The following is a 1138439-nucleotide window of genomic DNA, read 5'->3' on the forward strand; positions in this document are numbered from 1 at the left end:
CTCCCAAAGCACCTGGATCAGTGGTTCTCAAACACTGGTGCAGAAAAGCCTCCTGGGTTTATTAAAATGCAGATTCCTGGCACCTACCCCCCAGAGACTTGGATTCAAAAAGCTTGAATGTGGGCCTCAGAGTCTGAATTTTTAATCAGTCCCACCCCCCACACCCCACCCTCCCCAGGTGATTCTGATACGGTTGATTCACAAACTATTTTTTGATAAGCACTGCCCCGAAGACATAGACACTTCCCTTCCCACCTGCCCCAGGTTCTGGCTTCCTGTTAAAGGATCCACAACCTCCCATGAGAGGTCAACACTGTGAGTGACCAACATTTTCAGTTCACACCTTCAAACAGGGGCCTTGCCACATGAGCCCCATGGTATAACCAAATTATTTCAATACTATAATGAGCAAAACATTCAAACATACTACAGACACATGCACACATACTCATTTGTATCCACAGAGTAGGAGAGAGAGAAATATTTATCTGAGAAACAAATAGCTACAAGCAAGTAAATATAAATACCCATGACAAATTCAATGAAGGAGAGGAGGAAATTAGAATAATAAAAAAGGCAATGCTCATGTGAGTCAATTACCAGTAAAGAGGGCATATATATGCGGTTCTTAACATTTATATTTCCTCTTATGAAAACATTTATGTTTACTCTTAGGGAAAAAAAATGCCAAAAGAACACAGAGGAAGGGGTGACAAATTCAGCTTGGAGGACTTGGTTAAGGCAGCCTTGAGAAGGTGACATTTGAGTTAGGCCCTGAAGGATGAATAAGATTTCACAGGGCAAAGAAAGGGAATGGAATTCCTCCAGGCAGAGGAACAGCAAGTGTGAAAGTAGGGAGGCAAGAAGGAGCACAGTGTTTCCTGGAAAGATAAGGAGATTAGCGTGGTTAAAATAAAGGAAATAGGGTGGAGGGAGGGAGAGACAGATGGAGTAACAATGAACTGGGGGGGAAAGCTACTCTGGCCCGGCTTTGGAGGGTCTTTGATGTGTGCTAAGGAATTTGCACCTGATCTTGAAAGCAATGGAGAATCCTTGCGGTTTCTAGGTAGGGGGCTCTGTCTTTTGTTTTCTGGAACTGAGGCTGGCAGGCCTCATCCGTTCAGTCTACCACGGCCACCCTTAGAAGGGTGATCTCCGGTAGAGACAGAATCCCAATTTCACAAGATACTTGCGGACGCAGCTTTGGAGTTTGCTTCTTCTAAGCTGCAGAACCTGAAGACTCTCATTTGGGAACTAAACCCAGGGGAATGAGGAGGGAGAAAAGGAGGGGGGAGAGGTTACCCACAACGCCAACGCCCCAGATGGAAAGAAGAGAAGTATAACGTCTCCTTGTCTAAACATGGATTGAAAATAATCACAAAAAAATAAAGTTTATTTTCTGCAGGATGGGCCAAGGGAGGAGAACCAAAAATGACCTAAGAACAACAAAGCAGAAAAAACAAGCAGAGGAGGAAAGGATATAAAAACAGGAAGTCAGCAGGCAGCAGTTCCCTATGAGGTCATTGGCAAAGGCCGCTGGGGCCTATCCTTTGGAGGTCGAGGGGGTGGGGAAGGGAAAGCTGGGGGTATAGCCCTGCTCTCACAGCCGGGGGCACTAGAGCAGGCCAGAACATGGGCTCAATGCCAGACACACCCGGGAACTTTCAGAAAGTATTTCTTGGTGGGCTGGGGGCAGAGGAGTCTCAATGCTGCCTAGGGGTGGGCCTCGGGGGAAGAGGAGGCAGCGGCTGAATTCGGGTCAGAAACTGAGCCCTGCGTCTGGGTCTCTGTGACTCTGGGCAAGGGCCTCTACCTCTCTGGGCCTCATCTGGGATTTAGTGTGGCTGGCCAAGCCTCCGTGCACAGTGGCCCAAGGGCATGTTAAATCCAGCTGTACACTGTGGCTGTGACCAGGGGAAAGTGTGTTTTATTTTTCTAATTTACACCAAAGCATCATTCTGCCAGCCAAACCCAGAGCTCTCGGGGCTGTGACCACTTAAGAGAGATACTGTTTTCTCATTGACATGTAGGCACTTGATTGGCTCATGGTGACCCTGAGCAGGGGCATGGATGGAGGTGCAGCAGACTAGCATAGGAAAATAGGCTGGGGCCACCCCATGGATAGTCTTGGGTGCTGTGCTAAGGACTGGACTTGGTCTTGGAGGAAATGGAAACCAACCTTGCTTGAGCCCACTGGCCTCTCACAGAGCCCCTTTCCTGGCCCTGCTCAGTGGAGCTCCAATGGGGCTGTCACCCACCTCCCAACACAGCAGGCTGCTTCAGCCTCCCCAGGGTGAACTTCGTTATGTCCACTGTAATGGGAGGAGCTGAAACGGCCCCATGTCCAACCCACTGGGCCCCATAGCTGCCCAGCTACACAGCCCAGAAGTAGAAGGGAGTTAATGCCCCACAGGGTGAATTTTGACCAGCGAGAGACCTGAGACAGAGAAGAAGCAACAGAGAGATTCCTGACTCTTCTCCCCAAAAGGTTGTTACATGACAGTGGTTTCATGTGCCCTCCTGGAAACATCCAGCATGGCTGAGCCGTCCTTTCTATTTCTCGTGGTGTCACAGCCAGTTCAGTAACGATCCACTTTGTATTTGCTTTGCTCTTCGACTGACCCACTTCCTATTTCTCTCAGTCTCTGCCCTGGGACTAACTCCTCTGCCCCATAAAGCTTTAGCATAGAAGCTTTGCCTCTTGTTTTTTAGGGAAAATGGGCTAAGATGAGGGCTCCCAGTAATAACTGGTGCTGGCCATCTTGCTGACCCTGGCAAGTGAGGGCTTTTCACATTAATATATGACTCTTCCTGCTGCTGAGTGTGTTAGAACAATCTCCTACTTGTCACAGCCATTTGGGCAATCAAAAAGGCATGAGGTAAAATAGACTGGGGCTCAACTCCTGGCTCCATCACTCACTAGCTACATATGTAAACTTGGTGTGATGACTTGAAGTCTTAGTTCCTCTTGCATGAGATGGAGATAATGAAACTCACTTGGTGGAGTTGGTGATGATTAAATGAGCCGAGATGAGGTATGTAGGATATTTAGCACATTGCTGGACACACAAGATGAGTTTAGACAATGTTGTTTTTGTTGTAATGATTAGGACAGTTAAAGAGCAGGCATCCAGGAGGGCTTTGAGTCAGCGCCTAGCAACAGCAACCTCAGAGAGGGACAACTCGGCCTGAGGGCAGGGCGCAACTGTGACACTGAGGCCAGTCTGGAAGACTTCCCAGACTAGATTGTGAGCGAAGGGGTTCTCTGCTGTTTGATCATGGAGAGTAACATGACACTAATCTAGGTCCCCAGTTCGTTTCATTTACAGGCTGCACATGCCCATTGCCTGCCCCCTCTGACCCTGGCATGTCCCCCTCTTACCCTAGAGCTATTTCCATTGCTTCTCCTGCCCCCATTTCATCCTGTGAAAGGACAGCCTTCTTGCCTGGCTTGTGTCCACTCTGGCCTTGGTCTTGGAGACTGAAGGTGTGATTTGGCAGGAGGTAAGGCCCAGGGCAACCTAGGACAGAGGCTCTCACTGCCCATAGCCTTTGCAGCCTGCAGAAGCCTCTGATGCCAGCTCAGATGTCAACAGTTCAAGTTCAAGGTCACTGCCACATCTGCACAGCAGTGCTGCTGCTGGGGCTCTGTGTCTATTCTCACTGCTCCATTGCTGAGTGGTAACAGACCGCTGGTGGGGAGGGGTGGGTGAGATGGAGAGAGGAGGGGAAGGGGCATTCGGGTGTGAGGGAACTGAGGCAGGCTTGAGGATGAGGTAATGTAAGTTTTGTTTTGTTCTGTTTCATTTTTTTGATTATGAGGGAGCTTACATACAGAAAAGCCAGAAAGACACGGAGATGAAAGTTGGTGGAGCAAAGACCAAGAGGAACCCTGAGAGGGGTTGAGGGCTCCGGAATCCAGGATACAGGTGAGGAGATTCTGGCACACCTCTGTTCTCTGACAACAGTGGGCAGGCATGGGGGGCACAGACACGCTAAGTTTGTAGAAGGGAAGCTGGGAGTTGAGGGATTTCATGCCTCCTGGTCACAGTTTTCTCTGGGAAGTAGGAGGCAAAGCCATCTGTTGACATGGGAGTTGAAGTAAGGATGGACTTAGAGACTAGTGGTGAAGAACTGGAATAGCCATCATGGGAAAAGGACAGGATACTTTCTAGTGACATGTCCAAAGATGGCTCAGATGCACGGAAGACTGAGTTTATGATTTCCTCTTCAGCAGCAGCCAGCAGTAGAGACCATCCAGCAGTACCAAGACTTGAGTTACCAGCAGGCCATCCCCATGTACCATCTCTGACTCCTCTCCACTCCCAAAGCTTTTGTGGACAGCTCAGGTGATGCAGGAGCAGAGGACAGGTAGGTAGGCCCTGCTCAGTGTCCCAGAGGCTGCACCCAGCCAAGGCAGGGTGGTGCCACCCAACACCTGGAGTACATAGGCTCTTTAAACACTAGGCCTAGATCTCAGTCTGTCAATCAAACATTGCTCATGGGGAGTTCCTGTCCTGGTTCAGAGGTAATGAACCCAACTAGAATCCATGAGGATGCGGGTTTGATCCCTGGCCTTGCTCAGTGGGTTAAGGATCTGGCATTGCCTTGAGCTGTGGTGCAGGCCAGATATGGCTGGCTTGGATCCCAAGTTGCTGTGGCTGTGGTGTAGGCCTGGCAGCTGTAGCTCAAACACCACCCCAGCCCAGGAACTTCCATGTGCTGCATGTGTGGCCCTAAAAGAAATTTTTTTAAATAAAAAATAAACACTGCTCATAAGATGTCACCCCACCTCCTCTCCTAGGACCAACATGTAGACAAGAAGTCCTATCAACATTCCCTGGTGCCAAGACCAGCTTGATTAAAAGGGTATGTTCAGAGGTTTTATTAATTGACGGAAAACTGTATCTGTGTTTCCACAGATTTTTTCCTAAAACTCTCCATGTGAGTGGGTGGGAAGGGGGAGCTAAGGACCAGCGTGACTTGGAAACTTGTTTCCTGGCAGAGGATCTATTGGCAGAGCAACTGAATTGGGGTCACTGACTGTCCTCATGTGTAAAGTCGCTTAGTGCTGGGCCTTGGCCTACCTTCCCTAGATGCCTTGAGCACACAGATGTCAACAAAGGGGCTTAGCCTCCTAGGAGAGAGAGGAGCTATATGAACTCACTGTGTTCATACTTTTTAAAAACACTTTGAATTTTGTTGATACATTTATCTAAAAGGATGAAGAGCCCCAAACAAAAGCCAATATCCCCCCAACCCCCTCAACACATCCCTATACACCCACACCTATGCTACATTGTTTATCTACAGGTTCTGCTATTCATTCCTTTGTTTTTGGCAGAGTTGAAAGCTTGTTCAAAGTGATCCTTGGTATGTTGCCATCTCGTGGTAGAAAAGGGTAACTGACTACGTATGCTCTGTTGAAATAACTCATTATTTCAACAACTGTATTTGCTGAGAGTCTACTCTCTATCAGGCATTGTATGCTAACTGCAGCCATCCCTTTACATTAAAATAAGAGTCTGCATGTGTGGTAGGAAACTTCTGATAACTGTCATTCCAGACCCTCCATAAGAGCTACATCTTAGGAACCCAGTACCTCACTCTCCGCTCCATTTGAAATTTCACTGAGAATCCTGGATGCTGAAAGGAGTCTGATGGAACAAGGCTGCCTGGGGCTGCAGAATTCAATTCAGGTGCAACAAAACGTGATCTTTTCCTGCTGTGGTAATTTCCCATCCCTACATGTCAGTAGTTCTTAGCCCTGCTGCACATCAGAATCACCAACGGGCTTTTAAAAACAGTGATGCCCAGATCTCACTTCCAGAGATTCTGATTTAATAGTTCAGGGGTGAGGCAGTGGTCTTTTTAAAGCTCTCCAGGTGATTCTAATGTGCAGTCAGGACTGAGAGATGCTGTAAAAATTGGTAAGCATGGGTCAGATATCACCCTTTTTATTGCTCTTATAACTGGGAGAAGTACTCCCTTACATACACATGCCTTCCTCACTCCTCCCACTCAGACAGGAATTGAGAGCAGCATGGCCCCTCATCGAAGAATTTCATCTGTCTTTTACATTTCAAGGAATATTTTCCAAATTTCCAGGGGGGGTCTTTGAGAAGCTCCACAAGCTACTATTAAAAGGCATATGACCAGTAGGCCCCTTGTTCTTATTCTTGGCCAGACTAAGGGAGTGCAATTTGAAAGAAGAATGGGGAGTTCCCGTCGTGGCGCAGTGGTTAACGAATCCGACTAGGAACCATGAGGTTGCGGGTTCGGTCCCTACCCTTGCTCAGTGGGTTAACGATCCGGCGTTGCCGTGAGCTGTGGTGTAGGTCGCAGACGCGGCTCGGATCCCGCGTTGCTGTGGCTCTGGCGTAGGCCGGTGGCTACAGCTCCGATTCAACCCCTAGCCTGGGAACCTCCATATGCCGCGGGAGCGGCCCAAGAAATAGCAACAACAGCAACAACAACAACAACAGACAAAAAAAAAAAAAAAAGATAAAAGACAAAAAAAAAAAAAATGAAAGAAGAATGGGTGGGGGAAGAGTTGAGCATAGAAGCATATTCTGGTCGCCAAAAAAAAAAAAGAAAGAAAGAAAAAAAAAGGTAAAATTCCAAGGGGCAGCCTTGCAAAGTATGGGAAATTAAGTGAAAAAACATTTTTCTTTTCTCCTTAAGGGTTCAAAGTTTGTCTATGATATTCTGGGAATTAATGTTTGTCATTGGGAAAGGGGTGTGTTTGTGTGTGTGCACGAATGCGTGTGCACCAGCTGATAGTCCACGGATATTTGAAGAATAACGAGGTCCATTTTCAATTCACATGGATGGGAGAACTTAAAGAGGGCCAGGTATGGGGTCCCCATCCCCTCACAGCTTATCTGGCTCTGAAGGACTTGGAGAGCTCAAGTGCACCGTGGACCATTTTGCTGAGATATTCTGTATGGAATACCAAAGACTTGGCTTAATAAACTCCTGGGAAGTTGGGGGATGGGGAGACTTGAGATAGACCCTCCCTATAGGTGGAAGTGGTATTTCTTCATCATGGGGAGGATACACACCCCACCCAGAGAGGCAGGTTTGAAGAGGGAGGCTGTTTTTCCAAAAGGAAGGCAGAGATAAGGTCAAGTGAACAAAATTAGGTTCAGGAGAGCCCCCACCTAAAGAGTCTCCTCCTGAAAAACATTCAATTTCTTGGATGTTTTTCCAGGAAAAAAAAAGATCCTAATGGTTGTTTAAAATTCTCTCTCTTATATGTTGTGACTTTAATTTTTCCAACCTTTAGTGAAGTCTAAGGCATTTACTTATTTGTGTTTGTGTGACGAATGCGTGAAGAGAGAAGAGATGCATTCATCTGCCTTCCCTGTACATAGACCATTATTTGGGAAGCAGCAGGATGCTGGGGCACCTGCCCAGTGCTGACCTGGGTCATGGACCCACACAGAACCCAGAGCTGCAGGGAAGAGAGAGGAACTCAGAGGAACAGAGGACAGGGAAACATGGACATGGGAGAAGGGATACAACCCCTATTTCTCTCCCAAAAATAGAGGGAGGAAGGGACAAGTCAAGAAGGTGTGGAAAACTCTCATTTGGCTTATAACATACATTCTTTCATTGCTGAGATAAAGGAGGAGAAAAAGGGCAGTGGACTGAGAGGGCTGATCCAGAGATGTGATTTTAACTTAACTAGTTTGGGGCAACAGCAGGACGTTCAAGTAGAGACTTTCCACAGATATAAGTACATACATGGTAAAGGGAAGGTTTAAAAAAATTTAAAACCAAAAATAAAAATCGAAGAGTCTAATCCAGGTCTAGGAGGTTTTGGACACATAGACCAAATCCTAGTCCTTTGTCTTCCACAGGAGGAAACTGAGATGCTGAGGGGCCAGGGTCACTGCATCCCCAAAGCTACAGAGGTATCTGAGCTGAGATTCAGGGCTTGAACCCACCTCTCCTGACTTCCAGTTCAGGTCCGGTTTTTGCTTGCTAATTTCCCAAGTGTCGTCTTAGTCCTGGTCATTTGAACACTGACTATGGTGAACACATGGGGGGCAATGCATTGGATATTCTGGGGAACTCACCAACTAATACTCCTTCATTGGGTTTTCTGATACTAATTAAAGGAAGATTTCATCTTCTGTTTTTTTAAAGTTGACTTTTGTCTTGTTTTGTTTTTAATAGAGTAATTATCCCTGTTTGTGTAAGCAGAGAATTAAATCCCTGAGTCAGAGTCTCCCCTTTGTTTTCAGTATACTCAAAGACTAGGCCTGCGATTGGCAAAGTATATCCAATGGTTCCATTTAAAAAGGAACTTGAATTTGAGCCACGGAGCTTGGCAGCGGTCCTCATGCTAAGTGATTCTAAGAGGAGACATTTGCTCATGACCAAGGTGACCGGGGATTTGAAGACAAGAAACTAAGCAGGAAAGAGATGCAGAAACAACCCAGGAACCTAAAGAAATACCTTCTTTGAATGGGAACTGGCTACCCTGGGGCAACAAAAAGAGGAGTCAGTGATTCTTAAAACTCAAGCTTAAACCTCTCTCTTTCTCTCTCTCTCTCACACACACACAGGATTAATGATGTCTGTATAGCCATTTTGTTGGCATTTGAGTTGGCATTTTTGCTGCCAGCCACAAGGTCCAGCAAATAGACACATCTAGGGGTGCTCAGGTATCTCTTTCTGCATTAAAAGAGAATGCACTTCAAGTAGTGACTCATGGACCCCAAGAGCCCTGATCATACTCATTTTCCAATGTTTTCTGAGGTTAGAGATGCCAGCCCTTTCGGTGGTGCTCTGTTCTCCACGGTTTGCCTCACTCGTCCATGAGGAGATGGGATGGCCTTGGAAACAAGTTCCAGGAGGTGTACAAACTTGCCTGGACCTCCTGAGTGGTGTGTTTATAGCAACAGGATGCAAGCTGTAAGCTGGCAATAAAGCTTCCGTGGTCTGGATTGGGGTCACCCTGTATCTGGGACTTCCTGAAAAGCTTGGAGACACCATGTTTGTTTATTCTGAGACAGAGAGGCCAGAAAACACACTGGAAGAAGTCCTGACCCTTCATCCTCATAGTTAGCCAGACAAAGAAATTCTCTCTAACCACAAGACAAAATCACATTTTAAACCCAAACTGTTCCCTTGTCCCTCCCAGTCCTCAGTTCCAGTTCAATGTTGTAAATATCTGTACCTCTCTTCTTAAGGTATGATTACTTTCCTCTTTAATTCATCACTTTTAAAATGAAAAATCCCCTTTTCCACAATTCACTATTATACATGCTTTCTCCACATAGCAGCTAGAACAGATTCCTTTCCAACTCTTTCTACAGCTCTACCTGGCTTGGCTCTGTCCTTCTCTCTGACTTCACTGTCTCTCCCCTTAAGACTTAGCTTCAGCCACACTGGCCTTGGTTTATTTACCAAGCACTTCTGATTTGGGGGGACTGATAAAGACGGATTAAGTGGCATACACACCTAAAACCACGCATAAAATCATTTTCATCACTTTTTTAAAAATTTACACACAGTAAATTTCATTTTTGTTGTTCAGTCCTATGAGGTTTTACACATGCATAGGTTTTTGTAATCACCAGCATGTTCAGGCTATAAATAAATCAATGCCAACACCTAAAAGAATTCCCTCATGCTCCCCCTTGTGGTTAGTTTCTGCCCCCACCCCATGGCAACCACTGGGTTTTGCCTTTTCCGGACTGTGATATGAAGGGCATTATATACTATATGATTTTTTTTTTTTTTGTCTTTTTTAGGGCTTCTATGCTTAGGGTTTTGCCTTTTCCGGACTGTGATATGAAGGGCATTATATACTATATGATTTTTTTTTTTGTCTTTTTTAGGGCTTCACCCACAGCATACAGAGGTTCCCAGGCTAGAGGTCGAATCGGAGCTGTAGCCACTGGCCTACACCACAGCCACAGCAACGTCAGATTGGAGTTGCATCTGCAACCTACACCACAGCTCATGGCAACACCGTATCCTTAACCCACTAATCGAGGCCAGGGATTGAACCTGCGTCCTCATGGATGCTAGACAGATCCATTTCTGCTGAGCCAAGAGGGAACTCCCCTAGTATATTATCTTTTAAGGCTAGCTTCTTTTCACTGAGCATAATGCATTTGAGAGCCATCCACACTGCTGTGTTGTAGCAATCGTCTGTTCCTTTTTCTTTTTTTCTGAGTAGTATTCCATTGCATTGATGTATCAGTGTTTTGTTTTGTCTTGTTTTTTCTTCAAATCCATTTACTCATTGGAGAATATTTGAGTAGTTTCCAGTTTGGGGCAATTATGAATAATAATGCTGCTATTAACGCTGCTATTAAACATTAGTGTACAGGTCTTTGTATGCATACAAGTTTTCATTTCTCTATAATAGTTATTGCTGAGATTGCTCAGTCAAATGGTAAATGGTAAATACATGTTTAATTTTTGTTTACCTTTGTAAGAAAATATCAAACTGCTCTCTAGAGTGCCTGTCCTGTCTCATACTGCATTCTCATCAGCCCTGTTTGAGAGTTCTAGTTGCTCCACATCCTCATCAGCTCTTTGTATTATCAGAATTTTTTAATATTATCCATTCTAATAGGTATGCAATGGTATTTCACTATGGTTTTTAATTTGCATTTCCCTGATGACTACGGATGTGAACAGCTGTTCATACATTTATTTGCCATCTATATATCTTTTTTGGTGAGGTACATTTCCAAAGCTTTTGACCATTTAAAAAAATTGGATTGTTGAGTTTTGAGAGTTATTTACATATTCTAGATAACTGTCTGTGGCTTATCTTTTCATTCTCTTAACAATGTCTTTTGCAGAGCAAGTTCAATGAATTCAAAATTTTTAAGGACCTTCCTTTGTGATTTAAGAGCACAAATATTTTCTCTTATTTTTAATTTTTTTAATTTTTAAATTTTAATTATTATTATTATTTTTTTTTTTGTCTTTTCTAGGGCCACACCCGCGGCATATGGAAGTTCCCAGGCTAGGGGTCTAATGGAGCTATAGCTGCCAGCCTACGCCACAGCCACAGCAACATGGGATCCGAGCCACGTCTGCAACCTACACCACAGCCCACAGCAATGCCAGATCCTTAACCCACTGAGCGACGCCAGGGATCAAACCCTCAACCTCATGGTTCCTAGTCAGATTCGTTAACCACGGAGCCATGACGGGAACTCCTCTCTTATTTTTTAAACCTGAATTTCATAATTTTTAAATTTTACATTCATATCTGTTATTCATTTTCAGTTAATATTTGTATATGGTGTAGGCTGAGGTTCAAAATTTACATATTAATATCCAATTGTTCCAGCTTGATATGTTGAAAGACATCTATTGAATTGCTTTCAAACTTTAAACAAACACTTCACAAAAGAAGATATGCAGATGGCAAATAAGCAGGTAAAAAAAATCTTCAATGTTAGGCAAAGATCTTCAATGTCAGGAAAATGCAAATTAAAACCGCAATGAATTATCATCATGCAACTTCTAGGCTGGCACATGTGTGACAGACCTGGAACTCTCACAGGCTGCTGGTATAAATATAAAATGGTATAACCACTTTGGAAAATAGTTTGTCAATTTCTTTAAAAGCAAAATACACAGTAACCATATAACCCAGCTATTCTACTCCTAGGTATTTACCCAAGAGAAATGAAATCATATTTCCATACAAATACTTGTAGAGGAATGTTCTAAGCACCTTTACCTCTAACAAGCAAAACAGGATATACCTATCAACCTATCAGCAAGTAAATTTGAATAAGCCTGGTTACAATGGAACACTGCACAGAAATAAAAAAGAACCGACTCGATTCCTCAGATTAAACTAAACAGTTATTTCTCATAATATCACCATTTTTAATTGACAGGATTAGTAAAACATTAAGACAGAAAAAAAAAAAGAATGAACTACTGATACATGCTTCAACATGGATGATTCTCAAAATGATTATGTCAGAGACAAGACAAGTACATTTACTATGACTCCATCAATATGAAATTTCAGGAGCTATAAACTAACATAAATGACAGAAAGCATATCAATGATTGATAGGAGATAAGATAGGGAAGTGAAGAGGGGTGAAAAGAAAGAATTAATAAAAAACATAAGACGACTGGCGTTCCCGTCGTGGCTCAGTGGCTCAGTGGTTAACGAACCTGACTAGTACCCATGAGGACGTGGATTTGATTCCTGACCTTTCTCAGTGGGTTAAAGATCTGGTGATGCTGTGAGCTGTGCTGTAGGTTGCAGAGGTGGCTCGTATATGGCGTTGCTGTGGCTGTGGCATAGGCCAGCAGCTACAGCTCCGATTCGACCCCTAGCCTGGGAACCTCCATATGCCCTAATATGCTCTAAAAAGGGTGCAGCCCTAAAAAGACAAAAAATATATATATATATATATATATATATACACACACACGTGTGTGTGTGTGTGTGTGTGTGTGTGAGTGTGATGACTTTTGGGGGTAAAAGATATGTTTGTTACCTTGATTGAGGTAATGGTTTTATAGATGTACACGTATATCAAACTCATCAAATCATACACTTCACGTGTGTGCAAGTTGTAAGTCAATTATACATCAATAAAATTCTTTAAAATTGACCTTATTTTTTGAATCTATTTTTGGAGTCTCTATTCTGTTCTACTTGTCTGTGTCTGTTTTTTAGCCAATACTGTACCATTTTGATCACTGTAGTTTCATTTTATGTATGTATCTACATATTACCTGATATACAGGTATATATCAGGTAGTGTCTTTCAACTTCTTTTTCAACATTGTTTTGGGTATTCTACTGCCTCTACTTTTATATACAGATTTTATAAACTGCTCGTCTATATCTACAAAAACTCACACTGGGATTCGAGACTGCCTTAAATCTATGGATCAACTAGGTAAGTTTGACATTTTAGCCACAATGAATCTTCTAATACATAAACAGAATATGTCTCCCCATTTCAGGTCTTTTTTGATTTCTTTCACCAGTGTTTTGTGGTTTCTTTTCCATCACACATTTTGTTAGAGTTGTAGCTGACTATATCATATTCTTTTGGAGCTATTTTAGATGTTAATGTTTTTGAATGTTTTGAATGTTTTGAATATCAGTTTTCAATTGTTCACTTGTAGGTATAGAAAAATGATTGATTTTTGTATGTTGACCTATTCCACGACCCCGCTAAACACACTTAGTTCTAGAAGTGTTTTTTATAGATTCTTTGAGATTGTTTGTGCAGACAATAATGTCATCTGAGATAGCACAGTTTTATTTCCTTCTTTCCATCCAAATGCCTTTTATTTCTTGTCTTATTACATGCTAGGATTTCCAGTACAATATGGAACACCTGGAGTTAAAGCTGACATCTTCCACTGATCATTCCTAATGTAACAAAGAGAGACAGTCAGACAGCCAGTCCCTCTTAATGTGAGGCACAAGGGATACACAATCAGCTATGAATTATTACTGAAGAAAAAAACTGAGCCTGAGACTGACCAAGCCTCTAGCCAGAGCTGATACTGGGGATGCAGAAAAACTCAATCATCAAGATAAACAATATTTTAATGCAATATTTTTAAAAACTGAAATCAATGCAAAACATTTATGAACAAAATGTGGGACTTCAGGCCCTCTCTAAAGAGATAAATTCAAAGAATCTCTGGCCGGGATAAAATTACCAGATCCACCAGTCTCACTGCAACTATTATAGAGTTCTTGAGTCCCCTCCTCCACTTCAGCAACCTGGCCTACTCCCTCTTGTCCCATATCAGTAAAGGTATTTGGCCTGCTCCTCTTCCTGCCCCTAAGGGAAATTATGTACCTCCAACCAACCAGCAAGTATATCCTGAGACCTCCCCTCTCTCCTTTGTTCCTGGGCTATAAAAACAGACACAACCACACACTCAGGGTCTGCTGTCCCTGATCATCAGGAAGTCATTCCACTGTGCTAGCAGTGTTTCTTATCTCAATAAACTCATCTTTCTCTTTACCCTGCTTTGAGCCTGGAAATTCTTTTCCAACCCACATGCAGACCGCAACACAAAATATCCAACATTTAAATAAAGACAGAATCAGTATTACTGGTTTTTCCTTTGCCCCAGGCTCCATTATGGCTCAGTACTATTACTAATCTTGACCCTGGTCTAGAATCTGGATCTAATTACCATCTTACAGAGAATATAGAAATAAAAGAAAGGCTGAATGAATCCAGTATGTGGGGAACTACAGGATGGTGATAAATTTCTTCAATAAATACATTGCAAGAAAAAAAAAAAAAATCAACCCTGGAGTGCCAGACTGGTAGTTACATAGATATGCTCATTCGAGGACGCTTCAGGAAACTATAACCTTATGATATGTGTACTTTTCAACAGTCTGTTATATTATGATTAAAAATCTCTTTTTAAAAGAAGGAAGAAAAAGTTTCTAAATTCAAACAATTACTAAGTTGGGGTGATTATAGCTATTTATATAATTTTATTTTTAATGTGTTTTATAATGTTTAGTTATTGTTTTATAATTTATAATTTAGTATAGTATGCTATATAATTTCTATAACTCTACCATTAAAATGTCAAGTTATGTTGTTACACATTTATAATTTTATAATTTATACAATTTTATGAATTGTAGGTTTATTTCAACAAGTTAAAAAAACCTTACTGGCCCTTAATTAGTCAGGATACATATGGAACTATTTAGGGGTGAAGTTAATGAAATCTGGAATTTGTTTTAAAGTATTTCAGAGAAAAAAAAAGAAAAGAAAGGAAAAAAGGAGGGAAAGTAGGAAAAGGGCCCAATGAAATAAATGTGGGAAAAATTGATAATTGTTGATTATGGGGAAAGTATTAGAACTCATTACACTTTACTTTTGTATTTGCTTGAAATATTTTCATTATAAAAATAAATAAAATAGCCATTCACCCTCACCTGTTATCATTTTCTACTCCATTACATTGTTTTACTTTTTTCTAACATACTATCTGAAATTATCTTGTTTATTGGTGTGTTGTCTGCCTCCACCCAGAAGAATACAAGCACCATGAAAACAGGATGTACCTGAGCTATGTTTGCTCCTTTACTCTGAGCAACTAAAACAATTTAAAGAATGAAGTGCATCAGCATCTTTTGTCTAATATGATTTTCAAACAGGAGATATGTTGCAGCTGATGGGTATTTTATTTTTTATATTATTTAAAGAATAAGATCACAGGATAGCCTACTTTTAGTCTCAAAGGAATTCCAGCTCTTTTCTCCTTGGAGAGATGGCAAGATTTTGGTAATTCAGAGACTATATCCTCTCGAGGAGTTCTTCATCATTTCATAGCCCCCAAATCTGGTTATTTGCCAGTGTGTATAGGCTACAAAACCCAGTACTTTAATCTGACCTACTGTTAAGTTCCCCTGAGAGGCTGTTAATTTAAAAAAAAAAAAAAAAAAGGTTTGGGTTTTATAGGCTCCATCTTCCTTACATTGTTTTAAGTCTATAAATCAAAGAACAGATGGTACACTCTATAAATCTGCAATTAGGAGTTCCCGTCGTGGCGCAGTGGTTAACGAATCCGACTAGGAACCATGAGGTTGCGGGTTCGGAACCTGCCCTTGCTCAGTGGGTTAACGATCCGGCATTGCCGTGAGCTGTGGTGTAGGTTGCAGACGCGGCTCGGATCCGGCGTTGCTGCGGCTCTGGCGTAGGCCGGTGGCTATGGCTCCGATTCGACCCCTAGCCTGGGAACCTCCATATGCCGCAGGGGCGGCCCAAGAAATAACAAAAAAAAAAAAAAAAAAAAAAAAAAAAAAAATCTGCAATTACCAGCTTCCTGTCAGTTCTCTGTGTCAAAGTCAGCTTCCCCATCTTGTGAAGGGGCTCTGCAACTCAGAATAAGCACTTTTCTCTTCCAAAATTTAGGTCCTTAAAAGTGACCTCTGCTCGATCACTGAGCTCCTCTGTATCCATCCTAGGTACCCAGATTCCTCAGCAGTTCAGAGTTCAGGAGTTCCCACTCCAGTCTTAATCACACAATATGTTTTCCCATAACTTGTATAGGAAATCTGGACACTCCAAGGTGGATTCTAGGGCCAGAGTGTTTCAGGTCAGAGTGAAGTTGTCAGTGCTCAACTGTAGAGACTTTGAATCTATATGCCCTGCTTGGATATTTGGAAACACTAAATTTATATCACCATGTATATATTTTTAAGGCTGAGGAGGCCTCCCCCCCAACCCAGCCCGGGGCACACTCGCACTGGTCCGGCCGCACGCAAACGCCTCCGTTCTGGCAGGGCTTGGCGCAGATGGCTGCGGGCGCAGGACGTGGGATTCAGAACCGGGCAGACTGCCTGGCTCCCCAGCCCGGTGGGGCGAACCTCCAAAGAGGCCTAGGAAGATCCAACCTCACCTTCATCACAGGTGAGCGCCCCGGGATGCCGCTTTTTCCAGCCCTGGCAGCACACGGCGTGGGTCTGCTGCACTTCTCTCCGCACCTCCTGCCAGGCCACGCGGTAGGTGGTCCTGGAACACAGCGCCGGGCTCTGGACATTGGCACATGGGTCCCGGTCCCGGTTCTTGGGGTTCCTCTTGGGAGACCCCGGAGTCCAGGCTCCCCATCCCTCACCTGTAGGTGCTGCAGACACGCCTTCCAGGGCACAGGGTCAAGTAGGGCTTATATACCGGTTGGCTGTAGGACTCGTTGTAACAGGAGTGGGACCACCAGCGTCTGCCTGGAGCAGACCCCCTGACTGCGCCCGTGCCGGAGAAGGTGAGAGACACTGAGTGGCCCAGGCCCTGGAGAGCCAGGAGCCCCCCACTTCCCTTCAGGCTCCACCGAGGCCCACCCTCCCTAGAAATGACAGCCTCATCCCCATTCCGAACTTTGTTTTGCCCTGTGAAGCCCCACCTCCAGCAGGTTTCATGAAGACCTCACCCCTGGCCCTGCCCCCTCTGTTGTCACCTCTCTTTGAAGGAGCCACCCTTGGCCCCCTGGCCTGACATCAGTAGCAGGAGGAATGAGAGTCCACCTAAGAGGGTGTGCAGCTCAGCCCTGGACCCCATGATTCTCCTTAATTCCAGACTCTTCAGCTGCAGGCAAGAAGAGGTTAATGAAGGCCCTTCCCTTCCCCAGATAACTTCTCCAGCTCCAGCCCTTCTAAGAACAATCTGCGGGTGCCCTTTAAGGGGGCCAGGACATTCATTTGCACCCTTGCATTGGCCAGGATTATCTACACCTGCACGTACATTTAACTCACACCACCCCTTCTTTTAGCACATCACGGTGCCTGCATCATCCGACAAGCGCACACCCCGACAACGCTCCCTCCATCTCCCTTCATGACCCTCCTACCTCGAACCTCCTCTCCTCTATCCTCATCTTCTCACCTTCAAAATCTCAGTTCTCATCATGCCACCCCTTCACACTTGTGCACAAACCCACACACCCGGAAACCCTACCTTTTTTTTTTTTTTTTTTTGCTCTTTAGGGCTGCACCCGCGGCATATGGAGGTTCCCAGGCTAGGGGTCTATTTGGAGCTACAGCTGCCAGCCTATGCCACAGGCACAGCAACGCCAGATCTGAGCTGCATCTGTGACCTACACCACAGCTCACGGCAACGCCAGATCCTTAACCTACTGAGCGAGGTCAGGGATCGAACCCGCAACCTCATGGTTCCTAGTCGGATTTTATTCCGCTGCGCCGCGACAGGAACTCCCAGAAACCCCACCTTAAACATGTTTCTTCTACCCTCACACCCCACAGCACCATTCACCCTGGACCCACTCCCCTCCCCTCCGACACCACCCCCAAATGCACAAGCACTCTAAGACTCTGAGTGATCCCACTCTTTCCCCACTGACTTTCTCTCCCCACCTGTCTGTGCCTCTGTCCGGGAGACTTCAGGCCGACCAGCCTCAACAGTAGCAGCTCAGACTGGTGGGCGGGCTACACGGGCTGCAAGGGAGAGGAGGGGCGGGCAGACAGAGCCCTCCCATTCCTGTCCCCTCCCGCAAGCCTCCTACATAGTTTGAGCTTGGTCCATTCAGTGGAGGCCAAATCCCGCTACCTTCACCTCCAGCCGAGCAAAGGGCGCCCTAGAAGTCTCTTCTCAACCCTCTGCGGCCCCTTATTTCTGGACCTCTCCCAGATCAGCAGAGGCTGCTGGCTTTATACCGCCAGCAGTACCCCTGGCCCTTGTCCCCTGCCCTTCAACCCAACACAGACCGGGGAACTGGGGGGCAGGGAGAGGCAGAGAACAAAGTGGGTCAGGTCATGGGAGAGAAAGCAAGCTCGCCGAGGAAAGAAAGAAGGGGACATCACAAAGGGGCGAGGGAGGGGGGCTGCCCAGGGCACTGAGGGCAAAATTGCCCCATTTCTTGATGACATTTGTGAGGGCCTTGGGGGGAGGGGGGCAGAGTTGAGTCAGCTGCCGCCCCCCATGCCAGAGCAGACAGGGCCTTATTGTCTCCACCAAGATTCCTTCTCTCAAGGAAGAGGAGGCTCATTGTGCAGCCCCTCACCCAGTTCTGGCATACAAAGGTCGAAAAGGGGCGCAGCAAATGCCCACCCTGACCCTTAGCCCCCTCGTCTAGCCTGGGGGTGGCTGGCACATTCCACCCATGAGGCTGGGGCTCAAACCACTGGTGCCCTGGGCTCAGCCCCCTATCATAGGCTGGGACAGGAAAAGAATTGTCCACAGCAGGAAAGAACCTGCAGAGAATCAGGAACCCACAGAGAATGGGCATTGAGAGAGCAGAAACACCAAGGGGGTCCCACCCCAGAGCAGTTATCCGGGCACCTAGGCCTCAGGCCCTCCCTCCCCACCCTCCTTGGGGAGCCAGGTCCCCTTCACCTGGAAATGAATCAAGCCACACTGAGTAAATGATACTTTATTTCCATAAATACAGGAGTGACACCCATTCAAGGGTAGCTAAAAGAGGGGCTGGAGCCTTAAAGAAACGAGGCTTCCAGAGGGCACCCCAATACTGAGCATAGGGACTGGGGGAATCCCCAAACCTGAGATGGGCCTCGCAGGCCACAGATATTCCCCAACACTGACACTTCAAGAATGGAACTGTCCCCATAGGGGAGCCTCAGAACCCCACTGTCATGGGTGGTCCTTCCTGGGGGTCGGGAGGGTTCACAACAGGGGAGTTCAGACGGAAAGGGGACATGGGGAAACAGAAGCAAAAAAAAAAAAAAAAAGGAAAAAAAAAAAGACTGAGGAAAATAAGTTATTACTCAGTATCCATTCAAGAAACACTTCCTGAGCTCTGGCCATGGGCCAGATGCCATGTGTTGAGAGATATGTGGTTCTTACCTCATTGTTCATAATCCGGCTGAGAAATGGTGCATAAACAATTGCTATAATGCAAAGAGATCAGTGCTCTGGAAAAGCCTTTCCCACCCTTCTTAGGGTGAGTATATGACCAAGAGTTATAACGACGATGTATGTTTTGAAGCTATTTCTTTATTCTGGAGTACCTTGCATGTATTACAGTATCCCCTTTCACCCTCACAAGAACACTGATGTTGTAGGTATTATCATTCTCATTTTACACATGAGGAAACTAGAGCTTAGAGAGATGAGATAGTCCCCACAGTTTGGAATTTAGGGTCTTTCTTGTTTCCCAACCATGGTGAGTGTAAGCTGGACTCTGCAAGTGCCAGGTATATTCCTTTCAGACAGGGCTATGTCCCAGTTTGGACACTAGAGGGCACTAAGAGAGTGAAGTAATGAGAGGAATTTGCCCCTGGGCTACCTCTCTGAACAGCCACAAATTGACCTTCCCAAATTTATCTTTGAAGGTGAATTAACCATAATTGCAATGATGAAGCTACCACACACTCCAGCTACAGCAAGGGCAAGGATCACTTAGGATTCATCTTTCATCCAAAGCTCTTCGGCCTGCTGCTTTTTTACCCATAGTAGAGAATGTTTGTGGAATTTAATTGGATGTCTATATACAGTCATAACACGACTCTCTTACTTCTCCTTATCCTATAGCTGATTCCAAACCAGCAGCTGTGCAAACCAGAAATTAAACAGCTTCTTAACTAGAAATTGGTCCACGTGAAAGTAGCCCAGTTCACCTGTGGGCTGCGTACACATTTCCGACATGTTCCTCACCACCCCATTTATTCCAGCTCCCAGAGAAATGAGTGGCTGGCATGGCCCTGCTCCACTGGCAGCATTGCAAAGGACTGACCCATCAGCATGATCCTCCTCCTGAGGGATGCTCCATGAGGTGGAAGTACTCAGGCTGTCACCTGCAGGGTTACCTCTCTGCTGAGGGAAGGAGCACTCAACAGGATCAGTCAGCATCAGAGACAAGAAGTCAAAACCTGTGCTGCTGTTTCAATCCTTCCCTCCTTAGAGTTTTGCCAATGGTTTCTAGATAGCTTTTCCAGCATGTTTACAACTCATAAGAAGTAGAATATGTAGCTAAAAACTACTGGAAAAAGCTAGTTCACATTTTAGGGAAAACATTTAAAAATAATCAATGACTAATGTGTCTTAAAAAAGTGTTTTCTCATGTGGTTCAGTCCCGTGTGGCAAAAACCAGAGCCTTTTCAACCCAGCCACACCCAGGGGTGATGCAATAGTAAACGAGACACAGGCATGAATGTGATTCTGAATGTGAAGCTGGCCTGCAGCTTGGTCACTCTACAGCCCGACGGGCTGTGGACCAACTGAGCTAATGTTCAGAGAGACTTCCCGGCAAGATGCACAGCACAGCAGGAAATTGGGGCAGTTTGGACCTTACGCTATAGTCAGGAAGGAACAGCCAGCAATTTTTTGTTTTTAAGTAGTCAAGTTATGCAAACAGAACTCTGCTTTAGTAAGACAGATTTGGTGGCACAATGGGGGATGTATTAAAGAGAAGGACTGGAGACAGGAAGATCTTGGGACGAGGGTGTATAGAAGTAAGCATGTGAGGAGTGAAAGAGCATGTAAGGAACGTTTCGGGGCTGGAACCAACACCTCTGAGTTGTTGACTGAGTGTGGGAAAAAGGGAGGAAGAAGGTATAAATATGACAACCTCACATCCTTGGAGCATTTACTATGTGCAAGTTAGAAAGCATTTTATAGGAATTAACTCGTTCTGACAAATCGCAAGTAGGAATTATTATCATCCACCTTTCCTGGGATAGGAAACAGAGGCACAGAGAAGCTAAGCCATTTGTCAAAAGTCACCAGGATTTGAATCCAGGCTGTCGAAGTCCAGAACCTACATCTGTCACATATCTCACAGAGCCTCTTCTCCAGTCTGGGTGACACGGAAGACAGCGGTGTCACTGGCTGAGCTGGGAAGTCAGAAGGAGCAGGTGGCGGGGAGGGGCAGTGGGATGGGGGGGTGGCAGATGAGGTGTACTTTGGACACATGTGGAGGGTGGTGTTTTGCATGTGTTTGGAATTTGGATGTTCTGCCAGCACCTCAAGTCGAGATGTACGGCAGGCTTTGGGCCCCAGCGTGGAGAGGGAGCTGGTTTTCATTAAAAATAATGAAACATCTGTAGAAATGCTGTTGGCTGACTTTCCCAGTCAAGCTATTCAAGAAAGTCCTGATATGCTCACAAACAGGAAGCCCATGCCCTGGCTGAAGGTTTGGCCAGAGATTTAGGAAGACCAGGTCCCTAAGCAAGGTGCTCAGGGTCTCTGGGCCACACGGAGGTCTACAAAGGAGCCCACAGCCCAGCCCCAAATAAGAAGGGTGTCTCCAAGACTCCCTCAATTTATCCCAAGTCCCCTCCTCATTCCAATGGATCAGTGCTTCTCAGCGCTGCCCGCTCATCAGAATCATCCTGGGAGTCTAAAAACCACTGTCACTCAGGCCGCACCTGGGAACCAATTAAGTCAGGCTATCTCAGGTGGGCCCAGGCAGTTTTGAAAAGCTCTTTAGGTGATTTCCAAGGGAGGCCCAGGTTAAGCACCAGAGCACAGAAGGAGGACTTGTCTTTGGAGATGATCAGGGAGCAAGGGAATGACTAATACCTACCGAATACTTTTCAATTCATAAAACCCTCTCCATATACGGCCTTATTTAAGGAGCATCATATTGTCATCTACTGGTTGGAAGGGAAAACCATGACTCCAAAACAGAAATGACTTGCTCAATGTCAAACAGTTACTTACCAGAAAAGCCACGACTAGAATCCAGATGTGCTGACCTCAAATTCAGGGTTCTTTTATGAGGCCACACAGGGCCACGGATGGAAGGCCAACCTCATCTGTATTCACATAAAAAGGTGAGAGTGTCGGTACTTTTAAAGTCATCATGATCCAAAGGAGCAAATCTTAAAATAGAGCTACAGCTGTGTGCCAGGGCATAAAAGGGGTGGAAGGATGAAGCAGGTATGAGTGGGACTGAGGGTTGGAGAGGGAAGCCCAGGGCGGGACCTGGAATGGGCCGTAGTATTGCCCAGGGTCAGGAGGCCTGGTAGCCAGACATAAGCCTTTGGGTTACCTACAGTTGTAATGGTGGAAAGAGCAAACCCACGTAATTCCTAGAGGCCCTTACCAGTTGATAGGAATTCTTCTGGGACATTAGGGACACTCTCTTATTAACCAGATAATCATCACCTCCAAATTTGTATAGAGCTGTACAATTAAAAATACACTCCCCTTTTCTGTGTTCACAATGGCTTGAGGTATTATCCTACCTCAGCAGCTTCATGAATAAAACTGGTAATAATAATATCTCAGAGGGACATTGAAAGGATCAAAGAAGGAATGTGTCTAGCCAAATGCCTAGCACATAGGAAGTGCTGAATAAACATTAGCTTCTTTTTGGAATGTGGATGGTGCCATTCCACATTCTGAGTCCCATCTGGTGGTTAAGAGTATGGGCTCCAGAGCCAGACTGCTAGGTTCAAGCCAGCTCCACCATCGAGCCCTTAAATCTTAGACAAGTTAGTTTCCCCCATAAAACTTCTGTTTCTTTCAGTGTCAAACAGAATAAACTCTGAACCCCTCTGTGGTTGGGAGGATTAAATGAGATAATGCTTGGAAAACTCTTAGCATGGTCCCTGGCATCCAATCACTGTTCAGTAGTTATTAACAAATTCCGTTAAATGTGACTTGCCTAAAATCCCCCCAATAGCCAACACTGGAATCTAGGCCAGCGCTCTTTCTGCCACACCCAGGCAGCTTCCGCTGAAAAGGAGCTAATACTGATGGAGGCCAAATGCATCTCAGACACTGACATTGAAGCAAAGCACACTGACATAATGAGGCCGAGGGGGTGAGTAACTCTCCTAAGGTCACGGAAGAGTAAGCGAGGGATATGGGAGTCAAACTCTCAAGTCTCACAACCATTGTTCATTCCAGTGTTTCTCAAATTCTAGCATGCATCAGAATCACCTGGAGGATCTGCTAAAATCCAGATTCCAGGCCCTTCTCCCAGAGTTTTTGATTCAGTAGGCCTGAGAACGTGCATTCCTAGGAAGTTCCCAGGTGATGTCAATGCGGCTGGTCTGGGGTCCACGTCTAGAGAACATGGTCTATACTAAGCTGCCTTCACTCAGTATGATTCACTGTGATGAGAGACCTGGTGCTCTGACATCTGCGCAGACTCTGTCACCCTCTCGGGCCGCCAGGAGGCCCAAGCAGAGCCCTGGGGCAAAATCAGGAAATAGGTTTCAGTTAATCTCCTCAGAGCCACATGACACCACCCACAGCCTTGTCAGAGGCGCACAGATTTGCTCACGCACAAGTCTATGGGTTCAGAGCCAGCACTCCCAGTTAGGTGTTTTTATTATTTATTCACTTGACAGGAAACATACATTTGGTCCTATAAAAACACCATGCTACTGGCTTAATTAGTTGCTGTTGAACAAGAGAACTCCTCTGGGCTTTGGGGAAGCCCTTGCATGGCCAACTGAGGCGAGCTTAGTCACTAAAGAGAAGAACCTCGCTCCGAGAAAGACAGCCTCTGTCAGGCCCTCTCTGGGCAGCCTCTGTCCCACAGCCCTGCAGAGCCACAACATTCACACATGTCAGGCATCATCAAAATAAAGGTCATGCTGGGAGGAACAGGTGTTCTGAACTAGAAGATGGTCTTAAAACCAGAGCATACCAGGCAATTTAAGTATATATTACAAATATATAAATTAAGAGGTCTACAGGTATACAAAATCTTTCAAAGAGGACTTAATTTCATTCTACGTCATGCCAGGTATTTGTCAGAACCTTGAAAAGAAAGGAGGTTTTCAAGGGAGCTGGTATTAAAAATAGAAGGTATTTAAACATAGGCCCTGCTCCTCTCGTGTCCGCCATGGAATCCTCTGGTGTTGTCAGGGCCTCTGGGCAATCTCAGCACCCCCACAGGTAGCCCATCTGCAGTCTGCATCTTCCGAGAGAGCAGGGGACTCACTCTGGGGCTCTTCTCCTGTGTCCCCATCTCAGCTTGGCGGCGCCTCCGTACCCAGGGGCTGCCAGAGGGAGTGACGCTGCTGTCCGAGGAATAATCCATGCACTTGCGAAAGATCTCAGGACTGGCACTCAAGTTCAGCCTACCTTCTTCGGCCAGTGGGGATTTTCTGGAAATGCCTTTGCGTTGAGCCAAGGGGCTGTTCCAAGGACTCGTGCACGGGGAGGCATTTGGGCTCAGAAAGAGATTCTGGTGGCCAGAAGGGCTGAGCTTGTTGGTGACCACGTGTCTCCGGCCAGCCAGAGGGGACGTGGGGTTGCTCTCCGGGTCAGAGGAGCTATTGGCAGAAGACTCATCCCCCATGTACTGAAGCTCCTCAACTCTCCTGTTCAGGGACTTGTTCAGGTGGATGCTCGAAGTGGACTCTTCATCCTGGTTCTTCTCTTTGGATGGTTTCTTTTTGGGTGGCTTCATACCAATCAGGACAGCTTTCATGCTCTCTTTGCCCTGAGACTCTGAGATCATGAACTCATGGGCTTTGATGGCGGCTTCCACCTCTTCAAACTCCACAATGGCACACTCTTGGGTGCCCACCTGGCTATAACGGCTGCTGATCCTCCGGATATCAGGGGGCAGCTCTCTTCCAGGTTTGAGGATTCGCACTGACGAGATGACTCCAAAGGTCCCAAAGAGCTTGAGCAGGTGTTCCATCACCTTCTCCTGCACCCTTCCGTTCTTCTGGGGGGTGGCCAGGGCCCATAGCTTGGGGGACAGGTAGAGGTCATAGACCAGGAGCATCTTGCTGGGGAGGTTCTCATTAGGGAAGAGTGGGACAGGGGTGGTCCTCCTCACCTTCCGATGGTCCTCATTCAACTCAAGGGTCACTGAGTACTTCAAGGCATGTGCTGTGGTTCTCCAGTCCCGTGTAAGATGTTTCACCTGAAGAACACAAAGCAAATGGAAAATGGCATCTATTGTCCTTGTCCTCCCAGTGTCCTCTAAAATCTCCCTCTCTTTTCCCTACTGTAACACCAGTATCTAGAATCATACTTGGTGAGTGCAGGCACTCAAAAGCCTTATAGTAAGTGAACAAACACACTTTCTACAATTACAAACAAGGTAGCATGTCCAACAGATCTTTCCATGGGGATGGAAATATTCCATTCTGTACAAGTTGACAGGTTAAATCCGCAGGTTCTGGAACAAGGCTATTGGATACGCAAATCCAAGGTCCACCTCTGATGGCATTAAGACCTGAAGAGCTATTCGACCTCTTGTTACCTCACCTTCCGTAAAATGGAGATGGTAATAGTGCCTATCTTATAGAGCTGTCATAAGGATTAAAAGAATAAATAAATATATACATATCTACACCCAGCCATGGATTTTACATACATAAAGCTCAGGAGAGTGTCCAGCTTATGGTGAGTACTCAATAAATATTATGCACTATCGTTATTTCAAATATCATATGCTACCGTTTTGACAGGACACGGAGATTTTAACATTTGAATTCTTCTCTGATGTCCTATTTCCACATTTCTGCATTTGATTCACAGAAGATTCCAAAAGATCTTTCAATATCTCCTGAAAATAATGTGGGCTGTTTCAAATCGAATTAAATTCAACTCAGGATTTAAATTCAAGGAGAATGATGAAATAGTCCCTCCCTTCTCTTCCCTTAGTGGAAACTATGCGTATCAATGTTGCAGCCCATGGAAGCTATATTTATACAGTAAAACAGTAATTTTCGAGAAGCCCGCTTCCGGTGTAGGGAATGCCAGGGAGAATGAGTCATCCCAGAGAAACGGTGGAGGTGGGTGGGGCGGGTAACCTGAGCCAGAAATGGCCAGATCACCCAGGGTCCTCCCCTGAGGCCAGGCCAGTGCAGCTGCTCTGCAGAGGTACCCTGACCCAAACAGGAACTTGGCAGAACTCAGAAGGGAGGGCACCCTAACAGAGTGGGATGGGAGGACCCTGGCAGAACTCTCAGTAGTACTGGCAGGCTCCTGGAGAGAGTGGCTTGTGGCTTCTGGATGATATGGCCCAGACTGGGGCTTAGAGTGAGTCATCCACACACAGAAGCAATGGGCTGATCACCATGGGCAAGAGAAGCAGGTCCAGACAAAGGGTCAGACTTCAGGTGGACAGAGACAATGAGGGATCCAGAAAGGGTGAAGAGGACGACTGCAGGACGGTACCGGGTCATGGAGATACCCAAGCAATAGTGCTCCAGGAGTTAGAATGGAGAAGCCTTTTCTATCACTAGTCAGGGAGGAAGCCCTCAGGAGAGGAGGGGAAGCCTGGGCGAGGACTGTGGGGGGAGGCCAAGGTGGCCTTACTCAGGGAGCTAGAGAAGCTGCTGGAAGGCCAGGGCCAACCCAGAGAGGCAGGACCCATTGCCCCTCTCGAGCCAGGAGTCAGGTCCACTGGGAAACTTCGAGTAGGTGTGAGCAACCCAGGCCTGGGTCTGTGAGCCTGGGGAAGGGTGTCTAGGCATCACCTAGGAAGAGGACCCAAAGAGCACAGTCTTTGTGCAATTAGTAGAAGAACTTGGTAAGGTGTCCAAATTTTGTTACCTTTGTCATATATGTTTCCTATTATTAGCAGGAAACCCTTGAGAATGAGGAGGGTCTTTGGTATCATCTTGGAGCTGTTGGGGAGTTTGTGTCTACTCTGAAGCCAGGATTCAGCAGAGGAAAACTCTCCTGAATAGATCCAATAAGTAACAGCTTAAAAAGGACAGAAAATTAGGTTCTCTTTTAAGGTCCCTGGGGAGGAACAGGGACTCTAAAAGTGATGATAATGACCCTAGAGTGATGATTCCACTGGCTCCTCCATTTTGGGGTCCAACACTTTTTATCTGAGAGCTTGCTTACTGTTCTTAGGACCTGTGCAATACTGTGCTTTATACACACATATATATTTGGTTTTCATTCCTATTTATTAAACCGGGTTCCTGAATTCTTTGTAAATTCCTGAGTGATAAGAGCAAAGGAGCATCTGGGTAGGAGTTTCTAGGTAGGCTCCTGGATGGGAAGGGGGTGCTGTCTCCAGAAAGAGTGACGATTAGTAGCTTGGAACTTTTAGCTCTGGCCCTCATTCTCCAGAGAGGGGAGAGGGCAAGAAACAGAGTGAGTAATTGATCATAATTACGTGGTGAAAGCTCCATAAAAATCCCCAAAGCAAAAAACCCCAAAGGGTTCAGAGAGCATCTAGGTTGGTGAATGCATCCTAGGGAAGGTGTCACATGCCAGCTCCATGGGGACAGAAGCTCCTGCACTCGAGACCCTCCCAGGCCTTGCCCTATGTATCTCTCCATCTGGCAGTTCATCTGTATCCTTTATGATATTCTTTAATAAACTGGTAAATGTAATTAAGTCTTTTCCTGAGTTCTGTGAACTGTTCTAGCAAATAACTGAATCCAAAAGGGTGGAGGTCATGGGAACCTCTGATTTGTGGCCAAGCTGGACAGAAGGTGTGGATGCCTGGGGACCTACTACCTGTGACTGGCATCTTAAGTGGGGAGTAGCCTCGTGGGACTGAACCCTTAACCTGTGGAATCTGATGCTCGATCTGATGCTATCTCAGTGCCTGAATTGGGTTAAATTGTAGCACACTCAGCTGGTGAAGAAAAACTTGCACGGAGTTCCCATAGTAGCTCAGCAGAAACAAATCTGACTAGTATCTATGAGGACGCAGGTTTGATTCCTGGCCTTGCTCAGTGGGTCGGGGATCTGGTGTTGCCATGAGCTATGCTGTAGGCTGCCGACGTGGCTCAGATCCCATGCTGTGGGGCTGTGGCACAGGCCAGCAGCTATAGCTCCAATTCGACCCGTAACCTGGGAACTTCCATATGCCATGGGTGTTTTTAAGCAAAAAAGAAAGAAAAAAAAAAAGAAAAAGAAAAACTTGCACAGATCTGATAAGTATAAGTACTGAGAGAAGGAAGAGCAGGTTTTCCCTTCCATTTTCCTGTACAGCATGAAATGCCCCTTCCATTCATTCTCTTGTACCTTGAAAACTCCTACTCATCCTTCGAGATCCTATTTCGATTTCACCACTTCTGGGAACACTTTTCAATTCTCCATGCAGGGTTAGTTGCTCTGATCAACTAGTTCCAAACAGTACCTTGTTCCTTCTATTGCAGTACTGTCGATGGTTTTATTGTGATCCTTTACTGCTCTCTCTCCTTTACAGAATTTTGCCAGGGCAGGGGGAATGCCATTCATTTTGTATATCTTATGCCTAACACAACACTCAGTGTATAGAACAAATATGTTTGATGAATGAATAAAGGAAAGAGATCAAGAGAAGAGGGCAGAGTACCAGCAGGTGAGGCAGAAAAGAGTTCCGCAAGGAACATTCTCCAGCGCTCACTGACAAAGGGCACAGGCAACTTGGCTGGGACCCACTCATTACACATCCCGTTATGCAACAGCCTGCGTGGGCTTTTCCATTCTAGTAAATACAATTCCCCCGGGGAAACACAGAGTTCTTACTCTAGCTAGCCCATCAACTCTTCAAGAAGTAGAGGATTCACAGCTCAGTTGCTGGATCTAAATAGCAGAGGCATGCAAGAGACGTCTCATCTCCATCCTATAGATGAGGATGTTGGCATTACATAGCCAAGGCGGCTGGGATCTTGGAAAAGGCTCACTTCTCAGAGCTCCTTCCTCCTCTTATTTATTCAATTGGGAAAACAAAAAGCTTGGACTTCATATAATTCTAGGTCTGGTAGGTGTCTCCCAAGGCCACTGAGTCCTGCTGTCCTGGCTCAGCTCTGTCCTGGCTAGCCAACCTACTTGCCCAGCAAGCATGCCTGAACTTTACTAAGAATAAGCCATGTCATTTCATAACTGCCACTAGCTGAGATTTGTCCCAACACCTAGGACCCTTTTAATAGTGTGGGAGGATAGTCTTTATAATGGCCCTAAATCCCTTCTCTGGATCATTTTTCTCTTTTTCAGGGCTCAGGGGAAATAAAAAATTGTTAGTCCTAAGGTTTCAAGGGGATAAAACATATTTAGCATCGCAACCCAAAGCACCCCTGAAATCTTCAAAGCGGTTTTTGAGAATGAAGCCTCACCTTTTTGAAGGATGTGAGTAGCTTGACACTCACATATCCCAGCTTGTTCCTCCTCACGTGCTTTAGCAGGAAGGCATCCTTCTCCAGGTTTTCATCAGAAAAGTAAAACTCGATCTGATCCACCAGTTTCTTGATTAACTCCTCATCTGGTGGCTGCCACTCCTGCTCCAGGTCCTCACGCTCGTTCTCGCCTCCACTTGTTGTGGCGCCACTGAGACCAGAAGGAGACACAGGGTGTTAGTGGTTGCACTGTATTCCCCCAAGTTTCACAGGCTGAAGTCCCAACCCAATATGTAGTCAAAGTGTGATGGTATTTGGAAAAAAGGCCTTTGCGAATGAAATTAAAGTTGAGGTCATAGCAGGGTAGGGAGGGCCCTAATCCACAGGCACTCAGGGAGAACACCACATGGAGATGAAGGCGGAGATCAGGGTGATGCAGCAGAAGTCAAGGAGTGTCTGAGATTGCTGGCCAACCACCAGAAGTTAGGGGACAGGCCTGGAACAGACCCTTCCCTAGCACCTGGATAGGAAGGATGCCCCTGCTGATATCTCAGTCTCGGACTTCCAACCTCCAGAACAGTGAAGCAATAAATTCCTGTTGTTCTAAGCCACCCAGTTTGTGGCACTTTGTTACAACAGCCCTAGGTAACTGTCCTGGGTCATATCTGAACTGGAGTTTTCAGGGGTGGGGGATCACCTGGCCATTGGGGGATAGATTTTGCCCCCAACTAGCTAAGAAATCAAGCTTTTGTTTTTAACAAGGACAGAGGATCATTAAAAACAACAACAACAACAACAACACCCTCTACTGACATTTCCATGCTGCTCTTCCACTGACAGGATGCTTTTCAGACACAATCCTTATTCTTCCTTCCACACTCCCCTCCACAAATCCCAACTTCTAGAAAACAGTTTAGCAGAGTAACTAAGGGGCCTGGTTCCAGAGTTAGGCTGCCTGGGTTTGAATCCTGACACCACCATTTATTAGCTGCGTCGACTTAGGCAGGGAACTCCACCGCCACATCTCAATTCCATCATCTATAAATTGGGAATCATGAGTCACTCTCCCGATAGGGTTGTTGTGAAGTTTAAGTGAATTAATATAAGGAAATATCTAGAAGGGTGCTTGGCATATCCTTCATGCTCAGTAAGTAAAAGAAAACATTCAATTTATTCATTCATAAAAGGCAGATCTAGGATTCAAATTCAAAATTTCTCTTTCTAAAGTCAGCACACATAACACCTTCCACACTTTGCTGGGACACTGCATGGAATTTGGAAACAATCCCACTCACTGGGGCCCTTCTAAATGAACCCCTCACCTCCAGCAGCTCCACCTGGACAGACTTCTCCCTCTCTCTGAAAATACTGGGATATGAGAACAATGCAAAGAACTCCTGGGCAAAGCTTCTTTAGGAAGGCCAGTCTTCACAAAGAGATTATAAAATCTTCAAAACCATAATCATTTAAGGAATTTGTGATTATCCACATCATATCTGACACATTATGAGTTATCAAAGGTGAATTCTCTTTTGTATATTTCTTTCTGAATTTAAATGACATATTACATAAACACTGTATTTATTATTCAATAAAAAGTACTGATTAAAAATTTACTTACAGAAAAAAGAAAAAGAATTACTTTCCAATGTGGCAGCTTAATGTCTGATAACATGACCATTGGCCCCACAGCCTCCAACCATATGTTCTGAGCAGAGAGCATATTGGGACATGTGAACGCCCTGACCTTCTAAAGCATCGTGGTTTTCTGAAGCATCCAGGGCACTTCCACTGTGTTGGGAGAAATTGCCAGGCTCCTAAAAAGGCTCAGAGAGTTCATATAGTCAACCAAAAAAAAAAAAAAAAGAAAAAAAAAAAAAAGATTCAGGGAGTTCCCCTGGTGACTCAGTGGGTTAACAATCTGGCACTGGCACTGCTGTGGCTCAGGTCAGTCCTGAGGCATGGGTTCAATCCCTGGCTCAGTAAATTCTGCATGCTGAGAGTGTGGCCAAAAAACAGGGGGACTCAGAAAGTAAAAGAACCTATGAATATGATAGTTTAAGGCCAGAAAAGGCATATAAATAAATGTCCTTCAACTCCAATAAAAATTTCATTGGCTTGACACCATAAAAAAAAAAAAAAGCAATTGTGTAAGAGTAAAAATGAGAACAAAAATCAAATATTCTAGTAGGAGAGAAAAAACTAAATAATACATCTCCCAATTTTTCAGATTCAGGAATTATATTTAGCATAAAATACAGGCACTGGATGATTTTAAAAATGAAGTATTTTCATTATTTGCCTATAGAAACTCTGCAAGTGGGCTTTTAAAATACCTTACTGATGTCACAAGACAAAACTGTACCAAAGGGGAAAAAAAACAGTCTGAGGGACTAACTTTAAAAATACGAGTTTTTTAAAGGCCTTTTAAAAATGAGATGATAAATTCAGGGAATATATTAAGGCAGCCCATAACATATACAGGTCAAAACTTAAACATTCAATAAGCTGAATATTTTAGAAGTCCCTAAAAGGTAGCTGTGCCAGATATCAGTCTGACTCACCTCGTATCTCAGAGCAAACTTCCTCACTTGTCCTCCTTTACTACCGAGATTATAAAAACTAAATGCTCGCTTTACCGGTCCCACTTACAGGCAGTAGCTCTTTGCCATGTTATGGCCAATAACATACAACTGAAATTTTCTTGGCCTCAGCCCGTCCGCTTTTATCTGCTTTGAGTGTGGGTATAATGGTTGGAGCTGTAGCAGCTATTTTACTACCATAAGGAAAAGGTCAAGAGAGTCAGCTTGGCCTGATTTATTGACATTATTGGTTTTGACATTACTGAGTTACCAAACCAACCGCTAAAACTACCTACATACAGAATGGTGGTTATTACGTAAGAGAGATAAAATCCTATCTGTTTCATTCACTTGTTAGTTGAGTTTTCTACTTATAGATAAATACTAGGATAGTAACACTACACTGAGAAAAAAGGTCCTTAAAACCTGCCAAAGGAAAAGTGTCTGTGGGACAATCAATTGAAAAAGGAGATGAGAGATGGAATGAACAAATTTTCACTTTATTAGAGAAAATTTACACTCTAGATAGTAGCTAGAACAGAGAGGATGAATATGCCAAATAAAATAACTACAAAAACATGAATAGAAAATTCTGAGCCCAGCTGACAAGGATGAAAATAAATAGGAGAGGATGAAGTGAGGTGTTTGATAATGACCAGTAATGAGTTTTGGGTGAACTTAGGAGTAAAAGCAAAATAGCCTAACTTACTACAAGTGGCTAGTATGTCAGAGGTGACCAGACCGTCACAGGGACTCACAGACTAGTAAGGCCTACTTCCAAACCAGAGCAGTTGGTACTATCATTAAAAGTAACCTACAAATAAAATAATGGAAGGAAGATGAAACAACTTCTCAGTTTCTCCAGAGCCTATTCTAGATCTTCCCATTTTCCCCAAGGTTGATCATGGGAAGACCTTACTTCCTACAGATGATCCTACCGGCAGCTTGATTGAGAAAATGAAGTTCATCCAATCAGACTTGCCCAGCCCTTTCTCAGGCTTGTTCTGCATGTCTGGACATACACCAAAGAATTTATTTGCTATATAAGGCATCTTGGTCTCTTGCCTCTGCTGCAGAATGGGACAGAGTTGGCCACCTTCTTGATATTCTCCCCTGAGCTTATATGACTTGTTCTTTTCTGGTTTTTCTCCCCATTTGACTGCCCTTTTAGGCTCCTCTTTCTCCTCCCATTTCTAAATATATAGGTACTCCCCAAGCATCTTTCCTTGGTTCTTTATCCTCTGGCAACTTCTAAACTTCAGCCACTGGTTAGCTCATCCAATTCAAATCTGCCTCTCCTCCCCACTCACCCCATCTGCTCTCACTCCTGAGCTCCAGTCCTCAGTTTTTAACTGCCTGCTTTTTGTTTCCACGTGGACAGCCTGATATTGCTTCAATGTCAAAATGTCCAGAATCAACCCATCACCTTCTGTGGAACTTGTCTCAGGTAGGACTGAAACCTCGGTCTGCTTACCAAGAGACATTCTACCTGGGAAGTTCATCTTCCGTTCACACAGTCTCACAGCAAACAATACATAATGTGTTGTGGGGAGTAACTCTGCATCAGTTATTTGCACCCGGTGAGCACACAGGCAGGTAGCCAGAAATTCCAGAATAGGTGGGCAGTGCTCGGAGGTGATAGAAAACCCCTGTGCAAATGCAGAGACAAGCTTCTGGCACCCAGAGGACCTCTCCCTCTGCATGGGTGCCGACAGCAGCAACTGTGTATCTCCCAAGAGAGAAGCAGCAGGAAAGCCTGTTTTATATCAGGAAGCCAGCTGCACTGTTCCCTGGTTCTTGCACAAGATTTTCAACAGACAAGACAATACATTATCCTTCACAAACATTAAAGAAGTTTACATTCTTTAAAGATGAACATTGGCAACTTCTTGTCAATTACAACCATCCTGTAATATAGTTTCCCTCCTAAACTGACCACCAATGACTTTCCATATTCTCTCGTCTATGTGCTTAGGCTCAAAACCCAAGATGCATTTCCAATTCTCTTTTGCCCCCACATTGAGTCAGTTATCAGTGTCGGTGTTATTCTGCAGCACCTCCCATCTGTTCTCTCTTTTCCATTCCAACTGTCCTCATTACTTCTCCCTTGCACACTATTAATAGCTCATCAAAAAATAATTCTTAAACATTAATGTAATAACATACATTTCAAAAACTAGAGTAAAATGGTAGAGAACTTAAAAAGAAAGCAACAATTCCACACTCCACTCCTCTTTCCTAGATGCAGCCTCCATGTAACCTTTTAATTCCTATGAAAGTTGCCTTATAGTCCTATAAAATAAATTCATAGCTCTATGGATCACTTGCCAATTTCCAAGAGTCTCTGTTCATATTGTACTATATAAGAAAATGGTTTGGATTTACAAGGAGATCCTGCTGAATAGCATTGAGAACTTTGTCTAGATACTCATGTTGCAACAGAAGAAAGGGTGGGGGAAAAATGTAATTGTAATGTATACATGTAAGGATAACCTGACCCCCTTGCTGTACAGTGGGAAAAAAAAAAAAAAGTGCATAGTTTTTCAGCTGATGTGCTATGGTGGAAAATAAAGCATAGAAAGGAGATAGAAAAAAAAAAAGAAAATGATTTGGGGGTCACTTAAAAGCTTCTTATTACAATTTTACAGTCTTTATATTATTTTTGGTTTTTCTATTAGCCTTCCACATATGCTTTTAAATAACACACTTAAAATTCTGTTTCTTATTCTACTATCACTAAAAAATAATTCAGTTTCTTACTACATATGATGTTCATATTATTATCTTTCCTTTTCCTTTCTCTCGCCTTACATTTCCAACTTCCCAGATTTTTTTCAAATTTATTTTATTTTTTGGTCTTTTTAGGGCTCCACCCACGGCACATGGAGGTTCCCAGGCTATGGGTCGAATTGGAGCTGTAGCTGCCGGGCTATGCCACAGCCACAGCAATATGGGATCCAAGCCACATCTGCGACCTACATCACAGCTCACAGCAATGCCAGATCCTTAACCCACTGAGTAAGGCCAGGGACAGAACACTTGTCCTCATGGAGAGGGTTCATTAACTGCTCAGCCAGATGTGCGTATATTTCATTTTCTTCATAATATTTACAATCTATCCTGGAACTACTCTCCCATGCTTTGTCTATAAATAGGTACTAATTGCTAAAACTCAGTCAGTTGTAGGTTATTATTATGACTACATAAACACTGGTTGCTGCAAGGAGAAGGCATTTCCTAAGATTACAATTCTTTTCTTAAAGTCCTATTAGTTGACTGACCACTTGCATTGATTGTCTATGTCTATTACTTTCTCTCATATAGTCTATCTTTGTCTTTGATTTATATTCTAAGAGATATCCTTGACATTATCTTCCAATCTTTCCCTGTGAATTTTAAAATTTTCAGTAATTATTTAGTCTCTAAAAATTATTTTGTCCTCAGACTATTCCTTTTTAAGAGCATCTTATTCTTGTTTTGTGGATGCAGTATCTTAAATTCTCTCAGGGTACTATCCGGAGTATATATAATTTTTGACAATCTCTTTTGTATTCAACAGTGTCATCTCTGTACCTATAGGGTCAGTTTTTCCTTTAACTTTCATGTCATTGATTTTCTTCATGTGACTGGTAAATGAGTCATCTTTTTCTTTATTAAACATTAAGAAAAATAAACCTGGAGTTCCCGTCGTGGCGCAGTGGTTAACGAATCCGACTAGGAACCATGAGGTTGCGGGTTCGGTCCCTGCCCTTGCTCAGTGGGTTAACGATCCGATGTTGCCGTGAGCTGTGGTGTAGGTTGCAGACGCGGCTCGGATCCCGCGTTGCTGTGGCTCTGGCGTAGGCCGGTGGCTACAGCTCCGATTGGACCCCTAGCCTGGGAACCTCCATATGCCGCGGGAGCGGCCCAAGAAATAGCAACAACAACAACAACAACAACAAAAAGACAAAAAGACAAAAAAAAAAAAAAAAAGAAAAATAAACCTATTTTAGAATAGTTTTAGATTGACAGAAAAATTGTGAAAATAGCATTGAGTTCCTATATACCCCATACCAGAATTCTTGTTATTAATATCTTGCATTAATATAGTAAGTTAATGAATTAATATTAAAATATTATTATCACAGTCCATACTTTATTCAAATTTCCTTAGTTTTTACTTAATGTCCTTTTTCTTTTTTTTTTTTTTTGTCTTTTTGTCTTTTGTTGTTGTTGTTGCTATTTCTTGGGCCGCTCCTGCGGCATATGGAGATTCCCAGGCTAGGGGTCCAATCGGAGCTGTAGCCACCGGCCTACGCCAGAGCCACAGCAACGCGGGATCCGAGCCGCGTCTGCAACCTACACCACAGCTCACGGCAACGCCGGATCGTTAACCCACTGAGCAAGGGCAGGGACCGAACCCGCAACCTCATGGTTCCTAGTCGGATTCGTTAACCACTGCGCCACGACGGGAACTCCTAATGTCCTTTTTCTATTTCAGGATCCCATCCCGCATTACACTGGGTCATCATGTCTCTTTAGGCTCCTCTTTCCTCTTGGCTGTGACAACTTCTTAGACTTTCCTTGTTTTTGATGACCTTGACAGTGTTGTGGAGTAACCGTCAGGTATACTGTAGAATGTCCTTTAGTTGGGATTTGTCTGGTATTTTTCTCATGGGGATATGGGTTTTGGGAAGAGGACCACAGTTGTAAATTTCCCATTTTCATCACATCATATCAAGGGCACCTACTATCAACATGAGTGACTGATCACTGTGGATGTTGACTCTGATCACCTGACTAAGGTAGTGTTTTTCAGGTGACTCCACTGTAAAGTGCCTTTCTTTTTTCCCCTTTTCCATACTGTAAACCTTGGAAGGAAGCCCACATATAAGAAGTAGGGAGCTATAGCTCCATAGCTTTTCATTTTTTATTTCTTTATTTTTATTTTTATTTTTATTTTTTTGTCTTTTTGCCATTTCTTGGGCCGCTCCCGCGGCATATGGAGGTTCCCAGGCTAGGGGGCGAATTGGAGCTGTAGCTGCCAGCCTACGCCAGAGCCACAGCAACTCGGGACCCGAGCCACGTCTGCAACCTACACCACAGCTCACGGCAACATCGGATCATTAACCCACTGAGCAAGGGCAGGGACTGAACCCGCAACCTCATGGTTCCTAGTCGGATTCGTTAACCACTGCGCCACGACGGGAACTCCAGCTTTTCATTTTTTAGAAGGAACGTCTGGGTTGCATTTTCTTGGTGGTTTGTGTGGGCTCCCTTGGCAGATGTACACTCCTACTGCATTCCTTCCTTAGACAGCTCTATATGCCCAGGTGAGGCATGCCAACTGGCAGGCTTCACTTTAGAGTGAATAGGATGGGAGTTGTTAAGCAGGAGCCCTATATCAGGTATCAGCTCTACCTTAGCAGACCTACTTCACCACTTACTTCATTCAATTCCTTTAGAGAATAATCTTCTCTTTTTATCCTCCAGGAAGTAAAGGGTATGCTGCCTGCTACCTTTCAATGGCAGGCAGAAAAGCAGGGCAAATTCTCTAAAGGAAGAATCTAAATCACTTCTCAGATATTAGTATCCCTTTTCACCCTTGCACCCTTTGCATATTTCCCAACCACAGACTTTCCAGGGTTGTCTTCCCACCTCCTGCCACTTCCTGTTGTTGTATTTGGGGCTACAGTCTCTTCCACACTGTGCCTTATCTCAGGTTTTCAAGAACAGATATAAAATGCCACTGCTCTGCTCTAATGCTAATAATGTTGTCTATTTCCTATTAAATAAAATCCAAAATCCTTAGCTCTTTATTCAGATCCACTTAAAATCTGGCAGCAACCACTTTCTAAATTTATTTCCATTTCTTTATAGATCTTTGCTCCAAGCAAAGAAAAGACTAAGAGTTCCTTGTTAAGTATCACAAAGTTTCTGGACTCTATGTCTTTGCACATGCTGTTCCCATTTTCTTGAAGGCCTTGCCCCTCTCCCTCAGGTGTGAATCCTAGTCACACATCAAGGTCCCCCCTCAAATGCAACTCTTCCAGGAAGGAAATCATTTCAACTTGTCTATACTTGTATCACAGCGACTTGTGTGTGTATCTTATTAGAGTCCTGAACTCTGAGTTCTGGGAAGGTAGGATTCACATTGGTTTCTTTCATTCTACCCAGAGCTTTGTGCATGGTCGAATTTAAAAAGCATCATCAAGGTGAAATGAATTGTTTCTGTATGGGCAAATCACAATTAGCAGGATTCTTTTAAAGAGAAAGTACAATTCCTGGTGAATGTGTCATTAGTGGCCTTTTAGGAGGACTCACTGTGAAAAGTTTTGCATCTGCATTACAGTTTTGCTTTAAATAAAGCATTATAAATTGGGAGTGATGATGAGTTCTTTTGTTATGACTGTAAACCTACTAGAAATGGAATCACAGTGTAGAAATAAGGGGTACAACAGATAATTGGGCTCTACCGGCCAGTGTTGAAATATTTATTATATTTGTAGATGATTTAGAGAATCAAGGGCAGGATAAAATCTCCAAGGCTGCTTTTCTCATAAAATCTCAAGCTACTGTGGATGTTAATTGAGTGGTTAGTCAAATGATACCTTGAGAAAGAAAATATTCAAACTAAAATAATGGCATAATGAGCTCTTCACTAAGATTTCTGATACAGAAAAGATTTCTTGGACTTGTCATCTATCCTTGTGGATGGCCTAATATATGGTAGTTGGGTCACCAAGACCAGGAAAATGATGGACAACAACATGGAGGATACTGAACACAAAGGAGAAAATGTTATAAAAACACTAGAGTTCAGTACCCATTGCTTTTAACTTGCCTCTAGAAAAAGAAAATGAATCTGAAAAGGCTCAAAAAGGCAACCAGATTTAAAATATAAAAACATGATGGCAGGAGTTCCCATTGTGAATCAGCAGGTTAAGGACCCCATGTAGCCTCCGTGACGATGCGGATTAAATCCCTGGCCTCACTCAGTGGGTTAAGGATCCAGCATCACTGCAAGCCACGGTGTAGGTCACAGATGTGGCTCAGATCCAGTGCTGTGGCTATGGCACAGGCCTCAGCTGCAGCTCTGATTCAACCCCTAGCCTAGGAACTTTCATATGCTGCAGGTGTGACCATAAAAAGGAAAAAACAAAAAAACATGAGGGCAGAGTGGGTTCACTGGTGGCTCATTGAGTTAAGTATGTAGCATCATCACTGCTGTGGCATGGGTTCGATCCCTGGCCCTGGAACTTCCACAGGCTTGGCCAAAAGGGAAAAAAACAAAACCATAAGGGCAGATTCAAAGATAAAGGTTCAGGGAGACAGGCTGCAAACACATACAGATATGTACCAACTCTGAAAAAGGCATCACGGGACCAATTACATTTTAGATGCCACTAGCAGAGGCCATATGCTATGTCTGGATGGTCTATGAGTTCCTACATATTTATTGACTATCATCAAGACCTTCCTCTCTAACCCTCTCGTCTGCTATGCTGTTCTGATGTATTGCTTAGGGCCTGGGAAAAGAGTGTAACTAGTAGATGTCTCTGCAGATCAAAATAATGGTTTTTGGTGTGGGAGCAGAGATAATGTGTACAAAGTACTTAGTTCCACATCTGGCACATAATTGGCATTAACAAATGAAAGCTTACATTATCATCATCCAGAACAGGGAAAAGACAGCCTTGTGCAGTGCAGTGTACATACAACATTATAGAGAAAATGAAACCTAAACGTTTTTACTTGTTAAATGAAAAGCAGATGTGCTTAGTGGTGAATACTAATATTTAATATTACAGTTTTAAATCACCTTTAGACACTGTTAATGTTATTAGGAATCAAGATTTTCAGTGTAAAAAATAAAAGAAGTAAAGCAAAAACCCTAAAATGTTAAATTTGAATTAGAATTAGCAACATAAACTTATTCCTAAAAATATACATTTCCCAGCTCTATTGAAAGAGCTTGAAAGCAATGATGTCCTAGCAGAAATTAGAACTTTCTATTCTAGGTCTTCATTTCTAAATACCTTCTTGCTAGTATTTGAAAAACCAGGGATTCCTGTGGAAATGGATGGATTCCGTGACAAAAGCACAAATTAAGTCTAGAATATCTATTATCGGAAAGCAAAGAAGACATACAGATGGCCAAAAGACACATAAAAAGACGTTCAAATCACTAATCATCAGGAAAATGTGAATCAAAACCCCAATAAAATATCACATCACACTTATCATAGTGGATATTATCAAAAAGTCAACAAATAACAAGTGTTGGCAAGGATGTGGAGAAAAGAGAACTCTTAGGCACCACTGATGGGAATGTAACTTGGTGCAGCCACCATGGAAAACAGTATGGACATTCCTCAAAAATTAAAAATAGAACTATCATATGATCCAGCAATTCCATTCCTGGGTATCTATTTGAAGAAAATAAAATTAGAAACGATATATGGGGAGTTCCCATTGTGGCTCAGCAGTAATGAACCAAACTAGTATCCACAAGGATGTGGGTTTGATCCCCGGCCCCATTCAGTGGGTTAAGTATCCAGTGTTGCTGTGAGCTTTGGTGTAGGTCTTAGGTGTGGCTGGGATTGCATGTTGCTGTGGCTGTGGTATAAGCCAGCAGCTGCAGCTCTGATGCCCTAGCCTGGGAACTTTCATATGCTACATATGTGGCCCTAAAAAGAAAATAAAGAAAAAAGAAAAAATATATGCACCCCTGTGCCAACCACAGCATAATTTACAAAGCCAAGATATGGAGGAAACCTAAGTGTCCATAAACGGATGAATGCATAAAGAAGATGTGGCACACACACACACACACACACACACACACACACACACACACAGGAATATTACTCAGCCATAAAAAGAATAAAATCTTGCCATTTGTACAACATAAATGGATCTAGAGGGTATTAAGCTAAATGAAATAAGCCAGACAGAAAATGACAAATACTGTATGATTTCACTTACATGTGAAATCTAAAAGAAAAAAAAATGAACAAACATAATAAAACAAAAACGGAGTCATAGATTCAGAGAATAAACTGGTGGCTGTTGGGGGGGGAGGTAGAGGGAGGAGAGAAGTAGCTAAGGGAGATTAAGAGGTCCACACTTCCAGGTGCAAAATAAATGAGTCACAGGTATGAAATGCATAGTGCAGAGAATACAGTCAACAATCATGTTCTATTTTTGTATGGTGAAAGATGGTAACTAGACTTGTCGTGGTGATCATTTTGAAATGTATAGATGTATCAAATCACTATGTTGTGTAACAGGAACTAATATAGTGCTGTAGGTTGATTATACTTCAAAAACAAAGTCAGAAAAAGAAATCAGATTTTTGGTTACCAGAGGCGGGGGATGAGTGGGAGGAGGGGGAATTGGATGAAAGCAGTCAAAAGGCACAAACGTTCAGTTATAAGATAAATAAGTACTAAGGACGGAACGTACAACATGGTAAACAAAATTAACACTGCTGTATGTTATACATGAAAGATGTTAAGAGAGTTAAGCCTAAGAGTTCTCGCCACAAGGAAAATTTTTTATTTCTTTAATTTTGTATCTGAATGAGATCGTGGATGTTCACTAAACTTACTGTGGTATTCATTTCATGCTGTATGGTGGTCAAATCACTATTTTGTACACCTTACACAGTGCTGCAGTCAATTATATCTCAATAAAACTGCAAGAAAATAAAAATTAACTGAGTTGGAAAAAAAAGAAAGTCAGGAAGTACTCCTTTCTGCTTGCCTCTTTAGAAGGAACGCTTGTTGAATCCCAGATAATCAGAAAAAGCTCTATTTTACATAATAATGCCAGCTAATACATGTGCAAAGAATGATAATGAGAAAATCACCAATATGTAATCCCCAATGAAGTGACTTAAGTAAAGAAGGATCATCATTAGGTGGAAGGTTGCTGGTGAAAGAATACTCATGAGTCCTTATATTGCTTGTTGGTCACAATGCAACCATCACCTTAACCAAGAAATCAAATTTAGATGCTACCTGAGGTGATACAATGACAGGTTCATGGTACTGCCCACCAAGTGTTCTTGTCAAAATATTTAACTGAATCTAAACAAGCCTTTGGCTCTAACTTTCAGTTCACAGGAAACACATGGCACAAAGGAGTGAATTAAACTAGATGATGAGAACATAACCAGACCAGTTCAAACTGTGAAACTTTCAACAAGACATCTGGAATTTTATTTCTAAAAGAGCACAGCATTAAAAAAAAAAAAAAAAAGTGGGTTGCTCTAGATTAAAAGATTCTAAGGAGTAATATAATAGGCAAGTGTCTCGATCTGGCTTGGATTCTGGTTTGAGGGGAAAATGTGACAGCTATAACATCAGAATGTGGCACAACTGGGGGAACCATGACTGTGGAAGTTGGCTATTAGGTTATTTTAGGTATTATATTAGGGAATTATTGTTAATTTTCTTAGTTGCAATAATAGTATTATGATTTTTATAGGAGAATGTCATTATTAAGAACTACAATATGAAGTACTTAGGGCATCAGTCTTGTGTACAACACACTTTCAAATAGTTCAGGAAAAACCACACGCATCATATATCCATCAAATAAATATGGCAAAATGCTAACAACTGTTTAATCTAGATAGCAGGTATACAAATGCTCACATTACTACTCTTTCAGATTTTATGTCTGAAAATTTTTATGTTAAAAACGTGAGAATAAAAGAAAAGACAGCAAGATGGTGGGGGTGGGGAGTAAGACCAGTGAACAGTTGGAGGTTATAAAGATTTTTTCTTCTCCCCATTTACTGCTTGTTCCCCATGCATACATCAAGTACTGGGCTAGGGACTGGAGATACAGGGAAGATTAAGACAAGATCACTGTCTTTAAGGATCTCACTAAGAGAGGAGAAACACACAAATATTTCAACTTGATGGAGTGAGTATGATGAGAGAGATATATATTCATCCAACAAGCATTTATGGAGCACCCACTACATGCTGGGTGCTGAGGATGAGAAGAGAACAAGATAAGCATTGTCCCCAAATTCATGGAGCTCATATTCTTGTGAAGGAGACAGAACTATAGAATTACAATACGGTGTGTATGGAGTACGACGGCCACACAAAGAGGAGGTAAACTCGGCTTTGGGGCAGGACTGGGGATAGAGGGTTTGAGGCAATGAAGTTCTAAGGTGACTAGAAAGCAATCAGAGGGACCTGAGGTGGGAGCATAAAGACAAGCAGACACAAAACAGCACCTGGTGTTCAGGGACCAAGAGGGGGTCCTTACTGGGCGGAGGGAGAGGGGGCATGAATGGTTACAATAGGCAGGGAAGGAAGCAATGGGCTGAGGGATGATGTGGGCAGCTGCCACATCTCAACAAGCAGATTTAGGAACCTGGGCTTTCTCCTGCAGGCTCTGGGAACCCAGAAGTGTTTGCACAGGGTGGTGGCTACTGTTGTCCCAGGCTGGCCCACATAGTGGACAGCATGGTTCCTGTTCTTGCCTGTACTCTCCTTGTGCTCTGGATGTTTGCCCGCTGGGCTCTGTCAGTTCCAGTACCCTAAAGAGGCCCAGGAATTTTCTGGGGTCAACTCTATGCCAGTGGGCAGCAGGAAAAGCTTCAGACTGAATGCTCCATGAGACTCTGGCCCCTGGAGCTAGGGCAGAAGGGTGGCTTTGGAGTAAGAGTGTCGGTGCAGGGGGTAACGGCAGGAAGCCCACCCCCACCTGAAGAAATGATTGTGTTCTCCTAGATCTCCATAGGGGTTCCCAAGAAATAAGCAGGATTTTGTTCCCCGTTAATGGGACAATCACAAAATTTAGTCCAGGAAAGAGGACAGCTCTTTGTCACAGTCACAGGCAAATAAAACCTACAGAGTAAGTCACTCAGGGCTATTTTACATGATCTCTGAAATGATCTGACTAGGTAGCTGCCTTCTCCTCAAGATTGTGAGATGTTAGTGACTCATTATTTTCATACTCTTGATACTCAGCACAGAGCTGAGTGAATGAATGAATCAGGCTTTACAGTAAAGTGCTGATATTATGTACTGATCTATTGTATCATCTGCTGTGGTTCGGCTTTCCTGAACAAAACCACTAGGCTGGACATTCCTCCTTGAACACCCATCTCCACTGAACGATCCTAAAACTTTGGGTCCTTAAATCCAGACCTCTTCCAGCAGGCAGTAATGGGGAATGGCTCCCGCCCCAGCCCTTCAGTTGAGTATTCTCCCAGTGAAGTAAATATATGCCTGCCAAGGAATAACCCTGAGAGCCCTGACAGCTCAAAGCATGTGCACAGAGTCCCAGAAGAAAGAGGGCTCTTAATACTGCCTCTTGGCATTCCCCGAAATTTGCAAGTTCTATCACTGCCCTACTCTGATTTCTATGGATAGGACACATTGCACATTCTCTCAACAGTACTGACAAAATCACTGCCCTAAAAGGACTGGGTGTTAGTGGACACAAGACTAAGGTCTCTGGCTGATAACAAAACTCAGGGCCCAGAGGCGAGGTTAGACAGGTGCCATACCAACTCCAGACTACCCATTACCCAGGAACCCAATGCCAAGGCAGCAAGATGATGATGCAAGCACAGAAGACAGATGGAGAAGGTGCACGAAATGGGAATCCCCGGTAGGGGAGGATGAAGCAGTAAGCCCCAAACTGATCTCGAATCTGGGCAAGAGTTTCCACACCATAAAATCACTCCTCAGATCCCTCAGCAGCAAGTGTCAGTTGTGCCTGGCCTGCCCCCGACCCCATCTGGACTGATAAGCAGACGGGGCAACGATGGCAGTGAAAGTGGCAGGTGGGACCACTTTCACGGGGAAGTCGGTGGCTTCGGAAGTGTAGGCTAGGCTGGGCTTTTTGGAGGGTCTTAAGGAGAGCTCAGAGAAGGAAAATCTCCCTTTGGGGAGATGGCGAGGTCGGCCCAGGAAGGACTTCCCCTGGGTCCCAGAGGATAACCACGTTCAGGCCCCTAAGATCCCCGCCGCCAGCCCTGAAGCCTCGGTGGGGTTACAGGCTCCGGACTCGGGCACAAACAACCGCCAAAAACTGGGTCTGACTCCGTGGGACAGGCCAGAGCAGCGCCTGGTTGGCGGGTTGACAACCCACTGTGCCCGCAGAGTTGTGGTCCCCCAACTCCCGTTCGGCCAGGACTCGGGGTCGGCGGCTCCAACCCGGGCCCGGCCGCGCCGCCGCACCGCCGCGCCGCCTTGCCTACCTGTGCCCGCGGCTCGGCTCCTCCTCGCTGGCGCTGCCCCAGCCGGGGCTGAGGTACCGAGCTGGGTCTCCCGCGCTCCGCGCCTCCGCCCCCTCCTCCTCGTCCTCCAGCTCCTCCACGTCCTCGGCCTCCTGGATGGCGACGCGAATCTGCACCGCCGTCTCGGGCGTGGGCAGAGCCTCCTCGCAGGGTTGAGCCATGGCTCACGGGCCAGCCGGGACTGCAGCGCCGCCGGGTCGCCGCGCTGCGAGGCCAAGCCAGCCGGGCGGCGGCGACAGCGACGAGGGGGCGGAGGCAGCGCGAGCGCCTAGGCGGGGGAAGCACTGGGGTCGCGGCGCCCCGCCCCGCGCCGCTACCGCCTCCTCCCCGGCTGCCCGCGCAGGCGGGGCCGCCAAAGGGGGAGGGCGCCTTCCTCTGCTTTCCTCGCGCGGAGGCCTCTCTGGTACTGAACCCCGACCCCGGATCCTTCCAGTGCGCGGCGCAAGCCCGGGAGGACGTGCCACGGCTCCCTGCTCCCACCCGCTCCCTTCCAGGCTGCCTGGAGGTGGGGAGGGGAGCGGCACATCTGACTTCACAGTTTGTGGATGAAGCTGGGGGTGTTAGGCACAGACAGCAGCCTGAGGGCTTCTTTGGCTTTAGCTCATCTCCCCTTCTGACTTGCCCAGACGACCGAAATCTCCATGTGTCTCTGGTAACCACGCTTCACTGTGAGTCAGTGAGATCGGGAACTAGCTCCCGCCATGCCCCCTACCAGTGGTTCCCAGAGTTCGTCTCCAGACCCCCTGCACCAGCTTTACCTGAGAATTTGTTAGATATGAACATTCTCAGGACCCACCCAGGCCTCCTGAGTAGAAGCTATGCTATGATTCAGAACTTTGTGTTTTATCAAGCCCTCCAAGTGATGTTGAAGTTCACTGAAGTCTGAAATCCACTGCCCTATATGCCTCTTAGACTGTACCCTACCCTACACATAGTAAGTATCCACATATTTGTTGAATGAATAAAGGAAGCTATAGCCATATATTCGAAACCCTGTCTCCCTCCTTTTTTTTTTTTTTTTTTTTTTTTTTTTGCTTTTTAGGGGCGCAAACGCGGCATATGGAGGTTCCCAAGCTAGGGGTCAAATCTGAGCTCTACCCACTGGCTTACACCACAGCCACAGGGATCTGAGCCCCACCTATGACTTACACTACAGCTCAAGGCAAGGCCGGATCCTTAACCTACTGAGTAAGGCCAGGGATGGAACCTGCAACCTCATGGATGCTAGTCAGATTCGTTAATCACTGAGCCACGACAGGGACTACCTTGCCACTTTTTTATATTTACCTTTAAATTGAGTTCCAACTCAACCCTTCCACTGTGACCGGGAAACGAGGGACAAGGGAATAGAAATGCCTAAAACCTCAACCTGCTTTCATAAAGGTCTTGATTTAGCACCTTACACATAATCTGTTGTGTTAATATGCCACACTAGGGCTTCAAAAGAATGGAACCCAGGAGTGCCCACTGTGGTGCAATGGGATCAGTGGCATCTTGGGAGCACTGGGACACTCCCTTACAGTGGTTTAAGGAACCAGCGTTGCTGTGACTGTGGCTTAGGTCACAGCTGCAGCTAGTATCTGATCCCTGGCCTGGGAACTCCATATGCTGCGGGATGCCTCCCACCCCAAAAAGAGAATGGAACCCTGGACCAATACTATTGATTCAAGAGAAGCTCAAGAAATGGGGTCCTAAGAAAGCAGGGTCCCTGTAAAAGAACACCATGCATAGGGCTCTGGGCAGCTGGACTGGGCCAGGAGAGACCCAGGGGTACAGCAAGGACAGCCCCTCTTAAGGTCTGACTTTCTTTTTCAGATCTCTCTTTTGAAAGAAGTCCTAGAATGAGTAAATGAAGGAAGACAGGGATCCTTGGTGTTCTGCCCCAGAACAGCTCACAGCCTTGAGTCTCAGTTACTGGGAGGAAGAGGCAAGAAGTTGAGAGGATCTTTTTCCAAGTCAGCTGTGCCTCCCTCCGGGACTGCATATACCTGGTCCACCATTGTGGTGAAGATTAAGAGGAGAGAGGTTTTCAAGGCCCTTCAAGCCTCCTGATCTGATAACTTTAGTTCCTAAATTCACAACACAACATGTATCATCTCATTTAAACTGTTCTAGGTGGCAAAGACTGTGGGGATTATTATGCCTACCCATGATAAAAGCTCATATCTGTACCAGATTTTACTTTATGTAGAATTCATATATATACTTTATTTCAGGGTTTCCAATTGCCTGATCATAAGAGTCCCCTGGGGACTCTTCTGAAAATATAGATTCCTAGTCCCCTGTAGTTTGAGAACTGGCAATTGGTGGGTGAATCAGATCTGCAGAGGTGTTTATTTGATTGGAGTTTTGAAAAAATAAATTGAATTTATATGCCATTAGATCCAAATATTTCTACCTATGCTTATTCTGGTATTATTTATTTCTGACTCCGCATAAAGGAATTTTGGATCTAGAGAGGATGCTATACACCATCCAGCCCTGAGCTCCTCCTGTCCTGAACTAGATATCCCCAAGAGTACAAACCTTTCTTCCAGGGCCCCACTGAGAGAATCAAATGCAAAATTTGCATGAAATTTTTAAGCCAACTTCACATTTGATTTGATTAGCCCTACCCACACACCTCATCATGTGTGTCACTGATGAAGCAACCAAGCCTTTTAAAAGGCCCCTTCTCATTTCCAGCTCCTTCCTTCACAGCTGTGGCCAGGGAATGAGGCCAGTTTTTCCCAGGCCTGTGTTGAGCATCAGGGAGTTTATATCAGTATTGCGATGATTAGCAGTCTCCTTCAACAAAATCATGACCTCTACCCACACTTGGCATCATTCCCTTTCCCTGGAATCTTGAGAGCTCATTTTTATAGTAAACTCAAACTGGGACATTACGTTTTCCCACAGTTTCTGAGGATGAAACAAAAGTTAAAACATTGACAAGGTATCGTGATGGCCTGATATTAAGTTAAAGCAAAAACTCAACCGTGTAAGACCGTTCCAATAACTATAGGTGAAGGAGGCATTTTATTTACTCATATAATCATTTGTTTCAGCATGTAACAAATACCAGGCCCTGTGTTGGCCTCAGTTTTGTAAAGTGATTAAGACATGATCCATGAAAACAAGGAGATGGAGGGAGCCTGGAAAAGAGAGCCTTCAATAATAAATGTTGCAGCAGAAATCTGAACAAAGAGGCACAGCCTGTAAAAACATCACCAAGGATGTCTTGATGCTTATTAGAAAAGCTTCTGCGTAAACAGCGGAGTGTAGTGGAAAAAACGCTTGCTTTGGTATCAAACATACCTGGAGTTAGACACCAGCCTTGCCACATCTTAGCTACATAACCTCCTGCTGTTCAGTTTTCTTACCTATAAAATGGTTCGAATGATCCTTACCTCATCAAGTTGGGGAGGTAGAGCAAATCAGATTGTTTGTGGAAAATGTCTAGCATGATACTTGGCCCAGGTTAGATGCTCAGCATGTGCTTGTATTCACTGTGATGTGGCCTTCTAAGTACCTTCATACTGGGAAAGTCTTAGGCTGTAGGGGGAACACAAACATTCTAGTTACTGCATATGTATCCTCCTCCATTGTAAATCAAGAAATTGGTATATTTTTCCTAAATGCAAAAATCTTCATATATTGAGGTCACTTTTCACAGCCAACTTAATTCTGAATACACTGACAAACAGAACCTCTCTGGGCAGGAAATCAGCATCTTTCCATAGTTCATTCTCAGTTTCAATAAGAATTAAGATATCCATCCACAGATATGAGCTGGTTTTTGAGATCTGTCCATCAAGACATTCTCCCTGTTGAATAATATCAACCTCCACTGGCCACCTAACCAGAAATTACATTTCCCAGAATGTTTTATATATTCTGTTCTAAACATGTGACTAAATTCTGGCCAATAAGATAGGAGTAAAATGCTTTCTCTTACTTCTGGGTTGTGCTTCTAGAAATGCAGATGCGCTTCCAGGACTTTTTCCTTTGCTCATTGACTGAAGCAACCATGTTGGCCTCAAGGATAGAAATCATATGTTAAAGATGCTAGAGTGAAATCCCAGACTTATTTAGTGAACCATAATCTGGACCCTCATTTGAGAAAAAAAGAAACTCACACCTTGCTTAACTTTGTGTTTTGAGATATCTTTGTTATAGTAGCTTATCCAGAATCCTAATCAATACCTGAGGATTTACTAAGATTCAGTGAAATAACATATGGAAGCATCTAGTTATCAGGGATCTAGGGATCAGGATATTGTAACCACTCAATAAATTGGTGTTAAGTTTTAACTTAAAAAATTTGGCGACTCAGGAGTTCCCGTCGTGGCGCAGTGGTTAACAAATCCAACTAGGAACCATGAGGTTGCAGGTTCGATCCCTGCCCTTGCTCAGTGGGTTAACGATCCGACGTTGCCGTGAGCTGTGGTGTAGGTTGCAGACGCGGCTCGGATTCCACGTTGCTGTGGCTCTGGCGTAGGCCGGTGGCTACAGCTCCGATTCAACCCCTAGCCTGGGAACATCCATATGCCGCGGGAGCGGCCCAAGAAATAGCAACAATAACAACAACAACAACAACAACAACAACAAAAATTTGGCGACTCAACAACACTTATTGGATGACAAAAGTATACAAACTGGAGTTCTCTTATGATGCAGTGGTTAAGGATCTGGTGTTGTCACTGCAGAATCCTGGGTTGCTGCTGTGGAGAGAGTTCAATCCCTGGCCTAGGAACTTCCATATGCCACAGGTGTGGCAAAAAAAAAAAAAAAAAAAAACACACACACACACACAAACTGTATGGTAAGAATGATGCAGAATTAAAAAAGGGATAGAATATGGACTTTCTAAGAGCTCCTGTTCTAACGGGGGAACTGAATTCTTTACTCCTTCTCCTAATACCTTTGCAAGAATAGTATCACCAAAAATAAAATAAAAACAAAAACAAAAACAAACAAACAAACAAAAGAATAGTATCACCAGCATTACTAGTGGAAGTCCAGCCATTTTTGCAAGTGGCAAAAACAGAGGGGGCTTGCAGAAGGCTCTCAGCTACTGTCTCCTACTCCCTTAAGTTTGAGATTTCTTCTTCCCTCAAAACGCAACATCCCAAGTTTGGCTTCCACCACTTAAAAATAACACTTTTCTATTCTAACATTAATTTTTTTGTGGCATATTATCAAATTGCTTTTGCCCATATTTCAGAGAGACAGTTTTTGCCTATCATTTATGATTTCTAGAATTTGTAGAAGACTAGTTTTTTCCTTCCTTCTTTCCTTCCTTCCTTCCTTCCTCTCTCTCTCTCTCTTTCTTTCCTCACCCACAGTATGTGGAAATTCCCGGGCCAGGGATCAAACCCACGCTACAGCAGCGACCCAAGCCACAGCCAGATCCTTAACCCAGTGAGCCACCAGGGAACACCCAAGGCTAGTTTTCAAACTGATGGGGGAATATAAAACATTAAAAATAGATTTTGTTCAGGGGAGGAGAAGTGAGATGAGGGCTAGTTCTTGGAGAGTGTTCAGAAATTTCAGGGGTAAAGGTGATTGACAGAAGTGCCAAGAAGCACAAACAGAGGTACTCACTGAGGGAACACCTGAGAACTTACACAAAGCTGGATCACACCAACAAGAGAATCAGCTGCTTTCTGGTCAGAAAGGTGAGGGCATCCCTGGTCCTCCAATTCCTAGGAAGACACATAGCAGCTAAAGCTTCAACCTGACTGGGGTGGGGACTCTATCAGGCCTGAGATTCTGGATATTACTATCACCTAGGGTGCTCTGAAAAAGTCTGATGCTCAGGCTACACCTCCCTCAATTAAGTTCTAGAGGTAAACTGAGGCATCAAAATCTCCCAAAGCTCCCAATGTAATTCCAGTATATGGCAAAGGTTAAGAGCTTCTGTATTAGATCTTTCAAGTTTATGTTCCTTAGACTCCTTTTAACAGGTCTCCTTTAACAGCCAGTGAGACTGACTACTGGCTCACCTGATCTCCAGGTATGAGTAAAGAGCCCAATTCTGGTATGAGTAAAGAGCCCAATTCTACCTCAGTGGTTTCTTAAAGTTTACTTAGAGATTGGGTGACTCAAAGATGAATTTCTCTAGTGTACAATTTCCTGGCAGAAGCAGGCTTCTAACCAGGTTATTCAGAGCAAAGGATGCTTGGTAAAGGGGAAGAAGGGACTGAAACTACAGCCTAAACTATGCTCACCAAACTGTCATCTTGGCCTTGAACTTGATGCAACTAGAAGGGGAAGGAGTGCCTATTTCTAATTCTCACATAGGAGCTAAAGGGCCAACAGTGTCTCTGTTTCAGGCCTACCTGAGGTAGAGGCAAAGGTAGGTTCCAGAACCATCTGCACTTGAATTACCTGGGATCTTACTAAAACACAGTTTTCTGGGCCCTCATCCAAGATATAATGAATTGGACCTCTGGGGATGGAGCTTAGAAATCTGTGTTTTTAACAATACCCCAAGTGGTTTCCATCAAGCTAGAGTTGGTGACCACTGATGGGGATGGTCTTTCAATAAAAATAAATTGAGCACCTCCTAAATGCCAGGTCCATGCCACCTTTCAGGGATACAAGAGCAAATAAGACCCTGTCTCTTCCTTGAGCATCCTGATCTAGTGGGATACACAGACAAAAAGTGTGGGTAGTGGGAGTAGCCCAAGTTATGAGCTCTGCTGTGGTTCAAATGGGTCTGGCACTTTTGGAGAAAGTGAGTGAGCAGACCCAGAAATCTCTACAGGAAGAAGCTCCTCCCAGAAGACTAGTCATCCCGGGGATGAAGGAGCCAGGCACCACACGCCTGACCCACAACAAAGGCCCCACTGTCCCAAAGGAGGAGTGATTTGGGGGATCACTTAGTGTTTGACATGCATTTGCTCGTGGGCCAAAGCTCTGCAACACAGCCCCTGTTTATGCTCTGTGGTTATATATCCAAGTTCCATGGAAAGCTGGGGGCCTGTGCATCAAACCTGAAAGAAGTTATTTTCCTACAACCAGTATAAACCATTTGGCAGAAGGAAAATGACTTTGGGACCCTGCTGATTGAACATACACATAAAGGGGGAGGCACTCTTTGCCACTGCACAGAACAACATCTCAAGGTTTGGCACCTTCTGTGCCCCTCTTCAGCTGCAAGAAGGAGCCTATGGTGCCTAATGAACACAGCTGTGCCCAGGGAAGAGGGTACTCTCTAGCCAAGAAGTATTGTGACAGCAGAGAAGGGATGATTGACAGACACCAGGTGATGAGTAGCTAGATTTGTCTGTGAACACACGTGAGACGCCCGCCCTGAGAATTCCCACAGATACTTGATAAGTGTTGAGAGGGGAGTGAGGATTATGTATTATCGGCATTAGTGGGTGAGAGGGGGCAAGTGGCAGGAGTCCAGAAAACAGATTCAGAAGATTGGGCTTTTCTTCATTATCATCCCTTTTGCAGAAGGATCTTGGTGTCCAGTCAGAGTGACCTCTAATTTGTATGTCAGACCAAGCACTCGGAAAAACCCAGAGGTGTGAGCACCGGCACAAGGCAGCAGTGTTGAGAGAAGGTCTCTGGGGTTCCTGAGGAGGTGCAGGTCATTCCCTTTGCCCTGTTTGGAAGATCTAGCACATCCTGGCCCCTGCCACCTTCCCACCCTTATCTCATGTCACCCTGGTCTCTGCTTCAGCCATATGGAACTTCTCTCGGTTTACTCCAAGACACTACCACTCTCTTTAGCTTTCTGTCTTTAAATGTATATACAGAGGCTTGCAATGCTTTTTCTCCCCCTTTCACTGGTCCACTCCTACAAATCTGTCAGCAAAATGTCACTCACTCAGGTAGAACTTTCTGAGGTTACCAGTTTCATGTCTAGGACATTAAAAGTAGTCCAGGAGTTCCCATCATGGCTCAGTGGTTAACAAATCCAACTAGGAACCTTGGGGTTGCGGGTTCGATCCCTGGTCTTGCTCAGTGGGTTAAGGATCCGGCATTGCCGTGAGCTGTGGTGTAGGTCACAGATGCGGCTTGGATCCCACGCTGCTGTGGCTCTGGCGGAGGCTGGCAGCTACAGCCCCGATTCGACCCCTAGCCTGGGAACCTCCATATGCCCAAGAAATAGCAAAAAAAAAAAAAAAAAAAAAAAAAAAAAGCAGTCCATAAACTCAGATGTGAAGAAAATGTAACTCTCTGGGGTGATGGAAACGGAATCAGTTTTAGTTTGTGCTCTTCTCAACTTGGTCTTGAAACAAAATTCCACACATCATCTGGCCACCAGTTGTTGATTTACCCAGGAATCATTAGTCTGGGGCTCTCTTGGCTGCCTCAATGCCAAGACTGCTGCTTCAAAGTCAAGACTGGAGCACAGGGATCTTTGCTGGCTTTGCCATGATACTGTGTGCCCAGGACCGACACCACTGACACGCAACCATTTTCTTCTTCTTTTCTCCTTGCTTTCAATCTGTAGGAATCATTTTCTGGTTCCTAGAGAGGTTACTCTCCTCTCAAACCTTATTCTGATCAACAGTTGCTCACTTTTTTGCCAAAACTTTTTATTATTTTCATAGGTACAGGTACAGAAAGATTGAAAGAACAATAAAATGATCATCCTTATAAATTCTACTGGATTAAAACATTGTTAATATTTTTCATCATTGCTTTCTCACATTAGAGGTAAGGTAGAGGTACTCCAGCCTATCTCTTCTAAAAATAAAGGCATTCACCTCCATAATCACAACGCCCGTATCACACCTATAAAATTATCAACATTTCCACAAAATATCCAATATCTAGGTCATATTAAAATTTCCCCCAAATGTTCCATTCCAATAATTTTGTAATGCTTAAAAACAAAATCCAGCATACAGCTGAGTCACATATTGCATTTTTTCTTTATACCTTTCTAGACTGTTTTTCTTTTTTCTTTTTTTTGTTTTTGCTTTTTAGGGCCGAACTCGTCTCATGTGGAGGTTTCCAGGCTAGGGGCTGAACAGGAGCTAGAGCTGCAGGCCTATACCACAGCCACAGCAACGTCAGATCTGAGTCACGTCTGTGACCTACACCACAGCTCACAGCAACACCGGATCCTTAACCCACTGAGCGAGGCCAGGGATCGAACCCACAACTTCATGGTTCCTAGTCGGATTTGTTTCTGTTGTGCCACAATGGGAATTCCCTCTAGTCTGTTTTAATCTAGAATATTTCCTCTGACTTTTTATGCTGTTTCTTTACGAAATTGACTTTTTTGAAGGCGTCACATCAGTTAAGCTGAAAGACTCAGGCTTTTGTGGGCAAAAAGCCAGAGAACTCTGCTCCAAACTTTCCCTAAGGCAAGAAGTGTGACCAACTCTTCCTGGTTTGCTCAGGATTGAGGGTTTTCTCTGACCATGGAAATTTTAGTACTCAAACTAACAAAGTCCTAGGCAAACCAGAATGAGCTGGTTACCCTAGAGGCAAGGAGGCATAGAATTGGAAATCTGCTGGTATGGTTACAAGGTAAAACCCTCAAAATAATAACCCAATATTATGCATCCACACTTGATCGATAAATGTTTTCTTAGCATCCCATGGTTACCCTTTTGCAACACTCATCATATTTTTGACTCTGTTTTACTGTCTAATTTCTCAGTAGATAGTAAACTCCATGAAGGTGGGGAAATGTATGTCTTTCTCATTACTCTAATCCCACTGTATCCCCACAGTCCTAGTACATAACAAGTGTTTATTAAATATTTAATGCATGAAGGAATAACTAAATGATATCAAGGTGTTTCACAATTGAATGTATAAAGTAGAATTCAGCATCTATTTTCTGAATGCCCAGCTAAGATATTTTTAAACAGTAGCTCTGGTTGGTAATCTCCATGCCCCTGATCACTGAGTATTGTCAGGTTATGTGGCCTACACGGAGATCTTAACAAGCATCCTGTGCAATTGTCCTAGCCTTATAGGTAAGACTCTGGAAGTTGAAATAACCCTCAACATCAGCTTCAGACCTTAGCTTCTAAGTCCTCAAGGTTTCATACAGTGAGGGTACAGATAAAAGTAAGGGTTTAAGGGACACTTAATGCTGAGTAGGACTGGTTCATGTCATAAGAGTCCTAAGGAAACCAATAACACTGCAAGAAAATTCAATTAAATCAAGCAGAAGTTAAAATAATAATTCTATTCAGTCCTTGTCCCATTCTCTAGAGTTGAACCCCTCAGCGCCATTAAATGACTGGTTTCTGAGAGGCCAAGAAGGAGGGGTTAGGGTTAGGAGAGCAGTTGAAATATGGTATGTTTCTGAACCTCGCCTGAACTTCAGGTGGACCCAAGGTTACATCTAGCCTTTGGGAGGTCTTGTGGGCTGGGGATTTGGTGACACACTTGAGGTAGTACTGAATCGGTTGGAGGCTGATCTGAACTAGAATCTTGAAGGCCCCGTGCCCTGGACTGGCCAGGTCCAAGTGGAAGACAGCACATTTCAATACATGCTCTCTCACCTCTTTCTCCCTGTCCAGAGGAAGTCTGGGTGAGACTCAGGCTAACTCATAAAGGGATCATCTAGTGGCAAGAATCCTCAGTTCAGATGCTCACCAGAGAAAGAGGTGTGAGGGACACTACGAAATATCAACTAAAGACTGACAGACAAGAGCATTTAGAAAAGAACTTCCTAACAGTGGAGGAATTTTGAAATGAGTGATGAGATTTGTTTTCTTTTTAAGCATCAATAGAATATTTTCCATGTGTCTCTCACACTAAAGTGGGGGACAGAGGTACTGAAAAGACACCAAAGTACAGTAGAGGAGATAAAGGGAATGACCATTTAAGAAGCAGATACAGTGTGCTATGCATATAACCTCACTTAATCCTTGTAACAATCCAATGAGATCTTTTTCAGGGAAACTGAGGTTTAGCAGAATTAAGTGACTTTCTAAAGGTTATACAGCTGGGATGTGGCAGACGTGAAGAGTTGTACCTGTACTGTTTAACTTCAAGTTTACACCTGTCCCACTATACCACCCTGCCTTTTTTGGAGAGGCAATGGGACTAAGGCCTAAACAGCCTCAGAAGTTGGGGCATTATTAAATCTCAGTGAAGCAGATCTTCACAGCTGCCATGCACTTTGAAGGGCACTGGAAAGAATTTTTTCTCAGTTTTTCTCTACCACACCTACCACACTGCTTGAAATGGCATTCATTGCCTTGAGATGAATATTGGGGTCATGATGCTCAGAGCCATTCTAAATGAACTGGTCTAATCAGAGGTCATAGGATAAGGTGCTCTGTATTCCTCCTCTCTGTCACCTCTACTCTGATATGTTCCAGATGCTCCAGCAGCTCCATTTCTCAATATTAGCGGCAAACTTGAGAGCACTGTGTTTTCCCTTCTCTTTGGTATGATTGTCCTTCGCCCTTGGGGGAGGGGGAGGGGTGCTAATTGCCTGGAGGATGGCCAGATTATTCCATTTTGTAATCTCCAGCCACAGCTGCTAAAGAAAACTTATATTGTGTTTTCATTCAGTGTGGAAAACATGTTTTGTTTTGCACTCTTGCGTAACCATGAAACATCTGGGGTAACTTAGCTTAAAACTTCCCTCCAGTGTCACATTTGGGCTAAATGATATAGAAAAATATTTACCTTGAAATGTGAGCTCTAACAATGTAATAAGTCATTATTACATTTATTTGGATGCATACTCGGTAGGGAGTCACCCAGGACTTAAATCTCAGGCACTCTAAAATAAAACCCACTGCCTTTATCTTATATCATAGTGTCCTTTATAAATAAATGGTTAGGGCCCAGAAAATGGAATTTGGGCACTTAAAACAGTAAACATTTGAGAGCGACTAGAAAGGACTCTTAGATGCTTTCAACTGGTGGTCCTCAAACTCGAATGGGCATCAGAGTCTGCTGGACCTGTTAAAATTCAGATTGGCTTCTATCCTCAGAGTTTCTGATTCAGTAGGTCAAAAGTAAAGCTCAAGAATCTGCATTTCCAGTAAGTTCCCAGGTGATACTTGGGCCACTGGTCTGGGGACCATATTTTGAGAATCTCAGCTTTAAACCTTGGTCAACCTAAGTGAGGAAGTGAATACAATACATAGATTGGCAAAAACTGTATACAGTGGTAATGCCTAGTCTCATGCTCTGCTTTATTTTCATAAATACTTTCATAAGAAAGAGTTGGTGCTAAAATTGAGATGATGATACTTAGTCATTGGTGGTGGGAGGACCCTTTAGGACAAACTTTCTAAAATACGAATTGTCGGTACATAAATATTTATAGGCATAGAACTAGCAATCTCACTTCCAGATATCTCTAAGGAAATAATATCTCTAAGGAAATATGCGCAAATATTAAGGTATAGGGATATTTATTGTAGCTTTCTATAAAATGGTAGGGACTTGGAAATGACATAAACTCTAAATTAGCAATAAAATTATAATAATAATGTCCATACAATGGAGTATTATGCCACCACCAAAATATTTAGGAAATGTTTTTAATGATGAGAACAAATGCTTCTGATATACTATTAATGAAAGCCCAAGGCACAGAGCTACATATATAGCAAATACATAATACATACTGCTATAAATAGCATATGAACTAAGGAAATATGCTGAAATGTTAACAATGATGAATTCTGGATCACATTATATTTGTACAGTAGATATTAATCATTTCCTCCTTACTTGATCTTCTAAAATAACATGTCATGCCCATAGCCCCAACCCTTCCAAGTCCAAAAGGGAAATTTTAGGCTGCCATATTTATACCAAGTGATCCTACCCTTCCAGTGATAGGTGATTGGATCTGTATAGACACCTGAACCAAGGTGAACCTATCAGAGACTCTGACACAAAACTGGACTGCTAAACCCAGAAACTGTGGTTAGGTAGCTGTGGGATATATGTAGACTTAGGGCTGGTGACCATCTCAGATTGCACACAGAGAGGGCTGGTGCTGATCTGTAGCTCTACTGGTTATTACCATCTACAGACTCAGTAGCTAAGCAGCACATGTGCACACACACACACACAGATTCTCTTTAAAAAGCATGGGCGACCAAAAAAAAAAAAAAAAAGGCATGGGTGAGGACAGGTTAAACATTAAACTATAATACTTTTGTCTCTGTTATGTCTCCAACAATCTCCCTTTTTTGCCTTGAGCTAATTGGGTAGGGTCTTAAATTAGCAGGTGACTTTTATTTATTCATACATGTTTGTTTTTTTGTTAATCTCCCACACTCAGTGTATTGTTGCTTTTATTAACAGGAAAGTATTTTATAATTAAAATGCTGAGTGGCAGCTGGAAAAATAATTATTTACTGGAATATTTCCTATTTAGTACTTGCCCTCTCTCCCAAAACTTCCTATTTTTTGACACTCTGAGCTTCAAAAACTGAGAGTTTTTCTTTGGTTTCTTTCAGTTTGGTTCAAAATCCAAGGGACAGTTTATTTTAAGTTTGGAATTTTCCCAAGCAAAATTCTTGTCCTGTGCAGAGCTAAGCCCTCGTTTCCCCCAGCAACTCTCCAAGGATTCCATCAGCAAAGACTGATGCAGCTTCAGAGATGAAGAGCATGGTTTTCCTCATTGATTTATAGACTCAGATTGGAAGGGGTGAATCATCAGCAAATTAAATTGGGAGGGATTGCTGCAGAGCAGCCCACACTTTGTCATAAAAATCCTGCTGCAATATCACGCTAGCTCAACTGTGGTTTTTCATTTTTAGAAATATGAGTGGATGCCATATAGTTGCTTACAGCTTTTTCATGACACATCAGATTCATGTGAAGTTGCATCAATCCCAAAGGGTAGAACAGTTCAAAACAGAAGCATTTGGAATAAGTCTATTAGATAATTCCTATTCCTCTCAAGGTCATCATCTCATCCTCTCCCCAATGGGAATCAAATTCTAACTAAAACATGATTGGAATCAGTTTTAAGAATTTCAAGATATGCTATAAGGACTTTAAGGGAAGGGCTGCTTCTGTCATGTTTGATTTTATCCTCAGTTTGTCGTATGAGTGAAAAACAATCACATAGTGGTAGGAGATGAAATTAGGGGATGAGTACTTAGAAGCAACTTCCAGAATAGTCAGGTGTAGGGATCCAGAATTGTGGTTTAGAAGCCTAGAAAGATACTGGGGATAAAGCTGTAATATAGTTTAGGGTTTCCAAAAGTGTGTGTTCTAAAAGGATAAGAAAATTGTCCATAGGGCAAAAATTATTGTCATTTTAATAAAAGAGGGAATTTAGACAGAGAAATTCCATAAGCAGAATCCAAGAAAGATGTTCTGTTCATGAGAAGACTACTTTGGATCTGAAACTGGAGTGGTTCTATGCCTAGGGAGAAGGAGGACATTATTTCCCAAGAGATTCCAAGGTCTAAGAGAAAAACAACTCTTAACAATGGATTGTCAAGCAGAGGAAACCTAAGTCTAAACCTGAGGTTGACCCAGTAATAATAACTATATTCTCCTATTCCCTCACTGAGTGAGGTTAAACATCATGTATAGTGAAAATAGCTAACTAAACTTATGGTGCTAAAGAATAGGAGGATGAAGGTTAAGATGAGGAGGGAGAAGAAAATACTAATTGCCTTTTCCTTAGGGAGTCTTTACCATGACATATATATCAGGTAGTGTTTGCTGTGTAACATGCTGCCCCACAATGTAATGACTTAAAAAAAAAAAAAACACAACAAATAATGAAACTCACAATTCCTTGGGTTGGTTGGGAAGTTGTTTAGACAGACTTGGCTGATGCTACCAGGCTTTCTCAAGCTTCTCCAATCAGCTGGCATGTTGGCAGCAGCTGGATGATTAGGATGGCCTCTCTCAGATGTTTGCTATTTTACAAGGCTCTTGGTAAGGGTCTGGTTGCTTCTGCACATGGCCTCTCATCCTCTAGCAGGCTAGCTTGAGCTCATTCACATGGTAATGTTAGGGTTCCAAGCATAGCAAGAGGACAAGCCCAGTATTCCAGCACTTTCAAAGTCTCAGCTTACATCACTTTTGCTAATGTCCCATTGGTGAAAGTGAGTCATTTGGCCAAGTCAGATTTAAGGAGTGGACAATAGATTTTACCTCTTGATGAGAGTAGAAGAATTTACGGTCACTTAAAAAATCTACAACTAGATAGTAGGGTTGATAAATAAATAAACCAACCAGTCCTTAGAACTTATAGAAAAAGTATTGGGATATCAAGGAAACAGTTTTTGGACTAAAAATTCTTCATTTCCTGGGTGGTGTTAGCAAAACAGGACCTAAATGTCATTTAGTCCAGCTAGGGATGATCTGTTTGGGGATTTCCCTGGTTTATGTTATCACAGAGCTCAACATAACTTTTGAGGCTTTGAATAAAACTACAAACACCATCTCAGAACAATCCTGGAGGTGTCCTAGGTGTCTGGGGTCCCTCTGCTCTGAAACTAATGAGGCAGGGATAACTTCCTTGGAATAACTGAAGACCCATTCCTGCTGTTTCAGGTGGGAAAGAGGACTTACTATTTCTTTTCAAGGTGAGGGATTAAGATCCAGGAGATGTAGGAGTTCCCATCATGGCTCAGTGGTTAAGGAATCTGACTAGGAACCATGGGGTTGTGGGTTCGATCCCTGGCCTTGCTCAGTGGTTAAAGATCTGGCTTTGCTGTGAGCTGTGGTGTAGGTTGCAGATGCAGCTCGGATCTGGCATTGCCGTGGCTCTGGCACAGGCTGGTGGCTACAGCTCCGATTAGACCCCTAGCCTGGGAGCCTCCATATGCCATGGGAGCGGCCCTAGAAAAGACAAAAAAAAAAAAAAAAAAAAAAAAAAAAAAAAAATCCAGGAGATGCAAAGGGTAGATGGGTGAGTAGTAATGATAGGGTAGGTGAGCTGTTTGAACTGGAATCAGGAAAAAGAAGGATAGGGTAAGAATGATAAGCCTGCTCCCAAAGGGAAGCAATCAAAATTCATAATAAGCTGGAATCGATGACCTGGAGGAAAGGTTAGGGAACGTTTACAGGACAAGTGGAAGAAATGTGATAGTCTCTTGAAGGAGTTTAAAAGTTTTTTTGAGATGATGAGTTAGGGAAGGTATTAATCTCATCTCTGCCACTAACTGGTTAGTTATAGACCATGGACAAATTAACTCATTTGTTTTTGTCATTGACAAAATGAAGGATTTTAATTGCATGATTTTCCCAAAGTTCTTTCCAGCTCTAACATCTTCACAGAAGCTAGACAAAGAGGAAAGGACTGACATATATGTCAAAGGAATGTCAAGGCTATGTTGGGGGAATCCAGTTCAGAGAGTACTGAAACATGTGTTGAGGAAGATCTGAGATATCTCTAGAGCTTTAAAAACATGATATCACTTACTCACAAATACTGAGGATCTACTATTTGCCAGACAGAGCAGTCAGTGAATGACAACAGCTTGGTCCTACACCTGTGGAGCATACAGAATCATTTGGGCTTGATCAAATTATTTTGGAGAAAATGTAGGATTTATAAAAACATATCCAGCTTCATTATTCAATCATTTCTGATAAAGAAGGGGATTGGGTTTGACAGAAATGGGGAGTACTGGATTGCTGAGACAACTGCAGGTAGGGATTGTATCAGGTAACTTTTCTGATTTTTAGTTTCTTCATCTGCAAAATAGAAAGGGCAGACTAGATCATCCCTAGAGTCTAATTCATTGCCCCAATTCTGATTTGGCTGCCCAGCTCATCTTAGGTGCTTTGTCTCAGCAGCTCCATCTAGTGTCATTGTGTGAACTTAGCAGAAAAAACCTCCTATAGTCCTATTGACTGATGAGAGGCCACTAAAGAGTCTGGACGTAACTGAAGACAGGCCTGATAATCAAGATATAGCATGAAGGACTGATGGTGATTCCAGCTAACACTGATACAATGTTTACCTTGTGTTGGTACTGTTCTTAGTAGCTAATGTTCATTTAATTTCCACAAAAAATCTATGATAAAAGTGCTAACAACTGCTATACTTTGCAGATGAAGAAACAGGGCACAGAGGGTAACATAACTTGCCTGGCAAATGGTAGAGCCAGAATTCAAGCCCAGATAGTGGGATACAGAGTCCATTCTCTTAACCACCACACTTCCCTGCCTCTAGCCTCTAGTTAAGGGTTAAGGAATCCTAACCATGTGTCAAGCACTGTTCTATGAGTTTTGCATACTGTAACTCACTTAAACTTCTCAACAAAAATAGGATATAGGTACTAAAATCACAGTTTCTCAGACAAGATGACTGAGGCCCAGACAGAAGAAACAACTTGTCTGAGCTCATATAGTTAATAAGTGGTTCAGTTCAAGTTCAAGCTTCCATACTCAGCCAGGTTGAAGGCAGCAGACCAAGAGGTACATTCAGGTTGCTGTCATCTCCCTAGAATTTTTTTCTATTTTCTCAATGTCACGGCTTCATTATTATTGGTACATAAAGGGAAGAGGTAAGCATAAAACACCAGACAGAGTTGGGGATTTGTTGGCTTGTTTCTTTTTGTTTTTGCCAATTATCTGAACAGCTAACTTCTGAATATTCAGAAGTTGGTAATTCAATTAATAGATAATGCAGGCCTCTGTAATTTTCTTGGTCTTTCCTGCTTCTTATTTTGGAGCAATTTTGCCAGGTAAGTAATGAAGACATCGAGTGCCACCAGAGGATTATAAGTTCTCCTTTAGAGATTCTACATCACGGCTTCAACTCTTACTTTTATGTCAATGCCTTCCCAGGTAACATCTCTATGCCTCACTACTCTAATTGTCTGAGAAATGCATCTGCTTTCCTGTTCCATTATCCTCTCAAACTCAATGTTCAGTATCCATTTAGCAAATACTTACAAGCATGCCATGCACATATGCAAAATCCTTAGAACAGTGATGGGCATATGGGAATATCAGTGAAAGACAATTTTAGTTTCAAGTTATATAGTCTAGTGGAGGGAGATTGGTAAACAGTCCTTTAGAACAAGGTGATAAATGCCATGATAGGCTAAACATGATTTGCTTCAGTGACATTTCATCCAGTCTTAAGATAGAGGTAAGAGTAGGGTCAGGGGAGGTTTCTGAGACAACTGACTCCTCAAATTGAATTCACTATCTTTCACCTCAGATTGGCTCCTACTAATTGCACTGCTGTTTTTATGTACCCAGGCTTGAAAACTCAGTCACTGTATATGAGGTTCTCCTTGTTCACAAATCCAGTGTCTAAATAATTGTGTCCAGTCAATTCTTCTTTCTCAACATCACCTCCATTCTTTACTTTCCCCCACTCTAGTTTAATCCTTTATCTTCTCAAGCCAGGACCATTACAAAAGTCTGTCACTTTAACCCTAGCAAATTCTCTTTTTGTCAATTCTTCCTGCACTGTATTCCAGATTCATTTGCCTAACATACTTACTCAAAAATGTGAAAATGTTGGAGTTCCTGTCGTGGTGCAGTGGAAATGAATCCGACTAGGAACCACGAGGTTATAGGTTTGACCCCTGGCCTCGCTCAGTGGGTTAAGGATCCAGCGTTGCTTCAAGCTGTGGTTTACGTCACAGACGCAGCTCGTATCTGGCGTTGCTGTGGCTATGGCGTAGGCCGGCAGATGCAGCTCTGATTAGACTCCTAGCCTGGGAACCTACATATGCCACAGGTGTGGCCCTAAAACAGCAACAACAAAAAAAATCTCAAAATGTCATTCAGTACCAGTCTCCTCATTCTGGCAACATTCTGCCTCTAGCTTTCTCCTCTCCCATCCTCTGAATCTCCCATAGTTCCCTTGTAAGGGCCTTTTCCTTCAATCTAATGACACCTCTATCCCTCTAACCCACCCACTCTCTGCCCTTTCTGTATTCATGTCTGTGTTGACTTTTTCTTTGCCATCAGTTTCCTTCCTCCTTCCTTCCTTTCTTTCTAAGTATTGCATATCTATATCCTATTTTTTCCTCAAAGGGCCACTTCAATTTTACCTATTCCGTGAAGCTTACCTTAAAAATCTACAGAATTTAGGAGCTCCTAGCATGGCTCAGCAGTAACGAACCCAACTAGTATCCATGAGGACTTGGATTTGATCCCTGGCCTTGCTCAGTGGGTTAAGGACCTGGTGTTGCTGTGAGCTCTGGTGTAGGTTGCAGTTGTGGCTCAGATCTGGCATGGCTGTGATGTAGACTGGCAGTTGCAGCTTTGATTCGACCCTAACCTGGGAATTTCCATGTGCTGCGGGTGTGGCCCTAAAATTAAAAAAATAAATAAATAAATAAAATAACACCACAGAATTTGTTTGTGCTAGTCATTTGGCAATTAGCACGTATTCCCATTTTCTTCCATCAACTTTATAAAGGTATGAATTACACAACAGCTGTGTGTACCAATGTAACTGTCATCACATCAGCATATAAAACACTTGCATAGACCCCAAACATTTCCTTCTGCCCCTCTGCAGGCAGTGTCTGTCCAGCCTGTCCCAGTCCTAGGCAATCACTGATTTTCTTTCTGTTACTACAGATTAGTTTTTTCTCTTTTCTAGAATTTCACTCAAATGGAAATACTGAGTATGTACTCTCTTTTTGAGTCTGGGCTTTTTCTCTCGGCATGTTTTCAAAATTCATCCATGGTGTTAGGTATGTGCTTCCTCTATTTTATTGCTGAAAGAATTCATTGTTTGGATATACTACAATTTATCCATTTACATGTTGATAGAGTAGGACGGCGACCATAGCTCCAATTCAACCCCTAGCATGGCAACTTCCACGTGCTGTGGGTGCAGCTCTAGAAGGACAAAAGACAAAAAAAAAAATTAACAGCTGAAAAGTTGTTCCCTTACTAATTTCATTTATGAAACGGGAAATGCAAAGTAAACCAGCACTACACACCCTTCAAAAGGACTTAATGTGAATGACATACAATCATTCAAGATTGTCAAGTCAAGAATACGGAATAACGTAAACTCTGTGCTGCTAGTAGTGTAAATTAGCACTATTTTAGAAAACTACTTGGTTTTATTTAGTAAAATTTAATATAACACTACATGCCAACAATCCTAGGTATATGTAATCAGAAATGTGTGCACATATGAAAAAGACTTGCAGAAGGATGTTTACAGCAGCATTATTTACAATAGCCCCCATATGATAACAATACAAATATCCAACAGAACAGAGTAAAAAAATTGAGTATACTCATACAATAGACTGCTATAAAATAATGAAAACAAATTACTGCTATATGCAACAATATGGATGAATCTCACAAATATAATGTTGAACAAAAAAGCTAGATGCAAGAAATGCCTACAGTATGATTCCACTTATATTAAGTTCAAAAGAAAACCAATTTGGTAGTTCCTGTCGTGGTGCAGTGGTTAACGAATCCGAATAGGAACCATGAGGTTGCCGGTTCGATCCCTGGCCTTGCTCAGTGGGTTAAGGATCTGGCGTTGCTGTGAGCTGTGGTGTAGGTCGAAGACATGGCTCAGATCCCACATTGCTGTGACTCTAGCGTAGGCCAGCGTCTAGAGCTCTGATTAGACCCCTAGCCTGGGAACCTTCATATGGTGCCGAAGCAGCACTAGAAAAGGTAAAAAAAAAAAAAAAAAAGAAAGCAAATTTGGTTCCTTTGAAGAAGAAGGAAGGGCTGAAGCTGGGGCTTTTGAGTTGCTAGTAATTTTCTATTTCTTTGACCTAGGTAGTGGTTACACATGTTCAGTTTCTTGATTTAAGATTTGTGCACTTTCCTGTATATATATACAGCTTGGTGAGAAGGGTAACTGGTAAAAACTGAAAATTCTTCTATACTAAAAAAATTGTTCTCACAATCTCATAATCATTCCACAATATTTACTGAATTCCTTAAAACTTGCAAAATATTGGAGTTCCCGTCGTGGCGCAGTGGTTAACGAATCCGACTAGGAACCATGAGGTTGCGGGTTCGGTCCCTGCCCTTGCTCAGTGGGTTAACGATCCGGCATTGCCATGAGCTGTGGTGTAGGTTGCAGACGCGGCTCGGATCCCGTGTTGCTGTGGCTCTGGCGTAGGCCGGTGGCTATGGCTCCGATTAGACCCCTATCCTGGGAACCTCCATATGCCGCGGGAGCGGCCCAAGAAATAGCAAAAAGACCAAAAAAAAAAAAAAAAAAAAAAAACTTGCAAAATATTGTTCTAGGTACTGGCAATACAATAATGAACAAATCAGATAAGAACCCTGCTCTCATATAGCTTACACTCTAATCTAAGGACAAACATTAAGCAAATTACATAATTACTTCATGACAACTGTGATAAGCGCAACTGAAATGTATGTGGTATTGAAGCATATGAAGAATGAGAGTATATAATTAGGGGGTCAAAAGGGAAGGAAGTTTGAACTAATTTTTTATGTAAAAGGACTTAACTGATGATGATGGGGAATGGGGGGGGAAATTCCAGGGTATTATATGAAACAACTAAGAAAAGGCTTATTTGTAGGAAAGACAGTATGTTCATGTTATAATATGTTCAAAAATTGGAAAGAATAGAAATTGACACAATACTGTAAATCAACTAGACTCTAATAAAACATTTGAAAGATCACCATAACTGGTGCACAGTGAGCAACAAGGACTGTGGACTGGGATAGGACTGGTGTGGTACGCAGGGGCAAAAAACATGCAGGGCCCTGTAAATTGTGCTAATAATTTTGTTCTTCATCCTATTAATTGCAGGATACTGTTAAAGGATCTTAAGCACCCATCCCAATGTAGGAAGTAGGTTGGTATTGTAGGAGGAGATTTTATCTGGGAATTAGACCTAGAGAAAAGATTATAGGCTCTTGAGTAAATTAACCTCCTATATTGGCTTCCTTCTGCATAAATTGTGAGTTTGGACTAGATGAGCACCTAGGTTTCCTTCAGCTCTAAAATTCTACAGCTACCACTTTATATTCAAAGCCAAAATGTCACTTACAGATCATTTGATTTATTGGTGAATTCTTTCTATCTCTAAAACTGAACACCTTTTAGATCCAGTTAACAGTCATAATTTAATCTATGTTATGGTGGTAGGGCTGAAGTTTGACTAACTCAAAGAAGGCTAGGAAGTATTAAGATGGGAAGTGGGGAAGACAGTAGTGACCCGGTGCAAAATAAGTATAATCAATGCTTATGAATACCGGAGAAAGCAGGCAGAAGAGAGCAAGGTAGGAAAATTCATCTCTTTAGAATGATTTAATTTAAAGGCAGCTGGTCAAGAGGAAGTTTAGGAGTGGGAAGGGGTTGTCAGCAAGACTCAACCTCATCAGCATCTCTACTTCCCCCATTGTTTTGACAGTATGCTTATGTACTATGCTGTACAGAAATAGTTTTAAACACCTCATTCCTTGAGATGTGCTCAAATTAAACCCTTTCTGTTAAAATCTCAGGAGCAGAGAGTGGAGGTAACTGTGAAGGATGAGAGAGGGAGGAAGAGAGAAGAGAGAGTGAGAGTTAGTTTGGGGAAGAGGAGGTAGAAGGAATTCTAATTCCAAAGTGTCAGTGCTAAATAGGCTCTTGGATATCACTGAGTAAATAGAAAACTTCGAGATGAGGTGACTTTCCCAAGATGACACTAAATGGAGGAGCCTAGCCACAGATCCGGGATGCTTTTACGACCCTCGATGGACTACTGTGAAGAAGCCCTTTACCTGTGAAGTCACAACCTTCTTCCTGGCTTAGAGGGCAGTACAGGAGGCCGGCCCCGGGGCGGTCTCGGGCTGCCTGCCTGTCTGGGGTTCTTCTCCCTTTTCGGGGCCACCCGTTCGGTCGCCTTCTTCTTCCCCTTTAGGTGCAGGGGAGGACAGCCAGTGCAGGATGGGCACCGCGCCCGCCACGAGTCTCAGGCGCTGGGAGAAGCCCAAGTTCTTCTGGATCACCGAAGAGACACTGAAATAGGCTGGAGCGAAGTGGTCAGAACAATTGACAGAGCGGTCACGGCCCCCATACCAGTCGGCGCGGCGGCCCCGTACGAAGTGGTTGCACCGCACCGCCCGGTCTTTGGGGAAGCGGAACAGCGACTTCCCTGACTTGGTGGTGTTGCCGCAGTGGGCGGCCACGCAGCGGGCGGGAATAGTAGCTGCCTAGGGGGCTGGGGAGCTGGGGGCCTGCGCCCTCACCTGCAGAGGCAGCGTCGGCCTCGTGTCTTCCCCCCACCTCCAGCCGCCGGAAGTGCCGAACTGCGGCCCCACCTCGGAGAGTACCAGGCTCTTGCAGATCCTCCTTCTCCTCCTCTTGCCTCCAATCCTCCCCGGAGAGTGGTCACAGGCAGAGATACAAATTTCGCGCGGGCCCAGCTGAGGTGGGCCGTAAAGAAGGACGGACCGGAAGTGGTGGTTGTCATAGCTACCCAGGTGGCCGGCCTTTTCCCGGTCTTATCCTCCTCTCCACATTCCTGCTCCCTTGTTTTCTGGCCAGGAAAATAGAACAAGGGAGTAGTGACGTATTGGGCCCTCCAAATATAACCAGAGGCTCCAACGGGTGCACTGGCCGGTTGATTTGGTAGAGGACCAGACCGGAAATGGTAGTTTCCATGGTAACTGCTGAGCGGGTTGCCTGGGAGATGACCCCTTTCGGTCTCTTTGAATCTGTGCTGTAGCGTCACTTTTAAGGCAGATCTAACAGATCTTCTTGGACAGTCTCCTGCCATGATTCCCGGAAAATACCGCTCTGTTTCTGGCCGAGCTGCGAGCAACGTAGGTTGAGTCTTCTACTTTTCTCACATTCGTAGCGTCCTTTCTAACTGGCGTCTTTGTCCTAGGTGATGGGCTGTATTATTGGGTCCCGGACCGCTGAGTCTACTCAAGCTATTGTCTGACCGAGGCTTGAGATTCATGGACTGGACCAAGACACTTGGAGGGTATTTTATATTGTGATGGGTATTCAAAGTCTTGTCGTAGATCTGGGCTTCCCAGAAGGTGGAGCTGGTCTGCTGTGAAAGGCTAGGGTTCATTTAAATTCCTTTAACTGGCCAATTACTTTTTTTAAAATTAAGAAAATAATTTATTATTAACAGGCACCCCCAACTCCTTCACCTGTCTCACTGAGGTATTTGCCTAGACTTGAAATGGCAAGTGTCAAAAGCCTGAGGTGCTAAGTAGAGGGTTAAATTGCTGCAGACATTTTGGAAAATAAACCACAGTGAAACCTTCTAATTCTTAGTCTTGATTTTATTGTTTTCAGCAAATTCCCAGAACATGATAGTTTACCACAAAAAAGAAACAAAAAGCAAGCATTCCATTTTATTCTAATTTTTGTTATATCTTTAGCTGTACTGTTTTGGGGAGGAGTGTGTGTGTGTTAAAAGCATATTTTAATTTTTACATTGTAGGTGAATTGTGGGCTTCATCTGGTTATTCAGACATCATCGCTTCCTGAAAAAAACAAAGTAAGATTTAAGCAGATTTGTATTAAAATTGAATATAAACTGTTTTATATTCTGAACAAACAGCATGATTTAGAGTAGAATCTGAACTAGAAATTTTGAGTATATTTATTTTGATCACTAATCTAAAGCTAAATTTTATTTTCTGCCTACATAAAGCTAACTAGTGGTTACCAAAGAAGAGAAGGAAGGGGGGGAGGAGCAAATTGGGTATAGGATTAAGAGATACAAACTACTATACATAAAATAGAAATCAAAAAGATATATGGTATCTAGTTCAGGGAATTATAACCATTATTTTGCAGTAACTTTTAATGGAGTATCATCTATAAAAATACTTAATCACAATGTTGTACACATGAAAATAACATAATATTGTAAATAAACTATACATCAATTTAAAAATCAAACAAAACAAAACCAAAAAACCACCTCTTGTAAAAACTGAATCTTATTTCATCAATTACAAGAGGTAAGGTTTATTTTTTATTTTTTGACATGTAAGCATTTCTTGAATCAGGATCCTTCTTAAAACTGATGGCACATCATAGTTTAATTGGGAAAGTTTTTCTTTCTTAGTAGTAGGTAAAATGATGGCATGTCTTACTACTGATGGAGTCTTATAATAGATAAAATGTGATAATCTGGGGGCATATATCTAACATTCCAGAGAAAAATGATTAGCCATGGAAATATATTAGCCTAATGCTATTTGGCAGCATATGATTTAGAAGTTCATAAGATAGGAACATGAGATTCTTTTTCCCAAACAATTTGCCGTCATTATCCCTGGCATTTCCATAACTTAGGGCTTTTGATTTGATTTTTGAGATACGTATGTTTTTCTTTCCCTCCTGTCTCACCCCAGCCCTCAAATATACTCATCCATCTCCCACACAACTGTGTCTCAAAACACAACACAATTTTTCCTTCTTTGACCAAATTGGACACCTCCAATTGGCACAGTTCAGATTGTTCCTAAAAAGTTGTTAAATAGATGTTACTGGAGGAACTCGAAAGTGAAGGGCAGAATTTACAGGTAAAAGCATGAGGAGGATAAGGAGGGGCCCAAGGAGAGTGGATGTAAGGACACCACTGGTCAGGGAGGCAGCTGTTGATTACATTATGTATCTGAAAATAAACACTTGGAAAAATAGACCATTTGATAATCTTGAGTAAACAGTAGTTAGCTAGATTAATTGAAAATATTCCTTACTGTAATTGGACAAAATGGATTTCCTCCAAAGTTTGCTGATTGATTTCACTAGACAAATCCTAGTCTACTATTATACATAATGTATTTCTAGGAACTATGTGCCTCATCCAGATTCTTTCCAAACCATTCATTTTCTCTTGAGTGGATATATATTACAAGAAAATACTTTTAGTTTATATAATTCAGGATATAATATAAATGGTATCATAATTTTTATAGTATGGGTGAGTCAGAAGCATCATAATGCTAAGATATATATTTAGGGTTTCTTTGTAGCTAATCATAGGAGATAATTTTGATTTTTTTTTTCAGTCCTCCTATCAAATAATTTAAAATAAATTTAGAAAATTTAGAAGGTTTAGATATACAACTTTATTATGTTATAACTGGACTCTTAAAGGAATTCTAATGATAAAAATATTATCATCATTGTGATTTTTCCCAAGAGAATTAATTTCTATTGCGTGTGTTTTGCTCTTGCTTTCAAGAAGATGATTCTTGTAATCATTCAGTTGTGGTGAGAGTTTGGAGGAATTGCAGATGCCTCAGATTGAAGCATTGTTTCATCTGACCTCATGAAACCGACTCAAATTTGTGTGTATGTGTGTGGGGTAAAATACACATCACATACAATTTACCACTTTAACTATTTTAAATTGTGCAAATCAGTGGTCTAATTGGGAAAGTTTTCCAATTAAATACATTCACAATGTTGTGCAGCCATCACCACCATGTAATTCAGAATTTTTTTTTTTAATCACTGGAAAGGGAGTTACCTTACCTGTAACCCAGTCACTCCCCATTCTGCCTCCCCAGCCCTCTTGGAAGCCACAAACCTGCCTTCTGTCTCTATAGATTTTACTATTCTCGATATTTCATAAGTGGAGTCATACTATATGTAACTTTTTATGCCTGGCTTTCTTCACTTAGCATGATGTTTTCAAGGTTCATCCATGTTGTAACATCTATCAGTTATTATGTTATTTTATAGTTATATTCATTACTTACTGTAAATCTCCAAATTTTTTTTTCTTAAATAATGTTTTTTAGGTTGAATTCAGGCTAAATAAAGAAACATCATCATTCCCTGGTCGACTCTTACAACATGATCTTGAGAGAAACTACTCAAGTAGGCAAGGTATTGTCAGAGAGTATAGATAAGATATGGTTTATCTTCTTTAAGTAATATTGTTTAATAATGTCGACTCTCTAGATCCAAATAGACTTGAATTAAAATGACATTGTTCATTGGTTACCAGATTGGTTATGCATTTGTTTAAATTGGAATTGATTTTATATACACAGCATAGTAGATTGTATTGTATTTCAGTTTGGGGTGGGCTATGCACAAGAGAATGGGACAAAATCTTCCAAATAATGTCTTAGAACTAGGAAAGATAACTTATTAGTAAGGGTAAGAGTATGGGAACAAAGATCTTTAGGAAATAAGGAAGCAGTGGAAAGAATGAAAAGTCAGGAGTAGAAAAGTAACTCTTTCCCTTACTAGTACATGTAATTATAGATATTTTATATCAAAGGCCTTACATTTTCATGTGTATCACTTGAGATTTTGTTAGAAAAGCAGATTTTATTTCTTCCCTTCCCTTTGCCCCTTCCCTGTTCTGATTTTGTAGGTCTTGGGTGGGATTTGGAAATGTGTGTTTTAATAACATCTCACATGATTCTGATGGATGCGATTTGTGGCCACTCTTTGAAAAACAGCTTCATACGACCTGGTTATATTTCTGAAATGTATTTCTCAATTCAAGGAGAAATTTTCTTTAGCGCATTTGCATTGTCACTTGGTTGTTAACAACTGTGGGCTGTCTGCACTGTGTTGGGTGTTAAGCACTGTAGAATCCTTACCTACGATAACACCCCCCCGCCCCCGCCCCAACCAGCAGTTTGTATGAGAGGGCTGATCAGTATGGGCATTTCTATACCTCATTACTGCATGAACATGTCACAACTTTGAATATTTTGTTAGTTTTCCTTTTTTATTTCATTACTTTTGGACTTTGGTCTTGGGCCCATCTAATCTGACATGACTTTTCTCTTTCCTATATCCTGAATTCTTGTCCTGATCAGTTGCTAGACATGACATCAACCTGACTGTTGTCCCATAGTGCAGGAAGCATCTGTATTTTCTTTGGTTCAGTTCAGCACATATCTATCTAGGGTATACTGTGTGCCAGACACTGTATTAGGCACAGAACTATAGACATGACGCTGAAAATTCTCAAGTAGGAGTGTTTTACATTTGCATTGTGAATTTCCTTCACCTTTTGCTAATAAATCTTAGCTTTTTTTTCTAAATCTTGAGTCAAATCCTTTACAAAAGATATTCTTGAGTTAGAGGAGGAAGTTGTTAGATTTGTGGGTGTCTGGCTAGGTAGATTTTTTTAAGTGGTAAGGTATTACTAGATATTTGCTAATGAGGAAGTAGTATGGAGGCACTAAATTTTGTGAACCTGAAATATGAATGAAGTCTTAGACATAAATAATGCCACATAAAATACAAATTAATTCTTTAGGGAAAAATAAACCTATTGCTTTTCATTAACAGATTTTATTCAGTCATTCTCTGTGACACTTATACCTGATTACTTCCAAGTGTGCCACCTCCAGGCAGTTTCATGTAAAGAAGGCTACACAGTGTATAGCGGTTTTCTTACCTTTTGTATTTACTGTTTTTTTCCCCAAAGGTCCCAACTGTGGGAAAATTATAAGTAGCAATTTATCCTGAAGAGTTGGGGAACCTCTATCTAATAAACTGCATCATGATCCCCAATTAGTATAAATAATTTCACATAATTTCTTATTTTTTCTATTTTTTGAAATTAATTGAACATATATAATAACCTGTCACTGTAAGTTAACTGATGGTGCTCTTGGTCCAAAGTAAAGGAGCTCTATGGTTAGTTAGGCTTCTTAATCTAAAACTTGCCATGTGATTTCTTTTAGGCTTTTTATATTAGTGTTAAGATAATCCCTGAATCCTTGAGATTTTGTAAGAGCCAGGGACTGCTATACAGTAAAATCTTAGTTAACCAGACCTTAATTGATTAAATCCCTTAAGAATTCTAAAATATGTATATAGAGAGGAAGAGGCAATGCTTGACTCTTTAAATCATAATAAATTATAGAAAATGTAGAACCAGGATTTTGGTTACCAAAACAATCTCAAATTTAAGGCTAAGTGAACACATCCACTCACCCATCCATCCGTCCATGTATCTAGGGTACAGTGCAGTGAAAACTCTTACCAAAAAGAGGCCATTACGCATCTAAAACACTTTGAGATCAAATTGTGAAAGAATTCATTCAGCTTTTTTCTAATTTCTGATTCTCTTTTTTAACAGAAATAATATATATGCAGGATGAAACATTCCACATCTATATGTAGGTGTTTGATACACACATATATGTATATGTTTGGGTGTTTGTATATCCACATAAATATGTAGATATTTCAACTGCAGATCACTTTGTTTGCCAGTCATTTAGAGGATCTTGTTTGTGGATTTTAAGGCCTTTCTATCAAATCATTCTCATCTCTTGCTGTTTATTGTAAGATGTATGTCATACTGACTGTGATAGTAAGCCCATCATGGGGATAGTGGTTATGACTTCTGGGTATAATAAGGGCTGAAAAGCATGAGGATGAAATTCCTTTATTCACTAAATGTAAGTGAAATTTACTCTTTGATTATTGCTCTACATCCCAAGTCTTATTAAATTTAAATCTGCCTTCTAAATTGAGGATGACTTGAAACCTTAACAAAATAATTTAAAAAACCTAATTCTGATGCTAATAAGAGAAATCAAGGTTGTCTATTGTTTGGAGTTTTCCCTTTATCATCTTTAGCTGGCCAGTCAATCCTTAATGAGTTAATCCTTACACTAGTTTTTTTTTTTTTTTAACCATCCATAGCCATCTAATTTTGATTTCCCTATCAGTTTACTGAATTGCTGTTCTTAGGTATCTTGCTAGCAACTGCAATGTCACAAAGACCAGTTCACATTTATGAACATGATGTCATTCTGAATGCTTATACTTGGGAACATCATTATTAGTTATCTTGATATTTCATAATGATCAGAAAAGTGGGATGTGAGCACTGTTGATTTTGTTCAGGAGGCTAGGTTGTGATACTTTGGTTTTTATCTTGCTCACCTGAAAAAGTTAGCAAATACCATTGCTTTACTGATCTTTAATATGATGTACATGGAACTTAATTTTAAGATGGTCTCCCAAAGAGTATACTAGCTTCTAGATTTGGGCTTATTGCCTTATTGGTCACATTAGGCAGCAAAATTCTGTGGTAGCTTAGATGCTGTTTTTCTGCTTATCTCTCTCCTGAACTTCTATTTCTTCTTTCAGGAAATTTTCTCTTTGTAGAAGAAAATACAGTTGCTTTCCTCTGTATTTCCTCTGAGACCTATTGCTCAAGTCTTACCTCATTTCTGGAACCTTCTAGCATCTTTTATTAGGTAGTGTATATTATTCTAGGTCTTTAGAATATATCTTAATATCCACCTCCCCCAAAACTCATCTGTAACTATCTTCTTTAAAGTGAAAAATAACAGACACATTTATGTGTGAGTATATAAATAGGTATTATTTTTCATTCTGCATTTTGTGCATGTTGTTCTGTACAGTTTATTAATTTTATTAATTAATGTGTTTGCCCACTAGATTGAAAGCTACTTAATGGCAGTGCCAGCATTTAACCAACAGCCTCTAAACCTCTTAGGAGTGTCATATACCTTGTGGATCCTAACTATAAGCCTGACTACAAGGGTATAAGATTTATTGACATCCACTTTGAGCTCTGCAGTATTCTCTCCTAATAGTAGCTGAACACACAAAGACAAAGAGATGATACGAGGTTTACATTTGCTATCCAAAACTATTTTCTCTATATTTCCTGTAGCAAAGTTATGTATTGTGTAGCTTTGTGATAAATTTTTTGATATTTTGAAGGAGATGGAAGAGTAATAAGCCCTTCGCCTCGTAATAAATCATCCTGCATCTCATCCACAACAAATATGACAGAACTATATGGGCTGGAAATGAAAACTACCACGAGCTCCTTATCAGCATTTGGAGATTCTTCCATTCAGACACCTTCAAAGTCCAGAATCCGGCAGGGCTGTCATAGTGCTGGCCCAAATGTATCTGGTAATGAGGGACTGTTGTAAGAGAATTAAAACTTAGTACTAGGAATCAGGATTATAAAGGGATAAAGCTAGCACTAGAGTAGTTCAGTACTTTCAGCCAGTCTATAAGGCAAAGGAGAAATTATTTGACATGCACAGAACACATAATTTAGGTTTAAAGAGGAAAGAAATAAGCTCAGGTTCAGTAGCTAATTTCAAATATAGAGATCTGTGGAAGCTATATTTTCTAGAAGGGATATTTGTAGGTTCTCCAAATATAAGGTGACTTATGTTTCAAGATTTTACAGGTTTTTTTAATCAAGTAATTTGTATATTGTTTTCAATAGGTGACCATATTAATTTGGTGAGCTCCTCAATGCCATCATTTCCCATTCTCCAACGGTCTTCTGAAGAGAAAATTCTTTATTCAGACAGGTTGACTCTAGAAAGGTAAAGACAACTTGTTATTTTTTGTGCTGGATAATATATAGACACGGTACAAGATTTGAAATGTACAAAAATCTCTCTCAATCCTCCTATTTCTTAGCTATCCAGTTCTTCTACTAGGTATAATCACTGTTACCATTTTAAAATTTACCCTTCCAGGGGTATGTGGAGAAATTTTATGCCTATTTAATGTAAAAAAGCTTGATTATACTCTAAAAGAGTACTATAGCAATTCTAAAATATGACATTGATAAAAATGAATTTCAGGATAGAAAAAAACCTTCAAAATATAGTCCTTACATGGGCTGCTGGGCCCTATCCAGTTGAGTTCTCTGTGACCTTATTGGCCTCACCTTCTCCTAATCTCTCCTTCACTCACCCTGTTACAGCCATACCTGCCTCCTTGCTGCTCCTGGAATACACCAAGCATGCTTGAACCTCAGAGTTTCTGCATTTGATGTTCCCTCTGCCTGGAATGCTGTTCCACCACATATCTGTAGGCTCACTCTCTTATCTCCTTCAGGTCTTTACTTGAATGTCATCACATAACAGACAGCCTTCCTGGCCATCTTCTCCAAAGCTGTAACTCCTTCAACCCTGACAGCCCTCGGCTCTTTTCTCTGCTTTATTTTTCTGCTTAGCACTTATTACCCTCTAATATTAAATGTTTGACTTAGCAAGTTTATTGTTTGGCTCCTCCTACTGGAATAGAAGCTCTATAGACAATGGGAGTTTTGCTCAGTTCTGTATCCCTAAACTAGGACAGAGCCTATGACATAATAAACTCTTGAAAAATTTTGAATGGATAGGTATATTTAGGACTTGATCCCCATCTTTAAATCTAGGAAAGTATCTGCAGTAGAATGGTGAATGAAGGATTTCAACCTTACCATTACACTGTAACCAACAGAGAACTGTCTTTGCTGTGCATGCCTTTAGCTTAGCAGTGCACATCTAACTACAAGTGGTTAAGCCAACTTCTTAGCTTTGCAGTGCCTGAGAAGTCTTTATATTAATGGACTGTTGGCAGATACATTTCTCTGGTTATATAACATGGTTCTTTGAATCCCTCAACCTCTATCATAGAAGACAATTACATGGAGTGTTTTCTGATATTAATTTTATTTGAAATAATTAATATTGGAGATTTTTTTAATATCATGAGAGCTTAGACTTGATTTTTTTTGTCTTTTTTTTTTGTGTTTTGTCTTTTTAGGTACGCACCCATGGCATATGGAGTTTCCCAAGCTAGGGGTCTAATTGGAGCTGCAGCTGCCAGCCTACACCACAACCCCAGCAACGTCGGATCTGAGCCCCGTCTGTGACATATACCACAGCTCATGGCAATGCCTGGTCCTTAACCCACTGAGCAAGGCCAGGGATTCAACCTGCGTTCTCATGGATGCTAGTCAGATTTATTTCCGCTGAACCACTACGGTAACTGTGACTTAACTTTAATAATTACCCTTGCCAAAGTATGTTGGCCTTTATATGAGTGATTTACACTTAGATCTAGAATGCTTAGTTCATGGAGGCAAGAAGTGGTTCTATTTATCTTTTTCTCCTCATAGTATGGGAGCACAAAGATCCTAGTATTAATGTTTGTAAGAGGAGGCAGGCTACCAAATCAGAACCTGATTAACTTCAGAAAATATTTTCTAGGCAAAAGCTGACTGTATGTCCTATCATCGATGGGGAAGAACACCTTCGTTTGTTGAACTTCCAACACAATTTTATAACTCGGATCCAAAATATTTCTAATCTACAGAGGCTAATATTCTTGGATTTATATGATAACCAGATTGAAGAAATTAGTGGCCTTTCTACTCTGAGATCCCTCCGAGTCCTTCTATTGGGAAAAAACAGGTAATCTCTGTGGATGGTTTTTGTTTGTTATACTTAGGACAGTGTTGAGTTCTATAGTGTTTAGATGGCAACTCAAAATTGAATAATACTTAAGAAACTAATAGACTAAAATTTTTGAATGATTACTCAAATGGATTAAGATTCAATCAAGGAGTTCCCTGGTGCCCTAGTGGTTAAGGACTTGGCATTTTCCCTGCTGTAGCTCTGGTTGCTGTTGTGGCTTATGTTCGATCTCTGGTCCAGGAACTTTGCCATGCCACAAGTGTGGCCAAAAATAAAGATTCAATCATAATTTGTTCTATGATTCAGTCTGACAGTCAAACCAACTGACATTTATTGTGTATTTTATTATTTCCATTGTTTTCCAGTGCCATATTTTTAAATTTTTTTAAATTTTATTTTGTTGTCTTTTTGTATTTTTTGGGGGGCTGCTCCCACAGCATATGGAGGTTCCCAGGCTAGGCGTCCAATTGGAGCTGTTGCTGCCAGCCTACACCAGAGCCCCAGCAACGCCAGATCCCAGCTGTGTCTGTGACCTATACCACAGCTCACAGCAACACTGGATCTTTAACCCACTGAGTGAGGCCAGGGTTCGAACCTGCAACCGCATGGTTCCTAGTTGGATTTATTTCTGCTGCGCCAAGATGGGAACACCATCCAGTGCCTTATCTTATATGGAAGTTAATAGCAGACTTTGGCCTTTATGTTTTCTAGACTATATTTTAAACATGTGTAATCACATTAGCCTATATGTTTTACTTGTGATTCTCTTGGTTCTCAACTAAGGGTAGACTTTTTTTGTTTTGTTTTGTTTTTGCTATTTTAGGGCCATACCTGTGATATATGGAGGTTCCCAGGCTAGGGATCAAACTGGAGCCACAACTGCCGGCCTCTGCCACAGCCATAGCAACACAAGATCTTAACTGCATCTGCGACCTACGCTACAGTTCATGGCAATGCCAGATCCTTAACCCACTGAGCAAGGCCAGGGATCGAACCCACATCCTCATGGATCCCAGCTGGGTTCATTAACCGCTGAGCCATGAAGGGAACATCTAAGAGTAGACATTTGATACCATGTGATTGTCAAATTGTGGTCAGCTGTCTGTATCTAGTTTCTCATCCATGATTCAACCAACTAAGGATTGAAAATATTTGAAAAAAATATTTCAGGAAGTTCCAAAAAGCAAAATTCGAATTTGCCATGCTCATAGAAACTACTTATATAGCATTTACATTGTAGTACATATTATGAGTAGTCTAGAGATGATTTAAAGTCTATATATACTCTGCTGTTTCACACAAATGACTTGAGCATCTACAGATTTTGATATCCATGGGGATCCAGGAACCAATACTTGGCTGATACTCAGTGACAACTATACTAATTTATTCTTGTTCAGATGGTATTTCATATGTATTTAATATTACATCTTGTATGAACTTCCCCTTGTATGTGCCTTCTGTAAGGCACTATTTTTTAGGGCAGCCACACAATTTCTGACTGATTTCCTTGAGACTTGTTTGGGTCTTTTCTCATCATTCTGTTTTACTGAGTAGTTTTAATAATGCCTACAAAGAAGGGCTGTTTAGCAAGATCCAAAAATGATTTTTACGGAGTTTCCGTTGTGATGCAGTGGAAACAAATCAGACAGGAACCATGAGGTTGCAGGTTCAATCCCTGGCCTTGCTCAATGGGTTAAGGATCCGGTGTTGCTGGAAGCTGTGGCGTAGGTCATAGACGCAGCTCGGATCTGGCATTGCTGTGGCTGTGGTGTAGGCCGGAGGCTACAGCTCCAATTAGACCCCTAGCCTGGGAACCTCCATATGCTGCGGGTGTGGCCCTTAAAAGAGAAAAGACAGAAAAAAAAGAGATTTTTATATTATCACGAAGTTTAGCTACAGTGTTATACCCAAGTTTGGTTTCTCTCCTTCCTATTCTCCCTTCTCTCCACCCCAGCATGGACTTTGAATTACCTTTTTTTTTTTTTTTTCTTTTTTGGTCTTTTTTAGGGCCATATCCATGGCATATGGAGGTTCTCAGGCTAGGGGTTGAATTGGAGCTCTAGCCACTGGCCTAAGCCACAGCAACACCAGGTCTGAGCCGTGTCTGTGACCTATACCACAGCTGACGGCAGCGCCAGATCCTTAACCCACTGAGCAAGGCCAGGGATCAAACCTGCATCCTCATGGATACTAGTCACATTCATTTCCACTGAGCCAGGATAGGAACTCCTTAAATTACCTCTTTATTCTCACTGTCCAATGGTAACATAAGATCCCTTTTCCAGGATCATGTCCCAGAATTCTAGGCTTATGTTTGTTCTCTTTGGTTTCTTGAAAGTTCCCATCAATGTGGTTTATCACTTATAGTTGATTCAAGTGTTAAATTAAGCATTATGGTAGCATAGAGGCATTTAGGGGAATTATAGGATCAAGAGTATTAGAGTTGCAAGATAAATAGTTTTTTTGTTTTTGTTTTCTTTATTCCATTTATTTTGATTTGTTTGTCTAGCTTCTCTTTGTTCTTTAGCATCATGGTTTTTAGGCCCTGATTTTAGTCCTTGAGTACATAGTTTTTTGTTTTTGTTTTCTTCCAGTTTTCATTGAGATATAATTGACATACAACATTGTATAAGTTTAAGATGTGCAGTATAATTATTTGACTTACATACATCATGAAATGATTATCAAAATAAGTTTAGTGACTATCCATCATCATTCATATAGATACAAAATTAAAGAAATACAAATAGAATTTTTTCTTGTAGTGAGAACTCAGGATTTATTTTCTTAACAAATTTCATATATAACATACAGTAGTGTTAATTATATTTATCATGTGGTACATTCCATCCCTAGTACTTTATCTTATAACTGGAAGTTTGTACCTTTGACTGCCTTGAGTCTCCCCACTCCCCCCTTACCTGTCTTCTTTGATGACCACAAATACAACCTCCTTTTCTATAAGTTTGTTTGTTTTGAAGTATAACTGACCTTCAACACTGTGTTATGCAGCATAGTGATTTGATATTTCTGTGTTTCAAAATGATCACCACAATAAGTACAGTTATGATATGTCACCATATAAATGTATTATATAATTATTGACTATATTTCTCACACTATACATTTCCTACCCATGAGTCATTTATTTTGCAACTGGAAGTTTATGCTTCTTAATCTCCCTCACCTACTTCTTTTTCCCCCACCATTTCCCTTCTGGCAACTACCTGTTTGTTCTCTTTATCTATAACTGTTTTTGTTTTGTTGTATTTCTTCATTTGTTTTGCCTTTTAATTTCCATGTATAAGTGAAATCTCTGTCTGATTTGTTGCACCTATTGTAATACCCTCTAGGTCTATCCATGTTACTGAAAATGGCAAAATTTCATTCTTTTTATGGTTGAGTAATAATCCATTGTGTATATATTCATGTCTTTTTTATCCATTCATCTATTGATGGGCACTTGAATTGCATGCATATCTTAGCTATTGTAAGTAAGGCTGCAGTGAGCATAGCGGTGCATCTATCTTTTCAATTGTGTTTTTGCTTTCTTCAGATATATAGCCAGGAGTGGAATTACTGGATCATATGGTAGTTCCACTTTTAATTTTTTGAGGAACTTTTATAATGTTTTCCAAAGTGGCTACACCAGTTTACATTCCCACTAACAGTGCACGAGAGCTCCCGTTTTCCCCCCACATTCCTGCTTCTTTGTTTCAGCTTCTCTGGCTTCTTGGAAATAACCTTTTACATTCTTAACAATTTTTTATTTTATTTGTTTTTGTTAAGGCTGCACCTGTGGCATATGGAAGTTCCTGGGCTAGTGGTTGCATCGGAGCTACAGCTGCTGGCCTACATCACAGCCACAGCAATGCAGGATCCAAGCCACATCTGTGACCTACACCACAGTTCATGGCAATGCCGGATCCTTAACCCTCTGAGCGAAGCCGAGGACTGAACCCAAAACCTCATAGTTACTAGTCAGGTTCGTTAACCACTGAGCCACGATGGAAACTCATATTTTATTTATTTATTTATTCATGTATTTTTTTTCTTTTTTAGGGCTGTACCCACAGCACATGGAGGTTCCCAGTCTAGGGGTCCTATCGCAGCTGTAGACACAGAAACACCAGGTCTGAGGTTCATCTGCGACCTATACCACAGCTCACGGCAACGCTGGATCCTTAACCCACTGAGCGAGGCCAAGGATTGAGGCCAAGTCCTCATGCATGCTAGTCGGGTTCATTAACCACTGAGCCACAGTGGGAACTCCCTTATTTTATTTTATTTTTTAAATAATTTGTGCCTTGAAGACACTAGTCTGTCTTTCTCTTCCTACCCATCCATCTTTTTGTTTGTTTGCTTTTGTTCATATTTTACTTTGCCTTTCACCTAAAATAGCTGCTTGACAGTTATAGAACTGTTAGTGTTCTTGAAAAGAAAACATGGAAGATTACATTTCATTCTTCCAAATTGCATATTTCTGACATATCAGAACAATACAAATCCGATCCCTAAAACATATGCCAGCTGCTCTCCAGCCAGCTGACTTTGTCATCACAAGGGGCCTGTGAGCCTTGAAGATACAAATCTATACTGAAGCAGTACTTTGGTGAAGATAGGCAATCCTGGCTGAGGGATGCTAAAAAAGAGAGAAACACATCTGCCACACTGTCTCTTCATGTTTGTCTTGGATGACTTCTTGCCCCCTGCTGGTTAAATCTAGAAAGTATCTTCTCTCCCACATTGCAAAGCACTGTACTGTCTTTCAGTCCAAAGCAATGGAACCACATATTGAAAAGTCCAGTGCAACCATATGCCTTTGAAATCAAGCAGAGCCAACAAATTTCTGCCCCAAAGCTAGAAAGACTATGCTCAGATTCCGTATATGAAATTTACATTGCTACAGAAGATCTCCCAACACTCTCTATGACTTTGCTATTGAAGTTCTTGACATCTAACTCTTCTGCTTTCTATATCCCTTAATCCTTGTAAGATCTTCTGCTGTGCTGATGATCACAGGCTAATAAATAGAACTTCTCTGGATTTTCTTCTTATCCCCCAGGACTATAGATAACAGAATTCTCTACCAGACCTGGGATTCCATATTTCTTTCCTTTTGATTTCTTAAAGGTTCCCACTTAAGGATTTGTCTCTGACACCTGAAAAGCCTAGCCTTTATACAGATCCTACAGCGGGGTCCTTATTCTGGCATCAGTCACATAATGCAGCTGCAGAGACAAGATGTGGTGTATCCCCAGAGATCTGTAGCTGCTGAGGTGATGAGTGAGCCTTGTCTTTGTCTAGTTCAGTTCTGTTTAATGGGAGAACTTTTTCAATAAAATCTTTCAGGTCATTGTTTTCAGTGTAAAAATCCTCAATTATTTAAGAACTGATTAGGATTCTTCAGATTCCTAACATCAGTACTTAGTCTGGCCAGTAGCTTCCTATGTCAATTGATGCCTTCATTTGCTTCTGAATTCTTTAGAATTGGATTTGTTTTTATGTTACTTTAGGAGCCAGGGGTAGGGAAAGAATCTATGGCTAAGGCAGTTTATGAGAGCGAGATAGCAAGATGTTTTACTGGCCTTGGGTTTAACTGAGTGACTTATTTATTTTTATTCCTGTTCACTTGGGAAATCAGAATCTGAAGTGAGAGTCATAAAGCCATTGTATGTTAAAGCTAAGAAAATGCTTGAAGTCACAACAGATAGGAACTGTATTACTGGATAGCTTAACCATATATGTGGCCCTGGTGGAATGCTGTGAGAAGACATAGCACATCAGAAGGCTTCTGTGATTAAAGTGCCTTAAAGGTGCCAGAGTTTCTGATAAATACGAAACAGATTTCATTGGTCCTCCAAATCAAGGACCTTGGGCTGAGACAGTCTCCATCCTTTGTGTATCATTTAAAACATGTTAAAAATATAGGAGTTCCCGTCGTGGTGCAGTGGTTAACGAATCCGACTAGGAACCATGAGGTTGCGGGTTCGGTCCCTGCCCTTGCTCAGTGGGTTAACGATCCGGTGTTGCCGTGAATTGTGGTGTAGGTTGCAGATGCAGCTCGGATCCCGCGTTGCTGTGGCTCCGGCCTAGGCCGTAGGCCGGTGGCTGCAGCTCCGATTCGACCCCTAGCCTGGGAACCTCCATATGCCGTGGGAGCGGCCCAAGAAATAGCAAAAAAAAAATATATATATATAAAATTCTCAGACCAATAGATAGTAATTACAGGCCAAAGTTTTAATTAACTCAATAGTGAGGGAACCAGTAGGATGACAAAGCTGGTTCAAAGGAGGATAAGAGAAACTGACATAGAATCAATGAAAAATAATGCTGGAATAAGATTGTTATAAAGCAGGTTAATATCCTACAAAGCACTGAAATCATAACCCTCTATGTTATCCTTTATCAGACAGAAACAAACTACATTCCTATTTGGCAAAAATTATCATTACATCTTATTAGTTTTCTATAAGTTAATATATAATTTTACAGAGTTTGAGCACTTCAGTTGTAAATAGTCAGATGACCCTTAGGTAGGCTTGTTGGCGGTGCTGTGATAAAAGGAAAGGGCATGTTGTCATCCCTTTGTTATATTTCTAAGTTTTGGTTATCAACACTGAGTAAACCATTCTATACTCATATATTACAGTTTTATAGAATTAATTTTTATTCCAAGTGTTTTTCACCTGAATATTTATGTATTTTATTATTTATGTCTTCTCTTGTCATTAAATGTTTTTTAAAAATATTTTTAAGAGCTACATAATATATATGGATATATGTAATAATTTACTTATTTCCCTTTTGTTAGATTTATATTGTTTCCTTTGTGTGTGTATTGTGATGAATATCCTTGTTCATAAATCTTTGTCTCCATATCGGATTATTTCCTCAGACTAGTCTTTAGTATAAAGCTTATATGAGGGGGGATTTGAGATTTGATAAGGAAGAATGTCTGTATTTTAGGATACTTGTCAGAATGTGATTCTAGTTCCAGCATCATCAGCACCATCCAAGAACTTGTTAGAAATGCAAATTTTTGGACCCTATTCCAAAAACTCGGTGATTTGTGTTTTAGCAAGCCCTCCGAATGATTCTGACATAGACAAAAGTTTGAGAACTACTATTTTAGAGAATGTGAGCGTGGGATTATAAAAGAATTGAATAAAAGTCTTCTCTAATAGCTATGAGGTTAAGTTACAGTTAGAAAGCATCACTCTGTCCTAAGTCATATTATTAGGGTACTTCTAATTTTCTCCAATTGTTCTAGGAGCAAAGTAGACAGAGGAGTAATTTTGTTCAAAGTTTTGTCTGTTTTACCATCTGGTTCGGCTGCCATTATGATTATTCTTTTTATTATTAATATTCACTATTATTATTCTCTCTTTGGAGTTCCCATCGTGTCTCAGTGGTTAACAAACCCAACTAGTAATCATGAGGTTGCGGGTTCGATCCTTGGCCTCGCTCAGTGGGTTAAGGATCCAGCATTGCTGTGAACTGTGGTGTAGGTCGCAGATGTGGCTTGAATCCTGTGTTGCTGTGGCTGTGATGTAGGTGACAAATTCATAAATCACCTGTTATGAAAAGCCTTGTACATAAAACTCATTTAGTCCATATGTTCATTCCTTGATTAAACAAATATTTATTGGGTGCCAGGCATTATCATGAGTGCTGGGGATAAAGCAGAGGACATGTCAAAGTTTCTATTGTCTTGAAGTTCACATTTTGGTTTGAGGAAGAAGGTCATAAAAAAAGTATCCACATAAATAATAAAATTTTAGGCATGGATAAATGCAGTGAAGTCCATTAAAACAGGGGAAGGAGAGTGTGATGGAGACAGGGAGGAGGAGCTATTTTTGATAGGGTCATCTGGAAATGCTGATCTATGAAGATATTAGAGCTGAGACTTGAATAATGTGAAGAGTGAGCCATTTGAAATTCTGGGGGAAGAATATGAAAGAAGAAGGAACAGCAAGGGGTAAACACCCCGAGGCAGAAATGAATTGTCTAGTTAGAGATAGCGAGAAAGCCCTTATGACTGGAGCAGAGTGAGTGGGTGAGCCTGAGCCATGGTAGGAGATAGGGTGGAAGAAGTCAGCAGCCAGCTAGGTGAGGGCCTTGGACTGAGGTAAGAAGTTTAGACTATATTCTGAAAGTGAAGGGAATTCCCTTGAATAAATGCCTTGTGCTACAATTCTTAGAAGTAGAATGGCTTTTTAATAAAGATAGGACTTTTAATCTGTCTTTGGGACATTTCCCCCAGTGGGATGCCATCTTTAACATTATAATTAAATCAGTGGAAAAATATTTTTAAATATGTATAATTATATAAAATCTCCCTACCCCCTTTCTGTGTCTATTTATCTCTGTCAATCTGGAGAGAAAGAATACATTAAAATGAATTATGCTATTGCGTGTTTTGATTTACAATAAATGTGATGCATCTTTATTTCCACTCTACTTATTCTGGTTTTCAGAATCAAGAAAATTTCAAATCTGGAGAATCTAAAAAGCTTAGATGTCTTAGACCTTCATGGAAATCAGGTATTGTTAAACCCCTTTCATTTCTTTCTTTTTTGACAAAAGTCTAGGAAATTTGGTATAAAGGTTTTAAGAATTAAACCTTTGTTGAATTTTTTAAGAGTTCCTTTCCTGAGTCACTGAAATTAGGTGTGATATTAAGGTGTTAAACCCTTCATCTAACATATGGTATTTTTCAGTAGCAAATGATAGATAAAACCTATAAAACATTTAGAATTCTTATATTTATGACAATTTTGTTTCTTATTTACTCTTTTATTAATTTATAGCCAACCTCAACCCAAGAATTAAAATGTTGCTAATGATTTTCTTCTACTTAAGTATTCCTTCTTTATTCTAAGATATCAATATTCTATATTTCCCATGTATCATTCCTTTGTGGGTGTTTTTAGTTGGTTTTATCACACATATGTGTGTCTAAATAAAATATTGTTTAGTAGTATTGTCTTTTAATTTTAAAAAGATGTCAAGCTATATATTGTCATTGAGTATTGCTTTTTGGATACAACATTATGTTACTGAGATTCTCCTATTTCGACTATGTAGCTTTAGTTTATTTATCTTTATTGTTATGTTCCATGTTTTGATTATACAAAAACCTTTTTCTCCATTTTATTTTTGAAATACATTTGGGTTGACTCCTTTTTGGTTGTTTTTTGTTTTGTTTCCTACTAGGGTAGTATTTCTAGGAACATTCTTGTACATGTTTATTCCATACATCATATGTACTTTAAGGTATATATCTAGGAGCGAAACTGATGGGTCACAGGTTATTTAAACATCTAACTTTCAAAGGTAATGCCAAATTGTTCACAAAGTGATTGTACCAGTTTATATTCCCACCAGTAACACATAATAGATCCTGTTGCTTCATATCCTTTTCAACATTTGGAATTGTCAGACTTTTTTTTTTTTTTTCCCTAGCATCTGGGTTTTTTTTGGCAATCCTTGGCATTCCTTTGCTTGTAGATACATCCTTCGGCTTCCATTGTCACATGGCCTTGTCCTTATGTCTCTTTGTTTCCATATGGCATTCTCCTCTGTGTGTTAGTGTCCAGTTTTCCCTCTTCTTATGAAGCTATCAGTCATAATGGATTAGGACACATCTTTTTCTTTGTCTTTTTAGGGCCACATCCATGGCACATGGAGGTTCCCAGGCTAGGGGTCGAATCAGAGCTGTAGCCACTGGCCTACACCATAGCCGTAGCAACACCAGGTCTGAGCCTGTGACCTACACTGCAGTTCACGGCAACGCTGGATCCTTAACCCTCTGAGCGAGGCCACGGGTCAAACCTGTGTCCTCATGGATACTAGTCAGATTCGTTTCCACTGAGCCACGACAGGAGCTCCCTTGTCAAACTTCTTAATGTTTGCCAGTTGAATTGGTATGAAGTGGCGTCTCCTTATGGTTTTGATTTATATATCCCTGGTTACTATGTAATCTGGGATGATTATTCTCTTTGATCAACTTGTCTTCCTGTATATTTGTCTTAATTTCTCTGGTTTGTTGTGTTCTCCCTCCTTATTCTTCTCTCTCAGAGCATCCTGCCTATTTTTTAAACCCTTTGCTCTTAAATTTTAGTCCTTGCAATGTGAGTACCTATTCATGAGTAGTTACATGGGCTACATACTCATGCAGAAGGTAAAACCTCACCTGAGGTGGTAAGTGTACATTGTGGGATGATCTGGGAGGCCCTGCCTATTGAACAAGATCTGCCACTTGCAGTCGAGCAGGCATAAACCTCATTGTTATCTCTCTAGGCCTTCTAATAGCTCTTAGTCATAATGGCTTTGTTGAAAAGCAAATGTAATTAATAGGCCACATCTGCTAGGCTCAAATCTCATCCCAGCTCCATCTCTATGTCTACCTCTGGATGCACACAGAAGGAGGAGTGTTGTTGGCCCAGGAATTGTCCGGCTCTACATGCTGGTTAGTGTCACTCTAGTAGAGGGATAGTTACCCAGTTAGTTAGATGGTGGCGGAAGGAGAAGAAGAATTAAAGTGTTAATAGTAAGAGATTATGTGCAAAAACACTGAGACTAAAAACAGTATGTTAAATATTTTTTACTGCTAGGAAGTTCCCGTCGTGGCGCAGTGGTTAACGAATCCGACTAGGAACCATGAGGTTGCGGGTTCGGTCCCTGCCCTTGCTCAGTGGGTTAACGATCCGGCATTGCTGTGAGCTGTGGTGTAGGTTGCAGACGCGGCTCGGATCCCGCGTTGCTGTGGCTCTGGCATAGGCCGGTGGCTACAGCTCCGATTCGACCCCTAGCCTGGGAACCTACATATGCCGCGGAAGCGGCCCAAGAGAGATAGCAACAACAACAACAACAAAAGACAAAAAAAAAAAAAAAAAAAAAAAAATTTTTACTGCTAGAGAATTTAGCACATGATGAGGGATAGTGAGACATGAGGCAAGAGATGTAGGAATAGGGCCAGATTACAGAGGGCTCTGAATGGCATACTAAGGAACTGCTATTTTATCTTTGTGTAGCCCACTGTTTTAAATCTGTTCATAATTATAAGAAACCTTTTGTGTTAGTGATAGTTTTTCTAAAGTTAAAATGTATATATGAGAAATAAGCATTTATGTGGTTTTTATATTATAGTGTATCTCTAATAATTCATAGGCATCATGCAAGATCTATGAGAGAAATTGGTAAATGAATAACATCACTTCATCTATATATTACGTGTAGAGATTATTTACCAACCATTATGTTGACGAAAAATGCTTCATTCCTTTTTAGCTGACCTGTGTTATGTGTCTTATAACTTTAGCGTAAGTTTGTGATATTCTGTGTATTAAGATTAAACATTTGTACCACACAAATTATTCAAGGTTCTGTAACTATAAGAGAGCCATTTTAAGTGAAAATCTGAGCCTGGTTTTAAAATACTTAAATCCAATAACTAGAAATTTGGAGTATTTCAAAGTAAAAGACAGTCTTAGTAACTAAGAAGTCAGAATATATAGTATTCAAGATGAAACAATGTACAACTCTAAAAAAAAAAAAACTAAAAATTAAGTATCAGTTAAAAAACGAAAAGAAAATTAAGTGGGTTTTTTTGTGTTTTGAATTTATTTCCATTGGAAATAAAAATGATACTTGGTATACATTGTGAAATGAAATATAATTGGTTTGCGAATGTGAAAACATTCGGAGGAATAGTAACAGTGTGCAAGAAGCAGACCGGGGAATGAAAAGAACTGGGGGGAGGTGAAAGCAGAGACAGAACAGCTGAGACTAATTCACTAATTTTGGTGAGAAGTGATGGCAACTTAAAGTAGTAGCAATAGGAATATAACAGGGGCAGTTGGAGAAATATTTAAAAAGTAGAAACATCAAGATTTAGCAATTGGTTATATGTGAGTAGGAAGAATACAGAGAAATATGGGAGGTTGACTCTCAATTTATGACCTAGATCTTTTTTTTAATCTACCAGAAAATGTTTTCTTGGTAAATACTTGCTTTAACATGGACACAAATGTGCTTCAAGAAGAATCTTTTTTTCGGTGACATCGTTTCCTTCAGGGAGAGTTGCCCTTTCTGTTATTACTTGCTTGTAAGGAGACATCTTTCCGTTCAGTATTGCTGAGTAGGAAGGTTGCTTTCATTCAGTTGGAGCAGTCTGAGTTACTCTTATACACATACATAGGACTAGAGTATATGGCTTTCCTGGAGGTATTAAGAAGCTCCGCTGTCTACCTTGAGACCCTTTCTGATCAGTGTGACCCAGGATTGGGCTTTTGAACATTCCTATCACCTGTTCTTCTGGCTGTAAAAATTTATTAACTAATGAAGAACTCTGCTCTTACCCTACGCTGGCGTTTGCCTGGAGTTTTTGTCATTTGTTATATGCCTATGACTTTGTCCATGGCTGCAACTAGTAACAGACTTTATTCCATTTATTGATGTTGCACACAATTTTGGCCTGTCTGATTACAAACCAAAAGGCTGAACAATTCTCCAGTGATTTTTTTTTTTTAAATTACAGCTTGATACCTATATATGAGAGTTAACGTATCTTTTCAGGGTCACCGGACTGAAAAGGAACTCTAAAATATAGGCGTTCTAATTATAAGTCCCACCAGGACCAAATGGAACTGGAGAAAAGTTATCTTCAGAAAGAAATGCCCCAGGATTGTTTGTAGAAGGGGAAAGATATCATATACAGATCAGGTGCTGCCTCATTCTGTATATCATTCTTGAGTTCAGAAAAGTTTTATATATACAAAGTATATGTATAAAATGTATACATATATGTTTACATATTGCTTTTCTATGTACCTATCTCTTTTTTCTTAGGAGAATTTCTCAAGCTTATGCTGATATAACTGATTTCCTACAGTGTCTATTTTGCTTTTAACTGATTCTATACATTTCAAATTCTGTCCCCTATTTAGTTTTGAAATGTTTTTGTCTATATCTTGTTTTACAGTTCTGTCATCTGCAAATGCTGATAACCTTGTTTCTTATTTTGCAGATTTTAATTTATTTTCATTTTACATTAGTTGGAGCAAAAATCTTTTTTTTTTTTTTCTTTTGGTATAGGGGGGCCACCCTGCAGCGTAAGGAGCTCCTGAGCCAGGGATTAGATCTGGGCCATAGTTGTGACCTAAGCCACAGCTGCGGCAGTGCTGGATCCTTAACCCACTGTGTTGGGCTGCCCCAGTGCTCCCAAGATGCCACCCATCCCATTGTGACACAGGGCGAACTTCAGATCAAAAATCTTAAGAACAAATTTTAAAGCATGGTCAGATGTTATCTTTATATATTATTGAATTTGTCATAAATATGCTTAGGTTTCTCCTCTTGAACCTAAATGAATTAGATGTTTAGGTATTTCTTAAATGTTAGAGAAGTTCCAAACAATAGTATAGAAACTGGATTATAAATTTTAAAAAAAGCTATTTTAGCCAATATCTGTTTTGAAGTATTAAATATAAATATTTAGATGATATCATGATGGCAATACAGATGAGAAAATTAAACTCTAGTGATTGTGAAGTGTTTTTTTATATAGAACTATTTTATTTGAAATAAGTTTCTCTTGTTTTGTTTATTTGTTTTCTGCTTTTTAGGGCCACACCCATGACACATGGAAGTTCCCAGGCTAGGGGTCCAATTGGAGTTGCAGCTACTGGCCTATGCCACAGACACAGCAATGCTAGATCCAAGCTGTGTCTGCAATCTACACCACAGCTCAAGGCAACACCAGATCCTTAACCCACTGAGTGAGGCCAGGGATTGAACCCACAACCGCATGGTTCCTAGTCGGATTCATTTCTGCGGAGCCACAATGGAAACTCCGGAAGTATTTTTTTTTTTTTAATGTTCAGAAGAAAAATGTTATGTGTATAACTCATTGTTACTTTAGTACATTGCGTTAAAAGTTGATGTAGTCCTCTACAAAGAGGTCAACTTCTGGGTCATACAAAAACTCATCCCATTGTGCTATGCTTGCTATATTACAATTCTGAGGCTTAAAATCATGCTGAGCTCTCATTGTTTTACAGGCTATACCCTTTAACTACCCTTACTTGTGCTACTAGAATTCCTCTGCTGTAGGAATGTGCATGTGCTTATGTGCATGTGTATATTCCATGATTCAAATCCTCTTGTTCTAAACAGTCAGTGTCCACCATATTGTACCCTGACTAAATATTATCTGTCTCCTATCTAAGCACTTCCACTAATAAAGAATATCTATCCTCACCCTCCACTGGGGATCCTAGTTCCTTGAATCTTTTCCATTCAGACTCTTGCCTGCTTGCAGGATCCTGCAGCATAAATGGAGAATTAACAAGGAAAATTTGGTATCATCCTTTTCCTTGCCTCTTCTCTCAGAGGGTAGTAGTGTGTGGTCAAAACATTGTGAGCTTATGCCTTGGGCTCACAGTAGTTACAATTTCATAGCTGGTACATGTACTTCTCTGTACCTTCATGAGACCTGGCACAGGGTTGGGCACTTAGAGATGCCCAAACACTGGATTTATTGATTATTTGATAAAATACTTAAAATAATTACCATGGTCAAATTATAAAATATGTTCTTTTAGTTAACTTTCACAAGTTACCACATAATATCTACAACAGAGGAAGCTGGAAATAGATTTTTTTTAATTACTCAAATGAATTTATCACATCTGTAGTTGTATAATGATCATAACAATCTGATTTCACAGGATTTCCATTCCATAGACCAGGCACATCCCCCCACCCCCCCAAACTGTCTCCTCTGGAGACCATAAGTTTTTCAATGTCTGTGAGTCAGCATCTGTTCTGCAAAGAAGTTCAGTCTGTCCTTTTTTCGGATTCCACATGTCAGTGACAGCATTTGATGTTGGTGTCTCATTGTATGGCTGACTTCACTTAGCATGATAGTTTCTAGGTCCATCCATGTTGCAAAAAATGCCAGTATTTCGTTCTTTTTAATGGCTGAGTAATATTCCATTATGTATATGTACCACATCTTCTTGATCCACTCCTCTGACGATGGACATTTAGGTTGTTTCCATGCTTTGGCTATGGTAAACAGTGCTGCAATGAACATTGGAGTACATGTGTCTTTGTGAGTGATGGTTTTCTCTGGGTAGATGCCCAGGAGTGGGATTGCTGGATCAAATGGTAGTTCTATGTTCAGTTTTCTGAGGAATCGCCATACTGCTTTCCACAGTGGTTGCACCAATTTACAATCCCACCAACAGTGTACCAGTGTTCCTTTTTCTCCACACCCTCCCCAGCACTTATTGTTTGTAGACTTTTTGATGATGGCCATTCTGGCTGGTGTAAGGTGGTACCTCAGAGTGGTTTTGATTGGCATTTCTCTAAGAATGAGTGATGTTGAACATCTTTTCATGTGTTTTTGGTCATCTGTACGTCTTCTTTGGAGAACTGTCTGTTTAGATCTTCTGCCCATTTTTTGATGGGGTTGTTTGTATTTTTGGTATGGAGCTGCAGAAGTTGTTTATAAATTTTGGAGATGAATCCCTTGTCATTTGATTCACTTGCAAAGATTTTCTCCCATTCTGTGGGTTGTCTTTTTGTGTCGTTTAGGGTTTCCTTTGCTGTGCAGAAACTTTTAAGTTTGATTAGGTCCCATTTGCTTATTTTTGTTTTTGTTAACAATACTCTGAGAGGTGGATCTGAGAAGATGTTGCTGTCATTTATGTCAGAGAGTGTTTGGCCTATGTTTTCCTCTAAGAATTTTATAGTGTCTGGTCTTATACCTAGGTCTTTAATCCATTTGGAATTTATTTTTGTGTCTGGTGTTAGGGAGTGTTCTAATTTCATTCTTTTCCATGTGACTGTCCAGTTTTCCCAGCACCACTTATTGAACAAGCTGTCCTTTCTCCATTGTATATTCTTGCCTCCTTGGTCATAGATTAGTTGGCTGTAGGTGCGTGGGTTTAATTCTGGACTTTCTAACCTGTTCCACTGATCTATATGTCTGTCTTTGTGCCAGTACCATGCGGTTTTGATGATTGTTGCTTTGTAGTATAGTCTGAAGTGCGGGAGCCTGATTCCTCCATCTCCGTTTTTCTTTTTCAGGATGTCTTTGGCTATTCTGGGTCTTTTGTGCTTTGAAACAAACTTTAAAATATTTTGTTTGAGTTCTGTGAAAAATGTCCTTGGTAATTTGATAGGGATTGCATTGAATCTGTAGATTGCCTTAGGTAGTATAGTCATTTTGATAATATTAACTCTTACAATCCACGAGCATGGTATATCTTTCCATCTATTTGTGTCATCTTTTGATTTCTTTCATCAGTGTCTTATAGTTTTCAGGGTACAGGTCTTTTGTCTCTTTAGGTAGGTTTACTCCTAGGTATTTTATTCTTTTGGATGTGATGGTAAACAGGATTGCTTCCCTAATTTCTCTTTTTGCTCTTTCATTGTTAGTGTATAGAAATGCTGTCGATTTATGTGTATTGATTTTGTATCCTGCGACTTTGCCAAATTCGTGGATGAGCTCTAACAGTTTTCTGGTAGAACCTTTAGGATTCTCTAGGTATAGTATCATGTCATCTGCAAATAGTGATAGTTTTACTTCTTCCTTTCCAATTTGGATTCCTTTTATTTCTTTTACTTCTCTGATTGCTGTGGCTAGGACTTCCAGAACTATGTTGAAGTTGGAAATAGATTTTTAAATGTTTTCCTATAAACTTGTCACTGAATCCAATGTCTATTTTATTTTAGGATTTTTATAACAGCATATTTGAGATTTATGCCTGCTAATCATCCCTTCCTTATTTTTTAACAGATTACCAAAATTGAAAATGTCAATCATTTGTGTGATTTGAGAGTTTTAAATCTTGCCAGGAACCTTTTAAGTCACGTTGACAATCTTAATGGGCTGGATTCACTGACTGAACTTAACCTGCGACACAATCAAATCACTTTTGTGGTGAGTATTAAAATGGAATCAGTATGTGATTTTTGGCTTTTCTTTTTTGAGAAAATGAAATAAATGTTGTACTATTGTTTTCTACAAAGTAAAAATCTAAAGTACTTTAGTTTTTTCCTGAATTTTAATTGTGGATATAATTGTTATGCTTTATCATATTTTGATTTGGGAAATGTTAGGTGTTTTCCATTCTAAAAGACAAATATAAAATTAGAAAAGTGTTATCAATAAATGAATCAGCTAGGGGTAGATGGCTACTGATTCCTTTCCTGTGTTGTTGTAGGAATAGAATTAATAAGAAAGAAGGTTATTGGTGACTAAAAGTAGATAAATTTTTGCACTGAGAGGGAAAAGGCACAGAGGAGAGGTTGAAGGCTTTGAAGACATACGTAAATATATTCTTTGCAGTTTTTCAAAAGGCAGCTTGATGTGGTGGAAAGAGCATGGTTGCACAGGACATCAGAGGCCTAGTGCTGGTCTCAGCTTCATCTCTCCTTAGCTGTGCAACCTTAGGTAAATCACTTAAAGTTTGTAAGCCTCAGTTTAGTTTTCTCTAAAGTGAGGTTATTGGGCTAGATTGTTTCTTGAGTCCTTTTTGGCTTCCTGACCCTGAAAATAAGACATAAATGTGGTAGAGAGCAGCTGGCATGTGAGCAAGAGAGATAGAGTTAGTATTATGGGGACAAGCCATAGAAAGGCTACTTGAACTCTGGAGATGAACTTCATTTAGATTTATAGTTTTACTCAAGTTTAGCAACTAAATAACAGCTTAATGCTCAGTTATTTTGTACTTTTACACATGTGAACAGCTCTGGAAATATGGCTTTCAGCTGTATTATACAATGCCAGCCAAGAGGACATCTAAGGATTTATAAAAACATGTTCTTTTAACATTTTAAGTGCAGTAGAAAAGCTGTATTAAATTTTCGCTGGATATCAGCACTTTTAAAGGCACGATCTAATTTTTAACTTTTTCAAGATATTGAATTCCTTAGTAAACAGTTAAATGTACTATAAGTGGTACACTTGAAAAAGTTGGGGGGTAGATGTTGCTTTACCTCTAGGTATCCTTGTGTAGATTGGTTTCATTTTGGTGTTTTCCCAGAAAATCTGAGCCAAGTAATGCTCATATTTTCTAGGAGGTTGGGATAATTTTGAAACCTTCTCCAAGACATGGATTTATTCCAGAGCCTCTAAATTCTGCCAGCCCTCCCCAGATTGAGTTTAAGATTGAAAATGGCTTGTTTATTTTAAAAGACATTCAGATTGAGTTAATCTGTTAACATTGCTGAGTCTCTAAGAAGTGCTCAGGCTGACCTTAATCTGTCCTCGGGATATTTGGTGTGGTAAGAATCCAAAAAGCTTTGGTAGAATGGGGTACAGAAATCTCTTGGCCCTAGCATATTCCCATCTACATTTTGTTTCTCATTTGGAAAATGTATGATATACATCCAGGAAATTGCTTCTTGAATTTCCCATTGAGTATTATGTCTAATCATTACTGTTATATATTAGGCAGCAATAAACATCTTAAGGAAAAGGAAATCATATTAATTGCTAAAATTTAAAAAGATTTATTAAGAATTGTGCATATGATGTAATTATCATAATTATCATGCTCATGCATATTAACTTATTAGAAATTATGAGTATATATAAGAATAAATAAGAAACTATACAACTCTATTTCTTTTTTATTTATTTATTTATTTATTTATTTATTTATTTTTCTGCTGTACAGCATGAGGACCAAGTTACACATACATGTATATATACTTTTTCCTCCCATTGTTGTGTTGCGATTTAAGTATCTAGACGTAGTTCTCAATGCTACACAGCAGGATCTCATTGTAAATTCATTCCAAGAGCAATAGTTTGCATCCGTTAACCCCAAGCTCCAGATCCCTCCTACTCCCTCCCTCTCCCCCCAGGGCAGCCACAAGTCTATTCTTCAAGTCTATGATTTTCTTTTCTGTGGAAATGTTCGTTTATGCTGTATATTAGATTCCAGTTTTAAGTGATATCATATTTTTTTGAAATATCTTTTTCCTAAAAGAGTCAAGAGACTTAAATCTGAAGTCTTTTTTTCAACCTATCTCTTCTTTTCTCCAGGGTCAGTTACCATACTTATACTTTCTTTTTTTTTTTCTCTTATGGTTTTGATTTTCCTCAATAGCTAGTAATCCTTAGATGAAAGACTGTGTTAAAGAGTGGTTGTCTCTCCTGTGCAGCTTAATAGATCTTTTTAACCATAGAATCTCTCCCTAGAATGATCACTGGATTTATGTAAGTTTTTGAACCCCACCCATTGGCAGACGTCTCTTTAAAGTAAGTGGAAGGGAGCAGGAAGGCTCACTCTATAGCTTCCAAAATAAGACAAACTACTTTGGGCACAGGGGTAGAGGACTTGAGTATCCTTTGTGCCAGGTGAAATTGCCATTCCTTTTCCCCTCTGGTTTTACTGTAGCAATTATTAGCCATCTCCATAGGTAAAACTCTCCATCCTTCCTTGACAGATACTCTATTTTGTTTAGAGAACAGATCCTGAGGCTCTCGCTGAAGGTTTCTTCAGCCTGCTGCTCTGTGCATGGTTGCATATGTGCGTGGCAGGGGTGGGAGTAGGCTGGGGGCAGGGTGGGTTTGTTGGTGTTCTAGGAATTGCTGTTGAGTAGACAGATCTTTAATTATACTTCTACTTGATCAGCCATAGTTGCCCACAGTCCATGTCTGTTCTTTGTATGTACTGATCTGAGCATGGAAGATGGCCTTCTGTTGGAAGGAACTGCTGCATTTGCCGTGCAGCATCTCTCTTGCCAGTTTTGAGTTGCAGTTTTTTCTGTTTAGGGTTATCTCCAATAAGATCCTGTCTGCTTTCCACTTCCCTGAAAATCATCAAAAATGTGGATTTATTAGTACATCTCTAGTTGGGTTTTTTTTTTTTAAATCAATTCCATGGATTTACTCATTTTGTGTATTTTGGATTTTTTTTTTTTTACATATTGTATCTTGGGCAGATGATGAAATAAATGTATTACCTAGTTTACCATCATATCAGAAACCTTCTCTGATTTTTTGATATAGAAAAATCATTATTTATTGTATTAAATTCATTGATCTTTTTCTTGGAAATTTTGTAAATTTCAAAGCAAATGTTTTTCTAGTTTAAATGGTATTTTTCCTTTTAAAACATTATGAACTATTTCAGACATTCCCAAAAGAATAGGAAATAATATTAACAACATTTGCATATTTACCAGTGAACTTAATAAATAAAAAACCTTTTAATATAGTTGAGGCCTACTATATAACCTCTCCCCAATACATTCCCTCCCTTCTTTGCAGAGGTAACCACAATTACGAATTTGGTCTTTATTCCTCTGCATGTCTGTTTCCTTTTCCCATATATATCCCTAAATAATTCCGCATGTATTCCTAAGCAATATGAAGTAATTGCAATATTTATTTATTTATTTATTTATTGCTTTTTAAGGCCTCACCCGCGGCATATGGAGGTTCCCAGGCTAGGGGTAAAATCAGAGTCACAGCTGCTGGCCACAACCACAGCTACAGCAATGCGGGATCCGAGCTGCATCTGCAGCCTACAACACAGCTCACGGCAATGCCGGATCCTTAACCCACTAAGCGAGGGCAGGTATCAAACCCTCAACCTCATGGTTCCTAGTCAGATTCATTTCCACTGTGCCACAATAGGAACTCCAATATGAAGTAATTATTTTGCATGTTTTAAGTGTTCTGTAAAATGGTAACATCATATTGTACATATCTTCTGTAAGTTGCTTTATTATGCTTTGAGATTTATCTATATTTATATCTGTAGCTCTAGTTCACTAATTTCATTGTTAAATAGTACTCCACTTATTGTAATTAAATATTTATCCTATTTATGAACAGTAATATTCTAATTTTTTGTTATGAAAGAGAAATAAAATTTTTGCATATGTCTTTTTGTGCATAATTATGACAATTTCTCTAGGATAGTGGCTTTCAGACATTTTTAGCTGTTATCAGTGGTAATAAAATATACATTGAAATTCATTAAATATGTATTTATATAGATACATTATAAATAATGAAAACAAGCATTTTATGACTATACCTACTTTTACTGCAGTACATTTTGGTATATCCTATTCTATTCTAGAGTATCTCATTTAAAAATATTGGTCTCAAAAAAAGTTAATTTCAATCTACTGAATTGATTTCTTAACTAATGAAAAATTGGGTGTAACCTGCATTTGAAAAATAATGCTCAATGATGGAGAAGTGTTGCTGGGTGCCAGGATCATGCTTATCATTTCACTTTATCAGATATTGCCAAGTTTCCTCCAAGATGGTTGTACCAAGTTACCTTTCCATCAGCATTACCTGATAGTTCCTTTAAGTTCACAACTTTATTGACTTGATAGTTTCAGATCTTTTAATTTTCGCCATCATATAGCTATGAAATTGTATTGTATTGAGATTTTAATTTGAATTTCCACTGAGATTGAATGCCTTTCATCTTTTGGTTTTTGAAATTGAGATTGCCTCTTCTGCAAATAGCCTTATCTTTTGCCCATTGTAATAATGTTTTTTTTCCTTCTTCCATTGATCAGTAGTATTTCTTTTGTTTCTGCTGTCTTTCGAGGAACAGAAATAAAAATTATTACTAGTTTCCTGTCTATCATTTCTTTTTTTGTTTGAAAATTCTTTTCTTAGGGGTTGAGGATATAAAGATATTTTTTAATGTTATCTTACAAGAGTTTTAAAGTTCTTCTCATGGAGGTGTTTCACCATTTGGATTTGATTTTTGCTTGTGGTGTGTGGTTGAAATCCATTTTTTTTTCATGTGGATTACCAATTGTCCCAGCACCTTTTATTGAAAAGTGAATTCTTTCTGTGCATTCTTCTCCCCTTAGCAATATCTTCTTTTAGTAAATTAAGTATCCACTTATGCATAGGTCTGTACCTGGCCTTTCTGGTCTGTTTGATGATCATCCATGTTTCAGTGTAACTTTGCCTTAACAACTGTAACTTTCTATTATGTCCTAAGAGTTAGTAGAATAAGATCCTCAATCTTTGCTTTTCCTTCCTTTTCTAGCCTGCCTTCCTTCTTTCCTTTTTTTTTTTTTTTAATTATCTTTGTCTTTTTCTATATGCTTTCTAAAATAGCATGTCAAATTTCATGAATAACCCTACTGGTCTGTTTGATTGGGATTTTTTTTTGTTTTAGTGATTTTTATTTTTTCCATTATAGTTGGGTTACAGTGTTTTATCAACTTTTTACTGTACAGCAAAGTGACCCAGTCACATATATACACATGTATGTGACCCAGTCATATACATATATATATGTGTTATATATGTGTGTTTTATATATACACATATATATAGCTCTTTTTCTCACATTATCCTCCATCGCAAATGACTATAGTTCCCAGGGCTATACAGCAGGATCTCATTGTTAATCCATTCCAAATGCAATAGTTTACATTTATTAACCCCAGATTCCCAGTCCATCCCACTCCCTCCCCCTCCCCCTTGGCAACCACAAGTCTGTTCTCCAAGTCCATGAGTTTCTTTTCTCTGGAAAGGTTCATTTGTGCCATATATTAGATTCCAGATATAAGTGATATCATATGGTATTTGTCTTTCTCTTTCTGACTTACTTCACTTAGTATGAGAGTCTCTGCTTCCATCCATGTTGCTGCACATGGCATTATTTTGTTCTTTTTTATGGCTGAGTAGTGTTCCATCATGCATATATACCACATCTTCTTAATCCATTCTTCTGTTGATGAACATTTAGGTCGTCTCCATGGCCTGACTATTGTGGATAGTGCTGCAGTGAACATACAGGTATATGTGTCTTTTTCAAGGAAAGTTTTTCTCCTTTGTTCTTTTCTTTTTTTGGTTGGATGATTTCCATCTATTTTATGTTTGTGTACTTTTCATTTTAGTTTTTGTGAATGTAATGTTTGGTTTTGATTTGTGGTTGCATAACATATTTGTATGTTAACCCCTTCCTATAGCTGCTTGCTTTAGCCTGATAGCTTTCTTACTTCTTTTTTATTTAGAGAAGCCCTTTCGGTATTTCTTTTACAATGGGTTTAGTATTGTTATACTCTTTTAGCTTTTGTTTGTTGAAGAAATTCTTTCTTTTTTTTTTTTAATTTTTTTTTTTGGTCTTTTTTCTTTTTAGGGCCACACCCGTGGCATATGAAAGTTCCCAGGCTAGGGGTCTAGTTGGAGCTACAGCTGCCAGCCTACATCAGAGCCACAGCAATGCCAGATCCAAGTCGCATCTGTGACCTACACCACAGCTCACAGCAAGGCTAGATCCTTAACCCACTGAGCAAGGCCAAGGATTGAACCCGCAATCTCATGGTTCTTAGTCGGACTCATTTCCACTGCATCATGACGGGAACTCTAAAATTAAAAAAAAAAAAATTTTTTTTTGTTTTTTGTTGGAGAAATTATTTATTTCTACTTCTATTTTAAATAATATTATTGCTGGGTAGAGTATTCTAGGCTGAAAATTTTTCCCTTTTAGAAATTTGAATATATCTTGCCACACTCTCTTCTAGCCTATAGTGATTCTGTAGAGAAATCAGCTAATAGCCTTTTGGGGGGGGGCCCTTATGATATGCTTTGTGTTTCTCTTGCTAGCTTCAGAATCCTCTCTTTATCTTTAGTTTTTTGCCATTTTTATTATAACATGTTTTGGTGTGGGCCTGTTTGAGTTCAACTTGTTTGGAGCCCTCTGTGCTTCCTATATCTTGATTATCTTTTTTCTTTAGATTTGGAAAGTTTTCAGACATAATTTCTTCAAATATATTTTCAATCCCCTTTCTTTTTCTTCTCTTTATGGAATTCCTATATGCGTAGATTTGGCCTACTTTATATTATCCCATAGATCTCTTATATTGCTTTCATATTTTTTCATTTGGTTTTCTGTCTGCTGTCCTGATTGGGTGATTTCCATTATTCTATCCTCCAAGTCACTAATTCATTCCTCTGCATTATTCATTCTGCTCTTTGGTGCCTTTAGCTCAGTTTGCATCTCCGCAAATGAATTTTCTAATTTTTCTTGGTCCCTCCTTATATTTTCTAGTTCCTTTCTAAAGTGATCTGCATTACTGTTTATATCTGCTCTTAATTCCTTGATATTTGGCCTTAATTCCTTCAGTCTTTTCACTATCTCCCTTTCAAACTCTGTCTATTAAACTGCAGAAGTCTGTTTCATTGTTTGCTGCTTCGTGTGAATTGTCCTGTTCTTTCAACTGGGAGTGGTTCCTGAGCTGCTTCATTTTGCTTATATTTTTCTTTTTCTGTGAGTTTAGGGAGATCAAACAGTAGTCTTGAAGGGCTATTTCTATGCAAGAGCACCCCTTTGTATTTTGTGGGGGATTACTATTTATTTTTGGTGTGGGAGTTTGGATATTTGCTGTCTCTTTCTTTGGTGTAAGCAGGCTATTATCCCCAAGGTGCTGAGTGTGTTTCCAGGGAGAAGGAGGCAATGGGTAGGGCCAGTAGTCAGTGCCTGGTTGCTGGGCTCTTGACAGTAGCAAGGACCTGCAGGAAGACGGTGCAGGCTACTCATAATTGCAGGGCCCTGGGAAGTGGTAATGAGCCTCAGGCAGATTTAGGTGGTCTCTAGAGCATTTGACAGCGGCAGTGGCAGGGTGTGTGAGCTCCCAGGGGAGTGAGAGCAACAACAGGTGGTGTTCAGTTGCAATACCCTCCTCTGTGGTGCCCTCTGAGGTGATTGGAGCCACATGCAGTGCCTCTTCAGGGACCCCTAGTGGTGGCGGGCCACACCCACCTCTGGAGTCAGAGATAACTGGTGGTTTTCCCCTGCCACTTGTAGACCACGCAAGAAGCCCCCTGTCCCACTTAGCCCATGCAGGAAGTACTGCACAGGCTGCTCCTAGTTGCAGGGTCCTGGGAAGTGACAGTGATCAAGCATGTGTGGGTGCTGCCCAGAGCATTTGGCAGTAGCAGCAGCAGGGCAGGTGTGTTCCCAGGGGAGTGAGAGCAACAATGGGTGTTGCTCAGTTGTAATGCCCTCTTTTTTGCTGACCTCTGTGGTGACTGGGGTCACAGGTGGAGCCTATTCACAGACCCCTAGTGGTGGCAGGCCACGACTCCCTCTGGTTTCTGAGATGACTGCTGTGGTTTGTCCCCACCACCTCTGGTGCCTGAGTCTCAGCACCCAGTCCCTGCCCAAGCATCTCAGGATGTTGTGTCTGGGGTGGTGGTGCAGTTGGTCTTTGCAGCTCTCACTCTGTTTTGCCCTCTTCAGTCCAGCTGCTGCACTTTTCTTGGTGACTTTGAGGTCCCTCCGTCTTGGCTGATCTCCCCATCAGTTAAGTGGCTTCCCAGGGTGTGGGTTCCTTTTCTCTTTCACAGCTCCCTCTCAGGAATGCTAGTCTCATCCTGATTCTCTATGTCTCTCTTTTTTTCTTCTCTTTTGTTCTACCCAGTTATGTGGAGGATTTCTTGGCCTTTTTGAAGGTTTAAGTTCTTCTGCCAGCGTTCAGTAAATGTTCTGTGCAAATTGCTCTACATGTAGACGTGTTTTTTTGATGTGTTTGTGAGAGAAGATGAGTGCAATGTCTTACTCCTCCACCATCTTGATCCTTCTGCCAATGGAATATCTTTGAATTTGAAAACCCTTGATGTTTTCATGACATTGCAGACACAATATCATAATATGAACATGGCATATTAATATGAATGGCATAGTATGACTATAGCACATCCCTCAATTCATGTCTCATTTAATGATTTTCATGCTTTTTTCCATAGATCACTTATTTGTTTTTTGTAAGATATCTCTCCACATATTGTGTACTTTTTTAATAGTAAAAATTTTTTTTGTCAGTAATAGACTTTTTATTGTTACTAGTATGTGGAACCACAGTTGATTTTTGGTTTATTGACCATAAATCCAGCAACCTTGCTCAGACACTTAATAATTCTAATAATGTATCTCTAGATTGTCTTTTCTGGTTAGGCAATTATAATTTTTTGCATAATTATTGGTTTTCTTTAATCATTATATGTTTTGTTTCTGCTTATTTGACTGAGCTAGTCTGAAGTTTCACTTAACCTCTAGTACAAAGCTGAATAAAAGTCATCCTTGCCTTATTCTTGATTTTATTTACTTTTTAAAATTTTTTTATTTTTTTGCCTTTTTGCCTTTTCTAGGACTGCTCCTGCGGCATATGGAGATTCCTAGGCTAGGAGTTGAATCGGAGCTGTAACCACCGGCCTACACCAGAGACATAGCAACTCAGGATCCGAGCCATGTCTGCGACCTACACCACAGCTCATGGCAATGCCAGATCATTAACCCACTGAGCAAGGCCAGGGATTGAACCCACAACCTCATGGTTCCTAGTTGGATTTGTTAACCACTGAGCCATGATGGGAACTCCTATTCTTGATTTTAAAGGAAACACATCACCGGCTGTGTGATAAAGTCTGAAGAAATTATCCTCTATTTTTAGTTTGCTTATGAATGGTTGTTGGATTTTATTAAATAATTTTCCTGCAACTCTTAGGTTGATCATATGGATTTTTCTTTGATCTTAATTTTGAAAATTATAACATTTTTATAACAAAAGGTCATTCTAGCATTTTAGTTTGTTATGTTTATTATTGGCTATGTATCATATACATTCCTTGTTTGCTAATATTTGATTCATAATATTTACGTCTATGATAATAAATTATATTGGCTTGTAATTTCTTTTTATTATTCTTTTCTGCTATCAAGGTCACACTAGCCTCATAAAATAAATTGGAGAGTGCTTCCTATTTTAGTATTCTGTGATTCCCTATTTTGGTTCCTATTTAGTATAAATATTGGTTTATCTGAGATAAAGATGATCTTTTCCTGGAATATTTTGGTGGAATTTTTTTCTCTTTTCCTTTTTTTGCCATCCCACGGCACATGGAGGCTCTGGGCCAGGGATCAGATCCGAGCCACAGTTGCAACCTAAGCTGCAGCTGCAGCAATACCAGATCCTTAACCCACTGTGCCAGGCCAGGGATCGACCTGCATCCCAGCACTCTCAAGATACTGCCGATACCATTGTGCCAAGATACTCCTGTTTTGGTGGAATCTATCTTGTAAAATAGTCTGGATAGCTTTAAACTATTGAATCAGTGTAATAGTGGACATAAGTTTTGATACATTGTAGTTTCCTTTCATCTAAATTCTTTTAATTTTTGGCTGCTCTATCTGTAGTCATGTTCCCCTTGTCACTTCTAATAATGCTTATTTATGCTTTCTTATTTCTTCATCAATATTACCTGAGGTTTGTTTATTTTACTAGTAATTTCAAAGAACCAATTTTGGCTTTATTGAATCTCTCTTACAACTTCTAAAAAGTATTTTACTGATTTTTGTTCTTATTCTTTTTTTTTTTTTGGTCTTTTTGCCATTTCTTGGGCCACTCCCGCGGCATATGGAGGTTCCCAGGCTAGGGGTCGAATCGGAGCTGTAGCCACCGGCCTATGCCAGAGCCATAGCAATGCGGGATCCGAGCTGCGTCTGCAACCTACACCACAGCTCACGGCAACGCCGGATCCTTAACCCACTGAGCAAGGGCAGGGACCGAACCCGCAACCTCATGGTTCCTAGTTGGATTCGTTAACCACTGTGCCACAACGGGAACTCCTGATTTTTGTTCTTATTCTTATTTCCTCTGTTTAAAAAATTTTCACTCTAAAGTTTTGTGTTGAATATTTGATACATAAGTTTTCAGTATTTTTATTTTTATGATATAAACACATAAGGCTATGTATTTCTAGCTTCCACTTCGGTTTCTTCACACAAGTTTTGCACTTTAGTATTTTTATTTTCACTTAGTTCTAAGTATTTTCTAAGTTCCCATTATGTTTTTTTTCTGATGCAAGTGCATATTTAGAAGTATATTTAAACTTTTTGCTATATATGGATTTATTACTTTTTATCATTTTTAATTTAATTGAATTATGGCCAGTGAATGTAGATTATATGTAACTGATTTTTGAAATTTGTTGAGGTTTGCTTTATTGCCTAGTATGCAGTTAATTTCTAGTCAAACTTACTATCAATATAGTATTTGCTTAGTATGTGGTCAGTATTTAAAGCTATATTTCTAGGTGCTTACAAGTTTTAAGTTGATGTATCTTTCTGGTAAATTGTTTCTTTTATCATTATTAGCTATCTTAATTACTAACTCCTTCATTGAGTAAGTATTTTGTGAGCATGGATTATATGCTGATCAGTGGTCTTAGTAGGTATTATAAATCAGGAAGCTAGTAATACTTCTTGCCTTAATATTTACTTAGTCTAATTTTTTTTTTTTTTTTGTCTTTTTGTCCCTTTAGGGCCGCACACACGACATATGGAGGTTCCCAGGCTAGGGGTCTGATCAGAGCTGTACCTGCTGGCCTACTCCAGAGCCACAGCAATGCCAGATCTGAGCCGTGTCTGCAACCTACACCACAACTCATGGCAATGCCAGATCCCCAACCCACTGAGCAAGGCCAGGGATCAAACCTGCAACCTCATGTTTCCTAGTCAGATTCATTTCCGCAGCCCCACGATGGGAACTCCTACTTAGTCTAATTTAATATCCATTTTCTTTTGGTTAATTTTTTCTAGTATATATTTTTGATCCCTTACCCTTTCTAAGATTTTTAATTTTGACATCATTTTGGAAAATGTTGCAACAATAGTATGAAGAATCCCAAGACCCCCTCAGAGTCCTTAAATGATAACATTTTAGTACATTTGCTTTATCTTTTCTTTTGATCATTCTGTTTGTTCCCTTTTCTTTATATGTACCAGTCTCTTTCTTTGTATTTATGTATATATTTTTCTGAACCATTTAATAGTAAGTTGTAGACAATAATACCTTTTTATCTTCATTACTTCAGTGTGTATTTCTTAAAAACAAGGAATTCTCTTACATAACTATATTATAATTGTCAAAATCATGAAATTAACGTTGATATGATACTAATATATAATCTATAGATCCCATTCACAGTTTCTCAGTTAACTCAATAGTTTTCTTTATAGCAAAAGAAAATCCAAGACTACACATTTCAGTGAGATTTTATGTCTCCCTAGTTGTCTTTAACCTGGGATGGTACTGGAGTCTTTCTTTGTATTTCCTGACATTGACCATTTTGAAGAATACCAGTTTAGGAGTTCCCATTGTGGCTCAGTGAGTTAAGAACCTGACTTTGATTCTGTGAGGATGTGGGTTCAATCCCTGGCCTTGCTCAATGGGTTATGGATACAACATTGCTGCAGACTGCAGTGTAGATGGCAGATGAGGCTTAGATCCTATGTAGCCGTGGCTATGGTGTAGGCCTGCAGCTGCAGCTCTCATTGAACCCCTAGCCCAAGAATTTCCATATGCTGCAGGTATGGCCATAAAAAGAAAAAAAAAAAAGAATATCAGTTTATTATTTTGTAGAATGTTACTCAATTTGGGCTGGTCTAATTGTTTCTTTATAATTAGATTCTGGTTATGGACTTCAGGCAGGAATGTTAATAGTAGTGATGACGAGTTCATCTCAATGAATCAATCATATTAAGAGTTCTTTAACCTTTTTCTTTCTTCCTCCTTCCTTCCTTCTACCCTTCCTCCCTTTTTCTTTTCTTTCTTTCTTTCTTTCTTTCTTTCTTTCTGTCTGTCTGTCTGTCTGTCTGTCTTTCTTTCTTTCTTTCTTTCCTTCTTTCTGTCTTTCTTTCTGTCTTTCTTTCTGTCTTTCTTTCTGTCTTTCTTTCTGTCTTTCTTTCTTTCTTTCTTTCTTTCTTTCTTTCTTTCTGTCTTTCTGTCTTTCTGTCTTTCTGTCTTTCTTTCTTTCTTTTGCTTTTCAGGGCTGCACCCACATCATATGGAAGTTCCCAGGCTAGGGGTTGAATAGGAGCTGCAGGTGCTACACCACAGCCACAGCAACTTGGGATCCAAGCAGTGTCTGCAACCTACACCATAGCTCATGACAATGCTGGATCCCTGACCCAATGAGCGAGGCCAGGGATCAAACCCACATCCTGATGGATACTGGTCAGATTTGTTCCCACTGTGCTGTAACAGGAATTCCTAACCTTTTTCTTATAAAAAATGCACGACTCCTTTTTAAACTTACAATCTGAGAATCGATCTTCTGACCAGAGTCTGTTGTACTAATTGTGATTATGGATATATCTAGATTTTTCATTTGGTGTTATTTCATGTTTTCTATTTGTGCTATTTCCTGTGCTATTTTTTCTTATGTCTTATTTCAAGTTGATGGAGTTTTTTTCTCTACTCTTCTCTTTAATGGTTGGTCTTAACATTTAAAAATACAAACTTGACTTAAATTATAGTGTTAATACACATTCCTACCCGCTTCTCAAATAAGGATCTTAGAATCATTTAATCCAGTAACTCCCTCCCATTTTGCATGCTTTTGTTGTGCTAGTATTTCCATCTTATCTTTTTACTCCCCAAATTAGATATTTTAATTCCTATGTTTTCAGTCAGTGCTTATTTGGATTCACCTACATGCTTGTTTGGGTTCACCACTCTTCCCAAAATATATAATTTAGATAAAGTTCCTTTAAAATAAATATGGTGGTAATAAGCTCTCTCAGTTTTTGTTTGTCTCATAATGTATTTATTTTACTTTTACTCATAACTGATTGTTTGATTTGGCTTACAGTTATTTTTCTCCCACGTTTGAAGCTCATATTCCATTGTCTTCAGCTTTCTATTATTGTCATTAAATGTCTACTGTCATTTTTTGTAGGTAGTCTTTTTCTTTCTCTGTTTGCTTTTAAGATTATAAGATTTTACTTTGAAGTCCTTACGATATGTCTTACAGTCTACATATGGCATCTTAAAACCACTATTGGGCAGGCTACAGAAATTTCATTGCCTACCTATATGTGAATGTGGTTATAGCTGTTTATATCACTGTCATTTCAGCTGTTGGTGTTACATGTTTTGAACTTAATCATTCTTCACAATGTATTTTAAAAGATTACACTGTGGTTTGGAATTGAAATGAAACCTTATTCAAAAAGGCATGGAGATAGAACATTAAAGACAATTTAATATTAGTGAAATATACTTTTCATTGAAGGAATGATTGCAATTCACATTTTCTTGCTAATTAGTAATCAAATACTTTTAAAAGGAAGATAGCTATGTTTAGCAAAGCTGTGTTACATTTTGTTACTGAGATAGATTCAGAGGTTGCTTATCACATGCCAGGTAGTGAGCAACCTCCTTGGAATAGATGAAAGAAATTTCAGATCAACAAGAAGTATGAATAATTAATGTTTGTGTCTTAGTCCATTTGGGCTGTTATAATAAAATAGCCCAGACCAGATAGCTTACAAACAACAGAAATTTATTTCTCATAGTTCTAGAGTTTAGGAAATCTAAGATCAGGATGCCAGCTTGGTTACATTCTGAAGAAAGCCCCCTTCCTGGTCCATAGCTGGTGCTTTCTCTCTGTGTCCTCACATGGTAGAAGAGGCTGGAGATCTCTGTGGAGTCTCTTTGATAAGGCACTGATTCTACTCATGAGGGCTTTACCTTCATAATTTAAGCACCTCCCAAAAGTCTCACCTAATACCATCGTGTTTGGTGGTTAGAAATTCAACGTAAGAATTTGGAGGACACAAACATTCAGACCATAGCATTAGTATTTCTGTACTTTAACAATATCAGAGCATAAGAATGGTTGTCAGTAGCTTGAAAGAAAATTCTGTAGATAATAATAAAACATGCTTTAGGATATATTGCCTCGCCAATGTTCTTGATGGCATAGGAGACAATATTGTGTGAAAAGCATGGGCATGAAAAGCATGAAATAGGGATTCAGAAGTTGAACTCTAAATGTGAAGACTTTTCCTTCAGACTTTATTAGAGTATAATTATATACAGTAAGATGCACAAATCTTAACTGTAAATTTCAGTAATTTTTTTGTCAGTGTATTTTCATTTGACTACCACCCAGATTAAGACAGAAAACGTATCTATCATTCCAGAAAGTTCCCTTTTTCCCTTTTCTAGTCAGTGCCTTTCCCTACCCCAGAGTGCCTTTTCCATCTTCTGTTCACAAGCATCTTGGTTATTTCCAATTTTTGACTCTTAAAAATAAAGCTGCCATAAATATTCTTGTGGTCTTTTACATACTTTGGTGGACATATACTCTTATTATCTCTTAGGTAAGTATGTAGGAGTGTCATTACTGAGCCATAATGCAGCTGGGTGTCGAAATTTATTAGAAATTGCCAGCTTTACAAAGTGATTATACCATTTTACACTCCCACAAGCAATAAATGAGAATTCTAATTGCTCCACATCCTTGCCATATTTGACATTGACAGTCTTTATAATTTTAGTGATTGCATGATTCTCATTGTAGTTACTTGTTGACTAATGATGTTTAGCATCTCTTCAAGTACTTATTGGACATTCTGACATATCTTTTTGTGAAGTATCAGTTAAAGTCTTTTGCCTATTAAAAAAAGGCTTATGTTTTTGTCATTGAATGTGATGGATCTTTATTCTAGATTCAGTCCTTTGTCTGATATATGTATTGAATATATTTTCTGATGATTTCCTTTTTGCTTTCTTAACAAGATTTTTGTATGTAGAAGCTTTATGTTTTAGTGACATAGTTATCAGTTTATTTTTCCTTTTTTTTTTTTTTTTTTTTTTGGTCTTTTTGCCATTTCTTGGGCCACTCCCGCGGCATATGGAGGTTCCCAGGCTAGGGGTCGAATCGGAGCTGTAGCCACCGGCCTATGCCAGAGCCATAGCAACGCGGGATCCGAGCCTCATCTGTGACCTACACCACAGCTCAAGGCAATGCCGGATCCTTAATCCACTGAGCAAGGCCAGGGACTGAACCCACAACCTCATGGTTCCTAGTCAGATTCATTAACCACTGCGCCATGACAGGAACTCCCCAAGTTATCAATTTCTTTTATCAGTAGTGCCTTTTTTGTCTCATCCAAGAGTCTTTGTTTATTCCAGTGTCATAAATATGTTCCCCTCTGTTTTCTTCCAGAAGATTTATAGCTTTTACCTTTCATTTTAGGTCTGTGATCCGTCTTTAATTAAATATGGAAGTTCCTAGGCTAGGGCTCAAATTGGAGCTGTAGCTGCCGGCCTACACCACAGCCACAGCAACAAGGGATCCAAGCTGTGTCTACGACCTATGCCACAGCTTGTGGGGATGATTGATCCTTTACCCGCTAAAGTAAGGCCAGGGATCAAACCCACATCCTCATGGATACTAGTTGGGTTCTTAACCCACTGAGCCACAAGAAGAACTCCCATGTTTACCATTTTCTTGCTCATCATGTTTATATACATTTCTTTTGGGGGTTATTTTTGTTCTTTCTAGGATAATCTTTTTTTTTCTTTTCTTTTTGTCTTTTCCAGGGCCACACCCTTGGCATATGGAGGTTCCCAGGCTAGGGGTCTAATTGGAGCTGTAGCCGCCGGCCTATACCAGAGCCACACCGGGGATCCGAGCCACATCTGCAACCTACACCATAGCTCATAGCAATGCCAGATCCTTAACCCACTGAGTGAGGCCACGGATTGAACCCACAACCTTATGGTTCCTAGTTGGATTCGTTAACCACTGAGCCATGATGGTAACTCCCTCTAGGATAATCTTTAGCAGTGGCTTTGCCACTGATGATAAATTCTCTCGAATTTTTGTGTGCCCGAGAATGTTTTTATTTTGCCCTAATGTTTGAAATAGTTTTGCTGGATATAGAATTCCAAGTGACAGCTATTTTTCCTCAGTAATTTGAAGGTAGAAGTTATGTGTTCACTGCTTTCTAAGTTGAGATTCACACTGTGGTCTGGAAGTCAGCTTTGATTGAAAGGTCAGCTGTTCACGCCCAAATCATCCCCAATTCTCTGGAATATTGATTAAATGGATTTTACAGCTCCCTTTACATATGTTCTTTTTGATTTTCTATCACATTATCTGTCTCAATGTTGCTTTCTGGATAATTCCTTCAGGTCTGTCAGCTCACCATGTTTCTCATGAGCAACACCTAAGCCACCATTTAAGACTTCCCATGAAGTTTAAATTATTATATTTTTATTTCCCAGAAGTTCTGTTGGTTCATTTAAAATATTTTTGTGTTGGGGAAGGTCCTGTTGTGGCACAGCAGAAACAAATCCGACCAGTAACCGTGAGGTTGTGGGTTCAATCCCTGGTGTCGCTCGGTGGGTTAAGGATCTGGCATTGCCATGAGCTGTGGTGTAGGTTGCAGACGTGGCTTGGATCCCGCATTGCTGTGGCTGTGGTGTAGGCTGGCGGCTACAGTCCCAATTCGACCCCTTGCCTGGGAATCTCTGTATGCTGTGGACGTGGCCCTAAAAAGCAGAAATAAATAAATAAATAAATTTGTGTTCATGTTTTTATTCTCCCTTCTTTAAAACAGTACATCTTTAGAAGTATGCATTTTATTTAAATATGTTTATAAGTTTGTGGTGCTTGCTTCAGCAGCATATATACTAAGATTAGAATAATACAGAGAAGATTAGCATGGCCTCTAAGCAAGGATGACATGCAAATTCTTGAAGCATTCCATATTTTTAAGTAAGTCAGAAAGGTAAAGATAAATACCATATGATATCACTTATATCTGGAATCCAATGTAGGCACAAAATGAACCTATCTACAGAAAGGAAACAAATTCATGGACATGGAGAACAGTCTTGCAGTTGCCAAGGGGGAGGGAGAGGGAGTGGGTTGGACTGGGATTTTGGGGGTTAGTAGATGCAAACTATTGCATTTGGAGTGGATAAGCAATGAGATTCTGTTGTACAGCACAGAGGTCTATATCTAATCACTTGTGATGCAACAGGATGGAGGATAATGTGAAAAAAAGAATGTGTGTGTGTGTGTATATATATATGTATGTGAATGACTAGGTCACTTTGCTGTACAGCAGAAATTGACAGAACATTGTAAGTCAACTATAATAAAATTTTAAAAATAAATTAGTTATCTGACATAAAAATTTTTTAAATTGTTTATGTTGTGAGGTATAGCGGTCATGGTTCATTTTTCCCAAATAGGGATAGGTATTTATCACATTTTATTCAGAAGACCTTGCTCTCCCCATTGAATTAAATTGGTTTCTTTCTCAAAATTGAGTTATAATTAGATGCATCTCTATTTATTTATTTATATTTTGGACTTTATATTCTTTTTTTTTGTTTTTTTTTTTTTTTAGGGCTGCACCTGCAATGTATGGGGTTTCCTAGGCTGGGTATCAAATTGGAGCTACAGCTGCCAACCTGTGCCACAGCCACAGCAATGCAGGATCTGAGCTATGTTTGTGACCTACACCACAGCTCTCTGCAACGCTGGATCCCTGACCTGCAGAGCAAGGCCAGGGATCAAATCCGAATCCTTATGGATACTAGTTGGATTCATTTCCACTAGGAACTCCTTGGACCTTCTATTCTCTTCCATCTATTTGTCTACCATTATGCCAATACTATACTGTCTAACTTATCTAACTTTGTAATACTAGCTTTTTATTTGTGAATAAGAATGATGCTTGGTTAAAATATGATTAAGTAAATCTAAAAGAGTTCTTTCATAATAACGAAATAAAAATTCTCAGAGACTTTTTTTTTTTTTTTTTTTTTTTTTTGTCTTTTGTCTTTTTAGGGCCACACCTACAGCATATGGAGGTTCCCAGGCTAAGGGTCAAATCAGAGCTGTAGCTGCTGGCCTATGCCACAGCCACAGCGATGAGGGATCTGAGCCATGTCTGTGACCTACACCACAGTTCATGGCAATGCCAGATCCTTAACCCATTGAGCAAGACCAGGGATCAAACATGCATCCTCATGGAAACTAGTCGGGTTCATTAACCACTGAGCCACGATGGGAACTCCAAAATTTTGTTGTTAATCAGTTTATTTTTACCAAGTGTTACATAAAATAATAGTGAGATGGTATCTTAGATTTGATCAAGTGTGGTAATTTCATTAGCAAACCTAATATTCTCTGTGGTCTATGAATCTACAGATTCATTTCTTTCACTAATTTTGGGGACATTCTGAGTCTTTATATTTTTACTCTTTTTTTTTTTTTTTTTTTTTTTTTTTTTTTTTTTGTCTTTTGCCGTTTGTTGGGCTGCTCCTGCGGCATATGGAGGTTCCCAGGCTAGGGGTCTAATCGGAGCTGTAGCTGCCAGCCTACGCCAGAGCCACAGCAATGCGGGATCCGAGCCGCGTCTGCAACCTACACCACAGCTCACGGCAATGTCGGATCGTTAACCCACTGAGCAAGGGCAGGGCTCGAACCCGCAACCTCATGGTTCCTAGTCGGATTCGTTAACCACTGCGCCATGACGGGAACTCCTGTGTCTTTATATTTTTAAATATCACTTCCTCCCACTTTCTCTCTTTCTTCTTCTTAAACACCTGCTAGACATGGTATGGACCTTCTTGTTCTATTCTTTGTTTCTTAAAATTTCCATCATTCTTATTTTTCTCTGCTACATTTCTGCATTACTTTTATGTCTTTAATGCTATCTTCCAGTCACTTTCTCCTCAGTTTTGTCTAATCTGATTTTCAATCCATCCATTGAGTTTTTAATATGACCACATTTTTTGTTTCTAGAAGTTCTGCATGGGTTTTTTTTAAAATAAATGCCTAGATTTCTTTATTCATAACATTTCTTTTTTTGATTCATTTTTTTCTCTAATAATTTTAAACATAGATATTCCATAGTCTTTATCAACTTATTGTATTTTCTTAATTTTTTGGTAATTCTACATTTGTTGCCTGAAATCTTGCTCATGGTAATTTTTATTTCTTAGGTTACTCACTTGGGGATAGTCCAAATGGTTTAAAGTTGGGGTTGAGTTTGTGTCTTTCCAGTGAGTTTTGCCTGGAGTGGTAGGAGGATGAATGTCAGGGACCATTTTTTATAATGAGTCTTATTAGATTATATTTGTGATGTAAACTTGAACTACAGATTCAAATGAGGAAAGGCCTGTAATTATGAAGTTGAGGCTTTTTCTATTTTTCCTTGTGTTTATTATATCTACTGCTTCTAGATTATAAAGACTGGAATTCTCTGTAGTCAGAGCATGAGTGCCTACTTTGTTTTTAGTTCTCTTGTTTTGGGGGGGATTACAACAGTGTATAGAAGAAAATCAGTCTGAATGAGTAGCTTGCAGCTAGATGGATGTCTATTACTATATAATGTGTAGTAAATAAATATAAAAAGCAGATATGGGAGTTTCCGTCGTCGCGCAGTGGTTAAGGAATCCGACTAGGAACCATGAGGTTGCGGGTTCGGTCCCTGCCCTTGCTCAGTGGGTTAACGATCCGGTGTTGCCATGAGTTGTGGTGTAGGTTGCAGACACAGCTCGGATCCCGCGTTGCTGTGGCTCTGGCATAGGCCGGTGGCTACAGCTCCGATTTGACCCCTAGCCTGGGAACCTCCATATGCCTCGGGAGTGGCTCAAAGAAATAGCAAAAAGACAAAAAAAAAAATTAAAAAAAAATAAAAAGCAGATATGCACGTGCCTTTGAATAATAGAGGCAGATAATGGACTTTTTTCATGGCCTATAAATGTATAATTAGATTTGTTGGTATCATGGCTTACATGTATTATTCCTAATATAATATGTGTCTGTGTTACAGAGTGATGGCTATAGCAAGTAGTTATTTTAGAATTAATTTAATAAACTTTTTATAAGAAATAATCTTTTTTCTTTTTTTTCAGACCTATTCAATGTTTGCTAATAAATATGTTTAGTTCTCAAAATCAAAATAGTTACCCCTACATATTTTTACTCTGACTTTTTTGTATAACAGAATAGGTAACAAAATGAGAGTCATCTTTGCCCTCCTTGATGCATGTCAAGGCCTCTATCTCTTCACCCTTCTCCTTCCTAATTCCTCCACAGGAGGCTGCTCTAAAAATAGCTCCAGTAATAGATGTTCTACACATGGTCAGATTGCTGAATCATTTAGTTCTTTTGTGAAGTTTAGGACTATGGAAAACAGTGTCTGAGATGAGTAGGACAAGCATGTTTCTCAAATGGCAGGTCATTATTCTTTTGAAAAATAAAGAATTATAATTCTGTCAATGATTTTGCAGTAAGTAATTTTTAAGTCCATTTTAAAGGATTGTATATTTTTTTTAATTTTTTTTTTTTGTCTTTTTTGTTGTTGTTGCTATTTCTTGGGCCGCTCCCGCGGCATATGGAGGTTCCCAGGCTAGGGGTCCAATCGGAGCTGTAGCCACTGGCCTACGCCAGAGCCACAGCAACGCGGGATCCGAGCCGCGTCTGCGACCTACACCACAGCTCACGGCAACGCCGGATCGTTAACCCACTGAGCAAGGGCAGGGACCGAACCCGCAACCTCATGGTTCCTAGTCGGATTCGTTAACCACTGCGCCACGACGGGAACTCCAGGATTATATTTTTAAAAATATAAAATAGTTTGAATCTTACTTCAAAACATGTTTTAAATGTGATTCCCAGAATTGTGTTAACTGTAATAAATTTAACACTAAGAGTAGGTTAAGAGATGAGCTATAAATATTCCCTTATATGTAAATATTTTAACTTCATCTTCTTTTCTTAGGTATGTTAATGTTATTGCCTTTTTGCAATAGTTTCACTGCCTGTGGCATAGTTACTTTCAGAAAAGAATTGTTGGGAGGGTTTAACACTTAACAATGGAATAAATGTGTTGACTTCTCAAATTTATGAGGATTTAGCTTTCTTAAGTTATCTTTAACTCCCTATTTCTCCTTTCCTCATCATTCCAAAATAATTATATTTTTTGGATAAGCTGATTGTTGAATGCTACCTCCCCCCACATAGCATCAGAATAACCTCCTAATAAAGAAAAGCTGAAATTATTACCTACTGGCAAGAAGAACACATTTCTTTGATACAGCTTTAGTCATGTCTTTAAAGGTCCAGGAAAGATTTTTATTATTGAGATTTCTTGAGGGTCTGTTTTAAGGTGGGTCTTCAAGTGCAGCAGCTTCAGATTGAGGAATTTATAACACAGTAGAGTAGGATTGTCCAGCACAGCAAGATGAGCTTTTCAAAGTGAATATTGGACCATCATATTAAACTTTTGTTTTCTCTGGCATTAATAACTATCTCATTTCTCCTGTTAATTGAGGGTTCTATTTAAATACATTAATTCATGTCCAAACTCCTCAACAGAACTCTGAAAGTTCTTTCAGTATAGGCAAAGATCTCAGGTACTATATGTATTCATTTTCTCTCTTGGGCCCCTTCTAGAGCCTTCTGTCCTCTGTCTCTAATATAGACTGATTGCCCTTAGGGCTGCTATAGAGATGACATCCTTGAATTTCTCTTGCCTCCCTCCAGTAGTGAATAAATTTCTTGGATCTTATGTGTGTACATCTTTGGCTTACTTGCTTGTGTTTGAGGGGTCATCTTCTAGTAGCTTTTAGCAATTTTTTTGTAAATAAAATACAGAGATATAATAAAATGATAGGATAAATAGGATGTTTTTGTCTATTGTAACACTAGGAATTCATTATAAAATATATCTTAGAATTGCTACAAAAATTAAAGTTATAATTTTCTTATAGAAATGAAATTTGGAATAACGAAAATGATTGTGGGAAATTATTTTGCTTTTTAAAATTCTGGAAAGGCTATATACTAAAATTATTTGGGGATATATGTAATTGAATTCTAGTTTTTCAACTTGTGAAGATTTTTTGTATAGCTCTATCAGGTAATGATAGTTAATAATTTGAAAATTTGATAAAGAACTTTTGGTAAAGTTTTGTCTTTTAAATGAAGATAGATACAAAATACTGTAATCAAACAGACTTTAAAAACAAAGTTTGTTTTTTTCACAAATTATAGCTTGATATAATTTGAGTTTATATTTTAATTGTAAAATTTATGTCTCGAAAGGTGCCTGTGTCTGTAATCTTTGAAGGTAGTAGGCTGAGGCTGAAGAGACAAATGTACTTTTTTAAGGTGCCTTAATTTGAAGGAGATTCAGGCTATTGCTTCTCAGTTTCTCTCAGTTAAATGTCAGCAAACAGTGCTTGTGCCCAGAAATATCTCAGACTGATTCCAGGAAGAATTTAGGAGAAGAGATTTCTCAAGAGTACACAGAGGGCTTTCAATTTTCTGCAACTCCAAACTTCTAGAGACCAGATAGGAAGAAAGCTACCATTTCCTTTGGAAATTAGGGCCCTGGAACAAAAAGAGCCCTATGACCAGTCCATCACCCCTCCCCTCCCCTACTCCACTCTCATTTATGGGAATATCAAAGAGAGGTAGCTGGTGGAGATGATTCAAGATGTTTGCCAACATGGAAAGCCTATCACCCACTGAGAGGAATTTGGCTGCCTTCCTGTTTTCTAAAGACTTATTCCTTGACCATGTTTGCAAAGTGCTAAAACTCACTAACTCATATCTGTGGGATAGGCTTTTCTGGGCTGGGCCTGAGAATGGTAATGCCAGATGAATGGTATACAGAGGCCGTGTTTTGATCACTGGTAGCTGTATTCACTTACCCAGATTAGGGTAAGAGAGAAGGTTGAAGAATGGTATACAAGGGAGGCTGTGTGGGAGAATGTCTTAAATCAGATTCATTTCTCCTGTGTCCTCTCAAAAACCAGTGAGGCATGGATCTGCACAATTCTATCACTTTAATATTTTCTATGTATAACAAGCTTTTAAAAATAAATAAATGAACAGTTTTTGGAAAAGCTGTGCTTACCTGTACTTTTAATGCATTGCCTACAATTTTTATTGGGTCTTGGGAATCGTAGTTTTAAAAGGGAGGAAGTAAAGGAGGGAGGAAAAAAGATGATGACTTATGGAAACAGTAAAACATGTTTTGATTGAGTTTAAATATTAGTCACGATATGTAAAATGTATATACATTTTGAGATGAGATTAGCATCATTCAACCTCATTTAACTAGGAATTATTATAAATAATTTTGCCCTTAAAAATGAAAAACATTTAATATGAGGAGTATCAGTGTGTGTAGTACTTTAAAGACCAGAGCATTGGAAGTCAGGATAAGTGGAATCTTGTACCCTCTTGGTTCTGTATGCATGTGGGACAGTGTGTATCCTGGGTCACATTCCCACTCTGCCCCTGTGACAACCTCAACTGTTTACTTTTTTTTTTAAATTAATTTATTTTTTTATTTTTTTTTTTAATTTTTTGTCTTTTTGCCATTTCTTGGGCCGCTCCCACGGCATATGGAGGTTCCCAGGCTAGGGGTCGAATCGGAGCTGTAGCCACCAGCCTACGCCAGAGCCACAGCAACGCAGGATCCGAGCCATGTCTGCGACCTACACCACAGCTCACGGCAACGCCGGATCCTTAACCCACTGAGCAAGAGCAGGGATCGAACCTGCAACCTCATGGTTCCTAGTCAGATTCGTTAACCACTGCGCCACGATGGGAACTCCTCAACTGTTTACTTTTTAAAACTCAGGTGATAAATGAGGTTGTAGACTTAGCATTTATTAAGCATCCTCTTAAGATTCTAGTACTCCAGAATATGTCATAGTTTTCACTTAATGAAATTAGGTAACTGTGATTTTTAAAATTATTTGGACCAGAACACTTCAGTGTTTGCTAAGGATAATTCTGTTTATACAGCACTGTTTTGCTCTGGGGTGCTGTACCTCAACAGAACAGCATAGATGTCCAATTTTAAGAATCTCTGTTTCTTGCTTAGATTGGAAATTACCCTTATGGTGCCCTTCATTGACAGTCGTGATCTACTTTCAGTGTTATAGGGGATGTCAGTATTGGTTCATTTGTAACTGAGTGGTATATTTCCGTGGGTTTGAGAATAGTGAGGTAGAGAGCTTTGACATTCAGTATTGTTTGGAAAGCTGATGGCATAAATTTAAAATTTAAAGCATTTGAATAGTTTTCTTTTTAAAATGATTTTTAACAAATGTTTGATCATACTGTATTTGTGCTACAGTTGAAATGCTGAAGTAGCATTTTGGCTTCTTTCCCAAAAGCATGCTTGAAGAGGCTAGCAGCAGCATCTCCCTCTGTTCTCTTCAGTGCTTTTTACCTTGCAAGTGGTGCAGCTTGTTCTGCGGATGTACTGAAACACTCCCATTTAATCTGCAGTGGAGAAGAATGGAGCTCAATGTCCAGTAGAAATCAATGGTTTAGCAAGGTTGCAGTAAACAGAAATGACTATATATTTCAACAGCTGAGCAAGAAGACATTTTATAATATATATTTTTCTTTCAGCTGATAAATTTTTGCTTTCTGTTTCCTTTTAGAGAGATGTGGATAATTTGCCCTGCCTCCAACGTCTGTTTCTCAGCTTCAACAATATATCTACGTAAGTGGAAACTCCCAACTAGTCATTTATTAATAACTTGATTTTGTGGTTTCTAGTGCTTTATATTAAGATTGTAAATACCTAGGAGAATTTTCATGACATACAGGGTTTTAAATTGGAAAAGGATAATGCTGTCTGTGACAAAGTTCTTTGTGGAAAAACAAAGCTTTGGTATATATTAGTACCTCTAAGGCTAAAATGATGAACTTAGTATAGTATACGCTTTTTATAATTATACTTTAGAGTTACTCCTTTGTAAAACATGTATGGGGAAATTTTAAAATGTATTTTGCTGCCCTTTGTTTGACACTTACTTCATTAGTCAGTTGAATTAGAATTTTAAATTGTCATCTACGATCTGTATAGCTACTAAGCAATTTTGATATAACAGGCTATATTTGTCACTAAGGCACTTGCTAATTATTCCATAACTTCTTATGCGGTATCCCTGTTTAGAGAACTAATGCAGCTAAGAGACTGTATATTAGAATATATCAGTGTATAAATTTTGTTTTCCAAAAATTTGAAATATATCTTTGTTTCTTTTGTGATGATGTCTCACTCATTGTCAATGTGGAAAGCTTCAGAACTGGAGCTGAAATGTGCAGTCAGACTTTTCAATGCAGAAAGAGTAGCGGTCCTTCCCTAATTCTCTCCTTCTCCTTCCCCCTTGCCTCTCAGTTCTTTGGTTTCACTCTAAGACCGTTCTTTGAACCCACTTTTATAGCAGGGCAAGAACTAAGTATAAAAGAGTTCAGAGCACATCTCTTCCTGAGTTCTGGGTCTGTGCTTCTGATTAAAAACCAGCTGTGCTTTTGCACATTTTCTGTCCACATCTTTTTCCTAGGTTAACCCTACAACCCTGTATCTCTAAAAGGTTGAGATTAAAGTGAAGTCAGAAAGAGAAAGACAAATGCCATATGATATCATTTATATCTGGAGTCTAATATATGGCACAAATGAGCCTATCTACAGAAAAAAACGAACTCATGGACATGGAACTGACTTATGGTTGCCAAGGGGAAGGTGGAAAGAAGTGGGATGGACTGGGAGTTTGGGATTGGTAGATGCAAACTCTTGCATTTGGTGTGAATAAGCAATGAGATCCTGCTGTATAGCACAGGGGACTATATCTAATCACTTGTGTTGGAACATGATGGAGGATAATGCGAGAAAAAGAATGTGCATATATTTATTATAACTGGGTCACTTTGCTGTATAGCAAAAATTGACAGAACATTGTAAATCAACTGTGATTAAAATTTTTTTTAATTCCAATGGTGAATTCTGCAGATAACATTATTTTTTTAAAAATTATCCTTAGTCTTTCTCTCCTTTCTGTGGAAAAAATGTTGACGTTTTCTGAAAGACTGTTAGTATTATTTTCAGTTTATGTTGAATGCTGTTCCAGCTGCCTTTCCATCTTGTTGTGAGGTAAGATTTATTTTAAATGGCAATTGAAGGGACACTCAGTTTTCTTTAGGGAATGTCTACCTAAATGCCATTAACAACTGCTTTGAGAAGGTAGTTTCTCATTCTCACAGTATGTTGTTTTTCATGTCTCACAATATTAGCTGTTTAAGGTGATGCAAACCCTTCATTCCCCCAGCCCATGGTGGAACTTATTAATTTTGCTTCTTGTCTTATTTATAGGAGTAACCTAAACAGATATAAATTTGGGCGTACAGGGATTACGATGTTCCCAGTTTCCCAGAATACTTGAACTCTGTAGGGAGTCGCTCTTAATTATTTGGAAATTTAATATTTAGGGAATTTTCCTCCCAATCAGAAAAGGAGTTTCACATACACAGAAAAATAAAGATATAATTAACAGGATTAATATTTATAACTTTCTTTCAAAAGTATGATTTCTTAGGAAATTGAGATAGAAGGATGCAAACAATTCTTACTGATCACTTTCTCTGTGTTTCTACATAGGCTTAGCCCATTATCCTTCTCTAGTGCTTCCAGATGGTCTGCTTTTGAGGTCAAGTACATTTTTGCTCTGTTCCTATTTGGTGCATGTGGTCCAGGAGATGGTATAGAGAACATATTGGATCTGGGGGGAAAATTGGAGTGTGCAAGCCTTGAAAACATTACTGTGAACTTTACTCAAGACACAAATAACTCAGCTGGGATACCAGATTATCTGTAATGATAACTATGGTATTCTTTAATGTCCCAAGTGTCCTGCTATAGTCCTGGAGTTGCTCAGTTTTATAGTTCAGTGGCTCAGGAGTAACAAAGAAGAAGAGTAGAAACAGCAGTATGAAAGTGAAAGCACCTTTCTCTGGGTAACTCTCATAGCATCCAGCAAATGAAAATATCCAACTGCATATCCATTATGGGGCAATAAAAATGTATTGACTATTATATTGTAGGGCTTCCTAGATTTTGACCATGTTGTTGGATTCTTAGAGGTCTATTTGCATAAACTATTACCTGGTAGAAATTCAGAAATTTCCAAAATGTGATGGCTACCTACTGAATTCGGGGAGCTCCAGCTTGGGATAAATAGGTACCTATATTTAATGGTGGGTTGACCTGTGGCCTTGGTGGACAGAACTATTTTTCTGTACTTTCCTGCAGATATTAGATCAGTGCATTTAGTTTAACTTGCAGGCATGCAGGATATATTTAGAGAATGAATGACATATATCCTCATCTATGTATCTGAATAGAACCAGTGCCTCTGGTTAAAATATTCCTCAGAGTGTGAGGAAGACAGAGACATGAATAAATGATTGTAATACAGTGAATTAATCTTAGTTGTTGTAATATGCAAGGATACTAGGAAAATGTAAGTCAGTTTGGGGAAGGAAGGTAAAGGAAGCCTTTCCAGAGGCAGATGACCCCTGGGCTGAGCTCTAAGTGGAGTGGACCTTAGTAAAGTGAAGGATACTTGGACATTCCAGGCAAGGGCACCACCTGGGCAAAGGTGATGCAGAGGCTCAGAGTGGACTCACTAGGTCCACCTTCTGGGGACCTGCAGTGAAATCCTTCCCCTCCTCTTCCCCTACTCCTGAACTAGCCCCAGGCCTTCCTCCAGCCCATGGAATGCTAGAAGGACCTGCGAAATATATTTTATAATGATCATCCTGAGAGAAATATTCTATGCTTAATCAAGAGAATCATTTATATCTAATTCATTCTTCAGACATGCTCATTTCATTGTTCAGCTCTTCTGAGGTGCTGTTGTCTGCTTGATTTGTTTTTCCTGGCTCTCACGATCTTACCTTCCAAGTGTCTGCAATTCTTTTCTTTTTTTCTTTTTGATATTTTTATTTATATATATATATTTTTTTTTTAAATTTTATTTTCCCACTGTACAGCAAGGGGATCAAGTTATCCTTGCATGTATACATTACATTTTTTCCCCACCCTTTGTTCTGTTGCAATATGAGTATCTAGACATAGTTCTCAATGCTACTCAGCAGGATCTCCTTGTAAATCTATCCTAAGTTGTGTTTGATAACCCCAAGCTCCTGATCCCTCCCACTCCCTCCCTCTCCTGTCGGGCAGCCACAAGTCTGTTTTCCAAGTCCATGATTTTCTTTTCTGAGGAGATGTTCATTTGTGCTGGATATTAGATTCCAGTTATAAGTGATATCATACGGTATTTGTCTTTGTCTTTCTGACTCATTTCACTCAGTATGAGATTCTCTAGTTCCATCCATGTTGCTGCAAATGGCATTATGGCATTCTTTTTTATGGCTGAGTAGTATTCCATTGTGTATATATACCACCTCTTCCAAATCCAATCATCTGTCAATGGACATTTGGGTTGTTTCCATGTCCTGGCTATTGTGACTAGGGCTGCAATGAACACGTGGGTGCATGTGTCTCTTTTAAGTAGAGGTTTGTCCAGATGTATGCCCAAGAGTGGGATTATAGGGTCATATGGAAGTTCTATGTATGGATTTCCAAGGTATCTCCAAACTGTTCTCCATAGTGGCTGTACCAGTTTACATTCCCACCAACAGTGCAGGAGGGTTCCCTTTTCTCCACAGCCCCTCCAGCACTTGTTATTTGTGGACTTATTAATGATGGCCATTCTGACTGGTGTGAGGTGGTATCTCATGGTAGTTTTGATTTGCATTTCTCTAATAATCAGCGATGTTGAGCATTTTCTCATGTGTTTGCTGGCCATCTGTATATCTTCTTTGGAGAACAGTCTATTCAGGTCTTTTGCCCATTTTTCCATTGATTGATTGGCTTTTTTGCTGTTGAGTTGTATAAGTTGCTTATATATTCTAGAGATTAAGCCCTTGTCCGTTGCATCCATTTGAAACTATTTTCTCCCATTCTGAAAGTTGTCTTTTTGTTTTCTTTTTGGTTTCCTTTGCTGTGCAAAAGCTTTTCAGTTTGATGAGGTCCCATGGGTTTATTTTTGCTCTAATTTCTATTGCTTTGGGAGACTGACCTGAGAAAATATTCATGCTGTTGATGTCAGAGAGTGTTTTGCCTATGTTTTCTTCTAGGAGTTGGATGGTGTCCTGTCGTATATTTAAGTCTTTCAGCCATTTTGAGTTTATTTTTGTGCATGGTGTGAGGGTGTGTTCTAGTTTCATTGCTTTGCATGCATCTGTCCAGGTTTCCCGGCAATGCTTGCTGAACAGATTTTCTTTTTCCCATTTTATGTTCTTGCCTCCCTTGTCAAAGATTAATTGACTATAGGTGTCAGGGTTTGTTTCCAGGTTCTCTATTCTTTTCCATTGGTTTGTCTGTCTGTTTTGATACCAGTACCACACTGTTTTGATGACTGTGGCTTTGTAGTATTTCTTGAAGTCTGGGAGAGTGATGCCTCCTGCTTGGTTTTTGTTTCTCAGGATTGCTTTGGCGATTCTGGGTCTTTTGTGTTTCCATATAAATGTTTGGGTTGTTTGTTCTAGTTCTGTGAAAAATGTCATGGGCAATTTGATGGGTATGCAATTATTTTATAATGGCTTATTCTTGTTTTATGAATGAGATAAAGTTTTCTTTGTTTTTTAGAATTTACTTTTCCCCCTTGTTACCCGTATTTGTTCTTTAAACAAAACAAAATCCCGGAGTTCCCGTTGTGGCGCAGTGGTTAACGAATCCGACTAGGAACCATGAGGTTGCGGGTTCGGTCCCTGCCCTTGCTCAGTGGGTTAACGATCCGGCGTTGCCGTGAGCTGTGGTGTAGGTCGCAGACGGGGCTCGGATCCCGCGTTGCTGTGGCTCTGGCGTAGGCTGGTGGCTACAGCTCCGATTCGACCCCTAGCCTGGGAACCTCCATATGCCGTGGGAGCGGCCCAAGAAATAGCTAAAAAAAAAAAAAAAAGACTAATTAATTAATTAATTAAAAAAACAAAACAAAACAAAAAAAAAACAAAATCCCTTCTTTCCTTCCCTCATTCCTTCCTTTCATGATTTGCGGTTGGCAGTTCATATTTATAAATGAGAATCTGGATGAATTTGTTTCCTCAACACGAGTTAGAAATACCACTGTAAATACAAATTATAAGATCTCTGTCTGCAGAGGATGGAGGAGGAATTATATCTACCCAGTTGGACTTTCTTGTATGATGTGCACAAGAAACTTGCTTTCTGGGAAGGGCAGCTCTCTTTACATTCTGGCCCAATGTGCTTACCCAAAGCACGGTCCTTCTTCTCTCAGCATTTTCAACCTGGGGACAATTCAAGAGTCAGCTGCTTTGAGAGTGAGAGAGTGGCAAATTGTTACCAAACCCTCCAGTAATTACTGGACAAATGACCCACATCTGCTGGCAGCACTTTCTAGCTATGATCCTAGGGAATATTCTGAGGTTCTGCCTGCAACACTTACTTAACAATGATCCTGTTCATTTCAGGCTCTTTAGCAATTTGGGGTTTTACTGATTCCATCTGCTTTATATCTTCTAGAAATTCCTTAGTGTTCTGGTCTGCTGATGGAACTCTTCCTGGTTTTCTAGTATTGCTATGGATGTTTTCATACTTTTATGTTCAGCCATCAAAGAGATTTTGAGAGGGTAGAAAGAGGTAAGAGCATATTTTCAGGCAGCCATTCTCATAACTGACCTTAACTTTGACTTACCCAAATAGGCTACAAATAAAAATATTCTTGGTAGCTTTAGAAATACATAGTCCTTGTTTCACTGCTGGGTAACCTGCTCCAGTAGATTTGGAGTGGGGCTAGGGATCTGTGTTTTTTTAAGGCTTCTCAGAGAATTCTGATGTGCAGCTCAGTGCTAGATGTGGGAACTATTGCGTTATGGCACCCCCAAATGAGGATATTTGTTAATTTTGAAGTTACTATTTCATGTAAAATTTCCCTTCACAAAAAGCTTTTAGACAAACATATTTGTCAGGGATAATTATGTGCTGCCCTCAGGAGGTATTTTATGATCTGTAGCCCAAACCCACGGTGTTTCATCTCTTTTCCACTGAGACATTTGCAGAGTTCTGCTCTTTGTTACAAGGTTAAGTTATAATTGGTTCTTCTTTTTGTCTCTCTTTTCTTTCATTCTCCAAAGTAAAAAGTTTTTACAAGCTATTTTTTTTAACAAACAAACAAAAAATATGCATTTATAATTCTAGTGCCTTCATTGCCTAAAAGAGATTGTTACTATTACTTCCAGAACTGAGAGAAATCCAGTATCATTGGGGAAGGAGTCAAATACTAGTCAAGGTCAAGGATCAGCCTAGGATTCTTAGTCTCATGTACTTTTTCTTTGTAATTGTGGTAAAGTACTCATCAAAGTACCATCTTAACCATTTTAAAGTATACAGCACAGAGGGTTTAAATGTATCCACATCCTTGTGCCGCCAGTCTTCAGGTGTGTAGGACTTTTCATCTGGCAAAACCGAAACTTTATATCCATTAAACAACTATTCACCATTCCTCTCTCCCCAAGCTCCTGGCAACCACCATTCTACCTTCTGTTTCTATGAATTCGACTACTCTAGTTACCTCATAAGTGGAACCATGCAATATTTGTCTTTTTTGTGACTGGCTCATTTCACTTAGCATAATGTCCTCAGAGTTCATCCATGTTGTAGCATGCGTAAAAATTTCATTCCTTGGAGTTCCCGTCGTGGCTCAGTGGAAATGAATCTGACTAGAAACCATGATGTTGCAGGTTCCATCCCTGGCCTCACTTAGTGGGTTAAGGATCTGGCGTTGCCGTGAGCTGTGGTATAGGTCGCAGACGTGGCTCGGATTTGGCATTGCTGTGGCTGTGGCATAGGCCAGCAGCTGTAGCTCCTATTGGACCCCTATCCTGGGAACATCCATATGCTGTGGGTGCAGCCCTAAAAAGCAAAAAAAAAAAAAAAAAAAAAATTCATTCCTTCTAAAAGATGCAGAGTCATGTATTATTCTTGAGGTGGTATGGAACTAACTAGAAGAGGGAACTTTCAGAATGAACCATGCTTACCTCTTCATCCTCATTGTCTTTTCATAGTGCCCTAGAACTTGCCCTGGTCCACTGAACTTCCTTAAACATAATGTGCTTCCCCTTGCACACTTAGTCTTTGTGTCTACTGTGGCTTTTGGCAATAACATTTTTCTGTCCTCTCTCTGAATAACACCTGAGCATACTTTATATCTCAGGTTAAATGACACTGAGGGTTCTTAAACTTTAATATGCCTAAGAATCATCTGGAGAGCCTGATAAAATGCAGGGCTCTGGGGTCCATCTTCCATGGATTCTCTTCAGATTCAGGAATTTGTATCTTCATTAGGTCATGAAGCTAACTTAAAAATACCACTAGTTTATGATTCTCAGACTTTGAATCAAAACCACACAAGGATCCTAAAATCAATTAATGGCTCGAGACTGGAGAAATAAAAGCAGAATAGAAAATATTAGTTTGTCACACATTATAAGGGGGAACACTGTCTCAAGAAAATTTTCCAGCCTGTGTGTGTCTATGCATGCATTTGTATGTGTGAGTATTATTTTACCACAGATATTTGTGAACTGGGTTACAGTGTAAATATATTTCTCATTATGGATTGGGTTTAAAAAGTTGGAAAAATACTGTGGACTCTTGCTACTTGCTTTCATAGCTTCCTATATTTCTACTGTTATTGCAGTGTTTATAGTTTATATACCTTCATTTTATTTATTTATTTAAAAATTTGTATTCCTTTTGACCTTGCCCATGGCTTGTGGAAGTCCCCAGGCTAGAGACTGAACCTGCACCACAGTAGCGATCTGAGCTGCTGCAGTGACAATGCTGGATTTTTAATCCACTGCACCAGAAGAGAACTCCTGTACCTTCATTTAAAATTATTCTCTTTGGGGGAGTTCCCCTTTTGGCGCAGTGGAAATGAATCCGACTAGGAACCATGAGGTTGCGTGTTCAGTCCCTGGCCTCGGATCCCGCGTTGCTGTGGCTATGGCATAGGCCGGCAGCAACAGCTCCTATTAGACCCCTAGCCTGGGAACCTCCATATGCCGTGGGTGTAGCCCTATAAAGACCAAAAAAAAAAAAAAATTATTCTCTCTTTGGAGTTCCCATGGTGGTGCAGAGGAAACAAATCAAACTAGGAACCATGAGGTTGCCGGTTTGATCACTGGCCTCGCTCAGTGGGTTGAGGATCTGGCGCTGTGGTGAGCAGACCCAGCTCGGATTTGGCATTGCTGTGGCTCTGGCGTAGGCCGGCAGCAACAGCTCCAATTAGACCCCTAGCCTGGGAACCTCTATATGCTGCAGGAGTGGCCCTAAAAAGACCAAAAAAAAAAAAAAAAGGAAAGAAAGAAAGAAAAAATTACTCTCTGCTTGATTGTAAACTTGACAAAGGTAGAGGAATGTGTCTTTTGCTCACTACAGTTTTTCCAGCATCTAATATACCTATATGTTCTTAATTGAAAAAGTTTGAGGATTCGATCCCTCAAATAGAAAGGTTTTTCTATGTGGTCTTGTTTTGGAGGGTCCTCTTTCTTGTCATTACTAAGTCATTTGGACTGTTTAATGTCTGGAATGTGAAATTTAAAGGCTTAAGCAATCAAAATTCTTTTGGTAGTAGTTTCTGACTTCCAGGTTAATATACTGATTTGTTAGTAAGGATCTTGCCAAGAAATTTCAGTCATAAGAAAAATCTGTAACTAAACCTTCCTGTTAGATGTTGGTGTATCAAGGGTAGGGTTTTGGGTGTGGTCTGTTCCAGGGTACAGACAATATGGAGCTGCAGTATCTACAGCAGTAGGGCAATGATATGGTCATTTATACTTCAAAAACAAATAGAAAAACCTCTTGGAAAAGAGATCAGATTTGTGGTTAGCAGAGGGCAGGAAGTGGAAGAAGGGGGAATTGGATGAAGGTAGTCAAAGATATAAACTTCCAGTTACCAGATAAATAAGTACTAAGGATGTAATGTACAACTTGATAAGTATAATTAACACTGCTCTATGTTATATATGAAAGTTGTCAAGAGGGTAAATCCTAAATGTTCTTATCATAAGGAAAAATATACATTTCTCTTTCTTTAATTTTGTATCCATGAGGTAAATGGATGTTCACTGAACTCATTGTGGAAACCATTTAATGAGGTATACAAGTCAAATCGTTATGATGTGTACCTTATACAGTGTTGTATGCCAATTATATCTCAATAAAACTGGAAGAAAAAATATGTAGGATTTAGATACACATATAGATCTTTACCAGAATTTAAATTGCACATTTAACCACACTTTGATGCCACAAAATTATGTCTATCACAATTCATTACTGCTGCTCACATAGTAAAATTGTAAGATTTTAAACTGTAAAGTTTAAGCTGTCGATGAACAAGTGTTAGAAATCAACTATTTTCTTTTCTTTCTTTTTTTTTTTTTTTTTGGCTTCTTGGCTTTTTAGGGCTGCACCCATAGCATATGGAGGTTCCCAGGCTAGGGGTCTAATCGGAGCTGTTGCTGCCGGCCTACGCCAGAGCCACAGCAGTGCCAGATACAAGCCACATCTGCGACCTACACCACCGCTCACGGCAATGCCGGATCCTTAACCCACTGAGTGAGGCCAGAGATCGAACCTGCAACCTCATGGTTCCTAGTCAGAGATTCGTTTCCACTGCGCCATGGTGGGAACTCTGAAATCAGCTTTTCTATGCCTTGTGCATCTTTATAGTATTTTGTAAAGTTATAAAATCTAAAAATGTTTTGCTTTAAGCTAGCATTTTAAAGTGTGTAGAATGTATTTGATTATATCTTCTAATTTACTAAGTTGGATCTGCTACCAAGAGAAAATTATTGGAGTGACACAAATAAAGGTTAAAGGCTTCAGTCAGACATATTGTCAGGGAGCACCTGAGAACCAGGTGACTGACTGCTGCAGGGTCAGAGCTTTTATAGGACATTGGCAAGTTGAGTATGTGACCTTGTGGTTTACCATACGCAGCAGTTTTCAACTTTAACCACCTCTGGAAGTTGTAGGTTATTCTTGTTTTCATGTCTCTTGCTTGAGGACTCAATAATCATCAGAATGAACTTTCTAAGGACAGTTTTTGCAAGCCTTGTGGTTTATTGACCAGTCAAATGTCATAAAGTGGGGTGGTAGTCAAAAGGAAAGAAAGGAGAGAAAAGGTACAAGGAAGTGGGGAAACTGGGGATCCTTTATCATGTTTGTTTTATTCCTTTTGTTCTACCTTTGAAGGAGAAAAAGGCAGGAAAAATCTATTGGGTGGCAGTTACTTTTTATTGTTATTACCAGCCTATTTTATTGTCTTCTTTCCTTCTAACAGCATCTATAGTCATATAAAACATTAATTCAGTAAGTACAATAATTCATATAAATGCTGTCATGGATTTTATTTATAACAACCTGAAGGAACTTCATAGGAAGTTTTCCAGGTACTCTTCTTGTAAGCATAAAGTTTCGTTTTCATTAGTGAAAGGATAATGTTATCCATGTGTGTATGTGTGAGTTTTTCTAAAAGGAAGATTTTTGAACTAAAATTAAACTAAGACCCTGTGAGCAGGCTGTTTGCACACCTAGTCTCATACTGGGTTCACACATACATAGTCGAGAGTCTGATAACTATTCATGGCAGTAAATTAACATTTTAAGGTATTGATGTGTCAAAAGTCCTTTTTTGAGCCTTTGCTGTCTCAGATAAAAACTACTAAAAAGTAAATAAAACAAGGAAGCCAAATAAAATTATTTTATGATAGCTTTGGATTATTAGAAACAACTGTCACAAGATCTTCCAGACCAAAGACTCTTCAGTGATTTAAGATTTCAGTGTGATACTTTTTGGTCATTTGAGTAGATCCAAGGTTATTCTTGTAGATGGAGTTTCCATTGTGGTGCAGGGGAAATGGATCCGACTAGGAACCATGAGGTTGCAGGTTCAATCCCTGGCCTTCCTCAGTGGGTTAAGGATCTGGCGCTGCTGTGAGCTGTGGTGTAGGTCGCAGACGCGGCTTGGATTGCGTGTTGCTATGGCTGTGCTGTAGGCCAGCAGCTTTGACCCCTAGCATAGGCACCTCCATATGCCGTGGGTGTGGACCTAAAAAGCAAAACCCTCCAAAAAACAAAAAAATAGTTATTCTTGTAGGAAAACAGACTTTGCTTCAGGTGGTTTCTAAATTATCCGATGCAGAGATAAGATAGCCCTCTTATTTATAAATATATATAACATTTATTATAAGTAATATAAATATGTAATATTTATAATATATATGATATATAATAGCTGTTTTAAAGTCCTTATTTACTCATTCCGACATTCCAACATCTGTATCATCTCAGGGACTGTTCATAGTGACTTGTTTTTCCTGTTTTTATATGTTATATATGTAATGTTCTCTTGCTTTCTCACTTATCTGGCATTTTTTATTGCATTCAGGGCATGGTGAATGTCATGTTATTGAAATCTGGGTTTTTGTTTTCTTAATTTAAAGATTGTTGAGTTTTGCTCTGTAAGGTAGTTAACCTACTGGAGAATCAGGTTGATTCTGTTGAGGCTTATTTTTAGGCATTTTTAGGGCAGGTCTAAAGTAATCTTACTGTACACATAGAGTAATAAAAGCTTTATATCTATATTGATTTTAGCCTGACAGCTAACATGATTTCTGCATCAGATGCAGGCTGATCATTTACCTACAGAATATCTTTGCATTAGTTCCTATGCTCCATTTTTCCCCACAGGGTTATGTGATGAGGGCCAATGACACCCACATGTACATGGTGGGTGGTTTCTAGCGCATGAGGGAAACCCCAAATCATAATTTTGGAGCTTTTATAGGAGCTGCTGCACAGCTTCACCTCCTCCCCTCTGGAGAAAGAAGGAGAGACAGAGACAGAGAGAGATGTGGAAGGCTCCTTGTCACATACCCTTTGGAGTGTAAACCGATGGTTCTGGGAGATAAAATTTTCTGTCACTCTAGAGGTTTCTACTTCTGCAGTCCCCATTAACCCAGGTGCCAATTTTCTTTGCTCAGAAAGCCCTGCCCATGTATAAATATGAACATCTTAACATTGTTTCCTGATATGGACCAGCCCAACACCTAAGGCATAGCCAGTCTGGGGCCTCGACTATATTACCTGGGTGTTCACTGTGGTCTCATCACTATGTCTGTTTGGAGCTCCAATGTCTCCCAGTTCTGTGTGGCTTATAGGTGCTCTCTTCATCTCACAGGCTCTCAATAGTTATATTTTCGTGGGCTTCCTGGAACCACTCTGTATTGGTACATCTTAATATTCTAAGTCAAATAAAAGACTTCTGTGCAGATTCTTGGAGTTTCTTCTCTCCATAATTCCTCAGCAGACCCAAACTCTGATCTCTGTTTTACCCACTAGGACATCTGTTCTCTGTCTCTCTCTCTCTCTCTCTTTTTTTTAATGGCTGCACTCACCAGACATATGGAGTTCCCAGGCCAGGGATCAGATCTGAGCCACAGCAGCTGCGGCAATGCCGAATCCTGAACCCACTGTGCTAGGCCAGGAATTGAACCTGCATCCCAGTACTCCAGAGATACTGCCTATCCTGCTGCGCCAGTGGGAACTCCTGCAGTCAGTTTCTTATGCCACTGCACCACAGCAGGAACTCCACTTCTGTCCTCTTTTTGATTCCACTTCTTTGTCCTGTGATCTGGAAGGTGCCTCCAGGCAGAAGGCAAGATGAAAGTGGGCTTTCATGTGTTTCTCTTCTTCAAGGATCACAGCTCTATTCTGTCTGTTGTTCAACACTTGCTTCAAACATTTTGTCCAGTTTTATAGTTGTTTACATTGGGAAATTGGGTCTGATACCATCATAGCCAAAGTTGTAAGTTCCTTCTGCCATTATTTTCAAATTACTGTGTTATATATCATCTTTGCCCTCTACCTGTCTGGTAATTAAAAGATATGAATTCTCTTTAAATTAGCAATACTGTATTCTTGTTTCTAAGAATCAGTGATTTAATTTAATCGTGAATTGGTAGATTTGCAGTTTCAGTCAAAAGCCTTCCTAATAGTTAAAATAAACAATTTAGGAATGAGCTAAAAATCTACTGTAAAAATCCACTCCAGTATCATATTATTCATCCAGAAATCTCTATGCTCTGTCTTTATTACTTTATCTCCCTATAGAAATTCCCTCAAAAACTATGATTTATCATATTTAATATTTATTGAAGAGATCAAGGAAAGAACTAAGTTAAACCGGAAAATTCTGGCTAGTAAAAAATACTGCAATTCAGCAAAGATTTTGTTATGGGTTAAAGTGAAAAGGGAGCACTTTGAGTGTTTGATTAAATGTGCCTTTTCATATGCACATACAATAAATATGTCTATATACAGTTATTCTTGAGTCCATGTCTGAGATTGCAGGATCATGTCAAGAGAAAAATAGTTTTTACTATTTGTCATGTGGAACTACATGTTATCTAAAAGCTGTTAGATGTGTTAAATTATTTAAGAATACATTTATAAGAATTGTATATTTCTACAGAAGCTGCTGACTTTTGACTTTTAATGGATGATTGGCATACCCTTTCTCTTCTGCTCTAAATTTTGAATCAGTTGAAAGATACAGGAATCAGACAAATGGAGTACAAAACAGCAGGATGCAGTGTAGATATGCACCTACAATTAGGCTTCCTAATATATCTCTCCTGGACTGGATTTTCAACTACTGGCAGAGGAATTGGAAAATAGAGAGCTCCCTCTCTGGGAGAAGTGGTGCTAAAGACAGCACTCCCATCCTGAAGCCTGGGTTGCCTGAAAGAAAAATAAGAGAACCTAGGCTTATTATATATGCACTTCTCCTTTTGAGAGTTTACCTCATAGGAAGTGTGTGTGTGTGTGTGTGTGTGTGTGTGTGTGTGTGAGAGAGAGAGAGAGAGAGAGAGAGAGAGAGAGAATAGATTATCATCTGGGGTAAATTAGTTGCTTTCTCCATATTAGTTTTCAGTATTAAATATGAAATTTTATTTTTCATTTTTTTTGTCTGTTTAGGGCCACACTCGTGGCATATGGAGTTTCCCAGGCTAGGAGTTGAAACGGAGCTATAGCCACTGGCCTATGCCACAGCTACAGCAATGCCAGATACAAGCCGCATCTGCAAACTACACCACAGCTCATGGCAATGCCGGATCCTTAACCCACTGAGTGAGGCCAGTGATCAAACTTGTTCTTCATGGGTGCTAGTCAGATTTGTTTTCACTGAGCCATGATGGGAACTCCTAAATATGACTTTTATGAAGAGCTGAAACTTATCTTGGTCAGGAAGGAAAATTACTACCTGATCTTGATAGTCACAGAACTTCCAATCAGGCCTTGATTAAAGAGCAGGGCATTTTCCTCTCTAAATGCCCTGCTCAAGTAAGGGAGTTGAGATTCTTTATACATAAAGAGGATGTTTCTGGGTTCTTGCCTTGAAGGGAGGTGAATCAGTTAGGCTTGTTTGTCCTGGGCACATAAAAAGATATTACAGTGGCTTAATTATACATACCAAGATATCTTAATGGGTAGTTCAGAACTCTTGCCTGGTCTCTGGGAATTGTTTTTTGAGATAACTCCCTTTTTATGGCCTCAAAGAAGTTGACAATGTGAGTTGTAGACCCTATGTTAGAGATCATACTTCTTTTCATTTAGGGATCTCCTGGGAAACACTAAAGTGCATAAGCAAATTAATAATATTTTTCTGCTAACTCCTTTGATCTTGTCTTTGGAATTTGCTGTTTAGCACTTCAGGAGTTTTAGCTTGTGATTTTCTAAAATAACCCTCTTGAGAAATTGTGGCAGTTTTTCATAGCTGCGTGGGTTTAGGAGGTAGGACTACAGTAGGGATATCCAGAGGATGGTGGCTAATAACTGAGCCTCCTCCTTCATATCCTCTACTGTTTCATTGAAATGTCTTCTCCATCTCTTTCATTTGAAAAACTTAAAATTTCTTCCCAGTTGGTTGTTGAAGAATACTGATTGTTCATTTCTCTATGTAAAACACCAAATAAGGCATTATGGGGAGTGACAAAGGATAAATAAATGGCTTATATTCTCCATGAGCATGTACTCTAATGACAGAGAGCACACAAAGATATGGGTGACATAAACATTGAACACACCACCCCTGCTGTCTATAGAAAAGCCAATAGCCCAGAATCATAGTTATCAGCTTAGAAGCTCTGTGTATAAAGAGTGCTTCTTCCCTGATAACTCTGGCAAAAAGGGTTTTTTTTTGGGGGGGGGTGATCTTTTTAAATCGAGGTATAGTTAGTTATTTACAATATTGTGTTTCTGGTATACAGCAAAGTTATATATATATTCTTTTTCAGATTTTCTCATTATGGTTTAGTATAGGATACTGAATATAGTTCCCTGTGCTATACAGTATGACCTTGTTATTTGTCTATTTTATATATAGTAGTTTATATTTGTTAATCCCAAACTCCTACTTTTTCCCTACCCCCTTTTCTCTTTGGTAACTGTTTTCTATGTTTTCTATATCTATAGGTCTCTTTCTGCTTTGTAAAGAAGTTCATTTGTATCATATTTTAGATTCCACATTTAAGTGAAATTTGTCTTTCTCTGTCTGATTTTACCTAGTATGATAATCTCTAGGTCCATTCATGTTGCTGCAGATGGCATTATTTCCTTCTTTCTTATCGCTGAGTAATATTCCATTGTATATTTGTACCACATCTTCTTTACCCATTCCTCTGTTGATGGATGTTTCGGTTGCTTTCATGTCTTGGTTGTTGTAAATAGTGCTGCTATGAATATTGGGGTGCATGTATCTTTTCAAATTAGAGTTTTCTTCATACATATGGCAAAAAGTTTTTGAAGAGCCCTAATGTTCAAAATTGTGGCCCTGGAGCAGTAGTATCAGCATCATTCAAATCCAGAATTTCAGAGTTCTCTTGTGGCGCAGTGGGTTAAGGATCCGTTTTTATCACTGCAGCAGCTCAGGTCATTGCTGTGGTATGGGTTCAGTCCCTGGCCTGGGAACTTTCATATGCCGCAGGCATGGCCGAAGGAAGGAAGGAAGGAAGGAAGGAAGGAAGGAAGAAAGAAAGAAAGAAAGAAAGAAAGAAAGAAAGAAAGAAAGAAATTCAGAATCTTAAGCCTTACCCTAGATCTACTAGATCAGAATTTTTTAAAGATCCCTGAGTAATTCAAGTGTACATTACAGTCTGGGAAGCACTGTTGCAGAGGATTCTGATTTTGATTATTTGTTATTTGGGTGGAGTACCCAGTTGGAACTAGTCACTCTGGCCAGGGACACATAGGGCACACTGAATACTCTGTCCCCTAGGACAGTATTGGTGGGATCAGTTTGTGGACTGGGTTTGCTACAGAAAATAAGTGTTCTATTACCAACAGAAGCAGGGAGATAATAAGATATATCCAATAAACTTATTTCCTCTTTCATGTCTTAGCTTTCATTAACGTTAGGGCTAGCTGTTTACTAGCCTCTTCACTTTGGGTCTTTTCATTCCCTTTCTTGTGTGTGTGTGTGTGTGTGTCTGTGTGTGTCCGTGTGTATGCTACTTCCAATCTCCCTCACGTCATAGTACCATCTGTCTGGTTGACCTAGATATGAGAGATTCCTGCTTCTTCCACAGCATGGTTCTTCTGTCACCTCTCAGAAACATATTTCTCAAATACATATGAATACTTCAGGATAAGCACACACATACCTGTGCTAAATCTGAATTCACCTCCTTGCTGTGTTGGTAAGCATATATCCCTCACTTACTGCTTTTCATTCTGCCACTAAGGTATTAAGCCTCAGAGTCATGCCTTTTCAAGCTGCGAACTGTTTTATTAAAATGGCATTTGTATTTCCTATAGAGAGTCATGATTTTAGCCCTCAGCAATTGTAATTCCTAGTGATTACCTTACATAAAGTTTAATATACAGGGAAAAAGAAGGTTGTAATCCTTTACTATTATTATTAAAAGTTGACCCTTGAAAAATGGAAGGGTTAATCCGCTGCTATAGTTGGCTGTCTGTATGTGAGGTTCCTCAGCATCCTTAGATTCAACCAATCACACCGCGTGTAGTACTATAGTATTTATTACTGAAAAATATCTGCTTGTAAGTGGACCTGCATAGTTCAAACTATGTTCAAGGGTCAGTTGTATTTTGATGCTCAAATTGTCCAAGGGTCAATCGTATTTTGATGCTCAAATTTTCCTGGATTAGTCAGGCTGTCTCCTGTTATCTTTTGGTATGTTATCATTCTTTAAGCACTTTCTTACTTTCTGGACAAGATGTTCCAGGCTCATCTTTTGCGGGGAATTTTGTTCATTTTAGTGGAAAATTGTTTTTAGAAATCAAGAATTGAGTGCCAGGTATGCTTATGGTTACTGGAGAATCATTGCTTCTAGGACTTCTCAATGATAGAATTAGGAAACGTGTGTGTGTGTGTGTGTGTGTGTGTGTGTGTATTATATACATTTATCTCTTTGTATACATTTAAAACTATGGTTTTATACTGACACCTTCGTGAATTCAATAGTGAAACTTAGAATTACAATTCAGTTCTGCAGGCCTTATGTTAGCCATTTGCCATACTCCCTTTCTATATTTATAATTGCTTTCTCTGACATTGCCTCCCCTTTATGTATATAAAAATTTACTTATTCACTTATTTGTTCAATCTTTCATTATATAGAAAGTAGCTTCAGAATTTCCAACCCATGGAACAAAACTTCTAACCAAAATTCAATTTTTTTTTCTATGGGAGGAACAAAACTTCTAACCAAAATTCAATTTTTTTTACACTGTGTTTTATTTTTAGCTTAAGGATATATAATAAGAAAACGGTATTCAGAGTTGCTTCGGTTCTCCTCTACTTGATTGTGTTATTCATTTGAACAGTAAGATTTAGGAATTCCCTGGTGGCTCAGTGGGTTAAAGATCTGGTGGTGTCCCTGTTGTGGTGCAGGTTTGATTTCCTGGCCCTGGAACTTCTGCATGGCTCAGGTGCAGCCAAAAACAACAAAAAGTAAAATTTATTTGCTTGTTTATATTCCACTTTTTGTTGTTTTCTCTCAACCTTACTAATTTGACATACTAAAGTCTTCAGTCTGTGTAACAGTAACATGGTTCCAAGACTCAACCATGGAAAAAAGGTATCATTTAGGAGTTCCCATTGTGGCTCAGTGGTTAACAAGCCCCATTGGTATCCATGAGGATACAAGTTCGATCCCTGGCCTTGCTCAGTGGGTTAAGAATCTGGTGTTGCCATGGCTGTGGTATAGGTAGCTGCAGCTCTGATTTGACCTCTAATCTGGGAACTTCCATATGCCACGGTTTCAGGCCTAAAAAGAAAAAAAAAAAGTATCACTTAGATATCTATCACTTTCCTCCTTTCCATCCTGTTTTCACTTATTCTCATAGATAAATAATCTCATAAATTTCTGGTTTATTCTTCTTATGTTTCTTTGTGCACATATCCAGCAGATATATGTGTACTGTAGAGAAACTGACACATTTTCCCCCCTAGAATTTGTATGGTTTTTCTAGTATTTGTATTTTTAGCTTCCTAATCTACTTTGAGATTATTTTTTTTGGATAGTGTGAAGTTTGAAGCTAAAGTTTTCTAGTGTCTACCCAATTGTCCCAGAGACATTAAAAAGCGTATCTTTTCCCCAGTGATTTGGGATACTACTTTTCATATCAACTTTCTAACTTCATTAAAACTCAGTTGTCAGGAGCTTGTGTAACTTTCCTCTTTCCTTCTCCCACCTTCCATTTTTTCAGCTGTGTTATTTCTACCTTCCTGCACATTAAACAGATTATATGTAATACATAGCATTATATGTACGAAAGGGTTCATGCCTTTATTCCAGTCTTGGATCTACAGTTAATTATCAAATGTGCATCACCAGTCCTTCTATTCAGATTTCCTCAGTCCTCTCAGTGGATGAAACTCATCCACTATATTCCTCAAGAAGGGCTCATGGCTACAAAATATTCTAATATCTTATGTGTTTAAAAGTTTTTCTAGGAGTTCCCGTCATGGCTCAGTGGTTAACGAATCTGACTAGGAACCATGAGGTTGTGGGTTTGATCCCTGCCCTTCCTTAGTGGGTTAAGGATCCAGCGTTGCCATGAGCTGTGGTGTAGGTCACAGATGTGGCTCGGATCCCGCGTTGCTGTGGCTCTGGTGTAGGCCTGTGGTTACGGCTCCAATTGGACCCCTAGCCTGGGAAACTCCATATGCCGCAGGAGTGGCCCTACAAAAAGCAAAAAGACCAAAAAAAAAAAAAAACAAAAACCAAAAAAACACTTGTTCTATACCTTGACACTTGAAGGACAGCTTGTCTACCTATAAAATTCTTGGCTCACTCATTCTTTCTGTGAATTTTTTTTTTAAAGTATTGCCTTTGTTACTTTGCACTGTAAGTTGTGTTTAGGGCATCTGATGCCAGTCTGATTTCAGTTTTGGTCTTTATGATTAGAGGTCTTGAAATTTTTTTTTTTTAATTTTTAAATTCTAACAGTTATTTTAGGATACGTTTTCAAATTGATCATTCTGATTCAAGTTTTCCCAAATACCAGTTGGTCCTTTTCAGTATGTACATTTTGGTCTTTTATTATTTTCAGAAAGTTTTCTTGGATTATAGCTGTAAGTGTTAGTTCTGTTCAATTGCTTTGTTTTTATCTTTATGATCTCCTATTACACATGCTTGTTTTCTTCTTTGATTTTCTCTTTCGACCACTTTACTTCTGATCCATTTCATTTCTTTGCCTCATTTTTATTCTCTGGGTTGTTTTTTCTGGCTTTCTTCAATGTCCCTTAGTAAAATTTTATTTTGATCTAGTCTCCCTTTGGGGACATTGTAAATTAATATTTGATTTTACAATGATTTATATCTTCCTTTCATTTCTTTCCTAAGTTCAGTCAACTCTGTTTTCATTTCTTCCTATTTATTGCCCATTTCTGCTGTTAATTTTTGAATTTCTTATTCAAGGTGGCTTTTCATACCTTCAGATGCTTATTTGAAGATGTTTAATTCAATGTAGAATGTTGTGTTGCAGTTTTCTTATTCCTCATGTTTCTTTTGAGGACAGAGGACATTTTCATCAGCTTGAGTGGGTTTAATTTCCTATTCTTAAAATATTTTGTATAGATTTAGTCAGTTTTTGCCAATTTATTTTGTGGGTTTGAGTGATTTACAAGAATCTTAGGTCAAGGGTGCCTTCTTTGGTCTGCGTAGCAAAGTACTGTGTGTGTGTGTGTATTTGTGCGTGCATGTGTGTGTGCGTGTGTTGGGAAGAAGGGATTGTGTATCTTCTTTCTAATCTTTATGGTTTTGGTTCTCTTTTGTTTTGCAAACCTCTATGTTTTCCCTCTTTGCCCCTTTGCCCATTTTCATCTTCATTATCCAATTTCCAAAGACCTCATCTGCCTTCCTTTCTACTGTATCAAAAGCAATGACTCTTTGAAGACTACTACCTGATCACGTGCTTTTAAAAGCCCCTTCTCTGTGGTACTTACTCTGATCTACTGACACTCTTCCAATATTTTTGCACCTAGTGTCGACTTTCTCTTTCTGGTGGTGATTATAGATTAGTTTAGTCCCACTACAAGTTGCCCTTTCCTTTCCTGCACACAGTTTTTTCCAAAATGTGCTTCCATATTACCTACTTATAGGTAATTTGATACTTGGGCACTCTCTGTCTTTTAGTCATGTTATTGGCATTGATTTTATGTGATTTGTTTATTGTTCCTGTAGTTCTGTATTATTTTTTGGAAGATGTGCTGGGGCATTCACCTTATCCCCCTGAAGTTACCTCACATGTATGTGTATGTGTATATGCATGTATATATGTGGATGTTATATGTATATACTGATCTCTCCTATCAGAATGTAATTTCCTTAAGAGTAGCAGTTCAGTTTTACTCATTTGTCTTTAGCAGTGATCCCAGTGCCTATCATATACAATGTGCTTAAAACCTTTCTTTCTCCTATTAACAATTAAAACAAAGTTGTAGTACAATATGTTACTCTGTTATCTATCCCTTTTCCAAAGACTGCAGATAGCTGAAGGATTGTAACATGAAGTGAAAACTCTTCTAACTATGCAACTATGCCCAAGTGGGCTAGATAATCAGCACTAGAAGTTATTATTTGAGAAGCTGAATATATATAGACATTGCCATGTTGCTCATGAGTGAAAGGATATGACATATATAGTACTATAAGATGATGCCGTTCAATTTAGAGAGTCCCATGGTTCCTGAATGAATACATTATTATTATTATTCTTGTGATATGACTATGAAATTAAATGAGAGATTTCAGAAAACTTTTGTTCAAATGAAGAGACAAAGAGCAGTGCTGTATTACGCTACTGTATTCTAAATTGGTTGGGAAGGTCAGAAGTGCTACAATGAATATTTAATGTTCTGATGAAATCCTAAGGGAAATGATGCTGTATTCACCAATACCAGGTTCACACTGAACTCTTCCTGACAGTCATTCTCTCTGGGTCATGTAGCAAATGAAATTTAATGTAACTTGCCCACATTAACTTCAGTTTCTGTAGGAAATGGATACTTTAGTCAGTTTGTGAGGAGAAAGTGATGGATATAGGGATCAAATTTAAGAATATGCATAAAGATTTATGTACAAGTGTTATGAGCTGAAATGTGTCTCCCACCCCCAAATTCATATGTTAAAGTCCTAACCCTCAATAACTCAATGCCTCAATATCTCAGAATATGACCTTATTTAGAGATGGGGCATTAAAGAAGTAATTAAGGTAAAATGAGGTCATATGGGTGGGTCCTAATCCTGTTAAGAAGAGATTAAGACACCTATGCACACAGAAGAAAAACCATGTGAAGACAGAGGAGATGGCCAACTACAAGCCAAAGGGAGAGGCCTCAGAAGAAATAAACACTGCTGACACTTTGGTTTTAGACTTCTAGCTTCCAGAACTATAAGAACTATGGTTTTAGACTTCTAGCTTCCAGAACTATAAGAACTAAATTTCTGTTGTTTAAGCTACCCAGTTGGTGGTACTTTGTTGATAACCCTACCAAACTACTACTCCAAGGATACTCATCACAGAATTTTTTTAATAGCAGCTTAAAATGGAAACAACATAAATGTCCAATAGTGGGGGCTTAGTTTTATTCATATCCAGGTCTACCTCTCCTACCTCCTCTGGCAGTCTCTCTGATGGCAGCAAAGGGCAGTAAGAGTAGTCAAGGAGGCAGGCTGCCATCATCGTAAGTAACATGAGCCAATTCATGAAAATTATCCATAGAATGAGTACCACTGTCTTTCAGTATATGGTTTCCTCTATGCAGTTGATAAAGTAGTAAGGCTCCATGGATTAAGATGTTAGTTTTATTTATGCTGATCATGAATGTGCCAGAGAGAAAGACAGGTACTATGCCTAGAAATGCTAAGTACACAGGCTCAGTATATCCTTTTTCACCAAAATGATTTCATTCTTTGTTTTCCATACAAATTTCCTCCAGAGTTTCCATTGAATTAAGATTTAAACTGCCCAGTTTATTCTTCTTTATTGTCCCTACGTCTCTAATTACCATGTCAAGACCAAGATATACTTTTTTATATCTGATTAAATATTTCTGTTTTTATCAACAAAACCTTACAAGATAGTGCCTAAGATTTCTTACCACAGACAAAAATCTTTCAAGGTCTAGTTCTCATATGTATTATTTCTTATAGTTTCTCCCTGTTTTAATATAGCAGATTTCTTCCATAGATGACTAAAATTCAACTGGTTAAATAATTGGGATATTCTAAAAATATTGAAATAGTATACATTTATTAAAATAATAATTTTAAATAATGACATGCAAAAGTGTTGGTAGAGTATTAAGGAAGCATTGTACAAAACTATTTCATATAACATGATCTACATTTTCATTATATATATAATATATATATATACCTAAAGTATATCTTTAGAAGGAGATTTCACAGGGTTTTATTTATTTATTTTTTACCGATTTTGGTTTTATACTTTTCCAAATTCTTCAATGATTACATGTTACTTTTATAATCAGAAAAATAAAAAGGCAAGGAACAGCTATGGAGATTTCTGATTTAATCTCATTCCACACTTAAATTTTTTTGTTGCATAATTATGGAGGGAGGAGAGGTTTTCCAAAAAAAATTTATTTAATACATGGACACTGTCCAGTCAGAATAGATGCTAAACTGAATCTTGAGGCCCCTGCTGTGTCAGGAGTTAATCTTTTTTTGCTGCCAAAACAATAGGAGGTACAAGGCACCTCAGGGCTGAGAGTGGAGCAATGAGGAAGGGGCATTTAAGTATCTTGAAGGCAGTGGCCTTTATTAACTGGCATGGAAGGATTTCAGAATTTTAAATAAGGCAGTTAGTCATACCAAGTATATATCAGATTGCATGTACATCTCATTCTCTTTAATGGGCAATATTTGATTTCACTATATGGATTAATCTTAATTTATTGAATGAGCCCCTTATTGATAGTCATTTAGATAGTTTGCATTTTGTTGTTACAAGCAATGTTATAATATACCTTTTTAAACATTATCTTTGTGAACATGAGCCAGTATATCACAATATGACTTTGGAGAAATTATCTGTCTTCCTAGAATTATGAATCCTTTCTTAATACTAGCAAGGAATTGTGTAAATTCACATTATAAATCTGTAGCTCTAAGGGGATATTGAAGTTTAGGTAAGTGGCCTCAAACCTTGTCTTTGCATTAGAATCACCTGTAGAACTATTAGGAATTGTTCATCTATGACCGTACTCACAGAGATTCCAATTTAGATCTAGATGAGTTCTGTTAAGGCCACAGGAAGATGGAGGCAGAGGCTGGAGCAGTGAGATCACAAGCAGGGTTTAATTGACCAACAGAGTGGCCGAGAGCACTGAGCAAGTAAAACTCAGGCCCCTTGCTGTTGGGAAAGAATCCGGTTTTATAGGCAGGGGGTCATGTGCTGAGTTCTATAGGTCCAGGATGGCAGTTGAGATCATGGTATAAAATTTAACTTTCTCCTTGGGGCTGTCTTTGTCCTTGGAAAGTCAAGCACTTCATGGGTCTGGTTGTTTCACCTGTAGACATCTGATAAAGTGGAGACTGCAGGTCTGGGTCTGGGTGAGTCAGTGAGTCCTTCAGACTTATTCTTTTTTAGGCCTTGCTTTTAGATTCCACCTAAGAAGTTCTAGGTATTTGTATTTTTCAGTAAGCTCCACAAATGATTCTGTTGCCTAGCCAGTATTAGCAGCTACTGAAATACGGAAGAATTAATATTTAAAAGAGGACAAGTTTGCATAATTTGTCAGTGTCTAACATATGATAAGAAGAACTGGCGAAGATGTGGCTCTCATACCTACTACTACTAATACTATAAATAGGTAAAATCATTTTGTAAAACTCTGGCTATATCTCTTAAGTTGCATTTAATAGCATGCATTACACTCATTAGTTCCACTCCTAGGTTTATATGCCACAGAAATGCTTAACATGTTCACTTGAATATTCTTGGTTGTACCATTTGTAATAATCCCAATCTGCAAAGAAGCCAAATGTCCATTAATATAGAATAGAGAAGTAATTTGAACGCAATTTTTATGTTATGGGATACTCCCCAACAATGAAAATCTTCAGACTACAGCTACATACAATGTGGATGAATCTCAGAAAAACAAAATGTGGAGCAAAAGAAACCAGATTCAAACAAGTGTGTATATATATATAAAATTCAAACAAGTAAATATACATCTATATTTATCTAAAACTGGCAAATCTGTATCTACAGTGTTAGAATCAGGAGAGAGGTATAATGGCTTTTAAGAGACACAGCAGGGGTCATCAGTCCGTGGTAATGTTGCCGAAAATTCGGCGTCTGTCTGCCAGTGCCGAACTGAAATGCAGACAGAGTTTTGGGTAAAGGAAAAAAACAATAATGTTTTGCATGGCAAAGGGGGCCACAGCAGGCTAATGCCTTAAAGACTGTGCCCCTTTTGGAAGGGGTCAGGAGGTGGTTTTATAGCTGGGGAGTGAAAGAAGGATTAGGGCCTTAGATAAGGATCAGGGTAGAGGCAAGTTTGCATTTTTTCTCAGAGCTGGTGTTTAAGTGGCCCCAGGACTGGTTCTGATGGTCCTCCTTCTTCTGGGAATGAAGAATGGTTCATCAAGTAGTTCTTCCATTTGTTGGGAGTTTTAGTTCTATAGAAAGGCACAAAGATATTGTTATGGATATTCCTTGAGGAGGAACCAGGACCCTGCCCCAGGGCTGCACTGCTCTCTCCCCCAGTCTCTGCATCCCCTCCCTCCCCTGATTAGCAACTGTGCTTTGAAACTCAGAGAAGGTCATGGAGGCTGAGGCTTATTCCCTAAAAACAAGCCATGGATGAGGACACAGAAAGGTTTTGCTAGGAGCCCCACAGAGTACTAGCTCAATTACAGTTATATTTTGATCTGGGTACTGGTTACATGGGTACGCTCAGTTTATGCAGAATCATCAAGCTGTGTACTTGAGATTTGTGCTCTTTCTGTGTATATGTTGAAAAAAGTTTGAAAAATGTTGTAAAACTATCATTAGGAGGAAGTTCTTCCAAATAACAAAATTATTTTATGATAGAATAATAGCTGTCCTCCCATTAACTGTATAAGCGGAATTTGGTCTGCAGTTGTATGAATTTGGTCTTGTGCAGGCTCACAAGAACAATTTATATGTATCTTCTCAATTAAGCAATATCATCTTCAGAGCTTGAAATTGGCCATCTTTTAAATATTTACACCATGGAAATTGGCAAATGCTACATCAGATTTTTGTTTTCTCAGAGAGCTACTTACCCATATAGTACTTAATTTAGATCTCTTTGCACATGGGGATGTTATTTAACTTGCTTTGTAGCTAGTGGAATTAGTAAAAAATTAATATAAATGTTGAAAGTGGCTAAAATGAGCGTGGCTTTTGGAACCATCATCATATTTTGAGACTGCAAAGTGTCCTTTTTTTCTTTTGTAAATTTGAGGAGGCTTATTTACATTCACACATCAATTCAGTAAGAGGAAATATGCCATTTAAATTTGGTTTTCAGTGTCACAAATTAGCATTACAAGAACATTACCAGGTCTCAAAATCTACCCCCAATAATCAGAGTTATTGTGAATCACCCGAGACCAAAGCTATCTGGCTTTTTTTCTTTTTACTACTGGAAAATGATTATTGTAGCCTGGAGAAAGCTGATAAAATTGTCACCTGCAATTCTGAGACACTCAGTGCTGTGCTGGTGTCTTCAGTCATCCAGGTGCATACAGACATAATAGATATTTTCTTAATCAAATTGTTGTCAATGACATTGCTGTAACAAAGATATGTAAAGAGACAGTTTAACATTTTTCTCCATTACTCTGTTCTGCTCTTTAGGTCCCTATCTTCTCTTTTTCACCTTTTTTTTTTTTTTCTTTTCATTCTATCTATATGCACAGTCTTCTATTTATTTCTCGTGTTACATTAGCTTCTCAAAATTAATTTTTTTTCTTTTTTTTTCATTTTTGGCTGCCCTGCGGCACATGGAGTTCCTGGGCCAGGGATCAGATCCCAGGGCAGTACCAACCTAAGCCACAGCTGTGGCAATGACCGATTTTTAACCCATTGGGCCGGGCTAGAGATCAAACCCAGGTCCAAGCGTTCCCAAGATGCCATTGATCCTGTTGCACCGCAGCGGGAACTCCAAAATTTTTTCAATATCATGACAAATGGGTTAAACTATTTAATAGTTTCCCCAAGAGAACCTTGGAGTTCTCTTTCATGTAATGTTAAATTTTTTTTCCAGCGTATTTTTGCTTTGTGACAAAAAATAATGATTTAATAGAAAATGTTTTTAGATTCTTTAGAACCATTCATTTCTAAGAACCCCTACTACCACCTTTCACTGTTGTGGCACAGTGGAAACGAATCTGACTGGTATACAAGAGGATAGGGGTTCGATCCCTGGCCTTGCTCAGTGGGTTAAGGATCTGGCATTGCTGTGAGCTATGGTTTAGGTTGCAGATGCAGCTCGGATCCCATGTTGCTATGGCTGTGGTGTGGGCTGGCAGGTATAGTTCCTATTCAGTCCCTAGCCTGGGAAATTCCATATGCTGTGGGCGTGGCCCTAAAAAAAAAAAAAAAGAATTATAGTGACTAATGTTAATGAGCATGAATCAAATATTGATGATCACTTGTTTTAGACCACCAAAAGAAACAGGAAAGTGGAAGAAAATGTATATATATGTATCCACATAAATAAAAATATATAAATATGAAATATTTGTATATTTCATATTTTGCTCACTTATGATATTAAAACTTATTGGGTTCAGCTGTTGTTAGCTTATTCCTTCTTTAATAAAATTCCCCATCATCTTTTCACCTATTTTTTTTTAATTTTAACTTTTATTTATTTTTTTCCACTGTGCAGCATGGGAACCAAGTTACACATACTTTTTCCTCCCATTGTTGTGTTGCGATTTAAGTATCTAGACATAGTTCTCAATGCTACACAACAGGATCTCATTGTAAATCCATTCCAAGAACAATAGTTTGCATCTGTTAACCCCAAGCTCTTGATCTCTCCCACTCCCTCCCTCTTCCCCTGGGCAGCCACAAGTCTATTCTCCAAATCTATGATTTTCTTTTCTGAGGAGATGTTCATTTGTACTATATATTATATTCCAGTTATAAGTGATATCATATGGTATTTGTCTTTGTCTTTCTGACTCATTTTACTCAGTATGAGATTCTCTAGTTCCATCCATGTTGCTGCAAATGGCATCATGGCATTCTTTTTTATGGCTGAGTAGTATTCCATTGTGTATATATACCACCTCTTCCAAATCCAATCATCTGTCGATGGACATTTGGGTTGTTTCCATGTCCTGGCTATTGTGAATAGTGCTGCAATGAACATGCGGGTGCATGTGTCTGTTTTAAGTAGAGGTTTGTCCAGATATATGCCCAAGAGTGGGATTATGGGGTCACATGGAAGTTGTATGTATGGATTTCTAAGGTATCTCCAAACTGTTCTCCATAGTGGCTATACCAGCTTACATTCCCACCAGCAGTGCAGGAGGGTTCCCTTTTCTCCACAACCCCTCCAGCACTTGTTATTTGTGGACTTATTAATGATGGCCATTCTGACTGGTGTGAGGTGGTATCTCATGGTAGTTTTGATTTGCATTTCTCTAATAATCAGCGATGTTGAGCCTTTTCTCATGTGCTTGTTGGCCATCTGTATATCTTCCTTGGAGAACAGTCTATTCAGGTCTTTTGCCCATTTTTCCATTGATTGATTGGCTTTTTTGCTGTTGGGTTGTGTAAGTTGCTTATATATTCTAGAGATTAAGCCCTTGTGCATTGCATCGTTTGAAACTATTTTCTCCCATTCTGAAAGTTGTCTTTTTGTTTTCTTTTTGGTTTCCTTTGCTGTGCAAAAGCTTGTCCATTTGATTAGGTCCCATTAATTTATTTTTGTTATTTCTATTGCCTTGGGAGAATGACCTGAGAAAATATTCATGAGGCTGATGTCAGAGAATGTTTTGGTTATGTTGTCTTCCAGGAGTTTGATGGTGTCTTGTCTTATATTTAAGTATTTCAGCCATTTTGAGTTTATTTTTGTACATGGTGTGAGGGTGTGTTCTAGTTTCATTGCTTTGCATGCATCTGTCCAGGTTTCCCAGCAATTCTTGCTGAATAGGCTTTCTTTTTCCCATTTTATGCTCTTGCCTCCTTTGTCAAAGATTAATTGACCATGGGCTTCAGGGTTTATTTCTGGATTCTCTATTCTGTTCCATTGGTCTGTCTGTCTGTTTTGATACCAGTACCACACTGTTTTCATGACTGTGGCTTTGTAGTATTTCTTTTTTTTTTTTTTTTTTTTTTTTGTTGTTGTTGTTGTTGTTGTTGTTGCTATTTCTTGGGCCGCTCCCGCGGCATATGGAGGTTCCCAGGCTAGGGGTTGAATCGGAGCTGTAGCCACCGGCCTACACCAGAGCCACAGCAACGTGGGATCCGAGCTGCGTCTGCAACCTACACCACAGCTAAGGGCAACGCTGGATCGTTGACCCACTGAGCAAGGGCAGGGACCGAACCCGCAACCTCATAGTTCCTAGTCGGATTCGTTAACCACTGCGCCACGACGGGAACTCCTGTAGTATTTCTTGAAGTCTGGGAGAGTTATGCCTCCTGCTTGGTTTTTGTTTCTCAGGATTGTCTTGGCGATTCTGGGTCTTTTGTGGTTCCATATAAATGTTTGGATTGTTTGTTCTAGTTCTGTGAAAAATGTCATGGGTAGTTGGATAGGGATTGCATTGAATCTGTAGATTGCTTTGGGTAGTATGGCCATTTTCACAATATTGATTTTTCCAATCCAGGAACATGGAATATCTTTCCATTTCTTTACATCTTCTTTAATTTCCTTGATTGATGTTTTATAGTTCTCAGCATATAGAGAACTTACCTCTTTGGTCAGGTGTATTCGGAGGTATTTGATTTTTTGGGGTGCAATTTTAAAAGGTATTTTATTTTTGTATTTTCTAACATTTCATTGTTAGTATTTAGGAATGTGACTCATTTCTGAATGTTAATCTTATATCCTGCTACTTTGCAGAACTTGTTGATCAGTTCAGGTAGTTTTTGAATTGAGTCCTTAGTGTTTTCTATGTATAGCATCATGTCATCTGCATACAGTGACAGTTTTACCTCTTCTCTTCCTATTTGGATGCCTTTTATTTCTTTTGTTTGTCTAATTGCTGTGGCTAGGACTTCCAAAACTATGTTGAAGAGCAGTGGTGAGAGTGGGCATCCCTGTCTTCTTCCAGATTTTAGTGAAAAGGCTTTCAATTTTTCTCCATTGAGTATTATATTGGCTGTGGGTTTGTCATAAATGGCTTTGATTATGTTAAGGAATGTTCACTCTGTACCCACTTTGGTGAGAGTTTTTATCATAAATGGATGTTGGACTTTGTCAAATGCTTTTTCTGCATCTATTGAGATGATCATATGATTTTGACTTTTCTTTTTGTTAATGTGCTGTATGACGTTGATTGATTTGCATATGTTATACCATCCTTGTGAATCTGGGATGACTCCCAGCTGGTCATGGTGTACAGTCTTTTTGATATGTTGTTGGATTCGGTTGGCTAGAATTTTGTTGAGAATTTTTGCGTCTATATCCATCAAGGATATTGGCCGATAGTTTTCTTTTTTGGTGGTGTCTTTGTCTGGTTTTGGAATTAGGGTGATGGTGGCATCATAGAATATCTTTGGGAGTGTTCCTTCTTCTTCAACCTTTTGAACAAGTTTAAGGAGAATGGGCACCAGATCCTCTTTGTATGTTTGGTAGAATTCGCCTGTGAAGCCATCTGGTCCTGGGCTTTTATTTGTAGGGAGTGTTTTTGTGATGTATTCAATTTCATTTCTAGTGATCAGTCTGTTCAGTTGGTCTGTTTCTTCTTGATTCAGTTTTGGCAGGCTGTAAGATTCTAGAAAGTTGTCCATTTCTTCCAGATTGTCAAATTTGTTGGCATATAATTGTTCATAGTATTCTCTTATTTTTTTTTTTTTTTGTATTTCTGCAGTATCCATTGTGATTTCTCCTTTTTCATTTCTAATTTGGTTTATTTGGGTTCTGTCTCTCTTCTTAGTGAGTCTAGCCAGAGGTTTGTCAATTTTGTTTACCTTTTTAAAGAACCAGCTCTTGGTTTTATTAATTTTCTCTATTGTTTTTTGAATCTCTATTTTATTGATTTACTCTTTGATCTTTATGATTTCCTTCCTTCTGCTGTCTCTAGGTTTTTTTTGTTCTTTTTTTTTCTAATTCATTTAGGTGGTAGGTTAAGTTTTCAATTTGAGATCTTCTTTTTTGAGGAAGGCCTGTGTTGCTATGAATTTCCCCCTGAGCACTGCTTTTGTGGCATCCCTTAGATTTTGAAAGGTTGTGCCTTCATTATCGTTTGTCTTGAGCTATTTTTTCATTTCCTTCTTGATTTCCTCATTGACCCATTGGTTTTTTAGTAGCATGTTGTTTAGTCTCCATGTAGTAGGTTTTATTTCTCATTTCTTTTCCTGTGATTGATTTCTAGTTCCATGCCACTGCGGTCAGAGAAGATACCTGAAATAATTTCTATGCTCCTAAATTTGTTGAGGTTAGCTTTGTGCCCCAATATGTGATCAATTCTCGAGCATGTTCCATGTGCACTTGAGAAGAATGTGTATTCCGATTTTTTTGGATGTAGTGTCCTGAAGATGTCAATTAAATCTAACTTTTCTATTGTTTCCTTTAGGATCTCTGTTGCTTTATTGATTTTCTGTCTAGAGGATCTGTCCATTGATGTGAGTGGGGTGTTAAAGTTTCCTACTATGATTGTATTCCCATCAATTTCTCCTTTTATGTCTGTTAATATTTGTTGTATGTATCTGGGTGCTCTTATATTTGGGGCATATATGTTGGTGATAATAATAGCCTCTTCTTGAATGGATCCTTTAACCATTAAATAGTGTCCTTCTTTGTCTTTCTTTATGGCCTTTGTTTTAAAGTCTATTTTGTCTGATATGAGTGTTGCAACTCCTGCTTTCCTGTCATGTCCATTGGCATGCAATATTTTTTCCCACCCCCTCACTTTCAATCTATATGTGTACTTTGTCCTAAGGTGAATTTCTTGTAGGCAGCAGATTGAAGTTTTTGCTTTTTTATCCAATCAGCCACCCCCTCACTTTCAATCTATATGTGTACTTTGTCCTAAGGTGAGTTTCTTGTAGGCAGCAGATTGAAGTTTTTGCTTTTTTATCCAATCAGCCACTCTGTGTCTTTTGATTGGAGCATTTAGTCCATTGACATTTAAGGTGGTAGTTGATAGATGTTTATTTATTGCCATTTTAAACCTCATTTTCCAGTTGATTCTATGTTTCTCTGTTCTTCCTTTCTTTTTTTTGGTTGGATAGTCTCCAGTTATTTTCTGCTTGAATGTTTTTCTTTTCATTTTTTGTGAATGTAATGTTTGGTTTTGATTTGTGCTTGCCCTGTTTTTTAAGTATGTTAACCCCTTCCTATAATTGTGTGTTTTAGTCTGATAGTCCTATAGGTTCAAACACTTCATTATCATAATAAAATTAAAAAAACGGAAAATTGAAAAAAGAATCTGTTTATTTCCTTACTTCCCTTGCCCACATTTTATGATTTTGATGTCTCTTTTTTCTTTTTAATTTTATTTTGTTTTAAACATCATGATTAGATCTGTATGCTGGCTTATTTGAGTGACTGCTCTCTGATTGTGGTTTCTTCCATCCTAGTTTCTTCCTCTTTTTTTTTTTTTTTTGATTTAGAGAAGCCCTTTCAATATTTCTCTTAGAATGGGATTTGTATTGCTGTATTCTTTTAGCTTTTGTTTGTTGGAAAAAATTTTTATTTCCCCTTCTATTTTAAATGATATTCTTGCTGGATAGAGTATTCTAGGTTGCAGATTTTTTCCTTTCAGCACTTTAAATATCTCTTGCCATTCCCTCTTGGCCTGTAGAGTTTCTGTTGAGAAATCAGCTGATAGCCTTATGGGGATTCCCTTATAATTGACACTTTGCTTTTCTCTTGCTGCCTTTAGGATCCTCTCTTTATCATTAACTTTTGTGATTTTTATTATAATGTCACCTAAGTATTTTAGCAGTCATTGATGACCTTTGTCTGGATCCATTGTTTCTTTAGGGATTACAAAATGGTGATATTCTGTCATTCTTCATTTTTTCAGCTATGTTTCTTCTATAATGAAAACTTTTACTAACTTTTTGTTACCCTGAAGAACAGTTTATGCAGGAAAGATAGGATAAGTGCCTGAGTCCCTTTATCTCCATCCACTGCCTTTGCCTTTTTTAAGTAAAAAAATTTTTTTGATCTCTAGAAATCTTGTGCCTTTTCAGATCTTCTTGGAGTATACTTCTATTTTCAAACCTGTTTTTATTTCTTAAAATATATTATAATTTTTTATATTCTGTTCAATTATCCCATAAATGAAGAAGTCATAGCCAGTTTGCCAGTGTCACCTGTTGTTTCTGCTGGCTGTCAGTCAGTGTGTTTTATTTCCTTTTGAACTATGAACTGTTTATTTCTTTTGGTACCCATCTTTGGAAATTCTTTGGGGTCTTGTATAAGGGTAGGTTTCTCCATGGAGGAGTTTCATGTGTTTCTTTCAGATGCCTGTAGGCATAACAAGCCTTAGACCTCTTCAAAATAGCAATTCTCCTCTTGAAATATTTTAGACCACCCGTTTAATGTCAATTCAGCTTGCAAATTGTGGTTTGTGGTTATAAGTAACCAGGGAAGAATCTTTCTCCTCTTCTTAGCCTCAAGTTTTGAGATATGCAATATTCCTGGGGTGGTAGGTGAAGTTTATAACTCACCCTATACCGAGAACCTAGCCCTGGGATATCAGAGTTATGAACAAGTCTCCAACTAGACCCTCCAACTTGAGTTGCCCCTGGGATTTGTCTTCTGTCCTACAGCTTTGAAAATAATGTAAACCAAAGCTCAGGTTCATTGGGTTCAGTAAGTGCCCTCACAACAAAAGGGTCAGTTTCAACATTCTGCTTACCTCTCTGGCTTCCCACCTTTACTTTTGTCTGTCCTATGTATTTCTTATTTTTTAGCAGGTCATGAATGCATTTAAGAAGATTTTAAGGAGTTTCCGTCGTGGCGCAGTGGTTAACGAATCTGACTGGGAACCCTGAGGTTGTGGGTTTGATCCCAGGCCTTGCTCAGTGGGTTAAGGATCCGGCGTTGCCGCGAGCTGTGGTGTAGGTTGCAGACGCAGCTCGGATCCCGCGTTGCTGTGACTCTGGTGTAGGCCGGTGGCTACAGCTCCGATTCGACCCCTAGCCTGGGAACCTCCATATGCCGCGGGAGTGGCCCAAGAAATAGCAAAAAGACAAAAAAAAAGAGAAGATTTTAAAAATATATTTTAGCCAGCATTTTTAGTTATTTTTAGCAAGAGCTTCATTCAGTCCACAAACTTGGTTCATTTTATCAGAAATACAAGCATTCTCATTATGTGCCTTTTTTCATTCACTGTTTCATTCTTTAGTACTTAATTAGATATTACCTTAAAGATCTTTTTATGTTTATCAATTGTGTATCACATTTGATGTATTCCACTATCCCATTTCATTTTGGCCTGCTAAACACATAGTAACTTTTCAGTAAAATACCCACAGATCAATATAAAATAAGTGAGATTTTCATTAAGATTATTCCAGAGTACATGGTTCTTCACTGATTAGAAAGGGTAAAACCCCTTTTACTAAAGCACCTAGCTTACTTCTGTAAATAAAAAATTAGAAAAATTTGGTATTTGGGGATTAGTTAAATATCTATATGGTATACATACATATATAGGAATTTTATTTTTTCTCTGTATTTTATGAAGCAAGCATTAAATGGACTGAAGTAGTTTATTTTCCTTTTGAGATGTTAAGTGTTTGTTGGTAGGCCTCCATAGGTTCTTTAGCAGATAGGAAGCAGATGTGGCTTTGGGAGGAGACTGCTAGGGGAGGAACAAATGTATGAGTAATCTGGAAAAAGATTAAAGTCAAATTATGAGTTCAGTGTCAGTCTTTGGACCAAAACTTTTCCATTCTTTGTACTTTGAAGAGACGAGCAACTGAGTGTTCCTAAAAAGGGAGAGATTATTCTCAAAAACCAGCACTACTCGGCTGTATTTACTGTTTCATTTTCAAATGTTTTTTTGTTTTGTTTTGTTTTGTTTTTAAATCTGATTTTGACTTTCTTTGGTTAGGTAGGATATAACCCTTCATTAGCCTGTATTTGTACTTAAGGAGTCTTGTTTTATTTGAATAGAGAATGTCTTTAAAATCATATACACTTTGTCAGTGAGTTTCTAGGAATGTCTGGCATGTTTATTGGTCAAATGACTTGCAGATGGAAATGAAATTTGGTGAGGAATCTTCCAGATCACATATGGATCTATTTTTACTTTAATAAAACTATTTAAAGCACAAAGACTTCAGTCTGGGTGTCAGTGCTAGCTGCTGATCTGAGAAGGATTGCCAGGAAAGTACCTGGGAAGGATTGCTAAGGAAAGTACCTGCTAAGGGTTGCAATGATTTTCCCAGTCCTGGTGCCTCTTTTTGGTTGTGCTTGAATTACACACATAAACCAGATGGGCATCAAGAGGTCTTCTAGATCTCTGAAGTGCTTCATGATAGCTAAATTCACTGGGCATACTGCTTTCTTCTGTATTCACTAACATACTTTATGGTATTTGAATTCAGTGAAGATGCTGTTTTGTGTTTAACACCACCCATTTAGAAATTTTTAGACTAAATCCAACCTCCAGAGGAATACTTAAGAGGTAGAGCTGGAACAGTTACATTCATTTTAGGTTAAAATTGTACCTGCAGTAAGAAATAAATCATAGACTATCTTCAGTTCAGCTTGTAAATAAATAGAAAATACAATAAAATTAGAATATTGCTACAACGAAAGGTTTTCCAGCTTCTCTGTGCTTCTAGACATATAAATTTCACTTTTCAGTGTATCTACTTACTTAGTGACAGATATCAGGTCATAGTGGTCATATCAGGTCATAGCTTACAGTTTAATTCTGTTTGGATAAGCTGGGCCATTAAAGAAAAATACTCTTCAACATAAAAGAGCTCTCTTGCCCCTGTTCTTCTTGTTAGTTAATAATATATTAAGGTTGAAATTAGTTGTCCCATCCTGTGGTAGTTGGAGGAAAACTTATGAAAGCCCTTTTGAAACATGTCCTAATAGCCATTGGGCCCCAGTGTAGCATAGTGTTCCTGATTAGGGAGAACTGATAGGTGACAAGGTGATCCGTTGGACATGTACTTTTTAGTACTTTAAATTTCTTTGTAAATAAATTTATTTAGATATATTACATGTAGTAAATTCACCCATTTTAAGTGTATAGTTTAATAAACCTCAACAAAGTATATACATCCTTGAAACTACCACCTCAGTCATCTAACCCCAAGAGAGAGAGCTGAATGTTATTCTAGATTCTTCTCTTCCTCACGTCCAAATGGTTACTAATTTCTATTCATACTACACTCTGAATTTCTGTAGAACTTATTTTTCCTCTTTACTCCTCTTTACATGGCTACTACCTTAATTTGATTTTTTTTAACCTCTGTTACTTACTACAATTTTTTAATTTTTTTTAACCTCTGTTACTTACTACAATCTACTGTAACTGGTTTTTCACTTTTATTTCTTTTACCTTCTGTAATGTTACTAAGTTCTGATTATTCCAATCACATTAGCCACCTTCTCTGCTTGCTTAAAATCACTCGATGACCCTTCACAGTTCCCATTCTCAGTCATCAGTTTCTAAGTAGGAGATTGGCTCACAGTGGCAACTGACTTGCTGATGACATCATTTATCAATTACAAAATATACATGGAGAAGCAGATTTATGAAGGGAAAGTGATGCATTAGTTCACTTAATAGTGAAATAAGTAAAAGTTTGCCTTGTGTTTCAGTTTTAAAATTATCAGAGCATTTTATTTGATTCTAGCTTTATGTAAACAACTATGAGGGAACGAGATAAGAATTTTTCAGACATTCATCTCAAACATGAGAAACTGTTTTAGGATATTTTATATTGATGAAAAGAGAATTTTATCAATTCTAGGTCAGAAAAATTACAATCTTTGTTTAAGTTTATTTATACTCAGTGATTATTGTCTAAATTCATGAACTCTCATTTTCATTTGCATATACTAGCCTTTTGAAAACTATCTTCCCTAATTCTCTAAACATGTCTCAAAAATATAATGTGAATATGAATGATGAAATTTACCTTTTAGATTGGTAAAGATAAGCTCTGAGGTAAAATAATTGATAGCAGAGTATATCTACCTTGAATGAGAGGAAAGCATAGAAGAAATATTTAAATATGACAACAAAAACCATAATGAACTTTATTTCAGCTATAGAAATAAAGTTTGCCTTTATTTCTCAATCTTAATTGTCAAGTATATAGATTATCTCTATACCATAAATAGTCTATATCCTCTAGCTTTTCTTAACACAGAGAGTAGAGGTATTTACTATAGTTCCTAAATAAGTTAAGTAGTTCTAAAATACTTTTAGACCTGTTTACATTAGTTATTTGAATATCACTGAATGGGAATTATTCTAATATAAATGAGTTTTACCACCCTGCTCTGGAGTATTGCTTAGAAAAGTGATTATTCCCTTCTTTATAAAATGGAAGTCCTCAAAAAATTAAAAATAGAACAACACGATCCAGCAATTCCTCTTCTAGGTATTTATCTGGAGAAAAGGAAAACACTAACTTGAAAATATATAGACTCCCTCATGTTCATCACAACATTATTTACAGTAGCCAAGATATTGAAACAACCTAAGTTACCACTGATGGATAAATGGGTAAAGAAAATGTGATACGTGTGCGCGTGCACACACACACACACACACACACACACACACACTTAGTCAAAATGGAATATTGTTCAGCCATAAGAAAGAATGAAATCTTGCCATTTGAAATGGCATGAACGGACCTTGAGGGCATTATGCTAAGCGAAATAAGTCAGAGGACGACAATACTCTATGATGTCACATACATGTGAAATATATAGATATGTAAAAAATGCCAGTCTCATATATACAGAAAGCAGATCGATGGTTGCCAGAGGCAGAGGGTGGAGGGTGGGTGAAATGGGTGGAGGGAGTCAAAAGGTAGAGATTTCTGGTTATAAAATAAAGAAGTCATGGAGATGTAATGTACAGTATGTTGACTGTGGTTAATAATACTGTATTGCATATTTGAAGATTGCTAAAATAATAGATCTTAAAAGTTCTCATCACAAGAAAAAATATTTTGTAACTGTAACATGTATGGTGATGGACATTAACTAGACTTATCATATTAACCATTTTGCAATATATGCAAATATTGAATCATGTATACTTGAAATTAATTCATTGTTGTATATCCCTGTACCTCAATAAAAAAATGAAAGTTATGATCATAATCCCAGCAAGTAAATATGGACAAATGGATCCTAAAGTTTATATGGAAAAGCTAAGACCTAGAATAGCAATACAATACTGAAGGACTACAAAGTTGGAGGACTCACACTAACCTATATCAAGACTTACTATAAAGGCACAGTAATCCTGACAGCATGGTACTGGTGAAAGAATGGACACATATATCAATGGAAAATAATAGAAGGTCCAAAAATAGACCTACATAAAAATGGATCATACCTAAATATAAGACATGAAACTATAGAACTTCTAGGAGAAAACTTAAAAGTCTAGGCAACCTTGGCTTTGGCAATGAGTTTTTAGATACAACACCAAAAGCATGATCCATGAAAGAGAAAATTGATACATTGGATATAATTAAAATAAAAAACTTCATCCCTGTGAAAGACACTATTAAGAAAATGAGAAGACAAGTCAGACTGGGAGAAATGTTTACAAATCATATATCTGATAGAATATGTATTCATGATATACAACAAAAGAAAAAGAAACCTCTTAAAACTCAACAGTAAGGAAACAAAGAACCCAATTAAAAAATGGGCACAAGAGCTGAAAATGTGAAGAAGATATATAGATAACAAATATACACGTAGAAAGATGCTCAACATCCTTGTCATTAGGGAATTGCATATCAAAATAGTGAGACCACTAACACCTATTGGAATGGCTAAAAAAGAAAAAAAAAAAAAAAGCCTGACAAATATCAAATGCTGGTAAGAATGTAGTGCCAGTAGGAATGCAAGATAGTACAGTCACTTTGGAAGATGATTTGGAAGTTTCTTAGAAAGCTAAAAAACAGAGTCTTAAAATACAATCCAGCAATTGTACTCTTAAGTATTTACTCAATTGAGATGAAAATTTACATCCACACAAAAACCTGCAGATAAGTATGTATAGCAGCTTTATTCATAATCATTAAAAACTGGAAGCAGCCAATATGTCTTTGATAGGTGAATAAACAGTGGTACATCCGGACAATGTAATATTATAACTCAGTGATTTTTTTTTTAAAAAATAGAAGCTGTGAAGCTACAAAAGATATGGATAAACCTTAAATGCATACTGCTGATTGAAAGTCAGTCTCTGTTCTCAAGGAAGATATACAGATGGCCAGCAAACACATGAGAAAATGCTCAACATCGCTGATTATTAGAGAAATGCAAATCAACTACCATGAGATACCACCTCACACCAGTCAGAATGGCCATCATTAATAAATCCACAGATAACAAGTGCTGGAGGGGCTGTGGAGAAAGGGAACCCTCCTGCACTGCTGGTGGGAATGTCAACTGGTACAGCCACTATGGAGAATCATAGTGGAGATACCTTAGAAATCCATACATATGAACTTCCATATGACCCCATAATCCCACTCTTGGGCATATATCTGGACAAACCTCTACTTAAAACAGACACATGCACCCGCATGTTCATTGCAGCACTATTCACAATAGCCAGGACATGGAAACAACCCAAATGTCCATCGACAGATGATTGGATTTGGAAGAGGTGGTATATATACACAATGGAATACTACTCAGCCATAAAAAAGAATGCCATGATGCCATTTGCAGCAACATGGATGGAACTAGAGAATCTCATACTGAGTGAAATGAGTCAGAAAGACAAAGACAAATACCATATGATATCACTTATAACTGGAATCTAATATCCAGCACAAATGAACATCTCCTCAGAAAAGAAAATCATGGACTTGGAGAAGAGACTTGTGGCTGCCCGACAGGAGAGGGAGGGAGTGGGAGGGATCAGGAGCTTGGGGTTGTCAGATACAACTTAGAATAGATTTACAAGGAGATCCTGCTGAATAGCATTGAGAACTATGTCTAGGTAATCATGTTGCAACAGAACAAAGGGTGGGGGAAAAAATGTATGCATGTAAGAATAACTTGATCCCCATGCTGTACAACGGGGAAAAAAAATTAAATTTAAAAAAAAAAGAAAGAAGTCAGTCTGAAAAGGTTACAAATGATATGAGACCAACTATATGACACTCTGGAAAAGGCAAAACTATATAGACAGAAAAAAATCAGTGGTCGCCAGACCTTCAGGGAGTTAGGAGGAGGGTTAAATAGGGGACTTTTTAGGGCTATGAAACTCTTCTGTTTGATACTTTCTTGGTGCATTCATGACATTGTGCATTTGTCAAAACCCACAGACTTTTACAGCACAAAGAGTGAATCTTAATGTATGAGTATTAAAAAATAATTTAGGATGTTGGAAGATCCCAGCAAGGAATAAATACAGACAATGACAGGAAAATCTAACTGTATTTCAGTTATATAGAGCAACATTCCTGACGGTGTGAGTGAAGAAGAGTAGAAGGAGAAGGTGGTGACCTAAGTAACTTTGGAAATGAGTCTGTAAGTCTAGATGCAAAAGAAATTACACATAATCATTGTGCTTTAGTTAATAAAGTTAGTTTCCATGGGGGTTCAAATTGAAAATTCTGATACCACTATACTTATATTCTGAAAGTGAATAATTAACTAAATGGATGAGAGATGGTGGGGACCAGAGTTTCCAACAGCCAAAGATGGAACAATTTGAACAATAAAATTAATTAAGTAGTACTGAATTATAACCCAAAGAATGAAATGAAATATCCATGCATTGAAAGTGATGTAAATAAATAAACAGGGAAGAAATACAGCTTCTTGGGAAGAATTCCAATTAATTCTCTGCCCGCAGCAAGGAGAAACTAAACTTCCCATTCCCTAAGTATGTGGGCTACAAATACTGACTGCCTTCCAAAGAATTCAGTATGAGAAGAGGAGGAGAAAAGAGTAACTTTACATTGGAGAGACCTAAAAAACACTACTTCTGTCAGGTGATTAAGGTCAACATCAAGTGATAAGTCATGTTAATTAATAGTCGGTATTGTAACCCTAATCTAATCATGAAAAAAATCAAATTCCAGTAGAGGAGAAGCCTACAGAATAACTGATCAGTATTCCTCAAAATTGTCAAGGTTTTCAAAAACAAAGGAAACTAAGAAGATGTCACAGCCAAGAGGAGCCTAAGGCGACATGACAACTAAATGTAATGTGATATGCTGGATGGGTTCATGGAACAGAAAAAGGACGTTAGGTAAAAACTAAGTAAATCTGGATAAAACATGGATTTGAGTTAGTAAGGATGTATTGATATTAGGTCATTAATTATAAAAATGTGTTATACTGATACATGATGTTAATAATAGGGGAAATGATGCAGGGCATATGGGAACTCTGCTATTTTCTCGGTTTTACTGTAAATATAAAGCTATTCTAAAAAAAATAATGTTTTTAATAAATTACTATTTAGTTGGTCTCACAGTAATATGGTAGTTTCTTTCTCTCCTGCAGTTTTGAGAGTGTTTGCTGCCTTGCTGACTCTACTTCTCTCTCAGACATCACTTTTGATGGCAATCCAATAGCTCAAGAGTCATGGTACAAGCACACTATCCTTCAGAATATGATGCAGCTACGCCAGCTAGATATGAAGAGGATCACGGTGAGAACTTTTCCAAAAAGTGCTGACCATATTGTTTTTCTTAGTGTGGATTTAGGAAATTGTTCAAAGTGCTTATTAATTTTAATAGAGTATCATGACCAGATATTCCATAATTATGACACATTTTTACTTCCTGTCCCCTATTCCCAATTTCATTGAATAGAACTTTTTAAATTCCTAGACTAATATTTAAATTAATCATCATACTTGTTTTTCATTCTTGCTTAATAGTCAACTAATAACTTACTTTGGAGTAGATGAGTAAGAATTTTGTTGATAAGGTACATAGTTTAATAGTTAAGAGCATGGGCCCTGGAGCCAGACTGCTTGAGTCTGAATCCTGGCTTGATCATTTTCTAGCCATATGACATTTGGCAATTTAGTTAACCTTTCTATTTAATTTTCCTCAAAGTAAAATGGGGATCATAAATATATTATGTCATAAGGATGTCAAGATAAAATTAAGAACTAAACCTTGGAACAGTGTGAGGCTCCCAGGAATCATAGTAGGAAGCTATTGTTATTATTATTATTATTATTAATGCTCTACCTCTCAAAGTAGCTATGTCTTTATTTATTCTATCTCTGTTGTACAAATTTTCTATACTTAGATGTTTTGGTAATGGCTCCTGCTCTAAGTGAAATCCTGCATGCAGTACCCTTCCTCTTAGGTATGAAATGCACATTAGCATATTTTAGACTCTAAGACATTCTGAAATAAAGAACCTTGCCTTAATTTGTTTCATTGTATCCAAATTCATTTGATTATTTTATTGTCTCAGAAAATATCTGTTAATGATCTCAATTTGATAATCTCTGACCTAGAAAATTATACTAAACCTCCACATATTTTCTTACTTCTAGGCTGTACTAATTTTGATGGGATTCTGAGTGATCAGCTAGGTTTATTTAGTTGCCACTGGACTCATTGCCTGTACACTAGTTTCACAATGTGTGCCGTTCACATGATTACCTCAGCAATATTATGGACATCTAAGGTGGTTAACAGATAGGCAAAGTGTTGATGAATCTATGAATACTGGGAGTCTTCTGGGGTTCTACCTCTTTTTTGTTCTGGTATGGAGATAAAGTCCTTTGTCCTCTCAGTTTGATCTGCACTGTCAACTCTGTTTTGTACTCTTACCCTTGTCTCCATGTCTTTCTTAATTAAGCATCTTTGAGCCTTCTCATTGCTCTTTCTGATGAGGTTGCAATGAACAGGGTGAGAAATGAAGCTAACTCATTTAAATAAATTAGTGCTTAATTATATATTATGTTTCTCATAGTGAATTTATATGTCAATCTTGTCTACTCAACTAATGTATATCGTCCTTGAGGGCAGAAGCCATTCTTCTTCCTTGTCTGATACATGCAGGTGTTTTATACATGTTTATTTCCTTTTTATCTCACATAATGCTCTTACCTCACACAGTGATTATTCTCTTATCTCACACAATGCTGAGGATGTAGTAATGTTTAATAAAAATTTGTTGGTTGAGTAAAATATATCTACTTCCATGCCTTTAATAAAGAAGAATGATACTGCCTATAATCATTATGCTTGTACATTCCCTAGGATGAGTTTGCTTGGTAAGGAAATGAGGAAAATCACCTTGGATAAGAGCAGAGCCAGCTGTTTTGCTAAAACAGAGCAGCAATCCTTGCACATCTGCTCTTCTACCATTTAATTTTAGAAATGTTAAAAAAAATTAATGAAAATAATCTCAAAGTTAGAGGAAAGCTGTAGGTACAGTACAAAGAACTTTTTTTTTCTTGACCATTTCAGAGTAAGCTGTTGACTCCATTCCCCAACCACCTTAAATACTTTAGTGTGTATTTCTTGCAAGCAAAGACAGTCTCCCATGTAAACAGAGTATAACCCACAAAATCAGGAAATGAACATTGCAAAATTGCTAGTGTCTAATTATAATACCACATTCAAATTATACCAATTATACTAATAATGTTCTGTGAAGCAAAATGATTCACTTTGGAATGATACATTGCATAGAGGTGCATTTTTGTTGTCATGTTTCTATTTTCACCATTTTTACGGAACAGTTCCTCAGTTTTTCCTTGATTTTCATGACTTTGACATTTGTGAAGATTATAAGGTCAGTTATTTTGTAGATGACCCTCAATTCAGGTTTTATTGGTGTTTGCTGATGATTAATTTTTACAGATTTTTGGTATATATATCACAGAAGTGATTTTGCATTCTTCTCATTGAATCCTGTCAAGTGACATGTAATTTGTCTTTACCTCTTTATTGATATTGTTCACTTTAAGGTGGTATCTGCCAGGCTTCAACATGTGAAGTTACTTTCATTCCCTTTTCTTCTGGTATTCTCAGACTCCAACATGGAGGCAGGGTACCCCACACCTCCAAAAGCAATTCTCAGAACACTAGCCCAGTGTCCAAAAATTCAATTCAATCATGACACTATCTACTCAGAGGTAGCATCAGATTCTACAGATTGAGGCCTCAGTCCTATTAAGACATGCTGTCCCCCCTTCAGGTACAGGTAACAAGTCCAAGTTGTTAGCTATACTTCTTATCCACTGGCTATAAATCAGATATTCCTACAAGCCCCTTTCCTTGGGTTTGAAGAACTCACAGAACTAAAAAGAAACATTTTACTTACTTACTAGGTCACCAGTTTATTGTAAAAGGATATAACTCATGAACAGCCAGATGGAAGAGATGCACAGGGCAAGGTATGTGGGAAGGAGCACGGAGCTTCCATGTTCTCTCTGAGCATGCCACTCTCCCCAAATCTCCAGGTTTCACCAGCCCCAGCCTCCCAAACTCTGTCCTTGTGGAATTTTTATGGAGGCTTCATTACATAGTCTCAATTGATTATATCATTGGCCATTGACAATTGATTCAACCTCCAGCTCCTCTTCCCTCTGGAGGTCTAGGAGTGGGATGGAAAGTTCCAACCCTTTAATTGCCTGGTTTGTTCTCCTGGCAACCAGCCTTTATCCTTAGGTGAGATCCAAAAGTCACCTCATTAACAAAACAAAAGATACCTTTACCACTCTGGACACTTAGGTAATTCCTAGGGTTTGGGGAGCTGTGAAGGAGAAACTGGGACGAAAACCAAATACTTATTTCTTATAATAAACCACAATATCACACTTTTGTAATCCCATTCCTCATAAAAAATTCAATTTATTAACTTATTCATATCAGTATGGACTCTTGGTATTTTGTCTCACCTTTTGTTTATACCTTTTTAGTTATTTGATTTGGAAAGAATGCACCTTTTAAAAGACTTCTTATTAATTAACAGTGTTGCCAGACAATAGCCCATGAGTGGGCCAGCTGTTTTTATAAATAAAGTTATATTGGAACATAGCCATGTCAATTCATGTATGCATTATCTATATCTGCTTTGATGCTACAATGGCAGAATTGAGTAGTTGCTAAAGAAACTCTATGGCCTATGACTCTAAAGTTTTACCATCTGGCTGGAAAAATTTGCTGATACTGGTTCTGTAACTATTTTTTCTCTTTAAAGATAATATCTTGATTAAATTGTGTGTAACTTACTATATGAACATTCTAGCTGGGGTGTATTACTCAAATATTTAATGAACTTTTGTGCACTGGGGCTATGGTTCCCCAAACTTGGTGCCAGGGATACTGCAGTGAACTCTCAGGGGCACTATGGAATATTTGTATTTTTCAAACAAAACACAGTGACATTTAATACCTGTAAGACATAGAAAATTACTAGCTTAAGGCAGTTTACCATTTCATTATTAAGTGACAGTGTATTTCCTCTATGGCATTATATCCTGGCAAAGCTGAGCTTTCAGTGGTTATTGTGTTTAAAACAAATACCACACCCAAGTCAGTATGGAGCAGGAAATGATGGTGGCAGTGTCCAATCTAATTCTAATGTTTGAGAAGTTGTGTAATCCCCTACAGTTACACACATTTCATTAATAAGTGATCGTGGCTATGTTGAATGGTATTTTTTTCTTTATATTACATATATTATTGTTTCAAATGGCTACACTGTTAGTAGAACATGAATACTTATTAAATTGTTTACTAATTACATAGTAAACAGAGCTGTAACATTATCTCTTTTGACCTAGAGACACCATGAGAAAATTCTTGAGACATTCTTTGGCACATCGAACTGAAAAGTTTCTGTATGTATTAGACCCTAGAGATGAAAAGATAGGAATAATAATTCATACCCTCAAGTTACTTATAGTCAAAAACAGAGGCAAGCATGCAGCCAGATTATAATGCAAAATGACACGATAGTTAGATAAAATTGATAGCTATGTATGTGTTTAGTGTTTACACACACACACACACACACACACACACACACACACACACACACACACTGAATGATGATTATCAAAAAGCAAAGCCCTCCTGTGTTTACTGGAGAAAAAGGAAAAGTTCCAAAGGAGAAAATACTTGACTTGAGTCTTGAAGAGGGGCAAAGAAGAAGGAGGATGTATCAGTAGAAAGTGTTCCAGAGAGAGAGAAGGCATGCAAAATGCAGAGGAGTTTGAGAACATAGCAACTAATTCAACGTGGCTGACCACTGAGTGTACATGCAGAAGAGGAGTAGGAGCAAAAGGATGTATGACTGGCAAGAGCTGGGTCAGAAAGGGTATTTTATGCCATAGGAAAGAGTTTAGATTTTTGTCTTGAACATAATAGGAAACCCTTGAAGAGTTTAAGATACTTAAATTGGATTTGTGTATTTAAAAGGTTGTCTTTCTGAGTATCAGCCCTGAGGATGAATTGGGGAGGACAGGGTAGGTGATAAAATGAGAAGCAGGGCGATTAATCAGGGTAAGAGCTTCTGAGGGTCTGATCCAGAGGCATGGCAAGAGATAATGTGATGTCAAAAGATAATGTGAGTTGTTGGCCTCAATTACTATTTTGCTTTTGTTACCTCTGTTAGGAAGAATGGCATTTAGTTAGTAAAGAGTGTAAGCGAATATTAATAAAATGAAAGTAAAGCTTAGGATAGGTGAATAAAAAGTCTGAATCCAGACATCTAGACTCATTTAGAGCAGAGGCTGGCAGGCTTTACCTATAAAGGGCCTGATAGTAAATATTTTAGGCTTTGGGGGCTATACAGTATCTGTTGAAAACTATTCAGCTCCTTCATTATAATGTGAAAGCAGGGCATGGACAATTCAAATGAATGAGCATGGCTCTATTCCAATAATGCTTTATTTACAAAAGCAGGTATCATACTGGATTTGGCCTTTGTTCTAGAATTTACTAATGTTTGATCCAGAGTAATGAGTAAATGTAGTGAGTAAATTGCTTAGGCTTTTGAAAATTATATTTGGGAAACAGTAGAGAGTAGTAGAGTAGCTGAAAGGTAAGATGGACTAAATTGTGTTTTATCATGGAAATAAAGAATATGAATTTCAGAAATTGTGACAAACTTGAATGTAGATTATGAAAGATTATTAAATTAGATTAAGATAGATTGTGAGTACTTAAGGAATTGATCACTAGGAGGCAGCATTAGTTCACTAAAAATAATTTGTGCCAGACAATATTGTTATTATTTTATATATATATTATAAATAGACCCTCTCAGAGGAGTGCTATAGGGAGAAAGTGTTTTGGTACTTAAGCCAAAGCACTTGACAAAGTGTTTTATGATAGTGCATTTAGTCAGTTGTATAGATTTGTGATTTAAGCATACCTACAGAACAGAAAGAAATGGATTAATGCCAGCCTGTAGAGAGATCTGTACTGGCATGCCATGAGGCTTTTTTCTTGGGCTTATTCTGTTCAACATTTTTAAATGTTGACTAGTCGAGACATTTATATTATTCTGGTAAAATATATAAATAACAAACTGAAGATGTTAGAGATCCTAATATATTGGTTAATCAAATCAGAATGCAAAAGTAGCTCAGTAATCTAGAACAAGGTTTGGCAAACTACAGCCTATGGACTAAATCTATCCCACAACCTGGGTTGTTGTTATTTGTTCACTGCTCTCAAGCTGAGAATGGTTTTTATATTTGTGAAACATTGTGAGGAAAGAAAAGAGTATGTGATAGAGATTTTATATGGATCACAAAGCTTAAAATATTTACTATTTGGCCCTTTACAGAAAAAGTTTGCTGACTTCTAGTCTACAAAAATAAGCAGAATTTAGCAAGATTAAAAAATATATAAGTTGAAAATTCTGGACTTCAATACAAGAAGCATAACAATTCTCAGCCAAATACAGGGTTTGGGGAAATGAGACTCAGCATATGTAACAAAGACATGCATTGGAATTGATAAATTCATATTGAGGTATGATTTTTAGAAGTTAATATAGTTTAAAACTATTCATTTATAGAAATAGAGAGTTTGGGAAAATGGACAATGGTCCCCCTTTTTTCTTTTTTTTGGGGGGGGACCCTTAAAAATTTTATACAAGTATAGTTGATCCTCCTTTTCTTTAATGGTCAAATTACATCTGGATTGTCAGTTTTAGAGAGGTGAGAGCAAACTGGAGTATTTCCAGAGAGCCTGACACAATTCACTGACAGAGGAGAAGATATTACAGAGGAAGATATTACAGTTTTCTTCAAATATTTTTACAACTGTCCAAAGAGGGAGAGACCAGACACATTTTGAGGGCTAGAACAAGGACTGTTGTATAGAGAATTCTGCTCACCAGAAGTTTTTGTTTCCAAGGCAGTATTTTGTGACTTTAGTGCTATTCTCACAGTTCTGAAATGGACACAGTGTCTAAAGTTTTCATTTCAAACTCACATTTGGTTGGTTTCATATGAACTTGTTTACAATTTGCTCTCCAAAAAAAAAAAAAAAAACCACCACCAGAGGTAGCCCATCTGAGATGGAAGTGCGTTTCCTATCGTGGTAGCCATTACGAAGGCTCACCGTTGTGTTCTGGTTCTCCTCCTCTTTTTGACAGGTGGAAAGATGCTATTTATTTCCCTTTCCCTTGGAGTAAGGTGTGGTTTTGCAACTTGCTTTGGCCAGTGAAATGTGAGCAGAAGTAATGTATATAATTTTCAGACAGAAGCATTTAAAAGCCAAAGTGCAATTTCCTGTGCTTTTCTCCCATGTGCTGGTCATTGTGGAGGCATGTATTGAGTCAAAGATGCCATCAGGTCAGCATCCAGGAATACATAGCCACTACATGAAGAACAGTTGCAGCATTCTTTGCATCATCAAGAAATAAACTTTTCTTATTGTAAGCCAGTGTTAAGTTTTAAAGTTGTTACGGTAGTAAAATCTAGACTGTTCAGGCTTCCTCCCCAACATATAGGGATATGACTGTTATCCATGGGCCAGTAGAAGTCAGATGACATGTCTTCTAATCTTCACTCTGGACCCTGGAAAGATCTATCTTCTCTGTAGAAAAGACTTAATGGAAATGTAAAAATGACTTAATGGAAAATATGGGCTATTATCTTCTAGACAAAAACTCTGTGATTTTAATGTCTATTTAATATTTAGTGTCAAGGAAAACAATGTCTTTTATAACTAATATAAAGTATATGATTAAAAACCCACATTGGAATTTTCCTTAAATTCTATATAATAAATTACTGCCTATATTAGGACTGCTATTTTTTTATTTCACAGCAAAACTTCTCACATATGCATTGTTCTAGAACACTAATAATCTGCTAACAGAGTATAATCTAAGTTATTAAATACCTACTAAATCACTATACTTTCTAATTAATTTGAAATCATTTCCATACTGGGGCTTCATGACAAACTGAAATAAGGAAAAAAGTATATGTATATTTTCAGGCCCAGATAGATCTGTTTCTTTTGCTACGTAAAGCATATGGCTTTTGTCCCAGAAATTGTACTATTATCATGAAGGTGCCAGAATTTTTCAGTTTTTTTCTTTCTTACCAACAGATTTATAGCTTATCTTTACAAGTAGAGGTTTATTTTTGTTTCTAAGTTTAGTTGCTTTATAATTGGTTGGGCTGAAATATAGTCATCGAATGTATAAATTTTTTAAAAACACTCAATATTTGAATTGATTTGGCATATATCCAGTTTTCCTAGGTTTGGCTTTCCTTTTAAAGCCCTACTGCCTTTAATAGAAGCTCAAATTCTTTTTGAAAATCTGATGAAATCATCTCTTAAGTATGTGTAGTGCGTGATCCATACAGGTTCCAGTACTGTTTTAAATTGGCTCTTTGAATAACCAATCTGTTTCTAGCTCACATTTTATACGAATCAACAATTGAACATCAATATATTTTGCTCTTTTAGAAAGTTTTTTTTTTTCCTGAAACAGATTATACTTAATAGGTACTAAACCAGCATTTACTGAACAAAAGAGTTTAATATGATTATTAATCTAGCTATTTTTTGGAGCTAGGAATCAGCGTTCTGTATTCTTATTTAGTTTGTTATTCCTCATTTCCTTATTCAGCCTCTAAACATTAAGAATATTTTCCATATTGTTAAAGAACACATTGAATTCACAAAAAAGCACATAAATTTCCATTCACTTTAAAACAACTAAATCGTATGGCAAATTACTACTGAATTTTCACCTCATCTCTTTATTTCTCTCAGTAAAACACATGTAAGTATATCCTTATTATAAAAAATACAAACTCCATATTTCATAAATGGCTTCTTTTCCTGATCCTGACCTTTTCACTAGTTGTGTGACCTTGTGCAAATTACCAAACTTCTCAGAACATTCATTTCCCCATTTCTAAAATTAGAGTCTTCTAATGGATACATTTCTACTTTCCTTTTTTACTCTGTAACTAGGTTCTCTTTGTACGGTTTTTTTTTTAAGGACCGCACCCAGGTCGTATGGAAGTTCCCAAGCTAGGGGTCCAATCAGAGCTGCAGCTGCCAACCTACACCACAGCCACAGCAACGCCAGATTCGAGCTGTGTCTGCAACCTACACCACAGCTCATGATAATGCCGGATTCTTAACCTACTGAGGAAAAAAAAAACTTTGTAAAAGAGCAAAATATATTGATGTTCAATTGTTGACTCATGTATAAGCCAGAGATCAAACCCGCATCCTTACGGATGCTAGTCAGGTTCATTACTGCTGAGCCACAACAGGAGCTCCCTCTTTGTACATTTTAAATTTACCTCTTTAGTCTAGGTCCTTTCTTTGTTTTCAGAAGCATTTATACTGGCTCACCCCCTAGAATATGTTTTAATGGACCTCCTTGGCCTTCCTTAATTCTAATATAACGTGTATACTGATCCGAGTAGGCTAGATTGTATTACAGTAACAATTTCTCTAACCTCCGTGGATTAAAGCAACGAAGATTATTTCGTACTCATACTGTTGGTCTGCCCATAGTATATGGTCTCGGAACTTTACTCTGTGTTGTTGTAATTCCAGGAGCAAGGCCTTAAAAGTACCCACTATCTGGAGCTTTGCATATTCTGTAGCAGAGGAGAGAGAGAATAGCTATATCATGCATTGCCTTTGAAATCTTCTACCTGGAAGTAAACACATGTCACTTTTGTTCATATAACATTGGCCAAAGCAAGTCACATGACCATACCTAACTTCAAAGGGTCAGAAAGTGCTATCTAACGATGTGTCCTGGATGTGGTAAGATACAAGAATATCTGGCCAGCAGCTCACCATGTTTTAAATCAAATGTTAACTTCCAATAGAAGTGTAAATTAGTACTATGTGTAGGGAGGGAAATTTACAAACATATCTAAAGGTCTAGAAATATGTGTACCATTTGACTTAGTAGTTTCAGTTTTAGGAAATTATTAAACATAAATATAAAGATGTACATTCAATAATTCTTTCTTTGAATATATGTTTTTTGAGTATCTACTCTGTGCTGGGGAGCTGACATGTCCATACGTTCATGGAGCCTTTTGCAGGAGAGCGGAGAGATAGTACCAGAAATAATTTAAGTGAAATAGGTTATACTGTGATGTTGCAGTATAGGGTGGTATGAGAGCATATAGGAGAATTTCTTTTGATCTATTTTTCAGTTGACTGATTCTTTTCAGCTGTGTAAAAATGTGCTCTTCAACCCACCTTTGTTGAATTTTTCATTTCAGTTTTTGTAATTTTTTTATTTCTTAAAAAGTTTTCCTTCAAATAAACCGAGTTACTTTTTTATAGCTTTGTATCTCTGATGATATTTTAAGTTTATCTTTTATGAATAAATTATTTTTTCAAGTGGTGACATCATTTTGAATTGCTTACAAGTCTTTTGATAATAAAAATTAAAAGTTACTTGGTTATAATTTACTTTATTAAAATTGTGTAACATTTGAGGGGAGAAAAAAGCATGATCCTGATTGTGTATACAGAGTGCAACATTTAAAAATTTGCTCAAACTGAATAGCCTGAAGAAATAAATAAAATTGGAGTTAGAGTGTTGGGATTATGACCAATTTTTTAATTTCTTTTTTCTTTTTTTTTTAAACATAATGAAATAGCTTTTTTAAAATTAATTTAACCCGTTGAGCCACTGTGGGAACTCCCATGATCGATTTTTTTAAATGTTTCTAAACTGTAATGTTTACATAGCTTTTAGAAGGAAGAAATTAGACTGGCCAAATCAACTTAAAAACAAAATGAAAGTACAGATATTAATGGAGAACATTAACATCAATGGAGAGTTTTTGAAAGTTTTCACAGTTTGGTCATTTTAAAAGCTTCGACTTACAACCATAAGTTAAATAAAAATTGTTAGAAATACAATTTTTATCCTTTTTATGAAAGAAAGTTTGTTAAGCCTCTCCATGAGGAGCTACAGTACAGAGAAAAATTATACAAACCTGCTCCTTATTTCTTCTTTCTCATCTCATTCTTTTTTCTTTCTAGTTATCAGTTTGGTTTATTTCATATTAAGAGTGGGGAGCAGAGTTAAGAATGCACAGGATTTTTTAGAATTAAGAAGGAAGAAGAGAATAAATAGAAACATACTAACTTTTTCTTTGACGGCATATTTTCTATTTGCAACTAGTATTCCTCTCACAGAGAAAATCAGACTTGGGGAACCAAAGATATTTAGCATAAAAAAGGTTAAATACTTAATAATACTTTTTTACATTTTTTTCTTTTAGGAAGAAGAAAGGCGTATGGCATCGGTTGTAGCCAAAAAAGAGGAAGAGAAGAAGCGGGAAAGTCATAAGCAGTCTTTGCTTAAGGTATTTTCTCTCATGTCTACATGCATATGTGTTCACATACAGTCACACACACTGAAGCTAGCTAGCTAATCAGCTAGAAAAGCGGTTTCCAAAATTTGTAAATTTTTCATTCCTGTCAGTAGAGTGTTTTTTATAAACAAACACCGTTAAAACTTTTATAAGTTATACCTGTAAATAAACCTGTACTTCTGAAACACAATATTACATACATTTTAAAACGCATGCGAAAACTTTAGAAAGTAAAAGAACAGATACAAAATAAATAAATATAACGTTTTATGATAATATAAAACAGCACAACCACTTTGGAAAACAGCTTGACAGCCTCTTAAAGTTAATAAATTATTCATTTGCTCCAGTCATTCCGCTTCTAGGTATTTACTCAAAAGAAATGAAAACATATGTCCACACATATGTCCACACAAAGACTTGAACACATATATTCATAGCATACTTATTTGTAATAGCTCAAAACTGCAAATAACCCAAATGTCCATCAGGAGGTAAATAGATAAACACATTGTGGTAAATCCATGTAATATAATTCTACTCAATGATGAAAAGAAATAAACTATTAACACACACACACACACAAAAACCATGACTGGATCTCAAAATAATTATGCTGAAAGTCATTAGACCAAAAAAAAAAAAAAAAAAGTGTAGACTCTATCATTCCATTTATATAAAATTCTAGAAATAAAAATTAATCTATAGTGACAAAGCTGACCAGTGGTAGATGGGGAGGCATAGAAGGGCAGTAGAATGTAATACAAAGGACTAGGAGGAAACTTTTGGGGATGATGGAAGATGGACCTGTTTCTTTTTTTTTTTTTTTTTTTTTTTTGTCTTTTTTTGCTATTTCTTGGGCCGCTCCCATGGCATATGGAGGTTCCCAGGCTAGGGGTCCAATCGGAGCTGTAGCTGCCAGCCTACGCCAGAGCCACAGCAATGCGGGATCCAAGCCGCTTCTGCAACCTACACCACAGCTCACGGCAATGCCAGATCGTTAACCCACTGAGCAAGGGCAGGGACCGAACCCGCAACCTCATGGTTCCTAGTTGGATTTGTTAACCACTGCGCCACGACGGGAACTCCGGACCTGTTTCTTTTTTTGTTGTTGTTTGTTTTTTTCTAGGGCTGCTCCGAGGCATATGGAGGTTCCCAGGCTAGGGGTCTAATCTGAGCTGTAGCCGGCGGCCTACACCACAGCTCACCGCAATGCCGGATCGTTAACCCACTGAGAAAGGGCAGGGACCGAACCCGCAACCTCATGGTTGTTCCTAGTCAGATTCATTAACCACTGAGCCACGAAGGAAACTCCCTGTTCCTTTTTCTTTCTGTTTCTTTTTTTTTTTCTTTTTTTGTCTTTTCTGGGGCCGCTCCCGTGACATATGGAGGTTCCCAGGCTAGGGGTCTAATCAGAGCTGTAGCCACCGGCCTACACCATAGCCGCAGCAATGCCGGCCTACACCACAGCCACAGCAACGCCACTGAGTAAGGCCAGGGATCGAACCTGCAACCTCATGGTTCTTAGTCGGATTCGTTAACCAGTGAGCCACAACAGGAACTCTGAACCTGTTTCTTGATTTAGATGTTGATGTCACAGTGTATACAGATGTCAATACTCTCTAAACATATACAGTTTGTTATACATCAATTAAACCCCACAAAGCTGTTTAAAAATTTTTCTTTGGGGGAAATACTACAATTACAGTGCTGTGGAAAAAAAAATAATTGGGACAGTCAAACTTTAAAGCCTGAATTATAATTTTTTATTAGAATTATAATAAATCTATTTTACCAGTTGGGGAAAATTAAAAATAAAAATAAATATAACAAGTTATAATTTTTTCCACACAGTACATCACCTTGTGTAGCCTCATGACATGTGCATTTCATTTTCAAAGCCACTATAATCGACCGTCATCTTTTTAATGAGCTGCAGTGGGGTTTTTTTTTAATGATGCCTTTTTAAATTTAAAAACTTTATTAGCTTTTCTAATATAGAGGTGGTAAAGATTTTGAGGAATTTAGGAATTAAAAATTTTTTAAACTCATTTTAAATGATTTACATATCAGATGTTGCTTTCATTAAAATGTTTTATTTAAAATATTTTATATTAACATAAAAAAGTATAATAAAGACAGCTTAAAGTTTATAATTTGTACTGTGCTTCATACTATGTTCTAAAACTAAGGATATTATCCTGATTATCATTATCCATTCTTGTCTTATGTGGGTGCTTTTCTTTTTATAATTAAAATTGCATTCAAAATTTTAAAAATGACTAATAGGGTACAGAGTTGTATATGGTAAACTTAGGAAACAAGGGAGTTTATTGGGGTGATGGAATTGTTCAGTTAAAAAGTACCTGCATTTGTCAAAACTGATCAAAGAGAACATTTGAATCTGCGAATTTTACTTTATGAACACTAACAAACCAAATCGAACCAAACCCACTTGGTCCCAAGTCCTCTCAGTTCCAGACCACTACTTCAAAAGTGGTTAGAACTGTTAGTATGCTTCAGTTTTCTTGTTTTCTTTTTCAGTTTTCTCTAGCCTCTTGACTTCTCCCGGTCCTTTACCTGTTTTCCCTCATCCCATTAATTAGATAGTTTAAGTCCCCCTTGACAGTTCTACCTTTTTACTGATTTAGCCAAAAGGATTTTAATCTTTTCTATACTGGACTATTACTAAGGGTCGGCCCCAGACACCTTGTTTTATAGGAAATAATTATGGAAAGGAAAACTGTCTATTTTCAGCATTCTGATTTAATCAACACACCGTTTTAAAATATTAACTTTAACAATGGACGATCTATGATACTAGTAGTTATCTAGAAATATTTCAACCTAGTTTAATTTCTCTCAGCTGTCTGTATAGTTACCGGTTTTCAGACATTGTAATTTATATTGTGAAGCTTGGAACATTAATCAATCCCCTCCTAAATTATTCCTTCATATTTGTAATAATTATCGGGTAGGAAAATTAAAATATCATTAGCTTTCCTTGCTATGTTTAAACACAAAGGCATAATTTTCTGTCAAATTAAAACACATAACACTTGAGTATATAAATTTCTATCAAATTAAACTTTCAAATAGTAAACTTTCTTATCTCCAATGGCAGCAATTATTGTTTGTACATGATTGTTTTAAAGGGTGATAAAGCATTGTTGAGATGTTTCAATGCATAGGGTAAAGGCCACTTGTACTGTGTTTTAGAATACATATTTGGGAGTTCCCGTCATGGCGCAGTGGTTAACGAATCCTACTGGGAACCATGAGGTTGCGGGTTCTACTGGGAACCATGAGGTGCAGGTTCGGTCCCTGCCCTTGCTCAGTGGGTTAACGATCCGGCATTGCCGTGAGCTGTGGTGTAGGTTGCAGAAGCGGCTTGGATCCCGCATTGCTGTGGCTCTGGCGTAGGCTGGCAGCTACAGCTCCGATTCAACCCTAGCCTGGGAACCTCCATATGCTGCAGGAGCAGCCCAAAGAAATAGCAAATAGAATACATATTTGGTAGCTACTTTGAAGTAATAGACTCCTTCTGAAGATGGGGTAAGTAGTACAAACAATATGCTCCCTGTATACTCTCCTGCAAATTACAAAAGTGCGTTATATAATTCTTGTCACAATGAAATTTTTCATAGGAGAAGAAAAGGTTGACTATTAACAACGTAGCTCGAAACTGGGACTTGCAACAAAATCGAATAACCAATATTGCTGCAAATCAAGAGAGAAAAGATTCTGACTCTCAGGACAACTCTCAGAATGATGGAGGCACCATCTCTGCATTTCCAGAGGAAACAGGGTATGCAATTGTATTCTTTCCAGATACGAGTATCTTTGGAAAAATGAATTTGGAGCAGAAGGGAAAAACATTTTGCATATAATTATTTCAAAATAGTTCTCTTAAGAAAATCTACTGAAATTAGCAGTTTAAATTTAAAAGTTAAGATGGAAATATTGAAAATATAAGCTGACTCCTAATTTAAAAACCCTTCAGTAGCTTCTTATGTTTCTTAGGACTAAATCTAGATTACCTAATATAGCCTATGGGGCCCTCTACCCACCTCACCTATCTTATCCCCTACCATCACCCACTGTATACTCATGCTGCAGCCTCAGTGATTTCCAGTTCAGTTACTTCGTACCTCACAGCCCTTCTCCTAGAAACAAGTGTATTCTGCCCTGCTTCCCTCACCCTACCCTGGCTAACTACAGCTCAGCTTGGAGGTTTTAAATTTAAACTTCACGTCCCTTCAAAAAACCTTCCTTAACAACTTTCCAGAGACTAGACTAGATCAGATACCTTTCTTAACACTCAGTGCTCTGCATTTCCCCTTCCTTAGCACTTACCATGACCATAATTAAATAAGTAGTGGGTATTTAGTTGTTTCATATCTCTCTTCCCCACTAGAATGTAAACTTCTCAAGGAAAAGAATCCTGAATGTCTTGACCTCTGTTGTTTTCCCAGCAGCTAGACCAGATTCTTACTCCTTAACTAGTAGTATTAAGCAATTTGGCATAAAATCTAAATGGTCACTTCAGTTGTGTTCTACAATATTTGTCTATTCCAGTGGCTCACAGCCTCTTTCTTCTCTGACACATGGGTTATATAACACATATCCCTTGGTTTATGAGCAAATTTGAGGAGACTCTCTTTACATATTTCTCTTCCTCTCAAAAAGGCATACTAGAATCAAGTAAATGAGAGGAAAATAAAACATATATATCATTTGTTATGTTACCTTTTGTTTTTGTCTTATTTATATATATATATGTTATATTTGTATACATCTTATATAAAGAATATTTATATATATGCTTTTGTTTCATTTGATGAAGCACAGTTATCTAATGACCTAACCAAATTCTGAAATACATTTCAAACTAAATATAATACAGTTTTATTTTCATGTTTTTAGCCAGTATTCATTAAGCTTTCCATATACAAAGAATGTAGTAAAGTCATTTAAAAAGCATTGAAATAATATTTTGAAAGTTTACTGGAGTTAGAGTTTGACATATATTTTAAAGACAAATATAATTTAAAAATTTTAGTTCTAAGATTAATTTATATTGATCCGTGTGCCTCCTTCAGCTCACTTGGGTATCCACATCTAGAGTTTCTAGGTCTTGCAGCTAGAAAAATAAGGAAACAAGAATATTCTAATTAAGTGATAAATTATATAACATATATATCACTTATATTGCCCTGAAACTTTATTTAATGTTACTTAAATGTCAAAATATAATTTACTTGGATAGAACTATATAAAATTAAAACATATCGCTAGGCATTAGATTTATGAAATATAAGTCAATTCTATTTCAGATTTCTCTTTTTTAAAAAAATATTTTCTCTAGCTTCCTGAAAGAGGTTTCCTAGTTCCAAGTTTATTCAAATGATCTCATAAATTTCATTCTAAAATTTTAATAAGGTTTTAAAAACTACTCCTTTAACATATCAAATTTATTTTTATATGTAATGTTAGGTTAGTGTCTAACTTGATTTTATTTCAATTGGCTAGTCAGTTTTCTAATAGCATTCCTCAATTAAATCATTTTCTTTTTTTTATGAGAATGCCATTTTTATCTTATATTAAGTTTCCATAAATATTTGGATATATTTCTGGACTTTCTATTCCATTTCACTAATCTACTTATCTGTCTTAATGCCAATACCAGACTATTTTAATTATAGTATTTTTTTGTTTGTTTGTTTTTTTGTCTTTTTAGGGCCGCACTTGCAGCATATGGAGGTTCCCACGTGAGGGGTCTAATTGGAGCTGTTGCTGCCAGCCTACACCAGAGCCACACAACGCCAGATCCAAGCCACGTCTGTGACCTACACCACAGCTCATGGCAACGCCGGATCCTTAACCCACTGAGTGAGGTCAGGGATCAAACCCACAACCTCATGGTTCCTAGTCGGATTCGTTTCCACTGCACCAAGACAGGAACTCCCTAATTATAGTATGTTTTAATATCTAATAAGGGAAATATGCTTTCACTATTCTTTTCATAGTTTCACTTCTCACATATTTGTTCTTCCATGTGAACTTTAAAAATCAGTTAATCCAAGTGGTAATGTTAAGAATCTTATTGAAATGGCATTTAAGTTGTTAAATTTCAGAGGGATTGGCATTCTTTTTTTTTTTTTTTTTTTTTTTTTTTTTTGTCTTTTTGCCATTTTCTTGGGCCACTCTCGCGGCACATGGAGGTTCCCAGGCTAGGGGTCCAATCGGAGCTGTAGTCACCAGCCTACGCCAGAGCCACAGCAACATGGGATCCAAGCCGCGTCTTCAACCTACACCACAGCTCACCGCAACACCGGATCGTTAACCCACTGAGCAAGGGCCAGGGTCGAACCCGCAACCTCATGGTTCCCAGTAGGATTCGTTAACCACTGCACCACGACAGGAACTCCTGGGATTGGCATTCTTAAAATAAATAAATAATCACTTTAAAAATCATGGTGTATCTCTCCATTTTTCAAGTATACTAGGGAGCTAATGGGAAGTGCTGAAATATGAAGGACAATTCTGAACTAAACAAGTTATAGACCATGAAATTATAGTAACCATAGTCTGAATTGTTGAGTAAATATTGCTACTCTGAGCATAGAGTAGCAAACTATATCAGTAGAGAAGCTAAATGTCTTATTAAAAATAGGGAGATAAAGGATCAAAGATAAGGAATAAAAATTCAAGTGTAATGACAAAAGAAAGAAATGATGGGTCATATGGTTGATGCTATTTTTAAAGAATTAAAAAACAGAAGGTTGTTGATTGGGAAAATTTTTGGTATTTCTGGGACTAAAAGAATAAATGAAATTGAAGATGAGAAGTATATTAAGTAAGAGGGTTAATGGCGGGATGGAATAGTGGGAATTTATGGTCAGATGAAATTTCTGAAGTTGAGGATTTTACAAGTGGAATACAAGTAATAACAACATAAGCAATTTGGAGGCCATTGTGGGAGTTGTTGGAAAAGAGTAGAAATCAACTCAGAGGAGAAGAGAAGATCAGTTGGGGCTATTATTGCAGACTTTGAAGTTACTGATCCCAGCATTAGTTGTGGAGCCAGGGACCAGAATATTCAACAGTGGCCAGCCTTATCTCCTTTCAGTCTAGCCATGCATCCTGTACTCTTGTCACAGGCATATTCGCTCTTCAAGTTTTGCCAGTGACTGACAGGAATGTCTTCGTTTATTAACTGGCACTTTTACCTGGCAAATCTATCTCTGATAGGTGGACTCTCAACTAAGTTGCTTTTAAAGCAACTTACAACCCAAAATTTTGTGACCCTTTAAAATAATTTAAAATTTTAGAGTCTTCACTTTTATGGTCTCGGAAACAAGCAGTCAGCTCCAAAAGAACAGGGAGGTGTCTGCTAGTAAAAATTGTTGTGACTTGGAGTTAAATGTCAAGAGTCTCAGAATTTTTATTAGGAGTCCCCCAAAGTAAGAGTCTTTTTAAGCAAAGAGCACAAAGGAAGAGTTTGAAAGAGATGGGAAAGTGATGTGTGGTTTTGATGATATGGAAAATAGTAATGAATCATTAGGAAAGGGTTCCACAATTTTTGACAAAAAACTATTTTCTACTTATCTAAGTTCAGAGTGCCATGGAAACACCATTACATTCTTGTGGTCTGACCCTTTTTAGTGACCTAAAAACTTAAATCAAGGACACAAATGGTATTTATATATGAACTCAGAAAAATAAAACTTTAGGGATAAACAATGAATTATTGGTGGAGACTAATGCAAAATTAGATATATATAACTTCTAGTGGTTGTAGATAATTTTTTCAATTTAGTTGATAGTTATCTGATTCCTATGAATCTTATATCAGAAAGGTAGAAATATTTCTTTTTTTAATTTTTTTATTATTTTTATTTTTATTTTTTTTATTTTCCCACTGTACAGCAAGGGGATCAAGTTATCCTTACATGTATACATTACAATTACATTTTTTCCCCACCCTTTGTTCTGTTGCAACATGAGTATCTAGACAAAGTTCTCAATGCTATTCAGCAGGATCTCCTTGTAAATCTGGTAGAAATATTTCTAAAAGAGCTTATTGGACCTTACATATGCCTACATGAAGGACTCTTAAACTGAGGATCCAGAGTGACTTTTTGAACTTTAAGTTCTTATTTTACTTGAACTCTCCACACCAGTTGATAGAGTTGACACAGAACATTCACCTGATTTTCCTTTTACCTATGTGGCTACTTTTTTTTTTAAAGTGTGTATTGCTAACTTCAGTTCTGTCAGATCTGTGAGTGCATATCATGCTGTTTCTTGATTTATAAGATTTGGCTATAGATGAAGATTCAACTCATTCACCTCCTCTCCTCCCAATACTATATACCTGTAATTATTTTACTGAAAGCTTTTGTAATGTGTAATTAAACCTCTCTTTCTTATTCCCTCTGCTGTAGAGAGTAGCCCCGAAGTCTACAAGATGAATCTATCCTTTCTACTTTTCTTCCCACCTTTTCTACATTATAACTTCCATCTTCTATATTTTTCTAATTTTTCTTGCCGTTTCTTCATTGACCTACTGGTTGTTTGAGTGTATTGTTTATTTCCATGTGTTTGTTCCTACACAAGGAACGTGGCCTGCCATCTTCAAGGTTGCTGCTGAGCTGGGGAGTGGGGGATGGTAACAGGGTAAGTTAAAATGCCACAGAACTCTCTTACTAAAATTCATTATTTTCTTCCTTCATTAAGCATCTGCTTGGTTATTGTAATTTTTTTAGACTCCAGATATCTGGAAAAGTTGGTTCTGACAGTTTTTGCTAGCTCATTTATTGCTTTTGTGGAGGGATGGAGTTTTGGAGTTCCCTACTCTGCCATTTTCTTTCCTTTGGTACTCTAATTTTGCTGTACTTTTATATTTCAAGATCAATATTATTTATATATGTTCTGTAACTATAACATTTATCAGTTGGGAGCCTCTAAAGACTGGTAAACAGTGTTTAAATTTCTGTTATCATGTAACTACATTTAAGTTGAGAGTTAAGGAGTATACTATTATTATATCTCATTTTCTGCTTCCTAAACCATTCAAGACTAGTCCTAGCATCAGATTCAAAGGTTACATTTCACAGGTTGTTCAAAATCATGCCACACTTCAGCTTGTTTCATATTTGAACCATGCCTTTCTTACATAGTTTGTTTTTATCTGGGGTTTCTGATGACCTGGTTTTTTTGTTGTTGTTGTTGTTTAACAAAGAAATTTGTGCTGTCTTTACCACATTCCAATTTCTTTGAACTTCTTATTTGTCTGTTGAATAGAATCCATTCTTCTTGAAGTCTACTATCTCCCTGACTTAATTTAGATTCATTATTTCCTTTTGGCCCATTGTTTATAGTTTATTATTTTGCATCATATTACTACTAGTCTTTGCTTTTTTACTTGCATTATGTATCTTTTTCATATCCTCAAGTACTTCTAACCTCTCAACTTCTGATGGTAGAATTCCTCATATTTTGGTCCTGGGCCTTCTTTTCACTCTCTGCTTTCCCCTAAGCAATATCATATATGTCTTTGACTTTAAATACCATTATATTTTGAAAATAACAATATGTATAATTTTTCTTTTATGGTTTACCCATTTGGGTTGTGTTTAAGGGAAAATTTTTTTTACTACATGGAGATTATAAAAGTAATTTCTACCATTTTGTCTTCCTGAAGGTTTAAAATTTGGCCTATCACATTTTAGCCTTTATTACACCTGAAGTTGATTTTTAAGCTTGAAGTTAAGGTTAGATTTCTTTGTTTTTCCCCTAAAGAATAAGCATTTGCCCCAGTGTTATTTGAGTATTCTTTCCTTTCCCACTGCAATGCCCCTTTGCCAGTTTTATTGGCAGTGGGAGAAGTAGGTGATAGGGTCCTTTTGCAGATCTTCAATTAGTGTCCCTCCCTGTGTCAGTCTCAGTTTTCACTCCCATTTTCCATCATATCTCTGTTCTTTCCTTTCCAAAGTTCTACAGGGCAGCTTGGCTGCCATCTTTGTTCTTGTCTCCAGTGCATACTCAAAACTATGGCTTCCTTCTCCCTTTTTCCTCACTCAAAATTCTTTACCTTCTACCTTCTAGCTTCCAGAAATTTGCTGAAACCTCTTGCTAAAGATTGTCTCCCTCTTTCTTTTTTACTTGTTGTCAGTTTATACCATTTCAGTTACATTAATGGGGTCTTAGAGGGAGAGGTTTCAAACACATGTGCTCAGCCTGTCTGCCATTTTATCTGAAAGCACAAAGTGAACCATTTTAAATATTAGAAGTTATATTACTACATTCTCTGTAAGTCTTTAAAAATATAATTAAATTTCATCTTTTGGGAATGATATAAACCTGGCTCTTTCTGAAGATAGAAAGCTAATCAGAGGGCCACAAAATCTCTTCCTTAGGGTTCCAATTTGTTTTTTAATGCTACATAAGATTTTCTACTTTTAACAATCCCATTTATAGTCTTTAGTATTTCATCATGCCAAAAAAGTGGCTAATTCTTGTTACAATGCCTGTGACCTTTGGCTTATGGGTGTGTAACTAAATGCCTGGAAATAAGTATCCATGAAAAAAGTATAGACACATAAAATGAAGAAATTCTCTAAAACTTTGGTATATCCCATTAATGATTTCACTGTTCACTGTACTTGGGACAGCTCTATAGTAAAATGACATATTACAGGTTTCTTTACCCTGCCAGAAATGGGAAAGTACTTGGTGTAATGTTTTCTTTGCTTACATTGGATGCATGCGGTGAAGCTGGTTTATTTTTGGTCATTTCCTGTCTATGAACACTGTGGTACTTTAGCCAACAGTACTATAATAAAATATAATGTATAAAATGAATTTCCACACCTACAAATGTTGTAATAGAAATTCATAAAATACGCTATTATAGGAATCAGCACCACTTACTCATTGGGAAAAGAATCTTCCGAAATACTTTAAGTCTTTCTGTTCTAACCTGTTATAAAATGCATAAAGATTTTTTAAAAAACCCATAATCCTCTGAAATATTATCTTTTTTTCCATTTAGGCATTTAAGAATATGTTCTCCATTTAGCTTGGCTTTCAGGAACTTGTTCCTTTATCGAATTAAGTTAATCACCCTATCTTTTCATAGAGTCCTCTACTACTCACGAAGACATGGTATATTTTTCTGATTCATTCTTATATAAAAATTGATTCAGATGAAGATTTGGACTTGAAATTAATTACTAAAGATCTTGAAGATAATTCCTACTTGATGGCAGACTGCCTACCATTATATAAATAATAATGTGGAAATGTATTGGGCTTAATGGAAAAACAAATTTTAAAGCACAGATCCTCCAAGAGGAATACCACATTTCTTAGAGCATAAATTTAGACTAGACAGGGGTAAAACCTAGACCAAGTGACCCTGTCACCTACTCTAAAAAGTTTAAATAACCCTTGAATCCGCTTTCTCCTTCACTCCCCACAACCCCTAAGTCCTACTTTCATGGTCTCTTAAATATCTGATATATCTGTGTTCTCTTCTTTTATTAATAATTATCAGTAAAATGTATTTAACTAAGCATGAAATATGGTTTAGAATATAATTTCTAGTCTTCATAACAACTCTGAAAAAAACTACCACCATTTAACATACCAAGAAATGGAACTACAAAGAAATTAAACAACTTGCCCCCAAAGTCATCTGTTTATCTATAGCAGATCTGGGATTTGAACTAAGCTCTGTCTGATTTTCTGGCCAACACCTTTTCCACTACACAATGCCTTCTTTTTTATTATGCTCTCATATGGACTAGTTGACACTACTGCCCTGGTCTTCTTACTGATCTCCCTCCATCCAGTCTCTCCCTGTCAAATCCTCCACAACGTTGACCAGTTTATCTGTCTCAAGTAGGTTCTTATGGGCAGAGAACATATCTTATTCATCTTTTTACCCCAATATCAGCACCTAGCTCCATGCATGGCATGTTGGAGGTGCTTAAAAACTTTCATTGAATATGGTTCTCTTACTTTTTTTACTTAAAAATCTTTTTCTACTCCTCAACCTTATAGGACTTTTCATCTTCAGCTTCAGCTACTACTCCCCCATATGTTTCAATGTTTCAGCCATATTGAAATTGTTTTTAACTGTATATGTTATCTATAATTAGGCTTCTGTGCCCTTCTTCATTCTATTTTTCTTATCTAAAGTGTGTTTCCACCTTCTACTTCTGCTGAAATTATACTATTCATTTTTCAAGGACCAGTCCTAATGCTGCCTCTCTTTGAAACCTGACTTCTCCCCCCTAGAAAAATTAGTTGTTTCTTCCTCTGTGTTTCCATAGCATATTGTTTAATATTCATTGTATGATAATAACTGTATTGTATTAGAGTTAAGGTATAAATTTATATTGCTTTTCATCCTCCATCCAGATTGGGAGCACTTTAAGGGCAAAAAAGCAATTTATCTTCATATCCTTGATGTCCATCACAATACCTGACACATAATAAGCTCTCCAGATCAATCTATTTGTTTAATAAGGTTGAAGTCATTACAGTTTAGAAACATATCCAAAGTGTTAAATTTAATTGCAAAGTATGATTAAGATCAGTTATATTTCTGGTATTATAGCCCAATAAAAGAGAAGAAATTTTTTATATATCTAAAAACTTGCACATGAGTTCCCTGGTGGTTCAGTGGGGCAAAGATCCAGCATTGTCACTGCTGTGGTGCAGTTTGCAGCTGTGGTGTGGGTTTGATCCCTGGCCTGGGAACTTCTGCATGTTGTAGGCATGGCCAAAATAAAAAATAAAAACAAAAAAAGTTAGACATGATTTCTCTACTGCCTGTCCTTGCCAATGCAGATGAGTTGGTTGCCTGTGACAGAATTTTTAGAACAGTGCCCTGTATAACTGGGCTTTTAGCAAATATTTGGCAAATAAATGACTGAACAAATGAAAAACTGTATATGTACGTTTGACTAAAAAGATGTGGACATATCTACTAAGCATACAAGGAAAACTCAAGGACAATCGCCAACATATGAACATGATGAGGACACTTCCCAAATTATTTTTTATGGAAATTAGAGCACACTTTGCCTGGGGAATATGTTCCTCTGTTCCATATTGGCCAGAGTTTGAGGCTAACCTCAAGCCTTATTCAGAAAATAGCTGAAATGGGTTTGGTCTTGTATGACCTATTTAACAGGGGCTTTGTTTCCCATCTAGAGCCTAGGAAGCTTGCCATTTGTTTTTACTGTTTCAGGTAAGGTTTATGAAAGTTGGAAATTCTTTCTGCTTTGTTTTGTAACTGTACAACTGTTTTGCTGAGCCTAGATTTATCATTGCACTTATTTTCCTAACAGTTTGCTTGACAAATCTTTAAACAAAATGAGTAATACTTTTCTAGTAATAGACATTTAATTTTATAATTTTTATTCTTAAACTTTTAATCATATGGAAAAAGGTAAACTGGACACTTCCAAATATGTGATATAAAATAACATGACATTTCTCAAAGGAGTTACTTATATTTTTGGTACATAGCTCTGATTCCTTATTTTTAAAACAGACTTCTTTTGCTGGGTATCATGACCATCTGGCCTCATTACCTCAATTAGCTATCATTTTTCTTGCCTTGAGTTTACTTCTTTCTTCATTATTTTTCTTTGCCTTACCTGTAAAAACCTTTTTACTAACCCTTAGCCTGTGTCTGTATCACTGCTCTGCCCCTTTGCTCAAACCAGTTTATGGTTAAAACACCCTCCTTAAGATTTAGTAGATACTCATAAGAAGCTTCATAATTGTCTCATTTCATTAATTCATTGACGAAATACTTATTGAGCACAACATGTGTTGTGAGCTGTGCTAGGTGCTGGATCTGCTAGAATGAATGTGACAGAGTTTGACCCCTCAAGGATCACACAGTGTTTAGTAAGGCAGACACATAAACAAGTATTTGCCATGCAGTGTGGTAAGTGCTGTAATAGTGGTTTGTATTCTTTTCATCAAGCCTTCTTTATTTTAGTGGCATTGAAGTGTAATTCCTATCCTTTATCCTAGTCTAGAAATGTTTATGTGCTCTACATAGCTCAACACAAAGTTATCACACAAGGCGCAATAGAAGGTACTCATTTTTGGTCTATTATCAGCCTTTTCCTTTATAGGATTATCACCTAGTATTATTCACACACCACCTTTCATTGAGTGTTTGATTACTATCATGTGGTAATCGTTGTCTTGAGCACTAGTCTGGCATAAATCAAGCTTTGTTGTACATTCTTGGTTGCATATTCACTTAGAGTTGATTGTTTAGCCAGCTTCTTGTTGTATAGATAAGTGTGTTACACGATAACAGGTGCCTATGAAATAAATACATGTAACTCTAGTAAAGCATAATAAACCAATAGAGGGTGATGGTTTGTCCATCTTACTTCCAACATCAGCATTATAAAACTTTTGAAGATTTTTAATAGTACAGTGCATTGTGAAAAATCCATTACTAAGTTCCAGATCCTCCAAAAAAAATGTGATCTTTAGCCTCAAGGAACTTATTTACCTGGTAGAGGAGGTACCTATAATTATAAATACATAATTAAGTATGAAAAGTGATGTGTTGGAGAAGTGTACAAAATTCCACAGGAGCACAAAGGAGAGCAAAGTGCTAATATTATGAAGGGCAAATAAATACTGTCTAAAAGCAAAGTTCCAGAATGAAAACCAAACATTGTTTGAATTTTGAGATTGAGTAAAACAAATAGTTATGTCTGCATTTACAAAGCAGAAAATTTGAGCTGGATCAAGCTATTTCTTTTCTCCTTCAAAGAGTTATCATTTAGGTAACCTTTTACAAAAATGTGGCTCTACTTTGAAAATAATAACAATTATCACATTCAGTAGAGTATGTGAAGTGATTCTCTATATATGTAAGGTAATTTTACATATATATATATGTATATATGAACACACACATATATATAGAGAGAGTAAGTGGTAGATTATTTTTATCATTTCTTATTTCAAAATGGGGAGGAAATCTTCATTGGTTTTACTGCTTGTAACTGTAGTATAATACACTTGCAAAATTTCAAACAACAATGAAATATTCAAAAACAGACAAAGTTACTGCTTAATCCAATTTCAGAGAGAGAAGCTGTTGTTAGCAGTTATTATATGAATTCCCAAGTGTTTTATAAATATATTTTTATATTAAATGGTTCTTACTATAAAAAAAAAAGTTTTTTTCAGCCAGAGAGTAGAATGCTTTATAGATTAGGAAAACCTATTTATTTGACCTATAAAAATATCCATTATATACTAATGAATTGTTTTAAAAGTAAATAACTATCAATCATCTCTCATTCATATAAATAATTTGGGTTTAAAAGTGCTATTTTTTTTGTTCACATGTGCCTCTTTTTGAATTAAAATACATTAAAAATAAAATACACTATTTGAATTCTAAAATACATATGAATTTTAGAATTTTTGTAATATTCTATTGACAATTAGTCTTTGGTGCTCTGGGTTTAATTATTGAAGTGAAAAAAGTGAACATAAAACTTCAAATACCTTGTCTAATAGGTCTTTATATTCTGTTAATTTACTTTGCATGGTAAGATTTTCATTTAAAATTATATGTTGGGTTTTCCAGGTCTTTGGACTCAGGACTCACCAGTGCTTTACAAGGTCTGTCTGTCACAGACACACATCTTGTTGAAGTGGATGGGGACACACTTTCCTTGTATGGCTCAGGAGCACTGGAATGTCTGGATCGGAATTGGAGCGTGCAAACAGCAGGAATGGTGACAACAGTGTCCTTCACTTTCATAGAATTTGATGAAATTGTCCAAGTGCTTCCCAAATTGAAGATTAAGTTTCCTAATTCTCTGGTAAACACTTCCTTTTAGTAGTATTTTTGAATTATTCTCAGCCATGACTTCTATATTCAGGCCAAAGACCTGTTTTAACTTTTATTTATATGGCTTCTATTTGGCAGAGAGACTAAGTTCTTATGTTGATTTTCTGAATCTGGGATTTAAATTAGTATTTATAAATGGCCTTGCAGTCTTCTGTTAATGTTGGAAATTATCTCTCTAGAAAATGCTTCCTTATGGAATATAAAGGACTAATGTAATTTTATTCAAATTATGTGTTTTTACTTTATAAAGCATTCAACAGAACCTCACTTAACTCTATATTATATATTCATTTATTATACCTGGTATTAATGGGACATGTATATTTACATATAAATTGTATAGTCATCCCCTTACAACATTTAAAATAATTTTAACAGCTCATTAGAATTACTTTGAGAAATTAGCTTCTTCCAATTATGGTATTATTGTATTATTTATGAGTATGTGCTTGCAGAAAATGTGATTTCCATGATAAGTTCTCGCTTGAGTTTTTAACACCATTGTGTTTTTCTGTTAGCCGAGTGATTTCCCTTACCTACCCTTTTATAGCGATTTTTTTCTTTTGTTATATTTTCCTCCCTAAGAAAGATAGAAGTGGAGACAGTATGTTTGGAAAAGATCATCTAAATTCACAAACAGAATATTTAAATTAGCATTTCAGTTTTAATGATTTTATTTTCCAGTAGCCAGTTTAAGTAGCCTAAATATTAATTAGCAAGATAGAAGTAATAATGGTTAACTAATTCTCAGAAGCACTGTGAGCCCAGTATTTATAAAGTTCTAAAAATGTCATTTCTAATATTTTCTTTGCAGATTTAATCTCAGTGTAAAGAATTTAAAATCATTGTACTGCCTGAAAAAGTCTGAATTATTGTATATTTATATAATTTTTAAGAATCTTAGTTTGTTAATAAACAGGGAAAGGTCCTTTGCAGAAGGAAAATCACTTTGAATCCAATACTGGACAGATTAATGTAGTCTAGCAATAATGATGCAGTAGATGAATTCAAGTTAATATAAATTTAATACATTCAGTTGGTTTACTGTAATTGAAAACATATTAGCTAAGCCTGAAGTTTATAGATTTATTTGGAAAATGATCAGTGAAGCTATATTGTGAACATTTTAAGATGGTTTAACTCAATATTCAGCTCTTTTTTTGTTTGTTTTATTATTATAGCACCTTAAATTCAAGGAAACAAATCTTATAATGCTGCAGCAGTTTAATGCACTAGCACAACTCCGTCGTGTTGACCAGTTGACAGTTGATCCTCAAGGAAATCCAGTTGTCAGTTTTACACTCTGGAAATATTATGTCCTATTTAGGCTGAGTCATTTTAGCATGCAGAAAATAAATGGAACAGAGGTAAGCTAATCACTAAGTCAACTGTAGAATTTAAAATGTTCCTTTAGAATACAAAAATACGATACCTTTTAAAATTGTACCTCACAAAATCAAACACCTCGGAATACACCTGACCAAAGAGATAAAGGACCTATATGCCGAGAACTATAAAAATTTAATCAAAGAAATCAAAGAAGATGTAAAGAAATGGAAAGATATTCCATGTTCCTGGATTGGAAAAATCAATATTGTGAAAATGGCCATACTACCCAAAGCAATCTACAGATTCAATGCAATCCCTATCAAATTACCCATGACATTTTTCACAGAACTAGAACAAACAATCCAAACATTTATATGGAACCACAAAAGACCCAGAATCACCAAAGCAATCCTGAGAAACAAAAACCAAGCAGGAGGCATAACTCTCCCAGACTTCAAGAAATACTACAAAGCCACAGTCATCAAAACAGTGTGGTACTGGTACCAAAACAGACAGACAGACCAATGGAACAGAATAGAGAATCGGAAATAAACCCTGACACCTATGGTCAATTAATCTTTGACAAGGGAGGCAAGAACATAAAATGGGAAAAGGAAAGTCTATTCAGCAAGCATTGCTGGGAAACCTGGACAGCTGCATGCAAAGCAATGAAACTAGAACACACCCTCACACCATGCACAAAAATAAACTCAAAATGGCTGAAAGACTTAAATATACGACAGGACACCATCAAACTCCTAGAAGAAAACATAGGCAAAACACTCTCTGACATCAACATCATGAATATTTTCTCAGGTCAGTCTCCCAAAGCAATAGAAATTAGAGCAAAAATAAACCCATGGGACCTCATCAAACTGAAAAGCTTTTGCACAGCAAAGGAAACCCAAAAGAAAACAAAAAGACAACTTTCAGAATGGGAGAAAATAGTTTCAAATGATGCAACGGACAAGGGCTTAATCTCTAGAATATATAAGCAACTTATACAACCCAACAGCGAAAAAGCCAATCAATCAATGGAAAAATGGGCAAAAGACCTGAATAGACTGTTCTCCAAGGAAGATATACAGATGGCCAGCAAACACATGAGAAAATGCTCAACATCGCTGATTATTAGAGAAATGCAAATCAACTACCATGAGATACCACCTCACACCAGTCAGAATGGCCATCATTAATAAATCCACAAATAACAAGTGCTGGAGGGGCTGTGGAGAAAAGGGAACCCTCCTGCACTGCTGGTGGGAATGTAAACTGGTACAGCCACTATGGAGAACCATAATGGAGATACCTTAGAAATCCATACATAGAACTTCCATATGATCCCACAATTCCACTCTTGGGCATATATCTGGACAAAGCTCTACTTAAAAGAGACACATGCACCCGCATGTTCATTGCAGCCCTAGTCACAATAACCAGGACATGGAAACAACCCAAATGTCCATCGACAGATGATTGGATTTGGAAGAGGTGGTATATATACACAATGGAATACTACTCAGCCATAAAAAAGAATGCCATGATGCCATTTGCAGCAACATGGATGGAACTAGAGAATCTCATCCTGAGTGAAATGAGTCAGAAAGACAAAGACAAATACCGTGTGATATCACTTATAACTGGAATCTAATATCCAGCACAAATGAACATCTCCTCAGAAAAGAAAATCATGGACTTGGAGAAGAGACTTGTGGTAGCCTGATGGGAGAGGGAGGGAGTAGGAGGGATCAGGAGCTTGGGCTTATCAGACTTAGAATAGATTTACAAGGAGATCCTGCTGAATAGCATTACGAACTTTGTCTAGGTAATCATGTTGCAACAGAACAAAGGGTGGGGAAAAAAAATGTAATTGTAATGTATACATGTAAGGATAACTTGATCCCCTTGCTGTACAGTGGGGAAAAAAAATAAAATAAATAAGTAAATAAATAAAATGTTCATTTATAGGGGAAATAGTCTTAAAAATGGCCAGGAATTAAGTAACTGTGATAGAACTTTTGAGAAACAATTTTTTTTATTGTGATATTTAAATATCAAAAAGCTAAAAATCTATTTATCTAAAAACTTCTAAGATACCAGACAGATTTTGAAAATAAAATAGTAACCAGGTCAAGGTGAATAGTACTTTTTATATTGCCTGTAAGATTTCAGAGAAGTAAAGTGTTGGTAGAATGATAGTTTAGAAAAAAATAACATTTATGTAAGTAATGTGATCTTCATATTTTTCAAAGTGCTTTGCAAACCATCTGGCATGCAAAAGGGCATGGGGAAGTGATATTGAATATCAATCAGGGTTGTGATAAAGGAAGGAAAGAATAACATGGGAAAAAAGAATGTACATAGGGAAAGATGTGTGATTTTAAAAAGCAGAGGAGAGGAGAAGGAGAAATAAGCAAGGGGGAAATGTAAAAGAAGAGGAAGAAAAGATGAGTGAAGAAGGAACTAAAATAGTTGTAAGTAAACATCTGGATTGCTGTGTTAATAGTTCATAACAGCTGCTTGTGGCCTATCTGCTTTGTATAACTTGGACCTGGAGCCTGAATAATTGAAAGATTATTAGTGAAGGGTTATTTTTCAGATTGATTCTGCTGAGCTTCACAGAATCAGAGGTAATCCCCCAGCTATCCAAAGATCATATTCTCTTTAAAATATCACTTTGGAAGAAAAGAGAGAAACGATGCCTCTTCCTCTACCGTGGAATTCCAGAACTGAATTAAAATATTCCCCCAAAGGAAAATACTTTAATATGCTGTTAGTATCTTTGTGATTGTCTCTTAAAATTCAGACCTCCTTATTGTAAGATGAACTATAATCAACTTTGCTAGCATGGTGGTAATAGAAGCTGTATTTCCCTGCAGCTGATACACTACAAGTAATTCTGGCGTAAAACTCCAAAAATCTAGCATACCATGGGGGTGACTGGAGGCCTCTGGGTCAATGTACAAGAGCCGTGTGAAATTTGTCTCAACCATGGTAGGCCCGTGACAGCAGTTTCAGCCATCCGTTGAAGATGTAGTGCAAATCTAGAACCTTCAGATGGCTACTGATTTCACTGACTAGTTCTCAAGAGATTTGGTTCAGTTTTGTTACCCTCATGGTACTTCCCCAGAGAGGTTGTGAGTCACTGCTCAGAGCTAATAGTTATTTCCAAAAGTTTCCAAAGCTAGACTGGACTAAAAGTAGAATGGTTATTTTAGCTATGAGTGAGGAATTCTCCCTCATTAATGGCCAAACCATTGTCTCAGTTAACTCTAAATAATGTATTTACCCAAATGTACACCACTACTAAAAATGCACTAATTATTGTAGAACCTTGAAATAGGAAGGAACAGTATAATGTAGTCATATGAAGTAGAGAAGAATGAGAAAGAACCAATGTAATTTATTGTGATTTAAAGTTCTAAAAATGTCAATACCAGGGATATTTGACCTTTTAATAAAAGACTTAAACCTGTTTATCTTATCCTTGAAGATATATAATACTATTATACTCTATTTCTACTTCTCTTTGTATAAGAAAGAATGATATTGCTAGAGGTGGAATTAAATTGAATTTTGAGCATCAAAAGAAGATGGAGTAGTGGCCTGCATTGGCCACTAGGTGACCATATTAGACCAAACAACTCAGTTATTAGCTGAAGGAAGGATTCCAGGGAGCAGCAGCATCATTAACTATGAACTTCTAAGGAAGGGAAGGGAAAGAGTCAGTCTGCATTCATACATGGGTATAAGATGCTTGTGAATTATGAGTTTATTTTCCTGAAAATGCCTGTGGAGTATATTATAGCTAGTATTAGGAATATATTTTTTAAAGATCCAAAATTTAACTATACCAGAGTTTCTCAACCTCAGCACTGTTGACGTTTCGGATTAGATAATTCTTTGTTTTGGGGACTGTCCTGTGCACTGTAGGACATTTAACAACATCCCTGGCTTCGACCCACAAGATTCTAGTAGTACCCCTCCACTAGTTGCGATAAGCCAAAAATGTCTCTAGACATTGCCAAATGTTCCCTAGGGGTCAAAATGACCCCGCTGTGAACCACTGAATTATATAGACAGACTAATAGTACTTAAAATGCAAGCAACCTTATTTTATATTAAAAGTATTTCCCAGATATTAATACAAGTCCTTCTTTTAGCTTTTAGTAGTTTCTTGGTTAACTTAGGAATGAGCCCTCACAGGGAATATACCTGTGACAAATTATTCCTTATGGGGAGAAAAAGGTAAATATAATTTCAGAATGAATAGGAATGTCTTTCCTAATCCAATGTTCATTCCCTGAAGAAGGGACAAAATTATCCTTTTAGGAACAAGGTATGAAAAACACCTCAGCTTACCTTTGCCACATTATTAAAGTTAATCTAGGAGTTCCCATCGTGGTGCAGTGGAAACAAATCTGACTAGTATCCATGAGGATGCGGGTTTGATCCCTGGCCTTGCACAGTGGATTAAGGATCCGGCGTTGCTGTGAGCTGTGGTGTAGGTCACAGACAAGACTCAGATCTGGTGTGGCTGTGGCTGTGGCTGTGGCTGTGGCTGCGGCTGTGGCTGTGGTGTAGGCCAGCAGTTATACCTCCAGTTTGGCCCCTAGCCTGGGAGCTTCCTTAAGCCATGGGTGCAACCAAGAAGCTATAGGATTTCTGAAAAAAATTCATTAAGATTTAAGGTGTCTCAAGTATAATTCTCAGGAAACATGGCTTCTAAGTCAGAGCTAACTCATCACCTCTCAGCCATACTGCATCACTACAAGCCACATTTGAACATCTCCATTCTAATCAAGCACAGAGAGAAAAGAGAACTATCAGGGAAAACTGTCCTCTTACAGCCCAGGAATATGTACTTTCCTGGACTAAAAGAAAATATTTAATCTGGACATTTTTTTTGAAATTGTGTTAGTGGTATCAAGCTAAGATACAATGTCATTTTTGACCCCTCCTCATTATATCTCTTCAGGTAACACAAAATGATATGATAATGGCTGAAAGGCTCTTTGGAATCCTAGCACATGTAGCATCTTCTGAGTTACCCCAGTACCGTCTGATTTCAATTCTGGGTGATGCCAGGTAAGCTTAATTTCTATAGTTTTTATGGAAGTACTGTTGTACTAGAAAAGGGGGATACATTCTGCAAACTCCTAATTGTGCCATTTATGCAACCTGCCAACATTTATTATAAATTTGTTTTGTGTCTGGCCCTCTCCAAAGTATTGGAGATATAAAGATGATAAGATAAAGTCTTTGCTCTTGCATGGCTTATAAGCTAATAAATTGAGGGTGTGTAACATTTCAGATGCTATAAGAGAGGTCCATATGGGCATAGGAGAGACTAACTACATTTTGGAAGGACATTGGGAAAGCCTTCATAAAGAAAGAAACATTTTTCTAGTGCTTCAGGAATGAATAGGAATTATACAGGTAGAAAGTATGGGAGAAAGAGATCTGCAAAGGTACAGGGAATTGTAAATAGTTCATTGTAATTGGTGCATTAGATGGTTAGGAATTGTAATAGGAAATGAAGCTAGAAAGATTGATTGTGATCTGATTTTGAAAAGCCTGGAAGTCCATGAAAAATGACAATGAATACTGTGCTTTGTAATTAAGCCCAACAATCATATGGTTGGATTCATATTCTAGAAAGGCTGCCATGTGAGAGGATAGAGATGGAAGGAATGGGGACCAATCAAGACGCTAGTCTGTAGTCCAGAAGAGAGATTATGAGGGTCTGAACTAAGACAGTGAGAATGGAGAAGAGGATAATTTGAAAAATCTTTAGAAAAAGTATACCTGAAAGAAAGCACTGACTGACAGGATGTGGCATGGATAGACGGAGAAAAGTTGAAGATGGGTGTCAGTCATGATTCATTCGTACATGAGAGATATCACTCTGGCTAGAGTATGGAAAAAAAGCAATTGATATACAGGAAATTAGTTGTCTACAAAACCATTGGGAAGGATGGCGAAGCAGTCTCCAGACTGGGTCTGAAGAAGATCCCAGATCGATATCACAGAACCATTCCACCAAGGAAACTGTCACCTTTGCTATATTTTTTAATTTTTTAATATATTGTAAAAATGAAAACTTATTCAAATTAAATAAAATTTTACTAAATTCCCAGTCAAAAACCCCAGTGTGATATTTTCAGCCAACTAAACAAGATAAATTTGTATCTTAGAAAGGTATTCATCATTCCAAGTTTATAAAAATGATTCTGCTATACTTTCTATTACTTCTGTAAGATCTGACACATTTAGTTCACAAAATTCAAAAGTTTTGTGTGGTAAAAAACACCATAAAGTTAAAACACATGAGCAGGATTCCCTGGTGGCTTGGTGGGTTAAGGATCCAGTGTTGTCACTGCTGTGACTATGGTTCCTGCTGTGGCATGGGTTTGATCCCTGGCCCAGGAACTTCTGTATGCTACAGGCACAGCCAAAAAAAGAGAGATGAGCAGACAGAAGGAATATGTTTGCAACATATTAAACAATTTTTTAAAGAAGTCCTACAGATTTAACAAGAAAAAGACAGTGAACATGATAGAAAAAAAGGACAAAGCTTATAAATAGAGAATTCAAAATTAGAAATACAAGTGGATAAATAACATAAGCTCAAACTCACTTGTAATCAGAGAAATAAAAATTAAAATAATTACATGTCACTTTTGCCAATGAGATTGACTTTAATAAAATCAATAGTTTATTAGTATTCAGGGGAATATACATTCTACACTCCTGGTGGAGTATAACTTGATGCTGACTTTTGGAGCAAGGTGTTTTGGCAATATCCAGCCTTTTTCCAACCCATAAGTTCTAGTAGTAGGAGTGTATTTTATTGTAATGACACATATGAGCACAAAAGATTTATATACAAGATTGCCATTACTTTATTCTTTGTAATAGTCCAACTTTGGAAATAACTAAATGCCTAATAATAGGGAAAGTAAATAAGTTATGATATTTCTACACTATGAATGAAGTATCTATACACTGTCTGCATTACATTCATATAACTGTAAAAAAAAAAAAGAAGAAGAAAATATTGAGGTAGGTCTCCTGTTCTTGCATAAAATGATCCAGAGAAAGATAGTTAATTAAATAAAATGGGGCATAAAACAATATTTATATTGTGACATAAGTTATTATAAAAATCAATAAAATAAATATGTATGTATATAAGTATAAAAGCATAGAAAGGAAGCTAGAAGGATGAACAGCTGAAAGCTGACAGAACATGGATGTTTGGAGTAGTGGAATAGTTGAAAAGTGGTTTTCAAGTTTTACTCCATGTATGTCTGTGTAATTTGAAATTTGGGGGGAATATATTGAATTTCTTTTCTGAAAAGGGTGAGTTTGGTTGTTTTGATAATCTTTTGCATTAAAAACAACTAAAAATACTAAGTAAAGTAAAAAAAGCACTCCATTAAAGTATTGAATTTTCTTATAAGATAAAAAATAATTACCAAACCAAGATCATGAGAAAAAGAACATTAAGAAGTAAGGACTTCGAGAATAGACTTGTGGTTGCCAAGAGGGAAGGGGAGGGAGTGTGAGGGACTGGAAGCTTGGGGTAAATAGATGCAGAATGTTGCCTTCGGGATGGATTAGCAATGGGATCCTGCTGTGTAGCACTGGGAACTCTGTCTAGTCACTTATGATGGAACATGTAATGTGAGAAAAAAGAATGTATACATGTATGTGTAACTGAGTCACCATGCTGTACAGTAAATATATATATATATATATATATATATACATATATATGATATAAAAAAAAGTAAGGCAAGGACACAGACTGTTTGACCTGGAAACATTTCAGGTAAACATAAATTTTGGTTTTGCAAGGTGCAAAGGAAGAAAAATAAAAATCAAAGCCCAGGGCCCCATCTAAATTAGTGAATGTAAATTGAGATATTCCCAGAATTAATCTAGAACCCCCATGACAACACCATCAAAGGAAGGGTGTGTCAGAAATAAACCTCACTTCCTTCCCACTCTCAGAACTTTACAAGGAAAGTTGCCTTGGTGTGAGCAGAGAAGGGGCAGAGTTATCTCTAAGAAGTTGTAACCAAAGCCAGTCCTCATACAGATTTATAGCCTAAATTCAGTAATTTAAATTAAAATGCATAATTTAAAATAATATCAAAATTTAAACATTACTACCTCTAGGTAACTAGTAAAAGCAAATGCATTTTATCTCCAGAGGAAGTTATTCTCATCCTATCTCAAAGAATCGCCATGGATAGTTTTTAAGGATAATGACCAGCACACAATGAAAAAAAAAAAAATTTTTTTTGAATAGCCAAGCACACAAGGAAATCAGGCACCATGTATAAGAACAAGCAGAACAAAATGGACCACAGCAACAGTCCCACAAATACTTTAGATTTAACATTATCACTCATGGATTATAAAATGACTATGTCTAGTTTATTTCCTGGTATAAAGATAAGATTGAAAATGTCTTAAAAAAATGGGAAATTTTTAAAAAGTGATCAAGCAGATTTGAAAGGAAACCAAGGTAACTACTATAAATGAAAAATACAATAAGCAAAATTAAATCTTAAGAGGTTTAACAGCCAATTAGACACAGTTGAAAAAAGAATCAGTAAACTGAAAAATACTCTAGAGAAGAGTTTGCAGAATGTAGCACAAAGAGAAAAGAGAACATATAGAAAAATGGTTGAAGATGGAATGACTTAGAAGATTTAAAATATGTTTGATTGGAGTTTCAAAAAGACACAAAAGAGGAGTTCCCTGTGGTCTTTTGTTTAAGGATTCAGCAGCATAACTGCTGTGGCTTGGATTCAATCCCTAGCCCAGGAACTTCCACATGCCTCAGGTGTGGCCAAAAGGGAAAAAAGGACACAATAGAGAGCATGGGGTAGAGATAATGACAAAGAATTTTTCAGAAATGATGAAATACACTAATCTACACATTAAGTAAGCTCAACCATCCAAAATTTGTTAAAGTAAAAGAAATCTACACCTAGTTAAATCACAGTGAAACTACAGAGCACCAAATATAAGGTGAATTTTTTTGCAGCAACTAAGAAAAAGAGAGATTATATTCAAAGGAGTATACATCAAGAGTTGACTTCATGGAGTTCCCATTGTGGTGCAGTGGAAATTAATCTGACTAGGAACCATGAGGTTGTGGGCTCGATCCCTGGCCTTGCTCAGTGGGTTAAAGATCTGACATTGCTGTGATCTGTGGTGCAAGTTGCAGACATGGCTCAGATCTGGAGTTGCTGTGGCATAGGCCAGCAGCTGTAGCTCCAATTAGACCCCTAACCTGGGAACCTCCATATGATGTGGTTGTGGCCCTAAAAAGCAACAAAACAAAAAACAGTTGACCTCATAACAGCCACAGTGGAAGCCAGAAGACAGGGTAATAAATATGTTCAGTGTACAAAAGAAAATTAATTGCCAAGCTAGTATTCTATACACAGCAAAAAAATCTTTTAGGGGAGTTCCCATCGTGGCGCAGTGGTTAACGAATCCGACTAGGAACCATGAGGTTGTGGGTTCGGTCCCTGCCCTTGCTCAGTGGGTTAACGATCCGGCGTTGCCGTGAGCTGTGGTGTAGGTTGCAGACGCGGCTTGGATCCCGCGTTGCTGTGACTCTGGCGTAGGCCGGTGGCTACAGCTCCGATTCGACCCCTAGCCTGGGAACCTCCGTATGCTGCAGGAGCGGCCCAAAGAAATAGCAAAAAGACAAAAAAAAAAAAAATCTTTTAGGAATGAAGGTGAAATAAAGTTATTTTAAAGCAAAATAATAAAAATAAAACCTAAAAGATTTCCCATCAGTATTTCTGCACTAAAAGAAATGACAAGGCCTGTGATTAAGGCAGAAAGAAATTGTTTCCAAATAGAAATTCTGAGGTATAAGAAGATCTAAAGAACAAGGAAAGTATTAAATTTGTGGGATAAAACTAAATGAACATTTACTATATAAAACAATAATAATAATAATACATTGTATTTAAAGATATAGAATTATACTATGACAGAAGTATATGGGAGGGGTAGACGGAGATATAGTTTTCTAGGTCCTTGTGTTATCTAAGATGAAGATATAGTAATTAAGTTTAGATGTTAGTAAGTTAAGAGTGAATGTTGTAATTTCTTTGGTAGCCAAAGAATAAGTAAGAAGGACAGGGGTGAGGAATGGGAAGAAAAAAAAAAAAAGAAACATAGAACACTGGGGTCACATAGAAAGAAAAGAAAGTGTTACATTTAATTTAAATACTAGTCTGTCAGGAACTACACTTGTATCAAAACTCAGTGGCTTAAGACAAGAGCTTTTTTTTCCTGAATCTATAGGGTCAGCTGAATTATCCTTAAAAACTTATAAACCAAAAATTGACATTGCTACAAACCCACAGTTGCAGCAGAAAGTTTTAATATACCTCTGAGTAATTAATAAAAAAGGGATGTAAAATAATTGAATGACATGATTAACAAATTTGACTTACACATTTAGAGAACATTGCTCCCAACAGCTGTAGAATACAGCTTTTCAAGCATTCATGGAATATTTATAACAATTGACCCAATACTATCCAGAAAGCAAATGTCAACAGATTCTAAGGGATTCATATTGATCATACTCTCAATTAATATGCAATTAGGCTTTAAGTCAATTACAAATGTTAACCAGGAAATCCTCATATATTTGGAAATTAAGAAACATGTTTTTAAATAACCTACAGGTTAAAGACAGTTTTATTATGGAAATTTGAGACCAGTTTGAACTGAAATATCATAAAAAGAGAATATTTAAAAACTTGTGGGATTAAGTTACAGTGGTGCTAAGTGGAAATATTTTAGCTTTGAAGTGGGTACATTAGGAAATAATAAAGGCTGAAAATGGATGAGCTAAATATTTATCTCAAGAAGTTAGAAAAACAACAGAAAGACTACCCTGAAGAAGTTAAAGAAAAGAAATAATGCCATTAAAAACAAAATTAAAGAAAATTTGATGGAAAATGTGTATATAATTTTTGTAATTAAAATTAGTAAAATAAATGCAGGAAATATCTATATGTTACTTTTTTCTTTACAACAGTGAGAAAATTATGCTACTAAATATCCAATAAAAGGGACTGATGAGGTGAATTAATCTACATCCCAGTTGAATGTTACTCATTCCTTAAAATTTTAATTTCAGTGACATACACTGTATGCAGATGACATGATACTATACCTAGAAAACCCTAAGGACTCAACCCCAAAACTCCTTGAACTGATTAATAAATTCAGCAAAGTGGCAGGATATAAGATTAACATTCAGAAGTCAATTGCATTTCTGTATACCAGCAATGAAACATTAGAAAAGGAATACAAAAATACGATACCTTTTAAAATTGTACCTCACAAAATCAAATACCTCGGAATACACCTGACCAAAGAGGTATAGGACCTATATGTCGAGAACTATAAAAATATAATCAAAGAAATCAAAGAAGATGTAAAGAAATGGAAAGATATTCCATGTTCCTGGATTGGAAAAATCAATATTGTGAAAATGGCCATACTACCCAAAGCAATCTACAGATTCAATGCAATCCCTATCAAATTACCCATGACATTTTTCACAGAACTAGAACAAACAATCCAAACATTTATATGGAACCACAAAAGACCCAGAATCACCAAAGCAATCCTGAGAAACAAAAACCAAGCAGGAGGCATAACTCTCCCAGACTTCAAGAAATACTACAAAGCCACAGTCATCAAAACAGTGTGGTACTGGTATCAAAACAGACAGACAGACCGATGGAACAGAATAGAGAACCTGGAAATAAACCCTGACACCTATGGTCAATTAATCTTTGACAAGGGAGGCAAGAGCATAAAATGAGAAAAGGAAAGTCTATTCAGCAAGCATTGCTGGGAAACCTGGACAGCTGCATGCAAAGCAATGAAACTAGAACACACCCTCACACCATGCACAAAAATAAACTCCAAATGGCTGAAAGACTTAAATATACGACAGGACACCATCAAACTCCTAGAATTCTGAAAACATAGGCAAAACACTCTCTGACATCAACATCATGAATATTTTCTCAGGTCAGTCTCCCAAAGCAATAGAAATTAGAGCAAAAATAAACCCATGGGACCTCATCAAACTGAAAAGCTTTTGCACAGCAAAGGAAACCCAAAAGAAAACAAAAAGACAACTTTCAGAATGGGAGAAAATAGTTTCAAATGATGCAACGGACAAGGGCTTAATCTCTAGAATATATAAGCAACTTATACAACCCAACAGCAAAAAAGCCAATCAATCAATGGAAAAATGGGCAAAAGACCTGAATAGACTGTTCTCCAAGGAAGATATACAGATGGCCAGCAAACACATGAGAAAATGCTCAACATCGCTGATTATTAGAGAAATGCAAATCAACTACCATGAGATACCACCTCACACCAGTCAGAATGGCCATCATTAATAAATCCACAAATAACAAGTGCTGGAGGGGCTGTGGAGAAAAGGGAACCCTCCTGCACTGCTGGTGGGAATGTAAACTGGTACAGCCACTATAGAGAACCATAATGGAGATACCTTAGAAATCCATACATATGAACTTCCATATGACCCCACAATTCCACTCTTGGGCATATATCTGGACAAACCTCTACTTAAAAGAGACACATGCACCCACGTGTTCATTGCAGCCCTAGTCACAATAACCAGGACATGGAAACAACCCAAATGTCCATCGACAGATGATTGGATTTGGAAGAGGTGGTATATATACACAATGGAATACTACTCAGCCATAAAAAAGAATGCCATGATGCCATTTGCAGCAACATGGATGGAACTAGAGAATCTCATCCTGAGTGAAATGAGTCAGAAAGACAAAGACAAATACCGTGTGATATCACTTATAACTGGAATCTAATATCCAGCACAAATGAACATCTCCTCAGAAAAGAAAATCATGGACTTGGAGAAGAGACTTGTGGTAGCCTGATGGGAGAGGGAGGGAGTAGGAGGGATCAGGAGCTTGGGCTTATCAGACTTAGAATAGATTTACAAGGAGATCCTGCTGAATAGCATTACGAACTTTGTCTAGGTAATCATGTTGCAACAGAAGAAAGGGTGGGGGAAAAACTGTAATTGCAATGTATACATGTAAGGATAACCTGACCCCCTTGCTGTACAGTGGGAAAATAAAAAAAAAAAAAGAAATAAATGGTAAATTCAAGATGGTGTTAAATTCAGGATGCTGGGAGTTCCCAACATGGCTCAATGGAAACAAATCTGACTAGCATCCATGTGGACACAGGTTCGATCCCTGGCCTTACTCAGTGGGTTAAGGATCCAGCGTTGCAGTGAGCTGTGGCGTAGGTCCCAGGTGCAGCTCGGATCTGATGTTGCTGTGGCTGTGGCATAGGTCTGCAGCTACAGCTCTGATTTGACCCCTAGCCTGGGAACCTCCATATGCCGTGGGCCTAAAAAGACAAAAATAAATAAATAAATAAATAAATGGAAGTATAGTTGATTTACAATGAAAAAAAAATTTCAGTGACATAGACAATGTTTATTATGTAGCATTAAGTGAAAATGGTATAAAAAATTCAATGTAAAATATAATCTTAACTTTCTATAAAGATTCATAGAAAAAGCCTGCAAAGAAATATGTCTAAAGTGAACGATGTTGATTTATTCTATTTCTTTATACTTTTCAAATTTTGTACTCCTTACAGTTTCTAAAATGGTTGTGTTATACCCTTAGGTTGGAAAAAGGAAGACAATTTTTAAACCTTCATTTTCTGCTCCCAATCTTCAGTTCACAGTAAAGAAGTAATATCACTTCCCTTAAAAACACCCTAGTGGTAGAAACTAGAAAGTGACCTTCATGACAGTCCTCTGGAATTCTAGGCTTATGGGTCTGTGAGTGATGCTGTGAGCACTGTTTATATTCTTCAAAATCAAACAAAGCTTCCTGTTTCATTATTTACCCCCTACGAGAATCTTGCCCTGATATGCTAAAATTTGGGGGTTTTGGGTTTTTTCTTTGTTTTTACCTAAACTTAAACGAGTATACCATTTTGTTTTCTAGCTATGAGTAATACTACTGAGCCACATAATGGAATTATGAACTATTTGTGTGATTTATATGATATGTAACTAACATGTTTTCTGGGATATAAAGACTTTGAAAATGTGGTCTACTATATGTTTAATTGGGGTTTTTTGTGCTCTGTGATTTAAGTTTTACATTGATTTTTAAAGATAGTTTTTTCACTTTAGAAGTGATTGAGACATGTGTATGTCAATGATTGGTAGTTATGAAACAAAAGAATTTGAGCTGTATAGCTTAATTAGTAGAGAGATTGGGGTAGTGAACTGTTTTCAAATAAATAACTCAACAGATGTTCAGAAAAGCATATGCTACCCTATAAAGTCAACAGAAATAGACATATATTCATACATTTAGTAACTCTCTAAATCTCCTTACTGTCTTTTTATAGGAAGAAGCAATTCCGGTATCTTTTAGAAACCAAAGGGAAAAAGCCTGGTATTGCCAGTGAAGAAAATAATGATAGCAAGAGACTTGTAGGAGAAAATACAAATCGTGCTACGCTAAATTATACCACAAGAGACTTTTATAATGAAAAGCTAGAGGTAAAACTACCATTATCTTTGGAACCTGGTGCCTGGATATATCCCAAAGGTCTTGGGGCTTGGCACTTCTACGTTTCTCCCTTAATCAGTTAAGATAACCTTTTTTGTTCTGGAATGTTAGCTAGCCTTGTATACAAAGCTGAGGACAGTAGGCACCAAGGTATTAAGAAGAACTAGAGGAGTTCCCGTGGTGGCGCAGTGGTTAACGAATCCGACTAGGAACCATGAGGTTGCGGGTTCGATCCCTGCCCTTGCTCAGTGGGTTAACGATCCGGCGTTGCCGTGAGCTGTGGTGTAGGTTGCAGACGTGGCTCGGATCCCGCGTTGCTGTGGCTCTGGCATAGGCCGGTGGCTCCAGCTCCGATTCAACCCCTAGCCTGGGAACCTCCATATGCCGAGGGAGCGGCCCAAGAAATAGCAACAACAACAACAAAAGACAAAAGACAAAAAGACAAAAAAAAAAAAAAAAAAAAAGGAAGAACTAGAGTGTATAGTTTCAATATATTTAAATACAAAAAAAATGCCCCAAAGAAAGGTACCAAAAATCTAGACCAAAATAGAACCAAGGGCCCAAGTCGTTATACACTTGCTCTGAGTACTTAACTAGTCTGTGCCAGGCTGGCAGAAGACATAGAAGAACCCCCATTTCTGTTCTCTTTGCTTAGGTATTTGATGTTTTAATTCACTGTTTTCTTTTCCTACACCATTAAATTATGTGCTCTTAATCACATAACCTATTCTGTTTCCACTATAGCTATTTAGACAGAAAAGCTGGAGCCAATTCTTTATTTCTTTATGTGTTCAGAGGTAAATACTATGTTAGAGTGCTGCAGGAGCTACAAGGAAGAAAGCCAGGTAGTGACTGCCTTGATGGAACTCAGAGATAGCTGAAGAAACAAGTTATCTAAAAAGCAATAGAATATTAATATTCTACAGGAGATTTTGAGGGAACTAACATTGTGTGTGTGTGTGGTGTATATACAAAATGGCCAATCATTTTTCAAAATTTTTTAACAGATGTGAGATTCTTTATTCAAACCATATCATAGCTGAAAACTCAGTATGTCAAAAGAAAGCAAAACAGCAGAAGTGCTATTGTTGTAGAGGGAAGGGGAGGGCTTGGTTCAGAGCTTTGTTTGACTGGATCTTCTATTCTTTTTCTTTCCTCTCACCTCATCCTCAATCCTGAAGCATCTTTTGGAACCCATAGGGCTCTAAGGATTACAGCTTGAAAAGTACTTGAGAACTCAATGCAACAATATTTTTATAGCATCCTGAAAGATGTTCAGATTCTGCTTTAAATTCTGGTGCAAGAAAGGTTACTGCTTCATGAGGTAGCTATATATCACTGAACAACTCCAACAGTGAAGAAATTCTTATGCATATTAAACTGAAATCTGCCTCATAATAACTTTCTATTAGTAACCCTAGAATTGCCATATGTAAAGAGAACACCTCTTCTTGTGAAAACTTCTTCAGATATTTGAAGTCAATTTCTTGAAGTCCACTCTACAGTCATACTTTCACTCATTCCAAAATCAAGTGTTGAGCCCCTATCACACGTAACACTTGGGCTGTAAAAAGTTATTATTGTCCTTATCCTCATGAATCTAACATTCTAATGGGGAAGGCAGACATATGGAGGGATAATTGTAAATCGCTATGTCAAGAGAATAGAGGAGGAAACAGAGGAGCTTATACAGTCAAGAGAGGCTTTCCAGAGAAGAAGCTTCCTGAAATCTTAAAGGATAAAATGTAGCTATATGAGAACGTGAAAAGGGCAATTCTAGGTAATAGTACAGTTTGAATAAAAGGTATGGGAGCATGAAATAGATAAGGAGAGGGCCAGGAATTATAAGTAGTTCACTGTTCTAGCAGCACAGATACTGAGGTGGATGGTGTTAAAAGACTGAAAAGGTAGCAAGAGGGATATGTCAAAGAGATGGAACTTAATCCTTTGGCCAAGAGGAGCTTCTTGAGAATTGCCAAAAGAGGAAAATGAAAGCCAGTCTGGCAGGATTATTGGGTCCTTGTCTTCCTGAAAGAGGTTGGTTCTAGGAGTCAAAAATTAATAGTGATTTCAATAAAAGACATTAGAAAAATATCAAAGAACTGATTATAACATAAGAATAATTTCATAGAGAAACCTACAACTCTTTAAGGAATGGACAATTGAAATGATTTTTAAGTTATTTAACAGTATTAAAAAAAAAGGAAAACTTTTTTCATTTTTTTAAGTCCTATAATGTAATGTTGAATCCAAATCTTCTAGGATTTCACAGAAAAAGAAAAGCTAGACCAGATACCTAAGACTATTGATAATCCAAAAATCCTTAAAAAATGACATCAAGCAGAATATAGCAAAAGATTAAATTAATAATGAAAAATTACAGCCAAGGGTGATTTATTCCTAGGAATGTGAGAAAAATTCAATTTTAGCAAATTAATAGATCTGATATGAAAATCTATGATTATTTCTATTGACATTCAAAGGGCATTTCTCACAATTCAACATCAATCCTTATTTTTTTTCATCTCAAAAAATAGGATAAATAGAAACTGGATAGTAAGCATCATACTTGATAGGGAAATTCTAGAAATATTAGCATTAATAGTAAGCAGAATTCTAAGATGGCTTGATTCCCACCCCCTGATGTCTTCTGGTATAATCCTGATAACACTCAGGTAAAATTCCCTAAGTGCAGATAAAACCCGTGACTTGCTTCTAACCAATGAAATATGGCCAAGGGTAAAGAATTTTGTAGATATAACTAAGTCTTTGAGTTAATGGAAAGAGAGATTATCTTGGATAAGCCTGACCCAATCAGGCAAATCCTTTAAAAGAGGATCCAAGCTTTTCCTGAGAGATTTTTCTGCTGGTCTTGAAGAAGTAAGCCACTATATTTTGAGAGGGTCACATGGCAAGGAACTTCCAGAAGTTTCTGGGAGCTGAGAGCAGCCCCTTCTGCTGACAGCCTACAACAAAATGGGAATTCAGGAACTGAATTCTGTCAACAACCACTTGAATTTAGAAGAGGACGTCAAGCTTCAGAAAGGTACACAGCCTGACCAGCACACTGATTACAGCCTTGCAAAGAAGGCCTGAGCACGGCACCCAGCTATGCCTTGCCTGGGACTCTTGATAAGGGAAACTGAGATAATAGATGTGTGTTGTTTTAAACCCCCAAATTTGCAGTAATTTTTTTTTGCATAGCAGTAGAACACTAATGCATCATAAAGTTAGCCTCAAGACAAGATGTCCAATATCACCATTATTATTCATCAATACAGACAATACAATTAGACAAGAGAAAGAAATCGGTGATAACTTTAAAGAAAGGGCTATTTGCAGACAATATCATTGGATACCTGGAAATCCCAAGAGAGTTAATTGAGAAACTGTAAAAAAAACTATAAGAAAATTCAGTAATGGAGCAGAAATCAACAGCTTCCATTTAAGTAAATGACAGCCTATAGGAAAATATAATGGGAAAGAGACCCAATTCACAACAGCAACACAAAAAGATAAAATACTTAGTAACAAACTAATTAATAAGTATGTAAGATCTATATGAAATAAACTTTAAAATATTAATGAAGCGCACAAAAGATGTATGCAAATGGAGAAATCTACCATATAGCTATGACCTAATATAAAATGTCAGTTTTCCTTAATTTAAAAATTTATATTCCAGTAAAAATACCAAAAATTTTTCATTGAATTTGATCCTGCAGTACATGTGGAAAAATAAACATAAACAGCCATAAAAACTGAACAAGAAAAATAATGAGAAGACTAGCACTATAAGGTATTAAGATATACTATATTATAAAGTATTATCGGTTAAAGCAAGATAGTCATAAAAAGATAGTCTAATAGAATAGAATAGAAAATTCAAATACACATCTAAATATGAAAGAGAATTTTTATGTGATAAAGAGTAATCTCAAGTCAGATGGACTATCCAATTAGTGATTTGGGAATAACTATGAAATTGAGAAAAAAAAGCTGTATTCAGATATCTTACATCAGCATCAATTTCAAGTTTATAAGGGCAGCATAAAATCCCACAAGAAACCATGGATAATTAATATTTAGCATTGGGATGAGAAAGGCCTACAGGGGGATAAAATAAGCAGCAAGAACCAACTGAAAAAATTGCAACTAACTCCCTGAATTGTAAAAAGCTTTTAGAAGTCAGTAATAAAGCAAACCAATAATCCAATATAGGTTGTATTACCTATTCAAAAATAAATTTAAAATAATGTAATTTACCATAAAAATGAACACTATATAGAGATTAATAATAATAATATATATAGGCCTTCTATAGGGAAAGTTATTAAATTACATTGAAAGACATTGTAGAACTAAATAGATGCTTTATGGAAGAAACTTTCTCCATAGTAAAGATGTAGTTCTTTCTAAATCTATCAATACAAGGCAATTCTAATTAAAAGTTGGACAGGGTTATTTGTGGAACTTCACCAGTTGATCCTAAAGTTGTCTGATAGAGCAGAGGACCTAAAATAACACAAGAGTAGAGGTGGGGAGAACTTGCCTTGTCAGATAGGAGTATTATAGCTGTAGTAGTTAAAGTAGGCTAGGAATAGATTACATAGACCTATGGACAAAATAGAGAGCCAGAACTACCCCATGGGTAAGGAGAAACTTTGTAAAGATAGCAGATATTACAGACCAGTATAGACAGCCTATCTACTAAATGCTACTGAGGATATGCACTATCAAATCATAAATACATATTGATCCCCTATTAACACCTTACAACAAAAATTAACTCCAGATCAAATAAAAACCCAAGTACAAAAAGCAAAACTTTAAAGTTCTCATTGTAAAAATAGATGAAAATATAACCTTGATTAGGTAGGCTACAGTTTTTTAACACCACAGTGGCACAAACCAGAGGGGGGATATCTGATACATTGAGCAATTGAGCTGTTTCAAAATCAGGAATAGTTTCAATGCAGTCATAGAAGCAGAGCCTCGATTAAAGGGTTGAGCAGTAAATAAGCAATCAAGAAGTAAAAACAGCAAGTGTTGACTCCTGTTTTGAGAAATATCAAAGGGAAAAAAATCTGAAGCCACATAACATTTTGAAAGAATACTATGACATTAGGAGACTTGGATCTGAGCCCATGATTCCTCCACTTATTTATTACCTGAAAGACCTTGCCCTAGTCCCTTAATCACTTTCTCTTGACTCACAACCCAGCATTCTCTACTTCTTGAAGAATATTTAAATCACTACAACACAAAGTACTCATTCTCTGCCCTCTATGTACATCCTGAGTTGTTGAGGGAATTAATTGAAATAAGTTCCTCACAAATCAGGGTAGGCAGACCCTTTCATTGTATGAATGATGTGTATAATTATACATGTGACATGTATAATTCTGTTGCTTGGTAGTTGTCCATCCATCTCCTGACTCATTCTAAATAGATTTAAGATGGACAGGAGAGTTGGAAAGCTGAAAGAATCCATACCTGTTCTTAGGTGAGGAAAACTGCAAACTTAGGTGAACTAATGGTGATCACATGGTAAGTTCCTGGCTGAGCTGCCTCTAGAGCTCAGACTTCTGATTCCTGACCTTGGCCTCTTTCATACTGTCATATTACTTCCTACTTTCACTTCTTCTTGACCACCCCAGCGCAAAGGGCTCCGGCTTCTTTGAACAGTGATAGTATTTGCTGCCTAAATATCTTGTTCAGCACTTACTCTTTCATTTGTTTTAGTCAGGTTTTAATGTGTGCAGGCCAGGTCTCCAACTAAACTTCAGGTTCTTCAAGGACTAGATTAGTCTTTTCTCTAAGTATTAGTAGATGATATCTAATCCTGAGCAAGTCTCTCAACCTTTAATGACCTTATAAAATAGAGATATGGATTAAATCCCTATACAAGTGTTATTACAGTTTAAATTGCTGTATAACAAATCCACCTTTGACCTTTTTTTCCTATCTTTCATGACAAAATTTTAGTTTGAAGAAATAATATAAAAATATTGTATAGAAGTCACCTCATCAGGATTGAACTTGTAAAATACTTGCTTTATGACCCCCAACAGGGATATTGTGGGATGGGGGGAAAAAAGTGTATGAAAGCATTTGAGAATGGAAAAAAAGGCATTATTCAAAGAGTAACAACTCCTTGACGGGTCAGGGCAAGAGATGCATCTCTGATGTGTTCTTAACAGGATCATTGTGGAGGTGCCAAGTGAGTTGTCCTGGCAGCACCTAATGAGTTTTAGAGTATACTGCACGGAGATGCAGAGTAATTGGCTTAGACAAGAGAAGAAATGACGAAGTAAAGGTGCTTTCAAACACTGACTAAATTAAGGGTTATTATAGTAGATACAATTCTGTATCAACATGTTTATAAAGACGTCATGGAAGAAACTATAGCAGGAAATTTTAAAGCACCAAAAATTGCACTATGCCAATTATGAAAAGTTCATTTTAATTTATTATGTATAAATTATTTAACAAAATACATCATTAAAAATTCTTATTTTTTTTATCCTTTATTGCTATAAAAATTTTCTAGTTCTACTGCTAGGAACTAGGATTTCAGAAATTTAAAATCGTGTTTTAAGGAAGTTGGAAATCTGTAAGAGAGGTCTTTTACTTGCGTAAAAACATTACTCATTGTAAAACATTGCTCATTGTAGTTACTGATCTCTAGTGATTCACACTTGTCCTTCTTCCTGGTAGTCCCTTTGTAGTGCAGATTTACAGAGTATTAAAAGGGAGCAGTAAAATGTTATTCTTACCAACAAGCTAACTTAGTACAGGTGACTAAGTCCCAGTCTGTATTTCAGAGTTAAAGAAGTTAGGTTCACCAGAGAAGTCTCCAGCTGGAACCATTTGTTATTTATCACCCATCAAAATCTGTACATATTTTTATGATAGTTCAATTTGTGGCCTGTTGTTTTTAGCACATCAACTAAATCAGATCAGCATGTTGACCCCTGAATGGTGAGTGATTATTTAGAGAAATCTTATATGTCATAAGGAAATTTCCAAAATATGCTTCTGTAAAAGGGAGTTAGTGACAGTTGGGACCCATCATTAACTTATATTGATTAATCAGGATTCTAAAACATATTTATTTTGTTGTTTTATAAATTGTAAAAATTTGGAAAAGGAAGAGAAATAGCAAAAAGTAGCAAAGGGAGTTCCCATCGTAGCTCAGTGGAAACGAACCCAGCTAGGATCCATGAGGATGCATGTTCAATCCCTGGCCTTGCGTAGTGGGTTAAGGATCCAGCATTGCATGAGCTGTTGTGTAGGTTGCAGATGCAGCTAGGGGCTGGTGTTGCTGTGGCTGTGGTATAGGCCAGTACTGCAGCTCTGATTCGACCCCTAGCCTGGGAACTTCCATGGCATGGGTGTGGCCCTAAAAAAGAAAAAAAAAAAAAAAAAAGCAAAAACACTCATGGTCTCACTACCCAAAGACAGTCTTAATGACACTGCAATATACTTTCTTCCATTAACTTTCTATATATTTTTGTAACTTGTTAATAAAAATGTCAAACTTGCAACAAAGTTGAAAGAATTTTATAGTAAATACTCATCACACTCAAACCTAAATTCTACTGTTAATATTGTACTATATGATGTACTTGCTTTGTCACATATCTATGCATTTACTCATTCTCTATCCATCAATAATCCGCCTTATTTTTAAAATTCATTTCCAAGTAATTGCAGACATTACCATGCTTTTCTTTAAATAATTTAACATGCAGTTCATTAATTAGAGTTCGGTATTTCACATAGTTTATTTTGAAGTAATATTTATATACAATGAAATACAAATTTTGTGTCCAATTCTAAGTACATATAGTAAATACATACTCATGTAGCCTAACCTCTATCAAAATTTCATTTTATATTTTTCTTTTTCTACTTAACATTGTAATATAAGAATTTTTCAAGTTATTGCAGATCTTCATAGTGTGATTTCAATGGCAATATTTGTTGATATTTTAAACTTAACTTTTTATTTTAAAATTATTTTGGTGTTTTGATTTGAGTTGGAGGTTTCAATAGATCCTTTTCCAAGTAGTTAAACCTATTATCTCATTGACATTTATTATTTCTTTCCAGATGTGAATTTCTTCCCCTATAATTCTCATTATCTGACCTATTCATTGTTTTTTTTCCATATATATTTTGGCACTTTCCATCATCATGCCTAGATACTCTCTAAAAGTATCAACAGCCAAAATAAATGTTGAATTCCTGCGTTAAACAAAATGGCTTTGTGTCAGATCTAAGATGAAATGGGGGCCCAATGCCCCAATAGCCTTGGGCGCCAAACTTCCTCTGTTGTTTTGAACCCAGATTTTTCATTCACAGACTGCCAAACCCAGAGATTGAGTGGGAGCACTGTTGCTTTTGAAGGCAACGTTCTCTGGGTCCCAGGCTTGTATATATTTCCTCTTCTTCCTTGTACACCTTTCCCCCACTTTGTCCAAATGGTCTCAGCCACAAGTCTCTGTAATGTACCACTACATGCATTCTTAGAATACAGAGTGGATTCAGAGTATGGGTATTTCAAGTATGTATATGGATATTAACTGACCTCACAGTAACTAAGATTGTCAGCATCTGTGCCCTGATTTACTTGCCACTGGAAGCCATCATTCTGTGCATTTAGCTGGCTTGTGTGAGGTAAGCTACCTGAACTGAGAAAGGAAAAAGTCTATCAATGGAAAAATAGTAGTTATGATCCGGTGGTTCCAATAAAGAAACATTTTTTTTGTTGGAATTTTAAAGCTTTATTGCCCCCCACAAATAGCAAATGAGTTTGATATTAGTTCAACTAGAAGTTTTCTTCCTATAGATTCCAAGAAGCACATTTTTTACAGAGCTTTCCTACAGAGGTGGAGTGGACTGGGAAGAAGGGAGCTCCCAGTTGCTGTCTTTACTCAAGCAACTGTGTTGAGTGTGTTAAGCTCTGTGTTGAGAGTGTGTGGAGAACTATTCCTGCTCTGAGTGGGTGGAGTCAGAAGAGATTATTTCTAGAATATATAGAAGCATCTCTGGTCCAGCTAATTGTTGCTTTGGTTTGGGAGGTAAGCTGCTTGGGATTAATTATGATTCAATGCAAAATGTCCTCTTTTTTTAACAGGAAATAAAAGAAAAAAAGAAATTCTGCAAGATGTATATCGAGGACCTTGTGAAGGAAGCTACAGAAATCAACATGAAAAATGAGGCTTTGCAGAAGCTTTGGCCTCAGATGTTCATTGAGCTTGTTAGAGATGCAGTCATAGAAATTCGCAATAAAAATTCCTATATGAAGCTTTGCCTACAGCAGATAACTGACCAAAAATAGAAATGGCTTTTAGTTACAGTTGATATTAGCAGTTTTATGTTTTTAAAGGTTGAAAAAATGTAGGTTAAACATGTTAAAACAGCAACACTATCCTACCAACTAGAAAGACACGCATCAATGCATTACTGCCTACCCTTCTAGTTAAAGGTTAGGAAGGAAAGAAGGAAAGAGAGATAAATGGAGGATTAATTTCCTATGTATGTTGACCAAATGACCTTTGGGAAGTAAGCAGTCTTTAGAGATAGCGTAGGCCTTGGATTGGCCCCACATCTTTGGTTCTTGCTTTGATTGGTGCCCCCGCTACAGCCCAAAGCACGTAGTGTTTGCTCATGCTTCAGCATGAGTTGCTTCCAACTACTTTCAGCCGATAATTTTTAGTTATTTGCCTTTTTTATTTTATGTCATGATTTCAAAGCCAAAAATATGTTCTTTTTTTAATGAGTGAAGAATAAACTTATTAATAAATTAGTTTAAAAGAAGTGTGTTTGCCTCCTTAATCCAGTCAGAATTGTCCCATTTATTGTATGCTCCTCTTTGCGGGGGGTAGGAGCCCTTCTCCTCACTTATGTAGGAAGAGGTCCCATTTCTTCTAGGGATGCAGCTTCAGGACACCACAGGGGTTTGGGGGGTCACTCTGGGCAGAAAATGAGTCAAAACAGGGGCAGGGAGAAAATACTTTAAGAGATCCTGAGTGAAATGTGACTAATCAGTAAGTCTGCTTCTCTGAACCATGTTTCCTTCTGTTGGTAGCTCTCCAGGTGGGGCTCTTTTTTTCAGATAAGCAGGTCTACCTGTGCCTCAGAATTATAAGAGATTCCTGAGGAAAAGGTTCTGATTTTTCCAGTTCCGTTTGAAGATCAAGCAGGTAAATAGGATGTAAGCAGAGAGTTGTCCTAGTTCATGCTGGGTAGGAGAGTGTCTGGAGCCCATGACCATAGCCAGAGGTGATACAACTTCAGAAACAATCTTACAGGCCAATAAACAGGAATTCTCCAATCTGCTCAGATTTCACCTGGCAGCTCTATGGCAGCAGGACCATCATGATGTAGGAAAATGAGACTAGAAGTTATAGGACAACAAAGTCCTACAGGAATTCTTGGAAGGAAGTCAGGTAAGCTGCTTTTGTGGTTCTAAAAAAGGCTTGCATCCTTAAGGGTTCCTGGTTGCCCTCCCCCAAGAAGGAGTGTTCAAAGAGTTTAATTAACATCATGTTTCAGAACTTGGCCCTTTAAGTCACACTGTCTTGGGTTTGCATCTCAGCACTTCAGCTCCCAACTTGGCTTATGACCTATCTGCACCTCAGTTTCCTCCTAATAGTACCTACTTCATAAGAATGTTGTAAGGATCAAATGAGATAATGCACTTACAGCATTTATCATAACGCCTGGCACAACGTGACCACCCAGTAAATGAAACTGTTCTTCATCTTCTTCTAGAAACAGGCTGAACCATGGAATTGGTGCCCCAGAATGGGAAGAACTGTTAGTGTTTCCTGATGATCCTCCGTCTCTCTAAATTGAAACATACGGACCATCTCATCTGTCTGGTAAAGGATGATCTCTTCTGGGGTTTCTGTCTTGTTTGGTATAGAAATGAGATCCCACCTTGACAGTGATATTGAGACAAGAAACTAAGAATATCTTGTTTGTGGGCTTCTAGGAAATGGGAGAGGTAAGAATATGTGAGTCCTCAGGCCTGTGGGCAATGGTTGCTCACTCTAGGCTGTGGAGGTAAATGCCTGGCTGTTTAATAAATGACCTCCCTAGCTTCCTGAATGCTGCCTCTTCTCCCCTAACCCTCCCACCCCTGATGCTAAAGGGACTCACATGCACATGCTTTCTTGGCCCTCCCCAGTGCTCTTGGGAATTTAAGGAACCCAAGATCAGCACTCACTGACCTGGTGACAAGCCTGAAAGCACTGCTGGCTCTACCCAGACCTCCTGCTTCAGGCCTAGTAATAGGGTTTCTGTCCTGTTCCTAAAACCAAACCTCCTTAATGCCCTGGCTTTAGTCACATGGTCTCTCATCCCTTGTACCTGAACTCCCTCTTGTCTGCACTTATTGTCTCAGACTGTTTGATTTCTATTTCTTGAATCCTTATTTTGCCTGGTCCCAAACTCCCAATGGCTGTGTTCTCCCATCTAATTTTTATCCCCTGAAGCTCAGCTTCCTCTCCCATGCTCGCTGGAGTTCCTGGGTAAGGGTAATTTCCCAGGAGAAAGGACGAGGGGACCAGGGTCAACTGTGTCTGAAATCAAGTGAGGGCCCTCTGCTGCTAGTGGAACGAGTCCCCATTTCTACTTGGGGTTTTCCAGGGTCTCCGGGAAGGGGGAAGAGATGCACCCCCCACCACCACCACAGTCTGAGACTGTCTAGGCTAAGGTGTTGTGAGGGATTGCTTTTCTCCAAAAGGAATCTCAAATAGAAACAGAGTATTGCCTCACAAAAGGAACTGTCCAGTATTCCCCATCTTGGGAGATACTGTCCCCATGTTCTGGTTTAGCAGTTAGGTGATTATGCATGTTGCCAGATCTGGAGGTGGTTGCTCAGTGTGCTTTTGGATCTGGAGGTAGTTAACTGTGCTGTTGTCTACGGATGGTGCCGGTATCAGCTCCCACATCCCAAGTTCCACTCCACTAAAGGCCTGGCACGTGAGACTGAGACCTTGCCCTGCTCCTGATCTATCCCTGACCAGGGCAGGGACTACATTAGGATTCCTATTCTCCTCCATTGACTCATAGTAATCATAACAGCAACTAAGATTTATTGAGTGGTGTCTTGCATTATTCTAAGCTCTTCGCTAATCTCCCCACACTGTGATATATGTGTAGTAGTTACCCTTATTTGAATATTAGAACACTGAGGCATAGAGAAGTTAAAAACTTGACCCAAGGGTATTTCATTCAGTAAATAGTAGATGGGATCTGCATTCATAACCACTGCTAGTCTTAAGGATCTGACATCTGAATAAAATAAATGAAAGAATGAAAAGAGAGGAAGGAAAGGAAAGGTAAGAAGAACAAAATAACAAATGAAAGAAGGACCTGGCTAGTTAGCAAGGCAAAATGCAAAACAGAATACAGAGATACTGCTCAGGAGAATTTTATGTTAAATCTTGAAGAACAAAGGTTGGTTTTGCTAATCTGCTTTTATGGGTGAGCTGGAGATGGAATGGCTACTGCTGCCAAGAAGAAGTTCAGAGCCAAGTTTGAAACTTGATCACAGCAACTGTGGTAAACTAGTATTGATGGAATATTTGTTATCTTTGATCCTGATTTTCTACTTAGGTTTTCCTGGCTCATTGTATGTATCTTTTGTTGCAAGCTACCACAAATATTTTCTGAAATAAGGATAAGGATAAATAAATGAGCTAAAGTGTACTCAAAATTCTAAAGAATAAATTACTCCTATATTTTTAGGTGACGAAATACTTTAGAGTTTCTCTTCAGTAGACAATGAAACTCTTAATTCCGTACACCAATCTCTCTAAGCTTGAGTTGTCAGACAGTTGACTTTTCCTTCTCTTTGTTTATCTTAAAGTACTTCAACATGCAGAGATACACATAGAATAGTATCTCAAATAAATACCCTGTATCCATCACCAAGCATAACAGATATTAATATTTTTCCATATTTGCTTCAGGTTTTAAAAATAAAACATCACAAGTAGAAATGGAGCTTCTGTGTACCTCTTTCCGTAGAGGTAACCAGTATCCTAAATTTGATACTTAGCATTCATTCATGTTTTCATACCATTCCTATTTATGCACACATGCGTAGGGAGTTCATTGAACTGACTTTTTATATTTTCAAATTTTATATAAATAATATCATGCAATATGTATTTTTCTGCATATTTTTTTCCACTCAGTGTTCCGTTTCTGAGTAGCTCTACCCAGAATCATAACTGATGGGAATAACTCTGCTTTCTTTTTTACTGCTGTTTGATCATTGACTGTATGGTCAAGGCATGATTTATGTATTTATTTTCCTGCTGGTGGGCATTGGGTGGTTTCTAGTTTATAACTATTACACACAATGCTGCTTTGAATATACTTGTTCATATGAGTTCGAGAGGAGTACACAATTAGTGGTAGAGTTTCAAGGTTATATGTGCACACTCAACTCTGTTAAATACTGTCAGATTGCTTTCTGAAGTCATTTAGTATCAGTTTACACTCCCCTTTGCAGAGAATACAAGTTTAGTTGTTCCACATACTCAATGACAATTAGATTTTCACTTTTGCAGTCTGATGTGTTAATGTGAGATATATGTGTGTCCTTGAGGGTGGCTTTTGTGCAGAGAAGATACTGTCCAAGAACTTTTTTAAAGGATGAAATTTACATACAGTGAAATGTACTTCAGTGTAAAATTTGCTTAATTTTGAAAATATCACCATCTAAATTAAGATATAAAACATTTCAGTCACTTGAGAAAAGTTCTTCTGGTCAATCCTTGCCCTACCCTATGAGCAACTATTTTTCTAATTTCTTTCACTGTTGATTGATTAATTTTTCCTGTTGCAGAACTTCCTGTATTGTTTTTATTTATTTATTTATTTTTTGGCTGCCCTGTGGCATAAGGAAAAAAGGCCAGGGATCAGATTCGAGAGGCAGTTTCGACCTGCAGTGCTGCTGTGCATCACCAGATCCTTTAACCAATTATGCCAGGCAGGGGATCAAACCTGCATCCTGGTGCTGCTGCGTCCTGGCGCTGCAGAGACACTGATCATATTGTGCCACAGCAGGAACTCCTAGAACTTCCTGTAAATAGAAAAATACAGAATGTACTTGTGTCAGGCTTCTTTTACCCAATGTATGTTTTTGAGAATCACTTATACTACTTCATGTATCAGTAATTGATATTTTTTTATTACATAGTATGAAAATACCACAATTTATTTATCCATTCTATTAAGTTGTTTCTAACTTTGAGGCTATTATGAATAAGGACATTTATACAAGTCTTTTTACAGTGGGACTGCTGGGTCATAGAAGAGTTTTAACATTTTTTTCCAAGCGTTTTTATAAGTTAACACTTCCTCTAGCATGTATAGAGAGGAGTCCAAGTTTCCCTGTATGGATTTAGAAATTATACCCTGTTTCTATTTTTTGAGTGATTTCCTTAGAACATATATATGTATAATATATGTATATATATATGATAGTTTTATAATAAACAGTGAATTGAGAGTTAGAGGTAAAAGCATCACCAGTTCAATAAAACCCAGATTTTATATAGTCTTAATAATGTATATTTGTACCTCATGTTCACACTTTTAGTTGTCATCTGTTCATATCAAATCGTCATTTTACACAGTTCCATTTGCCCAGTGTATTGATTTTTTCATTCTTTATTTACATTGGAATCAGCTCATTGTTTAGGTTTATATTATTTCCATTAATTTAATATGTTCATCGTTATTCTTGGCCTTCAATAAACCGTTTTTGTAAATTGTGGCTAAATACATTATAATAGAAATGAGAAATTTGCAAATTATGGAAACATTCATTCAACAAATGTTTATTCAGTATATTGAGTATACGCCAGGCGTTGTGCTGTGGCTAAGGATATAAAAGTGAGCAATAATAGATGCAGCCTCATAGAATTCATAGTCAAGTGGACAATAGAATGTAAACGGTGAATGTGAAAGCCACATTAACCCAGAGGAAGTCTATTGACTGATTTTCAACAACAGCAAAAAACTGTTTAGAACATAGATAATCTTTAAGCATAAAAATACAAGAATATGTCCACACTTCCATGAAAATTTTATGTTCCAAATTTGTGGAATATATGTAAAAACAATTTTTAAAGTATTTTCAACCTCTCTGAAACCACCAAGCTATCTGTAACCCGTTCATGTAGACTGCTGGGGATCACCAGTGATCTAGAGAAAATGATTTGAGAAATTACATTTAGGTGTGTTTTTTTAAACACACCCTCCCCCCTTCAGCAATGTAGCAGAATCTTGGTAGGTGGGATTGACCTCACTTCCTTGCTCCAGGGCTGAGCTTTGATTGACAAAAGCTAGTTAACATAGTTTCAGGTCTCTTGCTGCAGTCATTGTGCAGTGAATCAAACTTAAGCTAATCAACATAAGGGATTTCTCTAGGATCAGTAATTGTCTTAGTAGGGCCAATCAGAGAATAGTACAGTTTTGTTCTGTTTTGTTTTATGCTTTGAATCATTGGGAATAAAGCCGTACCAAGAAGGGGATTGCTGATAAACTTTTATTTGTCATCTGTTCATATCAAATCATCATTTTACACAGTTCCATTTGCCCAGCATATTCATTTTCTCATTCTTTATTTACATTGGAATCAGCTCACTGTTTAAGTTTCTATTATTTCCATTAATTAGAAGAGGACTGGAAGAGTCCTGCTTAAACTATGCTTAAAGCCCTCCCTATTGCTGAACTTTTTCTCTCCTGAATGGTATCTCATGTCAGGAAGGAAGAGGCATAGGCTGGGGTCTGGAATAATCTGAAGGATTATTCACTCACATGTCTGGTGGTTATGCTAGCTATTGACTGGGACCTCTATTAGTGCTGTCACCCAAAATACCTACACATGGCTTCTTCAAGTGGCTGAATGGGATTCCTCATAGCATAGTGGCTGGGTTCAAAGGGCAAGCATCCCAAGCTCTGTCATCTTTTATGACATAGCCTCAGAAGTCACATAGCATCACTTTCAGCTCAGAGATCACATCAATCTAGCTCTAGTCTGGTGGATTAGCAAAGTCACATTGTCAGAAAAACATGTGAATGAGAAATAATATTGAATTGATTTTGAAAACTACCATTTGCCACAAATATGATGCTCTTTCTTATTTCTAAGGCCTTGGCTATTTTTACATTGTTTCTTTCTACCTTTTTCATGCTCAACCTCATCTGGGTGAGAGGAGTCCCTATCAATGTATACACAGCACCCTGTACTTCTTTTAAAGAGTTTACTTTTAATTTACCTGCTTATCTCCTCCACCAGTCTGTCAGGTCCCTGGCCATGTCTGTCTTCATGTCTTCATTGCTGTAATCCAGGATAGTTAGCAAAATTTACGGATGAGTAATAGAGTTCTATCTTGGACTTTGTATAGCAAACCAATTTCATTTAAATTGGATTCTCATTTTTGAGACAGCCCTCAACTTCTGACTTTTCATATCCTTACATCCTGCAGTTTTGAGCACTTTGCACTTCCAGATGCAAAGTTCAAACTTTTATAAGTTGGGAAGCAAAAATGTTCGGAGCTACCTCATGGTGGTCATACCTGGCAGCCAACCGTTCAGTCTTATAAACATCATCATGTGTGCACAGCAGAGCAAGTGGAAAAAGGAAAATATATAATTCTGATACTAGTGATAAGAAGTGAAACTTCACAAGTACTACAATAGAGTTATCAAAAATGATGAAAGTGGAGTTCCCATTGTGGCTGAGTGGGTTAAGAATCCAACTAGTATCCATGAGGATGTGGGTTCAGTCCCTGGCCTCGCTCAGTGGGTCTGCAATCCGTTGGGTCTACAATCTGCCGCAAGCTGTGGTGTAGCTCACAGACGTAGCTTGGCACCTGTGTTGCTGTAGCTGTGTGTAAGTTGGCAGCTGCAGCTCTGATTTGACCCCTAGCCTGGGAGCTTCCATATACCGTAGATGGGGCCCTAAAATGAAAAAAAAAAAAAAAAAATGATGAACGTACCATAAAGAACAAGAAAAGAACAAAATGTGAAGAACATATACAAAATGCTGAAAATACATCATCAAAGATGAAATCTAAAGGATGGGATGTTACTATGGATTTTATAACTTATTTTAGCTCTCTCAGAATGGAAACCACTCAATAATAGATAAATCCTTCTGTTGAACTTTTGATTTCTAGCAGATGTATAGGGATATACTGTGTGCTAAGAGTGGACTGCCTATCCTAAAAGAGAAATAAAGTTCATAATTAGTTTACATCAACTCTGCAAGTCAAGTTTAACAGTGTATCCAGGCTGTAAACTGAGGTTGAAGATGATGATAGTGTGATATGCAGTCCAGGAAGAAGACTTGAAGACTTAGATATTCCTCTGCCTGACGGAAGCAGAGGATCAGACAGGGTTCAGGACTGGCAAGGCATCTTCTAAACTGTAAGTAAAGACATACTGGGAGTTCCCGTCGTGGCGCAGTGGTTAACGAATCCGACTAGGAACCATGAGGTTGCGGGTTCGGTCCCTGCCCTTGCTCAGTGGGTTAACGATCCGGCGTTGCCGTGAGCTGTGGTGTAGGTTGCAGACGCGGCTCGGATCCCGCGTTGCTGTGGCTCTGGCGTAGGCCGGTGGCTTCAGCTCCAATTCAACCCCTAGCCTGGGAACCTCCATATGCCGCGGGAGCGGCCCAAGAAATAGCAGCAGCAACAACAACAAAAGACAAAAAGACAAAAAAAAAAAAAAAAAAAAAAAGACATATTGTCATTACTCTGAGAAACATTTCTCAAAGGATGGCATAGGCATGCTCACATTAGACTCATGTCTGGGAGTCTTATGATTCAGATGCCTGTCCCCATTCCCTTTTCACAGACCAAATCCCTGCAGGTGGGTCCCTGCCTTTTTCACAGACTCCCAGATAACTTTCGTGCATATCAGATTTGGGGACTAATGCTTAGTAGACGCTGACATTGAAGCCATGAGCTCCTTGGCCTATCCCTGTAGGCTGGAAAGGAATACACTTGAGCCTCACCATCGTGAGAAAGTCAACCTGAGCAAACCCCAGGTGATATAACCCTTATTAACAGGAAGAAATGGTTGGCAACAAGAGAACCAACTTCTCTCTACTTTTTTTTTCTCATTCTGTCCAGTTTTCTTTCCTTTACTGTCCTTACATCCCTCCCTACTTCTATCTTGCTGTAAACTCTGAAAATTAATCATTTTTTCCATATACATTTTCTATATTTTTCCCCTTATTTTTTTTTTGTCTCAAATATTGCTGTAATCCTCTTGCTGTCTTTCCTGCTCCACTCTCTCAGTGCTCTCTCTTTCCCACACTTCTCATCACAAAACACATCTCCCTCCCTCTCTTGCCATTCATCTCTTCCTGTCTTTGTTTTTGTTTCTTGGTTTCTGAGTGTCTCCAGCCACAGTCTTTGTATGTCACTCTCTCAAGATCTCTGTGGCTTTTTTTAAAAAAATCACTGTTGATCTCAATCTCTATGAAGTTGTTCTCAGGGGTATTATGTGCCAGAGGAAGTGAGATATTCTGACAAGAAACGTCCAAGGTCCTATGGTGTGAAGAATAGAAACACATTACATCCAGCTTGTCTCCTACTAGATCGTGAATTCCTCAAAGCAGGGACAGTGCTGGGACATATCAGGAGCACATATATTTATATAATTGTTGCTGTTGCTGGGGTCTGGGTATCAGGTGATACCATTTACTGTGAGAAAAGTAGGGTACACCAATATAACAATAATGTTAAATTTGAAAAATTATTGGAAACCATAGTTTATTTTTCTAAATAATATTTTTTCAATGCAAATGGCTCAATAGCAGTAGTGGAACTTTTGCCCACCTTTCATATACATCTCCCATGCCCACAATTCTAACACCCATTATCAAGTATAAAAAAAAAAATAGGACTGACCAGAGGATAAATGGCTAGAAAAGAGAAAAAAAAAAAAAAAAAAAAAAAAAAAGATCAGAATAAGCTTGGAATCTTTTGCTGCCACTAGAAAGTAAGAATCTTTTTTTTTTTTTCAATGTTAGGGACAATATGAGAAAGCCAAAGGACCCAATTTAAGGTTTTCCGTTGACCAAGTTGTAAAAATTTGAGCACAAAATATTATTTTATTATAGTTATTACTGTTATTATTGTTGCTCAATTTGGAGCAATTTGAGTCTAAGAAAGACCATGGACTTGGAGTTCCCTGGTGGCCTTGTGGGTTAAGGATCCAAAGTTGTCACTGCAATCAATGGGACATCTTATCATGTATCTTGAATACTTCATGGCTTAAACTTATTTTATTTTATTTTATTTTTATTTGTCTTTTTGCCTTTTCTAGGGCCGCTCCCGCGGCATGTGGAGGTTCCCAGGCTAGGGGTCAAATCGGAGCTGTAGCCACCGCCCTATGCCAGAGCCACAGCAACGCCGGATCCAAGCCGCATCTGCAACCCACACCACAGCTCACGGCAACGCCGGATCCTTAACCCACTGAGCAAGGCCAGGGATCGAACCCGCAATCTCATGGTTCCTAGTCGGATTCGTTAACCACTGCACCACGATGGGAACTCCGCACATATTGTTTTGTATTAAAACTGCATATATATACACACATATATATATATGCACATATTTGTTTCTAAGGAAAAAATAAAATTCTGGAACTGAGTAAACCAATAATCTAGGGGAAAAAAAAACAGAATTCTATCAAGAGGAAGAAAGACTGGTTTATTTGGTACTGGGATTAACATGTAATCTAGGTGGAAAGAATGTTCGACATTTAGGATCAGCAATCACACAAAATTACCAAGTAGAAGAAAGGGTCAACAGGGTCTTCCAAAAAGATGAGTTAGTGAAATGTCCCAAAGAGGAAGAATATACAACCCAGACCCAATGCCTCATCTTACAGGAAATTAAACCACTAGATGGCTCTACTCATTTTAATAAAACACCAATAAGGAATACATAATTCTTTAAAAATTTAACAGACCAAGTCAATATATCATACTGATAGGATTGGGTTTTTGTAACTCTGGCAAAGTGAGACTTGAAAAGTACATCATTTCCTGAAAGACACCAGGTTGTAAAAAAATAAAAATAAAACCCAAGTGAAGGTGTGACCTTAAAAATTATTTTGCAATAAGGCCGGAAGTTAATGCAGCCAGATGATGAGTCCTGCACCCTGACCAAAAATGGATCAGCCAGTAATCCACATCCTACAGCCCTGGCTGGGCTGAGTATGTATACCTTGTCTTTTGAGTCTAGTAATGTTACCCTACCCCTGGGAAGAAATAAAAATATATTACTGAAACCATAGGAAGATATTAAAATAAGTATACTAATATCCCCTAGGAAGGTATAAAACAAGCACATAAATTATCAAAGAAATGAATAAGTCTATTGTTCTGAGGCTTTAGAATACATTCATGTGTATAAGTATAAAAATAAGGTTTGTAGTCACTGAATTTGTGAAAGTTGTATGATATTTGAAGTGTTCAAAAATATCAGCTGTAATCAATTCACAATTGCATTTAAAATAATATAGGAGAACTTAAATTATAGTCATCTTAAAATTTCAAGATAATTTGTTATTAAAATATCAGTTTATTAGGTATATGAGTTCAATAATTTGAGCATTAAACAAAATACAAGTTTCTAGCTCCTGATAGGAAAATTAAGAAACCAGGACTGTGAGGTCCCTCCCTCCAAATCATCCTGGAGGAAATTAGAGACAGTGATTGGAAACTTTTCTTGCACACTACAATTGCCCAGGAAGCTTTAAAAACTGTTGATAATCAGGAGCCCTCCTTGGGCCATTTGTATCACAATCTTCAGGGGCAGATTCTGGACACCAGAATTTTTAAAATAACTCCTCAGTTCCAACTAGTATGCAGTTAGGGTTGAGAAATTGATAGAGGAGTAAAGAAGGAAGAGTCTGTGGAACTAATATCAAAACTTTGAAAAGATCACGAGGAGACCAAATACAGCTATGAGTTGGTGGAGATGTTCATGGCAGCCTGGGATGGGGACATAGTGGAGCAGTAGGTGTAGCTATGGAGGGTAAATTTTGCTCTTACTTTTTCCTACATTACTTTGGCAGGACTTTTTCTGGCCCCATCACTTCTGTGGAATGGAAATTAGCAAGAGCAGCCAAGACACCAGGTATGCATGTGGGGGCATGGAATTGTTGGGGAGGTGTGGAGACATTGGGGTAGCTGAAGCCAATGTCAAGGCCCTCCCAAGGTGAGAATCTGGCAAGAACACATGCATGATGATCAGCTGCCCTAAGGCATTTGCTTCCTCATTCCCATACCCTCAATGACAGTGGATTGCAACCTAAGAAGTTTATCTCCTCTTGGCGATAATCTGCTTCTTTCCAAGAATTTAAGGGAGACTCTTTGGATGGAGGTAGTGCCTGCTGAAGAAACTGGGAAAGGAGTTGATCTGCAGGTTCTGTGATGTGTGATGCTATCATTCCTAGAGAACTCCCCCAGCCTCCACAGATAGTCCTAAGGACCAATATCACACAGACTATGCTCTGACTGCAATGCAATTGGGCTAGAAATAAATTACAAAAGAATGATTGTCTAGAGACAGTTCTCCATGGTCTCTCATGTTTATGTTTGTCTTCTGAACAGAAGCATTGTCGGCTTTGGACTGCTTTTTCAAGGATGTTTATATAGCAAACAGCTGAGGAAAATAAATATAGTATCTCCCTCTATGACAGGGGGCAGGTTTGTTTGCTGTCAAGTAAAATGAAGATAATATCTCCCTGTGGGACAAAGATTGGATAGGTTGGCTTATCCTAATCTTAGGGGGTTGACTGAAGCCCATTCCAGGTGCAGCATCCTCCTGGACCCAGTTTGCGTCACTCTTGCAGGACTTATGAAGCAAGGGGAACCAGTGAAAAAATAAAGTCATTAAGTCCAGGAGTCTCATGTCTTCTACCTGTGTTTTTGAAATTGTGACTGGCTACCTTGTTGTTTACAAGTAGGAAAATTCAAGACTTCACAGTTCTTGATAATAACGTTTAAAAATCCTTTAAGTCTGATATGAAATTGCATATAACTAAATACTCTTTAAATTAAAAAGGAATTTGTGAAGATAATATAGAAAGCAGAATAAACTGAAAGTATTTTAAGCCAAAATGCATGAACATAGCTAAAATAGTATTTGGAGGGAAATTTATAGATTTAAATAAATATTTTGGGAATCAAGAAAGATTGAAAACTAATGAGTTAAGTATTTAGTTCAAGAAGAAGGAAACTTTGCTCTAATTTCATTAGAGCAAAAGTAAAGAAATCAAAAAGAAAGAAATATTAAAGGCAGAAATCAAAGTAAAGAATAAAACAATAATAATACAAGATATAATAATAGCAACAGCAACAATAATGAAGGTCAGTAAAATTAAAGGCAAATCTTTAATACTTTTTGAAAAAATAAACAAGGTGGTCTGGGAGGACTGGTCAAAAATAGAGATCATTTAAAACAAAATGCAGAATGATAAAAAGGGGAAAATGCAGATGTAGAAGAACTTTAAAAATAATAAGAATATTGTGAAAACTATAGTCTAATATATTTGAAACTGTAGGTATAGTAGATTTTACTCTACAATAATAATAATGTTTAAATTACTCAACAGCAGGTAGAGGTTGGTGGTGGCTAATCAGGATGAGCATGTGCCAGTCAGAAAGGGTGCTGCCTAGATGCCAGAGTGGTGTGTCCTGCCTGAACAACAGCTCTGCATTTCTGAGATGAAAATTAAATTTGCGTTTGTCCTGAGGAGAAATATGAATATCAAACAGGCCAGTAAGCACTTAAGAAGCAAAGTGGGTATTAAAGCTTTTACTTTCCAAAAAGCTACAGCCCAGAAAGTGTTTTATTTATTCATTTTTTTTTTTTTTTTTGTCTTTTTACCATTTCTTGGGCCATTCCCACGGCATATGGAGGTTCCCAGGCTAGGGGTCGAATCGGACTGTAGCCACTGGCCTACACCAGAGCCACAGCAACATGGGATTCGAGCCACGTCTCGACTTACACCACAGCTCACGGCAACGCCGGATCCTTAACCCACTGAGCAAGGCCAGGGATCAAACCTGCAACCTCATGGTTCCTAGTCAGATTCGTTAACCACTGAGCCATGACGGAACTCCCCAGAAAGTGTTTTAGATGAAAGCTTTACAAACTTTTAAGGAACGGGTAATTCTCTACTTTATATTTTTTCAATGGTATCAAAATCCATAGGTTTTGGGAGGGAAAAATGTTAGATATTAAAATAGTGTGTGGGCCTCCAAGGGGGTCACAGTACATAAACAGATATAAGTGTCTCTGTGGTATTAAAACTTCATGGTGGGGGATGAGGAAAAAACATCTAAAAAGGCTCCAGAGAGAGGGGGAGATGCTAATGAAAAAAAATATATATTAAGGAATACTCCCTAATTTTAGTCAAGAAAATAGAAAAAGAGCAAAAATTTCCCAGATCATTATAACATTTTAAAAGTCTAGTATAACTGAATCCACAACTGCATAAGAAGAACACATATACACGCACACATTTACATACACATATGCATTTTTATTCTTAAGTGAATTGTGCCTCTGTAGATACATAGAGTCATGTTCAGTTATGAAAATGAGTTCAAAAATCCTCCATAAATATTCATTAAATGAATCCAACAACAGTATTAAAAATATATCTCAAAACCAGGTTTACCCTCCTGCCTTAAACAATGAGAAAAACGAGATAGACTATGTGGAACAACTGTTTTAAGATATAAAATGGCAGGAAGGTCAAGACCGTGATTCTGGAGCAAAGGGAAAGCAATGAGATGAGTCCTGCCATCACTGTAGCTTTCTGCCTGGAGGTACATTCTGAATAGCAGAGTGTATAGGGAGTTCTCCAGCAGAACACAGTGTTCTCTCTGAGTTGAGGAGCCCAGATTGGAGTTCTGGGAGTCTGAGGTAGCTAGAAGCTCTGGAGGCAGAGTTCCAGGGAAGAGAGAACTGAATAAAAACATCTCAGTCTTTGGTTAACAATAGAATGTGTAGACACAGAGTGAAACTCTTTTATATACATTCAGGTACATATATACATTTATATACATATGTGTAAATAGACTTATACTAAAAAATACACTAAAATAACCCTGATCAAATTAAAGCTGAAGTGGCTATGCTAATAAGATAGACTGAATTAGAGCTGTTTACTGTATTACCCTAAAGCAACTACTACATAAAAAACAAAAGAGTTATAACTAGTAAGTCCCCGAAGGACAAAAAATAGGTTCATAAAAATATTCAATTAATCCAAAAAGAGTCAATAAAATAGGAAAAGAGTTCATAAATGAAGATGGAACAAATAGAAATCAAACAGTAAGGTAGAAGCATATGATTTATCACATAAAGTACAAATGGTATAAACACCAGATTAAAAGCAGAGATTGTCAGATTGGGCAATAAAGTAATATCTAACTATATGCTGCCTCTAAGCAATTCACTTTAAATATAAAGACACAAGCAGTTAAAAAGAAAAAAATGGAAAAAATACACTAAAATAACCCTGATCAAATTAAAGCTGAAGTGGCTATGCTAATATCAGACAAAGTAGAATTCATTGCAAATAATCTTTCTTAGTAAGGATAAAGAAGGTAATTTCATCATGATAAAAGGGTCATTTCACTAAAGGACATAGCAATTAATGTTTTTGCACCAAGTAACAGAGGATCAAAATACATCAAGTGAAAAACCAATGGACCTGAAAGGATAAATTGGCAACTTTACAGTTACATTCAGAGATTTCAGTGTCCTCTTTTAATAATTAATAGAACAAGTAGAACAAGTAGAAAATCTGTTTGGGCATAGAAGGCTTGAAAAATACAATATACCATAACCCCAAACTTTATGTATTTATATTTATAGAACATTTCACCCAACAACTCCATAATGCACATTCTTTTCAAATGCCCATGGAATATTGAATAAGACAATATTCTGGGATGTAAAACCTCTATAAACTGAAAACAATTCAACTCATGCAAAATATGTTCTCTGACTACAATGGAATTAAACTAGAAGACAAGAGAAAAATACCAGAAAAACCTCCAAAAACTTGGAAACTAACATTCATCTAAACAGCCCATGGATCAAAGAAGACATCAAAAGTGAAATTAGAAAGCATTTTATTTTATTTTATTTATTTTATTTTTTTGTCTTTTTGCCATTTCTTGGGCCACTCCCACGGCATATGGAGGTTCCCAGGCTAGGGGTCAAATCAGAGCTGTAGCCACCAGCCTACGCCAGAGCCACAGCAACGAGGGATCCGAGCCGCGTCTGCAACCTACACCACAGCTCACGGCAACGCCGGATCCTTAACCCACTGAGCAAGGGCAGGGACCGAACCCGCAACCTCATGGTTCCTAGTCGAATTTGTTAACCACTGTGCCATGACAGGAACTCCGAAAGCATTTTAAACTGAATGAAAATGAAAACACATCATATCAAATATTGTAGAATACTAGTAAAGTGGTGCTTAGTGAGAATTTGTTGGAAAGTCCTCAAATTAATGGCCTGAGTTTCCACTTTAATAAAGTAGAAAAAAATAGAGCAATTTAAACTCAAAGAGAAAACCAATAAAACCAAACTCTTGTTTTGTTCTATTCTGTTTTAAACCATAAAATTGATGAATCACTAGTCAGACTGATTAAGATAAAAAGAAGATACTAGAAGAAAGTGATGTAATCACAGTTTCAACAGACATTTAATGGATAATAAGGGAATACTGCAAGGGAGTACTATACACATAAATTTGACTATTTACATTAAATGGACCAATTCTCTGAAAGATGAAGACTAGCAAAACTCATTCAAGAAGAAATAGATAACACACATGGCCCTGTATCCATTAAAGGAACTGAATTTTTAAATCCTTCCTACTAAAAAGATTCTAGGCTCAGATGACATCACTAGTGAATTCTATCAAATATTTAAGAAAGAAAAGAACATTAATTTTAAATAAACTCTGCAAAAAATTGAAAACATTTCCCAACTCATTCTTTAACATTACTCTGATCCCCAAACCAGACAGCCATTATAAGAAAGAAAATTACAATTGAAAATCTCTCATAGACCCAAAACTTCTTAGCAATATTTTAGCAAATCACATCCACTGATATATGAAAAGATAATACATCATGACCAAGAGGCTTTTATTCCAGGAATATAAGGCTGGTTTAACATTTGTTAATCAATGTAATTCACTACATTATGGACTACAGAGGAAAAAAACCATATGATTATCTGAGTAGGTGCAGAAAAAGTACTTGGTGTTGTTACTCACAGCCTCCCCTGTGGCCCATGCACAGGGACTGGGGAACATCAGGAAGAGGCTGTGTAGTAGCCCCTCCACACAGACATCCGATTGCTCTAAGGGGTTCTCGCCTCTGAGTTGGGTCCAGGGAGTGGACAGAGAGGCTTTCTCTTTGCCTTGCCATGGCAGTTCCCAGATCTGCCTATGTGATGGCTCCCACCTACTGCCTGATCCATCAGACGTGTAGCCCCCATCTTGAGCTACTAATTTCATCCTCTGATTTTAGGGTTATATGTGGCCAGGTGTTCCAACCAATCATCTTTCCCCTAGTCATAGGGACTGACACACCCACCACCACCACCAAGGTACTATCTCACTGCATTCCCTTGATGAGGGTTAAGTAGTCATTTAGTGGCTTTGCTATGGCAGATGAACAGTGTTTACCATTTAACCCACCCTACCCTTTTGTCATCATGGATGGATGACGAAGTATGTTTATATTTTTTCCCTGAAAATTCTTTCTGTTCCTATTCTTGGAGTAGTAAGTTGGAATTTTAAAGTTGTGTTCATTCATTCTTTTATTAAATATTTACTGAGCAGACTATGTGGGTGAGGTCTCCATGAATGCATGTAAATATAGCCTTGGAGGATATTATTTGTTTGTTTTGTTGCCTTTTGACCCTCTTCACCCATTTCTTCTAACCCCGACCCTTTGCCTTTGGCAACCACCAATCTGTTCTCTTTATGAATGAGCTTGTTTTGTTTTTGTTTGTTTTTGTGTTCATTTCTATTTAGGTTCCACATATAAGAGAGATCATATGGTATTTATTTTTCTCTGACTGACTTATTTCACTTAGCATAATACCCTTGAGGCTCATCCACATTGTCACAAATGGTAAGATATTGTTTTTTATGATTGAACAGTACTCCATTCTCTCTCTCTCTTTCTGTCTATATTGCTTTCTTTATTCATCCATCAATAAACACTTATATCTTGGCTACTGTAAATAATGCTGCAATGAACACATGGGTGCATGTATATTTTCAAGTTAGTGTTTTCCTTTCCTTTGGATAAATACCCTAAAGTGGAATTTCTAGATCCACTTGTTGTTCAATTTTTAATTTTTAATTTTTTTTAAATTTTTTGAGGAATCTCCATATTGTTTTCTATAGTGACTACACCAATTTATATCCCCACCAACAGTGCACAAGAGTTCCCTTTTCTCTACATTCTCACCAGCTGCTTATTTCTTGTTTTTATAATAGGTGTTCTAACAGGTGGAAGTGATATCTCATTGTTTTGATTTGCATTTCCTTTTGATTAATGATGTTGAGCATTGTTTCATGTACCCATTGGCCATCTGCATGTCTTCTTTGGAAAAAATGTCTATTTAAATACTTTGCCTATTATCCATCCAAATGTTTATTTTTTCTCTACCGAGTTTTTTGAGTTCTCTATATATTTTGGACATTATCCTTTTATCAGATATATGATTTGTAAATATTTTCTCCCACTCAGTAGATTGTTTTTTCATTGTGTCAGTGGTTTCCTTTGCTGTGCAGAAGGTTTTTAGTTTGATATAGCTCCACTTGTTTATTTTTGGTGTCAGATTCAAAAAATCATTGCCAAGATCTATGTCAAGGAGCTTACCAGCTTACATTTTATTTCCTATGTACTCTATCTAGGGCTAGTTCTGTTGTGCTTTTACTCTCAAATCACCCGTATTTTTTTTCATAATAATCTCCATACTTTAATATTTCCAGAGTACCCTCCAACCCAAGTTTATTGTTAACATAGTTTCTTCAATGAGAAGAGGGAGCCTGCTGGCAAGACTGTGGGAAGAGGACTGCTGTTTTACATTATAAACTTTGGAAGCACTATTTGACTTTTTATACTGTATACATGTAATTCTTATACAAAATAATATTAAATCTAAAAGGAAAAAGAAAAAGTCTAACGTGCTTGCTATTCCTCCCCATCCTGGACCTAATGCAGGCATCAGTAACCTATAACAGTGCTTCTTTCCACTGACTCACAGTCTCCCAACCCTTCTCAATCCAGGACTCTAGGCAGGCACTACCAGTCAGAGTTGACATGAAACCAGTCCTCCATTCCTGATCTTTTTCACTGGTTGTGAAAAGATTTTGCTTTTGCTTTTCTAGCTCTGAACTTCATGCCTTTTCCAGGGTGATTCAAGCATCAATCCTCCAGTGTCATACCATATAGTCTATGATGTATACTGCTCCTAAACCAAGCCATGCCTCACTACCAGGGAACCTTCTGTGGCCACTTTATGTGGCCTCCCTGCTCAATGGGGAGGGAGATTTAACGCTATGGTGTATAGGAGCAGATTCATTTCAAAGGTCCAAACAGCCAGAACCCTTAAGTGAAGCCCTCTTTGGGAACAGTAGGTGCTGACTGGACATCTTATTGCTTCAGAGGTCTTCACTCCTTTCTGTCAGTCTGAATCACCCCCAGGATGGGGACTGACCTCTGACCTTTCAATACTTTCCTCTTTAAGAAGAGCAGCAACTTCCTATAAGCCATTCCCACTGTGGTTGGCTTGCACCAGGTAAAGAGATCTTGCATTATATCCACAGAGGGTGTGGTACAGGAAAAGTTACAGCAGTGAGAGCTATTACTCCATGCTCCCTCCCATCAGGAAGAGCACTGACTCTTTTTATATTTCCCCTTGCAAATCTTCAGTCTCAGAAGCAGAGCAATCAATCATGTTGTCAACACAAATAGGCCTCATAAAATTCAAAGTTAAAGTCACCGCTGACAGTTTCCTTGCCCGTAAAACGAGGAGGGTAGACCAGATAATCTCTCAGGGTCTTTCCAGCTCTCACATCTAGTGACTTTATGGCTTCAGTCAACAATATAAAACAAGAATGGAAAGCAAAAGACTTCCTTTAAAACTTAGCAAGGTTCTGGAGGAAAAAGAGGACTGATTTGAAAGGTAAGGAGCCAAAAAGAATTCTGAAATGAAGCAGGACAATGAGAATGTGCTTGTAAAATGTATCACCACCCAAGTACCTTCCAATTGGCTCTGGATAATTTCCAGACTGGGTGGGGACTGACTGATAAGCATCACTCTTCATTAATGTAACCATGATTTGGTGTGTTTGCCAAAGGTTGGAAGAAAATTGAGCCAAGAGCTGGAGGCCAGAAGTTCCCACTCCTGCCCTACCCATCTAGGCTTTGGGCTTTTGCATTTTTTACTACACTTCAAGGCAAGTAACTTTAATTTTGCTTCTTTGTCCTCTGTCACTGTGAAATACCCTATCTCCATGGGAATAGAGAATACCTTTACTTTCATTAAAATTACTAAAATCCTTCTAGAATGTGATGTAGCAAGATTTGCCTTTCAGTTGGTGGAAATTCGGAATGTGGCCTGTACGAGAAGAGTTGCTTGTTCTTAGAATACAGACCCTCCCCAAATCCCAAGATACAAGAGATCTCCCATGGAGGAAGTGGTGGCTGCAGAAATTCAAATGGAAAAGCCATAGGCAAGAAAAGCTTGTCGTAAGTTTGGCACAGAGTTTGGACCATTGCTTTGGGAGTCATCAATACCCAGATGGGAGTGGAAGCCTCCGGGATGGGTGAGGCAGCTCAGAGAGAACAGGTGTGTGCAGTGAGGGGAGATGACTTGGGAGAGGCACTGGTAGGGTGGGTGCCATCTTGGGTCTGTTCCTAGGAAGCATGTTTTTCCAGTCTATTCATGCCTTCACCTACTCCCATTTGAGCTAGTGGAGTGTTGCATTTCTTCATCACTTATTGAATCATCCATTCTTTCACTTACTCACTTGCTTATTCATTCAAAAAAGCTTTTTTTCAGCACCTACCATGTGCCAAATATTGTCTTAGGTACTGAGTTCACATGGAGGGATAGGACACCGTCTCTGCCCACCAGGGCTCAGAGCCTAGGTTGGGGAGGCAGATGCTGCTCAGCATGGTCCACAGCATTGTGGAGGGAGCAGATAATGGTGGTGGAAGCACAGGAGTAGGGTGAAAAGGAAAGGTGGTGAGAGCACAGGAGAGGGGCAGCTAAGCCACCTTTGGGAGGGGGCTCAGGGGGCTTTTCAAAGGAGGGCCTACCTTAAGGGTCCTAAAGAGAATGGTGTTTATTTGGTGGGAGAAGGGGGAGGAAGGTGCATTCTAGGCTCGGGGGCGGCTTTCAGGATGGCTGAGAGATAAGAAAGGGCACCTGGGGCTTGGAAGTCTCCAAGTGGTTCACAGAGCTCAGCTGATGAACTGACCACATGCTTCTGTGTGGGCTAGGACCCTCTTCTTCACCCCAGTGTTTCCTGAGTCCCTTCTGCTTAGAAATTGGCTTGTTTGTGCTGGCCATGTGAATTCATGTGGCTTGATTATATGTGACTCTGGGTGGTGGGGTTCAACGAAATTTCCCTCTTCAGAAGGATTTGTGAACCAGATAATAACTGAAGAAATCATGCAGCAGTGGACAAGGCAAAGGTGAAGCAGTGGACAAGGTAAAGGGGCTGAAGGGAGAGGTCCTCAGGAGACTCTAGCCACTACCATAGGCTTTCGGAATGGCACACACACAGTAGGGAAGGGAAGCAGTGTTTACTTTTCTATCAGGTGCCAGGAGAAATGCTCTAGGCAGGTCACCTCAATTCCTTCTCCCAACCATCTAATGGAAGAGGGTGTTATTACAACCACTTTCCACATGAGGAATTAAGGGCTTGGGGTTTGTCAAAGCCACTTGCCTTGGCATCACTTCGAGAAGTTTTTTGTCATGGTTTTTCTGACTTAAGCAGAGACTGAATTAATTCAGAAGGAAGAAGAAATATGTTGGGGGAAGAAACAGCACAACTGAGTGTCTGGCTAGGTGTGAGCAGCTCAGGAGAGCTGCCGTGAGCTGGGAGATGTGACAAGTAGTGGTGTCAACATTTAGAGTGGGGAACTAGGAGAGATTGTAGATATTTAGCACAGAGCTAAATATCATTCTATCTATTCCATAAGAGATTCTACTAGAGATGCAGCAGCAGAAGCAAACAAAAAGAGACAAAAGGCCTGTGCTGTTACAGAGCTTTCACTCTCTTGGTGGGGCAGATAAACAAGATAAGTATGTTTATTCTAGAGTAGGATAAATGGTGGTAAGCAGTAAGGAGAAAAATGAAGGAAAGAAAGGAACAGAGAAATGTCAGGATGGTTATATTTTTAGAAGTGACTAAGTGGCATTTGAGTAAAGATCTGAAGAAATTGAAGGGCAAACCGTAAGGCTATCTGGGGGGAAAGTGTTCCTGGCAGAGGGACTCCAAGTGCAGTCCCAGTACTGGCTTTGAGGCCTGTTTAATTTCATGGTCACTCCAGGGATCTCTTGGAAACCATTGGGAGGGTGCCCTGTCCTCTGTATGGTATTTTTATGTTCATTTTTATGGGGCATTTACTTTTCCTGCTAAAAATATCCTGTGCCTTTCTGGAGGTAGGGGAGCGGAAAAATTATTTCAGCATCTCACTTACAAATCTGCTCAGAGGACTAGAATCTTTACCTGCTGTGTGTGAGTATGAGCACGGGCTTTCCATGCCCATTTCTGGATGTCCTCACTAATATATTCCAAGCCAGGCCCTTCCTGTTTTAATGAAAGGAAAGCAGTTCAGTCCCACCCACTCATCTTAGAAACTCCCTCTGGATGGCCTGGCCAGTTTCCATTCCAGTGGATGGCACGAAACTCAGTTCATGGAGCACAGAAAGTCTGAACATCTGTTTCTATGGGTCTAAATGATGTCATTTGTCCTGAAACACCCCCAGCCCCACACACAGACAGCCCAGATTCTAAATTTAGAGGGAAAAAAGAAACACAGAAGGGGAATTCCTACTGGGGTAATGTGCTGGAGGTGGAGGGGACCCATGAATGGACTGATTGAGCCAGGTAGACCCAAGAGGGTTAATCTCCCCTCACTGCTTCCCTAGATTCTGTCCTTTGAAAACAGAAAAGAAAAATAAACTGGGAAAAGTCCATACTGTGTGAAATGGGGCTGGTAGGTGGGTTTAGGATTTCCATGGGTCCAAGAGCAATAGAGTTGTTATCATTGCGTAGATTCAAAGTTGATTTCAGAGTGGCTACATTCATATATTACAGGATATTTGAGAAACTGTCTAAAGAAAAATTCACTGCTACCTAGCCTAAGCCAGAGCAACAGCTTGCTTCAGAAAAGCAAAAATAAGTAAGTAACATCCTAACTATAGAAGGAGGTGGGGTAGAGACTGGAACACATACAAAGGAAGAAGTCATGTGAAGGGGTCTTCGATGGCTCAGAGGAAAGTGCTCCTCTCTGAGCTTCAGCAAAGTCCCAGAAACAGTTCTGCAGGGTGAGGGGTGTGACCCTTCTAGGTCTCAGAACTAGGACTTGGGACCACCACGCTGGTCAGTTTTGGTTTGGGGAAGGCTGAGAAAGAAACGGTCTATGAACGATATTTAACCCTCCAGGTCAGGTGGGCTGTTTTAAATTCCAGTTCGGTAAGGGGTCATGGTGCACGTGGTGGTAGAAGGCAAGGATGGGGGAGGGTGGGATATGGCCTGAATTCGGTTTTGCCACCTAGGAGCACTAGGTTTTTGGTGGCAGCAGCACTTGGGGTCCTCCTGGGAGAAGACTATATTCACAGCAATATCTGGAGAAGTGCTTTATTTTAGGACTTTAAGAAGATAGCAGAAGATTTTGTTGACAGTACTTGAACATATACATTTGAATAAGAACTTTACACTGTTACTATATACATAATGTAAGTTTAATTATATGCACTGTGCAGAAGGGTTAGCATAACAAGCCTGAGACTGCTGTCCTTAGAAAGGCCAGATTGTCTTGTTGGCCCTTGGCTGGTGTGTGGGAACTTGGCTAGTGAACTGTTCCCTACACCGATATTAAACTGCCTATATGATAAGGGTAGGTCCTAGTGCCTCTTCTGTTTGTGTAACGTGGTTTATGCTGAACACCTGGTTTCTTTCTGGGAGTCTGGAATGTTGGTACCATAGTGTATCTATATGGCCAGCCCCCAATAAAACCTTAGACCCTGAGTTTCTTTTTTTTTTTTGTCTTTTCTAGGGCTGATCCCACGGCATATGGAGGTTCCCAGGCTAGGGGTCTAATGGGAGCCGTAGCCACCAGCCTACACCAGAGCCACAGCAACGCAGGATCCTAGCTGTGTCTGCAACCTACACCACAGCTCATGGCAACACCAGATCCTCAACCCACTGAGCAAGGCCAGGGATCAAACCTGTAACCTCATGGTTCCTAGTCGGATTCGTTAACCACTGAGCCATGACTGGAACTCCCAAGACCCTGAGTTTCTAATGAGCTTCCCTGAGAGACAGTGCTTCGTATATGTTATTACAACTTGTTGCTGGAGGAATTAAGCTTGTCCTGTGTGGCTCCACTGGGAGAGGGCTCTTGGAAGCTTGTACCTGGTTTCCTTCAGACTTCTCCCCATATGCCTTTTCCCTTTGCTGATTTGGCTCTGTATCATTTCAGTGTAATACATCATAGCCGAGCGTGAGTGTGGCCATATGTGGACTCCTGTGAGTCCTTGCATATCACTGAACCTGGAGGTGGTCTTAGGGACCCTGACACATCACTAAACCACACAAACTATAGGGCTAGGTTCTGAAATTAATGATCAGCTTCCTCCACACTAAAGAATTTGAAGTATTCTTTAATTAGGGTTAAAGGGAGGTGTTGATTCCAGTCTAGATAATTCTGTTGACCTATTCTTGGTGACCCCTATTATTCCTATCCCATGCCCTGAATCACAGAGTAATTGCTTCCCTGTACCTGGACCCTCCCCACTGTGTGCAGGCTAGTCTCAGTCTCTGCTTAGCTACTATGGAGCAGAGGCAGATCAGAGACAAGGGAAGAGTGTTTGGATCTATCAGTGGTTGATGCTAGGAACTCCATCGGTGTTTGCAGTTCAGCTCTTAAGCCAGTGAAGAGTGGCCATGATGAGCTGGCCTACAGGTTCAGTTCAGGACAGATCCTTTCAGCAGAGCATAGATGGGCTTGTCCCAAGTGTGCTTTTCCTTTTGTGTGTGTGTGTGTGTGTGTGTGTGTGTGTGTGTGTGTGTGTGTGTGTGTTTTCCCCACTGTACAGGAGGGATCGGGAGCTTGGGCTTATCAGACACAACTTAGAATAGATTTACAAGGAGATCCTGCTGAATAGCATTGAGAACTTTGTCTAGATACTCATGTTGCAACAGAACAAAGGGTGGGGAAAAAAATGTAATTGTAATGTATACATGTAAGGATAACTTGATCCCAAGTGTGCTTTTCTGACTGAGGTTTTTCTAGATTCCAAGCTGACCTACTTTTACCTGGTTTCTACACATTCTTTCCTTAGATATGCTGATGCAGTCAATTAATTAACACTGAGTGTGCTCTGGCCTGTGGCTTTAGCTACTGTAAGCGGCTATTTCTGTCCATAAGCCAATGTGTTGATTTGGCTCCCAGAGAGCAAATTGATCCGAGTTTTGGGGCATCTCGGACTCATGGTTCCCTCCTCCAGCTGCAGTCACCACCTTGCATGAAGAATTGCTTTGACACCTGGTGTCATTTCTGAACCTTCCCACAGAGAAAAGCAAGTTGTCAGCTTGTACATGCAGTTCTGAGCCTTAGAGAGCAACTTGCCATGTCTCCAGTTGTGGTTCCCAGACAGCCACTCAGATGTGGAGGCCTTCCTAGCGGGATGAGTCTGTTTCTCCAGCCTCATCCCCTTCTGCAGACGTAGCAAATATCCATGAGGATATGAGAAGGGGACTTGGGAAGTACACAGGAGGCATGCTGAGAGGAGGCCATTCTTGGAAGTCTGGAAGATTTGTTTATCTTATAGACTTTTGATTCCGAGAGCTAGTTTTCTAAATGTCCTAGCCCTGATTGGCTTTGGAAGAAAACAGTCCAGGGGTCTGACAGCCCACATAGAAGGCCAAAAAAAAAAAAAAAAGTGGGACTCCTGGATTGCAGGTGAGGGGAATAAAGGAACAGAAGTGTCTAGGTGGTTGCAGGACCCAACAAGAGTAGTAGGAAAGGAAAGAGTGTCCATGGATGAGAGACCAGGAAACCCCAAGGACTTTTTTTCTGATTGAAGTTTAGCACCCTACTGAACAGTGGAATAGAATTAAGGGACAATTATGATAGTTAACCCAATGTGGACTTTCATGGGATGTTATAGGAGGATTCTTACAAGTGGTTCAGATCCAAAAAGGGAAACCACTGCACATTTTCTGCCTCTGTGATGCACAGGCTGAGAGTATTACTTTTGGATAATGTGCTCCCTACCCTTCCAACATTATGAGCTAAGTAGGAAAATAGGAAAATCTCACAAGTAGCACTGTAGGAAGTGTTAGATGATCAGTGGAGTGTACTAGAGCTCCAACTTTCGTATCTGGAAGCTTTTCCTCATGGTTAACTTCAAAAGTCTCTTTATCTGAGGTATTTAAGAGAATATGATGTGAAGATCTCCTTTCACATCTAGGGGATCTGCTCTCCACCTCCATGACTGTGAGCAGAGGCCATATCATGTGCACTGACACACTTTGAGCACCTGGGGTGGTTTGGGGAAACCACAGAGTGAGTATGACTAAGACATAACTTCTTCCTTCAGGGAGCTTGTAATCTAACATGGTAAGATCAGTGAGTAGGACTAAGACATGCCGTATTATTGAACAGAGAACAAGTCCATGCACCAATCCTAACCCTCATCAGTGGAGGATTCTATCCTTACATATTTCCTCTCTGCAGACAGATTTGCTCAGAAGACCATAGAGGCTATATTCATTCCCCTGAATAATGGCTTTCTGCACCATCTGTAAATCTCTTTTAAGGAGGTCTTCAACAAGTGAATTGTAGTTACTCATAATTCAAGTCAATCCAACATTTATTAGGGCCTGCAAGAATGGGAAAGAATGTGGTCTGAAACCTCAGGGTCCCTCCTTTTATCCTCTTGAGATTGCCTGTGAACCCCAAGTCATTGCTTGGCCAGCAGCACAAAACCTCCAGCCCCAGCTGAGCCATTTAATAGGTGCTTAAGTTGAAATTTTAGAAATTTTCTAGAGAAAAAGAAAGCAAGTTCCCTAAGCACACAGACATATTTCATGCAGCTGTATTTGTATCCTCTGTATTTCTCCCTATTGCAAAGGATGGCCTGTCTCTGTCTCTGTCCAGGGCAACACATTACCTGTTCACAGGGGCTTATCCCTTCTTTCTTTTAAGGACATTGCATCTTCCTTTTGTATCCTTAACTTTCCTATTTCAAATGGTTTATCACATTGGCATGTCAATATGTAGTAACATCCCTTAAGATATTAAAAAAAAAATCTCTTCTCAACCTCCAATTCTTCATCTATTATTTATTTTGGTCTCTTTGTAGCAAAACTCTTCCAAACAGCTGTTGCTCCTATCTCTACTTCCCCTCTTCCTACTCTTTCTTTGACTCCTATCAGGCAGACTTTATTTTCTACAGCAATACTGAAACCACAATTCTCAAAGGAACCAACAACTTTCATCTTGCTAAATCCACTGGTCAATTCTTATCTTCACATCTGTTGACCTCTCATTAACATTTAACGCAGTAGGCCATTTCCTTCTCCTGGAAACCCTTTCTTTTCTTGAATCTTGGGGTAGCCCATTCTCCAGGTTTTCTTACTCACTACTTACTCCTCCATACCCTTTACTGGCTTCTCTTCCTCATCCTTCCCTCTAAATGTTGGGGTGTTCTAGGGCTCAGTCATCAGACTTGTTTTCTATCTCCTGTCACTCTTAGGTGATCTTATCCAGCCTCATGATTTTAAATACTATTCATACTCTAATGACCCTCAAAACATAGCCCAGACCTCCCCCCTAAGCCAACTGCTTTCTAACTGTGCCCACTTGGACATCTGCAGTACAGTTCATAGTTTGTGTGTCCAAAATAGAACTCTGAATTTCTCCCTCTTCATGCCCATGTCTTTTCCAGTTCTCCCCTCTCTTTCCAGGGCACCACCTTTTATCCAGATGCTCAGGCTCCAGACCTGTGAGTCATAATTGAGTCTTCTCTGTATCCTATGTTCCACATCTAAACCATCAGTGAGTTTGGTTGGTTCCATCTGCATAATACATCCCAGATTAAGTCAGTTCTCAGCATCTCTACTAATGTCACCCATCTGCACACTGTCTTCTCTCTCTGGAGCAACACTGATAACCTCATAACTCATCTCTCTGCTTCCTCTCTTGCCATCCCTCCCCCAGTCTAGTCTCTCCATGGCCACTCAAGTGGATATTCCTAAAATGGAAATCAAATTGTGGCAACTCCTTCCCAAAACTTAGAATGAAACCCAAATTCCTTACCATGGCTGCCTCTCATTCTCACCTTCTCTTGTTCTCCTATTCTCACTATGCCAACCTTCTTGCTTTTTCTCAACCCACTAACTATTCTCACCTCATTGCTTTCATATTTCCTATACCCGCTGCCTAGAACACTGCCCAGGATTTTTTGCATTCTTATGTCTTTACACTATTTAGATCTCAAGCAGTTATTGTTACCTGAAATTATAAATGGTTATTAATTTGTTTACTTGATTATTATCTGCATCTAATGCAATAGAGTCTAAATTTCATGGCAAGCGTTGAGTCTGTCTTGTTCACTGATGTATCATTTGTGTCTGAAATAGGGCCTGGTATATGGAAGAGACTCAATAAATATTTGTTAAATGAATGAGAAATAATAATAACTAGAATTTATTGAGTATTTACTATGTGCCATATAAGTGATAAGGGTGTTATATGAATTGTCTGATTTAACTCTCATGGCAACCCTTTGAGAAATTTACTATTTTCTTACTCAGTTTTACAGAAATGAGGAAACTTCAGCAAAAAAATTTGAAGACATTTGCCTAAATTTACACAACATTCAGGAGATATAACTGAACCTTGAAACCAGCTTGGTCTCATTCAAGCTTCAACTCCTAACCCTTTAGATTATACTGTGCCCAAGGAAAGCAGCTCCCATACCAGACTTTAACTGGAATCATTTTAAGATTTAAATGGAATCATATTAAGGGCCCCTGCTTATGAATTCTGCATGTGGGCACCATCAGCACTCTTTCCATTGTCTAACAGGGCTGAAAAGAGCCATAGTTGCTTAGGAAGGAGTCATGAGGACTCTCAGCCTCCAGTTCTCCTGCACTGCCTCTCCAAATGGATTCATTTTTTTTTCTCTTTTTAAAATTGTTTTTTAAAAACATTTTTTATTGTAGTTGATTTACAGTGTTCTGTCAATTTTCAAATGTGGGGTGGGGGGAAGAGTACAAGTAGGATGGGATAGAAGCACTCTACTACTGGAGACCCAGATTTCTAATCTTTCCAGTCTAGGCTTTGATGTAGGGCAAACTCCATAAGTTCTCCTGCTGTCTTCATCGTCCAGCTTCACTTCTCTCTTGCTGCTTTCCCTCCTCCTCTTCTGGATGGAAGAGTGAGGCTCTCTTTAAGAGACTCTCTCAGTCCCCCAACCACAGCCCCTGGGTCTGCCCTAGAGTTCATTTGCACACAATTCCTCATAAGGAGCCTCAACTTGCCTGCAGTGGTAATCCACTCACTAACATACCCATCATCGGCTTTCCTTTCTTCCCTGTTTCACCTCCTCTCTCCCTCACATGCTTCCTTTTGTCACCCCCAAGTAAGTTAGGAGGGCTGGAATCCTCACCTCTGTCTGCCTTTGGGGAAACCTGACCCAAGACAGACCACCTCTCCTAAAACTCCTAAACAGAATAATATCCAGGAGTCATCAGCCTACCTTCCTCCATGTTAAATTACATTTTTTTTTTTTTTTTGTCTTTGCTATTTCTTGGGCCGCTCCTGCGGCATATGGAGGTTCCCAGGCTAGGGGTCGAATCGGAGCCGTAGCCATCGGCCTACGCCAGAGCCACAGCAATGCGGGATCCGAGCCGCGTCTGCAACCTACACCACAGCTCACGGCAACGCCGGATCGTTAACCCACTGAGCAAGGGCAGGGACCGAACCCGCAACCTCATGGTTCCTAGTCGGATTCGTTAACCACTGCGCCACAACGGGAACTCCTTAAATTACATTTCAATAAGCTGTATATTTCATAGCTTCTGCCATAATTTCATTTAATGCTCTCAATCATTCTGTAGTAGGCACTGGTTGGGGGTAGGGTCAGCCCATTCTACGTATGTGAAAACCAAGGCTCAGGGAGGTAAATTAAGCTGCTGACTACAGGGACTCCAGGTCAGCTGCCACTCCCCCAGGAGATTTATGTAGACATCAAATAAACTCTCTATACTGCATCCAGGAGAAAGTCTAACTCTCTCTTTTCTCTCCTAACTTTTATTACTCCAATAAAAGTTTTCAAGCCATTTTGTCAATGGAATTGGGTCCATATTTCATAATCAAAAAATAGAGGCACCTCAAGCCATTCCTTCTCTTAGGTGAATACATGCACATGGTTCAGAAATTCCCCACTGGAATTCATTCCTTTTTCACAGGCAAGGTTTCAAACTTGACTCTGGACAAGCTGCCCACCTCCAGGACAAGCTACTGACCACCACCTCTGACCTTACCCCAAGCTTCTTCTCAGGCTCCTGAAGAAGGCAGTTACCCCAGTTCTCTTAAGGGCTTAGGTTGGAGCAAAATGGCCTTGAGTGGGAGCCCGAGGTTCAAGCAGGAATACGGGCTGACTCCCTGATCCTGGAGTGAAGCACATCTCTCTTTCCAGCATGTCCTTGCTGTGGGTCTGAAGCCTGAGAAGGTGGTATCTCTGGAAACATATCAGCTGCCTGGTTATGGCTTCCTCAGGGGTAGAGTGTGTGCCCTGTCTGTTCATGTCCTCCTTTGCTGCTCCACAATAAGGCCCATCTACCATAGCAACACCTACAGCCAGTGGCACCTCGCAGGGTGTTCCTTCTCAGCAGCACAGCGTTTCCTTAAAGAAACACACACCTGAAAATGAAATGTCTAGAATGATTCTTGGATGCTTTCCAGAGGCACCTTGGCAACATGTGCAAATTCCCTTTTATTTCCCAACTTGGCAATAGATATTTCCTATCTTTTTTTTAGTGTGGGGGCTGGGCTAAATAAGTACTCGGGTGACATGTTTCTGGGTGGCAGGGGTGGATGAGGCCAAAGCAATACCTGTCAGTCAGGACCATTTCACCAGCACCAACTGGGTTACTGTTTTAATATCCCGGTGGAAATTGAAAACTGAAACCCAGGGGAAAAAAGTGGAGATAAAAATTCCAGAGAGAAGAAATTTTAAGGTATGAGAATGGATGCAATCTCTGTAGCAGAAAAAAGAGAGAGGGGTAGAGTGTGACTGGTGGAAGGAGATAGAGCCGCAGGTAGCTTGATCCTATAATATGTTGGCCAAACTGAGACAACTTTCGGAGAGATAGGGGCTACAGTTAATAGTGACAGAACTGTCTTTGGCACTCGAGGACATGTGGTCCCCCTAACACTTAGGGTCACCTGTATTGAAGGACTGGTGATGATTGCCTTTGCCACAGCCCTGACACTCCTTACATGACATCAGAAAGTGGTGAAGAACTGGTCATTTACTGTAGTGCAGAAATGACCTGCACGCCTGAGGGGGCCATGGTGAAGTGCACCTTGTCCTCCCTTGGCTGGCAAAGGCCTCTATCCCTTCTCCCATCTTTTCATCCTTCCTCGGGGACAGGGCAGGTATGGTGAGGAAAGGACACAGATGCACGTGTGCTTGCCAAATGTCTCAAGGGGGAAAACTGTAGCTATTGAGAAACTGAGGGAATTGTCAAAAGACTACAGTCAGCTACACAAATTGTTTGACCAAAGTTACAATGCTATGATAAAAATTAAAATTGTCTTATGATACTGAAATGATTACCACATCCATATAAGTTCCCTCTCCCTCCAATTTAATTACAATATTCCTGTATTCCTACTTTGTTTCTGACCCAGTCTCTCTATTCTGTCCTCCTACCTCTTTGGGGACCTTGATCCATATTTTAAAAAATCATCTCTTGACCCTGAATCTTCATTTTAACCTATATCTAGAAAAGTCTAAATGCAATACCTTCTGTTTTTCCCCCACCACTTTTAGTCCCTGCCTGTGTAACCTGGGCTTCTAACCCTCCTCCTCCATTTTTTTTGGTGTTTCAGATCAGACTGAAGAGTTCTGACTTTATCTGAATCTGTATGGTTCATTGTAGCTGAGCCACTTCTGAACGTCAGTTTTGTAGCAGAAACCAACTGGTTCTCAGCAGTAACCAAAGTAGCAAACTGATTGCTTACAATCAGTTTTTAACTGGTTTGAACCAGGTCAAACCCAACATTCCAGGTTCAAATTGGATAAAGTCAGCTCAAGCAGGATAAAACATTCCAACTCAGGACAAATCAGATTCAGATCAATTCATGATTGATTGAGACCAGATGAGCCTGGTTCTAACTTGTCCTTGCTCGGTCAGACCCACATGAATAGAGTTGGAATGGTTCAGAAGGAGAAAAGTGGATTCAGCCAGGTGATACTGCTTCATATTAGGAAAAAACAATAAAAAATGATTGTTAGCAAAAAGATTTTAACCAAATTAAACCAGTTTAAAGTCACCTTTTTAGAAATCTATACATAGAACTTCCATATGACCCTGCAATCCCACTCTTGGGCATCTATCCGGACAAAGCTCTACTTAAAAGAGACAGTTGCACCCGCATGTTCATTGCAGCACTATTCACAATAGCCAGGACATGGAAACAACCCAAATGTCCATCGACAGATGATTGGATTCGGAAGAGGTGGTATATATACACAATGGAATACTACTCAGCCATAAAAAAGGATGACATCATGCCATTTGTAGCAACATGGATGGAACTAGAGAATCTCATCCTGAGTGAAATGAGCCAGAAAGACAAAGACAAATACCATATGATATCACTTATAACTGGAATCTAATATCCAGCACAAATGAACATCTCCTCAGAAGAGAAAATCATGGACTTGGAGAAGAGACTTGTGGTTGCCTGATGGGAGGGGGAGGGAGTGGGAGGGATCGGGAGCTTGGGCTTATCAGACACAACCTAGAATAGATTTACAAGGAGATCCTGCTGAATAGCATTGAGAACTATGTCTAGATACTCATGTTGCAACAGAAGAAATGGTGGGGGAAAAACTGTAATTGCAATGTATACATGTAAGGATAACCTGACCCCCTTGCTGTACAGTGGGAAAAAAAAAAAAGAAAAAAAAAAAAAAGAAGATATGGTACATATAAACAATGGAATACTACTCAGCCATAAAAAGAACAAAAATAATGCCATTTGTAGCAACATGGATGGATGGAACTAGAGACTCATACTAAGTAAAGTAAGTCAGAAAGAGAAAGAAAAATACCATATGATATTATATCTAAAATCTAATATATGGCCCCAAATCAATCTTTCCACAGAAAAGAAACTCATGCACTTGGAGAACAGACTTGTGGTTGCCAAGGGGGAGGGGGAGGGATGGGATGGACTGGGAGTCTGTGGTTAATAGATGAAAACTATTGCATTTAGAGTGGATAAGCAATGAAATCCTGCTGTATAGCACTGAGAGCTATATCTAGTCACTTGTGGTGGAGCATGATGGAGGAAAATGTGAGAAAAAGAATGTATATATGTATGTCTGACTAGGTCACTTTGCTGTAGAGTAGGAAATTGACAGAACACTGTAAACCAACTATAATGAAAAAAATAAAAATCATTTAAAAAAAAAAAAGTCACCTTTGTCGGAGTTCTCATCGTGGTACAGCAGAAACAAATCTGACCAGGAACCATGAGGTTGCGGGTTCGATCCCTGGTCTCACTCATTGGGTTAAGGATCCGGTGCTGCTGTGAGCAGTGGTGTAGGTTGCAGATGCTAGCTCGGATGGATCTCATGTTGCTGTGGCTGTGGTGTAGGTCTGCAGCTATAGCTCCAATTGGACCCCTAGCCTGGGAACCTCCATATGCCACTGGTGGGGCCTGGAAGGTGGGGAGTCGCTTTTGTCAAAGCAGCTTGATTCAAACTGGATAAAATCAGCTCTAATCTCAGTAGTATTGCCCTTGCTGATTTAAGCCAGCTTTGGCCAGTTTAAACCAGATCAACATAGCAGCATTGCCAGATAACTTAAAAATATATATTATTAATAATTTATTGAGGAAAGAGAAGAGATGGATAGGTTATAATGTCATGCATTTTATAATTTACATTTTGCTTTCATGAATCATTGAAAGGTATATAAAATCCAAAGCAAGCTCTTTACCAATTCAGCAATCTGCACTGTTCACTGGTTTACAGATTTCTCTCAGCATTAAAATTATTTCTTATACTGTTTAGTTTCCCAGATTTTAATCAAAACTAAGGCAAGTTCTTTGCAAAAAAAAAAAAAAAAAAAAAAAAAAATTTTTTTTCCCACCATTCCTCTAGAGATGAGATTCTCAGTGGAGGTAAACTATATGACCAGGCTCCCACCTTCTCACTGGTATTTTGGGAGAACCTCTTTTTTCATCGGTTTAAGCTGAATTGCTTCATCAAAAATGAAGCTCCTTAATGAGAAGTCAGACTTACAACAGAACACATTTTCAAAGAGAAATGATTTCTCCAGATCTGTAAAAACTCTGTCCCAAGGTGGTGCTGCTTTTATGGAAAATATGTTGACTACATGAACTGCTGAACCGTCTTTCCATAACCTGAATATAGCTCTCCAATAATAGCCTTTTTGTATTTTTTTCTCAAAATATTCTTAATTGAATTATAATGTGATACTGATGGACAGTGTAAACATGAATGTATTCAGAATTATTATGTTGATTGATGGCTTAGGAGCCCCCTGAATTGATACCTAATCATACTTAGGTATCCAAATGACAAGCTAATATGGAAGTAGGACTAGTATGTTCTATAAACTCAATATATTCAATATAGCATTCAATATGCTATATTGAATGAGAATAAGAGTTGTTATAATACAATTAATTGTAAAACTGAAGTGGAAAAGTAATTTAGATGAACTACATTTTAAAAAATATATTTCAGAGACTGAAAGAAAATACTGGATTTTATATTTCAAAACCAGACACCTACAAACCTGCAATCCTGGTCTGATCAGTCAAACTCGTTTAAACAATTGTATGCAGGTGAATTTGTTCTCAATTCTTTAAGCTGCTTGCAACTGGATTAAAATGAGAGTGGTCCCCCAAAGTCCTCTAAGAGGCTGGAATGTGAAGTAAGAAAATGCCTCTCCCCTACTCTACTCCCATCATCCATCACACCTCCATCTCTGATTCCCTCAAGGAAAAGTTGTTTTGTGCAAAGGGGCCCCCAAATGTCCTATGTGTACTTGAAAGGAGTGTATATTCTGCTGTTAGGTGGAGAGTCTATAAATATTAATTAGATTCAGTCAGTTGATGATGTTCCTCAGGTCTTCGGTCTTGCTAATTTTCTGTCTATTTATACTATCAATTACAGGGAGAGTTTTGAAATCTTCAATTCTAATTGTGAATTTGTTACATCTGCATTCAGTTCTATCAGTTTTTGGTTTTTGTATTCAGAAATTCTGTTCTGGGCACACATGCATTTAAGATTGCCATGTCTTCTTTGTGAAGTGGCTCTTTTATCATTATGGAATGTCTCTTCTTTATACGTAGTAATTTTCCTTGTGCTAACATCTACTTTAATACTAAAATAACCATTCCAGGCTACTTCCTTTCTCTTTCCTTCTTTCCTTCCTTCCTTCCTTCCTTCCTTCCTTCCTTCCTTCCTTCCTTCTTTCTTTTTGGCTGTGCCCACAGCATATGGAAGTACCTGGGCCTGGGTTAGAACCTGCGCCACAGCAGTGATCAGACAATGCCAGATTCTTTACCAGCTAGGCCACCAGAAAATTCCAAAAGTGATCTTCTCTTAGGTAGTATAGTTTTTGTTAATTCATTTTTTTCAGTCTCTGTCTTTTAACTGGTAGGTAAGGTGGACACACTCTGAAATGGTCCCCAGTGATCCATGCCTCTTATATTTATGTTCCTGCTTAACCCCCTCTGTTGAGTGGACAGATCCTATGAGTTGCTTTTAAACGATAGAATATGACAAAGGTGATGGGATGTCATGTCTTTAATTATGTTACCAAAGAGCATAACTTCCATCTTTCTAGCAGACTCTCTTGATGGCTTTGATGAAGCGAGTTGCCATGATGGGGAGGCTCACATGACAAGGATCTGAGGACAGCTGCCAGTCAACATCCAGCTAAGAACTGAGGCTCTTGGTTCACTAGCCTAAAAGAAACTGAATCGTCTCAACAACCATGTAGGTGAGCTTGGAAGTGGATCTTTCCACAGTCAGCCCTTCAAAGGAGACTTCAGCCACCCTGACCAACACTTTCATCAGAGACCCTGAGGTGGAGGACCCAGCTGAGCCATGCCTAGGCTCCTGGCCCGCAGAAACTGAAATAATAAATTTTGTAAACTAGATTTGAAGTAATTTGTTTCACAGCAACAGATAACTAATATGTGTCTATTTAAATTTAAGATTGATATGTTTGTACTTACATACCACTTTATTATCTATTTTCTGTTTGTTCTGTTTTTCATGTTCCTGTTCCTATTTTTTGGTATGACTTGAGTACTCCATATTTTGTTTTTCTATTGAGATTTACTATATATCCTTGAAAAAAAGTTTTTAGTAGCTGTTCTAGGAATTAGAGTGTACATATTTAACTTTCACACATATGTAGACCTTCTATTCCACAATTTCAAGTGAATTATAGAAATTTTAATACCACATAAGTACTTTTGACATCCCCTATTTATATTAGTCATCATACTATTACATTGACATACATTGAAAACTCCATTAAATACTATTATAATTTTAACTATCATATATATTTTTAAAAACTTAAATTATGTTTTCCAGATATTTACCATTTCAGTTTCTCTTCCTTCATTATTGTTGTTATAAGTTTTCTTCTGATATAATTTCCTTTTAGTCTAAAGAATTTCCTTAGCATTTCTTATAGAACAGGTCTGGTTGCAATGAGTTTTCTTACCATTTATTTATCTGAGAATGTCTTTATTTTATCTTCATTTCTGAAGCCCATTTTCACTGGATATAGAATTCTGGGTTGACAGTTCTTTCCCTGAACATGGTAAAAATATTATTCTACTTCCTTCAGCTTCCATGGTTTCTGAAGAGAAATGCACATTTAAATCTTGCTCACCTGTATGAAATACATCATTTGCTATTGGTTGCATTCAGGAATTTTCTTTGTCTTTAGTTTTCATCAGTTTGATTTTTAGGTCTCAGTTTCTTGGAGTTATCCTCTGTGGATTTCATTGAGCTTCCTTAGTCTCTACATTTACGTCTTTTGTGAAAGGTGGGAAAATTTTCTACCAAGATTTCTTAAGATATTTGTCTCCATTCAACACTCTTTCTCCTTTCCCTCTGGGAGTCTAACAACACAAATATTAAACTTTTTAGTATTTTTTCCATGGGTCCCTAAGTCTCTGTTAGCTGTTTTGTTTTGTCTTTCTTCTTCTGCTTTTCAGATTACTTTCTGTCAATTTATCCTTAAGTTAATTTCCAATCATTGCATTTTTAATTTCATTTATTGTACTTTCCTAAAATTTCTAGTTGATTTGTTTTTATATCTTCTCTTTTTTCCCCAGAGACCTCCTATTTTTCCTTCTGTTTAAGAGTGCTTACTCTTACTTCTTGCAGCATGGTTATAATCATTGCTTTAAAAATCTTGATTATTCTGGAGTTCCCATTGTGGTTCAGCAGTAATGAACCCAACTAGTATCCATGAGGATGCAGGTTCAATCCCTGGCCTCACTCAGTGGGTTAAGAATCTGCTGTTGCCATGAGCTGTGGTGTAGGCCAGCAGCTGAAGCTCAGATTCGACCCCTAGCCTAAAAACACATGAGGCCCTAAAAAGACAAAAAACAAACAAAAAAACCTTTGATTATTCTAACATCTGCATCTTCTCAGGGTTGACATCTGTTGGCTCTCTCTTTCCTTGTCAGTTGAGACTTTGGGGATTCTTCATTGGCTGAGTAATTTTGGACTGTATCTTTGATATTTTGAATATTACATTATGAGGCTCTGAGTCTTGTATAACTCCAGAAAGAAATGTTGATTTTTTTTTTTTTTAAGCAAGCAACTAATCATTCTCTGGCTGTAAGTTCCAACTTGCCTCTGTGGGGTATGGTTCCAATATCAGTTGTTTTCGAAGTGTACCACTATTCAGATTAGTCCTGCGTGTGTGCCACCCAGTGGCGAGAGTCTTGGGGCAGAATCATGGTCTAACCTGTAGTTCAGTTCTCAAATCCTGTGGTGTGCTATTTAAAGTCAGATCCACACATGTTCAGCTTGGAGGTGAACCCAGGAGTTTGTACAGTAAGTTCATGGGATTTCTTTCTCAATCTCCTGACTCTCCATGATCTCCCCAACACCACCTGGCTCCTTGGAGCCTTCACCATAGTCCTCAAGCCAGGACGCTTGGACTAGAGTTTCCTTGCTCTGCCACACACTTCCTATTTTGTCTGAAGCAAAGTAGAAGGAAGACAGAGAAGAAAAAAGGGATGGACTCTTGCTCCGATTCTTCAGATCCCTGCCCCTCTGGTCACACAGAGTGGTCTGCCCCCCAACCCCGCTCCCTCATGGCTTTAGGTGCCTGCCTGTCACCCCTGCCACCACTGCCACCACAGTGTTGCCTGTGAGAGAGGCTGAAAAGAAGGAAAAAAAGAAACAAAAACTAGAGGATTTCCCCATCTCTCTGTCTGCCTCTTAGGAGTCCCCTTTCTTGTTTCCTGGACCAGGGACAGAGGACTTCTCTTAGAGCCCTTTCTGATGCCTGGTGCACACTTTTGGGTTTCTGGCTGCCTTTGAGTCCAGGCTGGACAACACTGGAGGGGAAGAAATGGTAAAATCACTGCTGGCTTGGTGGAACTTTGAATTCTGGTCTCCCCCAATCGGCCTGCTAACATTTATATTTCAGAGCCCTCAGAGAGCTGCTCCGTCCATTCTGTCCAGAATTTATAGTTGCATTTAAGTGCCCTTCTTATTCCATCTCTTATGAAAGCAGCATCTCATTTTGCTTTTTAAATGATTGGGTTTTTGCTATGTGGAAAATGGTATTTTGATTTATGTATACAGTGTTTATCGCCCCCCCCCCAGAAGTTGCATTTTAAAATTTCATTGACCAGCAGTTGCTCTTTAGTATGGCCTGCAAGAATTAGGCAGTCCACATCCTAATTTATGAATCTACAGAGACATTCCTCCCAAAGACAAAATCTCAAAGGAACAAATTCACACTAAAACTGAATCTTACCTGGCCTGCACGATACTTTCAGTTGCTTTCCTTGTTTATGTTCTCCCCTTTTACATTCATGGGAAGAAAGAGAATATTCCAAGAAAGCCATAAGAATGCTGAGATTTTAAGCCTAAGTGATTGGGAGGACAGCAGCCCTTCACTCAGATGTGGACTATGGAAGGAAGCAGTGGTTTGGGTGGTGGGAAGTGATATGCTCTGTCTATAACACTTCGACTAGAAGACTCTCCCCAAATATCCATGAAATGGAAGCCTGGAATTGGCGATCTGTAGTCAGATTGGCTGGAATGAAGAATCACTTCTTAGAGTTCCTGTTGTGGCTCAGCGTGTTCAGGACCTGATGTTATCTCTGTGAGGATGCGGGTTCAATCCCTGGCCTTGCTCAGTGGGTTCAGGATCCAGTGCTGCTTCAAGCTGCAGCATAGGTCACAGATCCAGCTTAGATCCTGTGTTGCTGTGGCTGTGGCATATGCTGCAGCTGCAGCTCCAATTTGACCCCTAGCCCAGCAGAGTCCATATACCACAGGTACAGCCATTAAAAAAAAAAACCACACTTCTTTTTTTTTTTTTTTTTTACCATAGTGAAAATATAATTTATTTCTTTGCTTTTTAAATACCTATGGGATACTTAACATTTTTAATGGCAAAAGTGATAAAAATATTTAAAAGCACATTTAGTTCCTGTTCTACTCCATTTCTTTTTTTTTTATTATTTAAAGTATATGTATTTTTTTTTAATTTTATTTTCCCACTGTACAGCAAGGGGGTCAGGTTATCCTTACATGTATACATTACAATTACAGTTTTTCCCCCACCCTTTCTTCTGTTGCAACATGAGTATCTAGACATAGTTCTCAATGCTATTCAGCGGGATCTCCTTGTAAATCTATTCTAGGTTGTGTCTGATAAGCCCAAGCTCCTGATCCCTCCCACTCCCTCCCCCTCCCATCAGGCAACCACAAGTCTCTTCTCCAAGTCCATGATTTTCTCTTCTGAGGAGATGTTCATTTGTGCTGGATATTAGATTCCAGTTATAAGTGATATCATATGGTATTTGCCTTTGTCTTTCTGGCTCATTTCACTCAGGATGAGATTCTCTAGTTCCATCCATGTTGCTACAAATGGCATGATGTCATCCTTTTTCATGGCTGAGTAGTATTCCATTGTGTATATATACCACCTCTTCCGAATCCAATCATCTGTCGATGGACATTTGGATTGTTTCCATGTCCTGGCTATTGTGAATAGGGCTGCAATGAACATGCGGGTGCATGTGTCTCTTTTAAGTAGAGCTTTGTCCGGATAGATGCCCAAGAGTGGGATTGCAGGGTCATATGGAAGTTCTATGTATAGATTTCTAAGGTATCTCCAAACTGTTCTCCATAGTGGCTGTACCAGTTGACATTCCCACCAGCAGTGCAGGAGGGTTCCCTTTTCTCCACAGCCCCTCCAGCACTTGTTATTTGTGGATTTATTAATGATGGCCATTCTGACTGGTGTGAGGTGGTATCTCATGGTAGTTTTGATTTGCATTTCTCTTATAATCAGCGATGTTCAGCATTTTTTCATGTGTTTGCTGGCCATCTGTGTATCTTCTTTGGAGAAATGTCTATTCATGTCTTTTGCCCATTTTTCCATTGATTGATTGGCTTTTTTGCTGTTGAGTTGTATAAGTTGCTTATATATTCTAGAGATTAAGCCCTTGTCGGTTGCATCATTTGAAACTATTTTCTCCCATTCTGTAAGTTGTCTTTTTGTTTTCTTTTTGGTTTCCTTTGCTGTGCAAAAGCTTTTCAGTTTGATGAGGTCCCATGGGTTTATTTTTGCTCTAATTTCTATTGCTTTGGGAGACTGACCTGAGAAAATGTTCATGATGTTGATGTCAGAGAGTGTTTTGCCTATGTTTTCTTCTAGGAGTTTGATGGTGTCCTGTCGTATATTTAAGTCTTTCAGCCATTTGGAGTTTATTTTTGTGCATGGTGTGAGGGTGTGTTCTAGTTTCATTGCTTTGCATGCAGCTGTCCAGGTTTGCCAGCAATGCTTGCTGAATAGACTTTCCTTTTCCCATTTTATGTTCTTGCCTCCCTTGTCAAAGATTAATTGACCATAGGTGTCAGGGTTAATTTCCAGATTCTCTATTCTGTTCCATTGGTCTGTCTGTCTGTTTTGGTACCAGTACCACACTGTTTTGATGACTGTGGCTTTGTAGGATTTCTTGAAGTCTGGGAGAGTTATGCCTCCTGCTTGGTTTTTGTTTCTCAGGATTGCTTTGGCGATTCTGGGTCTTTTGTGGTTCCATATAAATGTTTGGATTGTTTGTTCTAGTTCTGTGAAAAATGTCATGGTAATTTGATAGGGATTGCATTGAATCTGTAGATTGCTTTGGGTAGGATGGCCATTTTCACAATATTGATTTTTCCAATCCAGGAACATGGAATATCTTTCCATTTCTTTACATCTTCTTTGATTTCTTTGATTAAGGAAAAACCATACTTCTAATGGAAGTTATCATGGAAGATGTGAGGACAAAAGTGTTAAGGCAAGAGAGGTTTGCTTAACTTCCCCCTGCTAAGGACTTCCCTCCTCAGTTGGGTTCCCAGACTGTATTGCTGCTCTTCAAGACCCTCCCATTACTGTGCTGGGATCAAACCTGCATCCTCATGGATACTAGTCAGGTTCTTAAACCATTGAGCCACAATGGGAATTCCATCAAGACAACATCTTAACTGTAGCTTCCATGATCTCAGCACCAGTGGGAGGAGAACATGATTGGTTCATGGAAACTTAAAGCATCTGCTGGCTTCTCTTCCTCCCCTCCTCTCCCCTCCCCTTCCTTCCTTCCTTCCTTCCTTCCTTCCTTTCTTTTCTTTCTTTCTTTCTTTCTTTCTTTCTTTCTTTCTTTCTTTCTTTTCTTTTTTTTTTGTCTTTTTTGTCCTTTTTAGGGCCACACCTGCAGCATACACAGGTTCCCAGGCTAGGAGTCTAATTGGAGCTGTAGCCGCTGGCCTACACCACAGCCACAGTAATGCCAGATCCCAGCTGCATCTGCGACCTATACCACACCTCATGGCAACGTCTGATCCTTAATGCACTGAGCAAGGCCAGGGATTGAACCTGAAACTTCATGGTTCCTAGTCAGATTTGTTTCTGCTGTGCCACGACAGGAACTCCTTTCTTTTCTTTTTTACTTCTTTCTTTCTTTTCTTCTTTCTTTCTTTTCCCCTTCTTTCCTTCTTTTCTTCTTTCTTTTAAAAAAGGGTCACACCCATTGGCCAAAGCAAGTCACAGGGCCACATTTAACTTCAAAGGGAAAAGGAATTTAAATCCTCTCTTCCCCTAAGGGGAAAGTAGTGAGCCTCAGTAATGACTGCCCAAATGGTGCCTTGAAGAATTGTTATCTCCTGTTTAGAGTTGAAAAACTCAGATTCTACCAAGGCCTTTTCCCAAAGTCACAGTGTTAGTAAGTCAGCAGAGCAGGGATCCAGGTGCCCACTTGTTCAGCTAGGATGTCTCCTTTTCAGGAAACCATTACACAGAAGATGGTTCTTATTAGTTTCAAGGGGACTTCAGATGCAGACAAGTGAAAAGCTTAACCCCTGATTTTCACAATTTAATTTTGTGAAAATGTATCTTTTTTCTCTCTTTCTGAAACAATCTGTCTTTTATTTTTTTAAAAATTTCTTGGCTTCGCCCAAGAAATGTGGAAGTTCCCCAGGCCAAGGATGGAACCTACATCACAGCAGTGACCCAGGCTGCTGCAGTGACAAGGAGAAGAGATCCTTAACCCACTGCACAAGGGAATTTTCTGTCTGTTTTTGTTTGTTTGTTTGTTTTTAGAAAGAATAAAAAAGCAAAGAGAAAGAAATTAAAAAGAAAAGAAAAAAAAATAAAAACCAGGCTTTTGCCCACCCCTGACCTACAGCACTATCTGATTGCATGTCAGGGTAATTTGCTTTCTTTCCCACTGTGTGGTATTTTCCATTCGTAGGACCAGGTCAAAAGTTTGTATATTAATCTACGTGCTTGTTCTTGCTTATGTTTGTTCTCTGCTGGATCCCATACCCTTCATTTATCCTTGGAATGTTCCCGTGACAATGGAAGAATAGCAATATAGCTAGGCAGACAAAAGGGGTGTCCACACAGCCCACCTTCTCTGAATTCAAAGAGGGAAGGCAGAGGGCATGGGAGCACTCTATCCACTGCCCAATTTGAGCCAAATCAGTAGTGAGTGTTTTGTCTTTGCAGATGAGGACCCTGAAGCTCAGAGAGCTTAAGACATTGTTCAAGGTCACGTACATGGAACCAGATGAAAACCAGCTGCTAGTATTTTTCTGAATCATAGCTTCAGACCACCCTACTCTGCAGCCTTCTGTCTACCCTCCTACTCATGGCACACCTGCCCTTAAGTATATCATGCCAGCTGATGCAGGGGTAGCTCTGCCTTATCTAAGACCTCCAGCTTTACATGGCTTGCTCCCTGATGGGTACAAGAGCAGGTGCAGCCCTTTCCCGTGGAGTTACAGAGGTGAGGCAACAACCCCACTGCTCAGGGGTGGTAGTCTTCCCAACACTTTAAAAGAAATGTTCCTCGGAATTCCTGTTTGTGGCTCAGTGATAACAAACCTGACTAGTATCCATGAGGACGCGGGTTCAATCCCTGGCCTCACTCAGTGGGTTAAGGATCTGGTGTTGCTGTGAGCTGTGGTGTAGGCCAGCAACTGCATCTCCAATTCCACCCTTAGCTTGGGAACTTCCATATGCTACAGGTGCAGCCCTAAAAAAAAAAAAGGGAAAGCTTCTCAGACCTCAGAACGCTTCCTGAACAAATCTGAGATCCATAGGTGAGTTCTGGAAAGAGGCGTGGCTAATAGTAGAAATTTGTGTTCATACTGCTAGGCTGAGCCTCTGGACAAGCTCCCAAGGGAGATCCAGCAGTGCTTTTGTTTTCACCCCAAAGAAGGAAAAACACTACTTGATTACATATGCTTTGAATAGGGCCTGGAGTCTTCACCTTTCATGTGTATGAGATCTGAAACTCAAGATGTTTTTAGTGGCTTTGGTAGTTGTTTCTGTCAGCATGAGACTCCAGCTTTCTCAATTCATGGGCTGACTAGGGCAGGCCAATGTAAGGGGGCTCACTGAAACAGCTCAAGTGAGCTGGCCCCGGTGGGGTAATGGAAAGGACACTGGCCCAGCATTTATCAGTGGTTCTTGTTCTTGATCAAACACACACATATGCGTAGTATGAATGTTTGCCACTCACTTATCTGTATAAGAGGAAATGCTCTCTTCCGCCTCTGAAATTCCATAATTTGAACTAGAGAAAGGTGACCTTGGGAAGAAGCTGGCCATGGTCATTGATCCTATAGACTTTGGACTGCCAGTTACTTCAAGGGGAACATAGGAACCCATTCCAGGGCTCATGCCGCACGGGCAGGTCTTCTCTCATCCTTCTCAGATAAATGAACACAGCAGCTAGGTCAGTGAAGCCTAAAGACTCAAAAAGTGGGCTGTGGGGAATTTTCTCTTGATGCCAAAATGGGGCACTAGAGTTGTGTAGTAATCCTCTATGTTATAGGAATGAAAGAAGCCATTGCAAATGCAGCTTGAAATTTTTAAAAAGGAAGTCACATACCTCTCTGTGTATGTGGTCTTTTCCCAGATGGATCCAAAACGAACCACAGAATTTCCCTATTGTAGAATTTCTGAGAGAATCATAGATCTGAGAGCTGGAAGAGGCTTTGGGTGTTGGTGTGAGCTCCTTTACTTCCAACAGGTTTCAATGCCTTCTTCCTGTTTTATAAACAAGGCGACTGCAGTCCTGAGGTTGGTGATTTCTACATTGACACCATTGGGGGTACCTGCCTCCATGTGCTACACTGAGCTGCATCTCACAAGGAGAAGATGTGACCATCATGCAGCGAGTATGAAACAGGAAAGAGGAAAAAAAAAAAAAGGAATGCACAACCCATGCAACGCTTAGCAGCAAAATCTGACAAATGGCACACAGTAGGTCTCTGTATATTGCCAGTAGAGGCAAGATGAAGGCGACTGGCAGAGTGAAGCACCCAACTTAGAGACTGACTTTGTGGCCTGTAGTGCCTGGGTTTATGTACAATGTATATCTCGCCGGTGTTCACTGGATAGGCGGCACCTCAGAGACTTTATAAAAGTCAATTCATTCAACAAGAAAGTGGGTTTGATAAAAGAGGGAACATTGCCAGGAAGGCTAAGGTGACAGCAATTTCAGGCACCATATAAGCTGATTAGCCTCAAACAATGACTCTGCTCCTGGTGCCGAGACCTCTAAGCCCATGGCCGTCTTGGAGACTTGCAGTGCTGGTCACGAGGGCAGCATGGGCAATGAGTGAAGGCCAAGACCTTATTAGGAGAGTCTCCCAGGAAGCAGGGGAAGGCAAACACGAGGCATTCCTTTAGAATGATGGATTTGTTTCATTTTGCATTTATTTTTTTTCATTACAAAAGAATTGTGGAATGATGTTTTTGCATTACCTTCCCCCTCCTCCCCAATTAACAAAAGGGCTATTTTTTTCTCTCCCTGTGGATGAATACAGATCTGGTCAGGTCAGCCCCTGCTTCAACCCCCTTAGAAGCTTCCCTCTTGCTTGTTTGAAAATACCCCAGCTCACCAAAATGACCCTGAGCATCACTGACCTTTAACAGATTTGCACAGGACAGCTTTTCCTATCGATTACAAAATGGTATGCTTTTTTATTGGTTGATTAATAGCCACTACCTCGAGTTGCACCACCCCTTCTTCCCCTCCAGGATCCCTGGGCCTTCCTGAAATCCAGCATCTAGGACAGCAAGGGGCCCCAGGACATTGCTCCAGCCTGTGGCTTTTGTCTTTTTTGATGGGATGTGCCTGAGCCTTTGCAGCAGGCTTAGCACAGTCAAACCCATCCTTTTGCCCCACTTCCCCCTTTGTCTCCCAGAGCCCTGGCCGAACAGCCCTTCTTTTTTTTTTTTATTTTTTTTTTATTTTATTTTCCCACTGTACAGCAAGGGGGTCAGGTTATCCTTACATGTATACATTGCAATTACAGTTTTTCCCCCACTCTTTCTTCTGTTGCAACATGAGTATCTAGACATAGTTCTCAATGCTATTCAGCGGGATCTCCTTGTAAATCTATTCTAGGTTGTGTCTGATAAGCCCAAGCTCCTGATCCCTCCCACTCCCTCCCCCTCCCATCAGGCAACCACAAGTCTCTTCTCCAAGTCCATGATTTTCTCTTCTGAGGAGATGTTCATTTGTGCTGGATATTAGATTCCAGTTATAAGTGATATCATATGGTATTTGCCTTTGTCTTTCTGGCTCATTTCACTCAGGATGAGATTCTCTAGTTCCATCCATGTTGCTACAAATGGCATGATGTCATCCTTTTTTATGGCTGAGTAGTATTCCATTGTGTATATATACCACCTCTTCCGAATCCAATCATCTGTCGATGGACATTTGGATTGTTTCCATATCCTGGCTATTGTGAATAGTGCTGCAATGAACATGCGGGTGCATGTGTCTCTTTTAAGTAGAGCTTTGTCCGGATAGATGCCCAAGAGTGGGATTGCAGGGTCATATGGAAGTTCTATGTATAGATTTCTAAGGTATCTCCAAACTGTTCTCCATAGTGGCTGTACCAGTTTACATTCCCACCAGCAGTGCAGGAGGATTCCCTTTTCTCCACAGCCCCTCCAGCACTTGTTATTTGTGGATTTATTAATGATGGCCATTCTGACTGGTGTGAGGTGGTATCTCATGGTAGTTTTGATTTGCATTTCTCTTATAATCAGTGATGTTGAGCATTTTTTCATGTGTTTGCTGGCCATCTCGAACAGCCCTTCTTTATGATCCTCAGCTATATCGTGCTTTCCTCGGGGTCCTTGCAAGTATGCTTGTCTGTCTTTGATGGTCTCTCCCACCCTGTCCCCTTTTGACTTGGGTTAACATTTCTCATCCTCCTTGCAATTGTTCAGAGTCAGCTTCAATAAATATAGGTTGGATGGATGAATGAAGGAAGGACCATTCACGATTGAGAGGAGCAGGTGCTTGCACATGGACTTCTTCCCTCCATGTCCATTGTCTTTGCCTAGTTAATCATCGCCAGAAGGAGGAAGGGAGCCTGTGGGTCTCGAGGCTGAGATGTCCACCTTCCACTTTGCTCAGCGTTGCTACTCCTGGAGAGATGTGGCTTCAGCTTGGGTGATGCCTCTTAGCTGCCAGGAGGGAAAAGAGACATAATCTGAATATTTGGGATTCCAAAAGTTGTCTTGTACCAGGGAACTTGAAGTTTCCTGTCTCCTCTTCCCGGCCATGAGGCAAGAAAGAGAATGAGAGTAAAGTAAGAGAGTGAACAGGAATTAGATATCTTACTGGAACATAACCTGACTCCCAACACTCCATTGGAAACCCAGTGTTCCATGGAGAAGCTGTTTTGCTTCTGTCTGAGCTTGGGGCTAGTCTCCTGTGTAGTTGCAGATTCCAGGTCAAGTCGGGGCCAGCCCCAGGCAGGCCCTCAGGGGGAACCTGGTTTTCAGGTCCATATCCCATTTGCCCTGAAAGAGGAAGAGAAAGAAGTTAGGGAGGTAAACAGAGGAGAGAGGACTTCTTAATACTCATCCAAGTTACTTAGAAACAGCTTAAAACAACATGTTGACCAGCTTGCAAGGCACTATGTTGTATTGTGGTGTTTTGTTGTGTTTTATTTTGTGTAAATCACACTTCCCTTCTTTCCTTCTTATTTATTGGGCACAAGCCTGCCTTGACTTTACAGTCTACAAAAGTTTACAACCAAGAAAACAAAAAGAACAATTTTGCAAACCTCATGATGGACCCTGGTATCTCAGTGGAGCCTGAAATTAGAGGTTTGATTACACATCTGCTTCCATTCCATGTCCTGATTGTTAACAAAGTAGGGATAATGAAGGGGTTCTCTTCTCTGCTGGGATGCAACTCCCTAAAGGGCCATTAGGATGAAAACACTAGTGTTTGTCAAGAGGAGAGAGCAGTATTTTTCAAGGTGTAATTTTTAGAACTCTAGCCCTAAGAAATACTCTGCTGATAAAAGGATTCCTGGTCAGTGCTTACGAGTGAGGTACAAGAAACTGCATTACTCCTAGGTTCCCCCACAAAGGTCCGGTTGTCCCAAGCTGCCTTCCTGCAGTCTGTTCACACATGGCTTTTGCTTCAGTCCCACATGCTCTGAAATCCCAGGAAGATTCTCTCAGCATCATGCCATTGGTCCTCCAACATTTGGGAGCCCTCACTAGGCCTGATGCCGTGCTCCAGGCTGGGGGCCCCCAGGAGGAGTGGGGGAATGCTGAGCATGTGGTGCTGGGCAGGGGGCAGACTTAGTGAGGTGACATGGCGGCAGTCTTGTGCAGGATGATCAGGTCATCTATCATAGCACCTGGGACAACAGAGTGAAGGTGGCACTAATAAATCATAATTATACTGGGCAGCAGGTGGAAACCAGGACTGCCCTACATGTATGGAGCTGACCAGAGGTTTTTTTTTTTTCCTCTCAGTTTAGGAGCCACTTCTAAGGCGAATGGGCAATAGTCACAGGGAAAAGGTGAACTATTAAAAGGGGCTTTCTAACAGCCCCGAAAAGAGCATGGGCTGTTTTATGAGTGGTGGGCACCTGGGCACTGTAAATATGCATGAGGTAGCCCACAACTGGCCCCCCAAGTTGTTGTATATAAAAAACATCGACATGCCAGGGAACTGCCGGGGCTGGATGACAGTGGGGTGGCCTGTAATTGTGATTGGAGGCACCCAGTCTGCTTTGCCCTCTCTGTTGGTGAGGGATAGTTGCCTATGTCATACATGAAGACCAAATCCTGCCCATCTGCGCACAGACACACACACACAGATAGAATTAGAAATGCAACGGGTCTGAAAGATTTAAAACTTGCCGTTTTTGTATAATTAATATTCTCTTGCGTCTATACAAAATGTATATATCTCTGTTTAAAATGAGACTAGATTTCACAGTTTAGTCTTGACTTTAAATAAAGAGTACATCCTGTAGCATGTAGGCAAAACCTGGTCCTAAGACTGTGACCAAGTTTGAAGTGGATCAGAATCAGTTCTGAAAAGCCAGCCTAGGTCACTCAGATCAGATCTGGTCAATATCGATTGCATTCTGGCTACGTAAGATGTTCACATCAAGGGAAGAAAGGTGGGAATATAAGGAAATTCTTTGTACTATTTTTGCAACTTGTCTGAATGTCTAAAATTAATGAAAGAAAAAAACACCAAAACCAAAACCAAACTTCATATCCTTTGCTCCTGCCCCAGCTCATACATGCCCTGCCTGAGGAACAACCTTCCCTCATCCTTTACAACTCAGCTCAGGCAGAACATCGCAGATTTCTCATCCCCTCTCACGAGATCCCAGATCTTCTGCAGATGCCCCAGTTATACCTACAACCTACCAGGATGATATTTTTGACTATTTTGCTCCTCTCTCATCTTACCCTGAGCGTCTTGGAAGCTGGAATGTTTTATTTCATTTTAACCTCTGAGTACCAAGGCCCTACTCGGCACTCGGCACAGACTTCTTCAATAAATCAATAAAACAGTTCAATTTGAAAAATTTTATTAGTTTTGTTTTCTTTTTAAAAATTGTGGTAAAATATGCATTACATAAAATTTACCATTTTAACCAAATTAAGTGTTCAATTCACTGGCATTGGTATCACAATGTTGTATAATTTTTCTATCATTTTAGGTAGTTTAAACTGGCCAGAGCTGTTAGAGGCAAGGGACTCGTGACACTCAGAATTAACTTAATCCCACTCATACCAGGTGCCTCCAATCAAAATGTTTGAGTGTGGAATTAGTTCATCTCATTTGAACCAGCTTGAATCAGGCAGAACTGGCTTTTTCTTTGGCCTAATCTCATGGGTTGTCACTTTCTCCTCTACCTGCCCCGCTTTTCTCCTCTCTGCTCCCACACACCCCACCAGTCCCTGGTTTGGCCTGGCTCTGGGGCAGTGAGCTTACATTCTGCAGCTACCTCCATTGTCTGCAGGTGCAGCCTGCAGGCAGGCTTTGGAGACAGTCATAAACAAACAAGCTGACAAGGGTACCTGTTTCTGGACAGCCTCTTCAAATATTTAAGGTCACTGCCACCCCCTCCTGGGAGGGGGGACATTTTCTCACAGTCACTCACTCCATTTACTACCTCACTAGCTCTAAACATTTGCTTTTGAATTTAAAGAATATGGCACTGCATTAGGAACCAGGAAACTGGGCTCTAGTAATTTTCCTGCCATTAGCTAGTTGGGTTACTTTCATCATGCCCTCTTTGGGACAGTATTTACCAAATAATAGTAAAAAGAAGGGCCTGGATATATAGATCAAAGTTTGATTTTTATTATTGTCTTGCAGCAGGCTTTTTTCGTCCCACACAGTATTACCCTAAGATAAGGGAAATGCTGAATCCCTCTGGCTGTCAGAAAGTGTCTTCTCTCTCCCCCATGCTGTCTAACCTTAGTTAGAATTTGGAGGGCTCCCAATTCTCTTTTCCCTTGCCTTCGAAGGAGCCCAGTGAGTCGGGTCTTGTGTGTGAGTGTGAGATTGTGATTGTGTGTGCCTTTTAGACCCGGGCTCCTCTTTGGCTGTCCTCAGAGTTCACTGGCTTCTTTTCTGCTATTGTTTACAGTAAAAACTTTCTTGCTGGCTCCCTGCTTCAGCCTCATCTTCACCCTGTTGCAGCCAGAATGGTTATTCCAAAAGGCAAGGATGTCTCTATTCCTCCTGTGCCTCGATCCTTCAATGGCTCCTATAAACCTCAAGATAAGATTAGTGCGGAATTCAAGACCTTCTACCATGTGGCCCTAGCTTACTTACCTCCTAGTCTCACCGCTTTTTGCTCTTACTTGGCCTGCCCGGACCACTCTTCCTTTCACTCTTGTCACCCTCCTCCCTAGTTTCCTTGGCCTAGACTGTCTGGGGGCCAGGACGGCCAGGACGGGCTGACCTTTGTTTTCTGGGGATCCAGGGATCCCGGGTGCTCATCCTTGTAAGGGGGCCCTCAGGGGTGCGGGAGTGGGTTGAGAGGCCGGTGCTTCCCAAGGTGACCGCCAGGGGGCGGCAGGAGCGGCTCCAGATGACAGCAAAAGGCCGTGAGTAGGGAAGGGAGGAGGGAGCGAAGGAGCACGGATCCCGGCTCTCGGGATAGCAAACTCTGAGGCAGAGCTCTGCGCGCGCCCGAGCAGCTGGCCGCCCGCGCAGCCCGACGCTGAACCCGGCCGCAGCGGGAGCCGGTGCAGGACGAACGCGGGGCGGCGGCAGCGGCGGCCGTCCATGCGGCGGGCTCCGGGCTGCCCGGCGCCGGGAACCACGCGGGGGCGAGGCTACGCGGCCGTCCGCCGCTCCGGGACGCGAACCGCCAGGTGAGCAGAGCCGCGCGCACCGCGCGCCCCCTGCCCCAGCCCGCGGGGCCTCGACCCGGCCGCTGCCCGCCTCTCGGGCCCCCTGTGGACGGCCGGGTGGGCTGGCGTGGCCCGCGAGGTGCGGTGGGTGTGTCCGGGGCGCCAGGGGTCTGCGCCCGAGCCGGGCAAAGGGAGCTAGCGCGCGCCTGTTCCGTGCGGACGGCTGCGCCTCCCTTTCCCTTTCTGGAGGATTCGCTCTGTCCCAGTGCCGGCACTCACCACTCCATTCTCCACTCGGAAACTCTAGGACAGTCAGCCTTGGCCATCGTGGAGTTGGGGCCCCGAGCGCTTTTGGTCGGAGTAGATGGGGATAGGAGAGTGCACACCCAGCCTGCGCGCCTCCATCCCATCCCGCCAACCTCCCGCCCAGGGCCAGAGAGAGCTGGTTGAATCTCGGTCCGCGCGCGTCGAGCCGAAGCCTGGGGCCTCGGCCCCACGGTTTTCTAGGAAGCCTCAAAACTGTGTGTGAAGCCCGAGAGGATGGGCTGTTTCTGCCAACTCCGGACACTTCCTCAAGTGCAGCCCAAGTACCTGCAGCCTCTTGGCGCGCTTAGAGAACTCGCTTTTCCCAAACTAGCCCATAATGGAGCTTTAGCGATCTGGAAGTTAGCATTTTTTTTTTTTTTTTTCCTGCTTCTTAGAAATAGCATCAGCTCTAACTTGGAAAGAGGCTTTCAGGTCATTCTCAGGCCCACTTAGTATCTGGAATTTGTGGGGTCTGGGGGCAGGGTCTCCTAAAGCAGTCCCCACCCAGCCCCACGCCCCCTGGCCTCGGTTAGTGCCTGTTGAATGTGCGTGCTTGCGTTTTTTTCCCCGTCTCCTTTGTGACCCGCTCCAGGCAGCCCTGCGTCCTTTGGCAGGCAGTGAGTAAATCTGAAGCCTTGGACCAGGGTAGCTGGAGCAATCCTGGGATGCCTGTTGGAATAAGAGAAATAGAGACCTGAGAGAGCTCTAAGGAATCATCCTGTCCAACTGTCCTTTCACAGCTGAAGCCACAGGATAGGCTAAAGATTTTTCAAAGATCACATAGCCCTTAAAAACCTGTATATCCTGCGTATGTCTTCTACTTTACTGATAAAAGTGATGGAGTGGTTGGGCTTAATAGGATTTTATTGGGTCTCAAAATACAAAGAAGAAAACATTTTAAAGATGATTTCGATACAGTACTACTCAATGCCTATAGATTTCTGTTGGCACCACAGTTGAATTCCTTTAGAAAACAAAATCCTAGCCCTGAAATTAATGTGAGGAAGCAGATGAGAGTCTTGGGACTTTCCTATAAATCTCTGTAGGGCTGGAGCAGGAATTTCCCAGAGGTCCTGGAAATGCGTTTGGGTGATCAAAATACTGGATCCCCTACTGAACAAGCAATCTGGGTGGCCTCTTGTGGGGAGGGCTGGTCCCTTGAGCTCCTGGGATCTCCTCCATGCCTGGCACCCAGCAGGGCACCAGATTGGTCTTATCTTCATTTCAGTCTCCCCTGCCTTGAAGAAATGGTTCCAACTGGCTGTTAGGAAATAAATAAATAAATAAAATACAGCCTGGGGGTTTGGGAGTAATCAGCACTGGCTATTTTGACTTGAGGGTTGTTGTTGCTGTTGTTTGGCCTAGAGATGCTTGTTGTGATTGTAGTCAGTTGCCCTAAAGAGAGTCTGGTTATTGATTATCCATCCTTCTCCATCCCCACATTTCTCTCCCTGGCACCACCTTTCTCTCAGCTGCTGGGAGTCTCAATGTTTGAGGGCTCCCGACTCCCCCTCCCATCTTTCTTATTTATAGCTAATTCATTATCAGGTCCCTTCCACATTCTTTTGTGATATCACAGGAAATTATCTTCCTGTCTTAATTTCCTCTACCCCCTCCTTAAACCATGTCCACATTACAGTGATAGTCCCCCCTCTTGACTCCTGACCACCAGGCCCTTTCTTCATTTTAATCCGTCTTCATTCATGCTGACAGATTAATATTCCTAAAATTCTGATTTCACCACATCTTTCCTTTTAAGAAATCACAATGACTCCCCAGGATCCACATCTATTTAAATCGTCTCCAACGGATATTTTGGGGCATCGGCTGTGTGCCAGGGACTGTTAAACTAAGAACAAGACAGTATCCTGGCCCTTGCTTTGTTGACAGGCCAGCAGATGATATATAGCCACCCAGAAGAGAAAGAGACATAAAGAAATAACCACAAACAATGCGGAACATGGTAGGGGGTGGGGGTGCAACACATCAAGGAGACACAGATGAGGGAGAAATGTTTTCCAGTGTGGAAGGAGCTAGGAAAGTTTCAGCTGGGCTTTGAAGCATGAAGAGGAGTTCAGGGAGCTGGGACAGGCTGAAAGGAGGGAAGGCATGTTAGGCAGAGGGCAGAGCTTAAGAGAAGACCCAGAGATGTCAAAGTGCGGTACAGACATGGTGCCAATCAAGGCCATTCTTCATCTGGGCATTTAAAGCCTGCCTTAATTTGAGTCTGTTCTGTTGATCCAAGGGCAGCCCAATTCTTCCCTGTCTGAAATCCTTCACTCCACTTACCTGGTCTTTTAATCGTGGTTTTGTATGCCCCCTTCCCCCAGCTCAGAAATTCACACTTCCGCTCTGCTGGTCTGAATTTTGCCAGAAAGTGGACCCCAGCCCTTCTTGCACATGCTCACCCCTCTCTTCCCTGAACCCATTTTAGGTGCTGCCCTACATTCTTTGCAGCTGCCTGTATTCAGCCTGGACATGTCCTAGTGGGCAAACCTCATCTCCCACCCTGAAGTTTCTCCAGGGTAGCTCCTGGGCTTCTGCTCCTGGAGCCTCTCCTGTTCAGGCCCCAGCAAACTTGAAAATGTGACTGGATTTGACCTTCCAGGCTAATTTTCCCTCCTTTTCCTTCTCCTCTCCACTTTTCCCACCCCTTATCTTTATTTTGTGCGTGTGTGTGCAGAATTGTGATATTTATTTACATATGTGCAGATCTAAAGGCTTTATGTGTGTTTATTGGCTGGCTTTTCTTTGAAGATAATGGATTAGAAACGTTATGCCCGTAACTACTGCATGACATAGGCTGACGCTGGTGGGGGAGCTTCGGTGGGAGGCTCTGTCTTGAGGCTGCTTTGCTGACTCTTGCCCTTTTACAGGATTCCCCCCTCCCCCTTTACCACTCTCTGTAGGGAGGTGATACTGGGCCACCCCTCATCTTTGGGCCTGATTTGCCTTCTTTTCTTTCCCCAGCCCATCAAAACTGACTTCTCTGGTTTCTGGAGCCTTGTTAGCCTGATGAACGCATACAGGTCATGTTTAATGAGCCCTGTGTGTGCTGTGCTTGATGCTCTAATCCTCCCAACAACCTGTGACAGAGATGGTATCATCTGCATTTTACAAGGAAGGAAACTCCACTTACTTGCCTGAGGTCACTAACTCAGGTTTTGAACCTGTCTTAGAACCCAGCTTTCTAAGTCTGGTGCTCTTTCCACTGAGCACCAGAAAGGGGTATCTTTGGAATACATGAAACAGAACATGGATCTGGTGGGGGAAAAAAAACCCACCCAGATTCCAGGGTGGAGGCAGGGCCTGAGAATGGGCATTTTAAAGATGGCCTCAGATAATGCTTCTGCACTCTCACGTTTGAGGACGACTGCCCTAGGCTGCCTTTGCAGTGAGGTTCTAGGGGTGGGTGGTGAGTTAATAAGCCACTTTATCCCAGGTAGCAGAGGTCTTTTTTAACAGAGGCCTTGACCTTGACTCTGAAGAGTAAACCATAGAGCAGAGACTTCTTTTGGTCCAAGAGGTCTTCAGTTCAGTCCTGAAAACACGCTCCCTGCCCCCTTGCCACAAAAGCAGGTAATCCTAGCCATCAGGCTCATGGCATTCCTGGGATGAGCAAGTGCTGAGGGAGAAGGACTAGGGTGGATTGGTTTGAGGCCCTAAGCCTCCTAGAGTCACAATGGCCTGGGACTCCCCAAATAGGACTGAGCATCAGAGCCTTCATTTCCTCCCTCCGCACATGGTGAGTCACACCTTCTGCCCCAGGGTGGGCTCTGGTTATTGACACATCTCCTTCATTCTCCAGGCCTTTATTTGGCCCCCCTCACACCTCCAGCCTTGGTTTCCCCATCTGTAACAAAGGGTGGCTATGGCCTGGTGTGGGGACCCAGGCACAGGCACACAGAGCATTAGGCAAAAGCCTGGCATCTAGTGGGTGCCTCATGCCAGTTCTCATCCCATTTAACTGCTCTGTACCCCCTCAGTGCTTGGCAGACAATTAGTGCTCAATATATGTGCTAAAGAAAAAGTGATTTCAGGCCCCCTCAAGTCCAAGGGGTTTGTGTCTGGAGGGCTAAATATTCAAACCTGAGAAATGAACACCCCCAGCTGTGTAGTTATATGATGATAATGATGATTATGAATTACACAGTCAACATCCTCTCACCTCTCCATTTCTCTCCTCCAGTTTCCCTTTAGTTTCCTCCAAGAAGAACCTAAGAAATAGCTATGCAGCAGGTTTCTTTACCGATGGTTACTTGTTCCAGAAGAGACTGGTGCCTTTCTGCCTTCCTTTTTCTCTTTTCCCTTAATTGGGAAGGGAATTGTGCATGCTCATGAGATCCCTGGTGCCTTGGTCCAGTGATCGCCGAGTGGTACCCCGGTAGTGTTCTCCCTAAGACCCTCTCCTCTTGGGCGTGGTCTTAAGTGCCGGCTTACACTGTAGTTGTCCCAGAAGGGTGGCACTCGGCAGCCCACGACCTGGGCTGGGCAGCGGGCAGGACGGCCCTACCCTCCAGCCAGCTGGCCCACTGCCCGAGGGCTGGCCGGCTGCAAGGACCCAAGTAATGAGTGATTAATGGGCGCCCCATCTAATCTCCTGCCAGGGGAAATGAAGGGGCAGCCGTGGGCCGGGGCTCGTCATGACCTGCTCCAGGTGGGCTTGGAATGCACCCAGCTCAGGATGGGGATTAAGGCTTGAAAGATGAGAGGAAATGAGATGTTAACCCTTTAGGCCGTGGCCCTCTGAGCCCCAGCAGGGAAATCACAAGGGAATTATCTGTAGGCATCTGATGAAAGGGCAGCTTGGCCTTTGATTTACAGCAGGGATGCAGCCACATGACTACAGGGGGAGGGAGGCAGGGTGTGACAAGCGACGTCTTTGACCTAACCATTTTTCTCAGAAGCTCAGATTCATTTCTTCTGAAAATGGATACGCCCACTGAGGGGAGGCTGCCCTACCTGCTTCCTTCTTGGAAACCTTCTGATCACATCAGCAAGTTACAAATTTGTACTTGCCAAACAGACTGTTCCTTCTGTAAGGCAGGGCCTCTGACCGCTGGTCCTTTTGAGGAGGATGGAAGAGGGAGTCCTCAGGCACTGGGTGGGCACCGTCTGGGCAGTGGGGCCCTCCTCCTTTCAGGTGGCTCTGGGTGTGGAGGGTGGGAGCACTCTCCAGCCAGTTCCCTGAGTTCAGGCCTTGGCTCCGCCCTGCTTGGGAGCCCTGAACAGTTCCGCAGTCTCTGGTGTTGCAGTTTTCTGGCCTGTAAGGTGGGCCAAGTCATAAAGCATACATACTGTGGGTGAGATTCATGAGAATGTCAAAAGCTTCAAGCAGTCTCAGACGCGTGGAAGTGCCCCTCGAAGGGCGGCCTTCATTTTTTTTCTCACTTCTCAGGCTAAATCCAGAGACCAGAGCCTCAGTGGGAAGGATGAAAGCAGCTTCTCCTCCGCACCTCTCAGATTTGCTCAGGGTGATTGATCTCTCACTTGTTTGACCTCTGACCCGCACATGCCTTGAATTCTGGTCCCCCCACCCCTTCCTTTGCTGCTGGCTCCCTGGCCTCCAGCTGCCCTTTTGATTCCACTGCCTGCCCCCTGCCCCCACCTCTATGCTTGGCTGCCAGTCCTCTCGTGGCATGGCCCTTCCACACCCGCTAAGCCCATTGCCAGCCTTGCTGTGACCTGACTGCCCAGAGCATAGTGGCTGAGAATAGAGAGGACAGCTGAAAGCAAGATGAGGCGCTGTGGAGACCGTCTGATGTGGGTGCAAATCTCAGCTCTGCCCACCTCCTCTTCTGGCTCCTCTGAGCTCCTGTTGCCTCATCCTTAATTGACACAAGAATAGTAACACTTATCTAAGAGTTGAGAGGGTCGCAGCAGCGGACACAGAGCTCTTTGAGACTGGGGGAGGGGAGTTTATTGCTAGTTATAAGGTGAGTCTGGAGGGTAGAGCTGTGTCTATTGCTATTTAAAAAGTGAACCTTGAATGTGGAGCTGTGTCTTCAACTTTTGAAGTCTCATTACAGGGTGTGTACTGACATCCTAGCTTAGTGTCTTTTCCAGAACAGACAAGTACTCAGGTCCTGTTTGACATTAGTCAAGGCTCAGGGTTTCATTCTGCTTGAAGTTCAAAGGCTCTTCTGGCCAGGTAAGGGAGAAGGAACTGATGTTTATGGAGCTCCATGTCAGGTACTGGGATTTACTTGCATTAACTTATTTAATCCTCCCAACTGTCCATGTGAGCTAGGCATGAGTCTTCTTGTCCTACAGCGTAGAAAGCTGAGGCTCAGAGAGGTTAAGGAAATTAGACAGGCTCACACAGCAAGTGGATGTCAGAGTGATATTTGAATCCCAAGTTATCTGACTCCAAAATATGTGCTGTGGGGCTAATGGGTCAATTTGTGCTTCAGTCTAATTATAACCCCCGAGAAGTCTAAGTGTAACTGCTTAAAAGTCTCATTGTAACCCACTTGAAATTTTAAAAAAATTAAATAGAATTCACATATCATAAAATTAACCATTTTCAAGTACACAGTTCAGTGGATTTTGGTTTATTCATAAAGTTGTGCCACCATCACCACGATCTAATTCCAGAATATCTTCAGCACCTCTAAAAGAAACTCCACACCCATGAGAAGTCACTCTCTGCTCCTTCCTCCCCATAGCCTATGGAAACCATGAATTTACTTTCTGTCTCTATGGATTGTAGATATTTTATACAGGTGGAATCATATAATATGTGGTCTTTCGTGACTGGCTTCTTTCATTAAGAATAATGTCTTCAAGGGTTCATCCATGTTGAAGCATGTACTAGGGCTTCATTCCTTTTTACTGCTGTGTAACCCACTTAAAGAGTAAGGCTGATGGGTTTGCTTAGAGAAGGGATGGATTAGAATCTCAGGAGAGATGCAGCACAAAGGGGTGCTTATTTTTTGCTGTGGGCAGATGTGAAAGGACTGTGGCCACAGGGGCAGGTGGAGAGAGTCCTCCCGCCTGAGTGCGGAGGTGGAGGCAGGTGGGGGTTGGCTGGTTCCCCACGTCTGGGGGTGGCAGGTGTGCTCAGCTTCTCATGCTGCCCTTGGCTTGTGCCATTGGCAAAGCCTGTTGAGATGCATCCTGGAGAGGCTACATGGGTGCTGTGGACCCCTGCCTGGAGGGGTGGGCTAGAGGCTTTTGGAGCCCTCTTTGCCAGGCTGCCTAGTTTCAGTGGTGGGTAGACATTTCCACCCCTGCACTGTCTGTCACATTGCTTTTACCTCCAGGTGGACTCCGGTGTCAAAAGCTGCAGGCTGATGACGACATTGCTGATTTGATTTTGAAGTTTCTGCATATTATAACACTTTATTTTTTTCTGATTATAAAGGTAAGGTATATTTATTGTGGAAAACATAGGACATACAGAAAACACAAAGGAGAAAAATGAAAATTGCCCATAATTCTCCAACCAGTGACAACCATTACTTTGAATGTTTATCTTCCTAGTTTCTCTCTGAGCACATGCACACACACACACACACACACACACACGCACAGAGTTTTATAAATTGATATTATGCTAAACATGTTGTTTTGTTCACTACTGTTTTTGCTTAATACATCATAAAAATTTTTCTTATGTACTGACATTTGCTATTGTTCAAAGCATGATTTTTGGAACTGTATTTTTAAAAATATTAGTGTTCACTTAAACAGTCCTCTGGCCATGCTGGTTGTTTTTCATTTTTCAATGTTGTTTATAAGTAAAACTTCTTTTGTGCATTTTTTTGTACTTATGTCAATGCATAGCGCTGTTTCTGGGACAAGAGATATATAAATACTCTTTTTTTTTTTTTTTCATCTTTTTGCCTTTTCTAGGGCTGCTCCCATGGCATATGGAGGTTCCCAGTCTAGAGGTTGAATCGGAGCTGTGGCCCCTGGCCTACACCACAGCCACAGCAACTCGGGATCCAAGCTGCATCTGCAACCTACACCACAGCTCACGGCAATGCCGGATCCTTAACCCACTGAGCAAGGGCAGGGACCAAACCCACAACCTCATGGTTCCTAGTCGGATTTGTTAACCACTGCACCATGACGGGAACTCCCAAGAGATATAAATACTCTTAAGGTATTTGACACATATGGTCAAATTGGCCTTCCAGGAAGACTGTATAATTCCACAATTGTGTTATTTTTTTTTAACATGAGTTTTATTATACATGTAACTTGCCCAAAGCATCTCTCATTCCCCTCTGCCCGCCTCCTCCAGCTCCCCCCCCCCCCCCGCCACATCTGCATAGTGCACTAACTGCTCATCTTGTTTTCTCCTTGGTGTTTGCCCGTATTTTAATGTAAGCATGTCTTTTTTTTCACATGGAATGATTTTTATGTGAACACAGTTGGGGGTTCCTATTTTTAAATGCAGTGATCATTTCCAACGTCTTGCCCTATCATGATTTCCTTAGCCGTTTCCCCATCCTTTGTTAGGGATCAAGGTTGTTTCTAGTTTTTTCTTAATGAAAAAATTCGTCCTTCCAACTTGAACATTCAAGTTGCTGGGTTTTTTGTTTGTTTGTTTGTTTTGTTTTCATGACTTCACATTCCATTTTGGGAATTCAGTTCCTGGTCATGTCATCACCAGGTCCATAGCAGGAGCTGTTGTAATAACGTGAATGCTGCTGAGGGGCCTTCAGAGAAAAGGCACCTGGGAGGCCCAGGTGAGAGAACCCAGACACAGAACCAGTGCTTGTTTTGGCCTCCCCTTTTCCTCTCCTTATTAGGAACTGTTCTTTCCTCAGACTCACGTCAAGGAACTCAACACCTCGGTCCTACGAGGGATATAAGAGGTGTGTGAGTTGGGGCTTTCCGAGGTCCATGCGGTGAAATTATGTCAGTGTTCGTGTGTGATCATGTATACTTGGCATTGTACAATAGGTGGTCTTGTGACTGGCTGCTTTCACTAGGCATAGGGAAGGGGCGGGTCTTGGTGACTTCTGAGACTGTGCTTTCGTGGTTCTGTGTGGGCCTTGCCATGTGTTCACTGCCCCTGCTTCCAGTACTTTCTGAGTCACTGCCATGCATGGTCCAGCCCTGCATTGCAAGTGCCATGCATTCCAGTCCTGACTCAGCCACGTATTGCTGTGAACAGCTTAACTTCTTGGAACTTCACTCTTTTGTGAAGTGGAATGACAATCTGTACGATCCCTATACCTGCTGTGGGAGCTAGAGGAGACAGCATGTGGACAGCATTTAGCATTTGTCCATTTCCCTAACAAAATGAAGGGCCTGCCCCCTGCCTTTGTGAGCATTGGAACATCTGTCCATCTTAAAGAGAAAGATGGCAGTCCTGCACTGGCAGCTGTTACACCTCTGGAGGGGGAAGGCGGGTAGGCAAACAGTGTGGTAAACTTTATGCAGGAGGAAGGCCCGGGAGATGAGCATCAGACTGACATAGAAGGGAAGTCACAGAGCCTTAAGAGGGGCCACACCCTCATATGGGAAACAGCCTTGGGGTGTGGGGGGTGAGTGAGGGAGAAAGTCGAAGTCTGTTGTTTCATGGGGTGGCTGCATTCTTGAAGACCTCACACGATTCGGATCTCTCATCATTCAGACTACATTTTCCCATAAAAGAAATGTACGGGGCGTGCATGTGTGCTTGGTGCATCCTCAGAATGCATAGTTTTGCTGAAGCATGGCTTTTTATGTTGTCACTGTTATCTCCAGCACGGCACAGAGGGCTCACTCATAAATGGCCCACTCGGTATCTCAGGACAGTGGTTTGGCTTCCTTAATCCCAGGCTGCTGGTGGTGGTTGTTTCTGTTATCATTTCAGTGTGTTTTCAATCCAGCACCACCATGTGACAGGCTGTCTAGATCAGGGGTCTGAAAATCTTTTTTTTTTTTGGTCTTTTTGCCTTTTCTAGGGCCACTCCCGCGGCATATGGAGGGTCCCAGGCTAGGGGACCAATCAGAGCTGTAGCCACTGGCCTACACCAGAGCCACAGCAACACCAGATCTGAGCCACGTCTGCAACCTACACCACAGCTCATGGCAACGCCGGATCCTTAACCTACTGAGAAGGTCAGGGACCGAACTCGCCACCTCATGGTTCCTAGTCGGATTCGTTAACCACTGCGCCATGATGGGAACTCCTTTTTTTTTTTTTTTTTTTGGATAAAGGGCCAGAGAGTTAACATTTTGGCTTTGTAGACTGTATGGTCTTTGTTGCAACTAATCAACTCTGCCTTTTGAGCCTGACAGCAGCCATCAAAGATCCATAAATAAATGGTGGTAAAACCTTATCTATGGACACCACAACTTGAGTCTCATATAATTTTCACATTGTAAAATAGCGTTCTTCTTTTGGTATTTGTTCAGACATTTGAAAACATGACAAGAGCAGGCAGTGGGTCAGGTCTAGCCCACCGGCCAGAGTTTGCTGACCCCTGGTCTAGATGACTCTAGTATTTGAAAACTTATTTTCATTGAGTGAATGTTAAAAAAGTAAAAAGAGTGAATGTTAAATTTTCCCTGTGGTCAACAAAGTCACTCGTAGAAGATGCAGTGCTCATAAGAGTAGAGCTTAGTTCACAGGTTCTATCAAAACATTGTGGGTATTTGTCAGCCTGGGTGATGCCAACGTAGGCAAGTACTTCAGTACAAGCTGAAATTCCTTTTTTCTTTTAAATCTTTTTAGGGCCATATTGACAGCATATGGAGGTTTCCAAGCCAGTGGTCCAATCGGAGCCGTAGCCACCAGCCTACACCACAGCCACAGCAACTCCAGACCTGAATCGCATCTGTGACCTGTACCACAGCTCATGGCAACCTGGAATCCATAACCCACTGAGTGAGGCCAGGGATCGAACCTGCATCCTCATGGATGCTAGTCAGATTTGTTTCCTCTGAGCCATGATGGGAGCTCCCTAACCTGTAATTCCTTAAGTAGTTATTCTAATGGATTTTAAACTTTAAATCATATTATTTTCAAATATAGGCATCAAATGACTTTATTAAGAGCTGGATCATTCTATTTCATGATTCAGATTGTATCCCATACTGTTGTTAATTATTGCATACCATGCTGGAGTCTAGCAACCCTGCCTGCCTCTCGACAGCCTGATGGCCTGTGTTAAGGGGTTTGGAGCTTGGTTCTGGCTGGGATTTTTGTTGCAGAAGCCAGGGGAAGGCATGGGAAGGAGCACCAAAGCGTATGTGTGGCACATGGTAAATGTGGGATAAACTTGTTCCCTCTCTTCCCTTTCTTTTCCTCCCCACCCAAATGTTCTGTATATTTGGTCAGCTCCAAAGCATGCTGAGCCTCTTTGAAATTGTTACTTTGGTTCTTTCCACATGCAGTAAAGTCACTAACCTTTTTAAATGGAAACAAAAACAAAGGCAGTTAGAAAGCAGTTTCCCCTCCTGGGTCACCAGCTTTCTCTTGCCGGAGACTCAGATAATCGGCAGTGCTGTGCTGAGACTGCGGCTGGGGCCAGAAGAGAGGCCCCAGGTCCAAGGCAGGCGCCTCCAGCTGGGTGCAGACACAGCTCTCCAGCCAGGAGGGGGGGTGCCTGGCCTGCTGGCTGCTCTGAGTTCCGAAGCTCCTGGGTGTATCTTGGTTTCAGAGATTCCAATGGTAGGAAAGCCAGGATCCTCTCCAGACGAGAGACCACCAGCCCCGAAGGTGACTGTGATGCCGTGGATCTTGGCTCTCGAGTGTGCTTTTGCTGTGTGTGTTGGATGGAAGGCCCGTCTTGAGCAGACGTGTTTTTGTGTTGTTCAGAGGCTGATGGTGCATAACCACGTGTACTTTCTGGCCGGAGGTCTGGCAGGATGTGAAGAGAGGCAGCCACTGACCTTTGGCTGGTAAGATTTTGCACTGTTACGTGGGACAGGGGGCTGGCATGCTTCCTGTGGTTTAGGAGCTCTATGATTTATAGACAAGTGGTCTTGGTGCCCAGGGCATGGGCATTGAGTCCTGACTTGGCCACCACCTTGCCGTTTGACTTCCAGTAACCATTCTACTCTGTCTCTGGGGTCACTGATTTTTCACTCTTAAATGAAGGTGAGAGCCATTTCTGAGGGCCCATTTCTCAGTTGAGACATGGGGAGGTAGGGGAGCCTGGACTTTCACCCTCACCCTGTAGCAAGAAGATGTCCTTGCCCCTCTGCACTGGATGGTCAGACGAGGCCTAGTGGACAGTCAGGAGTAAGGGGTACCACCCAGCAGTAAGGAGGCCATGCATCCTTTCCTGCTTCCCCTCCCCACTAGTGCTGCCAGTGGAGGCCACAGGAGGCACAGGGAAGTATCAGTGGAGACCTGCTGGGGAGACCCTGGCTCAGCAGTAATGGTGCATCCCCTCCATCTTCAGGTGTCAGTGGAAGCCAGGTGGGAACCTGGCCTTCTTTCCCCAGCTGGCTGTAATGAGGGAGGGTCCCCCTTCTGCTGGAGCAGTGTCAAAGGAAGCCAGCTAAAACGGAAGGTTTACGTGAGATCTAGAGCCTCATAATGTGATACCTAAAATGTCCAGGTTTCAATTGAATATCACTAGTCATACCAAGCGGCGTAGAGATCTCAAACTTCATGAGAAGAGGGAGTCACTTGATGCCAACACTGAGATGACAGAGATGTGGGAATTACCTGACAAAGATTTTAAAGCCATGATTCTAAAAATGCTTCAGTGAGCAATTATGAACACACTTGAAACAAATGAGAAGAAAACAGAACATCTCAGCAAAGAAATGGGAGGTATAAAGAAGAACCAAATGAAAATTTTAGGCCTGAAAAATACAATAACAAGGAAAATCTCACTGCATGAGTTAACTGGCAGAATGGAGATGACAAAGGAAAGAATCCATGAATTCGAAGACAAAATGATAAAAATGACCTAATTTGAACAACAAAGAGATCATAGGGGGAAGAAAAAAAGAACAGGTCCTCATAGACCTGAAAGGCTAGAACAAAAGATCTAACATATGTATCTTTGAAATGCTAGGAGAGACAATAAAGGGAGGGACTGAAAAAGCACTCAGTGAACTAATTGCTGAAAACTTCTCTAGGTGAGGATGAGACACATGCCTCCAGATTCAAGAAGCTTAGTAAATTCCAAACAGGATAAACCCAAAGAAATCCACACTGAGGTATGTCATACTTAGACTTCTGAAAATAATTTTGAGAAAGAAGAAAGTAGGAGGACTCAGTCTGCCAGGGTTCAAGACCAACAGCCACAGTAGTTAAGACCGTGTGGTATTGGCAGAGGGACAAGCACACAGAGCAGAAATTTGCACATCTTTTTTTTTTGATAAAGATGTGTAGGGAAATCAGAGAAACATTAACTATAATGATGTGGATGATGGCTTGGAAGAGTCTGGTAGAAGACAGAGAAGAGAGGAGTGTTTGTCTGAGAGTTAATACACATGAAGAATTGAGAATTGGTGAGCCTGGGTCAAGGGCTCCTGGGAGAAGGACATTGAGGAAGCCCAGGTAGGCTTTGCACTTTATTCATTGGAAGAATAGCAATGCTACCACCAAAGTAGAAAAGTTCGGTAGGAAGAGGGCTTGGCCTGGAGCTGGTGACCAGGTTCTTCAATTATTCATCTTGGGTGGGCCCACCGCAGGAGGAAACTGGAACTATAGGAAAATAGTCTGAGTGAGACGGCAGGTCTTGAATTGTTGGGTTTTTGAGACCTCAGCATGAGATAATAATCAGAGAGGTCAGAGGGTAGGAGTCCTTACGCAGTGTACATAGCTCATTAGTAGGGGGTGGGCTATAGCTGATATTTTTTTCAGTCCTGGTTTTGGTCACAGGGAAAGCCAACAAGGCAAACAGAGGAGACAGGAAGAGAACAGACTTGCATGGGCACTGACAGTGGGCTTCAAGGAAAGGGGTATGGTCACAGTTTTATTCTTGTTAAACTCAATTGCCTTTTATTGGCCCCCTTGACCTCTGGGTGATCTTTGACTCCAAGGCCTTGCCTCTCTTGGTTTCCTTGAAAATATCTCCGGATTCACAAGATGACCATCTGTTTTACATTATCACCATCTCTTAATCACAGCAGCTGATTTCAGCTTTACCTAGCACCAGCCCATCACAGAATTGTGTCGAGGAAGTGAGACTAATTTGCTGGGTCTCTGCTTCCCTCTGTAAGGATATATGGAGCCTTTCAGCCTACATTGCACAGCAGTGATTGCTACAAATCATTGACTAGATTTCTATCGCTTAAAAAAATAATGACATAACTCAAATGTCAATGCAAAAGCCCTGAGAGCCAAGCAGGAAAAGGCAAATCCTTCCTCTGATGTTCAAAAGCACCAAGAGCAGCACGTGTGGCCGGCTGATTTATGGTGGCCCAGGCCCACAGAGCCGAGATGTGTTCTGGATGGGCAAGTGTGTGGGGGCACTGAGTTGATATCTTGGACTCAAGGCCAAAGCCGTCATGGAGGGAACAGACCAAAGCACAAGCTCACGCACAGCAGCTCTCCTGGCGGGGCGGGGGTTGCAGCCTGTGTTGTGCACCAGGTCTATGTGAATTCAGAAGCTCTCTTGGAAATGTGTATCTGATGTGGGTGCCCGGGGACCTGAGAGGCAGCTGAATGGAGTGCTGAGACAAGCCGTGACTCAACAGCGGATGAGCTTGGGTTCCAGCCTGTTGCTGCCCCTTGCCAGGGGCCCATTGCTCATGGTGACCTAGGGCACAGCACGTCACTGCTCGCAGCCTCATTTCCTCCCGTGTAAAATGGGTTTATCCATAGTACTTACCTCATTAAACAGTGTTTGAAAGGTGTTCAGCACAGCCTATCAAGTAGTATACATCAATAAAAATTTAAAATCTTTAGTCCTAGCTTTGCCTCTAATGAGCTGTGATGCTTTCTACCAGTCATCTTATTTCGTTGAGCATCAGTTTATTCATCTGTGAGTCATCGTTACAAAATAATGAAATTGGAGAGTTGGATTAGAATCTCCCATCCCGGGTTTTTGTTTTTTTTTTTTCTTTTTACAGCCACACCTGCGGCATTGGGCTGGGGGTCCAGTTGGAGCTGCAGCTGGGGCCTATGCCACAGGCACAGCAATGCCAGATCTGAGCTGCATCTGTGACCCATGCCATGATGAGAACTCCTCTCCCAGTTTTCTCATGCTTTGTGGTTCTGTAATAAGATGTCAATCAGAAAATTCACAAAGGAAATAATCAATAGCTTTAAAGTCAGAGTAAAAACATATTTGCATAAAAGTTAGAAGCAAAATTAAAAGACAAAAATCAAACTGAAAGAACTTGACAAGATAAAGATTAATGTCTAATAGAGGAGGAGCTTCTTAAAAAGTCAACTGAAAATTGATTTGTTCTTTTAATGTTAGTGCACTTGGGGGGGGTGTGTGTGTGTACATGTGTATGTGTGCACACACAGATGTACCCAGGTACTTGCCAGAGTGCCAAGAAGCCGTTTGTAGATGCCAAGACCTGGGCTTTGTATCAAAAGGTAGAGAAGTGCCATGGGAGCAGCCCAAGAAATGGCAAAAAAAAAGAAGGAAGAGAAGGTGGACCAGGAGAGTAGCTCAGCCTGAGCCAAAGCTGCTGTTAGTCCCATGGCCACCTGCCTTTGACCAAAAGTGGCTGGAGAAAATATTGGGTTTTAGAATGAGATGGATCATCGTTTTGGAGAAGGCCTGGGCTGCACACTAGAAAATCCATGGTTTCCATGCCTTGCTCAGGCTGTGGTTGTCTGATCTTGTTTCCTTTGATGACTACAACCCAGGGATTACAAGTCACCCTTGGCAGAGGATGCTGGGGAGAGGCTGAGTCTGAGTGGGGAGGAAGGCTGGAGTCTGTTTCTAGGCATCTTTGATTCCTTAGGTAGAGTAGCCTGCATCCCCTCACATGTGTTTATTTATGTGTCTCAGACTTTAGGAGTAGAGTGGAGGATGTCATTGAGGGTGTTCATTTCAGAAACAACTAGCAGTCACTACAAAACAGGAAAGACTCTTCAGATCCTGGGCTGGGCATCAGTACGCTGGGAATGTAGTATAATCATTACTGAAGAGAAGGCCCTCCAAGTGAGATTGAATGTGAGTTCCTTCCGTCCTCACAGAACACCTGCTGTGCCCCAGGCACTCTTCTAGGCACCAGGAATAATAAAAAATAAGTCTTCAAGAAGAGTTTTTCTCTTCCGTAGTGTCATGTTATGGGGAGGAAAGGCAAGCACAGATCATGCTGATGCATGTGACCATTGCTAGGTCAGAGTTCTGCATGTAAGACTCACACAGAAGTAAGGAAATTTAGCCAGGTTTATCAAGTGCTGTAAAACAAGTCACTAAGTAAGTACTATTTGGAGAAGAGAAAGTGCTCTTACTCCAAATGCATTTCTCTCTTTGATCTGCAGTATCATGTCATCGGAAATTGAAAAAGCAACTCTGTACAGAAGTAGGAACAAATGGCTCATGTATATAAAATATCTTGCCTGCCTAATATTTCTACCCTTGACTGTTTCCCTTAGTTACCTGGGAAACGTTTTTTAGGACTGAAAACAAATATACACCACATCAGTGTTGATGACCATGAAAATGATGTAATTTGCATAGAAGTCCTTGACTAATCTATGCTGATTATCTAGTTTCTCCTGGGAAGAAAGGAGAAGTAAGGTGTTTTCTTTCATGAGTTAACAAAACCCACTGTAATATGTTTGCTTAAACTATCCAGGGGGTTTTAGGATCTTCTCAACATTTTTTCCTAATTCAGATTCTCTGGGTTTTCAGGATGCGGTGGGCAAGGCAGCCAGTTTGCAGAACGGAGGTTCATTGGGAAGATATGAGTTCTGTGGCTGAGTTTGAAAGTGATGGGGAAAAGGATGAACTGTGGAAGAGGTAGGAGAGAAGACAGCAGAGGGAGTGTCAAGGGAACATCCCTCTGGCTGGCTTCAGCCCAGGAAGGAGAAGCTGGAAATGTGACCAGGCCTAGGGCTTCAAGGTCAGCTTTCTTGAATACCCAGCTGCCAGGGGTGGGATTTCCTGAAAGTAAAGGGCTGAAAGGGCTGTGGCGAGCGATGATGGCCAGCAGAGGGCTTGGGAGGGCCAGACCCTCTGTGAAGGCAGCACAGATCTGAGGTGGGCTGGTGCCTTCGTTCTGTCCCCAGGGCTATCTCTAGTCATTCCCAGAGCATCAGCAACAGCACGTAGAAATCAGACATGGCCCGATTCCTAAGACACAGACTATTCATCCTTCACACATTTTTCCCTGCAATCATCAAAGTTCTTTTGCATGCCCGCTCTGTACCAGGCAGAGATAAGAAAAGATGTAAAGATGAAGAAAACATATACCTGGCCTTGAGAAGCCTCCCTATCCAGTGAGGGACAAGAAGAAACAGAGCATCTGTTAAAAGATGACAGTCCCTTCTCTTGGAAGCTTTTAGACTCTGTCCTGTATCTCCCATTGTTGACTGGAAGACTTGCCCACTGCATTGTTATGATGACTCTTCAAAAGATATCCTTCTCTCGAGAGAGTAATGTAAGTGTTAACAATGAAAGTCTGGGGAGTTCCCGTCGTGGCTCAGTGGTTAACGAATCCGACTATGAACCATGAGGTTGTGGGTTTGGTTCCTGGCCTTGCTCAGTGGGTTAAGGATCCAGCGTTGCCGTGAGCTGTGGTGTAGGTTGCAGACGTGGCTTGGATCCCACGTTGCTGTGGCTGTGGCGTAGGCCAGCAGCTGCAGCTCTAATTCGACCGCTAGCCTGGGAACCTCCAAATACTGCAGGAGCGGCCCCAGAAAAAGGCAAAAAGACCAAAAAAAAAAAAAAAAAGAAAAAAAAAAGCAATGAAAGTCTGCTCTGCTGTTTACTTCCTTGGAATGTTTGCATTCCCTTTGCCTATATCAGCCACTGGGTGCTCAGTCTGAGATAACGTATTTATTTTTATTTTTATTTTTTGCTTTTTAGCACCGCACCTGCAGCATATGAAAGTTTCCAGGCTAGGGGTTGAATCTGAGCTGCAGCTGGTGGCCTACACCACAGTCACAGCAACACAGGATTTGAGCCGCGTCTGAGACCTACACCACAGCTCATGGCAATGCCAGATTGCTGACCCACTGAGCGAGGCCAGGGATTGAACCTGAATCCTCATGGGTACCAGTTGGATTTGTTTCCGCTGTGCCACAACAGGAACTTCCAGATAATGTATTCTTGTGAAAGAAATACTCTTTTATATGTGTGCATTTATTGGTCTGCTTCTGTAAGCACGTAAGTGCCTCAAGGGCAGGGATCCCCCCCTTGTTATATGTAGTATCTTACACGAAGCCTGACCCAATATGTATTGAAAGCTCATTAGCTGGTAACCTGATTGTCCCACATACAAATACTCAGGGACCTCAAGGTGACTGGGCCCAACTTTACAGGAGACATCGGGCCACTCTGCTGTGTCATGACTTGAGGAATCCACTGAGACCTAGAATGGCCCTTTATCTCCAAACTAGTACTCAAGATGATATCTGGGAAAAGACATGGACCAGCAGCAGACAGAGCCTCTGTTGTGGGTAGAGGTCAGCATCAAAAGATGGTTAAGTGCTTAAATTCGAGACTCAGGTTGCCTGGGTTTGAATCCTGATTCTCCTACCTACCAGCTGGGTGACTGAGAAAGTTACTTAACTTCTCTGTACCTCCATTTCTCAATGGCGCCTCCTTCATGGGGTTGTTGTGAGGACGAAATGAGTTCATACAAAGCCCTTTGAAGACCATCGGCCACATGGTCACCGCTCAGTAGATGTTTGCTAGTGTCCGCCACATTGTTATTATTATCTGAAATGATAGGTTATTAAATTGCTCATCTTGGCTCAGTTTGCTCCAGGTGATGTTCATGGCAGTCAGATCATGTCCTGAAATGTTTCATCTCCGGGCAAATACGTGAGGAGCACCCAGTCCCTTTGGGCTAGCATCCATCCCTCCATTCATTCATCCATCTGCTCTTTCCTTCATTAATTGAGTGTCTAACTCTGCAAGATTCTCTTCTAGGTGGGAGGCAGTGAGTGAACAGAGGCAAAGCCTTGTCATTGGTGGTCTGTATTCAAATCCAGGTCCTACCCTTCACCTGTCCTGTGGCCTCAGTTTCGCTAGGATGATCAGATTATATGACTTAGGTAACATGTCAGGTACGGTAGTACAAGTTGATTCTTAACTTTCTTTTCTTCTACTTTCCTGATAATGGAAGACAGAGGTGGGTTGATGCTGGTGTTGGGAGCCACCAGCCTGGTACTTTGGTCCACAGAGAACTGGAGTGTCAGGTAGGGGCCAGGGTTCTGTGAGAAGAAAGTGCCGTAAGAAGAAAAGGTGGCAGGGCAGGAGGAGGTGTGGGTGATGTTGGTGAAGACAGGACAGGGAAGGATGGATGGAGGTCCAGTGTGGGGGCTCCGGTCTCTGGACCCTCGGGGGCTGCTTTCACAGAGAAGCAGGCAGGTGCTCGTGTTCCTGGGTGCTGATGTGGGGTCTGAAGACCTCTCTTTGAAACCTCTGGTTCTCATTCTTGTGCTGCTGAGTCACTTCCTCTCCCCAAGGACTAGGGCTTTTGTTTGTCTGGGTGGTTGCTTTACATTATGGGAGTTCCAGAGGGAGAAGCCAGCACGTGGGAGGGAAGAAGGGAGGGAGAGGGAACTGGCGCCTGCGGTTGGGATGTGGCCACGAGGTGGGCTGAGCAGATCCCTCTCTTTGGGAGCATGGAAATGAGGGGGTATCTTCCAGGAGTTCTGGTCAGGGCAGAAAGAGGAGGGACAGGAAGGATACTGAGAGGTGGGTGTGGGATAAGGGGCAGTGCCTGGGGCACAGTGGCCCCTTCTGGGGGTGAGGGGAGCCGTCTCCTGCCCTGGGTTAGATCTGTAGTGGCCGCTCTTTCCGTTCCCCTCCATCCTGAGCCTTAGAGCCTCCTTCCATGTCCCCCAGTGTTTGGGGACTGTGACTGGCCCAATCCAGATCAGATGATGGTCCAGCCTTCCTGCAGGGTCTTTATGGAAAGGGAAGACGGTGGGGCAGCAGGGAGAGGGGACTCCATCGTCTGGGGAGCATACATTCTAACAGAAACTAGATTGTTCAAATTTTTTGTTCCCTGTCAAAAAAGTTATAAATCAACAGGAGCAAACCCCCAAAAGCAAGTGGCTCCCAGATAGCATGTTTACTCAAATCCATGGCGCTGTTGCCAAATGGATTTTTGGGAAACCTCACCTTCCTCAGGTTCCTCCCTGCTCAGGGCCTACAAGGGCTCTTTCTTGCCCATTTCATCAAAATTCTCCTGGCACTTGCTGAGGCTTGGATAACATGTCTTTGCCTCACCTTCAGGATTTTACTCCCCCGTAACAGCGAGAATCCTGCAGTGACTCTGATCCTCCCAGGGCTTTTAAACTTTTCTGACCGCGAGCCACAGACAGACACACTTAATTAACCTTACTGTGTGTGATAAACACTGGTGTTTTCTCTTCTCTTTCATTCTTTTCTGTTTCATTTTGAAAAGTGCAGGTCATGACTTAACACAGCTGATTTCCTGACAAACTAATGGGTCGTGACCCACAGTTTGAAAAGCAGAGCTGATTTAACACATTTATTAATCATCCATATACTGCTCGCCGCATGACAGCCCAGTCAATCAAGAGGCAAGTTGTTGGGCAGCGAATAGCGACTTTACTGGGAAAGCCAGCAGACCAAGGTGATGAACTTGTCTCAAAGAACCATCTTACCCAAGTTTGGATGCTAGTTTCTTTTATAGAACAAAGAGGGGTGGAGTTCCCATTGTGGCGCAGGGGAAACGAATCTGACTAGTAACCATGAGGTTGCAGGTTCGATCCCTGGCCCTGCTCAGTGGGTTAAGGGTCTGGCGTGGCCATGAGCTGTGGTGTAGGTTGCAGATGTGGCTCGATCCTGCATTGCTGTGGCTGGCCTCCGCCGGCAGCTATAGCTCTGATTGGACCCCTAGCCTGGGAACCTTCATATGTCGTGGGTGTGGCCCTAAAAAGCAAAAAAGCAAAAACAAAAACAAACAGACAAACAAAAGAAAACAAAGAGGGGAGGTGAAGAGGTACAGTAAAAATGCCGATGAGTTGGTAATATTTCCTTGTTCTGGCCACACTCCAGAGGGGATGTGTTAATTTCTTCTTTCCTGCAGCCATTCTCAGGTGGGCCTGGTCAGGAGGTTTCCCGTGAGCTAAATAGAGGTATTCTAGCCTAACACTCAGCCATGTGAGTCAGGGTTCCGGGAGATGTATCCTTGAAGCTATAGGCAACATGCCTTCAGTGATTATCTTACAGCAAAAGCAGTAGAATACGAAGTTTAAAGTAAAAGAAAGAGATCCAGTTTGGAGTCAGATTTGTTCTTTGCTGTTACAATCACGGAAGCCCAAGTGGACACAGGGAAATGGCAAGGCAGGTACCAGAACAAACTCTTCAGCCATCTTATGAAATAAAAGTGACCAGTCAAATCTGACAAGAAGTTGGTCCAAAAACATTCAAGAGTAGTGGCCTCCCCCCATTTTTTTTTTTTTTTGGTTGCACACCCCAGCATTAAAAAATGTTTGTGCATATAGCTCTCATCTATGTTTGGTTATTTTTTTTAAACTAACAATGTATGATGTGACCATGTGGAAGATATATTCAAGCTACATTTTTAAAGGGTGGCATAAAGATGAAAGGAACCGTTTTTTTTTTTTTGTTTGTTTGTTTGGTTGGTTTTTTTAAGGTCCACACCCATGGCATATGGATAGAGGTTCCCAGGCTAGGGGTCTAATCAGAGCTGAAGCTGCCAGCCTACACCACAGCTCATGGCAATGCCAGATCCTTAACCCACTGAGCAAGGCCAGGGATTGAACCCATGTCCTCATGGATGCTAGTTGGAGTCAGTAACCACTGAGCCACAACGGGAACTCCAGAACTGCATTTTAAAATGACATGCTAATTGTGATGGTTTCATTCTATCATCAGCAAATATCTGAGGGCAACATACACAGAGAGAAGGAGGTTCATGGTTATCAGCAGCAGTTGTAAATCTATTTTCAAATGATTTTGATAATTTAATATGTTTTCCTGGTTGACTTCTTACTGCATTGGAAACGACTGCTTTACATCACATGCTCTTCCTCAACGGTGTCTTTCCTTCCCTGATGAAACCGAGAGTTCTGTTATCACTTCCTTTTGCTACATCCGTCCACCAGAAGTTTGGAGGACGTCTTAATACCTCTGTCCCTTGTCACCTCAGCCGTTCATCTACCACATTCTGGGGGTTTTGCCTCTCCATAGGGGGTCAGCTCTTCCCGTGTTCAGCCCATTTTTATGTTCCCACCACATGGCTCCCTTCTTCCTCCCAGTCTCTCACACACCTTCACATGTGCGATTCTGTCTTCCTGGCCCACCTCCCTCTTCACCTGGGTGACTCCTAATCACCCCTCAATGCCAAGCATAAAGGTCCTCCTCAGAGGGACCTTCTCTGACCACTGCCCGGTAAACTGAGACACCTTGCACTTTTGTCCATGGCTCTTGTCACAATTTTATTTTTATACTTATTTATGTTTCAGTTTCTTTAAAGTGTGTGTGGCCCTTTAGCATCTAGATTGTAATTTCCTTGAGTGCAGGGATCATGCCTGGTGTGTGCGTGTGTGTGAGTGTGTGTGTGTAGCCCCCAGGTCTTGTAGTCTCAATAAAAATTTAGTACAACAACCGCATGGGGTCGTTATAGGCAGTATCCCATTTTACAGATGAGGATATTGAAAGCCAAAAGAGTGAATTGCCTAAGGTCACCTCATTAACAAATGAGGATATTGGTCTCAGATCCAGATCTTTCAGATTACAGTGTGTACACTCTTACCAGCCACTCCGGATTTTTTTTTTTTTTTTTGTAACCTGCATAGGCTAAGGGCTGATTTTAAGTCTCACCTTCTTTGCTGATACCTGACCAGCCCTCTCTAGTGATTTTCTTCCTCTTGAACTAGCTTGATGTATGCTTAGGGTCTCTGTATAACTCTATTTACCTTATGTTGTTCTGGATAACACCAACCTTTTCCCGCGTGAATTCATGTCTATAACTCTTATCCATGTAAGCTAGGTTGTAAAGCCAGAGCCTGCAGTACCTCACCTTCTCTTGAGTTCCATAGCACCTCGGAGAGGGCCTGGACCCAGATTGAGTAAATAGTTGCTGATTAGTTGATCATTATCAGGAGCCTGGCAAAGATTTTCATCTGACTCCCAGGTTAAATCCCGTCTTTGTGCGTATCTGCTCCCCAGCCAAGAGCAAGATGACTGTGCCTCTGATTCAGAGGGATTTTAACTGTTCCAATTTGCACTTGTTGGCCTTCTTCCTGGTGGATCTCAGTGTAACTTTTGGCTGAGACCCAAGAATTTAAGGGTCTTCAATACCATGAGTAATTTCATGAGTTGCTGATGGCTAATTAGGGATGATTACAGTCAAGAGGCTTCACTTTCTTAGTAACCCCCAGAAAAGGCTGGTGGTAACTTTTGAAATCTTGAGTATTTCCCCCTGCAAATGGCATTTTCTGATTCTCCTGACTGTCTTTTTGCAAGTCCTTGTAATTTATCCCCATCTTGCCTTTCTAGTGAGAAGGAAATTTAAAGTCCTGAGCTCCGAATTCAGAAACCAGTGATTTTGGAAAATTCTGGCTTTATTAGAGAGGGTTTCTGGGCACCTCGGACACCCTGCCTCACTTCTTTGTCTTCCTCTGGAAGGAGGTCTGGGAGGAGAGGCGTATAGGCCATGTTTTTTCTTCCCAAGTTTCATTACGTTCCAACCCAATCTCCCGTCCTGGGCTTTCTGATGCTTTTTAGAATTTACCTTTGAACTTGTTGGCTCATTTGACAATGTTAAGAAATTGTGTTTAGTGAAGGTTTCTGAATGAAGTCGTATTTGTATTTGTAGGTGAGGGGTTGTTACTTTCCTGTTTTTAAGTGTCGCTTGACCTCTTGCATCAGTGTCATCAGAGCTACTTTTAATTGACTGTCCTCTGTGCCAGGCATGGAGCTAAGCATATGACATGTGTCCACTCATTCATTTCACCTTCACAACTCGCCTCTATTCTCCAGGCCAAGTTTTGGGAAGAGTTTTATTGAGATGTAATTCATGTACCATGTTCTTCATTCATTTGACACGTACAATTAAACTTTTGGAAAGTATATTCACAGGGTTGTGTAGCCATTACCAAATCTAATTTTAGAACATCTTTGTCACCCCCCTGCAATGTGAGGGTATCAGGAAATCTCATACTCTCACATCAGCCCCTCCCCACCCTCTAGACGGTGGTGACCACTAATGTATTCTTGGTCACTATAGATTTGCTTATTCTGGATATTTCTTATGAATGGAATCCTACAGTATGTCGCCTTTTGTACCTGGCTTCTTTGACTTTATAATGTTTTCTTGTAGCATGTATCAGGACGTCATTTCTTTTTATTGCTAGGCAGTATTTTTTTTTTTTTTAAGCAAGCTGCTGGAAAGCAGATTTATTTTATTTTTTATTTTTTTTTATTTTCCCACTGTACAGCAAGGGGGTCAGGTTATCCTTACATGTATACATTACAATTACATTTTTTCCCCCACCCTTTCTTCTGTTGCAACATGAGTATCTAGACAAAGTTCTCAATGCTATTCAGCAGGATCTCCTTGTAAATCTATTCTAAGTTGTGTCTGATAAGCCTAAGCTCCTGATCCCTCCCACTCCCTCCCCCTCCCATCAGGCAGCTGCAAGTCTCTTCTCCAAGTCCATGATTTTTTTTTCTGAGGAGATGTTCATTTGTGCTGGATATTAGATTCCAGTTATAAGTGATATCATATGGTATTTGTCTTTGTCTTTCTGGCTCATTTCACTCAGGATGAGATTCTCTAGTTCCATCCATGTTGCTGCAAATGGCATTATGTCATTCTTTTTTATGGCTGAGTAGTATTCCATTGTGTATGTATACCACCTCTTCCGAATCCAATCATCTGTCGGTGGACATTTAGGTTGTTTCCATGTCCTGGCTGTTGTGACTAGTGCTGTAATGAACATGCGGGTGCATGTGTCTCTTTTAAGTAGAGCTTTGTCCGGATAGATGCCCAAGAGTGGGATTGCAGGGTCATATGGAAGTTCTATGTATAGATTTCTAAGGTATCTCCAAACTGTTCTCCATAGTGGCTGTACCAGTTTACATTCCCACCAGCAGTGCAGGAGGATTCCCTTTTCTCCACAGCCCCTCCAGCACTTATTATTTGTGGATTTATTAATGATGGCCATTCTGACTGGTGTGAGGTGGTATCTCATGGTAGTTTTGATTTGCATTTCTCTAATAATCAGCGATGTTGAGCATTTTTTCATGTGTTTGTTGGCCATCTGTATATCTTCTTTGGAGAAATGTCTATTCAGGTCTTTTGCCCATTTTCCCATTGATTGATTGGTTTTTTTGCTGTTGAGTTGTATAAGTTGCTTATATATTCTAGAGATTAAGCCCTTGTCAGTTGCATCATTTGAAACTATTTTCTCCCATTCTGAAAGTTGTCTTTTTGTTTTCTTTTTGGTTTCCTTTGCTGTGCAAAAGCTTTTCAGTTTGATGAGGTCCCATGGGTTTATTTTTGCTCTAATTTCTATTGCTTTGGGAGACTGACCTGAGAAAATGTTCATGATGTTGATGTCAGAGAGTGTTTTGCCTATGTTTTCTTCTAGGAGTTTGATGGTGTCCTCTCATATATTTAAGTCTTTCAGCCATTTGGAGTTTATTTTTGTGCATGGTGTGAGGGTGTGTTCTAGTTTCATTGCTTTGCATGCAGCTGTCCAGGTTTCCCAGCAATGCTTGCTGAATAGACTTTCCTTTTCCCATTTTATGCTCTTGCCTCCCTTGTCAAAGATTAATTGACCATAGGTGTCAGGGTTTATTTCTGGGTTGTCTATTCTGTTCCATTGGTCTGTCTGTCTGTTTTGGTACCAGTACCACACTGTTTTGATGACTGTGGCTTTGTAGTATTTCTTGAAGTCTGGGAGAGTTATGCCTCCTGCTTGGTTTTTGTTTCTCAGGATTGCTTTGGCGATTCTGGGTCTTTTGTGGTTCCATAGCTAGGCAGTATTTTTACTCCTGCTGTTCACTTGGAAAGACCAAGACACAGAGATGAAATGACCATCGTATGATCAAGTAGCCTTTAAGGAATGGAGTTTGATTTCCAGCACGAGTTTGCCTAAGGCCAGCTCTGCTCTGAGCTTAGACTCTGAGGTAGTCATCCCGATGGTAATTTATTAAACATCTTCTGTTTCATTCACTGAGCTGAGTGTCCTGCAAATTTGTTACCTCATGTTCATACAAAATCAGCTTTCATTTGGGCAATATGGTAACCATAACCAGGCAAAACTGGGCAGTGGTATTTTTGCCCTAATGTCTTCCATTTGCTCATTTCTGGTTTCATTGGCCAACTTGGGCTATGGAATCTTAGGCTCTAGAATCTTCTTAAGCAAAGGATGTTAAAAACACCATTGTTGTTCCTTCTGTAGGAGTTGAACACCACCTCCATCTGCAGAAAATTGGCGACATCTCAGAGGAGCCCTTGCTTTTCCCAGGACCCTCAGCATCATGGTTTCCTGTTTCATGGGGTCTCTCAGGTAAGTGAAGGCCCTTTTAAAAAGAATAGGAAAATAAGTAATTCAGTATTTGAATTTTACTATAGATTTATTATTGTAGCTAGTGTTGAGGGCCTGCATCTCTCAGATATTTTTGATATGCTCTCTCTATATGTGTATAGTCAGTTTGTTATTCCCAAAGATCTGCTGAGGCCTGGGCAGCTGTGTGCTATGGTGAGAGGGGCTGGGACTGAGCGCTAAGTGGCTTCGGTTCTATGCTGTGCTCTGCTCTTTGCTGGGAGACATGGAAGACTCAGGTTTTGGTTTTGTTTTTAAATCTATCTTCAAACCGTTTGAATGATGCAGAAATAGTCTCCTCGAATTTTTTTTTTTTCTCTTTTGGCCACCCTGCGGCATGATCAGATCTGAGCTATAGTTGCAGCACTGGATCCTTAACCCCATTGTACTCTGGGCTGGGGATTGAACCTGCATCCCAGCACTCTAGAGACACTGCCAGTCCCATTGCGCCACAGTGGGAACTCCTCAGTTTGGTTTTTTTTTTTTTTTAAATAAAGATGTCATTTGATTGGTGGGTATTTATCATGGTTGCACAGTAGAATTACCTTAAGAACTTTAGACTATGTTGTCCTCTGGCTGCATCCCCAGATTATGACTTAATGGATCTGGTATATTTAGAAGATGATCTCTCTGGTTCCTTCTGTTCAAAACACCTGTGACTTAATGTAAGTAGAACAAGTAGTATTATCTCTACATGCAGATGGGAAAACCAGTGCTCACCTCCTTGTGCCACTGCCTCAGTGCAGAGCCAGGGAAAGACCCTGGCCCTCTGGAACCATAGTCTATGTCATGGAAGCTGTTTGCCAAATTTTCTCAAGCTGATTGGCCCTTTTCAAAATTCTTCCATCAAAATCCTATGTAAAATCTCAATGTATAAAATAGCCAATGGGGAGTTCCCATTGTGACTCAGCGGGTTACACACCTGACTGTTATCTACGAGGGTACGGGTTCAATCCCTCTCCTCATTCATTTGGTTGAGGATCTGGCACTGCTGCAAGCTGTGGTGTAGCTCACAGACGCAGCTCAGATCTGGTGTTGCTGTGGCTGTGGTGTAGGCTGGCAGCTGCAGCTCCGATTCTACCCCCAGCCTGGGAACTTCCATTGCTGCAGGTATGGCAAAAAAAAAAAACAAAAAACAAAAAACAAAAAACAAACAAAAAAAACACCTAAAAAACAAAAAACAAACAAACAAACCCACAATGGCAGGATTTTATTAAGATAAATTTATTTTTAAGTTCAAGTCTGTAATATTTACACTTTATGAAATTAAAGAGTCTGGATAAACATTGAAATTTGAAATCAGGGTTCATGAATAACTTACACATCAGCTTCAGCATCTTATTTATTTTGCGACTGGTTTTGGCTGCCTAGTGTTAAGAAAACCTCAATCCTGAAATTGACAGAACGTTGCAAATCAATTATATTAGAAAAAATAAAAATCTTAAAAAAAAACTTGATCCATTACAGTAAGTAATTGTAACAGTAACAGTTAGCAGTGAAGCTTTATTTTGCTATCTCAGGATCCTCTTTGAACAAATTGATTCAGAATCTAGAAAGGGAAAGGAAAAGTGTTTTGTTTCAAAGTTGAATCACTAAGGATATCTTAGAGATTTTGTTTCCCCCATAATTCTACATTAGCCCCAAATGCCCATAACTTACAATAAAAAGTAAAGCAGACTGTAATATGTTATTATGATGGTGTCACAGCCAGAGCTAGTGCCTTTGCCAGGCAGATGCTCTTAGGCCCACCCCTGGCATTTCATTGAGTGTAGGGCATGTGTGTGAGTTTAGTCTGTAGTTACTTGTAGAATTTTACATGAGCTGACATGTTCAGGCCTGCAGTCCAAAGACCTATGCAGAGCTCTAAGCTTCTTCATCAGTGACATAAACAAGTGTGTCAGAAAGAGTCAAAGAGGCAAAAAAAAGCTCCATTCTGAGGTCTCTGCAAAATCCAGCCACAGAGAAAGCAGCCAGAGTCTCTTCAGGACTAATCTGTGGTGGCTAATCTAAATTAGCCTGCCTGCATTTTTCAGCCATAGTTTAAAAGATATTTCAAGACATAGATATGCATCCAGTTTGTGGGAGCTCCGACATACTGCATTAAAACCACAGGAGAATGAGAAATGCAGTTGGACCTCTGGGTCACTTTAGGGTCACAGCATCTTTGTGTGCCGGGACCCAGGGGAAGCCACAGAAGTGGAGGTCACGGTCACGCATCGAACTGAATTGAAAAGAACAGTAGATGATAGGTGGGTTCTCATTTGGTAAGTCTAGCTTCCATCAGAAAGGCAACTGAGGACCTTGAATAATGTGGCCACCCAGGGCTGCATGGGCTAAGTCCTTTTGGAAGTTTTTTTCCTTTCAATGTTAGGAATTTTAATTGATGCCCCTGAAGTTAACCTCTGTCGTGATCTGCGATATGGAGACCATCTCCCTGGGAGGGAGGCCTAGTGGGCTCACCTCCAAGCTGTGCATTATTTCAGAGGACTGCCCCCAGATTAGAAATTAGCAGGGTAGCAGTTGTTGAAAGCTAGATGTGGCCTTGCTACCCTGGAACTCTGGAAGTCTTGACAGGCCTCCAGCAGTAGGGTCCTGCTGAAGGGATTGTTTGAACAGAGCTGCTCAGCAGGACATTTCTCCAGCAGTCCTGCCTTAAGGCCTGAGGAAAGAAAATGTGAGTTATGAGGATGGGCGAGTCTTTGGGGGGGGCGAGTCTTTGGGAGAGCTCAGCTGTAAGCCAGATACACATAAAGCACTTTGCATTTTGTTTCTAGGGCCCCATAAATATATTTTAACCCGAAAAAAAGAAAAAGTAGCGTGTCTTTTGTTTAAAAGCTTTTTCAAAATGCATTGAAAAACATGCATTTTGCTTTGCCTCTGCAAAATAAAAAGAGGGGGGAAGAGCTGTGGTTACTTTAAAAGTGAGAGGTCTTTGATAAAATTGGTAGATGAGAAATACACACAGACACACAAATATTAAGGGCTTTTTAATGTTATCAAGGCAACCAAATACATAAAGATCAATTGGAAAAGCTGGAAGGGCTCTCTACCTATAGAGAAAAAAGGTCAAAATTAGGGGTTAGCTGCCAAGAAAATCCCTGAGAGGAAAAAAACATTTAAGGGGATTCACAGTTCTGATAGGCTGAGATTTTGTTTAAAAATCCCTCCCCAGTTCTTGCCAAGCCACAGGGAAACAGAAAGCCAGCTTCTCCCTCCTTCAAAGAGATGGAAAAGCCCTAAGTATTAACATAGCAAGAGTGTCTCTGTCCTGCTCAGAGTGTATAGGCATAAAAAGACCCACAATTAAACCCAGTAGCGGAAGAGACAGGATTTTAATTCTTGATGGAGCTAGTTATTGAGTTGTCATTGAACTTTGGACAAGCCTTGGAAGCCGTGCAAAATTCAGGGCAAGTGAAATCCGTTTGGACCAAAGGATTGGTCAAGGCTAGATTAAGGCTTGTCACCTGTTACAAGTTAGTGAGAAAAGGGCATTAAGTAATAATAAGTACATATGTATTTCTTGTATACATAGTACATAAACACTTGCCAAGACTCCAAATTGTGCATCTTTTTCTCTTTTTTTTTGTATGCACAGTTATATCAGTGATTGAGTGGAAGGAAAGGAAATTCAGTTTTCTCCCTAGAAGCAGTGTGACAAGTGATGATGGCCACCTACCACAACCAGCCAGCAACGTCTCCATAAAGCCAGTCTACTTGGTCAGGGACTTGTTCCTTACCTTGTGGAGTGCTTTTGTATAGTTGACATAATTTATTTTTGAAACGAAAACATAGAGGAAAACATAGCTATTGAAAATGCCAGACAAGTGGTTAAAGTTGATTTGGGAATTCTTACTTTGAATAGCAGATTTTGAAGAAATGCAGATGTAATTAGAGGGATTATAGGGTTAGATGGTGATTTTTATAGCTCCTATGAAGGAGAGTTTTGGATCATTTTAAAGGTTTTACAGGTTGATGACCCTAGGTCAAGTGTCTGGTTTTAGTCTTCTGAAATTTTTTTTTCCTTGATACACACACTTCAGTACAGTAATATTACTGTAATGCCTGTCAGCTGTTTCCCTGAGAAATACAACCAAAAGGGATTGAGGAAATGAGAAAGAGAAAGGTGGCTGTTCTTGGGGAAGTGAAAAAGATCCTGAATACAAAAAGGAAGAAAGAAGAAGGTGAAAAAGTGTGTTTGAAAGTATGAGAAAGAGAATGGCCAAAGGAGTGACAGCTGAGGTATGAAAACTGAGACTCTCTGGGGGTAGAGAAATATGTTATCATTGGAAAGGGTCATGAGGTCAATTAGTGTCCCTATGCCAGTGATCAAAAAATGGGGTAGAGGAGGAGAAATAGGGGAAGGAAGAAAGCAAGAGAGAAGGGGGAGGGGGAGGGGCAAGAGGGGGAGGAGGGCGAGAGACCGGAGGGGCTGGGGAGGGCAGGAGGAAGGGCCAGGTAGGAGGATGAGGGGGGGGCAGGAAGAGGAGGATGAGGAGGGGTTGGGGGAGGAGAGCGGAGGATCAGGAGGAGGAGTGGGAATAGAAGAGACCAGGCTGGAACATGAGTATTAAACTTCAGGTGTCAATAAGGCAAGTCAGAGTTTGGGTAGCCTGTGTCTAAACCACAACCCAGTTGATGCTTAATAGATATTTGTTGAATAGTGAATAAATAAATAACTGTTTTTTGTGTGAGAGAAATAAAGTAGAAAATGTTTCTTTCCTGCTCAGGATCTTTAGTTAATTATAAAAGTAGGTTAAAGCAGAGATGGTACAAATGATACACGCACACACCTGTAACAGTTGATTTTTAACTTAAAACACATGTGCACTTACCAGGATTTTGATGTGGGGCCCAAGGACTTTTCCTGGAGAGTGAACCCCTGATTTTCTTTCTTGCACAAACCACACCCATAAGCATTATCTAAGGTTTCCATTTGGGTTTCTTTAAAGTGGAGTGAGAATTTAAAGACATTTGCAAAGCAATCTGGGTATAGAACGATTCTGGATTTTTATTATTTTTGATTCTAATCATTTACATTTGTCTCATCCACACCTAATTTGCCAGTAAGTTTTGGTTTGTTTGGCTTTTTTTTTTTTTTTTTTTTTTTCTTTTGGCAACTCGCCTTTATTGACTCATTCCAAAGCATCCCACTTCATTTGTATGGAAATAACTCACAGCTACTCTCTTTTTGCCTTCCACCACATGGGCTGATATACTATTTGAATATTTTATGTAATGGCAAAGCCCTGGCATCACCAATTTTGGGAACATGGTTAAACTCCATATGAACACAGCCTAACTGGTTAAACTCCATATGAACACAGCCTAACTGGTGGGTGCAGAAGAGTACACGTGTACCGAAAGAACCTGCTGGAATCTTTTGTGGGAAGCCCAGCAGGACCCATCTAAATGGCAGACATATAGAACCCTAGGAAGAAATCAGAGAGTCTTTTGGACGCTTGCTTTGGCAAACCCCTACCTATAAAGTGGTGGCGGCACTCAGACGGTATAGATTTTTCTCTATGCCTGGCACAGTCCTGCACCTGGCACCTATCTTCATCACTCAGAACTTGACTGTGAGATTTGCTAGAACCTTCTGTACCAGAAAAGATTCAGTGGAGTCAAGGTGTGATCATTGGGCTGCCAACTACTTGTTCCTTATGTCCCCAAGTGAATTTATATGCCTCAGGTTCACCTTGAGCCTCCCAGGATCAGAAGCAGTATCTATGACTTGGAGGAATATTCCTTTTGGCGTGTCTTACCCCAAGTTCTTCTGTTTTCCCGACAGAGACTTCTAAGATGCACTTAGAAAACACATTAGATGGAAAGTGTTGGGAGTCATAGCAGCACTTGGCATTTCTTGGTGGCTGGTGTTTCCTCTCTCTCTCTCTCTCTCATTCTTTTCCTCTTTACCTCATTCTCTCCTTCCATTCTTTTATTCACTTGCTATTTATTAGCCTGGAGTTTGGGCCAAGACTGTGCTGGTTGGTCCACTTGCTGCAAAGATGTCTCAGAAACCGTTTCCCCAAGAAGCCTACTGCGGAGCAAGGGAATTTATCGAAGTGTCCTTATGTCTTCAAAAGTTGTGCTGTGACTGAATGCCTCACGTGTTTCCAGAGGCTGTGAGAGTTGAGAACCTGGAAATAAGCAATAAAAGCCAATATGCAATTAGAATGGGTGTCCTTAAGTCCATGCTCTAAAATGGAAACATTTACTCCTCGACAGCCAGGCAGGCCTTTTCCCTGAGTCTGTTTGGTGTTAGTTTGGCTGCAGCTTGGTTGTCTAAAGGTTTCCAAGGCAAGGCTGACCCAAAGGAAGCTGAGTTAAGGGCACAGGCTCATTCATAGCCTGGTAAGTGATGCTTGACAGAGGGAGGAGCCGGCAAAGGGCCAACTGGATTTGGAAAGCCCCAGGCTTCTCCGCTCTCAGCCTGCTCTGCTCCGGGGCTGCCACCTAATGCTGTATGAATTGATTGATACTCACCCTGGTGACTCTGAGCCATTTCCGCAAGGTTACTTAAGCTTAGCATACTCTGTAGAAGTGAGCAGGGCAAAGCAATAGAATGCATTTTTTAAAAAAAGTTTGGGATTTCTATGGTTCACTTCAATTATTTTGCAATTTAGAATGTTCTCTAGTGAGGCTGAATACATGAAGTTTTATTGTATCCACTTATTTTCTGATTATTTTTGCAAGCCATTGACAGAAGGTCAAACAGATGTGTGAAGTCACAGCCTCATACAGACTGGGGAAGAAAATTGATGTAATAAAATGGCAAAGGCTTGATTTCAAGTTGTGTTGTGTCCTAGAAGGGCCCAGAGCACGGTGACTAAGGGTCCAGGCCTAGAGTCTAACTGTTGGCGTTGAAAACAGGCTTTGCCACCTATGAGGTGTGTTACTCCCTTCAGTAAATGACTTAGCTTCTCTGGGCCTCAGTTTCCTCACCTGCAAAATGGGTATAATCAAAGTGTCTGATAGGATGGTTTTGGAGGTTAAATGAAATAATTCTTGTAAAGCATTAAGATCAGTGAAGAACGCCTTCTGGCTAATGTTATTTGTAAGCCATCTCCCGCGCTTGCTGGTTTTACTGTTTAACTGCCGTCAGAGGAAGACAGACAGAGAGTTGAGCTGAACACGGCAAAATGCATGCTTAGCAAAAATTTTTGATCTCCAGAGTGCAGTAGATGGAGATTTCACTTCAATGCTAAGATTTTGGCTCTCTTTTGCAAAGGTCGGTATGATTTTATTCGTGATCAGGTTGCTCCCCAAATATCTCTTGGGCTATATTAACAGAAGAGGAAAAATGTACAGTTTTTGTTTTGTTTTGTTTTGTTTTGCTTTTTTTCTTGCTTTGCAACTTGATATGCTCAAGTGGCGTTGAGTTCATTGAGGTAATCTGAGGTACACAGTGGCGGTGACATGACCCACTGTCACTGGAGGATGGTTGGGGATGTGTTGGGGTGTGGGGGTGGGATAGGGGTTGGTCCAGGCAAATACAGAAGCACAGAGCCCCAGGTCCATGATGTCAGTCTTGTACCAAATTTCAATGAGCATTATTTTCTACAGGAAGTGAAATGATGGAGTGTTTAAAATCCAGAACAGAGCTGGGTAAATGGCATTGCTTTTTTTTTTTTTTTTTCCCTGATTGGTGTGAACTGTGGGGTTGTTTCTCCCACAAGGTGAATTGGAAAGTCTTACTCGGAATGTGGCTCTTCCCACCGCTTGGAGGGGAGTGTGGGATTTGTTTGCCAACGGCCCTGGTAGCCTTCAATCTGTCAAAATGCTGCAAGCCGGGAGCAGTTTGCCAAAGCAAACTATCAAAGTGAAATAACACACGAGTTGCGCACACACAGACACACACATGCTCTCCCTCGTTCCCCAAACATTCATTTTGAATTGGGTCAGGAGGAACTAGACTTGGGGTTAGGTTGTCGGTGTTTTGAAGAGGTGTGGGCACAGCTACGGACAACCAATTAGATAGGTATGTGCGAGCAGGGTGCGGTATCTAACACGGAGCCTACAAAGTAGGGGCGGGGAACTCTCAGCCCTTGGCTGAGTTTCATCTGGCCCCGGGGGTTATATATTGCTCTGGCTGCTGTTATTGCAGCCCAAAGAGTAATTTCCCCTCCGGGGGAATTTATTCTATTCCATTCAGAACAGAGCCCATTTAATACAAAGATTTTATTCCAGTATGAATTTTATCGGGCACCCCTTATGCATTTTAGCCTCACTAGGGCCCAGCTTGATGAGGAGAAGAAGCATTTGGACATGTAAATAGAACCCGTGTTGCATTTTTGCAACAGGAAGACCCAACAAACGTTTTGCTGCCAGACCTTAGTATAAATCCGATGAGAACGAACTTGGGGGAAGTTGCTCAGAGACTCAAAAGCATACCGATTTTTATAAATCCCTCATAAAAGAGCTTTTAAAAGCTCCCAAAGTGACTCTGGGAGCTTTTAAAATACGTTAATTTACACTCTTTCCACTCAGCTTGAAATTTGACAGGTCACAGGATGATGAAACATCATTCATTAATTCAATGAGTTAAGCTCTTCCTGTGTAGCAGACCTGCTGCCAGGTGCTGGGAGATAAAGTGGTGACTAAACAAACCCCCTGATATCCTGGAGCTCAGATCCTAGTGAGCAGAGAGGGACTGTGCGTGGATAAAGATGTGGTATGTGAGACGGTAAGTGCTGGGGAAAAAGAGAAATAGGCTGACCTGGGGGAGGGAGTCCTGTTTCACATAGGATCAGGGAAGCCCTTATGGAGAAGGGACAGCTCTGGGCTGACACCTGAAAGAGCGGCAGGAATGAGCTCTAAAGCTGACCCAGCAACCTGGAATGCAGTTCCTCTGAGACATGGGAAAACCTGGAATTTTCCCTTCTCCCGTCTTTCACTCCCTCTCCCTGATGGGTTCGGGTAGCTCAGCCTGGGATGAGCGGTTTGGCAGAACGGCTCCTGATTGCATTACAAATATGTGGCTTAGGTGTGTGCCAAGAACTTTGAGGGGCTGAGGTGTAACACATTTCTGGAGCTGCTGTTTGTTTTTTTAACAAAACCACACCAATCTGGTTTTCTTTTTAAATGAGTAAACAGTGCCAGAATGTGTTACAAATGACTCAGATTTGTAGGCACGGCTCCATGATGTGCTTTCGTGCACATGAACTCATGTGAAATAAGCAAGGCAGGTTCCTTTGTTCCCATTTTACAGACGAAGAAACTGAGGCTAAGTGGTGCGTTGCCCATGGTCATATAACCAAGGAGCAGAAATTCCCAAACTGGGATGCACATGTTCCTTGGTTTTGAGGAAACACTGAATTGGGCAAAGCTACAACTAGAAGTAACTGTTCTTTTCCGAGCCCAGCGTTCACTCCACTGCTTTGGATGCCATGCCCTGTCCCTCGCTGGAAAACACTGAAGCAGTTTTCTGGTCCATTGCAGGTTTAACGAGCAGGCTCACTTACACTATTAAAAGTCCCAAAAAGATGTCTGTCTGTGTGGGAGGGGATCGCTTGAATGGTTGAATGCCTATCCTTCTACAAGTTCACGTTTTAGTTTTCCTTTAATAGTTTTTGGATGAATCTGAGACATCAGTAACTTCACCATCTAGACCTGCACCCTTCGCCCCTTGTGTGCTGAACAGCACAGATCTACGAGCCTGTGTCTTGGATGGTACAGAGCAAAAACATTTCCACTATCATAGAAAAGTCTCTTGGACAGCACTGGCCTAGAGCCTCAGCAAGTTATAAATCAACTCTTTGATTCTTTTCACCACTAATTTTATATTATATTTTTCTGAATAGATTCCTTGCTTGGAAGGATCTTGTGTATGGAAATACTACCTTAAAAGAAAGTCAAGTCAGATATAAAAACCTCAGTCTCTCATCCAATTTAAAGCTTCTTTCCTTCCTCTGTGCTGAGCCGAGTCTGGCCTCAGACCCCTGTGGTGGGAAGAGAGGGCGCAGATGGTTCCTTTACACTCCCAGTCCCCCTACCCCACCACCTCCCGTGCTCCTCCCTCTGGTCCTCCTGAGTTCCTCCAGGTTCTAGCAGAGGAGGGGAGAGGAAACCAGGCAAAGAGGATCTCAATAAACTTGGTGCCCACTGTCATCTGGTGTTGCTGTCCTGGCTCAGCAGGTGTCTATGTTGAGGGTTCTCCTCTCAGGGCACTTCGGTTGGTCCTCTGGAGAACCTCCTCTTCACTGGGTCTCTGGCTGCATCTCCCCTGGTGCAGACTGGGCAAGTACTGGCTGCCCCTATACCACCCTGCCCCAGCTCCTGGCCCCATGGATACCCACCACACATCAACTGTCTTTGAAGCTCACCTGACCCTGGTGAGCCATCTTCTTTGATGGGGTCTTGCCAGACAACCCAAGTCCCGCTTTCCCTGGTGCCCACCCACAGTTCATGGGAGAAGCCCAGCATCTCCTGGCTCTGCAAGCTCCGGGTATACAGGCTGCCCCCACTCCAGCCCTCTCTGGCTGCTCTGCCCTCACAGACATGCCAGCCAAGTTTTAGCCTCTGGATAAAAATCAGGTACCACTCCTTATACCCCAGACGCAAGGGATACAGATTCAGCTCTCAAATGGTTGCCCCCTTTTTAGGCTGGGAAGGAGCTCCAACTTTTCCTCCCCCGGGGGGTTAGGGGTGGGTGGAGGGCTGTGCTGAGCACTCTGGCATTCCTAGCAACCTTCTCCCATTCTCCAGCCCACACCCCACTCCTTATTCAGGCTGCAGGTGGGTGAGGGGTTATAGTACAGGGGGAGTTGAGGGGGTAGAGGGAGGCACCCGAGTTTCTGGTCCTGGATAGACAGTGAGGCCCTTCTCTTTGGAATGTGTGCATATGTAATCTCTTTGGTTCTCAGTGTTGGGGGTCTTAGTGCATCTCTGAGACAGTAACCAAAAGCATGCATGTCCCTTCCCCCGCTTCTGGATCCTTCCCAGGGTCTCTAACCAGCCCATTCACATTCATTGTGTGGCTAGGGCTGGGCTCATTTTCACACACAGTGGGGGTAAGGGTGGAGTTTCCTGTTCTCAGAGATGGCAGGAGCTTTCCTAACTCCACCTGCCTCCCAGATTCAGATTTTCCTGCCTCCCAGATTCAGGCAGGTTTTCCTCATGCCTGCGCCACACAGTGAGTCGTCCTTGGACAAGGACAAGTTTCACATCTCTCAGTTACTTCGTTGGAGGGCTCACCAAGGTTGAGAACCACTAGGTTACTTACTTGCCCTTAGGGTTAACCTCTAAAAAAGGATTCAAAAGACAACTAAGTCAGACAGACCAATGGCCTCTTTGCAGGGATGTGTAAATCCATGCCATTGATGACGTGATACCAGGGAACTTTGGGCATTTAACGAATTGACAATACTTGTTTCTCCTCTGACTCTCTAACTGTGCCAGGCATATTCACCTCTGTCGTGTTCAGTGATCCTTATAGAAGGTGACAACACTGAGGCTGAGTACCTTCGCTTCCCCGGGATCACCCGGATGGGAATGGCGGAGCTGGGACTCTAGCCTAGATGTGTTTGAATCCAAAGCTTCATGCTCTCCCAGCACACCCTGCTGTCTCGGGGCCAGCTGGCTCCTATTTCTACACCTTCTCTTTATATGATGACAAGCCCTATCAGGACTGGTGACAGTGGGGCTTAACACAGCTAATCCCACCCATGGAGAACTTATGAGACACTAATGGGCCAAGGACAAGCAGAGGAATGGCTCCAAGGAATGCCTGGGGTACGGGAGAGGAAGGTCCCTGGCCAAGCTTAGAGCCCCACTTTTACCTTGTCTGTATCACCTCCGCAAGGACCAGACATGCATGAGCACTTTCTCAGAGCCCAGCATGGTGTGTGTTCACTTGTATAGTCCTCCCGGCCAGCTTCTGTTCCTACAAGGGAAGAGACTGACGCTCAGAGGTTAATGTCTTGACCTGGAAACTTTGCCAATAAGTGGTAAAGTAGGGCTTGACTCTCTGCCACAGCCCTGCCCTCAACACTGTGCTGCCTCCCGTCCTGTGGGACCTGCTCTTTGCATCTTCCATTGGATGCTGCTGCCGGGGACATACTCACAGCCCTGCCTGTTGCTCTTTTTCCTTCTCAGTGTCCTGGGTTCCCTCGTGCTGCTTGGACTTCAGCTCGTCTGCCCACAGCCCTCTACTGAACACAGAAAGGTAAGTCATGGCCGTTCAGAGGCTTTCCTTCTCTGCCCAAAGGCCTGGGGAATCTCCAGTCATCATCTTGAGTTTTGTTCTGTTTAGAGGTGAGTCACCACTAATTCTCAGAGGAAGCAGCATTTAGAGAATGTTCACCAGTCCTCGTAGCCCTCCTAAGTCCCTGGAGCTGAAACACAAAGCTGGCGGAGTTCCCATTGTGGCTCCACAGAACTGAACCTGACTAGTATCCTTGAGGATGCGGGTTGGATCCCTGGCCTCCCTCAATGGATTAAGGATCCAGCATTGCCATGAGCTGTGGTATAGGTTGCAGACATGGTTCAGATCTGGCATTGCTGTGGCTGTGGTATAGGCTAGCGGCTAGAGCTCCACTTCGACCCCTAGCCTGGGAACTTTCATATGCCGTGGGTGAGGCCCTAAAAAGCAAAGCCCCCCCACCCCCCAAAAAAAGATGAAGCTGGTGCCCAGAGTCAGTATCTGATCTGAAAGCAGTGCTGGCTTTGCATCCTGTGTCCATTAGGGAGGGCCCGTTCCCGCCTAGGAGTGGAGGAGCACCAGCATGGACCTTTTACCCTGTCTAGGGGCACCTGAAGGTCCATGGATGCTGCCCAAGGCTGTGGCTGTAGCCAGTGGCCAGGCAGGGAGGGAGCATGGAGAGAAGGACTCAGCCCTCTTGCTCCTCCCCTCCATCCCCTTCTGCTCACTCTCTTTAATGGAACCCAAAAAAGGACAGAAGACCAAAAAAATCCCTTGATGTCATCCTCGAAGGCCAGCCTCCTGGGCAACAGGACTGGGTGGAGAAGAGTGGGCGAACAGAGCATCTGGAGGGACAAATGGACAGTATCGAGCATGCATGCTTCCCTTTAGGCTCTGTGTGTTTCATAGTAAATGAACTGTTCACTGTTGCCTAAACAAGCCCAGTGCTGCCCTGCAACAGAGCAGTTGTGTAATTAATATTTCCTTAGAAATGGATGCACGATCCTGGGAAAAACCATAATGGGAAATAGTATATAGAAAAAGAATGTATATATATGTATGGCTGAATCACTTTGCTGTACAGCAGAAATTGCTGTGATCTACTTTAATAATAAAAAAGTACTAAATGAATGATATAACCTTGAGAGTGTCCCTAAAATCCCTTTTTCCTACCTTGGGACTCCTCACATCTACAGATAAGGAAGTGCAGATGCCTCTGAGAGGAATAGTAGCTCAGCCATTTGTGTGAATGAGTTGATTGGAACCTTTCCTAGAGAGGGTTTTCCTAGGGTAAGTCCAGGAGAAAAGAGAGCCAAGAGTGTGCACACACGTTTGCCTAGATATTCACCTTCTTGGGAGAAGTTCTTGATGTTCTTGTCTGATTAGTTTCATTTCTCATAGGTCTATGGATAATGTTCTGGCTTTGTCTTTCTGAGCCAGATGGGAACCAGTACTGTCTTGTATCCCCCATTAGAATGTCAGCTCTGTGAAAATGGGATCTTACCTGTCTTGTTCGCTGTCACATTTCAAGACCCTGGAATATAGCTTTGCATATTATAGGTGCTCAATGAAATACTTGTTGAGTGACTAACTGATCGAATGAATAGAAAACCTGGCCAAGATCTAAGCATCATTGTGCTGGAATCACCTGGCAATATACACCCCTCTTACTCCACTGCATCACCCCCATTCATAATTTCAAGAGTCAGCAAGAAAAACTACGATAGGTTATGTCTTCCTAAGATTCATTTTTTAAAACCTAACCCCCAATGTGATTGTATTTGGAGGTGAGATCCTTGGGAGGTGATTCAGAAATGGAGTAGAGTCCTCATGAATGGGATCTGTGCCCTTGTTAGCATATGGGAGAGCTTGCTGCCCTGCCGTGTGAGGATACAGTAAGTCTGCATCATGGAGGCTGGCATTGCGTTGGCATCTGATCTTAGACTTGAAGCCACCCAAACTGTGAGAAGTCAGTTTCTGTTGTTTATAAGCCACTCAGTCTATGTTACTTTGTTTTACCAGCCCAAACTGCCTAAGACAAAAACTGGCACTGAGAAGTGGAGGTGCTGCTATAATAAATAGCCGTAATGTGGAAGTGGCTTTGGAACTGGGTAGTGGGTAGAGGCTGGAGGAGTTTTGAGGTGCACACTAGGAAAAGCCTACATTGCCATAAATGGACTTTGAAAGGCGATTCTGGTGAGAGGTCAGAATGAGAAGAGGAGAGATGTAGAGAAAGCCTCCATCTTTCTAGAGAATACCTAAGTCATCTGAAGCAGAATGTTGATAGAAATATGGAGTTAAAGGCCATTCTGATGGGTCTCAGATGGAAATGAGGAGCATGTTTTTGGAAACTGGAGGAAAGGCCATGCTTCTTAAAAAGTGGTAGAGAACTTGACTCATTTGTGTTTTGGTGTTTTGAGGCAGGTAGAATGTGCCAGCGATGAAATTAGATGTTTAGCAAAAGCAATCTCTAAGCAGAATGTTGAAGGAGGGGCCTGATTTCTCTAGACCACTCAAATGCAAGAAGAGAAATGACTTAGAGATAGAATTGTTCACTGGAAAGGAAGCAGAACATAGAAAATCTTCAGCCTATTCATATTGAAAAGAATGGAAAGCCTGTCCAGGAAAGAACTCCAAGGGTGTGGTCAAGAGACCATCTGATAAGGTGATGAGTCAGCCAGCTTGACAGAAACCAGGAGCTATTTATTGTCCAAGACAATGGAAGAATGCAAAGGGGATGCTGGCTGTGCCTTCCAGACCTGGCTCACCTTGACACCACCTCATTTGGCAGTCTTCACTCCCGACACATGCTGAGCTCCTTGGCTGCCCCAGGAGCTGCTCCAATTGAGATGTGGGCCATGCCCAGCAGGACCTTGGGGGCATGGCTGCCTCCACCCAAATTTCAAGGGACAAGGCTGAGCCCAGGTTCCAGGACCCCAGCCCTGGAGAACCACATTGGGGCAGGGCAATCTGGAGCTTTGTGGCCCCAACCCCTGCCTTGCAAAGCTGCAGGCAGGACCATGGGCCCAGTGGGCCTGGAAGGCAGAGCACTGAGCCAAAGAGGATGATTCTTAATCTTTAGGGAATTTTCCCAGTTGGGTTTTGGACTTTCTTCTTCCCTCTTTCTCCCATTTGGAATGGGAGTGTCTGTCCTGTGCCTGTCTTTCTCTTGTATCTTAGAAGCACATAGCATGTTTGATTTCACATATTCATAGCCAGAGAGCAGTTTGCTTCAGGATGAATCATACCTGGAATCTCACCTATATCTGATTCAGATGATGTTTAGATGAGACTTTGGACCTAGACTTTAATATTGATGCTGGAACCAGTTAAGACTTAACAAGGCTCTCGGGGACAGAACGAATGTATTTTACATGCAAGAAGGTTGTGGATTTGGGGGTGCCGAGGTGGCATGCTATAGACTGTGTCCCCCCAGATTCAAATGTTGTAGCTTAATCCCCAATGTGATGGTATTTGGAGGCAGGGCCTTTGGGAGGTGATTAGTTCGTGAGGGGCTAAATGCCCTTATGAAAGGGTCCCAGAGGGATCTCTTGCCTCTTCTGCTGTGTGAGGACATAGAGAGAAGATTGCTGCTGATGAACCAGGAAACAGGTTCTCCCCAGACACCAGATCCACCAGTTCCTTAATAATGCACATCTCAGACTTCAGGACTGATAGTTGAATCTATCTACCACTTGATCTTTTTTTTTGATATTATTTAAATAGGCCCTTATGCCTGGAATTATTTTATAGTCAATTCACTTCTTAATAGTTGAATCTATCTACCACTTGATCTTTTTTTGATATTATTTAAATAGGCCCTTATACCTGGAATTATTTTATAGTCAATTCACTTCATAATTTTTCAAGTTAGCCTGAACGATATATATGAAATCTGAACAAAACATTCATGAAAAGATATTGCCTCTGTATTCCTTAAAGAAAATATTTGTTCTGAGAAATTTTAAAAATTGATTTATGAATTACTTTAGAATATTCAGGTTTAAAATTGAGCAGAAAGTTCCATATCTTGGTGTATGATACCTCCTTGTCAAAGTATTGTTAAGAACTTTTCAGTAGAAAGGCGGATAGATTGAAAAAATTTTTTCCAGAAGTTCCCTGGTGGCCTAGGTATTAAAGATCCAACATTGTCACTGCTGTGGCTCTGGTTCAATCCCAGGCCTGGGAACTTTTGTATGCTGTGGGTGTGGCCAAAAAAATTTTTTTTTAGAATCATTTACAGATCCCTTTACTTGGAAAACATACATTTTAGGGCAGTTCTCAAATACAATCATGTGCATTTTAACTGCCAGGGTCATTGTCACTTGCCCTAGAGAAGAAAGTTTTCACTGTTTTGTGATCAGTTTCTTTTTGATGTTTCATTGGAGCTCTGTGGAGCTGTGGCTGTCCTCCTGCCTGGCTCTATCTTCAAAATCCTGGAGCAGAAGCAGTACTGGCAATAGTGGCATCTGTTCATTTCTGCAACATAAGATGTAAGGAGATACTTATTAAAACAGGGGTTGGAAATTTTTTTCTATAAAGGACCAGTTGTGAATATTTTTAGCTTTCTAGGCTGCAAAGTTTCTGTCATAACTCGTCAACTGTGCTTTTATAGCACCAAGTTAGCTGTAGATAATATGTAAATAAATGTACGGGCTGTCGTCCAATAAAACTTTATTTACAAAAACACGTGGTCAGCTGGATTTGGCCCATGGCCCACAATTTGCCAGCTGCTGCTCTAAGGTCAGAATAGAATGGAGTTAACTGCAGTCATGGTGTATGTTTTGGAATTTGAAGTTGGAAATTATCTCCTCCTAGGGTGTTAAGGAGCACAAAGGATTTGAGGAAAAAAGTATATTTTTTTCATTAAAATGTAAGACTTATGATAGCTATCAAATTGTTTTCCTTACTTGGATAAATCATAATTGAATTCCTGCTGACTGACTGTTTTGTGGCAACATCCACTCCCAAGCTGTAGCAGAGAGCAGCAGCAAGAATTAGAAAACCTTTTATGGTAAATTCTTAAGGGACAGCACTACTAATTTGTGCATACTGCAGTTTAGTATGCATATGAAAACTGCCTTCTGAAAGACATCTCTTTTTCTTTCTCATTACTATAGCTTTTCCAACTTTAGCATATGGAAGCGTTTCTACAGTGTAAGTTATTCTGAGGAAAAGACATAATTTGTAAATGCTGTCAAGTAAACTATGCATTTCTAAACGCTGCTTGGGTGACCCGATATGTTTCTTTAAAAACTGTCCCATGATAGTGCAGGAAAAGAGGAATCTGGTGCAGAGTGTAGGTAGCTCTTTTGAGATATTTCTCTCCAGAAGTCTTCCTCTTGCTCCTACAACACGAATGGCATCACAAAGGATTGTTCACCCTCTGTTCTTGGTAGTTATTTAATGACACTTGGCAAATGATTATATTTTTAAAACTCTCTGTGACTTCATTTGCAGATAAGGTAAGACGGAGAGTGGAAAAACCTTGACCAAGACTTTAATAAAAACCATACGTTATTAGTAAGGGAAAATATGTAGATTGTAGGAAGGTTTTAAGTTAATGAAACTGTTCTGTCTGCCCAACAGACATTCACTGAGCAAGTTGCTTTATAAATTACAATATGGTCAGCATAATCTATTTAGGAAAGAATCATGAAACATCATATATTATTTCTAAAAGTGGGAAAACATACATATACTTTTTTTTTTTTTTTTTTTTTTTTTTTTTTTTTTTTTTTTTTTTTTTTTTTTTTATATTAAATTTTATTTTATTTTCCCACTGTACAGCAAGGGGGTCAGGTTATCCTTACATGTATACATTACAATTACAGTTTTTCCCCCCACCATTTCTTCTGTTGCAACATGAGTATCTAGACATAGTTCTCAATGCTATTCAGCGGGATCTCCTTGTAAATCTATTCTACGTTGTGACTGATAAGCCCAAGCTCCCGATCCCTCCCACTCCCTCCCCCTCCCATCAGGCAACCACAAGTCTCTTCTCCAAGTCCATGATTGATTTTCTTTTCTGAGGAGATGTTCATTTGTGCTGGATATTAGATTCCAGTTATAAGTGATGTCATATGGTATTTGTCTTTGTCTTTCTGGCTCATTTCACTCAGTATGAGATTCTCTAGTTCCATCCATGTTGCTGCAAATGGCATGATGTCATCCTTTTTAATGGCTGAGTAGTATTCCATCGTGTATATATACCACATCTTCCGAATCCAATCCTCTGTCGATGGACATTTGGATTGTTTCCATGTCCTGGCTATTGTGAATAGTGCTGCAATGAACATGCGGGTGCATGTGTCTCTTTTAAGTAGAGCTTTGTCCGGATAGATGCCCAAGAGTGGGATTGCAGGGTCATATGGAAGTTCTATGTATAGATTTCTAAGGTATCTCCAAACTGTTCTCCATAGTGGCTGTACCAGTTTACATTCCCACCAACAGTGCAGGAGGGTTCCCTTTTCTCCACAGCCCCTCCAGCACTTGTTATTTGTGGATTTATTAATGATGGCCATTCTGACTGGTGTGAGGTGGTATCTCAAGGTAGTTTTGATTTGCATTTCTCTTATAATCAGCGATGTTGAGCATTTTTTCATGTGTTTGTTGGCCATCTGTATATCTTCTTTGGAGAAATGTCTATTCAGGTCTTTTGCCCATTTTTCCATTGATTGATTGGTTTTTTTGCTGTTGAGTTGTATAAGTTGCTTGTATATTCTAGAGATTAAGCCCTTGTCAGTTGCATCATTTGAAACTATTTTCTCCCATTCTGTAAGTTGTCTTTTTGTTTTCTTTTGGGTTTCCTTTGCTGTGCAAAAGCTTTTCAGTTTGATGAGGTCCCATGGGTTTATTTTTGCTCTAGTTTCTATTGCTTTGGGAGACTGACCTGAGAAAATATTCATGATGTTGATGTCAGAGAGTGTTTTGCCTATGTTTTCTTCTAGGAGTTTGATGGTGTCCTGTCGTATATTTAAGTCTTTCAGCCATTTGGAGTTTATTTTTGTGCATGGTGTGAGGGTGTGTTCTAGTTTCATTGCTTTGCATACAGCTGTCCAGGTTTCCCAGCAATGCTTGCTGAATAGACTTTCCTTTTCCCATTTTATGTTCTTGCCTCCCTTGTCAAAGATTAATTGACCATAGGTGTCAGGGTTAATTTCCAGATTCTCTATTCTGTTCCATTGGTCTGTCTGTCTGTTTTGGTACCAGTACCACACTGTTTTGATGACTGTGGCTTTGTAGTATTTCTTGAAGTCTGGGAGAGTTATGCCTCCTGCTTGGTTTTTGTTTCTCAGGATTGCTTTGGCGATTCTGGGTCTTTTGTTGTTCCATATAAATGTTTGGATTGTTTGTTCTAGTTCTGTGAAAAATGTCATGGGTAATTTGATAGGGATTGCATTGAATCTGTAGATTGCTTTGGGTAGGATGGCCATTTTCACAATATTGATTTTTCCAATCCAGGAACATGGAATATCTTTCCATTTTTTTACATCTTCTTTGATTTCTTTGATTAAGGTTTTATAGTTCTCGGCATATAGGTCCTTTACCTCTTTGGTTAGGTGTATTCCGAGGTATTTGATTTTGTGAGGTACAATTTTAAAAGGTATCGTATTTTTGTATTCCTTTTCTAATGCTTCATTGCTGGTATACAGAAATGCAACTGACTTCTGAATGTTAATCTTATATCCTGCCACTTTGCTGAATTTATTAATCAGTTCAAGGAGTTTTGGGGTTGAGTCCTTAGGGTTTTCTAGGTATAGAATCATGTCATCTGCATACAGTGACAGTTTGATCTCTTCTCTTCCTATATGGATGCCTTTGATTTCTTTTGTTTGTCTAATTGCTGTGGCTAAGACTTCCAAAACTATGTTGAAGAGCAGTGGTGAGAGTGGGCATCCCTGTCTTGTTCCAGATTTGAGTGAGAAGGCTTTCAGTTTTTCCCCATTGAGGATTATATTTGCTGTGGGTTTATCATAAATGGCTTTGATTATATTCAGGAATGTTCCCTCTATACCCACTTTGGCGAGGGTCTTGATCATGAATGGATGTTGAACTTTGTCAAATGCTTTTTCTGCATCTATTGAGATGATCATATGATTTTTGACTTTTTTTTTGTTAATGTGGTGTATGATGTTGATTGATTTGCGTATGTTGAACCATCCTTGTGAACCTGGGATGAACCCAACCTGGTCATGGTGTATAATTTTTTTGATATGTTGTTGGATTCGGTTGGCTAAGATTTTGTTGAGAAGTTTTGCATCTATATTCATCAATGATATTGGGCGATAGTTTTCTTTTTTGGTGGTATCTCTGCCTGGTTTTGGAATGAGGGTGATGGTGGCCTCATAGAATGTCTTTGGGAGTATTCCTTCTTCTTCAACATTTTGAAAGAGTTTAAGGAGGATGGGCACCAATTCCTCTTTATATGTTTGATAGAATTCACCTGTGAAGCCATCTGGTCCTGGGCTTTTATTTGTAGGGAGTGATTTTATGACCTCTTCAATTTCATTTCTAGTGATTGGTCTGTTCAGTTGGTCTGTTTCTGCTTGATTCAGTTTTGGCAGGCTGTAAGATTCTAGAAAATTGTCCATTTCTTCCAGATTGTCAAACTTATTGCCATATAGTTGTTCATAGTATTCTCTTATGGTTTTTTGTATTTCTGCTGTATCCGTTGTGATTTCTCCTTTTTCATTTATAATTTTGGTGATTTGGGTTCTTTCTCTCCTCTTTTTAGTGAGTCTGGCCAGGGGTTTATCAATTTTGTTCACCTTTTCAAAGAACCAGCTCTTGGTTTTATTAATTTTCTCTATTGTTTTTTGAGTCTCTATTTTATTGATTTCTTCTTTGATCTTTACAATTTCCTTCCTTCTGCTGACTTTAGGACTTCTTTGTTCTTCTTTTTCTAATTCATTTAGGTGGAGGGTTAAGTTGTCAATTTGGGATCTTTCTTCTTTTTTGAGAAAGGCCTGGATTGCTATAAATTTCCCTCTGAGCACTGCTTTCGCAGCATCCCATAGATTTTGAGAGGTTATGTCTTCATTATCATTTGTTTCAAGATAGTTTTTAATTTCCTTCTTGATTTCCTCATTGACCCATTGGTTTTTTAGTAGCATGTTGTTTAGTCTCCATGGAGTAGGTTTTTTCTCTTTCCTTTTCCCATGGTTGATTTCTAATTTCATGGCATTGTGGTCAGAGAAGATACTTGAGATAATTTCTATGCTCCTAAATTTATTGAGATTCGCTTTATGTCCCAATATGTGGTCGATTCTTGAGAATGTTCCATGAGCATTTGAGAAGAATGTGTATTCTGATTTTTTTGGATGTAGTGTCCTGAAGATATCAATTAAGTCTAACTTTTCTATTGTTTCCTTTAGGATCTCTGTTGCTTTATTGGTTTTCTGTCTAGAGGATCTGTCCATTGATGTGAGGGGGGTATTTAGGTCTCCTACTATGATTGTATTCTCATCAATATCTCCCTTTATGTCTGTTAATATTTGTTGTATGTATCTGGGTGCTCCTATGTTTGGGGCATATATGTTGATGATAGTAACATCCTCTCCTTGGATGGATCCCTTAATCATTAAATAGTGTCCTTCTTTGTCTTTCTTTATGTCTTTTGTTTTAAAGTCTATTTTGTCTGATATGAGCGTTGCAACTCCTGCTTTTCTGTCATGTCTATTGGCATGAAATACTTTTCCCCAGCCTTTCACTTTCAATCTATATGTATCTTTTGTCCTAAGGTGAGTTTCTTGTAGGCAGCATATTGAAGGTTTTTGCCGTTTTATCCACTCAGCCATTCTGTGTCTTTTGATTGGGGCATTCAGTCCATTGACATTTAAGGTGATAATTGATAGATGATTATTTATTGCCATTTGATCCTCGTGTTCCAGTTGATTCTATGGTTCTCCATTCTTCTTTTTTTTTTTTTTTTTTTGGTTGGATGGTCTCCTGTTATTATCTGCTTGAGTGTATTTTTTTTTTTCATTTTTTGCAAATGCAATATTTGGTTTTGGCTTGTGGTTGCCCTGTTTTTTAAGTATGCTAACCCCTTCCCATAATTGTGTGTTTTAGCCTGATGGTCCTGTAAGTTCAAACACTTCATTATTATATTAAAATTAAGAAGAGAGACATACATACAAACAAAAAGGATTATTTACCTCCTAACATCCCTTGCCCACATTTTATGGTTTTGATGACTCTTTTATTTTTTTCTTTTTAATTTTATTTTGTTTGAAGCATGTTCATGATTAAATCTGTATGCTGGCTTATTTGAGTGACTGCTCTCTGATTGTATCTTCCTCAGTCCTAGTTCTTCCTCTTCTTCTTCTTCTTCTTTTTTTTTTTTTTTTTCTTTTCTTTTTTCTTCCCTTTCCTTCCTTTCTTTTTGGTTTAGAGAAGCCCTTTCAATATTTCCTTTAACCTGGGTTTTGTGTTGCTGTATTCTTTAAGTTTTTGTTTGTTGGGAAAAATTTTTATTTCCCCTTCTATTTTAAATGATATTCTTGCTGGATAAAGTATTCTAGGTTGCATATTTTTTCCTTTGAGCACTTTAAATATCTCTTGCCATTCCCTCCTGGCCTGTAGTGTTTCTGTAGAGAAATCAGCTGATATTCTTATGGGGGTTCCCTTGTAGGTAACATTCTGTTTTTCTCTTGCTGCCTTTAGGATCCTCTCTTTATCACTAACTTTTGCCATTTTTATTATGATGTGTCTTGGTGTGGGTCTGTTTGGGTTCAGTTTGTTTGGGGCCCTCTGTGCTTCTTGTATCTTGAATCCAGTATCCTTTAGATTTGGGAAGTTTCCAGCGATAATTTCTTCAAATATATTTTCCATTCCTTTATCTTTTTCTACTCCTTCTGGAATTCCTATTATGCGTAGATTGGCCCGTTTTATATTATCCCATAGGTCTCTTATATTGCTTTCCAGTTTTTTGATTCGGTTTTCTGTCTGTTGACCAGATTGAGTGATTTCCATTATTCTATCTTCCATATCACTGATTCGTTCTTCTGCATTATTCATTCTGGTTTTTACTGCCCCTAGTTCAGTTTGCATCTCTGCAAATGAATGTTCTAGTTTTTCTTGGCTCCTCCTTATATTTTCTAGCTCCTTTCTGAGGGTATCTGCATTGCTGTTCATATCTTCTCTTAATTCCTTCAGTATTTTCACTATTTCTCTTTTGAACTCCAGGTCTGTCAGACTGCAGAGATCAGTTTCATTGTTGACTGTTTTAGGTGAGTTCTCCTGTTGGTTTGACTGGGGGTGGTTTCTCAGCTTCTTCATCTTGCTTGTTGTCTTCTTTCTCCTGAGGGAGTTGTACTCTCTGTTATCGGGTAGTGTTTGCCTTGTCACTGCCCTGGAATATTTCCTGAGGGCTGTCGTTGTTGGTCAATCTTTTTTTGAGGCAGTGTGGCTTTTCTGGAGTGTTGATGGGACTAACAGTGTTTCTTTGAAGCAAAGGAGGACTTCCTGAGGGCAGACAGGACTGGGAGGTCCACCCCACGATGGTAGCAGATTTCACTTGGTTCTCAGCACCCCCTGGGGTCTTGGGCGGGTAGCAGGGCCCTTGGAGACTCAAGAGGTTCCTCCCCAGGGCAGCCCGACTCAGAAAGACCGTCTGAGATCTTTTCCCGATTCCGCCAGGCTTGTTGCAGCTTTTCTGGGCTGCAGGGGGTCCTGCCTGGAGCTGGCAGTCCTATGCAGCTGGTCCACTAGGTCTCAGCACCCCTTGGGGTCTTGGGCGGGTAGCAGGGCCTTTGGAGACTCAAGAGGCTCCTCCCCAGAACAGCCCGACTCAGAAAGACCGTCTGAGATCTTTTCCCAAGTCGGCCAGGCTTGTTGCAGCTTTTCTGGGCTGCAGGGGGTCCTGCCTGGAGCTGGCAGTCCTATGCAGCTGGTCCACTAGGTCTCAGCACCCCCTGGGGTCTTGGGCGGGTAGCAGGGCCTTTGGAGGCTCAAGAGGCTCCTCCCCAGGACAGCCCGACTCAGAAAGACCGTCTGAGATCTTTTCCCGATTCGGCCAGGCTTGTTGCAGCTTTTCTGGGCTGCAGGGGGTCCTGCCTGGAGCTGGCAGTCCTATGCAGCTGGTCCACTAGGTCTCAGCACCCCCTGGGGTCTTGGGCGGGTAGCAGGGCCCTTGGAGGCTCAAGAGGCTCCTCCCCAGGACAGCCCGACTCAGAAAGACCGTCTGAGATCTTTTCCCGATTCGGCCAGGCTTGTTGCAGCTTTTCTGGGCTGCAGGGGGTCCTGCCTGGAGCTGGCAGTCCTATGCAGCTGGTCCACTAGGTCTCAGCACCCCTTGGGGTCTTGGGCGGGTAGCAGGGCCCTTGGAGACTCAAGAGGCTCCTCCCCAGGACAGCCCGACTCCGAAAGACCGTCTGAGATCTTTTCCCGATTCGGCCAGGCTTGTTGCAGCTTTTCTGGGCTGCAGGGGGTCCTGCCTGGAGCTGGCAGTCCTATGCAGCTGGTCCACTAGGTCTTAGCACCCCCTAGGGTCTTGGGCGTGTAGCAAGGCCCTTGGAGACTCAAGAGGCTCCTCCCCGGGGGAGCCCGTCTTAGAAAAACCGTCAGAGAATTAGGTCGATCTATTCACGGCCTGGCTAGGCTTGTTCTAGCTTTTCTGGGCTGCAGGCCTTTTTTAGGGGGCTGGTGGTGTTTGGTGCTGCTCTGTGGAAGTGTAGCCCCTCCAAAGGGCAAGCAGGCCTGTGCAGGGAGAGCCCCTGCGGTGGTAGGCTTCAGGCAATTGTTGAGGCCAGCCCTCCTGGATGGCAGGCAGCCCCAGGTTCGGCGAGAGCGTAGGGGGTGGTGGGGGTGGGGGGAGGGAATGCACTGGGAAGCACAGCTTTCTGCTAGCTAGCGGGCCTGTAAGCTTGTTGTGGCGTGGGGGGGATTCTATGGGGACCCACCCCTTCTTCTCTCCCCTCCTCAGCACTGGCGCAGACCAGGCTCTTCTCCCAGGTTCCCTCTGAGGCGGCTTTCCACTTCCCCGCCCCTAGAGTATTGCTCCCTTCCTCTGCGACAGCTTTGTTTTCTAGTCTCCCAGGCAGTCTCTGCCCCGTCAAATGGTTTAGAGACCTCCCAAGCAGTTTCCGCTCTTCCCCGCCCCCCTAGCCCGGGGACTAATCTCTGGAGCCGAGGTCTCGGTGCCCAGCCCCCCCCCAGGCGTCCCCCGGCCCTTTCTTGGGGACTAACCTTCGGAGGCGAGGTCTCGGTGCCCAGCCCCAACCCAGGCGTCCCCGGCCCCCTCTCGGGGACCAACCTTCAGAGCTGAGGTCTCGGTGCCCAGCCCCCACCCAGGCGTCCCCCGGCCCTTTCCCGGGGACTAACCTCTGGAGCCGAGGATTCGGTGCCCAGTCCCCACCCAGGCGTCTCAATTTTTGGTGACTGTGCCCGTAGTTCAGATGGTCCGTTGGGTTCTTGATCGTTTTTCCGTACTCCAACTTACTGCTACACTCTTCTCTGCATCTGGAGATTCCTCCGGTTCGTTTGATCTTTCGCCCGGTAGGTGACTTTCCAGGGTGCGGGATCCCTTTCCCCTCCGCAGTTCCCTTTCGGGAGCGCCCGTCCCGCTCGGATTCACCTTCTCTCACTCTCCTCTTTTCTCCCGTTCTGCCCAATAATGTCACGAATTTCTTGCCGTTATTGGAGATTAGGTTCCTCTGCCAGCGATTGGTTGTTGTTCTGTGCGAGTCATTTCTTCTGTAGATGTGCTTTTTTTGTTGTGTTTGTGGGAGAGGGCGAGCGTGTCCCCCTACTCCTCCGCCATCTTGTCCTCTCACATACATATACTTTAATCACAACTGCGGAATTTAAAATTTGGCCACAAATGAACCCATAGCTCTTTTTTTTTTTTTGAGTTTACTTTTTAGTTAAAAGTGTGCATGTTTATTATAGAGAATTTAGAAAATGAAAAACTAGAAGAAGAAAATGAAAACTCACTTCTAGGGCCACCAGCCAAAGAGAAGTGCTCTTCAATCTGTTATTTATAGAAACTTTAAAACAAAAAGAACATAGACACTACAGAATGAAGTAAGGGTGAAGTATATTTGTTTTGATAACTGATTAGAAGTCACCATGTAAACAGCAGGGGACCTTGTAATGGGTTTAGAGCCTACTATTACTATGTGCAGCCATTGAATTCATTTTATATATTTATTTTTTATTAAAGTATAGTTGATTTACAGTGTTGTGCCAATATCTGCTGTACAGCAGAGTGACTCAGGTTTACATATATAAACACACACATATATATGCATTCTTTGTATATATATTATTTTTCATTGTGATCTATTCTAGGAGATTGGATATAGTGCCCTGTGCTATACACTAGGGTCTTATTATTTATCCATTCTGTGTGTAATAGTTAGTGTCTACTAACCCCAGACTCCCAGTCCATCCCACTCCTTCCCCCTCCCCGTTTGCAATCTCATGTCTTCTCTCCATGTCTGTGAATCTGTCACAGTTTTGTAGATAGGTTCATTTGTGGCCAAATTTTAAATTCCGCATATAAATGATATGTGGTGTTTGTCTTTCTCTTTTGACGTACTGCACTTAGTATGATAATCTCTAGTTGCATCCATGTTTCTGTGAATGGCATTATTTCATTCTTTTTTGTGGCTGAGTAGTATTCTATTATATGTATTACCATATCTTCTTAATCCATTCATCTGTCAATGGACATTAGGTTATTTCCATGCCTTGGCTTTGTGAATAGTGTACAACCATTGACTTCAGATTGCCTCTTGACAATGTCCTACAATTGGATATTGAACAGAAAGCCTGTAGAAGGGAAAAAAGAATTTTTAGGTAACATAGAACTTCTTGTATCATTGCTGCTGTATTCAAGAAGAAGGGAAAAATCTGTAATGTTTCCAGAAGAAAATATATGAAAATATCCTGGTTATTAGGGTAGGAAAGGATTTTCTAACATACCAAAAGTACTAACCATAAAAGAATTGGATTGTATTGAAATCAAGGACTTTTGTTTATCAAAATATACAATAAAGAGTGAAAACATAAGCCATAGACAGGGTGAAGATATTCATGATAATATATTTGACAAAAGATTCATACTCAGATTATATGAAGAAACTCTACTAATCATTAAGAAAAAGTAGAGAAGTTCAATTTTAAAATGAGTAAAAGACTTTAACCACACTTGATGTAAGAGGATATGGTAATGGCCAGTAAGCAAATGAAAAGATGCTCAATTAAAATCATTAATTAAATTAATCATTAGTCGCTAGGGAAATATAGGTTAAAATGAGACACCACCAGAATGGCTTGGAAGGAAAAACACTGACAGAAACGAGTGCTGATGAGGATGTGGAGCACCTGAAACTTTCATACATTGCTTGTAGGAGTTTAAATCATAAACCCCTTCGGAAAACTATTTGGCAGCATATCTTAAAGCTAAACATAGGCTTATTTTACAGCCTGACCATTCTATTCCTAGTTGTTTACCCAAGAGAAACGAGTGCATGTATAACAAAAACGTGCTCATAAAAATGTTCATACAAGTTTACTTATAGTAACTCAAAATTGGAAATAATCCAAAAGTTTATGAACAAGAGAATAGATAGATACATTATATTATATATATACAAGGTAACATGGACAACAATTAAAAAAGAGACTTCTGTTTCCAGCCAAGATGGAACAACTGGGATTGGATTTGGCCTCTTGTCTAGAATAAGAGCAAAAATGGTCAAGATGGAGCAACAGGGGCCAGATTTCCCCTAATTCTCTCACCTGAAACAACGAAAAGAAAAGAAAAGCAGACAACATATATAAAACAATATTTTCCAGAAAACTGGACATCAGGCAACAAAAGACAGTGATCCCTCAGAGATTAGAAACAAAGGAGTTAAATGCTAAAATTTCCCTTGAGGAAATTTCCTATCCTCATAGTGGGAGCAGGAAATGAGAATCCAGGCAGATCCTTTTGGACTCCTTGAGTTAAGGAGATGGACTTGACAGTCCATTGAGACCAGGCTTGTGAGAGTCTGCAGGGCAGAGCACCTGAGAAGAGAGCTACACAGAGGGAGGACTACAGGAGATCTGCAGGACTTTCTCCTCAAGGACACAGCACAGCACTGATCAACTCATGTGAGTGAGGAAATAGCCTGAGGCCAAAAAAGACATATTACATCTACAGAAACCAAGATAAGGATGGCAATAGATTCTTGTCTGCTTTTTCTTGTACAAATGAAGCAATATCTTTAAAGTACTGAAAGAAAAAAGCTGTCAACCTAGAATTCTATACCCAGAAAAAAAACATCTTTCAAAAATGAAAGTAAGGACTTGTTCAGGCATGAAAATGCTGTACCACACCTGTACCATGGAAATTGTTAAATGGAATTCTTTACAAAGAAGGAATAGGATATCAGATAGAAATATATATCACATAAAAATGAAATGCACTGGAAATGATAACTATATGGATAAATATATAGGGTTTTAAAAGTTTACTTAAATCTCTTTTAAATATCGATTTTTTAAATGAAAATAATATAATGAGGGTTTGGAGTTTATAACATATGTATAAGTAAAATGTATGGCAACAGTAGTGTAAATGCCAGAGAAGGATAAATATGGAAGTATAGTATTATAGGGTTCTTTTTTTTTTTTTTTTTTTTTTTTTGTCTTTTGTCTTTTGTCTTTTCTAAGGTCACTCCCGTGGCATATGGAGGTTTCCAGGCTAGGGGTCAAATCAGAGCTGTAGCCACTGGCCTACGCCAGAGCCACAGCAATGTGGGATTCAAGCTGCATCTGCAACCTACACCACAGCTCACGGCAACGCCAGGCCAGGGATCGAACCCTCAACCTCATGGTTCCTAGTCAAATTTGTTAACCATTGCGCCACGACGAGAACTCCTATAAGGTTCTTACGTGTAAAAAAGTGTCATATTACTTGAAGTTATATTGTGCTAAGTTAAAAGTGTATACTCTAAAATATACCCTAAATATAACCATTAAAGTAATGCAACAAAGAATTTTAGCTCACAAGCTCAAAAAGGAAATAAAATGGAATCATAAAAATACTCAGATATTTCAAAAGAAGACAGAAATAGAGGGAAAAGATATCAAAGAATAGATGGGATAACTAGAAAACAAATAACAACATGGTAGCCATAATACAAATATACGAATAATCACAAAAACACCTCAACTAAGGCAGAGTTTGACAAGTTGGATACAAAAAAACAAGATACTGAACTGTGTACTGTCTACAGGAAACACAAACATAAAGACGCAAATTAGGTTAAAAGTAGAATGATAGAGGAAGATATCCCATGTTACCACCAGTCAAAAGAAAGCTGGAGGGAGTCCATTAATATCAGATAAAGTAGATTTCAGAGCAAAGGTTATTATCAAGGATAAAGAGTCATTTCATAATGATAAAGAAGTCAGCTCATCAGAGGACATAACAACCTAAACACCTATGTACCCAATCGGAGAGCTTCAAATAACTGAAGGAAAATCTGATATAACTGCAAGGAGAAGCAGATACATCCACAATTACTGCCCGAGATTTCAGTATGTCTTTCCTGATCTTGATAGAGCACACAGACAGAACAATCAGTGAGAATGTGGAAGATTTGGCTGTGACTACCAAGCAGCTTGACCTAATGAACATTTGGAGAACATTCCCCCAAACAAAATCAGATACGTATTCTTTTCAGGTGCTTGAAGATAGATAATATTTGAAGCCATAAAACAAGTCTCAACAGATAGGATTCAAGTCATCTACCATTTGTTCTTTGATCATAATGCAGTTAATTTAGCAATCAATGACAAAGAAATCTGGAGAATTTCCAAATATTTGGAAATGAAATAAAACACTTCTCAATGATCTATGAGTCAAAGAGGAGGTGAAAGAGAAATGAGAAAGTACCTTGACTTGAATCAAATTGAAAGCACAAGATGTTAGAAATTGTGGGATGCTGCTGAAACAGTCATGCAGGGGAAAATTTATATAACTAGATACCTATAAAGACAAAAAAGGTATCAAATCAGCGACCTCAGTTTTCTCCATAAGCAACTAGAGAAAGAAGAGTGATTAAAGTCAAAGTAAGAAAAAAGGAAATAATAAAGATCAAAGAAGAAATCTATAAAGTAGAAGCAGGGAAACTGTAAAGAGAACCATTTAATCCAAAAATTGTTTCTTTGAAAAGGACAGTAGAATGGATAAATCTTGAACCTAGAGTCATCAGCGAAAAAAAAAATGAAAACACGAATTGTCATTATCAGAGACAGTGGTAACATCACCACAGGTTCTGTAGATATTAACAGAATAAGCAAATATTATGACTACTCTATTCAACGACTTAGATGAAAAAGACAAATCATTTAAAAGATTCAGACTACCAAAGCTCACTCAAGAAAAAAAATAGATAAAGTAAATATTTCTACATTTATTAAAGAAATGGAATTGGTACTTTAAAACCTTCCTGCAAAAGAAAGATTCCAGGTCCTCTTCACTTTACCGATGAAATCTTACAAACATTTAAGGAAGAAATGATACTAATTTTACACAAGCTCTTCCAGAAAATTGAAGAGGAAGAAAACTTCCCAACTCATCCTGTGAGGCCAGCATTACATACCAAAGCCAAATAAAAGTACTACAAGATAAGAAAACTATAGGTGACTGTTCATCATGAACATGGATACAAAAATTCTAAATACAATTTTGGCAAATTAAATCCAACATCCAACATCCTGAAGAAGTGGGCTTTATTCCAGGGATACAAGTTTGGTTCAATATTTAAAAATGAGTTGATACTCTTCATCATATTAACAGAAAAAAAAAAAGAAAAGCTATATGGCTACTTCATTAAAGGCAGAAAAGTTTTAATGATACCTGACATCCATTCCTAATAAAACTCTCACAAAGCGGGAATGAAAAGAAACTTGCTTTACCCTGATAAAGAACATCAACTAAAAACCTATAGCTAGCCATACTTAATGGTGAAAGACCAAATGCTCTCCTTATAAACCAACAAAAAAGACAAGGATGTTTCATCTTACCTCTTCTCTTCTACCTTGTACTGGAATGTCTGCTCATATAGTCAGTCAAAGAAAAGCAATAAAATGTATCCAGCTTGGAAAGGAGAAAGTAAAATTGTCTTCATTTTCAGACAGCAAAATTGTCTGTAGGAAATCTGATGAAATCTTAAAAAAGACTATTAGAATAAGTGCATTTATCTAAGTTATTGGATATAAGGTCAATATGCAAAGAATCATATTTCTATTGATTTACCAATGAATAATAGAACAATTAAATTTAAAAATATCATTTACAATAGCATGAAAAACATGAAATACCTCGGGGTAAATTTAGCAAAAGATGTAAAAGACCTGTACACTTAAACATTGTTGAGAGAAATTAAAGAAGACAAATAGATGGAGAAATATATACCATGTTTGTAAGCAAGAAACTCATCATCATTAAAATAAACATTCTCTCTAAATTGATCTATAGATTTAATACAGTTCCAATAAAATTCCTAGCAGACTTTTTGCAAAAATTAACAAACTGATGAAAAATATTTATGAATAACTAAAACAAATTTCAAAAAAAAGAACAAAATTCCAGGAGTTACGCTACCTAATGTTTACATTATTCTAAAACTTTGTAATAAAGATATGTTATTGGCATCAAGGTAGATAAACAGATAGTAGAACAGAATAGAGTACAGAAATAAACTCACTAAAATATGGGCAACTGATTTTTGACATAGTGCAAAGGTTATTCAGTGGGAAAAGGATAATCTTTCAGCAAATAATCTTGTGACATTGGATATCTACATGTAAAAGAGTGAGTTTCATACCTTGCACAATATGCAGAAATTAATTCAAAATTGATCATAAATCTAAATGTAAAACCTAAATCATTAAACTTTCTAGAAGAAAATAAAGGAGAAAATATTTGTGATTGGCCTAGCCGAGTTTTTTAGATACATCAAACTCATGAGCCATCAAAGAGTTGATTGATTGAATTTTATAAGAACTACTAACTTTTGTTTTAGGACACTCTAAAGAGAATGAGAGGACAAGCCAGAACCTGAGAGAAAATATTTACAAAGCATATATGGATAAAGGACTTGTATCTAGAATATATAAGGAACACTCAAAACCTAATCATAAGGAAAAACAACCTGATACAAGAGTAAGCAAAAGATTTGAAATGATGCATCACCAAAGAAGATACCTGGCTGGCAAATAAGCTCAGGAAAAGATGCTCAGCATCATTAGTCATGAGGGAAATACAAATTAAAACCACAGTGAGGGATGACTACACACCTACTAGAGTAACTAAACTTTAAAAGACTCATCCTACCAAGTGCTGATGGTGATGTGGAGGAATCACTTCCCTCACAGGCTGTTGGTAGGACTGTACAAATGGTAAACTACCCTGGAAAACAGTCTGGCAGTTTAAAAAGCTCACACATATACCTATCTAATAATCCAGAATTTACTCAAGAGAAAAAGAAATCCATGCATAGACTTGTACATGACTATAGATCCATACATAGACTTGAACATGACTATTCATAGCAGCTTTATTTGCTGTAAACTGGAAACAACCCAAATGTTCATCAGCAGATAAGTGAATAAACAAACTGGGGCTTCTCCATACAGAGAAATGCTACTCGGCGTTAGAAAGAACTGTTGATAACATGCTACAATGTGGATGACTCTCAAAATAATTATGGTGAGTGGAAGAATCTCTACAAAAAAGTGGACGTGCTGTATTAATCCATTTATATAAACTTCTAGGAAAGATGATCTGATCTATAATGACAGAAAGCATATTGGTGTTTGTGGGGGATGGAGAAGGGGAGGAAGGGAGAAGGACTAAGGAGTACAAACAAACCTTTGGGGTGATGGCTGTGTGCATTATCCTGATGATAGTGATGGTTTCGTGGGTGAATACACATGAGCAAACTTATCAAGTTGTACACTCCAAATATGCCTAATTGATTGTGTGTCAGTTACACTTCAGTAAAATTGTTAAAAACAAGCTACTCGTGTAAGCAACAACTGAATGAATGGCACATGAATTCATTGAATACATTTTTTCTTACTGACTCTAAGAAGCCAGATGAAAAGTACCTACAGTGTGAGTCCATTTGCATTTGTTTCAAGAACAGGCACAGCTAATACGTGGTGAAAATAAAATTAGAATAGTGGATACCTGTGGGGGCAGAGGGTGGGACTGACTGATAAGGGGCATGAGGAAACATTCCAGAATGTTGGAAATATTCTCAATCTTGGCCTTGGTGCTGGTTATTTAGGTCTTAAAAGTGTAAGGAGTCGTGCTCTTACCATGAGCGTACTTTCTGCACTTCCTGCATCTTATTCCTCAGTAAAGAAAAGGAGCGAGAAAACAACGCAGTGCATTAAATGCCAGTACTGAAATGGCAGTGAAAGTCTTTGGAGCAGTGTGGGATTGTCCTTTGAGAGTTACCAGGAAACAAAGATGCTCTTCAAAGAACAGCAGAAGGCGTGTTCTCATTAGTAAGTGTCCAGCCACAGAACCCTTGCAGGATTAGAAGCTGACTCTAAAGCAGGCACTGTGTCTTTTCCAGCTGGTATTTGTCAGGCCTTCTGTTTCTAATGGCATAAATATAACTGACTGCTTCTGAAAAATTAAGAGTACTTCTACTTATGAGAAATAAAGAAATTAAAGTCAAAAGACCTTATTAAGGCCTGGGAAGAATGTCAATGTTCGTTAATTCATGCTGTGCCAAATCTCTTGGATTCAAATCCAATGGCCGAAAAATCAAATTTGCTACTATTACAAATGAAACAGCAAGCTTAGGACTGTGTTTGGAAAGCCCTTTACAACGTAGCAGAAAGAGAACCTCTACAGCTTTTGGTTTGGGCAGAATGGGGCTTTCCAGACCTCTTAGCCTTTTTCTGGGTAAGGGCCAGGATTCCCTACCAGATCTCTGATTTTTTTCTTTCTTTTTTTTTCCTTTTTTTTTTTTTTTTTTTTTTTTTTTTTTTTTTTTTCCTGAGTGTGCTTTTTGCCCATGGGTAGATGGCACAAAGTCACGTTGGCCAATGCTTGCCAGCTTCCCCAACTGCACACAGAATCTGCCTGCCCAGCCCTTTGAGACCTCTTTGCCTTCTCCAGCCTTAGCTGACTTAACTTGGATTGGTTTTCCATCCTCCCAGCCTTGTGTATCTATCAGGTTCCTCCTGTGGAGGGGCCATGGTCCCATTTTTTAATCCTTGTCTGCTTCAGATCCCTCCTTCCCTGGATTATGAAAGGAGTTCTTGGGAGTTCCCTTCGTGGTGCAGTGGAAACGAATCCAACTAGGAACCACGAAGTTGCAGGTTCGATCCCTGGCCTTGCTCAGTGGGTCAAGTATCCGGCATTGCATGATCTGTGGTGTAGGTTGCAGACGTGGCTTGGATCTGGCATTGCTGTGGCTGTGGTGTAGGCCGGCAGAAACAGCTCCTATTGGACCCCTAGCCTGGGAACTTCCGTATGCTGCGGGTGCGGCCCTACAAAGACAAAAAGACAAAAAGACAAAAAAAAAAAAAGAGTTCTTATCTGGTGGGAAAGTTCCAAATCAAGAAATGACACATGGAAGACCTAGAAAAACTCAGGTCACATGTTTTATTTGTGGAAGTCTTTGAAGATGCTGAGGGACCATCAGAGAAAGCAGACAGCAGGAGTAACTAAGCTGGGCAAACTGAGGCCACCACCCGACATTTTTAATGGCAAAAATGACAGCCATCGAGTTTTGAGTGTCCCTCCCTATGACACCCTCTGCCCTGATTTCTTTAAAAACCTATTTTTTGTATTTAATTCCTACAAGTTCAGGGGCAAAAAAATATATTTTCTATATCATGAATATTTCTTTTGTTCCAAGTAGTTTTCCTGCTTCACAGAAACACCCATAACCCAAGTTTATAAATTCCTTCCTTTGGAAGTTTATAGTTCCATTTGTAACCATTTTTAAAAATAAATACATTATAAATTTGTTATTATTGTCTGAACAAACTCTACTCTCACACCCATATCTCAAATGTGATCTTACTACAAACAAGTTATACAGAATAGAGTTTGTGTGTTTGACCCTAACAAAGTGACTTTGGTACTATAAATAGTTATAAGAAAAAATGAGTATTCTATGTACTTAAATTTTTTCTTGAAATTTCCATTCCCTCCCACACTTATACACACAAAACCCAAACCATAAAAAGGTGTTTTTAAAATAACTTCTCAATTCCCCACTATGTTATGTTTCCAGGCCAGATTACAGTTAAAACAAGGTTTTGACAGAGAGAATAACTGATCACTTATGCCACAAATCTTGGTCTTTGGAAAAGAAAATGAACAGTGCAGTCTCAAGGCCACTGTCCTTGTGTGTATGTCAGTGGTCCCCCTTTTCCTCCAGGGATGATGTTATCTGATTCCAAATGATGCAGGAATTTGGCAAGCAGAGTCTTTACATGCCAGCCAGCTTCTATCCTCCACAGGATGCTCACTCCTTGGTTAGTTTGCGGAATTAGAGGAGAAGTCTATGGCCTTTTGTTCCAAATTTCATTCTGCTTGTATTGCTGCTCTTATATAATGAATGCCTGTTTTTACTAATGGCCAAGTTCATCTCTTTTTTTTTTTTTTCCCATTTACTCATCAGCCACTTATCAAGTGCCTACTCTCTGAACTTGAACTCTGAAGCCAGGCTGCCTAGTTGATGCCTGGTTCTGCTGCTTACTAATTCTAGACCTTGGGCAAGGTCCATTGCCTCAGTTTTGTCATGTGTCAAATGGGGATAAGAAGAACACCTATTGCATGGTTTGTTTGGAGGATTATGTGACTTATATATAAAGAGTTTAGGATGTCACCTGATCCAGTAAATACGATGTAAGTGTAAGTGCTGCTGTCGTTGTTTGCTGTTGTTATCAGGACAAATGCCAGCCTTGAGCTACATGCTGCATACCAAGACAGGCTACTTCTTGAGGAGCTTCTCTTCTAATGTCATGGGCATGATTTCTACCCAAGCCTGATTTATCTAGACCAGAGTTTCTCAGCCTTGGCACTATTGCTAAACTACTGGGTCAGATAATTCTTTGCGGTGGGACCATCCTGTGCAATTTCCCAAGTCTAGCAGCATCTCTGGTCTCTACTCTAGATGCCAGTAAGATGCTCCTCCAGTTGTGACAAACAAAAATGTCTCCAGACATTGTCAAACGTCCCCTGGGGTCAAAATTGCCTGCAGGGTAAATCTTTAGATGGGTAAATCTTCCTGCAGAGGCAGCCCTGAGGCTCCCCTTGCTTTCTAGGAAGGCCCCTGTTTACATGTAGTTGTCTCCTCCCTGAGCTTGTTTTTGAAGATGCTATGTGTTACGAGTGCCTCTTAGGAACCATAGGGACAGTTCTTCTGTAACTACTGAGTCCTCCTTAGTAGGAGGGGGCTTCTCTTTAAAATATTCTCCTCCTTCTTCATCTCTTGGGCTTCTTTAGAGAGAGGAAGAAGGAACATAATCGCCCTAGCACTTTGGTTCAGGACTGCCAATGAAGGCAAGCCCCCTGGCCCTTTATTCCTTTAAGGAATTTCCTGCTTGTCACTTTGGGGAACAAGCAGGGGTCACAGGACCACGTAGTGTCCTGGGAGTTCATGTGGCCATGGTCCTTGGTCCTTGCTGAATGAGCCCTGATAACAATGAGAGAATACTTACCATGTGTGCCAGGCTCTGTGCTAAGCATTTGAAAAGGATGGTTCATATTCACCCTCAAAGGCAGATACTGTTATTCCTGTTTTATAGGTGGGGAAACCTCAGCTTAGAGACATTAAGACTATAGCCACCAAGTGGCAGAAGCAGGATGCAAACCCAGGTGACTGATTCAGAAGATCTTAACCACAGTGTGCCTGTCTTTATAGCTCAGGCAGCACCACCTCCCTCTGGTCGCTAGAAAGCAGGAGCCCACTCCTTGGAATGCCCCCTCTCTGTGCCCTAATTAGGTTTTAGCTCCCAGATCCCATCCTGGTCGTATGTAGCTGTCCATCAGTATTCATGCTGACCTGAGATGTGATGGGAGTGGTTTTATTTTGTCTTGTTTGCATGGCAATAATGTCACAGCTGAGGACTCACTCTTTCCCACACTCCTTTTTCTTGACTCTCCCTATGCTACAAACCACAGCTTTTTCTTTGTTTAGGCTGACTGTGAACTCCTGCTAACCAAGACTCGAGGTGGTATAAACCAACCTTGTAAATTTGATTGGAGCTTCTGAGCCAAGCCCTTTGGTGACAGAACTTACCTTGCCGCCACCAGGTGTCCTAACATCTAACTTTCCCTAAGACTAGCCTCTTTAGAACTATTAATTCTATAAGCTAAAGTTGATCACTTTTTATATAACTCTAGTTCCACCCCAGATACAGAACTCCATATAAGCCCAATCTTGAACTTATTGTGGAAAGAGTTATACCTAATTTCAAGGGCCTTTCCTAGAGTTTTACTGATTGAATATTGTTCAAAATATGTTGGCTCCTGAAGGTATGGTGTCTTTTACCTCTGTTACAGTGATAGGTGATGCGAACGGGTTGTGGTTTGGATCATAAATCCGTATATTACCTGATTTCTCTTTGGTGTACCTTGGTTTCCTTTTGTTGAGGCCATGTGGGTCTGTTTTAATTTTCCACTTTGAATTAAAACTCTTGGCTTTAAGATCATTGTCCTTACAGTTTTAGTAAAAAAACATGAGCATCTGTAGAAAGCAGTCAGAGAAAAAGAAGGTAATAAAATGTCCAAGTACAAATGAATTATGGAGAATTGTTGCCTTACAGTATTTCTGAGTAGTATCAAGAACATCTCATTCTTGGAGTTCCCATCTTGGCTCAGTGTTTAACGAACCCGACTAGCATCCATAAGGATGTGGGTTCGATCCCTGGCCTCACTCAGTGGGTTAAGTATCCGGTATTACTGTAAGCTGTGGTGTAGGTTGCAGATGCAGCTCAGATCCCGCATTGCTGTGGCTGTGGTGTAGGCTGGACACTGTAGCTCCAAAAAAAAAAAAAAAAAAAAAAATAGAAGAACATCTTATTCTCTTTCTTTATTCTCCTGTGCCTTTTACAGGGAAGACATTCTACCTCGATGTAGGGACTGACAGGAGGAGGGCACACAGTTCAGTCTGGAATTAATTATCAATGCAAAAAAAATGCAGGAGGTTTATTGAGCACTTGCTGTGTGCCAGGCACTCTACCAGGTACTGGGGAAATGATGGTGATGTACGGGCCCCTCCCTGGAGGAGCTCAGAGCCAGTGATCGCAGTGCAGCTGGGGAGATGCTATGATCAAGTCTGGCTATTGAGTTTTGGATCACAGAGGAGAATGGTGATGCTAATGGTGACACCTAACATTTACTGAGCACTTTCTACATGCTTGGCACTGTATTTTCCGCACATTGTCTTTTTTTTTTTTTTTTTTTTTTTTTTGTCTTTTTAGGGCCGCATTCACAGCATATGGAGGTTCCCACGCTAGGGATCAAATTGGAGCTGTAGCTTCTAGCTTACTTCCTAGCCACAGCAATGCAGGATCTGAGCCACATTTGTGACCTATACCACAGTTCATGGCAATGTTGGATCCTTAACCCATCAAGCAAGGACAGGGATTAAACCTGAGTCCTCATGGATATTAGTCAGGTTTGTTAACCACTGAGCCACGATGGGAACTCCCACATTGTCTATTTTTTAATCCTCACAACAACTCTGTTGCGATAGAAGTTACTCTTATCCCCATTTTACAGATGAGGAAATTGAGGCTTAAAGGGAAATTCCCAAAGCTGAGTCTTAAAAGCCACATAGGAATTATCCAGGGGGGAGAAGGAGAAGGCAAAAATTCTGGAATGAGGACAAAGCAAGTACAAAAACAGAGGAGAATGGATGGTTGACCTCTGTGTATCAAGGGGGGCATTGGGAGCTGGGTTTATACCATCCAGTTCTGCCCATGGTTAAATGATTTCAACCTTGTGACTTGTTTCATTGAAGAGCAACCTATGCTTCCCAACACCCACTCCAGATCTCTTCCATCCTCAAGTGATGGCCACTTAATTATGTAATACACCCGTGTGATCGGGGTGAACTCCTCTACCTTGAAGTGGCTGGTCAAGTGACTCTGAGCTTAGGCTTGAAGGAAATAACAGCCGGTTCTCGCTGGGAAAATTGCAGGGCTGGCAAAGTCCCCAGGGGTATTTGGTTCTCAGGCTTCCAAGCTGGGTTTCAAGTGGCCTTGGGCAACTCACTTAACCTCTGTGACATTTGCTTTGTTCTTTGGATACTCAAGTCTGTATCTCCAGAATGGACCACAGAGCCGAGACTCTTATAACTCAGAAAACGGGAATACCAGTGAAGGCAAGGCATTTCAGGTGATCGATTGTAGTTCAAATGAAAGCTTTTAAACTGCTTGGTGAAAGGTACGGAATGAATAACCCTGTGTCTGAAGATTTCTTCATTAACTAGTCACCAGAGATCTGAGTCCTTATATGTAGAGCTGGCAGATATTCATTGTAATAGGAAATCTGTCTTGGCCTCTGCTCCGTGCACAATGGGTGGGTACAAATGAGAGCAAACCAGAGGTGGAATTTTTTTCCATACATGGAGCCTGCCTAGTGGAAAAGCAGCCTTTTTTCAGTGGGAGAAGGCAGGTTGAGCAGGACAGAAAAGCCGGGAGCCCCTGATTGTGCCTTGTCTGATGGCTTTTCCTTTGCAAGGGCTGATCCCTGACATTGAGTTGGGGGAGGGTGATGCTCGCATTGAAATATCTGCTAATAGGCAAGGCCCTGCCTTCCTCCACACACTCTCTCCTCCTCTAAAGACTTTCTGGAAAACAGAGCAAAAACAATGAGGCAACCCCAAGGGTTGATGAGAATTGCCTTCTGCAGGCAGCCTCAATTGCCCTGCGCCTTTGTCCCCGTGGACTCCGTGAAGGGTATGGCTGTCAGGTGTCTCTCCTCCCCGTGCAGGGTAATCTGCACTGATTGACTTGTTCATTGTCCTTCTCCTGGAGCCAAAAACAAAACAGGAAAGGCTGCTTGGTGGGGATGGGGGGAGCTTGGTGGCCAAATGCTGCTGCTTTCCCGGCATTGGACACAGGCTCATTCTCTCTGAGAAACTTACCTCCAAAGGCAGTGACTTTGAAAGGACCGTGGCTGTGGAATTAGAGACAGATGCTTAGCTGGCCATGAGTAGATATTAAATTGTATTAAACTATGCAAACCACATTTCTCATGCAAGACTTGTTTCAACCTTACATCAGCCCTTGGGCTGCATTTGCATTTCTATAGAGAAGGAAATAAAAGCAGCATGTCACTTACTCATTTCTATTCATAACTGTGAGCCGTTATTATTCTAGCTCTTGTCTCCCCTACGCAACACGGCCAGATCAATCTTCCTAAACCTCCAAGAGCTGGTTCCCAGCATTTCACTTTAGAGGCTCCCGTTTGTAAAGCCCAGGTGCTGAGAAGGATATAAGGATACATAAGATGGGACTAATTTTAAGGTCACCACACATCCTGCTTCCTCTGGGACAATCCTTGTTTATGCCTGTTATCCTGATATAATTATTAATAGAACCCCCTTCCCCTCTCAGAGGTGATCCAGCTTTAACGATGAATTACATGGTTACCCTACTCGTGCCTGTCAAGTGCTCATAAACTAGAATGGGCAGAAAGTATGAACAGAAGTCATTTCTGAACGGGGTAGACACTGGAGGCAGAGGAATTAGATAGATGCTGGGAGAAGGGAGGGAGCCCGCAGCTCCGAGATTGACAGGGGAGCCTTTGCAGGTCTTGGCTTCAAATTTGAGAATGACTCAGACAAAAGGGGACAGAGGCCCGGATGAAGGTGGGGGAGCAGCATGAGGAAAGGTGTGTGTTTAGGGTTCCCAAGGGGCCACATAGATGGGGGTATCTTCTGAGGCAAGGACAGAGTGACTGGAGGGGCGGGAGGAGCAGATCTGGAGGGCTTGAAAGGGAGGAGAGGGGTCTTTGCTTTACCCTGGAGCCTGAAAGAAGCCACAGGGACTGGCGTGGCAAACTCAAGGTGAATAGGAGGATTAAACTGCTTCTGGTCTAGGGCTGGTCACACGAGTACCAGCCACGGATACAGGCTTTGAAAGGCGGAGGCTGCCTCTGGACCGCGCTCTCCACCGTCACGCCCTTCCGCCTGCCTGTCTCCCATGTCCCGCCCAATTAATGAGGCAAATTAAAATTTTCCACACATGACAGAGTGAGGCAAATGGATGTTCTGGTGTCTTTGGTTTCCTCTAGGCAGAAGCCCCTGGCCAAGAGTTGACAAGAGCTTGCTGTTTTAACATCAGTTAACATAATGATTTTAGCATGATTTTTGACAGGAGAAAAACCAAAACTATACGTTTACAGAGGCAGGCTGTGCAGTTGACAGGTAGGATCCTTCAGGGGGTCATCAGAGAATGACTTACCATGGGGTATTTCTGGGTTCTGTGCGGTTAATCATCTTCGAATCAACTTCTTAGTAATTCTGCTTGACTGTAGTCAGAGCTAAAGCTCCGCAAGTGCAGCAAAGCTCTTTGTTTTGTCTATGTCCCTTCTGTCTCTTCTCTTCATTCCTTTTTTCAATGAAAACCATTTATCAGGTGCCCCCAAAATGACCAAACCCTAAGCTGGATGCCCTCACTTCATTGACACAACAATCTAGTCTTTTGAGATAAGAGCATACCCATTTTCCAGATGAAGAAAGTGAGATTCACAGAGGTTAAGAGAGCTGCTCAAGACACCAGCTGAGTGTGTGGTTGAATACATTCCTAGGATGATTACTGTCCATCAGGTGTCTGGAAATAGTCTGTTTATTTCCAGGGGTGCTGTTACATCAGGTGGAATCAACATTAGTGGTACCTAAGCCAGAATGTGCATCAGCACCATTTAAAGAGCTTTAAAAATACAGGTTCCTGGGCTCTGCCCCCAGAGATTCTGTTTTAGTGGGTGGTGGTGAGCTTGGGCATCTCCATGTGTATGTGTTTCATGTTCCCTAGAGTACTGGTTCTCAGACTGCACATGCTTCTGTATCTTCTGGAAGCTTTGTTGAAACACAGGTGCTGGGCAGTCCCCTCCCTAGAGTTTCTGGGTGGGGCCTGAGAATTTGCATTTCAGGAGGTGCTGACACTACTGGAGTGGGCCACACACCCTGAGAATCTCTGCCTAGAAGCTGTGAGTTCTCGTCCAGGCTAGGGACTGCTGCCCTGGGGGCTCATAGTCTCTGATTAGGGAAACTAGACCCAGGGTGCGCACCTAACCAGCCTCTCCCCCTTCCTCCCCACCTGGGAGGATCACTGTGCGCTTTTTGTCCGAGTCTGGCCAAGTATCTCTCTTGTCTCTCTGCAGCCTGCTGATCCCAATCAAAAGGGGTTGGCTCACAAGTTTAACCTATTTTTGTTCACTAAGCTGGAGAAGCTAACCAGTGCTTTCCAAATCAATAATTTTAAAAAGTCTGTCTGTGCAAATTTCCACTGTGGCTCAGTGTGTCAAGAACCTAACTAGTATCCATGAGCATACGGTGATCTCTGGCCTTGCTCAGTGGGTTAAAGATCTGGCGTTGCTGTGAGCAGTGGTGTAGGTCCCGGATGTGGCTCGGATCTGGTGTTGCTGTGGCTGTGGTGTAGGCTGGCAGCTGCAGCTCTGATTCAACCCCTAGCCTGGGAGTTTCCATATGCCTCAGATGCAGCCCTAAAAAGAAAAAGAAAGAAAAAAGTCTGTGGTATGTGTCTCATTAGAGGGAATCCCTTGAGTGAGGGGTTAACTTAGTTGCACTGGGAGAATTACCTAGAAAGTTTAAAAAAAAAAAAAACCCACAAAACCATCGAGGCAGTCTCCCTCCCCTGCTCCTCTGTGTGTCTGAAAGGCGGGTCCTGGTGTTGGTAGCTTTGTGAGCCTCATGACAGTGCTTCTCCTGTGCAGTTAGGGCTGGTGGTGGCTGGAGACATCAGCGCTGTGCAGGTGCCTCCTTAACCAGAGGCCATGCCGAGTTCCTTGCAGAGCACCCCTTCTTTTCCTGCACCCCTTCCACGCACCTCTTTGTGTTTCTGCCAAACCCAATAGAAGGCAAAAACATCAAGAGCCTGCTGACACCTATCATTGTCCTGGAGGTTCCCTGACAAGAGGCTGAAATGAGTGACAGCCACTGTCCCAGAACAGCAGGAAGGAAGCTGGAGCAGCACCAAAAGAACTGAGTTCTGGTGACCGAAGTGTTGCTTCTCCTCACTCACTTTATCTTCTGTGCCTGGGGTCTCGCTGAGAGGGAGCATTTCCACGTGGGACTCCCCACTTCTCAGCCCCACAGTTTTCCTTCTCTGCTCAGTGCCAGGCTCCTTGTGCCACTTTTGCCAAGACTCGCTCTGTCACAGCTGCCTGCTTTTGCTTCATGGAAATTGCCCTCATCTGAAGTCACCAGGCCTCCTAAGTGGCACTGCTCACTCTCTTCGCTCTCCCTGAATCATCTGACTCTGGGCCACCCTGTCCTCTCCTGACGTCTTAATTGTCCTGCCTCCTCGCTGTTTCCTCTCTGTTTCCTTTACTGACCTCTGTGCCTTCTCTGACCCCATCCACGGGAGCATTTCCCCAAAGCCACCGTCTTTGTCCCTCAGCACTTCTCTGCACACTTTCTTTTGTTTGGGGTTCCTTCTCCAGATCCAGAGCACTGGCCTTACCTGACATGTGCAGAGTCCCAGTCTCCCGAGAGCATCTATTCACACAGTGTTCTCCTGTGTTCACCAGGCACCACCATGTCTTCTGATTTCCCGGGCATGGGCTCCGCACCTTGCTAAGTAAGCTCTGTTATCCAGTCAGTACCTGATGCCTCTCACGTGCTGGCACTGCTGTTACCTTGCTCTGGGGATGTTGAGGGGACCTTCCAGCGGGACACCCCCTTTCCAGTCTCACTCTCCTCCCATCTCCACATCGCTCTCAGTCTTCCCTCCAATGTGCTCTGCATGTCTCCCCACAAATAACTCTGGAGCTCGGGTCACAGCATTAAGTGCGATACATCTGTTATCCATCTGACAACAACCTTCTGACTCAGTGACCACGATTGTTTTCCCTGTTTTACCTGTAAGGAGGCCAATTGGGAGATGGTTGGGAACCTGGCCAAGGCTCTTAACCAAGGACCAGGGGTGGAACAGAAATTCAGACTCGCCCTGGGCCTCTGAACCAGACTCCATTGCGGCTCCCTCTGCACTCAGCCCTCCGCTGCTGCCCGGTGCAGGTAGAATAAAGACCAAGCTCCTCAGATTAGTGCACAGGGTTTTCGAGATCTGCACTCACTCAGCTTTGCAATCTTATTTCCTTTCATCCTCTGTGTAGGCAGCACCTCCGCGTGAACCAGTTTATTGCTGGGTCCCCAGATCACTCTGTCCCTCACCTACATTTTTGCTCAGATCCTTGGTGACATCTCATACCGCAGGGTAAAGCCACTCCTGGAGCTTCATCTTCTTGGCCTCTTCAAACCTTCTGAATTTCAAAAGCCTCTTTGTGGTGTACTCACTTGTGTTTTCCATTCCTTTCATTAATTTTAAGGTATTTCAGTGTTATTTCAGGTATTTCAGTGTTATTTTCCCGGGTGGGTTATAAACCCTGGAGGGTCGAACTGTGTTGTAGACTCACTTTGGCATCCTGAGTTCCCAGCACTGGACCCCGGGATACAGTGGTCGCTCAAGTCCATGTTGATTATTTTGACTTCTGCTCTTGTCCATTACTGCTGCTTATGTTGCTTTATGTAAAAGAGGCTGGAAGAGGCCATCCCACCTCTGGGAACTGTTCTGCTAAGGTGCCCTGATTCCCCACTGGTCCTCTGCACAGCCGGAATCGGGAATCGAGTGTTAGATTAGTTTTCCAGCCTTCATTTTTCTTCCTACGTTTCTGTTTTTAAAGTTTGAATAAGATGGAGAGTTGGCTGCACACCAGGGAGGTTTAGGAGAGAAATGAGCAGTGGGACCTCCCCAGCCAAACCTGGCTGCAGACTGCTGACTGCACAGGAATACAAATGACTTTGAGCGGAATGGGTGGGACTCCTCCTGGGGGACACACTGCCGGTCCTGCTTTTGATCTGGGGTTTGGCCAGTGTTGGAAATCTGAGCACAGCTGTCCCTTGGTATCTGCGGTATCTGGTATCCACGGGGAACTGGTTCCAGGACTCCCTTGGATACCAAAACTCCTGGATGGCATAATATATAAAATGGCATAATATTTGCATATACCCTGTGCACAGTCTCCCAGATACTTTGAATCGGTTATAGATGACTTATACCTAATGAATGTAAATGCCTTGTAAATAGTGCAAATGTAATGTAAAGACTGTGTACATAGTTGCCTGTAAATGGCAACTTCAGTTTTGCTTTTTGGAAATTTCTGGAATTAAAAATATATATATATATTTTTTAATTTTTTAAATTGTTATTTCCCCCAACACCCCCCTTTTTTTCCTCTACAGCATGGGGACCCAGTTACACATACATGCATAATTTTTTCTCCCATTGTCGTGTTCCACTGTAAGTATCTAGACTTAGTTCTCAGTGCTAAAAAAAATATTTTTGACTTGAAGTTGGTGGAACCTGCAGAGGAGGAACTCATGGATGCAAAGGGTCGGTCAATTGTATTAGTGCAACCCTCCAATGGGCTCCCTGCTTTGTATCTTCTGGGTGGACTGGGTGCACGTAGCCAGAAAGGGCCGCCTCTGCTTCAAACCTGCCTCTTTCTGCCTGGCACAGGTTGGTGTTTGGGTGGGCAGCTCATGATGTGCCGTGTACAGAATCGTGTCAATAATAGTAACAAGCATGGAAACAGAATAACATATAACATGGAGATGTGACATAATGAAATAGACATCTAAGTACAGTTGGTACAATTCTAATGATTTACAATTTCTAGGATTTTCACATAATTCCGCCACTTGGGCTATGGTTCTAGGCCAGTGTCACAGAGTCAAGGTTACCTAAAGGAAGAACTGCTAGGGTTTCTAAGAACCCTTCCCTTTAATAGACAATAAAAAGTGAAATCCACGTCCCTTTACCACAAGCTCAGATTGCTTTTCTTGCCACTAAATAGCAGTGGCCTCCTCTAACTTAGCCCCAGCCAGCTTCCAGCAGTAGCAGTTACCTGCCACTGAGAAGCACAGCCCACCCATGGTCACAGCAGTAGGAACAGAGTGGAAGGGTCTGGAAATAGTCTGGCATTTCCACACTTTGGGCCTGGAAGATGAATTTATGAGTGTAGGGTACAGTTTTCCTATGACTCCATCTAGGGTGGCCTGTTGCCCTACTGGGCCCTGTTGCTGTTTGTCACTCAGTTGCTTGCTGAAATCAAGGCTTGATCCTGAATGTATGCTCTGTTTGGAGCGGCCTCCCAAACCCATTTAAATCCTACTAGTCCAAGGCTGCGCCCACTTTTTAGTATCCTTTATGTGCCTAAAGAGTGTGCATACCTCTGCCTCCTGGACACCAGCTGGTCCTGGTCTTCTATAGCATCCGCTTTAGGGCGCTCACTCTTGTACTTGAGCATGGGATCATAAGACCTGCTGCAGTGGCTTCACTGTAGAGAACTGGAAACTGTGGATAGTTGTCACCCTGTGGGCTGTTAAACCTGGAATCCCACTCAGAGACGATGCTCTGGGAAGAGTTGGAGGCAGCCAGGGGAGCAGGAACAGGAATGAACCAGCCTGGCATGCACGAGCCTGGAACAGGGCTGGGACTGTGTCTGTCATCCTCCACAATATGGGACTTGCCCTCCGTGTGCTCACTGGGCACTGCTTTCTTCAATCAGTGAATATTTATTGACTTGGAATTCCTGTCGCAGCTCAGCGGAAAAGAATCTGACTAGTATCCCTGAGGATGCAGGTTCGATCCCTGGCCTCACTCAGGGGGGTAAGGATCCGGCATTGCTGTGAGCTGTGGTGTAAGTCACAGATGCAGCTCGGATCTGGTATTGCTGTGGCTGTGGCGTAGGCCAGTGGCTACAGCTCCGATTAGACCCCTAGCCTGGGAACTTATATGCCGCAGGTGCTGCCCTAAAAAGACAAAAAAAAAAAAAAAAAAAAAAAAAATACTGACTGCTTTTATGTGCAAAAGCATCATGTTAGTCCACCATAGAAGGTGGAAAAGTAATAATGTTTGTGAATGTACCTAAAAGTATTCAGTCCATGGGAGACACTAAGAAATGTTAAAATCTTCAGATATGTATATGCAATTATAAGTTTTTACTCCAAAAGATAAAAAGACAGATGAGCATTATCAAGTTCACTGAAGAACAACCTTTCTGTGGGATCCAGATAGTTTGGGGAAGCAGAATCGGAAAGAGCTCAATAGATGGAGGCAGGTAGAGAGGACATTTCTCTTGTCAACTGGAGTGTGTGTAGGGTGGATGGGAATGGGGAGACACTGGTGGTGGGGAAACTAGCTAGTAGGAGTAATAATAATAATAACAACCAATTATTGATCATCCCCTAGGTGCTTGATACTGTACCCACATGATTTCTTGGGTGGTTTTTTTTGTCTTTTTAGAACTGCACCTGCAGCATATGGAGGTTCCCAGGCCAGGGGTCGAATCGGAGCTGTAGCCACCAGCCTACGCCACAGCCACAGCAACGCCAGATCTGAGCCACATCTGTGACCTACACCACAGCTCACGGCAACGCTGCATCCTTAACCTACTGAGCAGGGCCAGGGATCTAACCTGCAACCTCATGGTTCCTAGTTGGATTCATTAACCACTGAGACACGATGGGAACTCCTGTACCCATGTGATTTCTATCTTACTCAACAATCTTACAAACAAATCCTACAAAGTGAGTACACTTAACCAATGAGGAAGCTAAGACTTATCCATGTTGAATAGCCCACCCAGTGTCATAGAAGTTGTAAATGGCTGAACCAGCATTTGAGCTCAGGACTGCCTCCTCTCAAAGCCCAGGCTGGATTAGGTGGGTTTTTTAAATTATTGTTATGAATTTGGGATTCAAATTAGGGGTGTTATAATCAAATTAAAAGGAAGGATCGGATGAAAGACATGATTGGAAGAATCAAGCAGACCTGATAACTGTTCAGGTTTGAAGGGCAAAGGAGATTCAAAGGAAAAAAAAAAAAAAATGACTCCATTGCGTAGCCTTGGATATTGGGAGAGAGACAGTCCGGCCCTCTGACACCAAGTGTCCTGAGAAGGAGGTGATCCTGAGGGGGTGAGGCGAGAAGGTAATGTGATGAGTTTTATAAATGTGACCATTGATGATATCATTTTTATGTGGAATCTAAAAAATAGTACAAGGGAATGTGCAAAACAGAAACAGACTCACAGAGACGCAGAAAACAAACTAGTGGTTACCAAAGGGGAGGGGGGGAGGGGCAAATTAGGGGTAGGGGATTAAGAGGTATAAACTACTGTATATGAAATAGATCAGCCACAAGGATATATTGTATAGCACAGGGAATTATAGCCATTATTTTATAATTTGTAAAGGAGTAGAATCCATGAAAAGCTGCATCATAATGCTGTACACCTGAAACGAATATTGTAAATCAACTGTACTTTGATTTAAAAAAAAAAATGTGAACATCAGGGTACCGACAGACGTGCCAGGGAGCAGGTCAGTCATCTTCTCTGACTCACGTGGCAGAACAACTGTGAGTAAGGATGAACAGTAACGTGGAAAGGAGAAAGCCTCTTATGTTAGGGGCAGATTGGGAGGAAGTCGATGAGGGTGGCAGCAGCAGCAGCAGCTGTCAGAGAAGCAGGAAGAGGCATAAAGATGGCATCCTGGTGCCTATGGCAGAAACCAGCCTCCGAGTCGGTCCCAGGTGGAGTGCCAAGGCTGCTGTATGTGTCAGAGGAGGCAAGATGAGTGCTGCTGCATGAACACAGTTCAACTTACCACATACTCAGTAGGTTGTTTCCATAGGCCTGACCTTGTGTTTGGTGCAGAGGACAGAAGAAGACCAGACCCTGCTCTGGAAAGGCTCAGGAAAACTTGAAACAGACCTGAGTTGAAATGTGGCTCTTCCACTTAACCCAAGACGGTTATTCTCTGAGCCTGTTTCCTTGTCTGTAGAATGGGCATACTAATACCTGCCCCCAAAGTATTAGTATTGCTGCTGGCAATTGTCCTGGGATTCAGGACTGAGGTATGCACAGGACTGACCCAGTACCTGGAGCTTAGTGGTGCTGACTCGATCATGCTTGAAACTCATGAAGACAAATAAGGGAAAGAAAGGCAGTTTCTGGGGGTCTGTCTGCCGGACTCAGGGAGGCCTGCCTTTCTAGAGAGGACATTCGTTCATCCTGTTTGATTGGTCAGGCCTGATTTCTGCTGCCTCATACGGCTTTTCAATAGTGAAAAGGATTTCCTATTTCTAGAACTTCCCGTCCTTTAATGTGTTCTTTGGCCTACATGGTCCAACAGAGCTTCCTTTCATTTTTCTTCCCCAAGTTCAGACAGAGACAGAGCCCCCTTCTGTTACTGATGGTGTTCTCACTGGCCACGCCCTGGGAAAGCCCAGGGAGTGTACTCCTTTCCCTGGTGGCAGACCAGAGGGTCCCCACCGGCTCTGAAGGTTGACAGCACAGATGAGCTGGGTACACCACAGGATGCACGGACTGACCCCTTGTCTTCTGGGGGCTCAGGAGCTGCAGGGCTCTGTGTTTGTTTGCCTGAGGGCCTTGCTGGACAGCTGCACAGCCTCACTGGGGACTGGGAGGTGCAGTTGGGGTGAGGGGTATGGCCTGTGTGTGTTTGGCACTCTTGGGAGATGGAGGAAAGGAGGCAGGGGTGGGGGTGATTCCACAAAGGTGTGGATTCCCAGAGGAATCTGTGTGTGAGTTCAGAATTCTCTAGAAGCTGGAGGGTGTATGTGGGGGGAGTAGGAAAGGGGGGAAGAGCTCAAAGCCAGAACAAGAAAGGCCAACAAGGTGCCCCATGAGGCTGGCACAGGAAGGCCATGCTGCCCAAACACTGCTTCCTTCACCAGCTCCTTCTGGTGGGCAGCTCTGTCCCATTTCTTTGCAATTGGTCTCCCCTATATCTGGGACATGGAGGTTCTTGCATGTCATGCTGGGAGGGCCTTCAGGAGTTACCCATCACCCCTCCTCCTCTCACCTCCCTCCCATTTGACTGCTGCCTCAGTTTCCTAAGTGGTTGGATGAATATAAATCACAGGTGTCTCAGTGTCCCAGGTGTAGCTTTGGGCCTGGAGGGCAGAATGGGTCAGAAGCATGCTGGTGCCCAGGGTGAGGGGCTTGCTAACCTTGCATGGTCCACCTCTTCTACCAGGCCAGGTGTCCCTGGCACCCAAGAATGCCAGCTGGGATGTGTGGGCTCTAGGTTGAGTTACTTTTTTCAGCCATGCATGTGGGGACAGACTATCATCCACTGGTATGGCTGACCCAGGAGCCTTTCAATAAAAATTCACGTACAGCCTGATCATTCTGCGGGCCCTGCCTCAACTATTTAATGAGTCAGAGCAGCATTCCTTTTCATTCAGATTGACCAGTTCCAATCTGAGTATCTTCTGTATTTACCCTCAGTGCTATCAAGTATAATCCCCTATTAATAGATTCACTGGAAATCCCCTGATGTGTCATTTTATTTGTGACCTTGTTTAAAATTAGCCCATGTAAATATCCACCAGCCATGCACCAAGAACAAAACAAGCTTACCCATGCTCCTTGCACAGGTGCCATGACACATTAGAGGCAGGGCCAGGGGTACAGCTCAGGGTTCCCCCCACACGTACATGCCCGTGTGTGCTTTCTCATTCCCTTCGGACCTTTGTTCCCTCTCACTTTGTGCCCCACCCCCTTCCCCCTCTCAGTCACGAGGCTGATGCTCTGGGGACTGGATTCTTTCGCTCTGCACAAGCCAGAAATGGAACTCTGCAGAGGGAAAGGCCGAGTGGTGTCAGGGGATCCCTGGCTTACTCTGAACCAGGGTTTGTCATCACCCTCAGCACCATTGACATTTTGGACCAGATAACTGTGCAGGTGTCTGGGGGGTGGGGTGGGGAAGGTTGTGGGATGACCATCTCATGGATTATAACAGCATCCTTGACCCCTACCCTCTAGAAGCCAGTCGCATCCCCCACACCCACAGTGGTGACAACCAAAAATGTGTCCAGGCATTCTCTAATGTCCTAGAAAAACAGCAGCCACGAGTATTTCAGAGGCCTCTGGGACTTTTCTCAGGTTTCTCCTTCAGTTGGAAGTTTCAGAGGCACCTCTGACTGGGCTGGGGGTGGCAGAGGGCATGTGCCAGCTCCCTCCACATTCTTGGCCCCAGCATGCTGCATCTTCATTTCTGTGGCGGTTCTTTTAGCCAGAACCCCGTCACTCTTCACATTGGTCTGTGGCTTGCCGATTCCCTGTGGTCCCAGACAGGCTTGTGTGCAGTGTCTCTGACCTTGCATGACACATTGACTTGGAGCAGGGGTGGCGGTGAAAGCATGAGAGATTCTGGGCTGGTGTCCCAGCTCCGCCCCTCGCTGGCCATGTGACTTAGATCACCTTGTGTATAATGTCAGCACTGTGTCCTGGTGAGCTTGTCATGTCATCCAATGGTATTGTGGCCAGAGACACTGAAATGCCTGAATCCTGTCTGGGGGATTCCCAAGGGAGAGAGACACCGAGAACAATAGCAGATGGGAGACAAAGCACAGTGTGTCTTGTTATAATGCATTAGTGATGTCCCTGAGAGGTTTTGTGCTAAATATCAAGTCATCAAAGCCGTTGTTGTGAAGGAAGAAAAGAGTTAAGTGTGTGAGAGTTGCACACTTGCAATAATAATTTTTTTCTCTAAAAATAAAATGTTTTTAATGGTCACAGAGTATATTTTGGTAAAATGTATACGCCATTGCCATCATGATCCATTGTTGTAATCAATAAAGTGCAAAAGTGAAATAAGGTGTCGGAGGTGGGGAGCATCATACCCAAACACAGTGCAGCTCCATTCATGACCGCCACCCTCAGAAGGAGACACCGTGTTGGTGGCAAGTCTCAAGCAGAGCTGTGTCCAGTTGGGGGAACAGCAGCTTCTCCTGTGCCCCTGGCTGGCTTCTCTCAGGAACTGCGTATGGCCAGCATCTGTGTGTGATGCTTATTTTCACTCATTTCCATTACATCCAGTTTGCAGTAAGAGAGTAAGAGCTACGTTGTGAAGAAAATGCCAGAAAACACTTTATCTGGGTCAGTGCCTAATGGCTCCCAGTGCAGAGTTCTGACGAAGCACAAGTGGATTATGTAGCTTGGACTTGGAGCCTAAATGGAACCTTCTGTCTTCTGTGAGCCTGGAGCAGTGACCAACACTCTCAAGAGCTGTAAAGAAAGCAGTGGAGGACCCCATGCCGTGGGAGAGCAGGCCAGAGGATGGAGGCTTTCAGAGTGGTACCTCTGCTCGCCTATAAATGTGGAACAGGCGGCCTGAGGGATTCTGACCAATTAGATTAATGACTCTCCTGTGGATAAAGAGAGGATGATGCTGATCTGACTGGGGCGGAGGGTGGATTAAAGGAGTTTATACTGATGCAGTGTTCTCACCATTAAACACATCAAGTCTCAAGCCTCAAGAAGCTCGAAAATCCAAAGGTACCTCTGGATTCCCCAAACCAGCACTGCCCTGACACAGCGGTATCTGTCTGCCCTCGCAGCGCTTCCTACGGCACCTTTGGTCTCCCTCATAATTGACCGTGAGCGTTGGAAATAGTTGTGGTTTTTAATACAGTGATATTTCCTCTTCAGGGACTCAAGCCCCTAGTCTGGTTTCAACAACTGCTAGCTCAGTCCCAAAACGTGGTTCTTGTTTCTTCCTTGTCTAATGGAGAGAGTGTTTGCATTTGCACAGGGTTTTTAATGGACTGTAAGCTGTTGGCTCTAAGAGGGATTCTTGGTTCAGAGCCAGGGAGACTTTAAATGTTTGGGGAAGCCCATGAATGCTGCAGAGGGGGGCCCTTCCTGGGCTCTCGGGGTCCACATGGGCGGGTAGATGTCCCTATTCCCCTGATGGGGAGAAGAATCCCACCTCTGTGGGATGGGCACTGCTGGAGTGCTCTGTTCCTCATCCCAGAAAGGACTCTGGGGCAGACAACCTTTTCTTAAATGTCTGGGGCAGAAGTTTCAGATCAAGCCAGAGACTAAGACGCGCCCTTTTATTCTTTCTTTCTTTCTTCTTCTTCTTCTTCTTTTTTTTTTTTTTTTAATCATTCCAGAAACAGTGGTGGGAGCTTCCAATTTGGCTGCCGCTGGTGGTCTAGACCATAGTGTTCTTGGGATGGAAATAATTTCCAGAGATTTTCTCTAGCAGGCAAGACCACACCTACGCTATCCCAGAAGGACATGTTTGTTCTATTTTGAACTGCTCTGGGAAGGGGGCTTTGCAACCATCTTTGGAAACAGAGTCTCGTTTAAACGATGGCTGTGCTTTTGTCTTCTCACCTAAACTCCGTTAGCTTAGGGTTGTTGACCTTTCTCTCTCTAGCACCAGCCTCTGTGACCTTGAAGATGATTGATTAGGACGGTTATCCCTCGGCTGCTTCTCTCTTTGCTAAATCATTTCAACTCCAGTACTTTTGGGTGGTGGCCAGTACAGCTGGGGCTTCTCAAATGTCTCTCCACAAATGTCCCACGACCACAAGAGTGTGAACATTTGCACATATACACGCATACACATGCACATGTACACAATCACGCACAGTACAGCCTTTGGTGTAGCCCAACGTGGCCCACTGAAGGCTCAACATTTCCTTGAAGTCTACTATTTTCTTTAAAGATTCTCAGAAATGTGGCATTCTGTCCCAAAATACAACTGATTGTTTTAATTTTTTAAACAATGCTTTGAATTACCGAACATCAGGAAAAAATTCACATACACATATACCCTTTTTAAACAAACAAACAAACAAACCCAGAGGAAATTGGCTGTTTGGGAAGATGCCACATCTTTTTTTTTCTGGGATGTCTAGTGTGCTGCAAACAACCTCAGTTAGAGAAGCCTGAGGAGTGGGCATCTTGGTTCCTGAAGCAGATAGATCTGAGTTTGAATTTTGACTATATCACTTTCTGGCAGCCCAAACTTCAGCAGGATACATTATTAGTACCTTAGCTTCTCAGTTATAACAGAGGTTTAATATTTCCTACCTAACAGGATGTATTCATTTGACAACGATTCAGCACCTACCATGTGTCAGGCTCTGTTCTAGAGGCTGCAAATAGAGGTGCAAAAGAGTCACAAGATCCTAACATAGAAGGAGTCATTTCTATTCCAGATGGGAGCCACAGACAATAAACATGCAAGCAAATAAGAGCATCTCAGACTATAATAACTGCTATGAGGAAAATGAGACAGGGAAATGTGATAATGACTGTGTACATGGGTGTGTGTGTGTGTGTGTGTGTGTGTGTGTGTGTGTGTACGCATGTGCCCATATCCACTCACTACTTTAGATGATGTGGCCAAGGAAGCGTCTTTGAGGAGATGGCTTTTGAATTCAGGTCAAGTTGTTGAAGGGGGAGCCAGCTTTGAGAATTCAATGCAGTAAGTTACTAGGGTGCCTGGTACCATGGTAGGGGCTTAGTTGACATTAATTTAATTGCCTCTTTTTCTAGAAGAATCAGAGAAATGCTATTTAAATACAGGGAAACGGGTTTTTATAGGTCACTGTGTGCGATTGGAAGGATCTCAAAAGGTGACCAAGGAATTCAACTGGACTTTGGAGATGAGAGCTGATACAGTTCTAAAGTTTGTTTGCATCCCAGATTGTTGCACCTCTTCCAGGCATGACTGCACATGGGTGCTACTGAGTAAACAGGAGTTGTCAAATTGCTTTTGTTCCTGCGCCCTAAATAATCAGCCTTTTTTCCTTTGTTGAGAGGCCCTGGTTTTCTGCTCACCTATTGCCATGACCAGCTCCTATGGAGCATGTAAATATCTTTACCTCTTTAACCAAATAATATCAGGTTCGAGCTGTAACTTGTTAAAGATATAGATATAACTGATATAATTATCTCCTTAAAAAGGCATTGTATTGTGCAAGATAGGGCATTTCCTAAAATGCTCCAGCTCCTTTTCTAAAGTATTTTCCTTTGACCTATATAAATAATAATAACCTAGCCCTAAACTAACCCTCATGTAAGGACTTTACAGCCTATGAAGTACTTTGGTACCCAGTTTGGGCCTCATAACATTCTTGAGAATTAAGCACCAAAGTTAGAGAGAAGAATCTGAGTTTTGGAATCAGCCCAGCCTGGGGTCAACTCCTGACTCTCATCATTTTTCTTTAAAATTAAAACAGTGTGTTATAAGCCAAGGACCCATAGCTCCCCAGAGTCTTGGGTGTATTCTTAGTGGTCTGCAACTTAAATTAGATATTTTTAGTTTAGAATGCTCACTTTGATGGTAACTAAAAATAAGTCTATATCTACATAATCTGAATGAGTTTATATCTTCATTTTAGTGAGAAAATTAAAATTTTTGAACTCATAAAATCATAAAGACTCCAAAAAAAGTGGAGATACTGAGATACCATATGGGTGTCAGTCTCCAAAGACCCTGCTTTTAGAAATTCGGAACCATGTCCACTTTGGCCGTATGCACAGGTTCTGCTTTCTGTGACCCAGCTCACACTAGCTCATTCGTAGTAAGTACAGTGGTAAATAGTGGTGAATTTTTTTCATTAAGCATTTAAATTTGTCTTCAGCCTTATAGATTGGCCCTTCTAACTGATGGATTGGTGGTTTAAAACAAGTTCATTTTTCAAAAGGAGAAAAGAACAACTCAAATAATGGTCCATCCTGCTCAGATTCAAAAAATTCTAATCAATCAGTGAAATGTCCAAGACTTAAATATATCATACAATCACACCCTACAATGTCTGTTTAGTTTCATTAACCACCCATCACATTCAATTCATATTGTTGGTTTGATTTTTTTATTGCTTTCAGTTTTTTGAACATTTATTCCATGTGCAATAAGCATAAGAAATTGATACTTGATTTTGTTTCACAAGTTGGGCTATAAGACACATAAAGAAGTTATAGTGAAATATGGTAAAGTGTGCTCAAAATTCTGTGGATGCTTAAAGGCCAGAGCACCTATCCTTGCCTGGAGAGTTGGGATAGTCTGCAAAGAGGGTATAACATCCAGTAGATCTTAAAGAATGAACAGGAATTTATCAGATGAAGTAAGGAGAGGGATGAGGGAGTGCTTTTGAGCCCAGTGACATGGGTCACATGAGGCACAGAGTGGTATAAAGACTGGGCGTGTCTGAGTGTGAAGTAATGGGAAGGGCTGGAGGAGCTGCATGTCCAGGGAGAGGCCAAAGAGTGAACAGCCTTGGGAACCAAGACAGGGGATGAACTTTAGTTCTGGAGGCAGCGGGGAGATCAGGTGGTCAATTAACATTAGTCTTGGATGATGTGATTGTTAGGAATGTAATTCTGAAACTGGGGGAATTGGATGGATAGAGACCAAGTAAGAGCAAATGGGAGTGAGACCTTGACCCTAATCCTGGGCTATGGGGATGGAGGAAATGGGACAGAGTCCAGAGATATTTTTGAGGTCAAACTGGCAGGATTTTATGCCCAATTGCAGACAGCGAATGGGGATGGGACCACTTCTGGATGAATCAAAAGATGAAGCAGGTAGGTATTCAGGTCCTGGTTAGGTGACATATTGCGTATGACAAGCTCGTATGTTATCCTGGTGGGTATGTCAAGTTGGTGATTTGGAATGTAAATCAGGTGCTTGGGAGAGAGGTTGGGGTTACTCACCAATAAGGGAGACATCAACATGAAAGATCATCGAGACTGCTACAGTGTTTCTCTGTGAGCAGGGTTGGATAAGACTGGAAGGCCAAGAATGGAGGAGCCCTAATATTTGGAGGGCTGACAGAAGGGGAGAGGCCAGAACCTAGAAGAAGAACTAGATGATAGAAGAGGAGAAGAGAGCTATGAGCTGGGAAAGAAAAACCAGGACAGTATGGTGTCCTGGATTCAGGGAGAGAGGAAAGTTTCAACAGGCAGGAGATAGGGAATCAAATTCTAAGTGCTCTACTTTGAAGAGATAGAACTGTCATTTAGGCGCATGGAGCAAGGAAAATAATCCAGGCATCAGAGGCCACCAGCTAAGTGGCTGAACAGTGATGCATGTGCTGCTCTGGGGAGAGGAGGTGTTTGACATTTCCCAAAGCAGTGAAGCCAAGCAGTTGGTACAATTATCATTCATTCATCCCCACACATATTCATCCATCCATCAGATATTCTCTGAGGGCCTTGCCAGGTGACTCTGTATGAGGTGCTGTTAGAAAGTAGATGAAACACAAAGATTGATAAGCATAATCCCAGACTTAAGGGCCTCACGATGTTGTTGGGGAGACAGTTGTGTACACAGATAATTATAGTGCCAGGTGGTAAGTGCTCTGGAGAGGGGTGTAGGTAATGGCCCTGGAGCATGGGAGAGAGACCATTTGACCTGAATGGGAAAGGTCTTTGGGGTTGAGGAGAAGTTCCCAGGCAGAGGAGGAGGGGAGAAGGGAGACGCATTTGAGCCACAAGAACAGCAGGGTGAAGGCGGGCAGGGAGAACATCATGCACTCTGGGCACTGGGGGAGGGGGAGAGAGTAGCGGTGGAGTGGAAGCTGGAAAGGAAAGGCAAAGCCACTTTAAGAAAGGCTTAGAATGCCACAGCACAGAATACGTTTGGATCTCATCTTTTGGAGAACTCAGGAGACATTGGTAAGCGAGAGAGTCATACAGTAGGGCTAGATGTTGATAGCTCTGGAGGCACGGGGAGGCCCGAGTGGGCAAGGGAAAGGCTGAGGAAGGGAAGCTAGGTAGGGGCCCATTTCAACCCATTTGCCTCCTTGATTCAGCAGACTGTTCACAGAACACTTATTGTGTGCTCTGCTCTGTGCTGGATGTTGCCAGTTTCCAAGGAATGGTTTCAAATTGCCTTCCTTGCAGGAGCCTACTGATCCCAGCTGCTTCCTGGGGAGTGCTGGATATTGACTCAGATGCACACGGCCACACCACCAGGCAGAATTCTCTGCTGGAAGGTTACTGTCCTGCAAGTCAACCTTCTGGGTCCAGAATCTGGCATCCTTTATTGTGTGACTTACTCACTATTTGGCCTGTCCTATTTGGCTTGCGGTTGCAGGTAGGTGATTGCTGTTGAGAGCATGAGGCCAAATGGACTAGCCACTGAACAAAAGAACACACCCAGGCACTGCGCACAGAGACATCTGCTTCTGTTTCCCGAGTAACTGTGCAGCAGCACAGGGTGGCCTTGGTACCCAGGCACATACCCTGCATTATTTTCTGGTTGTAGCCAAGGATGATTTCCATGTGGCTGGTGATGAAAGAGTCAGGTCCATTTCAGAAGGGGGAGTGTTTCCGATTATGCAGATCACATTCAAATATTTACCCCATTCCATCCTTTTGGCTGGGCCCTGCCTTTGAATATCATGGAAAAGCATCCAGGCCTCCTTTGCATCACATTTAAGGAAAAATCTTCTGTGCTTAAAGCATGCTCTTTGCTGGCAGTGGGTACCCCTGGGCACAACCTGTGGGATTGCCTCTCAGTTGTGGTACTTAAAGCAAATCAATATGTGGCAAGGAATGTCGGTGCTCTTCCAGGAAAAATCAGAGCCTGTTAGCACTGGAAGGGACCCCAGCCCTCATCAAGCCCAGCCAGCTCCTTTTACTGATATGGAAACTGAGGTCCAGAGCCATAGACCAACTTGCCCCAAATCAGAAAGTGAGTAACACCAGACTTGGGACCAGAACACAGCAGCCAGTCCAGGATTTCCCACACGTCTTCCCTTCCCTCTTCTTTCATCTTTCTAAAGTTCTCGTTGCTGCTGTTCTTTCCTTAAAAGTACCTTTGAAATAGAGTTGGCTTAGCGTGAACCCCACGTTAGGTAGACATTGTTCCGTGCATGTTTTCCTTCCTTATGTGATAAACTCCAGGTTGGCCTCAAACTTGAATGGCAGAAGTGGAAGGGTTAGGCCAAAGAGCAAGGAATTTGAGGATAATCACATCATATGGCTAGAGCATTTGGGATTAAGGAAGAAGCCGTTTATGGTGGTGGTCCAAAGCCCACAGGTAAACTCAGTTGAATGCTTCCCTCTTAGAGTTTCATCCAGAGGTGTCCAGGGATCAGTAATTCTCAAACCAGAGGAGGCATTCACATCACTGGGGAAACTTATTTAAAAATGCATATTCCTAGTCCCCACCCCAGAGGTTCTGATTCACCAGATTTGGTGCGGAAGCTGGGAATCTGCATGTCTCAGGTAGATGTGAGGTTGATTATGTTGTGGGTACCATGTGGGTCACACATGGAGAAACAACACAAGATTAGGAGTAGGAGGACAAGGGTGTATCTGTGTTATTTAGGTTAGGGTATAATCTTGGCGTCATGTACAGGGATGGATATGGTAGAGTGTGATGCACTGAGATCATTTACTCTCAGGAGGACACAGAGATTGAGAGAGGACCTGGCAGACAGAGCTGGAATTTGCAGGGCAGTGGAACTCATACCTGCTTAGATTTTGGGTGACTGTGTGTCAATGGATTTATTGATTTATGCTTTAGCTAAGACTTATTTCTCTTTCCACACATCTCTCCCTTGGCTTCCACTCGCTCCTCCTCCTTTACTATGGTTTTGTGCAAAAGCATTCTTTTAATTGTTCCTGCACTGCATTTGTAGGAATCATATATAAACTACCTTATGGGGGATTCTGATGCAGTAGTTGAGACTAATCGGGTTTTGCCACCATCTCCCTATTTGTGAGATGCTTGCAGTCATTTTGTAGCTGTTGGCATTGCCGTTAGGCTGAGAGAGGTGGTTAGGGAATTTTGCAGTGTATTGTGTCAGAGTCAAGATAGGTGCTTAAGATGTAAGATTGAATTTGTGTCTCTGAGGAAACCATCGTGGAGGTCCCTAATTTAGATCTGGTTTGAGTTTGGAGCTTCTTTATCAAGAGGTATCACCTCTCCGTGCTCCTGCACAGGTACCCAGTGTCCCAGCTGAGCTGCCAGCTATCTCTGCCTGCTTTCATGCACTCTCAGAATTCCAAAACTTTGCTCTCTGGGCTCAAACGCCAAGGTATATTTTTGTAATGTTTGGTTTAGGGTGTTGACTTGGTTATGTGGCTAAAACCAAGCCTCCTTTTTTCCAGTCTCCTCTAGAACGAGACTTTAGCATGTCAGACTTTGCATGTGACCCGCTTTCTATGAAGAACAGATGGTGGGTTTAATTTTGTAGAAAGAAAATTAAAAACCAGTGAAATCTTACATGATTTCACATTAGTACCGAAACCAAATACATTGAAAACATTCAGAGCTGTTCCTAGTTATGGGTCTACTGGTGGTGATGAGAATTTCCCAAGGCTTTCTGGGAGGAGACTACCACCAACTCTTGGTTTACTCCATGTTTCCCCTATTCCCCAACAGTCTGTTCTGAATTTTTCTCTATTTATTTTTATTTATTGAGCAAGCAATATTGTAACCATGACTGAACTTTTTTAAATTATGAGAAAACTTACCCTGGGTCCAGCTTCAGTAACAGATCGTATGTTTTCATTTTTCCATGTCCCCTTCCAGGCTTTGTTCATATGCCTACAGAACCTGTACATTATTATAATCATGGTATAGTTACAAGTTTGCATTTGGCATTTTTCGTTTAATATTATATTACAAGGCCATTTCCATATTGTTCGTGATTATGATATTTCTTTGAATCATGAAGCCCTAGTTTATTTGACCATCCTTCTATTTTAGTCATATATGTTCATCCCCCTTAAAAAGACGAGGAAGAAATAAAACACAGCCCCAGTCACTCAGATTGGTGCTTAGCCACCTCTTCTCTAAGTTCTTTTGCTGTCTTTCCCTGTGAACTTCCTATCACTTGGCCCTTCTTGCTTCATGGAGACCTTGGTTTTCTGGTTACGCTGACTGTGGTCAACTCTCATGTCCATATGAGTCCTCTAGCCCTGGACTCCCTTAATCCCGAGGTGTCTGCCAAGTCAGGACCACCTTTGGTCATCCCAGTCATTGCTTTCTCTCCAAGTCCTGCACCAAAGGCAGACCCGACCTAGTTCACATTATCTTGGTTACCACACTTTATTTGTATATTATAATATTTGCAATCATTTAGATATCATTTAGAATTCTTTAGTGTGAGCAACAGAAACAAATATAAGCAAAGGGGAATTTATTTGAACCAACCCTGGATGGAGGTGAGCATTGAGGCACTCCAGAGAACAACAAGAATGGTCTTGGAGCATAAACAGTGGGGTCAAAACGAAGGAGGACCCAAAGCCATTTGTGGTCTTTTGGCCACTTTATTGGAGGTTCAAATTCCAGGGAGTATTCGATTGGCTCACATTGTTTGCTTTGGCTTCAGCTGGCAGGGTCCCTGAATATGGTCCTATCACACTTCATCCAATGTGGAGTGGTGATTTCCTCAAGGACCCAGGGCAAGGGCAGTGATTGTCAGGCTGCCCTACACACAGAGCCTGCCATCCATAAACATTTACACAAACATCCCTGCCTAACATGAACTTCCACACAATCGCTCCTAGAGTGTTGTTAGTTATAGCATCCAGCTCCAAACCCACAATCTTTGGGGGATTTTCATTCCCTCTCCAGTTCTACTGCAGCCTCTTCTTTTGCACAGTCCAAACTGAGTGAACTAGGGATGTGACCACCTGGATTCTCCTACTTCTCTGAATGCCTTCCTTTTTTTCTGCTCCCTGGCTTATGGCTCAGTGTGACTATTTAGAGAGGCACCATAGTATCAAGCAGTCGTTTTTATCTGAGAAAGGGGACTCTTAGAAGCTTTGGAGGATTTTATCCAAAGTATGTGTCTCCCAGGCTAGAGCTATCATAATCTCTGGGGAAAAGGCATGGCATGGTATGTGTACTTTGAAAAAGCTTCTCTTTTAATTCTGTTGTTTTACATCTACCCACCCTGCCCCTATTTTTTAAACCCTCCAGTGGAATGAAGAGAGCACCAGTTTGATCTGAGGGCTGGATCTGCTTCTTATACATTACAAAACTTTTGACTGGTGATGTACATTCTCCCAACGAAGGGATGAAATAGAAGTCTTCTAAGTCTTGCTTGGTGACTAGTCATGAGTTTAACCCTTTACTTCATTATTTCATTTCATTTCATCCACCCAGCAGCACTGTCAGATGTGCATTATAGTCAGTCCTTTCCTTGGATACTCAGGACATTAGTTCCAGGACACTCAGGGATACCAAAATCTGCAGGTGTTCGAGTCTCTTGTATAAATGGTATGTATAACCTGTGCATGTCTTCCCATATACTTCAAATCATCTCTGAATTACTCATAATACCAAATACAATGTAAATGCTATACAAATAGTTGTAAACACAATATGCATATTATGTAACTAGTTGCCAGGTCAAGGCAAAAATCAAGTTTTTCTTTTTGGAACTCTCTGGTATTTTTTTTCACCACCTATTTTCAATCTAAAGTTGGTTGAACCTACTGAAATGGACCCTAACGATATGGAGGACCAACTGCATTTTCTTTTCATTTTTTCACTTAGTATATGTTTGTCTTTTTTAAAAAATATTTTAAAAATAGTAATGTGTAGTTGATTTACAATGTTGTGCCTATTTCTGCTGTATAGCCAAGTGACCCAGTCATACACACACACACACACACACACACGTATGTAATCACATACATATTCCTTTTCATATATTATCTTCCATCCTGATCTATCCCAAGAGATTGGAAATAGTTCCCTGTGCTATATGGTAGGACCTCACTGCTTATCCATTCTAAATGTAATAGTTTGCATCTACTAACCCCAAATGCTCAGTCCATCCTGTATTTTATTTCTTATATGTATTTCAAAACCCCTGCTTCATCTACTAGGGCACTCTGTACCTGGGTGACCACATCTGCAAAATGGAAGTAAAAAATCCTTGAAATGAACCTTGAGTGTATTGAATGGAGAGCTTATGTTAAAGAAGTTCAGGCATCTCAAGGATTCTTTGCTCAGCCTAATCATATCTTCTTTCTGTAATCTTCCAGTTTTGTCTCTCTCTCTCCTTTCAGTGGCAGATCTTACCTCTTTTCTAGAAGCCTGAAGCCATGCACTGTGAACTTCGTCATCCACTCCTTTCCTTATAGGGTTAGGGTTAGGGTTAAGGATTACTTTCCATAAGAGGGGATCAGATATCAACAATGACTTATTTCAGTCTAATGATATCTGTAAATAGGTTTATTCTGTAAATATTGTTCTACTTCTTGGTTTTTTTTTTTTTTTTGACCAATATATTATGAAGAGCTGTCCACTTTAACAGATATAAATCTACCTCATTCTAACAAATAAGTCATATTCCACTACTTGAATGGATTCCATTTGGGAGGATTTTACCAAGCTCCTATTCTGGATATTTCGTTTTTTTCCAGATGTTTTTGATTTTGTTTTTACGAAAAGTAATGCAGTCGAAGTCTTTCTATATACAACTTTATGGACTAGTTTTGAGTATTTCTATAGGTTGAACTACTGAAGGTAGAGTTGCTGGGCTAAAGACCAGTACATTTGAAATTTGGATAGGTTTTGCAAAGTTGCCTCCAAAGAAGTACCCCAGTTTAGAGGCCCATCCGTGAACATTCTCATCGTATCAGGATTGTCAAACTTTATAATCTTTGCCAATCTAATGAGGATAAAATGGAATTTTATTGTTTTAGTTTGCATTTATTTGATTTTATGGGATATTATACAGTTTTTGTATATGTACTGTATTTATTTTCCTGCTGCACCAGTCAGCCTGGGCTGCAATCACAAAAGACCATTGACTGGGTGGCTTAAACAACAGGAATTTACTTCTCACAGTTTGGGGAGTCTGGGAGAAGTCCAAGATTAAGATGCTGGCCAATTTGATTCCCCAGTGGGGCCTCCTTTCTTGGCTTGAAGATGGCCGGCTTCTCACTATGTCCTCACATGATGGAGAGAGGAGTTCTGGTCTTTCTTTCTTTTCTTATAAGGATATTAATCTAATCCTATGCATCCACATGACCTCATCTAAACCTAATTAACTCCCAAAGGCCCCACCTCCAAATACCATCACCTTGGGGCCAGGGCTTCAAAACCTGAACTTTGAGGGAGTCACAGACATTTGGTCCGTAAGGATTGTAACTGCCCATCCATGCTCTTTGTCCCTACTTCCACTGAGTTGTTTGTCTTTCACACTGAGTCATTAGAACTCTTATTTATAGAGGGCCATCACCAGTCTGGGGCTTATTTGAGAAGTGCCTCATGCTTCTGCTTCAGTCTTTACATGTTGTATGTGTCTTGGGGAAGGGGCAATGGGCTGGCACTTCACAGTGCTTTGAGCAGCTCTTATTTGTTTTTGTCTCTATGATTTATTCTTGAGTTTTACTACTTGTCATTGACTAACTGAAGTCCTGTCAGTCCTAATTTTAGGAATATCGTGTCTCAGGACATTTGGAAGTTTTCCCATCCTGTGTCACAGAAAGCCTCTTCACCATCAGAAAAGGGGTGGGGCAGAGGGTCATTAGGAGGGTTGGAAAGCAGTAGAAGATGGACAGGAGGTTGATGGAACCCGGAGGCTGACATCCAAAGCTCCCTTCCCTTTACTTTTTTCTTTCATTTTTCTTCCTTTCTTTTTGTTTCCTCTGCATTATCCCCTTCTTTCCTTTCTGTTTCTCTTTTTCCCTTTGTTCCTGGCTGTGTACTCTAAAAATGCAGTTCTGGACCATGTGGCTGGATTCTCACCATGGGGACAGATATGGAATTTCAAGTCATTCAGCATAATTCAGCTTTATAAGTTAGAGAATTCTTATGAATAGAATTGGATGGAATGTGGTTTCATGTTTTCTTTCCCCAGGGACCTTGCCCAGTTTGGCAATAGGAAACTAAATAAAGGGCGGGATTATTGCTAGGAAGTGGATTTTTAGTCTAGACGCACATCTAATCCAAATGCTACAGACAGTGCCTTAGTTATCTATGTTAGCAAGAAATCAGGAGGTGGTAGGTCACTGAAGTCCCCAGATGTTTCTGAAACAAACCTCTGCCTTTGCTTATCCTGATTATCCTTCTACTAGAACTATCAAAGTGATTTATTCCGACTCATTTTACCCTTCTTCTTTTTTTTTTTTTTTGGTCTTTTTGCTATTTCTTTGGGCCGCTACCGGGGCATATGGAGGTTCCCAGGCTAGGGGTCAAATCGGAGCTGTAGCCACCGGCCTACGCCAGAGCCACAGCAACACGGGATCCGAGCTGCGTCTGCAACCTACACCACAGCTCACGGCAACGCCGGATCGTTAACCCACTGAGCAAGGGCAGGGACCAAACCCGCAACCTCATGGTTCCTAGTCGTATTCGTTAACCACTGCGCCACAACGGGAACTCCTCATTTTACCCTTCTGTTGTCCACCAACACCACAGGGAAGCAGCATGCTGCATGAGAAAAAAAAAAGTGCTGGTGTAAGAGTCAAGAGACCTGAATTTATTGTATTGCATTGTATTGTATTGTATTTTAATGTATGTGCGCATCTTTACTTTTTATTTTTTAACTCAATGAATTTTATTACATTTATAGTTTTACAACGATCATCACAACCCAATTTTATAGCATTTCCATACCAAACCCCCAGCCCATCCCCCCACCCCCAACCTGAGGAGTCCTCAGTTTTAGTCTTTTCTGTGCTCCTCACTAGCCTGAGATTGGGCAAGTCATACAGCTTCTCAGGGCCCCTGCTTCTCCCTGTGAAAGGGACAAAATAACCAAATTCCCAGGGTGGCTCAGGGGCCCCGTAAAGTGTAACCTGGACCTTGTTGTGCCTCCACTGTAGAGTCTGTTGCCAGCTGCTGTAGAGTTGTTTGCACAGTGCCCAGCACAGAGAAAGTACTGACAGATGCCTGTCTACTTTTCCTCCTTGTGCACGAAGTACCAACACATTGTATTAGTTTCCTAGGGCTCTCATAACAAATAACCACAAACTTGGTGTCAGAGAACAACAGAAATTATTCCCTCACAATTCCAAAGGCCAGAAGTTCAAAATCAAGGTGTTTGCCAGGGCCCAGCACCTTCCAGTGACTCGTGAAGGATCCACCTGGCTTCTCTCAGCATGTGGTGGTGGTTCCTGGCCTATGGCTATGGCACCCTGACCTGCCTCTGTGGTCACCTGGCCTTCTCCCATGTGTTTTGTCTTCTCTGTATCTTATAAGGACATTTGTCACTGGAGTTAGGGCTTCCTGGAAAATCCAGGATGATCTCATCTCTGCAAACTTAATTTCACTGACAATGACCCTTTTGCCAAGTAAGGTCATGTTTACAAGTTCTGTGGGTTAGAGTGTGTCTTTTGGGGAGGGTCACCATTCAGCCCACCACACACATGTTAGGAATTACTTCCTATATCAAGACTGCGGCCTGATTCGGCACTTTTTCTTAAATAACCACCTGTGGGAATCCACCATCAGTTTGAATATTAACAAATTAGGACATGTCAGGAGGAGAAGGAAGAACAAAAGCTTGTTCTTTGCTCTGTTTTGTTTTGTATTTGTAAGCAGGAGAAGGCCTTCTCCCCTGGGTCCCCAAGTTAGCAGTGATGAGCTGAGTATATTTGCTGTCCGCCTGCCCATCCCCCTGCCTGCTGCTCATGAACTGGTGGTCAGGAAACCGCAGCCCTCTTGTCACAGAACCTTCTGTCCTGCCCTTGCTCTGACTGCATCTCCCGCTGACTCCACCCACGTCACCCCAGGCACCCTGGCTGGCTGACGTCCAGCTCTGGCCTTAAACCTCTGATTAGATGCTTGTTGGCTCCCTGGGCTCCTCAGCCGTCTCCCTCATCCTCCTGTAGTTACTCCCTGAACCTTCAGGAACCCCGCTTCAGTGCTCAGTGTCCTCCAAAGGCGCGCTGTGCCTGGAATGTAGTTGAAGGAAGGCGGGCCACAATTAAACAAACCCCTTAGCCTCTGGATAACTGAGTGCCTGGGGGCAAGGACTCTTCCCTGGAGCTAAGCCCTGAAGGATTTCGAGTGACTACAGTAATGCCAGGGCAGTGGCTTATGTTTCCTGTACACTTACCTCAGGCCTTTTGGAGGGTTTCCTCACGGAGTCTCCACATCATCCTCTCAGGTAATCTTAGCTCCCTGCTCACCTCCTGTTCTGTGACGGGGTTCAGCCTTATCAGGTTTGCTCCACACAAAGGGGAAGACAGTCCTTGAATTTTCTCACTTCTTAGGGGGATAATGGGGACAAAGGAGTGTAACTGTGAAAGGTCTTCAAGCTCTTGGACCAAACACTGCTGCTGAAAGCCAACATCTTAAAAAAGAAAAAAGGGGTTCCCATCGTGGCTCAGCAGTTAACGAATCCGACTAGGAACCATGGGGTTGCGGGTTCAATCCCTGACCTCGCTCAGTGGGTTAAGGATCTGGCATTGCCGTGAGCTATGGTGTAGGTCACAGACGTGGCTTCGATCTGGTATTGCTGTGGCTATGGTGTAGGCTGGCGGCTATAGCTCCTATTAGACCCCTAGCCTGGGAACCTCCATATGACGTGGGTGTGGCCCTGGAAAAAAGACAAAAAGACAAAAAGACAAAAAAAAAAAAAGAAAAGAAAAAAAATCTGGAGGCATTTATGCATGTCAGATGGAAGCCCGCGGCTCACTGAAAGCCCCATGTTTTACGGAAAGTCATAGTGTTGCTTAGTGTCCCATGGGTAGGAGGGACATTCCGGGGAAGGATCCAGAAATGCAAGAGCCAGCTGGCTGCTGGGGGAAGAGCAGGCAGTGCTGGAGCTGCGGGTACTGGGGCTGGGGAGAACTGGAGTCCAAACCCTGCTGCGGCCATGTGACTGGGGCAGGTCACACATCTCTGAATCTCAGGTGGGAAACCTCATCTCTGAAAGGTGAGAATGGTAGTAACCAGGGCTGCTGTGAGGACACCTGTTACCTGGCACCAAGGGAGTGCCTGAATAATTACAGCTACTTTACTGTGATTCCTCCTCTGAGGCCTTCTCAGCCCCCACCCCACCCAACCAGGCAGCCAGTCCCCTTGGAGCCTCCTGTGCTAGCTGAATAAAGCGCTTCTGCTGCTGGGTCTGGGCCCTTCGAGTGTCATGAGGTGCTTTTCTCCTTGTCCTTGCAGCCTACGTCAACACTGGTATACAGCTGGTGCTCAGAGCGTATCTGCATCATGAAGGGACACCGTGTACCCACGCTTAGCACCTTGCTTGGCATGGCAGATTGATCTCGTGAAATGACTAGTTAAATGCATGGGAGTATAGAATCACCCTCTGGGTACAACTCTAAAACTTTCTAACAGTTTTCACTTCTCCCGATGAACCACAGACTCAGGAAACATGATCATTGTGGCTATTGATAGGTATTTATTGCCAGCTCTCTGCTCTGCTCCTTAATAGCCTTGTGAGGTAGGTAGGTGCCCTTCCTCTTTAGAACACAGAGAGGCTCAGAAACTTCCCAGTCATGATGGCAGAAGTGGTGGCAGGGATGTGGCCTTAAGCATCTGGTTACACCCTGGTGTTCTGTTGCGTTTACTGCCTGGAGACCCCTGAATGTGGCCTCTTCAGCAGCTTAAAGGAAGCCCAGTCCTTCTAATCTGGATCCCAAGGACTCAATTAGAGATGAAGAGGGACTCCTGAGGGGTAAGCCTCAGTAAGAGGTGAGGGCCCCACGGTGAGCTTTCAAGGTCATGGCCCTCAAAGCCAGGACTACCCACAGCTTTGGTGAGCCCTACACATGTGTGTCTTTGCGTATAAATACATTTCTTTATTTATTTGTACATGAATATAATTTATGTGTAAGAAATAAAATATATTTTATTTGCGTCTGTATAAAGAGGAATATTACCCAGACTGGATTCTATTTTGTTTCTAAGGTTTTAATACAGGCCCTGTGCCCAGCTGTGCCTAATGCATAAGCCTTTGAGGTTATCCAGAGCCCTTGCGGGTGAAGCCGGAGCGGGGCACGCGGTTCTAACTGGCCTCTGTCTCCACAGGTCCCGCAGCGGATGGCAGTGGCTGAGGGCGCCCCCGAGGACGGCGGCGGAGGCGCCCCGGGCGTGTGGGGCGCCTGGGGCCCCTGGTCCGCCTGCTCGCGGAGCTGCAGCGGCGGCGTGATGGAGCAGACGCGGCCCTGCCTGCCCGGCTCATACCGCGTGCGCGGGGGACCACGGCCTGCAGCCCCCTTCACGGGCCACGTAGTGTCAGCCGTGCGCACGTCGGTGCCGCTGCACCGGAGCCGCGAAGAGCCACGCGGCCCTACCGGCCTCAACGCCAGCCGCCAAGGCCCGGCGCTGCGGGGCAGCCGGCACCCGCAGGCCCGAGGCCGTGAACCCACCGCGGAGAGAAGGTACATGCCCTCCCTGCACCCCGCCTGCCACCGTCCTGGTCCCTGTTCCTGTTCTTGCTCCAGCGCGTGCTGCTCCGTATCCTAGATATTGTGGTTAATGCTCTGTTTCTGCCATGTGGGGAGGATTTCCTGGCTCCGCACATCTCCTTTCATCCTTTGATTTACTTTGCAGCCTTTTAAAGAGTTGAGGCCACTCCCACCCCCTCTGAGATTCTGAAGAGTCTTCAAAGGGAAACTGATTCTAAGAATGCCCTGAGGACTCAACCAGAGGGCAGCCCTGCTGAGGTGTGAAGAACCCCAGTGCTGGGGGAAGGGGAGAGTCCTGGGCGCAGACTGTGTGGATTTGAGTTGAGATTACAAAACAAGGGGTCTTTTAACCCAAGAACTGATGAGAGTTTGGAATTCCTGAACAAGTGGAGGTTCTGAAGTCTAGCTCCCTCCCGGGCTGTGGGTTTCAGGCTCTTATGAACTTTTCTAGAAAGTTTCTCCAAAGTATTTTGAGTGTACACGCAACTTTAAAGATACATCTAATCAGGGACCTAGACATGTTTTAGAGCCTTAAGATAATAGAAGCTCTAGAAATGGCATAGTGGCATCAGCATAGTCGTGTAGCTCTCAAAAAGCCTGGCATGGTTAGGGCAGCATAAATAGGCCAATCTAGGGAGTGCCCATGGACACATAGAAACACACAGGCTGAGAAGAGCTTGTCAGTGGATGAATCCACCAGCACTGATGAATTTTTCACATTGACTCAGCAATATCTGTTGCGTGCCCAAGGTCCCTGGTAGATTCTGAGAAAATATTTATACAAAAGCGGCAACAACAACAACAACAACAAACACACATTTACAGGAAGAAAAAAAGTCTAAGCTATGCCCTCTCTGCTTAAGAAATATGTGATTTAGCAGTGAAGCCAAGTTAATGCCCATCCCAGGCAGGGCACCAATGTACCACCTAGCCCCTCTTGTCACTTGCAGTTCAGACAGTAGCATCAATGGCCACCCTTTCCCATGGTGGCTGATGCTGTGTGAGAGTCCTTCTGAGCTGCCAGCCACCTGGAGGTGGGGAGGAGGTGCCATCCATCCAACCTCGCCAGCCACATACTCTTGACCTGCTGAGGCAGAGTTTGGAGAGAGAGGATCATTTATTTCACAGAGAAGATGCCGTTGCCGAATGCTGAATGATGAACCAAGTCTGAGTTTATGGAAGGGAGAGGTCTGAGGCCTGGCCCGTCAGTGGGAGAGTAAATGAAAAACCAACCTATAAACTTGGGGACCCTCCAACCTCACTCTGGGAGTGAGGGGCTGCTGCCGCTAAGGCAAAGGACTGGACATGAGCTATCTACCTTCAGCCTGACCACAGCCCATAATAATGTAACTCCCCAGTCCCTTATCTGAAATGCATTTTAGAATTCAGAACTGTTCAGATTCTAGAAAGTTAGGTTCAGGGTATATCTTTCACATGTTAATGGCATTCCTTCTGTGTCCTGGGGAAGCATCCCATTGTCAAACATGTTAGTCTTTCTGCAGTGAGTCATACAGACGTTCACATCAGATAGGCTAAAAAAAAAAAAAAAAAAAAAAGCGTAAAAAGTCTCAGGTCCATTAAGGTGAAGTTTGCTGCCCAGTGAGTTTTGCCACCAAAGTGAGAAAAAACATACTAAAGAAATGGAAAACAAAAATTTGTTTTTCAAAACTCTTGCTTTTAGAATGGCAGATTGATAACAGCTCCAGTTTATGGAATGCCTGATCTGTGACAGGCACCGTTCCTCTCTCTTTGTACTGACAACTGGATGAGATAGACTCTAATATTGTCCCCATTTTAAAGGTGAGGAGACAGAGGCTCAGAGAAGGGGAGTAACCTGCCCAAGGTCACATAGCTAGTCTGTGAGGAGTGAGGATTGGAACGCAGGCAGTCTTGGCTCTAAGGAGCTGATGAAGTAGATAGATGTGTTACACTTGAGGGATCTAAGGCCAACAGAGGTTAAATGACTGCTCAGATTCCTAGAGCCATGGGAGAGCTGACATGTGAAGGTGCTCTGATTCCCAGATTCCTGGAGTACGAGGGCCTTCTCTTCCAGCCTCTGTGGTTGAGAAACTAGGAGAGCTGCCTAGGGAACAGGCTCAAGCTGGCTGCAGGCCTAGGCGGCAGGCGCTCCAAGCCCATGCGTTTTGGCGGCAGGAATTTTCTTCTTCTTCTTCCTGTTCGTCTTCTTCTTCTTCTTCTTCTTCTCTTCTTCTTCTTCTTCTTCTTCCTCTTCTTCCTCTTCCTCTTCTTCCTCTTCTTCTTCTTCCTCTTCCTCTTCTTCCTCTTCCTCTTCTTCCTCTTCTTCTTCTTCTTCCTCTTCTTCCTCTTCTTCTTCCTCTTCCTCTTCTTCCTCTTCTTCCTCTTCCTCTTCTTCCTCTTCTTCCTCTTCTTCTCTTCTTCTTCTTCTTCCTCTTCTTCCTCTTCCTCTTCCTCTTCTTCTTCTTCTTCTTCACTTATTGACAAGGGGCCAGTTACTGTTTACTGTGAAGTTCCTACGAGCTTCTATCATGCTCTTGTAATTTGACAGTTTCAGATGAAATCCTCCAAATATTAGCCTGGGAGGCCCATACTGCTGACAAATGTCGAGCTCTTCCTGGCTAACAAAAATCACATTTGCTTATATTATTAGTCATTAGGAACTTGGATAGTGTACGTGACCTCAGAAGAAATGTCAGCTTGTTCTCTGGATGGCTGTCTGCCTGCTCTCTGTTTCACGTTTGAGGTTTGAGGTGAAGGCTGTCGGGGGCTTAGATGTTTAAGAATCTGTTAGGTCGTTATGCTGGGCAACTGAAAACCTACTTGGAGCCAGATAACAAATAAAACAGAATGATTCAATCTTCTAACAAATATTTATTAAGCATCTACTATGTTATAAGGCCCTGGTCAGACACAAAGGTATAAGAACTAGGTTAGGGATCCTCCAGGCCTTTATTGACAGGCTGGAGCAGCTATTTGCAAACGTACTATTTTTCTGACATGTAAGAATCCTTTCTGCAAAATCAGTCTTAGGTGGAGGGTCAGTTTGTCACACAGACACAAGCTGAGCTGCTCTGGTTGAAGCCTCAGAGGCATTGCTGTAGAAACCTCGGGTCTGGATCCAAACGCAGCGGCAGTTTTTAACTTTGGCCATCAGAATCCTTTGCCCATCTTTTAGAAGTCTTGATACCCTGGTCACATCCCAAATCAATATCTGGATCTCTAAGGGTTGTGCTTAGATATTGATATAATTCCAGTCCAGCCAAGGTTGGGAACCATTGATCTGGAAGTATCTCTTTGGAACCTTAAGGTTCCATGGGAAATAACTTGGGAATCATTGTCCCCAATTATTTGTCCAGCAGAATTGTCCAGGAGAATTTTTCAGGTTTGGTGAGCACATATCAGAATCAGTTGTGGTGGGGTAGGGAGGCTTGTTAAAAGTAGAGTCGCCCAGTCTGCACCATCCCACCATCTCCCCTGCCTAGTGGGGATTCTGTTCTGTGAGTCTGCACTGTGACCTAGATAGCCTTACTTTGAATGATGCTGATATGTTCCAGAGTTTGAAAACCACTGCTCTCGAAGGCTGGAAAAGGCATGTATGTAAATGTCTGTAAATGCTTCCAGTTAAGGCAACATAGATGAAATAGTAATGATTGTAGTGGCTACCATTTGGGAGCATTTCTTATGTACAGGCACTATGTCAAATGCGTTTTAACATTTACAGCTCACACAGCCCTTTGAGGCTGATGCATATATTCACATTTTACAGACCAGGAAACTGAGGCTCAGAGGAATGACGTGACTTGGTCATCCACTTCAGAAGCAGCAGAACCAGAATTCTAAGTAGGTCTGTCAGAATCCAGTACTAGAGTTCTTTCCTTTGAAGTGGGTATTTTGGAAATGGGTATTTTGAGGGTGAGGTTGCTCCCTTCTGGCAGGTGTGGTCCAGAAAAGCTCTTTGGAGGTTGGATAGTTTGAGCCACATCTTGCAAAGTGGATGGGATTTAGTAGTCAGTGTTTAAAATGAACTGCATCGCTTCCTTGCAGGGTTCAGCTCTCTCACCCAGGGAAACCTTTGCATCTAGTCCTGGGCACCAGGAAGGGGTTCAAAATATTGGAAGCCATGGTCCTTGTTCTTGGGGGCCTGGCACTGAGGTGGTGGTTGTGTAGTAAATTCACAAAACACCACACGGGCCAGAAAACAGCAAAGAAGTTGACTAGAGTTCAGGAAGATGGGAATCCTTGTGGGACAGACAGTCAGGGAATACTGTTCAGAACAGGTAGGATTTGAACCCAGCCTTGATGAGTAAATAGAATTTTCTTAGCTGAAATAGATCTGGAGACTTGCTTCTGTATCAGACCTTTGTCTCATTAAAACACACACAGTCACACTCTAAAACAAACAAACAAACAAAAAAACCCTTAGAAATCAACATCAATATTGATTGGAGCTCTCTTAAGGATCCTAAAGTTACTTCTCTGAGCCTCGGGCTTCATCTTTCAAATTGAGAGCAGTAACAATTCCTATCATATGGGAATGTTGAGTAATTAAGTGAAATAATGCATTTACATGGCCCGGTCCATAGTAAGTGCTCAATAAATTGTAGCTCTAAGGCCTGTTAGGGATTTAGAGACTGGGCTGTGGAGACCTGGGACTGCAGAGGAAGACAAGGGAGCCAGAAATGAGGTCTGGTCCACGAGGGCGGGACTCTGGGTAGCACAACCCTAGGTGCAGCTAGGATCCCAGGAGGGGAAGAGAGAGGACCAGGGAAAGCTTCACAGAGGCAGTGATGACTGAGCTGCGCTTTGAAGAAGGATTTTAGCAGAGCCCAAGCGTGTGGCGGGCATTCCCCAAAAAGCAGATGAGGGTGGGGTGGGGGCCTGAGTCTTGGAGGTGTGGTGAGCCTGTCATGATCTGAAAGTTCTAAATGATCTGATGGGGCTGGAAGACAGGCTGTGTATGAGAGTGAATCCAGGTGAGACCGGGAAAGTCCACAGGCTCCTTTCCAAGGGGGGATTATCAAGCAGTCTTAAGGGGGATTGAAATAGAATTTCTTTGAGAAAGACAGTCCCCGGAAACATAGATAACCGACTCTTTTCCTTCTTAAGGCAAAATGATGTCTCCAGTGTAAAGTTGGTCTAAATTTCTTCTTAATGCCCTTGTGATTTTCAAAATATTTGACTCTGCAGCCCCCCACCCCCACCCCATCTCCATAAAGCTCATGAAGCTAGGGATTACTCCCTGGGAGCTTGGGCTTGCTCCTCTAGTTTTGCAATGGATGTATTAGTTTCCTGTTGATGCAGTTACACTGATCCCACATTTGGTGGCTTAAAACAGCACGAATTTATTCTTATGGTCTGGAAATCAGAAGTCTAGGATTTCCCATTGTGGCTCAGTGGGTTAAAGACCTGACATTGCCCCTGTGAGGACGTAAGTTTGATCCCTGGCTTTGCTCAGTGGGTTAAGGACTCAGTGTTGGCCATGAGCTGTGGTATAGGTCACAAATGCAGCTCAGATCCCGTGTTGCTTTGGCTGTGGTGTAGGCCAGCAGCTGCGGTTCTGATTCTACCCCCAGCCCGGGAACTTCTACATGCTGCAGGTGCTGCAGTAAACAAGGAAAAAAGAAAAAGGAAAAAAAAGTCTAAAATCAAGGTTTGTCAGTAGGGCTACATTCCTTCTAGGGGCTTCAAGGGAGGATTTGTTTCCTTCTCTTTCCAGCTTCTGGAGCTTCCCTGCCTTGCTTGGTCCCAGGGCCTTTCCTTCCTTCACTCCAGCCTCTTCCTTCTGTCAGCTCATCTGCATCTCTAGCTTTTTGTGTGTATGTCTTTAACTCTTATCTGCCCATCTCCTCCTTATAAGGACCCTTATGATTACATCACACCCACTCAGATGATCCAGGAAAGTCTTCTCCTCTCAAAGCCCTTAACCATATCTGCAAAATCCCTTTGCCACATAAGGTAACACTCACAGGTTCTGGGGATTGGGGTGTTGGCATCTTGGGGTCTGGGGTAGCCTTATCCAGCCTACTGTAGCGTACTTGTGTTTGGGGTCTTAAGAATAACCTCGTAAGAGGACGGTTTCTATACTAGCAGGAGCACCAGCCACTTCGACACATCATGTCTGGCAGTTGTCTATGGGAAATGCAACCTTGAAGTTTCCTAGTAAAAAGAAGAAGAGGAAAAACCATGCATTCCCTACGCCACCCTCACGTGCCCTTCTCTGGACGTGCAGTGATAGTGAAGTTAAAGATAGTAGATGCCCCAGGCGGCTGGCATGGAATGAGGAACTTTGTACTCCTTCCTTCCAGGGTCCAGTCCCCAGCTCTCGCCAGCACTTTGATCTTGGGGAAGTCGCCTCGCTTCTTGGAGCCTTAGTTTATGTGTTTGTAAAATAAAGGGGTTTTATAAGTTTGTTAAGGTCTCTTGCCAAATACCAATGTGTGAGTGAGGCCCGATTTCTGTTTTGAATGCCCCCACTACCCTCCTGCCATCCAGAGTGGTGGGAAGCTGGTGGCTGGGAGACAGCACTCAAACCAGTTTTCCGACTGGCTCTAGAACGTGTTGGGTTTTTTTCCTCTCCAGATGTATCCACAGCTCGACCCTCTGTTCAGGCTGCCACCTCCTGACATGGGTTTTTCTTAAAACTGCCGCCCACACAGCTGATGTTCTGTTCTTGGTCTCCCCCTGGACCTCAACCCTTTTCTGTCTGAAGCAGTGACATTTCTTACCTCGGGGAAGCCCAGGGCCGGGAGTCATTAGGCCAGCGCACTTCCTGTCTCAGCGCCGTCAGTGCTAGCTGGGTGACCTTCGGGAATCACTTAATCTAATCTATACAATCTGAATGGTTATTTGTCCTCTGTCTACCCCGGAGATGTGCTGAGAGGGTCAGATGAGGTAAGAGCTGTAAAAGTGCTTCGAAAAGCATAAGATGCTGTTCAAAACCAACATGGCTTGATTATTTTATTATCGTGGGCCAGATCATCTTTGGGTTTTAGAGACTTGTGTCTTTTTCTGTAATTTCTTGTATGTGCATTTATGTGTATGTGTGTGCGTGTGTGTGTGTATGTAGTATATATATGTATATGCGTGTGTGGCTGTAGTATGTGTGTGCATGTGTATGTGTGTGCTTTTGCTTGAAAGGTCCATTTTGTTTTGAAACAGGACAAACAGAATTGAGCCTAGATCACAGCTCTCCCACCCTTTCCCGCCTCCCCGGTGAACTGTCTCTGGCTGCGGGTAGAAATCACTTGTTTTTCCAGCTCCTCCTTTCCTGCCCACTTTCTTATAGGCCATTTGCATTTCATCATTAATAACTCTGGAGCAATATGTTGTTTCTGCCCTGAGGGCCCCAGAAACCAAATGATCTGCTTCATGACATTGGGTAGGAAATTTTTGCTGTTAATTAAACTTTGGAAAGCCACATGCCATCTTCCTGACCTTCTGTCGCTACCTGCGGAGTCTTGTTACCTACAGGGAGGAAGAAACTACACGGCAAGAAGGGGTATCTTTGACCTTGTCTGTGTTTGGAAAACCTCCGTGACAATCCTGGGCAGTTCGCAGAGAAAGCAGGTACAACTGTTTGAAATGCATACTCCACATTTTTGGTCTTTTTTGGTTTTCCTCCTGCAAGGAAACTTTTGTTCCTTACCCTCTGTTGAAGCAGGATTTCCACTTAGTCCTTGAATTGTTTGACAAGAAGTTACCTGTTGATGCTAACCAGATAAGCAGTGTTTTAAGATGCTTTGCTCTCTAAATCTGAAACCTTAGCTCTCTATGGTGAGAGAGCTTGTAGCGGAGCCGGGCTCACTGGTATGCACACCTCTACCTGTACGTTAGGAAAGATTGGAGCCAGATTTTAAGCTTGAGTGACTCTGCTCTCAGACAAGGCTCCAAAGAGCCCTTGTTCTTTTCTTGTGGCATTTCATTAAGTGTCAGAAGTATTTCATTAGTTATCAGAACAAAGATCACATTTGCCATAAGAATGCTGCATTGAACGCCCTCCAAGTCATTCATAACTCCTGGTTCCAGAAGAGACAGATGATGGGCTCTGGAAAAGCCTGTATAATATGCCAGTCCCAGAAGGGGATCTCAACCTTGCATCTGGGATCCCCTAGGGCTTCTCCTTGGATGCACGCTTGGTGACAGCCCGAGATGTCTTTGAGTAAGAATGGGAGCAGGGACACAGCCTGTATGTATAGGTTATTGTCATTTCGTTTACTCACCCCACCCCCTGCACACATCGCTGGTTCAGTCATAGTGCACACAACCTTTTTATTGCGCTTGCTGTGTGCTACATCATTCACATGTATATTTGAGCCTTAAGCAGTCCCATTTTACAGTTAGGAACACTGAGCTGAGGTAGAAAAATCCCCAGCATCCTGCTCTGGGAAGGGGCAGAGTGGATCTGAATGCAGGGTTGCACCCCCACTTTTCCCACTCGAAGCTTATAATATGGAGCCAGGTAGTTTACCTGTATGTGAGAGCATAGGGTACAAAAGCTATGGCCCCACTGTTGGCTTTTGTGGTAAAGTACAAACAGCTCCTGAAGGACTTCTGGAGTTTTCCCTCTCTTATCCGTCCCTAGACACTTTCCTGGGCTTAGAATTGTTTTGGCTCATCTCTATTAATAGTAATAAGAGCTACCACAACAGATATTTACTGAGGGTTTACTGTGTATAACAGGCTGAATAATGGTCCCCCCACCAAAGGTACTAATTTCTAATCCCTGGAGCTAACTTATTTAGGAAAAAAGCCTTTGTAGTGGTGTGAAGGATGTTGAGATAATGCCTTCCTCCTACATTATAGAAATGGGCCCTAAATGCTCATGAGTGTGCTTACAAGAGACAGACAAAGAGATGGGGAGTTCCCTGGTCTAGTGGTTAGGAATCAGTGCTTTCACTGCTGCAGCCCGGGTTCAATCCCTGGTCTGGGAACTGAGATGGCACATCAGACTCCTGCATGCTGCAGCCAAAGGGGAAGAAAAGAAAAGAAAAAAAGAGACAGGCAGAGATTTGATATCCAGACGCACAGAGGAGAAGATGATAGGAAGACAGAATAGAGATTTGAAGGTAATAATGGGGCCACAAGCCAAGGAATGCCAGCAGGCACCGTAAATTGGAAAAGGCAGGGAACAGATTCTTCCCTGGAGCCTCTGTAGGGAGCACAACCCTGACAATAACCTGATTTCGGCCCCTTGATACTGATTTCAAACCTGTGGCCTCCAGAGCTATGAGAGAATAAGTTTCTGTTGTTTTAAGTCACCACTTTTGGGGTAGTTTGTACAGCAGCTACAGGAAACTAACACACATAGGGCGATGAAGGCTCTGAGCTAAACCTTTAAGGGCTCTTATGCATGAATTAATCTATTATCCATGTTTTTCGATAGAATAAGAGCTTTGCACTCAGATGACATGATGAGCCTTGGGGCCCACAGCTATCAGGTTGTAGATCAGGGATTTGAACCAGAGTTTGGCTCTAAGCCTCTGCTCTTAAGCACTGTGTTGTCCTCTCCTCCTGTCCCCTGACTCCTTTCTCAGCCTTATGCCCTCTGCATCAGGCCAAGGTCAAAACCAGGGCTTGTCCCAGAGCCCTCCTGTCCCTCTTTAAGGTTTGATTTCCAGGCATGCGTTATTTTCTTTATTCCCTCATGTGTCTTTTTCCTTATAGAAGCATTTTGTCCCCTGGGGTGTTGTGGATCCAGGAGCAGTTAGCTAACATTTCCCTTTTCCTCAGTGATTAGAGCTTCTGGGCTGGTGCTGAAAATGTTCTCTTTCTGGAAGCAGTAATTTCCCTTTCCCTGTTTTCCAGTAAATTCTTGTTTCAAACAGTCCCTCCCCGTAATCCTTCGTGCATGGCATTTGGTGTTTATAAGCTGTGCTCTGCTGCAGCTGTTTAAGCTCCTTATGAGCTTACCATTCATTCATTCATTCATTCAGCAACATTTGCTAATATCACAGTAACATCCCTTCGCGTAGACTTCTAGTTTGGGCGGGTTGTTTAGTATCTTTTAGATTCAGTTTCCTTATCTATAAAATAGGAGTAATGACCCACTTTACTGTTTGCAATGATGCTTAAATGGGATAACATGCATAACACATTTGGCTCACGTTCAATAAATTGCTGACCATTGAATCCTGAATTTATGTAAGTACATGATTCTAAATATTTGGGAGAATAGAGTAAAATCTAGGACAAATCCCCCTTTCCTTCAGTTAACTGAGGGTGACAACCTTGTACCTAAATCACTTCCTCTTATGCAGGAAAGAAAGCATCATTTTTCACACATGACTGTGGTACTTGAAATATTTCATATTTATATTAAAGCAAAAATGAATATTGGCTAAGTGGGTACATAGCAAGTGGTATGGTCATACTGAAGAATGTATAAAAGTCTAGACTGAGGAGACATTCAGTGTATGAGAGAAATACCATTGCTTCCTCTGAGGGCCTTTCATGTAAAAGATGCTCAAGAAATGTAAGTGGGCTTATAATCGTTATTACTGTTGCATTAATGAATTCAGCAGTGCTTACACAAAAAGGGTTCTTCAGTTTGCTTCAACCTGCTGCGGGCCAGCCTCAGGGGCAGAGGACCCTGAGAATCCTCCTGGGGAGAGGGGTTAGGAGCTCATGTTTGCTTAGCACCTGCCTGGCCAGGCACTCTGCCCCACAGGTAATCTCATCTGGTTTCCCCTAAGCCCTTGGGTCCTGCAGGGCTGCTCCGGTTCAGATCACAACACACACCAGCAACAGGTTTGATTCCCAAGGGGGCCCCTCTCAGTTGCACTGGAGGAATGAATGCATTTACTGTTCTTTCATGCAAAGCCAGCGCTGGACCTCTCAGCCCACATTTGGCTGTCTGCCTCTGCAGTGACCCTTGCGTGTCAAGGTTGCAGGCTCTGTTTTTCTCACCCTGGGGACAGTGCAGCCGTCATGGTAACCACCATTTACAGAGCAATCCCAAGGACCAAGCCCTGCCCTAGGCCCTTTCCCTTCATTTAACCCTAACCACAGCCATTGATGAAGAAGGCACCTTTACCCCATTTTGCCACTGTAGATGGGAGATGTTGCCTAACTGATCATGCAGGTAATGAGTGACTGACATGGCCTGTTTGATTCCCAGGATCTTTCTACCATCCCCTGTTACCATCTCTGTCCCAGTGGACCTCTTAGCCTCCTCACCTTCCGGGATGCCCTGCCGAGCTTGAAATAGGGTAGGGCTGTCATCTTTGCTCTGAGCAGTCAAATATTAACTCAGCCTCAACTGGAAATGCCTCTTTGTCGGACCTCCATGATCTCATTTTTTTGCCTTTTGTGTGAATCCAAAAAAGATACCTCTTCCTCTGGCTCCATTCATCTTCCCACTGGGAAGTGGGAAGTGTAATCACTAGATTTCAACACCTAGGTGTCCTGGTGCAGTGAACAACCTGCTCAACTGTAAGTGGACCCCTGCAGCCACTGAACACTATGGCTTTCTGTTGATCTTAATCACCCCTCACTTGTCCTTGCTCCACCTCTCCAGGCCCACACCTAACAAGGCACCCAAAGATTCGTCCTAGAAGCTGGGTACCACTCAGATGCACCGTGGCACCTGTGGGCACTGGGATGATTTGTTCTTAGGGATGCTTGGCTGGTTTTCAGACATCATCCTCTAGGCAAGGAGAAGCAGCCCGAAGGCGGTTATCTAGATCAGAGTCTTTAAGTCATCTCCCTGTATCCTTGCCCCAGGACTGAGTCTGTTCTGCAGTCTGTTTTATATTTGGGGGTGTGCGTCCAGGAACAGTATTATAGTCCTCACCTTCTGGGAGGTCAGCATTTGGGTCAGTGAATTTCAGGTCTTCTTGAGGCTTGGCTTCCCAGTGCAAAGAGGGCCTTTTAAACTCAGAGTCACTCCAGAACTACCTTTCTGCTTCTCTTGCTAGACTGCTTGCCTCTTGGCTCCTGCTAGTACCCCTGTGTCCATTTATGCCAACACTTCTTCCCTTCTCTCTTGTTAAAACAGATTTGTCACTTCCCCTGTGTCCCTCCTCCCTCCCCCTTGCCCCTGCCCCACATATAAGCCTCTGAGATCCTTGTTCCCCAAAGGCTCAGAGCAAACCTGTCAGCTGATTCTCATGCTGGTCTTTAGATCCAGACCTTAAGTACTTTCCAGGGAGCAGATCTGGTCAAACTGGCTAATGCATGTGACAGTGTGTACCGCCCAGTAGGCAGTCAGGAAGGCTTTTGTTTTCATTATCTTAATTTTTATTTCCCTAAGTAGCCAGAGTTTTGCCTCTTATCTTCTGTAGACACCAGAGAATTTATTGCCTGGAACAGCCCTGGCAGGACTTTCAGTCTTCTGAACTTCTAAAAAGACATATGCACTCAACCTAAACCATTTGCTCACAGCCTCTTTGAACTTAGCACATGCTATCCTTTCTCCCTTTGGCAGGTGATCACAATGGAACGGGGCGTGTTTTAGGAACACAGAGCTCTCTTGCCAGTTTCAGGCTGGCTGCTCCTTTCCATCCAGCTTGCCTTGGATCACATGGCCTCATGTTTCTGCCCTTGAGCTGTTGCTCCCTCCCATTCTTCCTCCTGAATTTGAGCATTAAGGTCTCTCTAGGTGGCCAAAGGCTACTGATTTTTAATTTCACCAGCCCTCTTTGCTTCCCACGCTGCCTTGACTTTTTGCTTATTGGAACTCAGAGCCTCCATGTCTCTACTAATTGATCCACAGAGATAACCTTTACTGACCCATTGGTAAGAAATACTGAGCAATTAAGCCATGGTCTTTCACAGGTGTTATTTCAACAAACATTCAGAGAATGCCTCTGGGGCAGACCCGCTGCTAGTCTTAGGGATTATCCACACAGGAACAAGAAGCTGACAAGCCTTGCCCCAAAGAACTAGAGGACTTGTGGAGGAGCCAGGCTTTTTACTTAACAACCTTATTGAGAAAAAGTGTTAACGCTGTGTCAGAGGGGTGTGTGGACTGCCCCTCCAGAGCACTAACCATGTGTGGGCGGTGTAGGGGAAGCCTGTGGGGCGCTGATGTTTATTTTGGGCCTGGAAGGCTACCCCAGTTCAGAAGTCAGGAGGGTAGAATTCCAGGCAGGTCCTTGGAGGCACAAGAGCTCAGTATGTTTGGGAAATGGTGAGTGATCTATTATGCCTGGAAAGTGTAGGGTTGCCGGCAGGAGACGGGGAGAGGATGAAGACTGTAGCCGAATCTGGGGAGAGAGACGGAGACCAGAGGGTGAAGGACTTCACGAGGCATCACACAGAATGTGCCTTAGAGACATATAGGTTTGAACTTTATTTTCTAGGCAGAGATGAGGGTCTTTTGAGCTAGAGGGTGATGACCAAGGGCTTGGATTATGAAAACAAATCTGGTGGAGAGAGAAGTCAAAGGCCTGACCCTGACTTGGGGACCTCATGGGTGGGGATGCTGTAGACAACCTGGGAAAATGCACTGGGGTGTCAAAAATACTGCATTGGATGTCAGAGTGTCAGTGCCATTGCTTACCTAGGCTGTGTTCCCCAAGCACGTCCAGACTGCAAAGAAGCTGGGCATGAGGCTGGTGGTGGCCTTTCTTGATCTAAAGTTTTCTGGGAGTATATGGCTTTTCAGTTATTGACAGTGACATTTCAGAAGAATATTTTGTTCCCTGTTTTCTGTCCCCTCCATCTTTGGGGCTTCCCACCTATTTATAGTGAGTATTTTATGTCCAGTTGACATGTCTGCATACTTACACATTAAGGTTGCTGACTTGGATTCTCCTTGGTTGCTCCTTGGATTCTCCTTGTGATTCTCTCCTGTGTAGAGCTGACAAAACCTTGGGGACAGTTCTGATCGGAGGCTTCAACATTTGCTTCTTACCATCCTCCCCACATCTGTAAACAGCTACATTTTTAAAAAATTCAGTGGAAAACAGTTTAGTGTTTTTCTTTTATCTTGTTTTTTTGGCCGCACCCCTGGCATGTGGAAGTTCCTGGGCCAGGGATTGGACCCGAGCCTGCAGGTGTGACCTGCACCACAGCTGTGCATCCTTAACCTACCGTGCCACACAGGAACTTCATAGTGTTTTTCTTTTTGATATCACTTTCTTATATTGAAAACCTGTGCAGAAGGCAAAAAAAAAATTTTATGGTACTACGAAAGGGTAAGAAATGACAAAGGAATCTGTTTCAACTCCACCCTGTAGAGTTGGCTCCCCAGAGGAAATCATTGCCTCAAGTTTCATTTCTATCATTTCAGAAATGTATCCAACACTAATATGTATTTTCATATATTATATACATTTTTTCCCTGTTTTCTTTTAAAACATAAACCAGAGCATGAATGTTGAGTGTCTTCAGTATCTTATTCTTTTTTATCTCACTGTACTTTGGAGACCATTCTGGATCAATATATACGCATCTGCCTCATTCTCTTAAACGGCTTCATTGAACTCCAGTATGTACGCTGACATTTACCCTAATTTCCCTAGCTCATTATTCTCCTGTTTGAGATGCTTAGGTTGAGTTTCATATTTACAGTCACAGCTCAGATATGCAAAACGCAATTTATTTTTATACAGCTGGGTTTGGTTCAGGAGTCTGTTTCTGCTGCTGCAGGAAATCTGCCAACTCAAGGAAACTCAGATGCTTAGATATTTCATATTAAGCATTATTAATTCGGAGTTTATACTCAGTTCAGTCAGGATTCTCCTCCCCCTTCCTGGAATTCTACCCTTTTCCCTGGGGGCGACCTGGGTCTCCAGATAGAGGCTTCTGTGCAGTCTTGGTGAAGGGAGCAGGATATAAGCCCTCCTTCCCTGGCTGCCTCCTACCCTTTGTAGTAACTGCTGCTGAAATCTCCACGTGTGCTCTTCTGGCCTCTAGTCAGCAAGGGCCACGTGTTTAGCGTCCTTTCAAGAACCGTAAAGACCCCTTTGGGATGACCCATTGGTGCTCAGATGGGCCCCTCCCCCACCTCCCTCCCATGTCCTCAGGTGCCATGTTGGACATGGGCTTCCCCGCAAAGCTTGAAGGTCCCTTCTGTTCTCAGGTTACTAAACAAATCTAGAGTTTCTATCACTTCCCACCCCAGGCAGAGTATTCTGGCCTGCCCTCTGGTTATTGCCTCTCAGTTGCTCCCTCATCTGCCCACCAGCCCAACTCTTAATTACCTTAGGTTTGGGAAGATAATTCCAAGGTCATGACCTCTTCTTCCTCTTCTGTAGTGTACACTATATATACCTCTGCTCTCTATGCCCCAGACTTCAGTTCTTGCCAGACAAAGCCCAGCTTTTCAAATTCTAAAGAAACCTCTTCTCCCATTGACCTTTAAGTCTTGTCTTCTCTGGTGCTGTGATCCTCAAGGTCATTCTAGAAGCACTCTGGGGGGAGAGAAGGGATTGCTGAGAGGGAGACAGATACTAGCTAATTCCTCAAAACATTGTCCTATGAGGGTCACTTCAGGTGTCCTGCCAATTCAACAGGGCTGCACCGAGAACCCCTCAACTCCTGTCTCTTGTACTTCTGTAAACACTGGAAAAGATAATTCCCAGTTATGATCCCTGCTGCCTGGTAGCTTTTAAAATATCTATTGAATCCTCTTTAAAAAATGCATTTGGGGATAAATTAGGAGTTTGGGATTAACAGATACATACTACTCTCTATAAAACAGATAATAAGAAGACCCTACTGTATAACACAGGGAACTATATTCAATAACTTGCAATAACCTACAGTGGAAAATAATATGAGAAAGAACACACACATACACACACACACATAACTGAATCATGTTGCTGTACACCAGAAACTAACACAACATTGTAAATCAGCTCTATTTTTATAAAAGACTGTGATTGGTCATACTAATGGATTTTGGAAAAAGCCTTTCACTTGATAGCAATTGCAGTCACATCTTCTTCCCTCCAAGCTTAGAGTGCCCAGTGGAAAATGTCTTGTTTTCTCAGTGAGAGGAGAGAAGGAGGAAGGAGGAAGAACGTGCACATCCCGGAGGCTGGTGTAGGCAACCCTCAGGTGCAGCCTCCCTGCATCTGTAACTGGGAGTTTGATTTTAGCTTCTTACTTCCTCAAGCCTGTCTTCAGTGATGAGACTGGCCAGGTACATTTGCCCTCAAACATGGACTTGGTAAGAGTTTAATTTTTGTATGTAAGAATAGCACAAAGTGCAGAGGTGGCACAAAGGATCCCTTTAAATGGTATGGAGATTATTCATTAGAGACTCAACAGAATCTTAGATTTTCTCAACAGCATCTAGTACAGGGGCTTCCACCCACCCCTCTTCTGTGAGCCACCTGCAGCAATCAGTAACCTTCCATCTCACAAGCCTCCTTCCCATCTTCCTATGTCAGGATTGACTTCTGTTTACCTAACAACTCAACTCAGGTAGCTAGCTGCAAGGAATGCACCTCCCTAAATGCTGTAATACCCGGAACCTCCGAGATGAAGCCATGAAAGGAGACTTTCCACTTGAGCCGGGGCAGCTGACCTCACTGCCCAGCCCCCGGGCTCCTGGGGGGTCCTCGCAGGCTGGTCCCGGGGGCTGATGTTCTGTTGGATGCTGTGGCCCGTGTGTGGTTCATGTTAGCACAGCTGAAACAGGCTGGACCTCTCACAGAGACCTGACTGAGCTCGAAGGGAAATAAACATGGAGAGTGTAAGAAATACAAACAGCTTGGCTTTCCAAGAGCAGGGTTCTGTGTCTGCCCCTTCCATTCTGAACTGGGAAATAAGACAAGAGGTCGGAAGCCATCCTCCTGCCGTAAGCTGCTGACAGACAGACTGGTCCGGGGGGCTCTCCGGCTCCGACACGCATGCACAGAGCACCTTGATCTCTTCATTCTTCCCTCCTTCTGAGAATGAAGCTGAGTCCCAGCTTCTGCTGGGTCCTCCTTTCCATTCCAAGTACCTATTTCTTCTCCAGGTGTTTGAGAACAGAAATGGTCTCACCCAGTAGATGAAACTTATTCCTATGAAGAGGGGTATTTCATATAATAGAAATTAAACACAGATAGTAATAGGAAGGAGGGATTTTTCTTTCTTTAGAAATCATGGTTTGAGCCATTTGTTCATTCGTTATTTCAGTTTTTCACCACTACCGAATGCCTACTCTATGCTGGCCATTGTACTGGGTTCTAGGGATATAGGCAAAGAAGACATATTCTCTGCTGGGGGAGCCTGCACTCTGGTAAACTAAGGCAGACTGAAGAAATGGGCATATTAAAAGGTTATTGTGCTGTGACAGTTACAGGGGGCCCAGTGGAAGGACAAAAGAGAAGGGCATTGATCCTATGGCCTGGAGGGTTGGAGTAGGGTTTGTACCAGGAGGTGCTTCATGGAGGAATGAATGCTTCAGCTAAGTCCCAAAGGACGAGTAGGTGGTCATTGTAGGAAATGGTGTTGAGGAAGGCAGCCTCGAGGAGAAATCAGCATGGCCAGAGCATGAAGAAATAAATTGGGTTCTGATGGGGAACTCCAAGAAATGCGCTGTGGGTGGTCCATGCAGTGCTGGCCTGTGGCAAGAGGTGCAACAGGATCTGTGCTGTGCAGGCTGGGTGGCTCAGCCGAGGAGTTTGACCTCAGTATATAGAGAGGTGAGGAGAAAGGAAGAACCAGCTGACTTGGGAGTGAAACAGAGTGAAACAGAGCAGTGTGGCCACAGACCAACAGCATCAGCAAATTCTCAGACCTCAGCCCAGATCTCCCGAATCAGCCTCTTTACAGGTAGGGTTCAATGGTCTGTTTAAATAAGCCTTCCAGATGATTCTGATGCTCGTTCAAGTTTAAGAACTACTAAAAAGGAAAATATAGGAAGAACTAGAACACTTTTGTGTTTTGGGGTAAAGAAGATGAGTTTGGGCTTGAATGTGTTGAGTCTGAGATGTCTGGGGAAGGTCTAGGTAGAGCGATGAAAGCCTAGTCCGAGGATGCACAGCCTCAGTGTCAGCTGGGAGCTTGTTAACAAATGCAGGACCAGAGTGTCCCCCTACCCCCGACCTCCTGAATCAGAAGCTATAGTTCAATGAGATCCCCGGGTGATTTGCATGCATGTCACAGGTGAGAAACAGGTGCTAGTCTAGAGGTTAGTTGGATCCATGGGATTGATGCCCAAAAGAGGGGTCTGGCAGGCAATAGACATGTGGGTGTTGTCAGTTTCAGGTGCTCAGTTGTAGAAGACACACTTCCAGAGTTCGTGTGTAGAGCCGGGAAGAGGGAGGCTCGATGTGGTATCTTTGTTTGAATCATCACAGACTGGTCAGGATTCACGTCGCCAAGCTGCACAACATCACACATAATGAGCTTCGGGATGGCAGCCAGCTTGTTGTAAGGAAAATGTTTTATGGTCTTATTATCCTTTCCAAAATGCTCTTTGCAGCCATTTTCTCAAGAAAAAACAATTTCCGCAGCCACCCGTCGTAGGTTGTTGGAAGGATTGGGACCAGAACTTGGTGTCAGAACCCTTACTGTCCTGTTCTTGTCGCTGTGGGGGAGGGAGGCTCCACATTTACTAAAGTTGTCAGGCTTGTGAATGTCAACAAGCCGAAAAAATATCACTTGATAAAAGTTTGTTAAAGGTTGTCAAAACAAGTGATGGAAAATGAATGATAAAAACTGCTTTCAGATTTAAAAAAAGTGCTTTTGTTTATTGGTGACCTCCATTTGATCTTCACAATATCATTGTACATAGATAAGCCAGGAATTATTTGTGCTCTCATTTGAAAAAAAGAATAACAGCTTTATTGAGATAATTAACATACCATAAATCACCATTTTGAGGGTATAATTTGGTGGTTTTTAGTGTATTCACAAGGTTGAGCAACCATCACCACTATCTAGTTACAGAATATTTTCATCACTCCAGAAAGAAATGTACCCTTTAGTAGTCACTGCCTATTCTCCCCTCCCCCAGCCCCTGGAAACTGCTAATCTGCTCTCTGTCTCTAGGGATTTGCTTGTTCTGAACATTTCACATAAATAGAACCATGCAATATGTGGCCTTTTGTTTCTGGCTCTTTTCGCTTACAATATTGTTGAGGTTCATCAGGGTTGGAGTATATATCAGCACTTAGCCTCTTTTACAGCTGGGTAATAATCCAGTGTATGGACATGCTGTTTTGTTTCTCCATTTATCAGTTGGTAGACATCTGGGTTGTTGCCATCTCTTGGCTATTGCGAATAAAGCCATTATGAATGTTCATGTACAAGTCTTTGCGTGGACCTATGTTTCCATTTCTCCAGGGTGTACGCCTAGGATTGGAATCGCTGGGTCACATGGTAATACGACATTTAACATTTTGGGGAACTTCCAGATAGTTTTCCAAAGTGACTGCACCATTTTACATTCCCACCAGGAATGTATGAGTGTTCCAGCTTCTCTGCATCCTCTCCAACACTTGTTATAGCCATTCTGGTGGGTGTAACTCTCATTTTGCAGGTACAAAAAAAAAATGAGGGTGCATTTTTTGCCAAAGTCCGTAGAGCTAGTAAATGGCCAAACTTTTATGTTAACTTTTAAAAAAAAAAAAAAAAAAAACAAATACTTGTATGAAGCATGCTCTGTGCAAGATATTATCTAAGTCCTTTGCTCTTGAGTTGTTTACTCTTTTCAACAAACTGGAAGGAAGGCACTATTATCCTCTTTATTTAGAAATGCATGTAGGGCCAGGTCTGGGCCTGGGGTGCAATGTTTAAGGAGGCATAACAACCCTGAGAGTGAGTGTCTCCTTAAATGTTGCATCCTAAGCACTTCCAAAGGCCAAGTGACTTGCCCAGAGTTTCATACTTAACAAGTGGCAGCACAGGGGTTCAAACCCAAGAAACCTTGTTTCTGAGCCCATGTCACTGGTCACTAAGCTATGCTAATACCCACATCCTCAACCTCCAAGTCAGGCTTTTTCCATTTCTTTCTCAAACTTTCTAAAATTAGCAGGAACTTAGACATATGGGAAACCCCAAGGAAAATCCCAGAGATGGGTTATGGGGAGACCAGGCTGAACTAACCAACCTAACAGCTCCCAAGCACCCACCACATGCACCCCTGGAAGGGTTAACTGGCCACAGATCTCCTCAGCCACATCTGTGCTGATTATGCCAAAGCTGAATACATCTGCCCGGTTCAGGTCGGCCCTCCTGCAAGTGGCCAGATGGACCCTGTCCTGGTGGGAAAGAGGCCATTGTGAACCATCAGGATGATTAGCTCAGACCGGCTATAAGGAAAACACACATTCTCCCGGACAAGTAGGGATGAGTCTGCCCTTTGTCCAAGGGTTCTGAGTCAAGTATTCAGAAATCATCTCTCTCATAGGAACATCCTAATTGGCAGCTCCTTCTCTGTAGTCTGTTTATCAGAATTAATTGGCCATTTGCTTCTGGCTCATCCTCTTTCCAGTGGTGTTGCTGTTTGGGTGGATTTTGAATGGTTCTTGGGTTTAGGCAGAGCCTCCTACAAGGCAGTGGGAAGGCAAAAATACACATTTGCATGTGTGTATGTTACCCCCTCAGGGGTGATGGACAGCCTCTGGAAAGACTTACACAAGTCATCCGCCAACCGTAGGTTCTCCCTCCGCCTCCTCTACTCCCCAAGAGCAAGGTCAAGTCAGTCTGGGTTCAGTCCTCTCACTGACTGAGCTGCAGCAGTGCAGCCTGGCCCAGACCAGCAGATTTTTATATATTATCACAAACTCAAAGGTTTTTAAAACAGTTTTGTAGCTGTCTTTCTCCATTAACATGCAGATTTTGTTGTTGCATTCTCACTCTTGTTTGGAATTTCAATTCTGTTCTATGACTTTTTCCCTCAAGGTTGTGGGACTAGCATCACCAGCACCATCTGGGAGCTTATTGGAAATACAGAACTCTAGGCCCCACCCCACACCTCCTGAATCAGAATCTGCCTCTCAGCAAGCTCTAGATGATTCGTGCACATATTCAAGTTTGAGAAGCATCACTCCACATGTGTTCATTTCTTTATTATCTTCAGCTAGGGTCTCCACCAGTACTTTGAAGCTAGAACTTTGGGGAGATTTTCAGATCTTAAAAAAAAAAAGACACACAGAAATTCCTTCCTTTGCCTTTGCATGATGTCATTCATTTTACCTGGCCTGCCACAAGAAGAAAAAAGCAAATTACATCCAACATACATATATGTAAAACCATATTTAAGACTAACTTCTTAATTGCATTTCTTAAAGCAGCATTCTGGATTCCCCATCATTAATAAGAGTCCCAAGTGTTGCCAAGATTAATTGAGAAACGCCTAAAGGCAAAATAAACACTAGCACTAGTTTAATTCAAAACCATATCAGCTAAGAATGAAGGTGCAATTAGTGATAAAGATGTTAATAATTAGTTGTGGTCTGTTAAATTTTATGTTCAGTGGTTATGTAGAGTGAAGAAAGAATTTCCTCATGAGGGCAAAAATTAATGTTTCACCTTGATTGCTATTTTAATGTACTTATTTTAATGGGGCCATCCTGTAGAAACCCTTAGGCACATTTCCAATTTTACATAAATGTAGAATTAATTATTATGGAAGCATATAATTTTAGAGCTGGAACGACCTTCGCGGTCATTTAATCCAGTTCAGTCATTTTACAAATAAGTAAGAGTTATATGACTTACTTAAACCCTTCCACAGAGTATTGGAACCCAACTTGATTCCCAACTCTCAGACCAGTGAGGATGAAACTTCAGATCTCCCCAGATAGAAGTGCTTCCTCTTGCCTCAGAATTCCAAACTCACTGTTCATTGTGTTGCTTTCAAGGTCCTTACCCCATCATGTGTAATGTTCTAGTTACTTTCCATTGTACAGTCAGGGTCTTGGGAACCCTATCTGATTCACTTTTATACTTCTTCACCATTCCTAGTTCTGTATTTTGCAAACAGTAGTTGCACAATAATTTTGCATGCAGTGGTGTGCTTGAGCGAGCTTTTTCTTGCTTGCTAGAGCCGATTGTGTCTTCACATTGGTAGCTCAAAACTGGCCATGGTGGGAGTATTTACCCCATGGAACTGGACAAATGCTACAGATCAGGGCTTTTTTTCTCCACACAGAAAGCCAGTTGTTAGACATTTACCAGCATATCATTGTTTATGCGATTTTCATAAGACTCCACAAGGCAACTGGTTTGACAAAATCTGAAGATCCATACCAACGTGAAGATGACCAGTTTGCCCATTGTTCACGTGGGGTGACTCAAGAGTGAGGAAGGAGCCAGTTGTTCAACCTCCTCCGGCTTCTACAGGGATTGAGTTTGACCTAGGGCAAGTTCAGCCTCAGGACTGCATTAGACATTGGTTGCTTAGTTCAATTCCACTTACCTGGAGAAGGTATTTGGGCATGAATGGTTGTGGAAACACCGTCTGAAATACCAGGCACAGCTGAGTGAGAACCGCCCCGCCTCCACAAACTGTTATGAGAAAAAAAAAGTGAACAGGACGTTAGCATAACTGAAATTACAATTCTATCTTTAGTCTTCTCAAAAACCCTCCAGCGGCTCCCTACAACCTGTAAGAACACCCAAAGTCCCTGACAAGTCTTGTCCTGGCCACAGCTTACCATTCTGGCCTCATTTTCTACCAAGCACATCACTTACTGTTGATTCCTGTCTTCATCCTACATCCCAGCCTCTGTAGAGTTTCTGTTCCAGCCTCCAGAATGTTCCCTTCTCCTGGGAATCCCTCCCTCTACTTTCCTATTCCACCCCAGGCTCTCCCCCAGGCTTCTGTTCCTACACAGTCCCCACTGCCATCCACCAAAGCTTCTGCATTAACATGAAAATTCCTATGACTTGTTCATCCCCTCTCTTGTGTATCTCTCTTTAGGAGCAGGATTCGAGGTCCCATTGGCCCTGGCAAGTATGGCTATGGTAAGGCCCCGTACATCTTACCACTGCAGACGGACTCTGCACACTCGCCGCAGAGGCTTCGGAGACAGAGACCCCCATCCCGGAATTCCAGGTCCCAGGGGGCATCTGGTTCTAGCCATAGCTACAACCCTGCAGCCCACCGGACCCCTCAACATGGACCTCTGTACCAGAGTGATGATGGCCCTCGTTCTGGACTGCAAGCCTCAGAGAGCTCCATCTACCAGCTGCCTTTGACCCACAACCAAGGCTTTCCTGCAGCCTCCAGTCTCTTCCACAGCCAAGAAACGAGCAGCAGCCCTGGCATGGGGGCCCACAGGGCAGCTCAGAGCTTCTCCCAGCCTGCCCGATCTACAGCCATCTCCTGCATTGGGGCCTATCGGCAGTACAAGCTATGCAACACGAATGTAAGTACACACTGCCTCAGACGGCCCTGGAAATAGCTGCTACTCTTATCTCTGTTGGTAGTAAATGTGGGGGAAGACAGCAAGGGTATTTTTTTGTTTTTAGGCCATGTAGATGCACCTTTTCATCTTCTCTCTCATTCCTCTTTATTTATTCTCTCTTATACTTTTCTTTTTATAAAGTTATTACTTTAGCAATGTATGCATAACTTCTTGAATCACTTATTGACAATAGCTATTGCTGTCTATCAAACAACTCGCATATTCTCAGTGGCTTTATATCAAAATAGTTTTCTTTGCTCATGGGTCTGTGAGTCAAGTGCAGTTTGGCTAATTTAGGGCAACCAGTGGTGGTGCCAAGATGTGGGAATTTAGGGAGGTTTGACCAGCCTGCGTATCATCCAGTAAGTTTCCTGGAGGCTCCCTGCTTTTCTTAGTGTAAAGTCTTTGGGACATTGTATCATGACAGAGTCTGATAGTGAATAACTTGCAAAAGATCCCACAGCTAATGATTCCACAGCCAAGCAGATTATAAATGGCAACTACATAAGATGACCAAGTGTGTTCTTAAAAAATACCAGTTTAAAGACTTTATAGAAAAGAGAAAGGGAGTAAGAGAATGTTTAAGGGTTAAATTTCCAAGTTGCTATATTTTTCATTAATAATTTAATCTGCCTTAATATTCTGTTACTAGGTAACAGGACAGCTGTTATATATTAGCTTCAATTTCCTCATTAAAAATATATTTCCTGCCGTAGAGTCCATAGAAATGACTTAATTTGTGATTTTAATAATTCCTCTGAATGCCTGGATTGCCTTTCAGTTTATTCCTCCACTGACAAACTTCAGAAATTATTGATTTTTGTAAAGCAGTAATTTTTCTAAAGCCATTACTAATCAGACAACCAGTAAGTCTTAACTGAGCATCTTGGCTTGTCTTGTAACCCATCAGACTACCTGGAAAATAAAAGTCATATTATCTGCCTCATAGAATTGTTATGACCATCAAATAAGGTGATGTTAAGAAAGTGCCTTCTAAATTGAAAAAAAACAAAAAAAAAACAAAAAAAAAAACTCACGTCCATGGTGAGACATGGCCCCTGTTCTTGAATATCCATTGAGATTCTTTTAAAATGAAATGAATTCATTTCTAATTTAGAACACATTCTCTCATTGACTAGTATGTATCTTAATTTCGAGGACCACGTCAACCACAGAGAAGAAGGAAAAGAGAGAAGTCATTTGGCATATATGTGGACCTGATATGTCCTTAGCATTTCTTTCACTTAACCTGCATTTTTAAAGCATGTGCTTTTGTCCAGACTCCTGCTGCCCACAGCAGGGCTCTCTGCCATGTAGAAGCTGTGGTAACCCCACTACCCAGGAGATTGAATGGCAAGGAATATTAAAAACTTCTTGTGAATTCATGAGGTCTGCAGCATTTTGGAAGTAGGTACAACAATGTCTCACACGTTTTCTTACACAAAGAAGTAATTGTCGACAAAGGAATGTACAGGTTTAATTCCTTTCTTTTCATTGTAGCATTTGGCGCCCATCACCCCAAATCACATCCTACTTCCCTTTTTTGAGAGACATCTTTCCTCCGAGGTCCCATTACTGCATATCTTCTTTTCAGAAGCCCATGGCTTCTTGTGACTTAGGCCATACCCGTGAACACTTTAAAATTCCCTGTGTTCATGGTCCCTAAACCACTCCTAGGTTTAATGATTTGATAGGAAGACTCAGAAGCTTCAGCATCCAGTGGTCTGCACAGTTATGGTGTAGTACAATGAAGGGATACAGGGGACCATCAGCAAGGAGAAAGGCATCTCATGCGTCCAAGTCCAGAGGAAAGCAGACACAGTTCCTGTGGCGTCATGCAGACTGTATTTCATTCCCCAGCAATGAGTTGTTACACACGTGAAGTGCTGTCTGCCGGGGAAGCTCATGAACGACTCCATGGCCAAGCTTTAAATTGGGGGGGAGGGGCCTAGTCATATAAGTTCCCTCTGCTTACTACATACTAACATCCCAGGCTCCTAAAAGGAAAGCAGGTGCTTAGCAGAACGTACATGGCTTGTCCATATAGTTGGGGCATGGTGAATCACTCCAATCTCTTTGGAGTGGTGAGGTGCAAACCCTTCCAAAATCCAGTTTCCCAGGATCAGCTTTGCAAGCAGGCCTTTCTAAGGAGGGCCATCTCAGTCCTGCTGTGTTCAGTCTTCTTTGCACATTCTCTACGTGGACCCATGTGGTCCCGCATCTTAACATCCATGACTTTATGTAGACATGTACATATTCTCCCCAATGCCCAACCGAAGAGGTGACACCAATCCTCCAATTATGTACATTGAAGGGCAATATAGGGAATGCAAGTTATCACTTAAGTCCTCTTCAAAGACTAAAACATAAAGCCTGCATTTAGAGTTCTCTCCCAGTTATTATCTGGGAAGAGAAAAAGAAGGGAAAGTAAGCCAGGGTGGGTTAGAAATATCTACTGATTTCAGAACTTCATCCCTTAAACTAACTGCCTAGTATATCCCACTCTAGTTCTTGATGGAATACCCCCTTTCTAAGACTACCCCCACAATAAAGGGCTCAGTTCTGAGATGTGAGGTCATACATATGACGAGGTGGGGGGGGGTGTCTGAATTAAATGAAGTGCTTTTGCAGGCTTCCATATCTCAGAACATTGTCTTATCACTGGTCACGATCCCTCTGTCAACACCATAATATGGTTCATTGGCAGATGTGCTAAATGCCACTACTTGTAAGTTGTTGCACTTTGTGCTAGAGCACTTACGGGAGGGCAGAGATCTTTGGGAGCACAGGGCAGGAGGCCACAGGGTTGGCGAAGACTCCGCTGAGGGGGGACTAGTTGAGCTGGGCTTTCAGGGGTGGCCAAAAAAAGGGAAAAGAGCAGTTGGGGGCAAAGAAGCAGCTTAGTCAAAGACAAGAAGGCAGGAGTATGTCAGGATCTCAGGTGCTGCGATGCCTGCCAGGTGGTAGGTCCCCTCCTTCCGTTCCCTCGCTGCCTCCTATCCACTTTAAATAATCACAGTCTTAATGGGAAATTTATAACATCTTGGAATACAAAAGTATCACATGGTCTTGCTGACCTTTCATACATGGTAGATGGATGAGAAACTTTTTAAGCAGAGTGAAAAGTCAGAAAGCAGTTCTAGTCATCTGGTTTAATTGGATGTTAGGTCTGCAAGGCAGTGTGGGATAGTGGGTTTAGGAGCTGGATGCAAATCCCAGCTCCAGCACCAGAGACCTGAGTTTCCTTGGGCAAGTTCCTTAGCTCTCTGAGGACCATCTGTAAAGTGGGGAGAATAATACATACTCCATAGGGTTGATGTGAGGTGTAGACAAGGTCATGAGTAAAAGGAGCTTAGCACGTGCTGATACGTTGTTAGTAAATAAGCCATTTGAACCTGGATAGGTGAGCATGGCTTCCATGCCTCTTTGAAGATAAGAATGGAGTTAAGGTGACTGCATATCTAAACAGCTCCCAATTCCTAAGTAGCCCTGGAACTGAGGGTGAAATGGTCAGATTGCTCACAGTCCCCTTTTGTCCTTTGGGTTAGCACGGTTTAGAGTCCTTCTCTTGCCCAACAATAAAACAAGATTGCTCAGAGATCCAGCAATTCAGCTGTGGTGTAGTTACAATGTAATTACCTTTGGGTCATGTTTGAAGTGATGAAGAAAGTCAATCTACAGGTAATTTCATGCCAATGAAGTCTTTATACCTTCAAATGTGCATTTTTAATATTATGCCCTACCTTATGATGTCATCTGGATTTTTTTTTTTTTTTTTTTTTTTTTGCCATTTAGGGCTGCATCCATGGCATATGGGAAGTTCCCAGACTAGGGGTCGACACAGCAACATGGGATCCAAGCAGCATCTGCGAGTTACACCACAGCTCACACAGCAACACAGGATCCTTTACCCACTGAGTGAGGCCAGGAATTTATCCTGCATCCTCATGAATACCAGTCGGGTTCATAACTACTGAGCCACAATAGGAACTCCTCATCTGGAAATTTTAAGCATACTAGTGTGTCTTTAGGATTGTTCAAGTCATATAAGATGTCCTTTGCCAATCACTAATGAATACAGCACTCTTGATCTCTGAATGTAGACTTTAAAAATAAGGCAGGTTTTCTTTTTTCTTTCACCTTGCCGACAATGTGTATGAGGAAGTTAAGGTGACACACTCCAGTATAAATGAAGAATCTATGTTCTTTTAGAGCAGGCATCAATCTTAGATGTCTGTTAATGCAACACTCCAAGTCACTGGCTATTGTGGGTTCTTGCTTGGAGTCCATAAGCACAGCCCTGACATTGACTGAGCAAGGTCAGGGACACTGGAATTAGAGCAAGCTCTGACCCTAAGCAGCTCGGAGTCCAGTGGGAGAAAGGGGCTCATAAATAAGGGATAACAAGTGCAGAGCACAGGCGCCACTATCCACGCTGTGTAGGCACTTTGAAATCTTCAGATAGTGGAAATGCAGGCAGTCCAGTGGAGGGGAGAGTGTTCTAGGAAGAGGGAGCGACAGGGATCCGAGAGCCCCTTTGTGCTCCCATAAGGGCTGAGGAGCGGTGCAAGAATTGGCCCTTGGAGGACCTCTCAGTGGAATGAGATTTTTTGCAATGAGCAGTGGCTTCACCTGCAAAGTTTGTCTTCAGCAGTGAAGGGGCAACACTGGGAGGTGTCCATGGTTTATCCACAGCCCTGCGCTTTCTCAGCTGTGGCTAGAAATAAGTATTCAAGGAATCCAGTAAATAGAAGTTTCTTCTTCATAGAAGTTCGCCGAATGTCAAGTCTTGGGAGCAAAGGAACTAGAGCCTTTATAGGAGCGACACAAGGGAAGGGGACAGCCCAACCTCAGCCCCTTCAGTGCCTGTAGGGAGGCAGTTAAAATACAGCTCTTTTCTTGTGGTTGTTTTGGAGGGTTGGTGTTGTTATTGAGTCCAGGACACTTCACGCCTTTGTCCTGAAGACCTAGGTGTCCCTCTCTTGTCTTCTTCTCTTAAGCACTGTGAATTCAGTGCTTCCTCCCTGGAGAGAAGACACGAAGGCTCCTTCTGCATCAGGAGGCTGGAGTGAGTCACCTGGGGTGGGGCGGGGACAAGGCTGTGAGTTTTTAAAGGGCTTTGCTGCCAAAAAAGGAGTGATCCTGAGTTTAGACAGAGTGTACTTAACATTTTGAGGGGGAAAAAAAACCTCTGGGGCTAAAAGCTGCTTTTAGGAAAGAATGGCTGTGATGAGTTCTGGTGTCAGTGACTCCCCAGTAAATTTCCCTGGGGTGGGACTGACTTCTGACAATGGATTTATCCATGTGGAGTTGTTTCTGGCTCAAAGTGAGTGAAAATGCAGGGAAGATGTTGGACAGATCTCAAACACAGCTAAGCTCACTTTAGGCAGATGCTAATTCTATCCCATTCCTAGGCTTATATGGAATGAGAGAGGAGCTGACAAACAACTTCCTGTGTGTAGTTTTAAGGAGAGACTTAGCAAATGGGCCAGGTCAAGAATTCAGTGTGATTCTGTAAGGTGTAAAACTTGCCAGGAGCTGTGGGGCCAGTTACAGGAGGGACAGATCTAACTGGAGGGCTCAGCTTAGATTTCTCCTATCATGAGCTTGTCACCAACCTCCCTAGCCAGGAAATATATGCTAGTGTCTGCACTTTTTGCATCATTCTGCTTTTCATCTTCTCAGACCACTTGGAGTTTTCCATAGAAAGTTCTCTTTTTGATTTTTTCTTATTTTATCAGTGGCCTTCCACATGTATATGAAAGGCCATTAATTTCTATATGTAGAAATATATAAAAATATGTATGTGGCCATTTTTTGAACATATAAATATTAATATATTAAATATATAAATATTAGATATAAATAGTAAAATTTCATATAAATATACATATGTGAAGTATATGAATCACATATGTATGAACATTTGCAACTGTCACTTTTCATGAATATAAAATGTGATACAAACAGTAAGAAACATCCTATTTCTAGGTATATCCTAGTACCCTCTCCCAAGATATAATCACAGTCAATCATTTCAAATTTTTTATGCTCATTCTCTCCATAACTCTAAATAGTATACCAATACCTCTGCTTCTTGATAAATCAACTTCAAATTTTCTCCATCTAGTCTTCACTCTGAAAGAGGAAAAAATGACCCCCTTTCCTTCCACTCTGCTCATCTCTGCTAGCCATATTTTATTTTCAGCTGTATTTTAAATTATACATAGTATATTAACAGTTTTTCTTTTCCTTTTTTTTTTGGTCTTTTTAGGGCCACACCCACAGCATATGGAGTTTCCCAGGCTAGGGGTCCAACCGGAGCTGTAGCCCCGGCCTATGCCGGAGCCACAGCAACGCCAAATTCGAGCCATGTCTGTGACCTACACCACAGCTCATGGCAACACCGGATCCTTAACCCACTGAGCGAGGCCAGGGATTGAACCCACAACCTCATGGTTCCTACTCAGATTCGTTTCTGCTGCGCCATAACAGGAACTCTTATTTTCTTGATTTTTTGATTTATCGGCATTGGGAAGGATCAATCAACTCCTAATTTTGCAACTTTAGAAATGTAATGGCCACTTTGCCATATTTTCATTGCATTATGTGTTTTGGTTTGTGTATTTATGTATTTATTTCCTTGGCCTGTGTAATCCCTGCAAGAGACTATCATGAGGGATTTTTCTCTCTATGCGCAATAGTTGCAACACCTGACACATAGTAGGGGCACAAAGACTGTCACATCCTGCCTCATCAGGGCGCAGAGGGGAAGGAAACCAGGGTTATTACTGTGATCCCTAAAGTAGCCACTAAGAAATTTATGCCCCTTGGGGGAGTGGGAAATTTGAATGTTGAACGTTTACATTTTGCCATATGCTTTCTGGTTAGAAAAATGATGTTCTCTTTTAGAACTTCTTACAGGCATAGAAATACATGAATTATATAAAGAGGGAGAAGTAAACAAGCATTCCTGGGATAGGCTTGGATTTGTATAGACATGTGTATAGAAGACTTAACAAATAGGGTTCACCAGGGTGAATGGACAGGCTTAGTTATACTAACATCCTTTGGGTCTTTGATGTATTTATTGGTGAGAAGGAAACTCCTTTCTCTAGGAGAACAGTAAGAACTTGGATGGTTAAAAAAAGTTATTTGGGTTTTGTTTTTTATTTTTATTTATTTATGTATTTTATTTTTATGGCCACACCTATGACATATGAAAATGCCTGGGCCAGGGGTCGAATTGGAGTTATACCTGCGACCTGCACTACAGCCACAGCCACAGCCACAGCCACCCTGGATCTTTAACCCACTGAGCCAGGCCAGGGATCGAACCCACATCCTCACAGAGATGAGCCACAACAGGAATTCCTGGTTCTTGTTTTTTAAATCCAAAGCCTGACCCAGCTCTTTTGACCATATTTGAAAAATGTGCTGGATAACTTATAAGAAATTTTGGTCCATGGTTATAGGATTCTGCAGCTGGGAAACAATGCCCATCTTCCATCTGCAGAAGAGAAAGGAAGGGAACCTATTAGGCACTTACAACTTCTGGAACTGCTACATTCACCTTTGATGTCTTAGAGTCCAATTCAGCTAACATTTATTGAGCATTACTATGAACTGGAAACATTAATATATTACTAATTTACTCCTCACAAAAATCCCTGGGGGCTGGGGGTGTGGGAGCGATGCAGGGCATGCTATTGAAATGCAGTCATTTAGGATTTGAAGAGCAAAGTGCTTTGCCCAAGGTCACATAGCCACTTTCTCATGGCAGTGCAGGGACATTTTCTCGATTTCTTTTTTTAGACGTTTCCACTGGGGTGATGTTAAATACATTGTGTGTTGCTATGGTAGCTGGTCTTTTTATTGCATCCAGAGCAATGCAAAGGATTAAAAAAGTGCGTATCAGACCCAGGCAGACCCCAGGGTCCTGTTCCCTGGTGTCATCTTCATTGGGAACGATATACTTCAGTCTCCTGGGGAACTGAAAGTAAGTAATTACTGAAAGGTAATTGTGTGGTCTCTGCCAGTGGCCTCATGAGCAGCAAGGTTAGGTACGGGCAGTTGTCATCTCAGATTAATCAGAGTCACTAGAAGCATAGCCAGAGTTTCCATAATATTCTTTGTGACTCATAGCAACTCCAGGCAATTGTCTAGATGGAACTTAGGATAGGGCCCGTAGTGCTTTATAAGGATTCAGCTCATTATATTTAAAGTCTTTATTCCTCTTCTCATAAGAGACCAGTGGGACTATCCCTCCCTCTTTGGGGTAGAAGGGAGTCATTTGAAGGGAGGTTATCTGCCAGGGCCATTCCTTGGCTGTAGAACTCCAGTCTTAGCTGGTCCCATCTTGAATAAACCTTGATCTCTATCTGCATGGCTTTTCCCTTATTTCAGTTTTCTGGCTTGAAGATGACAAGAATCTGTGCCCATGGAAAGGATCAGCTGTCTGCAGGAAATCTGCCCAAAGCCAACTCACAGTCATGTAGAGACAGTTACTGATAAGGTGAGGGTGACTCAGTCCGTGGCATCAGGAAACAACCCACTTTAAGTAAAATGAATGTAAAATGATCTGTAACCTGGAAGTTTTAACTTCAGAGAGTCTGGCAAAATGAGAGGAGATCTTATACTGATAATAGCATGACAAGTACAAACAGATGTCATCTACAAAAGGGACACGAAACAGAATTTCCCCAGCTCTCCCGCTTTTTCGTCCTCAACCCACGGCTCCCTGATCCCTGTTGCTGGGGTCGCAAGGGTCACCCTCAGAGGCTGAATCTGAATGTGGAAGGAGTTTAAGGCCCACTTGTCTGAGGACCCATTGCAAATCAGCTTTGCTGTCCGAACAGTCTCGAGGGGCACGGTGACTGAGTGGTTACTGTCATGGGCTCTAGATTCAAATCCTGACTTCACTGCTTTCCCTGCAGCCTTGGGCAGCTAATTTAACTTTTCTTTGCCCTGGCTTCCTCATCTGTAAAATGGATGTAGTAGTGGCTGTGCAGATCACATGAGCAAATAGACATAATTCATATGTGGAGTATCTGACATTTAGTAAGTGTCAGTAAACCCGTCAATACTGTTATTGTCGTCATTATCACCCCAGGTGTCTGCCTTCCTTGTCTGTACCATAATTCTGTCTCAGTAACCCACTTCTATATCTGGACCCTGGGAGGCTTGCGTTTCTCTGACCAGGTCTTTCTCCTCCCCAGGAAGTAGTATCTGGCCTTTAACCTGCAGCTCACCTGGCATCATGTGGGTCCCTGCTCAGGGTCATACACGGGGTGGTGCCCATCTTCCAGGGCACCTTGTACCTCCTGCCACACCTTTTCATGCTAGGTGCTTGCTGGATATCATAGTCAACCTCTTGGCTTGCGTGCCTCCTGGCAACTGTAGGTAGATTTGCCGTCTCAGCACCTGATGCCTCACTGTGGGTCTGATACCACCTTAAACCCTCTGGCCTCAGGAAGTAACTGGGCCACACTCAAATACAAAGAACTTGGTGATGACCAATACAGGGTATTCTGAATGACCCATCACAGGTGGTGAGTTGGCTTGACAGATGCCTATGGATATAATAAAAGCACCAGGCATTAGCATTAAAACACACGCTAAGATTATAAATTGTAAGCATGTGCAAGCTGGCTATGTGTTTGGAAGAACTCGATAATGACATATTTTTAGTACATAAATACTGCATATTTATTGTAGAAAAATTAGACAGTATGAATAAACTAAAATTTAATTGTAAAAAGAAAATAGCTATAACCCGCCTTCCAGAGATAACACTTTTTACCTCTCTCTCTCTCCTCCCCTACACACACAAAATCTTTTTTTTTTTTTTTTGTCTTTTTGTCTTTTTGCCTTTTCTAGGGCCCCTTCCCCGGCATATGGAGGTTCCCGGGCTAGGGGTCCAATCAGAGCTGTAGCCACTGGCCTATACCAGAGTCACAACAACTCGGGATCCGAGCCGCGTCTGCGACCTACACCACAGCTCACAGCAACACCAGATCCTTAACCCACTGAGCAAGGCCAGGGACCAAACCTGTAACCTCATGGTTCCTAGTCGGATTCGTTAACCACTGAGCCACGATGGGAACTCCCACACATAATCATTTTAACACTTAATGGATTGTGGACTGACTTCCATGTCATGAAATAGACATTTATATCATTAAATATCGAGCAATTCAAAGTGATTTTGAAGGAGTGTTGTTTAGTGGTCCAGACTATTGGTGCTATTTTGCTGATGGAGAGAAAGAGGTTAAACAGACTGGCTGAGTATTTGTGATTGACAGCTTCCAGTTCTGTTAACTGCCACCACCAGGTTAATTAGGGTGGTTTCTGGCTGGGGCCGTGTTCCGAGCAGCTTAGCTTTACATAGGTGTGGTTGTTTGAGGAATAGGACATTTGGCCCACTTGTTCTGGTCTCTTGCTATTATGAATCCTGCCACCCAGCACCACATCTCTAGTTTCTAATGATGGCCGGGTGGCTGGTCAGCACTCTGGGCTCTGCCTCCATGTCACTGTGAGACCCTTGGCAAGGTACCCCACTTCTCCAGGCCTCCGTTTACTCATCTGTAAATTAAAGGGGTTGGATTTTCTTCTGCTCTTACACTATGATTGCACGGTAAGTAATTTGGAGTGTAACTGAGGCATGGGAGTGGCTCTTAATTGCTGGGCACAGTCTGGTGCCAGGCTGGCTGCACCAGAAGCACCAGAGGGAGCACTTCAAGTGTGTTTCTTGGCCCTCTTCTCCACCCTCCAGTGGGGCAAAGCCCGAGAATCTGTATTTTTAACAACCCCCTTAGAGTCTTTCTCATTGCAAGGATGGAGCCTATTCCCAAACTGCCCAGCTGATCCCATCCTAGTCGAACTTTGGTTCTGGCCAAAGGGTTGTAAAAAGCATCTTAACCCCAAGCCCGTCATGGAGATGGCTGGTGTTGCTGGAAGCCTACACGGTTCCAGCTTCAGGACCGCTGGCAGCTCAGCTCCCTCAGCCCTTGGAGGCAGTCTTCCCCAGCCTGTCAGCTTCTCACCAGTTTCAGCTCACCCTGCCCATCCATCCGGCTCTCCCCCCTGCAACCACAGTTTCCATCGCATTCTGCTTCGCATGGTTTCCTGTTCCATATGGTTTGGCTCAGGCCGGCACAGGGCTATGACCACCCTGAGTGTTGTCCCAGCTGCCTCCCTGACTGCCTTTTATCAAGCAAGGGGTGTTTTTCCTTCTACCGGGTTTTACTTCTTCCTCTCTTCCCTGATCATCCATGAGACCTCGTGTTTCCGATACATACAGTAGATTTCTTTCTAAATCCTTCAGCACTTGAGCTTGCATATTAGTGGTTTATTCCAGAGACTTCTTTCTATACAGGACTTTTTTTTTTTTTTTTTTTTTTTAGGGCTGCCCTTGCGACATACAGAGGTTCCCAGGCTAGGGGTCTAATTGGAGCTACAGCTGCTGGCCTACGCCACAGCCACAGCAACACTGGCTCCGAGCCATGTCTGCAACCTACACCACAGCACGGCAACACTGGATCCTTAACCCACTGAGCAAGGCCAGGGATCGAACCCACAACCTCATGGTTCCTGGTGGGATTCATTTCCCCTGAGCCATGACGGGAACTCCTGTTCAGAACTTTTAATATTTAAGGGGTCTTTCCCTTCTGATTATTAAAACACACATACACACACCCCTCACAGTTGAACAGAGTGTTGCTAGGTTTAAAAAAGCTAGATCCTCCTTTATCCACAATTGAATTGAGATTCTGATCTTATATTATTTCACATTTATGCCACATTTTGTTCATATTCCAATTTATAAATAAGAAAGAGAGAAGGCAGAGAGAGCTGGATATTTTCTTTGAGTAGTCTAGGGTATCAGAATCACCTGGATAATTTGACAAAGCACAGGTTCCTGGACCTTATGCCAGCCTTACGGAATGAGGGTTCAGACTTACTGAACCCTTGAGGGCGGGATCCAGGAGTTTGCATTCCCCACAGGGTCTCTGGGTAGTTGTTTGCATGCATGCTAAAGGCTGGGTGTTCCTGCCTTAGGTGGTGGGGAGAATTTAGACCGGCGTTTAGAAAGATGGGCAGGACACTGAGAGGGGGTGATGGGCACTAGGCTTCCCAGGGTTCAGTCTAGCCTCTGTCTTCCCTGGCTGTGTGGCTGCTCTGTGCTTCAGTTTGTTCGTCTGTTAAAAAAAAAAAAAAAGAAAAAAAGAAAAAAGAAAAAAATACCCTATTAATTGCATTGGTTGTCGTGAGGATTAAATGAGCTAACGTGAAATCCGCTTAAAATAGTGCCTGCACAGGGTAAGAGCGCTGTATGTGTTTGCTGTGAATATTACCCCAGGCATGGGAGTAGCAGGAACAAAGTCAGACAGATGGAAATGGATGACCTCTTTGAGGAAGGCGAGCAGATCAATTTGTCAGGAGCAGAAGGTTTAGGTCAGTGTTTTCCAAATTACGGGATGTAAAAACTTAACGGTGGGAGCTTGCTAAAAATTTAGTATCCTTCTAAAGGTTCTAATTTAGTAAACTTGGACTGAAGCTTTGGGATCTGCATCTAAAATTGTTGATGTCAGTATCAGTACATTTTTAGAAACCCTGGTTTCAATGGAGGAGGACTGGCATTTAACCTTGGAGAGGTCTCCTGGGCTTTAGCTGGTGCCAAGAAAAGATATGGACACTAATTGTATATTTAATATCTGCTTTATTAGGTGTGTCCAGAAAGCAGTAGAAGTATCTGGGAGGTACAGTGTGCGTCCTACAACAACAAGCCGTTCATGGGCCGGTTTTATGAATGGGAACCATTTGCAGAAGGTAAGAATAGCCCCAGCCCTGTCCACAGGAATTGTGTTTGTCTCTTCTCCAACCCTGTTGTCTTTTGGTTGTTAACCGAGGAATTGGTGTGATCTGGGCTAGCGTGGCAATGAGGAAGAAAGCGTGATTCCAGGGCAAGGGGAAGCCCATGGGGGCCTTTACCAAAGGTAGTATAGCTCAGGCAAGAGCTGGATCATCAGTCAGGTGGATGAGGCACTGATAAATCAAGCAGCATCTGAGGAAGACAGGGTGAGGTAGAACCGGGTTCCAGAAATGGGTTGGAGCAAGAGATTCAACTAAGGTTGGACTTTCCCTTTTCCTTGGTTTCTGCTACAAGGGCTGGTGTGGTGGATCAAGAGAGCACATAGAGTTTTCAGGTTGACAATTGTTTGGTTTTTGTGTTGGAGGAGGCTCGCAGACTGTTTCCAAAGATGAAGTGTGGTAGGCAGCCACTGGCCTTGGGACCAAGGGTTCTGCCCTTTCAAAATGATGGAAGATTTGATATTGGTAGAGCTGTTCTGGATCCTGGAGTCACATTCCTTTGTTGAAACCCAGACAATAACATGGCTTTTGGACTGAGAGGTGTTACACTCTGAGATATGTCTTCCCATCACAGAGAAAGTAGGCTCCAGAGTGGTGATGGGTCAAGCAAAGCTTGTGGGGCTCAATACCGGCAGCCATGCTGGCCAGAAAGGAGAGTCCAGCTGCCCTCAGTATCCAGCTGAGGACCTCTGCTCAGCCTCAGCCCAAGGCAGTGGCTGGAGCAGCTGGGTTTGGGGCACTGCTGCTAAGTCCAGGATCTGGAAAAGTTGTTCTGGGGAGAGTTTAATGTTGAGTTGTATTGAAGAATCAGTGTCTGAAAGTGGAAGGTTGTGCCTAGGTGTAAGCCCTTGGAGAAGAGGAGGTGGGGTTGATGTCTGCTCTGAAATGGGATGCAAAGTTATTTTTGTCTGTGCATTTCCCCCCTGGAATAGTCTGTAGCTCTGATTGGATTCTCAAAGTTGCCTCATGATTACTGCCCATTGGAATCACTGAAGAGCCTTCTAGAAATACCAACACCTGTGTGCCATTCCCAGCGATTGATTTCATTGGTTTGAGGTGCAGCCTGGGTGTGAGGGGTTTTTTTTTCGTTTGTTCGTTTCATTTGTTTTTTGTTTTTAAAGATCCAAGTCATTCTAATGGGCAGCTGGGGTTGAGAACCTCTAATTTAAAAGGGAGGCAGGATCTCAGAAGGTGGTGACTCTGGCGCAAATTAAGGTACAGAATCATGGGTGTTTCATAAACCGTGAAATATATTCTTGTGTCAGAACAGCAACCCTTGTCAGTGAGCCTGTAGAGAAGTGGTAACCGTGTCCTTTGTCTGAGCCACACCCTTACTTTATTGCCGACTGTGAATAATAGCTGCTTTATGGTGACTCACTAGGAGGAAAGGCCAATGCCTCCAGCCGGTCACTGTGCTCTCATTGTTTCCCCTGGAGCTGGAGCCGCACTGCCCAACCCTCTCTGCTTAGTTCAGGGTGGTCACCTGCCAGCCGCCCGACCCCGTCCAGCCTGGTAGACTCAGGTCCGGTATCATAAAGCCCTACGGGTTCCACAAAGGAAGCCTGTGCTCATGTTTTCACCTGTGATCGGTATTCCCTGAGGATGCCTGCCATTGTCGGATTTACTTAGCATTCTACCTTTTCTGTTCTTTTGTTTGCCCTGATTTGTGCTGGACTTTAATTGTGAGTCTGGGGTGGGGGGGGGGCTTTGCACATTTGATTTAACTTTTTATTTTGGTAAATTTCAAACATATATAAAAATAGAGCAGTATAATCACATAATAATATGCTCCTATATACTGGTCACTTAATTTCAACCGCATGCATGGCCAACCTTTTCATATATATTCCATGCCCACTTCGCTATCCAGATATGGGGGACTGTTTGGATTCATATTATACAGTGTTATTTACTGCTGCATGTATAATTAGAACTCATGGTTGTGACAGAATATTTAAATATGTGTATATTTAAATGAGAAAGATATTATGTTGGTCATGTTACTGGGAGGTCCAGGAGTTCAGGTATGGCTACATTCCAAGGATCCAGTATCATTAAGATCCTTTTCTCTATTCCCTGTCTTATGGGTCTGTTTACTTAATTCTCAGGTGGATAGGCTGGCTTACATGGCTTTGAACGTGCAGTTGTAGTGAGACTCTCTCTTATACAGTGTTGTAGGTTGAATTATGCCCCCCAGAAAGAGGTGTTGCAGTCCTGCCCCTGACCTATGACTTTGCTTATTTGGAATAAGGTCTTTGCAGGTGTAATTAAGGTGTAAGTTAAGAGGTCATACTGGAGTAGGGTGGGCCCTTAATCCAATGTGACTGGTGTCCTATAAGAAGAGGGGAGACACTGGGACATGCACAGAGAGGCACAGACCTGAGAAGATGGCCATGTGATGACCAAGGCAGAGATTAGGGTGATGCAGTTACAAGTCAAGGAACACCAAGGATTTCTGGAAACTAAAGAAGCCAGGAGGAGGAGCATGAAAAGATTCTTCCCCCAGAAACTCCAGAGGGAGCATGACCCTGCCAACACCTTGATTGTGAAGTTCTAGCCTCCAGAACTATGAGAGAATATTCTCCTGTTGTTTCAAACCACCCAGTTTGTGGTCATTTGTCACGGCAGCCTAGGAAACTAACATGCCCAGGGATGATATCAGTCTTAGCAAAACCACACTGTGCTCTCATTTGGATCATAGTCTCCTTATCCCTGGGCCTGGGTTTGGGGGCTGGGTGTCTTTGAGCTAATGCAGGTCATGTGACCAACCCACTGGCGGGCAACCCACCTCACATGAAGCGGAGATGGGCAAGAGGGATTGGGACAGACAGAAAAACAGAATCTTCCACAAATATTATTATCTACTACTTGACCGTAATCAGTTGAAATTTTGAGGGAACTAATTAGAATCCTGGTGATTTACAAGTAAAGTGTGGAAGAGCAGCAGATTGGTGAAATCAGCTATCTTCTACACTGTGTTACTTTGCCTTGAAAAGTCAGCATTCTTCAAAAAAAAAATTCCTGACATGAATATGTCTCACATGCCTAGGAGAGGAGGAGCCCATGGTCTCAGTGAAGTTGCATTTACTTTGGCTTTCGCTAAACAATTCTTCTTGCTGCTAAGATTGTTTTCTTGATTTTGTCCTCCTTCCTCTTAAATGACTCCCAGGCTGACCAGTGGGAGGAAGATGCTATTAATGCTTCTGCAGGGTGTTCATACTTTGCAGCTGGATTTTGCATTGGGCTCTTGGTTTTGTTTGGATGTCTACTGCTATTTGCATGTGCCTACTTAGGGGAACAGCTGCACTCATTCAGTCCAATGCCACACAGAATAGTAAAAGCACAGTATGCTCTCTGATAAACACATTACTTTCACCACATGCTTCTTCTTAGGCCTTTTGAATGCATTTCCTGGATGTGGTGATCTATCCTAAGATGATGCTTCTAGGAATTTTTTTCATTGCCCTAGACCTAATTCACAAAGACGATGGAAGTAGGATGCCCAGGCATCCTTGTTTACCAGGAATAGTGATGGTTCTTGCCTGTCACCCTTCACCCTCAGAATCACTGTGGGCGATACATTATATGGTCAACCTAGCTAGCATGGGGCACTTTAATAGGAAGACTCTCTTTTACGTGCTGACATTGGTGAAAATTATACCAAAAATGTTTTCATGCCTAGAGTATTAGGGCTGGGCTGCACTAGAATCTAGAGTTTTGCTGGGTTGCTGTGGGCTGTCACCACAGGTGTCAGTCTTGATCCATAAACCAGGGGACTGCTCTGACTAGGGTAGCTCAAGTGCACTGTGCGTCTCTAAGAGTGATCTAAATAGAGTGGAAATCTAAAAGCCAGAGGTGAGGCTGAGTTAGAAATCAGAAGTTGCCAACTGGTGACATGACCAAGGCCATCGTATCTATCAGGAGTGAGTTAGCTTATGCTGCAGAAACAAGGAGTCCCCAAATCCTAATGACTTAACAGAAAAAAGTTTGTCCCTTGCTCATGCTACCTGTGTAATGTTGTATGTGTTCTGCTCATTTGGGGACCCAGGCTGATAGAAGCAGCATCTCAACTTCTGCTTCCACCGAGGCAGGGAAAGAGAAGAAGCGAATCATGCATAGGTTCTTAAAGCTTCCTCCAGAAGTGGTCCCTATTGTTTCTGCTCACATCTCATTGGCCAAAGCCAATGAAAGTGGTGTGTCACACTTAACTTCAAGGGCAGCAGTATCCCTCCCACTGTGTGCTCAAAAGAGGAGAAATGGAATATCTGTGACCCACCCAAAGACTGGCCCAGGCGGGAAGCTCTGACAGAATTCCTCGAATGCCTTCCTAGTCCGGGTGACTTTTATTACGTTGTTTGCAAGAGGAACAGATTTTACTCTAGGGAATATTGAAGGTGCCACACAGTCTCTAATAGCCAGGGCCCCAGCCACTTAGACCAATTCTCCCCCTTGATTAAAGCTCTGAGGGGCAGAGATGGAATGCCGGCACCCAGGTGCCCAGGTATAATGCTGACTCCTCCCTCAGTCCAGCAGTCTGCCCTGGACAGACACCATTTTGTGCGTGGGATAAGGGCTGTTAGATAAAATCATGGACAGTGTCATCCAAACTGTACAGATGACATGAGTGTCATCCAAACTGTACAGATGACATGAGGAAGGAAAACTTAGTACCAGGTGCTGGTGGACCTGGGATGAGGGTGTTCATGTTTTAATGAAGCAGCTTCATTCATTCCCAGGTACCTGGGGTACTCATTCCCCCAGCCCATCCTACTCCACACAGTTGATAGTCCTCACAGACCTTTTGGAGTAGACAGGGAAATGCAAAGAGTTTTCCAGTAATACCCCACAAGCTCTCTTATACCTGCCTAAGAAGACCTGGCAAGACTCAGCCATGTTTGCTTAGCATCTGTGCATGTCACTGAGGACAAAGCAAAATCAGAAAGGCAACCTCTTCCTGAAAACAAAACAGTGATTTTGAGTTTAAATGAATGGTAGGGAGATGCCCAGCAGGAAATTGAGGATGGGAAATTCTGAAGTTTAAGGGAGATAACTCAGGGTTATAGACCTATATTTGAAGTCATTGGCCTTGGTGTGATAACTAAAGCTCCAGTGATGGATAAGACCTTCAAGAGAGCATAGAATCACAAGGACAGAGGATCAAGGAAGGAGCTTTGGGGGATGTCTGCATTAAAGAAGTAGGGGAAGAGACTCAGCCATTAAAGGAGCCTGAGAAAAAGTGGCACCAAAGCATTATAATACTTTATATCACCTCATATAGTAATAAAGTATTATGGTTTATAAAGTTCTCTTATTACATGCCCCACAATGAGGAACAGATGAGAGAGACAGTGCTCGTATTTATTGAGCACTTACTATAATCCAGGCACTGTTCTAAATGCGAACCCATTTAATCCTCTCAACAAACCTGTGAGATGGGTACTATTATCAGCCTCATTTTCCAGAAGAAACAGAGGTATAGAAGAGGTATAGTTATTAAATAACTTGCCCAAGGTCACCTAGCTAGTAAGTGATAGAGCCAGGTTCAAACCTCAGAATCTGGCTACAGAATCTGTACTCTCAATGTGTATGGAGGCCAGGAGAAAGATGTGGCCAGTTGTGAGCATTTAAGACCAGTCTTTTGGTACCTGTTTTCCTTCTAAAAACTGAGGAGAGGCAGTTGGAGAGGGAGAGAGGGAGAGAAGCAGTCCACACAGCTTAACACAGCAAGAGGTCAAGGACAGAATGAGAACTGAGAAAATAAGATGGGGACGGACTGTTGGGAAGATCCCTGAAAAGAAATTAAAGAGGGTTGCTAGTGAATAGAACTAACTCTTTCTTTCAAAAGTTACCATGAAGGAGGCATATGGAGAGTGTTCTCTAGTTTAAGGGAAGAGAGAAAGGTTTGTTTAGAACAGTAGAGAAATGATTCTGTGTATTGAGAGAATAAAACTTATCAAGACAAATAAGGGGTTTTAGAATGGTACCTCTGACCTTATCCTACCCTAGAAGAAAAGACAGAAAATAGACATTTTTTTTTCCTCCTGGAAAAATGTGTTATTGCTTCTCTGCTTGCTATTATAGAAAGCTTATTCACCATTAAATAAAAATTCATTTAGTCAGGAGAAATGAAAGCAGTCATATGTCCATAAGAAATATTTCTTGAAGAATGGTCACAGCAGATTTTTTTCATAATAGTTCCGAACTGGAAACAACCCAACTACCCATCAACGGGAGACTGAATAAACAAACAGTAGTATTCATACAATGGAGCATTACTCAGCAATAAAAAGGAACACTCTACTGATACATATAACAATCCGGATGTATCTCAGAAACATTATGTTGAGCAAAATAAGCCAGATGCAAGAGTACATGCTGTCTGATTCCATTTATATTACATTTTAGAACAGGAGAAATTAGGCTATGGTGATGGAAATCAGTGTTTGCCCATGGAAGGATTAGCTGGAAAGGGAAATGATAGAACTTCGTGGAATGATGGTAATGATCCAAATCATGATTGGCATGGTTGTTATACAGGTGAATGTAGTTGTCAGAATCCATGACGGTACTCTTGTGATCTGTGCATTTTATTGTTTGTAAAGTATACTTTAAAAAGCCCATTAGATTCCCTTCCTTCTCCCCGTCTCTGTCTCTCTGTTCCTAAAAGTGAAATTTAGAGCCAGTATAAATTTCACCGTGATAGCACTAAATATATACATATGTATATATATATATATTTTTTTTTTTTTTTGGTCTTTTAGGGCCGTAGGGCCACATCCGCAGCATATGGAGCTTCCCAGACTAGAGATCCAATCGGAGGTTTAGCCACTGACCTACGCCACAGCCACAGCAATGCTGGATCCGAGCCACATCTTCAACCTAAACCATAGCTTGAGGCAACAGCGGATCCTTAACCCACTGAGCGAGGCCAGGCATCAAAGCCGCATCCTCATGGATACTAGTCAGTTTCGCTAACTGCAGAGCCACGACGGGAACTCCTATAGAATTATTTTTAAGGCTTGCTAGTTTGCCTCTCTCTCTCTTATTCTACTTTATTTTAAATTCTCTTTATTAATGGCCATGGAGGAACAAGAGGATTTTAAGGAGACTGGGCTACTATGCAGGATATCATTTTTGGACTCATTTAGGATCATAGAGCTTTGTTGGGCCTAGAAATCCTCAGTTACACCCAGAATCTGAGGAAGCAAGCTGGCAAGCTGTATATCTGTATAAGTTAGCATTCTTTTTTTTTTTTTTTTTTTTTTTTTTTTGAACCACCGACATCAATTTTGGCTAAGTCAAATACAAAAAGACTTTTTTAAAAAAACTTTATTTTGGTTGTGACCGCGGCATACAGAAATCCCTGAGCCAGGGATTAAACTGCACCACAGCAGTGACCCAAGCCACAGCAATGACAGTATCAGATCCTTAACTGGGCCAACTCCCTTTTTGTTGTTGTTGTTGTTTTTGTTTTTGCAAAAAGATTTTATTGGAAGGATATCCAGTAGCTCTGAAAATCAACAGGAAATATGCAGGACCAGGCTTGGTAAAGAACAGAAACTGGAGAAGCTCTAGGAATCCAGGTAGTCTTACTTGCGTGCTGCTGCTGCAATGGATAAATTCCAACCGGGTTCTCCATCCAAAATTGAAAGCCCTGGAAATAAGAGCCCTGTTGGCTTTGTGCATGCCACATGCCCACCCCTGGGCTGGGAGTGGAAGGGTGGGGGGCGTCCTTGTTGGCAGTCTCACACACTGCATGCAGAGAGGAAGAATGAATTCCCAAAAAGAAGATTCGGGTGCTGCACCAAAAGAAGGATGCATGGGTCTTAGATGGCCGAAAACAACCAGTGTCTAGGACAGCAGCTCACAGCAAGTTAAGGGTGCCCACCAGGTTTGTCAACTGTCATTTCATCAGTAGGCCCGCAGGGCTTCTTGACACCTTTGAGAGATTATTGGGATTATTATATACGTGTGCCATTCTTTTGTTCTCCTTGTATTTACCTTTCTGAAGATTTCTACAGATAGACGTCCTTCTACATGCATGGCATGGGACTGTGTGGGCCCCTTTATGCTTTTAGACATTATCTGGCATAATTCAGGTTGACCAGTGTGCATTTACCCGGGGGCAGAGGAGAGAGGCGGAGGTGCTGCAGTACCCGTTACCATCCTACTGCACTTGGTGTGGAGGATGACCTGGAGGGGAAGTGATGGGGGCCAGTAATGGATCTCTTCCTTCCCCTTGATCTCCATGCTCCTGGTCTTTTGCTCCCCCGTGGGATTCTACATGTGAAGCACACCTAGAGCACGTCTCCTTCCTGTATCCACACTGCATTGTTCTCTGTATCTGAAGAGTATGGAGAATGGAGCATATGGTGTCACGTCTCTATAAGGCTTTTTCCCTGGGAAATTTAGCATTTGCAACAGGAAAGATTGTTTGAGGGGGACCATCGCCTGTGCTCGAGGGTATTCTGGAAGGTGTAAATGATTCATGTAAAAGCAATTTCTTTCCTGGCATTTGACCCAATGTCATTTTGGCTAATTAGTCATGAAAAGCCTCAGGATGTATTTCAACATCTAAGACACAGATTAGTCTACATGTGAATAATTTCGAGGATTTAAAACCAAGGGTAGAGCTTAAACCCATTGCAAAATATTAAATAACAAGACCCAATCCTGGTGTTTCTCTCTTCTAAGAAGCTGAGCTTTTTTCAGCGGTTGCCCGAGTCCTCAAAGTGTGGTCAGGGTGGGCAAAGTCAAATGTCCCCAGTGTTCCTATTCTGCAGATGCAGGAACTGACTCTCCAGGTTGGATGACCTGCCCCAGGTCACAGGAAAAAGTAGAGGGATCAGATTAAAGGAGAAGTTACATAACCACAGCCTGCTGATTTCAGAGCAGTCATTTGCCTTGGGGGCTAGAAAAGAATTTCTTCCTCCCCATAACCAAGCTGTGACCAATTTGGTACCTTTAAAAACAAATGTGTTTTTATATCAAGACTAAGACTTTTCCAGGAAACCCTGGGACTCTGTCTTAATCTCTTATAGCACAGTTCTACCTTCTGAGCAGATGCCTCTGATTGTAAATTGGTAGGGCTGGGTCCGGAAGGAGTGATCAGGACATTTTGTGGTAACTTGCACTCACATGGAGAAATCAGTGTCAGGCCAACATCCAGAGATTTTTAGAGTTAGAGGCTTGGAGCTAGAAAGACATCAGTGAAAAGGCAATTTACACTTAAACTGTAAATCCAGCCCAGCCTTTGTCTGTTTATCAAGGACATTCTTCTTTATCTGCATAGTCCCTCCCCACGAGCTATTAACAGCAACCATACCTGTTAGTCTCCATTTCTTAGAACTTTTCAGTGAGAAATTCCATGGGTCAGTGGGACTTGTTTATATGGGATTAAAGGAAAAATCTGTTATATATTTACGGTCAGGTGGGCAGAGGCAGAGCACATATGCACTCCCTCTCATGTTTACTCAAGCAGCCAGCTTCATCTACCTGCTCTTACTGCCTGCACTTTGCAATAATGCCATTTTTATAATGCCACTATAGTCCACCCTGGGATGATTATTTATTGCCTGGCTACGCTTTGGAGCCACATTGAATGAAACGTCCAGGTTCCCCCTTCAGATATTTGAAAGCAACCTCCTTGTCACCCTAAATCTTGTTTCACCAGCCTGTTGAATATTTATGTCCTCACTTGATTCCCAAATAGTATTGGAGTATGCTATTTGTTTATCATGCTGGCTGTTCTCTTTAGAATACAATTCATAAATCATAACATGCAGATCTGGTTGGGTGTGGCTCTGATGTGCTGGGCTCAGGAACAAAGAGTGTCACTGGGATTGATTAGTGATGTCTTGCATAGGTATGGGAAGGGAAATAGCAGAACATATGCTGCCTCTTTTCCATCTTTACAGGTTTCAGTCTTTTACATTGTGATCACATAGGTGCCAGTTAACCTGGTTAGTTGTTTGAAAATTTGAGATGGGTCCCTATTCTTTATTGAACAGAGAGAGATGAGACCCTTAAATGATTCACAGAGTTTACCAAGCATTGCATCAGTCTTGCTTCAAATGCAAATATAAAGCTTCTGAATTTAAAATACAGCAATCAGGGAAATGATGCAAATAAATATAATGAACACATCAGTTACTAGTTATGTCTAAAATGTGTTCACATTTAAAATATAAGTAAAACCCAAACAATGTGTAACTGGTTGCAATTTCCAAGAGAGGACTTAATGATGGCTGAAATAGGGGCAGGTCTAGTTTCCCACAGTGATCTTTTACATGAAGGGTTCTTTCAGGGGCCCAGAGGTATCTAGAAGTAGAGGAACTAAATCAAGGACCATTTCTAAAAACTGGGTTGTCTAATATCTCTATATTAAATAGGGTCCATTCTGCTTTTGGAATTGTATTTTCTTTCTGCCTCTGAGCCTGTATCTCCTGCAGCAAAACAAAATGAAGTAGTGGCAGTGATTTGTATCTGAATTATCCTGCTTCCAAGCCCTGCTCTTTTCAGCCTGAACCATGGGGAGCACTTGTTGTGTCCAAGTTCACTTGCTCTTTACTGCAAACCTAGGTGATGCTAACTGCTAACTATTTGAGGTCCTTTTGAACCCACATACTTAGTAACTAACTATATATTAGTCTATATATTTGTCTTTAAGATGACTAACTGTGATGTGTATTACCCTGAGATGTAAGGCATTTGTTCACAACCATTTCTGTTCATGTGGGAGAAATTTCTGGACTTTTGCTTTTTCCTTCTCTTTCCAGTTCTGTGACTGTCACTGCTCCACACTTGCTGCAGTGGCATCCAGGGGTCTTTGGACAGTCCACTGAAGGAGACACACCTTTCTGGCCCTTTCTGTGCTGGGACTAATATAATGTAGATTCTGTAGCCCCTGGGATAAAGCAAAAGTGCTAATAAGTGGTTTCTTCTGTTTAGCTCACCCTTCCATGGGTTGTGCTTACTTTTTTATCTGGATTTTTTTTTAATTCTCTCTTTTGGGGTTGCCAGATACACACACACACCCAACACCACTACCAGCACCACCACCCCCGTGAGGAAACCACTGTATAACCTTATCAACAAACACGTGTCTGGATATGTTTTTTTGTTTTGTGTTTTTTTGTCTTTTTGCCATTTCTTGGGCCGCTCCCACGGCATAAGGAGGTTCCCAGGCTAGGGGTCTAATCGGAGCTGTAGCCACCGGCCTACACCACAGCCACAGCAACTCGGGATCTGAGCTACATCTGTGACCTACACCACAGCTCACGGCAACGCCGGATACTCACTGAGCAAGGGCAGCGATCGAACCCACAACCTCATGGTTCCTAGTCGGATTCGTTAACCACTGAGCCATGATGGGAACTCCTGGATATGTTTAAATAAGTTCAGAAGTAAAACAAGGAAAGGCTTCCAATGATTTCTAGTTTTGAACTGAAGGCTGCTAAAAGCAAATAGTGGTTTTGCAGAGGGAAATGATTGGCAGCTGATGAGCAGCTTCAGAGCTGGTCAACCGACTTTACAACTCAAGATTGCTATTTAATAGTTAATGACAAGAACGGTTCAGGAAAACAACATTCTACAGTGTACTCAGTTAATCTTTTTCTTTGAAATCTGGTTGCAAAAGGTTTTCCTCATGGAGGCAGAGAGGAGAGTGGTGAGTAGACACTGACTGGGAAGGGGTTGCAGTTGGGAGAGACTGAACTAGAGCAGGTAATGGGGTGGAGAGAACCAGGTGTTTCAGGGTCAGAAATGTAAGGCAGGGTCAGAAATGTAAGGCCGACAAGGCTTGCCAGGAGCTTAGTGAGGCCAGAAGTCACCAACAGAATAGGGCAAGAGACTAGCAGGGAAACCATCGATTTCACATGGTTACTGAATTAATTTTTGCTCTAAAATTTTATCAAAGGAGCCATCATTTATTCGGCTGAATCAAGTTTTGTTCAGGGGAGCAGTTCAAAGTTTGGGTTAATCCCTGAAAACAGCCTTTACCAAAAGGCATGCTCCAGCAAATGATGTTCTTTAAAAAATTGCGCAGCACAATACAAATAGGTCAGATTTACACAGGACAGTGGAGCTTTTGGTTTGGGGGGACAACCTTCAGTAACTGTCAAGAGATGTTTCTTGTGATCACTTGGCCTGCCTGTCTTTAGGTAAAGGAGAAAATGCAAGGGAAGGCTCTGACCTTCCAGTGAAATCGTGTAACCTCTTGATGCCAAAAAGTAGAAAGGAGAAGCATATCAGATAGGTCCAGCCCAAATTCCATTTGTGCTTAAGGTTACGTAACTGCTCATCATGTAATAGCTTTGGCCTTTGTCCAGTGAGCGTGTAGATATTGGCAGCTTTGCGTGCTTAATGGACCCCCATCCATCAGTCAGGAAGCCTGGTCCCACACCCAGATGCCTTGTTTGTTTAAGCCAGCTTTGGAGGTTGGCTGAATAGCTTTGGCAACCTGCTCTCCTACCCTTGGTGATAAATGGCACCTTCAGAAAAATTCTTCGGTGTGTTCTTAGGATTCGAAGGAGTAGAACTTGATCCATTGACGTTTCCGATGGTTATCAGTCTTCTTCCCTGTATTTTCTCATGCATTCCAGGCAGGGAATGTGGCGGGGCCTCAAGGATATGTGCTCCCACTCTCACTCCCTGGACCTCGCAGGCCTCTGCCTCTCAGAATCAGCTAGTGTATCGTCCTGCCTCCTGGAGCCTGACAGGGGCTGGCTGCCCAATGAAACTGTGCCACCGGACTGGACGGGTGAATTTAAGGTCACACAGAATGGAAAGGTGCACTTTTTCCTCTTCAAAAGTGAAAATAAAAAAAGATGGCTACACACTGGCTTTGATTTATACGGCCACCTTTTGTTCTGTGTTAGGGGCAGCCTTGGGGTAGAAGGAAGGACAGTGGACGAGGACATAACCCCAGGAGCGCCAGCCCCAGCCTCCTTGGACCACAGTACAAAATAACTTCCTTCCGTTGTGAGGACCCAGTGAGGTGATGTGTGTAAAAGTTGTGAGTTTCACTGTTGATGACCAGGTGCCTACATCCTCCAGGTGGACCCAGAAGGGTGAATAGTATGAGGCATATGCAGATGTCTGGAAAGGCATTTGAGACGAGGGAACAGTGGAAACAAAGGTGCATCGGTGGAAATTGCAGAGTGTTTTAGGGGAACATCAGGGAGTGTTGTTTGGCTGGAACACAGCCTGTATAAAGGGAAGAAGTGCAGGGTAAGGTTGGGCTGGAAGTTTGGGGCCAGATTATGGAGGGCCTCAAATAGGAGGCTAAGGAAATTGGACTTGTTTTATAGGCAGTGAGGAGCTATTGGGGTTTTTAAGCAGGGGAGTAACATGATCAGAGCTGAGCTTCAGGAAAATTAATCTGGCAGCAAAATTGCTGCAAAACCTCTTTGGAACAAGAAGAGGTATAAATAAATAAATAATTTGAAAATTTGGCAGGAGTGTTTTCAAATACGTTCTGAAATGTATAAGCTATATATTTTGAAATGATAATGTCTTTCTTGGTCTTTTTTTTCCCTTCAAGAGAGCCAAATTCCTTTTTCATTCCCTCTCCCCCCCCCCCTTTTTTTTTCTGCAGTCCTCCCTCCCTTTTTCTGTTTCTTTGTTTCTCTCACTCACTCATTTCCTCACTCATAGCTTTTCTCCTGTCTTTCATGGTTGGTGGTGTTTTGTGGGGTGCAAACCCAGCCAGATGTTTAGGGTTCCATCACAACACTTCCAGAAGGCCCAGCTTTGGGGCCTCTGTGCCCATGTCATAAGGTTCCATTCCTGAAGGCAGTGGAATCATCCAGCTTTGATTGTCACCAACCCTGACCATACAAAATATAGGTAATTTTGAGCAAGTGGGCAAATTCCTGTAATTCATGTGGCCAGTGTTTCTATAACCCAGTTCTCTGGATTCATCACCACAAGGCTCAATCGACTTCTGTAACTCTTGGGTTAGCAAGGACAATGGAATTGCTATGTATTCCATCAAAGGGCCCATGTCCTTTGCTCAAGCAAACTTAATCAATGTGTTTAGACCCCAGGTGTTTATGGATTTCACTTGCAGGTTTGTTGACTCTGTATGAGAGGCCCTGACTGAGTTATGACTCTGAAAGTTCGGCTTTGCAAGATATGTATGTGGAAAAGTATCATTTAACTTCGTTTGTCTCTACTTATTTGTGCCTTTGCAACTATGCTCATTAATTAGAAAATTTTTGTTTATTTCCGTGAAAATTGGCAATCAAGTGAGAGAAACCTATCACAGATGTGAAAGTATGGCTGACTCACAGTGTTTAGCATAAGGCTCTGAAGAGGAAACACTCCATGGAAATGTGATTCCCGAGAAAGCTGGGAGCTTCTGTAAACATTTTTGTATTTGTGAATCTGGGAATTCAGGAAGGTTCCGGATGTATGCCTCAGGAATGTTGAGAGTCTGCTGTAAATCCAAATTCACAAAACAGATAAATTATTGGATGACTATTCAAATTGTGAAACAATTTTTCCTTTTATTAAATATTTACTGCATGTTTACCCTAGAGAAGCCCTTAAAGTAAATAGAGCTAGTATAGTATTTGATTTACAGAAATTCAGTGTGTATAACTGTTTCTGAATATATGTATTATGTTGTGTAGAATCCCCTTTTCATGGCACTAGGAAATTTTAAGATCATCACTTTTCCACTTGAAAAATTAATTTGCACATATGAAGGGCACTCATTCAGTAATTATTGATTTGGTTTGTTTTACCCCAAAGAATTTTACCTTATAGATGTTCCTAATTTTCAAAGCTGTTTAATAACAAAGGTTCTTCTTTATTATGTTCAGTCATCACCATATTCAGTACCCTTTGGTTTAGGCCCACATAAAATAGCCTTAAAAACTCTGATTTTTATGTTTACTTGCTCTGAGACCATAGGCCTCAGATCCTCCATCAATAAAATGGGGATAATTGTAGTATCCTCTCAAGTCTTTGAGGAAGATTAAATGAAATAATCCATGCACCTTGTACCTGATAGTTGCTCAATAAATTTTAGCTATTCCACTATTACCATTATTATTTTTCCAGTCCCAAAGGTGAAATCAGTTAACTCAAGGTAAGTAGTATTTTATTTCCATATGAATGATTTTTATTCCACTTTTGTTCAATATCTCAACTGGTGTACATTTTCCAAAATAAGAAAATGTTTGGCATCTAACTTAAACGACTGGCATCTAACTTAACTTCTTAAACTACATATCAGGAGACTCTGCCTTATTTGGTGCTTAGGGACTTTTTTTTTTTTTTTTTTTTTGTCCACACCCATGGCATGTGCAAGTTCCCCAGCCAGGAACTGAACCCGTGCCTCAGCAGTAACCTGAATAACAGCAGTGACAACATAGGTCCTTCACCTACTAAGCCACCAGGGAACTCCTGGTGCTTAGATCAAACTGTTTTAAAGGGTCACCAACTTATGATGGCCCTATCCAACTGTACCATAGCCTAAGCAAGAAGTAAAAGGGGGGAAAAAAAGGAAAAGGGAGAAGGGGAGGGAGAGGTGTCATTTATATACGTGTTTCCTTGATCCTGATTATTGTCACCGTCTTATTTCTAGCTCTAGCCCTTTGCTTGTCCAATGGTGCCTTACTTCTGACATAGCCAGTCTAATTCCTGCTTCTTGGCTTTGAAGGTCTAAATCGTCCAAGGCTCACACTAACCCACACTTGCTTCCTTACTCATCCACTTCACACACTTTGCATTCTAACCAGACCCATCCCATGAACTTGCTCATGTACCAGTTCTGCCTAGGACCTCCTCCTCCTCCAGTTCCCTTTCATTTATCCAAATCCTGCTAGTCTTGGGGACCCACTCAATGCTTATCAGATCCATGAAGACTTCCCTGACTGCCTTACTTGTCACTGATTCCTTCCTCATTCAACTTTTGTATCCTTATCAGCCTGGGCCCCATCACAGAGTGCCCTGTTAACATTACAATTGACATTTGAGCAATGGTGGGGGTTTGACTTCTGCACAGTCACAAATCTGCCTGTTACCTAGAGTTGGCCCTCTGTGCTTGCAGTTCCTTCACATCTGCAGTTCCACATTCGTGGATTCAACCAACGTGTAGCACTGGGGAATTTACTCTTGGGGGAAAAAAAAATCTGTGTATAAGTGGACCTGCCCAGTTAAAACCCCTGTTGTGCAAGGGTCAGCTGTGATGAAAATCACAGTAATAATTACAAACACATAAAATTCTCTAGCCCCTAGATTTTTTCACTTACATTATTTCTTCTACTTTCCTAACAAGCCTATGAGGTAGGTAGTTAGGATATTTTTAACCCTACTATGCATGGTTACTTGGTCAAGTTCATACAACCCCTAAGACCAAGAACTTGAATTTTCCAAGTCTATTACCCTATTTTCCAAATATGATTTTATACCATTTGTTGTTTCTTGTATCTTAATATCATCTCCTTAACTAGGCTGTAAAATCTTGATGTTGGAGAGGAATGTCTCTGACCCCTGAACCTCTCCATAGCACTTGGCACTGTATCTGGCTCTCACTAAAGACTTGTTGCCTAACAGCAGTAATGTTAGTGATTGCTTATTATGTGACAGGCATTATGCTGAGTTTCTTTACAGCAGTATCTCATTCACTCCTCAGAATGCCTTAATAATATAGGCGCCATTATTAGGTTTAGATTCAGTTTAGGTTCAGAGAAGTTTAGAAACTTGCTAAGGTCAGATAAATCAAAAAGCTAGTAAAGAGCTTTAAGTCATCACAAAGATTGCTTATTACCATGGGAGATTGTTTTGGTGTTGTTTCTTTTAAAACAGAGACTCCTATATAGCTTAAAATTCAGAGGCAGAAGAGAAGTGGGCTAAATGGTTGTGTTGTGCCTGCTCTGTTGAAAGCGTAGTGCACGAGAATGGTAAATGCAGAATTTGGGAGCGAAAGACCTTCATTCCTGTCCTGTTTGGAACTTTTATCTTAGAAAAGAGCACAGCATTGATCTCTTACTAGAATTTTACATTTTAGTCAGGTTGAATTATGTCAGTATCATAATATTCTACTTAAACCAGAGGTACAGTGCTTCTGATGCCTTTTCTCTTAAATGCATTTAATCGAAGAGTGGATAAGTGAGAACCCTGGGTATGTGACCCCAAGTAATACAAAGAAAGGCTAGAAGTGTCCGTACATTCTTATAAATGCATATGGGATTTTCATTTACACAATAATATATATATATATATATATATATATATATATATATTTGTCCTTTTTTTTTTTTTTTTGCTTTTTTTGCTTTTTTAGGGCCGCACCTGCGGCATATGGAAGGTCCCAGGCTAGGGGTTGAGCTGGAACTGTAGCTACTGGCCTACGCCACAGCCAAAGCAACGTCAGATCAGAGTTGCATTTGCAGCCTACACCACAGCCCACGGCAGCACCAGATCCTTAACCCACTGGGGGTCGAACCTGCATACTCATGGATGCTAGTCAGATTCATTAATCGCTGAGCCACGACGGGAACTCTTCCTGTATTTGTCTTATTAGAAAAACGTATTTACATTACTTACCATTGAGGGAAAATGTGAGATAATGTTGTTTGGCTATTTTAAAAATTGAGTTGTTAAAAGAGTGCTAATGCTGCATGATAATAGGTTCTGGGTCCAGACAGCTTCCCTCTTTCTTGGTGTTATAATATTTTGAAAACATAAACTCATACAAATACATGTTGGGATATTGTATGTGGGAAGATGCTCAGAATGTTGCCAGAGAAGTGGTTTCATGCTACGTTTTCAGGCCCCTGAAAATTTCACTAAGTATTTCTTCCTGCCGAGAGACCAAGTTACTCCTGTAATATGATGGGCCCAAAGCGTTTCTGATTTTAGTAATGAAAATAACTGGTGTTCTTTGTTTTGGCCATTAATGTAAATAAACTGTCTGAAAGACATATCATTCCTGGGATCTGAGCTCTTCATATAATTCAAACATTTTTATTGCAGCAGTCAGCTCTGCCTTGCAGTGGTGGGTTGAAAGATTTCAGCCATGTTTAAAAAAAAATGTTTCCTAAAGAAGTCAACTTGTGACTATCAAAATAATTCGGTATCCAGATCTTTCCCCTTTATTTTGAGAACAGTTGTTCCTCCCTTAAGAAAAACAACAATTCTGAGTTTCCATTGTGGCTCAGTGGAAACAAACCTGACCAGCATCCATGAGGATGCGGGCTCGATCCCTGGCCTCATTTAGTGGGTTGAGGATCTGGTGTTCCTGCAAGCAGTGGTGTAGGTCACAGACAAGGCTCGGATATGGCGTTGCTGTGGTGTAGGCTGGCGGCTACAGCTCCAGTTCAACCCTAGCCTGGGAACCTCCATATGCTGCAGGTGCAGCCCTAAAAAAACTTTTAAAAAAGAAAGAAAAAGAAAAACAACAGTTCAATAGTAATTGAAGAACGTTAGCCATGATCTAGTCTCCGTGCACAGCCAGTATTCAGCTAGGTAATATAGCAAGCTTGTAGAAGCACTTTTTATTCAAATGTCTAAAAAGTCTAGTGTTCAGCCACTCCTGCATGTCCTTCTCTCCTTTTAAGGTGTGTTCTCTTTTGAAGCTACGGAAGTTTTATGTGCCTTTATCAGCCTCCATCCAGGCTGTCCTTCTCAATCTTAGCCATTATCTCTACATTTTCAGAGATGTGCGCACCATGATTATTATGCTTGGAATGGAGTGGAATGGAATGGAATAATCATACCTTATTAAAAATGACTTCATCAGATATTTTACAGCTACGTATTTTGCACATGAACAAGCCTTTACAACGATATCACAAACAGAAGAAGCAAAGACCATAAGTGGACTAATGATTAATACCAAACTCCTCAACTGTCTGGAAAGTCCCTTAGCTGCTCCTTCACTTGTGTCTGTTGAATAGTTTAAAATGTGTGGCTTGGGAGTATTATTGATTTTTTAGCTTGGCTATCTTTTTTTGATCCAAACCAGAAAACTTCACATATACCTATCAGGGTTTCACCAAATGTGCTCTTGACTGAACTTTTATCTTCTCAGGTATTTTTGAAACTGACCCTGAAGAAAGCTTCAAGCAACTTAGGGCTTCACTCATTATGCTTTTGATAGAGCGTTCCAAATCCCAACTTTTCTCTTAAATTGAAAAAGATCCTAGTGATTTTTCTCCAAAAATTTGCATAGTTTCTTAGTAAATATCATTGCAGGAAACTTTTCATGCAGCTAATCCTCAGATTTTTTTTCCCCACCATAATAAAAAAAAAAAGTCAGGGCTAGGCCCTTTTGTATCTCTACAATGGTAGACTGGGTTTTTTTTGTTTTTTTTTTTTGTTTTTTTTTTTTTACTTTTTAGGGCCACACTCGTGGCATATGGAGATTCCCAGACTAGGGGTCTAATCAGAGCTACAGCTGCCGGCCACAGCCACAGCCACAGCCATGCCAGATCCTGAACTACATCACAGGTCACAGCAACGCCAGATCCTTAACCCACTGAGGGAGGCCAGGAATCGAACCCACAATCTCATGGTTCCTAGTTGGATTCGTTTCCACTGCGCCACAACAGGAACTCTGCAGTGGTATACTCTTACTCTGACATATACATAGAATGCATTTTTTTTCAAATTGACATACACATGAATTTGTATGCATTTAGGTAGACTGTGACCAATTTTCTCTAACTGGGTTTGGAGTCATCCTATCCCATTATTATTATTGTGGTTTTGATATTGTTATCATTATTCGTTGTCAGTCTTAGAGTGAGGAAATGTCAAAACTTGGGCTGATTTCAAATTATTTTGAATTATGCCTCATATTTTTGATTGTTTAAAGTTTATACGTCAAAACTTCCGGTTTTTAACAAACGGTTACCGTTCCTAGCAGTATGCTAATGCCCTTTTGGGAAGCATGATGTTTGAGTTAAACTCATAGTCACAAATAAGTTAATACTAAAAACTGTGACTGCCTGGAAAATACACCAGAGAAAATGAAATACTGAGGAAGCAAAGGAAAAGTACGGAAGTAGCCTTTTGGGTGGTTGAATATAGCAGTGTCAGATGCTTGTATTTACAGAAGGAAATGGAAGAAAATTCATCATCTTACAGAATATTGTGTTAATATTTAATATTTAGAAAAATCATAATAGCATCCAAGAAAAACTGAAAATAATATGCCTATTATCCCATAGTGTTTTTATATAAGCCTACAGATCTAGATTTTTACCCATTGCACTGTCTGTAATAAGCATTATGGGATAATAGTAATGTCCTTACAGTCTTCTTTGATATGCATGAGGATATTGTTAAATTTAGATGTTTTATATCCAGAGCAGTTCCAGACACTACCCGAAAAAGCAATCAAACCTCATGTGGTGAAGAGAAATAGGAATATGTTCCTGGGAAACAGAAGATGAAGACTTTAAAAACAGCTTTGAATGAGGCAAGCATAACTTGTGGAAAATAATCTTGCACGCTTTTGAAACTAGGACAAGCCTCCTGCCCCACAGGAGCCAAGGACCACCATGGGGTCAAATGCCAAGATGATGAACTTGCATATTTCAGATGCTTCATATTTTGCTTTTGATATCCTGAGCCTCTGGAGTTGGGTGCAGTTCTTGGGTTGATAAACTATGTGAAGGGATGTTGAGTTCAAGAAGGAATTTTTAACTCTTCTATGTTTAAAAATGAATGACTTCTATGGCCAAGGGCTAATACAGTTCTTAAGATCAACCTGAGGAAAAGTTTGAGGAAGAAATCAGCTCCTTTCCACATTTGGGTCTTTTTGTATAGTATGTGCGGTATAGTTTGTGCAATATGTGCGGCATGCTCTGTTAGTACGGAGAGCCCCCCTACAAAGTGCTCTGGGTGATACTTCCTGCTACAGATACCGTAGTTTATGTCCAATGAGATATATAAAATATTTAGGAAAAAATGAATCTTTCCATCCCATATATCTATTTGCTTGTTATTGACTGAATTCAAGCCTGTATGTATGTATGTATGTATGTATTTTTATTATAGTTGATTTGCACTGTTTCTTCAACTTCTGTTGTACAGCACAGTGACCCAGTCATACATATATGTACATTATTTTTTTTTTCATACTATCTTCTATCATGTTCCAACCCAAGAGATTGGACATGGTTCCCTGTGCTGTATAGTAGGACTCCTTTGCTTATCATTCCAAAAGTAACAGCTTGCATCTACCAACCCCAAACTCCCAGTCCATCCCACTCCCTCCCCTCTCCCCGCTGGGAACCGCAAGTGTGCTCTCCATGGCTGTGATCTGTTTTTGTTTTGTAGATAGGATCATTTGTGCCATGTTTTAGATTTCACATGTAAGTGATATATGATATTTGACTGACTTCACTTAGTATCAGAATCTCTGCTTGTATCCATGTTGCTGCAAATGGCATTATGTGTCCTTTTTATGGCTGAGTAGTATTCCATTGTATATATGCACCACTTCTTAATCCGTTCATCTGACAATGGACATTTAGGTTGTTTCCATATCTTGGCTATTGCGAATAGTGCTACGATAAATATAGGGTTGCATGTATCTTTTTGAATGAATGTTTTGTGGATTAAAGACATAAATATAAGGCCAGATACTCTAAAACTCCTAGAGGAAAACATAGACAGAACACTCTTTGACATAAATCACAGCAACATTTTGTTTGACCCAACTCCTAGAATAAGACCAGTAAAAACAAAAATAAACCAATGGGACCTAATTAAACTCAAAAGCCTTTGCAAAGTTAAGTCTGCAGCTAGATGCTAAAAAGGAATCAGTCTACAGTAAACCCCTCAGGTGGCAAGAGATAAAGACAAATGGAAAATTTGTTTACCCTGTCCTCTTGGTCCCTTTGTGAAAGCAGGCAGCCTGACAGTAAGGAAATATCAGCTTGGAATGCATAGCTATTTGATTTGGCAGATGTGAATAACTCTTCTTTCTGAGGATCCCTTTGTGGCTCAGCAGGTTAGGAACCTGACTAGTAACCATGAGAATGCAGATTCGATCTCTGGCCTGCCCTGGTTCAGTGGGTTAAAGGATCTGGAGGTTCCCCAGGCTGCCGTGTAAGTTGTGAATGTGGCTTGCATCTGGCATGTTGTTGTGGCTGTAGCATAGGCCAGTGGCTATGGCTCAGATTCGACCCCTAACCTGGGAACCTCCATGTGTCATGAGTGCGGCCCTAAAAAGACAAAACAAAACAAAACAAAACCTAAAGCAAACAACAACAACAAAAAACCCCTATTCTTTCTGAAGATTCCAGAAGTCAAAATATGGGACAGGCACTGAAAACCACCTGAGGGATTATCTAAGTCATTCTCCCATTATACGGATGGGGAAACTGAGGTATGGAGGTATTGAATGACCTGCTTGGGTCAAAGGGCAGGTGAGGGTTGGAATGGAGAGTCAAAATAAATACCTGGACTCCTCTCACCGTCTCATCTCCTGCGGGTCAAGTCCAACTAGAAGTCAAAGGATGAGGACTCCCTCCTGAGACATAGAGCAGGGAAAGAAAGGCCAAGAGTGGGTCAGGGAAGGCAGACAGAGAAGGACCAGCACATCGATCATGTCCATCATGAAGAGAGTCCTCATGAATGGTGATTCAGCCCATTTAGTGAACCAACGTATCTCACTCATCACAACAGCATCCGCATGCATTTGACAAGGCGCCTGTGCACATGTGTGCGACTTCTTTCTACAGCCTCTTGACCACCCTTGGTGCAGTTTCAGTCTTCAGATTCCCCTCACAGTTACACCAGGACCTTCTAGGGATGTGCCTGGTGGATTTCTGCATAAAGAAACAACGAACACACCCAATAATGGGTGGGCAGGTCTCCAACTAGCAGAGGTTTCTATTTATTAGTTCCACTTTTTGAAAATGAAATCAACTCTCTCTCTAAAGAAAATAGCTCAATATTATCAGAATGTTGAATTATAGTCTTCACGATGAGCTAGACACCATATGCGATATCTCATAAGTGTCTCAGATCCTCTTGGCTGGCCCTCACTGAAGAGTCTTGGCTCAGTCAGCATCTGTCCCCCTGTGGACACAACCCAACAGCCTCTTCTGCTGCCCTGGGGCTTTCCTGGTGACTCTGAACCCTTGAGCACTCATGCATATGTCACACAGGAATGTGGGAAGGTAGCATACCTGGGGCCAACCTCTCACTCCATGGGAGATGAGTCCTTCCCTGCCTCGTGCCCCATCCCCTTCATCCTCACCAGAGTAGTAGCCCTGCTTCAGGGAACCCAGACTGGGGTAGATACCAAGGCCATGCCTTTGTAGATTCCCTTTTGAGGTCTGATTTTCAGAGGAATTAGACAACTGTTCCGTGAGTGTGGAGGACATTAAGTGAACCAATCAGTAATCTAATTATTATAAGTAACTGGGCACCTATTTGACTCAGAAGACAAAGAAACGATACTCTATTTTGGGAGCAAAGAATAAAGTGTGGCGTTCTAAACTGCCTGATGTTGCCTTAGCCTAACACCTTTTTAGACTTTGTTTGGGGCTCATCCTTCATTACAGGACATGTCTCTGGCTTCCTCCTGACAAGGGAGACATGGCTGGGATTCACTTGCCTATTTTTCTAGCTGGATGATCCCTCCCTGCCCAATAATCTGGAATGAGGTGATGCTACCAGAGCCTTGGAGGAGCACCCATGTGCTAAGCACCTCTTCATCCATCTTTCCCCAGGGCACATAGGCATCTGACCCCAAAGAATGTTTAGCAGTTCTTTCTTCCCAGCAGATGATGATAGGGAGAAGGTGTTGAAAGTTGTGCTCTGGATCAAATTTCCTGGGGCCCTGTACCATGTCCTCTTGGTAGCACTGATGGTGCAGGCTGTGGGTGACGGCACTTTTGTCATACAGAACCTTAGGGCTTCCCAGGGGCAGGCGCTGGGACAGCATGCCCTCTGTTCCTGGCTAAGTGGCTTCCAAGCTGGCTCTCTGGGAGGTTGTGAGCTGCCTGATGTCCTTTACATTTATTTTCTGCTTAAACCAGCTAGGATTCTGTGTTTGTGACAGCACAGTAGAACACTTTTACAATCCAGGAATAATGCTCTTGTTGGGAAATTTTATTCTAAATCCCCAGCTTTTGGAGTTCCCATCGTGGCTCAGTGGTTAACAAATCTGGCTAAGAACCATGAGATTGCGGGTTCGATCCCTGGCCTTGCTCAGTGGCGTTGCTGTGGCTGTGGTGTAGGCCAGCGGCTACAGCTCTGATTGGACCCCTAGCCTGGGAACCTCCATATGCCGCAGGAGCGGCCCCAGAAAAGGCAAAAAGACAAAATAAATAAATAAATCCCCAGTTTTCATTTGTGTGTCATTTAGACTCCCCCCCGCCTTTTGTCCTGTTGGTGTCTCTTTGAATCCCCACGACTATCCACTTACTGAGTTGCTTTTAAAAATGATCTTGTTTACAGTAACATCCAACACTTGGAAAAGTTCTTTGCTTCCAAGAATTAAATTCCAAGGAAGCCGAATGCATGGTAATTAGATTTATTTCAGGCTTTGGTTATGAAGAAGAGCAGAGAAACCTTATTCGCTAGTGCTTAATTTAAAAAATCTTTAGATTATATAGATATCTATTTTGGTCATAACATATACATTAGTTATCTTTGAATCTTATTTATAACCCATAAAACACTTAACTGCATAAAAAGTTGTTGATTGCAAATAAGTAACCTTGTCATCACGTGTTAAAAGTGGTAGAAAGGTTTGTCTCTACTGCCAGTTCCAATTAAATTATTTTTAACATGTATGATCACACCCTTATTGATCTATCTTGAAAATCTGGTTTCCTTTCTTCTTCCTTTTTTAAGTTAACTTTTATTTATGAACATATGCAAATAATTTAAAAATCAAATAGTCTTAAAAGGCTTATAATGAAAAACAATATTCCCTCTCCAAATCCTATTCATTCTCCAGAGGCAGCTGTCTTCAACTTCTTGAGCTATTTCTTTTGGCATTTGCCTCTGTATTTCTAGACAATGTGAGTTACCCATTTTGGATATTCCTTCTTGATTTCTTGTAAGGTAACTGGAGTTAGCATTCTACACCAGCCACTCCCAGCCTTACTTCCCCTCCATAACCTTCCACATGTAGTTATAATTGAACTTGTATTTTATTTTTTTGCTTTTTATGGACATACCTGTGGCACATGGAAGTTCCCAGGCTATGGGTCAAATCGGAGCTTCGGCTGCAGGCCTACAGCACAGTTCATGGCAACTCTGTGTCCTTAAACCACTGAGTGAGGCCAGGGATCAAACCTGCATCCTCATGGATGGTAGTCAGGTTCGTAACCCCCTGAACCACAATGGGAACTCCCTATAATTGAACTTCAAATTGGTTGTAGTTTACATGTTATGACTGTGGAAATTCACTACAGTTCTTTCATGTGTTACCATATTTTTCTTTTCTTTTTTTTTTAACCATATTTCTTTCTAAACAATTCAATATCTGTGTTAGAATTCTCCAGAGAAACACATCAATAGGATATGTGTATATATATGTATACTAATTTATTTATTATAAGGGATTGGCTCACATGATTTTGGAGGCTGGCAAGTCTCAAGATCTGCAGCTGTCAATCTGGAGACCCAGGACTGCGGATAGTGTAGTTTCAGCCTGAAAGGCAAAAGCTGACATTTCCCTTTGCTGCAAAGGCAGGCAGGAAAAACGTAATGTCCCGGATCAAGGTAGTCAGACCAGAGGAATTCTTTCTACCACAGGAGGGTCAGCCTGTATGTTCTATTTACACCTTCAACTGATTTGATATGGCCCACTCCCATTAGGGAGTGCAATCTGCTTTCCTCAGTCTATTGCTGCACATTTTAATCTTGTCCAGAAATACCCTCACAGATACACATGAATAATGTTTGACCAAATGTCTGGGCATGCCACAACCCAGTGGGTCTGTGCATAAAATTAGCAGTTAGCAATAATAGTATCTTCCTGACATTTATCAATTTTTCTGAAAGTGCTAAAACATATAAAATAACCTACCATTTGCATTTTGCTTTCTCTTGAAGATCTCCCCCCTATCCCTCCACCTTCCTGCCCCAGTCTGGACTGGTTGGTTGTGTTCTAGGCTGAGGGCATAGCCAGCGGCATAGCCAGCATCCTCTCTTGTGATGGCCCCTGAGTACCAGGTTCCATATCTGCTTTCTTGGTTTATTCTTTTTCTTGGCTGAAGCACATCCTCTAACATCTTCCTAAAGAAAGGTATGAGGGAAATATTTTATTTATAGTTTTTGCATATGTAAAAAAGTTGTTTATTCCACCCCATGCTTGGCTTATAATTAAACTAGCTTTAGAAATCAGTGTTGGAAATCATTGGTCTCTGAAAATTCTGAAGGTATTTTACCATTGTCTGCCAGCATTCTGCTTGAGAGAAGACTAGTGCCACTCTGATTCTCCTTGCTTTGGGTAGGATATGAGTTTTGCCTCTGGAAGCTTTTAGGGTCTTCTGTTAATCTCTGATGTCTCCATACTTCACAACGAGATGCCTTGGGGAGGACTTTCGTGTGTGTCCATTGTGTCTCATGCCTACCTTAAGATGAACCTTCCAAGCTCAAATTTCATTCCAGGATAGTTTCTTTTAATATTTCTTTGATGAATTTCTTAGTATTTTCTCTGTTCTTAATTTCTGGAACTCCTTTTTGAATAGAGTCTCTCTTTTTTTTTTTTTTTTTTTTTTGAGTCTCAAGTCTTATTTTTCCTCTCCTATTTTCTACTATTCTGCTTTTTGGTTCTACTTTTTGGGGTATTTGCTTGACTATCTTCTATATTCTCTGTTGTACTTTAAAAAATTTTTTTTTGGCTCTGCACAAGTTCCCAGGCAAGGGATTGAACCTGAGCCACATCAGTGAGCATGTTGAGTCTTTGACTGCTAGTCCACCAGGTAACTCCTGAACTTAAAAAAATTTATGACCATCTAATTTCTAAGAGGGCTCTCTTGTTTTCTAATAACTTTTTTTTTTAACACAGCATCCTGTTCTTGTTCCATGTATGTGCTATCTTAATGTATTCACTCTCTAAAAATATAATAGGATTTTAAAAGTTTTTATTTCTCCATGCATCTCTCCTCACTTCCAAGTTATTTTTCTGTTTGTTTTGACTCTGCCTTTTCCTGTCAGAGACTTTCCCTGAATGTCTCTAGTGGGTATTTCTATTTGACAGTGAGGCACTGAAAACTGGATTGAAAGTTCTACTTGCATGGGAGGGGTAGTTGGCTGATGAGCTTTCTTTGGCAAGAACAGATTTTTGAGCTGGGCTTTTTGTTGGGACCTCACACACAAATGTCAGTATATGGATGTCTTTTCCCTGAGGTTGTTCTTTTTCTCCAGAGAAGAATTCTTGACTCTCCTGCCTGGAAAGGTGGCCATGTGGCTGGTGTTCTGGGAGCCCCTCAGCCCTCACCTCTGTTCTCCACCATGTCTGCTTCCTGAGTCTGTAGCCCCTCCTCAGTTTTTCCAGAGCATCGACCTCTTGCCTGTGTGGAGAGGAAGATGAAGGGGGTGGGTACAAAGTGATCTGGCTTCATAGTCACAGGAGCGCTGTTTTCTCCAGTTACCTGATGCCTATCTTTCATGCAGTATGTGCCTCCAAGCCCTGAGCTGCTGGGGTCGTCAGGCCGGTTGGCTTTGATCTTGGTCGTCAGTATCCTTCACCGGCAGATTCTGAGTTTGCAGCGCGTACTGTGCTACAACTCTTTCATCCACTTTCCTCCAGGCTGGTGGAAACTTTTGATTTGCTGATGTCTCCCTGTTGTTGCCTTCCTCTGTGTGGGTTATAATCTTTTTAGTTGCTTGACTCACACTTTAGTAGGATTTAGGGGCAGGGGGAGGTAAAGGCAGCCAGTCACTCCTCCATGTTTAACTGCACGGGAACATCTCTGTTTTCCCTTCAGACCTGAGAAGTGCCCGTGGAGCCCACTTCCTCCCAGGGGCAACCTGGGGGGCTGTATGGGGGATTCTGGGGCCACGATGCATCCTGGGGCAGGGGCATTTGCAGCTGCTGTGCTAAGCATTTGTCACCCTCACTCTACATGTTGTCCTCCTCTCCTTTGCTTTTTTTTTCACATTTTTCCTGCCTTAGTTCTCTCCCCTTTCTAGCTCCTCCCACGCTCATTTATGAAAATTTCATTTTTAGCAAGTCTTTAACACGTCTCTGAACTAAATGCTCTCAGGTTAAGCTTTCTTGCTCCCAGCCTGAGCCTGCTCTGCTGTCATGAGCTCAGAGCAGCTCTTTCCTCTGTCTTCTTGTTGGTCCGGAATGACCTTTTGCAAAGAATGCCTGTTAATCTCTGTCTAGTTCAGTTATCAGGAGCTAACCAGTCAGTGACACAAGCAGGTTCCTCCAAGAGGTCAGGTTTCCCTTGGAGCCAATAAAGCAAACAAAACGTGATCTGAGCAAGCCTTGGCCTCTGGGTTCCTTCTCACCTTGGCCTCTGCCACATCAGTGTTCCTGATAGTCTGCACGCACAGGCTGAGAGCTCAGAATCCACTTTGAAGGGTTCAGCCCAGGAGATACCAGAGTTTACATGTTTCCTTCTCAGAAAGCCTCTTGGCCTAAATGTTCCTCCATCCTGACACAGGCTGCACGGCTCTCCCTAAGAGCTGAAGCTGCCATGGCCATCTCGTCCCTCACTATTCTTGGTCTCCAATGTCTATATTCACATCAGGGCTCTACGATTATGCGTAATGTAAACGCATGGCCCCCAAACGTATGGCCTGAGTTTATCCAAGACCCAAACAATTACCAAACATTCCTCTTAGATAGAAGACAGATTTCTTTCCTTTGGCAAAGATTTTCTACTGAGATATATTACAGGATGTTTTACATTCCCCTGGTCTTGTAATAACACCACGCCCAATCCAGTGTTTGATGCATTGGTGGCCACTTGGAAGGTTGTTTTTTTTTTTTAAAGTGTTGTTCTCGGTCTGAAGCTGTCTTATCTATAGAGAAATACCATCCCTTTTTTCCATTTCCAGAGTTTTGTGACACCTGGGGACTTGGATTAAGTCAGGACCAAGACCAAGATCAGGATGGGTTTGTGGTGCCTGCATCAGGGAACCTTGGAAGGGCCTGTGACTGCCTTCCAGCCTGGAAGGGATGCTCTAGTTGTGGCGTTTAGATAAGCAGATTGGACTGGACATCTGTGGTTTCAGTTAGGCAGGAAAGGAAATCATTTGGAATCATCTCTTGCCTGGATTACTCAATGTCTTCCTTACTGGTGTCACGGTGATCCTGGGAGTGAGATGTTATCAGCTCTGTTTACAGACAGATGAACACGATGAGACTCAGGGAGGTGGGATGACCTGCCCAGGGTCACCATTAACTCCCAGGCGGGGATTTGAACTCAGGCCTCTTGACTCCAAGTCTGGGGTCCTTTCACTGTCCTCCAGCTGCTTCCTGAGTCCCTTTCCTGGATCACTCAAGCAAAACACGCCAGCTTCCTGCTATTTGAGGGGGGAAAGGGCTTAGTGGGACTGACTCATGGAGGTTGGCTGTTCCCTTTGGTTCATTTCACCAGGTCATTCCCCAGATCTCTGTTTCCTTTTGCGTGGTCACAGATCAGAGGCGTCCTGGCTCTGGATAAATTCACTTTGTGACCCTGGGTGAATCATTTCCCTCTCTGGGTTTCAGTTGCCATCGCAAAATAAGTGTATTGGAATTCAATAGAATTAAAATCTGCTGGTGCTTCAAAGCCACCCAGAGAGCATTTTTTTCTTTAAAAAGAAACAACTCTATTAAAGCGTATTTGACATATCATAAAGCTTACCCATTTCAAGTGTATAGTTCAGTGATTTTTCAGTTGTGAAACCATCACCGTGAATCAGTCTTAGAACAATTTCACTCCTTGAGCCCAAGTTAATCCCATTCTCACTCTCTGTCCCAGACAACCAATAATACATGTATATATACTTTCTATTTCTGTAGGTGTATCTTTCCTGAGATTTCATATAAATAGAATCATACAATATGTGGTATCTTGCACCTGGCTTCTTTTACTTAATGTATTTGAAGTTCATTAATATCGTATTATGCATCAGCAGTTGCTTCCTTTCTGTGCTTCAGTAGTATTCCATTGTACAGAGGTACCACATTTAGTCTGTTTGCAAGTCAATAGATATTTGGTCAAGAGATAGGCTTATCAGACAATGCATAATGCTGCTAAGAACATTCACATACAAGGTTTTGTCGGAATGTTTTCATTTTTCTTAGGTATATACCTAGAAGTGGAATTGCTGGATCACAGGCTAATTCTGCTAACTTTTTAGAAAACTGCCAAGCTATTTTCTAAAGTGACAAATTCCATTATACATTCCCATCAACAGTGTATAAGCATTCCTTTTTCAAAATTCTCATTTTGGGAGAATTTGCATTTAACAAGCTTACCAGGTGATTCAGATACATCTGGTCAGTGGATGTGTGTTTGGACCCACTAAGACCAGGTGACCTCTGACGCCTCCCTGAGGCCAGTTGTCTCTATTTGTTTGTGCCTCTAGGGCAAGATGCATGTTCCTGCCAAGTCTTTCTTGGTGTTTGTCTTTGAATCAGAGTAGTTATGCAGCACGAAGTTGAGGGACTTGGCCCAGTAACATTCACAAATCTGTGCAGCACCTGTCCTGCATTATCCTTGACACAGGCCAAGGCTTTGTGTCCCTGGCTTCACAGAAATAAAATTTTATCACAGCTTTTTATGTGTTATCACACTGTAAATGTGCCATAAAATCAAGGGCCTAGTTTTCAGTGTCTCTGGAAGCATCCTCTTCCTTTAAGTTATAATCTTGGTTGTTACCATTATGTTAGCTTACTGAGAGGTTTCATCCCAACCTTGCTATTGATTAATGCTGACTAGTTTCTCAATGACCCTGAGCCTCCATTTCCTCGCTACAAAATGAGATTAGTAATATCCACATCTTGGAGTCTCTTGTGAGGATTAAATGACATGTAAAATGTAACCAGAATGGGCCTTAATCCTCTTTTCTCCCTCTTTCTGACCCTGTGCTCTGTTTCATTATTATACATGTTTTCATGTGCTTGTTGGCCACGCGTATGTCTTCCATTATTTATTTAAAGTTTTATTTTATTGCAGTAAAAACACAACGTTATCTATTCTCTTAATACATTTTTCAGTATACAATATAGTGTCAGAGATATACAATGTTGTATAGCAGACCTCTAGAACTTACTCATCTTGCCTCATTTGAGACTTTATGCCCATGGATTAGCAACTCCTCATTTCCCACTCCTCCCAACCCCTGGAAACCACCATTCTTCTCTCTGATTCTATGAGTTTGACTAGTTTAGATACCTCGTATAAGCACAGACATGCAGTATCTGTCTTCTGTGGCTGGCTTATTTCACTTTGCATAATGTCCTCAAAGTTCATCTATGTTACTGCCTATTGCAGGGTTTCCTTTTTTTAAGACTGAGGACTATCCCACCATCTACCACATTGTCTTTATCCATTCATCTGTCAATGGACATTTAGGTTGTTTCTACATTGCGGCCCTTGTCAATGGTGCTACAAGAACAGAGGAGTGCTGATACATCTTTGAGATCTTGATTTCAGTTCTTTTGGATATATCCCTAGAAGTAGGCTTGCTGGATCATATCGTGATTCTATTTTAGTATTTGTGGAATCTCCATATTGCTTTCCATAGTGGCTACTCTATTTTGCATTACCACCAGCAGCATGCAAAGGTTCCAGTTTCTCCATTTGGTGAAGGTTTTTGCATCTATATACTTTAGAGTTATCAGTCTGTAATTTTCTATTCTTATAGTATCGTTTTCTGGATTTCAAGGTAATGCTAGCCTCATAAAATGTTTGGACGTGCTCTTTTCTTTTCCGTTTTTGGAGGAATCTGAGAAAGATTGATGTTAATTCTTCCTTAAATGTTTGGTAGAATTCATGAGTGAAGCTGTCTGGGGCTGCGCTTTTTTTTCTTGGGAGGTTTTTGATTTTGATTCAATCTCCTTACTAGTTATAGGTGTAGTCAGACTTTCTGTTTCTTCAAGATTCAGTCTTGACTTATTATTTTGGTGTCATGGCTAAGAATACTTGCCAGATCCAAGGACATAAAGATTTACCCTGTGTTCTTTTTTTAGGAGTTTTATAGTTTTAGCTCTTAAATTTTAGGTCTTTGATCCATTTCGAGTTGATTTTTGTATATGGCATGGAGTAGAAGTCCAACTTCATTCTTTTGCAGCTATTCAGTTGTTTAAGCACCGTTTGTTCAGTCTATTCTTTCTTCTTGGTACTCTTGTCCAAAAGCAATTGACAGCAGATATGTAAAGGTTTATTTTTGGACTCTCAATTTTATTCCATTGGTGTATACGTCTAGACTTATGAAAATACCACACTGTCTCTGTTATCATAGCTTTGTAGCAAGTTTTAAAATTGGGAAGTTTGAGTGTTCTGATTTTGTTCCCAGGCTAGGGGTCAAATCGGAGCTGTAGCAACCTATACCACAGTTCACAGCAATGCCAGATCCTTAACCCACTGAGCAAAGCCAGGGATCAAACCCATACCCTCATGGTTACTAGTTGGATTTGTTTCTGCTGAGCCACTACAGGAACTCAAGACCCTCTTCCATTACTAACTGACCATCCTACTGTTCTGTAGTACTCAAAATACATGCATTATTTTGCTGCTGAACCAGGGTATCTGCTAAGTACACTGTAAATCAGCTATGTGTCTGATCTCACTGTTTTTTTCACTTGATGAGGTTTAATTTTTTTTTCTTTTATAAGCTCCCCTGAATAGTCCCTTCTTTGTCATGACTAACTCTACCTCTCTCCTCAATCTGGAGTTTTATGGCTAATTTCTCTTTAAGCCCCTAGTCCAATGCTGGCCTTTTATTTTAATACCCTCCCTGGTTGAAGAAGCAAAAATTTTTTTGTTGGCTTCAGGCCTCTGTTCTCCCCCTGTGACCATCCAGCTCAGCTCACACAGCGTTACAGCTTCTACCTCCCTCACCTGCCCTGATACTGGTGCTTTTTGCACAGACTGCGCAACTCCCACAGATTATTGCATTCCTTCTCAGATGGCCTTCAACTTGGGGACCACCCAGTCTGGTGCCAGACATCTCCGTTGTCCCTTCTTTCTGCACCAGCCTGGTGCTCTCAGATTCTTCCCAGGCCTTTTGTGAGTCTCTGGTCTGAGTTGTACTTCATCCTGCTGAGCTGGACAGTGGGAATGAGAAACACAGCAGAACAATAATTAAAAAGAGGAGGGCTAGAGTTGAAGGACTTTAGTGGAACTCTTTGAAGGGTTTTGAAACTTAGGTCCTCGTGTAATTTCTTTTTTCAAATGCCTGGCTTTTCGATAGGGACAAGCTAAGCACTGTGGATACTTTGATATTCTTCAAATATTTGTTCCACACTGTTTAGGGAAACTGTGCAGGGTAATGGGGAGGAATGAGGACCTCTGGGGCAGCAGCTCCTTTGTAGTTCTAGGCATATCACCTCTGGCCCCAAACTTGCAAGCATCACTGAGCAAAATAAAAACGATGTGCTTAACGGGAACCACCTACCTGAGAAAGCGTTTTGGTGACCAGCTATTGTCACTCAAGCGTACCCCTTACAGTTGTCATGACTACCACGGTCTCTGCATCAGAGGACTTTCAACCATTTACAGAGCCCTCTTTGAAAGGAGTTCTGGCAAATCCTACTTTCTCTCTCTAATTAGGTATTCCTTGTATGTTGGCACCTTGATAGTTTCCCTGCTGGCCTATCCCTTAATATGGCACTGGAGGAGACCCTAACCTCTTCGAAAGCAAGTCCTGAAAAACACTGTAGCTAAGGGCCCTGGGTGGCGGTTATGGATTCTATAATAAGATAAAATTGGTAAACATATATGCTCCCTGGACCCAGAAAGCCTTAAATAAATGGTTAACTCTCACACTACGAGAGGTAAGGAATGGAATTTTCGTAAATGTGCTTGCTGATAATTATAAAAAAATTGTGTGGAATATATTCTTAATTGTAGCAATCTGGAACATCCTGATAAATTAGCATCCTATTGTAAAATGAGGGTCAAGGCTTCATATAAAGAACAGTTTTCTTTCTATAGATGTGTTCCTTCCAAATACCGAGCAAAACTGAGCCTTTTCTCGAATGTTCTGTTTATTTACTCTGTCCTCAAGGGTGCCCCGCTCCTGTAAGTTTTTTTTTTCCTCAAAAACTACTCAAATTAACAGAAGAATGTAAGCAGCACCTTTAGCTGGGAATCAGAGGGCTCTCTCTCCAAGACCAGGACCTTTTGTCTAGAAGAGGCTTTCAGAGCTGCACAGGGATGGCTAGAAACTTGGGGTGATTTGGTTAGTGATGATTATTAGGGATTGGCTTAATTGTTATTTCTGGGCCAGGTGCTGCATTCATAGAAATTTCTCATCACTTTTCTCGCTAAATCACTCAGTGCCTATCCTAGGCAGAGTTAGGCTTTTAAAAGCCCTAACACTTATCAGTTTTCCAAAATTACCCATGAAGATACTAGTCTAAGAGTTTAAAAGTACCAGTAAAAATCCAGAGAATATAATGTGTTCCTTCTGATTGCCTTGTCTATTTTAAACTCTTTGTGTAACATCTGGCAGTAGAACAGTATATGAGAACATGATTAAGTTTCAAATTAAGAAATTACAAGCCACATAATGAAACAAACGGACTGTGTTGGCAAGTTCTAAGAGAGCATCAAAGTGCCTCTGTAAACATCTTCTTTCCAAAGAACCAACTCCCAGCTTCTGAAACCAGAACCAGGGGGACTCTCTTTGCTCTGAGATCTTACCATTGTCCTGAACAGTCTCTTTTAGGACCTAAGAATTTGCTAAAGAAAAAGCAAAATCTGGGCAGTACATGTCTTATTTAAAATAATCAGTGCTTTGCTGCAAGATAAGGGAAACTTGTCTGCCCAAAGGTCATTTTCCTCTAATTACCTAAAACTTTTCTTTATTAAAGTTTGAGAGTTTAACTGTTGTTTGTAGGTTTTTAAGCAGAACTAGGGACTAAAGGCAAAAGAGAAAAATATCAGCTCTGCTTGCATCACTCAAAAATAACTGCTATTAACTTGTTCTACATATTATTTAACTTTTTAATAAAAACTGAGATTATGCTGTACGTAGTATTGCTTAGCATGTCTTTCTGCACTTAAAATATATGTTGTAAACACTCTTTTAGGCCAACAAAGACTTAGATCATGATTTTTAGTGGCTTCAAGTATCCTATGTAATGGATAGATGATAATATATTCTCTCAAACACCTGTTGATCACTCTCTAGGTTGTTTGTAAGACATTGCTTACAATGCTTCAGTGAACATCTTTCAACATACACCTTTGTATATTGGGCCTAATCCTTCTTTTCCATCTTTGCTCTTCTAAAAACTACTATCTCCTAAGGTCTTTTTGAGTACTTTTCCAGGTCTTTTGGCCATTTGAATTTCTACTTTTATGAATCGTTTATTAATTTTTTTTGCTAATTATAACTTTAGATTTCTAGAAAACTCTTATTTACCCTCATTTACAGGGAGTAAGAGAAAAGCCTGGTTCTCTTTGGACTCTTTTACCTGGCTCTGAACTCTCAACTAGAGGTTCCTCAACATGATGGAGCATTGGAATCAATTTCCTGGGGATCTTTAAAAACTCCTAGAGCCTGGTTCCCAATCTCAGACATTGATTTAGTTGGAATGGGGTGGGATCACTGTTCTAGCCTAGATCAATCATAAGGCTTGCTTCCATAGATATATATTTCCTTCCATTTTGCCCCATTTATATATATATTTTTAAATTTTACTCAGAGTGTCTGTATATCTTTTATTCTGCATTTTAAAAAATTTCCTATTACCTCATAAGCAGTTTTCCAGATTCCTCCTTTGTTTAATAACCATCACTTTGGGCCTATACAGTACCGTTTAAAATTTATTGACAATAACCTATTGAAAATGTATCCTGCGGTCAACATTTCAGTTGCTTTGCTAGAGACACAGCTGCGTATAATGGGTGCAGACACTGACTCTGGTTTTAGGCTGTCTGGATTTGACTTGCTATCTCTATGACTATATGGCCTTGAACAAGTTGCTTAACTTCTCTTGACCTCAGTGTTCCTATCTGTAAATGGGGGTGACAAAATAGCACCTACCTCATACAATTGCTGTGACTATGTATAAATCCTTTAGCCCAATGTTTATCTGTTAGTAAGTAATCAATAAATACCATAAAACATCTCTGAGAATAGCTCTTATAGTACCCAATAAGACATAAGATACGTAATTTTTTGAAATATCTTACAATTTTTTATATTTATATTTTATGATATATATTTAACCTGTCTATTGTATCGTATTAATATGATTCCATTAAAACTCCTTAATAATTTATGTTATTATCCTGAAGGCCTGATTCCCTTTTATTTACTCTGCCTTTTTCCAAGATTCTCTTTATTGTCCTTTTTCCAGATGACTCTTAGAGTGATTCTTGTGCTTTCTTTTGAGAAGTAATTTAATATGTCTTTTATAACAATCTTTTCTGGGCTATCTGGAGATCTTCACCAATAATCTGAGATTCTAAATTGAGTGTGCTTCAGTGGAGTTGAACTTGTGTTCGGTTTGGATACTTTTTTTTTTTTTTTTTTTTTTTTTTGCTTTTTAGTGCCGCACCCGTGGCATATGGAGATTCCCCAGCTAGCGGTCTAATCAGAGCTACAGTTGCCAGCCTACGCCACAGCCATGGCAATGTGGGATCCCCGACCAACTGAGCAAGGCCAGGGATCGAACCTGCATCCTTGTGGATACTAGTCAGATTCGTTTCCGCTGAGCCATGAGGGAAACTCCCTCTGCTTGGATATTGCAAGGTGACTCTCCTCTCTTCATGCCCATGGAACTTGTTGGGAGGGCAGAAAACAGCACTCAGTCTTTCACTCTGTGACATTCGAAAGATGGGGTTCTGTTTGACCCCCTCCTGCAGGAGGGTCTTGTTGGGATCTGACCTCTGCTTCCTGATGCCCACCCTGCTCTGCCACAGCAACTCCAGGACGTTCTGATTGTGGTCAGACAAGAACTGGAGGGTCTCTCATAGGAGCGAAGTTATGATTAGTTTATTTGGGGACATATTTCTGAAGACCGAGATTTAAAGTAGTGGATTCAAACCCAGAAAAATCTTGCTGCATCTAAGAGCCAAGTGTCACTGTCTGAGTCTCCTTCCCCTGGCAGAGTTGTTCATCCCTGTTTGGTGGGATTCCATGGGCCTGGGGCTACACAGTGATATTGTACCCCAGGTTGGAGAGAACACCAGAAAGAGCAGAGGGTGGGGGGAGGCAGAGCAGAGCTCAGATGCAAATAGAAAAACCAAACTGTAGACCCTCAGAGAGAAGGCCAGAACCAAAGGAGCTAGAAACAGGCAGTGCAACCAGAACACAGCCCCCTGACTAGGGCTGGGAAGGCCCTAGTCAGGGGGCTGAGAAGAGCAAGGCTGGCAGGTTCCACCCAGCAGAGAGGCGCTGGGCTGCTGCTGAGAGCAGACCCCACCTCTGTCTTGGTGCACACCACCTGCCAAAGGGCATCCTCCCGTCCCAGGTCTAAATGGGATGGTTGGGGTATCCATGGGGAGTGAGCTGAGGCAACAGGAAACGAAGATTTAGAGCTACTGTCTGCAAACACATTCCTCCTACCCTCAGCCCAATGGACACATCCCTTCTTGGAGGCAGGGGGAAGTCTGCTTGGCTGGTGCAAAAAGACATGTAATGAATGATTCATCAGTCACTTCATGTCATCCGATGGAGGTCAGACCCATTTTCCCCTCCTTCCTCTCCATGGCCCCCCAAGCTCTATGCCTTCTGGCTGTTCATTCAGCCTTCTTCTTCCTACCACTCTGCAGTGTGCTGGGGATTTGGGGGTCTGCCCTCCCTGAAGCCTTGGTTTGGCCCCTAGAATTGACAGCCTGCATCCAAAGAACACTACTTGCAGCTCTGGGTCTCCTGACTTCTGATGCAAAGTCTTCATTTGTGCCTGTGTGCCTCTCACAGCTCTTCACCATTCTCATTCCAAAACTCCTCCACCTGGGAGGAGACTGATTTGCCATGTCCGGAGAAACCCTCAAATTTGTGTTTATGAAAACTCCCCAAATGATTCTGGCAGTCAGCACATCTAGCTCTGGGCACCTGTGTATCCTCTGTGTGGGGATGGTGGCCGAAGCTCCAGGCAAGGCCCGTGTAGACTCCGATTAGGGAGCTGTTGGGCAGGAAGTGGGCCGTCATCATGGGCTAAACTTTTACAAATCTCTGGCAGATGCCAATGTTTGCTCTCGCTGAAGCCGGAATGGGGAGACAAATGATAAATGGGCTCTAAAGTTGTAAAGAATAATGAGATGTGTGTTCACTTATAAATGTGGACCTCACACAAGCCAGTTCTGTGGGTAGAACAGTGCATTTGAAATAAAGATTCTGCTAATTTATTATTGGTTTTGTAGGAAGAACTAGGCTGGTAGGCCTGATAGAAATTGGGTATTGGGTCTTGAATGTGTCTCTGCTTCCAGAATCTTCCCTTTCAGGTTTCCCCAAATTGCTGCTGAGACCCCTTTCCAGGGGTCTTGCATTTAGTGGCATTTGCCTGGGTGATACTTCCTCATAACTGCGTGCTGTGCAGGCCCATGGGGTCCTCAGGCAGGACATTTTGCCAATGTTCTAGGCTGGTCCTAGTCTGCCCTTGTGACTGGTAGGGTTCCTGTAGGGATGTTTACTTAGAGAACAGCACCAGGTCTGCATAGGTCCTTCAACATTCGCTGGGTGTTATGCCTCTAGCCCCTGTGAATTGCTTCTCCTGCCAGAGGAGCCTGGAACCCTCCACTTTGGTTCACAAGGACCCTTTTGCCTCCCAGAACAAGCTCCTGTGGCTCTCTTTCCCTGGTTGACCCTAGTTGTGACCTTCAGGGTCAGATGGCAAAAATAGAGGAGGACGTGCCCCCAAGGAAGGGCACTAGGGGCTGAAGAGCAGAGTGGGCCTTAGCTGTCTGTTCCATTTATTCCATTTGTGCGTAGGAGATTTCCCAAGGTGGGAGCTCATCCCAGAAACCACCCAGGATATTGAACTTGCCCTGGGAGGAAAACCAAAAGGACTTAATCAAAGGCCCGGACCTGTCACTCGCTGTGAGTTGTGAAAAACCTGTCCCATCTGACTGTGACTGGCAGGGCCTTTGGTGGGGACTGTCTGTCTCTCCCCTCACCAGGTGAGCAGTGAAGGGGAAAGAGGGAATCTTGTCCTCCTTTCAGAGGTTGGATGGTGCTTTGATAATTGTTCCTTCAGCCCCTAAATCCTCCAGGCAGAGTTCAAGGGAGGCATCACTTATTTACAAGTTTGCCATATAGATGCGAGCATTTATACTCCAGGAAATTCCAATTAATTCTAATTCCAGTACCAGTTACAATGTAAGGTATTATCCTGCATATTTAAAAATACATTTGCTGGAGTTCCTGTTGTGGCTCAGTAGAAGCAAATCTGATTAGCATCCATGAGGATGCAGGTTCAATCGCTGGCCTTTCTTAGTGGGTTAAGGATCTGGTGTTGCTGTGAGCTGTGATGCAGGTCACAGACTCAGCTCAGATCCCATGTTAATGTGGCTGTGGCATAGGCTGGTGGCTACAGCTCCAATTTGACCCCTAGCCTGAAAACTTGCATATGGTGTGGGTGAGGCCCTAAAAAGATAAAATAAAATAAAGATACATTTGGCAGTAAAATTTTCAGCCTCATCACTAAAATTTTGACCTAAATTCTCTTTCCTCTTTTCTGTTTCTCGTCCCATTTGAGGATTCTATCAGTTTTTCTCCTTGGGAAAACACAAGAAAATTCCCTAAGAACCTTGACATTATTTTCCATTAACTCAGGTACAGCTAATTTGGAAGATGCTGAAAGGGTTTCCCAGTGTTTCCCACCTTGTCCATGGTAAAGGGTCTTCCATGTAAGAGATCCCTCCTAAAAATTAACCAAAATGTACATTCACCCCCTCTCAGATAATTAATCTCCTAACAGACTTGGGGATTTATGCACAGAGAGTGGTAGAATATAAAAGATCATTAATCATCCTGGCATCATGATCTCATGTTGTTATGAAATAAATATGCTTGCTAAGTGAATCCAGATGCTGTCAAATACATGTGTCCAATGAAGACTATCTTCTCTCCTTGGCTTGGGCAGTAAACATACCAGGCTCGTTTGTAACACTTCTCTGTCAATCGCCAGTGGTCCTACAGATATTCTTTTATCCTCTTTCCCCAGTTGCTCTGCTGCTGGTGAAAGGGGGGCAAGTGTTTTCTGATAAGGATTCTGGAGGAAACCTTAAGGAGGTAGGAGACTTCTCTCCCTGACCCAGAGCTGATGGATGATAAGGGAAATGAAAATCACATGGCCAATCATGTACCAACCCCGGGAAAAAACATTTTTCTCTATTCCTCTCCTCGCCGAAATCATCAAAGCACAAATTCCAACCCAAGACATTACCAGTCATCAGAGACAGACTTGAGTCCTAGAGGCCCCCGTGCAATCGGCAGTGTAAGGATGGAATGATAGGAAGAAGGAGACATATTCAATTACCATTAAACACCAGGTTCTTGACATGCTGAGCCGTCATACCAGGACCACCCCCAGGGGTTGGCTGCGGGGCTGGAAAGCAGAAGAGGCCCATTGTGAGAGAGGATGGAGCTCATAGTGAGTTGAGGGCAGTGGTTAACAGGTTCCAATCTTGTGTCCTTCAAAGGTACTCTTCCTCTCTGAGGTCACTGCCTTTATTTGCTAACTCTGAGTTGCTGGGAGGATGAACAAGGTTGTTATTATGAACTGCCCAGTACCTAGGATGTGCCTAAGATGTTGTAGCTTTATTACCTTTATAAACAAGGTTTACTGCAGATGGAGATGCTGGTCATCCAGGAGTAGTAGGTGGGTATCGGAAAAGCTGTTGTTCTTCTAGCAGAGCGATGCTTACATGTGCTACTAACCATGGGGCCTGTCCTACTGGGAAAGGCCTCTCCTCCCAGCTTAGGCTTGGAAGCTCCATGCGACAGTGACCTCCCCTGTCTTGCTCACCGTGGTATCTCCACTTGCTAGAACTGTGCCTGGTGCATAATGGGGCTCAGTCAATATGCATTCGCGTGGATGATGTGGATAATTTCAGACTTTAAAAGAATACTGCTTTTATTTTTTAAACACTGACTTGTATGCTTTATTCGTTTTTTTTTTTATTTTTGGCCGCTCCATGGCATATGGAGTTCCTGGGCCAGGGATCAGCTCCGAGCTGCAGTTGCAACCTAAGCCACAGCTGTGGCAATACTGGATCCTTAACCCACTGCATCAGACCGGGGATCAAACCTGTGTCCCAGTGCTCCCAAGACACTGCCAATCCCATTGCACCACCGCGAGAACTCAAGAATACTGCTTTAAGGGGAGGGGAGAGTTTACTTTTTGGAGAAGAGATTCTTAGGAGAATCATGTCATTTTGACTTTTGATTTTTTGTGGTTACTCCTGCCCCCATGCAGCTGAGGTCCTGGCTGTCATCTGTCTACATGGGCTCCTTCCATCTCTGAAGAGTGGTACTAAGACCAGCTCCCATGCCCTTACTAGTATCAGTACTAGTATCATTACCAGTATGACTGGTATCATTACTATTACTAGTATCTCTTTTCTATATGACTCTCTTGTTAGCTGAATTTTCTCCCATTAGTGCAAGAACTTGAGTCATCAGAAAAAACACAGCCCAGGCTTCCACTAACAAAAGCAAATGAAAGCTGTCATTTAAATGAGCTTTAGGTACCACATCTTCTTTATCCTTATTTATAAAACAGAAACAAACTCACAGATTTTGAAACCAATCTTATGGTTAGCATAGGTGAAACCATTGAGAGGAGGAAAGAACTGGGAGAGTGGGAATAATATATACACACTCCTGTATAAAATAGGTAATTAATGAGAACCTAATGTATTACACAGAGGTATCTACTCAATATAGGTTTGAAATAACCTATATGGGAGAAAAGGATGGATATATTTATATGCCTGACTGCTTCACTTTGCTGTACACTTGAAACCAAATAACATTGTAGTCACCTATACTCCAATAAAATTAAATAAAAAAAGAGCTCTATTGTCCTAATACAGATACTAGGTATATTGAGGGTTTTCTTGGGGGCTTCTTCTGTCTGGAGGGGCTTTGAATACAAACTTGCCAAAAGCCCTACAGCTTTGCCCAGTGTTTAGAGAACACTTACCCTGTGAATGTTTCTGGGTGAGTTAGAAATGTTCATGTTAGATAGTCCAGCTTTTTTTTAAAGTTTATTAACAGTCACGGCTTATTGAGAAAGAGGTTGAATGTCTGCCCTTGGGTAGGGGGCAAGGAGGACTTACCTGTGTGTTTATTTGAAAAGATGGATTTTGTTTGAGATGTAGTCAATTGGCAGTAAAGTTGGGATATTAAGGGAGAGTTGTTGAGCAGAAGTCGAAGTGAGAAGAAGAGCAAGATAGAGGCCAGAAACAGCAGCAGCGATAAATTACCACTGTAGCAGAATAGGTGGTGTGTGACTTCAGTCACGGCTAAGAGCCTGCCTCGGAAGCAGATTCCCAGACAGGCTGGATTTTAGGCCTGAGAATTTAAGCAATGTGCTTTAAGATTTACCAATGAATACTTATACCACCAAGGATGATTTCTGCCTGGTGTGGAAAATCTGTTGGTTGTCCCCAGAGAGTTTTATCCCCATTTCTAGACTAGTCCCGGCTCGAAAATGGCCCATGAGTCCATAGAAAAAGTAGCATGAAATCAACACAGAAGTTACGTTTTCAGTCTGTGAACACTACTTTCATCGTGAGGTCTTAGAACCTTCGTTTTTAAAAATATTTGATAACACGTGTGATCATGGCTGTAGTTTAAAAAAAAAAAAAAGGAATCCAGCCTTTATCCGGTGCTGAAACATTATGGGATGTGTTCAAAACAACTTTCACTTTGAAATTTCACTTCTAAGTTGGGTGTCAATGTAGTTCCAGCACCACCTTTCTGTTTTATGTGGGAGTTTAGGCTACTGCATCCTTATGAAAAAAGTTGAGAGCAAGAATCATATGATACCCCATGCATGACTTTGTACAGTTTCAATATGGTGCCATATTTTTGGAGATCATAATGTAGCCCTTGTTATCACTGAATAAGTTTTCAAGAAAGAATTTTATTGAAATTCATATTAAATATTTACATGTTCGGCCATGATTGGCTGATATTTATGTACAATAAAGCTTACAGGACATCTTGCGACATAACATTTATTTTGTTTTTTGAATAGTTACTGTAATAAAGATTCTCCTTTTTTGTAATAACCACAGAGTTTGTGTGATAGCTTTTTAATAGATTTTTAAGAGTAGATGCCAGCTATTATGTTTAGAATGGATAGTCAGTGAGATCCTACTGTATAACATGGGGAAGTATATCTAGTTTCTTGGGACAGAACGTGATGGATGATAATATGAAAAAAAGAATGTGTGTGTACATATACGTATAGATTTTATATATATATATACATAAATAAAACTGGGTCACTTTGCTGTACAGCAGAAATTGATTCAACACTATAAATCAAATATACCCTAATAAAAAATAAATGTAATTAATTTTTAAAAAGTTGAAAAAAAAGTAAAGAATCAGATACTCTCTCTTCAGTAAACAAGAGCCTGTTGAAAATTTCTGGCCTTAATTGTCTTTTTCTTATGATATCAGGGTAAAAAATAAATAGAAGCGAGACTAAGAAAAAGCCTTTGCTTAACACCTTGGCTGGAAGAAATTGCCTGTGTCAGAACGGGGCCTTTCTGCTTTTACTCTATCAATAGTGATCCTATGAAGTTGTTGAAGGAGAAATAAAAGGTGCCCATAAATACTTGTGCTAAGTAATTTGTGCCAGCATCTCTTTGGTTTGCTGAGTCAGGCTTCTGCCAGGTTTGCAAGTGTAATCTAGAAGTGTTTAAGGGGGTATCGCATGCTTTATGGAGGCCAAATAATGGTGTCATATAATGCTCAGGCATACTCCCTTTGGCGACTAGCTGCTTTTGCATAGATCATGTTCTTTATCCAGTTGTCTTAATTGTCTAGCAAGTGTGCTGAAATTGAAGTGAAAAAAGGAGCAATGCAGAATAGGAGAGGAGACGGTAGCCACTCTGGCAGCTCCCCTAAAACAGGGATGCTTGTCTGAACCCAGCATTAGGGTCTGGTTCTCCCCTGCAAAATCAGATATTAGATGTTAGTGACTTAAATTACATAGTCTCTAAATTATTAAGAGTAATACATGAGTAGAGACACATGTTAGCTGGTCCCAGAGGGATACCTATAGGGGAAGCCAGTTATTATTCCAGATGAAGAGCTGTTACCATGACATGCTGTAATGAACATAAGCTGTTGGGCTGGACAGGGCGTCTTAAGCATAGATTGCTAACTCAGCCCTCCCACTTACAGAATGAGATTTGGTATAATCTTACTAAGTTCATGGAACCTTAGTTTTCTTATTTGTAAAATAGGACAGTAATCATTCATTCTGCTGAATTGTGAGGATTACATGATGTGATATGTAAGTTCCAAGCAGTTAGTTATTGATATAACAGTATTTTTATCAAAAGGACACTTGACCATTTGAGCAGAGGAGGTCTAAGAGGGCTTAAAGTCTTAGAATCTAATGCTTCCTTTTTCACAATCAGAAAGCATGTGTTCAAAAAATAGACTCTCATCAAATTTACCCAGGCTATGCTCTCCCTGGGGTATAGCTGGAGATAATTCAGTATGGTACCATGGCTATTCATTGCCTTCAGTATATTAATTTCTGCTAAGGAGATTAAGGAATAAGAAGAAATGATCAGATTTGGGTTTCAATTATTTCTGTATCTTTAAAAATTTGCATCAAATATGACAGAATGGGAGTTCCTGTCATGGCGCAGTGGTTAACGAATCCGACTAGGAACCATGAGGTTGCAGGTTCAGTCCCTGCCCTTGCTCAGTGGGTTAACGATCCGGCATTGCCGTGAGCTGTGGTGTAGGTTGCAGACATGGCTCGGATCTCGCGTTGCTGTGGCTCTGGAGTGGGCTGGCGGCTACAGCTCCAATTGGACCCCTAGCCTGGGAACCTCCATATGCCGTGGGAGCGGCCAAAGAAATAGCAAAAAGACAAAAAAAAAAAAAAAAAAAAAAAGACAGAATGGTAGCAAACATTAAATGCTAGTAGTGAGCACACCATGTTTTATCACTTTCTAAACTTTTATCTATGTTTGACATTTTCTTTTTTTTTTTTTTTTTTTATTTTCCCACTGTACAGCAAGGGGGTCAGGTTATCCTTACATGTATACATTGCAATTACAGTTTTTCCCCCACCCTTTCTTCTGTTGCAACATGAGTATCTAGACATGTTGCGACATTTTCTAATTTAAATATGATATAAAAGTACAAAAAGGTCCAGATCGCTGCTAATGGATAAGCCTTCTAAATATAGCTACCAAATTGTGATGCCAAAATAAGTACATCCCTAAAACTTCCAAGTATGTAGCTTTGAAATAACATCAGCTCTGCTACTGCTACCTGCTAGCTGTCATTTCAACTCTCTCAGTCTCCTTTTCATCACTCTGAAAATATAGATATTATCTTTATAGGTATTATCTAGACAGTATATTTATAGGTATTATCTCGATAGGTATTATCTCATAGGTTTTTTTATGAGAGTTAAATGAGATAAAGCATTTTGCATAATGCAAACACATAATTGTTCAATAAATGGTAGCTATTACAGTAACTTTTTTATTACTATAAGTAAAGTTCTCTCTGAGCATAAGTTGGTAGAACCAATACAAAAAATGAGTGAGATCCACATTAATCACTAGTCACCTTAAAAGGCAGAAAGTTGGTCAAAACAGGTAAGAAAGACTTGGTTAGCTTTAGTTTTTAGGATGGTCTATGAAAAGTGATTTATACCATGAAGGACTACATTATTAGGAAAGAGTTGTCTGCCTGAATTCTTAAGAGGGGGAGGAAGGAAGAAAGGGAGGAAGGAGGGAGGGAAGGATAGATGGAAGAGGGTGCAGATTGACAAGAGAGTGAGTGAACGAATGAATGAATGGGGAAGCCCAGGGCACTGCTGAGGTGTGTTTGAATCTATAAGTCAAACACAGCTCTACCTTTATTGAGTGATACAGAACCCTGCAGGGACCTGGATGTCATTAGCCTCTTTAAAAGCAGTACACCCTCAACCTAAGCCTTGCTGGTAGGAGTGAAAAGACCAGAGCCTGCAGATGAACTTCTTCAATTCCAGCTACTCAACAGAACGGGACTCCTGGGCCTGGGGCACGCTGGGACCCCAGTGAGCAGCAGGATCTGGCTGGAAGCGTTATGTTCCCAGCATCTTAGTGGCATTCTTAGAAGACAGTGTAATGGATTTCAGGGCCAAAATCTGGGGACTCTCATGTAAGACCTTTTATTTCGCCTGCTCTGGGAGAGCCCATGTTGGAAAAACACCCAAAGTATTATACTTTGTAGTTATCAGTGGGACCTAATAAACCATTGCCAATCCTGGCATTTATATTTCCATGTAACACAAAGTGAGCCATGGGAACTGCCGTCCAAGGTCCTCCAGAAAGTGCTGGCAGAACCCAAAGTTTTAAAAAGATTGGGTGGGATATAAATGTTTAGACAGATTAGATTGCCTGAGTGTTTGCTTTGTGTAAGAATAGTTTGAATAAAGTGCCGAGGGATAATTGTCAAAGTTGGCTATTGGCATCTAAAATCGTTGGTATGAAAGTGACTAACTCTCTATTCCCTTTACTTCTGAAAGGGGTTTATGATTGAGAGAGTTAGAAGGAGTGGCCATGAAAGGAAAAGGGGCGATTGTCTCCTGGGAACCCATCTCTGTGGACGTAAAATGGAGTTCTTTGGAAGATGGTAAAATGTGCCCACTGGGAAATTTGTTCTTCCTTAAGATTCAAAGTTTGAGGGTGTCTGGTGAAGGAGGGCAGCAGAATATTTGAGGATTGAGGACGGTCTGGTTTCAAGCCCTGGATCCACCATTTCATATTGATATGTGACAAATTACTTAATCTCTTCAAGCTTTGGTTTCCTCATCAGTAAGCATGGGAGGAACCACAATACCTGCTTTCATAAGTTTTATTCATGTCAGATAAGATGGCCACCTCAAGGGCTGGATTAGCGAAATGCCTGATATTTGGTCGGTGCTCTGTGGACGTTACTGACCCCTGTGATCCTCACTATTGCTCTTATCAAGAGAGAAAACAGTGGCACTTAGGGTATATATATACCAGGAGTAGGGTACTTCTTGCCCCAACATCCACCTGCCACTGGCTTTTAGAGGGGTGTAGAGAGGAAGGATTTGGAGAGCATGGACTTATGTGTGGCTAATCTGCTTGGGCCACCCTTGGGGAAAGTTCTTGGGGATAAGGTTCCAGGCCCTTCCCAGGAGGCATGCCAAGAGCCTGAGACAAAGCAGTGAATCAGGGGAGGCAAGGACTCGAAACAGCCAAGCACCCTGGTCAGCATGGAGTGGGATGGAGTCACCATAGATGGCCACCAGAATGAAGGCAGGAAGGTCAGGTGTGGAGATAGACAGGAAGTCGAGGAGCCTTGGTAGGGATGGAGCAAGGGGTGGCTTGAAGCAGACTAGTTCAGTGTCTTCTCCACCAGGGTCTTTTGTTCCTGAGCCACAGTGAGTGAGGGAGTCTTAATGGAGAGCTGAAATCTTACTCCAAGATGAAGCCTCCTGGAGCAAGCATCCTGTTGGGAAGGCCAAAGCCCTAGGAAGGCACTCAGGGTTTGGCCACAGAGTCCCTGGAGGGGCAAAAGTCAATAAGGTCATTTGGACCAAGATAAGTGCAGATCCAAGGGCCTCTGGCTGAGGTTGGGGCTCAGCCCATCAGTATCAGAAGGGCCCCCAGAGAGGGTAGAACCACACAGAATCATTTCATTCTAGGTAGAAGCCACCAAGGTCAGGATCCTGGGGCAGTAAATCTAAGACTTAGGGCAGAAGGAAGACAGACACCCAGGCTAACTGGAAAAAGGCCAAATTGTGTCAAGTCTGAACCTGAGAAGCAGTAAGGCAGAGGGGCCAGGGTGCAGCCTGTGTGGAGAGCGCTGAGCTGGGAGCTAGAGTTCTATGTGCCAGTGGGATTATCCTAGCTTGATATGTGGCCTTGGGCAAGTGCTTTGGTTCTCAATCTCAGTTTCTTCATCTGCAAAATGGGGGTGACCATGCCCTGGGTCGTATATCAGTTAGTGGCAGAACCTGAATTGGAGCCAGACCTTCAGGGGATCACAGTTAGTACTTGTGCCTGACGTTAGTGCTTGCAAAACCCTCTCTCTTAAAGGATCACACTCAATGATATTTGGTCCAGGTATGTTTTCAGCACACCATGGTCATAACTGGTCACTTTAGGACACTCCTGCTATGGTTGATCAAGGAAACAAGAAACACTACAATGCTGACATGAAACAAGAATTCCAAAATCTCTAAAATGTCCCAAAGTCCCTGAAATGTCTGGGAAATACTCTCTTACATTTATTCCAGAGTGAAAACACTCTTCCTCAAAGCACTCAGGAAAAGAGAACACTGCTTATTCCTCAGTCTTTTTCTTTGTCCTGATCCCAGAGTCCCCTGTCAGTGGTAGTGTCTTGTTAGAAATCAGTTAAGGCAGCCCTGAGTATGAGTCTTGCTAGGCTATTAATGAAAGCTTATTTAGCCAACAAGTTACAAACATGTGATTAAACAGAGGAAAGCATATTCTTTATTACAGGACTTCACAGAGCTTTTACTCTACTAGTGGGAATTATAAATTTTCAAAAGGAAGTTATAGTAGCCATACTTTACCAGTAGGGTCACAGAGGCTTTTTTTTAATTGGGCTTTTTTTTTTTTCTTGACAGAAATCTCTTGGCACTAACATTCTTCAAAAAGTGCTTTAGGAAATGCTGACTCAGGCATTCGTGTTTGCTGAGCTCAGAGTTTGCTGAGTCATCCCAGCAAAGCTGGGGTGAACCTCTGCTCCCCCCAGGTTGGCCTTTGAATGAATCATTGTCCCACATCAGGGTGAACTGTATGAGGTCGTTCTGCTGTCACCTGTAATAACCACATCACAGTTCTAAGGAGATAATTCAATAATGCTTTATGTTTGTTGTAAGACTGGAGTTCAGTGAAACACTTTTGCATATTTGGAACATTCTGAAGACCACGAGTTAACCCAGACTGAAACAACCTTGGAATTATTTGCTGAGCATCTCTGTATTACAGCAACTCCCTTTCTCCCAAGCTCTTCTTGCCATGAGGACACCACCTTCCAGAAAAAGGACTCTCCTTTATATAACAAATTAGTCCCCTTCTCAAAGATTTCAAATAGGTCACCTTACATTGCTGGCCTTTTAATATGATGCTGTTCATCTTGGATTGGTAAAGAGACAGACAACACATAAAAGAAAAGAATTGAATAGCCACAGAAACCTATTCCTGGAATATTATTCAATGTTTTGCTCCACTACGTACCTTTCATCAGCTTTTCAGAAAGTACGAGACTCACACTGCTGGTGTAACCCATCCCTTGACTTTAGGTGGAACTGGGAAACCTAACACTGAATCATAGAATGAGAAAGTTGTTCTGTGTTAGTTCTTTGTCAACCCCATGTTACATTTTTTTTTCTTTAATCTCAAGAACAATGACTCAGTTGGGTATTAGTTATCTCCAGCAATTCTCAAACTGAGCTAGCCTTCAACAGTACCCACCCCAAATTTAATAACAATGCTTGGTTTTCTTTTGTGTTTATTTTCCTGTGACCTTTTGTTGATGGAAATTAATGTGGGTTTTCCACTTATCAGGGGAAGATAAAATTTCTTTGGAAAATACATTTTTAAAAATTTGAACCCACAGAAGTCCATGTGATGGCAAAAACCATGACGTTCAGAACTGCTGTCATAACAGTTGCCATGCCACCTTCTGAAGTCGACCCCAAATACATGATGACTCATTTTACAGTTGAGTAAACTGAGACTTGAAAAGGTGAAATGACTTTGACTCAGTTATCTGAGTGGGACAGCCAGGGCTGGGAGTGAGATCTTCCAAGTCTTCATGAATGCTCTGCATTAAAACTTTTATATCAGATCTTTGTATTAAAACAAAAGGTTAAAATAGTCTCTTTAAATCATTTCTCCTCTCCCCACAATATTTTGAAATCCTATTCCAAGAATAGATTAGAACCAAATAGGGTCTTAAAATATGAAAAACAGTTATGAATGTAAAAGCACTGAAATAAATGTAATTGCATTCTTAAACTGCTCTAACATCAGATGATAATTTTAAGTTAAAATATTTAACTGAAAAACAGCTGAAACAACTTAAGACCTGTTAAAACAACAAATGGGCTAATGTGAGCAAAGTTGAGAAGAATCTTAAAATATAATAGTCAATTTAATAGGGGCCAAAAAAATTACTTTCTTAAACCTCTGAAAAGCAGCTAAGACAAATAACAGCCAGAGTCAACAATTGCAAATGTTAATAACAATCTAAGTCCATGCTAACTAAAGGGCAAATTTAGAACTGAGTAAAATGATAACATAGATTTCTTTTGGGGGTTTTAACATGGGTCAAATTACGTTGAAATCAAGCTTGGAGTATATTAAAAAGCACCTACTAATGGTTTTAAAAAATCCATGGCAGGTCACACATTGTTGTGGAATTCTGCCTGGAAAGGATGGGTGACTTTTTAAGAACTTTGAAGAAATGTCCCCTTTGTCTGCCTGATTTATACCTACTCATTCACTTGCTAGAAAAGAGGATTTCCATGAGGTAAATTTCCATGAGACCGGGAGGCTGAGATTGTAGGTAGGCCGATTGGACAAACTCAGCCCTTGCTGAAGGGTATTTGGTTATCAGGAACCATCCAGAAAAAGGGATCAGAAAAAAAGTGAGGAAGTTTAGCCCAAGAAGAAGACCAGCATAACTTTAAGAATTTTGATTGGTTATGATTTCCTCCTATTTAAAAATTTTCAACCCTGTCTTTTTCGCAGGGTATTGGGGAGTAGTAGCATTCTAAAAACACAAATGTATTTGTTGTCAGTTGCTGTGTAATAAATTATCTCAAAACTGAATGACTTAAAAACAGTATTTATTATCTTAACAAAATTTCTGTGGCTCAGGGATTCAGAAGTGGCTTGGGTGCGTGGTTGTGGCTGGTGGTGTTCATATGGCTGTGGCTGCAGTCATCTGAAGGCTTGACCAGGGCTAGAGCATAAATGTCCAAAGTAACTCACTCACAGAGCCAGTTGTTTGGCTGTTGGCAGGAGGCCTCAGTTCCTTTCCACCTGGCCTCCCCACAGGGCAGCTGAGAATGTCCCTGACATGGTTGCTGGCTCTCCTCAAAGCAGGCAATCAAAGAGGCAAAGTGGAAGGTACCACATCCTTAATGACTTAGTAATGGAAGTCAGAAACTATTACCTCTGTCACCCACTGTTGGTTACAAAGGCTAGTCCTATCAGTGTGGGGGTAGGGGTGGGGACATAGAGTTGTGAATCATTGAAGGCACAGGTCATTTGTGGACCATTTTGGAGGCTAACTATGACAACAAAGAATTAAAGATCATGAAGAGAGTAGAGAAACCCCATGTTTGCCTGTAGCCAGCCTTGTAGGAAAAGAAAGCCTAAGAGACAAACTGTGACAGCTTAAAAAGAGAAAGAATCAGCTGAACCCTGGTAAGGCTCATTAGAAAGGAGATGGGGAGTTCCCATTATGGCTCAGTGATAAGGAACCCAGCCAGTATCCATGAGGACTCGGTTCAATCCCTGGCCTTGCTCAGTGGGTTAAGTATCTGGCGTTGCCATGAGCTGTGGTGTAGGTGGCAGACACGGCTTGGATCCTGCATTGCTGTGGCTGTAGGCATAGGCCATCAGCTGCAGCTCCGATTCAACCCCTAGCCTGGGAACTTTCAAACGCTGCAAGTGTGGCCCTGAAAAGCAGGAAAAAAAAAAGAGAGAGAGATAAGATTGTTCAGACAGCCAGTGAGACATTGAAGGGGGAGCATAGCAGGAGAGAGACAGAGAGTAGAGCTCACTCAGCTGTTTCAGATTTCCTGCAAACTAGCTATAGAGCTTCTCACTGCCTTGGGTTCCAGAAAGATCATCTCGAGCTGAGAGCTTTAGGTGCCATTGCAGTTCCTTACAGTTAAGGCGAATGAAGGTCTGGAGATGGCAAAAGAAAAGCCGATTGATAGGAAGAAAGGTAAAGGATGAAGCAGCAGAAATGAAGGGCCGCCTCCACGGCTCTGCCGCTCCTTGGGTTTAGCACAACATTAACCTAGGAATCTGACAAACACACAGAAGGAAAATATTGATGATAGGAACTTTGGAAAAGGCAGAAAAAAATTTTAAAAGCACTCCATGACCCCACATCTCAAAGAAGACTACTGAAAATTATGGCTTCTGTTTTTCCAGTGATAGTAAATGTCTCCCTCTCTGTCTCAGTGTGCCTGTGTTTTGCCAAAGTGGTGTCATGTCACTCTAACCTGCTTTTCTTATGTAGCATCTTTCATGTCAAGCCCTGTTGTGAATGATTCTACTACAGCAGTGCTTCTTGGCCTTCTTTTCATTATTGCTCCACTAAGGAGTCTGTTTAGTACCACCATGAAATTTTAATACCACAGATATACTGTATTTCTGATTATATATTGTAGTTCTTTGGAGGGTTGCAAATAGTTGTAATATCAAAGTTTTCTTTACCTCCCAAGAACAAATGTTTGCCTCCTGTGACACTGCATGTACTTTAGCAACATTTTATATAGCCTTACGGTTTTCACTATAGGAGTATATAACAATTTATGTAACCAGCCCCTATTACCGAAAATGTAGATTATTTCCAGGTTTTGCTTGTTATACCCAATGTTGTAACAAGCTCCTTACACATGTCCAGGAATTGTTTCTCTCATCCATAGGAATCGATTGGATTGCCTCCTTTCCCTTGGATTTAAGGACCATGAGTTCTCTCTCCATTCCTTAGTTCAGTGGTCCCTAAGTACCAGACTGATGCCAGCCCTCCTGAGTCTGGCCCTGGAGATAGGTGACTGAGGAACCTGTTTTCATCTGTGCAGCGCTCACACCCATGGGAAGAAAGGAGGCAAATGTGAGGATGGAAAGGAGGCAGGGAACTTGGATACCGAGAGGGGTCCTCAGCTGGTCTAAGGGAGGGGTTCAAAGGTGGGATATGGCAAAACCCCCATCCTCCTTGGAACTCAGATCAGGGCACAAGATCACATGATTTCTGATTGTTGCAAACCTCAGCTTCCACATTTGTGCCATGGGCTATCAACACTGACTGCAACAGAGATTTTTTTTTTCAAACCTCTGTTTTTGGGGCTCAGCTGCAGGAATACCAAGCCCGGATGAGAGAGGAATCCAAGGAAATGCTAAGTTAGAGCCCATTTTACTTCTGAGTATGACATTAATTAAACAAAAGAATCTCCAGAAGCTCTGGATGGCTTGCCAGCGGGGCACTGTGACTATGATGACATCAAAGCCAGAAAGAAATAAAAATTTTTACTGGGAACGTTTTTTCCTCTCACCCCTGAGTAATTCTAATGATATGCATGTAAAATACATTATGGCAAATCCTCTAACAATTTCCGTCTCAGTAATAAATGTTGCATTCTAGTAGAGCAAGAACATCTGCTTAATAATTTCATGTAACTGCTCTGCAAAGTTGCCAGGGGTAGAATTTAGTCAGTTGGGTATAGCGTGAAGCGGATGGCGTGGGAGAGGGAAAGCTGCATTTTGAACTCAGATTTGGCCAGTGATGTGACAGGGGGCAAGGGGTTTAACTTCTTCAAGCCTCAGTTTCCTCATCCACAAAGTGGAGATAAGAAATGATACATATCTTACAGGGTTGCGAGGATTCTGTAAGTGAATGTGTGTCAAAGATTTAATACTTGATCCAGAGCCCATATCTGGCCCAGAGTGAACACTCAATAAATGGTAGGTGATGATAGTGGTGGTGGTGATGAGAATGGTGATGGTGATTGATGATGGTTGTGGTGCTGATGATGCTGGTGGTACTTTTGGTGATAGTGATAATGACAATGGTGGAGGTGGTGATGCTGATGGAAAAGTGAAAAAATGAATTGCTAATATGAAACAGTAGCTGAGATGCAATGCCAGGGAAAGAGAATTTGGAGGGGTTGGGGTGGACAGTTTGAAATTATTTCAGCAGTGAGTAGAAAGAACAGAGGTGGGAAGCCAACAGCCTGAGCAGCAGGTTGTCTCTGATCCTATGGGCTCAGTGATGTTTGATCTTGGTGATCCTCGATTGACTACCTGTGAAATGGGCACAGGACCTTCCCCTCCCCTCAGGCTGTAGTGATGATCAAAGGAGACAGTATGTGTGAAAGCAGCAGGCCCAGTAAATATTAGTTGTGTTTATGAAAAGGAGATTCAGTTAACAGCTGAAACACTCCAATAGACTACTCGATGTTATTCCATTTCCCTCCTTTTAATTGTTTATGGTTGTCTTTTTCCTCCCATGAAGTGCATAAATTTCCATGCTTGTGGCGGGGTTTGAGCCTTTGCTTCAGATGGCGCCTACCAGTCTAAATCTTAACTTCCATCCACCACATTGTGGTCACTCCCTCAGGAAGTCCTCCCTGAGGGACCTAACCCACCTTATTACATGGTATTGAAGATAGTTCGCTTGAGCCTCCTTTCTTGGGACTTCTGAATCATGCAATTTATAAAACAATTTACTAATGCCTTACTACACTAAGAATGTATATTTATTTTATATATGAATGTGTTTGTCTTGAAATGCAAACAAAATGAAAGCTCTATGAAGTCAAGATCTCTGCTGTATTTATTTTTTGAATCTCATCTGCTTTCTCTTATCCAGATTCCCTCCTCCTAAAAATTCTTTATGCTACAGTGCTGAACATATAATGGGCATTCGATAAATAAAGCTGTATTTGGATTTCTTTTTTTATAAATTCTGCTTTTTCTCTGGCTCCTTTTTCTTCACCTCAGTCCCCGTATCGTGCGCCTTCAAATATACACAAATACAACCCTTTATGTTTATATATTTAGTGGCCCGCTTGTGAAAATAAATGTGTTACCCTGTGGGGCCTGGGACACCTGATACCATTTGAGCCTCAGAATATATTAATTAATTCAGTAAAGTTGGTGTGAGAATGGTGATTTCTCAATTTAAATAAACGTACTGTAGTGAAGGTCTGTATCTTTGCCCACAGAGGTACTAAAGTGAGGAATGGGACAAAAGGAAAGCCATTTGCTCCATTACCTCTCAGACTGGGCTGTGTGTCCTCTGTTCCCAAACCCCAGGGTGATCGGACTCTGAAAATATTAAAAACCCTTGCTCAGAAGAGAGGTCTCTGGACTAGTGTTGTATCCTGTTGCAGGATCCATGATGGCCCCTCTGCTATTGTACTTGTATATTGTTGTGTCACTGTATTTTTGTGCTCTTCTTGTCTTTCTCTTCTATTTCTTTCTCTCCATCTTTTTAAATTGAAGTATAGTTGATTTATGAAATTGAAAATTCAGGTATTCGGCAGAGTTCAGTTAGATACATATCTTTCAGATTCTTTTCCATTACAGGTTATTACATGGTATTGAAGATAGTTCGCTGTGCTATACAGTAGGTCCTTGTTATTTATCTATTTTATGTATAGTTGTATGTTTCTATAAATCCCAAACTCCTCTTTTATCTTGCCCTTCCCTCTTTCCTTTCTGATAACTGTAAGTCTGTATTCCATGCCTGTGAGCCTGTTTGTTTTGTAAATAAGGTCATTTGTATTATTTTTTAGATTCTATGTATAAGTGGTATCTTATAATGTTTGTCTTTCTCTGTCTGACTTTCCTTAGTAGGATAATCTGTAGGTTCATCCATGTTGCTTCAAAAGGCAGTATTTTATTCTTTGTTATGGCTGAGTAATAAAGTAATATCCCATTGTACATATGTACCACATCTTCTTTATTCATCTGTCAGCGGACACTTAGGTTGCTTCCATGTCTTGCCTATTGTAGATAGTGCTGCGATGAACATTGGGGTGCATGTATCTTTTTAAATTAGCATTTTCATCATTTCTAGATATATGGCCAGGAGTGGGATTGCTCGATTATATGGTGGCTCAGTCTTTAGGTTTTTAAGGAACCTTCATGCTATTTTTTTTCTCTTAATTCAAGCTTCAATCATATAATCTATCCAGTTATATGAATGGTAGTGTTGAAAACCATTTGGGTGTTTCAGTCTGCCTACTACTGAAAGATAATGTGAGAACCTGTCCTCTATTCCTCCTAAAAGATATCAGTGGTTGCATACGTTGGTGGGCAGGAAGTGGAAAGGGTAATTTCACATTATTTCCCTCGTGGTTTTGCTCTCCTCTTCCTACCAAGCATCAGTTTGGCCTGATGATTCTCTTCCATGTATTTACTCATTTGTTCGTTCAGTCAGTCAGTCTACATTTAATAAATATTTATCCTTTGTCCACCAAGTGCCAGGTGCTATTCTGGGCTTTGGAGATAGAGCAGTGAATTAAACAGATAATGCCCTGCTCTCCAGAAACCAACATTTAGCAGAGGACAGAACAACGTACTGCACGGACATTTTTAGATTGGAACTTTTTAAAAACTCTGAACCTTGGAAGAATTCCATTTTCCATGGGCTTATTAAGTATGCCGAACCAGACTGTCAGTGCTGCTGACTGGAGAGCAGGGTTTAGCTCCGTGACCCAGAGTGTTTGATTCTATGATTTATGAAAGAAGAAAGAATGGCCCTCTGCATATGTCTCATCTGGTTTGTTCACTGTGTTCCCTAGGGGCCATGCGATGTCATGGAAAAAAAGCAACACCAAGTTTTGTGGTTCCAGTCACTTAGGCTTGCTGAGTGAGCCTCAGTTTCCCCATCTGTAAAATGGGGGGCGGGGTACAGTTCCCTCAGCTCTGCAGTCCAGCGACCGTAGTCCTACAAGATCAAGATCTTTTTTTCTGAAGAGCCATTTGACTTCCTTTAGCTTCAGGCCCAGCCTGGGCATCAGCAATACTGAGCCTTAATTATGATGTGTCACCATGCAAACGTTGGCTGCCCTCTGGACGGAACTCTGCTGATGCTGTGGCCCGAAGTTAAATTTAGATAAAAATCAGTTAGGAGCTAAAAATATTCCCAGCTTTCCTGACAGGTTGTATCCATCATCATGGGAGGAAAAATAAGGAGCTGGCTGCCTGGCGACAGGGAGGGAGGGGCCGGGCCTCAGCTGGACTCTCACAGACTTGAAAGGCCAGAGTTGTGTCTTGGGAAGCTGGAGGCAGAGTGAGGAGGCCTGGGCCCGAAGAAAGTTTAAGCTGGCAAGAAAGGTGGCAGTTTTCCGGTGACCCACACTGCCCGTAACTTCTAGAAGGTTCTTTTAAGGAATCCTCTTCAGGATGAAACCCTGAAACGTCCTTGACCAATTCCTGAACAGCTTGCTTTGAAGGGATTCTCCAGCCAAAAAGCATATTTTAATTGAGTGGAAAGGTGAAGACTGAGCTGATCTCTGTTCCCGTGAGACTCCACGTTGGCCGGCAGCGTGGTGGGTCCGAGTTCGAACTGCAGCTCTGCTCACAGCACTTGTGTGGTCCTCCCTGTCTGAGCCTCGGATTGTGAAATGGAGGTCATGCCATTTACCTGGCAGGGCTGCGGGTATGATCACATGAGGTTAATATGTGCACAGTGCTTGGCTTGTTTCTGAGCCCATTATACATGCTCCGTCGGTACTCAGTATCATGGCCAGTATCATTGCGCCTTCCTGGGCTGCATGAAAAGTGGCTGCAACTGCCCTTGGGTGTCCCCCCCAGCCCCAACAACCCAGAAGGATTAATGGAGCCACTCAGACTCGGTTTCAACCCGTGCCCCTCCCCCCTTACTAGCTCAGTGACCTTTACTAAACTCATCTTTTGAAGTTTTTGTTCTCACATCTCAGAAATGGGTATGACACAGACCTTGGAAGTTTATTGTACAGATTATGTGAGGTCATGGAACTAAAACACTGGGCACACAGTAGGTATTCCGAAAACACAGGGAATCATTATTGTGGTGGATAGAGTAAGCTCCAACCTTCGACTTGTTGAAATTCAGGCTCTACCGGATTATTAGTCAGGAGGCTTCGGGAAAGTTGCTTCACCACTCTGAACTTCAGTGTCTTCTTCTGCAAAATGGAAATAATAATAGTACCAACTGTCTAGAGTTACGGTGAGGATTAGATGACCTAATGCACATAAATCAATTAGCACAGTGCCTGGCATGCAGCAAAGCCTTCAATAACCGTCAGCCCTTTTTCCTTCCTGCCCTCAATTCTTCCAGGTCCCAGCTGAAGGCAGTTTTCCGGCACTGTGTTTCTTCTGACCTAAAATACTGTGTTATAAACCCACTCACTTTTTCTCACTTTCTCCCTCTGTCTCTGCTGTGGCTGACCCTGGTCCACGGCTCTGTTGGCTGCCAAGAGTAAGAGAGAGGGTAGTTCCGTGAGGAACTTAAAATAAAACAGACATCAATTGACACCTCAGAGGTTTGAGTGGCACAGGCCCTAACCAGCCTGTTTACCGGCCTTGACGAGAGGACAGGAAGGCCTTGCTCGTTGGCTCTCCCACCAGTGAGGGTCCCCTGGTGTGGACAGAGAATGGAGCTCCTTTCTCCTGCACTCCTCCCAGTGGCCTTTGGCTGGCAAAGCTGTTTGTCTCCCCTTCCAGTCTTCTGCTACAGTCATCTAGACAGTGCTGATTGGTTTTCCTGTGGTGGTGTTTGGGCGTCTCCTCCAGCCACCTAGGTGTTTGGCCTGTAGTGGTGACGGAGTGGTGGCTGCCCTTCCTCAGGCCCTCCTGGCATTGGGGAAGCAGCTCTGAAGTCTCCAACTGGGGCAGGCTGAGAATATTTGGATGTGGACACATGAACGCCCTGGTTTCATCCGAAGACAGTCAGGTCTCAGGCGGCCGGATCACTGGAAAGAAATGTGGCGTTGCCTCTGAACTCCACACTGGGGGAGACTTGGAGTTATCAGTCTCAGCTGGCTCTGACTCAGAGCGGATTAACTTTTATGAAATGATTGTCTCCAAACACACTTACTAAATGCAAAAACCTGCTGTGGCTCTGCAGGCAGCACGGGGCGGGGTGAACCGCAGAGGCGCACTCTCGCTGGAATGGCTCTGATGCGGTCTGGCTCTGGAGCCCGGCGGGGCGGGAGGAAGACTTCTAGATTTAGATGCTGAAAACCTGGGCTTAGTCTTGGCCCACCGCTAATCAATTGTGGGACCTGGGGAAAGGCATCCAGCATCACAGAAAACACTTCAGGGCCCACCTCTGGGCGTCTTTGTGGAGGGCTGGGCCGTGTCTCTGTCATTTGGATTCTCAAAGAGCTAATGTCGACTTGCAGCTCTTTTTTTGCCTCTTTTGTGACTCTGAGCCAATTACTTGTTTCTGGAACTTCAGCCTCCCCATCTGTAATACAGAGATAATGAGATTCTGTCTCTCAGGGTCTTGCAAGAAGCAGACACCACGACAGGATTCAATGGGAAGAGATTTTAGCAGGGGAAACGTGTAGGCTAGGAGAAGGGTCAGAGAGCCAGGCAGGTCTGTCCTCAGTGGGAGAGAGGGAAGGAGGGTTATGCAGAGGAAGGATATTGGGGAGGGTCCTAGATTTCCAGGAAGGCTCAACAAGACCATATCAAAGTCAAAATCCTGTCTCCTGGGAATGGACTTGTCTCCCTACTCCTGCTGGGTTTAGTTGTTGCCTCTGGGAAGCTCAGCTCAGAGACAGTGCTGTGGCAGTAATGGATTTCAGAGCCTGGTTCCTGGGGCCCTCAGCCTGTTACTCTCCCTGTAGTTGGAGGTCTGCAAAGGACATTTGTTCTCAGAGGCACCACAAATACCTACACTGCAGGTGACTGTGAGGAGGAGAGATCAAAGATGTAGAAGACGAGACATCTTATTTTAAGGATGATGTTACGTGTGGTGTGAGAACATGTACGCATGGCAATTCTTGGCTGTAGAATATGGAGGGAGGAACACCAGGCTTGGAATCAGGAGACGTGGGGGGCAGGAAAGGATCCTGCTTAGGGTCCTTCAAATTCCTGCCTTCGTTTAGTCCTCCCCATAAACCTGGGAAAGCTGGGCATCTGAGGTCGCAAAGTTAAAACGCACTGTGCCTGGGATTTGAACCCTAGTTCAAGTCTTGTGACGTTAAGATTTTATGACCCAGTGGCTGTCACAAGGTCAAGGTAGGTTTTGTTATTCCTGATGGCAGCTGAGTCTGTCTGTTCTGTCCAAGCTGTGTAATCAATACCTAGAATTGTGTTTGGTACACAGAAGTCTCTCAGTAAATACTTGATGGATGGATCTATTAATGGCAGACTGTTAGGTTGATGTCCAGTCTAGCTCACCCGGATTCCATTTGAGCTCCCCCCCATTAGGCTTCCCTAACTGTGGTGCTCCTGTGGGAGATTAGGGTGCTGTGCTGAGAAGGACCTCTTTGCTGGCTGCAAGGTCATGGTGGAGGCAGCTCCGGGGCACGGTTCTTTCTGCTTGAAAAAGAGGGGTGTGATGCAAGCTTTAGCAGCTCAACCCAAGAGAGTGGGCTTCCTTCCTTTGGAAATCTCTGGGCTGAAAGCCCACTGGGGATGAGGCATGCATTCTGCAGAATAGGTCCTAGCCAAGTGAAATCCCCCTCATCGCTGCCCCTGTGACCGTTAATATGTCCTGGAAGTGGAGAATTACCCATCAGGACCCCAAACAGCTGCCTGTTTTATTTCCCATTTCTGGTGGGTAGGCCCCTCAGACTTGAGCTTTCTCACCCTCGACCTGCTCTAATTAGGCTAAGCCTCTTTTTTTTCTTGGCCAGGAGCCTTGTTGTTCTGGCATCTACAGTTTTGGACAGGAAAAGTATGGATTTGAGGGGCTGGCAGCTGTACCCTGCAGAAGGGTCATGAGGTTAGAGGACAGTCCCAGGCCATCAGCGTGGGCATTTTAATTCTCCCAAGGATCAGCCAGACCAGGATACTCAGGTCCATGGTTATCATGAAAGAGACATGCTGTCTTTCCTTAATACTTGACTTAATACTCAACACTCTTTCCCTCTCATTAGAGGTAACATTTGTGTCAGACATCCGATGTTTAAAGCAGTGCCAAGCAGGAACAAACCTTTCTCTCTTGCAGGGCTTAGTAAGAGCCTGTTGACAAAGTGTGGACTTCAGCTGACAAGATAATACTAAGAAGGTTGTGGCTTCCTTCCTTCTCCCACTCTCCGGTCCTTTAACCTCAACTCCCATTTCTATCTTTTCTCTTTTATGCCAAATATGTGAAACTCAGAGATGAGCAAGCCATAACCTCTGCCCTCCAGAAACTCACCACCTCCCAGCTTGCTGCTTTAGTTGCTGGTTCAGCTGATAAGAGTATTTCAAGAAAGACCGTTTTTAAGATTTAGAAGTCACATTATGGAAGACGGTGTGATGAGAAACATCCAGCAAACAGGGAGCCAGAGCAGTATATCAACAATCAGAAAAGTCATAAACTGAAAACTTAGCTAGCTCTTTTCCACCAAATCGTCCAAAGCTTGTTCACACGGATCATTTTTCCTCAGGACATATAACATGGGAAAAACAAGGAGAATTCTCTCCTTCTTGCAAATGAGAATAGTTAAAGGACTGCTTAAAAATCCTAGCTTTGAAACCAACCCATGATTTCTGTAGAACCTTTTCTCCAAGAGAAGGATGTTTACCTTTTTTTTTTTTTTTTTTGCCATTTCTTGGGCTGCTCTCGCAGCATATGGAGGTTCCCAAGGTAGGGGTCGAATCGGAGCCATAGCTGCCGGCCTACACTAGAGCCACAGCAATGCGGGGTCCGAGCCGTGTCTACAACCTACACCACAGCTCACGACAACGCCAGATCCTTAACCCACTGAACAAGGCCAGGAATTGAGCCTGAAACCTCATGGTTCCTAGTTGGATTCATTAACCACTGAGCCACAACAGGAACTCCAAGATAGACGTTTATCTAAAAGAGAGATAGGAGAGTTGCCGCATTAAGCATGAGAGTATATGTGAAGCATTTCAAGAGTGCTTAGCAAACATCCAGTAAAATTGGTGGCTCCCATTTTTATTACTATTTTCATCATCATTCTTATTATTTTCTCACTCTCCATCTCTGGGAGCAGCTGGTGCAAGGCTGTCACCCAGGATCCATAAAGAATTCCCAAGAGCCAGATAACACTGGAATGGGCATTGGCCAAGTCTGTAGCTGAATGCCATCCCATCCGGGCATATGACTCAGTGGGCCAGGGTCTGACCCAAGCCCAGGAAAAGAAACACAACAGCCTTCCTATCTCCAGTTCTCTGAGATGAAACCTTTGGCATCATGTGATTGTTGGATAGATTTGTCACCCCCACAGCTCTCAGAAATGTCATCAGATATGGTAGATGGGGGAAGGAAAATGTATGTTCTCCTTGGAAGCTGTGCTGACCATCTGGGGCAAAAGTGGACCATGTTACAAAGCACGCTGCTTTTTGAAGCTGTGCATTCAGAAATAGAATGTGGCCAAGTGACAGACTGGAACAGATGGGCCAGGGCTGTGCTGGATTTTAGCAGGGCCCTCCTTCTTGAGCAGAATTAATGGAGCTCAGGTCCTGGGAGGCTGAGAGTACTCATGCATGCAGCTGTCCTATGTGGCTTTTGCTATACTCATCTGTGAAACATGTTGGATCTGAGAAATGAGTCTTGGATCCTGGGTCATGTGAGCATCAGAGTCATCTTTGATTAATTAAATGAGACAGTACATGTGAGGTACTCAGAGCAATGCCTGGCACGCGGCTCACATTCAGTATATGCAGACACATCCACACTGGCATCTTTCAGCTCATGGCTCTTTCCTTAAATCAGTGTTATTCGGTTTGGAGATGGTACTTCAATGGAAATGAACTTCCTGTTCTGTTTAGAACTTGAGGGAAATACCCCCTGTACCCATGAGGATTTTTGTATAATCATCATGCCTTAGAACCTAGACCCCCCAGGATGGCAAATAGGTTTAATCTGGTACCATGGAGTCCGGCTGGACTTCTTTTTGAGAATTCTGGAGCTGATTTCAGGCTCAAAAGAAGAGGATACGGTGATTGATTAGTGATGTCTGTCATGTGTGTGGGAGAGTGTGTGTGCCACGATTTTACCATCTCTAACTAAACAAGACCTGACCACCTCCATCAAGAGGAATAAGAGGCTCATTTCTGAGGACATTGCCATTCTAGCAATCAGCTGAAACCTGAACAGCTGTTTATCTTCCCGGTCATGTTTCTGGTTTCTGGCTGTTTGTCTTTTAACGAGAGGTCAGTGATCGAGGGCTCCTCCACATCTGCAGGGAGTTTCCTGCAGAACTAGGATGTGTAAAATAAACCTGCAAAATCAAAGCCCTAAGCAGATGCTAGAGATTGTTTCCCACTCGAGGTCATCCTTCTTCCCGAAGGGCAAGGGGGTAGGTTGTAGAGGAGTGATGTGGAAGGTCAGACTTGAGGGGCTGGACTGCAGCAAAGCACAATTCAATTAAAAAATTCCCCCATTGGGACAGATCACCTCAGTGGAAAGTCTTTCTATTTTAATTCATTAGGGAAGGGGGGCTAGAGTGACAACTTCCATACCCCCAACACATGTGAGACATGCACTGTCTCCCACCAATGCGCACACTTCTAGAACCTATTTAAACAGTTAAGTGATCTAGGGAAGTTGCTTTTCAACTTTTAATGTAAAAATAAATTTCACAGCCTTGGTCTGAGTGGTGTATCTTTGCACAGTACATGGAAAGCAGAGGCATCTAAGAAATACATTGAGTAGCCTATATGATAAGTTTGTAATATTTTTTGAATCTGAAATTCGGTTTCCATTTAAACATAAAACGTATTCAAATGCAAGTTGCTGGAAAGTGAAAATTTCAAATTAGCAGTATTTAAAGCAGGGAATTCTATGCTTGATCAGTTTAACATGTAAGGAACAAAGCAAAGTGCTCATTTGGGTGTGATTGCTCTTCTGAATGTTGAAGATCAGAGTGGGGAATAGTTGGTGTTTCCTGGTCATTAATTAAATTCCACATCACACCATGTCTCAGTTAATTTTGATGTATCTCCTGGACAAAGAAACAATAGATCACAGAGTTAGACTTTTAAAAAAGGCATAGAGTATTAAATTTCTGTAAGATATGCTTTGAAAACCCTAATCTATCAATTCATCATTTCCCTTTCTCAAAATATTTTTTTTAATTCATAACTTATTTTCTCTTATTTGGTAATTCAGGTACAGTATCTGAAGCAACAAAGGGATTTGACTGAAATCTGATTTTTCTGCAGGAAGCAGGCAAAATTCCGAAAATGATATACAAACCTGTCAAACCTGTCAAAATGAGTGCGGCCTTCACACCTTCAGCAGGGAAAATGCTATTTTACTAAGATCACCTGGAGGTGACTTTGATCACATTTAAGCCTATGCTTTAGGGAAGCAAAGGGTGTTATTTGCATGGGTGCCATTTGTTTGAGGGCCTTTTGTTATCTGCGCAGCCCTTCCAGACCTTAGGACAAGTCACGGTGTGTGTACAGGTGTGCCTGGGTGGGAGAAGAAGGAGGAAGGAGAAAGCCTGAGAGGACCACTTAGTCCTGGGTGAGGCAGAGGACGTCTGTGGATATTGATGTGGCTTGATGGCAGCATTGAATTGCTCTCTAGTTCCACCCATCAGAACTGCTATAAAGCTGAGTGGCCATTTCTCAACCCAGAAGTGCGCAGTGGGAGTCGGTAGTCTCTGCAGCAGCCAGGCCAGAGGAAGAAAGGATGGTGGCCCCAGGCTGGAGGTCCAGAGGACGTGATGGCTGTGTTAGGGTCCAGGTAGATGAAAAGATCCAGAGCCTGTGGCCCCTGGAGGATCTAGGAGTGAAGGGCAGGCTGAGCCCAAGGTACCTGGGAGGAAACATGGCCCTGGAAGGCCTGGCCCCATTTATTCAATCTGTTGCCCCAGGAGAAAAACCACAAATACTTGCCCTGTGAGCTGAACCTTACAAGAATCAGCTAGTTAACTTGTGAAAAGTCATCCTAAACTGGAACTGGATAAACTGGTCTGGATTGCTAAATAGTGAAAGGGTTTCCCAGACAGGAACCGGGTGAGAGAGCCCTTGGATATTCTGCCCAAGCAGGCCATCCCCCACTGCAAGTCTCTTCAGCCCTGGAGGTCTCAGAAGCCTGGGCCTTGGGCAAGAGGCTGCAAGATAAGGCTCTGGGCCTTGGGTACCCCATGTGGGCCTTCTGGAGGGTGAGACACCTGAAGACGTGCCTGGAAGGCTCAAGGGTTAGTAAAGCGACTCCCAGATGTGGTGTGATGTAGGCAGAATGCCCATTTGAAGCTAAGACCTGGTTCTAATCTGGACTCTCATGCAGTAGCTGCCTGTGGTCCAGTTTCTGAGCCTTTCTCAACCTCAGCTCCCTCCCTGTATAAATAAACCAGGGCACTGATGACCTCCTTGTAGGATTGTGAGGATTAACAGAACTGTGTTAAAACAGTTTATCACCCAGTGGTACCTAGCCAAGACTGGTGTCCATATTTCCCCTCCCTGTGCTGCTGTTCAACTCCCCCAACTTCTCCTCCCCAAATGCTATGACCTTATTTCCCCCAAGAACTTGGTTCAAGCTATGGTTTTTAACATTGAGGGATCAGAAGTTTGGGCTTTGAATCCTAGTTTCCCTCATTAGCTCAGCGGCCTTGAGCCAGTCCTGCAATTTTGAAGTGCTTTGAAGTGTCAGGATTCCTTGGTGGAGGCTCTGGTCCTTGGGCCCTGACCCCCCTGAGTTCTCCGCAGTAGCACAGGAGAATCGAAAAGCAGAGTCTGCTTACACATTGCATGATCGGTGTTCTTTGGACCTGTGTCTAAGCCAGCCTCACACGTCAGGGAGCTTCGTGCTGGTCCCTCCTCACTGGTGGAACCTAGCATCGGGCCATGAGGTAATGCCCAGAGTATGCACGCTGTATAAATTAAAGTGCTGATCTGCTCAGCAGTGAGGTCCTTTTGGCTTTGATTTCTCCTTTTATGGTGTCTTCAGAGAAAGGCAGGGAGGTTAGGGGGCCGCTGCCTGAGGAGTTACAGAGGCACGTGTGTCTGGCTCAAAAGGGCTGGAGTTCAGCTTCTTGTTTTTGAGCAAGTTCTATTGTTTGGGTTTGCTTAATCTGGGACTGAAAACTGAGATTGCTAGAAGGAAAAGGCACCCATAACCAGCCTCTCGCAATAACAGACATGGTGGGAGGTAAGAGATGAGGGAAATGGGACAAAATTGAAAAGACCCTCCAAATTGAACCCTCCACCGGAGTGGGTCTGGCAAAGACTCCAGCCTCCAGTTTGCTGTGGCCGAGCTAAGGCCAGAGTGCAGCCGTTTCTGGAAGCCAGGATCAGGGTTCTGGGCTGCCTGTCTGTGTGATGGGTCACCTCTGTTCCCATAGGAAGAGAACTACAGCAGCGGGCATGGCCAGCGTTTATCAGATGAAATGTAAGCTCCTTGCAGATCAGTCACCCCGTGTGGATCCAGCCTCTGGCTGTCTCTGCCCTTTGTCTCCTCCCAGGCCGTCTTGTCCTGGCCTTGTCCCAGATCTTCTGTCAGCCTTGTTTTCAGCCCTCGGAGATCACTCCCTCTTTGCACTGTGCTCTGCTCTTCATACTTTAGCAATCTTCGTGTGTTTTGTCTCAAACTTTTTCAGTGTTCTATAGAGTTTCCTGCATGTTTTTTTCCTTTGTTCACCTCTGCCTACCCAAATGCTTGCCTCTGGGCTTCCCTTTAATTTCAACCCAGAAAAACTTACATTCATCCTTCAAAACCCAGATTGAGTTTCATCGATCCTAGGAAATCTTCCTCGACCTTCTCAGATATTTTATTATTTCCCCCCTGGGTCATGTCTTTACTTAGCACACATCCTGTTAAACTGATCACAGTGCATTATTTTACTTTTACATACCTTATCCCTATCTAAAAATGTAACCTCATTAAAAACGAGAGCCATATACTGTTTATTACCAAGCAGGCATAAGGTATAGTGTTTAAGAGCTGGATTGCTTAGATTAAAATCCCAGGACTTCCGTTTGCAAGCTCTGTGGCTTGAGGCATGTTCTTAAACTTCCTGGTGCCTCACCTTCCTAATTTATAAAATGAAAATAATTAAAGAATCCACCTCTTAGGGATGTCATGAGGACTAAATGGAAAAGGTGTATCAGACAGCATAATTGCTCAGTATCTTAATAATTGTTGATGTTGACCTGAATCTCCAGGCTCCATTACAGCTGTGGGGCTTAGCATGTAATCACTAGATGTGTGCTAATCTGCTCTGTATTGTCGGTCTTGACCAGGCTGTGTGTTTGCTGAAGAAGCGCAGTGTGACCTGCCTGCTATTGTACAGGATGGGTTCAGCCCATTGCTAGGATGGGTCTTATATCCCCACTCCATAGATGGGGAACCTGAGGCTCGTAGAGGTTAAGGGACTTGTTGAAGGTCACTTTGAAGTTCAAAATATGGTAGAAGTCCTGGAACTCAGTGGGAGCTTGAACCAGAGTCTAAAATGATCTGGCCCCTCAAACCAAAACCTCAAGGGGGTGAGCTAGAGGAACCGGGTGTGGGGCCCTTTCCATGCACACTAGACGCTGGCTGTGCTGCCTGCCTGCTCGATGGCCCTTGGCTGTGGTGGCCTCTCACTATCCCATCTCCCAGGCTTTCCTTTGTAGGAGAGGCAGCCAGTTTGGGGCCTCAGTGAGCCTCCAGAGACTCTTCCACAAGCTTTTCAAGGGGGTTCACTTGTGAAAATGAGAGGGGAGGTCCTACACCGGGTCCTGGTTTCTAAAGTGGGTGTGCAGGTAATGGCCTCGCCATCTCTTCTGAGTGGGTCTCAGTCTCTCTCTCTCCCGTTTCTTTTCTTTTCCTTTTCTTTTCTCTTTTGTTCCCTTTATTTTGTATCCTCCTCTTTCCTCTTCTTCCTTTTTTTCTGTTTATTTTCACTTATGGGAATTTTATTATATTTTTTAAAATAGTGACCTTTATGCCTTAATTCATTTCTAAAAGTAGCATGTGTCCAATGTAAAGAATTCAAACAATCCAGATGAGAGCCAAGAAGAAAGTAAAAATCATTTCACTTCCCACCACTGAGAACTAATTCTTTTTAACAGTGGGCGAACATAATTCCAGACATCTCTAATGCACCCCCCCAACACACACACACTCAGAGAAGGGTGGATGAGTGGGTTGATTGATGGATGTCCTGATGGAGAAACTGATACATCAATTGACTGAAATGATTTTTTATAAAAATGGGGCAGTAGGTGTTATTTAGCAACATCTAAATTCCGTTTTCTTTCTGGAGCTTAAAAATAACAGAGCCGATGAGGTTTTAAAGTATGCTTTGGGAAGCTGTAACGGAGAGGCTGTTTGTGTTACAGAGGCAGCTGTGGGAAGTGTGAGCTCTCCATGGTATACATGATGGACCTAATGGGGAAGTGGGGTGTGACCTGCTCAGGCCTGTGGTCCTCTCCCTGCAGACGCTCCAGGGATGCCCTGAACCTCAGGGCAGCCTTTGAGCAGGAGGGAACAACAGAAGTGCAATCTCAGCAGCCATGTCTCTCCCCTTCTCTGACCTCCCATGAAACGGACCTCCAGACAGTACAGCATCTTCCACTCTCCTGGTGCCCCCAACTGGCTCCCCGTGTTTCCTTTGGCCCCTGCCCTGAGTTGCTGGTGGGGATGGACCCTGCACGGCCACAGCATCCCTGAGGGCACTCCATGGTGGGAGCCGCTTTGGTTAATCCTCACATACTCATCTCACTCTCAAAAACTAGGCTCTTTGGGCCCAGTCTCAGCCCTGAGCAGGGCTGAAGTGGTCCTGCCCGCCAGCATCATAGGTGGGGCCCAAGACACCAACCTGATGCCCCTTTCCTTGTAAGAATGCCCTCCTTGGGCCTCTGATGTTGGGCCCACCCAGACCCTCAGACAGAGTCAAGTGCCAAGTCTCAGGAGGTGTTTGCCCTCCCAGTTTGCTCTGAGGCTCTCTGCTCATTTCCTCTCACGGTCCAGTTCTGGAGGCAACAGGGTCTTTAGAGAAGTAACCTTTGCCATGCTCTAAAAAGTTCCATTTTATCCCTATCCCGGAGCCTTTGTACCTATGGGTCTTATGTTAGTATAACTGGCAGGGAAAATGATTTCTTCTCTGGATAAAGCCCACTCCTAAATAACCTGTCTTGTCCACTATATGAGTTTCCTTGTTGCTGTAATGATCACAGACTTGGTGGCTGGAAACAGCAGACATTTATTCTCTTGTGGTTTCAGAGGGTAGGGTTGAAATCAGGGAGTTGATGGGGTTGGTTCCTTCTGGAGGCTCTGAGGGAAAATTGTTCCGTGCCTCTCTCCTGGCTTCTGGCGGCTGCCGATAATCCATGACTGTCCTTAGCTTGTCGATGTGACACTCTTGTCTATGCATCTGTCTTGTTATGGTACTTTTCTCTGTGTGTTTCTGTGGCTCTGATCTATCTCTGCCTCTGTTATAAGGACAGCTGCCTTTGGATTTAGGGTCACCCTAAATCCAGGATTATCTTAATCCAGCATCCTTAATTTCATCTCCAACGACCCTTTTCCCAAATAAAATTACATTCACAATTTCCAGGGTTAGATTGGGGTCTGTTTTGGCGTGGGGCACCCTCTGCTATTTAACCTCTATCCCCTCTTTATTGAGAAGCATTGACTGCCTCTCTAGGCACATGAGCAAGTTCTAGCTGGCTGTCTGCTCAAAAAACCCCTCACATCCTTTATTCTTTGTGTCTTCCTTAATACCTAGCACTGTGCTGTAGGCTTATCTTTACTTTCTTGCCAGACATGATAATTTATAATTTTTTTTTTTTTGGTCTTTTTGCCATTTCTTGGGCCGCTCCCGTGGCATATGAAGGTTCCCAGGCTAGGGTTCCAATTGGAGCTGTAGCTGCCAGCCTACACCACAGCCACAGCAATGCAGGATCCGAGCCGCGTCTGCGACCCACACCACAGCTCACGGCAGTGCCAGATTGTTAACCCACTTAGCCAGGCCAGGGGTCGAACCTGCAACCTCACGGTTCCTAGTCGGATTCGTTAACCACTGCGCCACAACGGGAACTCCCAGACATGATAATTTAGAAAAAATCATAAATTGTGTGACAGTTTCTTTCAGCTTAGGGTAGGAGCATTATTTTCCTACTCAAAAACTAGCCCTGGAAATACGGGGTTGTGTTGTGAGCATTCGAAAGGATTTCTCATGCTTGCCTCCGTGGATTCTGTGTTCATACATACGAGATCAACCCAAAAAAATTGTCCTTACTCACCACGATCTTCAGGGCTGTGGGAAGGATTTGAAAACAGTGTGATATCATCATCTATGTCTCAGGGCCAACGAGTGAGAACAACCCAGGTGGGAGATGCCCTCTAAGTGTGATGGCAGGAAAGTGAGCCAAGAATTCTGAGTATGTATGTGGTCATGAGGGAAAAGTGTGGAAAGAGGGGTACAGATTGTACTAGGTGAAATATTCAAGGAGGAGAGCATGAGGCTTAAAGTCCAAAGGAAACGTGTTTTCAGGTTTCTTCATCTTTATCCTTGACCTTCCTTAGTCTAGACGAGGTCTGTGACATCGGCTATAAACACATATGTGATTTTTTGTTTCCGTAAGGTGTACTTGGATTCTGTTTCAGTGTGCGGTTATGTGTTGGGGGTTGGTGGTGAAGGGAGAGACTGACTTTGGGTAAGGAGAAGTTGTGCACTAGCAGCCTGCCAGTAGGAAGGGCATTTCACATGTCAGCAACGCCAGTCCTGGGCCAGAGGAGGTGGAGGATGGGAAGCTGACATACAGAAGGCCATGGAGGGGCCAAAGGTAGCTGGGCAGCCTGCAGTAGGAGAGGGTTCTGAGCTCTTTGATGGCCTTCTTTTTTCTAACAGGAGAGCCACTGCTGCCTAATGGCAGATCTTTTTAACTTTAACAATTTGGATTTGATAATAAATCACGCATAAGAAATCTGGAAGTTGGAGTTCCCATCGTGGCTCAGTGGTTAACGAATCCGACGAGGAACCATGAGGTTGTGGGATTGATCCTTGGCCTTGCTCAGTGGGTTAAGGATCTGGAGTTGCTGTGAGCTGTGGGGTAGGTCGCAGACGCAGCTCGGATCCCGCGTTGCTGTGGCTCTGGTATAGGCCAGCAGCTACAGCTCCAATTCGACCCCTAGCCTGGGAACCTCCATATGCCACAGGAGCAGCCCAAGAAAATGGCAAAAAGACAAAAAACAAACAAACAAAAAAAACAAAAAAACAAATCTGGAAGTCACTAGTTTGTGGGCTTGCTAGTTTAGCAGCTCAACAGCATCAGTCTCTGGGACAGTTTCTCTGAATTTCTAGTGGCTTTTCCCTATTTGCAGGATGATGGCCACAGCTCCAGGCATCAGCCATAACACGTAAATGTCTGTTTCAGGGGGAAGGGAAGAGATTTCTTGTATGCTGTTCTCTCTTTTTTTGCTAAAGAACATCTTTTGGAAGTATTTTCAAAGAGTTCCCATTACAGTCCACTGCCCCAGACTAGATAAACATGGCTTACTTTTGTTTTTTGCATTGAAACAGTCTCAAACAAAAGAGTTACTGGAGTTCCTGCTGTGGTGCATCAAGTCCTGTACCCAGTTATTTTTTTTTTTTCTGTATTTGAGAATAAGTTGCCAGTGTGAGGTACCATCACCCCCGAATACTGTATTTCCTATAAACAGAGACCTTCTCCTAGGTAATCACAGTAAGTCCATCACAATCAGCAAATTAATATTGATATGTTACTACCACCAAACATCATTCACATTTTACCGGTTGTCCCAAGAATGTTCTCATAACGAAAGTATCTTGTTCAGAATTACACATTATATTTGGCTGTCATATCTCTTTGGTGTCCTTCAATCTTGAGTAATTTCTATCTTCCTTGGACTTTCATGACCTTGACATATCTGAAGAGTGCAGGCCATTTATTACATAGGATGGCCCTCAGTTTGGGTTTGTCTGATGTTTCTTCATGATTAGACTCAGGCTGTCCATTTTTGGCAGGAAAATTACAGAAGGGATGGTTGTATTCTTCTTGTATCCTAATAGGCATTATCGGATGTCCATTTGTTCCTTTATTTGATCATTTATTTATATCAATATGGACACATGGATTTCTCTTGTACTCAATGAATTATGATTTGTTACTGTCATTCTTTATTTTGAGGCTCAAATTGTCCTAATTTGGTCAGTGGGAGTCCTGTCAACTTGTGTCTTTTTTGACATGCCCCATCATTCTTTGAACACTTCCTCATTTTCTGGCACAATAAGGTGTTCCAAGCTTATACTGTATTTTTCCAATCCAAGCCCTGGAATCAGCCATTTTCCCAAGGAGATCTGGTTTATTTAAGTGGGCAATGGAAATTAGAAGCCAAGATGTGCAAAATAGGTGTGCTTATTGCTATGGGGCATTGCTGCTCCCAGGCCCTCAAGGTGGATAGAGCTAGGCAATATATATGTATATATGCATGTATTTACATATGTATTAATTTCTGTATCCATATATATATAATTGTGAGTTCCCACTCATATCTCAGATTTCAATCCAACATCATATTGTTCATTCCAGTTCTCTCTTTCCATATTTGTTTTTTTTTTTTTTTTTTTTTTTTTTTTGTCTTTTTGTCTTTTGTCTTTTGTTGTTGTTGTTGCTATTTCTTGGGCTGCTCCCGCGGCATATGGAGGTTCCCAGGCTAGGGGTCGAATTGGAGCTGTAGCCACCGGCCTACGCCAGAACCATAGCAATGCGGGATCCGAGCCGCGTCTGCAACCTACACCACAGCTCATGGCAACGCCGGATCGTTAACCCACTGAGCAAGGGCAGGGACTGAACCCACGACCTCATGGTTCCTAGTCGGATTCGTTAACCACTGCGCCACGACAGGAACTCCCTCTCTTTCCATATTTGTAACTGTTTTTTCTGATGATGAGAAATGTGGCTCCCATTATCCTTTATGTTTTTATTTAATTGGGTCAACCACCTTGCATGTAATCAATTTTCTGTTGCCACCATTATCCCTGCCCTATGTAGATGTCCACTCAGTGCCAGATCACCCTCCCAAGTGAATGCCATTTTTTCTCCCACTAGGGCTTGGCCCCTTGCTCCAGGCCACCACCAGATGGACATCTTCCTTGCTCAGCTCCCTAAACACACACTTTTAAAGGCCAAGAGTTTGAGTTTATTTGTTTGTCTAAGTCTACTCCTGCTGGTGCTCCTTGGACCTGAGGGTGTCGTGGGGGCTGGTTTCCTATCCATGGTGTTTATATATACCTGTGCTGTCCAATACAGTTGCCAGTAGTCACATGTAGCTTGTAAATTTAAATTAATGAAAATTAAGTAAAATTTAAAATTCACTTTCTTAGTTGTGCCAGCTGTATTTTAAGTGCTCAATAGCCACATGTGGCTAGCAGTTACTATATTGGACAGTGTTGAAATAGAACATTTTCATTATTGCAGAAAGTTCTATTGAATAGCTCTGTCACATACTGCATAAACCCACTCTTTTTGCCTCCTAATTTGACATTGATCCTTCCCTGACTGCCCCTCATCCTGAAGTTAGCTGAAATTTTTCATTTTCAGATGATCAGCTTGGTCGTCCAAATGCTTGGCTGTCCTTCGTGCTCACTAGCCTATCTCCTTCCACACATGATAACAATTCCACTAATCTCACCCCTGGGTACTCATTCGCAATATCCATCAGTCCATCCCCATTGCCCCAGACCATCTATCCTAGTATGTGATCTGCAAATGGAACAAAATATTTGAAACCGAGACTGTCTTCAAAACTCATGGGCTTATAGTTACAGTAATTATAAAAGGAGTGTGATCAAAGTACTGCTTGTCCGAGCTTTTCAAAAGCTTGCTTTTTTTTTTTTTTTTAAATCTTTTTTAGGGCTGCACCACAGCTTATGGAGGTTTGCAGGCTAGGGGTCCAATCGGAGCTGTAGCTGCCGGCCTACACCGCAGCCACAGCAATGTGGGATCCAAGCCGCATCTGCGACCTACACCGCAGCTCATGGCAATGCCAGAGCCTTAACCCACTGAGCAGGGCCAGGAATTGAACCCACGTCCTTATGAATACTAGTTGGGTTTGTTAACCACTGAGCCACGATGGGAACTCCTCTTTTTTATTTTTATTTTTTTATTTGTTATTAAAGCATATTTGATTTACAGTGTTGTGTCAATTTCTGCTGTACAGCCTAGTGACCCAGTCATGCATATGTTTACATATTTTTCTCATATGTTTACTATCTTCCATCATGTTCTATCCCAAGAGATTAGATATAGTTGCCTGTGCAATACAAGAGTAATTCATTGCTTATCCATTCTAAATGTAAAAGTTTGCATCTACCAACCCCAAACTCCCAGTCTATCCCACTCCCTCCCCCACCCCTTGACAACCACAAGTGTGTTCTCTATGTCCCCGAGTCTATTTCTGTTTTGTAGATAGGTTCATTTGTGCCATATTTTAGATTTCACATATAAGTGATATCATATGGTATTTGTCTTTCTCTTTCTGATTTATTTCACTTAGTATAAGAATCTCTAGTTGCATCCCTGTTGCTGGAGATGGCATTGTTTTGTCCTTTTTATAGCTGAGTAGCATTCCAATGTACATATGTACCACATCTTTTTAATCCATTCAAATGTCGATAGACATTTAGGTTGTTTCCATGTCTTGTCTGTTGTGAATAGTGCTGCAAAGAACATTTTCTTTTTAAGTAATTCCTGGGAACCTTGGTTTCAGGTTGTCTTTTCAGTGGCTCAGTGCCCAACCCATAGTATTGGGCCTTTTCCTCCAGATCAGTGTTTCTCAAGCTTAACATGCAGCAGAACTACATGGAAATGTTGTAAAAATGCTGACATTCTGATTCGGAATGTCTGGAATGGGTGAGATTCTGCCATTTAATGAGCCTTAATGGGTGCTGATGTTACTAGCCCAAGGACCACACCAGCAGGTCCTGGATGTCTGAGATGCTGCGTCCCAGAAGTGCTAACTCTCTCCTCTCTTTTTTCTTTGTCTTCTCTCAGAAAACCTGCTCAGCAAAACCTGATATCTAGGTGAATGTTGTCTTTCAACAGAGATAGCTCAAGAGTTTATACTCCAGTGATACCAGCATTCCAGAAATCAGCTCAGAGCTTAGCCCTTGCTTGCATTCAGAGCCAGGCAGGGATATAGAAGATGTAGTCTCTCTATTTTATATTCACACTAATGTGTATGGCTGTTTTAGCCTTTAATTAGAATTTACACTTCCCCATACAACCTTTAGCTTCAGATCTGGCTCCAAAGGACAAACACCTATTACCACCAACCTATTTAAATGAATGGGCCACATGTTCTATAGCTCTGTTTTAATAAGGGATAAACATTTTGAGTAACAGTATTTCATCTTTGGGATAAGTGCCAAGTCTCCAGGGTGAGCCCCTTGAAAGGGGAGCAGTACTCTTATTTGGATAAACAGTTTTTCACCTTTTATTATGAAATTCACTTTCCTTTACAAGCACATCTTGTATTGCAATCTCTATAGCAATCCATTCTGGATTTCAGGCATACGTTCTCTTTCTTCTATATGCCTCCCTCCCTCTGTCCTCAAATCTGTCCCATCCCCAGAGCTGGACAGCATGGAGCAGTGGAGAAACTGGGACATAAAAGTCAAGCTAACTGGGTTCACATCCCATGTCAGTTCTCCTTAGCAGTGAGATCATAAACAAATGATTTAACGTCTCTCCACTTCAGGGTTTTAATTTAAAATGAGGTTATTCTGACATGTTGGGATTGAATTAAATGTAGTATATACAGAGGAAAAATTGGATACAGAAGTGTCCAGCCCAGAGAAGCACCCCCCCAAAATGTTATTTCCCTTTCTTAGTTTTTTTTTTCTCTTTAGTATTGACCCCTCCCTTGCTCAGCTCTTGCCTTCTTCATCCAGTCGTGGCACATGTCTGCTACCGGGAAAGCAGTGACACGAACCTTCTCCCTTCTTCAGAGGCTCTTCCATCTCCCTGCCTCCCTCTGCTAACAGGCTGAAGACATGGCCGATGGCTGCTCTCACCATACCCCTGTCTGCCCTGCCGCTCTCAGTGACCCCTACCCTGGACTGCATGTCCTTGGCTTTGACAATCCTGTATGTTCTCTGGCCTCTGGGAGGTGGCATCTCCATCTTCTCTTCACTAGATGGTATTTTCACAGGTAAAAGTGGGCCATACCCAGCATTGGTCAAAAGCTACTGCAGCAAGAGGAGGATGGGTGAGAGATTAATGAAAGGATATTTGTTTCGTTTTGTTTTTCACGTGTTTTAGAGAAATGGGATGAGGTGAGTGTGTGTTTATGTCTTTGAAATAGGATAGGAGTCCTTACTCTTAGAAGTTTGGGGGGCTTTGGAATTGGGGGGGGGGATTGAGTGTGGACACAGCCCTGGGTGTCAGTCTGCAGCTGGTCGCAGGAGGGAGAGACAGGGTATGGTCCGTTTCTCCAGGAGCAGAGGTTTACAGCCCATTAATTTTAACGTAATGCAAATCGGTTTATGGAAGTGCTGACATACTGTTATTTAAAAAGCATGAGTAGCATGATAATTAAATCTCCGTCTATATTTTATTCTAGCACATTCGTAGTGTATCCTTGCCCAGCTGGTGTGATAGATTTCCAGTCTTATAATTATATAAACTGCAAAGTACCAAAAAAAGAAAAAAAAAAGTGAACTGTGATGCCAAAACCAAGGCGGGATGTATTAACTTGAGCTTCATTATTTTAAGTCGAACTTTGTTTTGCCCTCAAGTCTGACCACACTCACTCACTAAAAATATCTCAAAGTTATGCTTTCCAGTATCTAACACGAGGGGATTTGGGGGTCTGTTCAATGTTGCTTTTTGGCACCTTCCCTTTGAAGCCTGCATTCTTGGTGGGGAGCCGAGTGCCCTAGAATTCAGTTATCCCCTGCCTAGCAGAGGAGTAGAACAGGAACCAGCTCTCCACTGGGAATCAGGAGCCCTGAGCTCTGCTGTGAGGCTGCCTGGGCCTCTGTCATGTAAGAGCCGAGGTGCTGTAACTTCTAGAGTGAACATTTTGTGACTTAATTTTTTTTTTTTTTTTTTTTTGTCTTTTTTGGCTGGGCTGTAGCATATGCAGTTCTCGTGGCAGGAATCAGATCTGAGCCACACTCTCAACCCATGCCGCAGCTTGGGCAACACTGATCTTTGACTCACTGTGCGGGTCTGGGGATGGAATATGCATCCTGGTGCTGCAGGAACACCTCAGATTTTTCTTCTTCCTTCTTCCCTTCTTAAGATAAAAATCTCCCTGCATTGCCCCTTACACAACTCTGAAGTTTCATTTCTTCAGTTCCAAAACTTCAACTAGACAGAATGGCCAAGGAGCTTGAGACAGTCATTGGCCAATCAGGAGGAAGGCAGGGAGGGGAGCCAGGGAGATGAATTGAGGCCTAGGGAAAGGGTAAGTGGAAAAAGGAACCGAGTTGGTGAAAAGGATGTGCCCCCCCCCGGGTTTGGGGAGTCTCCTCTTTATAAGTTGCAGGCAAAGCGTGTGGACACACCTCTAACCTCTTCATTGTATTAAGCCTGTTGGTACTTCTTCTAAGAAACACCACTGGGAGGATGGGTAGTTTTATTACCCGTAAGCTGAGCTGATATGCGAGGCCACTCAGATCCAAGGAGCATGTGTTCAAGGAGCATATGCTCAGACAAGTCTCTCAACAAGATGCAGTTGGAACAGCTTTGCTTGAGCACCAGCTGGGGTACCAATTACCTCTGTTTGGGAAATGCTTTCCAAGGCCAGCTGTGGTTCTGGGGTATCAGGTGAGTGGTTGGGGAACCACTGGGGAGTAGTAGACATCCCTGTATACTCTGTAGGAAACCAGCCCCATCACAATTAGGTATTGCATGGTAGATCAATCACGGGACGTGAGCACTGCAAGAGGCATTAGAGATCATCTGGCCCAAGCCAAGAGGCCCATACTCAGCTAGTGAGGGGCTGGACTAATCGGCTACCTGGTGCTGAGCTGAGCTTTCTGCCTTTCCCACTGTAACACACTGTATATATGTCATTATTACCAAAAAAATCCCTTCTTTAGAAAAAGTATACCTAAGTAGTACAGACACATACAATAGGTCCTTAAACTATATTACTTCTGTTGATTTATTTTACCCTCTGTATACTTTTTTTTCTCCCAACTTATGGATTTCATGAGACTTCCAATCTCGTTCCCTCTCCCAGCCATCTGCTCTTAAATTCCTCCTTGTACAAAAATTAAACAACCCTTTTATAACCTCAAAATAATATCTAAATGCTTCTCACATGTGCTCTTGTTCTCATTGTCTGTGTCAGTGGCTCTTGGCCACAGCTATTTCCAGAATCTCACCAGAGAGGGGAAATGGCATTTGCCTGGTCCCTCTCCTGAGCTGGGATGGTTTTCTTTATACCCAGATTGGCCTAGAAATAGCATGGAGACCAGTTTCCTTTCTGCCACATGTCTCCCAGCTCAGTCCTGGCCTTTGCTTCTGTTACCTTACTCCCTTTCAGGGCCCATGTTGATTCAGAAGTCAATTACCAAATAATGGTAACTTACTGACTCTGATGTGCTTTTAGGAAACCCACTATTTTCTGCCATTTAGCTTTTCCACCCACAGTTTGCCAGCCCTAGTTCTTTTTGAAAACTTCTCAATACATGGGTGCAGCTATCCACCCAATAAACACCCCCTCTGAAGATCATGAGAGCCTTGTATTTCTCACATCACCCCTCTTTGGCATCCAAAGTGGGACTATTAATTAAACAAAAGAAAAGATTACAGTGTCCCTCTTTTTTGGTAGTTGGTGATTTGTGTTGGTCTGTTTTGGGCTTTTTGATAAGAAATTTTCTAAAGCATCGTTGATTTACAGTGTTGTACCAATTTCTTCTGTACAGTGGAGTGACCCAGTCATACATATACATACATTCTTTTTCTCATATTATCTTCCATCATATTCTCTCCCAAGAGATTGGATATAGTTCCCTGTGCTGTACAGTAGGACCTCGATGCTTGTCCTGGTGGTTGGTGACTTGAATGAGTTGATAGTTGGTATTTTCCTGTTCTCTATTTCTCTCTCTCGCTCTCACTCTCGCTCTTGCTCTTTTTTTTTCTTTTTCTTTTCTTTTTTGGCTGCCCTGAGGCATGTGGAGTTCCCTGGCCAGGGATCAGATTGAGCTGCAGTCGCAATGTACGCTGCAGATGGAGCAAATCCAGCTCATTTGACCCAGTGTGCCCCCGACTTTGACCCCGGGAATCAAACCTGCTTCTTGGTGCTGCAGAGATGCTGATGATCCCATTGTGCCACAGCGAGAACTCCAAAGATAAACTAGTGTTTGTTTGTTTATTTGTTTGTGACCACACCTGTGGCATGTGGAAGTTCCCAGGCCAGGGATCTATCCCACACCACAGCAGTGACCCAAGCCACAACTGTGACAACGCCAGATCCTTAACCCACTGAGCCACCAGGGAACTCCTCTCTCTCTCTCTCTCTCTCTCTCTCTCTCTCTCTTCAAAAAAAAAAAGGATCCTTTCCCAAACAGGAACATATTGAATGTTCATCTGGAAACACGGAAACTTCCAGGACCATCACTCCTGGTGTTACCACTTCTATTACTTTTAGTTCTCCGCTAGGTTAAGGCTTGATGATCGGCCCACAAGGTAAACTTCTGACTGAAGACACATGGCCTGAGTTTACCCAAAGTCCTGATGGTTGCCAGCCATTCTTTCTGAGAAGCAGACGTGTTTCTTTCCCTTGGTGACAGCTTTGTATGGAGATAAATTATAAGATGTTTCATGTAGTTGTGGCCCCATAACAGAGTAGCAGGCATTACTGTGTCTGCTGAGTCGGTTATGAATGGGGTTGAAAGGTATGAGTCTTTAAAACCAAGTAAATTGGAACATACTTGAACTTTATGAAAGCTTCTAGACACCCTGGGACTTAGAAAGACTTTGACAGGATTTGCTGGTGTAGTTGAATTCATTCCAAAGAGTCTTTATGGAGATCCTCTGTGGCCTGCTAGGGATACAAATGTTGGAGACTTGGGTTCTGTCCTGGGGAGTTCTGAGATACCAGGAGAAAGAAGTGAACACTTGATACACAGCATCATATGTGCTATGATAGAGGCTTAGCCACTGTGTTTTATGAGCCCCCATGAAAGGAAAAGGAATTCCAACCAGTGTTTTGGCAGGAGGGGGCAATGGAAAGTTGAACAATTTAAGCTGGATCTTTTTTTCTTTTTTGAGATATAATTGACATATAACATTATATTAGTTTCAGGTGTACAGCCTAATGATTTGATATTTGTATATATTGCAAAAGGATCACCACAATAAGTCTAGTTAACATCCATCACCACACATAGTTACAATTTTTTTTCCCCTGTGATGAGAATTTATAAGCTGAATGTTGATGGAATTTTCCATACGGACACATTAGTGAAAGGGCATTCTAGGAGGACGGAACAGCATGAGTGAAAGCCCAGAAGCCTGAAAATGCTGGAAAATGCTGCCTAGTCCATATGACTTGTCTAGAGGTTGAATAGGTAGGAGATGAGGAGATGAGGCTATAAAGGCAGCTGTGGCCAGCTTTCTAAGGACCTTGCAGGCAATGATTCCCATTCAACACCATCTCATGCACCAGGCCCTTTGCTGAGCACTCTGTCTTTGGTGCTTCATTTAATCATCATATCATCCCCGTGAAACCCTTCTGATATCAATAGTACAGGCAAGGTGAAACAAAAGCAGTGTTTCTCTCCTTCCATCCAGGGATGTCACACCTGGAAGAGCAGTGGGGGATGAGGAAAGTAAAATCTTCATGGGCACAACACCTTTGATTGGTTTGCGACCCATGCAGCTTTTTTAAATTTGCTTTTTAGGGCCTCACCCACGGCGAATGGAGGTTCCCAGACTAGGGGTACAATCGGAGCTATAGCTGCCGACCTATACCACAGCCACAGCAACACCAGATCCGAGCCACATCTGCGACCTACAGCATAGATCAAGGCAATGCCAGATCCTTAACCCACTGAGTAAGGCCAGGGATTGAACCTGTGTCCTTGTGGACGCTAGTCAGATTCATTAACCACTGAGCCGTGATAGGAACTCCCCAGTGCAACTTTTGACAGTAAATAATCCCTTGTTTAATAAAGGGTCCAGTTATTCATTAGGAAGCACTTGATCTGCTTGCAGAACAATCCATGATGTGATTGTTTTCAAGAGGCAATTCAGAGCAGATAAGAAAGGACCTCTGAACTGTGGTTTTATTTAAAGTATGGCAAAGATGTTTTCTGTGTTGTTACAGGATAGGTTCTTAAATCCAGACAGAGTTATTGATGAGCTTCAAGGAGATCCAGGATGCCCTTTAGATTGCATAAAAAATGTTTTCTCTACTAACACACACCTATTTCAAGTTCAATGGAGAAAGTACCTGCGTTTATACAATTCCAAAAAGGGTCTGTTAGGCCCCCAAACAATAGGAGCCACTAATGTATAGGTTATCTATAGAATGTAATGTCCCTACTACCTTTCTGAAGCCTGGATGATAAAATCCCAGCTTCTTTGCACATGAGGCATGGGCTTGAGAATCCTACAGACCTGAATTCAAATCCTGCCTCAGCCGTTCACTGCTGGTGTGACCTCAGCTTTCGTTTCCTCCCTTGTGAATGTGGAAAGTAATATGGGAGCCGATAATGAGATTCACACACGTGTAATAAAGAGAGGAGATGAGATTGCCAGGTGATTGAGGAGGGAAGGTGCTGCGGATGGAACCCTGGGGAGCCTGGATCCAAGGAGCTGTGGAGAAAGGGGGCCGATGAAGGAGACTGAGAAGGAGAGGCCAGGGGACCAGGAGAAAAACCGGGGAGCAGGAAAGAGTATCCAGCAGGGAGCCGTCAGAGCGACCTTAGACGAATCCAGTTAGGTAAGCACAGAGAAGACACCTCCTGGTTCTACATTTTAATGCCAGGCTCAGGGAATATTTGATGAAGTAAAGACTCCTCCTGGAGTTCCCGCCGTGGCTCAGTGGTTAACGAATCCGACTAGGAGCCATGAGGTTGTGGATTCGATCCCTGGCCTCGCTCAGTGGGTTAAAGATCTGGCATTGCCATGAGCTGTGGTGTAGGTCACAGACGTGGCTCAGATCTGGTGTTGCTGTGGCTCTGGCATAGGCTGGAGGCTACAGCTCCGATTCGACCCCTAGCCTGGGAACCTCCATATGCCTTGGGTGCGGCCCTAGAAAAGACAGAAAGACAAAAACAAACAAACAAACAAAAACCCCCCAAAACTCCTTCTTTATTAATTCAACATCCAGTTTAGTGAATGTCTGTTATGTGTCAGGCAAAGCCATGGTGCCATGGAGCTTGTTTCATGCGGTCTCACCTTTAGAAACTTCAGGTTCTCACGTGATTTCTAACAAGCAGTTGCTAACAAGCCTTGGATGAAATGACCAGACAAGAAAGGGGTCCACTGTGTGTCCTTGGGCAGGCCACTTGGAATGTCTAGGCCTAAGGGATGGGGGACTAGATTATCTGTAAAGTTTCCCCAGTCTGCAGTGCATCTTATGCCCAGTCAAGGTGGAGCAGGAGGTGGTGATCAGTGAATGCCTTTCACATGCAGAACTCTGGGGACACTCAGAACACTTCATCCTGTAGCATGTCCTTCTGTCAACTCTGAGGTCCTCTTTTCTCCCTTGCATCTCCTGTGCCTGTGTGGTGCCTCTGCCCATGTTTGGTAGATGGATAAATGTAATGCACATCAGGATTTTTTTTCCTCCCAGGAAATCCTGGTGTTTTAACATGAAAGCAGTACAGATGTTCTATAAAACAAAAATAATGCTTGCTAAATGCCACCCATGCGCTAGGCCCTGTGATAGATTCTTTCATGTACATGACCTTGTTTGGGGTAAGAGTGCTCTTTATGGAGATTACAATGCACTGCAGATCAAATAGTGTTTCAAAGAAAGGGTTTTTCCTGGAGCAAAACCGCAAGCAATAAAAGAGTGATATAACATGCTAAATGTATAAGGTGAGTGTTAATCCTGGCCTCCTTACACCCAACTCACCAAGGAGCTCTTCTTTATTTGAAATTGGCTTCCAGACCTGTTGACTTTCTGAGTAAGACATGCTTTCCTCCAGCTGGTTTGAAATTTGCCTCTTTCCTGTGTGTGTGTGTGTGTGTGTGTGTGTGTGTGTGTGTGTTTGTGCACGCATGTGCATGTGCTTACACACACATGTGCACAAAGTAGAGGTTCTAAATGAATGTCTCAGTTGATGGCCCTAACGTTCCAAAGGTTTCTTTCTTGTTTTTTGGTGGCAAGTGTGGACCAGTAGCTCAGGTATTCCTGGATTGTGTTGTTCAGTGGTGCCCTGAGGGGAGAGGAAGGATCAGCAGGTGGAGGGGACTGATCTGGGCTGTTGCACAGGGAGGGGAGGAAGGACGCTGCTGGCCCAGCCCTACTCAGTGTGGGCAGCCAGGCCTGGCCTCGGGAAGCTGAGTTAGTGGACGGCAGAGCCCAGGGAAGATGCTGGTGCATGACTGAGTGTCATCAGCAGGACCCAGCCGCGCGTAGTAAGACACAATGCTGTATTTTCTTCATGTGTCAAAAATGGAGCTTTGGCCAAGTTGTCTAAGTTAGGTTCTTCTAATTAGTTCTAATTAGTTTGTTCCTTCCCCAGAACATCCTCTTCGGCTTCTTCTTCCGATGAAGTTGATGACTGCTTTCTGTTGGTGGTTGTTTCTGGGGCCCAAAGCCCTTCCATGAGCGCCCAGCCCAGATTGTCTATGCAGTCACCCCCTGCCTGGTCCCCCATTCTGGTTCTCTCCCTCACACTTATTATAATCCAGAAAGGAGTTGGGGGGCTCTTCCGTTGCTCCTCCACTTATTGCCTGTCACCTCCCCACCCTCAATAGATTGTAACTTGGTGAAGGTAGAGACCTAGCAGCCTCATTTTCTCCCGTGTCCCTGGAGCCTAGAAAAAGTACTTGGTGCATAATAGATGCTTCATGAAAATGTCTTAAAAGAATGAACAGAAAGCAGAGAGGAGGAAGGGAAGGAAGGGAGGAAGGAAGGGAAGAAGGAAGGAAACTTCAGCAGGGATACTAACTCTTCTAGTGTTAAACAAGCTGGGCTGGAGGGGGTCATGGCCATCAAAGCTCACAAGGGGTCACCTGCTCCCTGAATGCAGCTCATTACCCCTGGGGCTCCCAGCACAGTCTTAAGCCACATAGGCATCTGCTGTGGCTACTCCAGCACCGAGGGGCCTGGAATGCCCTTACAGCTCCTTCACTAAGGGGAGTTTTGTTCCTAGGACATTAGCAGCTCTGTGCACCCAAAGACACCAAGGGACCGGGCCTAGGGATGCAGTCCCGTCTAGCCTGGGGGACAGCAGAGGGAGACAGGGGCCGCCCAGCTCAGCCTCTGCTTCTCTCTGCCTCACGAGTGTGAAAAACATTTTCCTTGTGCATTGAGGGTAAGAAGGGCACATCCATGTCAGGGCCTCCAATGCTTAGTAGATGCATAGGACATGATCGCTGCCCTGTTTGTGTCCTGTAGCATCTGGGTCAAGGACCACTCCTTCCCAGCGTGCTCTTGCTCATCACTGTGTAGCAGGTGGAGAGAAAGCAAAGGAATAGCCTCTCCTCCTGCCTTCCTGCCTCCCACCCAAGCTGGCTCACTGCTCATTGGCCCTGGATTTGGTGGCTGCCATGAGTGAAACAGGCAGTGTGTGGTGGGACATCTTTGATGCAGTGAGGACCCTGTTGCCGTCCCTAAGAGGGCTGGGCTGGGAGGCATGCATTTCCCTAGCTCCCACTCAGGGCCCAGGTGGGAGCTGACACACCTTTCAGTGTGATTCAGCAAGTCAACCTGGTGGGACTCTGCGTCCCAGCAGCTTCTCCAAGAGGGCGTGGGCTGTGCTTCCAAGGGCGGCAGGGGCGGCTGCCAGGCTTTGAGAAAGTATTTGAGGCATGGAGGCCGAGCAGGGCCCCACGCCCTTGCTCCCTCTCCCCTCCTGGCTCTGGGGCCTGCAGTTTTAATATGGGCGGGGGCTGGATTAAGTGTCTTGGCAGAATCCAGCAACTGGAGTCCTTTCTGGCTGAGGATGGGGAGTGCACATCAGGATCACATTCCAGATGCAGGGACGGAGATTTGGGAAGGATCAAGGAAAGAGAGTGAGAGAATTAAATGTGGCGAGAAATGGATTTTCCCTTTCTGCCTTCTGAAAATAATTGAGTTATGTTATTTTGTAAAATAATCTGTTTTGAGGTTTTTCCCGCTCCCCGTCATACTACCAATTGTCTTACTGATTTGAAGGGTGGGGGTGGGGGGGAAGCATTCATTTTGGCCCGGTGCTGTGCTTCCTACCAAATACCTCAAACTTGAGCCAGATTCTAAGAAGTGGCTCTGCTGTCTGTTAACACTATGGAAATAAAACCGGAAGCCTGGCCTTTTAGGGGAGGGGTGGCCAGATCCCCTTTGTCAGGTCCTGGCCGGCTCCTCTCACTCACCCAGACACATGCCCACAGCACAGCCTTCCTCTTCTCTGAGCTTTGAAGGGCTTAGTCACATTTGGCCGGAGACCCTCTAAGGAGTCTGTCTCACCTAGTGATATCCTGTCAGAATGTCCCTCCCCTCTTTCCCAGCTGTTCCTTGGATTCTACGCCTGGCTTCTCTTGGTGGTGGCCTAAGGAAAATTCCCACACATCAGGGTTGCCCTTACTGTGAAATCTCTTTTATTATCAGTCCAGGGAATATTTAATAAGTGTTTAATAAGTGTTAGTAACTATACTTGAATTGTGGCATGTGATTAGATAGGACTTAAGGCATCTGTTCAGCCAAAATCCATTAGATAGGTGTCCATTTAGATTCAGCCTCACGAGGTAACAGGCAGGAACAGGCATGGGGCTTTCAAGAGCTATAGCTCTGGAGCCAGATTTCATAAATTCATGTCCCTCCTTAGCCACTTACCAATGGGCTGACCTTGGACAAGGACATGATTTCACATGCCTCAGTTTCCCAAGCTGTGGAATGGATGCAAAAATAGTATTTGCCTCTAGTTACTGTGAGGATTCAATGAAATAACGGACAGAAAGTGCCAAGAACAGTGCCTGCGACTGCTCAGCTAATATTCCTTAGCATCAGTGCCATTATCATCATCCTCTTTACTTAGCATCTGGCAGCCTGGTAGAAGTTACTTTTGCTCTCTGAGCCTTGGTTTCCTTGTGTGTGAAATGGCTATAACATTAATAGGAATTCTTAATCAAGAAGACCAAGAGAGAATATATGGGAAGACATGCCCCCAGGGCTTGACACCTGGTGGAATTTTGGCAAAAACGAGTTCCCCTGTCCCTCTGTCAGCTATGTGGATGGAAGGATCCATTTTATTATAGTGTGGCTGGCCATGTATATTAAGTATAATCCTTGGTACTTGTTTTAATATGGTCCAAATTCGTTGTTCCCATTGTGGCGCAGTGGTTAATGAACCCGACTAGCATCCATAAGGACATGGGTTCCATCCCTCACTTTGCTCAGTGGGTTAAGGATCCAGCGTTGCTGTGAGCTGTGGTGTAGGTTGCAGACGCAGCTTGGATCTGGCGTTGCTATGGCTCTGGCGTAGGCCAGCAGCTACAGCACCGATTGGACCCCCTAGCCTGGGAACCTCCATATGCCATGTGTGCGGCCCTAAAAAAGACAAAAAAAATATATATATATATATAGATAGATAGATAGATAGATAGATAGATAGATAGATAGATATGGTCCAAATTCATCTCATCTTCAGTCTAAAAGTCAATTCCTTTCCCCATCCTCCAGTTCTCTCCTTTGCATTCTTCTTTGCTGCTGTGCATCAATCAGGAAAATTAGTCATGAGAGTCTTATACATGTCCAGGACAGGGCCAGGAGGTCCAGAACTCACTGAAGAGGTGGAAGGCTTTCTCCTTGGATGTCAGACTCAAGTGACTAATACTCTTTCCTGACCCCCATTCACATGACCACTCTCCCATTAATCGTGAGTGACCTTTGGTTCCTCCTCCATGGTTCTCATGCCTTCCATTTAGTAAAGGCCTAAAGCACATTCATTTTCACAGTAACCCTGGTGGATAGGGACTGCAATCATCCCATTTTACAGGTGAACAAACTGAGGCTTAGTGAAGGTAAGAAGCTTGCTGAAGACCATTCTGTAGTAAATTAAGCTTCGATCGAAACCCAGGCATGTGACAATCCATCTTCTGTACTTCCCACTCTGTTATTTTGTGTCTCCTGGTTCCGTTACGTTCTGGCCCTCTATTTCTGTGCAACGAACCTCCCTAAACTCAGTGGTTTAAAGCAACAGCTCATTATTACTTATTATATATTATTATCTCTCATTATCCTGGTTGTTGACTGCACTCAGCTGGATGATCCCTGCTTGGTCTCTCTTGCACTTACACTCAAATGGTGACCCAGGCTGGGGTCAGATAAAGGCTCCTACACTCACATATTTGGCACCTGGGCTGGGAAAAGCTATGGGCTGATCCGCCATCTCTCTCCCCTGTGTGACCCCTTCACGTGGGTAGCTTGGGCTTTCTCACAGCCTAGTGGTCTCAGAGCAGTCAGATTTTCTACATGGCAGGTGACTTTCCCCAGAGCAAACATTCTAAAAAATCCATTGAGAGCTGCAAGGCTTCTTGTGACCTAGCTTTAGAAGTTCCAAACCTTCACTGCCACCACATTTTATTGATCAAGCAAGTTAATAAGGGCAGTCCAGATTCAATGGGATGAGTTATTAGGCATGATCTCTTGATATGAGAAGGGACGTGTTGGAGTGAAGGAAGGAATTGACGGTCAACATCTTTATTCGATCAGCCACCAAGACCCATCAATGTTTTTGCTTTAAAAAAAGTCCCTCTCAGAGTTTCCTGGTAGCTCAGTGGGTTAAGGATCCAGTGTTGTCACTACACTGGCTCAGGTCACTGCTGTGGTGTGGATTTAATCCCTGACCCAGGAACTTCTGCATGCCGAGGGCATGGCCGATATATTTAAAAAAAGTCAAAGTCCCTCTGAGCTGTTCTCTTCTACTGCTACCACCTTTGTAGGGCCCTATTTTATTGTGCTTCCTTTTTGGTTCACTGCAGCCGTCTCCTAATTGGGTTCTGACACTCTAGCTCCCAATCCATTGTGTACTTTGCACATCCTCATTGGATGCCTCTTTCAGCCATTGGCTCATGTATTCATGGATCTAACAAGGACTTTAGGAGTCATCCAGTTTCACACTCTGACTTTACAGAAGAGAAAACCAAGACCCCAAGTGAGCATATTAAAGGAACGGATTCATGTATATGTATAACAGATTTACTTTGCGGTACACCTGAAACACAACATTGTAAGTCAGTGATACTCCAATGAAATTTTTTAAAAAATCATGTGATTAATTTTTTGTGGAGTTTCAGGTCAGTCAACACTGCAAACTGTCAAAATGTCCTTAAGCCAAAAGAACAAAGAGGGAGAAGACCCACTTCCTGACCTTGAAGAGACCTACACTCTAACAGAGATGAATGATACTTTAGAGATCATTTTAATGGATCAGAGGAGATGTGTGTGACAGTTTGGGCTTCGGGGACCATACCTTGGAAGATTTCCTTGAACTGAATCTTCAAGTTTATAGAAAGAGTTATCCAACCAAAGAAATGTGGGAGGATGTCGGGGCAGAGGGACTGGCCAGAGAGACAGAGGTAAAGAGGTGGGTATTAGGGCAGGGTGTGTGTTAGCACAAGGTTTTTGGTGTTTCTAGAGCCTGAAGGGTCCTGGATGACATACTAAGGAGCCTGGACTTGTTTCTATAAGTAATGGGGAGCCCTTGAAGGGTAAGACCTAAACATAGCCCTTTAACATGTCCCGCTTATCTGGGAAAGAGTTTAAAAGCTTACTTACTGATGTACTTCTCTGTCCCCAGACTCCATCATGGCCATGCCACTTGGATGGATTTTAAAACTTCTAGAGTTCCCATTGTAGCTCAGTGGGTTAAGAATTTGACTAGTATCCATGAGGACACAGTTCAGTCCCTGGCCCCAAGCTGTGGTGTAAGTCATGGATATGGCTTGGATCCTGCATTGCTGTGGCTGGGGCACAGGCTGGCAGCTGTAGCTCCGATACGACACCTGGTGTGGGAAATTCCATATGCCGCAGGTGTAGCCTTAAAAAGCAAAAATTGAAAAAAAATAAAGGGCCACTTCTTTTCCCATAAAAGGACCATTAATAGCCCAAAAGACAGTGGACCAAAAATAGTTATTAGAGATACAAATACAGATGACTTAACTAAATGAAAAGATTCTTTTTTTCATTATAATAAGCAAGATGCAGTTTTAAGGTACACTGAGATACCATTAGTCACTTTTTCAAGCAGCAAAGATCAAAAAGACCTGAGATGGTGAGGGTATGGGTTTCCTCATATGTTGCTGGTGGAAGTGTAGTTTTGGTGCCTTCCCCATGGGAAACAACTTGGCAATATCTATCCAAATTACAAATACACATATTATTTGACCTAGCTGTGCTACTTCTCAGCATACAGCTTTTATTACATCTAGAAGATGAAACAAATGCATATGATTATTTGTTTTTTAGCCATGTTTGTAATTTTAAAGGACTGGAAACAAATGTCATGGAAAGAAAACTGGCCAAATTATAATTCATCCGTATGAAAGAATGCTGAGAAACCTTGAAAAAAAGAGAATGAGAATTTCTTATGTGCTGATCTGGATGGGGTTACCAGAACAAAGTATTGGGTGAACAGAAAAAAAAATTGTAGAACGAAAGCGGAAAAATAAATACACATACTTATTTGCTCAAGTATACATAAAATATCTCTGGAAGGAAATGTAAGAAACTTATAATATTGTTTATAATAATGAGTGGCTGGGGTACAGAAGTAGGAGGAAAATATTTTATTATTTACTTTTTTTGTACCTTTTGAATTTGGAATCATATGAGTCTTATTATTTTTTTTTTAATGGAAAGGAGACAAAACAAAAGCAAAAAATTCAGACAAGTAAACCATTAATATTGGGGCTGTCTTCAGATCTAGAGTAGAGTCAATATTCCATGGCTGTCTTCATTGCACAGTCAATTAATAAGAGGGGAAACTTGGCCCACCCTTCCCGAATTATAGACTGTGAGGAGTTCCCATTGTGGCTCAGTGGGTTAAGAACCTGACTAGTATCCATGAGGATGCAGGTTCAATCCCTGGACTCACTTAGTGGGTTCGCTCAGTGGGTTAAGGACCTGGTGTTGCTGCAAACTGCAGTGTAGGTTACAGATGCAGATTGGATCTGGCATTGCTGTGGCTGTGGCCTCAGCTGGCAGCTGCAGCTCTGATTTGACCCCTGGCCCAGGAACTTGCAAATGCCACAGGTGCAGTCCTAAAAAGAAAAAAACAAAAAGAAAAAAGACTTTGAAAATAAAATCTGAAGCCAGTATGACAACATAGTAAAGTGAGTTGAGTTGAGCACATAAGCATTTCATACTGCCTTTCTGTGTGCTTGGGGTATTTTGCAACAATATAGAAAAATTCTAACAGGTAAATAAATAAACAAATTAACAATTTGCATGGCATGGTTTTGATGTTCTACTTTGGAATTATTGAAGCTAATTAGTTCCATTTTCAACCATACTCAACACTCCCATATTAGTTTCTTTTCTCCCCTTACCGCCCCCCCCCCGGAGGGACTCACTTTATTTTATTGTCATTTTTAATATTCTCATCTATGTGTATTCATTACATCCCTTCACATGATTATTATTAGAGGGTAAATCTGGTGTCTAATTGAGAAGTCAGCAAACTTTTTCTGTTAAAGGTCAGACAATATTTCAGGCTTTGGGGACTAAACAGTCTCTATTGCAACTTTTGTATTACAAAAGCAGCCAAAGGTAATGAATGGATGTGCCTGTGTTCCATTAAACTTTATTTACAAAAGCAGGCGGTAAGTCCGATTTGATCCAGGTTTGCTATCTCCTAATGATTAGTGAGGAATCCAGGCTGAGTATCTCAGGTACCAGTGGAAAAATGTTTAAGATTAATCTTTTTAGGAAAGGCACAGTCATGACTCTCTTTCAAATATAAAATGAACATGTGTCCAAGATTTTATTTAACTCCTTAATTAATGAGGGAACCAGTAGGATGTCACAACTGGTTCAAAAGAAAGAGCAAACATACACAAAGGCCATCAGGAGCGTTGAAAGGAATTGGCTGCAGATAGAAAAACTGGCGTCTGGGGGAGCATGGAAGCTTATAAATTGTGTCTCCACAAATGACAAAAATTATTTGCATTACTATCAGTTTTCTACAATTTATAGGGTTGTAAATGAGCTCAGCTAAAGACAATGAAAGGCACAGACCCATAAAATTAGATGATCCAGAAATGGTTATTAAACAGCACCTAATAATACTCTGGAAAAGATATTCAGAATATTCTTTTTTTTCTTTTTTGCTCTTTTCAAAGTTTTTCCCAATTTTGGGGGGCTATACCCACAGCACATTGAAGTTCCTGGACCAGGGCTCAAACCCATGCCACAGCAGTGGCCCAAGCCACTGCTGAGATTTAACTCGCTCTTCCACAAGAGAACTCCAGTTTTTCCCAATTTTGTGGGATAGAATAACATTCAGTGAGGTCGTGGTATCCTAGATTATAGAAGATCTTGGTATCTAGGCCTGAGGTTTTGAAGCTCAGTCTGACAGTGATAGGTGGCTGCAGCAGGTGCTTGAGCCTGTGGAATAGAGGGTGAGAGTGCAGGAGGGACATACATTTACCAGCAATCCTCTAGGTGAGGACTGTCATTTGACCAGTGGAAGTGGATGAAGTGGACCATTACAGGGACCATTTCAGAAGAGGCATCGTGATGACATGGAATCGCACAGTGTTGGAGTTTGAAAACCCACATTTGAGTCTGAGCACTGCCACTTGTCACCCTTGTGACTTTGGACAAGACTGGACCAGTTTGCTCATGGCTGGTTAGGAGGTAACAGTAACTGCCTCAGAGGCCATCGAATTAAATGAGAACGCGTGTATCTAATACTTAAGCACTTTACCTAGCCCTAGCGGTTTGTAACAATGCTGGTTTCCCACCTTCCATCTGGAATGCTCCCTAGACACTAACGGTGTGCTCTGGGGCAAGTGGCTTTAGCAACCCGAGCTTTGGTTTCTTTATCTCTTCAAATACAGAAAGTGATACCCACCTTTTAGCAGAGTTACTAAAAGAACTGGCACATAGTGGTTCCAGAAAGTACTGGTTTCCTTTTTGGGGGTTCAGGAAGGCCTCACAGAGAGGACTGCCAAGTCAGGTCTTGATGGGTGAGTACGTAATTTTGTATGTCAGCATTTCCAGATTTCATAAGATTTCCCAGCACAATAACTGGCATTTATATAAATCTGTTTTATTTATTTTCATCCCTTCATTTTGGACCACTTTTGTTTTCTTTTTAGCTATCGTATACCACTGCATTTTAAAATCCTGCTGTACAGCACAGGGAACTATATCTAGTCACTTGTGATGGAAAATGATGGAGGATAATGTGAGAAAAAGAATGTGTATATATATATGTATGACTGGGTCACTTTGCTGTACAGCAGAAATTGACAGAACATTGTAAATCAACTAAAATTAAAAAAATCTTTTTTAATAAAAAGGGTGTCATGGTATGGGGCATGCGTTGTGGTTGTAGCAAGTATAGAACAGTACAACATTGTTTAAGCTTCCTTGGAGAGGAATTATAAATGGAACGTTTTTCATGCATGTGAAGGAATGGTTATTTGAAGCCCTGTTAAATTTTAATTTTGGTGGACAGTCCTAATCACAAATATTTTCATTCATTGCTGCTACGTAAACAACGAAATATCTTAGGAATTCTATTATTTTGGCACCTAAACTATGTCTCCCAGAAACAATACAAAAATCATCCATCAAATCATGGGAAATGATGCTCATTTAACTTGCAGTTTATGAAATGGTATTTGTTTCTCCCCCACCCCTGTGTGTGTGTGTGTGTGTGTGTGTGTGTGTGTGTGTGTGTATGTGTGTTTGTGTGTAAAGAGAGAAAGAGCAAGCCCACCAGCCATGACCCACATGATTGGGTGTTCACTGCCTAAGACATTTGCATGAGGATGTCCTAGGGAAGCAGAGAACATTCTATCTCCGACTTTCCTGGCCTGCCTTCTGGTTGTCAGTCTTCGGTAGCTCACGTCACTGTTGCTGATGTAACAGTAACAAGGCTGCCAAAATGGTGGTGGTTCAGGCAGGACTCCAGGATAGGAGCCTTAACCCCAGGGGACTATCTCCACTCCATCAAGCTGCCTGGGATTCCTACCCTATCTTCCTTTAGCTGCGGTTGCCCTTTTGTCTCCCCTTCTAGTAAAATGCCTCCTTCCATCCTTTTCCTGTCCCCCAGAACCCCTCTACGATGTATTTCCCTCTCTCCCAGGGATAGCTTTCAACCGCACAATCTGCCCATACTTTATAGAAATATAGGGAAGTGGGGAGGGGGACAAGGAAGAGATTTTATAAATTGGAAGGAAGTCTCTTTTTCTTTGACTGTCTTTGGAGCCCTTTGTATCCCAGCATACTGAAGTGGGTTCTGGTTATTTGGGGACATAATAACTTGTTAAGTGCAGCTGGTAAATTGAACAAGAAACTCATGGGATGTAATTACAATCAATTTTTTTTTTCTCTCTCACTGAACTTTTTAAAGTAATTCAGAAGTTTTTCCACTGCCCTTGGTTGAAAATTCAGGTAGTCCCATGACTTTTTTGTTTGTTTGTTTGTTTGTTTGTTTGGTCTATTTTTTTAAGGGCTGCACCTGTGGCACATGGAGGTTCCCAGGCTAGGGGTCGTACTGGAGCTGTAGCCACTGGCCTATACTACAGCCACAGCAATGTCAGATCTGAGCCGAATCTGCAACCTACAACACAGCTCACAGCAACGCCACATCCCTAACCCACTGAGAGAGACCAGCGATTGTACTTACGTTCTCATGAATGCTTGTCGGATTTGTTTCCGCTGAGCCACACAGGAACTCCATGACTTTTCTGATCACTCTTAAATAATGTAAAATCCTGGGACCACTAGAATTTGACCACACAGTCTCAAAATGGCTGCTAGGTGTCCAGTCTACATAATAATATCCAACCTGCCTTAAAGTTAAATCTGCCCCCTCTCCAAACTAGAACCTGATGCAGGTGAGAGGATGAGTTTCCTTTTTGCTCTCCTTTCACACATCCTCAATCACGTCAGTGACTGAGGTTTCTGGCTCTTCTGGGTGCACGGACAGGGAAGAGGAAAAGGCAGGAAGGCCCTTCCTTGACAAGTCCTGTTGTGAGGGGTCCTCACTGGGTGGGCCTGGGAGGTTTGTAGAGCTGACTCCTTCCTTCGCAGACTTTGCCATGGGCTCTTCTGGGAACCTTATGGGACCATTGACCTATGTCTTCCCAGACACACGTGTTGTCTTTTCCTCCAGCTGGCTGCCCTTTCATCAGCTCTCACCCAGTCTCATTCGATTGGGGTTCCATCACCTGCCTATGGAATCCTTTTAGGTGGGATTTAAAGTAGATCCAGGAGCTCCTGCTGTGATGAAACGGGATCAGCGGCATCTTGGGAGTGCTGGGACATAGGTTTGATCCCCAGTCAGGCACAGTGAGTTAAGGACCTGGCATTGCTGCAGCTGCAGCTTAAGTCATAACTGTGGCTGGAATCTGATCTCTAGTCCAGGAATTCCATGTGGTTTAGGGTGGTAAAAAAACAAAAAAGGAAGGAAGGAAGGAAGAAAGAAAAAGAAAAGAAGAAAGAAAGAAAATGAATAGATCCAGACTCACTCTAACCCCAACATGCCTCCTAACTGGTCCATAAGATGCGCTTACAGATCATCTGCCCCCGATGATCTCTAGGAGGACAGTGGCCAGCAGACACCTCCCCTTTTCTTGTACTAAGAGAACATCTGCTCTTTTGGATTTTCCAGGCAGGAATTAGACCCACCGCTTGTTCCCATAATTTTAAGGAGACCAAATCAAACCCTCCAATGCCCCCACCGAACCTCCTTTCTCTTCACCTGAAGAAGAGCCTCACCCCTTTCCTTGGGGAAGGGGAGATGCCAGCAGAACTGTCTGCAAAGACATCTTCTCTTTTTTTTTTTTTTTTTTTTTTTTTTTTTTTTGTCTTTTTGCTATTTCTTTGGGCCGCTCCCACGGCATATGGAGGTTCCCAGGCTAGGGGTCGAACTGGAGCTGTAGCCACCGGCCTACGCCAGAGCCACAGCAATGAGGGATCCGATCCGCGTCTGCAACCTATACCACAGCTCAAGGCAACGCCGGATCGTTAACCCACTGAGCAAGGGCAGGGATTGAACCCACAATCTCATGGTTCCTAGTCGGATTCGTTAACCACTGCGCCACGACGGGAACTCCAAGACATCCTCTCTTAAGCTCCATTTTCTCAAAACTCTTCTATCCCCACTGTGAATAAGGGATTCAAGAGTCAGGTAACTAGTCTTTGCCCTTCAACTTTGAAATTGTGTGGGACATTCTCATCAAAATGTAGCATCCACTGTCTTCATACCATAGCTGAAAAGGAGACAGAACAGCCCCATCTTAACATCCAGTTATATAAGCTTGGCCTTAGAGTTGGCATCAGATTTGTTGTCTGTGCTAGACCCCTTTTCATGTTATCTCTCTTAATCCTTGTAACAACCTCCTTCTCGAGAAAAGGGAATTGAGTGATTATAGGATTTGTCCAAGAGTGTTCCGAGAGTGTGAGGGCTGGGGTTGGAAACAATTCTTCTAAATAGTTTGTAATTTCCGTTTTGATTGCCTCTCTAATCAAAGAGCTATTTCAAGGGATGTCTTTAACATGCAAGTGGAGAGATTGCAAATAATTCTTTTAGAATCAATTTCTTGAGTTATGGTTTGTTTCTTTGGGAGGTAGAAATGTAGCCCTGAATGAGTTCTCAGTTTTAGATTGTGGCGAGGTTTGTATGGTGGCCTAACACATGGGGGGTTTTAGTAATCGTTCCATAGAAACTTGAAAAGCATGCATTTGCTTTTTCATTGTGGGGTACAGAGTTCTGTGGCTTTCTCTTAACTCAGATTTTCACGGCTCCTAGTTCAGGGTCTTACACACAGGAGATCCCAGAGACTGAAACATTTTGAAGGTGCTTATGAGCAAAAGAGCAAACTTTCAATGGAACCCCAAACGCAACTACATCTTTGTTATTTCATTCCCAAGCAAGCAGGAAGTCTTTTGTGGATCCATAAGATCTAGTGGTGAGGTTTTCTCCCACTTCTAAAACATCTTTGAATGGTGAGGCAGATCGTGTGGGTTCTTGAACCAGCTCTGCCACTACCTTGCCGTGGGCGATTGCCTCTGTGTGAGATACGGGGATCGGGGCAGACATTCTCATGGTCAGTTCTGCTTCTCAAAGTCTGAGACTCTGCACCACGGGCCTCTGTCTTTCCATCCTGAGGGTCACAGGCAGTTCATGAAACAGAGTGTTCCCATCGAGAGTGAATGTTTCTTGGAGAAGGCATTTTACACAGGCAAATGCTACACGCGGGTCCCTGGGAATTACAAAATCATTATTTTAGAAATGCTGGAACTGCTGGTCTGCAATCCATTGTAAAAGTCACCGGGGTAACCCTTTCCTCGGTATGTTATATGAATGCTGGACCGAGTTCAATGACAAACTAGGTCAGAGGGCAGACCTGGAATGATACGTACAATCCTGGCTTGTGTTTTCTTTGTCTAGAACAGCTGCACTTGGGCTGCGGGATGTGTGTACTCCCTGAAGGGGACGCAAGCACGTCTTCCAAGCACTCACGGCTGTACGGTTTCTTCCCAGATGCCCTCGACTGTGAGGTAGCTGAAGCTCTCAAATGGGGGACGCAGAGGGGAGTGTGACTGTCCACGCAAAACATGTGGATCATTTTATTTCATGTGTCCCATTGAAACTATCTTAATTATTTCATCCATTTTTCCCTCTGTCGAGCACTTGGTACATGTCCGGTTGTGCTAGCTTCTGCAGCAACAAAGATGGAGAAGAGACCAGAAGAGCTTAGTGGATATCTGTCACCTCTTATCCCACATAAAGGGAGGCATGAGCTAACCACGTTCTAAATACAAATAAATATGTGTGGGAAGATAGGGGATGTGCTAAGAAAAGTTCCATCTAAATTTCTGAGCCAGAAAGGGGCAGTTTTGTGGGGAACGCAGCAGCATGGTCTACCCATCTGGTGGTCAGAAGAGGCTGCCTTGATTTCATCAGAGCGAGGGGGCCTCCCTCCAGCTTCCTCAGAGGCTGCACTGGGGAATGAATCTTGAGGGTAACCCTCAAATATTGAATTCTAGGAATGAGGTTGTTTGCAGGAATGAGCTCAGTCTAATCGCTTGAAATTAAGGCAGCAGGGGAAAACGCCCCATCTCTGTTTATAAATGTGCAAAACAATTTGCGAGACACAGCTATTACTCAAGCAAGAGACTGTTCGCAGATGGTGTCTTAGGCTGGGAGTGGACGCAAAAGCTAGGACTATGGGCCATTAATCACTGTCCGCAGATTATGCTGCCGGCTGGAAGCGGCAAACCCAGCTGAGGCAGGGTTTAATAGGGCTTGAGGTCGAACCCCTTGTCCTGCTGGCAATTAGAGAAATCCTCACAGCCACAGAATTCACCATATCCCAGGGGGGGGATTTCAGTCAAACCCATGTCTTCACATTCCCCCTTCCTCCTTTCCTGTGCCTTCCTAAATACAGAACAACTCCAGCCTATTGCACATGTATGCATTCCATCCATGAGTCAAAAAGTCCATCTCTGCTAGAGCCCAGGCATCCTAAGGAATGTCTCTATAGATTAAATATTAGTTCTTCATCTGGATAGGTTACTGTCTAGACATGGAGTTAAGGCAGAGTGTGTGTGTTTGTGTGTGTTCACTGTGTGTATGTAACAGGTAAACATAATTGGGTACTATTTTCTTCATCTCATTTTGTATGATTACAAGAGTTTTGGTTGTCTGAGATATGTAATTAAAAGTGAAGTTCTTGGGGCAAAAAAAAAAGGTAAATGGAGTTCCTGTTGTGGCTCAGCAGGTTAAGGACACAATGTTGTCTCTCTGAGGACGCAGGTTCGATTCTTGGCCTCGCTCAGTGGGTTAAGGATTAGGCATTACTGCAAGCTGTAGCATAGGTTGCAGCTGCAGCTCAGATCCCATGTTGCTGTGGCTGTGGCATAGGCCTGCAGCTACAGCTCCAATTTGACCCCTGGCCCAGGAACTTCCATATGCCAGAGGTGTGACTGTAAAAATTTTTTTAAAAAGAGAAGAAAAAGATAAATAACCCCAGGCAATATGTAAGTTTCTACTCCCTGTTCCAAACTACCTTCTCTTCATCTTTTAGGTCTTACCTTAGCTTCACCTTCCCCTGAGCAGCCTCCTCTGCCCTTCTAAGACTGGGTGAGGTGCTCTGGCTGTGTTTCCACAGCTGCCTGTTCTTCCCCCATCATAGGACTCCTCACACTGAATTGTAATTGCCTCTTGCATTGTTTGTAACTTTATAGAAACAGGGACTTTGCCTGTCTGTCACTCCCAGCACAGTACATGTCTGTTGATGGGTTATATAAGCAGTACTGATAATGCTTTCCAAAAGTGGATATGGACAAGGTCGTCTTATGTCAAGGAGAAAGGACCCCAGCTGGACCAGAGAGATGAGAATAGGAGGAGAAATGATGCAGTGGTTCTCAAACTGTGGTGCCTGGATCAGCAGCATCAGCAGCATCTGGGAACTTGCTAGAAATGCAGATTCTGACGTCACCCTACACCTGCAAAATTAGAGACCCTGGAGGTGGGACCCAGTAATCTGACTTTTAATAACCCTTCCAGGTGCTTATGATGCACAAGTTAGGGAACCACTAACCTAACACCCTGCAGCTCTGTCTCCCTGTTACTTACTGCTGAGCCAGTGAACTCTCACATACAGATTTGGTTCTAGCTGTGACTTGGGGACAGGCATGACAAGTAGATTTTATCTCATGTGCTAGTTTCAACTGACTGACAGTGGCTGTTTGGAGATCTTGCATGAAGGATTCTGAAACTATTGCTGGGCCCAGAGTGAGAGTGCTGTGATCGATTACCTATGTCTGCAGTGTGTGTAGGAATAAGACGTAATCATGTCCCCAGTGCCACCATCTCTGATCTGGAGCCAATCCTGAGTTTATGTAGATGAAGATGAAGGCCCTGCTTGGACTGACAGTCTGGCTGCAGGTTCTGTTCCGACCTTGTGCTCTAGTTTTCCAAGACCCACCCTCCTTTCTCATGTCCCAATTTGGGTGTCCTGCCCCTTGACACTAGTCTTGCTATAACTGGGCCTTCAGTACAGGTCACTGGAGCTCCCCTATAGTGATCACCACCCCTCTGGCTCTTGGATGATGGCCTGCCCTATCACTGTTGTGATAGAATCACAGTTTCCTTGGTCCTCGTTTCGTCAAAGCAAAGCATTAGAACAGCGGACGTTTTACAAATTTATTAAAGCTAAAGTACATTTTCAGAGAGGGAGAGAGAGGACCTTGTATGCGCCCAGGTTAAAAAGAGGGCCGGACTCACTCTGCAATAGTCTTTATACCCCCACAATGCAGCCTGAGTGGAGACCCAATTTGATCTTCTGATTGGTCTTGGGCAGGATACCTTATTTGCATGGGGAACAGGTTATAGAAAAGCCAGGTGAGGAATGGGTGATATTCCTTCTCTAGCAGGGAGTGAGCAGCCCAGGCTGGTCAAGGTGGGGGGAGGGACATTACAGTGAGACATGGCCAGAGGCTTTTAAAAGGGTTTAATATCCCTGAAGGGGACTCGAAGCCTATAACAGTTTGACCAGCTTCTCAGCCCTTTGTTCTGAATTAGGACCTTTCTCTAGCTGCCCCCATGACCTTCTCTGGTGGCTGAGTCAGATGTCTTGGATCTGCCCTTGGACATACAAAATTTTGATTGTCCTGAGAAAAACAAAGCTTTCTCCCCTTTCTCACGTTTGCAAACACTCTCCCAATCAAAGCCAGCTAATTTTCACAAATACCTAGTCCTGCCTATCATCACCTCAGCCTGCCCCCCCCCCCCATTCCAAGAAAGGGATTCTAGATGATGGCATCAAGTATAAATAAAGGCACAGAGGTCAGAATTTTTAAAATGATTGGGTCCCATAAGAATACCAGTCTGAAACAATCAATAAAATCAGATTTTGGAGGGTCTTAATTTCCCAGCTCTGGATTTTGGACTTGGTGCTGTAGGCGGGAGCCACCAATGGCTCTGAGTTGGGAAACGGGGTGACACTTGAAAGAGATCTGTAGGAGTTGTGACCTAGCAAGTGTGAGCAGGGTGATAAGCAGGGGAGGGACCAATAGGAGGCTGGCACAGTTATTCAGACTTGAGGTGGCTGGTTTCGGAAGTGGAAGGAAATTGACATATGAATGAGGCATTCTCAAAGCGGAATAAACTGGGCTGAATGGCTGACTTCATGTAGGAGTTAAGACCAGAGAAGAGTTAAAGATGACAGTGTTTTGAAGCTGTGTGACCAGAATCCCGGCAGCCTTGACATAAAATAGGAAGTCCAGTGGGGAAGGACAGAGGTGGGTGGAAGTTGAGAGCTTGAGTTTAGTGATCAAGTGAGTTTGAGGTGAAGACAGGCTGTGCCAGTGGGAATCTGAGCAGGCTTAGGGAGAGCCAGGACCGCAGGTCCTGCAGAGACTGGGATGCAGAGGCGTGTGGACATTCTCTATCTGGGACACATGGAAAGAGGAGAGTGGAGAAGGAGCTTCAGACTCTGAGACATACCTTTGGAGGATGCCTACATCAGGGGTGGAGGGAAAAGAACCAGAGAAGAATGGCCCAAGAGGAGGTCAATCCCAAGACTTCAGTGGTAGGGATGTAAAGGGACAGGAGAGCGCTGAGGTGGTGGTCTGCAGTGTATATCTGCAGAGAGGATAAGGGAAGAGAACAGACCTGATGAGTGTGCCTGTGGGTTTATGAACAACACCCAGAGTGCTGTGGACATTATGTGTCAGCACAGCTATATGGTACCTAAACTAACAGTCTATCACCAGGCAAATCCTTTGGCATAAAAGTCTACAGATCAAACTTGCTGGACCCAAGAACGCTGTGATGGAAAGAAGTTATTCTTTAGAATTCTTGTGATCTAACTTGTGATTACCACTTGCCCCCTTCCCAACTCCCTAATATACATACATACACATACACACTCCTGCCTCTTTCAATCAGTGGCTTTTCTGAAACCAACATAAAAGTAGCAGAACATAAATGGTTCAACCATTTGCCATGAACTCATAGGCTCAGTTTTTCAGGGCTAGGCATAAAGATGCTTGAAAGAAATCATCTGCCTTGCACAGTTGTTCAGGTTGTGCACTGCACAGGTGACTGCATCTCCAGGGGCAGTATTTATATTGTAGGTATCTTTATTGTTTTGATTTTCTTCATATTTTTATTAAGACTGTGTTGACTCTAGCAATGAGTGATTTGCATATTTTCTATGACAACTTTCTGGCAGACAGCAAAAATGTGGCTTTTTTCTAACACTCTCAATACATGACAACGATTTTCTATCAGGAGAAAGTAAAGTACGTTGTAGAAGGGATACCTATTCTAATTCTTATAAAGGCTGCATGACGGAGACCTGGGGAGCTCCCACCAGATGAATGAGTGGCCAGCACTTTGGCAAGTAGATCACCAGCCATCTGCTCTCCACATGTGGATGGACCATTAGAATGGGCTCTGGTCCGTTCATTTCGATTTGATAAGCATTTACTGCCTGTAATGTGAGAGGACCTCTATCTAGGCTACCAGGCTGAGAAAACAAGGTTCCATCATCCTCAAAGAACTCAGAATCTACGTGGGGCATGAGTAGGAAAAACACCATAATGCAGTCATCATATGTATAAAGTGCTGGGGACCCAAAATTTAGTCCTGTCATAGCCACTGTTCCACTCCTTTATGCTTTTCCTTTTAATGGACTTCACTTACATATTAGCATAATTAAAGCATCATTTTTAATATATCTTATATTGCTATGAGTCACTGTTTAATAAACCCAATTCTTTCTCCTACGTGAAACATAACATGTTTTAAACCAGTTGGTGAAATCAAAAATGTTTAGGGCTTCTACCTCCTGGATCAGGCGACCGTCGAGAGAGAGACAGAGGAAGAGAGGATGTTTTTCTTTAGCTTTTCTCATTTTCTCCTTCTCAGATATGTTTTAGCTGCTATGGAGGATACAGGAGGACCTACCTTCCTGTCCAGTTCTTCAGTTCTGAGTTTTCTTTAGGAAGAGGAGGAGGATTGGGTTCTCTCGGGCTTATAAGATTCCTGCTTTCTTATAGTCCGATGTTCTCGTGTCTAGCTGGTCCTTCACCAAAGAGGAGGACAAGATTAGCCTCATTTTTATTTCCTTGCCAACCCCCGATGCTATCAAGTTTGTTGTCTTTGAGAGGCTCCCGAAGCAGATGGCTTCTTTTCTTGTCTGGGCCTCATTTTCCTCTAACCATCATAAATAGCATGGACTTAAGAGATCAGCCACACTTCCTTACTGTACAAATAAAGAGATGGAAGCCCAGAAAGCTGCTCAGGTTCATGCTGGGCGTTTACTGCCAGGAAGCAATAATTTATAAATAGAATTGCACGTTGGTTTACTTTGAAAGCCTTGGAGACACCAGAAACAAGAGAGAGGCAACCACAACCTCATCCTCACTGCCCAGGTGTTTGCAGGTTTATTTCTTTTTAAAATCAAAGACGAAAACGGGCAGTTCTTGAACAGTTTGCCCAGCCAAATAAAAGACCTCGTGCTGTGAACAGTTAAGATCACAGTTCAAAGGAATGCCAGCCGTGGTGGTGGAGGGACAGGAAGGAACCCCTGACCTCCAGGTGAACAATATCCAGCTTCAGAGAAGGGTTTCTGGACTAACCTAAGGATGTACAGTGTTATAAGGAAAGACTGATGGGGACCTGCTGAAACTGTGGGGCGGGGACTGAGGAAGGGGTTAGGGGAGGTCCTGCAAACGCCACAGAGATGAAGACCACTGTTGAGGGGGGGCTCAGAAATAAGGGGGAAAGCTGGTTATTTTGAACAACATGGAAATGCGTGTAAATGAGGAAGAGGAAATGTACATTTGACCTAGATTGATAGGAAAATAAAACTAACATTATCTGCCTTTAATGCAGACATCTAACTTTCCAGCAGATGGAGATGTTACCACGTGAAAGAGAAGTTTGACAGGTGGGCACAGCCCCAGACTTCCTATTTTGCAGAACTGGATGGTTCCTTTCTTAGGAGTGAGAGGAGAGGACCCTGAGATAGGTAGATTGATTTCTAAGTAACACTTTTTAAATGAAAGTGTAGGCATTACTTAGGTTCTGAATTCAGAGGGTAAGCTTTTGAAAGGACAAAAGACTTCCCCGTTATTTCCTTCTCCATTTGGAAGAATTTGGCAAAAATCCTTTGTGTTCTAAGCCTTGTGTTTGGAAAGAATCCTTAGGCAGAAAAAGGTTTTGTTTGCCTTCTAATCAACATTCATTTGCATTATAGTATTAGGGGTCAAGGTTTCAGGGTTTTTTTGTTTGTTTGTTTTTGTTGTCTTTTCTTTTTTTCCTGAGCCCTAGAGATTCTCTTGCAGCCCTGGGCATGGGGGTCAAGTTGTTTTCACAACTTGCTTGCATTTTGTTTGAGGCTTCTGAGGGCAGGAGCAGGATGCTTTTATTACCCGTTGGAAGAATTGAATAGCTGTGCACTGTGAGCTAGCTGCTAGGCATAACTCATTAACATTAAAAAAAAAAAACCGTCTGGGTGCCTATAGAATGAGATCTTTTTGACAGACAGTGTTGTCTGGGTGATCTCAGGTGTCAGAGAAGCATTTTCAGATCTGCTCAGGATGCTGTGGTTGGTGATTTGTCTCTAAACCACGAAGTGGTACCCATGAATCAGGGCTTATGAAGGGGGTTAGTACGGCCTTAGGTGTAATGTGGATAATGTTTTATCTCCTCCAAAGTCTTTTTCCTAATGAGTTTTTTTTTTTCTTTTTTAAAGAACTCAAAATTTGTTCAAATACGTTTTCAGGAAAATCGTAATATGTGCTACTCTTCTTTACGATTTTAGTCTTGGAGAAGGGGAATGAATAGGTCAGCGTGTATGAATTACGTCATCTGATATCTGGCTTATTTTCCCACAGGTATTGGACCAATTATACAAAGATACTACTTTCACCTCAAACTTGCTTTATGTGCCATCATTTTCAAACAAGAAAGAAAACATCTTTTTCGTTCAATTTAAGTGTAAAGGGCAAAGGCTTAGAAGTAAATATCATGGCCAGGTCAGAGCATTTCAGGCATGCAGTTCAGAATCCTGGTCTGCCTTCCTTAGGTGAAGCATCTTACAGATTTTCTTCTCAACCCAGAACCCGTTTTCCACATTCCTCTAAGTTCAGGCAAAGGTTACCCTCCCTTGGCCAAGAGACCTCTTGCTGCCTGCCAGCCGGGGATGTCTGGATCTTCTTTTGATCTTCTATTTTTTTCCCCTCAACCCAGAACTATTTAATCTCTCCTGGGAGAGGCAGAGACATTTGTTATTTGGCCATCAACAGTTAACTGCTTTTGTGGTTTATACACATACACAGAAGACAAATCAAAACTGTGCTCAGGATATCACACATTCTCAGTAAAACCTGGGGCTTTCACAAGAACCTCCTTTACCATATTTCACAGAAATCATCCCTCGAATTTGTCCAGAAAGAGGCAATCAGTTTGCGTTTTTAAACTCTTGAGGGCTCTCTGCCATAGAGCTGCTTGGTTCATTCCCCTGAACCTTGGATTGATTTGTTAATTTGCTCTCCAAATCCAAATGGAGTAGCCAGTCCAGGCCAGGCACTTTAAAGTAGGAGAACACGGGTGAAGTGATGGACATGGAGTGGGGAACACAGCAGCCTTCACCCTGGCTTTGTCAGTTTGGGGTCAGTAATGTCATCTTTGTTTGCAAAGGACGGCTTGTATTTCCGTCTCCCAGGGATCTGGTAGATCCCCGCAACTACTGTAATTTGGCCACCGATTTTAGCCATATTTTCATTACAGTATTGGTTTGATTCCTCAGACTGTAATGTGGGGAAGGGTCAGACATTTGAAGGTTTGCCAGGACTCTGACTCCATCCTTAAAACTTTGTCAAGAAATACACATCATGTAAAACTGACCATCTAAATTGTTTTTAAGTATACAGTCCATTTGTAAGTACATTCACTTACAAAATGAACTGTGCAATAATCTCCAGAACTTTTTTATCCTTGCAAAACTGAAACTCTGTACCTATCAAATAGTAGTTGCTCATTTTCCTCTCCCCCTAACCCCTGGCAACCACATTCTGCTTTCTGCCTCTAAGAATCTGACAACTCTAGGTACTGCATGTGAGTGGAATCATACAGCATCTTCTTGCAACTCACTTATTTCACACAGCATAATGTCCTCAAGGTTCATGCATGTTGTAGTCTGTGTCAGCATTTCCTTCCCCTTTAGGAGTTTTCTGATGGTTCAGCAGGTTAAGGATCCTGCCTTGTCCCTGCTATGGTGCAGGTTTGAGCCCTGGCCTGGGAACCTCTACGTCCCAAGGGCGAGGCCAAAAAAAAAAAAAAAAAAAAAGTCCTTCCTTTTTAGTGTTGAATGATGCTCCATTGTATATACCACATTGTGTTCATTCATTCATCTGTGGATGAATATTTGGGTTCCTTCCACTTTTTTGGCGCTGTGAACAACACGGCTGTGAACATGGGTGTACAAACATCTCTTCAAGACCCTGCTTTCACTTGTTTTGGATGTACAGTTGACCATTGAACAACATTGGTTTAAACTGTGCAGGTCCCCATACATAGATTTTTTTCAATATGTTCCTATATTTTCATTTTACAGATCTTTAAATTATCTAACTGTGGGGAAAAGTTTGTGTTTGGTTAGAGATCACAATATGTGCAATCAAAAGAACTAGGGTTTGAGTCCTGATTCCATCCAAACTGTTTCAGCTTCCTGTCCTTGGGTGAGTCATTTATCAGTGTTTCTGTTCTTGAGGCAGAGATAGCAGTATGCAGATTTCTGACTGTGTGGGGTGGTGGTGTGGGGGGGTGTCAACTGTATACACTCAGAAGAGAAACTGGTAGATCATATGGTAATTTTATTGTATTTTATTTTTGAGACTCTGCCTTATCATTTTCCACTGTGACTGCACTATTTTACATTCCTGCCAATAGTGTGCAAAGATTCCAGTTTCTTCAATCCAAGCCAGCACTTGTTATTTTCTGGTTTTTTTTGATAGTAGCTATTGTCATGGTGGTGAGGTGGTTGGTTCCATTTTTAAGGATGAAATAATAAACAGAATGAACAACGTATCCTAAGCAATCCCTGCATTTTCAGATAAAAGGATACAAATTAGGAAATGCCAACACTTGTAGCTCTATACCTAGTATCTAAAACCAAACAGGATGGGCCCAGTGGAATCTGGGCCAAAGACTTAAAAGAGATCCTATGATATTTCCTCTCTGTTTATGTCATCTGGTTTGATTTTTTTTTTTTTTTTTTTTTTTTTGTCTTTTTAGGGCTGCACCCAGGGCTTATGGAGGTTCCCAGGCTAGGGGTCGGGTCGGAGCTATAGCTGCTGGCTTATACCACGGCCACAGCAATGCCAGGTCCGAGCCACATCTGCGACCTACACCACAGCTCACAGCCATGCCAGGTCCTTAACCCACTGAGCGAGGTCAGGGATCAAATCCACGTCCTCATGGATGCTAGTCGGGTTCGTTAACCACTGAGCCATGACAGAAACTCCTAGTTTGATTTTCATAGGTCTCTTTGTATTTGGTGAATTCTTTGTATGGCTTTAACTGGACAAGGAAAGGGGGAAGGATTAGAGAGGATTTGGAAATATGGTTAGAATTCTTGGAAGATTTCTGGATTGCATACACAGCTATGGAAAATTTGACTTTCATAGGTGTACAAGGTTGAGTCCTACCTTGCATCTCCTATCTCTGCATGTCTACTCTGTCATATAACCTTCCCCCGACCTCCAGCACTCCGACCCCACAGAAAGACCTTGAATGTCCTTGGTTGAAATATGCACTTGCCCCTTTGTCAAAGTGCCCTGAAGAGTAGTTTCCTGTATTGGATGATCCAGGAACTGTTCTTGGGTCCTGATCTACTTCATACAGTGAGAAGGGGAGCAGGTAATAGGCTGGATGACTCCCTCAAAAAAGATCACGTCCTCTTATCTCAGATCTGTTGGGCATCTAAAGAGAATTCTCTCTTTTTCTGCCCCTCCTCCCCCAATTTCTTTGGTAATTATAGCTGAAAAAAGATCTGTCCAACGGAATCCAGAGCATCAGGCTATAGCTCCACAGGCAAGATGAAGTAGGGGACTGAGTCTAGGAAAAGGGCCAGTAATCTCACAAAGGTAAACTGGCTGTGACTGTATTGCTGGGAGTGTGGCGACAGGATGCCATCTTTCCAGGCTTCCCAGTCTGTCTGTCGTTGCATGTTTTGCATGGAAGCATGGTATGCTTGCTGGCGGGAGCTTTTGCTGAAGGAAAAGAATAGCGAGTCCCTTGCTAAGACCTGTATTTGTCAGTGGCTGATGGTTGAACTGCAAGAGATGACGACCCTTCCAAACACAGGAGACGTTCCGAAGAAGGAGGATTAAAGCCATGTCTCTAAACAGATCCAATAACGAAATGAAACTTGCAGGTGGCTATTTGCAAGAACCATAAGGAGAAAGAAAATAGAATAATGAGATCTTAAACAGTGTTCCCAAGGTTTGGCTACTGAGCAGCTGGAGTCCTGAAGTGCAGCCAAAACACCATGGAACTGTTCTCCCTACTCCTCTTCCAGGCGCATTTTAACTTGGCCACGCTGCTTCGGCAATTATCAAAGAAAATTAAAAGAACAGGCAGCTCCGTAGAGCTTTGGGGACAGGCTCGCATCAATAACTACCTCCTGGCAGGGGAAAAGTTTTAATAAAGCCTCAAAACTAGTGGGGACTACCACCTAGCCCATCTTTTTTTACCACCAAGAGTTGCCACGTTTTGATAAAGTTAGATATTTCCATGTCTGCAGTTCTTAATAAACCTTCCAAATTCAGACTTCCTCACTTCCCTGGGCCTCAAGTTTCAAGAGAGAAGAAAGGAAGTGAACATATATATCGAACACCTGCACTTCTACAAGCATTTTCTTATTCTCAGACAAGACGGTGAGATAAGCATTAGCACACCTGTTTTAACAGATAAGGAAAGAAAGGTTCAGAGAGCTAAGTAGTTCAATGACATGGACTTAGTAAGTGGCAGAACTCAGATGCAAACCCAGGTAAGGACATACGGAAACCATGCTCTTTCTCTTTAAGCTAATGCCTTTCGGTGGATTCGCAAATGCTAGGTGGCTTGTCTAAAAATCTAACCAGCATCCTCTCTGCTGCATTTCTTTCAATACAGTTGCATTTTGAAGGTCCCAATGGATGTGGAAGGCCTTGGCTATAGAGCCATAATTCTGGCAGCAGCTAGTTCTGCAAAACGGCTCTGGGTCTCTGAGCTTGAAAGCAGGGCTGCACCTCATTTAACTCGATGGCCACCATCCAAATTGTCCCAGCAGTCAAGAAGTGGGCTGCTTTTCATGCCTCTTCTGTACACATCCTTTGTTTCTCCTTTTTGTCTCTGCCCATCCTCTCCCCTAAATATCACAAAACCCTGTTTCAGCCTGAGGTTTCAATTAGGTGCTGGCGTGATGAGCTCATGCCACGCTTTGTGTGGCCGCGCCAAGAACATCCTTCCCGGTGCTTCCTTTGAGAGGGAGCTGGGGCTGCTGAATTCCCTTTTCATGCCTCCACAAGGGAGCCTCCGTTTATCATTTGTCCAAATCCTTGTTTGTCTTCGGGAAGTGAAATGCGTGCATTTGATTGTGATTGGGCTGGATTGACATCTTTTCAAGTCCGGGAGAAGACTGAAAGCCAGGCTTACTCAGGGATTATCCCCCTGTATTCAGTGGGGTTGAATGTGAAGGGCTGCATTCGTTTGGTAAATAGTGATGGAGGGTCCCACCCTGGCCTTTTTCTTCCAGTGGTTGTGCCTATTTGGACGGGAACGTGCTCTGCCTGCAGAGAGAGCCTGAAAAAAAAAACATTGCCTTAGCAAATAATAGGACTCAAAAGGGACAAACGAGGCTGCTGGGTGAGTCCCTTCCAGGTCACAGTGTCCATTTTAAGGTTAAAAATGATCTTTTTCCACACTTGCCATGTCAATTCCATGGGCCACTGTGCAGGAGTAAATTCACCAAGCCAGCAAGGAGGAGAGCCTTCTTGGTGCTCCCCTCCTGTAGAACCTCTGGAAAAAGCCTAGCTGGTCAAAGCAGACACTGGCTGGGGTTCTTTGTGTCTGTCCCTGTGTTTGTACATGTGCAGGTGGCCCTTGCTCTGTCTGGCTGGCTATTTATTTTGTTTGGAAAGCTCCTGGCTGTCTGGGATTGTATCTATTCATTCCCCCTCTGTTCAGAGGCATGTAAATTAGTTTGTTAATTCAATTGAACAATTGATTAGGCTGCTTTCTAATGTGCTCAGTGCTGTCCTAGGCACAGCAGGAGGGCATGAAAGAAGCCTCCATGGGCTCTTTAGCTGTGACCTTGAGCAGCTCCAAACCTTTCTAGCCACCTGTTCTTGTCTGTGGGGTTAGAAGGTCAGGCTAGCTGATTTCTAGGACTCTTCCTGCTCTGAGGTTCTCAGATTGAGGTCATGAGAGATGGAGAGATATCAAGGCAGCTAAAAAAATAAGACCCATTGTGATAAAGAATACAAATGAGTTATGAGTAAAAAATATGTCCTTTGGTTATATCCAGAGTTAGGTCACTAGAAAATAAATTTTTTAAAAAATGAAGAGAAAGTCCAGTTAAATTTGCATTTCAGATAAATATTTTTAATGTAAATGTTTAGTATAAGTGTGTCCCACACAACATATGTTGTATATATGAAAAATTTAACTGGGCATCCTGCACTTTATCTGGCAACCCTGACCCAGAGAGATCACAAGAACTGTGGACTTCAAGAAGGACCACCCAGTTCCATGGTGGCTCAGCAGGTTAAGGATCTGGTATAGTCACTTGCTGTGGCATGGGTTCAATCCCTGACCCAAGGAGCCATCTGCATGCTGTAGATGCAACCAAAAAAAAAAAAAAAAAAAAAAAAGGAAGGACCATCTCTCCAGGCTCACTTCTTTTCTCTCCAGACTGTCTCTCTAGCTACACTGGCCTTCTTTCCACTCCTCCTGCCACAGGGCCTTTGCACAGGCTGGTACCACTGCTTGGGACATCTTCTTCTCCATCCCCTCTCTCATAAAATGAATTCATTCTTCAGATTTCAGTTCAAAAGTCACTTCTTCCTTAACGCCTTTCCTCATACCCTACACAGAGTCAGTTTCTATGTTCCAAATTCCCTGGGAGACCACCTTCACAGTAACTGTCACAATTTTTACAATTGTGTATTTCACAACCACATGATGAAGGTAGGGTTTGTGTAGGTAGATTGGAATGTCAAGGACATTCTGAATAGGTGAACAAAAGAAATAGAGCCACAGAGATGGGAGTGCCCATGTATGTTTCCAGAACAGTGACAAGAGCAGATGAGTTGTTAAAGTAAGGGAGGGACCCACTTGTAGAGGACAGTGTCCTTGAAACCCATAGGGGTTGGATGTAGATGTTTTGAGGAGAGTGAAGAATTCAGGATGGCTGCAGGAAGAGGGGTGACACGGTAAAATCATTCTTCAGCAGGTTTTGTTAAGCCCCAGGAGGGGGAGCTGAGTCCAAGTTTAGCTAGGACTCCTTGAAATTTTCCCCTAAATTCTGAGAATTTGTCATACTAAAAAATTCTTTTCCTGAAGCCATCAAAACCCATCCTGATAAAACCTTTTGCTAGTGTCTTACTGTGTCTGCTCTTAAATGTTTAGAAGAGGGAGCCTTTGTTAGAACCACTGCTTGGTGTTCAGGTAGGTGGATTGATTGCATCTGCCCACATGTTCATGCATGAGTTTTGCCACCTTACGGACCAGCTCATACTGTGTTCTTATATGTGTTGATTGCTTTGGCTTGGTGCCAAGAGGCTCTGGAAGATACAGGTGCCCATACCCATGTAATATACATGAATACGCACATGTACACATACTCTCATCACTCTTACACATAATGCACACATGTAAGTACATGGCTACATGTGCATATATGCACACATGCATTCATACACTCACACATGTGCAAAATAGATACATACTAGACACTTATAAACATACCCACTTGTATGCATATATACTCATATACACACAAACATATACATATATACCTATATATGGATATATTTTTCTATGGTAATAGCAGGAGACGGGAAGTCAAGTCACCCTCCTCTGGGTGTCACCTGCAGAGATGGTACCATTTCCTCTGCCTCTGATCTTCTCTGGCCTCTGAGACTTTGACTTTACATGGCAGTTTGTCCCTTCCCCAGCTTCCTTCCCAGAGCTCTTGACAGCCTCAGTCCATAAGGAGTCCCTAACAAGCCCAGACACATCGTTTTTCTGGAGGATATGTGTATATTCCGTATTTTAATATGTCCACATCCACGCAGATAGATATATATTTTCCCAAAAGAAACTGGTTATGACCTCCCGCTTCTTATTGAAGCTGTCAAGCTGCTTTCCTGACCGTTGGCCAACCTGGCTTTCTACTGACAGAACCTCTTTCAAACTTTTATTTTTGATTGAATGTAACATTTTAAGCTGTAGCACTAGATGTCACACAGCTTGAAGAGTTTTGAGCAGCATGGTGTTTTTTCCATACGGTATTTGTTTTCAGTCACTTTTTCCAGCTTTGGATTTACTATGACATTAGAGAAAAAGAACACATTTCAGGAAAAGGTTGGGTAACTCGGACAAAGTTGGATTAACCAATTCCCATGAAACTATGTGTCTAGGAACTTTCTCCAAATGGGAAGCTACTGCTATTCCATGTTCTGCTCTCTGGAAAAGTGCAAAGAATGCAAGCCGTGGTGCTTCATGGAACTCGAGATCAGATGTTCATTCTTCCAACAGAAATGATGATCTTGAACACCCTTGGCTACTGATCTGCCTTTACAGCTTTATCCTGTAGCATCTCCCCTCACTCTGCCCCTGCCATGGAGGGTGTCTCTCCGCCCTCAAATGGGCTACGAGTGTTGGTGAGCAAGTCACTCAGCTTGTCTGAGCCTCAGTGCCTGCATCCTCCATATGTATATAAGGAGTCTGGCACATGGGAGGTGCTCAATATATAGTAGACATAAAAATTGTAAAAGGCAAGAAGAGGTTAGGCAGCCAGATGCAATTGCAGATGCTAAAGAAAGAGAAGTTCCTTTTCTCTCTCTGTTTCCTATACAGTATAGATAGTACCTGCCAGCTCAGAAGGGAACTTCCTCCTTGCACGGCCTCTTAATGATTGCAGTCTGGACTAGCTGGCTTGCACATATAAAACCATAACCTTTTTTTAGTTAGCCTAACATCACTTTGCGCATCAGCTTTGGCTGTGCATTCCCAGGGTGCCAGCTAGTGGTCTGGTTGCTGAGTAGGTCACCTCTCTCCTTCCTCGTTCAATAGCACCAATTAGAGCAGTGCTTCTCAAAGTGCAGTTCCTGGGCCAGCAGCATTGGCATCACCTGGGAACCTGTTAGAAATGAAGATTCTGGGAATTCCCACTGTGGTGCAATGGGATCAGCGGCATCACTGGAGCCCTGGGATGCAGGTTTGATCCACAACCTGGCGTTGCCACAACTGCGGCATAGGTTGCAACTGTGGCTCAGATCTGATCCTTGGCTTGGGAACTCCATGTGCTGCAGGGTGCCCCCAAAAAGAAAGAGAAATGCAGATTCTTGGGCTCCATGCCAGACCAAATGAATCAGAAATTTTAGAGGTAGAGTCCATTCATCTGTGTTTTAACAAGACTTCCAGGTGATTCTGAGTACGCTAGTTTGAGCACCACTGCATGAAAGTGTTACCTACTAGAAATATGTGTAAGGAATTTAACATCTATGGAACATGGAGCCAATGATTTTTCAGGATTTAAAAAAGATTCTTTGTGTACTGTTTCTAATCCGGATCTCCAAGCCTGTTAAAACTGTAAATTAAGTAAGATTCAGTAGGGCACAGCATGGAACTTCTCAGGTTTCAGTTATACAGTCATAGTGTGGAATAGAAGATTATATTACATAATTGATAAGCAGTATGCTTTTGCATTTAAGGGTTTGTTTTGTTTTGTTTGTCTTTTTAGGGCCACACCCTTGGCATATGGAAGGATCGATTCAGAGCTGCAGCTGCCAGTGTACACCACAGCCTCAGGAACGTTAGATCTGAGCCGTATCTGCAACTTACACCACAACGCATGACAGTGCCGGATCTTTGACCCACTGAGCAAGGCCAGGGTTTGAACCCAAGTCCTCATGCATACTAGTTGGGTTCTTTACTGCTGAGCCACAATGGGAACTCCATATTTAAATTTTAATAATGGAGTGTACCTGAAACAATTTCCTTTTCAGAACAGGAAAAGCAAAGAATTATAGTCTTGCCCTTCCTCTCTTCTGACTTTTTCAGCAATTTTCTAATTCCAGAAAAGAGTCTGGGCTCTTTGAAGCATTCTCCACATCTTATTTTCCATAACTTTGTTCTGGAAAATGCAGTCTGGGGGGAAGCAATTTAAATACTAATCATTTGCGCCTAGTGCAGAATTTGGAGTACAAGGGCAGGCAGATCCTTTATCCTAAAACAGGAGGACTGGCACATAGATATAGAAATAGCACATAGCACGTGGTTGGCGAAGGTCAAGCCAGCCCGGCTCTGGTTGCCCCTGGATTATTCACCCCGACCAAATGCTGCAAACTCTGTGCCCATTGCTAGGACTTTGAGCAAACCCCTTTTTTATTTAAACCCTTGCATACACAGTTAAGACATTGCATCCACATGTTTTGAATTCATTTACACTTCACTCATCAGCATGTGTTGGGTAAGCACCCAGCCACCTCCGAGTTTTATGAGCTGCCTGTGTTTAGGAGGCTGCTTTTCTTGAACAGGGATATCATATATTCTACCCAAAAAATGGAACTTGAGCCTGGGAAATGAGGACTTCGGTGTTAAACTTGGAGTGAATTTGTGAAATTTGAATGGATCCAAAACTAAGCACAGATGTTATCCATCCTCCAAGAACAGCCTCACGTGTTTATTCACAGGAGCTCTCTCTCACTTACCTGAAATTTTCTCCCTGTTAAGTGAGGGCAGGAGAATGTGCTCTTGTGAGAACAGCTTGAACCTCATTTCCTGCCACTTTGGGGAGTCTCCCTCTTGCTTACTAAGAGCTAAGGCAAACCTAGGGCGTTGCACAGCTGGCTAAAATCTAGACTCTTCAGTAACATATTGCTTTCTTGGAAAGCAAGATTTTGTCCTCTCACTTAGGCTGCGTTCCTGAAAAGACAGCAAAGGGTTTTATGGTTCTGAGTAAATGCGAGGGACCTACCACTGATGGTAACTGTGCAGGATGCCATTTCTTAGAACTTGAATATGGAAGGTTATTTTTGACATTCTTTATAAAATAAATTTTTATTATTTCATTCAAGTTAGGCATGCATATATCTTACAGACTCAAATAATTCTACAAACTTCCCCCCCTCCAATATTTCTTACTACCCAACAATTGTACCTCATCTTTTGATATTTACCTTCTTATCTCTGAATGATGTTTATATCATAACTTCTGGATTTTTCAGTTTCAGATATTTTCTGTTGAAAGGAAGGTAGCCCTCTTTCACCATCTTCTCCCTCTACCTCACCTCACATATACACGCTTCCCCTCCCACATGCTCTCAATGTAATTATGTTCTAACTTTGGGTAGATTAATAACCATCACCTACAATATGACTATGTGCATGCTCTTCACAGCTGAGCCAGGTAGTGTGCTAGCTTAGGTCAGATCTCTTGGATGCTAATCCTGAGGCAGAGATTTGTGCCCAGTGTTTCTTAAGGAGTAAATCTGGAGCTAGTTCTGAGCTAGGATTGCCCTGCACAGTTACCCCAATTGAGACAGAATGGGCCTTTGTACAACCACATGGACCAGTCTTTAGACAGGGGATATCCCTGGGAAGCAGGATGGTGAGGTAACTCCCTTAGACTGGGGGCCAGTTCTATCCAGAAAGACAAAGCTGTGAGCTACCAGCAAGCAACACTTGCAGCTGCTGAGGGAACTCTGACTTGAATTGGGATGGTAATGATAGATAATGGGAGCATCACCCTGTAGCTTGCATTCCATATGCTGTGTGACTTTTCCTGAAATCCTTTTTTTTTATGTTGTTAATAAATACCTTTTTGTTTTTAGTTTGTCAACTCTTCTATGTACTTCACACTAATTCAACCCAAGCCCCTCTAAATTGTGCAAATCTTCTTTTTATAACTCGAGAACTCAATATTTTCAAATCTCAATATCTTAAACTTTATTGGATATTTTATCCATTTCATTTTCTTGAAGAAATTTCTCCTGGAGCCTTCTGATCTGCTCTTATATTTCCCTAGTGCACATCTGTCTTGTCAGAGTCTCCTTTCACCCTAGTCCTGGGCATTCTCTTTGCTTCTTTTCTGAGTTAGATCTTCTATTCCTTGTGTCCCACACCTTCTACTTTCTTGGTTTATTCCTTCACTGTGGTAGAATACATCCTCTAGTAAAAGTACATGAGCACTAAATTGTGTGAGAATTGAATTTCTGACAGTGACTTTATTGCTTCTTAAGGACTGATAATTTGACTAGATAGAGAATTCTAGTAATCGATACAGAATTTTCAAAAATCATGAGGCCCAATTATTTTCTAGCTTTCCAAGCTGTTAAGACATCCAACACCATTTTGTTTCTTGGTTTTTTTCCCTCTCTGGTAGCCTGTGTTATCTTTTCTTTGCATCAAGTGTCTTGAAATTTCACTGCCATGTTGCCAAGGCACATGGTTCCCTGCATTTCCATATACATTTTAGGATCAGCTTGTTGATTTATGCCAAAAAAAAAATACAGTTGATATTTTGATTAGGATTACACTGAATCTGTAGATCAATTTTGAGGAGCATTGCTATCGTAACAATATTAAGTCTTTTGATCCATGAACATAGAATGTCTTTCTGTTTATTTAGAGCTTCCTTAATTTCTTTCAACAATGTTTTGTTTTCAGTGTATAAGTCTTATACTTCTTCCGTTAAATTTGTTCCTAAGTATTTCATAATTTTTGATGCTATTATAAATTAAATTGTTTTCTTAATTTTATTTTAAGGTTGTTTCATTGATATTGTATAGAAATATAACTGATTTTCGCATATCGATCTTATATCCTTTATCTTTGATGAACTTATTTATTGGTGCATTTAAATTTTTTTCTATACGCAAGATCATATCATCTGTGACTATAGATAGAGATACTGTTACTTTTCTTAAAATTTGGATGATTTTCTTTTTCTCTTTTAATTGTCCTGGCTAGAAGTTGGGGGGGAGTTGGTTTTGTTTTGTTTTTCTGTAAAATCAGTAGTTGTGTCCACTCTTTGTTCCTAATTTTAGTATTTTGAGTCTTCTATGTTTTATTTTTAGTTATTCTACCTAAAAGTTTGTCAGTTTTGTTGATCTTTTAAAAAATTTTGGTTTCATTGATTTTTTTCTGTTGTCTCTCCCTTCTGTGTTTAATTTACTTCCATTCTAGTTTCCTTCCTTCTTTCGGCCTTGTTTAGTGTGCTCTTATTTTTTCAGTGCTTAAGGCAGGAGGTTGTTATTAATTTGAGATCTTTTTTAACATAGGTGCTTATAGCTATAAATTTCCCTCCAAGGATAGCTATAACTGCATTCCATAAGTTTTGATATGATGTATTTTTATTTTTACTAATATCAAAGTTTTTTCCCATTTTCCTTTTGATTTTTTCTTGATCAGTGATTTAGAAGTATATTAATTTCCACATATTTCTGAAATTTCCAAATTTCTCTGTTACTGATGGCTGATTTCATTCCATTTTTATCAGTAAGCATACTTTGTATGATTTCACTCCTCTTAAGTTTGTTAAGGTTTGCTTTATGACCTAACATTTGTTCCCTTCTGGAGAATATTTCATGTGTACTTGAGAAGAATGTGTATTCTGTGTTTCTTGGATGGAAGGTTCTGTAGATATCTACTGAGTCTAGGAGGTTTGGTACTGTTTAAGTCTTCTATTTCCTTACTCATCTTCTGTATAGTTGTTCTATCCATTGTCGAAAGTGGGGTGTCAGTGTTTCAAACTATTATTGTTGAATTATCTGTTTCTCCTTTCAATTCTGTCATGTTTTGCTTCATGTATTTTGGGGCATCATTGTTTTCCTGATGGATTGATCCTTTTATCATTGCAAAAAAAGCTCTTAGTTGTCTCTAGTAAAAATATTTGCCTTAAAGTCTATTTTGTATGATGTTAGTATAGCCACTTTTTTCCAGTGTTCTGAACCTTTGATCCTTAAATACCCTATAGATAATTTTTTTTTTTTGTTTTTAGGCCTCTCTCCCCTATTTCCAAAGTTACCTTGTGAAGATGATACAATAATAGGTAGCTTCCTTGCTTTAATTCCTGCTTAGGATCAGTTTGCTTGGATCTGTTTGCTAAGTTATTTCCATGGATCCTTCTGCTTCCCACCTTCTAAAATTTTGTGACTTTTAGTTCCTTTTCTATTTGTCCTTTGTCACTTAAAAATATCTTAAGTCTTATGTCAATGGATTTTTCCAATTGAAGAGTTCAATGAGTGATTTAAAGATTTAACCTGTATTTGAGAGTAAACCACTTAGCTGTTAGTCACTTTATTCTAAGTAATCTGAATTTTCTTGTATATTCTCCAGCATTTTATAATGATCAGAGGGCTTTTTTTTTTTTTTTTTTTTTTTTTTTTTTACTATCAGGGATCCAGATAACTGGCAATATCCTAAGTTAAAATATTATCTTTTAAATTTAGGTATGGAATTTAGATATCTTTGATTCAAAGTAAGAATAACCAGCTGCTTCCAAGTCTGTCCACTACTTGATTTTGCTTAGAGCAGAGGTGTACCAGAACACCTGGAGCACTTCAAAATACAGGCTGCTGGGCTCCATCCCCAGAGTTTCTGACTTAGGAGTTGGAGGTGAGGCCCAAGAATTCGTGTTTTCAACAAGTTCCCAGGTGATGCTAATGCTTCTGGCCTGGAGACCACACTGAGGATCACTGCCTGGCTGTGTGGAATGTAAAGGTGTTCCCCCTGGGGGTGGGAAGGACATTTAGGAACCAGATGAGAGCAGAGAGGGTGAGAGGTAAGAGAGAGAGAAACACAGAGGAGAAGGATGTGCTCACTTGCTCTTATCCAATTGTTCTAGCTTGTGCTCTTCTGTTTGGTCCCTCTCTCTGCAATGAGGTCCTACTATACACAACAGGGAACTATATCCAGTCTCTTGGGATAGACCATGATGGAAGATAATATAAGAAAGGAAATACATACACACACACACACACACACACACACACACACGTGTATATATGACTGGGTCACTTTGCTGTGTAGCAGAAATTGATGGAGCATTGTAAACCAACTATAACTTTAAAAAAATGTTTAAGAATGCTAAAAAAAACAGCCAAAAAATAATTTTAAGAAAAGAGATAACCATGACAAAAATCTGCTTTGAGAAGAGGCTCTTGGTATCCGAACTGCAGTTCTGCTCAGGGAGAGAAAAGAGAATGAAGTGACTATCCTTGTGAAGCCCTGCAAATGTATTTTTATGTGGCATTTTTAAGTAGGTGGGGAGTATGGGCAGGGTCTGGAGAAGTCAGGGCTTATGCCATTTTATGAGAAGCTCTAGGTGAGTGTTGCTAAGGCAGCAGGATTCTGGACAGTTTTGTTAGGCGGTCACTCATCCCCAGGTTTCAGTTATTTCCTGGGATCCCTCTTTCCCCTGTTGCAAGTCTGGAAGGCAGGGGCACTGCCTAAGCTGCTCAGGCAGAGGGTCAGACCTAGTGTCTGGTTGGAGCCTCAGGTAGGAGAAGCCCAGACTTAAGGCTGTTCCTCTGGGTTATTTTCATGGAGCCATTTGGAGAATTCTGCCAAAATTGTCTCACAATCAGCCATGTTTTTGTATTGTTGTTGTTCTTCATAGTATGTAGTATGGTTGCAAATATAGTGAGATAAAGCTGTGGCTGCCAAGGATAGTATCGGAAAGGATAGAGGAAACTGGGAGGAAGCCCAGAGAAGTGAGAACTCAAAACCCTTGCCCCCATGAGGCTGCCTTTCAGACCCTTTTATTACATAAAAGGCAACGCACCTGGATAGTTCTGGCTATCCCTTCAGAAAGCGAGATGCTGGGAGAGAGGAAATGGGGTCTGGATAGCTGGATGACAAGAGAGGGAAAGATGTAGACTATTTTCCCTGTAACTTGTCACTTCCTTTCTTAGGCCTATTGTGTGTATATGTGTTTATAAAGCGATGTTTGGTTTTAAATAATTCCCAAAGGTGCTTACATCTATGTTGGTCTTTGACTGTTCCAAGATCATCTCTTAGATCTTTTGGGCAGCCAGGGTAGGAAATCGAGTCTCTTGACTTCTCCAATAGAGCTCAGAGTCTGTAGAAGATTCAATCTTCCTTAAACCATGTGGTCCCAGAGGTTGCCTATGATTTCCTGTTGGCGGTTTTCAATGGCTTTGGAGAAGAAGGAAGTTCATTGCTATGACAGTCAGGCAGCCACACTGGGGAAAATATGATGTATTGTGTTGTGTAGGAAAAAGTCAGTATTATCCAATGCAATAATCAGATTTTCAGACAGAGGCATGACCCTGGAACATGCTGTCTATGGCTGAGCATAGCATTAGTCTCGTCTCCAAAAACAGTTAAACAAAATCAGTGCATACTTGGCTTGTATTTCTCCCTTGGATTATGGAAATATATCTCGCCTGAAAATTTTACTCATTCTTATTTTGGAGGCAGCAAGCTTGCTCTGAAGATATTAATTGTAGCAGTAATTAATTTAGCATTGATTGAGCACCAACTCAGACCCTGTGTGAAGTTACAAAATTATAAAGAAAAGCTCTGAGGTAGGGGAACCTATCTAGTGGGGAGGGAGGAGAGAAAGGTAAAAACAGAAGCAAAACAAAACAACACCCAAAAGCCAATATTCCTGGAGTTCCCGTCATGGCGCAGTGGTTAACGAATCCAACTAGGAACCATGAGATTGTGGGTTCGATCCCTGCCCTTGCTCAGTGGGTTAAGATCTGGCATTGCCATGAGCTGTGGTGTAGGTCACAGATGTGGCTCGGATCCCGTGTTGCTGTGGCTCTGGCGTAGGCCGGCGGCTACAGCTCTGATTAGACCCCTAGCCTGGGAACCTCCATATGCCGCGGGAGCGGCCCCAGAAAAGGCAAAAAGACCAAAAAAAAATAAAAAATAAAAAAAAGCCAATATTCCTTTCTCTATCCCCCTTTTATTCCTCAGAGATTTGTTGAGCATTTGCTGTGTGCCCAGCTCTCTACTGAGTGCTAAGGACACAAAAGTGAGTCAGAGTTGGTCTCTCGAAGCCATGCTTCCGATGAAGTTTGGTTAACCTTACAGTAGGGGAGGCTGGATCAGCCTGGGATGGATGGACATATAGGGGAGATGAGTTTCCATGGAGGGCTTCCCAGAGCGAGTGACCAGGGACCTAGAGCAGAGTAGAATCAGGTGCACCATCAAGTGAAGCAAAGCCAGAGGAGCCGATAAGTGACGCCTGGACAGAGGAAGTGCTTAGGTGGGGATAGAACGCTGATTTAAGGCAGAGCAGTAGGAAATGAGACCTTAAAGGCAGGCGAGGTTCAGCTCTTGAAAGATGTTTTATCCCTTCCTGAGAATTTTGGACTCCAACCCCAGATGATAGAGAACCACTTTAATATCTCATAATGGAGGAATTATTACAGGAAACTTCAGCCATTTAAAAGAGCATAAAATGATATCACCGCATAGATTTTAAGTAATAAAAAAAGTGGAACATAAGCATTGTATGCTCACTGTGATTGCTGATTTATACGATATGGTTGTGACTATGAGAGGATAGCATGGGAGGATGACTAAAAGTGGAGTCTATTATTTGCATTGTGAAATTCTTTAAGAATTCCTTCTGGACATTCACTTAGCATGGAATCTCTACTGTATGCCAGTAGGTCAAGATACAGCTCTTAGAGTTCCCGTTGTGGCTCAGCAGGTTAAAGACCCAATGTAGTCCCTGTGAGGATAAGGGTTTGATCCTTGGCCTTGTTCAGTGGGTTAAGAAGCCAGCATTGCCAGAAGCTGCAGTATAGGTCAAAGATGAGGCTTGGATCTGGTGTTGCTGTGGCTGTGGCGTAGGCCAGCGGTCTCAGCTCCAATTTGACCCCTGGCCCAGGAACTTCCAAATGCCATAGGCGGGGCCATGAAAAGAAAATAGGAATTCCCGTCTTGGCACAGTGGAAAGGAATCTGACTAGGAATCATGAGGTTGCGGGTTTGATCCCTGGCCTCACTCAGTGTGTTAAGGATCCAGCGTTGCCATGAGCTGTGGTGTAGGTCGCAGAGGCGGCTCGGATCTGGTGTTGCTCTGGCTGTGGTGTAGGCCAGCGGCTACAGCTCTGATTCGACCCCTAGCCTGGGAACCTCCATATGCCACAGGTGCGGGCCAAGAAATGGCAAAAAGACAAAAAAATATATATAGAAAAGAAAAAGGAAACAGAAAAGAAAGATCCAACCCCTTCTCTCTACCATCACGTAGGGAAAGATCCAATAACTTACATGCCATTTTAAAAGGTGAGTGATATGAAATGTCCAGAATAGGCAAATCCATAGAGAAAGAATATAGATTGGTGGTTGGCAAGGTCCAGGAGGAGGAGGGAATTGGGAGTGACAGCTAACAGGTCCAGCATTTCCTTTTAGGGGGATGGAAAAGTTCTGGAATCAGTTAGTGGGGATGTTGTACAGCATTGTGAATATACTAAAAACCACTGAATTGCATCCTTTGGTTAAAATGGTTGATTTTATGTTATGTGAATTTTATCTCAATAAAAAATACAGAAAGAAAAAAGATGCTGATTGATTTTGGTTGTTTTCCTTTTGGTAGTCAAGGGCAATCGGAAATGTGAGCTGAATTGCCAGGCCATGGGCTACCGCTTCTACGTCCGGCAAGCTGAGAAGGTCATTGATGGTACCCCCTGTGACCAGAATGGCACCGCCATCTGCGTGTCTGGGCAGTGCAAGGTGAGTGCCCCAGAACTGGGGTATCTGGAGTGGGTCTCGGAGGTGTCTGATCTGTGACTTCCGACTGCACTGGTTGCCAGGCTGTGGCATGCTTTCTCCCCACAAGCCTTGGTCCCCCCTACTCTGAATTGTGAGCTCCGGGAAAAGGGGGTAGGATGGGTCGGCTTGTTCTGCTCTGTGGTTTTGATCTCTGGGAATTGCCAAGTCTCACAATGGCATTTTGCTTATTAAGTGATTTACATTTACATCATGTGCATCCTAACAAACTCCGATCTTTCCTCGTTGGCTGGAGCTCCTACCTCTGGAGTTGAGGTTATGAAGAGGTCACTGCTGGATCAGTCAAGAAACAGTTGGCATCGTCAGGGTGGCATTTTAAGGGCACAGCATATTTTATCTCGCCTCCCACCAGCTAGGGCAGGCTTCCAAATCAAAGTTGTCTAGCGCCTTTATGACAGAAGTTGTACTTTCAACAGGAAGTTCTCAGCCTCCTTGGATTTCTGAAGTCTGTTCCAGGAACTCCCCACCCTGCATTCTACAAACACTCTGGGCTGGGGAGAATCCTTGCAGGATGCTGCCCTTTGATAGAAAGCACCATTTGGGGGAGTTCCCTTCATATCTCAGTGGTTAATGAACCCAATTAGTATCCATGAGGACATGGGTTCAATCCATGATTAACAGTGTGACCTCGTATGAGTTCTGTAAGCTCTCTGTACCTCTGCATCATCTACAACCTGTGGACTTACAAAATATGCACAACTTGGGAGTTCCCTGGTGGTCTAGTGGTTAGGATTCAGAGCTTTCACTACTGTGGGCAACAGCCTCTGAAGGCAGAATTTCAGATGGCTCTGAAAGGCTGCTCCAAAGAGGTAGGGGGGAAATGTCAGAATATATGTGATTTTGGTGAAGAGGGAGGTGCATGCAACCAAGCACACATTTTTACAGGAAGTTTGCTGCTAGTCTCGTGAGATTACTGCTAGTCAAGAGAAGCAGACATCACCATGAAGGATTTTAGTGCTTTTCTGGGTATGAGGAGATGTAAGAATTGGGCTCATAAAATCTTCTCCTGAAACTATCTAACTATCTACTAGTCTTCCCAAAGCACAGAGTGCCTCACTCCTGATTCCCGCCCTGAGCTCTTTCAGGGGGTGTTGAGAGTCGGCAGCTGCAGTGGCTTATGATTCAGTCTGTGTAGAGGCAGATGGCAAGGGCCAGTCTCCAGGTCAGGAACACAGGGTGGATGATACCTCCCTCCTGCATTGTAGTGAAGAGTCATGAGCTAATTAATACATGGAAGGTCCTCCTCCCAGGTCTGGCACTAGTAAAGGACACTGGCTTTTCTTATATGATGTTTCTTTATGTCTACATACACCTGTTGTATTTGAATTTTCTATGCAAGAGTATTTGAGAGGTTTTTTGGCAGGTTACAAATTCGTGAGAGTCACATTATCTTTTGAGGCTGTGTTCTCACACTGCAGTGTGAATCATGGCAGACTCTGCATTGGTAGGTCTGGGAAAGTGTCTGAGTCATCTACGTCTCTAACAAGCTCCCCTGTGATGCTGATGCTGCTGGTCCACGGATCACACTTTGTGCCACAAAGTTTTAAAAGATGCTTTGATTAAAATACAGTCCACAAAGAACTAGAAATGTAAATATAGAGAGGTGAGATGGGTTGGAAGGAAGACGCAATATCATCTCTTTCCATTGGGGGAGCTTCTTTTCTTAGTGTTGCATTGTCTTTGAGGTGAGGAGATGAAAAAAAAAAAAAAAAAAAAAAACACACACACACATTTACAAGGACGAGGGTAAGGATTCTTAGCTAGTAATTGATGAAAACCAGTGGTGTACGACAGCACAGGTGGGAGATGATAATTGCTGAAAAACTGAGGCACATTCCCTAGGATGTGAGCAAATGAACAGGAATTTGTTGTTATAAGCACGACATTGATATTAACTTCATATTTGTTCTCTGTTCACTTGCCTGAAATTTGCTTATTGACACTGCTGGAACCACTGACTGTCCCATCCTCTTAGAACTTTAAATAATCAGAAATACATTTGCTTCCCAGACTGACATTCTGTCTCCTTTGCAACTTGCAAAGGGGAAAGTGCCCTTTTCTGAATATTTGATTGGAAGCCCAGAATTCAAATTGCTATCTCTCTCTGACTTGGGCCTGAGACAGCTGTTACTCTCTCACAGGGGTGTCTATATCTGCAATAGCTCCAGGAAGCCTCTGCTGGCCTCAGAGAGTTGAAAGCAAACCCAGGCCTGCAACAAAAGTTAATGAAAAGTGACAAGCGTTAAATAAGGATATGAGCTCAACCCACAGAAGAGTAGCTGGGGAAGAAGGGCGTCCTCCGGATGCGAAGCCACAGAAAAGCCCCCGGGTCCTCCCAGAGCAAGCTGGAGTGTTTTATCCCAGCGCCCGGCTGAGTGCTCCCCCCACTAGCCTGTTTACCCTGTTACTGGAGCTCCTATGGTGTCTTAGATCCAAGAATTGGAAGAGAGGCAGGAAGAATGCAGACGTCCTTGGGCTGGGGGCTGGAGAGCTTGGGGATTCCTCTCCAATCCTGCAGTCCTGGATGACACTTCCTTCTCGACAGGGAGTGAAGGATCCCAAATGTTGGCCTTAGGCAAAAGACTGCATATAGATAGCCAGGCTTTGAAGGGAAAGTGCTCTATCCCCGACTTTGCCTAAAGCGAAAGAGTGCATTTGAAGCCCTCTTTTTTTTTTTAATTGAAATATAGTTGATTTACAATGCTGTGTTAATTTCTGCTGTACAGCAAAGTGGCTCCCCATTGCCTAGGGAATAAAGTCCAGGCCCTTCATCATCTGTCTCCTGCCAGGCCTCCTGGGCCCCAGTGCTGGCAGGGCTGGCACATGTTGCTCCCTGACCTAGCAGACTCGCAGGGCTGTGCCTTCACAAGAATGTATGCACTGCCTGGCATCCTAGAGAACCCTTCTAATGTCCACTCTTGGGCCACCCAGTGGACTCTGCTCAAAAGCCATTGGCTGGTCCCCTGGAGCACTGCTTCTGTTCTTCTGTTCCCACTTCTTGTGACTCTTTGTTCCCATCACTCTGGCCTGCCACCTGTCCAGGCCAGGAGCAATTCCTGGCCCTTTGCTTGTGAGTAGGTGCTTCAAACCAATGTGTAAATGAATTGAGGGACTCTATCTGTTGGCTTTCAGCAAATGAAATGGGTCCTGAATGCAACACAGAGCTTCTTCCACTTTGGCTGAGATGGGCAGGGTAGTTGATGCTGAGAATACAAGGCCGTAAAGCCCTCTTGCCCAGATCCCAGGGACATAAGGCCTGGAAGGTCAAGGAGAGTGTGTGGCACCTCCCCAGCCTCCTGCGTCCCTCATCTTGCTTTTAATTTTGCTCACACTGAATTTCTTGAGTCCGGACAGAGCTAAAGATAGGAAGAAGCTAAGCGAGTAGCAGAGTGCTGTTTCCCGTGGTGCTTTCTGTTGAGGGGAAAGACCTCCTTCTGCCACCCACCTGCCCTCCTTATCTCTATCACCTTCCATGCGGCGCCCACACTCCACCCACGCTTGGTGGAGATTTCCCACCTCCTCTCCCAGCTGGCTCTCAGGCTTTGATCAGAACCAAACCACCCTGCTCGCTTCTCTGCCCTTTGCCCTAAGTTCCTTTTTTTTTTTTTTTTTTTTTCATTTGGTTATGGGCTTTATTTTGTGGGCTTTTGCTTAGAGTTCTGTGGTTCCTTGCTGAAACCAAGAGAATCGTTGCATTGGGTAAATCGTTCTCGCCTGTGCCAAACGTGTGCCTGATTCAAGCCTGAAAATAGGGTGGAGAGCTGTTACTTCGCCGGAATCCTGAGCTGTGTGACCCTCAGTGGACTCCCTCTTGTATCTCTTCCCCAAGCAAACTGGATTCTAAAAGCACTTTCTGCTTGTGCCTATTAAAATGCTTATCATATTATGTTACAGTTATTTTGACATATGTCTAAGCTGCTAAGGCAGAGAGTCAATCAGTGTTAGACATATTTATATCCACAGTGCTTAAGTTATTAAGATTATTCAATAAATGTTTTAAAAATGTGTAAATGAATGAACCGAAGAATAAGTTAGAAACTGGCTTTCCTAACCTCCTTTCCAAAAAATGATCAAGAATAGGATTAACTAAGCATTAAAATTTTAGGAGTTCCCATCGTGGCGCAGTGGAAACAAATCCAACTAGGAACCATGAGGTTGCAGGTTCGATCCCTGGCCTTGCTCAGTGGGTTAAGGATCCAGCATTGCTATGGGCTGTGGTGTAGGCCAGCAGCTGTAGCCCCCATTCAGCTGCTAGCCTGGGAACCTCCAATTGCCTCAGGAGCCGCCCAAAAATAAAAAAATTTAGAGCCCAGGTCCTGTTTGTGGTCAAGGCCTCCTGAAATCTTAAACAGAAACTTAGGTGTTCCCTTGTGGCTCAGTGGGTTAAGGATCTGGGTGGTGTTGACACTGCAGTGGCCCTGGTTATAGATGTAGCATGGGTTCAATCCCTGGCCTGGGAACTTCTGCATACCTCGACTGCAGCCAAAAAAACCCCAAAAACAAACAAGAAAACAAAACAAAACAAAACAGAGAGAGAGAGATAGAATTAAACAGAAACCTAAAGTGAACTTGAGGAAATTTGACTGACTATATGCACTTCTTTTCCATTATCTATGGTTTTTCTCATTTTCAAACATTGAGATTACACACCTAACATAAACTGTTTGGAATTCTTAATTACTACATACCTATTAATTATTAACAACCCAAGCAATGTACATAATTAGCTCAACAAATAATTTTAACACAGGGCTAGGTATTGGAGATAGAACAGTGGGAAAGATGAGCATGGCTCTGACCCACCTTGGGCTTAAAATCTGGTGCAGAAAGTAATAAAGAGAAAAAGGTCTGTTAACACAGGAAGGACAAATTTTGATGAGCACTAGGAAGTTAACAGGGAACTGAAATAGTGAACAGCGGTGAGAGGCACATATTAGACGGAGGGTCAGGGAAGGCTCCGAGGGGGACGGGGACGGGGTCGGGGTGACAAGTGGGGGCAGTGCTCCCGGCCATGAAGGTCCAGAGAGTGGAGAAGATGTGTGCCAGGTCTGTGGCCAGGACCCAATGCTCAGGTGGTGCTCAGGAGCTGACAGACATCCAGGGTATTGTTCTGTGTTTTCTCCTGCTCTCGCCCTCGGGTGTGAACTGGCCTCCTCCTGATGGTACCATTCTTCTTTCCTCCAAGGCACCCGCACAACTTCCTGGATGCATGTTGTCTTTAGCAATAGAAAACCCTCCACTGAGTCATTCTCTGTGCCCAGAAAGATTGCTCTGGAAGCTGGATGATATAATGGGTCAAGAATAGGAGTTCCCATCGTGGCACAGTGGTTAATGAATCCGACTAGGAACCATGAGGTTGTGGGTTCGATCCCTGGCCTAGCTCAGTGGGTTAAAGATCTGGCATTGCCTTGAGCTGTGGTGTAGGTCGCAGACGCGGCTCGGATCTGGAGTTGCTGTGGCTCTGGCGTAGGCCGGTGGCTACAGCTCCGATTCGACCCCTAGCCTGGGAACCTCCATATGCTGCCGGAAGCAGCCCTAGAAAAGGCAAAATGACAAAAAACAAAATAAAACAAAGAATAGGTTTGGAGGTCTGCCAGGATCTCTAATATTAAAACAGATGACAAAGGGGCTGCTTGGGTAAGGATGAGGTAGGATGTCTGGAGCCTACAAGCTGTCCTTCCCTGGGGGGTCCCTCTTTTACTGGAGTGTCAGTCAGAACAGAGAGGATTTTAAGGTCCCTTTCCCCTGGGCTTCTGAAGGAATGGGCAGCCTTTCCCAAAGGGAACCTAAAGAGCCATTCTATCTAAATTGGCAGGGGTGCTGTCTGCACCTGTAACTGAGAAATGAGAGGAGACCTTCAGCAAAGTCCCCTGGGCCAGACGAAGAGTCTACCTTTGCCCCCATCCACCCTATTCCTGCTCCTGAACCAGCACAGGCTAGAAGTACTGTCTCAGTCCGATCTGTTACGATATAGACGCTGCAGAGCTTTGCGGGACTCGTTGTATATAAAAGCTCATCTGCAGATACCCTTCCACAAGGCACCAAATAAACATTTTAGGGATGTGGAAAACTCCGTTGCCTGTGGAATCCCCAGGCAGTCTCTCCTCAGACCAACAAGGTCAAGGAGAGCTGTCCCGCTTCTCCTTTGGTCCCTGTGCTCCTTCTTGCTGAGTCAGCTCATGCTCTTAACCAATAGAATCAGACTTCAAAAAAAAAAAAAAAAAAAGTAGGCTTCCCAGCCTAACGAGGACTCCAGTGGAGCCTGGAAGCCCCTCAGCCGGACACCAAGTGTGGACATCTTGTTTACCTTTCTGCCAAAAGCCAGGTCCAACCCAGTTGTGAGGAGCACTGAAGGTGTGATGGAAAAATATCCCGAGGTATTGTGCACCCAGGTACAAATAGATATTTGAGGACAAAAGTGCCAGCTGAAAACGCTTACATTTTTTATGTCATATTTTTAATAGATAATAATCTATTTACATGGCTCTGATAGCCAAAAATGTGACTGTCCCCACCTGTTAAGTTTCCCATTCCCCGGCAGGAAATAACCACTCACCTTTAGTTCCCTTCTTCAAGGCAGATGCTTTTATGTACCTACCTGCCAATTTGTCTTATGTTGTCTTCCCATTCTTGACCCACGTGGTAACACATCACACACACACAGCTCTGGACCTTGCTTTTTTCTCTCTTTTTTCTTTCTCTCTCTCTCTTTCTTTCTTTCTTTTTTTGTCTTCTAGGGCCGCATCCACGGCATATGGAGGTTCCCAGGCTAGGGGTCTAATCAGAGCAGTAGCAGCCGGCCTACACCACAGCCACAGCAACGCCAGATCTGAGCTGCATCTGCGACCTACACCACAGCTCACAGCAATGCCGGATCCTTAACCCACTGAGTGAGACCAGGGATCGAACCTGCATCCTCATGGATCCTAGTCGGGTTCATTACCCACATAGCCACGACGGGAACTCCTGGACCTTGCTTTTCTTACATAACTTATCTTGGAGAACTTTCCATTTCAGTCTCTACAGCACATGCCCCTTCATTTGACAGGGGCCTGATGCTGCACCGTATGACCTAACTATACCTTATTTAACCATGAGGCATGTTTAGGTCGAATCCAACCTTCTACCATCACCAGCAGCACCACCATAAATACTCCTGTGCGTGAATCATTTTACATTTGCCTGGATTGGTAGGATAAAGTCTTAGAAGTGAGTTAAGAGTCCATATGTATTTGTGATTTGCATGCCTGATGGGTGGCGATTTGCTCTCCTGAGTGGTTGAAACAACTCACCCTTGGACCAGCAAGGTCTGAGGGTGCTGTGTTGTCCACCATTTGGATTTTTGCCAATCTGATAAGTGAAAAATGGCTTGTCGGGCAGTTTTCATGTGCATTTATTTTGAGTGAGACTGTGCATCTTTTCATATGTTTAAGATCTGTTCCGGGCCTGGAGCAGGATGAAGAAGGTGCCTCAGATACAGAATTTTAGGAGACACTGGATAAAATGAAATTCTCAAGGTCTTATACTTAGACACCTAACCTGCTGCGCTTCGGTCCCAGCCCAGCGCTGCACCTTGATCTTCTGACCTGGGAACCATTGACATTCCTTTCCTGTGATCTGTTTTTCTGTTGGGTTGTTGAGCTTTCCCTTAATTTATAGGAGCTTTTATACATGAAAGAATTTTGTATCGTATAAGTTGCAAGGGTTTTTTTTTTCCCCCAAGTAGCCTTTTGACTTACGCCTTTGCTCATGGGGTTTTATTTATTTGTTTGCTAGGCAGGGGTTTTAACTTTTTTAAATGTTGAATTTAGTAATTCTCTCTTGTCCGATTCTAGATTTTGTATTGTGGAAAGACTTTCTATGCTTTCAAGTTAAAAAAAAATTCTTCTGTGTCTTCTTTCTATAATTTATAACTGTATGCTTTTATATTTATTTTTACATTTTATATTAATCCATTTGGAATTTATTCTAGTGTATCGTGTGAGGTATGGATTCAATTTCACTTTGTTTCAGATGGCTATGCAGTTATGCCCTCACCATAATTGAATAAATCTTTCCCCCACTATTTTGGGGTTTCCTCTGCATTGCCATATGTATGTGTGCATATATATACATGTATATATATATACACACACAAGCACACACACACATATATGTATGTATTTGGGCTTTATGTTGTATTCCGTTAGCCTGTATATCTATTCCTAAATGAATACCAGAACATACATTTTGAAAGAGAAATAAAACGGACTGGCGTTTAAACTTAGGAAAGGTAAGTTTGCTCTTTGCTTGGAGTTAATGCACTCATGGCCTCTGAATGGAAAGGTTTCTTTGTTTATCACTTGGAAAAACCATCTCTGTTTAGGGGCCTTAGCAAGACTTATATTTACAATACACTTTTACTTGATTGAAAAACAAATGTTCCATAATTTTTAGTACTGGAGTAGCCTAAGTAACAATCATGAAAAGTACTCTAGGAGTTCTCCTTGTGTCTCAGCGGTAGCAAACCTGACTTGGATCCGTGAGGACAAGGGTTCGACTCCTAGCCTCACTCAGTGGGTTTAGGATCAGGCATTGCATGAGCTATGGTGTAGGTCACAGACGAGGTTCAGATCTGGTGTTTCTGTGGCTGTGGTATAGGCCTGAGGCTATCTATGGCTTTGATTCACCCTCTAGCCTGGGAACTTCCTTATGCCATGGATGTGCCCCCTACACACAAAAAACAGACAAAAAAAATTAAAAAAAAGAAAGTTACTCTGATGGCAAAAGCATGATGGTAAGCCAGATCAAAGTCTCATTCATGGTTGGGAAAAAGCAAAAAAAAAAAAAAAAAAAAAAAAAAAAGGAACTAGAAAATGTATTAATATTTATTGAAAAGCACAGAATAAAAGCTCTAGCAGCAATTTGCTTTTGGAACAAACTGGATTTGATGGGAGGGAAAAAATCTTACCCCTAAAAGCAACTCGGCTCTTGAGGTACTATTTTCTGTTATTCGACAAATGGCAGTACCTTCTACAAGTTTTTTTTTTTTAATAGGGGTATGGTTCCTATACATTTCTTGAAGTTTATCAACTCATTTCCTGATGACTTGAAATTTACTATTTTTCCTACTTATTTCTCTTACTTTTTTTTTTAAGCATAATACTAGTAACTGTAGCATTAAGGATATTTTAGACCAGTTTCCTAACCAAATCTTGGGAGCGTGCCAGGAGAAAAGATTCTTTTTTGCCCTACGTCCAAACTCATCCAAATGAACGAGTAAGGAAGGAAGGTCAGTAGTGGCCTTGATTATCAAGGGGCTAAATAGAATCACAGGAGGTAAAAGACTTTGAATTCAAATTGTGGTTTCCAAAAACTGGCCTCGTTTCATCAAAACTGTACTTTAAAACCTTAAAGCATGCTGCTTCTTGGGAGAGCTGTGATGAGCTTTTCCTGGGTGAACAATCATTGTATCCTTTGGATTTTAAATCAGTTTCTAAAAGCCTAATCTAAATACCTCACACGAGCAGTGGGAGGTTTCAAATAAGTAAATAAAGGACAATGCCTAGTGTTCCAGTGGTTCTGGATATGTTCTTGCTATTATTTCTCACTTGGGGAAAAAAATAGTCTTTTTTTTCTTGAGCCCTTCAAAGTGAAGCTAGAGAACACAGGCAGCATTTTTAATGGAATTCTGTCTTATTGCTGGTGTTCCAGTTTTTATAGATTAAGTAAGACAATATCACGTAATGTGACTCTAATACTTCTTGGTGATGACAACCCCCCCACCCCCACCCCAGACCTTAGGAAGGGCGGTTTTGTAGAACTGGGTAATAGTGACATCTAGTGTTCAGTATTGAAATTACATGTATGTTTTAGAAGCAGCTCCTAAGGAAACTGGCATAAATTAGTGTTTAATTCAGTGCTGGTGATGGACTAAGTAGGCCCAAATTAAAATAAGTGGAAGTAGAATAATAGGGGCAATAACTGGGAAAAATGTGAGTTAGATGGGTGATTTCTTCTTGATGACACCAGAGTACTGTAAATAACACTTGGGGGCAGTTGTGTGTGGACCTGCAAAGTAAACTACTGCTTACTTATCGGTTTAGTTCTGAATCATTTGTTTCAGCTCAGCGCTCTTTGTTCCTTCCCCAACCAGGCGTGAGTGTGAATTTACTAACCAAATTACCTTGAGAGGATCATGTCCTTACCCTGAGACTCAGTCCCTTTCGATATAAATTAGAGATGCTGAGACCACCTCATAAAATTCTGGAAGAATTAAATGAGGTGGCGTTTTCTGTCTAAAGATCTCAGGTCAGTGTGGGTTCCACCATGACCCCTAATGGCAGTGCTGGAGGTTCAGTAATGTGGCAGGGGCTCAACTGCTGTATCTTGATGTCTAGGGGTAGTAGATCTTGATGTACTAAACAGGCACCAGGTGCAGTAATCATCTAGGACATTGTGATTGGATTCAAAGAACAGAGAGCGACAGGAGCCGTGTCATGATATGAACAGATATGGCTTGTATGAGGCTCATGTGAAGGGAACCATGGGGCTGAGAAAGGTACTGTCCCACTGACTTGGGATAGAGGGGGTGGAGGGGCTGGGGACGGGGGATGGAAGGAAGCATCTGGCATCCTGGGAGGAGAGTGTTTTGCCTGTAGAGCATTAAAAAGATATGACAAAATGCATAAGCAATTACTTATCTGTTACTTATCTGTTACGCATGAGCTAGGTCTCCTTTGTTAAACTTCTTGACTTTTCTGAGCCCTGTTTTCCACTCTGTAAATTAGAGATGATAACGGTATAGATCTGGCAAAGATAAAAGGATTAAATGAGAAGACGTGTATATATGTATATATGGTCCTTGGCACAAAGCCCGGCATGCTCCATAAGCACGTGACCATCTAAGGAGAGGAGATGGAAGTGGGAGAATAGAAACAGGACAAACAAAACTATTCAGCCCCTGACTCTGAGTCCTCCTTGCCTTCCTACCTTGTTTCCTTTCCTCTCCCTCAAAATCCTTTCTTCCTCTGTCAACCACATAGGTCACCTCTGGGGCACATTCCCTGATTCTGGGGGGCGCTATCGCTCCTTGTGCTGTGCCTCCCCCCACCCCCAAGTGCCTTGTCTCCATGCCCTCTCTCTTCTCAGACCATGGTGTTATTGTTTACACATCTGATTGCCTTGATCTGAGTGGCCGAGAACAGTCTGACCGACTTCAGGTATTTCAGAAATGTTGATGGAATTGATGAACCGGGGAGGGAGAGGAGAGAAGAGGAGCAGAGGGAGAAAGCAACGAGTGTGGAAAATTGGTCACTGAATCTAGGGGAAGGGTGTGTGGGTGTTAGTGGAACTATTCTTGCAAATTTTTCTTTTAGTTTGTAACCCTTAAAAATACAAAGTGGAGGGGGGAAAGATGAAAGATTTGCAGTGTTTTCATTTTTTGCATTCAAAACACTTCTTTTGGGGGAGATTGGACCCATCTGCTGTGTGCCTCTCGCCTGACCTCGCTGGGCTGCTCTGACTGCTCATAAGTACTGTTTTTATCTAAATGGCAAAGCTGTCCCCTGCCCACAAGTCTCTTTTCCTGACTTAGCTCTGCTCAACTGGAGTTCCACCTGTAATTAACGGAAAAACAGATCCCTCTCCTTCTAGACCTGAAAATGTCCCTTGATGTTTCTTGGAAGCCACGGTGTACCTCAGAATTTTCGATGAGGGAGAGAATGTTAAATTTTGCCAAGAGGAAGCATTGAAACATCCCATTGAAAATGCTTGTTGTTTTCAGAAGCAAAAACAAAAAAACACCATCCGGTCTCTGCTGGCCGGGTGGGTACCTGTAAATTGTCACTTCTTGCTCCCTCTGCTGGGCATTTGCAGAATTGCGGCATCCCATACCACTTGTAAAACATTCCTCGGGCTGTACTTTTGAAAAGCATGAAAGGTGCCTGTTTAAAAGCTATGTCCCACCCTATTTCCTTCCGCAGCAAGCATTGCTTAAACTGTTAAGCTCTGTACATTTGGCTGTGTACAGCCCCAAATGCCATTTCAAAACAAAAGCCGGCAAATGCCCTTCAAATGTTTCTCTTTTATTTTTTAGAAGAAAAGGCCAGACACAATTCCTAGAAGTAAAGACTGTCATACATACTTTCTGTTATGTGGGTTCCTTGAAGATCAGATGCTTTTTCTCAGTTGAAAATCTCCCTCTCCTGGAGTTCCCGTCGTGGCGCAGTGGATAACGAATCCGACTAGGAACCATGAGGTTGCGGGTTCGGTCCCTGCCCTTGCTCAGTGGGTTAACGATCCGGCGTTGCCGTGAGCTGTGGTGTAGGTTGCAGATGCGGCTCGGATCCAGCGTTGCTGTGGCTCTGGCGTAGGCCTGTGGCTACAGCTCCGATTAGACCCCTAGCCTGGAAGCCTCCATATGCCGCGGAAGCGGCCCAAAGAAATAGCAAAAAAAAGACAAAAAAAAAAAAAAAAAAAGAAAGAAAATCTCCCTCTCCTAAGGCTGAGATGGTACTTTCTGAGAAAACAGACTTTCTGTCAACATTTTTAAAAAGTTCCTAAGAAATAGAATTTTCCACCAATGGAAGAGTCATTTTCATGTGGTACAGCCTTCCCCATCAAAAATGGTCTTAAAACAGGTCATCGTCTGTCATATGTCTCATTTCTTCAGTCTGTGCTACTGCATCTGCCTAGAGTGCCTTTGTAGCAGGATATTTTTGGCTGCAGGTAACAGACAATCCAATCCAAAAGACTCAAGCTCTAAGAGGATCTTTTTTTTTTCTTTAATTTTTTTTATTGCTGAATGAATTTATTACATTTATAGTTGTACAATGATCATCACACTCCAATTTTATAGGATTTCCATCCCACAACCCCAGTGCATCCCCCCGCCCCCGAACTGTCTCCCTTGGAAACCATAAGTTTTTCAATTCACATAACATAAGCCTGAGAGCCTTATGGTTCCAGGGTTGATTAAGACAGCTAGTTGGTGATGCCACTGAGGACAAGCTTCCCTTCATCTTTGCTCTTTGCCAAACCCTGCCTGGCCACCTCTGGCTCACTTCCCTCATATTAGGGAGATCTGCCATGGGTCTGAGCATCACAGGCAGACATGAGGTCCAACAGAAGAGAGAAGAGTCCATTCTTTCTTGTGCATGTTTGTTTTAAGAGTGAAGAAAGCTCTTCTAGTCACCCTGACAGCAGAATTGGCCTCCTTTTTCATTATTCAGGACCGATTCTCATGCCCATCCTAAACCAGTCACAGACAAAGGGATTTAACAGCCACTAAAGGGAGGTGGGGGCGGGGAGGGGGGGAAGACACTGGAATAAAAACAAAGGCACCATCAGTATGGTGGATGGGGAAATGCCCATAGGGTTGGCAAACAACAGTGTCTGCTATAGCCCTCTTTCCCCTTCTTTAGCAAGTTAATTTTACCAGGCTAATTCTTGAACACTCATCTAAGGAGTCACTTCAGGGAGACGCCTCTGACCACCTCCCATCTTTCCAGGACCTTCTGATGAGTTCCACTTTCATAGAACTACCCCACCAGACCACAAGTGCCTCGAGGTGGTTAATACCTGGCAGTTATTGGCACATGGTTCCAGGCACCTGCTCTAATATTTTTTGAATAAGAAAATGGGGCCAAATTCCTCCCATGTTTAACTCACAAAACCTGAGTTGTTGTGTCAGGGATGAATTTCTGCTTGTAACAAAAATCCAACAATAGTGGTTTAACCAAATGCAGGTGTGTTTTCCCATGGACCAGCAACCCCAGAGGAAGAGACGCTAGGCCAGAAAAGATGCTCTTGTCAAGGACCAAGACTCCTCCTGGCACCTTAGCATGTAACTACATGTTCCCATGAGCACCCGGTGACCCTCTGCTCACCAAGTCCACATTCCAGGCAGGTAGAAGGGCTGAGGCTACTTGTCAACCGAGTCTGTGTCTTTTCCTCAAACAATAGCTTTCTCAGCAACAACACCTAGTTAGTTGACTCCTGGTGACATCCTATTAGCCAGACCTAATGGGTCTGGTCTTCTGGGGACATTCCCAATGCAAACCCTGTCAGGGTTCTTTTAGGGTAAAGGAGAAGCAGGAGGATATGAATGCGCTTAGGTAGTGCCTGCCTTAGTCACCTCCAAAGGGTCTCCAGATAATTTATTGTATACATCTTGTCCCACTTGCCAGCCTGAAACAAAACAGTAGCCATTTAAAGCTGTCACAAGGAAGTACCCTATAATATCCTGGAAGTGGACCTTGTAAGAAGGGTTTACTATCACATTATCCAACATACTCATTGAGAGTATTGAGCCATGAGCCCATTCCTCTTTTGTTCCTGCTACCTGTCCTTTGTTGCAAAGAGTCCTATATATCCTAGCTCTTCCCTCACCTCCTCTGAGCTGTTTCTTCAGGCTACCTGAGATGCTGTCTCCTGGGCTTAAGTCCTAATTTTGCCCCAAATAAAACTTAACTCTCAACTTAAAAAAAAAAAAAGATAGAGAGAGAGAGAATATTGAGAAGACAGGAGTTCCTGGGGGCCTAGCTGTGAAGGATTCACTGTTGTCACTGCTGTGGCTCAGGTTTGATCCCAGGCCTGCGAACTTCGGGTGTGACAAAAAAAAAAAAAAAAAAAAAAAAAAAAAAAAGTGCTCAAGAGAAGATTAAGAAGACAACGCGGAGAGATGTCATTTCACCAAGTTTCATCAGAAATTTGGTGGCAGAGATTATTTGGGGAATAACCTATCCTCGGCTCCCTTAACATTCTGGGCATTTTGTGATTGTAGTGTGTACGATCCTGAAGTAATGGGAATTAAAATTATTAACCTCTTTTTCCAGTCTTCCATAACAAAGCCTTCAGAAGAAGAAACCTAATCGAGATGATTTTCTAAGTATACTGCCCAGTATTGAGTCATTTAACAGGGATCTTCTTGTAGTCCTCCCTTTCTGCTCTCGCTGCAAGGGCTCTTAGAGAAATCTGTGAAAGAGCCTTGCAGGGACACATTTGCTGACTGTGGCTGCAGTTAGCTCCATTCACACCTAGATGGCGCTCATACATCGATCAGGAAACGGTTGACTGGTAACACTAACTGCCTGGTAGAAACTGACAAATTCTTGAATCAAGGTGGTGAAAAGTTAAATGTAGGTGGCTTTCAGGAGTGGCTAGGCGAGTGGATTGGTTAAAGGAGAGGTGGTGAAAACTGGGGCCTGGCTGTAAACACATTTGATGATTACATAGAAATCTCCTGGCCTTCTGTTCATTCTCCTTCAAATCTCAGGTCTCTCCTGGGCCAGCCATGGCCAGCAAACCCAGAAACTGGCTGGCTGGTCTCACCTGGGTGCCTGTCTGACCAGCAGGTGGCCTCTGTCTGACCATCGGTTGCATACTCTAAGATGGTTATCACCGAGGAGAATGAGGCCACCAAGCCCTGTCTTTACTCTTCAGATGGAGAAGGCTTATTTGTTGGGTTGAGGTAGCAACTAGGGTGGATTGGCTTTGAAATTACTCCTGTAGACATAAATATCTATGTCATTATTCAATACTACTGGCGTCAAACCCTTGGGCAACTGACTGACCAAGTTATCTGGAGCGATTTTGGCCACTGTCTCTATGTGGCAGCACTTTAGCGTGATGAAGAACATGGCTTTGGAGTTAGAATGACCTGGGTGCTAGTTTACATTTTGTCACTTTCTACTGTGTGGCCCTGGGTGGATGAATTAGCCTCTCTGTGCCTCAGAGAAATGGAGGTAATAACTAGAATCTACTTCCCAGAGTCATTGTGATGACTGAATGAGATGATCCTATGTAAACTGCCCAGCAGAGTACCTGCTACACTGTACGTGCTCAAAACAAATAAGCTATTATTGTTGCCATTAATCTAAATTATTGAAAGTCACGAAGGACAGTGACGTTTATCTGTTGTTCCCCTTCTATACAGGCATTTCATAAACAATTTAACTTGAGTTGTAAAAAGTGCTGAGAGTAAAATCAATAACGTTTAACAGCAAAGCCTATTACTAGGTTCAATTTAAAATAGCATTTTAGAAATAAGTAGATTTAAATAGGGGGGAATTGATTTGCAACAAAAATTCAGGCCCCCAAACTCTTGGAAAACAAAAAGCAGGTTTAACCTACATTTAACTAGTTTAAGCTCAGTTGGTATCTGTAATATTTGCTGGCCAATATCAACGCCTAGTTCTCTGGGTAGCTTTCACCACAGATACATGGTAGGATTTGTAGATACTTAGAGAGAAACAAAACAAAACATTCCGTTTTAAAAGTGGACAAGAAACTATTCTCCATATTAAAGCAACATGACAATGCAAATCAGGGCTCCAATGTAGAATGACCCAGTTAGGGTGGACACGGATGGCCCTAAGGGAGGCATGAGGTGCACATCCAGGTGGAATTTTAAAAGGGGACAGAGGAAGGAAGGTTTTGGTGCTGGACAGCTGTTTCGGTCCAGTGGTGTGCGTGTGAACACTTGAGGGGAATGGCTGACTTATCTGTAAACCAGGTCAGGTCCGGGCATTGTAGCTAATGACTAGGCAGTTGCCCATCCAGGTGGCCTCATCTGCTCCACTAACTAGTTGGCAGTGCTGCCTGGAGAAGTCATGGGCTTGGTTGGGAAACCAGTGTAGACTCACCCTGTTGGTGCCCTGAGTCTGTGGGCAGAGTGGAAGTAAGGCAGGCAGTGGAGGATCTCTTGTCTTGCCCCCTTTTCAGCCAGGAGAGCTGAGCCTGATCAGAGGGTTGGATGAGAGTAGAACACAGGACAAACCGAAAGCGCTTTGAACTTGGGCTCAGAAGATTCAAGGTCACACCCAGCTTTTCCCCCTCTTATAAGCTGTGTGCCCATCGACACATTGCTTCCGATTTCTGAGCTTCTGTTTTCTCACCTGCACAATGGAAAGAGCAAAGCTTGCCGCACCCAAGATAGTGTGATAAGTATAAAGTAAACAGCCACAAAGGGGAGTAACTTTATTTATGACTGAGTTCAACTTGTTCCTGAGGCCCCATTTCCACTCAGGAGGCAGAGGTACCAGGGCCAGGGAGGGTGGCACATGACCTTGTCAATTAAAGCTGGTCATTTCTGGCTTAGAAGTCTCTTCTGGACTAACTCAGTCTCTTTGGGAAAAAATTCTCTCTCTCTCTCTCTGGGCTACTCCCACTATCTCGAGGGTCCCTTCTCATCCTCTGTTCTACCAGAGAGAGTCAAGGTGAAAGAGGATGTGTGGGAAGTGGGAAGTGCTTGGGTGCTGGGGGCTGAGAGTCTGGCCCCCTGTGGGCCATCCTGCTGGCTCCTGCTGACTGGTTGATTGCCGAGCATATTGCCTGGTGTTTGGGTGCCCTTCCATCCTTGCCACATCTGCTCCAATGGTAGCGGAGGTACCTCTTGGGCTCTTTTTGCAGCACAGTTGAAGGCTCTTGCACTCCAGTCTTCCCTCATGCCCATTTTGGTCACTGAGGCTCCCAGGAGCCCTGCATGCCCCTGAGGCTCCCAGCTCTGGGCCGTCTACCTCACACCTGGACTCCTCGAGGAGTCGCAAGCTAGACTCAGGGCCACACCCTCAGCTTGCTTCTCTGCCTAGACACATCATGCCACTGTTTCTTCTCTCCTGCATCTTTCCTGTGTTGCTGGGGACACACAGGGAGGGGGTCTCCCGGCTCCCACGTTCCTACATGGGAAGAACAACACAAGTCTCCTTGGCTTTGGGTTCCCATATCTTTCTGGAGGTTTCTATTCCCACCTCCAGTGTTTCTACCCTGGGCTGGAATTGGGATGGAGGGAGGTGGCTGCATGTGGTAAAGACATGTTTCCCACACTTTAAATTTTAGCTCCTGCCCTCCTGGTCTTTGCTCTTCTCCCAGCTCTCAGGGGCTTGTATGCCTATTCTAGACTGAATTTTTGCCTCTTTCTCCCCAAATTCATATGTTGAAGCCCTGACCCTAATGTTATGATATTTGAGATGGGTCCTTTGGGAGGACATTGGGTTTCCACGAGGTCATGAGGATGAGGCCCTCATAGTGGGGTTAGTGCCTTTCTAAGAAGGGACACCAGAGAGCCCTCTCTCCCTCGCCCTCTCCTCGGTCCACATAAGCACATGGAGGAAAGGCCGTGTGAGGACATAGCCAGGAGGAGAGTCCTCACCAGAAATCAACTCTGGGACCTTGATCTGGGATTTCTCACCTCCAGAACTGTGAGACAATACCTGTCTGTGGTTTAAGCCACCCGGTCTGTGGCATTTGCTGTGGCAGCCCCAGCTGACTCCCACAGCCCCTGCCCCCTTGTGCTAAGACACGGCCCACGTGAGAGCTTGCCCTGTCATTTCCGCACACAGCCTGTGCTCAGACCCAGCTTGGGGTGACCTTGCAGACCAAGTCCTTTCAGAATTCAAAACTAAACTCTTTAACTCTCAAGCACCTTTTTCTTATGCATCAAAGGCTCTTCTGTCTGAGATGGGCTTCAGGAACTGACCCGTGGTCTCCTTTGTGCCTCCCTGGAGGCTGTGGAGCAACGTGGTGTAACCTACCACATGTGAGCGATGCCTTGGATAATGATTGTGAATCCTATTTGGTGATATGAGCAGGTGTGAGATTGTTTAGTACTCTGCTTGGTAAAACGGTTGGTACCCAATGAATGTTTCCTAAATTTTGACATTGAGTAACAGCTATGAACTTAAGTATCCTAAACAATATACAGTCTCGGGATAGAACATGATGGAAGATAGTATGAGAAAAAGAATGTATATGTATGTATGACTGGGTCACTATGCTGTACAGCAGAAATTGATACAACACTGTAAATCAACTATGATACAAATCAAAAAATAAATAAAGCTAAGCTACATTAAAATGATGGTTGTCTGCTTGTTAGCAGCTTTGGCCCCTGGAGACATGCTATTCAGACCTAGAGAGATGTGGTTGTGTGCAGTTAGGATGATTCTCTGATGGAAATTTGATGGATAGGACATCAAAAAATCCAGCGTGGAGGTCATTACCTTCTTGTGTCATTACCATCACAGCCACCTACTGGCAGTTCCCAGAGGTGAGGAACTCCAGGGCTAGGAGTGTTGGATATTTGTTGCAAGTGAACCTTTCATTAAAATTAAAAAAAAAAATTTTTTTTTGGCTGTTCCTGTAGCATGCATAAGTTCCCAGGCAGGGATCAAACCAATGCTGCAGCAGTGACCCAAGCCACAGCAGTGACGACACCAGATCCTTAGCTGCTAGGCCAGCAGGAAACTCCCAAATACTCTTTAAAATGAAAGAACCACATGGAAAATAACTCAGAAGAAAGGTAGATTTCAAACCACACTCTCTCCCTTGCTCTTCTAGGAAAGAAATGGGGTGGGGGGAGAAAAAGAAACCTGCGTATTTAAGCCAGACAAGGCCGTTTCTGTACATTGATGTAACTGGATAGCTTTGAAAAGGAGGGTGGGATCATCCCTGGCCTGGGTCTTGGAGCCTGGCTGCCAGAGAAAGAGGCGGCCTGGCAGCCTCTCCCAGCTGTGGGGCTCCAGGGCTGAGGAGCCCGAGGCCCCGCATGTGACACCTCGTTCTTAAGATACTCTAATTTATAGTTAACGCCTTTTAAGCAAACAAGAGGGAGGGAAAAAAAAATCTGGTTCATATTATGGCAACTTTCAAGGAAGGGAAGTCTGGGAGTTCAAAGAAAAATGTCCCAGGAAAAGCACGGCCTGTTAAAATTCATTCTAAGTGGCCGGGAAGGTAATTGGAAAGGAGGCTTTCTCACTGCGAGGTTGGCAGCCTGGTCCCCTTCCCGCTGCCCCCGTCTCCCATCATCTCTCCCTGACATGAAGGTCATTGCCAAGAGGAAGGAAATTAACAAGGATTGGTTACTAAGACAGGCTAAATTGACTGAAGAAATAAAAACTCCCGTGCTCAGGTGAAGGGATCAAGACAGGAGGAGGCAGAGGTACGCTCTCCTTCCAAAGCCAGAATCCTCTTTGGGTTTGCTTTAAAGGTCACAGAAGGTTCCCCTCCCTTCCCATGCTCACCTTTGCCACCCAAACAATATCCCTCCGCCGCCCGCCCCCCCCCATCATTTGGGGCCTGCTTTTCTACCATCAGTAAGTTCCTAACTGGATTCCTGGCGCTGAGGCATCTCCCATGGCCCTGTGTGCAGGGCAGGAGGGAGGAGAGCCAGAAGGAAGCAGGGCTTTGTTCGCCCCCCGGGTCCCCCCCATCTCTGCCCTCCGCCGAAGCCTTGGGCCTCTCCAGGCTGGCACGTTTTCATAATGGGTGCAGTGGTGGCACCACCACCACCGTGACTAAATCAGAAGGGCTTGGATAGTGTGACAAGAATAAAGTAAACAGCCACAAAGGGGAGTGACTTTATTCATGACCGAGTTCAGCTTGTTCCCAAGGCCCCATTTCCCCTCAGGAGGCAGAGGTACCAGGGCTGGGGACGGTGGCACTTAACCTTGTCAGTTAAAGCTGGTCATTTCTGGCTTAGAAGTCTCTTCCGGACTAACTCAGTCTCTTTGGGAAAAAAATCCTCTCTGTCCCTGGGTGCCTCAAGGGCATGAATGCCTATTCTAGACTGCATTTTTGCCCCTTTCCCCTCACATTCATATGTTGAAGCCCTAACCCTAACGCATTGGTATTTTAGATGGGTCCTTTGGGAGGAAATTGGGTTTCCATGAGGTCATGAGGATGGGGCCCCCACAGTGGGATTAGGGCAGAATGATTGGAAGGCGATGCTACGGGGCTCATCTTGCAGATGTACTTATGGAGAAGCCTGTGGTTTGGGCTCGGCCTTTCTGCCGAACTGGCCATTTGATGGGTGGGCAAGACTTGAAGGTGAGCATCCGTTATCCCCACTGGCTCACCCATTGACCCTGATACTTCCTGAATGGGGGCGGTCTGCCTCTTAACCAGCAGCCATCCTGCAACCATCCAGGTCAGCCCATCCCTTCCAGCGGGTCCATAAGCCTTCAGCCCCATGCCCCGCACTGGGTATGCATTCCTTTGACGTAAGGAATTGGTCTGGAACCAAATGCTCTTGTCCCTCTGCGGCATGACACCCGGGCCTAGCGTGAAAATGAATTGATGGATGTAATCCGTTCCAGATGAACCCCAGTTTGGTTGAGAGGTAGGGGGGAGGAATGAGGGGCACCGAGGAAGGGGACAGACATTTGACATCGTCAGTGGATGCTGGAAAGGATGTGGGACGCCTCAGAGACGAGATTGCCCTCTTGACCTCTGGGCGGCCCAGGATTGCAGCAAGGAGGAGTGCTGTCCTTTGTGCTTTTGCCCACAGTTCTCATGGGTCCTCTTGTTTCTCTTGAGCAACGGAGGCCACTTCCTCTCTTTTTGAGCCTGCCAGGGAGTGGAGGGGCAAGTTCAGCCCAGTTTGACCCGCTGACTTTTTAGACTGGGTCCCTTTTGTAAATGAGGTCAAGCCTTTTCCTCCCTTAATTAGAATCCCCTAGTATGAATGGCAGTGTTATTTGGTGGTGTTTGGTTTGGGAATGAGGAAAGACATTTTCTCTTCCTTTCTTTTCCTCTTGCAGTTTGGATTACTTAAAATAAATAGAGGAAAATGTCCCCAGCTAAGCATCTGAGGAGTGCCAAGGCAGCATGCCATGTTTATTCATATATTTTCCACCCTGTGTACTCCTTTTCACCTCAGATTCTAAGGCAATCTTATGCATTTCTTTTTCCTGAATAATTTCTTCCATTTCCAGAGAGCATTTTTAGCCAGTAGCCAAAAGGAGCAGCCTTCAAGTACTAGTGAGATAGTAGAAACGCTGAAGTGCTTGTACTTGCTGAAATAAAGAGATGGTATAGTGTCAAGCCTCATGGAGCTGAGTGAGGTGCTCTGCCAGCACATTACCTGCCCATCTTAACCAGTGTCCATGCAGTCCTACTAGGGAACTTCCATCATGATCCTTGGTTCACCTCTGGCAGACCTGATGCACACAGCAGCGGGACGGAGGTTTTGTGCCCCATTGATGACTGAGTCAGAAGTCACGCCTCATCTGAGGGCCTTCTGAGTCCCAGAGTCCCATCCGGGGCTGCGCTGCTTCCCAATATTTGCCTCTTTCTCAACAGGCCCTTGTTAAAAATTGGAAGAGGGTTGGGGTAGAATGGGGAGGTGAAGCAGTAGTAGGTGAGGAGAGAGCCTGGTGAGTATCCTTTAGACAAGGATGAAGGCCCTGTGGGGTAGAATTCCACCCCAGCCTATGAAGCAGCTGGTCTCAGAATGATGATGATGCTGGGGTCTCCAACCTATACCTTCACGGTGAGATTAGGAAGTGGAGGTTCATCACCTGAAATAAAATCCACACTCCTTGCTGTGAGCTACAGGGGTCTCCATGATCTGGCCTGTCCTCACTGCTCTGTCCTCCTCTCTGTTGCTCTCACTGGCCCTTCTTGTTCTTGGGTCTTACCAAGCTCTACCCATCTCAGGGGTCTGACATTTGCTGTGACATCTGCTGGGAGTGCTTGAGCCTGGGATCTTTGCAGGGCTCACGCCTTTGCTTCTTTCATATTCCTTTGAAAGTTTCCTCCTTTAACCATCTAGCTCCATCCTTGCCTCCACCATCCTACCCCCCTCCCTTGGAATGTCTTCCTTTCTCCAGAGCACTGTTACCTGAGATGATGGTATTTATTTAGTTATTTGTTCATGGCCTGCCGTCCCCACCAGAATGTGAGCCCTGTGAATGCAAGGTCTTTGTCCACCTTGCTCACCACCAGATCCCCTGCACTGTTAGGGTGCCTGGCACACATGTGTTGAATGAGCAAATAAATTCAGGGAGTCGGTTGCATCTGCAACTGTCAGATTCCTCTACCAGACGATTTCTGGGCTTTTGCAGTTCTGGGATAAATGGTTAAAAATGACACAATCCTGTGAAAATGTAATCTTGTTATAATAGATTCCTTTTATGTGTGCATTGGTTTAGTTCTTTAATGGTCATGAGTAAATTTTTCTAATTGTTATCAATTATTCTCTTTCACAGACAGTAAAACTGAAGCTCAGAGAAATGTATTGACTTGCCAAAAACTATATAAGCTTTGAACAAGAATTTTATGATAAAATACATGTGGAAATTTGATTTGTATTTCTATTGTTGTAGAGTGGAAAGAGCCTAGGTTTTGGAGTCAAAAGGTTTATATGTTATATTTTGTCCTAGTTTGCATTTTAGCATGTTTATCACAGTATTGTCACAGATAAGAGACATTAGTGTTAAGACATTAGAGATAAGAGACATTAGAGATAAGAGCATTAGTGTTCTTATCTGTAAATGAGAGTAATAAACTTTAAAAATAGAACTTCATTCACACACTACCTGTGATGGCATATTTAGTATTTAGCAGAGTCCAGCAGATTTGTTAGGCACACAATAAATATTGGTTGGCTTATACACACCTGTTTCCTCACCTGAAAAATAACTATGCTCTCCTCTTGGGGTTGTTATTAAGCTCAAATTAAGCAATGTGCAAAAATACTTCATGAACTATAAACAGCATAATGCAAATGTTAGCTGACTAGGTTATTGTCATATTTCAAAACAGTGGGCATCCTAGAATTTCCTAAAAGAGAATTGTCATGAAAATATTCTTTTCATTCTTAGATATTATTGGAAAAACCACTCAAGGCATTTGGATTACTAAGAGTCATTCTTCTTATCCTATGAGGTTTCCACAACTTTATGGTTTACTCATGCACAGAACTTTTAAAGAAACTTCAAAAAACTTGACTCCGTTATTCTTTTATAATGGTATCAAGTGTAGATAGCTCATTTGCAAGTTCCGTGATTTGCAAGATGCACAGATGGGATCTTCTCTGCTTGAATCCTAGACTCCACTGCCATTTACTGGTTTATATTTTATTTTAAAGAGTTGGAAGCTATCTTTGAGGGAACTGGAAGGGCTTCCTAGGACAGCTTTCTCTCTTTTTTTAAAAATTTGAAGTATTGTTGATTTACAGTGTTATGTTAATTTCTGCTGTATAGCAAAGTGATTCAGATATATATAGATTTACAGATATTTTAAAACATTCTTTTCCATTATAGTTGATCATAGGACATTGAATATAGTTCTTTGTGCTATATGGTAGGACTTTATTGTTTATCCCCTGCATGTACATAATAGTTTACATCTGCTAACCCCAGCCTCGCACTCCATCCCTCCTCCAAACCCCTCCTCTTTGGCAAACACAAGTCTGTTCTCTAAGACAGCTTTCTCATGAATCCCTAACTATAACTTTGTCAGCTCTCTTTGAAGCTTCAGTACTAGTCAGGCTTTTCATTTCTTCTTGTTTTCTGTCTGGTTAACATGCTTCTGAGCTAGTCACTCAGCAAAGCACACCAGTGCCATCATTGCTCACCTTGCTTGGCTCAAAGTAAACAAAAACATTTCTTCTGCAAGTTTTCTTCCAAAAGTTGTATTTCTTGCATAAAATAGGATATTTTAGAAGCAAGGGTTATTTAGTTTCCTTTGTAATTTGAAAAGTTCAGAAAGCTATACATATACCTTTAAAGTGGAAAATCACACATAATCCTTGAACTACAGCAAAATCGAAATAAAATGAGAAGAGAATACATATAAACTAAGGTGTTAGAACAAGTATAATTGTAGAATAACATTTCGCTCTCGGAAGGATTAACCCATTGTGTGTGCCTGGGCACTAGAGACAGGGCAAATGGCTTGATAAATCCTGCGGAGGTATTATTAGGCCGGTAAGCTTGATACTCTTTAGTTTTCTGGATTCTGTTGCCTCTTATGGCTATGGTCAGGCTCCCACAACCTGGATCTACTCTTGTCCTCTGCCACACTCAACCCTAACTTTTGTGCCCTGGAGTGACCAACATTCTATACCTCTGGGCCTGTCTCCAAGTTTCTCCTCTAGCCGCATCCATGGGGATGTCTCTCCCATGAGAAGTGCCATGGCCCCTTTTCATGTTTCTCTGGGGCTGTCCTCTGTCTCCCCCTTGATCCCTGTGGCCTACAATACTGATGATAATTTTCTTTCTTGAGCACATTCCCTAAGGATCCCTAAGGGAAATGACTGAAAGGTTGAAACCTAGGCCAGTGGTGCTGAGCCGACTCATGCTAATAGAAGAAATAAATCACCTACCAGCATTCAAAAATGTATAGGTAGGTAAGCAAGAAAGAGGAGAAATACAAGCCGCCTATATTTTTTTTTAAAGCATGCCGTTGGTCCCAGAGAACTCCAGGAGCAGATTAAATGGTATATTAAAAGGCACTTAAGTATCATGCCTGCTCTCACAAAATGAATGGATCAGAGTACATTCCACACTGAATTTATGAGGCCTGCCAGCAGGGCTGGATGGCATGTGGACATATTTGCACATTGTGGAAACAGTAGCTGGTTTATGATACCTCAAGGCCTGAGCTCACATTAGAATCTGACAGTAATGCCCACAACTTTATGGGAGCTGATTTATCCTAGACCATGAAAAGTCAGCAGATACTTTTTACTATCTGAATTCTGCTCTTTATCTCCCTGGGCTGGTGGCTGTCTCTTTATCGAAAATAGAAAAGGGCTACATTGTGACAATGATGAATGTTCCCTGTTTGAACACAGCTCAGCCACCTTTTGTGTTTAAGGCCAAGGTCATTTTTTTTCTCTTGCTGATGTCTAGTCATTGCCACCCAGCTAGATGGGACTGGAAGTTACCAGAGCCCAGTTTGCTTAACTAATCATTCATTGCACAGGGTACTCAGTCCTGGAAAGACCAGATAAAAGCTGTGTCTTCTGTGTGACTTCCTAAGCCTTCATTTTATCCATGGGGTCCCCCTCTACTATTTAAGTGCTAAAAACAAAAACTGAGTTTTACTCATTGTAGCCCTGTGTTAACTCCCTTATGATAATTGTCTCTTGCTGTTTAATAAATTACTCCAAAACTTAGTGACCTAGAAAATAATAATAAACACTTACTATTATCCCACAAAGTTTCTTTGGGTCAGGCATTCAGAGCAGCTTAACTGGGTGGTTCTGACTCGGGGCCTCTCAGATGGCAGTCAAGATGTTAGCTGGGTCTGCCTGCTGTCATCTAAAGGTGCAACCTGGGCTAGAAGATCTTCTTCCAAGATGGCTCACTCACATGGCTCTTGGGAGGAGGCCTGGGTTTCTCATGGATGAGCCACTACAGGTCTGCTAGAGTGTCTTTACAATATGGCAGCCGACTTCCCCAGATGATCAAAGAAAACACAAAATAGAAGCTCCAATGCATTTTATGACCCAGCCTCAGAAGCCACATCTCATCATTTCTGTAACGTCTTGTTGGTTACACAGATCAGCCTTATTCAGGGGGCGAGGGAGCTACAGAAAGGCATGAATACCAGTTGGCCAGGATTATTGGAGGCTGTCTTCAACAGGGACTGCCACACTCTCTATATCACTTTAAAATTTGAATCCCCTTTAGTGGAAAATCCTTATAGTGTCATGTCAAATAAAGAACCAAAGGTGCTGTTGAGATCTGTAGGTTCCATCAGAATTAAATGGGGTTACCAAACAGTGTCAATATTATATGTAGTCCTATTAAAAGAGGGATTTATTTCCAAACATCTGATTTGATGTTTGAAACAAAAATACGGTCCAGAAAAGTCAAGGTTGGAGTCCACTTTTGATCACACTTTCCAAACAGGATTTTCCTCCACCATGATGAAGCCATATGGGCACTGTCAGTTTTCTTTTCTTCCCAGTGTTTGCATTGAGGAAAGTTAAACAAACAAATCAAAACTGAACCTCCTTTCACAAAGTTACCATTTCATGAATTTGCCATCCTGGAGTGCAGGCCAGTTTCTTTTGTTAGCTGCTGCTTTGAAATCCATAGCCAAGATTGCCTGGCACGGAGCTTTGTGTGTTGGCAAGCCAACCCCAGTGAGCTGGAAGTACATTCAGAGATAAAGGAATAAGACCAGAAGAAGTGTTGTAGAATCATACCTCTTACAGCCTCATGGTTAGAGGGAATCTGTGAGACCTCCATAACTTCCAATAAATGCAGGTGTATATTCTGCAGAACTAAAGATCATCCTGCTTCTACTTTGATATCTTAAGGATAAAAAGCTCACTATCATACATTTGATTGTCAAAAAGTTCTTTTTGGTGCTTAAGCCACTTTTATCTCTGTGTATCTTCTGACCATTGACCTTTTCCCTCACCTCTGGAGCAAAACCAAATGTGAAACTACTCCAGATATTTGAAAATCGCTCTCATGTAGTCTCATCCAGGTTAAATAGCCCATGTTTGTTTAGCCTCCAGATGCCTTGCCATCTTAGTTTCAAGGTCCATCTGAAAATGTGGCATCCATTCATTTTTGCTACAAGTATTTGTTGAATGTTGTTGATTGACAAGGCACTGTGCCCGTCCAGGTGTCTGAAAAGGACAGAGTCACGTGGAGCTGTTTCTCCCGATTAATTCGGATGTTATGTTTCTGTTGATGTCACCAAATATTACAAATATTACATTAGCTTTCTTTTTTTTTTTATCTATTTCTTGGACCGCTCCAGCGGCATATGGAGGTTCCCAGGCTGAATCGGAGCTGTAGCCACCCGCCTACGCCAGAGCCACAGCAACGCAGGATCCGAGCTGCGTCTACAACCTACACCACAGCTCACGGCAACGCCGGATCGTTAACCCACTGAGCAAGGGCAGGGATCGAACCCGCAACCTCATGGTTCCTAGTCGGATTCGTTAACCACTGCGCCACGACGGGAACTCCATTAGCTTTCATTATAGCCATGTCAGACTATAGGATTATTTGGGGCTGGGATCAACTAAAATGATCAGTTTTTCTTTGAAGCAAACTCTTCTCAGTTCTGGTCTTCACTGCCATGTATTCATATAGTTGATTTTTTGAACCCAAATGAAAGACTTCACATTTATCTCTATCCAGTTACATCTCATTGGTCCAGCACATCGTTCCAGTCCATTGAAGTCCTTTTGATATTTGCTGACTCTTAGATCTTGATTTCACTGTATTAGTATTTCTTGCAGCTTTGCGTATTCATCTGCAGTTTTGATCAGCATTTCTTCTTGCTCTGTATCCAAGTCACTCCTAGTAATGAAAAATAGAATAGGACCAGTGACAGAGCCATTTGGCAGGTCATTAGGCCCCTCCCTTGCCCCCTCCCATCAGCTCTTTGAGAACAGGTTTTCAGCCAACTATGAGTTGCCCAAATTATGCTGTCATCTGGTCTGCATTTCTCCATCTTGTCCACAAGAATTTCCTGAAAGACTTTGCCAAATGCCTTGATTAATCAATACATTCTGGGTCTCTGACACAATTGTGACCTGCTTCTTCATCCAGAGAAAGAAAGGGAATGGGGTGAGCTGGGAATGGTTCTGTCCTCTGTTAGAGCTCCCTAACTTCCAAAGTCTTGGGTCAATCTAGGGGACTGCCAAGTTCATGAAAATGTATCTAACACTTTAGGACCAAGAGATACCTTGTTACTTAAAAGTGTTATAACCTTGATTAGAATCCAGATTTCTTAATTCTTGATCAGCTATTCTTTCTAGCTCTCTTGGGTTCACTTACTCTACCCTTTTGACCTCATTTGTCTGTTCTCTACCCTGCTTCCATCCTCAGGTTCATGGGTTTTCATAATGCAAATCACTAAGTACTTGAGTACCTAGTGTAAGTTCCTGTGCAAGATACGTCCATTACATGTCCATACCTTTTAATATGCCTTGCATAAATACCCAAACTGCAGTCCATAAGAAGCCACCCTGATCAGCTCTGCTCCACCTTAGGAATGCCTGCAAATTCATACCAATTCTCACCATCCTGGGCGTCCAGCCTTACATGTTAGGGTCTATGGTTTCTCCATTCTTTTTGGCTTCGTGCCTTGACTTGCACCCTCTCTTTGGGTATTAGATTTTGTAACTAGGTTTAGACAACGCACTCTTGCCCAGACCTTGTTTCTCATCAGGATATGACTTCCATTGGATCAAGCATTGTAGGTAGGATGCATATTACCCTGCCTCCACCCTGGAACCTCCTTTACCTGTTGCAAGATTAGAAAGGCAGCAGGTGGAAAAATAGATGAAAAGCCTGGATTCCGGTTCCCAATCCAGTACTGATAATCCAGTACTGTTTATTGCCTGTTACTTTTAGATAAAGCATACTTGGCTGGGGGACTGACTGTAGTAATGAGTATCATTCTTGGTGATAAGAAGGGAAAGGTACCTACTATCAAAGATCACAGTTCAGGGTAACTGTGTTACCTGTAGTCTGTCTCTTGGTTTGAGGGACCTTTAAATTGTGAACAACATACTCAATAAGCTTGCCCTAATTTTTTCATGGAAAATATAGTGTTTCAGTGCTTTTCTCTGGGACACATTCATTGTCATAGTACAGAGTTATGGTCTCATTTGGACATTTTCCCCTCTAAAGCTTAAGTTTAAAACCCTCTAGATCAGAACTCCCTCTGCCATATTTTCTCCAGTTTTGAGTCATGTACCTTGTTTCTTTTTATTTCTTAGAGTTTTCGTATTTCCTAATTAAAAAAAATTTTTTTTTCTTTTTATGGCCACATCTGCAGCATATGAAAGTTCCTGGGCTAAGAGTCAAATCAGAGCTTCAGCTGCTGGCCTATACCACAGATTGCAGCAAACCCACGTCCTTAACCGACTGAGCGAGCCAGAAATCGAACCCCCATTCTCATGGACACTATGTTGGGTTCTTAACTCACTGAGCCACAACAGGAACTCCTATTTTTCCTAACTTTATTGAGATATAATTGACATATAATATTGAATTAGTTTAAGGTGTATAGCATTATGATTTGGAGTTCCCGTCATGGCTCAGTGGTTAACGAACCCGACTAGCATCCATGAGGATGTGGGTTCGATCCCTGGCCTAGCTCAGTGGGTTAAGGATCCGGTGTTGCATGAGATATGGTATAAGTCACAAATGCAGCTTGGATCCCACATTGCTGTGGCCGTGGTGTAGACCGGTGGCTACAGCTTGGATTCAACCCCTAGCCTGAGAACCTCCATATGCCACAGGTGTGGCCCTAAAAAAACAAAACAAAACAAAACAAAAAAGGTGTCTAACAGTATGATTTGATATACGTATATATTGTGAAATGATCACAGTAAGTTAACATCCACCACCTCATATACTTTAAATTTTCTTATGATGAGAACTTTTAAGATATACTTTCTTAGAAGCTTTCCAGCATAGAATACAATATTAACTATAATCACCATGCTGTACATTATATCCTCAGAACTTATTATTCTTATATCTGCAAGTTTGTACTTTTAAACCATCTTCACCCATTTCCCCCAACTCCTACCACCCTGCCTCTGACAACCAGCAGTCTATTCTCTGTTTTTTTTTTTTTTTTTTCAGATTCTACACACAGGTGAGATCACACAGTATTTGTCTTTCTCTGTCTGATTTATTTAACTTAGCATAATGCCCTCAAGGTCCATCTGTGTTGTCACAAATGGTAGGATTCCCTTCTTTTTGTGGCTGAATAATATTCCCTTTTACATATACATCACACTGTCTTTGTCCATTCATCCCTCAATAGGTTGTTTCCACGTGCTGGCTGTTGTAAATAATACTGCAAAGAACATGAGGATGCAGATATCTTTTCAAGATGGTGATTTCATTTTCTTCAGATATATATCCACAAGTGGAATTGCTAGACCATATGGGAGTTTTATTTTTTATTTTTTAAGGAACCTCCACACTGTTTTCTGTAGTGGCTATACCAATTTACATTCCCATCAGCCATACACGAGAGTCCCCTTTTCCTCACATTCTCGTCCATACTTGTTATCTTTTGTCTTTCGGATGATGGCCATTCTAACAGGTGTGAGGTGATAGCTCGTTGTGGTTTTGATTTGCATTTTCTTGATGGCTAGTGATGTTGAACATCTTTTCATGTACCTGTTGGCCACTGATATGTCTTCTTGGGAAAGATGTCTCTCTAGTTCTTCTGCCAATTTTTTAACTGGAGTGTTTGAATTTTTTGCTGTTGCGTTCTACTAGTTCTTTAGCTATTTTGGATATTAACCCCTTATCAGATATATGATTTGCAAATATTTTCTCCCATTCCATAGGTTCCCGTTTCATTTCGTTGATATTCCTTTGCTGTGCAGAAGCTTTTTAGTTTTGTGTAGCCTCACTTGTTTATTTTTGCTTCTGTTGTCTTTACTTTTGGTGTCAAATCCCAAAAAAAATCATCAACAAGATGGACGTTAAGGAGCTTACATCCTATATTTTCTTCTAGAAGTGATACGTACACTATTTCTGCCCAAGAATTCATAGAATCTGTATTCATAAACCCCACTTAGGTAGCCAGCTACCAATTTCCCCTTTATTCCATGATCTTCCAGAGCTATGGCCTTCAGTTGGAGTAAGAGATGAAAACATCACCTCTTTCCTTAAATCTTTATGTATTTGTTTTATTAAAGTATGGGTGATTCACAATGTTGTGCCAATTTCTGCTGTACAGCAAAGTAACCCAGTCATGTATATATATATATATACACACACACACATTCCCTTCTTATATTATCTTCCATCATGGTCTATCCCAAGAGACTGGATATAGTTCGCTCTGTTGTACAGTAGGACCTTATTTTCCATTCATTCTGAATGTAATAGTTTGCATCTACTAACCCCAAACTCATAGTCCATCCCATTCCCTCCCCTTTTCCTTAAATCTTTAATTTCCTACTTAGGAAAGTGAATATATGCACTTTAAATATCACTTTATATCCCCTAAATGGTAAGTGGAAACGAACGCTGAAAAATTCTCAGATTAATTAACATTTGTACTTGTATGTGGCCCTTACCTGAGTCATTTTTCTCTGGTGGGTGGGTAACTCATAATAGAATCCAAGACTGGGGCTCTCTCTCCCTAATCACTAGGAAACCTGAGCTTTTAGCCACTGAAATTCTTTACGAAATGAGCCTGTCTCTATTCCTTTTCAAATGTATTAATCTCTTCTAACATTTCACTGTGAAGAAAACAAGGTTTTTATTAATTGAAGCAGGATCTCCCACAGGATGTTCGATGTGATTGGCTGCATCATTACATAATAGTAATAAACAAAGGAACCCCTTTGAACTCAGCAGTTCAGGCTCCTACTGTATCTTGGCTGTGGTTCCATAGTTTGACACTTGTGCTGCAGTTAATTAGGGTGGCTGTGAGGGGTAGACAGGGGCAGAGAAAAGGCAGGATTTAAAAGCTGTTCCTGCTACCTTTTGGGGAGTTTCAAGTCCTTTTTACTTGATAAAGCTAAATGATAGATTTATGCTTTATTTTTCTCCCTGGCCTCCTCCTTTGGCTTCAGATGCAATGAGCCCAAAGGACAGCGGACTCATTTTTTAAAATCTGGGTGACGTGCATTTAAATTTAAGATTTGTATTTGCCCGGACTTTTTATTCCTGCAACCTAAGTTACCTACATGTAAATCAAACTTCATCAGTTATATTGTCGGTATTCATCTCCCCTGTTGAGAAAAGCTTAGTCTAATGGGTTATTTCCCCAAAACTCGCTTTGTTGCTTTCTTATTTGTTAAGCATATAGTATCAGCTGGAGGAGGACAGGAACTGGAAAGTCCCTTTACATGTGTTTTCACATAGTGGCAAGTAGGAGAATGCCTATTCACAGCTTATTGGCAGTTCCGTGGGAGCAGGTGCTAAAGTTTCCTAGGACAACAGTGGGAAGTCTAGGAAGCAGGGCCCAGGGTAAAATTGATGTGGGGTGGAAGGTGTCTGACCTACACTTCCTTGAGAATTCTGAAGGACATTTCTTCTTGCAGCATTTCTGCCCTTCTTCTACTTCAACGTGGGGAACAGAGGGCTGAGGAGGAGAAGCTGAACCAGAGTTAGACCAGATAGGCTGCAGATCCTCACTGCCACCTGCTCCCCAAGCCCCCCAGTCTGAGGCCCTATTGTGCTTTAAAAGGTCCTGCCCTTGTGCTGTCAGGCCTCTCTCCTTGGCCCTGTGGCAGAAGCCTCTAAGGGGATCTCTCCTTGAGTTCCATTCTTCACCCCTTGAGTGTTCGTTCTGCTCTCTCAAATGCACTCCTCCTTCCCCTAGTAGAAGCCATCATTACCTCTTGCTTAGATTGCTGCAATGGCTTGGAAACAGACCCCCTGGGCTTCATACTGGCTTGTCCCTGACCCGATTTCTGTGCTGCTGCCAGGGCTGTCTTTCCAGAAGGCAGCGCTGATCTCTGGCTGCTCCGGCTAAACCTGGAGGGATTCCATCCTTGTTGCCTTTACGATGAAATCTCCTTCCCCTAACAGATCTTGGAGGTGGTTCATGACCTGACCTCTGCTTATCTCCCATTCCTCCCTTCTTGCTCTGCCAGTCTCTGTTTCAGCTGACACTGCGCTGGACGCAAGCTTTCTTGCCTCTGGGCCTAATGCCTCAGAGCCCTCTGATCTCAGCTGAGACAGCCTTCCTTACCCAGCCCCTCAATCAAGTGTTCCCTCTGAGGTATTGCTTCATATTTAGAACCAAACCCCAAGTTTATCCTCCAAGGCATCTTATTAAATTCTGGGAAAAGCCTAGAAGCTCCAAAGCATTTTCCATGATTTCCAGAGACTTCTGGGGCATGCTTTTTCATGCATCTCTTTACCTCTCCACTTCTACATCCCCATGTGCTGCCTTGGTTTCTATCCTCATTAGTCAAGCCCCAAATCCATTTTCCACAAAAATTCACATGGTATGATTCCTTTCATGAATTGACTGTCTTTACTAAAAACTAGATGAGCGTGAACGGTGACCTTAACAAGTGATTGGCCAAGGGTTCCTTCACTGGCTCAACCTTCATTCCACTCCCTTTTTCGTATTCCCCTTTACATTAAGTTTAACTTGAATATAAATAATAATGATAGCAGGGATGAAAAGGATTCTACTTCTGTCTCACATTAAAGAAATTGGAAGGTGGCAGGGCAGTTTTCTTGTCCGCAGTATGTCTTTCTTTCATCTTACTTCTTCATACTTCGGTTTTATTCCCAAGGTCATCTCTCCATCCAAAATGACAGCTGCAGCTCCAGCCATTACTTGTACATTCCAGCCAGCAAGAGAGCATACACTCTACCTTTAAGAATGTTTCCCAGTTGTATTTCTGCCTCTACCCTATTGGCCAGAACTTAGTCACATGGCCACACCTACTTACAAGGTAGGCTGGAAAATGTAGTCTTTTTCTAGGCAGACATGTGCCCAGCTAAAACCTGGGCATTCTATTACTACAGAAGAAAGGGAGAATAAATATTGGGAGGCATCCCACAGACTCTGTTACACTCTAACAAGAAACACTCATCCCTTTTTCCTCCCTCACCTAGTTTGACAAATGATCAGGTTCTTTCCAGGCTTCAGATTTGACCCAGGAACCTGTTTGGGTATATTTCCAAACACCTACAGCTCACTTCCAAAGAGGATGATGCTGAAAAAAAATTTCTCCATCTTACAAACCATGCTGACTTCTCTGTGTCCTGCGGTGTCCAGACCTCCAGTGGTTGTTATGGGTCTGTACCAGTAGGGTTCCTTGGGTTGCACACATACATAAGAGTTTCAGTCCACCCAGGTCACTAAAATTTTCAGATTTACCAGTTTTCAGAATGCAGCAGCAGATTCACAAGTCAACAGCCATGGTGAACATTTAAAGAACTACGTGACGATGTCCTTGATTTGACTCTATTGTAGCTGGGGGTCCACAGACAGACACTAGTGGCTGGTTTCAAGGCTAAGAAGCTACCCACCAACTTCTGCTAGCTCCCTTCTGGTGAAGCGAGGCACAGGTGATATTTATCTACTAAATAGCACTCATATGAATACATTTAGCTGGATATGTATTCAACTTATGCTCAACACATCTGCATCAAATATGTCTTTGGAAGACTGCCCTTTGAGAGGGAGGAAGGCAGGAAATTCGTAATCTGGTTATCTCCCTCCCTTGTTCTCCACTACACTGGTCTTGCTTACTCTCGTATCCTTTTCCAGCGTTTCACGTGGAGCCTGACATGAAATAGGCTTTCAATAAATATTTTTTTAATGAATAGATGAAAGAACCATGTGCTAAATGATGAAAATGCGAAGATAATTGAAACATGGTCTTTGTTCTCACAGAGCTCAAAATCTAGTGGGGGAAGCCAAACATAAGCAGTCATACTATAGAGAAAAGTATACAGTATAAATACATGCACAATGTGGAAGTAGCACACAGGAGATGCCTGAGCTGGATTTTGCTGTATGAATAGGAGGCCTGTGTATCACTAGGCTTATGGCATTAGAGATGGAGTCATTCCAGGCAGAAAAACCAACTTGTTCAAGGGGTAAAGGCACAAAACAACCTTACATATTATCCAATAAGTATAAGAAGTCCCCTAACTTAAAGACCTTGTAGTTTTTAAAGTAGCTTTTTTTTTTTTTTTTAGAGCTAAACTTCTCCCCTTTTTTGGTCTTTTTTTTTCTTTTGTCTTTTTAAGGCTATACCCACAGCACATGAAAGTTCCCAGACTAGGGGTTGAATTGGAGCTATAGCCACTGGCCTATGCCACAGCCACAGCAGAGTTGCATCTGTGATATGCACCACACAGCTCACGGCAATGCCGGATCCTTAACCCACTGAGCAAGGCCAGGGATTGAACCGGTGTCCTCGTGGATACTAGTTGGGTTCATTACCACTGAGCTACAATGGTAGCCAGATTCTCCTTTTTATCAAAAGTCGCAGCTTTGATTTAGAATGATGATTTGCATCCAGATGTTATAGAACATGATCTGGTAATTTGCTAGAGTTCTATTCACTCCCCACCTGGGGGCACCAGTAAAACTGAAACTTTTGCTTTCTTTCCTAGATATTGAGTACTTGGAGCCATGTGAATGCTGCACTGTAGCACTTCTGTAATCTCAATAGAAAGGTGTTTAAAAACCCCATCAACATAAAATAAATTTTAAGGAAAACCATCAATGACAGCTAGAAAATAGTAACGACAACAATAATAATTGTTAATATTTACGTGACAGAGTGCCAGGTGCTATTTTAACCACAAATATATATATATATATATATATATATATATGTATATTTACTCAATTTTCACAATAACCTTATAAGGCAGGTGTTAGTATTATCCCCATTTCATAGATGAGGAAATCTAGTCACTAAGATTTAGTGACTTGCTCAAGGTCACTCAAGCGGTTGAGTCAGGATTTTAAACTCTTCTGCTTCAAGAAGTCAAAAGCTTCCCAGTGTATTTAAATTATCAGGCTGTTTCTTTGATTATTTTACTTGTTGAGCTTCTCTGCTAGGCAAAGGAAATATTTATGAGGAAAACTGGGAAGAATTTGCTGTGTTTTGGATGACCCCTGGTGCCCCCACATCTCCCAGCATTCCTTCGCCTCCTGTAGTGTGGCCTCTCTCCAGCATGGCAGCTTCCTCTGGCTACTCCCTCTGTGGCTGAGCCCTGTCCCTGACCCTGAACGTGGGCACACTGCATGGTAAGGTTCAGAACCAGTCACTAGACCAAGCAGGTGGAGGTGTACAAGTCTCAGATCCTTGGAGGGAGGAGGAGGTAACAGGTCCAGAATATTCTCATAGGAAGCCTTGCCCAGTGAATGTGCTTAGTCCTTTCTGTTTCATCCGTTGAGAGCAGGGTATACCACTCTCACCTCGTCCATGGCCCTTCTTGCTCACCCAGGCAGCCCTGTGGTGGAAAACTGGGTCTGAAGTGGGCAGGGTGCCCCTCTGAGGCTGTCTAGCCCTTTGCTCCCCGCTACCCCTTTGGCCTGGCGCTTGCCCCTTTGTATTAGCTCAGTTGGATGTTTGCCTTTTGTGACATAAGAGAGCAATACAGGCTAGTGGCCAGGAGCAAGGATGCTTTGCTCAGATACTTCTGGGTTCAAGTCCTGGCTCAGACATCATACTAAGTATGTCACCTTAGGCAAAAGTCCCCTAAGCTGTTTATTCCCCAATTTCCTAATGTGTAAAATGAGGGTGATAGAACTTTCCTGGTGATGTTGTCATGAGGATTCAAGTAAGACAATCCATAGTGCTCAGTTACAACAGCTGTCAGAGGCTCTCTATGCAGTGCCAGAGGCCAGGCTCTGGAGTCACAGGGTGCGTTTGAATCCCAGCTTGGTCACTGTCTAACCATGTGACCAGTAACTCTGTGGCTTCTCCTTCTCTGGAACATGGGGATAATTGTAGTATCGACCTTATCGGGTTGTCGTAAAGATTTCGTGCTTATAATACAGCAGGCTGTCTGGCACAGTTTGGGTGTTCAAGAAATACTAACTACTCTTGTTTGATGTTAATTATCATCATGACTACTAGTTAAAGTTAACTCATTCTGGACAAATTATCTCAAGTATCTGCAAAAGGCTCATCTGAGAGGGGATCCTTTCCAACACAGCTCAGACTCTGTAAGCCTTACTTCTGCTCTCACTCCAAGTTCCCAGTTAGAATCTCCCCAGCTAAAGGTTTCTTTGCTTTTCTTAGCAGACAGAGGCTTGGCTACCCCAACGGGCAGAGTTCCACAGCAGACAAGCTAGGATTGTTTCTCTGAGAACCTTCCTTCATTCCAAGATGAATGTTCCAGAAACAACTCTCTCTGGAAGCATCTTTGGAACTCCTGTTTGCTGACCTGCTTGGAAACAGGAATCTTGTGTTTTTGTGTTTTTTAAGAAAGGTTGAATCTGCAGGAGGTTGGCTGTATGTTATTCTCATAAAACACATGTCTTAATTGAAACTGTGTGAGTGGTAAACTTTGCATTCTAAATTTAGAAAAATGGCACTGGGAGGAAATGTAACTTTTGAAACAGTGGAGGAGGCAGCAGGAATTGTTTTATGTAACTCTAGTGGGAAGAATACCTGGGTTGTGCAGACAAACTGGTTGCAGATGCTGTTGTTGATGAGGTCTGTTTTGAAGAGCACATTTTTAAGAGTTTTTTATTGTTGTTGTTGTTTGGTTTCCTGATGTTACCCAGTCTTTTTGCAATTTTTATTGACTATATGCAGCTTTGTGAATCTTAATCTGTTTTCCTTCATTCAGTGTTATATTAGCAGCCACAATCTTACCTCCAGGCCATGCCCCAGCTGGGACTCTGCAGCCTAGATTACTCAGGATTGTTACTGTTTCTGAGTCTTCCAATCCCCAAGGCAAACTGTTGGTAAATTATTATTCTCTCTAATAATAGTGATAGGCTCCACATGAATGCCTCAGCACACTCATGTCATTGTAACAAGGTGGTCTGACCACTGTGCCCTCAACCCTATGGAGAGAAGAGGGGCAGGGAGTGTTTCTTACCAACATCACTGCTCTGGGTGGGGGTGGGGAGGCAGGAGAATGGTGTCAAGGACTCCACCCTCTGTTTTGGGAGGCTGTTGGAAATGAGGGTCTTGAAGCCTAGAGTAGTCAGAAGGGGGCCAACAAAATCCCTGTTCACATGATAGGATGCACAGGTCATCACCAGCAGTGAAAGGTGCTCATCGGAAAGCAACTAGCCCAGTGCAGCACCACCTGGCACAGCCTCACTTTCCACCCAGGCTGCTACACCACAGCAGTTCAAAAGGAATTTCTATGGATAGAGCCTGTGTGGTTGTTTTCAAAGCTTCCCAAGGGTTCAGATGTGCATCCAGGCCGAGACCCATCCCCAGTAAGGTCCCTCTGGTGACTTGCTGGGCAGTCTCTTGATGCTGACTCCTCCTTCCCGTGTGGTTCTCCTACTCCTGGAACTCCAGGGCCCCAAAGGCAGAGGTAGCCACAGTTCATAGCCTCCTGGGCCCTTACAGAGATATCCTGCGGTATTTAGACATAATTGCAGCATCATAGTACACCTCATTCAGGGTGGCTGCTTTGTTCTTGCTCACGACTGTAGAGTTCTCCATGGCTTCATGCAACCAGCCCACTGTTGTGCCAGATATTTTCCTCTTGCCCCTCCAAACCCTTGGGCCACGTTTTCCATCCTGCTCTCTGCCTGCAGGAGGCTCTCTATGGACTGCAACATCAGGCCTCCCTTTCTCCTGGTTTCCCACTGGGTTCAGCCAAGGAAAGCCCAACATGCAAAGGGAAGGTGGGAGGAGAGTGAGCTTGGGGTATTTATTCCCTGCCTCACTTCTTACTTCTTGGGTGCTTTTTCTACATGACCACTTCCTTTCAGGTTTCAGCAAAATTCTCCCTCCCCTTCTCGCATTGGGCCTGGGGGCCTTTCCTTCACTCTCACTAGTCCTAGGTTACCTCACTATGCAAGTGATTCTCCAAGTGTGATTGCTGGAGCAGCAAAACCAGCATCACCTGGAAACTTCAAAATGTTGACTCCCAGGCTAGCCTCAGACCTAGTGACTCAGACACTCTGGGGATGGACTCCAGCAGTGGGTGATTTAACAGGCCCCCTGGTTTTTCTGAGGCACACTTGAGTTTGAGAACCCCTACACTATGCCTTCTTCTTTGGCCTTACCCTCAACTTTGCTAAGAATCCTTTATCAAGCCTCCTCAAATTGTCACAATTTGAACCTGCCATCAGTTTCCTCTAGGGACCCTGCCCAGTGCACCCGTTGATACACATTTAGGTTTGCTATTCCACACAGTTGTGATCTTTGTTTAGAGATCTCGGCATATATTTATGAGTTTATATGCAGAATAAATTCCTTGCAGTAGTGTTCTCCTTTAAGGGGAATGTGCATTTCAAATTTCAATAGGCATTGCCAAACTTGTTCCCCAACAAGTTTGTCCCAATTTGCTATTTTCTAAACTGGTCCCTGGTTATTTCACATTGTCATACCTCTCCAATGACTATTAGTTGACCAGACAGTAGCAGCATGTCAGGGCCATACCTCTCAGATTTGGGTGCACAAAGATCACCTGGGAATCTTGTTGAATGGAGATTCTGATTTGGGAGGTCTAGGGTGGAGCCTGAGAGTCTCCATTTTTAATAAGTTCCTGTAATACTGATCCATACTGGCCTCAGATAACAAGGGGTTAGAGGGCAAACATAAAGAAACGGCTAAGGGAGTTCCCGTCGTGGCGCAGTGGTTAACGAATCCGACTAGGAACCATGAGGTTGTGGGTTCGGTCCCTGCCCTTGCTCAGTGGGTTAACGATCCGGCGTTGCCGTGAGCTGTGGTGTAGGTTGCAGACGTGGCTCGGATCCCGCGTTGCTGTGGCTCTGGCGTAGGCTGGTGGCTACAGCTCCGATTCGACCCCTAGCCTGGGAATCTCCATATGCCGCGGGAGCGGCCCAAAGAAATAGCAACAACAACAACAACAAAAGACAAAAAAAAAAAAAGAAAAAAAGAAAAAAAAGAAACGGCTAAGAAATAGGCTTTGGAGAGGACAAGATGGCGGAGGAGTAGGGGGACACGCTCGCCCTCTCCCACAAACACAACAAAAAAAGCACATCTACAGAAGAAATGACTCGCACAGAACAGCAACCAATCGCTGGCAGAGGAACCTAAACTCCAATAACGGCAAGAAGTTCGTGACATTATTGGGCAGAACGGGAGAAAAGAGGAGAGTGAGAGAAGGTGAATCCCAGCGGGACGGGCGCTCCCGAAAGGGAACTGCGGAGGAGAAAGGGATCCCGCACCCTGGAAAGTCACCTACCGGGCGAAAGATCAAATGAACCGGAGGAATCCCCAGATGCAGAGAAGAGTGTAGCAGTAAGTCGGAGTACGGAAAAACGGATCAAGAACCCAACAGACCATCTGAACTACGGGCACAGTCACCAAAAATTGAGACGCCTGGGTGGGGGCTGGGCACCGAATCCTCGGCTCCAGAGGTTAGTCCCCGTGAAAGGGCCGGGGGACGCCTGGGTGGAGGCTGGGCACCGAGACCTCTCCTCTGAAGGTTGGTCCCCGAGAGGGAGCCGGGGGACGCCTGAGTGGGGGCTGGGCACTGAGACCTCGGCTCCAGAGATTAGTCCCCGGGCTAGGGGGGCGGGGCAGAGCGGAAACTGCTTGGGAGGTCTCTAAACCATTTGACGGGGCAGAGACTGCCTGGGAGACTAGAAAACAAAGCTGTCGCAGAGGAAGGGAGCAATACTCTAGGGGCGGGGAAGTGGAAAGCCGCCTCAGAGGGAACCTGGGAGAAGAGCCTGGTCTGCGCCCGTGCTGGGGAGGGGAGAGAAGGGGTGGGTTCCCATAGAATACCCCCCACACCACAGCAAGCTTACAGGCCCGCTAGCTAGCAGAAAGCTGTGCTTCCCAGTGCATTCCCTCCCCCCACCCCCGCCACCCCCTACGCTCTCGCCGAACCTGGGGCTGCCTGCCATCCAGGAGGGCTGGCCTCAACAATTGCCTGAAGCCTACCACCGCAGGGGCTCTCCCTGCACAGGCCTGCTTGCCCTTTGGAGGGGCTACACTTCCACAGAGCAGCACCAAACACCACCAGCCCCCCAGAAAAGGCCTGCAGCCCAGAAAAGCTAGAACAAGCCTAGCCAGGCCGTGAATAGATCGGCCTAATTCTCCGACGGTTTTTCTGAGACGGGCTCCCCCGGGGAGGAGCCTCTTGGGTCTCCAAGGGCCTTGCTACCCGCCCAAGACCCCAGGGGGTGCTAAGACCTAGTGGACCAGCTGCATAGGACTGCCAGCTCCAGGCAGGACCCCCTGCAGCCCAGAAAAGCTGCAACAAGCCTGGCCGAGTTGGGAAAAGATCTCAGACGGTCTTTCTGAATCGGGCTGCCCTGGGGAGGAGCCTCTTGAGTCTCCAAAGGCCCTGCTACCCGCCCAAGACCCCAGGGGGTGCTGAGAACCAAGTGAAATCTGCTACCATCGTGGGGTGGACCTCCCAGTCCTGTCTGCCCTCAGGAAGTCCTCCTTTGCTTCAAAGAAACACTGTTAGCCCCATCAACACTCCAGAAAAGCCACACTGCCTCAAAAAAGATTGACCAACAACGCCAGCCCTCAGGAAATATTCCACGGCAGTGACAAGGCAAACACTACCCGATAACGGAGAGTACAACTCCCTCAGGAGAAAGAAGACAACAAGCAAGATGAAGAAGCTGAGAAACCACCCCCAGTCAAACCAACAGGAGAACTCACCTAAAACAGTCAACAATGAAACAGATCTCTGCAGTCAGACAGACCTGGAATTCAAAAGAGAAATACTGAAAATACTGAAGGAATTAAGAGAAGATATGAACAGTAATGCAGATACCCTCAGAAAGGAGCTAGAAAATATAAGGAGGAGCCAAGAAAAACTAGAACATTGATTTGCAGAGATGCAAACTGAACTAGGGGCAGTAAAAACCAGAATGAATAATGCAGAAGAACGAATCAGTGATATGGAAGATAGAATAATGGAAATCACTCAATCTGGTCAACAGACAGAAAACCGAATCAAAAAACTGGAAAGCAATATAAGAGACCTATGGGATAATACAAAGCGGGCCAATCTACGCATAATAGGAATTCCAGAAGGGGTAGAAAAAGATAAGGGAATGGAAAATATATTTGAAGAAATTATCGCTGGAAACTTCCCAAATCTAAAGGATACTGGATTCAAGATACAAGAAGCACAGAGGGCCCCAAACAAACTGAACCCAAACAGACCCACACCAAGACACATCATAATAAAAATGGCAAAAGTTAGTGATAAAGAGAGGATCCTAAAGGCAGCAAGAGAAAAACAGAATGTTACCTACAAGGGAACCCCCATAAGAATATCAGCTGATTTCTCTACAGAAACACTACAGGCCAGGAGGGAATGGCAAGAGATATTTAAAGTGCTCAAAGGAAAAAATATGCAACCTAGAATACTTTATCCAGCAAGAATATCATTTAAAATAGAAGGGGAAATAAAAATTTTTCCCAACAAACAAAAACTTAAAGAATACAGCAACACAAAACCCAGGTTAAAGGAAATATTGAAAGGGCTTCTCTAAACCAAAAAGAAAGGAAGGAAAGGGAAGAAAAAAGAAAAGAAAAAAAAAAAAGAAGAAGAAGAAGAGGAAGAACTAGGACTGAGGAAACCGCAATCAGAGAGCAGTCACTCAAATAAGCCAGCATACAGATTTAATCATGAACATGCTTCAAACAAAATAAAATTAAAAAGAAAAAATAAAAGAGTCATCAAAACCATAAAATGTGGGCAAGGGATGTTAGGAGGTAAATAATCCTTTTTGTTTGTATGTATGTCTCTCTTCTTAATTTTAATATAATAATGAAGTGTTTGAACTTACAGGACCATCAGGCTAAAACACACAATTATGGGAAGGGGTTAGCATACTTAAAAAACAGGGCAACCACAAGCCAAAACCAAATATTGCATTTGCAAAAAATGAAAAAAAAATACACTCAAGCAGATAATAACAGGAGACCATCCAACCAAAAAAAAAAAAAAAGAAGAATGGAGAACCATAGAATCAACTGGAACACGAGGATCAAATGGCAATAAATAATCATCTATCAATTATCACCTTAAATGTCAATGGACTGAATGCCCCAATCAAAAGACACAGAATGGCTGAGTGGATAAAAAGGCAAAAACCTTCAATATGCTGCCTACAAGAAACTCACCTTAGGACAAAAGATACATATAGATTGAAAGTGAAAGGCTGGGGAAAAGTATTTCATGCCAATAGACATGACAGAAAAGCAGGAGTCGCAACGCTCATATCAGACAAAATAGACTTTAAAACAAAAGACATAAAGAAAGACAAAGAAGGACACTATTTAATGATTAAGGGATCCATCCAAGGAGAGGATGTTACTATCATCAACATATATGCCCCAAACATAGGAGCACCCAGATACATACAACAAATATTAACAGACATAAAGGGAGATATTGATGAGAATACAATCATAGTAGGAGACGTAAATACCCCCCTCACATCAATGGACAGATCCTCTAGACAGAAAACCAATAAAGCAACAGAGATCCTAAAGGAAACAATAGAAAAGTTAGACTTCATTGATATCTTCAGGACACTACATCCAAAAAAATCAGAATACACATTCTTCTCAAATGCTCATGGAACATTCTCAAGAATCGACCACATATTGGGACATAAAGCGAATCTCAATAAATTTAGGAGCATAGAAATTATCTCAAGTATCTTCTCTGACCACAATGCCATGAAATTAGAAATCAACCACGGGAAAAGCAAAGAGAAAAAACCTACTCCATGGAGACTAAACAACATGCTACTAAAAAACCAATGGGTCAATGAGGAAATCAAGAAGGAAATTAAAAACTACCTTGAAACAAATGATAATGAAGACACAACCTCTCAAAATCTATGGGATGCTGCGAAAACAGTGCTCAGAGGGAAATTTATAGCAATCCAGGCCTTTCTCAAAAAAGAAGAAAGATCCCAAATTGACAACTTAACCCTCCACCTAAACGAATTAGAAAAAGAAGAACAAAAAAGTCCTAAAGTCAGCAGAAGGAAGGAAATTATAAAGATCAAAGAAGAAATCAATAAAATAGAGACTCAAAAAACAATAGAGAAAATTAGTAAAACCAAGAGCTGGTTCTTTGAAAAGGTGAACAAAATTGACAACCCCCTGGCCAGACTCACTAAAAAGAGGAGAGAAAGAACCCAAATCACCAAAATTATAAATGAAAAAGGAGAAATCACAACGGATACAGCAGAAATACAAAAAACCATAAGAGAATACTATGAACAACTATATGGCAATAAGTTTGACAATCTGGAAGAAATGGACAATTTTCTAGAATCTTACAGCCTGCCAAAACTGAATCAAGCAGAAACAGACCAACTGAACAGACCGATCACTAGAAATGAAATTGAAGAGGTCATAAAATCACTCCCTACAAATAAAAGCCCAGGACCAGATGGCTTCACAGGTGAATTTTATCAAACATATAAAGAGGAATTGGTGCCCATCCTCCTTAAACTCTTTCAAAAGGTAGAAGAAGAAGGAATACTCCCAAAGACATTTTATGAGGCCACCATCACCCTCATTCCAAAACCAGGCAGAGATACCACCAAAAAAGAAAACTATCGCCCAATATCTTTGATGAATATAGATGCAAAAATTCTCAACAAAATCTTAGCCAACCGAATCCAACAACATATCAAAAAAATTATACACCATGACCAGGTTGGGTTCATCCCAGGTTCACAAGGATGTTTCAACATACGCAAATCAATCAACGTCATACACCACATTAACAAAAAAAAAGTCAAAAATCATATGATCATCTCAATAGACGCAGAAAAAGCATTTGACAAAGTTCAACATCCATTCATGATCAAGACCCTCGCCAAAGTGGGTATAGAGGGAACATTCCTGAATATAATCAAAGCCATTTATGATAAACCCACAGCAAATATAATCCTCAATGGGGAAAAACTGAAAGCCTTCTCACTCAAATCTGGAACAAGACAGGGATGCCCACTCTCACCACTGCTCTTCAACATAGTTTTGGAAGTCTTAGCCACAGCAATTAGACAAACAAAAGAAATAAAAGGCATCCATATAGGAAGAGAAGAGATCAAACTGTCACTGTATGCAGATGACATGATTCTATATCTAGAAAACCCTAAGGACTCAACCCCAAAACTCCTTGAACTGATTAATAAATTCAGCAAAGTGGCAGGATATAAGATTAACATTCAGAAGTCAGTGGCATTTCTGTATACCAGCAATGAAACATTAGAAAAGGAATACAAAAATACTATACCTTTTAAAACTGTACCTCACAAAATCAAATACCTCAGAATACACCTGACCAAAGAGGTAAAGGACCTATATGCCGAGAACTATAAAACTTTAATCAAAGAAATCAAAGAAGATGTAAAGAAATGGAAAGATATTCCATGTTCCTGGATTGGAAAAATCAATATTGTGAAAATGGCCATCCTACCCAAAGCAATCTACAGATTCAATGCAATCCCTATCAAATTACCCATGACATTTTTCACAGAACTAGAACAAACAATCCAAACATTTATATGGAGCCACAAAAGACCCAGAATCACCAAAGCAATCCTGAGAAACAAAAACCAAGCAGGAGGCATAACTCTCCCAGACTTGAAGAAATCCTACAAAGCCACAGTCATGAAAACAGTGTGGTACTGGTATCAAAACAGACAGACAGACCAATGGAACAGAATAGAGAATCCGGAAATTAACCCTGACACCTATGGTCAATTAATCTTTGACAAGGGAGGCAAGAACATAAAATGGGAAAAGGAAAGTCTATTCAGCAAGCATTGCTGGGAAACCTGGACAGCTGCATGCAAAGCAATGAAACTAGAACACACCCTCACACCATGCACAAAAATAAACTCCAAATGGCTGAAAGACTTAAATATACGACAGGACACCATCCAACTCCTAGAAGAAAACATAGGCAAAACACTCTCTGACATCAACATCATGAATATTTTCTCAGGTCAGTCTCCCAAAGCAATAGAAACTAGAGCAAAAATAAACCCATGGGACCTCATCAAACTGAAAAGCTTTTGCACAGCAAAGGAAACCCAAAAGAAAACAAAAAGACAGCTTACAGAATGGAAGAAAATAGTTTCAAATGATGCAACGGATAAGGGCTTAATCTCTAGAATATATAAGCAACTTATACAACTCAACAGCAAAAAAGCCAATCAATCAATGGAAAAATGGGCAAAAGACCTGAATAGACATTTCTCCAAAGAAGATACACAGATGGCCAGCAAACACATGAAAAAATGCTCAACATCGCTGATTATTAGAGAAATGCAAATCAAAACTACCATGAGATACCACCTCACACCAGTCAGAATGGCCATCATTAATAAATCCACAAATAACAAGTGCTGGAGGGGCTGTGGAGAAAAGGGAACCCTCCTGCACTGTTGGTGGGAATGTAAACTGGTACAGCCACTATGGAGAACAGTTTGGAGATACCTTAGAAATCTATACATAGAACTTCCATATGACCCTGCAATCCCACTCTTGGGCATCTATCCGGACAAAGCTCTACTTAAAAGAGACACATGCACCCGCATGTTCATTGCAGCACTATTCACAATAGCCAGGACATGGAAACAATCCAAATGTCCATCGACAGAGGATTGGATTCGGAAGAAGTGGTATATATACACAATGGAATATTACTCAGCCATAAAAAAGGATGCCATAATGCCATTTGCAGCAACATGGATGGAACTAGAGAATCTCATCCTGAGTGAAATGAGCCAGAAAGACAAAGGCAAATACCATATGATATCACTTATAACTGGAATCTAATATCCAGCACAAATGAACATCTCCTCAGAAGAGAAAATCATGGACTTGGAGAGGAGACTTGTGGTTGCCTGATGGGAGGGGGAGGGAGTGGGAGGGATTGGGAGCTTGGGCTTATCAGACACAACCTAGAATAGATTTACAAGGAGATCCCGCTGAATAGCATTGAGAACTATGTCTAGATACTCATGTTGCAACAGAAGAAATGGTGGGGGAAAAACTGTAATTGTAATGTATACATGTAAGGATAACCTGACCCCCTTGCGGTACAGTGGGAAAATAAAATTAAAAAAAAAAAAAAGAAATAGGCTTTGGTTCAAATCCCCACTCAAATATTAACCATGACTTTCAACAAGTTTCTTAATCTTCTTGAGCCTCAGTTGTTCCATCTATGAAATAGGAATTGGATCATAGCGTTTTACCATCATCAGACAATGTAACACATATAAAGCATTTTGCAAAGTGTCGATACATCATGACATTCCACAAATGGTAGTGTTGCAGGATACTTGTGCAGAAAGACCAGACACTGAGGCTTTTTGCCAGGAAGCAGCATTTATTCATGCCGGCACTGGCTCAGTAGATTCACATCCAAAGGCTGAGCCCCAAATGCAGCAGGGCATTGTCTTATATACCCTCCGTTATTTTCCCTTTTACATTTTGGTCCCTTTGTCCCCCTTATATGATAACATACATTCTGTAAATTCTAGTTGGATGGTCTATGTTACAAAGTTGCACATGGATACTGATTATGTCTTGCTGCCACAGAGTTACACATGCACACACAGATGCTGGTTATGCCACTTTGCCTTCCCTTTGTTCTGGGAGGGCCCTTACCAGAGTAACTCACATTCTTACTCATCCCACCCCGTCTGTTCCTGATGGTTATATGCCCCATCCTCTGTCTGTTGCTGGTACTCAGCTGCCTTTAGCTCCCGTCAAACAGCTCCCAGTGTCTCAGATTGGCAGCCGCTCCAGAAGGTCCTGCTTGTCTTCAAGGCAGCCCCCGAGTCCAAAGTGATAACTGGAAACCAGTACAATAGAATACTGCTTTCACCCCACCTCTAGAAGAAGCTTATGGCACAGTCACTGCCAAAGCCTCTTCCGAGCAGTTGTTCCACTAGCTCTAGAAATGTTGGAAACATTGGCTTTTAGAAAAGTGAGCCTTAGGAAGCAGAAGCTGCCTCATCAGTCCCCCAGGCAGACATCTAATCCATCTTTTTCTTTAGAACAATCTTAGTCCTAATGCAAACCTTTAGGAAGTTCTCTGATCCTTCTTTTCTTTAGGATGAGCTTGATGGAACTCCCAGTGGCTTCCTCCCTTTTGGAGTAGGGGGTAGGGCACCTCACTTCCCTCCTGGCAACATCTCGACTCAGCTTTTTAGGGAATTTAGCCATAGCTAGTCTTGCCTGCAGATACCCAGAGCCCATGGGGATATATATGCAGATGGATCCCTAGAATAGCGCAGTTCACCAACGTAAACATGCAAATCATTTGAAGCACAAATCCTGGTTTACAAAAGAACATTTCAAAAACCAGATCCCTGAGCTCACAGCTCTGAGAAGAAAGCTCAGAGCTGCACAGAGCTAGCCAGAGCCAGTTGCCTGCCTGTCTGCCTAATGGCTTCCTTCAACATTGCCTCATTCTTCTGTGTAATGTGGAGTTGAGGAAGAACATGAGCAGAAGGAAAGCTGTGAGCTTTCACAGGGAAGCTGTGAGCATGTGTGGAAAGGGCAGTTAGAAGTTGCCCAGAGGAGTCTGGAGGTGGAGGAAGTGGGTGTGCTGCACGGCAGGCCCTGGGTCTTGAATTCATTTTCCCTGCCCTGCCCACAGCTCTTGTGCCGGGAGGATGAAAGGGTGGGCGGATGGCAAGAGACACTTGAAAGTTCCAGGAGTGAGCTGAGGGGTATGGAAGCCACATTGGGAGCCTCGCACTGCATGTTACAGTGAAAGAAGTAAAAGCTGCTGCTTCCTTTACTTGCTGAGCAACTCTCTCATCTCTGGGTCCTCAGCCCCTTCAGTTTTCACCCCCATGGCTGGGTCAGTTCTTCTCCCTTTGTCTCATCCTCCACTTTCGTGCTGGAGACTCTCCAGTCTTCATCACTAGCCCAGATCTCCCTCCTAGTCCCCTGCGCTACATCTCCCTCCAGAGCCCTGCCACCCTCATCCCGAAACCTGCCCCCATCATCTCCCACACCAGACCTGCTCCTCTCTATTTATTTCCTACTCCCAAGTGAGGCTTCATTTGAAGGCAGCATTCTGCAGCTTAAAACATGAGTATCAACAATCATACTGCTTGCTTCTAAATCTGTCCCTGGATCAGGTGCAATGCAGCAGAACTGTGTGTCCAGATCAAATTGTTCTGGTCCCCAGTTACACTGTCAGCCTGCTTGAGGGCTGTTGTGAAACAGCCGCGTGAAACTCCTCTCTGGCTTTGTGCAACGTTTTCTTGAAGATGTTGTTCGTTACATTCCACAGCAGCCTCTTAATGAGGACCCCAGGGAGAGACTCCCCCCAGGTTTAGCTGAGTACAATTAGCTGCCTTTGTTCTGAGCAATCAGCCTACTCTGGTCCCAAGAATCCTGTGTCACGTTACTGCTCACAGCAGAAAGTTCAGAGCTTACCTCTGGCAAGAAGCTGAGAAGGTACAACAATATCTGTTGTGTGCTAACTCCATTTCTGGCTTTGTGATGTCTTCATTTACTTAATTTAATTTACATGATCTTGTATCGTTATAAATATTTATTTAAGCCTCCTTTAAAATTGGATATGAAATATAAAGAATTATACCCTCCATTCTCATAGTTTTATAGATGAACACTACAAGATACATGGATTAAGTAGAAAGATGCACCGTTTAGTAGAGAACATGATTTGGTGGATTCTACCCAAAGGGTGTTTTAAATAGTAACCAAAATCAAAGTAACGGCACTTTTGCTAACCTGCTATAAAAGAGTGCAACATTGTGAGGAGAGATTTAGATCTTGAACTGCAATTGGAGAGCCTGTCAGTTGTAGGAAGCAAACAAAATTCAAGTCCCTTTCATGTGGCTTAAAACACAGACACTCACTCTAATTATTAACATGTAACAAAAATATTGGAGGCCATTTTCTGATAATGGGAGGTCCCTAGCAACCAAACAGGTGATCTCAAGGAATGTGAACCATATGGATCTTCTTTCAGACACTAGGCAGTGTGGCGAAGTGCTCTGAGACCTGTTCTTCCCCGGGCTTCCCTAATGGGCCATTAGAGAAAGGGACTATTTACTGGTTAACAGAGATGAAAGTTTCTGTCATTTTCCTGCAAGCGAACAGGTCTTTAATATTTCCTGAAACCACAGGTCTGCTTCGTGTCTTGTAACTGAAAGAGCTATAATCCTTAACACCAGAGAGCAGTGGGCCCCCAGTAGTACCATGGCAGGCCAAGGGAGCAGAAACACCTGCAAGAAAATTAGGCAGGGCATTTTTTTTTTTTTAAGCCATAAGCCATGTCTGGGATCTGTAAATGCTAGCTGATCACTGGCAGATTTTTTTGTTTTGTTTTGTTTTGTTTTTTTATTTGTTTGTTTTTTGGTCAAATGTTTTCAATGACTTCCCTGTACCTGAGCAAGTTATTAGCTGGACGAATTTTGCACAGATTCCCAGGAGGCTGAACTATCATTCTCCACATCTGTTTGTCAGTGTTATCTGTTATGTTCACAGCTTCTGTCTCTAATAGCAAGTCTTAGTCTCTTTAATTGGGTAAACTTTCTCTTCCCCTGACACTAATGAACGTATTTTTATTAGAGTCTGCACTTTCCCAATCATCGTTTCTGGATTTGGGGTTTTATGAGTAGATCAAGGACAAGCCGAGTTTGAGGTGGGAGAGAAGGTTAACCTTCCCTTTAGGACACGATATGAAGACTAATTCACAAATATGCTAATCAGAGTCTGAAACAAAGGCATTTTATCAGTTGAGGTAGGAGATGGATAAATTTGAGAAACAGTAGGCAGGCCTGTTTAGGGTATGTTAATTTAATTATACTTTAGCCTTTAGCTGCCAGATTTTTAAGAAGACATACTTCTAACTCTTTAGGGAAATAAATACCTTTTTCCTATGGAAGGCCAAGAATACCCAGCAAATTACAGCCAGAATTCTATTCAAGCTTTAATTTTTTTCTAAATGAAATAACTATATTGTTTTCATTCTGACTGAAAATTGCTACAAGCTTATTTTTTTATTGGTACAAAAAATACAGATGCTCATAAAGAAGAAAGTGAAAATATTTATATTCTTACCGCTCAGAGGGAAACACTGCTAACATTTGGTGTGTTTCTTTCAGGCTCTTTCCTGTTCATATAAACAGAAATATATATATATAAAATATAAGAAAGGATTTGTGCTATACATAAAATGTTTATAACTTACTTTTTCCTTAATATATTTTAGATGCTTTCCATGTCAATATGTACATAGATCACTGTCATTAATGATGATGACTGTTGAATTCTTTGCTATTTATATCAGAACTTATGAAATTCTCTATTTTTTGACATTTAGGTTGTGTATCAGTCACCTATGGTCATAATAACACTCATAAAAAGACAACTACAAAGTCTCGGTGCCCTGCAGAAATAAGCAGTGCTTCTTATTTGTGGTCGTGAGTTTGCAGACTGGCTGGGGTAGCACTAGTACCTTATGAGATAGATAGTGATGCTCTGACCCATGAGTCTGTCATTCCTGAGATTTTCTCACACTGTTACCAGCAGTGTTGTGTGTTTTCTCATATGACAGCAAATGTGCATGAGTGCAAGCCCTATTGCACAAAATGCTTGTCAAGCCTTGGGTTGCATCTTGGTTGTGAATATTTCATTGGCCAAAAAAAATCATTGGCCAGCCTGAATTTGGGGGGCAGAATATACACAGGCTTCGCAGAGAGGGACCTGGGAAGAATACGTATTTCCAAGCATGAATCTAACCTACCACATGGCCTTCTTTTGTCATTATTGGAAGCAATGCCGTGAACACTCCCATGCTTACAGATTGCACACGATTGACGTTTAAAGATAAATTCATGGAAGTGAAAATTGGTCAGAGATCAAAGTACACATAAAATTTTGGTTTTTAGACATGTGACCAGACTACCTTTGTTAGACTTGTTTAAAAACAAAACTGTTGCTCAGGAATTTGTTTGTTTGTTTGTTTGTTTAACTGCTACTTGTGAGATTGTCTGGGGAGAGGAAAAAGGAGGATATTCACTAAGCTAAAAAACAACAACAAAACATTTGTACTTGATTGAGGGGAAAAAAACCTCCAATAACGACAAATTTGGGCTTTAAGTATAACTTTTAGACTTTGTAAAGAAAAAAGGTCCAGTTAATTCTCAAAGATCCAGGACAAGATAGTCTGATGACTTGGATTACCATATTGTTAAACTCGCATGGAAAGTACTGAAAGATAGCTCTACCTTCTAAATATATTTATACAATTTGAGTTATTAAGCTTAAGAATTCCTGGGGAAATGAAACTTTTAAAAATAGATGTAATTTTTTCACAGCACAGGAAGTAGCTAAGCTAATTTTTCTAAGTAGCTCAGGACCTCCATTCAACTCCAAAAGGCAGTGACAACCCAGAGAATGATTTTCTCAGGTATATGCAGCTCAGAGAGAGAAGACGAGCCTTTCTTTTCCTTACTCTTGTCACTTTTTCTTTCCCTTCTCTCCCTCTCTATCTTTTTGTTCCTCTCTTTACTTTAGCCTCTTTCTTCTTTCCATTGATCCACTGAGTTTTTAAATTACAATGGAAGGAAAGGAGGGAGGGAGGAAGGAAAGGAGGGAGGGTGGGAGGAAGGAAGGAAGAAGAAAAGATGCCCATAGCTGGTTAGAGCAATCATTTTATTGTATCTGCTGACTAAAATGTTATTTTCTCACCTCATTAATTCAGTCTTTCATTCTGTAGACATTTATGAGAGCACTATGGTTTCTAATAAATGAACTTCCCTAAGTGGATCATAAGAAGGTAGAGATTCTTGGTGTTTCCTAGCCACTCCTTGAAAATACATCCTTCTAGCTTTTAACACCAGAGAAGTGGCTGAGAACCATGGGTACCCTTCCCAAAATCCAACATCAACATGAGGTTAAAAAAAAACAAAAAACAAAAAACTGATCTCTGCTCCTTCTGACCCCACTCTCATCACAAAAGGGCCTAAGATACCCAGCCATATCATTTAGTAATGTGTTTGGCTTCAAGTAATAGTAACCAGCTTACAGTGACTTAAACCAAGAGGGATTTGGTTTCCTCTCATAACAGAAGGTCTAGAAGTGGGCAGTGACCAAAGTTGTTGTTCAGTACTTTAACAATAACATCCTTTCTCCTGATTCCCTTGGCCTTTTCTACATGGTCACGGGGTAGCCGACCATCACATCTGAATTCAAGGCAGAATGATGGAAAGGCAGCACAGTAACTTTTAATAGGAAAGCAAAACTTTCCCCTTACGTTACCTCCCACTGAGCTCAGCTTATATGTCACTGGCCAGAACTGTTGGCCTGCCCATCCCTAGCCTATGAGGGAGGTTGGGAAAGTGAGTATTTCTGATGAGGACATCAAGAAAAGAAGGGGAGTGAGAATGGATATTGGATTACCAGTAAAATAGTCTTACACAACCAGGAATACAAAATATCAACAAGCTATGAAAGCACTCTGCAGGGATAGTGAGAGAGCTAAGAAAGGAGGTCCAAGGCCAAGTAGGGCTGCCTGCAACCTTGAGCCCTTCAGCTCGGTTCCAAAGTATCAGACACCCATTCTTCTTGAGTCCCTTCTTCTTAAACTTTCCCCAAACTTCATAGATTTGAATATATGTAAATGTATGGTTTATGTCTTTTTTGATATATTGGAATTATAACGGACTAAATATTATTAATGACTAATGACTTATATTTGGCTTTTGACTGGACATTTTGCTTAAGTGAGAGTCCTCTTCTTGAACTTGGTGAAGTGGAGTGAGAGGCAGTGCTGTGTCATGAGGCCAGCATCTGATTGGTTGGCAGTTTACTTAGGAAAGTATTTTGAACTTGAACTTTCACAGCCTCTGTTTCTTACTCCGGGGAATGAAGACTGCATACACTCTGCTTGCCTCTTAGGGTTGTGAGCAAAATTTAACACATGAGAAAGAAGACTGTAGACAGTAATAGGCCCTTTGAATGTGTGTTAGTGTCTCTTTCTCAATGGGCCCATCAGACAGCTTTTCTCTGGATCTGGACTTTCTCAGGATTTGAAACTATGATGAAGACAAGATTATTCCCCAAAAGGAGCTTTTGAAATATTTTCCTACACAGCTTCTGAAGCCCTGACCACCAGGGAAGTTCTGTCTGCTGATCTTACTGACTCCACCGGCACAGTTGAATCATGAAGAATGTCCATGGAGAATGGTTCTGCTTTTCTGCATTAGCTCTCAGAAAGGTCCACATGCTATTGTTTCCATGAGTATCATCAGAAGAACAAACTGGCCATGAATCTCCCCTAAATTATTTTCCCAATGAAAGTTGCCATTATCATTACAAATTTATTTGTTTATTTTTTTGTCTTTTGTCTTTTTAGGGCCGCACCTGTGGCACATGGAGGTTCCCAAGCTAAGTGTCCAATAGGAGCTACAGCTGCCGGCCTACACCACAGCCACAGCAACGCAGGATCCAAGCTGTGTCTGCAACCTACACCACAGCTCACAGCAACACCAGATCTGTAACCCACTGAGCAAGGCCTCATGGATACTAGTCAACTAGTCAGGTTTGTTAACTGCTGAGGCATGACAGGAACTCCCCATTACCAATTTAAATTTGTGGAAACCAAGGCTCAGAAAAACTATGTGTTTTGCCCAAGATCTGTTCTTTAAACCAGATCTGTCATATCAGAAAGAAGAGTTCTTAGCCTCAACTCCAACCAGGGGCCAAAGATAACAATATCAACATCAAAATTCTCCTTTTCCTCCTTCTCCTTATCATCCTTTAAGTCCACTTCTTAAGCTTATGTAACTCTTTTCTCAGCTCCAAGGTTGGTTGAACTGTGAATTTATTATTCCCAATTTACAGGTGAGGAAACTGCAGCTTAGAGACATGCAGTGACCCACCTATGATGCTGTAGGGAATTCATGGTTTAGGGAGACCTAGTGATGGAGTAAGACTTAGAGTTAAGATTCTCCTTCCTAAAAAATACCTTGAAACAAATGATAATGAAGACACAACCTCTCAAAATCTATGGGAGGCCGCAAAAGCAGTGCTCAGAGGGAAATTTATAGCAATACAGGCCTTTCTCAAAAAAGAAGAAAGATCCCAAATTGACAACTTAACCCTCCACCTAAACGAATTAGAAAAAGAAGAACAAAAAAGACCGAAAGTCAGCAGAGGGAATGAAATTATAAAGATCAAAGAAGAAATCAATAAAATAGAGACTCAAAAAACAATAGAGAAAATTAATAAAACCAAGAGCTGGTTCTTTGAAAAGGTGAACAAAATTGACAAACCCCTGGCCAGACTCACTAAAAAGAGGAGAAAAAGAATTCAAATAAACAAAATTATAAATGAAAAAGGAGAAATCACAATGGATACTGCAGAAATACAAAAAACCATAAGAGAATACTATGAACAACTATATGCCAACAAATTTGACAATCTGGAAGAAATGGACAATTTTCTAGAACCTTACAGCCTGCCAAAACTGAATCAAGAAGAAACAGGACCAATTGAACAGACCAATCACTGGAAATGAAATTGAAGATGTCATAAAAACACTCCCTACAAATAAAAGTCCAGGACCAGATGGCTTCACAGGTGAATTCTATCAAATGTATAAAGAGGAACTGATGCCCATCCTCCTTAAACTCTTTCAAAAGGTTGAAGAAGAAGGAATACTCCCAAAGATATTCTATGATGCCACCATCACCCTCATTCCAAAACCAGGCAGAGATACCACCAAAAAAGAAAACTATCGCCCAATATCATTGATGAATATAGATGCAGAAATTCTCAACAAAATCTTAGCCAACCGAATCCAACAACATATCAAAAAAATTATACACCATGACCAGGTTGGGTTCATCCCAGGTTCACAAGGATGTTTCAACATACGCAAATCAATCAACGTCATACACCACATTAACAAATGAAAAAGTCAAAAACCATATGATCATCTCAAAAGACGCAGAAAAAGCATTTGACAAAGTCCAACATCCATTCATGATCAAGACCCCCGCCAAGTGGGTATAGAGGGAACATTCCTGAACATAAAGCCATTTATGATAAACCCACAGCAAATATAATCCTCAATGGGGAAAAACTGAAAGCCTTCTCACTCAAATCTGGAACAAGACAGGGATGCCCACTCTCCCCACTGCTCTTCAACATAGTTTTAGAAGTCCTAACCACAGCAATTAGGCAAACAAAAGAAATAAAAGGCATCCATATAGGAAGAGAAGAGATCAAACTGTCACTGTATGCAGATGACATGATACTATACATAGAAAACCCTAAGGACTCAACCCAAAAACTCCTTGAACTGATTAATAAATTCAGCAAAGTAGCAGGATATAAGATTAACATTCAGAAGTCAGTGGCATTTCTGTATACCAGCAATGAAATGTTAGAAAAGGAATACGTAAATACAATACCTTTTAAAATTGCACCTCACAAAATCAAACACCTCGGAATACACCTGACCAAGGAGGTAAAGGACTTATATGCCGAGAACTATAAAACTTTAATCAAAGAAATCAAAGAAGATGTAAAGAAATGGAAAGATATTCCATGTTCCTGGATTGGAAAAATCAATATTGTGAAAATGGCCATCCTACCCAAAGCAATCTACAGATTCAATGCAATCCCTATCAAATTACCCATGACATTTTTCACAGAACTAGAACAAACAATCCAAACATTTATATGGAGCCACAAAAGACCCAGAATCACCAAAGCAATCCTGAGAAACAAAAACCAAGCAGGAGGCATAACTCTCCCAGACTTGAAGAAATCCTACAAAGCCACAGTCATGAAAACAGTGTGGTACTGGTATCAAAACAGACAGACAGACCAATGGAACAGAATAGAGAACCCGGAAATAAACCCTGACACCTATAGTCAATTAATCTTTGACAAGGGAGGCAAGAACATAAAATGGGAAAAGGAAAGTCTATTCAGCAAGCATTGCTGGGAAACCTGGACAGATGCATGCAAAACAATGAAACTAGATTTTGCTAGATTGGGGTGGTTAGCTCCTGTTCTCGTAAGGGTGACTCACTTCATCCCATTTTTTGATACTTTTAACACCTGGAGGAGATCTTCATGATTCTAAGCTCTTCTATCTAGACACTTAAGCCTGGACTTTTCCTACAATCCAGCTCTTTGGTTGTTGTTTTTTTTTTCCCCCCTCTTCAACTCAACATGAGTGTGGATCCAGCTTGTCCCCAAAGCCTGCTTTGCCCCGAAGCATCCATTTCCAGCGAATCTTCACCAATGCCTGAGGTTTATGGGCCTGAAGAAAATTATGCCTCCTTGCAGATGTCAGCTGCTGAGACCCTCGACACCGAGACTGTCTCTCCTCTTCCTTCCTCCATGGATCTGCTTATTCAGGACAGCCCTGATTCTTCCACAAGCCCCAGAGTAAAACCACTGCCCACATCTGCAGAGAAGAGCACAGACAAGGAGGAAAAGGTCCCAGTCAAGAAGCAGAAGATCAGAACTGTGTTCTCGCAGACCCAGCTCTGTGTCCTCAACGACAGATTTCAGAGGCAGAAGTACCTCAGCCTCCAGCAGATGCAAGAACTTTCCAACATCCTGAACCTTAGCTACAAACAGGTTAAAACCTGGTTCCAGAACCAGCGAATGAAATGTAAGAGGTGGCAGAAAAACCACTGGCCAAGGAATAGCAACAGTGTGATTCAGGGCTCAGCCAGTACAGAATACCCGGGCTTCTATTCCTATCACCAAGGATGCCTGGTGAACGCTTCTGGAAACCTGCCCGTGTGGGGTAATCAGAGCTGGAATAACCCATCATGGAGCAACCAGACCTGGAACAGCCAGTCTTGGAGCAACCAAACCTGGAACAGCCAGACCTGGTGCCCCCAAGCCTGGAATAACCAGACTTGGAATAGCCAGCTCAACAACTATGTTGAGGAATTCCTGCAGCCCCAGCTCCAGTTTCAGCAAAATTCTATCAGTGATTTGGAGGCCGTCTTGGAAACTGCTGGGGAAAATCATAATGTAATACAGCAGACTTCAAAGTACTGCGGTACCCAGCAGCAAATCATGGATTTATTCCCAAATTACTCCATGAACATACAGCCTGAAGATATGTGACGATCATTTTATTTTTTTAAAAAATTTTATTGGAGTATAGTTGATTTACAATGTTGTGTCAATTTCTGCTGCACCGTAAAGTGACCCAGTCATACATATACACATTTTTTTTTTTTTTTTTTTTAGGCATATGTAGGCTCTCGGGCTAGGGGTTGATTCGGAGCAGCTACAGCTGCTGGCCTAGGCCACAATCACAGCAATGCAGGATCTGAGCTGCATCTGTGACCTACATCACAGCTTATGGCAACGCCGGATCCTTAACCTACTGAGAAAGGCCAGGGATTGAACCTGCGTCTTCATGGGTGCTAGTCAGATTCGTTTCTGCTGAGCCACAAAGGCGACTCCGGTATACATTCTTTTTCTCATATTCCATCATCCAGGGACTTAATATAGTTCTCTGTGCTCTACAGTGGGACCTCATTGTTTCTCCATTCTAAATGTAATAGTTTGCATCTACCAACCCTCAAATCCCTGTCTATCCCTCTGCGCTCCCCCCCCCCAGCCTTGGCAACCACAGGTCTGTTCTCTACATCTGTGCTTCTGTTTCTGTTTTGTAGATAGGTTCATTTTTGTCATATTTTAGATTCCACATGTAGGTGATATCATATAGAATTTGTCATTCTCTTTCTGATTTCACTTAGTATAAGCATCTAGTTGCATCCGTGTCATTGGAAATGGCATTATTTGGGGTTTTTTTATGGCTGGGTAGTAATCCACTGTATGATGATTCTATTCAATCTGGGAAGTGATAGTATTTTCTAGAACTTTTGTTTAGGTTTGTTTCTCTGACTTGATAAAACCTGGTCTCATGCCTTCTGTGCTAATTTGGAGGTGGGACTGGGCAGGTATAATTGAAGTCTCATCAAAGAGGCTTGAGTAGCACTGGCTTCTTACATGGAGAACATGATAAAAGAAGTGTCTGGCTATAGCGACTAGATAGAATACTATTTGCTGGATGTCTTTATGATTGAGAATCTAACCCTCAAAAACAGGAAGCAAAAATACCAAGATGTAAAATAAAAAGTACAAAGATGTGTGATGGATTATTCACGGTTTCTGGGAGGGAGAGGCTTCACTTGTTAAGGGAAAGGGTTTTTATTTTACCCTACCGTGTGCTTCACTGATTTCTTCTGCTCTGACCAACCCCTCATTTGTTCATCATCCTAGTATTTGTAGGAAGAAGTTGCGTATTTTGCCACACCATGCTCCTGCCAGTGTGACTGGTTCATTTATTAAATACAAATAAATACCTGTTTTTATCATTAAAAAAAAAAAAAAACAATGAAACTAGAACACACCCTTACACCATGCACAAAAATAAACTCCAAATGGCTGAAAGACTTAAATATACGACAGGACACCATCCAACTCCTAGAAGAAAACATAGGCAAAACACTCTCTGACATCAACATCATGAATATTTTCTCAGGTCAGTCTCCCAGAGCAATAGAAACTAGAGCAAAAATAAACCCATGGGACCTCATCAAACTGAAAAGTTTTTGCACAGCAAAGGAAACCAAAAAGAAAACAAAAAGACAACTTACAGAATGGGAGAAAATAGTTTCAAATGATGAAACTGACAAGGGCTTAATCTCTAGAATATATAAGCAGCTTATACAACTCCACAGCAAAAAAGCCAATCAATCAATGGAAAAATGGGCAAAAGACCTGAATAGACTGTTCTCCAAGGAAGATATACAGATGGCCAGCAAACACATGAAAAAATGCTCAACATCGCTGATTATTAGAGAAATGCAAATCAAAACTACCATGAGATACCACCTCACACCAGTCAGAATGGCCATCATTAATAAATCCACAAATAACAAGTGCTGGAGGGGCTGTGGAGAAAAGGGAACCCTCCTGCACTGTTGGTGGGAATGTAAACTGGTACAGCCACTATGGAGAACAGTTTGGAGATACCTTAGAAATCTATACATAGAACTTCCATATGACCCCACAATCCCACTCTTGGGCATCTATCCGGACAAAACTCTACTTAAAAGAGACACATGCACCCTCGTGTTCATTGCAGCACTATTCACAATAGCCAGGACATGGAAACAATCCAAATGTCCATCGACAGATGATTGGATTCGGAAGAAGTGGTATATATACGCAATGGAATATTACTCAGCCATAAAGAAGAACGACATAATGCCATTTGCAGCAACATGGATGGAACTAGAGACTCTCATACTGAGTGAAATGAGTCAGAAAGAGAAAGACAAATACCATATGATATCACTTATAACTGGAATCTAATATCCAGTACAAATGAACATTTCCACAGAAAAGAAAATCATGGACTTAGAAAATAGACTTGTGGCTGCCCGATGGGAGAGGGAGGGAGTGGGAGCTTGGGGTTATCAGATACGACTTAGAATAGATTTACAAGGAGATCCTGCTGAGTACCATTGAGAACTATGTCTAGATACTCATGTTGCAACAGAACAAAGGGTGGGGAAAAAAGAATGAGTACATGTAAGGATAACTTGATCCCCTTGCTGTACAGTGGGAAAAAATAAATTAAAAAAAAAAAGATTCTCCTTCCTAGTTAGAAGCATTCTAATTTATTTATTTATTTATTTTTGTCTTTTTATATTTTCTAGGGCTGCATCCACGGCATAGGGAGGTTCCCAGGCTAGGTGCCTAATCGGAGTTGTACCCTAATCGGAGTTGTTCCCACTGGCCTGTGCCAGAGCCACCACAACGCCAGATCCCAGCCACATCTGCAACCTACACCACAGCTCATGGCAATGCCGGATCCTTAACCCACTGAGCGAGGCCAGGGATCGAACCTGCAACTTCATGGTTCCTAGTCGGATTCGTTAACCACTGAGCCACGACAGGAACTCCAGAAACATTCTGATTTAAAAGAGGTCATGGGTTTCTGACGAAGCGTTTGGTCCTTGCTGGTTGATAAAATATGCATTCTGGTTGAATTTCACTTAAGAGTTTCCGTCTTCTTAGAAGCAGACATCTGCCCAGTGTCCTCTGCTCTCCTGACCCTTACTGACTTTCTTGGTGGCCTTCATTCAATAAACGTGTAAAGCAGTCTGTGCCTTCACATAGGGCCATTTCTCTGCTATTTTCCTCAGCTCCACTAGAAGCTAGTGTTTCCAGATCTGGAAGAAGGAGGGCAGGGCTGAGGATGGGTGTTGGATAAGCAACCACCACTGCAGCTCCTGCTCTCTTCATTAATGTGAATGGCTCTCTCTAGGGCTGATTGGTTCAACATATCTACATTTCTGCCATAATTCTGATTCTCATCACCGTGGTGTGGAGCCCTAGATGGGGACCTAGGCCAAGGTCTGCCCTTCGTGGCCCTCTCTCTCTCCGTCTCTGGACCTCCGATCCTTATCCCTAAGCTGACAAGATTAAACTGGAAACCCTCTCAGGAATTTTTCTGTGATTCATTTTCCTGCCTGGGCAGAATTACAGTTCACCAGCACCAACTATTTTTGGCTCAAAAGGACTGTGGTTCAGTGGCAGAAGAGGAACTTATTGCAAATTCATCTTTAAAATGTTTTGAGATCACTAACAGAAAACGGAGCTCACTGTTGCCTCCAGAGCATTGGACATCGCCAACCTTGCCAGGCAGAAGGAGGCCTGAATAAAGTGGAATTTGGAGTCCGAAGTGCCTAGAAATCCCAGACTCCTCCTCCCACCTTCTGCGAAGGGGAGTCCCCAGGCCAGGTCCAAGGTCACCCTGCTGGCAAGGACCGTGTGGTCGACATTATTTTATAATGCCTCTCATAGAATGGCAAATCTTTATTAATATCTACATTGGCATTCCTCCTATAAAATTAGTGACTATGTGTATCTGCAGTGCACACCATTTTCTTTGTGGTCGAAGTCAGTTACTACTGCAGTTCAGTGACAGGTTCGTTTTTCAGCCTGTGGAAATAATTACATCGTCAAATACCGCTTCATGATGAAAAACTTTTCTAACCGGGAATAGCTTCCCTCTCACAGTAATTACTTGTGGCAAATATCCTTTTTTTAGAAAATAAACGCTGGACAAATTGAAGTCAGCTCATTTTTTCCTTTCCTGCTAAAATAATCGCAGGAGGAAAAGGTGATCCCAGTTTGGGGGATGTTCCTAGTTTTATAGATCGCATGACATTGAGGCTTCTGCACTCTTCCACACTCTTCTCTCCATCTCAAAATGTTTTCTCAGTCAGAGCTGAAGTGGATCCATCTTCCATTTAAATCAACTTTCTTTAATTCTCCCTTCCTGGGTGATATTAAATCCTTGATTTTACATGTGGGTTTTTTTTTTTTTTTTTTTTTTTTTTTATGCTTTAGTAGCTACGGTTTCTCCCTCTTTACTAGTTTTGAGATTCCAGATCCAGTTCCAGTTATGTGATCTTAGGGAAGTGAAACTCTCAGACTTAGTGAAAAAAAAAAAAAATGGGCATCATGACTTTTACCCCACAGCGTGGTAGTGGGAATGATATGAGAAAGCTACATTTTAGGAGAGTGGCTGGCACATAGTTAGCTCAGTCTGTGTTCATTCTCCCACTTAATTTTTTTCAATTTTGGTGTGTGGTATACAGGTATTACTCAGATCTCACCCAAACCTTCACTGGAACCAGTTGCCTATCTCCCTGCTGCCAAGCTTCCTTTCTGGTTTTTGTTTTTATTTTCTCCTAGCGTTTTCTCATCTGCTGTACCTGGGTGTGAATTCCCTTGTTTATTTTGACTGCTGATGCCAGCTCATGGTTCGGTATTTCTCCCATGCTTTACAATTTTGGAGTGTAGCTGGTTCAATGGGACTCTTTTGTACCGACAGGGAGATTCTAAATTCTTCTTTCTGAGATGCTACGTGTTTCTCCAGGGGTGGGCCAAGCTTAATGTTAACTTTTGTTTTTGAATACAATATCAACTGAGTAGTCCCCACCAGTTCCTAAAACTTCTGGGTTGTTGCTAAGAAAACTCCTCAGGTCCAGCTCCCTTTCAGCCTAGAAGGGGGTGAGCTATACTCTCAATTGTGGACTGTTTTAAAATTGCATTTGTATCATCTTTGCAGGGTTCATTAGGGTCTTGTACCAGCATAAGACTTTCAGCTTTATGCCAGCACCCTTTGTATTTCCTCTTTATTTCTGATGCCTTGAGGATTTCCCTTTCTTATTCTGAATGTGGCTGTGTGGGATTTTTTTGTGTCTAGATGTATTTCATCCAATTTAGTTATATATTTGGAGCAGGAAGGTCAGTTTTTTTCATCAGTTCAGCTCCCTGTGATCAGGTGAGAAGCTCTGTGCCTCTCTTTTGGCACTGAAATGAATGGCTTTTGGTAACAGTTGCTGACTGTTTTTCAGACTCACTATTCTATGGAAACTGCTTTCTTGAAGGTCAGCAGTAACCTCTTTGTTGGTAAATCTAGTTGCCTTTTCTGAGTCTCAGTATACATATATATTGATTAGGAGGAGGCAAAATTATCAGGTGATATGGTTACATACCTTGAACACCCAAAAGGAAGAAAAAACTGCTGAAATAGTAAAATAATTTAGAAAAATAATTAGGAAGAAAAATTATTCAGAAGTCGGTAAATTTCATATTTATCAATAATAGCCATATATATACATATATGTATATATATATGTAATTTTCGAGTATTTTTATAGTAATCGCAAGAGATTCTCAACCAGTATATGAGGTCACATGTAATATGGTACAGAACAATTCTTGTTTGGCTAATGTTTGCATTCCTCCTGAAGCCCAGCATGAAATCTTGGAAGTAGGTATTTGTCTAGTTCCAAGGAGGTGAAACTATTGATACTTATATTCAGGTCATGTTAAATGTACACAATCCAAGAACACAGCATGACTTTACATTTGTTCAAGTGTTCTTTCGGAGCCTTTAGAAATATTTTAAATATTTTTATAAGTAACTTTTATACTTCTCAAAATAATTTATGTGTATTTTATCTTTTCATTGCCATTGTAAATGGGTTCTTCCATTATATCTTTGATCTGGCTATTATTGATAAATATGAAATTCACTGACTTCTGTATAATTTTTCTTCCTAATTATTTTTCTAAATTATTTTACTCTTTTAGCAGCTTTTTCTTCCTTTTGGGTGTTCAAGGTATGTAACCATATCACCTGATAATTTTGCCTCCTCCTAATCAATCTTTTTAGCCCTAGTTTCTTTTTCTTGTCTAATTATATAGGCTACTACTCCTGGTACAAATTTAAATAAGAATAAAATCAGTGTTTCTTTGTCTCCCTCTTTCCCTCTTTTTTTTTTTTTTTTTTTAGGATCACACCCCTGGCACATGGAACTTCCCGGTATAGGGGTCAAATCAGAGTTGCAGCTGCTGGCCACAGCCACAGCCACAACAACTCAGAATACAAGCCACATCTGCGACATACCCCACAGCTCATGGCAATGCTGGATCTAAACCCACTGAGCAAGGCCAGGGAGTGAACCGGCATCCTCATGGATACTAGTCGGGTTCGTTCCTGCTGAGCCACAATGGGAACTCCTGTTTGTCTTATTCTTAACTTTGCTGAAGATGCTTCTTGTATTTCTTTAGTAGGTTTAGATTTATTGTTACATCATTGACTATTTTAATCAATAATAGCTGTTGAATTGTGCTTTTTCTTCTTCTTTCTTTTTCTTTTTTGGCTGCACTCATGGCATGTGAAAGTTCCCAGGCCGGAGATCAAATCTGAACCACAGCTGCAACCTAGGCTACAGCTGCAGCAACACCAGATCATTAATCTACTGTGCCACAGCAGGAACTGCTGTACTTTTTCTTCTTAAACTTGTTAACATGATGAATTCTATTAATGTATTTCCTAATATTAAATTGTCTCTATCCCTGGCATAAACTCCACCTGGATTCTGTTTATGCTATGACTTCTTTAAATTTGTTAAGTGGAGCACAGGGTGCTAGATGGTGAGCATAGTTCAACAACAGACTGCAAGAGAAATTGGAATAGATAGGTAATTTACTCACAGGTCCTGGTGGAAGTACACAGTATACCTGAGGGGGCCATGTGGCAAGGTCAATGCAGAGTCCAGACAGTGAGAGGCAGAACCTGGGACACATGGCTTTATTAGGGTCTGTGGGTAGAGTGCTTGGGGTTCTTAGGCTGGGGCCTGATTGTTGATTCAGCTTAGAGGAGTAGGGTTTGGGTAAGCCCCACAGGGGGCTTATCGAAATGGCTCATAAGGCAGACAGGCCTTGGGAGACTATGGATCACAAGGGCTATTAGGGAGGTCATATCAGGAATTTACATTTGTATGTGACTGCAGCTGCTATCTAGGGCATGTGCTTGCATGAGGGGGCTAGTGTCAGTTTAAGGTCCATGCAGACTGCTTAGCAGAACGAAATGGATGCCAAAGCAGTAATACCATGGAGTCGCTTGGGTAAACTCTCAACAGTTTAACATCTTATTTGGGATTTTCATATCGGTGTTTGTAAGAGATGGTCTGTGACTTTATTTCTGACATCTTTGCAGCATTCTGTTTCTGTTCATATCAGAAAATGTAGAAGCTTTTATTCTGTTTCTGTGTTCTAGAATAATTTAAATTACATTGGGACTCTCGATTATTTGAAATTTGGTGAAAATTCTATATGAAATCAGCTGGATGTGGTAGATTTTAGAAGATGAGGCTCTTTGTCCAACTTGCCTCATTTTTCCCCCCATGGAAACTGGCCTGTTTATATTATCTCTTTTTCTGGAGTCAGTTTAGGTAAATTATATTTTCTTCAAAAACTGTTCATTCGTCTAGGTTTTCAAATGTATTTATTTTGAGTCTAGCAAAGTAGTCTTTTATGGTTCTTTTAGTTTGCTTCGATTTGGTAGTTATTTCCTTAAAACATTTCTTTCTTGTGTATTTACTGTTTCCCCCCTTTTCCTGATTAAGTCGGCCAGCAGATTAACTGTCTTTCTCCCAAAAAAGCTTTTAGTTCTATTTATTCTATGTTCAATCTTCTAACTCACTAATATCTGCTTTTATTTTTATTAATCTCTTCTTCTGCTCCTCTTCAGTTTATTTTCCCTTTTCTAACTTATAGTACTCCAATTTGTTGTGGTCTTAGCGTATTCAGAGTGGCCCCTCTTGTCCTTTTGCCATGGTCTCCCCAGTCAGCATGTGGTTGGCTGTAGTTCACCTCCTACAAATTTCCACTGAAAGCTCGTGGCAGCAGTGTTCCCTGAGCTCTTGCAGTTCTTGTAAAAAGTATTGTCCTGGGAAGACGTAATCAAGGACTATGCAGCCAAAAAATATGAAGAAAAAAGACATTGAGAGATGGCTATTATAGAAGAGCCATATGGTAGAGGTGGGTCAGCAGATCGTTGCAGTTAGTTTTTAGAAACATTATTTTTCTGTATCTTGGTGGTGTGTGTAGAATTTATCAGCTTAAAACTTTTACGTGTATGACCCTGTCTTTGTTCATTCTAAATAAAGGCATTGTGCCTAATTTTGTATTTAAAATGTATTATTTATCCTCAAAAGGACCCCCAAATGGTATAGGCTTCAAGCCCACAGCCTCAGATCTGCCTCTGGCTGTTGCCCCGCTCACCCGCATCTGTGAACCCTCTCCCGCAGGCAGATCTTCCTGTGTCACCTGCGTATGTCTCTCGCCCTCCAGATGTGCAGCTTTTTAGGGCTCTGTGAGATCTGATGACCCTATACTCTCACTCCTCCCCTTCTCTACACTTCCTCCTCTAGAGTGCCAGAGAAAATTTCTTTGCCTTTTGTACCCCTTTAAAAAGTTGATGTATCCTTCTTGGTTTTGCCAGGCATGAAGAATAGTGAGTTTCTCCCTTTTGTCCTCATTTTTGGATTATTTCCACAAGCTGGAGGGGGAGAATCCTGACTCAGTCCACTATATTCACACCAGAAGACCATTTCTGTCATTTTAAACTTTTTTTTTCTATTTTAAAAATCAAATATGTATACATTATAGAAAATTCATATCCCAAGAAGTATATAAAAGGAAAATTAAAACCACTATCACTGTTAAATCCTTGTGTATTTCTTTCTAATCCTTTATCCATCCTCACACATTCTCTTTCCCTTAAAAACTGAGATCATTCTAAACCTACAGTTTTGTACCCTGATTTTTTTTCACACAAGCATTTTTCCAAATCACTAAAAGAGAAAATTTTATAAAAGCTGTATAAGGGAGTTCTCATTGTGGCACAGTGGAAACCAATCTGACTAGCATCCATGAGGATGTGGGTTCAATCTCTGGCCTTGCTCAGTGGGTTGGGGATCTGGCATTGCTGTGAGCTGCGGTGTAGGTTGCAGACAAGGCTTGGATCCCATGTTGCTGTGGCTGTAGTGTAGGCCTGCAGCTGTAGCTCCGATTAGATCCCTGGCCTGGGAACTTCCATATGCCACAGATGCAACCCTAAAAAGCAAAAAAAATAAATAAATAAATAAAGCCTGTGTAAAATAAATTATTTTACCATTTCCATATTATACGCATTAGGCGATTCTACAATTATTATTATTATCAATTGTACTATACAGGTTGGCCAACTATAGTTCATGGACCAAATCCAGTCTGTGGCTCCCTGTTTTTATAAATAAAGTTTTGTTGGAATGCAGCCATGCGCATTTCACTATGTATTTATTGTCTTTGGCTGGTTTCTCCTACAGTAGTAGAGTTGAATAGCCACAGAGACTGTTTGGTGTGTGAAGCCCAAGTTATACGCTGTCTGGCCCTTTATAGAAAGTTCCCAACCCTGTTGTACGACAGTGAACATCTTTCCATGTTCATTTTTATATACATGTTTATTTTCTCAACATAAATCAAAGGAGCTATTTCGATCAAAGGGGAATGAACATCTTTGTGACTCTTGACAAATTGTCCGCAGAAGAGTTCCCCGTTCCTGTAAGATTTGCTCTTTCATTACTAGAAGATGAAAGTTTATCCTTATCCCTATACCCTTGACAACACTGAGCATTATTATATTTTGTAACCATTACAAATTTTGTGAGTTGATGAATGATACCTTACTTTTGTTTGCCTACCTTTGGTCGCTAGCGAGGTGGAACATTTTTCCATAACTGTCCCTTCCATTTCATTTCTGAACTCCCTGTTTCTCTCCTTTGCACATTTTTCTATTGAAGTGTTTGCTTTTTCTTCATGATCTGTCAGATATATTTAAATGTTACTGATATTGTACACTTGATGCTTTGGATGTTGGCGGCTTCACTTTTTCTCAAAATAATGTGCTCTCCGCGTCCATGGCTCCAGTGGATGGTGTACCATGAGTCTGAAGTAGTATGTCAGTTCTTTCCATCTTAGGTTTTGTTTTGAAGGGAAGCTTTTTGTGGGAAAGCGAAAGACCTGGCTTCTCCTCCCTGAGCCTGAGAGAAGAAAGTTTCCAAGAAGAAACCTAGCAGTTTAGGAAGCAGACCCCTCTTTCCTTTCTTTTCTCAGGCCCAGAGGTAACCCGGGTCTTCTTCGAAGTGGAAACCCCCCTTATTCATTCATGTTTCTGTAAAAGCCCCTAAATTGATTCCATGCTCATGGAACCTGGTAGCACGAATCAAAGTGTGTGTGGCAAGCATTATTCCTGAAGCATGCCATGTTTAAACCATTTGCCCTCCATGAAATCTCTTTTATGTTTTTCAGAAACTGTGTAATGAACTGTTGAAAAAGGGTTAATCGCTATAATGCGTAAAGTAGCCACTCAAAAAACCACACCAGCCATCACACTTTCCAAATAAAATTTTGTTCATTCAGGTGGGTGTCTTGGCTGGGAGAAGGCAGCAAAAAGATGGTCTCTGAACCATAGATTGTTCCTCATGTCTTAAAATAAACAAACCCGCTTGGGTTACTTAGGGTAAAATGGTTTGGGGAAACCTTAGGTTGGCATCAAAGCATGAACACTAAGCCAGCTTGCCCCACACTGCCGTCTCTGTGCTCTGGGGTAATGAGGTGATGGTAGGTTTTTTGAGACAGCTGGAGAGTCTGACATTTAACTGTGAGACTGACTGTGGCATCTTCTGAAACTTTACTGACAAATCCATCCTCCATCCCTGGACCTCTCTCTCTTAAGATTCTTTTGATTTTTGTAATATTTTCTCATCCCCCCTGAGTTATGACTGGAACCATCTCAAACTTAATAAAAACCTATATCTGTATGGCACCCCACAGGTTCAAGGAGCTTCCTTCACATGATCTTTCTCGTCTGCGAAGGAAATGTAGCTCATTATTCTCCCCATTTTATAGATGAGTAAACTGAGGGTCCAGGAAGCTTATTGGATTCTTGTGCATGCATCGTACAGCTAGTATGCATCAACTTTTGTTTATGAACGTGGGTTCTATTTTATTCCAAGAACTCCACACATTTCATTGTGGACAGAAATCACAACTTGATTGCCCTGAAAGTGCCTGCATGAGCTCTCTTTGTCTTGGGGGTAGCAGCTTCTTTCATCCAGTGGGTAAATATTTGTCCAGCTCATACTATGTTTTGTCCGTCCTGCCAGATGTTTTACATATACTCTCGAATCGGCCACAGCTACCTTGTGAAGGAGGGGCTGCTGTCATCCATTAGAGCTGCAGAAAGGGAGGCTCAAGGTAGTCACCTTGCCCAGCAGCACATCAGAGTTGCTGGATGTGAACCCAGCCCTACTTAGCGGCCCCCATACCTGCAGTTGTCCTGGCACATATGAGGCTCAGGCTGTGGGTGCCAACAAGGGCATCCCGTACCTAGCAGCCTGGACCCAGCTCTTCCTCATGTTCACAGCATATCTCTCAGGTGGCCTCTGAGTATGGAACACCCAGATGGAATCCAACTTTAATTTGATTGAAGACGGCAAGGATCAATTTGTTAAGGAAATTATGCATAGCAGCTTAGGGGAGGTGCTTTTAAACTTACACCTGAACCTTAATGAAAAAAAAAAAAGTTAGGTAAAACTATTTTTTAACTTGCATCTACAGTTTTTATTTGCAAACCAAACTTGTTGGGAGGGAGATATTAATGGTTTTAATTATGGTAAAATAGATGAACACCAACATAAAAAGAAAGGGTTGGGCTCATCTCTGTTCCCATCTTTTCCTTTCTAAGCTTTGTGCTCTCAATACAACAGAGGGCCCAGGTCATGATCAGTCAGTCCCAGAGTCTTGAGACTTGCAAAGGCTGGTGCAAAAACACAGGCAGCTTCCAGATCCAACAGGACACTGGACTTTAATTAAATATTTTCAAAAGCTTTCAAGCAGCCTAAGTATGTATTATACAGAGTTTCCTCTTTGCTCTCTTATATTCTAACTCCCTCCCCCCCACCACCACACCATGGACCCCAAAAGAAATACTGTCTGGATCCTTGCCCATTAGAGAATTCAATATTTTTCTTTTAAGTTCTGTTTCAGTTCAGGAAGAAGAGTGGCTTTATAAACCATTACCAAATCAAAGCCCCATCACAGGAGGACAGAAGCCCCCATACACTGGGATGAATTATTTTCGGTTCTTGATTTTATGCCAGTGCTAGTGAAATTTCACAGCTGGTTATTAAAAAATCCCGGGGTCAGGGTTACATGCTATTTGTGTCACAAGAAGCCGGAGAAATAAAATACCCTAAAGATATGAAAATATTTTGTAAATCGACATATTTGGGGCATATGTTTCTCTTTCAGGGCCTAGGAAGCGATTTATGTGCTCTGATGAAGTGCTGGTAGAAAGACCTCCACTAAATCCCCACTTAATGGTTCACGCACCTTCCAAAGTATTGATACAGCTGACCTGGCTAAGGCCCATGGCGGGTGAGAGGAGGGAGGCTGAGGAAATGGGGACGATTTATTGCCTTTCAGAAAGAAAGGGCGCGAGTGACCTAAGTCACAGTTTCCTCGAAAGGTAGAAACTGCTAACAATTCAAGTTGACAACTGCTGATAGCAACCCAGCTTCGCTTTTCTCCTTACAAACTTGAATCATTGGGTTATTTGGGGGAGGGATGCAAAATAAAGTGCCCCCTCCTACTTCTTGGAGCTGTTCCAGCCCTACCCACAAATGCAAAGGTCGAGGAACTGAAGGAGGTCCCTTTTCTAGAGACAAAGATGGCCCACAAGCCAGCCCCTCCCAGAGTGATGTCTGTCTCCACAGAGCAATGGACTTTGCATGTTTTCCTGTGATTAGCTCTTGGTCCCCAATATCCAGCCCCCAGATAATAACACTATACAAAACGAAAATACTAAAAGCATAGTTGCTCTTTGTTAGTTAGAAAAGTAACATAGGAGAAAATGAATCATTTTTTTTCCTTCGCTCAGGGGATTTGGTACCCAACAAATCAAAGAGGACATGCCCAAGCTGTTGGGTCAAGAAAACTGCAGACTGCAGAGGATGAGGAGGATTAAAATAAGGGTCAATATTATTATTGTCATAATAGAAAAGGATTTGAGTTTAGAAACTTCCCATGTGGGCTATAGAGGAAGAAGTCTAAAGCTATATGTCACAAACACATCTCACTTCCCCCAGGGGCTCTTGCAAGCACTCAGTCCATCTTTTGAGCTTCTCCATGAGGCTTCATGTCAGGAAAAGAGTGTGCATTTTGTTTAAGTCCATGGTAGAGTCACTAGGGGGACCAATTACAACTTCAGGCTTTGGAAGCATTCAGGACAGAGCCTCCTCTGTGGCACTCAGTTCAGGCAGCTTGGGTTCACATTTATCTCTTCCCTACATGGTAAAGTGCCAGCTCAGGTGCCATCCTGCCTTGGAGCAGAGGCTTCTCTCTTGGAGAAAATGATGGAGCATAGCCATCCTTTGGCTTCTTAAGTTGCAAATCAGTTTGGAACCTCACTGTCCTGTGTGAATCTGAGATGTTCCTTGATTAAGCTGAACTGAGATAATATATGATAATCACTGAGATAATACAGTGATACCTGTCTGTAGCTTACTTGAACTACAGCTTTTGCATCTTAAGATTATCTCATGGTATAAAAAAAAACTGTTTGATATTAAAATTGGCTTAGCATGTAGTAGAAAGCTGTTGCTTTGAAGTATTCCATTAAGATTAGAATCTGTTGCACAAACAGAAGACTCAGAATAACCGTAGTGGTGTCCCTAAGGTGATTTTACTTTCTTTCACTCAAACGAAATCTGTATGCAGGCAGTGAGGATCCTAAATTCCTTTGCCTTTTTGTTCAAGGCTCTCAGCATATAGTTTTCATCCAAGTTGCCTCAGGATCCAAGGGACTGCAGGAGCTCCTGTCCATAGAAACATGTTCCAGGCAATGGCATGAAAGAAGGAGAGAAAGATAAAAAGTATCCTACTGCTTGCCCTCCTCTATTAAGTAACTTTCTCAGAAACTCACCCTATAGCTTCTGCTGACATCTCATTGGACCCCCCTGGCAACAAGAAAAGGTAGAAGCTATAGTCATTTGGTTGGGCACCTTGAAACGCGGGCTAAAACCAGGGTCTGTCCTAAGGAAAAATGAGAGAATGAGTAAGTGACTCATAGTCTCTGCCATGAGCAATGCTTGAGAGAGGAAAAGACTGCAGCACAGCCTCACTCCTTTCCACTTGGGATGGAAGCAGCTAAACATGAGAGAAACCACTCTGGGAATGTTTGCTGGAAGCTTTGCACCCTGAGCCGGGTAATGCATTAACTTTCCAACAGAGAGAAGGAAATACATGAACACTGGGCATACTCCAGATTTTTCCATCCAAGAAACAAGAATGCCAGCACTGCCATTGCTCTCTAGCCCCCGAGGAGTGTTTTGCAAAAGGAAAGATGTTTTACAAATTCTGAAGTTGTTGCACTGAATAGGAGATCTTTTCTGCAGCCAGAATGCAATTATACAAATGTGAATGTTTTTCAGAATCCTCTGTTAACAAGGAGAAGAGAAAGGGAGTATGGCCAATTGTAGGAAAATACATACATGCATGAGATAATATATATGCACATAAGTAATGTATTAAAAGTATATTTAATTAAACTTAGAGGGCTTATTACATTGCTTCCTTGTTCAAGGGATCCTGCCTGTAAAGATAAAGTTTAATCACTTAAGACAGAAATCTCCTTGGGAAAAGCATTACTTACCAAGTAATCCTCACTGGGTTATAAGGTCTCTAGGCTACTGCAGTCTGTTGCAATTGTTTTCTGTTTATCAACATATGATTGTCCATCTTTGAATATAACCGTGAGACTATAAAGATTTCTCATATGTTAAATAGGCACAATGGTTTTTTAATGCCATGGTCTAACAAAATAAATGCTTTCAATGCCCTAAAAGTAGAATATTGCATCAGGATCATCAGTCACTTCAATGTACTTGGTGGATAGACGGTCTGATACACACCAACATTTTCAAAATGAGTTAAAACATGTTCAGATGAAAATTATATTTAAAGGAAACAATTCTTTGCAATACAAGATTCGGGTGTAGGTGGGGTCTTCTGATGATTTAGGCGCTTGTCCCAACTGGGGGTGGCTGGAAGCCAACATGAGTTGGTGATAGAAATCTAATACTTGAATTTAATGACTGAGTAATTTTTAACTAATAGAAACCCTGCTGTTGAATTATATTACTCAAAATAGTGTTAAGTTCTGTAATGCCGTCTAATCAGAAAGAATCCATGGGAATAATCCATACGGTATCGTCATTTATCATGCTTTATGAGGGAAACAATTCATTCTTCTTGAGAAAGCTGATTATTTCTCCTCTGATTAAAATGTTAACATTTTAGGACCCATTGAAGGTTGACACACTCAAAACCTTCCTGCTGTGTGCAAGTACCTCACATGTATTTTAGAATATTTAAAATTTTTCACCCCAGGTGTGCTTGTTATTAATATCTTACTGATACATAGTAGTTGGAGAACAGTATTTTATTATTTCTTGCCCTCTTTCTTTTCTTTCTTTCTGTTTCTAATCCCATGGCTGCCCCTCATCCTTAGGGTCTCTCTAAAATCATTTCTTCCTCTCACTACCATGACCACCTCCCTAGTCCAGGCTTCACCACTGGTTTCCTAGATGTTGAAGTAGCCGCCAAGACTGCTCCCCCTGCTTCTGTTTCTACCTTTTCCATCGACCCTGTACCTAGAGGCCAGGTTCATTTTCTGATGATGTGACTTAGGTTGTCTTATCACCACACTGAAGGTTGCTCATTAGTGTTGAGTTGGTGCCAGGTGAACCGTATAGCTTGGCACTGATCAAACGGGTCTTCCCTGTCCCACCCTGTCTCTCATTATTTCCAGACTCAAACTTTCACCTTGGTCTAATTGATCCCACTCCTGTTGCTCAGAGATGCCACCCCTCTTTGCAGTTTTGCCTCACACTCTTCTCTCTACTGACAGGGCCCTCTTTACTCAGTCTGATCAGGAGAAACCCGGACCTTGCCTCTGACTACTCTATGGATTTTCAAAGCACATTATTGTCCCTGACTCCCTTTTGCTATGTCACATAAGATGCCAGGTACTATATTTCCCTTACATTTGTCCTCTAAGCAACTGGAAGGCTAGGATTATATGCCTTAGGTGCTTAGCACAATTCTTTATATATAACAATAAGATTGTTGATGCTGAAAGGGTATTAAAAAAATCACCCCATGGGGTACTTCTTTCTTTCTTTCTTTCTTTTTTTTTACTTTTGGAGGAGGTAGGAGGAGTAAATGAAAGAAATGAACACATATTTGGCACTTTCATTGTTTAGAATACTTTCTATATATGATTACTATTAGTACAAACTTATGAGGTAAGTGTTGGTTTCCATATTTTGCAAAGAAAGAAACGGGGACTCACATTTGATAACTTCCTGCAGAGAGTACATGGCAGAGTCTGGGTTTGCTCAGAGTGGACTTGTCTGACTTCTAAACCTGTGTTTTAATTATGCTCATCCTCCATCTCTCCTACATTCTCATCTTTTCTCCACTCCTCCTCTCTCTTCTTCTTTCTTCCTCTCCACGCCAGTGTTTTCCAACTCTCCCAACATTAAGTTTGACTGCCTGCATACCAGGGCTAGGTAATGCCAAGGTCATTAGTAGCTGTCCTTTGATGAGTGTATTTCAATATAGCAAAGAAATTTCATGGCTGAATTGATGGAATAACCCATTGTGCTCTGGCTTAATTCACTAACCTTGTGAGTCTTTTGAACACCTAGCAGTCGAAGTTGGGGTGAATGTAAAAAATCTATTCTGACACCTTTGTGAATCTCCAGGACCATTTTTGTTTTGGCATCATTGAGTCATCTTTGTGACTTCCCTTTCCCATCTCTGCCTCTTCCATTTAGTAAGCGTTACGTAATTTCTGCCACCAAAGAGAGAACAAATCATGCAGAGAACACATCTATTTAACTATGCTTAAGATCTGCCCAGGAATGTAGAACATGTCTAAATATAAAACTGAGAATGAGGCCTGTGACATTGATTGATTTTAGAAATAAAGTAGAGCTAATCCATGATACCAATCTCATAGAGAACTATTTTTACAAAATTCCAGAACATTTGTGGGAACCGGACCTTAATTAGAGCCCCATTGTACAGGGATAAATAGCATGATCCTAAGAGCTGATATCATTACTGAAAAGAATGGCACATAATCAGGGCAAGTTGGTGCATTAGATATTGTAAATGTTTGGAACTGCTTGTATATAATACAGGGTCAGTTCTCAAAGTATTTAAAAATACATCTCAACATTTTTATGGGCTACTGAAGTTAACCAGAATACAAAAGTTGATCAAAATTAGGGTGGGAAAATGAAGGAAAACAATGGGATGTGCTTCTTTGTAAACTTCTGTAGAAAATAATTTAGAGGTCATCATGGATCACAGATGAATAGGAACACAGTATCTTATCCAAAGGCAAGCACAAAGGGTGTCTGAACAATTAAAGAATCTATTAAAAATCTTCCAACTTGACTTTAACTGTATACAGTAATAATGTACCAAGTTTTATGCTTCACAAGTTAGAGAAATGAAGGAATTCAAAAGAGTTCAAATATGATCAAAGCATTGGAAAGTAAAATGTAAGAAGAATTGAAATAGTTGACTTGAAAAACAATAGATTAGATCATAATATATATTGTGTATTGAATAGAGGCAAGATGTTCTACAGAAGTTATTTCAGGCTCTTTATCCATCTTTAGATCCTAAAAAGGGTAGAAAAAAAGGTGAGATATGGAGAAAGAAAATAAATCATTTAAATGAGGTCTTTCTGACGCAGTCAACTATAGAAGTCCTTACTACTGACACTACACAAGCTGTTACAGCCCTCCTGTGTGCCAAATGCTGGCAGGGGCTGCCATCTTAGTCGGGGAATTTGCAGTCCAGTGATCTTACGTACAGTTGAACTTATGCAGTATATAGTATATATCCATATATATCCATATGGATAGAGATATATAGTATATACTGTATATATTCAGCATATATCTACTATACATGTTAGTACATACATATACAGCTACACTGTATATGCATGTGTGTGTGTATGTGTGTGTATATATATGAGCCAATGTAGTATAAGAATAGCACAAGGTACCAAATAACTGTAGGAGATGTGACCAAAACCCCACCCAACCTGATGGGGGCAGAGCATAAGGGTGCTTTTCAAGTGTTACTAAAAATTAGGCTAAACCAAAGCCCAAAACTAGTTCTTGGGTGAGCTCTACTGTTCAGTGTTGGTGTGAATGTACCAGGTTAATGGAGGACCTGGCTTTCTCTTTTCTCATAAAACCTTCTCCTTGGACCTGGCTTTTCTATGGAGCCATTCTGCCTTGGGATTCTGAGCCCACTCATTATGAGCTTGTCTGGTCCATACATAAAAACAAATCAAGGCAAACCCCCAGCTTGCCTGGGACCTGTACACTCTAGGAGTCTTGCAGCAAAGGGGCTCTGGGTGGCAGTGATACCTCTCTGCTGACCTCCTGACTCCCCTCCCTGAGAGCGTCACCCTTCAGGGTCATGGCCTAACTTATTTGCTTTTGAGTCCTGAATTAAGTTTCGAAGGACAGTAGGGCCAAAAGAAGCACCAATTTCCCCCCTGGAGACAACCCTCCCATCTTTTTCAATAGATGAAACTCAGGCGCAAAACAGGAAAATGGAGCCTTTGTCTGTGCTGTAATTTTCTAACTCAAGTGACCATGAAGAACCAGTTCATACTGGCACTCATTATGCAGACAGCCTTGGGAACCTAGTTACTCAGTAAATTATGATTTTAGGGGGGCATATAGCATGGTCTTAGCCTAGATGGGGAGGGAGGAGGTGGAAAAGAGTGGTGAAAATGAGGTAGAAAATTAAGGCTTTTCAAATAGCAGGGTAAATCATACCTTTCAAATTCAGCAAGGCCCCTGGGACATGCTCTTGTTCTATGATGAGCCAGTCACGAAGAATTTCACCTTTCTTAATCTTGATGACTTGAGGGCTGGGACTCTAAGTCACCAGTGTATCTTAGGGGGTAACTCAGAGCCTGGCTTATTACAGGGCTTTCAATGTATGTGTGCTGAATGTGTGCAGGAGGGAATGAATAAATGTGTGCATGCAGGTTATGGAAGCTGAGATGGTTAAAGGTATGGATAGTCACCACTTTTGATTTGTGCAGAAGTATTGATGAAAGACTAAAGGACTTCTTAATTTAGTCAGATGACCTCAGAAGAAACAGTTTTAGAAGCTTAAAAACTCAAGTCACACACTCATCTCACAAGGCATACAAATATTTATGAAAGTAGAGAAAAGAAAAGATGCCAAAATAGAGCCAGTAGTTAAAGCCCCAAGTACAAAAATTTGATACTAACATATTTAGATTAACTTTTAAAATAAATTTTTCATTTTGGAATATTTTTCAATTTACACAAAAATTGCAAAAATGGTTCAGAGAATTTCTATGTGCTGCTTTAGTTAGTGGCAGTTTTGCCTGACATTAACATGGTAGGTTACTAAGGTACATTTGTCAAAACTAAGACGCCAACATTGGGATATCACTATTACCTAAACTCTAGACTCCATTTGAATCACCAGTTTTCAAATCACTATTCTTCTCTTCCAGTATCCAAGCCAGGATCCCATGTTATATTAGGTCATCACATCTTCTTGGTCTCCTCTGGTTTTCTGGTTTTCATGCTCTTGACATTTTTTGACAGTTTTGAGGTCAGGTATGTTGTAGGACATCCCTCAAGAATGGGTTTGTCTGAGGTTTTCTCTTGGTTAGCCTGGGGTTATTGGTTTAGGGGAAGACCACCACAAAGGCGAAGTGCCCTCTTGTTACCTGGTATCAGGAGGCACATAATATCCATATGCCATCACTAGGGGTATTAACCTTGATTAGTTTTTTGACCACAGTTCTTGCCTAAGCCCAACATAACCCCTCTTTATGGCCAATCTCCCACCCTTCCAGGCTCATGTTAAGTAGCATGGAGTCTCCTTTCAGACATCCTCAGAACCTTGTTCCTTTATACCTTGTCTGAGACCCTAGTCCCATACTTTTGCTTTAGCAGCAACGATCTCTCCCTTTACAGTGTTTTGTTGAGTATCTGTTAAAAAAAATTGTCCAAGAGGGTTCATAAAACAGACATGCACTTTGAAAAGACATTCTTAGGGCTTGAGGAAGGAGATGAAAGCAATGAAATGCAAAATGAGATATAAACAAAGAATAAGACAGGAGAGAGATGGCAGCCAAAAGTAGACAGCCAAATCAAACAGGGGCAAAATGTGTGATGAAAATAGCAAATGCAAAATGAAATAGTGGTCAAAAACAAAAGTTTTTTTTAAAAAACCCAAAAGTTTCCAATTTTAAAATTTTGTGGAGTTCCCATTGTGGTGCAGCAGAAACGAATCTAACTGGGAACCATGAGGTTGTGGGTTTGATCCCTGGCCTCGCTCAGGTGGGTCGAGGATCTGGTGTTACCATGAGCTGTGGTGTGGGTTGCCGACTCGGCTGTGATCTGGCATTGCTGTGGCTGTGGTGGAGACCAGCAGCTGTAGCTCTGATTCCACCCCTAGCCTGGGAATCTCTGTATGCCGCAAGTGCAGCCCTAAAAAGCAAAAAAATAAAATAAAACAAAATTTTGCAAAAGTAGAGGAAATGTAAGTGGTTCAAGATTGTATGGGAAAAGAAACATAGACCAAAAACTATGTCTCAAATAGGTAAAGCAAATTTCAATGAAAAGCCAAATAATATGGTTATCTGGTCTTACAAAAGGAAACTATTACAATTTGGAAAGTTGCAAGAGGCTTTTGATGACCCTTAAGTGATTGATAGCTATTAGCTTGGTCTGAGGAGGACTGTCCCAAAGGCTTGATTTGGAGCCTGTTGTTTTCTTTGTATAAACAGAGTCATTTTGTTTTGAGAGACAAGCACCAAGGGAATTTGAAGTCCTTTTTAAAAAATTTAGGTTGGTAAAATGGTTTTGTTTTGTTTGTTTGTTTTTGAGGGAAAAAAGAAGGTATGACATGTTTTCTAAACGTGGCTTATGCCCACAATGTCATATAGAATATTTTCTTTCACTCAAGAGGTTATTGCACATAGTCTCTGTTCAGACAGGGTCAGGAGTTGGTTCCTGCCCACAAAGACTTTGTGGTGTAGCTAGTATATGCCCATTTTATTTCCTTACCTCCCATTTGCATTTTTGCTGGTTTTGATCTTGGAAGTCAGCTCTCTTTTGCAGGCAGGACTTTGGTTTTTGCTTTTTTCCTTCTGTAGCCCAGGCTATGCCCCATGTCATTTAGGAACATGCATTTCCCATGAGGGTGAGTGACCTGTTTTAGCACCTCTCCTCTACCGCCTGACCAGATGAAGTAGTGGCTTGCATGGATTTCCTCACTCTCTTCCCCATGTGCGTGCAAGAGGAGTAACCCAAGAATGTGGTAGAGACAGTAAATTTGTTTTCATAGGTTAACTCTACTTTGTAAATGCCATGCCAAGCAAGCCCAGGTTGTTTACAGGTGGCCTGCCTTGTCTGACCTTTCTTCGCATCCAGCACAAGCACCACACACTGGGCATTCCATTCCATATAAGAATGTCAACACAAGGTTATGACAATCCATGTAATCCATACACAACTATACAACACATTAAACCTTCATGTCTCATATGGGAAACAAAGATCCTACTATATTCCACAATCCCCATTAGTTTTCAGTTTTATCATTTCCATCACTTATGGTTGCTTGAAGAGCCAGTTGCCTTTCTCAGCCTGAATTGGCCCAGGGCCTCTGCCATGGCTGGATCTTTCTGCCAATTTCTTGGGCTTTGTGTTCTAGGCTCATTGGTCCTGTAAGGTGCTGTTCTAACTTGTGTTCTTGTGATGTTGGTTAGTTTACAAATGCTGAAAGGAGGAATGATCAATTGACTGTGGAAGTTAAGTTGATTCATCTGTGATTGTTCTAAGGCAGGGAGAGGTGGGATAGCAGGAGTAGAATTACAGATTTCAACAGGACATCAAAACGAAGCAAAACAGAATAAGATCTCAGTAGGGTGCTGCATAGGCAGGAGTCTTTGCAGATCCATTTTAAGCCAATTATAAATGAGTACAGATGAGGGCTCCAGCCTCCAGGAGAAACGCCCCTCCTGCCTGATGGGGCCCTAGGACTGCAGGTAGTTGTGCTTCCTGCTGTGCCTTTAATGGCTGCCCCGTGGCTCAGAGTTCTGCATCCTCATCTTGCCTCAGCACCTGCAAGCCAGGGCTGCCACTCTTTTGTCTTTGTACATGTTTAATATCCCCTGAGATTGACTCCAGAACTCAAAAGCTTCCTGCCTGGGGTGTTAAGTTATATCCCAGTAACCAATTATTATTTCTGCTTGGCTCTGGTTACAAGGGTGCACAGGTTCTAAATGGTTGGCTCTTAGTATTTACCCCAAACTCTACTATTTTTACGGCACTATGTTGCAGAGCACAAGGCTTTTCGCGAGTCCATATTGAAAGGCCTGTGCTCAGCTGTGATTTCCTTGCAGCCATACTCAGGTCTTTTCTGGGGACCAGGCGCCCTTCATTGTCCCTAAGTTTGAGAGGTGGGGGCTGGGGAGAAGAAGGGAGGAGTCATGTAGTTCCCACATTTGGAGGTTCCCAATCTCAATGTATGACCACCACACAATCTACCTCCCTCTAGACCCCAAACTCCATGAAAACAAAGACCACGTCTTTGGTCTCCATATCCCTTGGGCCTGGAGAAAAGCCTAGGCTAAGGGTGAGGATGTTAACTCCAATTGTCCATAACAGGTGCCAAAAGCCAGGTGTCCTCCCCAGATATACTCCCGTGGAAGCAGGGCCAAAATTATTCTGCAAGACTTTTAGGGATAAATACCATGATGCTCCCTGGGGGTCCATTCTAACTCTACCGAACTAATTGACCAAAACCCCAATTAGATCTTCTTTTTTTCATTTTTTTTCATCTTTTTATTCTAGTTGATTTACAATGTTCTGTCAATTTCTGCTGTACAGCAAAGTGACCCAGTTATCTGGACATATATTATATTCATTTTATCCTATTATCATCCCCAATTAGATCTTCGAATACCTTGTATTGGGCTCTTCTCCTGAAACAGGGAAGAGCAAAGTCATTGCTACCAAAAAGTAGAATTTTAGTACAATGGTGCAATAATGTCACTTGAAAATAATAGTGAGGGAAGGAGAGAGGCAGCCCTGACTGAGAAAGACATGTGACATGAGTTGTGAACATTGCTAAGGGAACAGGAGAGCTACTTAATTATCCAGTGAAATGGGCACTGTCTAGACAAGCAATTCAGATAGCTCAGCCTGAAGCCAACCCTTCAGGAGTTTGTGCCAGAGCCCAACCTCTGTCCTGCCTACTGGAGTCTCAGGGCTTTGTTTTGCCCTGGGTTAAGCCGTATTGCGGTTGGCTGCCAGCTACTAACAATGAGTGGCTTACCAAAAGAAGCTCATGCCCAGGGGAATTCTTCTTCTCCCTCTTGTCCACTGTGGTCAGGGGTGGGTGACCTTGAGTCCAGCTTCCAGTCATTCAAAATGCAAAGAACTGCTTCCCCCAAGTTCATAGGGTCATGCTTACCTTGGCCAGACCCTCCATACCCCACATTGCCCTGCTACCCCTTGCAGATCCCTAGAGCAGAAGGCATAAGACACAGCACTAGAAATCAGAGGGCTTGCATTCCAGCTCTAGAGGACCTGCTGGGGACCTGGGGGAGGTCATTTAACCTGTCTGCTTCTTAGTTCCTCATCTGTGAAGTGAAGGGGCTGAACGACAACACTGCGTTTTTTTCTGAGTAGAGAAGTGATACAGCACATTTTCATAGTAGAATTTGTAAAACACAGAAATAATGTCTTTTGTATGTAAAGTATTTTAGCTACTATAAATACAATTTGGGATCCTGCTTCTCTTAACATTATTGGAAGCACTTCTCAATTCATTAAAGTAATCCTGTCTTTTTTTTTTTTTTTTTTCCTTAGGACCGCATCTGCAGCACATGGAGGTTCCCAGGCTAGGGGTCAAATTGGAGCTATAGCAGCTCACGGCAATGCCGGATCCTTAACCCACTGAACGAGGCCAGGGATCAAACTAATGGGTACTAATCAAATTTGGTTCCTCTGAGCCACAGTGGGAACTCCTGATCCTGTCATCATTAAAACTTCACAACTGTTTGGTTTCCAAAATGCCTTTGAACATTTTAGGATTCTTTGCATGATGATAAAAAGAAAGGATGAAATTTTATTTAAAGGGATATCTTTCTATGAGAAAGATTGGCGAGAGACAGGTAGCATGTTTGGCTCTTACATTGTAGGCACTGTGGGGCATAATCGAATCATATTATTATTGAAACACGTCCTCTCTGGGTTTCTTGTGCTCTTGCATGTCTTCCTGACTATGGCATGAATATGAGGCCATGACTGCTTTTTACCAAACCACTCTTCAGAGGTGTCTTTTTGGCATGTAACCTGATAAATGAGGTTACATAATAAATGATAAATAAGGTCTACCACCAAAACAAAGTGCAGTCTTGCTCATTGCTTGCTTGAAAGCAGGGCGTCACCCAAGTTGAGTGTCCTTCAGCTGCACTGCAAACCCACTACATGTGCAACACCTATCTGGACCCCTCTGCATTGGCCTCAAGGACTTGAGGACAAGGGTAGTGGATGTAAATACTGGCATCCGTATTTACTTGCTTGCTGTGCTGTAAGTAATACGGTCTTTCACCTCTGAGCCAGGGATCTCATCTCTTCTGCCAGTAATAAATTAACTCATTAAGTTCTAAGTGGGGTAAAAATCAACCCTCAGAGCAAACAATTATTACATGTTAGTTGAACAATGACAGTTGAGCAACAAGAATATTTAGACTCCAAGAAGTAAGGCATCTTGCTTAACTTTACGCAACTGATGAGTGGCAGAGCTAGAAGTCAAATCGGAGTCTGTTGGACTCCAAAGCCCACATGTTTTTTTTGGCTGTGTCCACAGCATGCAGAAGGTCCCAGGCCAGTGATAGAACCTGTGCCACTGCCGTGACCCAAGCTGCTGTAGTGACAACACCAGATCCTTAACCCCACGGATCCACCAGGGAACTCCAACCCCCACATAATTTATTGGCTTCTTTCACCAAATCAGTCACCGTATTTAACCCTCTAGTCAGTGGAAACCACTTGATGTGAAATTAATGAGAATGTCAAATGGATTTTTCATTAAGAAAAATAGTTGATCCAACTTAATGTTAAGTCTGAAGCTACTTTCCCTGGAAAAGCTTACCATCTGTTACCTATTTGGAGGATTCATCTACCAAACTGCCCCACTGGTTTATTTAGATTAAATGAAAACATTTAAATCTGGTTGTTGTGGTGTTTTATTGGTTTTAAAAAGAATTTTTTTCTCCAACAGGCTCCAGTTCATAAATATTATGTGTATTCTTAAAAATGAAATAAACACAGTAGGAATCATTCTAATATACATATTGGCAGAAGTTATAAGCATTCCACACCGAAGGGAAGAAAAGTTAATCAAGAACCCTAAGGACATGTGTCACTGCTATCCAGGGGCAAGAGACTTATTTTAAGACTTAATTTTTGAAAGATTTAGGCTCCCAGAAACATTGAGAGAAAGATACAGAGATTTTTCATATTCACCCCGCCCCCACACATGCATGGCCTCCCCGATTTAGATCCCCTACCAAAATAGTATGCTGGTTACAACTGATGAACCTACAGTGACAACATCATTATCACCCAAAGTCTGTGGTTTAAGTTAGGGTTTGCTGCAAGAGACTTTTTATTGACTTAAAACAGAATATTGTCCATTGACAAAAATAGTGTTGCTAGAACCCCCAGTGAGGAGTGCCCACTGTGGCACAGTGGGATTGGCAGCATCTCCGCAGTGCCAGAATGCAGGTTTGATCCCCAGTCAGCACAGTGGGTTAAAGAGTTTGGCTTTGCCGCAGCTGCAGCGTAGGTCAAACTGTGGCTGAGATCTGATCCCTGGCCTGGGAACTCCATATGCTGAGGGACAGCCAAAAAAAAACAAAAACAAAACAACAACAACAAAAAAAAAAACCCAGCAAATAACAGTTATTTATACATCTATTCATGTATTCCATAAGTGCACTGGAGATACAGCTGTGAACCAGACAGACGTTCCTGCCCTCATGGAGCTTATATTCTAGAGGGGAGACCAATAATGAACAGATACCCAACTGTAGAACGTGAGTGATGATAACTGCTTTGACAAACGTTAAATGGGAGGAAGAGGCTGGAGAGAGATGGTGTGCGTGTGGGCAGGGGAGGCCTTTGCAAGGAAATGATATTTTGGTGGAAACCTGAGTAAGGTATGGGAGAAACTATGGGAAGACATAGGTAGTGCTTCCTGGATTAAGAATAGACGGGATAGGGGTTCCTGTCATGGCGCAGCGGAAATGAATCCAACTAGGAACCATGAGGTTGTGGGTTCAATCCCTGGGCTTGCTCAGTGGTTTGAGGACACGGCGTTGCCGTGAGCTGTGGTGTAGGTTGCAGACGTGACTCAGATCCTGTGTTGCTCTGCTGTGGCGTAGGCTAGTAGCTACAGCTCCTATTGGACCCCTAGCCTAGGAACCTCCATATGCCCTAAAAATAAAAATTAAAAAATAATAGATGGGAGAGTCACATTAAAAGGTTTCTTTGCAGCCCAGCCATATTTCCTGTCTTGGACTGTGGTCTTTCTGTGGACCTCAACTCACCGGTAGTCTGGGGATCATCCGTGCCTAAAGACAGCAAGCAGTCTTTTGCGTCGTAAGTGGATGATCAGACTGCCCATCCTTTACCACAGGCGGCCATCATTGAAGTAGAAATTTTTCTTTTTATTTAAACTGAACAAACATTGATGTTTCCCACAGGCCAGGCTCTGATCCCAGAGGCTGAGTGTGATTGTGCTTGTGGTGTTAAGATTAAGCTGTGTTTTGTTAGGGGAACAAGCGTGGAGAGCAGTGTGAGTGGGGATAAGAAGAAATAAAAAACAAACATGGCTTCTGTTTCCAGTGGAGCTGATCACATGGATAAGGTGCCAAATCATGGGAAGCAGAGGGAACAAGGAGGAAGGGGAAAGAGAGTTGTTCTGATTGTGGGCTGTTCATGGAGCTGGTGACCAGGTTGTTCTCGATGGGCATTTTTGCAGACATTTGATACTGGACAAAGACAAGGATTGGAGACACCAATCTAAGCTTTTGGCTAAAAAGGACCTAAGTAGGAAGAATAGATTCTCTTCCCTTCTTAGCTGAAGTTGGGAATAAAGGAGGAAGGATTAGGAGAATTTTTGAGGACCTGGGTCTTCTCACTGAGTTGAACAACATAAATGTTATTGTTTTTCCTTCCATCCCGGAAAAAGAAAAAAATATACTTCCATTGCAAATATCGAAGCATTGGTTGGGTTCCTTTTCACAAAAGAGTTAAAACGTGGGAAAACCAAATATTCCCCCCTCTCACTGCTTTCATTTTGGCCTTTGCTTAATTTTGCAACATTAATTCTTTGATCCTTCCAACCATAAATCATTTAAGTGACTTTGATTAAATAACTGCTTCACTTCCAAAATTCTTTGTATAATGATTGTATTTCTTGTCATATTCTGTACAATTATAATGAGGTTTTCCAAAGCGGGTTCAGATGCCAGCACACCTGGACTCCTCCTGGCGTGCCGTGATTTAAGGCAAGTTATTTCACCTCTCAGAGCTTGGCCTTAGCGTTGATAACAAAAGCTTGATACTTAATATACATCCCCCAGGGAGATGGTGTTGGGAATTTTATTCAGTTAGTGTTTATAAAGGACCTTTATTGGAGACCCCAGGGAGGGCAATACTTTAATATGCAATGGGAAATCTGCGCTTTGGACCGTCTAACCATTGTTATGTAATGACCTGTTTTTTTGGCTCTACATTCCCTCCTGAGACTTTCTTCTGACTTCTCTGGAGAATGAGTTTTGCTGTTTTCCCAGCGGCTAAGGAATCAGGGACGTAGCCGCAAGTTGAACACAGGGCAGCTTCTACACCCAGCATTGTCTTCCTTTGGTGTGTATGCCTTGATTTTGTCTTCATAGGACCAGCAGTGACTGCCAGTGACTCTAATTTCAAGGGTGAAATGCAAGACCCCTAGTTCAGCTCACAGGGTTTTATCCAAAATTCTAACAAATTACCCTTAATTTTGCTCACCCCCACGGCTTTATTAAAAATACCAGTTGACTTCCACTGACATTTATGGGTTGCTGTGTTACAAAAGTCGAGCCATTTCAGTCTGGCGATGTTTTCCTGTGACCCCTATGTTTACTGTAACTATTAAAGACAAAGACGACAGTAAAACGTATATAATGGTCATGGTTCAAATATTTCCCGCAGCTTCTGAAGTGATTATTTCTCTACAAGAACAAGAGACTAGCGAAATGTGGGCTTAAGGAGAGGCAGCCACAAAAACCATGGGTTTTCAAGTTTAAGCTAATATTTAATGTAGGATAAAGACTACTGGTAAATATTGATCTATCTTCCCTCCTATTCCCTGAGGGGCTTAATCTCACAGCACAGAACATTAAACAATTGTTTATTATTCCAGCAGTATTATGAAAACAATACTGGAATTCTTTTCCTTCTTTCTTTCATTCTTTTTCTTTCTTTAAGAAATAAAAGGTATCCAGTCTCCTCGCAGGACAGAGCAAGTATATATGAGACATACGACATACCCACGTGGGAATAGCCCTCACTCTGGCACCATCCTTCACAGGCATCTGCTTTTCTTCCTGGCCCTGACTCTTCCCTGCTCCAATACTTAATAAAGTTCTTATAACTCTAGGCTGTAAAGAAAGCAGAAAAGACTAGTGGTCAATGATGGACCCCTGTTACCCACGTGAGACACCCAGAGCAGCACTGTCTGATGGGAATTCTCTGAGCTGATAGAAGAGTATCCTTCATTGCTGTGCAGTTACCATGAACTTGTGGCTTGAGCACTTGAAATGGGGCTGGTGCAACTGAGGAACTGAGTTTTCAGTTTTCTTTCTTCCTTCCTCCTTTCCTCCCTTTCTCCCTTCCTCCCCTCCTGCCTGCCTGCCTTCTTTCCTTCCTTCCCTTCTTTTTTGTCTTTTTAGGGCTGCACCTGCACCAAATGTAAGTTCCCAAGCTAGGGGAAGAGTCAGGGCTGCAGCTGCCAGTCAACGCCACAGCTGAAGCAACTCAGGATCCAAGCCTTATCTTGGACCTACACCACAGCTCGTGGCAACACCAGATCCTTAACCCACTGAGCAAGGCCAGGGATTGAACCCACATCCTCATGCATACTAGTTGGGTTCACTACCGCTGGGCCACAATGGGAACTCCCAGTTTTATTTCATTTTTAATCATTTCAATTTAAATAGTCCCATATGGCTAGTGGCTACTCTATTAGATATCACAGATTTATAGTTTCTCAAGAATTAGCTTAGTAGTATATATACTCCCACACATGCACAACAAAAGTAGAACTAAAGTGCAAAAGTGGTTTGGATGTCACCTCGAACCCTACCTCACTTGGGAAATGGCACGTCCTGGAACAGTCTGGCCCTCCCTTTGTGGTTGAACTTTGCCCTTGCTTCTCTTCTATAGTCTACCTTTAAAATATACATTGAGATATAATTCGTGTATCATGTAATTCAAGTTTTGAAAGTGTACAATTCAATAGTCTGTCTCATATTCAAAAGGGTGTGCAACCATCACCCCTAACGATTTCATAACATTTTCATTACTCTAGAGAGAAAGCCTGTACCCACTGGCAGTCACGTCCGGTTTCTCCTCAAACTCTTACCCTCCCAACCCTGGCAACCACATCTACTTTCTGTCTCTATAGACCTTCCTACTTTGCATATTTCATATGAATAGAATCATACAACATATGGTCTTTGGTGTCTTTCTTTCACTCTAGCCAAATGTTTCCCAAGTTCATCCATGCTGTAGCACTTGGCAATACTTCATCCCTTTTTGTTGCTGAATAATAGTCCATTGTGTAGATGTGTCAATTTGTTTATCCATTCTCCAGTTGATGGTCATTGGTTGGTTTTCACTTTTCGACTATTATAAATAACACTACTATGAATATGGAGTTTTGTGTGAATGTGTGTTTTCATTCCTGCTGGAGTTTTCCTAGGAATGAAATTGCTGATTTCATATGGTACTCTATGTTTAACCTTTTGTGAACTGCCAGACTGTTTTCCAAAGCAAGTGTACCATTTAACATCCCCATCAGCTATGTGTGAGCAGTCCAGTTTCTCCACATCCTTGCCAACACTTGTTATCATTGGTCTTCTTTATTGTAGCCATCCTAGCAGGTGTGAGATGGTATCTACCAGGGTTTTGATTTGCAGTTCCTGATAATCAGCTGCTTTTTTGCTCCATTCATTCACATGCTATGCAGACCCACGTTACAGGTAGATTTGCCCTGGGAAATGCAGGATTTCAAGAAAAGAGCAGGTTCCATTTTAGGTGTTTCTTCAGAAATAACAGAAGTCACTTCTCTGGCACAGTTATAGACTGAAGCCTGGGGTGATAGTATTTAACCATTTCATGCCTGGCTAGATGTTGGATACATTTATAGGAGTCTGGATCAGACTCCTAGGCAGGGCTTGTTCCCCTCAAAACAGTCTCTGTGAGTAAAAGTTGTTGAGTCAATTCTAGGGGGATGATTTTTAAAATTTCCTATTACAAAAGGATTCCCCAGTAGTCCTTTTTAAAACAGGCACAGAATAGTCTAAGATCAGCCTTCAAATTGTCATGGTTTAAATGCTACCAAGCAAGCATCAAAATGCTGACACAGGATGAAAATGGAAAGAGGGACGTCCAGATGTGGAAGGTCCTAACAGGCAGGGTGGACGGTCTGTCCGAAGGAGTCACACCGCCCTCTGCCTCCTCGTGTTCAGGGCGTCATGCCTCCATTTCTTTAATAAATACTGAGTGCCTTGATGTGCCAGGCACAGCTCTGGGGTTGGAACAGTGAGCTAAATAGGCCTGGTCTTTGTTTTCAAGATATGAGTCAAACAGTCAAAGCAGCCCGAGTTAAGAAGGCACAGTCCAGAGCACTCTGTGATGAAGACCGTCTGCTGCTTTCCATGCACTCAACTCAGACGGTCCTGCAGTGGGAGGCTCACCATCCCAGCATCACTTACCTGGGTGTCAGGTTTTTGCTTATTGTTATATAGTTTTCACTTTCTTTCTTTTCGTTCCCTTTCTCTCTCTCCTTTAAACAATCTTTTTAGCTAGTATAAATTCTATAACTGAGTTTTTCTAGCATCTCAGGAGGTTAAGGTTTTGGAGAAACCCATTTCTGTTGATGCTGTTCCCTGTCTTTCTGTCATATTTCTACTTATCCTTTAATGCACTGCTTGAATATTACCTTTTCTGTGAAATATCACCATCACTGTCAGTCCTGACAGCCTCCAGGAATAAGTATTTCTTTTCTCCCCTGAACTTATGGAACCCCTCGTACCTGCCTTACAATGCTGGCCATGTAATAGAAAGAAAATTCTTTACCTCTTGGCTTTCTTCACCTGTCAGTGAGTAAGGTGTTGTGTCTGAGTCTTGTTTATATTTTCAGCTCCAAGCACAGAAACTCACTTTTAGCAAGTGATCTGTAAATGCTGAATAAATGAATGAATGAATGAGTGAACATACAGAAGAGTCAAAAAAATCACATGAACCCAGAGCCTCTCTTCTAGCTAGGAAGAATTTTTCATTGAACTAGCAATGAATTTTCAACTTTATGATCCTTGCTTATTGTTTCCTATGACTTTTTTAATTAAGTAGGGGAAAATATAAATACATTTTTCTCTTGGAAAATTTATTTTTAAAACAACAAAAACTCTACAGGGAAAGATGATAAGAAGTTAGTCGTTAAAGACCTTCAATGATAAAGCCAATGCTAATATTTTAATCCCAGAAAACAGAATCCACCTCTTACCCCACAGAACATCCCAGCAATTCCATGCCTAGGTATTTATTGAAGAGAAATCAAAATGTATGCACAGATGCAACACACACACACACATACACACACACAACTTGAATATGAATGTTAATAGCACCGCTTTTCACAGTAGCCCCATACTGGAAACAACCCAAACACCCACCAACATGTGAATGGATAAACACATTGGGTACAATGGATATATTTAGCAACAAATGGAGCAAACTGCTGACACAACAGCATCGATGTGTCTCAGAAAAACTTTATATTGATCAAAAGAAGCCAGACACACTCCTCCAGATTCCTTTATATGTTGTTCTAGGACAGGTGGGACTAGGCTATGGTAATAGAAATCAGAAACTAGATGCTTCAGTTCAGAGACAGGGGCAGGAAGGAACTTTCAGGGGTAATGGAAGTATTATATCTTTTGATTAAGGTGGTGGATACATGAGTGTAAATACCTATAAAATTTGTAAATGTCAAAATTCAGTGAACCATACTCCTAAGGATTATGCATTTTATGTGTAAATTGTACCTTTACAAAAGAAAAGCTGGTTCAGAAAGGTCAAGACCTTTGCTTGAAGTGGGGCAGCAAATTAATGGCAGAGCCAGTACTTGAACTCAGGGCAACTGATGTCAGAGCCAGGACCCCTTTGGCTATGTCATTCTCTCAGCATAGAAGGAAAGTGAAGAAGAGCAGAAGGGAGGCCCCCTTGTACCAGGGGAAGGAAGGGCAGTGAGTCACAGAGGTCACATTTCTGTCCTGGGTGTGAGGCTCATAACAGTGCCTATGATGGAAAGAACCAATTCCATCTGGCCACCTGCAAGAGTAATTAGGAGGGCTTGAAAGACTGCGGCAGAGATAAGTATCACCATCTGACTCATGGAACCTGCCAGTAAAGAAGGTATTAAGGTTATTCTTTCACTGCTATCCACTTGGAGTAGTAAATAATAGATGTGTTTCACTTTTCAGACTTTTCAAAAATTCTTTATGAATTCATCAATACATTTCCATTGCAAAAAATAGAAAATAACAAAAAAGTAAAACTTCCTAGTGTCTATTATCCAATGATAATCTCAGATATTTTTTATTGCTTGCTAATAAATAAAAAGACTTTAACAAAAAGAGGATCATATGAAATATGCTGTTTTATGATGTCCTTTTTAAACAACATATTATGAACATGTCTCTGTTAGAGGACATAAATGGTCATTTCTGTTGAGGACATAACATTCCATGGATGGCTATATCCAAATTTCTTTAACTAAGCCTTGCTGTTACAGATTCAAGTTGTTTGTAGCTTTTTGTTGCTACCCACTAACTTCCTACAAGAGAACATCTTATAAATGACATTTGTTCTGTTTCTTAGTTATTTCCTAGAAGTGAAAATTCTAGGTCAAAATTGAGGTTTCCACAAGTCCATTCTCTATGTCTGTGAGTCTGTTTCTGTTTTGTAGCTATAAGAGGGATGGGGGAGGGACTGGGATGGATGGGAGCTTGGGGTTGGTAGATGCAAACTATTACATTTAAAATGGATAAGCAATGAGGTCCAACTGTACAACACAGGGAACTAAATCCAGTCTTTTGAGATAAACCATGATGGAAGATAGTATAAGAAAAAGAGTGTGTGTGTGTGTGTGTGTGTGTGTGTGTGTATGACTGGGTTACTTTGCTGTGCACAGAGATTGACAAAATTGTAAATCCACTATACTTTAAAAAAATTTTTTTAATTGAGGTTTGGATAACTCTAAGGTATTTAATTCATCTTGTTGTTTTTTTCTTTGCAAAATGGTTTTGCCAGTTTATATTCACCAGCAGTGCCACCCTAACACACACACTGTAACTTTGAGCCCCATGTTAGGTACCGCCTCTTCCTGGAAACATAGCCAGGCGTGTGTTAGCATGTGGAGCTAGATGGTATTTAGCGCCATTTCCCAAGCAATGCCTGGATCCTCTTTTGGATTCTACTAGTTTGTAATGAAAAATATTCTTTTTTAAGGTGTTAATTTGAGAACATGACTGATGTTTGACTGTAGCAGAAAAATAGGGGAGGTGGAAAGGAAGTGATTCTGGGGTCCGAATACCTTGATTTCAGAACTGCCGGTATCATTATCTGTCACTACATGTTAGTTACATCTGGCAAGTTACTGGCCTACCCTGTCTGGGCCTCATGACCTCATCTTTAAGATAAGGGGTCAAGGAGGACCCCATCTTTACATTGTCTTCAGTTATGACATTCTATAAATCTTTGGCTATTTATAGCATTCCTCTCTAAGGTCTTGTAAATTGAGAGTGTCAGGCCTTTAAAATGCAGCTAGTGTGGGAAAGGAAAAAACCCAGCAGCTAGTTTGCTGCTGGATCGGAATTCTGTGTTCTTTGTGAAGCAATAAATTGTGTCTTGGCTCCCAGATTATTCCAGGTTGCCTCGGGTTTTACGGAAGTGGCTTTTTCAGGAATTGTTACCGTTGCCGGAAAGTGGGTGTTAATTTGTGCCTTGGCTATTTTTCAAGGCATCCTCTGGCAAAATTCTGGCAGCTTTCTCAGAGGATTAGCAGATGCTATGACCTGGTGGTTACTCTCCTTGAAGGATGACACATACCCTACATGAATAACCCAAAGCAGACCTGTGTTCGAGACCTAGGCTTTATCATGGGTCACTTATCCTTGGCCTCTGAAGTATTTTCTGGACCAAATGGAAACACTCTGATCAACATGCCACAGGAAACAGGATAGCCAAAAACCTAGAAGTTGGTCAGTATTTCTTAGTAAAGTATCTGTGATCCACTGCAATGAGATCCAGGTGGTGTCCTGGAAGGGGAGATGAAGCTAAGGAAGGTGAGGAGGGAATAATATTGAGTACCATTTGCATTTGGTTCTCTACAGTTTGCATCCTATGCTGATCACTCTTGTTTGTTCCATATGGAATCTTTGGGATCTTTTCATCTCCATTTTGCCCTGATTCACCCAGCAAGCAAATGCAAGAGCTGGTGTGCTGGGAGCACATGGCCTAGTCACATCTCCAACCAGCACAGAGCCTGGCTTGAATGCCCTCAAGTCTCTGCTTTCTTGGCAGATTTTGCCATCTCACATCTTCCTCTTCCATCTTACTTTTCTTTGATAACTGTTGAAAAACAACTCTCCTTTCTGGCTCTGTGAGTCCTTAGTTGACTGCCAATCTTTAGTAGACACACTTGGAAGACAATGTCTAATCTAATATTTCCCAGATTTTAGTCATTTAGCCTTCATGATTTATGCCATGTTCGTGTACCATGCGTACTATTATTTACTTAATATTTGTTTTCAAACAAATGCACTAGGTCAGTTTTTTCTTAATCTAAGCAATACAATATCTGTGAGATCATCAGTTGAGTGTACTGCCTATAGTTTTCTAATATACCTTAAAATAACTATGTAGCTATTAATTATTGTAAGTGTTTATTTGAACACTGTGTGATATATTTCACTTTTCCTCCCTTTATTATACATGTCACACTCTGAGGAATTATGCAAAATTAAATAAAATTTAAAATTGAGTTCCTTGGTTGAATTTGCCACATTTTAAATGCATAATAGCCCCTGTGATGAACGGCTACCATGTTGAACGAGGCAGACAGAGAGCAGCCCATCATCCCAGAAAGTTGTACTGGATGGAACTGTCTAAGGTTTGTCCAGGGTACATTGACTGCTTTCATTGGCTAAAGCTAAACTAATATAAGATACCATTACCAAAAGAATTGTGAATAGCGATTAATTCAGGAAGTGCCAGCAAAAATGTCCCCTCTCCCTGTCCATCTCTCTCCCTCCTGTGTGTGTCCAAATATGACCTCTGTTTTCTTGCTTCTCTTCCTCTCGTTCCACCTGTGTGTCCCAGCTCCTTTCTTTTTTTAAAGTATAGTTAATTTACAATGTTGTCTTAGTTTCAAGTTTATATATATATATGCATACACACAGATATATATATATATATATATATATATGAATAACTTATAGGTTATTACAAGACATCGAATATAATTCCCTGTGCTATATACTACATCCTTGTTATTTACCTATTTTATATTTAATAGTGTGTATATGTTAATCCCAAACTCCTAATTATATCCCCCCTACCCTTTCTATCTCCTCTGGTAACCATAAGTTTATTTTCTATGTCTATGAGTCTATTTCTATTTTGTAAATAAGTTCATTTATATCATTTTTTGATGCACATAAAAGTGATATCATATGATATTTGTTTTTCTCTCTCTTACTTACTAATCTCTAGTTGCATCCATATTGCTGAAACGGCTTTACTCATTCTTTTTATGGCTGAGCAGTCTTCCTTTGTGTATATGTACCACATCTTCTTTATCCCTCCCTCTGTCGATGGACGCTTAGGTTGCGTCCATGTCTTGGCTATTGTGAATAGTGCTTCTATAAACATTCCTTGCTCACTTTCATTCTTGCCCTTAGTCCTTTCTTTCCCTTTCTCCCTATGTTCCTTTTAACTTCTCAATCAAAAATCTCCCTAATTCAGAATCTGAGTACATTGGGATTTTGTTTTGTAAATTATTCTTTAGCCATAGTAATTTCAGGCCAGAAGGACACTCTCAGTTGTAACTTGAGTAAGGGATGCCTTCTCATAGGATTCTTAGAGATGCGGTCAAGTGGACGTCTCTACTTGGAAATTCTACCGGCATTCTAGCGTCAATGTGCCTAAGACTGAAACCCCTGCCTACCCCTCATTGGTGTAACCGTACCAGACTACTTGCTTTACCTACCCCTCATTGAAAGCCACCTTTAAAAGAGCAAGAAAATTGATCATGCTTCTCTTCAGGCCCATGGAAGAAGGGCCCAAAACTCTCTCTATGGCACTAGTTGCCTTTACTGAGCAGGCTAAAAACCAAGAATTGCCAAAAAGACTTGATGCAACCTTTTTTAAAATTAAAAAAATGGCCCTGCTAGCACATGAAAAGTTTCCAGAGGATCTGCAGAGGAGGAAAGTGCTATATAGACATATGTATGCTTTGTCTGTTGGCCATGAACAGGAGTAGGACCTCCCAGACCCGTATTTTAATTATCCAGAGTCCCCAGGCAGGAAGGTAAAGGAGAAGTTGGATCCAAGAGCTCTCAGAGGAGCAGAATGCTCTAGGGAACATATATGCCTTATTTGCATGAAATAGACCCTTCTTTAGAAGGACAGAGTTGAAAGTTTCCCTTATTCCTCACAGGAAAATGTGTTCTACTTTTTTTTTCCATTCTAAATGCATTCAATTAGGCTATGGAAAATTTAGTTCCTCTTGCTAATTTATACAAGGAGTTAGGATACCTTGGGATCTTCATCTGTCAGCTTTAAAACCTGAAATATGGCATTGATTATTCTCAGGAAGGTGATGTGATGATCTGCTCTCTTTCTCAGACAAAGGGAGGCAGTTGTCCAAAATGGGAAGTCCCTACCTGGGTGGGAATGATAGAAACATCCTTCTGGCAGGGTTCCGTTCTGTTCCACTCTGAAAAAGAGAAGCAGATCCAAGTTTAACCCTAATCTCACCAAAGTTTAGAGTCTGTTTGGCTCTCCAGATAATAATAACTATAAGGGAACCCTCCTGCACTGCTGGTGGGAATGTAAACTGGTACAGCCACTATGGAGAACAGTTTGGAGATACCTTAGAAATCTATACATAGAACTTCCATATGACCCTGCAATCCCACTCTTGGGCATCTATCCGGACAAAGCTCTACTTAAAAGAGACACATGCACCCGCATGTTCATTGCAGCCCTATTCACAATAGCCAGGACATGGAAACAACCCAAATGTCCATCGACAGATGATTGGATTTGGAAGAGGTGGTATATATACACAATGGAATACTACTCAGCCATAAAAAAGGATGCCATAATGCCATTTGCAGCAACATGGATGGAACTAGAGAATCTCATACTGAGTGAAATGAGCCAGAAAGACAAAGACAAATACCATATGATATCACTTATAACTGGAATCTAATATCCAGCACAAATGAACATCTCCTCAGAAGAGAAAATCATGGACTTGGAGAAGAGACTTGTGGTTGCCTGATGGGAGGGGGAGGGAGTGGGAGGGATCGGGAGCTTGGGCTTATCAGACACAACCTAGAATAGATTTACAAGGAGATCCCGCTGAATAGCATTGAGAACTATGTCTAGATACTCATGTCACAACAGAAGAAAGGGTGGGGGAAAAAACTGTAACTGCAATGTATACATCTAAGGATGACCTGACCCCCTTGCTGTACAGTGGGAAAATAATAAAAAAAAAAAATAACTATAAAGACTATTTGTTGAATGCTTGGGATTTTCCCATCCGTGTGTCATGTGCTGTAGACACAATATCTTTAATCTTCATCACAACTGTGATGGTGGGGACCACCACCACCCTCCCCAACCCCGTACTTTAGTTTGAGGAATTTGAGTTGGGGAGAGGTGAATACTTTGTCCAAGATTACGCAGCCAGTGAGTGGCAGAGCTCAACTGCAAACCTAGGTCTGTCCGATGCCGGAGCTCTGCTGTTTTTGGACTCTGTAGTTTTGCGTTTATTCTTTCATGAAGTGTTTACTGGTGGTTACTATGGGCCAGCCACTATTCCAGGCTCAGGGAGCTCTACAATGAACAATAAAGGGAGAGATCCCTGCTGTTATGGAATTTATATACTAAAGAGGAAAGCTAGGAAAAGAGAAAGTTAAAAAAAGAATCTAACTTCGGTCCTTTTCGAAGTTAGTAATGCCATAAGAACAATGGGCCAAGTAAAGTGATAGTGCATATGGGGCTGCTTATGTTGGGAGCTCTTTGAATGATTTTATGAGATGACTTTTGAACTCAGACCTGAATAATATGAAGGCAGCAGAATGAAGATGTTGAGGGCAGTAGAAACAGCCAGTGCAAAGGCCCTGGGATGAGAGTGAGTGCCATGTGTTTCAGGAGCAGCAAAAAAGCCAATTTTGCTACGTAGCCATTGGGGTGAGTGATATAATGTCAGACATGTAGACAGACTTTGGGTTTTGTTCCAAGTATAACAGGACATCACAGAAGCATTCTAAGCAGGAGAAGCATATGAGCAGAGTTAAGTTTTTAAATTATCCCTTTGGTTTCTGTATGGGGACGTGGGTACAGGAAAAGACAGGAAGTGGGGGAAATGGTTAGAAGAACATGAACTTCAAGGGGCCTGGAGGTTTTTGAAGGAGTAGCCTTGACTTTGGAAGAAGTCAAGAGGATGGGGCCAGAGAGTATTTACTCTACCTTCATTTGGTCCTGAGACATTCGAGATGTGAGGAGGGAGCTTGGGGCCAGCTGGGTCCAGTTAGTGGGCCAAAGGGAAGGGACTATTCAGAAAAGAAGGTGAAGCTAGAGTCTGCTTTGGTGTCAATGGTGGCAGATCTTAATAACAATGGCTAGTTTATTGAGCATGTACTGTGCGTCTAGTGGTATTCCGAGTACTTTTCTTTAGTCCTCTCAATAATCCTAAACCCCAGATGCTATTAGTAGCCCCATTACACATAGGAAACAGAGACACAGAAGAGTTAAGAAACGTGCAGCTACTATGTGACATGACTACTACTAAGTAGGGTGACAGATTCTTTTCTCTTAATTAAAGTGTAGTTGATTTACAAATTGTGCCAATTTCTCCTGCACAGCAAAGTGACCCAGTCATGTGTGTGTGTGTGTGTGTGTGTGTGTGTGTATACACACACACATACATTCCCTTTCTTATATTATCTTCCATCATGGTCTATCCCAAGAGAGTGGATATAGTTCCCTGTGCTATATAGCAGGAACTCATTGCTTATCCATTCTAAATATAATAGTTTGTGTCTACTAACCATAACCTCCCACTCCATGCTTCTCCCTCCCCTCTCCCCCTTGGAAACCAAAAGTTTCTCTATGAGTCTGTTTCTGTTTTGTAGATAGGTCCATTTGTGCCGTATTTTAGACTCCACATATCATATGGTATTTGTCTTTCTCCTTCTAACTTACTTTATTTAGTATGATAATCTCTAGTTGTATCCATGTTGCTGAAAATGGCATTATTTTGTTCTTTTTATGGCTGAGTAGATTCCATTGTATATATGTACCACACCTTCTTAATCCATTCATCTGTCGATGAACATTTAGGTTCCTTCCACATCTTGGCTATTGTGAATAGCTCTGCAGTGAACATAGGGATGCATGTATCTTCTTGAATGAAAGTTTTCAATGCAATCCCTCTCAAATTACCAATGGCATTTTTCACAGAACTGGAACAAAATATTTTAAAATTTGTTTAGAAACATGAAAGACCCTGAATAGCCAAAGCAATCCTGAGAAAGAAAAATGGAGCTGGAGGAATCAGGCTCCCTGACTTCAGACTATACTGCATGGAAGCCTCCCATGCATGGCAGTATCACACATGGATGCACCACTGCGTAATGACCACAGTTTGTTATCTTCCCTGTGATGGAACAGGGGAGTTGATGCTTTAGGATAAATCAGCCATGGCTTGTGGCTCAGGTTGCTTCATGTTTGGAGATGAGTAAAGATGTGATGACTGTCTGTTTTCTGTGACTGCTGTAACACATCACCACAAATTGGGTGGCTTACACCAAGAGAAATTTATTCTCTCACAGTTCTGGAGACCAGACGTCCAAAATCAAGGTATCTGAAGGGCTGTACCCCCTCTAAAGGCTTGAGGGGAGGATTAATCCTTGCTTCTTCCAGCTTCTGGTGGATCCTGGCTCCTTGGCTTGTGGCTGTCTGCCTCCACCTTCACGTGGCCTTCTCCTTTTCTTTATCTGTCCTCTGTGAGTCTCTTATAGGGACATTTGTCATTGGATTTAGGGCCCACACAGGTAATCCAAAATGTTCTCTTTGTGAGATCCTTAACTAAATTACACCTGCAAAACCCTTTTTCCAAATGAGGTCACATGGGGAGGAAAATATCTTTGTCCTTCTTCCCTTCTAAGTTCCTGGCTGGGGCCCCTGTAACAAAAGACAGATTCACAAGAGAAAAGCATGCAAGTCTGTTTAATAGACATTTTACTTGACAAGGAAACCTTTAAGGAAATGAAGACCCCAAAGAACAGACTCAAGTGTCTTTGCATTGGGTTTAATGACAAGTGGAGAGTTGTGGGAAGGACAGGACCAAAATAGGTCTGAGCTGAGACTTGTAGACTGGGGCAAACTTAGCAGCCCTGTTCATTCAGATTCCTCTTGGCATCTCTCCATCTTGAAGATAAAGGTGCTTCTTTCCTCCAGGTATGGGGCGGGCACCTTTCACATGAGAGTCTTATGACCTGCTTCAGGGGGCGATCAGAGAGTCTTTCCTGCATGAGCCGTTTCTCAAATTCCTTTAGCTTAAAATATGCCAAGGTGCCGCATTTGGGGGTAGCATGTCCTGAATTCATTGTTCACAGTCGCAGTTTCTGGGGTTTAGGACATGGATGTATCTTTTGGAGGAAATGCAATTCCACCCATAACACTGACTTCAATGTATTGGGAAGATAATTTGACGAGGGGAGCAGGATGGTGAAGGTGGGTGGAGACACTGGGCTCGCTGACTGCTCTGGCCTTAGTCCAGGACTGAGAAATTGTGGAATTGGATCAGGGCAGGGAGCCTTGGGCATAAAGCAGAGGTGGTGAACCAGGAGACATTTGGTGAAAAGTGTTTGCCAGGACTTGATCACTCTGTGTGCGGTGAATCAGAGAAAGAGAAAGTTTTCATTTGGGACTAAAGCATGTTTCCCAAAACCATGTGCTATAAAATACTGGATCCTGGAATGTCAATAGGTATTATGTCGGGGAAATGATTCTATAGACAAACACGTCTGGGAAACACTGGATCAAACAGGGTTGAACAGGCTTCTCTGCAGCACTTCTCCAAGCCTTTGGCAGACTCTCTAGAGCTGGGGACAGCCTTTCCCAAATGTACTTGACTGTGGCCCTGTTTTACCTAGATTATCTTGAAAGACAAATGAGCCACACATCTCTAGAAAGTATTGCTCTTAGGCTCCCCATCCTCGGAGACAGGGAAGAGGGAGAAAAGAAAACATGAGGGTTAGAAGGATGGAATGAAGAAAAACTGAGTCAGGTGGTCTGGTGAGGGCCAGGTTTATTTCCTGAGACCCCTTCCAGCAACCAGGATAGCCACAGGGACTGACAGCAGTTGGCAGAAGCCACTCAAAGGCTTATACAACCCTCTTTGACTCGAATAGTCTGTGGGACTGTCCCGTGGTTTGGGTTTCTTCTCTGGTACCTTCTTCTCTACAGAAGAAGATTTTACTTTAAGAGAAGGTATGGCACATCAATTTCAACCATTCTGCCAACTCTGATCCTTTGGATGGCGACTCTCATTTGACCTAGAGAAGGATGTTGCAAATGATTAGTGATGTCTGCCATGAGCACAGGAGGAAGGTGGGGATGAGATTTGAGCCCTTCTTGCTTTATACCTTCAAGAGCTACCTTTCTTACCTTCCCTCAGCCTCCCTCTTCATGTAGGCAAGGGGACATCCAAGAGCACAGCCAAACCCCCACATACACTGCCGCAGTGACCCTGGACCCTCCCATATTCAGCACTCCCTGCCCCACATAGAGAAGAATGGTTGGTACCAATGACAAGAATATAGACACCAGGAGTTCCCTGGTGGCCTAGTGGGTTAAGGATCTGGCATTGTCAGTGCTGTGGCTCGGGTGGCTCCCATGGCACAGATTTGATCCCTGTCCTGGAACTTCTGAATGCTGTGGGTATGGAAAATATACATGTATATGTATGTGTGTGTGTGTGTGTGTGTGTGTGTGTGTGTAGAGAGAGAGAGAGAAACACCAATTTTGTAATGAATAGTAAAAAGAGTGAATGTTTACTGAACTCTTAATATGCATTATTCATCACATTAAGTGTTTCATGCATTGTATCTGATTTTATTCTCATGAAAGCCTTAAAGTATGGGTACCATCAATCATCAGATTTTATAGATAGAGACAAGGAGACATATAGAGATTAAGTTACTTGCCCAAGGATGCATAGCTGGTTGTGGTACTACCAGAATTTGACTTCAAGCAGTCTCATGTTAAATCTGACGTTCATAACCACCAGATTATGAATTTAATTGTAGATGTTTTGGATTTCAAATGTTGGTAAGACTTGCAAATGGAAATATGCAGAAAGCAGGATACAAAATTGGACAAGGTCAGGCCTGGGCTCAGAGCCATCAGGGCAGATGGTGGCTGAAAACTGCCCGTGGATACATTTATTCAAACTACGAGGTCAAGAGTTGGTTATAAGATTTACAAGGCAGAAAGGACACCATGCAAAGATTTTATGTATTAGCAGGATGTTTTTCCAAGAAATGAGTTAGAAATAACTGGCTACTGTTATCACAGTCCATGGATGGAACATTCCAACTGTTAGGAAACAAGACCCAGACACAGAAGTTGACATCTTAAATCATGCTGAAAAGTCAGAATCAGTTGGGATTTTTGAGAAGCAGAGAAATCTCACTGGTCCTATAAGTGCGGTAGAAAACCGTGGTCCTCAGAGAGAGCCAGTGAGATGATCTGATAGACCACGGCTCTGACTTGACATCTTACCACAGACTCAGCGCTCTCCCGTTCACTGGAGCCCCCAGAGCACAGGACTGCATCTCATTTATGTAGAAGCTTCCAGCACCAGGCACACTGCAGACACCCAGGAAATAGTCACAGAGCCAAGGAAATGAAAACCAACCCCATTCAGCTACATTCTGCTCCTGCATACATTGTTATCTAATTTTAAAGTGTTTTCACAGACCCATTACTATGCCATTGCTGAAGTCTGCATTTTCCCGCATATACTGGGGACAAAACCACCATAAATTGCTACCTACTTGCACTGAGTTTCATTTTGTTCTGATTCACTGCCTACTTCAGAGACCTTCTAAAATCACATTTTACGAACTCTACATCCTGGTGGTTCCCAGAGAGAAATGAGCCTAGATTCAGAGAATGCAGATGTCTTCAGACTTGCAGCCAGCTTCCAGGCTCCCTGCAAAGGTCTCTTAAGCCCCTAAGTATTTCCTCTCTTAAATCACACATCACTGGCACAGGCAGAATATTTGTTAGGAGACAGTCACTTAAAGGTCTACTGAGTAGATACAATTGCTGTCGTTCTGGGCAATTTTACTGCACTGTTCTTAGGTTTAGTTCACTGATAGTTTTTTTTTTTTTCTTCTAAAGTTGTGTTTGGTTTTTTGGTTGTTATTGCTGTTCCTGAAAGAAACTATTTCTTCAGGGCTGTGCTTGAAACATGAGTTGAATCTCTCTTGGCACATTTATCGGCTGGGTGAAGGACTGTATATGTGAAAGGGAGCTTAATATTTCATTTGTGTGAATGTCGTGACTTTTATTTGACACATTTCTAATTAGGTGGTGTGAATCCCTGCAGTCAGGGATGGGTCGTTGCATCGCTGTAGCACCTGGGTATTCTGCCAGAGTTTGATTTGAACATAATGGATTTGTTTTTGCTTCAACTCTGATTAGATTCGCTTAGAGTGTCTGTCAGATAGTGTGTTGAACTGAGCAGATTACGGGATGTGGCCCAGAATGAGACACAGTTTTCTATGTCACATCAAGTTAGCACATATGGAAAAAGGCCATTTATTAAAACGTGCAAACGGTTCTTGTGAATATGAAAAAGCATGTGGTCAGGGCAGCAGACAATTCTTGAATGGAAAACAACAAAATTGAATAATGTGACAACCGTGGGGAGTTTTTGGAAGCCTTGAAGCTTTCTTTTTCACAATCGGTGTTCACCTTTAAAATCCTTCACATGTAGAGTCAAAAATTTGAGTATCTGAAATTGTGCTATTGACACACACAAAAAGGTGACAGACCCCCGATCTTTTCTCAGTGACATCAGTTAGGCTCTGGTACATACACTCAGACACACACTTCGGTTCATGGTGACGATTCTGCTTTTGAGTATTCTTCAAATTTTTCTGTGTAGCTTCGTGGACATGATTCAGATTTTGTTCATTTCCACCCATGTTTCTGTTTATATGGTCATATTTTGCTTGACACATCCTAGTTTCAGACCTAGGAAAATCGCCCTGAAAATCTCTTGCTGTCAGAAATCTCTTGAAATCTCTTGCTGTCAGATATATACCCAACTTTCCAAAGTGATTATTACTGGAAACCATGAAAGCTGAAAAGGGAGAATAGCTAAGCTGGAAAATCTCCTCATCCCTCCATCTCTGCCATTGTCGGGGTCAGTGACAAGGACTCAGGCAAATGCTCTCACGCCTGTGGGTTGTTAGGTTTGCTGAGGGAGGAATGCTCAAGGCCAAGTTAGTAAAGCAAAAGAGGTTTATTAAGGCATCACAGGGGCACGGGCTGAGCTCAAGAAGGAACCAGCCCCGACTGTGAGGGGTGCCAGGATTATAAAGGATCTGTGGCAGGAATCTGCAGTTGGAGTTCATGGCAGGAGCTTGTGGCAGGAACAACGAAGAAGGAGGGGAAGGTCAAGGGAGGGGTGGGGGGTCGAGTCCCATGACAGAGGGCACGTAGGACTAATACACATCCTCCCTGTAGGAGGTTAGTCTATGCAGGCAGTTGTTTTCCGCAGGCCATTGTTTCTTGCTGCCCGGCTTGAGCATCCACATTCTGGGAGAGGGTGTCCACAGCAGGTCTCCAATGTGAACAGCCACATTTGGGGGTTGGGTGTCTGCCTCTGTCCCCCAGGGAACCTATCATTGTGTTGAGTATTTTTGAGATAAGTGAGGCTCCTTGACCCCTGGGAGTCATGGCCCTGAAGAATGTCAGGAGCTGCTACAGACGGCATTGTCAGGAGCTTCCCATCCCTGGCACCCCTAGGGTCACCTCAGAGCGTGCTTGGCTCCATGGGAAGCAGTGGTAGGGTGGAAAGCACTTGGATTGGACCACTCCCCATCCGGGGTCCACTTCTTACTACTTCTTGGCAGAGCTGTCCATTTCTGTGAGCCTCAGCCTTCTCATCTGGAAAATGGAAATAAAACTCCCTTCTCTGGAGAAATACTGTATGTTACTACTTATAAGTGGAATTTAAAAAATAAAGGAGTGTGACAGAACAGAAACAGATTCACAAATACAGAGAACAAACTAGTGGTTACTAGTGGGCAGAGGGAAAGGGGTGGTGCGAGAGAGGGGTAGGAGATTAAGAGGTACAAACTGTGGAGTTCCCATCGTGGCGCAGTGGAAACGAATCCAACTGGGAACCATGAGGATGCGGGTTCAGTCCCTGGCCTCACTCAGTGGGTTAAGGATCTGGTGTTGCTGTGAGCTGTGGTGTAGGTCGCAGATGCGGCTCGGATCCTGTGTTGCTGTGGCTGTGGCGTAGGCCGGCAGCCACAGCAACAGCTCTGATTAGGCCCCTAGCCTGGGAACCTCCATATGCTGTGGGTGTGGCACTAAAATGACAAAAGCAAAAATAAATAAATAAATAAAAGGTACAAACTGCTATACAAGGATATATTGTACAGCACAGGGAATATAACCAATATTTTGTAATGACTTTAAATGGAGTATAATCTATCAAAATAGTGACTCGCGACATTATACACCTGAAACTAATATAATGTTGTAAATCAGCTATACTTCATTTTTTTTAAAGTCTTCACAAATACTAGTAAAAAGCTTTAGCCATTTAGTTAAGGTTTAGTACCCTTAACTTGTTCTGTCTGCCAGAGACACAATTTGGATTCAACTGTTATTTATAAACTAGTGATTTTTGTACTGTTTTACCTGATCCACGGTTACAGTTTCGGAACAAAAACTATGGGGTCTCTGTGTCTATCTGTATGTTTATGCATGTCTGTGGATATATGTTACATATATGTGATGTTTTTTCTACCTCCACAGATAGAAATTAATATGTAAAAGAGCCAAAATCGATTGCCAAAATTAATATGTAAAAGAGCTCTTTCTTTACCGTCTAAGAAATCAGCTAAGAATCAGAAAGATTCTTTGTTTTATCAAAATTCTTTCCCATGCTTCATGTCTTCTTTATCAGGTCTTTGATTATTTAAGAAAACTAAGTCTTCTCTATTAAAAGAGCTACGTTTTTTACAACTATGTAACTTTCAAAAAATTCCTTTCTCTGTGGTTATTAAAATCAAATAGCACCATGTCTGTCAAGTGCCAGCATGGAGCAGGCGCTTGATAAATGTTCATTTCCTTGCCTCTCTGCACCCATGGTGTAAGTAGTGACTCACTGAACTGCAACTTCTGTTTCTGAATTGAAATATCTGAGCATCAACTGATGGTGGCATGGTGAGACACGCTTCTTCGGTGAATTCATCAGATTTCTTGGCTGATCTTAGATGAAGCAAAGGCAGAGGGGAAATCTGGATATAAAGCAGACATTTAGACCTCATAGATAATATGAAATAAGTCTGGTCTATCCATGGTCACCTCACTACAAATGTACATCACATTCTTGTACAACACAGGTTACAACAATGAACTCTCCCCTTCGGAAGATCCTGACTGCTATGCCAGACCTATGATTCTTTTCTTTTGGATCCAATCACATTTTCAATCACATTTTCTAGCCTTCTTGCAGTTGGATATGGCCGGAAGGTGGGCCAATCCTGACCATTCTCCACGGATTATGGAAGTTCCCAGGCTCAGGGTTGAATTGGAGTCTACGCCACAGCCACTGTAATGCAGGATCCAAGCCACATCTGTGACCTACACCACAGCGCACAGCAACACCAGATCCTTAACCCGATGAGCAAAGCCAAAGTTTGAACCTGCATCCTCACGGAGACTGCATCAGGTTCTTAACCCACTGAGCCACAATGGGAACTCCCACCCTCCACTTTCTCCTGTCCCCATCTGGCAGGTGGATGTCAGTGTCCAGGATGACCCTGAAAACCACGTGTTGAGCAGGCAGAGCCTCGGGCAGCCTGGATCTCTAAGTAGCCATGGAGAGCAAAATACCGCCTGCCCCACCATCTGCCCTACCATCTGGACTTTGCCCAAATAAGGAATAAACTCTCTTTGTACCAAGCCATTAAAAATCTCAGGGTTTATCATTACAGCAGCTACCACTACCTTACCTAATAAACTTGAAACAAGAGGTGAATTTTAAAAACTTTCTCCTTATGAAGGCACTTGACGTTCTTCTGCAGATGACAGTGCCGTTTTATATTTTGTTATCATAGGAAAACATATTTCATAATTGCTTAAAAACCAACTATATGGTCTGCCTATTCAAATATGCTGTGTATGTTGATCATAAGAAATATAGAACAAGGTTCTCTGTCAGCAAGTAGTCTATTTGAGTTTTTAACCTAACAGCCTCCGCTGAAAGCCAGGGTTAGTGATTAACTACATTTATTGTATTTTAAATTAAACACTCCTGATGCCAGGTGCTGGACTGAGAAGGGAGAGCTTAGTAAAACAAGAGGAATAGAGGTTAATTGTTTTTTCTAAATTATTAGAAATCCAGAAATTAGAAAACTAAAAAATGTTCTGAAGTATTCTAAATACTTTCATGTTTTCATAAACAAGCTACGCCAAAAATAATGTCACCTTTCCCAGTCTTTAGCTTCATCAACCATAAAATGAGGGATACTTAATCCATAGGATTTGAGGATTAAATGGGGATCATGTCAACCTCCCGCCTAATGCCTAGCACAATAAATATTAAATATACACAATATTAATTAATATACACAATAACTGTTAAAACCTTGACCTCTTTCTCAGTGATGTGATTTATTGGATTTTGCTTTGGAGCTACGCTTACGAACATGAATTATCACCATCAAAGACTTGTAAAGTATGTGGTTCCTTTCCCCAATATCAGTTGTTGCTTAAAGTAACGCTTTTAGTTATGGTACCTACTTTCACAATTTGTATTGGCTGCTTCTGGCTGCTTTTTACTGGTAACTACAGCCTTCACGTTATCTTCTTCAAATCCTTTTTATGGGGAGAAAAAAAAATCCCAGTAGAAATTATTACTAAAAATGAGCAAGCTCTTTATGCAAACTAGGGACTAGCCCAGCAGAACTGATTACCAGCCTTCAGAGGGCTGTTTCAACACCTGGGGGCCCACTGCATTCAATGCCAAGATACTTGCTGGTTCCAGCAGGTTGAGGTTACCAGAAGTCAGAAGTCCCCATCTAGGTGCAGCCATGCTGCACTTTCTGCCAGTTCAGCTTTTATGCTGGGAGGAGGGAGAGAGGAAAAAGAGGTAAAAGGTAAAGTAAGACTTGGGGCTGAAGGGGGAAAGCTGGTCGAGGGTAAGAAGTTAACTTTGGTGGCTCTTCTGTGTGCACATTAAAAGTATGAGGACTTCACTTGTGGCATGTGGGTTAAGGATCCAGCATTGTCATTTCAGCAACTTGGGTCACTGCTGCGGTGTGAGCTTGATCCCTGGCCCGGTAACTTTCACATGCTGCGGGCACAGCCAAAAAAAAAAAAAAAAAAGTTGAGAAGCCTACCTCTTAAAGCACCTGCTCTGATTTACATTCTCACCAGCTTTATGTTAAACTACCCACTTTACTAAACTCTTGCCAACAGTGGGTATTTAGTGTTCCAGTGTATCAGGTGAACATGGTATGATATTAGTTTGGTTTTGTAATTCTTCCATCACACTGATGCTAGATTGCTTTTCATCTTCCATTTTCATTTTGCACTTGTATGTCTTCATCTGTGAATTGACTATTTCATGGTAGTCCCCATTTTTATTGTTACAGTCACCACTTTTTTCACATGAAAATAGTTTTGCTTTTCTTACTACATTTATTCTTCTGCTGCTAACTGTAGAAAAAATAACTAAAATTTTTAAAACAAAAATGTGCTAATCACGCTTCTATTTACCCAAAGTGGTATTAATGATCCCATATTATGGCCTACTCTTTAGAAACAGCTTATTAAGAATAATGCATGGATTCCCTGGTGTCTCAGTGGGTTAAGGATCCGGGATTGTCACTGCCATAGCTGGGGTAGCTGCTGTAAGGCAGGTTCTATCCCTGGCCTGGGAACTTCCGCATGCCATGGGCACAGACAAAAAAAAAAAAAAAAGAAAGAAAGAAAAGAAAAAAGAATATCGCACATATATTATTTACCCATTTAAAGTGTATAATGCCACATTTTTAGTATTTTCAGAGTTGTTCAACTATCACTGTAATCTAATTTTAGAAAATTTCATCACCCCAAAAAGAAGTACTACCCATTTCTTCTCATCTCCTCAGGCCTAGGAAACTACCCATCTATTGCTATAAATTTGCCTATCCAAAACATTTCATGTAAATGGAATCATTTAATCAGTGGGCTTTCGCGACCAGCTTCTTTTACTTAATATTTTCAAGGGCCAAGATGTTGTAGCATATATCAGTATTTCATTTCTCTCTATTGCCAAGTAATAGTCCATTGTTTGGGTCTATGTATTCATTCATCAGGTGACGGACATTTGAGTTGTTTCCACTTTTTGGCTATTGTGAACAATGCTGCTATGAGCATCCATGTACAAGTTTTGTGTGGACATATGTTTTTGTTTTTCTTAGGTGTAGAAGTGGGATTGGAATTGCTGGGTCATATGGTAATTCTGCACTGAACTTTATAGTACAACTGCCAGACTATTTTCTATAGCAGCTGCACCATTTTACATTCCCACCAATAGTCCATGAGGGTTCCAAGTTTTCCACATCCTCACCAACATTTGTTATTACCTGTATTTTTGATTAGCCAGTGTGAAGTGGTATCTTATTGTGGTTTTGATTTGCATTTCCCTGATGATGAGTGATGCTGAGCTTCTTTGTATGTGCTTAATGGCCATTTGTATATTGGGGAGGAGAAATTCAAGTCCTTTTCCTATTTTTAAATTGGATTGTATTTTTATTATTAAGTTTAGGAATTTTTTAATATTCTGGATACAAGTCCTTTTTCAGACATATGACTTGTAAATATTTTCCCCCAGCTTACGGTTTCTGCTTCCACTTTTCTAATGTCATTAGCAGCACAAAAGTCTTTAATTTTGATGAAGTCCCATTTATTTCTTCCCTTGTCACTTGTACTTTAAGTGTCATGTCTAAGAAACTGTCACCTAACCCAAGTTATGCAGTTATTCCTATGTTTCTTCCAGGAGTTTTACAGTTTTAGAGCTTACATTTATATCTATATATTAGTGTCTTATGGCTGCTGTAAACAGTGGCTTAAAGTAACAGGAACTGATTTTTTTATAGTTCTGGAGGTCAAAGTGTGAAATGGGTCTCACTAGGCTAAAATCAAGGTGTCAGCAGCCTGCATTACTGTGGAGGCTCTAGAGAAGACTCCCTACCTTCTTGCCTTTTCCAGCTTCTAGAGGCCATCCGTGTTTCTCCACTCAGACTCCCTTTTATCTTCTCCACTCAGACTCCCTTTTATCTTCTCCACTCAGACTCCCTTTTATCTTTAAAGCCAGCAATGGCAGGTTGAGTTCTTCCTACATCAAATTACAGTTGGCCTTCAGCATCCACTGGTTCAATGTTTGTCAATTCAACCAACTAAGGATAGAAAATATTTGGGGAAAAAATTCCAGAAAGTTCCAAAAAGTAAAATTTGAATTTGCCACATGCCAGCAATTATTCACATAGCATTTATATTATATTAGGTGTCATAAGTAATCTAGAGATGATTTAAAGTATACAGGAGGATGTGCATAAGTTATATTGAAATACTAAGCCATTTTATATAAGGGACTTGAGCGTCCATAGATTTTGACATCCACAGGAAGCTGGAATCAGTCTCCCCAAGGATACTGAGGGAAAGTCAGCTGCACTCAGATTTCCTCTTCTGCCTCACTCTTCCGTGTTTAAGGAACTTTGTGATTGCACTGGGAACCATCTGAATATTCAAGATACCATTCCTGTTTTAAAGTAGTCTGATTAGCCACCTTAATTCTGTTTATCTTAATTACCCTTTGCCATATAATGTAATGTATTCACAGGTTCTTAGAATTAGGACATGGACATCTTTGAGGAGTATCACCCTGTCTGTCATAGTCTGTAATCCATTTGGAGTTAAATCTTGTGTGTGGTGTGAAGTAAGGGTCCACTGCATTATTTTGCCTGTGGATTTCCAGTTATCCCAGCCCTGTTTTGAGAAGAGGCATAAATGGTGTGGCCGACTTTTGCCTTAAAACAATGTAACATCGAAAAGTACCCATATCCATAAATATATGACACAGTCACTTTAAGGATGGACAGGATTTTACTTTGGGGATTTATCATACTTTATTATTTTTTTTGAAAATTCAATACAAATTTTTTTTCACATTTTTATTTTTTCTATTATAGTTGATTTACCATGTTCTGTCAATTTCTGTGGTACAGCAAAGTGACCAGTCATTCATATACACCACACACACACACACACACACACACACACCTTCTTTTTCTCACTTTATCTTCCATCATGAGATATAGTTCCCTGTGCTCTACAGCAGGATATAGTTCGCTGTGCTCTACAGCAGGATCTCATTGTAGATACACTATACTTTAGCAACTCTGCTATTGGACATTGCTTCTAGCCTTTCGCTAGTAAATTGGCAATATCTGCTTTGTGGGTTTTTAAAAATTATTATGAACACAACCGTTTTCTGCTATAGATGTTGTAAATGATCTTTGAAATTATTCACTTCTTTCCACCATCCTGTTTAAGTTCTGTTATCCCTTTTCATCTGGACCCCAGCCAAAATCTTCTCACTGGTCTCCCAGACTCCATGCTTGCCCTCTCCAGCTCCTTCTCTGTAAAGAGAGTGGTCTTTGCAAAATACAATTCTAGTCGTGTAACCTCTGCTCTGCCTTAAAACAGATTCCCATTAGGAAAAGCATGAAACTTTATCACAGCCCTCCCTTTGTCTTCAGCCTCATTTGATGCTCTGCTCCCACAGCACGCCCACTGTGTCTCCATCCACACCTGCTTCCTCTCAGGTCCTCTGAAAGCCATTGTTGCTCCTGTCACAAGCCAATCTCCCTAATGAGGAGAAGCCTCTTATATCACCACGTATCTTTTCTTTGCAGCCCTTTCACATTGCAGTTTTTAATTTACTTATTGGGTTTCATGAATGTTGCCTCTTGTGCCAGAAAGCAAGCTCCATAAAGACAGAAATTGAGCCTGCTTTTGCTGGTCACTTTATCTCCACATCCCAGCATGCAATAAGTATTGATATTTTAACTAAGTAAACAAGTGAAATACATTTGCTACTGCATATTTTGTTTTTAATTGTATGTATTTAATGTATTAAATGGTGTGTAAAATTTTGATTTACAGAATATTAATAATATATATAAATATTTTATCATTTCTCCCTTTGTTAGAGCTATGATCAAAAGTCCTCCCCCCACTCCAAGACCACAGAAATATTGACTTTTTTTTTTTTTTTACTTCTTCCTACTTCTGTTGTTTGCATTAAAATCTTGAATCTACCTGCAGTTTATTTTTGGAATATGATTATAATTTAGGGAAATAACTTTACTTACTTCCCAAATAACCATTTTCCTAACCCTTTTCCACCCTTTCCTTGCAGTTCTAAAGTGACTTCTTGTTTGTACACTAAATCCTTTTCCATGTTTAGTTATGTAAATAAGGTCTGTCTCACACTGTAGTATTCACCACTGTTTTCATTATTATAGCTTTATGCTATATTTTAATATCTTACAGTCATATTTCTAAGAAATATATTTGGGGGGGTTTTGTGTTTTGTTTCTTTGTTTGTTTGTTTTTAGGGCCGCACCCGCAGCACATGGAAGTTCCCAGGCTAGGGGTCAAATTTGAGTACAGCTACCAGCCTACACCACAGCTGTGGCAGCTCAGGATCTGAGCCATGTCTGCAATCTACACCACAGCTCATGGCAACACCGATCCTTAACCCACTGAGCAAGGCAGAGATCTAACCCGCATCCTCATGGTTCCTAGTCAGGCTCATTAACCACTGAGCCACGAAGAGAACTCCAGAAAATGTGTTTTTAATAAAATAATACTTCCAGGTTATACAGTCTGAATTAAGATTACTAAACAGGAACTGTTGCTTAGAGCAACACAAATCCATGGGCTCCACCCCCAGAGTTTCTGACTCAGTAGGTTAGAGTGGAGGCCCAGGTATTGCATCTCTAGCAAGTTCATGGTGATGCTGATGCTGCTGATCCAGGGACTAAAATTTGAGAACCTCTGCCTTAGGGTAAAGGATTGAAATAAGAATGTGGTCAACATGCAAATGGTCCTGATGTCTGAGTTCACTCCCCAGAGCCCTCTCAGACTTAGGACGAGTCTCCCCATGTGCTTCATGTGAGCATCTCCCTGACCGTGTCTCTGGCTCTGCTCCTGGCTTAAATTCAAAGCCAGGCCAAGAAACACAGCTCCCCTTTCAGTGACCCGGAAAGATGCTCAGCGCAACCACACTGCTGCCCTTACCGGTTACAAGTGCCGGTGCAGCCAGGCTCCAGCCCCTTACAGGCCAACACTGGGAACTGGAAGGATCTGTGACTCTCTCTGCTTTAGCTTCTCATGATTTCTTTATGTTTAAGGGGAATCGACCAGAGAACTCCCTTTGCTTTCCTCATTCCCACTTCCTTGGCTATTTATTGGCTCTATGGTCCACACAAAGGGAGAGTTAATTACTAACACCTGCTCCCGGACTAATAACCACTCCTTGACAGAGATTCTTTTCTGCCTATTCACATATTGAGCTGGTTAGCCATACAGGATATGCCTCTCTGGAGAAAATACCATCTTGCTCCTTCCTTCATAAAGGGTCAGAAATTCTTTGCAGGAAATCAATAGCCTTAGAGATACTATCTGCTGTGGCTTCCTCTTTATTATTAAGACAGAAACATTTGATGATATTTTCCATGAAAGACAGAAACATTTGATGATATTTTCCATGAAATCGTGAGTTTAGGTTTTCCCTTTTTTCTTTTCTTTCTTTTTTTTTTTTTTTTTTTTTTTTTTTTTTTTTTTTTTTTGTCCTTTTGCCTTTCTAGGGCCACTTCTGCGGCATATGAAGGTTCCAGGCTAGGAATCTAATCGGAGCTGTAGCCACCAGCCTACACAACAGCCATAGCAATGCCAGATCCTTAACCCACTGAGCCAGGCCAGGGATGGAACCCACAACCTCATGGTTCCTAGTCAGATTCGTTAACCACTGAGCCACGATGGAACTCCTGTTTTTCCTTATTTTTTTGATACTCACATTTCCCCCACTCACTTATATTTCCCCATCTAGGTCACACAAAAGTTAGGTGGAAACTTTCTGCATTTCCCGGAGGGAAAGGCCTTCTGGAAATTTCTCCTTCTTATTTCCCCTTTGTGTATCTAAAATGTTCATTAGAAGCCTCTCCTCCCATCATATGCAGGCGGAGTTTCCTATCAGCCCCTTTTGAATTCATCCCAATGCAGTGCACACTGAGGAGGCTATGTGTGGAGCCTTGAAATGCAGAAGGACGCATCTCTTGTCATCAAGGCTCAGTCTGTACTGATGAGGCAGATACGTTTGTTAACAATTACACAACTGTGCAATAAATATTGCATGATGGAAATCAGGGATGCCTGGGACAAAGGCAGGCACGGCCCCTGCTTGGTTAGAGAGCCTGGCAAGGCACAGCTCCAGAAAGGGTGACATTTCAATGAACTATTGGGGAGGGATTGTGTTTTTATTTATTTCTAGTATTAACTGTTATATTACATTATTTCATTTTTATTTACTTTTGGAATAGCAATACGTTCACAGTTTGACAATTCAGTAAAGTATGAGAGATTATAGAAGTGTATCAACAGAAACATGTGATTTAAAATTTTCTAGTGGCCACATTTTAAAAAGTAAAACAAAACAAAGGAAATTGTGTAATAGCATACTTTATTTAATCTATATATATAAAATTATCAGTCCAACAGCTAATCAGAAAAAAAAAAGAGATATTTTACATTCTTTTTCAAACCAAGTCTTCACATTGGTACAAAGTATATCTTACATTTTTAATACATCACAATTGGAAAAACCACCTTTCAAGGGTCCATACATGGTGAAGTAGCTATGTAGTAATAAGTTTCCCTCCCATTTCCACCCTGAAGCTACTGAGTTCCCCTCCCTAGATAAGCAGTTATTGTTGGTAGCTTCAAGTGTGTTCTTCCACAGATAATTAATATATGTCTACAAGCAATTGTGAACATATATGCACAAATAATAGGATGATAACTACACCATTGTGCATTCTATTTTTTTCATTTATAAGTCTTGGAGATGTTTCACATCATTATACAGGAAGCAAGCTCCATCTTTATTTTACTACTGCAGAATATTCTATTGTACTGCTGTCACAGACAATCCAGTTAATCCCTATCTATGGGCATATAGGTGGTTGCCAGTATGTGTTCACTATTCGAGCTGAATTTACCAAGAAGCAGAGTGCAATAGGAGCTAACCCAGTAAGGATGAGAGAATGACATTCTAGAGAAAGGGACCAGCATGAAGGAGGGCATGGGACACAAGGACACTGGCATTTGAGGATAACGTCTTACAATTCAAGATGTCTGGAAAGTGGAGTGTATATGAACAGAAAAGAGAAGAAAGCTAGAAGGGCAGGAAGAGACCAGACTATAAACAGCCACACAAGTGTCATTTTAAGGAATTTGGACCTCATCCATAATGGAGAGTAATCAAAAGATTTTAAGAAGCAGGGAAGAATTAAGAGATGATTGAATTAATAAATAAATGAGGAAAGAGGGACAAATCTTCCCTACTGATGAATTCTGATTAATAGATATAGAAGGGAAACAGAAAATCTCCACTTAAAGCACCACAGTAACAATTGCTACAGGCAAGATCATCTGCTGAATATGCAAATTAGTGGATAAAACATTGGAGAAACAAGATATTTGCATAGCCTCCAAGTACCTCCCCAAAATATGTGTTAATTATTGTGATGGTTTTAATATATGTCCAAACATTCTTTGATACTCTCCCTCCAGGAAGGAGAGCTTAATTCTACCAGGCTTACTCACGGCTAATGAGTAGGGTATGGAAAAGAAAAACAGTAACTTCACAGTGGACCTGGCAGACACCACCTCAACCAAGTGATCCAGATTTACATCACCAGTAGTGTTGATATCAGGTGCCCCTGCCAAATGGGATGAGAAGGGCACTGCCTCTGTGATATACTTCCCCCAAACCCATAACCACAGTCTAATTATGAGAAGACATCAGATAAACCCAAATTGAGGGACACTCTAACAAACACCTGACCAATATTCTTTGAGTGTCGAGGTCAAAGTTCCCTGGTGGCCTAGGGGTTGAGGATCTGGCCACTACTGTGGCCAGAGTTTGATCCCTGGCCTGGCAACTTTCACATGCAACAGGCGCAGCAGGAAAAAAAGTGTCAAGGTTACTAGAAAAAAAAAAAAGAAAGAAAGAAAGGCTGAGAAACTGTCACATACCTAAAGAGACTAAGGAGGTGTGTTGATCAAATGCGATATGGGATCCTGGGATTGGTCCTGGAGCACAAAAAAAGAACTTTGGGGGAAAAACTTGGAAAATATGACTACAATCTTTGTTTTAGTTAATATTATTGTATGGATGTTAATGTCTTAATTTCATAAAGGTACCATAGCTGTTTAAGATGTTAACATTAGAAGGAAGGTGGTTGAAGATAAACCATGATATTCTGTGCTATCTTTGCAAACGTTCTGTAGATATAAAATTATTTTCAAATAGGAAATTTTTAAAAGAGTGAATCATTGGAGTGAACGTGATTAGATTCCTGTTTTAGAAGAATCCCAGTGGCTGCAGTGGGGAAACAAGCTGGAAAGGGAAAGACCAAAGTAGGGAAGTTACATGGTCTTGCTACAAAAGTCAAGAAGGGATAGTGGAGGCCCAGATGGGGTAGAGGCAGCAGGAGTCTGCGGGCTGTGGACAGACTAGAGGGATCTCTAGAAGAAAACTCCATTGGACCTGGTGATAATTTGGTAAAGAAGTGAAGAAGTATAAGAACTCAAGATAACACCAGTGTTTAACCTCCAGGAATTAGATGGGCAATGATGTCGTTCACTGAGATGGAGAAAACAGGAAGAAGAACAAGTTTCAGGGAAACATAGTTCCGTTTTAGACTTGTTGAGTTTGGAATACATTTGATAAACCCAAGTATCCATTAGGCAGCTGGATATATGAACCTGCAGGTCAGGAGGAAGAGCTGGCTATAGGCCATGGTGGAGAGTCACTGGCATGTAGAATGGTTGAAGCCATGAAATGATGAGGTGACCCAAGGAGAGTGAATAGGAAAGGGAGGGCTTAGGGCATTTAGGGCTAGGCCAGGAGATAGCAAGGACCATGGGGCATGTCCACAGAAGTAGTGACAGTGCAGTGTAATTATTTGGAGCTAGGTTCTAGAGGCAGGCTTCCAGGGCCAGAATAATGGCTTTCCAGCCTACCTGTTGTCTGACAGGGGAAAGTTATTTATATATTAAGGCTATTGTCAGGATTGGATGAGACACTGTAATGTAAAGTTCTTAGAATAATACAGGACTCAGTGCTAAAAGAATGTTGACTAATGGGAGGCAAAGGAAAAAGAGAATGGAAGCTAAGGGGGAAAGGTGGTTTGAAAAGAAGGACCTGCGCGTCAAACCCCTTCTTAAGGTGGCCGTAGTCTAGAAAGGGGAAAATAATAAGAGTTAGCAAGGATTTGAATCATCATGCATTGCTGGTGGGATCATAACATGGTACTGCCACTGTGGAAAATGGATTGGTGGTCTCTCAAAAAGGTGAACATAGAATGACCATGTGATCCAGCAATTCCACTCCTTGGTATCTACCCAAAAGAATTAAAGATGGGAAACAGATACTTATACACTCACGTTCATAGCAGCATTATTCACAGTGGCCAAAAGGTGTAAACTCTCCAAGTGTCCATCAACAGATAAGTAAACAACATGTGATATATCTATATAATGGAATATTATTCAACTTTAAAAAGAAATGAAGTTCTGATACATCCTACAGCGTGGATGAACCTTGAAAACATTGTGCAAAGTGAAATAAATCAGATACAAAAGGATAAACACTGTATGATTCCACTTAGTTGAGGAACCTAGAGCAGACAGATTCATAAAGACAGAAAGTTGAAGATAGGTTACCAGAAGTTGGGAGGGGGGAGAAATGAGGAAATATTGTTTAATGAATACAGAGTTTCTGTTTGAGAAGATGAAAGAGTTCTGGAAAAGGATAGTGTAATGGTGGTACATTTCAAATGTAGTAAAATGCCTCTGAATTATACCTTAAAAGCTGTTAAAATTGTAAAATTTTATGTTATATACCTTACCACAATATTTTTTTAAAGATTGTAGTTAATGTTGCAAAGAAGCTAAATAAGATAAGCTCTGAAAAAATTACCCTTTGTATTTTGTGACACAGAGACCAAATTGGTGACATTTCCCAGAGCCTTGTCGAGGAGCAGAGAGGCGGAAAGTCAGATTGTAGTGGGTTGAAGAATGATTGGGAAATGTGTTGACCAGGGATTGGCAAACTATGTCCAAATCTGGCCCAGTCCCTGTTTCTGTAAATAAAGTTTTATTGGAACACAGCCCTACACCTTCATGTAGGTATTGCCTTTGGTTTCTTTTGTGCTACCCCAGCAGGATTGAGTAGCTGCCAGAAATATTTTGGGGAAAGTTATCCAACCCCTGGACTAGACAAGACCCCTGGTCTTTAAAGAAGTTAGTTTTTTAGACAGTTCCTGCATTTCTGGTGGGAAATTGAGTAAACTATTGAGTAAATGACAGTGCCCCTTCAGTCACCTAGCAGAACAGACCCAATGCTAAACAATAATAATAATAATGAATAAGAAGGAGAAAGAGGAGGAGGAAGAGAGGGAAGAGGAAAAACTCCTTCCTTCCTTCCTTTCTTTAACAAGGTTTTGTCTTCCCCATGCCTCTGTCTCTTACAGCCCTGGATGAAGGGATTGAAAGTCCCTCTGCCCACTGTGCTCCCTCCCCCCCCCAAAAAAAATCTCCCTACTAGTAAATTGTCACATGACTGGTGATAATAAATGTTCTGAAATGGCTACAAACTGCAGTTTGGTTTAAAGTTTCCTCATTAATGCAAGAGAATGCCCACAACCTGAGGCTTTTCAAGTGTTTATTAATTTGCTTTCTGGGACTGAGTGCCAATATTTATTCAGATCAAAGACAAAGCCGATGTCTTTAGCACTTACTGTGTGTCGGGAACTATGCCAAGTCTTGTGCCTAGGTGACCTCATTGATAATCATCAAAACCAGCAGATGGCCTTTCCTCATTTGACCAGTGGAGTGACTGGGGCTCACTGGGGTTAAATACTCACCTATGGACCCACCAGGCATGAGTAATAGAATTGAGGTTTGAAGTGACATCTACCTGATTCCAGGAACCTGGGCTGTTTCCGCTGCACCATGCAGTCATCCTGTCCTCAGCTTCAGAGTGGTTTTTATAGCCTCTCTAAGCAGAATCTAATATTTCGTGGGCTCTCAATCTATTTTAAGCCATAAGCTTTGCTTTTTCACACTAAGAACTTATGGCTTAGGATATGTCTCACATAGACCTTAGGCTTTAGTAAGACCCTCTCTCCAGCCTGTTCGTGTGCTCGCTCTGCCTCCAAGCCCCACTTTGATGATCATATGATTCTACCCAGAGGTATTTCTTTAAAACCATCCTGCTTTGCATACCCTCTACCAGTGCCATCTAATACCTGGGCTTCACTTGTTCCCATCTTAGCATTTATTTTTATATCACCTGCAATAATCCTGAAGCTCTTGCTTAGGCACAGTGACAGGGTGAGGCAGCAAGAGGGGGTTATAATGGCTTCCTTCCTACAGTTCCCATCCGTTCATGTCCATATGATCAGCTCATAAACACACAGCACCCTTGTGACTTCTTTCCTCATCGAGGCTGCCCTTGATAGCACAACCTTTGACTGCCTAGATTTTTGCAGCCATCAAATCAGAACTAAAAGGAAACTGAGTTCATTTACCTAGCCCTTAACTGTACCAGGGAGAGAAGCAACTAAAGCCCAGAGAGGAATGCCAGCTTATCCAGGCACACACAGCTTGTCAGCAGCAGATCCTGGACTAGAAAGACCCCGGGGCTTCCAGCCTCAGTCTGGAGCTCACTCTGTAGCAGCTCACTGCCTCCCGCCTGCCTCAGTTGATGAAGCAGGGGCCGTCCCCCTGCATGGGAAGCACTTACCTTGGAGCCCTTTTCATGAATGAGACCAGATGCAGAACTGCACATTGATCATTTCTGTCCCTCCCCTTTCTGCTTTCTGTTAAAGGCAGCCCCCAGCTCCCAGCTGGCTCCTGTCCCCTCCCCAGTCGGGAGAAGTTATTACATGAAGAGATCAGCTTACCAGTTTTCTTCAGAGCAGAGGCTGAGCTCGGAGCTCCGGGTAGTACAGTGAAGGAGAGCCGAGGGAACCAGCGCCGTGCCTAGCGGAACTCCAGGGCTGGAATCCGAGACACAAGTGCATCTGCTAGCTGTTAGCACTTGGCAGACGGAGTTCTCCTCTAGGGTAGTTCTAACTTTGGGTAATAATGTTTGTCAGCTACCTGATATTAACATTGCTCCACGTTCAAACAGCAGTGTTAGCAAGACCTGGGGGAGAGGTAAGCCAAATAAAATATCTTGTCAGAAGTTGTATTTCGTCAGTATTATATTTCCTCTTCTATCTACCAAGATGGATCAGGGAAGGGGTTTTTATGGTGTGCAAAGAATAATGCTTTATTTTGCTTTTAAATGCTTCCCTTGTCTTTTCTTCTAGGAAGACTTCTTTACTTCTTGAAAAAAAAATCCTGTCATTTCTAAAATCTTATTCTGGCACAGCCACCACACCAGGGAATTGGCATGGCCTTGGTGACAGATGCTTAGAGCATGTACATTTCTTCTTCTGCCGTTTGCAAAAAAAAAAAAAAAGAAAGAAAAAAAGAAAGAAAGAAAAAAGAAAAATGTACATGTCGGATTCCAGAGGGACTGTTCCCTCTTGAGAATTTTCCTCTAGTATTGCATATGCATGCTAAAGGATGCATACTAGAGGAATTGCTTTTCTTTGCCCCTTTTGCTTCACCTTTTTCTCCTTTTTTGCTTTGATGTGCTTGGGGGAAAAAAATCTGTGCTTAATTTTGTATCATAGGTTTGAAGAGGGCTAGTGATACAGACAGGGCTTAGCGTGTCCCAGGTCTACTAGAGAAGGGAGACATGTTTAAGACTCATGAGGATGATTTATTCTTACTGGTTTAGTGCCTGTGCTTGCTGGATACATTTTTTGACATCACAGATGCCTGTAGGACACAGTTTTTGACACAGGCAGAAATCAGAAGGATGATCAAATGGGCTGGCGAGGGAAGCACTTAGGTGTATCCATCCTCACCTGCACATGAGCCTGCAACAAATTTACCTGGTCCACTTCTTTTACTCCTCATTCTGATGAAAAGTCTCAGAGACTGATGGCTGAGCAATGAAAGGATGGCTTTTTTGCCTGAATCCAGCTTCCTCTTTGAAAAGCCAAGCGAAAAGTGCATCTCCTAAAAAGGCCATGGGGCCACTTCGCAGCTCTTGCCTTTTGTTACCATTATGGGCACGGAGCAGGCTCTGAAAGCTTCCTCTAATGACTTTCCCTTTTCTAAGAGGAGTGGAAGTGAGTGCGCTCCCAAACCCAAGCTGCAAGGTGAGCTGTGGTTGCAGCTGGGTCCTTACTCCTTTCAAAGCAAACATGTGGTACAGAGGCATGCAGCAACGGGTCATTTGTTTGAGGCTTTTAGCCTATTAGTTACCTGTGTCCTCCACTCTGCAGATATTTTCTGGGCCTGTGGCGGGGGGAGGTGGGGGGTGAGGCGGGGATGGGGCAGTTGTCAAGGTCTTGAATGGGAGCTGGAGAAACTGAATGGCTTAGTGATGCTGGAGGCTGAAAGTGGACCTCTCGTTGCAATTGAAGTTCACAACTTCTCTGTTGATTTTTTACTGTGTAGAGTAAATGACAAATGGGTTGGCCTGACTCAGCCTGGAGCACTTAAGCATGTGAGAGGAGAGCTCATATGGAAAATATTTCTATCACCGCTGCATGCGCATATGGCCGGGGGAGACCCCCTTGCAGAGCAAATCACAGCGCCCCAGCAGCCCCTCAGTGGTGTGCCAATTACTCTTATTAACAGTGAGACTGAGGGCAGGCTCCAGTTACCTGCACACAGCTGGCTCCTGGGGAAGGCCACTCTGGGCTGCGTGTGCTTCAAGCCTTGTGTCACATGCAGAGAGGCGAGTAGCTCTGTTTCACTTTACAATCTGCACAGCAGATGAAAAATGAAAGGGGATTACACAGGCTCATCCAAATCTTGACTCTGTTTTGCCGGCATTCAGCACTCAGGAGAGGAAGGCAGGACTTCTGTCTTTTGAGTTAAAGTGTGTGGGCTTAATAGTCAGAAAACCCTATCAGAGGTGATGAATGCCTGCTGTCTTTTCCTTTGTTCTACTTCACTATGCTAAGAAAGACCTTCCTGTGCCTTTTCCTCTTTTCTTTTAGTTTTTCTTCCTTCCTTCTGGGTGTGTGTGTGTGTGTGTGTGTGTGTGTGTGTGTCTGCACGCGCAAGTTGCCCCAAACTCTTGGCTCCATAACTACTGTGCTCCTAGGGAATTGTGCAATTAGGATTCCTTACCCCTTGTTGAAAATAAAATGATGAGGAGGGCCCAGGGGTATGAACTGCTCCCCCTCCCTCCCTAAAAGAAAGTCGTTTGTACAGCGCTTTGGAGAATGTGGCATTTCTTTACAAGAGGCTCTTTTTTATATACCATGTTACTTACAAAACTCACCCAAGTGATGTTGCGTCATCCCCGAGTCACCCAACTTTTCATTTTCTCAGCCAGCTGGTTCTCTTGCAGGTTTTAATTATCTTCCCTCTGGATGTTCATAAAAACACATGAGGAAAAGGAAGGAAGGGGAAGGGAGTGTCCTACACCTCGTGGTGCTTGGCTGGCTGTGTTCTCGGCGTGGCTGGTCTCCATGCAGCAAACTGTGGGCAGCAGCTCACAGAATCAGTTACTTTCTAGGCTGCGAGGTCCTTCCAGATGAGCAGGGGCTGGCAGGTGGTGGGAGGAAGGGGTGTGATTCAAAGCAAGCTGTATATAGCATCCTGTTGCTGGCACTGTTGGCACTGGTGACTGTCAACCAAGGACAGAAACAACCCAGGATGGTGTCAGAGCAATAGGAATGCATGCACCCTCTGAAAGAATGTACAGGGCTATGAGTCAGGCTGGACCTTCGGTGTGTTTGTCAGTGTGGAAAGTGTTCCAGGATCCAGTTTCTTTGCAGGATGCAGCAGAATGGTGTGTGGGGATATGTGTGTGCATTTCCTGAACTCAGACTTGAGTTCTCAGATAAGACCAATGAGATACTATTATATGTGGGGAGGGGGAGGAAGAGGCAACTGGAAATCCATACAGTTCTGTGGAGTGTAGTAAGACAGATTCCTAGAAGTGAGCCAGAAAGATGTCGGATTTAATTTTGATGAACCCATTTGGCAAAACCTGTCACAATTAAGCCGGACATCTTTTTAATATCTTGGCTGCTAACGGGTACAGGGTATCTCTCATGGTGATGAAAATGTTTTAGACTCAGAGAGTGGTAAATGGCTGCACAATCTTGTGATTGTACCGAGTCATACCATTTAAAAGAGCAAATTTTATGGCATGTGAACACTATCTCAATTTTTTAAATTGAAAATAAATAAATAAAAATGTCTCTTTGAGCAAGCTTTTCCATTTCTAATACTTTATCATATGGATCTACTCTGAATGCGCAAAATGCCCTCTGAACCATTTTCCATTATGTGGCTGTTATAGCAACCTAAATGTCTTTCAGTAGGGAACAGATGCACCCCAAGTTCAGCCTGACTCACAGCCCTTTACATTCTTTCAGGGGATGCCTACAGTCTACACAAGTGAATCAGTGCTGTCCTATTTTGACAAGGGCAAAAGCATTCTAGGGATCTCAGTGCTCTTAACTGGATGCTCCTGCAACCAGAAATGAAAGAAGGGATAGTTCTTCTCTGAGTTTGTTCTCAAACCCAGGCACCAATACCTTCCTGGTTTGTTCTGTCCCTGGCTGACAATCACCAAGGTGTTCAGAAAGAATGGGGGAGCTCTACATGCACTGATGTGAAATGACCACCACGATATGTTGTTAGGTAAGAAAAGAACAAAGTATATAAAATGCTACCCTTTGTGTTAAATGTGTTTATATGTTTGTCCACCCTCTCTGGAAGGAAATATAAGAAAATGGAGGAGGCGTTCCAATTGTGGCTCAGCAGAAATGAACTCAGCTAGTATCCGTGAATATTCATGTTCCATATCTGGTCCTGCTCGGTGGGTTAAGGATCTGGTATTGCTGCAAGCTGTGGTATAGGTCGCAGATGAGGCTCAGATCTTGCATGGCTGTGGCTGTGACGTAGGCTCCAATTTGACCCCTATCCTGGGAACTTCCATATGCCACAGGTGTGGCTCTAAAAAGCAAGAAAGCAGGAAGGAAGGAAGGATGGGAAAATGGGGGAGAAAAAGCATGGCTGAGGGAGGAGAGCCACTGAGACTTAGGATTCACTATACACTTTTGGTATCTTTTGAATTGTGTGCAGTAAGCATGTCTTATCCAGTAAAAAAATAATAAAATATGTGATAAAAAAAATCCCTTGGTAACAAATAAAATATGTGATATAATAGATAACACCCTCAACAATTTCTCATACATTTGCTTAGGTGAGGTATACATGAGCTAATAAGGGTAACTGAAGTATAGCTCAATGAAATGATTCCTTCAGGGCTAAAATGATGTTTTTCAGGTGGCTCATTCACTCATTTAACACCTACTTATTACCCTTTTGTTTTCTCATTTTGCAATGAGGATAACAACAATCGCTCGTTTAGGGGGTTGGCTGGAAGAATTACCACCAGCCAACAGACTCTCAAATATAGAGAACAGACTAGTGGTTACCAGTGGGGAGAAGGAAGGGGAATGGGCAAGATAGAGGTGAGAGTAAGAGATAAAAACTACTTTGTATGAAATAAATAAGCTACAAGTATATATTGTACAGCACAGGGAATATAACCAATAACTGTAAATGGAATAGGACCTTTAAAATTGTGAATCACTGTGTTGTACACATGACCATTATGTAATATTGTAAATCAACTATATCTCAATCTTTAAAAAGATTTTTAAAATGTGATAGTATGTGTAAAGCTCTAGCTTGATATGTCAAGGGAATTTATTGGCTATTACTACAACTGCTTTTGCAAAAGCCACAAGTGTGTGGCATTGTCACCTCAGTGCTGAAAAAAGGAAGGTAAAAAGATAAGGTCTTTACCTTTGATGAGCTTATACTTTAAGGGGGCTCAGAGTGCTAGCAGTTAATGATTACGCAATAAGACACTCTCTTTAACTGCAAGAACAGAGGCAAAGAAGCAATGAAATCTGCCTAAGAAAGTGAAGAAAGACTCCACAAACAATGCCAATTTGAAAAACTCAAAGAGTTATGCATTGGGGATATTTAAAACAACACCCAGACTCAGCAATTTACAGTGCTTCTATATAACTCAGCATATAGTTGTACCCACAGCTATGAGTTATCACATTGACAGGATACAGAGCAAAATCAACAAAACAAAAGGTGCGTGGAGCAAAGCTGGGGGAAACCAGGAGAAAGCTCCCAAGGATCTTCTGCCAGTGGAATCACACAAGACCAGCTTCATTCCCCCAGCAATGAGTTGTGATGACTCGTGGCAAATGTTGCCAGCCAGGGATGCTTGTAGAGAATCAGCACCTTGGGTTTTTACTGGGGGCTGGCCACATAGGTACTCTCTGCCTGCCATGCACAAACATTACAGACTCCCAGATGGAGGCAGCTGTGTAGAATAAATGATATTGTTCATGCAGTATATGCAAGTGAACTACTCTTACTAGCTCTGGGAATGGTGGGCACCAACCCAAAATCCAAGTTCCCAGAGACGCCAGCCTATGGCCAACCACATAAGCAGGTATTTTTAAAAGACAGGGGTCAGGTCTGCTGTGTTAACTCTTCTGCACAGATGGTTAGGCATCTTAAAGGAAAAATAGGAGGGAGGATGTTCCACAGAGGGAAAATAGCTGTAGAGTCCAAGAAGTAAGAAAGAATATGGCCTATTCAAGAAACAGTTCAGATTATAGAAGCATCTTATGAAGGATATGTCAGGAGAAGATCTTTCAGTTACCCAGATCTTGAGAGTCAGAGTTTTACTTCTTTGTCTTTGGAAGTTCCAGAAATTCTACATCTACAGTCTTAGGATTATCTTTTGATGACATCTCATTTAGGTTACCATTGTAGAATGTTTTCTTGGTCATAGATTATTGAAATTATTTCCTAGGGATTAAAGTGAATGAAATAGTAAAGGTAGCATTGCTTTGTAAGCAGTGACAGCCTTTATAAAAAGGCTCTATGGGAAAAGAATCTGAAAAGGAATGGATATATGTATACGTGTGACTGATTTACTTTGCTGTACACCTGAAACGGACACAACTTTTTTTTTTTTTTTTTTTTTGTCTTTTTGCCTTTTCTAGGGCCACTCCCGCGGCATGTGGAGTTCCCAGGCTAGGGATCTAATCTGAGCCGTAGCCACCAGCCTACACCAGAGCCACAGCAATGCGGGATCCGAGCCGCGTCTGCAACCTACACCACAGTTCACAGCATCGACAGATCATTAACCCACTGAGCAAGGCCAGGGATAGAATCTGCAACTTCATGGTTCCTAGTCAGATTCGTTAACCACTGCGCCACAATGTGGAACTCCCTGACACAACTTTCTAAGTCAACTATAGTCCCAATAAAATGTGTGTAAAAAAGAATAACTTAAAAAAAAAGAAGCTGGCCATAATTATTAATCCCTAGAGTGTTATTTGTGGCAAATAAGAATGAAGGATCAATATAATGTCCTGAGTGACTAATTCTTTGTGCACAGCTCTCAGTGGCTCCACCTTTCTTTTGCCTTCTTAAGAATAAAATAAAAAACCAACCATGTGGAACTAACTTGATACTGAAAGACCTGAATTTGAGCTTTGGGTCTACCATGTCTAGCCATATAATTTTGACATTTTATTTTTTTAAAGTTTTATTGAAGTGTGGTTGATTCACAAGGTTGTAATAATTTCTGCTATATGACAAAGTGATTCAGTTATACATGTACACACACCCATTCTCCTTCAGATTCTTTTCCCACATAGATTATCACAGAATATTGGGTAGAGTTTCCTATATCATACAACAGGTCCCAGTTGGCCGGTCATTCCATATTCCACAGTATGCATATGCTAATCCCAAACCCCAGTCCATTACCCTGCTACCTGTACCCTTTGGTAACCTTAAGTTTTTCAAAGTCTGTGAATCTGTTTCTGTTCTGCAAATAAGTTCATTTGTATCCTTTTTTAAAAGTTCCACATTTAAGTGATATCATATGATGTTCATCTTTCACTGTCTAACTTCACTTAGTATGATCATTTCTAGGTCCATCCATGTTGCTGCAAATGGCATTATTTCATTCTTTTTTATGGCTGAGTAATATTCCATTATATATATGTACCACATCTACTTTATCCATTCCTCTGTTGATGGACATTTAGGTTGCTGCCATGTCCTGGCTCTTGTAAATAGTGCTGCAATGAATGTTGGGGTACATATATCTTTTCAAATGATGGTTTTCTCCAAATAGATGCCCAGGGATGGGGTTGCTGGATAATATGATAGTTCTATTTTTAGTTTTTTGAGGACCCTCCATACTGATTTCCATAGTGGTTGCACCAATTTACATTCCCACCAATAGTGTAAGAGGGTTCGCTTTTCTCCACACCCTTTCTAGCATTTATTGTTTATAGACTTTTTGATGATAGCCCTTCTGACTGGTGTAAGGTGGTAACTCATAGTAGTTTAGATTTGCATTTCTCTAATAATTAGTGATGTTGAGCATCTTTTTATGTGTTTTTTGGCCATCTGTATGTTTTTTCAGAGCAATGTCTATTTAGATCTTCTGTCCATTTTTTTTGATGGGATTGTTTTTTTATTTGATAAACTCCTGCAGGAGGTGTTTATATAATTTGGAGATTAATCCCTTGTCAGTCACTTCATTTGCAAATATTTTCTCCCATTCTGTGACTTGTCTTTTTGTTTTGTTTGTTTTCCTTTGGTATGCAAAAACTTTTAAGCTTCATTAGGTCCCATTTGTTTATTTTTGTTTTTATTGTCATTACTCTAGGAGGTGGATATGAGAAGATACTACTGTGGTTTATGTCAGAGAGTGTTTGGCCTATATTTTCCTCTAAGAGTTTTATAGTATCCAGTCTTATATTTTAGTTCTTTAATCCATTTTGAGTATAGTTTTTTCTGTGGTGTTAGAGAGTGTTCTAATTTCATGCTTTTACATATAGCTGTCCAGTATTCCCAGCACCACTTATTGAAGGGACTGTCTTCTGTCCATTGTATGTTCTTCCCTCTTTGTCATAGACTAGTTGACCATAGTTGTGTGGGACTTTCTATCCTGCTCCATTGATCTATATTTCTGCTTTTGTGCCAGTACCATGCTCTTTTGATGACTAGCTTTGTAGTATAGTCTGAAGTCAGGGAGCCTGCTTCCTCCAGCTCCATTTTTCTTTCTCAGGATTGCTTTGGTTATTCTGGGTCTTCTGTGTTTCCAAACAAATTTCAAAATATTTTGTTCTAAGTTCTGTGAAAAACACCATTGGTAATTTGATAGGGATTGAATTGAATCTGTAGATTGCCTTGGGAAGTATAATAATTTTGACAATATTGATTCTTCCAATCCAAGAGCATGGTATATCTTTCCATCTTTTTGTGTCATCTTTGATTTCTTTCATCAGCATCTTATAGTTTTCAGAGTAAAGGTCCTTTGTCTCTAAGTATGTTTATTCCTGGATATTTTATTCTTTTTGATGTGATGGTAAATGGGATTGTTTCCATAATTTCTCTTTCTGGTATTTCATCGTTAGTATATAGAAACACAATCGATTTCTGTGTATTAGTTTTGTATCCTACAACTTTACCAAACTCACTGATGAGCTCTAATAGTTTTTTGGTAGCATCTTTAGGATTTTTTGTGTATAGGATCATGTCATCTGCAAGCAGTGATAGTTTTACTTCTTCTTTTCCAATGATTTTGACACTTAAAATTGTTTTCTTCTTTAATTGTGAAGGCTGTTGTTGATGTTCGTGCTGTGGCACTGCAGTTGAGGATCTGGCGCTGTCTCTGGGGCAGCACAGGTTCAATTCCCTGCCAGGTGCAGTGGGTTAAGGATCCAGCATTGCCACAGCTGTGGCATAGGTCACAGCTATAACTTGGCCTAGAAACTTCCATATGTCAAGGGGGTGGCCAAAAAAGAAAAAAAGCAATAATAATAATAAATTCACATGAAAGCCGTTATTGTTGTAAAAACAAATTCGAGCAATAAAGAAATGCAAAGAATAAAAAAATAAAGGTTCCTCTTTATCCTCACTTCCTTCCCAATCCTTCTTTTCTACCTAGATGAAACTATTGATAACAATTTGGCATTTGTCCTTCTAGAACCATTCCTACACATTTCTAGGCATAAGGGTGTGTACATATGTATGTGTGTGTCTATGAATATATGCATGTATATCTCTAAGACTTGCAAATAATGACAGTTTTGCTTCTTTTCTGATAGCTAGTGCCTCTTGTTTATACCTCTTATCCAATGCAATTGCTAGGATTTCCAGGATATGTTATTAAATCAGTGCAATGAAATGAACATTCTTATCTTCTTCCAGACTTAAATGGGAAAGCTTCTAATATGTCATCACTAAGTGTGATGCCTGCCAGATGTTTTAGATAGATAAATTTTAAACAGTTACTATTTCCCTTCTAAGTTTTTATTGAGACTGGTTGTTAAATTTTATCAAACCTTGTTTACCTTCATGAATTGCTGATATGCTGTGTGTCTTTAACCTACTTATATAGGGAATTATATTAATAGATTTCTTTTTAAAAAAATATGTTTCTTAATCTTGGATTCTCCTCACATTCTTGGAACTTAACTTTCTTAATTATGGTAGTTTATTCATTAAATTAGCTAACATTTGATTTTATAAATATTTGATCTTGAATTTTGTCTCTTTTTGAAAGAAATGAGTACTATTGGTTCACAACTCTCTTTTATTGGACTGGACTGGGGTTTTGCTAGTTTAGTAAAGTAAATTCAAAAGTTTCTCATAGTTTAGCGAGCTTTGAAACAACTACATACTTTGCATACTTTGAAACATATTACTTTGGGTGTGTTTAAACAACAGAGAATTAGCCTTTTCTTGAAGGGTTGTTGGACTCAGTCGTAAAAACAGCCGTTTTGTGGAGTGTGGTCTTTGAGTTCCTTCTTTACTTTTCTCTTATTTCTTAAAAAATGTGTGATATTTAATATATATAGGAGAGTATATGTAATATAAATCAAGTTATGAAGTAAAATAATAAAACAAACACCTATGAGCCCACCACCCAGCTAAAGAAATAAAACATTCTCAATACTGTATGCTGCTCCCCAAGTAACATCTTCCCCACTTTTTCCCTTCTCCCCTTCCCCGGAGCGGAACATTGTCATGAATTTTATGATTATCATTTCTTTGCTTTTTTAAAAGTAATTTTACCATGTATGTATATATCTCTAAAGAATATATTATTTGCTTTTGTTTTTTGGTTTTGACTTACATAAACATGGTATCTTGGTTTTTTTATTCAACTGGAGGATGAATGTAGCTGTAGCCCATTCGTTTTCACTGCTACATAGTGCCTTTCTATGTGAATGTACCATATTTTTCCCTGTTGATAGATATTTGGGTTCTTTCCACTTTTGTTTTTATTTTTTTCTATTATAAATGAGACAACTATGAAAATTTTGGAACATGCCTTTTCACATTTATGTGCAGGGATTCCTGAGGGTGTATATACCCTAGGAGTTAAGTTAGAGTCATAAGGTATGTGCTCGTTTAACTCTACACTGTAATGTCAAGTTGATTTATAAGGTGGTTTATCAGTTTTCACCTCCCTTAGCAGTGTTTAAGGGTTCTCAATTATCTATCTCCTTGTCAATGTTTGGCATTATGAGACAGGGTAATTTTTGCTACTACATGAGGTAGAAAATATTATTAGTATTTGTTGATTGACACTTCTCTGATCACTAACTCTTGTAATATAGTATAATTTTTACATGTATACAAGGTATTTATGTTTTCTCTTCCATGAAATGCCTTTTCATGACTATTTTCTGTTTTTACATTTGGCCTTTCATTTTTTTCACTACTGATTTAAGAATTCTTTATATATTTCAAATATGAATCCTTTGCTTGTTAGTCCGGGTTACTATTTTTCCACCTTTGTGCTTTGTATTTAAGTTTTTATTGTAATCTTTAGATCAACAGATGTCTTCAGTTTTAGAGTATTTGAATTTATCAATTTTTATTTCTTTGTGTTAACATTTTCTATGTCTTGTTTAAGAAATTATTGACCCCAAGGTTATGGAAATATTATCCTTGTTCTTGTCTAAAATTATTGAAATTTTACATTTCACATCTATGTCTTTAATACACTTAGAATTGATTTTTCTGCTTAGTGTGAATAAGGGGTATAATTTTATTTTTCCCCATATTGATGATCAATTGTTGCAGGACCATTAATTGAATGCTCTCTGCCTTATTCCTTTTTGAGGGGAGTGTCTTAGCTATTCTTAGACATTCTTCATGAAATTTGAAGTTAACTCATCAGTTTTCCTTGAAAAATACTTAGGAATTTTTATAAAAACTGTATTGAATCTGTAGATCAATTTGAGACCACTAACGTCATCCCAATATTGAGCCCCTTATATCCATGAACGTACTCTAAGCCTTACATTTCTTTAGGTCTTATTTGAACTTTTTCAATAAGGTATAATTTTCTACATAAAAAATCTTACACACTTTTAATTTTAGATTTATTCCTAGCTACCTTGTTATTTTGTTGTTGTTGTAAATCATGTATATTTTTAATCATTTTTTTTATTTTTGCTAGCACTTAGAAATGCAAATGATCTGAGCAACTTGCTAAATTCCTTTATTAATTTAAATCAGTTGTCTAGGAACTTCTGTGATTTCTAAGTACATAATCACATCATCTGTGAATAATGACCATTTGAGTATTTTTCCTTTTTCAATTCTTTTTACCTTTTATTTCTTTTTATTGCACTTGTTAGAACCTCCAATAAAATGAATAGAGGCAATGCTGTTTTGTTCCTGATTAAGGGAAATGCTTGCTTCTAACATTTTGCTATTAAAAATGAAATTTGTTGCAAGTGTTTGCCTGTATCAGGTTGATAAATTCTCTTCTCTTTGCCAAGAGATTTATTTTTTAATCATGACTATGTATTGAATTTTATCTAAGACATTGCTTCTATCTATTGAGATGATTGTGTGGTTCTCCTTTAATTTGTCTAATTGCAGAAATAGATTTTATAATGTTAAACCATCTGTTCATTCCAGGGATAAATCTGACCTGGTTATGATATATTTTTTTTGGTTTTATTAAATTAATTCTACATATGACTCTTTTGTTTAGAGGATTTAAAAATGATCTGTGTTCAAGATGGAACTGAAATAAAGAAATAAACTTTTCCTTATTACATGATCCTTTTTGGTTACATTATAAGGCTATTCTAGTGTCATAAATTCACTGAAAAAGTATTTCCTTTTTTGTAATTTCTGGAAATTTTTAAATAAATTTCTAGAAAGTCACCTGAAAAATGGGCTAATAAGACTGGTGTGGTATTTTGTTTTTGTTTTTCCCAGTGGGGAAATTTTAAACCAATGATTCAGTTTATTGAATGGTTATAGGAAAATGAAAACTTCCTGTTTCTTTCTTGACAATGTTTGAAATTTGTGTATGTCTAGGAGTTTGTCCATTTCATTTAATTTTTCCAATATTTAACATAAATATGCTCATTCTAGCCTCTATCTTTTCAGATGCTGCAGATGCCCTTTGTTTTTTTTTCTTCTAGAATTGTTCCTTTATGACTTCTATTTTATTGACTCTTCTCACCAGAAGTCTGTCAATTTTATTACTCTTTATGAAAAATCAACTTTTGACTTTGTTGATCCTATATACTAAAGCTTTGTTTTCTGTTCCATTTAGTTCTGTTCTGCTTTTTACTTCTACTTTCTTTGGATATATTCATTTGACTTTTTTCTTTGTTATTTCTTTAACTCCTTAAATTTATTTTAGCTCATTAATTTTCAGCCTTTAGTCTGTTTTAATATAAATAAGCATTAAAGATAGTTTTTTCTTGAAATATCACCTTTTTTGCATACTTAAGTTTTGACATTGAGTTTTCTTTTTGTTTATTCAGTATAAGTAGTTTTTAAAATTGTCATTATGATATTTTTTAGCCCATACATTATATAATTCTGTTTTCAAAAGTGTGGCCCGAGGTCATTTCTAACGTGATTGTATTGTGCTCAGAGAATGTGGTATCTGTAATGCTTATTCTTTTAAGTTAGTTGGAACCTACGGCCTAGTATGTGGACAGTCTTTGGAAACATTTCATGTGTGCTTGAGAAAAATGTTCATTCTCGATAACTAGGTACGGGGACTTTTTATACATCTATTCAATCAAGATTGTAGGTTGAATTTTTCAAGTCTTCTGTATCTTTGTAATATTTGCCTGCTTCATCTTCAGTGTTTGAGAGAGAGATGTTGAAATCTCCTCCCAGCTGCTTTGTTGGCCTAGAGGAGATAGGTTTTGACTGACCTCACTGTTCATTCTTCAAGCAGTCTTGTCGTTGATATTAAATGACCACTCTTGCTCATTGACCCCTTCTGCTCTTTGTACCTGTGGTTTCTGTGTTTAGAATTTTTTCATCTTTACAACAGTCTGTTATGGTAGTTTTTCTGCTGTGGTTTTTTGCCAACAACAACTTTCTAATATCCACAAATTCCTCAAAATGTTTTATCTAAATTATTGTGTCCTAGCTTATTTTATAGTTGTTTTTTACAGCCCATGTATTTCTTCTCCCATTTGAATGGAATTTTGGAAGGAAAAGGGGAAGACAAAAAATTTTGCTCAGTCTACCATCTTGCTCCTTTGTAAGATACATTTTTTTTCCTTTCTTCTTTTCATCCTTTTCCTTTTTTCTCCCAACATGTGTTTTTTGGGGAAAGAATTCTTCTAGCCTCTGTTTCCTCATCTGTGAAATGGAGATAGTCATCGCAAAGCCTTATAAGGAACATGAATAAGATAATGTCAGTGTAAGTGCTTTGCAAACTGTAAAGATCTATACACATGCCAAGGATGACCTTTAGCACCTTTCTTTAACTTTCCTTTCCTTTTGTATAGCCAGTGTTATAAAGCACCTCAGCTACATTAGAGGAAAGTGATTCATTGTGGTTGGCATATCCTGAGAGGCTCAAACAAAATTTTATCTGCCTCTTTTTGAGAAAATTACTTGCGAAGAAACTATTGGGTGCCCTAATAGAAAGTCACACATTTTATACATGGAAAAGTTTATTTAATTTAAATAAATAAGGTCACAGAGCATGTCCCCCCCCCCCATTTTCCTGTGCTTTGTTGGCATGCATATTCAAATCAGGCATTTTTCCTTTAAAAAAATTTTTTTTAACTTAAAAAAACTTATTTGCTGATTTGGTGTATTATATACATTTATTTACTTTAGCTTTGAATGTTAATATGAATTGACAGAAAGAATGTTAAAATTTCAACCCAGGCATATTTAAGAGACAGAATGAGTAATTGATGTAAAAGACCAAGTGGTTTGTATTAGAATGCACTGAAATCTGCCTATCTACCTTTTCTTTCACATTCCTAGCACCAAGGCAAAAATAAGCAACTCTCAATTAAATTCAACAGCTCTGTATAGAATGCTATTTTGTGCATGAGGTTTGTGCTACATATTGTGAGACTTATAAGGAAATGAGAAACCCCCTTCCCAGCACCGCCACTGTTCTCTAAAGGTGGCCATGAACAAATAGGTTAGTTAAAGTGAAGACAAAAGCTACTGTAATAAACATATCACACCCTACTGTGAGGATCTGGAGCAGCCTTATGGAAAAAAATAGCATTCACGATGAGATTCAAGAATGCTTGAGCATCCTATGGACAGATAGTGGAGGAAGCCAATCCAAGCCTCAGAAATGGTATGAATAAAGACAGGTATTAAGTTAGGAAAGGTAAGGGCATATTTAGACAATGGCAAATAATTCTTTTTTTTCCCCTTTTTGCTGTAACATCAAGTACATTCACATAGTGGGAGCTAATGCATGCAAGACGCCTCAGGGACTATTATACTCAATACAATTCCAGTCTTAGAGAAAGGATGGAGGCTTTCTTTGTGGCCAAATATACCAATTTTTGTAAATGTTCCATGGAAGCTTGTAAAGATATACTTTACATTTTTATTATAAATATAAATGTATATAATATGTGTGCATTCTTCCATGTAATTATATCATTCCTTTCCTCTGCGTGGGTATGTTCTTACATTTCTTAAGTTCTACTAGAAGTAACTAAAACTAAATGATTTATGAAATATGTTCCAACTTGAAAATTCTCTGTATCTAGAAGGGACTGCTAAACTACAAATGCATATTGCAGACCCCTGAATATCATTACTGTCTTTAGTTGAATGAGAGAAGACCCATGGGCTCTGAGGCATGCAAACCTGAGCTTGAATCTCCAGTCCTGCAGCTTGTTTCTTGGGCAGGGTGAGGGACTTCCTTGAGAATCATTTTTCTCATCTTTAAAATGGGGAGGATCAAGTCAACATCATAGAGTCTTAGTGAAGATTAAGGAGGTAACTTCCATAGAGTGTTTGGTATACAGCAGATACTCAATGGATGGCAGCTCTCTCCTGGTCATAAAAATATTTGATCTCTCAAGACTGATGGAAAAGGATTCTTCATTAAAGCTTTGAGGAGATATCTGTCAAAGTAAAGCAGAATATTAAATGAGAGGAATGAGAGGGAATGAATATGGATTTAGAGGGTAGCATCCATGGAAGCAAAAAGAGAAGATCCCAGAGAGAGGAGGTTTAGGGTCAAGACACCAAAATGTGGCTCCAGATTTCTCAGTCAGGTCTTAGGGAGACAAAGGCTCTGAGTGGGAGAGAAAGAAGAAACTATCTAGGTTGCTTTAAAATGGGAAAGTGGGGATGGCCCACTGAAGAGGACAAAGAGTAAAGCTAGGTTTCTTAAAATGAGAAGAAACCGGTTACACCTTCCCAGTGGGTAAAGGAGAGGGCTAGGAAGTCACTGTGGTTTCCTCAGCCAAAGGGTGGATAAAAAGCACTCTGTCGTCCCCAGAGCCGAAAAGTGGTGTTAAACACCAAATTCCAGTCCCTTGAATCATTATTTGAGAAGGACCCTTAGAAATGATCTAATCCAACCCATTGATTTTGCATAGGAGGAAAATGAACCTTTTAGAGGTTATGGGGCTTGCCCAAGACCACACAGTTGCTCAACTCAGAGCTGGAGGGGGAATGATCTGGAAACAACATAATCACAATGGGCCTGGTGGTAGCATCTGAGACCTTTGGGCAAATGAAAGCTTGGGGTAACTTGAAAGAGAAGGGTTGTGGCTTTAAATCTTATGACAGCAACGGTTAAACAAGATGCAATAAATGTGTTCAGAGCTATTTGTAAGAGACCTCAGTTGTGTACAGTTTGTTTCCCAAGTATGCTGACCCTGTAGGATGGTTAGATTTATGCATCAACCATCGGAGTCTATTGGAAGGTGGTGAGGAAGGAGGGGAAAGGGTGGAACCCAGGCCTCCACTGCATTCATCAGCACATCATTTACGGAGGGTCAGCTATGTGCCAGCTATGTAATTGGCATACATCAGTGAGCCAATCAGACAAACGTGCTACCTCAAGGTCTAGCTTTCTTGCCCCTGGAGTGTAGCAGAAAAGCAGGCATTGGATGTGGTGTGGCATCTGTTGCAACACACCTCCCCCTCCCCACCCAATCCCAGTTCCACCACTTCCGGGACACCCTAGCACACCTGATTGCTGATTCTAGAGTGCCCTCTGCTTTGGCACATAACATAACATCAAGCCTTGAGCTGACTTGACCTCCATTGCTCTTACTAGTTATCCTGCTATAAGCCTCTGGTCTCACAGTGAGCCTGTAAATATCCGAGGCCAGGAAACCTACATCCTACATTATCCTGTGTTGCACAGCCCTGGACCCTGGTTACATGCAGGAGGCATACATTTCTAGAGACTGCATGTCAGACTGGGGCAGAAAAACTGTGTGACTGATGAAGACACCCTTCAGAGACAGGGGTTAGCAAAGTCTTGCTAGGGGACCCACTACTAGCAAAACTTCTCCAGGAACCTTCCCTCTGAGGCTCAGGTAGTGAAGACCCAGCAAGTGCCCTGGAGGCAGCTCCTTTGGAACTTTATCCTCTAAATGCTCTGGAAAACCCATTCAAAAGGAATTGAAATCCCAAATGCCACTGCAAACCTCTAAGACTATGAGTAAGCACTATGGGATTGTCAGATGAAGGGAGCTCTCTAATCATGAAGCATTTTGATGATGAACAGAATTTGAGGCCAAGACTTGAAGCCAGATACACACCATAATGGTTAAGCCAAATAACACTTAATCATTTTGGCTCTTGTTCCTGAGAAAGAAAGCATACTGAACTAGAAAGACGATAAAAATTTTTTTTTCAGAAAGTCCACTTATTTTTATTGGGTTCAAATAACCTAATTCTAGGTATGTACATGGCCCCTGATTTTCTCGTTTCATCATATGTCTGTCAGCAGCCTCAATAGAGATGGCTTTGTCTGGCCTCAAAGAAGGTTGTTATCCACCCAGGCTCCCTTCTCCTTTTACTGTTCCCATGTCCCATAAATGTATCCGACTGATGAATAAAGTCTTAAGCCCATGTGGCAAACATGTATCAAGCTCCCCCCATCCCCACCATACACCAGTCCCCAAGGCTGTAGTTGGTCATACAGGTCTAAAGCAGCCCTGATTTGTTAGTGATGGGATGCCTTGCAAATGATAGAGAGATCTTATCTCTCTAGTTTCTGCTGCAGGGACTCTTGTGTAAATTTAACTGCAAACAAACATTGAATTGAAAAGGGAATAACAGGCAGATTTTCCTGGGACCTGAATGAACCTCTGAGGTCAAAGGACCTAAATTACAGGGGTATAGTAATGAGAGGAAAAATATCACCCTGTAATTTATTGACAAGGGAAGAGAAACAAAGGAGTCATTAAGGTTGAGAAGCTCTAAGCCAGCTTCCGAGGTACTCAGGACACAAGTGTGACCATGGCAGACAGAAGTAACTCTATAGCCACATATATGACTCAATCCCAGGGGGGCAATAGAATGGAAACAGACTAAAGATCTGAAAAGGCTCTATAAGTGCATTTGGCCCAGTGCCCCTTGATTTTTAGTTATGGGAAATCTGAGGTCCAGGGAGAGGAATAACGAGATAAGGTCATAGCTAGTACTTAAAGAAAAGTAACAAGTAAACCATTTCATTTGGTTTTGTTTTAGATTTTTATTCTGGCTGAAATTTAATAGCGAATTCAAGTACCCTTCAGGCATTGTTATTCTGTAACAGTGCACAGTTTGAATGTTGTGTGTGTTTAATCCAATAAAAATGCAAACTAGTTTTGAAATAGCCATGAGTCAAAATACTCACTTTCTGAATGCAGAGAAGTTTGTGGTCAGAGGTGTCCATGCATTTTTTTAAATTATGTTTGAGTATAGTTGACTTACAATGTTGTGTTAGTTTCAGGTGTACAGCAAAATGAACCAGTTAGATATATACACATATCCACTCTTTCTCAGATTCTTTTCCCATATAAGTTTTGTTTTGTTTTGTTTTGTTTTGTTTTTTTGTCTTTTAGAGCCACACCCACAACATATGGAGGTTCCCAGGCCAGGGGTAGAATTGGAGCTGTAGCCACTGGCCTACACCACAGCTCATAGCAACACTGGATCCTTAACCCACTGAGCAAGGCCAAGGATCAAACCTGCATCTTCATGGATACTAGTCAGCTTAATTTCCACTGAGCCACACCAGGAACTCTGGTTATCACAGAATACTGAGTAGAGTTCCCTGTGCTGTCCAGTAGGTCCTTGTTACTTATTGATTTTGTACGTAGTAATGTACATATGCCAATCCCAATCTCCCAATTTATCCTCCCCCCACCCCCGCAATGTTTCCGCTTTGGTAACCATAAGTTTGCTTTAGAAATCTTTAATTCAGGCTCAGCCAACAGATTCCAGCACCAGTATTGATGGAGCATCTGCTCAGGTGCTCAGGCCAGCAGAGCCCCCTGTGATAGGGAGTATCATGCCTTTTTTAGGAATAAAACTGAGCTAGACAGATGTGTAACACACTGATTGTAACATGTTAAAGGTGGTGGGATTCCTCTTTGTTCCTTAGCCATGCTGGGTGAAACCATCCCGCCCCAAGTTTCTGCAGTATAGACCCTGATCTCTTGGACCATTTTGCCCCATAATTCCTCATCTCTTTCTGCACTGCAGCCAGATTTTATGGGTTACAGATGATTCACTGTGCCTCCAGAGAGCCCTGGTGTTTTCTCTTGGTTTACAAGCTGTCCTCCTAGCTCTTGGGCTTCCCTTCCTCCCTCCCCCAGCCCCTCCCACCTCCTTGGTCAGCACATGGACAGAACCAATGTCTGCTCTAGACCCTGGCTCTTCTCTGCTCCAGGGCCACCTCCTCATCTTCCAGCCCTGAAGGCACTGACAGACAGACTGGGATTCTCTGAAAAACACTCCAGCAGAGAGCACTGCGATTTTCTTCAAATGTAAACTCATATGGATGTGGCAACTTTGATGTCAAGGAATCTTAGCATCAGAAGCGACCAATAGACCGACCCCCTCTTGTTAGAGACTAGGAATCTGCAGGCCAGACCAAGTTACTGGCTCAGCTTCACACAACAATGCTAAAAGTTAGCTCTATCAAGTGGACCCCTCAGCCAAAGCAGTATAAGCAAGTGGCCATGGCATTTTGTGGAATTGCCCTTGGCTGTGCTGGAGGTCGTTAGAAGAGGCAGTATGTGACAGTCATCATTGTGTTCACCACCTTTCACTAGATCTCACAGCTTCCAGGTCTTGGTTTGGGTTTCCCCAGACACAGACTCTGAGCCAGGGACCATTTGGCAGGTGGCCACAGGATACCCCAGGAGGGGAGCGGGGAAGTACGGTGCGGAGGGAGGCACCCAGTACAAGTGTGTTATCAAGCCAGTGACCATGGGGGCACCTGAGCTCCATCTGGAAGGAGGTCTCTGGTAGTCATTTGTAGCACATCCCTCAGAATTATCCAGCAGAGGAGCAAGGAAGCTGGCGCATTTGTCCACCAACTCTATTTCATCATTTACAAGCACCCACATGAGGAAGGTGCATCAGCCACCAGTAGCAGGAATGCCAGGACATCTGAGATGTGTGTGTATATATGTGCGTGTGTTTGATTTACAAACACTGATTTTGATGACCCATCATGCTTGCTTCTCAGTCTTGGCAATTTGGAAGCTCAGAACCAATTTACAACCCATCTCTAGCTATTGGATAAGACCTTACAAAAATACAATCCTTATACCAACCTTACCTTTTCATTTCCCTTCTCTTATTTATTTTCCTTCTGCCCCAGTTTCTTTGTGTATTTATTCTTACCCTATGTGTGTCTGCCTTTAAAATCCTCCTGGAATCTCTGTGTTGGTACAGGTTGGGTACAAATAAATACAAAAACCGGTTACCCAGTCAAAAGAGACAAATTGGACTGCCAAGCTGCTGGCTGGTCTCTAGCTTCACCTAAAGAAGTTTTTTTGTTTTGTTTTGTTTTTGTTTTTTCATCTGGGATCCCTGGTTTCCACTTAAGTTTCTGGACTGCATGGCAAACCGCAGAATTCCTGCCCATGCATCAAGTTTGTAGTGAGTCACCAGAGAACTGCAAATAAAGGAAAATGCATGGGTTATTTAAAGTGGCCACAGAAACAGTGTTATAAAATAGGGGACTCCTACATCACATGGGTGATGTGACCAGAGGTCCCTGAAGGCCACATTGGAACCCATGATTCTGTTTTGCTGAATCAGGATTCAGGACCCTTTTGATAATATGAAAAATAGAAAAAGAAATGAAGGTTAAGTACTAAGAGAAGCACCCTCCAGAACTCTTGATAGCTGTGATCTTACCTCTCTTTTTTTAGGCTAATATTTAAAACATTTCTTCCCATGCATGTATGATTTTTTTCTGCCACACCCATGGCATGTGGAAGTTCCCAGGCCAGGGATCGAACCCATATCACAGCAGCTACCCAAGCGGCTACAGTGACAATGCCAAATCTTTAGCCCACTGAGCCACCGGAGAACCCCTCATGCATGATTTTTTCGATTAATATTTTTACTGCTTATCCTTACAGTATATAACACATTTTCTTTAAGGAGCAGGTATTACTTTTAAATGGGGAGAAAACGAGAAGGTCTTTAAGAATATTTTTATTATGACATCCCCTTAAATGTTTTGGTTTTCTAAAAATATGTTTTGCTAAAAGCATCCAAGGTACAGTGCAGCCTGCGGGTCAGATATCTAAGGTTTGGATTGTTTTCTTTGCTGGTCAGAAACCCTGAAGAAATGAAGATTTTGCCCTCTGATATTCATGGATGTGACTACAGACCCACGCTGATCTTCCTTTGCCATTTGGTTTCACGTTTCAAGGAAAGCATTGAGCCAGACTTCAGTTAAAAGGGGGGAGGGAAAGGAAGGGAGGAAAGGAGAAAGGAAGGAAGGGAGGGAGGAAGGAAAGAAGGAAGGAAAATCAGTTACACACCTAGCCTCCACTCCTGTTCCTTTCTCTGTTGTTCAACAGTCAACAATGTTAATTGAACATCTCTCGAAATGTATTTATTTATGACTCTTTTATGGTTTAAAACAACCATTAAAAAAAAATCAGTGAATGTAACCTACAAGGTAACAAGTCAAGGGAGGAAGATAAAGTAAAGAGGAAACTTGGGATAGGAAAAATAAGGCAGGAAGATGACTAGTGTCTAAAATCCATGCATTAAGTCCTACTGGATATGGGTCAGAGATATTAATCTGAGCTTCATAGTGGCCAAAGCAAAGAAGGAAGCACAATCAAATATGTGACTCATAGGTCAGGAGGGAAAGAAAGCTAATGCGTTTGGGCTGGGGTACTGTGTAAGTATTTTGGAGAACAGACAAAGAAGATGAAAGATATTAGCCCTTAGACTCAAGGAGTCCATGCCACTACTTATGAGGACAAATAGTGCTAGCTCCCATCAACCGAGCACCTCTGATAGGCAAGCACAATCCCACTGACAGCCTCAGGGCATGAGAACTCCACATATCAGGCACAGCTACTTATATCTGTAAAAGTGGAATTCATGGTTGTTAAAAGGCTTTGTCTCCCAATCTCCTGGGATAGACCAGGATGGAAGATAATATGAGAAAGGGGATGTATATTATATGTAGGATTGGGTCACTTTGCTGTACAGCAGAAATTGACACAACATTGTTAATCAATTACACTTTAATAAAAAAAATTTAAGAGAAATACACACAAAAAAAATTTTTTTTTAATTCTTTCCCATTTGTGTTTCCTTAATTACTCACAATACCCCTGTGAGATATTGGCTAGGAGGACATTGGTTTTTCCATGAGGAAGGCAAGGAATGATTGGTGGACCTGGAATACAACTGCAGATTTTTCCACTACCTTGTGATTGAGGAGGCAGAACCATAGTGATGGAAATAGGATATTTGGCTCTAGGATCTTCAGCTGAGTTTGTGCAAGGTGTCCACTCCTAGGCCTGCCATGAATGGGCTATGGGGTGTTGGGCAAGTCTCTTTTCTTCTGGGAGCTGCAGTCTCTTCAGCTGGAAAATAAGAAGGTTGATGACTGTCCGGGAAGATTCATTCCAGCTGCCACAGCCTGTTCATCTCTGGGTTTCTGTGGCTCCAGGCGGTTTCCCAGACTACACTCCAGGGTGTTCCTAGTCATTTTCACATTAGCAGTTGTTCTGGTATGGCTTGGCTGCGCCTCTGTGGGCCATTTAACCTTCACCATTGTCCCAGCCTGTTCCGGGGCCGGGCTGGACTTGCAGGCTGCATGTTAAAGGCTGAGAGAAGCCAGAACTCCCTGTCAGCCTGAGGTCTCCCACTGGGTGTCTCCATGGCTTTGCCAAGACAGGTTTTGTTGTTGCTAATTGTTACTTCACCTTCCGTGCATCTTCTGAGGAAGATTCAAGGTGGAAAGCACCTGAAGCTGAATCCAGGCCTGGAGAAGAACTCACTCCCCCCAACCCCCTTTCCTTTTTAAGTCTCTTCTGAGCCCAAAGATCTTATGTACACATCTTGGAGTCTTAGAAGTCAGCCCTGTCTCCATGGAGGGCTTCCCTGGAGGGGGTAGAATGTTGTGTGTTAGTTTCCTGTGCCCAAATAAATAAACCCTGTCCTAAGCCATAGGCTCCAGGTTTGCTTCTGGCGTCCCTTTGCCTCAGAGTTTCTGTGTTGAATAAAACAGAAATGTTTAGCAAATCCCAAGAAATTCCTTATTTAATGGAAAAAAGAGATCCCTGAGTTTATATTTCAAAATGTGATTTCCATGTTCCCATTGCATTAAGGCAAGTTTGACTCACCAAATCCCCAGATGTCTGGTAGCCTTTTTTAAATGCCTGGGTTTAGCCCCTAGAACCCATTTCGAGTACCTGTTGTGGACAGGATTCTCCTCGGAGCCGTGTAGGAGGTAGATTCCCCCAGTGAACCTCTTACCCACCCCGTAATTTAGTTGTAAAGGTTGCATTAGCATCTATAGGAAGTTTCAGCTCTAGCCAGTAGGCCAGCTTTATGCCTGCATGTTGATCTTTCATACTGTGTGATATAACCTTTGTGTGGCCATCTGTCCTCTTTCCTGACGAAGGCAGGTTCAGCCCTGGGACTGGCCACAGTTTATCTCACTAGCCAACCTGACATCTAGCAACTGCCTTGGCGGTTTCTCTAAGAGTTGTTATTTTCTTCCCTCCAGCCTCTTTGATGATTGGGGGTTTTTTTCATTTGCCTCTTGTTTCTGCCAGCCCTCCTAAAATGTTCGCCTTTTTACCTAAAAGTAATTTCTATTCATTGTTGAAAGAGAAAGAGAGATAGAAACAGAACGAGCGTACAGAGAGGAATTTAGAAAAACAAAGTAAAGAAAATAGAATCCCACCACAGCAAACTTAGGGCTGTTAATGTTTTGGATTTGCAAAAGTATGTTTGCCTGCGGTTGTGTACCCTTAATTCTTTCAAGGTTGGGGGATAATTATATGATATGATGAGCCATTTTCCTCTATCATTAAATAGTCTTCAAAACCTTATCTGTAGGTAGCACATGATATTCAATTGTATGGGCAAAGCCATCATCTTAACGATTTCCTTTGTGCTGGACTTGTAGGTGGTTTCTACCTTTTTAGTTCAAACTCACCTTTAAGGTAGTAGCTGTAGCATGGTAGCCACTTATAGAGGGTGTAGCTCGTGTCTGGCACTGTGCTGGGTCTGGGGATATGGAAGGAAAAGGCACCTGTTTGCCCCCAGGAAGAGGGCTGGCCAGCACCGTTGCCAGGCGTTACATCATGCCTCCTAACATGATGCTTAATATTAGACTCCCCTTGATGCATAACAGAGTCTGAAAGGGCTTGCTGAGTCATCCAATAACTGTCCTATTCAGTATCATCTCAGAGTTATGTGTATTTCATTATTTTCTACGTCTGAAACATGGTTTGAGGGGTGGGGATGGAGGTGGAAAGAAAGTGCCCCAAGAGAAGCTGACCCTTCAGCTACTTCTTGAAGGATAAAATAACACAGAAGAAGGAAGAAAGGTTAGGGGTACAGGGGACGGAGAGTGGAGATGGGGCAGACAATGCCAAGAAAGGGAGCTGGGCAGGGGTGAGTATGTGCCAGGGCTTTGTTCTGGCCTGAATTTAGGATGCCAGTGTCTGCCTGACAGGGGCTGCCCCTGGAGAGCTCTGCAAGGGACACATGCTAAGAGGTCTTTGATGCCTCCCCAGGGAGACACACTTCAACCAAAGACTTGGCGAGCCAGCCTCTAAGGGTTACAAATAGAGGCCTGAGCTCAACAGATGTGCACATCCAGAAAAGTCATGGTGGCATCTGTAGGGGGCATAGGAGGCATGGGAGTTTCTGGGGAGAGGTACCAGGTGATGACTCTGAGCCTCCTGGCACAGGAATTGTGACTTTTGTGTATTACTGCCCGGCACACATTAGGTGCTCGGTATTTGTTACATCTGAAAGAGGCTGTTACTAGATTCCAGGAGAACACTGAGAGTGGCGGCAGTGACAAAGGCCAGGAGGGGTCCTTTTAGAAAGACATGTAGTGAGTTCCCTTCATGGCACAGTGGAAATGGATCCGACTAGGAACCATGAGGTTGCAGGTTCGATCCCTGGCCTCGTTCAGTGAGTTAAGGATCTGGCGTTGTCATGAGCTGTGGTGTATGTCGCAGATGCAGCTCAGGTCTGGCATTGCTATGGCTCTGGCGTAGGCCAGCAGCTGTAGCTCTGATTCCACCCGTAGCCTGGGACCCTCCATATGCCACGAGTGCGGCCCTTAAAAAAGCAGAAAGCAAGCAAGCAAGCGGAAAAGAAAGGAAGAAAGGAAAAAGAAAGACATGTAGGAAGAGACATGGATGAGATTTACTGATTTAAGGGCCAAAGATCCCAACAGACCTTATTTTTTAGCCCTAAACAAAAACTAGAATGTGGCTTTTGAAAAGGCATTTGACTTCAGGAGCCAATAGACCAATGGAATGTTTCTAGACCTTTTGAAACTCTAATCTCTGCTTTGTGAATTACATAGTTTGGTTCTATTCAATGGGTCCCTTTTTCCCCTGAAATGCCACCTGTGAAATAAGTTAAACGCAATACTGTCTTAATGTAAAAATATTTCCTCAAATCCACTGTATAAATTAATTACTCTTTAGGGACTAGGATAATCTAATTTCCCTTATACAATGTACTCCATTCACGTGTTCTATATTGCTGTTGGGTTAAGTTATGAATCAACTGTTTCTAAAGGATTATGAGCTATAATTAATGTCAATATGAGCTCTGATTGATTTCCTGAAACCTCAGTAGTTGTGACTTCATTTGGTGACTTAATACTAATTGTGTCACTTTGATTACCTTTGATTTTCACTGTATCCCCAGAACCTCCTAGAATACCTGGAACAAGCAAGGAGCCTAGTGAATTTCTTTTGAGTGAAGGAGGGCTTTCAGTCCTTTAAAAACGCTCTTTGGGGGCATTTTAGGGAGGTCAGAGAAGCCTTACAGTTCAGGTAGGTGTTCACTTGAGAGGTGAATTCAGCATTCAGTCCTTGAGATGGTGACACAGACTTGCTTTATCCACTTTATCCCAGCACTTTGGAGACATTCAGTGCATGTTAGCTCCCTGATCAACCCTTCCAGAGAGCCACAGCCATTATGTCAAGCCTGCGCCTTAGGCAGTAATGCAACCTTTCATGCATGCATTCAGCTTTTATGGAGCACCTACAAGGTGCCAACACAATTAGCAGACATTCATGGTGTTCCCTGGATTCCAAAGAGCTTTCTCATTTTGAACCTCAAGACCGCCCTGGTAGATATCAGCGTCCCTTTTGCAGATGAACAAAATGAGATTTGGAAACACTTAAGTTACTCATCCAAGGTGATGTAATCAAAGGGGAAGCCGGCCCTCTCACCAACATCTTCATGGTACCAGACCCTGGTTTCTGGGTCTCCTTTACCAGCTAAGCGAGCATCAGGGGCTGTGAAGTAGGGTGTCAGGATGTCAAAAGTTTTGAATCCCTGGCTCCTTGCCTGTCTGCTTTGTGACCCTGAGCAGTTCCTTCCTCTCTTTGGCCCTCAGTTTGTAGTACCCAGGTGAAAGGTGATGAACGGAAGGACACCAGAACAGATGGAGAGGAGCAGCTGGACACAAGAATGTTAAGGAGAAAATCACCTGGCTGTGATGATTGATGCAAAGTGAGACAGGAAAGAGTGGCTAAAAATAACAGCCATTTATTATTGTTCCCAAGTCTGCAGGTCAGCTGGGGTGGTTCTGCCAATCTGAGCTGTGCATGGCTGGGCCGCATCTGTGGTCAGCCAGGAGCTGGCTGATCTGAGAGCTTCACACACATGTTTGGCAGTTGCCTGGCTATCCACCAGGGCAATAAGTGTGAATGGAGCGAGCACACATCTCTCATGTTCTACCAGGCTAGCCCAGGGTTGGTCACATGACCATATTGGAATTCCAAGACTATGAGCAGAAACATGCAAGACTTTCAAGGGGTAAGGAAATAGACTCCATCCCTTCATCAGGAAGAGCTGCAAAATCAGGTTGCCATGGGCTTGGATATAGAGAGACATGAACAAGTGCAGCCCTAATGATATAATCAATCCATTTCCCTAGAGAGACTAGAATAGCTTCAGGCTAAGCCAGACTGGCAGAAGCTGCATGGCTGAACCACAGCATTATAGACCTCAGGAGAATTAGCAGTACTAATGGGGCTTTAGTGATGCATCAGCCCAAATGCAAGGAAGTTACAGGAAACCAGGCTGTTCAGCTCATTGTCATATTTACTCCCAGTTTGTTGTCGGGGACATTGTACATTTTATGCACAGTGAAGAGATTCCTGACTTATCTCTGTGCTAGGCATGCCTGGGCTTCTCTAGAGCTGGGCTGGTTTTTAATCTTACAGATGTGTGACTCATGAAGTGAGTGAATTTCTCTCTCCAATTGTCTTCTGGGAAGCTTAGAGCTGAGTAGTGACCCACTACTAACAAAACTGGAGACCTTGTGACATAAATATTTTGGCACTGATTTCACTTTTGCCTCCATATTATTGTTCCTTTTAACAGGTCTCCTCCCTACCTACTTTAAGTCTTATTTTGCTTGATTGAATTGTATATTTTTGTAAGTGGTAAGTTTTGAATAAAAGTAGGCAATAAATAAAATGACTGAATGAATAAGCAAGCAGAGTGCCTCCTTATACCCAGAAATGTACTGAAAGTCATGGCGTTTTGGAATATTTTTTGTTTGTTTTTAATAAGTGGTACATGAATTCCTTTTGAGTGAAAATTTATCCCTGGAAACTACATTTTCCGGAAAGATTTTGTTTTGGAGAGCCTGCAGTTGTCCTTCTTACCACTAGGTGACACTCCCTCATTATCCGCACTAAGGTGATCATGCTGTATGGACTCTGCTGTAAGGACTGTGGGACATTTTTGCATGGCCCTTCTAAGGCATAAAACCTGCATCTCTTTTTATATAGGGCTGGATGTACAAATATGTGGCAATGGAAATGGAAAAGGTTGAGGGGATACTGTCCCTGTATGTGGACTAGCTCCTGCCTGCAAGAAACCTTCAATCTAAGCTAGAGGTTTCCTAACCCCCTAAATGCAGTTCATCAGTGACCCTCAGCAAAATGTGAAAATGACAGCTATCATAGAGAGCTTTACATGAAGCTAAATACATGAAAAGTTCTTTTTCTCTAAGATAATGTTCTTCTACCTTTTTGGAGTTAAAATGTCTCTTCTGAAATGATCATAAGAATAGATGACAGACACTTTTTTTTTTTTTTTTTTTTTTTGGAAAAAATATTCCTCCTTGACAGTAAAAAGTGAATAAATCCATGGAGGCTTGGAAGTTCCTTGGGGGAATTTAAAAATTTTGGCCTAAAAAATCCAAAATTCTAGAAAACCTGCAATTGTGTAAGAGAGGGAAACAATACGAAAATATTAAATATAATCCTTCTCCATACATGGATATATATCAGGCCCTTAACAGAAAATATCATCTGATATCACTTACAGTGCAGCTCCTACTAGAAATCATGTTTTTTTTTAAAGGTGGTATTTGGTGTGACAGTTTTCAGAATCACGGAGGCAGAAATAAATGTGGTATTGTGGAGAAGCTTTCAAGAGGGAAAAATGCTTTATAAACTGTAAAGTACAGTGAAATTATGCCTCTTTGGTTTACAACCATTTTAGCTTTACTACAGCTTTCTCTGTGTGTCTCTGGTTTAGCTCTGAGGGGACTGTCCTGGTATTTATGAAAACCGGTTTGGACTGGTGTACCTTGTGAGCAGCAGATGATCATCTGGGCAGTGGTGCAGGTCACACCAGTGCCTGGCTGGGCATGATTCTTTCAGAAGACTCAGAGTTTGCCAGTTGTAGCAGGGATGCTGTTCATTCCAATATCAGCGTCTTGGATGAGTATGATGTCATTTGCACTGTGTCCATTGATTCCTTTTGACTTCACTATTTTTTTAATTAAAGGTTGAATTATTTAAATTTTCAGTGTCATTATCTATGTTTAGTATTTTTAATATTGCCTTCTTTTTTTTTTAATGGCCACACGCACAGCATATGGAAATTCCTGGTCCAGGGATTAAATCCAAGCTGCAGCTGCAACCCACACTATAGCTGCAGCAATGCCAGATCCTTTAACACACTATGCCAGGCTGCACATAGAACCTGCACCACCACAGCAACCCAAGCCACTGCAGTCAGATTCTTAACCCACTGCACCACAGTGAGAACGTCTAGGTTTTTTTAGTATAATCTTAGGAACACAAGGGGGTCATAGCTTAAGGAGACAGATAAATAGCTGTTGGATAGCTAAATAATAAAGAGAAAACACTTGGTTAGGTTATAGCACCATACCGATGCAGTTAAGACCATTTTAGTGACATTCGGTTTTGTCTTTGGATACATTGATTTAATTTGGAGTTCTGGATTCTATTAACTTTTTTCATGAAATTAGTGGTAATTATGTTTTCAGTTTAAGGCAATTTGACTTTATAAAGTGGCGATAGGGCTTCCCATTGTGGCTCAGAGGGAATGAACCCAACTAGTATCCATGAGGATGCAGGTTCAATCCCTGGCCTCACTCAGTGGGTTAAGGATCCAGAGTTGCCGTGAGCTGTGGTATAGGTTGCAGACGCAGTTTGGATCCCGCATTGCTGTGGCTGTGGTGTAGGCCAGTGGCTACAGCTCTAATTAGACCCCTAGCCTGGGAACCTCCATATGGCCCGGGTGCAGCCCTAAAATAAATAAATAAATAAAATATAATAAAGGGGGGATAAACTGACCTTAGGTAAAGGGATATTATGTTATTTCTTTTGTGTTCTCCTTAAGATCTGGTCCTTTACAGATGTCTAATACCTATTTTTTTTTTAAGTTGCTTGAGGCCAGCTGGCATTTGAAAGAACATGTCTCTCTGAAAACATGCCTATTCTCATGGTGATCTGCCTATTGCAAGTCTATGGAGCTTCTGATGAGAAAAGGAATTAGAAATACCTCTGGGTAAACAAGTTTCCAGAAGAGGGAAAGCACACGTGTGAGAAGTAATAATAATTCAAACTCTGAAACTTGGTGTAGTTCAGAAGGTTTGTTATTTTATTATCAAAGTCCTTTCACTCAGAAAAGATGGCTGCCACACCCTTGATGGATAAGCCTGAACCACTCAGCAGTAACTAGTCCCTACCTCTCCGTTTAGTTCCTTCATCCCCCCTACCCTCAACCTTGGTTTTTATTTTCCTTTCATGGCATTTAAAGGATCTGAGCCATCATGATTTGGAAGGTAAAACAACAGAAACCAGAGACGCCAGTTTTACAGACAGAAAAGTGGAAAACCTACCTGGTAACTAAACCTGCCTAAGTCTATGTGCACTTAGTTTGCTATTGCTTTGTAACAGAATATTCCAAACTGAGTGGCTTAAAACAACACAGGTGTCTTCTTTCATAGTTTCTATATTATATAGGGAATGCATATATATTATATTAATTCCTATATATTATATATGACATCATCATTTTGGTAAGTCAGAAGTCTGGGCACAGCATGGCGAGGTTTTCTGCTCAGGGCCTCACCAGGCTGAGATCATGATGTCCCCACAGCTGCCATCCTCATCCGGATGGAGTCTGGGGTGATGTTCCCAGCTCCCTGCTTGTTGGCAGAATTCATTGCTGAGGTCCCCACTGCCTTGCTGGCTGTTGGCTGGGGGCCCTCTGGGCTCTGGGAGGCTGCCCACTTCTCCTTGCCACGTGACCGTTCCATCTTCAAGCCAGAAACAACGTGACATATCCTTGTGTTTCCAGTCAGCAACCAACCAGAGAAAACTTGTCTGCTTTTAAAAGGCTCATGTGACTCAGTCCAGCCATGCAGGTAACCTCCCTATCTTAAGGTCAACTGTGCCTTTTAACATAACTTAATTATGGGGTTAAAACCCATCACACTGGCAGTCCTGGAATTTGTCCAGGGCATGGGGCTCATCTTAGACTTCTGCCTAGCTATGAGGGAAGCTGCTTTTCAGAGCAGCAACCATCCTGCCTGCTCTGGAGGATGTAAAAGACACATAAGTCCTTCTCTGCCCCTTTACAGTTTGCAAAGTATCTCCACAGCTGCGATCTCGTTTCCTCTTAAAAGAAAAAGTTTTACCATATTTTCATTTTACGTGTGAGAAAACTGGAGCTCAGCGAGGTTAGAAGATTAACTCAAGGCAACGAACCCAGTGACTTGGGGCTGAGACGTGAGACTCGAGATACTTTGGCTCTAAGACCAGAAGCTTGACTGTGTTTTTTTTCCACCCTCAAGAATCTTATCATTTGCAAGACAGTGGGAGACTCTGAAAGCAGTGGCAAATTAAGGTGTAAATATCCTAGTGGTGTTTTTAATGCAGCTTAAGTTCAAGGGCAAGGGGAGGCTGGGGGTGGCCTTAGATACTTGGTGGGGAAATGGGCACAGGTATGCAGAAGGCAGGAGGAAGGGGGCAGACAGAGGGGACAGTCTGAGTAAAGGCAGGAACAAGCAAAATGTGTTCGGGGGGGGGGAACCTGTCAAAGGGTTAATGACCTGTCAAGAGACCCAGGAATTTGTTTTGAGGCGTTCGACCCTAGGGAACTGTTGTGTTTTTGTAGCTGGAAAGTGATTTAAAATAGCAGTGTTTTAATAGGGAGTTGAAGGTTCACGTAGCCTCCCATTCACTCAGCAGTTCCACATCTGGGTAGATACCCTAGGCCCATATATGGATCCAAATCAATTTGGTGGATTTTGAACAGCAGTTAGAATATCGAATAGAATGGAATATACTAAAGGACAGAAGATGCAAGAAGGATAATAGGTATTGTTTCTTGAAGCAGTTCCACTTTGTGTGGTATGTGTACATATTTTGTATTTTGTGCAGTATACTATGATAGAAATGTATTTCTTACTGTGGGTCGCAGTCAATAAAGTTTGCAAAAGACTTCCCAGAGAAACTCTTGCAGATGTGTACATAAGTACAATAATGGTGGTAGCAGCACTGTTTATAATTGCCAATCGGAGTTCCCGTCGTGGCGCAGTGGTTAACGAATCCGACTAGGAACCATGAGGTTGCGGGTTCGGTCCCTGCCCTTGCTCAGTGGGTTAAGGATCCGGCGTTGCCATGAGCTGTGGTGTAGGTAGCAGACGCGGCTTGGATCCTGCGTTGCTGTGGCTCTGGCGTTGGCCGGTGGCTACAGCTCTGATTAGACCCCTAGCCTGGGAACCTCCATATGCCGCGGGAGCGGCCCAAGAAATAGCAAAAAGACAAAAGAAAAAAAAAATAATTGCCAATCATTGGAAACCCCCTCAATGTCCATCCTCAGGAGAATAGATAAGTAAGTTGTGGGTTTTGTGTGTAATGAAGTGCAGAGTTACACTTGAAAAAAATCTAGAGCCACGTGTTTCGTTACAGACAAAAAATATCAAAGATGAAAGAGAAAAGACGGTTTCTGAACTTTAAATATGTTATATCATTATATAAATCTTTAAAACATACCAAACGGAGTTCCCGTTGTGGCTCAGCAGAAACGAATCTGACTAGTATCCTTGAGGATACAGGTTCGATCCCTGGCCTCTCTCAGTGGGTTAAAGCTCTGGCACTGCCATGAGCTGTGATGTAGGTCACAGACACGGATCGGATCTGACATCGATGTGTCTGTGGCATAGGCCAGTGACTGCAGCTCTGATTTTGACCCCTAGCCTGGGAACCTCCATATGCCGTGTGTGCAACCCTTAAAAGACAAAAAAAGAAATACAGCACAATGAAATACATTGTTTATGGATCTACATATATCACTAAGGGTATAAACATACATGAGTGTGAGAACAGCAAATTGAAGATAGTACTGATGGCTGATGAAGGAGCGAGGGGACCCGGCATCAGGGAGAGGGACGTAGCCCTGCATCTGTTGTGTTAAATTGGGTGATGGGAACTCGAGTGTTTGTGATATCATTCCCTATATTTGCCTGCAGACTTGAAATATTCTATAGCACGTTTGCTTAGAGCAGAACCATAGGATAATTCATGAGCCAGCACTGGGCAGAGACTTGATTTGGAGACTTGCAATAGTGTAGCTCTCAGGCAATGAACCTGGACCAGGGTGATGGTAAGACTAAGCCATTCTCAGACAATAGTTGTGTGATAGCAGTGACAATAATGCTCTTTATTTCAGAAGGGCTTTTCAAAACAGAAAAACACTTCTCCAGACACCCTGTCACGTTCTGGTCACCAGAGAGGCAGAGCCATTGTTTACTATGATGAACCTCAGAAGGCTCAAAGTTAGAGAAATTCAATGAGTTGATTGAGACAGTAAGGTGTAGAGAAGTGGGGAATGGAATCCAGTCTGCCCATGTTCTTTTTCAGTCTTTCAAGACAGGCATGTTGGGCCCCCCTTTGACCAAAGTCCAAGTGTTGCTCCTTCAGTCTCTGGTTTTCATTTCTGCGTGTCATAAGCATACGAGCATGTGATATAAAGACTGTGGCTGTGGACATGTCTTCCACTCTCATGAAACAAGAACGTTGCTGTGACTCACTCTTATCTTCAAGGGTCCTGGAAGATGTTCCCTGTGTGACAGATGACACTGACAGAGAGACTTTGAGGATGAATGCCTGGTAGATTCCTGTTGGCAGGGCTTCAGGGGGTGTCAGAGGGCAGCTGGTGGGGGAATGAGGTCTATGCAACGTTCTGGAGGTTTGCAACTGGCCCATGAAGTGGCTAGAGAAGTTTAGACCAGAGCAGATGTTCTCCTTAGCAAAAAAAAAAAAAAAACCGGCAACAAACCCAGACATCTTCCTAACACTCAAAAACATGGGTGTATAACACGAAGGCAGCAAGTAACCATGGATGGTGTTGTTCAGAAGCGATTTCACTCTGTAAATAACAGAAGATAAGAGAGAAAAAAAAATGTTTGCAGGTGGGAAGTGTGATAGGCTCCGTGTCAGGTTTTGATGAACATGACCTCATATAATTTTCCCAACAACTGTCTGAGGCGGGTGTTAATAGCTCTCTCTTTATTGATTGATTGACTGATTGATTGTCTTTTTGCCTTTTCTAGGGCCGCTCCCACGGCATATGGAGATTCCCAGGCTAGGGGTCTAATCGGAACCATAGCCACCAGCCTACACCAGAGCCACAGCAATGCGGGATCCAAGCCGTGTCTGTAACCTATACCACAGCTCACGGCAATGCCAGATCCTTAACCCACTGAGCAAGGCCAGGGATCGAACCTGAAACCTCATGGTTCCTAGTGGGATTCGTTAAGCACTGCGCCACAACGGGAACTCCAATAGCTCTCAATTTAAAAACTGGGGAACAAGAGCTAAGGCGTTAGCTGGTCTGCCCCAGGTCCCTAGCTAAGTGATGTAGCCAGGATTTGAACTTGGGTTTTTCCTCATAGCTTACAGTGTTTCCTCTATATCATCTACAATAAAATTGAGATAGAGCAAGAACACACCTTTATAAGCTAACACCTGGTGACCTGGAAAGAAGTAGATTTGGGGTGGGGGGTAGGTGCTGAAATACCAGAAGAAGAAATTTGGGCCTTTGCTGGGAAACTATTTGAGGTTCTTGAGCAGATGACTGTCTAGGTGAATGCTCTGTTCTGACATGTTCCATCCCGCACAATGGGCAGGAGCAATAAGCAGCAGGGGCAAAGAGTGGGAGGCAGCTGACAGACTCCCCCCACACAAGGACCTCCCAGCCCTACAGAACAACCACATGGCCCTGCTGCCCCAGCCTGAGTAGATACCTCCCTGCAGAACTGCAGGGACGCAAGTCAGAGTGCAGAATACATTTCCTCATGGAAGCCATGTCCTCCTTGGTATTGTTCTGGCCGGCAGAACAGTGACAGACTCCACTGTGGGCTGGATTGGCTTTTATGGGCAGGTCTGGGAGCCCCGTCACCATGTATAATATACATTCTATGGGAAAACGTGTTCCTGTTCAGCTTTCAAATGGGCATTTGAAACATAGCCTGGCTCAAGTTGAGGACACCCTGCCTTGGAAGAAAGTTGAGATTTGAGGTGCTCAGCAACAGGGTTGCAGTGCTGGCTGGGGGAGGAGACAGGCAGTGGGCTCTCACAGGTACCATTTGCTGTGCTTGGGGTTCTATATACCCTCTCATCTCATTCCAAGTATAGTCCTGGGAGGTCAGTAGGTGCATCCTCATTTTTGTGCAAGGGCAGTAGACTCTCAGATTAATTAACTTTCCCAAGGTTATACAGCTAGGGAGAACTGAGGTATATAGCTCAAGTTCTTTCCAGAAGGAGATCAAATCTCTTGATGGAGGTTCTCTCCCTGCTCCAGCCTTGCCCCTTAGCATCGTTGTGAGAAAAAGAACCCGTAAGAAAGCCTCGTGGGGGACCTTTTAAAAACACACTAAATCCCTGGAGACTGTGTGACACCGATAGAGTGATAATACCCCTCATAGCTACTCCTGTCCTTTCCCTGACCCGCTGTCTCATCTTCCTGTCTCTTGTCTGTGGCTGGAAATTCTTACTAGCAAATCAGTAGCTGCTTATAGTCACTAAGGGGGCAGGGAAAGCAATGGGAAAGAGGGAAGAGGGAAAGATGCCAAAGGACAAGAGGGACCTGAGAGGATGGGAGGTGGAGCAGATGAAAGCGGGTTCCGGTGGGGGGACTAAGTGCATAGTGTGGGGGTGGCTTTTCCTGCCAGGTGCCTCTCTCTGCACCTTCTGCCCTACAGCCCAGGGACGCACTGGATTGCTGGTACCGTTTGCTCCCATCCATTCCCAAGCCTGCAGGAACCTCTTTCTGGCCGGGATTTCTACCTCCTGTGAGCCCGCCCATGCCCTAGCCCAGAGGACCCAGCCTGACCAGGGTTGACTGGGCAATTCAGACTTCCTGAATCAAAGAGGTTCCCCACACTGCCCTTGGGTCTCCTTGGCACTGGCAGCAAACATGTGAAGGCGATGCTCCAGGTCGCTCGGTCACTTGTACTCTGGCCTCTATTTACACAGCAGGTATTGACCTACAGTATGATACTTCAGGCTGCATGATACACTGGAGCATAAAGGAAAATGAGATACAGTCTTGGTCTGAAGGGATTAACAGTTGAGAGGGAGAAAGAAAAAGAGAAAGAGATGTACACCAAGTATGTTTTATGCATGAAGAATGCACCAAAAGCTTGGGAGTAGAGATCAGTGCACATATGAGTATCCTTGGCACTAGGGAATTAGGGAAACCTCTGAGATGGTGACATCTGAGCTGGGTATTGAAGAAGGAGGAAGCATTTACCAGTTATATGGGGGATGGGCAGTCCCAGTGGTGGGAATTGAGTGGGCGTGTTTAGTATGATCAAGAGAAGTTGAGTTGGCCAGAGCATAGGGGCCAGGGATGAGCTGAGTTTGGAAGGTTGGGTGATGTTGTTGCTAAACTAAGTGTATGAGCTTCTTCTCTCTTTAGTCAGGCTGGGATTAAAAGCTGTGTAGTGGTACTTCTGTGTAGATACTGAGTGATGCTGGAAAGCCACCATGGGCAGAAAATCCTAAAAGTCAGATGCTGTGCATCCTGAAAATTTATTTTAATAAGCAATATATGTAGAGCTTGGGAAGTTCAGAAGGCCTTAAATTGCATGTATGTCTATGCAGATAGCATCCTTTACTGGCTGTTGTATTTCTAGAGACCTGTTAATAATTAACTGCAAATGTACTGCAGTAGAGAACATTTGTCCCTGAATTATTAGAGCAGAAGCATCCCTTTACCCCAAACCTCCCAGGATCAGTTAGTTCAATACTATCCATTTAAAGATGGGAGATACCATCATGCCCATTCTACTAATGAGTAAATCAAGACTCAAAAAGGTTAAGACACTTGCCCAAAATCAGCATAAGTGGCAGAGAAATATTTCCAACTGCGTTTATGTAACTGCACATGGTTTCACTGAGTAATGGCAGAGCTTTTTAGGGGTGACTGTTTCAGCATCTCCTAACCCTTCAAGTCAGGACATGAGTCCTTCTGTCCAACCTCATCATTACTTTTCTTTCCCAGCAAAAGTTCTCTTTGGTTTCTTTGTTTTTTTAAACCACCACCAGAATGTCCTTGAGGTATTCTTTGTTTGTGTTTTTGTTCCTTACAAGCGTTCATTCCATCCTTTATTAAAAACATGTCTTTAGAGAAATCACTGACTGGTGAGTGAAACATGGAGGTAACTTGTATTTTGCCAACTGGCTTGAGGAGAGAGTAGCTCTGCACAGAAGACATGGCATGTATCACCCCCTGTGGTTAGAGATGCAGTCACAACCATGACATCACTGTGGCTTTCTCTCTTTGTTCCAAGTACAAATGCAAGATCGTTATCCAAAGGCTCTTTCGTTTTTATGCTAAAAGAACCATCTTCCACCATATTCCAGAATTCGCCATCTGTTTCTCCAACCCAATAAAGGCAGCAAGCATCCCCTTCCCATGAGGCACTATGAAAGCTTATTGCTGAGAGTTTTATATTTTATAAACAGTGAGTTATCCTTCAGCTTGTCCTTGGTAACCCAAGACTGGACCCATGGGAACAAATTAAGCTATTTTATTTTTATCTAGTTACTCCGGATCAAGACACCTGTTGGGACTCTTTGAATCCTAAAGTTTCCTGGTATGGAAGGGGTCTGGGTTGCTACCTGCATGGACAGTGCTCTTCAGACTCCATTTGGCCAACCTGTTAATGATGGGACCACTGTTCATTTCCTGTTATTCATGGTGGGGTGATAACCTTGCGGGCTTCCTAGCTGGGCAGCGATGCCCTGTTTGGGGAGCACAGAAGCAGAGGGAGGTGGAAGGGTGATGGTGGTTTGCTGGGCCCTGGGGTGACCCTGGCTTTCCCGGCTTGGAATGCCATTGTTTAAGAGCCACAGCCAGAGATAGGGGTGGGGACAAAGGAAAGCAGCCAAGAAACATTGAAGCCTTGAAGCCACAAGCTTTAGGGAATAAAGCTGGGTGAGGCAAAGAGGAACTATTGCTAAACCAAAATATTTGACTAGATTTCACTTTTTTCCTTCAGTCCAAATTCTTTGCTGAAAGTTTAGCTTTGAAGTTGTTTCTTTTCTTAATGTTCCAACAATATTGTCCTTTTAATCTTGTTTTTTGGGGTGGAACATAGACTATTTAGATTATTTCTAAATCACAGCATCGAATTTCTCAAATTCCTCGGTATGCTTTCCGTCATAGGTCTTCTTTGGTGTAACCCAGAATCTTCGTTCTCACACAGGCAAGAATGTGTAAAGACAGCCTGGCTAAAACTGACAGTTAGGGTCTTTAGCATCTGGTATTTTGTAAGTTTTCAGAAAGTTACTAAATAGATTATATGTATTTATAACATATGCAGCTTTTTCGGACTTCTTGATGCTGAATATTTATGCCAGTTCTTCCTATAGAAACACACTGTAAAGAGCATAATAACAGAAGTCATTAGAAGAATAAAAAGATTTATAGAGAAAAAGTTTTTCACTTAAAAAAACATGTTTGCTAGAGAACACAACCTTTTTATTTCACTCAAGAAAACAAGATAAGAATCTCTCTGGTCAAACCATTGAGTTTTTATGGATTCATTTCTTCCGCATACTTCTTCCCAACCCCAAATCACTGGATAGCACTTGTGGGTTTTTAACAAGCTCAACACCCCAATGAAAAGCCTCTCCATCCATGGCCTCCTGCAGTGGGAAAGCAGATCCCACCACCCAGCCCCCAAGCACAGTGCATCTCATCAGGGTATGTACGTGTGTAAGCTCTAGGGGAAGTGAGTCCAAGCCCCTTGAATTGCTTTTCATTCTTCCCACAGACATTTAGTGAGTCCCTGCTGTGAGCCAGATCCTGTGCTGAGCCCTGTTATTGCCCAGATGAATAAACCACAATTCAAAGGTACTCCCAGACTGTGGGAGAGAGAAGTGCTCACTCATGCAGGCTAAGCTGAGTAAGGAGGATGGCAATGGAGAAGTGTAGGAAGGGAGGTATTGGAGGGTAGAGTCCTGAGTTAACAAAGGTTCACAGAGTCAGTCACTTTCAGATTGGACCTTGAAGGACTAGTAAGCACTGGTTGGGTGGGTGAACAAGAAGGGTCTTCCAGACCAGTGGAGCAAAAACAAAAACCAAGGGCGGGAGATATCCAACCCATGACATGTTTGGAAAATGCCAACTTGGCTGATGGGGCTACTTCAGGAGGCTTGAAGGTTCACCCAGCATACATCCCAGGGCCAAGAATCTGACCTTTGACCTGAAAGCCTTGATGGGAGTTGAGAAGAGGACTAGACGAGATACAGACGTGGTATCAGGTATGAACACACTAGAGGATTCATTGGAAAGACTGGGATTTGACTTCAGTGGAGAAGGGTCATTATTTGGTTGAGTCCATTTCCTCTCTGCCCTGTAGCATCCCCTCTGCTCTCCCCTGGCCTTTGTCCTGGAGGTTTCCACACACAGCTGAGGATGCAGTGATGTTAATGGTAACTAAGACAGTTCTTGAAGGCACAAACCAATAGGCCTCACAGATTTGTGTCTGAGAGACCCCACCATGTACTCTGAGGAGCAGCACATGCTTTGCCATGAAAGCTTCTCTCTAATCCATGTCATTGCTAATGGAGTTGCTCATATTCTCCAAGATAACGGACACCCTTGGCTAATGCCAAGAACAGTACTTCTATAATTAAGTTGGAGAACAAATCTCCCTCCTAAATTCTTTTGTTTTAATAATGTTTTTTTTTATTATAGCTGGTTTACAGTGTTGTGTCAATTTTCTACTGTACAGCATGGTGACCCAATTACACATACATGTATACATTATTTTTTCTCACATTATCATGTTCCATCAACAGTGCAGGAGGGTTCCCTTTTCTCTATGCCCTCTCCAGCATTTGTTATTTGTGGACTTATTAATGATGGTCATTCTGACTGGTGTGAGGTGATATCTCATAGTAGTTTTGATTTGCATTTCTCTAATAACCAGTCATGAGCATTTTTTTATGTTCTTATTGGCCATCTGTATATCTTCTTTGGAGAAATGTCTATTCGAGTCCTTTACCCATTTTTCTATTGGGTTGTTAGCTTTTTTGCTAATACTGCTGCACCATAGATTAATTCTATTGAAGGCACTTTCACTCTCAGTCCCTCCCAGCCACATAAGGTATGCAGGATCCAGAAAAACCATATTATTTGAATATGCTTCTGAAAGAACCATTTTATTTATATACATCATATTTAGAATGAGAACAGTTCCACAATACCCATGCTGTACTCATGCAGTACTCAAGAACAACTCTGGGTTCATATCCCTCTCCACCTTTGACAAATCAGATAACCTCTCATGACAATTATCTCACAAGATTGCTTAGTACTTTAAGAGATCTAATAGAGGACATTCTTACTGGTTTACTGAAAAGTTATTTTTTAAAGATTGGCAAAGGTATGTGTCACCTATGTTAGAAGCAACCCAGGGAAAGTTCCACCCCCCTTTGTGACTCCTTTTTTAACCACTCAAACTTGCTCTGGCCTTTTTATTTTCTCTGCACTCCACTTGCACTTACAGTTAATATTTACAGTTGAGACCACTTGAAAACCTTAGTAAGACCCTAAACGATATTGGGCACAAGTATTTATTTCATGTGGCTTAGTTTTGTCTCCCAAACTAAATTGTAAACCTTTGAGATCAGGGGCCATGTGTTATATTTCTTTGAATCCAGCCCTCTGACTTTAGCATGGTGCAATGCTGGTTACACAGTGTGTACAAGATACATGCTTGACGGACTGCTGTGGTTTTTCCCATCCAAGTGGACATGTAGATGTTTGTCCCCTGAGGAGGATCCAAGTTCTCTGGGCTGCTGTCACCCAAGGAGCTCACTTTCTATCAATATATTCATCCATGTTGTCACATCCTCACCAGACACAGACTGAGCTCCTGCCATACATATCATACTGTCTTCTCTTAGAGCCTGAATTTGAGGCTCAGACTTAGGCACGCTATTCGCTATTCTAACCAGACCTTGGTCACCAGTGAGGTCGTGGAAATCCTGTGAAGTATCTCAAGGGTGGAACAGACCTAAAACCAGAAACCCTGCCCAAATCATAATGCAGGGCAATTAGACTCCATCAATCCAGTGGCATGCACCCCCCGCCACCCCCTCCCCCCTCCCCCACCCCCCCACCCCCTCTGGCAAAGTCCTGCACCATTTGTTTTGTAAAACCTGATGAGGAGCATTTTTTTTTTTTAAGTAAGGACTCTTACATTCTGCCACTCAGCTACTACAGCGGCTCCTGGCTGCTGGCCCAGAGGAATGTGTGTGCACTCAAGGGCAAATGTCATCTCCCTGCATTGTGTGGAGAGCTTGCTTTGTGCCTAAAGACTGGGAGCTGCATAAAGCCCCAATGTCTTCCCCACAATGCACCCCAGTATGAGAGGTTCCTTTTCAGCAGCAGAGCCACAAATCTCACTGAGATGCACTTTGGCTCTCTGCCTTTCTGTAAGCTCTCACGTCTCATATTCTGAAACATCCAGGCTTGGTTAGTGTCATCTTTCTGTTATGACCCCATCTGATGGAAGTCTATGTAATTTCACTTCCAAAGTGACTGATAGGAAAAAAACTTTTTTTTTCTTTAAAGACTGAAACAGCAATTAAGATTTTATACACTGTGGCCTTGGAAAATTACCACTAATTAGCTATAGTTAATACTGTGGATTAGAAAGTATTCTGTGTAAGACTCACTCACACAGAAGGTTCTGTCTGGATTTCCAAGCCTTGCCCTCTTCCTGGAATGCCTGTCTCATAGTCTTCCAACCGTCAAATCATTCCACTATTACCGCTTCATTAGCTCAGGTACCACCTCCTCCAGGAAGCCTTCTCTGATTTTAGTCTTTTTTCTAAATTCCCATAGGGCTTTGTTTCTGCTTCTCTTGGAATTCTTTTTATTTTCTCCTTTGCCATATCTTATTAAGGGCATATGTGACTTGTATTCTTCTCTATGATCCTTGAAGGAAGAATCTGTGTCTTAATCATTATAATTCCCTTAGTATCTAGTACAGTGCCGTATACATACATGACACTTTCTAAGTATTTGGTGTATGCAGGTAGAAAAGGAATGACTGGGAATTATTTGAATGAATTGTACTCAACCATTTTTTGGTTTTGTTGTTTTTTACAGTTTTATTGCAATATAGTTGTCATATAACAGTGTATTAGTGTATGGTATACCACATAAGGATTTGATATATTATCTGTATATTGCGAAATGATTACCACAGTATGTTTAGTTAACATCCATCACTTCACACAGTTACAATTATCTTTCTGGTGGTGAGAACCTTTAAGATCTACTCCCTGAACAACTTTCAAGCATATAATACAGTGTAGTTAACTACCTAACAACCCAGGACTTATTTATCTTATAACCAGAAGTTTGTGCCCACACTCAACCATTTTTAATGGGCTCCATAATCAGTTCATAAATGTTGTCTGATGATGGTAATGACGATGATGATGATGACAGCTAAAATAGAGTGGCCATCATTCACTGAACAGTTGTTACATTCTCTGTGCTACAAAGTAACAGCCCTTTACATGCTGCTATACTCATACTAATAATGAGGAAATGTGGTTATAGAGGGAGTATATTACTTGCCCAACACCCACAATGAATAAATAATAGAAGTGAGATTTGAACCCAGCTCCATTTGACTGTGGAGCAAGAACCATTGACTGTTATGTTCTACTAAATAGTATCATTAAAGAGCAATTTCTGCTATGTATAAGAGTAGTCTTTTTGCTTTTATTCCCACAAGGCTTGGGCTAGGGGAGTGGGGAGAACTGATGAATTTGTGAAATCAGCCTAGAATGAAAGCATTTTGTGGCTAGAAAGAGCATTACAAGTCATCTAGGCTTACCTCAGCTCCAGCCATTGCCCCCCTGGCCTCCATGGTGCTTCCAGAACAAGGCAATGGAAAACTGGGTGAGCATTCCCAGGCGGCCAGACTTTGGGAGGCATTGTCACAGGCCTGCCAAGCCACTTTTCATGTTGGCTACTTTATAAATGACTATAATTGCACCAGGCTTTGGTGGAAGACTTTGAGCCTAATGAAAATGTCAAACTCATTAAGAAGCTTTCCAAGACCAAATACACTCTGAAGAGGCTGTAATCTTTGATGGCTCTAAATTTGCAAATCACAAGAATGTAGAAAAACATTAACTGCCATGTAGAGAGCTACTGAAATGTCACTATTTATTGCTTCAACGTCATCTCGTCATGGAGGTTTGGTGGCAAGATCAAGAAAAATCTCTCCTGAAAATATTGTAACACTCTTTCTCTTTATTGTAACAAAGCAGCTGTGTGTATGAGCAGTCCTGTATGTGTCACAAAGCAAAATCTAGAATAAACACAAGTTTAATTAGCCTGGAGTTACAGCCAAAATCTCATTATATTGGAAATGTTTAAAATCAAGCTGAAGAGCAATTTTTTCTCCCTGTGTCTCTTCAGGGTAGCTTAGGAAAATCATAGGAAAAACCGAAATTACACCAGAGAAAAAGTTTCACATGAAGGAGATAGCATTTCATCTGGGTCTTAAATGTTAGGTTTGAAGAGGCAGCCATCTAGGAAACAGAAATGAGCAGAGAAGCAAGAACAGAGAGTGTAGGGTGAGGACAGTGATAAATTGGGTTGACTAGAGCTGAGTGTTTCATACTGGGGACTCCTCAGGGTTAGTAATTTATTAAAGTCCTCTTAGATGCCAAACTCTGAGCTAGAGAGGCTTAGCAAAAATTGCCTATATTCTCACATTAGTCCATAAGGTAAGTGTTATATTCAGCTTAGAGTTAATTAAAACGGAGGCTCATGTAGATCCAGAGAGGATGGAAAGCAGATTGGTGGTTGCCAGGGGCTGAGAGAGGGGAAAGTAGGAAGTAATTGCAAATGGGTGTGGAGTTTCTTTGAGGGATGATGCATGTTCCGGAATTGGATCATTGTGATGTTTGTACAACTTTGCAAATATACTACTGAATTATAACACTTTGAAAGGGTGAAATATGTTGTATGTGAATTATATCTCTAATAATAACAACAACAATATTAATGAAAACTGGGGAACAAAGAGACCAAGTGACATTCCCAGGATATGAAGCTGGTGGTCAGTTGACAAACTGGAATTTGAATGCAGTACTTTTTGATTCCATAGCTTGTGATCTTACCCCTAGGTCATGCCGTCTTCTGTTCTTTTAGGACCTATGAAGGCTGAGCCATGAGGTTGGTCACCAACATTGCATCAATAAGTAAAATGTATTTTTACAAATGCAATCTGACAGATACAATGTAGAACCTAGTGGGTCATAAAGTTTCTAGTAGGAAGTAACATACAAGATCCTGCCTTTGAAGACAGAAAGACCAATTCTGGACTCCACCTGAGGTGGAAAACCCTGAATATCTGGATATAAGATGAGACACTCTCACCAGTGCCTGGCAAAATATATATTATCTGCATCAAATCAACAAACCTCATTCAAACTGAGGAGAGGGGAGTGATCCAGAAAAGTTATGCAAGCCAAGTGCTAGGAAAATATAGATGTATTAATCACTGTCAGTTATTTACTGTTTCAAGGTATATAAAATGTCCATTGTAATAGAGACAGTAGAATAATGTCTTTAAGTGCTGCAAGAAAAAAAAAAAAACTGTCAACCTAAAATTCTATATCCAGTGAAAATATTATTTAGATATAATAGCAGAAGAAATGCTATGGAGAAAAATAAAACCAGAAATGTCTGTAGGAAATGCAGGGTTGGAGTGGGATCTCAGTGTTAAGCAGAATGGTCAAGGAAGACCTTTCTGGGAAAGTGACAGTTGCTCAGAGGCCTGAAAATCAGAGGCAAAGCCACGTAAACAGATGGGAGAAGAGGATATAACAAGCAGAAAAGCTCTGAGAAGTGTGCATGTCTGCTGTGTTTTAAGTAACAGCAAGGAGACCAGTGTGTTTGGAGCAGAAGAATCAAGGAAGAGAAGAGAAGGGGATGAATTCATACAGTTGACAGGGGGGACCAGTTTGAGTAGAAGTTTATAGGAAGGATAAATATATATTTTGTTTGCCTGGGGTAATCCAAAATTATACTTATTGTCCCAATATTATTATTATTTTTTAATGTCTTGGTTTAGAGAGAAACTTTATGGTAATCTCAAGTATAGGTCATTTAAAGACTTTGGCCTTGGAGTTCCCATTGTGGCTCACTGGGTTAAGAACCCAGCATAGTATCTGTGAGGATGTGGGTTCGATCCCTGGGCTGGGTTAAGGATCTGGCATTGCCACAAGCTGTGGTGTAGGTCACAGATGTTGCTCAGATCTGGTATTGCTGTGGTTTTGGTGCAGACTGCAGCTGTAGCTCTGATTTGACCCCTAGCCTGGGAACTTTCATATATCCCAGGTGTGGCCGTAAAAAGCAAAATAAATAAATAAGTAAAGACATTGGCCTTTACGAGTATTGAGGTGGGAACCCCTGGGGGTTTGGTTCTAACATGACCTTTGGACTGTCATGTGAAGAATATACAGTAAGTGGGCATAACTTAAAAGAGGATGCCAATTAGTTAACTATTGAACAAACCCAGTGAGAAGGGAGGTGTCTTGGGTCACAAGGCAGCAATGGAAATGATGAGAAGTGTCTGGATCCTACAAGTACCTTGAAGGGAGAGTGGCATAGTGGATGCAGGGTGTAGGAGAAAAGAGGAGCAGAGGGTGACATCAAAGTTTGGGGCCTAGTGAGTTCTCATTGTGGCACAGCTGAAACAAATCCGACTAGTATCCATGAGAATGCAGGTTCAATCCCTGACCTCGCTCAATGGGGATCCTGCGTTGCCGTGAGCTGCGGTATAGGTCAAAGATGTAGCTCAGATCCTGCATTACTGTTGCTATAGCATAGGCCAGCAGCTGCAGCCCCAATTTAACCCCTAGCCTGGGAACTTCCATATGCCTCGGATGCAGCCCTAAAAGGCAAAAAAAGAAAAAAAAAAAAAGGCTTTTGGTCTAAACAATGGGAAGAATGCAATTGTGAAGTTTATGGCACCTTTTGGACAGCTAAGTGGAGATGTTGAAGCCATGGGTATAAAAGTCAGAGGTTCAGGGGAAGCTTCAGGCTGGAGATGTAAACATGGTACTTAATTCCAAGAGACAAGATGAGTTTGGTGAATATAGAGGAGAGAAGATGCTCAAAGAACTGAGCCCTGGGAGGCTACAATGCTTGAAGTCAATGTAATGCAGAGACGCACAGATAAGACTGAGAAGCAGCCACCAGGAGAGAGTTAGGAATAAAACAGGAGTGCAATGCCAGAAGCCAGAATATTGTCTCCAAGTATTACAAGGAGGAAGGGATAATCAGCTGGGTTAGATGTTCCTGTTAGGTCCGGATGAGTACGCAGAATTAGCCCTTGGATTCAGTATCATGGCAGTCATTGATAACTGTGATGATGGAGATGTCTATATACAGTAAAGGCTGACTACAACAAGTTCAAGAGAAAAATGTCTCTATTTTTCTTTTTCTTTTTGGAGGGGAGGGATGTCGTTTCTTCCTTCCTGCCTTCCTTCCTTTCTTTTCTTTTCATTTCCTCTTTTCTTTCTTCCTTCCTTCCTACCTTCCTTTTCTTTCTTTCCTTCTTTTCTTTCTTTCCTTCTTTTCTTTCTTTCTCTCTTTCTTTCTTTCTTTCTTTCTTTCTTTCTTTCTTTCTTTCTTTCTTTCTTTCTTTCTTTCTTTCTTTCTTTCTTTCTTCCCTCCATTCTCAGACACTCTCCTTACTCTGCCCTTGTGAAAAGCAAAAGACAAAGAAAATGTCTCCAATAGACTTCTTGCAACATACTTCGCACAGTGGCTGGGCAGACAGATCACAGAAGCTGGATGGTTTTCTTTTGCTGTCATCTGGCTGCTTTGGGGAGTGGTGGGATAGCTCATTTTATATCCCTTGTTGCTTAAGCTCCTGTGGCAAAGTGAATGCAATTTGGGAGCCACAAACTGCAGCAAGGAGACAGGATCGAGAGCTCAAAGGAATAAGACCTCCCAGAAATAACATATTTCTACGGGCAATTGTAATGTGGTTATCCTTAAAATTGGGAGATGAAATCTGAAAACATTTCAGAGCAGAAGTGGGGAAAGCCAGGGCTGGATGACAGCTTGGCTTTGGGGGATGAATTAGGGGAGAAGAAAGAATTCGTCAAGGCTTTGGAGTGAGCCAAAAGCTCCACAGTGCTCAGCAGAAATGTGGTGGTAGGAAAAGAGGGGCTAGCTGGGGGCAACATGTTAAGTTCAGTTTGGGACCTTTGTAGGAGTTACACGTGGAAATCAACTATGACTAGCTGGAAATGGACACGAGAAAGCTAGTATGGCTAAATGTGGATCCAGGAGTCTCTGACTGGAAAATGGCAGAGGGAGTCATGTTTCATAGAGGAGGTGGGATTTAGGAGCATTGCAAATGTTTGAGAAAGGCAGCTTGACTGTCTTGGGAAGAAGTGGTAATGGGGAAAGTCATGGGCAGAAGATGATCCAGTTTGCAAGATGGCTCAAAGGTGAGGAAGGATAGCATTTCAGCATTTGGACCTTTGAGGAGATGACAGCTATGAGTTAAGGTGCTGGAGTAAGTGTCTCTTACTTCTGCACTCACTTGACTTACCGCTAAGACCCAGGCATCATGCCTAGCCCTGAGAATTCAAAGGCGAGCAAGGTACCGTGTCTGCACTTGCTGTCATCGCCCTCCCTGGCATAGTGGTGAAACAGCGGTATGTGCTAGTGTAAGGGCTGTAATTGAGGAAGAAGGAGATTGAACCTTACCCACCCGAGACTCAGTGCATGTGTGCAGATAGCATACTGAATAGGGCTTAACTAGGTCTAGGGAAGGGGACTTGTGATTTTTTCAACATGGACAAACAGTATGGTACATAGAAGAGCGTGAAAGGTCCTGAGAGGTACAGGGAATTCACAAGTATGGAAAGGCTTGGAGTCCAGAGGAGAGCAGAGAATGAGGTAGGAAATGGACCAGGGCAGATCTGCTTAGGAATGTTAAGCGGGAGAGAATAGGACTTAATCTTAAGTGCCTACTGTATAACAACCCCTTGGTTAAAGTTTTCATTTTTTTAAGTTTAGTTGTAATCTTTCAATTTTTTTTTTAAAAATGTGCTCATTGTAGAAAAATTGTAAAGCATAAAAGGAAAGAAAACAATAACTATTGTTAGCATCCTGATGTACTTCTTCCTCATATTATATAATTGCTCTTCCATTTTTTTATCACTTAGCATTTTAAAGGGCATGCCCCACATTGTTAAAAATTCTGTCATCTTAAGCAATATCTAATATTCCACCATGTGAATGCACAATAATTTATTTAATCATTTTCCTAACACTATGCATTTGGTTTGTTTTCAGTTTTACACAAATACAAATAAAGTTGTGATCAGCATCCCTGGGTATAAATCTTTGACCTTGTTTTCGATCATGCCTTCAGGATTAACTCCCATATTTGGAATGACTGGATCAAAGGGCATGAGCATTTTAAATCTCTTGATCCCTGTTGCTAAATGGCTTTCCAAAAAATCCTTCCAATCTATGTTTCAGCTGGCAGCTTTTCAGTGCAAACTCTCCAAAAGTGAGCGTTGTAATTTAAAATTTGATATCACTTAATCCTCACGATAGTCTCATAAAATGAGTATTATTCCCAATTTACAGATAAGGAACTGATGTCGACAGGTTATTTCACCACTTCGGAGTCACATAGCCAGCAAGGTGCAGAGACAGACCTAACACCAGGTTCAGGCTAAGAATTTGAGCACTGTATTGCTCTCCCTCTGGGAAGGTAACGGATCCCACTGGAGGGTTTTAAATCCAGAGAGAGACATGAAGGACGAGGTCCTTTTGGCCTGCTCTTCTTTGCCCTGGCTTGTATATTGGTGATGAGACTAAAGAAGATTATCTGCCAGCTGACATGAGAGAACCCTCTCTGAACACACCACTTCTTATTCTTTGGGGCATTCAGGAGCTGAAGACTGATTATGTGGACAGGGGTGAAAAAAAGAACAAAAAATGTAATGCAAGTTATTAATGTTACCAGATAACATATGTATGAGTTCAGACAAATTAGTTAACAAATGTGACCCGTTGCAGTCATTTCTAAACAGTGCTATATAGTTAGTAATTGTAGATGGGGTCATTTCCCTTGGCATAAAAGTTGAGCGGTTCTCAGCTGGACCACATCTCTGAAACCTCCCACATCTCTTTAGCTTTTCAGACCTGAAGGTCAGAGGTAGTGACATCCAGAGTACCTCCGGGTTTAACTCGGGCTCTGGCCCGATGAGCCACATGTGTTTGACTTGCTCTCTTTAAAGACCCAAGTTGGCCAATAATCTCTCCTGGCCACACATGGGGAGTGTAAGAAAAATAACAAACAGAACTACCATTTATTGAGTGCTTACTGTATGCCAGGTACTTAGAGAAAATGAACTCCCTTGGACGCGTTTGAGACCCAGTAAGAGAATGAAATTGAAGACAGGCTCCCTGGCATGGAATTCAACACTGTCATCAGCAATAAAGAGGTGAAAACTGTTTGCAAAACAGATTTAGATAATCTGGTTTTTTGTTTTTGTTTTTGTTTTATGGCTGCGCTCGCAGCGTATGGAAGTTCCCAGGCCAGGGACTGAACCCGACCCAAAGCTGCAGCAACACCAGATCCTTTAACTCACTGCAGCAGCCTGGGGATCAAACCCGCACCTCTGCAGTGACCCCAGCTGCCACAGACCAATTCTTAACCCACTGTGCCTCAGCGGGAACTCTCAGATAATTTGTTTTAAAGCACATTGAGTCATGCACATCCCTTCCCTAATTTGAAGGAATAAACTGATATTAAATAAGAGAAAGCATCAAATCAACAAGCAGTTGATAGTGAAAACCACTGGCACATCCTGGAGGAAATATTTGCTGCAGAGAGGAAGGAACTGTCTGGCACTTTGCCTCGTGGGGTGTGTCACCCCCGCAGCAGGTCCCTCCATCCACCTTTGTCCTCTCCCATCTACCGCCTTGGTTTTCTGTTGTTGTTGTTATTGTTGTTTTGCCTTTTCTAGGGCCACGCCCTTGGCATATGAAGGTTCCCAGGCTAGGGGTCGAATCGGAGCTATAGCCACTGGCCTATGCCAGAGCCACGGCAATGCACGGGATCCGAGCCTTGTCTGCAACCTACACCACAGCTCATGGCAATGCTGGATCCTTAACCCACTGAGCGAGGCCAGGGATCGAACCCACAACCTCATGGTTCCTAGTCGGATTCGTTAACCCCTGAGCCATGACGGGAACTCCCCCCCCCTTGGTTTTCTATTCATTGCTTCTGTCACTGAGAGAAATACCACTTTTCATAAGCCTGTGTGCAAAGCAGAGATCCATTGGGATACAGAGAATGGCATCCTCAGGAAGGCACTGGGGCAGACCCAAGGCAATGCTCATTTTTTCACAACAGAACTCCTATGAGAACTCGGGCTCATATCAGCAAGGGACTGACCTTTGAGAAACAGCCTGTCTTGCCACAGGAAGAAGACTGCAGAGGGGCCAGGGTTCTACTTAGTAGGGACCGATGTGATGGACATTCCTGGTTCCAGAAAATTTACTCTCTGTGCTCAAGTGTGAACTCGGGTGATTTATATCCACTCATTTATAGATTTATGGGAATAAACTCATAATTAATAGACTCTCCTTCCCCAGATTGTATAGAATGTCTGCTTTTATACCTCTTTGCTGACATAAGGGGAGGCAACACTCTGACAGTCATTCCTCAAATATAAATTGAGGCAAACAGAGCATAGAGCAGACAGGGCAGTTATATCACGGGAGCAAAGGGGACTAGAGAGGTGCCCCATGGCGAGTTGGCATGTATGTCTACATACATGCATGTGTGTGTATATGTGTGCATTTATTTATTTGTGTGTGTGTACAAAGAGACAGACAGGCTGGAATGTGGAGATGATTACATGAATTCTGGCCTCTACTCTTAGCATACAACTGTTTGCAGAGGCCTTGGCAATTTTTTTTTTTTTTTTTTGTCTTTTTTGCTATTTCTTTGGGCCACTCCCGCGGCATATGGAGGTTCCCAGGCTAGGGGTCCAATTGGAGCTGTAGCTGCCAGCCTACGGCAGAGCCACAGCAACGCTGGATCCGAGCCGCGTCTGCAACCTACACCACAGCTCACGGCAATGCCAGATCGTTAACCCACTGAGCAAGGGCAGGGACGGAACCCGCAACCTCATGGTTCCTAGTCGGATTCGTTAACCACTGAGCCACGATGGGAACTCCAGGCCTTGGCAATTTTTAATGTGCATTTAGATGCCTTAATAGAGAAAGCTTTGCACTTATGGCTGCTTGGGCCCAAACCTCACTTACGCTACCTTACCCACTGTGACATCAGTCAATATAATATGTATCAGCAGTAGTTCATTCCAGTGAGTGGATTCCATTTCCCTTCTGTTTCCTTGATCCCATCAGTGTCCTAATATTTCTGGTCTGACCTCCTGTTTTCTGTGTCTGGCATTTGGAGAGTCCTGGGTTTTTCACTGGAAATGAAAGTATTGATTGCCATTTCCTCCTAGAAATAGGTTAAGGGTGGTCTCAGGCTAGCCTTTTCTGTTCTGCTGCTGCATACTCCCCATTGCCAACGTTCTCTGTGGAAACTACCTCCCCTCAGAAAGCCCTGGGCCCATTTGCAGTGGGAACTCAACACATCTCCTCTTTCCTCATTGGGCCCCTCCGAATACCTGCTCTGTGCTCTGTACTGGGGGGGCCATGGGAGCTCACAGTCTAGACATAGGAGAGAGGATCACGAACAACTAACCATTGTATAATATGACAGGTGGGCAATAGGTGTAATAAGCAGAGGAGAGAAAAGGATTAATCCTGCCTGGGGAGATAAGGGAAGGCTTCAGAGGAAATGACATTTTGCTTGGAACTTAAGGGATGATTTTTGTGTGGCAGGCCCATAAGGGACAGGTAAGGCAGAGCCTGCTGCATGATAGGATTAAGGAATGGGGAACAGTCTGGAATGCCTGGATCCCTGGCAGGGGTTCTGGTTGAGCATGTAAGTTGTGGTATGGGAAATGGCTGTAAATCAGGTTGGAAAATTAAGTGGGGGTCAGGTCTTGCAGGCTTGGAGCTGAGCAGAAGTTTAATGAATGCTCTTTGCTGAGAATTGCTACTGTATAAAGGCATTTAAGTCAGTGAGTATTGTGTACCATTTGTAGCTAAGGTATTTGGGGCCCCAGGAGTACTGGGTCATTTGAAAGACATCCCCTTTTAGCCAGATCCATGGAAATGGACAGCCCTCAAAGACTTGGGAATCACTAGCTCTGTGGTCAGGGAGGGGCCAGAAGGCTGGGAGACCTTTGGGGAAAACGTCATGAATGACCAATACATTTGTGTTTTTGTCAGTGTAATTACTAAAGGGAAATTAAAGCCCTTTGTAAAAGAGGCTTTCTAAGGTTGGATGAGCTCACAAGGGGGTTGATACCAGACTTCTGCAAACTTCTTTGTAAGACGGCGCCTTGAATTGAAGGATTTCTAAAAACAGATAATTCACAGAGAAAATGGTTGCATGGAGGTGGAGGATCTGGAATTCAAAGGGCAGACTGCAGGAAGCCAGAATGGTGTCCCAGGCTCTCTGAGGTTGCTTGGATTATTAGCATGTGAACCTGTATAAGTTTGTCCAGAGCTGTTTTCTGGGCCGACACCCATGAAAAGGGGTGGGCTGCATGGCTGCAGCTGTTGACAGAGAAAAGAAGGATATGCAGCTGCCTAAACTTTGGACATATCACTATGGGACTAGAATGGGAGGCCATTCAACTTCCTTTCACGTCTGTTCTGCCTTCTGAATTCTGCAATTGAAAGGGAGACACTCGGACAGAGGCCCCAGCTGTGAAATGATTTCCCAACAGAGTCAATGCATTGATACGTTTCAAAGGCCCAGTGCAGCATGCTCCAATTGAGCTTAGAGCAAGGTGGATGATTGCCAGAGCTTTCCTGGAGTTTCTGGTCGTTGCTAAATGTGGCTGAAGACAGAATGCTTCTGTCTTGCCATCAGTAGGAAGGAGCGAGCAACTTCACAGACTGCTTTTGATAATAGTTCTATCTTGAAGGGTATTGTTTATTTAATAAAAAGCCTTTGTCACTTGGTCACATGAACACCCAAGGTGAAGCATTTGTGGAGCCTGCTTCCTTGATGAAAGAGCATTGTGAAATTCACCTTGACTTAAGGAAAAGCAAATGCATTTTCATTTGCTAATGGCCAGTCACATGCATCATGTTTGCACAAGCAGAGCTGGTGGAGAGCAGCCTTTCCCAAAGCATGTCCTAGTACCTTTAGTCCTGCGAGAGTCCTACACAGGAAAGGTTTTATATGCGAATAAATTCAAGAAATGCCGTGTGTTATATGGTCCTCTTGGAGATTCACAAGACCCACTGGCACAGTAAAAACACTAAGGTAACCTGGCTGACTTTGTATAATTTAGCATTTCCCAAACTTACTGTCCATGGACTTATTTGTTTTGTTTTTTGTTTGTTTGTTTCAAGTTTTAACGTCTTTTAAAATCCCACCTATTCAGAACATCTTTAGGAAATGCTGCTTTAGAGAACTGAGACATAAATAGGAATAGGATTTATTGATTTAAATTGTCTTTTCTTACTTTTGACCATTTTGAGCCAGTGAATCTTTAGCCTGGAAATGTACACGGAGCCACATATGTGAAATGAGTGACGGTCTCTCTCCAAACCTCTCTTCCTTATCTAGACCCTCTCGTCTTCATCACTCCGCACATCTGCACAAGCAAAACTGGCCTGATGATGTCAGCTTTCCTCTATACCCTGTTAATGAACATATATCCACAAAAACTACTGTGCTCTGAAGGGTTCTTCAGTCCACACATGGGACCAGATCCCATGTAAGCCACTAAATCCATGCAGAACCCATGTATTCCAATAAACCAATCCTGATTAGGTGGAATGTGGTATCACATTTGGGCCAAATTCCCAGTTGAGCAATATGCCCCCTTTTATGTGGGGTGTACATATAACTCATCTGGACTTTGAGTGTGTGTAACTGATATCCACCTGTGGTCTGATGGGGATTTGCTGCCTGTTGACCAGACCATAAACTCACTGAATAAATAGAGCCTTTTCCCTGTCCTCCCCTCACTACAGGGAATATTTATTAATTCAACTTGTAACCATAGATGTCAGCTCCAGACACGGAGGCTCTATGGTTAGAGCTGGGTCATCAGAATGGTAGAATTGAAAGGCTTGCTCCCTCAAGTACCCTGTCTTCTTTTTCTCCAACACTCAGCTGCTCTGTTTTGGCTAAATATTTCTCTATATACCCCCAAGCAAATACTTCCAAAAATGTTTGAGAGAATTCTACCCACTTCTTCCATTTCCTTGCTACCATTCACTTCATTCTGTTACCTGTTCAGGTCCAGATTCAACCACTTCCTTTGACCCCTGAGGACACTGGTAACTGCCTACTTATGATGTCCAGTTGCCACTGTCAGCTTTGTTTTTACCACCTCCTCAAGGTCTTCTTGAGAAATCTAGCCGTCTGACTTGTCAGATGCTGAATTCTCCTTGTTTTCATCAGGCCCTTGTGGTCAGCCCTTCCAGTCCCCATCTTCTATAGGGAAGGCTTCCATCCATTTATCTCATTTATCACTTCCGATTTTATTCCAGTTCGTATTATATTATTTTATTTTTATTCATAATATTTATTTTATTCTGTTTATGTCTTTTTTCTTATTTTCCAATTCTTTTGGAATAATACTGCAGGAATAAATAAGTATACTGAACCTCTTGCTTCCTCCAGATATTTCTGTTTCCCTAAATGAAATCCTATATCTCCCAAGTCAATTGAACTTAAAACATTGGGACTATCTTTGACTTCCCTGTGTCCCTGACCTCCTGTGACATCTGTGACCGTGTCATAAATTAGGGATCCCAAGAGCAGATCTGTAAAAGACACTTATTTCTTCTGCGCCCTGCTCAGATAAATGGAATTCATTTAACCCATTTTCTTTTATGCTGGGAAGTTGTCCTACTCCCTGATATCCATGTACATTACTTCAGAACGCATCTTGGCTTTGTTAGTATGTATGTTATTGTCATCTAAAAGCTGTATATGTTTTATGGGAGCCCTCTATTTATTTACAGTTCTGGTGACTGTCTTCTGGTGAATGGTCATGTCTGTTAATGATTTTGTAAGCCTAGATCAGAGATTTTACTCCCTGCCTGGCTCAACCCTGTATAGGATTTTTGGAAAGAAGAGGAAGAGTAAGATTTGGTTCCAGCTTTATAAAGCATCATCTCACTGGACAGGAAAGCCATAAATCTGGAAGATGTAAATAACATTTTCTGAAAATATTTAATTAAATCCAGAAATGCTTAGTTGGAAGACATACTTCAAGTATAGGAAGAGAGAGAGAGGTTAGTGTTGGTTAGAATCATTGTAGAAAGTTTAGAAAAATAAGATTTTGCATGAAAATGAAGAATATGTAATATTTGAAGAGAGTAGCAACTGGAGACAAGGAACTGTTTCTGCCTCCTTTTAAAAAGGAGAGAGGGGAGTTCCCACTATGGCACGGTGGATTAAGGATCTGGTGTTGCCACAGATGTGGCATACGTTGCAGCTGCAGCTCAGATTCGATCCCTTGGCCTGGGCTTCCATATACGATAGGTGTGGCTGAAAAAGGAAAAAAAATGAAGAGAGGCCATGAGCTAGACCTGGCAGGGGAAGAAGCAATACCTCATGAGTGTAGGTGAATCCCCCAGAAGTTGACATTTACTGAGACTGATACAGGGTTGGGTGCTGGGCTAGATACTTTTCCAACCATCAGATGAGGCCTGCATGTGAGGCGTCCCACCAGCTCAGGATGGGAAGATGCCACCCTTCATACCAAACCACAGCTCTCAATTCAAAAACAGGACCTGAGAAAGGACTGGCTTTTGGAGTGGTTCTTAGGTTACACTACCTTCAATGTAAATCAACAACTTGTACAGATTTGTTTTTGCAAATGAAAACAATTGGCCAGTGTTTATAGCACTCCACTTCTGCCTTCAGGCTTGTTCATTTTTCCCTTTTAAATATAAATGGAAAAATGGAAATGAGATTTCTGTGATGCACGGAATCTCTATTTTCAGAAAAGATAAACAGGGTCTCCTGGTCAGAGATTCCAAGGATAAATATGGCTTCCCAGGGATGGAAGACTAAGAATAAATTAAAATGTTGGTAGGGAACCCACTGAACTCCCATTGTGGCTCAGTGGGAAGGAACCCAACTGGTATCAATGAGGATGTGGGTTCAATCCCTGGCCTTGCTTAGTGGGTTAAAGGAGACAGGGTTGCTGTGAGCTGCAGTATAGGTCACAGATGCAGCTTGGATCTTGTGTTGCTGTGGCTGTGGCGTAGGCTGGCAGCTGCAGCTCCAGTTCAACCCCTAGCCTGGGAACTTCCATATGTTCCAGAATTAGAAAGGATTAGAGGAGTATATATGAAATATATACAGCATGTACTTTATTCCGAGTAAATGTTCAGAAAGCAGAAGCTCTCCTCCTCATTGTCACCATCATCATCCTTTAGAGCAGACAGGAACAGAGGGTGAGGCCTGGCCTATTCCTTTGGGTCAAGAATAATGTCATCAAACAGTGAAGAGAAACAAGGACTGTTCTGATGTGGATTCTGTGTTTTCCTGGGTGGCCATTGCTCTTTATAGGAGAAAATGGAAACAACAGGGTAAAGAGGCACCTGCAGCCCAGGGTAGGTAAGGAGGAGCTCTTGAGATGAATTTGGGCTTCTGGCCAATACTAATTGTATGTAGATTGACCCCAGAACCCCAGAGAGAGATGCCCCTTCAGTGTGGATGAATGTGGGTTCCCACAGCAACTTGCTCCCAGGTGCTGTCACCTTCTCATTACTCATGTGACTCTCCCCACCGAATAGAGGCTCTGGGAGGGCAGAGACTGTATCTCCTTCACTGTCCATTCCCAGCTCCCAGGATAGCATCGGGCCCAGCATAGACCCACAATACAAAAAAAATACAAAAATTCAAATATATATACATATTTTTTTTCTTTTTTGCATGGAATTTTATTTCACTAAACTATGGAAAAAGATAGTGAAATGGAATTTCTTCAAGCCTCCCCAAGCAAGGAGGCTTCAGAAGCCACTTTGTCTCCAGCCTCTTGAACCTTCTTCTTAGGTTCGCACCAGAAGAGAGGAGGCATTTGGCTGTACCAACACTAGAGATGGACAAATGTCTACATTCTCAAAATGAAGAAGGATAAAATTGGGGAACTACAAATGTCTAAGCGTGATGGTAGTTCCAAAAAACAAGTCTGCAACAGACTTAAATAACTGGTTTTAAAATCTGCAGTTCATCTACAAATGATCAGGAAATTTGAGCTGACTTTCATTAAAAACCACTCATGCAATGAAAAGATGTCAAAAGCGAATCTAATTGTATATTGCATTAACAGAAATATAGGGTCCTGAGTAATCATAGTCCTCTTGTGCTCTGCTGATCAGACCACATTATATTCTGTTCTGAGAAGCTCATTTTCAAGGGGCTCTGATAATCTAGAACATACCCAAGGGAGGATGTCTGAGACCCTTCATTAGGGTCCCTATCAAATGAACACAGTTGAGAGAGCTGGCATGATTTATTCTGGAGAATACTAGTGGAAGTGGACAGGAGGAAGCAGCAATGCCATCGCCAAAGCTCTGGAAAATAGGTGTAGATCTCTTTTGTTCTATTCACAAAGGCAAAACCAGGACCAAGGGGTAGAAGTAATAAGGGGCCTGAATTTAATTCATAATAAAGAAGAATTTCCTATAAAATAGACTTGTGCTGTGTCCAGACGCAAAGAGCAAATGTTCCACAGAAGGTCCTGGATAACCTGTTCGGTGCAGGTGTACATGGGATTCCTGCATTAGGCAAAAGGCTTGAACTGGGTGGTCTTCAACACCAGGAATCCATGACGGTCCCCCTTCATTCATCATGAGTAGGAGTGCTGGCTACAAGAAACCTTTCCAGATGAGGGCCACTGTGCAGCAAAGCCCTTGAGAGCTTCCATTCACATTATTTTCCAGGTCAGCTGCTCACAGTAACCCTTATCTGTCATGGAGATTCAAAAGAGTTTAGTATTAGTTTAAGGCAGCTTCCTACCTGTCACCAGGGAGTGGCCAGTCTGTGATTATTTCTAGTTATTAGAAGCCAATTTGTAAGTTAGAGAATTGATACACATCACGTCGTGTAATATCATGGCAAATATCAGCAGAAGTTTCTAGTGATAAATCAATTAACATGAACTCCAGTTGGAGAGTTCTTGAATTCCTCCAATTCCCTATCTCTAATTCCTCTCCTCCAGTTGTTTTTTAAATATTTAATAGCAATTGTCTGCTTTTTAAATAAATTCAGATTCAAGCCAGAAATAAATGAATGGAAATATGTGAAATGACACTATAATCATTTTTCTTAAATAATTTTGCTTTAAGTTTTTTCCACCATCCTTTAGGTTTCACTTCTATTTTAATTAGAAATTTCTTATTGTCTGCCCCTTTCCTTCTTCCTGTCTTTCATTTCCTTTCATCTCCTTTTCCTCTAAGAATTTATATTTTTTTAAACTTTCCCAGGACTCAATTAACATCACTTAAAAAAAGTTTTTTGTGGGACTAGTGAAGTCCTGGAGCTGCTGCATTTAATACTCAGCCGAACCCTGGAAACCCAATCTGTAGCCAAACATTTGGCTTTGGTTTAGAGCAGAAGTCGAAGAAGGGAATTGATATGCAGGTGTGGTGCAAAGCTGGTCTTAAAAATACAGATGTTATTACCTCTGGGCCCTAGGGACCTGGAACAAAATGCAGCAAGCCACCCCCAGAGGTGAAACAATGGTCATAAAATGGTTTCTCGATTCGTGAGTTTTGCTGAGCTGTCTCTTTGCAGCATTTAGTGACTATTTAATAACACTAACAGCTCTTTGAGCTAAATTGCTAACATTTGGGGAGCAAGGTTATGTAAAACAAAATTGAATTATGAAAACAATTTTCCAGTTAGCTCTGGCATTTCTTTATTTCTGTTTATCTTTTCCCTCAAAAGAGCCATTTACCAGTTCTTACCCGGCTGGCATGAGCTGATGTCCACAGACCCCAAGCAATCAGCACACACCTCTGAACAACAAGGGTTCTTATTATCCATCTCAGGTCCTAGCCCAAAGTTTGGAAGCACATTCAGTCCTGGAAAGATCTAAAACCAAAGAATTACCCAAGTGGTCTTTTGAAGAAAATGATGATACTCATTGAACCCCAGTTAAATTTTTATAAAACCTCTCTCTTAGCCTAGTGCTGTTGGAGGTAGTCTTATTTAGATGTGGAAATGGTGTGTATTAATACTTGAAATTTAAAAACAGAGGCACTTTCTAGTAAAACTGAAAGCACACACACCATAAAAGCAAGCAATTCCACTTCTGGGTATATACTTTGGGGCAACTCTTCTACATGTGCAAACCTAACAGCAGAAAAGATGAGTAACCTAGACGCACATGGGGCCACATGGCTGGTTCTCAAGAACACAGAATGAAGAAAGCAAATTACTAAAGATACATTACCATTATGCAAGTATTTAAATAAAAAGCACAAAGCATACAATATAACAGCATTGGATGCACCCTCACTTCAGCAGCTGCCTCTAGGGAGGGAATGGGAATGGGGACGGCTACTAAAGACTCTTCTACATAACAGATAATGCTGTGTTTCCCTAAACAAGAAAATATCTGAAGCAGATTTAACAAAAAATTAATTTAGTGAGTACATGGATATTATTTTCTATACCTTTCTGCATCTTTACACATTTTGTAAAAATTTTTATTGAATGAAAATTCTATAGTGCTCAAATTCTGTAGTGCTTTACAATTTGGTTTCCCACATGCATCTTTATACATTTTACAAATTAAAGGTAAAATCCAAACTAGGATTTACTATAGGACCTAAAGGAAGAGTATGGACAAACTATCAAGCAAAGCAGGCATGGTTGGCATCTGAGAAAACAAAAGAGGGCCCCAATCTTCCTGAAAACAGCAGTACCGGCGTGTTGTGTTCCAACCCATTCATTCTTTCCTCTTTCAGCAGTCTACTCTCAAGACGCCATAAAGGCTTGTTTTTTACTGATCTAAATAACTTCCTGGTCGCGTTCTTCTTGCCTGGCATAACTTTTTTTTTTTTTTTTTTTTTTTTTTTTTGTCTTTTTGCTATTTTTTTGGGCCACTCCCGTGGCACATGGAGGTTCCAGGCTAGGGGTCTAATCGGAGCTGTAGCCGCCGGCCTACACCAGAGCCACAACAACGCGGGATCCGAGCCGCGTCTGCAACCTACACCACAGCTCACGGCAACGCCGGATCCTTAACCCACTGAGCAAGGGCAGGGATCGAACCCGCAACCTCATGGTTCCTAGTCGGATTCATTAACTGCTGCGCCACGATGGGAACTCCCTGGCATAACTTTTTAATCCCACTTGGTGATACTACAAATTGAAATTTCCTTTGCTCCTATCAACTCTGTTACTATGTGGCTCAAGTTTCCTCTTCTCTCCTTAGGTTACACTCAGATGCAAACACTCAAACGGGTCCTACAGGTAGATGGCACAGCCTGCTCTCTATTTCACATAGAACTTTATTTAACAAATGGAAATGGATACCTATGGGTGGAGGGAGGTCTGCTTGACAGGACAGTTCATTTTTCCAGATAATTCAGTTAACACCTGATTGGAAATCCTGTCCAAGATTTGAAGTCTTTCAGTGTTACTTAATACCAGTTCTGTTCAGAGACTATCTATTCAACATCTTCTCTGTCAAGGGTGGCCAGCCTATAAGACTAGAATTACATACATACAGCTCTTTAGAAATTCATGCGCAGTCCCAGAAGGCAGTTTGAAGAAAAACCTGCAATGCACTGCCCATTGCACTGATGCTGTGATTAAAGTTACCTTTGAAAGTCCGAGAGGGAGAGATGGCAGGATCAGCACCATGTTGGGGATCTGACAAGTGGGGCTCTGGATAGCAGTTCTGCTATGTTACCCCCTTCGAGGCTTTGGAAGAGTTACCTAACATCACTGGTCTTCTGTTTTCTCGCCCAAAACACGAGATTAGTAATACCTACCTTCTGAGATGGTTAAGAACTGAGTGAGATAAATAACGTAAAAGGCTTCACACAGTGCCTGGTGCTTTGTCCATATTTGGCAGCATGCTTCCTCATCCTTTTTCCTGACATGAGACACAGGGAGAGATATGTAAACATCACACATCATCTATGAAGACATGATTCATATGTAATGCATCCCCAGGGGAAAAATATTGGTCCAGCTTTGTTCAGATTGGCAGTCCCTCCATTGCCTAAAGGATGGTAACCATCCATATACCCTTTACCAAATGAAGGTCTTCTTCTTGCATGGTGATTTGTCATCAGGAGGACATCAGGATTAGCTCATTGTGAAGTATCCCTACTGATAACTATGGTATCAAATAATACAATGAGATCTATGAATTCGGCATTAACCTTGGGTAGGCTTGAGAAAGTGAAGCCTCAGTTGGATAAGGGGATGTAAATGAGTGTTGCACAAACTGTAACTTTTAGTAGTATTTTAGGAAACATTACACATTCTCAAAAGCTCTTGGTGTCTTTCTAACTAGGAAGGGAAATGCTTCCAGAACAGTTGTAATTTTTTAGCATATAATTACAGAAGCATCCTGTGGATCTGATCATTTAACTTTGTGGTGATTTGTGCCATCGCATTTTATTTTAAAAATATTTTTATAAATAAGTGCTTTTTCTAAAAAAAAAAAAAAATTTAAATGGCTGCTGGTACCATGTGTCATCCCTCCAGCCTGGACTCAGCACCCACTGTTACTGGGGTGAGAGTCGAAAAGGTTAACAACCAGCTTCGGGTCAGCTTCAGGCTGGGAGTCCACCCTGTCTTCCATCCTTCCTATCAGCTACTCCTGTTATTGTGTCATCTTGGGCAAGTAACTTCCTGGCTTTAAATCTTTTGGTCTTTAAAAACAGGATGTTAGGGAGTTTTCCTTCGTGGCTCAGTGGTTAACGAACCTGACTAGGAACGATGAGGATGTGGGTTCGAGATCCCTGGCCTCGCTCAGTGGGTTAAGGATCCGGCATTTCCATGAGCTGTGGTGTAGGTTATAGGCGCGGCTCAGATGCCACGTTGCTGTGGCTGTGGTGTAGGTCAGCAGCTACAGCTCTGATTCGACCCTTAGCCTGGGAACTTCTGTATGTCGCAGGTGTGGCCCTAAAATAGAATACTAGACTGGATGATTTCTGAAATCTTTTGCTTCAGGATTCTGCATGTTCATGATTTCTTGTTCTTTGCATGTATGATTAAATGCTAAAATGACCATGTGTTTTCAATTGTAAAATGCACATTTCTCTCACACATTTTAACATTCAGGGAGTTACAATTAATGGTAATTTAGAATGCTGTGAAATACTGTGTTAAGTAGAGGAGAAACACTGGTAATAAGGACTATTTTACCAAGAGTTTCTACAGGAAAAAATTAAAAATTACCATCAAAATATTGACTGAAAATGAGTGTACAATCCTTGTGATGTAATGGAGATTGTTAACAATGAAAACAACCCAGGAGCTTTGAGGATAGTTGTCCAGAGGAGGGATTGGTTTGGTGTCCCTGAAAGTCCATTTCATCCCAGAGAAGCTCTGACACACTAACTTTATTTCAGTTATTTGGTTAGTTATTTTGTGCATTAGTTAAACAGAGCATTTTGGAAAAAAAAAATAGAAAGTTTATGGAAATGACATAGTAATATTGTACCTATTAAATAATTACATGTGAATTTCCATTGAAGTGTTAAATTACTGATATTCTGATTAGCTGAGTGTTACTATAACAGTTACACATTGATTGTTTTCAAATAAATATGTTTGGACACTAAAACTATCGTAAAAATAATTTCACATTTGTTGATGGCTCAAGAGGTCCTTTAGATTCTTGTAGAAACTCAAGAGTTAATTGCCATGAGCATAGGGCACTTTAACAAAAAAATATTATTTGTGCTCTGGATCAATAGAGCTTCTATGTTAATTCTTACCCTAGTAATAGAGGAGATATTTTATAACTGATAAGATTTTTTGGTTGCCATTGAACTTTTATGCATAAAGAGGAGCCATTAGTTACTTATGAATGGCTTGTTTTTTGATTTATCAAGCCTTCATAATAATTACGTTTATAGTCAGTCTCACTCTGTCTTAGCACTGCTGAGAATTGAAGCAATTTTGAACCTGACTATCCCAAAATAAGGCCAAGAGGTGTGGTGCAGTTGATCTTGGAGGAGCTGCTTAGAAAGTAATTCTCAATGCCAAAATCTGGGATCAGTTATCCAAGGAGCTGTTTTTGAGGGCTGGGTTTGATTTCTAGGTTTCCCTAATTGACAGTAGAAATTTCAATTTATCACATATGCCATGAATTTGTTAGTCTGAAGGAATTAATCAAAATCCTGTTTCTATAAACATTTTTATTGATTCATCATTTCTGAAATCTTGCAGTTTACGACTTGGTCCTATTTTGGGTAATAGCAGTTACTTACGAAAGCTGCTAGATAGTTTCTGTCAAGCTTAATTAAACCTTTTCTTCTGGAAGACTTTTTAAAGAGTTTGTGAACTGTTGACTGTTGATACTATGTCCCAAATATTACTCATAAAATGGAATCTCTACCAGTAAAAATAACTCGGAGGCATCAAATCTCCAAATCTGGAAGCCAGTTGACTCCTTTTAGACAAATTCCATATGTCTTATTACCTCATCGCAACTCAGCATTTGGTCTTGTGTGTTATTTGTGAGTTGGAGTCCCTTTTTTTCTAAATCATTTTTTTGAGATGTCCACTCTCCTTTTTACTACCATCCTTTTATATATTTTAATGGTGTGAAAAGCATCTAAGGACCAATGGACATGCTCAGAATAGAAACTTTTACAGAATCTCCCTGATGCTCATCAAGGGAGATGTTTTGCTCGTTTATGAAATCTGAGGAAAATCTAGAACTTTAGGGATGCCTTTGATTATACAGTATTAGAAAAGTGTGAGGGTGTTAGGATAAGTGAAGGCTCAGGACAAGGGTAGATGTGGACGTAGATAGAGAGGAAGTTTGATGGGGTCCACTTTGATCTGGACAGGGTTTGAATTGGTTAAGAAAAAAAGTAAGAGGGAGTAATTCAGACTGAGCAATGGTTCAAAGACAAGGAAGAAGACTTTTCTCCATTGGAATAATGGTTGGATGACCACAGAAATGCCACTTTATGAAGGTCTTGGTAATCAGGAGTCCCTGAAGAATTTTGAGTGGAGAAGTGACATCATGAAAGCAATGTTTAAAGAGAATAATTCAGTAGCATTGGGTAGAATTGGAGGGAAGGAGTAACATCAAGGAAAACTGAGAGGGAGGAAGATCCATTTCTGTTATGACAATCAAGGAGCAAGGTGATGCTTAAGGTAATAATAACTAAGGTCACACACGTGGGGCCAGTGTTATACTAATCATAACAACAGCAGCTACCATTCACTGGATGTTTATTATGTTCCAGACATAGTCCTAAGTGAGTTATATAGATTTTATCTTTTATTTTTTTATTTTTATTTTTATTTTTTTGTCTTTTGTCTCTTTTTTAGGACCACACCCGAGGCATATAGAGGTTTCCAGGCTAGGGGTTGAATCGGAGCTGTTGCTGTCGGCCTACGCCAGAGCCACAGCAATGCCATATCCTTAACCCACTGAGCAAGGCCAGGGATCGAACCCACAACCTCATGGCTCCTAGTCGGATTCATTTCTGCTGCACCACGACAGAAACCCCCTAGATTATATCATTTGATCATCATCACAACAACCTTTCGAGATAAGTACTATTATTAATCCCATTTTGCAGATAAAGAACTTGAGTCTTAGCTTAGTTGAATGATTTCCCCGAATTAATTGTAGAGCGAAGATCTCAACCTAAGTTGTCTGATTGATACCTGAGCCCATGCTGTAAAGGGAAACATTAGAAGTATTTGAAAGGTAGAAATGAGAAATAGCCACTATGTATTTTTCTTAGCACTGTACTTAATACTATAATATCTTAAGGTAGTTAAGAACAAGTATTTTATCCTAAGAGTTTAAAAGCTAACCAGAGAATCAAGTTGTAACATGAACTAGACAGATATCATAGGTCGGGTTCCCCAGGGAATAGCCTTTGAGATGTGTGTGCAGGTGGTTTATTTTATTTTATTTTATTTTATTTTTGTGTTTTGTCTTTTTAGGGCCATATCCATGGCATATGGAGGCTTCCCAGGCTAGGTGTCAAATCAGAGCCGTTGCCGCTGGCCTGCACCACAGCCACAGCAAGGCAGGATCTGCGCCACATCTGCTGCCTACACCACAACTCACAGCAACACCGCATCCTTAACACACTGAGCAAGGCAAGGTATCAAACCTTTGTCCTCAAGGTATCAAACTAGAAGGGTTTGTTAACTACTGAGCCACAACAGGAACGCCTGTGCAGGTGGTTTACTGGGGAGAGTGCTTGGAAACAACATCCATGAGTCTTGAAGGATGCAGGAGTGGGCAGATGCAACAGAGACCTCAACTGATCTTCTAGGGAGTTCTGGAGCTGGAATGGCCCTTCAGAGTTGTCTCAATAAAGGCAAGGAGACCAGGGCTTTATATCCTTCATCAAGTAGTCAGTGAATGCTGGCTGTGCCCAGAGAGGGAGGGTAACCTTTGAACAAAGCAGCTTCCTTCTGCTGATGACAGGTCCTAGGGAGAGACTCAACTGTGTCCTCAGTCCTGAAGGGAATCTGGACAACTTATTGCAGTGCCCATTACAACAAAACATAAAAACATTTTTATATTTTTAAAATTACCTACATTTTGATATATAAACACCTGAAGTTACATTTAGAGGGAATTCTTTCCTTTTAAAGTACTTTTTTTGGTGAAGAGGAGATGCCCAATAAATCTATCAGTACATTTCTTTGCTGTAGAGTAGGAGCCTTAGTTCTTGATGAAAATAATCAATATGGAAGGCATTTGGTGTGTGGCTTAATTGAAACACTGTGTTTGAGACCCTTTGGTGTTAATGTGTAAATCCAATACTGTTTTCACACCTGTGCTCTTTTTTATAATGCCTTTTTCAAACGGAAGTCTAGTATGGAGTTCTTGCTTTAAGAAACAGCATGGACTGTCATCACTGGCCAGGAATCCAACTCACAGAGTGTCATGAAGCCATCCTTTGCATCCATCAAAAAGACCTTGCCAGGTCTGCCTGCAGGGAAGGGTTGTATGAATAAAATTTTGTACCGAAATCACTCAGAGAACAAACACTACTAGGCACAGACGCACAAAATACATACATACTTGGGCTTCACCTCCCAATCTGATTCCTTGTAGCTAAAGGGAAGTCCAAGAATACTTAGTTTGTAACAGACTCTAAGTTTCAGCAGAATTTAAGAGCCCCTTTCCAATGGACCCGTGGAGACCTTTGATAAATCAATCTATTTGATGGGAGTCTTTGGGAATGAGATCATCAATTGGATATGTTGGGGTTCTTCAGTAGGCTGAATTTCAAAAAGAAAGATCTTCTCAGAGGAAGTGGGGAGTACCATCCAGAAAAAAGGAAAGAAGGTAAAGAAAAGTGTGCAAAACTGCACTCAAAAGAGAAGAGCAAGCTCACACAGGACAGAACTAGGAATTAGAAAGAGTGGGGATAAGGATTGTAAAAAATCTCCACGATTCATAGGGCCTTTCTAACTTCCTCTTCTGTTTTCATTACCTTTCTAAGGCTCTTTGTTTGTTTGTTTTTCTTTTTTTCCTTTTTTTTTTTTTTCTTTTTTTCTTTTTTTCTTTTTTTAGGGCCTCATCCATGGCATATGTAAGTTCCAAGTTAGGGGTCAAATCAGAGCTGTAGCTGCCAGCCTACACCACAGACACAGCAACACCAGATCTGAGCCATATCTGCCATCTATACCACAGCTCACAGTAATGCTGAATCCTTAACCCACTGACTGGGGCTCGGGATCAAACCCACATCCTCATAGATATTAGTCAGGCTCATTACCACTGAGCCACAGCAGGAACTGCACCTTACTCTTGACTCGTAAATGAAGAGGACCCCTGTGTTTATTTGATGAATACCAAGTATGTGGGAGCACATGAGCAAGGGATTTCCTCTTTTATTCATTCATGTGATAAGCCTTAGTGGGGCAGTTACTGTATTCCAAGCGCCATGCAAATGTCAGTAGTGCAAAGACTAGAAGATTCAACCTCTGCCTTCAGGGAGCTCACTGTCTGAGGGAGGGGGGTGGAGACTGACAGTTGCTAGAGCTCAAACACAGAGAGACACAGGGGCTAGGAGAACACAGACAGGTGGTCCCTCAGCCTTGCCCTGAGAATCAGGGAGGGCTCCCTGGAGGAGGTCTAGTTGGAAATGGGTAAGTCAGAGGTGGGTTTTCCGTCTATAATTGTGTCACATCATCCACTTATTTAGATCTGCCTTGATATCCTTTAAGGGGATTTTTATACATTTTTTTCCATAAAGATCTTTTACAATGTCTTTGAACTTAATTCCTGAATAACCCTTGGTGTTTGATACTCTTGTGAAGAGTATGTTACTTTATAGTCTTTTTCTGGTTGTTTCTTGTTGGCTGCAGAGAAGTATGATTGCTCCTGTTACAGTATCCTGTATCTTGCAACTTCACAGTACTCTGGGACTAATTCTAAGAGTGTTTGGATTTCCTTGGGTTTTCTAGATAGATAAAAATACCATCTGCAAACAGTGATATATCTCCTCTTTTCCAATCCTTGTATTTCTTATTTCCTTTCTCTGTGTTCTTGCACTGGCCAGGATATCCTTTTTTTTTTTTTTTTTTTTCCTACATGTGCTTTTATAAATTTCAAGAGTTTCTATAGTATTTCTTTTTTTTCTTCTCTCTTTTTTTTTCATTTCCCCAATACTTTTTTTTTTTCTACTGTTCAGCGTGGTGACCCAGTTACACATACATGTATACATTCTTTTTTCTCACATTATCATGCTCTATTATAAGTAACTAGACATAGTTCCCAGTGGTACACAGCAGGATCTCATCGCTAATCCATTCCAAAGACAAGAGTCTGTATCTGTTAACCCCAAGCTCCCCATCCATCCCACTCCCTCCCCCTCCCCCTTGGCAACCACAAGTCTATTCTCTAAGTCTATGATTTTCTTTTCTGTGGAAAGGTTCATTTGTGGCATATATTAAATTCCAGATATAAGTGAGGATATCCATATGCAAAGAGCAGCAGTAATGGTGGACATATTTGTCTTCTCCCAGCCCTTAGAGGGAATGTCTCTCACTTTGATGTTTTCTGTGGGTGGGTTTTGGTAGATTACCTTTTTCAAGTTCAGGAAGCACCCTTCTATTTCCAAGTTTTTCCAGGAGTGTTTTATTTTAAATATGAATTGGGCTTTAACAAGTGCTTTATTTAAATTGCGTCTCTTGATATGCCCATGTGATTTTTATTCTTTAGTACTAATGATGAAATGAAGTACAGTAACAGATTTATCAGATTGTACAATCCTTACATTCTGAGATAAAATCACTCGATTATAATTATTACCATTTAATACACTACTAGATTACATTAGCTAACATTTTATTCAAGATTGTGGCATAGTAAAGTAGGGAACATTGGTTGATTGTTTTCTGTTTTTTCACTATTCTTATCTAGATTTGGAATCAAGGATATTCTAATATCATTAAATGAAGTGGGCAGCTTTCCTTCTGTTTCTGTACTCAAGAACAATTTGTGGAGTTCCCGTCGTGGCTCAGTGGTTAATGAATCCGACTAGGAACCATGAGGTTGCGGGTTCGATCCCTGGCCTTGCTCAGTGGGTTAAGGAACCGGCATTGCCGTGAGCTGTGGTGTAGGTCGTAGATGCAGCCCGGATCCCGCGTGGCTGTGGCTGTTGGGTAGGCCATCAGCTGTAGCTCTGATTTGACCCCTAGGCTGGGAACCTCCATATGCCACGGGAGCGGCCCAAGAAATGGCAAAAAAAGAAAAAAAAAAAGAAAAATTTGTAAAGTGGGAATTATCTGTTCCTTAAACATTTGGTGGAAATCACAAAATCATTTAGACCCAGTGCTTTGGAGGAGGAAGGTGGGGCAAAAGAAGATTCTCTATTACTATATCAGTTTAGTTAGTGGTCATTCATTTATACAGGCATACCTTGGAGATATAGTGGCTTTGGTCCACAACCACAGAAATAGAGTGAATATCACAATAAAGCAGGTCACACTCATGTTTTTGGTTTCCCAGTGCATATGAAAGTTGTGTTTATACTCTACAGCAGTCCGTTAAGTGTGCAATAGTGTTATGTCTAAAAAAAATGTATAAGCCTTAAAAATATTTCATTGATTAAAAAAAGGCTAATCATCATCTTGACAATGCAGGTTTGCCACAGCCCTAAATGTGTAAAAAGAAAATGCAAAATCTGCAAAGCACAATAAAGCAGTGTGCAATCAAATGAGGTCTGCCTGTGCCAAGAGTGTAGACGATCTTGATAAAGTTGTCTGGGAGTCTTTGATTACAAAGGAATTGGGTGACTCTGTTTCTCAAATGAGAAAAAGAAGGAGATGGCCACTGGTGCCCATGAATGTCTGGGGAGGCTCCACCTTGGCTCACAACTGCTGCTTGTCCTGCTGAGGCTTCTGACAGGCCTCCCTAGGAAGAATGGGGCTGGCAGAGAGGGAAACAGGGTTAGTCATCTAGTCCTTCAGCTAATATTTATGGAGTGCCCACAGAGAGCTGGAGACTGTTCTAGGCATTTGAGATGCAAAGATAAACAAGCCCCTTTTATAATCCAGCAGAGTGAGCCTGAACCAAAACAGTTATCAAGGGGTTTGGTTACGTGTCTAACTTACAGTGTTCCTGGCCCAAACCCTTGAAAGACCCTGACATTTCTCACTCCGTCAGTCTCTATGTCCAATCTGTCACCAGGTTGGCTTGATATGAATAAACAGTGTCGAGGAACTGCCAGAAAACTAATGGTGCTCCATGTGCATGACTAGAAATATCCCCAACCAGCTCTCTCTCTGCCCGGTCAGCCTGCAGCTGGACCACTGGCTTTAGACCTCTGGGCCTTCTCTCAGTGGAAACTATGGCAAACAGGGTCTTGGCCAGGGGGAGTGGCCAGACAGAGAAGGAGACCCAAACCATGTCACATCAGGCACCACTGAAAAAGCTATAAGTGTTGGTCTTGCTTCAAGACAAAGGTTGAGAGGAGCCTGAGGGCCTTTCCTGCTTTTGTGCTCCCCCCACAGTCCTCAAAGGATGACTCGTGTCATTCAGGCCACACCATTATCACCCTTCCTGGTCCAAGCAAAAGTAGCCTCTCCATGACATGTCCCCAAAGCACTCTCTGTCATGTGTCCATGTTTTCACTTCTCAGCTCCTGTCACCTCTCTGGTTGTGCCATCATTTCTTATTTGTATGTGACGACAGTTTGAAAAGCTCAGCTCCGGAGAATATGATCCATAAGAAGATTCCCAGGGCTTCCCAGTGACTCCTTTGTGACATTTGTAGACTTGTCTTTTCCTCATTCAGTCCCCACCCACCCACCCCACATCCCACACCTAGACTGATGCATCAGCCTCCCCGAAAGTTTCTTAGTTTATTTATGTCCCCCTGTCCCCATCCCCAGTAAAATCCACCCTGTATGCAGCTGCTCAGGCCTCCTTTCTCTTCCTCATTTGGGCTGTGTTGATTGCAGCCTCAGCTTACAGGAGCTTGGTTCCTCTGGTTACTGCGTCAGCCAGCCCCCTGCGACTGGTGACAGCTTGGTTGTGGGACCCCTGGTGGCTCCTTTGCACCCACATGCCTTTGGGTCCATGCCCCCTGTGTGCTCGCGGAAGGGCTCCGTGCCTCTTGGCCAGATTTCCTCCTGCTGCCTCAAGTTGAAATCTCTCAATAAAAAATGGAAACACTTTCCAAGCATCAAACTTAGGTCTTTGGAAGCTGGCACTTGAGCACTTTCTTTTCTTAAAACTTGTTGCTATCTAACCACATTCTAAAATTCCCTCAATAAAAAAGAAAACAAACACACCAAAAAAAACAAAAAAAAAAAAAAAAAAAACAAAGCACAACAGTCCTCCTTTAATCAATGCTTAACTGGTGCTTCAGACAAGCACTTCTGAGGCAAATGGATGACCACATGGATTTTCCAGGGCGGAGTTGGGGGGGGGGCGATGTGAAATTGGCACAGAGCTCTGCTCTGTCTCGTCACGGCACTGCCTTTGATCTTTAATTCGAGCCATGCTAGGCAGGGCTCAGTATGCTCTGAAAACACACTTTGTGATTAAAAAATGTGCAGTACATCAGCCAAAACATTTGTTTATATTTTACCCCCAATTTCAAGGTTCTTGTTTCTTGTCATACTTTCCTTGAGAACTTTCTTCATATAATGAAAGAGGTGTGAGTGCTCTGAGCATGCCTGGGAATAGGATACAAAGTGTGGTTCCCTTCCCTGAAGACAGAGAAGGGTTTCTCCCTCACCTTCTCAGGCACAACGTCCATGAGGATACGACCAAAAAAAAAAAAAAAACCCTTCCCTGTAACGTTTCCAGAACGGTAAAAACAGGCGGGCTGCCCAGGAAAGAAGGAGCCTCACAAAGCTTGAGGCCTTCCAAACAGGGCCTCTCAAAAGCCCCAGGGAGCCCCTCACAGGCATGAGGGTGCCTCTGTGTACTCGTGTGCGTTCCCAGTTCTGTTCGAGCGGGATGTCTCAGCAGTAGCGCTATTCACATTTTGAACCAATGATTTTGGCTGCGGGCTGTCCAGTGCATTGTAGGATGTTTAGTGGCATCCTTGGCCTCTGCCCACCAGGTATCAATAGCACGCTGCCCCTGTCTCCACCACCTGTGCCATCCAAATGTCTCCGGAGGAGTTCTCTTTGTGGCTCAGCAGGTTAAAGACCTGACGTTGTCTCCTTGAGGATGCAGGTTTGATCCCTGGCCTCCATCCCTGGGTTATGGATCCGGTGTTGCCACAAGTTATGGCATAGGTCACAGATGCAGCATTGGCCTCAGTTGCAGCTGATTCGACCCCTAGACTGGGAACTTCCATATACCACAGGTGTGGCCATTAAAAAAAAAAGTCTAAATGTTCTCTGAGGAGAGCAAAATCCTACCCACCTCACCGCCCACCTCCGCCGCCACCAGGGCTGGGAGCTACTGCATCAGATCCCTTAGAAAGGGATCCTTCTAAGAGGTAGGGTCTGTGGTTCTGAGTCATGAGCATATAGTGGAGTCACCTGAGAAACTTCAACAAATGACCATGGCCAGTCCTGTGCCAGACCAACTAAATCAGAGTCCTAGGGGTAAGGCCCAGGCATCACTAGCTTGTTTTTTGTTTTGTTTTGTTTGTTTTTATTTTTTAATTAAAGTATAATTGATTTACAACATTGTGCCAATTTCTGCTGTACAACAGAGTGACCCAATCATATATACACACAGATATATATTCTTTTTCTCATGTTATCTTCCATCATGTTCTATCCCAAGAGACTGCACACGGTTCCCTGTGCTGTAGAGTCGAACCTCATTGCCCATCCATTCTAAATGTAATAGTTTGCATCTACTAACCTCAAACTCCCAGCCCATCCCACTCCCTCCCCCTCCTGCAGACATAGAGATCACTGGCTTTTAAAGGGCCCGAGTGATTCTACATTCAGGGTTGAGAAAGAGAGAACTTTGAAAGGAGGGACGATTCCATGATATCCATCAAAGGATTAAGAGAATAACCGGGGCCTTGCAGTATTGCCATTTCATTAACAAGGGAGTGAGAAAGGAAAGACCAAGAAGGACTCAACGACCAGCCTAAGCTCCTGTGTTTGCTCTTTCTTCTTCCTTCAGTGAAGAAGCCCTTCACTGGGAAGAGTTAGGGAAATCCGGTAGCACCTCACAGCCAGGCTCTGAGAAGGAAGAATCCTAAAGGAGTAGAATGGGTCTTGGACATATTAAAAAGGAAGGTGGGTTGAGCTTTTGAGGCCTCAGGGACAAGGGAAAGAGAGTGAGACAGGCCAAGAGGGAAAGCAGCCCTGACGCTAAATCAGTCCTTGGCCCCTTCTTCCAATTAACTGAGAGCTGGGAAACGGCTTCCGCAGTGTTGGCCTGGGGTCTTGTGATGTTCCTCCATTTTCCGCTGTGATACACAAGTCCTCTACTAAAGGGATGGGAAAAACAGTGAGATGCTTGAGTGTCACACTTCTGGGTTTCAGTTTGGGATGCTGTCATCCCACGGTTCATACCCAAAGCTGGAAAGCCTGCAGTCATGTTGTATTCTGATTTCTACCACAGCAGCGGGATGAAAAGCATGGGCCGTGGGATCACTAGAATTGTGTTCAGTTCTCGAGTCCATGTCTTGCTGGTGGAAAGATCTTAGAGCAGTAAGCTGCTTGACCTCCTTGGGCCTCAGTTTTCCCATCTGTGAAATGGGGATAGCCATCTTGCCTCTCTCATAAAGCTGGGAGAAGAATTGAATGAGATAATCCATGAAAAGCATTAAGTACAGTGCTCACTAAATAATAGCCATCATTATTTATTCTTTGGCAGCCACATCCAGTGGATCAAGAAGTCCTGTCACCTGTTCCTTGAAAATATCTTTTGAAAATATTGCCATGCCAACAGCTTCCCATCTCTGTTGGTGTTAACTGAGTTCTGTGCCACCAGTCACCACCCCCACCTTGCCCTGGCAAAGTCTACCTTGCTGTGTCAGCCAGCTGACCTCTCTCCAGGTGTTCCTAGGGTCGTGTGACCCCTGATTAAAATTTCCATGGGGTTCTTTGCAACCAACAGGGTAAAATCCAGAAGCCGCATGGCCAGAATCAACTTCTTTGGACTCACTGTGGCCTCCTGGTGTGTCAGAATTGTTAGTTTTGGTTCCCACCACCAGAGAGCCTGGACTGCCTTCCCTCGCTTAGGTTTTAAATGTCTGTATGTTTTCAAGTCACTCTAAGTGTTGGTGGAATGAACTCCCCTGTCCACAGTTTATATGTCTTGGACTGAAGTGTTGCACATTTTTTCCTGTTATATTTTAAATACAAAGTTTTGTTTTCCCAGCCAGTGCTGTCAGTGATTTGGAAACATTGCCTGGTCCTGATTAATTTCTTTTCTGCATCTCATGTAGGGCCTTATTTATTTACATTAATAAGAAGACTACACAAACAGCTTACATGTGAAATTTTCTCCTGGGGACACAGAGAGGGCGAAGAGAGAGGCTAATTCATGAGCAAGGGAAAGTTGAAATCTAGGTTCTTTCAGCTTTTGCCTGAGCCTTTTGCTGCAATAAATCTCCCAATTACTACCACAGACCTTGTCTAAGGCAGTTATTACAGGTCTCCCCAGTTGGGCAGCTTATCTAACAGCTTGCCCTTTTTTTCAGGGGTCAAGATGAGACAGGAAGGAAAGAGTTTCTAAAGGAAAAAAGCAACAAAAAGACAAACTGCCTCAAAATCAAACTCTCATGGCATTGGTTGACCCTCAACAGGAATAGAGTGTGTTGCATTGCCCTCAAATGTGGACTCTTCAGGTTCTTGTTCTAGGTCAGCCCCATCTCTTGAGTGCAAAAATAACCAGCCTCCTTGTGATAATGATTCCATTGAGGGTGAAGACAGGTGTACCTGGGGAAAGATAGTGACTCGAAGTCAAGAGCAGTATTTCTTTTCAATAGAGAAATTTTGATGCCTTGAACATGCAGCTCACCTGGGGTATTGGTATCGATTATTAATATATCTTCCTATTACTTTTCTTCCTACTGGGTTCCTAATTATCCAATACTGTGACCTTCTTTGTCTATTTCCCTCCACTAGACTGGGTGGCAAATGACAGGAAGGTCATTGTAGCATAATGAGTAAAGACATGGGCTTTCACAACAGAAAAGCCTGATTCTAGTCCTCCTGCTGCTGCTTACCTGAATCCTAGCTTGGGAAAGTTCTCTGATTGCCCTCCCACTCAGAATTCAGTTCTGTCATCTATCAAATGAAAGAATAATAGTAACCACTTCCCTGGGTGATTCTGAGGCTTGAATGGGGTCATAGAAGGAAAGTGCCTGGCACAGTGCTTAGTGTACCCAGCCCAGGTCAGCTGCTATAGTGACCATGAAGGAGGAGGGTTTTAATAAGTTCCTTAAGAACTCAGAGTCTTCTGTCTGCATCACCAGCTTTTAAATCTGTATCTGAAAATGAAAATGTCTCGAATGAATGAATGAATGTCATGCCTGCAAGTGTGGGTCTTTTCTGTCTTCACTACAAGTCCTTAGGGAAGCACGAGCACATCAGCAACCTGATGACATGCCTGGTATTTTGGGCACAGCTGAATAAGAGACATTCTTAAATCCCTGTGTGACTTGGGTGAATGAGTCTCCCCTGGGGAGTCATTCACAGGGCAAATGTGAACAGAGAAGAGTAGCCTGGGGACTGACTCCTTGAAGGGATGGGGGAACACGTTGAAGGGGTTGGTCAGAAATGAGAGGGAAAATCTAGCCTCAGAGGTGAAGGGATGAGTTTCGCCGTGCTCCTCTGTGCCCTGGTGACAGCAAGGTCAAGGGGAGGACCAGTCCGTGTAAACTGCAAACACTTAAGTGGGGGCTGCTTGTTTGGGCACCCAGTTTTATTACAGTTGCATCATCCCACAAGTTCATTGTTCTCTGTTCTGATTAGTGGCTAAGAGCCTTTACCCACAGCCACAAATGGAAACTCTATTCTAATGGCTCTCAGCTGGGCTGTGGTCTGTTCACCATTGTTTGCACACAAAAGCCTGATCCCATTAAGATGGTCACATATTTCCTGCCATCGCATGGCCTCCTGCTCACAAACATTTGATGCTATTTAAAGCCTCTTCTCTGCAAATATGCTTTGGTCACATTTGTGTAGTGCCCATTAATTAAGGCCAGATTTGAAGCTCTCGCAGCTGTCACTTCTATTAACTGACTTCAGGGAATGTCGAACTTTATTTTTCCAGAAGATAATTTGGACATCAGAGAAAAGCCAAGAAGTCCTCGAATCCCTGTGGCACTTACCTTGACTTCCAGGCTTCTAATGAAAAAGCTTCTTAGACAAAAAGGGACACAAAGAGCCTTTCACAGAAAGCATCAACACTCTCTGCCAAGCAGGAGATTTATTGGGTGGGAACACACACACACACACGCACACACATACATGCACACACAGGCTTTATTTGAGGCACCCTGCAAAATGAAAAGCTATCTGGGAAAAGTAATCATGTGAGAAGATGGTCTCAAAGATAGCAGCAATGGACCAATTGCTGTGAAAGCAGAAATGGACCAATTGACAACTATGACTCTGCTAGAAGGCTGAAAGACTTATCTGTATTCTCCTATATCTGTCTTTCTCCAAAGGAAAACGCATTGTGGATTGGATGGAACACGTGATCCCCTGGTTATCAAATGCTTTAATTAATGGAGAATCAAAAACATACTACACAAAGATGGTCAATATCAAAGAAAGGAAATACTGATTCTTTCCCAGGAGCATGATTTGGGGAAGGGATATGGTGGCAGAGGTGATACTGAAAATAATCATGATCTTAATACTTAGGGGAGTTAATGTTTATTAGGTCCTTACTCTGTGACACTTTCAATGTATGCATTTTCATGAATTATCTCATTTGACTTTTGCAAACTTGTGAGCTAGGTGCTTTTATGTGTCCATTTTATAGATGAGGAAATTGCAGCTTCACAAATTTAAGAAGTTTACCAGGGTGATCCAACTGGGGAAATGGCAGTGTCAGAACTCAGATCTCAGTGAGGTCTGAAAGCCCTGAAGCCCTTGCTCATCACCTTCTGTTGTCCTGGTACAACGAACACTCTGTGGGCTTTGGAGACAGACCAGAATTTTGTCCAGGTCTGTCACATGATCATCTACAAATTGATTAACTTTTCTGAAACTATCCTTCAACTGAAGTAAAATGGGGGAAACAGTAGTGGCTTCGTGGCTAGTATAAAAATGAAAGGAAATAAGGATAAATAAAATTTAGAAATATTCAACAAATGTCAGTATCTCCTCCTCCTCCATTTCATTTCATTCCAGTTATTTCTCTTTTTATGCATGGACTGAAGCTCCCACCATCTTCTGCCATATTGTTCCTGATCTCCTGGCTTCTTCTTGGATCTCTGTCATTCGAAGGGACCAGCACAATGAAATCTTTCTTTGCTTAGCTCTTCCTAGAAATCCTGCAGTGCGCCTTCAACTCCCCCGACCCCCCACTGGTCCCCCAGGAGTCCTGGGCTCCCACCTCTCTCCCCCATTCCCATGACATCACTGAACCACAGGAGGACCTGGGAGGTGAGAAACCTGCAGGTTTGATTGCTGGCCCAGAACGTCCTTCTATTCAGGGATCTCTCACACGGTTCCTAAGAGAAGAGCTCTGAACAACAGCTGTTTTCTCCCTCAGATCTGCTTTCTAGAGTTAGCTTGTATTTCGTTGATAAACTTGGGCCTTCTTGCTTTAGTGTATTTTCTGAATTTCCTGGAGGATGAGTAAAAAAGAGAAAAGGCAATAATTAGCAGAATGCTTTTCAAATATAACTTAGGAACTTTAGTTGGAAAACAGAGGCCTGAAGGACTCCTTAAGATAGTGATCTTTTGTATTAGGGACGCAGGTGGGAATAGGTAGCAACTGGATGAATTTACTAATGGCAACAGAATAAATGGAAACCTCTGAGAAGAGACAGTTCTCTTAGGAGAACGCCCACTGTTAGGAGTAGGGAGTCCATGATCGGTGCTATTTTCTAGTCTGATTAACTCTTTTTTTTTTTTTTTTTTATCATCAAGCTACTATGTCTAGTCACTTATGATGGAGCATGATAATGGGAGAAAAAAGAATGTATGCATGTATGAGTAACTGGGTCACCATGCTGTGTACAGTAGAAAAAAATTGTAATTTTGGGGCAATAACAATAAATTTTTTTTTTTTTTGTCTCTGCCATTTCTTGGGCCGCTCCCCCAGCATGTGGAGGTTCCCAGGCTAGGGGTCCAATCGGAGCTGTAGCCGCTGGCCTACGCCAGACCCAGAGCAACGCGGGATCCGAGCTGCATCTGCGACCTACACCACAGCTCACGGCAACGCGAGATCGTAAACCCACTGAGCAAGGGCAGGGATCAAACCCACAAGCTCATGGTTCCTAGTCAGATTCGTTAACCACTGCGCCACGACGGTAACTCCAAAAAAAAGTTTTTAATGATTAACTCTTTTTAAACATTGTTTACAAATCTTTAACTTCTTGTTTACTTTCAAAAAACTTGCATTTGAAATTTTAGATGAAAACTAAAAGTTCCCTTACTGACAACTTCTTTAAAATATTGGCTTTCAGAAAACAGCTTGGGCTATATAGACAGAAAGTACAGTCAAGAGCCGAGCTTTTTGCCCCTCTCCCTGCCATCCAGTGTTAAACATTTGCAAACACAAATCTAAAGAGTTCTAATAAAGAATCAAAATGAGCCTTTGGAAGCCCACAGTTAGGAGACAAGTGGGGGAAGGAAAGGAGGAGAACACAGAGGGCCAAAGTCACGGAATGAAGAGGCAGAGAATAATTCAGGAGGTGAGGCATGAGCCGTCCTCTTGTGAATGAATGAGAACTGAGATGACCCTATTTGATACAGGCTAAAATGAAGTCATTAGCATCTTCAAGGGAGAAAATCTCCATAGGCTAGAGAGGGTGGGAGTCCATGGTCAAAGGTTAAGAGACATGATTTGTGAAAGTTGGTGCTTGTTCAAAATATTTGGTAGTGAGAAGATAATCACCAAAAGTGGATGCAGCATCCTACTTGGAGGTGCAGTGAAGGTCAGGATTGTCAACGATCCCAGGTGTAATTCCTGCTTTTTTGCCGGACATGGTTACTCTGGTGTAGTATCATGTTGAGCTGATAATATGCAGTGTGGACAAATGAATGCAGGATTCTCCAGGTTGTATTTTCAGAATTTGGATACTTGTGGGCCTCGGTTTTATTCTGGCTTTGTGTGATACATAGAAAGTTGTGATGAGATGTTTTGTAGATGCCTTACAGAGCCCTTCGTGGGGCTTTCCAAACTATATCTCATAATCCAGAAGCACCAAGTTAGAGGTAAAGTCAGAGCCTTTAGAGACTAAAAGTGGGAGTTTCCGTCGTGGCTCAGTGGTTAACGAATCTGACTAGGGACCATGAGGTTGTAGGTTCAATCCCTGGCCTTGCTCGGTGGGTTAAGGATCCAACGTTGCCATGAGCTGTGGTGTAGGTTGCAGACGTGGCTCGGATCCAGCGTTGCTGTGGCTCTGGTGTAGGCCTGCGGCTACAGTTCCAATTCGACCCCTAGCCTGGGAACCTCCATATGCTGAGGGGAGCAGCCCTAGAAAAGGCAAAAAGACAAAAAAAAAAAAAAAGAGAGAGAGACTAAAAGTGTACATGAATATCATGAACTGCATGAGGGATTGGCAAGTAGCATTCTGTATCTATTAATAGTCTCTCTTTTCTATATAATAAAGAAAAATATTTTTAAGCTGTTTTAACTACTGAGTTTCAGATTTTATTATTCTCATAGTCACAGTACTTTTCTTTTAATTTGCAATATATCAATGCAAGAGTATACTCTTTACAGTCACAGCAATGCCAGATCGGAGCTGAGTCTGCCACCTACACTGCAGCACATGGCAACACCAGATCTTTAACCCACTGTTGAGGCCAGGGATGGAACCTACATCCTCACAAACATTATGTCGGGTTCTCAACCCAGTGAGCCACAATGTGAACTCGGAGAGTACGCTCTCTTTTTTTTTAAGGGCTGCACCCGCGCATGTGGAAATTCCCAGGCTAGGGGTAGAATCAGAGCTACACCTGCTGGCCTACACCCCAGCCACAGAAACGTGGAATCTGAGCCACGTCTGCAACCTACAGCACAGCTCACAGCAATGTCAGATCCCCGACCCCCTGAGCGAGGCCAGAGATCAAACCTGTGTCCTCATGGACACTAGTTGGATTCATTTCCACTGCACCACAATGGGAACTCCTGAGAGCACACTCTTAATTAGGCATTAGAAAGAGTTCAGAGCATGGTTTCAATGGATATTAGAAATTGGTGTGATCTTGTCTTTGTCACTTGGCATGAAATTCTATGTAATTTTTTGGCTCTAGGTTTAAGAACTTAACCAGAAGTTCATATCAGAGAAAATGGTCTATGTTATGCCTGAGTGACGATGACAAAATATCAGTGGCCTCGAACAAAGACTTCTTTTTCACTCTAGTCTTTACAGGGCCAGCAGGGGCTCTGCTCATCATAGTCCTTTCAGAACCCAGGTTGGTGGAGGCTCTACCATCTTAGGCAACTGCCTTCTCACCCAAAGTCTGAAAGATTTGCTCTGGCAGAGGAAGAAAAGTTTGGAAAGTTGAGCACTATCAATTCTGTTTCAATCTGGAAGTGATACAGGCCACTCTCCCATACACCTGTGTGACATCGAGCTAGTCACATGGTCACAGCTAACTTCAGGGTGGTAAGAATTTATAATCCTCCATTTACCTAGACGTAAAAGAACCACATACTGAGAGATGCCATAATGTTGAACAGAACTTCATCCTATCATTCCCTTTGCCTCAGAAGAAGAGATGAGTACTTTCATCAACTTTGTAAACTATAATTGTGAAGTAAATCCCGGTGACTTGAATGGGGCATGGGAGTGAGTTCCAGTAAGCCAGATATAAATAGAACGTGACATCCACTTAAGCTAATAGTGTCTCTTTGACATAAACACCTCATTTGCAATATAGAACCAAAATGCACTAAACTATAAGCCTCTTTGGACATTTAGACTCTAATTTCTTCATTCTCCAAATGAGACATTCTGTAAACTGAAATGGAAGCCCAAGTGTTCCCATAAAACTTTATTTCATTCTAGAGTTATTATTATTTAATATGTGCTCGTTCTGAAAGGTATTCAGAGTTAAATTTTCTATGTTCTTTGCTCAAGGCACATAGATATAACACAAGGTCTGTGACAATGTTAGGATTTAAATACTTTAAACAACTTGCTGTCAAAATAAAATGTTAATCAACAAAGAATTATGATCTTTATCTTGTGGCTTTGTATAATCCTGACTCACTGCCAATATAATCCTGGGTATCCTCACCTGCTAATTCTTGTAGGATGGTGTTAAGTCAGTTATGAGTAACCTATTTAGCAAAAAGAACAAGCCAGAAAAATGCTAAAATATATTTAGGTATTTTTTTTCATTCAGAATAAAGTTTACTTTAGCTTCATGAGAAATAGTACATCTCATAATGTATATTACTGACTTTTTTCAGTAGAGACAAGTCAAGAAAAAAATGGTGTTTTTTGTTTTGTTTTGTTTTGTTTTGTTTGCCCCCAAATAGTAATATTGGGGGAATATTTGAATAGTAGTAACAAGGGCAACTTTCTAATATGATGTAGTGAACTTCGAGGGCAGACAATAGCAAAGTCTGTTGGGTAATTTATGGCAAGAGGGCCAGGGTTTGACCAGAACCAGTTTTGAATTTTCCACTGTTAGGCTGATTTCTCTGATGTAGGTTGAGGCCACCAAATCAGGTGATTCCTTCAGAGCCAAGAGCAAAAAGACAGCATGATACAGATAAAGACCTAAACTGTACTGATGAATAGCTAGATATTCCAGACTTTCCCCAAACTGCAGTTATCTCTTGTTTATTTTGCTCACAGATAGCCTCTCCCCAGCTAGACGCTCAGCCCACTGAGAGTAGAGATATGACATACAGAGAATTGTGTCAGTAGAATTATCTCTAGAGAATTGTGTCCCATGGTAGATGTTTAATTAACTCATTGTTAATATAGTAACTCGTGTAAAGTTTTAAACCTTTTCTTCCATACCCTCCCATCCTTGGTCAATTCTGACTACTCGTGTTGAGCGTAAGCTAAGATTTACTGAGTATCTACTATGATCCAGACACAGCGCTAAGCCCTTCATACAGTGACAGTCAGTCCTCGCAACAGTCTTATGAGGCAGGCACTCACTGAGACTCCATTTCAGGGTAAATAAAGTGATAGGTCTTTCTGTACAATCCCCCTGCTAGTCCCAGTCTGGTCTCTTGGGACCACAAATAAGAAATCTTTCTTTCTATGGGACAAAGCCTGCAATATTTGCAGCCATCTAGCGTGTCTGTCTGCTCTTCTTCCTGTTAAACACTCCAGATCTTTATACTGTGATTGTTAACAACAATCACAAACTCTTATTCCAAGTCCTGTGATAAATGCTTTCCTTTTGTGGCTTAAATTACAATAATTTTCTTATTGAAGCACTTTGCCTAAGGTCACACAGCCAGTGAGTGGCCAACTGGCTTGTAGTCCCAGGAGAGCGTGATTCCAAAGATAGGGTTTCCAATTATTACTCTGTATCATTGCTACTTAATGGTAATTTTATCTTTTTCACAGTATAAAATTTCTTATGTCCTCTTTTTAATAAAAGAGTGAAAAGGGCAAGTACATTGTCGTAGAAAGAGTCCTGAAAGGGGTATTTTTAAGCCCCTATTTTCTCAGGAAAATCAAATGCCAGAAAAGATACAATACTGAAAATATATTTTCAAGACCACAACAGTGAAGTTTTTCCAGGTAATTTATCTTTGGAACTGGAAACGAGGGCTTTTCTTGCATCAGAGTCTCATCCCAAAGTCCTGAGGAAGGAGATAATGTTGAGGAAAAGACCTCTTTTCAGCAAATACATCAAACCAGATGGAAAATATTAGAAAGGAAAGGGCACAGAGCAGTGTCCAAAGGTCTCCAGCAATCAGACCATGGAGCATTGGTGGACAGTGCTCAGAGAGCGGTTTCCAAGGGGAAAATTTGTTACAAGTCAGTCTTTCAGGGATGAATGAGCTTCCTCGGCAGGTGGGGAGCTTCCTAACAGTGGGAGTGAGTTAAACAAACGCAGAGAGTCAGGTCTCTTGCCAAGAAGAGAAACATCTTACAAAGTTCGGGTCATCAGGCACCCACAAGGTCATCAGGAGACGTAATAAGAGTTGGAGTTAACAGTCCATGTTCTGGGACCAGACGGCCCTGGTTACATTCTAGCTTAATAGCTTGCTAATCTGGGACAATATTCTCAACCTCCCTGAGCCTCAGTTTTCTCATCTTTAAAATGGAAATAATATCATCTACCTTTTGGGGTGCTGGGAATATTCAGTGAGCTAATTTATGTGTAAGGCATTTTATAAAATAAGTGTTGTGTATGTGCTAAATTATCTAATCTTACGGTCTTCACTTTTTAGCAGAAAGGTTCTTTTTTCTAAAGAAAGATGTATGAGTAATCCTAATCGTAAAATAAATTTTAAAAACCGGATGTGCTTTATTAGTATTAGCTAATTTTAATTAAAACATTAACGGTTATAACTTCAATAAGTGAGAATGTGGCTATGTTGTTGAATAGAATATTTAGTCTATAGAATGTGGAATCCAATAAATAAAATTCGGAATTTTATTTCAGCTTACAACTCTTGAGGAGCTCTTGATTAAGACAGACAACAAACTGCAAATCGCAGACAGGCAATCTCTTTGATTAAAAATGCGAGCAGTTTATCCTTAGGGCTGCATCAAATGAGTTAATGCAGCAGTGTCCTGTGTGTTATAATTAAGCATATATAATGGTTGAAGATAATGTTTATCAAGTTCTTCATATTTTAAAAATGTTTTAAAGATTATAAAAATATTAAAGTAGAACCTTAGAATAGCTTGAAAGCCATTGACCTGTCTAGTCTAGCAGACACATTTTAGTTAAATTGCCCTGATGACCTGTCCAGGGTCTCAGCAGGGAAGAATAGTTCCTAGGCTGACACTGATGTGGAACTTGGCCTCTTAAGGCACCTCCTCTGAGCTTGATTAGACCAAGCAACCTCTATGGTTTCTTCTGTTCTTAGGTTCTGTGATTCTAGCACTCTATGTCTAGTGGGAATGCTTACTAATAAACCTAATTTTACTACAATAAGTCTCCTCCTCCCCCTCTTGGGCCATTTTGTACTTTTCTGTGTAACAAAAATCTGTTATGAAATGAAATTTCAAAGTTATTTTTCTGGTAAAGATATAGATGTCCTTTGTTGCAAATTCATTTTATTATTGTACCTATCCTTTTTGTTGATGTTTATATAAAATAGAGAATGGTGGCTCTCTAAAGCAAAGAGAATTGGTGGTTTTTGCTAACAGTCATTGGCTACTGCAAGGTCCACATTTACAAGGAAATTCAAATTTGATTTTTCACAGCCACCTAGATCAATTCCTTATGCCACCCTTGTTTATGGCTCAGTGGTAATGAACCCAACTAGTAACCCATGTGGGTGTGGGTTTGATTCCTGGCCCCGATCAGTGGGTTAAGGATCCAGTGTTGCCATGAGCTGTGGTGTAGGTCACAAACACGGCACGGATCCCATGTTGCTATGGCTGTGGTATCGACCAGCAGCTGTAGCTCCAATTCGACCTCTAGCCTGGGGACCTCCATATGCCACAAATGTGGCCATAAAAACTGAAAAAAAAAAAAGAACAAAAAACTGGTTCAATTTGTGGATAACTTGGGACCACAGCAGAGAGGAAGACAAACATCCTCATCCACACTGATGACATTTTTTCCCAAACGTCCTAAGAAGCAGATGAATCATTCTGCTAGTTACCATCCGAATGGCTTTGTGTAGACATGTTGCTATTTTTTGGAGGCAAGGATTTTCCAGTGTTCAAGTAGATACTTCCAGCAACTCTCTCTAACACTCCACTTCTCTCTTCATCTCAGGAGTAATGCCTTGGTTAACTCATGAAACCCACAGGAGACATTAACAACGCAAAATCAGTGTTCTACTGAAGCACCTATTAAGTTATAGATTTATAGTCTTCCTCTGCTGAAGAGCTCTGGAAGTTTCTTTATCTTAAAAAGAGCAGGTTCGGGAGTTCCCGTCGTGGCACAGTGGTTAACGAATCCGACTGGGAACCATGAGGTTGCGGGTTCGGTCCCTGCCCTTGCTCAGTGGGTTAAGGATCCGGCGTTGCTGTGAGCTGTGGTGTAGGTTGCAGACGCGGCTCAGATCCCATGTTGCTGTGGCTCTGGCGTGGGCTGGCGGCTACAGCTCCGATTCAGCCCCTAGCCTGGGAACCTCCATATGCCGCAAGAGCGGCCCAAAGAAATAACAAAAAAAAAAAAAAAAAAAAGAACAGGTTTGGAGCTCCCATCGTGGCTCAGTGGAAAGGAATCTGACTAGTATGCATGAAGATGCAGTTTCAATCCCTGACCTTTCTCAGTGTGTTAAGGATCCATTGTGGCCATGAGCTGTGATGTAGGTCACAGAGATGGCTCGGGTCTGGCGTGGCTGTGGCTGTGGCATAGGCCAGAAGCTACAGCTCCAATGCAACCCCTAGCCTGGGAACCTCCATACGCCACAAGTGCGGCCCTAAAGAGACAAAAAAAAAAAAGTAGGTTGTTTATTACCATTATTTAAAAACACAAGTTAAACAAATTGAAACTATACAGGGATTTCTCCACAGCCCATAAACATATGTAGAATAGTCTAAAAGAAGGTAACTTAAGTCCAAAAAGGGAAACCCCAGGATCGCTAAAATGTCCAAATACATCCAAAGGAAAGGTGCTCTTGGAGAAATCCTTCTCTCGAAACTCATGATGCCGTGATTTCAGGTTCTCTTTCTTTGGGTCAAAGGAGCACATTCTGGAGTTTTGATACAGAGTGAGCCCCAAAGGAAGCAGAGGCTGTCCAAAAGATTTAAAGTCCTAGACCACTGGGTCTGCACTGGAGAGAAAGCCTCCCTCAGATCCTTTCGTTACAACAGGAAAACGTTAATTGGCAAAGTTTTTGGTGCCAGGCTTCAGGCAATACATGGAGATAACGGATAAGAGAGAACCCAAAGCTTTGGGGAAATTGGTGCTTTCCCATGAGTATAAAAAGGAAGTCCAGCATGATATTAAGAGACTTCTCTCCGTGAAATATCAGGGAAGAGCAGGCCCCCTTTCCTTCCACCTGTCAGCCCCAGGCCGCATATCTGCATTCGCAAGATGCCTGCCTCTGTGGTGACTCCATTCACCAACTTCAGAGCTGTTCTCACTCTCTCTCTTGCAGTTCTTGCTCTTCACTTGCTAGTGTGTGTGGTTTGCCGGCATAGCCACTGTCTCAGTCACTGTTAACCTTGCCTGTTTCGCTTCCACCCTATTACTCTGCTCCTAAGTTTTTGAGCTAGGTAGCTATGGGTTCATAGCCTGATGCGTAACTGTGTCACCTCTTTCCTTGTCTATTAAAATGGTAGTAAATGGGAGTTCCCTGGTGACCTGCAGGGTTAAGGATTTGGCATTGTCACTGCAGTAGCTCCAGTCCCTGCTGTGGTTCCAGTTGGATCCACTGGTGTGGCCAAAAAAAAAGGTAGTAAATATTGTCACTTTAGTAGATTCTCAACAAATGCCAATTTCCTTTCTTGCTATTGCTTTTCTTGGCATCCACGAGCACCTCTGGAGACCTTTCTGAATAACAAGTACACGCCTTTCTTGTAGGGCCCAAAGAGTCCATCAGTTGTCAAAGTTGAATTTTTGCTCTTTTTGACTTTGGCTCTGGCTCTCTTTTAACTAGGATTTCTTTTACTCTGCCAGAGAAATGCTTTTCTTTTTACTTTCATATTTGCAGCCCTTCCACATTCTTAAAGTACATGGTTGTTCTCTAGCTAAATAACATTCCAAGGCAGCTATTGTTTAAGCTAGGAGTGAGTATCATTTCTTTGTGTTTCTTTGAATTTGCCCTCTGTTTTCTTTAACTAGACTTTAAATAAGACATAATATGTATTGAATTCCTCCCATGTGGTGTTTTTACAAACTTTGTCTCCCTTTCTTGTCACAAAACCAACCCAATGAAATTAGGATAGAATTAATAATTAGCATTGCGAATTAATATATCCTGTCACTTAGACTATTTTTGCTTTAAAAACATGATACTGGATTATTTTCAGAATTCCTACTTTCATTCAGTTATCCACACCTGGGGCAAAGTTTATTCTCGAGCTGCTATAGCCCCAGGCACCCCTTTCCACCTGGAACCAGGAACTCAGATATAGGCATAATGCCTAGGAGGAAATAATCAGCTTGTTTAAGTGACAGCTGACATCAGGAAGCCTTTTGAGCCAGAGGAATGACATGATGACAGCAGTGTCTTGGGAAGATAAATTTCAGAGCCACATGCAGGATAGATTACCTGAAACCACAGCATTAGCCTTTCTTATGCTTATACATCTGTGGGGCATGATTTAAAAGCTCATAAATATGAGCTGTTTAAAGAAAGGACTGGGGAGAATTAAGAATTTCAAGGTTCCACCAAAGAAGGTGAAGAATCAGTGTTTATCCAACTGGTTTGCATGACCTAAATATTTATGTACACAAGTGCATATGGTTCCTGCAGTCACCAGGAAACCATGTGTGGGCATCATGTCTGCCACTGCCCTACCTTTTGGTCTAAAGTTGCAGAAGAAGGGAAATTCCCTGCAAGCATGAGCATTATTCATCTGGCTGCCACCTGAATTATTATTATGGAACACATTGAGTTTGACAGATAACCCTGTTCTTAGCCATCCTTCAAAAGAAGCGTGAAGGAGCCTTGGTGTTTAAATATTTCATCCAGATTTCTTCCTTCTGAGCATGCATGGAACACAATGTCTTTATTTCTTAATGAAATAAATATTCATGTTGGGCCCATCCATGGTTCGCAGAGAGAATAAGAAGGAATTATCTTTATTTGATTTCTTGGTCAGGCTTGCCCTAAAGAGCAAGCTCTTGGATTGGGTAATGATACCCCCCCCCATGGAATGATGTTTTTCCTTGAGTCATAAATGTTTCCCAGCATGGAAAACCAACAGTTTCCATTCCCAGGAAGACAAATGAGAAAAATAGCTACTCTTTCAGTGAATAAGTTTGGACCTAAGAGTTTGGTATGAAAGGAAGGATGGTGTTAGAGATGTCCCTTCCTTTGGGTGAATGAGCACTGCATGAGGGGAAAGAGACAGCATGGGGAGCAAGAGAACCAAGAGAAGCTGCAGGAGATGCTGAAACAATTTAGTTAGTCCTTTTGGGAGGGGAGACCTTGGACCACAAGTAGCTCCCCTGTTGCTGGGTCTTGAGGAAAGCCATAGAGCAGCTCTAGAGATAGAAGCAATAAGAGGGAATGCACCTTATTTGATTTCTTAGACATTGTAGCCTTTGGTGTATGTGGTCCTTGGTCAGCCATCTGCCAGGCTTTGTTCTTAAGGTAGAGAAAGATTTCCACTAGGCTAAGGGAAGGAGAAGGAGCCAGAAGTCCCTCCATTCAAACCCACCTTCGCCACCTCTATATTACACAATACGTACCTTCTCTGAGCTTTGATAAAATAGGGAGAGTCAGGATAATTAAGCAGGATAACGTGTTAGGTGCCTGGCAACCTGACCAGTCGTTTACCCATGATAGCTATTAGATATGTATGTGGTGCTTCCTACTGCCCGAATCCCTGGGAGCTGCTTGAATCTTTATTTGCATCTGTTTTCCACTTACAATCCATTTAAAACTGTGCTCCAACATGCCTAAGCCATAAGCTCCCTCCATAGACTCCCTTGCTGTTTCTGTAATGAACAAAATCTCTTTACAGCTTTTGAGACTTTCCATAACTGATCTCCAAGACAAACCAGGAAAGATTGACAAAACAAACAAACAAACAAACCCATATATATATATATATATTTTTTTTTTTTTTTAATAGAGAAGTCAAAAGTTAGAAGAAAATCTCTGGAATTCTTGATCTGCATTGTCCCAGCACATTATTGAAATGCAAATAGATCACAGCAGTTTGCCTGTTGGCTTGGAACACTACTTGAGAATCCTGGGTAAATAGAGATGGGGTTTCTATGAACAGTGCAAACAGACCAACCTCCTCTGTTAGTGCAGAAACATGTGTGCCTGGTGTGAGAAGCAGGATTCCCATGGCCAGGCCCAAGAACAGGTCATCGAAAGGAGGCAGGCACAGCCTCAAGAAGGAAAGCACCTCAACATTTTTCCACTCCCAAATCCAGGCCCGTTCTGAACTGGGGGCCTTTACCTGCATGTTCTCATTGAATCTTCACAACAGATTTGAGAAACTATTCTTTAATGCCCTCATTTTACAGGGAAGGAAACTAGGGCTCAGAAAACTGATGGACCCATCAGGTATAGAATGCATCAGGGATGCTCTTAGGTGGGTGTCCATGTGTCTAGAAGAAAAGACTTTTGGAGATATGGCAACATAGAAGAGAAATTTTTATTTCAGATTATGGAAATGAAAAGAGGTTAAAGGAACCAAAACCAGGAATTCTAAAGGCAGGAAAATAGGCATAACGTAGATATAGAGCTTCAGTGAGGACTTGGGAGGCTGGAAACAGAGAGAGGTTTAAATCACAGCAAGTAAACTTCAGATTTAAGGTCAATATGAAGTGTCCTCCCAACTACTCAGTGCTTCTCATTGCACCCCCCCAAATGGCCTGCTTTCTCTCCTCCTCTTCTCTGTTCCTTTCTTCTGTCTCCAGTTCTAGAAGCAAAAGCAGACGCTTCTTCTATTTAGCCATATCTCACTTTAGCCATTATCTCTTGTAGCCCGGGTTTCTGCTGACCCCCAGGCCTCAGGGTCCTCCCAGCCCAAGCAGTTTGTCCAAGTATTATCACAGAGACAGTTTGCTTTCCAAAAGGAGTCACCATTCTAGCTGGTAGAAAAAACCTTTTTCACATGGTTGTAGGGACATAAGAAGGAGAAGAAAAAGAACATAGACCGTTTGAGTGAAACCCTGCCTGGGAAGGAGTGGGAAGGCATAGTATCGTGAAAAGAAATCCCTTCTAGCAAGGAAGTCCTCTCTCTGTCACCCTGGAGAAGTCACCTCCCCTCCCAGGACTTGGTTCTTCATCCCTGAAGCAAGGGGCTGGGGCTCCAGGGCCTTTCTTACTGTCCAGTACTGGGATTCTCCAGATACTGTGTTTATAAATGTATGTCTCATCGCCACCCTTGTCCCTATTAAAAATATCACAGAGAGGGAGTTCCCGTCATGGCGCAGTGGTTAATGAATCCAACTAGGAACCATGAGGTTGCAGGTTCGATCCCTGGCCTTGCTCAGTGGGTTAAGGATCTGGCGTTGCTGTGAGCTGTGGTGTAGGTCACGGACATGGCTTGGATCCCATGTTGCTTTGGCTCTGGCGTAGGCTGGTGGCTACAGCTCCGATTAGACCCCTAGCCTGGGAAGCTCCATGTGCCATGGGAGCGGCTCAAGAAAACACAAAAAGACAAAAAAAAAAAAAAAACACAGAGAAAAGCTTCCCAAAGACACTATTCCTTTTTAATTTTTAACCAAGAGGGTGACAGTGTTGTGCTGTCTTTGTTCTGACTGGATAGGAGAGTTGGTTGTACAACTTGAGAAAAGTAGAAAGAATGTGGAGTAAATAAAAAGTGACCTAAAAAGTCAAATAGTCTTCTATGGCATGGGACTCACCTGAGGATGCTACTCAAATATAGACTCTGACTCATCAAGCCTGGGAAGGGGACCAGGGTTTCTAACAAACGCTCAGATGGTGCCTTTGCTTTTCGTCCATGGAACCACACTTTGTGTAGCAACAGGTTTGGAGAAGATCAAAGCTGCTTATTATTCTTTATTTTAAAAAAGGAAACCAAAACAGAGGAGGGAAAAATATAATTTGAAGGGATTCCCATCCAGAAAGCTAAAATAAAAATGTTTAACATTCTAGAGGAAAGTTCCAGTGAAAGAGGGAGAGAGTATGAATATGACTAAATGTAATGAATAAATTAATGACTATCAAGATCTACCCTCAGACCCTCGCTCTAAGATGACTCCATCAATAACATGCCCCTCTTGGAAGGCTTCTGCCTGAAACAGATAACACTTCTGTTCTTCCACGTTCCAAAGCCATGGACCTCCAAGTCTTCCTTCCTTCACGTTCAATAGACCATCCTTCTTCCATCCATTGGTCATTCCTTCAACCTAATGTTGGCATGCCTTTGCCCTCTATTCTAATTCCATCTTTCTGGTCCAGGCCTCCCTCCCTCTGTACCCATCTTAATATAGTTGTCTTTGTGCTTCTCAGCCTCTAGTCTCTTCCATCTTGATTCTACTGCCTGTATCTGCCAAGCATCTTCCAAAAAAGCATTTCATTGTGTCCTTCTCCCACTCAAGGGTCTTGGGATTTGACCCCTCATGCCTCGGTTGCCAGCCTTTTCTTCTCATCTCCTCCCACCCACCCACCCACCCAGCCAATCTCCTCCACCATCCCTGGAGAGATCACCCAGTGACCTCTACAAAAAACATGTAATCCCTCGTTTAACTCACACACATTTTTTTTAAAGCATTTTCTTGGACATTCTGGAAATAAAAGGCCTGAATATTCCACCTACATCTTTACATGCTCCACAGAACCATTTTGAGAAATGAAAATCACATCTTAACCAACATGGCAGAAACTTGCACCTAAGAGCACAGTAAGGGGCAGTCCCGCTGAATTTCTGAGTCCACCACTCTTATCTATCTCAATGACCATTCCTTTTAATGTTTAACCACTGTTTCAGGTCCCTAAAGGAGTTGCTGATGTGAGGACCCTTTTGCAAAGGCTTATAGGTGCCATCTTGTGGAGAAAAATGCAAACAGGCATGTTTAGAGGCTGTGAGTCAAGAAAGTGACAAGGAAGCCTGCATGTGTCTCTCACATTGGCTTTTGGTCACTGCATTCAGCCAGAGGCCTTTGAGGGCCTCTGGTTGGACCCATACCTGTGGACCTGGGCTGTCTGCACCCAGGAGGCTGTGAAAGTTGGGCCCATGTGCAAACAGCCTCCATTCTAGAGCACAGTTCATCAGCCTACTATGCAACTTGGCTCTGTAGAATGTAGACAGCATCTTTCTGCTGCTTTCTGCAAGGCATTTCCTAGTCCTGACCCGTTGGCAGCCCAAACCCAGCTCCTGACAGACCTGTCCCTTCTGGGGCACTGTAGAGTTAAGATATTTATTTATTTATTTATTTTTAGGGCCTTAGGTGTGGCATATGGAAGTTCCCAGGCTAAGGGTTAAATCAGAGCTATAGCTGCCGGCCTGCACCACAGCCACAGGATCCAAGCAGGATCCGAGCCCCGTCTGTGATCTACACCACAGCTCATGGCAACACTGGATCCTTAACCCACTGAGTGAGGTCAGGATTGAACCTGCAACTTCATGGTTCCTAGTCAGATTCGTTTCCGCTGCACCACAATGGGAACTCCCTGACCAAATATTTTAAACAGAATTCTCTTTAAGCAAACAATTTACCAGTCAGTCTTACATTTTAGAAGTAAAGTAGAAGTCCAGAGGTTTCTACTTTTCTGAACTAAAATATGGACACCTCACTTTTATAATAAAACTGTTGTCATTGTCATAATTTATTCATGCCCCTCCCCCTTTCAATCCATTAAGGAAGAAGATCATGAAAGTGAAGCATTGGGAGTTCCCATTGTGGCTCAGTGGTTAGTGAACCCAGCTAGCATCCATGAAGACACAGGTTCAATCCCTGGCCTCACTTAGTGTGTTAATGATACAGCGTTGCCATGAGCTGTGGTGTAGGTCAAACTGGGCTCGGATCCTGCCTTGCTGTGGTGTAGGCCAGCAGCTGTAGCTCCTATTTGACTCCTAGCCTGGGAACCTCCATATGCCATAGGTGCAGCCCCCAAAAGACAAAAAGACAAAAAAAAAAAAGTGAAGCATTAGAATGTTAGAGTTTGGAATACCACCTGGGGGAGGGTGGGCAAGGCCACCCTAGTGGTAAAAGGGGTGGTAATTCTCTCACCACATAGCAAATGTTTTTGTCTCAGGATCCCATCCCTCAGATTTGTAAACATTGCTGCAGTTGATTCTCACCCACTGAGAATCCGGAGAGCACCAACGTTTTCTTCCGATTGAGTCACTTGCTAAGGTGCTATTCTCTAATGAAATAAGATAAGGTACTGAAAAGGGACAGCCATAAGCTTGATTGAAACCAGAGCACCAGTTTCCCAATTGCCTTCATTAAGGAAGCCAAAACACCTTTTATCCCAAGGACCATTTCTTCCTTTCAAATGAATGACACTGTTAGTTTGGTTCTTGTTGATTTCTGTTTCCAATTTAATTTTGTCAAAATTCCTCCAACGTCAGACGTGGCATGATTTTTCACATTAGGGCTGTTATCTCTCTCTGTCTGTCTCTTTCCAAATCAGTTTAGCACCAAAAGAGACTTAGAGATGATCCAGTGCAAGAAGCAAATTGGTCCTTTACCTTTGATCTCTTGATTCCTCAACCAGCTGTTCTTTCCTTCAACGAGTACTTACTGTGCACCTACTGTATGCCAGGAGCTGTGCTCTTTTCAGTATGTAACCCCGCTCATATTGAAGTTAAGGCAAAAGGCAAGCTTCAAGAGCTCCAGAAGGCTATTGGCTAGCTTGATGGTGGTAATACAGTGTCTTTTTAAAACTGGATAATTAAGTATTCTTTGCTCATTAGCTTCTGACATTTACAGATGACTGTTTTTGCCTTTCTCTGAAACCTCCATTGTTTTAAAGTCTTCGGGGAGAATCTGTGCTGCTAACTGTCCCGTGAGCTGAATAACCTAGAGCAGTGCTTCTCAACTGGGGGTGGGTTTGATCCCGAGGGTATATTTGGCAGTGTCTGGAGAAATTTGTGTTTGTCATCCTGAGGGGAGGGAGGGTTGTTTCTGGCATCCAGTGGGTAAAAGCCAGGGGTACTGCTAACTATCCTACAGTGCAAATGACAGTCCCCACAACCAAGAACTCTCTGGCCCAAAATGTCACTAGAGCTGTGGTTGAGAAACCCTGGCCGTGAGGAAGAGGAGCAGGCAGGAAGGTGAGATGCTAGACTTCCAAACCCTGCTAGCCCCTCTTCAACTAAAACAGTTCTGCTTTTCTCATTTTATATCCTGGTGTTCCCTCTGTTTCTGCATGAGGTTTTGTTTGAAAAAAAAGTATGGGTTTTTTCTGCCTAAAAAGAAAAAAGAAAACCGCTGAGGTAAGAGGTAACTCTTTGCTTTCTGTTTTATAGTTGAGACACATTGGGACAAATCAAGTGGGTGGCATGTGATACAGGATGAGGGGAGCCAGTCAGGGGTGAGCTGGAACCATCGACCTGAGCCTCAGTCTTGTCTCTGCAGGGCTCAGCACATCTCCCTCTGAATATTTACACGCTGTGTTGAAAGACTGTGTCTGCTTTTTGATTTAAACCAAGGGTTGGCTTTTTTTTTTTCCTGTAAATTACTTAATCATAAATATTTTAGGCTTTGTGGGCCATATTATCTCCGTTGCAACTACTCAACCCTGCTGTTGTAACCCAAAAGCAGCCTTGGACCATAAGTAAACTAATGATCATGTTTGTGTTCCAAAAAATCTTTTTTTTACACAAGCAGGTGTTAGGCCAGATTTGGCCAGTGGGTGGTAGTTGGCCAACCCTTGATTTGGACCATAAATAGGAACTGTGTTTGTTTTACCTTCACATCTGCCCTGCCTAACACCGTGTTGGCACATAGTAAGGGTTCTTCAGAAACATGTACTGAACTATACTGAGGGTCAATCATGCAAGCACAAGTGCTAGAAGATTTTAATGAGGATATAACAACGAGAGAAAGATCCATCTGGTATTTCCCAGAGATTTTCTATGTATTGTTTTACTATTTCCCTACATTGGACATTTAGGATGTTTCTTTTTTTTAATTAAGAATAAAACTGTGGGAGTTCCTATCATGGTTCAGTGGTTAATGAATCCAACTAGGAACCATGAGGTTGCGGGTTCGATCCCTGGCCTTGCTCACTGGGTTAAGGATCCGGCGTTGCCATGAGCTGTGGTGTAGGTTGCAGACACAGCTCGGATCTCGCAGTGCTGTGGCTGTGGTGTAGGCCAGTGGCTACAGCTCCCATTTGACCCCTAGCCTGGGAACCTCCGTATGCCGCGGGAGCGGCCCAAGAAATGGCAAAAAAAGACAAAAAAAAAAAGAATAAAACTGTGATGGAGTTCCCATTGTGGTTCAGTGGTTAACGAATCCGACAAATCTAGGAACAATGAGGTTGCGGGTTCATTCCCTGGCCTCGCTCAGTGGGTTAAGGATCTGGCATTGCTGTGAGCTGTGGTGTAGGTCGCAGACATGACTCTGATCCCAAGTTGCTGTGGCTGTGTCAAAGGCTGGCAGCTGTAGCTCTGGTTAGACCCCTAGCCTGGGAACCTCTATGTGTCTCAGGTGCAGCCCTAGAAAAGACAAAAAAAAAAAGAATACTGTGATGAGCGCCTTCACACAAAAATTTGGGGCGTCCTTTCTTATTATTTCCTTAACGAAAATTCCTAGAAGAAGAATTCCTGGGTCAAACAGTATATGTTGCTAAAAAGCTTTCCAGGAAGGTGATATTGATCTAAATTCTTGACCCTAATAGGAGGGAGATATTTATCATATGCAAAGGATTTCTTTCAAGAGGATGTCATGCATAAAAGTTTTGGCATCCATATGTATTTCCACGAATTAGCTCATCGTAAATATAAGAAAATTGGTGTTAGCTACTAATCACTTTAATAAGAACATTCTCTCACATATTGTGACAGCATGATTCTTAAGGCACGTTGTTCTACCTGGTGGTGTCATCTAGCCAGCCAGCTGAGGTTACCCAATCTGGTGTGTTTATTGAGCGCACACAGAAACATCTGCTTCCCATTAGGGGAATCAGAAACTCCACTGTGTGCATGCCTGGCACCAGCCTACCCCACCATGATGGGCAGAGGCCTCCTCCCTGTGAACCTCACCACCAGATATGTCATCCAGATTTCTCATTTCCCACAGGAAATTTCATTTAGGTTAATTTTGGCACACAATTGGGGGGCAATTCTTGAGTGATTTCTCCTGTGATGGCTTGCAACATGTAAAATTTTCCTACAACGTGCTGCAGAAATCACTGGAAGAGCAAGAGGATATCTGATAGTTGTCCAACTGCCTTTGTAACACAGCAAGAAATATCTCTTTGGAATGACCATACACGATGAGCAAAGAAAAAAAGATGAAACCAAGGTAAAGGTAGATCAGGGACCAGATGTTTGTTCTGTCCTTTTTCACTCAGTGCCTTTGGAGCACTCACTGAAGGAGCTGTGTAAGGCGTCTCACCTTTATGGTGAACTTAGCCTTCTCTTAGCTCTTTAGACTCTTCTGAATTTCTCCAAATGAAGAAGAGAATATCTGCAGCTGAGAAGTAACAGAAAGTGCTGCAGAAATAGGAGTGGGTGGGTCTGAGTGCCTATGTGATGACAGGATTTACTTTAAAATGAGTAGATTCCAGATGAAACCAAGCATATGAAGACAATGATAAATCCAGTGTTTTCTGAGAAAGCACCCTCTCACCGCATCCTGCTAAATGCCCTGAGTATTTACTTCATCCCATCCTCCCAACAGTGCTACGAGGTAGATAGTGTGCCACCCCAGCCTCAGATAACTAAGGATCAGAATGACGAATTGACCGGTTGAATGATGCAGCACAAGACCCAAGTCCGGCAGACTCCAGTGTCAGCTAAAATACCCACTTGATGGCACCTTGGTGTGCCTCTGAACAAGGTTAGAGACCTAGACCAGCACTGTTAAGTCATCCTCATCAGAGACCAATTGACCAGACTTCTGATTTGCAAACCAGAACTCAGGTCAGATTCACTTCTGAGCACTGTTTTCTGAAAGACCTAGATGGTGGTGGAAATATTTTCAGTGCCAAACCTAGAGAGAAGCGTCCCATCCAGCATCACACACAAGTCAGGGATGGAGCCAGGAGTACGCTCCAGGTTTCCTGATTCGCAGTCCAACATTCTTTCCATCATGCCGAACTACTTTCCCGCTCCATGACATCAGCTCCACTTAGCAATTACTCAGTCATGTTTTGGAGCAGAATAGCAGCTGCTTTAAAGAAGGTAACAGACTGCATGCATCTATACAAGTGATACAATTTTGAAGACCTCTACACCAAGAAAAAGTGCATAAAAAAACCCCGGCAAATCCAAATAAGGTTTATTAATACATTAATTATTCTAATGTCCCTGAAATACATGGTTTTGACAATGTGCTGTGTTGCCTGGGGAAGGTTGAGTGATAAGTCACTGAAATGCTCTGTGCCATTTTTGCAACTTCTTGTGAGTCTTAAACTTTGCATAATAAAGTTATAACACTAAAAGAGTAATAAGATGAGCTGAAATATTTATTCGCTTATCATATGTATAACAGTCAACATGGGAGAGATACGTTAATGTGCCTTGTGCTTTATAATGTTGTAAGAGGAGAATGCCAGAGTCCCTTCAGGGCCAAGCTCTCCTTAAGACACCATGGTAACAGAGCCTTGAACTTGCTCCTCTGCACCTAGGTCGTTGCCAACATCCACTCCTTCAACAAAGCTAGAACCCTCAGCGACCTGATCCTTTGGACAGGGATAGGGGGGCAGTTTTTGCATAATGGTTACAAGCATGGGATTTGGGTTCAAATCTAGTCCCACCTCTGATAAGCAGCATGGTCTTGGGCCAGTTACCTAATCTCTCTCCCAAGTCTTAGTTTTCTAGTGTTTCAGCAAAATCATAGATTGCTTTAAGAGTAGAGGAGTAAACTACGTATTCAGAGGACCTGGACGATGGCAAAGACTCTATAAATGTTAGATACCATGATGTTGAGGAGGATAGGGAAGAGGAGGAAGAGATGATTCAAGCTCCCTTCTTCCTCACTATTTTGCTTCCTAAGTATCTCTCCAATGCTCTTCCTTCGCTCACCATTCCCCTAGTGCCACATTCTCCAGACTTATGCACTCCATTGTTAATTATCAGCTTTCTCAGAGAGAGTTGATCTGACCCAGCATAATATTGAGAATGCAGGGATTCCTCATTGCCTGATAGCGTGTGATTTTCTGCATGTGTGTCGAATCATCCCCGTTAGATTCAAATTCCCTTCAGCAGGACCTGTGTCTGATTTAGCCTGGGATTTCCCAGATGGCCCACTGGGTGCAATCATTCAACACCAGTGATAAAATAGATGTTTGCATGTTTAGATCTTGCCATGGCTGGTCCTTCTTCTTCTTTCTTTCTTTTTTTTCTTTTTTCCCTTTTTATGGCCACACCCACAGCATATGGAAGTTCCCAAGCTAGGGGTCAAATCAGGGCTGCAGCTGAGGCCTGTGCCACAGCCATAGCGACAGTGGATGGGAGCCACATCTGTGACCTACGCCACACCTTGTGACAGCACTAGATCCTTAACCCACTGAGCAAAGCCAGGGATGGAACCTGTATCCTCACAGACACTGTGTTGCCTTGTTAACCTGATGAGCCACAACAGGAACTGTGGCTGGTCCTTCTTGTCTTTTAGATTCTAACCCAAAGATCACTTCCTGAACTATGCCTTGCCTGGACTGCCAGTCCAAATTTTCTCTCTTTATATCATCTGATCCTCGTGATCCCCTATGTAGGAGAAGGGACACTTGTCAGATATGTAATTTGCCTATGGCCTGAGTCCTAAAGCTAAAGGTCTTGAATGCATGTTTTCTGCCCAGTTCTCAAGCTGGGCTTGTCCTCCTGCTTTGTGAACTGCATGTAGGACATTTAGCAACTCCATGGCAACCCAGCCTCTCAGAGATCCTGGGTATCCACTAGAACACTAGAAGCATGCTCCACTAGCCTCTGGTCACCCCTCAAAGAAGGTGTACACACACACACACACACACACACACACACACATACCTTGTTCTGTCTTCTTTCTTAAGGAGTGAACCGTGAGTGCTTGGAGTCCAGAGATGGGCCCTGCAGAGACAGGATGTTACCTTCTGTTCTTGAATTGCTTATGCAGCTTCCCTGAAGCCAACCTGCAGGCTGCTGGACATCTACCAGGAAAAACCACTGCAGCCCACCCTCCCCATATCTAGATTCATCCAGAGTAGCTGTGTCATACAGGAGATCTAATGGGGGGACCACTGGACTGTGCAGAGCATTTTAATGCAGTATCTGATTTACAAGATAAAACAGTGTTTTGTCTGTGTCTGTGGTTGTCTGAAGCGATCCATGGCTGTGCACTTGCCTTGTGATCATCCCATTCTAACTGGGCTGGTGCTGAGGGTTCATGCAGTGTCAGTCCCTGTCTTCAGAGACACTTGTTCATTCCAGAAATATCCCATACACCCTGTTGACAAGAGAAAGACTGACTAGACTGTGCATTCTCCCCACTCTAAGACCCACTCCTCACTACAGCCAAAGTTATCATCTGAAAAACACACCTGAGGATGGCCCTCACCTTCCCAGTGTCTGTTTATGCCATAGGATAAAATTCTCATTCTTCACCCTGGCCGTCAGGATCCTTAGCAGATACAGCTAAATTCTCCAGTCTCCTTTCATCCCTCCCAGCAGCCCGGCACTTCAAGTGTGTCTGTCTGTGAGCATGCTTTCCTACATCCTAAGTGCTCTTGGCTGTTTCTGTGCTTGGTGCACATTGTCCCCTTTACCCGGAGGGCCCCAAGGGAATGAGCTCAGGCTGGGACAAGATGAGTTCAGGAGTAGCAAGAATGAGGGAGATGGGAGGAAGGTGAGCTATTGCTAGACAGGGCAGGGAGTGCATGCTGCCAGCTTCTCTGTACATCTTCCCCATCAGAGACAATCAGAGGCATCTCCCTAATTCAATTAGAATCTTTACTTAACATGGTCTGCTTTCCCAAACTTCTGCTGATGGTGGCCCCCCTTTTTTTGAAAACCCGGAGAGTAGGGGTGCAAAGTAGAAACAGTGCATGGAAAGCATTTTCCTTAGTGTCTGCTAAAATGTGCAGGGGGCAAGGGCAGGAAATATTTGAGAGAGGAGAAATATATAGCAAACATGGCATTTTGAAAGGCTAATTGGATGTGGATGAACATATTGAGATGATGTTCGGTTACTGTCAAAAATAATGTTTTACAGAGAAACTGTTTGGGAGGAGGGATCAGTTATTATTGATGGACTAATGTGCAGTCAGGAATATGGAAGTAATAATGCAGATGTACAGAGCCCGCAGAAAGATGTCAGTCCAACATGATGTCGGAGGGGGAAGAATGAACACCTTTTGATATGACTCTGCCTCTAGGATTTGACCTAGAGGACCCACGTGAACAGACCCAGGATTGTCTAACAAAATTGAAAGTGGACTTGGAATGGTTTGCTAACCACTTTGCCCCTGAGGTGGGGTCTGACCATGGCTCTTAGAATTCCAGAACCAGCACAAGCCTGTGATTCATGTGTCTCGAGTTTTAGAATACCATTCTCATTTCAAGCATCATTTCCTATCCTCCTAACCCACTGACATAACCCTGTCATCCCAATATTTCATTGTCCAAACTACAATCAGCTCACTTCTATCTGCCCACAAAAATGTGACAGAATCTTCTCTACCCAGACCACATGTTCCAGCATTAAATTCAGGATACGTCAATGTGAGTCTTTGTGGAATCAGCAACAGAAGTGGAAAAGGATTCCATGAAGATTGTTCCATTCTGTTCTTAGGTTTAACTGCTAAGAGATACATGAATAGAGAGGGGGGGAGATAAAGCAAAAAGACCTTGGGATGTATAAGGAGAGGATTCTTTTCAGGAGGAATTGCAGGAAGGTCAGAGTTCCATTGACCCCTAAGGAGACTACCTGTACAAAGAGGACCCCGTTATTTAGACGCATATCACCCCATTTACGGATGTTTCTGGTCCTTGCTTCCCTGTACCCTTCTGCCCTGGGGAAAATGTTTTGGCAGAGCCAAGCAAAAATCCTACTGCTTAGCTTTTCAGAGTCGCAGTGACCAGTGGGGACCCAGATCTCCACCGATTCGATTTAATTTCCTAAGAAATGGGGCCTGAGAACACTTCTTTTGGGGATCTGTGGCTAAGTGTCATCCATCATTTAGAAGAGAAGACTTGGGGACATAGAATTCCCATTGTGGCTCAGCAGGTTAAGAACATAGTGTCCGTGAGGATGCAGGTTCGATCCCTGCCCTTGCTCAGTGGGTTAAGAATCCAACATTGCTGCAAGCTACGGTGTAGGTTACAGATGCAGCTTGAATCCAACCATGGTGTAGGCTGGCAGCTGCAGCTTTGATTCGACCCCCTAGCCAGGGAACTTCCGTATGCCACAGGTGAAGTCTTAAAGAAAATAAAAAGCAGAAGAAGAATTGGGGATAAACCCCAGTTTTAGGTGCAGAGCTTATCATGTCCCCCCAAAACTTCTTTATTTAAAACCTAGCCTCTCCTCTTTCAGAGCCCAACAGGGGGATGAACATTCAGAATTACTTCACTGTCCAACATGTGTAAATAAGTGTCCAGCCCCTACACCCTCATTGTTCATCTACTCTACTATTTTTCTCCTAATCATTTACCACCAAGTGCACTTGGTTTCACTTCCTTGTCTTGTTTACTGTCTATGGCCCCCACTTCACCCCTGGAGTGTACATTTCATGTATACCTATAGCAAAGAAGATTCTTTCCCACAGTAGGTACCCTTTTGGGTGAAGGGAAGTGTGAACCTGCCCCTCCTGGGGGCAGGAGGAAGGTCAGATTGAGACCTACCAAAAGATCTTCAGGCACCCCCACCCTTCTTGCCCAGGATGCTCCTGACATATGCTACAAGAGTCTTGTTTTCCACCTTTTTGCAGAGCATTGGCTGTGATGACTACCTAGGCTCCGACAAAGTCGTGGACAAATGCGGGGTGTGCGGAGGCGATAACACAGGCTGTCAGGTTGTGTCGGGTGTGTTTAAGCATGCCCTCACCAGCCTGGGCTACCACCGAGTTGTTGAGATTCCCCAAGGAGCCACAAAAATCAACATCACCGAGATGTACAAGAGCAACAACTATTTGGGTAAGCTTGGTCTTTTTCCAGAGGAAACCATCTGTCACTACCAGATGATTTATTCCTTCCAGGATTGTGACACAGCAGTGTCCAGATGTCCTTGGACACATACAAGATGCCACTGGGGAATGCCAAAGCACCATGTGGCCTCCCCTTGAAACAAGACCCTTGGGTAGAGAAAGTTTTTAAAAAGTCCTTCTGTATCTCTTCCTTGGAGAAATGTCTATTCAGGTCTTTTGCCCATTTTTGAATTGGGTAGAAAATTGACACAACACTATAAACCAGCTATAATGGAAAAAAATTCAAACATAAAAATAAGTCCTTCTGGCAAATAAATGTTTAATTTCTACACTTTTAAACCAAAGGAACATTTCGCTTTGTTCCTTCCAAGAGAAACAAGGTTATGAAATCGAGAACGGACTAAAATTGTTTCTCTGAAATGGAGGAGGCTCTTTAAAAAACCAGTCTTTTTCTGTTGGAATTTCAGGGGGACAGGGGCCACTGATGATCCTGTCCAGACTTTCACTCTCCATGGGCCTAAAGCAAAAGTCGTTTTTCTCTTCTTTCTGCTTCATCAGCCTGGAGCAACAGTATGTGTGTATCTTCTGAACAGCCGCAGAATCCCTCAGCAAACGTTTTGGGCAATGTCATCAATAGTCGGGGACCATCTTTAACCCGTTTTCCAACAAAAGGAGATTTTTGTTGATTCTTCTGTTTCTGGCAGATTTTATGCAAAGCAAATTGGGCCACAACAAGTTAATTTTTACCAGTTTTAACTCATATAAGCATGGACAAAGCAGTTGACAAAATAACATAAGGAGAGCAATTGTTAAAAGTCATTTAATGAACAGCAACATACATTTTTATTTTAAAAGTATTTATTTAACAGGAATTTTCTTTTGGGGGGAAATTTTTTAAATTATAATCTGTTTTTTTAATAATGATTTTTATTTAACAGGAATTGAAATAGCACAGACTATGTGCTAGGCACTATTCTTAGTGCTTTACAGAGTCATTGAACCCTCTCAACAGCCCTAGAGGATAGGACCTGTTCCCTCCCCATTTTGTACATAAGGAGACAAGCACAGTGGCATAATGGAATTTGCCAAGGTCACACAGCAAAGGAAGAGTTGGAGCTGGGATTCGAACCCAGGGAGTCTATAAGCAAATTAGTCTACCAAGAGATAATACCCATGACCAGTTCTGGTGCACCATGGGTCATGCAGCTGCAGCAATTGAGAGATCATTAACTTTGCAAATTTTGAGTACCAGGATCCCCCCAGAAGATAATTCCAGACCTGAAAACTCCAGATTACATGGCTCTTCCTTCTCTGCCTGGGGAAGCACATCCTTCTCTACCTCGGGAAACACAAAATTAGCTTCATTTGGTTTTATTGGCAGGAGGAGGAAAAGATGGCAGATGGGACTCTAAAACAAACCCAACTAAAGTGGAAAGCTGTTATGTTTACTCTGGCAAACCCAGGAGCCACCAAAGTGGCAATAAGCCTAGTTTCCCCGGGAGTGGTTTGTGTGTTACTTTTATCTGAAAAAAAATATATAGACTTTTGCCTCCTTTATTTTATCCTGTTAAAAGAGCAAATCTTCGTAAACATCATCTTCTTAGAATGAAAAATGTTCTTCGAGGGATTATTTGAAGTATGATTATGTTAAATGCACCAGCAAACTATGCCACTTTTGATGAGATTTGCATAGTTTTGAGTACTTTCCTGGCTTGAATTAATCCTGTTCAGTAAGTGGTTTTTAAGCTGTGCCCTCCAAAGGTAAAATAGATATCTGGGTGAATATCCACTAGATGTCTGAGTGGAAACTGCTCTCAGAGCCTCAGTGTTTTCATCTAGAGTATGGGAAAGGGAATCTGGAGGAGTTCCTGGTGTGACACAGCAGGTTAAGGACCCAACGTTGTCTCTGTGAGGATGCAGGTTCGATCCCCGGCCTCACTAGTGGGTTAAGGTTCCGGAATTGCCACCAGCTGTGGTGTAGATTGCAGATGGGGCTCAGATCTGGTATTGCTGTGACTGTGGTATAGGCCAGCAACTGTAGCTGCAATTTTACCCCTAGCCTGGAACTTCCATAAGCCACAGGTACGTCTGTAAAAAGGAAAAAACAAAAAACAAAAACAAAACAAACAAACAAACAAAAACAAAGAATCTTGACCTTATGAGTATTCATGGGAATCCATGGTATAATAGGTATTCAGGACCCTGTAGAGTCCTTGGCACTTACTAGCAGTTGACAAACTTTCATTCTCTTTCTTTTGTCTCAGAGAACTTGTCAGTGTGTTAAAGTATTTCCTGGAATCCAAAGTCCCTAATTCCCTAAAATTCCTTTAAAAAGATGAAGAGGAGGTAGAGCAGAATGGAAGTACCCAGAATCAATGGAAGGGTGATTCGGGAAATCAAGTTCGGTTTCCCGTGCCCAGTGACCAATGGGATGTGTGAGAACTCCAGAGTCCGTGGCAGTATTACACATGCCTCATGCGCAGAGAGGGGAAGAGTTGAAACAGAAGAGCAGGCCAGCATAAGGGGAGCTTCCAGAAGTGGTGATCAGGGGCTTGTGTTCATAGCTCTTAAGCATCACTTGGGATGTAACATCACCCAGGAGGCACTTTGTTTTCCCTCTTTTATTATTGAGATATCATGCACATACTATAAAATTCATTCTTTTAATGTGCTTGGTGGATGGAATGGTCTTTCTCTCATCATGGGTGTTCTTCTCACCTATTCCACTTGTCCTGCTAAATCTCCTGTTCTGTGAAACCTGCGTATTTTAAAAGTTTAGCCATCTGCAGCTGTTTGAGATGATGTGTAAGTTATTAGAGCACAAGTCTATTTAGCTATTTTTGAACTTTCCAACGACTGTATTTCACATTATGCATTTTCAAACATTGAACCATTTTTCAAAGAGATATGTGAAGGGTTTCTCCACAGTGTTCCAGATAATGGTAACAGTTTTGGTTTTCTTACCTTTTTATTTTCTACTTAAACTGTATTTTATACAAACAGTTGACTTGATGCACAAAATGGATTTGGCCGTCTACATCATTTGTTCTGTAGGATAGGCAGTATAGGGGAGATGAATAGTTCAAACATGTATCATCGTTTTTAAAAATATGCACAACTTTAACAAGTTTTCTTCAGTCACTTTGTTGTTTTCCTGAATGACCTGTTTCTTGTTTGTGGTTTAAAAAAAAAAAAATTGACTTGTGAAATACTTGATATTTTTAAAATGACTAACTCCCAAACTTGATAGAGATAGAAAGTAGATTTCTATGAAAACATAAGGACTTGTATTACTAGTGCTGGCGGAAGATGGTTTAATCATCTCATTTTTAAAGGTTTTTTTAAAACTCACCATATCTAAGTGACTTGTTCTAGGCTACTCTGTTAATAATAATAGTCATACTCTGTATATATAGTACATACTCTGTATGTATAGTCCACAAGTGTTTTTACATGCATGACCTTCTGACTTGTAAAACTGGACATTCTTTACTTTGTTTGCTTCAAAAAAATATGGAGTTATTTACTAAAAATGGCAGTTATTGAGTTAGGATATGAAAATTGAAATTGAAAAATCAAAAACTTTGAAAAATGTCTTTTCAGGTCTTCTGCCCATTTTTATTTGGGTTGTTTGGTTTTTTTTGCTATTGAGTTGTATGAGCTATTTATATATTTTTTATATTAACCCCTTATTGATCATATAATTTGCAAATGTTTTCTCCCATCCAATAGGTTGTCTTTTTGTTTTGTTGATGGGTTCCTTTGATATGTAAATGCTTTTAAGTTTAATTAAGTCCCAATTGTTCATTTTCACTTTTCTTTCCTTTGCCTTAGGAGATAGATTCAAAAAAAATATTGCTACAGTTTATGTCAAAGAGTGTTCTCCCTATGTTTTCTTCCAGTAGTTTCATGGTTTCTGGTATTACACTTAGATCTTTAATACATTTTGAGTTTACTTTTGTATATCATGTCAGAAAATGTTCTAGTTTCATTCTTTTACATGTAGCTGTCCAATTTTCCTAGCACCACTTATTGAAGAGACTGTCTTTTCCCCATTGTATATACTTGCCTCCTTTGTCATAATAAATCCATAAGTGTATGGATTTATTTATGGACTCTCTTATCTCTTCCATTGATCTGTGTGTCTGTTTTTTGTACCCATGCCATACTGTTTTGAGGAATGTAGTTTTGTAGTATAGTCTGAGGTCAGAGAGTGTGATACCTCCAGCTTTGTTATTTTTCTCAAGATTGGTTTGACTATTTGGGCTCTTTTGTGGTTATTTATTTTAGGGTTATTTATTCTAGTTTTGTAATAAACACCATGGAGAAGACATAGATGTCCAACAGGCACATGAAAAGATACTCAGCATCACCAACCTTCAGACAAATGGAAACCAAAACCACCGTGAGTTATCACCTCAGACCTTTCAAAATGGCCATCATCAAAAACATCACAAATAGGGATGGAAATCCTATAAAATTGGATTGTGATGATCATTGTACAACTATAAATGTAATAAATGCATTGAGTAATTTAAAAAAAATCACAAATAACAAATGTTGGCAAGATGTGGAGATAAGGGAACCCTACTACACTGTTGGTGGGGATGTAAATTGGTGCAACCACTGTGGAAAACAGTGTGAAGGTTCCTCAGAAAACTAAATATAGAACTACCATATGACCCAGCAGTCCCACTCCTGGGCATATATCTGAAGAAGAGGGAAATACTAATGTGAAAAGATAAATTTACCCCAATGTTCATAGCAGTATTATTTACTATAGTTAAGATATGGAAGTAACTTAAATGTCCATCAATAGATGAATGGATAAAGATGTAGTATATAAAAAAAATGGAATATTGGAGTTCCTTGGTGACTCACCAGGTTAAGGATTTGGCATTATACCTGCTATGACTCTGGTTACAGCTGTGATGTATGTTTGGTCTCTGTCCCAGGAACTTCTGGATGCCATGGGCACAGCCAAAGGGGGAATATTATTCAGCCATAAAAAAGAATAAAATTTTGCTGTTTGCAACAGGCATGGAATGGGAGGGTATTATGCTTAGTGAAATAAGTCAGACAGAGAAAGACAAAGACTGTGTTATCATTTATATATGGAATCTAAAAAACAAAATGAATGAAAATAACAAAACAGAAACGGACTTATTGAGAACAAATCAGTAGTTACTGGTGGGAAGAGGGAAAGGAGAGGGGCAAGATAGGGGTATGGGATTAAGAGATATAACCTACTATATATAAAACAAATAAGCTACAGGGATATATTTACAATACAGGAAATATAGCCAATATTTTATAATAACTTTAAATGGAGTATAAATCTATTAAAATAGTGAATCACTGTATTGAACACCTGAAACTAATATTGTAAATCAATTATACTTCAGCTTTAAAAAAATCAAAGACATAGCAGAAGAAAGAGGCATGTATACCAACATCCTTCGCTAATATGTAAATGGTGATGGTGCATTCAACTGGACTCTGAGTTTATGGCTTACTTTGATTGAGCCATCAAGAACTGGGCCTTCTAGATTCAGATTCTGAAAGCCTGAGCCTGACCCTGGCAATTACTCATAAAGGATACTGGCCCACGTGCAGCAGGGGGGACAGGGCAGCTCAGCAACTCATGATGCTTACATCTCTCTGAGCAAAGCTGGGAAATCATGACATTTACATTTAGTGGTGCACTGATTTCAGGAGATGAGTTTATCTGCCTCATTTTAAGTTGGGAGCCAATGAAATTCTACAGATTTGAGCTCCACTTTTCTGTGTTTGTTTGAATTTTTCACATGCTCCAAAATATAGACTAGCTGATGGATTATAGATTCCTACAAATTTTTTTTCATGGAAAATACTTTAGAATCCCTTTATCTGTTGTAAGCTATGCGGTCTCCTTTTCCACTGGAGTTATTCTGAACCCTGCTCTTTGGAAATAAAAAGTTACATCTAATTTTATTAAGATGATTGACATTTTCTGTTACTTGCTTCTTCCTTAATAAGCTGTTGTGAAATTATTTTAGCTGAAATATCAAAGTTTGGCATAGTTCAGCCAGCTCAGTTTACTAATGTCATTATGTAACAGTTAAGAAATCAGACATAAAAGCATACCAAGCAAAAATTGATTCTACATGACATGTTCTACCTGCCAACATGTTACATTGTCATAGAGTCTTAGACTTGGAAGGGATTTTTTTGAAGGCTTATAAGCTTTTAAAAATAAACTGGCAACACCTTTACTTTTAAGCATGTCTTCTTAAAAGTTTTAAACTATGAAAGTAGTGGTCAGCATTTTAAAAAATTCAAGTATCATAGGTCAGCCGTAATTTGCAAACCTTTATTTCTTAGTCAAGCAGCTTTCCATGCAGGAAAGATTAGAGTATTTAAATAATATGATGTCTCACATTTGCATGACAGTTAATCCCAAAGATTTATCCATATGCATTGTAAAAATTTTAAACAGCTACTGATGATATGGAGCAAAAAAGATGAAATTCCTTCTCCACACCAATCCGCTGGTTTCAAGTGTAAAGAAAGAGATAAAGGACCACTCTTAGTTCAGTGTCTATCGTCTAGTCCTTTGTGAAAGTACAAGTAAATTTTCTAAAATTGATGTTACTATGCCTCCTTTCTACAATTTGCCTCTCTATTAATGTTCTGGTCTTTTGATATCAATACATATAACGCTTATTCATTATTTTTAAGTGAAGAATATTCCATACAATAGGTGTAGCCTAATTTAATTAAATATTTTCCTGCTAGTAATGTTTAGACTGTCTCCAGTTTTCAGTATTGCAAATAATACTTTAGATTTGTGGTTCAGGATGGCAGACCGAATACATGAGTTTTTCTCTCCTTCCTCCCAAGACGCCATCAAAGTAATACTAAAGGAATAAGAAAAGTTATACCTACAACCCCCCAGAAAACAGGAGGAAGGGCATCTATTATTTTATTTTAACAAATTTCTAGAACAAATTCTCAAAAGTGGGTGGAAGACTGTTCATTAATAAAGCAGAAGACATCACAGCCTAGGGAACAGAGGGGACTGTGCATGCAGGGGGCTGACCTGCATGCAGAGCCCCATGAGCCTCGAGTCTGGAGGACAGCAGGTAAAATGGAGAGTGGGAGGGGGGAATGGAGCCCTAAAAGGGAAAATAGTGAAAAAAATCTACATGCAGGCAGGCATCTCCACACACACCTTCAGAACGCTGACATGGACCTCCTCATCCAAAGAGGCATCGGTGAGAGGACTGGTGCTCCAGGACCTCAGGAGTCGTTCTGGAAATGGAAGAAGGATCTGCTTAGAGACTTGGTGCCCATCTCCTAGAATGTGGCCTGTTACCAAGCTTAACCCATGTGTACAGAGCTCTTGGCAGTCTTCCCACTGCTTTTGTCCTAAAATATCAATGAATAATTGAAAATAACATGAATGGACAACCAAGGATCACTAGGCATTTTTTAAAAAGCCTATAGCATGAAAGAGAAAACCCAAGATAAACTGAAAAAGATGTTTCTAAAAACAGCAAATTCTTGGAAAACTTGAAGAAAGGTTCTCTAACAAGTGATGCCTCTATGAATGTCCTAATATGTATATCCTTTCGTATTTATATAAATATTTCTGTAGGATAGACTCCTAGAAATAGAATTTGTAGTGCAAGTGGAATCAACACTTAAGAGTCAAAAAGATAGGAGTTCCCGTCGTGGCTCAGCCGAAAGGAACCTGACTAATATCTGTGAGGATGCCGGTTCAATTCCTGGCCTCGCTCAGTGGGTTAAGGATCTGGCATTGCCATGAGCTGTGGTGTAGGTCACATATGTGGCTTGGATTTGGTGTTGCCGTGGCTGTGGTATAGGCCGGCAGCTGGAGCTCTGATCTGACCCCTAGCCTGGGAACCTCCATATGCCATGGGTGTGGCCCTGAAAAGAAAAAAAGTCAGAAAGTTAAAGCAGAATTTCTCTCCAAAGTAGTTGTACTAATTTATACCCCAACTAAAAGTACCTGGAAGAACCTTTTCCCACACCTTTACCAACACTAAATATTATGATTGTACTTAATTTTTAGTATATTTTTAAAATTTGCATTTCCCTGACCACTCCACTCATTTTTGTTATTTATACTTTCATGAATTTTGTATTTTTTAATTGTGTTTGTAGTTTTCTTGCTGATTTTAAGAACTCATATATGTTATAAATAATAACCATTTTCTTCATGTGTATTTTTTAGTCTTTATCTTGTATTTCAGCTCTGCTTATATCTGCTCCTCTGTGGAGAAATGTTTAGACTTTTGTTAGTCAAATCTATCAGTCATCTTTTATGGCCAGTGGATTTTGTCTTACAAAGGAAGACTTGCCTACCTCCAACATTATAAAATTATTTTCTAATATTTTCTTCTGTTACTTTTATGGTCATATTTTTTTCACTTTTTAAAGTTTTATTGAAGTATAGTTGATTTACAGTGTTGTGATAATATCTGCTGTACAACAAAGTGATTCAGTTATACATGTGTTTAATCCATATGGAATTAATTTTTATGTATGGTATGAGGTAGTAATCTGTCTTTATCCAAATAGAGAGGCAGTTGTCCTAACACTAATTATTAAATTTCCCTCACTAATTTGAAATGCCTCATCTACCATAGATTAAGTTCATTTCAACTATATATATAAACATACCTGTGGATTCTCAGTTCAAGTTTGTTGGTCTATTTATCTCTTCCTGCTTTAGTACCATATTTTTTTCATGACTGTAATTTTGTATGTTTTATGTTTTTGTAGATGAACTGTCTGCTTCTTCCCAATTCCCTACCCAAACACTTTGGTTTTTTGCCTAAATTTTCTTGGGTCTTCTTGTGCATTTGTTCTACATACACTTTAAAACTCAGTTTGTCAAAATCTGTGGGAGTTCCCATCATGGCTCAGTGGTTAACGAATCCAACTAGGAACCATGAGGTTTCGGGTTAGATCCCTGGCCTCGCTCAATGGGTTGAGGATCCGGCGTTGCCGTGAGCTGTGGTATAGGTTGAAGATGTGGCTCGGATCCCACGTTGCTGCGGCTCTGGCATAGGCCGGCGGCTACAGCACCCATTAGACCCCTAGCCTGGGAACTTCCATATGCCATGGGTGTGGCCCTAGAAAAGACAAAAAAAATATATATATCTGTAAAACTTCTTTTGAGATTTTTATTGAAAGTGCAATAAGCTTATGGATTTATTTGAAGAGGAAAAATTGTCTTCACAATATTGACTTTTTTGATTCATGAGCATAGTATATCTCCCTATTTCATGTTCCTTAAGAAGATTTCTTTATCTATATTTGCCTATGTTTTATTAGATTTATTAGGTTTATTAAAATTATTTTATAGTTTTTGTTAATATAAGATTTTTATCTCCATTATATTTAAAATTAGTCAGGCTGGTATATGTTAAATCAGTTTATGTATTTATTTTGTACCTGTGCACCTTGCTAGACCCTTTTAACAATTCTGACAGTTTTTCAGTTTTTTAATGTGGATTTTCTAGGTAGAAAATCTTAATATCTGTAGATAATATTGATGTTATCTTCCCTTGAAGTATACTACTTCCCATGTCTTATGGTGTTACACTTAGAGACTCAAACCTCTCAAACTTTTTGGAATAATTATACCAACAGTGGTCTTCTTTATCATGTTTCTGACCATCGGAATTCTAATAGGTATTTGCTAAAGACCTGATACCTTTTATCAAAGTAAGGAATTTTCTCTATGTGATTAACCTCTTAAGAATTTTTCTTGTAACTTTCCCTTGTTTTTGTCTTTGCTCCAGTGTCTGGTTATCCTTATAAAGTTAATGGATACGTACTTATTATAGGTACATTAAGTGGGTTTCCTTCAGTTACTGCAATGGACTGAATGCTCACATTCCATCTATTTCTCCCCTCAGCCCCAGTCATTTGTTGAAATTCTAATCTCCAAGGTGTTGGTATTAGGAGGTGAGGCTTTGAGAGATGATTAGGACATGAGAGCAGAACCCTCATGAACGGGGTTAGTGTCCTTATAAAAGAGGCTGCAGAGAGATCCCTGACCCCTTCTGCCATCTGAGGGTACAGGGAAAAGACAGCCATCTAAGAAACAAGCTTTCATCAGACGCTGAATCTACCAGCACCTTTATCTTATACTTCCCAGCCCCTAAAACTCTGAGACGTCAATTTCTGTTGTTTACAAGCCACCCAGTCTGTGGTGTTTGGTTGTAGTGGCCCATATAGACTAAGACACTTACCTACATCCGTTTCTGCAAGAGGCCTTTGCTTCAGATGGAACAAAGCCCAGTATGCTGTCAGTCTGCGGTCTGAGAGGTTTCCTTTGAGTGTCTATGGGCAAGGAGTGACAGGGAATAGACACAAAACCACTGTCTCTTAGAGGTCTCAAGGATTCACTAGGATGATAAACGGAAAGCATCTAGCATGATAAGAGCTCAATTTATACTTTCCCTGTCTTATCCCAAAGCTCCAAGATTTATCAATGACAGTTTAACAAAACTCTTCTTTTCCTTGTAATGGCTAAATAGGAAACAGCCTTCTCTTCTCCCACTGCCAGAAGCCTCTAGGATTGTGCTGGATCAAGTGTATAATTTTGGACCTTTCTTTTTAGACATGAAAAGCCTGCCTGACTTAACTTAATTGCTCTAGTTGTGTGTCCTTCTCCCCTACCCCCTCACTGTCCATCCAGGAGTAATTCCTTCTTCCCAGCAGAACAAAAAGAGAAACACACATGAACACATGTGTTCAGCATCTCCGCTATGCTGATCTCATTCGAATCGGTAAATGGTTTCTTGGGAGTTTGGGGTTAGAAGATGCGAACTATTACATTTAAAATGGATAAGCAGGGAGTTCCTGTCATGGCGCAGCGGAAATGAATCCAACTAGGAACCACGAGGTTGCAAGTTCAATCCCTGGCCTCGCTCAGTGGGTTAAGGATCCAGGGTTGCCGTGAGTTGTGATGAAGGTTGCAGACGTGGCTTGGATCCCTCCTTGCTGTGGCTGTTGTGTAGGCCGGCAGCTGCAGCTCCGATTTGACCCCTAATCTGGGAACCTCCATATGCCATGGGTGTGGCCCTAAAAAGACAAAAGACAGAAAAAAAATGGATAAGCAGTGAGGTCCTACTGTATAGCACAGGGAACTATATTCAGTCTCTTGGGATAGAATGTGATGTGGGATGTTATGAGAAAGGGAAGATATATGTATATATAAAACTGGATCACTTTGCTATATAGCAGAAATTGGCACAACATTGTAAATCAACTGTAATTTAAAAAAATTTTTAGGATTTTTATTTTTCTATTATAGTTGATTTACAATGTTCTGTCAATTTCTGCTATACAGCAATATGACCCAGTCATTCATATATATATATACATTCTTTTTCTCACAATATCCTCCATCATGTTCCCTCACAAGTGACTAAATATAGTTCCCTGTGCTATATGGATCAAAAAGAAAATGGTTTATTTGTGGAATAAAATTATAATCATAGATTTACCCATTCCACCTCAGACTGCATCCAGTGCTTCAAGTGACAGTTCTCTGTTCTTGTTCCTGTCTAATGTCCAGTTCTTGACTTTGTCTTCCATTCATAGTCCAGCACTGCCTATTGAAATTGTCCTTTGCAAAGCTACCATTACTGGCTGGGATGCTTGGGTAGAAATTTATTAACATTTCTAAGATTTCCTCTCCTCATAGGTAAAATAGGATAACAATTGTAATCTCATAGAGCTGTTGACTTTTTTTTTCTTTTTATGACCTCACTTGCGGCTTATGGAAGTTCTCAGGCTAGGGATTGAATAGGAGCTGCAGCTGAGACCTACGCCACAGCCACCACAATCTGGATCCAAGCTACATCTACAATCTATGCCACGAGCTTGCAGCAACGCCAGGTCCTTAACCCACTGAGTAAGTACAGGGATCAAATCCATATCCTCACAGAGACCATGTTGGGTCCTTAACCCACTGAGCCACAACGGGAACTCCTAGAGCTTTGATTTGTAATAAGAGGTATGTAAAATACCCAGAATCTTAGAGGTACTACACTGCTAGTTCCTTAATCTCCCTAATCTAGTGCTTCTCACCTTGGCTGCACACTGGGATCACAGAAGGTGTGATATTTGAGGTGTATTTGAAAATATGCCAATGTCTTTCTCCCACCTGCAGATTTAATAGATCTGGGGCACAGCTTGGGTATCAGGATTTTTTTAAGCTTTTATGTGATTCCAGTGTCCTTTCCAGGTAAAAGACCATTCACCTATTACAGTGGGTCTCAACTGGGGGCTATGTTGCTCCCTACCCCTATACCCATACGAGTGACAGTGTTGGATATATCTTGGATTGTTACAACTTAGGGAAGGTTGGGGGTTGCTACTGACATCTGGTGAAGAGAGGCCAGGGATGCTGGTAAATCTCCTGCAATGCACCAGACAGCCCCACCGCAAAGAATCATCCAGCCCCAAGTGTTAACAGTGCTGAAGTGACAAACCCTGCTGAATATGATCACTAGGATCCCTTTTGGTGCTAAAGTTTCATGGATCGCTTATTTTAGGATGGTTATCTTAATAGTAATAACTGTCTAAGGTGCTGTTGAAATAACTGTTCTTTCTACCATTGTTTGCATTTGTCAGCTCACTCTAAATTCTTAGTTTTCAATCCAAACCCCCTCCTTCAGTTTACTTTCAATCTTTCACTCAGTCTGTTGGCTGTTGGCCCCTGGGTTGGAGCCTCAGCAACAGAAGTTCCAGCTTAGAACACCTTCCTATAGCCTGCCCTTCTGGCATTTGTAATCCTTGCTTTCTTTGTTAATACATGGCAGAAGAATAAAAGACAGATGGATAAAAGGAAAAGCAAAAAGAGTTAGATTTTTCCTTTAGATTCCCATAGGACTTTGATCATATCTCCAGTTTGGCACTCACGGTATTTTATTTTATTGTAATTTATCTGTTTCTATGTCTGTGTTCTCCCTGTGTACTCCTTGAAGACAAATAGTCCAGACTCCCTTGAAGACAAACATCTCTTTCTTAGAGTAGCCTCCAAGTGCCAGCAACTGTCCTGAGAAGTGGGGATTCAGAAATCAAGGCAGTTCTGGCTCTCCTAAGGCCACACAGGTGCTATGCAGCCCATTGTGGGGGTCTGTACTCAGACACCCCTAGCCCCCCTTGATCATGAGACCTCACTCATGGTACTGGAGTCGTATGTTACTCTAGGAATCCTGGGCCTGCCTCCTTTGTGGAATGCAGTGCTCACCTGGTGGAGGTGGCATGGGAAGGGGTCCCATCAGCATCTGCATTTATAGCCAAGGATGGAGCTCAGCCTGCTTAAGGGACCTGATGAGGTGAAGAATTTGTGATTAGCGGAGTCAGTCTCAGATCCAGGCTCAGTCCTTTTTCATGGCCTACACTTTATGTATTTGCCCACAGCCATTGGCAAGAAAAACGTGGCTGGGGATGGGGGATGACCTGTGCCTTTCTTCCATTAGAAGAAATATATGTTCTAATTCCTCACAGCCTTTTGTCCCTACCCCGACTGTTACCTTAAACTTTTTTTTTTTTTTTTGGTCTTTTTTTTTTTTTTTTTTTCCTTTTTTCTAGGGCTGCTCCCTCAGCATATAGAGGTTCCCAGGCTAGGGGTCTAATAGGAACTGTAGCCACCAGCCTACGCCAGAGCCACAGCAATGCCAGATCTGAGTTGCATTTGTGACCTACACCACAGCTCACAGCAATGCTGGATCCTTAATCCACTGAGCAAGTCCAGGGATCGAACCCGCAACCTCATGGTTTCTAGTTGGGTTCGTTAACCACTGAGCCACAATGAGAACTCCATCTAAACTTGATTAAGATCATTTGGCTCACCCTCACATTGGAAATCCCTGGGCTCACTTGCCAGAGTTATATCTTAGTCACTGAACTTTCACCATCTGCCTCAACAGAGTTCTTCTGAAACTGGCATCTAAAAAAACATCCAGCTCTTAAGAATAGAACATTTTGGAGAAATGAAACACCATGTGGCTTTTTTCTCCTTTTTTAAAAAATGTGGTAAAAAATACATAAACATGAAATGTACCACTTTAACAATTTTAAGTATATATTTCAGTATATATTTTAAGTATACGATTAAGTACATTCATGATGTTGTGCAACTATGACCATTTCTAGAACTTTTTCACCATCTTAAAACTATGCCTAGTAAGCAATAATTCCCTATTTCCCCCCATTTCAAGCCCCTGGTAACCTCTATTCCACTTTCTGCCTCATGAATTTGCTTATTCTAGGTACCTTATACAAGTGGAATCGTACAGTCTCTGTCTTTTGTGTCTGGATGATTTCACTTAGCACAATGTTGTCAGGGCTCATCCATGTTATAGCATGTATCAGAAATGTATTCCTGGAATTCCCATTGTGGCTCAATGGTAACCAACCCGACTAGTATCCATGAGGACCTAGGTTTGATTCCTGGCCCCCTTTCAGTGGGTTAAGGATCCAGGGTTGCCATGAACTGCAGTGTAGGTTACAGACATGGCTCGGATCTGGTGGAGCTGTAGACCTGCAGCTGCAGCTCCAATTTAGTCCCTAGCCTGGGAACTTCCATATGCTGCAGGTACGGCCCTAAAGAGACAGAGAGGGAGAGGGAGGGAGGGAGGAGAAAGAAAGAGAGAGAGAGAAATTTCTTCCTTATTATGTATCTACCACATTTTTCTATTGATTCATCTGTTGATGGACAGTTGGGTTGTTTCCACTGTTTGGCTATTGTGAATACTATTGCTGTATAGGTATCTGTTTAGTCCCTGCTTTTGTTCTTTGGGGTGTATAACTAGGAGAGGAATTGCTGGGGCTTATGGTAGTTCTATGTTTAACTTTTTGAAAAACTGCCAAATGGTTTTCCATAGTGACTGCACCATTTTCAGTCCCCACCAGCCACACATGAGGGTTCCAGTTTCTCCACATCCTCACCAACACGTCAAGTGTGTTTTTAAGAGTGTTTAAGCAGATGATATGGCATGCCCCCGTGGTCTGCTTTCAAGCATCAGGAAAGGATGCCGAGATGGGCTTTGTGACCCTTCTCAGATCCCTGTTACAAGTTGTGGAAGCCCCAGGAAACATCTCAGAGTGATACCCCGATTCGTGGCTGGATGTTCCTCATGAGTGCGGCTCACAAGAGAAGGTGATCAGTGAGCATTTGGTTCTTTATTTGGAGTCATTTCTCACCTTCTCTTCAGCCACAAGCTTTTTTGATTCCTGTCCAAAACTTAATCTTCACCAAAGATCCCATGCCAGGGGGACTGTGGAAAGATGCTGTTATTTGTTGGAGCACTTCTGGACTTAATTTTGCATTATATACTTTCCACCTGGTGTCTGACAGCACGCTTCCCTTTGATTTAGGAAAGCTCTGATGTCCTTGCATCTGTTTACATGGGCTTTCTTCTTTTACAGTCTTCCTTCCTTGAAAAGCTTTTAGATACACTGGAACCAAGTGAAATCTGCCCCCACCTCCTTATGCTCCTTGTGTTTTCACGTTTTCTACTTTTTACTTAGCACCTTGTAGCCTGGAAATGTTTAAGATGGAGTTTGCCTCTTTGTCCTTGGTTTTGCCTTTTGTTTTGAGGGGAAGAGTTAAGCTATAACTTGTTTTTGCTTTTAATTGCATCTTCTGTCTCAGACATATGCAAAGCCCCCACACCAGTTTTTCTGCACCTAATGGGATGCTTCCCTGAAACGCAGAAGACAGCTGTCAAGCGAGCTGGGTCTTAGATTTTTATGGAAGTGGTTTGACAGCCCTGTCCCTATAGGGAGAATAACATTCTCTCCCAGCAGCACCTCCAGACCTTCAGTGGGGCTGCTAATCACTCCCAGGTCTTCCACCTGGTTTAGAGTGATAGCTCAGAACCCGTTATCTGTGCGGCTAGCCTAAAAAATGCTGTCCTAAATCCATCCATTTTCTCACCCACTTGGAAGTGCTTCTAAGCCTTCCCTTTCGGAATCAAAGTCTGGCTTTTTGTGATGGGTTATACCACTGAGCTTCCTCATTAGGGAATTAATACAAGTTAAGCCTCAAGAAGAGCCATCTAAGGTTTAAACAACATTTAGTAAATATAGTTGACTTAAGGAAAAAGAAGCAACAGAGGAGAAAAACAGTAACTTGCAAACTTTCTTAACCAGCTGCTGAAGCTGCCCACGCTTTGCTGCTCCTTTGTCAGGGTTCTCTTTGGAAAGTCCCCTACTTTCTCCAAGGGTTAAAGCTTCAGAAATGGGAAATCTCCTGTCTAGGATGATCCCCCTTCCTCCCTCCAGGAGAAACTGGGCACCCTTTTCCCTTCTCTCATTCAGCAGAACTCCAATCAGATTCTGCTAATAATCCCTGAAAGGGTGAGCTTTGAAGATGAGCTTCTTTTCTCATTCTAGTTGTGGTCTGCCTCTTTTAGCTCTTCTCCAGCTGTTGTAGTCAAGCTTCAACAGCTCCTAGAAGGACTTTTGGTATCTTCTAATTCTTCTCTAACCTCTCCCCAAGCCAGACACGATTCCTTGAATGAGAATCTTACAAATGTCAGTGTGGGCATTTCCAGGGTAGCTCAACAGAATCAGCAGTATCTTTGGAGCACTGGGAGGCAGGTTTGATCCCCAGCCCAGCACAGTAGGTAAAGGCTCTGGGGTTGCCTCATCTGCAGCATAGGTAGCTACTACAGCTTGATCTGATCCCTGGCCTGGGAACTCTATATGCCATAGGGAGGCCCAAGAAGGGGAAAAAAAAATTTAATCCATACTATTAAAAAAAAATGTTAATGTGGAAAGGTCCACTCCTTCTGTCTGAATTGGATTGATATTCATGTCCTTAGAAAATATACCCAGCCCTGCCCCTCCAACTTCCTTTGGGCTTGACCGTCACACTAATATTTATTTTGCTTTGGGGGCAAAATTTGTCTCCTTGATCAGTATTAATTTCTCCCTTAATCTAGTAGTTCTATAATCTGATTAAGTAAAGCATTGCTCTTCATCTGATTTGATATTCATGCAAATAAGTAAGCATTTTAATGAATATCTATAAGGAACCTACTGTGTGCAATGCATTGCAGAGATGTGAAGTTGTGGTCCCTGCCCCAAGGTGTTTACAGTCTGAGGATCCTTTGAAGACTTCGGTAAGAGACCCAGCATTACAGGGTCCTGCAAAGGATGGAGAGGATGCAAAGGATGGGGAAATAACTTCTAAAAGGATAATCTGAGGAGGAACATGGGGAAATGCTGTTTAAACTGGGCTTTTAGAGCTGGAGTTACCAACCTTTTTAGGGAAAGGGTAAATATTTATAGTAAACAGTTAAGGCTTTGCAAGACATTTGATCTCAGCTGTAACCACTCTGCCATCATAGTGAGAGCAACGCCATAGACAACATGTGAATGAGTGGGCATGGCTGTGTTCCAATAAAACCTGATTTCTAAAAGAGGCAATCGCTAAATTTGGCCTCCGTGCTGTAGTTGGCCGACCCATTTCAGAGTATGGGTAGGCTTTTAACAGAAGAAAGGTTAAAAAAAATATTTCAGTCCGAAGGAAGAGCATGAGCTAAGGTTCAGAGAAGGAGGTAATATGAGGTATGTCTGGATGTAGTGTCATAAGTAGGTGAGGGTGGCCTTGAATTTAAGGTGGAAATGATAGGACAAGGCCAGACCATGGAAGACTTTTAATCCCAGACTCCATCCTCTGGATTAATCTCTGGGCAGTGGTCAACCACTGAAGATGTAGGGCTGGAGGAGGGTTGCGATAGAAGCATGCCTCTGCTTTAAAAGCTTTTTTTTTTTTTTTTTAATTTGGCAGCAGCAAGGAAGAAGGAAGCAGAGAGCAAGCAAGCATTTCAGAAAGCCCAAGAAATGACTAGTATATTGGTGTATATCAGTGGGCTCAGTGGACTCTACACAACAAAATGAACCTTAGAAAACCAGAGTCTGTTTGTGTGTGTCTAATGAGTAATGATAAGTGTCTCATTATACAAAAACATAGTACCCACCAAAGCATTGCTAGGTCCTGGGATGACAGAGTGTGCTTGCTGATTTGAAATCATCTGGAGCATATGAGAATAGAAGAAACAAATGAGTAATTTCAGGAATTGGAATTTAAATGATCAATATAACTTGTAAAGAGAGGGAGAGAGGGACAATCTACAAAGGGAAATCTACCTTGCATTTGAGAGAAGCTAAGTCTCTTTCCTTATCTCTAAAGCAGCACTCTTGAAACCTAGCCCAGTCTTTCCGTCCTTGTTGCTAAGTTCTAGGGACACCAAAGCTGAATTATTATCTCACTCTTTGCCCATGGCAATGACCTAATCTTCATAGCAAGTTCTCCTCTGGCAGCAGAGATCTTGTCCCCATCTTTCATCAATGCTTTGCTTAAATAGATTCCTCTATTTGCAGTGATCCCTCACAAACCATAAATTCCATAAATCCCCAATATTGCTGCAAGAAGACCAACATTAACCCTTAGATCCATTTTTATTAGTTCAGTGGAAATTTGTCAAAGAAAAAGGAACTAATCAACTCACTTAAGAAGTCTTCTAAATGAATACTCCACAGTGTGGTTACTTACAAATGTGTGAGTGGCTAAGACTAACTTGGAGTTTTCAGAAGCATTTTTAGTCACCAGTTTCACTGGTGCAAGTAATCGAAAGTGCAAAGTCTCAAACATTTCAGTACAAGTAGAATTGTACAGGTTGTGCAAGAAAACTTTCTGGCTCTACAGCCTTTGGTCAGTTACTTGACCTCCCCAGATATCATTTTCTTTATCTGTAAAATGAATGGACAACATAACTTATCTCGTAGGGTCTTTGGGAAGATTAAATAGGATACTACCAGTAAAGCACTCATCCCAGTAACTGGCACAACATACTTATTCAATAAGCATCAGATGTTATTATTACTATTTTTATTGAGTTACTATTATACAAACTAGTCCAAAATTACATGGTTATAGATCCACGTACTTGTGCTTTGAGATTTTTGTCTGAACAATACATCAAGGGTCCACAAGCAGATTTCTTTTCTAATCACACCAAACCAATAATAAAATCAAGGTTTTATAGTCCATGCTTTTATAACTGACAGTGAACTAGATCTTAAGGGCTGTTTGGATTGTATCCGTTCCATGCATTGTGCCCTCATGGAGCTCGTTGGCCTGAGGTGTCACCAGGATGTTCATGGATGCAGTCAGGAGTTGACTGACAGTTACATTTAAGGTCTGGGCAGGGATCACAGATTGGGCTTTGAGTTGTTCTGCTTTTAATATGAAGACTGATTTTCTATTTTGTGATGTGTTTTTTAAAATGGTCGGCAATGTCTCAGAGACCCACGGAACAGTGAAGTTTCTACTGTGAGCATAGGGAACTCTCACAGAAGTACACCCTCAGTACTCCTCAACATGGGGACTCCTAGAGCTCCTGTGACACAGACTCCTTTAGAGGGGGCAGACGTATTTCACCCCAGGGTCTTTGTGGAGTTGCTTAATTGGTTACACTTAAATAGCTTAAATCTTCATGACAAACCTTTGTTCCCTCTTCGCAAAACACAGGTGGAAAAGAAATGCATGTTTAAGGACAGAAAGCCTGACCTCTAGCCAAAGCCATCAGCTGGCCTAGCACTTATGTGTTAAATAGGCTTTTTATGGAAGGATTAAGTATAAATACATAGGAAGAGTCCTCCCTTCAAACCTAGACAGCTTTGATAAATTTGAACAAAGGGGAAATACTCACATAACTAGTACCCAGATCAAGAAATAGAACTTTACTGGCATTCCAGGAGCCCCTTCTGGTGCCCCGACCCCCTGCTCAGTCAGATCCCCCCACCTCCAAAAGGAACCAATACCTTAACACCATAGATAAGTTGTATCTGTTTTTTTAAAGCCTCATATAAATATGAAGTAGTACGGCATATACTTTTTTATATCTGGCTTGAGGTGAGAGAGATCTAAACATTTTTACACTTAACTTGGAGAATAGTATCAAATGTAATTATAGATTTTCCCCCCTAATATTTAGCCAGTTTTCCAACCCAATATTTTATATAATTTATTTAACCTTGGAATATTTAGAATGTGCTCCATCCTCATATTTATCCTGGGTCTATTTCACAGCCTCTTGTTTTGTTCCATTTACCTGTCAAATAAATTCCGAACCACATTTTAACTATTGCTGTTTTCAGATGTGTTTTCCTATTCGGCATGGCAAGTCTCCCCTCTTATGTTTCTTTCTAACAACTACAACTTTTTTTTTTTTTTTTTTTTTTTTTTTTGTCTTTTAGGGCCGCACCCACAGCATATGGAGGTTCTCAGGCTAGGGGTCGAATCAGAGCTTCTGCTGCCAGCCTACGTCACAGCCACAGCAATGCCAGATCTGAGCCACAGTCTGCAACCTATACCACAGCTTATGGCAATGCCAGATCCTTACCCCACTGAGCAAGGCCAGGGATCAAACCCACATCCTCATGGATACTAGTCAGGTTCATTACCACTGAGTCACGACAGGAACTCCCTTAACAACATTTTAAATAACCTGGGATGTTTATATTCCAGGTGAATTTGGAACCATTTTGTGACATTTAAAAAAAAGTCCTGTTGGTGTTCTCTTGTGATTGTGTTAAATCAACTCAATAAACATGTACTGAGTACTTTGGGTGAGTCAGGCTCTGTTCTAGGCACTGGGAATACTGCAGAGAAGAAGAGGCCCCACTCCCTCTTCCTGATGGCACTTACAATCTAGTGGGGGAGACCGGAGACAAAAGAGGAAAAAGTTCATTTCCAATGGAGAGACATGCCATTAAAAAAGAAAACAGGGATGAGTTCCCACTGTGGTACAAAGGGATCAGTAGCATCTCTGCAGCACGAGGACGCACGTTCAATCCCCTGCTGGCACAGTGGGTTAAGGATCCCACATCGCCGCAACTGCAGCTCAGACCTGATTCCTGGCCCCAGGGAACTCCATATGCTTTGGGGTGGCCGAAAAAGAAAACAGGGAAAGGGAGAATGAGTGGCTGGCTGGAGGAGCAGGGTGCTATTTGTGTTCGATGGTCAGAAAAGATCTCTCAAAGAAGGTGACACCTCACTTGGAATCTGCTACCATGAATGTACTAGATCTAGACACTAATTTGGGAGTAATAGATGTAATTAAAACATCCAGCAGAAGAATGTAGCATTTATTTCTATTTATTCAGATAGTTTATATCTGCCGGTAGAAGTTTGATGTTTCAAATAGATTCTCTGCCTTTCTTCTGAAGATTGGCCTTAGGTATTTCATTGTTTTTAGTTGTGATATGATGATGACAATGGTAGAGAATGCAGTTTTGTCTTCAAATTGTTATTATCAGCATAAAGAAAATTTCTGGATTTCTTACATTTATCACTGTCTGGCACTTTGTGAACTTTTATTAATTCTGAGTATTTTCCATTGGTCCTTATGACTTTCTAATGATGTAATCATATCAGATGGAAATAATAATGATGGTCGATACCTTCCCCTTTCCGATAGTCATCCCTCTGATTTCTTTCTTGTGATGTTACCAAAAGTTTATCAAATCTTCTAAAACGATTGTGAGTAAGTGGTTAGCAGGCATCCTTCACCCGTCTCTGACTTTCGTGTCAATACCTCTCATTTTCATGATCAAGAAAGATAGATATAAGCTCAATAAATATTTTAAATTAATGTATGCTTAGATGCTTTTTATCAGATTGAGAAAGTCTGTTTCTAATTTTATAAATGTTTTTACCAGGATGCGTTTTAAATGTCTTTTTGGCAGCTATTTAAATTATTTTTTCCTAAAAATTTCCTATATTAAATCATTCTCGCATTCCTGGCATACTACCTTCTTCATCTTGCTCAGGGATTCTTTTACTTTTCGATTGAATTCAGCTTGCTGGTACCTTACTTAGAATTTCTTAAATCTATAATTCATCAGTGAGATGGGCCGATTGCTTTCATTTTGTGCTACTTTCTGAAACTTAGGTTAGCATTCCAATTTTTATATTCTCTGGAAAGGTTTATATCATTACCTAGCCCTTTAGATTTTGATGGAAACACACCAATAAAAACATCTGGCTCTGGAATCTTTTTGGAAGAAATTATTTTTGGTAACCCTTAAAAATTCTTCTGTGGTTACTAGTCTGTCATGTTTTCTTGTTCATTTAAGTCAATTTGGTAATTTAATGTAGTTTTTTCATGGAGACTTTCAAAAGTAATAGTATGGGATTATAGATTTACTTATTATTTCAATGTCCTCTGATGCATTTTTTTTTAGTTGTAATATTGTTGGTGGGGCTTTATTGCTTTTTTCTTTATCAAAGTTGCTTATTTAAAAGGTACAAACTTCCCATTATAAAATGAATAAGTCATGAGGAGGTAAAATGTTCAGCATGGTGACGCTACTACCTGACAAATCTAAAATCTGGCTTAGAGTTACGAGTACCCCCCCTCTTCAGCTGTTGACCGTATTAGAGGAAAATTCTCCCAGCACACAGATGAACAGTAACCAGGCAATAAACAGTCACATTCCCTGTCTGTTAACAGGTACCGAAGCTGGACTCATTGCTCATTCTAGCATGAGGAATGTTTCATGAGAAAAGTTTCATAGTCAAGTCTGAGCGTAGCTAATGGTGACTAGTAAGCTCTAGGAAATAAAATTAAGCTACCAGCTTCTTACTAAGTGTTCATTTTCCATAATTGCTTGTTCTTTAGGACTCTGTAATCCACCTCTTAATGTTGTTATGGTCTGCTGTTTTAAATAAGAATTTTATTTTATGTGAAAAAGTAGGCAGATCTGCTTTAACTTTTCTAAGTTGTAGGGTCTTGGCTGTTTGGGCCAAGAGGCCACAACCATGGCTCCCTTGCTTCCTTCCAATAGCACATTCTGTTTTTAAGAAAAGTTTATCAGAGGAAAATGAGCTCACAAACTAACCTCAAAAACTAACTTGTCAGGGAGTTCCCATTGTGGCTCAGTGGTTAACGAATCCGACTAGGAACCATGACGGTGCAGGTTTGAACCCTGTCCTTGCTCAGTGGGTCAAGGATCCGGCGTTGCCGTGAGCTGTGGTGTAGGCCAGCGGCTACAGCTCTGATTAGACCTCTAGCCTGGGAACCTCCATGTGCCACAGGAGCGACGCTAGAAATGGCAAAAGACAAAAAAATTTAAAAAAAAACAAACAAAAAGCTAAATTGTCAGTAATTGATTTATCAACCATCAATCAGTCAAGGATATTGGAGTGTCTCTATGCAGATTATATTTATTCATCTTGCATTTATTCCCTCATCCAACAGACATTTGCTGAGAGCCTACTATAAGCCAAGTCTGATTTTAGGCTACAGTTATGACTTTAGTTACAGCTTCTTGGAAGTGTTTATTTTGTTCACATGTGTCCATATGTATTCTATATAGTAATTTCTTCCACCTTCCCTTTTAATAATAAAAGCTTTTTGAGTGAAAAGCTGGATTTTCCCTTCATAATGCTTCACAGTTCCCAACTGGATACTCCACATGAAATAAAGTGCTTAGCTCCTGACTTTGATTTACTGACTAGTGGGAAGCCTTTATAATCCAGTCTTCTATCTTAAGTCCTCTCTAGAATTCTTTCCTTAATTTTCCTTTAGTTCCCAAAGGTTGCAAAGAACATTTTCCTTTCTGCTTTTAAGGGTTTGGGTAGAATTACCAGGACCCAGACTTTACCCTAAAGATGAGTGTCTTTACATACTCAAATGAAGTGATCCTGAGGTAATATTCTGAATTGTGTCCTAACTTTTAAAGAGACTCCATATTGCATTTGATTCATAAAACTGAAAAGTAAAAAGCTAATGTGTAAAAGTGTTATTCCAGGTAATAAAATCTGTCCCTAGCCTTTCATAATCACTTCCAGCCCAGTCGACAAGCTTATTAGCAGAAATAATGGGATGGGGGGGGGATTAAAACTTTTATAATTAAAAAGAATAATGCTCTCCTATTAAGTTACCTGTTTAATACCCAGAGTTGTTGGATTTTTTTTTCTTCTCGTAAGCTGCCTGTAACTTTTTAAAACCTATTTTTAAGGGCAGAATGTTAACATCTTGGAATAATCACCCCAGTTCATATTTATTTATTTATGTATTTTTAGTATTCTCTTTGACATTCCCAGTTAGGACAGGTGTTTCAGAACCCCCATGCATCTGGCTTTTCTCGGGAGTGAGGCCACTTACCTGCCTCCTGCCCACCTTGGCCCACAAGATAATGCATATGAAAGTGTTTGTCCACTACTGGGTGTTAGGCCAGTGCCAGGGACCCTATGCTCTGAAGCCCTGCCCATTTGGACCTGCATATATCTTCAGATTCCTTCTTCATCCATGAGATTCTGATAAATAAACAGTAGATCTAAAATGTGACCCCCAAACTGTATTCCTCTGGCTGGAAATTGCTACAAAGTGTGTGTGTTACACTCAGAAAGTATTTGATCCTCTTGGGCTCCTCGCATGGGTGTGTTCAGTCAGACAAGGATGGATTTCAGAGCTGGTGTGTCCACATTTTAGCCACCACCTGCTTCTATGGGGTGCTTGGGATCCCATGGGCTTCAGGAAGCAGCATATCAGAAGGGGCAGTGGAGAAAGCCCCAGACTCAGAGCCTCAGTCAGGCTTTGAATTCCGTGTCTACCACTGGGCAGCTCTGTGATCTTGGGTGTATAATTTGAACTCTGTGAATCTCCTTCTCTGGACATAGAAAGTAGGGGTGATGGAAATGTTGAGAGGATTAAATGAGATAATGCTATAGACAGCTGGCTCCAGATCCAAAGTAAGCTTCATTTTCCTGCTTTTGCTTTGTCATAAAGTCAGTGCACCAGGAAGGAGAGCCAAGAGCATCCAGGCTTTACTCTCAATGAGAGAGGTATGTGGTCTGCGTGCCAGGAGCCTGGGCCATCCTCTGAGCCCTGCCTTGGACGAGTTCTATTACCTGGGGTAAGTCTCTGTGCCTCACCTGTTTTCTGATGCATAAAGGAGAGCTAATACCATCACCCTTGTTGTGGTCACAGGGACTAAGAAGAGTGTGTGTAAAAGGACTAGCATCTCACCTGGATGGGGGAAGGGATTCTCCAGTGTTCCTTCCTTCCAGTTTGGATTGAGAGTCAGAATCCTGTCTGGACCTCTCTGTCAGGACCACACCCATCCTCTTCCCTGAACACAGACAGAGGCACAGACTGACTTCCTCTCACAGGGCAGCCTCTTCAACCCCTAGTGGCTCTGATTGCTCAAAGGTCCTTTCAATTTAACCAAAATCTGCTTCTTCACACTTGCCACCTCTAATCCATAAAATGGAATAAACCCTCCAAGCCTTTCTCCAATTAAGGTTTTTTAAAAATCCCAAAGGGAATCAGGGTCCATTAAACATCAAAGTCAATCTTAAAAGGAAAAATATAAATCAAAAAGTCAGCCAGAGGGATCTTTGTAGAAGGGCCATCCTTATCCTTCATCTTGGCCTTCAGTGGTGTAAATGGTTTTGTGATGGATGGACTTTTACATCTGTGTATTCACTGAGTCTCCCATTTTTAAGGCTACTTGGTAGAGCTGTCTTCTCCAGCTTTGCTGGATCCCTCTCTGGGACCACTGGGCATCAGCTCAGAACCCTTACTGACAAGCCGGGGTCCCAGTGGAGCCATAGTTCCCACTTCTCCCCCCCTCGAATAGAAATAGAACCTTTCCCAAGGTTGCTTAATAGGCTGAGAGTCCAAAGTCAGCACACAAGCCAGAGGGGGACATGGGGGCTTGAGCACTACCATCAGCCAGCTTCCAGTAGAATTTTGAGGAGGATGAGTCTTATTGAAACTCGTGGTCAGCAGAATAATGCCCCCCCCCCAAAAAAAGGTCCACATCCTATTTCCTGGAACTGGTAAACATGTTGGGTTACATGGCAAGGGGGAATTATGAGTGCAGATGGAATTAATGTTTCAAGACCTTGTGATGGGGAGATTATCCAGGTGAGTCCAGTGTTATCACAAGGATCCTTATAAATGGAAGGGGAAAGCAGAAAAGTTGGGGTTATGGAGTTCCCTGGTGGCTTAGCAGGTTAAGGATCCAGCATTGTCACTGCTGTGGTGTGGTGTGTGTTCTATTCCTAGCTGGGAACTTCAGCATGCTGAGAGCATGCCCAAAAAATGAAAAGAAAAGTTGGAATCAGAGATTTGAAGACGCTTTACAGCTGGTTTTGATGTTGGAGGTAGGGGCACGAGCCAAGAAGTGCAAAAACGTGGCTCTAGGAAGTAGGAAAGGAAAATGTCATCTCCCTGAGAATTTCTATAAAGAAGCATCTCCAGCACTTTGATTTTAGTCCAGTGAAACCCATTTCAGACTTCTGACCTCCAGAACTGCAAGAGAATAAATGCATGGTGCTTTAAGCCACCAAGTTTATAATCATTTGTTATAGCAGCAGTCGGAAACCAATACATCCCCTCTTCTCTCAGTAGCCTGCTTCCTGCTGTGGCTGTGTCCTTCTTTACTGTCAGCTGCCTAGAGACCGTGGCTGCTAAGGTGTGAACTCATCATTAAGAGGCAGCTTGCCTGGAGTGGAAAGGGCATGGACTTTGGCTCCAGGGCTGGATTGCGTTCCAGTACCATCACTTCTTGGCTACACAGCCTTATTCAAATTGCCTCATGGTCTTTATTATCCTCATCTACGAAATGGGTATCATGAAAGGGTTAAACTGCAGAAGGTACTCCTGGGGGAAGGGGGAGATTACCTGGCACCCAGTGGACTCTCAGCACATGGCCTCTTTTACTAATGACTCTGGGAAACGCTTCTCTGTGTCTAGAGTGTGGGAGATGGACATTCACTTCCCTGTCCAGCACTGGGGAGTCTGGCTCCGGGGATTCCTGGTGACACCATTGCAGGTAGTTGGGCTCTGGGAAGCTGGACACCGTCTTCTCCAAGGACAGATAATAACATGAAGACCTGGCACAGTATATCCACAAGGAAGTCACAACTAACCAAGCCTCCAGATTCCCAAAGGCCATGCCAGCCAGGCGAAAGCCTCGAGTAACCAAAAACGGCAGCGTGGTTGGGCTGGAATGTTGAACCTCTCCACAAGGGGCAACAAAAGTCTAGCTGGGACCGTCACCAAAAGTAACAAGTAATCACATGGGTGTGTTCTCTATTTGAGTGACCAGAGCTTCAGTGGGGCCAATTTCTCATATAATTAGTTTACAAGTAACAAAATACCAGGACATTGGTATATATAAATGAGTGTCCAGAACATCCAGGCACAAACTGATAAAAGACACATGAGGGTAAATGCACACGGAAAAGAACATTTGAGTCTAATTTTGATTTTTCCATTATTCTAAACTGAATTGCTGTTATGGCTCTCAAGAATTACAGAGATTATGAGATCATCTTACTGGAATTTTGCTCCCAGCCCATCCTTCAAAACAGTTCAGGATTTTTCCCCCCTTTTTTACTTTGCTGGATGCCAAGGGGACTTAGTTAGACGAAAGCTGTACTTTATGGCAGGACACACATTCTTCCACTGAAGTTTTTTTGTTGTTGTTTTTTGGGTTTTTTTTTCATTCACTGAGGTTATAAGATTTAGCTCTGCAGTATGCAGGGAGCTCCCAGTGAGCTGGAGATCAGGAGCTAGCCATGGTGAACTCAGCCTGGCTATCAGAGCCAATCTCTCCAACTGGCCACCCCTCCATCTCCTGGTTGCCTTCTCCGTGCTTGGAGGGCTGGACAAGGAGATCCCCAAGTTCATGTGTAACTCTGCAGGTGTCTTAGAGAAGCAGCAGGAGAGAGGTGGGGAGGGGAGTGGCACTGAGGGGACTGCAGGTAGGCTTCACTGGCTTTTTTCCTGGCAATAAGAAATCCTGCTATACACCCAGGTATGTGCTGGAACCCTTGTTCCATTGAAGACAACTTGGGAAGTGCTGACCTGGATGAAATGTAATATTTAGAACTACCTTTGAAGCTATGAAGTCGTTGAATAAGCTTTATTTACAAGTAATTATCCTGGAATTAAAATTGCAGGGAGTTCCCTTCGTGGCGCAGTGGTTAACGAATCCAACTAGGAGCCATAAGGTTGTGGTTTGGTCCCTGGCCTTGCTCAGTGGCTTAAGGATCCAGCGTTGCCGTGAGATGTGGTGTAGGTTGCAGACGCGGCTCGGGATCCCACGTTGCTATGGCTCTGTCCTAGGTCAGCAGCTACAGCTCTGATTCAACCCCTAGCCTGGGAACCTCCATATGCCATGGGAGTAGCCCTAGAAAAGGCAAAAAGACAAAAAAATAAATTCCATAAAACTTCCAAGTGAGCCAAGAATAAACACATCAGGAAGAGAGAGCAGTGTCCTAAACCCATAATGAGAGTGATTTCACAGTGTCCTAAACCCATAATGAGAGTGATTTCAAACGGCTTTTGAAGGGATGCAGAAATGTTTCAGATTTCCTGCTGTGTTCTAGATGTTTAGTTGTGGGTTTGTTTGAAGACCGAGTCAACTGTGATGTTAACTCACTATCAATTTCAGGACGCGGGGATGGTGGAAGGAAATTCAGCCCACAGGAGAGGAAAATCAGGAGAACCCCTTAGTGGATAGATATTTCTCATTGCTACCAAAGGATGCGGAAGGCCAGAAATATCCCTTAGCAGAAAGCCTTTGTGGGGTGGTCCACACATGCTCTCTGCTGGGGCAGTGGGGCAAGAGGATTCAAGTGCCGTGATCTGTCTCTTTGTATCCACTGGCAACAAAAGATCTTGAATTGGAGAGAGAGTTGGAGGAACAAAGCTTATGTTGAGGGTGGGCCTCTGAGGAGAGAGGAAGGAGAAGATCTTTCATTTGAAGCCTGACACTTGGGGAAGAATCTGAGAAAGACTCTTGAAAAGCTGTCAACCATTGAATGGATTTTCATTTATGTCCCAATGACTTTATCCTTCTTATATTGTCACAAGCAATTCATCTCGGAATGTTTAGATTTCTCCTCTTTTGGCTTCTTTCTCTGTACTTTATTTTACCCTACAATATAGATTTCCATCTGGTTAGCTTTTCATCAATTGCCTCCGAATCACTGTTTCTGGTGACTGTTAAATAAAAGTCTGGCATCCTTTATCCATGACTTCAGGTCATCGTGTTTCCTTCCTTTCTTCCTTTTCTTTTCTTTCTTTCTTTCTTTCTAGGGCCACAGCTGCAGCACCATCATATTTTCTTTTAACATGTTTAAGCTTTTCAAGAATTATGCATTTTTCCTTCCATTTGTTCAACACGCTTCTTCACATCTTATTTTTCCCTTCCTCTCTAAGGTTTAATTGAAATTTTTATTGAAATAATTATGGATTCACATGTAGTTGCAAGAAATAATACAAATATTATTTCAGTTTTTAACTAAGTGAAAACTTCTGCTCCCAAACAAAGGAGCCATTACAAACCTTTTTTAAAAAGTCTAATGATTGCTACTTATATTGCCGTGTCCCGAGAAAAAGTACAGATATCCTGAACTTAAGTTTTCAGCTAAAACTATGTGACTTTGTCAGAAGCCTGAAGTACAAATCTGAGGCAGTCCATAGCCCCATTAGAGCCAAAGACCACCCCAGTAGACCCCACAGGACCACGACAAACCACACAGAACACCTACGGCATTCACCTGGGACCCGTGTACACCTGGTGGCCAGGAAAGCCCATAAGTAGAGCCAATCAAAGGAGCCAATCAAGGGAGGCAGAGAAAGATAGCATAGAGCCAGCACGTGCATGGAAATGCCCAGGCACCCCTGTCTCCTACTTCAGACTTCTCCTTTTGTGCCCCTTGAGTTCATATCCCCTTCACTATCCTTCTTTCAAAATCCCATGGAACAAGTATATCTCTTAACGGGTTATTACAAAAAGAACTGGAAATCTGCTGGTCACCAGAAACCCCCCTACACACACCCTGTCCCAGGCTCTGCTCCCTCCCTCTGCCTTCTGACTTGTAGAGAAATCACTTCCTTGTGTTTATTTATAATTTTATTGCCCAAGTGCTCATCCTTGGACCTTATGGTTTAGTCTGGCCCATTTTCAGTCAGGTCCTTTACACTTCTCTTCAGCTATGATTTACCCATTAAGGACCCAGGGTCATTGATGCTGATGTTTGCCACCGTGCTGGTGGGTTTTGCTGACTGCAGAGTCGCAGTGCTGTTTGATATGTGCCTCTGTCCTATTTTCTGCCATCTGGAAGTTGAAGGAGGGGGTCTCCCCCCAGAGACCCCCTCCTACCCCACTCCTCTGTCTGCTGCCCTATCTCATCATTCCAGGAGAGGGGCCCATCTAGACATGGAATGTTTTTATTCCAAAAGACCCATAGCTCTGTGAAGGTGGGGGACAATCTCACAAAGGGAAGAAGGCGTCCGGTCGAGCCCTGCCTCTGCCATTCCTCCTGCTGTCACTGGGCCCCCATGGGAAGGCAGAGGTGGTGGAGACCCCAACAGAGGCAGGTGAGAAGGTGGTCTAACTTATACCCTGCCTTAGGGGTGCAGCCCCCACATCTAGGAACAGCTTCAACACTTCACACTCAAGAGCCAGCAGAGATGTCACCTTCTTCTTCCTTAACAAGGGAGAAAAATGGCTTTGGAACCAAGTTCAAATATCTGCTTTGCACCTTGGTGGCTCAGGTGAATTTGGATGAGTTACATTGCCTCTCTGAGCCTCTGCTTCCTCATCTGTACAGTGCAGCTAATAATGCCTAACTGGAGACTTTGTGAAGATTATATATGATAATACGTGCATGCTGGGCAAGTTACTTAGCTTCTCTATAAAATCTGAGTGATGGAGGTCCCTATCTGAGAAGGTGGTTATGATAATTAAATGAGTTATTACAGATAGCACAGTGAACAGACAGGGTACATAGTAAGTCCTTGATAAACGTTAGATAGTTTGACTGTCATTATATAAGATATATGGTCTATTGAAAAAATTCTTTTATTATCATTTACAAGAATGTAGCTGAAGATAATGGCAGCAGCCAGGTGTCCATCTCCCAGTGTTTCTCCCACAAACCATCTGGAACACCAAGAAAGGGAAAAAGAAAGTGCAGAGAAATCACACCCTCAGCATCGCTTGAAGACAGAGTGCCCAAATGTTAATGTCATTCTAATCAAAAGAAGAAAGAACACCACATCCCAGCACCCAAAAATAGCACACTTCCTCCCACCTCACCCCACCCCACTAAACAGCCTGTGAGAAGCAGAGACACATAGAAAATCTGCAGGGAAGGGAGGAGAAGTCCTCAGGTTATCTCAAACAGCTCCGAGCAGAGCTAAATCCACTGTGAGCCTGAAAATACTAAACCAGGTGTCCAGGCAGATCAGAGCACAGATGCTGAGGGAGTCACAAGCAGGTGACTGAAAGGACAGTCTACTGGAAACACAGCTCTGGAGGAGGAAAACTGGGGAGGGAAGGAAAAATGCTCTTTGGTGATAAGGTGGTAAAGACAGAGAGCAGTAAAGAGGAAATAGGGTAGCCATTGTTAAGGGCACATCAACACGAATTAACATGTGGAAAGGGGAAGCCTAAGGAGAGCCCTGCCAGGGGGAATTCCAGAAGGAACCTTAAAGTGGAGAGCTTCAAAAGGGCAAGTGGGAAAATGAGGTGGGTGGAGGAGCTGTGTGAGATGGTGAGGCGGAAGGGGAGGGTGGAGGACAGCAACGGGAAATGGAGATCAGTGATTGGTGCGAGACCTCAGGGAGCGGGGAGCCAACCCCGGGGGAAGTAGAACATGCAGGAACGCCAGCTCTGTTCATCAAACTTGGTATTCATTTCAGGAAAATGAGGGGAAACACCTGCTCAGGGGAAGTGGGCACAGAGACACCGAACACATGTTATGCAAGCTGCCTGGGCCAGAGGATCCAGGGCCCACGGTGGGCAGGGGAAGCAGGGAGGGGGCGGCCACAGTGGAAAAGCCCAGGGCTCTTCTGTAAAGAAAGTGTGAGTTTGGACCCAGATGAAAGGACAGAGGGGGAAAGAGTGATGATTGGATGCCACAGAACAGGAATGCTCTAGAATTTACGTCACTGAGTCCAAAATGCACCATATAAAATGAAAGAAGGAAGACAGAGCAACCTTGAGCACGCTGATTGACACTTAGGGTTTTGCAAATCACGGTGTTCGCAAAACCTGCACTTGTGTTAAAGTGTTGGGAGGGAAGGGAACTGTTGTTGGATATTTGTAAAATATCACATCTTTCCAGTTACAAAATGCAAATTCATTTTTGTGGCAAAAGATGTAGGGTCTCCTCTTCGAAGTTTTAAAAAAGCTAAAGAGAGCTAGTATTTTCTCTGGAATATGTACGGAAAGGAGCCATGAATAGATATGGCAATTTTTATTGTTTTTATGGCAGTGAAACTTTTAGAGATAAAATTTTGCACAGAACCTCCAATTCAGTATGTGAATAAGATGCAAGGCATTTCTGGCACAGAATAGGGGGTATAGGAGGTGGAAGGCCTGCAGTCTCATTAGCTCAGCTCCTCCCTCACCCTGCAGAGCCCCTCAAGGCTTCTCCTAAGACCTTAGGGTTCTGTGACACACACTTTGAAAATCACTGGTGTTTGCCACTTCCTAACACACACTGTGGTAGCTATGGGAGACACACAGGCAATTAAGTATCCTATCCTGCCCTTGGAGACCTCAGTCTAGAGAAGAGGCAGAAGAGTAAACAGCCTCTGGAACACAATGCTAAGGTAGACCTTTGAAGGCAAAGAGAACAGACTGTAAATCCATTAAAGCATAAATGTGCATAGAATGTTCTGGAAATATTACATGTCTAGGACTTCTAGAACATAGGATGACTGTGAAGGGTAATGGGAAATGAGACTAGAAAGGCTGGGTGAGGTGAACTAGAAAGTCCAGGAGCGAAAAAGGGAGGCAGGGGACTTTGCCAACCAGATTTGCCAAATCAACTTGAATGATCAGTGGGGTGGCAGGATTACAGCCTGGTCACCCTCACAAGATTCAAAATGACATCTGGAATTATAATCTCTTGTAAGACCTTCCATACACTCCCGGGTTATGAAATGTTTCCTTTGGGAGCGGCAAAGCTAGATACTTAGGTATTTTTCATAGCTAAGAACCTGTATATCCTGTATCTTGTATGTCTTCTGATCTGTTATTTTTCTCCAGCTTTCAAAACAAGGTTTCTGCCAACACTTTATTCCAGTATTTAATAATGTTATCAGGTATTAGTGTCTATTATCTTCTCTCTTCTTAAAAATAACATTGTCATTCCCTTTGTTTCTCTGTTTCGGACATTACACATTTCACTTGACAGGTTCAGCCCAGAGTTTGCCAAAGCCACCTTCAAACTGGATCTCTGCCCAGGTCTTACAACTGGACATACTGCACCCTCATCAGGGCCTTCTGGGTCTGAAAGCACCAAACACAGCAGGAATTGGTTAAGAGGTGGCAGGTCTAGCATTCTGGAAGGTTTTCCATATTAATATGTCAATCTTTGTTATTTCTAATAGGCAATCCCATTAGAAAGGCATGGTGGGGAGGGGAATGTTGTTTAATTTTAAAAATCCAAATAATTCTTGGAATAAAAAAATATAGTTAATAGTAGGAAATCTGTTACTACACTAAGATATTAAAATAAAAAATACTTTAATAGGTGCCAGAAAGTCACTTGATAACATTTGCCACCCTGTTTGTGTTAAAACTCTCTTAATAAGCTAGGAATAGAAGTGGAATCCCAGAGTTCCTATCATGGCTCAGTGGTTAACAAACCCAACTAGCATCCATGAGGATGCGGGTTTGATCCCTGGCCTCCATCAGTGGGTTAAGGAGCTATAGTGTAGGTCACAGACACGGCTTAGATTTGGTCTGGCTGTGGCTAGGCTGGCAGCTACAGCTCCAATTTGACCTCTGACCTGGGAACTTCCATATGCCGTGGTGTGGCCCTAAAAAGACAAAAAAACAAAGACAAAAAATTCAACATTCCAGTAGAATTTTAATGACAACTACCTAATTCTAAAGTTCATCTGGAAGAGCCACTGTGTAGGAATAACCAAAAGGTTTTGAATAAAGATAAAGTGAGAACTTGTCCTACCAGTTCTCACAATTCTGTAAGCCTACAGAATAAACAGTGTGGGACAGACACAAGGATACCAAAGAGATTGCAATGAAATGAAATATTCTAGAAATAGACTGTGTATTAAGAACATAGCATAGGATAAAAGGTACATTTAAGTTTTTTGGGGGGGGCTGCACCCACAGCACATGGAAATTCCTGGGCCAGAGATCAAACCCAAGCCACAGTAGTGACAACATTGAATCCTTAACCACTAAGCCATCAGGGAACTCCGCATTAAATAATTGAAGAAATCTTGGGTAATTCAATAATCAGCACTGGGATACCTAGTTATCATTATGGGGAAAAAATAAAATTAGATTTCTGTGTTACAACATATACCAATATAAAAACTATAAACATACTGGAAGAAAATACAGGAAAATAAAATCAATAAAAATACCTGAGGAAAATATTGTAAATCAAGAGGCTTTCTAAGAAGACTCTAAACTCTTTGGCCTCTGTAAGCATTAATAAGATAATTTTATTTAATTATAAAAATTAGACGCTTCTCTATATTTAAAGACCTGATTAAAGACAAATGATAGAGTGAAAGACAATATTTTTGAACATATAACAAAGGGCTAATGACTGTTATTTGAAAACTAAAATTCACTAAGAAAAGATAAAATAACCCAATGTAAAACAGGCAAATATTATAAGCAAGTAATTCCCAGGGGGGAAATGTCAATGATCTAAAAATATATGAAAAGATTTTTAATCCTATTTCTAATCAGGAAAATGCAAACTGTTAGAATGTAATTTTTACCTAATAGATTGCAGAAATAAATGTTGGTAAAAATACGGTATGGGAGGGGAGGCAAAAACAGTTGACAGCTCTCATCAAGCCTTGAAAGTGTACAGTAGGCCATGGTGTGCAGTTCCTCTCCTGGCTCTTTATCCTACCAAAAAGTCTTTTAGAAGCACAAAGATCTGGAGGTCCTGTTGTGGTGCAGCAGAAACGAATCCGACTAGGAACCATGAGGTTGCGAGTTTGATCCCTGGCCTCGCTCAGTGGGTTAAGGATCCGGCATTGCCATGAGCTGTGGTGTAGGTCACAGACGTGGCTCAGATCTGGCGTGCTGTGGCTCTGTCATAGGCTGGCAGCTACAGTTCCAATTAGACCCCTAGCCTGGGAACCTCCATATGCTGCGGGTGTGGCTCTAAAAAGACAAAAGACAAAAAAAAAAAAAAAAAAAAAATCTGTGCAAGAAGGTTTATTGCAACCAGTTTTATAAGCTGAAAAAAAAATGATAGGCAAGCTAACCACCTAATGGAAGGAAAATGAGTCAATGTTATGATATTTCCATCCTATGAAACACTCTTTAGCTATTAAAAATTATGAAGTCACTCCCTACTTCATGACATAAAATGAAGATCCTTGAAGGGATGCTGGGCTAGTTTCAGTAGGGTTCCATTTTTGTGTGAAAAATGCCCCCATAGGAAACTATATATAAATTTATATATGTCTGTGTCTGCACAAGCCCAGAAAGATTTGGAAGGATATGCACCAAATTGTTAAAAATGGTTCTCCTCTTGGAGTGAAGTGAGACTGGGCCTAAGGAGTGGGAAAAGTGAGAACTTTCACTTCTTACTTTTAGGACATTTAACTTTTCCTAATGATCATGAAGAACTTCTGTGATGTTAAAAAAAGATATTCAAATTACTCTGATGAAAAACATATGGAAAATTAAAACCACCAGGGGTAACACTGCTGTAACAGCTTATCAGTAAACTCTGAAAACTGCCTTTGGACAAGATGCACACTGGCAGGCCTCCTCCCCATCAGAGGTATCCTGAAACGACAGTCTTCAAAAACTCAGCTGTCTGCAAATCGCCTGTGACTTTCCTTCCAGGGTCAGGCTTTCCCACCAGCTTGCAGTAGGCTCTCAGAAGGCTTCACTAAGGGTGTAGCCTCATCCAGGACCTGCCAACACCACGGTAGCAGCAGCCTGAAGTGCTATAGCAGGACGAGGGAATAGCAGCCATCAAGTCTCTGGAGCGCGTCATCATATTTAAACTCTTAGTTCAGTGATTCATTTCAAATTCATCATTTTAATTAAGTGTACTCTTTTAAGAGAATTTTTTCTTTAAAGGGACCTTGGAGATCTTTTACTTCAATCCTAACACTTTAGGTTTGAGGAGTTGGCCCAGGGAAAGAGGTTTCATAAATTGTATTAGGTTTAAGACCCCAAATTTAGAGGCTCAGCCTGGTAAGCACGTTTCTTGGTTGTTACGAGAGCCACCTCCTGTCCCTGTGCTACCATTTGAGAATATTATTGCCATCCTTCTGCCTGCCCACTTCCAGAATGGGAACAATTATCCCTTCCCTTTCCACGAACAAAAGTCATCCACCAGACCTCCTTTCTTCAAACCAAGTTCTTCTGACCTGGGGGCCTTTGTACAGGCCGTTCCCTCTTTACTGGATGCACATCCCTGCTTTTCACAAGTCTGGCTCCTTCCCACATTCAGGCACTTCCTCAGAGAGGCCTTCCCTGACTGCATGTAAATTAGATTCCCCACTCCATCGTTGTCCCTTTCGGTAACCTCTTTCCATCTAGAAGGCAGACTCCCCATCTCTCCTGTGTGGCCAGCATGGCACAGGACAAGAAGTAGGTGCTCAAAAGAAGAGTTTGTTAACTGAAAGAATGAACAAATCTGACAGCTATTTTTGAAGGTTTCTGGCCCCTGCTCTTATGTGATTCTTATCTAGTCCACAAAATGTATATTATCATTTAATTTTTTTGCAAGCAAAAAGATGATGTAGCTTTGGTTTTTGTTTTGTTTTGTTTTTTTGTATTTCTTGGGCCGCTCCCGCGGCATATGGAGGTTCCCAGGCTAGGGGACCAATCAGAGCTGTAGCCACTGGCCTACGCCAGAGCCACAGCAACGCGGAATCCGAGCCGCGTCTGCAACCTACACCACAGCTCACGGCAACACCGGATCGTTAACCCGCTGAGCAAGGGCAGGGACCGAACCCGCAACCTCATGGTTCCTAGTCGGATTCGTTAACCACTGCGCCACGACAGGAACTCCAAGCTTTGTTATTTTAATTCATGCATATTACAAGGGAGATTGAACATATTTCCATTAATTTATGTCGTTTGCTTAGCTGTCCATGAGCATCTGATTGTGTTACTTTAGTCTTTCGTGGGTAATGGCCTAAATTAGCAAGTGGGGAACCTGTGAGCAGTTGTAACCTGAGGCACATGGCAAAGAAAAGGCATAGATTTCATCTAGGTCTTAAGTAGCTCCAGGGACAGGATGCAGGGGGCTTGGTGCTCTGCCACCTAAATCCAGCACCCCACCTTGACCTCTTGCTGGTCTTTCCACAGAAGACAGCACATCTGTGAATGCAGTGCAATCATTCATTCATTCACTCAGTGACTATTTCTTGGTTGCCCACTATATGCAAGGAAGATGTAAAGAAGAGGAAAAAATAACTAGAAGTGGGCTTTTCCCTTCAAGAGTACGCGGTCACTTAATCTCATGGGTAAGGTAAAAAGTAATTAGAGATGAATTCCTTAAAAGAAATAAATCAAGTGATACTGGAATCCAGCAGGAGAGACATTTCTTCTAGTTGGGGTGGGACAGAGAGGAAGTCAGGAAAAGTTTTGGAAGGAGGTGGCAGCTATCAGGAATCTGAAAGGATAAGTAGGCCGTGGACATGCAGACTTGCCTCCAGAGAATCACAAAGCTTTAGAGATGGGCTGTCCAGCCCTTACTGTGCGTGTGAGGAACCTGAGGCCCAGGCTGGTAAGGAGCAGTTCTGGAGACAGAGCCAATACCTAAATGCAGCATCTGTCCACACGATGCCCTCCTCTGAAGGGCAGGCCTTGCGGACCGAGTACCCAGTGTGGGGCACTGCCTGGAGGCATGGAAGTTCTGACTGCAGGTGGCAGAATGAGGATCAGGGTTTGCTTGGGAAATAGGATTTCATAACTGATTAAATGCCAGAGGTAAAGAAAGAGCTGGGGAACACTGAAGGTTCCCAGTCCGATGACTGGGAGAACACCTGGGCCGATGAACAGGTGAAGCAGGGCTGGGAGAGGTGGGTATTTGCTTGGGGACATGGTGAACGTGGGGGGATATTTATGGAACGTTCAGAGTGAAGTTCTGGCAGGCCTGGGAAACCTGGTGCCAGAGTTTAGAAAGGAGGTCAAGACCCAAGATATAAATTGGGCGCTATCTCTTCAAAGTGGAGAACTGGAGTTGTCAAGGGGTGGGGGAGGGACGATAGAATGGAGAGGAGATAAAAGCCAACCAAAGACTGCAGCCACGGCTCCCTTCGGAGAGCAGCAGGCAGAGGAGGTGTGGTCAGAGATAGTCAGAAGTCAGGGCATGTACTAGCCCAGAGGTGAGAGCTCAGGGGCTCATTGGGGAGCAGTCTACATCCCAGCAGAAAGGGTTAACATTTGGAGTTCCCATTGTGGCTCAGCAGTAATAAGCCCGACTAGTATGCATGAGGATGCAGGTTCAAACTCTAGCCCCATTCAGTGGGTTAAAGGATCCAGCGTTGCCATGAGCTATGGTGCAGGTCACAGACTCAGCTCGAATCCTGCGTGGCTGTGGCATAGGTTGGCACCCCTAGCCTGGAAACTTTCGTATGCCACAGGTGTGGCCCTAAAAAAAAAATATATATATATATACATATGTATATATATATAATTTATATATATAAATTTTTTAAGAAAAAAGGGGTTAACATTCCACAAACATGAGGCCTGAGCAAAGAGGCAGCTGGATCTAGCAACTAGAACATTAGTCCTGACCTTTGCAGGTGCAAGGCAGCCAGAGTAAATGTTATTTAGGAAGTTTGACAGTGCAGAGGAGGAGGGAGATTAAGGGGTGCCAGGGTTGATGTGTTTCTTTTCTTCTTGAAGGCTAGGGTAGATTTAAACATGTTTCTTGGAAGATGGAGAGGAGCTGGCAGAGAAAGCAGGAGATAAGAGTTGGAGGAGAGAAAGAATGCTTGCTTCAGGGTGATCCTCCAGGAGGCAGGAGGGATTAAGGTCCACATGGCCCGTTGACAGATGGAATGAAAGTTTCTGAGTTGAGGTGGGGAGGGCTGGGCTGGGCTGAGCACCAAAGCCCCCCGGATGGAGTCAGTCACACAGGAAGAAGAGAACCAAAGCGCTGAGGCTTGAATCTTGGGAGAAACCCAGAGGTCAAGATCGAATAGGCACCAGGAAGGGGAGAGCTAGAAAACACACTCTGATGTCCAGAGGCCCAGACAAGTCCATCCATGGTATCCAGCCCCAAAGTTGGGGCCCAAGGAGGATGACCAACAAGAATGATGTTTGCTTTGGAGACAGGTTAGAATGACCGTTCTCAAGTCCGTTAAGCCACGTATCAAATGCATGATTTCTCTGCTTCAACTTCCAAATATTTTAATTAAACCAATATGTGAATATTGAAGATATCAAAAGAACAAGGGCATTATTAATTTGAGAATCAAGACAACTAACCACTTGATCCTTTTAAGTCATTTCCTCATTCAGCTCTAATCTGAGTAACAAACATTCCCGTAGCTCCACGACAATGTTCCTGGATTTAAAACCACAGTTTGGTTTCTTTACCCCCTCGGGGACTTTTTTCTTATCTCCTGGGCCCTTTTGAAATTGACAGTTATCAGATCAACCTTTAGCTCACTGGCCTTGGGTTGAATAGGTAATTTTTCCCCTGAATCATAGGCTTGTAAGAATTCAAGCCAAAATTCCAGGCTAGCTTAAAGCAATAAATACTGTAATTAACTTCTAACCAGGCAAGCTAACATTTTGCTTGGAGAAAGCATCGTTTTCTCAAACAAATGCCTTTCAAATAAAAACAATTTCATGCCCTCTTTTTCTAGCATGATACTTTCCAGGGCTTGGGAATAACCAGGGCATCATGTGAGAGCGTGTTCTTAGAGATTGTTTAAATCCAGTTTTCTATGGTTTTCCATTCTGCCACAGAAGCTGCACTATCTTCTCGGGGTCTGTTGTTCCTAACAGAGTTCTTTTCCATCTGAACTCTTCATCAAGTTCCGTGGAAACTCTACTGAGCCTCGTTAGATGGGACTTCAGTCCTACCCAACAGACAGGGCAGAAGTGGAGCCCAGGGCTGTGGCAAGTTGGGATGGACATTTGTACTGAATGTTACCAAGGAAGAGGAGGAGGGACAGCGGGAGGAGTGTTTTATCATGGTGATAATAAAAAGCATCAACTGCTTTAAATTTTATTCCTGTTTTAAAGTCCTCTGCATACAATGTACCTTTTTTTTTTTTTTTTTTTTTGGCTTTTTGGCTTTTTGGCTTTTTGGCTTTTTGCTTTTTAGGGCCACACCTGCCGCAAATGGAGGCTCCCGGGTTAGGGGACCAGTCGAAGCTACAGCTGCCGGCCTACACCACAGCCACAGCAACGCTGGATCTGAGCTGCGTCTATGACCTACAACACAGCTCTTGGCAATGTCAGATCCTTAATCCACTGAGTGAGGCCAGGGGTCGAACCCAAAGCCTCACGATTACTAGTCGATTCCTTTCCACTGTGCCACAGCAGGAACTCCCAACGTACCTTTCTTATTCCGTCTACCCAGGACAGACCACACCCACTGCCCAGCCAACGGATGTCGCATTCTCTTAAGTTCAGTCAGTGAAATTAAGACCCATAGAAAGGTCAGCAACGGGAGTTTGAAATGAGGAAGACCTAAGCATATTTCAAATATGCAGCCAGAAAACCAAAACCCAGGGTCAGAGCTGAGCTGGAAAAGTGTATGATTAAGATATCAGTTGTTGGAAAAGATTGTTTTAAGTCCTAGAGCAAACACAAGCCAGAAACCAAAAGGAGAATAAGATACCCCATATATAGGCAGGAAGGGACTCATCGTGAGATGGATTATGAATTTTTGCCAATCCAGTTGCCACTCTCTGACCTGGTTTTTGTGTTTTGGTTCAGCCATGCACATGGCAGCCTTTCTCCAAGGAGGTTTGTAATAACTTCGCAGTTTCTGTCAGCATTCCGAGTGAGGGGGTGTGTAACATTGCCTGAAACCTGGCCTTATTTTCTCAACACTGCGGCAGAGCCCCTGTCCTGTGGTTATGGGGCTACACACACACTGTGCAGGGAGCTTGGGTGGCCCTGGAACACGGCCATGTAGAACAGCAACAATAACTGGAGGTCTGTCTTCCGTGAGGTCCTGTCCCTGGCCTGCCGTGGACTGTGCAGTTACATGGGAGGTAGCATGGGTGCTGTAGGAATCTAAATATGGGAGTGGGAGCCTTATATTAGAGCCCCAGCTCTACTTCCTAACCAAGTGGTTTGGGGAACAGTTCTTCTTTGTTTCAAAACCAGCTTCCTCACCTGAATAATGGGATTGGAATAAGAGCAGCTGAGGGGGAGGGATAATTGAAATAAGGTGTGCGAATTTCCTGGGCAAACTGTAAGAGCCTAAGGGCTGGAAGAGCGAATTGTCTCCAGGCTTTGCTGGTCTGGTTTTCTGGTTGTCATTAGGCTTGAGCCAGCAATTAGTAATTAGGATCTAAATACAAGGTGGGAGAAAGGCGCTTAGCAGTAGCACCTGTTTGAGAAAGGTTCTTCATCGACTTAGCCATGCACTTCTGGGTGGAAAACTGTAGGAATCAGCTGGAGAATCGGGGGGGGGGGGGGCGGTCCTAGTTTCGTCCTCCCGTGGAATCATCCAGACCATTGCAGCGTCCTGCACTCCAGGGGAGGCATCCTGCTTTAAAAGAAATACAGACCAGCCAGATGACGTGGCTGGAGGAGACAGCTAAGGAGCACTGGTATTTTCCTTGCAAGGGGCAAACTCTGGAAGGAAAGTGAGAGTGGTCTTTGGATTTTGTCAAGGTTCTTCGGTGGAAGGCGGATTTTTTGAGTTGCTATGTGTCTTCTGCAGGAGGAGTGAGAGCCGTAGGTGACACTTCTAAGGTACAGATCTCGGATCACCTGAGGAGTGGTCCCCACACTTTGCTGCAAATTAGAATCACCTGGGAAACTTTGACATCTCCCATGGCCCAGGCTGCACCACAAACCAATTAAGCCAGAATCTCTAGAGGTGGGGCCCAGGCCTCCGTGTTTTTTAAACCTCTCCCAGTGATTACAAGTCTGCAAAGCACTGAGCTACAGAAGGACTGGTGGCTTCCAAACTGAGCAAAGGAGGAGTGAGTCGCAAGAGATGTGGAGACTCTCTGCCACTGAAACTGCCCAGGCCCAGGCCAAGTGTCACATGGCAGAGATGAATTCAAACCTTCCATGCCTGGTTAGATGGAAGTTTACAAGCCTCAAGTTCCCACCCATCCTGAGAGGCTGTCACTGCTTTGAGGTGGTGGTTTTCAAATTTCTTTCATAGTTCCAAGGAACTAGTTGTTCAAATAAAATATTTAAAATAAACAAAGGATGGAGGTGGAGTCCTGCTCCCCCAGCACCACACACACCAAATCCATTCTACCCCCTTCTCCATGATGACCCCTGAGGACACTGGAAATCTGGAAACTTAGTGAAAATCTCAAGGACTCCAAGGAATACAGTTTTTAAAACCACTAATTTAAGGGAAGGGAACTAGGATTTCCACAGAAATGAATTGTGTACTTAGTCCTCTGTAGTTGGACTCTTGATTATTTTGATGGGTAGAAGTAGCAAATCCCAAATAGAGAAGAGCCAACATAAATGACCATGGACTGAAACTATTTGTTTGTTGGGAACATGAACAGCATCAGATCGTCTGTGGTGGGTCCACTGCCTTAAAAATTAGACCCAGGTCTATTTCTATTATCTTGGTGCCACATATAGGATGTAAGAGCCACCTCCTCCAGCTCACCGTGGTGTTTCCAAAGGGAAGAATGCTTAAATATTATTTACTGCAAGTCCCCAGGCTTTGCAGTCAGATCTTGAGTGCTCTACCTGAGTTCTTTCCTCATGTCCTACACTGTGCAGAGCATGTCTTGAGCCCATGTGTTCTCATTTCCTGTGTCTTTTTACAATTTCATGGCACCTTCTGGTTTCCTAGAAAACTAGTTTCTGTACCAAAGCCATAATTTACATATACAGCAGCCTACTAGCAGAGAAAGGAATAGGAAGTGAGGACAAATGAGTTGGTCCTGGTTCTGCTATTAGACATCTGTGTGAATGCAGACAAGTCACCTAACTTAGCAGTTTCCTCTCTAAAATGGAATTCATAATATCTGCTACCTATTTCACAGGATTATCACGAAGTTCAAACAACAACAACAAAAAAGCCAAGGTCATATCCTTTTAAGTTCTATGAACTATGCCTGATTGTTGAAAGCAGAATAACACTTGGAGCATTTCAGTGTATATAGATGTAATACATAGGGCAAATATAATATAAATAGAGGAGGGTAAAAGGACCTATATTGTTTTAAGACTTTAATTTTTATCGAAGTGGTAAATATTAACTTTAATTAAACTGTGGTAAATGACGTTTAGGTATTATAATCCTTAGATAACAACTGAAAAATAGCACAAGGCCTATGACCAAAAAGCCAATAGATTAATTATATGGAATATTAAATCCAAAAGAAGGGAAGAAAAAGAAGAATAGAGGAACAAAAAACAGAGGAGAAAAACAACACTAAGAAAATGGTAGATTAAATCCAATCAATAATAATGTTAAATATAGATGGTCTAAAATATCAAATATAGATATTGTCTGGTTGAGTGTTTTTGAAAGACCCAATGATACATTTTCTGTAAGAAACTTCCTCTAAGTTTAATGATTAAAATAGATGAAAATTAAAATGATTTTTTAAAAGATATGCCATGGAAATACTAAACAAAAGAAAGCAGGAGTGGCTATGTTATTATTACATAAAGTGGACTTCAGAACAAGGAAAAATTACTGGGGACAAAGTGGGAACTTACATAATAATACAGAGGAAATTAACCAAGAAAACATAGCAGTCATAAATGTGTATACACCTGAACAGTCAAGTCCCTAAACACATGAGGCTAAAACTAATAGCACTGAAAGAAGAAATAAACAAACCCACGATTATACTTGGAGGCTTTAGTATTCCTCTCAAGATAATTAATAGAACAAGTAGACAACCTGAACTAATTGACATTTATACAACAGTCCACATACTGGCAGTAGAAATACACACTTTTTCCAAATGCGCATGGAACAGTGACCAAGATAAACCATCTTCTGGGCCATAAGATGGAACTTAACAAATTCAATATATTATATAAAATAAGCTTTTTGTCCAGCCACCATGGGAACTTAACTAGAAATCAGTAACTAAAAGAGATGTAAATATTTCCCAAATATTTGAAATTTATTTAGAAATGAAACAAAAAAAAATCTCCCATGAACTTAATTAATTAATTAATCAGTAATTAATCTTAAGCCTTGAGAAAGTAAGAAAAGAAGAGCAAATGAAACCCAAAGCAAGCAGAAGGGAGACAGTAATAGAAGAGCAGAAATCAGTGAAATTTCAAATAGGAAAACAACTGAGGAAATCACTATGTATACATATATATGCCATATATATCTCTTTGGTGATGCCTCTGTTCAAATCTTTCCCCCAATTTCTAAGTGGGTTTTTGTTTTCATACTGGGGTTTTGTTTTGTTTGTTTGTTTGTTTTGCTTTTTAGGGCCGTACCCTGGCATATGGAAGTTCCCAGGCTATGAGCTGAATTGGAGCTGTAACCGCTGGCCACAGCCACAGCCACACCAGAATCCGAGCCACATCTGCGACCTACACCAGAGCTCACAGCATCGCTGGATCCTTAACCCACTGAGTGAGGCCAGAGCTTGAACCTGAATCCTCATGGTTCGTTAACTTCTGAGCCACGAAGGAAACTCCTGTTTTCTTATTGTTGAATTTCAAGAGTTCTTTCTATCTTCCAAATATAGAATAAATACAGAGTCTTTCACAGAGCAAAAGTTCTTAATTTTGATGAAGTCCAGTTTATCAGTGTTGTCTTTTATGGATCTAAATTTGAATATATCCAAGAAATCGTCACCTAGTCCAAGGTCACAAAAAGTTTATCCTGTTTCTCTAAAAGTTATATAGTTTTACATTTAACATGGAGTTCTATGATCCATTTTGATTTAACTTTTGTATGAAGTGGGAAGTATCGGTTGAGGTTCATTTTGTGCGTGTGTGCATACGGATAGATGTACAAGTGTTAAAGCACCACTTGTTCAAATGATCAAACAACTACCCTTTCTCCACTGAATTCCTTTGCAACTTGGTCAAAAATCAATCAGCCATACCTGTGAGGGTCTATTTTGAGACTATAGTCTGTTTTGTGAATCTGTGTGTCCGTCCTTTTGCCAATACTGCACTGTCTTGATTACTGTTCAGGGGCATGGAGGGAGTTTCAGGAGGGGTTAATACCTAAAATGCATCACAGATATCCATTGCCTATGACTTATAATAAAATTTAAAAGCAGAATTAATAAGATTATAGCAACAAAGATGCTTAAATTTTGCCTAGGGATTTTCATTTCTTAATACCTTCCTCAAGCTTGAAATAAGTTTTTAGGCTATTTTAAATCAGGATATGCTTATATATTCAAGTGTATTTGTGTGGGGGGTGGAGAAGGAACATGCACTTACCTCACACAGACAGACATTCAGAGAACGCAGGTTATCAATCACATCCCTGTTTCCTGCACTGGCCTATGTCTCAAGTTGGCCTAACCTCCAGAGGGGTGGTTACCAAACTTGACTGTGTAATAAAATCCCCAGGAGGGCCTGCTAAAACACGGATTTCTGGAGTTCCCATCGTGGCTCAGTGGTCTAGTATCCATGAGGACATGGGTTCGATCCCTGGCCTCGCTCAGTGGGTTAAAGATCCTACGTTGCCATAAGCTGTGGTGTAGGTCGCAGACTCGGCTCAGATCTGGTGTCTCTGAGGCTCTGGCGTAGGCTGGTGGCTACAGCTCCGATTAGACCCTTAGCCTGGGAATCTCCATATGCCATGGGTGCGGCCCTAAAGATACAAAAGACTAAAATTAAATTAAAATTTTTAAAAAAGCATTCATTTCTGGGCCCCACTTCCAGGGATTCTAGTTTAGGAGGACTGCAATAGGGCCTGAGAGTTTTCATTTCTAACAAGTTCCCAGGTGCTGCTGCTGCTGCTGCTGCTGCTGGCCCAGGGCTCACACTTTGGGAACCATGGCTCTTGCCCTGTGCCACCCTAACTGGACCCTATCATTACTTGGTGCTGAATACCCCCAAGTGCAGGACCAGTGCCCAAATGGGGTTAACTCCATTCTGAGCTCCACCTTGCATTCCTTAACCCACTTTGGAAATGGAATTACAGCAAAGAAGTAAAAAAATATAAATCTGCTAGATTCTTGGAGTCTGAACTGAGTGACTACTTCCAAGGAAAAGAACAAGTCTATTCCCCCCGAGAAAAGTGTTGAAAAGCAAAAAAGATAAGGAAGCAATCAGAGGGGTATAATGAAGAATGGCTGAATGTTGATAATTCCTGAAGCTTGATGATGGATATATGAAAATTATATAATATACTACTATGCTTACTTTTAATATGTTTGACATTTTCCATTTTTAAAAAAGGTCTTTTTAAGTAAACTGAGATTATAAAGTAGAGGAGCCTAGCAGAAGATAGATGAGTGTTAGAGAAAATTAGAAGGCTATTTTCAAATTCTCAAGATGATTTAGGGATAAATCCACATCACCAGTGCCTTTTAGACTTTCATTCCAGCCCCTCGTAGCCTAGGAAAGTTAATATTTATCTGAGACTAAAAAGGTAGCGCAAGGATGTTCTGGCGTGAGTCCAAATTTCTCTCTCTCTCTCTCTCTCTCTCTCTCTCTCTCTCTGTCTTTGTAGGGCTGCACCCACAGCATATGGAGGTTCCCAGGCTAGGGGTCAAATCGGAGCTTAGCAGCTGGCCTACACCAAAGCTACAGCAATTCAGGATCCCAGCCACATCTTCCACTTACACCACAGCTCACAGCAATGCCAAATCCTTAAACCCACTGAGCAAAGTCAGGGATCGAACCTGCATCCTCATGGATGCTAGTCAGATTCATTTCCAGTGAGCCACAATGGGAACTCCCCAGATTTCTTGGAAATTTTGTGTTTTATCTCCCAAATGTGATTTTGCATCCAAGTTAGTATCCATTTGGCTTCACCCAAAAGTGCATTAAATTATCAGCATGGGAAAATGCTTACTACCTCTTCACTTAGTGGATAGACAAATTGCCATCATTAACTGTATTACCACTACACAAAGATGTAACTGGTTCAGTCTCACAGAAGTATCATGGGCAAGAATTGTAGCTCAAGAGTCAATTAAACAAGGATTTCTCTCCTTGTGTTTGCTCTCAGAGGACATTAAAATTGATATGCATTTATTGCTCAGTGAGACCCATTAGTGTGATGAGGCTCCTAGAATTACTTCTACAGAGCAGGCAGGTTCCCTCTGCTCATGGGGAGCAGACTGTTCAGCCTAAAGAGGACAGGTGGCCTGAGATGGCTGCAGTGGCAGAGCTGGTGCCACCCATGAGGCCTGGTGGATACTCAGGCACTGCGGTGGTCATGAACTTCTGGCTTCTTCCTACTCAGGCACCAGTGTTGCCTCCTAAAACCAGATCTCAGCTGCCACTCTCCTGATCACAAATGTCTCATGGCTCCTCCAGGCCTACCAAGAAGCCCTCAAAGTCTGCCCACGGTGTCCCCTCCCCACTTCATCTCCGAGGCTCTCACTTCACAGCCCCTGCTCTACTCCAGCCCCCAGCACCCCACAACGACTCTTCTCCAATCAAACCAGACTGTTCCCCACCCCGCCAAGGTCAGACTTCCTCCCTCCTCTGCCTTTGTCTATGGCATTCTCTGTTCCTCCATGAATTCCTCCCCTGCCCTATCCCCTGCCTGCTGAATTGCTTCTCACCCTGCAAATTTCTGCTTAGATGCCATTTCTCCTCCCTGAGCCTCTGTACTGCACCCTGTGGAAATTTAACCAGCCTCTCTATTCAAACCATATTAACATGTGTCCAAGCTCCCAAAGTTGTGGGCTGTGTCTTATCTTTGCAGCCCCACCCCAGTACTTCTTTGCTCAGTTTATTATCTTAAACCATAGATGGGATCTATTTCAAACAACATTATTTGGGGCTCGAAAACACACAAACTTTCTTTATAGTGAGTAAGCATTCAAAGGAAATTTGGAGTCAAGATAAATCAAATGCTAATACTGAAAAGAATAAGAGGAGTTCCCATCTTGGTGCAGCGGAAACGAATCCGACTAGGAACCATGAGGTTGCAGGTTCAATCCCCGGCCTCATTCAGTGGGTTAAAGATCCGGTGTTGCCATGAGCTATATGGTGTAGGTTGCAGACGCAGCTCGGATCTGGCATTGCCGTGGCTCTGGTGTAGGCTGGCAGCTGTAGCTCCGATTAGACCCCCAGCCTGGGAACCTCCATATGCCTTGGGTGCGGCCCTAAAAAGACATAAAAGCAAAGAATGAGAATTAGCCGTACTTAGCCATAATTTAATAATTAAATAAGAACAGGCTTGGCAATTCCCCTTCTTCAAACCCCTCATAACCTGTAATCATACAGTTTGGCCAAAGAAAAAGCCAAACTTCTTCCTCTGATACTCTCATTTGCAGTCCAAATGTGTGACACTATGCTGTAGGAAATTCACACAGGTTCCATTCTTTCCAAAATGCCAAAGCAGATCTAAACTGAAAAATCACTGTGTGATATGTGTGTGTTAGTTTACCAGAAACCAGAGTCTGGACATCTTATCAGAGTAGACCTGGATCTACCTAAAGAAAGATGTTGGAGTGCCCATTGTGGCCCAGCTGAAACAAATCTGACTAGGAACCATGAGGTTGCCAGTTCGATCCCTGGGCTTGCTCAGCAGGTTAAGGATCTGGCGTTGCCATGAGCAGCGGTGTAGGTCACAGACACAGCTCAGACCTGGCGTGGCTGTGACTGTAGCCTGGGAACCTCCATATGCCTCGGGTGTGGCCAAAAAAAAAAAAAAAAAAAAAAAGATGTTGCTACTTTTTTTTAAAAAACAGAATTTGTAGGTATCACTGCATGTTTATCATTTTGGTCAGGAGGAATGTAGGACATTATTGAGACTGGAATTATGAAACAAGATTATCCAGATAAAAGCAGGACTTTAAGGAGTTTCCAAGAATCTCTTTTCTGAACTTAAGATAAGGTTAAAATAAGATCAATCAGAACAATACAGCTCATAATTTACTTCTATTCAGCAAACATCTGCATGCCAACCAAGAGCTAAGTAGTGGGGAAAACATGTATTTTCGACAGTATCTGCCCCTTAAAGCACTCCCCTCCTAACAAGGGAGGCAGGTATTTATACATGTAATTGAGGGAAATAAACTTAGTGATAGAAAGCAACACATATTTTTGTGTAGATGGTATTTCTCTCTGTCACCATCCAGGTTGCACTCTAAGCCTTCTTCATGCTCAGGTCCTAAAACTTACTTTGAACCACTTTTGGTCTTTGGCAGTTTCGTAGAGCATCACAGTGAATAGGATGTTTTGTGTGATCTGTGCATTTGGCCTCCCTTCAGCATCGTTACATTTATCAGTAGAAGTTCAAGCACATTAGAGAGGGGCTCTGTCAGAACTTCTTGTTTGACTATACACATTGTTTCCCCTTTACCAAATTGTGCATTTCTAGGAGTTATCTCCTCAAAGTTAGCTCAAAGCTTTAGAAACATAGATAGGGAGCAACCCAGCTGTGATTCAGGGTGCAGAAAACAGTGGCACCAAATTTTGCTTTGGAAATTCTGTTATCTCATCCAGTCCGGGCTGTATATTCATATCACCTGGGAGCTTTTATTTATTTTATTTTATTTATTTATTTATTTATTTTTGTCTTTTTACCTTTTGAGGGCCGCTCCCATGGCATATGGAGGTTCCCAGGCTAGGGGTCCAATCGGAGTCATAACCACTGGCCTACACCAGAGCCACAGCAACACGGGATCCGAGCCACGTCTGCAACCTACACCTCAGGTCACGGCAACGCCGGATCGTTAACCCACTGAGCATGGCCAGGGATCGAACCCAAAACCTCATGGTTCCTAGTTGAATTCGTTAACCACTGCGCCACGATGGGAACTCCATCATCTGGGAGCTTTTAAATCACTCACTGCCCAGGCTGTACCCAGAGCAATTAAATCCAAATCTCTGGGGAGACGGGACCCAAGCATGAGTATGTGGGGGAGAAAGGTACAACTTGTGTTTGTTTGTTTTTCTTTAGGGCCGCACCTGTGGCATATGGAAGTTCCCAGGCTAGGTGTCGAATGAGAGCAGCAGCTGGAGCCTACGCCACAGCTGTAGCAATGCCAGATCTGAGCCACATCTGCAACCTACACCATGCTTGTGACAACACCAGATCCTTAACCCACTAAGTGAGGCCAGGGATGGAATCTGCATCCTCATGGATAATAATAGGGTTCTTAACCCACTGAGCAGCAATGGGAACTCTCACATCAGGATTTTTTTTAAGAATGCAGTTTTCCGGAGTTCCCGTCGTGGCGCAGTGGTTAACGAATCCGACTAGGAACCATGAGGTTGCGGGTTCGGTCCCTGCCCTTGCTCAGTGGGTTAACGATCCGGCGTTGCTGTGAGCTGTGGTGTAGGTTGCAGACGCGGCTCGGATCCCGAGTTGCTGTGGCTCTGGCGTAGGCCGGTGGCTACAGCTCCGATTCAACCCCTAGCCTGGGAACCTCCATATGCCGCGGGAGCGGCCCAAGAAATAGCAACAACAACAACAACAACAAAAAGACTAAAAGACAAAAAAAAAAATAAAAAAAAAGAATGCAGTTTTCCCCACACTTTTGAAAAAAAATACAGTGTTCCTCACCATTGATGTTCCTCATGACTAGAATGAAGTTACGTGCTCTCAGCTGAATACTGATGGGGTTGGGAGGGTTCTTCCCTAGGTGCCATGTCAGGATATACGTAGTGTCCACCTTTTCTCATTGGTGCTGTTAATTTGGATCATTTGGTAAAGCATTGCCCAGTTTCTCCACCGGGTAATGACTCTTTCTTTTGCTCCCTTGTAACTCATAAACTGTCTGAGGGGCTGACAAGACCATCGGAGTATCTTGCTCCACATCAAAATTTCTCCCCAAGGTTTAGTGTCTGTTGATGATTTTTGGCCAATCCAGTCTTTACCAGAATGATTGCAAAGTGAATTTCCAACTCCAGCACACCCTCCATCTTTACCAGTTGAACCTCAAAATCTCTCATAAGCAAGAGCACTTCCTTCTCCCCCATGTATTTATTTATTTACTTCTTCTTGGTATGAATGCATGAATTTCCTTTTTTTCAGTAATTTGTAATTCATTAACATCCTTATTTGGGTGCTCAAACTGTCTCAGATGTGTCCAGTAGGAGCCCCTTCAAGGTGACCACCATGTCCTTGTAACATGTCCCCATCATTTTGGTGAACACTTCCTAAATTCCAGGCTTATCTTATACCTACCCTGCTTCATCCATTGAAATGGTCATTTCTCCCCAAAAAAGGCACCTTTTAATGGGGAATGGTATTAGAGACCAAGATTAAGGTGCAAGGTGTGCTTGTTGCTAGTGGAGTGTCTTTGCTTCATAGCCCTCTTAGCAGATAGAGCTTGGAAGTATATGCATGTATATATACATATGCATACACATAACCAAAACATGCATATTCACATAATACACATATATAATGTACATATAAACATGCACACACACCTACATATACATTATTTCAAAATCATGAATTCACACAAATATCCCAAATTTAAATTAACCCCCACAGGGTTCTATGTTGCCTTCCCCCACTCCATATTTGTATTTTCCACAGTGAGATCCCCAGCTCCCAATAACATCAAGTCCAGGGCACAGCCACTTTGGAAAAGTGTTTGGCAGCACTTACTGCAACTAAACATACAAATGCCTTTAACTCAGCAATTCTATGTGTGGGTATATTCCCAATAGAAATGAGGACTTATGTCTACCTAAAACATACAGGAATGTTTACAGCAGCTTTACCTTTAAGAGCCCCAAACTGGAAACACTCCAAAAGTCAATCAATAATAGAAAAGTATTGTAATGTATACATGTAAGGATAACCTGACTCCCTTGCTGTACAGTGGGAAAATAAAAAAAAAAATAGAAAAGTAAATTGTGGCATATTTATATAATGATAAATTGCTATGGAAAAAATGAACTACTGCTAAATGCAACAAAGCAAATGAATCTCATGGATATCAAGTTAAGTAAAAGGTATCCAGTGCAAAAGAGTATGTATGTTATTATTGCATTTATATGAAATTCAAAAATAGGGAAGCTATGGTGCTCAACAGCAGAGCAGCGGTAACTCTTGAGATTTGTGACCAGAAGGTAATGGCTCTGAGGGGACAGCAAGGAACCTTCTGGGGGAGGCTGGAATGTTTTATATCTTTATCCAGTTAGTAGATATAATGCAAATACAAAAAGCCATCAAAGTATAAACATCATTTAAATACTTTGCTACATGTAAGTTATATCCTATTTTTTTAATTTAATATGGTCATAACTAGGACTGCCAATGCAATTAACTCAACTGAAATGACTTAATCAGACCAATTACACATGTGTTCAGGAAATGACAACTGCATCAGAACTTAATCATCTGCCTGGCAACTACTGCTTTTCTGTCGTAATACACATCCAATGTCTGCAGTGGAACAATGGGAACAATGATGCACCCAAGGATTTAACATCACAGTACACGGGCTTACTCAGTGTCTTAACATTATTTTTTGTTGAGTTGGATTGTTTTATATACACACCCCTAAAGTTTAGCCACAATCCAAATCCTTAATGGCTTATGACTTGAGTGTAAAGTCACAGGATGATAGGCGTCCTCTAGGATTGATTACTGGTAACTTGAAATCCATGGGAAAGTCAGCTCTCAGAATTCTAAATGCTTGAAGACAGGGTGGGAGGGCATTGTAGTGAGAGGGTAGAATGAACATAGGTCTCAACTCAGCCTGGCCCTTTTGCCTCCCTCCTCTCAGTGTTGGTCCAATGACAGCAAAGTCAAGATACGAGAAATGAAGCCATTCCTCCCTTAACTGAGACATCTTCTCTTTTGATCAGGACTCAAAAATAAGAGAGGAGGACAAGAAGGTGTTTAAATATACTACAGCCACCCAGAAGACTTGCTGAATCTGAATACTGGATCCCACCTGGGTTTATAATGCAGCTCCCCTGAGCCTACACGTCTATCAGGGGATGCTGATGCTGCTAGTCCAGGGACCACACTTTGGGAATCGCTGGTATAACTGCATGCATGTGTAATAAGAGCATCAAAGTTCAGGTCCTGAATTCTACTAAAGAGTCTGTGACCTCGAGCAAGCAACTAAATCTCTCTGACCTATTTCCTCATCTGTATGATAAAAATAATATGTGTCCTGCTTGCCTTATAAGATTGGCATTTTTATTATGTGAGTTCATTTGTGTTTTGAAAACCATAAATCATTAGATTAGAGGTTCTTCATTCTTTTGTGCCATGGACTCCCTTGGCAGTCTATGGGTAGCCTCTCAGAATCATGTCTTTAAATTCTTAATATAAGATACAGAAGACTCCAAAGGAAACCAACTATACTTAATCAAAATAATAAAAATATTTTTAGAAAGCCAATTTGAAATATATGTAGTAATGGCTTCTTTAACATTAAAATAGGAAGCCGTCTCACGGAAGGTCTAATAATTAGTATATTGCAAAATAGTGATAAGCTTTTAAACAGTATTTCAAAATATCTGTAATATCTACTATATCATGTGTATTTATAAATTATTTCCATTGATGACAAAGTTACAGTGCTGCTAATACTATTAAGGTTTGTTGCCTATGACTATAGTGGAATGAATGCTAAATTTCAGTTGAAAGCAAGTGAAAATAAAGATATAATTGAAAGACCTCTCCAAGGTGGGTAGTATGAAGTGAATCATTGTGTTCCATTTTCAGGGTATCCAGATTAGCTAACATATTCTGAGATTCACTGGTTTCTTGCTTTCTGTGGCGGCTCATAGACTAGATAGGAAGTGGCAGGGCTACACACCTCCAGCGGCGTCATGGCGGCCAGCGATGTCGGACATTTTCACCTTTGAGTTTGTGGTACCCCTTCCCTAATAGCTTCTAAGAACTGGCGAAACATTAAGAAGCTTGGGATTTTGTTAGTAGGAGGAACTTAACCTTCATTTCCAAGGGAAGAAACAGGTGTTTAAACCACTGTGATCCATTTGCTGTAAGGAAACCACCTCTTTATTTGATGGTGGGAGCCAGCGGTTGGGTGATCCACTGGCTTAATGGTGGGTATTTAGATGGTGGGATAAAGTGTATGTGAAGCAAGGCTTGGATATATTAGCAATTCCCATGCGAACCTCGGAGAAGGGCATGGATGGTGCAGATAGTTTAGGACAAATATGTATGCCCAGCATTGACAATCAAAACTGGAGTAAAAACCGAATGTCCAACAGGAGTGGAGATTGCCTCTTATTGACATAGTTGTAAGGTGGCCTTTCAAACAGGCTTTGCCAAAGCTTGACCTTCAATGAACATACCCGCCAGCAAGAGCCATGAGTCACCTGCACCTTTTTGTGGGGTAGTTCTGGACACCATTAATAGCCCTGAAACTGCTTATAAGCATAGACATTGTAGGTGCAGCTGTTTTCAATATGCAATGCCAGGCCAGGTGGGGGATAGTTTTGGAGCTATTTCAGAAGCTAACCCATGGGCATATGGAATCAGGACCATATTTGCTCAATCTGATATGGCTTTTTAAAAATACTTTTTTATAGGTTAAAGACTCATCTAAACCTTAGAGGGGGATGCATGGGTAAGAGCAGTAGATGGTAAAAAGATTCAGGTTCCTCTTATTTTTTTCCTGGAAGGCCTTTGCTGCCCTCTCCCATGCAGGACTTCAAATAGTTCTTTAATGGACTTTCTGGTATCAAGATAATAACCTCTTCTACAATACTGCCATTAAGAGCAGTAAAATCTTAGCCAGAACATACCTCAATTCTAAGCTTTTGATGCTCTGAATGGGACTTTAAGGAGAAGCTGTAAAAAAAAAAAAAAATGCAGAGGAATATCTATATTCCTCAGGAGTATTTCTGCCTGTACCATGTCCTTTCTATTAATTAAAATTTTTAAGCTTTAATGAAATAATATATTGCATATGGTAAAATAAACTTTAAATGGTAATAAAAGTATATAAAATAGGAAATAAATCTCCCTTCTCATCTTCCATCCCAACCTAAACCCCAGTTCCTATCCCCAAATGTTAATAGTTTTAGGACTATCTCTGAAAAGTTTTATGTGTGTGCCTACATATTTTCTGTATTTTTTTATTTAAAAGTTTATCACAAATGGAGAGAGCAGGGTGGACTGGGAGTTTGGGGTTAGTAGATGCAAACTATTTCATTTAGAATGGATGAGCAACAAGGTCTTACTGTATAGCACAGGGAGCTCTATCCAATCTCTTGGGACATGATGGAAGATAATATAAGAAAGGGAATGTGTATGTGTCTGTGTGTGTGTGTGTGTGTGTGTGTGTGTGTGTGACTTTGTTGTACATCAGAAATTGACAGAACATTGTAAATCAACATACTAAAAAAGCGTATCATAAATGAGACCATACCAACATATTTTACTACATTTTTGTTTCATTAAAAAATGTAACACACAGAACTTTTCATGCCCACCTACACAGACCTGCCTCCCTGTTTTTAGGGCCATTGCATAGTTATCCAAGATGACAATTCACTTAAACAATCCTCTACTAATGGATATTTAGGTTGGCCTTAGTTTTTCTAAATTTCAAACAATCTGCAATGAATACCCTTATTAAAAATACTTCTATATACTTATAGAGGATATCTCTCAGGTTGTTTTCTAAAAGTACAATTCTCAGGTCAAGAGTATGGGCATTTAAACCCATACTCCTTTGTTTGTTTGTTTGTTTGTTTATTTGTTTTGGTTGCACCCACAGTATGCAGAAATTCCAGGGTCAGGGGTTGAACCCACACCACAGCTGTAACCTGAGCCATAGAAGGGACAATGCCAGCTCCTTAACCCTCTGAGCCATGAGGAAATTCCTAAATCCATACTCCTGACCTGAAAACATTTTGTAACCAAACTGCCCTCCAGTGTGGTTGAATCCATTTACGTTCCCACCAATAAGGTCATCGGTGGTTGCTTGTTCATATGCATGTCAATTCTGGCAGTATTTTTTTTTTTTAATGTTCACTGATCTAGTGGGTAAAGAGTATCCCATTGTGGTCTTGACTTGCATTTCCTAAGTAAGGTAGAGCATCTTTTCCTTTGCTCCTCTGTGCATTGCCTATTTATCATTCTTTGCCTGTCTTTCAAGACATTGCTTTCTTCTACTACATATTTTTGCATTCAGCAAATATTAAGTTCCTACTACATGGTGAGCATGATGCTGAGCACTAGGGCTATACCAGTTAGGAACACCACTATCTTTGCCCTTTGGGAGCTTACTGTGTCCTAGGAGGCAAACAGTGACCAAGTTATGCTCTGAATAGGTGAATGGACAGTCTGAGTTAAGTGCCTTGAAGGAACGCCTCTTTCCCCTCTTAGAACATGGAGAAGAGAGAGGCCTGGACTGGGAGTGGGAGAAGATTGCCCTAAGGAGCTGACATCTGAAGAACAAATAAGATTTGGGGGCTGGGGAAAACAATTCTGGAAGAAGGAATGAAATTGTGGAGGGAATGTGACATATTAGATGAGCTGAAAGAAGGCCAGGGACCAGAGCACAGAGAGCAAAACAATGACACAGGATGGCAGTGGATTGCATCGTCTGGGGGCCTGACCCCATTACTGATTGGGTGTTTCTTCTCCCAGGTAGAGAGAAAGCCATTGAAGGATTCTGAGCCATAGTTAGTGATCAAATCTGCATTCTGAAAAGATGACTGTGGCTCAAAAGAAGGGAAACAGGAAAACCAATTAGAAGGTTTTTGAGTTAGTCCATTTGAGATGTGATGGTAGCTTGGCCCTGGACCATGGCAGTGGACATGAAGAGGAGTAGATGAATTCAAGGAATATGGAGGAGGTCAAATAAAAATTGATGATGGATTGGATATAGGGGATAACAAAGGGAGGAGGTTTCCAGGCTGATTCTTAGGTTCCTAATTAGATGGATGGTGACATCATTTACTGAGATAAGAAGCACTGGAAGAGGTCAAGGATGAGTTCAGGCTCATACAACACATCTGAATGGAGCTGTCAAATAGGTAGCTAGATATAAAATTCTGAGACCAGAGGAAAAGTCTGGATTGGAAACATGAATATAAAAGTCAGTGGAATATAGTAATTAAAACCATGGGCATAGACGAAATTGCCCACGAAAGGAGTATAGCACCCAAATCAGGCCTATTCTGAATCCTTAAGGAATAGTAACATTTACTGGATGAGTAGAGAAAGATGGAGACAAAAAAAAAAAAAAAAAAAAAAAAAGAAAGAGCAAGTGAGAAGCCTGAAAGCAGGAGGAAGCCAGGTAAGTGTGGTTTCCCAGAAACTAGTAGAATAATGTTTCATATAGAATGGAGCAGGGAGTTCCCATCGTGGCGCAGTGGTTAACGAATCCGACTAGGAACCATGAGGTTTTGGGTTCGATCCCTGGCCTTGCTCAGTGGGTTAAGGATCCGGCGTTGTCGTGAGCTGTGGTGTAGGTCACAGACGTGGCTTGGATCCCAAGTTGCTGTAGCTCTGGCGTAGGCCGGCGGGTACAGCTCCGATTTGACCCCTAGCCTGGGAACCTCCATATGCCGCGGGAGCGGTCCAAGAAACAGCAAAAAGACAAAAAAAAAAAAGAATGGAGCAGCCAGTGGTGCCAAATGCTGCTGAGACATCTAGTAAGAGGAATCCTGGGAAATGCCCATTGGATTTGGCAACTTGAAGGTCCTGGTGACATTCATTTGGATTGTGTCAGTGAAATAACGGGGCAGGAGTCGGACTGGAGGTGGTTGAGGAATGAATGAGTAGTGAAGACATGGAGACACCATATAGACCACTATAAAGAAGTGTGATTTTGAGAGAAAACAGCCCCAAAACTGTTCGTCTGCAGTCTCTACTCTTGACCCTTCCTAGCCACTCAGTAAGTTGGGCTGATTTTATAATTCAGTATTTGATGTTCCACAGCTGTGGGCTCCCGGGAGCCATGGCAACTAGCCAGCCAGGGATATAGTCTGCAGGGGAGGCCACCTCAACCTCGGAGGTTGTTCTACTCCTTTGAGCAGTTTCTTGACTCTCAGGCCTGGGAAGGCCCATTGTAGAAATATCGCTGTAACTGTCTCTCAGAAACAAAGTCCTTATATTTTAGAGACACATACTGAACAATATAAGGATAAATAGTGTCTTGGATTTGCATAGTGAAACAGGCTAAGCCATGAGTTGCTAATTGTTGAAGTTGTGCGATGGGATGGGTACCTGGTGGTTTATTATACTGTTCTTACTATTTTTGTGTGTAAATTTTTTCATAATACATTGTAAAATATCAAATTTAGTGACACTGTCAATTGAAAGTACATAGAGCCAGTGATCATCACTGGCCCACTCTGACCATGCCACTTAAATGGGATCTTGTTTAAATCCAATTTGCCATTGGATTGTGGGTTTCAAGGTACCAAATGTCTAAGGGAAGGAAATCTGCTTTCAGAGGCTGTCCTCTCTTCTCTCAGAAACCCCAACACCTTGTTTCTTGACCCTCTTCTCCCTTCTTACCTCCCTCCTGTGCATGGACTCCAAATCACAGTTTTGTCACCCATCTTTGTGAACCCGAATAAGCTCCTTCTCTGACTTGAACCATGCTCTGAAAGATGGGGAAGCCCATCTGCTTAGCAATGGTGTGAAGATTGATTTTGACTGCGTATGCTGGAGTAGCTAAGACAGTCCACATCCTCAAAAACCCACAGAAGCCAGGTAACATAATGAAGGCAGGTGACCAAGTAGGAGAAAATCACATAATCCTCTTAGCCTGTCTTTAGCTTTTCCACTTTTAGTAGACATACAAGTAGGAAGAATTATAAGAAAAAAATCCTATCCTACAAGAAAAATAATTCAAACATGATCATAAATGGAATAAATAATCCATATCCTATAATTAAATGGGTAATAAACTAGACTTGGCCTCAGTGTTGAGGTGTGTTAGGGAGTGGTGGGGAGCAGGGTAAGCCAGAGCACACAGGCCCCATCTTACAGAGGCTGCCGTCCTCAGCTCCACGATTGCTGCCATGAGAGAATGTGGAGCCAAGGTCAACATGTCTTCTTGTTTTACAAGAGAAGCTAGAACTCTAAAATTTTTATGTGACATCTCCCAATTCTTAAGTTTGGGTTCAATTACTTATTTAAAGAAACACTACAATGGCCAAACTATGCCCATTTGTGGGCCAAGATCAGCTCATGAGCTGCCAGTGTGTAAGCTGTCACCTAGATAATGGGATAGGACATGGTGTCCCATCCCCTTCCCTTTTATCTTCCTTCTCTTTCTTCTTTCTCTCATTTTTCCACATCTGTCTCTCCTGACCCCTTCCAGCCTTCTTTTCTAGACTAAGTCCAAGTGGTGGAAGGGATGAGTGGGTTGGAGAAGTGATGAAGCCCAAAGGGATATGATCTAGATGCCTCCCTCTGCCCTTGGTGAATGAATACACCGGCAACCAGGAGTCAGTTTCTCGCGTGCACCCGAGAGCTTATCCAAGGACTGTCTCATTTTTCTCAACAGCCTTGCGAAGTCGTTCTGGCCGCTCCATCATCAACGGGAACTGGGCAATTGACCGGCCTGGAAAATACGAGGGCGGAGGGACCATGTTCACCTACAAGCGTCCAAATGAGATCTCGAGCACCGCCGGAGAGTCCTTTTTGGCTGAAGGTCCTACTAATGAGATCTTGGATGTCTATGTGAGTTGGAACTGTTGTCCAGATTTCATGTCGTCTTGCTTCTAAGGACCACACTTAGCACAAATAAACAAAAATACTGCCTCTGCCCAGCAAGACCATTTGCGTGGCGTCTTTGGGGTGCCCTTACATGCTTGGCATTCATCTTTGCCACTCACCTCTGAATGTACCTAGTTCATAGAAACCTTAAACTCTACCAGATGCTTATTACCCTCAGACTTTATTGACCCAGTAAAACCAATTTTACTTGTTGAACCAAATCAGGGGCAAAACATATCCTTTATTTCATGAACATTGAATCTCCTCCAGGCACTTTCCTCCTGTGCTAATTTGGCTTGTTTTCTTTTTATGGCAAAAGAAAGCAAACGCCTAAGGCAAGACAAGACCACTCACAGTTCCCAGCCCTCTTCAAATTCTATTAAAGCAAATGAAGAAACAAGAACTCCAGCGTATTCCAGATGACACAATAAAGCTTGGAGTAACAATATAGAGGTTTACTAGAAGTTCCCTGCTTCACAGAAGACAGAACTTGGATTTCTTTTACAAGAAACTAAAGTATTAGGTTGCCCCAGAGTTTGGAAATAGTCCTTATTTTTCCAAGAAGCCACTAGCATCCAGTCTCCTAAAAAAGATCAGGAAATAAAAGATAACTGGAAGTAAAAGCTCAAAATCACACTTTGATAAAAAAATGAATGAGCTTGCCCATAGATATCTCCAAAGCCATGCTAGTCTCCTTGATATTTGCTAAGTTCAAGTTTTATAGATATTACTTCTCAGTTACATGTTCAATCCTCTTGGGCATAGTGGCTCATGGACTAGAAACGATAAAAGAAGCCTTGTTATGGTTCGTTTTGAATATTTTTTTATAGACTGTCCAGTAGGTTGTTGGACTCCGAGTAAGTTTCGAATGGCATAGTGGGTAAAAACTCGGGTTGTTAAAGGCCCTCACTGACTGTGGGTGGTCTGGGATGTGGTGGCCAATAATAATTCCCTAAATGGGACAAGGTTTGCAATGGCAGAATGCTCACACAGAAGAGGCGCAGAAGAGGAAGGTTAGGGTTTCTGGCCCCAGGGATGACTGTCCGATTGTGTGAGAAGTGAGGGGATTAGGAGGGGACTGCAGGGACCTGAGGTCACGACGCTTGTCCCTCAGGGGTTCTCTGCTTCCCACCATGGTTCCTGGATGTAAGGGGCCCAGGGGTGATTTACAGACAGGAGGGCCTGTTTCACATGTAGGGGAGGGGTAAGGACTGATGGTGAGAATGGATGCAACAGACATCCTCATGGACCAAACAGGACCCACATGTGTAGGAGCAACTCAGAGAACGCCTGCAGTTAAGCAGACCTACGGGATCAGCTGTGTTTCTAACCTTCTGTTTCTCCAAATGAAGGAGTCCAAAACCATGAGATTGAGGGACTTGCTGTAGGTGACACAGCTGGTCATAACGCAGTGAGATAGAAATAGCAAAATGTGACCCTCTCTCCTTGCCTGGCTCATATTTTCACCCCAGATTCTCCTAGATTCCTGCTCTGCTGCTCCATCTACCTCACCCCCTGCTTCTGGCCAGGAAAGCTGTGGGTACAAGGATTTTGTGCTCCAAAGCCAAGAGGGAGGGGTTTACTCTATTGCACCACACTGGTTTGTTTTGTGGTTTTGTGCCCACGGTGTTTAATTGCTGACTTCCACAGCCCTGTGCAGATTTTGTCATGGGTTCCTGAGAGAATAGGACCCAGGGAGACTTAACTTCCCTTATACCTGTTTTTCTCACCCCATCTCTCTGCAGTTCTGGAGCTTTCCATGGATGACAGGGGATGGAACCCAGGGAGTCAGTGAGGGAAAGTGGTGGGGCATGTCCCTCCCCAGCCAGCCTCCTGGGCCAGTAGAGGACTTGGGAGGACCCTAGGGGATCCCGGGCTGGCTCTGGCCAGGGTTGGCCCCTCTCTGCATGACTCTATCCCGCCACCTAGTGTTCAGACAGGCTCTCTGTAGTGGAAACTTCTGTGTCTATCTTGGACATTTTGAAAGCCAGGAAGGAACAAAATCTAAGCCCAAGTAGAGGATGGTTGGGAGCCAGCAAAAAGGTTCACGACCATTGCTTCCATCTTCCTGTTCAGAATTTATAAAATCTTGACTTTCAGCCTAGTTTGCTTCAGCTTCTCTCAAAAGACTACCATCTTCATTCAAATAGCAAAAGGCCATCTAGAAATAGCTTTCGTTTAGTCTGTCCCAGGTCCACTGATGTTATTAGATGTGAATCAGTCCATTCATTTATGGTTAGTGCCACTTACACCATGGAGCCCAAAGCCAGTGGGGAAGGGATGTGTGTGTGTGCCAGTGCAGTGACATTGACCTTTGTGTTGTCAGATGATACACCAGCAGCCTAACCCAGGAGTCCACTATGAGTACGTTATCATGGGGAACAATGCCATCAGTCCACAGGTGCCACCTCACAGGAGACCAGGTAAAACTCCTTGTTTTGCTGCCAAGCACCCTGGATCATTTCCTTTTAAAGCCTTTTCTTTCTTCTTCTTGTGTATCTACCCTCTGTCTCCCAATCGATGCAGAGAAAATCCATGAACACATGGTTTAGAATCAAAAGATGCTTCACCACTTGCCTGAGCCTTCACTGATAAGTGTTTCATCTACTTGATTCAAAAATGAAGTGGACATTCTCCATCTGTCTTTCCAGCTGAACATTTTGAAATGTCTTATATTAGTTTCCTGTTGCTGCTGTGGCAAGTCACCTCAAACTTAGGGGTGTGAAACAATGTGAATATACTATCTTATAGTTTGGGGAGGTCGGAAGTCCAAAATGGGTTTTGTTGGGCTGAAATCAAGGTGTTGGCAAATATTATTTAGGGCTAAAAGGAAATGAAAGTACGTGTAACTGCATCTTACTAAGTGAGAGAAGCCAATCTGAAAAGTCTCCATACCGTGTGATCCCAAGTATGTGTATGTACAATATTCTTGAAAAGACAAATTATGGAGACAGTAAACAGATCAGTGGTTACCTGGTGTTAGTGGGGAGATGAGGATGAATGGGCAGAGCAGAGGACTTAAGGGCAGTGAAACTATTCTGTGTGATACTGTAATGATCAATAAATGCCATACATCTGTCATAACCCACAGAATATATAACACCAACAGTGAACCCTAATGTAACCTATGGACACTGGGTGATGACGATGTGTCAGTGGAGGTTCATCAGCTGGGATGAATGTACCATTCCTGTAAGGATATTGATGGGGGAGGCAGTGCATGTGTAGGGTCAGGGGAGATACAGAACTCTCTGTACTTTCCACTTGATTTTGTTGTAAACCTAAAACTACTCTAAGAATATCAAGTCCTGGGGGTGGGGGGACAGCAATACGTCCCCAGCCTCATCCTTCTCCCAGCTTCCCAGAGGGAATTGCTCTTAACAATTTGGTGGGATCCTGCCCAGCTCTTCCTATGCATTGACAACAAGCATTTTCGCAACAATGTGAATCTTTGTCTATAATCTCTGTGTACCAGGAACATCACGTGCCCATCTTTTCCATAAACCAACATAAATCTAACCTCAATTTCTAACTTCTTTGAAATTGGTAGAAAATTCAACCTCAGTCAGTCTGGGGGATCCCACCCCCCCCCAGATATGAGTAAAGATCCCTGCCTGGCAGGTTTGTGGTGCTTAGGAAACCCAAGACCTCAGATGCCTGCCTCCCTTGCTTTGGAGATTCATTGTCTCTCTTATTTCTTTTTCTCCTCCTTCTCCCCCTCTTCTTCTCCCTCTCCCCCACTCCTCCCCCCACTTCTTCTCCTCTCTCTTCCTTTCCCTCTCTCTCTCCCCACTCTCACTTTTCCCTCCTCCTTCCCCTCTGCTGACTCCTCTGGGACCTGTTATCCTTACTGGTAGCTCAGGCTTTCTCTGTGGGAAAGAAGAGCTGGTGACTTCCAGAAGCTTTCAGTTTCTTTCTTACAAAAATCTGAGGCCAGAAAGTCTAAGAACTTGGCCACTGGGTCTAGGAGAGGAGGAGGAACAGAGATAAACAACAAAATCCAAATTAACCTCTCAAAAAGTGTCCTGCCATGTCTGTGTCTATGTGTGTGTGTACAAACTGAATTCTGCTTTTTTTCTTTTACCAAACACTCTATCGGTCATATCGCCGTATCACGACATGTATTTGCTTCATGTTTTAAAAAATAACATGGTATCTCATTCATGGCTCTAGTATAATTTACTTTAACCACTACCACTAGTAGACATTTAAGTTCATTCTAAGGTTTGACTGTTTCAAATTAGTAACCATACCTGTATATGCAGCTTTATTTAAAAGAATGGGAATGTTGGTGCAACAGTTGTCCTGGAAACTGAATCAGTAGGTCAAAAATATGTGCATTTCAAATTTGGAGACATATTGCCAAATTGCCCTCCAAAAATTCACATCTATTTGCAGATTCACCCAAAAGTGTGTTTTCCTGCATGGTCAATAAGGAGTGTAGGGATTTAATGTTTCTAATTTTTGTTGTTAGTTAAATAGAGTTGCTGTTGTTAGATGCTTTCTCGTGTAGTTTTTTAACTATGAATGAAGTTGAGTATTGTTGTATGATTTCCAGCTATGTGTATTTATTTTCATGTGAATTGCCTTTCCCTGGCCCTTTTCCATTTCCCTACTGGCATGTTCATCTTTTTTATTCATTTTTAATAATGTTTCTAATACTAGGGAATCAACATGTGCTGTGAATTAGAAATGATCTCATGCTACCACACTTCTAATGTTGGAGGCATTTCCTCTTTATAACTCACCATCCAAACCAATCTTACCCCTGTGGTGTGTGCACTTGCCTCTCCCAGGGGAGCCCTTCAATGGCCAGCTGGGACCAGAAGGGAGGAGCCAAGAGGAGGGAGAAGAGAAAGAGGGGGATGAGCCAAAGGCAGACACGCACGGTGGGGCACCTGAAATATTCACCTCGGAATCAGCACAGACTTTTCCGGTCAGGCATCCAGATAGATTCTCCTCCCATCGGCCAGACAATGTGGTGCCACCAGCACCACAGCCCCCACGGCGGAGCCGAGATCACAACTGGAAGCAGCTGGGGACAACGGAATGCTCGACAACCTGTGGGAAAGGTGAGCCACGTGTGGGCTAGGAGGGTCTCTGCAGATACCTGAGTGGGGACCATGCCAGTGGGCCAAGGCACGGGGAAAACCTACCCCTCATTGAGCCTGACAGTGAGATGGCTTGTTAGTGTGATGCTGTCTTGGGGAGGGGGTCCCCAAGACCATGCTCAGGCTTGATGATCCACTGGAAGGACTTACAAGTCCCAGAAAAGCTGCTGTGCTCATGGTTACAACTTATTACATAAAAAGCTAGGGATTAGAATCAACAAAGGGAAAAGCCCATGTGGCAAAGTCCAGGAGATGCCAGCCTCCAGATGACCTCTCACAGTGGAATGGCACAGTGTTAATTCTCCCAACAACATTGTATATGTGCCAAGTATTGCCAACTAGAAAAGCTCACTCAAGCTTTGGTTTATTGGGTTCAATCATGTAGGCATGTGGCTCCCACATTATTGACATTAGCTATTCAGCCTTTAGCATCCCAGAGGTCAGACTGATACAGCATAGCCCAAAGTCTCAGGCATGCAAAAACAGGTATTCACATAAACACAAGATCTCCAACATAGAAAGACTCTCATCAATAAACTATTCCCAGACTCCAAGGTATCTCTAGCCCTGGTCAAGGGCCAGTTCTGAACACAGGCCTCTCTTTGAAGTATGCAGGATCTGAGCAACCCAGGCCTGCTAGGTTAATCCTTTCCTGCCTAATGAGTTCATTAGTAATCAGAGAACACACTCACCTAGTTTAAGATCTGCAAGTTGACATGCAAGTCAAGGTTGTGGACCACTTACACAAGTACCATTCTAAAGTCATTCTCAAATCTCAGGATTTCAGCGGGGGGTGGAGGTGGGAATTGCTTTAGGAGCTTGAAGTGTTAATTGGCTAGCTTTGGCATACCAACACTCACAGCTCCCTTCCTCCTCTTCAGTAAACTCTCAATCCTGTATTCATCCCATTATCTTAACCCCATCAACTAAGACTACCAGGAACAAGCCTGTAGCCCAATAAAGTCAGTTTATGCAGCAAGGGGAACCACACACCAGAGGGAGCAGGGGGCATATTTCCAGTGGAGAGAGATCAAGTTACAGGATTTGGGGGAGTTGAGGTGAAATGTAAATAAAGCAGGGTTGTGATAGGCTTGAAGCAAAGCTTGGCTGTGTGTAAAGGAGTCGGTATCAATATCAGCCTGGACAGTGATGTGGACTCTAATCCCAGTGTCCTTGAAAACACCAAAGTTAAGGTGAATGTGATGTCCAGAAACCCTGATCCGATGTTCTGCACCTGGGTCGGAAATTGATGCTGCTTGTCTGTTCCAGGTGCCTTAGACCCTCATTGCAAGTATACATATAACTGTGTAGTTATGATTTCCTTCATATTCATGGTGACAGCCTCCTACTTGTAGCAAAGTGCTATTTGTGACCCTAAAACAGCTATTTGAGGAAAGGTACCATAGAAACAAAGGCTGTCTCCCTGAGGAGTTTCTGCAGCTGGGGATCTATGATACCCCTAGCATATTGATTTGAGATTTTTTTTTTTCCTTTTCTTCAAGAGACCTATGTCTAAGGGTACAAAATGTGAAAATAATGGCATAATCAACACACAGAAGAATCTTTCACATCTACCTCTAAAACATTTATCTTTTGCATAAGAGTGCTGACTTAGTGGCTTTGGAGAATTGAATTGAAGTCTTTGGTTCCTCTTGGGATCTGGAGCCCTTCCTGCCTGGAACCTTTGCTGGTTCCATGATGACTTCATAACTGGAGTGCTGATTTATAGAGGCTTATCCAGCTTACACTTAATCCTTGTGCAGAGAATGTGAACTGGAGAATCATTGTACCAATTTCTTTCATAAGCTTACTAGGGAAAGTTAAATGCCTGTTAGATGTACCTTGAAAGAGGCAGAAAGCTAGAGATGATTATGCAAGAAGGCCAACATAAGTTTAGCAAGGATCTGTCCATGATGCTCTAGAGGGAAGCAGTGTGAAAAGTACTTGATGTAGGAACCCAAGATCAGAATGAATTATTACTGAACAGTTCTACCATTTCACTAGTGGTGCAATGCCCTTCAAAGGAACCAGGTACACTCAGAACTAGGAGAAATAAAGGGAGAGTTATACAAAGGATAAAAATGGTTATTGTGTGGTTTGATACCAAGGGTGGCATGAGTAGAAGAGTCTCTTCCATTTCATGTCTTTCAAGATGGCCTGGCCCAGCCTTCCCAATAGGATGAGATGTAGGCCTATCTGGAAACCTTGCATTGACAGGCCTTGTGGATCATAAGACACTGCATTGTGGACACAATGGGACAAGGACAGAGCATGGGCCATTTGCTGCTCACCCTCCATGCTGCTCACCCAGCCTTGGGTTCACTGGATGGATGCCACTCACTCGTCCAGATGGTCATTCAACATCTCTGTTCTGTACCAGGCAGGATGGAGGGACCTCTTTGCTCCCTCTAAGGTTTGCTCCTAGCCAGTGATGGCCTCAGACCTGCAGAGCAGGGAGGCAGTGTGAATGCACAAACAGTTTAACTCATCTCACTGTTAGCAGTGGTGATGAGTGTGCCAAGACCAAGAAATTCCAAGTCTGCTGATGCTGTCCATCTCTTTTCTGCACAACCCAAGACCGTTAGCCTCATGGTCTCATTTGTCCCTCCTAGCCACTCCTCCACTCTGTCCTGGTAGCACTTACTGACCACACATTTCTATGCCTCTCAGGTTAAAATTTCAGCATCATGAGAACATGCTGACAGGGAGGGGCCCTGTCACTGGTGACCAAGGGTGGCCCATACTCTGTCCAGTCATCACCCAGACCTTTGTCTGCGTTGTCAATCTCCTAGCTTGGCTCAACTGATCCCTAGAGTTCCGACTGGAGTTATTAATTTTTTCTTTCTCTTTATTTTGTCCATCTCTCCAAAGTGCCTCACCGCCCTCTAGCCTCTCCCCTGAATCCACTGGCTTACCGCATTTAATATCCACTGATTAAATGTGGTACAGTTCCCTTCTCCCACCTAACATAACTTCTGTATTGATCAACACACTCAACATACAACCAAACTGATCCCAAATTTTTCCTGCTGCCCAAAGCAGAACCAGCACCTGACCTCACCATCCCATTCCTGCTTGCTAACAATTGGAAGACTAATTGCATGGTATGCTTGGGCAATGAAGAGATGTCTGGGTACCATTTTGAGTGACAATCTCCCTTTCTGAAGAAATATAAATTGACCCAAAGAGGGAGTTCCTGTTGTGGCTCCGTGGATAACGAATCCAACTAGGAACTATGAGGTTGCTGGTTCAATCCCTGGCCTTGTTCAGTGGGTTAAGGATCCGGCATTGCCGTGAGCTGTGGTGTAGGTTGCAGACACGGCTCACATCCTGAGTTGCTGTGGCTGTGGCACAGGCCAGTGGTTATAGCTCCGATTTGACCCCTTGCCTGGGAACCTCCATATGCCACGGGAAGAGGCCCTAGAAAAGACAAAAAGACAAAAGTAATAAAAAATAAAAATAAATTGACCCAAAGAAAGAAACCATTTTGGTTATTGGAGTCAAAAAATACAGATCTGGGAGTTTCCATCGTGGCTTGGTGGTTAACGAAGCCAACTAGGAACCATGAGGTTGCGGGTTCAATCCCTGGCCTTGCTCAGTGGGTTAAGGATCCGGTGTTGCCATGAGCTGTGGTGTAGGTTGCAGACAAGTCTCTGCTCCCACGTTGCTGTGGCTCTGACGTAGGCCAGTGGCTGTGGCTCTGATTCGACCCCTAGCCTGGGAACCTCCATATGCCGCAGATGTGGCCCTAGAAAAGACAAAGAAAAAAAGAAGAAAAAGAAATATAGATCTAGTGTTTTCTCACCATCAGGAAGAAAAGGAGTGCCTCTGAATTTATTTACTCAGCTAAATGCAGGATCTAAACCATGGACAAATGTACTATAAAGGCAGTAGAAGGTGGGGAAAGACAGGCAGTGGCTATATGCACACAGCCCTAAATGGGATCCATTTCTCCAAGGCACAGAGCATTCCAAGGTAGCCTCTATCCTTTCAACTAAAGACATTCAATTTCCCCCTCATTAGTGCCAAGCAACTGGGGTAGTTACTTTTGCTTCCTAATTCACAGACTTATAAGTAGAAAAGTTAGGAGTTCCCATTGTGGCTCAACGGAAATGAATCTGACTAGCATTCTGTGAGGACACAGGTTTGATCCCTGGCCTCACCCAGTGGACTCAGATCCTGCGTTGCTGTGGCTGTGGTGTAGGCTGGTGGATTCATCTCCGATTCGACCCCTCGCCTGGGAACCTCCATATGCCACGGGTGCGGCCCTGAAAAGACCAAAAAGAGAAGTTAAACCCACATGGTCTGAAGGGGAAGGGATGGGCTAAATAATAAGATTTTTACTTAATCCCTTAATAACTTCATCCAAATGGATATCCTGCAAGCTGGAACTGAATCTTATTCATCTTTGTAACTCAGCACAGTGTGCTTAATGTTTGTTGAATTTCATTTAAAAAAAAATATCTTCTTAATGAAAATAGATATGTCGCTGAGCAAAATTTAATTCCACATTTTTGCTTCCTATTAATTTTAAGGCCAGTACTGCTTTTTACTCAGTCACTAATTATGCTTAACTGGAATGTTATTTTAAATAATGGTCTCAAGTTATAGCTGCATTGTAAATTTTTACTGCCAGAGTAGTTTAAGCAAATGGTTGTTTCTGATTCAAAGCTGTCTTACAAACTGTCAGATTTCTTACAAGAACTACCCTCTGGCTCAGAGTGTGTCACACAAGATCAGCTTAAAGAAGCATTGATACACTTTGTGACTGATGAAATACTGAGAGACACTTACTTTCAAAGTTATTCCTCTAGTTACAATTAAAATTATAACAAGTTGGGAGTTCCCATTGTGGCACAGCGGGAACAAATCCAACTAGTATCCGTGAGGATGTGGGTTCAATCCCTGACCTCAATCAGTGGATCGGGGATCTGGCATTGCCGTGAGCAGTGGTGTAGGTTGCAGATTCAGCTCAGATCCTGCATTGCTGTGGCTGTGGTGTAGGCTGGCAGATGCAGCTCCAATTCAACCCCTAGCCTGGGAACCTCCATATGCCTCAGGTGAGGCCCTGAAAAAGACAAAAATAAAATAAAATCATAACAAGTTAGAAGTTCAGAAACTAAATGTCTGGTCACTTAGCAACAGAGCTGAACTACAGAATAAATGATAGTGTTCTGAAAAAATGCCATTTGCAGCAACATGGATAGACCTAGAGATTACCATACTAAGTGAAGTAGTCAGACAGAGAAAGGCAAATATCATATGATATCACTCATGTGGAATCTAATTTTAAAATGATGCAAAAGAACTTATTTACAACACATAAGCAGACTCACACACTTTGAAATCAAATATGTGGTTACCAAAGGAGAAACATAGGAAGAGGGATAAATTAGGGAGTTTGTGATTAATATATACACATTACTGTATGTAAAATAGATAACTAACAAGGACCTACTGTATAGCACATGGAAATTTACTCAATATTCTATGATAACTTATGTAAGAGAACCATCTGGAAAAGAATGGATATATATGTTTATGTGTAACAGATTCACTTTGCTGTACACCTGAAACTAATACAACATTGTAAGTCAACTATGCTCCAATAAAAATTTTTAAATGATAGTGCTCTGCCCAGCAGGAGTCAGGTACTGGCATAGACTGGGCAGGGTGGGAGTGGGGGTGGGCTGGTAGGCAGTTATTGGTGAAAAAGCATCTTACTCTTTAGACACTTGGGTTGCACATTCAGCCAGTTTCTCATTTTGTAAATAACTGTTAGTAATACTGCAGTGCTGCCACCAGGGGGTAGCAGAGAAAGGCAAGCAGAATTGAATAGGCATTTTTTTTTGTTTTTTCAGGTGAGAGCTAGAAGTTGCACTTAAATTCTGACTTTTTCTCCAAAACAGGTCATTCCCTGTTAAGTATGAAACACTAGGCTATGCATTTAAAGTTAACCAAAAATATGAGGCATTTAGTATTTTTTTAGCAAAGTAATAAAAATAAATGTCAGACCTCTGAAAAATATTCATTCCACAAACTTCTATTGAGCACTTATTACACTGCTGTCCTGGGGTCACAGGGATGAACAAGAACAAGCCCTTTCCCTGAGACCCTCACCATCTCACAGAGGCAGATGTATAGCTCAAATAACTAATATACCATTGGATCAGTACTTTATCAGAGGGATGTGTAAAATGTTTTACAAAGGGGAAGCCAGCTGCTTTTCTAGCCTCTCTTGAATCTTCTTACTTCTCTGCACCAACCTACCTTTTCAATGTACCTGGCACTTGCAGGCCAGTATGCCATGTACTTTTGTTCCAGTTTAGCAACCTGGACAGCCCCTTCCCCAAGATACATATGCACACAGCTACCCACAGCCAACCCTCTCTCTGTGATGCCCCTTGACCCTCTGGGACCTTTTCTCTTTGCTGCCTCCAGAAGACCTTCAAGAAGTTACTATTTGTGGAGTTCCCATTTTAGTGCAGCAGAAACAAATCCAACTAGGAAACACGAGGTTGTGGGTTCCATCCCTGGCCTTACTCAGTGGGTTAAGGATCCAGCATTGCCATGAGCTGTGGTGTAAGTTGCAGATGCAACTCAGATTCCATGTTGCTGTGGCTATGGTATAGGCCGGCAGCTGTAGCTCTGATTCAACCCCTAGTCTGAGAACCTCCATATGCTGCAGGTACGGCCCTAAAAATACAAAAGAAAAAAAAATGAAGTTACTGTTTATGTTCATTTTGTAATCACTCCCTTCCAGGTGATTTCTCTTGTTGTCTTGAACTCTTATGAAAATTGTTTTTCTCTGCCTTTGAACACCTTCAAACCATGTCCACAAATAGATTATAAGGTCTTTGAGGGCAGGAACTATTCCTACTCATCTTGGCGCTCGATGGTGCCTAGGAAAGCCCTCATGCGGGAGGAACATGTCAACTCAGGGATGGAGGAGTGTGTGAATGGTTCTGTTTCCGAGGCTTCTCTTCATCAGCCCCTGGATCTCTGCACATCTGCACCTATAGCCCAGCATTCAAGTATTTTCTTGTTCTTACAGGATCGCAGTACCCCATTTTTCGCTGTGTGCACAGAAGCACTCACGAAGAGGTTCCCGAGAGCTACTGTGACTCAAGCATGAAGCCAACCCCCGAGGAGGAGCCCTGCAACATCTTCCCTTGCCCAGCCTTGTAAGAGGGCTTCTCTGTTTCTGTCACCTGTTAACAGCTTACTTCTAATTGCTCGTGCATAGGACCCTAGTAGTAGATAGAATCTAATTTTTAAATCCGCCTACATCTGATTTAGAAACATGTGGAGTTCCTGCTGTGACTCAGCAGGTTAAGAACCCAACATAGTGGCCATGAGGATGTGGGTTCAACCCCTGGCCTCCCTCAGTGGGTTAAGGATCTGGTGTTGCTTCGAGCTGCAGTGTAGGTCACAGATATGGCTCGGATCCTGAGTTGCTGCGGCTGTGGCTACAGCTCCAGTTTGACTCCTACCCTGGGAACTTCCATATGCCCCAGGGTGCAGCCTTAAAAAGGGAAAAAAGGAAAGAAAAGAAACATGAAACTTGGTCTGTGCATAAAATGCAATCAGTTTAGCAGGCACGCTTGTCTTTCAGGATTAACACAGGCGCTCATAGCCTTTAGCTGGTTAGCACCCTCCAAGGAAGCTTTTGGTAAATTGGAGCAGTTAAGGTTTTAGCCTGGTCAGGAAAACAACAAATTACAATCCAGTGTAGTCAGTGCTCAGGTGAGCTGTGTACAGAGTGAGAATAATGAAAGTCAAATATATCTGCCAGGGGAAGTCAGGAAGAGCGTCTCAGGAAAGGTCTTGAGTTGGTTATTAAAGAGTAGATAGGACACTCTCACAAGAACAAAGGGAGAGAGCTCTAAAAAGGGAAAGCATAATTCTCATCCAAAGACATAAGGAACATGTGTGGATGTCTTATTCAAGTAAATGACAAAGCAGAGTGACAGAGGGGAATATTGAAACTAACACGTAAATACTCAGTGAAAAATAAAGTAGATTGGAATAGATTTCTAAGTTAGTTCCAAAGTGGGTTAATGTTCTACAGGGTAGCGAAACTAACCTTTGGAGTTATTTTTCTTATTGGGTAAAAATCATTTATACCTTCTCCGTTTTCTATAATTTTATGGAATCTGGGCCCTCATCACTGGTAACTAGAGTGTGGGACAGAGTCGCACCCTTTCTGGAGTTAGACGGCCTTGGGCAGACTGTCAGGCACAGCTCTAGGCTGGGGATCCACCCATAACCATTCTAATGCTTCTGTGTGAGACTCTATCTTCCTGTTTTTTGGGGTTTTTTGTTTGTTTGTTTTTTGCTTTTTAGGGCCGCAGCCGAGGCATATGGAGGTTCCCAGGCTAGGGGTCTAATTGAAGCTACAGCTGCTGGCCTACACCACAGCCACAGCAACACCAGATCTGAGCCGCATCTGTGACCTCCACCACAGCTCATGGCAACGCTGGTTCCTTAACCCTCTGAGCAAGGCTAGGGATTGAACCCACAACCTCATGGTTCCTAGTTGGATTCGTTTCCGCTGCACCATGATGGGAACTCCCTGGTTTCATTTTTTTGGTTTTGGTTTTGGGTTTTGTTTGTTTGTTTTTGCCTTGTTAGGGCCACACCCACGGCATATGGAAGTTCCCAGGCTAGGGGTGGAATTGGAGCTATAGCTGCCAGCCTACACCACAGCCACAGCAATGCAGGATCTGAGCTGAGTCTGTGGCCTACACCACAGCTCATGGCAACACCAGACCCTTAACCCACTGAGCAGGGCCATGGATCAGACCCATACCCTCATGGATACTAGCCAGGTTTATTATCACCCAGCTACAATGGGAACTCTAGACTCTGTCTTCCTGTTGACTGAAGTGACCAGTCCTCTCACTCTCCTGTTCCTGTGCTAGCTGGGACATCGGGGAGTGGTCCGAGTGCAGCAAAACCTGTGGCCTGGGCATGCAGCACCGCCAGGTTCTGTGCCGCCAGGTGTATGCCAACCGCAGCCTGACGGTGCAGCCCTACCGCTGCCAGCACCTGGAGAAGCCCGAGACCACCAGCACTTGCCAGCTCAAGATCTGCAGCGAGTGGCAGATCCGGACAGACTGGACCTCGGTACGTGGGCTGACAGCTGGCTCTGGAGCTCCGCCTCTGAGAACCCCGCCACCCGCCCGCTGCCCCTTTTTGAGAACTTACTCGGGAAAATCCTGGGTTCTCCAGGAGGAGCCACTCTGTGGGGGGACTTTTATGCAAACCACAGGATGTGCTGGTAGCTGGATAGATTTAGGGACCAACTTTCAGGGTGCACACAGGTCTCCCCTCTCCTCTGTGTCACCCTGGAGTGTAGGCTAGCGACAGCTGCTAGAGCCAACTCCTCCTTCCCATCCTGCTCTCCCATTTTGCAGATGGCAGAACTGAGGCCCGGAGGATCAAAGTAGGCAAGACATCCAAGAAGGTCTTAAAGAGAAGGGGTGTGAGTTTTCAGGGCTAGGATCCTCCCCAGGTGGCATGGTGCAGCAGGAGGCCTGGCCACCCAGGGGTCTCGCCCAGTCTTCTGTTAGGTGGTGGGGAAGGATGCAGGCACCGTGACGAAGGGGCCCTCAGAGTGGACACTGCCCGTTGTGCTGACGTGTTCTTGCTATGTTTTAGTGCTCGGTGCCCTGTGGAGTGGGGCAGAGGACCCGGGACGTGAAGTGTGTGAGCAACATCGGGGATGTGGTCGATGACGAGGAGTGCAACATGAAGCTCCGGCCCAACGACATCGAGAACTGCGACATGGGACCCTGTGCCAAGAGCTGGTTCCTGACCGAGTGGAGCGAAAGGGTGAGCTTAATGGCGGCAGCTGGGCGGGCACGCGCGGACCAAAGCTGCTGGGCTGCCAGGCAGGAGCTGCATGTCACTAATTTGACATAGCAAGTCAAATTGCTTGCTAAGAATCCTAAGGCAGTTTCTGACTTTGGGGAAAGGCCCAGAGGTGAATGCTCATAGGCCTTCGACCTTTATGTGAAGATCTTGGAGGGCCTCTAAGATTGAGAAGTGGGTGTGAAAGAGTTTGTTTAATTCTCCTTACCATACCACATGAGTATTAAATAATGAAATTCTAAAAAAGGTAATTTCATCACACCTTCCCCACATTTTGGGAGCAACTGGTGTAGAATAGGTCTGATTCCTTCATCAGAATTTCACTGGGTGTCAGGACAGTTAATGTCTATTCTTGTATAGCCCATTTATGGTATCAGGAGGTTTCCTTCTCCATTGAACCAAAGTATTTCTTGCCAACTCTCACCTGTGCCATATAGAAAATTGGAGGGTTCTCTCTTTACGTGACAGCCCTGCAGATTTTGAGGGACCCCTTCCACTTCTTCTCCAGGCTAAAAATGCCTACTTCCCTCAGCTAATTCTTTGGTGTTTCTGGGTTTCTAGCTATCCTGGGATTCATTTGTGTTCACAGTATACTTGGTGAATTTAGTGTAAGCCAATGAATGAAAAGAATGGTGCTAGACTTTCATTTTCATATTGGAAGGATTCTTATTAAAATAATGTTCTTTTTTTGGTTATAAAGTAACATGCACTATTATAAGAAATATTTAAAAATCAGAAACGAATACCTGTGATCTCTTCACTGGAAGATAACGATTTATTTAAGCCATACTGCCAAGCTTTTTCCTCTTCATACATACTTTACATTTATAGCTTTTTTGTACTCATATATATTTTAAGGATATGAATCATATGTGTAATTTGGTAGCTTGCTTTTTTACTTACGTATTTTTTAAAACATTTTAATGGTATTCAGAACCCTCAAAGCATGACCAAAGGGAAATAATATTTCAATTAGAGTAAAATATTATATGACTACTATAATTGAACCAACCCTATACTTTATTTACCCCCTCCCAGTAAAAACTTGTAAATTTCTCTTTCCTGTAAATTTCCTTTGTATTTTAACATAAGTAGTTGCTAAATCGAACCCTTTTTTGAAAATTCTACATAGAGCAAAGGAAGAGTCCTTTATTTTTCTGTTTGGAGAATTTTTTTTGTTCTTTTTTGGAAGAGATGTTTTAAGCCATGTAAGTTTGGTGCTAGATGTTAAGTAAGCAGTTTTGTTTCACTCCCAGAATAGATTATCATTCCAGAGTGTTCATGCTAATTTTAGAAGAGATGAGTGGGGAGAGGGTGCAGTGGGGTTTAAGAAAGGCATGTTGTTTTTGGCATCATTTCCCCCAAGGACTTATGTCTGATTAGAATTTGAGCCAGTTGGGGCTCTCTGACCCTCAGTTTCCTCATCTGTAACACTGCAGACTGAGAATGAAAGAAGAGAACATTTGAAACCACTAGAAGAGATTGGCACAATGGGGTGGGCCTTTGAGCTACCAGTTAGCCTTTCAAAAAGTTCCATCCCCAGGAATGACCACCTGATGGCCGTCTTCCACGTTGGAATGGTGGCTTGAAATAAAAATCAACCTTGGAGTTCCTGTCGTGGCTCAGTGGTTAACGAATCCGACTGGGAACCATGAGGTTGCAGGTTCAATCCCTGGCCTTGCTCAGTGGGTTAAGGATGTGGTGTTGCTGTGGCTCTGGCATAGGCCAGTGGCTACAGCTCCGATTCGACCCCTAGCCTGGGAACCTCCATATGCCGTGGAAACAGCCCTAGAAAAAGCAAAAAGACAAAAAAAAAAAAAAAATCGACCTCATTACGATTTACTCTGAAGAAGGCAATTCTTACCACTGGGAATAAACATGTTCTGAACACCTCTTACATGCCAAGCGTGAGTGAAACACAGCCTCCATTTAATGAGCCCAAGAAGGAAAGATGAAAGAAGATAAGATTAAAGCTAGAGTTCCTGTCATGGCTCAGGGGTAGCAAATCTGACCAGTATCCATGAGGACTCAGGTTCAATCCCTGGCCTCACTCAGTTGGTTAAGGATACGGTGTTGCCAGGAGGTATGGTATAGGTTGTAGACTTGGCTGGGATCCTGCATTGCTGTGGCTGTGTTGTAGGCCAGCAGCTACAGCTCCAATTCGACCCCTAGCCTGGGAACTTCCATATGCTGAGGGTGGGGACTTAAAAAGACAAAAAAAAAGAGTTCCCATCATGGTTCAGCAGTTAACGAACCCGACTAGCATCCATTAAGACACAGGTTCGATCCCTGGCTTCGATCAGTGGATTAAGGATCCGGCGTTGCCGTCAGCTGTGGTGTAGGAGCTTGGTCCTTAACATTCTTTTAAATTTAGCACTTGAGGATATGGGGAAACTTTCCCAGATACATGTACATTATTTGATTTAGAAAGCAGAAAATCAAGTTAGAAAGTCAGCCGGAAATTACACAGAAGGAAATATTCTTAGAGTTTAAACACAAAGATAACTCAGGTTAGATTTACCTTGTATTCCTAAGAATTCAAATAGCTTGAGGGCTTAAAGTTAGGAAAGAGACCACATAGTCCAAGGCTGAAACAACAATGACAACAAATCCTTTAGCTTAGGATATTTCATTTCATGTAACAAAGGATTTTTTTAAATCTAAGGCCCTAATTCATTGGCTCAGTTTTCTAATGATGCGGGTAGAGCATTAGGTCATGAGAAGTGTTCTGAGCCCATAGGAGAGGAAAAAAAAAACTTTTCTTCTCCCCTCCTTAGGTTCCGTCATGGAAGCCTACAAATTAAGCTGACAAAAGCCATGTTAACAGGAGAAAAGCATACACATTTTTTATATTAATTTTTTTCTTCCACATGGCACAGCGGGCTTCTTAGGAAAGAATTGAAAAATCCCAAGGACATGCTCAGACTCAAGGACTTAAACCATTTTAACAAAAGGGGGTAAACTATGAGGAAATAATTAGGCAAAGGAAAGGAGTTTGGGCTTCTAGGGGCAGTACCTTGTAGAAAAGTGGATAAGAAATTAATGGAAGATAAGGGCTATTTTAAGAAGGTTTGTTTGTACAGACCCATCTTGGTATCACCTCCCCATCACCAGTAGTAAGAATGCCCTCTTCTTCTTGTAACTCGGGGGAAATTTCCCACAGGAAATTTACATCCTGCTTTTAGGCAGGAAGGGGGAGGACAGAAAGCCCTTCCTGCATCTGCTATTTCTCAGTTTCCTTCAGCTCAAAATAATCAGTATGCCAAAGCAGCATATTTGGGGGTGGCATGTTCCAATCCACCCCCCACCACAAGCTCTTTGCTTCAGAGAGTCCTCTCCTTTCCCCTCCTCCCTCCGTACCACCAAGGAGTCAGGCTCAGCTCAGCAGCTGTCATATAAATGTTTGATGACCTAACCTGGGCTGTGATTTTATAAGACTAGACAACAATGCACAGAAAAGAAAATAGAAATTTTGATAAGGAAAATGGGCTACGAGTATTTTTTTCTTTTCTCAAATTTTCTTAAAATTATGTTGCTTTTACTTATTTTAATACGTAAATATTACCATTTAATACTTAAGTATTTTAGGTAAATGATTATAAATGGTAGAAACCAAACATCAACTCTGTTTTTAAGAGAAAACTCAGCAAAAACTCTTAGAATGGGTGTTAATTGTGCTCTAAAGGGCCACTCGGGATTGGAAGGTGCTGATGAGAGAAGAGAAATGACAACAGAAGGGCCCACAACTAGATTTACTTATTCAGCTGATATTCATGGATTTGCTCATGGGTGAGGCACCAACCTGAGAAAGAATTAAGGATGAGTCAATAGTCCCTGTCTGCACTGAGCCTACTTCTACAAGGGGAATAAAGGACATTAATAACTATAATACAAAGAAAGACACCAGAACACAGAGTGCCATGGGAATTTTGAGATTGGAAAGAGTATGTTAAGTCAGGCAATCAAAGAAGTCTTCACAGAAGAGACAGCATTTGAGCTGAGCCTTAACAGATTTCAATGTGTCCAGGTGGAGGGAAAGTGCTTCTGGCAGAAGGAACAGCATAGACAAGGCACTGCAAGAATTTCATGTGATCAGGCGCTAGTGAGCCCTGGTTCTGTTCAGCATGACATGCATGGGATGGAACAATGGAAAATTAGTCTAGGAGTTCCCATAGTGGCTCAGCGGAAACCAATCTGACTAGCATCCACAAGGATGCAGTTTCGATCCCTGGCCTTGCTCAGTGGGTTAAGGATCCAGCATTGCTGTGAGCTGTGGTGTAGGTCACAGACGTGGCTCAGATCCCACATTGCTATGGCTGTGGTGTAGGCCAGAGGCTTCAGCTCCAATTAGACCCCTAGCCTGGGAACCTCTATATGCCGTGGGTGTGGCCCTAAAAAGACCAAAAAAAAGAAAAAGAAAATTAGTCTAGAATAGTGGGTTGACTGGGGCCACATGACAGGAAACCTTTAGTGCCAACTGGGGACATCCATGGGTGACTTTTGTAGGAATGGGACGGAGTCAGAGGGATTTTGAGCATGGATTTCCCAGCACCTGGAAGCCCAGCAAATTAGAAAATCTGGGAAGAATGTCAGTGGTGCTGGGAACCACGGGCAGAAAGACAGAGAAATGTGGTTAAACTAGGATCTTCCCACCCTGATGTTTGGCTTGACGTCAGAAGGAGGATGGCAAAAGAATAGTCAACTTTAGAATCCAGGTAGCAATTAGAACATGCATTGGAAAGTCAGGAAGAGGAATGGGGTTGGCGGTGGAGGTCATGTTCCTTTGTTTTACAGGTGGGCTATGAGGTTATCTAGGGGATACTGAGACAAAGATGTGCAGAAATTGAAAATAGAGGATGAGAAGCAAAATAAGGCAGCATTTCGAACCATTTCAAGACAGACGAAAAATGCTCCAGGTGCATTGGGGTATGACTTGGGAAGGGGTTTACTTTGTCCCCTGGGTGGGAACAAAGTGTGATCGTAGCAGAGAAATCACTGACAGTGATGTGCTTTAAGTGAAGCCCTTACCCCTATCCTGCAAGCCTCCATTTCTATCTCAGTGTGAGGGTGAACCTTCAGAACCTCTCATACCATTTCTCGAGCACCTGCTGTATGCAGAGCGCATCATTCACTACCTGACCTCCTGCCCGGAATGTGTCCCTGTACCAACCATCAGGTGAGCATGGCAAAGGTGTGAGGGACTGGGTCACTGGCCCCAGGCCACACAAGGAATAGAAATATTAATGCTGATGTGTCTAGTTCCCAGGCCAAGTTCTCCCTTTACAGCAGGCTGCCTCCCAGTGCTCCCAGAGTGGTGGCCTTCAGGGACTAGAACCATCTGCCTTAGTATCAGTCAGCAATGTCAAGTGATAGACTTCAGCCATCCTTTCCCAGACCAGTCCAGACTCAGCATCTGACAGGCAGACATGTACCCAAGTTTTTATGCTTTCATTCTTCTGCTGCTGAGTGTATTTTCAAACACAAGCCAAAACAGATAGTCTGACAAGTACAAGACGGATGGGATATTTGGAACAAAGGTGGTCCCAAAAGGTCTAAGACAGGGTGCCCTACCGCTCTCCCATGATGGAGGAAAACATGCATGGGAAATGGCCAGGGGTTCCCGGGGAAAGAGTTGGTGGAGAAATGAGGTGCCCCGTCCTCCTGGGTGTCCTTCAGAAGTGGCTTCAGCTCCTGCAGGGATGCTTCCTCCCTGATGCGCCCATCCTGTCTTGCAGTGCTCGGCGGAGTGTGGGGCTGGCGTGCGGACGCGCTCGGTGGTGTGCATGACCAACCATGTCAGCAGCCTACCCCTGGAGGGCTGTGGGAACAACCGGCCAGCCGAGGCTACCCCCTGCGACAACGGGCCCTGCACGGGCAAGGTGGAGTGGTTCGCAGGGAGCTGGAGTCAGGTGAGTGGCTGGAACCAGACCCAGTGTGTCTGTCTGTTCCAGGTGAGAATCAGCCTAGCAGAGGAGTCAGGAGACAGGACTTTATGCATCCTGGGTTACCAGCTTTGAATCCCACATGTGCTACCCGAGACCCTAGAGAAGATACTTAGGCTTTTGGAGCCTCATCCAGTCATCAGTGTTTATTTAGCACCTACTGTGTGCTCCTCTCAGCCTTGAGCTACATCAGAGAACAAAAGAAATATCCCCACCCTGAGGAAACTTATGGTCCAGGAGAGTTTCCTTATCTACAAAATGCTGATAATAAAAGCATCTTATGAGGTTTATTTTTAGAAGAAATGAAGTTATGTGTACAAATACAGTGCCTGACATAAATTAAACACACATCAAATTGTAGCTTCTACTGCTATTATCGTTGTTGTCAATGAAGCCAGTTTTGTCTGTATTTGACTGTCAAAAGCAGAAATAGATGTGATTCACCAATCCCACTTCTGGGTATATATCTGTCAGAAAGCAAATCATTATCTGTGAGAAATATCTGCACCCCCATGTTCATAGAAGCATTATTCACAATAGCCAAGGTGTGGAAATACTCTTAAGTGTCTGTCGACAGATGAAGGAATAAAGAAAATGCGGTATTTGTTTACAATGGAATGATATTCAGCCTTTAAAAAAGAAGGAAATCCTGCCATTTTCAGGAACATGGATGAACTCAGAGGCCATTGTGCTAAGTGAAATAACCCAGACAAAGACAGACAAATACCGTGTGGTACCACTTACATGTGAAATCTGAAAAGAAGTCAAACTCAGAGAAACAGAATAGAATGATGGGTGCCAGGATCTGGGGGTGGGGAAAATGGGGAGAAGTTGATAAAAGTGTTCAAACTTTCAGTTATATGATGGCTAAGTTCTGGGGATCTCAGGTATGACATGGTGACTATAGTTTAGTAGATAATAGATAATACTGTATAATAATAATAATAATTGTGTAACTGAAATTTACTGAGAGAGTAAAACTTAAGTGTTCTTACACATACACCCAAAAAGGTAGATGTGTGAGGTCATGGGTGTGTTAATTGATTAAAAAAATCCTTTCACAATGTATATGTATACCATATCATCATGTGCAGACTTTTAATATATTACAATTTTATTTGTCAATTACATCTCAATAAAGCTAGGGAAAAGAAGCAGAAATAGAAAAAGTAATTTAATTGATCAATTAACTTTTTCCCTAGTGTCCCAAAATAGTACACAAACCCCCATATGATCATTCTTTCTTTGCACAGTTGTGATTACCATCTGGGTTTGTTTGGTTTTGTGTTTTTTTTTGTTTTTTTTTGTTTTTTTTTTTTTTTTGAGTTCTTGGGCTATTTAGCGTTTGGCTCCCAGGGCCAGCTGGTTCTCCAAAGATCTTTTTGGCTGATGATCATGATTTACACATTATCTGGCTCCATATAGAATTTTATTTCTTTTAAGTAGCTTTAAAAACAGACCCTGAAAAAAAAAAAAATGGTGTGCCTCGTCCTTGTAAATTGATACAACCTCTTTGGAAAGCAATTTGGCCATAAAAGTCAAGAACCATAAAAATATTCATTCACCTTCACCCAGTCACCCCACTCCTGGGGATTCATTTTAAAGAAATAATTAACAGGAGAAAAAAAGGAGCTTTTTCAACAGAGATGTTTGTGACATCAGGGTGGTTAGGGATATTAGGGTATATGATTATGATAACTTAATAAAATATGAGGTAATGACAACCATGGAAGATATAGAAAGTACACACAACAGCAAGTGAAAAACAGGATATGAAAATACATGAATCCTATCTCAACCACTTCAAAGTATAGTTTTTAAATAAACAACACGGGGAGATGTTTCCTTCTCGAATTTCCTTTAACAGTTTTATAGTACAAACTGTGAAATACTTTTTAAAATTCAAAAAAAAAAAAAAAAAAAAGAGAATTCAAGTACTTCCAATGCCAGAGTAGATACCAGAGTTAGACAAGCTTGATAACTAATCCCAGCTCTCCACCCCCTTAGTTCTCTGACTTGGGGCAGGTAATTTAACATCTCTGAGCCAGTTTCCTCACCTGCATATAAGGATAAATACCAACTTCTGAGAGTTGTTATTGGGTTTTCATGGACTTCCGTATGTAAAGGGATCACCCATTGCTTGGGAGGTGGGAAGTATGTAATAAATACTCGCTTCCTGTTCTCCATATGTGTTACTTTTTCTGCCAATGTTTCTGTCTCATAGTTGGTAGCAAAACGTCTAAGACCTAAATGCCAAAGATAATTCAGTAGTGGACTGTATAAGATGCTAATTACACCAAATATCTTTGGAAACTGAGGCAATGGGAGGAGTTTTGTGTGAAATTGTAATATGGGATCACAACAGCCTTCACACAGAAAAGATAAGCAGTGTAATTCAACTCACATGACCATCAATCTCAGAAGAGGAGGGGGAGCCAGGATATGGGTCTTTTTTTTCTTTTCTTTTCTTTTTTTTTTTTTGCCTTTGGTCCTCCTGTTTCCTCCAGACCTACTCAGAGAACTGAGAGTGGTGGGAATCCTGGTAAAGGCAGCATTTATTTCTGCTAAGATTAGAAACATTAAATTTATTGCCTTGTCATCCAAAGGGTCAGGATGTGATTGATTATGGGCAAGGTTTTTGTTCTGAATTTATGAGACTATCAGAGCCTGCTGTCATCTCCCTGCACTGGGAATTTGATAGCATCCCCAAAGAAAATGAAATAGAACATGCTTATTTATTGAAAGTAAGTCTTAAGCATTAGCTGACCTCAGAATATAAAAAGAAATGTTCTAAAAAAAAAAAAAAATGGAGTTCCCATCATGGCTCAGTGGTTAATGAATCCAACTAGGAACAGTGAGGGCGCAGGTTGAATCCCTGGCGTCGCTCAGTGGGTTAAGGATCGATCCAGTGTTGCCATGAGCTGTGGTGTAGGTTGCAGACATGGCTCGGAACTGGTGTTTCTGAGCTCCAATTAGACCGCTAGCCTGGGAACCTCCATATGCCACAGGTGCTGCCCTAGAAAAGACAAAAAAAAAAAAAAAAAAAAGACACAAAAAAAAAGAAAAGAAATTTTCCTTCCAGACACGTAGTTTGAATGAGAGCTGACCTCTTGAACACCCCACTAGCCCAGTCACAGTGATTAGTGCAGGGCGGACATATGACCCAAGCTGAGCCAAATGGCATCCTTCTCCAGGAGTTTTCATGGACACTTAAGTGAAGAGACTCCCTGGGAAACTGTGAGCACAGGCACTAGCAGTGGTCCTGTTGAGGCTTACCGAGAAGCGAGCCAGCCCAAGAGAATGAGACCTATCAGGCTTAGGGAGTCTTTCTACTTTGGAGGCAAAGTAGCCCATCTCTTTCTCATAAGATATTCTACCAGGTCTATTATTCATGCCTGGATGCTTTCTTCCCTCCCTGTCAATTCTGGGTCTACTTCACACTTAGATCATCTTAGTTCAGGGAGGGGGGATCTTGCATAATCTTTAACCATTAAGAGCAGCCCTCTTGTTGGTCCCTGTGTCAGGATCACATTTATTCTCTAACCTCTGAGCGTATAGCTGCACTCTCCACTGATCTTGGATCAGTGATCCACCCAGGCACAACTGCAGGCATTCTTTAGGTGTAGAAACAGGCATGGTTGCTACTCCTCAGTAGAAGCATTTATTCCTCTTAATATCACTTTTTGTCTTTTACACTTTCCTCCATGAATTACATTTTATCTGATAGTTGCATTGTTCTTTTTTCTTATTGTTGATTTTCACCTGGTATATGCCTGTCAATTTTTTATTTTTGTTTGTTGTTGTTATTGTTTTGTTTTTTGTTTTCTTTTGTTTTGTCTTTTTAGAGCTACACCTGTGGCATATAGAAGTTCCCAGGCTAGGGGTTGAATCAGAGCTGTAGCTGCCAGCATATACCAAAAGCCACAGCAACGCAGGATCTGAGCCACATCTGCTACCTACACCACAGCTCACAGCAATGCCAAATCCTTAACCCAATGACTGAGGCCAGGGATCAAACCTATGTCCTCATGGATGCTAGTCAGATTCGTTTCCACTGAGCCACAAAGGGAACTCCCATCTGACATATTTTTTAAGGTATGTCTTTCGAATGCAGGAGTATTTTCATCTTTATTTTTACCCAATCCGCAATTCTGTATTTTTTAGAGTTTAATTTTAACCATCCACGTTTATTGTAATTACCTATATGTTTGAACTTTTTCCTGCCACCTCATTCTGTATTTTCTATTTATTTTTCTATTCCCATGCTTTCTTGGGATTTTTCCTCTTTCCTTTCCACACATCTGTATTGGTTAGGTTCCTATAATTGCATTCTTCCCTCTAACATTTTAGAATTTATAATTCCTATTTTTATTCATTTGTTAATAACAGAAGTAAAAAAGATTTAGCACAGTTTTAAACTACATCTTCCTAATTACTTCTTAGCACAGTCCATCTCCTGGTCACTTTCTTAGCCAGTCGTTCTCTCATTGTCACCAGGCCTCCTTCCTGTTCCTCATACCCACATATTTACTACCATTCTCACTCGAAGCATTTGAGCTTCTTCCTCTTTACGAGGAAGTGCTTTTTTGTTTTGTTTTGTTTTTCGTTTTTGTTTTTTTGTCTTTTTGCCATTTCTTGTGCCGCTCCCGCAGCATATGGAGATTCCCAGGCTAGGAGTCCAATCGGAGCTGAAGCCGCCAGCCTATGCCAGAGCCACAGCCATGCAGGATCCGAGCCGCATCTGCAACCTACACCACAGCTCATGGCAACACTGGATCCTTAACCCACTGAGCAAGGCCTGGGATCAAACCCGCAACCTCAGGGTTCCCAGTCAGATTCGTTAACCACTGAGCCACGACAGGAACTCCAGAAAGTGCTTTTTTTTTTGCTCTATGTGCATTTTGACTGTGACTTTTGTCCTTCATTCAATCTTATCTATCATTCACCAAAGATTCTCCAAGGAGTTTCCTGATGGCTCAGCAGGTTAAGGGTCTGGTGTTGTCACTGCTGTGGCGTCTGTTGCTGCTGTGGCATGGAACTTCCATACACCATGACCCAGGAACTTCCATATGCCATGGGTGCAGAAAAAAAAAAAAATTCTCCATAATTTCTGGTCCACCAAGGATGACTGCCCTCCTTCCTGTTTTCAGTGCTAGTCTCATACACATACATATGCCACCCCACACATCTATGCATTTGTTCCTAAATACATAAATTCTGCCATTGCTGGGCATTTACAATAGAAGAAACCTGAGATATGTGCTCATTCCCCCTGAATTAACTAATGTCTTCAAGGACTTTCCAAACATAGCATAAAAGAACTTCAGGTCTTGGTCAAGGTTTAAAGCCTATCCTTCTGCCACCCACTCAGGGCAGACATTGACCCTCAGAGCAGTCAGGGATGTTTGAGATCAGGTTTCTAAACCCCCCGCTTTCCAGGTGAGATGGTAGAGACCTGGGGAAGTGCAATGTCTTATCTAAAGACACAGAACTGTTTAGTGACAATGTTTAGACTCCAGACTAGTTCCCCTGTCTCCTGACTTCAGTCCATGTTCTCCTACACCCCCCCCCACCCCTGGAAATTGCACACACAACTCACTCCTGCAGGGAAAGCCAGACCTTTGCCTGGCAGCCTATTGCTTTCCTCATGCCTCCAATTCTTTCATGGTCTGTAGCATTTGAAAGAAAGATGAATATATCTAAAATCAGTAGTAGACTAACATCTTGTGATATGCATCATTATCCACAGCTGAGAAAGATTACATTGTGATTATTATGATTATGAGCATAATACACACTGTACAATCTACACAGATAGAATATGGTGTGTTTGTGATGCTGAGATTGAACTCAACCTCCAGCATAAATAAATTAATAAATAGGAAAAATAAACTAAGAAGCCTAAGTTTTCTGGATATCTGTGAAGATGGCAGCAAAAAAAAAAAAGGCACAAGGTGGAAATTGATGTTGGAGGTGTTTATTATGTCCTGTGTGGCTAATCCATAGTCTGTTGGCTTGGGTTTGGGGTTTTCCCTGCTGTTTTTATTTCACCATGTGCCTGCATACAGAAGCAAGGCTAATATTGAGTTGCAGCTGTAGACGTTTTTACAGGCTTTTTATAAAGGCAGTAGCTTCTTTAAAGTCTTTAAAAGTATATAGATCACAGCTTGTAAAATTTTTTAATCAAAAAGTATTGAGTACACCAAACATGAACAAAAAACACTTTACAAAGTAATAGATACTAAATAGAATCATTTGTGAGCGGTTACATGCATCATATTTCCATAACCTATCGTAAGGCACCAAGACCTGTAATTGTCTGACTGCCTTCATGGCCTCAACCCCAGCAAGCTTTGGCTCCAAGTTAGGAAGCTAAGGGATTGGACTCTATGGGCAAAGGCTTCCTGCTGGCCGCCCGACAGTCAGAGGAGGGCTGCCCATAGGGGATATTGCCCCAAGTCTGTGGTCTTCTCAGCTTTCTGTGTCCCAAAGAATTTTAATGTAGTCCTTCATCCATAGGCTTGCAGACTCTGGGAAGCTAATTCATTCCCAGTTTTACCCCCCAAAAGACCAGCAAATGAACTAGAATGTTAGCTCATTGTTTTACAGTGAGAAGTATCAGCATCCACCAGACAAAACCGCACTGACTGGCTGATGTGTTCCTGTGGGAAAGTCTAAGGGAAACCATTGCAGTTACTTGTCACCTAGGGCACCAGGAGCTCAGTGACCAGCATCCACATGCTGTGATAACTCAGTGCACCCACTCTCCATTCCAGACACAGAACTGTTAGAAAAGTGGGAATCCAGATGCATCTCTTCCTCCAGAAACATTGTCCAGGTGCCCTGGGGCTCTTCCTCTGAATCGATGATGGGAAGCTGTAGGAAATGGCTCAGTGGTCTCATCCCCTTTCCATCACGTGACACTTCTCTTGACCTGCTTCTTTCTCCAGTGTTCCGTTGAATGTGGGAGCGGGACCCAACAGAGGGAGGTGATTTGTGTTAGGAAGAATGCAGACACCTTTGAAGTGCTGGACCCCTATGAATGTTCCTTCCTGGAGAGACCCCCCAGCCAGCAGTCCTGCCACCTCAAGCCTTGTGGGGCCAAATGGTTTAACACAGAATGGAGCATGGTAAGTACTGGTGCCCTTGGTAGCGGGTGTGTAAGCACCTCATTCTTCTGCTCTCCTCCTGCATGCATGGCCCTTGAGTAGATTCCCTACAACCATTTACTCTACTTGGTCATAGTCAGGGTGTCCTGTGTTCAGGCAGAAGAGCCTGAGCCTGGGATTATCTTGATTTCTAAACTTTGCTATACAGTAGAAAAATGATAGAACCCTGTAAACCAACTATAATGGAAAAAATAAAAATCATTTTTGAAAAAACAAAAATAAACTATCGAGGCCATCAAACAGCAACTCTCAGATTTTCGTGTGCATAAGAATCCAGCTGGGATCTTATCAGAAAAGACCAATTTCAGGCCCAGCTTGACCAAGTAATTGGCTCCTTAGGTGAGTTGGCTACAGGTGTAACCAACATTTGGAGAACTTTTGCTGCAGAGCATCGACGGCTGAAGGGTTTGAGGATGCTGTTGAGAATGTGACATCAGGAAGTGACTCAATATAAAACCTATCAGAGGGATTTCTGTCAGGTCTCCATGCCTATGTGTGTGTTGCACACTTTTTTTTTTTTTTTTTTTTTTTTTTTTTTTTTTTTGTCTTTTGCCTTTTCTAGGGCTGCTCCCGCAGCATATGGAGATTCCCAGACTAGGGGTCTAATTGGAGCTGTAGCCGCCGGCCTACACCACAGCCACAGCAACGCAGGATCCAAGCTGCATCTGCAACCTACACCACAGCTCATGGCAACACCGGATCCTTAACCCGCTGAGCAAGGCCAGGGATCAAACCCGCAACCTCATAGTTCCTAGTCAGATTCATTAACCTCTGTACCACAACAGGAACTCCATGTTGTACACTTTTTAAAAGTCCTATAGACATATGGATATGAGTCTGATCCTGTTCTTCTCTTTGAATTGGCTAATTGGAAACTCAGAGCCAAAATTGTGGCTTTTAGGTGCTGGTGTTCCCTGGCTTCTCTTTATTTTTCCTACTCTCATCTTCTTTTTGCCCCAGTTTCCTCACTTATTTTCTGCTTTTAGTCCCTGAAGGCCTACAGTGGCTGTAGGCGAGCCCAGAGCCTTTCCCAACATCGTTCAAAGGTGATCAAAGGAATTTGCTTGTAAAATACATGAATAAAAGCTGAGAATTCCGATTCCGGATGGTGTATGTCTGCTCCAGCAGTAACAGCCATTTGGGCATGTGGTGAACCACGCCTCACAGGCAAATGGGAACAAAGGAGGTGTTGAGTTTCAAAGGTGTCGTGTCAACTTCTGGGAAATGCCATTTAATTATTTTGATGTTGGCCAAGACCCTTGAGAATACAGGAAACAGAGCGCTATTTTCATTTGGTTTCGAGAGTCTAGAAAGGGCCAGACTCACCAGGCCATGCTGAAGGAGACAGATGCCAGAAACACCTTCCTGGAAACAACCAGCTCAATGATAAACAAACCGTGGTGCATCCAAACAACGGGGTACCACTCAGCAGCACAGACAAATGGACTGATACCTCCCATGCATGGAGGCCCTTCAAAGGCATTTTGCTAAATGAAGGAAAGCCCCACCCCCAACAAAAGCTAAATATTGTATGATTCTGTTTACATAAAAATTCTGTAAAAGGCAAAACCATAGGGACAGAGACCAGATCGTGATTGGTCACAGGATCGGGTGGGATGAATCTCACTCCAAAGGTACAACACAAGGGGATTTGTTGTGTGTGATGAAACTTTTGTTGACAGAATACACTACTCTCTGAATTTGTCAAAACTCATAGAACTGTGCACCACAAAAAATGAATTTTTCTGCAAATAAATTTAAAGATAACAAACAGGAATTCCGGAGTTCCCGTCATGGCTCAGCATCCATGAGTTCCCAGTCATAACTAGCATCCATGACGATGCAGGTTCAATCCATGGCCTCACTCAGCAGGTTAAGGATCCTCCGTTGCTGTGGCTCTGATTCAACCCCTAGCCTGGGAACCTCCATATGCCCCAGGTGCAGCCCTAAAAATATTTTTAAAAAATAATAAAGACAATAAATAAACTAAAATTAACATGAAATAGCTACTATGATATAAAAGACAGTGATAGAAGCTAGACGTTTTTTTAATTTACCTTGCTTTATAAATCTGAGTTTGGAACTAAGTATATATTTTATATAATTATGAAACAAAAAATTTTTAAGCAATCCTAAAATGGAAAATGCAGTGATGCAAGTTAACCTAAATATGTATGCAGTTGGTGGCATCACACTCTGGCATGTGACCCAGAACCACAGCAACTGGACTGGCAATCCATCCCTAAGGACAAAAAGAACTGCAGAAAAATGTCTACACTGTTTGCAGTAATCAGTGTATTCTGTGATGGTTGTGTGATAAAATAAATGAATAACCTACTTTATTGTGCCATACAATAGTATATATGATAATATGATATAATATAGCTATTATTCTCAGCATCCTTGAGGAAAAGGATTCGCAACTTGGGAGAAAGAAGTTAAAGACAAAAAAGTAGAAGAGATTTAAGCGAAAGTCCTGTTGTCCTGAATTTGACTTAGAAAAAACAGAATGAAATCACAGACTAATTTATCTTAAAAAAAAATTTTTCCCCTGTCTTATCCACTGAAAGAGCCTAGAAATAATGATCAACCCAGCACCAAAGGGCCAGATGTGGTTTCAAAATGCTCTTTACTGAAAGGAACCAAGAATTCTTGGAGAAATGGCCAGTTCTGGGTCTGGGACTGCATAGGTATAAATTAGATTGGGATGTCTTTTCATACCAGGTAGCAAAGAGGTTCAAGGAGACAACTGGGTTATTCTCCAAAAAGACTCAAAAACCAACTTTAGGGCTCCTGCCAGGCATTAGTGGGGCATCAGTGAGCATCAATAAACATAAGTACCATAGATTGAATGAAATGCATCATATATGTTTAAATCCATCCATGTACAAGTTTATAATGATTTTTTTTTAAACTAGAGAGGAGTTTCCATTGTGGCACAGCAGAAACGAATATGACTAGGAATCATGAGGTTGCAGGTTTGATCCCTGGCCTCACTCAGTGGGTTAAGGATCCAGAGATGCCTTGAGCTGTGGTGTGGGTCAAAGACGAGGCTCAGATCCTACATTGCTGGGCTCTGATTCAACCCCTAGCCTGGGACCCTCCTTATGCCATGAGTATGGCCCTTAAAAAAAAAGCAAATAAATAAAGATAAATTAATTAATTAATTAAAATTTTAAAAAATTAGAGGGTCCCCCTTGGAAGATGTTAGGGGAACCAACTCATTCTTCTGAAAACTGATAAATAAAAGAAAATAATCAAGCATCTATCCTGTCTTTCCCAAACAAGCCAGGTAAACAGAGAGTAAATGTATGTAAGGAGGGAGTGGGGATGTTTTAGATTCCCAGCTTAGAAGAGAAGAAGAGATGTTAGGATATTACCATTTTTCAACCCCAGATGAACTAATGAATCTACTCATCAATGGCTGATGACCCAGAAGAGAGACAGCCGTACACATCAAACCTGTGCCTACTACTACCTCTTCTGGATCCAACTTCCAATTTACAGGAAATACAGAAGACAGAGGAACCTGTCAGACTGTACCAAGGGGATGCAGTCAGCAAAATCCTGACCCTGGGGAACGCTGCAGGACAAAAGACTCAGTTCCTCCAACAAATACCAGAGGCAGGGGTAGGAAACAAACACAAGGAGGGGGCCCCATGGATTAAGACAATTGTAGAAGACTTATCAACCAACTTCAACTGATGTGGATCCTTATTCAAAAAACAAACAAACAGGAGTTCTCATCGTGGGTCAGTGGTTAACGAATCCAACTAGGAACCATGAGGTTGTGGGCCTTGCTCAGTGAGTTAAGGATCCAGCATTGCCGTGAGCTGTGGTGTAGGTTGCAGACGAGGCTTGGATCCTGCATTTCTGTGGCTCTGGTGTAGGCTGGCGGCTGCAGCTCCAATTCGACCCCTAGCCTGGGAACCTCCATATGCTGTGGGAGCGGCCCTAGAAAAGGCAAAAAGACAAAAAAATAAATAAATAAATAAACACCCTCCATTAAAAAATTGAGATCTGTAAGACCAATGGAAATACAAGAAGCACTAACTACTTGAAGATAAGGAACTAGTGTTAATTTCTAGGTGTAGTAACAGTATTGTGGCAATTTTTAAGAGTCTTGGCCTTTTAGAACTACAAACTGAAATATTATGGGAGAAGTGATCTGATGTCTAGATTTGCTTCAAAATAATGTGAGACACGTACATGGGTGATTGGAGATGGGACAGAATTCGTGTGACAGCCGGCTGTTAGGTGCAGGGGAGTTTGTTTCAACTTTCTGTTTCCTTTGGTAGATGTCTGAAATTTTCCAGTATCTGCCTCCTCCAGTGTGCTGAGCTCATGGGTTGCCAAGACCTGTAACTTTCCCCTTTCTCCATGCAGTGTTCCAAGAGCTGCCAAGGCGGCTTCCGTGTCCGGGAAGTGCGCTGTCTGTCGGATGACATGACCCTCAGCAATCTCTGTGACCCTCAGTTGAAACCAGAGGAGAAGGAATCGTGTAACCCTCAGGACTGTGTCCCTGAAGTTGGTAAGTAGAGAGTCCTGTCTTGCAGGAGAAGACTTATCTTTCTTAAGCTCTGTCAAGGTCTCTGGCATGAAAATGCCAAACCCATCTAGGTCTCTCTGGGACCTTTTGCAGTCATGGAGTTCAGGGGTCTCAGCATCCTTTTGGTAGAAATTTCATGGTCGAAGGAGGCCATCGACAGCACAGCTGGCGATCCAAGCCACCCACCAATAGATAGATTACAGGAGCAGTGACTAACCTGGCAGTGCATTTGGAGATTTGGTTCTGTCACACTGAAGGTCAAAGTAGAGAGATTTCAACTGCATGTTTAAAGAAGAAGAAAATGTAAGCTCTCAGCCCACACTTCCATGTCCTGTCAGTAATAAACAGCAGGACTGGGATGAAACCCCACACCCACTGCCCTTAGTCCAGGCTGCCCCTCGAGCTCAGAGAGTCTTTTCTGTTTTCTTCCGCTCCAGATGAGAACTGCAAGGACAGGTACTACAACTGCAATGTGGTGGTCCAGGCCAGGCTCTGCGTCTACAACTACTACAAGACAGCCTGCTGTGTCTCCTGCACGCGTGTGGCCAGCAGGCACTCGGGCTTCCTGGGGAGCAGATAACACCCCGCAGGGCAGCAGTGGGTGGGTTGGGGAGTCTGTGAGCGGTGGGGCTGGTTGGCTGCCACTGACTGCACTGGGGGCTCCCTGGCCTGTGGAGCTGCCAGCCAACTCAGTCATCACCCCGCCTTCTTAATGGGTACACACGGTGCCCAGGAGCAAGGCCACAGTTGTCTTTTGAGCATGGCCATGCACTGATGACCCCTCCTTCAGAAACCTAGCACCTGCACTCTTTGCAAACCAAGCAGTGCGTGGGCCGCGCCTGCAGCTCTCAGCCAACTTCTCTCCTAGCCTTTTTCTCAGTCAGCAGTGCTGACTCTGGGTGCTGCTTCTTCCCCAGTGCTGCTGGCCTTCCCAGTAGCAGGCACCCCTTGGAGAGTCAGAGGTGGCAGCACCCCCCCACCCCAGAGTTCCCCCTAAGACTTGCTAAGATGCCAGCATCCCTCTGTTACCTTAGGCCAGCTGTGCCTATTTTCATTCTCAAAGACATTAGGCTGTTTTCCTGCCTTAAGACACAAATATCTCCTGTCAGGAGAGTGCTTTCTTGTTTTGCAGGTGTATTCAGAGATAGTAGCTCATTAGCAGCTCGCAATGCCCCAGAATGGGAGGCAGGAAATGAATCATTGCCCCTATTTTACTGACAAGGAAACTGAGACTCAATGTAGGTCCCTGACCTGCCAGGTATCAGGTAACCGACCCATTCAGCGACCCCAGCTGTCTGACCACAAAACCCTCACCCAAGACCTGTCTCAAGTCTTAGATCCGCAGGATGTGGCTTCACTTCAGATCAAGAGGCTGAGACTTTCCTATTCAGCGAACAAAGCCCAGACCTTTGAATTCCTCCCGCTGGCCAAAGGCCAGGTCTTTATCCCCTGCACTCAGCTGTTTCAGGTTTCTCTTTCTCTTTTCCCTTCCCCCACAAAGTCACAGGTTCTGGTGAGAGGACTCTATTTTCTTAACAGGACAATCCCATGAGATAAGAAAGCCCTCAGGATAGCAAGGTGATTGCCCCAAATTCTGATTCTTTACCCCAGTGGTGTGTGCCGCCCATGGAATCTTACGTCAGGGTCCCTTTGGTCTCCCAGAGCAGATTTCCAGAGCCCACCGCTCTGTGCTGGGCTCTCGCCTTCCTCAACCATCTCTCCTGGGCCCTTTCACCACACATTGTCCTGCAGAAAGTCTAACCCACCTGTCCCAGCAAAAGCCACGTGTTTATATTTGAGTCTCCCGTGGGTCCTTCTGGTTTGATTTGTGGATTTCTCAGTGTGAGTTTCCCTCCCTCCCTCTTCCCGACGCACAGCCCACATCCACTCCCCTTCCACATGTGAGCCCTAAGCTCTGCATTCATGCAGCCAGCCTGGGAGAAGGGGCCATGAACTCCTCTGCTGCAGGGTCCTCCCAGATTCACTTCACCTAACTGTGGTTCCCAAGTTGAAAGATGAGCTCTCTGAAAATTCAATTAAGAAGAAGCAGGGGGGAAAATATATTCTTACACCCACTAAGAGAAATATCAGGCTAGGGAGTTCCTTTTGAGGCTCAGCAGTGACAAACCCGACTGGCATCCACAAGGATACAGGTTCCATCCCTGGCCTCACTTAGTGAGCTAAGGATCCAGCATTGCCATGAGCTGTGGTGTAGGTCGCAGATGTGACCTAAAAGTTCTTTAAATCAGACCCTGCATTGCTGTGGCTGTAGGGTAGGCCAGCAGCCACAGCTCCGATTTGACCCCTAGCATGGGAAATTAATATGCTGCAAGTGGCGCTTTAAAAAGCAAAAAAAGAAAGAAAAGAAAGGAAAGGAAGAAAAGAAAAAAATATCAGGCTAAACAAATTGGAAGCATATAGAAAACCTAATCTTATTTGGTACTATAGTCCTGAGCTTATTTCCCTTTCAAAGTAAACATTTGTGCTGAAATTTGAACGTAGCAACTTTCTCCCAAGAGCCCTTTTACCCCCAAATCTGCTAATTTGATGATGACATACATGCAGCTTTGGGAAACAGTACCACCAGCTCGGTCTGACACACTCCGCTAGGGTCCCACTACCCTTGCACTTTCAGAAATTCTATGTGGCCTCTCTGGTGAGCTGCAGCCACCATTTCCCAAAAGCACCCCCATCTCTCCTGATTCTTACATAACTTGGGCAATAAGCAGCAAAGAGGAGGCCCAGATTCCTTCCCCACCAAGCAAGACAGACCAGAGAAGCCAAGCGCATGGCTGGTTCCTGTACAGCTCCCCCTCGCCGCTTGCCTTTGCTTTCCATCTTGGGTGACCGTCTTCTTTATGCAGCTGTTCTCAGACTGTGCAGAGAGCTTTACAGGCTGGAAGGCAGAGCACGATCAATGGGTAGATGAGCAGAAAGGCTGATTTCAGCTCAAATGAAGGGAAAACCTAGCCAGCCAGGCTGCCCAGCACAGCAGAGGCATGGCCGTCATGGTGCATGAGTTCTGCAGCCTAAAACAGATCTATTTCTCCATCAAATGGAGGTGAGCGCCCCAGGTCCTTTCCACTCAGCATTCACATGACTAGGCTGGGGCAGTGATCACTGTCTCTTAGATGTCCAGCCGTGTCCTGTGGCTCCCAAGTGTTACCTAAAAGTTCTTTAAATGGACGGTGATCCTCCCAAGAGAAGGGCCATCTTACCAGTTGTGGAATTGGGTACAAGCAAATGAATCAACCCAGTGTCTGCAGGGTAAAGAGGGACTGGAACTAGAGGTCTTTTTTCTCTTGCAACACAGAGTTGAGCTAGTCTTGGAATTTGTTTATCTCTGGAAAGGTTATAAATTACTAGATCAGGGGTTTCATCAACTTGTCTTGGAAATCCAATTTTTACTAATTTTCTCATTTCTTCTATCAATGGCTAAATGCCTTTGTTCTTAGAACAACACACATGATAAGGTTCTTTAGTGTTTCAATGATAACATTCCTTTCTCCTTCCAGAGATGACTTTTTCTCCCTTTCTTGGCCCCATTATCTCACCTTTTCCTCTCCATGACCCACCATCGCCTTCTCAGACTTCTGTTCTGAGACAGTCTGTTCCCTTAAATGGCCATGATGCAAAACTGAAATTTACATTTTTTTTTCTTTTGTCGTTTTGTGCTTTTAGGGCCACACCCGCAGCATATGGAGGTTCCCAGGCTAGGGGTCTAATCAGAGCTGTAACTGCCAGCCTACACCACAGTTGCAGCAACGCGGGATCCAAGCCTCGTCTGTGACCACAGCTCACCACAATGCTGGATCCTTAACCCACTGAACGAGGCCAGGGATCAAACCTGCAACCTCATGGTTCTTAGTCGGATTTGTTAATCACTGAGCCACTATGGGAACTCCTGAAATTTACATTTTAATACTGCTTTTTTTTCTGTGTTCCAAATTAAAGCCATTCTCTTTCTTCTCACAAAACAATCGACAAAACACCAAGCAGAAATAGTGTGCTTTTTTCTCTTTTTTCAGCCATACCCAGGACATGTGGAAGTTCCCAGGTGGGGATTGAATCTGCGCCTCTGCAGCCGCCAGAGCCGCTGCAGAGACAACATTGGATCCTTAACCCACTGTGCCATAGTAGGAACTCCTAGATTGCTTTTTTACTGTCACTTTTTGGAAAAGGAAATCATGCCACATGCAGCCTCAGCAAAGGCCATTCGGTGTAGCCCTTCCTTCTCATGCTTGCATAGGCTTGCGTTTCTCCCCCAGAAGAGCGTAAGAAATACAGCACTTAAAAAAAAAAAAGCCTGTAAACCTGGCCACTAGGTGATGTCACTCCGCATCTTTAAAGGTGTGTTCAAGTCACCTGTTTGCCAACTGGTGGGGAACTAAGATGAGCAGGGCCAATTCCCACCTGGGGAAGCTGCAGTGTGACAGGAGCACTCAGAGCTGTTCCCATCTGTCCCTTTGTCTTACTTCTCGCCCAGGGCTCTTGGATGTGTCATTTACTCACCTCAAAGTGTTTAGCATTCAACACACTTTCAGCAGAATGGCCTTCTGAGGGCTAAAACTGAGAGATACTTGCTTGGTTTCTTTGCGTCCAGTTGTGTGGCAGAGAGAGAAACCCAGATGTTACTAGTCCATTTCTAAACCAGTGGACCTCTGTTTCTTTCATATAGCCATTTTAGAATTTGAACATCCCCCATTTTCTAGTGTAGACGACACAAATATGAGTGGTAAAAAGAAATACAATTTTCCTTCAAACAGACTGAATAATCAAACCCGACGCCAACATTTGATCCTTCCCATATGAAACATTTTTTAATATGGTTGAGATGGGGAATTAGACACCTTCCTGATGAAATCAGTAGAGTTGGAAAGGTAACATCTGGAACCACAAGCTCTAGAACCAAAAAAGTCTGGGATACCAGACCAAAACGTGAATCTGAGAAATTCACCAGGAAGCAACATAAAGTCCCACTTTTGAATTAAAAAACCAAAAACTGTACAACATGGCAGAGATGAAAGAGTTTCAGTTGACTAAGCTCAATGTGAATCAAGAAAGTGGGATGGAACTACCCCAAAAAAACACAGTAGATAAATATCAACAAGATAGGCTACATAAAGAGAAAATATTGGCAAGTCATGTTTGTGATTGTCTGAAGCTTTAAGAAGAATATTAATAACGTATAGCATTCCAATGAGCATGGCTGATCCTGATGAGGGGTGCAGACTGAGAAACTGGAGAAAGGACTTTATGGGAATGTTTAGCACCAGAAGAGCCATCCTAGGACCAAGAGGTAAAAGCTGCATGGAGGCACATCTTAGCTCTTGCACAAGTGAGAGCCTTCAGAAGGTAGCGGGCTCTGTGGCTGGTGGTGACTGACCCATCCCTGGAGGTCTCAGCAGATCCTTAATGACCATTTGTCAAGGATGCTGGAGGGGGGATTCAGGCACCCAGCTCGGGCAACAGGACCTGCGATTCTTTCCAAGTCCAGGCTTTGTCCACTCTATAAGTAGAAGAGCTTTAATGATTTGCCTGGTCTGGGATGGCAGGTATACAGCGTGTGTCCTTCCCGTTTCTATGACTACCACTCTAAGCCCAGCAGTGTATTTCCCCCCCCACCCCCCACACACACACACCAAGCTGAACGTGGCTTCATACCTTATGGAAGCACTAGCCAATTGGCAAGAGCTGCATTGTCGGCATAGATGAGTAATCAAGCATCCCTGCCCAGGATCACACATCTTGATGGGGGTGGAGCCTTGACTAGACTAGAAAACACCATCTCTCTTTCCCAACTCACTTTGCTTTCCTGCATCTTTGCTGGAGCAAGCTTAGCCTCTCCACCCTGAACCACCCCACACCCCTGATTCTTTGTCTTCAGTGGGTAACAGTGGGGGACGCCATCGTGCTGAGGAAAAGCGTGCCCAGCCAGCTTTCTCAGCATCTTCCAGACCTTGAGCCCTTTGCCTCAGTGAGAGGAAAGCCATTCTGTTACGTAAACTTAATATCCATCCGCCTGGACCCCCAAGCCCCCACCATCCAGTTTGACGGAAGGATATACTTTGTTATAACTTATTATTTTTTTCTTTGTAAATACAAGATGTTTATAGGAAATGTGTATTCTGAATTCTACAGGCGGAATGAGTCACTACACCAAAATAGTTCTATTATTTAGAATATGTTAATTTTAAAGGGACCTGATAGGTATTTATTTACGTATGCGATCCACATTTGTGTAAAATTATTTGATCCTACTAACCAAGCTTCCTGGAAAGTTGCTGCACACGATGTCTTATTTTATGTCCATAATTACAATTTAGTATCCTGACTAGCCAAATTCCTTGGGTTTTAAGATTGAATATAAATTACTCTGCTTTTCGACTCATCGGGGGGCTTTCACCCCTGGCATTGCACCTGAAACAGGTCTGTCTGGATTGCCACCATTCCACCTTAAATATTATATTTGCTCATATAATCTGCCCTCTCCCTGGCCCCAACATTTGGAGAAGGAAGGGTCTCTTTTGCCCCTTCTCTTTGTATCGCTTCGTTCGTTAGAATCACCAGCAGTAACTCGCCAGGGAGGTTTGCTTAGAGCTGTGAAGGAGCCGGGGTCCCCTGGCAGGGGCAGAGAGGGACTATGGGATGTAGCCCGTTCACTGCTCTGACCACGCCTCCTGGGTCCCCACAGACTGACCGACTGCTGGCTGGGGGCGCTGGGTGGTCAACTGCACAGCCGCAAGCAAGGAACCCACAGAATATGCCATCTACCCCAGGTCACCTTTGTGCTGTCACTGAGTGCTTAAGGAGGTGGCGGGTAGAAGGCGAATTATATGAGTAAATACAGTGTTTTCAGCAAAAATGACAACTATTTTTGTGTACGACTAATTTATTTTTATTATTGTAAAAATACAATAAACGGGTTTTAAAAATCAGCTTCATTAACACATTGTGCTTTCTTGGGCCTGATTCCTTTTCTACTCATGTTGCCTCAAAAAGCCCTCTAAAAAGACAAGCTGAGCTGTTTAGAGGTCTGTTGGCCTGTGGGACTTTGGCTTGGGGGTGGCTGGGCCCCTTTGAGGTCAGGGAACTCAGGACTCGAGGCCACAGGCTTACACAGATCCTCAGCCTTGGCTGAGGAGCTTAAGATAAAATATTCAGGTGTGTGCACTTCCACAGAATTTCATTTTTTGCAGGATTGTACTTTCACAGGTATTTCTTTAAACCTCCCACAGGAGGCAGAAAGTGTTAGGACGACTGTGCTGGTTCAATGCTGCTGCATCTCTCAACTAGAATACAGCTTCTTCCAGTTCTCCTCAAGCTGACATCTCTAGGTCTGAGCTCAGCAGAGTGTTCAACAAAATCATTCAGATTACTTTGGTGCCTAATGACATGAAATATGACTTAGGTCATAAATCCCATTAAAAATCACGCTGGATGAGAGTCTCTAGGGGAGTGCCTACAGGCTCTGTCCTTGACACTGCCCTGCCCACTGTTTTATCAGTAAGACTCAGAAACATATTACACCTCAAATGTGGGGTTGAATTGGAGCCAGAGTCACAGCACCGCCAGATCCGAGCCACGTCTGCAAACTACACCACAGCTCACGGCAACACCAGATCCTTAACCCACTGAGATAGGCCAAAGATAGAACCTGAAACTTCAGGGTTCCTAGTCAGATTCATTTCTACTGTGCCATGACAGGAACTCCTACTCTCTTTTTTTATTGTGGTAAAATTAACTTAACAAAATTCATTATTTAATCATTTTAAAGTATACAGAGTTCCTTCCCATCATGGCTCAGCAGTGACAAACCCAACTAGGATCCATGAGGTCGAAGGTTCATTCCCTGGCCTCGTGCAGCAGGTTGAGGATCTGGTGTTGCCATGAGCTGTGGTGTAGGTCACAGATGTGTCTTGGATCTGGCGTTGCTGTGGCTGTGGTATAGGCCAGCAGCTGCAGCTCCAATTAGATCCCTAGCTCAGGAAACTCCATATGCTGCATGTTTGGCCCTGAAAAGCAAAATAAATAAAATAAATAAATAAATAGGGTGAGGGGCGTAGGAACAGCTGGCCACAGGGATAGCCAGGCAAGGGGTCCAGGCTGAGAGTTGTACCAGAATTGAGTCCGTGGAGCACACACAGGACCAGGCAGGAAGAGATGAAGTCATGGTTTTACCTCAAGACGGAAGAGAGGCCTGCAGACATGAGCAAGGCCAGCAGCCTGGCACCAGCCATGGATTTGCACACATGCATGAGCTGTCTCCCAAAAACATATTTTCCTGGGCTAAAGGGTTCGCCTTGGAGGCAGGGTGAAAAATACTGTTTCAAGGAGAAGTTTGACTTATGAAAGGCCACTCAGTAAAATGTAACAGGATCCATAAAGCTATTCAGCTTTCACTTAACAATTTCATGCCTGGGAATTCATTCTGGGGAGATAATTTAATAAAACAGTGTTTTTCCAGGGGGTTTTCAATAATTTTTTTTTCATTTTGTGTTTTCATGTTAAGAATAATCTTTTTAAATGGGCATGAACGGAATTTCTCTCCTAAGAACGACAAAATTCACAACTAAAAGCTGAGCAATCTTCACTCGAATGGACCGGAAACCTTAAAAAAGATAATCCTACTCCAGAAGAAAAAGAGACGGTCACATCAAGAGGTAGGAGGGGTGATTTCATGATATAAACAACCCCATGCCTCCCAGGTGGGAAGCCCCACAGACTGGAAACTAACTGGTTCACAGAGACTCACCTACAGCAATGAGAGTTCTGAGCCCCACATCAAACCCTCATGTGTGGGGATCTGGCACTGGGAGAAAGAGCCCCTAGAGCATCTGGCATTGAAGGCCAGTGGGGCTTGTGTACAGGAGCTCCACGGGACTGGAGGAAATGGAGACCCCATTCTTAAAAGGCACACACAGACTTTCATGTGCACTGGATCCCAGGGCAACAAAGTCTCCATAGGAATCTGAGTCAACCCTGACTGCAGTTCTTGGAGGACATCCTGGGAAAACAGGGGTGAATGTGGCTTGTTGTGAGGGAAGGACATTGGAAGCAAAGCTCTTGGGAATATTCAGCAGCCATGCCTTTCTCTGGAGGGGGCCATTTTGGGAAAATCTGGCCCCACCCATCAGTCAGTGCTGAGAAGCCCCAGGGCAAACAACAACCCAGGTGGAATCACAGCCCCGCCCCTCAAGTAAACAGGCTACTTAAAGACCCCTCCGCACACAGCTGCCTCTAATCCCATCCAGAGACTAAGCCCCACCCACCACAGGGATAGGAATCAGGTCCACCTACCAGTGGGCAGGCTTCAGTCTCTCCCATCAGGAAGCCTACAGCAAGCCCCCATACCGACTTCAGCCACAAGAGGGGCAGACACCAGAAGTAAGAGAGGCTACAACTCTATTATCTGTAAAACGGTCACACCAAAAAAACCCAAAAAAATGAAAACGCAGAGAACTATAACTCAGATGAGGGAGAAAGGAAAAACTCCAGAAAGTCAGCTAAGCAGTGAGGAGATTCTCAGCCTCCAGGAAAAAGACTTTAGACTGTTGATGCTGAAGATGATGCAAGACATTGGAAATAAACTGGAGGCAAAGATGGATAACTTAAAGGAAGCACTGAGCAAAGAGATACAAGATGGAAAACTTAAACAAGAAGAGATGCAAAATACAATAACTGAAATCAAAAATTCACTAGAGGCAGCTAATAGCAGAATACAGGAGGCAGAAGAACGAACAAGCGAGGTGGAGGACAGATTAGTGGAAATTACGGATGTGGAACAGAAAAGAGAAAAAAGATTGAAAACAAATGAAGAGAGTCTCAGAGAACTCTGGGACAACATTAAACACACCAACATCCATATCATAGGGGTGCCAGAAGAAGAGAGAGAGAAGGGGACAGAAAAAATATTCCAAGAGATAATCACTGAAAACTTCCCTAACATGGAAAGGGAAGCACTCACTCAAATCCAGGAAGCACAACTAGTACCATATAAAATAAGCCCAAGGAGGAACCTCCTGAGACACATATTAATCAAACTGACCAAAATTAAAGACAAAGAGAAAATCTTGAAAGCAGCGAGGGAAAAGAAACAAATCACATACAAGGGAACCCCGATAAGGTTATTGGCAGATTTTTTCAGCTGAAACTCTGCAGGCCAGAAGGGAGTGGCATGATATACTTAATGTGATGAAAGGAAAAAAACCTCCAACCAAGATTACTCTACCCAGCAAGGCTATCATTCAGATTTGAAGGAGAAATAAAAACCTTCACAGACAAGTGAAAGCTGAGAGAATTCAGCAACACTAAACCAGCCTTGCAACAAATACTAAAGGAACTTCTCTAGGCAGAAAAGGAAAGACAGCAACAGGAAACAAAAATTCCACAAATGACAAGGCTCACCAGTAAAGGTATATATTCAGTAAAGATATGAAATCATCCATGCACCAAAATCAGAAATCATGAGAAGAGGTGGGTACAAATACAGGACACTGGAGATGAACTTGCAATTAAGAGAACACCAACTTAAAACAATCTCATATACATATAAACTCTTATATCTCATATACATATAAACTCTTATACATATAAACATATAAACATATAAACTCATATACATATAAACTCATATCAAAACTTCAGAATAACTGCAGATCAAAAATCTACAATTGATACACAAACAAATAAAGAAAATAAACTCGAATACAACACTAAAGATAGTCATCAAACCAGAAGAGGAGAGAACAAGAGAAGAAGGAAAGAAAAAAAGCAACAAAAACAAATCCAAAGCAATTAACAAAATGGCAGTAAGAACATACATATCAATAATTACCTTAAATGTTAATGGACTAAACACCCCAACCAAAAGACACAGACTGGCTGAATAGATTCAAAAACAAGATCTGTATATATGCTATCTTCAAGAGACCCACTTCACTTCTAGGGACACATACAAATTGAAAGTGAGAGGATGAAAGAAAATATTTCATACAAATGGGGATCAAAAGAAAGCTGGAGTAGCAATACTCATACCAGACAAAATAGACTTTAAATGAAGAATATTTTAAGGGACAAAGAAGATCATTACATAATGATCAAAGGATCAATCCAACAAGAAGATATAACCATTTTAAATATCTACACACCCAACAAAGGTTCACCACAATATATAAGGCAACTGCTTACAACCTAAAAAGAAAAAATCAACAATAACACAATCATAGTGGGGGACTTTAACACCCCACTTACAGCAATGGACAGGTCAACCAGACAGAAAATCAATAAGGAAACAGGCCCTGAATGATGCACTAAACCAGATGGACTTAATAGATATTTATAGGACATTCCATCCAAAAGCAACAGAATACACATTCTTCTCAAGTGCACATGGAACATTCTCTAAGATTGATCACATCCTGGGCTACAAATCCAACCTCGGTAACTTTAAGAAAATTGAAATCATATCAAGCATCTTTTCCAACCACATACTACTGGAAATCAACAAGAAAAAATCTGCAAAAAACACAAACATGTGGAGACTAAACAACATGCTACTAAACAACCAATGGATCACCGAAGAAATCAAAGAGGAAATTAAAAAATACTGAGACACAAATGACAACAAAGATATGACACTCCAAAACCTATGGGATGCAGCAAAAGCTATTCTAAGAGGAAAGGTTATAGCAATACAAGCCCACCTCAGGAAACAAGAAAAAGCTCAAATAAACAAGCTAACTTTATATCTAAAGCAGCTCAAGAGAGAAGAACAGACAAGACCTAATGTTAGTAGAGGGAAAGAATTCATAAAGATCAGAGCAGAAATCAATGAAATAGAAACAAAGAAAACCATAGAAAAGATCAATGAAATGAAAAGCTGGTTCTTTGAAAAGATCAACAAAATTGATAAACCCCTAGCCAGGCTGGCTGAATGAATACAAAAACAGGCAAAAAAGAGAGAGGACTCAAATCAATAAAATTAGAAATGAAAAAGGAAAAGTAACAACAGACATCACAGAAATACAAAGGATCATAAGAGACTACTATATGAAACTATATGCCAAGAAAATGGAAAGCCTAGAAGAAATTCTTAGAAAAGTACAGTCTTCCACGACTAAACCAAGATGAAATAGAAACAATGAATGGACCAATCACAAGAACTGAAATTGAAACTGTGATTAAAAACTTCCAACAAACAAAAGTCCAGGACCAAATGGCTTCACAGGCAAATTCTATCAAACATTTAGAGAAGAGCTAACACCTCTCCTTCTGAAACTATTTCAAAAAATTGCAGAGGAAGGGATACTCCCAAACTCATTTTATGAGGCCTTCATCACCCTGATACCAAAACCAGGCAAAGATTCCACAAAAAAAGAAAACTACAGGCCAATTTCACTGATAAACATAGATGCAAAAATCCTCAACAAAATACTAGCAAACCAAATCCAACAATACACTAAAAGGATTATACATCATGATCAAGTGGGATTTATCCCAGGGATGCAAGGGTTCTTCAATATCCACAAATCCATCAGTGTGATACACCACATTAACAAACTGAAGAATAAAAACCATATGATCCTCTCAGGAGTTCCCATCGTGGCGCAGTGGTTAACGAATCCGACTAGGAACCATGAGGTTGCGGGTTCGGTCCCTGCCCTTGCTCAGTGGGTTAATGATCCGGCGTTGCCGTGAGCTGCGGTGTAGGTCGCAGACACGGCTCGGATTCTGCGTTGCTATGGCTCTGGTGTAGGCCAGTGGCTACAGCTCCGATTCAACCCCTAGCCTGGGAACCTCCATATGCCGCAGGAGCGGCCCGAAGAAATAGCAAAAAGACAAAAAAAAAAAAAAAAAAAAAAAACCATATGATCCTCTCAAAAGATGCAGAAAAAGCCTTTGACAAAGTCCAACACCCAATCCTGATAAAAACCCTTCAGAACGTGGGCATAGTGGGAATCTACCTCAACATAATAAAGGCCACATATGACAAACCCACAGCGAACATCATTCTCGATGGCGAAAAGCTGAAAGAATTCCCACTGAGATCAGGAACAAGACAAGGATGTCTGCTCTTGCCACTACTCTTCAACATAGTTTTGGAAGTCCTAGCCATGGCAATTGGAGAAGTACAAGAAATAAAAGGAATCCAAATTGGAAAGGAAAAAGTAAAATTATCACTATTTGCAGGTAACATGATACTATACCTAGAGAATCCTAAAGACTCTACCAGAAAACTGTTAGAGCTCATCCATGAATTTGGCAAAGTCACAGGATACAAAATTAATAGGCAAAAATCAACGGCATTTCTATGCACTAACAATGAAAGAGCAGAAAGAGAAATTAGGGAAGCAATCCCGTTTACCATCGCATCCAAAAGAATAAAATACCTAAGAGTAAACCTACCTAAAGAGACAAAAGACCTGTACTCTGAAAACTACAAGCCACTGATGAAAGAAATCAAAGATGACACAGATAGGTGGAAAGACATACCATGCTCATGGGTTGGAAGAGTTAATATTATCAAAATGACTATACTACCTAAGGCAATCTACAGATTCAATGCAATCCCTATCAAAATACCAAGGACATTTTTCACAGAACTCGAACAAAATATTTTAAAGTTTGTTTGGAAGCACGAAACACCCAGAATAGGCAAAGACATCCTGAAAAAGAAAAATGGAGCTGGAGGAATCAGGCTCTTGGACCTCAGACAAAGCAACAATCATCAAAACCGTATGGTACTGGCACAAAGACAGAAATATAGAGCAGTGGAACAGGATAGAAAGCCCAGAATTAAACCCATGCACCTACAGCCAACTAATCTATGACAAAGGAGGCAAGAATATACAATGGAGAAAGGACACCTTGTTCAACAAGTGATGCTGGGAAAACTGGACAGCCACATGGAAAAGAATGAAATTAGAACACTCCCTAATACCATACACAAAAATAAACTCCAAATGGATTAAATACCTAGATATAAGACCAGACACTATAAACTCTTAGAGGAAAACAGAGGCCAAACACTCTCTAACATAAATGACAGCAACATCTTCTCAGATCCACCTCTTAGAGTATTGACAATAAAAACAAAAATAAACAAACGGGACCTAATCAAACTTAAAAGTTTCTGCACAGCAAAGGAAACCCTAAACAAAATGAAAAGACCCCACAGAATGGGAGAAAATCTTTGCAAGTGAATCACATGACAAGGGATTAATCTCCAAAATTTATAAACACCTTCTGCAGCTCCATACCAAAAACAAACAAACAACCCCATCAAAAAATGGGCAGAAGATCTAAACAGACAGTTCTCCAAAGAAGACATACCGATGGGCAAAAAACACATGAAAAGATGTTCAACTTCACTCATTATTAGAAAAATGCAAATCAAAACCACTCTGAGGTACCACCTTACACCAGCCAGAATGGCCATCATCCAAAAGTCTACAAACAATAAGTGCTAGACAGGGTGTGGAGAAAAAGGAACCCTATTACACTGCTGGTGGGATTGTAAATTGGTGCAACCACTGCGAAAAACAGTATGGCGATTCCTCAGAAAACTAAAAACAGAACTCCCATTTGATCCAGCAATCCCACTTCTCGGCATCTACCCAGAGAAAACCACGACTCGCAAAGACACATGTACTGCAATGTTCATTGCAGCACTATTTACAATAGCCAAGACATGGAAACCTAAATGTCCTAAATGTCCTAAATGTCCTAAATGTCCATCGACAGAGGAGTGGATCAAGAAGATGTGGTACATATACACAATGGAATGTTACTCAGCCATTAAAAGGAAGGAAATACCAGCATTTTCAGCAACATGGATGGACTTAGAAATTATCATGCTAAGTGAAGTCAGCCATACAATGAGACACCAACATCAAATGCTTTCACTGACATGTGGAATCTGAAAAAAGGACAGACTGAACTTCTTTGCAGAACAGATGCTGACTCACAGACATTGAAAACCTTATGGTCTCCGGAGGAGACAGTTTGGGGGGTGGGGGGATGTGCTTGGGTTATGGGATGGAAATCCTGTGAAATTGGATGTTATAATCATTATACAACTACAGATGTGATAAATTCATTTGACTAATAAAAAAATAACAAACAAGAGGAAAAATACATTTAAAGTTTATACCAGTATTAACATCAAAAATTAATTTAATTTTTTGGTGATTGGATAATAAATGAACCTTATTATTTTCCAAAAAAATAAAATGGGCATGAACGTATCATTCTAAGAACTGTGTGATTATAAGGAATTTAACATTCATCTATTCTTAGAAACTTTGGTTACTCTCACCTTTTACAAATTATAAAGATCATTGCCATTAAAATAATTGTGCATTATCAGAGGTCCCTTGTGGCTCAACAGGTTACGAATCCAGTGTTGTCACTGCTATAGTTCTGGTTATAGCACTGGGTTCAATCCCTGGCCTGGGAACTTCTGCATGCCTTGGGCACAGCCAAAAAAAAAAAAAAAAATTTGGTGTTTTTTTTTTTTTTTTTTTTTTTTGTCTTTTTACCTTTTCTAGGGCCACTTCCCTGGCATATGGAGGTTCCCAGGCTAGGGGTCTAATTGGAGCTGTAGCCACCGGCCTACACCAGAGCCACAGCAACTCAGGTCTGAGCCGCATCTGCAACCTACACACAGCTCAAGGCAATGCCAGATCCTCAACCCACTGAGCAAGGCCAGGGATCAAACCTGAAACCTCATGGTTCTTAGTCAGATTTGTTAACGACTGAGCCATGATAGGAAATCCAAAAAAAAAAAAAAAAAAAATTTAATAAAATACATTGTGCATTAAAAAGAATAGGCATGAATATGTCCTTCACATCTGGTTGATCACCTTGTGGCCCAACATCACCTTTGTTTCCAGCCCTGGAACCAAATAATATCACATTAATTGCCATGGACTGAGGTAATACAAGAAGACTGGAGTTGAATTTAGTAGTAAAAAGCTCACTCAAGCCAAGAAATGGCCAAATTATATGACAGACTTGCTGTTTGAAACAAGAATCTGCAGTAGTGTAGGGAGACAAGAGTGGCGAGTGACTTGTCATTAATGCTAAATCCAAAAGAATGTCCACCCTACAGTTGGTTTTCTATCCATGTTGTGAGCAGCAATTATCTGTCTTACCAACATTGTTGCTTCTAATTCTATTTGCTCTGAAAAGGTGTTTTTACTTAATTGGCAGTTTCATTTTCATTATATTGTTCTATGCTAGTTATAATCCCTCTACTTAGACTCATTTTTGTAACATTATAATCAAACATTAAATTGTTTAATTCAATGTCAGAGGTGAGTGAAACAACTATTTGCCTTTACCAGTTGTCTGAATGTTACTCCAGCACGAGCAGCATTGGAAAAACCAGGTGCTTGAAGCATCGGAAGTCTGCAAACAGCCTTTTTGACGCTATTCCACTGATCAGCCACTCCAGAGGCTCTGGCTGCTGCCTGGCTGCAGGAAGGGCCTGGGAGAGCAGTCGATGTAGCATCACCTACCCAGGCCTATCCGTGAAGGTCCCCAGGGCTCCTCCCATGCAGGCCCTGCCAGGTTGGTCCAGCGTGGATTCAGTTCATTTATTTTGGTGGTGGCCGCACTCCGGGGGAAACAACAGGCAGGTCTGTGTCCAGAAAGTTCTCTGGCTCCCAGGCTTAGGTCTTCCTGAGGCTTTATCCTCACTGAGGCTCTCTCCCAGGTGAGCTCAGTCATCTTCTGGGCCACCTCCTCCAAGCACTTTTCCACCTTCCCTGCTCTCCCAGCAGCAAAAAGTCAACAGCACAGCCTCTTCTGCTCTGTAGCCTCTGTTCCAAATGTCTGCTTAGTGAGAGGTCCTCTGGGACCACATGTGTTGCCTAATCTTGTTGCTTTCATACTTTGTTTTCCCACCAGTCAAATATAACGTGACAAAGATTCCAGACCAAGTTTTAATTCAGTAAAAGTCCTTCCCATTCAGTGCTCTTCAAACCCAGGTCCTTAAGGCAATCTCCCGTAAAAATACAGAAAAGCTGAATTCTAGGCAAAACTAGAGGCAGCTCTGGCCATTTGGACAAATCATGTCAATAGCTTTTATGGGAACATAGGAAATCTTCATAGAATAACAGCACATATTTTAATGCCAAGCTCAATGATGTAATTCAACAAATTCAACATGCATTCCATTTGGCATCCATTTCCTGGATGTTTCTTAGGGAGCTCCAACAGACAACAACCAAAATATCAGAACAAAACCTTGCAGGGTCTTCTAATGGGAAGATGCCACTTCCATGTTACTTTTTGGTACTTTAGTTTAAAAAAAAAAAAAAAGGCTATGCATTAAACACTGGGTCACTTTGCCAGGATTCATCACTTTAAATGTTTAAATATTCTGGAGTTCCCATTATGGCTCAGCAGAAACAAATCTATCTAGTATCCATGAGGACACGGGTGCAATCCCTGGCCTTGCTCAGAGGGTTAGGGCTCCAGAGTTGCCATGGGCTGTGGTGTAGGTCATAGACACGGCTTGTACCTGGCTTTGCTTTGCCTGTGGCCTAGGTTGGCAGAGTCAGATTCGACTGGGCTCAGATTCAACTCCTAGCCTGTGAATTCCCATATGCCATGGGTGCGGCCCTAAAAAGCACAAAGAAAAAAAGTTTAAATAGTCTGCTTGAACTTGCAAGTACTAATGAACTTTTTTTCCTTTTCTGTAATTTCTAAAAATAAGTTCCCAAATCTCTTGTGCTAGAATTTGATGAGCGAAACAGTCCCGGGGAGCAAAGCTTTTCTCATGGAGTAACAACTCCATCCTGTGGTCATTCTGGGTATTGCATGAGACGTGTTAACAACCACTAATCATAGATCTTTGATTGGTCCTCTAATTCAGTCCCTGCCTTTACACAGGTAAGGTTTATTAGCTCCACTATTTCTTTATTGTAATATACCAGAGAGGTTATGAGATTCATCCAAGATCACACAGCTATTAAGTATCTTACCCAAGGCTCCTGCTATCCTCTTATCACTTTTTTTGGAAGAAGAAAATTTTCTCTAAACAAAATCCTAAAAGAAAAAAAAGAAAAGAAAGAAAGGGAGTTCCCGTCGTGGTGAAGCGGAAACGAATCCAACTAGGAACCATGAGGGTTGCGTGTTCGATCATGGCCTCTCTCAGTGGGTTAAGGATCCGGCATTGCGGTGAGGTGTGGTGTAGATCATGGATATGGCTCAGATCTGGCATTGCTGTGGCATAGACCAGCAGCTGTAGCTCCGATTAGATCCCTAGACTGGGAACCTCCATATGCCACAGGTGCAGCCCTAAAAAAGACAAAAAATAAAAAAATAAAATAAAATAAATCCTACCACTTATAGAACAGATGAACACAGAGGTGGTCTGGTCAAATCATAGATGGCTTATCCATGCCAGCATCCTTCCTTTGCACATCTTGAAAACCACTCTTATATCAGGGGCTGCTTCCCTGGTAAATCAATGCAGAAACATTATTGTGGAAACCTGGGAAAGATCCCTGGGAAAATATTGTTCCATTCTGAGTTAGGTTATTATTTGAGCAGTTTTCTATTCTGACAGACACAATCACTTTATTATTAAAGCACATTCTATTTCTATCACTGTTACGGCAGCTCTGGCAACAGCCCTGTGGCTGTAGAATATGTACCAGCTCCAGCAGCTCTGTGGCTGCAGTGTATCACTCTTTCACCTGGCGAGAAACCAAGCGAGCACTCGGAGTTGGAGAACTCAGGTTTATTAAGCTGGCCGGCTCGGAGGAGATCGCTCTCCGGAGTCTGAGCCCCAAAGAGGGGTTTCACAAGGCTTTTATGGGCTAGTTCTTCTGGGTCCATGCTTGGCGGACCAGAATGAGAACTGGCAAGTTTACAGAAGCAGATGTGTGGGGGAGGGGTGGTTAGGGGTAGTTGGCCAGGTTTTGCTTAGTCATCATGGCGGGGTCTCTCCTTTCTACATTTTTATCGGGACATTTTCTCCTACATTCCCCCCTCTTGATGCTTTTCCACTTTCTTGGATCAAGCATCAATTTTTAGAGGTCAAGTTGTGTCTGATGTGTCCAGTGGGGCATATTGTGTCCTGACTAACATTTGCAACCTTATAGACTCTATCCGTGTGGTTATGAAATGAGTAATTGCATTAAGAATTCAGGGCCCAGGAGTTCCCGTCGTGGCACAGTGGTTAACGAATCCGACTAAGAACCATGAGGTTGCGGGTTCAATCCCTGCCCTTGCTCAGTGGGTTAACGATCCGGCGTTGCCATGAGCTGTGGTGTAGGTTGCAGACGTGGCTCAGATCCTGCGTTGCTGTGGCTCTGGCGTAGGCCGGTGGCTACAGCTCCGATTGGACCCCTAGCCTGGGAACCTCCATATGCCACGGGAGCGGCCCAGGAGATAGCAAAAAGACAAAAAAAAAAAAAAAAGAATTCAGGGCCCAAACAAGAGGACAATGATGAGCATAGTCAGAGACCCAGTTAAGTGTAGAAGCCATGAAGCCCAGTTCTGGTTCTTATTCCAGTAGTTTGGAGATTCTGCCAATTCTTGCCTTCTCTTGGTTATTCGCTATTTTAACTGTTGTGCCATGCCGCCAATCACTCCTGACTTGTTGGCATAAAGACAGCATTCTTCCTTAAGGAACAAACAGAGTTCCCCTTTTCTGCTGTCAGTAATTCTAGTCTCCTCCTGTTTTGTAATACCATCTCTGCCAGGAGTCCAGTTGTTGTTGGGCTTTATGGCCACTATGGTGGCCTTCCAAGACTCTTGAATCATTATAGTCAGGTTAAGTACTGATCTCTCTAACAGAGGTACTCCAGCAAACCAAAATAATCCTCTAAAGATAGAATGTCCTACCCCTCAGTTTTGAAAAGAGAGGCTGTTTTACCACTAACATGCTAATTGTCCCCATGGGCCAGCCTCTTTCCAGGTATCCCCATGGCGCTGCATGCTCCAGTTTTAGGTCTCTCAGCAGACTACTGGATTGATGGTGGTGCTGGTGTTGGAGAGCAGGGTGTGGATGATGGCAGTGTATTGACCTCTGTGTGTAACATGTAGGTGAACCCACCTAGTGTTCCCTCCAGCTTGATGAGGTCCTCTACAGCTGTGGGGTGAACCTCAACCTCAATGGCTCGTACCCCTGTGGGGTTGTGCTCATGCAATCATGCCCAACAATCAGTCCTGTATACCAATTTTGACATTTGAGACACTATTGAACTCCATGGGTGGGGGAACCTGGATCTGTTTGTTGGTCATAAAGGCTATTATTAGGGTGAAGAGCCCTCTCATTTTGTTTGTTAGCCAGTGATGAGGAGGACTCCCAAGGTACTGGAAGTCAGAAGATATGCCATATAAATAAACAACCTAGGGTCCTCTTCCCATTCCCAATTTCAAGTACAAGGGTTAGGGTGATTCCAGTGGCTAATGTCCCCCACCAAAACATGAGTTCAAGTTAAGTGTCACCTAGAACTCCTCAGGCTTCTACTGTGCATAGACTGACCAGCTTCCAGGGGTGGCCAGAGCAGGGCTTAGCGCTCTCTAATGATGGTGAAAGGAGTCTCTGGAACTTGACTTTGAGGGGATTCTCGAGGTGCTGTATAGCCTCCCAGGTGTCCATGTCAGCAGTGGATGCAGCCTTCTTGACTCTGGTATAATGGATCCACAGGATAATACCTGTAACCTTTATAGCAGTTGGGGTTGCTATGTGACACTTCATTTACAAATGTTAATCAATAGCCACAAAGAATGTGTCGAAGCCCATGTTGCTACACTGAATACCTAAGTTAATATTCTGCCTCAATTTCCCCGCCCCCCTGAGTTGGAGACTCTAACTGTGGAGAAAAGGGGCAATGACCGCTCTGACTTCTTCCTGCTGAAAAGGGGCATCATTAGGAAAAGCAGTTAGGTCTCCACTCATGGGACAGTCAAGTGGGCTTTGATACATTGCTTTGGGTACCCCCTCTATCAACATTTGAAGGTTGATAGCTTTTAATCAGGATGTAATGAAGTGAGAAATACAATTAATTATACAGGGTCTGAATAAAAGGATCAAAATCACAATGAATATGGTGAAGAAATATTTTCACCAGGAGGAGGAGGAGGTCTGCTGGTTCCACAGGGCAGCTCCAAAAGCTGGAGCTGGATAGGACATCTCATGACTCTACTGTTGAAGATATAGCAGGGAATTAGACACATTCTGTGAACAATCAGGAATACAACATTTAGATTTTATAATAGCACAGGTAACTTGTATGATTTTTCTGATTTCTCTGGCTGGTTATGAAACATTTGTATGCCTTGGTCAGCATGTAATTGAAAGCTACCTTATGTCCTTCTGAGGAGTATGATTTATGGCACCACCTTACTTTTAAAGTTAACTTACTCAAATATATTCTAAACAGTACCCACCATGCACAAAATTCTCTTCTCAGTGTCCACTTCCCACACACACCTTGTATCACTTTCTGTATCCATATTAGTCTGTCCCTTATTTTCCAACCAGAGCAATCAGCTGAAGACAGACTATCTTTCTTTTGCCTTAATAAAATGCAATTCCTTCCCTCATTCCTTATATATTGAAAACACACACATTCTACTTTTCTCAAGCAACCATGGACTGTCCTTTATAATTTCTAAAAACACATGTTTTTCTTATAGAGACCATCTTAGGGTGGCACTGATCATATTGATTAATCATTCTAAATACCTTTAGTTTCTGTTTAGTGACTGATGTCTCAGTGTCTCATTTGACTTCTGCTAAACCTAGGTATGATAAGATATTTTACCTAATGTTGACAGCTATAACGACATGTATGTATTAATTAGATCAACAAACTTCACTTCCAATTTAAGATATTAATTTAATACTGAATATTTCCCAGTTTATTTGAACCTAAAATTAATTCTGGCCAGTTAGTTACCTTCCATATTTTGAGAATTTATATATTCAAAGCCTTATTCAAGGAAATGCAGAAAAAAAAAAGACATCTTTTAAATCTATTACAGTTATCCATGCTGCTGTTTCTGGAATTTGTGAAAGAAGAGTGTAAGGATTGGGCACCACTGGATGTAATGGGACCAGCGTCTCATTTATTAGATGAAGGTCTTGTACTAGGCACCAATCCCTGGTAAGTTTTTGCACTCTCGATATAAGAGTGTTACAAGGGCTGTTACATTCAATTAATAATCTCTGTTCTCTTGTTTCCTATAATTGGGATAAGTCCCTGTCGTGCCTTGGGTCTCAGAGGATACTGCCTTTGCCAAAGAAATAAATTCTGATCTTTAAGACTTATTTCCACCAGTTGAGCATTCTTTGCTCTTCCTATCTTTCCTCCTATGGCCCAGACTTCTGGGTCAATATATACTTCCATTGAAGGCAGGCATAAACCTTGATTAGGTTCCATTTCCATGTGCCTTTTTTTTTTTCTTTTTCTTTTCTTTTTTATTTTTTAGGGCCACACCCATGGCTTATGGAGGTTCCCAGGCTAGGGGTTCAATCATAGCTGAAGCCACCAGCCTATGCCACAGCCACGTGAAATCCAAGCCACATCTGTAATCTACACCACAGCTCACCTCAGCACCAGATCCCCAACCCACTGAGCCAAGCCAGGGATTGAACCTGAAACCTTATGGTTCCTAGTCAGATTTGTTTCTGCTGCACCATGATGGGAAATCCTCCATTGCCATGTGAATTGAAGCTTTAACCTCTTACAAAAAATATCTCTTTCTAAAAGAGGAGTTGGACTCTCTGGAACAATCAGAAAGGCATGAGAGAAAATGGATTCCCAGTCACAACTCAAAGGTTGTGTAAAAATTTTTGTAACTGGCTTGCCAGAAATATGAATGTGGCAGATTCATGAGGGAGGGGCCCAGGAGTGGAGAGGAGGACTTCAGGAGGAAGTTGATAGGCTGTCTTCATACATTTAAAGTCACCCAGGGCTCCTGAATGGTGATAAGGACAGGAGCCATTATGGAAATGTCCGGTCAGTCTTGATCCTGGGCCTGAGGGGTCAACCCCAGAGACCTCAGTCTTCAGGGACAGTCCCTCTTCCAATGATCTCCCCAACATATGGGGCATGGCCTAGGTGCTGTGATCTGAGGCTTGGGGCATTCCCATTTAAACGGTCCCTCTTTTGCACAGAGGAAACAGGCTCCAGGTGTAGGTCTCTGCCCTAGTCCTCTTACCTTGGAAGCTCCCAGGTTGACTCCCTGTAGTGCCATAACTAGAGCCTCAGCCTTTTCTCTGTCTCTCTTCTTGTTCTCCTTTCATTCTTCCTGGGCCCGATTATAACATACTTGAGTTGCTACTCTGAGGAGGTGCTCCAGGTCCTGATCAGGACCAAAAGCCAGTTTTTGGAACTTTCTCCATATATCTAGCACTGATTGAGCTACGAATTTATCCTTAAGAATTATTCAGCCCTCCATTGTTTCTGGGTTCCTTGGTGTAGGTTTTCTCAATGCCTTTCTGAGTCTTTCTAAGAAAGCTGATGGACTCTCTTGTTCCCCTAGTAAACCTCTGATAATTTTTAACGGGCTTTACTCATGAGGCTTTTAATCCCTCAACTATACAAGTAATAAAATTGTTTCTATGCCAATTGTGGTTATCTCCTTCATCAGCAGACCAACTGGGATCACTCACAGGAACTGCCTGACACCCTGTGGGGAATCTTGTTCTATCTCTTCTAATTTGCCTCTGGAACTTATAGCATCATTCCATTCATCTTCCCCAGTTTTGAGCAGTTTCAAAGACTTTATGCATTTTTTTTTTCACTTATAGTCAATGTCTGTTTTAGTAATAACATGACGTCTTTCCAGGCTAACTCAAAGGACTGTATGAGATCCTGAAAGACCTCAATATATCTGGGTCATCAGCAAATTTTCCCAAATCTGTTTTTATTTGCCTTAAGTCCTGAAGTTAAATAGGCATATGGACCTGTATTTGGTCCCCATTCTCCGTTTGCCACTTCTTGTAAAGGGAGTAGAGAGGGATATAACTTTAGCACTGGAGGGGGAAGAGGAGGAGCCTTGGGTGGTATTGAAGGCTGATTAACTTCTGGAGGGTCTGACCCAGTTGGGCCAGAATATAGTGGGAACCTAGGTCTTGAGGGAGTTGGCATAATGTACTGAGAAAGTCCACAAGCCTTCCTCAGTGTAGTGTCTTCCCTCATTGTAAAGAAGACATACTGATGGGCAAAAAACACATGAAAAGATGTTCAACTTCACTCATTATTAGAGAAATGCAAATCAAAACCACTCTGAGGTACCACCTTACACCAGCCAGAATGGCCATCATCCAAAAGTCTACAAATAATAAGTGCTAGGCAGGGTGTGGAGAAAAAGGAGCCCTATTACACTGCTGGTGGGATTGTAAATTGGTGCAACCACTGCGAAAAACAGTATGGCGATTCCTCAGAAAACTAAAAACAGAACTCCCATTTGATCCAGCAATCCCACTCCTGGGCATCTACCCAGAGAAAACCACAACTCGCAAAGACACATGTACTGCAATGTTCATTGCAGCACTATTTACAATAGCCAAGACATGGAAACAACCTAAATGTCCATCGACAGAGGAGTGGATCAAGAAGATGTGGTACATATACACAATGGAATGTTACTCAGCCATTAAAAGGAAGGAAATACCAGCATTTTCAGCAACATGGATGGACTTAGAAATTATCATGCTAAGTGAAGTCAGCCATACAATGAGACACCAACATCAAATGCTTTCACTGACATGTGGAATCTGAAAAAAGGACAGACTGAACTTCTTTGCAGAACAGATGCTGACTCACAGACATTGAAAACCTTATGGTCTCCGGAGGAGACAGTTTGGGGGGTGGGGGGATGTGCTTGGGTTATGGGATGGAAGTCCTGTGAAATTGGATGTTATAATCATTATACAACTACAGATGTGATAAATTCATTTGACTAATAATAAAAAATAAATTTTAAAAATTAAATTAAATTTAAAAAAAAGAAGATCTGACATAAGGCACCTCTGACCATTCCCCTTCTCATCTACCAAATAGATCTCATTGGAGAATAGTATTATAAGCTAGAGAGCCTTCAGATGGCCATTGCTTTCCATCTGACAGATTATATAGTAGCAGGGTTTTGCGCAAAAGAAAATTAAATGTTTCTTTTTCAGAGTCTCAGGGTCAAAATTTTTCCAGTTCTTCACGGCACAAGTCAGAGGAGTTGCTATTGAGCCATGCACCAGGCTTGAGGATGTGGCTCCCATTCAAAAAAAGAGAAAAAACCAGCATCCAGTGCCTATTGTCCTTTCTTGGTTATGTGAAGGTGTCCCCTCTCTTAGATGGAGCAGCTAGACATTAGTGGTCAAATATCCCATCCTACTTTAGGCTGACTGGAATTAACCACTCTTTACCAGCATAGCCTCTCTTCCCATCATCCCTGCCCATTGCCTGTCTCTGGACAGAGGTAAAGAAAACCCAGGCATACAGGCCCTGCCCTGAGTTTTCGAATCCTAAGATGCTCGCTCTGACATGCCCTCTATTAATATTAGGAAAGTTTCTAAGCCACAGTTAACAGGTAAATTGGATGAACCAGCTGTCAATTTCTCCAACCAGGGTGAAAGTAAATAGCAAAAAGCAAAACTGACATGCCCAGGCTCTAAGGCTAAATACTTGGCCTAAATTGGATGACTACTAGTTATGAACTCCTTTTCCCCCACAGGCCTGCTAACAACTCAGGATGGTCTTAAAATCTAGAGGTCTGTTTCCTTTGCCCCCACAGCTCTATTTGAGGTAATAGCAAAGGAAATGATGAAAGATCAGGTTAGTTTTACACCATAATCTTCAGAAAATCCCTTTTTGAAATCTTTGATCACAGTCTAGCACCATGGGTTTAGACTTCCACAAACCCATGGTGTCTTTCTATGGATCTTGTCTGTGGCCTGATATTATGAGACCTCTCTGACCTCATGGGCGGTATCCCCAATAGCATTGCCTCTGCCACTCCTGTAAGCAAGACAGCTCCCACTCAGCTCACTCTATGGCTGGGGAGAGCACCTGCTTTGTTGCAAGTGTCTCTGATTCATCTAGGCCCCAGGTCTTTGGAAGGCACTCTCAGACAAGTTCTAATGTTTGGGCAAAGGACAGGGGGCCTCGTACCCAATCCTCCCTATACTCTGAACTGAGACAGGGATGATGGTCTTGTCTCCCTGACTCAGATCCTGGGCCTACGTGAACTGACAAAATGGGCAGTCCCGCGGTTTAGAATCTGGGATGGGAGTTCCTGGAGGCCCAGAGGCAAGGTCAAGTTAGATTGTCTCCTTGGAGGAATTTATGGCCCACATGGTGGGAGCACAGGGGTCTCTGGCTCAGGGGCTTCTGGGTTAGGTCCCACCCCGTGTGCCCACCCTGTGCTGGTGTCGCAAACAAAACAAGGTAGGGTGCCGCCTTCTCAGAAGGTGGCCATTCAGATGTCCGCCTGACCGTCCCCCTCTCGGGAGTTTAGGTGCCTCTTAGCAATTGGCTGGTTCGTATAAGCCCCGAACTTGGATTGGACTCACAGGGAGGGAAGAGAACCCTCAGAGTCCGCTACAGCCATAAGCCCTATGAGGTCACCACGGAACTGCAGGTTAGGACCCACTCGGACTCCGTAGCCACTAAGACCATGGAGCCACAAACTCGAACCTGAAGTGCAAGTGAATCAAGCCGCTCATTCACCCTCACACACACTCAGAGGTTATCACATTGCCTCCCACTCCCTGGGAGTCCCTAACTAGTAGCTCGATCAAGCACAACTTTCAATTGGCTACACCTGACAGTTGTCTCCACCCAAGCAAGAGGTTCCTCTGCTTCTGATCTGGAGCACAAGGACTGCTGCTCCGGTCAGGCACAGCTTCTGACCAGGAGCGTCTCCCTAAGGGGGTGATCAGTCCTCTCTTCTGCCCACTGGGGCAGGACCTGACTGGGGTTGGCCCTGGGGCCTTACCTTCCTGGTGAGTTGGTCTGTCTCTCCACTGAGTCCAGTCAGGGTTCAGTCACCTGGGAGTCAGGAATGCTGCTCATGAAGGAGGACCCAGAATACCATCGGGTGGCGCACTGCCTCATTCGGTTCGAGGCTCCCTGGCTCCCAGGCGGCCTTGCCTCCATTCCGGTGGCTTAGGGGCCAGAACAGTTGAAATCTCACTGGGGCCTCCAGAAATGTTATGGTAGCTGCCCAGCAGCCCTGCGCCTTAGCATATCAGCTCTAGCGATAGTTCTGTAGCTGCAGTGTATCAGCTCTTTCACCTGCCAAGAAACCAAGCGAGCACTCGGAGTTGGAGAACTCAGGTTTATTAAGCTGGCCGGCTCGGAGGAGATCGCTCTCCGGAGTCTGAGCCCCAAAGAGGGGTTTCACAAGGCTTTTATGGGCTAGTTCTTCTGGGTCCATGCTTGGCGGACCAGAATGAGAACTGGCAAGTTTACAGAAGCAGATGTGTGGGGGAGGGGTGGTTAGGGGTAGTTGGCCAGGTTTTGCTTAGTCATCATGGCGGGGTCTCTCCTTTCTACATTTTTATCAGGACATTTTCTCCTACATCATGATTATCAGTAAAAACTCTTCATTCATTTTTACATCTCTCTACCCAGAGAATCTCTTAAGTTGACTTGCTTTGAATTGCAAGTAAATGTTTTAAACCCCCTGGGACAGAATTAATGGCAACTTTGGCTGTGGGTGTGACCACAGCAGGAGGTCACACCAGCCTCCTCCACACAGCCCCTGAGCCAGACACTTGACCAGAGCAGTTTGAAGCAATGAGCTGATTCTATCAGAGGCAAGAGGAAGGAGCAGCAAATGCTGCTGGGGAACTAGGGGAAGCTTTCATTTACTCAGTCAGTCCTTCGAGAAATAATTGTCAGGCTCCTTCTATGTGTGAAGCCTTTGAACAAGATAGATGAGATTTCTGGTCTCAGAATTCTATTTCCTGGTTCTAGCTGGAGACAGGCAATCACAAGTAAACAAAGAGATGAATAAGCTAGTTTCTAGTTCTGGCTGTGGCACAATGGGTTAAGAATCTGGCTGCAGTGGCTCGGGTAGATCCCCAGCATGCTGCAGTGGGTTAAAAGATCCAGCATAGCCGCAGCTACAGCTTGGATTCCATAGGCCACAGGTGCAGCCATAAAAAGAAAATAAAAAATAAGCTAGTTTCTGATCATAACTGGGATAGAGAGAAATGATAGCATTCTGATCTGAGACATTGCAACCAAGTCTTGAAAAGTAGGCTGGAGGAGGAGGACAAGGATCCTGAGGCAAATCAAGTGAAATAAATCAGGGAGAAAACTACTGTGATATCACACGTGTAATCTAAAAATGCCAAACTTGTAGAAACAGAAAGTAAAATGATGGTTTCCAGAGGCTGGGGGTAGAGGGAAAGGGGAAATGTTAGTCAAGGGTACAAACTTCCAGTTTTAAGATGAATACTTTCTGGGAGTTCCCATTGTGGCTCAGTGGTTAATGAACCCGACTAGCAACCACGAGGATGCAAGTTCAATCCCTGGCTCGCTCAGTAGGTTGAGGATCCAGTGTTGCCAGGAGCTGTGGTGTAGGTCAGAGACACAGCTCGGATCCCGCATTGCTGTGGCTGCGGTGGAGGCCGGAGGCTACAGCTCAAATTCAACCCCTAGCCTGGGAACCTCCATTTGCTGCAGGTGTGGCCCTAAAAGACAAAAAGACAAACAACAACAACAAAAAAAAACCATGAATACTTTCTGAGGATCCAACATACAGCCTGGTGATTATAGTTAACAATACTGTAGTGTTTGCTTGAAAGGTGTTAAGACAGCCCATCTTGAATGTCCTCACCACAGGAGAGAAATGGTAATTATGTAACATGAAGGAGATGTTAGCTAACCATACTGGAATATATAAGTGTATCAAATCACATTGTGCAGCTTAGACTTCCACAATGTTATATATCAGTTTTATCTCAGTGGAGCCAGAAAATAAATAGATATGTATGAATAACACCATAAAAAAAAACTCAGGCACTTTTTTTTTTAGGGGTGCATATGGAAATTCTTAGGCTAGGGGTCGAATCAGAGCTATAGCTGCTGGCCTACACCACAGCAACTTCGGATCTGAGCCACGTCTGTGACATACACCACAGCTCACCACAACGCCAGATCCCCAACCCACTGGGCAAAGCCTGGGATCGAACCCACATCCTCATTGATACTAGTCGGATTCATTTCCCCTTCTTCCTTTTAGGGCTGCACCCCCACGGAATATGGAGGTTCCCAGGCTAGGGATCCAAGCTGTAGCCCCTGGCCTACGCCACAGCCACAGAAACGCCAGATCCAAGCCACGTCTGCAACCTACACCACAACTCACAGCAACCCCGGGTCCTTTAACCCACCTGCGTTCTCATGGATGCTAGTCAAATTCGCTTCAGCTGAGCCACAGACGTGGCCTCCCAGACAGGCACTCTTATTCTGAGAGAAAGTTGGAGGATGCCTCCACCCCAGCACTGTGCTTTCCTCTCCTTTCCAGGAGGGGGCGCTAATGCACATAACAGCCAACCCAATCCACAGCCAACACCTGGAATTTTCCTCTGTTGCCACTACCCCTTTCTGCTTAGCTCCTCAAAAATTATGTAGCAATCTGGAGGAGTTCCAGTTGTGGCACAGCGGAAATGAATCTGACTAGGAACTAGGAGGTTGCAGGTTCGATCCCTGACCTAGCTCAGAGGCTTAAGGATCTGGTGTTGCCGTGAGCTGTGGTGTAGGTCACAGACATGGCTCGGATCCTGAGTGGCTGTGGCTGTGGTATAGGCCAGCAGCTGTAGCTCCAAGCTCCAATTAGACCCCTAGCCTGGGAACTTCCATATGCCGCGAGTGTCACCCTAAAAAACAAACAAAAGATCCTCTTTTATTAAACATAACCACAATACCAGTATCATAACAAATTAAAAACAATTCCTTAATGTATTCTAATTGTATGTATCTGTTTTTAAACATTGTATTTTCCAAATAATTTCAGAATTCCAGAAAACTCATTTTATTTGTTTGTCTTTTTAGGCCGCGCCCGAAGCATATGGAGGTTCCCAGGCTAGGGGTCAAATTGGAGCTGCAGCTGCCAGCCTACACCACAGCCACAGCAACACTAGGTCCTTATCCCACCGAGGAAGGTCAAGGATCAAACTTGTGTCCTCATGGATACCAGTCGGATTTGTTTCCGCTGAGCCAGAATGGAAACTCCACCAGAAAACTCATTTTAAATTTCAGTGTCTTATTCGAGAGTCTCATCTTAAGACTGTGTTTGGGAATAAAATGATAGATCACAGATTTAGCTAAAAGCTACCATTGAAAGCAGATTATCAAATAAATAATTGACCATTCTTAATGCTGAAGAAACAGTCTAATGACATAAAAGATCAGTAAAATAATAGTACTCATTTCCTTGAAACACTTTTTCTATTAAATATATTTAAATGAAATGTTTATGATTTAATAAAATTAAATAATTTCATGACATATATTAAATTTAATTTAACATGAGTCAGGAGTTCCCGTCGTGGCGCAGTGGTTAACCAATCCGACTGGGAACCATGAGGTTGCGGGTTCGGTCCCTGCCCTTGCTCAGTGGGTTAACGATCCGGCGTTGCCGTGAGCTGTGGTGTAGGTTGCAGACTCGGCTCGGATCCAGCGTTGCTGTGGCTCTGGCGTAAGCCAGTGGCTACAGCTCCGATTCGACCCCTAGCCTGGGAACCTCCATATGACGCGGGAGCAGCCCAAAGAAATAGCAAAAAAGACAAAAAAAAAAAAAAAAAAATTTAACATGAGTCAGAATGCCTCTGACTTAACTACTTTTGGTTTTACATACATGTGTCATAGTGTTTGTAGCATTTTGTACTTTGCTATTCATCATAACGTTTTTCCATATAACCTCCTCTTGATGGCAGGAAAAAAGCCATTTGGGAAATGTGCCATAATTTATTAGCTGAAAAAAAACATATTCAGCTATTTCCAATGCGTGACTGAAAACAACATTTTCTCATGTCATTGTGTTGTGTTTGTGTAAGAAACTTATAAAGAGCAGGGCTTCTAAATCCCTTTGAAGATACAAGGGAGCAAGAATATGTGAAGCCCGTGTTTGCGGAGTGTGTTTGCTGTATTCGGGGATGGCAGGAGACCTCGGCAGCCAGAGCCTAGAGCAGGCGGAAGACTGCAGCCCAGGCTGAAAAGATGGGCAGCAGCCAGTCCACCTCAGGACCCCTCTGGTGCCATTGCTTCTTAAGGAGAATTGCTTTGAGCTTTTTCTAAAACGTAACTCTGAAGAATAAATCCCCATCTATGTGGAGAGGAACTGGATTTACCTCAATTTACCATCTTCACCAAATTAATAAATGTAGCTAGTGGAAAATATCATTAAACAGATCTTGCTGGAGTTCCTGTTGTGGCTCAGTGGTAACAAACCCTATGGGTATCCATGAGGATGTGGGTTTGAGTCCAATGGGTTAAAGATCGATGTTGCCATGAGCTGTGGTGTGGGTCACAGATGTGGCTCAGGTCCCGCATTGCTGTGGCTGTGGCATAGACCTCAGCTGCAGCTCTGATTTGGCCCATAGTTTGGGAACTGGGAACATCCATATGCTGCAGGTGTGGCAGTTAAAAAAAAAAAAAAAAAAAAAGCACACATAGAAAACAAAGCTTCCTACAAAGTAATCCTTTCACTTTCTAAGTGTTTTTGTAGTTTGAGTCTAAGAATATCCACCTTCTAGAAAAGCTAAGAACAGAAATGACAGTTCAATGTGACTTTCCATGGCCTGGAATATCTGCTTTATCATTTCAAGCTATCTAGAGACAGAATGGGTCTAGAGGAGATTTTCTTTACTAAATGTATGAAGGTGATTGTTTTAAAATATAATATTCCAATTTTTTTCTTCCCTTACCCTGACGCAGATACATTTTCTTAAGATAGCCAGCTTATCTGCCTGGGTTTGAACCCCAGATCTGATACCTATTAGCTGTGTGACCCTGGAAAAGTCACTAAACCTGTCAGTCTTGTCTGTAAAGAGGCTGATAATGACCATGCCTATCTGATATTGTTGTGAGAATTGAGTTCACACATGTAAACCTGTGTCTGGCATATAACGTTTTTAAGATATTCCTAATTATTATTATCATTAAAAGTCATATTTACTTCAAATTAGCTGGTCTTTCTTTTTTTTCTTCTTTTTAGGGCTGCACCTGTGGCATATGGAGGTTCCCAGGCTAGAGGTCAAATCAGAGCTGCAGTTGCCAGCCTACAGCACAGCCACAGCAATGTCAGATCTGAGGTGCATCTGCGACCTACACCATAACTCACAACAATGCCAAATCCTTAACCCACAGAGCAAGGCCAGGGGTCAAACCCGTGTCCTCACGGATCCTAATCCACTGAGCCACAACAGGAACACCACTAGCCTTTTTAAAAAACATGAAAAACTTTAAGTATCTTAATTATGGCACATGCTCACAATTAAACATTCAAACAACACAGAAAATATTAAGAAAATAAAATAGTAAAATTCTCCCTCAGAGAAAACTGCTGGTACTTTGAGCATCCTTCCAGAAAGTTCCAGAGTCTGCAGATACACGACATAGAAGCTAATGTTGCCTGCCTGATGGGCTGGGTCTCCTCACAGAACTTTGTCATGGGAAGCGCTTCCTGCATCTGTGAAAACAGAGTGGTGACCTGTGGCCAGGAAAGCAGGAAATAACATGTTCTAGGCCAGTGGCTCCCCACCAAGGGTGACTCTGCCCCTCAAAGGGACATTCAGCAACGTCCGGAGACATTTTTGGCTGTCACAGTTGGAAAGAAGGGGATGCCATTGGCATCTGGTAGGCAGAGGCAGGGGAAGCTGCTAAACATCCTACAAGGCACAGGACAGCCCAGCGCAAAGAAATATCTGGCTCAAAAAAGTCAGTACTTCCCAAGTTAAAAAACCCTGCTTTTAAGTTGTTTGATTTCTAGGAGATGATAAAGATTATGACCCGGAGGGTCAGTCAGCTAGAACACACCGGTCTGGTTGTGCCTATTGTTGAGCTTTTAAGATACTTCCGGACCAGTTTGAAAGAGCTCCGTGCCCGCCCTGCCCCTTGCCCAGGAGTTTCCCAGGGCAGTGCCAAAGGGCTAACAGGGAGCAGCAGAGGAGGGGCTCCAGGACCAGGCTCCCCCTGTGGATGGCAGCTGTTCTAATCCACCAGGGCCTGGCCTGAGCAGCTGCTAGAGATTCAGGCCCTCCCCTTGAGAAAAAAGGGCATGAGAAGCTTTTCATTCTCACACTTAGAAACACTGAAGGATTTCTTCATAAAGATTTCCTATTATTGGAGTTCCCCGCGTGGCTCATCAGAGACTAATCTGACTAGTAACCATGAGGACGCAGGTTCAATCCCTGGCATCTCTCAGTGGGTTAAGGATCCAGCGTGGCCATGAGCTGTGGTGTAGGTTGTAAACATGGCTGGGATCTGGAGTTGCTGTGGCTGTGGCTGTGGCTGGCAGCTACAGCTCCAATTCGACCCCTAGCCTGGGAACCTCCATATGCTGCAAGTGTGTTCCAAAAAAAAAAAGAAAAAAAAAAAAAGATTTCCAATTAGCTCTTTTTAAAAAAACTGAAAAGAGCTTTGTGTTATCCTGATTGTAACTGTAATACATGTTTATTATTAAACATTCAAAGGAAACAACATTTTCTGATTCTGGTGAAAATTGCTGTGGGCAATAGCTGTGCTAGAGAATGGAGAAGCCTGGAACCTGGAGGCAGGAGAGAGAAAAGCACTCATCACTCAGTTATGGCACCATGAGGAGAGGCCCCCACGATGTGCGGCAGCCAATCGGATGTGTCCTGGTCAGACTGCCTTTTTTTGGCCGAACCCATGGGCCAGGGATCCAACCCACATCACAGCAGCAACCCAAGCTGCAGCAATGACAACGTCAGATCCTTAACCCACTGAGCCAACAGGGAACTCTCTGGACAGACTGACTTTTGTCTGCTGGTCCTCGGATGGGGCGGGGTCCTCTCCTGTTGTGCTCAGAGCTTGGAAATGATTCTAGGAGAGAGACTTCGGTAGCCAAGAGCTGGGAAGCCGCACAGGGAATACCTGATGATTTCTAAATGTTATCTCATGAAGGAAATAAAGAGGCTTTGTCGAGAGAAAGTTTCCTGCTGGTGTTGGCCTCTTGGAGTCCTGAACCTTCCACTCCCTGCTGTAGAAAAACTATTGACTAATTTGAGTGCTGCCAAGGAGAGTCTTGTGAGCTTTGGTCAGAAATTCACTCCCCAAGAGACACAAGCCATCCCGCTGTATCTGCTGTCCTGTAGCTGGGCTGAGGCAGACATGCTATGGGCACAGGTCAAGGAAAGGAGTACCAGAGCAGCACCACTTGCAGTGGCCGCATCACATTCCACTGTAGGCACGGAGCTTACTTTATTGAGCCAGTTGTCCACAGACAGGTGTTTTACTAAAATCGCCACAGGGAACAACCATGTAATTAAATCTTTGTGAGATTTTCCCTGGGATGGCTTCCTGGAAATGGAATTCCTGTCCTGAGCTCCAGAGCCTGTGCACTCACCACTAGCTATCCCTTTCAGAGATAGTGAGGATACTGGATGAGGAAAATAATTTTAAAGAAATCCAAAAAATAACTACAAACAAAAAAAAAGAAAGAAAAAAAATCCCAGAAGACATGTTCCCAGGACCAAATGCTGTGGATGATGGGGCTTGTCCTGAACCAGAAGCCCATGGCTGCCAGTATGCAAGTCATGCTGTCCAGCCAGTCCTTCCTGGTTGGCAGCTGAGCCATCCCAGGAAACGCTGCCACCCAATCCTACCCCTCCAACAGCAGAGCCCAGTCACCTTTAAGGCCTGGGACCTGGTGATACAGGATGTGACAGGCTCTAGACAGGCTGGGGCAGGGGGCTTTACCTGCTGGGGTCTTCAAGGTCCAGAGGGAGGTCAGTTCTACAGCTTTCATCGTGTAACCCACCTCCCCACCCGCCCCAGCTCCCCCCCCCCACCACTTCCAGAGAGTCAGAGGGAAGTTGCTGACCTGTCCCGGGGGGAATAATTGTATTAGTGATAAGGTGGCCTCTGGCAGCTTTGTCAGCAGATTCTAGGCTTTGGGCTGAGTAATCCTTTGGTGTCTGCCCCAGCAGCTGGTGGTCACTGATCGGGAGAGACTCCTCTGTCCCCTGGCCTGGCTGGGCTGGCATCTTTTCCCCTAGCATAGCCACAGCCCTGGCTGGGCCAGACCTGCCAAAGAACTGAGGGCCAGGGTGAGAGGGGAGCTCTGCTGGGATGAAAATGATGTGAGAGGCTCACAAAACAAAGTCAAAACAAACAGGACATGCACTGCTGCTGTCTTTTATTCTGGTGGATTTTTTTATGCTATACCCACTACAGAATAGCAGGAAAATAAGGACGAGTTAGAAATAGACTTCTGTCCTCTGAGCACCTTGTGATTCACATGCCTAGCTGAATTGAAACTCTGAATCTTCCATCAACTGAGGAGAGAAAGTTGACCTGGTGTGAAGTTTAACATTAAGGATAATATCTGGCCCTGGAGGTGCCTCTAGAAAGAGAGCAGATGGATGGAGGAGTCAAGGTGGACTTCCTGGAGGAGGTGAGCCCTGAACAGGCCATGGAGCATGGGTGAGATTGGGCAGAAAGAGCAGAAGGGGCAGGGCAGCTCAGATGAAGAACAGCAGAAAAAAAGACCTGCCAGGGGAAAGGCGCCCCCTCCATCTCCCTTTCCCCATCAGCTCTCCCCTCCATGACTCTGCCCCAATGCCTTCAACTCCTTCCCCAGGTCTTTCCCACACAAGTACTTGCTCGAAAGAACTGAGCCATGGGGCAGTCCTGGTGGCCACCTAGTCCCAGCATCTGCTGGGGGCTTCAAGGAAAATCCTATACCTGCCCAGACTGTCGCCATCTTTAATCGCAGCTGGGCCTCAGAGCTTCCCCCAAAGTCCCTCCCTGATTCCCTTTCCCAAGGCTGCTGCCTCAGACCTCACTCTCTCCAAGGTTCACCTTTGGGGACCTCTGCCCCCTGTCCCACCCTGCTCCCTTCCCCCTCTCACCTTGGGCTGTGCTCCCCTCCTCTAATCCCACCACAACCCCCAGAGGCTACCCAGTTTAGAGAAGATGAAACTAAAACAGAGAGGCAGAATCACTTGCCCAAGCTCACACAGCCAGGAAGATATAAAACCAGGACCTGAGGGGAGGTGTGCCGATCCAGAGCCTGTCCTAAGCCCTGGGTTCTCTGATTTCTTCCCAGTGACCCCTCTCCAAGACAAAGCCATCCCTGACGTGTGCCCTGCACCCCTCAGTCTTGCTCAGCGATCTGGTATTTGACTTACATCCCACCTCCAACTTCCCTCTCTCTCCTGCCTCTTTCTCTGAGTCTCCCTTTATAAAAGGAACTCCCCTTCTCAAATATTTTTCTTTTAACATCACCCTTGACAGGAATAAAAAAGTCTTTCCTCAGTGTCACCCTTCCTACCAAACCCTTAGCCCTGTCCCTTTGTCAGGGGAGAGAGCCCAGCTTCCTGGTCCTCCCCACCTCACCCCCCAGGGCAGTCTGTCACCTTCAGAGCAGCTCTCCCCTAGGTCACCAGCTGCCCCCTGCTACTAAGCCTGGGAGAGTGATGGCTCAGAGTCTTCTTGGAGAGTACCATGGGAGTTTGGGAATTAGACCCAAGTTTGAAACCCCCATCTCCATCCCCAATCTCCTCCACCACTCTGCAGCTGTATGGCCTGGTGGGAATTGCTTAACATCTCTGAGATTCAGTTTCCTGATCTGTGAGTTGACAATAATAACTCCTTTCTACGGCTGCTGAAGAGCATTTGGCTCTTCTTGCTTGCTCTCTCATCCGTGCTTATTCCTGGAGGTACAAATGACCTCATAGGACACTTGACCTGGTGGATGCCTCCATCCTTGAATCCTCTGCTGCCCTTGCTCCCGTGACCCGCATGGCCCAGGTTTTCTCTCTCAGCTCCTTTGCCAGCAGATCCTCCTCAGCCTAGGCTTCCAGGATTAGAGGTGCCCAGTTCAGCCATGGGCACTTTCCTCACTGCACACGGTGTTCTGGCCGGTTCCTCAATCCTGAAGCTTCAGGGACCATCTCTGTGTAGACAAGCTGGGGATAGGTTAGTTGGGGTCTGTGGAGTTGGTTTCGACCCCAGGACTCTGGGAGAAGCTCAGGGCAGAGACCCAGGCAGGAGTCTGGTATGAAGTGGTCCTGGAAGGGTGGAATGGTCTGCTGAGGCATCAGAGATGATGGTGGGGGCAGGAGGCAGGGAGGAATATAGTAAAGACATGTTCCAGAAGAAGTGGGAGAGGTGAGCTTTGGGAAGGAGGGACCTGTCAATCAAATTCAAGGGAGATGTCCTTGGCTTTGGAGGTTTAGATGGAGCAGAAGACCTTGTAGTGGAGGGTCCCGAGGGGCTGGGCATCAGGAGGCGGATGGAAGCAAGAATAGAGGCAAATAGAGCCCAGGAAAGGCCTCGGCCCAGTGACCTCGATCTTCTGAGGCCCCAGAAAGCGGATTACCCTGCAAAGCCCCTGGAGCTGACTTCCCAAATCCCTAATAGTGCTTCTCTGTCACAGTGAGGGTTAACCCCACTTACATAAAGGCCCTGCACCACCCCCTCTAGTCCCTTAACTCCAAGGTCCTTCCAGGAGCTTCACACTGTGCCCTCTCTCCCTCAGGCTCTAAGGCTGGGCTAACCCCTGCCCCAGGCTCACCCAAAGGTGAGCCCAGGTCAGCTGAGGGTGTGTGGAGCCCTCCAGACCAACATGGGGCTTTCTGCTTGGCCTGGACATGGGGTGGGGGCAGAGGAGTTGGGAGAGGAAAGTCTGCTTACTGAGGATTGCTCTGGGATCTTCTCAACCTTTTACCTGAGAAGTGGCATAAAAACAGCCCCCAGCATTTATTATGCTCCTACTAAATACTGGGCACTGGAACATTTTAACAACCATCTGACTTAGCTTCTCCAGCTACACTACAAGGCAGGTGCTGCTGTCACCCCTTTTTACAGGAGACTGAAACTCAGGTTAAATCACTTTCTCAGGGACACATGGCTAGCTGTGAGGGAGCAGAGATTTGAACTTGGGTCTGCCTCGGCCCTCTCCACACTCTCTGGGGGGCCCAAGACTTGGTCTAAGGAGATGCTGATGCCTGCTTCTGCCTCCCCTCAGAACAACCACTGGGCTTGAACTGGGAACACTGAGTCTGGGGACAGCTGAGGGACCATCCTGCTGAGATCAAGTCAGGGGAGGGTGGGGAGGCCACCTGAGAGCCCATAGTCAGGGCCAAGGGCTGTGTCCTCACCCATCCAGTACTGCAGTGGACTCTCCACGCAAGGCCCAGGCCCCGTTACCTGCAGGCCAGCCCCTACCTATTTCCATGTGTGAAGGAAGCTGCCTCTGTGTGGGTGTCTATGGGCTGTTCATCTTTCAGGAGTGGCCAGAGACCCTCAAATCCTGGGCCCTAAGCAGTCCCTTATCAGAGAAGCACTGAGGTAGAGAGCTGTACCTACCCAGGACCACGGTGAGCCACCCTGTGTGCTGAGCCATATGCAGTCACACACACCCCGGCCACACACTTGTCCCCAGATACACACAGTCCTGGGGCGAGTGGAGTCCGCATCCCCCTTCATGACTGGGACAGCATGAGAGCACAAGGCAGGACGGACCTGGGGACCTGGGGCAGCCTGGGAGCTGGTGTGTGAGCAGCAGGACTGACCGGCTTCCCAGGGGCACCTTGGTAATGCCGCAGGTGTGGCCGGTTGATCCCCTGTGGAGACAGTAAAGATTAAGAGGATCATAAGCTGCGACCAGCACTGACTGCCCTGGGAGAAATCTCCTCGAGCCAGAGCCGCTGCTGTGAGGGGAAGTTGGAGCAGCTCCTGAGTTTAGTCAGAGGGGACAGGAGGCAGGAGCACAGAGAGGAGAGACGAGGGAGAGTGACAAAGACAGAGGAGGGGTAGTGATAGAGGAGAGACGGGGGCACAAACAGGCAGAAGTTCAGAGGGGGAGCCCAAGGCTGGGCTTGGCCCAGTGATCCCCTTAGGCAGGACGGTAGACGCTGCCCTGGGACTGGCCAGGACCAGGCCAATAGCTCCCACAACTTCCAACATGGCTGCAGCTGTGCCAGCGTCAGTGGCTGCCTCCAGGAAGGAGTCTCCAGGCAGGTGGGGCCTGGGGGAGGAGCCGACAGGTATGGCTTTCCTGGAGGTAGAATCTGGGCCCTTGGGGAGCAGAGTGTGGGCCAAAGGTTTGCAAAGACCATGAAAGGAGCCAGAGCAACTCAAGCCAAGCCCCAAAGACTGTGGGCGAGTGTGAGGAAACCTACTGGCAAACCCAGAACCCTAGAAACGGTGGCGGGGCTAGGCGGGGTGGTCAGGTTGACAGCTGAGCAGATAGGGAAGGAAAGGAGAGAGAAGCGCCTTGAGGGACTGGGAGCAGAGTTCCCTAGAGGTGGTGTCAGAAATGCTTTTGTGCCTGGTGGAACCTGAAGCCACCTGCAGACAGAGGGAAGAGGAGGGGCGCAGAGAGAAAACTCTTGTCGAGAACTGGTCATGGAGAGAGGGGAGAGGAGATGGGGGCTTCATAAGGGAGATGCTTTTCTAGATTTGGGGGGGACATGGGTGTGTCTAAACACCGGTGAGTAGGAACCTGGGGCCAGGAAGAGAAGGGAGGTGGAGGGGTTCCTGAGGAGGTGGGAAGGGGTATAGTACCTACCCGCTTCCCCTCAGGCACAGGACCCTCGCTCCAGTGTCGCGTGTGTGGTGACAGCAGCAGTGGGAAGCACTACGGCATCTATGCCTGTAATGGCTGCAGCGGCTTCTTCAAGAGGAGCGTGAGGCGGCGGCTCATCTACAGGTGAGGCAGGGCAGGGCGCCTACCTGGAGGAGCTCCGGCCTCCCGTCCCTGTAGATCCCTGGGAGGGATAGAGGATGTTCAGGGAAGAAGGAGCTGAGGCAAACGTGTCCAAAGCACACCACCCAGAGCCTGGGTGGGAGCCTGACCCCCCGGGGCTCCCCTCCACCGGCAGGTGCCAGATGGGGGCAGGGATGTGCCCCGTGGATAAGGCCCACCGCAACCAGTGCCAGGCCTGCCGGCTGAAGAAGTGCTTACAGGCGGGCATGAACCAGGATGGTGAGTGGGGAGCCCACGTGGAGAAGCGGGGCAGAAGTGATGGGGGTGTGTGCTTGACCCACAGTGTGTCTGACCCTTCTCGCCTCCCCCCCATGCCTCCCCCCTACCCCCAGCCGTGCAGAATGAGCGCCAGCCAAGAAGCACCGCCCAGGTCCGCCTGGACAGCAGGGAGTCAGACCCAGAGCACCAGCTGGAGCCCCTGGCAGCTCCCTCGACCCCGGCAGGGCCCAGCCCCCGAGGCCCCATGCCTGTGTCTGCAGCCAGAGCCTTGGGACCCCAGGCCCTCACACCTCCAGGGCACCACCACTTCATGGCCAGCCTGATAACCGCTGAAACTTGTGCTAAGCTGGAGCCAGAGGATGGTGAGTGGGAGGATGGCTGAGCTCCTCGGACCTTCATTTATCCCACACCCCGGCCCCTGAGCACTCCCTGTTCCCTGATGCAAAACCTCCTCCAACAGTGGATGAGAACATCGATGTCACCAGCAATGACCCCGAATTCCCCTTGTCCCCATACTCTTCTTCCTCCTCCCCCTGTGGCCTGGACAGCATCCATGAGACATCGGCTCGTCTGCTCTTCATGGCTGTCAAGTGGGCCAAGAACCTGCCTGTGTTCTCCAGCCTGCCCTTCCGGGATCAGGTAGATCCCCTGGGGGCCCAAGGAGGTCAGCTTGGCTGGGGGCGCTTCCATCCCTGTGCAGGAGATGATAGGAGGTGCATGTGGCTGCAGGGTGGTAGCCAGGGATGTGATATTGGAGGTGCTACATCTCTGGGCAGTGATGATGGTTGGGGTATGCACCTAGGGGACAATGGTGGCCAGGGACACACAGGGACCAGGGATTTGAAGGCCATGTCTCTGACCCTCTGGTTCTTTCCTCTGAGACAAACGCTTGGACCCTACAGATGCTCTGTATGTCACTGGGTGGTCTGCACACCCTAAACAGCATGAGTGGGCCAATCTGGGCTCCCTTAGAACACAAAGACCCCTGATTTGGGGCTTAAGATTCAGCCCAGTCTCTTTACCTTTAGGACACCCCTCTGGGATTCTCCTGAGCAAGAGGACCTGTCATAGTGAAGTCAGGAAGACAGGCATACTGAGGCTGGGACTTTAGCCAGTGGTTTGGACAGAGCAGCTCAGAAGCCAGGCTGAATCTACTGAATAGACTCAATATAGGGTGCTGGTGGGGAGGGTCCCTATGGCTGCCCAGCTTCCCACAGCTCCATGCTTTCCTTAATGTTCCACTTGAGGCTTTGGATGGATCCCATGAGAGTATGTGAGAGCCTAGGCATCTGGGCCAGGTGGTGCCACATTCCAGAACCCCTGGCTGATGTCAGAACATTCCACACATGCGGGTTCAGCTCTTCCTTTCCTAGAGCACCTGAGAAGGAGGCAGAGGTTCCAGGCTGAGCCAGAAGAGGGAGCTGTGTATCAGCCTTCACACCTGCCCCCTCTCTGGGCACAGGTGATCCTGCTGGAAGAGGCATGGAGTGAACTCTTCCTCCTTGGAGCCATACAGTGGTCTCTGCCTCTGGACAGCTGCCCACTGCTGGTTCCGCCTGAGGCCTCTGCGGCTGGCAGCTCCCAGGGTCGGCTGGCGCTGGCCAGTGCGGAGACTCGTGTCCTGCAGGAAACTATCTCACGGTTCCGGGCTCTGGCAGTGGACCCCACGGAGTTCGCCTGCATGAAGGCCCTGGTCCTCTTCAAACCAGGTAGCTGAGTCTTTGCCCCAGCTGTGGAGGACAGTGGTTGGGGATGATGAAGGGGAATTCTGGTGGTTTCCTTCTGCCTCTCACTTTCCCTCCATCACCCACATAAATGCAGAAGTGTGCAGATTTCTTCCCTCGGGGCAGGAGAGGAAGTGTGCAGGGCTGGGCTCAACCCTCTCCCCAGGCCCTGCAGACTATGAGGTGGGCAGAGGGACCAGGAGAGAAGCTCACTGCTGCTGTTGCTTTCCTCCAGAAACACGGGGCCTGAAGGATCCTGAGCACGTGGAGGCCTTGCAGGACCAGTCCCAAGTGATGCTGAGCCAGCACAGCAAGGCCCACCACCCCAGCCAGCCTGTGAGGTGACCTGAGCCCATGCCTCCCTGCCCTTCTATCCCTTCAGCTCTTCTCCCCCCTCCCCACCTCTCTGACATCATCTCAGGAATGCACTGACTAGAGAGCACAAGGGTCTCAGTGCAACCTGCACATAGCCAACATCTTCTGTGTGCCAGGCACCGTGCCAGGCCCCTGGGTAGGGACCAAAATGGGCATAAAGCAAACTGGCCGACTCTCAGGAATGCAAGCAAAGTGACCACGCTGAAGGTGAGGACCAGCCTAGTCAGGTAGTGAGGGCTGAATGTATCTGAAGGAGACAGAGACCCACTGGGAGTGGGGTTGCAAAGCAGGGCTAGGAAGGACTTTGTGGAGACAGGGCTGGACTTGGAGAAAGATAGGGTTTAAAAAAAGTGAAATCATCATTTACAAAGAGAAGAGAGGCAAATATACATGTGTTCTTAGGACAGAAGCCCAGTTTGGAAGTTATGACAGATGGCTTCCAGTGAGGAGGTGGGGGACTAAGCCAGAAGGGCACTCTGGCACCAGCCTGTTCAGGACTTTGAAGGCCAGCCAAAGGCCATCTCCGATTTGGCAGGCAGAGGGGAGCCACGGCAGGTTTTGGAAGAGATTGTGGTACACAGAGCTGGACTTCAGGCAGACTGGCGTGGCAGTGAGCACAGAGCCTGCAACCAGGGAGGGAAGCAGACAACTACCATCATCCAGGAGGGTCCATGGAATTTTGTTCTTTGAGAGTGGAAAGGCAATGACAGATGTGAGAGCCTCCGGGAGTGGGCATGGGCCAGACCTGCCCACTTGAGTGGATAGAAGGAACAAAGAAAGAGGGGAAAAGAGGTAGTCAAGAAATCAAAAGGAAAGTCAAGAGGAAAACAGGGGAGGGGTGCATGACTGCTGAATGCCCCTCACTTGGCTCTCACAAAAGAAAGCAGAACAAGGGCAGCAGATAATGGGGAGGTGGGGAGGCTTTCCGGGGACCTTCCTGGAGCAAGCTGAGTGTGGAGCTGCCCCCACTCTGAAGCAGCCTCCTTGACACCAGGCACTGCCCCCGGGTGTCAGTCCTCATCCCCAAGGAAGGTCTGATGCCCCTTCTGTCTCTTGGGCCTCACCATCCACCTTCTCTGCACTGGGGACCCATGCCTTGGCAAATGGTTCTTTTTTAAACCTACACTTATTTTTTTTCTGGATGAGTATTTCAGCCCCGCAAATTAAGCTTCAATTTCAGAACATTTTCACTAATGGTTATTCTATCATCTTAGGTGGCTTACACAGGGGAGTTGTTCATACATGGGGCCACACCCGAGGCATATGTAAGTTCCCTGCTAGGGGCTGAATCGGAGCTGTAGCTGCCAGCCTGAGCCACAGCCATAGTAAGGCCAGATCCGAGCTGCATCTGTGACCTACACCACATCTTGTAGCAACACCAGATCCTTAACTCACTGAGCGAGGCCAGGGATCAAAACCACATCCTCATGGATACTGTTCAGGTTCTTAATCTGCTGAGCCACAATGGGAACTCTGGGGAGTTCATATTCTCAAATATAGATATTAGTCTTTCTCATTAGAATCATGATATATGATTAGTAATAATATGCTCACATATTAATGCATATAACTTCTCACTTTACAATCTTTTTTTTTTTTGGTCTTTTCTGGGGCCCCACCTTCGGCATGTGGAGGTTTCCAGGCTAGGGATCTAATCAGAGCTATAGCTGCCGGCTTATGCCACAGCCACAGCAACGCAGAATCCAAGCTGCGTCTGCGACCTACACCACAGCTCACGGCAACACCGGATCCTTAACCCACTGAGCGAGGCCAGGGATTGAACCCACAACCTCAGGGTTCCTAGTCAGATTCATTAACCACTGAGCCATGATGGAAACTCCTCACTTTACAATCTTTATGTGTAATAAATGATATTCACTGTTTTCATCACATTCCTCAACTAAACATTGGAGGATCACAGCCGGTCAGGTGTTGGTGAATGGGACCTTTCCTCAAAATTCCTCCTTACCCTCTCTGGGTACCTCTCATCCTTTCCTTCCCCCTTCTGCCTTTCTTGGGACAGCACTGCCCTCAGGACTCATGCCCAGAAGCTTATAATCAAACTGATGGTGTCCTCTCTCCTGCTCAGGTTTGGGAAATTGCTCCTGCTTCTCCCATCTTTGAGGTTTCTCACTTCCGAACGTGTTGAGCTCCTCTTTTTTCGCAAGACCATAGGGAATACCCCAATGGAGAAGCTCCTTTGTGATATGTTCAAAAACTAGTGGAGGTGAAAGTAACACTTTGGAAAACCAACTGAAGCTAAACACTTGCCTACCCTTTAACTCAGCAACTGCTCTCACAGGTGTGTGTCCCTAGCAGCAATGTCCACCAAAAGATAGTACAAGTGTGTTCATAGCTTTTTTTCATTATAGCCCCAAACTGTACATTGAGAGTAGAATGGATTAATAAATAAATCATGGTGTATTCATGCAATGGAAAACATCAATAAAACAGAATGAACCATCAATAATATGTGGCAACGTGGATAAGTTTCAGAGACATAAATGTTGGACAAAAGCATTCAGGCAACAAGTTCCACTTATATAAAGTTCAAGAACAGCAAGACTAGCAATTGTGGTAGAAGTTGGAATAGTCCTTACCTCCGGGGTGGGGGTGGAGTTGATTGGGAAGGGGTCTGAGAGAGCCTTCAGGTGTGCCAGAAATGTTCCTTATTTTGATCAGGTGTTGATTTTGCAGTTTTTTTAAATTTTATTGAAGTAGAGTTGGTTTACAATGTCATGTTCGTTTCTGGTATAAAGCAGTGATTCAGTTATATATATGTATGTTATATATATTCTTTTTCATATTCTTTTCTATTGTGTATTATATGATTGGTTTCACAAATTTATTCATTCATAAAAATTGAGCTGTGCACTTTAAATTTGTGCACTTTATTGTTAGGCCTCAAAAAAAAAAAAAGTGAAAAAACATAAACAGGAAAATGAAGGTGGCCAAGGCTCTCCCTTTGAGGGCACCGAAGCTGTGAGCTCAGGGTCTTGAGTTCCATCTGGTTTCCACTTGAGTAGTCCAGGTGCCATGAATTCAAACCCAGTGAAGAATCTCCCAGAGGATTCAACAACCCAACTTCTCTCCATCTTGCTCTTCTTCATCCTTCCTCACCTCTCTATAAACAAAGGTGAGCATCCTACACCTCAAAACAAGGCAGCCGCGGGTGCTTTTTGTGAAGGGGACTCTCCATCTCTTCTTAATTCCTCATGGAAAACCAAAGTTCAGACAAACCTCATCCTTTTCAAAGACAGATCCAGAAAACCTAGAAAATAATTTTTATAAAGTTAACATATATCAGGAACTTCATACACCAGGCAGTGAACTGAACACTGAATGTACATTGTTATTTAACCCTCAGATGAACTCTGGCAGAGGGACCAGTCATCCCCATCTATAAACGAAAAAGCTGAGGCTTAGAGAGGACTCAAAAGCTTAGTGTGACTCTACTTAACTTTGGCACTGCCTCTTCCCCGTGGTCCTCTGCCCCTGGAATTAGCTGAACAATTCTGTTGCATTTTCCGTCTTCAAAGAAGACATGCTAAGGCCAAGAAGACAAAGGTCATGTAAGAAATCTGTGAAAACCTAGAGGTTCCCTGCCCTTTGGCCTTTTTTGAATTCTCCTAGTTACCCAGAGATATCTTGGCCTGATGAAGGATGGTTCAGTTCCGAACACACTGCTCTGGATGTGATAACAGCTGGGCAGGTGCCCAGAGAGGAAAGACTATGGCAAATACTGCCCAGCTGAAGCCCTTCCCACTTAAGCACGCAAACTACTCAAGTAGTTATATGGGTCCTGTGATGTTTATAATGCCATTATAATATCCAATTCCCTATCAAAAGTTTTATCCATAAGGTTTAAAGGCCCACATACAGAAAGCCTAAGCAAAGGCATGTTTGAAATATCACCAAATTGGTCCTGAATATTATCCTACAGTTTTGCTTTTAAGAACATGAGACTGCAAAGGCAGCCAGCTGCAGTTCATAGGCTGGAATGTGTGAGCACAGCAATTACACATTAGAAAAAAGATTGCTTGGGGTCTCCAGGAAGTCTTGGGGAATTAGAGGAGGTACATATGCTGAATTAGCTGCTTCCGACCCGGCATTCGTACCCCACCCCCGCACCCCTTAAGGCGCTTGTCTTCACTGCAGAGACGTCAGGAAGTACATTTCTCAGGATCTCTGTCCCCCAACATTTGCTCCTGGAAGGAAGGCAATCACGAGAGATTTGTGAAGAAAATGAGAAGCCTTTGTTTCTGGAGGCAGCGGCAGCCAGGTGTGTGGGAAAGTGGGGGTCTCATAGCAGCCTTCTTTAGAGCTGCAGTCGCTTTCAGGCAAGCTCTTGAGAACTTTAGAACTTTTGGTTCAGATCTGCTGGCTTTCTCGACCTTGTGTGGGTTTCCTCTGACCTGTTTCCCCAGTTCTTCCAATGTTTATGTTAAACCCTTAACTCCTATATTAAGTCCCTTGTACTTGAAATATACTAAGTGGCTTCTGTTTTCCTAATCTGGCTCTCAGTTGATCCCAGGATTTATTCAACCTGTTGCTGTAAACTGGCTTCACTGAAACTCAGATGGGTAACAGCTCTCTTCCATTGCCTGTAGGGCTCTTGCCAGGAGAGGGGGTGCTTCGAAACTCTTTTCTTCCCTCAATGCCAGCAGTGTCTTGACTGTGAAGTACACAGAAGTAGCCTCTGTGGGCTCTTTTGGACTTTTCTTTTCAATTGCAATTTTTAGATTTGTGAGACACTTCTTCTCTTCACCCTTCGGGGAGAACTTAAAAGGTAAGAAGACAGAGAGAGACTCCAAGACGCCAAGAAGGACCCATTTCAAATTAATACATATAACCGGGTAGTGGAACCCAGCTACTGTGGGTGACTAGTCTCAATTTGGTGGACACCACTGGTTTTCCCCACTAGGATGCAAGCTCCACAGGGGCAAGGGGTTTGTTTACCAATGTATTCCAACCACCTGGAACAATGCCTGTGGAGCTCAATCAATATCTGTTGAATGAACAGCCACACAGAACTGGGAAGTGACATACTCCTCAGAGTATGGAATGCCTTACAAGATTCAACAGGTACTACATGTGTCTTATCTATGTTCATGGTTATGTCCTTGGCTCCAAGATGCTGTGTTGCTACCCAGTCTAGGAGAAAGAACAATTAAAAAAAAAAAACAAAAAACAAAACTCTGGTCTGCACCTCTTTAGAATTCTCTTCTCGTCTTCACAATTGGAAAGGTTTGTTGTGGATTCAATAATCACAGGGGCAACTTTTAAAAATGGCACTTTTAGGTTTTATTTAGTCAATTAAGGAAGTCAACCCACTATCCTTATTTCATTGTACATTTAATGCAAAATGTAAATGTAAACTTAACATTAAAAGAACACGTAAGGATGATCTCAGAATTTTAAAAATTGAATAAATTTGACCTTAGGGAAAAATTGACTCCCCCCACCCCCAATTCCACCTTAGACTCGATTCAACATTTGGGAACCCTGATCTCATTCAACCCTCTCATCCGAAATATAAGTGTGGGCACCTCTGGTTAGGTGCTGGGGATCCAAGGGTCAGCAAGAAAGGCTCACCTCTTGCATGTGGAAGCCTAATCAAAGTTTCTTGATGCCACAAATACTGGGGGCTATTGAGAACACAAGACATCAAGCCAGTTCAAAGGGGAAGAGGAAATTTCCAAGTAGAAACACCTTTTACGCTGAGACTTGAGAGTCAGAGGAGTTATCCAGAGAAGTAAACCCCAGGGAGAGAAGAGTGCAGTGGCAGAGCAAAAGGATGCACAGGGCCCTCCTTGAGCATCTCCTGCTACTTCTTCATGGCCTCTTTGATGGGGATCCTCAGTGTAGGTTTATTGCCTTCCCTGCCCACCTACCTCTGAGCTGACTCTTGAAGTCTTGACAGCTTAGCATCCATTACAGAAAACTCACAGTTTGAATCTCACCTTCACTTGAATTCTATTGAGTTCCAATAATTACCACCTCTATATTTGTCGATCTGGGGCTCAGTCCTTTTCTTAAAAAAAAAAAAAAAAAAAAAAAAAAAAGTCACTTTAACAAAAAACATTGTTATTCCTTGTGTTTGTGTTGAAGTAAGTTGGGATGAGAGCCAGGATGGTCAGAAAACAAACCACACCGTACTGCTACTTTTGGAAGCTTTGTTCTTTAATGAGCCATGAAGTGATCTGTTCATCAAGCTGCTCTTGTGTAGCCATACAGTGCATATTTTGAGTGACATAAACTGCACTTTATACAACTGATGATGTCTCCCCGACCCCCCCGCCCCCCGCAAAAAATAAAAATAAAAAAGAAATTACAGTGCCTGCTGATTGCATCAGGAATATAATCAGTTCTGTGGGTGAGACAAATCATTCTTCTTATAGAATTATTCTGTTAAACAGTAAAATGATATTATATTTCACAGGATATGTCCTTTAACAATACAGTCTTACACAGTCTTATAAATTTATACTCAGCACTTATAAATTACTTTAAATCCATTAAAATAATATAATACTAATCTTGTAGTCCACACCTTTCCCTTAGTAAATACAATTACTTGGTTCAAAAGGTGCAACTTTTATATAACCTAAGAGGGCTGATAAATAAGCATAAGGTATGACTGGATAGCAAGGTGAGAGACCCCTTTGGGCTTTTTGGTGAACAGTTTCAACCAAGGGACCAACAAGACCTAATAAATTCACCTCCACAATCATTGATTTGCCCTTTACCACCAAATCAAATGTGGAAGTGGTTCCGGGGAAAAGTGGTTAACGGTATTTTAGGAGCTTAGAAAGAAGACTCCCACAAACATCAAGGAATTATACTACCAAGGCTAGCATGGTATTAGGGGACAGTGCCAACTATCACGAAATTAAGAGGAGCTGTCACATTACAGGTAGACAAACACATCAGTCAACACAGAATGATGCTGTCCAGCTCCCCACCAAGGGGGGTTAGAAAGAGGAGAGAGGAGGATGAGGGAAGTCATCTGGTCTTTCTTAAAATTAACTCTTAGCTTTGAACACATCCTGAGAATACTTTCTTCTGTCTGGTTTACCAAAGTGTTTGTAAAAGGTACACATTCACTAGTTATAGTTAAAAATGATGGCCCATAGGCACTGATGTGGACCTGCAGAATCTTGCTGGACATCCTCTTTTCAGCATGGTTCTGGGGTCCTCTGTTGGTGAAAACAACCCTAACCTCTCATGGTGATGGGATTCTCTGATGGTGAAAACAGCCCTATCGTGATGGAAGACAAGTCCCCACTAACCTGACAGCAAGGTGAGAAAGATGTGGCTGGTTTCCAAGGCATGAGAAGGTTGGGTTCTTGTATTTCCCACCCCCTGACCTCAGGTCCCTTGGTCTCTGCAAGGCTCTATGTAAAAGGCTGTATTTCCTTTGTTTTCGGAAGCTCAGAGTGGTAAGATAATTAAAATGGTAGGAAGTACAAAGTGCATTACAAACTAAGCATGTCACCTTCCTAAATCCTTCTGGTATTTGCTTCACTTTGTGATACACAATGTGATCCTAAAATTATACTTTTCTGCTTCCATTACATTTTCCATGATATGGGATACATTGGTTTTAATGGGGAGGATTAAAAATCCAGGCTCTGTTTGGGGCTGGGAATGTGTACTGAGAAGGGAAGGCTCTGCATTTTAGAGTATGGGCTCCAAATGTGGGGCTGCCCCACTGCTGCCATGCAGGGAGTTTCTGGCATCTGAAATCAAAGAAAATGAGCAAAGGAGGAGCAACGGGAAACACAAATCTGACATATGTTAAGGCTAAAGATCTTAATCGTTATGTGGGAACATAACTTTAACCACAGAGGGGACCAGATAAGACCAGAGGGAAGGATATAGAGCACTTGGTTCTGACAATTTTTAAGCGTTAGGGCTTCATCTCCTTGCCAGGCCAACAGCGCCTGTTATCCTGTGAGAACAGCAGCTTGCTTTCCTTCAAGGGAGGGTTCCACACTTGCTCTCCATTCTCATAATTGCGTGCATCTCCCCTCCCCCACCCTCCATTCTGGGAGCTGGTTAAATGACTAGAAATCCACAAATCTAGCAACTGAAAAAAAAAATATTTATTTAATTTTATCCAAATTCAGGTTTTAGGTCCCTGAGAAAAATTATAAAGTCTCTTAACATCCATCACTTGGTTCCTATAAAGTGACCTATATGAAGTTTTTTAACTGCCAAAAACTTATTTTGCAAAACAACAACAACAACAAACAAAAAAATCCACAAAGACTTAGAGGGGAGAACATATACCAAGATGTGTTCCCCAGGCCATTCCTCTGGGCCAAAGAAAACTATTCAACAGGGGTAATCTCTTTTTTTGTGTGTGGATTTAAACAATGTTCTGGAGCAAGTGGAGAGCAGTAGTCAATACCAGCTGACGACCACCCTCTCAAGGAAACCAGGAAAGACCGCGGCCAGCACGGGGCTCCAGTGATCCCCACGCTGACACAACCACGCCGAGGGAGTGGGTCTTACTCTAGGACACTCTCTGAACTTCAGATCTTTAAAGGCTTTACCTTTATGACTCCTCTGGACAGCACGAACAAGGTGGCAGATGTTTGCGGGATGCAAAATCTAACATTTACTCACTAACCATCATCATTCTGGAGATTTTAAAAGATTCCTTTTCCGAGGTCATTTCTCAACCCAAACCAGGGAGAGGTTAAGCCTCCTGTACCTGTAGCTGCCACTGAGAATGATGTTCCATGTCTGGCCTCTGGGGCTCGACAATAACCACGGAGGCAGTGGCATGAGGTTCAGTGTTGTGTAACAGGAGAGACTCTGCCTTAACACAAGTCTTAATATTTCCATAACTTCACATCAAGCAAGTATGAAAAGGAGAAATAACCAAAATTCAGTTACAGATGGTAAATTAGGCTCTTTCTTAGAACAGTGCATGTGGCAGTTAGACAAATTGCATTTAGTTAACTTTAAAAATAAACATTTTCACATACTTATCTCAAGGGTATCATGTTTCATTTTCCATATATTATAAATAGCAAAAACAGATTTCTAATCCCACAAATGCTAAGAAGCTTAAAATGCTTTTATCACTCAGGTACATGGAGACACCCAGTGCTGAGAAAGATGGCCTGACTTTTCCCTCCACCCAGCGATGAGTGGCTCTCACCACCATGTCCAATGGCCCTAATCTGTGGGAAGAAATTCCATGGGGAGGAAGAAAGCATACGGTTAGAAAGAAATATGCATACTTTACATATATATTTACAGTAAACTTCAGTAACCAGAATATTAACAAAAAATAGCTTCAAGTAGTCCTTGTTTTTTGTTTGTTTGTTTGTTTTTTTCATCTATTTAATACTGATGGTCTGAGGAAACGAAGATAAAAGTTAGATGGGTGGTATTTAAAACTTTTATTTTTGGCAGCTCTCTGTAGCACTTATCATGCAGTGCTGTGTGTAAATGTTTGGGGAGCAGTGATTAAATGGTCACATTACTTGTCTGAGCTCATGGTGGAAATTCACCAGCAGATAAATAGGTTCACATAGGCTTTTTAGTTTAATCTATACAAAGAGAAAAGCCTGGATGGATTAGGATTAAACCCTCACGTTTAGGGATCACCATGTCTCTGGGACATTTAAAAGGTATTAGAGGAACCTGATTCTAGGATCGGGGAATTTAAGAAGAGTGTGGCTACTGAACTTCAGCCCATGCAATATATTTGGCAGGAACTAACTAGGAGTTAAACCAGCATTGATTATTATGACATCAAACATCCTCAAAAAACCAAACACATATTCTCTTCTTCATTGTGTAACCACAGCTGTCCAAGACATGCTCTGATGGCTTAATGGAGACAATTACTTTTTTACTTTCCCCAGAATATAACACGGAGTGTTTTTCAAAAATCCTAAAATAGAGGGCTTAGGCTTTTTGTTTATAAATCCTTGGAAAAAAATTATATTCTACCCCAGCTCCTAACTATCCCAAAATAAACCCAAAGGCTTTTGCTTTCATGGTTAAGAAAGATCTCTGTATTTTTTTTTGAATGTCAGAAATCAGTGGGTCCCTCTGGCCCACAATGTCCCCCTCCCCAGTTCCACACTCACCTCTGGGAAGGGAAAAGAGGAGGGAGGAGAGGCAACTACAAAGACCTCCACAACTGACCCAAATCCCCAGGCCCTGGGTGCTTTTCTTAGTGAAATCTCTAGTGAAATACAGCAGCCAAGGCACAGCTGGCACCATCCCTAGCAGGCTTCAAAGAAACCTTTCCAATTCAGCAGGAGGCCCAGGAAGATAGCACACAAGGTCTTGGTTGTATGCTTGGGCAAGAGGTAGGACCACAGTTAGGATAGACATTGTGGACCAGGTGATGAGAACAGGCCCCAAAGATGAGATGTGTTTACCACTCTGTAGTCATAAAGGGACACACATCTGCCAGTTCAGACCATAAACTCATTATTTCCAAAGAGAGCTAGCTGTTGGGTGGAGCTGCAATCTGGGTCCACTGTTTTTCCACGGCCAGACACAACTGCCCCCTCTGGGGTCTCTTTGGTTTTCTGAGGTGAGTTTTTCACATTCTTTAATTTTTGTTTGCCCTTTTCAGGGTTGAAGGTTCCTCTGCTGATGAACTGAGGCTTGTCTTCTAGGCATTTGGTCTGGCCCAACTGTCCTTCCATTCCCAGGGCCTCACCAGCTGAGGCAGCTCGGTAGAATGGAGATTTGGAATAAATCTGAAATCGTTTTCTGGTCCCATGAGAAGATGAAGTGTTAGATGAACATAAAGAAGAGATCGAAGAGTCCACTGAATCCAGGGAGTCTTGCTGCTTTTTCAGCTGTTTCCGCAACTTGCTTGAAGGTTCAGACTTGCCAACTGCCTTCAGGGAAATAAGGGCTAAGCTTCTCTCTGATTTAAGAAAGAGACCAAAGCTGTAAATTACAGTTCCCTCTAAAGTAAATAATTATGTGATGAAGAGTTGTCACTGTTCACATGCAAAGGTGGGTGGGCTAAGATCTGGAGGGTCCAGGTTGACCTACTTTGTGCAGAGTCACAACTTGAGAAGAGCTTACCACCCATTTCTACACTATCTATATTGTTTCAGAATCCACCCCAAGGAAGTCTGGAGTTGGGCTATACCATTAGGAGAGGCCTACAGCTGTCCCTATCATTTAAAAAACAGCCAGGATATGTAGTAAATTTCACGTCTTCCTGAGACATGCCTGCCAGTTCCGCCAGTTAAAGACCTCCTTTGGTACAGTCCCATCTCACAGCAACCACAGCTCCTACTACCGAGCCTTGGAAAATGGATCATGAGTCAGTAAGACAACATGAACTGTGACTGTTGGCTTTTCTCTATGGTAGAAACAAGAAAAAACATAAAATTACAGAAGAACTGCATTATATTTAAGGCTTGGTCTGATGAATAATTTATGTAGAAGCTGCACAGACTGGTATATTTCAAATGCTTAGGGCTTTGTCACATTTTCATGTAAGGTCAAGGCCTTCTTAAAGAGATTTTGTCTTTGCTTGGCAATCCTTATTCCTCCTTTGCAAAACTGTGTGAAGTCTTGGTCTAATATGTTCATTTACCTGATTTCTCAGAGATAACACCTTCAGACTCAATATTCAAATTTTCTGAGCTATCAGCAGTCCCTATGGAAGCCTCAGACTCAAGGGTTTCATCATCAGAGGCACGGGGTTCCAGTACAAGCATCTCAAATGTTAGCTCCTCCCTGTAAGATACAATCAAGAAATCCATTAGCATTTGATAAGAAGTGAAAGGAAGACAACAGGAAAAAAGACCTCCATGAAAGTCAGGAATTTAAGTAGCAAAAACAGCAATCTTTTTTTTCCTATTCCCTTCCAGAGTCCTGATAACCACCTGTATATAACAGTAACAGTGAAGGCTAAAGACAGCAAAGGCTGAGACCTAGAACAGAGCTAAAGGTAAGGTGGAGAAAGATGCTGAAACTATAAGATCTTTTGGTAAAATGAACTCTGAACTGGCAGTCAGGAAATCGGGATTTTAAACTCACTCTAAACTCATTCATAATGCATTAGGAAAGTACTTTCCTCTCGCTGGACCTCAACTTTCTTATCCACAAAACAAAGAGATTAAACTAGAGTCCCTAGGATTCCTTCCAGCTTTTTTTTTTTTTTTAAAGATCTAATTGGGAGTTCCCATTGTGGCTCAGTAGTTTAAGGATCCGGCACGGCTGCAAGTTGCCGCATAGGTCGCAGATGCAGCTTGAACCCGTTATTGCCATGGCAGTGATATAGACCAGCAGCTGCAGCTCCAATTCAACTCCTAACTCTTAAGGAACTTTCATATGCTGTGGGTGTGGCCATTAAAAAAAAGATCTAATTGGCTTTAATCAGTGATTCATCTCTTAAAACTATTTTCCACAAAAATTTTACTGACTGGCTACAGACTACATCCTCTACCTTTACTACAAAGAGGTCTCTAGATCTCCTAGATGATGTAAAACACTGACTGACCTTATCTGTCCTTTGGAGCCTTTGCCATCTCCATGAAGAGTACTTTCTACTCCTCCTTGTCAATCACCCACCTACTTCTCAGTCATGTCCCCTCCTCTAAAGTTTTTGGTACTTGGCTTCTCATCTTACTTTCTCACTTCTGCCTGACCACCCTGATCTACTTCAATCCATTTTTTTCTTTGCAAAAGCTCACTTTAATACCCTAACAACAAAGTTCCTTTATGTCTGTAATACCTAACAACCTTCCCTCCTCTTATATAGGCAATTTTCTCCAGTGGGAAGCTTCTAGGGTTTAATACCCGTAAATATACCAGCTCTAAATCCAATCCTCCATTCTGTCCACAACTTCCTTGTCCTTCCATTCTAACTCCATTTTTTATCAAGTCTTGCCCCTTTCAGAGCCCTCTTAGCTTCTTCTCTACTCTACCTAGCTTAAAACTATTCATCTTTAATCTCTCCAATACCTAGCTTGAGATTCATGGACAATCTTTTCAAGGAAAGTTTCACCAGCAACCCATTGCTGCAATTACAACTGTCATAAGCAGAGTTCCTGTCACAGCTCAGTGGTTAATGAACCAGACTAGTATCCATGAGGACATGGGTTCAATCCCTGGACTTGCCCAGTGGGTTAAGGATACAGCACTGCCGTGAGCTGTGCTATAGTTCAAGATGTGGCTTAGATCCCAAGCTGCTGTGGCTGTAGTTGTGGTGTGGGCTAGCAGCTGAAGCTTCAATTCAACCCTTCAGCCTGGGAATCTCCATATGCCATGGGTGCTGCCCTAAAAAGACAAAAGACAAAAAAACGAAACAAAACAAAACAAAACTGTCATAAGCAATGTGCATTCACACCTCTTAGACAATGCTTACACCTTTTCCTTTCTCTGGAAAGACTTTCACCTTCCTGGCAAGTTCCTATTCCTCCTTCAATAGTTCCAATGCCATTTTCATCAAAGCTGAATTAGGTACTCTTTTCAGATCATTTTTATATCAAATAGCTAGCCCCTGGTACACTTTTGCTTTATCAAGTTCAGCACAGCTGAACCCTAGCTGCTTTTTTAGCTCTTGCCTCGATTCTAGAAACAAGGCAAAAAGTACTTCAACAGACTAACCTCTCACAAATCAAGCTTTCATACCTGAGATTCCTGGAATCCTGGAACTCCGGAGCAAAAATCCCTTTAAAACTTAAGGTTCATCATTATCAACCAGAACTAGTACACAGTACCTTCAGGGAAAAGTACGGAATGTCCATATTATCCCAAAGATGCAGTGTTACCCACACTTGCTCCAGTGATGCTGGGGGTCACAGAGTGGCTTATTTGTCTCTCTCCTAAACTGCAACCAATTTCCCCACCCAGTATCCCAGCACCCACTAGAGTTGCTGCCTTACACTGATCATCCAGTTGCTGGCTCCATGACTATACTGATCGTCAGAAAATAAACATCCTCGTGGAGTAACGAATAATGACCATTCTTGAAAGGAACTTTGTCTTAGCATGGGAACCTTTATTCCTCCTTTTAAAGACAAATCTGTTCACTGAGGCTGGGCTCTGACCTCTTAGGAACCTTGGCTAAGACTGATACACCCTGTCCCAGTCAGCATCTCCAAAATTGTCACTGTAGCAGCTTCAGGTCTTTTAGCTCATGGACCATCCTCTCCTAAGGTGACAACTTTCACACTGTTACCTGAGTACAGGCAACATGTCTTTGTCATCTCCACATCCCTGTATCACCTAACACAGTGCCTGACTCATAAAGAAGAATAAAGAAAGGACAGAAGGAAGGAAATGAAAACAGATAACTGATTGCTCCTTTTCCTCCTGGAAACTCACTTCTCTTTCTGTAAGTTCTCGATCTGTTCGGTCAGTACTCTCTCCTCCTGCTGCATAGCTGCTTGCTGCTGTTCGGTGATGTCAGTCTCCATGGCAGCCTCATTAGTTAAGGTCTCTTCTGGGACATCAGACACTGAGGGCAACCGAACTACAACAGGAGAGGATGGACATGGATAGTTTCCTCGACGAAGACGCCCCTTTCCCTGCAAAGGAAAATAGATGATAAAAAGTAAACTGAGAGACTGCATCAGTTTTACTTAGCCCAATTAGGATAACAAGTGTAATATTTCCAACACACCTGGTGAATGGCAGGAATAAGTGGAAACATTCTGTGAGGCCTAAGATATTTGGTGAGTTACCATCCATCAAACACATTTAGGTTAAGTATTTTCTGCAAGAGCACTGGAGAATGGGTAGGTTGATGGGCAGGAGTGTAAGAACACATTGTGTATTGAAACGAGATTCTTCTTTAAATCTAAGCTGTACCCCAACCCCCAAGTAAATATGAACACATGGCTATTTAAATTAAAATAAATTTAATTAAAATTAAATAGAAGTAAACATTTAGTTCTGCATTCACACTAGCTGCATTTCAAGAGCTCAACAACCACAGGTGGCTAGTGCAGATATAGAATATTTCCATCATTGAAGAAAGTTCTGACGGACAACACTGCTCTAAAATCTCACTAGAAAGACTATAGAAACGGGTCCTAAAACTCACTTTCATTTTTTAAGTCATTTATAAACATTACAGGGTGTTAGTGAGAGATATTCTCTAAGAACAACTCAAGAAACTTCTTTCTTGATATCAGAGTTAAAAAAAACTCATTGTTTTACTCGGTTACCTCATATATGACTTTAGCTTCTGATAATGGCAGACTAGGTATTTCAAATAAATTTCCTGCTGAGAACAACTGGACCAAACATAAAAAGCCCAATGTATTCTTCAAGGTACTAGAAAAGCTAACAAGGTAGTCTAAGGAGAAGTTAGCCCAGCATTCAGGGCTAATTTAAATTTAAGAAGAGAGGGGTGAGAGTCTGAACACAGTTTTTGACAGGCTATAGTAGGAGTCAACAATCTACAGCCTCAGGGCCAAATCTGGCCTTGTGCCAGATTTTGTAAATAAAGCTTTACTGAAATACTTTCATGCTCATTAATTCACACATTATTTATGGTTCTTCTGCAGAATAATAGCAGCACTGCGAGTTGCAAGAGTGTATGGTCCACAAAGCCTCAAGTATTTACTTTCTGGTCCTTTACAGAACAACCCTTGGCTTAAAGAATAATAGTCCAGACTCAGGCAAGGGTGTGGGCTGCTGTCTGGGCACTATCCATGCCTGATGCTGGGATCCCTAGATATAAGGGTAAATTGAAATTACTATAGTCCTTGCAGACACTGCAGCCCAGCTTCAAGTCATTTGAATGATTCAGAAAACTCTAATATCTAAAACTAGATTAAAATAATCCCAGATTGCTAGTGCCCTAGAACATGGCAGAATAAAATGAAAATATTCTCTGGAGGAAAGCAATATCATCTCAAGTTTCAAAATATTTTTACAGATAATTTTTTAAAAATACTATGTCTCACACATAATCAAAGGTAACCAAGCACAAAAGGAGACAAGACGATGTAAATGAAAACCAGTAAAAACAACAGAAACCCTCAATGACGCCAGATACTGTGGCTATCAGAACAGACTTAAAATACCAGGATGAAAGAAACAGAAAGACATAGTTGAATTAAGGGACCAAAGTTAGGTCAGAAGGAAATATAAAGCATCGAGCCGAGTAATAAAATAGAACAAAAATTTTTCTGGAAAAATTCAGAAAAGAGGGTAAAAGACAGGACACAATAAAAAGATCTAGCATATGTAAAAAGACTACTAGGAGAGAAGAGAGATTCTGAAGAATAAATATTGAAGAGATAGTAGCAGAGCACTTTTCAAAACCAATTGAAGATATCAACCTACTGACAAAGAAAGCATTCAACTTCCAGGAAAGAGAAATAAGAGGTCCATACCTAGAGACAACTGCTAAAAATTAAATACAAGAGAAAATCTTAAAAGCAGTCAGAAAAAAAATTACCTGCACAAAAAAGCAATTATTAGAACCAAAGTTTACTTTTTAACTGAAATAGAAGCCGGAAAAAAATAAAAGGTATCCTCAAAAGATGAAAGGAAGAAGTAATTGCTAATCTAGAATTCTATACATAGCAAAAACAACTTTCAAGAATGAAGTTGAAATAAAGACATGTTTGGACATACTATGACAGGGAATCTGTCACCAGCAGATCTGCACTAAAGGAAGGGTTGACAGAAAGTGACCCAAGAAGAAAAGTCAGGGAAGGAAGAAATGAAATACAATGAAAACAGTAAATTTGTCAGTCTAAATGCATTTGCATTAAACATGAGAATAATGCATTGAATTTAAAATATACAGATAATTAAAAACATAACAGCAATAGCACTACATCATATAACAGCTAATGCATATTAAAGTGCTTGCATTATCTGGAAAAAAGATAAAAGTACCAGTTAACAGACTTTGACAAATCATAGACTTATGTTGTAATCTTTAGGTAGCAGGATACAAGATTGACATACAGAAATTGGTTGCATTTCTTTCCAGTAACAATGAAATGTAAGAAAGGGGAGTTCCCATCGTGGCGCAGTGGTTAACGAATCCGACTAGGAACCATGAGGTTGCAGGTTCGATTCCTGCCCTTGCTCAGTGGGTCAAGGTTCTGGCGTTGCGGTGAGCTGTGGTGTAGGTCGCAGACGCGGCTCAGATCCTGCGTTGCTATGGCTCTGGCGTAGGCTGGCAGCTACAGCTCCGATTTGACCCCTAGCCCGGGAACCTCCATATGCCACAGGAGTGGCCCAAGAAATGGCAAAAAGATAAAAAAAAAAAAAAAAAAAAAAAAAAAGTAAGAAAGGGAATTAAAAAAAAAAAAAACCTTTTATTTATTTATTTATTTATCTTTTTGCCATTTCTAGGGCTGCTCCCACGGCATATGGAGGTTCCCAGGCTAGGGGTCCAATCGGAGCTGTAGCCACCAGCCTAAGCCAGAGCCACATCTGCGACCTATACCACAGCTCACAGCAACACCGGATCCTTAACCCACTGAGCAAGGGCAGGGATCAAACCTGCGACCTCATGGTTCCTAGTTGGATTCGTTAACCACTGCGCCACGATGGGAACTCCCAAAATACCTTTTAAAGTTGCACCCTCAAAAATAAAATACTTAGGAATAAACCTGACTAAGGAGGTGAAAGATTTAAAAAGACTTATAGCTGAGAACTATAAAACATTAATAAAGGAAACTAAAATGACTTAAATAAATGGAAAGATAGCCCATGGTCTTGGATTGGAAGATTAATATTGTTAAAATGGTCATACTACCTAAAGCAATCCAAAGATCTAATGTGATTCCTATCAAATTACCCATGATATTTTTCTTTCACAGAACTAGAACAAATAATCTCAAAACCAAAAAAGACTCAGAACTGCCAAAGCAATCCTGAAGGAAAAGAACAAAGCAGGAGGCAAAATATACAAACTTCAGACAACATACAAAGCTATAGTAATCAAAACTGTGTGGTACTGGCACAAAAACTGAACAGAATAGAGAACCCAGAAATAAACCTACACACCTATGATCCATCAATCCTTTACAAAGGAGGCAAGATATACAATGGGATAAAGACAGTCTCTTCAGCAAGTGGTATTGGGAAAGTTGGACAGCTGCATGTAAATCAATGAAACAAGAACATATCCTCTCACCATACACAAAAATAAATTCAAAATGGCTTAAGACTTAAACACATGACATGACATCATAAAACTTCTAGAAGAGATCATAGGCAAAACATTCTCTGACACAAACTGTACCAATGTTTTCTTAGGTCAGTCTCTCAAGACAACAAATAAAAGAAAAATAAACAAATGGGACGTAATCAAACTTACAAATAATTAAACTTACATGAAATGAAATCATAAACAAAATAAAAAGATGACCTAGGGAATGGAAGAAAATAGTTGCAAATGATGTGACCAGTAAGAGCTTAACTTCCAAAATACACAAACAGCTCGTACAATTCAGCAATACCAAAAACAACGTGATCAAAAAATGGGCCGAAGATCTAAAGAAACAGTTCTCCAAAGAAGAAATACAAGAGCCCAATAGTTACAAGAAAAAGTGCTCAACATCACTAATTATTAGAGAAATGCAAATCAAAGCTACAATAAGGTACCACATCATGCCAGTCAGAATGGCCATCATTAAAAAGTCTATAAATAACTAATTCTGGAGAGGATGCAGAGGAAAGGGAACCCTCTTACAGTGTTAATGGGAATGTTGGTGGGTAAAATCACTATGGAAAATAGTATGGAGGTTCCTCAGAAAACTAAAGACAGAGCCACCATATGATCCAGCAATTCCACTCCTGGGCATATATCCAGACAAAACTAAAATTCAAAAAAATACATGCACCTCTATGTTCACATCAGCACTATTCACAACAGCCAAGACATATCCATGGACAGATGAACAGAAAAAGAAGATGTGGTACAAATACACAATGGAATATCACTCAGCCACAAAGAAGAACAAAAATGCCATTCACAGACACATAGATACAACTAGAGATTATCATACTAAGTGAAGTAAGTCAGAAAGAGAAGGGCAAATACCATATGATGTCACTTATATGTGGAACCTGAAATATGACACAGATGAACCTATCCATGAAACAAAAAAAGGCTCATGGACAAGGAGAACACACTTGTGGTTGCCAAGCAGGAAGGGTTGGGGGACAAATGGAATGGGAGGCTGGGGTTAGCAGATCTAAGCTATTATAAATGGAGGGGATAAACAACAAGACCCTACTCTATGGCAGAGAACTATATTCAATGTCCTATGGACATAATGGAAAAGAATATAAAAAGGAAAAATAGTGTGTGTGTCTGTGTGTGTATATAACATATAGTATATATGTACAACTGCATCACTTTGCTGTACAGCAAAAATTAACACAACATTGTAAATCAACTATATTTTAATTTTTAAAAATCTAAAAAAAGAGTAGAAGAGCATAAAATTTCAAAACTAATAAAGAAAAAAATGAAATAAAAAGTCATCAAAAAAGGCAAGAAAGAAAAGAAAAAAACATATGAGATAGGAATAATTAAAAGCACATAATAAAAAAGTTCCCAGGTCCAGGAATAACTCCCATTTAAACAGCTGTGATCATGACTCCCTCCACCAGAGGGGCTGAGCTTGACTGCCTTGAGCCAGCCAAGCACAGTAGTGTGTGTTTTCTTCAGCATTATTATGCAAAAACCCACTGGTTAGGGTGATTCATTTAAAGATAGGAAATGAAATTGCTTCTCAGTGACAGGAATGACCCAAGCCTGCTTCCTAGTTTGATTTTTTTTTTTTTTTAACTGATGGATGGTGCAGCACGTCTACATGGTTGTTTGTTGCTAAACTTTATATAATGTGTGGTTTTGATTCAGCGTGAAAAATAATCTCACTACATGTAGCAGTACATTTTATGTAATGTTAGTATTCTTGCTTTGAATCCTTGATATTGCAATGGAATTCCAACTTTATTAAATGTGTTTGATATGCTAGTTATTGTGTACGATTTAAACTTTTTTTGCTTTCTCTCTTTTCTGGTTGTGTGTGCTTCCTTTCACAACAACCCTCTAGAAAAAGTTTCTGAGAATTACTGAGCTTTGTTTGTAATGCAGATGTACTTAGGGAGTATGTAAAATAATCATTTTAACAAAGGAAATAGATATTTAAAATTTAATACTAACTATGGGAAAAGGGTCCATTGTGTAAAACATAGTTTATCTTTGGATTCAATGTTTGTCTTTAGTTTTATAAAGTAGCTTGTATTTTCAGTATTTTCGACATAATATGGTAAAATGTAGAGCAATTGTAATGCATCAATAAAATGAATAAATTTTCTGAAATAAATAAATAAATAAAAGAGTTCCCATTGTGGTTCAGAGGGTTAAGAACCCAAGACAGTGTCTGTGAGGATGTAGGTTGGATCCCTGGCCTTGCTCAGTGGGTTAAGGACCTGGCATTGCCACAAGTTGTGGCATAGGTTACAGATGCGGCTTGGATCGGGCATTGTGACTGTGGAGTAGTCCAGCAGCTGAAGCTCCAATTCAACCCCTACACTGGGAACTTCCATTTGTCACAGGTGTGGTCTTAGGAAAAAAAAAAAAAAAAAAAAAGCACATAATAAAATAGTGGATATAAATCCAAATACATCAGTGATTACATTAAATTAGGTAGATTTTATGCATAGTTAAAATCTGAAGACTATAAGACTGTATTAAAAAAGAAAACCAACTATATTAAGTTTACAAGGGATGCATATAAATCATTCAGAATTCAGAAGGCTGAAAGTAAAAAGAATGGAATGAAAGATGTACCACGTACCATGTCTAATAAAAGAAAATTGGTGTAGCTATTTTAATTCTAGACAAAGAAAGTTGAAGGTAAGAACAGTTACTGTGATAAAGAGAAATATTTCATAAAGATAAAAGTTCAAATTTTGAAGAAGATACATTTTCAAACCTACGAATTGGCTTCAGAAAATTTTAAGTAAAATAGTGACAGAAATACTCAAGGAAATAGACAAAGCTATAATCAGCACAAAAAGCAAGTGTAACACACAAATCAGTAAAGTAATAGAACTGAACAACTTAATAAACATAAGTGATCTAATAGACATACACAGAATTCACTATCTAATAACTACAGAATACTCATTATTTTAAAGCACATATGGTGAGATAAAGAGTATCTCTGACCTTTAGAGTAATTTAAAATAAGCTTTCTGGAGTTCCTGCTGTGGCTCAGTGGTAACGAACCCAACCAGTATCAGTGAGGATGCAGGTTCAATCCCTGGTTTCGCTCAATGGGTTAAGGACCTGGTGTTGCTGTGGGTGTGGCATAAACTGGCAGATGCAGCTCCAATTCGACCCCTAGCCTGGGAACTTCCATATCCTGCAGGTGTGGTCCTAAAAAGACAATAAATAAATAAATATAAAATAAGTTTTCTGATGGTGCAATTACAGAGAAAACCAAAAATCCCTATATATGCAGAATTTAAGAAAAGACTTCTACAACACTCACAGCCAAAGAATAAATCACAATGGAAATATAAAAATTTTTGAACTAAAGAACAGTATCAAAATCTGTAGGATACAGTTTAACTCTGCCTATCTTAGAGACTTATATGCATATATTAGAAAAGAAGAAAGGTTAACAATTAAAGAGATAAATTAATTTCATCAGAAAACTGGATGAAAATCAACAAAATAAACCTAGGGAGAAAAAAGGAAATAAAGAGTAAATAAACATTAGAAAAAAAGAGGACCAAAGCCAAAGCGTAGCTCTTTGAAAAGACTATTAAGAAAAATTTTAAACCCTGGCAAAATTGATGGAGAAAAAAAGAAAGAATTCGCAAAAAACTAAAGGCAAGATTTGAAAAAAGGGGACATCACTAAAAACCTTGTAGACGTGAAAAAAGATAAGAGGCTACTATGAACAACTTTATGTCAATAAACTTGAAATTTTATACAAAGTGGAGAAATTTCTACAAAAATCCAAGTAATTAATATTGCTAAAGTTTAAAATGTGAATAATCTTATAAATTGAATCCATAAATAATACTTTTACAGAGAGAAAACTTGAGGCCTAGATGATTTCACTAGCAAAGAAGAAATAACGAACAAATTTTTCCACAGAATTAGAAATAAGGACTACTTCTCAACTCATTTTTAGAGTCCAGCATAACCTTGATATCAAAACATAACAAAGACATTAAAAGGAAAATCTATTATAGGACAATTTCACTCAGAAACACAAGTGGAACAATTCTAAACAACATACTATAAACCAAACCAAGCAACAATATAAGAAGACTATTACCTCATGACTTGGTTAGATTTACTGTATTAGTTTAATGATAATTTACCATTAGAAATTCATTCAGTGTAATACGTCATGAATATGAAATTAAAAAGTCTCATGTACACCTAAGTAGATGAAGTAAAGGCATTTCAATGAGAGAAAAAGAATGTATTCATATGTATATAACATAACTGGGTCACTTTGCTGTACAGCAAAAATTGACATAACATTGTAAATAAGCTATAATAAAAATAAATTTTAAAAAATCAGTATTAAATCAATATTAAATATTAACTCTTGGAAAACCAGGAAGAGAAGGGAACATATTTAATCTCATAAATTATCTATAAAATTTCTACAGCAAACATCATACTTAGTGGTAAAAGGTTGAAAGTTTTCCCTTTGAGACTAGGAACATGCCAAAAATGCTCCCTATCACACCTCCTTTCAACACAGTATTAAAGTTTCTAGCTAGCATAAGAAAAAGAAATAAAAGGCATAAGGATTATGAAAGAACAAATGATGTAAGTCAACTATACTCCAAAAAATTGGTTTAAATAAAATAAAAAAGAAAGAACAAATGAAACAATCATTATTCATGAATAATAGAACTGTAGAAGTAGGGAATCCAAAGGAATGCACAGAAAAATTATTAAAATAAGTGAGTCTAGCAAGATTGCTGGGTACAAGGTAAAAAATACCAAAAACAACTGTATTTTTATTTAAGGAGCAACAAACAGGATACAAAAAATTTTAAATAACATTTATAATTGTATTAAAATTACTAAAATCCTAGTCATAATTCAGGTATTCAAAAGAAGTGTAAGATATTTAGACACAAAACTATAAAACAATTTTGAGAAGAATTAATGTTCTACATGAATGGATATATCATGTTCATGGATGGGAACAATCAATATTTTGAAAATATCAATTCTTCCTTAAGTGATCTCTAAAACTCAATGCAATCTCAATAAAAATCCCAAGACAACTTTTGTGAAGCTGATTCTGTAGTTTAAATAGCAATATACAGTGCCAAGAATAGTCAAAACACTACTGAAGAAGGAGGTAGAATGACTTGTTCCAGCAGGTATTTTTAGAAAGCTATAGTAATTAAAGCAGTGGTCTTGGTACAAAGACAGCCAAAATAGCCTAGAAACAAATCTAATAATATTGACTTGATTTATAACAAAAAGGGAACTTTAGGGCAGTATGCAAAGGATGCTTTTAAAAATAAACACTGCTAAAAAAAATGGATATCCACGTGGAAACATAAAGATCACTCCCTATATTATACCACATACAAAAATTGTTTCCAGGTGTATTTATACCTAAATATGAAAGGCAAAACAGTAAAGCTTTTGGAAGATAATAAAGATCATCTTCATAACTTCAGGTAGTAAAAATTTTCTTAAATATACCCCTGAAGCACCAGTCTAACAGAAAAGACTGGTAAAATACACTACATTAAAATTAAGAACCTTCTGTTCATCAAAAGACACCTTTAAGAGTGGAATAAGAAATGTGCAACAGAAGTAACCAATAAAGGGCTTGTATCCAGAATCCATACTGAACTCCTACAGATCAGGAAAAGACACACAACCCAATTAGAAAAATGGGCAAGAGTTTAGAACAGGTCTTCCACAAAAGAAGATATCCAAACTGCCAAAATACTTATACTTATGAAAAGGTACCTAAGCACATTAGAGTCACAACACAGAAATACAAATTAAAACCCCAATGACACACCCCTTAAAATGTCTAAAATTAAGGAATCTGGCAATATAAGTGCTGAGGGGGAAGTGGAGCAATTGGGAACTGTCATACACTGCTAGTACGATACAACCATTTTGTACTCAGATTGAAGATACATATATCCTGTGACCCTGTAATTCCACCCCTATAAAACCCTCACAAAAATACATCCATGTGTCTATCAAAACTAAATGTATCAGAATGTTCACAGCAGCATTATTCATAAACCCCCCAAATACAAGCCAAATGTCCATCAATACTAGAATGGATAAACTGTAGTACACACATACAATGGAATACTATACAGTAACAAGTATGAGCTACAACTAAACACCACAATATGGATAAGTCTTACACCCATAAAGTTGAGTTGAAACAAGTCAGATATAAACTAATATATGATTCCATTTATATAAAGCTCAAAAACAGGCAAAACAAAACTATAGTGCTTAGGGATACATACTTTAGTGGGAAACAAAACAAAGAAAACAGATTAACAGAAAACTCTGGTTATTGCTGACCTTTAGGGGAGAGAAAGGACTGTGATTAGAAAGAGAGGAGAGCTTCTAGGGGTGAGGGCAATGTTGTATTTCTTGAACTGAGTGTGGTATGTAGATGTTCACCTTATAATTCATTAATATGTATATGTATGTTTCTGTGCTTTCTATATATGTTATATTTCTCAATAATATTTTAAGAGCTTCTCTTCAAAGTTAGCTATTTATGCAAACATACGACTATCTTTTGAATAGCACGGGACAATAAACTTAACAGATTTCTGTGTTGGTTTGCGGAAGAAGAAAGGAAGATATGCTATTTCAGAAACAGAAACTGCTGAGCTAGCCCCAGTGATAAGGTCAAAGCTGAGGTGGTTCTAAGGGCATTCTGGCTGACTCCTCTATCTATATTCATGCCCTCTAATAAAACATACAATGGGATAAGTATCAGAAGGATTACAAGATTGCTATTCTACTTTCAGTTCTGAGATCAAGAAGTAAAGAATCTATTAAGAAAAGGGCATTCAAAAGAGAAGATCAGGAGGAGTTCCTGTGGCTCAGCGGAAATGAATCTGACTAGTATCCATGAGGCTGCAGGTTCCATCCCTGGCCTCACTCAGTGGGATAAGGATCCAGCATTGCCGTGAGCTGTGGTGTAGGTCACGGACGAGGCTCGGATCTGGCATTGCTGTGGCTGTGGTGTAGGCCAGCACCTGTAGCTCCAATTTGACCCCTACCCTGGGAAACTCCATATGCTGCGAGTGGGGCCTTAAAAAGACAAAAACAAACAAAAAAACAGAAGTCAGACTGAAAATTTAACAAAGGATGGACTCTAGGTAAGACAGCATTGCGGAATGGAGGCAGAGAACAGGGTTTGGAGTTAGTATCAACAGTGTCAAAGGCCATTTTGACAGGTCAGAATCACATGATAAATTTCAAGACATCTTCTTACTACATATGATTTTGACTATTTTAATGAAGACAAATGAATAACTAAAACAATGTGATATAAAAGCCTCAGGGAACTGGAAAAATCTGAGCTTAATCCTAGTATTTACTTCCTAGTATTCAATAAAAAGAGCTGCCTTTGTTTAGCATTCATACCATCACCTGGCCACCTAGTTCTTTAGCTAAGAACTGCTTAACAGAACTGAAGAAAATCAAGCAAGCTCTACTGGTATGATCTCTTTTAAGATAGCATTAAACAAAGATTAGGGAAAAGTTGAAATCCCTACAGCCCAGAGTTCTCTTATAGGGTCAGAGAAAGTAAGTATTAAGGTTTGTAACAGAGTTCTCTTGTGGAGCAGCAGGTTAGGGATCTGGCATTGTCACTGCAGCTGGTTGGGTCATTGCTGTGGCAGGGGTTCAATCCCTGGTCCCAGAACTTCCACATGCCACAGGTATGGACAAAAATAAATAAATAAATAATTTATTTATTTAAAATTAAAAACAGCAATTTAAAAAATTCTCCTGGATTGTACAAGAAGTGCAATACAGGGCTCACCAACTCGATAGGTTATTTTAATCATACTTTGCTTCAGTTTCTCTGTTATCTTAAGGGGAGTGTTTTTAGTTTCTTGTTTAGCCACTTCAGTCTGTTTTCCTTTTGCTCCCTCTTTTCCTTTTGTTCCTATTTTTCCCTAAAGATTTATCCTTTTCTGCCTCCTTTTATGTACTGATTTCAACTTTTGTAGAAAAGGTTTAACTGATAACCTTCTTCATCTCCTCTGGGCTCTTCCATAAGTACCCTTTCAGGTGAATTAAGCTTCTTCTTAGATATTTTGGCAGTGTGAAGGTCAAGGAGGTGGAGTGCTTTTATGCCTGCGGTACGCAGGGCAGACAACACCTTTGTAAAGCCAGACTGCCTGAGCTGTAAGTAGGCCCTCTGTATCTGCAGGTTCTGTATTCTCAGAGTCAACTAACTACAGAATGAAAACATTTGAAAAAAATTTTCAGAAAGTTCCAAAAAGGAAAACATGAATTTGCCACCATGCACTAACAACTATTTACATAACGCATTATATTTACAACTATTTACATAACGTTTATATTGAATTAGGTATCACAAGTAATCTAGAGATGACCTAAAGTATATAGGACACCTATCTTAATCTATTCCCAAAAACTGAAAAGGAAGAAATGCTTCTGAACTCATTCTATGAGGCCAGCCTCACCCTGACGCCAAAACCAAAGATATCACAAAAAAAGAGAATATAGCCCAATGTCACTGTGAACATAGATGCAAAAATCCTCAAAAAAAAGTGTTGCAGTGAACTGTGGTGTAGGTCGCAGATGCAGCTCGGATCCCACGTTGCTGTGGCTGTGGGTACACTACATCACACTAAATGTGGTACACTACATCAACTTAATGTGGTACACTACATCAACAAACTAAAGAATAAAAATCATAATCATCTGAATAAATGTGGAAAAAGCTTTTGACATCATTCAATATCCATTTATGATTAAAAACTGCCAACAGGGAGTTCCCGTCGTGGCGCAGTGGTTAACGAATCCGACTAGGAACCATGAGGTTGCGGGTTCGGTCCCTGCCCTTGCTCAGTGGGTTAACGATCCGGCGTTGCCGTGAGCTGTGTGGTGTAGGTTGCAGACGCGGCTCGGATCCTGCGTTGCTGTGGCTCTGGCGTAGGCTGGCGGCCACAGCTCCGATTCGACCCCTAGCCTGGGAACCTCCATATGCCGCGGGAGCGGCCCAAGAAATAGCAAAAAAAAAGACAAAAAACAAAACAAAACAAAACAAAACAAAACTGCCAACAAAGTGGGTATAAAGGGAGCATAGTTCAACATAACAAAGGCCATTTATGACAAAACATCATACTCAATGGTGAAAAGTGAAAGTATTTCCTCTAAGATCAGAAACAAGACAAGGATGACCATTCTCATCATTTTTATTTAACACAGTATCAGACAAGAAAAGTAAAAGGAACCTAAATTGGAAAGGAAGAAGTAAAACTGTCACTGTTTGCAAAAGGCATGATACAATATATATAAAAAAATCCTAAAGATGCCACCAAAAAACTATTAGAATAAATTAATTCACTAATGTTTTATGATACAAAATTAATATAAAGAAATCTGATGTGTTTCTAACATCGTTTTTCTTTCTTTCTTTTTTTTTTTTTTTTTGCTTTTTAGGGCCACACTCGTGGAATACGGAGGTTCCCAGGCTAGGGGTCTAATTGGCCTACACCACAGCCACAGCAACATCAGATCTGAGCCATGTCTGCAACCTACATCACAACTCATGGCAACACTGGATCCTTAACCCACTGAGTGAGGCCAGGGATCGAACCCACAACCTCATGGTTCCTAGTCAGATTCATTTCCGCTGTGCCACGACGGGAACTCCCTGATGCATTTCTTCTATACGGTAACAATGAAAAAAAAAGAGAACAAAATATCTAGTAATAAATCTAACCAAGGAAATAAAAGACCTGAACTTGGAAAACTAAGACACTTATGAAAGAACTGAAGATGACACAAACAAATGGAAAGATATATGGTGTTCATGGATTGGAAGAATTAATATTGTTAAAATCACCATGCTACCCAAAGCAATCTACAGATTTAATATAATTCCTATCAAAATACCAAGGGCATTTTTCACAGAACTACAACAAATAATTCCAAATGTGTATGGAAACACAGAGGGCTCCAAGTAGCCAAAGCAATCTTGAGAAAAAAAGCAACAAAACTACACCTAGAATGACACCATGAAAGTCACAGGTAAGAATGGGCAAATAAGCACTTCTCATGATGGAGGATGCTAAAAACAGTAATAAGTGTTTCAAGTAATAAAGTGGAGGAGATCGATGAGAACAAAGCTCATAGAGCATAAATTAATTTGATACTTCAGTGCTTTCAATGTTCACCTTTCAATGATCCAACCCAAGAAGAAATCCACAAAGAGGCTTCTCTGACAAAGAGGAAAAATGAGTATATTATCAATGGACATTGTTTAACCACATGATACAAAGGAAAGAAAGTAAAAGTTCTAAAGAAAGAGAGTAAGAGAAAAGCAAGTGAAGGCTGATCAGAAAGTGGGGCCTGAACTGGGGCTACACATGGAGGGTGGACAGGCGTGGATGACAGACAGAGCAGAACAACTCCTGGATGGATGAAAGACAATAATGTAAAGTGGCTGTGACACATTGCAATATTAATACATACCGAGACTGAATTGCGGGTAATGCTCATAAATCTAACTGCAATTAGTACAGGTTTCTGGATTAGGAAGGACATGAAAAGGAAAGCAGAAGGTTAGAATGTACATGTTATCGCCCCATTAAAAGAGGTTTAATCTTTCAATGGAATGAATAAATCCGTCTTCTGCAGCATCAGCAAAAAATCACAGCTTGTCTTCCTGCTTTGAAAAGAGGCTTTATAGTAAAAGGTCTCTTCCCTTTTTCCCCAGAAGGGCACTACTAACTTGGGCCTCTCAGAATTGAGTTCCTAAAAATTCATGCTACAGAAAGGGTTTCACTTTTAAATGAGGTTTCTGGGGAAAATAAATCTCATTTAGAAACCTCTTTAGAAAGTGTCCTACGATGAGCTTTATTTAATACCTTTACCGCTGGAAAAATTCTATGTTTATGTTTGTTTTTAGAGAACACCCTTCACTAACTTAATCAACTGACATTGTTGAGCACTTGTCCTGTGCTAGGCAGTTTAACAGTAAAGGAATAAACAGAGTTACTTTAATGCCAATCCAAATATAAACTATGAAGTATAGAGGAAGTATTGCTGGGTCCCTGCAAAAGCATGGACATGATGATGAGGAAGCCTGCTTCTCTCTAGAGGTTTACTGGGGATCTGGGTGGGTTTTCACTAATACAATTTTGTTTTACAATTAAGGGAAAGGGTATCAAATGGGCAATAATTAAACTTCAATGCAGCAGTTGTTTTCCCGTCACCCAGACCCTAATGATTATTGTTCAGTGAGAACTGGAGTTATCCACATATAAGTCACTGATTACAAAGGAAGATATGAAACAGAAAGTGAGCAAATGGAAGAAATAAATTAAGATTTTTGAAAGGCTTTTTTCAAAACCTAGCAATAAACTCTTAAGGAAATCTCTATTTGATAATAGTAGACTCATGGTGAATTCCATATCCTATGAATCACATGCTTGCAAGTGATTGAATTCTCTATATCTCAGAAGTATTGGCAGGTCTACCAAAAGCAACATGGTTGAGGGCGGAACAAATGGTGGAAAAGTAGAGTCAAAAGTTCGGATAGGCTAAGTTTTCATAGAAAGGACAGGAAAAGAAAACAGGGCAAATTATTAAACCAACAACATTTTATCCAAATACTGATTTTAAAAATTCTTCGAATTTAACAGTATATATTTTGTTTATGTAACTGAAGAGAACTAAAAGATCAGACATGAGGCATACATAGCACCCTGAGATAAGGTGCTTTTTCACTTGTTCCATGTGAAAAATATTTGGAAAATAATCTCTCTCTACATCATAACATTTACTTAAAATCCCAGTAAGGCTCCTAATTCCCCCTGTGACTCCACATCCTGCATCTTACCATTGATCTACGAATCAGTGACAGCCTGGTCTTTGCCTTATTCTCAGCAAATTCCAGGCTACTGATGTCTTTGAGACGAGCCTTATATTTATTCATTTGTTCCAAAACAATCAGCTCCACACAGCTGAAACAGGAGAAAAGAGAGAAAACTGTTAAGAGTTGAAGTAAATCAAATACATTGTAGTACCCACAGACTAGTTTTCCACTAAGCCTGGTAGACAGTTGGAGGATAAAAGAAAAATCACCATCCCTTATTTTATGAGCTCAGAGACAGGGTTTATAACAGTAGTTCACAACTTTGGCTGCACTTTAATATCTATCTGAGGAGCAGTTATAAGTCCCAATGCCTAGGCCATACCCTAGATCTATTAAATCAGACTCTCAGAAAGGACACAAACACCAGGCTTTTTTTCAGAAAGCTCCTTTTGCAGAAAAGGTTAAGAACCACACTCTGGAAGGAAATCAGAGGTCTATGAAAAAAAGCCAAGGTTAAATACAGGAACACTGAAGTACTAAGACTTGGGGATTTAGAGTCATAAAAATACAGTTAGATTAGATTATAGGAAAACACAAAGTATATATAATTTGGTAAAATGAGATTTTTTAAAATACTTAATGAATTTTATTACATTTATAGGTGTACAACCATCATCACAACCAAATTTTACAGCATGTTCATCCCAAACGCTCAGTGCACCCCCCAAAGTTTGTGAGTCAGTATCTGTTATGTAAAGAAATTCATCGTGTCCCTTTTTTTAGATTCCACATGTCAGTGATAGCATTTGATGTTGGTGTCGCATTTTTTGACTGGCTATCACTGACATGTGGAATCTAAAAAAAGGATTTAAAGTGAGATTTTAAAATATATTTGGAAACTATAATCATTCCTAAAGAAAAGCCAAATTAAAAAAGATATGACTCTTCAAAACAAATTATGCTAAGCTGAATAGAATCTAAAGAAACTTTTCATTTTCAGCATAAAAAATCCCAGTGGTGCCTAGCAATCTTATTGAAAACATCTGAAATTTAGAAGTTATTCACTATGTCCGCTCTCTGGATAAAGTGACCACACTGGTTCAGAAGTCCCTGGGTTCTTGCAGAGATGACAGTGACTGGCCTTACGTGGTAGTCTTACTGATGTCCTGCACACTTTGTAGTGGGTCGATGGTGTCAGGGCAGCGTAGAATGCAGGGTGCAAACACAATAGCCAAAGCATTAGCAGACATTCGATTAGTGTCTTCCTGTAGAGCAATCCTAAAAATGAAAAAAAAAAAAAAAAAAAAAAACAAGAACAGGTGAAACTGGGGTATAAAAAGGAAAACTGCAGGGAAGTAGGCAAAAGAGATGAGAGAAGATGAATGACATCAATCATGCAGTACAGGAAGGATATTCCTATCAGTTGAAGAGAGACACTGTAGACTTTTCCCAAAGCTGTTCCTGTTCCTTCCTTGAAGCAATTCAGTCTAGCAGATAGCTTATCAGGGGAAATTTGTGAGCCACTGCCCCAAGTCACCATTACCAGATGAACATGTCTAAAGAATGCAGAGTAGAGACCTTAAGGCATTTTCAGAAGTCATATAAGATATTTATCCAAAGAGAAAGATGGCTTTTCCGCAACTATTGCCAATACACTCCAGACAACAAATATTATCCCTGAAGTCTCTTTGGTCAGTCTATTCCTGAGCTCCATCTGAATCCATCTTCTATGAATTAGGTTATGTCAACACATCCTTTCTAGTTCAGGAATTAACAGGCTAGGCAATACAGTGCCCTCAGGAGACTCTTACATGATCTCACAGGGCAGAGAGGCACCTGCCATGCAGTCCAACTCAGCCGAGAATTTCTACTTCAAGGAATTGTAACCACTTGTTTGAGGCACTGACTTTATCAATAGGGAAAAAAAGATTGGTCAGTTTTCCATATGAAGGAGCTCTTCATTCATTTGACGGCATCCAAGAGAAACTGTGAAGCATCCCTTTGCTCCTTGAAGTTACCTGACCAGATGAAAGATGAGGCGTTCCAGTGTATTGAGATGAGTTCGGGACAGCTGGTCAATCACAGAGTATACACCACGGATTGTCTCTTTCCTCTCCTGAAGGCCTGAAAGCAGTAAGAGCAGCCAATAAGACTGAATAGCCCCTCTTATATACTACATCTTCCTTCTGGACAGACACTAGGCAGCAAGAGAGACTGGCTCTAGAGTTTTAGGAGTTTTAGCTATACCTAAAACTAGGAGTATAGCAGAACAACTCACAGTAATTTCTAATTTCCTTGAGTTCTATACTCACTAAGCAGTCTCCTGAGTTTTAATCTATATTCCAGTAATTCTTTTTGTTTTTAATTTTTATTTTATTTATTTTTTATTTTTGTCTTTTTGCCTTTTCTAGGGCCACTTCCTGCAGCATATGGAATTTCCCAGGCTAGGGGTCAAATAGGAGATGTAGCCGCCGGTCTATACCACAGCCACCGCAACACGGGATAGGAGCCGCGTCTGCGACCTACACCACAGCTCATGGCAATGCCGGATCCTTAACCCACTGATTGAGGCCAGGGATCAAACCCGAAATCTCATGATTCCTAGTCAGATTCGTTAACCACTGAGCCACGATGGGGACTCCTATATTCCAGTGATTCTTGATTAAGCAAGAGGCAAGAGATGCCCTGGTTTTTCAGGCATTTTGTGGCAAACCAATTAATTCCCCATTAAAATTAATCAAATGCTATATAAGTTATAAATCAGTCTTATGGGAACTTGAGAAGTCAGGCCTCAGGTCCTAAAAAACACTTCCTGGTGCCTTCATCAATATCTATACATCTGCAGCACTGAAAAACTAAGCCAACATACATGTTAGGCATGGCATAAAATAGATAACCAAATTTACACTGAGTTCTCACCTAGATTCACAATTTTTTTGGGGGGGAGGACATGCCCAAGGAATGTGGAAGTTCCTGGGCCAGGCATCAAACTCATGCCATAACAGCAACCCAGCCACTGCAGTGACAATGCTGGATCCTTAAGGTGCTGTGCCACAAGAGAATTCCTACATTCACAATTTAAATGAACATAAATCTCCTATTTAATTGTTTAGTTTGTTTATAAACTAGTCTTTCAATCTCTTTACGAGAAGCAACTAAATGACTTAGAAATTTTTAGGAAAAAGTCAACATTTGAATAGGTTAGAGTTCACTGGCAGTTTTGTATCGACTGCATTACTTTTGAACTAAATCAGTAGAGAGGATGGCTAAATTAATACAAAGACTGCATTTATTTCCCAAGTGTAGGCCTTCCCTTGAACCCAGGAAGCCTGTACTTACCCATAGCTCGAAGAAATTCCTCATATAGTTCAAAGGTCATGAGTGGATTGGGCAAATCACGAAGCCATTGTTTGAATACACTTGCAATAACGTGTATGTTATAGTCGTCTAGGTTTACACTCTCAGCATCTATTCAGAGATGAGAGTTAGATAAAACCAAAACACACAGAGAGTCAAATAATTCACTTTAGAAACTATCATCACCAAAAGAAGCCTTGTTCTTAATCGAATGGACTATTTTCTACGGTCTAATTCCATGCTTTGGAATAGTGCTTCTACTGTGGTAAAGGAATGGTTTTTGTTTGTTGTTTTCCAAATTGCTGTGAACTGATAGGTATGTAAAATAAAAGATTACACATTTTCATGTCAAAGCACTATAAACTGCTATAAATGAAATGATTGCTCTCAATTTCTGTATTTATCATGTTGTAGACGGATTGGTCTGTGATACACAGATGACAAACGGAAAAAGGCCCAGATGACAATTCTAAAAGTCAAGGTGATTTTAAGGATATTCTTATAGATGAAAGGACAGTGATCACTGAGCTTAGGAAATGTGAAGAAAAGCTTCACTCTGCTTTACTTATAAACTCCCTAAGGTTATACATGAGATGACTGGAATGACATAGGATGAATGATGAAATAGGTAGTTAGGTTTGCGGTGGCAGAGACAAGCTGAAAAATAAAGCCAAAGTCAAACCCCTGGATACATTCCAGGCTAGAATGTATAGATATATAGGTATAGATCTACCTGTATAGAGCTCTACAAAGATAGGTGTTCAACTCACTAATCAGTTTAAGTAATGATGTCATGAATGAAGGAAGGCAAGAAGATGCATCAGAAAGAGCACCACCAAAGTTCCCGTCGTGGTTCAGTGGTTAACAAACCCAACTAGCATCCACGAGGATGCAGGTTTGATCCCTGGCCTCACTCAGTGGGTTAAGGATCCGGCATTGCCACAAGCTGTGGTATAGGTCACAGATGTGGCTCGGATCTGATGTTGCTGTGGCTGTGGCCTGTAGCTGTAGCTCTGATTCGACTCCTAGCCTGGGAATCTCCATATGCCACGGGTGGGGCCCTAAAGAGACAAAAAAAAAAAAAAAAAAAAAAAAAAAGCTTACAATCAGAATAATAGAGACTAACTGGCAATAGTTTAAATTATGGATTCAGAAGATCCAGGGTTAAATGCCAACTTTGTCACTAATTGGTGGTGTCTTTAGGCAAGATCTCAGGTAAGCCTCAGTTCCTTCATCTGTAAATAGGGGTAGTAATCACTACTTGTGAAGACTGGTACAAAGATTTATTGTGAAGATTAATACAAAAATATCATCTCATCAATAGCTCATTATTTGATTTCACTGAACCTACATTTTCTTCTTTATAAATTGCAGATATTACCATCTTACCAAACTGTAAAAAAGATTAAATATTTGTCTGGAGTACTTAATAACAACTTGTACAAATGACACTCAATGTATGTTTGCTAAACTGACCACATAAAAACAAAGATTCTTTGGGAAGCTATAAAATAATAAAACAGTGGAGCTCCTGCTGTGGCACAACGGTATTTGTGGTGTCTTGGGAGTGCGTGGACACAGGTTAAATCCCCAGGCTCCTGGCCCAGGAGCTCTGTGTGTCATGGGTTGACCAAAAATGAAAAATAAATAAATAAATAAAACAAGCACCACAGAAGAGATTGCATTCTTCTGGCTACAAGAAAAGGATCAACATGTAATGAAAACTAAGAGCATGAGATGACCTATTTAAATAAAAGCAGTTGGTCTTGATTTGGAGGGCACTATCTTACCTGTATCTAGACTTTGTCGAAGCTCCTTGATTTTATTAGTTGAACCAGACTTTCGATAAATACCTTCTGTGTACAGTCCATGCATTTCGATATAGTTTATGAGCTTTTCCACCACTAAAGGAACAGTTCTGTCCTCACTGGTCAAACGGGACAGTTCAACTCCAAATTGTCGAGATGATAGCTCCGGATCATACTAAAGGGAAGATAATTTTTGTTCCCAAATACATTCAAACATCTTGGAATTCCCATCGTGGCGCAGTGGTTAACGAATCCGACTAGGAACCATGAGGTTGTGGGTTTGATCCCTTGCCTTGCTCAGTGGATTAAGGATCTGGTGTTGCCGTGAACTGTGGTAAAGGTTGCAGATGCAGCTCGGATCCCACGTTGCTGTGGCTGTGGCATAGGCCAGTGGCTATGGCTCCAATTAGACCCCTAGCCTGGGAACCTCCATATGCCGCAGGAAGCGGCCCTAGAAAAGGCAAAAAGACAAAAATAAAATAAAATAAAACAAATACATTCAAACATCTTTAAATATGTTTATCTAATTCTTTAACAGTAATAACTACTTTTTATTTTCCTGAAGTTTTATGAACATAGCTATGAGAGTTGGGAGAAAAGAGAATTATGGTTAATGCTGAGTAAGTTAAGATGTTAGTTTCAATCCTCTTCCACTAGGAACCTCTAACCCCACTCTGGAAAAAAACGGGGTAGAATGGGGGCAGTGACAACAGGTTACTGTTTCCCTTTTTAAAAAAATCTCCGGGAGTTCCCATTGTGGCTCAATAGTTAATGAACGCTACTAGTATCTATGAGGATGCGGGTTCAATCCCTGGCCTTGCTCTGTGGGTTAAAGATCCAGTGTTGTCATGAGCTATGGTGTATGTCACAGACCCGGCCTGTATCTGGCATTGCTGTTGCTATGGTGTAGGCCAAAGGGGAAAGACTTTGAATGTTAAACATTTACCAAGTACCCTTAGAAAATCTACTGCTTTGATATGAATTAGAGTGGTCATTAATTTCTGAAGCAAAAGAATGCTCAGTGTTTATGCAAACTTTAGGGAAGTTTAATTGAACACTGATGTTCCTCCTAAAGGCAGAGGCACAGACAGATTGGCCCATGATCAGTGTTCTCTTTTTAATTTACTTCAATAGTATATTCTGGAGTTCCCGTCATGGTGCAGCGGAAACAAATCCGACTAGGAATCATGAGGTTTCGGGTTCGACCCCTGGCCTCGCTCAGTGGGTTAAGGATCTGGCATTGCCATGAGCTGTGGTGTGTGTAGGTTGCAGATGTGACTCACATCTGGCGTGGCTGTGGCAGTGGCATAGGTTGGCAGCTACAACTCCAATTAGACCCCTAGCCTGGGAACCCCCATATGCCTTGGTTGCGGCCCTAAAAGGACAGAAGACAAAAAAAAAAAGTATATTCTCATAGCATACCTTCTGAACTATATTTTATGTGACTGAAAAAAAAAAAAACAAAAAACAACCCAGCTTATCCTTAAGATTCTTTGAACTAATTCAAAGAAAAGAAGAATGACAGGTATTATCTCTGAGACTGAAAACTCTTTGTAAATCTCTTCTTTGTCCCTTCCTTCTCTTCCATCATTCTCCTTGCCTAACCCAACACTGTATGCCCTAGTCTTTCCTTCAACCCCCATCCAATAAGTGCCAAGTTCTTTTACTCAATCAGTATGCTCTATTTTTTTCTGTTCTCAGTGCCATTAACTGCATACTATTAACTATTCCAACAGCTACTTGATGAATTTCCTCACGTCCATTTTCTCTTTTAATATGTTGTATAGTACATTTAATCTACTTTATTATCCTCAAAAACTTTCAATGGCTAATTAGTATATATTAAAATAAGGTATAAACATTCCTGAGTCTAACATTCAAGATATTACTTGAATTGATCTTAATTTCTCTTTCCAGTCATATATTACATTTTTCATATGTGTGCTAGGTAACAAAATCAAAGATAGTCCTTACCCTAAGACTAATGCTAAGACTAGAAGTGCTAGCATGTGGAGATAAGTAAAACAGCAACACAGATTTATTCACACTAAGGACCACAGAAATGAAACAGCTGGTTCAGGAAGGATTGGGCTGGGTAACAACTAATGAATGACTTGAGAAGACTTGATGCTTAACTTAAAGTGATGGAAAACAAATAGTACATAAGAAGTCAAGAAAAGAACCTTGTAGGCACAGAAAACACATAACTACAAAGTGGGGCAAAATATAAATAACTGAGAAAAAGCTAGATAGGGAGGTTATAAAGGGTTTGGGTTACTACGTTATAACATTTGGGGTCTTATTCTGACAGCTGAGAGAAGCCTCCAGAGAATTTTAAGTAGGGAAAGATAAAACTTTTATACTATTACGTGTCATTGCAATCCAGCACTTAATTCTTAAGAGAAGTAATTTCATGTTTACTTCAAAGCATGTTAAATTATCTTAAATGTAAAGCAACACCTCCAAGAAGTATTTCTAGGTCTGAGGTGGACTACTTTGAGAATGCACGATAAAATTTTGCATTGTCTCTATATGAATTAGGTTAATAGGTTACTTCCCATTTGCAACTAGGCTATAGGTGGGAACAGGAATATCACCTTTCTATCCCACCTTAATTATTGCAAAACTTAAGTTACAAGTGAACACACAAAGCACAGTAGCTGACACAGGACAAATGCTCAATAAATTGTTAAAAGAAATAATGTTTGCTGCAATAATTGAAATGAAATAAACTTAAGCCAAACTTCTTGCTATCACTATGACACACACATGCCCACATATAACCTATTTATTTAAATGTTATGGGAGATCCCACTGTGGCTCAGCAAGTGAAGAACCCAAATAGTATTCATGAGGATGCGGGTTTAATCCCTGGCCTTGCTCAGTGGGTTAAGGATATGGTGTTGCCGCCAGCTGTGATGTAGTTTGCATGTGGGTCAGATCTGGCATTGCTATGGCCTGTGGTGTAGGCTGGTGGCTACGGATCTGATTTGACCCCTAGTCTGGGAACTTCCATATGCCACAGGTATGGCCCTAAAAAGACAATAAATAAATAAATGTATGCACGTATGTTATGGCTATCCCTAGGGCACTAGAAACGTTAATAGCAAGACATGTGAAAGCAAAAACAATTTACAAATACTTGAGGATAAATAAAAACTAAAATATTTTTATTTGAAACCAAGTAATCTAAAGCAAACATGCTAAAAATTTATATTTCTTGAAATTAAGGGAAAATGTAATTTTACTATTTTCAACTGAAAAAAGTTAATATGCTGAGTTCTCATTGAAAACAGTACATATTTTTAGTTATTTTCTGTCCAAATTAACGTTCTGGTATATTTAAATAGTTTTACTGAAGTATGACATATATACAAAAAAAGTGTATAAATCGTAAGTATATAGCTTGACAGCCTTTGCTGAAGTGAATGTACACTTGTTACCAGAACCAAAATCAAGAAAAATATAACCGGCAGTTATATCCTCCTCAAGGCCCTCCCAGCTACTATGCTTTCACCCCTCACAAATAATCAATATCTGTATTTCCATCACCATAAATTACTCTAACCTGCTTGTGAACATTAATGGTATCATATAATTTGTATTTCATGAGTTAAGTTTCATTTATTTTTGAACTTTAAACAGAATAATGTAGTATATACTCTTTTGTTACTCGTTTCTTTCATTTAATATTATGTTTGTGAGTACCAATGGTTTAATCTCATTGCCATATGGTATTCCATTATACAAATATCCCACAATTTATTTACTCATTCTACTGCTTATGGACATTTAAGTTTCTTTCAGTTTGGGGATATTTCAAATAGTGCTGATATGACTGTTCTTTTGACTTTTGGCACAGATATCTATGTATATCTGTGGCATATATAGATATAGATATATATATCTATATATCTTGGAGTGGTACTGTTAAGTCATGAGAATGCTTATGTTCAGGTTTGGTAAGTACTGCCAAATAATTTCAAGAGTGATTAGGCTAACTTAAACTCCTGCCAGGAATGTATGAAAGTTCAAACTGCTCTACATCCTTGCTAGGAAGGTTTTCATTTTAGCCATTCTAGTAGGTATGTATCACACTATGACTGCAATTTGCATTTCCATGATGATTTAGTGAAGGTGGACACCTTTTCATATGTTTACTAGTCATTTGGAAATCCTCTTTTGTGAGGTGCTTGCTTAAGTCATGTGCTCATCTTTCTACAAAGTTGACCATCTTTCTTATTGATTTGTAGATACTTTTAATATGTTGTAGATCCAAGCTGCAAATATCTTCTTCCAGTCTATGGCTGATTATTTCTTGTTTGAATAGCAAATAGGTTTTGAATTTTATCTAATACTTTTCTTATATTTATTGAGATGATCATAATTTTTCTTTATTAGTTCAATGTGATAAATTATATCAACAGATTTTTGAATGATTTTTTTCTAAAAACTGATTTTTTTCCCCATAAAACTTGCATTTATGGATTAAAAACCAACTTCATCATGAAGTATTTTTTCATTTATCATTAGCACAGATTCAATGTACTGATATTTTGGCTAAGGCTTTATAACTAAGCTTATGATACAGACTGAACTGCAATTTTCCTTTATCCTTTTCATGCTTAATTTGAACGTTTTGCTATTTTTTTAAGTCAATTTTGGGGAAAAAGTACTGAAGAATTTACTCTTTATTGTTCTCTGGCAGTACTGATTTTTCAATTACAGATCCTACTTTTATAGCTATAACTCTTCATATTTTCTACTTTTTCTTGACTTAGTTTAGCTAAGTTGTGTTTTTGTGGGAATTTGCCTAATTAATCTGAAATGTCAACTTTATTAGTATCAAGGTATCCATAATAGCCTTTTATTTTTCTCTCAATATATGCCATATCTGCAGTATATATTTTTCTTCTTGAGAATGATAATTTGGTTTTTTAAAAACTTTTTATTGATCACTCTTGCTAAAAGTTTATACATTGTCTTAGTCTTTTCAAAGAGTTAAAATTTGGCTTTGTAGGAGTTCTCATTGTGGCTCAGCAGGTTAAGAACCCAACATAGTGTTGGGAGGATGTAGGTTTGATCCCTGGGCTCACTCAGTAGGTTAAGAATCTGGCATTACCATAGGCTGTGGCAGAGGTCACATATGCAGCTTGGATCCTGCGTTGCTGTGATGGTGGTGTAGGCTGGCAGCTGCAGCTCCAATTCAACCCCTAGCCCAGGAACTTCCATACGCCACAGGAGAAAAAAAAAAATATTTAGCTTTGTAGCTTTTCATCTCTTATATAAATGCTTTCCATTTTATTTATCTTTTTTTAACTTTTATTTATTGTCTTTGGGTTTAATTTGCTGCATTTTTTTCTCCTGCCTTCTAAGAGAGAAAAGTTTACATAATTTCTTGTATCCTTTCTAATGTAAACTCTCAAGTACATTAATATTACTATAATTAATGTATATTAATACATATTTCAAGCTAGAAATATTCCTCTAACGAATTTAGCTGCACCCACACTATTGTTGTATCATACTTTCATATTTAGTTCAAAATATTTTCCATTTTATTGTAATTTTGAGGTACATTGCTTAATTTCCAAACATGTGAGGACTGTCTAGTTATTTTTGTGTTTATTTACAGTTTAATTTTATTCTGGTCAAAATTTATACTCTCAATATATTCAATCCTCTGAGATTTGTAGGGACTTGCTTTATGGCCCAACATATGATCAATTTTGTCAAATATTCTATGTGTACTTGAAAAGACTCTGTATTCAGGGAGTTGGAGGATGCAGGTCAAGTAGGTCAAGATTTTTAATCATGTTTTTCATATCAGCTGCCCCCTTACTGAATTTCTGTCTTCCAGGTACTGAAGCCACAATAAATAACTTCTAAAGTTAGAATTTTTATAGCTCCCTGATGGTCTGACCATTTTATTATTATGAAACACCTTTACCTGAAGTAAAGTTTCTTGCCCTAAAGTACATTTTAATATTATTACAGCTAGACTATTTTTCTGTTGGTTAGTCTCTGCATGCTATATCTATCTATCCTTTTGCTTTCAACATTTCTGTATTTTTATACGTAAGTATGTTTCTTGTAAACAGCATACTGAAATTTTCAGTTGATTTTATCCTGGTCTTATAATTAGAAATATTTGGCCTATTAACATTTAATGTAATCACCAATATATGTGGACTTATAGCTAACAATCTGCTATTTATTTTCTTTGACTTGATTTATGGTTCTGTTTCTCTCATTTCTTGAGTGAATGTTGACTAAAAACACAATAATAATGTCTTGCGGCTTAAAATATAAAGAGAATTAGAATGTGTGACAACAACAACACAAAGATGGTTGGATTAGTTGGGAAGTGGGAAAAATGCTGAAAATACATTTGACTTAATATGTTATGAATATTTGTTGTAGTCTTTAAAGTAACCATTACAAGAATAACAAGTAGAATATATATCATAGGAGTTCCCATCGTGGCTCAGTGGTTAATGAATCCGACTAGGAACCATGAGGTTGCGGGTTCGATCTCTGGCCTTGCTGAGTGGGTTAAGGATCCGGTGTTGCCGTGAGCTGTGGTGTGGGTCACAGACACGGCTTGGAGGTCACATATGCAGCTTGGATCCTGCGTTGCTGTGGCTCTGGTGTAGGCTGGTGGCTACAGCTTTGATTAGACCCCTAGCCTGGGAACCTCCATATGCCATGGGAGAGGCCCTCAAAAGGCAAAAAGACAAAAAGAAAAAAAAAAAATATATATATATATATATATACAGCATAAATGCTAATAAAGATGAGAGAATGAAAAAAAAAAAAAGCTCTTACTAATCTTTTCTCTTCTCTTATGGATAGTATACAGCTAAACCTATCTTTTGAGTTTATAATTTCAATTGCATTTTTTATTTTTACAATTTCCATTTGGCTCTTTATACACACACAAACGATTTCAAACAGTTTTGTGATAAAGATATTTTTAATCTTTTTATCTACAATTTGAATATATTATTACATTTTAAAAAGTACATCTCTGAATTCAGTAACTGGATCATCTATGAGTCCATGGACATTGTCCATTTTTTTCTTAGTCTCATTTCTTTTTTTTTTTTTTTTTTTGGCCACACCCACAGCATATGCAAGTTTCCCTGCCAGAGACTGAATCTGAGCCAGAGCTGCAACAATGCCAGATCCTTAACCTACTGTGGTGTATCAGGGATTGAAGCCACAGCAAGAACTCCTTAGCTTCCTTCTTTCCACCCTCCCCCCACCCTTCTTTTTTTTTTTTTTTTTTTTTTTTTGCTTTTTAGGGCCACATCTGTGGTTTATGGATGTTCCCAGGCTGGGGGTTGAATCAGAGCTGCAGCTGCTGTCCTAAGCAACAGCCACAGCTATGCCAGATCCAAGCCACATCTCAGACCTACACTGCAGCTCACAGCAACGCCAGATCCTTAACCCACTGGGCGAGGCCAGGGGTCCCACAGCGTCATGGATACCAGTTGGGTTCATTACTGCTGAGCCCCAATGGGAACTCCCTTAGTCTCATTTCTTTTTTTTTTTTTTTTTCGGTCTCTTTGTCCTTTTTTTAGGGCCGCACCCACAGCATATGGAGGTTCCCAGGCTAGGGGTCTAATTGGAGCTGTAGCCGCCAGCCTACGCCAGAGCCACAGCAACACAGGATGTGAGCCCTGTCTGTGACCTACACCACAGCTCACGGCAACGACAGATCCTTAACCCACTGAGCAAGGCCAGAGATCGAACCCACAACCTCATGGTTCCTAGTTGGATTCATTTCCGCTGCACCACGATGGGAACTCCAGTCTCATTTCTTAATGTATGATTTTTATATATGAATAAAATCGTAAAGGTGCTCAACAAGGTTATCTCCCATTAGAGAGAGTTCATCCTATTCTCTCTTGTGGGGAGACAGAAAAAGGAAGAGATCACCTTAATCCAATCAAGGCTGCCCTGAAGTTTTTATAAAAGCTCATCCCCTTTCCTAGATTATAGCTATTCACAGGTCTCACTGAAGAGTCCAGAGTATTGACTAGGATCCTTCTTTACTCTCTTTTTCTCTTTATCTTCTTAGTCTTTTGTCCCATGCAGCTTAAGAATTCAGAAAATACTTGGAGGGGAAAACTTCCGAGTTTCAGGCTCACTTCAATATATGCCTGGATCATGGTCCCTCAAGTGCTGGTAATCCTAAATTCCAACTTTTGTCTCTATAATCATTTGAGATCCCTAAAAGTTCTGCTGGCTTCTCCGACTCTTAAGTGTGGGCTGCTACCCAAAATCTAGGTTTCTTATCCTTCAACAAAAATTGACAAATTCCCATTAAGAGAAAAACATCTCACAGATATAGATTCACCAATCTGAAATTCTCTGATCTAGGCCCCTAAATTCCAGCTTGCCCGGACAGCTTTCTGATGCTATGCAACAGACTTTTTTCAGTTGATCTGATCATGAGTATTGGTCTGCCACAAACTACTCCATCTTAGCAGGAAGCAGATGTCCCACCTTTTGTATTTTAAGCCCTGAGTTGAGTTTCTCTTTGTACTTTGCCATAATTTGTTTACCACTTTGGAACAGATACAAACTATATACAGAGGCTGTAAACATGCACACACATTTTATTACAGTTCAGATTTGCACAGTATTGTTAAAATTATATGTGATTATAAGTAAGAAAATATGATTATACAATAAAAGGATGAAATATTTCCAAAATAGTTGCTTTGTTGAAGCATAAAGGAAACAGAGTATATGTTCAGTATCTTTTAGATCTGTGTATCCAAGCAGAAATATGTAAAAACACCAACTATGCTGGTGAATTTTACTTCTCATGTTAAAATTTTTAACTGTAGCCTACCATTTTCAGGATAATTTCTAGGAATACTTATGAATGTTTAAGAGGTAGGAAGCCTTTAAAAGAGGTGCTTTAATAAGTTGTCGGTTGTGAAATCAGTTTAGTAGCTCCGACATAATTAAGGTAAATATAGTTCCAGGAAAACAGATTCAGTTATACACACACACACACACACACACACACACACACACGCACACATCGTTCTATATGTGTATTCTGGCTTATGATATAAAATGTATTTCTTATTGAAATTTGTGGCCAAAAAGTTTGAAAACCGCTACCCTATAAAAATCATGAAAGAGGTCTTGATTTCTTTCCACAAGGCACAAAAGACCAATAGACCCATTATTTATCACTCATAGGTGATAACTTCTTACCTTTTTAGAACACTTGGCTGTGGTTTTCAGACAGCATTTCTTATGGCAAGCATACTTGCACACTGAAAAACAGGTTAAGAATGTAGTATTTTTCAGAAGTCTGTATATCAGTGACTATAAGTTAACAAGTTTACTGCTTTATTTTGAATATAAATTTTTTTCTTTAAATCTGAGACTGCTATAATAGCTATATAGCATATATAGAGTGTATATATATATACACTCTATATATGCTATATATATAATGGTATTAGTTTGTGTGTGTGTATGTGTGTGTGTGTGTAATGGTATGAGAATGAAAAAGGTGCTTAACCCATTCTTTTCAGAAAAATGAGGTTGAAAATATAGTTGAAATTTCTAACCACTGTCTATGAAAAAGCTTTTTACTTTTTCAAAACTGTCCAGCCCTCTTCCCTGGCCCTACCGCATTCCAGCAGAGTATTTATTTATCTTTGTGGTTTGCCTCACAGATTAGTGCTCATGTTCCCCTCTAACATATGCTCTACAATATGCTAAAATGCCTGAAATACCTATTAAGAATCATTCCAATGGGTAAGAAATGCATTACTGTTAAAAAAACAGTGAAATAAAAACAAATTTCAGAGCTTAAATTAAGATAAAAGAAAGGCTTTATTTACTATCTTAGAAGGTTCAGAATAGAGCTCTGAGGAACCAGAATATCAGATGTGACTGGGAAGATGAGCCAAAGCAAAGGTTTGGAGCAGAAATACTTTCTTGGAACAGGGGATAATAGGGTAGCTAGGCAGTATTAATGGGAAGGGCATGCTGAGAGAAGGCTACTGAGAAAACACTTGGCCTATGTCATTCTGGCACACCAGCTCTGGTTCCTGTATATCGACACCTAAATATCCTTCCTGAAATTTCTAAAGTAGGACTTGAGGGGTTTTCAAACCAAGCACACCAAGGTTATAAAAAAGTAGATTCTTCACATTTTTAGTTTCACATAACCAAGAAAATTATACCAAACCTACAGGAATCAGATTAACATTAAACAGTCAAGTACATGGCAAACTACTTCCTATTTCACTCTCACTGTAATTTTTTTTAACTCTACTGATAAGAAAACAAAAGGAAAACCACTGTTGAACAATAGAACAAGTGAGTATATCCAGCATTCATGGTGATATTGCTATGATGAACATGATTTTCTCCATGTTGTCATGGACCCACCCAGCCCTTCCTAATACTTCATTCATTCAGTTCTGGCCCACTAGTAAACAAATGCTCATGGAGTTATTAAAAAGCACCACAGCAAATGTATGGAATGAGAGGAGTGAAAGCTAAAGGTCCTCTGTAAGATAGAACCAAGTTGACTCACAAAAAATCTTCACACACATTCTAGGATTTAAAGGCCCTGTTGAAAGGAGTATATTAGAAAAAAGTTACTTTACGCTTATAATTCAAGAATTTGTCCATTAATTCATCTATCCATCCATAGGTCCATCCATAAATATTTATTAAAACTTACAATGTGCGAGAACTATTCTAGGCACTGGTGATACAGAAGAGACAGGTAAATTTCCTGACCTTCTAGAGAACATATTCTAGTGGGACACATTGACAAACAAGAAAACAAATGAATACTTAACATAATTTTGGATGCTAACAAGTACTTTATAAAGACTAGAAAAGCTGAATAAAGGGATAGAAAATTGGGGACAGGGTGGCATTTTAGACAGGAAAGTAAGGAAAGAGCTCTCTCCGACATATGAGTGGAGACATGAGTTAACTGAAATAGTAAGTCACACTAACATCTGGGAGAAAAGCATTTCAGACAGAGTGAGCAGCAAATACAGTGACCAAAGAATGCCAAAATGTCTTATTTGCCTATGAAGAGCAGGTAAAAGGAAATACAATGAAAGATGAAGTTAAAGAATTAGGGAGTGTGAATTATTCCTTTATGTTAAAGAAGATATAAGCAAGCTCATGGAAATAGAAGTATTGAGTGGTTAAAAAAATTCCTCAAAGATCTCTCATACTTACATTTGCAAACTGAGGCTCGGTCCATTATCCATATCAAAGAAGAACAGTATTCACAGTATGTAGGGATGCTGTATTGAGTAGCCTTGAAGATGTGACCATTGTGCTCTTCTACCTGAATGAAAAATTATAGCTATTTATGTTAAAGCCAACATAGTAAATGCTGCCCTAAAATGTCAGGCAATGGGATATCTTTCAAGTCCTTGTTGTCTCAATGGGCACTTATTCTAAGAGGAAAATTCTGACCTGAAAATGCAATAAAGGTAAAATATATGGTCCCTGCTTTAAAAAACTAACAATCTAGTAGAGAGATAAGACCAACTTACTTGAAAATCAGAAAACAATGCTATAAACATGTAAGAACTGTCTTAAAAAATTCTGAATCAGCATGTTAAAAACAGTGGCTTCCAAATGATAATTTTAACCTCAAGAATGTTTTACCCTTTTGACAATAACTGATCTCAAGAAACTTCTATTTATGAGTTATGAGTTAGGAATTAAAACCGAAAAAGATTTAACTATCCAATACACTTAAAATTAGCATTAAACAAGGACTTCCTGCTGTAGTGCAATGGAACTGACAGTGTAGTAGCAGGGGCTGACTAGCCATTTAAAAAATATTGGCTCTTTCAGAGTTCTGGTTGTGGCACAGCGGAGACAATCCAACTAGGAACAATGAAGTTGTAGATTCGATCCCTGGCCTTGCTCAGTGGGTTAAGAATCTGGTGTTGATGTGACCTGTAGTGTAGGTTACAGACGTGGCTCAGGTCTGGCGTGACTGTGGCTGTGGCGTAGGCTGAAAGAATATACTGGCTCTTTGAATTGTGCAGCTCTATCAAATGTTGACACATTTCATACACATTATCAAAAAGTCACATTCCTTCATATCACCACAGATCTATCTCATCAGAAAACTACCAGAAAATTGTCATGCTCGTAGTGATCGATAAAAGTTTTCCAAAATTGTAATTTTTGCTTTATTAAAACCTCACAATTTACCACTGATAACAAATGTTCTCAGGTGATGTCCTTGACAGGGTCACTTTGTTCATTTTTAGAAAATGTCTGCCAAATACTGAAGTCTGAATAAATACAGATTGCTAATAAAAGTGATGTTCTATGAAAACAGCAGCTTGTAACACACATTGACATAAAAAAGTTGTACACAAATGTTCACGGTAGCATTACTCTTAATTGCCCAAAATAGAAAACCCGAAGTCCCATAAACAAATGAATGAATAAATAAAATATAGTCTATCTACACAATGTGATATTATTTGTCCATAAAATAGAAGCACCATATATGCCACATAGATGAATATGGAAAATATTAGCCTAAGTAAAAGCAGATGGACACAAAAGACCAATATTGTTTGTTTCTTTGTTTGTTTGAACCAATATGTAATGTCTTTAATAGGCAAATCCTTAAATATAGAAAGTAGATGAGTGGGAGTTCCTGTTGTGGTGCAGCAGAAGAGAATTCGACTAGTATCCGTGAAGATGCGGGTTTGATCCCTGGCCTTGCTCAGTGGGTCGGGGACCCAGTATTGCGTGAGCTGTGGTGTAGGCCGCAGACGTGGCTCGGAGCTCACGTTGCTGTGGCTGTGGTGTAGGCCAGCGGATGTAGCTCTGATTCAACCCGTAGCCTGAGAACTTCCATATGCTATGGGTGCGGCCCTAAAAAGCAAAAAAAAAAAAAAAAAGTAAATGAGTGGTTTCCCCAGGCATGGGGGAACCATGAGGATGCAAGTTCAATCCCTGGCCTCACTCACAGGTTAAGGATCCAGCCTGGCTGTGAGCTGTGGTGTGGGTCGCAAATGCAGCTCGGATCTGATGTTGCTGTGGCTGTGGTGTAGGCCAGCGGCTGTAGCTCTGATTCGACCCCTAGCCTGGCAACCTCCATATGCTGTGGGTGAGGCCCTGAAAAAAAGGAAAGGTTAAAATGGTAAATTTTATGTTATATGATTTTAGGTACAATTTTCAAAGAGGCAAGATCAGCTTACAATTCAACTGTACAAGTGATTTTTTGGAGACAGTCTTCATATGCAGCTACTGCATACTTCCTATTCCCCCGAGAAGTATCAAGTGCCTTGATCTGTGCTAAGTTTGTCAGCAATTTTACCCATGAATGCCTTTGTGCCTCTCAGTGAAAAAGGAAAATAATGTGGTTATTATTATGAAAATAGTTTTGATGTTAAAAAATCCCTGAAAGTGTCCCAGAAACCCCTTTAGATTTCATACTTTGAGAACCACTAGATTAAAAAGTTTATACAAGTACAGAAGAGTATAGAAAGATATACATCATACTATAGTGATTATCTCTACTGAGATAAAATACAGTAATAAATGTAACACAAAGTAGTAAAAAGCAATATATGAAAAATTTTTAAAGCCTCTTAAAAGACACAGAAATAGACTTGAATAGATGAAAAGATTAAATTATTACACATAATAAAAGCTCAGTAATTAAAGTAGTGGAATTGGCTCATGAATATTCAGATCAACTAATGGAACAGGATAAAAAGATACAAGCATAAAGGGAAATTTAGATATAAAAAGAGTGTCATCTCAAAGCAGATAGGTAAAGACAGCCTTAAAATATGTGGTGGGAAAGTTTTATAAACTTACAGTTATAAAATAAATAAGTCATGGTGAGATAATCTATATCATGGTAACTAAGGTAAATAACACGGTATGCATATTTGAAAATTGCTAAGAGAGAATCTTAAAAGTTCACATCACAAGAAAAAAATTCATAACTATGTAAGGTGACATGTTAACTAGACTTAGGGTGATCATTTCATAATATATACAAATATTGAATCATTATGATGTACACCTGAAAGTAGTATAACATTATATGTCAATTATTACCCGGATTTTTAACAATAAATTCATACATACATACATACATGGTAGGAGAGTATTAGTATCATTTATGTCTTAAATTAATCAAATAACCAACTAATTAAATGAAAAATATTTAACTCACAGTTCATCCATCCCACAGTTTTATAATATATCCTTGCTCTGTGATGTCTCAAATATTCCCAGATTTTATCATTTTATCATACAGACATCCTTCTATTTAATGAAACTAAATCACAGACATACACATTTCTCTACTGGAACTCTAAGATTAAGTTAGTTTCATTTACAAATTACTTTATTCTGAATGGATCAAAATGTGCAAAAAAAGAATACAATGAAAAATAAGACTTTCTCTTACCTCTGGACTCCAATCTCCAAATGTTTAGTTCCTCTTTTTATTTTATTGTCTTTTTTTTTTAGGGCTGCACCCGTGGTATATGGAGGTTCTCAGGCTAGGGGTCTAATAGCCTACACCACACCAGATATGAGCCGCATCTGCAACCTACACTGCAGCTCACAGCAATGCCAGATCCTTAACCCACTGAGCAAGGATAGGGATTGAACCTGCATCTTCATGGATATTAGTCAGATTCATTTCCGCTGAGCCATAACAGGAACTCTTAATTCCTCTTTTAGAAATAATCACTGATACCTATTTCCTGTGTATACTTTCAGATATTTTTTGTGTGTGGGTATGACTATAGACATAAATGTATTTTGCTTTTCAAAAAATATACAAATAGTTGCTTTCTATGTAGCATTTGGCTTCTTGCTCTTTTTAATTAACAAAACATCTTGGAGAATGGCTTCTTTTACTTTAGTGCCAAGGAGTATTTTATTATATAGCTGTATGTAATTTTTTTTTTTTGTCTTTTTGCCATTTCTTGGGCCGCTCTCACAGCATATGGAGGTTCCCAGGCTAGGGGTCGAATAGGAGCTGTAACTGCCGGTCTACGCCAGAGCCACAGCAATGCAGGATCTGAGCCGTGTCTGCAACCTACACCACAGCTCACGGCAACACCGGATCCTTAACCCACTGAGCAAGGGCAGAGACCAAACCCGCAATCTCTTGGTTCCTAGTTGGATTCGTTAACCACTGCGTCATGACGGGAACTCCCGAGAGCTGTATCTAATTTATTTAACCATCTCCTTAGAGACTTAGAACTGTTCAGTTTGTTTATTACAAATTCTTCTTCAATAAAGAGCCTGTACATGACAATGCGAACCAATAGATATATCCATTGGATAAATTTCTAGATGCAGAATCGCTAGGTCAAAGTTTTTCATTTTTGTATTAATTTTTTTTTTCATTTTTTTAGGGCCGCACCTGCAACATATGGAAGTTTCCAGGCTAGGGGTTGAATCAGAGCTACAACTGCTGGCCTACACCAATAGCCAGAGCAACTCAGGATCTGAGCCATGTTTTCTACCTACACCACGCTCATGGCAACGTCGGATTCCCAGCCCACTGAGAGGGCAGGGATGGAACCTGCATCCTCATGGATACTAATCGGATTCGTTTCTACTGTGCCACTATGGGAACCCCTGTTTTTAATATTTTTAAGCCTTTCAGTAAATCATTACTAAAGTACCTTCTCCTAGAAGGTTATGCAAATAACTCCCTTATTTGCAGTACTGAAAGGAATCTATATATTTATATGTCTTTCCAAACTAGGTAACTAATTTATTTTGAGTTTTGCTCATGGATGGACAAAGTAGAGAAAATCCCTATTCATTTAAATTTGAATACTAACAAGTATAAACATTTATTCATGTATTTTTTTAAAAAATTAAAATATGGTTGATTTACAATATTTCTTCAATTTCTGTTGTTCAGCAAAGTGACCCAATCACACAAAGTTCCCTGTGCTGTACACTAGGACCCCACTGCCCATCCATTCCAAACATTACAGTTTGCATCCAAAAACCCTGATCTGCCTGTCCATCTACTCCCTCCCACCACCGCCCTAGGAGCCACAGGTCTGCTCTCCCTGGCTGTGATCTGTCTATGTTTTATAGATAGGATCATCTGTGGCATATTTCAGATCCCACAAATAAGTGATATCATCTGTCTATTTCTTTCTGGCTTACTTCACTTAGAATGCGAATCTCTAGTTCCATCCATGTTGCTGCAAATGGCATTATCTAAATTAGTTTATTTTATGGCTGAGTAGTATCCCACTGTATATATGTACCACATCTTCTTAATCCATTCATCTGCTGATGGACATTTAGGTTGTTTTCATGTACTGGCTATTGTGAATACTGCTGCGATGAACATAGGGGTGCATGTGTCTTTTTCAAAGAAAGTTTTGTCTGGATATCTGCCCAGGAGTGGGATTGCTGTATCATATGGTAGTTCTACATTCAGTTTTCTGAGGAATCTCTATACTGTTCTCCATAGTAGTTGTACCAATTTATATTCCCAGCAACAGTGAAGGAGGGTACCCTTTTCTCCACGCCCTCACCTGCAATTGTTTTTGTTGACTTGTTAATGATGGCCATTCTGTTTGGTGTGAGGAGGTCCCTCATTATAGTTTTTTGATTTGCGTTTCTCTAATAATTTTTTTTTTTTGTCTTTTTTTTTGTTGTTGTTGTTGTTGTTGCTATTTCTTGGGCCGCTCCCGCGGCATATGGAGGTTCCCATGCTAGGGGTCCAATCGGAGCTGTAGCCACCGGCCTACGCCAGAGCCACAGCAACGCGGGATCCAAGCCGCGTCTGCAACCTACACCACAGCTCATGGCAACACCGGATCGTTAACCCACTGAGCAAGGGCAGGGACCGAACCCGCAACCTCATGGTTCCTAGTCGGATTCGTTAACCACTGCGCCATGACGGGAACTCCGCGTTTCTCTAATAATTAATGATATTGAATATTTCTTCGTGTGCCTGTTGGCCATCCATATGTCTTCTCCGGAGAACTGTCTATTTAGGTCTGCTGCCCATTTTCAATGGGACTGTTTTTTCCTGTTGTTGAGCTGTTTGTACAATTTGGAGATGAGGCTCTTGTCTTTTGCAAAGATTTTCTCCCATTCCTTAGGTTGTCTTTTTGTTTTTTTAATGGTTTCCTTTGCTGTGCAAAACCTTTTGAGTTTAATTAGGTCCAATTGGTTTATTTATGTCTTTATTGTCTTTAGTCTAGGAGGTTGATCAAACAAGACGTTGCTATGATTTATGTCAAAGAGTGTTCTGCCTATATTTTCCTCTTGGAGTTTTATACTATCTGGCCTAATATTTAGGTCTTTAATCCATTTTGAGTTTATTTTTGTGTATGGTGTTAGACAGTGTTTCATTTTCATTCTTTTACATGTAGCTTTCCAGTTTTCCCAGCACCATTTTTGAAAAGACTATCTTTCTTCCACTGCATGTTCTTGCCTCCTTTGTCATAGACTAGTTGACCATAGGTGCTTGGTATTTGTCTATTTCTTAACATTACTTTCTATGACCTGTACCTTTCACAATCCCTGAATTATAATAGCTATTGGAATTAATTAATTGTCTTTTTTTAACATCATGTTTTGTTCATTTTTATTTTGAGGTATTATTCTTTCCCATATAGACATGAAAAAGACTACTCTTATACAGCTTAAAATACATAAAAGATCTAAATACCACTTTCCCTACCCTGTCCTTCATACACAATTTCAAAAATCCTCAGGAGTTCCCGTCGTGGCGCAGTGGTTAACGAATCCGACTAGGAACCATGAGGTTGCGGGTTCGGTCCCTGCCCTTGCTCAGTGGGTTAATGATCCGGTGTTGCCGTGAGCTGTGGTGTAGGTTGCAGACGCGGCTCGGATCCCGCGTTGCTGTGGCTCTGGTGTAGGCCAGTGGCTGCAGCTCCGATTGGACCCCTGGCCTGGGAACCTCCATATGCCGCGGGAGCGGCCCAAGAAATAGCTAAAAAAGACAAAAAAAAAAAAAAAAATCCTCAGTGGTAGATGGCATTGCTCCTATTTTATATACTCTTATTTTATATAATATGTACTCCTATTATGTACATGAGGGCATTGGGACTCAGGGTTTAAATTGTCTAAGGTATCTCAATAGGGAAATCGTCCACTGGTGAACAAAAGTAAGCCAAGCTAAGGGCTTAGATATACTAATTTCAGGATTCTGTGCCTATGAAAAGAAAGAAACTTTTAAATAGGTAAATCATGCTAAAACAGAGTCAGATCAAGTTTCTAATATACATAGTGGAAAACCGACAAAGCAATGATCTAAAAAAAACCCTCAGAATTTGGGTTACAAGTGACAAGGGATGATTTACAATCCTGATTTATTAATAAGGTTAACAGTAAATAATCTAGAATTAGAATTTGCCATTTTCAGGGGTGAATCCAGGTTTTTTTTAACATTTTCAGGGGAAAGTAAGGAAGTGAGAAGGAGGAGGGGAAACAGGTGGGGTAGAAGGAAGAGGAAGTGGTGGCAGCAAATCCAGGTGAAGCAGAGGGAATCGGGGAAAATGGGAGGAAATGAAGCTTAGAGAGGTCAAGATCATGTCTAGTCTTACAGGCATGGTAAGACCTCTGGGTTTTATTCCAAGTAACGTGAGTCCTGAGTATAGGAGGAACATGTCCCTGACTTTTGTTTCTAAACAGTCACTATGGCTATTATACAGAATATTTATCTCAAGGGAGAAGAGTATAAGAAGGCAAACCAATTAATAGACTATACATAGTATTCTAGATGATCGTAATAGCAGTGGACAGCATGAAATGGTCAAATATTAGATATATTTTGGAACTAGAGTGTTGATCAGACTTCTACATACTTTTCCAGCCACTCTCATATAAGCATGCAATACTTGAGCCAAGTGAAGCTATCAGCTCAATATGCCAGGTTTTCTACACAGGTATCTTTGGATAGACTCTTTCTTTTCAGCTAGAGATACTGCCTGTCTAAATTACTACTCAATTGTTAAGAATTAGCAAAACGTCTTTTCTTCTATAAAGTATTCCTTCCTTCTCTCTTTTATTTCAACAGCACTTTATTTCTACTATAGTATTTATCATATTTGAAAGCAGTAATTTTTTATTATATTATTATTATTTTTTATACTTTCTTGTCTTTTTTTTTTTTTTTTTTTTTGCTTTCTTGGGCCGCTGCTGCAGCATATGGAGGTTCCCAGAATAGAGGTCGAATCGGAGCTGTAGCCACTGGCCTACACCAAAGCCACAGCAACTCTGGATCCGAGCCGCATCTGCAACCTACACCACAGCTCAAGGCAACACCGGGATCATTAACCCACTGAGCAAGGGCAGGGACTGAACCCGAAACCTCATGGTTCCTAGTCGGATTCGTTAACCACTGCGCCACGATGGGAACTCCTGAATGTAGTAATTTTCTAAATGTCTGCCTCCACTAGCAGATTACGACCTCAACTAAGGCTTAACTCATTCTTGTAACTGTAACAATTATGGTAAAGTATGCAACAGAGATACATAATACAAAAGATAAGAACATGAACAATGGTAAAAATATGCTAAAATGCCTTTGGGAATATCTTCTGAATTACAGTACTTATATTTGTAAAATCCTCATATCCTTTAGAAGGAAGGGAGAATTTCTTAACTCCTTTTCCATCTCCACTTCTGAAAAGGAATCATATTTCTACCTTTCATGAGTAAACATTTTCAGTTTTCTACCATTTTAGGAATCCACCATTAATAACAAGTCAAAGAATTCAAGACACATTTGTCATTATAAATTTTTGTAAAGACATAAATGATTACCTCCTAGACATAAACTTACTCCTTAAAATATACCCACATAAACACTGTATACCTCAGACTGCTGGTCTAAAAATTACTTTTTATAACATAAAAAAGAAACAAATTATGGAGTTCCCATCATGGCTCAGTGGAAACGAATCTGACTAGCATCCAAGAGGATGCAGGTTTGATCCCTGGCCTTGCTCAGTGTGTTAAGAATTTGGCATTGAAGGACATGGAAACAACCCAAATGTCCATCAACAAATGATTGGATTAGGAAGATGTGGTATATATACACAATGGAATACTACTCAGCCATAAAAAAGAATGCCATAATTCCATTTGCAGCAACATGGATGGAACTAGAGACTCTCATACTGAGTGAAATGAGTCAGAAAGACAAAGACAAATACCATATGATATCACTTATAACTGGAATCTAATATACAGCACAAATGAATATCTTCACAGAAAAGAAAATCATGGACTTGGAGAACAGACTTGTGGCTGCCTGATGGGAGAGGGAGGGAGTGGGAGGGATCAGGAGCTTGGGGTTATCAGATAAAACTTAGCCTGCAGTCCCACTCTTGGGCATCTATCCGGACAAAGCTCTACTTAAAAGAGACACATGCACCCGCATGTTCATTGCAGCACTATTCACAATAGCCAGGACGTGGAAACAACCCAAATGTCCATCGACAGATGACTGGATTCGGAAGAGGTGGTCTATATACACAATGGAATACTACTCAGCCATAAAAAAGAATGCCATAATGCCATTTGCAGCAACATGGATGGAACTAGAGAATCTCATACTGAGTGAAATGAGCCAGAAAGACAAAGACAAATACCATATAATATCAGTTATAACTGGAATCTGATATCCAGCACAAATGAACATCTCCTCAGAAAAGAAAATCATGGACTTGGAGAAGAGACTTGTGGTTGCCTGATGGGAGGGGGAGGGAGTGGGAGGGATCAGGAGCTTGGGCTTATCAGACACAACTTAGAATAGATTTACAAGGAGATCCTGCTGAGTAGCATTGAGAACTATATCTAGATACTCATATTGCAATAGAACAAAGGGTGGGGGAAAAAAATGTATACATGTAAGAGTAACTTGATCCCCATGCTGTACAGCAGGAAAAAATAAATTAAAAAAAAAAAAGAAAAAGAATCTGGCATTGACATAAACTGTGGTGTAGGTCACACAGATGGCTTGGATCCTGCGTTGCTGTGGCTGTGGTGTAGGCTGGCGGCTACAGCTCTGATTTGATCTCTAGCCTGGGAACCTCCATATGCCGTGGGAGCAGCCCTAAGAAGACCAAAAATAAATAAATAAATAAAATTTTAAAAAAATCAGATTATAACTTACTAAGTCAGTTTCTTTCTTCCTTCTTTTCTTTCTCTCTGTTTTTGGCACCTAGTGGTAGAGAAATACAGAAACTGTGATGCAACAAAGACTACATATTTTCTTACTTCTTTGCAAAAGCTGAGACTTTTGCTCAACAGGTAATAAAATAAGCAGCTCTTTATTCTTCAAGAGGAAACGTGCAGTGCTAGTAAGCAAATGTGAGAAAAAAATTAAATTTAGTAAAATATAGTGCTCATAAAAGCAACAGAATGGAAGGATACTTTAGAAGCTATTGTCTTTTTAAACCTCAGTTCTGTCCAGAAGCCACACCATATTAATTTAAATGATTATTTCATTCTACTCGTTAATTATTTATTAATTTTAAAGACTGCACTTTCCATCCCATATTTTGGCTCCCTGTCCCAGAGCTAAGTAAACAAGGTATCATTTGGAACATGGAAAAGCTCCTTTGCATATGACATTTCCTGATAAATATGGTAGAGAACAATCTCAACCTTTTAAAATTATAAACAAAGGTAGTCTAAGCCTAGTAAGAATCTTCTTCGTTATAATATAAAGACCTTAACTTAGATGTAGAACAAAAGAATTTTCAAGGATTTATATCTATCTGATTACTTCAAAATCATTTAAGATGTTTTATAAATCTAGATACCAGAATAAATAAAAATAAATGGGACATAAACAATAAAAAGGATTAACAGTATTCCAGATACCCAATAATTAGATACCTAATTATTTCAGCTGGGGTACTGAAAGAAAATGCACTGACATCTTTCTCTAAGCCTACTATCTCTTCTGTAATAAGGATTTCACAGTATTTATTTAATAGGGCTGAAGCAAGAATAAATATCAAACACCTAGTATAATTCCTTGTACTCAATAAGTAGTACCAGGAAAGGTTTTTACTCTTATATAGAATTCCAGAAATATGCATTTTCCTAAAACCTAATTCAAAGAGAAATATAATTCGTGGGTCCTTATATAAAGGCCACTAGATGACACAATGAATCACATCTTTTTTTTTTTTTTTGTCTTTTTGCCATTTCTTTGGGCCGCTCCCACGGCATATGGAGGTTCCCAGGCTAGGGGTCGAATCGGAGCTGTAGCCACTGGCCTACGCCAGGGCCACAGCAACATAGGATCCGATCCGCGTCTGCAACCTACACCACAGCTCACGGCAACGCCGGATCGTTAACCCACTGAGCAAGGGCAGGGACCGAACCCGCAACCTCATGGTTCCTAGTCGGATTCGTTAACCACTGCGCCATGACGGGAACTCCTGAATCACATCTTTAACCACTGTTTTTTCAAAAGGAAATTCACGTACTGACGTCTTTCAAAGCTGAGGGTATAATCTTGAGGGCACAACATTATATTTTAACTCAGTGAAGACTGTATTAACTGCAGAAGGTTTAGAATACTGTCTCATGAACTTTTGAGACAGAATGGAGTTTGTTGGATCTAAAGTAGTGCTAGGTTGACATGTTCAGTGTAATGTTTTTCTCAAATACCAGATGTTCCAAAAAGACTATTTAAGAAGTCATGACTGGAAGAATTCATTACTGGGAGTTCCCTCCATGGCTCAGCAATTAACGAGCCAGACTAGGATCTATGTGGGTGTGGGTTCGAGCCCTGGCCTCACTCAGTGGGTTAAGGATCCAGCATTACAGTGAGCAGTGGATAACAGATGTAGCTCGTATCCTGCATTGCTGTGACTGTGGCGTAGACAGGTAGCAGCAGCTCTTATTCAACCTGTAGCCTGGGAACTTCCATATGCTGCGGGTGCGGCTCTAAAATGCAAACAAAGGAACAAAACAAAACAAAAAAGAATTCATAACTGAATCCTTACAGAAATCAAAATATATTTACCTTTGTGGGTATATAATCCAAAGTCTTGAATTCATTCATATATTCATCTAAAAACACTTTAAAAGTGTTGACCCAAACTCTGACTGGAGATTCACTCCAATCACGCTGTTCAAGCCTCATGGTCTTTTCCAAAATCTGTTCAAATAGTGCATAGAGGTCTTTATACCGTATGCTTTTCCCATCATCTATCTAAAGAGCAATAAGAGAAAAAATGTAAGGTTTCATGAAGAAATTTTTTAAATATAGAAAAACTCAATATTCGACTTTTGTTAGGTAGTATTTTGAATAAAAATTAGAACCCTGATATACATTCTAATAGGCATGCCCTTGAGGTTATATGGTACTTGTAAACTCTCACTCCACTATGGAATGTCTGCGGAATAAAACCTGCTAAATTTTAGTAAAATAACTAACAGTTCAAACAATGTGATAATGGGATAAAGTCCTGGGAATTTCTCCCACAAGTCTGGCTTTTTATAAGTAAATTTAGCTATAAAGATTATTTGCATCCCTGCTAATTACCTATCTCCCCAGAAATGAATCTCATTTAGATAGTTCCACTCTTAAAGTGAAAGAGTGAATACTTGAATTTTTGCTTAGTGAAACATTAGGTAACCTTTACTTTGATTCATTTTTCCAAAGAGTGACATGCCTAAAATAACACCATATTACTTGCAGAGGAATCTATATGGAATTCCTTTTAATGCATTTAAATGAGGTCTGCAGTCTTCATGGGAAAGGAAAAAAACAGCAATTAAGTGACCAAAACATGTCATATACATTTAGAATTTATTTCTCTTTCACCTCCTCAGAATTAGAAGTTGAACCTCTTTGATTCAGAGTTAAAAAACCACTATAAGCTCTACTTTATAATATTGGCTCTTCCTATATGATTCAAAGTGTACTGGTCCCTAGTTTAGAAAATATAGGTATGAAGCAGAGAAAGAAAAAGAAGAGCATGGTAAGTAGTTGGCAGGATTAGAAAAATATGGCCAACACTGTCCCTACTCAATCCTAGTCATCTGCCGTAGCCTGATTACTACTTTATTATGGTCTTAAAATTACTGCTCTCAGATTTTTATGGTTCTTATTTTTTAAAGGCAAAATGACCTTATATGGACTAGAAGATAAACAGGAAAGTTCTCCTGATTTCTCTTTTCACATTAAATTATAGGCTGAACAAAGAAAAACCAATTAAATACAAATTTTTTATAGAATAAATAACACAATTCAGAGATATTAATAAAGATCCTACAGGTCAAAAGCATTAAGTATTACATACTTTAGCACCAATAATAAATTTTCTAAAACATGGCCAAAATCACATGAAGGTATAAGGTAAATTTGAAGATTATATAAATCCATATATAGAAATCAGTGAACATAATCTTCTATAATTCCATTGAATTAAAAAGTATAATTCCGGGAGTTCCCGTTGTGGTGCAGCAGTTAAAGAATCTGACTAGGAACCATGAGTTTGCGGGTTCTATCCCTGGCCTTGCTCAGTGGGTTAAGGATCCAGAATTGCCATGAGCTGTGGTGTAGGTTGCAGACTCAGCTCGGATCCCACGTTGCTGTGGCGGTGGTGTAGGCCGGCAGCTACAGCTCCAATTCGACCCCTAGCCTGGGAACCTCCATATGCCCGGGGAGCAGCCTTAGAAAAGACAAAAATAAAAAAAGTATAATTCCAACACAAATGAGAATTAGAAGCTGGAGCCAGAGATAAAAAGGATTATGAGAAGTCAAAATAGTAGAGTGCGAAAAGAATCATACCTAGAATATCTGAATTCACTATCTTAAGAATATAAGGGGGAAGAAAAACTGCTCAAGGAAATTCAAGGACAGTATTAATCTGAGGTCAGTCAGCTTTTCCCTATCCCTAAAACAAAAACAAGGAACTGAAGAGATCTCTTGTTGAACATGACCTCTGTATTATTTTTCTATGGCATTGCCAAATTTTTCATGTGTTGAACTACTGATTATCTCCTGACACAGTCCCACTTACCGCCAATGCAGATGAATAAAAGCTGAAGATATTCTGCCGAAATTCTTTCAGAGCTTTTTTAAATACAACATCCACCAGTGTGTCTTTCTTGCTGTCTTCATTATCTAGGTCATTCATCTGAGGACCACAGAAAGAGTTTTTGTACACAGTCAACTAACTGAAAACAAGTGAATGCCACAGTGGAAATATACTATTTCTTCTTAATTTTATTTTTTTTTTTGTCTTTTTGCCTTTTCTATGGCCATTCCCAGGCCAGGGGTCGAATGAGAGCTTTTGCTGCTGGCCTACACCAGAGCCAGAGCAACGCGGGATCCAAGCCGCGTCTGCAACCTACACCACAGCTCGAAGCAACGCTGGATCCTTAACCCACTGAGCAAGGCCAGGGACCGAACCCGCAACCTCATGGTTCCTAGTTGGATCCGTCAACCACTGCACCACAATGGGAACTCCACTATTTCTTTAATAATGACTGTCCAAAAAAGGGCAAACTGTTATGGGACCCAGGTGAAAGCATGACTAAATAGCCAAAGTTTTATTACTATTGGATGATTTCTAAGGCTCCTTCTCACACTGTATAATTCCGCAATTGTGTTACCAGAAAAACAACTCAAAGCATGCAATGACAAGCCTCACCTTCATATACATATATATACAGAATACAAGATGACAGCTTTTTTTTTACTGTAATAAAACTAAAGTCTACAGTAAAGCCTAAAACTTTAAATCCTGTTAACCCAGTCTGATTCATGTATATCCAATTATTGCAACTTTTTGGTAAAGAACAGATCATCTAACTTGCTGAAGCACATGTAACCTTGATTTATTATTACATATTTTAGGGGGCATATCCTGATACATAAGTAGTCCACAGTTAAAGCTGCTCAGGAGCCTGAGCAGGCAAAATATACCTTTTTCAGAAGAAATTCATCCATGCTTTTTAAATCACTGGCACTTGCTATGATCTGGACAGAGTCATTTTGCCAGTGCACAGACTCCAAGGCCACACTGCTGATCTTCACACTTCGTTTGCGCCTTGCCTTTGGAGAAGGCTCTTTGTTCTCTTTGAACTCTTTCTGGCAACTTCCTGGCAATTCGGGACTCAAAGGAGGTGTTGGGTGATTCTGAGCTAATTCTATAATTCAAAGATAAAGTATACAAAATTTTTTTAGTAAAAATATTGAAATCTCCATATTCTTCTTTTTAAGTTTCTTTAGTAAGTCTCTGAAGGAAACAGGTAAATACCTGAAAAGCAACATAACATTAATGTTTGAGGTTAAGCAGGTAGCCAATAAATCCAGACTGAACATGTGCACAGAAAATATAGTTAAGAATTACCATTTTTCGGAGTTCCTGTCGTGGAGCAGCGGAAACGAACCCGACTAGGAACCATGAGGTTGAGGGTTTGATCCCTAGCCTCGCTCAATAGGTTAAGGATCCCGCGTTGCTGTGAGCTGTAGTGTAGGTCACAGGCACAGCTCGGATCCTGCATTGCTATGGCTGTGGGGTAGGCCATCAGCTGTAGCTCTGATTTGACCCCTAGGCTGGGACCCTCCATATGCCACAAGTGTGGCCCTAAAAAGACAAAAAAAAAAAAAAAAAAAAAAAAGTATTTAGTTTTTTTACAAACTAACCTTATTTTCCAAACTGAACTTGTAGTTTTCACTTAATATACTACTGGTTTTATCCCTAACAGTTTGCAAAGTTATATAAGCAAAGCCACAAGGCAGAAAAACAGGGTTCTAATTAAATTTCTACCATTTCCTCCTCTGACACACAGGTGCCTCCATCTGGCTGATCTGTTTCTACGTGAAGCTTGATGATTTTCCTCTCTTTATCTTATCTTTACCTTATCTTTTGTCCCTTTATTTTTATCTTATCTTAGATGTGACAAGTTTTGTTTACTTATTTTAACTGAGCCTGTTCTCTTTATTTAGAATAACTTCCTAGGATCTCTTTCTATTTTATTCAATACCAATATTTCAACCATCCACTGGTATTTTACCCACTCATTACCACATATCCATCTTTGATATATAGCCCTGTTGAAGACAGCTGGAAACTTTACATAGTAATTTAAAACTTTCATATAAATTTGAGCAAGGACCTAGGGAAAATGGGCTAATCTTCTAATACTGGGACTACTGGAATCCTTGGAGAGTTAGTAATTCTAGCATTTAGAAAGGCCATATCTCAACAGTTGAACTAGTTGGGTACTTTCTAATGTGCTATGAGTGATGCCCCGAAAGTTAAAATAACAGTTACCATTAAAAAGTCCCAGGCTCTGACACAGAGTAGGCACTTAATTTTAGCACAGTGGTTAATGTGGTCTCTGGAACTAGTCTGCCTGAATTCAGATCTCAGATCTGCCAATTACTATATATATATATATATATATATATATATATATATATATATATATATACATATAAAAGCTAATAACTTCTTTGTGCCTCAGTTTTCACATCTATAAATTGGGAATAATCATACCAACCTCAAAAAATTATGAGGACCAACTGAGTTAATACATACAATATACTTAGTATAGTGTGCCTTGTACATAGTAAGCACTCACATATTAGCTGATGTTATTAATTTTTACTAATAATATATGTTAAGTGAATGAATGATGGCTGAATTTTTACACTTCAGAAAACTGAGGCTAACTGAAGATTTATGATCATTCTTGAAGTTGTTGTTCCTTCACTGTTTTGTGTAACATTTCCTTGAAACTTCTATTATAGGTAAAATGTAATTTTATAATTCTTAGTTAAGGAAGGATTTAACAATCTTGGTTGCACCTCATTAGAATATCTAGCCAATAGGATTACCATTATGAATACTAGAGCAATAGCAAAACTTTCAGAAAGAGTAAACAAACTATGACAACAATCTCCACCCTTTGTCCATTTTTACCATCTGGAAACTGATGAGTTGGAATCACATCTGAGCCAGCAAAGAATTCCGAGACCTCTGAATGGGTGGCAGGTTTCACTCTGGTGGTCTTCTTCTCCCCTTGTTTGCCTTTGGCCCAAAATTTCATCTTAGCTCTCTGAGGTCTATTTACAAAAAAAAAAACAGAGGTAAAAATGGAAATCAGCATATCCTATTGACAATATCTGTACATCACTTAAAGTTATATAAACACCTTTCATGTGAATTAATTCATTTGACCTTCACAGTTAAGTTTAATATCAATTGTACATTTAAATTTCATCTGGAAGGTAAATGATAGTTTCCTCATCTTGAACAGAAATAATGAGACCCAGAGATATTAACATAAACCACCATTTATGTGAGTTGTTACCATGCTCCAGGCATAATTACTTATATAGAATTATCTTAATTAAGTGTAACAAGTTTACATTCAAACTGGTGGCTTAAACATCAGGTAACTTCTCAAGGTTACACAGCCAGTGAGTTGAGATTCATACTACTATGCTATATGCTATTCTTAGTGCTTATACACTTCCTCCCATTGTATAAATCAAGGAAATACCCTGAGATAATTACAGCTACCATTTATTGACCATGTGTCATGTATCCTAACCCCACACTAGGAGCCTTACTTATACGCTGATTTGTTTGTTCCTTCGTATGTTCATCCAATCCACCAAAAAAAAAAAGGTTTTTTTGAGCATCTTCTAGGAACTAGTCACTATGCCTTACATACGATGCCTACTTTTCACAACTACCATGATAAAACAGGTATTTTTATCCTAACTTTACACATGAGACACCTGAGGCTCAGAGGACTGATGGAGATGGAAGTTAAAATCAGGTCAATCTGGTTTTAAAGCCCATGTTCTTTTTTCCATGATTCCTATTTTTTTTAGCTTATTATTTATTAGCTTATCACTAAACTTATACATCTGTATATTATAGAGTTTTTCTATGAGGCTTACTACAAATGACAACATTCTCCTGCTATTCTCATTCCTTTTTTGCTACCTACAGCAACCCTTCTGAATTTATTTAACCAATTCTTTTAATATTTACCACACTCATACTGCTATCATACTTATACCAGATAATAATTAAGCATGTTCCACCATTTCAGTGTACACCCTCCACAAACACAGACATCCCCCCAAGAGAATCACAATTTTAGCGAGATCAGTACACAGTATTTTCTTTTAGTAGTACTCACTATTTATTTTACGATGTAAATGTTATTCACAATTGAGACATACAGTACCCTGAATAACCCATATTTTCTAGAGCTAATACGTTTTTTGTTTTATAAACACTTTGCTCATTTTTCAACATTCAATTCACCTCCAAGTGTGTCCCTATTTGTAAATATCTCCTTTTAATATTTCAAACATAGTAAGTACTCCATCAGTTTTTCATGTTCTGAAAGAAATCTTTCCTAGAGCTTTCTAACTTGCTCTAACCTTGCAGGCTTCCTCCCCAGTAGCTGCTTTACGACCATCATCTGAAAGGCTACTTTCACCATCATAATGGGGATTTCTTTTGTCTCTCTTGTTTTACAATGACATGTCTTTTGGTATGAGTCTATTTTCATCCATTATATTGGGCCGGCCCTTTTGATCTAGAAACTCAAATCCTCCAGTTCTCAGAAATTTATTTGAATTACTTTATTAATGATTTGCTCCCCTGCATTTATTTTATTCTATCTTTCCAGGGTTCCTATAAATGGATCACTAGATGTCCTGAACTGCTCCTCTAATTTTCTTATCTTTTCTTGTCTCTTCCTTCTGTCTTTTTGCTTAACTTTCTAAGAAATGTCCTCAACATTCTTTCTAACTCTTCAGACTTCTTTATGCTACCGTAGTTTCAATTTTCAAATGTTCTTTTTTATTATGAATGTTTCTCTTTAAAGCATTCTGTTTGGTTTCATGAATGCAGCTATATTTATTTATGTAGGAAGTCTGCTAATAGTTGTATTTGTCTGTCCTGAAGTTTTCTTTCCCCTGTATAGCTTATTTCTTCCAAGTTGTGTATTTTATCCATTAGTTTTAGTTCTTTCATTTAAGACGTCTGCTCAAATGTGTGGGGACCAAAAGCAGGGTATAAAAAAGCTGCATGGAAGTTCTGGTGTGCATTGGTGGGGCTTCCAAACTGTGGTCATCATGGTAGGGTCCCCTGATACCATTATCTTTAGATCTTTCCTTGAGGGTTGGATGAAAGTCCTAAAGACTGAATCACCTGCTTAGAGGCTATGTGAAATGTGGAATTTGCACACAGGAAAAAAGCTGGGAGAGCTTAACATTCGATATGTAAACGTTCATTAAATCCCCGTTCCAAATGTGTATCCCAATCTGCACTGCATTTACTCAAAGTACAGAAATCTTCCGTTATCCTTTCCAGAAAATAAATTTCCTGTTTTCTGCTAGGACTGGGAAAGGTCAGGCAACCAGATGTTTTTTTCTCAGCTTTACCTGGTTGGCTTAGGATTCAGCTCTCTCTCATCTATTAAGACATTTAAAATTTGTCTATTTACTTCTTGGATTTCACAATTTTATTATTATTGTCTGTTATTTTGTTTTTGTCATTTTTGTCCTATATAGGTGTTGTCATTTTAGGAAGATATGGAAATTAGCTATCTCCAGCTGAATGTTTCTTCTACTATGTTATATTTTGTTTCCCAAAATTTGACCTCCAGTATAATCTGCTCTAGATTTTGGGGTACCTTCCGTTATGCCTCTATAGTCATTGAGAAAGTGATGTTTAATAAAAGGCTTATGAACCAGATAGATTTCAATGTGACTTAAAGTGTTCAGTGAGAGCCCAACTTCCTAACATAACACAATTAAGGGACAAAGATGTTTTATTTTACTTTTTCTTTTTAGGGCCACACCTACAGCGTACGGAAGTTCCCAGGCTAGGGGTGGATTCAGAGCTGCAGCTGCCAGCCTACATCACAGCCACAGCAACATGGGATCTGAGCCACATATTCGACCTACATCACAGCTTTCAGCAAGACTGGATCCTTAACTAACTGAACGAGGCCAGGGATCAAACCCACATCCTCATGGATTCTTAACCTGCTAAACCACAATGGGAACTCCAGACAAAGATGTATTCTTGACCAATAAAAACTTCATACACTCTCATAAAGGGAACAGAATTATTTCCTGCGTCTTTTCCAGTTCCATTTGTATAGAAAAGAATCCAAGTCCAGAGCTGGAACATATTTTCAGTCTCATCTGGTCTCATCTTAAGTCCTATAATGATTTTAAGACTTTGGTCAAATCACACTGCTAAACATATAAAAAAAAAAAAAAAAGATAAAACTCATTATGAATCTAAACTATTTATGTGCCTGTCCCACAGAAGGTACTATTTGTTGAAAAATAGGTAAATTTCAAAACTTTCAAAATTGACAGCTGTTCTGTCAATTATGCTTTAAAAAAGATGCTCAGTATTTAACTATAGTTTATTAGTCAATAAAATCATATTACCCCTATTAACTTTCAGTGTATGCTTTATACCTTATATCTGAATCTGAAGACTTCTGTCTCACTGCCAACTTTGTAATCTCTCCTTGAGACATGGTCTTATGAAGCTTTGCTTCTTCATCAACTGAAGAAAATCGCTGTGATGTCTGTAATAATTACATATGTGAAAGACTTTAAGACCAAGTAACTAACTATATCATAACACTGTAATTAAAACTCAGGTTACAGAATTATTTGAGAATTATACCTATTAAAAATATACAAAAATACATTCATATTATTCAGAGATTAACTGAAATACATACTAAAAATTCTATTAACTTCATAATCTGAAGTAAAGAGAACCTGGGTCAGTAAAAATGCTAATAAACAGGAATTACCAGCTCATGTTTTCTGACAATTTAATAAAAGAGTATCAAATGGGAGAAAGAGAAAAAAAGAATATCAAGTGGAAAAGAAAAAAATATCAAAAACATCTAAAGATATAGAAAAATGATCCAGGACCTGTCAAATCTAGAATACTAAGTATAGTCTTTCATACCTTCTTTTATTTGCCCCTAAAAAGAAGATGATCATTTTTATGGCTTAATTTGCTGTTACAGATTCTTATATATAGTCAAAGGATTTAAAAGAGCTAGAACACAAGAAGATACGAAAAACCAAAGAATAAAGGTCATTATTCCCACTAATAGTCTAAATTATGAACAACTTATATGCCTATCAAATTGGGACCTGAATTTTAGTTGATAATTCTTGTTCCATTTGTTTACAATGTGCCCCTTTAATGACAATACTATTTGGAGGACACTATACTATTTTACCTATTCAAGTCATTGCCTAATATTTCATTTGCCTACAGTTATAATCTTTTTTTTTCAGCCTATTTTGTCTGCATGACTATGGCCTTATCAATAGAAATAGTAAATATCATGAGTCGTTAAAATTTAAAGAACAGACTTCTGCTTCTGGCCAAGATGGAATAACAAGGATCTGTTTTATCTTCTTGCCTGAAACAACCAAAAACAAATATAAAATAAACAAAAGCCCAGACAAAATAATATGAAAGAACAGTTATCAAGATAATGAATAGGAGTTCCCATTGTGGCTCAATGGAAATGTGTGTGACTAGCATCCATGAGGACACAGGTTCGATCCTTGGCCTCGCTCAGTGGGTTAAGGATCTGGTGTTGCCATGAGCTGTGGTGTAGGTTGTAGGCACGGCTCTGATCTCATGTTTCTATGGCTGCGGCATAGGCCAGCAGTTGTAGCTTCAATTTGACCCCTAGCCTGGGAACTTCCATATGCCGCAGGTGGGGCCCTCAAAAGACAAACAAACAAACAAACAAGATAATGAATAAAAATCAGAAAGAAATGAGACTTGAATGAACTCAGGAAAGATATAAAAAAAGAGAAATGAAGACTAACTTACAAGTCATTCTTATAACTGAGGTAGAAAAAGCACATGTAGAAAATTTAAAGGGGACAAAGGCAAGAAGATAATAAAAAATATAAAGTGATAATAAATCATTAAAAAGAGTCAGAGAGAAGATAGGTAAAATGAAATACAGGAAAAGAAGAAAAAAACTTGTTTGTAATTGCAGTCTCTAAATAAGAGAAATAAAACAATTGAACACAGTATTTAAAACTATAATCCAGGAAAACTTTTCAAAAATAGAGCAAGACAAGAATTAACATATTGACAGAGTCTTACACATATAAGGGACAATTAATCTGTAATGATCAACTTAAAGACATATCCTAAACTTTAAATGTAAAGAAAAAATTCTGAAGGACTGAAGTAACATGATTAAATAACTCATAAGGACAAGTGATTCAGACTGCAATAAGAGACTTAGCAAAATAACAAAGTAAGACAATAGTAAAATAGCATTTTCAAAAAACTTAGGGAAATAAAATATGAATCATGGACTTCATATGCAGCCAAGACGTCCCTTCAAAAATCAAGGTTAGCCCATTGGGAACTATGTCTAGTCACTTATGATGGAGCATGATAATGTGAGAAAAAAGAATGTATACATGTATGTGTAACTGGGTCACCATGCTGTACAGTAGAAAAAAAAATGTATTGGGGAAATAAAAAAAAAAAAATTAAAAAAAAAAAACAAGGTTATAGGAAGTTTGCAGGGAATTCCATATTGATGGCCCTTCATGAGTACTACTAGAGGAAGAGCTTTATCCAACCAAGAGATAAATAGGTAAAGTTCTACAAAGTATTTGAAATGATAACTTAATACATCTAATAGCAGATCTAAGACAAAAACAAAGGTGGAACTAGGGTGAAAGAATCATATATAAAATTACACGCTCTAACAAAGTAGAACTAAAAGCATAAAAAAACAGGAGGAAAAAGGAGCAGAGTAAAGGCTAGAATAATTCATCAACAATTGTGCAACAATAGGTGAGAATTAATATTATTCATTAAAAGAGGACTAATTATAGTATAACTGATTAAATTAAAAAACAGTAAACTAGGAGTTCCCTGGTGGTCCAGTGGGTTAAGGCTCTGGTGTTGTCCTACTATGGTTTGCATTGTTGTTCTGACACAGGTTCAATCCCTAGCCCAGGAACTTGTACATGCTGTGGACATGGCCAAATAAAAACAGTAAATAAAAGGCATCTTTAAAAATTATATGTAAAGGTTAAAAAAAAAAAACCAACAGAACAAGAAGACACTCATTCCTAAACATCAAAAGAAATTTTTAAAAAAAGAACGAAAATATGCAACATAAACACATCAAATTTAGCATAACATATAATGATAAAATTACAAGAAAGACTTGAGAATGAACTATCAGTTAAATTAATAAATGTGAATAGATTTAACTCACTATTAAGGGGAAAAAAGTAATAATTTGGTTCACAAAGCAGGGCCTAGTTATACTGTGTAAAAAATACACCTCTAAACAAAAGGAGCCAGAAAGGCTAAAAATAAAGGGATGAGGAAAAGTATTTTAGGTAAGTGGAAATAATAGGAAAACAGAGGCTGTGATATTATTATCTATGTAGAAGTCAAGCAATAAGCATGGAATCTGACAAAGGACACTTCTCAGTACTAAAAGCCACAATTCACAATGAATAACATAACATTAATATATGTAAAAGACAGATCAAGTTTATCAAAAATAATCATATAGAAGACAAATAACAATCAATAGAGATTATAGATATATACTGAAATTTTATACTCTAAATAGAGAATACACCTTATCAAATACATACTCAACAAATAACAAGTGTTGGCAAGGATGTGGAGAAAATGGAAACTTCATTCACTGTTGGTGGGAATGTAAACTGGTTTAGCCACCATGGAAAACAGTATGGAGGTTCCTCAAAAAATTAAAAACAGGAGCTCCTGTTGTGGCTCAGCAAGTAACAAATCCGACTAGTATCCATGAGGATGTGGGTTCCATCCCTGGCCTCTCAGTGGTTAAGGATCCAGCATTACCATGAGCTGTGGTGTAGGTAGGAGACACGGTTCAGATCCCATGTTGCTGTGGTTGTGGCTTAGGCTGGCAGCTGCAGCTCTGATTGGACCCCAGCCTGGGAACTTCCATATGCCACAGGTGCTGACCTAAAAAGCAAAAAAATTAAAAACAGGATTACAACATGATCCAGCAATTTCACTTCCGAGTTTTCGTCCAAAGAAAACAAAAACACTAACATAAGATATATGCACGCCAATGTCCACTGCAGCATTATTTACAACAGCCAAGCTATTATTATAGCAACCTAAGTGTCCATTAACAGATAAATGAATAAATAAGATGTGTTATACATAAACAATGGAATATTACTCAGCCATAAAAAGAATGAATTCTTGTCATTTGCAATGGCATGTATGGATCTGGAGGTTATTATACTAGATGAAATAAGTCAGACAGAGAAAGACAAAAACTACATGATCTCTTTTATGTGTAGAATCTAAAAATCAAAACAAACACACTGAACAAAATGAAAATAGACTCAAGAGATTAAGAGAATAAATGGTGGTTTCCCAGAACGGATGGGGTAGGAAAGGTGGGCAAAATAGGTGTAGGTGAATAAGAGGTACAAATCTCCAGTTATATAATAAATAAAATCATGGGGATATATATACAGCATAAGAAATATGGTCATTAATATACTAACTTTGTATGGGGACGGATGGTTACTAGACTTGTGATCACTGCAACTATCAAATCATTATGCTGTATATCTAAAATTAACATTATTGTATGTCAACTATATTTCAATTAAAAAATGCACATGACATTCACAAAAACTGATAATATACTAAATAACAAAAAATACTAGTAAATTTGATCAAATAGAAGCATTATAAATACTTTTTCATCAGAATACAATAAAACTAGAAACTAACAAAATTAAAAAACAAAAAGGCTCTTCCGAAAACTAAAAAAGATTAAACAAGTTTTGAGTAAAACAAAAATTATGGATTTTCTTAAAAACAGTAAGAAACATTAGAATACATGAAATACATCTGAAATGTGATCAGAGGAAAATTCGTAGTCTTATAAACCTATATCAATAAAAATAAATAATGAATTAAATTCCTCCCTGAAAAGCTAGAAAAATAAGAAAGTAAACCAAAAGGAAGCACAAGAAAATAACTAATAAAGGTAAAAGCAGAAATTAGTGAATGAAAAAAAGTTATGATAAAATAAAATATATCCTATTAACATAGAAAAATTAACAAAATAAACAAATGACTAAAGAAAAAAAATCTATAAAGAAATGACAAAAAGGAAATAACCACTGAAACAGAGAATTTTTTCAAATCATGAGCCTATTTTCCAGACTTCTATGCAAGCAAATGTAGATGAAATGGATAATTTCATAATAAAATGCTAGTTGCCAAAATTGACCCTATTAGACAGAAAGCTTAAAAATTATTTTTCCTAGAAGAAATCGAGGAACTTGGCAAAGAATTATGCCACAAAAAGTATCAATCCCAGATGGTTTCAAAGGCCAATTCTCCCAAATCATCAACAGTCTCAATGCTATGAACTGTCCCTGACTTTTGGGGAGAATAAAATACACATATAAATACTAAGTGTATTCAACAGCATGGCTGCTGTCCTGGCGCCACCAATCCAAACCTTTTATGTCATAAACTTTGTTCAATTCATCTAGTTTTCCAATTTGCAAGACCCACCTCAAAATCACTAGCCTAAACCCTAATATCCTATAAATATCCTTTCCTGTCTTCCCCTCTCTGAGAAATTACTAAGACCTAGTTAAGATGGATTTTCCCTTACTGAAAATAAGCCAATAAACTTGGCCTTCCTTGATCAATGGGTTTTTTCCTGGAAGTTTTCTGTGGAGTGGACAGTAAAGAGAAGGAAAATTCAACACAGATAAGGACCAGAGAGTGTTTCAGAGAAAAAGAAAGAGAAATAGGAATGGAAGAAGTGACAGCAGTTTGGGATGGGGAGAGGGGAGATGAGAAACTTAGTTTTATAGTATTGGAGATAAAGACAAATTCTGAAGAGCTATTTGGGAGTCATACCCATAGAAATGACTGCTTTAAGTCTAGTGAATAGGAGAAGAAACTATACACAGAAAAACTACGTTACCTATACCTATCTTACAAGAGATAGAAATGATGTATTAACTCACTCACCATCCAGGAGATTTAGAGACTAAAACACTACATGAAAGCCACCTTAAAAATAATTGCTTAGCAGAACATGTTGTCATTCTTGGGTGAAAACCAACACAGTGGGTATGAAAACTAAATGAAAAGCAGAATAGTGAGAATGAACAGTTAAGCAAAACGCAGATCTAAAAACAAGAAGTTTAAAAAAAACACTAAAGTCGTATGGAGGGAAATTACTACTCTCACTTTCACTTCTCCACAGCAGGTAACAACTAATTAACAATTCACCAGCTCAGGAGGTAAGGCTCACCAAATCCCTTCCAGGTAATTTGTTTCTAACTGTCTTTATCTCATTAGATCAATTATTTCACAACAGGAAAGGTCAGTTAATGGCTTCCTCTAAGACTGAATAACAAACTTCTTAGCAAATGTTAGAGGTATTAAATCACTTAGTCCAGAAAAAAAAAAAAAAAAGCAAACAAAAACTATCCAGTTTAAAAAAAAAAATCACATGTCCAGAAAATCAAGCCCATTAAAAATTCTGAAGATACCTAGATTTTGAGAATTCAATAGATTCCATTTAGAAATAATTAGTTTTCATTTTCACAATATCAGATAACATTAGAACATGGCATGTTTTCATATATAAACAAAGAGAAACACACACTTTGAAGCTGTTCCTACCCTTCCCACCCCCAACCCCCAAAAGTATCTATCGGCATATTCTAGAAAGCAAAGCTTCTTCATGCAAGTGTCCACCAGAAACAAATAGCACCGCCTGTTCCTAAAAGAGCTAGTGATGAAACAGAAGGACAGTGAGAAAGCTGGAGAGGAGACTAACGCACTGTGCAGGGGTGCTCTACAACTACTGGCATGCAGTGACCATCAAGCAGGTGAACAGAATCAGACAGAGACTACCAGCCAGAACCCTTAAAGGGCCCAACTTTCTGGTTCATCTCAGTAAGAGTTCTCAGTAAGAAAGAATTCTACCACCAAAGGGACTAAGGTTTGTAACAAAGGAAACGCTCAGGAAAAAAACAGCACTTAAATGCTAAGTTCTTCCACAAGTGAAAAAAAAATCTATGTACACTTTGGAGAACAATTTGAGTATGCTCCCTATTTACACTAAACATACACAGTAGCAGTTTTCATTAAAATTAGTTTGCTCCATTACATAATTTCATCTTTAACAACTAAATATATATATTATAGAGTATATTCCATTATTTATAACTCAAAAACAGAGCAGCTCCAAAATGGAGTTATTTTATCCTACACTGAGAAGAAGTTTTGGGCTCTAATTACATATATTAATGAATACACAGACTGTTTGCAACTTTCACATTCTTACAGTTTGACTTAGAGTAATAACTCATTTGTCTAGCTAGAGAACTGGTCATGCATTTTTCTGGGTTTTTTTGTTTCTGTTTTTTCTTTTTTAGAATATCATCATTTAAAAATTGGATCTATGGCCAACAAGAAAGATATAGATAATGAGGGTATTCTGGAACTTAGCAAAAGTTTTAATTAACTACTTTGGTACAAACAGCTTAAACAGTTCAAAGATAAAATACTTAATGGGTCAAAAGAAGACCATCCTAAAATGTTTCTCAGAGTTCCCTTTGTGGCTTAGAGGTTAATGAATCTGACTAGCATCAATGAAGATGCAGGTTTGATCAGTGGGTTAAGGATCCAGCGTTACTGTGAGCTGTGGTGTAGGTCACAGCTACAGCTCCGATTCAACCCCTAGACTGGGAACCTCCATAGGCCACAGCTGCAGCCCTGAAAAGCAAAAAAAAAAAAAAAAAAAAAAAAAAAAAAAGGTTTTTCCCATGATGAACAGAAACTAAAGAACATGAGAGATTCAACTTAGTTAAGGATATGCATGGACATAAAATGCATATCACTCCACTTCCTTGGTGATGTCTTAGTATATAATATACATGGTACTCGTATTTTCCAAGACAATTCCAAAATCAAATACTTAAATCAATAGACATAAATATAGTCAAACGTCAAACTATTTATAGCTAATTTGGGTTTAGATATGATAAAATTGTTTCCTTAATGAAGCGTTATTCAAACATAACTCCAATATGTGATTAATACAAATTGACATTATCTACAGTGTTTTAGTTGGCTGAGTTGGTCCAGGGAGACATTTTTGGCATTGCTCATTAAATTTTAAAAAATTCATGTTTATTTTCTATTATTAAAAAATGGGAAGGGGAAGAAAGCTTAAAGGCATAAACAAAAAAGAAAAGAGAATACTATTTCACTTAAAGTTAGTGGATTATTTAACATATACCCATTCACCAGACCATGGAGGGATCAGGAAACTATGGCCAGCAGGTCAAATACAGCCCACTGCTTGTTTTTGTAAATAGTTTTATTGCAACACAGTCATGCCCTTTTGTTTAGTTCTTGTCTATGGCTGTTTTCACTCTACAGTGGCAGAGTTAAAATAGCTATAATAGACTATATGATCCATAAACTCTAAAATGTTTACTATTTGGCCTTTTACAAAAAAATTAAATTAAAAAATTAAGGCTCCCTGCTCTAGACCTTTTAATAAATAACATAGAAAATTTCTACATTAGTGCTAAGTTAAATAACTAATTTTTTGCCTAATTTATGATTTGACATATACTGTTAAGGTGCCCTTTATCCAAGTCCTATTAAATTAAGATGTAGCTTTAGTTGCTGTGTTCACTGAGGTTTCCCACGTACAAACCATTATAAGAAGAAGCTGTGAAGGTTAGCTTTAGATTAGCAAAGACCCTTCCCATCATATTTGCTTATTGCCTGTTTTTCTTATATTGCTGTAAAATTACCATTTCGGAGTCACTGTGAGAGGCCTGACCCAGGCTGGGTGCAGGCCCTAGCTCAGAGTGAGAAGCTTGGTCAAGGGAGAGAAGGGGCTCAATAATGTCATCGTAATCATCTTCCTCTGTATCCCCCTCCCCATCGGCAAAAGTACCTCTAGTCAAGAAATCGGAGCGCGTCCGCGCCATTCGAGCTTTCTTTTTATGGGCCGGTCTGGCAACCTGCTTGACCAAATGATAAAACAAATAACACAAAAATGTTTTGTTTTGGCTTTTTGGAGATGATGCCAGTGAAAGACATCAGAGAGTTCATGAATTTCTTGAAACACCCCCTCCACCCCTGTGCCCTTTCCACTAGAAGTGACAGCCATGACCAAAAGCTATCCATATACATTACTCTGGACAAAGGATAAGAACGGAAGCTAAATCTATACTCTTCTTCTCCACAGCCAAGGAAGTCATCTTTCATTGCCATAATTAAGTCACCAAAGTCACTTGCATAAATGCAACTTCTTTTATGTAATCATAATCTGGGTTTTTAGGCACCATTCCCTGCCTGAAGTACTCCTCCCTAAGTATAAAACTTAACTCATGGCCTCTTTCTCTGAAAACCCTTGGGAACAAATGAGTAGATGAGGTGTTCTACCTACAAGAATAATAATTTCCAAAATAATGTGCATCTGTTTTGCACAGAAGATAAATAAAACAATACTTACCTCTCCTTGGCCCGGCCCAGCTAACTTCACAGGTTTCCAAGCTGGTTCATCTTGTTTACGTAGTTGAGGATTTCCACTGTTTAAGGCTTCCTTGGTGACACTTAGGATAAAACAACAGGATTAAATTTCAATTCCCAGCAGCTATCTCATGGAAGCAGTCTTAAAATATAGCATGAAATATAGTCTAATAAGTCAGATCAAATAAATTGATTTGATGATAAGAAAAGGAAAATACCAAATCCTCAAATCTTTAGAATCACTCCTAAAAGGGGACTAATCACTATAAAATATCTGTAAGTAGACACCCAGTGATGAGGACCGCATTACTTTGTTTTATACTGAGATGGTTCCTATTGATAAGCAAATTTCCTCAGAAATCTCTCTGTAGCCTTCGCCTGTTGTCTTAGTTTTGAAATCTGAGATTGTACAGAATAAAATCAACACTAACAGTATAATAAATTGTTGTCAAGCTAAAAGAAGTATGCCCTAAGACAAATATATGATATCACTTATATCTGGAATCTAATATACGGCATAAATGAAACTGTCCAGAGAAAAGAAACTCATGGACTTGGAGAATAGACTTGTGGTTGCCCAGGGACAGGAGAGAATGGGATGGACTGGGAATCCGGGGCTAACAGATACACACTACTGCCTTTGGAATGGATGAGCAATGAGATCCTGCTGTGTAGCAATGGGAACTGTATCTAGTCACTTATGATGGGGCATGATGGAGGATAATGTGAGAAAAAGAATATGTGTATGTATGTGGGACTGGGTCACTTTGCTGTACAGTAGAAAAGTGACAGAACACAGTAAAACAGCTATAATGGAAAAAATAAAAATCATTAAAAAAAAAAAGTATGCCCCCCAAACCATACAAATGGTATAGTGTCAGCCTGTAAAAATTTAGCTTTGCTTGATTAATCACAAGATATGATGCTTTATTGTTAAGTTCTCTGTAGAAATGGATGTCTGTGTCTGATGAAAATCTGATCAGAACCTGTACTTTCACAGCCCCAATTATCTCTATTAACTCAGTACTATGAGTCTTAAAATTTATCAAGAACACAATGCTAGTTTCTTGTTGGCAGGAGTATAAAGTAACTAAAAATCATATTTTACTTCTAGCATAGTGCTAGGTTTAAAGTAGCGACACTAACTTAGAGTATCATTCAGTAGACTAACTGCCTTTCCAACTCAAAATCTTCCATTTAATTTTTATAAATGAAGGCCTAGGTTATCTTGTCCTTTGCCCTATGCAATAATCCCTAAACAAACCTAAATGATGTCAATCTTAGCTAAGAGCTTCTCAGAGATCTTCTTTGTTTTAGGGCTATACTCACAGCACATGGAGGTTCCCAGGCTAGAGGTCAAATGGGAGCTGTAGCCACAGCTGCATCAGATCCCAGCCGCATCTGCAACCTACACCACAGCTCACAGCAACGCCAGATTCTTAACCCATTTAGTGAGGCCAGGGATTGAACCTGCGTCCTCATAGATACTAGTCAGATTAGTTTCTATTGAACTGCAAGGGGAACTCCTCCAAGATCTCCTTTTCTTTCTTTTTCTTTTTTGTCTTTTTGCCATTTCTTGGGCCGCTCCCACGGCATTTGGAGATTCCCAGGCTAGGGGTTGAATCAGAGCTGTAGTCACCAGCCTACACCACAGCCACAGCAACGCAGGATCCAAGCAGCATCTGCGACCTACCCCACAGCTCACAGCAACACCGGATCCTTAACCCACTGAGCAAGGGCAGGGATCGAACCCGCCACCTCACGGTTCCTAGTCAGATTCATTAACCACTGCGCCACAACGGGAACTCCAAGATCTCCTTTTCTGATCAGTGTATGGTCAAGTCCAGCAATCCTAAGTTATCCTAAAAGATTTCCTTTTGGTTTTCTCTTGCCACAGTTGAGAAATTCAAAGAGAGAAACAATTAACAGGACTTTTAACAGTACCTGACCACCCAAACTTTTAAATTCACAACATTTTCAAGTTTCTTCATGATTTTTTTTTTGTCATTCTCCCTTATTGACCAGATGAAGACCATGATGTACTTATCACTATCATGCCATAAAAAGAACTCTAATCTAATGTTACTTCCTAATCATGAAACCCAATATGCTGATTTCTAACCAAGAAACTCAAGTTGTGATCTCAGCTATATCTCTAAATACAAGTCATTTCACCACCATGGGCACCAGTGACCTTTATCTATAATGTATAGGAACTGGACTAGACAATTTAGAAACACTACCATTTATGATTCTATAAAATGTTTCTAACATTACTTATAGAACAAGAGAAGATGAGAAGTATAAATTTTAATGACACCTTCACACAATCTAAAATATAATCATTTTGAAGATAAATACATATTAATGAAGTAAAGCAAACTAGATCAAGTACCTATAAGACTGTTTATCTTGGCAAGATAATAAAAGGAGTAATTTACAAAGGCAATTAATGCTTTTGAAATCTACAAGTCCTCTACAAAATAGATTCACAGATCTAGAAACTGTACACTCACACACCTTACATCAGGTAAGCTTAATCAGAATGACAGAAAATAATATGTTTTCAACATTCTCTGATGGGCTTATATGCTACATAAGAATCTCTGAACTTCCAGGCAATTTCTAGATTAATGGGCAGAACTAGGATCTCATGCTGTCATGTAGTCCAATTACATTTCACAATACTACTTAAAAATTCTTAATGGAAAAATAATATATTGGTGATCTCTTGTCCATATTTACAAAGGGTTTCTATAAAACATGCATGCGATTTTAAAGACTGAGACATTTAAAAACTCAGGCTATGATAAGAGAGAAAAGGTTATTTTCAGAATTAATATGACATTTACTTTTTTTAGCGCTAAGGTACAGGCCGCCTGTCATTTAAATAGTGATATTCTCCTACAAAAACTGAAAAAATCCATTTTTTATGAAGACTTAATACAAACATCTTAAATTTTATCAAATTCGTTTTTATGTAACATTTAAGAAATGCTTTTCTCAGAATTACCACTATTTAAGACAAAAGTATAAAGAACTTCCACTTATATGAAGTATCTAAAGTAGTCAAGTTTTTAGAAACAGAAAGCGTAATAGTTGTCAGAGGCTTTCAGTAGGAGGAAAAGAGGAGCTGCATTCAATGGGTAACGGTTTGTTTTGCAAAATGAAAAAGTTCTAGAGATCTTTTGCACAACAATGTGCATATACAGTTAACAGTACTACATTGTACACTTAAAAATGGTTAAGATGGTAAATTTTATGTGGTTTTTACCACCAAAAAAAAGTACAAAGAGCTTAATGAAGACGATATATATATATATATATATATATATATATATATATATATATATATATATATATGTCAACGGCTGTGACAAGGCACATTTTTAAAGCCTGATTCTAACAAGCTTAGACTGCTACTCCTAACAGTTCTAGGGCAATCAGCATTTGCTAAATGCCTACTATGTGTCTAGGAACCGCACTGCCCTTCCCAAATGCTTTCTCACTTAATGGAAAGGAACCAAAAACTGCAATCTGTGCTGAGTCAGACTCCTAAAGGTATAATTACATCCAACTTCAGGTGGCTGGTAGAGTCAATAATGAGAGTTTTTTTACACAGAGAAAATGGCTGATTTTATTTTTTAATTTTTTTTAAGTCCACTTATTTATTTTAATAATGATTTTTATTTTTTCCATTATAGCTGGTTTACAGTGTTCTGTCACTTTTCTACTGCACAGTAAATTGACCCAGTCACACATACATGTATGCATTCTTTTTTCTCACATTACCATGCTCCAGCATAAGTGACTAGATATAGTTCCCGGTGCTATACAGCAGGATCTCATTGCTTATCCATTCCAAAAGCAATAGTCTGCATCTATTAACCCCGAATTCCCAGTCCATCCCACTCCCTCCCCCTCCCCCTCAGCAACCACAGGTCTGTTCTCCAAGTGAAAATGGCTACTTTTAGGAGCAGCCATACAAATAGTGAGGCAGATCAAGGCAACCTAATGAAAATTTCCAAAAAGTTTCCCATTTATACATAAAAATAAACAGACACTTCACTTACAGGGAACTACTCAGATTTTCCTTTGGGGTGAAGAAAATGGCCCTTGTAGTTCCACCTCGAAAAGGGTCATCAGATTTGTGGCTATAAGGCTGAGTTGGCCTAAGGTGTTCTCTTTTCGAAGTACGATTATTAGAGAGTTTACCGGCTACATTCAGTTGGGTAGACATTCTGTCTGTCTTGGATAATTCCTTGACAGTACTAGATTGGCATGGGCCTCCTTTTTTTTCAAAAAATAGAGTGACAGGTCGGTCCTTCAAGGGTAAGTGAGCAGAGGGGCTATCTTTCGGGGCAAGAGCAGCATCTTTCACAGCTACTGATGGAGTGCCAACTACACCGGGTTTGTCCTTATTTGAGGTATTCAGGATGAGGAGAGAAGATGGCCTCTCTACTCTTGGCTTTGACTGATGGAAGGATGGTGCCAGAAAAGACTCCCCAGTCCTTGGCTTTTCAATTTTCTTAAAGGCTTTACGCTCCTTTTCTAAAATATCTGTTTGCTGGCGAATCTGTTCCATCATCTCTTTCTCATTCTGCTTTTGCAATTGTTTTTGCCTTTCTTCCTTCTCGGTGTTTAACTTTTCTAACTTCTTAAGCACAGTATTAGAAGAATCTGTATTCAAAGAAGCAACAACTTGATTTTCTCCTGGGATGTGGTACTTTCTGGCTTCCCTGTTCATACCCAAGGTAAGAGCTGGAAGTGTTTCTTCACTTTCTAATAGTCTGTTTCTCTGGATATTTGTGTCTAGGTGGGAACCTGTTTTCAGTGGGTCTTGTTGGGGAATATAAAAAAATGTAGGCAGACTATTTGAAATAAAGGAGTCTCTCCGCTGTGGTTTACAGGTAATTGATTCAGACCTGCAAGCCAGTTTTTCCCTCAGAGCCCCATTCTTCAAATGGATTGAGTCAGAAAGTGCCCCCTTTTCAATCAGTGTATAGTTAGTCTCACTTGAGGCACTGAGGGCATTGTCCTGTGAATCAAAATGTGAACTGCTAGGTATCTTAGGTGATAGAAACAGCAAGTCTCCTTCATCTAGAATCACGGGCTCCAGTTTGCTCTTTTGGCTTTCCTCACAGCTCAGAAGTTCTAAGCTTCCTTGAGAGCTTTCACTGTCAGGTGTACCTTGTAGAGACTGAAGGCCCTCAGGCATCAGTTCTGTAGACCACCTACGTTCCTCTGAAGGAGACACACCACCAAGAGAACGGACTTTCAGCAGTTCTAAACTAAATATAGCTTGCTCTAGTTCTCTCATTCTCCGACTTTCTCTTTTGGCCCTACCTACTTTTTTCTGGTGGAGGTCTTCCAAAGACTTTGGTCTTTCTCTTACAATCACATCTTCCTGCAAGTCCACACCACTTTGACTTCTAGCCCTCTCCTGTCGCTTGTTTGGGGATTCATTCAAGCAGTCCATTGAACTTTCATGGCTATTTCGATTACTCTCTATCACAGATTTACATTCTTCTATGGCTTTTACTCTGTTGTCAAAGGAACGGTCCTCCCATTCTGAAGGGTCTGAACCCTGAATTCCCAGGGTTCCATAAGGCTTGATATTTGCCAATTCAAGTTCTAGTTTTGTTTCTCTTAGTCTTTTTTCTTTAAAAGCTTTAAGTCTATATAAAAACAGAGAAAAAATAGGTTAGAGATATCTCTTTGTTACCACTGGATAGAATTCATTTACTGAGAATTTTTTAAAAAGTGGAAAGTCTCAAAATTTTATTTTTATAATACATATTTCTTAAACTAATTTGGATGCACATTACATAATTCTATTTCTATGAGTCAGATGATATTTTAACTGTATTATTCCTAACTGGGAATTCTAGTCAAAGCATAAATCAACTTGGAAGCAAAGCTCTCATTTGAATAATATACTTATCTTTTTTTTTTTAAAGACAGTTATTTTTATTTTATGTATGTATGTATGTATGTATGTATTTTGTCTTTTTGCCTTTTCTAGGGCCGCTCCCGCAACATATGGAGGTTCCCTGGCTAGGGGTCTAATTGGAGCTGTTGCTGCTGCCCTACACCAGAGCCACAGCAGCACCAGATCTGAGCCGCGTCTGTGACCTACACCACGCAACGCTGGATCCTTAACCCACTGAGCAAGGCCAGGGATTGAAACCACAACTTCATGGTTCCTAGTCAGATTCATTAACCACTGAGCCATGACAGAAACTCCAATATATTTATTTATCTTAAGGTAAACTTTAAAAATGAAATTAAATCTTCTGAAGGTTAAAAACAGTTGAATATTGCTAATTTTTAAAGATTCAAACTAATGTGAAATTAACTCTTAGAAATTATAACCATAGACCATGTAGATTTTACAATCCAGTTTAATTCAGTAAACATTTAGCTTCTAGGAGTTCCCACTGTAGCTCAGTGGTAATGAACCCGACTAGTATCCATGAGGATATGGGTTCAATCCCTGACTCTGTCCAGTGGGTTAATGATCTGGCACTGTCGTGAGCTATGGTGTAAGGCACAGACAAGGCACAGACCTGAGGTTGCTGTGGCTATGGTGTAGGCCGGCAGCTGCAGCTTCGATTTAACTCCTAGCCCGGAAACTTCCATGTGCCACAGGTGCAGTCCTAAAGAGCAAAAAAAAAAAAAAAAATTAGCTTCTATTACAGACTGTACTATGCAGCTTAAAATTTCTGGGAGTATCACAGTCTAGTGGAGAAGACAAATTGAACATAACAAATTCTAATTCAAATTAGGCAAATGTTAGAGCAGACATATAAGCAAAGTACTTGAGAGGAGAGGAGTAATCATTATAGCAACAAAGATTACCTTTGTCTTGCTGTGAATCCTCGACATATTGATTGCAAAAGGATAATTTTGTCCCTTTGTTCCTGATACCTCTTTCTCTCCCTGTAGCCTTTCCATCTTGCCTGTATGCAGACAGCAGCCATGTGCCTCCGCCTATAGTGTTCCCTCCATCTCTGCTGGATGATGATGGCTGCAGTCCGGAGCTCCAGGTACCGCTGCCTTTCTAAGTGAGCTCGCCAGAATGCTTGAATACAAGTGGCTGCACTAACCATAACTAAAGCATCCTTCTGCACAGCTTTATCTCTAACTTGCTTCTGATTTAGGTAATTCCTCCAGAATCGCTGTGAGGAAGACAAAATAGTAAAAACTACAGTTATATCTTTTAACACATTTTCACAGAAAAAAGAAAGAAGAAATTTCTTATGTCGTAGCTGGAGGTTAAGTGGCTTAATAGCTAAATTGTGAATGACTAAAATAAAAATAAATTTGCTTTTCCAGATATGTTTGGCTAAAACAACTATTTTAGATAATATAACCTCAATGAAGTTAATTATACAACTTAAAATAATTTAAAATACTTTGATACTTTCATACTTTACGAATTAATTTTAACAAAGTATATTCTCACCTACAATTTGCCAGTACTAATGAGTTTAAGGTCGATGTGTATACATTTCAAAGACTAAGATATTAAAGATTTTCTTGTACAAACAAAAAAGGTCCTGTGGAGAACAGTCATTATATAAATCAGTGAGGAAGAAAATAAAAGACAAATGTAAAATGTGGTACTTTTCATCCAAAATGAGTACAAAACAACAAATATGTACATATAATTCTCAAATATCACTCAGAAAACTAAAAATAACTGTGTCAACAAAAATTTAAGGCATATAAATACTTTGCCCCAGTCATACCTCACAAGACATTATAACTATAAATTCAATTTAATTTAAATTCAACTCCACTGATATTCAATAATAGTCTATTATTTTATGCCAGGTAATCTGTTTGATGCTGTGAACATCTCAAAAATGAGTATGACACATTCTCATCACTGAAGGCGTTTACATTCCTATGTAAATATTTCATGGTAAAAAAGTTCTACTTTAATAAAATTTGCAAGTTCAAGGCTTTCATTTTTCTTTAAAGCATGACAATATACAGACTTAGCTCGGATCCCGCCTTGCTGTGGCTGTGGCATAGGCTGGTGGCTATAGCTCCAATTTAACTCCTAGCTTGGGGACTTCCATATGCTTAGAGTACGGTCCTAAAACGCAAAAAAAAAAAAAAAAAGTATGACAATCAATAATATGGGGATTTCTAAATAATTAAGTATTTTTCTATTATAATAAAGGTAATTTCCAATTTGATTCTCAAAAAAAAAATTAGTTCTAGTTACTAAAACACAGGCTAAATAAACTAGCCAATCTCATGCAAAGAATCCTTTGCTTCCCACCTGGATGATAATGGATGCCTGCCTCAGATGGAGGAAATGCTGCCTACACAGCAAGACCCTGAACCATCGCTGCAACAATATGATTCTGCGGAGCACCTCTTGGTGAAGCAGATCTTGTAGGTGCTGTCGTTCCTGCTCCTTTAGGAATACCTACCAGAAGGAAAAAAGATGAGGAATATAGCTAAAGAAGAAATGAGAAATTTAGTTCATACATCATCATTCCTGTGGTAAGCTTTTTAGAGAACAGATACTGAGGCAGATATGTACATGCAGTACTAATAAATATTTCTATCAATTTATCCAAGGTAGTCACTCTCAGGAGTTTGCTGGTGGCTCAGCAGGTTAAGGATCCAGCATTGTCACTGCTGTGGCTCAGGGTCACTGCTGTGACATGGGTTTGATCCCTATCCTGGGAACTTTCATATGCTGCAGGTGAAGCCAAAAAACAAAAATAAAACAAACAAATAAAACAAAAACCCTAAGTAGTGATTCTCAAATTGGAAAGGAGACATTAGAATAGAGAAGGGGAAATGGAAATATGAGCCAATGTAGTAGCAGTAATAGGTCATATTTTTCAAGGATGTTTGAGTGGGAGGGAAAAAAGATGACAATTATAGATTTTAAAGTTGATGATCATAACATGAATAAACCAATAATAATAGTCCTTTTGAAACCCAGTATGCATCAAAGACCTCTTGCTGTCCAAAGCTATTAAGCAGTTTATTTATTTACTTCATTCTATTTTAAATCTTTAGGGATACAGGGGATACAAAGATAATAAACATAGTCTCTTTGAAAACAGGATTTGCACTTCAACATTAAGAGCAGGTAGTTTTTTGTTTGTTTTTTTTTTTGTCTTTTTGCCATTTCTTGGGCTGCTCCTGCAGCATATGGAGGTTCCCAGGCTAGGGGTCGAATTGGAGCTGTAGCCACGGGCCTACGCCAGAGCCACAGCAACGTGGGATCCGAGCTGAGTCTGCGACCTACCCCACAGCTCACGGCAACGCCAGATCCTTAACCCACTGAGCAAGGCCAGGGATTGAACCTGCAACCTCATGGTTTCTAGTCAGATACATTAACCACTGAGCCATGACGGGAACTCCTAAGAGCAGGTAGATATTTAAAATTACATATATTTAAGGCATAGAATGTGATATTTTGATGTATGTATATATTTTTTAATTTTAATTTTAATTTTTGGCTGCATGCAGAAGTTTCCAGGCCAGTGATTGAACTCTAGTCACAGCAGTGACCTGTGCCACAGCAGTGATAATGCAGGATCCTTAACCTGCTGCACCGCCACAGAACTCCTTGATGTATGTATAAACATTGTGAAATGATTACTCCAATCATACTAATTAACATATCTATCACCTCCCATTTTGGTCAAAAATAAAAAAACATTTTTTAAAAGTACAGATAGATAGTAGATGCCCAAAGAGGAAAACAGTAGGCTAACAAAGGCAAGAGACAGAGGACACCTAGCTAAGCAAAACAAGGAGTTAGAAATGAGAATAAAGACACATACTGAGGACAACAGAACAATTAATAGTGTGAAGTCACAAAATGAAGGTCCTTGAAAATAAGAAAGATGTTTACATTTAATGAGGAGGTTATCAGGGGATTGTTACTGTGCAGGAAACCAATCTAAAAATTATATATATTAAGATGATGATTTTCGGAGTTCCCATTGTGGTTCAGTGGGTTAATAATCTGACTAGTACCCTGTAAGGATGTGGGTTCGATCCCTAGTCTCACTCAGTAGGTTAAGGATCCAGTGTTGCCACCATCTGCAGTGTAGGTCACAGACATGGCTCGGCTCCAGTGTTGCTCTGGCTGTGGCTAGCAGCTACAACTCTGATTCAACCCTTGGCCTGGGAACTTCCATATGCTGCAAGTGCAGCCCTAAAAAGCAAAAAAAAGAGAGAGAGATGATTTTGATACTATGGGTAGAGCGAGTTTAATGGAATGACAAACAGAATGACATCAAATGATGGATCTATTTACTTTAAGAGAAATGTGTGAGAGCTAAGAAACAGAACTAAAATGTAAAGAGTAGGAAAAGAGAAAAAGGGAGAGATGTAAGAATCATTTATAAGGAAAAAAAAGAGAAACAGAACTTTGTAAAATGATTAAAGTGAAGATAAGCCAAATATGATTATGGTTTCTAGCCTAAGAAACTAGAAGAAAGGTGACAGAGAAAAAGAGTAGTTGATGAATTAAAGATAGTAGGGGAATCTGAATAAGGTTATTTTGGGGAAATTGAGTAAAAAAATTATGTTAGAATATAAGGGAAAGATGATTTTTAGGCAGTTAAAATTATAGGCAGAACTAGAGCATTGGCTGTAAACTCTTTTTACTAATACTGACTATATTATTAAGTAAAAATCTTGGCCTAATCAATGCCCTTATGATATCTGTTACACTATCATTCTTATAAACATTCTCCTAGGCAAAGACTGCCATTATTACTTAAAGTAAAAAATGCACTCAATTTTGACAGGGATTATATATATTTACCATGGATTTTCCAACTTGATAATTATCTGGATTAAGATTTATTTTCCTGAAGAAATCCTGAATGTTAAATTTGGATGGAATAATATTTCGGGAAAGAAGCACGTGGAAATGACTCACAAAATCCTGAAAAATGAAAAGAAACCATTATAAAATCACAAGAGAATTAAACGTAAAAAAGATTCTAAACTAGTTAATTGTCCTTTTACTAATCCTTTTCTCCTTAAACAGGATGAAAACAAGAAATTACCTGTTAATCTAAAATATTATAAAAGGCTAATTAGTAAAAAGAGAGATAAGTGATTTCTACAAATTTTGTTATCAAAGGAGAATGAAAGAAGAGCAGAAACTAATTCTCCCTTTGAGAAAGCTGTATTAAAGACCAAAGAAAAAGTTACTTCATCACAATCTGAATTTTTTTAGCAAAAAAAGAAGCAAAAGTGGCGCTATTTCAGGGTATGACTGAGAATGAAGCTTTCCCTCAACAGTAAAGACCTGCTCAGCTGCTAAAAAGTTTCAAAACAATTTCTAAACCCACAGCAGCAGTAGATATGTAGATAAAAATAGCTATGAGCTTTGCTGGCAGCCTCCAACGAAAGAAAATTCTGCTGATTAAACTTTAGGGAAAACCAAGGAGGATTCTTCTTTTGAACTAGATAGCTTGAACTGAAGTATTTCAATTATTAGAATAATCACTGTGAAGAACTGCTATGTTATCAGTAAATTTATATTAGCAAACAGTTCAGATTAAATGAGAATAGACAAGTAGTGGATTCTATTACAACACAAGCTGTATGAGATTGCTGCCACTCAATGGAAATGAGTATTCTCTATCCCTCTTTAATTCTGCATACAAAAGATGGAATGGAAAGGAAGAATAAAGAGAAACAAACAAGTGAGCCCCAAATTTAAAAAAAAAAAAAAAGACATAGGAATAATTTACTTGATGTACACATATATTTAAATATCACTAAAGCATAACCTGGAAAGAGTATTTGCAGCTGTAGCCTGACTGGCGAATTCGAACTGTCTCCAGCATCCCAGTGTACCGAAGCTGTCTAAGTACCAAGGCATCATTGAACCTTAATGGCAACTAAAACAAAGCAAATGGAAAAAAGATCAACCCAGAAGAACAGATCTCCAAATTAATGTTTGTCATAAATAGTTAAGTTGTGAATTTCTAAGAACTGACTGGAGGTTGTCTGGTTAAGACGCATTAGAGGCAACAGGACAATCTTACCTCCCCAAAGGTAGCTTTGACTCTAGGGAAAAAGGAGGCACCCATCTTCCAGATTCTCTAGTTGCAGAAGCAGAGGACCTTTAAAGGTCAAAAGGATGAAGTTGCCCACAAGCCACATAGTTTAGTCACTATGTGACAAGATTAACCTGTCTGTAACAATTTGTAACAAGATTAACCTATATATACTCAAGACTTCTGTATTTTTGTTTTTAATTATCCATAATCTCACTCAGAAACTACCTTCCCCACACTCTTTCAGTTAACTGAGAGCTGATAGATTCTTCTTCCATGATTAGCATAAGATTAAGACGAGCTTATTTCCCTAGTTTTTGCTGATGATACTGGTATGACGCAATGAAAAACAAAAAATTCCTACAGTCCTTGAGAATTGATCTCTCATTGCATTGACATTGACAGAGAAGGGGCTCATGGAAGGTATTCACTCATCACCAGTTACAACACTCTGTCAATCCCAGGTATCTTAGAGGCATGCTTTTAGACTTTCAAAAAAGGATGTATTTTGAGCTTCTGATATTTCTCTCTATTCTCTAAACATCATTTTCAATTATCCACTAAGACAACCCCAGACATTTTCCTACGGAGAGATGGGGTATATTAGCTGTCAAGAAAAAAAAAAAAATTAAGTGGGCAAGTTATATTAAATAATAACAGCAGTTAACATTCATTTAGTACTTACTCTGTGCCCTTAAATACTTCATTAATTGAACTCTTTGTTTAGCAAGTTCTCAACAATAGGGACTCAAACTTCCATTTATTTTTTTATTTTTTATTTTTTTTTTTTGTCTTTTTGCTATTTCTTTGGGCCGCTCCCGCGGCATATGGAGGTTCCCAGGCTAGGGGTCTAATCGGAGCTGTAGCCACTGGCCTACACCAGAGCCACAGCAACGCAGGATCCGAGCCGCGTCTGCAACCTACACCACAGCTCACGGCAACGCCGGATCGTTAACCCACTGAGCAAGGGCAGGGACCGAACCCGCAACCTCATGGTTCCTAGTCGGATTCGTTAACCACTGCGCCACGACGGCAACTCCTCAAACTTCCATTTAAATGTAAATAAAACAGTTTCCTTTTTGTCACTATAAAAGAATAGCTAACTTTTCCTAAAGCTAGTATGGCTGGGAACATTCTAAACACTATAGATGCTGACTCACACGTACTCACAAAACACTATAAGGTTGGTCCTACAATTACAGTATATTCTTAAAACAGATGAAAATATTTAAGGCACAGAAAGGTTAAGTATCTTGCCTAAGGTTACAAAGCTTGTAACTAAGAGAGCCAGAGCTTGCTTCTTAAGAACTTTGAACCTAATTCCTACTACATTTTAGCCATTTTTCCTATAATGGACAAAAAGATGACAAATGTTTACACCTTAAGAGATATATTTTGTAAGCTCTAACTAGGGGAACTGCCATATAAAGCAAGAAGGAATCAAGAATATCTAGAGTATCTTCCCTATTTTAAAGAGACAAGAATCTCTAAACATTAAAAAAGGCCAAGCAAATTCTGTAAGTGATTGATAGCTTATACCTAAACAAGAGAGACTGGTTGTGGGGTAACAAATTTTGCATAAAATCCTTCTGTATGATAGAATTTCAAGAGGTTTTTTGCTTCTGTAGGAGATGCTAAATTTTAGAAGATGCTAAATTGAGCCTATATAAATACTTTATAGGCAGGTAAGTGCAGAAGTAAGAAGATTATCCATAGAAAATATAGAACTCTGATTTCCTTATAAAGATTATAAGTAACTCTTTCCCTCCATTTACTCTCCTTAGAAAGAATTTAAAACTTGGTTTGAAGTAAGCTGAGCTAGAAGCTCTATTTACAGGACATTTTTACCTTTTCAGCATTAGAGCGAATGCATTTTACGAAATATGGTTCTGCTTGACCAAGTGTTTCCATCAGTTTGCTTAATGAGGCCTGCAAATACAAAGCAATATAGTTAGCCTTTTCTCCCATTCCAAACTGGCAATGAGTGACTTATAAACAGTAACATTGGCCAAATATTCAAAAACAAGTGGCATACACAGAAACAGGTTTGTTTCCAAAAAGCAAACTGTGTACATTGCCATACTGATTAAATTAAGGTTAAGGAAGAGGATGGTATTTAATCTTAAAGTTGACAGACTGGTAATGGCAAATAACACAAATATACTCCAGAATAATCTAAGTCTAGAACTCATTTTTACTTTTCTTCGCATTTCATAAAACAATTTTATTCAAACTCATGCAGTCGTGGAGTGACTGGAGAAAACATCCAGTAGGGTAGCCATAAAAGTAGTAGTCCCCTGCTTCAATTTTAATGTTTAAGTGTATCATGACATCCCCTCTTTCATTCCTGATCCTGATAATTTGTGCGCTGCCTTTTTTTTTTCCAGATTATTCTGACTGGAGGTTTATACATTTTAAAAAAATATTTTCAAAGAACCAGCTTTTTTGTTTCATTGGTTTTTCTCTATTATTTTTCTGTTTTCAACTTCATTGATTTCTGCTTTTATCTTTTATCATTTTACTCCTGCTTGCTTTGGATTTAATGTTTCTCTTTTTCTAGTTTCTTAGGGTAGAAACTTAGATTACTGACTAAAGGCCTTTCTCCTTTTCTGATAAAAGCATGTAGGGAGTTCCCGTCATGGCGCAGGGAAAACAAATTCAACTAGGAACTATGAGGTGGGTTCAATCCCTGACCTTGCTCAGTGGGTTGAGGATCCGCTGTTGTCATGAACTGTGGTATAGGTCACAGACGCAGCTTGGATCTGGTGTTGCTGTGACTGTGGTGTAGGCCAGAAGCCTCAGCTTTGATTAGACCCCTAGCCTGGGAATCTCCGTATGCCACAGGTGTGTCCCTAAAAAGACAAAAAAAAAAAAACAAAAAAACATTTAGTTTTACAAATTAACCTTGGAGTACTGCTTTAGCTGTGCTGCACAAATTTTAATATTTCATTTTGATTCCATTTAAAAATTTTTAAAATTTTCCTTCCTCTTTGACTCATGTATTACTTAGACGTTTGTTTTTCATCTTCCAAATATGTGGAGATTGTTATCTTTCTTTTACTGATTTCTGGTTTAAGTATGGTCAGACAGCACAGTTTGTTTATTAGTATTATATTTATCTATTGGCTTTTCAGCTTTATCTCTTTGTATTTTGTGTGTGTATGTGTGTGTGTCTGCTCTAGGGATTACAATATAATAACCTAGAGTGTATATATATGTATGTATGACTGGGTCACCTTGCTGTACAGTAGAAAACTGACAGAACATTGTAAACCAGCTATAATGGAAAAAAACAAAAATCATAAAAAAAAATAAAATAACCTAAGTTGTCACAGTCTACCTAGACTCAATATTTTATGACTTCAAGTAAAATTTGGAAGCTTTATAATCATATAGACAGATTCCTATTATTTCTGTCATTTATATTAATCAGCATACACATTTTATACTTCTAGGTGTTCTTTTTTCTCATAAGTATTATTGTAGTATAATATATATAATATAAAATTCTTAAAGAATAAATATACAATATGATAAATTTTTACAAAGGCAACATATTCTTGTAACCAAAGCACAAATCGATAAATAAAATGTTATTAGAACCTCAGAAGCCCCTCTGTGCTCCAACCTGAATTTAGCAAGATCACTCACATAAGCTACCAGTCTCCACCCTCTACGCCTCAATCAAGGTAAACATTATCCTGACTTTCAAGATGGTAAATTAGTTTTATTTGCTATTAAACTGAATATAAAAAGAGATATCTATGTACTATCCTGTGTTTGTTGCATACAATTGTATTTTGTACATTTTCAGTACTGTATAGTAGTGACCCATTATTTGACTATACCATAATTATCCATTTAGTATGGATATTTGACTGTTTTGAATTTGGCTGTTAGGTATAAAATTGCTATGAACAATCTTCTACCTGTCTTTTAAACATTTTCCAAAATGCCTGTATCAGCAGCACATAAAAATTCTGACTGCTCCACATTTTGCCAACACTTTGCATAATCAGTCTCTTTTATTTCAGCCATGTTGGTATTATGCAGTATGTAGTATTACTGCCTAAATGCAACTTTATTTTTCAGTTCCCTGAAGAATAATAATACTGAGCATGTACTAGGTGGGCTTATTGGCCTTTTGTATAACACCTTTTGTTATCAGACAGTTTTGACTGTTCAAGACTTTTGCCCATTTCTATTAGATTGTCTGTCTTATTAACAAGTGATTTGTGGTTTTTCATATATTCCATATATACAGTCTTTTTCAGATGTACTGCAAATATATTGTCACACCCTGTAGTTTGCCCTTTCATTCTCTTAATAGTGATTTTCTATTTTTAACAGTTTTATTGAAATACAATTTACATACTAGAAAAGAGTATCCATTGTAGCATACAGATAATGATTATCAGTAAACTTATATAATTGTGTAACCATCACTATAATCCAGATTTAGAAATCTTCCACCCATCCACCCCCAAACTTCCCTCCTGCCCATTATCAATCAATAACTGCTCCTGCCCACTATCTCAGGCCACAACTGATCTGCTTTCTGCTGCTATAAGCAAACTGCCTTTGAAAAAATTAATCTTCTTTTGACATCTTTTCCTCTGACTATATAACTAGTATGTATCTACTGTAGAAAACTGAATACATACATATATGTCCGAGAATAAAAATCAGGTGTTCCAACTGTGGCTCAGTGGGTTAAGAAAATGCAGGTTCAATTCCTGGCCTGAGCCAGTGAGCAGGTTAAGGATCTTGTGTTGCCACAATCTACCATGTAGGTAGCAGATGCAGCTCAGATCCAGTGTTGCTGTGGCTGCAGCATAGGCCTGCAGCCTCAGCTCTGATTTAACCCATAGCCCAGGAACTTCCATCTGCCACAGGTGCAGCCGTAAAGAGAAAAAGAAAAAAATCAGCTTGGTTGAGTTTGGGTAATGACTTATTTCTTAGTTCCAGAGGTAGAACTAGAAGTAGGTTATTTTCTTCTGATAGGCCTTTATGCAGAGAACCCCAGTTAGAAAAACTCTTAGGCTAAAGGAGAGAAAACCTTAGAAGTTCCACCACTCCAAGGAAAGGACTACACTGACAGCTAACTTAGTATTGGATATATTTCCCGGCAATCTGTGGGTCTCTAAGCAGCTGGGCACGCATGCCTTGTTTGGCCAAGGGAGGGGCAGTACTTTCATCAGCATATTTTAGCAGATAATAACAGCAACAGAAAAGGCATCATCTATTATCCTAGGAGAAAAGCACAAAACTCCTTTTAAAAAATTAACTGAGTAGACACACAGTGCCTGTGAAGTGGTCTGCTTTCACATACAGCTCTATGCATAAACAATGTATAGTTTTTGCCTTATAATCAAGTTGCATCATCTCACTCATAACTTAAGGCTTTAGCTACTTTGACAGTCTGATGACCAAAAGGACAGTTTCATACTAACATTTGCTTGCAAGAGACAAAGTCTCAAAAGAAAATAATCCAAAGTAGGGTGAAAGTGGGGATTTACCTAACCACTGAAATAATCAATAAGAATATATATGTGGTCTACCTACTTGCTATCTGTTTCTATTTGTTTAACTTGCTTTTTCTTTTATCCTATCTTTTTAAAATTGAGTATACAACTGGAGTTCTACTGTGGCACAGAAGGTTAAGGATCCCGTGTTGTTCCTCCAGTGGCTTGGGTCACTGCTGTGGCATGGGTTTGATCCCTGGCCCAGGAACTTCCACATACCATGGGTGCAGCCAATAAATAAATAAATAAATAAATAAATAAATAAATACAATTGAGTATCCAGTTAACCCTTGAATAAAGCAGGGGTTTGGGGTGCTGATCCACCATGCTATTGAAAACCCCCATACTTTCAAGTCAGCCCTCCATATACTCGGTTCCATTCTATCTGTGGTTCTATCTGTGGTTCACAATCAACGAACCACTGATTGTGAAATAGTGTAGTGTTAACTATTGAGAAAAATCTACATATAAGTGGAACTGTGATGTTCAAACCCTTGCTGTTAAGGGGTCACCTGTATTTTATGATTCCATTTTAGTTTTGCTATTAGCTCATTACCTATAATTAGCCCTTTTTTTCAGGATTTCTCAAGGGTTTATACCTTTAATGTATCACAATCTACCTTCAAATAATGTTATGCCATTACCTGTAGAGTGTAAAAACTTAACAACAGTATAAACTTACATTGAGCCCATTTCTTTTGTGCTACTTTTGTCATATATTTATTTCTACCTCACAATATACTATTTTTGTTTTCTACAATTATTTTTTTTTAAAAGATTAAGAGAGAAAGAGTTTTTTTTTTTTTTTGTCTTTCTGCCTTTTCTAGGGCTGCACCCGCGGCATATGGAGGTTCCCAGGCTAGGAATTGGAGATGTAGCCTCCGGCCTATGCCACAGCCACAGTAACACAGGATCCGAGCAGCAGCGTCTGCGACCTACACCACAGCTCACGGCAACGTCGGATCCTTAACCCACTGAGCAAGTCCAGGGATGGAACCCAAAACCTCATGGTTCTTAGTCGGATTGGTTAGCCACTATGCCACGACGGGAACTCCAAGAAAAAGTATTTTTTATAGTTAGTTACACATATCATTCTAGCACTCTTAGTGTTTTGTACAGATGCAAATTTCTATGTGGTTTTTCTCATCTTTTTTCTCCCAAATTTAACATTCTTATACTGTAAATTTCCTGACAACACATTCTCTCAGCTCTTGTTTACCTGAAAAAGTCTATATAACCTTCATTTTTACAAGATAAACTCACTTGTGCACAGAATTTTAGAGTGACTTTTTTTTTTTCCTCTCAGTCTTTTAAAAATACCATTCTTGACTTGTGGCTTGCATAATTCCTGATGAGAAACCTACTGCTATTCTTATCTTCATTTAATTGCATATAAAGGTCTTTTTTCTGTGGCTATATTTAAAATTTTCTTTTTAACTGGCTTAAGCAATTTTTTGTTTTGTTTTCGTTTTTTTTGGTCTTCTTAGGACTGCATCTGCAGCATATGGAGGTTCCCAGGATAGGGGTCCAGTCGGAGCTGAAGCTGCTGGCCTACACTAGAGCCACAGCATGGGATCCCAGCCAAGTCTGCAACCTACACCACAGCTCATGGCAACGCCGATCCTTAATCCACCAAGCCAGGCCAGGGACTGAACCCATGTCCTCATGGATGCTGGTTGGGTTCCTTAACCGCTGAGCCCTGATGGGAACTCCTGGCTTTAGTAATTTGATGTGATGTGTCTTAGTGTGTTTAGGTTTGTTCTGCTTGGGATTTATTGAAAGTATTTGATCTTAGAGCTTATATTATTCATAAATTCAGGAAATACTTTGTTCATTATTTCTTCAAATTTTTTTCTGTATCCCCCTTTCCTTCTGAGATGCTAATTACACCGATGTTCAATGACTGGTTTTTCCACAACTCGTTAATGCTTTTTTCACATATTTCCATTTTTGTTATTTCTTTCTGTACTTTATTTCAAAGTAAATGTAATTTCTAAATCACTACTTCTGCACTAATAGTTATTAATCTCATCTAGCTTATTTTTATTTTCAAATATTACATTTTTAACTGTTGAAAGTTCTATTTGAGTCTTTTTTTCTTTTTTCTTTTTTTTCATTTTTGGCCACCTGCAGCATATGGAGCTCCCAAGCCAGGGATCAGATCTGAGCTGCAGCTGTGACCAAGCTGCAACAACACCAGATCCTTAACCCACTGTGTCAGGCCAGGGATCATCCCAAGATGCCGCCAATCCTGTTGTGCCACAGGAGGAGCTCCTATTTGAGTCTTTTTCATATCTTCTACTTTTGTCTCATCATTATTCATGTTTTTTTGTTATGTCCTGGGACGTGTTTATATGATACATAGTAGCTATTTTGAGATCCTCATCTACTATTTCCATCATCTCTGTCATTTTTAGGTCTATTTCTAATGACCAATTTTTCTCCCTTGCTATGGGTTATTTTTTCCCTGATTCTTCCTGAATGCTTAGTAATTTCAGATTGGATGGCAGTATGATTTTACACTGTTGGATTCTGTTATATTCCTTTAAAGAATAACAGACAATTTCCCCCGGGGCTATTAAGTTACATAGGATCATTTTGATTCCTTCAAGATTTGCTGTCATTAAGCTTTGTGAGGGCAGCTCCAGAGGAAAACCTCTTGTGCTAGTGTGGGTTCCCTCTTCCTGGGCCATAGCAAATTGCTTTTATGCAGTAACCTGGGACATGCCTCATTTATTTCCCTTTTCTCAGAGATCATAATCCTTCAATACTTATTGTCTAATATCTAAAAACATTTGATTCTTATCTCTTGTCCAGTTTTCTAGTTGTTTATAGCAGAAGGGCAAGTCTTGTATCAGTTAACCCTTCATGAATTCTATAAACATTCTTTCCTAAGAAGGGCATGAAGTCAAAGCTACCTGGGTGCCATCTAGCTCCATCACTTATAATTTCCTTACCTGTACAATAAGAATGACAGTATTTATCTTACAGAATTGGAGGAAAAATAGACTGTATAAGTATTTAGTAAAGAATCTGGAAAATACAGTACACTGGTGATTATCTCTGGATGGTAAATGACTGTCATTTGTTTTTGTTCTCTGTATTTTCTAAACAATCAAAAATTAACTCATTACCTTTATATTTAACAATGTATTAGAAACATTACAGATGACTCTTCCAAATGTTAAATACAATACTTGAAAACAATTTGAAAATATCCAAAATTCCTGAATTTGGGTGATTTTAAGGGACAGGATAGGACTGTAATTATAACTCAGTTTTTATTACAGTAGCTATAATGTATACTGTTCAGATTAAAGACTGAGTTTGGAACATAGTCACCTGTACCAGATCCAAGGTAACAAAACAAAGGACACTTAACAGCTTAATGGTTCTACCCTTCATTATAAGATGAATGCTTCTTTTTCAGTTACCAAGCTCACCAAGTTACCTTTCCTTCGAAATTTGGCTTCCCACGTTGGTCTGCTATTCAGGGGGAAATGTGATCATGAAGTAACAATGATAACAAGTCTGCCTATGATTCTTATTTCTTATTGTACACTAATAAACTTTGATACTGTTTATAGTTTATCAATCAGCAAGATTTTTTCCCCTGTAACCCATTTGTCTTTGCATTTCTAAGTGAACAGCTAAACTATGAGAATGTGAAGACAACATCAAGGTATAGATAGACTTGGCCAAGCAACATCTCTCTCTCTTTTTAATAAACCAATACCATTAACCTATAGCATTATGAATTAAGAAGGATTTTTTTAAATTCATGGCAGAGCCTCCATTATATATTTAATTGACTTTCTTTAACTTTATTAGCACATAATAAGTTATCTGGCTCTTCAATCTTGTTTTTTTTTTTTTTTTTAAAGAAAAACCATTTGACCAAGTAGCTTTTATAGAATCAAAATTTTCTCCAGGCCTATGGTAAAAATTGTCTAAAATAAAATGACATTCCTAGCCTACAGTTCAAAGGACTATGCTTATAAATACTATAAATCAAATAAGACTATATCCAGTGATATGCCAGTAGATATTTTACATTCAGATATCCAGGATTAAAAAGGAGCATTCAAAAAAGTGATCACATATAGAAATACAGCTATCAGCAAATAATGAAGTTTTTAGTTAACAGTGAACATTGCTTCAGTGACAAAAGCATGAGATAGGGTAAAATTATGTAAAGCATCATCACTACCCTTCAGATTTTCAGCTCATTTTCATAAATATCTAGCAAATGAGTAAAATGTTTGGGATAATTTGAGAAAAGGAATAAACAATTGGAAAAGCATTTCTTCAAGTATTTCTGGAAGTTATTTGGTTAATTTATATTGGTTATATTTATTCCTAAATGCCTAGTCACAATAAAAAGAATTGGATTTCAATGCATATAAAACTAAAATAAAGAAGAAAAAAGCCTACAATTCCATTTAGTTCAATGTTGATGGCAGCAGAATGAGGTTTAAATAGATATGTATTAAAATGTACATCACTGTGTTAACAGTGACCATATCTGGGGAGTTAATTTTCTGTGCTTTTCTCCTCATATTAAAAATAATGGGAGGAATTCCTGTCATGGCTCAGTGGTTAACGAATCCAACTAGGAACCATGAGGTTGCAGGTTCAATCCCTGGCCTTGCTCAGTGGGTTAAGGATTCGGCGTTGCCCTGAGCTGTGGTGTAGGTTGCAGACTCAGCTTGGATCCCGCATTGCTGTGTCTGTGGTGTAGGCCAGCAGCTACAGCTCTGATTCGACCCCTAGCCTGGCAATCTCCATATGCCGCGGTGCAGCCCTGAAAAGACAAAAAGATGCAAAAAAATATATAATGAATTACTCTTTGGGATATGCACTATGCAGAGATACAGGGATGAAAAAGAAAAGCAGCTGACTTTTCTTTCATCTTCAGTACTTCTATCCAAACTGACCATTATAGCATAGCTTTTTAGTCCCATGAGTCATATTCCATTTGGGTACCTTGCAGAACACTTTGACCTTAATAATGTCAATCTGAATGAAAATGATTCCTCTTTGTTAAAAGTGAAAAGGGAAAAAAAAAAAAGTAAAACAGGAAATAACCTGAAACTGGGCACTGATGCTGGGAGGTTTCTTCTTCTTGTGCAAATGAAGAAGAGACTTGGTAATTCGATCCTGTAGGGTCAGTCTTGTCAGGTGCTTTAAAGACTTCACCTCTAGCAAATGCTAAAAAGAAGGGGGAAAAATCAGATTCTTCACGTAAATTGATCTAAGAATAGGAAAAACAAAAATGTAAGTCAATTTTCATTATTCCCACGTAATGACTGTGGTGAATATGGGAGATTAATACTCAGCATCCATTTACCCTCCTTCTGCTTTCCTATAGAAGCATACCAGCTAAAAAGAAACTGTATTTCCCAAACTCACCTGCATCACAGGTTCTGGATGTGATTTAAGTTCATCAACTAAATTCCCACATGTGAAACTGGGAGGGTCTAATTGAGGCAGAGGCTTCAGCTAATTAATAGCTTGTTTCTGCTGGCAAACACACACAAAAGTACTTTGGTTTTCTATGGCCCCAGTGTTCAGGCAGTACTTTTGTGAGTTTTTAAAGTCAGAGTGCAGAGCATTTATGTTGTCACTGCAACTCTAGTAAAAGCACTTTAGCCCCAAAGCCAATGGTTGTACAGATTCTTTCTCATTCCCGGATTACACCACAGGTGGTATGTGGCTGGGAGGAGCAGCAATGGTGGTGGTTTCCTCATTTCCTAGTTCGGGGGAGAAGGATCAAGATGACAGAGGAGTAGGATGTCACGCTCACCTTCTCCCACAAACACATCATCTCCTAGCTTCCTGATTACAGCTGAGATCAATTCTGCTGTTGTTTTAATACTCTGAAACTCTAAGGCTTTTGAACATTTTTGTAAGCACCTCTTTAAGTCCCTTTCTACTTAAAAATATCTAGTGATTTGTTATCTGCAACTGACTCCTGACTCCTAGAGCAATAAATTTAATCCCAGGGCTATATAGTAGGTAAGCCAGGCACACGTATACAGAAAAAAGAATACATAGTCTCTATCAACCCTCATCCTGATGTCCTAGTTATTAATCTTAATAATAAGATAGGAGCTACACCAACAAAGCAACTAAAGAATATTTGACAGGATAGTAATAAAATATTTTGGAGCTCTTTTTATCCAACCACTAATCAATTTTTAAAATCCTACTAATTTATGTCAGTGAGTCTGTCAAGAGAATATATCTATAAAGATGTGCAACTGTATAATGTTAATCAAAAAGTAGAAGTTTTATTGTATGAGAAGCAGAGAATTGAGTTACAAGCATGTCAAATTTAAAAGACTCAAAAATACTAATTTTGACAACATAAATATTAAAAAATAAAAACTTTCAAGTGGCAATAAGTACAATACATATTTAAACAAGTCCCCCTAAAAAATATTTCCAATAATGACAAAGTCTTAATCTCTGTATAAGAACTGTTAAAGAAATCCTCAGGGAGTTCCCGTCATGGTGCAGTGGTTAACGAATCCGACTAAGAACCATGAGGTTGTGGGTTCGATCCCTGGCCTTGCTCAGTGGGTTAAGGATCTGGCGTTGCCGTGAGCTGTGGTGTAGGCTGCAGACTCGGCTCGGATCCAGAGTTGCTGTGGCTCTGGTGTAGGCCGGTGGCTACAGCTCCGACTAGACCCCTAGCCTGGGAACCTCCATATGCCGTGGAAGCGGCCCAAGAAATGGCAAAAAGACAAAAAAACAAAAAAACAAAAAAAAACAACAAAAAAAAAGAAATCCTCAAAAAAAAATCCCATGATAATAAATAAGCATAAGACCTAACAGATAACTCTCAAAATATAAAAAAGTAACATATTGACAATGAATCCCGGAGTTCCCGTTGTGGTGCAATGGTTAACGAATCCGACTAGGAACCATGAGGTTGCGGGTTCGGTCCCTGCCCTTGCTCAGTGGGTTAACGATGCGGCGTTGCCGTGAGCTGTGGTGTAGGTTGCAGACGCAGCTCGGATCCCGCGTTGCTGTGGCTCTGGCGTGGGCCGGTGGCTACAGCTCCGATTAAACCCCTAGCCTGGGAACCTCCATATGCCGCGGGAGCGGCCCAAGAAATAGCAACAACAACAACAAAAGACAATGAATCCCACTTTTAATCAAAGAAATCTTTTAAGAAGGTTTTCTGCACATCAGATTGGCAAATATAGTAAAGAATGATTTAAAAAACTCAGTATACATGAGGATATAGTGAAATAGGCATATTTATGCACTGTTCTTAAAAATGCAAATCATTATAACATTCCTGATAAGCAATTTCAGTCTAGGTATTTATCTAAGGAGAGATCTGAATGTTATTTCTGACAATGTACTTTAAAAAATGGTGAAAAATTCTGAAAAACAGGGATAAGTAATTATATGGAATTTTCTTCATAAACTATGCTTCACCCACGCAACTGAATACTATACAGCTCCCAAAATATTGTAAAACTGTATTTACTGACATGGAAAAATATTTGCAAATACTATTGTCAAAAAATCCATGCAAAACAAAAATATAAAGGCAAAATGGTGTGTGTGTTGAATTCTGATGGTTTTTAGTTTATTTCTGAATTCTCACAAAAGATTCACTATATATTAAGAAAAAAGTAATTTTACTTACTGGTCAAGACTCATTTAGAAGAATTTTGTGGTTTATCCATAAGTAAAAACAAACTAGCAACAAAGCCTAAAATTATTTTTCCCCCCGAAGATTTGAGATACTTCTGAGAAGACTTTGGAAATGCTTTCATTTTATAAACTGTATCTACAAAAATGGTAAAATTAATTACCAAATGTCACTATGTAAAAAAGTATCATTTGGACTGCGGAAAATACAAATAATTTTCTTTAAACTTGAAGTCCTTGCCTTCAAGGAATTTAATTGAAAAAATAAAGCAAACAAACCAAAAAAAAATCCACTTTCATTCTTACATAAAGGTCTTTCTGATTTTTTCATTTGCTAGGAATATTCTATAGCTACATGGCTTCATTTTTCTTGGAATTCAACTTGTAGCTTAGATACTCAAATTTTCTCAAAGTTATTTCTTAAACACCTTCAAATTAGCCTACCTCTAAGTCAGTAAAATGTTAATTCATTTTCTTCTTTGCATCTTTTCTGAGTATCATCTAAATCATCTTTTCATTTATTTATGTATATTTTTCTTTTTCTCTAGAGGAATCATTATGAGAAAGCAAGAACTTTGACTAGATTGTTTATCCCTGCACCTCCAATGCCTATAGTGCCTGGAATTTCATACTCAATAGATATTAGTTTGGATGAATGAATGAATGATTAGGAACTAATGATTTTTGAATAATGTTTTCTCAGCAATTGGAGACCAAACTTCTGTCTATAAAATTCACCTGTTCTAAGTGTTAGGAATACACTGCATTCAAAGACCAGGAAACAAACTACAAGGATATTAAAAAATAAATGATAACCTGAGGGTTATTAAGATTTACAAAGAAGATAAAACACGGCAAGAAAGAAAGAAGAGACAAGGGAGAGCAGAACAAAGTGGAGGACAAGAGGCTAAGGAGGTAAGAGAGAGAGAAATCCTGTTAAAGGACAGCTTTAATAGCCCAGCATGAAATTGCAGAAAGCAAGAACTGAAATGTGGGCCCAAGATCTAGCAGAAAAGAGGTACAGAGTTTATTCCTTTCTTAGGTCTTCTGTTCATCATGTACTTTATTTCTCTCTTAATTCCATCTTCATTGTTCAGTTTTTTCAGATTAGTCAGTTCATTCTCTTTTAAATAATTAGTTACTGCTTGCTGTGCAAGGTGCTATAGACACAAAAATTAAGAAAACACTGCTCATGTTGTTCAAGAGAACCAATGGATAATAAAATTAACTTCAAGGTTTGAGCCTGAGTGACTATAAAAATTCGACAGGGGACTGATACACTAAAGTCACTTTAGGCATCCAGTCTGAGAGATGAACAGGTGTCAAAGTGGAAATGTACAACAGAGGAACTGTCAGTCAAAGACTGAAAATGTAAAGATAGATCATATTAGAAAGGTATATTTAATAGAAGAGATGGTTTCAAGGAGTAAGAAAAGGAAAGTACTATTAAAACAGAATTATATTAATAGAGGGCTAAGGGTTGTTGAAGGTTATATGTGTTAAATATGTGCCTGTGTTTAAATATTCGGAATTATAATAAAAAATAAAGCATTCTAAATCCTACCTACATTAATAAAATGAGGCTCTAGAGGTGCCCTTAATACAGATGACTGAGTCTTATTTCCAGTAGCTGTAAAAGTTGTAAGGATGTGGACAATAATGATTCACACAGCAGAGTCAGAATGCGGCGGCAGATTTTAAAAAAAAAATCCAAAGAAAAAAAGCTCAGGGTATCTATACTTCTTGGCATTCTTCCACATATAAACCTAACTTAATGCAACAGAAACATTTTAATCAATTAGTGACCATGGTCAATGAGGATATAGGATCTACCACTTTAATTTCATTAATATGTTTTGCCTTGGTTTGAAACAGACAAATAAACTAGCAAAATATTCATTAAATATAATTAGAAAAAATGAGGCATTTAATAAGGGTAGGAAAGTAAGAGGAAGAGTGAGGTTACTAAACAGATCACATATCCCTCATAAATGTATGTACACAGATAAACCAAAAATTTAGCTCTAATATTCTGGTAGCAAATAAGTAGAAAATACTTATTATTTATTGAATACTAAACAGGCACACACCAAATACTTACCTACCATCCTAACAAATATTATCCCTCACATAACAAATGAAGAGACAGGTTAAGACAAGTTAGAAAACTTACTCCAAAAATCAGAAAGCAAGTAGCAGATCCACCTTTGAATGTAGGTCAGTTTGACTCCAAACTATACTCTCATAGATTATGTTGCCTCTCTGACATATGTATTTGGATATATAAGACACACATTCAAATAAACAAAAAATTAGACACATTTACTTTCTTTCTTTTTTTTTCTTTTTGGCTACATACGGAAGCCTCCTGGGCCAGGGATGCAATCTGAACCAGAGCTGCAACCTACACCACAGCTGCAGCAATGCTGGATCCTTAACCCACTGCACCAGGCTGGGAATTGAACCCACACCTCCACAGAGACAAGATGGATCATTAACCCACTGAGCCACAGCAGGGACTCCCACATTAAATTTTAAAAGACTGATAAATAGATGACGTTCCTGTGATTGATGACTGAATGGAATTATTTACTTCAGATGTATCCAACATATTTTTGTTGGCTGTCATGTGAAGTTTAAGATGTTAAGAACTAGAGGAGAGTAAAAAGAATAGTACAAATACTAGGCCTAGAGGTGGCATCCAAAACACTAAAAGGCTAAAGAGACAGTGAAGGAAAAAAAGAAAAATGAATGATAAAGATGTCTGACAACAAATACGGTCTCCTTCTCTTTTCTCTATATCAAACCTTTCCATAAGAACATAATTACAAACCACTTACATAAATTTTCTTTATGGTTTGTTGTTTAAAACAATATTTACCACTACCAGAGACCACATCAGCAGTGCACTAAATTTTCTCTGGAAATGTAAGACGACTTAAATAGAAGGAAAAATTGAAGACAGATTCATTTTCTTGTTTATTGAACTAGAGAATCATGGGAAATAATAGTTCTTTTTCAGTTCTTTTTAAATTTTGGAATTATGGTCATTAACAAAGTTACAAGTGACAGGATTCCTTCTTTGGGAGGGCCCAAGAGAAAGAAACACTCAGTAAGGTTTTTCTTTCTTTAGTAAACTTGACAAATATTTTGAAATATAGGTCAGAGTAGGCAAATTACAACCCCTGGGCCAAATCCTTCTTCCTACTGTTTTTATATGGTATCTATATTTGAAAAAAATTAAATAATAAATAATGACGTGAAAAATTACATGAAATTCAAATTTCAGTGTCCATAAATAAAGTTTTACTGGAATACAGTCACATTCAGTTACGTATTGTCTATAGCTGTATTTATGCTACAATAGCAGCAAGTAATTATAACACAGACCAGATGGGCCTGAAAGCCTGGCTGTACCTTTACAGAAAAACTTGGCTAACTAATGCTAATGATGATGAGAGTTAGGTAAGCACTACTTAGAAATTATTTTTAAATCAGATAAAATTGAGATTTTATCTTAACCTGACTCAAGGAGAAATGAAAAGATATTATGCATTTACGTTGAGTAATTGCCTAAAATTACTTAACATAAATTTGCATTTATATTTCGAAGCTTTTCTAACACTAGAAAATGGGATATATCACAAATATTTACCCGAACCATTAAGCCTGGCCATTTCATAACATCCAGCATTATTTCTAAAATGGAATCAAATGAATGTATACAATAACATCTATTTTGGGTACAAATAAGTTATTCTTGTTTTTAATTTATAAAAATTGCTTGTATGAATAATTAAAAAGTAATTATGAAATGGGGACACTAAAGGAAAATTTTTTTCATAATACTCACCTTTGGAAGGCCAGGCTTGAGTTTGAAATTTTTGTTTCTCCTATAGAGACAAATTGTACATTAGAAAAAAACTACTGTAGAGATGAATGATTTCAAAGTCTCTACCAAAACACTAGATTTTTTTCCCCCATTTCCAAGCTATAGATCTTCTCAATGAAAACACTGTTTAATTTAACTAAGCAGGCACCTTTGGAAAGGAAGGATAAGCGAAGGAAAGAGATGTCTGCTCTGTAACAGAAGTACAAACAGGTTTAAACTTCATGGATCAATAGTATAATATTGAACACTTAAAGTTTCATTTTCTTTTGGATGTTAATAGGGCTCTGCATTCTTAGACCTACAGGGCTTTGTTTCCGTCATTTTAAAACTTAAATAGATGCCTAATCATGAGTTTTTAAAATGTACTTTTTACCAAAACTTATGATCTTCCATTTTTTGAAATTAAAAATTTTCTTCTGCACCTTTTGTCCTTATTCATAATTCAATATCACACTTATGTCCAATCTTTTTTTAATAGCTACATAAAGGGAATAAAGCCCAGTGCTTATGGACATGGGCTGTGGAATCAGAAAGACCCGGAACTTGAATCTAAACACTATCATTTACTAAAATATGAATTTAATCTCTCTAAGACTTGGTCTCATTATGTAATGATGTAAAATAAGGATGATAATACTAACTACCTTATAGAATTGCTATGAGGATTAAATAAGTTAATTTACAATTTTAGAGTATAGCAAGATATGCATATATATTGAGCCTATTAACACTGTTAAGCAGTGACTTAGGAATTAGGGAATCCAATTCAGTCACATTTCTAGCTAGGGGTCAAAAAATATATTTTGGAAGAATTTGAAATTATGTTGATATAGGTAGCTACGAACTTTTTACTAGTCCACCATGCATGTTTACATCTATGTCCTCAAACCAGTCCTAGATCAGGTAAGGAGGAACGGCAGATTTCAACAAATGTTATACATCACTATACAGGTGCCCCTTGAACATTGCAGGTTTCAACTTATACAAAGAATGTTTTCAACAGTAACTACAATGGTGCTACTCAATGTGAGGTTCACTGAATCTGTGGATGCAGAATCACACATACCAAGGGACAGTGAATATGGAGAGCTAAAGGTGATGTGCAGATTTTCAACTGTGCAGGTTGGCACCTCTAACCCATGCACTGTTGAGGGATCAACTGTATATGGTCCCAGTCACCATTTCATAAGGGATTTCCCTGCCCAATTGGTTAGGAATTAAAGGAGAACTAGAGTTAAAGCTGGGAATCCTAAAAAGAGCTAACCGTTTTTTCTCTCTGGATGGAGGGTCTGTTTAAGAGCAAGAAAGAATCATCTCCATAATGAGTATATTCAATCATGATTCTCTTGGTGACATGAAAACAAACAAAAAATACCAGCTTTACAATATATGAGACTATAACAGCTCTAAATTCTATTTTTGTCTTGTTCCTCTTCAAAATTCTACTCATGAAAATAATGTTTCATGATCACTTCTCTTATTTCAGCCAGAAATTTTATATCAATCATAAAAAAGCAATCCACTTTATAGATCAATACTAACGTGAGAATTCCATGTGCTCTCTCCAAGAGTTTGCTGCTAGCTGAATTTGCAAATATTCCATCTTTATCAAGCAAGGTGGTGCTACTTGATAGTCTGCTCTGGCGAATCCCAGTTCTGCCATTCCATGTAATATCAAATGTTTCACTGTAAAAATTAAATGCAGTATAATTTGATTTAATTGAGACATCTCTAACACTCTATAAACTGCTTTAAAAAGTAAAATAGAACTTTAAAGTTAAAATTTAGAAAAAATGCTAAACCAGCAGGAAATGGTATTATCAGAGAGATAATCAATCAATTTGGGCTAAACTTTTACTCTTTCAGAACAAAAAATTTCTATGGAATTGAGCACATTCACATTCAAAATGTACATGTCGATGAACACATCGTATAGCCAATACCTTTAAATATACCACTTAACAAACAACAAATTATATAATATATTATAATGTCATGGCTTTGTCTCTGCTGGATTTTAGAACTAAAAGGAATTTACAATCCTAACAGGCAGTCCCATTCTATTGAATATTTAACTTCCTCCTGGGACATCTTACTCATACACTCACTACATACACATCCATCAAGTTACTATGCTCCTTCCATGGACCGGGCACTACTCCAGACACTGGAGATGTAGGAATGAACAAAACAGATAAAACTATCAGTGATGATAACATAAAGAGTTCATAGAGGGCTTTCCATGTAAGACAGCAAATAGGACATATATTTGGATTCCTCCAAAAACCCATAAAGGCATTAATAAAACAATTTATACAGGAATAAACACTTAAGAATAAAGTGACTATACTAAGAAATAACAGTAATATATTTTTTAACAATGGAAAGCAGATGAATATAGAAAGCAAACTTCTTTCTCAATAGTAAGCTTGAGAAAGAAATCTTAACTGACTGAGGGGAAAGCTGAAAAGCATCCCTATTTACTCTTCAGAACTCCCAAAAGGCTCCAGAGTTGGTGATACTGGGTACCTCTGGACTGGTGGGAATGATGGGTTAAAAACAGGAGCACTAGTTGAAAGCTCCCAGTTTAAGAAGCATTTAGAACTCCATGCAGCCTGCTGACCTTCCCTGGTTTACCTAAGAAAGAGGATGAAAGAGAAAGTCTGTGGAAAGCGCCAGGCACAACTGAGGATGGGTGTACTACACAGAAGTCAAAGGAAATATTGAGAACACAGATTCTCAGTCCTCTGACACAGTCAGCTCTTGAATGCTGGCAGCTGGGACTATATCCTCCAGGCAGAAAATGAAAATAAACTTTTGTGTGGAATGTGATCAGCCCAAGAGGAAAGACACAAAGATATTGATATGTTTCAGAGATTGACAACACAATCAATTAATCAGAGATTCCAATTATATTTTCAGTATCTCAATTCAAAATAGGAACAGTCAACCCAGGCTCAGTAGACATCTGAGTACCTAGCATGAAACACATTGACCAAAACAATCACGACATAAAAATCTTGAAGAAGATAAAAAAGTAAGAAAAAAAAAAGTTTCAAAAAGTGATCATTAATAACTTTAGAGAGAAGAGAGAAAACATTCTATCTATAAAATAAGAACGAGACACTATAAAAAATAAACACTAAGAAAACAAAATAAATAACAAATATCCCCTGAAAATTAAAAACATAATACCAATGAAAGCATAATAGAATATGCTCATTTATTCATTCAAAAATATTTGAGCACCAACTAGTACCAATTATTTTCTAGCAGTAGGCATATTCCAATTAACAAAAAAAAAATCTCTACCTTCATGAGGCTAAAATCCCAGTGGAAGGAGACAAACATTAAACACATAAGAAAATACAGGAGTTCCCATTGCGGCTCAGGGGCTTATGAACCTGACTAGCATCCATGAAGATATAGGTTCTACACCGGCCTCACTCAGTGGGTTAAGGATTCGGCATTGCCGTGAGCTGTGGTGTAGGTTGCAGACACAGTGGCTCGGACCTGGTATTGCTGTGGCTGTGGTGTAGGCTGGCAGCTATAGCTCGGATTCAACCCCTAGCCTGGGAACTTTCATATGCCATAGGTGCGGCCCTAAAAGACAAAACAAAAAACAAAAAAAAGAAAAGGAAATATATTATATGCAGATGACAGGTGCTAAGGAGAAATTTTAAACAGGGAAGAAGGATTAAAAATGCCAGGATGCTAGTTTTTTTAAATAGGGTCAAGGGAGGCCTCATTGCTAAGATTCCATTTAAATAGAGATTTAAAAAAAAAAAAAAAAAAAAAAAAAGCAAACCAAGCAGTTATTTGGAAGAAGAGCACCTATGCAGAAAGAAAAGAAAATACAAAGTACCAGAGGCAGGAATGTTGTTGATGAGTCTGAGATATATTAAATCAGCAAGGCTGACCTGGAGAAAGCCGGGGAAGAATGGCAGGAAATCAAGTCAGAGAGGAAGAGTTTTTGACTTTTAATGAAAACGAGAAAGGACGATTTCAGGTAAAACATTGATATGATTAAGAATATATATTAAAATAATTTTTTTTTTTTTGCTTTTTTTTTAGGGCTGCACACTTGTGACACATGGAAGTTCCCTGGCTAGGGGTCCAATCAGAGCTACAGCTTCTGGCCTACGCCATAGCTGCAGCAATGCCAGATCTGAGCTGTGTCTGAGACCTACACCACAGCTCACAGCAATTTTTCCAATAAACAAAATACATACTAAGACATGAACAAAGGCCATGAGATTTATCTACCTGTAACATATGAGAAATCACTGCAAACTGTTTTATGCGACATCAAGTCATATTGATTTTAAGATAATCCTGAAATCCAACCATTTTTATAAACTGTGCTAAAACGAAAACTTCTTCTAAACCTCTAGTAATAAATTGACTTATCCTTCAAAAAAGTATTTATTTTTGTTATTACGTTGCATTTTATAATATAATGTCTTGGATGGTAAGTAGACATTTGCCCAGATCAAGACAAAAAGTTAAATTTAAACAAAAATAATGCTTTAGATAGTGAGTTTTTAGTTATATTAGGAACAGAAATTAGGATCCACACATGCTACATAGTCAACTGTTAGAGGATAAGTTTATCCCAATCCTCAAATATATGATTATCAATATATCCAAAGTCCTTAAAAATGGTACCACAATCAGGAGTTTTAGTGAGACTTAATTCTACTACCTTAATGCCCTGGAACTAGCATGACAGTACAACAGACACCATTTCACTATAAAATCTACCATATATTTCCACAATGTACAAAATTCATTATGTACTTGTCAACAATAAATTCTGATGATAAACACCCATTTCTTCCTAGGTAATAAGTTTCCAAAGGCATGTTATCCCAATATAGGATATCATATTTTATCTTCACACATTCTGCTCTACAACTATTCACAAGAGCTTTTCCACCTAGGAATACATGTTTAGCTACCAATGTAGCCTTTTTAGTTACTCATATTTAGAGTCAATTCAGTGGCCTGTATAGCGCATTTACCATCTTTGCTTCATGATATATGATTAGAGGTTCTGTACTTTTTTCAAATATTTTGATAAAAAGACATTTGATTCCAGTTTATACCCTCTTACCAAAAAACTGCCCACTTCATGTTAATGCAAGTTTTATCTCTCACTTGGAGAATATTTGCACTGGCTAAAAATAGTTTTTACTATTTGCATTTCCTTGTTTTTACACAGACTACATCAATTCTTAGTCCTAGATCACCACCAAATTGGATATTCTATTTCATTAAGAGTCAATTATTAGGAATATTCCATGGGGAGGATTAAGACTCCACCGAGTAGATACAAGCTAATGATTTCATGGTTGATTTCATTTTTTAAGTATCTTTTTTTTTCTTTTTGGTCTTTTTGCCTTTTCTAGGGCCACTCCTGTGGCATATGGAGGTTCCCAGGCTAGGGGTCTAATCGGAGCTGCAGCCGCCAGCCTACGCCAGAGCCACAGCAACACGGGATGTGAGCCCCGTCTGTGACCTACACCACAGCTCACAGCAATGCCAGATCCTTAACCCACTGAGCAAGGCCAGGGATCGAACCCGCAACCTCATGGTTCCTAGTCGGATTCGTTAACCACTGAGCCACGACAGGAACTCCCCATGGTTTTTAAGTATCTTTTATTCTATCTTCTCCATCTCACCAATTTTCTCTAAAATAAATTCACAATACAAATAAATGCAAGCAGAAGTATCTGTCTCGTCAAGGCTGCTAGTTGGTCTCTTCCTGATAACATTTCATCAATGCCACATATCTTTCTTTATTGCATACAAATGAAAATAATCAAGCTGATGTGATCAATTACTCTGTGAAGAAGGATCTCATAAACAAGCTTATACACACTTCTTTACAGAATTAGTTTGTTACTCTATGAGTGTCTAAATTCAGCTAACTGTTTGAGCAAGACCAATCAATCTTTTTTTTTTTTTTGTCTTTTTGTCTTTTTTTTTTAGGGCCGCACCCACAGCATATGGAGGTTCCCAGGCTAGGGGTCCAATAGGAGCTACAGCTGCCGGCCTACACCACAGCTACAGCAATGCCAGATCCAAGCCACATCTTCGACCTACACCACAGCTCACAGCAACGCCAGATCCTTAACCCACTGAGCAAGGCCAGGGATCAAACCTACAACCTCATGGTTCCTAGTTGGATTTGTTTCTGCAGCACCATGACAGGAACTCCATGATCAATCAATCTTAAACCAAAATACAGGACTATCCCAACTGATAAATACAAAACAGAAGCCCATATAAATAACTTTAAGCATCAAAAATAGAAAGTATAAAGAAACAGAAATTAAGAATTAAGAGAGTTATGACCATTAAATTGCTTTGGGAAATGCTGCAAGTCACAGTTCCTTTTTTACCTAAATCAAGAAAATAAGTTCCTTAAATTAGGGCATTGCTAATTGCCAGGGTGAGAATATTGCCAATAGATAGAAATAATAGATTATAATAATAATGATAATAATAATAGATTAAAAGGTACATAGATCATCAGATTAATGATCTAATCTGTTCTTGGGTAAAATCTAGCATGCACATACACCAGTGATTTTCATCACCAGCCAAGCATCACTGTTAAGAAAACAAAATGGATACACTATAAAGATATATATAGTTCAGTTTGGCATTAAAGATAAGTATAGTTGAAGTTGGGTTTTTGGGCTATAACAGCTATTTCAGGCAAAAATAGTGAACTACACTTCTTATAATAAGCTATAGAGAGTAATAAAAAAGCTATGGTGCAGATAAGTGACAATATACACTAGAAAGCCATAATAGGAGTTCCTGTTGTGACACAGCAGAAATGAATCCATCTAGGAACCATGAGGTTGAGGGTTCAATCCCTCGCCTTGCTCAGTGGGCTAAGGATCTGGTGTTGCTGTAGGTCACAGACAAGGCCCAGATCTGATGTTGCTGTGGCTGTGGTGTAGGCTGGCAGCTGTAGCTCCGATTCGACCCCTATCCTGGGAACCTCCATATGCCTCGAGTGCAGCCCTAAAAAGCAAAAAAAAAAAGAAAGAAATCCATAGTTTCTCAAATTGAAAAAACTGATCAATGAAGTTATACTTTAATTTTAAATGATGGACCATCCTAATCTTAGTGTCTTACCAGGAGCATCCTGATGATATTTAAAAGGTGCACAGTAGCCTCTAGACACTAAACAATGCTCTTTTGCTCATTTAAAGTACAATCTTTGTAAAATAGTATGTGTAAAGGAAAAAGGAAGTTCACTTGCAAACTCAGAAAAATAATTATATTTTTTATGTTCAAATTTTACTCAAGAATACTTCATTGAAATTGTAAAAGATAAGCTTTGGTTATCATACTCATTAAGAAAAGGTACCATATGGTTTGAAATAAATAAAACTACTCAGTTATTACTTACCTACTTACTAAGTTATTACTTACTACTTTCCAGTTATTACTGGAAAGAAGCAGAATACCCACAACTTTTGCAAAGGACATGAAACGCAAGAAAAGTCTCAAATGATTACATATGTGTTCATTTTTAATTATTCTGGGGAAACCGTTTTTTTTTTTTTTTTAAAGAGTACAACCATTATACCAGAGGCAATCTTAGCTAATTAACTCTTAATAGTTCTAACTTTAACCCAATTAACATTACATCATTTTTAAAAGCTTTAAGAAATTTAGAAAAAACCCTGGGCCTGATTTTCTTTACATTTCTAAAGCCACAAAAATGATTAATAAGAACTCTAAATCAACAACAAAAAACAAACAACCCAATCAAAAAATGAGAAGACCTAAACAGACATTTCTCCAAAGAAAATATATAGATGGTCAATAGGCACATGAAAAGATGCTTAACACTGCTAATGATTAGAGAAATGCACATCAAAACTACAATAGGTATCACAACATATGGGTCAGAATGTCCATCATTAAAAAGTCTACAAATAATAAATGCTGAAGAGGGCATGGAGAAAAAGGAACCCTCCTAAATTATCGGTGGGAATGTAATTTTCCATAGTGTAGCCACTGTGGAAAACAGTAAGAATGTTCCTCAAAAAACTAAAAACAGAACTACCATATGACCCAGCAATTGCACTCCTGGGCATATAACAAACCAAAATATAATTTAAAAAGATACATATATGAGACCTATGGGATAATATAAAGCAGGCCAATCTACACATAATGGGAATTCCAGAAGGAGTAGAAAAAGATAAGGGGATGGAAAATATTTTTGAAGAAATTATTGCTGGAAACTTTCCAAATCTAAAGGATACTGAGTTTAAGATACAGGAAGCACAGAGGGCCCCAAACAAGTTGAACCCAAGACACATTATAATAAAAATGGCAAAAGTTAATGATAAAGAGAGGATCCTAAAGGCAGCAAGAAAAAAGCAGAATGTTACCTGTAAGGGAACCCCCATAAGGTTATCAGCTGATTTCTCTACAGAAACTCTACAGGCCAGGAGGGAATGGCAAGAGATATTTAAAGTGCTAAAAGGAAAAAATATGCAACCTAGAATACTCTATCTAGCAAGAATATCATTTAAAATAGAAGGGGAAATAAAAAATTTTTCCAACAAACAAAAGCTAAAAGAATACAGCAATACAAAACCCAGGCTAGAAGAAATATTGAAAGGACTTCTCTAAACCAAAAAGAAAGGATGATTGAGGAAACCACAATCAGAGAGCAGTCACTCAAATAAGCCAGCATACAATCATGAACATGTTTAAAACAAAATAAAATTAAAAAGAAAAAAAGTCATCAAAATCATAAAATGTGGGCAAAGGAAGTAAGGAAATTAATAGAATCTTTGTTAAAAAAATTTTTTTTGTTTGTTTGTTTCTCTTCTTAATTTTAGTATAGTAATGAAGGATTTGAACCTATAAGACCATTAGGCTAAAACACACGATTATAGGAACGGGTTAGCATACTTAAAAAACAGGGCACCCACAAACCAAAACCAAACATTGCATTTGCAAAAAATGAAAAACAAAACACTCAAACAGAAACAGGAAATAATCGGAGACCATCCAACCAAAAAAATAAAGAATGGAGAACCATAGAATCAACTGAAACACGAGGTTTAAAATGGCAATAAATAATCATCTATCAATTATCATCTTAAATGTCAATGGACTGAATGCTCCAATCAAGAGACACAGAGTGCCTGAGTGGATAAAAAAGCAAAAACCTTCAATCTGCTGCCTACAAGAAACTCACCTTAGGACAAAGGACACATATAGATTGAAAGTGAAGGGGTGGGAAAAAATATTTCATGCCAATAGACATGACAAGAAAGCAGGAGTTGCAATACTCATATCAGAAAAAATAGATTTTAAAGCAAAAGACATAAAGAAAGACAAAGAAGGACACTATTTAATGATTAAGGGATCCATCCAAGAAGAGGATATTACTATCGTCGACATATATGCCCCAAATACAGGAGCACCCAGATATATACAACAAATATTAACAGACATAAAAGGAGAAACTGATGGGAATACAATCATAGTAGGAGACTTTAATATCCTACTCACACGAGTGGACAGATCCTCTAGACAGAAAACAAATAAAGCAACAGACATCCTAAAGGAAACAATAGAGACTTAATTGACATCTTCATGACACTACATCCAAAAAAATCAGACTACACATTCTTCTCAAGTGTGCATGGAACATTCTCAAGAATCGACCAAATATTAGGACACAAAGCTAACAACAAATTTAAAAGTATAGAAATTATTTCAAATATTTTCTCTGACCACAATGGTATGAAACTAGAAATCAACCACAGGAAAAGAAATGAGAAAAAAACTTACTACATGGAGACTAAACAACATGCTACTAAAAAACAAATGGGTCAATGAGGAAATCAAGAAGGAAATTAAAAAATACGTTGAGACAAACAATAATGAAGACATAACCTCTCAAAATCTATGGGAGGCCGCAAAAGCAGTGCTCAGAGGGAAATTCACAGCGATACAGGCTTTCCTCAAAAAAGAAGATCTCAAATTGACAACTTAACCCTCCACCTAAACAAATTAGAAAAAGAACAAAAAAGATCTAAAGTCAGCAGAAGGAAGGAAATTATAAAGACCAAAGAAGAAATCAATGAAATAGAGATTCAAAAAATAGAGAAAATTATTAAAACCAAGAGCTGGTTCTTTGAAAAGGTAAACGAAATTGACAAACTCCTAGCTAGACTCACTAAGAAGAGAGAAAGAACCTAAATGAACAAAATCAGAAAAGAAAAAGGAGAAATCACAACGGATATTGCAGAAATACAAAAAACCATAAGAGAATACTATGAACAACTCTATGCCAACAAATTTGACAATCTGGAAGAAATGGACAATTTTCTACAATCTCACAGCCTGCCAAAACTGAATGAAGAAAAAAGAGACCAAGTGAACAGACTGATCAATAGAAATGAAATTGAAGATGTCATAAAAACACTCCCTAGAAATAAAAGTCCAGGGCCAGATGGCTTCACAGGCGAATTCTATCAAACATATAAAAAGGATGGTGCCCATTCTCCATAAACTTTTTCAAAAGGTTGAAGAAGGAACACTCCCAAAGACATTCTATGATGCCATCATCACCCTAATTCCAAAACCAAAGATACCATCAAAAAAGAAAACTATCAGCCAATATCTTTGATGAATATAGATGCAAAAATTCTCAACAAAATCTTAGCCAACCAAATCCAACAACATATCAAAAAGATCATACACCATGACCAGGTAGGGTTCATCCCAGGTTCACAAGGATGGTTCAACATACGCAAATCAACCAACATCATGCACCACATTAACAAATGAGAAAGTCAAAAACTATGAGATCATCTCCATAGATGCAGAAACAACATTTGACAAAGTCCAACATCCATTCATGATCAAAACTCTTGCCAAAGTGGGTATAGAGGGAACATTCGTGAATATAATCAAAGTCATTTATGATAAACCCACAGCAAATATAATCCTCAATGGGGAAAAACTGAAAGCCTTCTCACTCAAATCTGGAACAAGACAGGGATGCCCACTCTCACCACTGCTCTTCAACATAGTTTTGGAAGTCCTAGCCATAGCACTTAGACAAATGAAAGAAATAAAAGGCATCCATATAGGAAGAGAAGAGATCAAACTGTCACTGTATGCAGATGACATGATACTATACATAGAAAACCCTAAGGACTCAACCCAAAAACTACTTGAACTGATTAATAAATTCAGCAAAGTAGCAGGATATAAGATTAACATTCAGAAGTCAGTCGCATTTCTGTATACCAGCAATGAAATGTCAGAAAAGGAATACGAAAATACAATATCTTTTAAACTTGCACCTCACAAAATCAAATACCTCGGAATACACCTGACCAAGGAGGTAAAGGACTTATATGCCGAGAACTATAAAACTTTAATCAAAGAAATCAAAGAAGATGTAAAGAAATGGAAAGATATTCCATGTTCATGGATTAGAAAAATCAATATTGTAAAAATGGCCATGCTTACCCAAAGCAATCTACAGATTCGATGCAATCCCTATCAAATTACCCACGACGTTTTTCACAGAACTAGAAAAAACAATCCAAACATTTATATGGAACAACAGAAGACCCAGAATCACCAAAGCAATCCTGAGAAACAAAAACCAAGCAGGGGGCGAAACTCTCCCAGACTTCAAGAAATACTACAAAGCCACAGTCATCAAAACAGTGTGGTACTGGTATCAAAACAGACAGACAGACCAATGGAACAGAATAGACAACCCAGAAATAAACCCTGACACCTATGGTCAATTAATCTTTGACAAGGGAGGCAAGAACATAAAATGGGAACAAGAACGTCTATTCAGCAAGCATTGCTGGGAAACCTGGACAGCTGCATGCAAAGCAATGAAACTAGAACACACCCTCACACCATGCACAAAAATAAACTCCAAATGGCTGAAAGACTTAAATATACGACAGGACACCATCCAACTCCTAGAAGAAAACATAGGCAAAACACTCTCTGACATCAACATCAAGAATATTTTCTCAGCTCAGTCTCCCAAAGCAATAGAAATTAGAGCAAAAATAAACCCATGGGACCTCATCAAACTGAAAAGCTTCTGCACAGCAAAGGAAACCCAAAAGAAAACAAAAAGACAACTTTCAGAATGGGAGAAAATAGTTTCAAATGATGCAACGGATAAGGGCTTAATCTCTAGAATATATAAGCAACTTATACAACTCAACAGCAAAAAAGCCAATCAATCAATGGGAAAATGAGCAAAAGGCCTGAATAGACTGTTCTCCAAGGAAGATATACAGATGGCCAGCAAGCACATGAAAAAATGCTCAACATCGCTGATTATAAGAGAAATGCAAATCAAAACTACCATGAGATACCACCTCACACCAGTCAGAATGGCCATCATTAATAAGTCCACAAATAACAAGTGCTGGAGGGGCTGTGGAGAAAAGGGAACCCTCCTGCACTGTTGGTGGGAATGTAAACTGGTACAGCCACTATGGAGAACAGTTTGGAGATACCTTAGAAATCTATACATAGAACTTCCATATGACCCCGCAATCCCACTCTTGGGCATACATCCGGACAAAACTCTACTTAAAAGAGACACATGCACCCGCATGTTCATTGCAGCACTATTCACAATAGCCAAGACATGGAAATAACCCAAATGTCCATCGACAGAGGATTGGATTAGGAAGATGTGGTATATATACACGATGGAATACTACTTGGCCATAAAAAAGAACGACATAATGCCATTTGCAGCAACATGGATGGAACTAGAGACTCTCATACTGAGTGAAATGAGCCAGAAAGACAAAGACAAATACCATATGATATCACTTATAACTGGAATCTAATATCCAGCACAAATGAACATCTCCTCAGAAAAGAAAATCATGGACTTGGAGAATAGACTTGTGGCTGCCTAGGCGGGGAGGGAGGAGGTGGGAGGGATCTGGAGCTTGGGGTTATTGGATACAACTTGGAATGGATTTACAAGGAGATCCTGCTGAGTAGCATTGAGAAATATGTCTTGATACTTATATTGCAACAGAAGAAAGGGTGGGGGAAAAATGTATACATGTAAGAGGAACTTGGTCCTCATGCTGTACAGTAGAAAAAAATTAAATAATAAAACAAGAGGAAAAAAAAAAGATACATGCACCGCTATGTTCGTAGCAGCACTATTTACAATAGGCAAGACATGGAAACAACCTAAATGTCCACTGAGAGAGGAATGGATAAAGAAGAAAGAAGATGTACATATATATAATGGAATACTACTCGGCCTTTAAAAAGAATGAAACAATGCCATATGCAACAACATAAATGGAACCTAGAGATCATCATACTAAGCCTAAGTCAAAAAGAAAAAGAAAAATACCTTATGATATCACTTACATGTGTAATATAAAATATGACACAATATGACACAAATATGACACAAATGAACCTATCTACAAAACAAAAATGGACTCAGACACAAAGAGAACAGACTTGCGATTGCCAAGGGGGAAGAAGGTGGAGAAGGGATAGAATAGGAGTTTGGGGTTAGTAGATACAACTACGACATATGGAAGGTATAAACAGTGAGGCCTACTGTACAGCACAGGGAACTATATTCAATATCCTAAGATAAGTAATAACAGAAAAGAATATTTAAAAAAGTGTGTATGTGTGTGAGCATAACTGAGTCATTTTGCTGTACAGCAGAAATTAACACAACATTGTAAATCAACTACACTTCAATTTTAAAAAACGGAAAAAAAAAGAATTGTAGTTATTTTTCTTATACTTCCTTGGAAACATAAGCCAAACATACTTACTGTTGGTTTTTTTCATTTAGAGTATTCATGCCCTGGAGATCAGAAAGAGGTGTTCTGGGATTTTTCCGAGTTATACCTAGTATATAGAAAGCAAAAAAATTCAATCAATGTCAAAAGAAATTAAACATAAAACAATTTTTCTAAGAACAAATGAAATTAATATACTTCAAATGTAAATATTTGCTAAACATGTCAGAAATGTCTAAATAATAACATAAACCAAGTCCTATGACTGTTATTTATAAATCTGACTTAGTCAACAATGAAATCATTTAGGAAATTTAATAATAAATTCTTTAATTTCTTCTCTCATTTACATACCATCAGGAAATATAAGGGTAACTGGGCTGAAGGTCTAAAAGTACACAAGCTCATTTCTTAATTTAATATTTAAAAATTTCCTAATGATTTCTTTACATCATTTTTCAGCAACAGATATACTGCTGACATAAATTATAGATTTTAGAGATCGATTAATCTCACATAGAGAGACACTGAAAATCAAAGATGGCGAATGGCTTCCTCAAGAATTAACAACCTTTTTTTTGGCTGTACCCACAATACGTAGAAGATCCCAGGGCCAGGGATCAAACCTATTTACATTAGCAACCAGAGCCATAGCAGTGACAATGCCAGATCCTGAAATTAACTCAGCCACCAGAGAACTCCATAAATTAAGAATATTTTTTAAACAATCTACTCAAAAAAATGGCCAGAAGACTTGAGTAAGTACTTTTCCAATGAAGACATGGAGATGGCTAAGAGCACATGAAAAGATGGTCAATGTTGCTAATCATCAGGGAAGTACAAATCAAAACCACAATAAGATATTACCTCGCACTGGTCAGAATGAGAGGTATCATCAAAAAAATAACAAATATCTGCAAGAATGTGGAAAAAAGGAACTCTCGTACACTGTTGGAAATGTAAACTGGTACTGCCACTGTGGAAAACACTGTGAAGGTGACTCAAAAAATTTAAAATCGAACACTGGAGTTCCCATTGCGGCACAGTGGAAACAAATCCGACTAGTATCCATGAGGATTCCTGGCCTCAATCAGTGGGTCAGGGATCCGGCATTGCTGTTAGCTGTGGTATAGGTCGCAGATGTGGCTCGGATTCCACATTGCTGTGGCTGTGGTGTAGGCCAGCAGCTGTAGCTCAAATTCAACCTCTAGCCTGGGAACTTTCACATGCTGCAGGTGCGGCCCTAAGAAAAATAAAACAGAACTACCATATGATCCAGCAATTCAATATCCTAGGTATACATTAAAAACAACAACAACAACAACAACCAAAGAACACCAATTAAAAAGACATGTACCCCTTCATTTACAATTTACAATAGCCAAGACATGGAAGTAGCCCAAGTGCCCATCAACAGACAAGTAGCTCAAGAAGATGTAGTGCATATATACAATGGCATATTACTCAGATATATAAAAGAATGAAATACTACCATTTGCAGCAATGTGGATGGACCTAGAGCATATTATGGGCTTAACAGATACAAACAACTATATATAAAACAGTAAATGTATCTCTATTTGGGGTAACAATTTTGTATGAGGAAAATCCTAACTAATTCACAAAAATATTTTTGGACTATTAAATGAGCTCATCAAAATTATAAAATTTTTAGATCAATATTCAAAATTCAACTTTATTTCTATACAATAGCAATAAACAATGAGAAAATGAAATTAAGAAATTTCATTAATAATAGCATCAAAAAATACAAAAGGAATAAATTTAACAAAAAATATAAAATGTCTACTAAAAACTACAAAGCATCATTAAAGAAATTAAAGAAAACCTAAATAAATGGAAAGCCCTTCGTGCTCATGGACTGGAAAACTTAATATTGTTTAGATGGCAATTCTAAATTCCAAATTCATCTACAGATCAATGCAATCTCTATTAAAATTCCAACTGCCTGGTTTTTTTTTAACTGAAATGAATAAGCTGATCCTAAAATTAATATGGAAATGCAAAGGACCTTGAATAGCCGAAACAATGTTGAAAAAGAAAACATAGTTGGAGGACTTATACTTCTTAATTCAAAACTTACTACAAAGGTATGGTAACTGAGACAGTACATTACCACCATAAAGACAGACAAATAGGTCAATGGAAAGGAACTGCAAGTACAGAAATTAACCTCTAAGTTTATGATCAACTAAATTTTGACAAAGGTGCCAAGACAATTCAATGGGAAAAGTATAATATTTTCAACTTTCAACAAAAACTAGGAAAACTAGACATCCACATGGAAAAGAATGAAGTTGGATCAAAGACCAAAGTGCAAACGCTGGAAGTATAAAACTCTTAAGATGGAGGACTAAATATTTCTTACATCAGATTAGGCAAAGGTTACCCAGATATGACACTAAAAGCACAAGCAACCAAAGAAAAAAATTAATAAAGTAGACATGATCAATATCTAAAACTTTTGTGTTTCAAAGAACACTCTATCAAGAAAGTGAAGACAACACACAGAATGGTAGAAAATGTCAATTCAAATATCTGATAAGAAACTTGAATCCAGAATATAAAAGAACTCTTACAGCTGAGTAATACAAAAGACAACTCAGTTTTAAAATGAATAAAGGGTTTGGATAGGTATTTTTCCAAAAACTACAGGCAAATAGATAATAAGAATACGAAAAAAAAAAAATGCTAGATGCTTAACATCATTAGTCATCAGAGAAATGAAATCAAAACTACAGTGGGATCACACTCATTCCCTCCAGCATGACTATGATAAAAAAGATAGATAGTGCTGGCAAGGACACGTAAATATTGGAACCTTGTATACATTGCTCAATGTGAAGTGATAGTCACTTTGGAAAAGTGTAGCAGTTCAACAAAAAATTAAACAAGTTACCATATGACCCAACAATTTCACTCCTTAGTATATATCCAAGAAAAGTGAAGACATATGCCTCTATCCACATAAAAACTGTTGTGGGAAAAATATACGACATGTGATCAAAAATTTCAGTAGAACTTTGAAAAACTTTATTTTCCTATATATTTGAATGCATTGTTTTTGTTTCATTTATTCAGTTCCCAAGTCATGGACATCAATTATTATTCCTATGATAAATTATCATTTTCTCTTCTCCATATTCATTTTTTTTCTGCACATTGAACATAATCATCTCAGGCATTTCCTTAATATTATAATTATTTAATTTTCAGCTATGTTTATTTATTGAGATCACATAAGTGTTGATTTATGTCTCTGCCTGTTACAGTAGCTCAAAATCTCTTCAACATCATTCTGATATTTCATTGCCTAAATTTGTGCTACTGTTTATTGGGTTCATGTTCTTAAATTCTTCTAAACTGTAAAGTTCTCCCAGGGAATTTTCTTCTCTTTTTTGAAGTATCTTCCTTGCAAACACAACAGGGAGTCTCTTTTATGCATATCATTTGACTTCCTTATTTCCCTCTGTGTAGTGATTTTTTAATAGCAACTAATAAATGTTTAATAGCACTGATGGCTGAGATTAGAAAATGAAGCTGTTCTCAATCCCATTTCGACAGCATCAGATCCCAACATTGCTCACTTGTGGAATCAGCATAAAAGGACATTAAAATTGCTATCAATGTTCAATGATTTCAAGTATAAGATGATCTTATGAATTAACAGATAAGAAATCTCAGAAAAGAAATGGACACTGTAAAAAAACAAAAACAAAACAAAACAAAAAAACCAAATGGGATATTCTGGAACTAAAAACTGAAATTTTCTGAAGTGAAAAATTCATCCTATGGCTTTGCAAGGAGACTTGAAATGGCATAATGAACTTGATATCAGATTTTTTTTGAAGTATCTAATATGAAGAACAGAAAGAAAAAAACATAAGAAAAATGAACAAAGTATGATGTGAGACAAAATCAAATATTCCAAGAACATGTAATTGTTAGTCTAAAAAGGAAAAGAGAAACTGAAGCAGAAAAAAATTTCTGAAAAAATCTGGTCCAAAATTTCCTAAATTTCATGAAAAATAATGAAGTACAGGTCCAAAAGGTATGGCAAATACCCAACAGGATAAATACAAATATGAATCATGTCTAAGGACATCACAGTCAAATTGTTAAAATCAAAAAAATAAAGAGTAAAGCTTGAAGCAGACAGATGAAAAAAGGTACTTTAGATATGATAGAATGACAATAGAATGGCATGAGTTTAGCAACACAAATAATATAAGACAAAAGAAAATGGAACATTTTTAAAACAGCAAAAATTTGACAGGTCCTAATGATGTTAAACATATATCTACTTTATAACAGAGAGTTAATTCTCCATTGTAAGTTTTACTCAAGGAATGAAAATTTATACATAAAATGACTTGAACAAGAATACTTAGGCGTAACCACTGTGTCAGTGGATTAATGATCCAGCATTGTCTCTGTGGCAGTGCACGTTTGATCCCTGGCCAGGCACAACGGATTAGGGATCCAGTGTTGCCAGATGTGGAGGAGGTCATAGCTGCACCTCAGATTTGACCCCTGGCCCAGGAACTTCCATATGCTGTGGGTGCAGCTGAAAAAGAGAAAGAATATTTAACTAACTGATAACTGAACACTGTGAACAATATACTGTAACTATAATGTATTCTGTGATGTTCTTCTGTATACTTGCTTTTACCTTTCTTTTTTCTTTTTTTTTTTTTTAATAGGGCCGCACTGGCGGCATATGGAGGTTCTCAGGCTAGAGGTCCCATTAGAGCTACAGCTGCTGGCCTACACCACAGCCACAGCAACACCAGATCCGAGCCACATCTGCAACCTACACCACAGCTCATGGCAACAACAGATCCTTAACCCACTGAGCGAGGCCAGGGATTGAACCTGCAACCTCATGGTTCCTAGTCAGATTCATTTCCACTGCGCCACGATGGGAACTCCGACTTGCTTTTACTTCTAACAGACAGTTATCTTGTCTGAACCCAAACTTCAAATAAAGAAATTTTGCCTGAAAGTTGCTTTTGTTTTTGGGGTTTTGTACTGTTTTGTTTGGATTTTAATTATGATTTTGGGATATCTTTAAGACCTCTACTGCTTTTAATGAGAGGACATGTGTTAATCAAATGATTATAGGCAAACTTCATTTTTATTGTACTTCACTTTATTGTGCTTTACAGATACTGCATTTTTTAAAAGTTGAAGATTTGTGGCAGCCCTGTGTTGAACATGTCTATTGGTGCCATTTTTCTAACAGCATTTGTTTATAGTGTCTCTGTGTCACATTTTGATAATGCTTGCAATATTTCAAAGTTTTTTCATTATTATTTGTTATGGTGCTCTATGATAAGTGATCTCTAATGTTACTACTCCCTAAAGATAATGGCTAACCTTCTTTAGCAATAAAGCTTTTGGGGTTTTTTTTTGTTTGTTTTAGGGCTGCACCCGAAGCATATGGAGGTTCCCAGGCTAAAGGTCGAATTGGAGCTACAGCTGCCAGCCTACACCACAGCCATAACAATGCCAGATCCAAGCTGCATCTGCAACCTACACCACAGCTCACAGTGACACCGGATCCTTAACCCACTGAGAGAGGCCATGGATCGAACCCACAACCTCACGGTTACTAGTTGGATACGTTTCCTCTGCGCCATGATGGGAACTCCAATAAAGCATTTTTTAATTAAGGTATGTACATTGCTTTTTGAGACATAATTCTACTGAATACTTAACAGACTACGGTAGAGTATAAACATAATTTTATATGCACTGGGAAACCAAAAAGTGCATGTGACTCCCTTTATTGTGATATTTACTTTATTACAGTGATCTGGAACTGAACCTGAAATAGTTCTGAGATATGCATGCATAGCTCTGAATTTAATGTACCAATTTTTTCTTGGCTGCTTTCAAGATTTTCTCTTTATCCTTGGCATCTAGCAATTTACCTATAATGTGTTTAGTTTTGGTTTTCTTTTGTATTTATTCTACTTGGATGTCACTGATTGTCTTGACTCTCCAAGCTAGTTTTTAAGAACCCAAAATGAGAAGTTTTCAGCCACTATTTCTTCCAATATTTTTCTGCCTCTTTCTCTCTCTCCTCTACTTATGGAATCCCAACTAAAGGCACTATATGAATTCAACTATCCCCCAAGAGGCTATATAGTTAAAAGGCCCTCAGTTAAAAAAATGTAATAAATTTACAAATCTTATCTACTGCAGTTGTGTCTTTCAAATGTTATCTCCTACTTGGTTTCTACTGCTCTTTGACAGAGCTCCTACAGTCTCCTCTGAATACCCACAGTAGTCAGCTGGGCATGAAAGGCAGAATTCATATTCTAATTTTGGGCTTTAGCCTTGTGGAAGCTCTCTCAGCTCCAGAGTTTTCCTCCTAAATTTCAAGCTTCTTTGCCAGTCCTCAACTTTGTCATCTGACATTTCAAACCAGTAGACTGTGGTTTTCTGCCACTGGAGCTATGGGAGTTGGGGAGCACCTTGTGCAAAAAGTCACAAATTTACAATCCCTATCCACTACTTAACTCACTTCAAAGAATAAACTTTCCACTAGTTTTTGCTTCTTTTTGTTCTGTTAGTATTTTTTGGCCTCTTTTCCAGCATCATCAAGATGTAACACAGAGACATTATGAGAACAAATGCTGTTAGAAAAATGGCACCAATTGATGTATTCAACACAAGGCTGCCACAAAATCTTCAGGTTTTATCATCATTAACTGTGACTGGGTTCATTCACTTCACCAATTCACCATTACCTAGGGCTAGTAAGCCCCTACTTTTTAAAAATCAATCTCTTAAATTTGGAGTTCCCAACATGGCTCAGTGGTTAACAAATCCGACTAGGAACCATGAGGTTGCAGGTTCGATCCCTGGCCTCGCTCAGTGGGTTTTAAGGATCTGACACTGCCATGAGCTGTGCTGTGGGTCGCAGATCCGGCTCGGATCCCGTGTTGCTGTGGCTCTGGTGTAGGCTGGCGGTTACAGCTCTGATTAGACCCCTAGTCTGGGAACCTCCATATGCTATGGGTGTGGCCCTAGCAAAGACAAAAAAAAAAAACTCTTAAATTTGAGTTTATAATTTTATACATTAAAAAATTTTAATGATTGGAAATACTATAATAGAAAATAAAATATCTACCTAAAGTAGGAGTTCCACTTGCGGCTCAGCAGGTTAAAGACTTGACATTGTCTCTGTGAGGATGCAAGTTCCATCCCTGGCCTTGCTCAGTGGGTTAAGGATTCGGGCGTTGCTACAAGCTGCAGCATAGGTGGCAGATACAGCTCAGGTCCAGTGTTGCCATGGCTGTGGCATAGGCCTCAGTTGCCATTCTGATCTGACCCCTAGCTCAGGAACTACCACATACCACAGGTGCAGCCATAAAAAAAAACAAGCAAAAACTACCTAAAGTAATGGAAAATCCCACCCTCCACAAATGTAGAAATAAATTTGCATGTGTACAACTTCCTCATGCAGTTTAAGCTGAAACTGTTACCTTCTTACTCTATGCCCATATATACTTAATTGGAATACAGTCAGGGAGTTCCCGGTGTGGAAAACGAATGCAATTATTTAAAAGCTACAAAGAATTAAAGTCCTCCCCCACGATCTGTAAACTGTTTTCTTTCCTTTTTTCTTTTTTCTTTTTAGGCCCGCACCTGCAGCATATGAAGGTTCCCAGGCTAGGGGTCCAATAGGATCTACAGCTGCCAGCCTGCCACAGCCACAGCAACTCAGAATCTGAGCCGCAGCTGCGACCTACACCACAGTTCATGGCAATGCCTGATCCTTAACCCACTGAGTGAGGCCAGGGATCAAACATGCAACCTCATGGTTCCTAGTCAGATTTGTTTCCACTACGCCACGATGAGAACTCCATATAGACTTTTTTCAATAATGTCCCATGGATTAAATGATTTAGAAGAGGAAGATGAGTATTTGCAATAAGGACTTATATACCTTTTAGAAACAACAGACATAATTAAGAATAACATTTTAAAGATATCTTCCTTAAATGAAATACTTACCTTTGTTCTTCTTAAATGAGGAAATATTTTTAATAATTTTTTTTCAAATTGCATTATACATTTTCTTATACCATGACAGCATAAATAAGAAATGAAGAAGGAATCCACAACATTTGCCTTTAGGAATTCTACTTATATTCTCCTTTCACTGATAATTAAATACTATTATTTCACAGAATTTCAATCAAAGAAGTGTGAAATTAGCAGTTAATCTAAGGTGACTTGCAAAAAATTCAGAATTGTATGTGTACGTAATTCAGGTCCACTGTATGCAAACTGCTGAGTTAGGCTTTCAGTATTCTGAAGGATCCCTTTATTCTCACTAAAGCAACAGCAGTTGCCAAATAACCACAATCCCATAACAGGCAAAATAATCCATTTTCATGCAGAATGAGTATAACAAATATAAAAGGAGAAAATGGAGACCAAGGGCATCTGTTTACACCAATATTACAAAAAAAAAAAAAAAAAAAAAAAGGAAAAAGAAAAAAAAAGAAAACAGAGAATACTCAATGATGATTCTGTCATTCCTTAAACCAAAACATTTAGTGGTAGCTTTGCTCTAAATGAGACTGGAAAGTCTGATAGGAGGACTACAGAGTCAATTTAAGTGGCTTTGCCAATAATACATAAAAGCAACACTGCTGATACTGAAATTTAAGCATAAATAAGCATAAAAATCAGCAGGAATTGGAAAGAGGCAGAGAAAACTAGTGGTAGTATTAGATACGTTAATTACTTTGATTGTGATAATTTCACAGGGGAATATATATGTCAAAACTTACCAAACTGTATGCTTTGGCATGCAGTTTACTACAAATGGATATAAATAAAGTTTTAAAAATTCAAAAAGAAAAAAAAATCACTGTTTATTTTTACTTATCACTTGGATACTTTAAAGACAAAAATGGAAACCAATTCAAAGTCTGTAACCAAGTATAATTAACAACTCAAAAATCATAGATAGTCATCCAAATTAAAAGATATATCAACTTTTTCCAAGAAAGAACAAGAAGTCTCAATAGAAGAATCCTGAAATTGACTGGTCAAAGGATTAAAGGGGCCTCATTGCTTATGCTGTTTTACATCCCACCCAGGTGTAGAATGCTCCTGGTTTCCATTTCCAAATGGATGTGATGACACAGAGTTTATCAGGATTTGCAGCCTTACTGTACTTCTCTTCCTTGCACCTCTGCAGAATCTCTAAGCTCCTCTGGTGGACTGGGTGTTGGAGAAAGCTAATACTATCCATACTTTTCAAAATTGCACATGGCGCTGTATCATCACGTCCTTAGGAAGCAAAAGAAAAAAAAAAATGGAGAAAAGAAAAAGACATTATATAAGCCCAAACCAATAGAGAATCAAGGGCAATGCTGCCAACTATGTTAAGAGTACATATAAACTTATCCGTAACTGGGATTAAATGCAAATATTTTTTCCAATTAATTTGAGGCAATAACAGAAACAAAAGGAAAAAAATAAAGGTCCTCTTTAGGTATATTCAAGGTATCCTTTTTCAGTACTCAAAAGTGTTTTGAGTTCATACCATACTAAAAATGTCTAATTTAAAATACTAGGGAAATGTCAAAAAACAGTTTTTAACGTGTAGGTATTTTTTTAATGGACTCATTTTTATCAGGTCTGAAATATAATTAGCATATAGTTGGCAACAACGCTAGAAACACTGATGGAACCCCAAAGAGAAATATACCCAAAACAATTTACCAAAAGTTAAACTTTCACAAATGTTGCAATTAACCACACTTGTAGGAATTCCAAGTGTGTCAATGTTGAAAGAGTAGGAAGAAAAGCACCATAGAGCAGGAAAACCCAGCAGCACTTTTGTATTTATAAATCTGAAAACAAAGCTGAAAAATCTGTACCTCACAACCACTTCTTAGCAAAGTGAGACAGTCAACTATTGGCGGGGAAAGAGAAGGCGCAAGTTCAGGTAAGGACCAAAGCCCCAGATTAGTGCTATTAAAACAGTGAGTCACCTGAGCAGTAAAGAGAGAAGGACAACTGTACCATAAACATTAGGAATACATGGATTTAAAAGAGAATTCAGGTTCTCCAGGTTTGGGAGGAGTTGACTATCATTTACCGAGAGAACATCTCTATGAGTTAGGACATTAGTTCCAATGTATGTAGCTTTGCCTTTAAAAAACAAAAGTGAATAGTTTAACTACAGATGGAGGCAAATTAAGCAAGACATAAACAATGAACTGAAGTTCCAATATTGCATTTTTACTGTATAATCAGGAGCAAGATACTATCGATGGATAGTTCTCAAGGTAGAATCATTTTAAAAGTTAAACAGAGGCAGAGTAATTCAAAGAGGTTTACAAAGCATGGTTTAACCGAATTATAATTCCCCAAATTAGATACATACTTCCAGAGAATAAACATCTATGTTACAGCTAAGGAGATATAATCTCATGTACCGTAACATCAGGTTTTTTAAAATAAAAATTTCATATCCTATAATTAAAAAGCTAATAAAACACTTATTTATCCACTACACAGAGTCCCTAGTTGCAAATGTTCAATGTTTCAAAAAGACACAAGTATTATTACCAAGTTATCATCATTTCTTAGTCAAAAGATAACTCAATAAAAATTCTATTCTCTTATTATCAATAATCCCCCTTTGACAGAATGCTTGGAGAAAGAATGCTTAGACTCTCACTAACCTACACTTGGGTGGGGCAGAGGTTGGGGAGAGCTACCAGTTGAGAAAAAAACTCCTGGTGAGTTCTATTCACACTCCACCCAAACTGTAATTTTAGAAAGTTATCACCACACTTTCAGTCCCTTTGAAAACTAACTTGATATACTGCCAGTCAGAAATAATTTAAGAAGATTACAGTATTAAAATGTTTTACATAGGTGTTCCTGCCTGGCACTGTGGATTAAGAATCCAACTGCGGTGGCTCAGGTCTTGGTCATATGGATGTGCGGGTTTGATTCCTGGCCTGGTACAGTGGGTTAAAGGATCTAGTGTTGTGGTGGCTGCAGCTCAGATTTAATTCCTGGCCCAGGAACTTTCATATGCTATGAGATTGGCCATTAAAAAAAAGTTTTATATAAAAGTTCAGGATATTAGATGTACTAAATTATTATGTAATTTTTAGAAGTTAAAACTCACTCAACATTTTAAGTCACTGTATTCTATTTTCTGTTTTATCTGAATAAATTGTGGTAATGCCATTTGGAGATGGGTAAATTTGCTGTTTTGTGTCTCACCATCATACCTACACCTTAGGTTTTTGTTTATTTTTAACATCTGTTCTTTCATTCTGTTTTCTATCCCTTCTTTTAACTCTTTAACAACTTTAAAAATTATTTTACAGGCTATATTACTATTTCTAAACGTTAAAGTGATGCTCCTCTCTTTTGTTGTGTGTACCAACTCCCTGTTAGTAGTTTGATTTCCCAGGATTATCTTACAAGGACATTTTCAGAGAAGTCTCACAAACCCTCAAGGGAGGTTTATTTAGTGTTTATTTTAGTTCCCAGTCTAGTTTTGATAATTTCTTAGTTTGAGATTATGTACCAAACAGCATAAATTCAGATGCTAGAACCCGTGCATGGTGAAAATACAAGGCACTAAATTTTTTTTTTTTTTTTTTTTTGCTTTTCAGGGCCGCACCCACGGCATGCATAGGTTCCCAGGCTAAGGTTCGAATTGGAGCTACAGCTGCTGGCCTATGCCACAGAGACAGCCATGCCAGATGCAACCCACGTCTGCAACCTATACCACAGCTCATGGTAACGCTGGATCCTTAACCCACTGAGCAAGGCCAGGGATCGAACCTGCAACCTCATAGCTCCTTGTCAGATTCATTTCCACTGCACCATGATGGGAACTCCAGCACTAATTTTTTAAGCAACATTTTTTTTCAAACTTTACCTATGGCCTAACATAGATTGATAAGATTCTTCTTGTTTCTCTAGACAAGGCCAACAGGCAGAATTTTCGAATTATCTTTTCAGTGACAGAAAAATTCAAGCTCTGGAAGCTCCTACACCATACAGCAGAGACTCAATCCTAACTCCACTGTATCATTTTCAAACCTGAAGCCATGTCTCTGAACCTGTAATAGTTTCTGTAATACCAGCTCCCAGGCCTTAGGGCCATTTTTTAAAGGTATTTTACACACAGTAAAATCCACTAATCTTAGGTATATGGTTTGATGAGCTTAAACAAATGGTTACATCACGTAATCTTAAATCAAGATACGAGAACATTTCTTTCTTTTCTTTTTTTTTTTTTTTGCCATTTTTTGGGTCGCTCCTGCGGCATATGGAGGTTCCCAGGCTAGAAGTCAAATTGGAGCTGTAGCCACCGGCCTACACCACCGCCACAGCAACACGAGATCCTTAATCCACTGAGCGAGGCCAGGGATCAAACCCGAAACCTCATGGTTCCTAGTCGGATTCGTTAACCACTGAGCCATGACGGGAACTCCAAGATATGATAATATTTCTATCACCTCAGCGAGTTATTTTATTCCTTTCTGGTCAATACCACCCTTATCCCTCACAGAGTTAAGAAATGCTTTCTATCACTATATATTACTTTGTCAGTTCTTAAATCAAATGAAATCATAGAGTATGTATTTTTTGTTGTTGTTGTTTTAATGGCTGCACCCATAGCATGTGGAAGTTCCCAGGCCAGGAATTGAGTCCGAGCCAAAGCTGCAACTTACATCACAACAGTATCGTCAATGCCCACCGCACCAGGATGGGGATCAAACCTGCACCTTGACATTAACTTGAGCCTCAGCAGTCAGATTCTTAACACACTGTGCCACAGCAGAAACCCCTGTATTCTTTTATGACTGACTTTTTGATAAAAAAATGTTTTGTGACTCTTTTTTTTTTTTTTTTTTTTTTTTTTTGTCTTTTTGCCATTTCTAGGGCTGCTTCTGTGGCATATGGAGGTTTTCCAGCTAGGGGTCTAAACGGAGCTATAGCTGCCAGCCTACACCAGATCCACAGCAACACAGGATCCGAGCTCCATCTGTGATCTATACCACAGCTCACAGCAATGCCGGATCCTTAACCCACTGAGCAAGGCCAGGGATCGAACCCGCAACCTCATGGTTCCTAGTCGGATTCTTTAACCACTGAGCCATGATGGGAACTCCTGTGACTCATTCATTATGAGGATCAGCAGTTTGTTCTTTTTTATTGCTGAATAATGTTACAAGGTAGGAATGCATCACAATTTGGTTATTCATTCTTTCACTGATTTGATATTTGGATCTTCCATTTGGGGGCTATTATAAATAAAGCCACAACAAATATTCTTTTTCTGTGTTTGCGTATAATAACTTCATAGAAATATAATTCAGATAGCATACAATTCACCGATTTAAGGTGTACAATTCTTTCTAGTATAATTCCCAAAGCTGTTTATACACCACCACAATTTTAGAATATCTACATCATATCAAAGAGAAACTCTATACTTTTAAACTATCCCTGCCCTTGTCATCTGTTTCCTACTCCAGCCATAAGCAAATACTAATCTACATTCTGTCTCTACAGATTTGCCTATTCTAGATATTTCTTATAAATGGAATCACACAATATGTGACCTTTTGTATGAGACTTTCACTTAACAAAATGCTTTCAAGGTTCACCCACATTGTAGCATGTACTAGTACCTCATTCCTTTACATGACAGAATTCATCAGGTGACATTTGAGTTGTTTCCACCTTTTGGCTATTATGAATATATTGCTAAGAACATCAGGTACAAGTTTTTATTCAAATACCTGTTTTCAATTCTCCTGGATATCTACATAAAAGTGGAATTTCTGGGTAAAAACTAACTACCACACTGTTTTATAAAATGGCTGCACCATTTTACATTTTCATCAGCAGCATATGAGGTTTCCAATTTCTCGACATCCTTGCCAACATTTGTTATTACTTGTTTTACTGTAGCTATCCTAGTAGAAGTGAAGTGGTATCTCACCGTACTTTTGATTTGCATCTCCCTGATGACAAATGATTTGACCATCTTTTCAGGTATGTTATTGACTATTTGCATAACTTCTTCAGAGAAATGTCTTTTCATATTCTTTGCCCACTTTTTAACTGGGTTAAGTTTTTTATTACTGAATTACAAGATCAGTATACATTCTAGATACCAGCTCTTTCTCAGAAACACAATTTATAAATATGTTCTGTCATTCTGTGAATTGTCATTTCACTTTCTTAACAGTGTCCTTTGAGGTACAAAAGTTTTTAATTTGCGTAAAGTCTAACTTATCCATTTTTTTCTTTGGTTGCTTATGCTTTAGGTGTCATATCAAAGACACCTAAAGCCTAATCCAAACTGAGAAAGTGAATCTCCAACTTTTGTCCTTCTTGCATTTCTGGATCTTTTACATACCCATCTTATGACTAGCTTGTCAAGGGAATTATAATTAGCATCTTAATTTATAATAATATAGCCTGGACTAAAAACTAGTTAATGTCAGAAGTACCTAAAAAAATTTCCTCCTTTATAGCTCCATTCCCTTCCTCCTCCTTTATGCTGCTACTGTCTTACAAATTACATCTCTAAAATGTAATTTGTAAATACATTTCTAAAATATACTCTCCAAGAAGAATTTATAATTATTGCTCTGAACAGTTATCTTTTAAATCATATAGGAGGGAAAAAAATTACAAAATGTAAAAAAAAATTTACACTATCTTTTATGATTAACTATAATTTCCTTTTATGGTATTCTTTACATTTTATGTGGTTTCAAGTCATTGTCCAGTGTTCTTCCACTTCAGCCTGAAGAACTCCTTTTGGTACTTCTTGTGGAGCAGTTAGTAACAGTCACTCAGGATTTGTTTATCTGGAAATGTCTTAATCTCACCATCATTTTGAAAGTAGTTTTACTGAATACAGAATCCTTGACTAACAGTCTTTTTTTCTTTCAGCACTGTGAATATGCCAAGCCACTATCCTCTGGCCTCAATGGCTTTTGATGATGAATCAATTGTTAATCTTACTGGAGATACTTTGTACATGATGAAACATTTTCCTCTTGCTGCTTTCAATATTCTATTTCCAGACAGTTTAATTACAATATATCTAAGTGTACATCGCTTTGAATTCACCTGCCTTGTAGCTTTTTGAGCTTCCTGGATATGTAGATTAATTTTCTTATCAAATTTGAGGAGTCTTTGGTCATTATCTCTTGTAATATTCTGACTCTTTCCCTCCCTCTAGACTCTCAGAAGTTGATATGCTTCATGATGCCCCAAAGGTCTAGAAGTTCTGTTTTTCTTCATTCTTTATTCATCCTATTCCTCAGCTAGATCACCTCAACTGATCTGTCTTCAAGTTCACAGATTCTGGCTTCTGTCTATTCAAATCTGATGTTGAATTCTTCTACTTAATTCTTCATTTCAGTTATTGTACATTTTTCCCCATTTCAAAACTGAATCAATCATATATAATTGATATTCTCTATTTGGTGAGACACTTGTTGTCATTCTCTCCTTTTGTTCTTCAAATATGGTTGCTTTTAAGTCTTTAAACATATTTAAAACAGTTTTGTCTAGTAATATCAATGTCTGGCTTTTTTCAGGGATAGTTTTTATTGATTTCTTTTTCCCATGTATGGGTTAAATTTCTTAGTTCCTTTGCATGTTTCATAATTTTGTACAGAACATGAGACTTTTTTTTGTTCACATATTCATCAAATATTTATTGAGTACTTTTGGGCTAAGTACTGGGCCAGGTGCTGAGAATATAATGATGAATTAGAATTAAAATTTTTTTCATGGCATTTACAGATGATAGGGAACTCAGCTATAAAACAATGATTGTCCAGAAACTTAATTTACCAGTATGAGAAATGCTCTGCAAGAGGAAGTACTGGGTGTTACAGGAATGAATAGTAATAATAATAATAATGACTTAGTTTGAAAGTCCAGGGGTGACGGAGGACTTTGAGTGGACAATATGTGGATATTACTTTGATAAATTACTCCTCTCCACTGGATAAGTCTTGGTGGAACTATCCAAACAAGATGTCTCATATTCTCCTAAACAAAGGGATTATATGCGTTCCAAAGTAGACAATCAAACACTGACAGTTTTTAATAATATAACATGGCAACTCTGGAAATCAGAATGTCTCCTCTCCTCAAGATTTGTTGTTGCTGCTGTTTCTTATAGTTGTTATTTGTACAGGATGTTCCTGAAATAATTCTGTAAAGTTTGTATTCTTTGTCAAAGGTAACCATGGAAATCTCTGCTCGGTTAGCTTAACAGTCAGCTACTGATTGGAGGCAGGTATCTTTACATGCCTGAAACCAGTAATTCTCCCAGTCTTTGCCAAGGGTCAGCAAGTGTGTGTTTCAGGGCACACCTTCAACACTCAGCTAGGTAGTCTGTAACTCTGCCTTGCCCTGCTTGCTGAGAATCTGAAGGTTATTCAGAGGTTAAGAGACCAGGATCTTCTCAGATCTTTACTAATCATACAGATAGCATGTGCATAATAGCTATCTATGAATATATGGAAACTTTCCAGAGTCATCTTTCTCCAGCTTTTCCTTTTAAGCACTTCGGTTAGTTTTTGTCCCAACAATTATCTACTGCATCAGGGAGTTCCAGCATTCAACAACTGCTTCTGAATGGCTTCAGCTTTTCTCCTTTTAGATGAAGAAACTGAGTAATACTTTGAACTCTGTTGTTCTTGCTGCTCATGCCAGTGTCACAACTGAATTCCCTCTCTCTGCCTAGTCTTTTTGGATGAATTAAAATTCCCTCTTTGGCTATACTATTATGTAACTCCAGAAGAACCAAATAAAGCATCACTGCACTCATATCTGCATACTGCAAAATTCATGTCAAGTTATGATCTCCCCTGTACTCTACTCCAGGCTCTTTCTAACTCAGGAGCAAAGGCAAAGTGGATGATACCATTGGAATGTCTCTTCACCACCAACCAGAAAAATCATTACCATTTCCTCCCAGAAAGCTTCACTCAGACTGCCTACTTATATGACTCTACTAAGAACATTTTATGGTTTCCTGATCACCATAAAATATATACCATAACTATAATAAATTTATTCATAAAAAGAATAACTTGAATTAATTTATATTTAAAGACCATAAAATGACATTGTATCCTCTAATTTGGAAGTCTATAACAAAGATAAAATAACAGCCAAAAGTAGATTTAAATTTGATAATCTCATTTGTGCTCAGTTGGCTTAAAGAAGAAGAAGTATGTTTGGGAATTCCTTAAGAAAATCCAGGGTCTTTTGGGTTCCCCATCAGGATATTTACTGACAATTAGCTAAGAGTACAGAGAAATTTTTTAAAACATACTCTCAAAGGAAGTAAAACTATATTGTACTTCTGCAATCTACATCTTTTTTCTTCATTAGAAATATTATCTTTCACCCCTTATTTTCATCCAAGATCTGAACTTGGTTACCTTTTGCCTTTTATATATTCTACTCCTGCTTTCCAATTCCTATTTCACTTTGAAATGTTTTGCATATACTTACAGACATTACAAAAGTTCTGAATCTACGACTTAATGCATTTTCATAGTTACTCTATTAGTTTTCATTTTGAAATACTACAGTGGTCTAATTTTATAGGACCCTTTTATTCTAAACCCACCAGAAAATACCAGGTAGTAAACAGTGCACAGTGACAAAAAATGATGCTAAATGTTGGCACTGACACTAATATACCCTAATATAAACAATTATTCTCTGTAACAAATCTGTTCAGTTATCACTTCAAAAATGCAAATGAACTATCGTTTTTCTTTTTTTTGATAAAAAGTGAAATTTTTAAAATTTATCTAAAGGAGACTTCTAGCATGTTGGTAATATTCTCTTACTTATTCTAGGAGATAGTTCCAGGAGTGTTTTCACTTTATGATAACTCACTGAGCTATATGTTTTTATTCTGGGTACTTTTCTATATACACGTTATATCAGTATTAGAGAGTTTTCAAAAAAGAGCTTATTACATGGAAGCTCTAAACTGGCTGGAAAAAAAAAAGCTAGATTAGAAAACAAGAAGAATCTAGAAATTATCAAAGTAGAGATAATATAGGTTCAGTTGGTTGATCATTAATAACACTACATATCTCCATACTAATTAATACTAATATATACACAACCAGCTTTCACAATTTTTTTTTTCTTTTTAGGGCTGCACCCACAGCATATGGAAGTTCCCAGGCTAGGGGTCAAATCAGAGCTGCAGGTGCCAGCCTACGCCACAGCCATGCCAGATCCAAGCCGTACCTATGCCCTACACCACAGCTCAAAGCAATGCTGGATCCTTAACCCACTGAGCAAAGCCAGGGATGGAACCCACATCCTCATGGATACTAGTTGGGTTCGTTACTGCTGAGCCTCCCACAAATAATATTTTAAATGCCAAAGGGACATACAGACAATGTGAACAACATTTACAGAAAACAATATATTTATTTAATAGTAAATATAAGAAGACTTTCTTCTCGTAGTTATGTCTTAGTAGGATATGTATCAATTTTCAAAATTATCAAAATTGATAAGTCTATTGTAATAAATATGTCTTAAATTAAAAGAAAAAAGTTCTGGAGTTCCCGTCGTGGCACAGTGGTTAACGAATCCGACTAGGAACCATGAGGTTGCGGGTTTGGTCTCTGCCCTTGCTCAGTGGGTTAAGGATCCGGCGTTGCCCTGAGCTGTGGTGTAGGTTGCAGACACAGCTCGGATCCTGCGTTGCTGTGGCTCTGACGTAGGCTGGCGGCTACAGCTCCGATTCGACCCCTAGCCTGGGAACCTCCATATGCTGCGGGAGCGGCCCAAAGAAATGGCAAAAAGACAAAAAAAAAAAAAAAAAAAAAAAAGAAAAAAGTTCTTTAAAGCTTTTTGCTGGTAGCTATACTCAATAACTGCAATACATATTTTAAAGCTGCCAAGAGATTAAACTGTAAAAGTTATCATAAAAAAAAAGGTTTTGTAACTTTGTATAATTATGGATGGTATCATTTTGCAGTGTATAAAAACTGCGAGTCACTATGTTAATACATTTGAATCCAATATAATGTTATATGTCCATCATACCTCAATTTAAAAATTTTTTTCAAACTTTTTGCAAAGATAGCCTCTTAGAAATTTTGGAAAAGGCTAAGCAGTTTGAAGACACACATTATAATCTGAAGAACAGAAACTAAATTCAATTAGTTTTGCCTCTCATTTTAGGAATACATCCTCCCAAGTATTTCATTCATTTAAAATATACAAAGTTCACTTATGATGGAGCATGAAATGTGAGAAAAAAGAATGTATATATGTGTGAATGGATCACCTTGCTGTACAGTAGAAAAGTGACGGAACATTGTTTCCAGCTATAATGGAAAAAAATTAAAATAACTTAAAAAAAAAATGCCATTTGTGAGTTCCTGCAGTGGTGCAACTCCAAATCAGCATCATCACCTCTAGAGTGCTAGGACGCAGGTTTCAGCCCCCACTGCCAAGCAGTGGCCTAGGTTGCCACTATACTGGGGCAGCCAAAATAAATAAATAAAAGAAAAATAAATAAAATAAAATATACAAAAGCTGAACTTCAGTTTTACTGCTAGCACACATGCCAGAAAGTCATATTAGTAAGCACAATATGTGTCTTAGCTCACTTCTACTGAAGTTTCTTGGCAGAAAAATTTTTATAACTATGCATATATTAGAAAATCTTCACTATGTGGCAATGGTCTCTCTAAGCTAGAGCTACAGCAAGTAACAGTATGGTTTCCAGCAGGTATTAACTGTTTTTGAAGATGCCCCTTCCACAGAATATGAAATGAGATATTTTATTATTTAAAGGGGAAGCACACAGAAGTAGTATTCTGCTTTATCCATTTCTAACTCTCAAAGTAAAATCCAGGTAACTGAATTAAGGGTAAGAAGAAAAGAAAATTAACACTTCATAAACAGATACTTTACATATACTACCTGACTTTACCCTCATAATATTAAAGGAAGTATTAACACACCAAGAAATTCAGTCAAGAGAAGAGATGATGACTGATTACTGAAGCTGGCTTATCTCACTATACTATACTACCTTTATCCTAATTTTTGTGCCTCTTGATTTATACTTCCACATTTTGTTTCATTTGTAGTAAAAGCTATGGCATGAAAAGAAAATAGAGAAAGGCATCAATATTAATTCTACATAATTACTTAACTATTTCACTTTGTGTTTTAAAAAAATCATATCAGTGTCTGAATGCTTAGTAAATACCAGGCATTCAGACACTGATACGTACTCATTATTATACTCATTATTTATACTAATTATTCCTATCAATATTTATTAATAAAAATGTACCAACGTATACACAAACATACACATGGACATATAGCTATACCACATATCCACTTAATCATATAAAGTTCACCAGAACTCCTTTGATCTAAAGCGTGATGTTAGGGCATGGGAAGAAAACAAACAGAAGAATGACGGATTACTAATATTTACTGCTTACCAGTTTTTCTCTGAATGTGTCTTTTCCCAGCTTCCCTGAAAGCAACCATGGCTCTGAAAAAAGCTCGGAGAATTGCCCATCGGAAAACAGCTACAGGATCAATTCCAATCATCCCAGAGATAAACGCATTCTTGCTACTTCTCAGAAGAGCTACAATATCAGGGCGCATATGATCTGTATTTTTTTCACGGAAATCCTACATGAAAAAAGTACCAGTTATTTATTTTTAATTAATAAACCATAGAAGTAATTTCTGCTTTAGGCAGCCAAATCGACCAGACAGATATCCTCTACAAAGTTCCATCAAAATGTAAAACTCTTTAATTGTAAAATTAATTTAAATTAGAATGAACAGTCCACAACTTTATTGCGGCTTGTTAAACACTGGTTAGGGAGAGACCCTCTAACGGAGTATCACATAAAATGACAAGAGAGTTGAGTAATAAAAAGTAGTCAGAAATTACAAGACCAGGAACAGCATTTCAAGCAAAAGGAACACCTATAGATAATGATGAACTGGACAAGTTAGGAGAAAACCAATAAGAGCAGGGACTGGAACGTTCTGGGCAAGGGTGAGAGTGGCAGAAGATTAGACAAATAAATAGGCTATGTAGGTTATGTAAGCATGAATTAAGAGTCTGGATTTTAATCAAGTGTAAAGGAAAGCCACTGGAAGGATAATGACATGAGCTAACTGGTGTTTCATAAATGTCACTGGTTGCTGCAGAGGGGCAACCAGTTACTGCAGTATTCCAGATAGGAGCAGCCAGTAACTTGAACTACATTGGTGACACTAATAGAAAGGGAAAGTGATTATCATATGTGGGATATGTTTAAGAGGTTAAGGGCAAAGGATATGCTGGTATATTAGGGCATGATAAATGAATGAGGGGATTAGGTTATTACCTATATTTTGGGTTTGAGAAACTAAGTGGGTGGAAGCACCCTATACTGATATGGAGAAGACGAGAGAAAAGAGAAAGTATGAAAATAGAAAATGAGGATCAAGAGACAAGTTTTGTCCAACCGAAGCTTGAGATGGTGAGGATAATGATAACAGCAAGAAACATTTATTGAGAGGTTACAAAATGCGGCATGCTTCTAAGCATTTTACATGTGTTATCTCATTTAAGTTCATTTCATTCTCCTAACAGCTCCTCAAGGTAGATGATATTTTTCCTTCCTTATAGATGAGGAAACTAAGTCATAGAAAGGTTAACTATTTTGGCCCTTATCACACAGCAATTAAAAGAACAGAGGTTCAGGGAGTTCCCTTCGTGGCTCAGCAGTTAACAAACCCGACTGGGATCCATGGGAGTGCAGATTCGATCCCTGGTCTCGCTCAGTGGGTTAAGGATACAGTGTTGCTGTGGTGTGGGTTGCAGAAGCGGCTTGGGTCCCTAGTTGCTGTAGCTGTGACGTAGTCTGGCAGGTGTAGCTCTGATTGGAACCCTAGCCTGGGAACTTCCATATGCTGCGAGTGCAGCCCTAAAAAAAGCAAAAAGAAGAACAGAGGTTCAAACACAGCCAGTCGTAATCCTATACTACATATGCATACAGACATCAAGTAGGCAAATGAATATATATATATATATATATATATATCTAAAGTCTTACAGATAGTTCAGAAAAATATATGGATATCATCAGCATATAGATTTTTAAAGTTGATTAAGATTACCTAAGGACTGTAAATAGTAAAAACCACCTGCCAATGAGGGTTGGAAAGGACAGAACATAAGAAAATGGGTTTAAATACACTATAGAAAGATAAGAAGGGCAAGAAGTTTACACTCCTGGAATAAGGTCCCAGACTGACATGAAGAGTCTAGACATTTGGCTATAAACACACCCAGATGGAAGGATTAAAATTTATTGAGTAAACCACTTCACATTGGAGCAGCTTCACAGAATAGCTCTAACTCAGAATTCTATGAGGATCATGCCTTGTATGATGTCATCTACCCTCATGTCCAAGAAGGTAGTTTTACCTTTAGGGCTTTCCTTTGCAAATAAGTCTTGGTTTCCCTGAGAATAGGGGAAAAGGGGAAATAATACAGATGTCTTGGTGCTTAGTTTGTCCCTAAATGTCTTTTGAGCAAAAGTATATATTATGAAAGTTGGTAAACCTGAGTAAGAACTTTCAAATCAAATCACCAGCAGCAGCAGCAGCAGCAGCAAATACCTACTGAGGGCAGACAAATGTCAAGCACTAAGTTAAGCACTATATAAAACTTATTTAATTCTAACAATTAATCAATAAAGTAGAATCAATTATAAATCACACTTTGCTGATAAGTAAACAGAGAGGTAAAAAAGTTTGCCAGAGGTCAAACATAAGTACCATACAGGAACTAAAATATCAGTCTGCCCTATTCTAACGACCACCTCATCCTATTAATGAACACACTGTAAAACCTAAAATTCTAGATTTTTCCAGACAGATGATGACTGCCAAATGTTGATAGGGATCTTCTTTTTCCTAATGTTATAGTCTTGAATGTCTTCATATTTCTAGATTTCGAAGTACATTTCATAAACTAATCACGTCATTCTTGAAACTCTCTTCCATTAGTTTCTGTAACAACAAACTTTGTGATTCCCTACTTACCTCTTGCGCTGTCCCTTCTCAGTCTGTACTGTTGGTTCTGTACTGAAAATTTTTAGGGTTTCATCTTGTGTGTTCATATTTTTCACTTAATCATCTTACATCAGTTGATCTCAGCCACAATTATGGCTTTAAACACTACCTATATAATGAAACCTCAATCTGTATTTCCAGCTCAAATCTTTGTTATGTCTGAGATCCATTTACACATCTTAAAGGTATCTCAAAGGTAAAAGAAAATACCTAAGACTAATATTGTTTATATATTTGAAAGCACTCATCAGTGAAACCATGTGGGCCTGGAATTTCCTTTGTGGAAAGTCTTAAACTACTGATTCAAATTATTTAACAGACACAGGGTTTTCAGGTTTAACTATACATTTTCTGGTGTCAACTCTGGTAATGTGTTTCTCATGTAACTTTTCATTTTATCTATGCTATCAAATTTGGTGGAAAAATACATCCAAATACTTTTAACATCTGTAGGGTATGTAGTTAAATCCCCTATTCTATTTCTGATGTCTATAACCTGTGAATTTCTTTTTTTCTTTCATTGGTTGTTTTCTATTACCTTTTACTTACATGGTTTCCCCTTGAATAACATGAGAATTGGGGGTGCCAAACCATCTATGTAGTTAAAAATCGCCATATAACTCTATAGTCAGCTCTCCACTATCCAGGGGTCCATATTGATGGATTCAATCACTTGTGGATCAAATACTACTGCAGTATCTATTTACTGAAAAACACTTGTATGTAAGTGAACCCATGAAATTCGAACCCATGTCGTTCAAGGGTCAACCATTATCTTCTGTTATCTTTTCAAGGAACTAACTTTTGGTTTGTTAATTTCTCCATTGTGTGTCTGCTTTCTGGTCTTTACTATTTCCTTCTAGTTTTGGGCAGTTTAATTTGCTATTCTTTTCCTACTTTCTTGAGATAGAAGCTTAGATAATTACTTTCAACTAGTCTTCCTTTCTAACTTATGCATTTAAAGTTTAAATGCATCCTACAAATTTTGGTAGATTGTATTTTCATTAAAATTCGGTTTAAAATATTATCACTTTAATTGTCATTTCTTTTTTAACTCTGGGGTTGTACAGAATTTTACTTAACTTCTAAACACCCAAAGACTATCAAGTTATTCTTATGATATACCAATTAGATCAGCTGTTCAATTTTTCTATTTTTATTGATTTTCTGTCTGCTAATTCTGTTACTGAGAGATATGTATGAAAATCTACAACTCCGATGATAAATATGTATAGTTCTACTTTGGCTCTCTTTTTGGCTAATATACAGTGAATTGAAGCCATTAGGTACATACAACTTTTGATAATGTCTTCTGTTGAACTGGCCTCTTTTATTTTTATGAAATGTGCTTCTTTTTCTCTAATAGTAATTCTGCCTTAAAATCTACCTTGTCTGATAATAATGTAATTATACCAGCTTTCTTTTAGTTAGGGTTTCCCTGGTGTATCTTTTTCCCATCCTTTTATTTTCATCCTATCTGATAATATGAATTAATGAATAATCATAGACACAAGTGTATATATTGTATGATTCCATTAATTTGAAACTTAATAAGAAGTAAAAAAACCTAAGGATAAAAAATTAGGGCAGTGTGAACCTCTGGGTAGGGAGAATGAGCTGGGATAGTGCATGAGAAAAATCTATACATTTAGATTTCTCCACTTTATGCACCTCACTATATGATCTTATAGCTCAACCTTTTTGTCTATGTTTTAAAGTGTATTTTTTTTTCTTTTTTTTTTTTTTTTTTGTCTTTTTGTCTTTTTTTGTTGTTGCTGTTGTTGCTATTTCTTGGGCCGCTCCCGCGGCATATGGAGGTTCCCAGGCTAGGGGTTGAATCGGAGCTGTAGCCACCGGCCTACGCCAGAGCCACAGCAACGCGGGATCCAAGCCGCGTCTGCAACCTACACCACAGCTCACGGCAACGCCGGATCGTTAACCCACTGAGCAAGGGCAGGGACCGAACCCGCAACCTCATGGTTCCTAGTCAGATTCGTTAACCACTGCGCCACGACGGGAACTCCTAAAGTGTATTTTTAAATTGAGATATAACTGTCACAACACTGTTTAAGGTATACAACATGTTGAACTGATACATTTATATACTGCAATATGATTACCTCTTGATAGTTACCTAACTCTATTATGTCATATAATTGTCATTGTTTTTTGTGGTAAGAACATTTAAGACCTGGTTTCTTATAAACTTTGAAGAAAATGCTATAATCACAACATTAACTATAAACGCAATGTCAACTAAAATTACAATGCTGAGCATTAGATCTCCAGAACTTAAGTGCAGGCTGTTTCCTCTGACAGCATCTCCCCAAGTCTCCCACACTCTAGTAACAGCCATTCTACTGTTTTTCTTAATGGTTGTTCTAAAATCTGTCCCTTCCTGTATTTTCCATCTCAGGAAACAGCACCTCAAATTCATCCATCAGCTCTAGTCAGAAGTCACTTACCCAGAATTCATCAATGGGCTGAGTGACTGTACCTCCCCAAATCTCTTGTAATCATCTAGATCTCTTCCATCCCTACTGCCACCTTCAGGATCCAGTTTACCTTAACATTTTAGCTCAACTATTTAAAAAAACTATCTACTGATCTCCTAGTTTCCACTCTCATCCTCTGCTGTACTTTTCCTTCGAGAAATCAATCTTTTAAAAACATATCATATTCTCTGGTTAAAATCTTTTCATAGCTCCTCCTACTAATTTCACCAATACCAAACTCCTTTAACTTGCTCTAGAAGGCCAGAAGAATTAACTTGCTGTCCATTCTCCAAAGTCATTTCAAGTCACCATCTCTTGTTCACTATAATCTAGTAACACTGGCCTAGTTTTTAATTATTTTAACATATTAAATTCTTTCCTATTTCGTGGCCTATAATATTCATCAACCCAAACCCTCACCGAAGTAATATTTACTTCAAGTCATCTCATGGTTCTTTTATTCTCAAAATTTGAGTTTCCAGAGAGGTGCCCATGAATCCGAAATTCAAAATCCACCATTTCACGACGTTCTCTCACAGAACACATTCATTTATACACACAGCCCCATTTATCTACTTTAAACACAGACACACACACACATGCATATATGTATATGTGTGTATATGTATGTATATACAGAGCTAGGAACGTGTCTGCTAATTTATTACCAAGTCATTCCAAACACCAAGCAACAGGGCTTGATACATGTTCTGTGTTCAATAAATACACCCTAAATAAATGCATCAGTGATGAATGAATGAGTGACTTTAGTTCTGACCCTCACTTCAAGATCTAGGACAAAATATATTGCTCGCCATTTTCCACATCATCATTGCTTTGCTTAGAAAATTACCATTTCTTTTTTTCTATTTTTATAATGATTTTTATTTTTTCCATTAGAGCTGGTTTACAGTGTTCTGTCAATTTTCTACTGTACAGTAAGGTGACCCAGTCACACATACATGTATACATTCTTGAAAATTATCTTAAGTGGCAGGCTTAAACATTAAGTGGTTGAAGGGTAATGGGCTCATTGATTACAAATGAGGAGTGGGCAAAATTACGAAGATTCTTTTTTACAGGAGTTAGAGTTTAGACATGTTCATTAGGAGTACTAGCTCACAAATACTCAATGATACATGAAGACGTGAAGCCTATGAGGCCTCAAGGATGTAGAGAAAAGAAAAATTCAACTAACCATGTAGATGAACTAGTTAAAGACATCATACTATGGAACCTATCATTTCAGATCTAAAAAGGCTATTATATGTAAAATGGACTGACATCAATTTTAGTTTTAGGAGGAAACCAACAAATACACCACCTAATGACAGCGGAATACTTCAAAGGAGAATATGAATTTTAGTAGCATCCTTTATAAAATATCTCCAACTGTTATTGATCAGCTACAAAGAGGGTAGTGTGACAGAGACAGTTATATAGTTAAGAACATTCCTCTGATCTAAAGGCATATTCAATGAGAAAATTACTGACCTTTACCCCATATTTTACTTTCCCGGCATAATGCTTTATGATGAAAGCAGGCTCCATCACAGCTGGAAATTCAATGTAAGAATTCTCTTCATGTTGATGCTTAAATTTGTCTAGGAGTGTTTGATTTGTAGCCTGTGGAAAGCTGATTTAAAAGTAAAAATAAAAACACTCAAGAAAGATGCAACAATTAATACAGTCTTCCTAAAAAGTAATTATAACTACATTGCCATCTAACACATGTAGCAAATTACAAAGAGTTTCACTTAAATTACCTAATTTGATTCTCTCAACAAGATTTAAAAAATAAGTAAAGTCAGGACTGGTATTCCTATTTTGTAGATGAGAGGGCAAAAGTTTTGATTTGCCCAAATTTACACTTTGCATGTAGCAGAACTGAGAGACATCATAACTCAGTCTTTAGATATTTAGCTTAAGTTGTAATGTGCTGTTCTACCATAAAACTCAAAGGACAATAAAAACCAAATAATATGTTGTTTGGAGTCAAGAACTTGCAAAAACGGAATGATCTCTCAATTTGGACAGGTCCTTGAAATCCACAGTCATTTTGTGTTTTTCCTGAATGTATAAATAAAGTTTCGATCCCCAGCCCAGGAACTTCCATGTGTCATGGGTGCAGCCAATTGAAGAAAAAAAAAAAAAAAAAAGGAAAAGAAAGTTCTTCCTTACATTGAGCCAAAGTCTGTCTCCCTATAATTTCTGGCCATGTGGATTAACCCCAGAAGCTTCAGCAACTGACCAGGCAAAGACGGTCTTTGTATAAGATGTGTATTCAATGAAATTTTACTTAAAAGACTAACAGACCAGAAAAGATGCCTTTGTTCATATTTTAATTATATATCCATTAGCTCTGTTGCTGCTCACAACAACTATAAGATATACAGCAGACAGCTTTATAATTTAAACATCATCATTGCCTTTTTGCATGCAAGAAAACTGAGGACCAAGGATATTAAAAGATTTGCCAGAGTTCCCATTGTGGCACAGCAGAAACAAATCCGACTAGGAACCATGAGGTTGCGGGTTCGATCCCTGGCCTCCCTCAGTGGGTCAAGGATCCGGTGTTGCCATGAGCTGTGATGTAGGTCGCAGACATGGCTCAGATCTGGTATTGCTGTGGCTCTGGTGCAGGCCGGCAGCAACAGCTCCGATTCTACCCCTGGTCTGGGAACCTACATATGCCATGGGTGTGGCCCTATACAGACAAAAGCCAAAAAAAAAAAAAAAAAAAAAAAAAAAAAGATTAAAAGATTTGTCAAGTGTAGTTAATAGAGCTGGAATACAATCCTGAACTTCTTACTCCAGAGCCTAAGTATTTTGGTGAAGCTATTTATAGGACAATACTTGAAAGCACAAGCTTATTACTCTGCCTTCTGTATCTATGTACTTGTTTTTGTTTGGTTTATTCATTTTCTTGTTGTTGCTGATGTTATTTGTTTTTTATATACCAGAGGGGAAGGAGCAGGGGGGAAGGTGAAATTGGTAAAAGGGAGCAACTGTATGGTGAAAGATTTAAAATAAACATTTGGTGGTGAGCACACTGTAGGGTATACAGAAGTAGAAATATAATGTTGTACACATGAAACATAACATTATAAATCAATGTTACCTCAATAACAAAGGAAGACAAAAGCTCGGGTAAAATAAGAAATAAAAGTTTATTTAGATAGAGATATCTGGAGGTTTTGGATTTCAAGTCCAACATTTACTATATATGTGATCTTTTTCTTGAATTGTTTAAATTTTCTTTTTTCTTTTTGCTACTATAAAACAATTTAAACAAAAAGAGCTGCTTACTATTTCAATATCAACCACAACGGTTCTCAACACTAAATATCAAAATCACCTATGACACTTTCCAAAATAAAATACACCAGAGGTAATAAGGTATACAATCACACCCGACAATTTTATAAGAGATAATGTATTTTTCATGACAGAAAGAGCAATACAAGAACTTTTATAACTTTGGACATAAAATTAAAATTTTTTTGTGTCAGCTGCATTTTAAATAATTTAGATTAATGGAAATAGGCCAGTGATAGAGTGGATAGATATAACTGTTAGCAGTTATATCTAATATATTTTGCATTCTGCTATGTTACTTTATAATTCTATGTAGCCATTCTCTGTTTATGGCATATTACTAAGGTGAGATATAATTTACCATACATATTTTGAGAGTAAAAGCAGGCACCTTTAATAACTAAAGTGAACAAAAGGCATAAACTTAAAGACTGTCACATGCAAACCTGATATATGGTCATCCTATGACAGTAAATGCTCAATATTTTATATCTTAGTTCAATGGGTATAATATTAAGCTAGGAAACAGGTAACCTAATTCAATTTCTAAATATTTTACTAAAGAATCATAAAAAAAAACAGACACATTATCACTTTTCCAACTCTAGATCTGTCATCTCTTAGGATAATTTAACTATGAATAATACTTTACAAAGCACTGAGAACACTCTGGAGGATGCTATATGAAGCTTTATTCCTGAGGCATATATATATTTGGTATATTGAACAGTATTATCAAGAGATGGCAAGAATCTAGCATATGTTGCCACTTATAACCTGCAGTGCCATGGCAGATACTACTAATCTATTATCTTTTCTGCTAAACATGAAAACTGCAAACACATCTCACATATAAAACTTAATTCAAAAAGAAAGGAACAGAGTTCCCATTGTGACCCAGGAGGTGAAGGACCCAACATAGTCTCCATAAGATTGCTAGTTCAATCCCTGGCCTCCCTTAGTGGGTTAAGCCTCTGGTAACGAAGGTCACAGGTGCACCTTGGACCTGGTTTTGCCATGGCTGTGGCATAGGCCTCAGCTGCAGCTCCAATCTGACCCCTAGCCTAGGAACTTCCATATGCTGCAGGTACAGCCTTAAATAAAAATAAAAATAATTTTAAAAAGAAGAGAGGAATAAACAATAAAAACAAAAAATAAATATATGCCAACAAATTTAACATCAAATTGACTCTGTAGAAGAAATCTGGAAAAACTCAGAGCAAAAATGAGTTCAGTAGTGAGGTCCATTCAATTTTCTGAGAAATACACAAACAGTAAAAAAAAAAAAACACATGCAAGGGAAACTTTAGTGCTTTACTTAATAATGTTATGAAGAAAGTTTAGGGCTTAAGAAGACATTAAAAGTCAAAATGGCCAGTAACAAAATTAAAAAGAATCATACTCACTTGCTTTCTTCATCCAATAGATGGAGGAGTCCTGTTGGTTTCTTGCTAATAAGACTTATGCAACAGGTATTATCAATATAATCAATATTGTGCCAGCTGATACCTTCAGTTCTATATTCCTCCTGTAAAATAAATTAACAATTTATTTCCTTGTAGAAAATAACAGGTATATGAGAATAAGGACTAAGAAGTTTTTTAGCAAGATTAAAACAGCCTGAACTTCTCTCTTTTAAATCATTAATCCACATAACAAAAGAATATACAATTTCAGTTGTATAAAATCTTCATAAAGAGTATGTATTTCTTCTTTTAAAAGTACATGCAATCACATTTTCTTCTTAGAATCATATTTGTGATTCCACTCAGATGAAAATTTAGGGCTGAATTTGCTGTAGCCATACTACCTGATGACTGCACTAAGGAAAATATAAAATAAAAAAGCCTAATTGGAGTTCCCATCGTGGCGCAGTGGTTAACGAATCCGACTAGGAACCATGAGGTTGAGGGTTCGGTCCCTGCCCTTGCTCAGTGGGTTAACGATCCGGCGTTGCCGTGAGCTGTGGTGTAGGTTGCAGACGCGGCTTGGATCCCGCGTTGCTGTGGCTCTGGCGTAGGCCGGTGGCTACAGCTCCGACTGGACCCCTAGCCTGGGAACCTCCATATGCCGTGGGAGCAGCCCAAGAAATAGCAAAATAAATAAATAAAAATTAAAATATAAATAAATAAATAAATAAAAAAGCCTAATTTTCCATGACTCTAAGCCATCAAAAAGAACTCTCTGTTGGATCATCAACAATGAATTTAGTAAAACAATATCTAGAGAAAATGGAAAATCATCACCTCCAAGTGATCACTGATATAAATTATACAGGATTCATACTACTGAACTTTGGCAAAATAAAACATTTCTCAAAAGGGAGAGGGGGTGGTTTCCCAAATTCCAAGACTAAATAAACTCAAAGCTCACACACTGAGCAACTATTCACAACTCTCTTATGAAGCCCTTGTTTCTTCCTCAATCTCTGTACTGGGAAATATTCTTTTATTCATCTATCTGATGCTTTTACTTTTTCTTTTTAGGGGGAGAGGGGATCATTCCTGAGGCATGTGCAAGTTCCCATGCCAAGGATCAAACCCATGCCACAGTGCAACACAGCCCCTGCAGTGACAACGCTGGATTCTTAACCTGTTGAACCACAAGAAAACTCCTGCTTTTACTTTTGCATTGTTAGAAAGATGCTGCTGAGAATAAAAAAAGTTTCTATATTACAGTGATATTCAGACACCAAGTAAATATCTTATTCACCTGATGGTTTTAGTACTCACTGATTACACTTGCATAATTGTCTGCAAATATGGAGGTTTTGTAAAATAGTGATTTTAGCAATTTTATCATTCTTTCTTATATTATCATATGCTTCTAAAGAAAAAGTGGAAAGTCTTTTTCATTTTAGTCATTCTGGTGAATGCTTAGGAGTATTTCATTATGGTTTTAATTTTACTTTCCCTAATAAGTGAAAAATCTTTTCCTACATTTACTTCTCATTTGGATATCCTCTTGAGCCTATGTTCATGATAAAAATTCTTAGAAAACATCTTTGCCTTATTCTTAATCTAAGGGGGAAATCACTCAGTCTGTTTCCATTAACTATGACATTAACTGTTGGTATTTTGTAAATGTCCTCTGTCAGGAAGTTCCTACCTATACCTAACTTACTAAGGGTTTTGTTTTAATAAAAATGAATATTTAATTTTATCAATTTTTTTTATATTTCTGTCTAGATCACCATGAGTTTTTTCTTGTTTTGTTAACAGATGAATTTGATTAGTGATTAGATGTACCACATACCAGTAAAAACTCCATTTGGTTCTGATGTATTCCTTTTACATATCTTGCTGGATTTAGTTTGCTAATATTTAGAATTTTTAAATCCACATTTATGAATGAAATTAACCTTAATTTACACTTCTAATAATATTGTAACATATTTAGGTTTAAATCTTATTCTGGCGCCCCAAAAGTGTGTTGAGAACTATCCCATTTTTTTCTATTCCATTTAAGAATTTACATCCAACTGAAAATACTTCTTTCAACAACGGTGCTATTTTGACTTTATGGAAGGTTTTAAATTAACATATTCAATTTCCTTAATAGTTATAGAACTGCACTTTATTTCTTATGTGTCAACTTTGAAAAGTTTTGTCTCATATCATTTATTTTATTTTTTGCTTTTTAGGGCCATACCTACAAAATAGGGAGGTTCCCAGGCTAGGGTTTGAGTTGGAGCTACAGTTGCTGGCCTGCACCACGGCCCCTGTAATGCAGGATCCGAGCCATATCCGAGACCTACAGCACAGCTCATAGCAACACTGTATCCTTAACCCATTGAGTGAGGTCAGAGATCAAATCTGCAACCTCACGGATGCTAGTCTGATTTGTTTCTGCTGCACCACAAAGGGAACTCTCAGTCTCATGTCATTTGATAAGTTTGCTTACAGACGAAGTTGTTTATTGTATCCAGCTACTTTTTAGAATGTGTAGGATCCACACTAATATCATCTTTACCACTGGAATTCTATTTATATCCCTCTCTGTCTTTGTCTATCTGTCCCTCTCTCCCATGAATTTCTTGAGGGGTTAATAGTCACTTCAAAGCATTAGTTTTGACTTTGTTGATGCTCTCCCATGATATATTTGTTTTCACTTTAATTTTCTTTTTTTTTATTATTTTTTTCTTCCCATTCTTCTTTGGTTTAGTTTGCTGATCTTTCTCGAATTTGCTAAATCATTGCTCTTAAAATTTCCAAGAGCTATAAAAATTTCCCCTAAGTAAATCTTTAGCCACATTACTTTGGTGACTAAAATACACCTTCAGTGGAATTCCCAGGTGGCTCAGCATGTTAAGGGTCCAGTGTTGTCACTGCTATGGCTCGGGTTACTGCTGTAGCAATGTTCGATCCCTGGCCCGGGAACTTTTGCATGCCACAAGCACAGACAAAAGAAAAAAAAATACACCTTTAGTCACAAGTTTTATTACATAACATATTAAGTTCAATATATCTTCTAATTTTTTCAATCTCAATGCTATTTAGAAATTCATTTCTTAATTTTTAATTGTATTTTCTAGTTGTCTTTTCTTGGTTTCTGATATAACTTCAACAAGTTGTATTTTCTAGTTGTTTCTGATATAACTTCAACAAGTTGTATTTTCTAGTTGTCTTTTCTTGTTAGTTTCTGATATAACTATTGAGATCTGTGTGATTTCAATCCTGTGAAATAAAATAAGGGTCAAATTTCACAGTATATGAGCAAATTTTGTAAATTTACAGTTATCTATTTATGTCAAATTAGTATTTTGCTTTTAAAATATTCTATGTCTTTATTTGATAGAGGCCTCAGACTCAGGGAAACTGGTATTGTGAGGTCAAGGACAAGCAGGACTAGATGCCCACAAAAGTACCCATCCAATCCTCTAGGGGCTTTAAATCTTCTGTATCCTTACTGATTTTTTGTCTGCTTACTCCATCTAATCAGCAAGGTATGTTAAAATGTTCCACCAAAACTGCAGAATGTCTTTACAGTTTTATCAATTTTTGTTTTATATACTATTAAGGCTATACTACGAGGTATCTATAAATTTGGAGTTGTATATTTCCTGATTTGAACTGATCCTTTTAGCATTACCAAATATTCTTTTCTATCTCTAGCAATGTTTAAAGTATGATATTAATAGTTATATCAGTTCCTCTGTTTTTATTAAAGTTTGCTAAAGTTTTTTCCATCCTTTTACTTTTAACCTTTCTGTATCCTTATATTTAAAGAGTCTCCCTTAGAAGCAGCAATTCAGTTTTATTTTAGATCCAGCCTATCTTTGGCTTATTGTGGGAGTAGTTAGTCCATTTACATTTAACACAATTGCTGGTATTGGGGAGTTATATCAACCATCTTACCATTTGTTATCTGTCTTGCTTTCTTGGTATTGCTTTTATTCCTTTTTCTTGCTTTCTTTTGTGTTACTAGAGTTGTTTTTACTTCGTCTGCTCCCTATATTAACTTGAAAGTTTTATATTCTTTCACTGCTTAGTAGTTATCCCAAAATCATTACACAAATTTTTTTAAATTATCAATGTCTAACAGAGAAAAACAATCACTTGGCATTTAATACACAGATCTTAGAATACTTTAAAGTCCATATATCCCTTCCTGACTTAAATGCTATTGTACTCAGGTGTTTCAGTTCTAAATAAACATTAAACTTCAAAAGATATTTTTATCTTTGTCTAATTTTGCTAATATTCATTTAGATTCACCTACATTCTTACAATGTTCATTGCTTTTCATTCCTTCCTACATCTCTAATTGACAATGGAAGTAGTTTAGTAATTGCCCAAATAACATAGTTCAGTTTTAAGGACAATATACCACTGCCTTCTGGCATCCACTGTCTCCTCTGAAAGACTGGCTTCCAATCTTACTGTTGCTTCTTTAAAGGTACTGTTTTACTTCATCTCTGGCTGCTTCTCCAATATTTTTTTCATAGTTTATTACTTGGCTGTATTTGTTTTTAATCGTGCTTTGTGTTCTTAGGGTTTTGCAAATGTATGCTTGTTGGATTTGTTTTGTGTCTTAATTTTGGAAAATTCTCAGCCATTATTTTTTCAAATACAGCTTGCATATTATTCTCCTTCATGTACATCTTTCCAGAATTCCTATTATACACTTTAGACCTTTTCACTATCCCCCACATATCTCTCACACTGTTTTTTTTGTTTGGTTTTGTTTGGTTTGGTTTTGTTCTTGTGCCATTTCTTGGGCCGCTCCCATGGCATATGGAGGTTCCCAGGCTAGGGGTCTAATTGGAGCTGTAGCCACCAGCCTGTGCCAGAGCCACAGCAACATGGGATCCGAGCCGCATCTGCAACCCACACCACAGCTCATGGCAACGCCGGATCCTTAACCCACTGAGCAAGGCCAGGGATCAAACCCGCAGCCTCATGGTTCCTAGTCGGATTCGCTAACCACTGAGCCATGAAGGTAACTCCAATACACTGTTTTAATTTTCCTTTTTTTACCATTATTCATTGGGCTGGTATTTCTTCAGGCCCATCTTCCAAATCACTCATTTTCTCCTAAGCTGTATCTAATTAAGTGTGAAAAACTAGTATGTTCTTAATTTCATTCTACTTTTTAGTTCTAGATTTTCCTATATTTAGATTTTTTTTTAAGTTTGAAGTTCTGTAATAAAATTATTATTTAAAAAAATTTCTTGAAACCGGGAGTTCCCACTGTGGGTCAGTGTTAACAAACCTGACTAGTACCCATGAAAACTTGGGTTTGATCCCTGGCCCTGCTCAGTGGGTTAAGGATCTGGCATTGCCATGAGCTATAATGTAGGTCTATATGTATATATATCTGTATGACTTAGATCTGGTGTTGCTGTGATCATGACATAGGCCAGCAGCCACAGCTCTGATTCAACCACTAGCCTGGGAACATCTATGTGCTGTGGGTGTGGCCCTAAAAAGACAAAAAAAAAAAAAAATTTCTTGAAACCATTGTTACTTTAACATTCATGTTTGATAACATCACTATCTGGATACCCTATGGTATAATCTATTGTCTCATTCCTCTTGGTTTTTATTTATCTTGGGTTCCCTCATTGTGTGCCTTAAAAAGATTAAAAAAAAAAAAAAAAACTTCTCAGTTAAAAAAACTAAGCACTAGATTCATATATGAAAAATCATAAAGATAACTTTAGCACTAGGATGATCTTTTCTTCTGCCGGAGACTGAACTGGCTGTTGGTAGGTGGCAAAGAATACTGGAAATTCTATACTATTTTCACCCAATCAAGAACTGACTATTTTAAACTGGGCTTCAACCCCTATGATGTCTGCTATATTTCTGGTTTACCTTTACTCTAAGATATAACCATTTGAGATTTTTGACCTAAAACCTATGAAAGTGGCATGGGTGCTCCTCCTTGTTCTTTAATCTTGAGAAAACCTTTTTTGGCTTTTCAGATTCTCAAGCCTGACTATTTCAGAATCTGGCAGCCCTCTACCAAAACAGAAATAGCTCTAGGAACAAAGCAGTCCTGAATGCTAGGCTCATCTCCCAGGCTTTCCTTCTTACATATCTAAGCCCTGTTAAAACTTCACTTATTTGAAGGTACTCCAATGCTTTTAAATGTACTGTGTGCAGTTTCTTAAGGTGTTCTGCAAGACAAGTTTGGTGAAAACGCCTTAGTCTGACATCCCTAGAAGTGGGAAAAACAAAAAACAACACACTAGATATGAACTCCACAAAAAAGATTCTTGAACTCTAAATTTGCTATCTTCAATTCCTAGCACAGTGTCAGATACACAATTGTTATTCGATTTACTGATGAATCAATGACCTAAAGAATAATTCTGAGCAAGTAAAGGAAATAAGAAAAGAGCAGTATTACAAATGACAACAGGAAAGAGATTTTCAAATGACAGAAGCCTCATTTGGTCTGTTTCTTATTCCACATTATCTCTACTGATACCTTGATTCAGGATTCAGAATCATTCACCCATATTACTTCAACTGGCTCATGGATTATGTCCTTCTCTCTGGTTCACTTCTCTTCAATCTGTCTTCCACAGTTCTAATTCAAATCCTCCGCTAAATATACTTTAAATAGCTCCTCACTCTCCGAAAGAATTCTAATCTTCTCTGTACAATTCTCTGACCCTTGGCTATTTCATCAAACATACCTCCGTTCCTGTCTCCATCTTTATATCCTATATACTAGCTATATTGAACTATTTCCAGTTCATCAAAATTGCCATGCTCTTTTATGCCTCACAGTTTTAAAGATATTGTTACCTTTGTTTAAAATATCTTTTCAGTGTTGATGGTCTGGTGAGCTCAACTTTCTATTCAAAACCACATTCTAGAATCACCTCTGAGAAATCGTTACAATTTTCAGAAAGTTTTAATCAACTTCATCCGTTAAATCACTACTTTACCTTATATCTGATTATAATATCTATAATCCTGCATGGCAGTTACTACATCACTCTCTCTTTCTATGGGATATACACCAATTTGGGGCAAAATTTAGAAGTAAATTTCAGTAATCAAGATTTTCAAATTGTTTCCTCCCAAAGCATCTTTGGTATTTTTTTATTTCTATCTTCTTTTTCACAAAAATTTATCTCCTTAACTAATTCTGTATTCAATTGACTTCAACAAATAGTCACTAGGTACCCATCTCCTACTAGTGATAAACAAATAAATAAAACACTTGATATTTAAATTGCCTTAAATATTTTATTCCCAGAAAATCCATTTTGAGTAGAAAAACATGGGGAAGAGAAAGGAAGACTAAAATAGATGGGGTGCGAAGAGTACAAAATCTCTAAGCTTTCCATAAATTACACCAAAAGCATACCCATTACATCACAAATGATAGATGAAAATACTGAAATTTAAATGGAAAAAAAAAAAGATAGACCTTAGAATCTATATCTTCTGATGATTAATTCCACCACAATGCCCACAATTATGATATACAGGGTAGCAAATAAATGAGGATCACCCACTCCCTAGTTTTGAATACAGTTTCCATAAACTGTAAGGTTTTATTTTTACGTATGTTTTAAGTAAGTAAGGTTTTATTTTTACATATATTTTTATATAAGGTTTTATTTTTACATATGTTTTTAAGTAAGGCATCCATGTCTAATCTAGACTTCCAGAAAAGGTAAGACTAACTTCAGTTCACAATAAGAGAACACCTTTCTGGATTTCCCACTGTGGTACAGCAAGTTAAGGATCTAGCACTGTCTCTGCAGCAGCACAGGTTTGATCCCCGGCCTGGCACAGTGGGTTAAGGATCCAGCATTGCTGAAGCTGTGGCAGAGGTTGCAGGTGAAGTTCAGATTAAATTCCTGTCCCAGGAACTTCCATATTCTGCAGGTGTGGCAGAAAAAGGGGAAAAAAAAAAAAAAGAGAGAGAAGACTTTTCTTCTTCAAAAGTAATTCAACCAGTCTTTTGCTTAATGGTTCACAGAGCAACTGATACTCTGCTTTGAAAAATAGTCAACAAAATGCATTCTTCTACCTCTCCAACACACACACCCATTTGCAGGAGATAAAAATACTAATTCAGCATGATCTAGTTAAAACAACAGTGGATTAAGTAAATATACAAATCCTAGTTCAGCTTTTGGTTAAAAGTAAGAATTATAGAGCTAGAGTATTAAGGTTTGAGTATAGACTTTAATCATCATCTGTAACACCAGAATAAAAATAGCATCCACCTAATAGTAAGCACTACATATATGTCAGGGGATATTATAATAAATAATACTACCTTTTACCAGCTCTAAGGGACTAGCTAAAAGGTTATGTGTTAAAAGCTTTAAGGATTCATCAAACTTGCTAGGACTAATATTGTTTCTGCTAATATTAATCAGTCCTTACAATCCATTAATTAACATAGAGGTACTTAAAGCCAAGAAACCCATGCATTCTCTTTTTCAAAAGTCCAGTCAAACAAGCACATATTATTGAATCTACTTCAGGCCTATTAAACAAAAAAGAAAACTCTGTTATGATAAGGCCCAAAATCTATGCTCTCTTTTGTCATTTGCTGATATAAAGACAATAATGTTTGTATTGAAATTCAACACTTATAATATTCATCGTTACTATGACTCAAAAACATATGTATATATCTGAAGGTGGGGGTGTGGTGAGGAAGTGGGAAGGGAGCAAACATACACACATTCAGGTACTCACTTGCTCCAATTTAAAGATATGCTGATTAAAGTAGTGCTGTAAACGTTCATTAGCAAAATTAATACAGAACTGTTCAAAGCTGTTATTTTCATAATCTTCAAACCCAAAAATATCAAGAACACCAATGGACAAAGTCTGTGAAACAGGAAACAAATATGATTAAAAAATGATGTTCAAATTTATTTCATGAATAACATTAGCAATATAAGTAACAAAATGTTTGAAGTTCTTCAATATCAGCAGAGTGGAAAATTCGGGGGGGGGCAGTGTTCAACTAACATATGCCACAAGTAAAAAGCATTTTAGTAATCTTTATCTTCATCTTTTTCTTGTTACCTTTTTTTTTTTTTTTCCTTCCTTTCTAGGGCATATGGAGGTTCCCCGGCTAGGGGTCCAATCAGAGCTACAGCTACCAGCCTATGCCACAGCCACAGCAACATCAGATCTGAGCTGGGTCTGTGACCTACACCACAGCAACACCAGATCCTTAACTCACTGAGCAAGGCCAGGGATCGAAACTGCAACCTCATGGTTCCTAGTTGGATTCATTTCCACTGCGCCATGACGGGAACTCCTCTTGTTATATTTATTATTAAAAAACATCCAAAATTTTAACACAGGTAATTCACTGATTACTTTACAGAAACATACAAAGCAGGGTTAATGGATGCTCAACCTCATTAAGTCCCTAAAATCCAAGAAACAAGGGAAGTGAAAAAACAGGTTATTGAGAAGTCAAAAGGTTACTTAATTAAAGCAAGGTTACTCCCAGCTATGCCTGGTTATACCAAGAGGACCACTCATTTTTCCTAGTTTGACTTCTATATTCCAATAAAATTCTGCTGTAAGAACCGAGCTAAGAAGTATGTTTAATCAGTCTCATGCAAGCTAGAAATGAGAGTGAATACATGGTTTATTGAACTTAAAACTGTAAAATTTTTTATCAGAAAAAAAAACCATGTGAGACTTACGACACATAGTTCTGAAACAATTATAGCAAAAAAAAAAAAAAAAAAAAAAAAAAAAAAAACCAATCCCTTCTTGATCCTCAATTTCTGCTAAGTCAACAACACTCAAATCTTCTTAGCTGTTTGATATAGAATAAAAATGTAAAAAATGTTTCTTCTTCTATTTCTTGATATTTTACTTCCAGAAATTATCTTCTGAGTTCTTATGATGGATGACAAAGATTCATTTCTACTACCCCAAACCAACATTTTTCTCATCACTCCATTTCATCCTTAAAATACAGTTGTATGACAATTTTTTATTAAATGAAAATAATTTTCTCCACTAGTACTAAGAGAGATATTCGGCAAACTGATGTAATAAGTGATAAACAGTAAGAGATTTTTAGCAAAATTAATACAGAGTATTAAGAGTCTCCATTAAGAGTATTAATTCTGCTGAATAATTGTAAGCCCTTATGAAAAATAATGATACTAAAAAATAAGTCAACTTGGGAGTTCCCGTCGTGGCGCAGTGGTTAACGAATCTGACTAGGAACCATGAGGTTGCGGGTTTGATCCCTGCCCTTGCTCAGTGGGTTAATGATCCGGCGTTGCCGTGAGCTGTGGTGTAGGTTGCAGACACGGCTTGGATCTTGCGTTGCTGTGGCTCTGGCGTAGGCCGGGGGCTACACCTCCGATTCGACCCCTAGCCTGGCAACCTCCATATGCCGCTGGAGCGGCAAAAAGACAAAAAAAAAAAAAAAAAAAAAAAAAAAATAAGTCAACTTGGTAAATTAGGTTACAAAAAATCAACTTTGGTACAACCACTATGGAAAACAGTATGGCGGTACCTTAGAAAACTAAATATAGAACTACCATATGACCCAGCAATCCCACTCTTGGGCATCTATCCGGACAAAACTTTCCTTGAAAAAGACACATGCACCTGCATGTTCACTGCAGCACTATTCACAATATCCAAGACATGGAAACAACCTAAATGTCTATCGACAGATGACAGGATTAAGAAGATGTGGCATATATACACAATGGGATACCACTCAGCCATAAAAAAGAACAAAATAATGCCATTTGCAGCAACATGGATGGAACTAGAGACTCTCATACTGAGTGAAGTAAGTCAGAAAGAGAAAGACAAATACCATATGATATCACTTATAACTGGAATCTAATATCCAGCACAAATGAACATCTCCTCAGAAAAGAAAATCATGGACTTGGAGAAGAGACTTGTGGTTGCCAAGGTGTAGGGGGAGGGAGTGGGATGGACTGGGAATTTGGGGTTAATAGATGCAAACTATTGCCTTTAGAATAGATAAGCGATAAGCTCCTGCTGCATAGCACTGGGAACTATATCTAGTCACTTATGATGGAGCATGATAATGTGAGGAAAAGAACGTATATACGTATGTGTGACTGAGTCACCTTGCTGCACAGTAAAAAACTGAGAGAACAATGTAAACCAGCTATGATGGAAAAAATAAAAATCGTTTAAAAAAATAATAAATAATATTGATTTTCTACCTGTGGCTTACTCAAAGTCTAAAAAAGGTCAGTAAGGGCAATTTTACACTTAGGACAGTAAGATTAAGTAATAAAGACGACATTGCTAGTCAGTCTAAAAAGGTAGACTATTTCATAAAAGTTGTTCAGAAATAAAAATGGATATGAAAATATTAAAGGTAAATATCTAAAATTATTAAAAAACAAATCCCAACTGGAAGAAAAATATAAACATAATCATGAACATAAAAATTAAATTCTAACAGTATGAGAATAAATATCTTATAATCTTGGGCTGGAAGAGCCCTTCCTGTTTAAGAATAAAATAAACAAATAAAACCCAGAACAAAAAAAGGAAAAGAACGACAGAATTAACTGCACAAAATTTTAAAATATATGGGCTCAAAAACATAATGTAAAAAAATCTTAAAAGTCAAGAGAAAATATTTGCAATGCATTAGCAAAAACTTTGAGTCTCTACAATATCCAGAATGACTCGTAAAAAGAAATAACAAAAGAACAAAATGAACAAGTTAAAAATAGCAAAAATACATAAATAAATAATAAAATAAATGAAATAAGAAAAACAGGGGAAGATACTGAACCTTCATCTATCATTGAAAAGAGTGGTAATAAAATAGTCCTTATTGGACTAAAAGACAAAAATACTGATAATATCCAATGTGTGTAAAAGTGTAGAGAAACAGGCACTTTCATACATTACTAGTCAAGTGCAGTCTTTGCGTCTTTTTGAAAAACAATTTAGCAGTAGCGACCAAAATTTAAAAAAAAAAAAAGGAAAAAAAATATATCTCCTTAAATCCAATAATTTGTTTTGAGGATTTTATCCTAGAGAAATGTGCACAAAGAATAATTTGTTATATCATCATTATAACACTAAAACAAAGTAATATATCATTAATGGTGGGAATTTATGGTATACATGCATACAATAAGATATCACAAAGTTATGAGGTCCAGATATATTCTGAGACATAAGTTGGTTAAAAAAAAATACAAACTAGAGGAGTTTCCCATGTAGTGCAGCAGAAATGAATCCAACTAGCAACATGAGGTTGCAGGTTTGACCCCTGGCCTCACTAAGTGGGTTAAGGATTCAGCATTGCTGTTAGCTGAGGTGTATGTCACAGGCACAGCTCAGATCCCGCATTGCTGCGGTTGTGGCATAGGCCATCAGCTGTAGCTCTGATTCAACCCCTAGCCTGGGAAACTCCATATGCCATGGGTGCAGCCTTATAAAGAAAAAAAAAATACAAACTAGAAACAATACAGATAGCATGACCCCATTTTTAAGTTTAAAAGCAACTCTGTACACATGCATCTGTAGGAATATAAGTATCTAAGAAAAAAAGCGCTGAGAGCACAAGTAATGTTTAGGTCACTGAAACTATTCTGTATGACAATATAATAGTGGATACACATCATTATACACTTGCCAAAACTTATAGACTATGCAACTCAAAGACTGAACCCTAATGAAAACTATGAAGTTTAGTTAACAGTAATGTATCAATACTGGCTCACTAATTATAACTAATGTGCCACACTAATGTGAGATGTTAATAAAAGGGGAAACTGTATGTTGAGGGAGGGAAAGAGGAATGTGGGAAATCTCCATATTTTCCACTCAACTTTTGCGTAAAACTAAAACTGCTCTAAAAAATAAAGTTTATTGATTAAAAAAAAAAAGAAAGAAGGAAAAAGCCCTGGAAAGACAGAGAACAGTTTCCCTGGATAGGGTCACAGAAACAGAAATAAGGAAAGAAATAGCAGGAATATTGATAAAAGGTCGTACTTACTTATTACTCTATATAATTCTTTCTTTTTAAATTTTCACATTAACCATTTTATTAAAAGTTTTTTTTTCAGGAAAAATATATAATAATAATCCAATGTATGTCTACCTTGTTGTTTTGCTCCAAATCTTTACTATTCATAAGTGCATGATTAATTCGAAAAACTATCCAGTCAAACAGGGCACTATATAAAGACTTAGCCATGGAGTTCCTCACTGTCACAGCCTGGAGGGAAAAAAAAAAAAAAAAGTTACGATTCCAAGCAAAAATGGCAACAGTCTAAGATCCTATAACAAAGTGTTTTTCTCTCATTCAAGAAAGAAAGTTTATTATCCTGAATTAGAAATTAATTTTTCTCTCAACTTAAACAGCCTATAATTGAAGTTTTCTATACATACTCATTAATTTAATCCAACTCAGGGAATCTAGGATAAAACTGCCATGAAAAATAAAGGAAACAAAATGTAGGTCACTTAGTTCAAAAGAGTTTTACTGAAAATACATTTCACTTAGTAGGGAAGGTAATAGGAAGTTTATAAACAAATCAATTTTGCCAGCTAAAGTGGGGAAGAATATTCCAGGAATAGAAATAAATCTGTTAGTAAAAAGGCATCAGTTATCTGTGGAATCCTAGCCAGACTCTTAAAACATAATCTTAATACCACCACAATTACATTCCTGGTTGTCTTCGGCTTGTCATCCACAGTAACCTCTATAATCTCTCCATCCCCAAGCAGTAACAATTCTTTCATGACGTATGTGACTTATTTTTATCCTCACTTCAAGCTTTCACTAGTTTATCAAAGCTGTCTGTACTATCTGCTCAACTTTTCTGTAAGTCTGAAATTGTTGTAAAAAATAAAGTCTATTACTTGAAAAATCCAACATTTAGAAGGTACTACAACCAAAAAGAGGGATGAGGGGGACATATACCTTAGACAAATGAATCCTAGCACTTAAAAGAATACAAATCCTAATGATTTACATATTTATTCTCTACAGACTTATTCTGAAGCTTATATGTCAAGTACGTATTTATATCTAGGGTCTTAAGTTTAGAGGAAGTAGAGAGTAATGATTAATAGCTAAACTATCTCCCAGTCCCAGTTTCTCTACTTATTCTAGCTATTTCACTTTGGTCATGTTACTTAAACTCTTATGCTACAGCTTATACATTTGTAAAATGGATATAAGACAGTTAGATGATGAATGAATTTCTTGGGGAAAAAAAAAAAAAGCCTTCCATTTCTAGAACAAAAAATAACTACCTAAACACCTACATAGGAAAGAAAAGACAGGTATCAAATTTTCTAACTTCAACACCAGACACTTGAAAATAATTGGAAAATATTTAAAAGTTCTGAGAGAAAAAAGAATGTAGCCCTAAAATTCTATTCTTAGGCAAGTTATCAACAAAGTATCTTAAAAATATCAAGAAAATCAAAAGAATAAATGAAGAGAATAACCATTCTATTTTTCCCTGGAGTGGGGGGAAGAATAAAGACAATCTGATTAAATTCAACGAAAGCAAAATATTTTAAAACTAAACAAACAAGCATAAGACATAAAAGCACACATAGAATAAAAAACACATTAGTTATCACAAGAAATATGAGTTTTTTGAGTGAAAAGACAAACCTTCATATTAAATTTAAAAATTCAGAGAATCCAAATACACCAAATATATGAATTTAATGCCTATTCATCCTATAACTCCCAATATTATACTTTTTGCCTCTTTTTTATTGAAATGCAGTCCTGCCTATTACAGCTATTAATCTCAAATACCAATAAATTATTGTCCCACTCAAACAAGATCTCATTCAGTGTTTCCTGTCTCACTGAATGGTACCAATCTTCCTACAGCTGTGTGTACCAGAAAAATGAGGATTAATCCTTGACATCTCTTTCTTCTTCCCTGCTTCCCATTAAGCAAACTTTTCCCAAATCTTAATGATTTCACCATATAAATTTTTTTTAAACATATCCATCTCTCCCTATCAGCATGTCACCATTCTAGACAAAGCAGTCAGCACTGCACTAACTACTACAGCCTCCAAATTCATCCTTCCACATTCACTCATATCTTCTGTGTTACAACCCAAAGATGGTCTCCAAGATTCTCATCACCAGGTGTACACATTATCATCTCCTAATGAGTGTGAGCAGGACTGTAAATATGATGGATTTCACTCCCCACACTGTCTCATGTTATATGACAATGGTAAAAGGGATTTTAAAGGTAAAATTGTGGCCCCAAATCAGCTGAATTTTTTAGCTAATGAAAGAGATACTGTCCTGGGTAGAGGTGACTTAATCAAAGAAAGTTCTTATTAGGGACTAAGCCCATCCAGCAGAGATTCTCCTTCTGGCCTTGAAGAAGCAAAACGTCATGTGCACAGGATCACATGGCAAGAAATGGCAAGGAGACTCTAGTTGCAGAGAATGGTCCCTGACAGCCAACAAGAAATTATGGATCTCAGTCTTACAACTGCAAGGAACTGAATCCTGTCAACAACCTTTAACTTGGAAGAAGATGTTGGAAGATCACAGGCTTCATGAATATCTCGACTTCAACCTGGTATGTCCCTGTGCAGAGGACCCAGCTAACCTGTGCCCAGACTGATGATCCATGGAAAATGTTAGATAATAAATCTGTGTTGTATTAAGTCACTAAATTTCTTGCACAGTTACAGAAAACTAACACACTCTCCTCTAATAGAATCTTCACATTGCTGGACGGGTGATCCTTAAAAAAAAAAAAAAAAACTAAGCCAACTTTTTTGCTTAAAACACTTTAAGAGCTTTCCAATGCTCTTCAGATAAAATACTAAAATCCTTAAGGATTGTCCTTCATTTCACCCATTATGCCTAGCACAATTCTAGGCACAAAAAAGGTTTTCCAATATTTAATAACGAATAAATATAAACAATAATGAAGCAAGGGCTATAAAAATCATCTCTGAAATTTGAATTTAAAGTTAAAATGTAGGTAAAAATAAAGAAATATTTAATAATGAAAAAAGTTGAGGAAGAAAATATAAAAGCATTGAACCATTACATAATAGAAAAGCAAAACTCTTATTAGACAGTTTGGCTCTTCTATTGTCTAGAAAGGAGCTCACAAAGTTGGAGACTATGAAATATGACATAAGATACCTGACATGATGAAGAAATGTAGACGGGAAGGTACAATTAGAAGGGACCCCAAAAAATGACAAATGGATTGATGTTTGCCTAGAAAGTATTTCTACAGTGAAATTACTGTTTCTCCACCTCTGTATCTTCCAATCTCATATTCCTGTCCTATCTTTTTTTTTTTTATTTTTTATTTTTTTTTTTTAATTTTCATTTTTTTTTTTGTATTTTGTCTTTTGTTGTTGTTGTTGTTGTTGTTGTTGCTATTTCTTGGGCCGCTCCCGCGGCATATGGAGGTTCCCAGGCTAGGGGTCGAATCAGAGCTGTAGCCACCGGCCTACACCAGAGCCACAGCAACGCGGGATCCGAGCCGCGTCTGCAGCCTACACCACAGCTCACGGCAACGCCGGATCGTTAACCCACTGAGCAAGGGCAGGGACCGAACCCGCAACCTCATGGTTCCTAGTCAGATTCGTTAACCACTGCGCCACGACGGGAACTCCCCTGTCCTATCTTTATAATAATTGTCAGTTGGATTTCTCATCACTTTCATAAAATTTCACTATACAATAGTAGGCTTTTCAATAATTTTCCTACTCCTATACTTCTATACAGAGTGGTGAAATGGTTAATATTATCCACAATAGCAATAAAACTCACCTGGAATCCTTACTATACTAATACTAATTAAAGCCATGGGACTGGGTGAGACAATCAAAATAAAGAGTACAGAGATGAAAAGACAAAGACTGTCTTAGGGCACCTCATCTTTTAGAGACCAGGAAGAAAAGAAAAAAAAAAAAAAAAAAAAAAACAACTTCAAAATAGTGGCTGACAATGAAAGATAAAACTGTCTCAAAGAGAAATAATCATTTGGGTCAAATACAGCTCATTTATAATTCTACCTACCATCTATTTATCCCATATTAAGAACACAAAACCTAAAAATGGTGAACAGATTAAGATCTTTGAAGAAAAATGTAAACTTATTGCTTAAAATCACATTCAACTTTAAGTTTCTAAGTTGATAGAAAATTCATGATCAAATTTTAAGAGCCGAGAAAATATTTCAATCAATACTGCTGTTACTTTCATTTTGTTAAGAAAAAGAATATAAACCTAAACTTCTAAACATGTTCAGGGCTCTTTGATTTCAAAGAAAATCTTTCATACCTCTGCCAGTTTATATGGTAAAATAAGCTTTTCTCCCACTGTCACAGTCTTCCTTGTGACTAGTGCTTCAAATAGCATCTCTTCTTTAACCTATACAGCAGAAAAGTAAATTCAATATGTAAGATTTGTGATAACAGTTGAATTATTTATTTAAAAGTCAAACAGAGAAAAAAGTTAATGAGATTAGCAAATATGCAATAGAGAAAAACAAAAAGACAATTCAATGGGCAATTTAAATATTGCTCAAAGTGGAATTAAGCATCCCACTCACCCCACATCACCATAAATAGTACACAAAGGGTAAATAAGACAGAAGGGTCTTTTAAAGTTTTCTTTCTGATCATAATAGAGAAACATTCCATTGTGCAGAATATGAAAGATACAGAATAGCACAAAAAAATATTTTAAGATGATCAATCATAATCCCACAACAAGGAATAAAAAGTGACAACAGTTCCTGAATTCCAGAAACAGTATAATGGATGCTTATTCATGTTTAAAATATTTACTTTTCACTTACAGATGTTAAACTTTATGATAAAGTTAATGTTTCCTTTGTTCTCACTCTCTCTGGAGAAGCCAACACTATCATGAATTCTCATGTACCATTTCAGTTCACATTTTCACACACATACACATATGTCTCATTTCAGTTCATGTTATTATATCACACACATTTCTGAGATCTATGTTGATAATTTAGATCAAGTTTATTCATTTTAATTACTATACAGCATCTCACTATATAAATTACCACTATGTGCAACCCATTCTCCTATTGTAGGCATTTGTACTACTTACAATTTTACTCTATTAGAAAATAAACTACAGTGAATATTCCCACATGTGAGTTTAAGAGTTTCTCTGAATTAAATACCAAGAAAGAAATTGAAGATGACACAAACATATGGAAAGATATACTGTGTTCCTCAGTTGGAAGAATTTATATTGTCAGAATAATTATACTACCCAAGGCAATCTACAGATTCAATGCAATCCCTATCAAATAACAATGGCATTTTTCACAGAACTGGAACAAAATATTTTTTAACTTTTATGTAAAAACAAAAGACCCAAAATAGCCAAAGCAGTCCTGAGAAAAAAAAATGGAGTTGGAGGAATCAGGCTCCCTCACTTCAGACTATACCACAAAGCTACAGTCATCAAAACAGTGTGGTACTGGCACAAACACAGAAATACAGCTCATGGAAAAGGATAGAAAGCCCAGAAATATACCCATGCACCTATGGTCAACTAATCTACAACAAAGGAGACAAAAACATACTGTAATTGCAATGTATACATGTAAGGATAACCTGACCCCCTTGCTGTACAGTGGGAAAATAAAATAAATTAAAAATAAATAAATAAAAATAAAACTACAAATATATAAAAAAAAAAAACATACAATGGAGAAAAAACAGTCTCTTCAATAAATGTGTTGGGAAAACTGGACAGCCACACAAAAAAAGAATGAAATTAGAACACATTCTAACACCATACACATAAATAAACTCAAAATGGACTAAAGACCTAAATATTAAGAACTGATACTATAAAACTCTTAGACGAAAATATAGGCAGAATATTCTAACATGAACTGCAACAATTACTTTTTTTGGGGGGTGGGGGTGCTGCACCTGGGGCATGTGGAAGTTCCCAGGCTAGGGGTCAAATTGCAGCTTCAGCTATTGGCCTGCACCACGGCTCACAGCAATGCCAGATCCTTAACCACTAAGCAAGGCCAGAGATTGAACCGGCATCCTCATGGATACTAGTCAGGTTTGTTACTGCTGAGCCACAATGTGAACTCCTATTTTCCTTTTTGTTCTCATTACTCTAGGAGGTGGATCCAAAATGATATTGCAAGAGTTCCCATCATGGCTCAGAGAGTTAAGAACCCAACTAATATCCATGAAGATTTGGGTTCAATCCCTGGCGTAGCTCAGTGGGTTAAGGATCCAGCATTGCTGTGAGCTGTGGTGAAGGTCACAGACACAGCTTGGATCCCAAGTTGCTGTGGCTGTGGCATAGCTTGGTAGCTACAGCTCCGATTTGACCCCTAGCCTAGGGACTTCCATACACTGCAGGTGTGGCCCTAAAAAGCAAAAAAAAAAAAAAGAAAAAAGAAAAAAAAAAAGGAAAAGGAAAAAGGCACAATGGGATCAGTGGCATCTTGGGAGAGCTGGGACTCAGGTTCCATGCCCGGTTCGGCACAGTGGGTTAGGGATCCAGCGTTACTGCAACTGTGGCCTGTGGCTTAGGTCGAAACTATGGCTCAGATCTGACCCCTGGCTCTGGAATTCCATATCCCATGGAGAGGCCAAAGAAGACAGAAAAAGAAAAAAAAAAGTTTTTGCCCAGAAAAGAAACCATAAAAAAAACAAAAAGACAACCCACAGAATGGGAGAAAATATTTTCAAAAGAAGCAAAAAGGGATTAATCTTCAAAATATACAAACACCTCATTCAGCTCAATATCAAAAAAACAGGAGTTCCCTGGTGGCTAAGTGGTTTGAGCAGCATTGTCACTGCTGTAGTTTGGGTCACCGCTGTGGCACAGGTTTGATTCCTGGCTCAGGAAACTCTGTATGCCAAGGGCACAGCCAAAACAAATAACCCAATCAAAAAATGGGCAGAAAATCTAAACAAACATTTCTCCAAAAAGCACATGAAAAGATGCTCAACAGGGCTAATTGCTAGAAAAATGTAAATCAAAATCACAGTGAGGTACCACTTCACACCAGTCAGAATGTCTACAAACAATAAATGCTGGAGAAGGTGTAGAGAAAGGGAACCCTCCTACACTGTTGGTTGGAATGTAAATTGGTACAACTACAATTTGAAGAACAACTGGACAACAGTATGGAGGTTCCTCAAAAAATAAAACATAGAACTACTATACGATCCAGCAATCCCACTCCTGGGCATATATATGAAGAAAACTATAATTCAAAAAGATGTATGTGATCCCATGTTCACAGCAACACTATTTAGAATAGCCAAGACATAGAAGAAACCTAAATGTTCATGGACAGATGAATGGATAAAAATGTGGTACATATATATAATGGGATATTACTCAGACATTAAAAAGAATGAAATAATGTCATCTGCAACAACATGGATGGACCTAGAGATTATGATATTAAGTGAAGTAAGTCAGAGGGAAAAGGACAAATATTATATGATATCACTTATATGTGGAATCTAAAAAATGATACAAATGAACTTATTTACAAAACAAACAGACTCACAGATTTTGAAAACAAAATTAGTGGTTACTAAAGGCGAAGGTGGAGGGGAGAAGGATAGATTGGGAGTTTGGGATTGGCACATATGCCATATTCTACATGGAACGGATGGTCAACTGGGACCTGCTGAGTAGCACAGTAAGAACTCTATTCAAATTCTGTGATAACATAAATGGCAAATGACTCTGAAAAAGAATGGAGATATATATATATAATATATGTATATCTGAATGACTTTGTTGAAAGCAGAAATTAACACAACATTGTAAATCATCATACTTCAATAATATTTTTAAAATTGAAAAAAAAAAAGACGAAGCCCAACATCCATTCATGATCAAAACCCTAGCCAAAGTGGGTATAGAGGGAACATTCGTGAATATAATCAAAGTCATTTATGATAAACCCACAGCAAATATAATCCTCAATGGGGAAAAACTGAAAGCCTTCTCACTCAAATCTGGAACAAGACAGGGATGCCCACTCTCACCACTGCTCTTCAACATAGTTTTGGAAGTCCTAGCCATAGCACTTAGACAAATGAAAGAAATAAAAGGCATCCATATAGGAAGAGAAGAGATCAAACTGTCACTGTATGCAGATGACATGATACTATACATAGAAAACCCTAAGGACTCAACCCAAAAACTACTTGAACTGATTAATAAATTCAGCAAAGTAGCAGGATATAAGATTAACATTCAGAAGTCAGTCGCATTTCTGTATACCAGCAATGAAATGTCAGAAAAGGAATACGAAAATACAATACCTTTTAAACTTGCACCTCACAAAATCAAATACCTCGGAATACACCTGACCAAGGAGGTAAAGGACTTATATGCCGAGAACTATAAAACTTTAATCAAAGAAATCAAAGAAGATGTAAAGAAATGGAAAGATATTCCATGTTCATGGATTAGAAAAATCAATATTGTAAAAATGGCCATGCTTACCCAAAGCAATCTACAGATTCGATGCAATCCCTATCAAATTACCCACGACGTTTTTCACAGAACTAGAAAAAACAATCCAAACATTTATATGGAACAACAGAAGACCCAGAATCACCAAAGCAATCCTGAGAAACAAAAACCAAGCAGGGGGCGAAACTCTCCCAGACTTCAAGAAATACTACAAAGCCACAGTCATCAAAACAGTGTGGTACTGGTATCAAAACAGACAGACAGACCAATGGAACAGAATAGACAACCCAGAAATAAACCCTGACACCTATGGTCAATTAATCTTTGACAAGGGAGGCAAGAACATAAAATGGGAACAAGAACGTCTATTCAGCAAGCATTGCTGGGAAACCTGGACAGCTGCATGCAAAGCAATGAAACTAGAACACACCCTCACACCATGCACAAAAATAAACTCCAAATGGCTGAAAGACTTAAATATACGACAGGACACCATCCAACTCCTAGAAGAAAACATAGGCAAAACACTCTCTGACATCAACATCAAGAATATTTTCTCAGCTCAGTCTCCCAAAGCAATAGAAATTAGAGCAAAAATAAACCCATGGGACCTCATCAAACTGAAAAGCTTCTGCACAGCAAAGGAAACCCAAAAGAAAACAAAAAGACAACTTTCAGAATGGGAGAAAATAGTTTCAAATGATGCAACGGATAAGGGCTTAATCTCTAGAATATATAAGCAACTTATACAACTCAACAGCAAAAAAGCCAATCAATCAATGGGAAAATGAGCAAAAGGCCTGAATAGACTGTTCTCCAAGGAAGATATACAGATGGCCAGCAAGCACATGAAAAAATGCTCAACATCGCTGATTATAAGAGAAATGCAAATCAAAACTACCATGAGATACCACCTCACACCAGTCAGAATGGCCATCATTAATAAGTCCACAAATAACAAGTGCTGGAGGGGCTGTGGAGAAAAGGGAACCCTCCTGCACTGTTGGTGGGAATGTAAACTGGTACAGCCACTATGGAGAACAGTTTGGAGATACCTTAGAAATCTATACAGAGAACTTCCATATGACCCCGCAATCCCACTCTTGGGCATACATCCGGACAAAACTCTACTTAAAAGAGACACATGCACCCGCATGTTCATTGCAGCACTATTCACAATAGCCAAGACATGGAAATAACCCAAATGTCCATCGACAGAGGATTGGATTAGGAAGATGTGGTATATATACACGATGGAATACTACTTGGCCATAAAAAAAGAACGACATAATGCCATTTGCAGCAACATGGATGGAACTAGAGACTCTCATACTGAGTGAAATGAGTCAGAAAGACAAAGACAAATACCATATGATATCACTTATAACTGGAATCTAATATCCAGCACAAATGAACATCTCCTCAGAAAAGAAAATCATGGACTTGGAGAAGAGACTTGTGGCTGCCTGATAGGAGGGGGAGGGAGTGGGAGGGATCGGGAGCTTGGGCTTATCAGACACAACCTAGAATAGATTTACAAGGAGATCCTGCTGAGTAGCATTGTGAACTATGTCTAGCTACTCATGTTGCAACAGAACAAAGGGTGGGGAAAAAAAATGTAATTGTAATGTATACATGTAAGGATAACTTGATCCCCTTGCTGTACAGTGGGAAAATAAAATAAAATAAAAAATAAATAAAATTGAAAAAAAAAAAGCATACTCCACAATCAAACTCAATTTATCTACTGGAGCTTATTCACCTTTCAGTAACTTCACAAACATCTATGCCAAATAGGACTTAGAAAATAGAAAACTCAAAACAGTCACTATTGCTTGAGATAACTACAACAAGTAATGGGACAAAATAAACTATTATTTCTAAAACATTTGTTTTAAAAACTAAATATTTATACATATTTTATGGCCAAACCCACAGCATATGGAAGTTCTGGGCCAGCAATCAAAACCACACCTCCACAGCAACCCAAGCCACTGCAGTCAGATTCTTAATCCACTGTGCCACAGTGAGAACTCCCCTAAAACTCTATTTTTATCATTGAAGTGAATCACTTTAGGAAGGAGAGGAATTAAATTAAATCTTTTTTTTTTTTGTCTTTTTGTCTTTTTTGTTGTTGTTGTTGTTGTTGTTGCTATTTCTTGGGCCGCTCCCGAGGCATATGGAGGTTCCCAGGCTAGGGGTTGAATCGGAGCTGTAGCCACCAGCCTACGTCAGAGCCACAGCAACGCGGGATCTGAGCCGCGTCTGCAACCTACACCACAGCTCACGGCAACGCCGGATCGTTAACCCACTGAGCAAGGGCAGGGACCGAACCCGCAACCTCATGGTTCCTAGTCGGATTCGTTAACCACTGCGCCACGACGGGAACTCCTAAATTAAATCTTAACAAAAGAGTTTCCATTTTAATTACACCAGCTATTATGCCTATTTTTTAATCTTATTTCAGTTAAAGCCTTAAGGTTGCAATTATTATCAATTTTAATCAATTAGAGAAAATCCGATTTAAAAATAAAATCTAACTATGGGCAGCATACCCTGGTAGGTCTTGTCAGATCTCTAGCTCCTTAACTTTGAAGATATTCTTCTTTCTACTTTTCACTAAACCTCCATTCTTAGAACCAGTCCAAACTATACATAACAAGAAGTGTTTTGAGAAGCTGGAGTTAAAAAGTGAGATTTGCTTGATTATAAAATCACATTTAGTTTTTGGTCTAATTTTGCCTCTGGTAAGCCCAATTCTCAGAATTGGATTTCTCCTTTTTTTAGAAAAAAAAAAAAACCAATACTGAAGCCTTGATACCTGCTGAATGCCTGAACTTATAAGAGACCACTAGCCACAATGTTCTATATTACCACAATATCAAATGTTTGACTAAAATATCACCTGAAATATCTGTTTTCCGACCCTCATGACCTTTAAAACTACAGCTTTCAGATTCCACAATCCACATCCCGAAACTTCCTTCCAATGAGTGAGTCTAATTCCAATTCAAGGTATTCACTCCTGCCCCTTCAGCCAGGCTAGCTCATTCCACTAAATTAATAAGCAGCACAGAGGTATGCACAAAATAATAAACACTAAGTTAGATAAATAAGAAAAAAGCAACCACTGCTCTCAAAGAACATTGCCGCTACCTAATAGACACACACTAGTAAAGAATGAACTTTAGGCTACAAAGCCAATATTAAATTTTGCTAAGTAGAATTAAATGGTTATGCTGATGGAGTCAGTTTAGACCACTAATAAGGTTAAATCCCATGAGGTAGCACAGGAACCAAGATTTGAAAGGTAAGTAATTTTTTAATAGAAAAAAGTAGATTATTCACAATCACAAAAAACTGGAAACAAGATGTTCTTCAACAGGTGTACAGATAAACAAACTGTGGTACATCCATACCATGGAGTATTGCCCGGCAATAAAGAGAAATGAGCTTTCAAGCCAATAAACGTCACACATCTTAAATGTGTATTGCTAAGTGATACAATCAGTCTGAAAAGGCTGCATGCTATATGATTCCAATTATGTTACATTTTGGAAAAGGCGAACCTACAGAGCTAGTAAAATGATCAGTAGTTTGATGGGAGGGGTTGAAGAGGTAAAGGACACGGAATTTTTAGGGCCATGAAACTATTTTATATGATACTGTAGTGGAAGATACACAACATTACGCATTGTCACAATCCACACACCAAAAAGAGTGAATCTTAATTATACAAAATTTTAGAAAATTATTTAAGACATTGGGGGAGTCTTAGGAGAGAACACAATGACATGAGAAATGTATGACAAATATACAGACCCTCAGTGCAGAGGGAGGGAGGGAAAGGTGCTAGCTTAAGTAATTTTGGAAATAAATGGAGTCTGTAAAACTAGAGGCCAAATGACTTGATAAAGTCATTTCCCATACGAGTATGGGTTTAAAATTCTAATACTGCTATTCAGGTATATTAGAATTGACTGAATAACTAAATGAACAGCAGATTGGTGGGAGACGGTGTCCTCATTGTTAGAGTGGAAGTTTACAGGGGAAAAGGCTAGGATGATACATGTGGTAATGGATTATTTAGATACAGTATGATCTCATGTTTATCTTTAAAAAAAAATTTTTTTTTGGCTACATCCACAGCATTTGGAAGTTCCCAGGCCAGGGACTAAACCTGTGCTGCAGCTGCAAGTTGTAACCTGCATTACAGCTATAGCAATGCCAGATCCTTTAACCCACTGTACCACACAGGAATTTCCTAATTTTTATTTATTGAAGTATAGTTGATTTACAATGTTTCAGGTGTACAGAAAAGTGATTGTTATACACAAATATATATAAATATGTATTGTTTTTCATATTCTTTTACATTACAGGTTATTGTAAGATATTGAATATAGCTCCCTGTGCTCTATAGTAGGTCCTTGTTGTTATTTATCTATTTTATATATAGTAGTGTTTATCTATTAATCCCCAATTCCTAATTTATGCCTCCCCCACCATTCCCATTTGGCATTTTGTTTTCAAAGTCTGTGAGTCTGTTTCCATCTTGTAAAAAAGTTCATTTGTATCACATTTTTAGATTCCACATATAAATGATATTACATGATATTTGATATCTATGATAACTTTCTCTGTCTCACTTTACTTAGTATGATAATCTCCAAGTCTATCCAAGTTGCTGCAAATCGCAATCTTTCATTCCTTTTATGGCTGAGTAATTTCCCATTGCATATATGTACCACATTTTCTTTATCCACTCATCTGTCCATGGACATTTAGGCTGCTTCCCTGTCTTGGCTACTGTGAATAGTTCTCCTATGAACATTAAGGTACATGTGTGTTTTTGAGTTAGTTTTCTCCAGATACATGCCTAGGAATGGGATTGCAGGCTCACATGGTAACTCTACTTTCAATTTTTAGGGAACCTTCATACTGATCTCTATAGTGGCTATGTTAATTTACATTCCCACCAATAGCACAGGAGAGTTCCCTTTTTTCTACACCCTCTCCAGCATTTGTTATTTGTAGGCATTTTGATGATAGCAATTCTGACCTCACTGTGGTTTTGATTTGCATTTCTCTAAAAATTAGCAATGTTGAGCCTGTTGGCAATCTGTATGTTTTCTTTGTAGAAATATCTATTTAGGTCTTCTGCCCATTTTTTGAATGGGTTATGGGGTTTTTTTATATCAAGCTATATGAGCTGTTTGTATACTTTGGAAACTAATCCCTTGCTGGTCACATAGTTTGCAAGTATTTTCTCCCAGTTTACAGGCTGTCTTTTTGTTGTATGGTTTCCTTTGCTGTGAAGATTATTATCTTTATATGGGTATAAATGGTTACATAGAAATATTTGTAGATATGTGAATATGCTCAGATGAGATTTCCTTGTTCTGTTAAAGAACGTATAAAAATTATACCTCTTTTAAGATGAGTCTAACCAAAATCCTAGTATAAGAATTATCTCAAATACATAAAAAATTACAAAGGTCTAGAACATGATATAGTCTAGAGTGAAATATTGCAAATTGAGGAATTTGGTATTTCGGGCAGGGGGAGGCAGGGGAGAAAACAGAAATCATCTAAAGATTCTGGCACAGACAAAAGCAAAAATCCTATCTTCTGGAGTAACACTATTAATAAAAAGTATTAATCCATATACACTTACAAAACATTTACACAAAATAAAAACTGAGAAGATACCTAGTATTTGAAATGATAATGGAGAATGTAATCACTCACTTCTAATAATTCTGAGACAATAGGTAGAACTTCAGGATTACAGATATCTATGGAGTCATCCCGGTATGTCTTCTTTTTATAACAGATATTACCCAAATGAAGTATTGCTGAGAGAAGAGAGAAAATCCTGTAAAAATAAAACCATAAATTACAACTCGCTTGTGTGCATCCTCTAAGCTTATTTCACTCCAAAATTCTAATTAAGCAAATTAACGACTACAAAGTATTTAGTCTTCAGAAAAATAAGAAATACATGGATAATAATCATAATTATAATAACTAAAAGTTATTGAGTGTTTACTATGTCAGGCATGGTGCAAAGTGCTTTATATAACCCTACTTTCAGCATTTTATCACCTGTCAGATATCATGGTTTGAAAGTGACTTCTTACTATTGTCTGAATCAGTGTAGTGTTTCAAAAGTCTATAACTCTAAATGCTTTTCATCCTGCCCCTTCTCTACACTGTCTATTTCAGATCTACTGAATCAGAATCTTTAAAGGAAAAGCCTTAGCCTTGGAATCTGTATTTTTTAACATAACCTAGGTGATTTTTTAGTGTTAGTTATAGTTCTTAAAATGTTTTCCTATATAATATACTGCCCATCATATTATGAATGTTTTCATGAGGCCACTGGGGTATATTATCTAGTATCAGGCCCTTAGTGTGAAACACCTACATCTGGACTGTCGCTCCCTCCTCTCTAAGAACACTTGCCCCTTCTCCAGCCAACAGCTACCCTACACTTGTACTCTACATCTCATGAACTCAGTTTACTCTGGAACATTATACCTATTTCCTATCTCTCACCTGAACCTGACAAGCACTTTCTCTCAAAATAATCTCACTTTCCTCTTACTTTAAACAACCCATCCTAGATCCCAATCTTCTTCCCTTCACAAACAAGCTTACTAAAATGTTAACTTACACTCCTAGTTTTCACTCTGTCATTCCTTATTTACTATCATACTCTGGTATCTGCCTCTCACTAAAGTGTCTCATAGGGAATTCCTACTGTTAAGAATCTGACTGCAGTGGCTCGGGTTACTGTGGAGGCACAGGTTCATTTCCAAGCCCAGTATAGTAGGTTAACGATTTGGCATTGCCACAGCTGTAGCATAGACTGCAGCTGCGGCTTGGATTCAATCCCTGGCCCAGGAACTTCCATGTTTCATGGATCCCCGCTCCCCACAAAAAAAATTTTTACAAAAGTTACCGAAAACCCTCATGCCACTAAAAAAAGTATACTGTGTCCTTAACTTACATGACATCTCAAAGGCATTTAATGCAGTTGAACACCCCATCTAAAAAAGCCCTTCCTAGAAATCTGTATGTATACACATCTTTGTGCCTTGTCCAGTTATTTCCTTATAATGAGTCTATGAAATTTTAACTGTATTTTCCTAAAATGAGGAAGTTTTTTTTTTTTTTTTTTTTTTTTTGGTCTTTTTGCCTTTCATAGGGCCGCTTCCTGTGGCATATGGAGATTCCCAGGCTAGGGGTCTAATGGGAGCTGTAGCCGCCGGCCTACACCAGAGCCACAAGCAATGCAGGATCCGAGCCACGTCTGCGACCTACACCACAGCTCACAGCAACGCTGGATCCTTAACCCACTGAGCAAGGCCAGAGATTGAACCCGCAACCTCATGGTTTCTAGTCGGATTCGTTAACCACTGCGCCACAACAGGAACTCCTAAAATGAGGAAGCATTTTAAATAAAACAAAGATATTGCTTTAAGAACCTAACAGCTATGCTTTCAGAGGTTGTGAATCAACATCTAACTTAATGGTGTAATTTTTCAAATAATTTAAAATTTTTAAATGTTTGAATTTTACCATGATTCAAACACAATATAAATCAATTATAAAGGAATAATTCTTAAAAACATTCTGAGTTAGAGAGGAAACTCAGTATCAACTGAAATATAAAAACCAATGAAACTCAAAACATAAAAACAAATTTATGAGTCATTTTTTAAAAATGATTTTTAGTAGTAATTTATACAGTTACAAGTTAAACTATGTGGGTTCAGTAATCACCACGATAATGTTTTCTCACACACAAATATGTAATGCATATCTCCAGCAATAATAAATGTCATACAATCAAATGTACTACAATTCAATATAAAAGGATTTATAAATGATCAAGGAGGGGAATTTTTTGAAACACACATCATGATTTGTTCTCTACTGAAGTTATGAGTATATAATAAATAAACTCACTGTCTTCGCGTCTTGGGAAGAAATCCTACCATTTCCATGGCTAGTTGTAAACGTTCAAAGTCATGCCTCAAATCTTCCCCCTCCACTGTGAAACAATCCTGCTTTTTTTAAGAAAATAGAGGGAGAAAAATCTAGATTACCTATTGAATCAAAAGCAGCATAAGCCACTCAGAAATATATTAATTTCAGATAAGTATACCTATGTATAAAAATTAGAGCTGGTGAAATATTTAGACATTGCCAAATACATTAGACCGTTTATCTTACAAGTATGCAAACTAAACACATACCTACCAAAACACCAGTGAGTTAACTTTTCTCTCTTTCACTCACCAAAGCAAGGATCTCAAAAGTAACTTAAGATAAAAAGCTAGCAATACTTATAAAACATTCTGATACCAAGTTTGATTTTGAGTGGTTCTGAAGAGTCTTGGAGATCCAAAGCATTTAAGAGAGCTCAATTCCACAAACAAATTTTACTCAACAAAAAATGTAATAAATGCCTACCCATTTGCAAGGCTCTGAACTATACCCTAGGATACAAAAATAAATTTTAGAAGAGGCAGTAATTTAGTTGAGAAATGGAGCTGATATTTTTATAACAAAGATGTTTAACATTATATCAATACTAGATATAACATAAATAAATACTCCCTAACAAATAACATAAACAATATGACAATCAATAAGTGAAAAAAAGAAGTATATGTGAAAGTATGAAAACCTGCAAAGGATACACATGAGTCAGTGAAAATAGTTATGGACTACCAGACAAAAAAGCATTACTCTTTTACAGCAACTCTTGCATTTCAGTTCCCCCAAAAGTCAAACAATAACACTGTACACGTAATCTGAAACTTCAAAACAATAATATGGCCTTTAAATCTCTTTACTATATTTTCTCACAATCCTTTACACTTACATTTTCAAAAACGTGCTCACGTGTATTTACTTTTCTAATGCTTACCTTCCTATAAAACATTGTATTGAATACTCAATGAACATATCAACTATTATTTGTCTCATTCACTATAGATCTCCAATATCAAGTCAGTGCCAAGAAGAAAGTGGATAATTTTTGAAGTAAATAAATAATCAATGAATTATTTAACTGAATGAGACATTCCTTAAAACATAAACAAAGTGCTCATTTTTTAAAAAGTATTTATCAAGTGTCTACCATGTACAACCTATTTTAGGCACTGTAAAAATAAACTAATGAATATATGTAAATATTAAAGTTTAAAGTAAGTCTTAGAATGCTATTGAAAATATTTTTATTCTCTATATGGAAAGGTACACATGCATAGTTTAAAATTTTAAATTCAGGGAGTTCCCATCGTGGCTCAGAGTAATGAACCCGACTAGTATCCATTCAAATGCAGGTTCAATCCCCGGCCTTGCTCAATAGGTTGAGGATCTGGTGTTGCTGTGATCTGTGCTGTGGATCACAGATGTGACTCCGGATCTGAAGTTGCTGTGGTTGTGCTGTAGGCTGGAGGTTGCAGCCCTGATTCGACCCCCAGCCTGGGAACCTCCATATGCCACAGGTACAGCCCTAAAAAGCCAAAAAATTTTTTTAATTTTAAATTCAGGAGTTTTCATTGTGGCTCTGCAGAAATGAACCTGGCTAGGATCCATGAAGATGCGGGTTTGATCCACGGCCTTGTTCAGTTGGTTTTAAGGATCCAGCACTGCCGAGAGAAGAGGTATAGGTCACAAATGCGGCTCAGATCCTGCATTTCTGTGGTTTTGCCAGCAGCTGCAGCTCCAGTTCAATCCCTAGCTCAGGAAGCTCCATATGCTGCAAGTGCAGCCCTTAAAAAAAAAAAATTTAATTCACTCTCAAGAAGGGTTCTTTCTGTGAACACATGCATTTAATTTTCTGACTATAAAATTGTTGATAAGTGATTTTAAGACACATTTCTATAGACATGCTAACATCCTTCCCACTAAAAAATTTTCAGTTAACACATTTTTATTATGCCTACAGAAAAGCTTTTTAAAAACCTCTTGCTTATCCTCCGCTGCAAACTACGAACAGCTTACTCATTTTATGATTCAGTAAAAGTTTTCTATAATGAATAAGTAGGGAAAAAGGACTATCCTTCCACTTGTGTAAATTCAAAGATACAGCAATGATGCTCATAACAGACCATTGTTATTATTAGCCCTCAAAATGAATAAAACAATGTTTATAAAATATTGAGACAGTAAACTAAAAAATGTACTAAAATTATAAATACATTTATACTTTGTTATCCATAATCAAATCAGAAATACAAAGTGGTCTCAGTGAAGACCAAAATCTTAATTAATTTTTAAATACTTCTACTTAATATCTATTCCCCTGGTAACAATGGTATTAGAAAAACTAAGAATGGACTAATCTACCAGACCAGAAATATCTTTATCTTAATCTGGATTCCTATGGAAGCAGATTTCCAAATCAAGATTCGGTACAAGTAGTAGTAGAATGGTTATGTAAAATAGGGAAGGCAATGTAGCCTGAACAGGGTACAATATTAAAGTAGTTACCACAGTGGGTAACTGGACTTTAATCCCTAAGTAATCTATGGGAAACTGTATAAAAAAATAGAAAGGTGTGAAGTTCCCATCATGGCTCAGTGGTTAACGAATCCGACTAGGAACCATGAGGTTGTGGGATTGATCCCTGGCCTTGCTCAGTGGGTTAAGGATCCAGCGTTGCCGTGAGCTGTGGTGTAGGTCAACGACGATGCAGCTCGGATCCCGCGTCGCTGTGGCTGTGGTGTAGGCCAGCGGCTACAGCTCTGATTCGACCCCTAGCCTGGGAAACTCCATATGCTGCAGGAGTGGCCCAAGAAATGACAAAAAAAAAAAAAAAAAAAAAAAAATAGAAAGGTGAAGCAGCTGGAGCACTTATACACCATCTCCTATCAATTACTGGTTGAGGGCTTCTGGAGATAGGAGGAGGAAGCTGTTAATTCCTAGCACTTCTAGAGGGCCATGCAAGAGCACAAGGCCTTCCAGGGTTCTAAGAAAAGCCTTCAAGCACCAAGATACAAATACCCACTGTTAGAGATCATTCAGAAGACAATGAAATGGTAAGGGTCAAAGAATAAGGCAGGGAACTAAACAACTTGTTACAACCCTTTCCACTGGAAGAAGATACCTGGTTCCTCTTGTTAAACTCAGCTCAGGCACTAACCTTACTTGACAATATGTCACTGCAATGCACTCTCCCCCAAAACCCACCAAAATGTTCCCTCATGCTATCAGCCCTTTTTCCTTTTGTATGAGATGATGAGAACCCTTTCTCATTTACAAATACCTACAATAGCCTGGCATATAGTAACCATTTACCACGGAGAGAAAGTGAAGGGCAGAGTCAAATTACACATTTTTTCTACACTGTCTATATTTCTTAGAATGGCGTTTAGAAAAAATCATTTTTTATAGCTACCAGTTGATTATATAGGAAACGAATCTGAATAACTGACCTTAAGAGTTAGTATCATGCTGAAGATCATTTAAAAAGAAAGAATATAAAGAATATAGCCTAGGAGTTCCCGTCGTGGCTCAGCGGTTAACAAATCCAACTAGGAACCATGAGGTTGCAGGTTTGATCCCTGGCCTTGCTCGGTGGGTTAAGGATTCAGCGTTGCCGTAAGCTGTGGTGTAGGTTGCGGACACGGCTCGGATCCCACGTTGCTGTGGCCCTGGTGTAGGCTGGCGGCTACAGCTCCGATTCGACCCTAGCCTGGGAACCTCCATATGCCCCAAGAACAGGCCAAGAAAAGGAGAAAAGACAAAAAAAAAAAAAAAAGAATATAGCCTAATACGAATTCCAATTTACACTATTTAACTTGCTTCATCACCATGGGAAAAGTCATTTAAATTCTGAGCCACAGTTGCTTCTTGTATGAAAGGTACTAACCACAACCAATGATCAAACATAATATGGATGTTAAGGAGCTTTTAAATGGAAAAATATATGCAAATGAGTTGTACAACATGTAAGACACCTCATATTAGACTGGCATACAGTCAAAAAGGCAGTTATTTGAGGGAGTGACCATAAATTTATAAAATGTTGGCTACTGAGGAGTTTCCGTCGTAGCTCAGCGGTTAACGAATCCAACCAGGAACCATGACGTTGCGTGTTTGATCCCTGACCTCACTCAGTGGGTTAAGGATCTGGCATTGCCATGAGCTGTGGTGTAGGTCACAGACACAGCTTGGATCTGGTGTGGCTGTGGCATAGGCCATCGGCTACAGTTCCAATTAGACCGCTAGCCTGGGAACCTCCATATGCCGCAGGTGTGGCCCTAAAAAGACAAAAAAAAAAAAAGACCAAAAACAACAACAACAAAAAATAAATTGTTGGATATTGAATAGGAGTTATGAATCTTTGTGCTATAGAAATACTTACAGAAAAAGGAAACAATTATGGATTCAAAGGCTCTAGTCCAAGTTGCATAAAGATCCCTAAAAGTACTGCAGCAGGTCTACTTCACAGAAAATGGGACGACGGGTGCTATAAAAATAGTTTGGTTCCTATAAAGGTAGTAATGACCAGGATGGGAGCTTGGTCTCAATGCGATAGTATGTTCTAATCTCTCCACAGCATGATGGACTAATAGCATCCTGAAACCTATTATGGCAATTATCACCAAACTAGGCCTTATGGCTGGGCCCTAAAATCTTTCAAAGCTTGGTTCAGAAAAATATTAAGATTAGGTAAAACTAACCTTTGATATTACTGAAGTTATTCAGGACCAGCTTTAAGGTAAAACCATTTGAATAGATTATTACCATTATTACACATTGCTAAATGTGTTCTACATATGCATCAATATGAGAGTCACTTGCCACATATAATCTCTGGCCTCACTCACTGGGTTAAGGATCCAGCATTGCCGTGAGCTGTGGTATAGGCTGCAGACGTGGCTTGGATCCCATGTTGCTGTGGCTGTGGCGCAGGCTGGCAGGTGTAGCTCCAATTCGATCCCTAGCCTGGGAACTTCCATATGCCACAAGTGCAGCCCTAAAATAGCAAAAAAAAAAGGATAACCTTTAAAGGAATTAAATTACCATATAATGGGCAACAACAAAGTCCCCCCTTAGGATCATTTATACAATTCCATACAATGTATGATAAAAAATACAGCACAAACTGCAAAAATATCCTCAAATCCTCTTCCTATAGTGCTAGTCACAGAAGTTCTAGTAACTCAGAGGAAAACAAAGTTTAGTTTGCCCCCAAATATACTATGAGGAGGACCTAAGAGGAAAGAATAAAGCAAAAGATCCTCAGCAGTCAGACTGCTTCTGCAGTCAGAATTCTTGCTTGTTAATTAACTTGCAAGAAAAAGCAATAGAAATTAATCAAAATTCAAATTATAAGATTATAATAAATTTGAAAACACAATAAATGTGAGGAAAGTGATGAATGTAATGTTAAGGGAGTAGTACAGTCTGCCTACAAAGTTCCTCTAAAAGGAAAAGACGGGTAATGACGCTTTCAATGGTGGCAGTAATGGTGGAAATACTTATTGTGCACTTAATAAGTACTAAACAATCTATCAAGCTCTTTAGATGCACTAATTTAACACTCACAAAAGTTAAAGGCCATTATTATCCCCCCAGATAAGTGGTGGAAACAAAAGAAAACGTGCTCGGGTTCTCAAAACTAGAAGTAGATAAGCCACGTATGCAAAAGTCAGGTTTGTCTACTTCACAGCCCCAAAATTCTTAAGAATTAAATAGCAGACTAGTTCACAATTTCACTATAAGCTTTGTACAGGCAATCAAGCTTACGTTTGCCATGTGAATTTCCCAGTCTCCTATCTCCTTCCCAATGAAGTATACAATCACTTGGTGTACTAAGCAAAAGATGGAATCTTCTCAAAAGTGGCAAAATAGCATAAAATGTTCCTACTAAAGTTTATCAGTCTCTCTAAATTTAAACGTTTAAAATTTATTTTCCAAAATGTTAAATCTGAAACCAAAAATTATTTGATTTATTAAGAAATGGTAATGGAATTAAACCTAAGGGAAAAAGTAATGTCATAATTACTAATCCTTCTCAACTCTAAAACAGGCTTGGTTTGCAATTAGTGGAGTTTATAAATACACACAGTGAGAATTAAAGTGATAACTATTTAAAGCAAGGAATTAAGACATGTTATGTTTCCAGGAGGAATAGTTAATAAATTAGTTATTAGTTAATGAATAGTTATAGACGAGTACATGTTTGTAGCCTTCACATCAGACCTAATTGCAAACTGAAGGAAAAAGCTTTTTATGTTCTTTCTAATAATTACAAACTTGTTCTTACAAAACATAACAAATAAAGCTAAATTTACCTACTCATTTTACATTGTAGCATATATGCCCTTAATTACTCAATTTAAAATACAAGATAATCTTACTTACAGAAATTTCAATTCTTAATTTTTCGAAAAATACATGAAGGCCACAGCCTCTCTTGTGATTGAAAAAAATGCATTCATTATATGAAAAGACTGTTAACTGACACATAGAACAGGAAGGACGTAACTTTTAAAAATAAACAATAAGTACTATTTAGTAATAAAACTACTAAAAAAGAATTGAAAAAGAAAAATAAATCTCAAGGGAAAAAACTCATGTAGTTCATAAGGATTCATATCAGTGCAGAAATCAGGAATGCAATCAATTTACTGTCTGTCAAAATAAATACTGAATATAGTCTAAACGTTAGCAAAAATATCCAAAAAAAAAAAGATAAATTGACTGGTTTTTAATCAATAAACCATACACAAACAAATAAATTAAACAATGATTTATCTCCTCTCCTAGATTCTTTGTATATCAGCTGATTTTCTTTCTAACTAACTTGCAAGGTAGATGCAAATGAGCAAAGTGAGGGTCCTTTAACAGGAACACAGAATATTTAGGTACTTGTACTGACCGGCTCAGAGTCATAGCAATAATCATCCCAGCTCTGTCTGAGGGGTTTCTTTGTTATCTGAAAGTAAGGCAGATTAGTTAGGTAGAAGTTATGATTACTACACTTCTTTAATCATCTCTTAGGTATAGAGTTCGGGCAGCACTGTTGTTATCCAAAAAAGTTAATTGGTATAGTAGGACAAAACAAGAAACAACTAGTCAACATTCAGATTCTGGGAGATCACATATTAGTATAACCAATCCATACGTGTTATTGTTCAATGATTCTGAAATTTATATAGTAACTGCTGAGTCCCACAGTCTCTGAATAACTGACCTTATGACAAGAATATGTATGGTACGGCCACTGAATACAAAAAAAAAAAAAATCTGAAAGAACAGTAATAAACTCTGGATTTCTCTAATACTAACAATTATCAGCTCATTTATAGGAAATTACTACTTTTTAAAAAGGAAATTATTTAATCACCCCAAATATAAGACAAACAGTTTAAATAGGGAAGGGAAAAAACTCAGAAGCTAAATCAATTATTTTTTAAATATACTTAATTAAATACAGTAAAAATGCCTAGTAATATATCAGAAGTGACATTTTTAAATAATTTTTAAATTCTCAATACAGTAATACAAAGTTATGTCTGTTTATATAAATATGTAGTTTCAAAATTATCAGAAAGTATCAGTTAGGGAGTTCCCGTTGTGGCTCAGTGGCTAATGAATCCGACTATGAACCATGAGGTTGTGGGTTCGATTCCTGGCCTCACTCAGTGGTTTAAGGATCCAGCATTGCTGTGGCTGTGGTGTAGGCCAGTGGCTACAGGTCCAATTAGACCCCAAGCCTGGGAACCTCCATATGCTGTGGGTGCAGCCCTAGAAAAGACAAAACAAAACAAAACAAAGTATCAGTTATACAGTGTGCTTTATATCTTGTTAAAAACTCTGAGATGCTAATTTCATAACCCTAAATACACAGTAAAATCTTAGTGCCACCATCAAAGTGTCAAATTTTCTTATGAAAACCTTCGTAAGGATTTTTTAAATTGCCGTAAAGGAATTTCTTTCCATAGACATTACATCTTACCTCAAGCAATTTAAAAAATTGGGGGAGGAGTTCCTGTTGTGGCGCAGTGGTTAACGAATCCGACTAGGAACCATGAGGCTGCAGGTTCGGTCCCTGCCCTTGCTCAGTGGGTTAACGATCTGGCGTTGCCGTGAGCTGTGGTGTAGGTTGCAGACGCGGCTCAGATCCCGCATTGCTGTGGCTCCGGGCGTAGGCTGGCAGCTACAGCTCCGATTCGAACCCCAGCCTGGGAACCTCCATATGCCGCAGGAGCGGCCCAAAGAAATAGCAAAAAGACAAAAAAAAAAAAAAATTGGGGGAGGCAATCTGTTATTTACATGATCTACTGTCAGACCAGTTCCATTATCATTGGTTCTAGGATTTGGGTTACTATGAGAAATAAAATTGGAGAAACCAAAGCAATGAAAAGTTGCGAGAATTACTCCTTATAATGGATGTTTAGTGCTGAATTCTGAGGTTAAAGGTACAATACAAATTCTCTAAGTCACTTCCTTGACAAATTTTCGTATTAAATGGTTAATGGGATCAATCATTAAATTATATAAATAATCACACTCTAAATCAGTTATCATAATATCATGCAAAGAGGTCAATGTATTAGACTTCAAAACATGCATCAGTAATCCTTTGTCAAGGGCAAACATTAACCATTAGTAACATTTAACATGCTGTGATCCGTAAAAGGTAAATCATTTTGGAAAGAGTAAACCATTTTCCTAAATTACAGGTACCTATAAACAGTTTATTATTCTCCTAAAGAGTCTCACAAAAAGCAAAAGGCACACATAAAAATAATCTTTTACAATTCATATAAGAATAATAATTTTTAAATTTGAGAACTGCATCACATAAATTTTTAGACTCTATACATGAAATGCTAGTTAATATCCACTATCAACCAGGTTTTGGAAATAATAAGAAAAAGTACTATGGAAAGTACTATGAAAAAAAAGCTTCTCAAGACCTAAAATTTAATAACAACCTATATTTCAAAAGGCTTTGCATAAACTCTCACCTGATTGAGATAATGATATTCTTCTGGTTGTTTAAGATGAAATGCTAATCTCTCTTCTTCACTTGCTCCTGCCAGAAGGTAATAGAATACATGATAGTTCCTGTTGGAAACAAGTAAAAAGAAGTATGGCTTTATAATGAATATGGTGTATGGTTATCATTTAACAGGAAAAACAAAAAAGCAAACATTAATAGGTAAAACTCAGCTTTGCTTCATTTTTTAAATACAAAGGCGATAAATTCAATATCAAGTACTACAAAATAAAATATTATTTGTATGCTGAATACAAAAGAGAAAGTTGAAGGCAAAAATATAGTAAATACTTCTGAAAAGTCTCTCTTCCACAGATTACAAAATTGGTAAATTTGTCAGAATTAACCCTAGAAATTAAGCAAATTTTAGAGCAATCCAGAGAGTGTTTACATAAGAAAAACAATGAATCTCAGTGAAAACTAAAGCTTGGTGATGTTTTAACATGCTCTACTCCATCTCCTGCTTATCAAATCTACGGTAGCCTTCAATACTAACAGCTTACAACTGAAGTAGACACCAGAAGCCTGGCAGCCTCCAAAAGAGAATAGAAGAGAGCTGGGGTTCATTCATAGCCTCATTGCCTGAGAAGTATCATCGTTTGAACTGCCTGGTAGTTCTCTGGAAGAAGCCATTTTCAAAACTATCTTTATCTGACCCAACTCAGAGTTAGCCCAGTATAAAAGTCTTTGCCCCACAGTCATTTGTAGGAAACAATTATAGAAATTTTTGAAGACAGCAGCAGCCTGAAGCAATGAATACATTATGTTGGGGCAAAGAGCAGGCTAATCAAAAAACTTAAAGGAAAAAGCTGGAGGGAGTTCCCGTCATGGAGCAATGGTTAACGAATCTGACTAGGAACCACGGAGTTGCAGGTTCGATCCCTGGCCTTGCTCAGTGGGTTAACGATCCGGCGTTGCCGTGAGCTGTGGTGTATGCTGCAGATGCGGCTTGGATCCCACGTTGCTGTGGCTCTGGCATAGGCCAGCGGCTGCAGCTCCCATTAGACCCCTAGCCTGGGAACTTCCATATGCCACGGGAGCGGCCCTAGAAAAGGCAAAAAGACCAAACAAAAGGAAAAAGGAAAAAGCTGGGAAATGAGATTTCCACATAGGCTTTGAAAAGCTCCGATCTGTTCCTGCGAATCTAGAAGGTCATGTGCATGCATAAGGTTGTGCCCATGCCCGGGGCTGCATGTCCACTCTCAGCAAACACAAGAGGAGATACTAAGCTCTCACCTATCATGAACCTTTAATGTCTGCACATGCAGGAAATAAAAGCTAAGGCAGAACTATAAAATGCCTACCTGGGTGTTAGAAGTCATAGCCTAATACACACAGAGAGCCTGGAGGCAAAGACTAGGAGACTTACTGTTTCCAAGCTTATTTAAGGAACTCTGTTCAATCATTAGCTGACAACTAAGCTAACCAAGCCAATACTTCAATGGCTACAGTTGCAGAAGAAAATAGACTTTGAATTAGCTCAGAAAGCTCACAAAATAAACGGCAGAAACAAAAGTAACAACCACAAACCTCGATGGGAAGGAGTTCATTTCTAGAGCTGCCACAAGATTATTTTAAATGTTCAATTATTACTTACAATATCCAACTTTCAACAAAATGGTAAACAAAAGATAAAACAGACTAAGGCAAAAATTGTGATACATAAAAAACTGATTCATTTCACTGTACATGTGAAACTAATACAACATTGTAAGTCAACTATACTCCAATAAAATTTTTTTAAAATTGTCTTATCAGATGTAAAGGCTATTTTATAATGACAAAAAGGCCAATCTCAAGAGTATGTAACAATTCTAAACATAAATGCATCTAAAAACAGAATCCCATAATACATGAGAGAAATAGTAAAATAATTAAACAATTCAACAATAATGCTGAGATATTTCAATATCCACTTTCAATAAGAAACAGAACTAGACAGAAGATTAACAAAGAAAAAGAGGACCTGAAAGATTCTAAATAGCAACTAAATGTAGACATCTGTAGAATACTCCATCCAACAACAGCAGGATACATATTTTCTTAAGTACTCATGGAACATTCTCCAGGATAGACATGTCAGATGATAAAACAAGTCTCAATAAATTTAAAGGGATTAAAATCATACCAAGTATGTTCTCTGACCTGTAATTCAGATTTCCTCATCAGGTAGCCACAAAAAAATTAACAGCAAAATCTAAGTCCTAGGCCTAACCCTGCAGGTAATTCATTATAATAATGTTTAATTACTGAACCTTTTTATATATAAGGACTACACTAAACACTTTTATGTGTTATTTCATTTAATCCTCTAAATAACTATAGGATAGCTTTCCACCTCTAAAATAGGAATAAATATCTAAGAAGCAGAGGAGTGAGGTGAGATGCCCAAAGTATAGCCAATATTTGAATGTAGGTTTAACTTCAAACTCTGGCTCTTAATTTTGTCTCACAAAGCAAATCATTTAACCCTCTGATATTTGGCTTCTTCATTTGAAGGAAGTTATATATATAGGTCATCTCTGAAATGCTATATACCTCAAACAGTATAATGAAATTAAGAGCTTTATTAAAAATTTTCTCAAATTAGAAAAAGAACACTAAGACATAGCAAAAGGTCCAAAGGCACAATGCTCACGCAAAGTTCACAAAAAGATGCCACCTCAGATAGTACTGTTTCCTGTTCTGATAGTTTGCCTAGAATTTAGAAAAGATAACAGTTTTATATACTTAAAAAATCTCTGAGCAGCCTCTTTAAAGGATTATAGTATTCTGCTCATGACAAAAAAAAATAGCAACTATATATAAAGCTATGCATAGTGTAAATGGAATTAAAGATCTGAAAAGTCAATCTGCATGATACAAATGGCAATTTGATCTAATTATACAAATTGAAATATGTACCGTTCATTATGCTCTTGATAAACAAGTCTGGACTTCTCCAGTAGATACTTTTCAACATAGGCACTAGAAGAAAAACACAATTGGTGATATAAGTAATAAAAATTAATTTAAAGTAGATAGATACAGAGAAGGTACAAAAGTATAAAAATTACTATCTAGAGTAAGTGTCATCCATATGTTTAAATTCATAAACTCCTAAGACTTTTTTTTTTTTTGCTTTCAATAAAGCAAAATGAAATCCAAAGTTCAAAACACGAGACACAAGACCCTCCTGTGATGCAGACATTATTTTTCCAGGCTCAATACACTGAGTTCAGTGGCTACAGTGGTTACCAAAGGTTAGTGGGTGGGAAGGGTGTTCAGGTGTGCAGGTGGAGCACAGAGGATTTTTAAGGAAACTATTCTATATAATATCGTAACAGTGAATATTGATCTTTATACATCTGCCAAAGCCCATTCAAGGTAAACCACAAATGGAACACACTAATAAAATCAATATTTTAATAGGGGAATCCAGGGGATAGGGTAAAGAGATAAATGGGAACCCTCTATACTTCTACTAATTTTTGGCATAAACCTACAACTGTCCTAAAAATAGTTTATCAATTCAAAAAAAAGTTAAAAGAAATATTGCTGGCATAATCACAGGACTCTGATTATAGACTGTATAATAAGAATTATTATTACACCAAAATTAAATATCTTAAATATAAAATAGTATTATGTTGAAAACATTACTGTGGTTGCTTTAGGAAATATATTAATTAGGGGGTCAAGTTACATGCCCACCTTACTCAAAAACAGTTTTAAAAAACAGTGTATAGGATGTACAAATATAGAAATATAAAAAAAAATGTATACAATTGCTAACAATAAATCTAAGTTAAGGGTGTACTGGTATTACACTACTCTTAGAACCCTTCTCAGGTCTGAACTTTTACAAAAGAAAAAGTAGCTGAAAAGAAAACAATTTAATACAAACACCAATATCACTATTATTAAAAAGCAAATGAACAGGAGTTCCCTTGTGGCTGAGCAGGTTAAGGGACCAGTGTTGTCACTGCTGTGGCTCTGATTACAGCTGTGGCATGGGTTTGATCCCTAGCCTGGAAGTTTCCAGATGCTGCAAATACAGCCAAAAACATTTTTTTTTAAGTGTTTAATTAAAAAGTAAAAGCAGAAATCCTGTCGTGGCACAGTGGAAACGAATCCTACTAGGAACCACAAGGTTGTGGGTTCGATCCCTGGCCTTCTCAGTGGATTAAGGATCTGGCATTGCCATGAGCTGTAGTGTAGGTTGCAGATGCGGCTCAGATCCAGAGTTGCTGTGGCTGTGGCGTAGGCCGGCAGCTACAGCTCCAATTAGACCCCTAGCCTGGGAACCTCCATATGCCGAAGGTGCGACCCTAAAAAGTAAATAAATAAATAAATAATAGCAACTTATCATTTGTGAAGAGGCTATCGTAAATATATAAACATGTTTCAAAGCCTACTACTGCTACTTACCCAAGTACAGTGCCCGTTTCTTGGTAATTTACTTGAATAAACTTTCCAAAACGACTTGAATTGTTATTATGAGCTGTCTTTGCATTTCCAAAGGCCTGTCAAAATAAATAGTTCTCATTAATTTCATTTTTTTTAAATGGGAAATCCTGTTTAGGTCAGCTCAAAGAGAAAAAAAATGTTAAAGAGATAGTAGAAAGGCTTATAACTTCAGATAAAGTAAATATTTGAAATAAAACCAAGTAGATAGTATTGCCTGCTATTCAGTACAATAAATCTTAATTTTAAAAACTTATTGCTCATTAAAATTCAGATTTCACTTTCCCATTCTAGAGTCAGCAAATTTTCTTAATATGTTTATACATATTTATTTCTTAAATCTTGCTAACCTGAAAAATGACAAAGAGCTAAGGGAAAAGAATAATTACATCAAAGTAATTACACTTTTAGAACAGTATAAATGAAATAAAGTTTCACTGCATAATGTACTACATTTTATTACACCTACTTAAAATAAAACCAGAGTACTATTTTAAGAAAGAACAAAAAATACATATGCTTCCTACAACCACTATGGAAAATAGTATGGAGGTACCTCACAAAACTTACAGAACTACCATATGATCCAGCAATCCAACTCCTGGGCATATATCCAGACAAAACTTTCATTCAAAAAGATACATGCACCCTTAAGTTCATTGCAGTACTATTCACAACAGCCTAGATATGGAAACAAACTAAACATCCAACAACAAATGAATAGATTTAGAAGATGTGGTACCTATACACAATGGAATACTACTCAGCCATAAAAAAGAACAAAATAATGTCATTTGCAGCAACATGGATGGCACTAGAGATTCTCAACTAAATGAAGACAGAGAAAGACAAATACCATATTGATATTACTTACATTTGGAATCTAATATGGCACAAATGAACCTATCTACTGAAAAGAAACAAACTCATAGACATGGAGAACAGACCTGTGGTTGCCAAGTGGGAGGGGGAGGGAGTGGGATGGACTGGGAGTTTGGGGTTAGTAGATGCAAACTATTACATGTAGAATGGATAAGCAATAATCCTGCTGTACAGCACAGGGAACCCTATCCAATCACTTGTGATGGAACATGATGGGAGGATAATGTGAGAAAAAGAATGTATATGTATATGTATAACTGGCTTACTTTGTTGTATAGCAGAAATTGACAGAACATTGTAAATCAAGTATGATAAAAAAAAAATCAAAAAAGAAAAAAGTTAAGCATATACCTATCACAGGACCCAGTCATTCCACTCCTAGGTATTTACACAAGAAAAAGAACAGTGTATGTCCACATAAAAACTTCATGTGGAATATAACTTTATGTGCAATAGCCAAAAACTGGAAACAACCTATATGTCCATCAACAGGTGAGTGGATAAACAAAGTGTAATATATCCATACAATGGAATACTACCTCAGCATAAAGAATGAATTATTGACACACACAAACAAAACATAGATGAATCTCAAAATAATTACACCGAGTGAGAAGAGTCAAACACATACAGTACATAGTATATAATTCCATTTATATACAATTGTAGAATATACAGACTAACCTACAGTGACAGAAAGTACACAAAGTGGTTTCTTATAGAAGAGTGGGCTAGATGAAGTGAGAGAGCAGCACTACAAAGGGATATAAGAAAACTTTAGGGATGACAGTTACATTCAATATTGTGCCTGAAGTGGTTTAATGGGTATATACTAATTTATCAAAGTATACACTTTAAATATGTGCAATGTAGTATATCTCAATTATACCTCACAAAATCTCTTTCAAAAAACATTAATATTTCAACTCTAAAACAAATAGTGTATTTTTTCCTTTCTACCCTTCACAGTATAACATCTAACATAAAAAACTATTTTCCCATATTCTCTACATTTTCAAAAATGAACCCTTAGAATTTCAATGCTAGGCACAGATTTTAGGGTTGCAAAGATACAAATATGTTGACAAGAATGTTTTCCTCAACTATCTACTTCCACAATCCACTTACAGACAAGAGTCCTGTCCCTGCCATCTCCCTTTACAGGGGGATATATATGACTCCAATCATCTCTTTCCTTTGCATTGCTATGGTCCAAAGACATCCTTTGAAAAATTAATGCCACTGACACATCTTTCAATCTTCCACAATACCTTTTTTGCTTTCCCATCTTCCAGTTTTCTTTGGTAAATAACTAAAAATGCCTACACTTCTCTTTAGTTTCATTTTATTTTCTCACATCTAAAAATTTTTAATTCTTTTTAAAAATGTTTAAGAGTAACAAAAGTATTGCTAACACTTACCTCAAGTACTGGTCCAGCTCCAAGAATAATTTGTTCCACTCCACTGGCAAATCCTTTCTGACTGAGGGCAGTAAGGTGATGAATAAGAAAGTTTGTGCTTTGAGTCTTCCCAGAACCACTCTCTCCTGAAATCACGATACACTGATTCTTTTTGCGCTGAAGCATGGCATGATAAGCTACATCAGCCACAGCATAAATGTGAGGCTCAAGTTTTCCCAACTGATGGTTATCATACATTTTGACATATTTGGGGTTATAAATAGGAAGAAACTTGAATGGGTTAATAGCTATTAGAATACTGCCAACATAAGTGTAAATTTTTTCATGCTTAAAGCGATTGCGTAGGTTTTCTAAGAGAGTTTTCTCATTTAAATCAGGTAAGCTACATAAATCATCAAAGTCTTTCTGTTGAGGCTGTGGAAGAAAACCCCGTTCCATCATCCTGCGACGTTCTTCTGTGACCCGAAGCCATGACTGAAGACTACCATAATGGATTGATCCGTCAAGGTTTTTTTCTCTCAGAAGAAAGCGGTAGTCCTCTCCACTCAGGCGATTTTCCAGAGCCATTCGGGGCCACAACATCATTCGCTGAACTGGACAGTCTGTTGGGTTGAGTATCCATTCTTCTCCACCAAATTCCTTTACCTCTGCTAAAACATAACATTTTGTTCTGTCAAGATGAAGTCTGTTTATCAGAGAGTCAATCACCTCAGCAGCTGTGGAGTTTTTTCTGGCAGGAACTGGACAGTAGATCGTCCCTTCTGAAATTGTCCCAGGATATATACGTAATGTATGTTCATTATCCTCAAAGCGTCGTCTTCCTCCATCATTTATATTCATATTGGATCCTGTCCCATCAGCATGGATAGTATGTGTTCAAGACTGCACAAATCATTCTCATGGCAGAAGAACTGTAACATAAGATGTGAAATATTTAGAAGTCATGTTACACAATCACTGCTTTCTGATACTCAATAAAAAGAGGCCTAAGAATCATGCTGATTACATCTCCTAAAACAAAAAATCCTAACTCTTGGGAGTTCCCATTGTGGCTCAGCGGTAATGAACCCAACTAGTATCCATGAGGACGTGGATTTGATTCCCTGGCCTTGCTTAGTGGGTTAAGAATCCAGCAGGGCCATGAGCTGTGGTATGGGTCACAGACACAGGTCAGATCCGGCATTGCTTTGACTGTGGCACAGGTCAGCAGCTGCAGCTCCAATTTGACCCATAGCCTTGAGAACCACCATGTGCCCCAGGTGCAGCCCCCAAGACACAGCAAAAAAAAAAAAAAAAAAAAAAAATTTAATTTAAATAAAAAGAGAGTTCCCATCATGGCTCAGTGGTTAACAAACCCGACTAATATCCATGAGGATACAGGTTTGATCCCTGGCCTCATTCAGTGGGTTAAGGATCTGGTGCTGCTGTGAGCTGTGGTGCACGTCGCAGATGCAGCTTGGATCCCACGTTGCTGTGGCTGTTGTGTAGGCTGGTGGCTACAGCTCCGATTGGACCCCCAGCCTGGGAACCTCCATATGCTGCAGGAGCGGCCCTAGAAAAGGAAAAAAAGACCAAAAAAAAAAAAAAAAATACATGTTAACTGATCTTCATTACTAGAGGGTATATGGAGCCCAATCAATTTTTTTTGGCTGCACCTGTGGCACAGAATCCAAGCCACAGCTGTCATCTACGCCATAGCTGCTGCAACACTTGATCTTTAACCTGCTGCACCACAGCAGGAACACGAAGGAGCCCAATTTTAACCTACAGAGATCAATGCCAACTAAAAGTCAAATTTGGTGCTGAAAAACATCTTGTAGTATTTCAACTAAAGAAAGGGTGCAAAACAAATGGGTTACTGTATGACACATTGAAACATAGGTACATGGACACCTATTGGTTTAGTCTGCTTAGTAAGTAATCTATACCTTCTTCTGGTGAAAGTACTGTTTTCCCTTGAAGAATTACTCCTTCCTTATCATTTGACATAATCTGTATGGATGTGATGTCATACCGCAGTGAGTTGAGACCAGGCCTAGGCTACCAATTTATTCCATCCCCCACTTAGCAACAGTGGCAGTTTACTGGGATTCTTATTGGAAACTTGCCTGTGACTATTAGGAAAAAAGTTTTGTTTTGTTTTTTTTCCCTACGAGGTCTGCTAATCTAGAATGATGTAAACCTAGAATTACTGGCAGCCATCTTCCCTGAATGCAGAGAGGAAGCCTTTCTGAAGTAAAAGAAATGAACTAATACACACAGTAAAGCCTTATCAACATTGTTTGAGCCACTGAATCCAGCTCAGCGTCATATAAACTCAACCACTGAACTTCCTTGTTAAGTGTGCCAATCAACTCCCTTTTACTCCCTAAGCCACTTTGAGTTGGGTTTCTGTTCTCTAAGATCAAAAGAAACCACTACAACATGTTCAGTTCATTCAGATCAAACTTCTTTGATCATATAGGTACACCTTGTTGAACAAATTCCTTATATTCACCATATAAACTCAGGATCCAAATATATTTGTGTGTGTGGGTATATGTGTATATATGTGTATATATATGGATATTTTATAAATATATATATATATATATATATATTTTTTTTTTTTAATGGCTGCACCTGTGGCATTTGAAGTTTCTGAGCTAGAGGAATCGAATCAGAGCTGCAGCTGCTGGCCTACGCTACAGCCACAGCAATACAGGATCTGAGCCACATCTGCAACCTATGCCACAGCCTGCAGCAACAACAGATCTTTGGCCCACTGAGCAAGGCCAGGGATCAAACCTGAATCCTCATGAACACTATGTTAGGTTCTTAACCTACTGAGCCACAATGGGAACTCCCTGAATATACTTTTTTTTTTTTTTTTGTCTTTTTGCCTTTTCGAGGGCCGCTTCCCATGGCATATGGAGGTTCCCAGTCTAGGGGTTCAATAGGAGCTGTAGCTGCCAGCCTACACCAGAGCCACAGCAATGCAAGATCCGAGCCGCGTCTGCAACCTGCACCACAGCTCACGGCAACGCCAGATCCTTTACCCACTGAGCAAGGCCAGGGATCGAACCCGCAACCTCATGGTTCCTAGTCGGATTCGTTAACTACTGCGCCACGACGGGAACTCCCCTGAATATACTTTTTGATACTTCCTTCTCTATCATACTATTTGCTATCCACTTGGGTAACTAAATAAATTCAAATAAGGCAGTAGCCTCAGACATCCAAATTAACTATCAAAACTGAAAAATTAAACAGATTTGGATAATGAAAGATAACTGTAATGCCAACCATGCAGAAATATGGCAAGTGATGACATCAAATGAAAAGACATAAAACATAAAATTGTATATAAAGACATACACACACACATATATATAAATGGACCAAAATATTAGGCTTTTGAGAAATCTTCAAATTTTCCTTTTATAATTTTCACCAAAAGTAAGTTTGACATACAATACTTCATTTGACTTGAACAGTAATTCTCTGAGACAGGAAAAAAAAACTATTACCTTTCAAAACAGAAAATTAAGGCTTAAAGGGAAAAAAAAAATCCATAAAATACATGATAAAGATTTCAAGTCAGCAGAGAAAAAAGGATTACTCCATAAATACGTGGAAATAATATATGACTAATTGTGAAAATAAAGTAAAACTATGCATATAAAGAATTAATTACATTAGTGGCACTTACATAGCAATCAGATATTGCTGTATTTTTCATAAAGAAAATTATTTAATATTCTTTTTATGCCTTATCCCAAAGCAGTTATTTCAAAAGTATATGCTAACAGAGAAAAACAATGTGGTGAGACAGTTGCTGTGGTCAGTAGGGTGTGGTTCGGAATAGGCAAGCTTATGATGTATTCACTGGACCGAGTTAGAAGAGACTAATTATAGAGGAAAACTACGGTGAAGAAAACAGTTAGGGAATACAGTTTCCTTTAAGTTAGAAGTTCAGTTAAAAAAATGAAAAGAAAAAGAAACAACTAAAGTTTTTAATGTAGTAATCTGTGTGCTAATAAAATTTTCAAAAAACATGCACTGTTGTTTTTACTTTTTTTATCAAGTACTCAAAGTTATTCTTTCAAGAAGAAAAAAGTGTCTTTTTATACTTGCTTTATCATAGGATTCTGTTGATGAATGTTAGCAGGCAAGATCATACATTATCATGCAGCAACAAAAGGACTAGAAGGATAGCATCAGAAAAATGTGTGTCTAAAAAATAAAAATCTAACTTTGCCACAGCTTCACTCAAAGTAAAACCCTCACCAGTACATTTTAAAAGAACATTCTGCTATCAAGGTAGGGTCTATATGAGAAAACATTACTGATCAGAGCACTGCTACAAATTTCACAGGGAGAAAGCTATTAAACATTTTGAACTTATTTTAGCAAAATGACTTGGGGAAAGTGGTATTTAAGTGCTAATATTCAGAGTTCTTTTGTGGCTCAGTGTGTTAAGGATCTGGCAGTCACTGCAGTGGCCCTTTAGAACACTGCTGTGGCTCAGTTTGATCCCTGGCCTGGGAACTTTCACATGCCACAGGCATGGAAGAAAAAAAAAAAAAAGTGCTAATATTCATGTTTCTTCATTTTTTAGTTCTTACAATTAAAGTATTCCAGAGGTAAATATATTTATCACCATACTAATGTATAATCACATACAGATATACCCTGGAGATACTGCAGGGTTTTTTTCTTTTTCTTTTCTTGTCTCTTTAGGGGCGGACCTGTGGCATATGGAAGCTTCCAGGCTAGGGGTCAAATCAGACCTGCTGGCCTACACCATAGCCACAGAAATGCCACATCTGAGATGTATCTGCAACCTATGCTGCATTTTGGGGCAACACCAGATCCTTAACCCATTGATAGAACCAGGGATAGAACCCATATCCTCACGGACATTATTCGGTTTCTTAACCTAGTGAGCTACAATGGGAACTCCGATATTGCAATTTTCAGTTCCAGACCACCACAATAAAGCAAGGCAGAACAATTTTTTGGTTTCCCATTACACATAAAAGGTGTGTTTACACTATACTATAGTCTATTAAGTGTGTAATAAATAGCATTACACCTAAAAAATGCACATATCCAATTTTAAAATACTTTATTGCTTTAAAAAATGCTAACCAGGAGTTCCCGTCGTGGCGCAGTGGTTAACGAATCCGACTAGGAACCATGAGGTTGCGGGTTCGGTCCCTGCCCTTGCTCAGTGGGTTAACGATCCGGCGTTGCCGTGAGCTGTGGTGTAGGTCGCAGACGCAGCTCGGATCCCGTGTTGCTGTGGCTCTGGCGTAGGGCGGTGGCTACAGCTCCGATTAGACCCCTAGACTGGGAACCTCCATATGCCACGAGAGCGGCCCAAGAAATAGCAAAAAGACCAAAAAAAAGAAAAGAAGGAAGGAAGGAAGGAAAAGATTTCTCTGTAACATGCAGTCCTATCTGATAGCATTTTACCCACAGAACTTCTTTCAAAATTAGAGTTAATCCTCTCAAATCCTGCCGCTGCTTCATCAACTAAGTTTATGTAATATTTTAAATCCCCTGTTGCCATTTTAATAATCACCACAGCATCCTCATCAGGAGTAGACTCGACCTCAAGAAACCACTTTTTTCCTCCATAAGCAGCAGCTCCTCATCCAATCAAGTTTTATCATGAAATTGCAGCAATTCAGTTACATCTTCAGTTCCACTTTTAATTCTCTTGCTATTTCTACCACATCTACAGTTATTTCCTCTACTTAAGTGTTAAACCCCTCAGAGTCTACCCATGAAGGCTGAAATCTGCTTCTTCCAAATTCTTGTGTATTTTGATATTTTGACACCTTCTCATGAATCACAAATGTTCTCAGTAATATCTATTGTTTTGTTTTGTTTTGTTTTGTTTTGTTGCCATTTCTTGGGCCGCTCCTGCAGCATATGGAGGTTCCCGGGCTAGGGGTCGAATCGGAGCTGTAGCTGCCAGCCTACGCCAGAGCCACAGCAACGCGGAATCCGAGCCGCGTCTGCGACCTACACCACAGCTCACGGCAACGCTGGAACCTTGACCCACTGAGCAAGGGCAGGGATCGAACCTGCAACCTCATGGTTCCTAGTCAGATTCGTTAACCACTGCGCCACGACAGGAACTCCTTTTTTTCTTTTGTTTTGTTTTGTTTTGTTTTCAGTAATATCTAGAATGGTGAATCCTTCCCAAAACGTTTTCAACTGACTCTGTCAAGAACTATCAGAGGAACAACTATCTCTGACAGCTATAGCCTTGTGAAATGTACTTCTTAAATAGTAAGACTTGAAAGTCCAAATTACACCTTGATCTATGGGCTGCTGAATGGATGCTGTGTCAGGAGGCCTGGGAACAACATTAATCTCATACATTCCTATCAGAGCTCTTGGATGACCAAGTACATTGTCAATGAGCAGCAATATTTTGAAAGGAAACCATATTCAGTAAACCATGTTCCAGTTACAGGCTTTATTTGTTATTTCAGAGCACAGGCAGAGTAGATTCAGCATAATTTTCAAGGGCCCTTGGATTTTTGGATGTTCAGTAAGCACTGAGCTTCAACTTCAAGTTACCAGCTACATCAACTGCTGAGTCAGCCTGTCCTCTGAAAACAGACATTGACTTTACCTATGATCATCCTAGATGGCATCTTCTTCCAATAGAAGGCTGTTTCATCTACATTGAAAATCTGTTTTAGCATAGGGACCTTCATTAATTACCTTAACTAGATTTTCTGGAAAACTTGGTGCAAATTCTACATCAGCACTTGCTGCTTTGCCGTGTACTTTTATGTTATCAATATGGCTTCATCCTCACCTTTGCCATCTTCACAGAATTGAAGAGAGTTGGGCTTTGCTCTAGATTGGGCTTTGGCTTAAAAGAATGTTGTAAGTGGTCTGATCTTCTACACAAACCACTAAAACTTTCTCCATATCAGCGACAAGGCTCCTTTGCTTTCTTATTCATGTTCTTTATTGGAGTAGCACTTTTAATTTCCTTCAAGAACTTTTCCTTTTAAATTGCATCTTGGCTAACTGAAGCAAGAGGCTTAGCTTAGCCTTCAGCCTTTTTTTTTTTTAACTGCACTCGCAGCAGGCAGAAGTTTCCAGGCCAGGGATTGAACCCAAGCCACAGCAGCGACTGGATCTGCAGCAGTGGCAACACCAGATCCTTAACCCGATGAGCCACAAGAGAACTCCAATTTCAGCTTTTGACATGTCTTACTCACCAAGTTTATTTTTTTTTTAATTATTATTATTTTTTTTTGCTATTTCTTGGGCCGTTCCCACGGCATATGGAGGTTCCCAGGCTAGGGGTCCAATTGGAGCTGCAGCCACCGGCCTACGCCAGAACCACAGCAATGCTGGATCCGAGCCGCGTCTCCAACCTACACCACAGCTCACAGCAACGCCGGATCATTAACCCACTAAGCAAGGGCAGGGACCGAACCCGCAACCTCATGGTTCCTAGTCGGATTCGTTAACCACTGCACCATGACGGGAACTCCTTACTCACCAAGTTTAATCATTTCTAGTTTTTTATTTTAAGTGAGAGACATGTGACTCTTCTTTTCATATGAACACTTTAGAGGTCATCAAAGGGTTATTAATTGGCATAATTTCAATATTGTTGTACCTCAGGGAGGCCCAAGGAAATGGAGAAAGACGGGGGAATGTCCAATCAGTAGAGCAGCCAGAACACACACAACAATCATTGATTAAGTTCAGAATCTTATGGGCATGGTTTGTGGCATGCTAAAACAATTACAATACTAACATCAAAGATCACTGATCACAGATCATCAAAACAAACATAACAACGAAAAAGCTTGAAATATTGAGAGAATTACCAAAATGTGGCACAGAGATATGAAGTAAGCACATGCTAGTGGACAAATAATGCTAATCAACTTGCTAATGCAGGGTTGCCGTCTTAGTTTGTAAAAAAATGCATTATTTGTGAAGGACAATAAAGCAAAGTGTCATAAAATGAAGTATATCTGTATATAAACATGTAATTTATTTAGATAGGTAAATATTTGTATTTTTAAATGCTGCATACTATATGTTTTTTAAAGGTATCCACAGCTCAAAACATATTTGTTAAAGGAATAAACAAATTCATATTCCCATTAATTCAAGTATTGTGGCAATCATTTTTATTGCTTAAGGTAGTCATTTTTATTAAATTCATACAGGTTCTTCCTACTGACTTTCTATTTTCATGTATACACATCACTTTCACTTCCTTTGAGAACTATTTTCAACAGCAATTTGACAGTGGGTGGCTTTAAAAATGAACAAGTAATCAGTTATTTCTTAAGGAGGTAATCAATGTTGCCGATTCAGTAAGCATGCCCAGCAACAATATATATAGAAGCCTGGTTCTTAAGAAAAGAGAATATCCTAATGGCCAATAAGGATATGAAAAAGAACTAAACATTTCTGGTGGATTAGATTACTGTTCAGAAATATTCGCTACTTACCTTCACGTCCATTGCAGAAGTATACCTTCCCATATCCCTTGAATTTAAGCTAAGACACATGACTTAACGTAGAGAATGGGGAGTCAGCAGTTATGATGAAAACAAGGTCTTGAAATATATGTGCTAAGCTAGATAAGCCTTTCTGTACTTTGTGCCACCACCATAAGAACATGCTTCAACTAGCCTCAGTCCCAGTACAAAGATGAGATACACAGAGCGGGGCTGTCCCAGCTGACCTACAAAACTGTGACCAACAAATAAATGCTTACTGTTGTACACCACTACAATTTTCAGGTTGTTTATTAAACAGTGATAGTTTGGAGTTCCTGTTGTGGCTCACCAGATTAAGGACCTGGTGTTATCTCTGTGAGGATGTAGGTTCAATTCCTGGCCTCACTCAGTGGGTTAAGGATTCTGTGTTGCCACAAGTTGTGGCATAGGTCAAAGATGCAGCTCAGACCCAGTGTTGCTGAGGCTGCAGCTCTGATTCGATCCCTGGCCTGGGAACTTCCATATGCTCCAGGTGTGGCCATAAAAAGAAAAAAAAGAAGTAGCAGTTGACTAATACAGTATCATTAGTCATCAGAGAAATGCAAATCAAAATCATAATGGGATACTACCAAATCTCCATCAATGGATTATGTCCACTAAAAGATTTGAACAAGAATGTTCATTGCCAGTTCACTCATAAAATACCCCTGAAAATGAAAACAATCAAAATGACATCAACAATAAAGTAAATGGGGGGAGTTCCCGCCACGGCACAGCAGAAACAAATCTGACTAAGAACCATGAGGTTGCGGGTTCGATCCCTGGCCTCGCTCAGTGGGTTAAGAATCTGGAGTTTGCATGGGCTGTGGTGTAGGCCACAGACGCAGCTTGGATCTGGCATTGCTGTGGCTCTAGCATAGACCAGCAGCAACAGCTCTAATTCGACCCCTAGCCTGGGAATCTCCATATGCCGAGGGTGTGGCCCTAAAAAAAGACAAAAAAAAAAAAAAAAAAAGTAAATGGAAGACAACACACCATTAAAAAAGAATAAACTGAATCTCACAGATACAACGCTAAGTGGAAAAAAAAGGCAGATACAAAAAGATACAAAATTATCCCATTTATATGAAGTTCGCAAATAGAACAAATAAATCTATGGTTATAAACTTCAGAAGCATGATTCCCTTTAAGGGAGGAGTAGCCGTGGAGGCAGGCACAAAAGTAAGCCTTGTGGAGTTTTATAAACATTCTATATTGCGTTTTTTGTTTTTCTTTTTTGTCTTTTTAGGGCTGCCTCCATGGCATATGGAGGTTCCCAGGCTAGGGATCAAATTGGAGCTATAGCAGCTAGCCTACGCCACAGCTACAGCAACATGGGATCCAAGCCACATTTGCAACCTACACCACAGCTCCTGGCAACATCAAATCCTTAACCCACTGAACAAGGCCAGGGATCAAACCCATGTCTTCATGGATACTAGCTGGGTTTGTTAACCACTGAGCCATGACGGGAACTATGACATTCTATATCTCGATCTGGATGGAAGAGAAATAAGTTATATGTATATACCTGCTTATTTATTTATTTAATTTTTCTCTTTTTATCCCACTGAGTGAGGCCAGGCCACATCCTAGTGGACACTATGTTGTTGGGTTTTTAACCTGCTGAGCCACAATGGGACCTCCTATACATATAATTTTTAAACTGTGAACACTGACTACTTATGCCCTTACTATATGTTACATCTCAGTAAAAAAAAGAACTTTAGCGTAACTAATGAGATTGGTTGTTTGAAGTTAAAATAGTATACATGTAATAAATATCAGCCTAATACTGCAGTTATTACTGATAAGAATGTCTCAAAATTATACTTCCTATAATCTCTAAATAACTTGAGGCAGTACAAAAATTAGCATCTAAATTAAATATTATTCCAAACATTTTTTAATTACAGTGAGCTGATTTACAATACTACTTTACTTTAAGCATATAACATAGTGATTCAACATTTTTATAGGTTATACTCCATTCAAAGTTATTATATAACAATGGCTACATTGCCCTGTGCTGTACAATACATCCTAGTTGCTAATTTATTTTGTACACAGTGGTTTGTATTTCTTAATCCCATACCCCTATGGTTCCCCTCCTCCCAAACTGGTAACCACTAGTCTGTTCTCTTTATCCATGAGTTTGTTTGCTTTGTTACATAAATGTTTTATTTTTTAGATTCTGCATCCAAGTGATAAAACAGAGTATTTACATTTCTGACTTATTTCAGTAAGTGTAATACCTTCTAAGTCCATCCACATTGTTGCTAATGACAGGATTGCATTCTTTTTTATGGCAGAGTAATAATTCCAAACTAGATAGATAGATATAGATAGATAGATATGCCATATTTTCTTTAACCATTCACCTATTGATGGATACTTAGGTTGCTTCCATATCCTGGCCATCATAAATAATACTGCTATGAACACTGGGGTGTTTTCAAATTAATCTTTTCAAACTAGTGTCTTCATTTTCTTTAGATATATACCCAGGAGTGGAACTGCTGGATCAACAGTAGTTCTATTTTTAGTTTTTTAAGGATCCTCCATACTGTTTTTCATAGTAGCTGCACCAGTTTACCATCCCACCCCAGTGAACCAGAGTTCCCTTTTCTTCACATCCTTGTCAACATTTGCTATTTTTAGATTTTCTGATGACAGTCATTTTGAAAAGTAGTAGAAATATCTCACTACAGTTATGATTTGCAATCCTCTAATGATTAGTAATGCTGAACATTTGTTCATGTGCCTGTTGGCCATCTGTACATTTTCTTTAGAAAAATGTCTATTCAGGTCTTCCACCCATTTTTTTAATCAAGTTGTTTTTTTTTTTGATACTAAGTTATATATATGAGCTGTTTATATATTTTGAATAATAACCCCTTACTAGTCATATCATTTACAAATAATTTGCCCCACTCAGTAAGCTATCTTTTCATTTTGTCAATAGTTTCCTTTGCTGTGCAAAAAATTTTAAGTTTAACTAGGTCCCATTTATTTATGTTTTTTTCCTTTTGCCTTAGGAGACACATCCAAAAAAATATATTGCTACAATTTACATCAAAGAGTGTTTTGCCTATGTTCTATTTCAGGAGTTTCATGGTTTCAGATCTTACATTTAGATCTTTAATTCACTTTTAGTTCATTTTTATATATGGCGTGAGAGAATGTTCTAATTTCATTGTCTTACATGTAGTTGTCCAGTTTTCCCAGTAAGCTGAAGAGACTGTCTTTTCTCCACTGTATATTCTTGGCTCCTTTGTCATAGATTAATTGACCACAGTGTGTGGTCTACTGGACTGTCTATTATGTTCCACTGATCTATGTGTCTGTTTTTGTGCCAGTACCATGCTGTTTTGATAACTGGAGTTTTGTAATATAATCTGAAGTCTGGGACATGATAACCTCCAGATTTATTCTTTTTTTTTTTTTTTTTCCTCAAGATTGCTTCAGCAATTGGGAATTGTGGTCCCCAAGGTTTTATTTTTTTAAATGTTACATTACAGTTGATACTGAACAATATGGGTTTGAACTGTGTGAATCCTTTTATATGCAGATTTCTTTCAAATACTACAGTACTATCTGACCCACCACTGGTTGAATCCACAGAAATGGAACCAAAGATATGGAGGAACCACAGTAATGGAAGGCACACTACACCTTAGGACACAGGACTTTCAACTGCACAGAGGCTCAGCACCCCTAAGCCTCATGTTGTTCAGGGGTCAACTGTATTTTAAGAATTTCCAAATGAAGTGACCATTTTTCATTCTACAGGAACACCAAGAGACTAGACTATAACCAAAACATTAATCTTAACTTAAAAGTCTCTCCCTCTACAAGACAAATTTCCATTCTTTGTAAAATTACCTTCTTAATACACCAACATAATATGGATAGAATAGTTATAAAGCTTCTATGCTTTTATCTATTTAATAAAATTCCAGAAGCTTCTAAATGTTTATTCGTTCCAGTAATTTTTTTTTTCTTTTTTGGCCACACCCTCAACATATGGAAGATTCCAGGCCAGGGATCAAATCCGAGCCACAGCTACAGCTGCAGCAACACCAGAGCGGTGACCTACTATGCCAGGCCAGGAATCTAACCTGTGCCACCACAGAGACAACACTGGGTCCTTAACCTGCTGTGCCATAATGGGAACTCCAGCCAATACAAATCCTTTAAAGCTATAAAAATTTTTATATTATTTTACTCAGCAAATTTTCTACTCTACAGAAAATCCCTCAAATTTATTAATAATTACAATGCAATGCAGCGTTTGACAGAATAACAGAAAACCCTAAAATTCTTTAGAATCTTTGATGAAAATACAAAAATCCTATTTGGAATTAGGAAAGAAAATTAGTATACCTAAATCACTTTGTTGTATAGTGGAAATTATCAAACACTAAATCAATCATACTTCAACAAAACTTTAAAAAAATGAAAAAAAAATTATAGGTGATTTTTTTTCTAGATCATTTCTGCTGAGGTTTCCTTTTACTAGGTTGATGACATTTGTCCACGAGACTATCAAATCACCATTCCATGATCCTTGTGGAAAGAAAAACTGCATTGCAAACAGCTTTCTCCATGGGGTCCCATTCTCTAAATAAATGTATTAAATGAACATGCATTTGGTGACTCCTATGAGTTTAAGAATGGGTTATACATCTCCACAGTACTTTACTTCTCTGAGGTGAAATTTCTAACATTTCCTTCACCTCATCCATAGCAAGAAAAATACCTCCTCTTTATTCAGAATATACAGATACTATCTGTCTGTTGAAGTACATAGGAGATCAGGAAAAGACTGTGATAAGGAGAAGAAATATATATTACTTAACACCCAGCAGTAAACATGGGAATAAGCAAAACAAAGACTTCTTTTTCTTAATTTATATGCTCATAAAATTTTATTCCTTCAGTTTCTTTCAAGATATCCTTCATTTGTGCACCTCTTCCTTTGGCTTTCAGTAAGAATCAGAGACTACTGGGTTATATAGGTTGATCCACTTAGGAGCTTCACAAATGTCTGCATATTTTGGAGTTCCTACTGACAAGATATACTCAAAGATTATAAAATGCACATCAAAATACTGAGACTCAGCGTCACGTCTCAGATGCTTAAGCTTGTGCAATGAGAATTCACTTATTTTGGCCTTGGAATCTTTCAGTCCTACTACTTTGTCTATGGAACACATGTTTCCATAATCTATCTTCAGGTACTTAGTGGCCTTTCAGATGTGCATACTCTCAAGCATTTAAGTAGTTTCACAGGGATACTTTAAACTCAGATTTGAGTACTCCATATAAATGATGCTAAGGGGTTTTCAGAAGCAGTAGCTCCTTTGAACAAATCATTTCTTCTTTGGGTGAAGTCCTAAAGATTCTTTAGTCTTTGTCTCTACTATATTTTTTATCCGTTCTGCTTTTTACCTCCCCGCCCCTTTTTCTGGCTGTACCCATGGCATGCAGAGGTTCCTTTTTTTAACTATTTTTGCTCAATTGCTTCATTCCAGACAACTTAACCAATGTTCCAAAACTCTTCAATAATTAAGCAGTCCGAGAACAAAAAATTGCCAAGGAAACAAATGAACAAAGTAATTTTTTACTAGACATAGCTCTTTTTCTTTAAAGGACCAAAGAGTAAATATTTCAGGCTTTGTGAATCACATATAGCCTTTTTTTGTAGGTTTTCTTTTACTCTTTTAAAGGTTCAAAAATGTAAAAACCATTTTTAGCCTTCAGACAATACAAAAATAAGCCACCTGCCGGATTTGGCCTGTGGGTAGTAGTTTGTCTATCATTATACTAGAGGGTTTGGGTATGCTATTTTAGTTATCAGGAGCAACTCAGGAAGCTTCTGGGAAGTGGTGAGAAGCCTATAGCACAATGAAGGAGCCAACTATGCTAACAGATGGGAGAAATACTCCAAGCTGAGAGGAATAGGTAGGGCAAAGTCAGAAACAAACTTGGCATGGCTGAGAGGAACAGAAAGGAGTTTAGTGTAGTTGAAGCAAAATAATCAAAGAGGCAAATGGTGAGAAATGAGGGCAGAGGTAGGAAGGGACTGGACTGGTAGTACTTTACAATATGGAATTTTATTCTAAATGTAATAGCCTCTGGGTATTGTATGGTTTTATTTTTACATATAGGGAATGACACAACATGATATATGTTTTTAAAAGATTATTCCACTTTCTTGAAAGAAAGTGGATTAGAGGAGGGAGGGAGCACAGGCGTAGAAGCAGGGAGATTAGTTAGGAGACTGTAGTAGTCCGGGCAAAAGATAATGGTTGATGGACAAAAGCAGTAGCAATAGAAATAGAAAGTAGACAGATTGGGTATGCCTTCTAGACTCAGTGATGGATTAAATGTGGGGATGGACACAACACCCCGGTTTATTTGACTGAATGCAATTGGGTAAACAGTGGTTCTACCTACTAAAATGGGGAAAAGGGTATAGAACAGGTTTGTTTACATTCATTTGTTGATGTTTGTTGTTGCTATTTGGAAGGGAGGTGGGAATATGGCTTAGACTGTCTTTGGCCATATTAAATAAAAATACCGGGAGTTCCCGGCATGGCGTAGTGGTTAATGAATCAGACTAGGAACCACGAGGTTGCGGGTTTGATTCCTGGCCTTGCTCAGTGGGTTAAGGATGAGGTGTTGCCGTGAGCTGTGGTGTAGGTCACAGACACGGCTCGGATCTGGCGTTGCTGTGGCTCTGGAGTAGGCTGGTGGCTACAGCTGCGATTAGACCCCTAGCCTGGGAACCTCCATATGCCACGAGAGCGGCCTAAGAAATGGCAAAAAGACAAAAAAATAAAAATAAAATAAAAAATAAATCAAAATACCTATAGATGGAGTTCTCCTATGGCACAGTGGGTTAAGGATCCTGTGTTGTCACTGCCGCAGCTTGGGTCACTGCTGCAGTGTGATTCGATTCCTGGCCCAGAAACGTCCACATGCTGCAGATGTGGCCAAAAAATAATTAAAAAAAAAAAAAACAACAAACCTACAGAATAGGCAAGTAGAAATTAGCATGTTAACAACTGGATATGCAAGTTTGTAAAAGAAAGGAGAAAAGGACTAGAGATCTGGTACTAATTAATTAGCATATGGATGCCATTTTAAGCAATCAGATTAGATAACTCACACACAGAGACTGCAGACAGAGAAAAAGAGCTATGACCAAGCCCCAAGCCCTGTGGGTGACCAACGTTTGTAGTCCAGCAGAAGAAAAGAGGAGAGTCAAAAATAGAGCAGCTAATGACCTAAAAACACATAGTAGTAACAGCAGTAGTAATAATAGTAATAATGGTTAACCCTTACAATACTTATTATGTGCCAAACTATTCATTTTAGTTATTAAATCTTAAAACAACTTTGTGGAGGTAAGCCCTATCATCACCATTTTCAAATGAGGAAACCAAAGAACAGAGGATAAATAGCCTGCTCTAGATGACACATCTAAATAGAGGAAAACCAGCAGAAAAATGAAGGGTCAAGAAAAGATAATTATTTCAAGAAGCAGCAAATGAAGTCAGATAAAGACAGAGAAATGACCTATGGATTTAAATCCATGGAAATCATTTATGTCCACTTCTATGTTTGATATACGATTGCAGCTGGTTGAGTCTGGGAATGTACCTCAATTTCCTTATAAGGTTAATGTGAGAAATAATTAAGTTAACATATGAAAAGAATTTAAAACAATATCTGGCACATAATAACAGCATGTAAGTGTTAGCAAGTATTATTATATTCTTGAGTATTCCATTACCTATTACCTAAAGCAGGCATTTTATCTTTGCTATTATAAATCATTCACGGTTAGTAATCTATTTTTATAGAATCATCCTCTAATAATATGAATATTTAAGACACTGTGAAAATATAGAAACCACTTTTTCCCACAAGTGAAAGCTAAATCACTGCTAACTGCCTGTCAAGTGTGACCTTTCTTCAAATTAGGATTTACCTCTAAAGATCATAAGACCTGTAACAGATCAACAACTTGCAACATTTGCCTCAGATTTTTTTTTGGGCCATGCCTGAGAAAGGTCCTGGGCTAGGGATTAAACCGGTGCCTAGCAGTAACCAAAGCCACAGCAGTGATAACACCAGATCTTTAACCCACTGAGCCACTAGGAAACTCATGTATCAGATACTTTAAAGTCATTTAAGTGGCTCCTGTAATTAGGATGGACCAGAGAGTATACTTATTTCAACCAATTACCACTGCAATTATCAGGGTCTATGAAACATCAAAAAAATCATAATCAAGTAATGCATTTGGCAACAGCCATTAGATCTAGGCATACCCTCTGCTCTAGCAAATTTGTTCCATAGAGCCAACATAGTGTTTTGAGATACATATCTCAAGGGAATCTAAATTAAAGTATCAATGATAGTCTTATAAGAAATGAAAGAAGAAATTTAGATTAGGAAGGGCCACACTTTGAAATGAACAAATACGTAAACTATAACTGGAATGATCTGTTTAGCAATGGTTCATGATGTCAGGGATGTTACAGGAAAAGACCTTTGATGAGTTTTGTTTTGTTTTGTTTTGTTTAAAAAAAAAAAAAAAGCACTGATATATAGTAATCTTCTATTTGGATAACTTTTACAGGTGTAATTAAGATATCTACTAATAGAAAGGAACCAGGAGTTCCAGTTGTGGCTCAGTGGAAACAAACCCGACAAGTATCCATGAGGACGCAGGTTCGAACCCTAGTCTCAATCAGTGGGTTCAGGATCCGGCATTGACGTGAGGCAGCTCAGATCCCAAGTTGCTGTGGCTGTGGTGTAGACCAGCAACCACAGCTATGATTTGACCCCTAGCCTGGTAACCTCCATATGATGCAGGTGTGGCCTTAAAAAGACAAAAAAAAGAAAGCAACCAACCAAAGGAAATGCCAACAATGACAAGTAATGTGTAAATTTGGTACTACAGTCTGTTGAAATTAAGACTCTTCACAAAGTTCTGAAAAAAGACAGCTAATGCAAAGTAGCTATGTCACCTGGAACAAGCTATTTAATTTGCAACATTATTCACTGCCATTTAATCATGGTCTAATGCAGGGGCTGGCAAACATTTTCCATAAAGGGACAAAGAGTAAACAGGTTAAACTTTGCAGGTCATATGGTCTCTTTCCCAAATACTCAACTTTTAGCACAAAAACATCCATAAACAAAAACTTATCCTTCTATTACCTGTCTTGTACTCATAAAAGCTGAAATCCGGGGGGAAAAAAATTCACTGTTAGAAAGGTAGATCTGACTAGGCATTCCTATGCTATGATAATAAAAATTAAACATGCTCCATATAGTTTATATCATCTTTAATGGAAATAAAAAGGAAAGCAAAGCTTAAGTCATTTGAATATGCAAACGAATTTGTTGATGCTATTAAGGAATTAATAGAATACCACCTTTTCAAACTCTGCAAATGAAGAAACTAATATAATATCTAACTAAAGTTTAATAATGTCATAATGATATAATATCTAACTAAAGTTTAATAATGTCATAATGACGGTTCTTCATTGAACAAAATTTTAAGCCTATCAGACAGCTGAGAACACAAAGGAACCATAGGGGGACAAGCCAATTCTAGGTAAAAAGACAAGTGACCAGTTTTAATTCTAAGGCCATGGTGAGCAAAGGTGCAAACAACACTATCAACCAATAAGATGGACTGAAATTCAATGGAGTCCCACAAGAAAAGCTGATCAACACAAACTAAAAATTCTTTCCCAAGTAGCTTTCAGAGAGAATGAAGTAGCACGCATAAATCTAGGGGTAGACTAAGAAGGCAGAGTAGGATCTTGTGGAGAGTAGAAAGCCAAGGGCAGGGCTATAAAGAGATCTCTAGAATCTTGTTGTACTTAAACTCCAAGCTCTGCTGTAGGGTGGAGACTAAATACATTCTCAAAACACTGGAAACCAAAATTAACTATAGCTGTAACCCAGCCCAGATATAATTCAGTTCTATGTCAGAATGAAGACATAAGCCCTTAACCCTTCTGGTCTGTCTGAGGAGTCACCATGCCTTTTTCCATTAGGAAGCAGTTTTAAACTTCATTCTAACTGTTCTTTTTATATATAATATTAACATGAATATAAAAATTATAGGATAGTCAAAAAATCATGAAAATGTGATCCACAGACAAGAGAAAAAAAATCAAAACTAATCCACACATGACCCAGATATGGGAGATAGCAAAGACTTTAAATCTTATAAATATACACTTGAGAAAAATATGGTTTAATATGGTTTTTTTTTTGTTTTTTTTTTTTGCTTTTTAGGGCTGTACCCTCAGCATATGTTAGTTTCCAGGCTAGGGGTTGAATCGGAGCTGCAGCTGCCAGCCTATGCTACAGCCACAGCGACACCAGATCTGAGCCATGTCTGCAACCTACAGCACAGCTCTTGGCAACACCATATCCTTAACCCACTAAGTGAGGCCAGGAATCAAACCCGCATCCTCATGGATGTTAGTTAGTTCATAACCTGCTGATCCTCAAAAGGAACCCCAGATTTAATAATACTTAGGCAGAGAAACAAAAACTATTTTAAAAAAAGAGGAAGAGCCAAATGGAAATTCTCAAAATAAAAAAAAAAAATGCAGTATCTGAAATGAAAAACTCACTGAATAGGCTTAACAATAAACAAGATAGAGAAAATATTGCTGAATGCAAGAAATCAACAGAAATTATCCAAACTAAAACAGAGAAAAAAGGAATTAAACAAATAGAAAAGTTCAGGATTCAAGAGTTAGAATCCCTGAAGTAATACCAAATAGTCCGGAAAGAGATGAAAAAGAGAAGGGAGTAGAAGAAATATTTGAAGAGAAAATGGCAGAATTTTTCCAAAACTGATGTAAAAATAAGTCCACAGCTTCTTCAAAAAATTCAGCAAATCGCAAACAAAATGAAACAAAGAAAACTGAATTTCTTAAAATAAAAATAAAAAGAAAATTTTAAAATTATCCAAAGAAAAAGGACAGTTTACATTCAGGTTAACGAGAATGACAGCTGACCTTTCATCAAAAACAATAAAAGCTAGGCAATAACAGAAATGCATTTCAATTGCTGAAAGAAAAAAACTGTCAACCTAGAATTCTAAACCTTGCAAGAAATATCCTTTAAACATGAAGGTTAGGGTAAAGATATTTTCAGACAAACAAAACCTGAAAAAACTCATCACCAGCAGACATATACTATTAAGAAATGCTAAAGGAATTTCTTCAGACTGAAAGAAAATAATCTCAGATGGAAGTCTGGATCTGCAGGAAAGAATGACAAGTACCAGAAAATACTGGGAACAAGAAAAGTATGTCCACTCTCACCACTTCTATTCAGTACTTTAGGGGAGGTACTAGCCAGTGCCATGAAGCAAGAAAAAGAACTGAAGGCACAAAGATTGGGAAGGAATTAAAACTATGTTTATTTTCAGATAACATGACTATATACAGAGCATCCAATTTAATTTACCAAGTTCAAATGACACAAAGTTAATATAAACAAGTCAAGCAAGTTCTACTACTAGCAACATAATTGGAAAGATAAAATTAAAAAACAATACTATTTATAATAGAATTTAAAAATAACAAACACTTAGCAGTAACATTGGCAAAAAGGTGTGAAAGACCTCTAAAATGAAAACTAGGAAACCTTGCTAATAGAAGTTTAAGAAAATCACAATAAACACATAGCTATACAGTGGTCAAGAACAGGAAGACTCAATATTATTAACAAGCAAACTTTCCCCAAATTGATCTAGATTCAATACAATTCCAATCAAAATCCCAGCAAGTTATTTTGTGGGTATCAACATACTGATTATAAAGTTTAAATGGAAAGCAAGAGAACCAGAATAACCAACATAATATTAAAGGAGAAAAATAAGGTTGGAGAAGCAAACTACAGAACTTGTTTGTTCTGTTCAAACAAGACTGTTTGAACTGCTAAAAGAACAGACAAATAGATTAATGAAAATAGAGTCCAGAAATAGACAAATACAGTCAACAGATCCTTGACGAAAGAGCAAAGGCAAATCAATGGAGAAAGGACCGTCTTTTCAACACACGATGCTGGAACAAATGGACATCTACATGCAAAAAAAAAAGTATACACATAACTCTTTTACTTTTCATAAAAATCAGACCAAAATGGATCACAGACATAACTGTAAAACAAAAACTATAAAACTCCTAGATGACAGCACAGGGGAAAACTTAAATAACCTTGAGTTTGCTAACGACTTTTTAAATACAATATTTTGAGGTCCACAGTTGAGTGTCCTGGATATAATCCCCCATGGATATCAAGGGACAACTGTATACTGAATATAATTTGGGATTCCTGTTATAAATGTCGATTTTATGATAGTGATATTCAGAGAAACTACTGATATATATGAGTAAGATTGTCTGTCCCTATCATCAATTATCACCAGATTGGTCTACTTTTAGTTTATAGAAAAATATTTCATCCTGTCAGCATAAAAACCTACAAATGCCCCTCTGTTCTTATTGCTGCTTCTATCCATGTGAACTTAGAAACCAAATACTACTTATTTGAATTGCCTAAAATAAAACTAATCTCTAAATGAAAGCCTGAGGGATTCTTCTATAAGTACAGAAATGTTAGCCACATATTTTCATAAAATCTCCATTAACCATTTAGAGACTTTTTTACGATATAATTTTATAGGAAAAACATGGGCCTTATAGTCACAGAGGAGCTCAGATCCTACCTTTAGCCCTTACTTACTAGCTGCGTAATTCTGGGTAAATACATAATAAACCATCTTCCCTACATGTTTGCACACTTGTTAAATCATCATCACCTAACTCATAGTTGCTATGAAATTAAATGTGATACTTATGTTAAAAAAACAAACAAACAAACAAAACAACTGGAGTTCCCGTCGTGGCTCAGTGGTTAACGAATCCTACTAGGAACCATGAGGTTGCGGGTGTGCTCCCTGGCCTTGCTCAGTTGGTTAAGGATCTGGTGTTGCTGTGAGCTGTGGTGTAGGTTGCAGACGAGGCTTGGATCCCGCATTGCTGTGGCTGTTGTACAGGCCGGCGGCTACAGCTCCAATTAGACCCCTGGTCTGGGAATCTCCATATGCCGCGGGAGCAGCCCTAGAAAAGGCAAAAAGATAACAAAAACAAAAAACAAAACAAAAAACTGACTGCTACAAGGTAGGTGCAAAATTAAAAGGCCTCTTTCATCTTTGATTCAAACAGTTAATAAGGCAAATTTACTAAATTTTTCTGTCTCTTATACAGTAAATGAAATTTTCCATTTCTTTTTCAACATTTTTTATTTCTTGAATTTCTATATATGGTGTTTATTCTCCCTGCCAAAGAGCTTATGAGTATTTTATGCCTTTCTTGTCCTCTGCAACTGAGACACTGCTCCTGCATGGCTCAATGGGTTGAAATCCTTGGGATTGTACTGAGAACATGGGAAAGAATGTGCAATCCTAACTGCTCACACTCCTAGATGATAAATAAACTTCCTAAAGTCAAAGTCTCTGCCTGCTACTTATCAGTAACATAACTTTTGGACTAACTACTCTATTCCTCTGAGCCTTTATTTCTTCATATTCAAAAAGAATATCAATCTCCAATAATATGTCCAATTATTTAGAACAAAACACCCACTGAAAAATTTTAATTAATAAAATAGAAATATATACTCTCAAAAGTATCAAAGAGCTGACAAGATGGTAAGGAATTACATTGCCAAAATATAAGAAAGGGCAGGAATTCAGCAGAATAGTGAAGCCAAGTTAGCCTTGACTGAAACCAAGCTTGGCTTTGGTTTTCACAGTCTCATAAAGATTACAGCCAAATCAGGGCCCACCCTTGGTAGCAATCTGATAGGAGACCCTATACTATAGGACTTGAACTCATAAATTAAACCAAAGTAAACCTGTCCCATTCTACCCTATCCCCCAAGAACTGTGAGGTAAGTTGCTCTGGTACTGAGCTGTAAAGGAAAGTTCCAGACAAGTTATAATTTTTTTCTGCACAGGGCCAGATATCAATACTTTAGGCATTGGAGGCCATATTGATCTGTTACATCCACTCAATTCCGTGTACATTTGTAGCATGAAAACAGCCGCAGATAATACAGAAAACAAATGTATTCCAATAAAATTTTATTTATGAACACTGAGATTTGAATTTCATAAAATTTTCACGTTGCAAAATATTATTTTTTCAAATCATTTAAAAATGTAAAAACTACTCTTAGCTTGCAACCTTACAAAAAAAGCTGACATAAGCCACAATTTGCTTTGAATTAAAACCGCAAGACACACCACCTCAGCTACTACTACCCCACACACACATATGCACGACACACATACACAAACACATTTTTGTTGCCTTAGTTCATATTACCTGAATGATACACACAAAAACCTAGGTTACAGGCATCTAGAAGATCCATGTGCAAATATCACAAATAATGTCCCAAGAAAACGTATTACTGAGATCAAGGAAGAAGGAAGCAAAGCATTATGAATGAGAAGAAATAAATGAAGAATAGAAACATATCTGTAAAAATTTAAGATATTGGAAATGACCACACAGAAAATATAACTGATTACTAATGTTTCAAGTGATAAGACTGAAAATATTTTATCACTTGAAAAGAACCATAAAAAATGACCATGAGGATTTGAAAAAGAACTAAAAAGAACATTAAAATTATTTTAAAAAACAACTGAAATTAAAAATAAATGAAATAGGAGTTCCCGTCGTGGCGCAGTGGTTAACGAATCCGACTAGGAACCATGAGGTTGCGGGTTCGGTCCCTGCCCTTGCTCAGTGGGTTAACGATCTGGCGTTGCCGTGAGCTGTGGTGTAGGTTGCAGACGCGGCTCGGATCCCGTGTTGCTGTGGCTCTGGCGTAGGCCGGTGGCTACAGCTCCGATTCAACCCCTAGCCTGGGAACCTCCATATGCCGCGGAAGCAGCCCAGGAGATAGCAACAACAACAACAACAACAACAAAAGACAAAAAGACAAAAAGACAAAAAAAAAAATAAAAAATAAAAAAATAAATGAAATAGTTGAAATGAGTGAACTAAAAGACCTATCTGAAGAAATTACCCACAGTGAAAGAAGAAAAATACAGGAAAAAAAGAAATGTGAGAAACAAAAAAATTTAATACATCCAAATTGGAGATTCAAAGAAAACAGCACTGAAATCATAACATTATGTTCTTTAAAACAAACAGAAATTAGTAACAACAACAAAAAAAATGATCAGACGTTCGAAGAGGTATTTTTCACCAATACATATCCCATCCCACATACTCTTTTACAATGTGATGTTGACACTTTCCCCTCTGTTCTCTGTCCCTTGAACTCAGACCTTTGTAACTGTCTTGACCAGCAGAATGTAGTGAAGTAAGGCTGAGCAACTTCAGAAGCTAGGTCATAAACAGCAACATAGCTTCTACTTGGCACTTTCTCCCTTTGAAATTCTAATGGTCATACCTTAACAATGCTTAAAAAGCTCCATGGACAAATCCACATGGAAAGGAACTCAGGCACAACTGCCAAGCTGAACCATTCCTGAATTCGTGACACACAAGAACCATAAACAATAATAATCCACTAAATTTGGGCTTAACTTGTTATGCTGCAATAGATAACTAATATAGGCAGAAATCCTCACACAGATGCAAACTAAATAACATGGTCCTAAATAACCCATGTGACAAGTAAATAGAAAATATTTTTGAGGTTGCGGGTTCGGTCCCTGCCCTTGCTCAGTGGGTTAAAGATCCGGCGTTGCTGTGAGCTGTGGTGTAGGTTGCAGACGCGGCTCGGATCCCGCGTTGCTGTGGCTCTGGCGTAGGCCGGTGGCTACAGCTCCGATTCAACCCCTAGCCAGGGAACCTCCATATGCCGCGGAAGTGGCCCAAGAAATAGCAACAACAACAACAACAACAAAAAAGACAAAAAGACAAAAAAAAAAAAAGAAAATATTTTGAATAAACGTAACAAAAATATTACATTCTAAAATCTGTGAGATGTAGCTAAGGCAATATTTTACAGGGAAATTTATAACCCTAAATATGTATAATAGAAAAAAACAAAAATTAGGGACCTATTAAAGAAGAGAGGAAAAAAATAGCAAAGTAAAGCTGGGAAAAGTCAAAGGAAATAGCAAAAATGAGAAATAAAAGGAAAATATAAAATAAAAAGGGTCAACAGAGCCAGAAGTGGGTCTGAAAAAACAATAAATTGGCAAACCTCTGACAAGACTATTAAGGAAAAGAAAGGGAAAGGAGTCAGAAAGGGCAAAAACTACTAATGTTGCAAACATTACAATGGCCCCCATCTACTTCTATCAACATAGTATCCTATCAGCATAGATCCTAGGTAGCATAAGAAAGCAAGAAAAAATAACAAAAGGCATGAGGATTAGAAACAAGAAAGAGTTATTATCTACATATGACATAACTGTGTATACAGAAAATGTGAAAGAAATTACAAACCACTTATTAATTCTATCATTTAACAGATACATGTTGACTTTAGTTTTATAGCTCTACAAACCAACAATTAAAAAAATAATCTTTTAAAGAGATAACTACTTACAATTGCATCAGAAAATGTGAAGTGCTCAAGAGCAAATCTAACAAATAATGCACAAAAACACCTGACAAAAATGAGACTTCATTATGAATCACTACAGAAATGGAAGGACATCCACGTTCATAGTTTGGAAGACTCAATGCTGGAAAAATGTCAGTTCTTCCCAAATTAATCTATAGAGTCAGTTCAATCTCAATAAAAATCCCAAATGTTGTTTTTCTGTTGGATTATTTGGTGGAGTTTTTGTGAAATCCGACATGGTGACTCTAAAATATACATGGGCCAAAGTGTAATTCTAAAATACATATGGGCCAAGACTCTCCTGAAGAACAATGGCAAAGTGGGAAGACTTGCCTTACCAGACATCAAAACTTCTAAGCTATATAGGTAGTTAAAACAGTGTGTTACTAGTACAAGAACAGATAAACAAGACCAACAGAACAGAGAAGCAAATCCAGCAACAGAAGTACATAAATATGGAGTTTCCTGGTGCCCTAGTGGATAAAGGATCCAGCATTGTCACTACTGTGGCTTGGGTCATTCCTATGGTGTGGGTTTGATCCCTGACCAGGGAACTTCCCCACGCCACTGCTGCAGCCCAAAAAAAAAAAAAAAAGAAAAGAAAAGAAAAAAAGAAAAGAATAGAAAAGAAAAAGGAGTTCCCGTCATGGCTTAGTAGTAGCGAACCTGACTAGTATCCATGAGGACACAGGTTACATCCCTGGCCTCGCTCGGCAGGTTAAGGATCCTGCATTGCAGTGGCTATGGTGTAGGCCAGCAGCTGCAGTTCCAATTTAACCCCTAGCATGGGAACTTCCATATGCCATGGATTAGGCCATAAAAAGACACCCCCCAAAAAGTAGTAGATAAATACAGATACTTGGCATATGTAAGATGTGGCACTGCAGATCAGTAGTTTTTTGGGTTTTGGTTTTGGGGTTTTTTTTTTTTTTTTTTGTCTTTTTGCTATTTCTTGGGCCGCTCTAGCGGCATATGGAGGTTCCCAGGCTAGGGGTCCAATCGGAGCTATAGCCACCGGCCTACACCAGAGCCACAGCAACACGGGATCCGAGCCGCGTCTGCCACTTACACCACAGCTCACGGCAATGCCAGATCGTTAACCCACTGAGCAAGGGCAGGGACCGAACCCGCAACCTCATGGTTCCTAGTCGGATTCATTAACCACTGCACCACGACGGGAACTCCCTGTTTTTTTTTTTAAATCAATGCTGGAACAACTGAGTATCCACTTGGGGTAGAAGAGAATAAGATTAGATCTCAAACTATCCATAAAATCTATTCAAGGTAAAGACCAAATTTGTGAAAGGTTAAAACTTAAGAGCTCTTAGAATACAGAACATATTCTTCACCTCAGTCTAGGAAAGGGTTTCTTTAAAAGGATTCAAATAGCACTAGCCAAAGTTCATAAATTCAACTACATTAAAAGTGAGAAATTCTGTTGATCAGCAGGCATCGGAGAAAGTAAAATAGCAAACAACAAAAAAGAAGATACAGGTATACTGTAACAGGTATAACTCAAGGGTCAGTATCCAAAACACAGAATTTCTAAAAATCAGTTAAGAAAAGCCTAGACCACCTTAAATAGAAAAAAATTGGGTAACCAACTTGAACATGCATATCATAAGAAGAAAACTCAAATGACTGTGAAAAGATGCTCAACTTCAAAGATTAATAATCATGGAAATGCAATTTAAAACCCTAAGACATCATCACACCCCTCAGATTGGCAAAAGTTACAGCTGACAATACCAAGTGTTGAGAATGTAAAGCAGAGCGAACTCTTACACAGTATTGTAATTATAAACTGAAATAATTTTGAAAAATACTTTGTCATTATCAAAGTTGAATTTGTGCATAACTGCCAACCCAGCAATTCCATTCCTAGGAATTCTAGAGAAATATTTATGCACTTACAGACATGAAACAGGTACAAGAGCACTCACCACTGAATTGTTTATATTAACAGCAAGAAACTGAAATCAACTCAAATGTCCGTCAAAATTAGAATGATTAAACTGAAGTAAACAATGAAACACTTTACCACAATGAACTATATCTAACAACAACTTGGAATTAATTTCACAAATGCTGAACTAAATTTTTAAAGTCACATAAAACACTCGTATAAAGTTCAAAAACAATGAAAACACAATATTGTAAATAAATATACATTAATTAAAAAAAAGACTTTTCTAAATTAAAAAAAATAAAGGAAAACTAAACTACACTGTTTAAGGATATATGACCTAGGATTTTAAATTATGAAGCAAAGCAAGAAAATGACAGTCACAAAAGGTCAGCGTAATAGCCACTTCCACAGAGGATATGTTGACAAGGGCAAAAGGAGGGTGAGGTAAGGGGGAGGAAATTCTTGTTTGTTGGCCTAGGCAATGACAACACAAATATTCACTTCAGAGTTTTCTTCAAACTGTGTATGTTTTATTCATTCCCCTTTACACATTAATAAAGAGGAAAAGTAACAACTGCACAGGACTGCTAATAATAAATAAGCACTGTATGTAAGCCCCAAAGCCTGAATTCTTTGTATCCTAGCAGGTAACCTGCCCTCTCCCTTTAGTATTCCTATGTCTTGCTCTTTACACCCGTAAAGAGTGCATTATTTATCCACCTTATTAGACTGTAAATAGCTGTCCACTGAATGCTGGAAAAATCTGAGAGATTTAAGGCAAAAAGAGAAAGAAGAAAGGGTAAATAAAGTTAAGGAAAGGGTAAATAAAGTTAAGGAAAGGGTAAATTGTGGGGGAAAAAACAGTCAGAAAAGAACTTGACTTATCCTTACACAAAATCACCAGGATATCTATCAGGTTTTTAGCTCCAATGCTTCAAGAAGCCAGGAAGCATAAGGAGAGAAAGCAGGTAAATCATCCTTGTCCCTTCTAACCCAGGTGCCATAAACAATTAAAGAAGATTAACATTCACTGATACCAACCACCTAATATTTAGATGCAACAAGGTGTAAGTGTACCTATGTCCCAAAATACATCTACTTTTCCTGAAATCCTCGTAACAGCAGCAACAACAACAAAACCAAAACAACAAAGCCTCCTCAAACTTTAAGGCTCTCTCTGGAACAAATCAACTCTTTCTCAATTACTTGAAGAAGAAACTTTACTTTTTAACTAATCTATTCAACATGTATTAATTTTCACAGTTCAAAAGATTAGACACAAATAGGAGTTCCTGTTGTGGTTCAGTGAGTTAAGAACCTGACAGTCTCCATGAGGATGCTGGTTTGATCCCTGGCCTCACTCAGGCATAAGTCACAGATGCTGCTCAGATCCAGCGTTGCTGTGGCTATGAAGTAGGTCGGCAGTTGCACCTCCAATTTGATCCCTAGCCTGGGAATTTCCATATGCTGCAGGTGTGGCCATAAAAAGAAAAAATAAAAATAAAAAATAAAAAGATTAAACACAAATATATGCATATATATCATATCCAGAATCATTCATAAAATTATGGTACACAACAGAGTATTATGCCTCCATAAAAAAGAATAAGATCTGTATGTACCAACACAGAGTGTTCTCTGGAATATATTATTAAATGGAATAAAGAAGAAGAAAAGCTATAGAACAGTACATATAATATATTACCTTTGGTGTATGAAAGGAGAATACAAACATAGACATACAAAGAAAAAAAAACTGGAATGATTAATCAGAAACTTACAAAAATGGTTACCTATAGATAAGGAAAAAAGAGTAGAAGGGATGAGGATGAAAATAAGATTTCTACACATACTTTTATATCTGGTCTCTCTTTGGACTATATTACATATTCAAAGAGTAACACTAAATTAAAAAAGAGAGAAGGCAAAAAAAAAAAAAAAGAGAGAGAGAGAAGGCAAATCCTAAAATGAAAAACAAATGGGCCTAAATACATATCAAATTGGTAACAATCGCAGTGAGAAAAAAAAAGATTTCAAGTGACTTTTAAATATAGTACTAACAATAATTATAACCTTGGTGGGATATGTTCTAAGGACAAAATGAAACACAAAAAAAAACACTTAAACCTCACTGAGCAGTTTTATCTATTTTGAAACTACATGAGATACACTTAGGAAAAAAATACACCAATGTTTCATAAAATCATAAGATTTTTCAATGTAAAAGAGTTTAAGCTAAAGTACTTTCTTTAAAAAGATGAAGAAACATGCAATGTTAAATTTGAATTCGAATTACCAATATGATTTCATGCTTTTTTCCCCTCCCAACAAGGCCTAGAAGCGATGACAGCCCCATAAAAAGGAGCAAACTTAGCATCCAGATGTTGGTTTCTAAACATCATCCTACACTACAAGGAGATGGGTCTCCTTGGAGAAATTGCTGATTCTAATCCAAAGCAGTACTTGGTGAGCCAAGGTCTCTTATACCCAAAAGTAAGGAATAACTCAGACTAATAATGGGTTTAATGCAAAAAGAACTCAGGGGTCTGCTTGAAGGGACTCCCCATATCTTTATTTGACACTATCAGAGCATCAAAAAAGAACAGTATCTCTAACTATTGTCATACAACAAATAAAAATCCAAGAGACCATTAACAAACTAATTTGTCACCACTGTATATGACTATTAGACCAACTTAATTAGACAAGAAAGAATTGAGTATTTTATTTACTATGCTTTTTAGGAAGAACTGCAGTTCACTCCCAGGTGATGGTTATAAACCTTTTGTCAACAGAAGAATGTCAGCTAGTAAGTATAAAAATAACTACAGAATTAGAAATATCATTTTTCAAGCTTTCATTAAATAACTGATTTGCCCAAGACTCAACAAAAGATGCTAAAATCACTAGGTAAAGAATATTTGTAGAATGGAATTTTTGTATGACACCAAAATACCACCCCCGCAGACTATTGTACCTGATCATCAGAGGAAAAAAATACTTTTACAATGGAAAGATACAGCAAACACCACTTTAAACTTCATTAAACTTAGATCACTAATAGTGACGTTATATACCTCCCATGGTACTCAACATGAAATATAATCTCATTTATGAAGTATTCTTGCCAATACTTTCTAATGTGCATAAGCAAGTGTTTAAAATGTAACTTCCAATGTACAAGATATACAGGGTACAGAGGAACAAGTTAAACAAAAGAACAAAGAAAAAATCAGGTAACTAGAAAACAGACCATTCTATAAGATAATGATCTGGTCTTGTCAAAAATAATTTCAATATCATAAAGAAACTTTTTAGATTAAAAGAGACTAAAAAGATGATCAAATGCAATGCAAAAATTCTGAGTGATTTCTAGTTTGAAAAAATAAATTTACAGGAAAACTGGGAAAATTTAAATGTAGCCTGAATATTAAATGTTACTAGGAAATTACTATTATTTTTCCAAGGTGTTGGTAATGGCACTGTGGTGATGTGGAGAATATCTTTTTTTCTTAGACTATATATGCTCAAGTATTTTGAGGTAAAAGTCAAAATATTCATAACTTTCAAAAGGTTCATTTAAATTAAATACACACATATAGAGAGAAAACAATAAAGCAAATATGGATGGCATACTATTAACTTCTGAATCAAGGTAGCCGACTTATCAATGTTCTTTGTTCTATTCTTTGAACTTTTCAATGTTTTCGAAGTTTTTTTATTATAAAAATTAGGGGGAAGGCAGGAAGAGAACTTAAATCAGGTAGAGTTGCTAAAGAAGGTAAGGAAAAATATAACCTGGAGATCATTTATAAACACATATCCACACAGTTACCTGAAGAACTTTCTCACTTACTCTAAAAAACAAATCCAGAGACTACTCAGCTCACTATCATCTGATCAATATAAGTAAACAGATTTCAAACAAATACTTACACACTACAAACAGCAATAGTACTACAATCTGTCAATGATTTAAGGAATGTTTGTCATTGGCAAACAGAACATTTTGTTATGATACCTCGCAATGAATCAAAATACATTCTAACATCCATTAATCTGATATACTAAGAAATCAAGAAAAGCATTTGTTTAAAGATCTTTTTGAATTGAAAAATATGATTACATTTGAAAGACAGCTAGCAGACTATGCTAAGATTTACATCTAGAGCAACAAATTTTGATGGCCATTTATGCCACACAATGAAATTCTTTAAATTCTTTTTTGTTTTGTTTTGTTTTAAACAGTCTTTAGGTCTGTTTTTTTTTTTTAGGGCCGCACCGGTGGCATATGGAAGTTTCCGGGCTAGGGGTTGAATCAGAGCTGTAGCTGCTGGCCTACACCACAGCCACAGCTATGCAGGATCCAAGCCACTCTGTCACCTACACCACAGCTTACAGCAATGCTGGATCCTTAACCCACTGAGCGAGGCCAGGGATTGAACCCACAACCTCATGGTTCCTAGTCGGATTTGTTTCCACTGTGACACGACAGGAACTCCGAAATTCTTTAAATTCTTGATTTCATATTTAAATGTAACAAGAAATAGATATATTCAAGGAGGGAAAGGAAGACTTGTTGAGTATCAACTATGTGTTTGGTGCTTTATATAAAGTGTTTAACTCCAATGAAATCTCCGGAGATGAAATTTCTTTAAGCTGAGAAATGTTAAGTGACTTGCCCACAAATGACATCTCATAAGAGATGAGGCTGGAAATTGAATCAAGGTCTGTCGGAAATCCAGGCTTGAAAATCTATATTCTTTCCACTTAATTGACCTTAACAAACTTAATTTACAGACAAGAAAGCCCATCTGAGGGAAAAGTGTGTTTAAAAGAATATCTTCATATTCAAGGAGTTACATAATTTTAAAGTTTAAGAAAAATCAAAACTGAGAAAAAGAAAAGTACACTCTAAAATTACTGCTTGTTGCAAAAAAACCAATTCTTAGCAAGCCAGCTGTCTATGACACAGGACAGCTAGTCCTTTCCTCACTGTACATGTAAAATTACACTCCAGTTGCCCGTTGGATGACCCCACTGCCAAAATATGCTAGCAACATAATTCACATTAAAACCCAGAGGCCAAACACCATTTGGAAAGTGCTTTACATGTTTACTAAACCCATCTCTAGCACATTACCCACTCGAAACAGACCATTTTCAGAAAATAGTCTTTGATCTATCATATTCTTTTCTGCTACTCTAAAATAATAACAAAGTTATAAACAAGAAAATCTAAATACAAATATCCTATAACTGAATATTAAATTATATGATTTTAAATTTGTCTACTGCACAAAAATAGCCAAAACTACATTTCTCAAGTATAATATAAATCATGTATGTTCTTTCTATAGGATTAAAATTCCAATACCTTAGTCTCTTGTGTGTCTAAATATACACACAAAATATGTAGAGAAATTTATGTTAAAGGGTTTTCCCATTTAAAATTAAATTCTACTTAAACTGGATTAGTGACCAGAAGAGGGCACAAAGTGGCTTGTGAAGCTGTACTAATAACCTATAGCTTGATGTAGGTGTTGGTTACAGTGGTGTGTTCATTTGGTGAAAATTTACTGTGCTGTACATTTATCATGTATACTTTATTGTATACTTTATAATTTATAATAAGCATATTGTTTTTTTCATATATTTTTTAAATCCTCAATCTAAAAACCTACATTATACTGTACTGATAGCAAAGAAGCTACACCCTAGTGAAGAAAACAGACAAGCTATTCAGAATTTCATTAGAAAGTTATGAAAGAAGCAAGGACTAATACTACCAGAATGGCACCTAACTTAACCTGGAGGAAGTAAATGAAAGCTTCCTGAAGAAATACCTGAAACGAGTCCTAAAGATCAGATGAGAAGCAAAGAAAAGGGGAAGGGAAAGACAGGAAAGGGAACAGAGTGCAAAAACCTATGTTCAAAGAGTGGATCAAAGAAATTAAGGAAGAGAGTAAGGAAGGAAAGCCTAGAGGATAAAAGTCAGATCATGAAAGATCTCACATACATGCCATGCTACAGTATAAGCTTTTTCCTGAAAGCAATGACAGGAAAGGCTATGATTAGATTTGTATTTGTCCTAAGTCAGTTGTGGTGCCTACCATGTTTAAAACTCCATTTTGTGCGAAATTAGCCTGCACACTGCTCCATGTTTTTCACCATTATGATCCTGTCCAACACCCACATGTACAAATAAACACACAACCAACACTAAATGGCCAGAAGCAGTCACATGACCCAAGTACACAGGCTTGCTAGCAGCCCATGAGTAAAAGAACTAAGCCAAAGAGATTGTTTCTTGAGAATTCACACCAGAAAATCCTTGGAAGAAGGAAGAAGTTAGCAACAGGAGCTCAAGTTAAAAAGACAGCAGCCAGAAGGCAAGATATTGGCATAGGAGTGACACACTAGTTATAAGGAGGCAGAAATTAGGAATAAATAGAAGCTATGAGATGAGGGTGGGGGGGGGAATTAGAGTAGAAAGGAAAAAATAATACAAAAAGAAATAGAAAAAGTAGCTAACACAAGTTAACAGTAAAGCCTTCAAGTGAAATCTGTCTTTTCCTGCCTCCAGTTTATTTTTAAGTTCCTGTTCTTCCTGAAATCAAGCTGTTTAACTTTTCCTGGGTTCCCTTGTGCATGTTTTCTTTCAATCAGCACTCCATTACTTAAGGTAACTTAAGTCTGTTCCTTACAACTGAAAGAATCTAACTAAAAGAATATTTTAGAACATTTACCCCGGCAACTGTGCAAAGAATGAACTGGAGGCAAAATAAGAGACAGAAAAGAAGACCACTCAGAAAGCATTACAGAAGCCCAAAAAACATTTGGGGTTAAAATAAGAGACCACAAAAATAGCAATCAGAAATGATCTAAATATGAGGGACAATGTGCAGGATTAGTAATGTTGGTACACCATTTATCAAGCTAGGAAATCAAAAGAAAAAATTATGTTGCAGTTTGTCTCCTTCTACCCCCACCTTTTTGGAGGGAAGAAAGGTAGATTAAGAATTTTATTTTGTACATGTGTGAAGTGCTCATGAAATGTGAATCCAAGTGGATATATTCAGCAGCAGTGATTTACAAGGGTCCAGACTAGAGGCAAGAGCTCTACACCCCAGCTCTAGCCTTAGGAATAAACAAAGTCAATATTATGGTTTAAAAATATGATTGGGGGAGTTCCTGTCATGGCTCAGCAGTTAATGAACCCAACTAGTATCCATGAGGATGTGGGTTTGATCCCTAGCCTCGCTCAGTGGGTTAAAGATCCAGCACTGCTGTGAGCTGTGTGGCATAGTTTGCAGACATGGTCAGATCCCGTGTTGCTGTAGCTGTGGCGTAGGCTGGCAGCTGCAGGTCCAATTTGACCCCTAGCCTGGGAAACTCAATATGCCGTGGGTACAGCCCCAAAAAGGCAAAAAAAATTTAATTTAAAATAAAAAATAAATAAATAAAAATGATTGAAAAATCTTTGACTGTTACTAATATAACTAATTATAATTTATAACATAAATTTTCCCTTTTTTACTTTTATTTAATCGCCCTGTTTTTATAACAAATTTTTCAATAGCATAATCTAAATGATTAGAAAAGATGGGGTTTATATCATTAATTTCTACAAAGGTTTTACCTTTTTAAAAATCTAATAAACTGTTTACCCCATTTCTCTCATGCATTATGCACCACTAAGGGAAAAAAAACTGTTAAAAAGCCTTGTGTTAAGACAGTGAACCTGCTGATGTTTAAACTATAACATGATTTTTTTAGACTTAATCACATAATTTGCTGGCTTAGACCTTTAACTCTACCTATACTGTAAGTGTTGGGTTTCTATCCTACAATTTTTTCTCCCCACCTACACTTTTTGCTCACAAATCTATTACTGTTAACCCAGAATTCAATAATGAGCTTAAGACACAAATTCAGTGCCTACTGGCTATTTACATCTGATAGAAGTATAATCACCCAAACTCAACATGTCATAAATTGAATTCCTCTTTTTTGACAAAAATAAAAATTCCACTCCTCCCTCATATTGATCACCTCAGTGAAAGGCACATGCTAGAAATCTAAATCTGATCCTCTAAGAACCCTCTCCCCAATCCCAAATCTAATGAAATTACCAAATCCTATCCATTCTCAAAAGCCAAAGATCCACCACCATTATGTACTCTCCTGACACCTTTAGTCTACCTTCAATCCACCCTTCTCAAATAGATAGTGATCTTTTAAAAATATAAATCTGATCCTTTCAGCCCCTTATTTTAAATCCTTCAATAACTTACTTAATAAATATTATAATCTCTATCAAAGCTAATCACTCCATGGAAGCTCAAAGGTTCAATGAGAAATTCAGTTTATCCTTTTTTGCAGGTTCACAAAAGAACCATCAGGAAATTTTTTTAAATCCTGAAAATTACTTAAAACTTATATATATATATATATATATATATATAAGTTTCCCTGGTAGATCAGCGGGTTAATGATCCAGCATTGTCACTGCTGTGGCTCGGGTCACTGCTGTGGCATGGGTTCAATCTCTGGCCGGGGAACTTCCGCCTGCCATGAGCATGCCAAATAAAATAATAAATAAATAATAAAAAAACACACACATAGCAGCTGATACATTTAAGAGAAAAGCATGCAGCAATGTTAATAAAACCAAAGACTGAAAATAACCTCAAGACTACCAAAATGATATACTATCCAGCCAGTAAATGAGGCACTTCCAAATGTACAACCGTTGAGTGATCTCTAGGATCTATTATTAAATGGGGGTGGGGGGAGAAGGGTAGGGGGAAGCTATATACATTCCATCTAGTACACAAGCATTTGTGGTGTTTTAAGAACATAAATACACGAGTTCCCTCGTGACCTAAGTAGGTTAAGGATCCAGCGTTGTCACTGCTACGGTACAGGTCACTGCTGTGGCACAGATTCAATCCCTGGCCCAGGAACTTTTGCCTGCTGCAGGTACAGCCAAAAAAATATATATATTTTTACACACACACACATAAGTGTGTAGACCTGTATGCTAGAAATATCGCAAGAACAACACACACAAAGATGGAAATAGTGGTTGTTTCTAAGGAGGGAAAATGGATGGTTGGAAGATACAGGGAAAAGAGAAACTTTTTACTACATACTCTTTTGAACCTTTTGATTTTTATACTATGTCTAATTATGACCTATAATTTTAATATGATTTTCTCCTTCCTCGGTTCCACATACAAAAAATAAAAAATTTTAAAGTACTGACTACAAAAACCTCTCTATACTTCATCCCTATACCAACGTTAAAATTATGCAGTGATCATCTGGTGTAAAATTACATTTCCTTCTTGACAGCTCAGGAGTTCAACAAACTATGTTTTACTGTTTAACTACTGCTAATAAGGCTGTTGATAATGACATTGGTGAACACTGCAATGATAACTGTACCTGCCTCTTGAAAAAGCAAGTCAGCAGCACCAGGTAGCAGAATTTTATTATTAAACTGACATCAAAATCTTCAGAAATTAAGGAAAACTACAAATCTTACTTTCCCAGCAAATTCTAAAACAGCAAATTCAAAAAAAAAAAAAAAGTATCTTGCTATCCTTCAAAAGCAGTGCAAAAGAGCTGTAAAAATCTACAAGAAGGTGAAACAAATGATACCACATGGAGACATTCATTACTGTTGTGTTAATTAACCCTTCCAGAAGTCCCTAAAATGTCAGATCTGTACTACCCCACACATTCTACAGAAGATGAGAAGCAGGCTGTGTGACCTTACAATAGCACACACCGCCTGCCCTGGGCTTCCATGATCTTCCATCTCCCTCTTTCTAAAGCCCGGAGACTAAACCTCCAAACATGAGTGTCAATTGGTCCCCTTAGCCCCGCTGGGGGGAAAACACTAGGCTAAGCAAAATGCCTTCAGGATTTCACGGCAAAGCCCTTTCAACCAAAGAAAGGATCACGACCTCGGAGAAAGATATTAAGGTCTGCCTAAGGAAAGGAGGTCTAGAAGAAGAGGCCGCTGCTGGTGTCTAAAGAGGAGCTGACACCAGATTTCTTGGGAAGTAAGAGCATCATGAAATAGACTATCTGAAAGACGAGTTGAGTAAGGGAAGAGCTTCAGCTAGGCGGTGAGCAGGTCCGCTAGGAAGAGGAGTGGGCAGCGATGGATCTGCCTTGGAGCTGGGGGTCGCAATGGGTTTAGAGGGCAAGCGTAAACGGATCTGAGGAACTGTGATTGGGTCAGCTCACAGGAGGATGCAACAGTCTCGAGGCCCCATTTAAGAGTACTACGAGAGTCCGAAGAGGGTTCTAGTGGGGTGTGATGGGGTGAGAGGCCCGAGACTAACACCAGGAGAGGTTGGAGCGCCGGAATGGTGCCTGGCCAAAGGAATACACGATGGGTGGGGTCCACTGGGTACCCGGGGCAGCGATCGGGTGTCAGGGAGGCTCCAGCGCAGACTAGCTCGCGGGGCGTCTCCGCTGGGGCGGGGCGGGGCGGCCCCGCAGGAGCCAAAGAGAGAGACCGAGACGTGGGCCGGGCTGGGCGGCAGGGCCGCTGGGCGGCTTGGGCGGGTCTTACCTCGGGCTCCGCCGCGGTGGCCACCGCAGCCCCCTCCTCTTCGGCGGAAGCCGCCTCCCAAACTCGGCCCCAGGGTCAGGCCGGAGGAGACAGCAGAGGCCAAGATCACCAAGGGTCGGACGGCTCCGGGAGGGTGGGCCCAGCTGCCTTAGGGTCCGGGCGAGCGGCCGCCGCGCATCCCCCGCCCTGTCAGAGAGACTCCGCCCGGCCTGGGCAGGCACATCCCCGGCCGCACCCGCCCTGAGACCACGCGTTCAGTCGCCGCCTCAACCGCTACTGCCGCCTCTGCGGGTGTCGCGGGTGCCTCCACCGCCGCCTCTCACCACCCTTGCTGTTCACTCAGCAGCCACAGTCAACCGCCACCACGTACCAGTCCGCTCGGGCCCGCGCGCCCCCGACCCCGCGCACGCGGCCCCGCCCCGCACGACTCCTCAGCTGCAGAAGAGCAAGCGCGCGCGCACTTACCTCCCACGCCCCCTACCGCCCTCGGGAGCCAGCCTGCTCGCCCGACTCCGCCCCCGCACGTGATGCCGCCAGCAAGTACAGCATGCGCTTGCGTGGACACGCCCCATTTCGTCCGCTTCAGGCGGCCCCGCCCAAACTTTTCTTCCTCACCTTACGGCAGAGTTGGGAACTCTGCCTTAGGTTTTATCTCTTCTAGAGAGGGATGTCGCAATGTTGGGCTAGAAAACTCTGGGTTTACGACTGCAGCTCTCGCTTTCCGGCCAATACCGAGGTGCCTGAAGGCTGGCTGGGGAGGTGAGGCCCGAGGCAGGTAAGAAGCCTCCTCCCCACTTCGGTTTGTCGGTCGGTGTGTCTGGGCAGGAGATCGTTTTGCCGCCCACGCAGTTCTAGCGTCTCCACACCCACTCCCCAATTCTGGCTCAAAATTCTTAGCGCCGCCTCCTTAGCGCCCCCCCCTCCCGCCCCCGTTTCCACACACACACGCCCTTTCCCCAGCATTTCCCCGCCCCGGACCTCCGTTTCCTAGTACTTCTTTCTTTTCATCCCTCAGACTTTTTACTGAGCACTTTCCGTGCATTAGACTCCAGAAAGTCAGAAGCAAATGAAATAGTCTCAAGTGTTTCGAAGTATGTTGGAGACGATGAGAGAATCCTCCGTGATAGTAAAGTAAAATTATAATAGAAAAAAAAAAAAAAGCACAAGGTATTCTTTGAGCGTAGAAGAGGGACCACCTGATTGTGTATGACTTGAGGAAACCCTCTGGGTCACTCTTAATTTGTGTTAGAAAGCTAATGAGCAGTAGCTGGTTAAAGCGGTATAAGAGATAGAAGCAGAGGGAATGATGGGTACAAAAATATTTTTGACAGTACTGGCGCTGAAATAAAAAGAGGAATAGAATACAGTTAGCGAAAACCACGTGGCGTAAGTTACTCACTCTTTGAGTAATAAAGAGTTATAAAGTAATGAGGTGAGGGACAAGCGTGTGGGCCAGAACAGTGTTTTCTTTTAAGGTGGTTATGAAGTGTACCATAACCAAGATGTGGACAGTTTATGAGTGAGAGTGGGTAATTTACAGAACCAGGAGCGGTAGTGGAATTAAATCTTGTATGCACATTAGAGTCACCTGGGATTCTTTTAAAAAGTAAAACCAGGCGTTCCCATTGTGGCTCAGCAGTAATAAACCCTACTGCCCTCCATGAGGATGCAGTTGAATCCCTTCCGCCATTCAGTGGGTTAAGGATACAGGATTGCCATGAGCTGTGGTGTAGGTCACAGACACAGTTGGCATCTGGTGTGGCTATGGCATTGGCCAGCAGCTGCAGCTCCTATTCGATCACTAGCCTGGCAACTTCCATGTGCCACGGGTGCAGCTCCAAAAAGGAAAGAAAAAAGTAAAACAAATGAAGTTGCTCCACCTGAGGCCAATTAAACAAATCCAGGCATCAGTTTTGGTTGTTTTTGTTTTTTTAAAGTTCCTGAGGTGACTCCAATGCTGCAGGTTGAGAACCACCAAACTATAGCAAAGGAAAGTTTGGGAAGTAGGGGAAGGCAGAAGGTTGATGTAGTTGGCGCTGTAATGTTAAGTTGGGAGTCATTTGATGAGAGTTCAGGATGGCATGAGACCCTTGAAAGTTTTGAATAACTACTCTGGGTAATGGGAGGAGTCACTCCTGCTTTCTCTTTAGCACAGTTTCATCCTTCAGTCTTAATCAGGCCCATTTCGGTTACTGCTCTTTCCTCTGTCTTTTCCTTCTGTCCAAGTTTTATCAGCTGGGGATCCAGCCTTAGAGCTCAGGGGAATCCTCATTTCTATCCCCCACAAGATCAGAGTTAAGCCAATTGATGAGATTCAAAGACTGACTTCACTCCCATAGAGATTACTATATACAGTGCCTTGCCAATTTAGAATCTGCCTTTTATTATTTATTTCATCAACCATTTAAGTTAGGAATGAGAAAGATTTAAGTTTCAGCCCTATTAGGACTTCACAGTATTAGGGAAAACAAACCTTTAGAAGAATTCACTTGGCAGACAGATAAGGTCTGTATAAGGCAAAGCCCTAGCTAGTCCGTGCTACTGTATTAACTGTGGTTAATTAAAAAACTTGTCTATCTGCTACCAGATAAGAGAAGGTCACTATTGTCTAAAATACTAGGGTTTAGTATGAAAAGTAGGGGTAGGACGGAGATAAAGATGATAAAGTGGATGTGAACAGATAATGAACTTTGAATTCCATGCTCAAGTGTTTAGGTTATATTTACTATGAGCAATTAATAGGTCTAAATACCAAAAGTAAAAGTAATTTCTCTTGTGTCATGGACCACTTGGTCAGCCTGACCTGTGGATCCTATCTCAGAATAAGAATAATGTTTTTAAATATATAAAATAAAATACATAAAAACATAAGTGAGATCTTTTTCATTGAAAGTTTTAAAAATATTAAAACAGATAAGAGATGTAGTTACATATGTGCTTAACTACACATTAAATAATATTTGGCAGCAGGACTGATTTTGTATTTTCAAAACAATGATGAGTATAAATTGTATTTTGAGATACCTGTAAGATTTTAGGAGATTCCCTGGCTAGTGGTCAAATTAGAGCTGTAGCCTCTGGCCTACACCGCAGGCATGCCAGATCTGCAACCTACACCACAGCTCACAGCAACCCCTGATCCCACTGAGTGGGAGTAGGAGTTGAACCTGTGTCCTCATGGATACTAGTCAGATTCGTTTCCACTGAGCCATGACAGGAACTCCTAAATCTAAGGATTTTAAGTGAGAGCATGACAGATCAAATCTGTTTCAGAAAGATGCTTGAGCAAGGTTCACCTCTCAGCCTCTCTCTGGGAATAGAGAACTGGCTATTCTCTTTTCCTATGCCTTAGTTATAGTAACCAGTAGTAATCCACTGTTGCCTAAGAATTTGGGCCTACAAGAGAACTAAGCTTGTGGCTATATATGGGAGAAGTACAAGGAAATAAATTGGGAAAGATAGATTAGGGCTGTTTTTATGGAATTTATTTAATGCCATGCTGTAGTTAGTACTTAATTTGCTAGACAGTGGAGAAACACTAAATATTTAGAGCAAAATAACACAGTTCCATTTGGAAAATAAACTAGAAGTAATGTGTAGGTTAGATCATCAGAAGAGAAAATAGGAATGAAGAGACTAGACCAATAAATAATTGACATTTTTAAAAACTAAATTTTATCATAAAGTGATCTCTAAAAGAGTGCTGAATTTATTTCCACAGTGTGACTGACCAATCTAAAGAAAAAGATTGGAATAAATTACATACCTTTCAACAAGGATGTGCACACCAGGTAGAAGTTAATTAGCATTTTATGTGGTCACAAGGCTAGTGCATTCTATAATGTTAGAACTTCTGATAAGCAATGGCTTTACCACATATCTAAGTTCTTAGATGTTGCTAGTACCTTTCTTGGTTAAATTCCATCTACAACTTTAAGTCCTGACTTTGTAAGGTCAAAACTTCTCTCTCCTTGCCAATTCCTGAAACCTCTTGGGTGAGTAAAATGCACTAGTAAACAAAAAGGAAGTCCTCAAGGCCCATGTAACCCATCTCTTTGGAAACTGACCATTGCTAGACTATGTAAAACTCCCCAAATCCCAGCTAGTCCCCAAATTATGTGCTTTTTTTAACCATGTTATTCAGAAAAATCGAAGAATTATCCTCTGGCAAAGGGGGTTAAGGATCTGGTGCTGTCACTGCAGCAACTCGGGTTTGATCCCTGGCTCTGATACTTCCACATACCACAAGCATGGCCAAAGGAAAAAAAATTGAACTTGAGATCCAGGTATTACTAATCCAAATGAGAAATGTGAAGTTAAGTAACTTTTTGGAGCCAGATTTTCCAAGAGACTACCTTCTTCAGCATGACTAGCCTTTATTGACTTTGTTCATCTAACTATTGGAGACCATTTGGGTAATGATATGTCAGTTTACGAAAAGGCTGCTGTTTACACCATGTGTATAGTAAGGGGAGAAAAATGTGACACAGTTTAGAGAGAATACCTTTGAATTAGAAGTGGTGAACTGAGAATAAAATTCTTTTTTGGTCAGCGATCCCTTAGCCATTGAGAGCCATGCCTAATAATTAACAGAGCAATAAATGGAGAGCTTTGGTGCCAGAAGAAATCCTACAAGGTTACTTAGTCTATCTCCCTGGCCCAAGGTAGGGCCAGATGGAATTTATGACAGTTAAGTTACCAAGCATCATCATCGTACCAAGTGGTTTTTCTACTTTGAGAGCTGAATTCCTCTATTTGTAAAATATTCATGTTAGAGGTATTTTGCTCAAGTTTATAAATAACTTATTGAGAAATATTCCTGTGTTTATAATTTTTGTGCTTTAGGAGTTTTTCAAAATATATTTCATTTACAGAGAATATATTCATTTATTAGACCTTCTCCAGTTTGTTAAGCACCAAAGACAACAGGGATGAGTAAAATCTAGTTCTGTTTTCAATAGGGGTATGTAAATATTGATGGTAATTTTTCATGCCATTTTATACAAATCTCTGGATGGTTTAGGCTAGCATTAAAAGGAAGCATTTAATTAGGGGAAATTGAAACCAAAAAATAAGGCTTCAGCTTCCTTCCTGAAAATGTTTCTGCTTATGCTGCCTTGAAAATCACAGTTGGCCTTGGCTGTGATTCTTTCTGTGAACTTGCAAATGGAATCATCCATTAGAAGTTGAACATAATCTAATTTTAATAACTATCAGACTATTTTTAAATCTTTGCATTCAAAGATTTGTAGAAGAGAGGTTAGACTTACTGTTTTTTACAGAGGACAAATTGAGACCAGTGAGTTGGAGAAACAGTTGTGTAAGAATGGGGGGGTACATTTTCTTTGTGAATGAAAATAGCTGTATTTACTGGTTATGTGCTCATTATCAAAAGAAAGAGGAGGAGTTCCGGCTGTGGCACTGTGGGTTAAGGATCCAGCATTGTCTCTACAACTGTGGGTGCAGTCCTAGCCCAGCACAGTGAGTTATGGGTGCCATGTTTCTGCAGCTGTGGCATAGGTCACAGCTGCAGCTCATAGTCAGTCCCTGTCCAGGGAATATGTTGCAGAAAAGGGGGGGGATAAAACAGTCAGTATCAAAAGTTTGAAGACAAAAAGTTGAGAACTATTAAACTCCTATTCTTAAAACTATATATAACTTTTTTTTTTTTTTTTTTTTTGGTCTTTTTGCCTTTAGGGCTGCTCCCGAGGCATATGGAGGTTCCCAGGCTAGGGGTCTAATTGGAGCTGTAGCCGCTGGTCTACGCCACAGCTATGCTAGATCCGAGCCGCATCTGCAGCCTACACCACAGCTCACGGCAACGCCAGATTCTTAACCCACTGAGCAAGTCCAGGGATCAAACTCGCAACCTCATGGTTCCTAGTCAGATTCGTTAACCACTGAGCCACAATGAGAACTCCCCTAAAACTATATATAACTTTAGATGGCTATCATTATTGATATGTTTGGATATACTTTTGTAAAAATTTTTGTATAACTTTTTCATAACTTATAATGAACATCTTTCTGGTTCAGAAAAATTACTATTAATATTTTTTTTTTAGGGCCACATCTGTGCCATATGTAAGTTTGCAGGCTAGGGGTCAAATTGGAGCTGTGGCTGCCAGCCTACGCCATAGCCATAGCAATGCCAAATTCATACTGTGTCTGCAACCTAAACCACAGCTTACAGCAACTGGGATCTGTAACACACTGAGAAGGCCGGGGATCAAACCCACATCCTCATGGATACTAGTCAGTTCTTAACCCACTGAGCCACAGTGGGAACATCTCTGTGTCAAAAAATGTGTATCTACAATTGTATTACTTAAATTTATCAGTTCTTGGAGTTCCGTCGTGGCTCAGTGGTTAAGGCACCTGACTAGTATCCGTGAGGAAGCGGGTTTGATCCCTGGCCTCAGTGGGTTAAGGATGTGGCATTGCCATGAGCTGTGGTGTAGGCCAATGGCTCCAGCTCTGATTTGACCCCTAGCCTGGGAACCTCGACATGGGTGTGGCCCTAAAAAGAAAAAAAAAAAAAGTTAAAAATAAATAATCAGTTCTCTCTTAAACTTTTGAGATTGAAAGTGTAATACCTACATATAGACATTTCTTAAGTATTATAATGGCGAATTTCCCTTAAAAAAGCTGGCATTTGTCTGCACCACTGTTAATGAAAATGCCCATTTTCCCATAGTTTCTTATCAATGCTGGTTATTTATTATCAGTTTTCCAAATCTTTGCTAATTTGACAGGTAAAAAATGAAATCTTACTGCAACTTAATTGCTCTGATTAGTAGGTGGATGTTGAGTGTCTTTTCATGTGTTTATTGGCCAGTTATATAAGTGGGGTTTTTTGTTTGTTTGCTTTTTCTTCTTTTTTGGCCACCCTGAGGCATATGGAGTTCCCAGGTCAAGAGTCAGCTCCAGGCTGCACTTGCAGCCTATGCCATAGCTGTGGCAATGCCAGATTCTTAACCCACTGTGCTGGGCCCCAGGATCTAATCTGTGTCCCAGAGTTCCTGAGACACCACCAATCTCATTGCTCCACAGTGCAAACTCCTGTATAAGTGTTTTTAAGCTCTCTTTTCATTTAGTATTTTTGTTTGACTATTTAACATTAAAATTTCACTCCATCTGAAATATAATTTGAATGGGTATGAAGTAGGTTATCTAACTTCTTTTCTTTAATATAATGATTAACAGGTTCTTCCAGTGCCTCTTCTTTTTGGCAGGGGGTAGAAGACGCAAGCAGCTTGATAGGGGACCCAGACTTGGGATTGAACCCAGGCCTCTGCAGCAAAAGTGCTGTATCCTTACTACTAGACCACCAGGGAATTCCCCTCCAGTGCCACTTATTAAATTACCCAGCGAGCATATCCCAAACTTCATGGCACAGACAATAAGATGTTAATAGATATTATATTAAAACAAAAAAACAAAAAATGTTTCGTGGTCAAATGAGTTTGGGGGAAAAAAATCAGACCAAGAAAAGTTCAGAACCTCTATTGCAGAACCTCTTCTAGCCTCTAATATACTTGTGTGTATCATGAATCTCCAATAAGTTTTTAAGATACATTTCCCTAACTTATTTAACCATGTAATCTTTTTTTCTTTCCTGTGAAATTCTATGGAGTTGTGCTGTCCAAAATTGTAGTCACAACCCACATGTGGCTATTTAAGTTTAAATTAATAAAATAAGTTCCTCAGTCACACTAGCCACTTTCAGGTGCTCAGTAGCCAGATGTGGCCAGTGACTACTGTGTTGGACATTGTAAACAAAGAACATTTTCATCACTGAAAATCCTGCTATAAAACAAAATCCTGCTATAAAACAAAATATATTCATTGAAAACATGGAGTAATTCATAATTTCTCCCATGGATAGTGTCTTCATCATCATATTTAAAATTTCTAAAAATGCATAGGTTTGTTTTTGTATTGTTCCACTGATATTTATCTGTTTCTGCACCAGTATTACATACCAAGTTGTAAGTCAGGCTTCTGCACATTTTTCACTGAGAGCAGAAATAAAAAATTCCTGCATGGAGTAGGAAGTTGGACTAAAAGGGATAATAAAGGCCTTTTAACTTCTAAGACTCTACAGATGTAAAATTTTCTCAGCAAAATATGATTTTTATCATGTTAGGAGCCATACTCCATTATTCATTCATTTATTCTATAATTATTATTTATTGAGTATCTACCTGACAAGTTATTTTTTTGGAGCCAGAATGTTAAACCAATTTAGGCAAACAAGATCCCTTACATTTTTGGCCTGGGAATTAGGAGTATTAATCAAACTATCACATAGCCATGGGTGTGCAGGGACTTGAAATTAGAGGATAAGAGAATGACTAGTGGCTTCTCGTTCTGTCTAATCATGGGTGATCTCTGTGTATAAATGACATTTAAACTGAAATCTACCCAACAAATGAAGCCAGCCACTAAAAGATCCAGGCACAGCTAGTACCTCATTATGTGTTTAAGGAGTAAAAAGAAGGTTGATGTGGCTAGAGCTTAGTAGGCAAGGGAAAGTGTAATGGAAATGCAATTGGAGAGGTGGCTGGGGCCATGTGATCATGCAGGGTATTTGTAAGCAGCTAGGGCAGGGAATTCACGTTTTGAATGTGATAGTGCACTACTAGAGGATTTTAAACAGGAAAGATGTGACCTGACTTAAAATTTTAAGCAATTATACTCCAGCAGCTGTATGGAGAATTTACTGGAGGGGTCAGTAGTGGAATTAAGGAGACCTTTTAGGACAGGTCAAAATGAGAAATGATGATGAACTTGACTAAGGTGATGGTAGTCAAGATGGAAAGCATTGGACATATTCAGAACATTTTAGCTATAGAATCAACAGGACTTATTGATTAGATATAAGGTGTGAAGAAAATGGAAAGCTCAGGGACAGTGTTTATATTTCATTATAGAGTACTGGGTTTAATTTCTGGTCTAATTATTATATGCCAAAATTGGCACACAGAAGACACCAGTAAGTATATTTTGACCGTATGAATAAATCAGTAAATGTCTTGCTCCTCTACACGTTTAAGCTACTAAAGCATAAGTTTGTGCACATGTCTTTATTAATTATTAGGGAATCTGATGCCTAAGAACTAGAGGTTTATGTTATAGGCCTATCAAGTATGGGGAGTAACTAAACTGTTCCACTGAAGTATCCATGCCAGTGTGGTAGAGTGAATGAAGAAGAGAAAATTCCCTGCCTCAGGTGCAAAAGTTCTCTGGGAATCTCTTATTTTAAAAATCTATGATGATTTTGCATTTTATGCTACATTACGTCCATGTTTATGTTAATTATTAAGGTGTTTTAAGTTACTGATTAAAATATTTTAAGTATTTAAAATATTTAAGATTGCTTACCTCTTTTCCCACAAAGCTAGAGAAATTGAAGCTCTAGGAAGATACACTAGGATTAGCCTCTGTTTGATTTTTGTTGTATTTGTTTGTCTGTTGATAGCTGCTGGCACATGGCCATGTCTAGTTAGAGGAGCACAGACCACATTTGTGAGAATTTGCAGTTTGATACAATTAAAAATAAAAGCCAAGGGAGTGAAGAGAAGAAAGGGAACTTCATTTAGAAACTACTGACTGTTATAATCTTCACTTAAAATGAGTAGAACTCTGCAGTTTGCACTTTGTAATGTTTTTAAAAATATAACTGAATGAGGCTGTTCCCTTTTTTTTTAAGGAAGCTTTACTGAATAATTAAAATGAACAAAGGTCACAATTCTGGGATAGTGTGTTTTCTTGGGGGCTTTATGGTAAACTTATCTGGATCATTACTTTATTCAGCAATAACAAGCATAGTTTCCCAGAAGTTATGAGAGTTGGTGCATAATTTATGAAATGTTTGTTAACTAAAATCCTCGTGTGTGTGTGTGTGTGTGTGTGTGTGTGTGTGTGTGTGTCTCCACAACCACAGCATGTGGAAATTCCTGGGCCAGCGATCAAACCCACACCACAGCAGCCACCCAAACTGCTGCGGTGACAATGCTGATTCCTTAACCTGTACCACAAGAAAATTCCATCACGTATATTTTTGATCTTATAAAATGAGTACCTAAACATGTATAAAGCAAATATTTCTTACTTATGTCCACTATAATAAGTATTTTTAAGCATTTCTCCATTAAAAATTCTGATTGAACCAACAGAAACACCTCTAGTTGAAGGTTAATCTACTTGGAAATTGCCTTTAAGATACTTTAATAAATAGCCCCAATGCTTTTTTAGACCTTTAAGAGCTCTTAGAATTATTTCAACCTAGGCATTTACCATAGGCTACCTAATAGTAGTAGTCTGGAATAGAGATTTGCAAAGTTTTTCTCCAAGAAGTCCAAAAGTAATTACATTGTGCTTTGCAGACTGCTTATTAGCTCTTAGAGCTCAAAAGTAGACAGTATGTAAACAAATGAGCATTATTTTGTTCCAATGAAACTTTATTTACAAAAACAGGCAGTGGAGTTCCCTGGTGGCTCAATGGGTTAAAGGACCTGGCATTGTCACTGCTGTGGTAGTGCAGTCACTGGCCCCAGATTTTCCACATGCTACAGACATAGCCAAGAACCACCCCCTGGGCAAACAAACAGACAGTGGACCAAATCTGGTCTGTGGGCTGTAGTTTATTGACCCTTGGACTAGAATTAGAACATTTTTAGGATTTTTTTTTTTTTTTTGTCTTTTGTTGTTGTTGTTGTTGTTGCTATTTCTTGGGCCGCACCCGCGGCATATGGAGGTTCCCAGGCCAGGGGTCCAATCGGAGCTGTAGCCACCGGCCCACGCCAGAACCACAGCAACGCGGGATCCGAGCCGCGTCTGCAACCTACACCACAGCTCACGGCAACGCCGGATCATTAACCCACTGAGCAAGGGCAGGGATCGAACCCGCAACCTCATGGTTCCTAGTCGGATTGGTTAACCACTGTGCCACAACGGGAACTCCCATTTTTAGGATTTTTAAAGAGCATGGCAAGATTTTTGAATTTGAAAAGATGAGAGTTCGAATTGTAAAACCCTAGGGCTAGAGGAAACTTAGAAATCAAAGAATCACTGGAAACATTTTTTTTAAAAGCAGGTGCCCAGACCCTACTCCCAGAGATAGATCATGTATGTTCTTTAAAAATCTCTGTTCCACTGTGCACAATGGGATTGGTTGTGTCTCTGCAGCACTGGGATACAGGTTCCATCCCTGGCCCAGCACTGTGGGTTAAAGGGTCCAGTTGCAACAGCTGTTGCGTGGATTACAACTGTGGCTCAGATCTGATCCCTGGCCCAGGAACTCCATATGCCACTGAACAGCCGAAAAAAAAGAAGAAAAAAAAAAAAGCTTTAGAGATGGTTCTGATGTGCATCCCTGGCTAGAATCAGTATTTATCTGGTCCATAGCTCACTTTACAGATAATGAAGCTAAGACCCAGGGGTTAAAATGACTTTTTTAGAGTGAAACAACTGGTTTGCTTGAAAATCTGAACTGAATCCCAGACCTACTGGCTCCCAACTTAATTTTTTTTTCTACTGAACTGCAGCTTCTTCCCTTACTTATATCAGCAGGCAATCTAATGGTTCCTGTTGAATCATAAATTTTCCCTTTAATTTTTATTTTTATTTATCACCCTGTTTTCATAACAAATATTCAAGTAGTGTGCATTTTTTGTTTGTTTTGTCTTTTTAGGGCCACACCTGCAGCATATGGAGGTTCCCAGGCTAGGGGTGGAATCGAAGCTGTAGCTGCCGGCCTACACCATAGGCACAGCAACAACACATCCAAGCTGCATCTTCAACCTACACCACAGCTAACAGCAACGCTGGATCCTTAACCCATTGAGCAAGGCTAGGGATCAAACTCGCAACCTCATGGTTACTAGTCGGGTTCGTTAACCACTGAGCCACAATGGGAACTCCTCAAGTAGTATGCATTTTAATGATTTTGAAATGAATATGAAAAAATAGTCTCTTCCTTTTGTTTAAATATTTGGGAAGTGTTTGTATGAATTCAGTATTTACTTCATTTAGCTAAAGAAGTTGGAAGGTAAAATAAACTAAACCCTGTAATTACAAGTTTCGTGTATGCTGCCAGCACATGAACAGCATCGCTTCTCTCAGGTTCAGAGAAGAGTTTTCTTTGGAGTTAATTAGCATTCCCTCTGCTTATGCCAAAGGTAAAGCCCAAGAGTGCAGAGTCATGGCCTGGCTATATCTATCCTTAGTGACTTTGTGGCTTTATATATAGAAGCAATCAGATGCTTTATTTTCAAGAAATCTTTAAAATCCATTATTACCACCCCAAATATAAGGAACAGGGAAGGAAAAAAACTTTTTTTTTTTTTTTTTGAGAGCTTGCTATCTACCAATGTGCTGAGTCTTTTCACTCATGTTTTTAATTCACAAAGCAATTCTTAGAGACAAGTTTTATTATTACCTCATTTTATGGATGAGGAAAATGAAGCCCCCCAAAAGAACGAATGACTTGTCCTGGGCCCCACAGATAGCAAGTGGCAAAGTCAGAGCCCACACTCAAAGCTTTCTGGCTCTAAAACATAAAACTATACTATATTTTATAGGATTTTACAAATAAAACTATGAGAAGGTCATTGTCTCCCTAGTTTATTCAACAGAGGAAAACAAACAAAACACGAAACCAAGGAAAAATGGGGATGTTACAGATAATACAAAAATCGTAAAATGCCTTATTTCCCTTTTCCCACAATCTGTATTTTCTGACTCCCTTTTTAAAATGTTTCATTCATCTGCCAGACACATGCTTACTGTGTAGAAAGGTAATATCCCTGTGATGGTTCTAGATGGCTCCTGGTTCTTTTTCTAGGTCCCCTTCCACCTCTTTCCTTTACCCCATTAATGATGGGATCATTGTCCTTCCAGTCACTCCAGCTAAAACCCCCAGACTGTTAGTACTTTCTTGTCTCATCTAGCCTCCTCTGATCACTTATTGATACTCTGTCTATAATATCTTTTCCTCCTTGCCTCTCTATTCCTAGGGGTTTGGGTCATGTCCCCCTACCTTTACTTTCAATTAAAATCTAATTGACTTCTGCCTCCAGTTTATCTCCTTACCAATAAATCCTATATACTATAACTATATAATTTATCTCCCAATTATAAATTTGTAATTTATCTCCCTACCTATATACTATACCTATCCTGTGTACTATAGTTATAGGATTAATACTACAACCATTTACACTATCGCTGAACCATTAATTTCCTAAAACACTGGTAGCCATTAGTGGCTCCCCATTTCCTCAAGTACAAGTTCCAGACTTTTCATCTGGAAATCAGCCAATGCCTAGCTTCTGATAATCTCCCTTTAACCCTCACCTGCACTCCTACTCACACTGCATTCCAGCCAGACTGGACTATACACTTAAAGGCACTTTCCTTGCTTCTCTGTCTTAATGCCCTTCTCCATGCATCCAACTCTACTTGTCTTTCAAGAGCCTACTTTTATGCCTCTTTCTCCTTAAAGTCTTTCCAGATCTGAGCTATCCTTCCATTTCTGTCTTTTGAATTCCCATTCATTTTACTTGTGGCTTATGGGTTTCATTGAGTATAAGCCACCTTTCATATCTTTGTTCCTCTTACAGCACCTAATATTAGGTACTCAGCTGGCTGCTGATGTTACCGGATTTAAGAATATATGAATAAGAAAGGGAATGACTGCATGTACATGGAGCAAGGCTCCCTGACCCTCCTCTTCAGGCTTTCAATGACTACTAGGTGTAGTGAAGGCCAGACTATACTGCCTGGCAGACACTTGGAGACCTGCTCTCTATGCTGCCAGCTGAAACCAGACCCACAGCTTAACAGCAAACTGGACTAGGGATAGGAGCCTACAAGGAGAAAGACGCTTGAACAGACAGGCATCTCATCTATAGTACATAGGATAGGTATAGTATATAGGTAGGGAGATAAATTACAAATTTATAATTGGGAGATAAATTATATAGTTATAGGTACTCTGTGTACCTAATATTAGAGTTTATTGACTAAAAGGTGTATATATTTATTGTATGTTCATTATAATAGGTTTAAGCTCACTGAGGGTGGGAACTAGGACTATTTTATTTCCATTCTGATTTTCCAGCCCCTAGCATATAGGAAACACTCAATAAACATTTGTTCAGTGTAATACACTACAGTTATCAGTTGTTGGGATAGAAATTTCCTGATGACACAGTAGATATCTGGAAATATGTTATATTTTTTAAAAAATCTTAGCTACCTCTGTCTCTTAATTTAATATATGACAAATAACCTATGTTAAAGATCATGTATTGATAGTCTCACTTTACCGAGAAGGAAACCGAGGCCTAGAGAAGTCAAGTAGTTTATTTATGATCATAAAGCCGGTAAATAACAAAACAGAGGCTAAAATTCACATCTTCATATGTGAAGTTTAAAATCCGTTTTATTGGCCATGGTAGTTTGGCCAAAGGCCAGTTTGGTTCCATTTGCTTTAAAGTTGTTGAGGTTAAACTATTGCAGTCATGCTGTATGGAATAGAATTAAGTCCTTGATTAACCTATTGTCTGTCTGTTGGATGTTTTCACAATCAAACAAGCCAAACACAAAAACTATTCTGTGAAGAAAATCTTAGCCCTGCCTGTGGACACTCCCTCCAAGATGAGATGCCTGTCTGTTCAAGCGTCTTTCTCCTTGTAGGCTCCTATCCCTAGTCCAGTTTGCTGTTAAGCTGTGGGTCTGGTTTCAGCTGGCAGCATAGAGAGCAGGTCTCCAAGTGTCTGCCAGGCAGTATAGTCTGGCCTTCACTACACCTAGTAGTCATTGAAAGCCTGAAGAGGAGGGTCAGGGAGCCTTGCTCCATGTACATGCAGTCATTCCCTTTCTTATTCATATATTCTTAAATCCGGTAACATCAGCAGCCAGCTGAGCACCTAGTCTCACCACAGCTTCTTTATTGGATTGCTGTTTGCTCATTTGCCATTGGGCTAGATATTAAGGATCATTGTAAGAAACAATCCAGGATTTCCCAATGTGGTACAGCGGATTGGCAGCATCTCTGTAGCACCAGGACACAGGTTTAGTATCCCGCCCGGCACAGTGGGTTAAGGATCCAGCATTGCTGTAGCTTCAGCATAGGTCCCAACTGCAGCTTGGATCTGATCCCTGACTCAGGAACTCCATATGCCACGAAGTGACCAAAAAAGAAAAAAAAACTAAACTAAAGAAACAATCCTTTGAAACTATATCATCTTTAATAAGGATATTATGGGACATTGATTATGATACACTGTCTTTTATGAAAACTCCTTGTGAGAAATCTGTCTGACCTTAGTACAAAGATTGTTTTTCCCTTTCCTGAGCAATTGCTTTGTTTTTACCTTATGGACATTGTGAATGTTTAACTTAACACTCTCTGGTTAGCTGCCAAAAAGTGAAGAGACAAATTTGTGGCCCACCCATAACAAATGTGCTCTATGCCTTGTTAACTTCACTCCTGACTTCAGTTTATGTCTTTGCTCAAGTTATTCTTTCCTAAGAAAATCTGAATTCATGCTTTTTTGTTTTATCCATACTCATAAACAGCCTTCTGTTACTTCTGAAATAGTTCATATTATGATATATTGTATGCGCAAAAAAAAAAAAAAGCTGTCTTTAATGCTTACCAGTGACCTCATTACTTTAGGTTTTTTTCTTGAGGGATATATTTTTTTGTACGGATTTTTACAGGGTTTTGATTACATAAAAGCAGTTGTGCCACAAAATTGTATTGTTTTAATAGTGTAACCAAGTGGTAAAATAACTGGTCTAATGGCCAGAATTGTTTAAATTGATGTCACTGTTTTAGCCCAGTCTTTCACAGAAGTGTCATTTTCTTAAAATATGCTTTACTTTGTACTTTCAGTCTGCATGTGATAGTTTATTGCTTTATGATTTTTAGAAATACTGTTATGCTGCCACGTCAGCATATAGCAGGGAACTCTGTTAGTTGCAAATATTGTATTACCTTACCACACTTAGCAAGCTTCTCATCTCTGGCAATTGTGAGCATAACTCGTAACTCAGGTGATTGTGAGCATATTAATATTATCATGTGACTTGTCTTGTTCCTACTCTAAGTCATGCTTTTGTTTGGATAGGATAATATGAATGGATATTTGTTTTCAAACCTCATTTGCTTTAGTTGGTTTAGAGCTCTATACAGATTGTCTGATCATCTTACTAATATCCAATTAATAGCATAAGTATTGTACAACATTTTATACTCTTTTAATACCTTTGAGCAAGATTATTTGGCCTTTTCTACAACTCTCTGAGACATATAAAGCAAATGTATACACTTTTTACAGATGACAAAAACAAGGACAAGATCATTTCAATGATGTGCTCAGGATGATACTAGCAATCAGTGGTAGAACTAGGGCTAGACCCAGGTCTTCTGATATCTGTGCCACAGGAATGCCAAAAGAATTTCTAATTTATATTATAAACATTATACAGTCCTTATCTCACCCTTGAGGTTAAAGATGAGAAAGACCTATCATTCATGTTCATAGCTGAGCAGAATGAGAAATGAATTTCATTTGTATTACTCTCATGATTTTCTGACTTGCTCTTGAAATTGTAGTTCCTTGTAACTACAGCTGTAATCACTGTCACTTTCCATTATGGAATGAGGAAGCAATATTTCATCTTATCTCTTGAAAATTGATGTTGAAATGGAAACTATTTCCCTTAGTAGTTAGTAACATTTTTTTAGACTCTGAAAATTCATCTTTAATATAAAAATAATTTGCCATTGTTATCATGCATATTTCTTAAAGGGCCAAATATATGCTTAATGCTATAGAGTTTGGTAAAACAGTTACAATTTTAACGAGTCTCTGCACTTAGGAAATTTAAGGTATTCTTTTGTGGCGCAGTGGGTTAAGGATCAGGCATTGTCACGCACTGGCTTGGGTTGCTGCTGTGGTGCAGGTTCAATCCTTGGCCAGGGAACTTTGATAGGCCATGGGTGCAGCCAAAAAAAAAAAAAAAAGGAAATTCCAAATCCTTGATTACTGTTTCAGATGAAAAATTTCCAAAGTTTTTATTTAAACTGATTGTTAACATAAAGCACATAAGCTAGTGTTTTTTGAGTATTTACTCTTAGGCATCGTTGCTGAACACTTTACAATTATATTTAATCTTTGCCCAAAACCTTGTAAGAGTAGTTGCTATTTATGATCTCGATTTTATAGCCAAGCATCATATTCAACAGTAAATATTGTCTTCTGCCTCTTCTTCAGCTTCTGGAATTTCTGAGCAGCCCTGGTCAGTACAAGATGGACCCAGTAGTCTTGAGTTATATGGACAGTCTACTGCGACAATCAGATGTCTCACTGTTGGATCCTCCAAGCTGGCTCAATGACCATATTATTGGGTTTGCCTTTGAGTACTTTGCCAACAGTCAGTTTCATGACTGCTCTGACCACATCTGCTTCATCAGCCCCGAAGTCACCCAGTTCATCAAGTGCACTGGCAACCCAGCAGAGATCGCCATGTTCCTTGAACCCTTGGACCTCCCCCACAAAAGAGTGGTATTTTTAGCCATCAATGATAATTCCAACCAGGCAGCTGGGGGAACCCATTGGAGTTTGCTGGTTTATCTCCAAGATAAAAATAGCTTTTTTCATTATGATTCCCATAGTAGGAGCAACTCAGTCCATGCAAAGCAGGTAGCAGAGAAACTGGAGGATTTCTTAGGCAGAAAAGGAGACAAACTGGCCTTTGTGGAAGAGAAAGCCCCTGCTCAACAAAACAGCTATGACTGTGGGATGTATGTGATATGTAACACTGAGGCCTTGTGTCAGAGTCTCTTTAGGCAACAGCCAGAATCACTGTTGCAGCTACTCACTCCTACATACATCACAAAGAAGAGGAGCGAATGGAAAGATCTCATTGCCAGACTTGCTAAAAATTAGCTGTTTAAGTATTTTTGTGACTTTTGAAGTCTCTTTCTGCCTGTCCCCATTTATTGGATGGTTGCAATCTCAGTGCCTGAGGGAAGATGCCTGGTAGAGGGAAACTTAGGATTCTTACTTTTTCCTAAGAGAATATTATCCTTTGCATTATCCTAATGGAAAGTTTCACTTTAACCCTAACTTGAGAGCAATATGTTCTTTGAAAATGTCTTCAAATTATGCACCAGAACCTTAAAATGAAGCATTTTAAGGTAAATGCTTAAACATTTAGTAATTCCCTTTTGGTCTTCCTTTTCCACATTGGCTTATTCCAAAGGAAAAGAAGCAATCTGTTTAAAAAAAAAAACTAAGAATATGTGAAATCTAGAGGAATGCAAGAGAAGAAAATGATAGAACCAAAAACTTACTTCACAGCCCACCTATTTCAAGAGATCAACTGACTAGAAGCAGATCAAGACCTAACCTAATTCAAGATCTAAGTATTATGAGACTCAATTATTCAGTTCTGTCTCTTCCATTTGTTATACAAAGGCTTTCCCAGTCAGAACCTTTGCAAATATTTGATAAGATGATGTTAGCCCATCTTCCCCCATCTGATTTCTGGAGTGCTTTAAGAACAGATAAATCTCGGAGTTTCTGCTGTGGTACAATGAGATTGGCAGCATCTCTGGAGCACTGGGACGCAAAAGATCAATCCCTGGACTGGCAGGGTGGGTTAGGGATCCAGTGCTGCCACAGCTGCGGTGTGGGTCACAACTGTGGCTCACATCTGACCCCTGATCCAGGATCTCCATATGCCCTGAGGCAGCTCAAAAAGGAAAAAGAAAGAGAATGGGTAAATCTCAAATACATTAAATAAATGGCTGTGGCAGACCTCTTAGTTTGCTCAGTGAGTTGCCTGCCTTGTTCCTCTGGATTGATAACAAGTTTTCCTTCTCCTTGTCTGTTAGCCCATGCACACACTTGTTCTTTAGATCCAAAGCTCTGTGGTTTTGAAACTGATAGCTGACAAGTTCCCAAGATAACCTGTTATTTTAGATAAATACTTCTACTTTCTGATGGTTTTTCTCTCCTCTCCGTCCTTAATCTGACAGAATTGTTTTCAGTTAAGTCGTGGTGATTTGAGGACCATTATTGTATTTGAAATTTACAGACTAAAAGTTGCTTTGTTTTTGAGATATAAAGGAGAAGTGACCTTTCTCAATTCTTTTACTTCATTCAAAGTGAGACAATATAATTTTGTAAATGTGGAACTAAAAGTAAAAAGAAATGCTATCCTTCTGAAATCAGTAATGTGTTTTTCATTTATTTCAGTTCACAATTAAATGATACATTAGATACACCCATTAATCCTGTTCTTAATGAAAATTAGATTGCGTTGTATATGAGACACGAAAGCCAGAGATTAGTTTCAGCCATGAAATTTATTTCAGCTACCTCCCTGGTGTAACCCTGCCCCCAGTCCTCATGGCCCAAAATAACCTCACCGCTCAGTGACCACAGAGGCAGTAACCTAGTTTCTTTTAGTCAGGAAGGGAAAACACAGTAAGTGTAAATAAGTACAGGTTGCATAGCAGGCCTCAGTAAACACAAGTTGAAACTAAAAGTCAAAGAGAAAGCTACCAAAAAAGTTTCCATTTCAAGTCAGTATGTTTGGGATAAAAACAGAGCAGGGAAAAAAATAACAACTGGCAGGAGTTCCTGTTGTGGCGCAGTGGTTAACGAATCCGACTAGGAACATGAGGTTGCAGGTTCAATCCCTGGTCTTGCTCGGTTAAGGATCCAGCGTTGCAGTGAGCTGTGATGTAGGTTGCAGACTCGGCTCAGATCCCAAGTTTCTGTGGCTCTGGCTTAGGCCAGCGGCTACAGCTCCAATTAGACCCCTAGCCTGGGAACCTCCATATGCCGAGGGAGCGGCCCTAGAAAAGGCAAAAATAAAAAAAATAAAATTAAAAAAAAAAAACTGGCAATCAACCATGGAGGTGAAATAGGGAGGGAAAGCAAGAGAAGGTGCTGAGGCCTGGAGTATAGATAATGATAAGAAAGCAATATTGTTTCAGTTACTGATGACTTGGGGATCTAGTCTAGACTATGAAAGAGTCAGATTCTCTCTGGGAAAAGTTACTGTCTTTCTGATAACAAATAGCTGATTAAATCTCAGATTGTCTCCCTCTTAATACATATGGGAGCAATCTTTGCTACCTCCCTAAGATTTATTCCAGAAATTATTTTTTTAATTTAAACTAGTAACATTTTTTAAAAAGATTAAGATCTCTATTCTCAAATTCATGGCACGATTGAATTGTACCACAGGTTAGTCTACTTCTGTAAAACTTTGAGTATGCCGTTTGTAAGTATTAACACTATAAATGACAAGAGAATTTGAGAGTCAACTTGTAGTATTTCACTTGATACTATAACAGCCTTAAATTATACACCTGCTTGACCATATACTGTTGATGTTACATGATACAAAATAGGAAAAAGATCTTTTGCTGGCATTGTGTTCCCTCTCTTAAGAGTCAAAAGAATCCAGTGTGTAAAATTCAGCTTCAAAATATTCAATAGGTAAGCAGATTATTCAAAATTGGATTCAGCAGATAGCATACTGAGCCACTCTACTTTCAGATATCCTGTTGTATTGATCCTTAAGTGTACTCAAACTTCTCCAGCCTGTGTCCCATGGAATTTAGAAAGGTCACGATTCGTAAACCCAGCTGCAAATGATGGTCAAAAACATCAGGAGTTCCCGGTATGGTGCAGCAGAAACAAATCCAACTAGTAACCATGAGGTTTTGGGTTCAATCCCTGGCCTTGCTCAGTGGGTTAAGAATCCAGCATTACTGTGAGCTGTTGTATAGGTCACAGGCGCGGCTCAGATCCTGCGTTGCTGCAGCTGTGGTGTAGGCTGGCAGCTGTAGCTCCATTTAGACCCTTAGCCTAGGAACCTCCTTATGCCATGGGTGTGGCCCTAAAAGGCCAAAAAAAAAGTTTTCTATTTAACACTATCCAAATCATACATATTTCTGCCCTTTGGTTAGATAGCTGTTGAAGTTCCTAAGCACTAGTCCTAGTTAGATCCAAGTAATTTAAAAACCGTTAAGTGGATTATATTTCTGATATATGTCTTATTTTTTCTCTTTAGGTTATGACTATGTTTTAATGATAGGTATTGCGTTATAATGACGAAGTAGAATTTCTCCGTTATGTGATTATTTTTCTGACACTGAAAATTTTTTCTTCCATCACTTATAATAGAAAAGGAGGAAATATTTACAGAAATTTACATGCTATGGTGTGGCAAAGAGCATGAATGTTCTAATCAAATCTGAGGCCTAGCAATTATAACCTTATAGCCTCAGGCAAGTTTGAGATTCAGTAGCTTCATCTGCAAAATGAAGTTATAGCCTGTTTAAGCAAATACTACAGGGATTCAGTATATGTAAAGCATATAATAGGCACAAAATAAACCTCCCCTTTTGACCTACTACCCAGTCCATTTTAAGACTAGCAGCAAGTTTGAAAACTGAGGGTTTTGGTTTTTTTTTTTTTTTTTTTTTTGCTTTTTAGGACCACACCTCCAGCATATAGAGGTTCCCAGGCTAGGGGTCGAATCAGAGCTGTAGCTGCTGGCCTACACCACAGCCACAGCAATGCCAGATACAAGCCGTGTCTGTGACCTACACCACACCTAATGGCAATGCCGGATCCTTAACCCACTGAGCAAAGTCAGGGATCGAACCCGCAACCTCATGGTTCCCAGTCGGATTCATTTCTGCTGTGCCACACCAGGAACTCCTGAAAACTGAGTTTTATATTGGAGCCAAGCAACTGTGTAAAAAATGGCCTGATAAATACTGTTAATAAATAAATAAGTACAAAACTTGTTCATGGATGGTAAATGATAACAAATCTTTGTTTCACTCTGTAACATGCGAAGTACTTTTTGTTATGTATAGTTATAATATTGTGATCTCATTTAATTGTCATGTGTTTCCAGGTATTATTTTTTATTGAAGTGTATAGTTGATTTGCAGTGTTTGAGGTATATAGCAAAACGATTCAGTTATACACATATATGTTTATATATTTACAGTTGATTTGCAGTGTTTTAGGTATATAGCAAAATGAGTTAATTATACACATATGTTTATATATATTTTTTCAGACTATTTTCCATTATAGGTTATTATAAGATATTGAATAGTTCCCTGTGCTATACAGTATGTCCTTGTTTATTTTATATGCAGTAATGTATATATCTGTTAATCCCGAATTGCTATTTTATCCTTTTGCTCTCCCCACTTTCCCCTTCGGTAACCGTAAGTTTGTTTTCTATGTCTGAGTCTGTTTTGTAAATAAGTTCATTTGTATCATTTCTGTAGATTCCACATATAAGTGATATCTTGTGATATTTGTCTTTCTCTGTCTGACTTCACTTAGAGTGATAATCTCTAAATCCATCCATGTTACTACAAATGGCAATATCTTACTCTATTTCATGCCTGAGTAATATTCCTGTGTGTATGTGTGTGTGTGTGTGTGTGTGTGTATCACATCTTCTGTATCTACTCCTAAGTCAGTGGGCATTTAGGTTGCTTCTCTGTCTTGGCTATCGTAAATAGTGCTGCTGTGAACATTGGGGTGCATGTATCTTTTCAAATTAGTTTTAGTCTTCTGGACACATGCTCAGGAGTGGCATTGTTGGGTTACATGGTAACTCTACTTTTTAGTTTTTTAGGGAACCTCTATAGTGGTTGCACCAAATTACATTCCTACCAACAATGTAGGAGGGCTCTCTTTTCTCCATACTCTCACCAGCGTTTATTATTTGTGAATTTTTAAGATTGCCATTCTGACCAGTGTGAGGTGATACCTCATTGTAGTTTTGATTTGCATTTCTCTAATAATTAGCGATGTTGAGCATCTTTTCTTGTGCCTGTCGGCCATCTGTATGTCTTTGGAGAAATGTCTATTTAGGTCTTCTGTCCTTTTTTTGATTGGGTTGCTTTATTGATATTGAGCTGTATGAGCTGTTTGTTTATTCTGGAAACTAATCCCTTGTCAGTTTCATCATTTGCAAATGTTTTCTTCCAGTCTGTAGGTTGTCTTTTCATTTTGTTTATGGTGTCCTTTGCTATGTAAAAGCTTTTTATTTTTAATTAGGTCCCATTTGTTTATTTTTGCTTTTATTTCCATTACTCTAGGAGTCAGATCCAAGAAAAATATTGCTGTGATTTAGACCTATGCTTTCCTCTAGGAGTTTTATAGTAGCCAGTTATACATTTAGGTCTTTCATCCAATATGTTTTTGTGTGTTTTGGCTGCGCCTGCAACATGTGGAAGTTCCTGGGTCAGGCACCTGGGTCACTGCAGTAATAATGCCATTTCCTTAACCCACTGCACCACAAGTGAATTCCCATTTTGAGTTTATATTCGTATATGGTGTTAGAGAATGTTTTCATTTTATTCTGTTCCATGTAGCTGTCTAGTTTTCCCAGCACCATTTATTGAAGAGACTGTCTTTTCTCCATTGTATATTCTTGCCTCCTTTATTGTATATTAATTGACTGTAAGTGTAGGGGTTAATTTTTGGGTTTTCATCCTGTTCCATTCATCTGTGTGTCTGTGTTTGTACAAGCACCATATTGTTTTGACAATAGGATAGTGTAGATAGATAGTGTAGATAGAAAGTATAGTATAGGTGATAGTATAGTGTGAGGTATTGTTTTGACGATAGTATAGTGTGAGGTCAGGAAGCCTGATTCTTCCAGCTCCATTTTTCTTTCTCAGGATTGCTTTAGCTACTAAGGGTCTTTTGTGTTTCCGTAAAAATTTTTTAATTTTTTATTGTAGTTCTGTGAAAAAATGTCATTGGCAATTTGATAAGGATTGCATTGAATCTGTTGAGTCTCTTGGGCAGCATGGTCATTTTGACAGTATTGATTCTTCCAATCCAAGAAGATGGTATATCTTTCCATCTGTTTTGTGTCATCTTTGATTTCTTTCATCAGTGTCTTACAGTTTTCAGACTAAGGTCTTTTTCTGCTTAGGTGGTTTTATTCCTGAATATTTTATTTTTGTTGTTGTTGCAATGGTAAGTGGGGATTGTTTTCTTAATTTCTCTTTCTGATCTTTCACTCTCAGTGTATAGAAATGTGAGAGATTTCTATGTATTAATTTTGTATCCTGCAATGTTACTGAATTTGTTGAGGAGCATCTGAAGTTTTCTGGTGGCATTTTTAGGATTTTCTTTGTATAGTATCCTGTCATCTGCAAACAGCACAGTTTTACTTCTTTTCCAATTTGGACTCCTTTTATTTGTTTTTCTTCTCATTGCCTTGTCTAGGACTTCCAAAACTATGTTGAATAAAAATGGTCAGAGTAGAAATCCTTGTCTTATTCCTAATTTTAGAAAAAAATCCTTTAGCTTTTCACCATTGAGAATGATGTTAGCTGTCGACTTGTTACATATGTACCCTTTATTATGTTGAGGTAGGTTCCCTCTACCCACTCTCTGGAGAGTTTTTATCATAAATGGGTGTTGAATTTTGTCAAATGCTTTTTCTGCATCTATTGAGATGATCAGATGGTTTTTATTATTCAATTTGATAATGTGTATCACACTGATTGATTTACAGATGTTGAAAAATTCTTGCAACCTTTGGATAAATCCTACTTGATCGTGGTATACATTGCTTTTACTGAATTTTTGGATGTGGTTGCTAGTATTTTGTTGAGGGGTTTTGTGTCTATGTTCATCACTGATAATGTCCTATAGTCTTCTTTTTTGTGATATTTTTATCTACTTTTGGTATCTGGGTGATGGTGGCTTCATAGACCAAGTTCAGAAATATTCCTTTTTCTGCAGTTTTTTGGAATTGTTTCAGAAAGATAGCTGTTAACTCTTTAAACATTTGGCATAGAGTTTCTGCTGTGGCTTAACAGGATCAGCAGCATCTTGAGAGCACTGGGATGCAGATTTGATCTCCAGCCTGGCACAAGTGGGTTAAAGATCCAGTGTCTCCACAGCTGCACCTTAGGTCATAACTAAGGCTTGGATCTGATTCCTGGCCCAGGAACTCCTTATGCCACAGCGTGGCCAAAGGGGAAAAGAAAGGAAAATGTTTGGTAGAATTCACCTATGAGAAGCAGTTTTTATTTTCATTGGCCCTTTTTACTTTTAATCTCTATTTCATCTATTTGGTTGTGCAACTATAAATGTAGTAAAATTCACTGAGAAAAAAAATCTCTATTTCATCCAGTTCTATTCTGATCTTTATGGGTTTTTTTCTTTTATTTTCAGTTTTGCCTGTTCTTCTTTTTCTAGTTCTTTTAGGTGTAAGGTTAGGTTGTTTGAGACTTTTCTTGTTTCCTAAGGTAAGCTTGTGTTGCTATAACCTTCCCTCTTAGAACTGCTTTTGCTGTGTCCCATAGGTTTTGGATCATCAAGTTTTCATTTTCATTTGTCTCTAGGTATTTTTTTTATTTCCTCTTTTGGTTTCTTCAGTGGTCCATTGGTTGTTTAGTAGCATATTGTTTAGCTTCCATGTGGGTTTTTTGCAGTTTTTTCTTTGTAGTTGATTTCTAGTCTCATAGTGTTGAAGTTAGAAAAGATGCTTGATATGATTTGTTTTCTTAAATTTACCAAGGCTTATTTTGTGGCCTAATACATGATCTGTCCTGGAGAATTTTCCATGTGCACTTGAAAAAAATGTGAATTCTACTGCTTTTGGATGGACTGTTCTATAAAAATCATTTGGTAAGCCATTTGGTGTCGTGTTATTTAATCTGTATTTCTTTATTGATTTTCTGTTTGGATGATTTAAGTAGGGTGTTAAAGTCCTCTACTCATGTGTTACTGTCAGTTTCTCCATATGTCTGTAAATATCTGTCAATATCTGTCTTATATATTGAGGTGTTCCTATGTTTAGTGCATATATATTTACAATTGTTATCTTCTTGGATTGATCCCTCGATTATGTAGTGTCCTTCAGTTTTCTTTTTTTGTAGAGTAACTTTTTCCATTCCCTCATTTGCAGTCTCTAGATATGAAGAGAGTCTCTTGTAGGTAGCACATACATGGGTCTTGTTTTTGTATCTAGCCAGTTTTTGTCTTTTGGTTGGAGCATTTAGTCCATTTACATTTAAGGTAATTATCAATATGTATGTTCTTACTGCCATTTTGTTAATTGTTTTCAATTTATTTTTATAGGACCTTTTTTCCATCTTTTGTTCTCATTATTTGATAATTATCTTTAGCCTTCTGTTTGGATTCCTTTTTGTGTGTGTGTGTATATCACATTTTTGGTTTGCAGTTGCCATTTTTTTTATAGTTATTATATACACAATGGTTTCAAATTGCTCATCTCTTTAATTTCGAATGCATTTTTAAGTGCCCTGCGTATGTACTCTCCTCTCCTCACAATTAGTTTTTGATATCATATTTTACATCTAATTGTTTTGCCTATCCCTTTATTGCTTATTCTAGATACAGATGATTTTACCACTTTTGTCTTTTAACCTCCCTATCAGATTAGTGTGTGGATGATTTCCTATCTTTGCTGTATGTTTGCCTTTACCACTGAGCCTTTTCATCCATAATTTTCCTGTTTCTAGTCGTAGCCTTTTCTTTTTTACTTAGGGAGAAGGGAAGTTCCTTTAACATGTGATATAAAGCTGGTTTGGTGGTACTAAATTCTAGCTTCAGCTTGTCTGTAAAGCTTTGATTTCTCTACCAAATCTGAATGAGAGCCTTCCTGGGCAGAGTCTTCTTAGTTGTAGGTTTTTCCCATTCATCACTTTAAATATATCATGCCACTCCCTTCTGGCTTGCACAGTTTCTGCTGAAAAATTAGCTGATGACTTTATGGGTGTTCTCTTGTATGTTATTTGTTGCTCTTTCCTTGCTACTTTTAGTATTCTCTCTTTAATTTTTATCATTTTGATTACAGTGTGTCT

At 40.7% G+C, this 1138439-nt stretch overlaps 7 protein-coding genes and 1 pseudogene across 33 annotated transcripts; 5 read left to right on the plus strand and 3 right to left on the minus strand.

Moving 5' to 3' along the window:
* On the minus strand, positions 15824 to 18800 carry LOC100522295 (annotated as a pseudogene).
* Positions 23742 to 45709, minus strand: LARP6 (La ribonucleoprotein domain family member 6). Its single transcript, XM_003121764.6, has 3 exons — positions 45263 to 45709; positions 29465 to 29675; positions 23742 to 25314 (listed from the first exon to the last, which is right to left on the minus strand). The coding sequence occupies exons 1-3, from the start codon at positions 45460 to 45462 to the stop codon at positions 24247 to 24249; spliced, it is 1479 nt and encodes a 492-aa protein (XP_003121812.3). The 5' UTR covers positions 45463 to 45709; the 3' UTR covers positions 23742 to 24246.
* On the plus strand, positions 68631 to 227009 carry LRRC49 (leucine rich repeat containing 49). Of its 3 annotated transcripts, XM_005659880.3 has the most exons (19): positions 68763 to 68965; positions 69601 to 69657; positions 71921 to 72008; positions 75858 to 76055; positions 76381 to 76483; positions 78143 to 78346; positions 86833 to 86899; positions 95166 to 95309; positions 120662 to 120723; positions 162572 to 162719; positions 173796 to 173879; positions 177536 to 177696; positions 189544 to 189781; positions 190992 to 191177; positions 196118 to 196227; positions 205648 to 205801; positions 214957 to 216271; positions 216597 to 216706; positions 226947 to 227009. In XM_005659880.3, exons 1-17 carry the CDS (start codon positions 68918 to 68920, stop codon positions 215158 to 215160), a joined length of 2256 nt encoding a protein of 751 aa, XP_005659937.1. In that variant the 5' UTR covers positions 68763 to 68917; the 3' UTR covers positions 215161 to 216271; positions 216597 to 216706; positions 226947 to 227009. The 3 variants fall into 3 exon arrangements, with proteins under 3 accessions (XP_001928516.1, XP_005659937.1, XP_020956524.1); XM_001928481.7 differs by lacking the exon at positions 75858 to 76055 and having other exon boundaries at positions 68631 to 68965; XM_021100865.1 differs by lacking the exons at positions 68763 to 68965; positions 69601 to 69657; positions 71921 to 72008; ... (1 more) ...; positions 216597 to 216706; positions 226947 to 227009 and adding an exon at positions 72032 to 75364 and having other exon boundaries at positions 214957 to 215196.
* THSD4 (thrombospondin type 1 domain containing 4) lies at positions 266673 to 843829 on the plus strand. 5 transcript variants are annotated; one of them, XM_021073936.1, is made up of 22 exons: positions 266697 to 266894; positions 274445 to 274545; positions 275803 to 275878; positions 275960 to 276007; positions 278944 to 279026; positions 293638 to 293745; positions 305875 to 305944; positions 362962 to 363314; positions 386134 to 386581; positions 399349 to 399451; positions 521844 to 521980; positions 743976 to 744180; positions 804023 to 804198; positions 806561 to 806657; positions 809031 to 809306; positions 816400 to 816529; positions 818270 to 818474; positions 819009 to 819182; positions 824957 to 825130; positions 832114 to 832293; positions 836719 to 836863; positions 837319 to 843819. In XM_021073936.1, the coding sequence occupies exons 6-22, from the start codon at positions 293717 to 293719 to the stop codon at positions 837459 to 837461; spliced, it is 3045 nt and encodes a 1014-aa protein (XP_020929595.1). In that variant the 5' UTR covers positions 266697 to 266894; positions 274445 to 274545; positions 275803 to 275878; positions 275960 to 276007; positions 278944 to 279026; positions 293638 to 293716; the 3' UTR covers positions 837462 to 843819. The 5 variants fall into 5 exon arrangements, with proteins under 5 accessions (XP_020929583.1, XP_020929595.1, XP_020929602.1 ...); XM_021073943.1 differs by lacking the exons at positions 275803 to 275878; positions 275960 to 276007; XM_021073928.1 differs by lacking the exons at positions 275803 to 275878; positions 275960 to 276007; positions 278944 to 279026.
* Positions 579404 to 580562, plus strand: NANOG (Nanog homeobox). Its single transcript, NM_001129971.1, is given in 1 exon segment — positions 579404 to 580562. A coding segment is annotated over 1 exon segment (915 nt). The 5' UTR covers positions 579404 to 579596; the 3' UTR covers positions 580512 to 580562.
* NR2E3 (nuclear receptor subfamily 2 group E member 3) lies at positions 873932 to 888445 on the plus strand. The gene is made up of 10 exons (XM_021085005.1): positions 873932 to 874102; positions 874256 to 874482; positions 875845 to 876095; positions 876634 to 876760; positions 876933 to 877036; positions 877150 to 877398; positions 877497 to 877675; positions 878499 to 878745; positions 878996 to 879101; positions 881225 to 888445. Exons 1-10 carry the CDS (start codon positions 873932 to 873934, stop codon positions 881355 to 881357), a joined length of 1794 nt encoding a protein of 597 aa, XP_020940664.1. The 3' UTR covers positions 881358 to 888445.
* On the minus strand, positions 885298 to 1112041 carry MYO9A (myosin IXA). 21 transcript variants are annotated; one of them, XM_021100912.1, is made up of 44 exons: positions 1111976 to 1112041; positions 1073806 to 1074716; positions 1071467 to 1071561; positions 1069961 to 1070023; positions 1067025 to 1067124; positions 1064930 to 1064986; positions 1057993 to 1058090; positions 1055767 to 1055893; positions 1045840 to 1045929; positions 1041637 to 1041753; positions 1037238 to 1037372; positions 1028463 to 1028584; positions 1025233 to 1025374; positions 1018603 to 1018798; positions 1007246 to 1007365; positions 998060 to 998135; positions 985731 to 985874; positions 984150 to 984189; positions 977714 to 977836; positions 968949 to 969029; positions 966831 to 966941; positions 965852 to 965974; positions 963332 to 963481; positions 961897 to 962216; positions 959109 to 960713; positions 955019 to 955118; positions 954312 to 954527; positions 945891 to 946003; positions 942349 to 942491; positions 940344 to 940567; positions 939436 to 939552; positions 937431 to 937619; positions 935562 to 935609; positions 925607 to 925718; positions 923603 to 923664; positions 914345 to 914537; positions 912537 to 912665; positions 911216 to 911321; positions 910344 to 910475; positions 909222 to 909345; positions 907853 to 907906; positions 893470 to 893672; positions 890732 to 890874; positions 885298 to 890047 (listed from the first exon to the last, which is right to left on the minus strand). In XM_021100912.1, exons 2-44 carry the CDS (start codon positions 1074643 to 1074645, stop codon positions 889584 to 889586), a joined length of 7947 nt encoding a protein of 2648 aa, XP_020956571.1. In that variant the 5' UTR covers positions 1074646 to 1074716; positions 1111976 to 1112041; the 3' UTR covers positions 885298 to 889583. The 21 variants fall into 21 exon arrangements, with proteins under 21 accessions (XP_020956571.1, XP_020956555.1, XP_020956545.1 ...); XM_021100896.1 differs by having other exon boundaries at positions 1057993 to 1058093; XM_021100886.1 differs by lacking the exon at positions 1111976 to 1112041 and adding an exon at positions 1111881 to 1111961 and having other exon boundaries at positions 1057993 to 1058093.
* On the plus strand, positions 1112086 to 1130768 carry SENP8 (SUMO/sentrin peptidase family member, NEDD8 specific). The gene is made up of 2 exons (XM_013992369.2): positions 1112086 to 1112285; positions 1128805 to 1130768. The coding sequence occupies exon 2, from the start codon at positions 1128841 to 1128843 to the stop codon at positions 1129477 to 1129479; it is 639 nt and encodes a 212-aa protein (XP_013847823.1). The 5' UTR covers positions 1112086 to 1112285; positions 1128805 to 1128840; the 3' UTR covers positions 1129480 to 1130768.

Source organism: Sus scrofa, chromosome 1 (assembly GCF_000003025.6).
Source record: "Sus scrofa isolate TJ Tabasco breed Duroc chromosome 1, Sscrofa11.1, whole genome shotgun sequence".
NCBI lineage: Eukaryota > Metazoa > Chordata > Mammalia > Artiodactyla > Suidae > Sus > Sus scrofa.

Coding starts and splice junctions, on each gene's coding strand:
- SENP8 (XM_013992369.2), top strand. CDS start 1,128,841: ATGGACCCAGTAGTCTTGAGTTATATGGACAGTCTACTGCGACAATCA.
- NR2E3 (XM_021085005.1), top strand. CDS start 873,932: ATGGGCACTTTCCTCACTGCACACGGTGTTCTGGCCGGTTCCTCAATC. Junction 874,103..874,255: donor GAGACCCAGGCAGGAGTCTG/GTATGAAGTGGT, acceptor ATCAAATTCAAG/GGAGATGTCCTTGGCTTTGG. Junction 877,399..877,496: donor TAAGCTGGAGCCAGAGGATG/GTGAGTGGGAGG, acceptor CTCCTCCAACAG/TGGATGAGAACATCGATGTC.
- LRRC49 (XM_005659880.3), top strand. CDS start 68,918: ATGATTCCCGGAAAATACCGCTCTGTTTCTGGCCGAGCTGCGAGCAAC. Junction 69,658..71,920: donor CGCTTCCTGAAAAAAACAAA/GTAAGATTTAAG, acceptor AATGTTTTTTAG/GTTGAATTCAGGCTAAATAA. Junction 177,697..189,543: donor GCATTTCCAGAGGAAACAGG/GTATGCAATTGT, acceptor TGGGTTTTCCAG/GTCTTTGGACTCAGGACTCA.
- LARP6 (XM_003121764.6), bottom strand. CDS start 45,462: ATGGCTCAACCCTGCGAGGAGGCTCTGCCCACGCCCGAGACGGCGGTG. Junction 29,676..45,262: donor GAGCCGAGCCGCGGGCACAG/GTAGGCAAGGCG, acceptor TTCTGGTCTCAG/TGGCGCCACAACAAGTGGAG. Junction 25,315..29,464: donor TACTCACATCCTTCAAAAAG/GTGAGGCTTCAT, acceptor TGTGTTCTTCAG/GTGAAACATCTTACACGGGA.
- MYO9A (XM_021100896.1), bottom strand. CDS start 1,074,645: ATGAATATAAATGATGGAGGAAGACGACGCTTTGAGGATAATGAACAT. Junction 1,028,585..1,037,237: donor ATATCTTTAAATTGGAGCAA/GTGAGTACCTGA, acceptor TTTATTTTACAG/GAGGAATATAGAACTGAAGG. Junction 960,714..961,896: donor GGATTCACAGCAAGACAAAG/GTAATCTTTGTT, acceptor GTTTTTATATAG/ACTTAAAGCTTTTAAAGAAA.
- THSD4 (XM_021073924.1), top strand. CDS start 293,717: ATGGTTTCCTGTTTCATGGGGTCTCTCAG. Junction 804,199..806,560: donor ATGAGATCTTGGATGTCTAT/GTGAGTTGGAAC, acceptor TTGTGTTGTCAG/ATGATACACCAGCAGCCTAA. Junction 818,475..819,008: donor TCCGGACAGACTGGACCTCG/GTACGTGGGCTG, acceptor GCTATGTTTTAG/TGCTCGGTGCCCTGTGGAGT.